We start from the raw sequence: 1,061,047 nt of genomic DNA, 5'->3' as shown, positions 1-1,061,047 counted from the left end.
TTAATTTGGAAAGCCATTTTTAATACCCCAGGGAGTTCCCCAGATATGTAGCCAGCCACCCCTTCCTAGGGTTGCCAGCTCCAGCTTGGGAAATCCTAGAGATTTGAGGGGGTGGAGCCTGGAGATAGTGTGGTTTGGAGAGGGGAGGGACTTCAGAAAGGTATAATACCATAGAGTCCCATATAGGGTGGCCCGCCTCCAGGTGGTATACAATATAACAAAGCTTTTTCGTTGGACACTACAAATAACATCTGGGAAGACACCTGTATAGAAAGAAAAGAGAAGGAAAGACATCAAATATATTAAGGATCATAAGTGATTCATACTTACCATCTCTTCTACCCACGGAGTACTTGCCTTGTTCCTAAGAGGATCGGAGTGGGGCATGGAGTTCCCTGCATGGTTTGGACTGTGAGATAAGGACATTCTTAGAGATAATTAGAGTATATGAATGCACTGTTTGCACATTGTATGAATTTTCACATATGTATTGTCGAAGGCTTTCACGGCCGGAGAACGATGGCTGTTGTGGGTTTTCCGGGCTGTATTGCCGTGGTCTTGGCATTGTCAGGAACTACAATGCCAAGACCACGGCAATACAGCCCGGAAAACCCACAACAGCCATCAATTTTCACATAGTGATTGTCCTTTTGTTAAATAATAACAACTGAATATTTTTCTAGCCTCCAGGTGGTAGCTGGAAATCTCTCAGAATTACAGCTGATCTCGTAGCCATAGAGATCAGTTCCCCTGGAGAAAATGACTGTTTTGGAGGATGGACTCTGGCATAATAACGCTGCTGAGGTCCCTCCTCTCCCCCAACCCCACCGTCTCCAGGATCTGGCCCCAAAATCTCCAGGAATTTCCAAACCTGGAGCTGGCAACTCTACTTCCAAAGCGTCCTTTTTTCCCCCAGGGGAACTGATCTCTGTGGCCTGGTGAGCAATTGTAATCTCCAGGCCTCACCTGGAGGCTGACAACTACTTGTCAGGCCGGTAGCCATGGTGTTCTGCAGTATAATCTTGTTGATCTCAATGGTGCCACCAGACTCCCATCCTGCTGCCGTCTTGCCAGTCGGTGGGTGATCCACTGTGCAGCTTCATGATCTAAGTAGAAGCCAGCCAGTTTCTATTAGATACGATTTAGAATATTATTAATCAATTTTCCCCAAATAATCCTTCAAAGTCTCTTCCTATCTGCCTATTACGTTTTCCCCAATCTCTTTCCAGGAAGGTCAAGACTCCTTCCGTCTCCTAGTTTATAGTGATAGAAATGTTCAGGAGTTACATCTCACTTCATCAGAGGCCATTTGGGTTTTATAGCTACAAAGCTAGTGCCTTCCAGGATTGCAGATTTCAGAGGGTTAGCCATTTAAGTGTGTTTCAACAAAACAGCAACAGGAGTCTTGTGGCACCTTCCTACTCAAGTATACTCAAATGGGTTCACTCCCAGGGGATTTTTCTTAGGACTGGGGTGAAAGTGTGTGCTATGGCATGAGTAGCTCCATAACACAATTATTTTTTGCATTGTTGAGGAATCCCTTTTTGGCTTTCAGGTGCAAGCAGAAATGAGATAGTTCAACAAGTACTTAATGATACATTACATTATATAAACTCCATCCCTGCAGGCAAGATATTCACTTGGCACACATGAGGGTTTTTGCTATGAGGATAAAATGGAGGAGGGAGAATGATGTTTTAAAGCATTTTTGTACATATTGGGGAGAAGAGAAAGGTACAAATATCTCGTATCATTTTTATTATATGTCTTATTATATCTCTCAGAATTAAGTCCTCTGTAATATGGGTTCCACTGCCCTGCACTTTCCTTTTGCTGCTTTGTTTTCAGCTGCTTGGTTGGCCCTGCCAGTGTCATGGAAAAGACATGTAATTACTCTCTGTTCTCTTACTCATCAGTATGCTTGGGCCATTCATGAATCAACAGTTAATTATCGGTCCTTGTTCGGTGGGAGAGAGGGGGTAACTGCTTTTCACTTTTTTTCTATTTATGTACTGCTCTTCAGGACAACTTAACGCCCACTCAGAGTGGTTTATAAAGTGTGTTACTATTATCCTCACAACAATCACCCTGTGAGGTGGGTGAGGCTGAGAGAGCTCCGAGAAGCTGTGACTGACCCAAGGTCACCTAGCTGGCTTGGAACGGAGGAGTGGGGAATCAGACCCAGTTCTCCAGATTAAAGTCCTGCCACTCTTAACCACTGCACCAACTTTTAGCTAACCAAAGCCACTGCTCATATTTTTTATCACTTAAGATTACAATAACTCAATTGCAAAATAATCATGAAGACATGTAAATCACAGTGTGGCATAATAGTTACTGTCTCTGACCAGTATTGAGGAGACCTGCGTCCAAAGTCGCATTTAGCCACAACTCCCTGGGTGACCTTTAGGGTTGCCAGGTCCCTCTAGCCTCCCGCTGGGAAGGTTGGGACCTAGCACTTACTTTTACCCCTGCCGGTTTCCATCTTCATGTGTGCGCAAAGCGCACACATGCTCCAGCAGTGGCTGGATGACATCACTTCCATAAGTGATGTTACCATGCTGGGTGTACGGCACCAACACGTAAGTGACATCCTCGCGCTGGCCGCGGGAGTGCTCCCACGCTCCACACGGCTCCAGTTCAGCCAGTTTGGGGACCAAATCGGCTCCAAACGGAGCATGGGGATGCTCCAGCGGCTGGTGCAACAACATCACTTATGGAAGTGACGTTGCTGCACTGGGTGGGCCTGCCAGTGGCAGGCAAGCTCCAGGAGTTTGCCCCCTCCCAATCAACGGACAAGGGGGCAAACCCCCAGGAGTTTGCCCACCACCAACGGGCACCTGGGAACCCTAGTGACCTTGTACCAATGTCTCAGTCTAAAATCTCACATGCCTAAACCGGGTTTTTGCTGTGAGGATAAAATGGAAATGGGGAGAATGATGTTGAAGTCACTTTTGTCTGCACTGGGGAGAAAAGAAGGGCATAATACATTTGTGTTCAATTCAATTATATTCTCACAGGGATACACAGTTCCTTAAAGGGTCAGTACACAATTCCAAAGATACAAATAGTTGAGGTAAATGTGAAGTTAACTGAAGTCCCTTAATGTATTATCTGTTTTTCTTTTTTCTTCCAAACCCTTGAGAACTTCCAGCTTTCCAGCAACCAAACGTGCTACCAGGGTGGGCGCGTTTTCATGAGCTTCCTCAAAGTCGCTTAACATACACAAATGTCTAATGGAACCAAAGCCTTTATATATTATTTCCTGACATGATTTTGCTCTCCATAGGATAAATTCCTCCAACAATACAGGCAACTGTCTGCTTCCTAACGTAATTTCCAAAATGTTCTTTGGCTCTAGGGCCTCTGAGTTGACACTTTTCATGGCGTGGAATAAGCTAAACATCCTCACCTACTAATTGTTACGGATCAAACTGCTACTAAAGGGAGGGCCAACTAGGACCAAAGGAACCAGATTCAAAGCAAGCTACCTTAGGAGCAGTATACCGTGTTGGGATTTTGTATTTGTCTGCATGCATTTACAGTAGCATTAACTTACGCTTGGCTCCCTTTCAGAGATTTAGTGCCGAGAGACCCACCACGCTCTAAATTGAGAGCAATGCATTACCAGGGACGCATATTTGAATAACCAAGCCTGTTTGTAGGAAATCATTGGGGAATATGCTATCTGAGCAGTTGAACCAGGGCTTTTTTTCAGTGGGAACGTGGTGGAATGGAGTTCCAGCACCTCTTGAAAATGGTCACATGGCCAGTGGCCCCGCCCCCTGATTGCCAGACAGAGGGGAGTTTAGATTGCCTTCCGTGCCGCTGGAACGGTGCAGAGGGCAATCTAAACTCCCCTCTGGAGATCAGGGGGCAGGGCCACTGGCCATGTGACCATTTTCGACGAGGGCGATTTAAACTTTAAAAAACTCCTCCCTTGTTCCAGCTGTCCCAAAGTGATGTCATTGTGTGGTCCTGAGTTCCATGCTGAGTTCCACCACCTCTTTTCTCAAAAAAAAAAGCCCTGCATTGAACTAAACCTGAGAAGGAGAATGCATTGTGCCATGAGGGCAGCACAGACACTTCTGGGCTTAATTACCAAATATTTAGTTGCCAAAGCCACTCCTCTGGAAGAATCTAGATTTTTAAAAAAGTAGAATCTGCCAAGTAATAAAATGTTTATTTTTCTGGTCAAAGGAGAGCCTCTCTTGCAAAGTCACGGCGCTACAAAATTACCCTGAAATCGTACTGCTGGAAAATGCAGCAAGATCTGAGAGGAAGATGTATGAAGGAATCGATTTGCACTCGAGTGCAATGTGCACTCACAAAAGGAAAGATGAAGAGTCAGGTCACTGAAATGGGTTTAAAACAGGGAGTCGGGGTGGTGGTGGTAGCGGAGGCCAGTAGAGTCTTGATTTAACTCCATTCCCATCATTAAGACATCTGAATTTACATCACTTCAATAAACAATCAGTTTTTTAAAAGGAAATACTGTGCATTGTAAAAGAAGCTCTAGAGACTTTCTGTTTTTCGGAGACTTCATTGGTAAATTACAACTACTAGCCCTGAAACAAACAGCACATGGTGTTTGTTAGATGCACCAATCTATAAGGCATGAATTACAGTTAAGCCACTGAACTAAGGCAATGGGTCTTGCTTAGGCTTAGCCAAAATACGGCAACTCTTTTAGGGAATGCTTTCATAGCTGTGGAAAGCCCCCTTCTGCCCCCTCAAAACCTGGCAATCTTTTAGAGGGCACACTATGGGCTGAACATGTCTATTCGTTACTTGGTGGAGGAAGGAAAGGGGTGTGCCCCATCTTCTCTCACTGCTCTGTGAAGGGGGCTTCATTGCAGGAAGACCCAGAGCATGGGCCTGTTTCCTTAGCAACCTTGGGATGTGTTCCAATCCCCACAGAGGGGGCAATGATGCCCAGCCATCCAAATTGTACCAATACAGCAAGACCAACCAGGGCTTGTTCAAAGTAATTTGTAAACTTTCAGGTGGAGCCTGAAGATCTTCCAGAATTAGAACTGATCTCTAGACTACAGAGATCAGTTTCCTTGGGGGAAATGGCAGCTATGGAGGGCAAACTCTCTGGCAGCACAACTTGGTTGAGCTCCCTTCTCTGCCCTCCCCAGGCCCTGCCTTCAGGAATTTTCCAAACCTGAGGTGGCAACCCTTCTCCATACACCTATCCTGGGCCATGCCACTCTGCTTGGAATTGGCTGGTGGCCCGTATGGGGAAAACAGTCCCCTTCCATGCTACTTGCTCGGGGTGAGCCGAGTCCCTCCTTGGCACCAGCATTACACGGCCCTAAGGAGCTGCTTGCTTGGCCCTGCCACTGTCACGGAAAGGTACCCGGAGATTCACTAAAGAAGGACAAAATCCATCCAAAGCTTGAACCACGCAGATTTCCAACACATGCTTGATTCTCTAATTTAAAAGCTTAAAAGCGCTATATTTGTAATCTCCTTCATGCGTGTCCTTAAATTCTCAGATTGAGGGTTCAGCTTCCCATTTTCAGTTTGGGGTTGCTGGTTGGCTATACTTGGTAAGAGCCTGCTTTAGTTTGGTGACCTTTACTCTCAGCTGTTAGTCTTTTGCCTTGCAAACCCCACTAGGGGACTCCATAAGTCAGCTCTGATTTGAGGGCACTTTCCACCACGCTCAGCCCACTGTCTGCGATAGAAATCATTCTGTACATAGGATTGCCAACCTCCAGGTAGGGCCAGGAGATCTCCAAGAATTACAACTAATCTCCAGAGAGCAGAGAGCAGATCCCCTGGAGAAAATGGTTGCTTTGGAGGGCAGACTCAGTGGCATCATACCCCCCAATCCTGCCTTTTCTAGGCTCCACTCCCCAAATCTCTAGGAATTTCCTGATTTGGCAACCCTATCTGTACAGCGGTTTATGATGTTGCCATTCTGAAGTTTATGGTTCCGAGTCTTTTCTACAAGGCAGCAAGCAGGTTAGCGATGAACTCCTGATCCTCCATAAAGCCATGTCAGTCTGTGAAAATTGCCGGCAGGCTTTGCTCCAAAAACCTCACAAGGCTCCCACACCTTTGCCTTTGTCTTTTATTTATATTTGTTTTGGAATTCAGCCTCCCCACACAAGCATATTTCCCCCAAAGACACACAGTGGAAAGTTGCAAGATAAGAAGGAAGCCAGTGCTTTATTTTTAAGCAAACATTTTCACTCCAAGAAGATAAGATTAAAACAGGCAAATCTTACAAGCAGCAAAGGGGACGTCCAGCTGCACAAGATCAGGAGGAAACTTTTCTCAGTCTCCGAGGCAAGCATATGCTGAAAAGAAGTGGTAGAGGACAGACCAGCTAAAGGAGCAGGGGTGAGATGACAGCCAAAGCCATTTGTGTCACAAGGAAAGGACTGGTTAAAGATGATTTGGAATTTCTCATTGCTACTGTTTCAAATCCTACTCCATGATAAAAGTCTGTACCATATTGCATGGGCTAGAGTCACAGGAGAGAGAGAACCCATAATGCTAGCTCTCGGGATACTGCTTTACTCAACAAGTGATTGAATTGTGGATTTCACTGCCAGCAGACAGTGAATTAAAAGGTGAAGACAGCTTTAAAAGGTGAATTAGGAAGATTCCAGGAGAAGAAGTCCATCAATGGCTACTAGCGTGTCCAAAAACTAAAGCAAGGATGCTTTTCTGCTTCTGAACTACTTGTTTTAATAGGTATACAAACTGCATCCATTTATTAATGAACCAAAACTCATATTATGATTTTTTTTAGTCAGGTGACATTCCTAATACCTATCAGTACAGGAAAGCTACCCCTGAGCATTTGTGTCAAGCAGCTGTTAGACCTCAGTCCTTGCTGAGATGGCAACTGACCTGTTCCTGTTCTGGAGGCAGGCGTCCCCAGTGTTCTTGCTCCTGTGGGCATCTTTGGAATGTAGAGAAGGGCTGGTAAGCGCCTTCCCAAAACGGCTGTCACAGGAGGCAGAGGCAAACACAATACCTCTTCTTTACAAAAGCATTGCATGGCAACCATGTTGAACCTACAAAGCAGTCTTATTCAGTATCCAGACTAGAGATGGACATGAACTGAAATACGAACCAAAATTAAGCACGAACCAGGCCGGTTCATGGTTCGTAAACCACGGTTTGTCAGATCCCATTTCTGACGAACCACCATGAACTTTTAGGCTGATTCATTTGGTTCATTTTTTGGTTCGTCACTGCAGACAGCCTGGTGCCAATCAATCAGTTTCCTAGGCAACAGGAGATGGACTTCCTGCAGACCTTCTGCTGACCCGGAAGTGAACTCCTGCTGGCCAGGAAGTGACCTTCTGCTGACCTGGAAGTGATGGTTTTCTGACCTGGATGTGATGTTTTCACGAACCAAACGAGCCAGTTCGCGAACCAGGGGCAGGTTCATGAAAGTTCATGGTTCGTGGTTCATGAAATTTGACGAACCACATGGTTCAGGGTTTTTTCAGATCGTGCCCATCTGTAATCCAGACACTGATCTTGTCATGGTTAGTATTATCTGTGCTTTGGTTGGACTACTGGGAGAAGAGCAAGCCTGGAGAAGGTGGTGGGTTTCTACTCCAGTCCTGAGTAATCTTCCCTCATGAAACAGCCCAGCTGCCTGCATAAGGCTAGAAAAAAAGCACCCTCCCTGCTTTGCAAAAGAAGCTGATGCAACAGTTGATCTGGCCCAAAGGGGGAACAGAAGCACACACTGACCAAGGGAAGCCCAGGTGCTTACCAGTCTGCCTGATCTTCCAGCAGCTGCCGGTCATGGAAAACCCTTTCCTTTGGATGAGGGTGGTCCATAACAAGCCCTGCCTTTAACATCCCCACCCAGTTTATGAAAAGCTTGGTGGGTGCCAGGGGAAGTAGTGGCAGGCCCTACAGCAGCACATTGGAGACCCCCACTGTAGCGAAACACAACAGAAATACAAAATAGAATCCCCAGCTGACCCTTATAGTACCAGACCTTGCAGGAACATAACATGTAGCAGGTGGGTTACCACTGGAAGTCACATGAAACAGCAGTCTTGCTGAAATCAAGCAGATCTGGGTCTGGACGAAACCTCATAGGAGCTCACTTTGCATTTCATGACGGAAGAAAGCTGGGATGGAACTGTAACAAATTCATAGGCATATCTCTTCAATGGTGGGAAGAATAGACTAGTCCATTTTAGAGCTAACCAACTACGAAATGGGGACAAAAGGGGTATCCTGCAATTCATAGATGCCTGATGAGAATTGCCCCCCCCCCATGAGGTGTTATTTTACACATTGTGTGGTACAGATACTCCCACCTGTCCAAATGTAATTTTATAACAGGCCCAAAGAATCCTGCTTGCAGCAGCCTCAGTAGTTTTTGAATGTCATCTCAAAATTACTTCTGTTCTCCCCACCACCACCACCACAAACACAACTGATCCAACCAGAGGTTGCCAGAAGTGCAATGACTGGTAGCAGTGTAATCCTACAGCAACCTAGTAGAATGATACAACTTAAGGCATTTTCAATGCATAACACCCAGGGAGTAGTTTATCTCATAGAATGCCCATGCAAAAAATATATATATAGGGAGTACAGTCTGGGTGGTGAAGACTAGGATACAAGAGCTCCAATCTAAAATTAGGAGGAAAGAAGTAAAGGAACTTTTAACAACACATTATTTACAGGGTCATAGAAATGAGAGAGAACTAAGATTTGTTGTGCTTGAAGTGGTACATGACAGGGAGGGTAGAATTTCTCAACAGCTACTGCTTCAACGAGAGTTGTTTTGGATTTTTTATTTGTGTTCCAGATCGCCAACCAGGCTTAATCAAGATTGGGACTTGTCTTGTTTTTTATAATGTGTAAGCTTGCTTTAAATCGATTGTATGTATGGTCCCCTTAAATTGCAGAAAGATATATTAGATAGAATGTGCCCCATTGGCTCACGGAAATGGCATCCGTCGATTGAGAAAGAGGTGTATGAATGAACTTCACTACTATGTAAGTAGAAACTGAGATTTTATTATATTTACTGAAAATGTACATAAAGGATGTGTTGTTATTAGATCCATCTTGATTTGGTTTGTAGATTGTTGCCCTTGAAAAAGCTCTATGAGTGAAACAAACGCGGCTAGCAGTTTGTTGGGCAGAGCCTTTACTGGCGGCGTCCCACACAAGCAAAGAGGCACCTAAAAAGATAGATAACTGAGATTATTATCCTCAAACACTTGAAGACTTCATATACTGCATCTTGCCATGGGAGCTATGGGAGGAATCTAGACGGCGCACCTATGATGAAAAAAGTAGACTGACTTAATTAAAACCAGCAAAGGAGGGGTTATTGATATTCACACGGAATGTACTGCTAATTTACTAAGGGCTATTATGCTGCAAATGATATACAGATATTGTATGGATGTTACTGATGAGCTATTTATTGATTGTATTTGTTACTATTTATTATATGCACAGGGCACTTTAAACACTGAATAGATAATTTCATGTAAAATTGATTTAAAATATATGAATATTAGGTTGGAGACACTTCTTTTTGGCTTAGAAGTTCAGAAAGGCCGAGTAACTCCTGGCAGAGGTGTCTTCTTGACTCACTTCTCTGACCCATGAACTGACGACACATTCACGTCATCTTGCATAATGCTAACTGTTGCATAAATGAAGTCAGGAGTAGCTGAGCCTCTTTGTCAGCCGGCCTCACAGCAGAACCAGTTTCACAGGTTGATTTCAGCCCCAGTTTGTTGACCATAGATCATAGAATGCGCACAAGGAAATTGAGGCTGTCTTTTGAAACCTGGAAAATGTTTTAGCACGAGGATGGCCAATGGTTGGATATCTAGCCCACAAGATAAGATTACCTTGCTCCTGTGTTTGGCTTTAGCAATATTTCCCAAATCAAGGTGTGGCAAAACATTTTGCCCACAAAGAATATGATTTGTTGCATTTCTAAGAGGAATTTCAAACTACTTTAAAAGAGAAAAAGAGCTGGGGGAAACCACAGAAGCAGAATGACTAAAAAGTCATTGACTGGTTTAGAAAAAAGATGGCTGGAAAACATGATAAAAGTCTGTACCATATTGCATGGGCTAGAGTCACAGGAGAGAGAGAACCCATAATGCTAGCTCTCGGGATACTTCTTTACTCAACAAGTGATTGAATTGTGGATTTCACTGCCAGCAGACAGTGAATTAAAAGGTGAAGACAGCTTTAAAAGGTGAATTAGGAAGATTCCAGGAGGAGAAGTCCATCAATGGCTACTAGCCCTGATAACTAAAGGGAACCACCATGTCCAGAGGCAGTTGACCTCTGTGTGCCTGTGCTAGACTGCATCAGGGAAAGGACTCTGTGCCTTGTTTGTGGCTCCTATCAGCCTTCTACCCCTCGAGCCAAGCGTGGAAGGGAAATGGGTCCAGTTTATCAGGCCCTGGGAATCCAGACTGCAATCTCATTACCATGTGGCCTATTTATGTAATTTCAGAAATAAACCAATTTTTTTCATATATGACTCATCAGAATGCATACCTGGAATGGGAGGTTTGCGTGGCTTGCTGTTTTGCGCACTGGTAAGGCTGTATTTGAATTGTTGATAACAAACTGAACTAGGCTTTTCTAGCATATCTTTAACCAAAAGAGCAAACTGTTTTGTTTTGTTTTAAACCATGGAGGAGCATGCAAATATAGCAGGTAAAGTCAAGTCTCAACACTGTGTATAAGCTCAGGCGGTGTGCCCTGGTTTAAGAACAGTTTCAGGTGGGTAGCCAGGTTGGTTTTCAGTTGAATAGCAAGATTCGAGTCCACTAGCACCTTAGATTTATCTTTTACTGTTGGATAGCTTTCAGCAATTAGCTGAGGCCTGTCAAACAGGACGGTTCTTGAACAAGTTCTGCTTATCAATTCATTATTTATAGGGTCCTTTTTGCTTTGCTCCTCCTCCTCAAAGTACACAGAGACTGTTCTAGAGTTTATTTCCTTTATTAAAATTATACTCTCGTTTTTTAAAGAAGCAAAATATCAAAATATATATGATCATTAATATATATCCTACAAAAACAGAACACAGAAAAGCAATAAGAATTAGGCTTGCTAGTTTGACAATCAAAATTTCTATGAAATGCATTAAGATTCCCATAGCAGACAACACAAAGGTAAGATTCTCATGAGATTTCTTCCAATCAGAACTCTAACACCCTATCTGAATTAGCATGTTTTATAAGTTATTTTATGCAAATATCTAAGATCTTTTTCATATGATAGCATAAACAAACTATGATCGGTTTGATGTTTCATTAAACAATTATAATTTCTATTGTATAACCTTCTAATTAGCTGAAAATGACGTTATATCGAACTTGCAAAACAAAACTGTAAATCTATGAGAAATGACAGAAAGAGTTAAGTTGGTGATCACCATAGGTCCATTCTCTGACAGAAGAACATTAATCTAGGCAGAATTCACTAATTTTAACTGGCCGTCAAAAATTAAAGCAACACCTGTGTTGGTTATACAATTCTGTTAGAAAAAACTCAAGACAGTTCATTCAAAGTGCAGACGTTCACCTAGAATACATGTGTAGTGCTTAGTATCGCTTACTGCAATGTACTTTAATCCAGGGCTTTTTTTCAGCTGGAACGCGATGGAATGGAGTTCTCGATGACGAACACAAACCGCCGACCGGACCTGAACATGTCCCTTTACCGAACGTGTTCAGTGTTTGGTGTTCATCAGCACCAGAGCGGCCCCCTTAGCACTTAAGAGAGCCCATATTCACAGGGAATGTGCAGCAGGCTCTTCTCCAGCCACCACCCAAGTTTGGTCAAAATTGCAGTATGGATCTCGGAGTTATACATTCCCAGTGGGAGGGGGTAGAGCCCTAGCCCAACACTCCCAGAGACCTGACCAGATCAGGCACTAATAATCAGGGTGAGTCCTCAGCCAAGGTGCCCACTGAGCTTGGCCCCAGGGCCTGGCATCAGACCTGGAACCGGAGGGGATAGCTCTCTATTCCACCCACCAAACACAGAAAAAAGCCCAGCTCCAATGCACTCTCCCTCTCCCCCAAAACGCTATCAGCAGCTCTGTCCCACTCCAGTGCTTGCTGAAAGTGAAACCAGAACTGGGAGTACAGTTCCCTTTTATAAGCTGAGGACTCATTGAGAAACGCAGGAGGCCTGTGGTTGGCAGACCCTGCCTAACAGGGTCTGCAGAGATGAGATTGGAGTTCCCATGGCCACAGAACACCCCCTCCCCCCTCCCTCCCCCCTGGTGTCTGCTCCCACGTTACCAATTGTAACCGATTTGCAGCTCCGCACTTGGAAGGAAGACCTGCCCATCAAGCTAAGTTGGGCTTTGATTGGGGTGTCCGGGGAGACAGAGGGAGTGCAGACAGAGTTCAGGCACTCCCCCCTCCATTGCCAAGGCAATTGAAGGCACCTGAGTGTCTAGCTTCCTGAACGGCGGCCAAGCGCAATGAACGAGGCTTGCGCCAACCGCCTGTTTGGCTGGAATGGCGCATCACGAACAGTCCATTTGCGAGCAGCCGAGCAGCCTGTTCGTGGGTTTTTTCTGTTCATAGTGCTGTTCATGCACATGTCTAAACTCCCCTCTGTCTGGAGTTTGGGGGCGGGGGCACCAGCCATGTGACCATTTTCAACCAGGGCAATTTAAACTTTAAAACACTCCCCCCTTGTTCCAGCTGACCCAAAGTGATATTGTGGAGTCCTGAGATCCACCACCTCTTTTCCCAGAAAAAAGCCCTGCTTTAATCTATATTACTGCAACAAAATGTTGGCAGATCTACATAGCTAGAAGAAAGGCACAGGGTTTCCAAACACATCTGAACTCTTCCAGTCCTCTGTCTAGCATAGAGACAGAGGCATCAAGCTAAGTTGGGCTTTCCAAAGGCAGCTACATGGAAGCCCTCTTTGTGGTTGTAATGCAAAGGAGTCCTTGCCAGCCTCAATGAGACGCTGTGGCAAGGGGAACGGTAACCAGTAAATTGGAAGGGCAAAGTCCCACTCTCGAAGGAATCAGCCAAAGATGACTGAATCAGACTGAGCTGGTTAACTGCTCAGGTCTATACCTGTTTTTTGCCTCTTCTGGACTTGTTTTTACTGCACTTTTCCCGCAAATATTTGGTATCTAGAATATACTCCCCCCCCTAAAAAATTAAAACTGGAAATGATCACTCATATACCTTTAAAACATTCATTTTTAAAAGTATAGCATGTAGTTGGGTTGAAAAGGAACCAACTGTCTGCGTTTCTGTATGAGTCACCGTTCTGCAGGTGCCTCCTTATTGGAAGAGACCAGTCAAGAGCATTGTGGCATGCAGAGACCCACCAGGCAGCCTCCTCTGCTGTATATACAGAGGCTGACCAATGATAGGCAAAACCAGAGCACTTAATCATGCAGAGATGCAGTAGGCAGCCTCCTCTATATGGAGAGTAATTGGGGCTTTAATTATTTAGTTTGTTGCAACACACTAGTTGGTCTTACACAGGGCTTTTTTTCAGGGGGAACACAGTGGAATGGAGTTCCGGCACCTCCTGAAAATGGTCACATGGCTGGTGGCCCCGCCCCCTGATCTCCAGACAGAGGGGAGTTTAAATTGCTTTCTGTGCCACAATCGAAACTCCCCTCTATCTGGAGATCAGGGGGAGGGGCCACCAGCCATGTGACCATTTTCTCCGAGGGCAACCCACTGAGTTCCACCACCTCTATTCCCAGAAAAAAAGCCCTGGTCTTATACAACACATTATTGTGCCCCAGCAACGATCTTCGATTCATGCACTGGGCTCTTTCTGTCTAGCTAGCTTCAAAAATGTAGACCTCTTCACTGGCTGCATTGCAAAGCCAGAGTGTTTCTCATCAATCTTCACTATGCCAAGCATATGCGTGTGTGTTGGGGGGGAATGTCATATCAAGTGACCACCCACCATCAACATTCATTAAAGCAACATTGTCTAGCCAATAAGCACCATTCCGTTAAGTGATTCTTGAGTTGGCTCTAGAAATATCATTTGGCCAATCTTAAGTCAGTTTGCAAGTAATTAGAAGGTGTTCACTTTGCCATCTGAAACCTAATGAAAATTTCTCTATCACAATGCTTAGATTTGGGCTGCAGCAAAAGATAACTAAAATGGTTTGAGAGCTTGAGGAGTAAAAATTAAATGTAACTAAGAGCAAGAAAGAGAGATCTGGGAATACCAGAGGAGATGGAAGAAAGACCCAAGAAGACTGGGAAGCTGCCTCAGGGCAGAGGGAGGGCAGGTGAGCGTTTGAAATTGGAGGCTTCTGAGCAGCTTTGAAATGGAAAAAAGGAAGACCCTTGAGACTTGGGAATGCAGGAAAATGGGCCAGAGCAGCATTCTGACCTCTGGGTGCAAAAAGAGAGGAAATTATTCTTGAAGTTAACTTTTTGCAAACTAAAAGTGAGAAAGTTTAACTTGTAGAAAGATGAGAGGCACCGTTGCCATTCATCCATGCCAGATACAGAAAACCTTGGATTCAGTTCTTGAGCCGGTACAGTAACCTTTTCACGTCTGACACTAGCAGGTCAGTGCACAGGAGCACACTCCAGGAAGTGTCTCTGTTCTGTTCTGGGCCATCCTGCTAGCACTTCTGACTGAAAGTGGCTCTCTACAGTCATGCAAAGGGACAGACCCTGGGACCTTGCTTGTGCAAACCATGTGCACATAGGAAAGCTGCCTGAAGGGCCTAAGATTATGAGGACATTCTAAATACAATCAGTGTGTATACAAAACAGCTTGGCCGCCGTTTTGATTCATTCTCTTTTTGACTTCTACTGGATGAAATACTTGTTCTTGACTACGTGTATTGTATTGGGGATAATTGTTGCCGCCCTTGAGGAGGTGTTTTCGGCACGAAACAACAGGCAACAGCCGGCCCTGGTTGTTGGGCGGTGGAGTGTGTACTCCGGGATTGTTTTCCCCTGCTGCAACACTATTGCAAGACAGCAAGAAAGAGACACTACCGCCTTGTGCCTTGCAGAGACCTTCATCCACATCTTCCGTACGGACCCTTCATTGGGTTCGTTTACTCTTCGACTGCACCACAGTGGAGACCAGTCACTAGGTGGACTTCATCTGTTGAACTGCGTATTATGCAGGTTTTTTTGAGCAGCCTGCCTGCACATAACCATTGTGTATGAATTTTGCTTCATTGCAATTATGACTTGGTTTGTTATTATTATGTGAATGTTCATTGGATGTGACTTAATATTTACAGATCACATTACAGACTTTATTCTTGTACTTTTGAGTTTTTGGATAACTTTCCCTCCCCTTGCAGTTATCCGCTCCTTTTGTTCTTAGTTTACAAAACTGACATTTTTGTTGGTAATACCATGGAGTCTTTTAAACTTGACATAGCTTATGACCCTCAGCATGTCCAAATCTGGTCCTATATTTGAAGAACAGCTCAAACCCAAGAAAGAATCTGATCGGCTACCTTGGCAACCAGACTTTGCCTCCCTCCCCCTGTCCTTCCAGGGGAAGCTCTTCCTCTCCTTTGATTGCCCTAGCAACTCGGAACCAATGTGCCTCAGAAGTGACATCACAAAAGTAAGGCTAGAGTCAAACATGCATTCAGGTTTCACTGTAGTCCAGAAGACGTTTTCTTCTTTGCACTGATGGAGCTCCTCAAGAGCAGAGAAGGAAAAGGTGGAGTCTGGCTAGCAGACAAGGTACTCCTGAACGAAGGAAATGTCAAAAGAGGGTCAGACCTAGGAGAGTGGAAGACCAGCCAGGGCTTCCAGGTACGAAGGGGCATTTCCATGTAGAATTCTTATTTACCACTATATTATTCATCATTTCATACACTGCAAGGTAACAAAAAAAATTACAAGTTGAGGAAGTCAGTGACTAATATTCCCGTTGTACAAGTGAGAAATTGAGAAACAGAGGCCCTGGTCCAGCTAAAACTAACAGTGTCCACTTACCTGGGATTAAGCCACAATGGGACCGACTCCTTGAGAAATCATGCTGACTCTTGCTCTGTAAATCTCATTGAAAGATTGAGTGAGTTGAGACCAAATTGTTCTATTGGTTTCAACAGCTGAACAACTAGCCAGATGAAGCCAGTGGATTTCCCAAAGATCTTTCCCTCCAATGAATCCTTGGGAAATCAAAGGTTTAATCCCCTAGTTCTCTTTTCCAGGTGAAAAATCTTTACACAATAGACTATACTAGCTAAACGAAGACCATTTCTCACAATGCTTTTGTAAAGAGATTGCTTTCCTGCAGTCGGCTTACATAATGCATCGATTGATTAATCTACCGCTTTAAGTTGATTTATCTGTTAAGTTCTTTATATTTATTTACTTCATTTATACCTCACCTTTCCCTCCAATGGGGACCCAAAGTGGCGTATATCATTCTTTTCTTCTCTTATCCTCTCAACAACCCTGTGAGGTTGGTTATGGTGCAGCATACAACTGGCTCAAGGTCACCTAACAAGCTTCCATGGCAGAGTGGGGATTTGAACTAGACGCTCCTGGATCCTAGCCCAGCATACTAACCGCCACACCACAATGGCATAGTTAAAAAGTTGCGTCTTTACTTTTCAGTAGTGCCCCCCCCACCCCAACCTTTCTTTTGCTTTCTTTCCTCTCACACCTTTCTTCTATGCATTGATGTTTTTGTGGGGTTTGGGGACAGGGGAGCTTGGAAGGGAACTCTCTTGTACCAGCCTTGACAATTCTTGTAACACCCCCTTGAAAATGATATGAAAAATGTCGGGTATATTGTAAAAACGTGGAAAATCTCTCACAAAGATCTGGTTTTGGCGGGCAACGTCTGTGTGCCTTAATACACACTTTCATGTGACGTGGCAGGTTTCCTTCATTTAGATTGTTTGGTTTGCATATTTTATAACTCACACCAGTTCTGGGGGAATGTTATCATCAGGTATTCTTTCTGCGAAAAGATGGATGGCCTGTTATCTGTCCAGAATACTTAACGAGGCATCCCTCAGGGTGTAAAAACTCAGGGTTGTGTGTGTATATTTTTTTACCCCGAGACATTATATTTGTTCAGGTTAAAAATTACTCCCGGCACCAAAAGCAGTGATGTTTCTGGAGTTATCACATCTAGTTTTGCACATCACTGCTTTTGTGTTTACAGAACGAAGACTCTAAAGGTCAAGCGAAGCGAGACTCCAGGCGCAGGTTCAAACACGTGGCCAGTAATGCAATTTTGCCTGTAGTTTTCAAAGACAGAGGAAAACGCTGGAGGACAGAGGAAGGGAAAGATTTCCGATAGGAGAATTTTTAATAGTACTCTACTGCCAATGTATAAGTTCTCCTATTGCCACTTACCCACATATATTTCAAGGCTCCAAGACACAGTGATTATAAAAGAAAAATGGGTTTATTGTTTATAGAATAAGCCCATGACGCATATCACTTCTCTTTAGGGTTGTGTGTGTAAAAGACCAGTTACATCAGAGGACCTTAAATATCCTTAACGCTAATTGTTTACAGGATAATTGCTAATTGTTTACAGAATAAAGGATCAAGAGGGTGAATATAAACAGTTCTTCAGAATTACATTTCCCAGGGTACATGGCACTGAGTGACAGGATAGTCAGAGTTTATTGTAATCTAAACATCTTAAATGCTTGGAGCCACATTTCTGTTACGAGTTTGGAACCTCTCTGAGAACTGTTCTTCCAAGGCTACAACTTAGTTGCAAAGTGAAAACAAGAGAAAATGTTTACAGTTAGAAGGAACTTTCTCGCCTCACTGTAAGACCAAGTTGACCTGCAGCTTAACCTCTAAAATATGGGAGAATTTGCCTACTAAGGCAAACTTCGCCTCCTATGTGGGTGTTTAATTTCCATAATGCTCACATAGGCTTTTTTAGGAGAGTGATCCTCAAAATAATCCCTGAATTCCCTTGGAGCCCTCTGCCTGGCTGCCACTGCAACTCCCCCCCACCATCCCCGCCTGCTTGTCTTCCCACCCTCCTTCCCTCCCTCCTGTGTTTGGGTGGCACCACAGGCTGCCTTCCTCCTTCCCTTTGCTCCCTTCTCTGAACTCTGGGTGGCTGCATGCCCACACTCCTGGAGGCAGCAAAGGTAGGAAGAAGGTAGTGGTGGTGAGCAATGGCCAGAGCATGGGAGGAGAAGGAGGAGATGGGCAAGCAGGCAGAGCAGGGAGAGGGGAGGGAGCTGGTCGAGCTGCCAGCAGTGGTGGTGCCCAGGATGGAGGGCTGCAAGGGAATCTGTCCGTCCTCCAGTGAACCCGATCAGCTCTGTCTTTGAAAAACTACAGTTCCCAGGAAAAATTGTGTCACCTATCACAGTTTTGAACCCATGCCTGGCCTCTTGTTTAGCTTGATCCTAAATGGCTGTACTTGGGGATATTGTTGACTAGCAATTGAAATTGTCCTAAGAGGGAAAAGTTCTACAGTCGCTTCTGTATGTGTACTGCCCCAAAAAGTGCAACGTAACCGGGGAGGAATTTCACCCAGAATTTCAGTAAACATTTAAAAAAATGCTTTGAATAAAAATCTTTATAATGTTAAAATATGAGGATGTAGCAGCTAACTTGCGAGGCGCAACCGTTTGCAGGTAACAGAGAGCCAACTTTCAACTATCCAGGCAAACGAGGCGACGACCGGAGAGTCCCTTGCCAGGGTTACGCCATCTGGAGACTCGTTGATCTATTACACGGATGGACTAACACAAGACACCTTCAAAATAGTGAGCCATTCAATTAGTTTTTCTGACAGGATCCCCAGCACATCAATTTTTAAACTGAAGGGAGAGCAAGACACCAGGGGCAGCCGACTCATTCCTTAACTTACAAAAGGAACAAAATCAGATCTTACACTTTACTGAGAAACGCAAGCAGATTTATGTATAAGCCAGTAGACCAAGAACGGATGTCTGGCAACACTTGGTCTCATACCTCTGCTAACATAATAAATAAGGGAGTATGGTCCTCTGGGCCCATCCTACAGCCCCCCCTCCGGGGCTTTGGTCACCTCATAGTGATAAAAATGCACTTAGAACGCCCAAAGTTGAATACACTTAATATTGGCTGTTTCCACACTACTCACCTTCATCTGGAATGCTGCAGACATCGCGCAAAACTCGCACAAGATGATGCTATCTTCCGCATTTTTTTTGCGACGTTCCGCAGCGTTCCAGATGAAGGTGAGTAGTGTGGAAATGGCCATTATTTATTATTTTCATTTTGTATGCTTTTTTTTTTACTTCTATCCCAATATTCTTTACTTTTTCTCCCTAAACTGGATCTCTAAGAGCCAAGCTACAAGTGAACACCTGACACAGATTGGACACTTGTCAGCTTCCCTCAAGTTTTGATGGGAAATGTAGGCATCCTGGTCTTACAGCTTGGCTCTCCATTTAATTGAAGTTTACAGAACCCCGCCCCCCTACACCTAGCAGAGGGGAAGGGGGGCACCCGGCGAGAGCATGACACCTGCACTCCCCTCCCAACCACATGTTCTCCCTCCCATAGACTGTGCGTTCTTCACCACTACACCAAACTGGCTCTAATCCCTAATCCCTCCCTTAAAGCCATCTAAGATCACTAGGGTTGCCAATCCCAGGATGGCAAATTCCTGGAGATTTGGGGATGAGCTTGGGGAGGCCAGGAAACTCAACCGGGTATAATGTGATAGAATCCACCTTCCAAAGCAGCCATTCTCTCCAGGGGAACTGATCTCTGTAGATCAGTTGTAACTTCAGAACTCCAGACCCCACATGGAGCTTGGCAACCCTAAAGAAAATGGCCCCACCTTGTGGCAGCTCGTTCCACACAATTGTATATTGTATGACAACCTCTTCCTGAACCTACTACCCACCAGTTTAAAATAGCGCCTCCAAGTTCTAGTGTTAGAAGGAAGAAAAAGTTTCAATCCAGTTTCTCCACGCCCTACATAATTAATTGTCTAAGTCTCAATCATGTTCCCCCTTAGTTGTTTCCCCTTAGCTGCTGTCTTTTCTCCTTTAAGCACTTCTGAAGAGGATTTTCTTAAGGTGTGTCCAGGCCAACCAAGTCTGCTGGCTCTTTTCATAAGTTCCTGGTGACAAATCAGTTCATTTAGTTAATCAAAACCCTAATAAATGATCTTTGCTGAAAAAGCGTGTTCCTCAATCAGAGAAAAAACAGGCCCATTTTAATGACAGCTGTCTCCAGCAGTGTGGAATAATGAAGCAGTGTGCTTTATCTTACCAAAAAAAACACAACCCTTTGAGTGTGTGTTGCGGGGTATTATTCCTTATCCCCCTTTTTTTGCTCCCCAGTGCAAGGAATTTCTGAGGCCCTTTAAGAAATGTCTGCGGAGGCTGAATCCCCCGAAGGACCTGTCCCAGGAGAAGAGGCTCAGCTGCACCAGAAAAAACCTCACCATCCTCGGAGACCACATCAACATGTTCCTTCAACACTACTGCAAGACGTGGGAGCTCAAACACTGGAAGAAGTAAGGCACTCACCAAAGTGGGGCTGCTCTCTTGTGTGGCCGCCCTTTGCCGCCTGACAATCATTTGCAAACTAGCCAGATCCCCAACACGATGACAGGCTCCCCCCCTACACATAGCTGGCAATGGCCAGGGGGGGCAGCCACCCAGAGTGGGGGAGAGGAAGAGGCTTGCCTGAACTGCTGCACCACCCCCAAGGATGGTGTGAGCCTACTGGAACGTTGGGGAGCCCACCCTCTGGGAATCAAGGCCAGCCCTGGCCAGGTAGCCCCACCCTTTCATCTGCACAACCCCCCCCCCCGCCAGATTCTCTTTTCTTGGGGCCAAACTAGATGTGCAGGTTTTTAAAGAGTTGGCTCTTGGAAACTTTGGGACAGCTTTGGGTAATAGCTGTTAAAAATAAAGGAGATCCTAAATGGCCTCAAAATGCCTCTGAGGGGAGAAAAGGAGCTCCTCCCTCCCTGCTCAAGCTGTTTTCTCCCTGTCAAAATAGCCAGGAAGGGAGTTTTGTTTCCGTGTTTTTCGGCTCCATGTGGAATAGTCAGTGCATATGGATTAGTAAAAACGGGGGTGGGGTGGGGACTCTTCCCATGCTATTGTGAGCCCGGTCTTGGATAGCCCAGGTGAGCCTAATCTCATCAGATCTCAGAAGCTAAGCAGGGTCAGCCTTGGTTAGTAAGTGGATGGGAGACCTCCAGCAAAGACAAGGGCTGCAGAGACAAGCAATGGCAAACCACCTCTGTTGGTCTCTTGCCATGGAAACCCCACCAGGGGTCACCATAAGTCAACTTTGACTTGAGGGCACTCTCCATGCTATTGTGACACAGGAAAATGGCTTGAGGGGGGAGGGAGGAGCTCCTCCTCCCCCCATGGAGGAATTCTGTGGCTCTTTGGGCTCCCCCTTATCTTTTAACAGCCATTTACTTTTTAACCACTGTATGGCTGCAGAAATCTTAGTTACTCTTTAAAAACCTGCACATCTAGCATGACCCTTGGTCACATTACAGTGTGACAGAATGTCAGGGACTGGCTTGTGATGAGAGCCTTACGGCGTGTCTTTGAGATACCTCTCTGCAAATACAGAGAGGTATTTGCACACCTCACGCGCAGGCAGCACAATCACTAATCCCGCATCCAAAATCAATAGCCTTAGAAGTGTGTAACTCTGGCACTGCATGGCCCGTCAAAAGGGGACAGCAAGTGCTTGCAAGGCAGTTCTTTTTTTCAAAGGTCCATCAAGCCAGTGCTCTGACCTGGATGGGCCAGACTAGCCTGATCTTGTTCACTTTCATAAGCTAAGCAGGGTCAGCCTTGGGTAGAATTTGAATGGGAGATCACCAAAGAAGTCTAGGGGTGCTATGCAGGGAGAGGCAATGGCAAACTACCTCTGCTTATCTCTTGCCCTGAAAACTTCATGAGGGGCCGCCGTAAATTGGTTGCGACTTGGCAGCACTTTATACATAGCAGCCTAAAAATCCTAGGCTAGGCAAAACCTGTCAGCGCTTGGAAGCTAAGCAGAGTAGGCGTTGGTTAGAAATTGGATGGGAGACCTCCAAAGAAGACCAGAGTCGCTATGCAGAGGCAGGCACTGGCAAACCACCTCTGTTAAGTCTCTTGCCTCGAAAACCCTGGCAGGGGTCACCGTAAGTTGTCTATGACTTGATGCCAATTTCCACTACCATCAAGCCATTAAAGAATTGTTACGTGAGATATCATCTGCCTTTTATTTAATTGATACTTGAGGCTAAAACTGCAGCCCAGTGCCTTTTTGAGATACTAAAGGAAGTGTGAGGGAGCTTCCAACCTAGTATATGTGCCTCCACTCATGGTTAAAAGGAAAAATCATGTTGTGTTCTCTTTTCCACGGCCCGTTGAAATTAACATGTCATAATAGCCATGGAGCCATAATATCCTTAAAAAATAGTCCACTGGCCCATAACTCTTTCAGCATCATTGACTCAAACTGGGCTGTACCTCATTCATTCATTCATTCATTGTCCACCTTTCTCACTGAGACTCAAGGCGGATTGCACAGTAAGAGATTAGTACAATCAGTATCAAGTACATTTCTATACAGTATCACGGACATTTCCACACAGTTTTAAGGACATTTCCATAAACAATGCCATAGGGTAAATAGATACAAGTTTACAAAGTCATAGCATTAGCAAGAATCCAATACAAAGTAAAAGAAATGCTGAAACAGAACATAAGCAGTTCTGGGACTGACATTAGACAACATGAAGCACACGTAGTACATAGGAGTACATATTTAAAGCAACAGGTAATATGTAAGGCAACATGGTGGTGAAGTCTATGGTCCCTAACTCATTAGCAAAGCATCTGAGACCTCATCCCTACAATACAGCCCTCCTATCTGAGTAAAAAGCCTTTTTGAATAATTCAGTTTTGCATTGTTTATGGAAAGCCAGGAGAGTGGGGGCTTTCCTGACCTCCTCAGGCAGGCCGTTTCACAGGGTAGGGGCCCCCACAAAGAAAGCCTGTGTATGGGGGCTGCTGTTGATTTTGCCCATGTGCAGCCTGGCACCTGCAGGAGCCCCTGTTCAGATGAGCGAAGCTGCCATGGAGGGACTTAGGGAGGGAGACGGTCCCGTAGGGATGCCAAACCAAGGCCATGAAGAGCTTTGTATGTAATAACCAAGCTCAGCATTAACAGATTTCTCTCCTGATGAAGCTGACAGACTGCTGGACTTTGGAGTGTTGCACAAATATGCAGGCCAAGGCGGTGGGAAGTGTCAGGGAACAACACAAGCCTTGAGCAGCCTCAGTTCCCCTCCCGTGGAACAGCACAGACCAACCCCTCCCTTTTCTCACTCGGCTGCTTTTGCCAGCCAGCTGCTATTTGCTTTCAGGCTCTGCTCAAATTTTAAAAAAGACTCATTTCTTCAGATTTTGTTCTCTTTTCCACAGTGCATTGAAATTAACATGTCATAATAGCCATGGAGCCATAATAGCCTTAAAAATAGTCCACTTAACAGCCTTAACAGTCCACTAAATGGCCTTAAAAATAGTCTTCTAAAAAAAGACTCTCATTTCTTCAGATTAAAGCCCAAGGTTTCCTTTCACAAGTCACAAAGAGTTAATTTATTGGCCGGTGTAGACAAAGAACACGCTAGTCAGTAACTAGTTTAGCCAACTTGAAAATGGAGTGGAAGGGAATGGGCCAAACCCCCAATTCCCACACTAAGGCATGGCCTTGTCTTTGCCATCTTCCCATCGATACGCTCCTTTTACCTCTGGGTTGGCAGCTCAGGCACCTGGCACCATCTTCCAGTAGGGCAGATTTGGCCCAAGCACTGTTAGTTGCTGACCCATACCATAATTGGACTTTTTTTGGTACAAAGCTGCAAGCTGTAAAACCAGCCTTCCTTTTTCAGGCAAGCGAAGCAAACATAGTACTGAAAAATGAATATGTTATCTGCAGGATAACATAATTATCCTTTTATTGCCAGAATGTTGATGAATCAAGAGAAAAAGAGAGAAGGGGTGATTCCAATTTGGTCAGTCCTGCAAACAAAGAATAAGAGCATCTGTTATTCCAACACAGTTTACCTTCTAAATAGGCCAATACAGGGGTAGAATGGGACAATTTACGAGGGCAACATGGATGGTCTGTTGGTTCAGTATCAGCCATTGTTCAATACCTCGTTAAGCAGGGTCTCGTTATGGTCTTTCAGACATGACAGGTCTACCATATTGCCCACAAACAAGAATTAATCAAATGCCTGCTTGCATAATTGATTCCACCCGATCCATAGAGCAACCAGGAGGCCGAGGCTGGATACTTTCAACAGTTCTGCACACCTTCCAACAGTGTGCAGAGGTACAACCAGGGAGATGCTTAAGTTCATACTGAAACCCTCCATCATGCACTGCTGAAGGTTCTAGTCTGTTGCAAGCTGTATTCCTTGGGTCTCCAATGGCTTGTCCTCCAGTGATCTAAAAGCCGGGACAGTATTTGATCCATCAGCTAGAGATCAATCAGAAAGCGTGATTTATTCCCCACCTTTCTTTCATCATGAAGTGCAAGATGGCATATATAAGGTTCCTGGGAAGTCTTCTACTCGGTCTACCAACATCCCCAGACCGGCTTTCCTTCAGCAAGGTTGCTGAGTCATATGACATCAGACAATGCCCTGGGCCAATGTGATTCTCTGGTATCAGGATACAAAGGACTGCAAGCTGCGGGCCGAGGACTAACAGACTTGCACCCCTGGCCAAGGCTAAGTTGCTTGCAAAGAATGGGGAGGGGCAAATGCTCTCTCCCCCCCCCAGGTATTATTCTGCTGGTTCAGGTGTTCCCAAGATCTTTCCTGCCTTCATGGCTGAGTGGGACTTCAGTCCTAAATGAACACACTAAGTACGCCAATGCTCTGGTTCTCATTTCACCTCCTACAAGAATGGCCTTGGGGTGGTGGTCTTCAGCCTTCTTTCATCACTGTATAGCCATAAGACACCGACTCATCTCCACCCTCCCATTTTACAAAACAAACAATCACAGATGGATTTCTTCCACCACCTTCTTCTAGGATGCTGTGGAGGTTCGTTGCCCTCTTCTCAGCGCTCGATGAGAAGCAATTGTGCAAATTGTATCGATACAGCAAGACCAACCAAGACTCCAAGTTCCTGGTAAGAACTGAAGGCTGAAAGCTAACAACTGCCACCCAAACAGACATTATATGGGCAGAGGTTTTCTCCTGGCCTGCTTTGGTCCAAAAGTGCATGCCAGAACACTGAATTGTCTTCTTGGAATCAGGCCTGTTTTTTTTGTTTTTAAGTGGTCCTTTCTCGCTCCTTTGTTATAGCATAGATGGCTTTGAAAATGGTTATCAACATCTATTGACCAAGATAACTAAATGGAACCTCCGTGTTTAGAGGAAGTATACTAGTTTACAGAGGTGTGCCTAAGCATTGGTGGGGGTGGTGGCAGTAGTTGCCTTCAGGCGCTGGGAGTACTGGGAACTGTCTACTGCAGGTTGGTTTATTCTAGCAAAGCAATTGCGTTAAGTTTGGCTCATGTCCCATTCGCCAGTTGGAATGATTTCATTTATTTAAATCATTACTATGCCACCCTTCCACCCAACTCAAGGTCCCCAGGGTGCTGAACATTAAAACATTTCATGCATTAAAAAGCATTTCAAATACAAATACACATATATGTAAATTTTAAAACAATTAAATAAAACATGCAAACACATCACATGTTGCAATCAGGCCGCTGTTCATGGCTGGTAGGCGGGTTGCTTCAATGGATTCCTTCCTCATATGACAGGACAGGGCAAGCAGCAGCGTGAGGCCCATGTGTGTCCTCCTGCAGCCTGACTCCACCCCCTACTTGCTGCGCTGCTGCTCTAGGCAATTTTTGAAACAGTTAAATCCATCACAAATCATATCGATCAGTCATCAATGCTGGGCTTTTTAAAATCCTACGGTTCAGTGTTCATTTAAGAATCCCTTTGCATGCGCAGAGTTTTGCTGAAACCTAAAGCGAGCTAGTCTGGCAGGCAGTCAAGTAGTTCAGTACCAAAGAGAACATATCCGCCCAGTGATACGGTCTTTTTACGGATATATTACTGAAAAGTAAACAACAGGTAAAGAGAAAAAGAAGATATATAGGAAGAATTTTCTATTTTCTCTATGACAAATATCGGCCTCATTACAGCATTCACAATTGTAATCTTATAATCATATTGAAACTTCATTTATAATCTTCTTTCTCTTCTTTTATCTTTTTTCTTTCCCTCTTACGCTTTAAACCACAGATCATCAGGTCATTTTTTTTTTCAGTTTCACGCACAAAGTCAAGTCAAGTTTATTGTTACGAATCTCCAGGATCAGAATCTAACACAAAGTCCATAAGGGGTTTCCAGTTTGCCAAAAAGAGTGATGAGATGGCCCGGTGATGTCTGACTGACACAGCCAAATATTTTAAGTGGGATTCTTGAACACGTTCGCTGCAATATTTGCAGCATTTTTTTGTCGATAGGCAGAAGCAAGAGAATATTCGGCACGTGCCCTAGCACAGCCAGTTGTCTTAATCCAAGGCCTTCTTCTTAAATCTGCTATGATTGACAACCTTCCTCCTTCCCTAGGCCCTACGAACAGCTGATTTCTCCCAATACCATGAAAAAATGGCAGCCAGGGTGGTTTTGTTAAAAGAGAAATCCAGGAGGAACCAAACCACACTGAGAAACTCCAAAGAACAGGGACACTGTGTTTGCATATCGTCCCTTCTTCCAAAACCAAGGGCTTCTTCCATTAAGGACCAGTCCTTTATACCATCAGCTTTCCTAGGACCTGTCCCCAAAACAGGCTGTGCAACTGGCACAGCATGCCAGGAAGAGTATCTGGTAAGAGCCCCGCTACTGTTGGCTAGAGATTCATTGGGGCTGCCACTCTACAAATGAAATCTTAGAGTCAAGCTACAAGTGACACCTTACACAGGTTGGACACTTGTCAGCTTCCCTCAAGTTTTGATGGGAAATGTAGGTGTCCTGGTTTTACAGCTTGGCTCTCCATTACAGCTGCAAGACAAGGACGCCTACATTTCCCATCAAAACTTGAGGGAAGCTGACTAGTGTCCAACCTGTGTCAGGCCTCACTTGTAGCTTGGCTTTTAGAGCCAAATTACCAGGTGAGAGGGGAGGTGTTATGAAGTCTGAATAACCTTGGAGCAGGGGGGATTGCAGTTAGGATCAAGGCTGGCAGAGGGGGTTTAACTCCCCCCCCCATATTTTCACAATGCAAACCACCCCTACCTCTACCTGTTACTTGCACCATAAGAGAGAACATACAGGCAGCCAAATGGCATCTCTAGGTTTCCCCTTGTGGGGCATATTTCAGCAAAGGATTATAAATCAGGAAAATGGGGGAAAGGATTACACACACGTCCCCTTTGCCGCGGCCCTTGTCTGATTCCTTCCTCTTCTGACTGCTATTATTTAGTTAGTTGCTAACTTACTTCATTACGCTCTGCCTTTTCCCCAATGCAATTTACATTATTTTCCTCTTTCGTTTTATCCTCACAACAACCGAGTGAGGGAGGTTAGGCAGAGAGTGTGTGACTGGCCCTTGATCACCCAATGAGCTTCCATGGCAGAATGAACCTGGGTCTCCCAGATCCTAGAGTGACACTTTAACCACTACACCATACTGCTATTAGTTTGTGTGTGTTTTAGGTCTGGTATAACAACAACAACCACATATATGCCTAATTAACAACTTCAGTAATTCATTTATTTATACATTCATTCATGCACAATACACATAATAAAAGCTATTTGTACATACAAATCTTCACTTCCCACATGAAAAATCCTCTGCACAATTGAGGTTACCTAAAAATATTAAAGTGCTGGTGTTACAAAATGCTATACAATTTTATTGCACATATAGTCCATAAAGTGCAAATGCATAGTAACAACCCAGCATATTCCCTAATTACAGGTCCCAATTAGCAAAAGTTCAGCTGGTATGTGAAGACTACAATCAAAATAGGGAACAATCCTTCTTGTATGTCAATTCCAAACGGCTGTGTAGAGTCCAATAAAATTGGTATGGTCCTCCGACGGGTTATCCTTATGTGGCCCGTTTCATACAATCTTTATCAACATGATTGTTGGTGATTATTGAATGGATTCAGGAATAAGAACGTATGAAAAGGATTTATGAGGGATTCTTTGACTGTGTACTCTTTGATAAAGGTTGTATGAAACGGGCCACATAAGGATAACCCGTCGGAGGACCATACCAGTTTTATTGGACTCTACTTTACACAGCCGTTTGGAATTGACATACAAGAAGGATTGTTCCCTATTTTGATTGTAGTCTTCACATACCAGCTGAACTTTTGCTAACTGGGACCTGTAATTAGGGAATATATATGTGCAATAAAATTGTATAGCATTTTGTAACACCAGCACTTGAATATTTTTAGGTAACCTGTTTTTAGCAATTGTGCAAAGGATTTTTCATGTGGGAAGTGAAGATTTGTATGTACAAATAGCTTTTATTATGTGTATTGTGCATGAATGAATGTATAAATAAATGAATTACTGAAGTTGTTAGTTAGGCATATACGTGGTGGTGGTTGTTACACAGATTTTATTGCCATTGTGTTACTCTCCTTTGCTGCTAACTTAGGTCTGGTATAGGCAGGCAGCATTCCTAAGGATGTTTACTACAGAGTAGATCTCACTGACCTCAGTGGGTGTGGCTGCTGAGTAAACTTGCTTAGGATTGCGTCATGTTAATTCATTGTACACGTTTTAATCAACTGTTTAGATCTGCACAAATTTGTACAAGCATAAAACAAGACTGCTTTTGAAAAGGCATCATTTCTTTGTTTTTACATGATGCAAACAGGTGTCAGCTCAGACATGATACCAGAAGAGGCTTTCCCTCTTGGGTGCAAGTGAAGGAATAGTACCTGTCTTAAGGTGCCCTCTCGGAAGAGGTGTTCCTTCCTGGAGGCAGAATGCCTCTTCTAAGAAGGTGCTATTGCTTTCCCTCCTGGGTGAAATCGAAACAGGAACACTTCTTCTAAAAAAATTCTAGAGCCCTCCCTCCAGTAAGTGACATAGCCTGTGGCTCCCCACAGTAAGCCAGGATCCTGGCCGGCAAATAAATTCTCTTCTGGTCTTTGTGCTTGCAAACTGCCTGGCTGCGGAAGACTCTGGGAGAAGGAGAAAAGAGATGAGTAGCACCTATAAGACTAACAAAATTTATTATAGGGTGTGAGATTTCGTGAGACACAGCTCACTTCTTCAGAAGTGAGCCTCTTAAGAAATAACCTGTGACTCATGAAAGCTCACACCCTGTCACAAATGTTGGCAGTCTTATAGGTGCTACTGGTCTCTTGCTCTTTTCTACTGCTATAGACAGACTAATACGACTATGCATCTTGATCTATCTCCATTTTTTAAAACCTGGTAAGAGATACGAAGCTGCGCACTACAAAAATATGGTTCCTGGAAGTCTTGCACTGGCTTCCAGGAATTCTCTAGCTCCTTCTCTAGCAGTTCCACAAACCATAGGGACTAGGAAACTTGCCTTTAAAAAGTCACACAAAATTCTTAGAATGCCAAGTTAAATCTGTACGGGTACTGAATTCCATGTCTAGAATGTGTATGGAATACATATGGCCCTGTCAATGAACAATGTCTGCAATTCATTGGTGTGGGGGTGTGCACTACTCTATGAGAAGGAGACAACAAAACTATTCTCTTGTCTAAGTTTTTAAAGATTGATATGTGAAGGAGGGAAACCCTATGCCGTTTTCCTACCCTGCCTTTATGAGACACACAGAGTGGTACAACTTCCTTGTGTTAATGCCTAAAACAACAGCTGGCGTAGCAGTTGTGTAAATCCTTATCAACAGAGTATACTATTTACCAGCCACAAAATGGCGTTAAGGAAGATGTCCATGGCTGCATCTATCAACAATTTTTTTAAAAATGTTAAAGGCAACGAAGAGAACATTTAACAAAGCCACACAGATTCTAAGGAGTGATTTCAAAAACTAAGCCCAGTAAGAATACACAGATCATATCTGGGGTGGTTAAAATGAAGCACCATTTATTCCCAAGCTGTAAAATTCCATCAGAAGGGTCAAGTGAGAAATTTCCCAACCTGTTGAGTCACGTATCCCATCCGTCTTTTCCTTCCACTCTTGCTAACAGAAGGGGAGGGAAGAAAGGAGAAAGGGTGGCGGGGGCGGGGGGGGGGAATTAACCTTCTGCTCCCCCAGCACTTCATCTCTGATCCCATTCACACACACACTGCTCTCTTGGTGTCTTTCAACACTTAAAACAAAATTCCTTGAGAGATGCAGTCATGGACATGCTGTGTAACAAGTTTCCAGGCTGCGCTCAAATGCAGCTTTTGAATGAGCACATGTAATCCTAGAGCGACACCTAGTGGGCATACAATTTCAGACACTATAGGAAATGGCACGTTTTATGACCCCAAGATAGGTAGCCATGTTAGTCGGTCTGTAGCAGTAGAAAAGAGCAAGAGTCCAGTAGTACCTATAAGACTAACAACATTTGTGGTAGACTATGAGTTTTTGGGAGTCACAGCTCACTTCTTCAGATTCCTGAAGATTCCCGAAGAAGTGAGCTGTGACTCATGAAAGCTCATACCCTACCACAAATTTTGTTAAGTCTTATAGGTGCTACTGGACTCTTGCTCTTTTCTACTACTTTATGACCCCAGTGCAGGACAAATACTCCTGTACACTATTTATTGTCTGCATACTCTTAAAACTAGCCACTTCTGAAAAAGGGGAAAGAAAAAGATAAGGGTCTGCCCAAGCACTCCGACCTGCAAATCTCTTGCAACATCTTCAGTCTGAATTGGGGTAGGCCAGCATATGTCACATTGCCAGATGGTTTGAATTGTGTCTTCTATTTATTTACTACATTTATAGTCCACCCTTTCCCCACTGGGAACCCAAAGTGGCTTACATTCTTCTCCATTTTATCCTCACAACAACCCTGTGAGGTAGGTTAGGCTGTGTATTTGTAACTGGCCCAAGGTCACCCAGCAAGCTTCCATAGCAGACCTGGGATTTGAACACAGGCCTGTCAGATCCTAGTGCAACACGCCAACCACTGCACGCCCTGGCTTCTGGGAAGTAGCATGGTGTCAGACTATGGAATCCCAGTTATCTAGAGTTTGTCTCCCCCTTCTGCAAGAAGCACACGTTTCTTGATTCCAAAAGGTTTATTGAAAGACAACGCTCAGGATACAGTTATCCATATTCCAAGGACTAGGAAAGTCTTGGCTGAACAAAGGCTTTGTTGAGAATGACACACAAAATGAAAGTAACAACGCTTCAAACACCCATTCTCAGCCTCCCCCCTTAGTCCTGTCTCGAAGGCCTGGGAAGGCAAGGACGTCAAGGTCAGCCGGAACGGAGTGATAAGAATTCTTCGCTCCCATGGATATATGCGGCTTGGGCAACACCTGGGCCTAGAGGGAGAGAACTAAACAAATACAGATTATAACATAAGAACATGGCGTAGCTTTGGCTTGAGAACTGACTAGCAAACTGACACTCTGACACATGGAGGCAGTTTGGTGTAGTAGTTAAGAGCGCGGGACTCTAATCTGGAGAGCCGGGTTTGATTCCCCACTCCTCCGCTTGAAGCCAACTGGGTGACCTTGGGCTAGTCACAGTTCTCTGGAGCTCTCTCAGCCCCACCCACCTCACAGGGTGATTGTTGTGGGGTAATAATAACACTCTGTAAACCGCTCTGAGTGGGCATTAAGTTGTCCTGAAGGGCGGTATATAAATCAAATGTTGTTGTTGTTGTTGTTGTTATGGATTGTAATTTTTTTACGGTGGACATGTGGGGCACCATTTTTTAATGCTCTGCTAAGATTTTCTTTTTTTCCATAAAGCTCACCTTGCATGTAGAAAATTAGCACATCCCAGAGTAAAGGTTCAAGTTCACCTTTCCCCCTCTCCAAGGTCCCAGGGTTTTCCCAAGGCTGCAAGATCCTTTTAATAGGGAATATCTGGGATTGGCCCCTCTACGACCCCAGGCTCTACACGCCTTCAAAATTAACCCACCTTTATAAGCACACATAAAGCACACTACACAGTTTGGTGTAGTGGTTAAGAGTGGAGGGACTCTAATCTGGAGAACCGAGTTTGATCCCCCACTCCTTCGCTTGAAGCCGGCTGGGTGACCGTGGGTCAGTCACAGCTCTCTTAGAGCTCTCTCAGCCCCACCCACCTCACAGGGTGTTTGTTGTGGGGATAATAATGACATACTTTGTAAAACCGCTCTGAGTGGGCATTAAGTTGTCCTGAAGGGCGGAATATAAATCAAATGTTGTTGTTGTTGTTGTTGTTGTTATAAAGCTGCAGAATCAAACCTTTGGTCCGTCTGATTCAATATTGCACTCTCTAACTGGCAGCAGTAGTTGGGCAGAGAAAGATCCTTTCCAACATCTGCTTCATTTAGGTGGAAGAGCTGAGGTTTGACCCTGGAACCTGCATATTAAGTGGGTCCTCTAGAACATATTCACAGACCCTCCCCTAAACACACACACAGCTCCCTCATGCTCAGGTCAAACCATCGGTCCATCTCACTCAGTACGGTCCCTTCTGGCTTGGAGCCGCTCTCTCCGGTCTTTGGCAAAGAAGGTCTTCATTACCTCCTGCTACCTGCAGCCATTTAACTGGAGGTGACGGGGATCGACCTTGGGACCTTGTGCATGCAAAGTAGATTCTCTGCCACTGAGCTGTGGCCTCTCCCAAGTATCATGAATATATGAAGGGGGTTCATACTCATGGACCCTTGGTCCATCTAGTGCACCATTTTACAGAAGGACAACCCTAGGGGAACTATTTTCTTTTATTTTACTTCATTTATATTCATATATATTATTTTATTGTACTTCATTTAGGCCCCACCTTTCTCCCCAAGGGGACCCAGGCTGGCTTGCAACACTCTCCTTCTCTATTTAATCCTCACAACAATCCAGTAAAGAAGGTTAGGCTGACAGTTTGACCAGCCCCTGGTCCCTAACAAGTTTCTGTGGCAGAGCGGGGAATTGAGCCTGGGTCTCTCAGATCCTAGCCTGACGCTCTAACCACTATTCCATGCTGCTTCCATTCTAAATGCTGAGAAACTGACCTGCAAGGAATGAATGCAATAGTGTTTACTCAAACTAGCAGCAGATCTCCAAAACCTGCATCATGGATTTTCCCAGGGCTTTTTTTCTTGGAAAAGAGGTGGTGGAACTCGGTGGGTTGCCCTTGGAGAAAATGGTCACATGGCTGGTGGCCCCGCCCCCTGATCTCCAGACAGAGGGGAGTTTGGATCGCCCTCCGCGCCACTGAGCGGCATGGAGGGCAATCTAACCTCCTGTCTGGAGATCAGGGGGCGGGGCCACCAGCCATGTGACCATTTTCAAGAGGTGCCGGAACTCCGTTCCACCGCTATGATTCTACGATAATCTACCGCCTGACCTCTTCCTCTGGAGATGCCACAGACTGAACCTGGGACCTTCAGCATGCCAAAGAGACGCTCTGTCCCATGAGCCACAGCCCCTGTTTACTTCATTACTTTAGATCTCATCTAGGTCTTTAAAGAAGAACCATGGGTCAAAGATGGAAGGGGCTAAAAACCAGTGAATGCTCAAGAGAAAAAGAGCCAAACTCCTAGGAGATTTTCTCCTCCCAACGGGCACTGCTGCTTTCTTCCAAGAGTCTAAAAAGCCCACGCAGCAAAGCCTCCACTGAAGCAATTGACCATCCCTGTGCCCGGGTTTCATTTCAGAAGACTTTCCACCTCATGGAATGCCCAGATTTAGTCGCTCTGCCTGAAAACCACAACCTCCTGAAGCTACGTGACTCCTGGGGTCTCTGTGGGGATGTGAAGGTGCAGGACAGACTGAGCCAGGTGTGCTCGCAAGCTCCAGGGGGGGACCTGCCTGCAGGAAAGAGCATTAGGAAAAGGTAAATCACGGGAAATATACCAAAGCTGGCTCATGTCAGGACTGGGGGGGGGGCGGGGGCGGGGGGAGGAATGATATAGGGAGCAAAGGAGGACTGAATAAGGCTAGACAACCTCCGTGGTGTTTGTTTATGTATCTGGGCACTTTAAACCCGCTTTTCTCCATTCAGTGGGAACTCAAAGTGGTTTATAATATCAAACACGATGACAGAAAAATCACCAAATGCTACAAATATTTTAACCCAGTTCCAGGCTATTTAACAACCAACCCAACAGCCTGCAACAGACTAATCCACTGGTGGGGGTGGAGGAAGCAGGTGGCAATTAAATTCCCTCCTCTTCCCGTCTTCTTCCTGTCACGTGATGTCCTGTGATGTGCTTGCAGCTGTCGCTCACCTGGGCATTAAAAGGGTGGGCTCCACATCTGGGAGCCCTGACTTAACCCAGGTGAGCCTGATCTCATCAAATCTCAGAAGCTAAGCAGGGTCGACTTTCATCTGTAATTGGATGGGAGACCTCCAAGGAAGACCAGGGTGGCAGAGGCAGGCAAAGGCAAACCACCTCTGTTAGTCTCTTACCATGAAAACCCCACCAGGGGTCACCATAAGTCAACTATGACTTGAGGGCACTCTCCAGCACCACATCTGGGAAGTTTGAAAACCAACACATAAGTGATCCTGCCTCTAAGAGAGCGCCCACCCAGAGTTCAGTTTACCTAACAGAATGCCGTGCTCAGGCCTATGGAAGCACACAGCCCGTCGTTCTCTGCCATGTATGAGGAAAGGATCAAATTTGGCCGTTGTATCATTCATGGGGAGGGTTACCACTGTGGGGGGTGGAGATCTCTTGGAATTACAACTGGTCTCCAGTCTAGAAAGGTCTGTTACACTGAAGGAAATGGCAGTTACAGCGATGGAATTACATCCCTGTTTGAGCTCCCTCCCTCCCCAAACTACCTTCCCCAGTTAACATACCCCAAACTTTCAGGAATTCTCCAAGATGGAGCTGGAAAACCTTATTCATTGGGCTTTTATTTTTCCAGGCCCTATAAGGCTTCTCTAAGGACAAAGAAGGAGGAAGGCGCCAACAGACAGAGACTCAAAAAAATCCACAATGGCTAAGCTTCTAGCATTACCAGAAGCAGCAGAGTGGAGTTTTCTTCACCACCAGAAGCCTCTCTTTAAGGGGACTGAACAATGTTTGTAACAGAACAATCAAAAGGACTGTTTGCCAAACTGAGAATGCGAAGTTTTGCTAAAGCTGGCTAACTGCACCTCAGCACACAGTTGAAGTTACCTCACATAGACTGTGCTTCTTTCTTGGCATTGATTAAATCTGTCGTCCCACAGAGTTTTGAATTTGTGCTCATGACGTCGGCTCGGGAGGAGGATCTGGATAGTAAAAAGCATTTGAAATCCTCTTGAAACCATCCAGAGAATTTAAGTAAGTTCTCCACATCAGTAATGGCCATGTTACAAACCAAGCATAGCAAAGGTTTAGGGAAGAGATCAAATCACTGGCTCATGGGCTTCCCAGTTCAGCTTGTACATAAGAATAGAACAAACCAGGGCTTTTTTTCAACAGGAACACAGTGGAACGGAGTTCCAGAACCTCTTGAAAATGGTCACATGGCTGGTGGCCCCGCCCCCTGATCTCCAGACAGAGGGGAGCTTAGATTGCCCTCTGTCTGGAGATCAGGGGGCGGGGCCACCAGCCATGTGATCATTTTCTCCGAGGGCAACCCACTGAGTTCCAGCACCTCTTTTCCCAGAAAAAAAGCCCTGGAACAAACTATTTGGAACAGCCACCCAAAATGTTGGAGAAAGGCTCAGTGTCAGAGCATCTGCATTGCTTGTACAAGGTCCAAGGTTCAGTCGCCGACATGTCTAGTTTTTTTTAAAAAGATCAGGTAGGAGGTGATAGGAAAGATCTCTTTCCTGACCCTCTGGAGATCTGCCGTCAGTTGGAGGAGACAATACTGACCTTGATGGGCCAACGCTCCGACTTGGTCTAAGGCAACTTCAGGTGTCCCTGAATACCCACCAAGCAAGAGACAGATTTGACTGTACACTGATCAATACTCTTTTGAGCCTGCACTAAAATAATGTAGCAGTGAGCTCTAGTGACCATTCTCTTCCTGGGCAATGCTGTCAGTCTTCTGTGAAAAGCTGCTTAACATACAAGGGAAACCCCCATTGGAGTTATAACAAAGTTACTTATCTATTCACAAATACTATTACATACAAAATTTCTAAAGAAGTTTTTAAGAAAGTGCAATGTGCTAAAGGTGCTCAAAAAGTAATAAATACAAGAAATGTAAGTACACGCTATCCAAGGTCCTTTCCATCAATCAAAGTAAAGTCATATAGGTGGAATCCACCTAGAAAGAGAAGATTGTGAGGAATTCTACTGTGAATTAATTACTTATCTTGTGGATCCTTCTGCTACATCTCTTCACCAGTTGAACAAGTGGGCATTATGCCTGTTATCAGGGCTTTTTTTCTGGGAAAAGAGGTGGTGGAACTCAGTGGGTTGCCCTCGGAGAAAATGGTCACATGGCTGGTGGCCCCGCCCCCAATCTTCAGACAGAGGGGAGATTAGATCGCCCTCCGTGCTGCTCCAGCGGCGCAGAGGGCAATCTAAACTCCCCTCTGTCTGGAGATCAGGGGGCGGGGCCACCAGCCATGTGACCATTTTCAAGAGGTTCCGGAACTCTGTTCCACCGTGTTCCAGCTGGAAAAAGCCCTGCCTGTTATAAATTAATTCATTGTATATGACTTTACATTGATTGAGGGAAAGGATGTTGGATAGCATTTAGATTTGTACTTGTATTTACTGTATTTATTATTCTTTGAACACCTTTAGCACATTGCACTTTCTTAAACACTTCTTTAGAAATTTCAATATAGTAAAAATACTTAATTTTGTATGTAATAGTATTTATGAATAGATAAGTAACTTACCTCTGGTAGGGGTTTCCCTTGTACGTTGGCAGCTTCTTGTATTCCAGAAGAGCCCTCTTGTTAGTTAGTACAGTCTTCTGTGAGAAGCAAAGCACATTTTAGCAGAGGGACCATGACTCGTCTGTTTTTCTGTGCATTAGGACGCCCCCCCCCCAGGTGGTATTCATGGTTCTCACCTTACAAACTAGCCAAATACTCTGTTGCTACCCTACAGCAATTGGTATTTAAAGGTGTACAGCTTTTGGACATGGAGGTTTTATTTAGCCACAATTGATGGCAATTGACACAATTGACAGCTATTAGCAGAGAACGACTTTTGGCCCGAAAAGCTCAGATGCCTGGTACCAAACACAGTAGGTCAATATTCCGCAGAACCTCTGATAGCAGAGGCAAAGATTTTTCTCTGAATAATATTTATCATACTGGCTTATGGAAGCAGGCAAGATGTATATAACACATGCACTCAGGCACACACAGAGAGATACGCATTACACTTGGAAGCATTACACCAACTTGAGCTCTACTATTAGCCTTAGAAGAGGAAAACACAGATGGCCAATAAATGCATTTGTGCCTCCCCCCCTCCTCGCCCATCTCCAGTGGTTAATGTAGCATCAGGGAACCGTTTTTAGGAGGAGAAATAGCATGGTGAAAACTTCCCACCCAGGCACTGCAGCCTATCCCTTCCAAATCAGGTTTGATTCTCCGCTCCTCCACTTGAAGCCAGCTGGGTGACATTGTGTCGGTCACAGCTCTTCCAGAGCTCTCTCAGTCCCACAGGGTGATTGTTACGGGGGCAATAACAACATACTTTGTAAACCGCTCTGAGTGGGCGTTAAGTTGTCCTGAAGGGTAGTATGTAAATCGAATGTTATTATATTATTGTTATTCATTTTAATGTCAAATGCATCAGGAGATCCACACACCCACCAGCAAATGTATGACTTGACTCTCAGTAGGAAAGAGGCCTGTGTATGGACTGCAACACTTCAGCTTGTAGATTATGGGGGGGAAACTAAGGAGAATATTTTTTATAAAGATTTCCCACAACTAGAATATTAACATGTTAACTGAGCTGAGAACATGCCAGTTTTCTACATAGTGGTGCCTTTTCTGCATGAGGGGAGCGTTCAGCGATATCATTCCCCTCACATGTAGTGGGAAGTTCAGTAAGAGCACTGAGTGGGGAAGGTTTCTACCCCTCCAACCCAGTTCAGGGATATTGTCTCAGAGGTGTCTGGACGCCATTCTCAGATCCTACACCATCAATGCCCTGTTATGTATGAGACACCACAGATTTTCTTAGAAGAATACAATCTGTTGACAATCTTCCTGGTAACGCTATTTTGGCCACCATGGATGCTGAGTCTCTACACACCAACATCTCCCACAAACATGGACTACAAGCTATTAGGAACGCCATCTCTGACAACATCACAGCTGACCTTGCTAGTAACCTCTGCAAGTTTATCCTCACCTGTAACTGATTCAGATTTAGGCACTTGCATGGCACCACAATATACCAATACTGGAAGAGTGCTTCCTCAGCAACCCACCTGCTAACATCCCTTCCGTACTTGAGATTGATGACACCTAGACACCTGGGGGAAAGCACGGGAGGTCTTTCACCAGGCCTTCACCAACTTCCACCCACCATCAACCTCACCATGGACCAATCCACACAGGAGGTACATTTCCTAGAACATCACTGTACAGATACATGTTTGGAAGCTTAAGAACCATCTTATGCCAGAAACCTACTAATTGGCAAACGCATCTACATGCCTCCAGTCACAGAACAATCCTTTGTCTACAGCAGGGGTCCTCATTGTGTTTCAATTCTGGAGCTACTACAGCATTCAACCTAGCAGCCAAGAAAGTATCTCGACAGCGAGGTATCGTCATGGACATTAAATATGCTGGTAAAGTATCTGGAGGTTCGAGTCCATTATAGGCAAGGGAACAGACCCTTCTTGAACCCTGAAAATCTTGTTCGCCTCTAAGGTATCAATGGACCCAAAGGATCAAAGGGGATATGTGGCTTACCATGTGTATCCCCCAACCTAATCTTTCCCTTTTAGGATACTATAAGCTATCAAAGGCTTCAGCTGGCAAACTGCACTCTCGCTCTTAGAACTGCTCTTGGAAGGCAGCAAGTATGTTTGTGCGCCGTTAATTAATAAACTTGTTAACTGACAAACTAGCGTTTCCCCTTGGCTGCCCTTTTTGTAAGCCATAGGACCATCAAGTTTGGTATGCGAAGATGTGGCTGTTTTGTGTTTGCAACTACAAAACAGTGTAGAAATTCGAATATAATTTCATCAAGAGGATGTTCCCTGAAGAGAGAGAAGCGCCAAATAGACCTCTCCAGCCCTGTCCGCTTCAAGAAAGGAAGGGCACGGAGCAGGAGGACCTCCCATCACTGGGATCTTGCCCCCCTTCTCAGCGTTTAAACCTGGCTTCATGTGCATTGCTTCCATGGAGTTGTAAGATGCTTAGTGCCAGGAGTACACAGACACCCCTTCCTCCTTTCATCTTCACAGACAACCCTATGAAGGCAAAGAAGGGACTGACCTGGTATCACCCAGCAAGCTTCGTGGGCAGAAGGGAGACTTGAACCCAGCTCTTCCTCAACTCACTGTCTGTTATGCTGCTGACGGGTTCATAACCACGTCCCAATTCCTCCGGACTAAATCCAGACTTAATTCTACCTGTGCCCACCCCACCCCCCAAACACGAAACTCCAAGATTTGTTTCACAAGAAGGTGGCTGGGTCCTTTGTTCAGAAGAGTGCATGATGGAGACAGAGAGCCACAGTGGGTCCCACGTACACTTTGAGTGCTGACAAAACATTCCGAGTCTCGAAAAAACTCACCCCCATCAACGCAGGAACACTATATTTATTAGGTCAATAATTCATTTTAGCAATACAATTACAGAGTATCACAATGTCGGTTACAAACATACTCAGTATGGTTTTTTGATGGTTACAAAGAATAAAATTGGGCACTGCAGTCCAGTGTGATGTCAGATATACAAAAAAAAATATGGTTGACACAGAAAGGAGGACGACGGCCAAGAGTGATCGAGATACCTTCATATAAATAACTGTGGCACTAAATGAGACGGGGGGGGGGGTCATATTTAGAGCCACGGGGAGGTGGTGCTGGTTCCGCTTTCAGCAGTTTGCTTCAGCAATCTTGCAGATTTGTTAAAAATGTATCTATATATTAATCCCCTATTAGTTTCCATAAAGCATTAAAAATAGTACTGAATTGGTAATATTTGATAAAACGTGAAATTCATTCACCTCCAAGAAATAACTCTAAAAGTTTTTCTTTTTTTAAAATTACCATGGCAACAGAACTTCCTATAAATGGAATATACATACAAAGGGAAGCCAAATTTTTGTTTAAAAGTTACACGCATGGTACCTGCAAAGTTAGTGATCCAACACTGGAAGAAAAAAAAAAACTTGTGCGCCACAAACCGAGTTTCTAGATTTCTATATATATTTTATATAGTATATATATTTTCCCATCTTAAAATCTTTTTAATGTCTTGAAACAAAGAAATGTGCATTTTGAAAACAACTTACTAAGGCCTCTCATGCTAGAAGTTACCTAGGATTGCAATGAACATTTTTGCTATCAAGAATGCTAGAATGCGCACTGCGATATAGAGCCAATATAGCCAACAGAGACACCGTTTTCACTGCCTAAAACATTCCTGAGTTTGGAAGGGGGGCACAAAAGCATTACTGACCTCACAGACGTTCTCCCCCAACACAGGTTTTTTTCTTCCCTTCCTACCTCACCACAACATGAACAAAAACAAAACTCCTACACGCTCAGCAGAGGAACTCCCAAAAGGCCAAGAGGTGAAATGTGCAACAAGCCAACAGTGTCAAAGACACAAAACCAGATTAATTTTTTAAAAAGCAAACATCCGCAATAAGACTGAATATTCTGATTCACAACTAATAGTCTCAAACACTCTATCTGGGTTAATGAGGGAAGGAGTGTTATCAAACAAAAATGTGCCAACGGTATCCAACCCAAGTTTTCCCCTTCCAGATATGCCCATCTGGTAAACTGCACCACAAAACTAACATCAGAGACAAGGCTCAAGGTGGTGTTCAGAGAAGAGCTGCACAGCGAGATGGATAGATGGTTGGGTGCCATGTTTCTTGCCACTCCCTTCCTCCCCAACCAGGTGGCTTCTCTACAGCCAGTCCAAGGTGGCCTACAACACGACCGAGCCCTTTCGTTACCTGCATTTCTCTTTTCTAAAGAAAAAAAGAGTCTTCTACACAAAACAGTATTATATATGTAAGCATTGCCACACAGTCAACAAGGATAAGGAACCGTTAATTAATGACTTTTGTTATCTCACAGTCCACACCAATCCATTACAACTTAATTCACCAAACGGGTTTTAGGCACAATGCATTAAAGTCTACCATTGAGTGGAAAAGAGAAACCAAGAGAGAAGCGCCTTCTATTTTCCGTCACACAATTAAACTGTGTTTAACCATGTTAAAGGGTTGCTGGGGAAACAAAAGCAAAAAAAAAAATTAAGCTATTTTATAAGCCTCATTGCTTTCAACAGAAGAGACTCAAGGACATATTTAACTCTCTCTTCCACATTAGTTGAACTTCAAAAAAAACCTTTTAAACCTCTTCCACTTCGAAATCAGTGGGTCTTAGAAACACTCTGCTTTGGCTGGATCGTGCCCAGTGCTTATAAAGGAGGGCCAGTTGTGTATCACTTTGAGACACTTCGTTTTACTAAGATGGGAATCATTCCCAGGAAAAGAAATCACTCCGTGCAAGACACAGCAACTCTAGCAGGTCTGAACTGGGTAGATGTTAGTAGCACCCAGAGTTCATTTGGGGTGCCAGCTGTCATGGAACGACTGATAGCAGCAATCCAACAGGTACCAACTCGCACGGCATCACTCCTATGAGTTAAGTTGCAGGAATGATTTCTGCATTGTGTGATGTTCTTACTGGTCTTTAGAAGCTAATCCAAAAATAGATGCTCTCTTCAAAACAGGCTTCTGTACCATCAGTAGGAAAAAGCTTCAGGATCACTCCAGAGAGCCTGAGATTCAACTCAGAAGTATTCTGACTTTAAGCAAAACCTGCTTCCAAGTCCATTTAGGATTGTGGTCTTGGTTAAATAGGCGCATGTCAAGACTTAATACTGGTAGGAAAACAGACTGCAGCAGGGATTTTGTCTGTTGGGCAAGTGGGTGATCAAGTTTTGCTTTCTTAGTGTCTGTTCTACTTTAATCCAATTTCAAAGCAAAATTTGTAAACATGGAAAGGATTATTCAAGTGTCAGGAATTCGTTTAGAGCTGCTTTGTTTCTTTGGTGTAACTTTTAGCTTGCCCAACCCCCAAAGCATTGTAAGTAGGGATTACACCTAACTCCAAATTGCACAAGAGAAGAAAAAAGGAAGCAGGTGTGAGATCTGTCATATAAAAAGACATGGTAGCCTGTTTCGGATGGCCAGTCAGCTCCGCGCTACTGCTAATGCATATGCCTACAAACTGTAGGAAGATTCTGTAGAAGAGGGCACTTCGAAATCTGTGTTCAGCAGATGGAGAAACCATCTGGAGTTGCTTACCTTCTTGCTAGTGTCTGATTCGCATGCGCAGGGGAATGTTACGGCAGAGACCAGGCAGAATGGACTGATCCTTCAACTTCAACCTGAAATAGCACAGGTTTTAGAGTGCTTCCCTATGGTTAAAAAAATTCCCTGCAACTAGAAAACCAACCTGCTCTGCTAATTCTCTATTTGAAGGGAATTTTTCATGCAAAAGAACATTCTAGGCTGGAATCCACCACATGCTATTTGAAGCAGCCCAGCCCGTTCCATTACCTCTGCATACATGAAGCAGGCCTCAGGCACGCAGCCACTTAAGAGAGCACTTTAAAAGCAAAGAAGTGTGTGTTGGGAGGGGGCGCTTAAGGAAGGCCTAGATCTTTCATGGGCAAAGTGGAGACTTCCAACTGACCAAGCAAGTTGTGTAATACCAGTCCCCTAACCATGGAAGAAATACTACCCTTGTTCACAGCCACTGTGCCATGTGCTCCATCTACTGCAACAGCTCATTTTACAACCTTGTACCGAGGCAAACTTCATGAAACGGGTCCTTCCAGAGGCTCATTACATCACTGCCCAAAGTTTGTCATTGGGATATAAACTGCCTGTCTATATTGTGAATGAATTAAAAATCAGAGAGAACATATTGCAACTAAGTTTCTATCCAGGTTGTCTCTGACATATAACAACTCTCTCTGATAAAAATTCAATGTTGTCCACGATCTATAGAAATTTCTATGCCAAAAATACCCCTCTAAGATAGCACAAAGTTCCTCTGCACATGCAAAATTTTCACTGGTTAAAGGCAAAACAAAGAAAGACGGCATTTGCCTTTTAAAAGACCCAAGAGAGGTCTATATACTAGTGATTCTAGTGACAAACTTAGAATGTCAACATTATACATTACAGGACATTCTCTGTCCTCAGTTGCCCTGCAGATGGATGAACCAGGGGTAGATGCGTTTTGTTTCTGACTGCAGAGGACAGATGGCGGCTTCCTTCTGTCACACACAGAGCTCTGTGTAGGAGCTCTGTGTATTTATGTGGACAATTTCACTTTTAATAATCAATCACTAATCTTTAAACACCCTTATCTCCAAACCACAAGGACAGTAGAAGCTACTAAACCAGTGATACGGGACAAGCCAAAATAAATTCTGATATGCACATGGCAGCCTTTGCCAAAGTAATAAAACTCATCCCCAGAATCGAGAGCTCTGCCTTAAAAGGCAAATGAAAACTCAAAACTTAGCCAATCCTGCCTTGTTTTCCAAGCAGCTCAGGATTTTAAACAAGTCCTGAACTTGTTCTCTCTCCAGTTACTTATATTAGTCTCTCTCTCTCTCACACACACACACACATTCTGAGGTCTATATTTCAAGCACAAAACTAACCAAAAAAAATCCAAGTTGCCAAGATTTCAATCTTCAAAAGTTCAGGTATTAGCAATTCAAAAGGTCTGTTTGTTGCCAGGGGATAGGGGGGGGGGGGGGGGACGCTGTGGTATCAACTGTGCTCAACCTCATCCTGTGCAGGGAACAACAGAGAATCTAATGTAGTTATTCAAATATTGCATTCTCCCATAAAAACGTAAGCATCATGGCTTGTTAAATAACTACATTGAGGGCCAGGTCACAGTTACCAAGGGCTTGGCTCAAGTCTAGTCACGAGCAGGATCCTGCCTGAGCCAGGGGACAAAAGAAAAGACATCGTTCCAAATAACTGGAATTTGGTTTGGTCATTTTAAAGTTGTAGGGACAGCAGTAAGCAGAAATTTGACTGCTTCCGCACATAATTAACGCTGCCTGTATGAAGTCGAGAGGGGCAAAAGTGCCCAGCAACCCAGTTCCAAGAGAATCTGGAAAGATTCCCTTTCATGTTATAAAATTATTCGTATATTAGCCTGGATAAAACCAGGTGTTAAATCTAGACAGAGCACCTGCACAAACAAGTAAATATGAAACAACTTCCCTTCTCCCAATGTCTGGATTGATCTGGCCGGCATCAAAACAGTCCACATGGTTTAGAAGACAGGCCTGAGCACTGAAGGGTTACTGGGGGTGGGGGGGTGGGGGGGAGGAAGTCTGGTTTTACAATACCACTTGCCATTGGACTAAAAAGCCCATACATGACTCAAGTAGTTTATATGCTGACTTCACACGATAACATGGGGGTAACACGAGATGCAATGCTCAGGAACAATCAATTCTTGTAGACAGAAAGGGCGTAATACTTTCGTACGCCCGCATGCTCTTTTACTAGCAAGATTTGGAAGATGATGATTCCTGGCCTTCATATACAGGAGAATGAGAGACTGCATTGCTCTACCACTGGCTACAGTGCGTATGTTTAGAAGCACCCCAGAATAACACATTTAAAGGCCTTGTGGACCTGTTGGTATCTCCCTAAGCTGTAAATCGAGACAAAACCAGAAGGGCAAAGGGCCTAAGACACACACCGCATTTCTTATTGATTTAGATTCTAGCGACTCGAAAGGCTTATTCAAGTATTTCACAGAATCTTGGGATTTCTCAGATTGTGGGGAGAAAGCCATTAACAAACTGGGCTGCACCACACAAAGCTCAAACAAGCATTTTAGGACCACTTGATTGGCCCCTGGAAAGAATGGAGGTTTTAAAATGAGAGGCAATCTTGTTCAAGTCAATGCAGCGACCCATTTTGTCTGTCATTCACTCTTTGGGACAAGGGGGAACAGGTAAACACACACCTGCAGCCTCCAGTCAGTCAGGCGTCCACCCTAGGTTGGACTGACTTCAACAGGTCCCATCAAGGATGCCAACCTTTCTTTTCTCTATAGATCTTACCGTGTTACTTCAGTCAGTATTTTCCACTAGTTTACTGTTAGTTCCTTCCATCCCATTTTTTATTTTGTAAGGCAATTTAACCAGCATTATTATAAAGGCGCAAGTGCTTTAAGAACTTCAAAAAATGCAACTGTGGAAATGCAATGAGTTAATAGTTTAAAAAACCGTTGTTACAGGGGACACTAATAAAATAACATTGCTGTTTCACTTCAAAACCCAACAAAGTTAAAAGCTTTGTGTTGTCTAATGCATGCCACAATTTCTCCCATTATGTTCTAAACTATAGGTTCAAAGCTCTTTATTTCATTGTGGTGCCACCTCAAATATTGGATCGGGCTGCTTACACTTGAACAGCCAAGCTGAAAGCCATTCATTAGAAGGAGCACTTGTTGAGTGAAGCCTACTAACTGAAGACTTAGTACTTAGGGGTTATGAATGCAAGTTTTATTCTTGGGAACGCTTCAGGTTAAAGGTCAATAAATTTTGATATGACTGGGTGTGTGCGTGTCTGGGAAACGCATTAAGAATCCATGCCACCCACGCTTTTGAGGCTCATGCTGCACAAACTGCACAGAAAGCACCACAGAGAAAGGTTGGCTCTTACATACAGCAAGCTGTCAAGATCTTCCCACTGTGAACGGTTCTGCAACCCGTTAACTACAGTGATTCCTCTAAGTGCTAAACCCACACATCCAAAATGCATCCATTTGAAGCCTGGTATCACAAGACCCCCTCCTCCCTAGGAAAACATTTTAAAAGGCACAAACTATTGGCCTGCCATGTTCCACATTAGAAGCCAAAGCTATTGCTATAGTTAGGGATTAAGAGAAATATCAAAGCCACCATCTGCTAACTCAACGCACAGGGCCCTTGAAACGCTAAACTAAAAAAAAAAAAAAAGTAAAGATTTGCTCCTGTAGAGAAATTTTGAGGACTATGCCTCAGCTCAGAGGGAGCATTCCTCAGAGCCAACGTCTAAACCTCCCCCCAAATAGGGGAGAACACCCCCTCCTCCAACACCCTTCAATACAGAGACACTGCCTGTGACTCTGTATCGAGAACTGAGGTAATAGCAACGTTGATCTTTCCAATTCATCTTGCTGGCTATGCTACATTGGTCTTCCAAATATTATTACCTCCACATTTTTGAAAAAAAACCAAGACTTGATCAAAGAAAAAAGAGAAAAGCATAAAAACAAACCATGTACACAATGGAAAATTAAGACAAGCTAGTGAGCCAGGCATAGTTATATATCTCTTTTTTAAAAAAATATGACAGATGTTTTAAAAATATAATAAAGGAATCAGGATCTAGCTGTTCTGTTGGAAGTAAAAAAAAAAACAGGAAGCTTAAAAAAAGAGACTGACCAGTTGTGCTTTTTTGGCATTATTCATTGACCCCTGCAATCTGTACAATAAACTTTCACCTCCAGAAATTCAAATAAAATCAGAGTCTTAAGGGTTAGATCCTACTGCTTGGTTCTGCCAGTGCTTGTCAGCGAAAAGGTCACTACACTGGAGGAACGCATGAGTGCCAATGGAACAAATGGGTAGGATCCAACCCAGCGTTTGCACAAGCAAATTATAGCCTTTTAGAGAGAGCCTGCTTTGAATGAGCAGAAAGGGGGGGGGGGAAGAAAGAGGAAATAAAATGCATTTAAATTTTGCTTATGGCATTAACATCTAGTTTATCTGTGTAACTTTAGCATTTTGAAAAGACATGCCATCGCAACTGCCAACGAACATTGAAGCTCCTAGTTTTGTTACCTATTACACGTATATAAAGTCTTCATTATCACTGGAAATACACCTTGATGAAATAACTCTACTGGGGTAGAAGTGAATGCAGGGAGGAGGAGGGAGGCAGAAATCATAACATGGAGCCATTGGTCCAAGACGGCACGCTTTTCTTAAAGACAGGCTGGTCCACTTTCAATTCTCCTGGTCCTGCGACAGAAAAAACACAAATCTGTGGCAACTCCTGCCCCTCTACCAACAAATAAAGCCAAGATGGGTTGTATCACTTTCCAATGCTCACTGGTCCAGTACAGATGCTTGTAGAAAGCCCAAGTTGGTCTGTCGGCAGCCTAGCGAAGTTCACAACCCAATGCTGCTTCCAGGAGAAGTTTGTTGCCATGCTTCCTTGTAAGGCAGAAAAAAAGGCAGACGCCAGATCTTACCCCCCTCCCCTTTGTGTGTGTGAATATCCACGATTAAACATTTCTGTTTTCTGACAAATCCATACCGAATAAGACAACCTTAGTGTAAAAAGGAGCAACAGCACCTGGTGTTATCCGACTTGTCGGACGTGCCGAGCAGAGGGCCCACTTCCTCTCACAATTAAGAATGCAACTCTTAGACATTTAAATGGTTTTATTTCTCTCTTTCCTTGCAGAGATTTCCTGTAAAGCAGTGTCTTTTCAACAAAAAAGAAAAAAAAAGGAAAAACCAACATGGATGTCTTTTTTTTAAATATCAGGTTGAAAATGTGTAAGCTGAAAATAAACATGCTGGTAAGAATTTAGCACACATCTGTCCGTACAGGCACTCTGCCGAAGTTGGGATCACCCCAAACTGGGGGATTTTATGGACTGGACCAGTGTTTTCAATGCGACTCCAGCCTCCTCAAGAAAAAAAAAAACTACATGGTTTTCAGATTTCACAGTATGACTTTCCCGTGTAAATTTGGGGAAACAAGGGGCGGGGGGAATTAGCAGTTGGTAAAATCGACCAAGTTTCTTAGCAAATCTGTCCATCGATGGTCTGAGACATCAGAAAAGATTGGACCACTTCTTCAGTGGACTGCAGGCTGGTGCTGACATCCTCCAGGGCATCTGTAACTGAAAACTGCCGGTCCCGCAACCGGTTCCAGTTGGCCAAAATATTGTGGTATTCAAATACTTTCTCATAATTGCCAATGGAGTTGTACAGTTTAATGAGGCCCCTGTAGTCATATTCTAGTCCACTGTAACCTTCCCCAAATAGCTTCTTTCCTAAAATAGAAATAAAGAGAGAGAATCTGCTTTTTAAAGTTGCACTGGAATGTGTCTGTGAGAGAACTCTTATTAAAAAAAGAAAAGATTAGGACATTGAAAAATCTTATCTGCAGGAGCTAATTTTAGCTTGGAATAAAAGGACAAAGGAGTTCTTCCAAACCCTTCTCTCTTCTGCTCACCCTCATGCTTGGCATACCCCAAACAGTATTTCTAATAATCTTGCAGTATGTTTCATATGCAAGGTGACCTTCCAAAAAGGGGCTCACCTCTGCTAATCTGTCTTCTTTATGTTTTTAAAGGGGGTGCACAGCAACTCTGCCCTCCAAAAATCCCATCACAACTTTGAGAGGCCCTATGAGGGTAAAGAGTTGTTTTCTGCTTGAATTACAATGGGCAAGATTTAAGCCAAACATTAGGAGAAAACTTCCTAAAGGTAAGAACTATTTGACAATGGATCCACTTCCTTGAGGGGTAAGGGGCTGGGATTCTCCCGTGCCAGGATCCTTCAAGCAGGGCCTGGACAGCCACTGACTGGAGTTACTGTATTTACCTAAAAGGAAGATAATATTGTAAAAACCTTTTTGGCTATACAAAGCGGTGTGTGTGTGTGCTGTCTTCAACTTGCATGCCAATTTACTGATATATAAACTTGTCCCTCTACTATCGCAGCGGACTCTGCTAAGGGTGAGCTGCTAATCCAACCGCCTGCAGAGAGAGACAAGCAGGCATGCCTTCCATTATCAGCGTCCTCTTAAGTCGTAAGCACTGACAGAGATGCACTCTCTCCCTCCATGATTGTGGTCGAGCCATTTGAAAGCACAGAGGGAGGCCAGTCAATAATTCAGCTGGACAGGAGGCTAGAGGCGGCTCGTGCGTCCCAGTTGCCCTGCATAAGGGGAGCCCTTCTCCAAACTGGGTGGATGAGAAGGAAGTTACAAAAGAGGTGGGGAACAAAGCTCCCCTGTGCTGCACAAAACAGAGACGAGGAAACAGTTTGGATGGGCTACAGACACAGAAGGGGGGGGGGGAAACAGAACAATCTCCTACCCACCCAGCAACCCCTGGGGTAGCACCATGAGTATCAGCAGCCCCACAATGGCCTCTGCACGGCACAGAGGAAATAGGTGCACTCAGCACATTCGCTGGCAGAGGAATGGCAACAGCTGGAAAGAGCTGCTTTTCTCAGGGCCACACTGGAAGCAGAGGCAGAACATGGGGTTCAATGGTGGGGAGGGGGCTGGAAGGGGAAGACAGAGGATGGTGGGAGGGAAGCACCACTGGCTGGTGTGGGCGGGGCGGTCACCAAATCCAGGATCATCTACTCTGGTTCCTCTTTGTATAACTTCCTTTTGATTAAATACAGTACTCTAGTTTTGGATTTCCTGCAGGGGGCTGGAACAGATGGCCTCTAAGCCCCTTCAAATTCTAAGGAATTCCCTCTGTCAACACTCTTTAAAGCGATCTGCTTTCCACGGTGACAATGCCACACCCACCCACCAGCATGTATCTATGTCATAAGCTGGGCTTAGAATTCACATACCAATTGCTATTGATCTCAAGTAAAGTTTTTCAGCGTTTTCATATTGGTTCATGTCATAGTTGTACAGCGAGGCAAGGTGTCCCACGGAAAGAGCTACTTCATAATCTTCTTGGCCGAGAAGCTGCTCCTTGATCTGAATTGCCTTGATGTGCATTTCTTCTGCTTCCTGAAACACCCCAGAAGTTAAACTGATTATAAATTTTGTAAACACACACTTGTACATACTTAAAACGAAGGCAGAAGTTTCCAAGTCTCTCTTTATTGCTCACACACACAAAAAATCAAATACCAAAGCAGGTGGCAGTATTTAAACCAATCAGATCCTGAGAGCACAATGGTGTGGAATTCAAGGACTCCAGGTTCCAGGGCAGAAAAAGTACCCTGAACTATGCCTCCACTGTCCCTCAAGTTCCCTTAAATCAGGATTCTCAGCCTTATGGCTGTGACACTCCATTTGACAGAGCAGAGGACGACACTCGTGGCTAGGATCTACACTGAATGTTCCTAAAGGCTCAGGAACAGGATTTCAGAGGACATTTGGGGCTGCTGCCGGGGATATGTGTGGGACGAGCATGCTCCATGGGCAGAAATCTTTGCATCCACAGGAATGTCTAGTCTCGATCCAACTGTGAGCGCCTGCACAGGGGGACAGCCAAAGTTCCAGGACTTCACCACCCTGCAGACTCCCCAGTAAAAATAAAAGCAGAATTATTACTAAGCTGCTATATGCAGCTTGATGGTTTTTCACATCCTGTCCCTGTTTCAGCAGTGATTTTATTTATTAGATTCGTACACTGCTTCTCTTCAGTTAAGAGCTCAAAGAGGTCCACAACAATTCCCTCAGTTAAAAGAAATACAAAACGTCATACAATAAAACCACAGAAAAACAACAGCACGGTATAAAATACTTAAAAACAGCTCTAGTCCCAACCCGAGTCTATAAAACCCTACAGATAACATAAAAATGCAATCAGCTCTACCTCCCAATAAAATATTAAATGCCAAAAGCATGCTGGAATAGTTCTGCCTTGCAGAGTTTCCAAAACATCAACAGGTCCTGCTGGGCATGAGTGCCTTCTGACAGAGCATTCCAAAGAGAGGGAGCCACAACTGTAAAGGCCCTCTTCCTGGGGGAAGAAAGTCATGCCACCCTGGGACCAAGAATCATCAGCAAGCCCTGGGCCCAAAGGTATGAGGGTCCCCGACCATGAAGGGCTTTAAAGGTGAGAACCAACACGTTGAACTGGATTCGGAGACTAACCGGTAGCGAGTGCAGCTGCTTCAAAATCGGTGTTATATGAGTTGACCAATGTGCCTTGGGTCAACAACCTAGCAGCCACATTCTGCACCACTTGAAGTCTCTGGAGCATCTTCAAGGGTAGCCCTATGTACAGCAAGTTGCAGTAGTCTAAACAAGAGGTGACCGTCGCATGGATCAATGTAGCAAGGTCGGACTGAGATAAATATGGGGAAAGTTGTCAGGGCTAGAGAAGAGGGGAAAATGCCGTTCTAGCCACCATGGATACCTGTTTGTCCTTGGAAAGTTTAGAGTCAAACCAAACCACCAAACTCTTCATAGAGTCCACAGCAGAAAGCTGGGCTGTCGAGTAGTGGGAGTGACAGATTTCTAGCTGCAGGTCCTCAGTTGAATGAGGAGGGTACATAAATGGTGAGCCTTTGTACCAGTATGCATAGTAATGATGGTAAGGCGAGGCATATGGCAAGTACTGGAACCCACAGTGGGGCCGGTGAGGGTGTGACAGTTCCAAGCGATTGTCTGCAGTAGCCAGCACCATCTGATGTAGGACCCAGAGATGGAAGCAGAAGGAAAATGGCCGTCGATGTCTCTACGAGCTCAGGGATCTCACCTTCAGACAGTGATGGCAGCAACAACAACCAAGGTCTCAGATTTGGAGGTGGTCTTCTCAGATCCGAAGGGGGAGCTGGAGCCAAGAAGGCTCTTCTATGACCATGGAGTTGGTAAGTGGGTCAGGGAGAGGAAGGTGTTAAGATTGCAGTGTGCTGTACTGGTCTCAGGGGCCTTTAACCGCTGACTCCTATTCTAGATATATAGCTATAGTATTATTTACAGAATTATTATTGTGCCTTTCTACCCAATCAGGGCCACTAAAGTGGCAAAAACTAAGCAGGTATGGAATTCATGAGCGTGTGGATGGGAGACCTTGGCAAATTATCTGAGCTTACCGAGAAAGAACAGGATCCAGTAGAAACCAAACTGGGGGGGAAAGGGGGCATGGGTGCGGGAGACAAGTAGAAGAATTCCTGGCATCAGAGACATATCAAATTAAACACATACATAACATCCCCTGTCAGAGAAAGCTGCAATTACCTTAAATTTCCTCATCGACTGATAAAGTCTTCCAAGGTTACCGTAGTGTTTTGCTGTCTGCACATTGAACTCCCCAAAGGCTTTTTTAGCAAGCTGGAGAGAGGACAGGTGTAAGTCGTGGGCTTCTTGGAGCAACCGCTGCTCCGTTTCCTTGTTGTGACAGTCGATTGCAATCTCCTCTAAGATAAGTGCTTGCATGTGGAAGAAAAGATATGAGAGTCACGTTAACATGCTCAACTTGCGAATAACATTGAATTAAACAGGTAATCAAGGCACCAAATGCATCCCTTAAGTGTCCTGCTCAACCCTTACCTTCTGTAGTCCTTATTATTGGAGCAACCAGACTATTTGGAAAGAAAAGTGTACACACATATATATATATACCCTTCCACTTAAAAACGTACAACACTGTCTTACAGCAGACAACGTGTCTATTTAGTCCACAACTTACTCTGACAGAAGTAGTTCTCCAAAGTCTCAGGCTGTCCCAGTTCTGCCACCCAAAAGCTTTTTAACTGGAGATGCAGTGGACTAGAGCCAAGACCACCTGCCTACAACCATGCACTGCATCTCAGAGCTACGGGCCCTCCCACTTTCCCAAAAGCTTCTCTGCAGGGATTTTCCCTCAAAACAGTAGCCAAATAAAAAATGGTGGTGGCGGTGGCGAGTGTCTGGCAAGCTGCGCTATTAATCCAGTACGCTGTGAAGGGACCCTTTACAAGAATGGACTAACAGGAATGACACTCTTTGACAATCCTCTAGTCCTTTAGACTAAATTTTAGTCCTCTAGACTAAATTTTCCATCCGCCGAATGGAACTTCCTCTCCCCTCCACTGCAGCTCACCGATCCCCATGAAATGCTGCTTGCGGGGGGGGGGGGGGGGATGAGAAACAACCTGAAGGGGATCTGCAGTGGGAAGGGGGAAATCAGTAGAAACTGTCAATTTAGTCTGGATCTAGCCCATGGTGCCGAAACAGACACGGAAACGCTGTGACTATTTGCATCTTAAATGGAGCCAAACAGTATTGCTTATGACGGGGCCTTCCTCTAGCTAATTTCCAAAGGTACCTTTACTGTGGTGCACACCAATACCTGAAAGACGTTTGTTTAAATGAGAGCCACACAGCAGTAGTTTGAGGCCACGTGGCTGTTAACCACGTTTTCCCCAGCATCATTGTTTTCTCATAAGCTTTTCCCCAGGAGCAGCAGTCATTCCCAATCCCCCAAGGAAAGGAACTAAAACCAGGTTGCAAATTACCTTTAACTCTCTTGGAAGAGGCCAGGAGAAGATGATCTTCAGGGAGAATGTGAGTGATGATGCCAATGGCACGCTCTGCGTGGAATCTAAAACCAGGAGAACAGCAGGTGAGGAAAAATATTGCTTTGTTTTGGGTGTTATTTAGGAAAACAAAAACTAATTCTTTCAATCTATTTAAAAACCTAGTACAGGCAATATAAATGATGCCCTTGAAGGAGTGCCTCCCTCTCTGCTAGCCAGTCTGCCACTTAAGATTTAACCTGTCCCTGTGTAACCCCCAGGAATGAAATGGTTTAACTAAGGATGGGTGGAGCCTGTGAATGGAGACTAGCAGCACAGGGAGAGTCTATCTGGTAAGGGACTGTGTACAATTCTGGGCGCTTATCATCTTGTATAAAGTAACTGAAATGTAGAGCAGAACCACAAGTGACAAAAGGCACAGATTGGACACTTGTCAGCTTCCCTCAAGTTTTGATGGGAAATGTAGGCGTCCTGGTCTTGCAGCTTGGCTCTCCGACTGCTGTCCAATGGACTTCTCAACTGTCACTTGTCCAACATTCCGCCAAGCTGCCTACATTTCCCATCAAAACTTGAGGGAAGCAGACAAGTGTCCAATCTGTGCCTTTTGTCACTTGTGGTTCTGCTCTTATAAATATGAAATGTTAATTGGAAAGGGGCGGGTAAATTTAATGTGACTGGTATTATGTTTGGAATCAATATTATTATTATTGCAGGGCTGTATTTGCTAAGCTGGAGACTGGTTGCTCTGATGCCCAGTGTGCCCCTTGTTCCAAGAAGACTGTACTGAAATACTTTGGCACTGCTGGACCAGAAAAATGAGATTTTGCTCACCACCAAGTTCTATTAAGCAGCAGCCAGTTGCTTAACTGAATTCGAAGGCATTATCTACTGCAACTTTCTGTTGTCTATTACACATATGGCATTTAATTATAAAAATCTTTTTGTATTGTCCTGAATATTGGAAGATTTTGACTGGAAGATTTTGACTTAAAGGTGTTTATTAACTTGCAGTGTCTTGGAAGGTCTATTCCTAATTTAGCTCCATAGAACTTGCACAGAAAGTCATTATATCTGCACTTACAAAGGTGAGGCAGGAGGCAACTTAAGAGACAGGGCTTCTGCAGTGGTGGCACCTTGTCTTTGGAACGCCCTCCCCCTTGAAGGTCACTGGGTACCTACCCTACTGTCATGTAGATGGCAGGCTAAAACATTTCTCCTTAGGCCTTTAGTTAAAATTTTATTCCATCTTTTTTAGCTGATTATTTTGTGGCCAGCATCATCCCAACAGAGTACTGTTATCACCGATTTTTTAATGATTGTTGCTATTTTATGATTTTTAAAAATGATTTCCAGAACGATGGTTGTTGGGGGTTTTCCGGGCTGTATTGCCGTGGTCTTGGCATTGTAGTTCCTGACGTTTCGCCAGCAGCTGTGGCTGGCATCTTCAGAGGTGTAGCACCAAGAGACAGAGATCTCTCAGAGATCTCTGAGAGATCTCTGTCTCTTGGTGCTACACCTCTGAAGATGCCAGCCACAGCTGCTGGCGAAACGTCAGGAACTACAATGCCAAGACCACGGCAATACAGCCCGGAAAACCCCCAACAACCATCGTTCTCCGGCCGTGAAAGCCTTCGACAATACATCGATTTCCAGAACAATTTGTTCCTGCTTTATGCTGCTTATACCCCTTCACAGGGACGTTGTTCAACAACGTTGTTGCTAGCACTTTTATGATGTTTGTTGTTTTATTTGTGAGTGGGCCTCTAGCAGGTCTCTGGAGAGGCAACCTATAAATTCCCATAATAAATAAAAGGAAAGCTGAACCTGGTAAACTTTCAGCACAGATACAAAGAATCACTTTTAAAGGTGTGCGATTTGGTATCTGTATTATTGGCATTATCCAAGTATACTAAATAACATTAGAGAATCTCAAATATATAATATGCCTTAGTGCCAGATAAACATGCATATATTTGAGTTTATCTGGCAAATGCCACTTCAGCTGTTTTAAAGCTGGATAGCTGCTTCTGTAATCTCTTTTTTCTTCTTTCTGGGGCTTTCCAAGCCTTTTTTCCTTCGGGGGAAGGGAGAGTAAGGCAGAAGGGAGGAGGGAGCCCCCCCCCCACATCTGCAGGCTTCCTGGGATTCTTTGGGTTGGCATTGGTTCTGTTGGGCTTTTTGAAACTGCGTCCTTGCTTCAGTTTGGTTCTGTTGAGATTTTCTGGTTTGACATAGGTTCAGGTAGAATTCTCTGGTTTGATGTTGCTTCCCTTGCTTCAGTTTGGGCCTGGTGAGACTGTCTTGCTTCAGCTTTGCTCTGTCGGGCCTTGTCAGTTCAGCTTGCACTGGGATTCGTACTGGGACTGGCTTTTGGCCAGCGTTGCTCCTGTATGTTTGGTTGAGGTTGGGTTTTTTTACTCTCTTAGCCCTGGAAAGCCTTGGAATCCCCCCCACTGGAAACAATGGAGAGTGCTTGAGAGGGGGCATCTGGTTCAGCAGCCCATAAAATCAGACCCCGGGTCTAATCATCCTGAAACCTGGGGGGGGGGGGGTTCTTGAGTGAACAGGAAGGACTAGTTCACTGCAACTTTGGTGGAATTTATTTGAAAGAGCCCCCCCCCAGCCCCTGAAAAGTGTTTCCCATATGGAATAATGACCAAATATATTAAGCATTCCTGAATAAACCCGAATCCAAACAGAGAATCTGATTCGAATATAAGGAACATCAAATATTTATGAAATTCCTGATAATCGGATCTAAATAAAATTAAAAAAAATTTTTTTGCCGCACTCCCTTAGTCACTGTACATGTTCTCCTAACATAATGGTCAGAGTCCCACATGCATCAGTTCCCTGCAGATCTCTCCAAGGTGGGTGGCTGTTTAGCTACGTTTGCTATCCCTTCTTTCCCTGTGGGCAGGAGATCACTGGATTCCCTCCTGTTCTCTCGTTAATCATGGTCTGATCTACTTTCCACTCATGTCTTGTGTTTAACCCTTTCCTGGACCTTTAAGGCAGACAACAGAGAGAACCCGACTTCCCACGGCCCTGGCAGGTTTAAAAATAAACAAAAGCCCACTGCTAGCCACACATCCCATCCCAGAGAGGGTACCCTTAAAGAGAAAGAGATCTGTGGAACTCTCAAGCACATTTTGGAAAAAGAATCACACTCAGGTAAGCATTTACAGCAGCACCCTTTTCATGAGAAAATGAGTAGGTCCAGGTTATTCTGGATGCGTAGAGTTTATCTAGAGACAAGGACGGTTGTTCAATACACGCTACAACGCAGTGGAAAATTAGGGATTCGTTTTATATTTCTGTACCACTTTTCTGCACTGCTCAAAGCAGTTTACAAGAAAACAATTTCATTATAAGCATTAATTACCCCCTCCCCTGCTGAATGTTGACAGTTGCTCTCTCTGCAGACAGAAGAAGGATGGCAAATTACGCATCCATGAGACTCGGGGCTAGGTGGAAGATAGGTTTCATTTGAAACAAAAGCACATGTACTAGGCAAGGAGGAAAAATTCTCTCACCCAGCGGTAAGAAAGGATACTTTTCTCTTTCGCTTTCCCCCTTTTAGAATTCATGGTCACCCAATGAAGCTGATAAGCAGCCGGTAAGAAATGCGTCTTCACACAACACATACTTCACCATAATAAGACCTGATGATGACTTCTACCTTGGGCTTTAAAAAAAACTTGAAGTTTATGGAGGAGGACAGGTCTACCAATGACTGTTAGCTGTAGCAGAAAAGCCCCCCCAAACCTCCATGGATAGATGAGGTATCCTTATGAGTGCTAGCTATGGGAGACAAACAAAAATGAAGGGCCATCACCCTCATGATAAACACTGGGTTGGCTTCTGTTAGAAGCAGAATTCTGGACTTCAGTCTGATCCACCAGAAGCGTTTTAATATCTAAAGCAAAGCTTTAAAACGGCAGATAACCTGTCATACTGGCACCTTAAACCATACTGTGCTGTTGATGATTTAAAAGGAAAGGGCACAATATGTTCAATGGCCGTGGGATGCAGGCAGGCTTTTCAGGGGTCAGGGGCCCTCCTCCTCCTCCTCTGTTGAACGTTTCTGCTGTCCTCTATGAACGGCACAAGCTCCACCCCACCAACAAGGTCTTTGCTGTGCAATTAGGATGAGGAGTGCCACCTCACCAATGTGGGAGCACAGCCATGCACGCCCACAATCAAATACTATCATATCGAGCAACATTTCCATGGTTTTATTTGCGTAATTTATTCTGCTGGCGAAGGACAAAAAGGCTCAGTTGCATAACTTTTGGTTTTGGACTTGCAGTAAACAAACTGTCCCCTTTTACAAAGTTCACCTCGGCCAGTTCACATCACAGAGGGCCAATTCAAAGAAAAGGCTCTGCCAGCACAGGCCTCTCTGGATGCTTCCACTTCAGAATACGAAGTAGGAGGGAGAGGGCATTTACCATCTGAGTGCTCCCTCTCACACCAAGAACTGGCAGCATAAGGGGAAACTGGTCAAAGAGAGAATCACGGAAATGAAGCCTAATTACAAAACCCGTGTCCGTGAAAACTGACTAAATAAAGATTTCCAAAAAAATTTCACCGCACAAAACTCATTCATATATAATACTATAAATACAAACATACAACATCTTTGTGAACAGACTATATAAAGGTTATTTCAAGAATAATTCCACAGAAAAAAAAATCTGAAAAAGGGAAGAAATCCCATTCAGAAATGTTCTGTGAATGCCAAACTCCCCAGTTCCAAACAAAAATCTGGGCAGCTTCACCGTAGTGGCAACTGGGGGACTGGCTGAAACGACCCGTTTCAGAACCTTTCTTCAAAGCCGTAGCAACTTGTATAAAGTTCTCTTCACCAAAGCATCTCTTAGACCTTCTCTCAAACAGAACTCACTCCATTTCTACAGACAGCTTTCTACAGTGAAACTGCCCAGATTTTTGTTTGAGCATCTGAAGACTTATCTTGAAATTACTACGGTGAAGTTGTTTGAGCAGCCTCACAGAGACTCTCACCCCCCCCCCCCCCCACACACACACACTTTGAAGGTTCATCTTGAGCTGAGGACACTTCGGAACTTTTGAACAGGATTGGAGATACATGTATGTGAATAAGTTTTTCCTTGGAACTGGGGACTTTGGAATTCACTGAAAATTTCTGAATAGGATTTCTACCCCTTTCCAGATTTTTTTTCTGTGGAATTAATCTTGAAATTATCTTTGTATAGTTTGTTTACAATGATGTTTCATGTTTGTATTTATGGTATTATATATGAATGAATTCTGAACAGTGGAATTTTTTTGAAATCTTTGAGTGATTCCGCACACGTTGGATAATGCACTTCCAATCCTCTTTATAGATCATTTGGAATGGATTTTTTTGTGTGCGGAACAAAAAATCCACCTCAAATGATTGATAAAGTGCATTGAAAGTGCATTATCTAACATGTGCGGAATCAGCCTTTATTTAGTCAGTTTTTACAGACACTTGTTTTATAATTAAACATTTGGGGAAAGGCAACACTTGAGAAAGTTTCAAATCTATCCTTGTTCCTGAGGAACTAGTTTTTTACATGTGCAGAGCATTAGACTCAAGATGGCATATAATTATGCAATTCCCAGAATTAGGATCCAGTCTTTTACGAAGCCACGATTCTGCCTTACAGCAAGTCAGATTATTACAAATCTATTTAGTTTATATTCAAGTAACTCAGCCCAGCATTCACGACTCACTCCTCCTTCACTGTATCCACAAAATCCACAACCACCCTGTGAGGTTGGTCAGGCTGAGAGAGAGTGACTGGCCCAAAGCCTCCCAGTAAGATGAACGGGGATTTGAAACTAAGTATTGCCAGTCCTAGTCTAGCTAGCACACCATGTTGGCTTGAGAGAGAGGGAGGGAGAGAGAGAAAGATTGATCTGTTACATCTTTATCCTTTCTTTTCACCAAGGAACTTACCCATATCCTTTTTTAAAATCCGGTGAGGTAAATTTAACTGACAGAGGGCAACCAGCCCAAAGTCAGCTAGTGTGCTTTGAGGGTTGGGAAGGAATTTGAAGCTGGGTACCTCACACACTCAACCCTAGTCGCCAAACTACTACATTAAACTGGTTAATACTGCCCCTGGTCTACCCAGCTCAGCATAGTGTCTTCTAACCAGCAGCGGCTCTCTTGTGCAGAGAAACATCCTTCCCAGCACTCGAGATCCTTAAGTTGAGAATGGAACTGTTTGCTCTAACCCCAAGCCACGGCTCCTCTTTGCAGGAGGACTGCATGTAGGAATACACTTGGATTTATGATGGAAGAGAACTTCTGTCTAAAGAGAATGCAATACTCACAGCGCGTTATCAAATTTTCCTGAACTGTACTGATGCACGTAAGAAGAGTACGCCAGATCTTCATGCGCTGTAGCTACGTGGATGTTTTTGCCGCCAAACACCGACTGCCTGATGTCTAGCGCCGTCTGAAATGATTTGAGCAAAAGAATTCTAGTCTGTTATGCTGGCCACACTTCAGAAGCTTCCAAAGCAAATTTTAAAGAATCATTTGCTTTGGGGAGACATCCAAAGTGCCTTCTTATAGAGACATCACCATGAGTGCCTCAGACCAGCACTGGCATGAGACCCATTAAAAGACTTGTAGCCGGAGCGACAAGTTGGGTCTGTGCATGCAGCAGGGACAGAATGAGCTAGACCGTTAAAGAATACAGATTGTGGAAGCCACATCGAAACTTTCACCCATCTCAAAAAAACCTCCTTGCAAATATGAGATTAACATAGCAGTGGGGATGGTTCTAGCCCAGACCAAAGTTTGCTGTAATGATTTTATTATCTTTAAGAGCAAGGGAACATTTTTAAAAAGTGGTCCCCAACCACCACAGTCTGAAGGACACATAGTCCATCCAGTCTTTCCACCATAACCCCATCTTATTCGTTTTCATAGACAGACCAAAGCCCCATATTCATCCCATCATACAATCATGTCCTTCCAGATACATGTAGTAGGATATTGAATTTTTAAATGCTTCTCCCCCACTAACAAAGCCCGAAACAGTATCAACACCAACCTTCACTGCAAGCCAAATTATAGCAGATCAGGATAAAAGCTCTCATTCATCCTTACCTGCTGCTAATTTTCTATTTGCAGGGATAGTTTTTATCTGATTTTTCTAATATGGGAGTGCTTTAAAAATGTTGTCCTCCACATGCAGTCTGAAGTGGTACAATCAATTCTGCCATCTCAGGAGTCAAACATACAGAAATGGTGCAAGTCTTGATTGGGAGATAGAGGGCAGTTTGAGAAGTGGGATTCACAAACCATTCATTTCAAAAGGATCATTTATGCAAGGCTGATTTTTAATTGTCGTGTGCCACAATTACAAAAATAGGTATTTTTGGCTTTTGAAACAAAATACACATCTGAAAATGAAAAGCATACTGACAATAGAGGCATGTTCATTGTTAGTTTGAGAGGTCCTTGCCTCACTTATAAGCCAGGAATTACAAGATTTTAAAAGCAAACATATGACCAATGAACAACATTCAAAAGTGTAACAAAGGCACAGACAGAAACTGTACCTGGTAAATAGCAACAGACTGGCATATGTTGTCTACATTGAGTAAATAAAACCCATAGTCTAGTAGTGTGTCTGAGTATTTTGGGTGCTTGGCTCCAAAATGCTCCCTGAAAAACAAAAATGAAGTGTATGTTTAGAAAACAGACAAAATGCAACAATACTGATTTTTAAAACAGCTCTAAATACTCACCGCGCGAGATACACTGCATGTTTTATCAACTGTTCGGCTTTCTTAAATTCACGTTTTACAACACAAGCCTAAATCAATGAGAAGAGAAAGCATGCGTGAGAGGCTGTGAATATTGAAAGCATTCCTGTACGCTGACTACCGCCCACATGTCCACAACTGCCACAGCTTCTTATTACAGAAATAGAACCATTTTCCCTAAAAAATGTTGTATAAGAGGAACAAAAAAAAAATAAAGATCAACAACAGACAGCTACTTCTGAGGAAGTGTAATTTGCTTCTTCTAAAGTAATAAAAGTACTGTGTAATTTGGCAAATGCAAAACAAGAGTGGAAAAAATTGCAGAGAATGAATTATCTGAGGATAGAGCACATATCGCTGAGGCATTATTAAAGCAAAGTAACTAATTGGGGGGGGGGGCTTTGATGGGACAAAGCTGGTAAAACCCACACAAGTCACTCTGACGGAAGAGTTAGATATAAATTATGTGTCTGCACATTGCAGTATTAGTGTTCAAAAGTGGGGCACAGTCCATACAAGCAGCAGAGTAAATTGGCAGAAGAGACAATACCAGGGCTGTTTTCACACGTCTTTAAAATAGCGCAAGACTCACCGAACGCTGGCGGCTTTGTAGCGCTATTTCTGACATCACCCAGATGCAGGCAGTTACGAGGGGGCCACGAAAACGGCATCATGATGGGGTGACATCAGAAATTGCGCAACAAAGCCGCCCGCGTTCAGCAGGTCTTACACTACTTTAAAGACGTGTGAAAACGGCCCAGCTTCAGCCTGCACGTGGGTGCTCAAGTTTCTGGATTACTTCCTCGAGGTAAAGCCTCCTTGCAGGCCGACTACGTTCTGGAATAACTACAGGCTGAGGGGTCGACTGATGGAAGATATGCTCTTTTCTTAATATTCTATTAATACTAATCTTCTATTTTATTACCATAAAACATCAATGCTAATTTTTATACACATTTTATGTTTTAATTGCTTACCAATATTATCCTATTTTTCTCTCTTGCCTTGTATAGGACTTCAATAAAGGTATTTTAAACTTGTAATTGGAGCCACAGATTACAATATAAAATCAAACTCCTTGCAAACAGAAAACCAGCACAGTGGGCAAATAGCCAGGATAGAGATTCCCCCCCCCCCCCTCCATTGTGCTAGTTTTCTACTTTTAGAGAGGCTTTAAAATATTGGACATGCATTCAGAACAGGAACCCCCTGACTACACTCCCCCTTAATTTGCAGCACGAGCAGACTAGGCCTTGTTCAGAAGACAACAGAACACACAAATATAGGCTGGGATCTTAAGAGCTACTTTAGGGGTTTTAGCCATGCTAAAGTGGAATTTTTACTTCTTGATGTTGAACACCAGCTCCATGTGACACGTCATACTGCTCTGAAAGTCCTTCTGTTTCAAAAGCGGATCGCTTATAAGGCCGGAGAGGCTTCAAGAGTCCAAAGCCTCTTGAAGCACGCAGGACTAGCTGGGTTTTTTTTAATTCCAGCCCTAACATTAGGTACGATACAGAGTTGGCACCCCACAGTTAGCTATGGCTCCAAGCAGCTGATTTAGGGAACCATTATAAGTTAGCCAAAGGATGCACTCAGACAGCGACTCACATATCTCCCACTCTCCCATCCCAGCATGCAAGGATTCTGTGGCTATTTTCTCAGTTCTGTATAAGGCCTAGTTTCTGATTATCACATACTGTCCCCTAAAAGTGTGAAACTGTCTCCAGCCCCCACTCACTTGTATGTAGGTTGTTTACAGCAAAGTAAAACTCACCTTTGAAGCTTGCCGTAAAACATCCACGACTACTTTTACTGGTAAGCCAACTGTGATCTCTTTCATGGCTTCTATGCACCACTTGTAGGCCTATGGAGAAATAATAACAAAAGTCAGAATTAACTTCAAAACAAGAACATGATTTTAACCAGAACTGTCAAACTTTCTTCATAATTAAAACGTTTGCAAGTTTGACACCACCCAATGTTGTGAGCACTAATAGTAATGGAACAGCATAACTTGCAATTAAAACAGGGAGACAACAATAAGGTTCCCCCCGCCCCCCCCCTCCCGCAACAACTCTTCCTTTCTCTGGTGCAGACTAAGACTCATCCCCCCCCAGATATAGCACTTACGAGGCTGTATGGGTGAGCAGTTCCACAGCAACCGCCTTGCTGTCCTATTGTTTATCTGTCTGGCCACTAGGCCAAAGACAGCTCTCGCCTCTTAAGCCAGGTATTTACAGAAGCCTGGTACAGACATCTAAAATGTGGTTTTCAAACCTTAAAGAGTCACTGCCCAGACCTCTCCAGCCTGTCAAACAGTGAGAAGCCAAAGAAGAAAGTTCATGAACAGAGAATTGGGTACCCAGGGCAAGAGGTTTGGGTAAGCAGGAGCCTTGCATGAATTCCGGGAGCTTGTTTGGCAAGACTAGTTGTTCCAGAAAGTATCAGCTCCCAAAGAACCTGAGCCTGACAACAGGCTAAGAAAAGCTTTATCCTGTAGCTTCCAAGACTTAGAGGCTCAAGTTCAGCCTAAAAGGCTGATTTTATTTGGTATCAACTTTCTAAGTTACAATCTGTTACCAAGTAGAAAGTCTCAACAAAGTACACTTGTACCCATCCATGAGCTGCTGCAGACTCAACCCCCAGTAACATTTGCCCAGGGGGAAATGCCTGTGTGTATGCAGAGAAAGTTTGGGATTGGATTCCCTGCAGTTGGATGCAAGACACTCACCTCATCATAATGGCTCTTTGCAAACAGCAGAGCGCACAGCTCTCCGTACAGGGCTGCTTTGTTGGCTTGCTGGCCGTGCTTTGCCAGTTTTTCCATGTAAGACTGGGCTAATTTGAACGTCTCTTCTCCCAAATGGTATTTACAATTACCATTCCGAACATGCAGCAACCTGGAAAAACCAAATCAGGATCTTGAACCTTCTTACTGGTAGTTCTGCAGTGCCTCACAACACAGTGAATGCTGGGTACATGATCTTACAAACCAAGCACTGCACAAGGACCTGGAGACTTTTCAGCCATCTTAAAAACTGATGCCCCCAAGCAATTTTTTAAATGTATGGCAACAAAACAGATGTTCCAAACAATGGTAAAGATGTTCAGAGGCAGCAAAGCTCTGAATACCTGGTGTATTTTAAGAATGTGTGCGTGCGGCAATTATTTATCTGGTTTATTCCTTACAATAACTACTGCCGTGTTATCAACATATAAGCCAGTCAAGACAAGACCGAACCTTTATGGGCATAACTGTAACAGTGTCAAAAACAAGCGAAGCCTGTTAATGGTTAAACATTCTAAACACGCTTCTCCTCTTGTATACACGGTAAAGGAAGTTTGCCACCATTTCAGTGACTTCAACCTTGGTTGAGGCTAAAAGACTCACTATCTTACTCTCAACCGATTTGCCCTCCAGCGATTGCAGTAGGTAATCCAAATAAAATGCACGTAAATCATCATAAAATCTGCATGATAGAAGTACATGGGCTGTATCCTCGATTTCCAACATCCCACAGGGGCATAACCTTTCTCCAAATGGGATTTTTTTGAATCTCCCAAATAGGACAGCAGAAGGGAGAGCATTAAAACGGGCCAACATAAATGCCCTTCGAATACAGGGATCGATTAAACAGGGAAAATACTCTGCCGGCGCATCACTAAATGGAATCCCCCATTGAACAGGAGAGCAATGTCCCGAAGTGAGGCTTCTGAGGTCTTGCATCTCCATGTCAATTAGCCTCTGTTTAATCCTAACAAAAGCATTCTTCTCAGATAAAAGGTACAGGTCTTCTACGTTGAGCCCCATCAATGTAATTTTTCTTTCAATATAGTTCAACCAGTCACACGTATATAAGCCAGTCACCACTGGGTTTCATTTTTAAAAGATTTATTCTTTTGTTATGCACTTCTAGTACACGGACTCATGTATTAACTATAGACACTAAGCTAGTGTAAGCAGCAACCTAGCTAGTGGCGTAGGCAGAATGGGAGAGGGCAAACTCTGCCCTAATCCTCCTCCCCCACATGCACAACAAGGCTGCAACCACGTTGTGTTACAAATGTTTTAAGTTCTTCCTTGTGCATTAAAAAAGGTCTGAAATAGCAACTGTTTGTTCCACAGCAATGGGAGAAGCCTCTGCCCCAGGATCAAGCTCTCAAAGGCAGCAAGAGGAAAAGTTCTAGATATCTGCATAATGCTTGCAACAATTTTGTAGAGTAAGCTCTTTCTCATCATAAATTCAATACCCATGTTCTGTTTAAGTAATCCATTTTTAAAAGTAGTTCAGGAGAAGACAAAAAGGTATATAAAACTTTAAATGAAGCCCCAGGGAGTAGGTGAGCAAATTTTGTGAGGAAACTTGGGAAAGCTCCCAACAGCCATCTTGCACTGAGTGGCTGTTATGTATTCAGGGGTTGGACTAGATGACCCTAGAGATCCCTTCCAACCCTGCGATTCTGTGATTAAACTGCACAAACCGAAAAGGGGAGGGCTTTTTTCAAGTCACTATTTAACAACCATGGTGCATGTCTCCTCCAGTAAGTGAAGGAGAAGGAACAGCAAAAACTCACCAGCTAAGCACGAAGTCAGCACAATCCGAAAAAAGAGTCAGCAACTGGAGGAAAGCGATGGAAGTGACCAGGCTCTCCGCCCAGGCAATGCCACCTTATCATATACAGCATTGTCAAAATTAGAGGTGGGGGGTTTATACCCACCACAACTTAGTCCATGAACATATAGTCTCCTTCAGCCCCTTCCTGACCTCAGATATTTTTTATTAAGTTCAGAAAGAAAAATCGTCTTTGGAAACTTGACAACACTCGCGTAATTCTGATTTGCAAGACACCAGGACTCTGTCCTATGGAAAGTCCTATTACCCTGGGCAGTAACCCCCGCTCTCAAGCAGACACTTCTCATCTCTGGGTTGGCAACAGGAAAGTTCAGCTGGTATCATCTCAGGAGACCAAATATGGCCTAGTGGCTTCCAGCTGCAGTTCCCGTGTCATATTTAACAAAACATGTTTTTAAGAGCAGCAGTGCTAAGCAGATAGAACCTGGATGTCCACTCCAGGGACAGGCAACGAGAGGCCTATGAACTCAACGCTGGTACTCAGTTGTATCCATAACTCAAGAGGACAACGTTCGGTTTAGCCTTCTCTCATGCAAGCTAAAGCATAGGCAAAGGGGTCTTTACGATGCTTTCCAGTGGATGTAAACAGAGTCTTTGCACACCAGACAAAGAGGATTCTGAAAGTGATGTTTATAAGGGAAGAATTCTTCTGCTGTTCTCACAGGATGCTGCGTGCATGTGTTTTCAAAGAGCCCTTCAGTCATGTCTTGAAGAGGTGTCTGAACTGTATAGGGTCTCTGCTAAAGCCACTGTGGTTTTTCATGCTGGGGAGAAAAAATTAAAGTTTCCTCTGACTGCGTTATGACGTGCAATTTAAGAAGAGGGTTAAGAAACCCTTTTCTTCAAGGACAGCCCACATGAAAATGTGCCAGCGTGTGATCTAATATTGCTGTCTCTTCAGCCCTTAGGTCAAAATACGGCCCCTGTTGAAAGCTACTTTCTGACCAGGGGCTGACAAGGTTCACCTTTGGGTGTTTCTAATGAACAATGCGATTCTAAAGGCATCCTCCAAGAGTATCCATCATAGACAGGCGACATTCCTCACGATTAACAGTGTATCATTCTCATTTTGAGAACAGCACTGGTGGACATGACTGAGGCTGCAAACTAGGTAGGATGCTGCTGCAAAGAACCCCCCGGCTTCATTAGTTACATTGTGGAAACGAGACACTTCATTCACATAAAGACAGACCATGTGTGCAAAATGCATTTGTCATGGCGTGGGGAAGAATCAGGCCTCCCGTAACAAGGCAAAGCTTACCTCACACAACACTCCACTGCACGAAACCAATGGAGCATTTCATCATGGAGGGTGCATAACTGAAGGCAGGAAAGGAAGACCTTCTCGGCATCACTATACCAGCCAGCATCCGAAAGGAACCCTCCTAGAAAGTTAACAGGGATATTAGGACACCACTGAGAAACAGTGTCTTACGCATACCTTTCTTTTCCCCTCCTCTGACATTCTTTGAGTAAGCAAGTTTGGGGCTGCATGCTGGAATTTGTCCTTGGAAAAGTTTCAATGCTAACTGAATAGGAGATATGAACCTGCAATTTTATGATTAAGCTGGCGCAGACAATGCTAAAAGAACTGAAGCACACAATGGAATTTTGAGCCTCTGAGGGACATCATTGCCAGCCAGCTGTGGACGGAGAAGGGAACTACAGGGAGCGTGGTAAGGGAGCACCTTATGATTTAATACATGGTTTGGAAGTTTCAAGCTGAAATGGAAGAACTATGGGAGCTGCTCCAAGTTCCCAGAATGAAGGACAGGATAAAAATGCAACGGACTGCAAAGGCTTCTGGCATACTGTCCCAAATAAACATATTGGTTAATATATTTGCAAGATACCAACATCAGCAAAATACACAAGTCAGGATCCAAAATGCAGCTTGAAAAGGAGACAGATTTATATATGTCTTGCGGGATTTTCTCTCTGAACAAGTCTGCTCATTGCCACACACTGCTTCTGACCCCTGCCAAATTGCCACAGCAGCCTGGCCTGGAGGAAGGTAGCTGAGGGTGAAGCAACAGAAGTCGAGCCAGGCTGCCGTTAACAGAGCAAGTATTGGAGCTGGTGTCATGAGATTTGTGAGTCTGAATCCCCACTATGCCACGAAGCTCAAACAACCTTAAAGTCACACTTGTGTTTGCAAGCAAACCTCCCTAACCTGGTTTCTGCAACAGAAGTCAGGGTAAAAAAAATAGTGGAATAGTATAATAGATACGGCTAAATTTAGGGCACTTGTAAGCTCCCACACTCATCCCCTCTTGTGACGACTGAATTTGGGAGTTTCAACTACCTCCAATCAAATGGAATGGCTGGACTAACCAGGGATAGTTTCCTTCCCAATAACCAGGATTCTGAACCAAATGTTGGGACTGATTCAGAGTACAAGAATTCCGTCTTCAATCTTCACACGTCATACAAGACACAATGGAAGCCCTGCGCATTTGGTCAGGGTCGTACAAATAAGCGAAGATTTGTTCTTGACATCTGAATGCAGCCTTACAGCACTCACTGCAATTAGTGAAGTTTCAGGTTCAAATCTCACCCCCCGTTGCAAAACTATTTGGTGGCTTTAAGTTGGTCATTTTCTCATCCCAGCTCATATCAGAAACATGCAGATGATAACACATATTTGCTTTGTTAAGATAATTAAAGTGAAGTGTTACACGTTCATAGAAGGCACTATATACTTGAGGCCATTTTCAGAAGTTTTATTTAAAAATCCATTTACCCAGAAATATTCCTCCTAACAATCCTGTCCCCCTACAATTACCTAACACAAATCCAATCTGGATAGCTTTTTCCTTTACAGCTGCATCCGATTCAGCTATGTAGGAACACCGCCGACTGAATGAATAGGCCAAGACTGAGGCAACCTTTACTCCATGATCCATCAATGCCTGAAAACAGTGATGAAGTAGATGTCTGGGAAGACAGAAAAGAAAAAGATTAGATGTTGGGGAAGGCAGAGAAAGAAAAATAGAATGCCACCCCCCTATTTCTTAATTAGGTAGCAGTTACTGAAATACCAAATTGATTAGACAGGATTGTACCTACCTGTAACCACTGTTCATCGAGTTCTTCTGTGCAGGCATACATTGGGACTGCTTGCACGGAGGCCTGCCAATCAGAGGAAGTTTCTATTGCTTCCACAGAGCTCCATTAGGGGGCTGCTTCTCCCAGTAAAGTCCCTGCTCTTTTTCCTGCCTAAACAAGCGACCCCTTCCCCTCAGTTCAGAGAGTTCACAAAAGGGCAGGAGGGAGGTGATGTATGCCCGCACAGAAGAACTCGATCAACAGTGGTTACAGGTAGGTACAACCCTGTTTTCATCTACATTCTTCTGTGCAGTCCCACATTGGGGATATTACCAAGCTACACACAATGAGGAGGTGGGTGAATCTCTGCAAAGCATATTTTATTAACATTAACATCACTATATTGTCAAAGGCTTTCACGGCCGGTGAACGATGGTTGTTGTGGACTTTCCGGGCTGTATTGCCGTGGTCTTGGTATTGTAGTTCCTGACGTTTCGCCAGCAGCTGTGGCTGGCATCTTCAGAGGTGTAGCACCAAAAGACAGAGATCTCTCAGTGTCAAACACAGAGAGATCCCTGTTTGACACTGAGAGATCCCTGTCTTTCGGTGCTACACCTCTGAAGATGCCAGTCACAGCTGCTGGCGAAACGTCAGGAACTACAATGCCAAGACCACGGCAATACAGCCCGGAAAGTCCACAACAACCATTAACATCACTATTATATGCAATTTTAGCAGTAAAGAAGTATGCAACTGTATAGGCAAACTGGGAAGTATGCCAACAAGGTTACAACCATTTACAAAACTTTACAATGCATGGTGTTATAGCACATTTTTTAAAGGCAAACAGAGACTGCAACAGGGCTCTACCTACTGCCACGTCTTGTGTGGTGTTAACATCTAAAGCACAGTGTTTGACTAAGGTGTCTGATGACGACCAAGTAGCTGCCTTGCAAATATCCGCTATCAGCACACCTTGCATAAAGGCTGGAAAGGATGCCTGGGACATAGTAGAACGAGCCCTTAGGTGTACAGGACTCTGGACAACAAACAGCATGATGGCGTGCCAAATGAATGGCGGAAACAATCCACCTGGAAATGGGCTGGGCTGAAGCCTTTCTGCCCTTATAGGGCCCCCCCCAAAGATACCAATAAATGCGGATCCGTATGAAACTCTTTTCTTCTATATAAATAAAACGACAACACTCTTTTGAGAGCTAATGAGAGACGTGCTCTTCCTGCTCTAGAGTGTGGACTTGGAAAGAATACAGGCAGCTTGAGAAAGGTGAAAAGGGGGATGGAACCTTTGGCAGAAACTGAAGACTTGGCCGGAGGACCACCCTGTTCTCGTGGAATTTGAGAAATGGTGGATTGGCCCTGAGTGCTGACAATTCACTTACCCTTCTTGTTGAGGCAACAGCTACTAAAACTCACTTTCAGCGATAGTAACTCCAATGTGCAAGTAGCTAGAGGTTCGAAAGGCGGCAACACAAGGCATGAAAGTATTAATGGTAAGGACCGTTGTGGGACCAGTGGTGATATTGGGGGATAAAGATTGAACATTCTCTCAAAGTGGTGGTTCCAAAGAGAACCTCAGATCTGGGGAATGGGAATTCCTGCCCGTTGGATCCAACCTTGATGCTGATCTTGAAGAAGACAAGGATCCAGCCCTAGATGGCCACTCCCTCGCAGCAGACGACTTAGCTGCTGGAGGGTCAGAGCCAAGTAAGACCTTCTCCCGACATGTGGCCTTTAAACAGGGAGCCCTCTCGTTCCTGGCCTTGTGGTGAACTGTTGGCAAACTTTACAGGTTGTGTCATTATGGCCTTCACCCAAACAGATCAAACAAAGATTGTGCTCATCAGTGTGGGTCATCTTGGTACCACATCTAGTGCACTTTTTGAAAAGTGCCTTCTGAGACATTCTGAGGGACAAAGTCAGATGAGCCAGGTCAAACCTTCCAAAAACACACCAGCCAAATCACGAATCGTAAAGGCTTATATTGACTTTGAAAGGACAGTCCAAAGTCAATATAAGCTGGAAAAAACAACCGAAACAACAGAGCTCACAAGCTGAATTCTTCACCTCCTGGTGGCTAAGAGAAAGGGGAAGAGGGTCACTCCTTCCAAGTAGTCACGTGCTCGTTTAGGTGGGAAAACCAGCGGGGCTGCTGGTGACTGGGAGAAGCGGCCCCCTAATGGAGCTCTATGGAAGTGAGAGAAACTTTCTCTGGTCAGCAGGCGTGCACATGCAGTCCCAATGCGAGCCTGCACAGAAGACTGAAGTGTTATTCAGAATATAACACTGAAAAATAACTATCCAGTGAAACATAACTGAACAGATTTATTTTTCTTTGTCTCATTCCTTTTGCTATTACACTGAAAGCAAGAAACAAAGGTGAGATTCTAACAGATTCGTCTTAGCTTTCTCTCACACTCTCTCTCGCACACACACAGACACACCGGCTGCACTTATTACTGCTGAAGGGATGCAAGTGAGGTTCTTGAAAGAGAAAAACAAAACAGTTTTGCAAAACCCCAAAAGCCTGTGTGTCTGCTTCCTACCGAAAACTTGATGCAAGGAAGCAAGGTTCCAGTATAGCCTTCTCTGCAAAATGCCAGTTTCCTAGGAGTGGGGAAAATCCTTTGTATGGAAGAACACTCTCCTATGTGAGCCACCATGTGCAGTTTGTACTGTCCCAGGTACAGGATTAGCACCACAATGAAAACTAGGCATTGGTCTCTTCCAGAAAGGAAGATGCAAGGTGAAAACTGACAATACAAAGACCAGCACAAAATCATGTTCTAATAGATACGTGAAAGTCTGGAGGGGAATGTGGAAAAAATTCAGGGGGAACGAGGAATTTTTCTTCAATTTTTCCGAAGGAATAAAAATTGGGACATTTTGGAGAGCCCTGGAAAAACTATGAAATATTTTCTTTGTTGTAATTAGTGAAATGCTTTTTAAGACAAGGTCAGATACTTCCAAATGTGAAGTACCTATCAAATTTTTATGTAAGACAATCTACAGCATTAGATAACTATAGTCCCTGTGTATACTGTAAACATATACAATGTTGTCAGGACTATATTTACTGTTTAAATGAGACTCATGTTGTTCACAATATTCTATAATGTTACTGAAGAGTTCAGTATTATCAATGTTATACAGTTTAATGCTGCTAGCCTAACTATGACTATACGAGACATGTCCTAACAAACTGTGTTTTCTGTTTTCAATTTTTTTTGCCTTTCTCAGATGAGAAAAACTAAAATAACAACAACATTTGATTTATATAGTGCCCTTCAGGACAACTTAACGCCCACTCAGAGCGGTTTACAAAGTATGTTACTATTGGTTGTTGTGGGTTTTCCGGGCTGTATTGCCATGGTCTTGGCATTGTAGTTCCTGACGTTTCGCCAGCAGCTGTGGCTGGCATGATGCCAGCCACAGCTGCTGGCGAAACGTCAGGAACTACAATGACAGGACCACAGCAATACAGCCCGGAAAACCCACAACAACCATCGTTCTCCGGCCGTGAAAGCCTTCGACAATATGTTACTATTATCCTTACAAAAATCACCCTGTGAGGTGGGTGAGGCTAAGAGAGATACAGATACTAAGGTACCATAGGGTTCAGCAGTTTACAGCTCTCTCTCTTTAACACTGAGTGCACAGAATTGACAAATTTGCTTGTAGAAACACAACAGCATTTATGTTTTTAAGTGTCATAAATGTGTCAAATAATTCAATTATATATGCAAACTAAGTTATAAATGTTGTATTTTATGCTGTTAAAGCAGTAAAATAAGCTCAGGACTGATGATAAAGTATTGCACGTATTTCAATTTTCCCACAAACTTCCAAATACCCCTCCAAGTTTTCTGCATGTGGAATAGCAGAGGAGGAAATATTTATTTTGGGGGAGGGGCCTGGATAGTCATTACTAATAAAAGAGTGAAAACAGGGCCCCATTTGAAGAGTTCTCTCTAAACAGTGTGCTATAGGGGTTAGTTTTAGACTAGGAAGAGGGAGAGCCAGGTTCAAACATCATTCAGCCTTGAAGCTTGCTGGGTTATCTTGGACAGAACTCTCTCTCTCAGCCTAACCTACTTCACAGGGTTGCTGTGAATCTAAGACACAGGCAGGGAGTACTTGGTCTACCACCCGGAGCTCCTTCAAGGTAGAACAGAATAAAAAAGGCACATCATGTTCTCACTGTTGTGGGGATGAGACATGATGCACTGTGTAGTTTTATTAAGATGGGGGGAACCAGAAAAAGAGAAAGTGTGGAAAGGTGATGATGCAGAGACAGATAATGGATATACTCCATTAAAAAAAATAAGAAGAGCAAATTCAAAAGTGTCTAAATCTGAAGCCCCTTTCGAGCTTGCAGCCCAGGACAAATGACCCTATTGCTTCCTCCAACTGGCCCTGACCCTATAACAGCAAGCAGCTAGCAAGACTGTTCCCGCTATTCCTAAATAATATGAACTCCTCCTGATGCACAACAGAATCTTACATACTGGGAACCTGCAAAGACTTGCAGGGGTCATTTTATTCCCCCCCCCCGTATCCTTTCCCCCCACACTATTTCCTCTTTCCTCCTGGCAGCCCCATATCCTCTCTCCTTTCCCTGCTTCGTTCTTTCCTTCCCACTCACTAACCAACCCTTCTTGTTGGTATCTTCCCCTCACTCTTCAGCTTTATTTATTATTTACTTATTTATATCCTACCTTTCTCCCTACTGGGGACCCAAAGCAGCTTCTGTCACTCCCCTCTCTTCCATTTTATCCTCGTAGCAACTCTGTGAGGCAGATTAAGCTAAGAAAGAGTGACCGGCCCAGGGTCACCCAGCAAGCTTCCACAGCAAAGTGGGGATTTGAACCTGGGTCTCCCAGACCCTAGTCTGACACTTTAACCACTACACCGCCCTGGCTCTCAGCTTTCCCTTGCTCCCATCCTCTGGCAGCTTCTCCCTGAGAAAAGCTGAGCCAAGTTGCACGGCAGCTAAGTGATCAAGTGCAGCAGCTGCTGCTGGGCCCAGCCAAGTCATACAAGTTGCAGGGCTGGCAACCTCGGGGGGGGGGGGGAGGTGGAGGTGGAAATGACATCATGCCAACCGAGACATATCACTTCCAGTGCATCGTGTTGGTGTGATGCTTTAGGATCCCCCCAAAACTCTACAGTAAAGCCATTGGTGTGCTCTCTCTCAATTCCCCCATTTCCCTCCTACTGCCTGGCCAACAGGCAGCAGGAAGAGCAAGAGGGCAACAGGTTTCCCACCAGTTGCCCTAAGCCTAGCGTGGGGGGTGGTCTTGGGCCCATCTGAGTTGCCTGGCATCAGCTCATAGCCACCGTCATACCTGAGTGAAGCATAAACTGCATGATGCCTAGTGCTTGCTGCTGGACATGGCCTCAACAAGACCTCCAGGGCAGGAGAGAGGGGAGCAGGAGTGGACTGGGAGGTCAAAATAGCCCTGGAAAGGGCCCTGTCCCAGTCTCCCCCCTTTTACTGACAGAAACCAACATTTGAAGGTTAGCAATATTATTGTTGCGGTTACTTAGCAACCGCCACAATGGCTACCAAGAGGACATTCATTTCTTAAAAGTAAAGGCATTGCTTCAATTATTTGGGGGAAGGGGGTATTAACCTACCAATTTTTTTTTAAATCAGATTATTTTGCACAGCATTTTGGAGGAAAAAAGGGAGGGTAGGGAGGATCACAAAAGTGGTTTCAAAATGAGATGATGATTTGTCTACCTGAAAAATAGTAACTTGTCTATTTACTCATATTTAAGACAGTCCGTTGTGACCTGTGGGGCATGATTCATCCCCCTGTTTAACCACTTCTGAGTTCCAACAATTTCAACAGAGGAGATTTATACGTATGCTCGGGGCTTTTTTTTCTGGGAAAAGAGGTGGTGGAACTCAGTGGGTTGCCCGTGGAGAAAATGGTCACATGGCTGGTGTCCCCGCCCCCTGATCTCCAGACAGAGGAGAGTTGAGATCGCCCTCTGCGCCAAGCGGCGCACAGAGCAATCTCAACTCCCCTCTGTCTGGAGATCAGGGGGCGGGGCCACCAGCCATGTGACCATTTTCAAGAGGTTCCGGAACTCCGTTTCACCTCGTTCCAGCTGAAAAAAAGCTCTGCGTATGCTTAAATTTCTTCTATGGAAACCAATGGGAGTCAGCAGTGCTTAACACTGGACTGTGCTGGGACTGGATTGTACCCCATTTCTTTTCTATCTGAGAACCTGCTGCAAATCCCCCCCCCCTTTCCCTACGATAAAGCTGCTCGCTCACTTGGAGCCTGTCCTATCTCACAGGATTGTTTGCAAAGATAAAACAAGAACGGAAAACATGAAAAAGGCAAGCTAATCTAATAACTTAAGCAACATGTGAACATTTAAGAAACGAAACTGTTGAGCTGCTAGTTACCTGTCTTCCAATCACAGTTCTTTTAATCTTACTCAAACGTGCATCTAAGATCTAACAAGTAATTTACTTCTCCTACAGCATGGCTAAAAACTGTGTGTACAAGGCAACTGTATGTTCAGAACAAGCAATTTTACTTATTACATAAGCAGAAAGGGACTTCAGAAATAATACACGTTAAAAATCCTGTAACTCTGTATGTGCAATTTTAGAACACTTTGTAAACAACGCTACGTTTAATCTTAGCATTGGTTTACGATTCCCTACACATGAAACCACATCTGCCCAAGTTATTTAGGGTGGGTAAGATTTAGGCCTCCAGGCAACCGAAACTTTACCAAAGTTGACTGTTGTCTTTCCTTCTGGGCTTGAATGAATAAAAAATTATTCTGAATTGATTTAAGTACCAGTGGGCATTCTAGGAAAAACTTCTGTAGGATAGAAATATGCACCTTACTTGCAAGTGTGAAAAAAGCAGTGACTGAGAACATCTTCAAACACAAAGTGTGAGGCACTTTGCAAAGCCAGGGTGCAATCCAGCCCTTTGGAAGACCCACTGATTCCAAAGAAGGACTTAAACACAAGCTTAAATCTTTTCCACTAAAACCAATGAGAGGGGACAGAGGGATTGTATACAGCATGTTTTACGGGAAACCCTTTCCTTCGGGACGCAAAAAAAGCAGTACCATTTGTTTGCACAGACTTACCTCTTATCTAAAGCTCGAAGAACCTTCGCAAAAACTTCTAGTTCACAAAATTCGCTACCCAACTGGCACAGTCGTCCTTGTTGGTAAAGCTGGGAGAAGCAAAGAGAAGACAACTGTGAATGTTGCTAGATGACGGAAATGCAAATATTTAAAACATGTACTCGATCCAGTGCTTACTAAGCTGCTCCTCTGCATAACAGTGCAACACAAATATTGCTCCTCACACAGAACCAGAGCATTTGGTGTGCATCTCATGACTGCAGATTAATCATGGAGTTATTACCACTTAGTACAGCATTGACGCCGCTAATTTAAGAGGACAGTGACCTGCTGAGCTTTGCATGGGGAAATAATGATAAGGACACATCTGTGTGGTGGTTTGTCAAGGCAGAAAGAGAGAGAGAGAGAGGGAGGGAGGAAGAGAGGGAGGAGGGAGGAAGAGAGGGAGGAGGGGGGGAGAGAGAGAGAGATTACGTAATGGCCACAAAGTGAGAAGACCAGTAAGGATGTCGTTTTAACAGCAAAAGGAGCCAGGTTGCTGAAACTACTCCCCCATGCTATGACCCACCTCTGTCTTTTGCTCCAATGCATTACTCCATTTCTGGTCCCAGCTAAGAATGGAGTAAAGGATTGTTAGAAGATATGCTGGGGTATTTCACACTCTTATGCTCTCTACTGTTCAGGACAGACCCCTCCATTTTTAATGGGGTGGATACATGAAAAGCAGCATGCTTATACCTGTTATGCTTCATTTGGTCCAAAGCAAGCCACAAAGGCCCAAAAGCCCAACTCCCTAGAATTCTAACAATGAGCTATTTGAAATATTATTTTAGACCACTGAACAGCTGACACCTAAAAATGTGACGCTGGCATACAGGAAGTTCAGATATTTTGCCAGTTCTACTTAGAACAATAACTTGGTATAATTGCACGGCTTCCATCATTCCAATACAGGACAATGTTCTGTACAGGACATTATAGTCCACCTTTTCCCCTGAAGGACTCAAAGCAGTGACCAACAACTAGCCAAGAACACCACCAGATCATTCCGGTGTTGTAACAAATAAAACATTAATCTCTGCCAAAAAGACCATCTCAACACACCGAACCAAAGGAAGCAGTCTTACAGTGCAATCCTAAGCAAAATTACTCCAGTCTAAGCTCACTGGCTGCTTCCTAAAACTCAAATGAGCGGGTGCATTCCTGACCCATGCCAGAAGGCCACTGCACATTTTGGGGGGGGGGGGGGGGGAGAGTGCATTCAGAAAAGGATCAAGATTTAAAAGGCAGATTTAAATAGCTGTGGGGTGGGGGTGATAGATGAATGGTCTTGACCCAGATTGGTAGTGATGGATCAGTCATATTGGTTATTTAAATAGCTGCGGGGGGTAACACAAGCCCCTTGGCTCCACATCTGAGGCCCTACCTCCAGCAGGGAACCAGGAAGAAGCTCCAGCTGCTGGACCAGGCTCCTCCTTTCTCTACTCCAGCACCACCTTGGCCACATCCAGCTACATTTCTATGGCCACCTTTCCCTGCTGTCATCCAGCACAGCCCAATCTTCTCTCATATACAGTCACAATATGTTCCTGCATATTTGGGGCAATCCTCCCAAAATACAAAAACTCATACCTTGTCTACATTTCACTGCCCTACAGACAGAAGCACAATCATCAAGCTGGCTACTCGAGGGAATGACCAATTTCAAATCCTTTGTATGCTTCTCAAGCATAAACATACTTTGTGAGGTGGCATCAAGGGTTGCCAATCACACCACTCAAAATTTCGTCAAACTGGAGCTATATTGGGGAAATCGGGAGCAAGTCGCTGCATATTAGTGAAGCAAGAGTGGCCACACACCATAGAAATTCCTCTTCCTTGCGACTGGATTAGAACTCAGGGTTATTCTGGCAAGAGGATAGGCTGCAGGTCCGGAAGGAAGGAAGGAAACACTGGTCTGTTCAACAGGAAATTGATTTGTAGAATTCTACATGATGAGAAAATGAGCCACTAGCTTATATTAATACAACGCAAGAAGCGTCCTGCTAAATCAGACCAGAGGTCCATCATATTTCTGTTTCACACGGGACACAGAGCCTTTCCCTATTGCGGCCACCTCCACTGGTATTCAGAGGTTTACTGTCTTTGGATGTGGAAGTTCCCCTCTGAATTTTTCTAATTTTTTAAAAAAATGGCTGTCTCCATCAGTGGCTGTTAGCCACACTGACTACGTGGAAACTCCATGTGACTATCAGGTTCAAGACAAGGTGTTCTCTTTATCCTGTTTGGGGTCTTCTGGGGTATCCTCTTTTCCACTGCTGAGAAGGTGGAACTTTGGTTTAAACTTGCTAGGCAAATTTTATTTTAGGAAAATTGTTAAAAACAAAGAGAAAATTATCATATTTCTCCCTGCATACTCTGTTCTTAACAAAAGGTATTCCCTCCTTAACAAAGAAAGGGGGTAAGCGAAAGAAGCCATGAATTACTTCTTTTTAAAAAATAGTTTCATGTATTGTATGCTCTTTGCTCTTTGTAACACTTGTGCAAGCTATCTGGCTTTAAAACAACTCCCCTCCCCACAAGTTTGGCATTAAAAGTGCCACTCTTCCACAGAGTTCTCTAGAGTATAAGCCAACAGTCTATTTACTATACTATTTACTGTTTACTACTACAGCCTATTCAGTGGAAAAGTAAGTTACAAGAATATTGTGTCAAGCAGTAAGCAGGAAAATATAGTATTTTTTAAAATTCATGCCATGAAAAGATTAATTTTGGAGTTTTTTTAAAAAAATCAGTCCTGCAGTCAATTGTGTATTTGCTCACCATGGTATGCAAGAACCAACCCACTCAAAGAAATGAGGTGGGGAAGTTCTAACAAAATAGTAGAAAGTTCTCCCCTTTTCAAGATACTGATGTGCCACAGATTAGATAAGTGGATCAATAATTAATCTGAGAAGTGGGCTCTGCCACAAAAAAGTCTGTACCACAACAAATGCTTTAGACTTTATGAAGCCTCATCGGGCGCCTTTGTTGTTTGGACTGTAACAGACTATCGGTGAAATCCTAAGCAGAGTTCCCCCAGTCTAAGCCCATTGATTTTAATGTACCTTGAAAAGAAGATGCTGTGACCAACTTGCTACAATCAATTTCAGATCCAATATATACTAAATAAACTTTTATAAAGTTTCAATTATATCAGTTCAAGAATCCCATAGATTAACAGAAGGTGTACAGGTCCTAAGTAACCAGCCTATAGCATCAAAACATACAAAGTGTGCAAGTGTGCTTATCAGTGTTTTTTACAAAAGTGTAAGTGCTAGCTTTAAAGGGACTGTACCTCCTGAACATAGCGCATACATCCAAAAGCCATACAATCTGAAGACCACTTCTATAAATACAATAGACAATGCTTAATAGTAGGCAAAATATGCCATCAATCTATACAAATTTTTTTTGAACGAGTAATGCATATATTACAAATTTGTAGTAACTGCGTTTGCTAGCAAGAGTACCCCGTTAGCTTAGACTGGAGGAACTCTGCTTAGGATTTCATTGTAACAGTGCTACCCCTTTGAGATTTCATCCACAGGAACATACAGGGAGATAAGCAAGTAAATTATTTCATGGAATAACACTTTGGGGCAAGATGGTTACACAGTAATTTTAAAACTTTTAAAACTTCATAATATTCTACATTGCGTTACTCAAATTGGGTTATAATTCCTTAAGCATTTCAACTTAAAGCAAGTTTGCTAAAAATCATACGTTTCCAAGTGTCTTCAAGCAGAACTTGATCATTTGGTTATTATACAATGAAAGTGTTTACAGAGCATTTTATCATCTAGAGAAGAGTCCCACAGAAATGGCAACTTTTGGACCAGACTGTCAATTTGACTGATGCCATCTCTCCCCTCACTCCCACCCTGTTCTCGGAGGAATTCCCACAAGAAGAGTGCTGCACTCAACAGAACTCTGAGGACTTGTTTACCTTTAGAGGCACTGCATTTTTTAAAACCTTCAGGGGCCTCCAAAAGAAGGAATGACAGGGAATAAGGGTATCTTAACTGAATCTTGATCTCTCCTAATTTAATGCTGCTACTGTGAATGGAGAGAGTCATGATGCAACTGAAGTTAAGCATTTCAAAGGGTCGCTAAGATCAGTGCTACTCACTCAATGGCTGGGGAACCACACGTGGCTCCTTGACTGGCTACCTATGGCTCCTCCCCAACGTGGTGCCTTTCCCATCTTCCAGGAAAGTGAGCAGGGTCACTTGCCTGGTACGGTCTGTGGTTGGCACGTTGTTTCCACTTTAAAACAGTCACTGCTGATGGAACTGGAGCCGTAAGCCCCATTCCAGGAACAGAAGCAAAGGGCCTGTTCTTTCCAACACACACTGCAGCCTCTGTGCTGCTCTCATCTCAGCACTGGAACAACTGCTGGGAGGACAGGAGTGCAGATGAAGGAATAAAAGCACCACAGCAGCTACCCAAGAAAAAAGCAAGCTAATCATAGTGGAGTGGTGACATGGAAGCCCTTCCCTCACTCATGATATACGAAGGCTGGCTGAAGTCCAACAGGGAAGAGGAGAGACAACCACTATGGCCTTGGCCCAGCATACCTACAGGACCGCCTCCCTCCCTATGTCCCTCCATGGCAGCTTCGCTCACCTGAACAGGGCCTTCTGCGGGTGCCCCCTTGCACATGGGCAAAACCAGCAGCTGCCCATACATGTGCATTCTCTGTGGTGGCCTCCACCTTTTGGAGCAGCCTACCTGAAGAGGGCAGGAAAGCTCCCACTCTCCTGGTTTTCCACATATGATGCAAAACTGAATTATTCAAGAGTGCTTTTTTACTCAGATAGGAGGGCTGTACTGTAAAGAAGAGGTCTCAAAGAGTACAGAGACAGGGACCATAGACCTTACTAGTATGGGCTTCTATGTACTATCTGTTGCTTTAAATATGGTTCTATTGGGTACTTCTATGCTAATATGTCAGTCTTCAAATTGCTTTCACTCTGTTCCAGCAGTCCTTCAACTCTGTACTGGATTTCCGCTGGTTTTAAATTTTTGCAAATTTGCATGTATATACTCCATTACATTGTTTACTGAAATGTCCTTGAAATTGACTGCACGAACTCACACTGTAATCTGCCTTGAGTCTCAGTGAAAAAGACGGACCAAAAATAATGTAATTAACTATATAAGTGCCCTCCTCTTGGATGAAGACCTGATTAGTAGATTATCTAGGTATAGATGAATGTGATACCTTGAACTCTCAAGTGCGTCAGCATTAGTTTTATGAATACCTGGGAAGCAGACGCCAAGCCAAACAGGAGGACTGTGAACTGACAATGAACTTTTCTGTAGGCAAACTGCAGGTGGCAGTGGGGGGACAGTTAGATTGGTACAAGCAAGTGTGCCTTGCTTGGATCTTTTCTTTTCATCCCTCCCTTCTCAGACCAAAGTCTTGAACAACAAAACTGAAAAACTTAAATAAAGCCCATATCTAAAAAACCTCTCTTCGACACTTCTCTGTAGCCTCAAGAAATCAACCAGCAAAATAAGTATGTTTAGGAGAATCCTCTAAGAGATATTGAACCTTTTGCTCTAATGTCACTAGAGGAAGCATAGTCCATTTATCAAAACATGGCATAATCCATTTTAGCCTAGACTGAGACACATAAGGACACTGCAAGAGAATATGTACAAGAGAGTCGACTGACTGGAAGGGGCAGGGGTGGTTGCCAGAGCTCCAATCATGGCACATATAACACCCATCCTCCGTCAGCTGCACTGGTTACCGGTTGAGTACCGGGTCCGGTTCAAGGATTTGGGGGCATTCCGGATCGGTTTCCGAATCTTCCCGCTCGTGCACAGCCCTAACGTTGGGGTGGAGAGAAACTGGAGATGGGATAAATCTGTGAGGGGGAAGGAAAAGGAACTCGATGGCACATCTCTTGGTTGTGATGTCTCATAACAATGAAGACTGGGCCCTAGACTGCATTAAAAAAAAAACCCTATACAGTAACTCTAGTGACAGGATCTTCAATCAACTTCCTGCCTCTTTAGGATTACCAGAAGTACAAGTTCCACAAAATCTTATCCACCAGTTCCAGAGAAGTATCGATTTTGTATGGTGTCTCAGTTTTCCATCCCATTGTCAGAGGACAGTATTTCATTCTTGGTTGGTTCAGAGCAAGTATCTAACCACTGTCTGGTCCTACATAAAAGTACTATGCTTTCACAATCCCTATGTCAGTCTTCCCTATGGGTGCACCTATGTCAGTCTTCACCACTTTCACACTGCCTATTTACCACCCCAACTACGGTAAGCACTTCTCTTCCAAATCAGGTCTGTAAATGATTTAATCCTGGTTTGGAGGCTATACACAAACCTTGCTTTGCTAGTTCAGATGTAATAGCAAGCCATGGGTGTGACATTACATCAAAACTAACTTAATGTCATATAGTTATTAGAAAGCATTCTGAATCTGAAGCAATTCAAGGCAGCTAAAACAGTATTTTAAAATTTCACAATAGCCCCCCACCCCCAATTCCCAACTTTTCCATACGAAAAACAGAAAAATGCTGTGGGGGAGAACGCAGTTTTCTACCATTTGGGGGGGGGGGGTGTTATTTTCCTGAACTGTTGCACCTCTAGTTCTGGGCTCAGGGATACTCTGAGTTGTATAAATCAGTTGTGCGCGTTTATAACGCACCACAGAATTCTTAGCAATAAAAAGGAATTCTGTGGCAGTTGCACAAGAATTACTTGAGAGGCAATCCCACAAGGGAAAAGTTTGAGATTCAAAAGCATAGAAGATTCAATTTTGTGTAAAAAAAATTGCACACACACTGCTGTATTTGTTGTTCAGTTACTTCAAAGGTGCATCACGTGACCAGTACAGGAAGCAAACCAAAAGGGAATTGCGGAGCAGCAAATGCAGAGGTCAAGATCAGACATCCGTTAAGTTCCACTTAACCTGCCACAGGCACCCCTGAGTTAACACCTCACAAGTGGCCTGCAGGGAAAGCTCTGATTTTACTGCTGAAACCTATCGAACACATTTTGAAAGTTGTATTAAATCCTAATCTTAAGTACAGCTATTCTTGTATCACAGCTGATGTTAGCTAAATAGCACTCATGTTCAGATAAAGCCTGCCTTTACGCCTTGCTTGTGGGCTCTACGAGGGCACCTGGCTTGCCACTGTTGGAAACAGAACGCTGAGCTAGGTGGACCTTCGGTTTCATCCGACAAGGCAATTCTCATGTCCTGATGTCCTCTAGCTTTTAGCAGAAACAGCACAACGCCAACCCTGCATTACTGTGAGAAATCCATTTGTTTAGCCGCACAGCAGAAACCACGCAGGCTCAGCTTCATCCAGTTACACTTGCCAGGCAAAATCTAGGCCAGCCCACATCTTGCTAACCACACTTTAAAAAGGATCCCTCAGAAGTAGGTCAGATTTTTTAGATTGTTTCTTCCGAGATGAAAATGAAGGGCAAGAACACAACCATTGACCTATATTAAAATAATGCAGAAGTACTGCGGCGCTATCAGATAACAGATCAATCGTAGTATTCATTTTGAAGAGCTTAAATGCTTTGTATATATCAGCAGCCCTTTACAACAGTCCTGTAAACCAGGCCGGTATTATCGGCTGCATATTACTGATAAGAAGAAGGGGGAGGAGATATAGCAGCTCAAGGGGCTGGCTGTGAAAGGGGCTGACTCAAACGGATGAAGACCCTGAATATAAGACATACAAGGAAAAAAATTACTGGACATAACTGTAACTTGTATACAAATGTAAGCTGAAGCCCCCTTTTGCTAGACGGCATACGTGGAGGGAAACCCAGTCTTGCATTGGCACAAATAAATACCCTATGTGAGAACTCGGACATGTAGACATCATCAGCGCTATTCCGTGCTGTGGCTCCTCACTGAATTTCAGACACTGTGCAAATGACTAAAATTCAGAAGAAAATTCATATGCATGCATTCGAGCAGCAGGTGGGAAACTGCCTGGAAATCTGTCCTGCCATGGATGTTGTTCAGAATTCCTTGGAGAAAGAGCAGGGACAGAAATAACAAGTAAAAAACCCATCAGTGTTAAGAATATTAGGCTTGTCGAAAGGTTTTTTTATTGTAGCTCCACAGCATGAAAAATCTATAGCAAAGACCGCCCACAGACTTCATTACAGGATTAGAGAGTTTAATCATAACTCTGTGTTGCTATTTTTGGAGGAAAACAACAACAAAATGAAATCCCCTCTCAGGCTGGTTTCCCTCCCCCAATTTCTTCCTCAACACAGGGTTGCTGGGGAGGGGGGGGTGAGTTCTCAGAGATAATTCATGTTCAAACTGTAATCCTTCCTTTTTTAAAAAAAAATTCCATCATAACCTCTTAGTCATATCTGGAAAATACATTTTACCTTTGTCTGTTGTCTTTGGAGAAGACAGATCATACGTACCGGAGAGGAAATGGATTTAGCTGGCTGTAGATTAAGTGGAAGGCCCAAACATATGAACTAGACCAGACCGAGAGTCCCCCCTCTCCACCCACATTCTGTTTCCAGCAAAGGCTAATTAGATGCTTCTACTCAGTCATCAGCAGAGCATCAAGGCAACAGCCTCCCCCCCACCCCCCAATTTCTCACCCAAACTAGGAGATCACAAGGAATCACTGGAAAGGGGCAAATATTTGGATACCCACCTGAAATCTCCCCCTCTAGGATTCTTTATGATCTTAAGGACCTTCTCTCCTCTCTATCCATCAACTGACTCAACCGCTCTCAATATTTCGGCTGTTTCCACATGGGGACATGAAAAGACACCCCAACTGTGTCTACACACTCCACATCCCGACATCGCTCCTGATGCCACTCCCCTCATTTTGCTCCATCACACCTGCACATACCTTACAAAGCAATAAATAAATGCAACCGCTTGGGGGGGGGGGGCATCATAAAGTGCCAAATGCAAAGCTAAGCACCACCATTTCACCATATTGGCTGCAGGCAGAGTTTTCACATGGCAGCTCTGCCCATAGCCACCCTGCAGTTCCGTGTTTAAATCAGCTCAAATGAGGTTATTCTTTAATCAGACTGAAACAGGGAGGCCATGAGGCCACACAAGTTGTGAGCGTGACATCATGTGGAAGCTCCCCAGATAGGCAAAGGTATCAAAAATCCCATGTAGAAGTAGCCTTCCAAGACAATGAGCATGCTCAGTCATACTGGGGAACGGGTTTTTTTAAAGTTTATTTTTATTAATTTACAATATCATATTTTTCTGCAGATCTAGAGAGTTTCAAGTGTGCAGAAACCTTTGCCTTGTCTGTGGGTGGCCTAGTTTTGCTGATATAACGACACATAATTGGCACATAAGACAGGATACACGGCTATACATACTCTGTTATATGGAGGCTGCCTCCCAGAAGGATTCATGAAGAAACAGACATGAAGATGGCAGGACAAACCACTAAAGTATTATGCAAGCAGAGCCATTATAATTCCTCTGAAAATAACACAAATCAATAGTTTAGGAAAACGTGTCACAAACTGGGTGTCAGTCCCTGGCAGTTAGATCCCCAAGTTCTCCACAGTTAACACACAGGTGTTCCAGCTGAAGTTATTAGAGATCCATTCAGTACAAGTTAGCCGGGCGGATGTATCCTTGGGCCAAATTTTTGTCAATGAATTTACGCAATTCCTCATGCTCCCCTGGGCTCATTGAGTAAAGTTTTCCCTTTGGCAGTTTTTGACCTGGGATTAGCTCTATGGCACAGTCAGTAGCCCTATTGGGGGGGGGGGGTTGTCGTCAGCTTCCTCCTCGCCAAACTCATGGCTCAAGTCCTGGTATTCAGGGGGAATTTGCTCAATCTATTCCTGAGTTAGTAGAGCAGTCTCTGGGGAGGGGGGTGAATGGAGTCCCCATTCTGGGTTCCATACAAGACTTCGACAATCCCCCCCACCCCCGCAAACCATAGTTCTCCAGTTTTCCACTTCACATATGGGTCGTGGTCCCATAACCACTGTACTCCCAACACCAATGGGAACTTGGTGGCGCCAGTTACTACAAAAGTTCTGGCTTCCCAATGGTCCCCTATTCCCAGTGGGACCATCTCCGTTTCTACATTAGCCGGGGCTCCTTTCATTCGGGACCCGTCCATCTGCTCAAATGCAATAGGATGGTTTAATTTACACACGTTCAGCCCCAACCCTGTGACTAGAGCTGGGGCAATTAAATCCCGAGATCATCCAGAGTCATTTAAGGCTCGCACTGTAATGTGGGTCCCCAGCTGGGGGTTAACTATAGTCACTGGCATGTAAAGTAAGGCCCCTTTCGGTCTCACCTCAGGCGATAGTGGCTCCTGCAAGACCTGTCGCCGGGGCCTCCTCACAACAGGTCACTGATGTTTCCTGCCTGCTGGCTGGGAGTTTCTTCTTCTGAGGGTTCCTCACTCGACCCTTCTATCGTGTTGAGGCCGGCTGCCACTTTGTAGAGGCTTTTTCCCATGGCTTGGTGGCTTTTAGGGCAGCCGGACTTTCTTTTTTCCTTTCCCCCCCCCTTTTTTTGAATTTTAAATTTTATTAATGTTTCAAACCCAATATACAAAGTTGAAAAATAACCGCGAGTAAATAATGAACTATATACATATATATAAACTTATTGTTTCTAAACATAGTTTTGTACAAAAGCAGCGGGACTTTCTGAGCGGCTCCCCTCCATCTGCCCCCTCCTGCTCCCCGGGCATTCGACGGCGAAATGGCCAACTCCTCCACATTGTAGACATAATCCTCATGCAAGTAGCTCACTTTGTGTCCAGGGAACGTAGGTCAAAGGTCTTCTTCTCTTTCCTCCCCGGTTCCAGGGAGTTTTTTTTTAGCCACCAAGTCTGGGTTCAGGCTGGCTTGGAAAAATTTGATTTTGACTCCTTCTGACCAGTCACATGCTTTCATGGCATACTGTCTGAATTCTGCCATGTATTCACAGACATGGCGATTTTCCCTCGCTGTATCTGCTTCAGTTGTGTCCGGACCCGTTCTCCTTCCAACAGATCTTCAAACTGGACCCTCAATGCTTGTACGAACACTTTTAGGCTTTGAAGCTCTGGGTCCGCGGCCTCATATAGGATGACATACCACTCAGCTGCCGAACCATCCAGCTGGGATCCCAGGTGGCTTACCCGGCTGGGATTGTTCGGGAAGGTGTGGCCCCACTCTCGGAAAAATTCCATCGCTTGTACGATAAAATATCCTAGTTCTTCTGGGTCGCCATCAAAACGGGCCTCTAATTTCCACAAGCCATTCTGGGGCACTATCATGTGAGGGACCCCTCCTTGTGCGGCTGGCATCCCTACTGGCGGCAAAGCAGGGAGAGGTTGAACCGGTGGCCTGGGTTGTAGCAGTACTCCCATCAGCACCCCTCCAGGTGGTGAGATAACTGGGCCTCTTGGGGTTACTGGTATCCCTGGTGGCAGCCACACGGGGAGAGGTTGAACTGGCGGCATGGGATGTAGTGTTGCTCCCATCGGAATGCCTCCAGGCGGCAGGATGGCCAGGCCTGGTGGCTAGAGATGCAGGGGAAGTCCTACTGGCCTCGCTGGTGCTCCTGGCAGTAGTGGGGCTACCGTTCCCCCTCTTGGGCCCAACCGGACCTTTCTGTGACGGTATGGGGGAAGGAGGGTGCCTGGGCCTGGGTGGTCCACCTCGTAGATCCCCCCCGAGTCCATCTCTGTCTGGTCCCCAGGTCCTGTGGCACTCCCGTCATGGACATCTGGCGCATCATGTCTCGTAGTCCTCTCACCACTTGCGCCAGGTCCCTTTTCAGTTCATTCATTTTCCCCCATACTGCACACCACTGCTCGGAATCAGTCTCGGGGGGGGGGGGTCTGTCGCTATCATGCTCGTTCCATCCTCACTTGGAGGTTCTACTGGGGCGTCGTAGGGATTCGGCCATACTTCCTCCCGAATCCCTACGACATGTGGGGCACACATTTTTATCTGTTGGAGACTGTGGCACACAGTCTAAAAAGTAAAATTTATTTAAGCCACAGTATTTAGGATGTCTGGCCAGCAGCAGTCTGGGGGCTATCCAATGTACTGCATACAGTGACACACAGGTACGACTGACTGGTGGGCAGTAGTTGTGAGTGTGTCCTTGGTGCAAGGAGCTCCTGACTGTCAAGGAGCAAGCAGAGAGGGAGGTGTACGAGGCTTTCAAGAATGTGACAGTGTCATTCCAGGATGACAGCGCCCCACCAGTTATAGATAATGAGAGCCTGGGAGGAGAGTGTTGCTCAAAGGGGACATGATGCCTCAGAAGAGACCCCTTCCTTGGCGGATGAACAGATACCCTCTTGTCCTGAGGATATGCCTCCAAGCAGACAGGGGGCTTGTCATAGCGAGAGAGCAAATCATTAGACATGTAGACAGTAGGGTTTGTAACAGGCATGTGGCCCATATGGTGAACTGCCCGCCTGGTGTGAAGGTTGTGGACATCACCCATTGTTTAGATAGACTGGCAGATAGTGCTGGGAAGGAGTGACTGGTCGTGGCGCATGCTGGCACCAATGACATAGGGAAGTGTAGTTGCAAGTCCCTGGAAGAAATTTAGGTTGCTAGGTAAGAGACTTACAGTCTAAGCTCACTGATCTCAATGGGCTTAGACGGGAGTAACTCTGCTTAGGATTGCAGTATAAAAGCCAGGACCTCCAGTGTAGGTTTCTCTGAACTGCTACCTGTTTCCATCACAGGACCAGCTAGACAGGAACAGTTGGGAGGTCTCAATACATGGATGAGGACAGCTTCATATTTGTTAATCAATGGGGAACATTTGGGCACAAGCTGGGCCGGTATAAAAGGGATATGCTCCACTTGAACCAGGATGGGACCACACTGCCTGTGCACAGCATTAAAAAGGTGGCACAGCAGTCTTAAACTGAACCGGGGGGGAGGGGGGAGACACTGATAGGAGCCGCGCAGGATCTAGTTCGGGCAGATTCATCCAAAGGGATGAAGGGGAAAATGCTTCTGATTGCCCAAATGCGGATGGGAATGGATGTAGAAAGTGAGGATAAACAGCATGATGGCCTATCAAAGAAGCCAAAGGGCTTGAGTGGAAAAGGTATATAGCAGAGATGTCTAGAGGCAGAGACGCTGCGTGGAGGTGTTTCCATGCTAATGCCGGAAGCCTCAAGTCAAAATGGGCTAGCTGGAGTGTTGAAACCTCATGGAAGCGAGAGGACCGGTAAGATACAGTCATACCTGGAAACGAACTCTACAGGAAAGACAGGGAAGGGCATTCTGGGGAGGGTATTGTTAAGGAAGTCGCAACTAGCTAGAAACCTTAAAAAGGGTGGACTTCTCCACAGAATTACTGCGAGTGACAATACTAGGCCCCCAAAAGTAATTTAATACTGGGGACATGCTATCAGTTCCCTGACCAAAATGCTCAGGGGGACCTTGAGATGGACAATGAAGTCAGGAAGGAATCCAAAGGACGGGGAGTTGTAATAATGGGCAACTTTAACTACCCTCAGATTGAATGGAATGTTCTAGTCATGCCGAAAAGGTAAAATGTCTTGATACTCTCAATAACTGTGCCCTAGAAAGCTGGTAACAGAAATAACCAGAGCGAGGCCACCTAGACTTTTCTCAGTGGTACTGCCCAGGACCCAGTGCAAGATGCAGTTGAGCTGACTGGCAACACAGACCACAACAGCATCAAATTTAATGTATGTGTATGTGAAAAAGTGCCAGGAAACTCCAACAAGGTCATATTTGACTTCAAAAGAGTCAAGAGGGTCAACACTCTTGATAGGTAAAGATAAAATTGTCGTGCTTTTCTTCCTCCCTCTAATACTAGAACCTGGAGTCATCCGCTGAAGCTAAGGGGTGTGTGATTCAGGACAGACAAAAGGAAGTACTTCATACAGCACATAGTTAAACTGTGGAACTCGCTGCTGCAGGATATGGTGAAGGCCACCAACTTGGAAAGCTTTAAAAGGGGAATGGGCAAATTTGTGGAGGACTGGCCTATCAGTGATTACTAGTCATGATGGGTATCTACTCCCCTCCAGTGCCAGTGGCCCAATGCCTCTTTATGTTAGTTGCTGGGGAGCACAGGAGGGAAGAAGCTGTTTGCAGCCATCCTGCTTTTGGGTGGTCCAGAGGCATCCGATTGGCTACTGTGTGAACAGAATATTGGACTGGATGGGCCTTTGGTTTGATCCAGCACGGCATTTCTTATGTTCTTATGATGTGCTTCTGCATTGTTAAAAACCACAAAGCCTCATAGACTCCCACAGGTGAGTCTGTGAGAATGCTTGGAAGCACACATTTGGTTAACAATGCATTCTTCTCAAAAACATTTTAAACATAACACAGAAAACTTACACATCGAGACCAAGGTCATCTGAAAGCAGGCCACACCAGTATGCTTGGAAACGGTATGTCATACTAGGTTAAGAAGCCATGGTCTGAGGATGATTTATCAGTCTTAACTATGGTTTCACATGGCATATGAATGTAGGCATCCTGGCTTGCTCCCTGGCATTGCCTTCGCTGCAAGGCAGGCTGGGATACTAGCTGGGCCTCTCTAAGATGACCAAACTAGAATTTCTAAAGGCAAACCAGAATTTGGATGATAGCAAGCCATGTCTTAGTTTCACAAATTATTGTTAAAAAACTAATCTTGATTTTATGCTATATCTGAACACAGGTAGGGACAGATGTCAAACAGACAGTACAAGTTCAATGGGCCCAGGAAAGTGGGGAATCAATCCTCTATCTTCAACCTTAATTGGGTAAGTAGCTCTGTAGTGTTTCATGCATCCCAATCTTTTTTTTTTTTTTTTGCAGTGTATACTCCAGCCATGTTGGAACCATTTTTATCCCATGGTTGTTGAGGGTTTTCCGGGCTGTATTGCCGTGATCTTGGCATTGTAGTTCCTGACGTTTCGCCAGCAGCTGTGGCTGACATCTTCAGAGGTGTAGCACCAAAGTCTTTTGGTGCTACACCTCTGAAGATGCCAGCCACAGCTGCTGGCGAAACGTCAGGAACTACAATGCCAAGACCACGGCAATACAGCCCGGAAAACCCCCTACAACCATCGTTCTCCGGCCGTGAAAGCCTTCGACAATACATCATTTTTATCCCAGTTTGCACAAAATGGGAAACGTTTTGGGAAAGGTTTCAACGCTAGTCAAACTCACTGGAGCTCCCCTCTTCCCAGAGTTTTTTTAGACCACCATACCAAATTTGGTCAGTACACTTCATGTGAACAAAGATTACCTTACCGGCTTTATCTGAACCCAGGTATCTCCAAACACTGAAGTCTAGTCTCCACACCCTTTGGGAAAAAAGACTCAATACCCAACATTCAAAGTGCTTCATATACATTCTTGTGGTAAAGCAGCACAACATACCAGTAGCAGGGTCTCTACCACAGGATACTGTACACATCAAGTATTTAAAAAACAAATAAATGAAAATAAAGTATTAGTACTAAAGCAGACTGGGGAAGCAACCAAGCAAGCATATCAAAGCAGCATGCTCAATAAACTTTAGCGAAACTTGCACAAGATCAGCATTTGGAAGACTGCAACCTGTTCTTAAATAGAGTTAATCATTTTGTCCAGTAGTCTCTACAAAAGTAATCTTAATCCACCAAAACATCACAGGCTAGGATTTGATTCTTCTTTCTCAGAGGTTTGTTTCAGTACAGTGCAGATAACTGAGTGATATTATTAGAAATATATCATAAACCAAAAAGTCACAGTTAATTTGAACATTTGTACTGCATGCTATTGTGATTTACATAATCCATGGCTGAAAGTATCCCAAATGCCGGGTCATCTTAAAATTCAGTTTATTTGAATTGTGGCACACTCTGCCTCAAACACACAAGCTGGGTAACACTACGGTCTTGTACGTAATTCAGGAACTCGATTTTTTTTAATCATATTTTTCCATCTACAAAGGACCATGAAGCAGCCATCACGACATGAATACTAGGGAAAGACTATTTTATGTATGTATGTATGTATGTATGTATGTATGTATGTATGTATGTATGTATGTATGTATGTATGTATGTATGTATGTATGTATGTATGTATGTATGTATGCCATTTATAGTCCACCTTTCTCTCTGAGACTCAAGGCAGATTACACAGTACGAGCTTAGTATCAAGTACATTGCCATACAGTATATCAAGTACATTTCCATACAGTTCAAGGACATTCCCATAAACGATGCCATAGGGTAAATAGATAAAAGTTTAAAAAGACATAGCATTAGCAAGAATCCAATACAAAGTAGAAGAAAATACTGGAACGGAACATAATCACTTCTCGGACTGACATAAGGCAAAATAAAGCACAGGTAGTACATAGGAGTACATATTTAAAGCAACAGATAATATGTAAGGCAACATAGTGGTGAAGTCTATGGTACCTAACTCATTAGCAAAGCATCTGAGACCCATCCCTACAATACACCCCTCCCATTCAAGTAAAAAGCCTTTTTGAATAATTCAGTTTTGCATCGTTCGCGGAAAGCCAGGAGAGTGGGGGCTCTCCTGACCTCCTCAGGTAGGTGGTTCCACAGGGTAGGGGCCACCACAGAGAAAGTCTGCTGTTGATTTTGCCCATGTGCACCCTGGCACCTGAAGGAACCCCTGTTCAGATAAGCGAAGCTGCCATAGAGGAACATAAGGAGGGAGGTGGTCCCGCAGGTATGCCAAACCAAGGACATGAAGAGCTTTGTATGTAATAACCAATACCTTGAACTGAGCATGAATACCTTGAACTAACTAACAGGTAGCCAAGGAGTGATTGTAGGATGGGAGTGATGCTCCTGCTTGCTCCTGATAACAGTCGAGCTGCAGCATTTTGCACTAACTGGAGCCTCCTAGTTAGCTTAGATGAGAGACCTATGTATAATGCATTACAATAGTCAAGCCTTGATGTTACCATAGCATGGATCCAGGTGGCCAGGGGTCAGCCGTGTCAAGATAAGAGGCCATCTTCCAGGCAAGAGTGAGTTGTAAAAAGCATTTTTTTGTCACTGCCTTAACTTGTTTTTCTAGTAGTAGTGCTGGATCCAGTATAACTATCACAGATAATTTTAAAACAAAAAAGCATGTTTTAGAGGGAAATTCTTGAACATCTGCACTGGCTTGCAAATGGTTTCGGAGCTCAATTTACCTTATCTTGCCTGGAACCCACATTGCTGTCTGTAGGAACCTGAGTGCCAACTGTATTCTTCTCAGCTACTTCTACTGGCTCTACAGCCACCCAAAGGTATGAGACTCACCACAGCCTGTTCACAGGTGCTCCCTATAGTGGCCCTCATGTAACAAACTGTCTCCCAGATTCACTGATGTCCTTTATAAAACAATTTAGAAGAACTTTGGGCTGAAATAAGGTATTAGATGGAATTTTGGTTTTAATGGTAAGTTTTATACACGGATGTGGTTGTAGCAATACATGCAAACTGACTTGAAACTCTATGAGAGTAAAATGCAGGATACAAGTGTTATAACAGTGTCCAGGCCTACTTTGGCCAGAATATTGCACTTTCATTTTGAAGAATTTAGAAAAAAGCCAGGAATTTTGAAATAGGTGCTTGGGGGAAGGAAGTTTCAGCAAATGTAAAGAGGAGTTCCTTTTCTCAAAAGCAAATAAATTAAGTAAATATTATTTGTCGTCATTATCTAGACATTTTCCCACCAATACCTAGCTTTTGTGAAACCACACAATAAGGCCCCAAATCATAAACTTTTACACTGGTGTACTAGTTTTTAGCACTGCAGTAACAGAATTTGCAATAGTAATCCACTTCAGCAGCCAGTAAGGTCTAAGAAAAGCGTTTAATTGCTCACACAGAAAATCTTGGTAGCAAGCCATGAACATGGCAAAGAAACTGATGGTTACTTCAGTGTTTATTATCCCCATTAACAATGGTGCTTGCTCAAGGACACTGCTACAGTAAGAGCAAGGATCAGATCTCCTGGAACTCTCTCCAGGATGACACCAGCGCTAGATTTAAGCACACGGTGATCATGAAAAGAGGATATATGCCTCTAATGCAAGTAATTAATGGAAGACAACAAGAAGGGCATCCAGCAGGAGGTTTATTTAGATATATTTATACTTTGTTTTGCTCCCCAATGGGGATCCAAAGCGTCAGTCTCCCCTCCTGCATTTTCTCCTCATAACAACTTTATGAAGTAAGTTAAGCTGAGAGTGAATGAATGGCTCAAGGTCACTCAGCAAGCTTCCATGGCACAGTGGAGTTTCAAACCTGGCTCTCCCAGACAGTAGTCCCAACACTCTAACCACTCCCATCAGGCTGGTTCATTCATCCAGTCTTGTATTAAAATTATAATTTAAGCAACGGAAGTCCTCAAAACGCTTATTTAGCATTCGCAATAACTATTAAAACATGCAAAATGTGCGCACGTTTCACTTTCCTCACCTCAACAAACCAAGAAAACAAGGTATTATTTGCAGCTTTCAGCTAGCATAGGGGAAATTTCCTCTCTGCTGTTCCTCAGACAGCATAAATTCCAACCTCCTCCTAATCAAGTTCACCTTCCCATTTCTAAATAATGCAGTGCTACCCCAACTAACAATGACTTTAATCTTTAGTGCATTTCTGGAAAATGTACCACTTTCATAGAGACTGCACTAGATGCTTAAAAGGATTCTTGTCAAGCGTGAGGAGGCTACATCTTCTGAACCCAAACTTGGTATTTTCCTACTCATTGGCAAAACACTGTTATTTAAAATATCTCTCGTTTGTCCCTTACAGAGGGCATTTAGAAGTTACTTCAATGGATCACATTACATTGCCCTTCTGGACAAGATCAGTGTTTCATATAAATGCAAGAGGAGAGTCCCTCCTATCTGAGAAATCCTTTCAAGCAGCCATACAAAAAATGTATACATTCACACAAGCATTTCAAGGTTAATAAAAATAAGTCACTGTCTTCTCAAAAAAAAAAGGGGGGGGACACATACTGCCACCTCTCTAGACCGTAAGTGGGGGCTGATGATATTTTGCCACCCTTAAAAGAATCTCTTATATCCACTATTTTTAAAGAGGAAGACTGAATAAACACCACAGCACTATGTGAATGACTGAAATGCAGTATAACAAACCATAAGGTTCATGTCTGAGAACGAAAACTGTCATCTATAACTCGCAGCAACCTATAAAACACAAATAGCTATTCTCTAGGAAAAACATCAAGACGAGTCAGACGCGCACTGAGATCTGCAAAGTTGACAGTTCTGAAGGTTTCAAAGGCTCACCCTGAACATTTAACCAGATAGCAAAAAGCAGATGCAGCAATAAAATGAACTGAGGCAGTAGTTTTTTTTAAAAAGCTGTATTTTTCAGTGTTAAGTGAATGTCTTAAGGTAAACAAGCCATCAACATAGCCCCTGCAATAGCCTAAGGAAGAAGAAACACTCCCTAATTTGTAAGAGTGTCTCGATTCCACTGGACAATAACCCCGTATCATCTTCATGCATAGTATGCCCCAAGATCACAACTGTAAAGCTTTCTGCACTCTGACAGCACACATAGACTAACATGCGAAATGTATATAATTTTGAATATGACAAATTTGCCAGCTCTGCAGGGCAGTGGGAAGATGGGAAAGGTAACAGGACACTTAGGGTTCCTATCTGGGTTTTAATCCCTTGCTCAAACCCCAATATCCCTTTATCCTACTTTTGTAACTTAAAAAATAAATCTTCGGGTATCTGTGATGCAAAGACAAAACTAAACAGATTTGGAGGGAACAAGTTCTGCGATTAATGGGCTGTGTGCACAAAGGGAGGAGTGCAAGGGAATATTTTTTTTGCATGCCCAGGAGAATACATAAGGGTTAAAATAAATTCTGAGGGTGCAAAACCTAGAGTAAGGAAGCAAAGGGGATCGAGGAAGTTGTCAGGAGCAGGGCCAGGGAAGAATGGGGGTACAGAATATATTTAAGGGGGGAACAGATCTCTCACAATTGGATGGGATACCCTCATGAAAAAGCTATAGGAGAAAAGATTCCAAGGAGCAAATTTTACAGCTGGGAGGCATAAAGAAAGGAGGGTGGTTCATATTCAGTGGGGGAGCATTCACAGTAGACCAAAAAGGGGAAAGCAATGTTCAGTGGCAATTTCCACAGTCTGTGTGTATGTGGGGGGGGGGGGATTATGCCAGAGAGGGAACCGGGAGAGAAGACAGAACATATTACAAGGTGCAAATTCTAAAACTAAGGGTCTATAGAAAAAGGACAAGGAATTTGGGGTGAGATTTTTTTTAAGGAAAAGTTAAATTTGCTGGGGTCTTTCACCTTGAGAAAGGGGAGTGTGTGGGGGGGGGAATATAATATGCAAAACAAGGTTCTAGGGGAAAGGAAATTTTTACACATACAGTAGCAAAGGAGGATTTTTTTTTCCAGAATGTGTGCATAATGATGATGATTAAAAAACAGGGTGCAAAGGAAATATTTTTCTAGAATGGATGGATGGATGGTGGTGATAATGATGATAATAATAATAAAAAAAAAACAACCCAGGGAGCAAAGGAGGAAAAAAAATTCCAGAATGTGTGTAATAGTAGTAATAGTAATAACAGTAATAGTAATAAAAACAGGGTGCAAAGGAGGAAATATTTTTTCCAGAATGGATGGTGGTGGTGGTAATAATACGAATACTAATAATAATCCAACCAGGGTGCAAAGGAGGAATTTTTTTTTCCAAAATGTGTGTAATAGTAATAGTAGCAATAACACTAATAACAATAAAAATAGGGTGCAAAGGAGGAAATATTTTTCCTGAATGTGTGTACTGATAACAAAAATAACAGACGGGGTCTACGGGGGGGAAACCCTCCAGGCGGTGCCGCAAGAGCGTGTGCATTTGGGAAGGGGCCGAAGGCGCTCGCTGGGCTGCAGGATCCAGCCGCGGCGCCCCCTCTCAACTGGGGGGCCGCAGGAGGTCCCGCCGGGCTCTTGAGGGGCCCTCCTGCCCCCAGCCGCGGGGCTTCCCGCTCCCTTCCCGGGCGCCACCCTGGGCCGGGCCGGGCCTCCTCCTCACCTTGTAATACACGTCGAATTGGATGTTCTCGGGCAAGGAGCGGATGTCCCTGCGGCGCGCCCGGCCGTAGCTGTCGACCACGGCCGAGATGGCGGTGTTGTAGAGCGTCTCGGGCACCCACTCCAGCTCCACGGCCGCCATCTTGCGTGCGCCGAGAGGGCTCGAGGGAGACCCGCGGAGCCGCCCGCCTCGCGGCCCGCCCGCCGCGCCGCCCCCGCCCGCGCCTCGCCGCCCCGCTCCCGGGCTCGCCTCAGCGCGCCTCCTCAGGCCTGCTGGGCCTAGTGCTGCGGCGGCGGCGGCGGCCTCGGCCTCCTCCTCCTCCGGCTCCTCGTCGCTCCGCCCAGCCGCCGAGGCTGCCCGAGTTCCGCCCCTCCGTGGGCTGACGCAGCGAGGAGAGGCTGGAGCGGGGCGGAGGGAGCCCCCGGGGTGCCGCGGAGGGCCCTGGCGGGAGGGACGGAGAGGAAGCGAGGACGGGCCGCCAGCCCCTCGGCCTCGCCCACCGGCGCTTTCCCCTTCCTACAGCTCCTCACGCTTCAAAAGGAGCCTTGTCTTGGACTTGTTTTGCAAACGAGGGCTTGTACAAGCTGGGGGTGTCTGAGCTTGTGCAGAGTGACCCCTGCCGGCCCCCAGAAAAATCTCTTCAAAGAGCCCCAAGGGCAAAAGTGGAGCGAGAATATGCAGAATTCCTCACCCCACCAATTTTTCTCTCCTTCCTTCAGGGAAGGATACCCGCTCGTTCATTTTGTTCTCGCAACAGCCTTGTGATTGTGCTGACAGAGTTCTGCCCCCCGTTTTTCCCTCACAGCCACCCTTTGAGGTTCAGTGATTTGACAGAGATGTTGTTATTAATCGAAAAGAGTCCAGTAGCACCAACCAACTTTACTGTAGCATAAGCTTTCGAGAACCACAGTTCTCTTTGTCAGATGCGCATCTGACTCAGAGTGCTGTGGTTCTCGAAAGCTTATGCTACAGTAAAGTTGGTTGGTCTTAAAGGTGCTACTGGACTCCTTTCGATTTTGCTACTACAGACTAACACGGCTAACTCCTCTGGTTGTTATTAATGTCATTTATAGTCCACCTCACTAAGACTCAAGGCGGATTACATCGTGTGAGATTAGTACAGTCAATATCAAGGACGGTTCCACAAACAATGCCTAGGGGAAATAAACGCAAGTTTACAAAGATGTAACAGGAGTAAAAATCCGACACATAGTTGAAGAAATGCTAAAACAGAGCATAAGCAATTCTAGGATTGACATTAGACAATGATGTTAGAATGATGTTGTCCACACAACAGCCCAGTGAGGTTGGTTGTGCTGGGAGTATAGTTCCCAACCTCCAGGTGGGGCCTGGAGGTCTGGAGGTACAATTGATCTCTGCACTGCAGAGAAAAGTTTGGGGGGGGGGGAAGCTGCCCAGGAGGGGAAAGTCTATGGCATTATACTGCTTGCCAATCCCTGCACTCCCACCTTCAAATTTCTAGGCGTTTCCTAACCTGGAGTTGACAAACCTAGCTGAGAGAGTTCAACTTCTCATAATGACCTAAAGGAGGCCAGGCTGAGGTGAAGTGACTAGACTAAGGCCTAGGGTTGCTAACCTTCAGGTAGTGGCTGGAGATCTCCCGGAATTACAACTGGTCTCCAGGCCACAGAGATCAGTTCACCTGGAGAAAATGGCTACTTTGGGGAGTGGACTTTATGGAATTATGCCATGCCAAGGTCTTTTCCCTCCCCAAGCCCCACTTTCGCCAGGTTTCTCCAGGTTTCACCCCCCAGATCTCCAGGAATTTCCCAACTTGGAGCTGGCAACCCTACTAAGGCCGCTCAGGTGAGCATTGTGGCACACCGGGGATTTTCATGAGTGGATATGGAATACTGGATCTTTCCAGTCTGCATCTGGAATTGACCCCCATCTTGGGACGGTTATTATCTGTTTGATGTATTGTCGAAGGCTTTCACGGCCGGAGAACGATGGTTGTTGTGGGTTTTCCGGGCTGTATTGCCGTGGTCTTGGCATTGTAGTTCCTGACGTTTCGCCAGCAGCTGTGGCTGGCATCTTCAGAGGTGTAGCACCAAAAGACAGAGATCTCTCAGTGTCACAATGCCAAGACCACGGCAATACAGCCCGGAAAACCCACAACAACCATTATTATCTGTTTGTTGACTTTATGATGAACTGTTGTTTTATGAATTTTTTAAATATTTTATTATATTTTTATAACTGTTGTACCTCGCCCTGAACCCACTTGAGGGAAGGGCGAGTTAGAAATTTTGTTGTTGTTGTTGTTGTTGTTAATAATAATAATAATAATAATAATAATAATAATAATACATCACACCACCCTTACTTATCCATCCATACACCTCAGTTGAAAAGTTCTGTTTTGCATTTCATTGAGGGCAACGTGGCCTTGAGTAACTGGACAGTGCTTTTAGCCAAAAAGGAAATCAAGGTACGTTTGTTTTTTAAATAAGGTGTCCTGGGCATGTGTAGAGTGCTTCTCCAAGAAAAAGGAATCCTTTTAAAAAGACCTGATGGCATAATTCCTCTAAGCATATAAAGAGTGCCTCTTCCAACCAAAAAAGACCTAAGAGCACCTGAAGAAGTATGGTGCATCTTCCAAACAGGAAATCTCTCCCCTTCAAAAAAGAAGGGCAAAAGCAGGGCTTCTTTTTCAGCTGGAACGCAGTGGAACGGAGTTCCGGAACCGCTTGAAAATGGTCACATGGCTGGTGGCCCCGCCCCCTGGTCTCCAGACAGAGGGGAGCTTAGATTGCCCTCTGTGCTGAGGCTGAGCTGGAGGGCCATCTCAACTCCCCTCTGTCTGGAGACCAGGGGGCGGGGCCACCAGCCATGTGACCATTTTCTCTGAGGGCAACCCATTGAGTTCCACCACCTCTTTTCCCAGAAAAAAAGCCCTGGGCAAAAGTATCGTTGAGTGTCAGCTGAGTGCTCTCCGTCCAGAAAGGGAAGATAAGTCTTTTTTGTTCTTTTTAAGGGGGGGAAATGCTCTGAGCACATACTTTTTTTCCCTCTAAGAAATAAGACCCTGGGGTTGTAAAGTGTCATTCCTTGAAAAGAAATGTCATCCCTCCTCCCAACACAGAGATGTAAAGTCCTAAACAAAGTTAAAGTGAATTTCGAAAGCTATAACTTAGTGTTGCCAGCCTCCAGGTAGTGGCTGGAGATCTCCCGGAATTACAGCTGGTCTCCAGGCCACAGAGATCAGTTCACCTGGAGAAAATGGCTGCTTTGGAGGGTGGACTCTATGGAACTATGCCATGCCAAGGTCTTTTTCCTCCCCAAACCCCACTTTCTCCAGGTTTTTCCAGGTTTCACCCCCCCAGATCTCCAGGAATTTCCCAACTTGGAGCTGGCAACCCTAGTATAACTCTGTTTAGGATTGCACTGGTAAGGGCATGTGGCAGTGTCCCCAAGAGAAAATAAGTGCTTTTAAAAGTCTAATCGTTATCTCTGACACTTGAAAACATCTGTGCTTTGAATTAATAGGCAAACACTCTCAGTTCACTCCATGTTTTGTGTCTGATAGCTCTATATTTTAACTGAGTATTTAATTTGTGTTTTGCAGGGACTTATGGCCCACTGATGTGTTTCTGGTGCCCACATGCTTCTTCCCTGCATAAAAAACACTTCTCCAATGTAAAGAACCAGTCCAGACTTTCTTCACCTCTTGGAGCAGGAGGTGCTTCAGAGGATCTCCGTAGGTATCACCTTTGGGTTTGCAGAGAGTGTTTCACTGAGGAAATACACCACAAAATAGGAGTATATCCAGATTCTTGTCTTTTTTTCTTCATCCAAGATATTGGTTCTGCTGCCTATGTCCTTTCTTTCTTCATGCAAGATACGGATCTGTTTATGTCTTTACGTAAAAGTATCTAAGACCTTATAGAATCATGGGGTTGGAAGGGACTTTCAGGGTCATCTAGTCCAACCCCCTGCACAATGCAAGAAATTGACAACTACCTCCCCCCACCCCCAGTGACCCCCCCCCCCCCCCGGCTCCATGCCCAGAAGATGGCAAAACACTGTCAGGATCCCTCGCCAAACTGGCCTGGGGAAAATTGCTTCCTGACCCCAAAGTGACAATCGGCACTTGTGCATGTGAGAATTGTTGAAATTTGTATATAAGACCTATGTGTATTTCTAATTTTATGTATGTATATAAAAGATTGTATTTAAATGTGAGAGTAATTTGAATTTTGATATAATTATAAATAGCATATTTTCCAGTCCGTGCTTAGGCACTTCTTGTTTGAGCCATATTATGGCATCTATGACTCCTCAAAATTCCAAAAGTGCGTACTCCTTCCCATGACTCCTTCTCAAAATATCAAGTTTCAAGACTTGATGTGCATCACTCAGGGCACGTTGACTGTTCAAAAAGGTGGTTGTCCATCCATTACTGTTTTGAAAATTGCTACAGAAAAATTATATACCAGTTGTCGCCCAGTCTTTACTCTGCCCTTTCTAGTCAAGGTGATTTAACAGTTGAAGACCGACTTCTTCCTGGATGACTCATCTACTCTGCTTGAGTTTCATTCTGGTTTCAGGCCAGAATATGGGACAGAGATTGTACAGGTGGCTTAGCTGATGATCTCCATCTAAATGTAGACAAGGGCCAGGGGAAAGAGGTGGTGGAACTCAGTGAGTTGCCCTCGGAGAAAATGGTCACATGGGTGGTGGCCCCGCCCCCTGATCTCCAGACAGGGCAATCTAAACTCCCCTCTGTCTGGAGATCAGGGGGTGGGGCCACCACCCATGTGACCATTTTCAAGAGGTTCCGGAACTCCGTTCCACCTTATTCCTGCTGAAAAAAAGCCCTGACAAGGGCCCTGCTTCTTTCTTGCTCCTGCTGGACCTGCCTGCAGCCTTTGATACAGTGGATCATGCCACTCTGTTGAGGCATTTGGAGGCAGAAGTAGGCTTCAGGGGTGATTTTGATTGAGTTAAATTGTTGTTTATGACTGGACCAGATTCAAAGGGTTGCTGTTGGAGACCAGTTATCATCAGTGTGGGATTTTTCCAGTGGAGTACTGCAGGGTATAAAGCCCTTGGGAAAAATTATTTGTAATTTTGGGGTAGGTTGTCACCAATATGTTTATGACGCTCAGCTCCATGTTTCTTTATCCAAATCCTCTGGTGATGCAGTACAAGTCTTAACCCACTGCTCACCAGGGTTAAATGATTAAGAACAAAAAAAGGTGAACTTTAAGCCAGACAAGACAAAGGGGATGCTAGTCGACAGCTTGAAGTTCATAGTACTTACCCCATTTTATGGAGTTAAGAGCCCAGGAATTTTACTGGATCCAGCATTGTTACTGGAGAAGAGAGCTAAAGCAGTGGCAAAAAAAATGTTTTGAAAATTTTAATTTAGCCTGAAAGACAGCTCCCTACCTTGACTTGCCGGTCCTGGTCATGTGGATCCATACCATGCTGACCTTGAGACTAGACTATTGTAATAATCTCTACATGGATCTGCCCATGTCATCCTGGAAACTCCAGTTGGTAGGATAATGCAGCTCTGATGGAGCTAGGGAGAGTATACATGTTTCACCCACTCTGCAGTCTCTCTATTGGCTGCATTTCCATTACCAGGTTCAAATCAAAGCACTGCTTATCTCCTATGGCTACAAAGCTCATCTGAGCAAAACCTTCTGAAGGTGCAAATCTTCAGGATCAACAACTGCCCATATACATTTGTTCTTGGTGGTAGCCCATACCTTGTGGAATGTCCTCCTTAAAGAGGTCAGGAAGGCACCTACACGTCCTGTCATTCTGCAAACAATAAAACATGATTTTCAGGAGGGTGTGTGCATAAAGGGAAGGTCGTTTTATAAAGAGAACAGGGTAGTCTATTCCACAGTTTATTGTGTTTGTTATCTTGCTCTTACTTGTTCTTTACTTTTGTAATTCCAGTTTTTTTGCACTGCCACTGCCTGATCCTTCCTCCCCCCCCCCCGTATTATTTCTAATTGTTGTGACTGTAGTCCTATTATTTTGTTTGCAGGATGTGCCCTGCTATCTGAGTCTTAGCAGGAAAGGCGAGCTATAAATGAAGATAAATGAAATAGTTACAAACAATAAACTTGAACTAATTTAATAAAATAAAATAGAGGACACATAAAGAAAATATGGGCCGTTTTCACACTACTAACCTGCTTCCATAACGTTGTGCAACGTTGCGCAAAAAACATGGAAGATAGCGTCTTCTCGCAAGAGTTTTGCGCGACATCGAGCAAAACTCTCGCAAGAAGACGCTATCTTCCGCGGTTTTTGCACAACATTGCAGAAGCAGGTTAGTAGTGTGAAAACGGCCGTGGCTGTTATCCGGATAGTGAAAGCATAGGAAAAAATTAGGGTTGCTTATCACTAAGAAACCTGCCACCCCCTCAGTGCCTCTGAGCATGTGTAAAGATTTAAAGAGCAAAGACTTTCAGGAGCTAGGCAAAGTATACCGGTAAATAGGAAGATTGGCTTTCTCTTCTGAAGGGGAAAAAAGATTCCCCTTGTCCCCAGAAAAGGACATAAGGGCTAAATGCCTTTGAAATTATTGTCTGTTCTTCAAAGGAAACTCAATCTTTATTATCTATGCAGGTTTAATTATTGTAAATTTACAAGTAAAATAAGGGACCGGCATGTAAAGTGGAATAATGATGATTGACTGAATGGTAGTGGGACTTGTGTGAACTGTTTAAGTCTAGTGCTGCTATTCACACAACACCCTTACACCTGAGTACCTCTGAGCACATGCAGAATAAGGTAATGCACCACTGACCATGCACAGAGTGCCTGCTTCTCAGGGAAATAATGTTTTAAAAGATTTAGAGATACCGTGTCCTCATCTGGATTGCCCAGGCAAGACAGATGTTGTCAGATCTCAGAAGCTAAGCATGGTCAGCCCATGTTAGTTGGATGGGAGAACATCAAGGAAGTCCAATGTCGCTACACAGAGAAAGCCAATAGCTGATCACCTCTGTTTGTCTCTTGCCTGGAAAACCCCGTGGGGCTGCCATGTCAGCTGCAACTTGACAGCATTTTCCACCACCAGAGACACCATAATTGCTCTCAGGCACATTGGGTATCAGGCTTCAAGTCCACAGTGGGTGTTATCCAGTGACCAAGGTACATCCATGAGGGATTCATCATGTCTAGCCATCTACCTAAGTTTCTTTGAACATGTCCTGAATACTTTAGTGTCAGTGGGAAAATATTTTTATTCTTTAAAGGATTATTTTTTGGACTCATTATTGCAAAGCTTGCAAACTGCTCCTTTAGGAAGAGGCAGGGAAGCAGATGATACTATTTATCATTCACCTTATCCTCACAAGGCTTGTTAGTCATTGCTACTGCTCCCATTTTACAAATGGCGAATCAAGGCCACACTATGGTCACATGTGTTAGGCCCGTCTGCAGGTGAGTCCTGGAATTCTGGAATTCCAACTGATCACCAGACAACTGAGATAAAATTCCCATGGAGAAAATGGCAAGTATAGAGGGAGGGCTGTATAGCATCACATCCACACCGAGACCCTTCCAACTCTCCAGACTCTTCCCTCACCAGGCACCACCCACAAATCTCCAGGAATTTCCCATGCTGGAGTTGGCAACCCTACCTAGGCAGCAGTTAACTTTTCCAGCTCCTGTTGAGGTGGAAGTCATGTGACCAAAGTCACATGGCCAGAAGAGGTCCCTCCAGGGTCTTGCGAAGAGTGTGGGCGGCAGACCAAGAGACCTGGCAATGGGAAACTCTACGCTGAACACAATAGAGGGTCAGAGCCACAGAGCAATCCTCTGCAACCACTGATTGACTTTCACCTTGTTATCAGGATGAGAGCATTTGTTTCATATTGTTAGAGCACTGACAATACAAAGGACCATAATTTAGCAGTAACTGAATTGCACTTCCTGCCATCAACTTTTTCTGGCTTGTAAATGTTTCCATAGACATGGATCTGAAAAATTAATTTAGGAGTTCCTCCATGGAAAAAAGGTTTGGAAACATTGGGCTACGCAGTTTGGTGGAAAAGCAGACCCTGAAGCATGTGGCCCACATCTATATATCTTACAACTGAAACCAAGTGATTCTGCTAGTATATATTCAGGCTTGGGTCACACATGCAGGAGAATGTGGTGATAGAACAGAGGCAGGGTGTTTCTCGCACCTGAGGCAACTTCAGGGGTATTGGTGCGTGCATGCGCTTTGCGCACACCCGGACTGCATGATGACTAGGGTTGCCAGCCTCCAGGTAGTACAGGAAAACAAGGCAATTTCCAGTCTATTCCCAGAACAAAAAAAGTGGCAAGCCACACAGAAAATGGAAAAATATCTCTGTATATATAGGCATGAAACATGCAACAATATCATATGACAAGCGTGTTCAATACATGTACAATAATATTACAGTGTATTTATATCATAATACATTCAAGAATCTTAATTGTTTATCTATCTCATATCTCAGTCCAATCTGAACAAGAGACTCAGTGCCCTGTTCCCATGAATCCTTTAACTAGGCAAATGCTCCAGGTGTGAAAGAAATGGTAAATGCATATTGATTTATGTCCATCATTGTTTTTTCTTATATAGGTGACGCTAGAATGCAGATTTTGTCATCCAGACTTCCTCAGGGGCTGGAGGATCGCCTCAATGAGTGTGAATGATTGTGTCCACGTCATTTTCTCTCTGGGTCTTGAGAAACATTCACACTCATTGAGGCGATCCTCCAGCCCCTGAGGAAGTCTGGATGACGAAATCTGCCTTCTAGCCAGCTACAGTTTGGGCCGCTTCCAGTGGGATCCAGCTGTGGTGGGAAAATATCTTTTTTTTACCCCCCTCCGTTATCTCAGACTTTGATGTCCTTCTGTCCAACAGATCCCCATCGTCATAGTGACCTGTTATTCCCTCCTCCCAGAGAGGCTTGCCAATAAGCTTGGAGAAAAAGTCCTCCCTTCAGTAGAGGTGTAACTTGTGGAAATGGACACCTAAAGCTTTTCAGGGCAAGGATTTAAAAATCATCTGGTAAGTAAGAGCCCAGGGCATTTTTTTCCCTCTAGGAAGTTGGCAAACACCTCTATGTCCTCACACACTCTTCTCCAAATCAATAGTACAGGGAGTCAGCAACCAGTGCAATGTATTGTTGAAGGCTTTCATGGACAGAGAATGATGGTTGTTGTGGGTTTTCCGGGCTGTATTGCCAAGGCCACGGCAATACAGCCCGGAAAACCCACAACAACCAGCGCCTTTTGGCCAAATCAGGCCCATATTAGAGATGCTGTAGCATGATGATGATGATGATGATAACATTTGATACTGCCCTTCAGGACAGTAGGGAATACTGCCCTTCAGGACAGGGGGAGGAGTGGGGAATCAGACCTGGCTCTCCAGATTAGAGTCCCGCTGCTCTTAACCACTACACCAAACTGGCTCTGCTCTACTGTAGCAGTAGAAAAGAGCAAGAGTCCAGCAGCAACTATAAGACTAACAAAATTTGTGGTAGGGTATGAGCTTCATGAGTCACAACTCAGTGATTCAGATATTGTTGTGTTGTTGTTATTTAGGCTCCTCTCAGTCACAAGCCCGAGATATGAAGAAGCAAAGCAAAACTGCGCCTGTACTAACAGCACTTGGCAGAGAAGCACATTCCCCTAATCGACCCACCCACGTTTAGAGACCATCCCTCTGCAATGCATTATGTCTTTTATTCTGTTTTCCCATCCCTGGAGTCTGAGCTCGATTAGTTGCGCCTGGTTGCCTTAACAACAGCGAGCTCGAGGCCAAGCAACCGGCTCTTCTCCTCCTCCCTCCCAGTGTGCGTCTGATGCTTACGTCCCGAGGCAGACATGCGTAAGCGACTGGGTGGATCCGGACCGACGCTTCTTCCTCCTTGTTCTGATTGGTCGGCTTTGATTCCTTCCGTGCAGCACACTCACGGAATGCTGGGAAGTGTGGCGTATGGAGGGCTGAGGAGGAGAGAGGATTAACTTGTGCCCTTACAGCGATGGCGGAGAATTTCCTCCTGATCATCTCTGTGAGGATTGCATTGCTGGGTCAGAACAAAAGTTTAGACTGCTAGTCAGATACGACTGGGAAATTCAGAATAGGGGATGAACGCTCCAGCCCTCTACTATTTATGTATTTATTTACATAATTTATACCCCTCCCTTTCCCCCTAATGGGAACTTAAAAGTGGAATATATTGTTCTCATTTTATCCTCACAACAACACTGTGGTGTAGGTGTTGTGTCTTTAATGCTAGACTTGGGAATAAGCAGGCAGCGTTGTGCCCAACAGAGGCACGGTTTTCATCAGCCCCCCACTCCTCCTCTCTAGCTGCCGTTAAAACAACTTCCTTTATCCCAGCCCACCCACACCAGATCCTGGAGTGGACTGGGGCAATCACAAGCATTGACCAGAATTGAAGGAACACAGTTGTCAAAACACAGGGTAGACTGAGAGGGTTTGGCTGTGCCATGGTCACCCAGAAAGCTTTCATGGCACAATGGGGATTCAAACACAAAGGCTCCCAGATCCTAGCCTGACACTCCAACCATTATGTCACCCACTGGCTAATTTGTCCCCAATAAGTGGTAGTCTACCTCTGAACTTGCAGTTCCAGTCCTAATTATCACGGCTAATAAAAACCGCCTTTCAGGACCAGATCACAGGGCCGTCTAGTCCAATGGAGGTGACCAGGTGCCCCTGGAAAGCTTACAAGCAGCAGGGCATGAAGCTGATGCCCCTCTCCTGCTGTTTGGGCCCAGCATCTGGTCTACGTTCTCTTTGCGTGGAGGTCCCCATTCAGCCATCATGATTAAATAATCAAGAATCAAGACAAAATTTTATTCTAGCATAAGCTTTAGTGAACTACAGCCCACTTCTTCAGATGCAGTAAATGCTCTGTCATTAGGCAGCCTTTAAGAGCTATATAACATGGCATATGATACCTCCTAAATAAAAGTGCTGCTTAATCAATAACCATTCCGTGCGTCTGAAGAAATGGACTCTGGTCCACTAAAGCATATGCTAGAATAATACTTTGTTTATCTTCACTGTCTGAGTCCCATTTTATTTTTGCTGCAGCAGACTAATAGTACAATCCTAAACAAAGTCAGATATCCTAAGCCCATTATTTCAATTATCTTAAAAGGGTGTAACTCTGGTTAGGATTCCACTAGCATGCTGAGTTATTGGAAGGTCTATCTTCCTCTGTGGATATGTCTAATTCCTCATTTTTTAAAGGCTAAACATAGCAGTGGTTGACCACCATACAATGGGCAGTGAATGACAAATGGCAGAGAATGACACAATCTCTCCCCCTTGGTGAGGCTAAGCAGGGCAGGGTTTGGTCAATGAACAGTATTATAACATGAGTGTGTGTGTTATGTGACACCAAGTCACCTCTGACCCATGGTGACCCTATGAATGAAAGACCTCCAAAATGTTCTATCATTAACAGACTTGCTTGAGTAACATTACCTTTTCTCGATCCTGTCCGCAATTAGGCAATACTATCTACATTAAAATAAAATGTGGTTTGAAATGTTGTCTAGCATTATGGGGCATCAATTATAAAGTGAACCAGGCAGATCAGATTACACACACACACTGCCCAGTTAAGCTTCCCCTTGTCACTGTTCCCCCACTGACCAATTAATTCCTCCTCCTTGTCACTAATTATGATAATTTCTGGCTGTTTTCCTTCTCTTTTCCCTCAATGTGTGACAATGGCATAAGTTGATAAATGGAAATGAGATCTAAACGTGTGAGTTTGGCCATAGAGAGAGACCTTTTTTAAACAGCCCAATCCTGTGCATGTTTACTTGGAAGCTACACTGAATTCAAGTGGAATTAGTTTTAGATTCTTCTTGTCCTGTACAGCTAGCCCTGGCCTGGATGGTCCAGGGAGCCTGATCTCATCAGAACTCAGAAGCTTAAGCAGGGTCAGCTCTGGCCAGTGTTTGGATGGGAGACCAACAAGGAAGGCAGGGTTGCTGCGCAGATGCAGGTAATAGCAAACCACGTCTGAACGGCACTACAACAACAAAGACATCTGAAGTACGTTTATGAATGGACTGTTTAAAAGGTCCTTTTTTGCTATTGAGCCCTACATGGCAGACTCTGGTTCACACTATATTCTGCCACAATAGATTTGTTAGTCTTTGAGATGCTGTTTGTTTGGCTGTACCATATTGCTGCCTGATCCTACATATATACATTTGCTCAGTGCTAAATAACTTGTGGCTTACACTTTAGCAAGTGGGCATTAGATGAGGTTCATTCTCAACTATATCAAGGCTGCAATTCAATAGGACTTATTTCCAAGCAAATGTGCACAGAACCAGCTATACAACATATGTGTACTAGTTGATGTAGCCAGGAAGAGAGCTTAGGAGAGCAGCCCAAGTATTAGTCTGTCTTGTTTGAATCTTAAATTTTGAGGAGTGCAGGATCCCTCATGGAGTCTGCCTTAAGAGGAAGCATACTGAGCCAAGGCAGAGAAATAATTGTGGCCTATTAAGAAGTTGGTTAGTTAATGTTGCAATCTACCAGGTCAATGCAAATGTTCTAGGAAAAGATATGAACATACCTGATATGACACCCTTTGCTAAAACAGGGTTGGGCTGGTCAGTGCCTGGAGATTGCCTGGGAACCCTCCCTATGCTGTTGCCTCAAGTTCCCTGAGGAAGGAAAGCTGGGATATATATGCAAGAAATAAGACCTCTTTGCCTTGAACTCAGTCCTCGCTCAGTCCTATCCACAACCTGTGGATAGGGTTGTTGTGGGTTTTCCGGGCTGTATTGCTGTGGTCTTGGCATTGTAGTTCCTGACGTTTTGCCAGCAGCTGTGGCTGGCATCTTCAGAGGTGTAGCACCAAAAGACACTGAGAGATCTCTGTCTTTTGGTGCTACACCTCTGAAGATGCCAGCCACAGCTGCTGGTGAAACGTCAGGAACTACAATGCCAAGACCACGGCAATACAGCCCGGAAAACCCACAACAACCATTGTTCTCCGGCCGTGAAAGCCTTCGACAATACATGTGGATAGGGTTGTTGTAAAGACTACAACTTGTGATGTCGGAATGGCTTAAAGCATGCATTATTTTAATTTCTATCCCATCATTCTTCCACAGCATTAAAGGCAACATACATACAGTGTTTCTGTCCTTAGTATTAATATTATAACAACATTCTGGGTCTGCTGGAACATATTCTCATCACCAGGTCCTTTTCAAACATTCATTTCCAAACTCATTTTTTCCCTGTATTTTGGGAATCCCCCATGTAGGGTTGTGGTCTGGGCTTTGCTGTTTTCCTGATCATAAAAACAGGCCAGACTTTTTACTATTAGATATAGTAATTGACTACCACAATCAATACTAATACACATGTATGATTTGAGTTCCATAGAGTAAAAGTGGGAAATTAATGCCAACAAAGGATCATGAGAATTAATTTGGTGTAGTGGTTAAAAGTGGCAGGACTCTAATCTGGAGATTCAGGTTTGATTCCCCACTCTTCCGCTAGAAGCCAGCTGGGTGACCTTTGGTCAATCACAGCTCTCTCAGAGCTCTCTCAGCCTCACCTACCTCACAGAGTGATTGTTGTGAAGATTATAACACAATTTATAAACTGCTCTGAGTGGGCGTTAAAGTTGTCACGAAGGGGATTATAACATAACATTTGATTTATATACTGCCCTTCAGTATATAAACAGAATGTTGTTATTATTATTATATAGATGGGTAGCTGGAGATCTCCCAGAACTACAACTGATCTCCAGGCCAGAGAGATCAGTTCACCTGGAGAAAATGGTTGCTTTGGAGGGTGGACTCTACGGAATTATAACAATGCTGAGGTCCTTTCCCTCCTCAAACCCTGCCTTCTCCAGGCTTCACCCCTTCCCGCAAATCTTCAGGAATTTCCCAACTTGGAGATGGCAACCCTACCAGGACAAGACTAGCGTCCAGCTAGACTAGCATCAACAAACAACTGGGTCAACAAAGAGGCCATAGAGGGCAAGGATTCCCTCCCTCCTGGGCACAAATCTGACATTCAAAATGGCAACATCTTCCCGTCCAACAGGATTCTCAGGGCGCAAGCTTTCGAGAGTCACCAGATTCTTCAGACAGTGCTCTCTGAAGAATCTGATGACTCTTGAAAGCTTGCGCCCTGAAAATCTTGTGGGTCTCTAAGGGGCCGCTGGACTCGAATCCTGTTCCATAGGCAAGGCACCAAACTGGAATACCACAATGCTAGGAGGAAAAATCGAGAAGAGTCCAGTAGCACCTTTTAAGACTAACCAACTTTACTGTAGCATACGCTTTTGAGAATCACAGCTGTCTTTGTCAGATGCATGGAGGGTAAGAAGAAACTGGTCAGATGTAGGTAGGTAGGTAAAGTTTATTGCATTAGGCCAAAGGCCGTTACAAACAATAAAACAGTAACAAAAATATGAGCGACGATGCAGGTAAAATATACAGTACAAACTTGATAAAACACTATAGGAATTACAGTATAGCCTGTGGACAGCCCTGTGCTTTCTCGACCGTCTCTCCAATTTTCCCTGCTGCAAGGGCAAAAAGAGCAACCCTGTACGAGGTCTCTGGGTCCACATCTGCTAATGCAGCAACCATTTTTTCGTTATCTTATCTGAAACCTAAACTAGCTAGGATTGGACTTAAAAATTTCTTTCTAGGGGATGTGTAGAGCGGGCAGTGTAGTAAATAGCGACACAGGTCTTCTGGCTCTGAACCACCACACTGGCAAAGGCGCTGAGCAGCTGGAATCTTGGAATAAGGGCCTTCGAGCATGGCTGTTTTCATTGAGTGAAAGCAGATTGAGGTGAGGGCTACACGTAGTTTGCTAACTGAGATCTTGATTAGGTATTGTGCCCTAGTATGGGCCAGCTTAATCAATCTGAACCAAGGTGAGGATTTATTTTCTTGTATAAGGATTTATTTTCTTGGTCAGATGTATAGGTAGAGAGGGGAGGGGGGAGTAGATGCAATTAGTAGCTTCTGATAATGAAATCAGCCACTTCTAGTAATGAGAGAACCATTCACAGTCTCTATTCAGTCCCAGCCTGACTGAGTCAAATTTACATATGAATTCCAATTCAGCCTTGGATTCTGTTTTTGAAAGGTTTCTGTTGAACGACGGTGACCTCTCGGCCCTTGCTGGCATGTCCTGGCGGAGCGAAGTCTTCTCCCGCTGGCTTCGGCCTGTCCTGGCCGCGGCTCTCCGCGAAGGTGCGCCGGGCCTTGACGGGGCCCCCGAAGAGGCTCGGCTCGGCTCGGGACGCAGCTCGGCCCGAGGAGGCAGGCGAAGCGCTCTCCGTGCGCCGCCCGGGCCCCCGTCTCCCCTCCCCGCCTGAGCCCCAAGCAACTTTCCGAGGGGGAGAGGAAGCCCGGGCCGGGGCCGGCGGCGGGCTGAGGAGGGCCGGGCTCGGGGCGGCGCCGCCGCCGCTCCTCCTCCTCCTCCTCCTCGGAACCCGGAGCTGCGCCGCGTTCGGCGGGGGATTGTGGCGCGCCGCGGCCGCCTCGACGACGCAGGCGAGGCGAGGCGAGGCGAGGCGGGCCGAGCGGTCGCCGCGGCGCTCCATGGCGGGCCCCCCGCGCTGGCTGGCCGTGAGCCTCTTCTCGGACCAGGGCGGCAGGAAATACATGGAGGACGTGACCCAGGTGGTGCTGGAGCCCGAGCCCGAGCCCGAGCCGCCCTGCCCGCCGCCGTCGCCGTCGCCGGGCGGGGGGCGCTCGGTGGCCTTCTTCGCCGTGTGCGACGGGCACGGCGGGCGGGAGGCGGCCCAGTTCGCCCGCGAGCACCTCTGGGGCTTCATCCAGCGGCAGCGGGGCTTCCGCTCCCGCGAGCCGGCCGCCGTCTGCGCCGCGCTGCGCAAGGGCTTCGTCGCCTGCCACCGCGCCATGTGGAAGGAGCTGCGTAAGTCGGGGCGGGGGGCGCGCGGGCACCCGGCGGGCACAAAGGCGCCCGGCCCGGCCCGGCCCGCGCCGGCTCTGCCGCGTCCGGACGAACAAAGGCCGCCGCACGGGTCGACGCGAGCGGGGACGGTTGAGTCGCCCGCCGCAAGGGGTTTGGGCGAAGCTCAGCCGGGGAGGCCGGGCCCTGGCCGCTTCCCGAGTCTGGTTTGGGTGTTGTGTGTGTAGTTCTGGGAAAGAGCAAGAGCCCAGTCGCACCTGTAAGGCGGACAAAATGGGTGGCGGGGTAGGAGCTTGTGTGAGCCGCAGCTCACTCCTTGGTGTCTGAAGAAGTGCGCTGTGGCTCAGGAAAGCCACACGTCTTGTCCGTCTCCTAGGTGCTACTGGACTCCTGCTCTTTTCGACTGTATCAAGCTGGATAGCCCTGTGTTAGTCTATCTGTAGCAGTAGAAAAGAGCAAGAGTCCAGTAGCACCTAGAAGACTGACAAAATGTGTGGCAGGGCATGAGCTTTCCTAAGCCACAGCTCACTTCTTCAAATACAGCTAGAATGTGAAGACACCTCATTTAGCCGTACAGAATGGAAATCCATCAACCTTGCAAAGATATAAGGACAGAAGGACTCACATTCTAGCTGTGTTTTTAAAGAAGTGAGCTGTGACTCACAAAAGCTCATACCTGCCACAAATTTTGTTAGTCTTATGGGTGCTCCTGGACTCTCGCTCTTTTCTGCTGCTGCAGACAGACAGACTCACACAGCTGTCCATCTTGATTGTGCTTTAAACCGGTAGAGTCAGAATCAGATTTGTATAGCCACAGTGTGTGTGTGTAAATAAAAATAAGACCAGATTTTTTTTAAAACTGACAACTCAGTATGTGTGTGTGTGTGTGTATTAAACAAGTACACTCAGGTTCAGAGTTCTGTTGCTATTGCTGTGTTGTGTGCTGTGTGTGTGTGTGTGTGTGTGTGTGTTTTGAACAGGCAGCTTCAGAATCAGATATAATATATTGGTGTAATTTTGCATATGGAGATACGCAAGGCTTGAAAGCTACAAAGCACCTCTGCCGAAAGGATACGGAGGATGTCTGGATTCAGTCACACTGTAAATTACAACATCTATAAATAAAAACCAGCTGTTGTCCAAGGAGGGATGTTTAGCAACTTTTTAAAATCTTTTATATTTTTCCTACTTGCTTATTAACCTACAGATGAATGTTCTCTTCCAATCCTCCATAACTACATTGTGTTTAATATGTTTTAATGTGACTTTTATTACTTGATGTTACCTGCTCTGAGCCCGCTTGTAGGGAGAGCAGGCTATAAATACAACAACAACAACAAGTAACTGTAGCATGCGTTCCAGAGGTGCGCTAGAGTTTAGTGGGACTTGGTCCCATGGAATAATCTCAATTCTATCCTCCCCTTCAAGCAGAGAGTGAGCTCCCCCCCCCCACCATTGACAAAGCGCATGTGAGATTGAAGCCACAGTTTGGCCGTGATTGGTAGTAAGGTGGAAGTCTTTAAGAGAGAAGTAAGCCTCTCTGAGCACAGGGGGTTGCTTTGGAATAAGCATGCAGCGGATAGTGTTATAAATCCCACTGTAATATTATAGCACTTCTAAGTAAACACAGATGTGGTCAAGCTGCAGAAGGTGTCTTAGTTAAAAAAAGTTCTACTCTACAGTAAAAAAGAGTATCGTGCTTATGTGTACTTCTGCATGGACATGGCCTCTCCTTCCCCCAGAGCAACTGATTCTATGTGTGGATCATCTGACTGTGCTTTAACCTGCTGCTCCCCTGATAAATGGAGTCCCAATAAGGCAGAAACGCCACTTTTTCTTTTAAAAGTGGCATTTCTGCCCTATTGGGACTCCACTTGCACCATCTCTCATGACCAGAGAAAACAGTCAATTTGAACAGGGAATAAATGAGGGACTCCTTCCTGTGAAGCACATGTACCTTTAATGGAGCTGCACCTTTAATTCTGGCTCACAAAATGTACCCTCCAGTGAGTTAGACTTCAAGGTGCCACAAGCGTGTACGGACGTGGACAGCACTAGAAACGAGCAAGAGTCCAGTAGCACCTATAAGACTAAAAAACTGTGGTAGGGGATGAGCTTTCATGGGCCACAGCTCACTTCTTCAGAAAGCTCCTACCCTACCACAAATTTTGTTAGTCTTGTTGGTGCTACTGGACTCTTGCTTGTTTCTGCTACTACAGACAGACTAAGACGGCTACCCATCTTGGACAGCACTGTGATTGCTTCTCTTCTTGTGGGCACTGCCTCCTTAAAGAAATCTCCCACCTGGGCTCTGCGTTGATCAAGTTAGCATGCTTTTCCCTTCCTGCCTTCCTAAGGTAGCATTATTCGCTGTCCTTTTTATCTCTAGACTAGACTTGAAATGCAGAAATTCCAGTTGATGAAATGGGCTTTAATTTGCATCTCGCAGCTCTTTTGGTCTTTCGTTTAAATAAGCCCATGAAATCTTCTTACCCTGCTCCTTATGAAGCTTAAGCATTATCTTAGTTTTTTGCGAGCACCCTCTTAGCAATAGGGCTAGACTGCAGCAGATAATAAACATCAACAGCAACACAGAGGCCTTCCTTGGCTGCTGGACCACAGTTTATAATACCTTATTTAGAGAATTTAGATCCTGCCGTCTCTCAAGGCTGTTTAAAGCAATCACAAAAGAGAGGATTCGTTAAAACGTAGCCATGTATCAAAAATTAATAAAAATGGTTCATGTCAAAAAAAACAACAGCACAAAGTAACAGTCTGCGACAGAACACACCAAACAACATTGTCTCTAAAAGGTTTTCGGTGCAAGAATTAAAAAGTTTATCCAATAACAAAATTTTTAAACTGTGTTAGGAGGCCAGAAGGAAAGGGGTGAGACAAATTGGGGGGAGCTCTCTTGAGATCCTTTTACTTACCTCTGATACTGTAGACGCCTTAAGGGCACCATCTGCTATTTGCAGGTCTTGGATGGAGGCAATCCGTCAGGTCATTTGGTCCCTAGTCGTTTAATGTTTAAAAGACTAGTGCATTGAACTTGAGCCCGGGTTCAAGCTGGAAGGCAGGGCAGCTAGCATAACTCTGGTTCATTAGAATCCAGGCTGCTCTGTTTCGAATGAATCAAAGCTGCTGGACTGGCTTGTCAGAGTTCAGGCTTGAAGCTCTTTCAGAGGCCTTTTGTGCAGGCTAGTTTTTGGAGACGAAGAGTAAACTAGAACCGCCACCCTCCTGTTAACTTTGAAGTTAGTCCCATTGTATTCAGTACAACTTACTTCTAGGCAAACATGCCCAGGATTGCATCCATAAAGCATTGCTTACTGGTATTCTGTCCCGTTATTCACAGGAGTCAAACTGAATTCTTCCCCTTTTTCCAGTATTTCGGGAAATGAACACTTAAGACCATGCGATGTGCTGATATATATATATTTTGTTACCTTTTCATTAAAGCTGTTTTAATGGAAGTATTTTTGCGTGCTTGCATTTAGCCTGTTACGGCGTAGCACTGATTTATGATGGGCCTTGTTGGGGAGTAGTGTTAGCACCCCTCCACAAAATACCCCTTGTTGTATCACTTGTTTTGTCTGCGCCTATCCTGCACCTCTTGTTTCTCTGGGCTTGCTAAATTTTGCTTGTTAAGCATAGCTTATTTGAAATTATTATTTGAAAGCTGCTTTGAACCAAGAGTGGAGTATAATTATTTTAAAAAATTAATAGTTATAAAAATAATCTCAAGCTTGAGGACTGGTAACTTGAATGTGCAGTATACTCCTTGACTGGTTAATATCCTTGGACAGGCACTAAAATGTGGAACAAACCTACTTCTCTAAGGTCTCCGTATTTTATTTTATTTTAAATTGGAATCACCTTGATGAGTCTGTAAGAAGGGCAGAGGGCAGCCAGCCATACTTCCCTCATGCCTGGATCTGAGCATGCTGGGAATCTGCTCATTGGCTATTTTTGGTGGGATATAAGTCGGCTGTGACTTGACAGCATTTGACACCCTCATATGCTTCCCGGAAAGAAGGACTTATGGAGGAACACCATTGGTTTCAGCTGTTGGAGCCCCAGGCTCCTTCCTGGAAGGTACTGTTTTTAAAAAACTCCTGGTACTGGATTTCTAAACCACAATGAAGTGCAAGGTGCAGGAGAGGTCTTCACGTAACTTTATTGTGGCACCATCTACCTCACCTTTTTCAAGGAAGGGTTGTGGACCCTAGAGATTGTAGTTCTTGAGGAAAACCCAGAGACTATTTCATCAGTTATTCCATCAGATATTCCGGTTTATATATTTGTATTTGTATTTATATGTATTGATTGTAATTATTGATTGTTATTGATTAGGTTGTATAATCGTTTTTGAATGCACTTGTAGCACTAGAGCACCTTTAAAAATTATTTTAAAAATATACAGATGGCTATTGATTGGATGGTTTAGAAATCCAGTACCAGGAGTTTTTTTAAACAGTAGCATTGGAAGTTACTCCTTGGTTTCACCCTTTGGTAGAGTCTCCTTCCTGGAAGGTGCCTGCCAACACTTAGGATACCCCACCCCCACCACCCAATTGCCTCTCCAGCAGACAGAGCAGTGGTATGCTCCATCCCAGTAGGTGCTTCCGTATTTTTTCAATTTTTTATTTATTTATTTTATTTATTATCTGCTCTCCCCACGAACAGGCTCAGAGCAGATCACAACATAGATAAGTAAGTTTACAATGAAATCAGCATTAAAAGATCACAACATAGATAAGTAAGTTTACAATGAAATCAGCATTAAAAGATCACAACATAGATACGTTTACAATGAAATTGGCATTAAAAGCATAAAAACAGTTCACACAATAAAATTTGGTGGCCATCCAAATGTTGCAAATTTATAGAGAAAAATCCTGACAGGGCTTTACATCTCCACCATTTTTAATTTAAAGGTGGGATAGATTAGAATTGTAAGCCCCTTGAGGAGCTGATCTGGCTGAAATGTGGGGTATAGATACATCAAATAAGTTTGACTTTGAAATTTTATGCCTTGCATATTTTCTTTCTCTTTTTTACAACCCCCCCCCTGCACTTATCTCACAGCCAATTTAGGCTGAAAAGCAGGATAGAAATAAAACATTATACTCAGGGCTTTTTTTCAGGGGGAACGCGGGGGAATGGAGTTCTGGAACCTCTTGAAAATGGTCACATGGCTGGTGGCCCCGCCCCCTGATCTCCAGACAGAGGGGAGTTTAGATTGCAATCTCAACTCCCCTCTGTCTGGAGATCAGGGGGCGGGGCCACCAGCCATGTGATGATTTTCTCCGAGGGCAACCCACTGAGTTCCACCACCTCTTTCCCCAGAAAAAAAGCCCTGATTATACTGTTACATTTGAAGCAATGAACATTTAAATAGCAATAATCAAGATGGTATCTTTTTGTCTGAAGCTGAACGAGGACTCTGGCTCGGTGGTTGAGAAACAGTGTTGTGTATCGTTAAAGAAAACATTTGTGCCTGAGCTTTGGTTATCCTGGCAACTGTCCCTTCTCTCCTTTACTGCCCTTGCTGTCTCCTGTCTTGTCCAAGCAGGAAACTTGTTCCATGTATTTTTTTTAAAGGGTGCAGTTGGAACTGGCTGGGGATGATAGAAGCAGTCAAAGAGGCATGGATTGTATTAATGGCAAGAGAAGGGGTAATGGATCAATGGACTGCAAGGGAAGGTTCTAGGGGCGCTGCTGAATTCTGGATCGGGCTTCCTTTAGTGCTGCAGCCACCTTAATTCTGGAGAGCTGACTTAAACTGGTGTGTGTGTCTTGTGGTGCCATTAAAGGAAGAGTAGGGAGGGAGACATTTCTTTCCTCCCTCTCCAGGTTTTTCAGAACACTTTGGGGTTTTTTTTTTGAGGATCTCTTTTGTCTTTAGCCAGCTTGCCGGTTTTTACCCACAGAGTGACTGTTGGACACAGTTGGCACTACAGCTCCCTTATGCTTCAAGGGCGAAAGACAAGGGGAGTGATGGTGCTTCTTTTGATGTTGGCAACTTATATACAGGAGCGATTAGGGCTGCAGTGTTTATGCAATTAATTGGCTAAATGACTTAATTTCTTTGGAATAAAAAGATGATCCCCAATTCATTGGTTAGTGGAGTTTATTTCTCTTCAATGCAAACACTTAAAAAAAGTGGAAATGGCCGTCTTAGATGAGACCACCTATGTAGTACCGATTCTGTCCCAGCTTTCCTCCAAGGAACTGTGGTTGACCTGTGTTGGTCTCCTTTCTTCCATTTTAATCCTCGTTGCAGCCCTGTGGGTAGGTTAGGCTGTGTATGTGCAACTGCCCCCAAATCGTCCATGCATGTTTCCTGGCAGAATACAGATTGGAACTCAGGTCTCTTTGATGCTGGTCTAAAGCTCGATTCCTACTATACCAGGCCTGCTCACATTCTTCCTTATCTTGCAAAATAGTAAACAGTCCAGTTGCATCTTTAAAACTAACCAATTTTATCGTAGCATAAGCTTTTGAGAACCACAGTTCTCTTCGTCAGATGCAAATGTAGCATAAGCTTTCAAGAACCACAGCTCTTTTCGTCAGATGTTGCCTTTGACAAAGAGAGCTGCGGTTCTCGAAAGCTTATGCTACAGTAAAGTTGGTTAGTCTTTTTTTTTAATAGCTTTTTATTAGTGTTCTCATATAGGAATAGGGGAGGACAAGGGAAAAAATAGGGAGGGAATATCAAATATATATCATAGAGTCTGCTCGAGTTAGTCTTAAAGGTGTTACTGGACTCTACTATTTTGCAACTACAGACTAACACAGCTAACTCTTCTGTTCCTTCTCTTGTTTTCTGCGCAATAGGAAATTCCCTTTTGGGATTCTGTTTGCTGCGATACCAAGAGCAGCATCTAGATAAAACAAAATACGCCTTTTTTCACAAGTGTCTTTTTTTCTAATTCTCTAGTTAATCCCCTAAGCTTAGTCAACAAATTGAATGACATTTCAGTTATTTGGTGACAGCTCTGCTTACTCCGGCAGGTAAAAGAACATGTCAAAGGCCATATTTTTGAGAGCTTTCTGGTGCAGTTTTAATGTTTTCATTTTGATTATGCTTTTCTCCCTCTTGAAATGAACCATTAATTCCTTATTATTGTTCCATTTTCTGTTTCCTGGCACTCAATTTACCCTCCCCCCCCCGCATCAAAATTAGCACACGTTTCCACATTAATGTTGATGTCAAATTGCATAAAAGAAACAAGAGTCTTCGAGGATGGCAGCAGAAAGGAGGGCCAAGACGAATGACAGCAAATATAATCAAAAAGAAATGCTGCTCTTTTGAGATTTGATTTTGAAAATAAGATACGCAGGTCCTTCGTGAGAATTTCTCCCCATTCATTGGGGTCCCTGGTGTATGTGTGCGTGTGTGTTTGAGACAGAGAGATTTTGTGAAACTGGTGATAAAACAGCTCTTCCTTCGAAACAACAAAAAGGGGTGTGTGTTTTTTTGTCCACCCCAGAATGGTTGCTGAACCGAGTTACTCCCAAGTCCCATTAAATCTAATATGTGCTTGCGAGTGAGTAATTCAGGCTTGGCGCCAAGTAGGCATCGCAGACTCTCTTTTGTGCATTACTTAATGGCTTCCTGTCACCTGCTTCTCCGCTAGGTGAGGGAACAGCCTGAGGGTTGCTTCATTCCTTAGGAATGGAGCACCAGACAAGCCAAGAAACTAGCTAATATTGTGTTGCTCTTAGTCTACAGTACAGGACAGTGGCTGCAAATCTGTAATTAATTCCCAGGCAGATAAGACCAGCCCAGCTGTGAGCCTGCAGCATCTGAATAAAGGAGGGGGAGGCCATTGAAAGCACAGCCCGGAGGAACGAAGCCCTCTCCCCTCCATTCCAGCTGTTTTCCTTCTGGCAGGGTAACTTTGGGTACCAGGAGAGAGGAAAGCAGCTGGTCCACAACATTTACGCATCTGAAAGCATGGGCTTGGGGAAGAGCTCAATTCCCCTTTCCTGCTTATGGACCCAGGCATCAATTTCCGTCCCAGCGCCTCCTACTAAACTGCTTTGCAGTGGTTTCAGTTTGCCCTCCTCCTGCCAAACTGCTTTGTGTGGATTTAGCAGGAAGACCCAAGGATAACACATGGGCAGCTGTCACGTCATGTTTTGCCCTCACTCTGCACCAGTTCAGAGGAGTGAGCCATGTTAGTCTGTTGTAGCAAAATAGAAAAGAGTCCAGTTGCACCTTTAAGACTAACCAACTTTACTGTAGCATAAGCTTTCGAGAACCACAGCTCTCTTCGTCAGATGCATCGTCAGCTTATGGTACAATACAGTTGCATCTGACGAAGCTTATGGTACAATACAGTTGCATCTGACGAAGAGAGCAGTGGTTCTCGAAAGCTTATGGTACAATACAGTTGCATTTGACGAAGAGAGGTGTGGTTCTCGAAAGCTTATGGTACAATGCAGTTGCATCTGATGAAGAGAGGTGTGGTTCTCGAAAGCTTATGGTACAATACAGTTGCATCTGACAAAGAGAGGTGTAGTTCTCGAAAGCTTATGGTACAATACAGTTGCATCTGACAAAGAGAGGCGTGGTTCTCGAAAGCTTGTGCTGCAGTAAAGTTGGTTAATCTTAAAGGTGCTACTGGGCTCTTTTCTATTCTGCACCAATTGTGTTTCTTATTTTAAGGTTCACTCATCCTGTGCTGAAGAGGCAGAGGGCGTCCTGTTCGGGCCTCTTTCATATGTGCACGCATAAGGCCTAATAGGTATCGAGAGTGTTTGGAAGGATGCAGCGAACCCCTTTATATTTTTATCCCATTAAAATTCAGTTTACAGCTTTTACTTGAGGAGGGGAATGTTGGCTGGCAACGTCCTGCCCTCCTGCCGACCTCCTCAAAGGGGCTGCCTAATGGAGGGGAGCTTGGCTGCGTCTTGCCTCTCTCGTAAGAAACTACCTTGCGCCATGTCAGGCGGACGTCAGGCCATCCGCTCCCCGATAACACTTGGTTGGGTACTGGAAGCTCAACAGGGTTGGCTGGCCGTGTGCACATTCGGTATAGCCTGACTGTTGACGGCAAATGCCCTGAAAACAGAGCAGTTTCCTCTTGAAAGTCTGGTATGAGATGGGGGCAGGTAAAGGGAGGCTGAAATTTAAACAGTAGGCAAGAATTTATGATCTTTGGCATGACAGATCCACGTTCCCCTTTCCCAGTCCCTCAACACCTGCTTGGTACTGCTACCCTTTCTTCCTCTAAAAACACCTTCTGCTTTTGTGTGTGTTTGGGGAGGGGTGGGTGGGTTGCAAATCTTTGATTTAATCCCTTAAAGAATCTGTAGCTGTAGTTCCTTGCCCTCATCCCTTGCCACCCTTGCGACTTATGTCCGCATAGTCATTCCCTCTGTTATCTCCCCTGTTGCCAGCTCCTTTGGGGGCAAGGGATTGCTTTCTTACTTTGATTAACTCTGCAAAGCATCATGTCCATTGGTGGGGCTAAAAAGAAAAATGTAATAATAATAACAATAATATCAATGTGCTTATATACAGCCCTTCTAGACAGATTAGTGCCCTCTTGGAGAGGTGAACAAAATCAATGTTGTTATTATCCCCTCAGTGCAGTTGGGGGGCTGGGGCTGAGAGGAGTGTCTTGCCCAAGTCCACCTGCTGAGCTCATGGCAGTAGTGGGATTTTTTCGAACCAGCAGAGTGCTGATGCACAGTCCAGCCACTTAACCGCTCTGCTACAGCAGCTCAAAACCAGGACTGAGAGGGGTGGCTTGCCCAAGGCCACCTACTGAGCTCCTGGCGGTCGTGGGACTCGAACCACCAGAGTGCTGATTTGCATCCAACCACTTAACAACTCTGCTACAGCATAGTGCACATCTAAAAGAGAGAAGTGGTGGGTGAGGAAGAATATGCTTTTATTGCAGTTGTACGTACTTAGGAGGAAGACTAAGGAGTTCCTGGAAAAGGTGTCCTTTGACAAGGTATGCCAAGGAATTAAGAGAAGCTGCATCATGCAGATGTTTGGGGAAGCTGGTCCAGAAAGGGGGAAGCAGGGGAGAAAAGACAATGCTCTCTGGGGGAGCAGGAGGCTTTTAGATAGCTGTCCCATGAAAACTCACCTTTTCCCTTTCCCTAACAGTCAGTGTCCGTAATGGGGTTTGGTGCTTTACCCTTCTCAGTCAGCGTTCTCATTTCATTTATTGATTTAGAAAGGTAGCATATAATGGCTAAACATCACTGTTTTTCTTTCTACCGCTTGCAGTGTTTGTTCTCTGGACTCCCCCAGCCTTTATTTTTTTTAAGGGAAGTTTTCAGTATTTTCCCATGGTGGGAGGAGATAGCTGTCTTTTAAACTCTCCTCTCCTCTTTCCTTCTCCCCTCTCCCACAATAATTTTAGATGTTTTAGTGTTCCTAGCAGTGAGAACAATAGGAATGGCAGAAAAGGGGTGGGCAAACGAGGAATATTTACGTGAAGGATGAGTGGATTTGGGGAAGGCGTCCCCAGGCTGTAACTACCAGTAGGCTGTATTCTCAGATCTGTTCTGTCTTGTAGAGGATAGTTAAATAACTGATATGTGGAACAACCAGTTAGTGTGATCTTGGCTCTTGTTTCCAGAACGAGCGGCTGAGGTGTAAGGGAGGCAGGGATCTCTGTATTGTGTTTCTTGGCAAGGGGCAGTGGCTACACATTCCTGCTTTTTGGAAATGGACCCAACAATCTGGTAGGATGGAGCAGGGTAGGGGGAAGAGATGAAACAGACCTGCTCTGAGTGCGTGGGCTGTGGGAGGGCATGTGTGATAAAAAAAATTAATAACATATTTAAGGCAGGATGAGTTGATTTTAATCTTGCACAGCGTGGATCTTTTAAAAATAATACGGTCTTCGTGGGTCCACTGATGTGCATCAGATTTGCAAAGCAAGAGTGTCTCATCAGACTTTCTCACAGCACAACAGCCAGTGTGGCATAGTCATTAGAATGTCAGACTAGGGCTGGGAGTGTGTGTGTGTGTGTGTTACATGCTGTCAAGTTGCTTCCGACCTCCGGTGACCTTATGAATGAAAGACCTGGGTTCAAATCCCCACTGAGCTATATGACGTGGGCCAATCATAACCTTTTAGTCCCAACCATTGGGAAACAAAAAATCAGGAGCCAGTTTGGTATAGTGGTTAAGAGTGGCAGGACTCTAATCTGGAGAACCAGGTTTGATTCCCCACTCCTTCGCCTGAAGCCAGCTGGGTGACCTTGGGTCAGTCACAGCTCTTCCAGAGCTCTCTCAGCCCCATCCACCTCACAGGGTGATTGTCGTGAGGATAATAACTGTCCGGGGTCAGCAGCCCAGCCCCCGGACTTGCTGACAGGCAGCGGCAGGGGGCAGCCGGGAGACAACAGTTCAACCGCTCTGTCTGGCAAACAGAGCCAGAACCTGCCTACTCCAGGGGGAAGGGGCGAAAGGCCAAAGCCCCAGAAGGCTGGAGGGAGCAGGGAGAAGCCAGCTAGTCCCACCCCCCGGGGGAAAAGAGGGGGCTAAGCGGGCTAGAGGAAAAGGGGCAAGGCAGGGGGAATAGGGACACAGCAACAGCCCAAACAGAGCCCTTACCTTCCAATGAGGAGAAGCAGCCACTACAGCCCAGAGCCACACCCTGGCTAGAGGACAGCAGCCTGGCTCAGGAGGTGCTAGGAGCCAAGCCCCTCCAGGTGGAGCTGCCACAGGCATTCTGGGGGAGGAGATGGGTAGCCCCGCCCGGCATCAACGAACAGGCAGCACAGAAGCTGGCCAGGGCAGCTCCTCGCAAGCAAGGCCAGGCAGGCTCAGCAGCACAGAAGCCGGCTGGGGCAGCTCCTCATGAGCAAGGCCAAGGAGACCTCAGCCGGGGATGGCTCGCATTCAATCCCACCCTGCCAGCAAGGCAAGGAAGCCAAGAAGGGATTAGTGGTAGGAGGGAAACACCTGAGGGAAGGCACAGCTGGGCCAAGTCAGGAGAGGGAACAAGCCTGGAAGGAGGGCGGGGCGGGGAAAGGAAGCCCTATATAAGGTGGCTAGGAAGAGCTCTGAGGTGGTGGGTGTGAGTGAGGAGTGATGATGTGGAGTGAGAGCAGTAGGATGCAAGGGTGGAGGCTTGGAGGAGAGTTCTGGAAGGAGGAGATGAAGGAGGATGCAGAGGGTAAGCAGGCCAGGTTGAGCAGGCCAGCGAGTGGACTGAGAGGGAGTCTGGGTGATGTATACCGCCTCTCCTTCCACAGAGCAGGGTCCTGCGGAATCCCTGGCCCCCCTGTGACGTCAGGAGCAGACCGCCCAGTGCCATGCCCAGCGGCAGTCGCGGCAAGCCCTGACAATAACAACATACTTTGTAAACCACTCTGAGTGGGTGATTCGTTGTTCTGTTGTTGTGATGATGATGATGATGATGATGATGGAGCTTGTTGGAAGAAAGGGAAAATTTTAAAAAATAATAATTGTAATCAATTTATGTTGGAATATCCCAAGTAGCCACCCTCACGTTAGAACATCAGAAATGTTCAAGGAGGGCTCTTTATTCAGATAGGAGGGTGGTACTGCAGGGAAACGGTTTCAAAGAGATGCATCAGTAAGGGGATAGGGACTTAGACTTTATTGTTGTCGTTGTCGTTGTTGTCATCGTTGTTTTATTACACTTCTAGACTGCCGTCCCCGTTAGACAGGCTCCGGGTGCTATGTGCTGTTTGTCACTGTAAGCATGATCCTACTGGCTAGTCTTTGTTTTTTTTTAATATGTAGGCTTAGAACTGCTTATGCTCTCTCTCTTTCATTGTTTCTTCAGCTCTGAATTGGATTTCTGCCTGCTTAAAATCTTTGCAAATGTGCATGTATTACATGTTTATTGAAATGTTTTTGCAATTGACTGTACTGACTCACCCCATGTGGTCTGTCTTGAGCCTCAGTGAGAAAGGGGGACTGTAAATTATGTAAATAAATTAGAAGGTCCGACATTCTTTACAAGAACCTCAGCAATTGGCAGCTCTCTACCAGAAACTGGCCAGTTGACTGCAGATCAAACACTCCTCTCCAACTACAAAGTTCCTTGCATGTGGAAAACTAGATTGCATGGAGAAGGATTCTAGCACGGCTTTCTGCTTCATATGCTAGCTTTCCATCTACAGGGAGAAGCATTCCATCAGGTGAGGCCCCCCCCTTACAAACAGAAAAGCTCAATCTAGGGTTTGCTTTTAACCACTTGGAAAAGATTTATGGAACAGTGCCTGGGGAGGGCGCAGTTTGGGCTGGGAGCTCTTTGGAGGTGTGATGGCACTCTGGGACTTCCGTTTCTCTTAAATTATATCATACACCATAGAGTTTGCCCCCTGAACTGTAATCTGGAGATGTTGACATTCCAGTAGAACTTGAGGCTGCACATTAAGGTTGGTAACCCGAGACTAGCCACAGGTTTACCACCTCAGTAAGGTTGAAATTAGAGGTAGTCAACACCTGTTGGTTAACACCTGTTATCCATGCTGAACGATGACACATCAGACCAATTTGCTTGGCACCCAGAATGGCTTCTCCTCCCAAGTGACTGGGATGAGCCCCTGAGGTGCTGGCAACACGCTGAGGCTGGCAGCACGGGAGAAGACGACGGGCATGGGCCCGTCATCCCCTCCCACAGCTGTGCGACTGCCAGTCAGGTGTGAGCTGAGCCCCTGCGGGGCTGGCAGAGCTGCCGAGGCTTGGCTTGCTCCCAGTGCATCTGGTGCAAGACTACCTTTGTCTGTCTCCCCCCCCCTTCCTATTTTGCTTGCTTCACCAGCCTACAACTTCTCCGGGGGACAGTGCAAGCACTCCAGCACTCAAGATGGAAAAGTCTATAAATGATCTGGCAAATTAGATTTGCGAGACGGTTTTTGACTTTTCCAGCTCGGGATTAGACCGGTGATAGTCACGCAGTGGCTCAGGAGCTGCATGCGGCTCTTCTGAGCACTGTTGCCCGGTGTGGCCCATGTTCTTTCCTACTGGGTAGACTGGGCCGTTGTTGCTTGGTGCTCCTCCGGAAGCCGCCGAAGCGTCTCAGCGTTGCTGCTGCTCAGAGGGAAACAGGTGGTTGGGGTGTGCTCAGGGGAGGCGCAGCAGGTTGCTTGGCGCCTTGTTCAGGCTTGCCAGGATACTTTTGTGTCTGCAGAAGCGCAGCTGTCTAGCGAGGTGTTTTCCTGGAGGGCGGAGTTTTTTTAAAATATACAGAGCTGCCTTGTGCCAAAATCAGAGCACTAGGCTGCTGCTGTAGAGAAAGGATTTTCCCATGAGCTGCTGACTGGGAGCCTTTAGCTTGACCCTGGGACCTCTTGCGCCTCCTGCGTGTGCTTTTTCACTTAGCCGCTTCATTTACACCCTCCCCTTTCTCCCCAGTGGAGAACCAGAGCAGCTTACATTGTTCTCTCCTCTATTTTTAACTCACAATAACAACCCTGCATGGAGGTAGCTCAAGATGAGTAGCCGTGTTAGTCTGTTTGTAGCAGTAGAAAAGAGCAAGAGTCCAGTAGCACCTAGAAGACTAACAGAGTTTTGTGGTGCAGTAAGAGCTTTTGTGAGTCACAGCTCGCTTCTTAAGACTAACAAAATTTGTGGGAGGGTTGGAGCTTTTGGGAGTCACCGCTCACTTCTTCAAATATCTGAAGAAGTGAGCTGTGACTCACGAAAGCTCCAACCTTACCACAAATTTTGTTAGTCTAATAGGTGCAACTGGACTCTTGCTCTTTTCTACAACAACCCTGTGAGGTAGGTTACACTGAGAGTGTGTAACTGGCCCAAAGGCACCCTGCAAACCTCTGTGGCAGTGTGGGTGTTAGAACTGGGGCCCCTCAGATCCCATCTTGACTCTAACCATTGCATTTCACCTGTCTTTGACGAGACTGTTTCTTGATGTGGGGAACAGCATTTTTTTCCTCCCCCAGCAGTCTTGCCTACCTTGATCCCCTGGTACTTAAGGAATGCCGTTGCCCAGCAATGTCACCTTTCTCTCCCCTGTTTCTTGGCAGCACCAGAGTAGCACTTTTTGGTTCTTGACTTTTTGTTGGGAAGTGCTTTGTTATAAGAATTCATGACCAAAACAAGTTTGACTGCAAAGCGAATGTAAGCTTTTCCAGACTGCTTATTTCCTTCATGGTGGGCAGGATCAAAGATGATCTTTCCCATCTTTTCTTCAAAACGATTTCAATATACCCAATATAAGTAATGATAATTGAAAATATCTCTTCCCCCAGGCCCAAGTGTGACCGAATACTAACTGGTTCTGAGGAGGGTTGGGCAGTTTATTGGAAAAGGAGTGGCCGTTGTTGGTTCATCAGTGTGGAACAACCGTGATTCTTGGCATGGGTCAAGATGTATAAATGGGGTGGCTTAACATTAGAAAAAACAGAGCTGTTCAGCATTACTTAGAGAAAGTGTAGATTTGACATGATACGAATATTTATTTTGGAGAAACCCGGAAACCTTTTCATTTAGATTGTTTTTGTTATTGTTTTCTGTAGTGTGTATGTTTTTGTATGTAGATCAGTTTTTTTTTGTTTTATTAGTATATGTGTAATTGTAGTTTTTTAGATTTGTTTTTAATGATATAAAACTTTTAATAAAAAAGATGTATAGATGGGGTGGCAAGGGGAGTGGTTATTTATTACCAGCCTTACTTACCAGCTGTGCATTGGGTCTATGACGAAAGAGGTTCTCTTGCTCAAATTCATTTCCTTCCCCTTTGCAGCAGAATGGCCGAAGACCATGACAGGCCTTCCTAGTACATCTGGGACGACTGCCAGCGTGGTGATAATCCGGGGGTCGAAGATGTACGTGGCTCATGTTGGCGACTCGGGAGTGGTGCTTGGAGTCCAAGATGACCCCAAAGATGACTTCATCCGGGCTGTCGAGGTGACGCAGGATCACAAACCTGAGCTGCCAAAGGAGAGGCAGCGAATCGAAGGGCTTGGGGGCAGGTAATTGTCTTCCTGTCTCTTTCATGGGCAGAATTGCTTTTTGTATGCTGGATGAGGCCTGTCGGCCAAGCTGTGAGTGAATTCTGATTTTAAGCAGTTGATAATGGAAACTCAGAATTCTGGACGTGGCACCCGAGGACACATCCTGAGATGATTGAATAAACTCCTGGAGTTCGATCCCCGTGGTGTGCTTGGATCCAGGTTATGTTCTTACAGCCGTGTCATGTCATAAGGCAAGCTCTGCTGGATCAGACCAAAGGCTTTCGTAGCCCCGCATTTTTTGGTCCAGAGAAGCAGGGCGTGAAGGCAGCAGCTCTTCCCTGATATATGTCCCCAGCATGCAGCACTCAGAAGTAGACTACCTCTAAACATGGAAGTTCTCATTATTAATGCTTAAGAAGAATATGACAGGCCCACCAATTTCTTGCATCACATTTGCACCTATGCTGACCGTGGCTGAAACCAAGGGTTGAAGCAAGGTTTGCAAACCTGGATTGGGGTGCGGGGAGGACCTGGTTAGCTGTAGTTAGGGTTGGTGCAGATACAGCCCCAATACGGCTTAAATGTAGGCATGTAGATAGCCAGTGTGGTGTCGTGGTTATGGTGTCAGGCTAGGAACTGGCAGGCCGAGGTTCCAGTCCCTGCTCTGACATGAAGCTTACTGGATGCTCTTGGGCTGCCACAGTCTCTCCACCTATCCTACCTCGCAGGGTGGTTTGGAGGACAGAATGGAGAACAGAAGCACCCCTGAACGCCTGGAAGGCAGGGAAGATTAAAAATGCAGCAGGTAGCGAAATAGGAGCTTTCCCCAAAATTTTGGTGTTTTCTGATGCTGGTTGTGTTCCACATTTTTAGATTAGCTTTTGTACCAACATCCTGAGTATTTCAGTTCTCCCCTTCCCCTTCCATTTCAAGTTTCTGGTCCTTAGGAGATGAGATTGGAAATGTATGAAGTTGTGATGGCATCTAGAATGTCAGGCGGACACTTAAGTGGGGTGGTGGTAGTAGATTGGTGGGGTGACTGGCTAAAGCGATTCTCGTAGAAGCCAAAGTCTTCATTATGGGCCAGAGCCAAGGTGTAGTCAGCAGTTTATTTATTTAAAGCATTTCTGTGCTGCCTTTCCATCCAAACAGGGTCCCCAAGGCAGCAGACATCCAACCATAAAAACATTTCAAACCTTAAAACGGTGTTTTTATATATAGTCTTGAAAACAATAAAATAAATTAAAATAAAATAAAAACAACTGAGCAGGAGAGCTAATAAGAGTTACGGGGGAATGCCAAATAAAGCAAAAAAGTTTTCCCATCCTGTTGGAAGACGATAGAAGGAGACAGGCAAATAAAGGATGGAGCGCTTGATGAGGGGTATCGATAATTGCAGCAGTGAATTAGTGGATCAGTCTGGTTTCTGGATGGAAACGGAATTTGACATTTCCTTAAAATTCACATTTCTAGTTTTTATGGATGGAGCGATAGCATTGAAAATCAGTGGCCATGTGAAATTTCACAAGGAGCAGGGCTTTTTTTCAGCAGGAATGCGGTGGAACAGAGTTCTGGCACCTCTTGAAAATGGTCACATGGCCAGTGGCCCCGCCCCCTGATCTCCAGACAGGGGAGTTTAGATTGCCCTTCGCGCAGCGGCATGGAGGGCAATCTAAACTCCCCTCTGTCTGGAGATCAGGGGGTGGGCCCACTCGCCATGTGACCATTTTCGCCACGGGTGATTTAAACTTTAAAAAACTCCCCCCTTGTTCCAGCTGACCCAAAATGATGGCATTGTGCGGTCCTGAGTTCCACCATCTCTTTTCCCAGAAAAAAAGCCCTGCCAACGAGTGATGTTAAGTGTTATTCTCAGGGAGGTCTGGAAAAAACTTCTCGCATTCCTAGAATCTGGGATTTAGCTGGCCCTTCTTGGGGTTCAGTTCTTTAACCCTGTAGCCCAAATCCAGCTATTCTCAGTCTTCTAGCGCTTGCCAAACTGTGAAATGTGGGGATTTTTTTTTCTTTTGCGGAGGTCTGGAAACCTGCCCTGCAAAACTGAAACACATGTAAACACTTTTACTTTGCAATTACAGTTATGGAAATTATTTAGTATTTACAGTGAGTGTTAGTGATTAATCCAGTCACCCTTGTAATACCAACCTGGCAAGTGAAATTAATCTGATTACTAGCATGTTGCAGGCTGCTAGTGTGTAACTGAGAGTGCGTAGTGCGCCTCTAGCAGAGGTAACAGTTGCACCTGGGGCTTCTTAAAGAGGATGCTCCGAATTCACAGGAGGGGCCGATGGTGGAGTTCCTGGTCATCGGGTCTTGGTGCAGACAGAGATGTGAAAGTTTCCTTCTTGAGGTCATCTTCTGCCCAATAGCTGACGGTGTTGTTCTTGCCGGCTTTCTTCCTTGGGCGGGGGGAATACAAAGAGCCGGTGAGTGTGCGGGTCACCTGACTCACTGCTGTGGCAAAACGCGATGTTTGGGGCTTAGGAGCCCGGTCTGCAGGCCATGAACCCCATCCTCTTTCATCCTTCAACTCTGCACCTGCTAGACAGGCCTCCTTCCCTCTCTGTCTTTTCAAGCATTTGGGAAGCTGCAGCGCCCACGAGGCTTTCTTGCCAAAATCACCCTCACCAAACTGCTGCTCTCTTCAGATAGCAGAGCATGGAACAGATGGAGGCACAGCTGTCTGCTCCTTCGGGGCTGGCAGATGTCAGTCGATGGCTCTCCTCTTCAGTGGGCATGAGACGTTTGGTTTTCTGGGTTGGCTGCAGAACGCCAAAACGGACTTGTAATTTGATCCCAGGAATTTAACAGATACAAAACATTTGTACGGTTGCCATAAAGGATATTATCCATAAATGTACACCGGAGGAGGCAGTGTTTAGCGTTTTGTATGGTTGTGTGGTTGTATGGTACAGTGTGTTAATCTAATATAGCTGATTATCAAGCTGTTGAAGACAGGATGAATTTGATTTAAATCAAATTGATATAAATCACGAGTCAGTAAGACTAGATTTAAATCATGGTTTTCTGCATAAAGACTCCTCACACTTAGCTTCTTGTGCAGATCTATTCCACTCCCAACAATCTTCTATTCATTGAATTTTTTGAAACTTAGCACTTAAGAGGTAAGGGGGTTGGTTCTGTGTACAAAGATTTGCAAAGGAACAGGAGGATTAAGGTCATTTTCTCAACTCTGTATGTTTATTTTATAACCTTTTTGCTGTGAAGAAGAGGCATGTGATCTCTGCTGTGCAGGCACAAATTCACAGTTTTGAGAACTGTAAAACCAAGCATCAGTGATCGTATCTTCTAGATGGAAAAATTTCCCAATAATCTTACAGAAACCTCTGGAAGAGCATGGCGTTGTGAGTGGATTAATGGAATTCATTGACCCAAAAAATTAAACATTGCATGAATATACAGTCACATGCAACATAATTAAAAACTACTCCTTATTTCCTGATGAATAGCCTTTGGACTATAATGTATCTTAAACAGAAAACTATCTTTAGGTAGATTTTTCCTCAAAAAACATTTTATTAAAACATCCCATTTAAATTTTCAAAGTCTGATTTTTATTTTTATTTTTTTTAAAAATGATTTTTATCCACCCTGATTGAAGATTTCATAAAAATGGAATCTTGTGGCTCTTTAAAAATGGGTTTCTTTGTGGCATGTAGCATGACCCCTCCCTGACCTGGGTGGGCCAGGCTAACTTGGGGCCAAACTACAAGTGACGAATGACACAGGTTGGACACTTGTCAGCTTCCCTCAAGTTTTGGCGGGAAATGTAGGCAGCTTGACGGAATGTTAGACAAGTGACAGTTGAAAAGTCCATTGGACAGCAGTCGGAGAGCCAAGCTGCAAGACCAGGATGCCTACATTTCCCGTCAAAACTTGAGGGAAGCTGACAAGTGTCCAGCCTGTGTCATTCGTCACTTGTAGTTTGGCCCTTGAACTCATTCAATCTTGGAAGGTAAACAGGATCAACCTCAGTTAGTACTTGGATGGGAGAGGAAGGAAGTCTAGGGTTGCTATGCAGAGGCAGGCAATGGCAAACCACCTCTGTTCGTCTCTCGTCTTGAAAACCACAAATCAGCTATGACTTGACAGCAAAAAAAAAAGTATGACCTTGGTTGGCACTTCATGCATCTTATGAAGTGGACTCCAGTGCATGAATGCCCCTGCTACAAAACCTGTAGGTTTTTAGGTGCTGCAAGACTTCCTTCCATTTTGCTTTTGAAACGCCTCTGTGGAATTTGTGCTTGAGAGAGCCCCGATGATTCTGAAAAGTGGTCATCTACTCCAGTGACCTCTTTCCCCATGGTGGTCAGGGAGGTACCCTACAACACTTGGAAGCAGGTTGCAGAGGCTAAGCACACCTCCCCCCTCAGCATTATTGCCTGTCACCATCTGCTATTTAATGGTAAACTGCCTATGAATATGGAATTTCCATTGAGCCATCATAGTGGTGGTGGATAGTGCTCTGAAGTCATAGCTGACTTATGATGACCCCTGGTGGGGTTTTCATAGCAAGAGACTAACGTAGGTGGCTTACCATTGCCTGCCTCTGCAACCCTAGTCTTCCTTGGAGGTCTCCCATCCAATTACTAACCAAGGCTGACTCTGCTTAGCTTCTGAGAGCTGACAAAATCAGGCTCACCTGGGCTATCCAGGTCAGGGTGTAGTAGTGATCAGTTTATCTCAGTAGAGTTTCATTTCTGTCCCATTCACCATACAACTCCTTTTGCTTCCCCCCTCCCCACCAAAATATTAATTGCTAGCTGGCATTCTCTGTATGCGTACACGAGGGAGTTTCTCTTCCTCCATCCTCTTGGTACTCACATCTGTCTTGCTGCTTAGCATCTGAGAGCAGGTGTTAAAATGCTTAAAGGTGTGGCTCTTCTTCTTGAATGACCCATCCCCTTTGCCTCAGGACAGATGAGGGCTGTCCCATTGTCTCTTTCCTGTCTTTCTCTTTAAAATTCTATCCCCCAGAAACCCCCAGAGACCCTGGCTATAGTCAGTCTTTCCGTTAAAAAATAGTCAAGAGTTCAGTAGCACCTTTAAGACTAACCAACTTTATTGTAGCATAAGCTTTCGAGAACCACAGCTCTCTTCGTCAGAGGCATCTGACGAAGAGAGCTGTGGTTCTCAAAAGCTTATGCTACAATAAAGTTGCTTACTCTTAAAGGTGCTGCTGGACTCTTGAGTATTTTAAAAAATAAGTTTCTCGGAAAACCAGATCGCCTGCCCAGTGCGTTTTGCGGGTTTTCTGTACTAATTGTGGCATTCATGCAGCTCTAGGAAGGCGGGGAGGCTGCAGCTATTTAGACGCTGAGGCCACCTCCTGTTCCCAAACTATTGGAAATTTTGCTCAGTGCCCAGTTGCCACTGTGCTTCGGGGTCTCATTAAGTATATATGTATTAATTTATGCCCTATCTTCATTCCCAGTGGGGATGCAGAGTGGCTTACATTGTTCTCTTTGTCCCCATTTTATCCTCGCAACAACCCTGAGAGGTAGGCCAGGCTGAGTGTGTTTGACTGGCCGAAAGTCACCCAGCCAAGCTTCCATGGCAGAGAGAGGTTTCAAACCTGGCCGTCCCAAACTCTGTTCCAACTCTTTACCCACTACACCATACTGGCTCTCTGGTAATTACACACTTTTAAGCTTGCTTTCATGCAGTCTTGAAGCTATGTTCTGTTTTTTTGCAATTAAGAGTAGGATACCCAGGGTTTTACAGTCTTGCAGTTCATGGAAATAGCTTTTAACTGACTTGTTTTGTTTTCTCTACTTTTTCCCACTCCTGTGATTCCCCCCCCCTCATACTTTTAGTGTGATCAACAAATCCGGTGTGAACCGTGTCGTGTGGAAGAGGCCTCGTCTGACCCACAACGGTCCTGTGCGGCGGAGCACAGTCATTGATCAGATCCCGTTCTTGGCGGTGGCTCGTGCCCTGGGTAAGCAGTGACTGGACAAACACTGGAGGAAGTCTAACTGAGAGTCTCTCTACATGAGTCATCTGACATGTGAAGAACACGTGTTGGGAGATGCAGTGCTAGCTGGGAAGGGTAGTTTAAAAAAACAGAGCCAGCGGCTCTGCTATACACTGGCTTTGCTATACACTGAAGCTGTGTGCAGGGGCTGTGAAAGGCCGGAAGGGAAACTTCAGCCCATTATAACCTCTCCAGATCCAAGCCCGGCTCTGGAAGGCAGCTCCAGCCTATTTCAATTCCTCTTTGCCCTCTGGTTGCAGTCCCAGGCAGTTTTAGACTGGAGAGGTGAAATTGACAAAGCCTTTGGGGAGGTGAAGATGAAATTAACAACCTCTGAGGAACGATCTCCGCCACCTCTGTCTTTTTAAACTGTGCTTCCCGGTTAACATTGCATCTCCCTACACTTGACGAACACATGCTGAGGTGTCTCATGTAGAGAGACTGAGCGACTAGCGCCATGACGTAGTTATCTTTTAGGGTAGCAAAACAGCAGTCCTGCATAGGCTTACTTGGTACTAAGAATTTTGGAAGAAAATGGAATAGGGTGCATTGAGAGATGTCATCAGGATGGGGGGGGGAAGTGCTTCCTTCCCTTCATGACCCAGCCATTGAAGACCAAGGGAGCACCCCATCCTAGCTTTTGAGTTTTTTGTCATTCTAAAGCAGTGGCGCTCAGTCTGCGCTTGCAGAGAGCCACATATACAATTACCATCAACCGAAAGAGCCATATTTACTTCCATCTCTGGCATGAGGCCTGTACCTCAGGGAACCAACTGCCAGCCACAAGGCCCACTGCGCAAGGGCCTTGGACAATTTCCTGAAACATCAAGCAGGTGCCCCATTGGGGAATGGTGCTCAGAAGAGACACTGGTAGTTCCCAAGCCGCTGAGTGAGTCTCCCTGTTCTAAAATGTGACTGAATGGCAGGGACTATTTCTTATTTCTATAATTCCCCGCACATACGCTCAGGGCTTTTTTTCTGGGAAAAGAGGTGGTGGAACTCAGTGGGTTGCCAGCACATGGGGCAACTCTTGGTGGGAGGTGGTGCCCCTGGTACCACATGTGTGCGTGCAAAGTGCACGCATGCTCCCAGGGCCAATGATGTCGCTTTGGGTCAGCTGGAACAAGGGGGGAGTTTTTAAAAGTTTAAATCGTCCTTGGTGAAAATGGTCCCATGGCTGGTGGCCCCGCCCCATGATCTCCAGACAGAGGGGAGTTTAGATTGCCCTCCGCGCCACTGAGTTCCACCACCTCTTTTCCCAGAAAAAAAGCCCTGACTGGGACCATTTTCAAGAGGCGCCGGCACTCCGTTCCACCACGTTCCAGCTGAAAAAAGCCCTGTCTTACTGCAGCACTGTATCTGTTATAACTAAGGTTGGAGCACATGTACAAGAAGAGTTTGTAAACTGTAAGGGCCCTCAGAGGATAGAGTGCATCTGTGCACAGGAGGGCACATGGAACCCCTGTTGTGGCACCTGCAGAGCTGAGGAATGGGAGGGTTTTTATCATCACTGCAGTCTTGGAGAGGCTTAGATGTGAATGGCGGCTATTCCCATACCTGGGAGAAAGCAAAGAGGTACAGTGAAGATGCAAATGGATTGTGGGGAGGCTGAACGGGCTCCCCTGCTCTGGTGACATTGCTAACCCTCCAGCATTGTAAATCAAGCTATCCTTTTTTTTCTACATAGGGCTTCTGTGTCTGGTCAAGATAGACAGAGTGTCAGAAGTTTGTACATGTCTAGAAAATAGATAGCATTCTCCTAATTTCCTTAGATTTTAAGGAAACAGAGATGAGCTAGCATTTGAATCTATTTCTGTGGCTGATGATCCAACTATTTATTCATTTATTCCCCTTCCCTTTTGGGAATGGTTCACACAGTCTCCCATTCAGGTGTTGATAAAGCTAAACTCCAGTGTTGGGGCCACATCTGTTGATCCTGGGCCACTCTTTGCATGCTGGGTCTGCTGAGAATTCTGGGGTATCTTTGTCTTTTACTCTCTTCGGCCAGAAATGAGTTGCAGAGGTATCTGTAGGCAAACTAGCCAGGAAAATGCATCTTTCCTTGGCCTCTGATTCTTGAGAACTTCCTTGCAGAAGCTATTTTATCTTCTGAATCTCCCCCTCCACTGGTTTTGTTTTTCATATTTGTCGACCTATTCTTGTTAAGTTTTTGATGGACTCATTTTTGTGTAGCTTGAAATAGCTTTATTGGTATTCCAGCTATTCCAGGTGCTTTGTTTCTCCCAATTGCTTTGAGTGCAGTTTTCGCTTCACTTTCTTTTTCTCCTGTGCTCAGATTCACTTTCACGCTTTTAAATGTATAGCCTTGACTCATCCTGTAATAACTGTTCAAATGGTTCTCAAATTAATCTGAGGTTTTGGGTGTCTTTCTGAATGTAATGCATCAAAAACTGAAATGTGTGTATGTATTACATCCTGTCAAGTCATTTCTGACTTATGGCAATCCTATGGATGAAGGACCTCCAAAACATCGTATCGTTAACAGACTTACTCAGATCTTGCAAACTGGAGGTCATGGCTATCTCATTTGGAGCCTTTCTCTTTTCCTCCTGCCTTCCACTTTTCCTAGCATTTTTGACTTTTCTAGAGAGTCTCGTCTTCTCATGATGTGACTGAAATATGATAGCCTCAGTTTTGTTATTTTAGCATCTAGGGGGAATTCAGGCTTGACTTGATCTAGAACCCACTTATTTGTCTTTTGGGCCATCCTTGGTTTTCTCAAAACTGTCCTCCAGCACCACATCTCAAATGAATCAGTTTTCTTCCTGTCGTCTTTTTTCGCTGTCCAACTTTTGCATCCGTACATTGTAACGGGGAATACCATAGTTTGGATTATCTTGATCTCGGTTCCTGGAGAGACACCTTTATCTTGAAGGATTTTTTCTAGCTCCCTCACAGCTGCTCTTCCAAGTCTCAGTTGTCTTCTGAGTTTGTGATTGCAGTCTCTCTTTCGGTTGATGATTGAGCCAAGGAAGAGAAAATCTTGAACAGTTTCAGTTTGTCAACCTTAAACCTTCTTGTTCCATGTATGGTAAAGAGCCTTTGCTGTACAATTTTGACCATCACTTTGCTTGCATGGGATATTAATGTTTGTCCAGTTCTGTGGGCCGTTGTTGTGTTTTTCATATTTGACATATCTTAACATATCTTAACATATCTTAACATGTTAACATATCTTAACATGTTAACATGAATCTTAACATATTCTTGTTAAGATTTTGATGGACTCATTTTTTGTAGCTTGAAATAGCTTTATTTGTATTCCATGCACTCCAGGTGCTTTGTTTCTCCCAATTTGTTTCTCCCCATTTGTTTCTCCCAATTTCTTCCATCTACGCCAGGTGCTTTGTTTCTCCCAGTTGCTTTGAGTGCAGCTTTCACTTCACTTTCTAGTTCTTCGTCAAAAGATTCTTCTTTGAAGGAATCTGTCATCCTTCCATCTCTTCTATACTTCTATACTTCAGTATATTGTTTCCATCTTTCCTTTAGTTTTGATCTTTCAGCATCCCTAGATTTGGTTTGAATTTCCCTTTGATTTCCTGGACCTTGTGGAACAGATTTCTTGTTCTTCCTTTTATGTTGTTCCCTTTTATGTCTTTGCACTAGTTCATACTTGGTTTGAGATCAGGTAAAAAATGTTGTTAGCTCCCAGCTGCAACGTGTTTGGATTAGATGTGATAGATTGGCCATTGTACCCTTTGGTTCCCTTACACTTGGACTTACCGGGATTCTTACATAAAATGGAACGTTATACAGTCCGATACCTGTAGTCTTCATATTAGAAATGGGATACAGTGAGAATAAAATTGTCTTCTGTTTGTATTTCTTTTATCTGAAATCAGTACTTCATCGTTTGCGAAGATGAAGTTGAATGGGTTCCGCATTGTATCATTAGATTTAATCAGGGCTTTTTTTCTGGGAAAAGAGGTGGTGGAACTCAATGGGTTGCTCTTGGAGAACATGGTCACATGGCTCGTGGCCCCGCCCCCTGATCTCCAAACAGAGGGGAGTTGAGATTGCCCTCTGCGCTGCTGCAGCGCATTTTCAAGAGGTTCCGGAACTCCATTCCACCACGTTCCAGCTGAAAAAAAGCCCTGGATTTAATGATGTTTTTAAGCTGAATTCTTGCTTGCTTGAACAGGTAATTGGATGCATGATGGATGGGATTAATCGATCATGGTTCCCTTATTTACTGTTGAAAATTATGTTGATGTATTAATAGAGGTAGTGTTTTGAAAGAGGTTGCATCTGAAGCCCTGATTGAGACGACCCATTGGAAAGGAATATGATCAACATTTATGTTTTTAACTCAGGTGCATTTTAGAGGGTACTGTGAGAATTGTTGAGATATTGCATTCTGATTGGGAGACTGATTTATATAAAGTTCTGCAGCGTCTCCCTGAGTTAACTTGGAAGTGAGCTTTTAGAAATAGTTGTATGAATGGTTTTTGACATTCAGTGATTAAATAAAATTTACTGTACTGTTGAGAGCAAGTGTTGAAGATGCTCTCAGTCAAGAGCAGATCTTATTTATATCTGGTGGGAATGCCTAATTATTCAGACATTTTGTAATGGGATTGTGTATACTGTTGATTTAATAGTTTTGAGATACCATCAGATCTTTTAAATATTCTGCTTGGCCCGCTATCCAGGCTGGAGGGAAAGGAATATTATGAGCTGGCTCGGAATTTATTGAACACCATTAAAACTTTAGTGGCAAAATGTTGGTATAGTGCAGAACTTCCTTTGTTTCATTCCTAACTTACTCAATCCTATAACATTCTGCCAATGCCAAAAATTACAGTCATCTCCACAGGAGAAAAAAGGCAAACAAACCATTATGTATGGCAACCTTCTTTTGAATTCATCACTCACCATTATAACATGGATTTTTTAAAAAAGTGTTTTGTTTTTCCGAGCTGCTAGCCATGATGAGTAAAGGGAGCCTCCACATGCAGAGGCAGTAAATCTCTGAATACCGGTGCTAAGAGGCAAGATGCAGGGAAGGCCTCAGCCCCGTTATTGGATACTGTGCGAAGCAGGATGCTGCTCTCGATGGATTCTTCTTATGACAGTTCAGAATATCTTGTTGGATAATTTGGTACCATTTAGGAGGTATCTTGAAAACCTGATGTATTTCCCCCCCTTTTTTGTCTTTCTTTGTGTTTTTGTAGAAATAACAATGTTTTTTTTAAAAAGCACAAAGTACTCTGCAGCCAGATGTGAGCAAGTCTGGCCCCATAAGCTGCCGTTTGTGTTCTATCTATCGATCTCTGCTCATATGGCTATTGCCTTAAGCAGAAATTAAAATGGGAAGAACCTTACTTATTATCATGTCTCTGATGTTTCATTATTGCCCTTATATGTTTTGCCACAGAAAGAGTAATGGAATCATTTGTGTCCGATAATAACCATGTCACCTGTGCTCTCATATTAGGTAGCTGCATATTTTTAAGTAGAGGGACGATTAAACTAGCCCTCAACTCATTAAATATGGGACATTGTGTTCAGTGGACACATTTAATACAATGGCCCTCAACTAATTAAATATGAGACATTGGCTGCTTCCACACACATTGGATAATCCACTTTCAATACTCTTTAGTGAGCATTTGGAACTGCTTTTTCATGTGTGGAACAAAAAATCCACTTCCAAAAGATTGCTAAAGTCCATTGAAAGAGCATTATTCAACGTGTGTGGAAATGGCCATTGTGTTCAATGGACTTCATGCATGTCTTTTTCTAACAGTTACAATATTCCTGCAAGATAGGCTGGTATTATTGTTCCAGTATTGTAGATGGCAGAGGGGGGGGGGGAGGTAAGGCCAAGAGAGAGTAGTTTGCCTAAGGACACCTTGTGGGTTTATGGCAGAGGTAAGATTTGAGCCCAGAGGGAGGGATTACCAGATCGCACCTCATTTTCTTAGTGGCTCTGCTACACCAGGATAAGTTTGATGAATGGGGCCAAGTAGACATGATGTAGGGTGGCTATGACTGTAAGTCACATCAGATCAAAAGTGAGTGTACTTTTTATAACCACAAAAGCTGAGGACAACCAGTCCACCAGACCCTAATATGTTCTCCAAGTCAATTGTAACGATGAAGAAATAAACATAGACCAGAAAATTCCAAACTTCAGTTCTGTCTTTTATGTTCAACTTATGGTTTCAGGCACGCAATTTTTGCAATAAGGTTCTCTCGCCCCGCCGTGCTCTCCCGAAGGATGCTCCCGGCGGGAGAGTGGCAACGGGTGTGCCAGCCTCGGTTTTTCTCCCGTTTCGCCAAAATCTGCTTACTTTTTATAGCAAAATGGGCCCCCTTCCCAGCTTTACTTGGCCACATTCCAGCATGCCAGGCATTTTTGTCCTGGTCCAGTTCCCATCCAGTACAGGGACTGGACTGGCAGCAAAATATTTGCAGTGATGAATTGGGGGGGGTGTAACATGAGAAAGGGGGAGAGCTTCCCTTACCTTCCCTGTCTCTTTTGAGGTAAAAAACGAGACACCCTCCCTGTTTATACACAAATAGAGCCAACAGGAAATATAGCCGCCCCTCCTCGCTTGTAATATGGCCCATTCTAAGGAGCCTACAAAGGTTTTCCTCCTCATCTCTGTCTGTCCATTAAAGAAAGTTGTGAGATGGGTGTTGAAGATTCCTGTGCAGAATAACATGTTGTTTGCTTGCTTGCCATGGAAATCCTAAGGAAGGGATATATGCTCACAAAAAGGAGAGCAACCTACCCTTTGTCAAATGTGGAAGCAGTCTTTCTTCATCTTCAGTTTTAACAACCAAGAGCTATTGGAATTTTATCAGCCAAGGCTGACATGCACACACAAGAGGTATTCTTCCTCACCTTGCTATAGATTAATGATCTTTAGGAATTTTTGAGCTGCTGCATTCTGCTCTTTATCCCAAAGGACATCCCTGTATGCTAATTAGTTCCCTTTTTGTTTGTAATGCTACATGAGCAATGCAGTATAGGACTTCTAGAGGCGTGTTTTAGGTAAGCTGGCAAATGAAAGGTTCTCTGTTTCCTTCCTCCCCTCAGTTGAGGTACTGTGATGTTACAGAATGTTCACTTGCAGTCTGATTATTTTGTGGGAACACAGTCACTCATAGCATGCTGAAAAACAGTGCAGATGGTCTGGGAGATGGTGAAAGGTCAGGTTGTCTGTAAAAAAAAAAACTCTCTTGGTGGTCCCAGACCACAGAAAGTGTTGCCAGGAGGCTTGAGAGGAACAACTGCAGAGACAAAGCAGAAAATGAGTGGGCACGTGCCCTACACATGTTGTGGTTGACAGTTGTCTCATTTGCCTTTCTTTATACAAACAATTTCCCATTTGTATGGAGTCTAGAACATACTTGTCAGCCTGTCATTCAGATTTTTAAAAAAACAAACACAAATTTAATTTTTGCCCTCATTGAATTTTCCAACTTCCCTTCAACAAAGTCCTTGTTGTTCCATCCCCCTTTTGAAAAGTTCATCCTGATTTAAAATCTCTATTTTATCTTGACACCTGATAATTCTTCGGAGCTCAGTAAGTTTGACAAAGAGGTAATCATATAAGCAAGAAAGCCAAAATGAGAGGGGGGAAAAGAAAGGGAAAAGAAAGAGAAAGAGTCAGGAGTGAACAAAGAAAGAAATTTGGGGGGGGGGGGTGTAAATATACTATCAGATAATCCACATGTAACTGTATGTGTTGTACAGACGATCCCCTATCATCCACACAACAGACCTGTGAGGTAGTTAGGCTGCAAAAGGCTGACTAGCCCAGATTCCCCCCCCCCCAATAAGTGTTGTATCTCTGCAGGTCTTTGATCCTTTGCCTTTTGGCACAATCTATGACTGGATCTTTGTGTTAACAGGGTGTCACATGCTTGTCATCACTCATGCCCACATAGGAATATCTGGGAGGTTACTGTAGAGCAGTAGGGATCCTATCCCAAAATGCATTGGCTGATGGTCTGGTGAAGTGGGCTCCACTCTCCTTGTCGTGCCAGTCCTGACGATTTCAGTGTCAGGGCAGCAAGGAAGTTTCTTCCTTCTTTTTGGTACTACACATGTTTTGTCTTTCTGCTGAGAAGCTCTACTGCTTTGTTTGTTCTTCGCAAGAACCCTGAGAGAGAGAGAGAGAGAGAGAATGTGACTTGCCATGAGGTCAGCCTGCCAAGCAGGGGAGTTTGAACTTGGGTCCTCCACAGTTTTTTTCTCTGCCTCTCTCTTTTTGCTTCATGTCAAGGACTCTTGACATTTCCTCCTTGACAATTATCTGTTGGCATCTCTTTCTCCATTGGAGTAATATTGTAGACTAGCTTGATACCCATGCTTTGCTGTGGTATTTAACTACTTTAAATCCAGTTTATAATACTTATGGGTATGTAACATTTTTTGGTTTGTGGCGTTTTTTTAGTTGGTTTTGTAGTATAATTGCATAGTACCTGAGCTTTACAAAGGTGTTTGAAAGGTGCATATTTCTTTGCTGCATTTCTATGTTGCTTCCTCCTTTTAGCATTGGTGTATCTTGCACAACTTGTGCCAGGAGGCTTCTTGGGGGCAGTAAGAGGTGACAGCTGTGAGAGGTGTGAGGTGGACTGAGGGGTAGTGTGGTGGGCACTTTGGTAGGTTCATGTGAGAGGCTTGCATCGAAATACCCCCTAGAAACGTTGTGCATCATCTCTCCATGAACATTTAAACCCAGTTGCCATACTGATTTTTTACATAAAATCCCTATTCAGGAGTCTTGTACCATCTTTCTTCAACTGTCTGCAGCTTCCTGGACCTGATTTTTCCCTTAGAACACAGAGTTCCACAGCTGACCAGTCAGAGAGGGGTGGGGTGCAAGCAGGCAGGAGCCTGTTAGCCACACAGATTTGGGAGGTGCATTTTACCTCAGGACACATTCAAGGACTCCCAATAGCAACTGCATACTGTTTAGAATGTGGGGGTGAGAACCAATCAGGCCACATATGCAAATGACCTTGAAAGACTGGCCTAATCAGGGAAGAGTGGCTGAGCTGGCAGTGGTTGGGAGCACAAGCAGGCAGCAGCCTGCCAGCTACAAATGTGAGAAAACACATTTGACCCCTTTTTACCCCCTTAGGGGGCGAATTTCTTAAAGTCCCTTCTTACTGGGTGTTTATATCATGAAAGGAATGTTCTCCCCAAAATGTCATGTTTCTAGGTCCAGGGGTTTGGCCTGGGCGTTGACGAGTCTGTTAGGACACTTGTCTTTATATAGAGAGATTCGTGTTCAAATCTACAATATTTTGAATTTGAGGCCTTCCTCCAGCCTAAGTAACCTCTTCTTTAGGCTACAGTAAGGATTGAAAACTTAGCTGGTGGAAGTGGTAGGCTATAAGCCAGTTTCAGCAGGGGGAAAAGCCCTAAATGGTAAACCAAACAGGCTTTGGTTGTACTTTCTTATTTTGCGCCGTCTTTTCCGTTTTTTTGAAAATCCATTACCTCAAAAGCACATGGCAAAAAACGGCTCCCCCCCTCCCAGTTCCTCTCATAAGAACATAAAAGCCAGATGGACATCAGCAGATGCTTTGTGTTTTAATTATGCACTTTGTCGAGTTAGGTTAACCCCTTCTTTCCTGCTCGTCCATCAGAGCTCGGATCACAAGGTAGAGTTTTCATTTATTTATTGAAAGTGTCCATCTCCTGTCTTTCTACTACGCTTTAAGGCAGTTCACGACACTATTCATAGCAATGCAGATTAAAAAATAAACAGTTAAAGAAAACAGCCCTTCTCCCTCCTTAATGGGGACCCAGATTGGCTTACATCATTCTCCCCTCCTTTTTATTTCCACAACAACCCTGTGTGGTAAGTTAGGCTGAGAGTGTGTGACTGGTCCAAGCAGGCTTCTGTGGTGGAGCAGGAATTCGAACCTGGGCCTCTCAGATCCTAGTCTGACGCTAACCGCTACACCTTATGGGCATTGTAATACCAGAGGAAAGCCCCTTTAAAGCTTAAAAATCTTTTACTAGTCTTATTGGCTACTCTCTTGACTTTCATTTGACGTCATGCCTGGGGGCAAAACTACCTATTCTGTTTACAGGGTTTTTTTCTTAGTTACTTCATTTAAACACCATCTTTGTCCCCAGTGGACATGTAAAGTGGTTTACATCATTCACCTCTCTTTCATTTTATCCTCACAACTCTGTGTGGTGGTTAAGAGCAGCTGGACTCTAATCTGGAGATCTGGGTTTGATTCCCCACTCGTCCACTTGAAGCCAGCTGGGTGACCTTGGGTCAGTCACAGCTTCTCAGAGCTCTCTCAGCCCCTCCCACCTCACAGGGTGATTGTTGTGGGGATAATAATATTAATAACATTCGATTTATATACCGCCCTTCAAGATGACTTAACATCCACTCAGAGCGATTTATAAAGTATGTCATGATTATCCCCACAACAACAATTGTGGGGCTAATAATGACATACTATGGGTGGGTGGGTGGGTCTGAGAGAGTTCCTAGAAGCTGTGACTGACCCCAGGTCACCCAGCTGGATTCAAGCAGAGGAGTGGGGAATCAAACCCGGTTCTCCAGATTAGAGCCCCACACTGTTAACCACTACACCAAACTGGCTCTCATATAATAATAACTACTTTGTAAACCGCTCTGAGTGGATGTTAAGTTGTCCTGAAGGGTGGTATATAAACTGAATATTGTTGTTGTTATTGGTTAGGATGAGAGAGCATGAATGGGCCAAGGTTGCCCAGTGAGCTTCCATGACAGAGTGGGAATTCGAACTGGAATCTTCCAGATCTTGTTCTGATGCTCTTAACTACTTTACCCCACCGGGTTAGCAGGGTGCCATTACAGCTCAGAAATGAGCCCCCCTGGCTCATTATAGCTCAGGGGGCAGGAGGTGAATATCACATTTGTTTTTATGCCCTCTACTCCTTTTGACAATTTTTTGTACTCTTTTGTACTCTTTGATGAAAGGTTGTGAAACTGTTCACAGGGAGGCAGTTGTTAGGACCAGTTCACCTCGCACTGAGATGCGCATCCTGTTGGAAAGTACAGTAGCCTTGAGATATGACATCCATATTTGAATGGAAGTCCCAGTTCAAGGGAACACCTGCGTGGTTGTATGAAGAGGGATGCTCTCTCCTCCTGAAGAAGCCGCGGATCTGGGGGTATGATGGCTCTAAACTGGTGGTAAAGTGTTCTGTGAAGGGTAGAAAGCTTTTACGGATGTTTTTAACCACCCCCGCTCCCCAAAATAGCAAGTATTCTCAATGAAAATATAACCTCATAAAACTACAGTGCAATGCTAGTGCAAAAACCTGTCTGGATTCTTTGTGCTTTCAGATTTTTTAAGTGAAAGGTTTCTAGCCCTCATTGAGGTAGTGCACACACCTGCCCTTATTACCTATGGGCTTGGATGTGGTTGCACTGCATGCCTACGATTGTGCTGTGAAGTGCAGGTTTGTTTTTTAACTTCTGATGCATTTTTTACTTTTGAAGATTGACTCTCGTTTTCAACGAGAGAACATGGGTGGGTGGGGGGCGTCTTTAGCAACAGCTTGGATATGCACATTCTGACACAACTGTGGACTCTGCAGGGCTTTTTGCAAGCCACCTTACCTCCCTTTCTGCCTCTCACCACTGCACCTCTCTCCCCGAACTCCTCTGCTGTGCCACCTCTCTTCAGGTCCCTCCTTAAAGTCCACCATGTCCGTGAGGGTTTGGGCTCCTAATTAAAAAGGAATGCTTTAATGTGTGCAACTGCATTTTCTTCTTCTTGTGTCCCGTTTCCCTTCCCTCTGTTCTCTCTCTTGCTTCAAGAGCTTCCACAGCAAGTTTCCTGGGGAAGGGAACTTGTCTTTCTTGTTTATGATATTCTGTAAAGCAGCATCTATGCTAATGGCTTTATATCAGTAGTGGTTATCTCTCAGCCTTGTACCACCCATCATACTGGTCTACTTTTCCGGTCTGTTGGATCACTTCACATCGAGTGCTTTTCCACATTAGGTCACCCCTAGGCGAGCTCCATGCCAAAGAATGCTACGAAGCCAGCCTTTCGTTTCTTGTCTAAACGGTTTCTTCTGCTATAGATTCTCTGCTTAATACTCCATGGGTTGGATCCTGCTGGCTTTCTGCTAGCATGAGAGGCAGAGAGGACCTTGCCAGAGTTCCTTCCTCACTGCTGCCTGTCTTCTTGTGAGGCTTTTTGTCCACTGAGATCCCTCCAGAAGCCTTCTTGAGGGTCAAGGAGGGATTGCTGGGGTAAGAGAAGAGGAAACATCTGATTCCAACAACAACAACATTCAGTTTATATACCACCCTTCAGGACAACTTAACATCCACTCAGAGCGGTTTACAAAGTAGTTATTATTATATGAGAGCCAGTTTGGTGTAGTGGTTAAGAGTGTGGGGCTCTAATCTGGAGAACCGGGTTTCTGTGGAAAGTTAAGATCCAACCCTGCCTTTCTGCTTGAGGGCATTTAAAGGCGACCAAAAATGGGGGGGGGGGGCAGGTTTCAAAAGTTTAGGTTGCAAATGTAACAATTTAGGCCTGTTGCATCAGGGCAAGCTTTCCCATCCCTTTGACACGCATCAGTGCAGGGGTCTTTACCCCTGGATTAACAAAGAAATCCTAAACAGAATTATGCCAGTCTAAGCCCATTGAAATCAATGGGCTTAGACTGGAGTAATTCTGCTTAGGATTTTACTGAAAGTGCAAGCCATTCCAGTTATTTCTGCTTCTGCTGTCAGTGTGGCATATGCTGCTCTCTTTTCCATCCTCCCAACACCCCTGACTAAGGGGTCTAATTTACACATTCTGTTGTCCTCGAGTCCTCCAGATCAGGCAGGCCCCTGGACAGGGCTTTTTTTCTGGGGAAAGAGGTGGTGGAACCCACTGGGTTGCTAGCACAGGGGGCAACTCTTGGCGGGAGGTGGTGCCCCTGGTACCACATGTGCGCACGCAAAATGCATGCATGCTCCCAGGACCAGTGATATCACTTTGGGTCAGCTGGAACAAGGGAGGAGTTTTTAAAAGTTTAAATCACCCTCAATGAAAATGGTCACATGGCTGGTGGCCCCGCCCCCTGATTTCCAGACAGAGGGGAGTTTAGATTGCCCTCCGTGCCACTGTGTCCTTTTTTCCTTCCCTGTTCCCCATTGCTTCTCTCCATTTTTGTGCTTCCTTTTCTCTTTCCTACTCACTTTTATCTGGTCCCCTGTTTTCACCTTTCTCCCTTTCCGCTCCAGGCAGCCTCTCCCTTATGGCCAAGTTGTGTGGTACTGGCTGAGCCCGGCTCAGTTTCATAGTGGGAACTTGCAAGGACTTGCAGGAGGTATTTCACTTTTCTCTGTATCCCTTTCCCCACACTATTTCCTCTCCTCCTCCTCTTGGCAGCCTCCGTATGCTCACCTTTCTCTCCTTCAAAGCCACTAAACAGCTTAACATTTATCTGCCCCCTTCCCCCAGCTTCAACTATATTAATTTTACTTAATTTATGTACTGCCTTTCTCTGCAGTGGGGACACAAAACTGTTTACATCATTCTCCTTTCCTCTATCTTATCTTCACAATAACCTGGAGAGGTAGGTTAGGATAAAAGTGTGTGACTGGGTCAAAGTCACCCAGTGAGCATCCACAGGAGACTGGTGATTCAAATGTGGGTCTCCCAGATCCTATTCTGAAATTCTAACTGCTATACTATACTGGCTTTTTGCGGGGGGAGGGACTTGCTGTTGAATAGTAGCAAGCGACCAGACATGGGTGAGTCATGCAACTGCTCTGGTATCAAGCCCAGTGGTTGCTTCTGGGCGTAGTCCCACTGAGTCCTCCCTCAAATGCTGAAACAGCCCTGGAAAGGCTGTTTCCAGCCCTGCCTCCTCCTCCTGCCTTTTCCTGACACAAGCCAAGCCTGGGATACTGGCTAAACTGTTGCCTAGCAGCAGTCACTGAGGGCATTTGGTGAAAGCTGCAGGCATTCCTTTTATCATTTTTTTAAAAAATCCCTCTGTTTTATTTCTTTATTTTTTTTTAGAATTCAGATTCTTCTGCAAACCTGGGTCATTTCTCAGGTTTGTAGGAGAATGTGTCCTGTCTGTTCATGGCTCCAGTCTCAAGATTTAAGTATCCATAGGTCAAGGCCACATGGCTATTAGTATATAAGACAAGTGGGGGCCGACAACAAAATGTTGCGGATTGTGTCAGACTGACATTGGGGAGAGGGGAGATGCAATGGGACCCCTTTCTTAAAGTGCCTTCTCTGTTCCCCCCTTTCTCAGCGATCCTTCCCTTTCCCCTGTCCCCTTTGCAAGGCTCTTCTCTTCTTCTGCCCCCCCCCGCCTTCTACCTGCTTCCCTGGTAAATCCCCTTATCCTCCCCCTCCCTCCCTGGCAAATAAACTTCCATCACTCCCTTATTGATTCCTTCCTAAACAGTCTTACCCCCTCTCCATTAAACACCCCTTCCCTCTTTTCCTACTTACTGAGGGTTGCTGGGCTCAAGCTGGCCCTCCCTGGGCCTGCGGGATCTCACTTCCTTGCAGCACAGTGTGGGTGTGCCAGCGCTTCCTGTGACCCAGTGCAGGGTGGGCATGTCGGCACTTTCTGTGGCCCAGCACTGTGGGTGTGGCGTTAACTTCAGCAGTTCTCTGTCTCTTCTGCTGGGCCTGGGGCAGCTTGGTGCCACCAAGTCCAAACCTGGAAGAGGTGAGGACCAGTGTGTAGGACGGTTCCTGTTTCTCCAGCCACAGCGCACTACTGCGCACATGCAGCAGTTGAGTAATTAGTTTGGGAGCGATTTAAACCCCCACCCCCCATTTTTAAAATGTTCCAAATTTATCTCCAATCCTGGGGTGGGGCGTACCCAAGATTGCAGAAGCCTAGTGGCTCCAATCTGTGGGATTCAAGTATTCGAGGGGGGCACTTGGTTGTTAGTATATAAGTTTACACACCTTTCCTCCAAGGAGCTCGGGTTAGCGTGTGTAATGTGCTTTCCCTAGTGCTACCCCGACTTCAACTTGTGAGGTAGATCAGGTTGCGAAAAAACGGTTGACGCAAAGTAATCATGTGGTCTTCAGGACGGGCTGGAGATTTGAACCAGCGTTGGTGCCATATTGCCTGAACTATAAATAATGTCCAGTTTTATTGCACAGATTGTTGTATTTATTATACAACATTATTATATGCATTATAATACTTGTTATATTTTAATAACTTTATTTCTGGATTTTTGTATAACGATAACATAACAATAATACAATAGTAACAAGATTCCAAACATTTTAAACTAGATGGTTGATGAGTGTCACTGAGAGATCTCTGTCTTTTGGTGCTACACCTCTGAAGATGCCAGCCACAGCTGTTGGCGAAACGTCCGGAACTACAATGCCAAGACCACGGCAATACAGCCCGGAAAACCCACAACAACCATCGTTCTCCGGCCGTGAAAGCCGACAATACATTTTAAACTAGGTTAATGAGTCAAGTAAAGAACATTTTTACAGGGGTTAACAGTCAATAAAGACAAATGTCTACATGTTTCTTAGGTACAGCATGATCTTTGACGGGGTGCTGCATGATATAAAGAAAGTTTTTCCATAAAAAATGAATGGTAATTAGGATGCTCAGAAGAAGCTATTTGGTCTGTTATTTTATCAGAAATTAAAAGATCCCAGACTTTTGATATCCATTGTCTGATATAATTGTTACATTTTAATAATTATTATATTATAATAATTATTCTATTTATTATAAAATTATCATACAACATTATATATTTATTATATATTGCAATATTATATTTATAATCTTGCATTATTTGCTAATTCTGTAAACTGCCTTGCATCCCAATGAAAAAGGCAGACTACAAATGATGTAAGTAAATAAATAAATATTTGGTATTGACAACTGGCTTGCCAATAGCCTGGTCACCTGAAATTTTCCTCCAGGTGACTAGGGAGGGAAGATTTTGTACACTGGAATTGTTCCCTCCCACCTTTGGGGCCGTGCATATTCTGTACCGTTGGTGTGGTTATGGTAGACAGGGATGTACCAGTTGGGTGAAGTGGTTAAGAGCAGCAAGACTCTAATCTGAGGAACCGGGTTTGATTCCCCACTCCTCTGCTTGAAGCCAGCTGGGTGACCCTGAGGCAGTCACAGCTCTCTCAGAGCTCTCTCAGCCCCACCCACCTCACAGGGTGATTGCTGTTGTGGGGATAATAATGACATGCTTTGTAAATCGATCTGAGTGGGTGTTAAGTCATCCTGAAGGGCGGTATATAAATTGAATGTTGTTGTTGTTACTATTATAATAATAATTATTACTTGGTGCTTTCCAGTCATCCCAGAGCCTGTTGCTCTCAGTGGCCAGAATACTGGACCGTGGAAACAGGGTTATTTCCTGTTCAGTGATGTATCCACAAGTGTGAATGGGCTTAATTTTTTTTAAATCCTTTTATTCCCTTAGAAGTTCATTGATTCATAAATCTTGAGCAGCAGGAAATACTTACTCCTTATTTTTTGGATGCAAGGGCTAAAAGGATTGAGACATATTTTGCAATTGCTAAGGCAAATTTAGGGTCCTTATCACTAAGCAAAAGAGCCAGGGTTTCTGGAGTATAAGGGGATGGTTGGTTAATTAAAGGCTTAATATAGTAATCCCTTATATTTTCGAAGAACCTGCATTCGAGCAGGGCATGAAAGGATGTGTCAATCCTATTAAGGCTGCAAGGACAAATTCTGTCGGAATAAGGCCTATTAAAAAATCTCCCCTGTAAAACCATTGTAGGAAGAATATTCAGTCTTGCAAACAAAAAAGCTTTGCAGTATTGCGGGATGGTATTAAAAAAAATAAAAGAGTGTTGAAAATTCAGGGAAGGAGGCCTTTAATATCCCAGAGAGATCTGGGTTCCCGCTGAAGCTCTAGTCTGCCTCGTGTTTATCTGCAAAACCGCTTTTGTTGTTGGCCTGTTGGCTTGTAAATTTAGTGGGTTTTTATGGGAAGAGCATTCTGAACTGTAGACCCCTTCGTAGGTCCAGCATTCTGAACTGTAGATCTGAAATTCGCATTAGTACCATCCTGATTCAGGCTTGATCTATAAATGAGAAGAATTCCCCTTCTCTCCCCCGCCCCCACCAGTTGTTTGTCTTCTTTCTAAAGCTGCTGGTCTCTTCTTTCCATCCCCCCGCCCCACCCCCCCAACATGCAAACGTTCCAGTGTTGGAAATGAATGATTTCCATGCGTAACACAATCGATCCTAGCAAACAGTGCCTGTTTGAGGATTCGGGATGTCTCTCTGTAAATTCATGTTTTTTGCTCCAGGACACATGTGGATTTGCTTACCTTGCTGGAAATGAGTTTTTTGCCTTCCCTCATCAAGCTTCTAAAGCTTAAGGTTCTTAACTTCTTTTTATTGACCTAGAGATTTTCTTTCCTTGGCCTCTTTCTACAAGTGAGAAGACTGCTTGAGCAGAGGGGTCTCCTTTCTGCCCTCAGCTGCCTTTCTCTGCTGTTTTTTCCCATCAGCTGTTGCTCCAGAACTAGAAATTTGCGAAGAAGTGTCTCGGCTCTTATTGTACCTTTTCTTATTTCCCTTGGAATTCCTTGGAAATCCCCTTCCTCTTTGCAGATTTGCTTTGCCTTTTTCTTTAAAGTCAAAGCCAACAATAAGGTAGGGATGTGGGGGATTCTCTGTTCTGATGGGATTTTTTGCTAGATGTTGAAATTCTTTTTTTTTCTGTGCACTTTTCCTGAAGAAGAAATTTTTTGCTTTAGGCAAAATTTCAGCAGCAGCTTTGCCCAGGCCAGCACCATATGTGGCTATTTTAAGAGGACGTATGTAGCGTCAAAAAAGAAGATACAGCAGCTTGGATGAAGTACCTGGAGAAAGAGGGGTTGGGCCCAGGGTGGTAGGTCAGGACTGGATCCTCTGACCATGTAATTCCAACGGGGATCAAGTGCAGGCATGCGGGATAACTGAAGTTGGTTCCTGCTCCACTAATTGGCTTCTAAAGCAGATTTGAATCCGGGGTTAGGACCCCAGTGAGGGAGGAGGAACTAACTCAAGCATTCACATCTCAGAAGTTCATTTTCAACTCTATTTTCCGTGCCTGGGGAGGGGGAAGAGCAATGCATGCACAAGCCCAACCATAAACTTGGTTTGTTCTAAGGTTACCAAGTCCCGGTTGGAAAATTCCTGGAGATTTGGGTGTGGAGCCTGCGAAGGAAGGGACTTCAGTGGAGTATAATGCTATACAATACCCCCTCCAAAGCTCCCAAGGAAACGGATCTCTGTAGGACAGTTATAGATCAGGAGCCCTCCAGGCCCCACCTTGAAGGTTGGTAACCCTGGTTTGTGCACATTTCCCCCCTTAACTGCAGTTATGTGTGATGTCTGAACTCAGCCAGTATCTCCTTGGTAAGTTTGCTAGCCTCTTCTACCTTTGGGGTAAGCTTGCCAGTGCATACTCATGTGGGGTGAATAAGAATTGCCTAATAGTATTTAATAGTATTTAATAATAATAGTATTTAATAGAATAATAGTATTTAATAGAATAATAATAGTATTTAATAGAATTTAATATAATAGATAATAATGATTAATAAATAATAATAGAATTTCTGCCAGACTGCAGCTAGAGATGCAGGAGCCGGTGAATGTGGTTGTTTTTAATTGCATACACTTGTCATCACTTGACCCTTCTCATGAGCAGTGGAGACAAGGCTTAGATGAAGCTCAAAGTGCTACCACCACCTTGAATAAACGCTTGGGATTGCAATTATGAGTGTGTTGTGAGACCACTGCATAGATGTCTTTTGGGTGAGAGAGACGTTTTCTGTGCCCACGTTATGTGGCATCCTCTGTGGAGGGGTCTTGAATGTGTATGCTTGGCACTGGGAGGGTCAATGTAGACGAGGCACTGGGTGGTCCATGATTAGATCGGCAACACATTTTTTTTTTTGGTTAAATGATGGGTGAAGGTTAGCCCTTATTTGTACCACAGAGGTGGAAAAGGGGATAGGAGGATGAGAGTTTAATAGTTCCTCCCACAGTGATTTCCCCACAGTTTACAGGCAAATTGCTTGTATTTCTCCCAATGGGAGAAATTAGCATAGGAGGAAGATATAAATCTTTCCATGTTATGGTTATCTGCAGCTGCTGTTTACCATGAAAAATCATGCTGGAGACAGGATTGTGGATCTTCCAGCTTCTCATGTGATTTGATGCTGAGCCACTGTTGAGAGACAGAGTTAGTTGCTGGAGAACTTGGCAGTCATTTTTTTCTGTTTTTTTTTTTATTTTTGGCTCTGCTTTTCTGTCAAGTTGCAGAACCTGTTAGATTGGCAGGTGATGTCACGCTGCGCATATTTTTGAGTGGGGAAGGGTTAGTGAAACTCAGGCAGTACGCTGTGTGACCCCTCATAATTCTGTTCAAAGTATTATGGGTTGCTGTTGAAGCGGTCATGACTCACTCCTTTTGATTGCAGAATCTCTTTTTTTTTTTGAAAAATTTTTTATTGGGTTAGAATCCATTATTTTTGCATTTACATTCAATTTTCCCCAATTTTCCATTTCTAACCCCTTCCCTTTCCCCCCCTTTTGTTGACTTCCAACAGCTTTCCAACCCTTTGTCCCTTTTCCCTTACTTCTATTAGATTCCTCTATCTAAAACAAATATATATTCTCCATTATTCTAAGCAGTACATCCTTAACTATTTTTAACATTATATACCCAAACTGTAAGTCTTTGTTTCCATCTTAGATAAACAATTTATCCCATTTTCCGATTTCAAATATTTCTATATATCATAAACCATGTAAATCATACATTCATTTTAAATCAAACAATTTGACTTATTCTCTATATATTACTCATTCTGTCTTTTTATAATAATTCTATATAGCTCTCATCACATAGTCAATCAATTTGACTCATCTGTATCTTCAGACATTCAGTTTGGTGCAAATCTTACCAAAGAAAGAAAATATTATTGATTAATCAATCCTTATATTTAATCCTTATAGTTAATTATTTTCTATCGATATTCTGTTTATTAACCTATATATATCTATATATATATCAATCTATTAATCTAACTGCTTATAAATTCACATTTATCTCTTCTCCCCCCGGTAAAGTCACCCCCCTCTACTTCAGTACTTCAGTAGTTCTCAAACTGCCACAGTTTTCCTCCCACCTCCCATTTCTTCTCCAGATATTGTTTCAGCTTCTCCCAGTCTGTGTTAAACTGCCCTGAGTCCAGATCTCTCAGTTTTCTTGTCATCTTGTCCATTTCAGCCATGTACAGCAATTTGTAGATCCAATCTTCAATAGTTGGCACTTCTTGTACTTTCCATTTTTGCGCATACAAAAGTCTAGCTGCTGCCGTCATATAAAATATCAACGTCCTGTGATGGGCTGGAATTCCCTCCATTCCCAAGTTCAGTAGCAGGAGTTCTGGGTTCTTATTGATTTGAAATTGTAAAATTTCACTCATTTCTCTTATTATTTCCCCCCAGTACTGCCTGGCTACCTCACACGACCACCACATATGATAGAGGGAGCCCTCATGCTTCCTGCATTTCCAGCATTTATTAGAAGTGTTCAAATTCCCTAGCGCAATCTTCTTTGGTGTCATGTACCAACGATAGATCATTTTGTAAATGTTCTCTTTAATATTAGTACATGTCGTTGTCTTCATTGTAGTTTTCCACAAGTATTCCCATGCCTCCATTGTTATTTCTTTGTTAAAATTTATAGCCCATTTCACCATTTGTGTTTTAACTGTCTCATCCTCGGTATACCATTTCAACAGTACTTGGTATACCTTGGATATTCTTTTCTTGTCCTCTTTAAAAAGGGTCTGCTCTAGTTCCGAATTCACTATTCGTATACCTCCCTTTACAGAGTCCGAGTTATATAAGTCTCTGATCTGTCTATACTGGAACCAGTCGTAATTAGGTGATAGTTCCTCTTGCGTCTTTATTCTAAGTTTGGATGCTTCAGTTTTAGTTATTTCTTTATAAGTTAAACATTGTTGTTCATTATCAACAGCTCTCGGGTCTATCACCTCATATGGAACCACCCACAAGGGAGTTCCTTCTTGTAAATAAATTCTGTACTTCTTCCAGATTGTATATAGACTTCTCCGTACAAAATGGTGCAGGAACATCGAGTTGACCTTTACTTTGTCGTGCCATAGGTATGCGTGCCATCCAGATATTTTTTTTATATCCCTCTAGGGCTAATAATTTCTTGTTCTTTAATGTCATCCACTCTTTCAGCCAGACTAGGCAGATTGCATCATGGTAAAGTCTCAGATTGGGCAGTTGCATTCCGCCTCTTTCCTTTGCATCTTGTAAAACTTTCATTTTCACTCGAGGCTTCTTGCCTGCCCATACAAAATCTGATATTTTCCTCTGCCATTTTTCGAATTGTTTAGAGTCTCTGATGATTGGTATTGTCTGTAGCAAAAACATCACTCTTGGTAACACATTCATTTTAACTGCTGCAATCCTACCCAACCATGACAGATTGAGCCTGTTCCATTTAATCAAGTCTCTCTCTATCTGAGTCCATAGTTTTTCATAATTATTCTTAAATAAATCAATATTCTTTGCAGTCAGTTCAATTCCCAAATATTTCACCTTACTTGTTACTTCACAGTCCGTTGTTTCCATTAACAATTGTTGTTTCTGCTTGGTCATATTTTTACATAGTATCTTTGACTTCTTTTTATTAATATAGAAACCTGCCAAGTCTCCAAACTCCTTGATCTTATCTATCACTTTTGGCATGTTCTCCAATGGGTCCTCTACGATTAACATTATATCATCCGCAAATGCTCTGACCTTGTATGAATAGTCCTTTATTTTTATTCCTCGAATTTCCTCGTCTTGTCGTATTTGTATCATCAGGATCTCCAATACTAAAATGAACAACAGTGGAGACAACGGGCAACCTTGTCTTGTTCCTTTACTTATAGTCAATTTCTTAGTCAGTTCATCATTCACCACAATTGCTGCAGTCTGGTCTCTGTAGATTTCCTTAATTGCTCTGATGAATCTTTCTCCCAATTGTAGCTTTTCCATAGTGGCAAACATAAAGTCCCAGTTTAAATTGTCAAATGCCTTTTCAGCGTCAACAAAGAAGAAACCAACCTCTTTATCACAATGCTTATCATAATATTCAATAGCATCAATCACTGTCCTTAAATTGTCTCTTATTTGTCTGTCTAGCAAAAAACCTGCTTGCTCCTCCTCTATAACTTCCGAGAGCCACCCCTTCAGTCTCTCCGCCAGTATCTTCGCAAAGATTTTATAGTCATTGTTAAGTAACGATATAGGTCTGTAATTTTTCACATTAGTCAGATCTTGGCCCTCTTTTGGGATCAATGATATGTTCGCTTCAGACCAGGTGTCTGGAATCCTTTGATCCCTTAGAACTCCATTGATCACCTCCTTTAGGAATGGTGCCAGCTCATTGGCCATAGTTTTATAAAATTTAGCTGTAAGTCCATCTGGCCCTGGCGCCTTTCCTAGATTTGCAGATTGTATTGCCTTACTTATTTCCTCATCCGTTACTTCACTATTCAATTTATTTCTCCAAGCATCCGAGATTTCTGGAAGTTTCATTTTCTCCAAATATGACGCTATTGAATCTTTATTTACTTCTTTCTTATTATACAGTTTAGCATAGAATTTATAAAAGGCTCTACTAATGGTAGTCTGTTCCAAATACGTTTTGTCATCTTCACAGATTTTATTTATTGTTTTCTTTTCCCTTCTCTTCTTCAGTTGCCATGCCAGGTACTTCCCAGGTTTATTTGCGCCCTCAAACGCTTTCTGGTTCAGCCTTTTGAGATTCCACTCCAGTTCTTTATTACTCATTGCTGTTAGCTGTTCTTGAAGTATTTTAATTTCCTGGTATAATTTCTTTTTCCCTGGTCTCTTTTTTAATTGTATTTCCTTGACTTTTATTTTCTCCTCAATCTCTTGTCTTTTCTCCTCTTTCTTCTTTCTTGCTCTACCATTTAAGTCCATTAGTATGCCCCTTATAACCGCCTTGTAAGCATCCCAAACTTTATCAGTTGGTACTTCTTTATTCACGTTATATTGTATGAAAAACTTTGTCTCTCTTCTCAGTATTTCCATATTCTCTTTTTCCTGTAGCAAATCCTCATTTATTCTCCATGCTTTCCTTTTTCTCCTTTTCCCTAGTTTCCACATAATTGGGTTATGATCTGAGCCTACCATCGGCATTATTTCTACATCCTTAGTCCATAACGCCAAATCTTTTGAGGCCCAGATCATGTCAATTCTTGATAATGTGGAGTGCCTTGCAGAATAAAAAGTAAACTGTCTACTTTTAGGATATTCTCTCCTCCATACATCTTCAAGAGTCTCTTGTTGAATCAACTCAAAAAAGAGCTTTGGTAATAGTCCTCTTTTCTTTTGTGCCATTGTAGTCTTTTTATCCAGTTCCAAGTCTGTCACTCCATTGAAGTCTCCAGCAAGAATTATCTGGTCATATGAAAGATCGTCTAAATGCTTCCTCAAATCCTCAAAGAAGCTCTCTTTTGCACCATTAGGTGCATAGATTCCGACTACCAACACTCTCTTTAAATTCCAAGTACATTCCACTGCTACAAATCTGGCTTCCACATCTTTCATTATGAATTTTGGTTGTAGCTCCTCTTTTACATACAACACCGCTCCTCTTTTTTTCTTACTTGAGGCCGCTACAAAATCCTTGCCCAATTTTCCCAGTTTTAAATATTTTACATCCTGTTTTCGAATATGAGTCTCTTGCAAACAAACAATATCACATTTTTGTTTTAATAGCCAGTGGAAGATATTTTTCCTCTTATTCGATGAACTTAGTCCGTTTACATTCCAAGATAATACTTTACACTCCATACTCATAATCTTGTTGGTAAGTCTTTTTCATTGTCCCTTATAAATCGCTCCATTTCCCTCTCAGATCTGATACGCTTTTTGGCACCTCCAAATTCAAAGGACAAACCCTCTGGAAGCTCCCATCTGTACCTAATTTTCATGTCCTTCAACATCTGGATTAGCGCTTTATATTTTTTCCGATCTAGTAACACTGATCTGGGTAATTCCTTCATTATGATGATTGTCTTGCCATCGATCTCCAATGGATCTTGAAACTGTTTAGTCACAATCTTCTCTTTCATGTTTCGTGTTGTAAATTGTACAATCACGTCTCTTGGTACTTTCCTCTGGGTTGCAATTCTCGAGTTCACACGATATGCCACATCTAGGATAGCCACAACTTCCTCCTCCTCCTTCCCCAGGTATTCAGCTAACACCTCGGTCATCTGTTCTTGCGCTGACTTTCCTTCCACTTCTGGCAAGCCGCGAAAACGTAACTGCTTCTCCATGTGTTTAGTTTCTGCAACTGACATTCTCCCCCTCATCAGTCTCATCTCTGTTTGTTGCGTGTCTGCTAAGTTCTCCATCGCGTCTTCTACTGTTTTAACTCTCTGCTGCGTCCCTTGTAATTCATTTTGTATTGTTTCCATACCTTTCTTCACTTCTGACAGCTCCGATTTTACTTCTGACAGCTCCGATTTTACTGTCTGTTTAACCTCTTTAATCAGCTCCAATTTCATGTCTTTGAATTCCTTGATCACCTCTAAAAGTTTTTTGTCCAGGTTTTCTATTGCCGATTGCCATTCTTTTTTGACATCGTGGGGCTTGCTTTAGCTCGCTCCCACGAGTCCGCTCTCTTCCTTAACTCCGTGGCGTTAAATTTAGTTCCTTTTTTATTTCAAATGTCCCGGTCTTCTTGCATTAATTAATTTTTAAAGGGTCCAAAATGTCGGGCGTCTTTTCTCTATGGTTTCTCTATGATTTTGTAATCCAAAATGGCCTACTTCCTTTTCCGCTGAGGCCGCGACCCTTCCCCTCTCAAAGATGGCGATTCCCTTCTTCCTGCCCTCCAGCAAGGGCCGCTTCTCTCCAGCCGCTCTATTGTTATTACGCACTTCCTGTCTCCCGTCTTCCCACAGCAGATCTCGCGATGGTGTCTTTTTCTCACAGCTCCAAAGCCACAGGTATTCAAAACAATAGTCCGATTTCTTTAATAACTTCTTTAAACTTAGTCTCTTTTCAAATACAACTCCTGCCGAGTCTTCCCCTCCTTTTCACTAGTCTGTTGCAGTTTAAAAATCTACTTTTTTTCCTCTCTGTTTTTATCAATCTGTCCCGTATCGGAAGATAGTGATCTTTACCTTCCCTTCACTTTTCTCGGGTTGTAATCGCTGTTTCGATTTTAAGTTCTCCTCTCAGCTTCTTCCCCCAATCGGAGCTTGGGTATGTAGGTCTTATGCCAGCCGAATTGGCCCCAGAACTGCCGCAGAGATTGTAGCCGACCCGTCGCAGGGTGGGACCTCAAGGATCGGGAGGGGACCCGTTGCGCAGAGCCCCCCCTCGTCCGAGATCTAACTCACCCTAGGGTCTTGAGCGTTCTTTGCCTGCTCTCCGCCTGAGAGCAGTCGGCCGCGGGCTATTTTCACCCCGCCGGCCGCTTAAAACGGCAATCCGGTCAGCTCCGCAAGTGGAGCTGCGTTAGACCTCCATGAATCCCAAACCGGAAGTCTCTGATTGCAGAATCTCATCGGCTGCTCGTGTCAGTATGCTTTTTGTCATGTCTTGACAAATGAGTCCACTTTGGAGAAACTTCAGTTCCTTTGTGTTTGACTCAACGCATGGTTCAAGGCAGAGAGGCAGTCCAGGCTTGATAGCCAAAGTGGCTATAGTGGTTGGTGTCAGACTCGTTCTGAGAAACCCAGCTGCAAATACCCATCGAGCCATTCAGATGACTGGGTGATCTGCTCACTTGCTTTCCATCTAGCCTACTGAGCCAGTTTAGTGTAGTGGTTAAGAGCGCAGGACTCTGATCTGGAGAACCGGGTTTGATTCCCGACTCTTCCACATTCACAGCTTCTAAGAGCTCTCTCAGCCCCACCCACCTCACAGAATGATTCTTGTTGTGGGGATAATGATAACATCCTTTGTAAACCACTCTGAGTGGGGGTTAAGTCATCCTGAAGGGCGGTATATAAATTGAATGTTTCTATTATTATTACCTCATTGGGTTGTGAGGATAAAATGGAGGTGGGCATTGTCAATAACTTCTTGGAAGAAAGGTGGGATAACAATATGTATTTAGTTGTTCAATGTATTAAGATTTTGACTGACTGTATTATTTTTTATTGTAAGTTTGTTAACATCTTTGACACTTGAGTTACAGGAGAAAAGTGACATATAAATAAAATAGATAAGTGAAACGTGCTTGGTGTGAAGTTCCTTGCTTAACTCTAGCCCCAGATTTTTAGGCAGAAGAATTTCGGGTGTAGCATACGCGGCGCCTGCTCTCCAGAGCTTGTGTCACTTCCTCCGTGTGTGATTAGCCTCTGCTGAACTTTCTAGGGTAGTTGGGAAGGCTTCGGTTCTCATCTCAGCTGTGACCTCCCCTAGGTGTAGATTCACGTGGACTTTGGATAGACATGTTCTGGGAGTTGCTGACTGAGAATCAATTCGCAGGCCTGCGTGGGCCCAGTTTGGATCAAGAGTTGGTCTGCAAAGCAGTAGAAGAAGGGGCACAAGGAGTCTCCCCATGCTGTTTTCCCAGCCTGAAGGGGCCCTGGAAGGTATTATTTGCCCATTGGAAACACTTGCATGTATTGATGGCTACATGTCAAGTTCCCCAAGGGGGCAAATAATGGTTAGGGAAAAGGTGGAGGGCGGAAAGGTGAAGCCACTTCTCACGGGCCACACTCCTGATCCGCCTGGGAGTTAAGTGCCCAGCAGAGAACTTCAGGCGCACACCTGATCCAAATACTTCTAGGTCCTGTGACATCCACATGGGCTTAATAGCATATGAATCATCCCTTATTAGCCTTTGGCAAACCCATTCCCTTCTTGCATTCCTTCCCCGCTCCTAATTTGTAATGTGGGATTAGTGCTAGGCTATCTTTATAGGTTCATTCAAAGGAGTGAAGTATAAGAACAGCCCCCTCTGCCCCAGTTCCTTCCAGATTATTCTTATTTTTTTTTCCTGCTCTGTAAATGCATTACGTTGACTTGGATAGCCCAGGAGAGCCTGATCTTGGTAGATCTCAAAAGCTAAGCAAGCATGGGAGACTCCAACAAAGACCCAGGTTTCAGAGGCAGACAACAGCAAACTTCCACTGTTAAGTCTCTCGCCGTGACAACTTCACCAGGGGTTGCCATAAGAACTACAACTTAAGGGCAGGATTTTATTTTCAAACTTTTTGCTTACCTGTAAGGCTTTGCCCTGCTCTGGCTCCACCTTAGCATCTTCAGCTGTACCAGCTGAGTGACCCAGGTCTCAGAAAGACAGCATGGGGTAGGCTAATGCTACCTAGCATCCTTCAGTACTCTCTTAGCTGTGCTCTGACCTCACTCTGCCATTTCCACCAAACTTCTTCCTCTCTGCTTCTCTTTTATCCTATCACCATTCTCAGGCTCCACCTTCTAGTCCCGCCCTCTAGTCCCACCCCACCCCCAACAACCTAGCTGCCACCACCTGGGGTTGCTTCGCTTCTAACCTCTCCTGGTTCTTTCCACTCCCCTCCAGCCTGCCTGTGGGTTTGCTAGGCTGTTGCCCTTCCCCTGCCTGCCGCTGAGTTGGGGTTGCTGCCATCAATCTGCGGCTTGTGGGGTTGCTGGCTGGCTGGCTCTGCCTCCTGTGCCCTCTCCCTTGAGCTGGGCTGTTGAGCTTCCCACAGGCTGAGGAAAGGGGCTGCTCTGGAGCCTTGGCTGGGAAGCTGGTGATAGCTAGGACCTAGGAGCTGCTGCCTAGCTTGCTGTTGGCTCCTGTGGCTTCCTTGGCATTCCTGGCCTCTGTTAGTGCCTTTGCTGTCTGTTCCCTCCTTGTGGGGTGAGTGCTAAGGGTGGCAGGGCAGGATGGTGGGGCTGTAAGTCTTGGTTTTAGGGTCTGTGGCTCTGGAAGGGTTCCCAAGACCAGCCTGGGCACTACCTAAGACAGCTGTTATTTGTTGCTGTGTATGAGAGGCTTTGCTATTCATCGAGAGGCCCAAATATGTCGTCTGCGTCAAGACAGTTTTCAAAGACTTCTTCTGCTGAGGCTTGCCAGGTGGCTTCCATAAACAGGGCCTTTTCTGTGGTGGCATTCTGGCTGTAGAACCTTCTCCCCACAGCAGTTCAGCTTGTAGCGGCTCGATAGAGTTTTAAGTGTCAGGTGAAAATCATTTTATTTCCCCCTGGTTTTGAAATGACTCACAGCTATTTGGACTTTTCCACCCAGTCGGCTTATTCCTGATTTTCTAAGCAGTCAGTCCACAAGCATTGCGATCAGTTTGGTTGTGATTCTTCCACATGTCTGCCTGCCCTCTGCATTTTTTTCAGCTTTGAAGTTGATTTATTTTCTTCCACGTGTACTTTATATAATCAGGATTTTCAACCTGTCATCATTGGTGTCACCACTTTTTGCATGTTTATATTGATATGAGGACTGAATTTTAAAAAACAAGATTGAAAATGACCACACTACCTGTCTTTGCATGGGGAAGCCTAAAAGGGGAGCAGCTCCACCACCCATCCCTACCCCCTCCCGTCCCATGGTCCAAACCAGAGTGCCCCACATTAGCCAGCTGACCCAGACAAGGAGGCGGAGGCCAGCACCATTGGGATAAACTGACCTATGTGGGGATGGAGCCCAGAGCAGCAGCGACTCTGAAACTATGCTGCTTTTCTAGCACTAGCAATGGTCCCCACCCAGGGACCACCAGGGCTTTTGCTTTTTAAAAAGAAAGACACTATGATATTGCTATATCAATAAGTTGCTGTAATGCTAGGTGTAGCAGGCTCTCTGAATTCTCAGCTTTCATTTTTTAAAATGCAAGTCTCTAGCCCTTTCCTGTGCGGAGATATAAAGAAAAAAGCATGTCTTTGCAACGGAAGGGGCTAGATACTTTTTTAAAAAATGAAAGCTGGGAATTCAGAGAACATGCTACTACTATCATTACAGTGTCATAAAGATAGCAGTATAAGTCCTTAATTTTTAAAAAAAAGATCAAAAGGAAAGTGGCGGAGGGGCAGTGAAGGCGGGGGGAGAGGTTTGACGATGATCGTCCAGTCATAGAAGAAGGGGGTGGGGGTGGGGAGGACAAACAAAAGAAACTTTACCCAGGATGAACAAAGGTGACTTGGAATTGGCTTCAGAAAAGGATCGGTAAAAACCCCGCCCTATGTGAAGGCGTGGAATACTGATTGTCATATTACCATCTTTGATTTGCAGTGGTTAAAAATGTGAAAATCTCACATCTTACTACTAGTTCAATTAATATTAGAATTCAATCTATACAATTGCATACTAGATGGTATTTAACCCCCCAAAGATTACACTATGTTAACAATTCAGTTTCCCCCTGTTGTTGGAAATTGTGGGGAACTAGGCACTTATTCACATTGTTGGTGGCAATGTACAAAATATAAAGAAAGTTTGATCTAATATTTTATCTCATATAGAACAGATTACAGGACACTCTGTCCCTGCAATACCAAAACTGGTTTTACTTAATTTATGGTTGGATTTTAATATTTCAAAAAGGTCAAAAATGAATAGCGGTTCTTTTGACGGCGGCCAAAGCTACAATTGCTGCTGTTTGGAAATATCCAAAGCCCCCCATCAGTTTCCCAATTGCACAGGAAAATCTGGGATCATTACTTTATGGAAAAGATCACTGACCAAATTACTCATTTTGACTCAGATCACTATCATACAAGGGTTTTTTTAGAAGATTGGTTTCCAGTCTTCTGGCCAGCCTGGGCATAAAACCTACTAAATCCTATACATATGACTCCAAAGCAACAACTAAAGACCAAAAAAAGTGGAAATCAGGGGATAAACCAAAGCAATATGGAGCCAGAAACGACAAAAAAAGCCTGTGCCGAAGCCCCCATTGTTTTTGCAATATCACAATATACAGTAGAGAGAGTAACGGTATAGACCACAATATCACCAAAATAACCGTTACCGACTAACTAATCAATTATGAAAGAATATTCAACACGTTATGTGCAAAATTACAAAATTTACTCACACAACATTAATATCAGAAAGTCATTCTAGCCACTTCTGTTTGAACGACTATAACAGTATGTATATTTCCAATCCAATAAGCAACCTCAAAGGGGCGGTAAAGCATTCAAAATAAGCCCCTGTTGTTTGCAGAAACATCCAAGCTTATCTAAGAGCTACAAGAGCCTCTGTGCAATTTCATACAGTTTCATACAGAATTCAATATGTACAAAGCACATATATGTTGCCAAGTCAACTTTTAACACAAAATCTACTGCTAAATTCAAAAAATCTACTAAATCCTATACATATGACTCCAAAGCAACAACTAAAGACCAAAAAAAGTGGAAATCAGGGGATAAACCAAAGCAATATGGAGCCAGAAACGACAAAAAAAGCCTGTGCCGAAGCCCCCGTTGTTTTTGCGTCTTCCAGTTCTGATGCTGCCGTTAGCGCTACCTTTTATACTGTTTGTTTATTTAGGTGTTAGGCGCTTTGTGTGTCTGTCTGATTTTTCTCTTTGCATTTATGTGAGTTTATTATTGTAAACTGCCTTCCAAATTTTAATTGAAATGTGTGATTGGAAGTATTTTAAACCATGGATCACTAAAGTGACAGCCAACCCATCTGAGCAAGTCTCTTTTCTAACTAGGCGTAATATTCATTGGGCTTTATTTTTGTTTTGTGGATGCTAGAGCGAAAAGGGAGCGTTCCCTCTGTGTCTTTTCTCTTTGTGCCCTAGTGGGACACGAGGGCTTCCAGCACTCCCACTGGAGGCAGGTCATTTGACATGTTCTCAGCTGCTGCCTGGCCTCCAATAGAGTCAGTCAATCAGTCACAGATGGGGTAAGCTCCTGTATCCTCCGGTTTTGCCTCCAACCACACCTTGATTGGATTGTGCAACCTGTTGCATTTTTTGTCATAAATTGCTGCCGTGGTAAAGAAGTGTGATGGGGTGAGCTCTGGGAATAACGAACTTGTGCTGGCAGAGCCAATTAAGTCTTGGAATCAAGCCACACGAGCCCATTTAGGGCTGATTCTGGTGTTTTGCTTTGGCTATGGTCGATGGTGATAATTGCAGCTGTGTGTTTGCATCTTTGTCTCTTTGAGCCAGTGTGGTGGACTGGTTAGAGAGTGTTGGGCTAGGATCTGGGACACCTAGGTTCAATTCCCCACTCTGCCATGGAAGCTTGCTGGGAGTCCTTGGGCTAGTCACACACTCTCAGCCTAACCTACCTCACAGGGGAGTTGTGAGGCTAAATTGAAGGAGAGGAGAACGATGCAAGCTGCTCTTGGTTTCCTTTTGGGGGGGAAAGGCCAGAGTATAAATGAAGGAAGAACTGAACTAAATAAATCTGTCCAGTGCTGTGCTAATTGGAGTGGCATGAAATGTAACCCCGTGGTCTGTTTGGTCAACCTATTCCTGTAATGTACAAATAAGCTTTGAGTATTGAATCTGAAAATGTCTTTCTTGGGTCATTGGCTAAGGCATGGGTCAAATTTGGGGTTTAATTTAGTTTATTCGGTGTTTAACCCATCCTCCCCACAAGCGGGCTCAGGACGGGGTACAACAGTCATAAAATACAATTGCATCGCAAATTTTACAATAAAATTCAGCAATTAAAATCATATATATACAAAAACCTCAGATGGCTGGCTACACATTCCTGTCTGTGTGCGTGTGTGATTTGCATAAAAGAGCCCCTGTAATCTGGAGGGAATGAATACAGTGATGGAGTGTGGACTGTACCATTTCCAGGCTGCTGGAAGAGAAATGTCAGAACTGAAATATTCCCTCAATTAAAAAAAAAACTATAGTTCCTGCATTTATTTACTAATTTAAAATATTCATATGCTGCCTTTCTGCTCCTCAAGGGCAGCCCTCAAGGCAGCGATCAGTTAAAAACATTAGAAATCAGCTTTTAAAAACAGGACACACAATCACATAAATCCCACCACCAATATATATCTAAAACCGACAATATTTTGTGTGTGTGTAAAAAAGCCTTTTCTCCTCCGCTCTTTTGGACTTTGCCGTGCCCTAAGCCACTATTTTGATCCTCTTTGCCAGAAGCTGCTTTGGTTTTCTTGTGCCTAATTGGTGGACGGGCAGAGAGCAAATCCTTTACGAACAGGCTTGTCTTTTAATTAGAGTTTTTAATAGAAGTGTAGTGTTCTCTCTCTCTTTTGTTGGCTGCTGTGGTGGAGGTGAATTGGCTCTTGAACGAAGGTCGGCCGGGCGTGTTTTGCTAGAGCAAAGTGGAATAATTGATTTGAATTACTGCTTGTTACGTTCTTGAAAACCCTGTTTAGTTTGATGGGGCAGAGCCCAGCGAATGGCAAGATGCCTGCTCCAGAAAACAAAGGCCGTGGGTATTTCTTTCCCCCCTCCCTGCTCCCAGCAAAGGCCTTCCTGGCCTATCAAGGATTACAAAGTGTGTGTGTGTGTGTGTGTGTGTGTGTGTAGGGGAGGCAGGCACAAGATGCCTGTTTTGTGCCGGATCTGGATATTTTGAGGTTCAAGGTTTCCAATTCAAACGCAGTTTTGTTGCTGTCTCATCAGATGTGAAAATTTTCTCCATTTTTGAAGCTGTCTGAATAATTGAGCTGAGCAGTAGTGCTGAGGAAATACTGTGCACCGCTCTGTGATTATATGAATGTTTTAACAGCCAGTATATATAATTAGCAGAATTGATTGTATCATGTTGCAGGTAAGGGGCTGCATAACCTGTATTTACTCAAAAGAAAGATGACTCTTAAGATGACCTTTACCCCCTGAAACTGTATTTACCAAACAGAAGGCTAGGGTTTTTTTTCAGGTTACATTCATGATGTAACTTGAAAAAAAAAGAAACCCTAGTCTTCCTTTCGGCAAATACATTATGGTGGCCGTTTCCTCACATCCTTAAAGGAACAGCACAGTACCAGAATGCTGGCGACGTCTCCGTTTGCAAACCGGATGTGGACTGTTTGGCTTCCATTTTTTCAGTGCCTCTTCTCGGACCGTGGAAATTGTGTTTCCAAAAAAGGCGCTGAAAAAAAACGGAAGCCAGAAAGCCTGCAGCCATTTTGCAAACGAGGATTCACGAGACAAAGCCAACAGCGTTCTGTAAGTGGGCCATCCCTTTAAGGGCATGTGGAAACGGCCTGTATTTGAATGTTTGATCTTGTCAGACCTCAGAAGCTAAGCACGGTCGGCCTTGGTTAGTAATTGGATGGGAGACCTCCAGCGAAGACCAGGGTTGCAGAGGTAGGCAATGGAAAACCATCTCTCTCAGGCTTTTGCCATGAAAACCCCACCGGGGGTCATCACAAGTCAATTATGACTTGAGGGCAGGATTTCACTTCAGTGGGGGAGAGCGGGAGCTCTTTCACATAATAAAACAAGCATGTTAGACGGAACCCTTTCACTGTCTTGCTAGTTTTGTGACTGTGGGGGACTTATCTTTTAGGATAACCAAATTCTCAGTGCCCCGCCTACGGCTAGAAGTAAAGCAAGCACTTGGGGAAAACCAAGAAATTGTTGGTAGTATAAACCGGGTTTTTAATGGGGCACATTGAAAAGCAAGTTTCTGCAGTGAGCAGTGTGGTTGCAGATATTTCCATGTATCATCCCACTTCTAGAGATGTAAAAGTTCTGAAAATTTTGAAGCCACAAAGGGAAACAAATGTGGTTTTCTGCCTCCCCCACCCCCCGAAAGAAACACATTTTGGGGGAAATTGAAATATATGTCATGCTCACTTGACTAACTTAACAACAGGAAATGCATTATTTATAAGTTAGCATATAATAATGTAGTATTTGGCATGTTTATGTAATTTAAAAGTGTAAATATCTTCTTTTTCTGCAAGAAAAATTGCATGAGTACCCAGTACTTGAGAGAGAGAGAGTTGCAGATGGCTGCACCCTAAGCTACCACATCACGTATATCCAGGGGTCATTTCATAGAAAAAGAGCTGGAGCATAACTGATTTGCATATGCCATGCCCCTTGACATCACCAGAAGTGTGTCATTAGCATAACTGATTTGCATATGCCACACCCCCTGACATCACCTATCCTGGCTGTTTTGGACCCAATCCCGGCCATTCAGGGCTGAAATTGGGCCCAAAATGGCAAAAGGGCTGAAAATGGCAGAAAAGGGGTGCAAAATGGTTAGGATTGGGCCACTGCTGAGTGGGAGAGTGATCCACCACCTGTCAGAGGCCCGATCCGGGCCGTTTCAGCCCCAATCCAGGCTGAAACAGGCCCCAAATGGCCAAGCGTCAGGTGGGCGGGGCCACCTGACATGTGACCTCTTTGGGGAACTGCCAGAACTGTGTTCCGGCGCGTTCCCCCTCGAAATGAGCCCTGCGTATATCTTTAATTTTTGCCAGTGAGAGATAGGAAAAGTTTATAACTGAAGGTAGAAAAATTCTGTAACAAGCAAATGAAAGTGTATTATTTGAACAGAAATTCTCTCATACAGTCACAATAGGTAGGACTGCCAGCATGTTTGGATATCAATCTAAACTTTGTAACATTGAAAATACTGACCTCCTTAAGAATGAATTACCATTAAACACATTATAGTATAGTAATTGTGGCAAAAATTGTTTACATTTAAACAAAAACATCTTGAAAATACTGTATATGGCTACAATATAAAAAATATTCTTTTTCAGTGTTCCCCCAAATTTTCCAATTTTCTATTGGAAAAAATTAAGTCCTCAGTGTTTGTCATGCTGTACATAAGAAATGAATGAAATACTTTAAAACAAGTTTGTTTTCTCACTGAAAAAGAATTTTTTTTATAGGGTCCACCCCCCTCAGTGCTACCTCAAATTGCCAAGTTTTACTCTGGAGAAACTGAAGATGCCCTCAGACATTTTCATACTATACCTTTTTAATGTGAAAAACCTTGCCTTAAAAAGCATTTTATTCATTCTGAAAAAAGATATTTCATAGGAATTTCTTTTCAGTGTTCCATTTTCCCAGTTTTTCTGTTGGGAGAAAAAAGGCCTTGAGTAAAAAAACTGTTGTTTTTCCAGAATTTGGAGGCATCTTTACCCACTTTAGGTTGCAGGTGTATATTTGAATGCTCTTCCATGCTTTGAACTACCTGGATGTAGGTGGACGTTTTTGGAGGGGGAGGTAGGTAGCCTAGCAATATTGTTCTTCCTGACTGCGTTTTCTGTGTACAGTGAGGGTTTCCCCCTGCAAGGGACAGCATTCAGACATGCACCCCTGGACCCATAAGCTGATGTGATACAGTACGGTATGGTGCTATTTATTGTGATTGGGCTAAAAAAATTTCTCTGTGAGATTTAACATTGTTCCAGTTCTGGAAAACTTTTTTGAGATGTAGGTTTCTCAGAACATATGTTCTGCTTATCTAGATGGAAAACATACTCTGAGACTCCAGCAGAACAACTTCTTTGTGTTTTTGGCCAGTGGAAAATAACAAGCGATTGCGCAGTGTATTGTTCCCTTACATAATGCTCCCAGAACCAGGCGTTTGTAAGATATACTTTATATCTCCTTTCCTGACTTGAGTGGTGTAGACAAGATTTGTTTGTTTCTCTGCCATCAAAATAACTATGTTACTTCCAAAGGATCTTTGCCTGGGCGCCTGCTATGAACTTACCCAATTGGTTTTCAGTTCTTTGCCATAGAGACAATTGAAATATAATTATTGCAGCATCTAAATGTTGCTTGATTTGAAAGTAATATTGCCTGCATTGGGAGTATCTGGCCCCTGCTTTGGCAATACTGGATATATTGTATTTTGTATTTTAAATCTTTTGGTTTTTAAAAAATGTAAATGACCAGTGTAAATAATTCTCCTGGCCCAAAGGGGATGAGATTATATCAGAGGGTAGGGTTTGGAACCCATGAGGAAGAGGTAATCCATCCCGGGGACGCTTGAAAACTTTCGGTTTAATGGTTAAGTAACTGAGCTGCGAAGTCTCCAGTTCAGATCTCAACTTCACTAGGATTTCATGTCCCGTTAGGCATGCTGCATTCTCTTTCATTCTCAGTTTATTTATTTACTTACGTTATTTATAGTCCACCTTTCTCACTGAGACTCAAGGCAGATTACACAGTTAGTACAGTCATTTTCAGGGATATTTCAATAAACAATATAATAGTAGTGCTTGGTGGTGCCTGGACTTTTTCATATTATTTGGACCAATGTGATTGTAATGTTTTTATTGTATTTTTAAACAGTATATCTTGTTGGAAGCCACCCTGAGCCCGCTTGTGGGAAAGGCGGGGTATAAGCTGAACAAAATAAATAAAATAAAAAGTGTCTCTAAATGCAAATTTGCAAAGATTTAAAACCAGCAGAAGCCTAATACAGAGTTGAAGAAATGCTGAAACAGAGCATAAGAAATCCTAAGACTGATACTTTAAACAACATTAAAGAGCATAGAACTATCTGGTAGGATCACATCCAAAGTAACAAATAGCACATAGGAGTAAAGTCTGTGGTCCCTATCCCTTCGAGACCCCCTCCTTAGAGTACAGCCCGCCTGTCTGAACAAAAAAGCCATTTTGAATCATTCAGTTTTGCATCATTTACGGAAGGCCAGGAGAGCGAAAGTTTTCCGGACCTCTTCAGGTAGACCGTTCCATAAGGTGGGGTCCGCCACAGAGAACACCCCTGTACAGGCAGCTGTTGATTTTGCCCATGTGCACGGTGGCACCTTCAGAAGGCCCTTTTCAGATGAGCAAAGCTATTGTGGTGGAACGTAGGGAGAGAGGCAGTCCTGTAGATAGGCCAGACCGAGGCCGTGAAGAAGTTCCCCCAACATCTGCAGTGTGACCCATTTTACAGAATCTTTGTCAGGCCTTGACACCCAGATGCTGAATGGTGCTGGCGGGTGCAATCCTGCAGTATCGATAAGGGTGCTTTCCCTCTTTGAATCAATCTCTTCTTCTCCAATCCCCCTTTCCTCCTGCTTTTCCCGATCTAGGTGATCTGTGGAGCTATGACTTCTACAGTGGTGAATTTGTGGTGTCTCCCGAGCCAGACACGAGTGTGCACACACTGGATCCTCAGAAGCACAAATACATCATCCTGGGAAGCGACGGACTGTGGAACATGATCCCTCCTCAAGAAGCCATTTCCATGTGCCAGGAGCATGAGGAGAAGAAGTACTTTACGGTAGGCTTGGGCCTTCTTGAACCCTTACCCTCCCCCTCTCCTGCCTCCTGTTCCCTGCGTTATCTGTGCTAGGAATCTTGGGTGGATGTTAAAATTGATCCTAAGGATATTTACACACATGCTCTCTTTATGTTTTTTTTTGGCAAAACAGCAAGGTTCTAGTGCTTTGCCAAGGGTCAAGTCAAGTCAAGTTAGCCTTTATTGGCATATAGCAGCAATTCAAGTTATCCACTTACAAAAAAGAAAGAACAAAGTTAAAAGATTGCTGTATTACAAATACAAAATACATTTAGAGCTTAACTCCGTGATATCCTTTGACGCAACTTCAAGGCAGAATGGAGAAACTCAGCCACCTTCTCGGTGACATCACCAAGGGTCAGTCTGGATGTTGTGAGGGATATGCGACTGCCAGGAAGTTCAACTGTGTGTCTCCTCTCTGCATCATCCTGTTAACATCTGGCAATAAACAAAAATAAATCTAGGCTTTTCTGCTGAGGTTGTTGAAGTTGGAATACACCAGCATCTCGTTGTGGGGTTGGCTGTTGGAAGTGCAGTCGTTTCACATCGTGTCCATTTTTGATGAGATTTTGGCAGGGAGACCTGGGAAAGGAGAGGCGGGCCAGTTGGTCTTGGGTGCCATCCCTTCTTGCCGGTGTCTTGTTTTCTTTATAGGGCTGTGGACTTCTCATAATACAGTCTGTGGGCCATACTTCAGAAACAAAATGATGAATTTTCTCTTACCCTCTTTTGAAAGAGCCAGTTTGGTGTAGTGGTTAAGAGCGACGGGACTCTAATCTGGAGAACGGGGTTTGATCCCCCACTCCTCCGCTTGAAGCCAGCTGGGTGACCTTGGGTCAGTCTCAGCTCTTCTAGAGCTCTCTCAGCCCCACCCACCTCACAGGGTGATTGTTGTTGTGAGGATAATAATAACCGCTCTGAGTGGGTATTAAGTGGTCCTGAAGGGCAATATATAAATCGAATGTTGTTATTATTATAAAGTGGCTCATGAACCATGAGAGTCAGTGTGGTGTAGTGGTTAGGGTGTTGGGCTAGGATCTGGAAGACCCAGATTCAAATCTCCACTCTGCCATAGAAGCTTACTGGGTGATCTTTGGCCAGTCACACTCCTCAGCTTAACCGACCTCACAGGCTTATTGTGAAGATAACATGGACGAAGGGAGGATTATGTTGCAAGATGGCTTGGGTCCCTCCATAAAGGATAACAGCAGTGTATAAATATATCTAAATAAATAAAAAGAGGGAGTGGCTACTTTATATGCAGAAGATCCCAATTTTAGTCCCTGGTATCTCTATTTAAAGCATCTCAGGTGATGGGAAAGATCTGTGGTCCTGGAAAGTTGTAGGGAGACAGAGCAGACCGTGCTAGCATAATAATCAGCGTGTGACTTGATATAAGATAACTTGAGAGATCCATATGAGAGTCCCTTCTTTAGAGAGAGGGGTTGTAGCTCAGTGGAGAGGGGCTTCGTTGTAGAGACCTGGTTTCTGTGTAGAAGGTCCCGTTCAATCTTTGGCATCTTCAGCAGCAGGATGTTCACCTGAGGGAAGAAAAATCTCAGCCCATCAGTGTAGATGATACTGTTCTGAATGGACCTGTGTCCATGATTCACTTTAAGATAGCTTCATCATATGTTCTTGTCTGTCTTTCCTCTCCACCCTCATCTCAAATCCAAAGGGAGAGCACCAGCAATCGTTGGCCAAAATGCTGGTGAACAGAGCATTGAGCCGGTGGAGGCAGCGCATGCTCCGTGCAGATAACACCAGCGCCATTGTGATCAGAATCTCTTCAGTGCGGAGCAGCCGGAGCGATTTGGACAACAGTGAGGAACTGTGCTTCAGCTTAGCGGAGGGGTCATCTTACCACAGCCCAGAGACATGGACGACGTCTCCTTCGCGGTGCTCCACGCCACCCATCAAGGTATAAAAATCCCCAAATTTCAAGTCGTGGCTGTGAATCAGTTAAGCACTTTAAGCCAAAAATCAAAAAGTTCAGCTCCCTGATTGGTGACAAGAATTTAACTTGAAAAAGTGAGATTCTGAACGTAGGTTGAATAGATAGGCTAGAGTGATAAACATCTGGACATAAATCAAAAGCTGCAGTTGGCTGTGATATTTTACAAATAAAGATGAGGGTGTTGTTTTATCCTTGCAGACTGAATTTGCCTGGCATTGTCTGTTAGAATGACCCCCGAGTTCCATGCAGTGCCGGCAGTGTCAATGGGGACTGCACGGGGTCTGAATTAGAGATGGGAACGAACCGGGAAAATTCTGAACCGTGCGGTTCGTGGTTTGTTGCGTTTAACAAACCATGAACTTTCATGAACTTGCTCCAGTTCGCGAACCGGTTCATATGGGTCATGAAAACATCACTTCCAGATAAGCAGAAGGTCTGCAGAGAGCCAGTTGCCTAGGAAACTGATTGATCAGTGCCAGGCTGTCTGCAGTGATGAACCGAAAGACAAACCAAATGAACCGGGCTAAAATTCATCACGGTTCATGAGAAGTGAGCTCCCATGAACTGCTGGTTCGTGAACCACGAACCAGCGTGGTTCGTGACAAACTTATAGTCTGAATCCACTTGGTTTTTGAGTGGAGCGAGGCCTGGTGGTCCACCGATATTTGCTACCATCTGCTTGAACTGTATGGGGCTTTGAAATCTCCTCTAGTGTGGGACCCAGCAGAGGCTTGAGAAGAGGCCTTCCCTTATAGTGCACCACACTCCATCCTGGTAGGTGGGCAAAGGGCACTTCTGCTCCGCTGTCTCCCCTCCATCTCCTTGCAAGCAAGAGAAGTAGACTTCCTCCTATTATGCATGGCTGGTTTGCATGTAGAAGTGAGAAGTGTGTTGGAGGGGGTAGAAGGAGCAGAGCCCTTTGCCTTGCACCTTTGCCTAGTATGGGGGGAAGTGGCTGAAGTTCCTAATGGGCAGGGGACGTTTTGGAGTGTGGAAAAATGCTGGGGGCCGTGCGAGGAGATCTGGAGAACAAGACAGAGTCCCTGGGGTTGCCTGCGACCCATTCTTTTCTTAGCAGGTTCTGCGGCCTTCGTCAGTGCAATTTTAAATGTCTATTCCTGAGGTGGTTAGAGGCAGCTTCCTAAACTCTCAGATTTTGTGCTCGTTTTGGACAAAAAATGGCAAAATTTCCAATGGATACAGCAATGACCAGTGGAACTGGTTGCCACAAGATGTGGAGATGGCCACCTGCTGCTGAGAGCTGTGATCACCACAGTCATTTCCAGCCACTCGGTAGCCCTGAGTTCCCCATGGGAGTTCGGAAGCGCTCCTGCCTTTTCCCCTGTGCCATTTTCCCAATCCAAAATGCACTGGGGGGGGGTAGTTGCCCCATCATGGGCCTGTACATGCACCAGCTGCTTGCATTTCCACACACACCCTGGACGACAGCGCACGGGGGAAGCAGGAGCCCCTCCTACCCTCTCATCATGGTCCCACTCTGAGAATTAGGCCCCTGCTGTGCTTCTGGAGTTTGCTGCCGTATACGTGCACTTCCCTGCGGCAGTGAAGCAGTAGGTGTGGCATGTAGCGTGGCCCCACGTCACAAGAGGGTAGATTTCGGTTGAACATAAGGGAAAATATCCTAATAGCGAGAGCAGTTTGACTGTGCAGCTGTCCCTTGCTGGAGGTCTTGAAACAGAAACTGAACAGTTGTCAGGAATGCTTTTGCTTTGGGCTTTCTTCATTAACCGAGGGGTGCTGGATGGAGGTGGACATTAGAAGGTCCCTTCTGGCTCTCTGATTAGAAATTAACACACAATGCATTCCATGAACATTCATGCATTTAAGAAAAGAAATAGGCAGCAGCTTATATGGAGGGGCCAGATTGCTGATGAGCAATATTTGATTTGTTGGTGTGTCCCTCTTTCATTTCCATTGCAAAGTTGGTAGAAACCTGCACTGGCACTGCAGTTTAGAACTTTCTTTCTGCATTCCAGCTGTCTATACTTGTACTTGAATATTTGTGAATATTTGCTGTGAATTTTTATAGCACAGAGATTTGGTTTCCTAGCCACAACTTTGTCCACTTTGGGAGCCTATAAGCAGGAGTGGCACCAGAGTTTCCGGTGCCTGTGGCTGGCCACACCCGCATGTGCGCGCACACACACACCAGCCTGCATGATGACGTCACATGTGATGTCATCACGGGCGTGCACACAAGCCGGCCTGATTGCTGCGGCGGGCGGCTGGGACGGTGTGCGGGTGGCCTCCCAGCTCTCCCGCTCAGTTGCTCTGCGCCCCGCCAGACGCCTGCCCGTGGCTGCTGCGCCTGGCCGGGGGCGTGTGCTGGTGGTGGCGGCAGTGTGAGGTGGGAGGGCTGGGAGGCTGCAGCTCCATGGCACACGCTCCCACCTCTAGCGTCTCCTCCGGTGCCCCTTCCGGCGCCCTGCGCCCTGAGGCAACCACCTACCTGGCCTCAATGGGTACGCCGGCCCTGCCTATAAGTTAAAAAAACCCAACCCCACCATAGCCCATGTTATTTTTTTTTAGATAGCCTGCCCACCTGCAGTATAATACCACTTTTCCTGCTCTCACCATAGGCAAACATGAGAGCAGCTGATTTCCAAGCTTTTTACTGTTGTTTTAAACGCTGGCATTTTAATCACTTCAATTCTTCATGTTTCTTGGGCAGGCAGAAAAATACAAGAACTTCCCTTGTTTGTCATCAGTTTTTCCATATTTCTACCACTGGCTTCATTTTCATCTTTTTAAGAAAAGACAGGATAACACCCTCCTGCCCACGTTTACCCTCTTCTTTTGTTCCAGTGGGAACTTTGGCCCAGTTGTTGTCAGAATGGAGCCTTTTTTGCTGTCTGGCTGTGTGTGTGCGCGTGCGCACACACGTGCGCACTAAGTGGGATGATTTGGAGCAGTTGGCCGTGTCTGCAGCAGCAACCCGTTCTGTTGCTTTGATGTTTCTTGGAGTCTTTGAATAGCTGTCCTTTTGGCAAAGGGAGATGGAAAAACAAAGATTTGGATGAGTGCGTTTAATGCTTCCTATCCAAATGCAGCTAATAAAAAAGATGTGCACTCTCTTTTCCTTTCTTCTATGTCTTTTGGTGGGGGGGAGCAGCTGGATGAAAATCTCTCCAACCAGCCTAAATAAGGCCCATGGAGATGGGGGTGAGCACTTACTGGCGGCCGGAGGGGGGGGGGGGGCAGCGGCAGGGAGAGCAGGATCCAGCCTAAGGGTGCACAGGTCAGCATCATAAAACAGCAGAATGTTAGATACAAACATTTCTGACGTATTTAAATTTATTTAATAATTTACGCCTTTTTATAAAAAGTGCCAAGAATCCTGTCTGTCATCCCCGTCAGTGCCTTTGCACTCAGTGGGCAGACTACTGGAAGGTGGGTGTAGGCTGTGTTCCATATTGAGAAGTTGGGTATGTCTACCCATTGGTCATCTCTCCCCCCCAACCTGTGGTCAGTAGTTAGGTTTTATTGGAGGGCCAGGTGTGGTTGGCCAGGGTCCTACTGTATTTTCTCACTCCCTCTGCCAGCCAGTTTGGTGTAGTGGTCAAGAATGGCAGGACTCTAATCTGGAGAACCGGGTTTGATTCCCCACTCATCCACTTGAAGCCAGCTGGGTGGCCTTGGGTCAGTCACAGCTCTCTCAGAGCTCTCTCAGCCCCACCCACCTCACAGGGTGATTGTCGTTGTGGGGATAATAAGAATGCACTTTTTAAACAACTCTGAGTGGGCATTAAATTTCCTGAATGATGGTATATAAATCGAATGTTATTATTATTAACTTTTAGTAATGATCTCTGCACAGGTATTCCACTCCCCCTTGCTTTTGTGTTGGTTGAGGGAGGCCAGATAGGATCCTGTCAGGGGCTGTATTTGGTCCTGGGAATGGCTCAGTTTCTGTTGGGAGGAAGGAGAGACAGTATGGTATAGTGATTAGAGTGTCAGACTTAGGACTACAGAGATCCGAATTCAGATCCCCACTCAGCCCTGAAGCTAACTAGGTAGCCATGGGCCAGACCCTTTCTTTTGACTTAGGCTACCTCACAGGGTTGTTGTGAATATAAAACTGGGAAGGGGAAAGCTTGTACGCTGCCTGGGTGCCCTGGAGGAAGAGTGCGATAAAAACGTGTTAGGCAGATTATTATCTTGTCTGGCTTTAGCCATGATCAAGTCTTCGGAGAAGTGGCTTAGAAATTTTCTAAATATGACAAATAAATAAATGTTCCCCAAACTTCTATAGTTGAAGCACACTTTTTGGTCACATGATACACTGTCATGCCTGAAATGTTTTACTTTTAGAGGGTGTAAGGCTAAGAGTAATACTTGAAGACAAAGTAATTCCATGGGAGAGTGAATAAATGGTCCTCTCATTGTCTCCAGCAAAGGCTGATTGGAATGAAGGACAGCCGCAGCAGTGACTCTTTCAAAATTGCGGTGGGCAGCCTCCTTTGCAGATACTCACAGATGCCACTAAGGGTTTCATTAATCTGTTTCTCATGGCATGCTGACTATTCTCTCATGGCACACTGTTCCCATTGTGGCCTTGGGTCAAATTATTATTATTATTATTATTATTTAGCTTTTTGAAGCATTGTAGGACCCTGCAAAACCTATTTGAACCAAGACCGTACCAGGACACGACAGACAGCCTGTAAGCAGCCTTGAACGGCTTTGAACCCATGGCTGCTGCATTATTTGAGAGGCAACATAGGGTGTAGAAAAGAGCAAGAGTCCAGTAGTACCTATAAGACTGCCAAAATTTGTGGTAGGGGATGAGCTTTTGTGTGTCACAGCTCACTTCTTCAGAGCTGTGACTCACAAAAGTTCATACCCTACCATAAATTTTGTTAGTCTTATAGGTGCTACTGGTCTCTTGCTGATTTCTACTGCTGCAGACAGACTCACACAGCTACCCATCTTGCTCTATCAACATAGGGTGTGTTTTCCTTGTTTGGTAGCTGAATATGGTTACGGGGTGTTTTAACAGAAGCCGGTGTAGTTTTGCCTTCAAGATGGCTTTTGTGACGCTAGGCAGTTCCTTGAGTAACTTGGTGCCCTCTGTCCTCAACAGAAAACCTGCAGGTATAGAAGGAAAGGCAAGCGGGCTCAAAGCAAGACGTGGGGCAGAAGGAGGTGGGGCCTCAGATCGTCCCCGGTAATGATCCAGAGGCACTTAATGAAATGCAGATGACTTGGCGCAGATGAGAATAAATGTTATATCACGACAACCAGCGTGCCCGTGTGTGTTTCTTGGGTTGCTGGTGGCAGCTTCCTCCTGTCGGGAGGAAAACAACTAAGCATGTAGAATATTATCAGCATTGCTATGATAACATGACCCTTCTCGCATTATATACAAAAAGCCAGTTTCCAGCATTCGTTCACACTCCATTGGGACCAAGGAACCATGGCATGGCTGTGGCGATGGACTGGAAGGCTAGGACCGCAGGTGCACTCCTGGTTTTATAGTGACTGGGATTGTAATGATCACAGATAGGTATTGCCTCCCCCGGTGTGTGTGTGTGTGTGTGTGCTTGCAAATGAAAGACCCACAACTTCCGAGGGGGGAGCGATACGCTGCAGGTCGTAGCTGGGGAAATGAAACCTGCTACCTAATTCCACATGAAGTAGCCCGCCTCCACTGATGGGGCCCCCAGAAGGGTTTCATGTGAATCCTGAGATCAGTGAAAGGTTTTTGTGAACTTTTGGACACAGTCTGCTGGTGGTCTCCCCACCATTCCATTTCCCTCCTTGCCCCTCCCTGTTCATGGCCAACTTTCCCCCTCCACAGCTGTGGCTCAGCTGTCTCAGGCCCTCCAGCCCCAGTCACAGCCGCTCATGACTTCTTTTTCCCTCCCCTCTACACTAGAGGGAGCAAAGTGTGACTTTTTCATTATTTCTTTTAGTCTCAGCAATGCTAATAATACACAAAGGATTGGCTGTGATGTTGCAGGGGCCTCTGGTCCAGTCTAGATGGGTGCCTGATTTATTTGTTTGTTTGTTTATGACATTTATAGTCCACCTTTCTCACTGAGACTCAAGGTGGATTACACAGTGTGAGATTAGTACAATCAGTATCAAGGACATTTCCATAAACAATTCTGTGCTGTGTTTCCACAAACCTGGGCCCTAGGTGGACTTGCAAAACTTTGAAATAATTTGTAATTGTGTAATAATCAAGTAGTAATTAACAATCACCCATCAGAGCCAGTTTGGTGTAGTTGTTAAGAATGTCAGGATTCTAAACTGGAGAGCCAGGTTTGATTCCCCACCCCTCCACTTGAAGCCAGCTGGGTTACCTTGGGTCAGTCACTTAAGAACAGCAGGACTCTAATCTGGAGAGCCAGGTTTGATTCCCCACTCTTCCGCTTGAAGCCAGCTGGGTGACCTTGGGTCAGTCACTTAAGAACGGCAGGACTGTAATCTGGAGGGCCAGGTTTGATTCTCCACTCCTCTGCTTGAAGCCAGCTGGGTGACCTTGGGTCAGTCATAGCTTCTCAGAGCTCTCTCAGCCATACCCACCTCACAGGGTGATTGTTGTTGTGGGGATAATAATAACATACTTTGTACACTGCTCTGAGTGGGTGTTAAGTTGTCCTGAAGGGCTGTATATAAATCGGGTGTTGTTGTTATTGTCATCATCATTAAAACCATATAAATAATCTAGAGCAGCAAGAACACAAACATAGCACTCGGGCAGGAATGTCTGTCCCTTGTGTTCTGCTTCTGCTGCTGCTTCCAGGCCCATATCCTCTGGAGAAAATGCAGACTAATCCATCATCTACAGAAGAGATGGTCCTTTGTATAGGCTGTAGACCATGGCAGCTGCCAAGCGTGCTGGTGAAAGGTGCGTTTCACGTTTCGCCAGCTACATTCACTTCCTTAGCGACCTACTTTTTCCTTGGTGTTGCAGCCATACTCAGCCATTGGTGCCATCTCTTTCCAATCTGTTCCATCCAACCATAGCAGAAAAGTCGACGTTTGACCTGGTACTTTTCATTTAATCTCATTGCTGCGAACTGGGACATCGACAGACTATCAGATGGAGGACCAAAATTGTGAAGCACAGAGAACTGTATTCTGCAAGCTCACAGCTAGAATAATAAATTTGAGGGCACAAGGCTTTGCTTGATGTCAGGGGAGATGGTAGGACTTTGGTACCCAGGCTAAATTTGATATTAATCGCAAAGCAGTGCCGTAATAAAGGAACCCCACAGGATCGGATCAAGGGTCCCTTTAATTGCGCGTTCTCACAAGGGTCAGACAGGTGTCTCATGGAGGTGACAAACCCTCCCCTGTTTGTCCCCAGCCCCTGGGATTTAGTAGTAAACTTCTACTGTCAATGGGTGCTTCCATTGAATGTTTAGGACTATTAGCCAATATATTTGTAGGGTCTGTATGGAACCCTTCTAATACAGTAGTACGGCGGGAAGTGGGAATCATTGTGCTGGGATGGTGCAAACCAGCTAAGTAATCAAATTTGCAGATAAACAATTTCCTCTTTGTAATTCCATCAGGTTTTAGAAGAGGACTTGTGGCCACGGCTGACATCCACCGAGGCTGTTCCTTCACTTACACGTACCAATACAATGTTGGGTAAGCCTTCTGAGACACCCAATGAGATCGCCAAGAGCAATGCGTCATTACCAGTAATGTTTCCCAAGGATGTTGGTCCAAAGGAAGAAAAGAACGGTAAAGTGCTTGGATTGAGGGGGCGGGAATCACACAGCAAAAGCCCTCAAGGTACACTCTCTCCTTCCAATTCTGGGAACACTAGCATGGACCCAAAGGTCTTCCGTACCCCTCTGAGTGAGCCAGCAAAAGCGCAGGAGTCCGAGAGGACTCTAGCAAGCTTCAAAAGGACATTGGAAGAATCCAACTCGGGGCCAGCAGTCAAGAAGCCCAGGCGAAGCCTATCCCGGAATATCGGCGTCCAGCCTGAAAGTTTGTCCTCCACATCCCAGCACAAAACCTCCAGCAAGCTCACTATGCGCCGTAGCCTACGAGGACAAAAGAAACTGGGGGCTCCACTGTTCCAGCAGCCTAGGAAAGCACTCTGTGTTTGCTGAACGGCGTTTGCAGAGGTGCAATTCGTCCCCCACCCAGTTTGAAGTTGGTGCAGATCTTTGAAACTCTGCAATTCCTCTCTCTTTTTAAAAAAAGTAGAAAAGTCTTTTTTTTTTGAGTTTTCAGACAGCTTTATCCCTCCCTTTGTACTTGGTTGTAATATAACTGTGAATTTTGTAGATGCTATTAGGATTAAAAGGAGTTGCTGTAAAAATGTGTGTAAATTTATATTCCTTCATACAAATATAGTCAGTCTCTTTCTCTCTTTCCCAATCTAACTTCACTTTGCATAATCTTTACAAACAGGGCTAAACTTCTATTGGATTTTTTGTTTGTTTTGAATGATTATCTTCTTTGTGGGGAAAGGTAGGCTAATTTAGTACAAAGTCTTGGATTTGTATACGCTTCATGTGACGACTTCACAACCTTTTTTTAAAAAAAAGTAAATTATTAAACAGAATGGAAGATATGTATTTTCGTAGTACTTAATATGTTCTGCTTGGCAAGTGTGTACTTTTAGAGAATATAATACTAGGTCTATTTTCTTTTTTAGCTTTTAAATTTCTCTATTCAGAAATGAAATGGAAGAGACATTGAGTCCATACACGACTCAGTGGTGGTTCCCCATATTTTAATCACAATACTATGCAGTACTTATTTTGGTTATATTTTGTGTTTGTTTTACAAGATGGAGGGCCAATATGGTAGGGCCCCTCCCCGACCCGCGCAAGTGATTTCCTTCATTAATTCATGGCTCCTGGGAGCTGCTTTTTGAAATGTTCTTCAGCTGCACATCTGGAAATACTACACATTCCTTTAATATGAGCATGAGAGATTTTACTATTTCAACAATGGATGGTGCTCTTGATGGTGTTTTTTCCACCACAAGTTCTTAAGTTATTGGGATGGTTTTATAGTTCTCATTATGTGGACCATGTGTACTTACAATGAAATAAAACTAGCCAAAAACTTACTGGGGTGTCCTGTGTGTACTTTAAAAAATTCTTAAACATTGTGGGCACAATAGAGTATCCCACAGAAGTTACATGGAATCAAGTGCGTGTCAGATTTAGAATCCAAAGTTTTGGTTCCTTCACTATTACAGCCAACTCAGATGAAGATTTGAGTTGCATGCCACCACCCAGTTCTAATGCACCATACCAACCAAGGAATCCTTTAACCAGTAGGCCATCGACCTTTCATGAACACACTCTTCCAGGGTGAGGCTGGCTTTCAACGAGTCCACCTTACATTACGTACCTTTACGGCATCTACTCTCCATTGCACAGGAAATTGAATTGACAGATTGCTGGGCTCAGTCACACATTGGCCGTTTCCACACGACTTACTGGCTTCCGGAACATTGCGCAAAACACCCGGAAGATAGCGTCGTCTTGCGCAAAATCGCGCCAGGAAGACACGATGTTGTGCAAAACTTCCGGATGATAGCATCTTCTTGGTGTGAGTTCGCACAAGACGACACTATCTTCCAGGTGTTTTGTGCAACAATCTGGAGGCCGGTAAGATGTGTGGAAACAGCCATTGAATGTGTATATCACTCAGGACTAAGACTTTGACCTGACGTTATCAGCAGAACATCTGATATGACAATTGCTATGCAATTCATTATTTTTATGGATTCCCCCCCCCTTATCAACATGTATGAAAGTATGTTTTAGTCCAGATTTATTTAAAAGAGCTTGTTAGAAAGATAATTTACTTAACACTGGGCTCCTGTTCTCCCACCTACTTTCTGAAATGTCCTGCTTAAGCTAAAAAACAGGAAAAGATATGAGTGGTTTGGGGAGGAAAGAAGGTGCAGGTGGAACAGATTAACCCTACTTGTCTGATTTCTATACCTTTCCACTACATTTTGCATGCCTCTAGAAGAAGTGGACTGTTAAGATGAGTGTTCGGCATCTATGGAATATGATTCTCCATTTGTTAGTTAATCTGTCATTTCTTTGAACTTCTGTTCTATTATGTGTTATTGTGCATCTTTTTGATGGTATTTGTCAGTAGTTGAATATTCAATGAAACCACCAAATGTGATACAATGTAGTCACAGAATCTGCTATGGGATTATCTGATAGGAAAGAAAGAAGTTTGCTTCCCAACAACACAGGATTTTGGGTATAAACCATTTTAATTTGGCAACATATAAATGCTTCCACCAGCTTTGTACTATATTATCCCAGACACATTTTTAAAATGGAGTGTTCGTCTTGCAGAGTATAATGGAGTTTCACCACCTGTGAACTGCTTTTGGCAGCCCTTGGTTTGCAAAAAGTTGTCCAACTGTGAGGGGTGATTCTTTTCACTTCCTGATTCTAATAAGACTTTTACATCCTTTTGTGTTGGTTCTTATGAAGGCACTCCAGACCTTTCTGTTTTGCAGCCATTTCTGTTTTGTTCTTTTTTCAAGTCACGTTTCTCTTCTTACTCTTTCCCATTTTAGAATCAAGAATCCTCTCTCCATCCAAGACTTCTCCCAAAAGACCTAGTCTCCCTTTTAGGTATCTTCAGACCCACACCCATCTAGTCCTTCTCTAGGTCTGAGACTTCTATGATCCCTGGCTGATGATTTAATAGATCAATGGAAGGAACTCTTTATCTATTGAAGGTGATCCTCCACACTCAGGCAAAATGGAAACTAGCTGCTGATCTGTCTTTTGCATACCTGAAAGTTTGAGCCTAACCTCTGAGCATTAAGAGAGTGCAAATTAAATCTTTTATTTTTTCCACACAAGATACTTATGGGTTGAGTTTAATTTCAGCACAAGAATATATTTCTGAGGTGGTATAGTAATGTTTTAACAAATCTTGCAGATATTTCTGGCTAGCAAAAAGCAGCAATTTGCTTGACCCACCCAAAGTATGTGTAGTGGTTAGAGTGTCAGTTTAAGAGCTGGGAGACCCAGGTTCGAATTCCCACTATGCTGTGGAAGCTTGCTAGGTGACTTTGTGCCAATCAACCACTCTCGAGAGGGGAATGATGTACGCTGCTTTCTCATTGCCAAGAAAAGTAAGGTAAATAGAAATAAGCATAATAGCATTCCTACTGCAATTTTAAGTGTTGCAAGTACTTACAACAACCCTGTAACTGGTAATTTTAATGGAAAATACTTTTCCATCAAGTTGATAATCAGCTTAAAGGAAGAAAGCCCCTAGAAAGAACCAAATTAAAGACACCGTGAGCACAACTAACCCTCTGGGGTAATGGGACAGATGGGGTACAAAGGTTAGGTATATTATTTAAGCCACATTGAAAGAATGGGGGAAAGCTGCCTGTTGTCAGTCCCTGGCAATCAGGTCCCTCAAGCCCTCCACAGTTAACACGCAGCTGTTCCAGTTGAAGTAGCTTTATTGAAATCCATACAGTACAGGTGTTCACCCGAAGGTGGCAATTGGCAGAAGTGACAATTTGAACAAAGGCATAACTAATTATAGGGAAACTTCCTGCCCTCCGGGGTGTCCATTGATATTCTGGCGCGAAACCCCAAAGAGGTTGCATGGGAACAGATTAGTTTAGACTACATGAAGTACAAAGCAAAATATCCCAGTCTCTGGGAAAAGATACAATGTGTGTTGCTAGCAGCTCTCCTCCAAGGACACTTTTTGGTAGAAACGAAAGTACATATTTTCCACAGATAACGGAGCGGCCCCTGGCTCTCCTGCAATTAATATTAGCAATTAAGACACAGAGGATCTACAGAGAATATAGTATATAACTCTGGCAAGCAGCAATGACCAGTACAAAATGCAGAATACAATTATGGCAGGTATGCTGACATTCAGGACACCTGTATTGTAACAGTATTTGTTATGATGTATCATGCATGTCAAAAATGTTTTGTATTACCATTTATAATATAATTTCCCATACAAAGGTAATTTTATTACTATTGCAATATATATGCAATAATACACTAAGGCACTATTGTTTTTTTAATGTTATTAACTTTCATGATCTGTATTTTTCTTTCCATTACTAATAGTAATAATACAATTCATAAAATGCTGTCCTATGCAAAATAGGTTTACTATTAATAACACACCTAATAAGAAAAATCAAAAAGAGTCCAGTAGCACCTTTAAGACTTAACCAATTTTATTGTAGCGTAAGCTTTCGAGAATCAAGTTCTCCTCGTCAGATGCATGATCCAAACTAAAGGTGCTACTGGACTCTTTTTGATTTTGCTACTACAGACTAACACGGCTAACTCCTCTACACCTAATAAGAGTTTATCGCCTGTGGTGTGGAATGTAGCGGGAACTTATATTGAGGACTTTTTAAAACGTTTTTTTTAATTAATTTTTCTTAAAAATTAAATGCTTGCATCCCTTTGATTCCACCACCTCCCCTGCCCCTTCACCCTTGTATCCAATGACCTAAGGAACGACTGGACTCATGCCAAAGTTCCAACATTAATTGCTATTGGCTGGTGGCATGCTATGGCGCAGGGCAGCGTCATTCTACCCCTTTGCCATCTCTATGACTAACATCCCTCCGTACTTCCTCATCGGAAGTGAAATCCACGTTCCGTTCGGCGGTTACTCTAGCCTTTCACCTCTCTGGTTTCGAAGCTGCGTCATCTCGTAGGCCACGCGCTGGCGTCTGCAGAGAAAGAAGTAAACAATCTTCCCCAAGTCGTCAATGGTGGGCGTGGCTTTTAAGCCTCCTGACTCTCTTGAAGCCCATTGGCTTCGGCTTCGGAGCGTGTGATTGGCTCCGCTCGAGGGCGCCCCCCTCATTGGAACCCCGGATGTAAACAAAGCTCCGGTGGGCGTGGCTATCCGGACAGTTGAACAGCCTGTTCCTTCCGCGATGCGCTGTCTCAATGTAACCTGGTTGCAGCGGAGGGAGGGAAGGAAAGAACCACTCAGAAGGGGCAAAAACCCGGGCGCAACCGCCCTTAATGCGGCCATCAGCCCCGCCTGAAAGTTTCCTTGTTACTGATTGGACAAACCAGTGATACAGAGCCCGCCTCTTCCCTCAGCCGATTGGTTGAGTGTTGTGTTGGCCGGCGAGAGGGTCCCAAACACTGTCAGTGAGGAGAAAAAAGCGAAGACGCAGCGGCAGGTAGAGCCCGAAGGTGGGGGGAGGGGAGGCGGGGCCAGCAAGGCGGGCGGGGGGAGGGGTGGCAGCTGCGAGGGCCGTGGGGGGGAAGGGGAGGGGGAGGGTCGTTGGGGGGGAGGGGGCGGCTGAGGGGCTGCCTGTGAGGTGAAACATGGGGGGGGGTTAGTAGTTGCCGCCTTTTCAGGTTGGGGGAGGGGAAGTGCCTGGAGGTGTGCTCGTGTGTATGCGTTGGCAACCTCCAGGTGGTAGCTGACGGTCTCCTGGAACTACAGCTGGTCTTCAGGCCACAGAGGAAATGGCTCATTTGGAGGGAGGATTCTGTGGCATTATACTCCACAGACATCCCTCTCCAAACCCTGCATATCCACCAACATTTCCAGGAATGTCCTAACCTGGAACTGGCAACCTTATAAATAAATGGGAGGCTGAGGATGTTGGCGATAGGGAGTCATGGTGGAAGTGGCGGGGGGGTCAGTCAGCATCGCAGGGAGGGATGTGAAGTGTTCATAGATGGGGACACTTGTGTAGTTACTGGAAGGAAGGGTAGCGAAGGCAGTTGTAGGGACGACGAGGAGAGGTCTTTTAGGGGTGGCTGGAAACACAAGAGTACATACACACACACAAGCACACGCACGGTGCTTTCCCCCCACAGAGTGTGCACAGTGTTGATCCTTTGTTTTATCCTCATCGCAACAATCCTGTGGAGTAGATGAGGACGAGATGAAGAAAGTGGCTAGTTCTGAGTCACCCACTGAACTTCCATGGCATATTGGAAGTGGGGATTCTGGATCCTAATCTGATATTTTAACCACTGCACCCTATTAGTCCCAGTTGGGGGAGGTAGGAAAAGTGGGAGGTGTAGGTAGTGGAGGTGGATTGTGTGTATAAATTATACGTAGAAATAGGGATGGTAGGATGGGGATGTGGAACTTCTAGGACTTGGAAATATGAGGTCATGAGAGATGGGGAAGCTTGGAAATGAGGGATGGAGGAGACATAATGTGTGGTGGCAGAAAGAGTGGTTGAAAGAGTGGGCAAGCTTTGGGGGGAAGCAAACTTACCCTGTTTGCAAGGATTAGCTCTTGGTATTCTCAGTGCTTACACACACACACACAAGATGATGGAGGTGGTGAATAGGGAAGTAAATGGGAGCTGAATATTCTGCCCACTCTGTCCCCTAGCAGGAAAGGGTTAACACCCCTGGACTGACTCCCTGTTTGTTTGCATGTGTGTTGTGTATTTGTATTCAAAGGTAGCTCTGCCAGCTCAGCTTTTGGGTCATTACAAAATTGTGTGGCCCCCTGCTGGTCAGTACATTATATACATTTGAGGCAGGGAGGGGTGGGCTTGTTTTGGTAACTTGGGTGGCTTTGACTAATGCAACTAAAATATTTGAGTTATGTCCTAGCAAACGACAGAAACCAGGGCTGGTCTTAGAAGACAGTTGCCTCATCTCTGAAGCACCTGTGCTTCACAGTGGGCTAGTAGAGTGAACATGAGTAGAATTTGTCAATATTATATGTTTCCTGGAAGGTGTGATGGGGAAATTCCTTCCTGCCACATGAGCTCACTGTTAAACTGATACCCATGTCTCTTGAGAGACAGCTGACCTAATCACATCCCAGGGAGTAGGCAAAGGTGTCCCAGAAATGTTGTCTTATGCATACTGTCCCTTTAATCCCTCATGTGCATTTCCTTCCTGACCACTGGACTACATGCTCAGTAAGGGGGGAAAACTAATCACAATCCCTTTGGAATAAGTGTCCATATCCTTTTCTTATCTCTATCTTCAGCAATTAATGTGTGTTGGTTTCAGAATTCAGGTTGAACAGCTAGTCACGTACTTGCCAGTGACATTCAGCCTGTCTCCCTTTCATTCTTTGAACTATAGTCACCAAATATAAATTCTGAGGGGCCCAAATTCTACATTCAGAAGTCTCAGATGCTACAGCTCCTCCTGGATTGCAGCACTTCCAGCAGCAGATGGGGAGTTGCACATTTAAATGTTCACCTATGGGGAGGGGGGACTACCTTTTATGTAGAAAATCAGCACCTCAGAGATGACTGGACAAAACCATCCTCCCATGCAGGCTAGCTTTCTACGGGTTTGGATTTTTTCCCCTCTGTGAGGAAGCACTCATCTCCCCAAACCTATCCTGTGGGAGTAGAGCTCGTCCTCAGAATTTCAGGTTCTGTTATAGGAAAAAGAGGCTAATGGGCTCTTATATTCCATGCAGGGAGCTACTGTGGTTCACAATCTTGGGGTTCCTTTTCCTTACTTTGGCCTTTCCACCAATTTGTATGAAACATACTGGTGGCCGTGCATTTCTCAAACATCCCTCTTTTGTGAAAAACCCTCCAAAATGTTCGCCCCTTTTTTAAAGGAGGGTTTGTTTGTTTTTTTACTTTTTGTCATTAGCTTGACAGTATTCTCCCTCTTCAGCTGTTGCGAAAACAGGATGTCCTTTGCAATAAGTAGGCTGCAACTAGGTAGTTATATTCAGGGCTTTTTTTCAGGGGGAACGTGGGGGAACGGAGTTCCAGAACCTCTTGAAAATGGTCACATGGCTGGTGGCCCCGCCCCCTGATCTCCAGACAGAGGGGAGTTGAGATTGCCCTCTGCGCTGCTGAGTGGCACGGAGGGCAATTGAAACTCCCCTCTGTCTGGAGATCAGGGGGCAGGGCCACCAGCCATGTGACCATTTTCTCTGAGGGCAACCCTCTTGAGTTCCACCACCTTTTTCCCCAGAAAAAAAAAACCCTGGTTATATTGACATGCCACCATTCCTCTTCACTATTGAAGTAAAAATGCCAGTTACATTCCCATAGCACTTTATTAGGGTTCTGTCCCATGTATGAGGTCTTGAAAATCATAGTGCTTCCAATAACAGGTGGGTATGAAGGCAGTGGCTGGTTACTGCCAGGCAGTAGTGGGCATAGCTTGTTTGCCTCATACCCCGTCAAAAGTACAAGCTTTTCTCTCCTTGTGCCATGCCATCCTGTGCACTATGAAGAAGCTGTAACTCCGTGGCAGAATACCTTCCTTTGCATGCACAAGGTCCCAAGTTCAATCCCTGGCATCTCCATTTGAAAAGATCTCAGGTACCAGGAGCTGGGTCGGACTTTCTTTGCCTAAGATCCAAGAGAGCGATTGCCTGTCAGCGTAAACAATGCTGAGTTGGATGGGCCAAGGAACAGTAAGAGTAGCTTTATATATGTGTACCTTCCTCAGATTGTAGCTGATACCTGTCACATGCTAGAACAACAACCTTGACAATAGCTGTCTCATGTTTGGCAATACAGGAGTGAGCTGCTCATTGAAACAGAGGCAAAGGCTGTATGCAGGACCCTCAAGCTGCTAGCTTGGTTGTGTTGCTGGGATGGATCTAACTAGAGTTTGCTGTTGCATCTGAAAGTTGGCACTGCTCCTTTTTATCTTTCCCTGATGTTTTTTGCCTAGGGGAGGAGGAGCAAAAGCCTAAGAAAATGTGTGTGCTTTGCCAATAAGTCAACAAAAAATAATAGCCCTTAGATTAGCTTGCCTGCCTGCATGTCTTCTGTGAATCCTTTGTTGTCTCAGAAGAAAGGAAGCTATACTTTTTGTTAAGACCAACTATAACAACTGAATTGAGTGTGCGTGCTTTTGAGTTCTCCAGAACGTTTTCATCAAGCTGGATGTCTAAAGCAGGGGCAGGGAGTTCTCTTGGACCATAATCTCGCGATATCATAATCACTATCTTGTGTATCCCTCTGTCTGTAAACTAGACTTTGACAAATATTCTTCAGTTTTAGAAGCCATTCTCAAAATTTAGGACCTATGCTGATACTATGTTATAATGTACTGCTGTAAGTTGATTTATTTCTGGACAGTTACTTTAATTACTGTTCATTTTATTTTGCTGTTAACCACACTGGACAGATTCCTCTGGAAAGGCAGGAAAGGCACAAAATTAAACAGCATCCAAGCCATCTCTGAAGCTGCAGTTTAGTAGAGGGAGTTCTGACGGGAAAGTGAAGCAGTGGAGTGCTGCCTCATCTTATCCTGCTCCCGTAAGCTGCGTGCTGAAACGGCTGGCAGAACAGACGGAAATGCTCTGTGGCTGAGGGACCGCACTCCCAACTTGTCAGGGAATCACGAATACAAAATGTGAATCTGCCGCTGTGTTAAGATGTTCAGAGGTTAGGCAGGTAGCAATCAGGGACTCTTGTCTTTTGAACTATGGAACACTCCCTGTGGCATGCCCGTCTCACATACTCACTTTTTTCTGTGAAAAATATTTTACATCTTTGATATTGCTTTAATTTATGGATAACTTTATCTACAGTGCTGCTGCTTTTTGAATTACATGGGATGTTTTTGTTTGCTTTCTGGTTTTGTATTATTTTGTAAATGTAGTGCAAGCTGCTTTGCACATGGATTTAATGGAAAGGTGGGACATGCAAATACCTGCCTTCTCTTTGCACACATAGGTATTCAAAGGAAGGGACATGCCTCAATAGCCCAGTATATGCTCAGCACATGGATAGTCCCAGGTTCAATCCGCAGCACCTTCAGTTAAAAGGGTTGCTGGTGTCTGGAGACTTTCCTTTGCTTTCCTGGACAGCTGCTTCCAGTCGGAGCAGGCAGTATGTAAACCAGTTCTCACCAAGTTATTATAGCCGTTAAGGATCATCTCCAAGCAACCAGACAAAGCTCGACAAATCCCAGGCGCCAAGGTACCATGGTGCCTAGAAATTTTATTGTGGTGCCCAGTATTTTTAGCAGTCATTTATCATAGTGTCTCTTGGTGATTTTCCATAGAAGCACAAAGCTTATTTAGGTGAGGAATAGAGGTTAGCTTTTTGTTATGACGACAAATCAGGGTTACTTCCATATTTATTTATACACTACATTTTTGTTACAATTTTTTGAAGCAATAATGAGCAAATAAGTTCATTAAAATATAAAATCTTGGAAGCTGAAAAATAAAAAACCTCACAGCACAAAAAAGGAAAATCAATACATAATCTGGTTCTCTCCCACTGCAGGCTGTATTAGAAAAAACATATACATGGCCCTAGTTTTAGGTGGGTAGCCGTGGTGGTCTGCAGTACAGCAGCAGGATTTGAGTCCAGTGGCACCTTAGAGACCAACAAAATTTTCAGAATCAGAGCTCCTTTCTCCAGTGTCTGAAGAAGGGATCTCTGACTCTCGAAAGCTTATTCCGTGAAAATATATATGGCCATAGATGAGAAACCTAAAATGGGGAAGTAAAAAAAATATTAAAAGGTGGGTGAGCCCTCAAATAAAAATCTGTCCAACGTAATATGCCAGAAGAGCAGGTGCCAGGTTGAACTTCCAAGAGGAAGTGTATTCCAGTAGTGTGGCCCGATTCCAGAAAAAGCCCCGTCTATGCTTGCCACCCAAAATTGACAAATGTCTCAACATAGCGATCTCTTGTTTGCCCTTCAGATGGGCACTGGAGGAAAAGTTTCAGGTGGGCCAGCTGTGTTGATCTCTAGTAGGAGCAAGATTCGGATCCAGTAGTATCTTAAAAGACCAACGGGGCTTCATCAAATCACTCTGAAATGGAGAAGTTGTGAGACCTTGTGTAGAAAGAACTTCAGACGCCTGCCTCCTTCTCCCTGCAGGAATCTACAGGTTAGCAATGGCTGCTGAATCTCCTCGCCGCCCGAGCCGATGTACTGGAGGAGTGGTGGTTCGTCCACAGGCTGTCACGTAAGTGCTTATAGTGTTGCTGAGAGACCCCCATGTAGACCACATGAAGTTGTGAGTAAGAGATGAAGCATGAGGGCATGCGTGTGCGGATTGGCTGAGTGCCAACCTGTGTGTACTTCGGGGATTGGCAGAGTGCCTCTCTGTTGTTTTCTCCATTTATGATATTTTTCAGGCAATGTTATGCTGCGCAGATGCAAACACATAAAAGCGAGTTTAAAAGGACATACTAAAAATACCCGCATGTATGTATAGTGATTATTATCTGTTTCCTGGAACAGAAGAAGGTCCGGCCTGTATCATTATTTCCATATGCTTTTATACTGCAGGTCTTAGGAAAGGATATTCTGTGCTCTTTCAAAACCTCTGAAAAAGTGTGTTCTGAGAATAGCCGTGCACTAAAAATTCTGTATTGCAGGCCTAGCCATGTAGCTGCAATTACGGGCCCAGCAATTAACACAATATCTTTGTGTTGTTGTTTTATGTTATAATCTTCATATGGGATTTGTCTTAATGGCCATAAATCCCGTGCAGGGGCAGACTGGCCGTCTAACTTACAGAGTAATTTCTCAGAGGGTTGCTGCCTTGGCTGGCAACAAGGTACAAGTATATCCAACCTGTAGTAGCTCTGCAGGGGCCATTTTGTCTATCCTGAGGTGCCTGTGATGGCTACTGGCAATGGCTGAGTGGCCGTGCAGAGCGGGCCTGCAGTACTTTCAGGATCTCTCTGTCTGACTTGCTCCTAGGCTTTCTTAACATCTTGGTCCACCCCTGCCTACATGTAGGATTTTTGTAGTTTTCAACAGATTTTTTAGTTACAGTTCTAGATCTGTGTTGAGATGAAAGTTGAGGAATTCTAATTATGTGGGTCTCCTTGGTAATTATTTTAATAAAACATACCTTTGACTTCTGCCTCCTATTCGTTTGTGCGCTGTGTCTTCAGTGGTACCAGGGATAAAATAGCCAGTAGAAAAGAGCCAGTAGCACCTATAAGACTAACCAAATTTGTGGTAGGGTATGAGCTTTCGTGAGTCACAGCTCGCTTCTTCAGATACAGCTAGAATGTGAGTCCACTGCCCTTATATCTTGAAGACTCACAAAAGGTCATGCCCTACCACAACTTTTGTTAGACTTCTAGGGACTACTGGACTCTTGCTCTTTTCTACTGCTACAGACAGACTCACACGGCTATCCATCTTAATCTATCTCCATGGAAAAAGCCACAGGCTGCTTTGCTATATGGTATTGTAACCCCTTATCACAACAATAATCTGTAACCTGATCTTTAGATTCTGTTGCACAGTTTCCTAAAATTTAAAGTTAGCTTTAGAATAGTTTCTCAACTGTGCTTTCTGTGGATCATCGCTGAAGTTACCAGCTCTTATAACTGGACTAAGCTCTTATAACTATGCCTCTTGCCTTTGAAATTTTGAATTCTTGACATATTCAGCAAGTTCCAAAATTTATTGTCTGTTTAGGAAAACACAGACATGTGTGTACTGATTGTTCTGTTCCTGAGAGAAAACCTAATTTTAAGTCTCTGTGTTTTTCTGCATCAGCCTGTAATAATTTCTATCATAAAAACCCAATCCACACTAGTATGACCAGAAATGAAAGTTAGGGTTGAGAGGAGCAGATTGGACAAGTGGAAATTCCTGAATTCTGTGAAGCAAAGTTAGCAGGTTATAAACAAGGGCAGAATTCAAAGGAAGGAAAAGCTGCTTTTTGACCAGATGCTGGGGCACCTAGAACAGGTTTAGTCTTTACTGTGTAGGGGCTACCAATTGCACCTACCCCTTTCTTCATTAAATTCAATGGCTGCCATTCCTGTGAAGAATTTGATGTTTCAGGGAGGGGAAAGCAAACCTTTGGTTCTGACAGTGGCTTGCCTAAATGTCACCCCTGGAGTTTGTGGGTGTACATGCATGTGTTTGGCCATTTTCACGTCTTTACCTAGCATAAAACTCAGGGAACGAGGACATCTTCATAGCGCGATTTCTGACCTCTTCGCACCATGATCCTGGAATCATGGCGCAAAGACATCAGAAGTCGTGCCATGAAGACGCCCTCATTCCCTGAGTTTTGCGCTAGGTAAAGACATGTGAAAACGGCCTTTCTCTGGAATGTGTAGGCTTTTCCTCCATTAGCACATTTCTGACTTCCATAAAATCAGGCAGTTTTCTAGTTTTTGAAAAAGGATTTAATGTATTGTCAGAGAAGTAGTTACACAGTTCCTATGGGTGGATTATTGATGGAACTGTTGTATTTTTTTTCCTGAACATGTTTAGGAGGCACTTGTCACAAAGTGCGATATTCATTTATTTGTATTCTGCCCCTAAGCCGTTGACTCTGAAGATGATAAACAATAAAGACACAGTTGTAAGCGCAAACCCATCGCAATATTACTAAATTTGAAAACCATCTAGCAGCACATCAGAATTTATTACCAATAAATTCTAAAAACTATTAGAGTTGGCATCCAAGGAGAGGGACTCACCTGTCCAGAAGCCTGATTATTCAAATGGCTCAGTAAATAAGCAGTTTGCAGTGGTGTTCTAAGGCCATTGGCTTCAGCGGACTTAGAATGGTGTAACTCTGATTAGGAAGCCACTGTTAACTTCATAACTAAGTACAAGGTGATCAGATACTTGAAGGTGTATTCCATAAGCGATTTCTTCGGTAGGCTCATGTGGGTGTCAGTAATCTTTTACGGGTACAACTCTAATAAACATGTTACAAACTTATATGTGTATAAAGTCACTGGGAAGTCTCAGCAGGCTGCCATGTCCTAATGTCTATACACACAGTAACTCAGTCTTGACTTAGATGGGGTCGGGTCAGGTGTGTCAGAAGGCTACCTCAGTGATGAATGTATCTGGTCTTATGGACATTCTTGCCTGTTATCCAAGTGAAGATGTGAAGTATGCAGCTCTTAGACTTGCAGTACAATCTTATGCAAAGGGATTCTAGTCTAAGGCTTAGACTGGAATAACTGCATAGGATTGAGCTAATAATGTTGGCCTTTTCTGGACAGGACTTCCTCCCTCTGACATCCTGCAGTGTCAGTTGTACTGAAACACAATTTAAACCCAATGGCTATATTTATGCCTCCATTATGTCCCTTCTCTGCTTCAGGGAGCAGTCCTACATGGAAAGCGTCGTGACATTTCTGCAAGATGTTGTTCCACAGGTCAGTGCCAACTGGCTTACATGTTTTTTTTTTAAAAAATGTATATGTTGCCTTAATCCTGTAACGGGTGCGCAGTGGGTTATGTAAAAATGGTGTAAATAAAGGGAATGGTTGTAAAACTGGTGATTATAAAAAGATAGGCCATTCAGCTGTATCCTTCTGTTTTTAACTAGATTATGATTTGATTGTGTTGTATGGTTTGAATTTTTGTTTGGGCAACATAAAGCTGTTCTGATGTCTATGACTGTAGAATTTATATAGTGACATCTTTTTGCATTATGATCTTTCTTGTTTTGGAATGCTGTCTTTCTTTCAGGCATACAGTGGCACACCCCCAACAGAGGAAAAAGAGAAGATTGTGTGGATCAGATTTGAAAACGCAGACTTGAATGGTATGGCTGTTCTCACCTCCACCCCAATTCTGAATTATCAGCATATTGGTCAGAAGGTCGGACGTACTAGGGGTGAGGCTGAGGCAACACCTGTAATACGTACTTTATTGTAAGAGCTTTTAGATCATTTCCTTTAAATCATTTGCTCCTTCTGGAGGGACCACTTTTTGGTGTGGTGGCAGCAGTGAAGGTGGGTAGAATCAAAAGGTGTTTTCTAGATAGCTGTGCTACTTTGGTCTTCTAAGAAGGGAATCAGCAAGAGGAAGCCAAGCCCCACCAGAGTGGCTTGTTACTTCATATGCATATGCCACTCTCTCCTCTGCATGCATCTGGGTTGACAGCTACAGAACCAGATCACAGGCTGGGCTGCTGTGAATAAAAAGAAGAATCCATCCAGCACAGCAGACTGTTCCCTCTAGTGGCAATCCTGGTCTTTCCAGGAAGCCCACAAGAAGGGTATGAAGATGTAGCTGTGCTCTGTGTGCTTGCTGGCACCTGGCACTCAGAGAGAGGCTGCCTTTGGACATGCAGGTGCCATTAGGAACATAATAAATGTTCTTAAATGTGCTCATCTAATAAAGTCCTTCCAGTACAATATCCTGTTTCTAATAAAGGCATGATTGTTACCTTTCCATACCCCCCCCCCCCAGTCAGGAAACATATATCTATTTTTTAACCAGCCAGTCAGGCCAACATTGACTTTAATCCGATTTTGAACCTTCGCTGTTATAAACGTATGTATGTTGTGGTAACTATCAGCAACATGAATACTGATGTTAAGAGGCCCAGAGGGAAATGTCAGAAGTTCTAGATATTTACCACTAGAATAAATTTGACCTAAGTCAAAGGCAACTTCAGTGCCGGCTTGTAAATATATGCATGTCAGCCTCATTTTCAATTAATGTGTGCTCCCATCATGCCACACATTTAAATACCTAAAGCAAACAAGGAGATGAACATTTTTGTCTTGGCTTCTTATAGTCAAACACTAGAAGCAATTGCCATATCAGGCTTTGGCACTTACTGTAATCTGCATAAATCTATTTTAAGATGCCCTCAACTTTTAGGTACCCCACCACAATGTCTGGCTACAGCTCCTGCTGAAAAGACCCCCCCTCCAAACTGCTACTGAGGACATCAAGGGAAGGCAGGAAGCAGCTCCTGCTTATAATCCCTTCCCCAAGAAACATTTTTGTACCTTGATTCCTAAGTCCTGCTGCGGGTGCCAGAAAGGCACAATAAAAATCATGATCCATAATAATTAAGAGTTATACACAAAAAGCAATAAGAACAGTTAAAAACTGCTCTTCCTTGCTCTTCCTTGCTCTTCCTTTTTAACTAAGGCATTGAAGCTGGGACATTCTGTGCACAAATAATTTGCTCAAAAAAAATCTAAAAATTTAAGCTAATCTCAATAAGAACGTCTTTATCCTCCTCCCCCTTGTCTGTATACTTTCTTGATTATTAGATGTAGTGACATTTGCTCTGGTTTGGTACTCCATTACTGTGACTCCTTGGTTTTCTTTTTAACTTTTTAGATATGTCAAGAAACATGGAGTTGCATGAGATACACAGCACTGGGAATGAGCCACCTTTGCTGCTAATGATTGGCTACAGTGACGGGATGCAGATATGGAGTATACCTGTAAGTACCTTGTTAGCTCATGAATAGGAGTGTGCAAAAAAAAAATTCCCCAAGCAGAACAAAAGAGTCGGGAATCCCTTGTTTGACCTGCTTTAGTGTGCTCCATAAAGATTTGGAGCATACCGACAAACTACCCCCCAACACTTATTTCAGCTGATGGGAGGGGGAGGAGGGAACCCCCTCCTTCCCCTCCCATCAGCTGAAATAAGCTGGGGGGAGTTCAAACCCTACCAAGCAGATCAGCTGCTTGGCGGGGTTTGTGGCTGGCCCTTTAAACTCCATCTGGATCGCGGGGGAAACCCCCTGCACTCTGAGCATCTGAGTCGGGGGTGAAATGCCTCTCTCCCTGCCACTGCGCAGCAGCAGGGAGAAGGCCGTATGATATCACCCTGGTAGGCTGCGCTCAGCTGCTTGTCAGGGAAACTCCTGACAAGTGGCTACGTCGGTGATTTAAATGTCCCTCTTCATGTTGCTGTGCAGCAGCACAGAGAGGGAAATTTAAACCCGGGCAGGCTGCATTCAGCTGCTTGTCAGGGAAACCCCTGACAAGCAGCTGAGTCGAGGGTGAAATGCCCCTCTCCCTGCCGCTGTGCAGCAGCAGGGAGAAGGGCATTTCACCCCAGCAGGCTGCACTCAGCTGCTTGTCAGGGAAACCCCTGACAAGCGGCTGAGTCGAGGGTGAAATGCCCCTCTCCCTGCCACTGTGCAGCAGCAGGGAGAAGGGCATTTCACCCCAGCAGGCTGCACTCTGCCGCTTGTCAGGGAAACCCCTGACAAGCAGCTGAGTTGGGGATTTAAATGTCCCTCTTCATACTGCTGTGCAGCAGCACTGAGAGGGAAATTTAAACCTTGGCACGCTGCACTCAGCTGCTTGTCGGGAAACCCCCAACAAACAGCTGATCAGCGGTTTTAAATGTCCCTCTCCCTCCTGCTGTGCAGCGGCATGGAGAGGGACCTTTCAGCCCCTTGCCCCGTAACTTCCTGAAGCTACACAAATAGCTTCGGGAATCTTTGATCTGGGGTTCCCGAAATGGCCCTGGTATGATGGGGCTGTTTCAGAAATCCCGAATCTTTGCGAATCGGTTCCGATTAGGATATTTTTCCCGAATCGGAAACCCAAAGCACATACCTCTACTCGTGAATGTGTGTGTTCTTCTAGATGCCCTGATTCTGTTTGATAGAGTTTGGGTTCTAGTTGGGGGAAATATGATAGAAGGTGTGGGGCCAGTCCTTGGTGAAAAAGGGGAGCCGCACTCAATGGTAGAGTTTTGTGGAGGCAATTTGAATGAACTAGAGATGAGGAGAAGTGGCCATTGATAGCACAGCAACAGAGTTTGAATGAGAGCATGGAGAAGGTTTTTGGCGATAGGTACTGAGAATCTCCTTTACGCATAAAACTTCTTCCCCCGTAACCTGGAAAGATATCCTGGTGTCAAGGCTCATTGAAAACATCAGTGATGTGCAGCAAAAAAGGGCAAATTCCATTCATTCTGGTTAAGTATTTCTAAGAAAGGGGTTGACTATAAAGCATCCGGTACCAAAATGCCATTGCACAAATCTATGATAAGGTTGAGAATACCGCTTACATCTCTGGTCACCCAATCTTGAAAGTGGTCTCGGAGCAGGATAAAAATAGAAGAATTCTGCTGCGAGGTCTGTTGGCTTGAAAAAGGAAATTAACTAATAGGTCAGTTGTTTGTATTTACGCATTATGGCCAATAGCCATTTTCTGTGTTCAGAGGTGCTGTGCCACTGAATGCCAACTGCTGAGTGGGAAACCATTGGGAAGGGGAGTTGAGGCTGAGTGGCAGAACATATGCTCTGCCAAGCACAGAGCCCGAGGTTCAGTCTGCACCATCTCTAATTTTAAAAAGTCTCAGGAAGCAGTTGTTGACAAGGATTCCTCTCTGCTTAAGATCCTGGAGAATTGTTAACAGTCAGAGGGGATAGCCCAAGGCATCTGCTTTGGACACACATCTGCAGAATAAGCTAAGAAATACTGTAAATAAAAAAACCTGAGCTAGATGGACTGGTGATCTGATTCAGTATAAGGCAACCTCCTATGCTCATGTGTTCCTTCATGCTCCCCTTCTGGGCTTCTCAGAAACATCTGCGTGGACAGTGTGGGAAACAGGAAAGAGGATGCTGGAATAAATGGACCCTTAGTATGAACCAGCACAGTTGCTTACGTTTTATTTATTAACAAAGCGTAAGTAATTAAACATGACATCTTTAATGATGTGGAAACTACTCAGTAGGAGCATATCTACATCAACAGGCAATACCCAGTAGACTAGTCTACAGTCCCTGTCCCTTTGCCAGGGCATCTCTCTGAGCCATTTTGTAAAGCACAGTCCTGCTTTTAAAAAAAACCCTCTTGAATAATTCAGTTTTGCATAGTATGGAAAAATCCAGGAGAGTTGGAGTTTTCCTGACCTCCTCGGGCAGGCCATTGCATAAGAAGCTGCTGTAGCATAGTGCTCAAATGGTTTGGTTGCGAATCATAACTCTGCTGGTTCAAATCCCACTAGTGCCGTGAACTCAGCAGGTGGCCTTGGGTAAGCCACTCCTTTTAATCCCAGCTCCCCAGCTGTATTATAGGGATAATAATAATGCTGATTTCATCAGTGTTCTGAGTCGGCACTGATCTGTCTAGAAGAGTTAAGTATAACAGCACGCTGTTATTAAGGAGGGGGCTACCATAGAGTAAGTGTGTATATGGGTAGGTGGATGTAGGTTTTGCCCAACTACTGGTGGAATCTGCAGAAGACCCTGTTCAGATGAGCAAAGCTGCTGTGGAGCACAGGGAGAGAGGAGGTCCTGTAGATACGAGGGGCCAAGGCCATTTCATTTATTTATTCCTTTGGTTTTATACTGCTTCTCTTCCATTAAGATCTCAAAGCAGTTCATAGCAATTACAACAGTTAAAAACCAATATAAATAATATAATATATTCAATAAAATCACACTAAATCTCACACAGCTGTCCTGTCAGCTATCCAAGTTAGCTCCCAAGAACATGCAGTCAGACTTATATATCCAGGAGACTCAGATAAAACTCAATTAAAATAGTAAAATAAAAATATACTGAGATAAAATCCATGGAGCTCCAGATTACGCATCTGGTCTGGTCGCCAGTCTATCAACATCATGCAGTTTCTGCAATTGTCCAAGAATTTCTTTCACGCTAAATCAACATCCTAATAGAAATTAAAAACCACTCTAGTCCAAACCCCAGCCTATAAAACATAAAATAACATAAAATGTGTGTTATATGCTGTCAAGTCACCTCCGACCTATGGCAATCCTATGAATGAGAGACCTCCAAAATGTCCTATCATTAACAGACTTGCTCAGATCCTGCAAACTGGAGGACGTGGCTTCTTTTATTGAGTCAAGCCATCTCATAGCAGTAGATAAAATGCAAAGTAATTTGCTCTGCCCCACAGCAGAATATTAGATACTGAAAGCACAATGAAATAGTTTTGCCTTGCAGAGTTTTCAAAACATCAGCAGGTACCGCTTAACACAAATGCCTTCTGGCAGTGCATTCCAAAGGGCAGTGCCACAATTGAAAAGTCCCTCTTTGAGGAAAGACCTATGTAGAGTGCAATACAGTTGTCTAGTCTCAATGTTACCCTGGCATAAGTTAAGGTAGCCAGATCAGCAGTGTCAAGGTAGGGGACCATCTTCCAGGCTAGTCTGAGTTGGGAGAAGGCCGTTTTTGCAGTTGCGTTTACTTGCTTCTCTAGCAGGGGTACTGAATCCAGTATAATGCCCAGGGTCTTAATCAAGTCCACCAGGGCAACGGAACCCATCAAAAGTGGGAAGCGCAGTGTCCTTCAAGATCTCTAACTTCCGAACCAGCATCACTTCCATCTTGTCTGAGTTCAATTTCAATTTTTTTCCTCTCAGCCATTTGACCACAGCCTGTACTGCATCACCAGGGGATTCGGATAGTGAGAGATAGAGCTGGATATCATCTGAGCGGCGTAGCGTGTTCCAGTGTCACCTAGGGTAGGAGGTGCTTTTCCTCCCCCTCCCTGTGCGCAAAGCACATGCGCGTGTGCTCTGGCCCTGCACGATGATGTCACTTCCGGGAAGTGACGCCATCGTGCAGGGGCGTCCCCCTCACCTGGGAGCGCTCCCGCGGTTCGGGACTCTCATCGTCTCGTAACACTTTGCCGCAGCTGCATGAGTGGCTGCAGCAAAGTGGTAAGGGGCGAGTGGGGAGGTGGGCCACCTCCCTGCTCGCCTCCCCGCCTGTTGGGGTGCCTGGCAGCGCTGGCGAAGGGGCAGGGAGGCGAGCGGGGAGGTGGCCCGCCTCCCTGCTTGCCTTCCCACTTGCCACCCCGCTTCCCTGCTTGCCTCTCCACTACTTGCTGCGCTGCCAGGGCACCCAGCTCGCTGAGCACCGAGGCTAGCAGCAGCGTCGGCAAAGGGGCAGGGAGGTGGGCTGCCTGCCATGCTGGAGCACCCGAGGGGGGGCAGTGGACGAGGCGCCTCCTCAAAATTTTGCGCCTGAGATGGCCGCCCCCCTGGCCCCCCGCACGCTACGCCTCTGTATCATCTGGATATTGATGGCATCCAATTCTATAGCTAAAAATGATTTCTCCTAAAGGGTTTACCTAGAGTTTGAATAGCTGAGAGATAAGATTGTACCTTGTGGAACCCGCAGGGTAATTCCCACCTTGAAGATAGCTGGTCTCCCACAGCAAGACTTTCATTCCATGAAGAATGGTTTAAACCAGTCCAAGGCATGTCCCCTGATATCTACTCCTGCCTCCAAATGCCTCAACAGGATGGTGTTGTACCGTATCAAAGGCTGCAGATAGATCCAAGAGAAGCAACAAAGATGCATGACCTTTATCTATATTCAGGTTGAGGTCATCAACTAAAGACACTAGAGTTGTCTCTGTCCCATAGCTAGGCCTAAAACCAGATTGAAAAAGGATCCAGAGCATGAGAGTATCTAAGAAAACCTGTAGTGAGTCAGCTGCTGCTTTTTCAATCACTTTGCCCAGAAAGGGCAGAATTGAGACTGTTGGGTAATATTGTATGCATCCCCAAGAGTTAAAGTACATGTGATGCTGATGATCAATGTTTGGATTCCAAATGATTAGTTCAACTGTAAAAAAAACAGCCACGGGGGGCTTGATATAGATTGGAGCAAGGGGTGGAGTTTAATTTCTCCAGTCTGGTAGGTGTCCCACCCCTCGCCCCAAACTTAAAGAAATTTGTGGAGAGCCATTTTCTGTTAGGGAGACAGCACTGGAGAGGAACTATTTCCTTAGTACTGCAGCCCCAGTCCATATCCTCCCTCGTGTGCTTGGCTAGGGAGGTAATCTCCAGGTGTTTATGGCCCTAAGAGAGCATAATGGAAAATAGTTTACCGTTCTTCAGAGATGCTTCATATGAAAGTCTAATCGCCATACCGAAATGTGTGATAAAACAAGGCAAAAGCATGTGTATATATTTTTCAAAAACTAAAAAATGCTAGTTGTTACTCTGGGATCTGGGTAATAATGCTAGCAGCTTGTTTTTCAATGGGCTCAGCTGAGCATACGTCCCTTAAGTGGCCTGCTTCTGTCAAACATGAGGATGAGTTTGGAAAGCTGCCACCCAGCATGCTGGAACGGGAGAACTTACAATTATTTGGCTTAATTTTACTTTCTAAATTTGTATCCTATCCTCCAAGAAGTTCAGAGCAACATTTTAGTTTCCTGACATCCTTATGAAGCACAACTGGCTTAATGAGCAAGGAACTTTGTTTAGATGTTAGTGTCTTTGTTGCCCTTTGTATGGTGGGGAAGGAAATACTGTGTCAACATAGTTGTTCAGGACTAGGATCCTGGGTTCTGTCCCCACTCAGCCATGAAACTCGTTGGGTGACCTCAGCTAGTCATTCTGTCATCCCAGTCTCTCTTACAGGTTTGTTTGTGAGGATAAAATAGTAAGGGGGAGTAGTACATGCTGGGACAACAGTGAAAGGGATGGAATCAGTGCTTGGAAATGCACATCTGGCACCATGCAAAAAAAGTCGTGTGTAATTCAGGCAATCCTGCATGCAAATGCACATGTGATTTGTCCAATATCAATTATATTTTTATCCTTTCTCTTCAGTGATGTCATATTTATCCCACCCCATTTATCAGCAGGCATGTTGGCTACTTGTTCATGACATCGTTTGCATGATGTCAGGGACACATGGTCCCAAGGCCCGTCTACACAAAGTAAGTTACCATAAATGTGATTTTTTTTAGTACGGGCTTTATGGCTTGTCTGAAGCCACCCCGAGGAGCTTCATATTTGAGCAGGAATTTTATTTTGGGTATCTTTCCCTAAACTGAAAACTGCCTCCCTTATTTCTCCTTGGAAATGGTGAGAATTCTTAAGGGCTTCCAAGCTTTTCTAACCATTTCTTTATAATAGATCAGAAGGACACCTTTGTGGCAGAACCTGTTGCTTTGCAGGGAGGGCTGTGGCTCAGTGGAAGAGCAGCTGCTTTGCTTGCAGAAGGTCCCAGGTGTAGTCCCCAGCATTTATTTATATTTATTTATTTAATTCAATTTATATTCCACCCTCCTCGTGACAACAGGCTCAGGGTGGATTACATACAGTATAATACATTAAAATACAGATTAAGAACCAGATAAATATTTAAAACCGTATAGCAGCACTGTTACCGGGAGTGGTCTTCTTGCAATAAATATGATTTATGGGGGAATTAGCAAGCAAGGAAGACAGCTATATGAGAGGCGGTAACGGGGATCTGTCACCTTTGTATACCAGGTCCCTTCCGACAATAGAACAGCGAGTCTGGTGCTTAATATCAAACAATAACTTTTATTGAACACACGAACTTCATGCACATACACACAAATTACTGGTAAAGATAATTACACACACACACAGAGTCCTAGGAAATGTAGCCAGAAATTGGGAATAGAGAGAGGGAGTAAATATATCTACCTATCCTGGAGATGGGTCCAGTCCATGGAGGAAGAGAGTAGCTTCGAACGCCAGCATCCTCGGCCAAGAGAGCAAGATGCTTAGGGAAGTGACCCTAAGGGAGGAGCCAGAAAGCTTGCACGATTTGAATGGGGCCAGAGCTCTACCTTTATAGGTAAAATGTGCCCTGAGGTGGAGGAGAGTCCCCCCAGCAGTTAGGACAAAGACTCCAATGGTCAGTTCCTGGGTTAGACAAAAGGCTTGAGTACTGATAGCTGCCGGGGTGTGTGAAAGCAGATGCAAAACTAGTTCTAGCGCTGCACAAAAAGGACAGTTTTCTGATGAAGTATACCGGAGCTAGGTTGTTTTTAGGGAGTTGATACATTGTGCCAGGAACGACTGTCTATACTTATGAATGTCATTTGATTAGCTCCTCAGTCATGGACAGGAGATCTCATCATGGAAGGAGGGAAAGGAATGTGCTAAGTGGGGGTGACTCTGCGAGGCCTTTGTTGCTCTGGGCACCGGTGGGGCTGGGATGGCAATAAATCCAATCAAGCCGCGGTCACTCCACGTTCCAGGGCAGCATTCCTTGCATGCCTGGTCCTCCCAGGTGGGATGTAGCAACGGCGGGGGCTCTCTGGTGGCTATACAGCAGCCATTTTAAACTCCAGAGGCTTGTACACTTTTACTATTACATGCAGCTATATGAAAACTGCTGTACAACTGGCGAAGGCCGGGCTGACTGCTTACAGCACTTCTCAAGAAAAAATCCACTACCCAATCATCTCCACAGATGTTTAACAGAGGCTGGGTGGTACATCTGGTAGGGAGGGCAACTTTTCCTCTATTCAGCTGTTGGGGAGGCATTACCCAGTGTCAACCATATGCCTGGCAGAACAACTCCATCTTACAGGTCCAGTGGAAAGATAACAAATCCGGCCAGGCGCTGGTCTCTTTAGACAGAGCATTCTATCAGGTTGGAGCTAGGACTGAAAAGGACCTGGCTCTGGTTGACACTAGGCAGACCTCCCTAGGGCCAGGGATCATTAACAGCTGTTTATCGCTGGATCGAAGCATCCTCCGGGGCTCATGTAGGGAGAGGTGTTCCCGCAGATATTTTGGTCCAAGTCCACATAGGGCTTTGTAGGTTAATACAGCCTTGAATCTGATTCGGTTCTCCACTGGCAACCAATTCAGCTGGCGCAATACCGGTGTTTTAATACCGGTGTGTATTAAAAGGCACTCCAGTGATGATACACGCTGCTGCATTTTGGACCAGTTGTAACCACCAGATCAGGTTCAAGGGAAGCCCTGCGTAAAGCAAGTTATAGTAGTCTAACCTGGAGATGACCATTGCCTGGACCATTGCAGTTAAATTGCGGGCCGAGAGATAGGGAGCGAGCTGCCTGGTCTGTCAGAGGTGGAAAACAGAGGACTTGGCATCTCCCTTTAAAGCATTAAGTAGTGAATGATGTGAAAGACTTGGAAAGTTGGTTCAGGTCTGAGCGTACAGTGCTGGTCTTGATAGATAAATGGTCTGGGTCATTAGAACATACGTTCCGATCGTGCAGTCGCTGAGTGTGTGTGTGTGTGTGTTTGGGGAAGTGGGTACGAGTGTGCTAGCCGTGCCTCCATGTGATTGCTGGATTGTGAACATGATATTCAGGCAAGGAGGAATTGTTATTGTTCAAAGATCCAGAGGAGTTAGCCGTGTTAGTTTGTAGTAGCAAAATCAAAAAGAGTCCAGTGGCACCTTTAAGACTAACCAATTTTATTGTAACATAAGCTTTCGAGAATCACAGTTCTTTTCGTCAGATGCATGGAGGGCAAGAAGAAACTGGTCAGATATAGAGGAGGAGAGGGGAGGGCGGAGTAGATGCAAACATCTCCTTCTGATATGCAGATGCAAACAGCTCCTTCTGATATGGAGATCATTGTTATTGTTCAAAGGTACCACACCATTCTTGTGATTGGCAGTTCCATTTTTTGAATGCTCCTGGTCGTGGGGATGGTGCATATACAAGTACACTTAAACATGAGCTGACAGTTGCATAGAAGCAGGGAGCAGATCTACTGTACTCGTGCCTGCTTCCGTTCTCTGCGTGTTGATTAAATGCATCAACAGACTGTTTACAAAGGCCTATGAATAAAATGTCTTCAAGGTGCCCCCAAACACTATATTTCTTTGGTATTTTTTTTTAACTAAGTCATTTAATTCCAGAAGTAATGCTTGTTATGGGGACCTGCTATTCAAACAGAGCTGGGCTGAGGGACTCATTAAATAAGTAACTGATTAAGAAATAGTAAAATGTTGTGCCTAAATTTATCCTCTTGGAAAGGACGGGGTAGTCTTAAAGAAAAGGGCAGCTGCTGCCAAACGTGTGATCATGGGGAATGAACATTAGGTGGCACTAAGATACTGAGCTAAAAGATGAGACTGGCTGCTGTCATTGGTACAGCGGCATTCTTGACAAAGGAAGGAGCCAGATTGAAATACTGCTGCAAGTTCTGTGTCACGAGATGGCATTCTCATAGAAACAACCGCTCCAGCCCTTTTCAGACTCTCTTCCTTTCCGTGTTGACTCATCTGCGGAGCATTCGCAGGCCTGCACACCTCAACAGGATATTGGCCAGGCCTCTTGGCCCGCATGATCACCCTGCACAGATTGAGGGGATCCCAGAATGCACCCAACACTCTCCTATGGCTTTCAAGGAGTGCCCAGGGCTTCCTGCAACATACGGAAATTGTTGTCCCTTATGGCAAGACCTCGTAATCTGTTCCCTGCAACTGTGTGATGCTGCTGCTTTGCGAGAGCAATCCCTTCGCTTTCTATATTTAGAGATCTTAGAGGGGTTTTTTTTTGCAGAAAGAGCTCCTAAAGCTCCAGCACTCTAACAGCAAGCGCAAAAGCCCCACATTAAAGCAAACTTTTATCTGTAGTGTTGTGCTTTCATTCTCCGTTCAGCTGGACACCTATTCAGCACTTAATAAACTAACGTGCTCCAGGCAAGCCAGTTTGTGTCTTGAGTGATTATGAAGTGTTTATGACAGTTCCTAAGCCGACACCCTCTATAATGGTGTTATACAAACTTGGAAACACTTCTCACCCCTTCCTCTCGGATGGCGTGTCTGTCTCCAGTCTGAGTGGTTTTGCATTAAGTCCCCTCACAGGAAGATCTTTCGACTACAGAAGTGTTACTTGCAAATGGAATATCCCATTTAGATTTGCTTCAAAGGGTTCCAGTAACAGTTGGGTTACAATAACAGCTTGGGGGATTTTTTAAAAAGTGTGGCGTGTTAATCTATGATGCACAAGAAGCGGAAGCTGTTGAATCCAACTACCTTTCCTTCATCTTTTTTTTCCTTTGAAAGGGTAGGTGGGAAGGTTAAAAGCCATCTTTTTAAAAATTCAGGGGGATAGAAGGGGTGGGGGCTCCTTCTCTGTTTTATATTTGGAAGATGCTGCCGTAACAACAAGACATCATTTGGAATTGTTTTCTACTTAAAACCAGTTTCCAAGCATCTGTTCAAGATGACTGCATCTTCTATGTTAGAAATGAGTGCTCATCGATTTTAAAAAAAAATTATTATTACAAGAAGAGGTTATGGACTTGGAGAGCAAGCTACATTAAAGCTGCCTGTATTTCACAAGGGTTTCTGTTTCTAATTTTAATTGAATGGGAAACCTTGCTGCCTGAAGCAAGGTAGTTGAAGATTGATTAGGAACTTGTGCAAGATGATGATTATGGGGAGCGCATGGCCCATACAGTGCCTAGAACACTCTTACGGTCATAAATGGAGCCCTGCCGAATCAGACCACAGCTGCACCTTGTTTGGCATTCCTTGTTCAACTGCAGGTGTTTGAATGTCTGTGGCAAAAAAGAGGTTTCATTTATGGCTGGCCCTTGGCGCTTGCTGCTTTCAAAGGTTCTAGGACTTGAACTAGGATTGTAGGAGGCTTGGACTTGCCCTGTTGACCAGCCTGGGCTGTGTGTTCAGACCCCTGTTCAAGGCACAGAAAGGTATAGGGATGCGCAACATCAGGCCCTGCAATAGGCTGGATTGGTGCAAACACAGAGAGCCTGGTCGTCTTCCCTGGTCATCAGAGCAGGTTCTTCACTTTTTCCAAGACGAGGTTCTGGTACAGCGGCTGGTAGACGCAGCTGGGTCCGGACAGTACTCAACATCTGGTAATTGAATGCCACATAGGAGTGGCTGTGGTTCAGTGGGAGAGCGTCTGCTTAGCATGCAGAAAACCCGAGGTTTAATCGCCAGCATCTCTCGTAAGGATTTGGTCATATGAGGAAGACCTTCGCTGGGGACTTTGGAGACCTGCTGCCAGTTCTGAGTAGACAGCACTGACTTTGGACCAACGGTCCAGTTCAGTACAAAGCAGCTTCATGTGTTCGTGCAACAATAGTGCTCACCGATCAGTTTAGGTATTACGATTAATATATGTTTGGGCCACTTCTCCATTATTATTCCTGATCATCCTTAACTGCCCTCTAAGCCAGTGAATTCCCTAAGCAAAGGAAGACTCCTTTAGCCTGTTCTGAGCCTTCCGCCATCCAGTTTCCGAGCTCTAGAACAAAGGAAAGGTTTGTCCATAACAGTTTTAGGAAGGTTTTGTGCAATTCATTTTGATGTGATCTAAAGTAATAGGCCCACATAGTCAGTATGTCTAGGATTAGCTTTGAAAGTGTTGAAACTGGAAGGAAAGCAGAACAGAAATATGGTGAAGGGGTGTAATAAAAATACAGCATTGTACATGTAAATTGCTGTTTCAAATCTTAACAATAGGTGTGTGTGTGTGTGTGTTTCTTTGGTCCAAAGGCTTTGCATGATCTATCTCTCAGCTACAGATGAATGGATGTTGGCTCCTTAGCAGTGCTCATCCACTGCACAAATGGGATTTTGAGATGGCCAAAGAAGCAGTCATATGTTTCTAGGTACTTTTGGTTTCCAAATTGTGGTTTGAATATTTAAAGTTTTACATTTAACAGCAGTTACTTTATGTAAGCACATATATACTTAAGGCTTTGTCAGTATTCTCTGATTCCTGCCCTACCTTAACAATGCCCTGATCCAGATGGCCCTGGCTGGACTGATCTTGTCTGATCTTAGAAGCTATGCAGGATTGGCTTTGGTTAATATTTGGATAGGAGAGCACAAAGCGAGTATAGAATTGCTACACAGAGGCAGGAAATGGCAAACCACCTCTGTTTGTCTCTTGCTTTGAAAACTCTATAGGGTCGCCATAAGTCAGATGCAACTTGCCAGCACCTTCCAGTCCACCTTAACAATGGTTAAGAGATGTGTTGGTATGAATGTTATATGTGATTAAGACTAATCATGTTTCCCTTTTAATCAGGATTTGAATATCACCATTATTTATGAGTTTTCATAATTGAAAGTCAGCATGGTAAAATAGAGTGCCAGGCTGTGATATGGGACAGCTATGGGAGCTTGCTAGGTAAGCTTGGGCCAGTCTGTCTCTCTCGGCCTAACCTTAGGATTGTTGTGGGGGTAGGATGAAGGAGAACAATGTTGTAAACTGATTTGGGTCCCTATTAGGAAGAAAAGTAGGGTATAAATAAGAGTATCCTACTATATAAAAGACTAAGCGTGTGTTCCAGACAACTCACTTCCTACCCTGGTATGCCACCAGAGGGTGCTGCCATGGAGGGAAGACCAGGCTGGGATCAGGAGCGGAGCATGAGGCAATGCCCTCCTTCACGCAGCTAGGATCAGGAGTGGAGCAGGTGGCAATGCCCGCCCCCCCTTCACCCAGCTGGGATCAGGCATGGAGCAGGCGGCAATGCCTGCCCCCGCCTTCATGCAGCTGGCATCAGGAGGGGAGCAGGTGGCAATGACCACCCCCCACCTTCACCCAGCTGGGATCAGGAGCGGAGCAGGAGGCAATCCCTGCCCCCCTTCACCCAGCTGGGATAAGGCATGGAGCAGGTGGCAATGCCTGCCCCCTCCTTCATGCAGCTGGCATCAGGAGGGGAGCAGGTGGCAGTGACCCCCCCACACACCTTCACCCAGCTGGGATCAGCCGCAAAGCATGAGGCAATGCTCACCCTCCATTCACCATGCTGGCATCAGGCACAGATCAGAGGCAATGCCCACCCACCCCTTCACTGGCTGGAATTAGGAGTGGAGCATGTGGTAATGGCCAGTCCCCCTCCATCTGGCCAGGATCAGTCACAGAGGAGGAGGCAATGCCTGCTTTCTTGCCCTCCCTTTCTAGAGCCCGTTGTATTTTTCCCCACAACGGGCTTTGTTGCTAGGCTCACATACTTTATTTCAGTAATATTTGTATCAACCCTGTTAAATCAAATTTTATTACCATATCGGTGACAGGAGAAATTGAAAAAGAATGGTTTACTCATGGTCACCTGGTGAGGTAATGGCAGAGGTGAGAACTGAACGGTGGAATTCCTGGCACGCTTCTCCCAGTATAATCCTAAGCAGAGTTACATCCTTTTCACCACACTGATGTCAGCTGATTTAGAAAGGTGCAGCTCTTCTTAAGACTGCACTGTCCGTCTCATATCCCTCATGCTAAACTAGGCTGTGTATAAGACCAGAATTTGTTGGTCGTTACAACCATTTGTCTCTGTTGGCAATTCCCTCGGTGGGAGGAAGTGTGTGATCCTTCAGGCCGTGTTATGTCTGCAGCAGTTCAGTGAAGATGAGCAAATGGCATGCTTAGCCAAAGGCTTCATTATTCTCAGAAGGCCTGGTGAAAGTCTGTATGTTTTTTTAAAAAATGCTTGACTATTGTCTTGCAATTAGGCAAAGAAAATTAAAATTTGGAGCTGGCATTTTATGAGATGCACAGAAAAGGGAAGCAATCGTAGTTAGCTGACTGGCATTGTTAGGGTTGGCAAACGTAAAAACGTCACAGAGACTTCTGCAAGTCTTGGCAGTGCCTCAAAAAACCCATGCTGCCAAATAATTAGCATCTTTTCTTTGATTTGGAAAACTGGAGTCTCTTTCCTTCCTCCAATCTACCAGCCATGGCCATTACAGTGCAGAAGGGGAAATAAAAAAAACAGCAACAACGCAGAATTACCAGTATGAAAGGCAGCAATGGACTGAAGTATTACAGGTAAATTAGGATTTCTTACGCTCATCGTTGTCATTTTTGCCTTGGTTGTGAAGGGTTGACCCACCTGGCTTTACTGCTCTAAATTCTTGGTTCCCCCTTGCTTTTTTGGGGTCCTTAGAAATTGCTGTTCTGGGCGATGGGCAATTGGGATGTAAATATCTTGTGACTGAAGTCCAAGATGATGCTGGATGTTGTGGCCACTCTGTGGAGCTCATTTTAGGGAAGCTCTTGTTGGCCTCCTCTTTCTTTGGACCATAGCACTGAAATCAGTTTTTTACAATGTCAGTTCAGAAAGTGGAAAGATGTTCTTGAGAAGGGCCCAAGCTGCCTTTGGGGCACTGCGCAACAGAATTCCTCCTGGGCCTAGCCTTAGGCAATATGATACGCCTTGCCCGGAGCAGTAAATTGGCAGTTAGTCATTATATTTGTACAACCCAATAGGGTGGGTGCTTAGATCTTCTGCCTTAGCTACCAAACATCTTCATCCTCTGGCTATAGTCTCATCCCTTTAATGATGGCAAGTACACCTTTTTACCTTTGAGGATGTATTAACTGACAGTGTCGTCGTCCCTCCCCGTCACCACAGCTATCTGTCCTATGGAAACAAAATGTAGTTTGTGTGCTGCTGTACCACCGCTTGACTTTCTAGAGATTTCTTTATTAAATGTTTCTCCTCTTCTGGTTTGGCGTACATTTTTCATTCTTTCTTTCTTTTTTTTCTTCTTCCCCCTCCCCATATGAAAGCTATTTTCCATGGTTGGAAAATATTTGTTCGCACTGTAAGGAAAATAATACTCCTTTTGTGTTGTTTATTATGGATTTCAACTGGTATGCTTCCAGACAACAAAGTCTGTCATCAGGAATTAAAACAATGATTCAGATTTATCCTTGAAGCTTCCCTTCCCCCTTTGGAAAGGAATGGCCCAAATTGTGCAAGGAGCAGAAGGCGTAACTTCATTTCCCTCAAGTTTCCAAGTCCCCTTTGCAGCCCTGGCTGTTGCCTCTCCCTTTGGCGAGAAGGAAACACCTGAGGCTGCTTTTAAGCCTCATATTCCATTCTCAAAACCTGTCTTGAAACATCCTTGATGCCCTGAAAGAGGAATGAGGGGAGGGGGGAAAAACTTCTAAAAGCTTGTGAGTTGCCACATGAGACATGCTGCTTAGCTGGAACATGTCCAAAATGGTAGCCGTGAACAGGTTTTTCCACAGGTGCTTTTAAAACAATTTAAAACTTTGTTTCATTCTCCCCCTCTGGTTCATCCTATGAGATTTACATATCAGCTTGGTTTGGGACTTGCTGAAGAGCTCGAGGAGTGGGGAACAGAGGATGCAGTCCACTGTTTTGTATTTCCTCAACTGAGATGTTGGGAATGAAACAAAATCACTTTTCTCTACTGTCAGGTCTTGTCAGGTATTTCCCTCTTGTCGAGCCAGAGCCGTCTCCTCCCGGCTCGTCGTCTCCTGGGGTGGGCTGTGCCTCCTCCAGCACGATGGTGGGGTTGCTCATGCTCAGTTCAAACAGCTTACCCCTTTGCCTCATTTTCTCCTCTCGGCTTCGGCGGCTGTCGGGCCCCAGCGGTGCCCATTCCTGGGGGGTTGTGGTCAGCTAGTTCAGGTAGTTGGCCCCTGACTTCGGGCGTGCCCCCAACTCTTTTGGAACGTTGCCTCTGGAGCCCTGCAGTTGTGCTGGGCTGGACGGTAGTCCCTCTTGGCATCTCATGAGCTCCCTTATCTACTTCATCTGTCATGGCACAGGTAGCAAAGTTCAGGACTCTGGTTCCAGGGGTACTTTTAGGACTTCAGCCAAAATGTTAGGTCTTGCCAGGTATTTCCCCCCAAGCACTGCATCACGCAAGTGTATGAGTTAAAGTTACTTTATTAAAGAAGAATACCAGTATCAAGATGGTCAGACAGGATCATTGGCTGAAGTGACTCAAGGTAGCAAAGCAAGGTTAATTATAGGACAAAGTCCACACCCCCCAGTGGGAAAGAAAGCCCGTTAGGATTTTGGCGCGCTGAGCCAGGGAGTCAGGGAAAGGGGGAGGAGGGAAAGGATGAGCTCTTCTCAGTCTCTTAGGAGGTTGGTGCGGTCTGTGCTGGAACTTCAAGGCCACATTCTCAGGCCTGCCAGGAAATTGTAACCAAAACACCTGCAAGATAAGCAGCTAGCAACCAGTCAGCAAAACAGGTTCCCTCTGCATGTTCTCAGAGGTACACTACACACTGCAGCAAGGAATCCATAACACATGACAGATATGCTGGAGGTGTATCTGACATCTACCACTATAGTGGGAGCTCCCCAAATGAACGCACCTTTATATGAATATGTGAAGCTGCCTTACAGAAAAGTCAAACTATTGGACCATGTAGGTCAGGATTAGGGGTGTTCATTTTGAAAATTTTCATGATGTTTTCGAATCTTTGGCTGTTGCTGTTGCATGAAATGTTTATTGTGATTGGGTAGTTTTTCAGCGGGGCATTGCTGAGTTGGATTTGAAATTTGTTAGTTTTGTTTGGTTTTCATGATTTTCATGGCCGTTCTTTTCAGTGGGGAAGAGGGACTAACTGGAGTCTCTGGGACAGCTGTTTTTGCATTCAGTGGCACCCAGACTGCACAGAATACAGTCTTCCTTCTGAACCATTGACTGAGTTTCTAGCACATAGACAAAGCGGTTGGTGTTAGCAGACCCTGGAATAGGCGAGTGTCAGCAGTGCATGCTTATCGTTTCACCGACATCTATGGCAGGAAACGGTAAGCAAACCCCTTTGTGGCGGGCTGACAGGAAAGCAGCAGCACCGCCTCGTGCTAGCCAGTGACATTTGGAAAACAAATCCTGCTTTTTACTTCTTTGTTGTTGAGGTCCCTTTAAGAGGGCAGAAAAGTTCACATGTGCCTAAGATGAGGTGCAAGATCCAGCCACATTTGATGCTCAGCGTTCTGCACCAAACGGGGGGCATCCGTTCTCTCATTCTCACCACTCAGTCGCAGACCGGGTCTGCCAAGAACAGACTGTCACGTACGTCCAATGCTTCCTTGCCTGTGATCAATGTGGGTCCTCTAATATTTTTCTAATTATTTGTATCTGCCAAATTTCCCCTAATTTGCATACTGTGATTCTTAGCATCTGATTATCATCAATCATGCATGCACTAACCAGGGCCAAGATGTTTTGTACCTGCATTAGCCAGAGATATCCCCCCCGCCCCCGATACACTGTGGAAGAAAGAAATATTTGCAAGAGAGTCAGAGGTAGCTTTGGAGGAAGTTGATGACTTGTTCTCTACCCTTTTTTCTATTTTGAACCGATAAAGTTGGTCTCCCTATCCGATTAAAAAAAAGTTAATGAAAAGTTGAAAGAGAGAGGAGTCAAATGTTGGAGACAATCTCAGTGCTCGTTCACTACAATCAGCTCGATCGTCCACATATTCTCATACATTCAACTCAGGGTTAACAGAGTGCAGAAAGACCACAGTCCTTGGGGTGAATGTGCAGCTCTTCTCAGTGCTCCTCCACCTTACTTTTGCAGGATTTCTGCAGGCATAGTTGGCATTTGGAAAAATCCCAAGCAGGCATGCCAGCAGAAGGCCACCGAATGCTCCACTTAGTCTGATGCCTTGGCCATCAGTGTGGCTCGCTCAGTTTTAAAAACCAGTCATTTATTTCCAGACTTCACCCTCATTTGCATAGCATGGCCCTTTGCTGTTTTGCAGGGAGCAGAGATCTCTCCCTCCCCACCCTCTGCTGACTCCTCATGGCACACAGAGATGCTGCTGGTGCATCTTTCTATGTATAAAAGCGTTTCTATGCTCTCAGAAAGGGTCCATCAGCCACAGTGGTCAATGGGTGGGTCTGCTGGCCTGGCACAAACAGAGCTTTTGCCATCCCAAACAGTTTACCAAAAGCTTCTTACTGGGTGGGCGGCACTGGCCCTTCTGCCTGCATATCAGGGGCACGTTCAGCAGAGGGGTGAGGGTGCGGTAGGGGGGGTATAATTTTCTTCGAGAGCCAGTTCAGTGTAGTGGTTAAGAGTGTGGGACTCTAATCTGGAGAGCCGGGTTTGATGCCCCACTCCTCTGCTTGAAGCCAGCTGGGTGACCTTGGGTCAGTCACAGCTCTCTCAGAGCTCTCTCAGCCCCACCCACCTCACAGGGTGTTTTGTTGTGGGAATAATAATGGCATACTTTGTAAACTGCTCTGAGTGGGCATTAAGTTGTCCTGAAGGGCAGTATATAAATCGGATGTTGTTGTTGTTACTGTTATTCACTGGCACCTCCACTTTCCAGTTGGTGCTACTGACAGTGAATGAAAGAGACAGGGTGTAACGATTTCAGGTAAATGTGTGCATGTGTCTTTAAATGTTTGGTGAGATAGGTGGAGAGTGGGGGGGTGAAAGAGAGGGATGAGTGAGCGATATGATTGGTTGATGACTGAGAGGGTGGGCGGAGCGAAGGCAGTTTGAGACTGAGAGTGGAGAGCCAAAGTTTCAGTCAGAAGAAGGCAGGCTGGCTGTGTGCTGCCTGAGTATGTTGAAGTATTTATGAGAGAAATATAACCTGTGTGGAACCTGAACTGAGCGTGTTTGTGAAAGGACACTCCGTCAGGGAAAGGGAGGCCAGCTGTGGGCTGCCTGAGCAGGGTTAATATTTCTGTGAATAAGAGTCAGAGAGAAAGAGAGGCTGGCTGTGTGCTGCCTGAGGGGTTTTAAGCATTTCTGTGAGAGAAATATTGAGTTAGAGAAAGAAGCTAACTGTGTGTGAAGCCTTAGAAGAAATCTGTGTGAATGAGTTTAAATGAAGTAACTTTAAGAACCGAGAACTACTTGTATGAAACCGATACGCTTCTTGAAAAAATAAGTTTATTTTGTTTTTGTTATATCCCAGAGTAGCTTCCATTGCTGCCATTCCTATCCTCAGGGCCACATAGAACCACGAAGGAGCCTGACGCTTAGGCATGTGGTACAAAAGGGAACATTTAAATAAAATACCTTGGAATATAATATTCCTGGTGGCAGCAAACTACCCAGAGGGTGTTAAGGGAAAGATTTAAGGCAAAATCTACCCTAGAGAAAGTAAAGGGTCATAACACAAGGTGTGTCTTCTTTTTTCCTTTATTTCTCTTTATAGCACTGTAGGTGGGAGAAGTTGCTGGTCAACACCTTCTCCCAAGGCATTAACCAAGATGTTAATTTAAAAATATGAAAAAAATAATCTGGCATTAGTAAAACATGCAGTTCTTTCTGAATCCGTATTTTTTGATAGCTAAATTTCAGGAAAATATGTTAAAGAAGACTTGATTTGCTATAAGGAGAGATTTGTTTTTCAACTGGTAAATTTGCTTTAGAATATTTAATAATGAGCAAGCTGAATTTGTCCTGGCTTTGTCAAATTTGGTTTGACACTTGGTTGCTTGTACAAATGCTCCTATAGACTTTGCATTGTGCAAGGATGGGGTTTTATATGGCTAATATTTTATTTTATATGGCTAATATTTATTTATATATTTATTTGGCTTATTTTATCCCACTTTTCTCCACTGAGTGGGGGCTCAAAGTGGCTTACAATATGAGAAAAGAACAGAATCTAATCCATAGGGAAGAGAAGGGAGCAGAGCAGGTGGGGAAAACTCTGTCCTGTTGTCAACAGTCTCTTCTCAGTGTAAACTATTACTGTTCAGATCAATTGGTGTTTTTACAGTATGTGAAGTGTGTGGGTGGGTGGCAACGTCCCAACCATGTTTCTCTTAGGAACTCTGTAGGCTAAACATGGGGTGTGCATGTCTTTTTTCTCTTGAGATTTCTGAGATTGAGAATGGGCTGTAGCAACATGCACTCCTCCCCCCTTCCGTACAGGCTAGGGTTGTCAGGTCCCCTTACCCTCCTGGTGGGAGATGGTAGACCCAGCACTTATCTTTGTTGTAGTGTTTGTGCGCACTCCTGGGCTGCGCAATGATGTCACTTCTAGGAAATGACATCATCGTGCAGGGCATTGTGCCGTCCCTGGGAGTGCTCCTGCGCACTGCAGTGGACCAATTTCAGCCCCGAACAGGCCTGATTGGGCCCGCAACATGCTGGAGCGCTGCCAGGAGGGCCCTGGAGAGCTCCTACGCATCACAGCAGGCCAATTTAGGCTCCAAATGGGCCTGGTTCAGCCCATTTGGGGCCCAAATCGGCCCACTGTGGAGCACAGGAGTTAGCTGCACCACATGGGAGCATGCCCCAGGAGGTGCATTCCCCCACCTTTCCCCCCTGCTGGCCAGGTAAGCAGTGTGTGTGTGGGGGGGGAGGTGGAGGGGGAGAGTCAGGAATCCCCCACCCTTAGCAGGGGACTGGTAACCCTAATACCTGCCCTCCTCTCTCATGTACAGCTTCCTCCTGCTCTTCCTCCAGTGATCATAACTTTAAATACTAATCAGAAATTCCCATTTTAACCCAAGTTTGGTCTGCACAACTTGGTTAAGAGGTAATTTGGTTAACATTAACCATGGTTTTAGAGAAAGGGGAAAGGGAGCTGGGCAGAAGGGAATGAAGGGGGGCTGGGGAGCACACAAGCTTGTGGCTTACTCCTGAGCTCTTCATGATGGTTAAAGATGCTGTTTTTGCAGCATATTAAATACTTGTGAAGGCTGTAATTCCTCTAACACCACAGGGTTAAGCCAGTGGTATCTGCAGGTGTTACAATTTTAAGAGTTGAAGCATTTTTAAAAACACGCAGGCCCCCTGACTTCTTCTAAGCTTTCTGCCCTTGCTTCCTTTTTGAAGGCTCAGAACTACAAATCACCACAATGCTATCTGAGGTAGAAAGCTCTGAGGTAGTTAGCTCTGTGTGTGTGTTGTGTGTTTTGTGTGCAATTGATCTTTATTTTAAATCAAAACTCCTTTTTGATTGAATTCTTGCTTCTTTATTGAAAGAGTTCTCTAGAGGAGGGGATCCTCATATACATAGGCATAAACGATCCTTTTACCCCTCCTCTCGCTGCTTCTCCTTGTTGCCATTTCTCCCAAGTTACAAGGAGACCTCATAGGGTAATACTGCTGTCACTCACCTGGTGAGAGCTTATATGCTTTCCTGATATTGTAAACCACTTGTTCTACCAGCTTTATTCCAGGGTTCTCTTTATGCCAGCATCTCTCTGTCCCTCTCTCCGTTTGACAAGTGTAAGCTCTTTACATCTGTTTCAATTTCTTTATGATTTGGCACTCTGCTTCAGAGTGTTTGCCATTTTCCCAGAAGTTTTGACATCCCATAACGGATCCATTACCAAACAGTTATGAAAATGCGTCATGATGAGCCATTTACAGGAAGGCTGGAAAATACTTTTTTCACTAACTCTGAATTGATCTCTTCTGGATTCTATTAATGACCAAATTAATTAGATCCGGGTCTTCAGACCTGCTCTCCAAATGCCCCGTCCTTCAGCAGGATACAGATTCCTTTCCTGGACCTTTCATTTTCACTGCGGTTTGGAAAGGGTAAGAAACAGCAGGAGAGTCTTCCGATCAGTGGGAAAGACTCCTGTGGTTCCTCACCTCCAAACCTCGGAACAAATGAGAGAGGATTCTGGTTCTCTTCCAAGTTCTCTGCGCATGCCACAGAACCTGGGAAAGGGAAGAGGGGTGGTGGCAGCTGCAGATAATGGCTGGCCAGACTGACTTTTCTGGACCCCTGAATTATACTCTTGATTTTTAAACCAGCTCAAACAGCTGAAAGAGCTTTATTTTACTTTTATTTTAAAGCTTTACTGTAGGGGGATATGAGAAACAAGTGGGGGGATTTTTTTTTATAAATGGCTACAAGAAAAACAAAGGGGAATTCCCCCATATTTAACATTTTAAGAAATCTATTGAAGTTCTCTTAGATCAGCAGTTCCCAAACTCTGTGCCACAGGAAAGCCATAACTGTGCCACAAAAAGTTAATTAACTAACATTCCACCCACAAAAGAGTGTTCTTTTTCCAACTCTGTGTGAGTCACTGCTCTGGTCTTGCCCCTTTTAATCAGCTTTTGGTAATGCATTTTGTTCCATCTCTGCATTTGGGTGTGTATCATTCATGTGCGCACAGTGCAATGATGCTGAAGAGATGGCGGCTTTCTGTTGTGGCATGGAATGCATAAATGTTCTGGTTTGCCTCTTTCCAATCAGGAGGCGTGCCCAAAACAGCAACTCATGCGTAAAATCAGGGAGTGGGCTCCTTCTGGGGTGGGCAATTTTCATGCACTCTGAATGCAAATCTCTTTAGCTGTAAAAGTAAAAATTGCCTCCAGTTGTAATTTGGTGGCGGGGAGCGGGAGCCCTGTGCCTCAGCTATTATAAGTTTGGCAAACATTGCTTAAAGATCAGCAAACCCCACCAAATTCTAAAAGTAATCACAGAGACAACCCAAAGAGTTAAACTGCAGCTAAGACCATCCCAACCTTATTAATCCTCTAGCAGCAATCAATACAGCTGCCGGATTGTCATAGGTATCTGGAAAGATCTCTGCCTGCCATCGCCTGTGTTGCTCTAATCCTGAGAAGGCAAAGCAGATAAACAACCCTTGGAATGAGGGGTTACAGAAAAAAAGTCTTGTAAAGCATGGGGTGGTCATGAGGAATGTGATGAAGAAAATGGCAAAGGAGAAGCATTTGAGAGGGAGTGGGAAAAAGAATGGCTTGGACAAACATCCTTTTTAAAAAACCCTAATAGTACAAGGAAAGATGTTTGTAGCAATAAGTCAGTTGTATTTTCTCTGTTGAAAGTATAAGCTTAGCCATTTTCAGTACCTAAGCTTGGTGTTTTAAAACTGGTGCTGGAACAGTCGCGTTTCTCTGAAGATCCTTTGCGGCACACTGGTAAGATTTGGACGTAGCATCAGCACATATGCACACCTTTTAACCCCAATGGACATGTTTGAGGGGAAATGATAGGGCCAGTTTCCTTCGAACCTTGCATACGTCTGCATGATGATCATACATTATTACATGTCTGTCATAGGCAAATAGTGTATTTTCTTCTGTAGGATGTTAGGGGCCACCAATCTTGGAAACTTTAAGGTGGCATTGTTTAAGAAGGCATTTGAGGGAGGCCAATTTTATCTTTTTTTGATAGATGTTTATTCCATGCTGTTTCTGAATTGGTAATGTGGAGATGCTTTTGGTGTATCGTGGTGTCTTCCTGCTTTTTTAAAAAAAATGTGTTTTGAGCACTACCTATTCTTTGATGCATTCTCTTTTTACAAGCTGCTTGAGCCTTCGTTTGATGGAGGGAGGTGGAATATAAATGTTCTTCAGTGGAATACTGCGCATTTGACTCTTCAGACCTCAAGCTTTTTAGCCAACCTAATTATCTTTGACCTGCAGTTGGATTCTTCCTTGGAAGAACAATAACCGCATATATTGAGTGGTTCTTCCCCCCCCCCTTCCTCTCTCCGGTTTTCAGAGTATTTTTATACCTCTCTGAGATGGTACAGCAGTAGGTTCGAAGGCCGAGGATCCTCTGTGCTAAGATGGTGCAATGTTTTTTTTTTTGTCTCATACAGATCAGTGGCGAGGCTCAAGAACTCTACTCCGTCCGACACGGTCCTGTCCGAGCTGCTCGAATCTTGCCATCGCCACAGATTAGTAAGTATGGAAATCTGTGTACTTAACACCCCCCCCCCCCAGTAGTTTACTAACCAGGGCTTTTTTTCAGCCCTACACGTAACCCTACCCACCGTGGAGTCCATAATTCTACGAAGGGTTTTTGCGGTGGCAAGTCAGAGGAAAGCCTGAAACTGCAGCAGTTCCTGCTTTGTTGAGTAGGTATGGGCTGGAGGCCAAGCCCTGTATTTGCTGGACTTTGGTCACTCCTGAGGCTTCATATTGCCTGCCGCTCAAAATGACCTGAGCCTGCTCAGTCCCAGGTAGCTCAGTTTGTTAGCCTTCAGGTGGGGCCTAGTGATCTCCTGGAATTACAACTGATCTCCAGATTACAGAGATCAGTTCCCCTGGAGAAAATGTGGCTGCTTTGGAGGATGGATTCTATGGCATTATACTCCGCTGAGGCCCCTTCCCTCCCCAAAGTCCCCACCCTCAGTCTGGTCTGTTCCATATATGCAATACGAGTTGGTAGAATAGGCTGTGCCATTTCAGGCCACCACTGGTGAATTTCAGCTTTGGAAGCCCCTTTGCAGCAAAATTCACTTCAAATACAAAACAAGAACAGGAATGAAGGAAGGTTCTTGGCTTGCTATGCTGGTTTTGTTTGCAGGGATTTTTAACATAGAAAGAGCCTTCTGCCTTGTAAAACTGAATCTTCCAGTTGAAGTTTGAAGGGGATATAGACCATTTTACCACTTCAGTATTGAACCATCTCTTTCTCCTTTATAAGTGACCCGTACTTTAGTCTCTGTCTGAGATGATACAGCACCTTCCCTTTATCATGGAGAGTCATGTTTAGTGTTTTGGTTGTTGTTGTTTTTTGCGCCCTAAGCAGTGCTGTAGGAGTTGGCTCCAGGGGACGATTTCTGTATGTGTTAGAGCCCTTGAACAAGCCAAAACAGCGCTGGCAGTCGCATTGTGAATCTTACTGCATGCCAGCTTGCATTTCTCCTTGTTCAAGACACTGTGCAAGTAATTACAGCTACTGTTCTGTATTGCTGTATATCTGTTGCTTGCACAAGTGATCCTGCACTATTATTTATTTACGTATTTTATTTTATAGAGATTTATACCCCACCTTTCTGCTCTCCTAAGGGCCACCAAAGTGGCTAATTAAAAAATTAATAATAAAACCATATTTTAAAACTATTAAAACCAACAAAAAATTATTAAAACAATTAAAACGAGAGCTAAAATACTTACAAAAACATAAAAACAATAATTACGAGGGCCTGTTTTTTCTGTTCATGCTTCACTGGATCCAAGTCCGAAGTGGTTCATCCGTTCTACTGCCTCTCTGCCACCTCATTCTTGTGCTCCTGTGAACTAGGCATAGTGCACAGCTAGTTGGAAGCTTTTGTAGTCAATAGGGTACAGTTGTTTCACAGTTTTTATTTATTTATTTTATGTCATTTATAGTCTGCCTTTCTCACTGAGATTCAAGGCAGATTTCATAGTGTGAGATTAGTACAATCAGTATCAAGGACATTTCCATAAACAATGCCATAGGGTTATTATTAAATACAAGACATAGCATTAGCAAGGATCCAGTACAGGGTTGAAGAATGGCTGAAACAGAACATAATCAATTCTAGGACTGACATTAGATAACAAGAAGCACCGGTAGTATATGGGAGTACATATTCAAAGCAACAGATAATATGCAAGGCAACATCACCCCCTCCCTACAATACTTCCCTCCTGTCCAAGTAAAAAGCCTTTTTGAATAATTCAGTTTTGCATCGTTTGTGGAAAGCCAGGAGAGTGGGGGGCTCTCTTGACCTCCTCAGGCAGGCCATTCCACAGGATAGGGGCCACCACAGAGAAAGTCTGTGGGTGGGTTGCTGTTGATTTTGCCCATGTGCAGGCTGGCACCTGCAAGAGACCCTGTTCAGATGAGCGAAGCTGCCGTGGAGGGACATAGGGAGGGAGGTGGTCCCTTAGCAGTTGTGCTTCTAAAGTGTAGAATTTGCTGTTCAGCATCCTTGGAATCATTCAGAAATAAGTTTCTAGCCCTCATGGTTATGATGGAAAAACTAGTGAATTAGTTGTTGTAAAATATAAGTTCTACCCTCTGATTGTCTCCTTTAGTTTGGGTAGGTTTATATTCAGTCATCTTGCTTGCTACACGAAAGAACAATTCAAATTAGTTCATATTAAATTGAATTAAATCTGTGTTTTTTAATAAAATGTTTTGGTTTTTCTTTACATAGGTTGGTAGAAAGTAAATCTTTGATTAAAAGCAACCGGGTGCATTATTGACCAGTCTTTGGAATCAGATGAAAGTAAATCTGTAATCTGAGGCCTCGGATAGCCAGCACATGAAACAGGATTGGGAGAGGAATAAAAGGGAATTTTATAAAGTAGAAGCTGATAGCCATCAGCAGTGCTGAAACAGCCTTTTTACTGGGAAACTATTAAAATGGAGGGGGGTTGGATGTGGGGGCTGCTTGTGGAGGAACTTGGCATGTTCCTCAAAAGAGATCGTAGCCTGAGATCGTAGCCTGAGATAAAGGGCTCGTTCCCAGGTGTGAAAGAGAAAACTCATGCTTTTAACTCAGTGGCTATTTCAACATCTCAGCTTAATAGTTTGTCAACTATGTTGCTAAAGCATCATAATCCTTTGATGTTGAGTCCTTAGCTGCGTCGTGCTCTCAGAAGCATAAAGCGGCTCTGTTTGGAAGAGTTATTTCATGCCTTGGCTTTGGGAGATGCTATGCCATTATCTGATTTAGCAAGCCTCTATGGCAAGGTTTGTTCGCGTGCGGGTGTGCTTGTGTTTCTCTCGATTTGAAGACGGGAATCAGACCTCTGGAGGTCTTTGTGGTTCTGTTGGCTTTGAGACTTTTCTAGTTTAAGGAAACCCTTTCTGCACTCTTTCCTCTGCCAAGGAACCCTTGTGCTGTCTGCCATGGAACTGCAAGTTGCAGTGGATTGTGGGAAGTATACCTTTAGGGCATGCTGTTGCTATGAATGAACCGAGAGTGTGCACTAAAATATGTCCAGTCGTTCCCCTGCAGATGATACACTGCAGAAAAAGATAGGCAATTTATTTTTCAGGGAAAAGACTATAATGGGTCTTCTAAGTGAAGAATCCCTGGAATAAACTGTAAAACAGGGCTGAACAAATCCTGGACTCCATGGGGCCTAAAAATATCATTTTGGCACTTGGTATTTTCAGAAATGACTTTATTATACTGTCTCTCAGCAATCTGCAGTAGAAACACAAAGCATTTTTATCATTTCACATCGGAATATATTTTGTTGTATGTCATAAAAATCCGTGTGCATGGGGGTCTTGTCATCGCTTGTTTATGTTAACTTCACACCGTTCAAGAATGGTAGATGAATTCATTTCTTAACCAATTGATTTCTATACTGGCTCCAGTATTCAGCCATGAAGAAATTAGGAGAAATTGGGGAGAGGTTAGGATTTGAAATTAGCTTTTTATTGTATTTATTTGTTTGCTTACTTCATTTATACTCCACCTTTTTCCTCAGTGGGGACTCGGAGTGACATACGTTGTTCTCTTCCTCTCCATGTTATCTTCATAACAACCCTGTGAGGTAGGTTAGGTCGAGAGAGTGTGACTGGCCCAAGTCACCCAGCAAACTTCCATGGTAGGGTGGGAATTTAAACCTGAGTCTCTCAGATTCTAGTCTGACACTCTAACCACTTCACCACACAGGAATGTAACCAAGATTACACAGGTTTATTTATACACCACAACCCTTTTGCCAGAGATTTGGTAAAATTACGAGAAACTGAATAGTTTTAGGTTATTTTGGTAGAAATAATTAGAAAATACGGCCATTCAAATTCAGAATCCTGAAGACTGAAAAACGATTTGCTCCTCCTAAAGCCCCCCCCCCCAATTTGTCAAGGTCTAAGATTCCCCGAGAAGTCTGTTTAAAAGCTAATCTTGTAGTTGATTTGGGTGATGAGGGGTGTGTGTGTATGTGGGGAGGGGGAAGGGATGGTTAGACACGAAAGTTTGTGTCAGATGCACAAGTATGATGTAGGGTCTTGTGTTTCTACTGGAAGTGTTGAGCCAGGACTCAGTGTGGGTCACCTCAGTGCGGGTGACAAAAAACTAAGAGGGGGACAATATTTTCAACATAGCAAAAACCAGGTAACCAAGAGGGTTGAAAAAAGAAGAAAACGTGTGTGTGGTAATATTGAGGTCTGCACCCAAAAAGGCTCACAATGTGAAAGAACAACTTAGACACTGCATCAGGTTCTGTTTATTCTGAGGACTCCTTTGGTCAGTCATTATGGGATGATGCGACTTCTGCTTAATTGTGATTTATCATCTTTTGCCATATTGCATCATCATCTGCTAGGTTTTCCAGGTGGGATCCAGAATAATACTGGAACCCAGGGAGAGGGAGGGCAGACTAACTAACAAACACACACGCTCCCAGCTGGCGCGATGACCTCACTATCGAACATGATGCCATCGCAACAACCCACTTCTGAGCGCCTGGGCTAATGGCCATTCCCACTGGTGGTACTACTAGCTGCAGGAGGCTACCCAGGTGCCTGGCCACTCCCAGACAGCACTGCACAGCCACAAGAGGCTGCCCGAGTGCCTGGCCACTCCTGGGCAGTGCCATGCAGCCACAGGAGGCCACCTGGGCACCTGGGCACTCATAAGTAATGTTGTGCAGTTACAGGAAGCCACCCAGGCTGCTGGCCACTCCCGCTAGTGCTACTTGGCAGCAGGAGGCCAACTGGCCACTCCTGGACAGTGCCACGCAGCCACAGGAGGCTGCTCACCACTTTCCTGGTCCAGCGACAGCGCCTTGCAGTGGCAGGAGGCTGGGCTCCCAGGGTGGGCGATGGGGGAAGGGGAAGAGGAAGGGTCAGAATAGGTGTCCAGCATTTGGGAAACATTTCTCCTGGACAGTCCCCTAAAATACTGGACTGCCCAGGTGAATACCAGATGCCTGGCAACACATTCTCCCCCTCCGCATTACCCTCCTCCCACATTACAGGATAAATCTCTGATAGAAATGGAGAATATTTGATGCATTTGGATTCCCGAAAGTGATGCTTCACACTATTTGGCTGACATCCTGACCTGACTTAAAAGGAAATATAGACCATTAACAACCACCATCTAAATACAGATTGCTGATGGCTCCAATGAATAAGACCAACAAAATGGGATTTACCTATTCCATAAATAATTTTTTTCTTGTATCCTGTTGGTGTTTTTCATTGTTTTGGTCAGGCATGTTGTAATTTCAGCAAAGACATTGTGTGATGTATAGTGTACACAGCCGAAATGCATTTGGTTTTGGTATACATGTATTTTATGCCATGAATTTCTGTACCTGAGATTCAGTTTGGTGTAGTGGTTAAGAGTGACGGGACTCTAATCTGGAGAACCGGGTTTGATTCCCCACTCCTCCACAGGAAGCTAGTTGGGGGACTTTGGGTCAGTTACAGCTTCTAGGAGCTCTCTCAGCCCCACCCACCTCACAGGATGATAGTTGTTGTGGGGATAATAATAATAACACACTTTGTAAACGGCTCTGAGGAGGTATTAAATTGTCCTGACGGGCGGTATATAAATCGAATGTTGTTATTGTTGTTGTTGTTATTCAGAATCACAGAATCACAGAGTTGGAAATGGCCATACAGACCTAGTCCAATTCCTTGCCCAATGCAGGATGAGCCTAAAGCATCCCTGACAAATATTCGTCCAGCCTCTTCTTGAAAACTGCCGGTGAAGGGGAGCTCACCACCTCCCTAGGTAGCTGATTCCACCTTTGAACTACTTGGACCGTGAAAAAGTTTTTCCTAATATCCATCCAGTACCTTTCTGCATGTAATTTAAGCCCGTTGCTTCGGGTCCTATCCTCTGCTGCCAATTGGAACAGTTCCTTGCCCTCCAAATGACAGCCTTTCAAATATTTAAAGAGAGTGATCATGTCCCCCCTCAATCTCCTCTTCTCCAAATGGTAACATTTCAGACACTACAAGGTCATTTAGGTGAGCTTCAAAGAAAGAGATTACACAGCTGTGTTCTCAAGCTGGGAGAGAGAGAAACGAAAGTGATGCATATAGCGTTTGCAATATGAAATCAAAACACAGTATTAGCAGTTAACATCCCCTAGAACAATGACATGGATGTAGGGGTTACAGACATGACATTCTGCCCCCCTAAAGATGGCTCCTCTCCCTAAGGACCAGGTTTGTCAGGATAACGTTTATGGAAGTTTGACATCAGTGTGGGTGCATTCATATGGGACTGCTCTACCCATTCCCTGTATGATTCATCAAAGTTTTTCCACCTGAAAAGGTAGAAGAGTTTGTTGTACTTAATTTTAGAGTCTAAGATTTCTTCTAATTCATAGTGAATATGTCCATCCTCTAGCATTGGATGTGGGGCCCCCCTTTCTGGATGCCACTGATCAGATGGGGGAGCCCTTTTTAAAAGACTGAAGTGAAACACTGGGTGGACTTGTTTTAAGTTCTTTGGAAGTTCAATTTCTACAGTCACATCACTGATTAACTTCTTTACAGGAAAAGGCCTAGATATCTCCATCAGAGCTTTTTACTAGGCTGCTCCCCTTTTATGTTGTTGGTGAAGATGTATACAAAATCTCCTGGGTTTAGTTCCCATTGTTCTGAGCGCTTTTTTTAAATATAATAAATTTATTCCACATTAACTTAAAACATAACCATACAAAACCCATTTCACATTAACTTAAAACATGAGCACTTTCTGTCAGCAATTTTTTTGTAATCCTCTTTGCCTTTGTCCAAAGTCTTTTGAATGGTTCCCCACTGGGAAGTTAAATTAGTCCACCATTCCTCCAGGTCTCCTCCTTGTGAGGAGTCAGGGGTTGTAGAGAAAGGCAAGGCGTTTCCTTCATATCCATGTACTATTTTAAATGGTGTGGCTCCTGTGGAGGAATGTACTGAGTTGTTATACGCATATTCGGCAAAATCAAGAAAATCCAACCAATCATCTTGTTGGTAGTTAATGCAGCATCTCAAAAATTGTTCAAGCACTTGATTTGTGCGTTCAGATTGTCCATTGCTTTGGGGACGATAGGCAGAGCTAATTCCTTGTTCAATCCCTGCTAGTTTAAGGAGCTCCCGCCAGAAGTTGGCAACGAACTGTGGACCTCGGTTGGATATTACCTTATTAGGAAATTAGTGTAGTTTCACTATATGCTTCAGGAACAGGCTGGCTAGTTTCTTAGCTGTAGGGATTGTAGTACAAGGAATAAAATGAGCCTATTTTGAAAAGAGATCCACCTCTACTAAAAGGACTGTGTCCTTTTGAGGGGGGAATATCAGTAATAAAGTCCATTGAAATCACAGCCCATGGTCTAGGGGGAGTTTCCAATGGTTGTAACAGTCCAGGGGGTTTCCCCTTCCTTGATTTTCCCATTATGCACACTGGGCAGGAGGATATGCATTGAGATATATCCTTTCTCATTGCTGGCCACCAAAATTGTCTTTGTACTAAGTGTAATGTTTTAAGATATCCAAAATGCCCAGCAGTTTTTGCATCATAACATTGGTGCAAGATTTTCTTTCTTAAGCTGGTTGGGATGTAGAGTTTGCTTCCCTTGTACCAGTGGCCATGCCCTGCTTGTTTCAGTTCGGCTTTGGGCACATTTTCCCCCTCCTTTGCAGTTTCCACTTTTACTCTTTCTCCCCCCTCTGAGAGATCAGGTTTTGGGTTGCTTTGCATTTTTTCGGCTTGGCTACGTGTTGTCACCACTCCTCCCAACTGAGCTGGTGAAAAAACTGTATCAATTATCGCCTCCCTCTGGCTGTCATTTTGGGGCATGCATGAAAGGGCATCTGCTAAGAAATTCAACCGCCCAAGGAGGTATTTCAACATGAAGTTGAATTTAGAGAAGAATTCCGCCACATTAATTGTTTGGCATTCAGTCTCCGGGGGGTGCGTAGTGCCTGTACATTTTTGTGATCAGTCCATGCTTCAAAAGGCACTTTAGCCCCTTTTAGCCAATGCCGCCAGGTTTCAAGGGCTAATTTTACTGCAAAAGATTCATTCTCCCACACACTCCAATTGGGTTCATTCTCAGAGAATTTCTTAGAAATGTATGCGCAGGGGTGCAGTTTCCCCTCATCATTGGGCTGTAAGAGCACTCCGCCCACTGCCGTGTCACTAGCATCCATGTGGACTATGAATTTTCAGTTCTCATCAGGGTGCTGTAGAACTGGTTCAGAAATGAACAGCTTTTTTAGATTCTCAAAAGCCTCTTGGCACTCTGCCGTCTAATTTAACTTAGCACTAGGTTTTTTCCCTTGCAGCCCTTTGGTTTTAACAAGTCTGTTAAGGGGAGGGCAATTTGAGTAAAGTTCTTTATGAAAGGTCTGTAAAAGTTAGCAAACCCTAGAAACAACTGCAATTGACTTCTTGTTTTGGGGGCCTCCCACCCCACTATGGCTTGGATTTTTGCTGGGTCCATTTTCAGTCCCTGGTGAGAGACTCGGTACTCCAAAAAATCCAGCTCCTCTTTATGAAATTCACATTTAGACAATTCACTGGCAGTTTGTGCTTTTTTAGAGCGGTCAGTACCTTTCTGACCAATTCTACATGCGATTCTTTATCAGCAGAATAAATCAACATGTCATCCAGATAAACAACTACACTTTTGTACAAGTACTCATGCAGCACTTAGTTAATTAAATTCATGAACACACCTGGCGCCCCCTGTAGCCCAAAAGGCATGACAGGGTACTCGAACTGGCCTAGGGGCGTATTGAATGCAGTTTTCCATTCATCCCCCTCCCTTATCCTCACTCGGAAATAAGAATCTTTTAAGTTCAGTTTTGAAAAAATTCTCCCTTGCGCCACCACACTGAGCAAGTCTCTAATCAAGGGAATGGGGTATGCATTTGACATCGAGACAGCATTTATTCCTCAGTAATCAGTATACAGCCTTAGCCCCCCATCTTTCTTTTTCCAAAATAACACAGGTGCCGCATGGGTGGAGCTAGCGGGGTGGATGAATCCCTGCTCCAAGTTTTTATCAGTGAACTCTCTCCGTTCTTTTCTTTCGGCTGGGCTCATTGAGTACAATTTACCTTTAGGCAACTTTTCCTCTGGAATAAGTTCAATAGCACAGTCCATTTTTCTATGCGGGGAGGGTATCTCATTGTCTGGGAGTTGGTAAAGTAGTCCATGTAAGATGTGTGACCCCTCTCCTGGGGATCGCCCCGGTTCTATAGGAGTTCTTCCAGCATCTGCACCTGATCCCAGATGCAGGACTGGGTGGGAAGTAGGGTCTCCTGGTAAAGTTAATCCTTGGACTGGCTCTAACGGCTGGAATCCGGTGGCCATTCTCCAGAGGTTACAGGTACAGATATTGTCCACATCCTTTTTGAAGTGAGGCCTCCAGAACTGCACACAGTACTCCAGGTGCGGCCTGACCAAGGCAGTATAGAGAGGGACTATGACCTCCTGCGATTTCGATGCAATGGCCCTTTTGATACAAGCCAAGACTGAGTTTGCCGTTTTTGCCACCGCATCACACTGACTGGTCATATTTTTTTAAAAATTAATTATTTTTAAAAAATTCCTGTTGCAAAGGCTGGGGAACATATTCCAAACAATTAAAAACAGAAGTAGTTGAACATTAACAGTCATGGACACATGACTGTTTTAAAACTGATCTCAGAAAGCCCCTCTTCTGCTAAACAAAAGAGATACTTCTTTTGAACTCCAGAATAAACTAGTTACATGGGGATATTTTTAAAAGAAAAAGAAAAACAAACCCTCGTATTTTGTTGCGCAGACTAGGCTTCTGTAGATTGGGTGAACAATGAAATAGTTTGCTTTCTTCTAGGTGTATCTAAATGCATCATTGTGGATATATTTAATCCAAGATGCTATTCATAAGCCGTTCCATTGCTCATGCTAAGGTTCTGAATGCAGATAACCTCAAGTAGCTTCTCAGCTTTCGATGTGGGCTTGTCAGACTTTGTGTCCACCCCAAATATTATTGCGCGTTCTGAATTCAAGAACCCAGTGTGCGTGAAGTTTGGAAAACTGCCTGCACTGCTTCTGATCCCAATACAACAGGACGGTCCCTTCAACACCTCGATGCTAACCTGCTGAAACTACCATTAAGAACTGAACATACGAAGTGCACATTTCTACATCACAACAGAACAACCACCAAAATAATTTCAAGTAACATTAAATGGTCATCAAATCATAGTTTCGGCTAATGAAGATCTGAAGTAAACCAGAAGCTTAAAAGAAAAAAAAATTCTAACTGGTCTTGATTTAGTGTTGCTCCAGAACATTTGCCTGTTCTCTCCTTGCTGGGGCTACATGGAATCTTTTCCCATCACAGCAATAGGACACTATCTATCAAGGATACTGAACTTTCTCTTTTTGTGGCCCAGTATCATGTCAGGGATTTGTTTACCTACTCAAAATAAAGGAAGTTAAAGAGAGAGAGAGAGAAAGGAAAAGAGAGATTCTGCTGCATCAGCATCTTGACACAAAGTCCAACATATCCCATACTTTTCTGTCCACCGTTAGTTCAGTTTCTTAGACAGGACACCCATGTACGGGGCATTTCTCCATCAGCCCCTAGCTCGCAGTTACAAAACGGCTGCCTTTGTCTGAGAGAGGGCTGTTCTTTGCTCCTTCAGGATCCCAAAGCGCTCATTGAGGGTCATGTTTGTCTGCTTTCCAACACCGTTAATGTCAAACTGTAGTAGAATACCTTTAGGTACCTTCTCTTCTGTCTGATCCCTCTTCATAAGGCAGGCAGGCACTGGAGTACTAGTTAGCCTTGGCTTCAAAGAGACTGGTGATGGCACTGCGCTGTGATTGTCAGTAGACAATTTTATTTTATTTAAAGATTGGTTTATTAAGCAAATTTTAAAGGTGGTAATTTGTTGAAATATGTACCTTTAAAATGTTTATTTTAAATGGCGTGTGTCTCGCTGATGTGCAATCATGTAATTCTGAATTGATTTTGAGAATGTGATGGCCTCTGGCTAATAAACTTTGTCGTTGTTGTTGTTTGACTGCTCATATTTAGTTTACAGTCCACTCTTTACTACCCAGAAGTGTGTCCCCATCCTGTATTTGTGCTTCACATTTTTGTGGCCCAGATATACTGTGCACTTATCTATGTTGAATTGCATCCTGTTCACAACTGCCCACTTCTCCAGAGTATTCAGGTCTTTTTGAATTGGGTGTTTGCCACTCCTCCCAATTTGGTATTGTCAGCAAATTTAATGAGTAGCCCGTTTACCTCTTCATCCAGTTCATTGATAAAAATATTGAAACGTACCGGGCCCTAAACCGAGCCCTGTGGCACCCCACTGGACACCTCCCTCCAATCTGATGAAACACCATTGACCACCACCACTCTTTGGGTGCGGTCCTCTAACCTGTTCCCTATCCACCGAACTGTCCTATAATGCAGTCTGCAGTCTTCCAGTTTACCCATTAGAATGTCATGGGGAACCTTATCAAAAATAATATTATTATTATTGGTGGTGTTATTATAGGAAAGATTCTTGTTAAAGTGTGACATCCCCATGTGTATAAGTGTAATTATTAAAAATATTATACTAGGGGAAGGGTGTGTGTGTGTGTGTGTGTGTGTGTGTGTGTGTGTGTGTGTGTGTCCAACTTTGCTGGGTTTTTATTATATGTTTTTAATACTTACATTTTATTAAAGATTTTGTGATTTAATAATTTTTCAGCCTTTTTGGGGTACAGACCTTGATATTAAAACATACAAGGTTTCTTCTTTTCTCTGCCTTCTTGGTTACCTGGTCACATTCATGACATCATCAACATTTTTTTCTTTAAGTAGTTTTAAGAGGAGGACAGGCACATACACAGACGTTTTAAAGTGGCAGAATGATGTTAAAGGCAAGCCTGGACTTGTTTCTGAAGTCTGGATTTTGCCTCACCCTTGGTCTAAGGAACTCAGTGGAGGGTCAATGGTTCCTGTTCCTATTTATCCTCACAACAACCCTGTGAAGTAGGCAAGCCTGAGCGAGAGTGATCGGCCCAAGGTCTTGTTCCTAGTTCGGCACTCTAAACTGTTCATCATCCTGGCTGTTTTACAAAAGGCAAGGGTTAAAGTGTTGTATTTGGAAGTCTTAGAATCAGACCCTCTGACAGAGTCATGAAAACTCACTGAGAGGCCTGGAGCCTGTCTGTCAGTCCCTGGCAGTTAGGTCCCTCAAGCCCTCCACAGTTAACACACAAGGGTTCCAGTTGAAGCCGTTTTATTGAGATCCATTCAGTACAGGTGTTCACCTGAAGGTGCAGAAATAGGCAGAAGTGACAATTCAAACAAAGAATTATTATAGGAAAACTTCCCGCCCTCTCTTGTCCGTTTGCATTCTGGTGTGAAACCCCAAAGAGATTGCATGGGAACAAAGTAGTTGTACATGAAATACAAAGAAAATCTGTCTCTGGGAAAGTTACAATGTTTGCGGATAACGGCTCCTTCAAGGACACTTGCTGTGAAAAGTGAAAGTACAAATTTGCAATGGATAATGGAGGGGCCCAATGGCTCTCCTGCACTTAACATCAGAAGTTAAGACACTCTGAGATGAATACACAGAATATAGTATATAACTCTGGCCAACAGCATTGATCAGTACAAAATGCAGAATACAGCATTGATCAGTACAAAATGCAGAATACAATCATGACAGGTATGCTGGCATACATGACATGCTGCCTCTCCGAAGATTGACCCTCCTCACACCAGGCTGGTTTTGTCAGGGTAGAGTTTATGAAATTTATTTATGAGTCTTGGTGCATTCCTGTCAGAGCTTGCAATCCACTCCCAGTGACTGTCAGCAAAATATTTCCAACCAACTAAATAAAAAAGCTTTCCATGCTTTATTTTAGAGTCTAGAATGTCTTCTATTTCATGATGTACTTGTCCATCCACTAGGATGGGGTGGGGAGCTCCACACTCCAGATGCAATTTGTCGGGGGTGGGCGCTTTCTTCTGGAGGCTGAAGTGGAAGACTGGGTGGATTTGTTGTAAGTTCTTTGGTAGATCCACCTCTACAGTCACTTCATCTATCACTTTCTTTACTGGAAAGGGTCCCAAAAATTTCCATCTGAGTTTTTAACTGGGTTGCTCTCCCCTCAAGTGTTTGGTGGAGATGTACACATAATCTCCTGCTTGCAGCTTCCATTGGAAATATTTTCTGTCAGCAAACTTTTTATAATCCTCTTTGGCTTTGTCCAAAGTCTTTTGTGTGACCTCCCATTGGGTCGTTAAATTAGTACACCACTCCCGCAGATCTCCTGGTTGCTGAGATTTTGGGGTTTAATCAAAAGGCATTGCTATTCCCTCATAGCCTTGTGCTACCTTAAATGGGGAGGCACCTGAGGAACTGTGTATGGAGTTGTTATAAGCATAATACACAAATGCCAAGAAATCCATCCAATTATCCTGTTGATAATTCATGATATTGAGATGTTATTTGGAAGTTGTATGTATTAATATTCTCACCTAATAAATTTTTTTCAAAAACACCCCCAAACAATTATCCTGTTGATAATTGATGTAGCATCTTAGTAACTGTTCTAACACTTGGTTAGTTCTTTCTGTTTGCCCATCAGTCTCTAGATGATGGGCGGAGCTAAGTCCTTGTTCAATCCCTGCTAATTTGAGTAGCTCCTGCTAGAAGTTGGCAACAAACTGGACTCCCTTGTCGGAGAGCACCTTATTTGGAAAAGAGTGTAGTCTGACAACATGTTGCATAAAGAGAGTGGACATTTTTTTCGCTGTGGGGATAGTAATTCAGGGAACAAAATGAGCTTGCTTAGAAAATAAATCAACCACCACTAGAATTACGTTTTTCCCCTTTGAGTGGGGTAGATCAGTGATAAAGTCCATTGAGACCATAGCCAATGGTCTAGGAGGGGGGTTTCTAGTGGTTGTAACAATCTTGGGAGGTTTCCCTCCACTGGGGTTCCCCATGATACACACTGGTCACGCAAACACATGCTGAGCAATGTCTTTTCATATGTTTGGCCACCAAAACTGTCTTTGCACCAAATGCAAAGTTTTAAAATATCCAAAATGACCAGCCAATTTGGAATCATGACATTGTCTTAACACTTCACCTCTCATGAGGTACAATTTATTGTTTCTGTACCAGTTGCTGCTTCCCCTTTCAAGTCAGCTTTGGGCACAGTTTCCCCCTCCTTTTCTACTTCCTCTTTAACTTTTTTCTCCCAGTCAGGGAGATCAGGCTTTGGTTTGGCTGCGGGTGATCACTGCCCCTCCCAACTGGGCTGGTGAGAACATTGTGCCTGTTACCTACTCCCTTTGGCTTTCATGTTGAGGCATGCGCGAGAACGCGTCTGCTAGGAAGTTAGATTTGCCGGGGAGGTGCTTCAGAGTAAAATTGAACTTTGAGAAGAATTCCGCCCGCCGCAAGTGTTTGGCGCCTAATTTGCGGAGGGTACACAGGGCTTCTAGGTTTTTCTGATCCGTCCACACCTTGAACGGTTCCCTAACCCCCTCTAATCAGTGTCTCCAAGTAGTTAGAACCAATTTAATAGCTGAAGCTTCTTTGTCCCAAATCGCCCAATGGCGTTCAGTTTCAGAGAATTTTTTTTGACACATATGCGCAGGAGTGCAATTTTCCCTCATTGCAGGAGTTCCCCTCCCATTGCAACATCGCTTGCGTCCCCTTGCACCACAAACTTACGGTTTTCATCTGGGTGTTGTAGGACTGGTTCTGAGGTAAATAGTTTCTTTAAGTGTTTGAATACCTGCTGGCATTCTCCAGTCCAGTTCAATTTGGCACTGGGTTTCGTCCCTTGAGGCCCCTTTTCTTTTGTTTTCAACAGATCAGTTAAGGGTAAGGAGATTTGAGCAAAGTTCTTAATGAACGGTCTGTAAAAGTTGGCGAAACCCAGGAAGAATTGCAAATGCCTTCTAGTTTTAGGGAGATCCCACCCCACCATGGCTTGTATTTTAGCCCAATCCGTTTTTAGACCGTGCCCAGACACATGGTAGCCTAAAAAGTCCAACTCCTCCTTGAGAAATTCACATTTGGACAGTTTTACTGGCAAGTGATTGTCACTTAAGGTTCTGAGCACTTCTCTGATCAATGTCACATGTGACTCATAATCTTTCGAATAATCAACACATTAGCAAGATAAACCACCACACCTTTGTATAGGTATTTATTTAACACTTGATTAATTAAATTCATAAAGACCCCCAGAGCCCCTTGCAATCTGAAAGGCATTACTCTATACTCAAATTGTCCCAACGGGGTGTTGAAGGCAGTTTTCCATTCATCTTCCTCCCTTATCTGTACTCTGAAGTACGCATCTTTTAAGTCCAGTTTAGAAAAAATCTTCTCCTGAGCCACCATGCTCATTAAGTCCTTAATGAGAGGGAGGGGGTAGGCATTAGACATAACAGCATTTATTCCGCTATAATCAGTACAAAGTCTTAGACCTCCTTCTTTTTTCTTGTGGAATAACACCGGTGCTGTATGGGGAGAGCTGGCAGGACGGATGAATCCTTGCACCAAGTTTTTGTCAATAAAGTCTCTCAGCAACTCCCGTTCCTCCCAGCTCATGGAATACAATTTCTCTTTAGGCAGTTTCTGCCCTGGGATGAGTTCAATAGCAGTCCGTAGCTCTGTGGGTGGGAAGCTCATCAGCTTCTTTCCCCCCAAACACTTGTTGTAAGTCTCGATACTCGGGAAATTTGTTCTATTTGTTCTTGAGTCAATAGCACAGCTTCTAAGATGGGGGGTGCATTTTAGCCCCAGTCTTGGCCCCAAACATGCCCTTGGTATTTCCCCTCATTGAAATACAATTCTCCTATCTTCCATTTGATGTATGGGTCATGGTCCCAAAGCCATTGGATCCCTAGCACCAGTGGGTACTTGGTAGCTGTGCTTACTACAAAAGTTCTGGATTCCCAATGATTGCCCATGCCTAGCTGGGCTGGCTCAGTTTGATAACTCAAAACTAACAAGGGCAACCCTAGTACAAATTAGCAGGAACAACAAACCAGGGCTACGATATAGTCAAAAATTGAGTGTAATCTAATCACTCATAATACAAAGTGCAAAAGTGCTATAAATACATACATAGTTGTAAGCCAATTTATACAGAATCAACTTCAAGTGCATAGATACAGGTAAGTAGCAAGTATATAATTGTGCAAAATGTCACTGTCCGGAACAAATCTTATCAATTAAAGTGCAAATGCTAAAAATGTCAAAGAAGAATCGGTAGGTGGGAGCTTGTGCCAAAGAAACATTAACAGTCCATGGAGTCAAAGCATATATAGAAGAAAACGCCGACGGGGACTTGCAGGCAAATAACATTAACCCGTTTCGTGAGTATCACTTCTCACTTCCTCCTGGGCGTGTAACAATTCGGACTGCACATAAGTATGAAGGTAGCACAACAGACTCTCCCACCGTTCCTCGAACACGTGATCCACGTCCGAACTCATCAAGGTTCCATAGCTCTGGCGCATTAGCTTTATATAGAGTCACATACCACGTAGCAGCAGGTCCACCTAAGCGTGATCCTAAGTGGCTTACCCGGCTATGTTCATTGGGGAAAAAGTGACCCCAATCCTGGAAAAACTCTATAGTTTGTACAATGAAGAATCCTAATTCTTCAGGGTTCCCATCGAACCTTGCATCAAGCTTGGGCCAACTTTGGTGTACGCCTCCGCCGTGGGGACCTCCCCCTAGCACTGCTTGCATTCTGAAAATCGGCTACAGGAGGATGCGGCGGTAGCGGCACTCCGCACCCTCCTGGGATTGGTGGTAGTGCGGGGCCTCTGTAGAGTTGAGGGGTTGTCTGTGGCTGGAGCATTGGCAGCTGCACTCTTGGCTGGAGCGCATCCCAAGCCTGACCTGACTCACCAGGATGGTTGTAAAGATAAAAGCCCATGTCTGCCTCCCATCTTTTGAGGAAAGATTTATATAAGTGGGTAGGTCTTTGCAGATCATTTCCTTAGACCAGGATGAAGCATGATACCTCCTTTTGGTTTTTTAAAAAAAAGTCTTTGGCAACTGTGCAGCTGGACTGCTCCTGAAGAGTGCAATGATGTCAATTCCTGAAGTGACATAATTGCACCCAGTGTTGGGCATGCTCCTATGCTTCTTGGGCCAATTTTGGCTTCCACCAGGCTGAATTGGCCCCACACACAGCACAGGAGCACACCCACTGCTGGTGCCATTATGTCATTTCCCAGAAGTGATGTCATCACGGCGCCAGGAGCATGCATGTGGGAAGGAGACTCCTGCAATTGTTCCTATGCAACTTACCCTGGACTATGCCTTGGATGGAATTTTGTACATTGTTATTGTATGAGGAAATGTAGGTATAGGACATAGAAATCATGAATGGTTTAATAGTATATAGTTAAGCATTAGCACTTTCTGTATAGTTCTCAGAGCTGATTGTATGTTTTAAGTTTTCTGAAGGCAACAATTTGATATAAGAGTAATTTTCGTGATATTGTATATCACTTTAAATAATTCACAAATACAAAAATAATTTTGGTATATCCTTTATTGTTGTTTAAATATTTATCTTAGTAAGTTTTAATGATTCTGTTGCCTTGGATAACTTTTTCTCAAGATACTCTCGTTGTATTTTCATTACTTTGGTAATATGTGTGGGCTCAGAAAACACAGCATGCTTGTGGTGTGAGTCTGAGTTGTTGTTTGGATTTTAATTCCACTGAACCTGTACAACTCAATTCAAAAACATGTGTTTTTTTTCATAACCTCTTTATGGTTTATTTGGGGATCTGTTGGTATTGCACCTATTCAGCCACAGCAAGCAGAGGAAGCAAGAGAGAAAAAAATTGAGGTGGAAAGACCCTGTTGGTCAGCCCCAAATCTTAAGCCTAGTGACATAGAGATGACAGGTTGACCAAATCTCAGGGCACAGCACCCTGCTGGTGCAATTCCAGTCCACTTGGTCAGCGACTACATATACGGAATGTAACTGTATGTGTGTTTTATCACAGCTCTGGCCTGCGTTTCCAGAGCGTGAAGGTATTTTGAGTGGGACAGAGTTGGCTTCTGCCGATCATCTAACTTGAGGGGGCAAGGCCTTATCTGCTGTGGCACCCAGTTAATGGAACACCCTCAACATGTGTCAGGTGGCTACTCTTACTAATCTTTCATCATCTGTTAAAGGCTTATCCATAGAAGTCTTTGAAAGTTTGCAGCTCTGCAGTCTGAGAACTTTGCTAGGTGAAATCTAGGATTATTTAAAGTTTTGCTGCTTTCCCACCTGTCCATTAGATTGTTGTAATGTTGCTATTATGATTTTGAATTCTATTGTAAGCTGCTTTGGTGACTTGAGAGGGCAGGAAGGTTTTAAAATAAATAACATGGACACAGATGGATAGATGGTGTTTGGCTTCAGTAGAGCATGTGCTTCAATGGCCCACTTCAGGTAACCAAGGAAGTATCAACCTTCATATTCTGAACAGTCAGAAATTTGGTTAGTGGCCATTGGGATCTCCCTTAGCATCTTACAGATGGATAAATCTGTTCAACACAACTCATGCAGTATGAAAGCACACCACTCCTTGATTGGAAATGACCCTATTGTGAAAATAATTTGTTTTTGAGAGAGGGAGAGAGAGAAAGAAAGAGAAAGTAACAGAGCTGAAACTGCTTTGCAGCAGAACTCAGAATCATACAGCAACAAAAGGGGAGAAATCGCCTAAGGAGACTAGAAAAAATGAAAATAACTCATGCAAATGTATTTATCAAAAGTGCAAGTGCTCTAAGTGCAATTTACAATATTTATGTCAGTTACTAATATGTACATAGCCTGCAGCCTAACAACTTTCCTCCAATGTGATGTATGAATTTTTAAATGGATGAAAGAGAACAGTGTAAGTGGCCAATGATGAAGACCCCCAAAACGGGCAGTTTTAATAGCTAGCAAGCCTGGAGCCAACTGTTCAGTCTACTGATCAGTGCTCATCTACTTCTGCGGTTGCTTGGCACCGATGTGGGAAAGTTCACGGCGGTGTCTTCATACCTGAAAAAGAAAGAAAGATCAATATATTATTCATTGGATGGACATTATATTTACCCAAGACTTACCTTGCATTGGTTGAAACACATACAGATGTTTCAAACCATCAAATTGTATACCCTGGAGATACATTGGCACACATTTGTTGGAATTGTAACTAATACTAATCAGATGAGATCTATGTCAGTCAGTCAGATATATACATAGATGAGATCTATGTATATATCTGAACTGGCATAAGTATTGTATATTGCACTTAGAGCACTTGCACTTTTGATAAATATGTTTGCATGAGTTATTTTCATTTTTTCTAGTCTCCTTAGGAGATTTCTCCCCTTTTGTTGCTGTGCAGTTAAAGGGAACTCAGAATTATGGCATGGATTGTGCATCTAGTTGGGGCCTTGGGTTTCATTCTCAACGATACAGAATTTTGGGTTCCTCACATCTGTGACTGGCTCCTTAAAAATAATAATAAAAGGCAACCTCAAAGGCTGACTTAGCACGTTTCTCTGTGTTAAATAAAGTAGTAATTATTTTGGTTCTGCCTCTGTAAAGGAAGGCAGATGTTTTAATGCTTGCATGTGGTCAAGCATCTTGGGTGGCTTTGTGGTTTCTTGTCTCTTAATACAAAAGTAAATCCTCAACATCCATAATTTGCAAACTGACCTGGTGGTTGTACTTTTTTCACGCAGTCTAAGATGGAACAAAGTGGATATTATTAAATGCTGGTGTTTTAAGTTGCTTATTTCTGTTTTGATGATGGTGCAATGAAAGCTGGTGTATACAGAACAATTATAGAACAGAGTCTTCATGTGCTGAAACCTTTTTAGGTCTGCATGTCAAAAGGATAAAAGTTCTAGTAAAACCCAGTTTTAATACCTCTTTCTCAGCTGGGTTTGTCCTTCTCTTCAGTCAAAACTTCTTTATTTTAAAATATAATCTTGGTTGCCCGACTGTGACCACATTAGGAGATGTGGCTTTGGCCTTACCTGCTTTCCAGGTCAACCATGGACATTACTTTTAGGGATATGATGTATTTGTATCACTTTTGCTGCATGGTTACCAAGCTGTTTGTGTGGCGACCCAACAAGTATGTCTGTTTGTGTGTGCATGTGTGTGTGCACGTGCGTGTGTACATGAGAGTCAGCGAATGCCTCCTAGCCTCATGTTAATGCCTCTTGGGGAGGCTGTAGTGCCACGTGCCCCTTCCCTCTTTCTCTCTAATTGCAACAGGCTCAGTCTGACAAAAGCTTGCAGAACTCCTGCTTAATGGACACACTTCCATTATGTTGTGTTTTTATTTCAGGCAAACCTTTAAAATAAATTATTCCACTAAATGGAATTGCGGAGGTGGCACCTCATTGGCAGGGGAGATGTTTTTCATTACTTTAATTGTACGGTTTATCAGGATTTTCAGCTTTTTTCTTTGGGTGGGGGGGTTAAATACTATAGTGTTATAACAGAATTAAAAGGATTTTGAATGAAAAGAGTTTAAGAAAAATGCCTTTGCAACGGGATTTACATACTTTTTGATTTGATGGATTTAGAGAGCCGTTGGGGACTTAAAAATAAAGCACGCTTTTCTCATTGATTTGCCATTTGGCATTCTGTTAAACACACTTTACAGAGCAGGTGTGTGTCATGGCAGTGTCACACATGTGAAATGAACATGATTTTATCCATATAAAAAACCCTCTAATCCACCATAACTTTAAAGGATTAAATCCCTTCCCATCCTCTGCTCGAACGGCTTGTTTGCTGGGGTAGGCAAGCATCTCTGGCTCTGTTAAGTATCATAGCGACCAGTGCTTGTTTATGAGCAGGATTTCTGTTAATTTCAGTCGACAAGCAGCAAAGTCCCTCATCCTAATCAATTCTTGAGCGATGCAATAAGTGAATGATTATTCTTTCTTCCCCAGACATCTGTGAATAAAGTAGATAATGACTTTTTTATTTTTAAAAACAAACATCCAGTCTTGAGTGTTAACCCAAATGCTTGAGTTTCTGTCCTAAACTGGTTTATTGGTTGGTTACGAGTGCCTTTGATTCCTAAAAATGCACATTACTCTCCTTGGGTACCAGTTCTCAGTTCGCTTTATTCTCAGTAGAATAGTCCATAAAGCATAGAAGCTTGTTGTACTTTCTCAGCATATTTATCAATTTAAAATATGACTTTAAAAAGTGCTTGAAGAATAGGTTCCCAGTAAGTTCTGAGCTAGACCTGGATCCGGGAACGGGGCGTATGAGGGCATGCCCCACTGCCTCTTCTCCTTCTTGCCTGAACTGACAGCAACAGGTAACTGGGTAGAAGATAGTGCTTAGCTGGAGCTGGACCAAGGTACTTGTCTGCTTCCTGTATTTCCTCCAGCATTTCTGATGGCAGTTGGTGATTTCTTTGCTTTCAAAGCCAGATTTTCTGTTGTATTTTTGCCAAATGAGTGAATATTTATATTTTTGATAGGGAATGAATTGCTCTTCAGTGAAGAGCAGTGTTACGCTGTGGGATCTTCATGAATTCCTTCTTGAAAACTGCGTATGTTGATGGAGTCCCCTTACCTCCCCCCCCCACTCAGTTGTTATGGCTTTAAAAGAGGATTTGACAAACAATGAGGACAGTAAAGATTCATTTACCATTTGTATATTGCTATAAATGTTTAAACATTTCCCCAAAGCTTAGAAAAATGACAAAACTTTTCTGAGCATTCCAAAAGTGCATGTGTCTTCCAATGCCGGCCTTGCTGTTAGTTCAAAAACAAGAACACAATCTGCGCAATACCTTAGAACCAATCCAATTGATGCAAAACACAATGAAAGCTTTTCACAGGGCATGTTTGTAAGATCAGCTTTTAACATCACAGCCTGTAAAATCTGCCTTCTACCCTCCTCTTTTTAAAAATTTTGTGACATCCAGTCGACTGAAGCTGAATCCCATGAAGATGGAGGCCCTGTATTTGGATCGTGTGCCACAGGGGTTGGAATCCACTCCTGGCTTTTGATGAGGCACCGTTGGTGCCCGTTCCGGTAATCAAGAGTCTGGGAGTGATGTTGGAAACCTCCTTATCAACGGAGGCCCAGGTCATGGCAGTTGCCCAGTCTGCTTTTTTTCATCTTCAGCAGGTCAGGCAGCTGGCCCCCTATGTTTTGACTTGGAGTCGTGGCCTAATGACAATGATCCATGCAACAGTCACCTCCAGGTCGGACTACTGTAACTTGCTCCACACAGGGCTTCCCACGGGGTTGATTTGGAAATTACAACTGGTCCAGAATGCGGCTGCATGCGTCCTCACCAGTATTCTGTAGAGGGTGCATATTACTCCCATCCTGCAGCTGCTGCACTGGCTTCCCGTGGTTCTGGATCAGATTCAAGGTTTTGTTTTTGACCTATAAAGCCCTTAGCGAACAGGGACCAGCATACCTGCGGGACTGCCTCTCACCATATGTACCCCGGAGAGCGCTTAGATCAGCCAACATACATCTACTGGTAATCCTTGGCTGCAGGGAGGTTAGACTGGCCTCAACCAGAGCCAGGGCCTTTTTGGACCTGGCTCCAATCTGGTGAAACTCTCTGTCGGTAGACACAGGAGTCCTCAAAGATCTGTTATCTTTTTGGTGGGCCTGCAAGACTGAGCTGTTCCGCTGGGCATATGGTTGAGGCCGGTCCTGTATCCATCTTGGGAGCCTCCCTGTGTGTGTTATGTGCCATCAAGTCACCTCCAACCTATGGCAACTCTATGAATGAAAGACCTCCAAAACGTCCTATCATTAACAGACTTGCTCAGATCCCACAAACTTGAGGACATGGCTTCTTTTATTGAGTCAAGCTATCTCGTTATAGGCCTTCCTGTTTTCCTACTGCCTTCTACTTTTCCTAGCATTATTGACTTTTCCAGAGAAACTTGACTTCTCATAACTACTAGTCTCTTATCAGGGGGGCTGTAAAGTTATCTTGGCCCCTTACTTGTTGCGGGTGCAGAAATGATGCCCCCCCCTGCACTGTGGGCAGGAGTGGGCTGCACTAATTGCAGTTTTGGAACTATGTTTTTACGATAATTGATGTTGATGTTCTTTTTTTTTTTATAAAGTTTTTATTGGATGAGGTAATATATTTTGTTTAGTACATACATCTTATCTAAATCATATCCTTCTAAATATAGAACCCCCCTTCCCCCTCCCCCTTTTCTCCGCTGACTTCCAACAACACTCCAACCCCCCGTTAATTTATATATGTTATTATTTGCTATACTTGTTATTACTTTAACCATGGTAAAAATCTTACTGTCTTTTCCCTTCATTATATTCTTATAATTTAATTTACAATCCTTCCAAAGACCACAATTGTCCTTTAACATCCCTTTTTTTTTCCAAATGTTCCTTGAACTTTTTCCAATCTTCCAAAAAAAGTTCTGGATCTTGCTCTTTCAAATTTCTAGTCAATTTATCCATTTCGGCCATGTACAACAGCTTCCTTGTCCATTCTTCAATTTCCGGTATTTCTTCTTTTTTCCAATATTGAGCATATAAAATTCTTGCTGCTGCTAACATATAGTATAACAATATCTTATCACTTCTACTAGCTTTTTCTAAATGTAAGAATAATAACAGCATTTCTGGATTTTTAGCAACATTATATTGTAATATCGAAGACATTTCAGTACATATTTTAGACCAAAAGTCTCTAGCCTTTTGACAAGTCCACCACATATGAAATAGAGAACCTTCATGCTCCTTACATTTCCAACATTTATTCGATAACTGTTTGTTAGCTATGGCTAATTTTTTAGGTGTTAAGTACCATCTATATAACATTTTATAACCGTTCTCTCTAATGCTGGTACAAGTTGATATATATATATTTTAATAATATTTTTTATTTTTCAATATCTAACATACAAAACTACTACATACATACATAACCTACAAAACAGTAACTACAAAAGACTACAATAACACAAGGGATGGGAAAAAAGGGAGAAAAAAGAGAAAGGGAGGGAGGGGTGGAAAAAAGGGGAAGGTGACCTACAAACACTAAACACTACATTTCAATGCTTTCCCTTCATACTGCCATAGTAAAAAAAAATAGCTTAATAAAATAGTGACGGAGTGGTTGATCATACAAATTACAAATTACAGTTCAAATTAAATCTTTTCCCCTCCCCTGGGCCTCGGGCGCAATTCCCTCTGCGCAGCTACCGCCGGAGCGCCCATTGCCTCCCCCCTCCCTTCAGGCTTCGGATCCTCTTCTTTTTGCTTGGTGTCTGGTCCCAATTCTGAATTTTTATCCACAAAATCCCTTAGCTGATCTTCCAAATTAATCTTGTAAGCTTTATCTTTATAACTAAACCCGATTCCTTCCGGGAGTAGCCATTTGTACTTTATGTCCTGTTCCCTCAAAAGAGCTGCCAACATCTTGTACTTAAATATTTTCTTCCGCACTAAAAATGGAACATCCTTCAATATCTTGACTTTATTTCCCAGAAAGTCCAATTCCTCATTGTATGAATGATATAGGATACTGTCCCGGACCCTCCTAGATGAAAACTCGATAACAATCTCGCGAGGCAGCTGCCACTTCGTTGCATATTTTGAAGATGCCCGACGGACTCCCAAAATGGCGCTTTTCACTTCTTCTTTAGTTGCCCTCGCGGGTGTCGCTAAAAGTTCCGAGGCGAGATCCCATAAATCCTCTTTTTCCTCCTCTTTAACATTCTGGAGACGCAAAATGGTTTGTGTTCGCTCCACTTGCAGTCCGATCAGCTGGTTTTCCACCAACTTTAATTCCCTGTTCGTTGCTCTCGTAAGTGACGCACTTTCCCGGGCAGACTTCTCTGCCCCCCCCGCTGCTTCTTTAATGGCTTTCACATCGCTTTCAATTAAGCCCACCCTTTGATCTGTTTCATTCAGCTTGTCAACAAAGGGTTTTATGGCTTCCATAACCGCTCTTTTAACCAGTTCCTCAAGCGTCTCGACCCTCTGCAAGGCCACCGTAACTGACTTGCCAAGAGAAGGACTCTGCTTTTTTGCTGCCATTTTGGGGGGGGGGAACCGCCAATCTTCCGAGACTCTATGAGGGGGGAAAAATCCGAGTCTTCTAACCTTCAGACCCCACCACTCCTCACATACGCTTGTAGTAACAGAAGGGATTCGCTTACTTGCAGGCTTTCGCCTAATCCTGCTCCTTGCTGTTTTCCATAGCCCGGCAGCACACTAGGTGCCGCGCTCGTCTGCCGGCCTCCATGGGGACAAACGGGCGATTTACCCCCTGCCTCGATCTGTCAGAGGGCTCTTCCCGCCGCGTCCCGGACTCAGACTCCCTGCCTGAGAGTCTGGGGGCTAACCTTTGCAGATCAGCCGCCCGGCCAGGCGGCTCGGCTGCTTCCTCTCGGACCTGCCGAGAGGAGCGTCCGACATGGCTGCGAAAACGAAAACGAATCCCACAAGTTGATATTTTTAAGGTATTCCTCCATAATTGCTCCCTTGCTTCCATAGATATATCATTGTTACAGTTTATAGCCCACTTTACCATTTGCACCTTTACTGTTTCATCTTCTGTGGACCACTTCAATAACAATTTATACATTTTAGAGATTGCTTTACTATTATCTCCCAACAATAGTTCTTCAAACTCTGAATTCTTAATTCTAAAACCTGTCTTTCTCTGGTCTGAATCAAATAAGTCTTTGATTTGTCTATATTGTAACCAACCATATTTGAATGGCAACTCCTCATTTAATTTAAGTTTCAATTAATTATTTTCTATTACCATTAAGTCTTTGAGGGTAAGCCATTCCTTTCCCTGATAGATGTTGATGTTGTTCTTAAGTGATTTTAAAATTGAAATTGTTGTAACCTGCCCTGAGCCTGCTTGCAGGGAGGGCGAGCTATAAGCCCAATGAATGAATGATGAAGAGTTCTTGTGGGCTTGAAAGCTTGCACAATGTGTCGGATTGGCTGGTCCTAATAAAAGATATTACACAGCTTTCATTGTTCTTTTTGGATTTTGCATGAGCCAATATTGCTATGCAACTTTTTCTTCCTGTTAGTTGTCTGTGCACAAAACTGACTCCAAAGTGTGTCTGACAAATTTATGAGGATAGATGGAAGGCTGTTAGGTATGATGAGGAGAGACCAGTGGCTCAGTGGTAGAGCGTCTGCTTAGCATGCGGAAGGTCCCGGGTTCAATCCTCAGCATCTCCAGTTAAGGATCAGGTGGTAGGTGATGTGAATGAAAGACCTTTGCCTGCAACCTTGGAGAGCTGCTGCCAGTCCGAGTAGACAATACTGGCCTTGATGGACCGCGTATAAGGCAGTTGCATGTGTTCACAGCTAGATGGAAGCAGTATGCTGCTTTATTTATTTATTTAAATATCTATATTCTGCTTTTTCCCATGGCTCAAGGAGGCCAGTGGCTGGGGGATTAGGGCTGCTGCCTTGATGCCTTACTGGAAGACTTAGCTGAGTGGCCTCTGGTTGATCGGTGTTAGGAACTGGATGCTCTGCTAGACCCATCTTTGCTCTGACATAGTTGAATGGTTCTTGTGATACATCTGCCATCCAGTCAAGGCCTGTGTTAACATACATCCTGGTTTCATCAACAGAAAGTAGGCAAGTCGTTCCGGAGGCTGAAGCAGAATGCTTCTCCCTGACATGCTAGTTTTTTACATGTAAGGAATTTTTTTTTCAAATGTGGGGAGCATTCAGCCCCTGCCCCTCTTAAATAGGACAGCCCAATGGGACCTATGTCATGCGGTTCTACTGAACGATGTACATGAGCGCCATAGAAGCAAAAGCATTCGTTAATCCGAAGAGCAAGGTTTGAGTCCAATAGCACCATAAAGACCAACAGCGGTTTCCAGGGTATAAGCTTTTGAGAGTCAAGCACCCTCCGTTTTGAGAATCAAGCTCCTACTTTATCTTTGTTAAACTGAAGAAAGAGCAATCTGAACATGGTTTGAGAGATGTAGGATTTAAGCTGTGCTGTGCTTTATTAACTGTTAAAACTAGTAGCTGTGGTTTTCTATAAAAAAATCATTCTTTTTTCAGATCAGATTTTATAAGCCTTCTGTTCTTGGTGAGAAATGTGTAATCCACAATTTTGCAGAGCTGGGCTGGGCTACAAGGGCTGGACGTGTTCTGTAGATGCTGCCAACATGTCAAAGATGGGGCAGGCGCTGCTGATTCTGTCTTTCTGAATTGTAGTTTTTAACCTCAGGAGTTAAGTAAAAAAAATGACATTCTTTTTTTGTTCTGTTCTCATCAGGTCCTCAGAAGTATGACAGCTTTGCTGAGAAGAGACCTCTCCTTGCCATGTGTAAAAGCATTGGATCTTCTGGGTAAGCTGAGAAATGTCAAAGGAATTCACCATGTGAGTCTGTTGCAACAACCTTAACAGTGTGTTTTGTGTTACGTTAATGGTTTAATGTGGCATAGGTTTTTGTAGCAGAGCTCACTGCATCTACTACGGAATATATTTTCCTCTGACTAAAGTCAGTGCGTAGCTGGAATCTGACAGGTCATTACAGTAGAACAGATAAATGTGGAGAACATTTGGGTCAGTACTTGTGTACCTGTTTTGCATGCAGAAGGTCGCAGGTTCAGTCCTTGACATCTCCAGTTAAATGACTTCAGGTAGCAGATAACTGAGAAAGACCCTTCTCAGCCTGAGACCTTGGTGAATTGGTTTAGACCATATTGAGTTAGACAAAGGTGACTTGGTATAAAGCAGCTCTGTATGCTCATCTGCATTTCTGCAGCATTTCTACCACAAAATAAAATAAAAATTAGAGACAGCCTCTTCCACTCTATGGGCCACTTTGTCGATTTTCATGGCTCTGGAGCCCAGGCTACCCTAGTCTCATCAGATCTCAGAAGTTAAGCTAGGTTGGCTTTGGTTAGTGGTTGGATGGGAGATCTCCAAGGGGGATGAGGGGTGCTGCGCAGAGGCAGGCAATGGCAAATCCACCTCTGTTAGTCTCCTGCCTTGAAAACCCAAGCAAGGGAGAGGGATGTCTCCATACATTGGCTATGACTTGACAGCACTTTCTACCACCTGAAAAAAATAGTACAAGTTGTTGCTTTGAATCAGTTCTACTACTAAATAGAGCAAATACAGCTGTCACCATTAAATGCAAGACTGTGTGTAATCCAGATTCAGTGCAGTGAAAATTTGAGTTATGTGATTTGCATAAACTTAAAGTAAGCACATTTGCATAACTTAATCTGGCTTTACTGATCATTGGCAGGGCACTGAAACTTGCCTCTAACTGCTGGAAAATTCTCTGACTGACTGGCTTTTGAGATTTCAATAGGCATTGCCCTGATCCGTTCAAGCATTCCTCAACAATCATAAGAGCTAGAAACTTGATTTTTTTTATGAAATGGGGATTCCCAGGAAGTTGATTTCTTTTGCCCACTGGCACTGCCACTTTTCTGCACTTTTCCTACATTTTACAACATGCAGCTCTGCTTGTGAGCAACAATTTTAGCTCTACCAGAGCTCTCATTCCACTTTGATGGTTCCTGTGTATAAGACATGCTTAGTGAATTGTGTTTACTATGTGCAACATTGTGAGTGGACGGAGAGAGTCTCTCTGACATACTCTGTGTTAAAACATCATCCTTTCAGATATGTTTACAGTTCACAGTGCTGTTTACATTGGTGATTATGTGCTTGTCAGGATGTTTATAATCCCACAAGCAGTCTTTTTGGTCCACAGGGCTGCACGTACTCTTCGGCCTGCAAATGCTGCTTTATAGTTGTCTGTTAGGCTTTTCTCATTAGCTCACATCCAGCACGTCCACTTTTTTAAAAAGTAGTTTGAGGAGAAAGGTGTGGCATTTGGCTCATGGGGCGAGGGGATGCAGAGAACGTAGGAGGGACTGTGTATTCTGTGCTTTAAAAAAGTCCGAATTCTGCATGAGGGAAAGCCGAATCTGCAACCTGCCTCTGTTCTGCAGTTTTAGTGAATCATGCATTGCCCCCATTGATGCTATTCTTTTAGCACTGGGGAAGTGCAAGGGCTTCCCTCTGAGACTAACCTTTGGTTTCTAAGGTTGCCCTGCATGTGCAAAGCTTTTTCATAGTGATAAGGTTTAGGAACATAACATTTTTTAAAAAATTAAAGCCATCTTTCTGGGTTGATCTAGTTTGGAATTTCCTGCATTGAGCAGAGGATTGGATTAGGTAGGCTCTGTGACTCTTCATTTATAATCCATTATGATGATGCTTTAACACAATGTAACTGCTGCCATTGTGTTTTATCTTTGTGAACATTACCATGTTGTACTCCGCTCTGAGCCTGCTCTGCGAGGAGAGCAGATTAAAAGTCCAATAGAATAAATAAATTATTGCAAATCTTCATTTGTTAAAAATTGGGTCCTTTAGCTCACCTGTTACCGACCTTGATTGTTTCTTGCATCTTAGCTGTCCTTATTGTTTCTTCACCACTTGCATTATTTATCAAGCCACCTGGGAAATTCAGGGAGTCTCTGCATCAGTCCAAACTCCTTGTGCCACCTTGGCTTTGGTCAGCAAGGCCTAAACTCTTAATCTGGCTGTCCGTCTTTGCTGGATCTGCAGAGTCGTCAGTTTACCCCCTCCTTGGAAGAGGCCAGAACTTAGTGGTGGAGCATGCACCTGGCATTCAGAAGGTCACAGCTGGACCTCTTCAGTGAGAGAGATCTTGGGCAGCACAGCTGGGAAAAAATTCCTATCTGGGAAGCCCTGCTTTCAGCCAGAGTAGACAGGGCTCTGCCATACGGACCCCAGGCTCAATCTTTAGTTAAAGGCTCTCAGGTAGCAGGGCTAGGAAAGATCTCTTTGCCTGAGATCCTGCGGTTTCCTTGGACTAATGGTCCCATTGCCTATAAGGAAAATTTTTGTCTGTTTCCCCTCAAAGGATGAAGTCATGTGCAGGTCACCATCATCTCTTGGGTTGTTTTGCCTCGAGTTCCTTGGGCATCCTCGGACCTGAACCGCTGGGGCTGAGCATATCCCCAGCTTGCCTCCAACTCTTAGCAGCAGAGTTTTGTGCTTGCAGATTTGCTGGCTATGCATAGCTGGGGCAAACATTCTTAGGTGAAAGAATGTCTCTTTGAACTCCTCATCCTGAAAGTATCTTTTCCAGATAGACTCATCTGCCCAGCAGTCCCTGAATGTTCGGTGTAGGAAAACCTATTCCATTGTAGAAGATCCCGGGGCATGTTCTGACATGCATGCTCTGTTGTTGCAGTGCACGATGTCGAGCCTCACCCAAACAATGGGCACAGTTTAGAGAACACTCCCCGTCAGATGTTGTTGCAAAGGGAAGACTGGGAGTGGATAACACTGATCAAACCTGACTTGCAGGTCCGCCATTACTGATGGCGTTACTGAGGCTTCCCAGCACACTGTTTGAAAACCTTTAAATCAGCTTGGGGAAAAGGAAGAAGAGGGCATAGCAAGCACGCTCAAGGCTTTGTGCTTCAGCCTTGACCCAGCATAACCCGGCTGGGAATGGCTCTTTGCTGCCTGTCCTTGAAGAAATAATGGCCAGTTTCATGATGACCTGAGATTACCAAGTCGGTATGTTATGGTACATTTCTCAGGCAAGCAAACAAACAAAACTTCTCAGCTCTGTTCTTCTTCACAAATAGTCTTCAGATGGAGCTGTTGGAAGAGGTCCTATTGGTAACCCACAGATTAAGTGTTCCTTGTTGTTTTGCATGTGTCCGGACTGCGCTTTCCAGCTGCCTCTCGTGCCCCCAATGCTGCTTTTGGTGTGTGTTGTACATTTTCCACACTGTCTTAAACCACCATTCTTATTTTTGACCTTGGCTGAGACAAGTCCTTGCATGTCAGGAAAGAGGTTTAGGCAGATCTGTGCATGTTTTTAAATCATTGACTGTAAAAATGACTTTAAAATTGCAGCTGTTAAGCTTTCTAAATTTTGACAACACTGGTCGTGCTGAGGAACCATGATGTACTGCTGAGGGCTTCTGGGGAATGTTTGCTAGCTTGTTAGCTGTTCATGAGAGGCGCTGGCAAGGCTCCTTGGCCCTCGCCTTTGTCATGTGAACAGTGAAAATGGGATTTGTAAGTCATAGAATAATATCAGGGCCAAATCCATGCATTGAGTCCCCCCCATGCCCACTACAAGACTCCTCTTCTTGCCCTCCCACCCATGTACCCACCTGCCTGTGCATCCTTTCTTTGTCCACTCACACAAGCTCTCCTACCACCTGCCATCAAAGCTGCCCACACTGCCTGCATGCCCTTTCCCCAAAGGTGCTGGGTGATGGGAGCAGCTAGGAGTGCCACTGCAGGGCCACCTGGAATGCTGATGCTTCGTGCACCACCCACATGCCCTTCTCCAGCAGTGCTAGACAGCATCTGCAGCTGGGAGCAGAGGTGACAAAGAAGGGTGTGAGTGCAGGTATCAGAGGAGATGCACAGTGACCCCCCATTCATTCATTCATTCATTCATTCATTCATTCATTCATTCTCTCTCCCCCTTTCTCCCCCCTCCCCCCCTCTCATAATTCTTATCCTGTTAATGCAATGGACATGAAATGCACATGCACTGTAAAAAGAAAATCTTGTGGTCCACTTCCTAAGTGAGAATAATAACATACTTTGTAAACTGTTCTGTGGCATTAAATTGTCCTGAAGGGTGGTATATAAGTTGAATGTTCTTCTTCTTATTATTATTTAAAAATCCACTATCCTTATTTCCTGTCTCTTCATTTCAGTTGTGTTCTTTGGGGCATTGTTTAAGAAAAAAATTCTTTGTGAAGTGTTCGACTTATTTTAAACTCTAAAAAAACTAATAAGGAAGTGAGATTCAGAGTGGTGTGATGATTAGAAATGTCAGGCTAGGATCTGAGATACCTGAATCCCCCGTCTGCCATGGAAACGGGGTGGGTATCCTCGGGTGTGTCCCATGCTTCCAGCCTAATCCACCTCACAGGGTTGTCGCGGGAATGAAACGGAGGAGAGAGGAATGATGTATGCTGCTTTGGGTCCTCATTGGGGAGAAAGCCAGGTTATAAACAAAGGGAGTAAATACATAACCACAGGAGAGGCAGTACTTCGCAGTCAATGCGTTTAGCCAGTCTTTCATGATCTTAAAGAAAGTCGCGTTCCTTTCCTTGCCAGTAGAGGCTCCAAAGCTGTTGTGTGTGGGTGTTGGGCAATGAACCAAACTCTCCTGAAGGTGACTCATCATAAACTCTCAAGACTATACATGGTTGTGTGTGTTGTTTGTTTGTGTCGGTTGCATTTTACGGGGGTGGAAATAGTGTAAGCTCTGACACATGCAATCCTGGACGATGCTTAATCCTGGGAAAATGTCTCTGGTTTAAACTCTTGAGAACTTCATGCACATTCCTATGCGCTGTGTGAGAGGGTCTTATTTATAAACATGTTAATATACTGTATAACTATCACTCACAGTTCCAGGAACAGCTGCTGCAGCCTTCCATTCACCACACGCCTTTGATGAATCTTAAAAGGACAGTCTTGTTGTTCACCAAGTGGGACGCAGCTCATCAGCCACACGTAGTTACCTGCGAGATGCTCAGTAGACTTCTTTTTTCTGGGACTGCAGAAAACAAGGGAAGGGAGTGGATCGAGCACCCAGAATCCAAGCTATCAAAGAATGTAAAAGTTTTTGGCAAGAAATGGGGGCAAAGTTGGAAGGAAGGAAGTGTGTGGTGGACTTCAGGGGTGGTTCTTGCAGAGATCACTGTAGGATTCAGAATATTGAGAAGGTGCTGGGCACCAAAGCCCCACTTTTGTAGGCAAGGATCTGTGGCTCACTTGGCAGGGCAGTTGTTTTGCATGGAGAGAGTCCTGGCTTCAGTCCCTAGCACTTCCAGCTAAAAAGATCCTTAGGAGAGTCTCTTTCTGCCTTAGGAGCATGGAGAACAGTTGCCAGTCACAGTAGGAGATACTGAGGTAGGTGGACCAAGTTGCCTGACTTGGCCAAAGGCAGCCTTCTACGTTCATGTATTCACTCCTGCCTGCTTGATCTCTCTTTCCTTCATTTCTGTAGTTTCACTGGCACTGTTGATACTGTCACAGGGTGCATACCGGGGACCAAGGCTGTGCCCCCCATAGAAAGCTTATTTACTTATTTACTTATTTCCTTCATTAATACTCTGACTTTCTCCCCCATGGAGACTCAGAGTGGCTTATATCATTCTCCCTTCTTTCATCTTATCCTCACAACAGTCCTGTGAGGAAGGTTAGGCGGAGTGTGCATGGCCAGCCCAACCCAACAAGCTTCTGCGTCAGAGTGGAGATTCAGACCTGGGTCTCCCTGATCACAATCCAACACCCTAACCACTGCACAACACTGTCACTCAGCTTCGCTCTGGGATCACGTGTAGTCCCATGTGATTGCTTGGGACCGAAGCAGGGCCAGTCAGGTGATAGAAATCATGTATATCTTATTACTAATAGCAGCTCCTGATCGCCATCGGAAAAGCTGAAGTCAGAGGTCCTGGTCTCCCTGCCCCTCTGAGTTGTTTCACTGTGGAGGCAAACAGAAGAAAGAAAAACAAGTGGGGATGCTTAGCCTCTCTCCTCCCCTATACCTGACCGTAGTGTTCCCACCCCACAGTCTCCGACCACGTTTTCAGATTTGCTGCTGCTGTAAGGTCTAGAAACGTGACGTTGTTATTTTATTTAAAGCTGAGATTCTTAGGAGACGGGATCCTGAATTAATTACCAGCTTCTGTGCTGATGACTGCACAGCTCCGTAAGGCACATGCATGCTGTTTATGCTGCTAGGGGAGTTGCAGGCTACCCACTGACAACCTCTCTCTAGAAAGGCGCCAGTCTAACATTTGAAGCTGGATCTGTGTTGTTATCTGGGCACAATAATGAGAAGATGTGTAGTCCAAAGCAGGGCAGCAGGGCTCTCCTGAAGCAAGAAGCTTTAAGAATCTGGATGGAGAACTTGGATCATTGTAGCAGCTCTAAAAGGGAGTCCAGAGAAACCTGAAGCTGCAGTTACTAGCTTTCATTTAAGAGTTGAAATGTCACCAGACTCTACTTTTTCCTAGCAAGGCTAGATGATTGGTAAAACCAAGGCTTGGTTCTGGCCAAGCTCTAGTATTTGTGGGGAAGGTCAGTTTTTTGATAAAGACAGACCCTGGGCCATTCAGCAAGGCTCTGATCTGGCTCCTGTTTCCTGATTGTAGTCAAGACGCCTGTTAAAGGCACATGGGTGGTCTTCAGGAGACAACAGTTGTAACCTCACCACTCTGTGAATCTGAAGCTTCCTTGTGTAACAGTGCATTTGACTTCCCCTTCTCTCAGGTGTAGCCTGGTGATCACCACTAGACGATTTGTCTTGGGCCATGTTCCTAAGGTTCTGCTGCTCACCACTGCAGTGGTCTGAGGACCAAGGTTGTCTTTGCTAATTGCCTTCCTTGGAGGCTGCTGTAGCAAAGTGGAACTCCGATGTTGTCACTATCTTCCCCCCACTTGGTGAGTTTGAGGATCGGTGGGGGCCTTTCCTCATCTGAGTTTTACTTGTAAGCTGCAGAGCAGACTTGGGCTGAGCCCCCATCCAGACAACTTTTCCATGTAAAACCCAGCCCATACAATGCACTGCACGAGCTTGTTCCTTTTTTTGGCATTCTATGTCCTGGTGGCTCCCCACTCCTATTTCAACTGTCAGAAAGGTTACAGCATGATGCGCAAATAGGAAACAGATTGTGTCTTCTGGCAGAGGTCAGAATGCTGGTTTCATTGCTGCTTCAGCTAACTTGGGCCTTAGATTACAAGATTTGCAAATTAAAGCAAAACCCTTTAAAAAAACCTGAAGGAACATCTGCAGAAACACTGGTTTTGTGGGACCTCAGAGAGGCGCGCTTGCACTACCAATGTAGAACGAGGAGTCAGTTGGGAAAGACCAGGAAGAACGTTTGATGCCTCCTTGAACAGCTTGGAAAGATATTAAGTGGTGAAAGAGATTCAAAATCCATGGAATAGAATTTGGGTAACTTTACCCCCCCCCCCCGAATAATTACTTTACCAGCAATTCAGGAAGTGTTCAGTTAGGTGCAATAGCATGCGGGATATAAGGAAGAGGAAGCACTAGCCGAGTTTTGCTGATTGCTCCTTTGTTGGGAATCTTGCAGTGAATGTGGCTTATATTGAAAGCCTTGATAATATTCATCAAGAAAACTCAGCTGAACCCAAAGAATGTATGTTAGCCAAGGTGCTGGTTTTATTCAAATGCACGCTGATGATGCTTCTAAAAATAAGAATGTCATTGGCAATACAAATGGACAGTAGTATTTTTATTTATTTTACTTCATTTCTCATCTATTTTACTGTGAATTGAATCTGCCTTTCCAATTGGGATCCAAGGTAGATTACAAATATTTTCTAGTGTAAAAAAGATCAATATTATACATACAATAATAATGCAGTAAAACTGCATTACACAATTAAGAGAACAGTGAAATAAAGACAGTAGCATGAACAGTACAGTATGTGGGCAGGGGGAAGCTACTTAAATTTTTTCACCAGTGTAGTTAAATCTACAGTGAAGATGTTCTAGCATGTGGTGAGCTTCTGAATCTTTAATGTTAAGCTTGATTTGTGAAAGTATTTTTTTTTAATCTTTTGCTCTTTTCAAGAATACCCTAAACACTAAATTATAATGGGTGGATTTTTTCCTTAAACTGAGCACTGTTGTACATTTAAATCACTTTTCTTTAGGAGGAAGTGAAAAGCTGCAGCCGAGAGACAGGATGGGGCGAGGGCTGAAAGAGGGAATAAATAAATAAATAAATATTATTTATTGTTGACAAAAATATTATCCTCTTTTCTGCCCTCCAAGGCAGCTAACAAATTTAAAACATACAAATTGTCAGGTTCTGCCTTGGGCATCTCCTTGTGAGGTGCTGACATGCCTGACTTTGGACAAGGGGTACCATCAGGGATTATGTGGGCTCCCACTCTGTGGAAGGAGGGGGGTATACCTCACCCTTGCACCCTCTCAATCCTCTTGCAGGCCTGCTCAACCTGACAGAGTCCCAGCTACCTTCCATGACAGCTGGCCCCTTCTCTCCTCCAGACTTACTCTTCCTCTTCCTCTTCTTTCCTCCACCTCCTCTCCGCTGCTGTCTCATGCCCGCTTGCTCTCCTACACTCCTACACAACCCACCACACCCTGTGGGTGGACTTTTATCCCTTCACCAATTCCCTGCTCCACCTGTCAGCCATGCCCCCCTCCTGCACTCTAGCCACGGCCTTGGCTGGCTCAGGCAGCTGCACCTGGGTTTGGTCTGCAGGCTGCCTGGGGAGTCACACCTGTTCCTCCTCAACTGGCTGCCAAGCTTCCTCTACTGAGCTGGCTGCCAAACTTTTCCTGTAGAGTGCCTCAGGCAGCTCTACCTGGGGTTGTTTTACTCCCAGCTTCACCTGGACCAGGCTACTGCCTTCTAGGTGGCCTGCAGGCTGGGGCATGGCTCTGTGCTGCTTTGGCTGCCTCTCCTCCCGGCTTGGTAAGGCTGCTGGCTGACTGCCCTTGCTTCCTGCACCTCCTCCCTCAGGTTTACTCCCCCATGGGGGTCCTCACTCTCCCTGCCTGGCCCCCTGGCTCCCATCGGAGGGTGGGGCTAGCTGGCTTCCACCTGCCTCACCTGACTCTCTGAGGCTTGGGTGCTTCTCTTCCCTCCTGTGGCTGGGATTCCTCCTTCCCCCCTTCAGTTGTTGGTCTGTTCTGGTCCTGGGTGCCTGTTGGGGTGGCTGGGTGGCTGTCCCCCAACTTCCTCCCATCCCCTCCTCCTGGTAAGTCCGGGGGCTGAGCCTCAGATCCTGGACACAAATTAAAATATCATTTTAAAAGCCATAAAAACCAACATCTGTCTGTCTGTCTGTCTGTCTGTCTATGTCATTCATAATCCACCTTTCTCACTGAGACTCAAGGCGGATTACATAGTGTGATATTAGTACAATCTGTATCAGAGACATTTCTATACAGTATCAAGGACATTTCCATAAACAATGAAATAAAGTAAACAAATAAAAGTTTACAAAGACATAACATTAGCAAGGATCCTTAAAACAAGTTAAAATTAGAATTTAATATAAATACAGGAAATAAAAAACAATGTTAAAACTATGGGGGAAAGAGGATGCATCACTGAGTGGAAAAAAGTCTTCACTGCTCGTCAAAGGTGGCAACGGAAGGGGATAGGCAGATCTCTCTGGGGAGAGAGTTCCAGAGTTTTGGTGGCACTACTGAGAAAGCCCGCTCCCGGGTTGCCACCTGCCTAACCTCAGCAGGCTGGTACGCCTGAAGCAGGGCCTCAGAAGATGACCACAGTAGTCAGGTAAGTTTGTAAGGGACTCGGCGATCCTTTAGGTATGTTGATCCCAAACCCTATAGCACTTTAAAGGTCTTAGCACCAGCACCTTGAATTGTGCCCAGAAACAAATTGGGAGCTAAGACTAGAGCAATACGTTCCCTGAGACCCACTCCAGTCAACATCCTGGCTGCAGCATTCTGCACCAATTGAAGTTTTGGGACACTTTTCAAAGGTGGTGTCGTGGCCCAGCCAAGCCCAGCAGAGCAAGGGGATGCAGAGGACTCATCTGAGGAAGAGGCAGCCAGTGAACCTGGTCCAGACCCATGGCCAGTGGCAGAGGCTCTGCAGGAGGAGGCAGTCTCTGAAGGGCCAGACATAGATGTGCAGCCAGGACCCAGCACAGCAGCTCCTCAGCTTCCCAGCCCTGGCCTGGCAACAGAGAGCCAGGCACAGGCCAGCTCTCCCCACTCATCACCAGAGCCTCAGGAATGCCATCGGAGGAAGTCAAGAAGAGACCTTCAAGCCAGAAGGCGCAGTGCCCACCTAGCAACACAACACTGGCCCAGCATCAACAGTGATGATGAATGCTTGAAGGAGCAGGACTGAGGCAGCTGTCAGGTGCAGGATGCAGCACAGGTGGTTAAGCAGCGTGAGGCTTAAAAGCAGCAGAGAAGGGAGTAGCCATGGAAGCAACTAATCCACTACCTACTGACCTTGCTGCTTGCATTCAGAACTGATCTCCTCGGACCTCAGTACTCTGATTCTGTAATACTTCTTTGAGCTATAAGCTATGAGTATCGCTTGACCAGTGCCTGAACCTTGGAGCTGTACGTAGAAGAACTCGGACATCTCGAATCTTCTGCTGTGTGTCAGTAGTCAGGACAGGCCATCCGACATGCAATCATACAGTCTTGTTTTAGAGGAATAAATCTTGAGCATTAAAGTTGTGAAATGTGATGCAAAAGCACTAACGAGGTTTTGAACATTGCACAAAGGGATGGGAGTGCTGGCCCTGCATAGCACTGCTAATGAGCACTGAGCTTCAGAAAGGGGGAGAGGCAAGCAAAAATGGCAAGTTCTCTGCCTTGAGGAGCTTAAAATCTGAAATATGCCTGGGGAGGGAGGAGGTGCAAAGGTTTGGGAAGGTCAGATGATGGAGACCATGTTTGCCGGAAGATCATGCTTCGTATTCAGTTTTGCATGTGTCAGCATAGTTTAAGGCTAAAGCTGGCACTGGGCTATTTTGTCTGTTACTACATACTACGTGTTAACATTAATAGCTTGGCTCAGTTGCAGGCATTTATGGAAGTGTTAGTGTTTGGCTAAAGGAGCCCATTTGAACAGGAAAAATATTTCCCCCCCCCAAATATCCTGTGTTTCCAGTTGTCAGGAATCTGTGGAGACTGATGTCTTTTTTTAAATCTCTTTAAAAAATTACCTAGCTGTGAAATGACTTGGAATTGGCAAACAGGAGGGCTGCTTTTAGGTTCACCCAGGAGAAGGGGATTAATCATGATGAATGAAGTTCTTATTCTCAGTTCTCCTGTGGCAACTCTGAGTAACTCACTTCTTGTATTTTTTAAACTAGCTCATCTTTGCAAAGGCTGTTCTTATGTATAGCAGCTATCAAGTCATTTTTTTTTTTAGAAAAGTTTTTTATTGGGTTAGAACATTATTATTTTTACATTACATTCGATTTTCCCCAAATTTTTCATTTCTAACCCCCTCCCTTTCCCCCACTTTTGTTGACTTCCAACAGCTTTCCCACCCTCTGTCCCTTTTCCCTTACTTCTATTAAATTCCTCTGTCTAAAACAGATATACATTCTCCATTATATTAAGCAGTACATCTTTAACTCCCTTACTTATTATACACCCAAACTGTACGTCTTTGGATAAACAATTTATCCCATTTTCCAGTTTTGAATATTTCTATATATCATAAACCATAAAAATTTCCCACATTTAAATCAAACAATTTGATTTGTTCTCTATATATTACTCATTTCATCTTTTTATGGTAATTCTATATAACTCATAATCAATCAATTTAACTCTTCTGTACATTCAGTTTGGTGCATATAAATCTTATCAAAGAAAGAAAATATTGTTAGTTACTCAATCCTCATGTTTAAACCTTATCCTTAATTATTCTCTATCAATGTTCTATCAGTTAACCTATACATATCTATATATATATCAATCTATTAATCTAACTGCTTATAAATTCACATCTCTCTTCCTCCCCCGGTAAAGTCACCCCTCTCTTTTATACTTTTATTATACTTCAGTAGTTCTCAAACTGCCACAGTTTTCCTCCCACCTCCCATTTCTTCTCCAGATATTGTTTCAGCTTCTCCCAGTCCGTGTTAAACTGCCCTGAGTCCAGATCTCTCAGTTTTCTTGTCATCTTGTCCATTTCAGCCATATACAGCAATTTGTAGATCCAATCTTCAATAGTTGGCACTTCTTGTACTTTCCATTTTTGCGCATACAAAAGTCTAGCTGCTGCTGTCATATAAAATATCAACGTCCTATGATGGGCTGGAATTCCCTCCATTCCCAAGTTTAGTAGCAGGAGTTCTGGGTTCTTATTTATTTGAAACTGTAAAATTTCACTCATTTCTCTTATTATTTCCCCCCAGTACTGCCTAGCTACCTCACACGACCACCACATGTGGTAGAGGGAGCCCTCATGTTTCTTACATTTCCAGCATTTATTAGAAGTATTCGAGTTCCCTAGCGCAATCTTCTTTGGTGTCATGTACCAACGATAAATCATTTTGTAAATGTTCTCTTTAATATTAGTACATGTCGTTATCTTCATTGTAGTTTTCCACAAGTATTCCCATGCCTCCATTGTTATTTCTTTATTGAAATTTATAGCCCATTTCACCATCTGTGTTTTAACTATCTCATCCTCAGTATACCATTTCAACAGTACTTGGTATACCTTGGATATTCTTTTCTTGTCTTCTTTAAGAAGGGTCTGCTCTAGTTCCGAGTTCTCTGTTCGTATGCCCCCTTTTGCAGAGTCCGAGTTGTATAAGTCTCTAATCTGTCTATACTGGAACCAATCATAGTTAGGTGATAGTTCACTGTCCGTCTTCTGTGCAGCCCCACATGGGACTGCGCCTGCGCAGGCCTGCCGACCGGATTTTTCTTTCTAGCAAACGTCCACTAGGGGGCGCACGTCCTTCCCAATGCGCATGCGCGGCCGTTTCCCGCCCGAGCGACATTGGGCGACGTCGCCCCCTTTCCCCTCAGTTTCTTCTTTGCCGCCGACCGGTAAAGACCTAGCTGTCCGCTTTTCTGAGGAAACTTTTTCTGAGGAAACTTTTTGCTAGTGAAGATGTCTGAGAAGTCGCTGTTCAAGCGCTGCTCCAACTGCTCCACTAAGATGACCAGGACGGACGGTCACGCCGTTTGCCTCGAGTGTCTCGGCGAGGGACACATCGTCGGAAAGTGTGAGCACTGTCAACGGTTCACCCCTAAGGCCAGGGCTGAGAGGGCTAATAGGCTGAACGCCCTGCTATGGAGACGGGCGATGCGGGTTTCGGGGGCTCCCGTTACCCCGGAGGGACCGCCACCGGCTGGTGGGACGGGTGACACCCCCCCTGAGAAGGGGTCCCAGAAGACCGCGTCCACTTCGCGTTCCCGCTCCCCGGATCGTCGCCAAGCCCGGCAGTTAACCCCGGATCCGAAGGGGACTGCGAGTTCCGCGTCGGGTCGCAAGCCCTTGGCACCAACGTCGGATCCGACTCGGAAACGTCACCGTTCCAGGTCCCCGTCGAGGTCGGAACCGACCTTCACACCGGCTCCGAAGGTGCCGAGAGCGTCATCGGAACCGAACATCCCGGCTGGGTCGGTTCCCAAACCATCGGATCCGCCATCGGCTCCGACTCCATCGGTTCCGAAGCTTGCTGAGTCGGCGCGCACCAGCCTCGCTCCAAAGACGGGCGCTCGGTCGGATCCGAAGACATCGGATCCGATTGGCAAGGACCGAAGCTCGGATCCGGCTTCGGCTGACAAGGGCGGTAAAAAGTCCAAGAAAAAGTCGAAGCACAGTCAATCGGCTTCGGTCCAAACGGATGAGGTCCTCTGGGAGAGGCCTTTGACTCCGTCGCCGCACCTGTCGCCTCCGCTGCACCACTCGTCTGATGATGATGGTGATCTGCCCGACGCGCCACCTCCGGCCCAGCAGTGGCATGCGGATGATTATGCGGACTGTGTGGACCGGCGTTACCACCTGCCACGGGCTGCATTTGACAGAGAGGGTTCCCTGTATGCCAGCTCTCCATCATTTGGCAGGGAGTATTGGGGTGACACTCGAAGTGAGTTCTCCCACTATGGTTCTCCCAGACACGGTTCACCTTACTATCCTGCTGAACCCTACCAGGGCCCGAGTCCCAGTCCTCCGTCTGACCCATCTCCGGATGACGTCATCATTGGGACCGGTCGTGTGTCACCATCTGAGGACTACCGGCTCTACTCTGAGCAGATGGTCAGGATGGCCCGTTCTCTTGACATCGAGATATCGGCTGTAGATCCTAAGCCAAAGGACAAAATTCTTCAATATGTCCAGTCCAATATGTCCCTCCAGCTATTGCCTTCCCATTCACTGAAGGCTTGGTGGAGATCATCCACGACATCTGTGAGAAGCCGGCCTCTGTGTACGCGACGTCCCGCAAGCTGGAAGCCCTGTACAAGACACGGGATGATGTTTGTGCATACCTCTTTGCACACCCGCCTCCTTCTTCCCTCATTACGGAAGAAATGCAGACCCGCCAACGCCAGGGGTCCTATGCGGTGCCCATTGACAAGGAGAGCAGGAAGTTGGATTCTTTGGGCAAGAAGCTATACTCTTCTGCTGCCCTCACGCTGAAAATCTCCAACTATTCAGCCATCATGGGGGCGTATCAGATATTCCTTTGGAACCGCATGGCGGCCTTCCTGGAGAAACTCCCAGCAGACCAGAGAGTGTTGGCGAAGGTGATCCTCGATGAGGCCCTGAGGCTTTCCCGGCAACAAATAAATGCGGGCCGTGACACAGTTGACACCTCTGCGAGGGCACTGGCTTCTTCCATCGTCCTGCGCCGACACTCGTGGCTCCGCACAACCGCGTTGCCAGTGGAGACACGCAATAAGGTGGAGAACCTGCCATTTGAGGGGCAATCCCTGTTTTCTACCAAAACGGATGACTACCTGTCGCAGAAGCGCAAGGATCGTATTACAGCCAGATCCTATGGTATTCTCCCGGCCAGACCACCCACCGAGAATCGTGGCCAGTATCGCCCTGCCCAGGGTTATCGTGGACGACAGCACCGGTACCAGCCGTATCCACGCTATGGTTCCTACCGGCCGTTCCAACCGCCAGGCTCTTACCAGCGCCGGAAGCCTACCTACCGCCCTCGTCGCGGCCCTCATGCCTCCGATACCAAAGAGTCAGCTACGCAACCAAAGCAGTTCTGACTAGAGCTCGAACAGTCTGTCGTGTTTGGAAACAGATTGGCTCAGTTTGCCTCTGCATGGGCGGAGATTACGTCCGATAGTTGGGTTCTTAAGATCGTTACAGTTGGATATAAAATTCAGTTTCATGTTTACCCAGTGTTGTCTCTTCCTGACCATTCAATACAATCCTCTTCTCATAACTTACAGGCTGAGGTTGTAGCACTGCTGGAGAAAGGGGCTGTGCGGGAGGTGCTCCCTCAGGACCCCCCCTTAGGTTTTTATTCCAGGATGTTCTTGGTAGACAAGAAAGATGGAGGGGTACGACCCATCTTGGACCTACGAGAACTGAATAAGTTCGTTCTCGTCAAGAGGTTCAGGATGCTTACCTTGAACACGGTCCTACAGTTAATGCCCGAGGGCATGTGGTTCGCTGTCCTGGACCTCAAGGATGCATATTTTCATATTGCCATCCATCCTGATCATTGGAAGTACCTTAGGTTTCTATGTAACAATAAGGCCTACCATTACCAAGTGCTTCCCTTTGGTCTCTCCACAGCCCCACGAGTTTTTTCTAAGTGTATGGCTGTGGTAGTGGCTTATTTGAGGGAACGGGGTTGTACCATCTATCCCTACCTTGACGATTGGCTTCTAGCAGCTCCCTCTGCTGATGCACTCATGGCCCAGATTAGTACAGTGATGCTCACCTGCTCCCGGTTAGGGCTTTTGGTCAATTTGCAAAAGTCTAACCTTACCCCATCCAGAAGAATACTGTTTATCGGTATGGAACTGGACGGTGGCGTAAATAGAGGTTTTCTCCCCAGGGAGCGTGCTTTAAAGATTGGCAGGATGGTGAACCTTTTTTCTAAGTGCAGGTTCCAATCCGTAACAGCGATCCAGAGGCTATTGGGCTACATGGCCTCTTCTACAGCTGTCACCCCTATGGCCCGGTTGCACATGCGACCTCTCCAGCTGTGGTTCCTGTCGGTTCATGATTTTGAGCACGATTCCCAGAATAAACGATATTCCATCCCCAGAGGGATTATCCGGGCCTTACGATGGTGGCTCGATGAGACTAACCTCCTTGGGGGTGTTGCGTTTGGGTCCATCCAAACCGAGATCACAATCTCCACTGATGCCTCCACGGTAGGATGGGGAGCCCAGTGTGGTGCCCTGAGGGCACATGGGGTTTGGTCAGAGCAGGAACGGGACGATCACATTAACCTGCTAGAATTGATAGCGGTCCGTTATGCCCTTATCGCTTTCGCAGACACGCTGCAGCAGAAAGCAGTTCAGGTGCTCACAGACAATTGCACCACGATGTTCTACCTGAACAAGCAAGGGGGCACTACATCCAGGGCCCTCTGCGACGAGGCCGTTCGGATCTGGAACTGGGCCGTGGACAGAGGCGTGTTCATTCAGGCGGTCCATATTCCTGGCACCACCAATGTCATCGCGGACACGCTGAGTCGGATGCGATTCGACAGCTACGAATGGACCGTAGCAGACAGATACCTGAACGCCATCTTTTTGGACTGGGGGTTCCCAGACGTAGACCTCTTTGCGGTGGAGGCCAACAAGAAGGCCCCACAATTCTGCTCCAGGGGAGGGCTAGGTCGCCGCTCCCTGGGGGACGCGTTCCAGATACGCTGGACAGGGCACCTGTTTTATGCCTTCCCTCCGTTCCCACTGCTGTCTCGGGTTGTCAGCAAAATCCAGAGGGATGGGCCGCACTTAATTCTAGTGGCCCCCTTCTGGCCCAGACAAGCATGGTTCCAACATGTCATGCAGCTTTCACAGGGGTCATATTATCGGTTCACTCTGAACCCGGACCTTCTGTCCGACAAGGGGGTTTGGTATCACGACCTACCCAAACTCAACCTCACTGCTTGGCACATTCGGGGACGGAGGGGATGTCTGACAGGGTAGCTGAAATTTTGCTGAATGCCCGTAGGGACACCACTCGCAGGTCGTACGCAGCTAAATGGAAGCGATTTGAGGCCTGGGCTGCGGCCAACGCAGTTAATGTTTGGGATTGCCAGTTGTCTTCTGTGTTTGAGTTCCTCCTGTCCCTAAAGGATGGGGGACTCTCTAATTCCTCTATTAAAGTTTATTTGGCTGCCATTTCAGCCTTTCACCCTAAAATAGATGGGAAGACGGTGTTCTCCCACAATTTGTCAAAGTCTTTTTTGAAAGGGTTGTACAATATGTTTCCACAGGTCAAGGAAATTGTTCCCCAGTGGTCACTTCAAGTAGTATTGGCGGGGCTTATGAAATCGCCTTTTGAACCACTGGCCACCTGTGATTTGAAATGGTTATTCTGTAAGGTGGCCTTTTTGATAGCCATTACGTCTGCCCGTAGGGTTAGCGAGCTGGCTGCACTGAGGTGGGACCCTCCCTTTTTGAAGGTCCATCAGAATAAGGTGGTGCTGAGACCTGACCTTCGTTTTAGACCCAAAGTGTCCACTCAGTTTCACACCTCACAGGACATTGTCCTGCCTATCTTTTTTCCTGACCCTTCTGATAACTCTGAGAGAGCCTTACATTCTTTGGATGTGAGAAGGGCTATCTTATTTTACCTCCAACGTACATCACAGTTTAGGAGTGCCAAACAACTGTTTGTGTGCTATTATGGGCCCAGGAAGGGAAAGGCTGCTACAGCCCAGTCAATTTCCCGTTGGGTCACTCATGCTGTTAGAGCCTGCTACTCGCATGCTCAGTTACCTTGCCCCTTGGAACTAAAAGCTCATTCCACCAGAGCACAGGCTGCTTCGGCAGCCTTCCTTAGGGGCGTGCCCTTGCAAGACATCTGCAGGGCTGCAACGTGGTCGTCTTCTGACACGTTCGCTAAACATTACGCACTAGATGTGTGGGAAAGGAAAGAGGCTGCTGTTGGTAATGCAGTGCTTCAGTCTCTTTTTCGATGAGAACACATGCCCGCCTCCTGGGTAAGTGGCTTGTGAGTCTCCCATGTGGGGCTGCACAGAAGACGGACAGTGAAAACAGAGTTGCGCTTACCGTAACTGCTGTTCATTGACGTCTTCTGTGCAGACACACAACCCTCCCTCCTACCCCGCTGTGTTCTTCCAGATGATGTGAAGGCATTCGGCGGCAAAGGAGAAACTGAGGGGAAAGGGGGCGACGTCGCCCAATGTCGCTCGGGTGGGAAACGGCCGCGCATGCGCATTGGGAAGGACGTGCGCCCCCTAGTGGACGTTTGCTAGAAAGAAAAATCCGGTCGGCAGGCCTGCGCAGGCGCAGTCCCATGTGTGTCTGCACAGAAGACGTCAATGAACAGCAGTTACGGTAAGCGCAACTCTGTTTTCCTCTTGCGTCTTTATTCTAAGTTTAGATACTTCAATTTTGGTTATTTCTTTGTACGTTAAACATTGTTGTTCATTATCAACAGCTCTCGGGTCTATCACCTCATATGGAACCACCCACAAGGGGGTTCCTTCTTGTAGGTAAATTCTATACTTCTTCCAGATTGTGTATAAACTTCTCCGTACAAAATGGTGCAGGAACATCGAGTTGACCTTTACTTTGTCATGCCATAGGTATGCGTGCCATCCAAAAAAATTTTTATATCCCTCTAGGGCTAGTAGTTTCTTATTCTTTAATGTCATCCACTCTTTCAACCAAACTAGGCAGATTGCATCATGATAAAGTCTCAGGTTGGGCAGTTGCATTCCGCCTCTTTCCTTTGCATCTTGTAAAACTTTTACTTTCACTCGAGGCTTCTTGCCTGCCCAAACAAAATCTGATATTTTCCTCTGCCATTTTTCAAATTGTTTAGAGTCTCTGATGATTGGTATTGTCTGTAGCAAAAACATTACTCTTGGTAACACATTCATCTTAACTGCTGCAATCCTGCCCAACCATGACAAGTTCAATCTATTCCATTTGATCAAGTCTCTCTCTATCTGAGTCCATAATTTTTCATAATTGTTCTTGAACAAATCTATATTTTTTGCAGTCAGCTCAACTCCCAAGTATTTCACCTTACTAGTTACTTCACAATCCGTTGTTTCCATTAACAATTGTTGTTTCTGCTTAGTCATGTTTTTGCATAATATCTTTGACTTCTTTTTGTTAATGAAGAAACCTGCCAAGTCTCCAAACTCCTTAATCTTATCTATCACTTTTGGCATGTTCTCCAATGGGTCTTCTACAATTAGCATTATGTCATCTGCAAATGCTCTGACCTTATATGAATAGTCCTTTATTTTTATTCCTCGTATTTCCTCATCTTGTCGTATTTGTATCATCAGAATCTCCAATACTAAAATGAACAACAATGGAGATAACGGGCAACCTTGTCTTGTTCCTTTACTAATCGTCAATTTCTTGGTCAGTTCATCATTCACTACAATTGCTGCAGTCTGGTTTCTATAAATTTCCTTAATTGCTCTGACAAATCTTTCTCCCAGTTGTAGCTTTTCCATAGTGGCAAACATAAAGTCCCAGTTTAAATTGTCAAACGCTTTTTCAGCGTCTACAAAGAAGAAACCAACCTCTTTGTCACAACGCTTGTCATAATATTCAATAGCATTGATCACTGTCCTTAAATTGTCTCTTATTTGTCTGTCTGGCAAAAAGCCTGCTTGTTCCTCCTCTATAACTTCCGAGAACCACCCCTTCAATCTCTCCGCCAATATCTTCGCAAAAATTTTATAGTCATTGTTAAGTAGTGATATAGGTCTATAATTTTTCACGTTGGTCAGGTCTTGGCCCTCTTTTGGGATCAATGATATATTCGCTTCACTCCAAGTATCGGGAATCCTTTGATCCCTAAAAACTCCATTCATCACCTCTTTTAGGAATGGTGCCAGTTCATTGGCCATTGCCTTATAAAATTTAGCCGTAAGTCCATCTGGCCCTGGCGCCTTTCCTAGATTTGCGGATTGTATTGCCTTACTTATTTCCTCATCAGTTACTTCACTGTTCAACTTATTTCTCCAAGCTTCCGAGATTTCTGGAAGTTTGGTTTTCTCCAGATATGATGCTATTGATTCTTTGTTTACTTCTTTTTTATTATACAGCTTAGCATAGAATTTATAAAAGGCTCTACTAATGGTAGTCTGCTCCAAGTACGTTTTATTTTCTTCACAAATTTTATTTATTATTTTCTTTTCCCTTTTCTTCTTCAATTGCCATGCCAAATATTTCCCAGGTTTATTAGCACCCTCAAACGCTTTTTGATTCAGGCTTTTAAGGTTCCACTCCAATTCTTTATTGCTCATTGCTGTTAGCTGTTCTTGAAGAATTTTGATTTCCTGGTATATTTTCTTTTTTCCTGGTCTCTTTTTTAGCTGTGCTTCTTTGGCTTTTATTTTCTCCTCAATCTCTTGTCTTTTCTCCTCTTTCTTTTTCCTTGCTCTGCCATTTAAATCCATTAGTATGCCCCTTACAACCGCCTTGTACGCATCCCAAACTTTGTTGGTTGCTACTTCTTTGTTCACGTTGTATTGTATGAAAAACTTTGTCTCTCTTCTCAATATTTCCATATTCTCTCTTTCCTGTAACAAGTCCTCATTTATTCTCCAGGCTTTCCTTTTTCTCCTTTTCCCAAATTTCCACATAATTGGGTTGTGATCTGAGCCTACCATCGGCATTATTTCTACCTCCTTAGTCCATAACGCTAAGTCTTTTGAGGCCCAGATCATATCAATTCTTGATAATGTGAAATGCCTTGCAGAGTAAAAAGTAAACTGTCTAGTTTTAGGATATTCTCTCCTCCATACATCTTCGAGAGTCTCTTGTTGAGTCAACTCAAAAAAAAGCTTTGGCAATAGTCCTCTTTTCTTTTGTGCTGTTGTAGTCTTTTTGTCTAGTTCCAAATCTGTCACTCCATTGAAGTCTCCAGCAAGAATTATCTGGTCATATACAAGATCGTCTAAATGCTTCCTTAAATCCTCAAAGAAGCTTTCCTTTGCACCGTTAGGCGCATAAAGTCCGACTACCAACACTCTCTTTAAATTCCAATTGCATTCCACTGCTACAAATCTAGCTTCCACATCTCTCATAACCAATTTTGGCTGCAGCTCCTCTTTTATATACAACACCACTCCTCTTTTTTTCTTATTGGAGGCCGCTGCAAATTCTTTGCCCAATTTTCCAGATTTTAAGTATTTTACATCCTGTTTTCTGATATGGGTCTCCTGCAAACAAACAATATCACATTTTTGTTTTAGTAGCCAATGAAAAATATTTTTCCTCTTATTCGGTGAGTTTAGTCCATTTACATTCCAAGATAATACTTTACACTCCATATTCATGGTTTTGTTGGTAAGTCTTTTTCATTGTCCTTAATAAATCTCTCCATCTCCCGCTCAGATCTAATGCATTTTTTTGCCCCTCCAAACTCAAAGGACACTCCTTCCGGTAATTCCCATCTGTACCTGATATTCATGTCCTTCAAAGTCTGAATTAGCACTTTATATTTTTTCCGATCCAATAACACTGATCTGGGCAGTTCCTTCATTATGATAATCGTCTTGCCATCAATCTCCAATGGATCTTGAAATTGTTTTGTCACAATCCTCTCTTTCATGTTTCTAGTTGTAAACTGCACAATCACATCCCTTGGTAATTTCCTCTGGGTTGCAATTCTCGAGTTCACACGGTACGCCACATCTAGGATAGCCACAATTTCCTCCTCCTCCTTCCCCAGGTATTCAGCCAACACCTCAGTCATCTGTTCTTGCGCTGACTTCCCTTCCACTTCTGGCAGACGACGAAAACGAAGCTGCTTCTCCATGTGTTTAGTTTCTGCAACTGACATCCTCCCCTTCACCAGTCTCATCTCTGTTTGTTGCGTGTCTATTAAATTCTCCATCGCGTCTTCTACTGTTTTAACTCTCTGCTGCGTTCCTTGTAATTCACTACTAATCGTTTCCACGCCTTTTTTCACTTCTGACAGCTCCGACTTTACTGTCTGTGTAACCTCTTTAACCTCCTTAATAAGCTCCAATTTCGTGTCCTTAAGTTCTTTCATCATGTCTACAAGTTTTTTGTCCAAATTTTCTATTGCCGATTGCCACTCTTTTTTCGACATCGTGGGGCTTGCTTTAGCTCGCTCCCACGAATCTGCTCTCTTCCTTAACTCCGTGGCGTATAATTAAACGTTTTCCTTTTTTCAAATATCCCAATCTTTGCCAAAATTAAATTTTAAAGTGTCCAAAATGTCGGGCGTCTTTTCTCTATGGTTTCTCTATGCTGTTGTAATCCAAGATGGCCTACTTCCTCTTCCGCTGAAGCCGCGACCCTTCCCCTTTCAAAAATGGCGATTCCCTACTTCCTGTCCTTCGGCAAGGGCCGCTTCTCTCCAGCCACTCTATTGTTGTTACGCACTTCCTGTCTCCCGCCTTGCCACAGCAGGTCTCGCGATGGTGTCTTTTTCCCACAGCTCCAAAACCACAGGCATTCAAAACAATAGTCCGATTTTTGTAATAACTTCTTTAAACTTAGTCTCTTTTAAAATACAACTCCTGCCGAGTCTTCACCTCCTTTTCACTAATCTGTTGCAGTTTAAAAATCTACTTTCTTTCCTCTCTGTTTTTGTCAATCTGTCCCGTTTCAAGAGATAGCGATCTTTACCTTCCCTTCACCTTTCTCGGGTTGTAATCGCTGTTTCGATCTTAAATTCTCCTCTCAGCTTCCTTCCCCGATCGAAGCTTGGGTATGTAGGTCTTATGCCAGCCGAATTGGCCCCGAAACTGCCGCAGAGATTATAGCCGACCCGTCGCAAGGTGGGACCTCAAGGATCGGGGGGGAGACTCGTTGAGTAGAGCCCCCCCTCGTCCGAGATCTAGCTCACCCTAGGGTCTTGAGCGTTCTTTGCCTGCTCCCCGCCTGAGAGCAGTCGGCCGCGGGCTATTTTCACCCCTCCGGCTGGTTAAAACGGCAGTCCGGTCAGCTCCGCAAATGGAGCTGCGTTAGACCTCCATGGATCCCAAACCGGAAGTCCCCCACCAGCTATCAAGTCATTTTGAATGCTGCCTGAGAAATCCCTGTGTATGGAGCGAAGCACCTTCTTGTAATCAAGAACTGGTGTGGGGAGGAGAGACCCATTTATTTTATTTGGTTTTGTCTCACTTTTCTGTATAATAGAGTGCTGCCAGCCAAGTCCTGTTTGATCTCCATTTTCACTTTCACTGGAGTAGTGTGGAGTCAAACCATTGCCTTCAACCCTATCTCAAATGTCATGTGATTTTGTGAAGTTGGAAGCAGCTGAAATGGGTACAGGGAATTGTGCAGACTTAAACTGGGGCAGTTCATGGAATACAAATTCCTCAGACATGAAAAGGCTCACTCCGTGTCAAGTTAAGCCAAGAGAAGGATTCATTCATATCTGGGTCCGGCATAATAGGGTTTGTTGCTAGCTCGCTCTCTTTGCCAATTATCCACCCCCTCCCCTTAAGATGTTTTATATTGAATCAGATTAGTAATTCGTCAAGTTCAGTATGGTTTACTCTGACTGGCAAAGTAGTGAGTTTCCAGGGTCTTAGGTAGAGGTCTTTCACATTGCTTACTACCTGTTCTAGGTATTCCCAATGTGTCACCTGTGGCTGCTGTGGCACCTGCCAATATCTTTCCTGGCATCTGCCAAGTGTTTTTAGAAAGTGAACAGGGCCCGGTGGAGCTTTTGCCCGGCAGGGATTCTGACTGGCCATTGGAGGATTGATTGGTGCAGACTAAAAAGTTGCTTTGGTGCAGCTGTCATCACAGCACAAGGATCTTCACTACTTGATTAAAGGTAAACCTTACAGGCTCCCTTTCTTGCAAAGACTCAAAGCAGATTAAAAATTAGAAGAAATAAGGGAACAAAAAAAGCAGTGTAAGATACACCATAGACTGTGCAGCAACGGGATAACAAAGGTACAGAAGAAATATTTTTTAATAATATGTTTATTTTAAAAGGCATCCTATTAAACAGAGCTCCTGCCTGAAATGTGGAAGAGTTACTATTAGAGTGATACATGGCATTACTCTCTGGCTTCACCTCCTGCAGCAGCCATTTTGTAGTTGCACCCGCCTCCCCTCGGGTCTGAAGAAGGGAACTCTGAGTCTTGAAAGCTTACACTCTGAAAATCTTGTTGGTCTCTACGATGCCACTGGACTCAAATCCTGCTGCTAACCTACCACCTTGTGTCAGAATTCCAGAGGTGCCTGCAGACTCAACAAGATTGGGGACCCCTGACTTGATCCTTTAAATGAAATTGCTTGGGCTTGAACCTGGGACTTTCTGCATGCCAAGCAGATGCTCTGAGGCATAGTCTCTCCCCTCCTAGGCAAAGAAATCCTTACCTATGAGAAAGGGGGAGGAAGGAGGTAGCTGGAGGCAGGGGGGTCTCTGTGTTAAGACAGGTCCAATACTGCCAAGCCCCTAAACCAGAAATGGTTCTCCTGAACATGTTTAGGAGTGTTGTTTCCTGCCGAGAAATGCTAGATTTATAGCTTTCTCTGTTACCTGAATTTTCAACCTAGTCTCTGTAACACAATCTATTCTGTCTGGATGAGCTCACCATCCTATGAATTGATGAACTCAGTAATGAATTTGTTGCCTTCTAGCAGTTATAGAGCATGTATGTTCTGGCATAGCATTTCTGGGGCACCACGAGTACTTTTTATGTGTTACAACTCCTTTGGCTTTTGTACATGAGATGTTAAATGGCAGAAGATATTTATTTCACCTTATTTCAATACATTTTTAATGAATGAAGTCATGGCCTTACATTTGACCACACCTTGGCCCCTTTTGCACTTATGGTTTAAACTGCCATTTATGAGCATTTGCCCCATTGCAATGGCTCCGGTATGGCACTCCCACGTTCCACACTGTCCAAGCCAGTTTCGATTTGGGCTCTTGTTTTTTGTTTTAGACTGGCTTTGAAGCCTTGGTGCAGTTTCGGGCTTTTGGGGCTTTGCAATTCACGTCACTCTTTTTAAAAAAAACTTTGAGCATGCATAGTAATGTTGCAATGTTGGAACCCACCCACCCCACCTGTATTTGTTGATTGGGCTGTCCCCTGCCCACTGGAGAGGCAATTGGTGCTGGAGTTCTGGGGGAAAACATTTACTTTTCCTGCTTGTTCCATTTCTCATTTTTGTTTAAAGCCGAGCCAGGAAAAGGTTAAAATGCTGCTGGTTCCTTCACTCCTGGCAGCTTCCCTGCTGCTTTATTTTGCAAACAGCTTTGCAAAAAGGCTTGGGTTTTTTTAAGCTGGGAGGGAAGGAAAAGCAGCCATTTAACCCTTTCTTGGCTTTTAAAGCCAGGAGGAAAGGGCAGTAACATTACAACACAGCACTTTCCTAGCTTTAAAAAAAATAAAAGAGTAAGCTCGTACCACTGAGGGAGGAAGGGAAAAGCAGCCATTTAATCCTTTCCCGAATCAAAAGACCCACGACAGTAAGGACTAGCAACTTAACATAAAGTCTACAAAGTACATACCCTAGAGGGAGGAAGGGAAAGGCAGCCATTTAACCCTTTCCTGACTTTTAAAGCCAGCAACGAATAAGCAGCAAGGTTAGGAATGTCTCCTGGATTTATTTATTTTTTTTAAAAGAGAGTGCATGCAAACCCGGGAGGAAGGAAGCCAAGGGAGAAGCAGCCTTATGACCCTTACCTCATTTTACTGATAAAAATGGCGGACAAGGAGTTCAGAGAGCTGAGGAGGGTGGAAGTGGTTAATTCCGTACAGACCAATCAGCTCCCGAGGAAAGGGGGGGGGGAAGAGAAGCAAAAAGGGGACAAAAGTGTTAACACTGACATAAATCGGGCCAGCTGCAACTGGGCAGCGGCTTAAAAAATAACATTGCGGTATGTCTGCAGGGAGAAAAATCAGGGATGCTGTGGACAAAGAGCAGTACTGCATCCCATTACTACCTTTCAAGTGTGAAACCTCTGCAAACATGGGATGCGGAGCAGGTACTGAAATGCTTTTAAAGTCCCAGTGTGAAAGGCACTCTTGATTAAAATTACCTGGGGCAAGAAGTCCATCCCTTATCTACAGCAGTGTTGTACCCAAAATATGTGTCATGAGTCAGCCAGGGCTCAGTGATAGTGAAGACTCCTCAGGGGAAGAGGAGCCCCGTGCAGCCAGCCTGGAACTACCACAAACTAAGGACTCCTCAGGAGAAGGGGAGCTAACAGAAGCTGACTAGCAGGGTGCTGATCAGCAGAGACAACCAACACCTGAAGCAGAGCCGACACCCTCTAGCTCTAATCCATCAGGTGAAGCTCAGTTAGCTGGCCCCAGCCCTCCAGTTTCACCGCCACCTTTAGAGTGCCGTAGACGGAAGCTGAGAAGGGAACTGCAGGCAAGGAGGCAAAGTGCACACCTCCTGAGCCGGCGCCAGCTGGCTCATGATGATGAGAAAGAGTAGGTGCAGGATCCTTCCCCAAGCAATTGGCTGCACTCATGGGCCTTAGCTCTGGGGCTATAAAACCAGTCAAGAGACGCTGCGAGTGTGGATGCAACGTGTGCAATTGCTGTGAAGCCATTCACTCTGCCTTACCTTGCCTGAAAGCCTGACTACCGGCCCCTTGACCTTGGACTGCCTGACTTCGCCTAGCCTGCCTGCTGGAACCCCGATCTTGGACTGAACGACCACGCCTTGCCTAGCCCCTGTAGTCTCAGCCTTCGACTGGGTGTTGGAGCCCAGTCTGCTTCGTAGCCCCAGTACCGGAAGCCTGCAGGCCAGTACAATATGTGTGTCAGGTTATCTTAGCCAATTAAAAGAAATGAATACACACAGAATGAAGTCTAATAAAGGAGATAGTATATTGTTTGTACAATCAATAGAAGAAGCATTCAGGCAAAGGCAAAAAGGTACCCAGAGACCTGTTCTTCTTCTCAAGCAAATATATGAAATTTTATACCTTCAGGTTCATTAACAATTTTCTCAATGAAAGATACATATTTGGTTGAAAAGTTTAAACATATTGATAAGCTAGCAGAATTCCATTGGTCAATTAAACCTTTGGGCTGTCCCTTCACATATTAGTAATTATTTACAGTTTCAAAGAACGTTCCCATCATTACTGGCACCTCTGATATCTGTTCTCTGGGAGACTGTCAGTTTCTCAAGGGCAGGGGATATGTTTCTCAAAACAATTAACTTGCTTACCTACCATAAACCTGTATGCGTAAAAGGGGGTCTTCTCCCATGGCGTAACTTGATTTTGAATTACTGAGGATGCTTTGGTTTAACAAGTGTTTTCCTAATCTATTGCTGGCTTTGCTAATATGAAGTTACAACTTGCTCCTTCTAGCTTCCCTTTATCAGTTACCTATAGCTAGAATCCAAACCGCAAAAGTCCTCTGACTTTCTAATGTCAGATCAACAGTTCTAAAGGAATGTTGAGAAGGGTCTCTGACAGCGACCCCTTTGTATGAGTGAGGGGTAGAGAGACTTATCCATAGGAATGTGCACGCTTAAAGCTAGAATCAGATGCTTATACACTTTGGCTCTACTTGATGTAGGTGCATACGTGCTTATTGTAACAGTCAGGAGGACACATGTGATTAATATGCAAGCATGAATAATATGCCAATATGCTAAGTGAAGTTAGCGAAGGTTATTGAAATGCTTATTGGAACATTCTACGTCAGCAGTGTATCCCATAAGTCCCCACTATTATTAGGTGGCCATGATGGAGACAAACATATGTAAGAAAATAGTCATTCCACAGCAGCAACACAGGAATTTGTGATACATTACTCGTAAAGAAATTGCCAGCTAATTCCCTTTCTTACAGTTTTAAGTTTTTCCTGGCCTCCTGCAAATGAGATGGAAGTCCAGTGGTACCTTAAAGACTAACAACATTTATTTCAGCATTAGCTTTCATGAATCAGAGCTTGCTGAAATAAATGTTAGGCTTTAATAGACCAACATGGCTATTTCTGTGGAGCTGCTGAAAATAGGGATGATAACACATTTGCAAAACGACTCTCAAGAACTGGGATGTGATCCTCCACCAACCTGAGCTCTTTCATTATTCCCTCCCTCCCCCAGTCCATTACAGTGCCTAAAGACAGACTTAAATTAAAATACCCCTTCTATATTAAACACCCTTTTGGGACTTATTGGGAAATCTGCATGTGTGTGTGTGCGTGCGTGAGTGCGCACGCGCATGTCTGCTTTGGGTTACTGGAAGCAACCCAATTAAAACATAAAGCAGCAGTCGATTCAGACCACAGGTTCCATTTGCTTTCAGACGTTTTCATCTGTGGTTCAGGTTATGGCCGAAAGAGAAAAAGGGGGCTTTTAAAATGATTTTGAATGCATAGAATTAATAAAATGTCTATAACTGGAATTATGAGGGGGGTATTTTAAGTGATGTGGGAACAATCCCTAAGCCCTTGGGAAAGGAGGGGCCATAAATGTAAATAATCAGGAAGTTCTGGTACACTAATATCTCAGTCACTTTGCCCCGGCTATAATCCATGGCATCTCTTTGGAAACCAGTGAACATGTCTCCCCTGCTTGCCTGAAATGGGTTAGGTAGCCTATACTGATGCGGGGTTGGTTGGGAAGGTTGGAGAAGTTTACCGTGGTTTGGCATTCTGAACTCACTGAAAAGCTTTCTGAAGTGTAAAAGGATAGAAATGACTTAGAGCAAGATGGATATTAGCAGCATGGCAAAAAATATTTGGAGAACTTGGAAGCCCAGCCAACAGTAGGGGCCATCCTGGAAGGGAGAAGTGAAAGGTGGGGTGTCTGATGAGGGCAATGCCATATTCTGGTTTCTTCCTCTTCCCTTCCTTCCTTGCAAGAGGTCTCAGGGCTCCAGCCTGCTTAGAAACCATAGATTTTGTAGCCTTGTTGCCAATGAGAGTTGCTCACTGTGATTAGGGACTAAGTAAGTAAGAGGAGGTCTTTGTAAATACAGAAGAAAAGGAGCAGAAGAAAAGGAGTGTAAAGCAGAAGAAAAGGAGTGGCAGCAGCAACAATCCAGAAAGGGAGGCAAAACCTCAGAGCAGGGCTTAGAAATGGAAATTTATTGTAACTTATGACATACGCAAGAGATCACTTGCCTCCTCTTTCCCCCAGACAAGGACAGACCCTGTCATTATTATAATTGGCTTTCCCTCTTAAGATCTGTTTAAACTTCAGCTCCTTGGTTTCCTCCTTGAGCCACACCAGCTTGTTATCTAGTTGGGAGATCATCAATTCAAAACTGTGGCTGCAGATTACTGCAGTCTGGGCCCATTGTAACCAATGGGCTGAGACTGGAGTAACTCTATGTAGGATAGCACTTGTAGTCTCTTGTTCTAAGATTCCTTCTGTGTCAAAGTTTGGTAGGCACAAATACAGACTATGATGAATTTCCCCTTCTGCACACCAGTCTGGGATTCTGATGCTCTGGGTTTTTGGCAAACAGATTTCTCATGTTGGTGCAAGAATGTTGCTTGCCACCTTTTGGAGTATATTGTACTGAGCTAGCTGAACCAGTGGTCAGAGCTGGCAGAAGGCAGCTTTGTCTGTTCATAAAAAGACAGGAGAGCCAAATTGTTCATCCAGCAGATGCCTGGCACCCATATCTATCTCTATTTTTTAAAAATATTATTTCCACTGTACCCTCCATTTCACACTGATATATAAAAAAATTAGAAGGTAGTTTGTGGGTTGTTTCCCCCTCATACCTGTTCTTAAACTTTCATAGCGTCAGCATAAGAATAAAAGTGTCATGTTTTCACCAATTCCCCTTGATGCATCCTCTTGAGCCACACTGTCACACACAGCCCGTTTGTGTCAGAGTAGGATCTAGAAGGCCCAGGTACAAATCTGCATTCTGCTATGGAAGCTTGCTGGGTAACCTTGGGCCAGTCTTATGTTCTTAGCCTAACCTACCCGTAAGGATAAAACGGAGGAGAAGAGAACAATGGGTCCCCATTCGGGAAAAAGGCATGGTATAAATGCAATAAAATAAATTTACTTAATGAAGCTGTATTGCACAAAGTTACACTGTCGGTCCACCGAGAGCGGTATTGTCTTTCTCAACCCCTGCTTCCGTATCTATGTTAGCTGGAATTTTCAGGGATAAATCCTGGGACCTTCTGCATGCAAAGTCTGCATTCTACCAGTTATGGATCCATGATAAACATGAGTTGGCCCCATTAAAGTTTATAACTTCCTTCCTAACACTGAAGGCGATTCAGTAATTCATGTGGAATTAGGCTGGGGTGCTGTGAGCCACGCTGGAGACCCCCTCAAGCCCTCCCCCAGCTCCCCTTGGAATCGAATGCATTCAGGAAGGCAGAGAAGTCGATCTGAAAGGCCTGAAGCTTTTGTGGATAAATGTCGTGAACATGTCAGGGCTGGCAATGTAGAGGTGAGTGAGTAAACAAGACTGGATAGATAGTTGTAATACCACGCTCTAGCCACCCACGACTGTGGTGCTAGAGCTCAACGAAGAGCAGCTCAGCAACTCCCTCCTCCAGCTCGCCAGGGCAGAGGCACAAAGAATAAAGGACCTTGGTGCTGTTGCTGGAACCCCCAGTGTGTACCTGCTAGCACCTTGCGGAAATGTGACTTTTTAGATAACATGGAAATATTCATGAAAATTAAGTTCCACACATTCCTCTTAACATTGATGTTATTTAGAAACAGACCAAGAGTTTAATTTTAAATTTCAGCGGATGAGACTTTTAGTGTGGCATTCTGGATGGCGGAGACAAGGCACAAATATACAGTGTGAGCCATGGTCTGTGAGCTGACCTTTTTCTCAGGAACAATGCCCCAGGCCATGTTGTCCGGTCTCTCAGTCCATAGCGGAGAACTGAAACAACATGTCCGTCAGAAGCTTTCCAATTAGCCGTATGAACCCATCTGCTGTGTACTGTTGCTTTTCTGTAAGGGTGGTCGAGGTGGGGGGGAGACAGTGTTAATTGTGAGCGCCATCAGAGGGGCCCTTGCTCTGGTCCAAGGTTAGCTTTTTAAACACTCCACTCTAAATTCTTCTCTCACATAAATGCTATCAAATTTATTAGGAAAAGAACAAATTCCACCAAGATAAATGTGTTTTCAATACGGGGTTTGTTGGGGTGGAGATACAGTAGAAATGGACGAAAGGGAGGAAATCTTATTTCTGGCAGTTCTGTAGACATGGAACTGTGGTTGAACTTTTTACCCTAATTACGTCCTTGCTAATGCCTGGAGCAGTCTGGAATCAAAGCAGCTCTTCAGGCCCTGGAAAATCTCTGATGTGGCCAGCGTTTGTTGTGTGATGAGGGTTACTTAAGGGGGAAGGGGGGAGAGCCCCTGGAATATTGTGAGAGGGTTGGGGTTTTTCCCCCTTCAAGATTTTCTCAGTTACCACCCACCTCACTTGTTGCCTACAAAAATAGTGTAATTGTTTGCATCTGTGTGTTTTTGTCTGGCTTTGGAATAGCTGTTATAAATCAACTGACAGACCTGAGCTCCTGCTCTTCTTTCTTTCTCTGTTTTTTGAGTTGGTGCTATCTTTTTCTTGCCTTGCTTTTTTGTGTATCTCTGTGGGTGCAAAGTTCAACAACATCAACAACAAAACACTTCATAATACTTTGTCGCTTCCAAGCTGTTCTTTTACCTGAACTGTAACAAAAGTCAGGGTTATAAAAATACATCAATGACTGCAAAGTATGCAGAATTGTAAGTTCTCATGAGACACAAGAAAACAGTGGTTAATTTCTCAGAATTTCATAACAGTAGGTAACCAGCAAATCAGCAGTCAGTGGCAAGGTAGTTCTAAAAACAAGAACAAAATACTCTTTACCTCTTTGTAATACCTTTTATTGGACCAATCAAATTAGCACAAAGCTCTGTGCCAGCTTTCGAGCTCACTGTCTTTGTCAGGCTTGGCATTACAAAATTTAAAGATAGGATCGTTTTATAACAGCAAACCTGATAAAGACCTCTGATGTATTTGAAAGCTTGCACAGAGTTTTGTGCTGATTGGTTGGTCCAAGAAAAGGCTTTAAGTGCATTTTGTTCTTGTTTTGGGGATTTTACATAGACCAGTATGGCTGTACAACTTTTTCGACTTCAGGTAATTCCATCAAGTCGCTTCTGACGTATGGCGACCCTGTGAATGAAAGACCTCCAAAACGTCCTATCATTAACAGACTTGCTCAGATCCTGCAAACTGGAAGACGTGGCTTCTTTTATTGAGTCCAGCCATCCTGTCTTATCCCTTCTTCTTTTCCTGCTGCCTTCCCCTTTTCCTGGCATTATGGACTTTTCCAGAGAGTCTTGTCTTCTCGTGATGTGACCAAAGTACGATAGCCTCAGTTTTGTCATTTTAGCTTCTAGGGAGAATTCACGCTTGATTTGATTTAGTATCTGCTTATTTGTCTTTTTGGCCAACCATGGGATCTGCAAAACTCTCCTTTGGCACCACATTTCAAATGAATCCATTTTCTTCCTGTCAGCTTTCTTCAGCGTCCAATTTTCACATCCATACGTACTATGGATTCTGGCCAGATATGAGAATGGAGTGGCCAAAGCAAAATTTCCTACTACCAAATGATTTTTATTCCTGTTTGTCAACAAATATTCTAGTCTTCATAATATCTTGCTACTTTTTTTCAAACTAGTCAGCTTCATGTAAGGTACCAAGTGTTACCTGGGATGATGTATAGATTTCTTTGAGTACTGAATTTATAACCCTGCCCTGCCTTACAGGGTTGGCGTAAGGGTGTTTGAAGGCACTTAAGAGAATGACCAGCAAGAAATAACAAGGCTTGTATCCCAAGCGCTGCAAGTAGAATCCTCCTTGCGCCCGCAAGGCTTCCGTCTCCTTTTTTGTTCCAGTTCCTTACTCCTGCCAAAAAGCCCTTCCTGAGGACCGGAACAGCACACTGTATGAAGCAATGAGGTATAGTTGGGGGGGGGTGCAAGAATGGAAGCGTTGTCTTCTCGTATTGGGGGGCAATTTACATGTATGCCTGAGTATGTCATTTATATATGTGGAAGAAACTGGCTGGGTTCCAGAGCAAATTTTCGTGTGTGTCAGTGGTCTTTAGGACCCACTTTTCCTATGTTCCTTGGGCATTTTAAAAAGCCAAGTCAGGATTGTCCTCTACTGCAAATTTCCAGTGCACCACCAGACCAGCAGTGGTTTCTTCTCTTTCTCCAACAAGTTTTCAATGGGTGACCTTTCAGATATCTGGGTTCTCTGATTTCCTGGGCAGATGGTTCTGGCTCGAGGTTGTTGCATCATTTACAAGGAGCATCTGTGTGTCAGTTTGGATCTTAAACAGTATACCTGCTGTATTCTCTGTCCATTTTCTCTCTGCTGTCTCCAAAAGCACATCCCACAATAAACAGCCAGTGGGATGCCGGTGATTTCCAAAACGTATTCCAGGGAATAAAGCAGTTCCTCAGAAAATGTTGATGGGCAAGCTTCTCTGAAAGAAAGATTACACACTGCTATGTAGCCTGCCTGGGCTAAATCCTATATAAACGGAGATGCTAAGAACATCCTTTGCACTGCAGAATGGTTGTGTTTTGTGAAAGATCCTCAGGTGTCCCAACAGTGTGGAAAGGCAGCATGTTTGAAAGCAGCTCATCCAGGGTGTCAAAATTATCTAATACTCTTGTTGCCTCATTGTTGTTGTGGAAAAGGAATTTTTTTAAAGCTGTCAACTCTTTCCCATCCCTTCCCTCAGAAGGAAGCAGACACAAAAATCTTTATACTGAAATCACCCAGCAGGAATCTATATTAACCTTCCAAGTCCTCTGAGTGCATTTCTGAAATGTTCCTGACCAGAAATAATGGTATTTTAAAAATTGTGCTGAAATCCAGCAAAAGAAGCAGTTCTTTAAAAAATTGATGCGTAGCCTATGCTCCTTGGCAGGCCATCCAAGGCACAGGCCAGCCGGGTCTCTTAACATCTTAAATGGCTCTGCAGAATTGCTGTGTTTCACCTTCTGCGCTTGCTTGGTAAAAGTTTGGCTGTCGATGGAAGTCTTCTGGGATGAACTGGAGCCAGCTTGCAGTATTGCAAACTTTTCAGCAAAGCCATAACTTTCTATTAAACCATGTGGCGTGTGGTTGCCTCTCTTGATGTGCAGAATGCAGGTCTTATTTGTTTGGTGGCTGCTTTTTTTAAAAAATCCTGTCTAGAATGTAAGTAGAGGTTTCTTCCAGCGTTCCTTTAGTCTCTCCATTATGGTGGCAAGTTTGTTTACAGAATGCACTGTAATCCTTTATCCAATTGGCTAGCTGCATCTTCTGTCGTGCAGGAATTCTTGCCTTTGTCCTATAGGGCTCTTTGTAGCAGAACTGAACAGGGTGTCCCATTCCATGGTCAACCACACACCCTCCCTCTCTCATTCTCAGGAGGCAGGAGTGAAAGTTCCTGCGCCAGCTAAATTTCCCCTTAAGCATGTGCATATTTTTGTGCCTTTGTGCTGGGAAGGCAACACTGGCACCAGGATTTAATGTGTTGGCTGATTCAGATGTTTCGAGTTTTTGTTTGTTTTTTTGGGGGGGGAACTCTCACAGTGTCACTGAAGATTCATAAGCATGTCACTGCTCATGAAAAACTGGCGAAGGAGTGCATTTGGGCTTTCCAGACATCTTTCTCACGTGCATACACTTCCTATTTGCAAAGAATTTTTGTCAGGGATTGCTTAAATGGGCCAAAGAAGGGCACTTGGGTTTAGCATGTGGGAAAGTGAAGCTGCAGGGCACTCTTGACTCTCTGGGAAAGCTGTCCAAGTTCAGGGGTCTGGGCAAAAGACATGGATATGAGTTAAAATCCTTCCAGACTGAGATCTTGGAAAACCAGGCCTTGTGTCACATCTCCTGTTTTTCCTTGCTATCCTTCAGTACATGGAAGTGCAGCAATTGCTTGAGGTGGCAGATACTGCCATTTACACGCTTCTGAGAGTGGTGCTATTAAATATCAGAAAACAAGTGGCGTTAGACACGCCAGGGTTCAGAGTGGGTTCTTTGTGGATTGAGCATAGGTTTCTGTTTGTCTGTCTCATTAGGGAGACAGGATGGAGGAAGAAACTGCAGCCAGTTCCAGTTGAGATATGGCACAAGAGCCCAGGGCCCTCCTGGCTTAAGGAGTTTGGGGACCTCAGAGGGCCAAAGGCTTGGACCTGTTTAACACAAAACTCCCAGCCCTTCTGCCTTCCCTTAGCCCAGAGGACTTGTTGATGTGCAAAAGCCACCTTGCGCTCCCTCTGTGCTTCCAGCTTTAGCCAGCTTGTTGTCCCAATGTACTTGTCTGCAGAGGGGTACGAGCACCTGGCAGCCGTCTGACATTTTTGCTTCATGTTTACAGATGACCTATTCAAATTAGGCTTGATCATTCTTTTTCCGTCCGAGTCGATCTGTTAGACGTTGATGTAGTAATCTCTGTCTACAAGGCTGAATCGAACATTGGTAGTGTTTCTGTGGAAAATCCCAGCATTTTGCTTCTTGAGATGGCTGCCCTTTGTCATAGTAAAAATTGGAGGTAGGAGTGGCAAGGAAAATGAATCTCTGTTTCCTGGGTTAAGCCTCGCCTTTGATCTTGCTTCCGTCAGCCGTCTGTGGAACGGCGTCATTTTGAATCACATTTGGCTAATTCAGAACTCGCTATGAAAATTCAGTCCTAGAAAAGGGGGAGTTGAAGAGGGAGCATATCATGGATTTAGGATGAAGATCTCTTAGGGGATATGAAAATCCAATATATTTTTTGTAATCTCTTAGTCCATATTAAAACAGAATTGTTTATCTGTATATATTAAGTAATGCAAAATATGATGAGATGATGGGAGTATCTGATGACGTGTTGGCTGGCTGTGGCTGGAATGCCAGCTTGCCCTTTACACTTCTTTTCTCTCACTGCAGTGAAAAATGGTGCCCTCATGGCACAGACAGCAACAATCATGGACTGGGTATTTATGCAATCATTTCATATGTGATAATAGGAACATATGTTGTATACTGACTAGCAACCTTGTACTCTTATCATTAGTTGGTTTCGTAGCCCCCCCTATCCACATTCTACACTGCTGAAGTATGCTGTATTATCTCAGCAATAGAATCATTCAGGGCTTTTTTTCAGCTGGAATGGAGTTCTGGCACCTCTTGAAAATGGTCACATGGCCAGTGGTCCCACCCCCTGATCTCCAGACAGAGGGGAGTTTAGATTGCCCTCCGCGCCACTTGGTGCGGAGGGCAATCTAAATTCCCTTCTGTTTGGAGATCAGGGGGCGGGGCCACTGGCCATGTGACCATTTTCACCAAGGGTAATTTAAACTTTAAAAAACTCCTGCTTTGTTCCAGCTGACCCAAAGTGATGTCATTGTGCGGTCCTGAGTTCCACCACTGAGTTTCACCCAGAAAAAAAGACCTGGAATCATTGCTCCGAATAAAACAGAGTGCACGTTGCTCGCTTTGAAGTTATGGCTCCACTCCTGACGTCTGTCAGGACCTTAATCAGATTTCCCAGGACAGTGTTTGAGGGCTGGCACTAGAGGTTGGCATGGTTGACCATCTGCTGAGGTCTACCAGCAAATAGAGAAACCTGACCCATCCACTTTGAGGAAAATGGAGATCATCCAAGAGCCCCCTGATGTTGTAGGAGCTTCTTGGCTGTGAAACTGTGGAAAGCAAATGGAAGAGCAGTTATCTTGGGCTCCTTGTAGCGCTACTTGCACGAGAGGTGTAAAGGCCCTGAAGAAAAATGGACATGGTGGGGGAAAACATGTTTTGTTCTAAAACTGTTTCAGTTTTTCTGGTGGAAATGAAAAATGTGTGGGGAGGGAGTACTGAAAAAACTTCCTGTCGAGTAAAATGCTTCTCGAGGCAAGGTTTTTCACTCTCAAAACATGTAGCGTGAAAAAGTCCGAGGACTTTTTCAGTTTTTCCGTGGAAAAATTGGGAATTTTGAGGAGTACTGGGGGAAAAAAACTATGATTCTTTTCTCTTTTTGAATGAGAAAAACTTTGCTTCACAAAGCATTCTATTCATTCCAAATGTATAGCATAGAAAAGACTGCAGAGCACTGGGGGGAAATGACACTTATATTTTAGATATATACAGTTTCAATCATTGCAATTTTTATTTACAGAAAATAAAAAATGAAAAAACCCTTTCAAATTCCATAAATATGTCAAATAGTTCAAATGTAATAGTAAGTTATAAATGATGCATTTTATGTTGTTCAATCAGTAAAAAAAGTTTAGGTTGGCTAGAAAAGTGAGTATTGCATATATATTTTTTCCAACATTTCTGTTGGGTTTTTTTAGAATCCCTCCATGGCTTCAGAATTCTATGGCAGTACTCATAAACTTTGACCAATTCCTAGAGAGGCATGGCATCACCTCTGGGATTTTCTGGAAGTGATGTCATGTCATCAGCCATTATTTTATTATTTTATTATATATTTTATTTTATTATGCTTCTGCTGCCACGGGGGCAGGGGATTACCCAACCATATCAGGGGACTGGCAACCATAGTGCAGTATATGGGATGGAGGTGGTATGCTTAGCTGGGGTGGGGGGCATCTGTTGTGTTTTTGGGCTAAACATGTACCCTAAAACATATTGATTGTACCAAGAGTTCAAAATTAACCTTGCTACCTTCATTATCATGAATAACAGACTGTGTATTGCATAGGGGTACATTAAGGTGCAAGCCAAATTGATCTTACTCAATATTGAGAATACTGAATATGGTATTCCGGATACTTGAACCCAAATAATACCAATTTTTGTCACATTTCCGCTTTCTAACTGGCATGGTGACCTGGAGAGCCCAGGTGAGCCTGTTCTCTTTAGATCTCAGAAGCTAAGCATGGTCAGCCTTGGTTAATAATTGGATGGGAGACCTCCAACGAAGACCAGAGTTGCAGAGGCCGGCAATGGTAAATCACCTCTGTTAGTCTCTTGCCTTGGAAACCCTACTGGGGTCGCCATAAATCAGCTATGACTTGATGGCAGTCTCCACTCCCCTGGCATGGTAATGTTCTTTTAACCATTTTGGGAGTGAGGAAAAAGTCCCACTTTCAGACTTTCCTATGCAATGAAAGAAACAAGGTGTGGCCTTGGATGCCTCCCTGTCGGGGGAGACCCAGGTCACAGTAGTTGCCTGATCTGTGTTTTTCCACCTTCGCCAGATTAGGCAGCCCCCGACCTTGCTGCTGTGATTCACGCAGTGATCACTTCCAGATTGGACTACTGCAAGTCATTCTACACCGGAAGCTGCAACTAGTCCAGAAATGCGGTGGCGCGTGTTCTGACTGTGTTCTGTTCACATATAACACCAGTTTTGCGGCAGCTGCACTGGCTCCCATTGGAATCCAGATTAGGCCCCGGCCCTGACCTGGTGGAACTCTCTCTCTGTAGAGACTTGGACCCACCAGGATTTACTATCTTTCTGCCGGGCCTACAAGACGGAGTTGTTCCACCAGGTGGTTGAGGCGAGCATCCTCCCTCCTCAATTGGCCTCTCACCAGGGGGATATGATACCCCCTGGTCTGCTGAAACATCAAACAGCTTGTCACCCACCCCCATGGGTTTCATGTCTATAGAGGGACTGTGCAATATGAATGCTGCAATGTTTTTATTGTAGGTGTTTTAATTATTATGCTGCTGTTTTATACTTCTTCTGTGATCTGCTGTAAGCCTGGTTCTCTGAGAGAGCGGAATAGAAATGTAATAAAACAATAAATAAAACAATACATAAATAAATAAATAAATGTACGCAACTGATGGTTAAGGCACTTTTGAATCAGTTAGACAGCTGAAATGGCATATACAGTACAGCTACTAGAAAGAATATGGTTTATAACATTCATGTTAACCAGAAACCAGGCTGTTTCTTTCTGTCATGGCTGTTTCAAGTCTTCTGTTTCAAGTCTTCTCTTTCAACTACCTAAACTGAAGGCTCTGACTAGTACTTTCTCTCCTGCTCCTTATCAGTTATTTTAGGAAGAGCTCCTCTGTGCATCTGGGTTTGTCTTGTTTCGCAGGCCGTGCTTGTTTTTATTCATTCCGACTCACAAATGTCTCCTCTGAGTTCTGTTTTCTTCTGCTTTGCAATATTGTGTTTTGACTTCTGTTCTCTGCCATTATCCCTCAGCCAGTGTATATAAATTTCATTTGGCACTACAAAAGCAGTACTAATTATTTGAGGGCACAGCTGGATTATGAGTAGAGCAAGTTTAAATTCTGGTTTATTTGTATCTTTAAAAAAAATTAAAATGTGTCAGGGCTTGGGAATGGTTTTGATTTTTTAAAAAGAAGAATATAATGCCTTTTGATATTGCTAATTTTTATCTGAGGTTTTTTTCCAGTAAAAGAACAAAACATGCAGGCAGGCATTGTAGTACTCACCAAATAGCTTTGCAAAATTGGGGAAAAAATGGAATATGTATTTTTAACCTTGATTCTTTTTTTAAAAGTTTCTTATAAAGTGCCAGTCTTGAAAGTCAGAGGGCCTTTTTAAAATTGATTGTGTTTGGATATACTCTATAGCTTACAGATATCTCCAGTCCAAAGCTTTTGTTGTGATTGTGAAAGATGCCCATGGTTCAGAGATCCAGATTGTTCCATTCTTGAAGGATGCACTCCTGGGTTGAGCCAGAAATCTCTGGGTGCTCGGATAAATGGCCCAGGAACTAAGCCTTTTCTTTTTTCATGGCACCGCGAGGGCAAATTCTGCTTTCACCCCACTTTTCCCCAAGACCTAAAGTATTGCTTCAGGTGGGTTGGTCTGCCACAGAACAGCAGGCTTTGAGTCCAGTGGCACAACAAGATTTTCAGGGTGTAAGCTTTTGAGAGTCAGAGTGTCTGACTCTTGAAAGCTCACACCCTGGAAATCTTGTTAGCCCCCAATTTAGGGGGGCCACTTAGGGTTACCCGTCCCCTGCTCAGGGTGGGGGATCCCCTACTGCCACCCTCCAACCCCTGCCACTGCTTACCGGGCTGGCGGGGGGAGAAGCTGGGGGAACGTGCCTCCCAGGGTACACTCCATGCTCCGCAATGGGCTGACTTGGGCCTCAAATGGGCTGAATTAAGGGGCCTAAACTGGCCTGCTGTGAAGCACAGAAGTTCACCAGGGCCCTCCTGACAGCCTAATTGGGCTAGTTTGGGGCCAAAATGGGCCCATTGCAAAGTGTGGGAGCACTCCAGGGCCCTGCATGAATCCCCTGCCATTAAAGAAGAAAAGTCTGAGTTCCTGGGCCATTTATCTGCCCTGGCAGTGCTCCCCGCTCTGCAGCGGGCCAATTTTGACTCCAAATGGGCGCAATTCAGCCTGCTGTGGAGCATGGGGGCACTGTTGGGAGGGCCCTGGAGAGCTCCTGCTCTTCACAGTGGGCCAATTTTGGCCCCAAACGGGCTGAAATCTGCCCACTGCAGAGCGGGGGAGTGTTTCCAGGGGCAATGCGATGCCTTATGCAGCCTGGGAGTGCACGCGTGAGCAGCGCGAGGAAGATGAGTGCCAGGTCTCCCACCTCCCACCAGGAGGGTAAGAGGACCTGGCAACCCTAGGGCCCCTGGACTCAAATCCAGCTGTTCTAATGCACTGCTGTGATTCTGTAAAAGCCAGATATCATATCTACATCCTTTGAGGCTTAGTGAAGGCAGCAGGCTATATATGCTGTGATTGTCCTAGCTTTTCATTGCACATGCACAGGGATTCAAGCCATATTCAGGAGCTCATTAAAGCTGTTGATCCTCCAGGCTGCATGAGGACAAATAAGAGAGGCAAGATCACTATCCTCTAGAATTCTAGATGCCATTGACAAAATGCATTTCTCCTTTTATATAGCCACAAGATAAATTCCACGAATCAATTCAGTACTGCATAGGGTTGCCAGGTCCCTTTACTCTCCTGGTGGGAGGTGGAGGCCCCCAGCACTCACCTTCTTAATCTCTAGGAAAGACATCATTGCGCAGGCCCTGGGAGTGCCCCCATGCTTTACACTGGGCTGATCCTTAAAAAATTGCCCTGTTGAGGGCCCACATTGGCCTGCCACAAAGCATGGGAGTGCTCCCCACTTCCTCCACGATGACGTCACTCCTGGAGTGACATTGTTGCACTGTGCCAGGAATGCGCTCCAGCAGGCCTGTTCCCCCACCTTTTCCCTCTGCCAGCCAGGTGGCAGGGGGCGGAGTGAGGGACTGGCAACCCTAGCAGCTTATTTGGGAGGGGGAAAGGTGTTGAATTAGAACTAGGGTTGCCAACCTCCAAGTGGGATCTGGACATCTGGAGTTATGCCTGACCTCCAGACTACAGAGTTCCCCTGGAGAAAAATGGCTACTTTGGAGGCTGGACTCTATGGCATTATACTCTGATGAGATCTCTCCCCTTTCCAGGCCCCACTTCCAAATCTCCAGGAATTTCCCAAGCTGGAACTGGCATACCCAAGTAGGAGTCTTTCTGTCAATTAGTAAAAGACAGAGAGAGGGCATTTACTGTTGCAGCGCCTTGCTTTTAGAGCACCCTCCCCTTTGAGGCTCGCCTGGCAGCTAATTTACTTTCTTTTAAGTGCCAGGCTAAATATATATTTTTACCCAGACTATTAATTAGAGATTTTATGTTATCAGCTTTTTAATGGTCTGCTTCTGTTTAATGAATAATTTTTATTCTTCTTAAGTTGGATGGGTTGTGTTTTAATTCTGTGGTTTTTCATTGTAAGCTGCCTCAAGCAGGACTCTGAAGAGGCAACATAGAAATATTCTAAATAAATAAATAAATAAAAGTTCTCTTTCACATTGTTAGCAGTCGGACCCCTCCTCATGCTAAGAGGGCAGCTTATGGATGGAATATCATAAATACCCCTTCCTCATATATCATGATTCCAAAGCACTGCCTGGCCCAGAGTGGATGCCAGCCAGCAGGAGCCTGGAAAATGACCAGAGTGTGGGTCAGAGCAGCTGATTGACTGACACCCCTCCATGCCCTGGAGAGAGATATGTCACTTAGAACAAGGAGGCTCCCAGGAAACTCCTGATTTATCCACACCCGATATCACTTCTCTGCACCCACCTACTCTAATCAGAGCTGTTCAGCCAGCCTGGTAGCTTTTCCCATCCACTGCTTAAAGGGTCATCAAGCACTCTTTCACCTATAGTCTACCCCAGATAGGACCCATCAAACTTCTTCTGACTTTGTCCAACCTCTGGACAACCCATTAAATTAATTGTGAAGATGTCAGCTTGTCTCAGGAAGCATTTTGCTCTATAACTGGACTCCCTGGCCACCGGTGAGTGCGTGTGTGTATCTTGGGTCCCATCCATACACCCCTAAATCTGTTTGGATCTCTTCTCTTTCTCGTGAAATGCTGCTCATTTTGTTGCTGTCTTCATGGACCTCTATCTTTGAGACTGATAACTACTGCTCTCCCTGAAACTGCTTTCTCCCCCTTTCCTCCCTGATTTTCTTAGTTGCCCTTGTATGTGTGCTGTGCGTGGCTTTCTGTACATTTGCCTTTTATTTCTCTTTAGTAAAAAAAAACCCTTTCTGGTTGAACATCTGCCTGACTTATTTGAAAGTTCTCTAAGGTAATACTCTCCGTAAACATAGATGGAGAATCCCACTTACCCCTCTCGTTTGTCTCCTTAAAGCTAATTCCCCCGATTGGGTAACAACATGGTCATTAATGAGAGTGTCTTGAGTTTCTCATGTAACATTTTGTTTTGTTAATTCATCTGATTAATATTACTGCTACCAGCACAATTGAGTCAGCATGTTGCTGTGATTGAATTGTCACTCTAGGACTGGAAAGACCTGGATTCAAATCCTTATTTGATCATGAAGCTCACTGGGTGACCTTCGGTCAGTCACTTATTTTTTCAGCCTCATCTACCTCATTGGATGCTTGTGACTTGTGAGGATAAAACAGAGAAAAGGGAGAGCCAACTGCATGATCATCAGCTCCCTGGAGGAATGCTTAGGTAAAAAGGCAATAGCTGCGTAGTGGGTAGAGAGATCTGGAGTCTTTAACCACCAGAAATGAACAGCTAAGTGTTTATTGTACTCAGACTCGAGTGCCTCCATCCTACTAAGCAAATCCATCAGTCAAAACTAAGTGCATTATTTTCAGTGGAAAAGACTCAAAAGGTCCTATTTTACTTCCCTGTTGAAATCACTGGGGCTTAGATGTGCTTGACTTTGGGATGTACCCTAAGTTTGTTACTGCTATTTTCAGATGTTTTTGCACTGTATGTTTTTTAAAAATATTTGAAAACCAAAGCTTACTCATCTGGGATCTTCAGAACCAGATATTGAGGCTCTGACAGTTTTGAACCAACTGGTCTTCTGCCCAATAATAATCTTTTGCCTTTAGCCTTTTCAAGTACATTCAGCTCCATGGTTTCCCAGTGTCCTCATGGCAACACAGACGGGCAGCTGTCTGAGAGAGCCAGATTGCTGTATAGCTGTATGTTTTCCTGTCTGGCTGGTGGAGACTGGCCAATTTCAAATGTTGTCGCTGATTGAATAAACTATGCAATGGGTTTGCTGCATGATTAACGTTGCTCGCTCTCCCTGCACAAGCGTTAACCCTTGTTTGGGATTATTCTTTCACTCTCAATTTGGATTGTGTGTGAAACTAAGCAAGATGCTCAAAAGGCAAAGTGGCCAAGATCCATGGCTGTCTGGTAAATGCCAGAACCAGTGCTAGAATTATGAGTGTCCTTGGGTGAGATATATTCAGTGTAGGGTTCCTGACTTGGGAAATTTCTACAGATTTGGGGTTGGAGTCTGGCGACGGCAAGGTTTGGGGAGGGGCCTCAGTGGGATATTATGCCATAGAGTCCGCTCCCCAAAGCGGCCATTTCCTCCAGGGGAACTGAACTCTGTAGTCAGGAGACAAGTTGTAATTCTGGGATTCAGTGACTTGCATCCAAAAGCAAAGCATAAACAGGCAGGGTCGACAGACAAAGAGAAGTCTTTTATGCACACACACACACACCCCACCCATCCCAGCCCTCAGTGCTTTCCATCCGTAATACTTGTCTGATATTCTTTCTAGTGTTCTCTGTGAGTCGCTTGCTCAGTGTGCTCATTTATGAGATGGGATCTCTCCCTTTGTATTGGGTTCCTGGAGAAGCTGGAAGTTTGCACAAGGTGGTTGCTCTCCTGGCATCTACGAAGCAGTCCTAGCCTCGCACATATTACGGGGAACGTGGGGCTGCTGTCAGATGTGGCAGACTTGCACTGAGTTCTCTCTCTCCTATAATTTCTGGGTTAGCTTATTTCTGCCATGGTATTATAATGTGCCTTCTCTACCCCTCATCACTGCCTACTGCTGGTGTGGGTGGTGAAATCTATATCACAATGAAATCAGGAAATGGGATACTAGATGTTTCGGAGGGGAATGGGAGACGTTAGGGTTTCCATTTTCAAAAGTAGTTTTGTGTTGTTTGTAAAGTTTTTGCCCTGAGAGAGAGGGAACAAAGTGGAGTGAGGAGGAGCCGGGCCCAGCATGCTGAAGTACAAACTACATGATACATGTGGCATGTGTTGGGCTGGAGCCCCCAACCTCAGTTGCGGTCATATGTGAGTTCAGAGTCCTAATCTTTCCAAGTACTCTGGGCCTGGGGCCTAAATGGGTTAGGCGTGTGGCATGGGGGAGGGGAAAAGAGGCTTCAGACTTCCTTCCCATGCTATCATGTCACATGTATTGTCTAGAAAGATTTGAATGAGCTCTGACTCTCGAAAGCTCATACCCTGGAAATCTACTTGGTCTCTAAGGTGCTACTGGACTCAAATCTTGATCTTCTACTGCAGACTAACACGGCTACTCACATGAATTTATGTATTGTCTAGTTGGGTCATTTCAGAGCCAATAAACCAGTTGTATTTCTCTCCCATATCTGTTTTCTAATTCTCTTAGGAAAAATACTATATCTTGTCGCACATATCTATGATTGAAGCACATATTTCCAAGCACTTCACAATTTGCATTAATGTCGCAGGCTGGGCCAGGGCAGCGTAAGCTGTGCTGTCAGAGCATGGAGTGAGGCCGGCCTGGGTGTCCAAGTCCATTCTGAGGTCAGGGCCCAGAGTCAAGAGCTGTCTATAGTCTGGTCCAAGGGTAGATCCAAATAGCAAGCCTGGACATCTGAAGGTCAGTCACTGGCAGGTTCAAGGGCCCGATGTAGGCAGAGTCAAGGAACGGAGGGTCACAGGAGACAAGGCAGGGTCCAATGTAGTGGTTGCAGTGGCAGAGAGATTCTGATTGGTTGCTTCTACGCCTAATGGCCCCTGTGGACTGGTTTTATAGCCAGGTGCTAGAAGGGCATGCTTACAGCCAGCTGCTTGGGAATTATCCTGTAGCAACTCATCTGGCTATCTGCAAGCAGCTGGTGTAGGGCCAGGGGGCATGCATTCTGTCGCATCTCCTGTAGCTCTGTTCTTCACCTCCGTCTGCGGGGCTCTAAGGGTGAGGGCGATCCTGGAGGGCTGAAGATGACTGGCTGAGCTTCACCTGTTGGGTCGGAGCTAGGGGGTGTTGGCAGCTCTGCCCTCGTTGCTGGCTGTGAGCTCTGATCATCCTACAGCATCTCTTCTTGCTTGCCGGCTTCTGCTGGATCAGAACTGACTACACAGGGCTCCTCTTCTCCTGAGGACTCCTCGCTATCACGGAGCCCTGGCTGGCCCACAAGAATTAAGTTTTAGAAGGTTTCCGTTTTCTGTCACAGTCTGTGTACCTGCTTTTGGAAATTATTTTGGTCCCCATCTCCACACCATAGCACTCTGCAGTTTAGGACATACTTGCTAAACATCATGAAAGGTGTCCTGTGTACAATCACCTGCTGCCATTTCAAGTGAAATTAGCAGAGAGTGTTTCTTCGGAATATTTCCCCCCTGCACATACAGCCCCACAACAGGGCAGAAAACGTCCTCCTGGAGCTGTGTTGGTTTGGGAAAGTGGTGTGGGAGGAGGCTGAAGTCCTTCTCCCACATGCCACAATATTGTTCAGAACCAGGCCCTACAGCACATAAAGAAGTAAGTTTCCTGCAGCTGCTGTCTAGCTGCAGGGAGTGCAAGTCAGGTCAGGAGAAACCAAACCAAACTCATGGAGAAGTGCCTCATGTAGTTAAGGTCTTGGTTGTAGCAAAAACAGGCAGGTAATAAGCTTGTACTTTGATTCCTGGTAACTCTTCCTGATAATCAAGCTTCAGATTGTATACTCCTTGGGGCAGGGATGTCATTTTTAGGCTGTGAAAGAACATATGCATGTATAGCAGGGTGTGTAATCTTGGTATGGGATTGGGTGTGTGTGTGTGAGATTTTTACTGATTTGGTAAAACCTGTCTTTCCCAGATCACCATAGAGAATCCTGGATCCAATCCAGGTACCCAGATTTAGACCCCCGAGTTAATCGGGGTAAATTTGGGAAACTAGGGTGGCTATTTTCTTTGCTTTTTCTGTGCAAAGAAACAGACTTTCCTGCCTTTTTTGAAGGGGAGGGGTCATTTTTCAGCCAAACTCCACCAAATTTTCTGGAAACTACTCCTGACTGTCCTCTAAAAGTCCCCAAAGTTTCATGGAGATTGCACCCTGGGGTCCAGTTCTGTAGGCCCCCAAGTCAGGTGCCCTCAACCACTCTCCATTATTCCCTAGAGGGAAAACTCTCTGGGGGCTATCTGGGGGGGGGTGACTGGGGGTGGCATTTCTCAAGCAAACTCCACCAAATTTGCAGGGAACCTACTCCTGACTGTTGTATAAAGACCATCCAAGTTTCAAAGAAGCTGACTCCCACTGCAGAAACACACTTGGCCAAGGCTGCCATGGCAAGGCACACTCCCAAATGCAAGCTCCACACACAGAAAGCCTTGGAGTTTGGTTGAAAAGTGACGCAGCCCCTGGATAGCCCCTGGAGAGTTTTCTCCATAGGGAATAATGGATGAAATAACCCGGATTTCTCTGATCTGTCTGAACTGGATCAGAGAATCTTTGCTGGATATTGGGAATCCTGGATGTTTTTGGGATCCCCAAAACCCTGATAGCAAATATTAAAATGCATCAAAAATCTGGAGCTTTTGGGGAAAGGGTTGATTTTAAAAGTCCAAATAAGTAATGATTACAAAAAGAATTCAATGAATATGCCAATGAGATGCTAGGCTTTAAGTATATCATATTTGTCTGGCTACTTTTCCAACAATTTTTTTGGGGGGTGGGGTCTTGGATTACTTTAAGGATGTTTAATTTGCTTGTCACATTTTTATCCTATCCTCTTCTAAAAAACATGGAGTGTCACCCATGTTTATTTCTCTCCAGTTTTAAATTCACAGCAACATTGTGAAGTGGGTGAGACTGAGAGGTAATGTCTGGCCAGAGATCACTCAGTGAGCTTCATAGTGAATGGGAATTTGAACCCAAGTCTTCTCTGTGCCACAGCTGCACCACACTACCAATGTAATAGTGGGTTCAAGTGCATTGCCAGAATATGGTAGATAAATGCTGTAAGTAAGCAAATGAAAGTCACACAGGTACCTTTTACATAAGCAGCAGATGGTCCAAGGATTTCCAGGATGAATGTTTCACCTTGGAAAAGACCTTCCCAGTCAATAGAAAGCTAGCATATCAAGGGGATGGCTAGGCTCTGACTCCAAACTTGGACTGAAATTGCATGAGCATCATAAAGAAGTGCAGTTACAGATCAGCTTCCCTGCATGTCCATCAGTCTGCTAAAAAACTCAGTGCAAGCGGCGCCCTGTTTTTCATGGTTGCTCAGCAGCAGACAGAAAAGGGCCAAAAATCGCTGCTAAGTAGCATGTGTGAATGTGGTCCTTTCCCCCACCTGTCATTCTATTTGTTTTTTAATACATGGAGAAGCATCACCCGTGTGGTCCCACTTACGATCCGCAGTCTGAAGTAGCCCATACTCTGTTCTACCACATCAGCAACGGTTTCTGTGAACTTAGCCACAGTTGAACATCCCTTTTCTTATTTTTTTTTTAAAAATGCCTCTTAATATATATTTACTCAGCTGGCCATTTTGTGCAACTCTCCATGGGCTGTTCTTAGAACAGCCAACTCTTGAATGCACTCTTGGAGGGGGTGGGGAGAAAAAAAGGTGTTACAGGAATGACCTGCCAGATCAAAGCTGCTCTGCATCTTTTTGCAAAATGGTGCCCACTGCTGTCCCTTTAGCTTCTTGGTCTGTACTATGTACTCCACATGTTGATAGAAAGCTGGCTTTTTCTAAAGAACAGCTGGTGAGCCTTATTTATATTAAAATGATAAAAGTGGCACATGCTGCATATGATTTTTGTTGTTGTTAAAGCAAATAAGGGGTTTGTTAATACTGACTATGGCTTCTTTGTACTTGGATGACATGAACAGCTGTGCGTTCAGCTGTTTGTCTGTTAAGACAGGAATATCCATTCCAGCAACGTGTGTGTTTTGCAGGGAAATCTCAAGATCCTTGGCCACCCAACATCCTGCTGTCCATGTGTCAAAACACTGAGGCAAAAACTACATGTTAGGGAGACTGCTTGGATCCAGCTGAAATAGCAGCCTTGTGTCTCCTCTTTTGTCCCATCCTCCTAGAATGTCTAGTAAACTAAAATGTGTGATGTGATATCGCATTTCTTAATTTCTCTACCCCGCCCATCCTACAACTATTTAATGAGCTGCCATTTGGGGGTGGGAGGGGAAGCAGTCACAACAAGATCAAGTCCATGTGAATCCAGACAAGATGGAGGTCATGCTAGTCGGCAAGATTAAGGTACTGTAGGGTATATTACTGCCCACTTTTGTTAAGGCACAGTTATCTTTGACTGGAGCGTTCTTAGATCCTGGTCTTCTGATGGGGAGAGAGATTAATGTAGCAGCTAAAAACACATTCCGCTCTCTGCTTTGGTGCCCCCCCCTTCACTGATCTGGCCACTCTGATCCATGCTAAGGCTGTACTTGGAGCTGCCCTTGAAGGTGATCCAGAAACTTAAGCTACTGTAAAAGGTTGTGGCTCATTTACCGACTGGTCTTATTATTCCAGTGTTAAAAGTATCACATCAACAGCCTAACTGATACAGGGTCAGTTAGGCTAGTTACAACCCATAAAATCTTGCCTGGACTAGGACCTACATATCTTCGGCACTCATACTCCTGGGCATACTCCTGGGCAACAGCTACACTCATCAGACCTACTTCGATGTAGTGATCCAGTTTGGTGTCGTGGTTAAGAGCGGCAGGACTCTAATCTGGAGAACCAGGTTTGATTCCCCACTCCTCTGCTTGAAGCCAGCTGGGTGACCTTGGGCCAGTCACAGCTGTCTCAGAGCTCTCTCAGCCCCATCCACCTCACAGGGTGATTCTTTTGAGGATAGTAATAACACACTTCATAAACCGCTCTGAATGGGCGTTAAGTTGTCCTGAAGGGAGGAATATAAATCAAATATTAACAGTGTCGTTATGCAAACAGACAAGATCGGCACCCGACTGCTCTGGAGCTTTTTGCCAGGGTGATTCACTTACAATGGCATGGCCTTCCTGTGCCAGTTAGAGGAGTGCTCCCATATTATTAGTATTTCAATGGCAGCGCAAGGCAGGATTATCTAGATGTCCCTTTCAGTAGATAAAGGGTTTCTGTTAGTCTGAAGTTGTTTTAATCTGTGTAGGTATCAGTTTTTTTTCTTTATTTATTTATGTTATTTATTGTCTACCTTTCTTACTGAAATGCAAGGCAATGTGTCAATACAGTCAGTAGAATGATACATCTAATAAGCAATATAATAGAACTAGGATTAGAGAAATATGAAACAAAAAATATTAGACATGAAAGCAGAAAGTAAGACAAAAACAATGCAGTAAGAGCAGGATAATACATACAGCAAATGAATAATACGCCCGTTATATACACAGTGGTATCTGTTCTGCTGTAGTTTTAAATATTGTGGTATCCTCCTGACCTTGAGTCCTTTTTAGTAAAAAGGCTAAAAGTAAAACAGAATCACAGGTAAATAAATGAGCTTCTTTTTTACTCCCTGTTTCTTACTTTATACTGCGCCTTCTACCCTAGTGGAGACCCAGAGCAGCTTGCTTCATTCCCCTTTCCATTTTATCCTCACAACAACCCTGTGATGTAGGTTAGGCCGAGGGCGTGCCACTGGTCTAAGGCTACCCAGCAAGATTTCCATGGCTGAGTGGGATTTTGAACAGAATCTGGTCAGACATATTTTACACCATATATTTATGTATAAATGTATACATGTTGTATAAATATGTATTTATTTGTTTCTTAAGAAACAACACATGTGGAACTCTCAGGGGTTAGAGGGACTGGATATTTGCAGGTGTTGTTGCTTCTTTGTAGCAGCCACAGAGGAAATAGCATCTCTTCCCAGGAAGTGTGCCATTGAATACTGGGTTCTGGTATAGGGTTGCCAACTCCTGGTTGGGAAATTTCTGGAGATTTGGAGATAGAGCCTGGGGAGGGCAGGGTTTGGGGAAGGGAGGGAAGGTACCTTGGGGATTATAGTGCCATAGGATCCACCTTCCAAAGCAGCAATTTTCTCTATGGGAACTGACACCTATCCTTTTCGTTCCAGAAGATCTCCAGGCCCCACCTAGTGGTTGGCAGGCCTACCCTGTAAGGTGTGTTTGTTCCAGGCTAGTCATCTTCAACTTTGCAGGTTGCTGAACCTTGGAAGCTGCAGCTAGTCCATAAAAATAGGAACAGATTTTCCCTGGTGGGAACAGGTGCAAACACAGTTTATTGCCATAAAACAATCTGATGAAGGATGTTTGACTCTCAAGAACTTGTACCCTGGAAACCTCTTGTTGGTCTTGAAGGTGCTTGAATCTTGTACTGCAGGCCAACATGGCGGCTGCCCACCTAAAACTGCCATAAAGCCAGTTTTTAATCATTTTTACAGCTTTGTAGCTTGATAGACCCCAGGCTCAACTCCTCGGGGCCAGAAGAGCCCGCAAATCAGTGGAGGGGCTGTCTCTGCAGTTTGGCATGTTTGCCACTGGTCAGTATCTGCGTTCTTCCTGCAGCTCCTTCTAACCCTCTCCTTTGGAAGGAAGAGCCTGAAACTCAGGCCGAAGCACCAGTGGCCAGGCTCCGACCAGAAGACAACTCCGTATCTTCACCTGCTCCCTCCTAATCTGTTGTGCCTCTTGTCCTGGGTTTTGATTTTAAGGTGCTTTGAACACCAAAAGCTAAGTAGAAATATAAAAAATAAAGCCCGGAATTTTTAAATGCGTTCAAGTAAATCACCACAGCCAGGACTGAGTATACTCACTGCTAAAAACCTTAAAATTCTGCGCTACTTGATGCTGAATCCAGTGATCATGTATATATTTTATAAATGAAGCAAATCTATATGGTCTGCCTTACTTAACTTATTCTCAATTTTTACTATTATAAACGTGTTCCAGACTTGCTAGTCATCGGAAAGAACATGGGCCCCCGCCTCCCCCCCCACTGTAAATCATCTTCTCTCTGGCTTATATGCTTATCACATACTTTTGAGCTCATCTAAAGATCTTAGAAATTTCTTTACAAACGAATGGTGGGATTCTTGGAAGACTAGATCCTGCATATTTTACTGCCATATGATATGCTTTCCTGTAGAATCATGTTATTCCTATAGCCTGACCCAAGGCAATAGTATGCTCTAGATTTGCAGTAGGTGAAGTCTATTTTCTGTGATTTTTTTCCAGTACCAGCCCCCCCTACTGCTGCGTAGACCTCCACTCTTTGCGTACTGGAGAAATGGTCAAATCCATACAGTTCAAAACTCCTATTTATGATCTCCACTGCAACAAAAGGTACGTGTTACTATTTGGATTTCTTTTCCATCCAGTCCTCAGGGTGGCAATATGTTTATAGCACTTCTGTATTTATTAATTGATATCCCATCTTGTTTCCATCATGGAAGTTAAGGTGGTATACATAAAGGTTCCCAAGAGATCTCCCACTGAGGGATAGGCCAGTCCCAGACTTAATGAGTTTCAGCAACATTACTGCATCGAGTGCCCCCCAACCATACCCTGAGACCTTGGCTGTGTTCTTAGTAGGTTTGCCAATTTCCAGGTGGCGGAGAACAACAAAGGGCAGCCCCGGTACCAAAATATAGCGAAACAACAAACCGGGACTCCACAGTATTATAAGCCAAAATGTAATCTAATTTTCTGTATTATAAAGTGCAAAGGTGCTATAAATATAGACATAAATACAGAACAAGTTATACAAAATCATCTAGAAGTGCATCAATACAAAGTCTAAACATTTACAAATATATCACAATACTTTTGCTGTCCGGAATAATCAAAAAAATTTTCTTTAAAGTGCCAGTTGCCAATATTTTGCATAGAGCCGGTAGGTAGGGAGTTGTGCACGGTGCTATTTATTCACAGTCCATAAAATTGGATGTAGTTAGACGAACGCCGACGGGGATTTGCAGGCAAATATCATTAACCCGTTTCGTGAGTAACACGACTCACTTCCTCCTGGGCGTGAAGCAATTCGGACTGGTCATAAGTATGTTACAAGCACAAAGGCATGTCCGTGAATCACGACCCTGTGGAGCGGTAGGAGAGTATGCCTTTGTGCTCGTAACATACTTATGACCAGTCCGAATTGCTTCACGCCCAGGAGGAAGTGAGTCGTGTTACTCACGAAACGGGTTAATGATATTTGCCTGCAAACCCCCGTCGGCGTTCGTCTAACTACATCCAATTTTATGGACTGTGAATAAATAGCACCGTGCACAACTCCCTACCTACCGGCTCTATGCAAAATATTGGCAACTGGCACTTTAAAGAAAATTTTTTTGATTATTCCGGACAGCAAAAGTATTGTGATATATTTGTAAATGTTTGGACTTTGTATTGATGCACTTCTAGATGATTTTGTATAACTTGTTCTGTATTTATGTCTATATTTATAGCACCTTTGCACTTTATAATACAGAAAATTAGATTACATTTTAATTTCCAGGTGGCGCCTGGAGATCTCCCAAAATCCCAACTGATTTCCAAACCGAACAGAGCAGTTCCCCGAGAAAAAGTGGCCACTTTGGAGGGTGGACTTCATGGCTTTATACCTAGCCAAGGTCCCTCTGCTCCCCAAACCCTAATCTCCCCAGGCACCACCCCCTAATCTCCAGGAATTCCCCAAACCCAGAGTTTGCTTCAGATGAAAGACTCATCTGGAGCTCTCCTGTGACTGCCTAGGGCAAGAGATTAGATCTAGATTAGATTATTGCAATGCACTTTATATGGGGTTGCACTTGAAAAGTGTTCGGAAACATCACTTGGTACAGAATGCTGCAGGCAGGATGCTGACTGTAGTGGGTCGTAGGGACCATATCACTTCAGTCTTAGCCCATATACCCTTACTCCCAACTTGTTTCTGGACACAATTCGAGGTGCTGGTTTTGACCTATGTGGTCTGGGACCTGCATACCTGAAGGATTGCTTACTCTGTTACGAACATACCTGACCATTGCGGTCAACTTCTGAGGCCCCGGTTTGGGTTCCCCTCCCCTTCTGCGATCAGGTGGGTGGCAATCCAGGAGAGGGCCTTCTCTGCCATGGCGCCAGAAATCTGGAACTCTCTCCCCAGGGATACTCGGCAGCCCTGTTCTGCTGCCATCTTCCACCAGTGGGAGAAGATGTTTCTGTTTTGTCTGGCGTTCCCTTATTGTCTGCTTCCTCCTTGCCCTCCATTTTAATTTGTTGCTTTTATGTTTTTGTATGTTTATTTTAGCTTTGGTTTTAATTGTTTTTAACAAATCCTCCCATGAGGATTTGGAGGGTCCATGCAAGCTGGTCTGCGACCCAGTGTGATCTCTGCTCACCTGCTTGCTGTGGCGTGGGAGATTATTGACATTGGTTCCAGGCAGCATTCCCTGCCCTTTGCAAGAAGAGGGTGCTGTTCACATGCAAGCCTTAATCTAGTGTTGGGCTCTCAGAGTTCTGAAGACCAGAGGGGGGAAGAGGGAGATTGTGCAGCAGTGAGTGTGCGGCAGGCTGTTGGTGGGAAGGAGCGTGGCTGTGAGTGACAAAGCGCCATGTGAAAACCTGAAGCCAGCCTTGTTCAGACCTTTCTTTGGTGTTACCCTGCTTGTATTACCATTCTAAAATGGGTTCCCAATTACTGGAAAATTGCTGTCCTCGTGAATTCTTGCTGCTTGTTTTTTGTCATTGCACTTCTCATCTCGGTAATCATTTAAAGTGATTTATTATATAAACCCTATTTCCCCCCCCTTTCCTCTTTAATTCCATTGCATGGAGGGGTGGGGACATTTTCAGCAAATAAAGCACCATTGTTATGTCTAGCAGATTTATAATAAAAAAAACCCCACCAATGTGATTATTTTTGAGGATGAAACACTTTTTTAGATTAATGTGCTGTGCGCCAGCACATTTTATCGGATTTTACTTTGAGTCACCAGGGAGAGTGAATTATTTTTAAAATGTAAATTACAGGAGGTGTATCATGGTTGTTGGTGGAGGGTTGTAATACCGCATCATGGGAAGAACGGTTCATGAAGCAGACCCTGCTTCCGTTGTTCCCCATGAAGAAGAAATTTCTGCTGAGCATTTCTTCAATTCAGCCAACATGTTTAAATTATTCCTGCTGCTCTTAATATTTGCTTCCTTCTTTATGATACTGCTTAACTGAAGGGTCTCCTCATGTGTCATGAAGAAATTGGAGTTTCTTTGTAATTAATTGGGAGCCTCTTTTATTCTCAGGTTCATACCCTAGTTTTCTCTCTCCTTGTATGCAGAAGTGCTATTGAAGCCTGCTTAGCTGGTCTAACTCCAGTTGGCGGCAACATTCAGTTTAGACACCTTAACAAAATGGGTGTTGCTTCTTGCTTGGCAACTGGGATTCTAATCTTTAATTCTAGTTTAGAATCCCAGTGTGTTTGTTTAGACCTTTTTTTTTCTTTGCCTTTTATCGAAACCATACTCAAAGTGAGTTCCAATTATAGTAAAAACCAATGAAAAGTAAGATTGCAAACTCCAGCCTGGGAAATTTCTGGAGGTTTGGGGGTGGTGCCTATGTAGGGGGGACTTTGGGAAGGATTTCATCTAGTATTCATGGTATACCATAGAATTTTCCCTGTGAAGCTGCCATTTTCTCCAGGTCAACTGATCGCTGTATTTGGAACATTAGGGGTAGTTCTAGGAGAACTCCAGGCCTTACCTGGAAGTTGTGACCATAGGTAAAACTAACAATGTAATTGGTGGCAGTGTCAAAAGACCTCCTGAATAATTCTGCCTTGAACAATCTGTGGAATCTCAACAAAGTGGAAGCCTTCCTAACAACTTTAGGGTGACTGGTCCCTAAAATCAGAGCAGTTGTTGAAAAAGCCCTCGATCCTGGTTACTGGGAAAGCAGCAAGTCCTAATTTGTTAAATGTGCTTGAATTGATTGTCACAGCCAATTGGAGTTAGACCAAAGACTTCCTAAATCAGGCAGTTGTGAATTGCAGTTCTGCGCTCAAGAGGAAAAGGGAACAAGCACACGAGCCCAAGAATAAAGCTGGCTCCCGCTCTTCCTAAAGGAACTCCAGTTTGATGGTTGTTGGGGGTTTTCCGGGCTGTATTGCCGTGGTCTTGGCATTGTAGTTCCTGACGTTTCGCCAGCAGCTGTGGCTGGCATCTTCAGAGGTGTAGCACCACTTTTGGTGCTACACCTCTGAAGATGCCAGCCACAGCTGCTGGCGAAACGTCAGGAACTACAATGCCAAGACCACGGCAATACAGCCCGGAAAACCCCCAACAACCATCGTTCTCCGGCCGTGAAAGCCTTCGACAATACATCGAACTCCAGTTTCTTTGTGACATCCAACTATGCCTTCACTTAACCAATATCATAAAGGAGGAACAAAATACCAACAAGAGCAGTGAAGAGAGGAGGGAAGGGCCTGAGGACTTGAGCCTCATTCCTAGTTACAAATTTGACATCTGAAAACAACATGAGGCTAAACATGCACAACGCTGTAATTCCCGTTTGCTATTTTCCATCACATCTCGTTACTTTTAGTTGATGTGATTCTTTTTTCTGTGGCATTAGTCTTTTTTTACACGTCACTTTTTTCAGGCACAGTTCTTTCCTATGCGGGAGGCCTACTGTGAGTAGGGAAATTCTTATGGATTAGGAGGGGAGGGAGCCTGAGTAAAGATGTGATGTCATACAGTCTGCCTCCTGAAGCTGCCATTTCCTCCAGGGGAACTGATCTCTGTGGTCTGGAGATCAGGTGTAATTCTGGCAGAAGTTCAGGCCCCACCTTGAGATTGGCAGCCTGTGTGGCACAACATCACCCTGTGTGTTTTCTTCACACCACTGGCCGTTGAGAGTGAACCCATGTCATATGTGCTGGAGTTTCACTGTGCTTTGCAGGCATGTGGGAAAACTTTGCTCATGACTGCAGTTTTCAGCAGCAGCCTTGTGACTTCCACGATATCTCCTCCTGCCCTTAAATATGTATCATTTTTCTGTTTCAGGATCCTTGTTGTCGTCTTGCAGGAAAAAATTGCTGCCTTTGACAGCTGCACATTCACCAAAAAGTTCTTTGTTACAAGTAAGTATTCTGTTGGTTTCCATTTCCATGCTCTCCTTCCTCTGGATAGTGAATGAATTGGTTATTGACTCCTTTAGAAATCAAGTATTGTTGGTTACCGTCACTTCCGTGGGGGCTTGACTTGCAAGTTGTTGTCAGTGTGCTGTATATCGGAGGGAAAAAATCCCACTGAAATGTACGAGTGTTCCGTTATATTCTGACACAGTATGTTTTGATTTCACTGAGAATTTGCACAGGATAAAGTTGCTTTAAAGCCCTTATAACCTAGTCACCAACTACAACAGGGTGGTGTAACGGTTGGACAGAATTAGGCCCTTGTGAGTCTATGGAAATTTTAGAAGGGTAGATCTCTGCATTACAAATCTTAGATTGGCACTGAGGAGATTTCAGTTCAAGTCCTGTCTCACCCATGAGTCTTTGTGGATGACCTTGGGCCGGTCATGCTCTCTCTGTCTGACCTACCCTTTGTGGCTTCTGAGCGTGGGAAACAAGGAAAACTCCTGTGCTGATCTGGGCCTCTTGGAAGAAGGTGGGGATAAAAATGTAAAGAAAACTGATCTGTGGAAGCAGCTACTCCCACTCCCGTGCTTCAGGATCTAGAATGGAGCCCTTTTTTTCTAGCCACCTTGAGTTTCAGAGGCGAGGCAGCGACTGCTAATAGCAGGGCCTTTTCAGTGGTGTCTTGTAGAAAATCTTCTCGTCAGAAATCTTCATGGTTGGCCATTCTAAAAACTTTTCCTTCCAGACAAGCCCGCTGGGACTTGTTGTAAATGTTGCCATTTAATTTATTCTGACTTGAGATGTTGCTGGCTTGCTCTTTATTTTATCTCCAGTGTTTCCAATCGGTGGTTCCCAAACTGAGTGTAAAAGAGGTGTGCTTCTTGAGTATATCCATCACTATAGGACTCTTGGGGTGGGAGGACTGCGTGCACCAATGAGTCTCCTCCCAACATTATACTGCGAAGGACTAAGGAGACACGTCGATTCTGTGATGTGGTGCAGAATACCTCACAGGTGTGGGGGAATCCCAGTAGCACCTGCACGGCTCAGAAAACATAGCTCCATCTCTGAGCCAGGACTGACGGATTTGGCAATGAGGAAGGGGAGACATTCGAAAGAAAAATGTACTGGGCTGTCCTGCAGCAGCAAGGAGACTGCCTGCACATTGTTCTTGGGAGTCGGTTAAGAAAATTATACAGGTTCATATAATGTCTAGAAAAGCAAGTGTCCACTTTTAATCCCAAACCTACTATGCCCTGGGTATCTGAATTTACTCTGAGCCCCTTTGAGGACTCAGTTTGAAAAGTGGGCTGGAAATTGATAAATAAATGTCTGTGCTCTGCCCTGGCCATGGCTGGTGAAGCCCTGGATCGGGGCTGATGGTGGCAGCAGGGACAGCGTGACTCTAGCAGGCAGGTATGGTGCAACCGATTGTCTTGCTGGGAATACTTGTTGCAGGGAACATGCAGTGCCAGTGGATTTACAAGCGGCAGGCCTGCACGTGTGGCAGCACAGACACAATTTAGGAGCCAGGGTTCAGCAAGGCCTGCCAGCAGGTATTGAAAACGGGCCATGTGGTGCCAAGGAAGGCTTCCTACTGGTTCAAGCTAAGGCAAGATGGAGTAGAGGTAACAGGGTCACAGGAATCCCCTTTCCTCTGGAATCCAGGGCCAGCGGGATAACAGAAGTGCTCATATGCAAGGATGCGCCAGGGAGACAACCCTATTCTCCATTATGGAAGCAAGTAAGTGCCTGTCTCCAAAGAGAGGGGAGAACCCTTATAATAAATTAAGCCTGAGCACAGGAGTCAGCTGAACCAGGGCAGTGGTGGAGACGGCAAGCAAACAACAGAATGCAAGGACGAGGGAGATTGACATTGGCCCTGCCCAAAAGTGCCCGCTTTGCTTTTGCAAGCAGAGGTTTGTCTGTTTTGTGCCCAGATGTTAAATGTAAACTCTTCCAATCTTTTGAAGAGGCTATCCTTGATGTATATTTATTTTTTTTCCTCCTCAAAGGATGCTCGAATCTGAGCTTGCGCTAGAAAGAGGTTTTTCTCCTTAAAAGGAAAGCTGTAGCCAAGCTTGCTGAAAACTGAATGGGAAAAAATTGCTTTCAATTTAGTGGATCTTTGCATTACAACATTCTGAATTTGCATCTGCATGCTTTAAAACTGGAGGCAGCTTCTTTGCTTTAAAATGGGGGCAAAATAACATTGTTTGTAGAGTGATCTTAAAGTTACCAATAGGTGTCAGTTTCTCCCCACAACATAGCCTTCTCATTCCGAGGAATCTGTTAGAAGCCTTGATTTGAAGGCACCGGATAGCTCTTTTGTAGAGGCTGCTATTTATTTGTTTGTGTATTCATTTATTTGGATTCATGTGAAATCAGACTTGCCCAGGGCAGTTCCTTTCCTGACACCCTTATTTTCCTGTATGAGCTTATTGAACTAATTTTAAGTAAGATGAATGGAAGTTGAGAGTCTGTGCTCGGGAGCATGGGGGTGGGAGAAGATGAAGGAGACAACGGTTGCGGTCCATGGGGAAGGGAGGGGATAAGAGAGGGACAGTGAGGGGGAAGTGGCTCCTCCCAACTTAAATCACTCATCGTTCTGCCCGTTATATTTAAAAGTATTTACATTGGTAAATGCTTGTTAAATTTCTTATTGGAAAAGCCTGTTCAAAAAAGAGACAGGGAAGATTCCAGCCAGCCTTTCTGTGGCTGAAAAAAGAAAGGGGGGTCTCCTTTAACTACTGAAAAAGGCTATGTTGGGGATCACTGGACCTGCATGTACATATGGGATATTGGACCTGCATCCCGTATGGGATGGAGCTGAAGTACAGAGGTGAATTGGGCCAGATTCAGCAAAAAGCTTCCTGGATCCAACCCAAGGAGAGGAAATAGAAATTTCCTGAACAGTTGGAATGGAAAGTCTGTGAATAAGCCCAGTATCAAAATTAAAATTGGTGTGGCTAAATTTAATCAGCTTAGGAAAGATTCATCTGCCAAGATTTTACCTTTTAATTTGAGACCATCATAAAATTTTCAGGTTATATTTGAATGAATGTGAGTTTTTTACACATTCGTAATTGAAATACTGTGGTTACCTTGGAACTGTATGAGAGCTTCCATTCAGGAGCTCAGCTGATTTTTGTGGCCTTCTACAGTCTGCTTTCAAGGGCCAGTTTACGCTGTTAGACCGATAACACTGCGAATCCCCACGAGTTTCCGTTGTTTGGTATGGTGACTAGCCTTCCAAGTTCTTTTGCTTGCTTCAGCCCTAGATCGCACTCTGGAAATGTTTTCCTTGCCCTCAGGACATATCAGATGCTCAGGTGTGATTCTGATGTATGTCCAAGTATTGATATTCATAGTCACCTTACTGAGAAATGGAAACCTGTTGGTTTGAACTGGTTTTACTTCACCATTAAGGTGAGGGGTTGCCTGCTTTGGGGACTGGGGTTTAAGCTTTGAGATAGGTGACTGTAATCTGATGTGGTGACAGACACAAACGTCAGTGTAGGGGATAGAGCACTGGGCTTGGATTGAGGAGACCCTGGTTCGACCGCCTTCTTATCCATATAGTTTACTGGAAGATCTTGAGCCAGTCGTCCTCTCTCAAGCTAACCAACCCCAACAGGGCTCTCATGAGAATACTATGGGAGGGGGTAACCATGTGCATAATCCCAAAAGGATTATGTATCTTGGTGGGATAAAGCAAATAAGGAGTTTGTTAATACTGACTATGGCTTCTTTGTACTTGGATGACATGAACATGAATGCAAGAGATTTGTCCCAGTGAGATGAGCATTTCATCAGCAAGGTACTCTATTGGGTCCCCCCTTCTCCTGCTCATACCACTCCACGAGGCCTACTTTTGCTTTAAAATAAAAGTTTAAATGTGTGCTAGAAGATGAGTTATTTTTTCCCTTTGGAAATAAATGAGGGAATTAACATTGTGATACGGCATCATCTTTGTGTCCAATAATGAGGGATGGCCTGTTTTTTTCCCCTGACTCTTGTCATCCTCATGTTGATGTGTTCTTAGTCTCAACGGAGGAAAGCAATGATTGAAGCCATTACCTGGCACCAAGTCTCTATTGATGCAGTGCCATTGAGTCCCCAAAGAGGCTCTTTTCTTGAAGAATTTATTCAGTGTGCTTACTCTGTCCTATATTAAAAACGATGATTCTGCCCTTGATAGATCTAATTGTACAGACCCATTACTTATTTATAGACGATAATGCAGGATTGGTGCTGATTTTTATTTTTGGGTAGGACATTGCAAGGCCCTCTTCCCAGGCCAGAACTCTGCATGTGGCATCTGATTTCCACCCCCACCCCCCACCCCCCAAAAGATTCTTGTTCTCGGTTTCTTTTTTCGCTGTTGTGCTGCTTACTTTTCCATAGGGATTCCAATAAAGAAATCACAGTAGGCCAACATATACCCACTGATAACTTCATATGAAGCTAGCTTATACGAGGGCAGACCATTGGTTCATCCAGCTACTCTGACTGGCAGTGGGAATTCAGGTAGAGAAAAAGTATTTCCTAACACTTGGTACCTGAGATATAGGGCTGCCAACCTCCAGGTGGGGTCCAGAGGTCTCCCGGAATTACAACTAATCTCCAGAATACAGAGATCAGTTCCCTTGGAGAACATGGCATCTTCAGAGGGCAAACTCTATGGTACACCATGTATTGTAAGTGAAATCCCTCCCTAAATTTCTCCCTTCACAGGCATTACCCCCAAATCTCTAGGAATTTCCCAGGCCAGAATTGGCAACCTTACTGAAATCTTTTAACTGAAGGTGCTGGGGATTGAACTTGGGGCCTTCTGTATGTGAAGCATGTGCTTTCCTGCTGAGCCACGACTCCACCAACATTCTGGTCCCCTTTTAACTTTCCCAAGTCTTTGATCAGAGCAACTCAGGGGATTTTCTCTTGGGGCTGACTATAGACTTCCTTCATGTTCACCGTTGGCCAATGGGGACCCAAAGCAGCGTACCTTGTTCTCCTGTCCTCCATTTTATCCTCACAACTAGGGTTGCCAGGTGTCTGGTTTTCACCTGGACAGTCCAGTATTTTCTTGGACTGTCCAGGGTAAATAGACTCAAAATACTGGACTCCTGGGGAAGGGACGAGAAAAGGAGGACGGGAAGGGAAAGGCGAGGAAAGGGAGGGAGTGGCACTGCATGGAGGAAGCTGGCCTACTCGTTGCCATGGAACAGGTGGGAATGGACTTGGCCAGGGGGCCAGCGCTGCTCAATACCCAAAGCAGTTGTACCTTTTAAAGATGTGTGTTTACACTGGTCCCCAGTGGTCAGTTTGGAAGCTGGAGTCCAGCTCATTCTGAGGAGCGGGACAGGAGGAAAATGGCTCCACTTTAAAACCTCTTGCATAAGCAACATTTTCACATTCCGTACCTTTTCTTTGCTTCTTCTCTATTTCTTCCATTTGCAAGTCTTCTTCCATTATTTCCTTGGGCCCACTGTGGGTTACAGCCTCTAGCTATGGGGAGGTTCTAAACTAGGAAACTTTGGTGAGGTGAGTTGCAATCCTGTTCCCTGAAGTGCTGCCTCAAGACCTGTGACTTTTCCTGCAGAGACACTGTGCCTTAACCAGCCCATCTCATGCACGATGGGTTGCTCCTTTTTCCTGCAAATGTACAAGCTTTAACAGGCTTTGTCAGTACTTGCCATAATTCCCTGAGCTTGGCTGCCTGGTTATGTATCTACCTCATGCAGTACTTCAGCAGGCTGAGGCTCTTAGGAACATCTGCCATGCTGCTTTAACCCCCTTTGGAGGCCTAATCTTCCTTCAAGCAAGCATGCAGCCCCTTTTCAAGACTTGACCCTTCCACTCTTGGAGAGCCACATCCTTGGATTTGAAAGGCTCCTCTAGAGAGTGTGCTAGCTACTCCCTTTTTAATAACTGAGCAATTGGATTATATGCTCGTTGATGCCTTTTATGAAAGAAAGATGTACCACTTCAGCTTGTTGGTATGCTCAGAAGTAAAACTGTGATGGAGACAACATGGCTTGCCTTTAAACTTGGTCTGGCTCACTGGAGTGAATGCTCTTGTAGCTTCCTAAGGCAGCCCTGCCTTTGAGGAGAGAGCTGCTTTAAATTCCACTTGCCCTATTCGTTTTGACTTTTAAAGGGCTTTGTCAGCAGCAACCAAGCAATTAGAAGAAGTGCATGCACAGAGCAACCTACCTGGTTTTAACACACTTTCTAGAGGTGGAAATGCCCCTGTGGCATTTCTGCTGCATTTCCCAAAGCGCTTCTTAGCTCTCAGTGCTGTTTAGCGGTTCTCAAAGCTTTGATAGCTGAGGGATGCTTCTGAATTCAAATTGGAGGCATGCTTCACTCACACCCTGAAAAAAGTCTGTTCTTAGAAGGTGCAACTGCAGAAATGGCTGGGCTTCAGAGGAGACCCCCCCCCCCGCCTCCGAGTCTATCGCCTGTTCAACAGTGCAGAATTTTATCACATTTCCTGCCCACTTCCTGCAGAAGCTTGGAATAGTATGATCCTGACAGTTCTGCTGTCATAGAATGGACTTTGGAGATCTGCTCAGGAGGACAGTAATTCTCAAGTTGTGCCTGTTGCAAGAAATTAAGTAAATAAAGGCTCTGTGTTTCCAAACTTCCCGTGCGTGGAAGAGGCTGCCCTGGAGTTTTTGCAAGATTTAGTGCTCTGTCCAGGCCTCTTTCCACCTAGACTGCACTAGAGGTGGGCAATTCTACTATACTGAATTGTACAATCACTGGATTCCTCCAGCTGCAGAAATGAAGCCAAATAACCAGCCCTTTGAGGAAGCATGCCCAGAATTGTGATTCACAAGAAACGTGGGTGGGCCTCCTCTGAGGGTAGGCAGTTTCACTCCCTAAAAGCATGTCTGTCGAGGAGCATCTACCGTTTTTGGTTTGGAAAGCATGAACCTCTTCTGTCAGAAGTTGGGGCAAATACTGAGAGGGGCTCCTCAGTGTGTACAGAAAACCACTGTACTATCCAAGTGATAGAATGCTGTATAAAATATAGTGCCACTCCAAGGCTTTATGGCTAACTAGGGATTAACCCAGAGGTCATAGGTGAAGAATACTTTGGTAGGAATACATTCTTGGAGGTATGTTTTTAATTACAGGTACACTTCACAGATAATGCTTCCCATTTGATCAAGGGCATCTACATCTGCAAGTGGCGTTTGTGTGAAAGTTTGAATAAAGCAAAACAGCACGATGAGAGAGAGAGAGTTGGCCTTTGCTCCCTCAATACCTTGTAAGAAAGCTGATCCTGGCACCCTTATGCGTTTCTCTACCCCTTCCCCAATCTACATCATTTTTGTTGCTAGTGTGAATAAGGAAAGACACCACAGGGCGACTTCGGGACACAGCTGAAGTTGTGCTTCACTTTATGGAACTCTCCAAAGGACTGTTGTTTTCATTGGTAGCCATGTATTTCTTGTACTGTCCAGTTGTCCACCTGACCATATTGTGCCCAGAGTTGTTCTCATGTTGTTAGAACCTCTGTCAGAGCCCTGGAGAGGTCAAGGGTGGCTCTAAACTGGAGGAAGTCTAAGAACAATGGACGGTGGTATGGGCTGAGAGAGTTGTGGCATTTCTGTAGGGGTTTTCATCTCAAAGGAGAATCTGTAAACACTGTTGTAAACTATATTACTTCATATTCTTTTATAAACAAGTTTAATTTTTAAGGGGGTGAGGAACAAACAAAATATTATTTGAAAGGACTCAAATGATTTGTTGTCATCTTCTGGAAATAAACAATGCCATACAACAAAGTGTTCCCTCCTATCCTTTATTTACTCTTCATTCCCACCCTACGCTCCTGTTTGTCTCAATTTGTTACCATTTTGGTTGGGATTATCTAGCTGCAGGCTGGTGAATTCTTAAGAGGAAAAGAAATGTCTTTGATCTTTTCTTTGTGTACATCTGTATGCAAAGTGTTTCTTTTTCATTCTCATGGGATTCCATAAACTGTCATAGTTCGGCACAAACTATTTGTTATGTGGGAGAGCCCGATCTTTTATGGGCCCACAGCTCAGTGACTGAGGGTATGTTTTGCATCCAGAAGGCTGTGTCCTGTAAAATGACACTTGAACCGAGTTCTTGGATTCCCTTCATTCTACCTTCCTATTCACCAAGAGGTGGTCCTGTTTCTCCCTTCGTATCAGTGGTAGAACATGCATGTGCTTTGCATGTAGGTGCTTTGGATGCAGAAAATCTCAAGTTCAGCCCTTACCATTGCCATGAACCCCCCCCCCCAAAAGATCTGGGTAGCAAAATTGGAAAAATAGATATTAATTTGCCTGGGACCTTGGAGAGCTGCTTCTAATCTGCAGAGACAGTACTTGGCTAGGTGGCCTAAGGGTCCAACTTGGTATAAGGCAGCTTTGCATACTGGTAAGAAATGGCTTGCTGGATCCTCCTCATCCAGCATTCTGTCTCCATCGGTGGCCAGTTGGATGTCCTCAAGAAGATCATAAACAGGCTGTGGACGTGATAGCCGCCTGGTTGTTTGTCCTATGCGTCTGATGTTCAGTGGTATGCTAATAGCTGTAGATGCTCCCACCCTTCATATATTAGTCTAACCTTTTTGAAAAGCCATCTAAAAGTTTTCCATCACCACCTCATAGTTCATGCTCTAAATGCAAAGTTCTCAAATGGGAAATTATCTCCATAAGGCCCCCTCTGATTCTAGGACTCTAAATAAACCATGGTATTTTAAATTTTATTTTACTTTTCATTTATATTCCACTCTTCTCCCTCATGGGGAGCCAAAGTGGCTTACATCATTTCCCTCTCCTCCATTTTATCTTCACAACAACCCTGAGGTTGGGCTAAGAGTATATGATCGCCCAATGAGCTTCCGTGCAGAGTGGGGAATTGAACCTGGGTCTCCCAGATCCTAGTCTGAATGTCAGTCCCTGACAATTAGGTCTCTTCAAGTTCTCCACAGTTAGCACACAGGTGTTCCAGTTGAAGCAACTTTATTAGAGATCCATTCAGTCCAAGGTGTTCACACAAAAGTAGCAATTGGCAGAAGTGACAATTCAAACAAAGGTATTACTGATTATAGGGAACCTTCCCGCCCTTTGGGTCCGTTGACATTCTGGTGCGAAAACCCAAAGAAGTTACATGGGAACTGATTAGTTTAGGCTAGACAGAATACAAAATGAAATCATCCTAGTCTCTGAGAAAAGATACGCAGCTTGCATCCAAGGACACTTGCTACGAAAGTGAAAGTAAATATTTTTAACAGATAACGGAGAGGCCTCAGCGGCTCTTCTGTACATTTCATGTTAGCAGTTTACACACACTCAGATGATAGAACAATATACAACTTTGGCAAACAGTTATGATCAGCACAAAATGCAAAACACAATATTGGCAGGTATGCTGGCATACATGACACTGACACTTTAACCTCTACAGCACACACTGATAAGCATGACGTTTGTGACTAGCATGCTAATCTGAGTTCTCAGCATTAGAATTAGGTCATGAAGCAATATACCTTTTCCTCTTCCTCTGCATATTTAGAGCATGCCATAGACTGGAAAAATGCTTCTGCAGCAGCCTTTTCTGTCAATCACAGTGCCACATTTTGTTACCATGGTCAAAGGAATGTCTACAAAATGAGGTTTGGAATGAGCCATGATTAGTGGAAAAAACTTCCCTTAAAATTCCCTTAAAATTCTGGTTCCTTCTGGTTGGAAATTAACAGGATCCAAGGAGCTCCTTTAAAGTGCCAAAGTCTTATGCATGCTCAATGGAAGCTTTAACATTTCTTTGAATGGCTGACCCTATGCCATGTCACATTCTGCTTTTAAAATACCCCAACGTGTGAAAAAATGGATTGTCAGGGGTCATGCAGATCTGTTGCTTGAGCAACACATGTTCAAAGGCCTCTTTGAACCCCCCAAGACTAAGCTGTGCATCTCTTTAGATTGTGGCTCTTGGTTCTGGACTGGTGGCTGGCCTGTCTGGCTGAAAATGGTGGATTCTCCACTGGCGGATCAGTAAGGGACAAGCAGCATGGCTATCATGCCCTCCAGCCCCAGACTTTGTGCAAAAGATGGAAGTATCCTTCTTTAAGTTATACATGCAGTCACATAACCTTTTTTGTTTCAGCTTTTTGTTTTCTCAGCAGGAAGTAGAAGTCTTAGTCAGGAGTCTGCTCCAATATTTATCAGTGCTACTTTTTGGATATTTTTCAGGCTGCTATCCTTGTCCAGGGCCAAACATGAATCCTATAGCTCTAGGAAGCAGGTGGCTTGCTTATGCTGAAAACAAGGTAAGGAGCTAATTGGTTCTCCGCCTCCCCCCACTACTTCTTTTAAATCTGTTCCAAGGCAGCATTATTTTGCAGACAGTTCATGGGCACTTCTGTGAATCGGGAAAGAACTTGAACAACAGGAGCAGGCCTCCAGAATCTTTTGGGTGACCTGATTAATTATTGCACTGTGGCTTTGTACAGCTGGGGTCCTGAACCTTTTTGAGCCTGTGGGCACCCTTGAAATTTGACAGGAGGCAGTGAGCACCAACCCCAAATGGCTGCCATGGGAGGTAGAGCCAGACACCAAACCTCCCTTATCTCTTTGCAAAAGAATCTCAGAAGGGGAATAAAAAGAAATGAAGGAAAACTTGGGGATGAGGGAGGGAGAACAAAAATTGGGAATAAAGAAAACAAAAGCCTGAAGGGAAAATGAAATCACAGTAGAGTTTTTCTGCCTCCGTCTGGGGCCTGGAGATTTCTCAATTTTTTCAAATGATCCCCAAACTGCAGAGATCAATAACTCTGGAGATTCATGGATGCAAAGGTATTAGCCGTGTTAGTCTGTAGTTGCAAAGTAGTAGAGAGTCTAGTATCACCTTTAAGACTAACCAACTTTATTGTAGCATAAGCTTTTGAGAACCACCACTCTCTTCGTCAGATGCATCTGATGAAGAGAGCTGTGGTTCTTGAAAGCTTATGCTACAATAAAGTTGGTTAGTCTTAAAGGTACTACTAGACTCTTTGCTATTCTGGAGAAAATGGCTACCTTGCACAGTGGACTCAATGGCATTATGTCCTGCTGAGGTCCCTCCCTAAGCTTCGCTCCAAAATCTCCAGGAATTTCCTAACTCAGAGCTGGCAACCCTAAATCTAAGGAAAGTGTAGGTGCTTACTACTTCTTCTGATCTTACAGTGTCTGTGGCTGCTCTTGCAGGTGAAAACCCTTTCATTTGGATAAGGACAGCCAATAACATGCCCTGCCTTGTAGTGGCCCTGCCCATTTTCTGCAAAGCTCAGTGGGTGCCAGAGGAAATGCTGTCGGGTACCATAGTGCCCCAGGCACCATATTGGTGAATCCTGCTTTACAGAGTTTAAGCAAAAAAGCTGGGCTGTTGCCCCAAGGAGGTTTCAGTCAATTTTTCAGTGGCTGGAAAGGAAAGAAGGAAGACTTAACAGGCTCCAGTGAGACTCAGAGATTGTCGTGGCCCAGTCTGGACTCAGTGAGGGTGAGGTCTCCTCTGGAGGAGAGGAGCCTCATATAGCCAGGCAGGACTCCTCAGGAGAAGAGGAGTTCTGTGTAACCAGCCCTAGCCCTGACTTAGCAGAAGCTGGTGATCAGGAACAACAGCTGTTGGATGATCAGAGCTCACAGCCAGCAGCTGAGGCAGAGGCACCAGCACCCTCTGCCCCCAATACCACACGGGAAGCTCAGCCAGGGATGTCCAAGGCTACAGGTGCAGTCCAGCCAAGGGCCTCCCCCCGCCAGGTTCACCCACGCCCAAAAAACGCCACAGACAATGCCAGAGATTGGAACTGCAGGAGAGACGGCGCAGTGCTCGTCTCCTGAGCCAACACCAGCTGCTGGAGAGTGATGATGAATAATGTCAGGATGGAGCCCCAGCAGCTGGCTGAAAATCACGCCTGGCTATAAAAGCCATTCTGGAGAAACTGTCAGGCATGGAAGCAATGTGTTGATTGCCTGCGACCACTTCCTTGACCCTTGCATCTTGTTCTTGCCTGCACCTTGACTTGACACGACTTGGCTTTTGGACTCTGGACACACCCCTGGTATTTACCTTGTGCTCTGACTATGGAGTGGACCTGGCTTTTGAATCTTGAATGCTCTTTTGGCCTCTTATTAGTGCTTGGACTATCAGCTTGGGCGAGCCCAGCCCATGACACAGATCTTCAGTCCTACTGGTACCTGCCAAAGGCAGTGTGACTCTCAAAAGCTTATCTGGAAGCTCCTGTTGGTCTTTAAGGTGGTACTGAATTTGAACCTTGCTCATCTACTATAGACCAACACGGCTACCCCCCTGAAACTATATTCAAACAGGGTCATGCGTATTTAGGCTTTGTTTCAGTTCAGCATCAAGAGTTGCTTAAGAAGTGGGCTTTGAGTGGCACTACATTAGGCATTCTGGATGTAAATGGAGAAAACGTTGGACTGTTTAAAGGTACAGGAAACCTTTGTGCAGCTGCAGGTTGATTGAGTTGGAGGATTCCCATAGGAATTCCATAGGAATGCTGTCAAGTTCCTGTAGTTCAGTATTGCCTACTTTGGCTGGCAGTGACTCTTCAGCGTCTCAAGCAAAGAAAAGTCTATCCCGACACCTGAGAGTTGTTAACTAAGTTGTTAAGATGCTTAGTTAACTAAGATGAGATTAAGCCTGGGACCTTCTGCATGTAAAGTATCTGCCTGTGAGCTGTGAACCTCCCCCAAGGTTCTGAAGGTGACAGGGTGATTCTCCCCCCCCTCCCCTTTATCTGATGAGTCTGCTTAGCTGAACCATTTTTACAGATGTAACTCTTCAAGAAGAATATGTGCTTTGGATATGCAGGTCCCCATGCCCAGTCCCTGATGTCTGTCTGAAAAGATTTCAGGCAACAGGTTTGGGAAAGAGCTCTGGAGAGTTGCTTCTAGCTGGAAATAATTTTTAAGCCTTTGGTATGGTCAGGGCCCTTGTATTGTTTCTTTAAGTGTCAGATGCCTGATTGTAGACATTAATATGAGTAAATGTATAGTAACCAGTTCTCAACTTTTTCTTCCTTGACCACACTCTGAAGGCCCAAGAATTCTATCACATTCTAGCATTACATCAAGAAAAATAGCCCAGGATGGAAATATGCATATTAGAAGATGGGGCTATGACAGTAATCTGGCTCAGTTCTGAATGGCTCCCATAAACAGGCTGCAATTTGGGAAACAGATGGTGCCCATTTAAATGAGTTGCTGCCCTTCATTGTATACTGTACTGCTCTTCAGAACGATGTTGTCCTGGAGGCAAGACCTGCTGACTTCCGTGGCTGTGGGTGATCTGGTCCTCACCAACGGGGAATCCAGCTTTCCCCCCATTCAATTGCACTTAATTCCCCTACTTACTGCCGTCCCTGACCCTCATGGCTATGATCACAAGGCCAACCTTTTCTTGTAGTCAAAAAAAGAGGTGGTTTTCACTTTTCCCACAATGGAAAATCTGGTTGGATCCAGCTCATTGTGCCTCTGTGCATATCCTTGCATAGGAGATGTCTGAGAAAGAACCTGGGACCTTCTGCATGCAAAGTGGGTGGCTCCTCCCCAATAGCTGTTTATTTACTTTTATTTATAGTCTGCCTTTGTCACTGAGACTGAAGGCAACCTCCATGGTGTAAAATAATGTAATCAAACAGCACGAGAGCTCTAAGAAGCGAGGCAATAGTAGTAGGAATGCAAAAATCAAGAACAGGTCAAACAAATATTGACCGTGATATGCCAAGCCATGCAGAAAACGGAATTATAAAAGTTGAGAACAACGTAGTAAGAGCAGGATAATGCATACAACAAATAAATAATATATAGCATGCCTAGTGGCATAGACTCTGTCCTGTGTTCTTTATAAAAGCACCTTCCTGAATCATTTGGTTATACTTAGAGATCCTATTACATATATATATATATATATATATATATATATATATATATATATATATATATATATATATATATATATATAATGGGTGTTAATGACTCTTAGAGGCTGCCTTCTGTTGAGGCAGATCCAGTACAGCAGGGTTCCCCAACAGGGTGGTGCCTGCCAGTACCATTTCTGCCACTCACCAAATATTTTTAGAAAGTGGGAGGAGGCCATGTGGGGCTTCTGCCCAGCAGGACTTCTGATTGGCTGTTGGAGACCTGCTTGGCTGTGCAGTTTAAAACATCATTTCAGCAGCAGTAGCTACCACCACAGTGTTGGTTTTATTCTCTCTCACGCACCTATTTCCCACTGTCTTTAAAAAAAGTTACTCCCCTTGTCCGCCTGCACCTGAGCTTCCTCTCTGTGTGTGGCTCTGCCTCCCATAGTGGCCATTTTGTGGTTGCGCCCACCACCCTGTCTCAGAATTCCAAGGTGCCCACAGGCTGGGGTCCAGTATCATTCTGTTTGACAGTAAATCTCCAAGGTCCCAAACTCTTTTTCCCAGCTCTGCAACCTTGAGTTCCTTTAGGCAGGGTCGAATGTGGGGCCTTTCTGAATGCAAAACCATGTGGTCTGCTGTGGCGCTCCAGCACTTCTAAAAGCAGAGTTCCTTTGCAGCCTTCCCAGGAGCCTCTGCAAAGACAGACCCACCCACCCCTCCTCACGCATTCTGAGCATTTTATAAAAATAGACATTTCACTGGTAATGACAATGACAGAGCATAAAGATGACAGGGTGAAAGCCAGGACAAATCCATCATAAAGGGTGGCTCCTGATAATCAGGGGTACAGAGATGAGAAATCCCTATACAAGCTGTTGTTCAGATCCTCAGATAACCAATCCGCATCTTCTCGTTTCACTGTCTTGGCATCATGCACTGTTTTTTCATGAGTCATTTCCCTTTGTTAAAAAAAAGAAATGCCTGAATACTTCTGACATTCTGCTTCCAGATTCTTTGCTTGTCAATGCCTTCATGTTGACACGGCATGAAGCCTTTGATTATATCTGTTCAGATTTATTTGCAGGAGGGCAGCCAACCCTTCCCCCCCCCCCCCATCCCCAAACCTCCCAGTTTTAAAGTTTATAATCATTAAGGAACTATTCAACTTATAATTGAAAACCCGAGGCTGAGTACATGACAGTCTGGGTGGCACCCAAAAGATTATTTATAGGGGGGGGGGAATAGTTATAGCATCTTACTTGGTTTTTTGCAGTCTGTATGGGGAGGGGGCAGGATCTTGCATCCACAAGAGACATCCAGCTGGTTTAGAATGATTGCTGTACAGTTGACAAGGAATGACTTGCTGGCTCCCTTTCTTCCTTCTTGCAGCTGATCCGGTGCCATCAGTCCCGTGGTGGGGCCTGTGGAGACAACATTCAGTCCTACACAGCCACAGTCATCAGTGCAGCCAAAGTGAGTGCATCAGCTTGCTGTTAGAAGGGGGAGCAACTGCCTGCCTTGCCAGCAGAACAGTACTTGGACTCCCTTCCTTTCTACCCGTTCACATTTGTTGTTCAGGTCTAGTTTATGCATGTATCAGAATAATGTGGGAGTTGATGTAGAAGGTAGAATGAACCATGCCACTTCAGACTGCAGATGGCGGTGATGCTGGGACAGATGCAATTATTGCATTTATAGCTCATGTTTCATTGTCGTGTCTTCTGTGCAGTCTGACATGGAATCTGCGCAGGCCATTTGTGGAAGTTCCAAAGCTTCTAGAGGTACAAGATGCTTGCCTAGTCTTTTCACACACTCCCCCCCCCCTCTGGTGTGGCTCTAAAAGGCAGGGCAAGCGGCTCCCTCCCTCAGTTCTTCTTTTGGCACCACTGAAGAAGAATGTCTCCTTTCTCCACTTCTTGGATCCATGAAGCTGTATGTGAGAGTCTCTCTACACATTACTAAGTACCTAGGGATGCTCAAGTGAACCTCATTTCATATGTCCCCCTCCAACTTTCCACATACTCACTTACACAGTCACACTTCCAATTTGCTCCACGTGAACTCATTCACAAGTTTGTTATCAACTGCTAAAGGTATCTCAGTTGTCCCTACATCCATTCATTGAAATGCAGATCTTGACACTTTCTCATGGCTTAAAGAAATGCAAATTGGCAATTCAAAGGAGCCTACAGTACTTGTTCTCACAGCAAAAACAGAGCTGAATTGGCACTTTGCCCTCTGGAATCACTTGCAGATGCAGTCACACACAGAGAGCGCCTGTGAAAGTGGTGTTCACGTGCACAAGAACAGTCTGCATGTGAATTGAGGACTACACTTACAATCCTGCACTTGAGCTTACCTAAGTACTTAGTAATGTTTAGAGAGAGTCACAGTCATGGCGTTTGGTTCTATGGCATTGAAGGCCCTCTTCAAGAAGTGTTCCTGTTATGAGATGATGACCCAATCAGATGGGCATGAAAAATGTTTCTTCTGTCAGGACGAAGGCCATGACACCTTGCAGTGTGTGGTCTGCAAGCAATTCATGCCCAAAGCACACCATGAAAGGGTTTCACAGCTTAAAGTGGATCTTTGCTACAGATAAAGAATCACCGTGAATCCTTGGTTCCACCATGCTGTTCGGCAACTGACATGGCTCAGAAGGAAGAGTCAGTTCCAGCCTCGTTCTTGTTGGTTCCACCTCAGTGCTAGTCAGGGATGCCAGTCTAGAAATGCTAAGATCGAGTCAAAGCATATTGATAAATATTCGACATTGAAGGTACATAAGAGGAAGAAATCCTCTTCTTCAAGTCTAACTTCTTTGATTCCATCAAGGCCATCTAGGGTTCTGAGAACTCCATCACCAACTCCCAGACATTGCACTACTTTGGCTTCGGCTCTCTCAGAGGGTGAAATTCCTGAAGTCACTGAACCATCTACAGCTATTTTCCTGCCACCGCCTTCTTCCGTACGGCTTGCTGAAAGGCATAGAGATTCCTCAGTTCTGTCTGACAATAATAATCAACTGGACCTGACTAATCATCAAGGATGCCATTGGTCCCATTACTTACCGTATGGTTCCTCTTACCATTATTATGGATCATTATGGATATGAAGTTTCACTGGGTATGTACCCACCTCCTCATTACATCTTCCATGATGAAGACCCTTATGTGCTGGTTCACTTGGAACCAAAGTGTAAAACAAAATCTTCATCGGTTCCTACTACGATTCTAGAAGACTATAGTGCTCTGGAAAGGATGTTGAACCCTGCCACACAGTCTGATGACTACTTCGATGTTGGTTCAGATTTTGCATTGGAACCACCTCCACAAGAATTCCTTACTGAGGACTCTGCTGTTTCTCTGAGTAAGGATATCTGCTTGTACACTGAATATTTAGTTCAAATGGTGAGATCTTTGGAAATTGAGGTGAACTGCTCTGCTCTGACCTCTTTGGATCTAGGCTTCAAGATCCTTCACTCAGAAGCAGCTGGGTCTGTAGCAGTTCTGATCATGATGCTTGACATGACCAAAGAAACATTGTCCAGACCAGCTTCAGTTCCAGCGACATCTAAAAATCTGGATAACATATATGAGCCCAAACAAGTAGGGTCAGGTTTTCTCTTTACTCACCCGCTGACCAATTCTATTTCCATAGAGTCCCTCCAAGGGAAAGGCCTCCAAAACGCACGGTCCTCTCGACTTTGATTGATAAGGAAGGCAGGAAACTAGACATACTTGGTAGAAATGTTTATGCTTCCACACGTTTGACCTTTAGAATTAGCAATTATGAGGCTATCATTGCCTGCTACCAGTTTTTCTTATAAGAAAAGATAGGCCCATATTTGAATCTAATTCCTAATGACAAGCAAAAACATGCTAAGATCTTGTGAGGAGAAGCTCTGAGCTCTCCAGACAACAAATCAACACAGCCAGACATATTGGGGATTGCTCTTCCAGAGCCATAGCCTCTTCTATAGTCATTCATAGACAAGCTTGGTTTAGAACCACAGCGCTAGCCCCTCAGCATAGGATGAGGGTAAAAGACCTTCCCCTTGAAGGTTCAGACCCTTTTTTGTCCACCATGCACGAGGCACTGGAAAAGATTAAGGATAATAAGGTGACAGCTAGATCTTTGGGTTTCACACCTCTCTACCCAAATCTGTTCTGGCAGAGAGATCCCCATCGCTGTATCCCCTGTATAATATAACCCCATTCCACCCGCTTCCACAGATGGAATGTTTTCCCAATACTTCACTGTGGACAAAAAGTCAGGAGGCTCCCACCCCATTTTAGACAGGTCCAGAGTTTCCAAGAAGTTTTGAATGTTGTCGTTAAAGGATGTTCTACCCCTGCTGAAAGTCCCAGTTTGGTTTACTACTTTTGATTTAAAAGATGCGTATTTTCATGTTCCAATAAATGTTCATTTCAGAAAATTCCTTCTCTTCCAGTGTGGCTCCGAAAAATACCAATTCAAGGTTCTTCCTTTCCATCTCTTCTCTGCCCCACATATCTGCAGTAGCGGTGAGGCACCTCAGAGAAAATGGGTATACCATCTTCCCCTATCTTGACAATTGGCTTCTAGTGGACCAAACCAGTGAATCACTGTCCCAACACACATCTCTGGTTTTAACCATCCTAGGCCAGTTGAGTCCCAGGGTCAATCGGGAGAAGTCATCTCTGGTTTCCCAACGGAAGGTGGTTTTTGTGGGGGCAGCCCTAGACTCCTCCCAAGCCCTTGCCTTCCCCACTCCAGACAGGATAACAAATTTTATCCTCATCCTGAACAAGGTCCTTTCATACAGGCACCAAAGTGCAAAACAAATTAAAAGACTTTTAGGTCTTTGAGTTCCATTTGCCGGACTGAGGCTGTGTCCCCTCCAGAACTGGTTTGTCAGTGTTCCATCCACACAAGCAGAACCCATACAAGCGATTCTCCATTCTGAGACTCATCCACAGGTCCCTGAAGTGGCAGACCGACAGACGGAGCCTCTTAGTGGGCACCTCACTTGGCTCTTTCCCGATAAGAATCTTGATCAACACAGATGTCTCTCTGTTGGGTTGGGGTGCTTGTTCTGGGACCAGACAGGTAAAGGAAGCATCTCTGCATATCAACCTTGAACTTAGGGCAATAAGCTATGCTCTGAAAGCTCTTGTATGCCTAATAGAGGGCGAGAACGTTCAGATATGCATGGACAATACTGCTGTCATGCATTACTTAAACAGATGGGGGGCGGGGGTACAGCGTCCCTAGCTCCCTCTCAGGAATCTTCATTAATATAGGGATGGGTTCTCCAACATCGAGTAAATCTCTTTGCCATACACATAGCAGGCAAGGACAATGTTTGGGCAGATACCCTTGATCAGTCCAAAACTCAGAATTATGAGTGTTCTATACACACAAAGTTGCTCCATCCGCTCTTTGTAGAGTAGGGGCATCCGTCCATAGACCTCTTTGCCATGTATCTCAACAAGAAGTACGCACGGTACTGCTCAAGGGTAGGAAAAGGGAAGGCCTCTCTTGGAGATACCTTTCAGATTCCTTGGTCAGGCCCCCTCCTGTCTACATTCCTCCTCTGCCTCTTATGACACTAACACTCAGCAAGACGATGAGAGAAAGTTGCTCAACAATCACAATAGCACCCTATTGGCTGAGACAGACCTGGTTTACCACTTCGTTTCAAATGGCGCAGGGCAGAATTCCCTAACCCCAGACCTGCTGCAGGACGACGTGGAACTCCACCATGACCTGGGCGCAGCCTGGTTCACCTCTCCTCTAAATTAGTTTTTTCCTTCCCAGTTCAAAAGGTCCTGTTTGGAGTCTTGGAAACTGTCCACCAGGAAATCATATCTAGCTAAATGGGGAAAAATTCTCTTTGGGCGAAAGATAACAATCTGAACTCTGTCACTGCCTAATTGCTTTCTATTCTACACCGTTTGGTGCAGTCAAGGGACAAAGGCTTGTCTAATTTCTCCATTTGGTAGCCACTTCCACTTACCATGATAATATCAATGGAAAATCTCTTTCTGTCCAGCCAGAATGCAAGTCCATCCTTAGAGGTCTAGCAAACTCATATCCTCCAGCACCCAGACCTGCTCCCCAGTGGAGTCTCTCCTTAGTTCTCACTTCAATCATGCATAAACGCTTCAAGCCCCTCAAGATGCTGGTCATAACCTCAGCTAGGAGAGTGTGTGAATCACAAGCCCTGAGATTCAACCCTCCTCTCATTAAGATGTTCTCAGATAAGATCGTTCTCCAACCCAGCAGTTGTCTCTGCTTTTCACATAAACCAAGTCATTGCCCTACCTGTCTTCTTTCCAACGCCTCAGGACAATGCAGAGAGACTTCTGCACACTCTGGATGCTGAACGTGCCTTGTGCTTCTTTCTAGACATGCCCATTACATGTAAGGACTCATCCCAGAAGGGCTCAAGCCTTCAAATTGGGCATCCCTTTGGTCGACTTGCTCAAAGCAGCCACCTGGTCAATGCCATCAGCAGTCATCAAACATTACGCCATTAGCATGGCCTCTGGATGGGATGCAGCTTTTGGCAAGGCTGTCCTGAAGAGTCTTGGCCAATAAAGAGCTTCACGCCCTCCTCCTGGGCACATCAGCTTGCTAATCTCCCACATGGGACTGCACAGAAGACACAACGATGGAAACAGGGTTGCGCTTACCTGTGACTGTTGTTCATCAGGCGGTCTTCTGTGCAGGCACACACCCCTCCCTCCTTACCCACCGTGAGCAATTCTTTCTTGCTTTACTTCTGCACTGGCAGCTTGGAGGACTGAGGGAGGGAGCCATTTACCCCGCCTTTTAAAGCCATGCATGGGGGTACAGCATGCAAAAAGGCTAGGCAAGCATCCTGCAGCTTTAGGGTCTCTGGAACATCCGTGGATGGCCTGTGCGCACGCAAATGCCACCTGTGCTTGTGCAGAAGACCACTTGATGAACAACAGTTACAGGTAAGCGCAACCCTGTTTTATTTCATCGTGGAGCAAGATGAGATTTCTGGGGTTCTCCTATCCAGGCACTGGCCAAAGTGTGTTTGTGTGTTCATGTTCTGTCTTTCTGCCTGTCTGTATGTGTGCCTGTATCATACAGAAACCTGCCTGCAAGTAGAAAATTAGCACAGCAAGGAGAAGGCACCTTTCTCCCTTCCCTCCTATGTTAGATTTTTTCCCTTGACAATTTTTTTGATGCGAAAGGAGCATTAAAACATGACATCTCCTACATACAGCCTGAAGTGGTGATGTGCATTCTGCGACCTCATAGGTGGATCACACTGCAAAAAAAAAACCCTGAAGGTACTAGAGCTGAGCATTGAGTGCATTTTTAATATATTTATTTTCTAAACAATAAAAGGGATACAAAACAAAAATGGAACAGAAATACAAATTATACTAAAGGAAAATTAAGGTACCCCTTACAAAGATTGCCTAGAATACAATAACCATATATTGTTTAGATATCATATTTAGATTTATAACAACCAGAATCATTTCCTCTCTCTGTTTTACTGTATCTCACTTTAAAATCAAATATTGAAGATATAATACTGTATTTTAGAGTATTTAATGATATTCGTTGTTGTACTTTTCTTACCTCCAAATTAATTATTTAAAACATATTTCTAATGCTAACAGTAATATACTATAATATACCAAATTATGCTAATTATACTTTATTAGTCAGATTAAATAATATATGTTTCTATATCCTGTTTTGAAAAATTTGAAACTAAAAGTAAACAGCTTTTCTATCATCTCTGACAGTCCGAGCTCATGTCCAAATTTACATTGTTAATTCATATCTTTTATTTCTCAACTTTATCTATAATAAGCGAAGTAATTTTCCCATTTCTTTTCAAATTCTTTAACGGGTCTTCTATGTATATAATTCGTTAATTTTGCCATTGCCACGTATTCTCTCATTTTATCTTTCCAGTTTTCTCTAGTTGAACATTTTTCATCTTTCCATTTACTTGCCAGTACTCCTCTTGCAGCACCGAGTGCGTTTCGGCCACCTGAAGGAGTGTAACTGTATCAGCTCATGTTCTGTCTTCCCTCTTCCAGCCTCGCCCCTGCTAGATTCTTCCCCTTCCCTTGAATTGTCTCCTAAGAGGTGCAGCTTCTTATCTCCTACTTATTTTTTTAAAAAAGTTTTAGTCTACTTTTCTCACTGGGACCCAAGGCAGATTACACAGAGTAAGTCAATACAATCAGTCCCTGCAGCGCATACCAACTCCAGGGGGGTTCAATCAGCTGCCCTCTCTCCTTCGGTTGTCCTATAGCTTTTATCCTCTGTTCCAGATGAGCTTTGCACTGGTACATGTTGAAAGGTCAGGCAGTGAACCACATGGTGTCTTAATATTCACATGTTTGCATTTACATGTGTGTGTGTTAGAGGCAAGAATACATTGACACCTCTCTCCACCCCTTCAAAGATGTAACTTGTAGAGAGTTAGCAATATTGAGCAATTTGGGGATCTGCCAGAGGCCTCAGAGGTCTGTGGCAGGGCAGCAAGACAAAGTCTCCACCTGCTGCTGCCTCCCAGCAATTTCCATTCAGAAGTCCACTGCCTTTGAATATGGAGGCGCCATTCAGCCATCACATAGTTAATAGCCATTGATGGACCTGCCCTCCATCAATTTGTCAAATACCTTTGCTCAGGCCAAGAGAAGACCTGCCCCTGGTGCTTCTGTCACATGACCTGCCTTTGCCGATCACTGTTAAGTTGCTAACAGTGGCCCAGATCCTGTTCTTGTGGCTTTTGGTTTAGGACCTCAGGCCAAGCTCCCCGCCACTCCTGAGTTTATACCTACTGCTATGTGTAGTTAGATCTTTCTGTTTTCCTGTGTCCTTTGGAAAGCCTACTCAGTCTCCTTTTGTGTTCGGAGAGTTCACTGGGCATTGCACTGTTCACTGGGCATTTATTTATTGACATCATTTATAGTCTGCCTTTCTCTCTGAGTCTCAAGGCATATTACACAGTGCTAAGTCAATGCAGTCAATAGGAGGAGACGTCTCATGAGATCTGTAGGACTAGGATTACAGAAATCTGAAACAAGCCAAGTGTTAGACGTGATACGTCCAACGATGCAGAAAATGATATTAAACAAGTAGAAAACAATGCAGGTAGAGCAGGATAATGCTTGTTGTACACAGATTATACATATGCAGTAGTATAGTTCACAGTCATGTTCCCTGTATAAAAGCATCTACCTGAAACATCCCTTTACAATATAGCCCTATTCCTTGTCAAAGTGCCCTCCTGAATAATTCTGTTCTACATATTTTGTGGAATGGCAGAAGCACGGGGCCCTCCCTGACCTCCTCTGGCAAGCCAGTCCACGAAGGTTACAAACTTATGTTTTTATTAAATGCAATCTTACTATGTTGAATGCTGCCGCTGTTGCCATGGAATGTGTATACCTCTGTTGCTATCCCAGTGCATTCTTTTCTCTGCAACAGCTTGGTGTTTTCTCTCTCTCTCAAGCCTCTATCTTGCCAGCCTCTCTCTTTGTGAGACAAACATGGTAGTTGCAATAAGAGAGCTTGCAAAGGGAGTTTTTTTAATTGTTGGGCCTGAGAGCCCTCAACAAAACAAGGGTTTAAAGTAACCCGCAAAGGGACGGGAAGCAAAGGTCATGCCATTTCCTTCGGAACAAGCAGAGCAGAAAAGAGAAGTGTGTGTGTTTTGTAAAGACGGGTGTCGATGCCAACAGGGCTGTGGTTGGACAGGGAGAAAAATCACAGGTTTCGCTTTGCTCAAGACAGATGTAGGTCTCCACCCCAGAAAGAGTACTCTGTTGAACTTGTGCGGTCTATGATACATTCCTTTACCATGACTGAAAAGGAGACGCTATGTTTTCCCCTTAATTTCATTATCATTAGAGCACAGTCTTTTTTCCCTTGGGTTCTATTCAGACATCACATATAATCAAGATGTCATTAATGTAACTATAGTTAGTGTGGCTGCCCAAATGCAGGCCACTCCCCTAACCATAGTTGGTTGGGATGCATCATATGATCAGAAACCATGAGTTCATCTTCGTTCTTCTGTGCCTCCACACATGGGGACTGCGCAGGCGCAGGCCAGCCGCCGGAGAATTTTCTAGAGCTTCCATGGCTCCGAAGGGGCCGTTCGTCGCGCGCCTCAGCGACCGTTTTCCCGCCCAAACGGTCACGTGATCCTCCAGCGACCAACGGCCCCTTCCCTCAGTTCTCTTCTTGCCGCCGCTTGGAGAGAACGTGAGCTTCGTTGCTCTGTGCTTTTGTGCTTCGTGCTTTATTCTGACTGATTGCTTGGCTTTTGACTTCGGACTTCGTGACCTCGACTATTCTTCGGATCTCGTTTGGACTTTGTTGTGGACTCGGTAATTTGACTCGGACTGTTTTTGACCTTCCTTTCGCGTGCCCCTGAAGATGGCCTCAAAGGCTCTCTTCAAGCATTGCCTCCAATGCCACACTAAAATGGCCAAGACCGATGGCCATGAACTGTGCCTGTTCTGTTTGGGGGAGACCCATAATGTAACGGCCTGTAAGATTTGCCAGGGCTTCACCAGCAAGGCCCGACAGGAGCGCAAGGCCCGTCTTAACTCCTCCCTGTGGCAGAAGGTCATGTCCGGAGGCGCCCCGTTGCCCTCCTCCAAGGCCGGCCCTAGCCCCTCTGCCGAACGGCATTCCAGAGCTGGCTCAGTGGCCTCCGCGAGGTCGGGGTCGAAACCGCGTCCCCCGAGTGCCTCGGCGTCGAGAGCGGCCTCTCCAGCGCAGGGACCGGTGCGGCCGCCCCGTAGCGCATCTTCCACCAGGTCGGATCCGAGACCGACATCGGAACCGAGGATCCGTCTACCGAGTCCCCGATCGGAACCGACGACCGGGTCGATTCCGGTAAAACCTAAGAGATCGAGGCCGAGGTCCCCTTCGAAGGCGAGGAGCGCGTCGGTTCCGAGGTCTTCTTCGGAACCGGCGAAGAAGAAGAAGAAGACCAAACATCACCGGTCGCCGCATCCCGCTCCCCAGGAAGAGGTCATCGTGCTTCCTCACACGCCTTCCCCTCATCTGGATTCCCCGGAGCCAGAAGACATCTCCGTGCCGGTGCCGGATCCGATGGCCTTCGAGACGGTGCCCGCAGAATTCTCTTCGGGACCGGAGCCGAGCCCGCGCCGTCGGATCCGAACATCGCCTGCTCTTCGGTCGCCGAGGCTGGAACCGAGCCCGTCTCCTCGTCGGAGCCGTCCTTCCCCTGCCCGTCCATCTTCACCAGCTGCCGGTCGTGAGCGACGTCGGTCTGGGGACAGTGTCCGATCGGCCCGGTCCACTGCGTCCCGACATCGACAGGCCTCCTACCTCCCCTCGCCATACCATTGCCAGTGGGAAGGGGCACCTGCGGGTTTCTCCGTGTCGGAACCGAGGCCTTCGACATCGAGGTCGACGTGGGCTCCCCCTCCGCACCAGGTTCCGGAATCCCAGCTCGGTTCCGATGAGGAGGATGTGGAGAGCTTTGGCGGCTACCAGTCGGAGTCCTGGTCCGAACCATCGCCAGCTGAGGAGCTGGTACCATCTGCGGACTCGCCATTCGAGGACCTCCGCATCTACGCCGACCAGATGGCAAGGATGGCCAAGGCTCTCGAGATGGACATCTCCTCGGCAGTTCCCCAGACCAAGGACAAGCTCCTCAAACGCATTTACGGAGACAACCCGGCATACGTTGGCTTCCCCATGCTCGAGGGTCTTGAGGAAATCGTGGAGAAGGTATGGCAGGTGCCCTGCGATCAACCTCCAACATCCAAGAGGATTGAGCAGCTCTACAAGATCAAGCAGGGTACCTGGCCGGCGCTGGTGAAACACCCTCCACCTTCCTCCTTGGTCACAGAGGAGTTCAACCCCAGGCGATCGGGTCACTCCTCGGTACCTGCCGATAAGGAGGGCAAGAAACTGGATGCCATGGGCAGGCGCCAGTACATTGTTTCTTCCCTGGGTCTGAGGATTGCCAACTATCAGACCATCATGGCAGGGTACCAGCTGTACCTCTGGGAGAAGTTGGCATCCTATACACGAGACCTCCCTCCTGAGCAGAAGGCTGTGGTGTCCCTGCTGCAGACAGAGGCTGTGAGGCTGTCTAAGCAGCAGATGAACGCTGGAAGCCACGCTGCTGACACTGCTGCTAGAGGGATGGCTTCGGCGGTGGTCCTCAGGCGCCACTCCTGGTTGCGGTCTACGGCCCTGTCCCAAGAGGTGCGTTCCAGAGTGGAGAGCATGCCATTTGAGGGGGACTCGCTCTTTTCCAAAGCGACCGACGAGACCCTGAAGAAAAAGAAGGAGGACCGGCAGACGGCGCGGTCTTTGGGTCTGGCTCCAGCGGACAAGCCCTCCTCCAGGTCACGGTACGCTCCCCGATCTGGCCCTTACCATTACCAGGGCAGATACCATCAACAGCGGCCGGGCTACCAGCAGTATCCTGCCTACCAACAGCGGCCCTACCCTCCCGCACAACAGCAGAGGAGGCGTCGGCCCTTCAAGCCTCGTCCGGCACAACAACCGGCCCAGCAGAAGGATCAGCAGGGCACCGGGAGGCAGTACTGACGGGTCACGCCAGCCGTATCCCCGAACTTTTCGAACAGACTTGGTCCACTCCTCTCTGAGTGGGAGTCAATAACATCTGACTCATGGGTCTTAACTATTGTTGAACTGGGATACGGGCTGGAGTTCGTTGAGCTGCCTAGATGCAGTTCACCCCTGACAGCTGTCAATAACACTATGGCCGAGCTGGATGCGGAGATCGTGTCGCTCTTGGCCAAGGGTGCTGTGGAAGAATTGCCCTATGCGGACTCTGTAAAGGGATTCTTCTCTAGGTTCTTCCTGGTCCCTAAGAAGGATGGGGGCTTACGTCCCATCTTAGATCTGAGGGGCCTTAATGCCTTCCTCAAGGTGACCAAATTCAAAATGGTAATGTTGGCGGCTGTGATCGCCTTGCTAAAACAGGGGGATTGGTTTGCGGTTCTGGACTTAAAAGACGCATACTTTCACGTGGGCATACGGAAGGAGCACAGGAAGTACCTGAGCTTTGTTTACCGGCAACGGGTTTTCCGGTATAAGGTGCTCCCCTTTGGCCTGTCCACTGCCCCACGAGTGTTCACTAAATGTGTGGCCCCTGTGGTTTCCTTCCTACGGGAAGAAGGCTGTACCATCTTTCCGTACCTCGATGACTGGCTCATCGTGGCTGAATCAGAGTCTAGGCTGGTGCAGGACATTGGCTTGGTACTTAGCACTTGCCAACGCCTGGGGCTCCTGGTGAACTTGGAGAAATCCAAACTGGTGCCCAACTGCAAGGTGTCCTACATTGGTGCACTGTTAGACTCTGTGGAGGGTAAGGCCCTGCTCCCCTTGGAGAGGGCTCGGTCCCTAAGGGGTCTAGTGTCCATGTTTAAAAGGAACCGGTTCCAGTCTGTGCGCACTATCCAGTGCTTACTAGGGCATATGGCAGCGGCCACCTCTGTGGTGCCTTTCGCTAGGCTGCGTATGCGCCCTCTACAGAACTGGTTTGTGCGGAGGTATGATGCTCTACTGCACCCTCCGTCCCTCAAATTCTCTATCCCGAGGGTCATCCTCTCCTCCTTGGACTGGTGGCTGTCTGATGACAACTTGTTTAGAGGGACCCCTTTCGGGTATCAACACCATGACATCACGGTTACCACTGATGCCTCTCTGTTGGGATGGGGGGCTTACTGTGGTGATGTGTCGGTGCAAGATGTCTGGTCTGACAGGGAAAAGACCCTCCATATCAATGTGCTTGAACTAAGGGCCATTCGTTTCGCACTTGTGTCTCTTACAGCACTGCTGAGAAATCGTCAGGTCTTGGTGCAGACGGACAACACGACTGCCATGTACTACGTGAATCAGCAGGGGGGCACAGTGTCCATGGCCCTGTGCCGGGAAGCCACACTCACTTGGCAGTGGGCTATCAAGAACGGCGTGTCGCTCCGTGCTATACACGTGGCTGGGTCAGACAATGCCCGGGCAGATGCCCTCAGCAGGGTCCCTTTACTGGAACACGAGTGGGAACTGAACGTAGAGTGCGTTGGGCCGATCTTCCAGATGTGGGGTCATCCGGTGATAGATGTGTTCGCCACTGCGGCGACCACCAAAGCCCACACGTTCTGTTCCAGGGCAGGGAGCGACCCCCTCTCTATTGGGGATGCCTTCCAGTTTACGTGGACGCAGGGCTTGCACTACATGTTTCCTCCGTTCCCCTTGATTCCCAGGGTCTTGTGCAAGATAGAGGAGGACGGGACGGACTGCATCCTAGTGGCCCCCTTCTGGCCACGGCAGGTTTGGTTCCCGAAGCTCCTGCGGATGTCCCAACGGACGTATGTGAGTCTGCCCTCTCGGCAAGACCTTCTCCTAAACGGGAGCCTGGTCCACCACGATCCAAGGAAGCTGCATCTAACGGCTTGGCGGATCGTTCCTCCCCGATAGGCTTTACTGACGAGGTACAGAGGGTCCTCCTGAATGCTCGTCGGCCATCCACTAGGCGCGCTTATGCGGCCAAGTGGCGCAGGTTTGAGCTCTGGGCACTTGCCAGAGGAGTGGTGCCTGACAACAGTCCCTTGGGGGTGGTGTTCGAGTATTTGTGCCACTTGCGTGGCCTGGGCTTGAAGGCTTCCTCCCTCAAGGTCCACCTGGCAGCGATATCAGCTGCTCACACCCGAGTTGAGGGTGCTACGGTGTTTTCTCACCCACAATCCCGCCAGTTCCTTAAGGGCATGTACAATCTTTACCCACCTGTGTCAGCGCCAGTGCCTCAGTGGTCGCTGTCCTTGGTGCTCTCACGTCTCATGTTGCCTCCATTTGAACCGATGGCTACATGCCCCTTGGATATGCTATCCTACAAGGTAGCATTCTTGGTGGCCGTCACATCGGCCAGAAGGGTCAGTGAGCTGTCTGCACTGAGGTCTGACCCTCCCTTTCTTGTGTTTCATCCCAACAAGGTGGTCCTGCGTCCCTGCCTTGGGTTCCTGCCCAAGGTGGTGTCCGCCTTCCACCTCTCGCAGGATATCTCACTGCCTGCTTTCTTTCCTCAACCCTCCTCTAAGGGGGAAAAGGCCCTCCATACCCTAGACTTGAAGAGGGCCCTAGCCTATTACCTGGATAGGACGAAGGGATTCCGCTCCAGTCCTCACCTGTTTGTATGTTTTGGGGCCAAGGACAAGGGTAACAGGGCTTCCTCGCAGACCCTGTCTAGGTGGATTGTGACGGCCATTAGCAAGGCCTATTCCCTAGCAGGGGTGGCTTGCCCGCTTCATGTCAGAGCCCACTCCACGCGGTCCAAAGCATCCTCTTCGGCACTCCTCAGGGGGGTGCCCCTGGTTAACATTTGTAAAGCAGCCACATGGTCCTCTGCAGACACCTTTGTCAGGCATTACGCCGTTGATGTCAATGCGGAGCAGGATGTATCTGTGGCCAAGGCTGTCTTACACTCCCTTTTTTCCTGAGGGAGTTTTGGTTTGACTTCCTTGACGTACCTGTTGGGTACCCTTGAGTGAAAGTGTGTATATATGTACCTGGGGGTGTGTATATATGTAAATATTGAGTATTTATGTGTCCTTACACAGTATTTTTACATAGATGTATATATGCATATCTATTTATTGTTGATCTTGTTTGCTTAATAAAATTGTGTTGGACTTCACCCCCGCCTTCCTTATTGTGTGAAGCTTGGTACACTCCCATGTGTGGAGGCACAGAAGAACGAAGATGAAAACAGGGTTAACATACCTGTAACTTATGTTCATCGAGTTCTTCTGTGCTGACACACAACCCTCCCTCCTACCCCGCTGTGAACTCCAATGCACAATACTGTGATGGCTGTAACGGATATTGGTGTTTTTAAGGTGTTACGGCTGAGGTGTGTTGGTCAAGCGGCGGCAAGGGAGAACTGAGGGAAGGGGCCGTTGGTCGCTGGAGGATCACGTGACCGTTTGGGCGGGAAAACGGTCGCTGAGGCGCGCGACGAACGGCCCCTTCGGAGCCATGGAAGCTCTAGAAAATTCTCCGGCGGCTGGCCTGCGCCTGCGCAGTCCCCATGTGTGTCAGCACAGAAGAACTCGATGAACATAAGTTACAGGTATGTTAACCCTGTTTTCTGTCCGGTGATCCATCAGCAGAAGGCTCTGATGATCCAGGACCCTTCCTGCCCCCTCCCCACTTCTACCTGCTTCGGGAAAGTCGATTCCAGGGGTTGCAGGATCCATGGAGACTAACAGCCATGTGGGTTTGGGAGGCTGCATGGGTGGGGGTCCTTCATGTGTTGGTAGGGTTGGCACTTTTGGAAATGGGACGAGGCAGCAATTTTGGCCCCCCTGCCAGCACAACCACATGGTTATTTACCTACCTGCACCCTGGGAATCAACTTTCCTGAGGTTGGAAGGGTTGCTAGAGGAAGGGGAACGTGTAAGGATGCCTGATTGCAGGTTACAAACTTGTGGACTGAAGTTGATTTGTTTGACCTCAGAGAATCTTAACTGTAATTTCATGTGATGTGAGAGCCGTTTGGTGTAGTGGTTAGTGTTAGACAGGCTCCTGGAGATCCAGGTTCGAATCTTCACTGGGTGAGCGGTGAATGCTAGGTGATTTGGGGCCAGTCACTCTCTCTCAGCTTAACCTACTTTGTGTGGATAAAACGGAGGAGATGAGAATAATGTAAGCTGTTTTAGATCCCCGTTGAGGGGTCAGGGATATATGAATGAATGAGTGAATAAACAGACAAACAAACAGTATGGATTTAGACATCCTGACTGGTCACTGATGACTGCAAAGAGGAAGCTATGTATCCCCCTCCCAGCCTTTCCCTGGATGATTTTCCATCACGCACCTATCTGAAGAAGAGATCTAAGTCTCAGGAATCTCACATTGGAATAAAGGTTTAGTCAGTCTTTTCTGTGCCTCCAGTTTTCTGTTTTGTTTTGCTGCATCTGTGTCGCTGGAATTAAACCACGTAGGCCTTAGTTTTAATTGCTAGATTGCTGGGAAAGCGCACCTTTATCAGCGATTACTTGTGGTCCCTCCTGATCCTTCCTATCCACTGATTTCACTGGCAAGCACAGGGAATGGGCTGGGAGACATTTTCAAGTGGCAAGAATCTTGCGCTGTGGTCCCTGGCATGGGGCAATGTGAACAAAAGCCCTTTCCCTTACCCAGAGGAGTTGCAGAGAATTTGGTTAAGACCATCACCACCACCACCGCCACCACCACAACAGTGTGGTTATATGCTGCCCTTCTGGACAGATTAGTGCCACACTCAGAGCAGTGAACAAAGTCAGTGTTATTAGCATCCCCACAATACAGCTGTGGAGCTGGGGCTGAGAAGCACGGCTTACCTAAGGCCACCTGTGGAGTTCATAGAAGTAGTGGGAGTCAAACCAGTAGAGTGCTGGCTCGGAGCCCAGCCACTTAACCACTGTGCTACAGCAGATCATGTGTTAGGGTCAAGAAAAGCAGGAAGAGAGGCTCGTGCTTCTTCTGACCATCCCTCATGATCAATGGGAAGTCAGAGGCTGAACCTGTGCCAAGCAATTTGTGGCATTGATGGTGGCAGAGTCTCTTTCAGCCAATACGAAGCGAGAGACTCCTCCTCTCTTCATGCTCACTGTTAAGTCTTTGTGCACAAATGCCCTCCGTCAGAAAGAGATTGCAGGGCCCTGGTGGCAAATTGGCATTTGTGGACCACCAGTCTTGGCACTTCTAAACGTCCCCTGCCCTTTGCCCTTCCTGTTCCCTCCTTTGCTAAACCTATATGCTTTAGCTGGCTTAAATAAGCCACCATTATGTGAGCACTATCTACATGAAATGGTTTAGGATTCAACCTTTGATCAAAGGAGGTCTTACTTTCTTTTAAAGAGGCTGCCTTTTGTTTTCCCTTCTTATCACTTGCGAGGGAAGTGCGGCGACAAGCCAGGGGGTGGAACTGTCTCATAAATATATCATTTTCTCAAATTACCTTGAGATTCAGCAATTTGGGTTTTCACATAGTAATTGAAGGCATTTGTTGGAGGCGGAAGTGGGAGCAGTTTCTCAGGACAGAAAGCTACAATTGTGATAGCAAAAATTCATCCTGGAATGTGTTGGGGGAGGCGGGGGTCAAGATTATTCAAAAGGGATGAAGGGTTAGGGTCAGGTGAAATGGGACGGCGACCAAATGGGGTAACAGCAAGGAATAGAAAGTGGCGACAGGCAAGAAGAGTTGGTGCAATGGCTAGAGCATTTGGGCTCTGTTCTGGAGCTCCTGGACCAGTCTCATGAGATTCTTGGTGGCTGCGAGAGGAAGGGCAATATATGGAGCTGCAAAATCCTGATAAGAAACATTTGTGCTAATAAGAAAGATCCTAACAAAAATCCTAATACGAAACCTAATTATCAGTCTCATTTCATTTATACTCTGCTTTTCTTTCCAATGAGAACCCAAAGCAGCTTGTAGTATTCTTATATACTCCATTTTGTCCTCACAACAACCCTGTGAGGTAGGCTAGACTGAGAGTGAGTGGCCCAAGGTCACCCAATGAGCTTCCATGGCAGAGTGGGGGTTCAAACTTGGCTGTCCCAGATCTTAGTTCAAAACTCTAACCACTATACCATATGGACAGTGTAACATCAAAGGAAAGCCCTTTTAAAGTTTTAAGAACTTTTGCTGTCCTCACTGGATACTTGCTTGGCTTTTCTTTGATTTCTTGCCCTGGAGCAAAACTACATCTCTTCTTTATTTGTATTTATTGTATTTGTATTTACTTCATTTATACCCTTTCTCCCCAGTGGGGACCCAAAGTAGTTTACCTCCGTCTCTTTCCCTCCACTTTATCTTCACAGTTAACCCTGTGAAGTAGGTTAAACTGAGAGTGTATGACTGGCCTGAGGTCACCCAGTGAGCTTCCACAGCAGAGGGGAGATTATCATTCTTATTCTTTTATCTCAGATCCAGGAGCAAGCCTGACTCGAGCTGCATCCACACGTTGATGGATATTGTGCTCTAGCAATCTTTTGCAACTAAATTTGCTGGTGTGGAAAAGCCCCTCCAGCTGCAAATGACTGGTACGTTGCAACAATAAAGCAGTATCCAGTGATGTGTGGGTACAGCTCTGGAAGTGTCCAATGCAGATCAGTCATTTTTGCCTGGCCCTCTCTTGCCTGTTGCTGTCCAAGAAACTTCTTAGACCCTCACTTTTGGGGTAGCACACTGTGCCCCAGCATGACATATTTTTGTCTCTCGGTTCGGAACCAGTCGTGGACTCGTGTCCTGAAACTTCTGAAGAGGTCAAATCTAGATCTACATTTGATCCTTGGACCACGGCTCCTGATTAGGCAAGAGTGTCTTGTAGAGATATCTATGGAGATGTCTGTATCGAAGATATTCTCTAAACTGTAGGGGCTATCTTGTGGTTTGTGACATCAGGGGCACAGTGATGCCCATGGCGTTGTGCTGGTTCCACAGCTTCACCCAGAGGCTCATGTGAGAACAGCTGCACTGGCAACCCCTTTCACCATCTGGCAGTGTTCACAGTTGGTGATTTGGGGCCTTGAGGACATTTTAAAATGGTGACAGAAGCAAAGGTGATATCCAGGACCTGGTCACCTTCCTGAGTACTGGAGTGCTGTTTTTATCTATCACAGCCCTACCACTGTCACAGGACGTACCACTGTCCTGAGTGCTTGGCTAGCAGCACTCAGGACAATGAGTTGCAAACTGACCGTTCCTGCATCTACTTGAGAGGTGAGAAAGGAAGAAACAGACACCAGATCAGCGCTTGAAAGCATATGAACGAGATAATTCGTGGGGAAAACATGTTTTATCCTCGAAAATGCATCCCTTTATCGCAACAATATTTTGTTTTATTTAGATTTTTATACCCCTCTTACCTCTGCAGCATGGACCCAAAATGGCTGAGGTCGTCATTGTCCACTTTTCCATTTTATTTTCACAACAATCCTGTGAGGGAGATTAAGTGAAGAGAGAGTGGCTGGCTTAAGGTCATTCAGCAACCTTCCACAGCAGAGTGGAGATTCGAACCTGGGTCAGGTACATCCTAGTCCAACCACTAACAGAAGGAGGAATCCCTCTTCTAAAATATGTTATTTTGTAAATATATCATGTATTAAAATATTTTAAATTTAAAACAATCTGCTTCCCCATTAATCAATACCCTTTAATTGATCAATTACACTCTTTTCTTAAGCCCGTTGACTTCAGTGAACTTGGAGGTATGAATATTTAGGATTCTACTGTAAGTCAACTAAATGTTTCAAAACCTCCACATTTTCAACAACTTGATACTGAGTCATCAGAAACTATAAAAAGTTGTATCATAAAATCTTCTTTGCTGAGGGAAATGGTGTAGTACTGTCACTTTTAACAAAGGTCCTCCAGGTTTCTCATCACTTAATAGCATCTGTTATTTCCTTTTTATAAAGGAACCTGGCAGAAGTGATTTAGCAGAAAAATAACAATAAAAAGCAAAGCTAGGGGCATCTGTTTTCTCTTGTTACCTGATAACGCCTTAATGAGCACTAACAGCTAAAGTGAGAGCAAAGCCATTAGCACTAATGGATTGGGAGGACAGCCGATACGGCATGAGAAAGGTTAAAGATTACCAAAGAAGTTTTTGCAAATATACACATGGCAGGAGGGAATAAATGACATTGCGGTTTTGTATGGACATTTATGTACTAATGGGTCAAATTGAAATTCACCTTTTGGGGAATAGCGAGGGGTTATCTTACTGTTTCCTTCCAATACTGTCTGGCGACCATTTGCTGTTACTGCTTAGATGCTGCTTTAAATTTCCAAAAACACCTTCAGTTTCAAATTTGTTATGGGGCTGAAATGACTATAAAGGTGAATACCTTAATAATGTCAAGAAACGTTTGGGTCATGGTTATTGTTCAGCGGCTGGAGCTGAGGAAGGAGATTTTCTTAATCTATCCCTTGCTGTAAAAACATTAGGACAGTGAGTTTTAATTGGCTTGTAATCAGCAAATTAATTGGCTCAAGCGTTAGACCCTGCTCCCTCTCTAGGCACGCACAGACAAAAATCAGCTCACGCGCACACATGAAGCTGCCTCCTACTGAATCAGGCCATAGGCTCCGTTAAGGTTGGTATTGTCTGCTCAGGCTGGCAGCAGCTCCACAGGACTTCAGATGGAAGTCGTTCAGATTACGTACCATCAGATCCTTCTAGCTGGAGATGCCAGGGATTGAACCTGGGACCTTTTGCATGCCAAGCAGATGCTGTACCACTGAGCTATGGCCCCTTTCCTGGGCAGATACACCCAGCTCATTCAGTCTGGCTTGTTTGAGTATTGTGTTGCAAGGTGAGCATGCACATATGCCTCTGCCTCAGTTCAGCACATAGAGGCTCAAATTTCCACCCAACCATAGAGCTCACTAGCTGACTTTGTGACAGTCACTATCTGTTAGCCTAATCTACTTGACAGGGTTGTTGTCAGGATAAAAAGGAGGAAGGTAGTCCCCTGTAAGGTCAACAGAGTTCCTTAGAGAAAGAGTGGATAAAAATGGAATAGATGCATTACCTTGAAATCTATCTGTATGTGCTGCTGAATGCCTTTGAAAGTTTGGTGGGAAGAAACCTGAGTTGTAATGTTCTTGGGTGCGCTATGATATGCTGCTCTTAAGCCTCCACAAACAAGGCATGTTACATCTGCATAAATAAATTAAATGAAGCTCTTTTTAAACTACTCTTTGATCAGATCATTTATCTCTATGTAAAATTTACTGTGCGTTTTTAATGCAGTTCCTTTCCTGCTGCCTGGTGTATTGTGTCTGCTTGCAATTACAGACGTTTGTTTAATCGCTTGTGGAATATAAAATGGTTAGTGATTAATGTCTTGTCAGATGGTTAGTGTGGGGTTTTTGTGTGTATAGGAAATATTCTATCCGCCCCCTCCCGCACACACTTTCTACCAACAAGGCTGTACTTCACAAGCATTACAGCACAGGCCCCTTCCTTTGCTAGTATTCACCATGTCCCAAAGACTGAGGCTGGATTATAGGTTTGTGTGTTATGGAAAGGCATGATTTTCTCCTGAGCTGTTCCTCTGCCTCTGGAAGGAGATTCTGGGCGCCATCTAAGGCAGCAAAGTGAGAGGTGGCCAAATCTAACTCTTGGGTTCCAAGCCCCTGGGGAGCATATGTTGTCATGACTTGCTGCTGTTCATTTCAGCATGGTTCCTCTGAAGAATGGGGAGAATGCATTGCTGGAAATGACAGCCGCCCTCCTTTTTTATTGCTTTACACGTGGTCTCTTATTTTGGTAGGGAGGAGAAGCAAACCAAGAACCTCTTAACCTGTTGTCTTGTGGCACCTGAAAGTCTAATCAATTTATTGTGACAGAAGCTTTCATGAGCCAGAGAGTCCGCTTCATGTGATGCATGCATGCATCTGCCAAAGCAAGCTTTGGCTGATGAAAGCTTTCTGCTACAATAAATTTGCTAGCCTCTAAGGTACCACGAGGCTCTATTGCTTTATCCACCTCCATTTCCAAATGGAAGTCCCATTTTCTTTGACATGAATGTAGTACTCATTGACCAGTTCAGTTAAAATAAAAAAGGACCATACATACAAAGATCACCATTTTGCAGACAGGTATTAAAACAACAATAGATTTCAGCATGAGCACCAGTTGTCCTGCAGTCTGCAGGCCAGCATGGCCTCCTCTGGAGTAGGGCCACTGGCCTGGCCAGCTAGGCTCAGGAGCTCAGAGTGGCAGTGGGTCTACGCTGGGAACTGGACGCTTGGGGCACAGAGCTAGCATCTAGTGGACCAGTTAATCCAGCAGTGCAGCCTTCTCAAGACTCAGCTGAGTGGTGATTTGGCTCAGCTGCATCTGCTGACAGGTGCCAAGACTCTTGAGACTGTGCTGGGCCCTGGCCAGGATCCTGAGAGGAATTGCCACTCTCAGTGTTCTGCTCTGAATCTACAGGGAGGTGGCGCACAGCCAGTCTGGCTCCTCTCCTTCTCTTCTTGTGCCACCTCAGTTGGGTCCTATGCCTCCGCTATTTCTGTGGAGTGGAAGAGGATCTTGTGGGAGTTGTGGGCCTGGCTTCCTGTCCTGCCTGGCAGAGCCCAGTGGGTATCTCAGGGGCTGGCAGCGAGGGCTCACTTTCAGACTCAACTGTAGCAGGGCAGCCTCTGGCATTACTGAAGGATAGTCAACAGGTGTCTCTGCAGCATTGCGTCCTTCCTGACACAGCTGGTTCTCCTGGTTCCCTGGTCCTGGCTCCTCAGGCTCTTCCTTTAAGCCCTCCTGGTCAGAGTTGCTGGCCTGGTCAGAGAGGGCCTGACACCAGCAAAAGAACCGGCTGCAGTCATCAATAAACAGCAGGGAAGAGAGTTTCTGGAAAAGCTCTATTTGACTAAATGCCAGAAAGCCAAGAAAGAGGTCACCAGCCATGCTTTAAGTGGCAGAGACTTCTGCTGAGTGAGCACCTTCATGAAAAAATCATAGCCTTCATGTTCATCACCATGTCTTCTGTGCAGTTCTGTGTGGGAACTGCACATGCGCAGGCCAGCCACGAACATGCTTAAGCTCCTAAAGGTGTGAGACGCCTGCTTAGCCTTTTTGCGCACTTTTCCCCAGGTGCAGCTATAAAAGGGCAAGCAGCTCCCTCCCTCAGTTCTTCTTTCGCCACTACTAAAGAAGGACATGTCTTTGGTTTGCTCCTCAGTTCCTACCTTTCTATGAGAGTTCAAGCCCTCAGATCCATGGCTTCGAAGGATCTCTTCAAACAGTGTTCACATTGTGGCATCAAGATGGCCCGATTGGATGAGCATGAAAAATGCCTGTTATGGCTAGGCAAAGGCCATGACACCTTGCAGCATGTGGTCTGTAAACAGTTTACGCCCAAGGTCTGTCATGAAAGGGTATCATGATTGAAAGTAGCTCTTTGGGAGTCAGCCTTGTAGGGCATTACCAACTCCTAGAATAATGCCTCAGATAATGGCCCGCAGCACCCAGAATGGGGCTCCTTGGTCCCTCCAGCATGCTTGGTGCCTGTGTCAGTCCCTGGCAGTTAGGTCCCTCAAGCCCCCACAGTTAACACTAGTTGTTCCAGTTGAAGTAGCTTTATTGAGATCCATACAGTACAGGTGTTCACCCGAAGGTGCAGAAATTGGCAGAAGTGATAATTCAAACAAAGGTCTGGCTATTAGAGGAAAACTTCCCACCCTCCCGGGTCCGTTGACATTCTGGCATGAAACCCCCAAACAGGTTGCATGGGAACAAAATAGTTTAGACTACATGGAATACAAAGGAAATATTCCAATCTCTGGGACACTTGCTAGAAAAGTGAAAGTACATATTTTCAACAGATAATGGAGGGGCCCACTGGCTGTCCTGCAATTAATATCAGAAGTTAAGACACTCTCAGATGGGCACACAGAGTTACAGCATATAATTCAGGCAAACAGAACCAAACAGCACTGACCATTATAAAATGCAAAATACAATCATGGCAGGTATGCTGGCATACATGACAGCCTATTACCACTGAGAAGGACCAGTCGGATCAAGTCGCTCATTCGATGGCTCCACCTTGGTGCCAGTCATAGCTGCCTTAGAAAAAGGCTAAGCTCAAAGTGAAGTATGTTGATAAACCTGTCAACTTTGAAGTCGCAAAAGAGGAAAAAGTCCTCTTCCGTTCCGACCACATTGGTTGCATTGAGTCCACCCAAGGTTCTGAGAACTCCATCTCCAACTCTCAGGTGGCATTCCACTTTGGTTACCTCCTTTTCAGAGGATGAGACTCCAGAAATCGTAGAATTGTTGACAGCCATTTCTCCATTGCCACCATCACCAGGATGGCCTGTGGAAAGACAGAGGACTTCTTCGGTTCTGTTTGAGAATGACAATCATTTGGAACTGGCTCCTCACCATAGATGCCATCAGTTCCATTATTCCTGTACCATTGCTATTCTTGTGGATTTGAAGGTTCGCCGAGCATGTACCCACCTCCTCATTACTTAGTCCATGATGGGGAACTGTATGCATCCATTTGCTCAGAACCAAGAAGAGCTAAAGCGAAACCTACATCAATTCCAGCCACATTTCCAGAAGACAACATTGTCCCGGAACCAACATTTAATCCTACTGCTCAATCTGACGATGACTCTGATATCAGATTTTGCATCAGAGCCTTCTCCACTGGAGTTTCTGATGGAGGATTCCACTGTATCCCCGAGTGATGATCTCTGCTTGTATACCGAGCAGTTAGTCCCTGGACATTGAGGTGACCTGCTGTGCTCTGACCTCGTTGGATCTGGTCTTCAAGGTTCTTCACTCAGAAGCAGCCAGAGCAGTGGCTTTTCCAATCATGCAAGGCATGCGAGATGTGATGAAAGATGCGTGGTACAGGCTGGCCTTGACTCCTGCGATGTCTAAGAAGCTGGACAATATGTACAGGATGAAACAGGAAGGCTCAGGCTTTCTGTTTACTTAACCTCCCGCCAATCACATTTTCATTGTGACCCTCCAAGGCAAGAGTCTCTAGAAAAGCACGGGCCATTTGGTTCTGATCGATACGGAGGGCAGAAAGCTGAATATACTGGGCAGAAAGGTTTATGCTGCAGCAGCCTTAATCTTTAGAATTGGTCATTATGATGCTATTATGGCCCACTATCAGCTTTTCATATGGGAAAAGGTTGGCCCATACTTAAACCTAAGCCCAGATGACAAACAAAGGCTTGTAAAAATTCTGCAAGGAGAAGCTTCATGCCCACCTCCTGGGCAAGTTATCTTGCTAATCTCTCATGTGGGATTGCACAGAAGACATGATGATGATGATGATGATGATGATGATGATGATGATGATGATGATGATGATGATAGCGTTGAACTTACTTGAAACTGTTGTTCATCAAGTGGTCTTCTGTGCAGGCATAAATCCTTCCCTCTTCCCCTGCCATGTGCTCTTTTGTCTTACCTTCCTTTTACACCAGCAGCTTAGAGAACTGAGGGAGGGAGCCACTGGCCCTACCTTTTATAGCTGTGCCTGAGGGGAAAGCACATGAAAAGGCTAGGCGAGCGTCTCGCACCTTTAGGAGCTTTAGAATATCTGTGGCTGGCCTGCCCATGCACAGTTCCCATGTGTGCCTGCACAGAAGACCCCTCGATGAACCACAGTTACAGGTGAGTGCAACCCTGTTTTTCTTGATCTCTAATGGGTTAGACGTGGAGCAGCACCTCACCCACTGATCTGATGAATGTCTGTAAGAAAGTGCCTCTCTTCACTGTGTTTCTTCATCCTTTATTGCCTGAAGAATCTGAACTGTCTTCATATGCAGCATCGCATAGACCATGTTTCTTGTAGGAGTTAGTGCACGAGGCTATGGAAGTGTGAATGGCCAAGGCTACATCTTTCTCTTAGAGAGAAGCAGTTGTGGCCAGCTGAGCTACTGAAAGAACACCCTCCTCCAAGAATCCAACAGTTCCCACCCATGACTTACAGGCCAAAATTGGCTCACAGCCATAATCATGTGTTGCACACTCTTGGACATCATATAGCAGAAGGGACCGGAGGTCTGCAGCATGGGCACTCATGACTGACATGCAGTATGAAGCCTCAGGAATGGCTTGGCCATTAAATCCCAGGAGCCTGGACTTCTTCCCCTTCACTACAGTTTCTGTGGTTTAGTCTTCCCCCTCCATTGACTGACCCCAGGCTGGAGCACACACCCTTCTAGGCCTAGTTTGGAGTGCAGATTCCTGCAGGCCAGCCTGGATTCGAACATCAGCTATTCAGAGGCTGAAGAGCTTTCAGAGGTTGTTACTCTTGGACAACTGATCACATCAATAGGCCCATGGAGCATAAAATACCCCTCTTGTTTGGCGTATATCCCCTCCCTCGAAGTTGTAAGCATGCCAATTGTTTAAAGATTTTATTTCTTTCCATTTGGGGGGGGGGCGGTTAAGAGGAGCTTGGTGTGTGTGTGTGAGAGAGAGAGTGGGTAGGATACAACACAAATGACAGGATATGTCTATTGCTAAGAGATGTTATAACGCAAATACTTTCCTTTGATAAAGGCTTGGCTCCAACTTTCTTTCTGTCTGTTGTCTTTTTTTTTTAAGCGGTAACATCTCCATTAACATTAATGGGATAAGTACATCCACAGAGGCATCTCAGAGGTTAATCAGGCTTCCTGGCTGGATCGGCGCCGTCAATACACATTGGCGCCTGATTCTGTTGGCCCTTCGGAGGTTTTCCTGACAACACACTAACAGACTCTGGTGTGTAAGTCATTTCCCATGAATAATTCAAGCCGAACGCTCGGCTGCTAATTGATGAACACTAATGTGTTTTCTAATCACTGCAGTTTGAGTTTTTAGCACTAAACAAAGCAGTTGCCATTGATTTGTGGCTTCTGCTCCAGCTCGTGATCTGAACTGATCCTCTCTTCTCCCCTCCCAACCCCTCTCTCCTTTTCTGAATTTGAACAGGGAGCTTCACTCATCAGTTCATGGACCTTTCCCCCCCCTTTCCTGTGGTTTTGCTTATGCCACACCTGGAGGAGCTCCTTGAGTGTGTCCTTGAAAGAGGACTGGAAGCATTTGAGTAGTTTCCCTTGAGTGTATGGTTGTCAGTGGGGGAAGGGGATTGTGATGTTAAAACAGCCTTGGAGAAAGCTGAACCAAGTGCCCCCCTGCAGTGTGGGTGGAGTTCCTTGGCACGGTGACAGTGACGGTAGGGCTAGGCTTGTCTGTTGGGTCAAGGTCAGGAGGCAAGGAATGGACTTCAGCAGCATCAGGCCATGCGGGCAATAGGAAGCCTCTGGTTTGGCTAGGCCTGGTAGAAATACTGGCAACATGGTTTTCTGCCTCTGGTTGAGTACCTTTTACCTCCTGCAGTTAGCTTTAGCTTCAACTCCCTGAGTCCAGTTCCAGCAACTGACCTGAGTGACTTTGGACTGGAGAATACCCCTCCACACGCACACCTAGGATCCCGATTGCTGCCCATTGCCCCAGACTGCCCTGCCCTGGCAGCCTTCTTTCCTCAGGAGGATTTCCAAGGCACTTAGTGACTTCAGTACTTCCTTGGTTTATGTGGGACAAGGTAAGGTCTTTTCCACCTTGCCGTGAAGCTCACTGGATGAACTTGTGATCGCTCTCTCTCAGTCTAACCTACCTCACAGGGTTCTTGTGAGGATAAACTGAGGAACTTCATGGAAGAAGGGTAGGATAAAAGTGTAATGTACAAGAAACAATGTTTCAGCAACACTTTTGCAAATCAAATCATAGACACAAACATATTTTCCTGACAGCTACAATTCCTTGCTCACATATACCAGTAGCCACACAGGCTTATATTGGTCATTTGTAACTAAACCAAACCCCTGATCTGGATAGCCCAAGCAAGCCTGGTATCCTCAGGTTTTCAAAGCTAAGCAGGGTTGACCTTGGTTAGTACTTGGACGGGAGGCTGCCAAGGAAGACCAGAGTTGCTAGGCAGAGGAAGGCAATGGCAAACCACCTCTGTTAGTCTCTTGCCTTGAAAACCCCAGCAGGGATTGCTATAACTTGGCGATGGCTTGAGGCACTCTCTACCACCAACTAGACCAAAGTGGTCTGAAATATATATCTATACATATAGAGAAGTGCCCTGACTGACTCATCAATGCCCAGCCCAAACCCCTAGACCTAGAAACATGAAATTTGGGGAGAACATTCCTTTTGTGATGTAAACACCCACTAAGAAGGGATTTTAAGAAATTTGCCCCTCTAAGGGGGTACAACTGGAGTAAAAATGGGTGAAAGGAACATTAACAGTTTGAGATATGCAGATGACACCATGTTACTGGCAGAAAATAGTGAAGATTTGAAACAACTACTGATGAAGGTTAGAGAAGAAAGTGCCAAAGCAGGATTACATCTGAACATCAAGAAGACAAAAGTAATGACTACTGAGGAGTTACACAATTTAAAAGTTGACAATGAAGAAATTGAAATTATCCAAGATTTCCTATTCCTTGGCTCAATCATCAACCCAACAGGGAGACTGCAACAAGGAAATCAGAAGGAGATTGAGACTTGGAAGAGCAGCTGTGAGGGAGCTAGAAAGATCCTTAAAGATAAAGATGTCTCTCTGGGAACCAAGATCAAGATAATTCAAACTATGGTATTCCCCATTACTATGTATGGATGTGAAAGCTGGACAGTGAAAAAAGCTGACAGGAAGAAAATTGATTCATTTGAAATGTGGTGCTGGAGGAGAGTTCTGTGAATACCATGGATGACCAAAAAGACAAATAAGTGGGTTCTAGATCAAATCAAGCCTGAATTCTCCCTAGAAGCTAAAATGACAAAACTGAGGCTATCGTCCTTTGGTCACATTATGAGATTCTCTGGACAAGTCAATAAAACTAGGAAAAGTGGAAGGCAGTAGGAAAAGAGGAAGACCTAAAACAAGATGGCTGGATTCAATAAAAGAAGCGATGTCATCAACTTTGCAAGATCTGAGCAAGTCTGTTAATGATAGGACATTTTGGAGGTCTTTCCTTCATAGGGTCGCCATAGGTTGGAGGCAACTTGATGGCACATAACACACAAACACACAAGGGGGTAAAAGGGGTAAAATGTGTTTTCCCAAAGGCATACAGCTTCTGTGTGTGGCTGGCAGGCTGCTGCCTGCCACTCTTCCCTGGTTGGGCCAGCCTTTCAAGGTAATTTGCATATGCAGGCTGATTGGGGTTCACAATGTTCCACGTCTCATTCCCCCCACCCCCAGACACACACACACACACCAACAAATATTACATACCCATTAGTGTTAAAACTGGACAGTGAAGCATGAGTATCAAGCTTGTGTGTGTGTGTGTGTGTGTGAGAGAGAGAGAGAGAGAGAGAGAGAGAGAGAGAGAGAGAGAGAGAGAGAGAGAGAATCCTCTTTCCATTCACTAACTCTTCGCTGCCTGGGTTACCCATTTGCACTTTTTGCCCACCCCAGGCATCACTGGACAGGTGCCAAGGCCCTATGGGCTTGAGAAAAGCTATTACTATGCAGCAGTAGTGACTGCAGGCTGCCCTTTCTCTATAGGTAAGGGCATTAGGTTCCTTGGAAGGGTTGTGCTTTCCCATTCCCTTCTCTACTTTTTTTTTCTTTTATCTAGATTTCATTCAGTACGTTTTTATCCTTCCCAAACTCCAAGGAGCTTAGGTCTGTATAAACAATTATTCCTTTTTTTCCTACAACAATCCTGTGATGTAGGTTAGGCTGAGCAAGCATGACTGTCACAAATAAAGTCAACCAATTTTAATGGCAGAGTGGAGATTTGAACCCAGGTTTCCCAGATAGTCCAGCACTCTAATGAATACACCACACTGGGTGCTGCCCTAGCATGATTGCCACCGCTACAGTGGAAAGCACCAGCTGCTTCATTTTCTCCTTTTTTCCTTTGTCAGATAAACAGGCGGCAATTAAATTGACAGTGTACCAGAAAGCTTTCTGCCACCTTGCCCCCCCCTCCGCCTCCCAAAGACCCCCTGGTCTCCATGCCTACTGACTTGGCTACCACTAATTTGACTTTGAGGTTCAAGTGCAGAACGTGGGAGTGAGTGCAGAAGTAGAAATACTAGAGGGACATATGCCTCTTGGCTTCCTGTTTGATTTTGAAAATCCATCAATCTTTGCTGGCTCTGTTCCCAGCTATCCCTTAAGTATGGTACAGTTTTGTGGGTGGGGTCATGATTAGTTTGCCTGCTTTCTCTGTGTCTCAGCAGCATACTGGCGAACTGCCCCCCGCCCCAATGGCCTACCCTGGTTTAATTCCTGTTATAAGAATTATGTATCTGCAATGACTTAATATCTACTTATCTCTGTGAAATATTGGAGGGTATTATGGTATGGGGGAATGGTTTAAAATCTGGTTTTGCGTCCTGGATGGCTCTGAGATGTTTATTTATTTATTTTGGATTTATATCTTGCTCTCCCGCAAGTGGGCTTAAGACAGATCACAACATCATAAAAATCACAATTTAAAACACAACAAATAACAATTAAAATCCTAAGAATAAAATCAACAGATCTCTTTAAATAGTGGAATGGAACAAAGAAAAACTGGCAAGGGACCAGCAGGATAGTTCACCAGCTCCTCAACCACTCTCATAGGCCTGGCGGAACATCTAATTTTTACAGGCCCGGTGAAACTGTAATAAGTTCTGCAGGGCTCGGGTCTCAACTGGGTTCCACCAGGCCGGAGCCAGAGCTGAAAAGGCTCTGGCCCTGGTTGAGGCTCAGCAAACATCCTTGGGGTCAGGGACCACCAGCAGATGTTGATCTACAGAGTGTAATGCCCTCTGGGGAACATACAGGGAGAGATGATCCCGAAGATATGCAGGTCCCAGTCCATTAAGGGCCTTAAAGGTTAACACCAACACCTTAAACTTGACCTGGAATTCAACCGGGAGCCAGTGCAGCTGGTGCAGTACAGGTCAAATATGTGTCCTAAACAGGGTTCCCATGAGGACACATGCCACCACATTCTGGACCAATTGCAATTTCCTGGTCAGTTTCAAGGGTAGCCCTGCGTAAAGTGAGTTACAGTAGTCCAATCTGGAGGTGACCGTTCCGTGGATCACTGTAGCTAGGTCTTGGGTGGAGAGGTAGGGAGCAAGTTGCCTGACCTGCTGAAGATTGAAAAATGCAGTTCTGGCAACCGACGAGACCTGGGACTCCATTGACACGGAAGCATCCAGAATCACCCCCAGGCTCCTCACCATTGACACAGGCATCAAAGGTGCCCCGTCTAAGGCTGGGAGCTGGATTCCCAAGCTCAACAACCCCCCCACCCAGATACAGGACCTCCATCTTTGAGGCTGTGACTACAAGGAGACACAGATTTTTGGTATTCTTTTGATTGGCAAGCACAACTGTCTGCTGCACCTTATGCCAGTTTGGTGTAGTGGTTAAGAGTGCGGGACTCTAATATGGAGAACCGGGTTTGATTCCCCAACCCCTCCACTTGAAGCCAGCTGGGTGACCTTGGGCCAGTCAGCTCTCTCAGCCTCACCCACCTCGCAGGGTGTTTTGTTGTGGGGATAATAATGGCATACTTTGTAAACTGCTCTGAGTGAGTGTTAAGTCATCCCGAAGGGCGGTATATAAATCAAATGTTGTTGTTATTATTATGAGGTAAATGTGATACAGCTTTGTAAATAGGAAAAATAATTCTGCAAACGGGCCATTACATTTGAAATTTTCTGTGGTATTTTCATATTTACATCTACATACATCTGGTTTGGGGCAACTCTTGAAAGGAAACAGTTTTTTGCAGGGGTAAAGTGTTTCACCTCCATCATATAGATGGGCTTTACTGTATAAGTTTTAAGGACTCCCAGGGGGCAAACCTATTATAATGGTTTTTAACAGGAAGTGAGTTTTAACTGTCCTTTTCCCTCCTCCTCAGACAATAAAAACTGGGCTCACCATGGTTGGGAAAGTTGTAACACAGCTGACGGGGACTCTTCCATCAGGAGCAACAGAAGAAGAGATCTTGGCTCATAGCAATACTCGCCGCAGCCCCTTGGTGCCTGGAATTGTCACTGTTATTGATACGGAGACAGTTGGTGAAGGACAGGTAAGACCCATTTTCAGAGGAATGAAAAATCTTGCACTAAAACTAGGGGGACTGAAAGTTTCTTTGCGTGCCATGACGCCCCTGGGGGGGGGGTCTTACCATGAAGCCCCTGGGGGTCTGCAGAGGCTTCAGGGGTGCATTCTAGTTCACCAAGTTAATTAAGGCAACAAGTATTTTATGAGTGCTCTTCAACACTCACTGCAGGAGAAGGTCGATGGTGATAGATAGATGCTGGTCTGCCCTTACTGATCCCATCAAGGAAACCTACCAAGGACTTTCTGAAGAACTTCAAGGTTCTCTGGCGTACAGTTTGAAAACCACTGTGCTAAGGGCGCAACCAGACATGAACGTCAATGTGGGGATGCTGCTAAAAACGGCAGTCCCTCATTGAGTTCTCCTCTCCCTCCCTGTCATGCTTAGGGAGACTTACCCATGTTTTGAATCATGGAGTTGTACATCTTCACATCCTCGCTTCACATCATTGGCTGCTGCTGGTGCGGCTGACTCTTGTAAGGACTGCTGAGATTAGTGGGGATAGAGGAGATACCTGACACAAGGTTTCCTTTTTTGGGTGGCGGGCCTGTATCAAGGATCATGTCCCCAACTAAAGCAAATGTGTAATAAGCACTTCCGAACAGATTGCAGAATACAGCCCCTGAGTGTGTGCTATAGAAGAGGAAGGGATTATTTGTGGGTGGAATGGATTTCTTTTAATAGGAGGGACTCATTAAGAATGAACGTGAGCCAGCTTGTGTGCAGCCAGAGAGCCCTCGTGAAAGTGACATTTTTGACAATGCCAAGTGTGAAGTGTCACTCTGCATCATCTTCGTGTTGGCTCGACATTGATGTTGATTTGTAGTGATTTCTTGTAATGTGGGGGGGGCGGGCAGCCTGACTGTGGCAATGACTCTGTAATGGAGGGCTCAGGGCTCGAAGGGCTCAGTGCAACTGCTGGGAAGACTGGCTCCTAGAGGGCCTCATTGTAAGATTTGGCTATTCCAGTAGTGAGCCAGGAAGTGCATTGAGGAGTAAACTGGTCAGGGATCTTCGGCAAGCCTGAACTCTCCAGCAGTTCACAGATGAAACTAGAGTTGCCTCGGTGTGCTCGTCGTGCCTCTGTCTTCACATCAAAGAACCACCGAACGTTTTGTCTCCACCTGTCCCATTTGTACATTGTGCTCGCTGTGCATAGCATTCTGTTGCTGTACAATAGCAAGGTGGGGCTTTTGCTCCTTTGCGCTGATGATATATCATAGTATTAAAACATCATTGTTCCATGCAATCTTAACCTAGTTAGCATTTCATAATGAGCCTCACCAAGCCACAGCCTCTAAAGCAGGGGTGGATTGGCTGTTTACCATGAAAAATCTTGGTGAGCTATCATGTCAGAGGGCCACCTGTCCCACAGCACAGTCCCAAACCCCCATGGTGGAGCCAGCAAGGAGAGGCATGTTGGTTCCTGGCTTTGCTCTGCTGGCCCAAGTGTGGTGTGGTTGGTGTGATAGAGAACAGTGGCACTTAGTTTCCCTCCAGCCCTTCTCGGCCCTCCATCAGGCAGGAGGTGGTGGAGGCCTTTTCCAGGGCAGTTTTGGACCCCGAAGTCCACCCATGATCTGAAATGACAAGCTATGTGCTGTGCTTTACTGTTCATGCACTTGCATTTATGTGCAGGTTGGCATATAATTATGTCCCCCTCCCCTGATTTTTTTATCTTACAGAAATCTGCAGTGGTTGTAATAGATGGAGAGCCAGTGCAATATGCTGGCTAGAGTGTTGGAGTGGGGTCTGGAAAATCCAGTTTCAGATTTGCACTCTGCCATGGAAGCTTGCTAAGAGCCAAGCTACAAGTGGCGCCTTACACAGGTTGGACACTTGTCAGCTTTGATGGGAAATGTAGGCGTCCTGGTTTTACAGCTTGGCTCTCCATTACAGCTGCAAGACCAGGATGCCTACATTTCCCATCAAAACTTGAGGGAAGCTGACAAGTGTCCAACCTGTGTCAGGCATCACTTGTAGCTTGGCTCTGAGTGATCTTGGGCCAGTCACATACTGTCAGTCTAATCTCCCTCATAGGGTTGTTGTAAGGATAAATTGGAGGAGGGGGGAATGTTCTACTCCTCCATGAGTGTGTTAGAGGAAGGGCAGGATAAACGTAAGTTAACCCTTACTTGCCTTAGACTACCAGTCAAGTGCCTATTTAGGTTTGAGAGTCATTGTTTTGGTACAGCTCTGCTTATCTATAGTTGGGACTATATAAACTTAATTATGCTGGTAATTCCACGCACGCACGCATGCACACGCACACACACACACACACACACACACTTTGAGCAAATAACAACTAACATTTGAGCTTTAAATAAGTTGTTTTGAGATTATTTTTCATGAGCCAGTTCAAAGAAATACCTTTGCATAGGCATATGAATAATGGCAGTCATTCATTTGACCTTCGAGGCCCTACTGAGTTAAATACAAAATAACAGAGAAAGGAGGGAGAAATTACCAAATATTTCACTTAAGTTTTTACAAGGTTCAGTTCTCTTAGAATAAGGTAGTTAGTCCACTTGGGGTTTATTATTCTTTTCCTGGAAAATATTCTCTTGGCTTTTAATATAATGCTCGAAAAAGAGAGAGAGAAATTCTACTTCATAAATGTCTCATGAAGCCTTTAAAAAAATGCAGTCATTATTTCTGATGCTCAGCGTCTGCTCCCAGACTCCTCTTGCAATAGCTTTAGAAATAAAATGATTTATCTTAGGTTTTCAAGTTGCCTTATATATGATTTAGAGGATTTGTGCCTTTAATGAACTTGGCCTCTGATCTTCACAGTAATCGTGAGTTAGACTACTTAATGGATTCTATGAAAAACTTGGCTTTCTTTTGTGTTTTTTCTTTTACCCTTTTTTTTGAAAAACTGGTGGTGCTGGAGTTATTCAAGTACATGCTGAAATATAAATAAGAGGTTATTACTGAGCTGAGGGTTACTTTTCTGTCTGAAGCCCCCCAAAAAACACAGTATAACCATAGACAGAGGTACAGTCTCTGTTCTTGGATCATCTCAAAGCCAGAAATAACACTCTGGTGCTTGTACTGCAGTGTCTTGGGATTTAGAAACACCGTTGAAATTAACAATTTAATACTTTTCCAGTACTGAGGGCAGGCCTCAGAATGTTGCAGCATACTTGTCATAAAATGAAAAGATATTGCTGCGATAGTCTTGCCTTTGTGATTCTTCCAAGTCAGTGTCTCCTTTGTACTGCTCTCCTGGTGTAGCTGCGTAGTCACTAGTATGAGCTATATTGACTGGATGTATCCAGTTCCCCTTTTTGGGTCAGGCTCAAGCTCACTGGATATCTTTAGGCAAGACTCATCTCTCAGCCCTCCACCCTGGTAATGTGGTGACGGTGATACTGACCTACCTTGTAGGGTTGTTGTGAGAATTGCTGAGATAATGTGCGCGAAGGGCTTTCAACGTGTACCAAAAATTTCAATGAAAATTTATTGTTCCTTTTCAGTAGCTCTGGTGCTTGCTACTTTGCTTATTTATTTAGTTATATCCCACTTGTCTCCCAAAAGGACCCTAATTGACTTGCAACAGGAATTTAAAAAACCTGTCAGACTCTTCCCCAGCAAGGTTTGAATCTGGGGTGGCAGTGCCCTCCAGCATCCTTTTTTCCAATCCCTGGCTCAAGATGAACCTTAGGATACAGAGGGGGGGGGGGGGTTCTGCTGCACCTGTGTCCTGCTCGCTCGCTCTCCAGCCCTCCTGCTCTCCACTGACATCTTGGAAGCAGTCTGGCCTTTCCTGCCTGCCCCTGCTTGGGCTAGTCTAATAAAGTATTATCTGGGGGTGGGCTGACCCTGGGGTCGGCCCAAGGTGAGTAAAGGAATCTGAGCCAATGGCCATCCTGCCTATATGCTCAGGCCCCAGGAGGCCCCAGATGCTGCTGGCTCATCTTCCAGTCTTTCCCAGGTGCCACTTGCTGTCTGAGCCCTGCCTCTCTCCTGAGGTATGTGCCAGGTCTGCAAGCTTTTGAGGCTGCTGATGCCACACCTCTGTCAGTCCCTGGCAGGTAGATCCCCAAGTTCTCCACAGCAACCACACAGGTGTATTGGTTAAAGTAACTTTATTAGAGATCCATCAAGTTCAAGGTGCTCAGACAAGGGGATTGGCGGAAGTGACATAAATGGGGTTGGTAGTGTTAGTTATAGGGAAGATTCCTGCCTTCAGGACAGTGACCGTTAATGTTCTGGTGTGAATGAACCAGGGAGGTTGAAGAGGAGAAAATAGGTTTAGGCTAGACAGAGCAAAGAATGAAATCATTTCAGTTCCCAAGAAGGATACATCTGGAGCCGGCTGTAGCTGGCAATCAAGGATACTTGCTTGAAGCGGCAGGGAAAGAGAAAGTAAATACTTGCAAGATGACCCACTGGCTTAGCATCAATAAGAAACTTCCCACGCCCTCAGAGGATCAGCACATAACACAGAATACACACATGGCAGATATGCAGGATGGCATATATGACAGATGTGGCCTCACCTTTGCTCAGCTCCTCCCAGCCTCTGGTTGAACTGCCTGCCTCCAGGGTGTCTGGTTGCGGCTGCCCCCTGCTGGAGGCTCCTCTGGAGTAGGTATGTGGGTGGGGATGCCACATCTGGATATAACCCTACCTAAATAGGGTTATATCCATTTGAGGCCAACTAGGAGGCGGCAAGGCCAGAACAGTGGTTTGTGCAGAGATGCCAGTCTTTGCTGCTTCCTCTTTTTTCATTCTCTTACTACTGAACCTATTGCCTCTGTCACCCTGGCAGTTCTCTTGTGGCATGTTCCTAGTTCAGAATTTGTGAATGATTCTTGTAAGCCATGCCTAGGCACGGACAAAGCAATTGAATTTCTCCTTTCATTGTCTGCACTGGAGGCATGTAGAAGCAAGTACTGGTAGACCTGTGACTAGATAGTAGAATGAATGGACATACCGCAGCTCCAAACACAAAAAAGAATGGGAACCTGCCATTTGTGTACAACAAATGGGGTTGAGGGAGGAGGGTGTGTACACACAGATGTCTCTGTGGGGCAACTAAGAGAACTGAAGATATAAACTCATCTTAATCCACCCTTTTATAGGAAGTTGGTTTTAATTCATTCACAGGATCTCTCCATGCATTGTTTAAGTAGGGTAGTCTAAAATGACGGTTTCGTCTTCTCTGTGCAAAATCTTGGTACAACAAGGCAATACATGATTGAATGGAGCTTAAAGGTAAAAGGGCCATGGCTCAGTGGAAGAGCTTTTGCTTGGCTTGTGGAAGGTCCCAGCTTCAGTCCTTGGCATCCCAGCGTTCAAGGATGTCAGGCAGCAGGTGCTGGGAAAGACCTTTCTTGCCTTAGAGCAATACACAAAAGCTTATTTATGTATATACATTATACTCCTACTTCCTGCCCTCATCATGGCCACCAGACTAAAAACATACATACATAATTAAAACACATGTAAAAACCATTAATCAAAACAAAAACATCATTAAAATAATTAAAACCAAAGCTAATACAAAAACATAAAGCAACAGTTAAAACAGGGCAGGAAGGTTGGATCACTGAGGGAACTCCAGCTGAAAATGAAAAAAGTCTTCACCCGCTGGTGGAAGATGGCAACTGGAGGGAACAGGCAAGTCTCTCTGGAGAGGAAGTTCCAGAGTTTTAGTGCCATGACCATGAAGACCTTCTCCTGGGTTGCTACCCACCTAATCTCAGACAGCAGGGCCACCCTAAGCAGAGCTTCCAAAGATGACCACAGTGGTTGGTCCCAAACCATATAGGGCTTTAAAGGTCAACACCAGCATCTTGAATTTTGCATAAAACTAAAATGGGAGCCACGGTAGATGGACCAAGACTGAAGTGATAAGGTTTCTACCACTCACTCCAGTCTGAATCCTAGCTCTCACATTGTGCACCAATTGAAGCATCTGGACGCTTTCAAGGACAACTCACGGTCATGCACTTAACCTCTCTTGGAGAGGTCCCAGTTCAGCATATCAAAATAAGAACAGCCCTGCTGGATCAGACCAGTGGTCCATTTAGTCCAGCATCTTTTTGCATGTGGTGGCCAACCATTAGCTGTGAAAGGCCAGCAACAGAGCATAGGGGCTGCCTTCCCTTGATGTTACTTCTCTCTGAATGTGGAGATTCTCTTTAGTCACCATGTCCATCCTGAATCTACTGTCCGTCAGCTTCATTGGGTGCCCTTGTGGTCTGGTATTTTGGAAGAAGGAGAAAAGTTCTCTACCTCATACATAATTTTATAAACCTCTATCAAGTCTTGCACTCTTCAGCCTTTCCTCTGTGTAGCAACTCTAGAAACTAGACTTTCTTGATGGTCTCCCATCTAAGTACTTGTCAAGGCTGAACCTGTTTACTTTCCATAATCTCATGAGATTGGACTAATCTGTGCTGTCCAGGTCATGGCTAGATTTATACAGGGGCATCATAATATTGGCTGTTTTATTTTCAGGCTGTTTCATAATAATCCCCAGCATTGAGTTGCCTTTTTCACTGCTGCAATACATTGAGTTGACACTTTCATCAAGCTATTTTCTATGACCCCGAGGTATCTTTCCCTCTCAGTTTCAACAAATTCAGACTCTATTAACATATATTTGGTTAGGATTTTTTATTGCAATGTGCATCACCTTACGCTTAACCTGCACTGAACTTGCTGGTAAATGAGATATTTGTGATTTTTATTAATTTATTTACAGACTTTGAAAATCACTTTTTATATTGATGACACTGTACTTGGTAACTTTCTTGCTGTTCTTGGCTGAAAGCATCTGGCCACCCACAGCGTGGAAACCAGCTGCTGGTCTAGGTGGACCCTTGGCCTTGATTCAGATAGCAGCGTTCTTCTGATGCTCTAAGAATGACTTGCCCAAGGAAAGTCTTTACGGCGATTGAATCCCTAATATCCTTCTCTGGTTTAAGCCCTCTGTCTGTTCTACTGCACCAGCTCTGAAATCTATTTGTAGGTGAGCTTTATTAATACAGACATTTTGTGAAATTTCACGTGCAGTAGCTGTTTATGTAGTGATTCTACAAATGTTTAAAAAAATCTCCCCTCTCCTGAAAAAACAGTGCTACTTTTTGAAATAGAACTGTAGCGTCATTTTTAAAAGTGTAGAAATGTTGAGTTATTGGGCTTGGCTGTTCTGTTTATATTTGAACGCGGAATAAAAATAATTACCAAGAAGCCCAAACAACCTTGTGGTCAACCAAAATGCATTAACAAGGTTTGTGAGCTTGTTTAAACTTCCTTTTAATGAAGTGTTAGCAAACTTTTCAGATAGATGTAATGGCTATTTCTTTGGAGCCATTAATTAGTCAAAATGAGCAGAAATAAAGATACACAGATTTCCTCTTTTTCTCCCTCCCCCCTAATTGAAATTAAACACATAAAATTTTAGTGGCTGGAGGTTTTTTTTAGTTTTCTTTTGACCTTTGATTTTGGACTTAATTAATTCATTGGGTGAGACCACCCAGTGTTAGTTTGAAATAACTTTTCTCAAATGCCTGTGATGTTGGGCTTTGAGTATAAACCTGTTAAACATCCTATATAGCTGATGAAGAATATGAGTGAACTGAAAAGAGAGAGAGATGTTAACATTTTAATTAGAATAAATGTCCTGACTAGGGGTGAGCATGAACCGCGAAAAAAACAAACTCTGCAGTTCCTGGTTTGTGCGTTTTTACGAACCATGAACTACGAACTTCCCCAAACTGGGGCAAGTTCGTGAACCAGTTCGTGGTTCGTACATGGGGTTTAAATGCCCCTTTCCATGCCGCTTAGCAGTGGCATGGAAAGAGGCATTTAAACCCACGGATCAGCTGCTTGTCGGGCAGTTCCTGTCCAGCCAGCCAAGCCCCACCTGCAGTTTAAATGGCCATTTCCCCGCCACTCCGAGCATGGAAAGGGGCATTGCTTTTTAAAATGAACAAAACGAACCAGCATACCAGTTCGGAAGTTTATGGAAAAGAGCTTCCACGAACCGCTGGATCGAGAACCATGAACCGGGCTGGTTCGTGGTTCTTTTTGGTTCGTGTTCCGTTTTGTGCCCATCTCTAGTCCTGACCCAGCAACAGTGATTCATGCTTCTCATTGTCCATTTCCAGGTTGGTTTGTGGGTACTCAGATACCAGGACTGTATATTCTCCATCTCTAAGTTCTTGAAGATAGTTGCTGAAGATAAAGCTCATGGCTAGATGTACTGATAGATTGGAAACTGGACTGCAGCAAGTCCAGCTTCCAGTATTTATTATAGATTTCTCTAGTCCAGATTGTTCATGTTACCTGCCAATCACAGGGATTGATGCTGGACGCCCCATTTTCTTTTTGTGCCTGAAGGGGGCTCCTAGAATCCTCAGCACACACTTTCCAAAGCCAGGTAGCTCAACGAAGTGGTTGCAGCTTCAGACTTCTGGATTCCTTGTCAGAGTCCTGGAGTTCTTGATACATATTTAACTATGTGGGTTACTATACCAGGTGCAATCTGTGTGTGCAGAAGGGTGCTGTGTGAGCTGCAAAATTTGTGTGGGATTCTACACTGCATGCACAGTAATCTTTTTCAGAATAAGTCTACATGAGTGTCTTTGAATCATTGGAGCTGAATCCCTCAAAAAAGGGCACACACTAGAACTGTTTGATTTAAATGTGGTTTTATAAAAATGCAGCCTTTTCAAACCTGTGAACCACCGTTTAACTACAAGCATTAACACTGCAGGTGTGTGTAACCTACTCGGGTTTAAAAAGCTGCTTGGAACTCAGTGCATAGGGTTTGCTATGCAAAATGCTGTCTTGAGCATGTACATGGAGGAGGCTCCCAGGAAAGGGCTCAGTCCTCTGTGCTTTTCTGTGTGATATTCTCCCCTCTGTTCTTTATTAACATTTTGCTACAGTGAAGACAGTCTAGTGAGGAGAAGGGAAGGGCAGATTGCCACAATGTCCCGAGTTAATTTCCATTTGGTTTAGGATTGATTAAAAACTGAGGACAACAAAAGATGCTTATCGAATATCAAGAATCTATGAGAAAAGCCACCCGTGGGCCACAGGCCAAGTGCTTAACAAATGAATGACCTTCCGACAATAAAACTTGAACCAGCCACATTGGCTGTTGTTGCCAGTGTTTATTTACAGCATAATGCTATTTTCACAGATGATAATACAGTCTGAGTACCCTTGGCGCTGACTTCTTCCTCCCCTCTTTCTTTCTTTGTTTTTTTTATCTGTGCTTATTACAGAAGAATTCTCTTTATATAAAAAAGCAACAGGATTCCCTCTGAACCTAATGCTGTCTGCCTTTTAATAAAGGGGTTCTGCTTTTTGTCAAGAAGACATTTTTGTCACACATTAATGGCTTGAACCCAGCTAAAGACTGCTCTAAGTGGATGCAGGATTCTCTTAAAAGGTGTGTGGCAGTTAAAGTTGGTGCAGCTTTATCACATTCCCCTCCCTCCCTCCATTGATATTTGACCTTCCTTACAATGCTTTGAGGGGCAGCTTGTTTTTCCTTCCTCTTTTCTGGGCCTTTTGGTTTTCCTTTGCAAGTCTTATAAAATCAGAAGGCAGTGGGTTGGATCTTGTGGGGCCCAGTCTGCTAGTGGAAGAGCTTTCCTTAAGTGGAAGGAGCCCTTCCTTTGATGCTAGCAGAATCGGTTCTCAGAATCCAGCCCAATGTTGCTTTGGCTGTATGAGAGTGGATGGATACTGTGGAAGGATGCCACCCATGTCTGGATGGGGCCTGGAGCACATAGGTTCGCTTCTGTGGCTGTGCGTCTTGGCATCATGAGAGCTGTGGTTTCTATTATATGTGTTGGCAGGAGTACCCAGGCCTTCCCTACACGTTGGATGGGCTTTTCTCTGCTGCTTCTGCTGTCTGAGAGTGTCGTGAGGAAAGTTCCGTCCATGGTAGGAGGGGTGCTGAGCTCATGGAGGCGCCTTACTCCATCGAATTCAGAAGTATTGTTCAGAAGGTTCATTCTCGGATACCCAGCATACGTAGTCTGAACTCTTTCCCCCCTCCAGATTCATTTAAGATTGAGTGTTGGGCGATGGGAGTGTCCACTCACAACCCTAAGGTATGTTTCCTGCAGTGTATTATTTTCATTTCAGCCTTGGGATGTAGCTTAGGTTGAGTAGCCTGCCTGAAAACTGATGCCTGAATGAGTATCTGAACCGGAGTCTTTTTTGCATCCAGTTGCCTGTCTCCTGGAGGGGCCTGGAGGTCTCCTTAAATAACAACTGTTGTTAAACAACAACAAAAATCTCTTGATTTTTGAAATGTATTTATTACTTTATAAAATGTATTATTCCAGTCCACTAGAAATACTGCCCAGGAAGAAGACGTATGAAACGGGAATTGGAAAGCTTTGCTTGCATCATCCCGTCGGCAGTCAGCCCCTTGGCACCCTTTTTCCAGACTTGGACTGGGGATCACTTAGCACAGAGTCATCCTTATCCATCATCCATGCGCCCTCCTGTACTCTGTTTGATTGGACTGCTCATTATAGCCCTTGAACTTTGGAAATGAGATAGACGGATACTTGAGACGGAATATGTATTGCAAGTTTTGAATATATTTATTGGATGTATTTATTGTATGGAATATTTATAATTAATATTGCACTTTGCACTTTGCACAATATAGATTGATTATTCATTACTTCTAACTGCATTCCCCGGTCTTTTCCTTCAGTTTGTGCTTCCTTGTTAACCAGGGGAACTCCCGCTGTTGTTTTTGTCTCCTGGAGGGGCCTGGAGGTCTCCTTAAATAACAACTGATCTCCAGGCTATTGAAATTAGTTCCCCTGGATGGAAGATGGCCTCTGTGGCATTATCCTTTGCTGAGGTCCCTCACCAAACCCAACCCTCCCAGAAGGTTTGCCCCCAAAATCTCCAGGAATTTCCAAACCAGAGTTAGCAACCCTAATCCAAATGTATCCAGACTACTGTCAAGTGCTCTCTGTGGGGCTTTCCTTGAAGATGGTTAAGCATCAGATGGGTCAAGCTGAGGCTGTGCCCTCTTTCTCATGTCCTCCGTGCCTTATGAACTGTGGGCATGTTTCACGGTGGAATGAGCTCTGCACTCCATTAGGTCAAGTCAGGTTATTGGTTTGGGTTCGTAACTGAGTAATCCATACATTGGTTTGTGCACTGCCTAGGAGTAGACGCCCTTCCCCATTTACTGGATAAATATGACTGTATTAGCCAACGAGCACTCAGGTGGTTCTTCATGTCTCCTGGTGTGTGCTGTGGTGTTGGAGGCATACATGAGATAGGGGAGCTGACCAACTATTTTGGCGTTGAAGGTGTGGATACACAGAGCAGAGAGCCAGTGTGGTATGCTCTTTGCAGCCGTGGACTGTAGAGACCCAAATTCCAGTTTACTTATTAAGTTCATTGGGTGACCATAGGCTGATCTTTCTTTCTCAATCTGTCACCGAACCGAACCTTGCCTCACAAGATTGTTGTGAAGATAAGAGAGAGGAGAGCACCATGCATGGCACTCTGAGGAACGGCAAGTATAAGAATGTGATGTCCTCTGTGGAAGACTGAGTTCCTGCTCAGAAGAAACATCTGATGAATTTTCAGTAATGAAAAATTGAAGCCACAAAGAGCAGCAACATTTCTGCTTTTACTTTTTTGCCTGTCTGTCTGTCTGTCTTTCGCCTGTCTGTCCATGCAGACATGCTTAGGAAAACAAGGTGGGATATTCTTCTGGGCACAGCCATTGCACAACCATACTTTTAAGTCCCAAGTTGCACAACGATACTTTAAGTCCCAAGTTGGCATTCTCCTGGGCAGATGCAAGACCATATCCTTGTGTCCATTGCATATAGTTTAGCTCTTCCCTTTGCAGTTGGTGACCCTGCTTTAATCGTCACTCATTTCCCCTTCCTGAGGAGGTCTCTGATTGACAGTTATGGACAATTACAAAAAGCTGTTGAGAAGTTAGGGGGACCAAATCGTCTGGACTTCAAAGTTAAGGCATCCAATATTTCTACTGTTAAAACAGATAGGAGAGAGAAAAAACCATCCAATATGCTCATTAATTACGCACCGCTAAATTCTTCCTGGCATGTTTGTGCTGCTGATGACAAAATGTATATTTTTTTAAAAAAATGCTGCTAGATGAATTCCTTTCTCTAATGCAATCCAGATTCCAAATATTGTGCTGTCTGTTAATGTCAGAATCAAAGTAAAAAGTATTTATGGTTCTGTCCACAGTTCATGGAAACTCAACAACGTCGGGGTGTGTGCTCCCTTTTTCATGCTCTTACAAAGGTTTTCCTTGTGTTTAGAGCATACACGGATGTGCTAATAAATCACATTGGTTACCATGAACTTTAATTTCATTCTTTCTTTTGTGGGGAGGGGGGTTCGGTTGGTGTGTAAATGGTTACAAAGCTAGTGCAACCACTAGAAAACAAGTGAAGGGGGACTGGGGTGGGTCAGGATGAAAACAGCCGACTCTCATAATGAGTATTATGGGGAAGCTGCTGTCCCAGTACAGAGCTGGAGGAACGGGTTTGGAGCAGCCATGGCTTCTCTAGAGTGGTGGAGGATCAGAAGCAGCCACTAGAGACAGGACCTTTTCTGTAGTGGCGCTTATGGAAGCCCCTCCTTTAGACTTCTTGTTGTTTTCTAGGCAATTGGATAAAAATGGAATCTTTTCAGTGATCTTTCCATTGATTGTGTTCAGTTTTTTTACATAGTTGCTTTTAGCCTTTTATTGTGCTGTTCTCTTTATTCCTGATTTATATTTGAGTTTAACCCATTACATTTCAATGCGGGCAGAAGGTTACTGACCAACACAAGGGTTTGACATCATCCTTGCTGTTTCACTGCTCTCACACGCAAGCTGGTGCACCTGGGTCCAGAGGTCCGTGTGGGTATTGGGATAGTCCCCCTGGGGCTTCTAGCTCTCTGCCTCTCTGAATTGCCATTCTGGATAGTTGAGAGAACACTTCTATCTGCAAGTGCCATGAAGTCCCCTGTTAATATCACTTTAGAGTGGCAAGAGCCAGTGAAATAGTAAAAAGTCCAGTAGCACCTTTAAAACTAACCAACTTTATTGAGGCATAAGCTTTTGAGAACCACAGTTCTCTTTGTCAGATGCATGACAAAGAGAGCTGCATCTGACGAAGAGATGCTGTCGAAGAGACTTAAGAGAGCTGTGGTTCTTGAAACCTTATGCCTCAATGAAGGTGGTTAGTCTTAAAGGTGCTACTGGACTTTTTACTATTTTGCAACTACAGACCAACACGGCTGACTCCTCTGGATCAAGAGTCATGAAATAAGTACTGCAGAGCCTACTTAAATGACAGAGCTTGATTTGAAGACCACAAATAGTGAATGTTCTTCCCTCTGCACACCCCCCCCTTCTCAGCAACATGTTCAGTGGCACGTTGTGTCTGAACACGGTGTTTTTTTTTTAGCTATGGTGGCCAATATCCATTGTTTATTCCTGTGAAGTTGTCCAACTCCCTCTTAAAACCATTTAAGCCACGCCCCATTACTGCACCTTGTGATAGTGATTCCCATACATTAATTATTTTGTTTACTTAATTGGTACCCTACCTTTCTCCCCAGTGTTTATTTTATGGGGACCCAAAGCAGCTTATGTCAGTCTCCTTTCCTCCATTTTATCCTTACAATCCTGTAAAGTAGGTTAGACTGAAGAGTCTGTGACTGACCCAAGGTCACCCTGAGCTTCCATGGCAAACTGGGGATTCGAACGGGGTCTCCCATATCTTAGTCTAATGCTCTAACCTCTATACCACACTGCTCATATTATAACATATTTTGATATATTATAGTGCTTTCTTTTGAGCATTCTGAATCTACTTTTAACCTTCGTTGTAATTCCCAAATTCTAGAATTACAAAAAGAGGCAGTAAAATGCTCCCTTCCTCTTTTTCTCTTCACTTCAACTCATATAGAATTTTGTGAATTTTTATCATGTTTCACTACCACCATATATGCCTTGTCTCTAATCTAAACAGTTAAAGGTGCTTTAGTTTCCTTTGCAGGGAGAAAAATCCAGGCCCTTCATTATTTTTGTTCTTTTCTGAAGCTTTCCCCAACTGTTCTGCCAGCATCTTTTGAGACAGGGCAAGTGTGCACAGAATTTCTGCTGCATTTGCTCCATAGATCATACCAAGTGTTCTGTAGCTCCGTTCTTGAACAGAGAGGCCAATTAGAGACTGCATCTGAAAACACTCAGCTTCTAAACAGTGCTGAAGTCAGGGTGCCTTGAGGCCACTGCCTGCCTCCCACCAACGGATGCATGCCTCTTTCTCTGGTTGAACTACAGCGAAGGGCCTAGAATGAACTGTATTTGCCAGACTTTAAAAGCTGCACTCCAGCATTTGAGGCAGTGTGACCCAGTTGCCCTTGTCCTGTTAAACCTGCCTGTCGAATATAATTAGTGTCCCCAATCCTGTCAAGCCTGTGGGTTCTTTTGAAACTTTGAGAACAGGTAGTGGGCACCATGACAAAATGGTTGCGAGGGTGGGAACAATAAAAAACGACTGCCCTGGCGTCTGGGCCCAATCACAAAACTCTGGGAGGTGTGATAAAAACGCTGGGGGATTCCAAGCCAAGTATGAAAGAAGCAGCCATTTCCAGATGGATACTCCCTGCAGGCTTAAAGGTGGTGCCTCTTGGGCTCTTCTGAAGCACCTCCTACTTCTTGGAGAACAGGACAGTGAGTGCCTTGTTGGGGGTAGCTGTCTTTTAAAAAACCTTGTTCTAAAGGGGATGACAAATAAGTGCATAATACAGACAGGTCTCATAAAGAGTTAAGGTTGTTTGGGCAATGCTTGGCCATTAATGGTAATGACTTTTCATTTTCATTAACTTCTAAATGTTTGTCTTGGGATATTGGCAGGCTGCTTGTGGTGAACACTGAATGTGAGGGGCAGCAGGGCAGGTTGCCTACTGGTGTTTGGAAGTCCTCCAAGGTCTTCAGCAATGTCAAGGGAATGATTTGCTAGGGAAAGAATCCAAGAGTGGAACTGGGCCCATTGACATGAAGAGCTAGCAACCACGCACTCCGTTTCTCTTGCAATGTGGATATGGAAATCCATGATGTGATGTCTTCCACTGAATGGTTTTCCCACCTCCAGTCGACGTTACTAGGTGCTTCGGATGGGATTGGGGAGGGAAGAGGTAGGAAAATGTATTCTCTGATGGTCCTGCCATGCATGTGTATAATCCCCTGTTCAGGAGAGGAATTTGATGGAGTTCCATGACTGGCAGTATAAATCCTGAGATGCTCGGGAGAAAGGAGCATAAACGTGAAATCTGGTGTGGAATATGGTGATTTCCCTTTAAGCTTTTTTCTTTTCACGTGCACTTTTTTTTCAGATGGTCATTGAATGTTCTTTTTAGCATGGCACTAGAAAACCAAGCAACCCCATCCCCCCTGAATACTCGAGCTGTGAATGTTTTAAAAAGCACAGCCCAAAATAATGTCTGTAATTCACCTCCAACCGTATCTGATTTTACCCAGGTGCTCGTGAGTGAGGACTCGGAGAGTGATGGGATCGTGGCTCACTTCCCTGCACACGAGAAACCCATCTGCTGTATGTCTTTCAACCCTAGCGGTAAGTGCCATCGCTGTTTGGACATTCCCATAGCAAGGAAGTGCTGTAATGTAGGAGGATGTCTCAAGATAGTCAAATCCTTGATAGCTTCTTGTTGGCGCTCCAGAATTGGCAGCTCAAAAACACGTAAGTTAAAATATGCACAAACCCTGATTAGAAACTTATTCAGACGCACATGTTGAATTTCAGTCTAGGCATGTGTGTTCACCAGGTTTATTCCTCCTTACTAACCAGGATTGTAAACCAGAGCTTAATCCAGGTTTAGAATTACAGTTCAGGGGATTCATCTTGGTTAATTCACGTGTCCCCATTCATACATGAGGTAACGAGTTTATTTTTCTAAGCAGGATTCTCCACTTAAGAAAAGTGTGCTTGGCAACAAGCCTGTTTTGTATATGCTTCACATTAACCATGGCTAAATTTACTGTATGAATTAAGCCTGAGATTGCATGGCGGTTTCTTTATGCTGGGTGTAAAAGCTACCGATCGGGTCCTGATTGGATATAGACTCTGGAGATCAGCAGTCAAGTCCTTCATGAATTTGGGGGGTGGCTTCCAGTTTAAGAGTCAGCTCCGTGTACATTAGTCCATAAGTTACTCCTACCCATGGTCTGTGCCATCAGGGGAAAGGAAGAAAAAAATATGCAAGGAAGGTGGAACTGTGTTGTGGTCAGTTAGACCACTGAACTTGGCTCGGGGAGATTTGTGTTCAAATTCCCACTCTGCCATGAAGTTCATTGGGTGACCTCAGGTCAGTTGTGCATTCCCAGCCTGACCTACCTCACAAGATTGTTGTGAGGTTGAAATGGGGATAAGCTGTGTTGAGCTTTTTGGAAGGGGGATGGGATACAACTGTGAGTAACAGAGCATTACAACTGCAGTGGGCCATGATATTACTCCAATATTACAAGAATTACTGTAGCTAAAAAGTAAGGTAATAGAAGGTTTCCTCATCCGTTGCATTTCCAGAAAGGAACTTTCCCCCCTCAAATATTATATTTTCTTTCTTGAGGTTTGTGAAAATATTCTCATAGATTTGATACCACTTAACCTTTTGCACTCAGTGCTAATGCCTAAGCTGGGGTTTAACATAGATTTCTTCCCTAGCCTTAGTTCTCGGATGGGGGAGTGTTGGGGGAAATGATCTGAAAACAATATTTAAAGCCTCAAAGAAAGCACCTTTGCTCCCTCTCCTTCCTACTTTCAGCTGAATAAGGCTTGTGGGCAAGTGGGATGCATCCTGTCCGTGTAATCTTGTCCAGTCGACAGAGTAACTTGTTTATTATCCTTCCTGCGACAGAGTAATAACTTTTTGATTGACTGCATGGCAGTCAGTGAAGAGGGGCTGGGGGAGATCAAGAGCTTCCGCTTGCCTAAATTAATGAGTTCTAAAGTGAATTAAAATGCCTTGAAGAGGTTTGGGATGAAATCACATTTCAAAAAACAGAAACAGAATGGATGTCCGATCTCCTGCTTGGAGTGGCCAGTCAGACTTATGGTTGACAGCCCATCTGTTATGTCAGAACTCCTTAATAACTGCACATGGCTTCAGAGCTCTGTTGCTCTTAATGCTTTTGACAGGGAAACAAAAATCCACCCACATTCTTACTGTAGTATCTGTAGATCTTGACTCGTGATTCTCTGGAGGACTTGCACTGGCACTGCCTGTTTCTGGGTGTCTTGTTTATTTAATGAATGCCACCCTCATCCCTCCAGGGAGCCTGGGGTGGTGTGCGTGGTTCTTCCCTCCTCCATTTTATCCTCAGAACTGCATCATGAAGTGGGTTAGACAGACAGTGTCTTTCATGGCATGCCAAGATCCAGTGTTTGTGATTTATTTATTTATTTCTCACTGAGACCCAAGGCAGATTACACAATGCAAGTGTACAATCAACAGCTAGTACATTCAGTGAGCAAAATACAATGATGAACAACAGTTAGGAGATTCAAGGAGCAGATACAATAGGGTATGGTAGCAGGAAATTTGAAAACATGCTAGAGGCATCCGCCACCGACCTTTCCTTTAACCAACTCCACAAGGAATCTTAATATGGTGGATTGGTGGCAGCCTGAAATTGATAAACTGATTACTCCTGCGCTGCCTTCCTTGTACTTTTAAATACATCTATTGTACTGTTTTTATATTGTTGTTTAATTTTAAAAATTTTAAATCGTTATTAATGTGCTGTTTTATAGAATGTAATCCGCCCTGAGCCTGCCAGTTTGGGGAGGGCAGAATAGAAATTGAAGGCAGGCAGGCAGGCAGGCAGATAAAACCGGGCACAGAGATGAAATCTTTCTGAAATAAAGCATAACTAATTAATGTGGCATGTTTAGCAATGTAGAAACTCCCTGTAGACAGTACCCAATAGCATAGTCTATAGTCACTGTCCCTACCAAGGCATCTTTCAGAGCTATTTCTAATGACACAGCCCTGTAATCTGGGTAGAAAGCCCTCATGAATAATTCAGTTTTGCATGGTTTGCAAAGCCAGGAGAGTTGGAGCTTTCCTGACCTCCTCAGGTATGCTGTCCATAAGGTGGGGCTACCCCAGAGAAAGCATGTGTGCAGGCAAGTGTTGATTTTGCCCAACTGCAGGTGTCTGCAGAAGGCCTTGACCAGATGAGCAAAGCTGCTGTGGCAGAACATAGAGAGAGAGATGGTTGTACCAACATGCGCAGCCAAGGCCATGAAGGGCTTTGAATGTGATAGTTGTGACCTTGATGTGAGCCCAGTAACTGATGGGCAGCCAATGGAATGACTGCAGAATGGGCGTCATATGCATGCACTGTCTAGCTCCCCTGAAAGTAAACAAGCTGCAGCATTCTGCACCAGCTGGAATCTCCTGGTCGTCTTTGAAAGGAGACCTATGTAGACTACATTACACTAGTTTAGTCTCAATGCTACAGTGGCATAAATCCAGGCAGTCAGACTGGTCATATCAGAGTAGGGGGCGATATTCCAGTCTAGCCTGAGTTGAGAGAAGGCCCTCTTTGCAAGTGCATTACTTGCTTCTCTAGCAGCAGTGCTGGGTCCAGTATAACCTCTAAACTGAGTCAGCCAAGGTCAACAGAAGCACAACATCCTTCAAGATCTCTGCTTTCCCAATCAATATCACTTCTGTCTTGTCTGGGTCTAATTTCAGTTTGCTCACTCTTAGTCAATTGCCAACAACTATCAAGCAATGACTCAGTACTTCTACTGCATCGCTAGGGGATTCTGAGCAGGGAACTAATCTGTCTAGAAGAGTGGTATACAGTTATTATTAGTATTATTACCTGGATAACGAGATATAGAGCTGGATATCATTGTTGAATAGTGTGTATTCAGCGTGACTGCACCAGCTTAAGGAGGATCCACAAAGAGTCCACACCTTGTTTGTTTAGTAAAGGTGTATAATACAATTTATTTATAGGTGGATTAAGAGCAATATATACAAGTTTACAGTCCAGAGAGACAAAGTGCTTCGCCTACACCTGGACTTGCAAGAAGCCCCTACCATACTGTACATAGTAGCTATATATACATGTAGACACCCAATCAGATACATGCATGAGTTTAGCTGAGTCATTCACTTCATGGTCTCCTGACTCTTAAGTTAACCATCTGACTCTCTGTCACCTGATGTGTCTACCTGTCATACTGATCATTCTGATCTAAAGCCTCTGCACACTGGCTTTTGACACTTAGATATCAACAATCATCTGCATATTGATCGCATCCAATTCCATAGTTATGAATGAGTTCTCCTACCAGTTGTACATAGAGGTTGAATAACATGGGGGATAAAATTGCACCGTGTGGAATCCTACTAGGAAATTCCCACTCCAATAGCAACCCTTTGAGTCTGTTCTAGTCCAAGGCTCATCCCCTGATACCTACTTCTAACTCCAAATGCCTCAACAAGATGGCTGGTCTCCTGTGTTGATGGTTGCAGATAGATCAAGGATCTGTATCGTATCTCCACAAAGGACCTGGGTAGAACAGGGCCAGGGCCAGGGATCATTGCAAACAGAGCGTATAGTCAGATCATCCAACAAGATGATGGACTGGCTCGGTAGGCAGATGATTTAGCTGGCGGAAGCACCATCAAGTGTTCATTCATATGCAAAAGTTTAAAAATCCAGTAACAGCTCTTTTTACAGCAGGATTTGAGTCCAATGGCACCTCAGAGCTCTTTGGAAACACAGGAGATCTTCAGTTGGACATGTACCTTCCTGTCAAACTTCTGATATAAAGAAGAGCTGGTTCCCAAACTATAGCTACATGGACTCCCATTTTGATTAAAAAAACTTCTACCCCTGCCTTTACTTTGCTAGCATCTGCCATGTGATGGACAACCCCTCTTTAAAGGGTATGACAGCAGGGCTTTTTTTCGGCAGGAACGCGGTAGAACCGAGTTCCAGCACCTCTTGAAAATGGTCACATGGCTGGTGGCCGCGCCCCCTGATCTCCAGACAGAGGGGAGTTGAGATCTCCAGACAGAGGGGAGTTGAGATCTCAACTCCCCTCTGCCTGGAGATCAGGGGGCGGGGCCACCAGCCATCTGACCATTTTCGCAGAGGGCGATTTAAACTTTAAAAAATTCCCCCCTTGTTCCAGCTGACCCAAAGTGACGTCATTGTGTGGTCCTGAGTTCTATCACTGAGTTCCACCACCTCTTTTCCCAGAAAAAAAGCCCTGTATGGCAGGATATGCCTGCTCAGAGGTGGGGGGCTCTGCCCTATTATGTTCTCTGAATGAAACAGTGAGAACCATATCAGCTACACTTTAAAAGCAAGTTTACGTGAAAGATATTTCCTGTGCATGTTTGACCTCAGAGGAGAGCTGATTCTATAGAGCCACATGTCAACAGGCCCTGACCCAACACCTAACCAATCTTGCCTCTTGATTGGAAGGGAGTTTGCACTGGAGACCTATCACATTGCTTATTAGATGTCTCATGCTGTTGGTTGCATTGGCTTACACTGTGTAGTCAGCCTTAAGTCTCTGTGAGAAAGACAGACTATAAAATAAAAAAAAATAGCAAACAAGAAAATTCCTTATTGGATAATTTCTAGCCAGAGGCTAGTTGAAGGACATGGAAGGATTTGAGTCCAGTGGCACCTCAGAAACCAACCAGATTTTCAGGGTATAAGGTTTTGCAAGTCAGAGCTCCCTCCTTCAGACACGAGTAGGAATGGAGATCCCTGAGCCTTATATCTCAGCCAGAAGGTGGGTGGTCTGTTACAAGGGAGAGCATCAGGATGTAAAGGTCCAGTGCAGCTTGATGAGATGGGAGGAGTGTAGCCAAGGAAGATGACAGGATGTAAAGGTCCAGTGGCTCAGTGCAGCTTAATCAGAGCAGAAATTAGCATTTGCAGTGAGTGTGTGCGTCCATTGTTCTGAATTTGTGAATGAGCTCTATGTCATCAATCTCACATTGTAATCTGCCCCTGAAGCTTTTGGAGGGCAAAGTGGCTCCCCCTTTTGTTGAGGTTAGGTGCCAAGCCAACCCTTCCTTCCACAAGGGAAGCACTCTGCCAAAGCTGCACACTTTGTGAACACTTTCTCAAGAATGAAAATATATGGGAAAGCAAAATATCCCATTTGGAGTCAATGTGTGATGGAATTTATTAAATTATTATTGTGTGTTAATGGAACAGAGAGACTTAAAATGTGTATCTTGTTTGCCCTTAACAATAGACCTACTAATTTCAAATTTCACATTTGGCAAAGTGAGATTGAAAGTCACTTTTTCTTTCCTTTATCACCCTCCCCCTCCCCTTTCCCCATAGGGATCAGGAAAGCGTGAGTAGGTTTTCCTTAGGATCCTAGGAGACAAGCTAGACTGGCAGTGAGTGGACAGTCCAGAGTCATCCAGAGAACTTCACTGAAAATCTGAGCCTTGTTCAGTTCCATTACCCACATGCCATACTGGCTAACAACTAGTCTAAGACCACCCAATGAGTCCAAAGGTCATTTGAACCCTGGTGTGTCCAATCTCTGTCCAAGCCCATCAACCATGGGACAGTTCTGCTATTAAGGTTCCATGAGAAGGGATTAAGTCTAGAATCATCTCCCTTGACAAAATATTTAAAGAGGCCCAAACAGTTTACAAAACATCATGGATGCTACAGTGGCCCAGATAAAAACACATCTGACCTGCTAATGTAAATCCACAAGCAGTTCTCGACTGCAGGCGCCTTGCACGGCAGTTTGGGAGGTCGTTGCAAGGGGAAGGAATCTACACCATAGGGGGGCTGGATGATTAAGATGTTTATGAATTGGTCTCCAAGCTTGTAATGTTGTATGCGGCGTTCTGCCAGGAATCCTAAGTGTGTGTAATCTTGATAACAAGAAGAGGAGGGAAACGGATTAAACTGTTGTCCAGTGGAATCAATTGCTCCATCTTAGGCCAGCCTAGACTAAACTGGAGGTTGTCTAGACTCCTGTCTGCAGGAGCTGAACGAGTGACTCCTGCATTATTGAGCATACATTATTAAGGACATGTTGTAATTTAGGTTGGAATCAAGCAAGCTGCCGAGCGTTAATAACTGCAGAAGTTATTAAGCTAACGACGTCTGTCCCATCTGTTTCCCTCACCACTGGTTTAATAGCATGTGGGTTTTATGTGGCCTGCTGAGTTTGGACTGTTTTGGCCATTCCTCACAGTTCCACTGGCTTCCCAGTAAGAGGAATGGCTTGCTAAGGAGGCATGGAGGAGTTGCTTGGAGAAGGCAGAGGTGGGGCCTGCTGCAGAAGGTGGGGGGCCAAGTATGGCAAAGGCCTCTCCACCCTCAGTCAGGAGTACCAGTTTCCACTTTGCATGGGGCTGACGTCAGAGGCAGAGTGAGCTCTGGTTTTGCACACCCTGCCTCTTCTAGGCTGGTCTGGACATAGGAATGATCTCTAAGGCCCGTTTGTCTTACCACCGAGAGGTCTCACAGGCAAAGAGACTCTAAACTATCCAATTATTTTTCAATGGGTATTTTGCTTTTACTTATTTTTCAGCATAATGTGCTCTAACCAGAGAGCGTAGGGCTTGAACCTAGGGTTTTCTGTTTGCTCACTTTACCACTGAGCTATGCCCTCTTTACCACTTTACCACTGAGCTTTACCACTGACCTATGCCCTCTGCTGTTCTTCAGATAATTTTTCCTAGGAATGTTGAAGAGGTAGTTTCCACCAAACTGAGGAAACCACAAAGCAGGGCTTTTTTCCAGGGGGAACGCAGGGGAACGGAGTTCCGGAACCTCTTGAAAATGGTCACATGGCTGGTGGCCCCGCCCCCTGATCTCCAGACAGAGGGGAGTTGAGATTGCCCTCCGCGCTGCTCCAGTGGTGCGGATGGCAATCTCAACTCCCCTCTGTCTGGAGATCAGGGGGTGGAGCCACCAGCCATGTGACCATTTTCTCCGAGGGCAACCCACTGAGTTCCACCACCTCTTTTCCCAGAAAAAAAAGCCCTGCCACAAAGAATAAGGATTTTTTAAAAGTGAGGATGGCTTGAGAACTGCTGCCATTATCTGTGGACTCTTCCTTCCTTCTACCCCATCATATTGAAGATAATTCTGACTTGTCACAGATGACAAGACAAGTAGGCTTGCCAACTCCTGCTTGGGAAATTACTGGAGATTTGGGAGTGGTACTTGGGGAGGGCGGAGTGTGAGAAGGGGAGGGAGCTCAACGGGGAGATGGTGCCATGGCACAGCCTTTGCCCTTCGCTCCGGGGGAACTGATCTTTTTAGTTCGAAGGTCAGTTGTAACGCCAGGCCCCTCCTGGAGGTTGGTAACCCTACAGAGAAATGGGCACTTATAGTCCTGCTGTAGGAAGCATGGAAATGGAATAGAGAACGGCTTTTGGTTGTTGTCTTTGTTTTTGTTCATCAATACGATCAGCAGGGCTCATCATGACATTGAAAAGAGCAGCACTGCATCTAAACTAGACTTGGAAAGAGTAGCAAAACTGTTAGTAGGAGGCCAGACGTTGAGCCTGAAAATCAGATCTTGCCTCTGTAATTTAACTCACTAGATAGGCAAGAAATATTCCCTCCATCCCCATCTGCAGTGTGGGAATTGCAAAGGCAATTGCAAAGCCTGTCTGTTTGCCAGGACTTTTAGAGAATTTTAAATGACAAGCATCTTTTAAGAGGTGAGGGAGGGATTTGGGGACTTATATTCTATTTTCATTTTGATGGTAAATGGTTTTTAATCTGTTATTGTAAGATGCCTTGAACCATGAAGAAAGGTGGAGTAGAATGTTTTAATAAATAATAAAAATCAAAGTAATACTTGCAAAACTCTTTAATACTTCTCCTGCTGTGTCAATGTTACATAGATTAAAATACAGTGGGTGCATATCAAAAAGGAGGGAGTATTTACAAGCATGGCCCTGCTTGGAATTTTGGTTTTCAGACAACAGAATGGAGCACAGTTTGTCATTTTGTCCGATTTGAATGTCATGACCAAACTGCACTGCCAAAAGAAGGGAAGTCTTCAGTATCTGAGTTGCTCAGGGAGAGAGGGAGGGAGCAGACAAGAGCAAGGGCTTCTGAGCTGCCGCCTCCTTTGTGGCACCTGAAAGTTCCCTGAGAGTGTGTGTGTGTGTGGGGGGGGGGGGGTTAACAATATTTTCTGGTGGTGGAAAAGGAGCGTCTGTGATTTTCACTAATTTACCCCTCCCTTTTCATCCTGTCCCCACACACTGTTGCTGGTACTTCATTCTCCCCCAGGGTGTGATTTTGGGGGGCAAGGGGGCAGCGTGCGATGGAAGGAAGGTTTGCTTCAACAAGTTTTGCTCTGCCCCCTCCAGATAGGATCCATCCTAGAGTCTTTTTTTTTTTGCTGCTTTTGGGGGTACGGGTGGTCTCCCAGGGGAAACATCAGAGGTTTCCCAAACACAGTTATTATAGTGATTACAGCACACAAAATATATGTTTAATATAACATTAAAAGATTTATGTTTCTGTGTAGGAAATTGTAATGCATGATATACCCCTGATGCATAAATCCCACACATATGGGATTGTTCTCTACCACCCCCAGCCCATATCATTATCTTTACAGTTTGATTTTTAAGCTCTTTCTTAGTACTCCTGATTCTCTAGATCTTGCAGAGACTTCTGTCACCTGGTGTGCAGCATTTATGAATAGAACCCCACCAAAGCCTGTTTATATAATGCCATTAGCACTTGGCTGTTAGTAATTATACAGGCCCTGCCAAGCTATTTTCATAGGCTGTATAATAGGGCTCTTAAAAGCAATATAGCTACTTGTTAAAAATATATTCCAGTGTGTTTTGAGAAGTCCATAAAATGCAGCCATAAGGCTTCCTTATGCCTCATGTGCTGAGAGAGGCGTGGTGTGGTGTTTAAGAGAGAAACCCCGAGCCATTCCATGGTTTACCTTTATGGCTTTAGGCAGACTGCAATTCCATATCCCCGTGTTTTACAGATGAAAATAGGGGTGCTCTTGTTTAACTACAGTAACCGGAATCTCACATAGGGTTACCAACCTCCAGGTGCAGCTCAGTGATCTAGAATTACAACTGATCTCCAGGCTACAGAGATCAGTACTAGGGTTGGCAACCCCAATCAATACCCATGGAGAAAACAGCAGCTTTGGAGGGTGGACTGTACGGCATTGCACCCCTGCTGAGATCTCTTCCCTCCTCAAACTCTGCCCTTCCCAGGCTCCACCCTCAAATATACAGCAATTTCCCAACCCAAAGTTGGGCTCAGAGCCTTGAGCCCACCCATTCTCCTGTCACTCTTTTTTCTTCCTTCTGGGTTAATTTACTCTGCCTTGCACTAACATCTGAATCAGGTGTGTTCGTAAACTGGCCATAAAAAATTTAAAAATGTAATTTGTATTCATTTTTAATGCATGTTCTAGTCTTTGGCCTTCTGAAGTTTCCTTTAAAATTTGCAAAAGTTTATCAGAATATTTAATCTTTTGTGGATCTAGTTGCATGAATTATAGAATACCTGAAATTTAAACATTGTGAGTGACATTTACTATCTGGATAGGTAGTTGCAGAGGGGGAAAATGCAAGGGAAGCCATCACACTTTGGTACTTCACATTAATAGTATTTAAAAGACCTCATCAAGTTAGCCTCCAGTGTCGAAATAGGGACAAAACTGGTGCAGTAATGTTTCAGGCTCATGTGCCAGGCAATAGGCACAGTCTTGGAGAAAGGGGGGCCAGCAGAGCACCTCCTTTTCATTTGAAAATTACTCCTGGGCCGATTCCAGATGGGCACAAATAGAGCGAGTGCTTTCGCTTTTTCAGCAACCTCACTCGTAAAAACCCGCAATTTCCCGTCCCGGCTTACCTGCGGTCCATGGTGCTCAGTTGCGCTCTATAAGCGGACGGTGTGAACACGGTATTGCGGGTTTGCACACTTCTGGACGCTTCGTCGTCGCGGAGAGGCCCTCCCCTTTCCCTCCTTCCTTTGCCAGCCGGCCAGCAACAATATTCCCTTAATTTTTTAAAAAAAAAACGGGCGCCATTTGCACAAATGCACAAAAGTGCACAGAAGTCGACGCTGCATATTCGCATACCTGCGCGTTTGCGCATTTGCGCAAAACACGTAAAAATTTTTTTTTAAAAAAACGAAATGCGAACCAATGAAGGCCCCCGACGTCAACTGTGACGGGGAGGAAACAACCAATCCCAGGTACCTCAGTTGGCCGTGCGAACATCTGGAAGCGGGACAGCACGGCACGCTGCGAGACAAAGCGGATGGAGACGAAAGTGAACACGTGGCCAGTAAGCGATTATTTCTGCAGAAAAACCGCAATTTCTGGCCATCTGGAATCGGCCCTGGCCTACTGTAAAGTGCTGTTCTGAGGAAGGATTGGTGAGAAATGCTTATCGTGCTTTAGCTATAAGTGCTGGATATTATGAGGTCGATTTGAATTTACCTGTTTCTTTTGTGTGATTGTGTGTGAGTGTATGCATGCAAAATTCTATTAATTCCACACCCTAGCAAAAAATGGCTCATTCTTTTATAAACAAATCACCCAGATAATTTTTACTACCCTATTCATGTGGTGAAAAGCATTGTGTAGATTTTAGTTGTAAATTTTCCAGGCTGTAGTTTGGATAGATTTTCTGGACTGTAGATTGTGTAGATTTTCTAGTTTTAAATAGCAGGGTGGTTGGCTGCTGTGAGTTGAATCTCTGGTTCTTGTGGAACTGGTTTGGCATATTTTGACTGTACATTCATTTTTATTTCATTTTAAGTTGTTGTATATTAAATGTTTGTAGCGTGCACAATTGTTGTAATTCTTGTTAGACACCTTAGGATCCTTTGGGTAGCCTTGTTGTTGGAGCATACATTTATTAACTAATGTATGTAATGTTAATTTAACACTGACAGTGTGCCTGCAGATCTGAGAGTGATGCTAGTTGAATGACGTTGCAGCAATTTTTATTGAAGTCAGCGGGAACGCCTGATTCCAAACACACATTCTGGGGAAATCAAAAAGAGTCCAGTAGCACCTTTAAGACTAACCAATTTTATTATAGCATAAGCTTTCGAGAATCAAGTTCTCTTCATCAGATGCCTGATCAGGCATCTGATGAAGAGAACTTGATTCTCGAAAGCTTATGCTGTAATAAAATTGGTTAGTCTTAAAGGTGCTACTGGACTCTTTTTGATTTTGCTACTACAGACTAACACGGCTAACTCCTCAGGATCTATGACATTCTGGGGAAGCAAGTCTTACATTACATTACGTTACATTATATAGAACTTTTTAAAATACTGCCTCTCCAGTTACTCTGCACAAGGCACCTTACAAAACAAATCATAATAAGAGCATAAAACATTAAAAGCTATTAATTAAAAGTTGTTAATTAAAACTCAACAATAAAAAACAGAGTTGCCAACCTCCACTGATTCCCAGGCCACAGAGATCAGGTCCCCTGGGGGGGAAAGGATGCTTTGTGGGATGACATTATATCCTACTGAGATTCTCCCCCAAACCCCGCCCTCTCCAGGCTTCACCTCCAAAATCTCCAGGTATTTCCCAACCTGGAGTTGGGAATCCTAAAAAACAGCCGGAGTATAAAAACAGAGCAGCTTCAAGATGAATAATGGTTGTTGGGGGTTTTCCGGGCTGTCTTGCCGTGGTCTTGGCATTGTAGTTCCTGACGTTTCGCCAGCAGCTGTGGCTGGCATCTTCAGAGGTGTAGCACCAAAAGACAGAGATCTCTCAGTGTCACAGTGTGGAAAAGATGTAGGTCATTTGTATCTACTCAGGAGGGGTGGGGTTGAGCTGAGTCATTCTGTAAGAGTTTCCCAGGGTGTGGAATGCTAATGGCGGGAGGCTTCACTGTATCCTGAGGCGGTTCTTTTGCATATGGATTGGTGCTTGATGTGCTAATCTTCTCTGCAGGGCTATTGTCGGGTGTGGAGTGTTTTGTTGGCCTGGTGTTTTTCAGAACTGGAGCCCATGCTCTGTTCATTCTTAAGGTTTCTTCTTTCCTGTTGAAGTTTTGCTTATGCTTGTGAATTTCAATGGCTTCCCTGTGCAGTCTGACAAAGTAGTTGGAAGTGTTGTCCAGTATTTTGGTGTCCTGGAATAAGATACTGTGCCCTGTTTGAGTTAGGCTATGTTCAGCCACTGCTGATTTTTCAGGCTGTCCAAGTCTGCAGTGTCTTTCATGTTCTTTTATTCTTGTCTGGATGCTACGCTTTGTGGTCCCGATGTAAACTTGTCCACATGTAAACTTGTAACAGTTACTTCCAATGGGACAACGAATTCTATGAACAGATGGATGGGGTGGCCATGGGGAGCCCACTCAGCCCAGTTATAGCAAACTTCTACATGGAACATTTTGAAAAAACAGCTCTAGAATCAGCACCCCACAAACCCAGTGTATGGTTCCGGTTTGTGGATGATACATTCATCATTTGGAGCCATGGGGAGGAAGAATTGATGGAGTTTTTGAATCATCTCAACAACATCCACCTGAACATACAATTCACAATGGAGAAAGAAAGTGAGGGAAAACTCTCATTCCTGGATACCTTGGTCATCCGCAAAGCAAACTTTCAGTTAGGTCACAAGGTCTACAGGAAACCAACTCACACTGATCGGTACTTACACAAAAACTCCAATCACCACCCCCGACAGAAAAGAGGCATAATGAAAACATTAGTGGATCGTGCAAGACTGATATGTGAGCCGCGCTTTCTCAATGAGGAAATTAATCATCTAAACCACGCACTTCAGGCAAATGGCTACTCCAGAAATGAAATCCGAAGAGCAATCAAACCCAGGATGAATCAAACAACCAAAGAAAAACAGTCTCCCACAGGAAAAGTGTTTTTGCCATATATCAAAGGAATTACTGATCAGATGGGAAAGCTTATGAAAAAGCATAACCTTCAAGCAGTATTCAGACCCACCCTAAAAATACAACAGATGCTACGATCAGCAAAAGACAGCAGAGATCCCCTCACCTCTGCAGGAGTATACCGTATACCCTGCAGCTGTGGACAAGTTTACATCGGGACCACAAAGCGTAGCATCCAGACAAGAATAAAAGAACATGAAAGACACTGCAGACTTGGACAGCCTGAAAAATCAGCAGTGGCTGAACATAGCCTAACTCAAACAGGGCACAGTATCTTATTCCAGGACACCAAAATACTGGACAACACTTCCAACTACTTTGTCAGACTGCACAGGGAAGCCATTGAAATTCACAAGCATAAGCAAAACTTCAACAGGAAAGAAGAAACCTTAAGAATGAACAGAGCATGGGCTCCAGTTCTGAAAAACACCAGGCCAACAAAACACTCCACACCCGACAATAGCCCTGCAGAGAAGATTAGCACATCAAGCACCAATCCATATGCAAAAGAACCGCCTCAGGATACAGTGAAGCCTCCCGCCATTAGCATTCCACACCCTGGGAAACTCTTACAGAATGACTCAACTCAACCCCACCCCTCCTGAGTAGATACAAATGACCTACATCTTTTCCACACTGTGACACTGAGAGATCTCTGTCTTTTGGTGCTACACCTCTGAAGATGCCAGCCACAGCTGCTGGCGAAACGTCAGGAACTACAATGCCAAGACCACGGCAAGACAGCCCGGAAAACCCCCAACAACCATCGTTCTCCGGCCGTGAAAGCCTTCGACAATACTTCAAGATGAATAGTTTTCAGATTAAAAACACACTATAAAAATGGCGTTAAAGGATCTGCACCTTAATTAAAAGCCTTGGTAAATGAAAACCTTTTGGCCTGGCATCTGAAAGAGGCTGGGATAGGCACCAGGTAAGCCTCCAGGGGAAGATCATTCCATAGGCAAGGTCACGGTGCCACTTTTGATAAAAACCCTGTCTGTGGTTTCCACCCACCTCAACTCTGACGGTTTCAGTGGGATTTATTTTTTCGTTGCAGTGGCATATTTGCACAATTGTTTTGGATCCAAGCTTGGCTATATTCTATAATGCCACAGTTTCACCTTGTGATACGAAATGCAACATGCTGAGTACTCTTTCTGTCTTTCAAAAATAAAGTATCTAGCCCTCCAGGTGGAAAAGATAGTGTTCATCTTCGTTCTTCTGTGCCTCCACACATGGGGACTGCGCAGGCGCAGGCCAGCCGCCGGAGAATTTTCTAGAGCTTCCAAGGCTCCGAAGGGGCCGTTTGTCGCGCGCCTCAGCGACCGTCTTCCCGCCCAAACGGTCACGTGATCCTACAGCGACCAACGGCCCCTTCCCTCAGTTCTCTTCTTGCCGCCGCTTGGAGAGAACGTGAGCTTCGTTGCTCTGTGCTTTTTTGTGCTTCGTGCTTTATTCTGACTGATTGCTTGGCTTTTGACTTCGGACTTCGTGACCTCGACTATTCTTCGGATCTCGTTTTGGACTTTGTTGTGGACTCGGTAATTTGACTCGGACTGTTTTTGACCTTCCTTTCGCGTGCCCCTGAAGATGGCCTCAAAGGCTCTCTTCAAGCATTGCCTCCAATGCCACACGAAAATGGCCAAGACCGATGGCCATGAACTGTGCCTGTTCTGTTTGGGGGAGACCCATAATGTGACGGCCTGTAAAATTTGCCAGGGTTTCACCAGCAAGGCCCGGCAGGAGCGCAAGGCCCGACTGAATTCCTCCCTGTGGCAGAAGGTCATGTCCGGAGGCGCTCCGTTGCCCTCCTCCAAGGCCGGCCCAAGCCCCTCTGCCGAACGGCATTCCAGAGCTGGCTCAGTGGCCTCCGCGAGGTCGGGGTCGAAACCACGTCCCCCGAGTACCTCGGCGTCGAGAGCGGCCTCTCCAGCGCAGGGACCGGTGCGGCCGCCCCGTAGCGCGTCATCTACCAGGTCGGATCCGAGACCTACGTCGGAACCGAGGATCCTGGTACCGAGTCCCCGGTCGGAACCGACGTCCGGATCGGTTCCGATGAAGCCTAAGAGGTCGAAGCCGAGGTCCCCTTCGAAGGTGAGGAGCGCGTCGGTTCCGAGGTCTTCTTCGGAACCAGCGAAGAAGAGGAAGAAGACCAAGCATCATCGGTCGCCGCGTCCCGCTCCTCAGGAGGAGGTCATCGTGCTTCCTCACACGCCTTCCCCTCACCTGGGCTCCCCGGAGCCAGAAGACATCACCGTTCCTGTGCCGGATCCGATGGCCTTCGAGACGGTGCCCGCGGAATTCTCGTCGGGGCCGGAGCCGAGCCCGCACCGTCGGAGCCGACCATCGCTTCCCCTTCGGTCGCCGAGGCTGGAACCGAGCCCGTCTCCTCGTCGGAGCCGTCCGTCGCCTGCCCGTCCGCCTCCACCTCCGGTCGGTCGTGAGCGGCATGGTTCCGGGGACAGTGTCCGATCAGTCCGGTCCACTGCGTCCCGGCATCGGCAGGCTTCCTACCTCCCCTCGCCATACCGTTGCCAATGGGAGGGGGCACCTGCGGGCTTCTCCGTGTCGGAACCGAGGCCTTCGACATCGAGGTCGGCGTGGGCTCCCCCTCCGCTCCAGGTTCCGGAATCCCAGCTCGGTTCCGATGAGGAGGATGTGGAGAGTTTTGGCGGCTACCAGTCGGAGTCCTGGTCCGAACCATCGCCGGCTGAGGAGCTAGTGCCATCGGCGGACTCGCCTTTCGAGGACCTCCGCATCTACGCCGACCAGATGGCAAGGATGGCCAAGGCTCTCGAGATGGACATCTCCTCGGCAGTTCCCCAGACCAAGGACAAGCTCCTCAAACGCATTTACGGAGACAACCCGGCGTACGTTGGCTTCCCCATGCTCGAGGGTATTGAGGAAATCGTGGAGAAGGTATGGCAGGTGCCCTGTGATCAGCCTCCAACATCCAAGAGGATTGAGCAGCTCTACAAAATCAAGCAGGGTACCTGGCCGGCGCTGGTGAAACACCCTCCACCTTCCTCCTTGGTCACAGAGGAGTTCAACCCCAGGCGATCGGGTCACTCCTCGGTGCCTGCCGATAAGGAGGGCAAGAAGCTGGATGCCATGGGCAGACGCCAGTACATTGTTTCTTCCCTGGGTCTGAGGATTGCCAACTATCAGACCATCATGGCAGGGTACCAGCTGTACCTCTGGGAGAAGTTGGCATCCTATACACGAGACCTCCCTCCTGAGCAGAAGGCTGTGGTGTCCCTGCTGCAGACAGAGGCTGTGAGGCTGTCTAAGCAGCAGATGAACGCTGGGAGCCACGCTGCTGACACTGCTGCTAGAGGTATGGCGTCGGCGGTGGTCCTCAGGCGCCACTCCTGGTTGCGGTCTACGGTCCTGTCCCAAGAGGTACGTTCCAGGGTGGAGAGCATGCCATTTGAGGGGGACTCGCTGTTCTCCAAATCGACCGACGAGACCCTGAAGAAAAAGAAGGAGGACCGGCAGACGGCGCGGTCTTTGGGTCTGGCTCCAGCGGACAAGCCCTCCTCCAGGTCACGGTACGCTCCCAGGTCTGGCCCTTACCACTACCAGGGCAGATACCAACAGCAGCGGCTGGGCTACCATCAGTATCCTGCCTACCAGCAGCGGCCTTACCCTCCCGCACAACAGCAGAGGAGGCGTCGGCCCTTCAAGCCTCGTCAGGCACAGCAACCGGCCCAGCAGAAAGATCAGCAGGGCGCCGGGAGGCAGTACTGACGGGTCGCGCCAGCCGTATCCCCGAACTTTTCGGACAGACTTAGTCCACTCCTCTCTGAGTGGGAGTCAATAACATCTGACTCATGGGTCTTAACTATTGTTGAACTGGGATACGGGCTGGAGTTCGTTGAGCTGCCTAGATGCAGTTCACCCCTGACAGCTGTCAATAACACTATGGCCGAGCTGGATGCGGAGATCGTGTCGCTCTTGGCCAAGGGTGCTGTGGAAGAATTGCCCTATGAGGACTCTGTAAAGGGTTTCTTCTCTAGGTTCTTCCTGGTCCCTAAGAAGGATGGGGGTTTACGTCCCATTTTAGATCTGAGGGGCCTTAATGCCTTCCTCAAGGTGACCAAGTTCAAAATGGTTACGTTGGCGGCGGTGATCGCCTTACTGAAGCAAGGGGATTGGTTTGCGGTTCTTGACTTAAAAGACGCATACTTTCACGTGGGCATACGGGAGGAGCACAGGAAGTACCTGAGTTTTGTTTACCGGCATAGGGTTTTCCGGTATAAGGTGCTCCCCTTTGGCCTGTCCACTGCCCCACGAGTGTTCACTAAATGTGTGGCCCCTGTGGTTTCCTTCCTACGGGAAGAAGGCTGTACCATCTTTCCGTACCTCGATGACTGGCTCATCGTGGCTGAATCAGAGTCTAGGCTGGTGCAGGACATTGGCTTGGTACTTAGCACTTGCCAACGCCTGGGGCTCCTGGTGAACTTGGAGAAATCCAAGCTGGTGCCCAGCTGCAAGGTGTCCTACATTGGTGCGCTTTTAGACTCTGTGGAGGGTAAGGCCCTGCTCCCCTTGGAGAGGGCTCGGTCCCTAAGGGGTCTAGTGTCCATGTTTAAAAGGAACCGGTTCCAGTCTGTGCGCACTATCCAGTGCTTACTAGGGCATATGGCAGCGGCCACCTCTGTGGTGCCTTTCGCTAGGCTGCGTATGCGCCCTCTCCAGAACTGGTTTGTGCGGAGGTATGATGCTCTACTGCACCCTCCATCCCTCAAATTCTCTATCCCGAGGGTCATCCTCTCCTCCTTGGACTGGTGGCTGTCTGATGACAACTTGTTTAGAGGGACCCCTTTCGGGTATCAACACCATGACATCACGGTTACCACTGATGCCTCTCTGTTGGGATGGGGGGCTTACTGTGGTGATGTGTCGGTGCAAGATGTCTGGTCTGACAGGGAAAAGACCCTCCATATCAATGTGCTTGAACTAAGGGCCATTCGTTTCGCACTTGTGTCTCTTACAGCACTGCTGAGAAATCGTCATGTCTTGGTGCAGACGGACAACACGACTGCCATGTACTACGTGAATCAGCAGGGGGGCACAGTGTCCATGGCCCTGTGCCGGGAAGCCACACTCACTTGGCAGTGGGCTATCAAGAACGGCGTGTCGCTCCGTGCTATACACGTGGCTGGGTCAGACAATGCCCGGGCAGATGCCCTCAGCAGGGCCCCTTTACTAGACCACGAGTGGGAACTGAACGGAGAGTGCATTGGGCCGATCTTCCGGATGTGGGGTCATCCAGTGATAGACGTGTTCGCCACTGCGGCGACCACCAAGGCCCACACGTTCTGTTCCAGGGCAGGGAGCGACCCCCTCTCTATTGGGGATGCCTTCCAGTTTACGTGGACGCAGGGCTTGCACTACATGTTTCCTCCATTCCCCTTGATTCCCAGGGTCCTGTGCAAGATAGAGGAGGACGGGACGGACTGCATCCTAGTGGCCCCCTTCTGGCCACGGCAGGTTTGGTTCCCGAAGCTCCTGCAGATGTCCCAACGGACGTATGTGAGTCTGCCCCCTCGGCAAGACCTTCTCCTAAACGGGAGCCTGGTCCACCACGATCCCAGGAAGCTGCACCTAACGGCTTGGCGGATCGTTCCTCCCCGATAGGCTTTACTGACGAGGTACAGAGGGTCCTCCTGAATGCTCGTTGGCCATCCACTAGGCGCGCTTATGCGGCCAAGTGGCGCAGGTTTGAGCTCTGGGCACTTGCCAGAGGAGTGGTGCCTGACAACAGTCCCTTGGGGGTTGTGTTCGAGTATTTGTGCCACTTGCGTGGCCTGGGCTTGAAGGCTTCCTCCCTCAAGGTCCACCTGGCAGCGATATCAGCTGCTCACACCCGAGTTGAGGGTGCTACGGTGTTTTCTCACCCACAATCCCGCCAGTTCCTTAAGGGCATGTACAATCTTTACCCACCTGTATCAGCGCCAGTGCCTCAGTGGTCGCTGTCCTTGGTGCTCTCACGTCTCATGTTGCCTCCATTTGAACCTATGGCTACATGCCCCTTGGATATGCTATCCTACAAGGTAGCATTCTTGGTGGCCGTCACATCGGCCAGAAGGGTCAGTGAGCTGTCTGCACTGAGGTCTGACCCTCCCTTTCTTGTGTTTCATCCCAACAAGGTGGTCCTGCGTCCCTGCCTTGGGTTCCTGCCCAAGGTGGTGTCCGCCTTCCACCTCTCGCAGGATATTTCACTGCCTGCATTCTTTCCTCAGCCTTCCTCTAAGGGGGAAAAGGCCCTCCATTCCCTAGACTTGAAGAGGGCCCTAGCCTATTACCTTGATAGGACGAAGGGATTCCGCACCTGTCCTCACCTGTTTGTATGTTTTGGGGCCAAGGACAAGGGTAACAGGGCTTCCTCGCAGACCCTGTCTAGGTGGATTGTGACGGCCATTAGCAAGGCCTATTCCCTGGCAGGGGTGGCTTGCCCGCTCCATGTCAGAGCCCACTCCACGCGGTCCCAAGCATCCTCTTCGGCACTCCTCAGGGGGGTGCCCCTGGTTAACATTTGTAAAGCAGCCACATGGTCCTCTGCAGACACCTTTGTCAGGCATTACGCCGTTGATGTCAATGCGGAGCAGGATGTATCTGTGGCCAAGGCTGTCTTACACTCCCTTTTTTCCTGAGGGAGTTTTTGGACTGACTTTCTTGGCGTACCTGCTGGGTACCCTTGAGTGAAAGTGTGTATATATGTACCTGGGGGTGTGTATATATGTAAATATTGAATATTTATGTGTCCTTACACAGTTTTTTTTTACATAGATGTATATATGCATATCTATTTATTGTTGTTCTTGTTTGTTCAATAAAATTGTGTTGGACTTCACCCCCGCCTTCCTTATTGTGTGAAGCTTGGTACACTCCCATGTGTGGAGGCACAGAAGAACGAAGATGAAAACAGGGTTAACATACCTGTAACTTATGTTCATCGAGTTCTTCTGTGCTGACACACAACCCTCCCTCCTACCCCGCTGTGAACTCCAATGCACAATACTGTGATGGCTGTAACGGATATTGGTGTTTTTAAGGTGTTATGGCTGAAGTGTGTTGGTCAAGCGGCGGCAAAGGAGAACTGAGGGAAGGGGCCGTTGGTCGCTGTAGGATCACGTGACCGTTTGGGCGGGAAGACGGTCGCTGAGGCGCGCGACAAACAGCCCCTTCGGAGCCTTGGAAGCTCTAGAAAATTCTCCGGCGGCTGGCCTGCGCCTGCGCAGTCCCCATGTGTGTCAGCACAGAAGAACTCGATGAACATAAGTTACAGGTATGTTAACCCTGTTAACTCCTTTTTAGCTGTCATGAGGGGAAAGTTGAGCAAGATTTTCTGCCAAAATTAGCCAAAAGTTGCCATCGCGTCAATGGTGTGTCATCATTTCGGGGGAGAAACTGGAAGTGATGTCCTGCTGTTGACAAGACACTCTATCATTCATCAGACACTCTCTGATAAAACCAAGGCTGCTAACCAGGTTCTGGTGTGAAATCTGTGTTTAGGAGCATACTGTGGTCACATGATTTCAAGCTTTATGGGAGCCCCTCTGAGTTCTGGGCCCCTCATGCTGGGTCTGCCTCTGTAATGGAACCCCCTGTGTTGCAGAGGATTCTGGGAAGTGTTTATGGCATGCACTCACATTGTGTCGAGGCATGTGGCATAATTAGGTGGTGGAATGCTGAGGTGTCAGTTGGACCACTTAAGATTCCAGAAGCAATATCACAGCTTTGATCTCTCGCCTTAAAAAAAACAAAAAAACACCTCCCCTAAATTAGAAAACTAGAACAGAAGGCGGAGCTGGGATTTTTTTTACTCACTAATGTATTAGTCTTCTACTTCCATCATGTGTTTTTAACCACAGCAAACATTCACAACAGTTTGAGGTGGATAGCTGTGTTGGTCTGCAATAAAAGAGCAAGATTCGAGTCCAGTAACACCTTTAAGACCAACAAGCAGGGCTTTTTTTCAGCAGGAACACGGTGGAACAGAGTTCCGGCACCTCTTGAAAATGGTCACATGGCTGGTGGCCCCGCCCCCTGATCTCCCTGAGGGCAATCTCAACTCCCCTCTGTCTGGAGATCAGGGGGCGGGGCCGCCAGCCATGTGACCATTTTCTCCGAGGGCAACCCACTGAGTTCCACCGCCTCTTTTCCCAGAAAAAAAGCCCTGCCAACAAGATTATCAGGGTATAAGCTTTTAAGAGTCAAAGCTCCCTTCGTTAGAAGAGGTGTCCCCCATCTGCAAACCCGTTTTGGAAGCAGGATTCTGGACTAGATGGCTGGGTCAGAGGGACCATTTGTCTGGCCCAGCATGGTAATCCATTGCTTCTAGGAAGCTTGTTAAAGTAGCAAGCAGTGACTCGTTTTGCTTTTCTGGAAACAGTCCTGAGGGATACGTTTTAAAATGCAGTAAAATGAGCAAGTAAGGCTTACTAGTACACAAAGAAAGAAAGAGGAATGGTTTGGGGAAGGGAACATGGCTCACTCAGCTGCTTGGCGTGCAATGTGCAGTCTATGGGTTCTATTCATAGAAGCTGAAATTAAAGGATGCCGTTAAATGCTGTTGTGAACCAGCCAGTCCGACAGCTGCATTGAGTTTGTTTTTCAATTTCCCACTGCCTTTTTTGTTTATTAGCTGTGACTCTGAGGTCAGAATTAAAACAAACATTTTAATGGCAGCATTTACGACATTGGCAGCGGGCACCCCTGGCTCGGCGCTGTGATCTGGACCGGCACCATATGGGTGGCGCAGAGCAGTCCCTCCAGACTTGGAAACGCTGTCGCAACTGGAGAAACCTTCCCCTCTCCCTCCCCTCTTCTTCCCAAGAGTACATTTCTTGTAAATCACGTAGCTGATAAGAATCGCACAATCTGGATTTTTTAGTTACATTGGAAGAACTGGTTACACTTAAATTTTTGTTTGAGGGGGCCCTGGAAGGGGGAAAAATAAATGGGATTGTGAACTTTTTTATTTAAAGCTTATATATTCCCTTGGTTTGCTTTGACAGATATATAAGACTTGTAGGATTTGTAAGATGATTAAAATTGAGGTTGAATATAAGTTATATAAACTTGCTCCTGGAAGTGATTGTTGATTAGAACTGCACGGAATTCTCTCTCTCACCCTTCCCTCAGCTTTCTGAGAGATCAGAAATATTTCCCCAGAACCTTTTATTGTGAGCATGTTCATTTCCCCTCATGTTCTGTTTGCTCCTATCCATTTTCCCTGCTACTTTGTCACCAGCTTTTCCTTCTCTTTGCCAAGTTCTCTTCCTTCCTGGCTGGCTTACTTACAGGGGTAATTTCAAATATAACGGGTAACGCAGAGAACAGGACGACAGCACGTTCTTCATTAGCCAGTCAGGTTTGGCTACATGTTGACATCACCAAGGACAAGTAAAATCTATTTAGGAATGAGAGCCATGCTCCTAAATCGACAAACGATTTTAAAAACGATTTTTGCAGAATTGAAAGGGACCTTAAAGGCCATCTAGACCAATGTTGTTGTACTCCGTGCTGTGCATCTGAAGTTAGGACATCCTCAACAGATGGCTGTCGGAGCTCTCCTTGAGTAACTCTAGTGAGAAAGAAACCTACCCCATCTCCCAGAAGTTTGTTCCATTGTTAAACCTCTCTTGACATTAAAAAGTTTCTCCTAATGCTTGACTTAAATCTTCCCTCCTGTAACTTAACCCTCTTAGATCTAGACTGGCCCTTTGGAGTAGTTGAAGTGCAATCTTCAAAAAACAGCAAAAGAAGAAGGAGCTATTTGTAGGAAAATATAGCAGAGTTTGTGCAAAGATTGCCCATTGGAAGTAATGAGAATAGATTCACACACACACTCCAGTGTAGCTCTGTAAAATTGCTTTACTAAAGGATAAAAAAATTAGGGTTACATTTGGAGAAAATAATAAATTGCTAAGCTGACTACATCTTGCTAGATAAGAAGTAAGTAAGAGAGTAAGTAAGAGAGGAAGTGAAGTGAAGTGAACAAAGAGCAATAAAACTTCAGTATATAGCATCAATTAATTGCCCCCAATAAACTAACTGCCCAATAGAAAATCCTAGTCTTACTTCATTATGCTTAGTGACTCCCCTTTCTATGGCGGGAATCTTATTCGAAGCTCTAATGGTTACATTCAAAGTATGTTTACTAATTAAGTAGGTAACACAAACAGTTTAATTCTTTCATGACTGAAATGAATACACTTGCTAAATTCCTACACTATTAGCCCAGGTTGCCAAAAATATTCATGAGAAGCAGGGAGTAGTTGCAGCTGAACCTTTTTGTCAATGATTTTTTAAAAGAGTAATATTGGAGTGAATAGTGGTACAGTAGCTTGCTGAGTACAATGGGTTAATTCAATTCATTGTACTGCTTCTTCTATTAAATGGCCACAATCCCCCCCTTTCCAGAAACTCTGCAAAAGATCCACTGACACATTGGGCAGCTACACATTCTGTTGGAGTTTCCGTAGGAATTACTGTGTATTTTAAAAAAGCTGAAAAAGGAATCAGCTTATTTTATGTTATAAGCTGTGATTCTTGCTTTCATCTGCCAGGGCGGGTGGTGATGGTGTTTGCTTTAAAGGGTTATCAGCAAATTAAATTTTATTAATGCAAAAGTTGAAAGAGCCCTATTAATTGACTGTCTATTTGAGAAATGTATGCATTTTAACCTCCCCCCTTTTTACAAGCCTTTGTTTGGAGCCAGGAAAACGAGTCTCCCGTTTTGCATCTTTTGAAGGTTGCAGAAGATTGTGTTTACATTCACAATACAAGCCGGAGCGAGAGAGAAAAAACACTTGTGGTTTCATATTAAGTGTCTAAATGATGCTGAGCACGTAGGTCTCGTTGGAAATAGTTGGTATGCATCTGTTGTGCCTACACAGGTTGATCTTCTTGCTGAAGCAAGTGGTGATCAAAAGGCCTTGACTGCATTCCATGAGCCCATTCAGCTAGGTGCCTGCATCAGAGCCACAACTGATGGGCTATTTGGATGGTACTGAAATGCATCCCAGCAGGATCAGGACCCAGCAACGCATCAAGGAATGGAGTCAGTGGGGAGCTAGGAAGTGGTTCCATGTTGCAGTAACTCTGGAGGATCAAAGAGTATTTGTGGTCTGGCAGCAGGACACCTGAACGGCCGTCTCATTACTTCCTAAACCTGTGGAAGTCATCTTTGGCGACCACCCCCTCCAGGTCCAGGTGCCTTCTGGGATTAGGTGGGCAAAGAGCCTTTTCTATGGATTCTTTCATGTTTATGGAATTCCTGCTGGAGAAAGATCTGCCAAACATCTTGCCTGATTTTGGGCACCAGGCAAATTCTGCCCTGTTAGCCTGGGGTTTGGGCATGCAGGAGTCCCATCCCCCCCCCTCCGCCAACACACACAAAGTCTTATTGTCCTGATCCTGGCCTGATAGTAAACTGTTCTTCAGTTTTGTGTTAGTATAAATAGCTTTTAAAATGAGGTTTATTGTATTACTTGTATCACTGATTTGTAAGCCACCTTAGATACTGTGTTGTGAGAAAGGCAGTGCAGAAATATGTTACAAATTTTTTGTAAATGAGCATTGCAGGCAAGGGTCTGAGACAAGGAGTCCAATTGAAATGTGCAAAGATACAGAAAGTAGAGAAAGGGGCTGAAAGACGGAGGAGCAGAGCAGTTCTCGAGGCTAGGCAGGATGACAGACAGGGACATCTCAGGAGCCATCCCGCCAAGGCCAGAATTAGCAGGTGGGGTAGGTTTCTGGGGAGATGCAGCCATGCCGGGTGGCACTTCCCTTCTCTTCTTCCATTCTGTAGCCTCACCATTAGGGGAACCAGTGCATAGGCGTGGCGGGTTCCTGACATAAGGTAAAACCCAGTACTATAAGAAGTGTCTTGTGAAAAAGATACATCACACTTCCATTCTCATCATGGTAACCCAGCAAATGGGAAAACCTCCACTGTTCCCTTTCAGGCTTGCCCTTAAGCTCTCCAAGATTCAGAGTTGGAGGACTGGTGGTCTTGATGCAGGATGGGTGCTCCCCAAAGCATTGTGCATTGCCTGGATGTAAGGTACCACTGTGCCTTAAAACAAATCAGGCATTAAAGCTGAAAGCACATTTGTAAGAATGAAAGGAGCGGTGGTGCATCCTTTGAGCCAGGCTGAGCAGAAGCAGCAAGAGAGGCCTGCATGCAGGAAGGTGATGTGGTTTTCATTGCAAGCAGAACATATCCACTTCATTTTCTGGCAGCCGGCACTGTGGCCTGATCTTACAAGCGAGTGTTAGGATGACAGCTCAAGGTCCAAAATAAATCCTCCTTCCTGAGCTGACCTTGAAGTAGCACTTTTTTCTGGCATGATCCAGCACCTCCACTGAGTCACTGGAATACCAGATGTTTATTTGCCATAACCAAAATGTGATATACCAAGGCATGTTCTTTCAGCAAACTGGCAAGAGTGTGATTTCCACCGTCAAACATCCACCCTGTTGCGGTTGCTAATGGCACTGTAAGCGTAGGGATGTCTGAAGCCTCTCTCAATTTCTGAAGATATTTCCAACTTCCTACATGATGGTATCAAATGGCTGGCATTGGCAGGACTTCAGTTGGCGAGGCTGTAAATAGACCCTGAACTGGTCATTTTAGCAGAGTAAAAATTGGTTCCTGGTTATCAACCTTTCCAATGCAGTCTTAGTTGCTGGGAGCAACATTTCATCCTCCTTGACTTGCATGCGGAAGGTTCCAGGTTCAGGTTTTGTTTTGTTTCGTTTGGCATATCCTGATAACTGTTACCGGCCCTCCTCCCTGCTCTTTGCGTTGTGTGTTTTGTATGTGTTTATTGAACTGCTTTTCTACTTTTTAAAATGTTGTTTTTAAAAAATTAATGTTTTAATGTTCACTGTCTTGAGGACTCTATTTTGGTAGAAAGGTAGCACACAAGTGTTTTAAAATAAAAATAAAATTTCTGACCTCTACAATTAAAAGGATCCGTTGGTAGGTGACGTGAAAGGCTGGGACTCTGGAGCTGCTGCTGCCAGTCAGAACAGGCACTATTGACCTTGACAGACCAGTGGCCTGACTCAGTAAAAGGCACTTCGATGTGTGCTCATGCAGTGCCCTTGCATAGTCGGGTGATGATCAGTGGAACTGCAGCGGCATCAGTGATCCATCTCTGACCTCTCTGCTTGGCTTTCTGTTCTTTTCTAGCACAATTCAAGCCACTGATTATTACATTTACAGAGAGCCTTGGGCTCCCCGCTGACTTTCTCCTTGACTGACTGACATCACAGAGGTATCAAAATCAAAGTGACTGCCTGATGAACTAGAGCTCTAATTTGAGGAGCCACACGCATAACGCGGAACACCTCGATAATGAAAATCTGAAAACAGGCTATTTGAACATCTCTGCTTCCAAACAGGAGGAGTCCTGTTAATGTTTCCACATTAAGCAGTTGAAATGTGGTAGGTGTATAGTCCGAAGCTGCCTGATTACTGGACAGGTCTAAAAGGAAGGCATTTGCAAGTCCCTCCCTTAGAATCAGCGTGAAAGCACCTTAAGCCCCCTTGTTAAGGCACCTCCCAGCCACCCAGGATGTAGTGATTTATTACACATTTAGTGCAAGATAGACTGATTATTGAAAGTGTAACGTGACTACACCAAATGATTGAGACTTGAGGGGCTGCGAGCTTAAAGAAGTCAGGCGCCACGTGAGACAGAGTGTTTGTTCTGTTGCCCTTGGATTTTGCATGTCAGTAGCAGTCAGAAGTCAACACCTTCAGAGTGCAGCCATCATTTGCTAGTAATCTATAAAGCCCTAAACAATTTGGACAACCAAGATTATTGCCCGTCTCCTCTCATGTTGCCCCATTGCAATCTCTGGGTTCCATTGAGGGCATCCTTAGAATGATACCATCAATGCTTTGAGTTCACACCATGGTAGAACTTTCTAACTAGTCCCAAATTCTGTCTCCATCATCAGGGGAAACTCACACACAGTGCGTAGACATGCCCTGTTTCATTCAGCCTAGCAACGAGGTACATTGTTCCTAATAATAGAGGCTCCATTCAGTTTCCTGTGTCTGATACTTGCTGAAAGAGCTGTCTTCTGCAAACTTGTCTAATCCATTTATAAGAGCTGTTAAATCGTCTAAATCTCGTTTCCTGCCATGGATCTAGTAGCAGCAGTGGTTGGTAGTGTGGGTGCAGTTTAGAGTGTCCACCTTGAAACAGCCATGGATGATCCTGCTGGAGAGCTTCAGTGTAATTTTTTGACATCTGTGCTGTGGAAGTAGCTGCAGTAGCAGAAGCTGGTTGCTTCTTCCAGTGGCAGGAGCCATATTTCAGCTTTCAATTTTTAATGCTGAAGCTTAACCCAGAGCTATAAATGTTATGACTGAGTTAAACATTAGTGCAGCAGTAGATAAACATAAGTTCCATATTGCCATTAGTGATTATTCTTGTGGCTTTCCTCATTTAGCAGCATCAGTTTAGTGCTGAATATTCTCCAGTTTCAATTTCCAGGTAGAAACTAGCACATTTGATGGGGTAAAGTTTTCCCTCGCAAACGAATATTTAGAATTTTTTCCCTTGAACAAATGAACATGGTGCAAATATTTTCCCTATGGGGCAAGCACCAAAATATTTCACCCGCTTTGGCACCATTGGTTTCCCCACTTGCTGTTACTTCTCCTTTCTGAATTAATTCCATGGTTGAACTCGTCCCATTTTGTTGTGCAACAAATGGAATGATGTCACAGAGCTACATATCAAATCGAGTTTGTGTATGGGGAACGGCAAAGGCAATAAAACTAGCCATTTGTCAAGGTAAAGCAGGATTTGAATAATCATCTGCACGTCGAATCTTGCATTCATTCCTAATCAACCACTCTTAAAATAAATCAGGGTTTCTCATTATGTCTTAACCGAACAATTGTGTAGCTCTGGTGTGCCTCTAATCGGAATTGTCACATTTGAAGATAGGTGTTGAGCCCAGCATTATGTAGACTCATAACAAGAATGTATGCTGACCCTCCCAGGAATTTATAATGAAGATGAGCCTGGAAATGGGAGCAGGCATGGAGATGCAGGAAGATGGCAGAGAGTTATGTGAGAAACGGGGGAGGAAGAGTGGGGGGTTTCATGGCTTGACTGGGAAGTTGGGATGCTCTTCCAGTTGTGTAGTGACCACACAAGCCAAGTTTATGTTAAGAGGATGAAGGGAGCAGCAGAGAAGTGGACAGAGAAGGGGAGAGACTAGGCAGGGCAGTAGGCACTAAGTATGGGGAAAACAGAACTGTACACAGGAAAAATACCAGCATTGGCTACCTTCAGAGCTGAAAAAGGGCTGTGTGAAGGCCAGTGATAGAATGGTGGCCTTAGGGTGCAGGGGGTGGTGGTGAACTTGAGTGCCACAGCTGCTTGAAGGCCAGTTAATTCACACCTTCTTGACAGTAGGACTGTTGTGTCTAGCAGGGCTGGGGTGATTCCCCTTGAAATGCCTTGGATGTGAGTGTTCAAGCTCAGTATAGTGGGCAGTGCTGGTCAGTCCTGATCTCTCAGCCTGGCCTATGCCACAGGGCTGTCATGAGAATAAAATATAATACCCTCCCATATATTTGAGCTTCCTTAGCAAATGCTGTGTGATAAATTAAGCCAGCTAGGAAAACCTGGCAGAAAGTCTACCTTTCCCATTGTGGGGCCACAGTCCATCTGCCCAGAATCTCCAAGGCATTGTGTGAAATTATTTGGGGGAACAGGTACTGCTTCCCCTAGTGGAGTCCCGTCTGTGTCCCCTCAGACAAAGCAGCACCATTAACAGATATTAGTCCTATGTGAAGTCGCAAACTTCCAAGCGAAGGAGAATGCACCAAGTTCTCAGGCAGCTGGTTTCGTAATGATGGTGTATAATTTCCATGTATCCCTGGTACTGGTAAGCAAGCTGCAGTGTGACAGCTTTGAAGAGGAGTCCTTCCTAGTGGCCGTTTAGGGAGAAGCCAGAGTTCAGTGCTAGACTGCATGCTTTGTGTGATACTTCCTGGCACCAGCATCCACCCTTTAAATGGACCTCAGGCAGCAGGGCTGGCAGAGGCCTTGGAGATCTGCTGCCAGTCAGAGAAGGCGACTCTGGGCTGAGTGGACCAAGGGCATCTCCCAGCTTCATTATCTTCCCACCTCCTGTGCCCAATTGCTATTTAAATGTAAATGCCTTTAAACAACGGGTTTCTCGTTGGGTTTGAGGGAGTTGCTGAGATGCAAAACTTTCAGCATGACCAACACATGTACTTCTAAACCGATTGGAAAGAAAGGAAACATGTTCAGTCAAGAAATTAAAATATACTCGGAAGGTTTGGGTTTACTTTCAAACAGCTTGATGTCTGATAAATTCGTTGTAATTCTGTTTTCTCCATTGTAAATTTAGTAAATAATTGATCTTTCCTTCCACGGGCGTCACTCCTGCCAGCAGAGAGCTGTGAAATGCGACACGTCTACATTTTAAACAGTGATCCCCTCTTTGGCTCTGAAAGTGCTTTTCCACCCATTAATAACAGGGTGAATTAATGTTAGACCTGCAGTAAAACAGATTAAACTGTGTACCCCTGTGGATGCCTCACTGCACCTCTAACAGAGCTGAAATTCCTCTGGTTAGTTAAATGCGGTATATTGAAATATGATGGTGGTCTTGGGTTAATAGTTAAAGAAGTTTAAATTGGAATTTTCTCCGCAGAAGTGTTTTCCCATTTATCAGAGTAAGTGGGCAGGCAAGAATACCTTGTTAGGTTGTTGGGAAGCTTCAATAATGCCTCACAGATTAAGTGAGCACGATGCACGGGGGATTTGGGGGGTGGCAGGTTTTTTTGCAGCATTTGAAAACTGTTTTTTCCAAATAGAGGGATTGTTTTTGTGGGCACAAGGGAGGTGATGAGAGATTTTTGTATAAATTAAAGACTGACACACTACACTGTTATAGTGGCTTTCTCTGAGTCACAGTCCCAGAACTGGCCCCAATGTATCACCGTTTGTTCTGCAAATTAGCCATGTCATGTGGCCTTCGTAAGGGCAGGTAAGTATAGCAGTCCTAAGGGGCAGGGTCCAGTGTTCAGATTTTAGCAAACCTCCACATTGGCCCAGTGAGAGTGTCTGGGATTCTGGGATTCAAATAGAAACACTTCTATACTGTACAGTGGTTCTCTGTGCCACTAAGGCTGCTGGTCAGAGTGGGGAGCTGGATGCCACTCAAGCCGGGGCATTCACATCACAGCCCAGAATCCTCCTGTCTTCCAGGGGCAGCGGATAGAAAAGATCCCGCCTGGTGCCACCAGCTCATTAAGACTCATTGGAAGAGGCAAGGGCAGAACAGCAGAAAGACAGTGGAGAACTTTCTCTCTGGGTGGGTATAATGGGGCTTTAACGATGCCACTGTAAAGAGGATTGAACACATTAAACTCTTGACACTGCAGTTTAACAAGTAGCCCCGAAAATGCTGAGTTCTTTCCAACATGGAGGAAAGAGGAAACCAATTTTTATACTCAAGAAAGCTCCAGCTTCAGGCAAAAACTGCTTGCGTTTTGTAAAAATGCATCTCGACAACAGCTCTGCACTTAGATAGGTGTTATAAATAGGATGTATCAGAGATGTTTGAGCTAGTCTGGTTTCCTAATTCTTTTTTTTGTAAGCAGCAAGTACCCAGCTGAGATCTTCTACCCTTTAATTTTCCTTCCTAGGCTAACCAACTGACGCCTAGTTGAAAAGACTTATGTTACTACATGGCCACAGAGGCCGTGGTGGGCCCATCTCCATGTCGCTTGAGTCCTGGAGCTTTTCTGCATCTCGTCAGTAACTCCCATCCCACCCTTTAGGCCAACTCCATCTATCAAGGGGGAAAGAGGAGAGGAAGCTCCCAAGTAAACATACAGCAGTGCCTCAACTCCTAATCACTCCAGGCTTCCGCTTCCAGCCCCTATAATTAGAAGTTCTTCTTTTCCTCGTATTCCCAGTTGACGCAAATTCTTTTTGTGGCTTGGCACCTCATTGAGGGCGTGGGTTTAGTTTATGGCCAGGCCAGACTCTGGTTTAGTCTTCTGATACTGCAGAAATAGCTCTTCAGCCACAATCTACATCTGTACCCATTTTTCCCTTTTATGTATATCTCCTCTGTATTTTTCTCTCCTCCCCCCAACTTTCTTTCCTTAAAAGCAGCTATTTTATCTGCCGCAGAGCTGTGCACATAAGAACTAGGAAGTTGTAAATTATAGCAAACAGATCTCTCCACTGTGACAAACCTGATGTAATATTTGAGGGAGAGGTGGTAGATCTTTCTCTTGCATGGAAGAATAATAATCCCTTTTCAATGTAATATTCACCTTTTTGTGGATCTGAGAAGCAGTGGAATTTATTAATGGGATTTAGGTTGCCCTCTTTGTGATGGCAGCAGAAGATATTGACTGGTCCACATAGTAATATCTAAATAATATCTAAGGTAATATCATCAAGTTATTAAGCATATACAGAAGTTGGGGTCTGGTTTAAGAGTATCTGGTAAATGGGGTTAATACTACTTTGGAATACAAATGAAGCATCATGGGGAATTCTCCAGTTTTTCCTGCGTGAGACAATTCGTACCCCAAAGTATATTGAAGCACGTGTGTTGCGGATGGACCAACAGTATTTGTTGTTGTTGTTGTTAGTGTGGCGTTGGATTAAGGGCTGTTGAGAAGAGACATGATGAGCTATATCCTGACATATCACATCTCTTTGGATCCACCACTCTGTCTCCAGTGCTAGGATGTGGTCAGGTCCAGCACCAGGGTTTCTGGTGCCTGAGGCCGGGAGGGGGGGGGGATTTCAGAACTGCTCTTGGCTCTGCGCATGCGCACCTGGGCTGTGGGGCAGCTGGGTGGGAGGGCTGGGAGGCTGCCGGCCCAGCCAGGCACAGCGGGAGGCTGAGGAGGCACACATGTGTCCTCCTAGCCCTCCCTCTCCATTGCTCTGTGCGCCACCCTGAATACCTGCTGTGCCTGGCTCACGGCTGTTGCTCCCGGCTGGGGGCACGTGTTGGTGGCGGCAGCAGTGCTGGAGAGCTGGGAGGCTGCAGTAGCTGTGGGCCAGGCATGGCAGGCAGCCGGGGCGGCGTGTGGGCAGCTTCCCATCCCTCCTGGTCAGCCGCCCACACGCTGCTGCTGCAAGCTTCGCAGCATGTGCCACTGCCCCCGGCCCCGGCGCCCCCTCCGGCACTCCAGCATTGGAGGCGGTCGCCGGGCTTGCCTCAATAGAGGCGCCGGCCCTGGATGTGGTGCTAGTTAAGCTCAGGAGGACCTAATTAGGTGCAGTGGTTAAACGGGTAGATGCCACTGAAAATAGCAGCTGTGCATTTAGTTCCACCTCTTGGACTATAACATCTCGTAGTGTTATTGATATGCACTGATGTTACAGCATTTTGCAATTCCTCAACCTCATTCCTTCTCTTTGGCTGCCAAAGATTGGAGGCAGGGTGATGTGTACTCTAACAATACGAGTACACAAGGTAAGTTCTTCTCGTCACTACGGAGAGGGGAAAAGACACACAGTTGCCACGTTCTTCAGCACGTCTAGCTTGGCCCTCAGTTTAAGTATATTCTGCGTACAATGGTGAAATAACTGAAACAGACCAGCAGAATCCCCAGCACTGTATTTTTTTACCAGCCTGCACCATTTCTAACTGCAGGTGGCTGTGTGGGCATGTGTGTGTGTGGGTTGGATGACTGAGCACTCCCTTTGTTAAATATTTCCTATACTTGCAAAACAAGCAGATCAGGAAAAGGATTGGGCTGAGAGCTTACTCTCTAGCATGCTAGTTTTATGTAGGACTCCTGCTTAAGAACATAAGAAGGCCCCTGCTGGGAGAGACCAATGGTCCATCTGTTCCAGCATCCCGTTTCACACAGTGGCCAACCAGGGTGCAGAGGCCGAGGCCTTCCCCTGATGCTGCCTCCTAGCACTGTCGTTCAGAGGTTTGCTGCCTCACTACATACGAATGCTCCCTTTGGTCACCAGGCTAGTAGCCATTGATGGACCGACCGCTTCTCCATGGATCTGCCTAATCCCCCTTTAGAGCAGGGAAGTGGCCTCCACTTGCCACCTGAAATGGTACAGCTCAACACCAGATACATCCCTTGGGACCTCGGCTTGTCCGTTTTAGCTGTAAGACGGCCAGAAGGTGCACTCTAACAAACTGCTGGAGATCAACTGCTTGTAACTAAAAATAATATAGTATTATCTCTGTAATCTTTACAGCAAACCTATCAGGCAGGTCACTCTTATTATCCTCAAGTTTACAGATAGGGTGGTAGAGTGAGGCGACAGTGGCTTGCATCAATCTGCCAGCAAAAAATGAGGTGGAGCGGGGATTTTGTTAAACTAGGCTTCTCCAAGCTCCAGAACATGTTCTTTTAAGCACTGTCGGATGAAACTGCAATCTAAGGGTGAAGACAGAGGTAACATTTTATGAGCGGTAGAAGTGGTTCAAAGACAGAGTCTCTGCCCTGGGAACACGTGTGTTTTCAATTAATGTTTGTCCAAACCACTTTTGGCACACTGTTAACATGTTTTTATTTTATTAGATTTGAATGGCACTTTTTCCCAGTTGAAAAAAAGAAGGCTAAAGAAATATAGAACACAAATGGGCCCAAACAGGCCCAGGGCAATGGGGCTTTGCTGCCTCTCGCTCACTCTTGTGCAGGCTGTTTGGACAGGAACAGAGAGGCTGCTTTAGCAGGCAGGCCTGTAGAAAAGGCCTCTCACTTTCTTCATCTCCTTCTGCTAATCCTCAAAATAATAGCCTGCTGGAGCGCCTTTTTTTTGTCTGTCTTCACACCTATAGAAAAACTGTTTGGTATAGGAAGGGGTTTTCAGTCAGTTAGAATACCTTCCCTTATATGAATACCTTCATATAACTTCTTTTAGTCACCAAATTATTTAATTTCTTAGGCGAGCCTTGCAAATTAGCTTGTGCAAGTTACTAGCCCTCAGTAATGTTAATTAATTTGTTTGCCCAGGTGTTAGTGCTAATTGTGTCCTAAAAGCTGAATCAAACTCCAATTTTGCAAGAACTATGCTGGGTACCTATATTTTTCTGTGCACAAATCAAGCTGCTGGTTTTAAACTTTAGAGCCCTCCATGGCCCCTATACTTGAAGGACTGCCTCGCCCTCCTCAGAGCCACTAGCCGTCTTAGATCAGCCCAGCACTTGCTTTTAAAGATCTCTTCTTGCACAGAGGAGGTACATTTGGCCTCTGTAAGAGCATCACCATTTTCTGCAGTGGCTCTCATCCTTAGGAATAGCACCAACTCTGACCAGATACTACAGGCTCACAGTTGGCCCACCTACTCGGCAAACCTAGGTGATCTCCTAGGGCGCCAGAGTTTGAGGGGCACCAGAAAGGCGAAAGGAACTTCCTTTGCTGGCTTGAAGGGATATTTGACAAATAAAGGACCACTTTTCCTTGCCTGGTTACCAAGAAGCAACTGTTGTGTACTTCTGGTGACCAGGAAAGTGGCATTTCAGCTTGACATGTTAATTTCTGAAACCCTGGGCCCTCCTGAGATAGAAGTGTTTGCATTTGGAAGAAGAGCTGCCATCTACCCCTATGGAGAAAGTGTGGCTATCAGGGCCAGTTTCAGATTCTATGGGATCCTAGGCGTGGGGTCCTGTCCACAGTATCTCCTGTTCATGTCTTCATCTTGCCCCTTCCCATCCATGCATCCTTCCCTACTAGCTTACTTGAAATCCCTCCTACTGGCAGCTGGGCAGCATGTGCAGCCAGGAGCATGGTTGTGTCAGTCCCTGGCAGTTAGATCCCCAAGTTCTCCACAGTTAACACACAGATGTTCCAGTTGGAGTAACTTTATTAGAGATACATTCAGTACAAGGTGCTCAGACAGTGGAATTGGCAGAAGTGACGTATGTGGGGCTAGCAATGCTAGTTATAGGTCATATTCCTGCCTTTGGGACAAGGACCGTTAATAGGGGGCGGGCTTTGGAGTGAGACATTTTAGAGCAGGCTGTGAGAAAGACGAACTTATCTTTGGTTCTCAAGAGGAGCACACCACGAGCCAGCTTCGGATGGCTGTCAAGGACACTTGCTCAGCTGAGCGAGAAAGAGAAAGTAAACATTTGCGACATAACTCATAGGCAGCAAGCAATAAAGAACTTCCCACACTCTCAGAAGCCAGAGGCAGAACCCATATACATTCATGGCAGAGATGCAGGAGGCATGTATGACAGGTTGTGGGAGGGGTTGCACATGAGTAGATGGGGGGCAGAGGCAGGGGGCTTCACTGGAAGCTGGGGGCTCCAGCAGCTGCCCCAGCTGTTGGCTATAAATATAGCTATGAAGAGTGCTTGTATCAAAAAGTTAAAGCGACATAATTATGTTTTACATTCGTCTGCCTAGCTCTCAGTTTCTATAGAGGCCTTCAAAGTACTGTTACTGTTCTGGGAGCCAAAGTGAGCAACTTAAATAGATGAGCCACAAGAATTGGAAACCAAAACTCAGTGAGAAGTAACGAGAGATGGAAAATAGCACATAAAAGAGAAATATTATATATACCTCTATGTGTGAAAGGAGACCAGCATTCCAAAACCTCAGTGATTTATTATTTTGAATAACAATTTGGAGTATATTTTAAAGAGTCTACTAATCTTATAGGAATTTACTTGGGTGCACTGTAAAATTCTTGCAGAATGGAAAGAGTTATAGATCAAATGCAGTACAGATTTATAGCAACATCTCTCTTCACCTCCTTGAGTCAACAGCTCTTGCGGTGAAGGGCAGCAGTCCTGCAAATGGCCGTGTTTACATAGATTGCACTGACCACCAAGCTACTTCTTTGCTGTTCGGGTTTGCTTGCTGCTGGCGAACGACTGCGTTTTCCTGTCTTATGACCATTGTGTGGAGAGAGGTCACTTTGAAAGCTCCCTGAATTAAAGCTCAGCTCCTTCTGCACTCTGCTGCAGCTGAACTCCAAAGGGAAGACGGAATGGGAAGAAGGGAAACATGAATAAACTGGCCCTGAAGAGTCCATTGTCTGAGTGGTGTAAGGAATGTGCAAATCTAGCAAGCTCTGCCTGCCACTTAGCATGGCTGTACTGCAGATCAGGAGGAGTAAAATTCTAGTTTGTCAGAGCTTCATAGATTACCTGGTAGTCTACTCTGGGCCACAGTTGAAGAATCATTGTACTGCTTTAGCCAACGGAAGTCTTGGGATGGTGCCAGATGTTGGTGGCCCAGGTTCTGAACCACAGGAGGTTCTCTTGTTCTTGCTAGTTTTGTCCTTCACAATCTCTCTCTTCCTGTTTGGTCTCACCAGGCTCAGTTGATAAGTCCTACTGCAATTTTTCGGGGGGGGGGGGGGGCGGTACCGCCATTTAAGCACCAGTGTAAGCCCGAATGACATCGGCTTCTCTTGCTGCAGCATCACATTACAGTCTCATGTTTGGTCTCTCATTTGCTCCGACCCCAGATTCTTTCCAGTGCCACTCCCTGGCCCATTTTATCAGCTTGATAAACTTTCACTGGGATCTTTGCTCTCCTCAGGCAGAGAATCTGATATTGTGAGAAGTTGCAACAGACAAGAGAGTGGTATTTAATCCCTTTTCAGTTTTTTGCTGGGCTCTTGGCAGCTGCTAGGATTGCCAGGTCACTTTACCCTCCTGGTGGGAGAGGGGACCCAGCATTCACACTTTTCCTCTTTGCATATGCACAAAGCACATGCATGCTTCGCACTGGGACGATTTGGGGCTCAAACTGTGTAGTGTGGGAGCACTCTTAGGGTGGCTTGATGATGTCACGCCCGAGAGTGACATCACACTGCCCCAAGAGTGCGCCTGGGAGGCCTGTTCCCTGCCTTTCTCCCCTGCCAGCCAGGTGAGTGGTGGGGTGGGTGGTGGGGAGTGGGGGATCTCCCACTCCCACTAGGGGAACAGCAACCCTAGCAACTGCACATGTAGGATTGCTGAAGTGCAAGTCCCCAGTTGAATTTGTGCTAGAGCCGATTCAGAAGAGAATTAATAAAGTGACTTTCACAGTCACTTGCCAGCTGGAGTCTGAGTCATGAAGTCCAGCCAAACAGTGACTAGAGTTAAGATTACAGACAGGCAGAAGCGCAGTCCAGTGGCAGGGTAGCTGACAAACTAGGAGGAGGCTTCCAACTCCAAACTGGGGAATTCTTGGTGATTTGTGGCTGTAGCGTTGGGAGGGTGGTGTTTGGGGAGGGAGCTCAGCAGGGTATAATGCCACGAAGTCCACTCTCCAAAGCAGCCATTTTCTCCAGGGGAACTCCTCTTTTTCACTTTGGAGACTGGCAATCCTAGAGGGACGAGGAAAAGAACAGATAGGATCTTAAAGACCAACTAGATTTCAGGCTATGAGGTTTCCAAAGTCAGAGCTCCGACTCTCAAAAGCTCATACGCTTGCAATCTAGTTGGTCTTTAAGGTGCTACTGGAGCCAGATCTTACCTGGAAGTTGGCAACCCTAAGCAAAATGTAAGCAAAGGGGCAACAACAGCAACAACCACATTTGATTTATATACCGCCCTTCAGGACAACTTAATGCCCACTCAGAGCCGTTTACAAAGTATGCCATTATTATCCCCACAACAAAACACCCTGTGAGGTGGGTGGGGCTGAGAGAGCTCTGAGAGAGCTGTGACTGACCCAAGGTCACCTAGCTGGTTACAAGGGGAGGAGTGAGGGATCAAACCCAGCTCTCCAGATTAGAGTCCTGCGCTCTTAACCACTACACCAAACTGGCAAGCAAGACACTGGAGGAATGAGGGCACAGCCAACCAAACGAAACAAAATGGTATAGCGGAGCGATAACCAAAGACGCTGTAGTAAAATAAATTATGGCAGCTATGGGGAGTGCAGGTGGCTCCTTTGGGTTCTGCCATCTTATGGAGGAGCTGGGAGGACTTTGATGACCTGTAAAGTCCATTACAGCTCCCCATTTGTAAACTTTGAGCACCACAAAGAAGAACAAACTTTTTAGCACTAATAATGTCATTGTTCGCTGCCAAGGGAAGAAAGCAAATTAGTTAGGACTTCTTACAGGCTCTTTGCATTAGGACCTTAAAGGAGTGAAGCAGGCCCGTTTCCCACGGCAGTTTTTCTCCCCCCTGCCAATTCTTCCAATTCCACTTCAGTTTTTTAGTCAGATGTCAACCATTTGGAAAGAAGGAACCTAAAGAACATCCACAGTCCTTTAATGTGGGTGGTCGAAATCTAACGCCTACCGATTTCCTTACTGAATGTTTAATAGGCTGGGTGGATGTTCTTTGAAGGTTGCCTGCATTTAGATCCAGGAAAGTGTACTGCCATGCACCCCCTCCCTCAACAGAAGGAATGAACGTTTGGGTATAAATTGTGTCCAATGTGTAGGATATCGCTAATTTTGGCAGTTCAGCAAATTTTATTTTTAGCACTACACAAAGGTTGTCTCTCTCTGTCTATCTACCCACCCAAAAGCTAAAGGCTCATTATGTTGGCTGGGGGACTGGTGATTCCCACTACTTTTCCTTACCCTACGCCAGCTCTAGTGTCTAGAACAAAACCCAAGTTTTGCCCTTTCTCAGCTGTATCCCAGATCGCATCCTGTTTACTTAGTCCCAGATTGCCCAGTAAGAAATGAGCCATTCCCTATCTAACAACCTGCTCTACCTATATAGGCCATGTCTTTCATCTGCATAGCTCCGTCCTTGGCTCTACTTCTAGGCTATGGTCTGCACATTGAGCAAAATCAGATGGGACAGTCCTGAGGTGTAAGAGACTGCAGTTTGGACAATACCATTTTTCAAATGTTTCCCCCCTGTAAATAAATGCAGAGAGAGAATCTAGTCTTGTCTGCTCTGTCCTATATTACTTTTATGCTTGGAGGCTTTAAAAAAAAAGTACAGGGGAGCATTAAAAATATGACATGTATTTTTATATGGACTGGATGGTGTGCACCCAAGAGTGCTCAAAGAACTTTCTAGAGAACTTGCTGAGCCTCTGTATTAAAAATATGACATGTATTGAGCTTTTGCAAGCTCAAGCCCTCACTATTCCAGCAAGACGGAAAGATAGTAAGGGCTCCAAGAAACCAATGTGGTTTGCTCTAGAATAAGCTAAGGGAGAAAAAGGAAATGTTCAGGAAATGGAGAGAAGGACAAACCTCTAAAGAGGAATATATGAGGGTTACTAGGTACTGCAGATCAGCCATCAGAGAATCCAAAGTTCTGTATGAACTGGATCTGGCCAGGGGGGCTCGCTACAATAAGAAAAACTTCTACAGATACGTGAGAAGCAAACACAAGGTAAAAGAGGCAATGAGACCACTGTTGGGAGTGGAAGGAGAAACTCTGACAGAGGGCAGAGAAAAAGCAGACAGGCTTAATGACTTTTTTGCCCTGAAGAACTTAAGCCCATCTAGAGATGATAGTAGACATGACAGGACACCTGGGTGGCTAGTTGACATTGACAGAGAGGTTGCGGAGAGGCACCTGGCTGCACTGGATGAATACAAATCCCCTGGGCCGGATGGCGTGCACCCAAGAGTGCTCAAAGAACTTTGTAGAGAACTTGCAGAGCCTCTGTCCATCATCTTCAAGGCCTCCTGGAGGTCTGGGGATGTGCCACAAGATTGGAGAAGAGCGAATGTTATCCCAATCTTTAAGAAAAGGAAGAAGGATGACCCGGGAAACTACAGGCCAGCAGTCTGACTTCTGTTGCTGGGAAGATACTAGAGCAGATTTTAAAGGGATCAATCTGTAAGCATCTGAAGGACCACTTAGTGATCCAGGGAAGTCAACATGGTTTTGTCCCCAACAGATCTTGTCAGACCAACCTGGTTTCCTTCTTTGATCGAGTGACCAGCTTACTGGATTGTGGGAACTCTGTTGACTTGATTTACCTGGATTTCAGTAAAGCTTTTGATAAGGTTCCCCATGACATTCTAATGGGTAAACTGGAAGACTGCGGACTGGACTATAGGACAGTTCGGTGGATAGGGAACTGGTTAGAGGACAGCACCCAAAGAGTGGTGGTCAGTGGCGTTTCATGGCATTGGAGGGAGGTGTCCAGTGGGGTGTCACAGGGCTCAGTTTAGGGCCTGATACTTTTCAATATTTTTATCAATGATCTGGATGAAGGGGTAAACGGGATACTCATTAAATTTACTGATACCAAATTGGGAGGTGTGGCAAACACCCAAGAAGATAGAGTTAAAATTCAATAAGTCCTGAATACTCTGGAGAAGTGAGTGGTTGTGAACAGGATGCAATTCAACATAGATAAGTGCACAATATTACATCTGGGCCACAAAAATGTGAAGCACAAATACAGGATGGGGGATACACTTCTAGGTAGTAGTGTATGCGAAAGAGATCTTGGAGTAAGAGTGGACTGTAAACTAAATATGAGCAGTCAGTGTGAAGCAGTGGCAAAAAAGGCAAACTCAGTCTTGGGTTGTATCAAAAGGGCCATTGCATCGAAATCGCAGGAGGTCATAGCCCCTCTCTACACTGCCTTGGTCAGGCCGCACCTGGAGTACTGTGTGCAGTTCTGGAGGCCTCACTACAAAAAGGATGTGGACAAAATTGAGAGGGTGCAGAGGAGAGGGACGAGGATGATCAGGGGTCTGGAGACTGAGTCCTATGAGGAAAGGCTGAGGGCCTTGGGAATGTTTCGTTTGGAGAAAAGGAGTTTGAGGGGGGACATGATTGCTCTCTTTAAATATTTGAAAGGCTGTCATTTGGAGGAGGGCAAGGAGCTGTTCCAGTTGGCAGCAGAAGGTAGGACCCGAAGCAACGGGCTTAAATTACATGCACAAAGGTACCAGCTGGATATTAGGAAAAACTTTTTCCTGGTCAGAGTAGTTCAAAGGTGGAATCAGCTGCCTAGGGAGGTGGTGAGCTCCCCTTCACTGGCAGTTTTCAAGAAGAGGCTGGGTGAATATTTGTCAGGGATGCTTTAGGCTCATCCTGCATTGGGCAGGGGGTTGGACTAGAAGGTCTGTATGGCCCCTTCCAACTCTGTGATTCTGTTTATTTCAAAAAATGTATATGCCTGTTCTTGGGACATCTGCTAGAAGGAGGCAGCTTGCAAAGTAGAGTCCTTTCTGCTATCTCAGGTGTCTGCCACTTTCTTTCCACCTCATCCTGGGGCCTGCAGTGATCAGAACACAGGAGCAGAGTGTGACAAAACGACAGAACATTGAGAACAGGTGGCATCAATATCTTCACAATAACTTGCTTCAGTGTATCTCCTTTCCTGATGAGGGCTATCAGATGCTCACATTCTTCTGGCCAAGAAGGTCTGTCTTCATTCTGCTCAATTGAATCACTTTTTAGAGATCTATTATTAAGCAATATTATTAAGGTATTAAAGGCGTGTGGCTTCTGCTTAGTTTGCTTGATTCGGCAGTTTGTTTCTGCTGTATAATTTGTGCTTGGTTAGGGTGTTAAGTTTTAGCTTCCCCTCTCCTTCTTTCCATTTTTCCCCAGTGTCACCTGATTGAGATGAGTCACCTGAGTTGAGTTGCTTGGGGTGGGTGGGGGGTGTCTGCAGTTACAGAGTTGTATAAATAGCCTCACACACCTAGTGACCTTGCGAGCTGAAGCAAGCAAACAGGAGAAAACAAGGAGTTTTGTGTGGGAGTTGGTAGGGGAGAGCCGGAAAGACTGGACCACGTCCCTTATAGATCTAAGCATCATGGCTGGTGAGGAAACTGAGGCAGTGACCTACAGAGGCTGTGCCATGTTTGTTATCTTACCTGAGGGTAATAGAAATTACACTTGTAGCAAGTGGAGGCGGGTAGACTTACTGGAGAAGACACAAGAGCTTGAGGCACGCCTATCCACACTCTTGCTTATCAGGGAAGGTGGAAAGTTCTTGGACAGAAGTACTCTTGGAAGGGCAACAGGAGGAGGAGGAGGAGGAGGAGGAGAAGGTATCTCAGGAAAAGGAAGTGCACCAAACACAGGAAGAGGCCAAGTAGAATAACATGACCCACAAGAGTCGGAAAATCAGGAGACATTCCGTGCCTTTATTACTAAGCAGTTAGTTTCAGAACCTTCCCATAGATCCTGACTCTGGACTACTGGAACAAGGCCTACTGCCCCAGTCTCTCCAGAGTTCAAAGGAAGTTTCCCTATGAATGAGAGGGCTCATGCTTCTGCCCGCCCCCGCCCCCAAATAGGAGGAGACCTGGGGTAGTGATTGGGGATGCCCTACTGAGTGGGATATAGGCTAAAGTGTGCCTAACAGACTAGTCATCTTGAGAGAGATGTTGTCTACCTATTGTATGCATCCAGAATGTGACAGGAAGACTAAAAAGAATCATCAAGCCCACTGATTATTATTCTTTCTTGCTCATCCATGTGGGAATAAATGATACTTCCCGGCTCAGCCAGAATGTACTAAAAGAGACTATAAGGCTCTGGGTAAAGAGGTGAAGGGCCTGGGAGCACAGGTTGCGATTTCCTCACTTCTTCCAGTTGATGGTCGTGGATTAGAAAGAGAGAGAATACTGGAAATAAATGACTGGCTACGCGGATAGTGTAGTCACGAAAGGTTTGGTTTCTTGGACCATGGTGTACTCTTTTGAGATGAAGCATTTCTGTTGGGAGGTGGTTTGCACCTCACAGGGGTAGGCAAGAGCCACACAAGCCTGCTAAGGAGGGTTCTAAACTAAATCCTGTGGGGGAGGGCGACAAAACCCCAAATGCTAATATGATGCTAGTTACTGGCGATAAGAGTGCTAGTGATGAGTGGGGAGAGGCACATATGTAGGGACCCATTAATTTGCAGGTAAGAACAAATGTGAAGCTCTCGAGGCACATAAATTGTGGATTTTGGTGTGCACTAATGCATGGAGTATAAGAAACAGGAGAAACTTGAAGTCTTAATATAGGAAAGGCACTATGACCTTATAGGCATTACTGAAACTTGGTAGGATGAGACTCACAGTTGGAATTCTAAGATTGAGGGTTACAACTTCTTTAAAAAGAATAAACCAATAGGGAAGAGGGGAGGAGTAGCATTACATGTCAAGGATGTATATACTTGTGAGGAAATACATGAATCTGAGCATGGAACATCAGTTGATGGCCTCTGGTTAAAAATAAAAGGAGAAAGAAACAATAGTGATAGCATGGTGGGGGGTCAGCTATAGACCACCCAGTGAGGCAGAGGACTTGGATGATATACTCCCAGACCAGATTATTTTCAAACAGATGGATGTAGCAGTCAAGGGAAATTTCAGTACCCTTATATGTGTTGGAAGGCAAACTGTGCTAAAAAATGTAAGGGCTAATAAATTCCTGACTTGTCTTGCTGACAACTTCATCTTCTAGAAGGTGGGAAGGAAACAAGGGGGTCTGCTATCTTGGATCTAATTCTCACCAGCAGGGAAAAACGGGTTGATGAAGTAGCGGGCACCCTGGGTAGTAGTGATGATGTAATTTTGGATTTTAAGATCTTGAGTAAAGGCAAAGCTGAACAAAGTCAGACATAGGTTGGATTTTAGAAAAGCTGATTTTAACAAGCTCAAAGTTATGCTGGGGAGAATCTCATGTTAGAAATGCTCAGAGAGAAGGGAATTCAAGATGGGTGGGCATTTCTTAATAGCGAGATATTGAAGGCACAATCACAAATTATTCCAATGAGAAGGAACCATGAGAGGAACCTAAAGAAGCCAGGATGGCTCCGTAAATGGCTTTCTAATGATCTGAGAATTTTAAAAGACACATTTAGGAAATGGAAGGATGATGAAGGAAGGGAGTTGTAGCCTAAGGTAGGCATAGAGATGGTATGTAAACACCTAGCTTCTTTAAATGAAATCAAGTCCTCAGGGCATCCTAGGGTATTAAAGGAACTCACTGGAGTAACTTTGGAGCCTCTGTCTATCAGCGTTGAGAAGTCTTCGAGAACAGATGAAGTGGCAGAAGCTTGGAGGCAGGTAAATTTTGTCCACATCTTCAAGAAGGGGGAGTGGAAAGGAGGACCCAGGTAACTACCAACCCATTGGCTTGATATCCATACCTGGAAAGGCTTTAGAGCAAATCATCAGTCAGTTAGTCCTTGAGCATTTAGAAAAGAAGGCTGTGATTACTAAGAGCCAGCATGGGTTCCTCAAGAACAAGTCATGTCAGACTAACCTTATCTCCTTTTTTGAGAGAGTTACTACTTTGTTGGGTCAGGGGAATGCTGTGAACATAGTTTCATCAACGGTCTTCCTGTGCAGTCCCACATGGGACTGCGCACGCGCAGGCCTGCCGATACCGGAGATTTTCAAAGCTCAACAACACTAAGGGGCGCTCTCGCCTCTTTGCGCGCATGCGCGGCCGCTTTCCTGCCAAAACAGCTCCTAAGAGGCGGAGCGCTCCCCGCATACCCTCAGTTTCTCTTTTGCCGCCGATCGGAGTAGGTTTCCTAGCTCGTTTGTCGTGATGTCGGAGACTGCGCTTTTCAAGAAGTGTATTACTTGTGGAGGAAAAATGACTAGGTCAGATGGACATTCGAGCTGTCTCTATTGCCTGGGAGAGACGCATAATACTCAGTCATGTAAGCATTGTCGGGCTTTTATGTCCAAGGCAAGAGCGGAGCGGGCGGGTCGCTTACAAGCTTCCCTTTGGCGACGGGCGATGTCGGTTGATGATCCACCTCCCCAACCCGTAAAGGCGTCTGAAAAATCCGCCTCCTGACCCGGCCCGGGATCAACTAGCTCTCGACTCTCCCATTCCCGCCCTTCTCCGAGTCAGTTGGAACCAAGACCATTGGGGGTGCGGGCGACCCCGCGGAGTGCGTCGGAACCGGCCATCACTGACAAGGAATCATCGGTTCCAAGATCACATCGGAACCATCCTCCGTCATCTACGGACGGCTCTTCGCGAGACCCTCAGGAACCGACACCCCCACGGAGTGGAACGCCATAGGTTCCGAGACCTCCGTCGGTTCCGGAGATGTCGGAACCATCATCGGCCCCGGACAAACGGGGCTAGGTGATGGAAAAGAAAAAGAAGAAATGCAAGCATTCTTCCAAGAGTGACGCTGCAGTCCTAGAGAGCATCATCTCTAGTCCTCCCCCGACCTCGACGGAGGACCGCCCCGCTCAGAGCGGATCACACCGGGGGTTGGGAGACCACCGTTCTCCTCGTAGCCAGTGGAGTCGAGCGAGTCCAGCAGATGACGTCATTATCCTGGACAAGCCCCCTACACCTTCAGGGCGCCCTTGCTCAGCATCTCGGGACCCTCGGTCCCCCAGGTCTTCTGAGAGTGACAGAGGCTGGACACGACGTCGTCATAGCCTTTGCTCGTACCGGAGCCGATCTCGAGAGGACCGTTTCAGTGAGGAACCAACCTCTTATTATCGGGGAAGGTCCTCCCCTGGTTCAGATCACCTGTATCGACGGGTCTCTCGGTCCCCATCGTTCCACGACTACCCTTATGATGACCCTAGGGGAACACCTCGTTATTCGGAAGGGGACTTCCCTCGGAACCGTGCCCGGTATAGCGTTTCCCCATTGTCGGAATCACCCACCAGGGAGATCGGTCCGACAGAGGAGGCTTCACCCACAGACGACTTTCGGGCATACAACGACCTTCTGCAGCGGATGGCTAAGGCCTTGGATATCGAGGTGTCGTCCACGGAGTTCAGATTCACGGACAAAATTCTCCAACATATATATTCGGGCTCTACCCCGACAGTGGCCTTCCCCCTCATTGATGGCTTCGCAGACCTGTGGAAAGGCCTTTACCAGAAACCAGCTTCTACACCAGTGACTAACCGCAAGGTAGAGAACCTGTACCGTCTCAAGGACGATGCTCACCCGTTTCTGTCTATTCATCCTCCCCCGTCCTCGTTGGTTACCGAGGAAATGCAGACGAGGCCTAAGCAGGGCTCGATGTCGGTTCCTGTGGATAAGGACAGTCGGAGAATCGACGCCATGGGAAGGAAGGTTTACACCTCTGCCGCTTTTGGAGTTAAAGTAGCCAATTACGCGGCCATGATGGCAGCCTACCAGTTACTTCTCTGGAAGAAGGTTGCAGCTTTCGTCCCGAAACTTCAGGATGACCAGAAGATTTTCCTTCGGGTGATTCAGGAGGAGGGTGCGAGACTCTCACGTCACCAGATAAATGCGAGCCGGAGTGCGGCGGATACAGCTGCTCATTCTCTGCTGTCGGCTGTGGTATTACGTCGTTATGCCTGGCTACGTACATCAGCCCTTCCTCCTGACACAAGGCATAAAGTTGAAGATTTCCCCTTTGAGGGGAATACACTGTTTTCCGAAAAGACAGACGAGTTTCTATCTAAAAAGAGAACGGACAGGTTAACAGCGAAGTTGTATGGAGTGATACACCAGACCCCTTACCAAGCTTCCAGACCCTATCACAGGTCCTTTCAGTGGAATCGCCAACAGCGTTATCAAGGGTACGGATACCAGTCCCGTCGGACCTACCAGAGTCCTCAGCCGTCCTTCAATCGGCGTAGACAGAACCAGAGGGGTCGGGTTGGCTCGCACCAGCAGCCAAAGGACCAACCGCAGTCACAAAAGAATTTCTGACAATTACAGGGCTCTGACCCTTTTTTTTGGAGTCAGACTGAGTCACTATTTGGCTGAATGGCAATCCGTTACTTCTGATAGTTGGGTTTTATCTATTGTTGATGTTGGATATAAAATAGAGTTTGTTGAGTTACCTTATCTACGTCTCCCTGTCTTTCCTTGCGATACTCCTAATCAGGAAGTGTTCACTGAACTCACTACTCTGTTACAAAAGGGGGCCATTGAGGAGGTCTCACGTACGGAATCAAGAGTTGGGGTTTTACTCTAACCTTTTCATGGTGGAGAAAAAGGATGGTGGTTTGAGACCCATCTTGGACCTGAGGGCCTTGAACAAGTTGGTTCAGGTTCGAAAGTTTAAAATGGTCACCCTTCAGGCAGTCTTGGAGTTACTACCTCCAAATTCCTGGTTTGCTGTCCTAGACCTTAAGGACGCTTACTTTCATATCTCGATATTTTTGGAGCATAAGAAATTTCTCCGTTTTACATATGGGGACCGTATTTTTCAATACAGAGTGTTACCCTTTGGGTTAGCGTCTGCTCCAAGGGTTTTCACAAAATGTATGGCCACAGTGGTGGCTCACTTACGACTCCTGGGATGCTGCGTTTTCCCATATCCCGATGACTGGTTATTGGTGGGGGAATCCCCTGGCCAGGTAGTACACCAGGTGTCTTTGACTTTGGAGGTGTGTCTCAGATTGGAGCTTTTTGTGAATCACAAGAAGTCTCAACTGGTTCCCGTCCAGAAGATCCAGTTCATCGGGATAGTACTGGATGGTGTTAGAAACATGGGCTTTTTACCTACTGAAAGGGCTCTTAAGATTAAGGCCCTCGTACTTAGATTGAAATGTTGTCGTTTCCAATCTGCTAAGTTTTTCCAGTGCCTTCTTGGGTGTATGGCATCGACTACTGCGTTAGTGCCCCTGGCACAGCTTCACATGAGACCCTTGCAGTTGTGGTTTAACTCTGTTTTTTTCCCTGAGAGGGATTCCCAGAACAGGAGATTCTCTGTTCCCAGGAGGGTGTTGAACTCTCTAGACTGGTGGTTGAGTGATTCTAACCTTTTCAAGGGCAGGGAGTTTGGTTACAAACAACCGCAACTTACGATTACCACAGATGCCTCCCTTTTGGGTTGGGGGGCCCATTGTGAGGGTTCCTATGCCCATGGGGTTTGGTCAGACGATGAACGTACTGAACATATTAATTTGCTCGAGTTAAGGGCAATTTTTTATGCTCTGGTTTCCTTTGCAGATGCCGTCCAGAACAAGTCCGTCCAGGTGTTGACGGACAACACGACGGCGATGTTCTATTTGAACAAACAGGAAGGAACAGCATCGGTGTCCCTGTGCACCGAAGCGGTGAAGCTGTGGCAGTGGGCCCAGGAGCACTCGGTTTGGCTACAGGCTGTGCACATTCCAGGGGTGGAGAATTCCCTGGCGGATCGTTTGAGCAGACTGCAAGGGGACCAGCACGAGTGGTCCCTCCAGGACGAGTATCTGTTTCCTGTTTTTGCCATGTGGGGTGTTCCCGAGATAGACCTCTTTGCATCGGAAGAGAATGCCAAAGCTCGGGACTATTGCTGCAGAGGAGTAGGACTAAAGTCACTTGGGGACGCGTTTCAACTCGGGTGGTGGGGTCACCTGTATTACGCGTTCCCCCCATTTCCCCTTCTGACCAAAATCATCAGCAAGATACAGCGGGACAGGACCTCTGTCATCCTAGTAGCCCCTTTCTGGCCCCGACAGCCATGGTTCCACTCCCTCCTCCAGCTTCAGGTTCAATCCTTCCGGTTCCCAGTGGTATCGAACCTTTTGTCTTGGAGGGGGATCCTCCATCACGACGTTGGGGGACTGCAATTGACAGCTTGGCTGATCACACAGGGGCCTTGTTCTCCTCTGCAGTAGCTCATGTTTTGGAGAATGCCAGGCGTTTGTCCACTAGACAATCGTATACTCTTAAGTGGAATAAGTTTTCAGAGTGGTGTCAGCGGAGGGGGATTAGCCCTCTGCTCTCTTCCCTCCCGGAAATTTTGGATTTTTTATGGGAGATTAAGCAAACAGGGCTCGCTAACAGCTCAGTGAAGGTATACTTGGCGGCCATTTCTGCTTTTCATCCCCCTATTGATGAGAAATCGATTTTCTCTCACTATACGTCCAAATTATTTTTGAAGGGTCTGAATAACCTTTTCCCTCCTTTTTGGACCATTGTTCCACAATGGTCGTTGCCATTGGTTTTGTCTCGGCTGATGTCTGCGCCCTTTGAACCTTTGGCTTCATGTTCACTACGTTTTTTGACCTTGAAAGTGGTCTTTCTGGTAGCCATCACCTCAGCGAGGAGGGTCGGTGAGTTAGCAGCACTGTCGTGTGACCCACCGTATTTAAAGATTCATAATGAAAAGGTGGTCTTGCGAACCAAGGTGGATTTTCTGCCTAAGGTGGTGTCTAGCTTCCACCTGTCTCAGGATATTTCCTTGCCAGTTTTCTTTCCTTCATATGCATCTAGGGCAGAGAGGGCTTTACATTCACTCGATGTTAGAAGAGCTCTCCTCTTTTATTTAGACAGGGTGAGAGCGTTCCGTATTGATTCTAACCTGTTTTTGTGCTTTGCGGGACAGAAGAAGGGGAAGAAAGCTTCTTCCCAGTCCATTTCCCGTTGGGTTGTGCAGGCAATTTTGACATGCTATAAAACAGCTAACCTGCCTTGCCCGTTAGAGGTCCATGCTCATTCTACCAGAGCTCAGGCATCGTCAGCAGCCCTCTTGAAAGGGCGTTCCTCTCCATGATATTTGTAGAGCTGCAACGTGGGCCTCTGCTGACACGTTTGTGCAACACTATGCCCTTGATATTCTGGATAGGAAAGAGACTGTAGTGGGCACTGCTGTGCTACAGTCTGTGTTTCTTTGAACTTCACTGTGGGTGATTACTTTGTGGTGTGTATATAATCACTTGGTTGTTTTGTATTTTTAATAAATTTTTTGAAACCTCCATCCAAGTGTTAAGCTTTGTAATCTTCCCATGTGGGACTGCACAGGAAGACCGTTGATGAAAAACAGGTTTTGCTTACCATAACTGTTGTTCATCTAGGTCTTCCATGCAGGCACACATGCCCTCCCTCCTTCCCCGCTGATTCTCTTGGTTTTTCCTTGCAGTTAGGCGGCGAAAGAGGACTGAGGGTATGCGGGGAGCGCTCCGCCTCTTAGGAGCCATTTTGGCGGGAAAGTGGCCGTGCATGCGCGCAAAGAGGCGAGAGCACCCCCAGTGTTGTTGAGCTTTGAAAATCTCCGGTATCGGCAGGCCTGCGTGTGCGCAGTCCCATGTGTGCCTGCACGGAAGACCTAGATGAACAACAGTTATGGTAAGCAAAACCTGTTTTTATCTTAATTTCAATAATGCTTTTGATAAGGTTCCTTATGATATTCTTGTTGACAAGTTGGTAAAATGTGGTTTAAATCCTACTTCTCTCAGGTGGATTTGTAACTGGTTGACAGATCACACCCAAAGAGTGCTTGTAAATGGTTCCACATCCTCTCGGAGAGGAATGACAAGTGGAGTGCCTCAGAGATTTGTCCTGGGACCTTTTGTGTTCAACATTTTTATAAATGATTTGGATGAAGGAATAGAGGGATTGCTTATTAAATTTGCAGATAATACTAAATTGGGAGGGATAACAAATATGGTAGAAGACAGAGTCAGGATACAGGATGATCTTGACAGGCTGGAAAACTGGGCTAAAAACTAATAAAATGGATTTCAACAAAGATAAATGTAAAGTTCTTTATTTAGATAGGGAAAAAATCAAATGCATAATTATGGGATGGGGGAGATTTGTTTTGGCAGCAGTACTTGTGAAAAGGATCTAGGGTCTTAGTAGATCGTACAGTGAATATGAGTCAGCAGTGTGATGCGGTAGGTAAAAAGACAAATGGGATTTGGGGCTGCATCAAGAGAAATATAGTGTCCAGATCAGGTGAAGTGATGGTATCACTTTACTCTGCTAGTCCTCACTTGGAGTACTGTGTTCAGTTTTGGGCCGCCCAGTTTAAGACGGATATTGACAAGCTGGAACGTTTCCAAAGGAGGACAACACAGATGATGAGGGGTCTGGAGACCAAGTCCTATGAGAAAAGGTTGAAGGGGCTGGGTATGTTTAGCCTGAAGAGGAGACTACTAAGAGGTGATATGATAGCCATCTTCAAATATTTGAATGGCTGTCACCTAAATGATGGAGCAGAGTTGTTTTCTGTTGCTACAGGGGTTTGGACCTCAATAGGTTAAAATTAAATCAAAATAGTTTTTGGCTAAGCTTTCCTCTAAGCTTTAGGTTAGAGCAGTTCCTCAGTAGAACAGGCTTCTTTGGGAGGTGATGGACTCCCCTTCTTTGGAAGTTTTTAAGGCTAGAAGGCCATCTGTCAGCAATTCTGATTTTATTGACTCAGTATGAATTTAGGCAGCTCCTGAGAGGGAGAGCAGGAAGGGATGAGAGAGTGCTAGGCTCTCATGGCCCTTTCCTATTTGTCCAGGGTAATGCCGATCACCGCTTTGGGGTCTGGAAGTAATTTTCTTCCAGGCCAGATTGGCCAGGGAGATTTATTTTGCCTTCCTCTGAGCATAGAGCAAGGGCCAATGGAGAAATGGGGGTGAGTAGGAAAGGTGGCTGTGAATTTACAGCATTGTGCAGGGAGTTGGACGAGATGACCCTCGGGGTGCCTTCTGGCGCTGTATTTCTATGTTTATATTTTCTGACCAGATTTCCATTAATCATGTGCAGGTCCAGATGAAGGTTGTGCCATATGGATTTTTTGGGGGGGGACCTACATATGTGCCTCCTCAGGGGCTTCCTGACATGACAATAGTGGAGAGTGCAGTTTAATTACTTTGCCGACTAGGACCCCGTCCCTCCGTGGAGATTCTTTGACAGACTTTCTGTGGTTCGCTAAAGTTGGCAGATCCACCCAACCTGGCAGTTAAGAAGGAGCATTTTACATGAAATGGGGATGGGGAACCATTCAATGTTGTCTGACCTGCTTAAGGAACCCTTGTGACTTGTAGGGAGTACTGGGAAGTATTGTGCCAACTTCACCTCATGCAGGAATATGGTCAGATCCTTCAGGCCTTGCTGTTGCTTTGCATGAACTGAGAGATCACTCTAAAAGACACCTTGCACTATCCCATGGCTGCACATTACAAAGAAAATTGGGGGCCTTTAACTGAAGATGGCAGGGACTGAACTTGGGACCTTCTGTGTGCAAAGCTGGTGCTCTGCCATGATCTTTCTCCAATCCTGTCTTTATTTATTTATTTACAAAATGTGTATCTTGCCTTTCTGCCTAACAAACCATCTCTGCTTTCTCTTGCCTGGGATGCCCCATGGATAGGTTGTTGTGAGTCAGTTGCAACTTAATGGCACATCCTCTCTTTTTCTGCCAAGCAGGACCACCAAGGCAGCAAATATTTAAAAACAAAATGTTATAAAACACATTATCAAATCAGTAAAAAACAACCATAAAAACAGGGCAGGTAGGAGAGGTAATTGAGGGAACACCAAACTAAACAAAAAAGTCTTCATTCACTGGTAAAAGAGAGTGATGGAAATATTTCTTCCAAGCTCTAGTATTGCCTGCTGCTGCTCAAAGTGGCAGTGGAGGATTTTTTTTTTAAAAAGCATCAAATGAGTGTGATGATGCTGGCAGGTAGCTCTAGGAATTACCTCCCCCCCCCCACCCGTGGCACAGAGTGGTAAGCTGCAGTACTGCAGGCCAAGCTTTGCTCACAACCTGAGTTCGATCCTGGTGGAAGCTGGGTTCAGGTAGCCGGCTCAAGGTTGACTCAGCCTTCCATCCTTCCAAGGTCGGCAAAATGAGTACCCAGTTTCCTGGGGGTAAAGTGTAGGCAACTGGGGAAGGCAATGGCAAATCACCCCATAACAGAAGTCTGCCAAGAAAACATCGTGATGCAATGTCCTCCCATGGGTTAGTAATAACTCGGTGCTTGCACAAGGGACTACCTTGACCTACCTTACCTATGGAAAATTATAGAATTTCTGGTGATTCTTAGAGCCACCTGCTGTCACTTCTGGGTTTTCCCTGAAAGTGATGCTGTCACATCCATCATGCTGCTGTTTTTCCTCCTCAAGTGGTGGTGAATAACAGAAGCTCGGGGTACGGGATTTCACATCTTGACTGGGGGCTGGGCAGCTCAAGTTTGTCCTTATAATGTACTCATATGATGAAAACCATATCGAACTCCCATAAACCCAAGAAAAGCTGCACAAAGCAGGTTGCTTTCATTGTTAGAAGCACAGGTCTGGCCAAACAAAAATGGTCTCAGAACTCCTGAGGTTGGCTCACAGCTCAGATGTGTTTGATACTGTATACGTGCAAAAACATTTTCTTGCAGAAGAGTGGAAATTACGATGCTTTGGCTCTGTGAAGAAGGGGAAAAAATTTGTGGGGATGATGCCAAATTCAAACAAGCAATTTAAGAATGGTTTTCTTGGGCAGAGTCAATAGCAATTTTGTCCCTTCCAAGAGTTACAGACAACTCACCATATACATGATAATTATGTTGTATTTGGAGACAAAATGTAATTGCAGAGAGTGGTGAAAATAAGACGCTTGACACGGATTGAATGCATAAATAATTCATAATGTGTTCTACTTTCACAGCTTTTCTGATTTGCCGTGAAATGTACAAAATTCCTAACTTCTGTAGTTTCAATGTCCAGGAATTCAGTTAGTGAGTTTCTAATGAATATAAAATTTGCGTAGATACATATTTTCTCCTTCATTTTTGCGGTGGCCTGGAATTTGTCAAGAACCTTAGCTTCCTTTAAAAAAGTTAAGACTGCAAGCTCTAAATGGCTTTCATTGGCAGAATAATCAACTGTGAAGCTTTAGTTGATTAATTGACAATACTTTTGGGCCAATCAGTACCTCTCAGCCTAACTCAACAAGGTTTAATGATTGGGGAACAATGACAATATATATACTGCCCTAAGCTCCTTGCAAGAAGGGTGGGATAAAAATATAATACATCTGTGCAAATAAATTACAAGATTTTTATCCTGCCTTTCCACTTAAAGTGGTTGATGAGCAAATCAATTTTACCTAATAAACTCAAATGTATTATAATAAAAATAAGACACTATGAATAATCAACTAGAAAATGCAGGGCTATAAAACTTGTAATGATCTGCTAGTAAATGGAGGGGTGCTCCTCCCTCTGTTGCTGGCAAGAGATGTTGTTCAGTGACCTTGGCAAGGTGATAACTGCGAGTTCCTAACAATGCCCAACAGCAAACTGTAGGTTTTACTTACTAAAATATCTTATTTTATTAATGATTAGTGGGAGAGGACCAATATGGATATGTGAAAGGAAGATATATTGGACACCCCATAAGAAATGTGATCAATGCCTTATACCATGCAAATAATAAGAGAAAGAATGCACTACTGAAATTAGATGTTTATAAGGCATTTGATTCATTAAATCATGGATATCTTTTTCAGGTATTAAACAAAATTGGGTTTAAAGGACCTTTTATGATCGCATTAAAAGAAATTTACAAAGAAGGGAAAGCCCTGATTAAAATTAACAATGGACATACCAGGGAAATATTAATTCAAAGAGGAGTAAATCAGGGATGCCCACTATCTCCAATGTTGTTTGTATTAGCTATGGAACCTTTGGCGGACAGAATTAGGAAGAGTGTTAGAATCAAAGGCTATAAAGTAGGCAAGGAAGAAATTAAACTAAATTTATTTGCTGATGATGTACTATTAGTATTAGAAAACCCTTTGGAAGCATTGAGAGAGCTTATGATAATTTTAGAAGACTTTAAATCATATTCAGGATTAGGAGTAAATATTAAAAAGTCTGAATTAATGCTTAGCAGGATCGACCAAAAGGAACAAAAGGAAATAGGTAAATTAACAGGTATGAAATTAGGAGCAAAAACGTTGAAATATTTGGGAGTGATAATTACAAAAAATATTAAAAATATGGTAGGAGTAAATTTCAAATTAACATGGAAAAAATAGTAAAAAGATTAAAACAATGGGAGAAAAACATTTAAGTATATTGGGGAAGATAAGGGCAGTTAAAATGTTTATAATACCCCAGATGTTATATTTATTTCAGGTACTCCCGGAAGAGATATCTAGGAAGCAATTAACTATGTGGGGCCAAACCATTAAAAAGTGGGTATTTGGTTGTAAGGAAGCCAGACTACCAAGAAAAGCGATTTACTCACCAAAGGAAGATCTAGGGTGGGGCATTCCACAACTGGAAAGATATTATGAAGCTTTCCAATTAAGGATGATATTGGAAATTGATGGTAAAAGTTTGGATAAATGGGTGAGATGGGAAGATAATCTAAATAAAGGAGTAGGTAAGTTTGGAATATTTACAACAAAGGTGAAAAAGGAAATAGAGAATTCATTAGGCCCACGACAGACAGCATTAAAAATTTGGAATAAGAAAAAAGCTACCTGGTTGCCAGTACCTTCAAAATGGAATCCTATTGAATCCTTAAATGAAGCATTTAAAAATTTTGGAACGGATTTTTGGGAGGAATTAAAGCAGAAGGGTTTATACAGAATGAAAGATTTTTATGATTCACAAGGAAATTTGATTCCAATGCAAGAAGTATTGGAGAGTGTGGGAAACCAACCTCGGTTAAAGATTATGGGGTCTATATAATTTTATGAAACACAGGAGATATAGTGAAATAGTAAATATGGAAGACAACCCATTTGAAAAATTATATAGTATAAAGGATGTCAATAAGAAGGGTATAGCAAGGAAATTATATAATTTAATGAATAAGGATAGAGAATATATGATCAGGTTGATAAAATCTAAATGGGAGAAAGAGCTAAAATTAACAGATCAGAAGATAGATAAATTAATGAGAGATATAAGGGTAATAAAAATGGAAAAATTTAAAGAACTGGAGATGAAAGTAATATTGAAATGGTATCGGACTCCCTCCCAATTATCCTATATGATCAAGGGAATGAAATCGGATTGTTGGCATTGTAATAGAATAAAAGGCTATTATGCTCATTTATGGTGGGAGTGCTCTAAAGTAACAGTCTTCTGACAAATGATATTGGGAAAGGTGAAGGAGCTTTGCGATGCTGAGATAGATTTAAATAGGGAGATCCTATTTATGGGCATCTGGGGGAATAATAAAGTGCAGGAAAACAGACAGCACTTGTTAAAAGCCATGATTATAGCTGCCCATGCTGTAATAGCGTATGGATGGAAAGATGCCTCTAAATGGACTTCGGAAAGATGGAATTGGTATTTATATGAATGGATCCAATCAGATATTTTATCGATACTAAAGGATAAGACATGGGAAAATAAGACATTAATGATAAGGAAGAAATGGTCTAGATATATAAGATTGGTAAGAGGGGGAGAGACCAACCAAATTATATTAACGAAACTCCAAAGAGTGTGCTCATGGTTAAAGATATAAAGCAGATAATTCTTATGGTCGTTCCTCTTGGCGGGGTGGGGAGAAAAGGGGAAAAACAAGTTTGTATCGGATGTATGGATAGTCAAATTTATTCTATGTGTATATGTACATGAAGTATAGATTGTATGTGGAGGCAATATAATGCATACATCAGTACAATAAAAACTTTTTAAAAAATTATGGATGATTTACTCAATTATAAGGTCTTCCTCCTATCTATTATCTCGGGAAGGTATCCCTGATGAAGACTTGGGAAAAGGCTAGTTTGTTTTAATTTAATTGGTCAATCAGTCAATCAGTTTAAAAGCAATTATCAACTAAAAACAATATGTTTCTAGCCCATATAAAAATGCTTCATAGTATTTCCATGCTGTTTCCTCCTTCCCCCTCTTAACCCCTTTCCTTACCAGCACAGCTGAATATTAATTACAGACTCAAACAATGGGTGTAAAATAATTGATACAAACCTTCAGCAAATGTAATTTGATATCCTTTATTTGCACTGAATATTTAGCACTAGCATTTATTTGATTGTTGGCCTATTTTGGTGCCAGTTAATTCCACGTCTCTTTCCTTTCTTCCAGGCATGCTTCTGGTCACAACAGACACGCTAGGCCACGATTTCCATGTGTTTCAAATTCTGACCCATCCCTGGTCGTCTTCCCAAAGTGCCGTCCATCACTTGTACACGTTACATCGTGGAGAGACCGAAGCCAAAGTAAGTGGCACTTCAACCTCAAGCCATGTTGGCACATGGGAGGCAATGTGGGCGTCCTTGCCAGTGCTTTTCTTGCCATAAAGTCAGAGGCCAGTCACATCAGGTGGATTCATGTGTTGGTTTTTGGCCATCTTGTGAATAAGATATCCCAGCATTGGCAAGGAAATGTACAGTTCATCTTCGTTCTTCTGTGCCTCCACACATGGGGACTGCGCAGGCGCAGGCCAGCCGCCGGAGAATTTTCTAGAGCTTCCATGGCTCCGAAGGGGCCGTTTGTCGCGCGCCTCAGCGACCGTTTTCCCGCCCAAACGGTCACGTGATCCTCCAGCGACCAACGGCCCCTTCCCTCAGTTCTCTTCTTGCCGCCGCTTGGAGAGAACGTGAGCTTCGTTGCTCTGTGCTTTTTTGTGCTTCGTGCTTTATTCTGACTGATTGCTTGGCTTTTGACTTCGGACTTCGTGACCTCGACTATTCTTCAGATCTCGTTTTGGACTTTGTTGTGGACTCGGTAATTTGACTCGGACTGTTTTTGACCTTCCTTTCGCGTGCCCCTGAAGATGGCCTCAAAGGCTCTCTTTAAGCATTGCCTCCAATGCCACACGAAAATGGCCAAGACCGATGGCCATGAACTGTGCCTGTTTTGTTTGGGGGAGACCCATAACGTGTCGGCCTGTAAGATTTGCCAGGGCTTCACCAGCAAGGCCCGGCAGGAGCGCAAGGCCCGACTGAACTCCTCCCTGTGGCAGAAGGTCATGTCCGGAGGCGCTCCGTTGCCCTCCCCCAAGGCCGGCCCTAGCCCCTCTGCCGAACGGCATTCAAGAGCTGGCTCAGTGGCCTCCGCGAGGTCGGGGTCGAAACCGCGTCCCCCAAGTACCTCGGCGTCGAGAGCGGCCTCTCCAGCGCAGGGACCGGTGCGGCCGCCCCGTAGCGCGTCATCTACCAGGTCGGATCCGAGACCTTCGTCGGAACCGAGGATCCTGGTACCGAGTCCCCGGTCGGAACCGACGGGATCGGTTCCGATGAAGCCTAAGAGGTCGAAGCCGAGGTCCCCTTCGAAGGCGAGGAGCGCGTCGGTTCCGAGGTCTTCTTCGGAACCGGCGAAGAAGAAGAAGAAGACCAAGCATCATCGGTCGCCGCGTCCCGCTCCTCAGGAGGAGGTCATCGTGCTTCCTCACACGCCTTCCCCTCATCTGGGCTCCCCTGAGCCAGAAGGCATCTCCGTGCCGGTGCCGGATCCAATGGCCTTCGAGACGGTGCCCGCAGAGTTCTCGTCGGGGCCGGATCCGAGCCCGCACCGTCGGAGCCGACCATCGCTTGCCCTTCAGTCGCCGAGGCTGGGACCGAGCCCGTCTCCTCGTCGGAGCCGTCCGTCGCCTGTCCGTCCGTCTCCACCTCCGGTTGGTCGTGAGCGGCATGGTTCCGGGGACAGTGTCCGATCAGTCCGGTCCACTGCGTCCCGGCATCGACAGGCTTCCTACCTCCCCTCGCCATACCGTTGCCAGTGGGAGGGGGCACCTACGGGCTTCTCCGTGTCGGAACCGAGGCCTTCGACATCGAGGTCGGCGTGGGCTCCCCCTCCACTCCGGGCTCAGGAATCCGAGCTCGGTTCCGGTGAGGAGGAAGTGGAGAGTTTTGGCTACCAGTCAGAGTCCTGGTCCGAACTGTCGCCGGCTGAGGAGCTAGTGCCATCTGCGGACTCGCCATTCGAGGATCTCCGCATCTACGCCGACCAGATGGCAAGGATGGCCCAGGCTCTAGAGATGGATATCTCTTCGGCAGTCCCCCAGACCAAGGACAAGCTCCTCAAGCGTATTTACGGGGATAATCCGGCGTACGTTGGGTTTCCAATGCTCGAGGGTATTGAGGAAATCGTGGAGAAGGTATGGCAGGTGCCCTGTGATCAGCCTCCAACATCCAAGAGGATTGAGCAGCTCTACAAAATCAAGCAGGGCACCTGGCCGGCGTTGGTGAAGCACCCTCCACCTTCCTCTTTAGTCACGGAGGAATTCAACCCCCGACGGTCGGGTCACTCCTCGGTGCCTGCCGATAAGGAGGGCAAGAAGCTGGATGCCATGGGTAGGCGCCAGTACATTGTCTCTTCACTGGGTCTGAGGATCGCCAACTACCAGACCATCATGGCAGGGTACCAACTGTACCTCTGGGAGAAGTTGGCGTCCTATACCCGAGACCTCCCGCCTGAGCAGAAGGCTGTGGTGTCCCTGCTGCAAACAGAGGCTGTCCGGCTGTCTAAACAGCAAATGAATGCTGGGAGCCACGCTGCTGACACTGCTGCTAGAGGGATGGCTTCGGCGGTGGTCCTCCGGCGCCACTCTTGGTTGCGGTCTACGGCCCTGTCCCAAGAGGTGCGTTCCAGGGTGGAGAGCATGCCCTTTGAGGGGGACTCGCTGTTCTCTAAGTCCACCGACGAGACCCTGAAAAAAAAAAAGAGGACAGGCAGACGGCGCGGTCCTTGGGTCTGGCTCCTGCAGACAAACCCACCTCCAGGCCACGGTACGCTCCCCGTTCCGGCCCTTACCACTACCAGGGCAGATACCAACAGCAGCGGCCGGGTTACCAGCAGTATCCTGCCTATCAGCAGCGGCCTTACCCTCCCGCACAGCAGCAAAGGAGGCGTCGGCCCTTCAAGCCTTGTCCGGCACAACAACCGGCCCAGCAGAGGGATCAGCAGGGCGCCGGGAGGCAGTACTGACGGGTCGCGCCAGCCGTATCCCCGAACTTTTCGGACAGACTTAGTCCACTCCTCTCTGAGTGGGAGTCAATAACATCTGACTCATGGGTCTTAACGATTGTTGAACTGGGATACGGGCTGGAGTTTGTTGAGCTGCCTAGGTGCAGTTCACCCCTGGCAGCTGTCAATAACACTATGGCCGAGCTGGATGCGGAGATCGTGTCGCTCTTGGCCAAGGGTGCTGTGGAAGAATTACCCTATGAGGACTCTGTAAAGGGTTTCTTCTCTAGGTTCTTCCTGGTCCCTAAGAAGGATGGGGGCTTACGTCCCATTTTAGATCTGAGGGGCCTTAATGCCTTCCTCAAGGTGACCAAATTAAAAATGGTTACGTTGGCGGCTGTGATCGCCTTGCTGAAACAGGGGGATTGGTTTGCGGTTCTTGACTTAAAAGACGCATACTTTCACGTGGGCATACGGAAGGAGCACAGGAAATACCTGAGCTTTGTTTACCAGCATAGGGTTTTCCGGTATAAGGTGCTCCCCTTTGGCCTGTCCACTGCCCCACGAGTGTTCACTAAATGTGTGGCCCCTGTGGTTTCCTTCCTACGGGAAGAAGGCTGTACCATCTTTCCGTACCTCGATGACTGGCTCATCGTGGCTGAATCGGAGTCTAGGCTGGTGCAGGACATTGGCTTGGTACTTAGCACTTGCCAACGCCTGGGGCTCCTGGTGAACTTTGAGAAATCCAAACTGGTGCCCAACTGCAAGGTGTCCTACATTGGTGCACTTTTAGACTCTGGGGAGGGTAAGGCTCTGCTCCCTTTGGAGAGGGCTCGGTCCCTAAAGGGTCTAGTGTCCATGTTTAAAAGGAACCGATTCCAGTCTGTGCGCACTATCCAGTGCTTACTAGGGCATATGGCAGCGGCCACCTCTGTGGTGCCTTTCGCTAGGCTGCGTATGCGCCCGCTCCAGAATTGGTTTGTGCGGAGGTACGATGCTCTGCTGCACCCTCCGTCCCTCAAATTCTCTATTCCGAGGGTCATCCTCTCCTCCTTGGACTGGTGGCTGTCTGATGACAACTTGTTTAGAGGGACCCCCTTTGGGTATCAGCACCATGACGTCACGGTTACCACTGATGCCTCTCTGTTGGGATGGGGGGCTTACTGTGGTGATGTGTCTGTGCAGGATGTCTGGTCTGAGAGGGAAAAGACCCTCCATATCAATGTGCTTGAACTAAGGGCCATTCGTTTCGCACTTGTGTCTCTTACAGCACTGCTGAGAAATCGTCAGGTCTTGGTGCAGACGGACAACACGACTGCCATGTACTACGCGAATCAGCAGGGGGGCACAGTGTCCATGGCCCTATGCCGGGAGGCCACACTCACTTGGCAGTGGGCTATCAGGAACGGCGTGTCGCTCCGTGCGATACACGTGGCTGGGTCAGACAATGCCCGGGCAGATGCCCTCAGCAGGGTCCCTTTGCTGGACCACGAGTGGGAACTGAACGTAGAGTGCGTTGGGCCGATCTTCCAGATGTGGGGTCATCCAGTGATAGACGTGTTCGCCACTGCGGCGACCACCAAGGCCCACACGTTCTGTTCCAGGGCAGGGAGCGACCCCCTCTCTATTGGGGATGCCTTCCAGTTTACGTGGACGCAGGGCTTGCACTACATGTTTCCTCCGTTCCCCTTGATTCCCAGGGTCCTGTGCAAGATAGAGGAGGACGGGATGGACTGCATCCTGGTGGCCCCCTTCTGGCCACGGCAGGTTTGGATCGTCGTCGTCCTTCTGTGCAGCCCCACATTGGGACTGCGCAGGCGCAGGCCAGCCGCGGAGAAGATTCTTTTAGCTTCTAGAAATGTGACGGGGACGTTCGGGCCCACCGCGCATGCGCGCCGGTGTTCCCGCCAATTTTGAAGTACAAGTACCCGAACGTCCCCGGCATTCCCTCAGTTCCTTTTTCGCCGCCGTTCGAAAAGGTTCTTTAGCTGTCGCTCGTGTCTTCGGACTGTTCGTCGCTTGTGAGTTATCGCTTCATCTTCTGGGACACGTCTCCACCATGTCCCATTCCTCTCTATTTAAAAAATGCCAGCAATGTGGCACTAAAATGACCCACTCGGACGGTCATGACCTGTGCCTTATCTGTTTGGGCGAGGGGCACGTCGTGGAGCGCTGTAAGTTCTGCATGGCCTTCACCCCGAAGGCGCGGAACGACCGCAAGGCCAGGCTCCGAGCCTTCCTTTGGGACGCCAACCTTCTGCCGCCCAAACCGTCTGGATCGTCCGGGAGCAAGCCCAGCTCTGTCGCTCCCTCGCCGGCTCCGCGTAAGTCGCCGGAACCGCTCCCCTCGGATCCGAAGGGCCCGCCCGTTCCGGAGAGCTCGACCGCCTCCGGTTCCGTGAGTGTTCCGTCCACTCGGAAGGCGAAGAAACGCGCTTCGTCGAAGCCTTCTTCCAAGCCTTTGGCCACTGCGGCTTCTTCGGAGCCCCCGCCAAAAAAGGCAAAGGCCAAGTCGAAAGCCAAGGGCCGTGCTTCATCGCCGGCCCCGACATCGTTGGCTGGTTCGCCTCCCAGATCGGCCCCTCCTGCTGAGGACGTCAGGAGTCTCCTGCACACCCCTTCGCCTCCTCGTACGCCTCCTCCGGTGGTTCCGGACGACTATGAATCGTTCCCCTGTTTTTCGGAACCGTTCCAGGAGTTTGAACGCTCCCTGCCATCTGCTCCGGTCCCGTCGGAGGCCTCCGTTCCGGCGCAGCCACTCTTGTCGGTTCCGACACCGTTTCACCGATCCGTTCCAGTGCCTGCTACTCTACCTCCTTGGCAGCCTGTCCCGGGCTTTGGGAACGTGGCCTCCTGGCAAGATTTCGTGGCGTGGATCCAGCAGTCCGCCCCCTTCCTGCCTGGCCCATCGGCGCCCTTGACCTCGGTTCCGGCGCCGTCGACTCTGCCACTTGCTCCGCCTGCTGCCCGGCCGCATCGCCATCTTTCGGCTCCCGAGCCTCGTACAACGGTTCCGACGGAGCACCCTTCGGTTCCGACGCACACCCCGGCGGTTTTCTCTGACTCCGAGGATGAAGAGGGCCTGGTGTCTCCATCAGAGTACTCCTCGGACGCAGCTTCCGACCCTTCCCCTGATGATGCTGTGGGGGAGCTCCGTTCGTCGTCTCCTAATGACGACTACAGAGTGTTCGCGGAGCAGCTAGTCCGGATGGCCGCGGCACTGGAGCTGGATGTCGCCTCTTCCACCTCGAAGCCAAAGAGCAAGCTGCTGGAGCCGCTGTACTCTGGCTCTCCTGCCTCGGTGGCGTTTCCCCCTGTCGAGGATCTCGTCGACAATGCCCTCGCGCTCTGGCAGACCCCTGCTTCCGTTCCGCCTACGGCCAAGAAGGTCGAGAAATATTATCGGCTCAAGCAGGAGGATTGCCCTTACCTCTTCACCCATCCGAAACCCTCTTCCATCGTGGCCGAGGAGGGTCAAGCTCGGTTCCGACGCGGTTCCTCGTCGGCTCCGTCGGATCGGGAGGGCAGAAAGCTAGATGGCATTGGTCGGAAGGTGTATTCTTCGGCTTCCCTGGGGTTCCGTATCGCCAATTTCCAAGTGATAATGGGCTCCTACAATCTCTTCTTGTGGAAGCGTCTATCCTCCTACCTCTCTGACCTTCCCGACGATCGCCGTGCCTTGGTCAAGGCTCTCCAGGCCGAGGCATTCCGGTTGTCAAAGCAACAGATGACAGCTGGCAAGGACGCCGCCGACTCTGCTGCACGTGCGATGGCATCCTCCGTGCTCTTGCGTCGGCACGCCTGGCTTCGATCTACGGCCCTGCCCCCCGAGAAGAAGGCCAAGGTCGAGGATTTCCCGTTTGAGGGTCCCCAGCTCTTCTCAGAGAAAACGGATGAGTCCCTTTCCCTCATGAAAAAGAACCAGCAGACGGCCAAGTCCCTCGGGGTTGCGCCTTCGGTTCCGCAGACGGGTCCGAGATATCGGTACGGCAGGTTCCGGTCCTATCAGTCACCCTACCAGCAGTTCCAACAGCGCCAAGGAAGGTTCTCCTCCGGTCAATCCTATGGCCACCGTTCCTACTCTGGCCAGCAGCGCCACTCTTCGAGACGCTCCGGCCGGTCCAAGGGACGACATCAGCCTCCCTCGCCCAAGCCCTCGACTTCGGCGCAAAAGCCCACGGTCTTTTGACTAGACCAGGACGCTTCCCAGTTGGCCTGCAAGGACACTGTTAATATCTTGTTCTTGGACAGGCTACGGCCTTTCTTGCCCCATTGGCGACTCATTACTACGGATAACTGGGTCCTCTCTATTGTGGCCCGTGGTTATAAGTTATCGTTTACCACTGCACCCCCTCTTTCGCACCCCCCTCGTTGTGCTTCTTGTTGTAATGTTGTGTTGCAAAATAATGTTTTGGAGTTGGTTAACAAAGGTGCTGTCCGGGTGGTCGATGTCTCTGCTTCCCCTTGGGGATTTTATTCGAGATACTTTCTTGTGGATAAGAAAGATGGGGGGTCTCGTCCCATTTTGGACCTTCGGGCCCTTAATACTTACTTGAAGGTGGAAAAGTTTAGGATGCTTACTCTGTCACGAGTATTGGAACTCTTGGAGTCAGGCGTCTGGATGGCCATTTTGGATCTCAAAGACGCCTACTTCCACATTTCCATCTTTGAGGGCCACAGAAAATACCTCCGTTTTACCTGTGGAGGCACTGTCTATGAGTACACAGCCTTGCCCTTTGGCCTGGCCTCGGCGCCCAGGGTGTTCACTAAATGTATGGCCACCGTGGTGGCACATTTACGGTCTAGTGGCTGTTTTGTCTATCCATATTTGGATGATTGGCTCCTGGTGGGTCCCTCCTCTGATTCCCTCCGGGCCTCTATCGCCCTCACCTTGTCCGTGCTAGACGGCCTGGGGCTAGTGGTCAATTTGGGGAAGTCTGTGTTGTCCCCAGGTACGAGCATTAGGTTCATCGGGGTCCACTTTGACTCTCTGCTGGGCCGGGCTTATCTACCCCCGGACCGCTTGAGCAGGCTGTCCTGCCTGGCCCGCCACTTCGTGCATAACCGGTTCCAAACTGCCCTCCTGATTCAAACCTTGTTGGGCCTCATGGCCTCCTCCACAGGGGTGGTGTGTTTTGCACGCCTGCACATGCGGCCTCTGCAAAACTGGTTTGTTCGGGTTTTCAACCCCCTCGCTATGAGTCAACACCGTGGGTTTTCCATCCCGAGGGTGATACAGCGGTCCTTGGTGTGGTGGACTGTCCCTGAGAATTTGTCCAAGGGTTGTCCTTTTGGTCCCTTTCTGCCGGAGGTCACCGTCTTTACGGACGCTTCCACTCTAGGCTGGGGAGGGCGTTGTGGGCGCCTGTCTGCTCAGGGTGTTTGGTCCTCCCTTGAGGTGAACATGCACATTAACCTCTTAGAGCTTAGAGCGATCCGTTACTCCCTTGCTTCTTTTGCAGATGTCATTCGGAACAAGAGGGTGCAGGTCCTGTCGGACAATACCACAGCCTGTTACTATCTCAACAAGCAGGGAGGAACGGTCTCGCTCAAGCTCTGCAGGGAAGCGACTACGCTCTGGAACTGGGCCATTACCAACAACGTCCTGCCCAAGGCCGTTCATATTGCGGGGGAGAGCAACACAGCGGCAGATGCGCTGAGCAGAGTGTTTTTGCCCCAACACGAGTGGTCCCTCAACAGGGCTTACCTCCATGTGGTTTTCCGCATGTGGGGCACCCCGCTCATCGACCTCTTCGCCACAGCCCACAACGCACAGGTTCCCCTGTTCTGCTCCCGGGCCGGGATTGGCCATCGTTCACTGGGGGATGCCTTCCAGATACCCTGGTCTCCAGGGCTCTTTTATGCCTTCCCGCCCTTCCCACTCCTTCACAAGGTCCTGTCCAGGATCAGAGCCTGCCGGACCCATTGTATCCTGATTGCCCCTCGGTGGCCTCGCCAGGATTGGTTCCCCCTTTTACTCTCCCTGTCACAGGGGCGGTGTCTCCCGCTTCCACACGCCCCAGACCTGCTACTCAGGGACGGGGTGTGGCATCACGATGTGGCAGTGCTAAATCTGACTGCCTGGCTCCTCTGCGCCCCAGACTAGGCCTCTCTGCTAGGGTGCTTAACGTGATCTTAAATGCCCGAAAACCGTCTACCAGGTTGTCCTACCAGAGGAAGTGGTCACGTTTCTCTAGGTGGTTAGCCCCCAAAGGGGTTTCCCCTTTCACTTGCCCGCTGCCTGTCATTCTGGACTACCTCCTGGACCTGTGCTCCCAAGGCCTGGCGTTCTCCAGTGTTAAGGTGCACATGGCTGCTATCTCTGCCTTCCATGAGCAGATTGATGGGAGGACTGTGTTTGCGCATTGGCTGTCCAAACAGTTCCTGAAGGGCCTACTAAAGTCCTTTCCTCCTAGGGCCCATCCTATTCCTCAGTGGAGCCTGACCCTGGTGCTCTCCCATCTGATGCTCTCCCCTTTTGAGCCCCTGTCTACCTGTCCCTTGCCTCTGCTCACACAGAAGGTGGCCTTTTTGGTTGCAGTCACTTCCTCCAGGCGGGTTGGGGAGTTGTCTGCTCTGAGGTGTGACCCCCCCTTCCTGCAATTTTTCCCCGGTACGGTCATGCTCCACACTAGTATGCAGTTCCTGCCCAAGGTGGTTTCAAAATTTCACCTGCGTCAAAAGGTGGTCCTTCCTTCCTTTTTTCCTACACCCTCTTCCCCAGAGGAACGTACTTTACACACATTGGATGTGAAACGTGCTTTATTGTTTTATTTACATCGCACCAAGTGTTTCAGGAAGTCTCCTGCCTTGTTTTTATGTTACTCTGGCCCTCGCAAGGGCTCGCCAGCTTCTGCCCAGTCCATCTCTCGCTGGATTGTGTCTGCAATTAAACTTTGTTATCAACATGCTGGAGTCCGGTGCCCGTTGTCGGTTACTGCTCATTCTACTCGAGCACAAGCTGCCTCTGCTGCCTTCCTGCGAGGAGTGCCACTCCAGGACGTCTGCCAAGCTGCAACGTGGTCTACCGCTGACACTTTCATTAAACATTATTCTGTAGACGTGAATGCACGCCGTGAATCCGCTGTTGGCACGGCTGTTCTGCATTCTTTGTTCACATAGACACTCACACCCGCCCCCATTGGTGAGATGCTAGCTATTCTCCCAATGTGGGGCTGCACAGAAGGACGACGACGATAAACAGGGTTTCTCACCTGTAACTGTTGATCGTCGAGTCTCTTCTGTGCAGACACACATTCCCTCCCGCCTGCCCCGCTGTGAGTGCTTGGTTTACTCCATTGTTTCTCCGGCGGCTCAGGTGAACTGAGGGAATGCCGGGGACGTTCGGGTACTTGTACTTCAAAATTGGCGGGAACACCGGCGCGCATGCGCGGTGGGCCCGAACGTCCCCGTCACATTTCTAGAAGCTAAAAGAATCTTCTCCGCGGCTGGCCTGCGCCTGCGCAGTCCCAATGTGTGTCTGCACAGAAGAGACTCGACGATCAACAGTTACAGGTGAGAAACCCTGTTTTTCCCGAAGCTCCTGCGGATGTCCCAACGGACATATGTGAGTCTGCCCCCTCGGCAGACTATCCTACAAGGTAGTATTCTTGGTGGCCGTAACGTCGGCCAGACGGGTCAGTGAGCTGTCTGCACTGCGGTCTGACCCTCCCTTTCTTGTGTTTCATCCCAACAAGGTGGTCCTGCGTCCCTGCCTCGGGTTCCTGCCCAAGGTGGTGTCCGCCTTCCACCTCTCGCAGGATATCTCACTACCTGCGTTCTTTCCTCAACCTTCCTCTAAGGGGGAAAAGGCCCTTCATTCCCTAGACTTGAAGAGGGCCCTAGCCTATTACCTGGATAGGACGAAGGAATTCCGCACCTGTCCTCACCTGTTTGTATGTTTTGGGGCCAAGGACAAGGGTAACAGGGCTTCCTCGCAGACCCTGTCTAGGTGGATTGTGACGGCCATTAGCAAGGCCTATTCCCTGGCAGGGGTGGCTTGCCCGCTTCATGTCAGAGCCCACTCCACGCGGTCCCAAGCATCCTCTTCGGCACTCCTCAGGGGGGTGCCCCTGGTTAACATTTGTAAAGCAGCCACATGGTCCTCTGCAGACACCTTTGTCAGGCATTACGCCGTTGATGTCAATGCGGAGCAAGATGTATCTGTGGCTAAGGCTGTCTTACACTCCCTTTTTTCCTGAGGGAGTCTTGGGATGACTTTCTTGGCGTACCTGCTGGGTACCCTTGAGTGAAAGTGTGTATATATGTACCTGGGGGTGTGTATATATGTAAATATTGAGTATTTATGTGTCCTTACACAGTTTTTTACATAGATGTATATATGCATATCTATTTATTGTTGTTCTTGTTTGTTCAATAAAATTGTGTTGGACTTCACCCCCGCCTTCCTTATTGTGTGAAGCTTGGTACACTCCCATGTGTGGAGGCACAGAAGAACGAAGATGAAAACAGGGTTAACATACCTGTAACTTATGTTCATCGAGTTCTTCTGTGCTGACACACAACCCTCCCTCCTACCCCGCTATGAACTCCAATGCACAATACTGTGATGGCTGTAACGGAAATTGGTGTTTTTAAGGTGTTATGGCTGAAGTGTGTTGGTCAAGCGGCGGCAAGGGAGAACTGAGGGAAGGGGCCGTTGGTCGCTGGAGGATCACGTGACCGTTTGGGCGGGAAAACGGTCGCTGAGGCGCGCGACAAACGGCCCCTTCGGAGCCATGGAAGCTCTAGAAAATTCTCCGGCGGCTGGCCTGCGCCTGCGCAGTCCCCATGTGTGTCAGCACAGAAGAACTCGATGAACATAAGTTACAGGTATGTTAACCCTGTTTTTTCTGAAAGGGTTCAATGGGTGTGTCAATATAATAGTCAGTGTTGGCAGCACAGTAGGCATGGATGTGTGCTGCGTTCATTGAAAAGTTACCTTTGAGGGTCTTTTCTTTATTTCCTGTGACTACCATTTATCTGATGCATGTGCACAATAAAATTATGATCACACATCACAGTGGCAAATCTTGTGCACAGCCTACTTGCAGAGTTGTTTATTGGAATATGAATGAAGGTAGTACATTAAAAGGTTCTGGAAACAAATGAGCACCACGGAAACTGGATTCACCCTACTATTTTAGAGGGGTAGGCATGTTGGTCTGGAGTAGAACAGGATTTGAGTCCAGTGTCACCTTAGAGACCAACAAGATTTTCTGAGTGTAAGCTTTTGAGAGTCAAAGCTCCCTGACTCTCCCTCTCATAGGAATGGAGATCCCTGAGCCTTTATATCCCAGCCCAAGATGGGTGGGGTGTTACAAGGGAAGGCACCAGGATGTAAAGGTACAAAACACCTAGATTAGATGGTAGGGGTGTAGCAAAAGGAAAATGTTGGAATGTAAAGGTACAATGCAACTGATGAGAGCAGAAATTAGTATCTGTAGCAAGAGATGCTAATTGGTTGGTTATGAATTTGGGAATAAACTCCATTTCAGCAATCTCACATAATCTCCTCTCGAAGTTTCTCTGTTTGAGAACAGCCACTTTTAGTTGAGCAGCAAGATGTCTTGGAAGATGAAAATGTTCTCCCACTGGTTTTCGATTTATGTCCATTTATTCTTTTGTGTAAGGATTGACTTGTTTGTCCAATGTAGAGAACAGAAGGGCATTGCTGACACTTGATTGCATACATGAAAATGGAGAAGTGAATGAACCCAAGATGGTATAACTGGTGTTTTAGGTCCAGTGTTGGAGTAAATATGGGGACAGAGTTGGCATCTTGGTTTATTGTAGGCTCCCAGAGTCTGTGGCAGTGTTGGGAAGTACGTTATTATGAGTGAGAAGTTGTTTAAGGTTAGGAGGCTGTCTGTGGACAAGAAAAGGTTTTCCTCCTAATGCTTGTGGGAGAAGAGTATCATTGTCCAGCATAGGTTGCAAGTCATCGATGATGCGTTGAACTGGCTTGAACTGAGAGCTGTGTGTGATCACCAGTGGTGTTGTATTGTTGTTTCATTTGGGCCTGTCTTTTAGCAGGTTATCCCTTGGTGTCATTCTGGCTTTGTCAATCTGTTTCTTCACTACATCAGATGGGTAATTTAGTTCCAAAAATTCTGTTATAGAACCTGCAGATGAGAATCTGTCAAAGGGACTGAAACAAATGCGGTTGAAACGTAGAGCTTTGCTGTATACAATGGATTGTTGGCTGTGGGACTGGAGGCGTGTACATAGATATGCTTGCTGATTGGTAGGTTTCTGGTATAAGGTGCTTCTTAAGCATCTGTCATGTATTTGTATGTCTAGAAAATGTATTTCCTGTATGATTGATTCATGGTCAGGTGGATGTTGGGGTGGAAGTTGTTGAAGGCCTGGTGAAATTCCCCCAGGGCTTCTTTCTCATGCATCCAGATGATGAAAAAGTCATCAATAATTCTCAAGTACAGGGGACTTCCGGTTTGGGATCCATGGAGGTCTAACGCAGCTCTAATCGTGGAGCTGACCGGGCTGCCGTTTAAGCGGCCGGCGGGGCAAAATCAAGCCCACGGCCGACTGTTCTCAGGCGGAGAACAGGCATAGAACGCTCAAGCACCTCAGGGCGCGTCGATCTCAGGCGAGGGGGGGTCCTACGCAACGGATCCTCTCCCGACCCTTGAGGTCCCACCCTAAGACAGGTCGGCTATAATCTCTGCAGCAGTCCTGGTGCCAATGCGGTTGGCATAAGACCTACATGCCCAAGCTTCAACAGGGGAAGGAAGAGTGGATGGGAATCTAAGATTGAAACAGCGATTACAACCCAAGGAAAGTGAATGAGAAGGTAAAGATCACTATCTCTTGAAACGGGACAGATTACTTAAAGTAAAGAAGAATTAAAGTAGACTTTTAAACTGCAACAGACTAAGTATAAGGAGGGGAGGACCCGGCAAGAATTATATTAGAAAAAGGACTAAGTTAAACGAAGTTATTAAAGAAATTGGACTATTGTTTTGAATACCTGTGGCTATAAGGAGATATCAGGCTGTGAGAAAGTTTCACCATCGCGAGAACTGCTGTGGGAAGTCGGGAAACAGGAAGTACGTAACAACAATAGAGTTGCTGGAGAGAGGCGGCCCTTGCCAGAGGGCAGGAAGTAGGGAATCGCCATTTTTGAAAGGGGAAGAGCCGCGGCTTCAGCGAAAGAGGAAGTAAGCCATATTGGATTACAAAAATCATAGAGGAACCATAGAGAAAAGACGCCCGACATTTTGGACTCTTTAAAAGTTTTTTTTGGAAAGACCGGGACATTTAAACTAAAAGGACATTAAATTAAACGCCACGGAGCTAAGGAAGAGAGCAGACTCGTGGGAGCGAGCCAAAGCAAGCCCCACGATGTCGAAAAAAGAGTGGCAATCGGCGATAGAGAATTTGGATAAAAAACTTTTAGAAGTGATTAAAGAGCTCAAGGATATGAAACCGGAGTTGGTGAAAGAGGTTAAAGAGGTTAAAGAGACAGTGAAAAAGGAGCTGGCAGAAGTGAAGAAAGGTATGGAAACAATGCAAAATGACCTGCAGGGAACACAGCAAAGAGTCAAGGTAGTGGAAAGCGCGGTGGAGAACTTAGCAGATACGCAACGAACAGAGATGAGGGTGATGAAGGGGAGAATGGCGGTTGCGGAAAGTAAACATATGGAGAAGCAGCTGAGGTTTCGCGGCTTGCCGGAAGTGGAAGGAAAGACAGCTCAAGAACAGATCACTGAGGTGTTAGCTGAATACCTGGGGAAGGAGGAGGAGGAAGTTGTGGCTATCCTAGATGTGGTATATCGTGTAAATTCAAGAATTGCGACCCAGAGGAAACTACCAAGAGATGTGATTGTGCAATTCACGACCAGAAATATAAAAGAGAAGATTGTGACTAAACAGTTTCAAAATCCATTGGAGATTGATGGCAAGACGATTATTATCATGAAGGAATTACCCAGATCGGTGTTGTTAGATCGAAAAAAATATAAAGCTCTAATTCAGATTCTGAAGGACATGAAAATAAGGTACAGATGGGAACTACCAGAAGGAGTGTCCTTTGAATTTGGAGGAGCGAAAAAGCGCATTAGATCTGAATCAGAGATGGAACAGTTTATAAGGGACAATGAAAAGGACTTACCAGCAACAAGATTATGAATATGGAGTGCAAAGTTTTATCTTGGAATGTTAATGGACTTAATTCACCGAATAAGAGAAAAAGTATTTTCCACTGGCTATTAAAACAAAAATGTGATATTGTATGTTTGCAAGAGACTCATATTAGAAAACAGGATGCAAAGTATCTAAAATTGAATAAATTGGGCAGTGATTTTGTAGCGGCCTCTAATAAGAAAAAAAGGGGAGTGGTATTGTATATAAAAGAGGAGCTACAGCCAAAGTTAGTGATGAGAGATGCGGAAGCCAGATTTTTAGCAGTGGAATGTATATGGAATTTAAAGAGAGTATTGGTGATTGGAATCTATGCACCTAACGGAGCAAAAGAAAGCTTCTTTGAGGACTTGAGGAAGCAATTAGATGAACTTTCTTATGACCAGATAATTCTTGCAGGAGACTTCAATGGAGTGACAAACTTGGAACTAGATAAAAAGTCAGCAACTGCACAAAAGAAAAGAGGACTATTACCAAAGACGTTTTTTGTATTGACGCAACAGGAAACTTTAGAAGATGTATGGAGAAGACAAAATCCCAAAGGCAGACAATATACGTTTTTCTCCGCGAGACACTCTACGCTATCAAGAATCGATATGATCTGGGCCTCAAAAGACTTAGCGCTTTGGACTAAGGATGTGGAAATAATGCCTATGGTAGGCTCAGATCATAATCCAATTATGTGGAAGTTGGGGAAAAGGAGCAAAAGGAGAGGATGGAGAATAAATGAGGATTTGCTGCAAGAGGGAGAAAATATGGAGATGTTGAGAAGAGAAACAAAGTTTTTCATACAATATAACATGAACAGAGAAGTACCAACCAACAAGGTATGGGACACCTACAAGGCAGTAATTAGGGGCATATTAATGGACTTAAATGGAAGAGCCAGGGAAAAAAAAGAGGAGAAGAGACAGGAGATCACGGAGAAAATAAAAGCCAAAGAAATACAGTTAAAGAAAAGACCAGGGAAAAAGAAAATTTACCAGGACATTAAAATTCTTCAAGAACAGCTGACAGCAATGAATAACAAAGAATTGGAATGGAATCTTAAGAGAATGAATCAAAAGGCGTTTGAAGGCGCAAATAAACCTGGGAAATATTTGGCATGGCAATTGAAGAAAAGAAAGGAGAAGAAAATAATAAATAAAATCTGTGAGGACAATAAAGTGTACCTGGAACAGACAGCTATTAGCAGAGCCTTTTATAAATTTTATGCCAAATTGTATAATAAAAAAGAGGTGAATAAAGACTCAATAGCGACATATTTGGAGAAAATGAAGCTCCCAGTAATTTCGGAAGCTTGGAGAGACAAATTGAACAATGAAGTAACGGAGGAAGAAATAAGAAAGGCAATACAGTCAACAAACTTGGGAAAGGCGCCAGGACCGGATGGACTTACAGCCAAATTTTATAAGGTAATGGCTAATGAACTGGCACCATTCCTAAAAGATGTGATTAATGGTGTTTTAAAGGATCAACGGATCCCAGACACTTGGAGTGAAGCTAATATATCACTGATCCCCAAAGAGGGGCAAGATCTGACTAACGTGAAAAACTATAGACCTATATCGTTACTTAATAATGATTATAAAATTTTTGCGAAGATACTGGCGGAAAGAGTGAAGGGATGGCTTTCTGAAGTTATTGAGGAGGAGCAAGCTGGTTTTTTGCCAAATAGACAAATTAAAGACAATTTAAGGACAGTTATAAATGCTATTGAATACTATGACAAACGTTGTGACAAGGAGGTTGGTTTCTTCTTTGTGGACGCTGAAAAAGCGTTTGACAATTTGAACTGGGACTTTATGTTTGCCACCATGGAAAAGCTACAAATGGGAGAAAGATTCATAAGAGCAGTAAAAGAAATTTACAGAGACCAGAGTGCAGCAATTGTGGTGAATGACGAGGTGACCAAGAAATTGATTATAGGTAAAGGAACAAGACAAGGTTGCCCGTTGTCTCCACTGTTGTTTATTTTGGTTTTGGAAATACTGATGATACAGATACGAGAAGACAATGCAATCCGTGGAATAAAAATAAAGGACTTTTCCTATAAGGTCAGAGCATTTGCGGACGATATAATGCTAATTGTGGAAGATCCAATGGAGAATATGCCAAAAGTAATAGAGAAGATTAAGGAGTTTGGAGATTTGGCAGGATTTTATGTAAACAAAAAGAAGTCAAAGATATTATGTAAAAATATGACTAAACAAAAACAACAACTATTAATGGAAATAACAGACTGCGAAGTAACAAGTAAGGTGAAATATCTGGGAATTGAATTGACTGCAAAGAATATAGATTTATTTAAAAACAACTATGAGAAACTGTGGACTCAGATAGAGCAAGACTTGATTAAATGGAACAGACTGAACTTGTCATGGTTGGGAAGAATTGCAGTAATTAAGATGAATGTGTTGCCAAGAGTGATGTTTCTGTTACAGACAATACCAATTATCTGAGACTCTAAGCAGTTTGAAAAATGGCAGAGGAAAATATCAGATTTTGTTTGGGCAGGCAAAAAGCCTCGAGTGAAAATGAAAGTGTTACAAGATGCAAAAGAAAGAGGCGGAATGCAACTGCCCAACCTAAGACTTTATTATGACGCAATTTGTTTAGTGTGGTTGAAAGATTGGATGATGCTGAAAAACCGGAAATTACTGGCCTTAGAAGGATATAAAAAAAATATTCGGATGGCATGCATATTTATGGTATGATAAAGTAAAAGCGGACTCTATGTTCTTACATCATTATATTCGGAGAAGCCTATTCACAACTTGGAAGAAGTACAGAAATTACCTACAAGATGGAATCCCCTCATGGGTGGTTCCATATGAAGTAATAGATCCGAGAACTGTCGAAAATGAACAACAGTGTTTAACATACAAGGAGATAACCCGAATGGAATTTTCTAAACCCAAAATAAAGATGCAGGATGAGTTGTCTCCAAGTTACGATTGGTTTCAGTACAGACAGATCAGAGATCTTTATAATTCGGACTGTGTGAAGGGAGGGATAAGAATGGAGAATTCGGAATTAGAACAGGCACTTTTACAAGAGGATAAAAAGGAAATCTCTAAGGTATATAAAGTGCTGCTGAAATGGTATACTGAAGATGAAACAGTTAAAGTGCAAATGGTGAAGTGGGCTATAAACTTTAATAAGGAAATAACAATGGAGGCGTGGGAATACTTGTGGAAGAATACAGTGAAGATCACGACATGCACCAATATTAAAGAGAATGTCTACAAAATGATTTATCGTTGGTATATGACACCAAAGAAAATTGCGCTAGGGAATTTGAACACGTCTAATAAATGCTGGAAATGTAAAAAACATGAGGGATCTTTGTATCATATGTGGTGGACTTGTGAGGTAGCTAGGCAGTACTGGGGGGAAATAATAAGAGTAATAAGCGAGATTTTACAATTTCAAATTAATAAGAACCCAGAACTCCTGCTACTGAACTTGGGAATGGAGGATATTCCAGCACAATATAGGACATTGCTATTTTACATGACAGCAGCGGCTAGACTTTTGTACGCGCAAAAGTGGAAAGTGCAAGAAGTGCCAACTATTGAGGACTGGATATATAAATTGCTGTACATGGCGGAAATGGACAAAATGACAAGGAAACTGAGAGACCTTGATCCAGGACAGTTCAACACGGATTGGGAGAAGCTGAAACAATATTTAGTGAAGAAATGGGAGGTGGGAGGAGAACTGTGGCAGTTTGAAAATTACTGAAATACAATAAAAGTAGAGGGAGGTGACTTTACCAGGGGGTGGAGAGGTAAATGAGAATTTCTAAGCAACTATTTTATTAGACTATTATATATAGCATTAAGTATTATAGGTGTTATTACAAGAATTATAATGATAGAAATTAACTAATTATAAGGATAGAAACTAATTAATTTCATTTCTGGCAATAATTGTATAATGGAGATAATTTTATAATTCCAATGAAGGAATTTAAGTAAGGTGGGAAAATATATATTAATGTATAGATTATGTATTAAATTGATTGAATTGGTTTGGAGGTATATATGGGTCAAATTGGTTGACTATTTTTGGTGGATAGTTGCATAATGAAAGAATAATATAATTATATAATTAAAACAGTATGAAGATAAGATATGTAGAAAAAGTAATATATAGAGTATAAGTTAAATTGGTTGACTTATATTGAATGTACTGTTAATATAAGTATCTAAAATTATGCTAAATGAGGGATAAATTGTTTGTCCCATATTGAAGATGAGATTATAAGATAGAGTATAGAGTACCAAAATTAGCTAAATGATTATTATCAAAAGAAAATATGCCAAGAATGTATTATTTAGTTATGTATTATTTAGTTGTTAAAGTAAGTAGGAAGACAGAAGGAGCACTGTGTTATATAGATAAGCTTAGAAGAAAGTGAAAGTTTACGTTTGACAGATAGAATAAATTTAAAATGAGTAAGGGAAAAGGGACAAGGGGTTGGAAAACTGTTGGAAGTCAACAAAAGGGGGGAAAGGGAGGGGGTTAGAATTGGAAAAATTAAAGGAAACTGATTGTAATGTACAATTTAATGACATCTAATCCAATAAAATTTTATTTTTTTAAAAAAAAATAATAATTCTCAAGTACAGGAGGGGTGTTAGCAGGTGGGAGCTCAAAAGCACTGTTCTAAGTTAGCCATGAAAATGTTGGCATATTGTGGTGCCATACAAGTACCCATGGCTGAGTAGTCGAATTGAAGGAATAAATCTTCACCAAATCTGAAGTAATTGTGGGTGAGGACAAACTAGTAGCAAAGCCAGCTGTGGTGTTTTCAGTGATGGTGTTCCTAATGGCTTGTAGTCCATCTTTGTGGGGGATGTTGGTGTAAAGAGTCTCAACATCCATAGTTGCCAAAATAGTGTTACCTGGTAGATTGTCAACTGATTGTTCTTTTCTCATGAAGCCAGTGGTGCCTCGCACATAATTGAAGGCATTGATGGCATAGGGTCTGAGTATGGAGTCCATGTACCCAGACACCCCAACAGTGATGGTCCCTGTGCCTGAGGCAATAGGATGCCCTGGATTGCCAAGTTTGTGTATCTGGGGCAGAAGATAGAAAGGACCTGGTTGAAGTTCTTGTGGTGTATCCATCAAGATTTGCTCCTGTATGTGTGTGGGTGATTCCTTTAAAATACTGTTAAATTCTCTTCATAGAAGTTTATTTCAGTGCTTCCCCAAATTTCCCCATTTTTCTGGCAAAAAAAAAAGAAAAGAAAGAAAAAAATTTTCCCTCCTGAATGTTTCCGGGTGGTGGTGGTGGTGGTTGATGATGATGATGATGATCCCCTTCTGGGCTAGAGGATCCTAGCCAATTAGGAATCTTGTAGAGTGCAGAATGACGTCTCCAAGGACATTTGAACTTGGAATGAGAGCAAGAGAAGACAATGTAAATAAACGGATCAACTTTTTTGCAACCACTTTTGGTGAATGTTTTCCGAACTGGTAAAAAAAATGTCTTGCTTTTTGTTGCTGACATCAAGAAAGCCACAGGCAAAGGGAAACCTGTAAGTAGCTTTGACTCAGGTCTAATTTATTTAATAATGTGCAGTTTTAAATTGGTTTCATGACTGGGATTGAGATTGACTCTTACAACAAGGAGGAAGCCGACAAGGGAAGGGAAATGACTGGACCACTTTAAAACCAGCTATGATGGGATTCTTCTTGGCAAGAGGCATCCAGTCAGACCCGCAACCCCCCACATATTGGCAGCATCAGGCAGCGATGCCAGACTGGCAGCTGAGATTGCCAGGGATATCCTGTCATTTGGAATGTTTTAGTAATTACATAGGTATCTTTTTAGTCTTTACTTGGAATACCGTACATCCACTTCAGCAGGGACAGCAGCCCAGGTATTTTGCAACATCTTGTTCATTAAAATGCTGGTGTAAGTTGCATTGTGATTTAGCAGAGTTTTAGGGGTAGTGTTTTCAATCTGAAGCTTGTGATTCTCAGCATTAGGTGTCTCAAGATTGAAAGATAACCATATTTATTTAGCACGATGTTTACAACCATGTGGGTCTGGGTGGGAGACGGACTTTTGGTAGCCCTATGCAACTGTTGAACTGGGTTGTTGTGGGACATTGGCTGTCACTTGTTCATTACTCTCCTTAACCATCTCAATATAACTCAGGAAAGCTGGAGATGTTTTATTCAGGCTTCTTTTGAGGGGGGAAGCATCAGGGAGGTTGGTTCTTTGAGTGTTTTGCTGTGTCGCCCCCATGAGAAGCCCTTGGGGGGGGGGAGGCCTGCTGTAAACTTAAGCAGACCAATAAATCCTGAATGCTCAGGATGGGCTACAACAGAAGAAAATGAAGAAACCAGTTAGTAGACATTAGAATATATTTATCTCTGTATTAAAATATCTCAGGACTTTGTCTTTGGTAACGTAACCTGATAAAATTGACTCTCCATTTATTCTCTGCTTGCCACCTTACAGGGAGTTACTTGTCCTACTACCGCTGGTCCGTTTCATGATTTGTGTTCATAAGCCACAGTTAACAGTTGGCTGTGAATCAGTGTCTGTGGTGATGAAATGGGTTTGCAAACTACAATGTGTACCAGCTATGATTTGATGCAATGTCTCAATGGACAAAGTGTGGATGCAGACTCTTGTACCAGTGAGATGGGAGTGAATTTATGCAACTAAATACAGAAACAAGGGAAAAGCAAATGAGAAACATCTCTAAACCATATCTTGCCTGTTTAATGTTTGGAAGGTCACCTATGATTTGGGTTCTAGCCAAAGGAGCCTGTTCTGAGCCAGCTCCAAGCTGATGCAAGGAAGGGTTGTGGCTGAATTATCTTGGATCTCCTTGTTTGTATAGCCCAGGAAAAATCTTATTTATAAACAAGCCTGAACTAGAACTCTGTGTTCCAGGGCTGATTGGAGTAAATTTTTTGTACTATAGAAGGTGTCTGTCTCTCGGCCTCAAGACCAGAACCAAACATTCAGTGGCCTACACACTTCTGTGAAGCCCAGCTTCTTGTATCTCTGCTTCAGAGTGGGGTAAGGGGAGGTTTCCTTGGGATAAGCAGCAATCTATGTCTGCCCCTTTCGCCCTAGAAATGGACACAATAAACACAATTCTGGTTGGAGAAAGTTGCAGAGGAAAGTGGAGGGTGAGAGAAGAGTAGGAATCCCAGGTGCCCACCAGTGATGGACAATCTCCCGGAAGTTTGCCTGCTGGTCACTGGCGACTGGCGGGAGGTTTCCAGCTACCCGGAGATCACCTGCTGCCAGCAGGCACCTTGGGAACACACGAGGTGGGTGCACTCCCAGCGGACACGATGATGTCACTTCTGGAAGTAATGTTGTCGTGCCAGCCGCAGGACTGTTCTCGCGCTTCATTTGAGGCCGATTTTGGAGTAGAAGCGCTCCCACGGCCAATGTGACAACATCACTTCTGGAAGTGATGTCATCGTGTGGGTGCCAGGAGTGTGCACGTGCTTTGCACGCTTGCAAAGAGGAACATCCTGGTAAGTACCAGTCCCCTACCCCACCCCCAGCCAGGTGGGTATAGGGGACCCAGGAACCCTAGGGAAAAGGTGAAGCATCTCCATTTCCTTGGGCACTGTAGAGGGATAGGAGAACCTAGAGAGAGGGCCGTATGGATCATCCTTCTCCGGAATCAGTCTGTTGATCCATCTAGGTCAGCCTTGCGTATTCTGAGCAGCAGTGGCTCTTCAGAATCTTCAGCAGAAAAGCATCTTTTCCCATCTGCTACCAAGGCCCTTAAATTGGAAATGCAGGGATTGGACCCGAGGCCATCTACATGCAAAGCCTGTGCACTAGTGCCAAGCTTCAGCCCCTCCTGAATTGACTGCTGAACAATTAGTTCTGGCCTCAGGCTTCCCACTCCCAATGTATTTGAAAAGCTTTGAACACTTGAAATGCGCTACACAAATACGGCGTATTGTTGTTGTTAAGCAGTGGGGGCACATCATGTTCTGGTGGTATGCAGCCTTCCTCTGCAAACAGATAAAGGTTTGGTTCTTGGCCCAGCCATACTTGTTGCTTTGATCTTTGAGTGTAAACACACACCAAAAGGCCCGCAGCCCACATTATCTCAATCCCAAGCAAATAAATGCACTGATAGCGAGGTGGGCTGATGGCCAGAAACCTGTGTAATCTTTTCAGCTGTCTGACTCCTGCTTATTCTGACTCTTGGGCTGTTGTCACAAGTGAGCTTGCTTGAGCCTGTGCAAACAGAGAGGACAATATAATCGTACTGCCATGCACCACTGAAAGGCAGGCGCTACTTTTTCAGGCTGTGAGAGATTTGATTGCTCCCTCATCACCTACGTTTTTTTTTTAATTAACTCATTTCTGTGGGATAATTTGTGCAAGGCATAAGGAGTCTGTGTACTGTGGGAAGTCACAGGGGGACAAGTTCCAGTATGGTCTTGATTTTCACTTCCCCTGTACATTTGAACAGGTTTACACCGTCAGTTGCAATCACAAAGCATATATGGAGGGATCACTGTAGGACTGCAAGATCAGAGCAGCTCCCTTGCATGTCCCTTGAGGTTAATGGCCAGAGGCCACATTTGGCATAACGCTGTGTACGTCTCTGGAATTTTTCTTTGTTCATTGGGGTAGGGGGAGAGAAAGGTCAGGCACTCCGTCTGCCAGGTATACTTTTCTTACCACTTGGTGCCAGCTCCACTTACCTCAAATGTGGGGGACGATGGGGTCACCAGCAGCTGTGGGGGCCTGATTCACATTTGTCACATGTGTTCTCTGGAGGCCCCGATAATGTAACTTCTGGTTGAAAAATAGAAATGACTGCGTCTCCGCAGGGGCAAAATCGGCCTGAAACACAGTGTTTTCATTATGTTTGGGGCCTATTTGGCTCCACTAAGACCCCCATCTCGTCCCGTTTTCAACCAGAAGTGCGTCATTATGGCCTCTGGAGGAACATGCCTGCCTCCCCACTCCTTTTCCCCCTGCCAACCAGGTGAGTGGGGCGTAGGGCTGCCAGTCCCCCACTAGGAGCAGAGGATCCTCTGCTCCCACCCTCCACTTCCTGCCCCCACTTTCCTGGCCAGTGGGGGAGGGGGGGAATGCGTGTCTCAGGGCACATTCCAGGGTGGTGCGATGCGCTCCTGCAGGGTGAATCAGGCTGAATCGGGCCGGATTTGGGCTAAATTGACGTATCAGTGTGTGACTGCACTAGTGCCACTCAATAAATAACAGTTACAGGTAAATGTAACCACATTTTCTTCTACAAATAAACTAAAAGGGCATTTTTGTTCCTTTTTTATTTCATATGTTGCTGTCGGTTTGCCTCATTTTTGTGGCTGTCATGGATTCTTTTTTCTTTTACTCCATTTTATTTCATTTATGCACAAAATAGCATTATAAAACATACTTTTTTAACCAAAAAAGTACAAGGAAATGATGCTAGCATGGTTGCCAACCTCTAGGCAGGGCCTGGAAATCTCCCAGAAACTGATCTCCGGACTGCAGAGATCAGTTCATCTGGGGAAAATGATTGCTTTGGAGGGTAGACTTGGTCGGTACCCCACTGAGGTCCCTCCCCAAACTCCACCCTTTCCTGGCCACACTTCCAAATCTCGAGGAATTTCTCAACCCAGAGTTGGCATCCCTAAGCACTGGTGCAAAAAGTCTCATTGATTAATCTCTCAGTAAGATACAATTTCATCATATCATATCATATTTTGAAATCCAGCCTTGTCCCTGATTCCTTGCATCACTAGAGTTATCTAGGTTATGAAAATAGTAAGAAAAATGAGATTCCCCCCCGCCTGCAAAACAAAACAAAAAAACAGAGGAAGGAATTCTGCTGCTACTGTAGTCAGTAGATATAGGGTCTGTAGTTTAAAGTGAGTGATCTTGGCTTGTCCTTTCACTTTTTTGAGGCAAAAGGAGTCACAGATAAAATACTCCCCCCTGCCCCCCGTGAACACCAATGAAGGATTTGGCAGAAGATCTCTATTACTGGTTTCTGTTTATGCATTTTGAGAAGTTAAACAAATGGGCTGAAGACCACATGTACTGGATGGCAGTACTGCGAGTGGAAGCGTGTGTATCAAGTACTGGAGTTCATCTCCACATAATGTATTCCAAAGAACTACATTAACCAGCATCCTGGAGAAAAAAGCTAGCCCAGGCCATTCTCTTTAACATGCTAGTTCTGTATTTATAAGTAACATTCCACGTGGAGGTGCATCATGCCTCTGATTTTGTGGGTTTATACGCATTACGTTGTTCTTATTGCATAGTTTGTAGTCGAGTCTCAGCAACAAAGGCGGACTGTAAATGAAGTAAATAAATAAATCCAACGTTTGATCCTCCCCCACAATTTGACATAGTACAGTCCAGGATCAGATGCCAGTTTTATGTGTGATGCTTTCCTGCAGGAACGAACCTTGGCTTAGGTTAGGGTGGCTGAGACTCATTGGAGCAGGGCCCTCTTGGCTGTCGCTTCTGGACTGTGGCATTCACTCCTCCTGGAGGTGAGACTGGAGCCGTCCCTGCGGAACTTCCTTATAAAACTAGGGACCTTTCTTATCTGGAAGGCTTTCAAACCAGGGTCGTGTGGGGTGGGGAGTGTGTGCTTGTTGTTTATACCCTCCTCACTATTTTTAGGTGTTTTAGGATGGTTTTGATTGCACTGATTTATATTATAACTCGAGAGTCAGCTTCCTTTGGACCCGCTACATCAAGGTGCTTCCTCATCTGCCAGGGCCTCTCTTGTGGTTCACACAACGGATAAGAGGGTTAACGAGTCCTTTGCCTGTGTCTGAAGTGGATCATGAGGGAAGGAGCTCTGCTGTGGTTGCCAAAGGGAAGAAGGTGGGCTGGATCCAGCCCCTTGCCTCTAGCTGTATATTCCTATGGTGCAGATGTTGTAATTTCATAAGCTTCCTTGCTCTTCACACCAGACTGTTGGTGGGGAATGAGGCGCGTGACTTTTCTGCCCTCAGAGCTCCTGTGTAACCAACTGGTCAGTCTCCCCAAATTGGGTCTCATCCTGCATCCTTCAAGCTGTCTCTTCTTCTCTTTGATATCTTCTTTCTTGTAATTGACATTGGAATAAAATTTTAAACAGTGGCTTCTAAACGTACCCAGTGTTGTATTATTCAATAGGTCTGTGATTACTGAGTGTATCTTTTCACTGATCCTTAACGGAAAAGGTGATTCTAAAATAGACAATGCTGGCAAGGCTTGGGCATAGGCTGAGAAAACGCCTCATCACCTGAGCGAGCATTGCCCAAATATCCGATAGCTGGTGCACACTGAATTAAAAGTGCTGGTGGAGGTGTTCACCTTTATGCTCCAAAATACTGGCTGCAGTACCGGACTGGATTTTTACACAGAGTATTTGCGTCACCATGCCCTGACTGGGGAGGTCATCAACAAAACAAACCATTTGCCACAAAACTTCAGCCAAGCACAGTGTAATGCCACCCACAGAACCAGAAGTCATTCTGACATTATAGCCAGAGGCTGACAAAGGAACCATTTTTGTCATGTTCTAGTTAAACTACTTCTAGGGGGCTGGCAATCAACCATACACCACTGTGTTGTACAGCCTATTGCCCTTAAGCTTTCACTGAAGAATACCAGTAAGAACTATGCAGCCTGATGACAACATTACAGGTTTGCAGGATCAAATCTATATGCCCACACCCCAAGAGCCTCTGCCAGGGATCTTCTGCTGTTACCCAAAGACATATAAGCCAGGCATTATTTTCAGCACTGGCATTAATGGTATCTGGCTGTGTGTGCCCCATACTCAGAAGTTATGCTGTCAGTGCATCTATGCATTTGTAGGATGCTGCTGACTTCCTCAGGAAACCCAAATCAGTCCCAGTCCCAGGGAACACCATCCTGGCAGCCAAGAATGCAGAGATTCTCTTATTACAAGTGGGGGACCGACAATGACTTCTAGGGGACATCTCATTTCCCCCTCCCCTACCATGTCCTCTTTCCCTTCCCTGATCCTTTCATAGCCTTTCCCCCCTTTCCTGCTTCCTTCTTTCCTCCAGACCCAACTTTGCCTGCCCCCCTGTATTCACCACCCCTGCCCCAGCAGCCTCTTCCCTTTGGCCCAGGTGCATGGTGGGAAACCTTGCAGGGGATATTTCACTTTCCCCTGTATCCCCTTTTGCATCCTATGTCCTCTTTCTCTCCTCCTGGCAGCCTCCATATGCTCACTTTTCCTAGTTTCTTTCTTCCCCTCAAACCCACTAAGCAACTTACCTTCTATCTGTCTCCCATTTTCACCTATATTTTTTAATTTACTTCATGTATATATTGCCTTTCTTCCCTGTGGGGCACAAAGCAGCTTATATCATTCGCCTTGCCTCCATCTTATCCTCACAACAAACAACTCTGAGAGAGAGTCTGAGAGTGTGTGATGGAATCAAAGTCACCCAGTGAGCTTCTGCAGTAGAGTACTGATGTGCACCTGGGTCTCCCAGACCCTACTCTGAACTCTAACCACTACACCACCCTGGCTTTTGGGGGGCAGGCTACTGTTGAACAGTAGTACAAACTAACCAACTGCTATAGGAGGCAAAGTAGGAATTAAATTCCTCTAAAGTATTTAGTAAATTTTTTCAAAATTTTTAAATATATAAAGTGCAGGCAGTGCTAAAGTGTAAGTCATACCAAATACATACAAAGGTTATAATATTACAGTACAGTATCAATAACTACAATGTACTCATACATGACCAAAATATACAATCTCAGAAGCTCCAATACACTGATTCATAACCCTAACAGGGTTAGTGTTAGGGTTATGAACACCCGTTAGGGTTATTATGAACCTGTTAGTGTTAGTGTTAGGGTTATGAACACCTGTTAGGGTTATTATGAATCTGTTAGGGTTAGTGTTAGGGTTATGAACACCCGTTAGGGTTATTATGAACCTGTTAGGGTTATGAATCAGTGTATTGATACTGTACTGTAATACAGTATTTGGTATGACTTATACTTTAGCACTGTCTGCACTTTATATATTTAACAATTTTGATAAAATGTACTAAATACTTTAATGGAATTTCATTCCTACTTTGCTTCCTATAGCAGTTGGTTAGTTTGTGTTTTAGTGGAGGCGCCCCGGTTGCATCAGCAGTTGAACAGTAGTAAGCAGCCAGGCCAGGGTGAGTCATGCAAGTCATGTGGTATCAGGTTGCCCAGCGGTTGTTTCTGGGTTTGGTCCCAATGAGTCGTCCTTCAGAGGCCAAAAGAGCCTTGAAAAGAGCCCTACCCCACTTCCCCCGCTTTTTACTGACAGAAACCAAGCCTGGAATTCTGGCTAAACTGTTAGGATGCCTAGCAACAGCCACTGAGGGATCTGGTGAAAACTAGAAGCACTCCTTTTATCATTCGGGTTTTTTTTAAATCTCCCAATTTTTTTTTAATTTTTTTTTTTTAGATTTCAAACTTTTCTGCAAACCTGCAGCATTTTTCAGGTGTCCATGGCACCAATCTCTATATTTAAGAGCTTCCTCAGATAAAGGCTACTTGGCTATTAGTATATAAAATTCCTCACACAGATGGATGACAAGATATACCAGAGTACATCTGGTCGCAAAGCTTTGCTATTTCGTCCTTCTCTACAATTACTTTGCATCGAAGGGCAGCTTGTATCTTGAGGTCAATGAGGCCATGAGGTAGCCGCGTGGCTTCCTGGCCTGCCAGCATGTTAATGGCTGGCTTTGACCAGCACTTCCTCGTCTCCCGTCTCCAAAGGCCTGTCCTCTCCTTAAGATACACAGGATGATGACATTGTCACCTGGATTCATGGGAAGGTAATTCTTGAGAAATTCTGTTTGAGAATAGCTACCCCATCATTAATGCTTCATCATCAATAAACTGCCTGAGGATTTTCGAAGCTTATTTAAAACGGGGAAAAAAGAAATGGCAATAAATATCTTCTGCTCCGCTTGTAAACATAGTTATGTGGAATTCAGTGGCCCTGGAGAGTGAAACTCAAGTTACATATTTTAGCTCATACCATATACACAGTTATGCTTGTTATGTGGTAAAACTCTGAGAGGATGCAACTGATGACTGGCTTCCCAGGTGGTCACATGAACCCCGTGGTAGGTTATCACTTAGTAAACAGTCATTGGCATTCCATGTTACTTCCATGTAAATGTGTTCATAATCAGAGAACCAGACTCTCTCGTTGTTGATAATATATCAGTCACGTGTGGTTTAATAAAAACCATTAAAGATGTTTCTGTGGTTACCCAGAAAAACTTGAGCAGTAAGCATAACAGGGTGGGGGGATAATCATGTTGCCATACTGTAGCTCTCATTTTACGCACAAAACAGTTTTATTTACAAAAGATATAAAAGCTGAAGAAACAGTGCCATAACGAGGGTCTTATACACAGATTATGTGCATTCAAGTCAGGCCAAGGAGGAGAAGCCAGGGCAGTAACTGGGCTCCTGTTCTGGCAGTCTGCTGTGTCATGTCCAAGAAAGGAAGGTGAGGCACAGAAGCAAGAAGATCTCTCAGGTCAGTTTCAAAGAGTCTAGAACAGAATCCTGGAAGAGAATCCAAACAAAATGAAGGTGATGTGGGTTGACCTGTCCTTTGTAGTGCTTGTAAAGGGTTTGGGGATCCTCTTGGAACCCAGCCTTGCTAGTGGAAAACCTCTCCTCTCCTCTCCTCTCCTTCCCTTAGAAGCTCATTGAGTCATAAATTTTGAGCAGAGGAAAGTACTTATTCCTTATTTTTTGGATGAAAGGGCTAAAAGCACCAAGACATATTTTGCAATTGCTAAGGTAAATTTAGGATCCTTATTACTAAGCAAAAGAGCGAGGGTTTCTGGAGTATAAGGGTCTAGTTAGTTAATTAAAGGCTTAATATAGTAATCCCTTACATTTTTGAAGAACCTACATTCAAGCAGGGCATGAAAGGATGTGTCAATCCTATTAAGGCTCCAAGGACAAATTCTGTCCTTGGGCTTATTCAGAAATCTCCCCTGTAAAACTATTGTGGGTATAATATTCAATCTTGCGAACAAGAAAGCTCTGCAGTATCATGGGATGGCAAGATAGTACATATAGAGAAATGGAAAACCAAGTTCTTATGGCGGTAGTACTTTTTTTCAACATCAGCTTACTTGCAAATTGCCTCTCTGTCTGGACCCTCTCAGCTTAGTCATGCTGATATGGGCTACTGTCAACCTCTAGATAGGCCTACTGCAACGTGTTCTACCTTGTCTTAAAGACAACCAGGAAGGTTCCTGTTTGTGTAGAATGTGTTTTGTGGCAATCCAGTCTGAATCAATGTGGAACTCCTGTATTGGCTGACTATTTGCTCCAGGCTCAGTTAAGCCTTTTATAACCTGGGACCCACATGGTTCTTCAGCCATATCTCCCTGTATGAGCCTGTGCGTGAATCAATTTATTACTGGCTTAGCCATATCTGCATTGAAATTGATGAATTATGATTTTGTTGTATGTCTTTGCCAAATTGGGGTTTTGTTAGCTGACCTATATTAAAATAAATAAGCTCATCTGACTCTCTAAGGGGGCTGGGACATGAAGATCACCTTGGGCCTGTCACACACTCTCAGCCTGACCTACCTCACAGGTTACTGTGGAGGAAGGGAAAACTATGTACACTGTCCTGAGCTCCTTGGAGGAAGGGCAAGATAAAAATCAGATTAATTGATGAAATGTTTACACCAGTCAAATTACACATGCATCTTAGATGCATGTAAATTTATTCAGAGCTGTGCTATATGTTCCAAGCACATGCTGCCGAATCAAAACCAACGGGTGTGTTTACGAACGTTTACTTAGATGCCCCAGATTCCGAGTGGTGCAGGCACTGTCCAGGTAAACTGACCCTTTGGTCATGGTGTTATCAGAAGCTGACATCCCCAGAGCGATTAACAAATCTGAGAGAGGGATGAAATTCCATGCTCTGTGGTTTTAATGCTACTCCACTTCTTGGGTTTGTTTCCAAACATGGGACCTCTGTTTCCATTTTCGCTTTGGCATGTTTGTCCCACCTTGGATGCAAAAGACTTAGCAGAATTGGGGGTGGAGGTGAATTAGAAAATGTTTTGGAAGAAAGAAGTAAGACAGGAAGGCAAAGAAAGAATTAGACCAAAGGTTTCTAAGTGCAATTAATTAAGTTGGGAATAGAACCAGCCAGGGTACGGGCAAGTATATGGGAACTGGTCCCAGAATTTTTTTTTTTATTGCACAATCAGGAATAGGAAAAAGGCCTGGCAGGACTGGGTCTCAGGCAAATTCAAGTCCAGGCAGCAAAGCAGGATCAGATCAAGGGCAGTGATAAGACCAGTGTAGTGTTTAGGAACATCGGCACAGACAGACAAGTAAAGGAATTGGTGGCACCCAATGGGGTGGGAGGGGAATAAAATCATAGAGGGGACGGGCAGAAAGGGGCTGAGATCTAAGGACAGAAAGGTAGGTTCAGGCAGCCAAATCATTCTGTGAGGCAGTCAAATAACTTCAGATCAACCTGCCAGCAGATTACCTTTGCTGCTTCTTTGTTTGCAGATGTGGCTAGCTGAGGCTGAAGGCCAGCAATGCCCTTTTCCGCCTCATTCTGAGTGCTACCAGAGTAGGTTTGGGAAGCCATTGCTAACAGCCGCCCTCCAGTTTTCCACAGCTATCTGTGAAGCTGTGCGGGTGGAGAGGGAGCCAGGGAGTTTTCCATTCAGGTGACTCCAGCAGAGAGTATGCTGTCCTCACAGCTGCATTCAGCAAGGCCAGAAAGAGGTGCCAGACTGTCTTCTGTGGTGCCTGGACTCAGATTTCACTAAGAACCCCCTCCCCAAGCCCTTTTACATCCCTTTTTTGTTGATATTTGCATTGGTTTTTTCATTGTTATAAGCTGTTTTAGAACCAGTTTTTGGTTCTAAACAGGGGGAAAATATTGATAATCTCTAACTTTCTCCTCTGGACTGAAATAAGTGAAATTCAAACAGGAGTGCAGGATCAGACTCTATAGGTCTGCTTTGTCTAATTGGCCAGACACCTTTAAAAAGTTCACAAGCAGTTCATCATAATGAGGACCTGCCCTAGTGATTTGTCCCCAGCACCTGGTATATTCATAGGTAGACTACCTATGGAGGTTTCATTAAGCTATGGGGGTGAATAGTCATTAATAGATGCCTAAATTTTCTAATCATGAATTTTCTAATTCATTAATTTTCTAATCCCCATCTAAGATAGCAGCCATCACCAAGTCTTGGCTGTTTTCACACTGCTTACCGGCCACAGAACATCACGCCAAGCTCCTGGAACGACAGCGTCTTCCTGGCGCGATTTCGTGCGAGAAGTGCAGTGAAAATGGCCCTTGTTGTTGGGTGAATTCCTGTACTCCGTTACTATGTTCTATGAAGAAAAGAATCTGCTTGTTTTAAACTGAGAATCGCTTTAGATAATCCCTGTGCCCTAGAATTATGAGAGAGGGAGTACAGTTTCCCTCTCTCTGCCGTTCATTCTATAAATCTCTGCTACGTGTCCTACTTAGTCATCTAAAGAAGCTCCAAATGATTCCAGCTCTTCAGAGTGTTGTAATAAGGAAGACTCAGCACCCTTCCAAGTCACGATGGCCAATCGATTTCTGCTCACGCCTGGCTCTGCAGCTGAAGTCAGGAAATCAGCCATCCTCCAGACACTGGTTGAAGCACGCCTTAGAAAGGGTGCTGGTCAGACGGGCCTTGCAGATGCTTTCAATCATTCCTGACTTGCAGTAAACGACTATTGCAGGCAAACCCCTCAGGTGAGAAAGTAGCTGATCCATAAAGTGTCTCATTGCTGTGAGGAGATGTTACTTAGAGCTGAGTTGAACTGGGGTGGGGGAGCTTTTTTCATCAACATTTTCATGAGTATCAAAAGGCCCCTGGCAATTGGGGAGGCAGGAGTGATGGTTGCACTAGAGGCTGAAAGTCTTTGCCTATTCAAAAAGGACAACCCCCCCCCGCCCCTCTCCCTCAACCCATATGCTCGCTTTGATGGCCTCAACGGCTGCTTTTGAAAGTCCCTTCTTTAGGGAGGGGACTGCTTGGCGTCTGTGACCGCTGCAGCCTTCTTAGTGCTAGTTCTAGGGCAAACTAACTAATGTACTTGGGCTTATCTTTGGTGTTGTTTGAATTGTATTTTATTGTTTTACGGTTTACGTGATAACATTTTGAAATTACAGCGTTGCCCTCATTCTTGAATAGGTTTTGATTGACTTTAGGGTCAGTACATAGCCAAATCTGACTGACATGGAAGCATCACACATGGTAGCATTGTAATGTGATTGGCTGGGTTCACCCATGTGTCCAAACCTCATCAGTCCCTATGTGATCCTGGATTGGCTAGGATTATTCTGGGACAGAGAAACAAGTTCTAAGCAGGAAACAAAATTGTGTCAAAGCAACAGCGCACAGGAGCAACTGGCTTTTTCTGCATGCTCATTTCCAGTGGGGTTTCTGGACTGGATCTGCTTTGGGCTTCTATAATTCCGCACCTGATGGAGTCAAACTGAAGTGGTGTCTGGTTTTTATTTCTTCACTTTACAAAATGCCCCACTTTTGCTGCGGGCTTTCAGTGGTTTCGTCAGTGTGGGGTTTTTTTGCATGTTGTAATGCTTAGACATTAGAGGAGGTTGTAGTTAACCTCTCGCAGAAAACAGAGAGCCACCAGGCTCAAGGAAGAACACCAAGAGGCACCAATATGAAAACTTCCGTTGTTAATCCCAAAATACCATACAATAATGCCATACAATAATTCAATTCAATATGAATGCAATTGAATGCAATTGGATACAATACAAAATACAAAATGACAGTGATACAAAAGGCCAATATAAGGCAAGAACAATACATCCGTAACAAGGCTAACATAAGCCCATATGCCGGCAGTCCGTAAATAAGTCCAACCGGCTAAACCGGGGAAAGACAGTCAGCACAATGCATCTGCCAAACTGAATTGCAGAAAAGAAGGGTGAAGGCGACGAGTTGGGTCGACCTGTTCACTGCTCGTTTCAGAAGTACATTCTTCTTTCTTCAGGCCAAAATTGACAAGAAACCGCTCTGCATCTTCCAGTTCAAGTCCTTAGAGTAAGTCTAACGAATCGTTTGGATACGGTAGAGTAGTTAACCTCTACCTTATGCTGTTTGAGCTCTGAATTTAAAATTCTGTGAGTTGATTGGCTGAGGTGTTATGAAGTGATAGTTTAAAATATTAAACAGGATTTTTTAATTTTAAAAAAACAACAACAATGTTGCAATGTTGTTTAAAAAAATTAAAAAATGAGGGGGGAAATTGGACAAAAATACAGGAAGCACAACATGCTCCTATACACGCTTGTGTTGGTGAGAAGACAGTTCTACTGCCAAGATTAGTGTGCACAGACAACATATAACAATGACAACATTCTTTTTTAAATGATAAGGTCTGAGAGCAGTGGTGGAAGAAAATGGGGGAAAGGGTGCGGTTATATAATGCTGTTCAATCCGTTAGGACACGGGAAGATGAAGGGGAGGGGAAAAGGCAGGGCCAGCGCCGCCACCAGCGAAAACCTTTTGCCCTTCAAAAAAGCTGTCTTTTAACTTCACTATTTAAAAAAAATCAAGGTGTATGTACAGGAAGAAATCAGTTCTGCTTCAAATGCAGCCTTGCACTCCACAGAACGCCAAAGAGTACGGGAAGCAATTTGGAGACTGAACTAAGGTATTTTGACCATGTGTGCAGAACTTGGAGCATACATCGAAGCTGTATGGGGCCCGACCTGACAAAGACACCCTGAAGAAAAGGCCAATGATAGCAAAAAGCTTCAAAAAAAACAATATTTTCACATTTTAAATGTTTTTTAAATATTTTCCAGGTATATTGGGGGAGGTAGAAATCTTACTATTACTGTATTCTCGCTGGAGCAGAAAATTGCAAGGGAGCCAACTTCAGTGTCCCAGCAGGGCCTGAGTGAGTGAGTTGGTCCAAGACATGGGAAGGATTCCATGGTGAAATAAGCCCAGGATTCTTCATAAGCCCAGTGACCGAAGAATGTTCAGACTAATGGGACACCCCGTTCTGGAGCACTGTACTGGAGGCTGTTAAACTAATACCAAGAAGAGAGCGAAACAGTGAAAAGGCCAGGCAGTAATCTGATCCTTCCAGAAGGTTTACAGCCAACAGAATCACCTTCCACAATTCTTTACAAACACCTTTTTGGGTTGAGAAAATATTGGTTTGGCTTCAGAAAAGTTCCTTTGCTTGAAACACTCCCAGATGCAGAGCTATGGCTGAACTTCAAGGAAAGGTTCCAAAAGAAATACTAGTTTGGTCTCACCAGGGATGCTGTTTTGATTTTCTTATTCTACATGCAAATTAGAGATCCTCTAAATCCAACCATGGAACATCCAGGACACAGTTTCTGCCTTCGATCAAAACTGGCCCCAAAAGAGGCTGTCAGGGTGTTAACCCACTCCAAGCACTCAAAGGACACATTGCCAGTTTTACAACTTCACCAGCTCCCTGTTGGTTTCCAGACACAGTTTAAATTGCTGGTTTTAACTTTTTACAGCACTAAGCAGTCTGGGTCCAAGATGACCTAAGGGGACTGCTTTGCCCCGTTATGTATGTATTGTATTTTTGTCTTGCTTTTCATCCAAACGTTAGCTCCCAGAGTGACTGCCTGGAATCAGACAACCATAAAGTAAAATGCCTTTATTTAGATGTTTGTACCCTGGTTTTCTCCACCGTGGACCCAGAATGGCTTTCCAGCATCACACTCCCCTCCATTTTATCTTTATAGCAGCAGCCTTGTAAGGTGGGTTAGTTTAAGAGTAACTGGCTCCAAGTCACCCTGCAAGCCTCCATGACGAATTAGGATTTGAACTCGGGTCTCCCAGACCCTGTTCCAAAAGCCATTACACCGTGCTGTTGACTCTCAATCAGCTGTGTGTGTTTTGGGGATGGAGGTCTAGGTTGGTGAGAAAAGTTTGTTTTCCCCTCTTGCCTGCATAGCATTGGACTTTCTGAATTCTCTCCTTTTCTATTATGAAGAAGAGGAAGAGGAAGAAGAAGTGGCTGCTCCCAAGGTATTAAAATTTGCTTGTCAGGAAAATCCTTCTATGAGAATTTGCTACTGTAACGTCTGACTTGGCTCTGTGTGTGTTTGTGATGAGCTGTGCATAAACTGATGACATCTGAAAGTCCCATGACGTCCTCTTCTGAGGCTTAAGCAACCACAGCCTAATGCATGCAAGCATTTGCTCTGGAACCAAAGAGGTCAGAAATATGACTTAGCTGCCTTCCTTCCAACAACCCGTAGCAGAAACAGTAGGGGAGGGAGAACTAAATCCAGGCACGATGGAGGGGTGCCTGATCTTCTGTTTGAAGTTGCAGAGGGCTCTCAACGGGGACTGGGCTCAGGCGCATTGGTTAATGTGCCCACATGTTTAGGTCTTCTTCTTCTGGAGACCCTGGTCCTCGTGTCCCTCTCCTCTGGGGGGGGGGTGTGGCATGAGAGAGGGGGGTATCTCATCAGTGGTGTCAAGATCCAACTGATTCCATCCCTATTGGCCTCAGGCAAAGGTGATCCTATTCCTGTGAGGTTTTTTGGGGGGGGAGGGGGTTATTGGTATGCTTGATACATTAGCCCACAGGATGGTGGTAAATTTGAGAGCTTTAGCATAAACTTGGAAAGCCACTAATGGGATCTTGCACTGCTTCTGTGATGTATGCTTTCAGTTGATTGCAGCAGGCTTGTATATGATAGGTTTTTTTAAAAAATATATGTTTGTTTATTTAACTTACGGTCCACTCTCCCCGCAAATGGGCTCTCAGACACATCCTTTGAAGTACCTGCTACGATTGTACCTGGCATTTGTAGCACCCTCCTGCCTATGTTGGCTCTTTTCATTTGTTATTTGCTACTAAAAAGCCGAAGAAGATTGGAAGATGTGTAATGGTGGGCTATTCAGTTTAACATGCAATATCAGAACCCAACATGGACAACTTTGGGCCAAATTTGATTGGAGAGAGACCCTTATTTTGTTGCTCTTTCTCAACCTTAGTCTATTCCACAGGGTTATTATGAGGATAGAACAGAGACAGAAACTGCATTTGTCATTCTGAAGTTCTTCTAGGAAAGGTGGGATAAATACATAACAGACAGAAAGAACACCAGAATTGGATTTTTATATAAAAAATTGTACCTTGTTTTTCCCTATTTCCCTTGTTATAGGACTTCCTCTCCCCCTCCCCATCTTGTACCACCTGTTTTGTACCATCATTTTGTAATCCATGTGAATAGATGCAAAAAGAACATCCAAAGCTGTGCAACACACATAATAGGAACATAGAACGTGAGAAGTATGAAGCCAGGTAAGCTAGAAGCTGTAAAACAAGAATTGGAACATTTAGACATTGCAATCCTGGGTATGAGTGAACTAATGTGGACTGACTCAGGACATTTTCAGTCATAAAATCACAAAATGTTCTACTGTGGAAATGACAAACTCAAAAGAAACGGTGTTGCTCTAATAGTGAAGCGAGACATAGCATAAGCAATCAAGAGCTACAATGCAAAGTCTGACCGATTAATATCAATCAGACTTCATGGAAGGCCTGTTGACATAACCATCATTCAAGTTTATGCCTCAACTACAGATGCTGAGGACGAAGAAATCAAAAGCAAGTGTCCAAGAAGAAATTGATGATACTCCTAAACAAAACATGCTGATAGTCATAGGTGACTGGAATGCAAACATAGGAGACAAAGCAGAAAAAAATATTGTTGAAAACTTTGGATTAGGATCACAAAATGAAGCAGGAGAGCAATTCATATAATTTTGTGAAGCCAACAATCTGCTCATTGCTAACACATGATTCAGGCAACCAAAAAGACAATTGTATATGTGGAAATCACCAGGTAACTAATACAGGAACCAAATAGATTACATAATTGGAAGCAGAAGGTGGAGAAGCTCTATTCTCTCTGCTAAAACAAGATCAGGAGCTGATTGTGATACAGATCATGAGTTGCTAATATAAAAAAATAGAATAAAGCTGAAGAGAAACAAGTAAAGAATCATAGTGCCAAAATACAATCTAAATAATATTCCTGAAGAATTTAAAGAAAGAACAGATTTGCAATGCCAAGTTTGATTGTGAACCAGAAGAACTATAGGCTGAGAACCAGAGATATTATCAAGGAAGAATGTACAAAGACTGTTCCTGTAGCCAAAATAAAGGAGAAGCCTAAATGGATGACTGAGGAAACTCTGAAAATTACTAAAGACAGATGAGATGCAAAAGCAAAAGGTGACAGGAATAGAGTCAGAATTCTAAATGCAGCATTTCAGCAACTTGCACATAGAGACAAAGAAATCTATTATAATAACCAGTGCAAAGAAATAGAAGACGATAACAACAAAGGTACAAGAAATCTGTTTCACAAGATCCGAGAAATCAAAGGGAAATTGAAGCCATAGCTCAGAATGCTGAAAGATGAACACGGAAATACTGTATCTTATCAGAACAAAATAAAGAAAAGATAGAAACAATACACTGAAGAACTGTTCAGAAGATAGGGAAGGATGGCAGATACCTTTGAAGAAGAATCTTTTGAGAAAAAAACAGAAAGCTTAGAAAATGAAGTAAAAGCTGCACTCAAAGCAATTGGGAGAAACAAAGCACCTAGAGTAGATAGAATACCAATAGAGCTATTTCAAGCTACAGAAACTGAGCCCATCAAAATCTTAACAAGAATCTGTCAACAAATATGGAAAACAAAACAATGGCCCACAGACTGGAAATGCTCAGTCTACATTCCAATTCCAAAAAAAGGATGTCAAAGAGTACAGCAACTATTGGTCTATTGTGTTGATTTCCCATGTAAGCAAAGTGATGCTCAGAATTCTACAGCAAAGATATATGTGGAATGAGAAATAGTATATGTGGAATGAGAAATACCAGATGTTCAAACTGGATTCAGAAAAGGAAGAGGCACTAGAGATCACATCACAAATTTACAATGGCTAATGGAACATACGAAAGAATTTCAGAAGAAAATCAGCCTGTTTTATAAATTACAGCAAAGCTTTTGAGCGTGTGGATCATGAAAAGCTATGGATAATGTTAAAAGAAATGGGGGTGCCACAACATCTGATTGTTCTGATGCGCAACTTGTACTCTGGACAAGATGCTACTGTTAGGACAGAATATGGGGAAACAGAATGGTTTCCAATTGGCAAGGGTGTCAGACAAGAATGTATATTAGCTCTATGAAGAGCATATCATAAGGCAAACTGGATTAGATCTAGAAGAAGGTGGTGGAAGGAACATTAACAATTGGAGATATGCAGAGGATACCACGTTACTGGCAGAAAATAGTGAAGACTTGAAACAACTACTGGTGAAGGTTAAAGAAGAAAGCACCAAAGCAAGATTACAACTGAACATCCAGAAGACAAAAATAATGACTACTGAGGAATTACACAATTTTAAAGTTAACAATTTCCATGAGGAAATTGAAGTTGTTCAAGATTTTCTATTCCTTGGCTCAATCATCAACCAAAAGCGGGATTGCAACCAAGAAATCAAAAAAAGATTGAGACTTGGAAGAGCAGCCATGAGGAAAACTAGGAAAGATCCTTAAAATATCAAGATGTCTCTCTGGGGACCAAGATCAAGATAATCCAAATTATGGTATTCCCATTACTATGTATGGATGTGAAAGTTGGACAGTGAAGAAAGCTGACAGGAAGAAAATTGATTCATTTGAAATGTGGTGCTGGAGGAGAGTTTTGTGGATACCATGGACGGCCAAAAAGACCAATAAGTGGATTCTCAATCAAATCAAGCCTGAATTCTCCCTAGAAGCTAAAATGATGCTATCATACTTTGGTCACATCATGAGAAGACAAGATTCTCTGGAAAAGTCAATAATACTAGGAAAAGTGGAAGGTAGTTGGAAAAGAGGAAGACCCAATGCGAGATGGCTAGAGTCAATAAAAGAAGCAATGTCCTCTAGTTTGCAAGATCTGAGCAAGTCTGTTAGTGATAGGATGTTTTGGAGGTCTTTCATTCATAGGATCGCCATAGATTGAAGGTGACTTGATGGCCTGTAACACACACAATACCATTTTGAGCAATGATAAATTCAAAGCATTTTGTGGAACAGTCTGGAAGATTAGGCGCTGGCAAAACCATTCTATTACTCGTACAAGAGTTGCCAAACAGGGCCGAGACTCTCTGACTGCATTCAGACATTGCAATAAATAATGGTTTACAAACTGTTTTTGATCAAACCTATTAGTTGCTCTCTGTGAATGCAGACAGTTCCACAAACTGGGTTTTTAAGCTAGTTTGTAAACTGCTATTTGTACTAATTATTGTTTTGTTAATGAGATCTGCATTTACAACCTGTACCTTGTGGCTGCTTGGCTGCAGAGACAGCAATATAGGGAATTTGTTCTCCTTGTGAGGATGCAAAGAGAAGGAAAGAAGCGGATGACTCCGGAGTTTATGCACAAACTGGCATTTGTTAGTTGCATCTGGTAGACTGAATTGAACTTGTTGTGTAAACTGTGGTTTAAGCAAAGCGCTGTTTCTTACAATGTCTGAGTGCTGTTTCAGGTTTTTTGACAGCCTGCTTAGCAATACAGTCAGTGTCTCCTTTTGCTGTGCCAGTCAAATTGAAAACGGCAGGTGGGCTGCTGAATTTGTAGCAGTGGGGTGGGAGAGGGTGGAGTTCTCAGCGTCTTGTCGATGAAGTAATGTGGTGAGTGATGCTCTTTCAGGCCAACATTTTATTGTGAGTCACGTGGGTCTTTAAATCCATTTTTCTTTTGAAGGCTTCAGACACAGAGACTTACAACTCAATGAATCTTTACTGCTTTTGTCTGGAATATTTTGAAATACGTTTCAGGAATACTTTGTTTAAGATTTGATTGTGGCCTTATCTCAACAGGAGCACCTCTGGTATTGTGAAAGCCCGTCTTGTCGAAACCTTTGCTGAATTTGACTTAAGCTTGTGCCATTTAATAATGTAATGAAAGCTAATCCCCTCCCTCCTGTGTTTTCATTTACTGCATTGAAACTCCATTCACCTGGGTCAGGTTTATCTTTGTTTAAAAAACATATTTTCATTCAGCCATTGCTTTTGAGGAGTTTTCTTTGGTTAAATCACTTGAACCTGTGCTACTTGAAGATGCCTTGCATACTCTTAAAAGAGGAGGAATGTGATTTCCATCAGTGTTGTGTAAAAACTAACTTTGAAAAGAACTAAATCCTTCCCTTGCTTTAGCTCTGAGACCCCTATAAGAGGTGATTATATAAGGGACTCTCAGCTTTGATGAGAAAGCTACTGCAGAAAACTGAGCTGGTCAAAAGATTCAAAGGGCTTCTTTATGAAGAGTCAGACCAATGGAGGGCTCTCTCCCATTACTGTCAACTTTGATTGGCAGCATCTCTGTTGAGTTTGAAAGCAGAAGCCTTTGTCTGAGTCCTCAACTCAGTCAGTCCGTTGCTGTTTGTTGCAAGACAATTGCTAGTGGGCTATAGGAGAGGAAGAAAAATTAAACCATTTAAAAACTTCTGCGAAACCCACCCACTGGGGAAGCTGCCTACTGTTTCTCTGTGGAATTGAGTTTCAGCTTTAGTTTTGCCTCCTTCCTGCTGGACTCTGGTGGTGGTGGGTAATTCTGTCCCAGCTGTACATCAGGACTGATTGGAGCATTAAGTCTCTCCCAGTTTCCCGGAGAGCAGCTGCCAGTCAGAGTAGAAAAGAGACCAGTGGTCTGATTCTGTAGAAGGCAACTTCTTGTGTTCACGGGCGTTGTGTTGAAAGTCACTGCAGAAGTTTGTAGGTATGAATGTTTGGGGTCAGTGCCTGGAGCCACAGTCCTGTTGCTCTCAATGGGCTTAGCTTGTGCACTTTTGCAATGACTGAACTTTTTGAATGAGTGTCTTGCCTGTATCTTAGGAATCATAATTCTGTATTGTCTAAAACGGTATGGGTCTGTAAGTAAGCATTCTCAGCACTATCAGGTGAACTTTACAGGGTAAGATCCAATGGCAAATTTTGCAGGAGTTGGCAGAGTGGATCTTTCTCTGCTTTCCCCAAACAGCCCACTGTTTGCTCTGAAAATCCTTTTGGAGCGTCAAGTGAAGGAAATACACGACCGTCCAAGATACTGCCACCCCCAGGGACCCACGTGTTCAGATCAGCCTCTGTGACAAGCAGTGCCCACAAGTGAGGAGGGGCAGGGCAGTGAGGCAAAAATCACTTCCTCTCCCAGTAGCACTTTGCAGGCTGTTTGGGGAAGGGGTAGGCATGGATACACTTTGCCAACTCCTGTGAATTTTCAAGCAGATCCAACCCGTAGCCTCTGAGATTCTTTGAAAAAATTATGACTACTGTACTGATATGAAATCAGTAGAAGTTCACAGAATAGGTATGTCCATCCCTTAATGTCTAGAATGGATTTTTAAAATTTAAATTGATTGTGTTTAAGGTTCGACTGAAAAAAGCTTTTCTCTTAAAAGTAACCCGGATTAAAATTGTGTGTGTGTATCACAAGTGCATCAAATTTTGCAGCTGAAGAGTGATGGGTCCATTGTTATCTAATAAAAGAGGCGATGTCTCCATATGATCTACATTTTAGAGCAAAGGAACAATTAAAAGATTTCTAGCCTCAGAAAAATCCAAGTACTAAACAGTGCTGACTGGGCTTAGCTTCCAAGATCTGAAGAGATCAGACTAGTTTGGGCCATCCAGACATTGCCTGCCTCTGCTTAGCAACCCTTGTCTTCCTTAGTGGTCTCCAATCGAAGTGACTAACCAGGGCTGACCCTACTTAGCATCTGAGATCTGACAAGATGAGATTAGGCTGGGCCATCCAGGTCAGAGTAATATTGAATTTGTGACCCATTTATAAATTTATGAAAACCCGTTTTTCTTTATAATAAGAGGGGGTTGAGGAAAACATCTTCCATCAGTCAACATAATAATAATAGCAACGTAATAATATTTGATTTATATACTGCCCTTCAGGACAACTAAACTCCCTCTCAGAGTGGTTTACAAAGTATGTTATTATTATCCCCACAACAATCACCTTGCGAGGCAGGTGGGGCTGAGAGAGCTCTGAGAGAGCCGTGAGTGACCCAAGATCACCCAGCTGGCTTCAAGTGGAGGAGTGGGGAATCAAACCTGGCTCTCCAGATTAGAGTCCTGCTGCTCTTAACCACGACACCAAACTGGCTCTTAGTTGATAGCACCTCACAGACTAATGTTAAAGCTTAATGCCAAAGCCTGGCATGTCACCCATGTGTCATCTTCTGATCCACACATATCAACTTTTACTTCTGTGTCATGCGTAGAACTCCCTAATCTTTGCAGCTGACTCAGTACTCATTATAAATACGGATGCTTACGAAGCACTGTGGATGTTGGCCTTCCATCTCATAGAGAACAATGATCTACTCAGTAATCCCCACCACCCTTTGCTTTTTCTTTTTTTGGGGGGGGGGGTTGGAGGTGGGGTAAGACAGGGTAGTTACGTGGCAGAGCAGCAGGGCAGACTTGACCTTCCTGAGACGAACTGTGGATCCTGGGGAAATTGAATTCTTTGAAATGCTCGGAAATGGCATTCAGAACATGTTTCAAGGCTTCTAGGCAGCGCTGATATGTACGGAGGCGCCTGATTACGAACTTGGTCAATAACCTGTCTTGCCCAGTGTAATAGGAAATGCGTTGCATTTAAGCTTTGCTGAGGTCTGCAGCGGCTCAAAGGACTATGGAAATGTGCCTCCTGTCATACAGATTAGACTTGCCAGCCACTTAACCGCCTAAATGATTGGGCCCTCTGCTCTTTTATGATTGGGTTTTGAATTTTCCAACAGTTCCACAGGGTAGGCACCTAGGAAGGATCAGGCTTTATATTCCGACCCTTGGCTCCAAATTATACGCACATGAATTCAGAGGAAAAGCTCCGAATTCCACCTCCTGAAGGGCCTCTCTTTAAATCTTAAATGTAGACCACATCCAAAAACTTTGGCACAAGTCAGTAATTTTTGCTGGCGATTATTTAACTCATTTTTCATCTTTTCCCTAGAATGAAAAATGAGCAAGCAACCAATATGTAACTTGCGTGCTGTAAAAGCAAGAACAAAAACAAAAGACTTACAGGACCAAATTCAATTAAAAAATTACAACAGGCTCCTGTGGTTTTTTGTAGCTTTTTTTTTTTTTTTTTTTTGCATAGCACTTTTGCTTTATTGAGCTGGGCCCTTGACAAAGCAAGAAAATGTTCAGCACAGTGTTCAAGGCATTCAGCTGTTTTATGGAGAATTCCCAGCAAAGTTCCCAGATTAGCATTAACAGGGAAATCAAACTTTTGACCCTGGAGTTGGGATCCTAACTTGTGATTCACTTTGGAGCCTGCTCATCTTTTTAAATCAATTATCTTGACATTCCATACTTTATCCTGGTGTTGCTAATCATGGGGAGGGGCAAGAAGGTATTCGTGGCACCGAAGGGCCCCCCCCCACTCCCAGTAACTGGGATCTTGTCCAGCTTACCCTTTTAGCTCTTAAGATATCAAGCAGGCTTTGTCTGCTCTTTCCATCAAACACAATGGTTGAATGGCCCCACTTCCTATGGTTGCCAGCTCCAAATTGGGAAATTCCTGGAGATCTGTGGGATGAAACCTGGAGAAAGTGGGGTTTGGGGAGGGAAAAGGCCTTGGCATGGCATAATTCCATAGAGTCCACCCCCCAAAGTAGCCATTTTCTCCAGGTGAACTGAGCATGCCAAGTCGAGCCATTGAGCGGGGAGATGATCTATTGCTTATTTTTAAAATGCAAACCAACTTATTTGGGCTTATGCAGGGATTCCGCACCACGACGACCCTGTATTCAGAAACTGCAGCCTTGTTTGTGGGTGGTTCAGTTCCACTTCCCCGCTTACGGGCACGAGGCTGTCAGGTTAGCTATGAGAAGAGCTATGAGAAGACCTTTTGATACGCTGAAGCTGATTTCTTATTCCTGACAGAGCTGTTAACCACGACTTCTTTCCCCTCCTCATTGACTTCTCCAGGTACAAGACATTTCCTTCAGCCATGACTGCCGCTGGGTGGTGGTCAGCACTCTCCGGGGCACATCCCACGTCTTCCCCATCAACCCGTATGGAGGGCAGCCCTGTGTCCGCACACACATGTCGCCGCGGGTGGTGAACCGCATGAGCCGCTTTCAGAAGAGTGCTGGACTGGAAGAGATCGAACAGGAGCTGACATCCAAGCAGGGTGGCCGTTGCAGTCCCGTCCCAGGGCTGTCAAGCAGCCCATCTGGTTCCCCTCTTCACGGTAAATACTAGGGGTTTGGGTTGTTTTTTTTTTTGAAGTTCTGTGTAACAGGAAGAGCTTGCCGTCTGTGGCAGTGGGTCCCAAAAAGAAATCTTTATCTCCTTTCCTCTCCTGCTGTTCTTGAGAAGAGCTCATGTAGGCATAACTTTAGAACCGCATGGTTTTTTTGTTCATGTTGTTGAAAAACCATGCATTTGTCTTGCCAGTCCAAACTGGTTCCCATTTATTTATTCGAAGCGTTTATAACACACACCCTCCAAATTGTAATGTCTAAGGTGAGTTACAAGTTTATAAAAACAGTTTAAAACAAAAACGGTTACTTTTTAGAAACAACAAGAAAAAGTTCTGCTAGTGAGTCCAAGCATCTCCATTTCATCAGTGCTACGCAGCTGGGGGACGTGAGGGGAGAGGGAGAGAACGCTGGCAAAAGTCTTCCCTCCACTGACCCTCAGAGCATTCCGGTGCTGTTGTGAGTGGCGGCTGCTGTGTTTAATTGCTTCCCCCACCACAAAGAATACTGGGATCTGTAGTTCTCCAGTTTCTACCATCATGCCCCCAGAAAGCTAGAAATCCTAACATCTTTTTCTGAAAGCTGTTGGATCTTTCTCCTGTCATTTTAGAAGAGCTGGGCCATTTTCACATGTCGTTAACGTTGTGCAACACTCATGGAACGCGCATGTCTTCATGGTGAAATTTTGATGTCATCGTGCCACGAAAATGGAATCATGACGGGGTGACGTCAGAAATCGCGTCATGAAGGTGTCACTGTTTTGTGAGTGTTGCACGATGTTAACGATGTGTGAAAACGTCACTGGAGTAGAGATGAAGTGGTCTCTTGGCAGAGATGCAGTATCACTGCACAGCTGAATTGATTACCTGTCTGTTTCCAGACTCACTTCAAGCAGGTGGTTCTTACCTGTAAATCCCTTTGGCAACTGAGAGAGACCTTCTCTCCCAATATAAACCACTGCACCAACCACACTCCTGATCTGCATATGCTAATTATGCTGTCTCCCTTCGTGGTCTCAGAGCCAAGCTACAAGTGACGCCTGACACAGGTTGGACACTTGTCAGCTTCCCTCAAGTTTTGATGGGAAATGTAGGCATCCTGGTTTTACAGCTTGGCTCTCCATTGCAGCTGCAAGACCAGGATGCCTACATTTCCCATCAAAACTTGAGGGAAGCTGACAAGTGTCCAACCTGTATCAGGTGTCACCTGTAGCTTGGCTCTCAGTCTTCTCCTGGGACTTTTTCAGCAGCAGCCCCAGTTCCGTAGAATGGCTTGCCAACAAAGGTTAGGTCTTGAGGAAGGCCTGTCAGTTATTTTTTTAGGAGGTCCTTCTAGTAACATGTTGTGTTATGTGGGATGCTTATTGATGGTCTGGTTTTAAGTTGTCATTATCTGTTTTATTTCTGATTTTATTGCGAGATGCCTTGGATTCTTTATGTGGGCGCGAGTAAGGAACAGAAAGGTGGCTTCTAAGTAAAGGCACTTCCTTTCCGGTGCCTCTGGTCCTGGGACAGAGATGCATGGGGGGATGCAGCATCTTGTCCAACATGCCCTTTTCCCCGATGCCAAGTGCAGGACTTCCTGCAGGTTCAAGGCCCGGTCTTCAGCACGCCAGTGTGCTGCTGGGCACTCTTCTCCCTGTGCTGGTGGCTGTCTGGATGATACATCCCCCCTGCTCTTGTACGGCTCCCTTTCATTTAATGGAGAGACTTCCCAGGTGGGTTTATGGCTTTAGCAACCTGCTTAAATAAACTGTGTGCATTTCAGTGCTCGCCATTACCTTTTAAATGAAAAAGAAGCTTTCGACATTGAAATATCAGGTTTTATTTTGTGAGCCTCCTAAGGTCAGCAGTCTGGTCTGCATTTAGAAGTAGTTAACTGACAGTTACGTTGTTGGTTGGTCAAGGGGAGCTGGAGAGCACATCTGGCGGTCCTGAAGAAAAAATAATTTACTGTTTTATGAGGAATCATGAAGTCAGGCAAGATTTGCTCAGAGGCAAAGTTGGGATTACGATTGTTGTTTTGTTTTCACTGGTTGATGAGCTGTTGCTTTGGGACCAAATGGAATTCCTTGGTCTGCTACAGTGACTCCCTCAGAGAAGTAACTATAGCTGTGTGCAGAGAGGGGTATTCCGAAGATGCATGTGTTCAGGGCTGTTTTTCTGGGAAAAGAGGTGGTGGAACTCAGTGGGTTGCCCTCGGAGAAAATGGTCACATGGCTGGTGGCCCCGCCCCCTGATCTCCAGGCAGAGAGGAGTTTGGATTGCCCTCCGTGCTGCTGGAGTGGCATGGAGGGGAATCTAAACTCTCCTCTGCCCAAAGATCAGGGGGCGGGGCCACCAGCCATGTGACCATTTTCAAGAGGTTCCGGAACTCCATTCCACCACTTTCCAGCTGAAAAAAAGCCCTGCATGTGTTGCTATGAAGGTGCTGCTGCCTCACTTTGGAACATGCATGGGATTTTAGCCAATGAATGAGTCCAGTGGTGCTTCTACTGACCACTCAGTGGTTGCCACCACCTCCTCCTTGTTGGGGCCACTTCCATTTCTGGTTGGGCTGCAGGATGCTTTTATTCCCAGGAAGCAGCACAAATAGATAACTGACTGCAGGACTCTTGTCTTTTGCTGCTCACTAATCAGTCCTGCTGCTACCTCTTTCCTTCTGAACTGGCCACAGCTAGCAACAAGCACCTGAGATAGATAGGCCCATTTTGTCAAATGGCCGCAGGGCTCCCAGCAGAAGAAGTGGGAGGAGCAGGAAACAGCAGGAGCAGGTGGGAGCAGCAGAACACCCAGTGGCTGTAGTGTTGAATTTACATCAGACACTGCATCACAAAAGCTATAAAGAGAGCTCAAAGCACACTCTTGGCGCTGTGAACCTCTTTTAAATGCATTTCTGATCTGGTGCTCCAAATAACCTGTTGTTGTTTGATTTTGCAACCCCCCCCCCCATGAATTTAAAAACCTGAAATTATATGTTGTATAAACAAAATAAAATGTTGTTAACAACACATTAAATTTGAATAGGAGGACTAATGTTTTTGTAGCAATTGCAGATGCCAGCTTAACTTAAAATTCAGTTAGCGGAACAGAAATTTCCCACTGCTTTCCTTCCCAAAATTCAGTTCCCAGGGGTTAGTAGGTACAGCAGAAAGGATTGTTAGGATCTAAACAAATACATTTACAGTTTTGAAAATTAACGCCCCGCCCCAGTGTAGTGCTGCACGTATTAACTTGGTTTTGGGAACTCTTTGAGAATTTCACAACACCTCTTGTGATAACTGGAGTGTTGCAAGGCAATAGTTGACAATTACTGCTGTACGTAGCCTACCTCAGTGTCTTTGGCCAAATCCACACTTCCCTACCTTCCGCTTTTCATATGCAGTAATTGTGGTGGATTGTATCCTGCAATGTCCCAGTCTGTATTCACATCCCCTCTTTTACTGTGCCAGCATCGCGCTATACTCTGTTCACACCCCTGTGAGAATTGCACAATATGGGGCGGGTTTAGATTCGCCGTCGCCGATGACGACATCACGTAGCCTTTTTTAAAAAAAATTAATGCTAGATTTTCGGTATATCAATTTTCTGCTCAATTGTAATGATGGCCACACCCCCATTGATGCCTGCAATTAGTTAATGTTACTGCTCGACTATAATTATAGGATAGCGATTTTTCACTATACTGATAATTTTAATATTTAAAAAAAAAACAGAAAGTCAACCTTTGCACGCACACTCCGCTTATCAGAAATTACCTAGGCTCTCCTTTGGCAGTGAAACATTATTTACTGTAAAAAAAAATGCGCCCCCCCCCCCAATGTCTCCACGGGCTTTTTAGAACACCACTTCCCAAACTGCTTGTGGGTGATCTTCATGAATAGGATTGCGCAATAGCTCTAGGAATGCCCCCTTTAAGAAAAAAACAGGACGGGGGTGCGGGCATGCCTTGGACAGAGTTGGGACCATAAGAATTGCTTGACAAAGAGGAACGGTGTTCCAGAAAGGCAAGAAACAAGGAAGTGGGGGTGGTTAAGAGGGGGCGGTCTCTTTGGGAACCGCTACTATTTCTTCACATCCATGGTGAGAACTGCGCAAGAGAAGCGTTTGAAAGCGTGACAACCTGGTCTGAGGCACAGCGCAACAGATACGATAGAATGACGGGATTGAGGTAAGAGTATGTGAACAGCCCTCTGAGAAGCGCATAAACGGCGGGAAAATAGTGGCAAACTTGAGCTGTGTGGATTTGGCCATGGTATACTGATGTTCACCAGTATGTATACTTTGCAGTAGAAGAAAAAAGTTAAAAAGCAGTGCTCAGACAATCCTGATTCTTTGCCAAGCAAAACTGAATTTGTGACCTGCACTACAGGAGTAAATTTGCATTGTTTAATGCATTTTGCTTATCGTGCTGAAATCCTGACTAGCTGCATGCTGTCACCTGGGCATGGTAGTTGTGGCATGGATCAAGCCGGATGTGGGCACCAAACCTTCATTCCCACTAATGCTTCATTCAGCCATTTCTTTGACATCAGAGATTTCATCAGATGCTGTTTTCAAGCATATATTTGCACCCAGAAGCTGTAGGGACTTACTTTTTTACAATGTGAAAGCTGAATATCTTGGCTAGATTCCATACCCATTTTCTGTCAGATCACTCCATGCATGCTCTTCTCTTGGTCTGTCATATTTCTATCCCTCCTTTCTCCCAAGGGAGCTCAGGACAGTTAGTTGCCGGGTGGCTACCCATTTTAAAATTTTTTTGTCGGTCTCTAAGGTGATATTGGATTCTAATTTTGTTCCAGACAGTCAGGCAGATTAGACCGAGACAGAGGGATTGGCCCACGATCTCCTAGAAACTTGAACTTGAATCTTTCCAGTCTCAGTTGGCAGTCTAACCACTACACCACATTGATTCACTTTTCCCACATTGAGTCGTAATTGAGCTGCTTTCAACTTCTAATTCTGATAAATGAGTGTCGAAAATAGGATCACAGTCCCAAGCCAAAGTCAGCCTTCTTGGTGGGCAGCTGTTTGACTCTTAAAATTGACTCTTAAAAGTTTATATTGAGGGTTTAGTTGCTAGTCACATCTAACTAGCCTTTTGCTGTCTGCTCCCTGTCTTTGTAAAGGTGGCTGGAAGACCTCTAACACTCCCCTCCCCTGCCCCGTTTCTTCCGAGATGTAATGTAGCTTACTCCTTGCATTACAATATGGCAGTCAAGTGTGACATGCCTAGAACAGACACCAGATTGCTGTAAACCATTATTATAACACATCCAATCATTTTTAACTACTGACATCACGTAGGGAACAGGAAGGAGCAATCAGCGTCTGCAGCTTTCATCCATTGGTGTCTGTTTTTTGTCACGGGAAATTACAGTAAGTTGTCGCCTTTATAGGTTTTCCAAACACATTTTGAAGCTTTTTTTAAAAAGAGAGAGAGAGAGAGATGTACTGTTTGATACTCATGATGCATTTGAGAAGTTTTGTTTTTTATGATCATGATCAGAAATTTCAGGGCTGGGCTGTGATTTGTTTTTCTAAATTAGAGGAAACCATGGATGGAGGTCAAGTTATAGAACAGATTTTCAAAAGCAAACAAGCCGGATTTGTTGAGGGATTCTTGGGGGGGGGGGGTATCTGATTTTTTTTTTCAAAGCTCAGAGGGCTCTTCACTTCCACATACCAGCAATTGTGCCATTTAATGGTACAGATCCTGCTTGCTCCCATTCATACACATTTCTGTAAACTTTATAGGCCAAATAAGAAAAAACAGGGCCGTTTCCACACGGCTTACCTCTCTTCGTAATGTCCCGGTAGATCGCGCAAAAAACGCGGAAGATCGCATTTCCTCGTGCGAGATTTGTCATGTGATGTCACGCAAATCTTGCGCGAGGAAACGCGATCTTCCACGTTTTTTGCGCGATCTACCAGGACATTACGAAAAGAGGTAAGCCGTGTGGAAACGGCCCAGTTTGGACCCTGCCAGCTTCGGCACTTATAAAAGAGGCCCATTTTGGCCAATGAAAAGTCTGTGCCTGGAATTGTGGGATCTGCATGGTCAGAAGCCCCAAAGGATAGAGTTGTAGGGAAGAGGGGAACTTGCCTCCCTCTGTTACTTCAGGTACTTTTCTGCCGAGCCCAGCTCACTTCCAGTTTCCTAGCTGAGCTGCTGGGAGAAAAATACTGACAGCAGTGAGGAGGTAGGAGAGTTCACCGCTCTTCCTCTATACATCCTTTTGATCTTTAGCAATATGTAGTAATGGGGACCCAGGCGGTGCCCAGACCGCACTTTATGAGGAGCTGTGTGGGCTTCATAGGCCTGCACATCTCTTTGCTTATGCTTAGTAAAGGCCGGCAGGGGGTGGGGAGCATCTGCCTGATACGGCATCATCAGAATGAAGTCACCTCACGCATTTTGCATGTAACCTACATGATTCGGGGTGGGGGGGGGAGGAGATGGAGGTCAACTGGTCAGGCATTTTTTTGTACTGTATCATCGGGGCCTGTGAATATGGCACTACAAGTATATTGAAACGTCCTTGTTTTCATCTGTGAAATGTTGAATGGTGTGGAAGTTGTGTCTTGGCAGTCGTCTCTCACAATCCTGCTAGTTCACAGTGAAGTTTAAGAGTTTGGTGTAGTTTAAATTTTTTGAGAGCGAGGTATGTTATAAAATGCAACAAGTGTTTGCCACCCAAGAATCATAGTGTATTAAAAATTTCAGGAGAGACTTTTGTTTACTGCAAGTCTACGAGAGATATTCTGTAGCCTGGGTTCCTGGAAAATCCTGGAAGTTTTCCAAAAGCAGAATTAATTTTAGCAAGTGGTGAAAAAGCTGTTTTATCACTCCAGTGGGGCAGTTGACATGCTTTCCTGGCCTGTGATGTTCTTCCTGTGGTGTTCCCCCCCACACACACACACACTCCATGCTCACAGTATGTGATGTGGTGTTTCACAGGGAGGCCTAGTGTAATTGCATGCGCACGCACGCAGACATGTACACACCCTTTGAGTGGGAAGAAACATACTGGGCCTTTGCCCATATGCGCCTCCATGGAATGTTGAAGACACATGTGCGGCTCATCAGGCCAGTAAATGGCATTAACAGCCACATCTGTTTGAAGAGAAAGTGGATTAACAGTGCAATCCTATGCAGAGTTACTCCAGTCTAAACCCACTGAAGTAAATGGGCTTAGACTGGAGTAACTCTGTACAGGATCGCGCTGCAAGTGGTGGCCAGTGTAGCAATACAGTATTTACTGCATTAAGATGAAGCAAGCAGGATAACATGGGAAGAGGCCGTTCTTCAAGGGTCCTGGTCCGGACCTGTTCAGGGTATGTGCCCAGAAACAGATAGTTTGCTATTTTCTCTGGTCCCAACAGCAACCTGGATGCTGTGTTTTGGACTGATTGGAACTTCTGAACAGTCTTCAGAGGTGCTCCCAAGTAAAACGTGTTGCAGTAATCTAACCTGGCTGTGATCAGAGCATGGGTTTTGATGCACCATGATTACTTTTCTGATTCCAATTCTGGTTTCCTGGATATATTCCATGATGCCACAGAAATGCAGTATTTTAAAATATGTGTTTATTTAAATAATTATACCCTGTTTTTCTCCCTAATTATGACCCAACACTGTTGTACTTTCCTCTGTTTTATCTTCGCAACAACAACCCTATAAGGTAGATGTGTCTGAGAGAGTCACCCAACAAGCTTCCATGGCAGTAAGGATTTGAACCCAGGCCTCCCACATCCTAATCTGACACTCTAACCACATGACAGAATGCAGCATAATTCAGCTGCCAGAGAAGCTCTAAAACAAGTTTTTAAAATATATTGAAAGCATATCGGGTAAGAAGTGATGCAGTTAGGAGGCTCCTAAGTAAGCTCAGTAGCTATGGGATAAAGGGCCAAGTCCTCTTGTGGATCGAAAACTGGCTAATTAATAGGAAACAGAGAGTGAGTATAAACGGGCACTTCTCACAGTGGAGGGTGGTGAGCAGTGGGGTGCCACAGGGGTCGGTATTGGGTCCAATGCTTTTTAACTTGTTTATTAATGATTTGGAATTGGGATTAAGCAGTGAAGTGGCTAAATTTGCAGATGACATGAAATTGTTCAGGGTGGTGAAAGCCAGAGAGGATTGTGAGGCACTCCAAAGGGATCTGTCGAGGCTAGAAGAGTGGGCATCCATGTGGCAAATGAGGTTCAATGTAGCCAAGTGCAAAGTAATGCACATTGGAACCAAAAATCCAAAATATAAATACAAGTTGATGGGGTCTGAACTGGCGGAGACTGACCAAGAGAGAGATCTTGGAGTCATGATAGATAACTCACTAAAAACGTCAGCACAGTGTGCGACTGCCATAAAAAAAGCTAATGCTATGCTAGGGGTTATTAGGAAAGGGATTGAAAACAAATCAGCCGGTATCATAATGCCTCTGTATAAATCGATGGTGAGGCCTCATTTGGAGTACTGTGTACAGTTCTGGTCGCCACACCTTAAAAAAGATATCATAGCACTGGAAAAAGTACAGAGAAGGGCAACTAAAATGATTAAAGGGTTGGAACACTTTCCCTATGAGGAAAGATTGAGGCGCTTGGGGCTCTTTAGCCTGGAGAAAAGACGACTGAGGGGAGACATGATAGAGGTTTACAAGATAATGCACGGGTTAGAGAAGGTAGAGAAAGATGTGTTTTTCTCCCTTTCTCACAATACAAGAACTCGTGGGCACTCTATGAAATTATTGAGCAGTCGGGTTAGAACAGATAGAAGAAAATACTACTTTACACAAAGGGTGATAAACACATGGAATTCGTTGCCACAGGAGGTGGTGGCAGCTACAAGCATTGCCAGCTTCAAGAGGGGACTGGACAAATATATGGAGCAGAGGTCCATCAGTGGCTATTAGCCACAGGAGATAGATGGTATTCTCTTTGTGGGGAGGTGGTGCTCTGTTGTCTTGGTGCTGGAAGGAAGGCAGTGGGAGGGCTTCTGGTGTCCTGGCCTCACTGACAGTCCTTTAGATGGCACTGGATTTCTAGCCACTGTGTGTGACAGAATGTTGGCCTGGATGGGCCACTGGCCTGATCCAACATGGCTTTGTTTATGTTCTTATGTTCTTATGTTAGGAGGAGAGCAGGGGTTCAGAGCATCATGTAATTTGCTTCCTCTCCTTTTGGCTCACAGCAACAGAATAAGTTATGCAAAATGCAGAATAAATGATGGAAAACAAGTTAAACATGTGCTTAATTAGCATAAAATGTTGTCTAATGTCAATCCTAGAATTTATTATGTTCTGTTTCAGCAATCCTTCAAGCCTGTATTGGATCCTTGTTAATGCTATGGCTCTGTAAACTTGTATTCATCTACCCTATGACATTGTTTATGGAAATGTCCTTGACACTATATGAAAATGCCTACCCTTGTCCCTGCTACTGTTTGCACACTATGTAATCCGCCTTGAGTCTCAGTGAGAAAGGTGGACTATCGATCGATCGATCGATCGATCGATCAATCAGTCAATCAATCAATCAATCAATCAATTTATACAGGTTGTAGAATTGAGCATCCCTTCTTACAAAATTTGTTGTAAGCACTGAGCTCTCACAGCCCTGATTTAATTTCAGTGAGAATACAGGAAGGAGGAGGAGCAGGCCGGAGCTTACCTGTACAGTGGTTTCCTAAATGCTCTTTTGTCATGGCTGTCCTGTCAGGGGGCTGGCGACTAAGGTCTTATGGTCCTAAAGAATTGTAATGGATCACACTAGTAGCCCTCCTGGATGTGAGGAACTGTGTTGTGGCAGTTGGCTGTTACATCTGCACGTACCTGTAGGACCTGGTTCTTAGTACTGGAGAGGGAAATATTAGAAAATGCTGAGAGAGTAAGCAATAGACAGATGGTTTCTTTGCTGTATCTGCTGTGGTGCAAAGAGTGAACTTGCTGTGCCTTCTTATGCACAGTAGTGCGTGCTGTGAACATTGTACAGCTGTGCATGAGGATAATGGATAGCAAGGATGATTTTAGCACAAGTACTTTTCCTTGCCTGTATCATCCCTCTGTCTTGCATGACAATAGGCCCTGCTCTAGGTCAGGAATGGTCCGAGTCTCTGTTCTCAGGGACTACTTTCCTCTCTATGGGCTGAAAATGCCTTCTGCCTAGCCAGCTATGCCCCACAGGAGTAGATGGGCTCCCTAACAAAGGTGATGGGTAACAAAGGACTTCTTCACACTTAGACAAAGGCTGTGGTTTGCGCACAAAGTTTTTTAAGAAGTAACATTAAAGTGTGGGATATCTCTTACAATTGAAAAGCTTTTCGTTTTTTCCTTACAAGTGAATCTAAGTACAGGTTTGCAGTCATGGCCGCACTAAAAATTGCTGGATTTACTCAGGGCCAGAAAAAAATTGGACAGAAAATTGTACCTCTGGGCCTCCACTTGGAAATCCTTCCATGGATGCGAAGGACAGCGTTTTCCTCCAGTCACTGTTGGCAGAGTTTTCCCACATCTCCCCATTTAGCCATGACAGCTAAGGGGAACTTCCAGCTTCTAAGCCAGTATACTTATTTCTAGATGCTGTGAGGGAAACAATGGGAGAGAAATCTTGTCTGCTTGTGAGATTTCCAGAAACCGATGCTATCCCAGTCTCATTGGATCTTGGAAGCTAAGTAGGGTTGGCCCTGGTTAGTCCGTGACCACCAAGGACATCCAGGGTCGCTATGCAGAGGCAGGCAACGGCCTCTGAACATCTCTTGCTTTGAAAACCTCTTGATGGGGTCTTCATAAGTTGGATGCAACTTGACTGCACCTTACACACACATGTGGCTTGCTGTACCACAGATGGAAACAGGCTTGATAAACCTGTTTTACTCTGATCCAGCTGAGCTTTCCTTATATTGATGGTTGTTGGGGGTTTTCCGGGCTGTATTGCCGTGGTCTTGGCATTGTAGTTCCTGACGTTTCGCCAGCAGCTGTGGCTGGCATCTTCAGAGGTGTAGCACCAAAAGACAGAGATCTCTCAGTGTCACAGTGTGGAAAAGATGTAGGTCATTTGTATCTACTCAGGAGGGGTGGGGTTGAGCTGAGTCATTCTGTAAGAGTTTCCCAGGGTGTGGAATGCTAATGGCGGGAGGCTTCACTGTGTCCTGAGGAGGTTCTTTTGCATATGGATTGGTGCTTGATGTGCTAATCTTCTCTGCAGGGCTATTGTCGGGTGTGGAGTGTTTTGTTGGCCTGGTGTTTTTCAGAACTGGAGCCCATGCTCTGTTCATTCTTAAGGTTTCTTCTTTCCTGTTGAAGTTTTGCTTATGCTTGTGAATTTCAATGGCTTCCCTGTGCAGTCTGACAAAGTAGTTGGAAGTGTTGTCCAGTATTTTTGTGTAAGTACCGATCCTGGATACCTTGGTCATCCGCAAAGCAAACTTTCAGTTAGGTCACAAGGTCTACAGGAAACCAACTCACACTGATCGGTACTTACACAAAAACTCCAATCACCACCCCCGACAGAAAAGAGGCATAATGAAAACATTAGTGGATCGTGCAAGACGGATATGTGAGCCGCGCTTTCTCAATGAGGAAATTAATCATCTAAACCACGCACTTCAGGCAAATGGCTACTCCAGAAATGAAATCCGAAGAGCAATCAAACCCAGGATGAATCAAACAACCAAGGAAAAACAGTCACCTACAGGAAAAGTGTTTTTGCCATATATCAAAGGAATTACTGATCAGATGGGAAAGCTTATGAAAAAGCATAACCTTCAAGCAGTATTCAGACCCACCCGAAAAATACAACAGATGCTACGATCAGCAAAAGACAGCAGAGACCCCCTCACCTCTGCAGGAGTATACCGTATACCCTGCAGCTGTGGACAAGTTTACATCGGGACCACAAAGCGTAGCATCCAGACAAGAATAAAAGAACATGAAAGACACTGCAGACTTGGACAGCCTGAAAAATCAGCAGTGGCTGAACATAGCCTAACTCAAACAGGGCACAGTATCTTATTCCAGGACACCAAAATACTGGACAACACTTCCAACTACTTTGTCAGACTGCACAGGGAAGCCATTGAAATTCACAAGCATAAGCAAAACTTCAACAGGAAAGAAGAAACCTTAAGAATGAACAGAGCATGGGCTCCAGTTCTGAAAAACACCAGGCCAACAAAACACTCCACACCCGACAATAGCCCTGCAGAGAAGATTAGCACATCAAGCACCAATCCATATGCAAAAGAACCTCCTCAGGATTCAGTGAAGCCTCCCGCCATTAGCATTCCACACCCTGGGAAACTCTTACAGAATGACTCAGCTCAACCCCACCCCTCCCGAGTAGATACAAATGACCTACATCTTTTCCACACTGTGACACTGAGAGATCTCTGTCTTTTGGTGCTACACCTCTGAAGATGCCAGCCACAGCTGCTGGCGAAACGTCAGGAACTACAATGCCAAGACCACGGCAATACAGCCCGGAAAACCCCCAACAACCATCGTTCTCCGGCCGTGAAAGCCTTCGACAATACATTTTCCTTATATTCTCTACAGCTTGCAGCCACTGCTAGCTTTACAGTAACACTCGGCCACTGCCACTGCTCGTGTCTTGCCACTGCTGATGTCCACGCCGCTGGGTTCCTGACCCCCACCCCATAGTTGGAGAACATTCTGCAAGGGTGTTCCTGTTGTGTACAATCCATATTTGTTTCTCCGACTGTCTTTCATCTTCCTGGTTTGTTAGGTACAGTGGAGAAACAACCTTTTTTTAGTTTATTCTGACAGATCTCTAAATTGTTTACTCGTGCGATATAAACCTTTTATCGGGGTGGGGAGCCATCTCTTAAAAGGAATGAATCACATTTTGGCACTCTTCTGGTTCATCTCTTAGCAGGAAGACAAGAAAGGAAACAGTTAACTGTTGATAAGAAGATATTTCCTTTGCGCTTTTTGTAGCCAACGCAGATTCTTTTTGTGGCTGAGGTTATTTTATCCACCAGTCCCACACCCAGCTGTATTTTTGCCATTTGCTAGGGCTGCTGTGCTGTCCCTGGCCTCAGCACCAGATCGGTGTCCTTCTATGGGCTTTTGCTGTTACAGGAATAAGTGATGCCACCGTGTTGTGTTGGGCATACAGACTTTCTCCATCCAGTACCCAGCTTAGTAATAGGCATGCAGTTGTTTGGCAGAGGGAGGAAAACACTTAGAGGAGGGCGACCAACATCATAAAAATGTTGGAGTCCCTTCCTTACGAGAAAAAGCCAAAGTGTTGAGGTTTCTTAGCTCAGCAAACAAGTCAGCTACGGGGAAGGGGTAGAATATTATAAATTATGCATGGTGCAGTAGAACTCCTGGTCACCCAATGAAATTTATGGGCAATTGGACAGACAAAGAACAGATTTCTTCAAAATTAATGTACAGGATTCATTCTAAGAAGTGGTGATAGCTGCTGGGTTAGATTGCTTTAGAAGGGGACTAAATTCGTGGACTGTGATAGGCTGTTGACCATGCTGGCTAAATTGAGCCTTTATGTTTAAAGTAAACAGTGGTGAAGAAAAGAACCCCCCAGGAGCAGGGAGCTCCTCCCCTGCAGGCCTGTGTACACGGCACGCGGATCATCCTCACCACCCAGGCCACCATGACCGTCAGCCTGGCATCTCAGTCCTCAGCGGGGCTGGGCAAGACCCCATTTCTCTCATCACCCCATTTGCCTCATCACCATGTGATGTGTGCCTCATCACCATGTGTATTGAACCACCAACACTGAAGAGGATGTCTGGCTGCGTGTTGCCAACTTCCCTTGGCCAGGACGGGAGCAGCAGTCGAAGCCATGAGAGCCATTCTTCGTGCTGCCTTCTCAGGACCAGGGTCGAGTTGCAGGCTGTCTGAGGAACGGCTCCACGGGCAGGGATTGGATGCAGCTGGGAAGGATATCTGGGGGCTGGAACAGCCATTTCCCCTGGCCTCCCTGATGGACTGCGACCTGCCTGAAAGGGGAACAGACACATGTATGGGCAAGGGTCCAGGCCTCGCTCAGGCATTGGCTGGGTTGCCATGTCCTAGGGGGGTATTCATGGCCGAGGCAGTGGTGGTGACTCCGTCGTTATAGGTGCTGCCAGCAACCAGAAGGATGCTGCTCGGGCGGGAAAGTGCTCTTTGTCTGTTTCTGGCTGTTCTGCTCCCGTGGCCAGGGCCGGCGCGCCCATTGAGGCCAGGTAGGCGGTGGCCTCAGGCGCGGGGTGCTGGAGGGAGCACCGGAGGAGGCGCGAGGGGTGGGAGCGCACGCCACAGAGCAGCAGCCTCCTATCCCTCCCGCCCCGTGCTGCCGCTGCCGCCAGCACACGCCCCCGGCTGGGCGCAGCCACCGCGGGCAGGCATCTGTGGTGGCGGCGCAGGCAACCGAGCGGGAGAGCTCGGAGGCCACCCGTGCACTGTCACAGTCGCCCCCCGTAGTGATTGGGCCGGCAGCGGTGTACGCAGTCCTGTGATGACGTCACGTGTAACGTCATCACGCAGGCCGGTGAGCGCGCGCACAAGGGCGCGGTGTGTGTGTGCCCGGCCAGCCAGCCAGCCACAAGCGCCGAAAACTCTTGCTCCGCCCCTGCCCGTGGCTGCTTGGAGGTTCTGGTCCCGACAGTGAGACAGTCATGGGGTTGTATGCTCACCATCGCTGGGGAGATATGAGAGCAAGCACCCAGTCACACTGACTTACAAACGTGCTCACTTCTCTGCCTGGGAGGGGGGGGGGAAGCTCAGAACAGAGCACTGACATGGGCTGCTGGAAGGCCCCCTGGAAACAGCTGCATTGAGCATGGTTCCCTGGGTGGCTGGCTGTCATGGCCCAGTCTGAGAGTGAGGTCTCCTCTGGAGGAGAGGAGCCTCGTGTAGCCAGCCAGGACTCCTCAGGAGAAGAGGAGCCCTGTGTAGCCAGCCCTAGCCCTGATTCAGCAGAAGCCAGCAATCAGGAGCAACAGCTGCTGGCTGATCAGAGCTTGCAGCCAGCAGCTGAGACACCAGCACCCTCTAGCTCCTACACCACAGGGGAAGCTCAGCCAGGGACTTCTACAGGTGCAGCGCAGCCAAGAGCCTCCACCCCCCCAAGTTCACCCACGCCCAAGGAACGCCGCAGGCAGCGCCAGAGACTGGAACTGCAGGAGAGACGGCGCAGTGCTCGCCTCTTGAGCCAACACCAGCTGCTGGAGAGTGACGATGAGTAGCATCAGGATGGAGCCCCAGCAGCTGGCTGAAAACCACGCCTGGCTATAAGAGCCAGTCTGGAGGAACTGCCGGGCGTGGAAGCAACGTGTCTATTGCCTGCAACCACTCCGTGTTCTGTGAACCTTGCCCGTGCCCGTGCCCGTGCCCGTGCCCGTGCCCGTGCCCGTGCCCGTGCCCGTGCCCGTGCCCGTGCCCGTGCCCGTGCCCGTGCCCGTGCCCGTGCCCGTGCCCGTGCCCGTGCCCACTTTTGAACCTGACACTACCGGTAAATGACCTTGGATTGTACCTGACCTTGCTCTTGGACTCTGGACTCACTCCTGGCGTTATCTCGAGCTCTGACCACTGGTTTGACCTGGCTTTTGCTCTTGGAACTCCCCTCAGACTCTGCCATTAAGGTTTGGACTTGAACCACCCTGCTTGGGCTGGCCCAGCCCGTGACACTGGCTCTGCGACAGGCGTGGCCTGTGGTGGCTCATGGGCAGGGGCTGTCCCCCCAGGTGAGCCTCAACTGCAGAATCCAGCATTGGGCATGGGTGAGGGGGGGCAGCTGCCTCCCCAGCTCCTTCTCACTTGTCGATGTGCTCTTGTCCCTCCCCAAGCCAGGACTCAGGAGATGGGTAACCGTCAAGGGAATTTGTGCAGTAATTTTTGTCAGACATTCTAGATGTGGCTCTCCCCCCATAAGTGAGTGCGAGGCATGCCCCCAAATTTTGCAAAGTTTCCCCTGCACACTTTTGCCCTGCCACTGTGAGCGCCCTCTAAGTCCCTATGGCAGGGGGAGGGGGGCGGTGTTTGAGCAGAGCCACTGACTGCCTCCCTAGAGTCATGGGTACCCTGGCCAGAGGTTATGCAGGGTGCCAGAGAAGCTGATTGGGCATAGGGAACAGGGCTCGGCCACCGCAAGGGCTTGAGCAGATTGGTCCCTGCGGTAGTCAGCATCCTGTGCTCTTCCAGGTTGCTTGAGCGGGACCAGGCACTGGAGGAGAGGATCAACTCTTCCCATACAATGGGTGCCTATGGGCTATGCTGTCATTTTTCATGGCGTAACTTTCCGCCACCATTGTGGGTGTTCCCATGCCCGGAACAACTTAGGGAGCTGACTAACTCATTCCCTGGCCTGCTGATACAGGGACCTATGCCCTGGTTACTCCTGTGCCCAGCTGCCATGGTCAGGCACTGGTGGAGGACTTGGATGGAGTGGTGCCAGGCTGCTGTGCTGTCGTATGGGGGGGGGGGATTTCTGCTGGTGTAATTCCAGGATACGCCAGCATAGCTCCTAGTCAATTTCCAGGGTGCTTTTGCCCCGTGCCCCAGGATTGTGCTGTAAGTAATTCTTTTCTCTTTTCAGTAGCCATTCCTGGAGATATCCTCCCTGCTCCAAGAAAGCAAGGCTGGGAGGAGGGATTGGCTGGGGGCTGCTGCTGTTGCTCAGCCCCTTTGACAGTCCCCCCCCCCCGCCTGCCCGCAAATCCTTCCTTCCCCACTATTGAATTCTGGAGATGTAATCTAGGCATGCTGCCTCTTCTCATCTCATTGTAGCTCTCATTTGTGCGGTACAGAAAACCAGTCAATTGCAGAAGGCCTCGCCTGTGAATTCTGTGCTTTGTCTTTAATGTAATATCTGACGGAGAGGGCAGAACAGGCAGTGGGGCCGATGACTTTCGAGACAGTTGTTCCCAAACTACTCACTGTGTGAAATTAATTAAATAATGGACAGCCTTGCCTCTTTCCGGTCAGGAATCTACTGGAGCAGAAGTAAGTCTGTTGCGTGGTAAAATTGAGTGGGACTGGTTCAGCCGATGGCTCCGGATGCAAGAGAGATTGCCAGGCGATCAGCCCATGTGATTTGAACGTTCTGCAGGAGTGAAGAAGCATACAGTTTTTACTCCTAAATTTTCTGTTTTCAGGAGGAAAAACATTGAGTGTCTCACCTACAACCTTTTACCATAGGGAGAAAATGAGGACAGAAGAACTGAGCAGTTTGATAAATATACAAATCTCAGAATGTCTGCAATATTTCTCCGTCACTGTGCCTGATTTCCCATCCTTTCCCAACAGAATTCTTATGGGAAAGCAGACTTGAAAGATGTGACAGCCCCGTCCCTTCCTGAGAAAACAGATTGGCTTCCCTTAAGTAACACTCACTTAAGAAACCACCTTTTAGAGCGTGGTGGACTAAAATAGTTTGGGGGAAATGAGCTGGAGCATAACATGAAGGACTGGAGGGCAGTTCTCTTCCAAGTTACATTGAATAGCTGAGCCTGTAAACAAGAAAGCTTGCTGGTTGGCCTGGCTTATCCGTCTCTGTCTTTCGCCTTGTGCTCATTTTCTCTTGCCATGCGGGCTGGACACCGGGCATGTAGATTTTTGAACATTCAAGGAGGCCTCTATCTAGAAAGCTAGCAGCTCTCCCCCTGTTGAACAGAAGCACCTCTTGCAGTCCCTCTCTGCCATGTTGTGTCCCAAACTTGAAACTCCCCTTGAGTCTCAGAAGCACTTGGCTGCACACTGGGATGCAAAAAGGGTGTTGCATTTGAGGAAAGAAACACAACTGATGCTTCACTGATAGGGCGGAGTGAATTGCACTTTGCTGATGGTGGCTGTTATATTATTTCAACAAAGCCGTCAAGACTCTCTGTGCTTTACAGAGTTTCCTAAATAAATTTTTGTCACTCCCATTACTCAACAGAGCCCAGGTTTCTGCTGCGGGCTCCATGAAGAGTTGGGGGGGTTGGCTTGTTTCTAAGCTTTCCGTGGACAAACAGGTATCCATGGTGGCTAGACTAGCATTTTTCCATCTTCTCTAGGCCTGACAACTTTGCCCATATTTATCTCAGTTCGACCTTGCCACATTGATCCATGCAATGGTCACTTCTCATTTAGACTACTGCAACTTGCTCTCTGTAGGGCTACTCATGAAGATGCTCTGGAAACTTCAGGTGGTGCAGAATGCGGCTGCTAGGTTGCTGGCCAAGTCACCGTGGTCAGCTCATTTAACACCAATTTTGAAGTAGTTGCACTAGTTACCAGTTAGCCTCTGGAACCAATTCCGGGTCTTGGTCCTCACCTTTAAAGCCCTTTGTGGTCTGGGACCCTCACACCTTTGGGTATGCCTCTCCCGTTACAACACCTCGCTCCCCCACCACCTGCTTGGTTCATCGTTGCAGGGCTTGCTGGTGGTTCCTGGCTGGCACAACTTCCTTCCGCCAGGAAGAGGGCCTTTACAGTTGTGACCTCTCCCTTTGGAATTCACTGTCAGAAGGCGCTTGTGCCCAGCAGGACCTGTTGATGTTTCAGTAACTCTTTAAGGCAGAACTATTCTGGCCTTTGCTAGCTAATATTTGCTAGCTAATATTCTTTTGTGAGGCAGAGCAAATTGCTGTGCATTTTTATCTACCTGCATTTTTTTATGTTATTCACAGAAGTTTATAGGCTGGGATTGGGACTAGAGTGGTTTTTAATTATTTGTGTTAGGCTGTTTTATTCTATTGAATATTATATTTTTATATTGTTTTTAACCATTTAAATTGTTGTGAACCACTTCGAGATCTTAACTGAAGAGGTGGTATAAAAATTGAATTAAATAAATAAAATTGTAGATACAATTCTCTGCCTCCAAGGAACTTACAGTCTACAGTCAGCTGTGGAGAATGTAATAGGAGGCTGAGGAAAGACAAGATAGTTATGCCTTAGCCTAGTGGCAGAGTGTGTGTACAAGGTCTGATCTCAGAGCAGATGGTGGGAAATGCCTTTTTCTGCTTCTCGTGGGTCTGGAGAGCTGCTGCCAGTTACAGGATACATCTCTATATAAGGCAGTAGAGATGTGCGCTTCTGGTTTCCGGGCCCAATTAGGAAAGATTCGGGATTCCCAAATCAGACCCAACATTACTGAGCTTTGGGTAAAGCAGCAGCAGCTTGTGCTACTTGCTTCCTAGCTTCCCACTCTTTTTTACCCCATGGGAGGGGGGAGTAGGGGGTTGTAGCGACTTACTACAACCTCCTACTCCCCTCTCCCATCGGGTAAAAAAGAGCAGGAATCCTGGAAGCAAAACTTTTCTTGCTGCTTGCAAGTGGCAAGAAAAGTGCGCTTTCAAACTTCCCACCCCACCGCTTTTTACACCCGATAGGAGGGGAGAGGAGGGGGTTCCCCTCCCATTGGGTAAAACAAGGTGGCGGGATGGGAAGCTTGAAAGCAGCACTTTTCTTGCCACTTGCAAAGGGCAAGAAAAGTGCTGCTTTGAGCTTCAGTGTGCTCCATAAAGATTCTCAAAGTGGCTTGCCGCTTTGGGATTTGGGTTATCCCAAATTGTTTTCCCACTTCAGGTAAACCCGAAGCGAGAAACTCGAATTTTTTTTGGGGGGTGCACACCCCTATAAGGCAACATCGTATGTATTTCACTGGACTGGGCAGTGTGTGCTCTCTCTCTCTCACACACACACACACAACAGATGTTTAATAATGATTTAACATTGGTAAATATTTTAGCACAACAGTATTCAGACTTCAGAGAACCCTTTCTCCATCAACCTCTTGGCCAAGTAACTTGTCCATTCAGTAGCCCTGCATGCAGCAGAAGTTTCTAGGAAGGTTTCTAGAACAGACACTTCTTGCAGGTGCTAGGCCCAGGCCTGTAAAGCATTATTGTTGTTTTGTGCGAACAAGGCATGGTTCCTGAAACACATCAGTTCTCCCATCAAAATTGCACATTTTAGGGTCCAGTTTGTGGCAGCTGGCAAAGCAGACCTTCAGGAAGAGAAAAAGTGGATAGTGAAATATTTCTTCTTTTTTCTAAATGCTGTAACTCATGGTTATCCTATAAAATGAATGGACAGTACGTTCTGGGACAGGGAAAAGAGAGGAGCATAGGTAACGTGAAATTCACTGTCCCAGAATATGTTGTTGGCCACTGACTTTGATGTTCTGGCAAGGGGAATAGACAAATGCACAATTTCAGTGAGCCCAGTTGCTGGAAAGGGCTGTTGCCTTTGAGTCCTGCTGGTGACTTCTCAGAAACATCTGGCTGGCTCCTGTGGGAAATAGGAAGCTGGAGAGGAAACAGGGGTGCCATGGTTTTCACTGAGGAGGCTCCTTAAACCTTTCCTCGCAACACAGTTTGAACCCCACAGTTGCTTAGAAGTCATTATCTCTGCCCAGGGGTGGCTCCGGTATGCATGTTTAGCACTGACTGAGAGTACGGTGGCATGTTGTTAACCTGCAATTGTGAGTGAGCCATTAGTGGCAAAATGCCACGAACAGAACTCTCCCGTCACCCCAAACACGAGATCTTTCTCTTCTCTCTCTCAATTCTTCATTATGGTTTTAAAAACTGATAATCATAAAACGTAAGATTTAAGATTACCTGATACACGATGGTGACAACAAGAACAATAATAGAAGGAATATTCTTGGATAAAATCCAAGTTGATGAAGGACCAAAAAATTCTAGCCCCAACAGCTGGTGGACTGTGATAACATCACACAGGGGAAAAAATTTACTAAGCAGATTTGACTAAATCCAGAACCCTTCTCCCCTCTATTTCTCTGCTACTGGGGAAGGTTCTGTGCTTACACTTAGAATGGCCATCGTGTCTAGTTTGGCCCCAAAATGTGTGTGGAAAGAGACATTTCGAGCCAACGTTGGGTTGAACCAAGAATGGTGAATTGGACATCCTCTAGAGGGCGATATTTTCTCAACTTTTGTATCAGGATCCCCAAACCACCTTTTGCTCAGCGTAGTGTGTGTGTGTGTGTGTGTGAGGCTGATGGCTGATTTATGATGTATGAGGTAGCGATATTATTTTATCTTGCCTTTCTGCGATATGAGAATGCAGTCACAGTCGCTTATTGACTTCTTGTTTGAAATGTTCTTGGAGCTGTTGTTTATAGTTGTGCCTCGGAAAGAATTTGCCTCGGATACCTCTGCTTTTCTCATTCCAAATGACTTTTTAAAGAATTGCTTGCGATTGTCCAACAGGGCTGTGTGCAACTCCTTGCACTGAAAGGCAATCTATATGTTACACAGAATGAGATGATAAAAATTCTGGACCCTGTGACTTCAAAGAGCAGGGGATCATTTCTTTAAAAAAAAAAAACCTACATGCTCTACATGTAGTAAATTAAAACTTCACAGAAGAGATTTAACATATCCCTCTCCCTGATATACTAACTTTGTATATGCAGAGAAGGACCCCCCCCAACTAAGCAAGCATTTAAAAAATAGCTCTTCCTCCAGCACAGTCCGAATTGTCTCACCTTATTGTATTTATCGTGTAGATCGGCTTTTGGGCTTTTAAAAAATGATCAGAATCTGCGTCTGACAAACTTTACTGTAGTCCACAAAAACGGGATTAAAAAATGGGCCGCTAAACTCATTTGTTTTTATTGCAATTGTCTAACAAAGTTACCTCTGGGGCAATCAGAATAAATTACCTAGGCTAAGCAAAGGACGGAGGCATTGGAGACTGGTGCTTATTGGGTTTAGGGTCCAGGAGTAGTAGCTTTGAGAATGGACCAAGCTAAATGTTATGGTATCACCACCCAAGTTATGCCACTGCGGACTAATAAAAGCTGCAAGAAACACAGAGAGGACTAAAGTGGTTTAAAATGCAGTATGGATATGTGGAAATCATGATAACACTTAACATTTACATAGTGCTTTCAGAGTTCAACACACTTCCCATAGCATTATAATCGTATCTTGTTATAATCCACACAGCAGTCCTGTAAGGTAGGCCAGTGTTAATGTTCCCATAATTACCACTTGGGAAACTGCAGCTTGCCAGAAGCCCCTTACAAAGTTTGTGGCACAGAGGCAAGGTTGGAACTGGGGACCTTCGTGATCAGTAGTTTGCAGAGCCAAGTCTCGCTGAGCTGCAAACATGTGACAGGAAGTCATGTGACATCAGGGTCCCTTTACAGCCAGAGTTATGACCTCAACGATGACAAGGCCAAGACAATAGGCAGGAGTCCAGAAGGGCTGTGGGTAGGAAACAGAAGACAGGCAGAAGTAGGTGTAGTGCAGTGGGTTCCCACCCTCTGCACACATGAGCACATGAAGCTGCCTTATACTGAGTCAAGCCATTGGGCCTTCAAGGTCAGTCTTGTGCACTCTGAGTGGCAGCAGCTCTTCATGGCAGAAGTCTTCCACATCACCTACTGCCTGATCCTTTTGCCTGGAGACGGAACTTGAGGCCTTCTACTTACAAAGCAGATGCCCTACCACTGAGCCACCACAGCCTCTCCCGCCACCCCGAGTGACCTCACTTCCCCGTCCCTTCTGCTGTCCTCAGCATGTGTGCAAAGAGGGGCAGATGGCATGGTACTCTGCACGTCCTTTCCAAAGGCTGCAAAAGGGAGGGGGCAGCTCCAGAGAGACTCGTATCCCAGCCAGAGGGTCGTGAATTGTAGGTGGAATACCACCGTTGCAGATCGCTACTTAGTCTCTTATGCACTGCTCTTTGCAGTGCTCTTTGCAACACCAGTTTTCCAGCCATGCTACCTGAGCATGTGCTTAGGGCAGCACAAGGCAGGTGCTGAAGCTCCCAACCGTCAATGGCATTGGGGTGTGTGACCAGTGGTTGGGTCCCCAGCAGTACTGCAGGTGGGCTTGGATTGGACCCTGGCGGCTCTGGCTATACAGGCCCTGAGCCTGCTTGCGGGGAGGGCAGAATATAAATACGATAAAATAAAATAAAATAAAATAAAATAAAATAAAATAAAATAAAATAAGGAGGGAACAAGTATTCTTGCTTGGGGGTGGGTGTGACAAAATACCTTGGACAGGCCCTGATTCTGTACAGCTTACTGACAGTGGGGACAGCCTCCCCCCCCACCCCGCCACACACACACAACCGCTTCTTCCTGTAGATTTTTCACCTTGTGGGGATTATTTGTTTATTTAGTACACTTGCATTCCTCCAGGGATCTCAGGGTGTTGCACATCACCCTTCTCTGTTTTATCCTCACCACAAACACCTTGTGAAATAGATCAAGATGGGTAGCCGTGTTAGTCTGCCTGTAGCAGTAGAAAAGAGCAAGAGTCCAGTAGCACCTAGAAGACTACCAGAATTTGTGGTAGGATCTGAGCTTCTTCAGATATCTGAGGAAGTGAGCTGCGGTTCACGAAAATTCATACCCTACCTTATAGGTGCAACTGGACTCTTGCTCTTGCGAAAGGGGTGAAGCTGAGAGTGTGTGACTGGCCCAGGGACACCCAGCAAGCTTCCATGGCGGAGTGGAGATTCAAACACAGTCTTCCCACGTCATGGGAGAAGATTTTGAAGATTAAAATCCAGTTGAAAGCAGAGACTTTTTTGTTGGGAATAATGGACAGCCAGGTGGAAAGAAGCTTTGGAACTTTGTTTTTATATTTGATTACAGCGGCAAGAGTACTCTGTACACAAAAGTGGAAAACTCCAGCATTGCTTACAGTGGAGGAATGGTGGATAAAAGTTTTGGAGTTTGCTTCAATGGCAAAACTTACTTCACTGATTAGGGAAAAGACACTAGTTACATTTTTGACTGAATGGAAACTGTTTATAGACTTTTTACATGGAATGGTCAGTAAGGACTTGATGACATCTGGATTTATGGATTAAGAACCTTGAACAATAGAAAAAAGAGGGCTTTTATGTTTAAGTGAGATTCTGAAAATGATCTATATTTGTGGCGGAGAAAATCATAACTCAATCTGTAGTTTAGTTTAAGGGTTTCTTTTTTCACTTGTGTGTCTTCTTTTTAGCATGTTTTTTATCCTTTATGTTTGTTGTCTATAGTTTTTATGTTACTGTTTATAGTTTAAATAAAGAAAAATTATAACTGGCAAACAGTTCTCCCAGAGTCTAGGCTGACACTCTAGCCACTATACCATGTTGGCTCTCCATCAGCTGGAGGGAATATAGATCAATGAGGAAGGTTCAGTGGCCCCCTCTCGTCCATGCTTTCCCTTCGATGAACTGTGTCACTGGACTTGAGCCACTTCAGATGGTGTGTGTAAAGTACCATCAAGTTGCAGCTGATTTACAGCAACCTCTCAAGGAGTTTTCAAGGCAGGAGATGAACAGAGGTGGCTTGCTGTTGCTTGCCTCTTCATAGCGACCCCGGACTTGGTCAGTGGTCTCCCATTCAAGTACTAACCAGGGCTGATCCTGCTTAGCTTCCAAGAGCAGGTGAAAAAGTCATATTGCTGAATGCCCCCCTCCCCCTTTTATGAAAAACGGGAAGGAACTCCTTGCATGTTCAGAATTTGCTTGTTGGGAACATGCTTCCATGAGGATTTGCTACTGTAATGTCTGACGCTGCCCTGTGTGTGTGTGTGTGTGTGTGTGTGTGTGTGTGTGATGAGTTGTGCATAATTCTGAGCTCTCCCATGAAGTCCTCCTCTTAGGCTTTAGCAGGTACCGCCTGTTCTATGCAAGCTTTTCTTATGGAACCATAGGGGCTACAAGCATGACTTTTCTTTCCATAGGACTATTTAATGAAGGGAACCTGAAAAATCTTCCCTACTTTGTCCATAAATTAATTGCTTTATGTATCTTAATTTATGAAATGTGGAGGGTGGGGTTGGCTTGTGACCTAAATGTGTAAAATGTGAAGAAAAGGGACTTTTAAGCGATAGGAGATCAAAAATACCTTTCTTAGATGCAATCATACTCTTTCTTCAGTGCTGAGAGATGCTGATGGGCTGTGAAATTTTTGATTTTTTTTTTTTTTGTGGTCTTCAGCGGTTCCCTTTTTCCCATCTGAAGGAAATACATCTTTGACACTTCTCATGACCTGAGTCATGATTTCTGTTATGGAGCCAAAAAAATATCCTTAGCAGTACAAGCAGGAGTTGATGAGAGAAGAGTGGAGTGCAGGGTCAGCCTTGGGCATCTTGGCACCCTGGTCGGGATATTAAAATAGGCCTCCTTCTCCCTTTCTCCTCCCCCTCCCCCAGTACTAGCTTCACCCTGGCACAAGCCATTAAAATCAGCTCTGTGACAAACCAATTAATGTCCTAAACTGTAGATGTGGGACATGAAATGCATGCACACTGTACAGAATCAGATGGTTCATTGAAAGAGGGGGGAAATTCCACGGTATACCATGTTTTTAATGGTCTCTCCTCCTTAAAAATGCAATGAATGTAGAAAATTAGCTGACTGGGAGATGGTGTTTATTCCGATGTACTGTCCAATGCTCCCCTGCATACAGAGAGCTTTAAATGTGACTCCCTCCTTCCTATCAGCCCTATAACAGCCCTACTCCTGAAGGCTGCCTCGTCATTTTGCTTGTGTGGAACGACTCACAGGAGCAGCGTGACATTCCACACTAGCCAGGACAGGGAAAGTTCTTGGCAGGATGATAGAGACAGCTGCCCAAACAGGTGGTGACATGTCAGGCCTTACTTGTAAAGAGTTGCCTGTCTTTGCCCTCTTGTCTGCATGAAATACAGACAAGATGCAGTGGTGGTTGCCCACATGTCCAAGTTAGCACAAAAATTTCACACCTCCTGGTCAGCAACTTATGATACACAGGGACTGTATTTTGAATGGAATAAGGGCTGGAGAGTCAGCCATGGTATTTCTGCCGGTTAACTTCACCCATGAAGCAAAGCACCCCTCAACACCCTTCTGCCTAGGGAAATAGCGACAGAGGCTTCTTCCCTTCTGTACCCTAGCAGTTTGCTCATGCACAGGACACAGATACTGAAATGCACAAGAGGAGAATGCAGCTTTTTACTTTTCACCAAAGAATGGGAGTTAAGAGCCCTTTGTTGTGTCCAAGTCAGCCCCAGGCCTTTTGGTGCCCTAGGCCAGCCAGCCCCTCCCTCCAGCCAGCCTGGGTGCACCCTCTCCACTGGGTTGGGCAGCTCAAGCAAGCTACCTCTTTTGTGGGCAGGCTGGGGCACTGCTTGAGACAAGCTTATTTCCATGTGCCTGGCGTCCTAGGCCAGGGGTCCCCAACCCTTTTGGGCCTGTGGACACCTGTGGAATTCTGACACAGGGTGGTTGGCACGACCACAAAATGGCTGCTGCAGGAGGCAGAGGAAGTCCAAGTGCAGGGATGGGGGGTTAGTTTTAAAAATGCACAGGGAGAGAAGAATGAGAGAGAATAAAATGAACACTGTGGTGGCAGCTGCTGTTGAAACAACGTTCTTTCAAACTGCACAGCCAATCAGATCTCCAGTGACCAGTCAGAAGCCCTGCTGGGCAGGAGTCCATCTGTTCCCCCCACTCATTTTCTAAAACCGCTTGGTGGGCAACAGGAAAGGTGTCTGCTGACGCTGTGGTGCCCATGGACCCCATGTTGGGGACCACTGCCCTAACCAGTTGCTGAAGGAAAGGGAATAAAGGAGCCTCTGCCTGACTCTCAGTTGGCCTGAGCGACAGCTAAGGAGGCACGTGGCGAGAGGCACTTTTCTTGGCTATCACTCACTTGGATCTGTGCTGCACCATCGGTGTGGAATTTCCACAGGTGGACACACTCTGGAAAAGCTTGTTCTGCCAGCAAACCTCTGTGTCCAATGGGAGAAATGTATCCCCATGTTGGTTCGCACTACAGGTCTATTTCTCAGTGCAAACATTAACGCTTCTTTGTGCAAAGCAAAACTCTGCAGGCTTGCAGGCGGATCTCATTACAGTGGCTGAGTGGGTAAGAAAATGGTGTGTGACATTCACCCTAACTTGAATGTGCAGCTGTTATGTTAGGTACATTGCCTGTCATCTTGTGATGTGTATCTAAGCGTGCGCTGATTTTGTACCAGACGTTGGAGCGTATCCTCCAAATGTACCTGTGTGGCTGGTACAGTCCCATGAGCCTAAATGAGTAGTTGAAATCTCACAGGTTTTCAAGCCTGACCTGAAATTTCTCAATGGCTTGTCCTATTTCAAGAGTGAGATGTTGTTTGCCAGTTGCAGAAGACCAATGGTGGCCACCAACACTGGACTCTCAAGGTCCCTTCTCATAAATTAATTGCCTCCCGTGGCCTCCTAGTCACATTCACAATCAAAGATTGAAAAGTATATGTACCTTTTATGCCCAGATTCTCCCAGCAGCCCATTTGGCTCCCCTGGCTACTGCAGCCCGATTACAGTTTCTTGTGCAACTTCCTGGTCCATCATTGGACCCAGTCCCTTATGCTGTACTGCTAATGACCACTAGCTGACATCCTGGACATCTGCTTGTACCTCTCTTGCCACACTAATGCAGAATATAGCTCAAGGTTCAATCCTGCAATGCCTCGGTGATTTCTGAAGCCATCAGGGCCGGTGCCAGGGTTTCTGGTACCTGAGGCAAGATACCTACTTGTGCACTCCCTCTAACCAACTTGATATTGTAGGCTTAAAAATTATGAATTTTAAATACATCTCGAAAATTATACCTTTTCCAGCTTTTCCAGCTCGATGGTTGTTGTGTGGGTTTTCCGGGCTGTATTGCCGTGGTCTTGGCATTGTAGTTCCTGATGTTTCACCAGCAGCTGTGGCTGGCATCTTCAGAGGTGTAGCACCAAAAGACAGAGATCTCTCAGTGTCTTTTGGTGCTACACCTCTGAAGATGCCAGCCACAGCTGCTGGCGAAACGTCAGGAACTACAATGCCAAGACCACGGCAATACAGCCCGGAAAACCCACAACAGCCGTTGTTCTCCGGCCGTGAAAGCCTTCAACAATACATTTTCCAGCTTGCTTTCAGTACTCTTGGTGATTGGGAGGGGCAGTGGTGTAGCATGGTCATGGGGCTCCTGGGGCAGGAGGGGGTGACTCTTGCCCCGTGCTCGCAAACAAAGGGGGCACGCACGCCAGCCTTGCGCGATGACGTCACTGGTGACATTATTGCGCAGGGGCGTCCCCCTCACCTAAGGCAGGCAGCAGCAGTGAAGGCGCAGGGAGGCGGCCCGCCTCCCGCTTCCTTCCCCATGCGCTGCCATACCGCCTGGGCACCCGGCTCGCAGAGAGGGGCAGAGAGGCAAGCGGGAACACGGCCCGCTTCCAGGTCGGGGGGGGGGTATTGGGGGCCGGCACAGCGCCTCCTTCAGAGCTCAATGCTCGAGGCAGCTGCTGGCACCACCTCCATGGATGTGCTGGGCCTGGAAGCCACGGACACCAGCATTCTAGACTAAGCTGCGAGTTTGGTGTTGCTGTAACCCCAGAAATTGGCAGCCCTAGCCAGTGGTACTGGTTTGCAGGATCATAGCCAGCCATGCTGAGAAGTCCAGCTATAAACTGCTGGAAAAAAGGTGGCTCAAAGGAAATCCTGAGAAAGGGAGAAAGAATATAAAAGGAAACTTGGTGGAATTATACCTAACACAGATGAATTTGCAGCAACCATGTTTTTTTTTTAAAATTGTCATTGTCCAGCAGTCTGCTGTGCACTCCCGGCTGTTTTGGTGAGGGAGCGTTGCTTCCGCAGAGCTCCCCATTCAGATCCCAGGCCTGCGATTCCTCTCCAGGACGCTGCTGTTTCCTCTTCCGACTGTCACAGATTTGTAGATTATGCGGCAGCAGGTCTGAGAAAAGGTCAGAGGGGAGGGTGAAAGCCCTGGAACTGTATCTGGGAAGCTTTTTATTCTCATCTCGTGGAACTTTTTTTTTGCACATTGAACCAAAAAAAAAGTGAAGTAAAATAAACGGACCCATGAATGATGATTATCTTTCCCTCCCCACCCCCTCTTAAAACAACATCCTGGTTTATATATTTAGGAAGATCGTGTTTAGAAATTAGTAATTTCTTCGACCAAGAGGTTTTATAAGATGGGAAACAAAAGCGAGCCCCTTACCTTGCCCCCGTCTGAAGTGGACACACCAGTCTGGTGTATCATTCTGGCATAAGCACCAAGTTATTATTGCAACTTTTGAAGTAATAAGATTATCTCTGAGTGTGCATAGGAAGCATTTTCTTTGACACTGAATAATCATTCCCCCCCCCCCAAATCTGGGATTGGGTGGGGGAGGCCTTCAAGGTCACATTATGTTCTTCCCGTTAGATAAGAGCCGTATGAGGCTCTCTTGCCAATCTAACCATCGATCATGATTCTGTGAGCCATTTATCTGGGCAGGCAATGATAGGGCTTGAAGTCTTCTACATCAGGGCAACATCCTGCCTTTCGTGGAATGCTAAAAGCTTCGGGATTTGAACCCAGAACATCAAGGTCTGAGACTGGGATCAGTCTCTCTAAACTGGCGTGAAAGCAAGGATTTTTTTGGTTATAAAATTTATTCCCTCATTTCTGCCCAATAAGGGCCACAAAGGCAGCCAGCAATTAAAAATGAAATCTTATAAAAACACATAATAAAATCAAAACTACCATACCTAGGCAAAAACAAAGCAGCAATTAAAACACAGGGCAGCAGGGTCACTGGGAACACTGAGGCAATGCCAGATGAAGGTTAGACAGTGAGAGATGGGAACAGATGACTATCCCTAGGGAGGAAGTGCCACAGTTTATGTGCCGTGCCTGAGAAGGCCCTGCTTTTGGTTGCTACCCACTATCCTCAGAAGGCAGGGAAACCTGAAGCAGGGCTTCTGAAGATGACCTTAGCAGTCGAGTAAGAGCCAGTTTGGTGTAATGGTTAAGAGCGCGGGACTCTAATCTGGAGAACCGGGTTTGATTCCCCACTCCTCCGCTTGAAACCAGCTGGGGGATCTTGGGTCAGTCACAGCTTCTTGGAGCTCTCTCAGCCCCACCCACTTCACAGGGTGTTTGTTGTGGGGATAACAATGGCATACTTTGTAAACTGCTCTGAGTGGGTGTTGAGTCGTCCCGAAGGGCAGTATATAAATCAAATGTTATTATTTGTTATTATTATTATATGGAGTAGCTGGTCCTTAAGCCGTACTGGTCTCAAGCCCTGTAGGGTGACCAGGCCTCCTAGTATGGGAATTGCCAGGCTTCCCTCCTGCTGGCAGTCCTAGAAAAACAAAAAAACAAACCAGCCATGTCAGCAGCATCACATCACCTCTGGGGGAAACTTGGAAGTGATGCAGGGCAGCTCTGTTATTCCAACGTCACTTCCAGGTTTCCCCTGGAAATGACAGCGGTGCAGCTCCCGCTATATCTCCTGCCCTCAACCCTCTTGCTGGTTGTCATGCAGGGCCTGGGAAGCCTACCATACAGGGCTTTAAAGGTCAACATCAGCACCTTGGATTGGGCCCACAAGCAGAACTGCAGAGAGAAGAAGAATGGAGAGATGCGGCACGTGCAACCTATTTGTGTAGGTCTTGTTCAGGCCAGGTGGGGGTCACCATGCCTACATCCAGACACAGAATAAATGTTTTTCCAGTCCAGGGTCCCTGACGTCATTCCCTGGAGCAGAGGACTCAGAGTCAAGTGGGAGGCTGGGAATACTTTGCGGGCCAGGAACAGGCCGAGGGCTGCATTCCTCCTGGGCCCAATCCAGAGGCTTCAGGCTACCTGCTAATCACAGAGAAACAGCAGCAGCAGGCAGCTATTTGTTTGTTTTCTTTTGAGTATTTATTCCCTATTTTTTATTTAGAAAAATCACTCAGGGTGGCTGTCTTGGACTAGAACCTTATCTAGGAGGACATTCTCTCTGGCTCTGCATCCCTCATGGGCAGTGGTTGAAGCCTGAAGCCTGAAGCTGAGCAAGGACAGCTGCTGTCCAGCAGAAAACCTCACCTTGAACTATTTGGCATCCTGCCCCGCCCCATCCCAGCCGTCATGTTTTCCAGTGATAGCAATCTGAATGAAGTTAACAGTTGCTCTGTTGATTAATGAGGGTATCTGGTTCCTGCAGTTTTAAAAAGGGGGTAGACAGATTCATGGAGAAGAACATGTCTAAGCGATGAGTATTTGTCATGATAGATAAATGGAACCTCCATGTTCAGAGGCAGTCTACCTATGTATGCCAGTTGCCGGGAGACAATGCAGTGGGGAATTCACTACTTTTAAGCTCCCTGGAGGCATCTAGCCAGCTACTGAATGCCAGGTGAAATGAACCCTTGATATTGTCCAGCAAGGCTACTTCTACATTCTGCTCTGGTTTAAAGTAGCTTCTTCCTCTTCCAGACATCTGTGGGAACTTTACACTGTGATCGTCTCTTGATGATTGTCTCTTATGATCGTCTCTTGATTATCACAAGGACTTTTCTGCCTCTTACCAATAGTGACATCTTTGCTGGCAGAAAAGGCATTCAAAGCACTGGAGCAAACAACCTTGTCTTGAACTTATGACTGTCAAGTGATTAAAGTAATGGGCTTAAGTGTTCAAGTGTAGATCCTCCTTACATAGTTTTGTGTTTCTTGCTGCTTTCGAGATGGAAAGTGTGAGTCAAGTTATACTTCCTTGCTTTTGTGCTATTGCCAACTTCAAGACAGGACTGTCTCAAGACATTTTGCTGCATAAGCAAGGAAGAGGCATGAATAGGATTCCCAGGTCCCTGTACCCTCCTAGTGGAAGGGGGGACCCAGGACATACCTGCCTGGAGCTCCCTGCATGTGTGCTTTACACGTGCACGCTCCTAGAGAGGCATGATGATGTCACTTCCAGGAAATAATGTCAGCACGCTGGCCATGGGTGTGCTCCTGCGCTTTGCGCAGGGCTACTCCTGGCCCATTTAAGGCTAAAATTGGCCCCAGTAAAGCATAAGAGCATGCTTGCACCCCACTGGGAATGCACCCAGTGCACGCTTTCCCAGCTTGCTTACTGGTGGTGGGCAATCTGTGGGAGTTTGCTACCTCCCACCGGGGGGATTGGTGGGCAATGGGACAAACTCCTGGAAGATTGCCTTCCACTGGCAGGCAACTGGGAAGCCTACACAGCAGTAATAAATGTATTAATTTAATGGCAGACACGTACAAATAATTATATTTGTATTCATTTAAAATATTTTTGTGCCATTTTTTGGCCATTAAGCCACTTGCAAAACTATGAACCTGATAAAATACCGCTATGAATCAGTCATATAAACAACAGTGCAAACCGTATTTTAAAAACAAAACATATTTTACAAACAGCAAAGCCAAAAAAAAAAACCCCAGACAAAAACCATGCAAGTAAAACCATAGGAAATGAATACAATGCAAACCAGCAGAATTCCAAAACCTGCTTCATCCAAAAAAGCATCCACTGTATCCAAACCAGAGAGTATCATGACGAAATGAATTGTAGGAGTATTCTTTATTGGTGGTGTCAGTTAGTCTTCACGAATTTCCTTGGTCTTTCATCCAAAAAAGCAACAAGGTCAGATTCAGACTAATCAAAGGCTCAGCTAAAAAGCGTGTCCTGCCCTGTCCCTAAAAAGGCTAAGGAGAATGGTGCCAAATAAACTTCACAGGAAAGGGATTCCCTGACTCTTGGTGCTGCCACTGAGAAGGCCGTGAATTTTCCTCCAACAGATTGGCCAGAGATCCTGGAAGTTTTTTGTGTTCCTCTGTGCATTGAGCAGGGGTCACTGGGAGAGTGTGGGTAGCTGTGAGTTTCCTGCATTGTACAGGGGGGGATGGACCAGATTACCCTCAGAGTCCCTTCCAATGTTTCTATGTTTCTATCTCAGATCTTGAATGCAGAAAACCCTTGATACATATACTTTTCTGTGTGCTTCCTTTTATTTAGATATTAGTTTTGCTTTGCTTAAGGTTGGTATGCTACCAGTTTGGTGTAGTGGTTAAGAGTGGCGGGACTCTAATCTGGAGAACTGGGTTTGATTCCCCACACCTCCTCCTGAAGCCAGTTGGGTGACCGTGGGTCAGTCACAGCTCTCTCAGAGCTCTCTCATCCCCACTCATCTCACAGGGTGATTGTCGTGAGGATAATAATAACACACTTTGTAAACCGCTCTGAGTGGATGTTAAGTTGTCCTGAAGGGCGGTATATAAATCAAATGTTAAAACATTTTATGAAAAAAAGTGAGATGAAATCAGTGAGATGAAAAAGTGAGATGAAACCATACAAATAGTGAACCTGTGAAATAATGGATTGTACAGCCTGTATAAATGTACACAAACTCAAATTATTGAGCAGATTCTTGCAGAATTTCTTAATTGTACGTAATTTGTCTGACTCTGTTCTTGCTGGTTTAAGAGTTAATAGTTATTATGTGCATATTTGGAAATCACTTTGAGCATACAAACAGAGAAAGGGAGGAGTGGTGGCTAACTGGTAGAGTAGAGGTTTGGTATGCAGATTGTTCTAGGTTTAAGTCTTGGCATCTCCAGTTAAATGGATCAGGTACAGTGATGTGAAAGACCCCTGCCTGAGACCCCGAAGAACAGCTGCCAGCCAGAGTACTGGCAGCGTTTTCTTTTGTAGATCCACGGTCTGACTCAATGTAAGGCAGCTTTGTGTATTTGTGTATGTCCAAGTGGTGTATTTTTTTAAAAAAATAAATTGCTTTGCAGGTTTTGCTCCTTTGTTGGGAGGGGTGGGAGACAAGCTAAGCCAGGTACTGGGCCTCTCCATTGGAAACTGTATTTTGCCATCTTTCTTGATTCTTAGTTTTTATCAAATAATGCCCTATGCTCTGGAGGTAGTAATTTGATTTAAAACAAGAACAGAAAGAGAAGTGCTGAGATTTTTCAGTAAGTTGAATTCTACACCCAGATTCCACTTTCTGTGCTCCAGTCAAGTGCAGGATTTTTGAAACATAGTGTCTTTTCCTGCCTATCCTCATACTCAGCCATCCAAGTTTTTCAGAGAGAGAGAGAGAGGGAGAGAAAGGTAGTGGTGTGTGTGTGTGTGTGGGGGGGGAATAAAACAGAATGACAGATGCTTCACAAATGGCATTACCTGGTAGTTATTCTTGATGTCTTTTGCACAAACGCCCAACTTTGTCAAAACCCCGTAAATCTCACCAAGTTTATTTTCCTTCCAGCATCTGTGTTTTATAAGGGCACTTTTAATTTGTTTTCTCTTTGTCTGCTGGGATTTCTTTTGTCCGGCATTTTCAGGCCTGCCTCCTCCCCTCCACCCTTAACAAAATTCCGACTGGAAGCAAGCATGTAAATGATGGCCATCTTGGGACTATCTCCTCCACAAAGATACTCTGGCAGGCAGCTATCCTCCATGCAAGCGGCAAAGGCAATTGTTGATATTTTCCTCCTCCTCCTCGCTTTTTATCCTTAACTTAATCCATTTTTCCTCTGTGCATTACTGGTAGAAAAATGTCTGGAAAACTAAGGATAGGTAACATTGAACGGATGATACAATGATTTCTCTACCCCTTCTCCCCACCTCTTCCAAAAATGCTGTGCAAAAAAAAAAATGATGGGCTTAAATTTTACATGTTTCTCTCATAAATTTGTTAATCAAGGAAATGTTCTCTATTTTAAAAAATGTATTTTTTTTGTTAGAATGAGCTTAGAAAAGCCAAAGTTATTCCCTCTGCCAGCTAGTGCTTTGTTCTCCATCCACCTGGATCCGTGGTCTAGTTCACATTGCGCCTGGGGGTGCAGGTAGCACATGTGGCAGGGCACAGAGACAAGCTGTGAGCTAGCACACACACACAACCTTGGGAGGGCCTGTGTGGGTAAAAGGCCCTGCGAGTGTGCCTTCCTTGTGCAATTTTTCATGTGGGGTAGAAGCTAGACCCCTTTCCGCATGTTAAAGAAGAGCTAAAGCTGATAGGTGGTGACCTGCCTACAGTCCAACCCAGTGGGCTTAAAATGGACCAAAGGGTTGATCTGGAGAGCAACCAGTGGCATGGACTGGATTCAGGGGAGGTTTAGCTGGTGGAGAAGCAGACCTGATACCCCTCCCTTGGCCTCTATGTGCTTTAACGGTGGTGACTGGTGACTCCTTGTTTGAGGAGTGGTGTGTGCCAGGAGGTTCACCTGCCACCTTCTTTGTCATGCATCAGGTGCCAGGCATAGAACATTTATTTTGCCCGGGCTTTTGGCTGAGTTTTCCCTGAACTGTTCATTCTTCCCCTTGCCCCAGAAGGGGAGAGTGTTGTACAGGTGATGCAGTTGCCTCTGGCAGAGCAGCTGTTTTGGACCAGGGAGGGGAGATGCATATGGGCCCCCTTCCCAGTTATCACCTGGAAATTGGCAAGACTGGAGAAATTAATAACAACAACAATAACAACAACAACACCCGATTTATATACTGCCCTTCAGGACGAGTTAACACCCACTCAGAGCGGTTTACAAAGTATGTCATTATTATCCCCACAACAACACCCTGTGAGGTGGGTGGGGCTGAGAGGGCTAGAAGCTGTGACTGACCCCAGGTCACCCAGCTGACTACAAGCAGAGGAGTGGGGAATCAAACCTGGCTCTCCAGATTAGAGTCCTGTGCTCTTAATCACTACACTTATTTTGGTTTTTTGTTAAAGAAGAGATGAAAATGGGTTACAATGCAAAAAACCCCAACAGCTTTTTAGGGGCCAGCAACACAAGCGAAGAATAGGTGTCTGTGGAAAATTAGAGTGTGTTTTATAAGACTCTGGAATGTGAATTATGATGGCGATTCAAGTACTTTATTACATACAGTTTTTGCTGTTATGTCTCATTTTTTGTAGACTCTGGTTACACACTGTAAACCCTGGATATGTAACAGATTTTTAAAAAAAGTTTAAACCAGTGTCCCAAGTCTAGCAGCATTCAAGGGATCATACCAGTTAATGAAAAGGTGCTGATGTGGGTAAAACCACCCTTAAATTAAAAATTGCTTGCAAGTGGTACAAAGTGATCCTCTGTACAGCCTGTAGTCTCATTACGAGCAAAAATTGTCCGGGGGGGGGGGGGAGCTCTTTGCCAGACTAATGGTTAACCAAGAGTGCCATGTGACTAGCTTTGAAGGTTGATTGAACTCTGACACCAAGGTTAGAAAGTTCCGGGATGGCGAGTCTCTTTTTCACGTGCCCCCAGGTTCAGTGGTCGCGAAGATCCGTTTGGCGTACTCACTCTGGATCCATACATTTCAATGTTCCCTGCCTTTGGCAGCTTTAAAAAAATAATAAAGATCATCTGAACAAAGGAAATAAAACTATACAATTGTAGTTTTGTTGAAAGTCGAATGGAGGGAAGGAAGGTGGACGGCCTGCTGTCTTTTAAATCTTTGCTAAGTGCAGGAGATGGAGAATATCTGTGTACTCATTTCACCAGCTTTCTCAAAGCAACAAGAAAATTAATTGTATCAAGTGGCCTCCTGGACAGTTGCAGCAAAATACAAAGGCAAAAAGCAAAGGCAATTTTTGCATTGGTGTGGATATGAAATGCAGTGGCTTTTTCAATTCCACATAGACCACAAGGATTTAAAGCACTTTCCTTGATTCAATAGGGTAAGATCCACTTGCAGAAAGAGGCTTCGTGGTATCCCATATGGGGGGCAGGTGATTACTTCTCTCTGCATCCCTGCAGGTAGTGCGTTGCTTAGCCAAACCCCCAACCCATTGAACTCGCTGTATTTTGAGCATTTCCTCATTCAGCAGCATCCATGTTTACAAGCAACTTCAGCTGATTTAGAGCCGCTGAACTCTGATAATTTATCAGTAGACCACACGCGTGGAAAGCAGCGCGGGGAGTCATGCTGGGGAATGTATATGGCCTCACATTTACATGCAGGCATACTTGCCTTTAGAAGTTCATGCATGCTTTGGGTTCAGACCCCTTTGTCCCCAGATCACTCCAGTGTATTTGCTTGCTGTTTCAGTACAGTAAAGATTTTGACCTTTTGAAAAAACAAAATTCAAAAATAAAACGTTTTTGCTCGTTCAGGAAAAATGCAGATGTGCCACCTGCAGTCTAGAATAGGGGTGTGCGTTGAGAAAAAATGTCTGCTTCAGTTGCAGATCTGGGGCTTCCAGATGAACTCTCGTCCGTTATTGTTTTATTCCAGGCAGGCCAGTGCCGGATCAGATCTAATCCATTTGAGGTTTGTTTGTTTTTTTAATTTTCGTGTTTCGACCTGTTGCGTGCATGCAAGGCAGGTGTTAGCTGCAAATGCACAAACACATTATCTTTTCTGGGGGGTGGGGAAATGAGGCTCTGGGGCAGTTGTTTTTTTGCTCTTAACAGCACCAAAATCACTTGGAACACGATCATTCCTCCTAATCCTTGATTTACCCACCGAGTTTGAGTACACACACAACAACAGGGTTCAGTCCCGAACCCTGAAGAATGCTTGAGGAAAGGCATCAAGGCGAGTGTTGGGCAGCTGTGCACACACAGATTGTTTTTTTCAAGGGGCATTGGGGAAATGAGGTTCTATTCATGCTTAACCAAGCAAAACCTGGAAATTTGTTAACAACCATTAGTTGTTAACAACCATTCCCTCCTAGTCCAAGAACTCATCGATCCAGTGAGTTTCTCCTCGAGCACAAATCACACACACAGAGGAATGGACCCCAAAGAAGGTGAGTGTTGGTGGGTGTATACAGTGGCAGGAAACTGGCTGGCAAAATGGTGGCAGCGGGCCAGCTCCCAAGCAGGAGAGCACTCCATTGCCAACCACAGCGCAGTGCAACATTTAAAAAATAAATCCTGCTTTATGATAGTGGCAATAAATTACCTTTGTGCCCTACTGTTGCCTAGTGATGCCATGTTTCCCTGTGCCTAGTAATTGTGTGACATTCCCTTCCCATGATGAGGGGTGAATCGTTTAGACTCTGAGGAGGAGACCCCCGCGGGTAGATCTGATCAAGCTCTGTCTGGCTCCACTCTTGAACTGAAAAGCCTGTAAAGAGCATTTGAATGCACAGCTTGTCCTAGGCTTCAAAATTAAGAGAGAAGCCTTCCCCAAAAAGACCTTCATCTCAGGATGAGATGAATGGGTAGCAACAACCAGGTCCACATACCTGGGTCTCAATGCGGCTCTCCCTTTATAATTCTTTATCATTTCCCATTTTCACTCTAATCTGCGTAACATGAATTTTTTACAAGTAAAAGTGAGAGACCAGGCAGGTCACCTAATCTTCCTTTCTGACTAAAACTGTAAACCCAGACTTGAAGGACATAGGAGGCAACAAACAGTTGCTGCCAAACCACTAAGTAAGGAAACAAACAAACAAACAAAGGTTTGCATGTGTGCAACTGTGCACCACACTACTATTCTCCATGTGTTTTAACCCAGGGTTAACAGTTTTAATCAGAAGACCCCCCTCCCCAAAAAAGAGAAGTCTTTTTGGGCAGGGTAAAGTTCTCCTGGTGCTTGTCAACCTGTCAGCTTTCTTCATTGTCTAACTTTCACATTCATACATAGTAATGAGGAATACCATAGTTTGGATTATCTTGATCTTGGTCTTCAGTGACACTTCCATTCAGTTAACAATTTTTTCTAGTTCCTTCATGGCTGCCCTTCCAAGTTTCAGTCTCCTTCTGGTTTCTCAGTTGCAGTCTCCCTTTGGACCTATGCATCCTATTAAATTGCCATTAGCTGTCCTGAGACCCCAGGAGACACCAATCCAAATAAATAATCTTAATTGATAGTGTTAGGGAATTTTTAGGCCTCATTTCATAAAATCTAATTCTGAGCGTACATTCAAGCTACCAGCACACAGAAATCTGTAAACAAGTAATAAAGCCTTGCTCTAAGTGTCACATTCCTCCTTCTGAGATATCCTACTTGTTACATATGTCTCCAGTGAATGAGACAAGTCACTGAGCAATGTGTTAACATTTTGTTGTTTTGGTTATTCTAATTAAATAAGTAAGATTTCAACCTTGAATGAATTCCTTCCCAAGGAATTTATCAGATACATGGCTCCAGCTTCTCAAATGTTTGTATAATTCATTTATCCCTCAAGCTTGTAAGATGTCATGTTCTCTGAAAAATGCGTCATTCTGCGTCATTTTGACAAGGTGTGTGTGTCATTTTGACAGAGCTTCATCCTAACCTTTGATCTTTTATTCTGTAAACAAATAGCAATTATTCTGTAAACAATCAGTACTGAAAGGTATATAAGGCCCTCCAATGTGACTGGTCTTTACACATGTCTCCTAGAAATGGAAAATGTGTCTGGGGTTATTCCATGTAAGAAATAAACCCATTTTCTTCTGTAATCACTGTGTTTGGTGTCTTGAAATATATATGGGTTAGTGGTAGTAGGGGAAATAAACTGAAAGCAGGGTACTATTACAAAAATCTCCCCAAACAGATAGCAGTGTCACCTCCAGGATTGGGTGCGGGTCCAGAGCTTGGTCTGTGTTAGCAAAGCCTGTTTAAGAGAATTCTCTCTCATTTTTATTGTGCAAGTTTTAGCTACATCAGTGGGGGGTTTGCTCTGCTGGTCTTCCGGCAAGTGCCTGACCTTGCCACTGTGCATGGTTGGCCCATGTAAATGTTTTATCTCCTGTTGCAGCGTTCACAAGATGTAGACTAACTTCATTTTTTGAGAGTATCTTGCCAAACTTGAAAGAAACAAAATCTTTCTGATCAGACCACAGGACTTCAACAGATTTCACACCCACTGCCTTGCTTGGAGTTGAAAGAACAATGATGCTCAGCTGCATACTTCCGGGCTTCTGACTTGCTCCTAAGCACCTGCATCTGCCCACAACCTAATTTTTTGCATTGGGATTTGCTAGCTTATTAGAGCCGGGGTGGGGGTGGGGAAGTGTAATTATTAGTATTAGTATTAGTATTGAGTGTTTGCTCAGCGCTGGATACAATAGCATTCCATAAAGCCCCCCCCCTGCTGCTGCCTTTAAAAAATTGACCTGTTAAATATAATCTGTGGAGTGCCACTTTATCCTAGTAGCATGTACACAATGCACTCCTCTTGAATGCAAGATAAAAGACCTACTTGGGGGGGGGGGTGCATTTGCTCCTTCCCCCAAGGCTATGCAATTAAGAAGTTAAGGCTATGGCTTTATGGTGCTGACTTCTGCAACATTTTTTGTGTGGGGGGGGTGGGGAGGGGAGGGAATCTGTTCTGTAACATGCATCAGCTCTCTTCTGCAGTTAAAAAGCACCTAAATGTAAGACACTGGAAATAAAAGCTAACAATGTTACCATCTCCTAACCTGATTCGATGGACTTTTTTGTCGAGCTGTTTGAAAAGTCAAATGGTCAGCTCGAAGCGAAGTGAAAGCTTTAGATCCTTTCTGGAAAATACAATTGGTGCTATTTATCGCTTAGGAATTGACTGATTTAGTATTTCTGGCATTCTACCAGAAATAAAGAAGACCACAGAGCCTCAAAGGTCCTTTGTAGTCCAGCCTCCTCTTTCCACCAATGGCCAGCTACATACTTCTGGGAAGCCACCAAAGAGGCCATGAAGGTGGCGGCTTTTCTCTGTTGTTTGTTGCCAGCATCTGGTAACAAATAGTAGACTGTCTCTAGACATGGATGCTTGATTTTACGTAATTTACTTGTCTCCTTGCTTCTAGTTTTCCTGAATTTTACCCCTTCACCCTATCCCTGCAGCCATGAAGGCTAGGGATTTACCCTTTCTGGTTTTGTTTTTAAAAGCTGGGATTTACATGGATGGGGTCTTTGACTGCTCCGGAGGCCCTAGATTGCTCCTCTCCTTTATTGTTACGTAAACTGACTTTCCTTTACCCTTCCCCACTTCAAGAGGCAATAAAACGGAATTACTTGTCACAGATTTCCCCGTGATGATGTTTAGTTTTTGCATAGCTCATTTCTTGATCAATTGGCAGTGTTGTTACAACAAACTGGGGGCTTCTAAGAAATCTTGGGGGGGGGGGGAGAAAAAGAATTGGAAAATCCTTCTCATTGACCTAAATCTCCTTTCCAGGATAGATATTTTCTTAAGGGCTTGAGGAGGTTCATTTCTCCACTGCCCCCCCTTTAATTAACAGCTCTCAATGTTCTGATGGCCCAGGGCATGCTCAGTCCTAATCAGGCCATTTTGGAAGGATTTCCCCCCCTTTTGTTTGCTTAATCTAAACCCCCCCCCCAAAATTCTGCATGTCTAGGATATGTAGTATTGAGACATCCCCCTGACAATATCTTGCTTGTGATTGACTTTGTTTTACTCCTTTCATGATTGGTGTGGGACCAGCCAGTTTACAATGAGATGCAGGGGGAAACAAAGAACCAGGGTTGCCAACAAGCCTGGAGAAGAAGGTCCTGTCTCTTTAACTCTGGCTTAATCTGTGGAAATGGGAAGCCGAAGCTTTTGATGTCGTGGAGGTAAATAACATACCAGAGTGCCTCTATTAAAAGGACAGGGCATTTTTCTCCAGGCCTGTTGGCAGCCCTAGCTGGGGCCCTGTAATCAGTCATGGGGCAACAGTGTGTAAGTCCCATCACCCCAAATAGTCTAGGATCCCCTGAACCGTAAGGGGCTTGACCGGGCTGGTTTTCTCCAGCTGTTCCCAACATTCTGACCCTTCGGGAGCATTTACCATCCTCGTCTGGCTGGGAGCATTTTGGGGTGGGGGTGGGGGGTGGGTCATGGTTGGTTAATTTACAGAGTGATGTTTATTGCATGCCTGGGGAGTCCCCAACTATGAAGAAACCTCTGCCTCATCTGTGGGTGGTCTGGCTTTGTTCCTTTCCTCATCCATACAGGGGCCAGCCGCCACTTTATTCATTTACATTATTTATGGTCCACCTTTCTCGCTGAGACTCAAGGAAGATTATACGTTGAACATCAATATGGTCATCAGGATGGGATGTCCAATAAGTGATATAAAAGATTAAGATCACATAAATTGAAAACCAAGCAGAAATCTGTCTCTATAGACTCTTTTAAGTAAAGAAGAAAGCCTGTGCCCCAAAGAACTTACCGTCTATATTTTGACAGAGAGGGAAGGTGGACATTACCTCAGTATATCTTGCAATAGCCCTCCATGGTAGCTAGTGTTGTTATCTCCATATCGCAGGTGAGGGTGGCAGGTCCAAGTATGAAGAGACTGGCTTGAATAGTCTTTGTGTGCAATCAAACTACATGAGTGCAAAAGATCAGCAGTCAGTAACCGATTAGTTTACCTACATTTTCCCTGTTTCTACTGTAAATGCGCCTGATGAGTCGATCACTGGCAAATATTTATCCGTACTGTTTCTGTTTCCCTTCAATTATCTTGTATTTGGAGCTATTATTGGAATTTTCCAGCATTTTTCTTCACGCTAAAACACAATGGGCACATCTGTATAATGATCAAACTGTTGCCTGGTGTTTGTATGTTTAATTTCTTCATTTTAATTTATTTTATTTTTACTTAATTTATACCTCACCTTTCTCCCCAGTGGGAACCCAAAGCAGCGTATATCATTCTTCCTTTCCTTTCCTCATGACAACATTGTGGAATAGGTTAGGCTGAGCCTTAGTGACTGGCCCAAAGGCACCCAGTGTGCTTTCATAGCAGAGCGAGGGATCAAACTTAGGTTGCCTAGATCCCAGTCCATCTCTCTAGCCACTGCACAATACTGTCTGTCTGTGTGCAACATGGAAAGGTTCTCTGTTGCTGTAATCAGGGATTGCAGAATTTAATAGGGTGAATTTTAATTGTTCAGTAACTTTCTTCTGCTATGGCTACCGCCGATGGCCCCCAGACAGAGATTTGTGGTAGGCCTTCGCAATACTGCCTAGATCCAACCCAAGCATCCTGTCATGTATTGTTGTTGTTGTTTACATTTCTAACTCGCCCTTCCCGCAAGTGGGCTTAGGGCGAAGTACAAGAGATTATAAAAATATAATACAAATATTAAAACCATAAAACAACAGCTCATCATAAAATCAACAAACAGATAATAACTGTCCCAAGATGCATCTGACGAAGAGAACTGTGATTCTCGAAAGCTTATGCTACTATAAAGTTGGTTAGTCTTAAAGGTGCTACTGCACTTTTTTTGATTTTGCTACTACAGACTAACAGGGCTAACTCCTCTGCATCTATGTCCCAAGATGGGGTCAATTCCAGATTCCTGCCCATCAACATACAGGAGGAGGGAAGCGGACAGATAATGTACTGCATCCCATACGTGGGTCAGCAAACGAATGGGCACTACATAGCCCCGTGCTGTACCCATATATTGGGCAGCCGGCCGGTGGACACTGTATAACCCCACAGTGGGACGCTGGTGGGAGGCTCAGTGAGGATCTCATGCTGGCCTCAACCATACGCCTGGTGGGACATCTCCGTCTTACAGGCCCGCCGAAATGATAGAAGATCCTGATGGGCCCGAGTGTCCTCAGACAGAGAGTTCCATCAGGTTGGGACCAGGACCAAAAAGGCTCTGGCCTTGGTTGAGGCCAACCAAGCCTCTCTGGGGCCAGGAACCACCAGCAGATGTTTTCCAGCTGATTGGAGCGTTCTCTGGGGCACATATGGGGAGAGGCGGTCCCTTAGGTATGCCTGCCTGCAGTATATGCCATGGGTATGTTATGTGCAACCTATTAATCCTCTGACTCCATGGAGAGTTCTGAGTACGTTTCAATGCCTGTTATTTGGAAGTTCAGTGTGTTATCTCCCCTTTAAAGTTAAACACATTCACTTCTGTAGCCAACAGCCTTGAGGCCAGATGCAGCTAGTCTGAATTGTTTCTTCCCTGAGAACAGGGATGATTTCATTCCCAACTTGCTATTGTTGCCTATTGTAGTCTAAACTCTGATACTTTTTGTCTCTGGCGTTCACGCCAGAAGAGAGACTGTGCTCGGATTGGGATTCACTGGACCGTCAAGCCAGAGCGAGAATTATGACCCGGCTGGATACCCTTTTCAGGGAGGAGGAGGCAAGGGAGCTATCGAGACACACTGTCCCTGAGAAGCCTCGATCCCAGGAGATTCGGAGTGAAGGAGGAGGAGGGTGTCGACCCCGCTCCACCAACCTGGGTGCTTTGAGAATGAAGGACTATTACAAGATCATGAGGGTGAACCGATGAGAGAGCTCTGCCACCCGTCAAGACACTTTGGACTCCAAGGAGGAGGATTCAAAAACAGTGCGAGATGAGATAGATTAGCTGAAAAGGGGGATGACCCAGGTGGTGTGGGGGCTGCAGGAACTGATGAGGCGCTTGCCAGGGGAGGATGCCCGGCAGCAATGGGATCTTACAGGGAATGGGGGCACACCATTCCAACCAACGCCCTGCACCCCCTATCCCTCCACGGAGGCACCAAGGATTGCAAACAGGTACCCCACAAGTACTGGATAGGCCAGCTGTCCCGCCCTGGAGAGATCTGATGGGTGTACAACCAGCCGGACCCACATCCCCCGGGGGCACCAGCATTTCCCCAGGTACGGCCACTCCAACCACTGCCCCTTCCATTGGTGCCGCTCCCAGGGAGACCAGACGCCCCTCCCGCGCAGCCACAGGGGTGGCGGAAGTTAGAAGCGAAGTTTTATGGAGACCTTAAGGAGTTGGGATTCTTCATTGTGCAAGCCATGGAATTTTTCCAAGAGTGGGGCCACACCTTCCCAAACGAACATAGCCGGGTAAGCCATCTGGGGTCCTGGCTGGGAGGTACTGTGGCCAAATGGTACATTGGTCTATATGAGGCCCAAGCCCCCGAACTGATGGACCTCATTGTGTTTGTGAGAGCATTGAGAGCCCAGTTGAAGATCCTCTAGAGGAGGAGCGGGCTAGGACAAAGTTAAAGGGAATGCGGCAAGGCCACCAACCCATGCATGAGTACGCCACTGAATTCAGACAGTACGCAGCGAAGGTGCGTGACTGGACAGAGGGGATCAAGATGGAGTTTTTCTGGGCTGGGCTGAACCCCGATTTAGTAGCAAAGGCCCTAGTGCAAGATGATCCCAGAACCCTGCTAGGGTGGATCCAACTTGCATGCGATGTGGAGAATTAAGACCAATTCGTGGAGTTGTTGAAGATGCAGCACCAGGTGGGAGCCAAGAAATCTCACCCCAGTGGGGGGGGGGGGGGAGAGAGAAAGTTCTCTCGAACCAATGCCCAGGAGTCCGAAACGGGAAGCCACTGGTGGAGAGGGCAGTGTCTACGAAGGAAGGCCAGAAGGAAAGCCAGAAGGAGTTCAAACAGAGTTCAGACAGTCCATGCCTATGTTGCCAGGGGAATTGATTGAAAGGCGCCAGACCGTCTGGCTTGACGAACAGCTGACGAACACCACGAAGAGGGCTTGGAACAAACACATATTCACCGGGAACAGGGTCTCATGAACAGCTTGTTCGCAAACATCATATTGGGCTGTCTGTGGGGGTTTTTTGTTCATATTGCTGTTTGTGCCCATCTCTAGTGTTATCTCCCCTTTGAAGTTAAACACTTCCACTTCTGTAGCCAACACCCTTGAGGCCAGATGCAGCTAGTCTGAATTGTATCTTCCCTGAGAACAGGGTTGATTTCATTCCCAACTTGCTATTGTTGCCTATTGTAGTCTATAAACTCTGATACTTTTTGTCTCTGGCGTTTACACCAGAATCTCAACGTGCTACTAACCTGGGGTGGGATTTCAACCTATAACTAACCATGCTTTCCCTCAACACCTCACTTCTGCCAATTCCACTGTCTGAGCACCTTGAACCTGATAGATCTCTAATAAAAGTTACTTCAATCAAACCACCTGTGTGATTGCTCTGGAGAACTTGGGGATTTACTTGCCAAGGACTGACACATCCTAGGAAAAAAATCAGATAACATATCCTACTGTGTGGGTCTAGAGTGGCTAGGGCCTTAAAGATTTGTACTCTTAGTCCTCCACTTTCTGGTGGTCAAGTCTTTGGTATTTAATCAGTTCATCAGTGTCTTGATTTGAGCCAGCACTTACTTCAAACAGGCAGCGCTGTGGAAGCCAAAACTACGGCTGTGTTATATGCCCCAATTCCACAGGCATGTAGAACATGGCCGTAGCCACAGAATGCCACTTCCAGAAAATACCAGGGAGGGCCTAGCTGCATGTAGTGTTGGAATTCCATGCCTGGAATGCCAGAACTGCATTTTGATCCTATAAAGTAGCTGTGGTTGTAGTGAAGGTGGATAGGAATCAGGGCCTATATTACTGAGGAAAGATTAATAGTTTCCCTTGTGGTATTTCCTGTTTTGATGTGCAACTTCTACTCTGAACAAGAGGTTATTGTTAGGCCAGAATATGGGGAAACAGTGCTTTCCAATTGTCAAAGGTGTCATACAAGGATGAGTACTATCTCCCTACCAGTTCAACCTCTATGCAGAGCATATTATAAGGAAAGCTGAATTCGATCTAAAAGAAGGTGGAGTGAAAATTGGTGGAAGGCACTTTAACAATTTGAGGTATGCAGATGAAACGACATTCCTGGCAGGAAATAGTGAAGATTTGTTGAAATGAATACTGATGAAGGTTAAAGGAGAAAGTGCCAAAGCAGGATTACAGCTGAACATCAAGAAGACAAAAGTAATGATGACTGAGGAATTACACAATTTTAAAGCTGACAATGAGGAAATAGAAATTGTTCAAGATTTTCTATTCCTTGGCTCAATTATGAACCAAAAGGGAGACTGCAACCAAGAAATCAGAAGAAGTTTGAGACTTGGAAGAACAGTGATGAGGGAACTAGAAAAGATCCTTAAATGTAGCGATGTATCTCTGGGAACGAAGATCAAGATAATCCAAACTATGGTATTTCCCATTACTATGTATGGATGTGAAAGTTGGACAATGAAGAAAGCTGACAGGAAGAAAATTGATTCATTTGAAAAGTGGTGCTGGAGGAGAGTTTTGCGAATAACATGGACAACCAAAAAGACCAATAAGTGGGTTCTAGATCAAATCAAGTCTGAATTCTCCTAGAAGCTAAAATGACAAAACTGAGGCTATCATACTTTAGTTACATTATGAGAAGACAAGACTCACTGGAAAAGTTAATAATACTAGGGAAAGTGGAAGGCAGTGGAAAAAGAGGAAAACCTAAACCAAGATGGCTTGACTCAAGCCATCCTTCAGTTTGCAAGATCTGAGCATGTCTGTTAATGATAGGACATTGTGGAGATCTTTCGTTCATAGGGTCACCATAGGTCGGAGGCACCTCTCTCTCTCTCCACCTGTTTTAAGCCCTGCTATTTAAAAAAGAGAGAGTACAGTGTGGATACCTGATTATTTCTTGAGAGGAGCATTCTTAATAAAGGAAACAGTATGATATCCATGAAAATGCTTCTGAAATCTCAGATATTGGAAGGGTGGCTGGAAGTGGGGCTTCAGAGCCTTTCATTGCCCTCCACCAAGACTAGCTAAACTAGAACAAGTTAAGCAAAATAAGAGGCATTATGCATATCTGCTTCCTCTAGAGTTTCTACAGGGCATATAGAGTTAGGATTCTCCCAATTTTCCTTTAGTAGTTGGGCTCTCTTGCCACAGCTCCCTCTAGAGGGGTGGGCGGGCTCGCATGGCTGTTCCCGCCACTGCAGCTCCCTGTGGAGGGGCAGGCAGGCTTGCCTGGCCATCCTGCCACAGCAGCACCCTCTGGAGGCCACATTGGCCATGACACACTTTTTATCCTGGTGCTCCCGCACAGGCGCACCAGGATAAAAAGTGTGTCATTGCCAAAACAGCTTGCCTTTTATATAGAAAGACTGTTGGATGAAAAATCATGGCATTTATGTAGCAGCTTGGTTTTGCAAACAAGAGTACCAGTTCAGAGTTTAATTAGGGGAGCCCCAAACAGGTCCTCATTATCCTCATCCATGGAAGGGAGTTCATATGTACACGTGACATTGCCTTTTATTGATTTAGACGCTTGGTCCTTCTAGCTCAGTTTCATCCAGTAGCAGCTCTCTGCAGTCTCAAGGAGGGAAAGGTCTCCATTGAGCTGTGCCCTCACAGCCTCCCCATAGTAATGCATGTGATAACCAAGACTTTCTCAGTTTTTCCAACGGGACACTCCCCACCACATTGCCAGACCCCCAAAGTTCCTGGAAGTTCTACATGAAAATCTAGTAACCCTAGTGGGTAGGAGTGTGCAATCCAGGATTTGAGGAGAAAGCTGGATTTTTGCTGATCGGGCTGAATCCTGCTTTCCCAGATGTAATCAGAGAATCCCAGATCTGATCCAAGAACCCAGATCCAGACCCCTGGGTAAATCCAAGTAAATCTTGAAAATGTGACTTCAGCATCTGGCTGGCTCTTTTGTGGGCTTTCCCTGCTTTTTTCCAAGAGGGGAGGGGGAGGAAGGAGGGAGAGGCAGGAGGAGTGGGAGAGGGAAATGAGCGCCCAATCTGTGCAGCAGCTCTCATTATTTGCCTGGCTTCTATAAGTGACACTGGTTCAGTTGGGTGCAGCCGTGTCACTTGCTTCAGTTTGGTTTGAGTGGGATTCTCTGTTTTGACATGATTCTCTGGTTTGATGTTGGTTCCCTTGACTCGTTTTGGTTCTGGGGGTATTCCATCCATTTCCTTGCTTCACTTTTGTTCTGCTGGGCTTCCGCTTGCATTTGGGAGTGTGCCTTTGGCCACTGGCAGCCTTGCCCCTGGGTGTGTTTTGCTTGAGGGCCTGCTTGAAAATGTTTTCCCCATAGCGAAATTATAACAACAATAATAACATTTGATTTATATACAACTTAAACTTCAGGACAACTTAACACCCACTCAGAGTGGTTTACAAAGGATGTTATTATTATCCCCACAACCAGATCAGAGAATCTTTCCCAGATTTCAAGAAACTGGATTTTTGTTGGGATCCCTGAAACTCGGTTTTGGATTTCCCAGATTTGGGGGAGGGGTCCACCCCCCACTAGTGGGTCCTGGCAACAGAAGGATTGAAGACCACTTCTCTGAAGGATCTAGAGCCTCGATTAATATTCTTACTGGTGGTTTTTGCTTATTGGTGGTTTTTTGCCCCCCATCCCCAGCCTCCAATCTCTCGCTGCTGCCTGGTGCAGCAGTGGGAGAAAATGGGGGTTAAAATGCCAGTGTGGCATTACTTCTGGTTGCTTCATCATACTAAAATGCTAAGCCATTTGAAAAGCTTTCTGAAATGCGAAAACCATCCTGTTTTAAGGGATTGCTGGAGGTTTGTGGCAATGCTTGATGTTACCTCCGGTCATGCAAGTGGAAGTGACGTAACGATTGCACCTTCTGGCACCTGGCCCCTCCGCCGAAAGGTCCCAAGCCCCAATGCTATTGTGAATAGCTGATAGTTAAAGAGGTGGGGAAAGATGGGGAAATTGGCCGTTCAGGCCTCTAAAAGCTTATAGTATCTACAAGGCAGCTCTTTAGGTCAGTTGTTTACTTCCCCTATTCTCTGATTCCTTTCAGAACTCTGGCTTGTCCCTTATATTTATATGTCAAACTATATTGCATTATCCCCCAAATGTCTACTATTATTGTTGTTGTTATTTGTTTATTGTCCACCTTTCACACTGGGACCAAGGTGGATTACATTGTGCGAGAGGTCATTTCGTAGAAAAAGAGCTGGAGGGACTCATTAGCATAACCCATTAGCATATGCCACGCCTCTTGCCATCACCGGACACCTCCCTGACATCACCTATCCTGACTGTTTTGGACCCAATCCTGGCCATTCATGGACGAAATTGGGCCCAAAATGGCAAAAGGGGGCTGAAAATGGCCAAAAAGGGGCCCAAAATGGTCAGGATTGGGCCACGGCTGAGTGGGAGAGTGATCCACCACCTGTCAGAGGCCCTATCCTGGCCGTTTCGGCCCCAATCCAGGCTGAAATGGGCCCAAAATGGCTGTCAGGTGGGTGGGGCCACCTGACATGTGACCTCTTTGGGGAACTGCCAGAACTGTGTTCTGGCGCGTTCCCCCTCGAAATGAGCCCTGCATTGCGCACATGAGTTTCAGATGGATCAGGGTCACCAACTCTGGGTTGGAAAATTCCTGGAGATTTGCGGGGGGAGCATGGAGAGGGCGGAGTTTAAGGAGGTAAGGGACCTTGGCAGAGTATAAGACATCTGTCAACAACAACCAAAGCTGTTAAAGAAAATGAAAATAAAAATGCCACCTTAAAACTCTACTTTTTAAATGAATAATTATAATTGTTTTAAAAACATACTGGTTGCAACATTTAAAAAAATACAACAGCATCAACTTTTGCATAGATGGGAACAGGGCAAGCTAAGAGAGGAGCCAGTTATTATCCTTGGGAGTGTGTGTGTGGGGGGTCATAATTTGTTATGCACTCTTAGTACTCAGGATGGAGCAGGTGATAAATTGAATTAACTGGTCAAGTATATAAATTAAATCTGTTGGCACAAGAACAAGGAAGTGACTGGAGCATTTGGAAATTTAACAACTTCATCTCGCCAACTTACGCAGACAGTGTAATGTTTGTAGAGGCCGTGTCTGTGAATGGAGGTTTCTGCCTGCGGCTCCCTTCTCCCTTCCGTTTACCGAGGTTGTAGCTTCTGCAGTACTGCATTCTGGCCTCCTGCAAATAGGTGCTCACCAAGTCTGTTGAGAGTCAAATTATAATGCACAAATTCCCGCCTTCTGTTTTCAGTATTAAAAGATTTCTATGCCTTGGGAGTTCTCAGATCATGATGGTAGATATAGATGTGTTTAATTTGATATGCATACCTCCAGATTACCATTACAACATGTTGGTGACCTTCAGCAGATAGATCTGTGGCCTTTTATCATAAATCCTACTTCTGACTTAAGGTGGAGGATGTGTAAGGAAGGATAGAGAAAATGAAGATCAGTGAGACAATCAGCTCAGAGCATTTCTGTGCATTTCTAGGCGAAGGAAATAGAATACATTCTCTTGACAAAATGGAAACTTAACTAATTAAACCACAAAATGCTGAATACTGCCTTTCTGTGTAAACAAAGAACAAATCTTTAGTGGAATTAATTAAAAATCTACTTGCTTTTTAATAGCAGTGATGATACCTTTGTGCCGTTCCATAAATTCACAATCCCCCCTCCTTTTTTTGTTTCTTTCCTTTAAAAAAAAATGCTTGAAATTCTATAAATGGCAATTTAAGCCTCCTTTTGTCTTCATTCAGTGGATTAGATTTTCACAAGAGCCGGGGTGCCCTTTCGTTGTTTTGTTCACAGGCTGCACATACCAAAACTCTTCCTCAGTTTGCTGTGGGCTGCAATATGGGAATTCGGGGCTGTTTGATAGCATAACAAACATTAAAACCATGCCGAGGTAACAGTTATGTACAGTATTAAATGACCAAAAAAGAGGGAGGAGGCAAAGGAAGCCACGAGTATATTTAGGAAGATGAGCCCTTCATTAAGATATTTCTCCCCCTCCTTTCCTTTTCCTACCTTCAATCCATCTGAAGGACCATTATAGCTTTCCAGCCAGCTTCCTGTGAGGAACCCCCCCCCCCCAACACACACACTGTTATTCTTCCTTACAGAAAGCGGCGTCTGCACTTCAGCTGAGAATTTTGTATGCTTCTGCCCTGGGCTTGTATAATATCTATACAAAACACAAGCGGTTGTTTAGGAACCTAATTTGAACATGGCTCCCTTTTTGTCGTCGTCCCCCCCACCCCTTCAAGAGAAAGCCCCTCATTTCACAGCATTGGGCGGATGCAGAAAAACAAGCTAATGATCTAACCCTTTTAAGTCTGCGGAGCTCATTTGTCTTGGAGTGCTTTTGAGGCTCTCGTAAACAGACGAGGCCCCCTCTTTCTTCTGCATCTCTCTTCCATCCTTTTCTCCTGCTCTCAGCTGGCCACAAAATTTGAAGCTTGCTTCCTTTCCCTTTGCTCCTCCAACTGAAGGGGGAAAGCTTGTTGGCTGAAGAGTGAGACATAATGGAAGAGAATCATGTCACATTACGGGCATGTATGTTGTATTTTATGCCTTCAGGATTAGTGTTTTTAACCTATTATATGGTGCCTAATTATTTAGGTGCATAATAAATATGCTTCTTGTCATTCCTGTAACTAGTGCAGCACATATATTCTTTGGATTGGAATACAATTTTAGTTTAGTATGTGTTCTATTATTTATTTAAGCATGTGTTCTATTATTTCTATATTTATTTAATTATTATTACTCCTTTAAAATGTTGAAACATCACAATTGTCGTAGGCTGGGAGAGTTAAGGCTGCAGTCTTGTGCACTCTTACTAAAGGGTCATTTCTACTGGAGATTTGTTTCTGAGTAGACACTGCAACTTCATGCTGTAAGAATGAGTAACATTACTCCGATACCACCACCACCCCATCCAACACAACCTTGAAGATTCCTTTCCTTTCTGTCACCGAGCTGAAGCCAGGTCTCTGCCTGATACAAATTTATTTATTTTTTAAAAACACACGCGTCCAGCCTTTTCTCAAAAGAGACCCAATGAGGCTCACAGATCAATGTGCCTACAGCATACCCCAGACAGTATAATATAAAAACACTCTGAAACACAGACGCTTCACAGTTCAACTTGGGAAATGGCCAGCCTCCAAAAACAAAGCAAGTAACAACAAAACCAGCAGGCCCATCTCCAGGATAAAATACACAGCCCAGCATCTGCAGCAAAAGGACTGCATTAGATGCCTTTTTGATTGGCTGGCAAAGGCTACACATTCCTAGGCCTACCCAGCAAGCCATTCCATAAAATCTGACAGTGACCAAGAAGTCCAAGCCCTGGCTGAGTTGGAATGTACCTCAGCCATAGATGGGACAAACAGCAGGCACTTGCTGGAGCAAATAGTATCTGGAGTGGGCCCATGATCCAGCCAAAGTTTCAGGCTCCACCGATTTTAAGTGCAAGTTGTGTGTTCATCTCTCATTGCAATTAATGCATTGTAAAAGTGTTTAACTTTGATTCAGTCATGCCTGCGTATATTGCTTTACTTTGACCAAAGGCTGCAGTATAAAGAGCAACAAAGAAAGCACATATGAGGTATATGAGGAAAATGTACAATGCAGGATATGTACGTAAACATTATTAGATGGTTATTTTATGCTTTCTGAGGTGCAACCTAGGCTAAATTTACCAGATGACTAGTAATGTATGGATGTTGGAGAGCAGAAGTGCTGTTACACAATAGAGACTTGAATAAATATCTATGTAACATGAGAGAACTACTTGTTCTAACATCTGCATGTGGAAAATATTCTAGAAAGGGTTGAAGGTAGGTCCTTAACCAAGCCAGGTTCAGATATATATCACAATTTACAGCATGCAAAAACAAATCCTTTAAAAATGTCTCCAAAGGATCTGTGCTTTGAGTCAAATTGCTGCAAACTTTCTTTGTAGTCCTTCTGTGTGCGTGTTGGGAAAGTGGGTCTAGCTCGCCGCTGCCCTCGCCCCTGCCCTGGCTGTCCTTATTCTATAATTCTACGTTTGTCCTATCTGCTGTGAGTCTTTTTTAAAAACTTACTTTTATAACTGTTTTCATTTATCTATGTTACACATTTATGTGAATAATTTTGAAATGAGAAGATTAAGTTGAACAGAAATTAAGATACATTAGTAATAGTAGAGTCCTGCACAGTTAGGCAACGTACAAAAAGAAGGGAAACCAAAGCTTACAATTAAAATGATAAAGATAAAATGAAAGAGAGGAATAGGAAACAGAGAACATTTTTAATCAGATCAAGTTAACTCTAAAGAAAACAAATGAATTTTAAGAACCTTCTTGAAAACCAAGCAGGATTGGACTGGATTTCTTCACGCAGAGCGTTCCAAATTTAAGGAGCAAGCGGGGGGGGGGGGAGACCTAGGTGAGGCAGAGAAATGGAAATGTGTGGCTGCGAAACAAGGAAGAACCTGTAGAATAGAGAGTATAAGGGGAGGGGACAATAATTTGACATTAAAAGAGCAAGATAAGGAAGAGCAGTGCGGCACGTTCTAGGCAATGGAGGGGCTCTTTTAAGATGCAATTGGAAAAAGCAGTTGGCGGGAAGGAGAGCAGGGAAGAACGCCCTCAACCCAACTAAATAAAACCCTTAAAACCTGTTGAAAGATGACAATCTTTTTTAAAAAGGATGGCAGTCAGATGTCCACTGTCATAAAAACGCTCGCACGAAAGGTTTGTATTTAATTTTGCATTGTCCGCCTTGCCCTCGAAGTACTTAAGGTTCAAATAATCAAAGCAACCAAAACAGCAGTTCACAAATAGTCTCCTCTGTATCAAGTAGCTTAGTTAATTTATGCAGATTATTTAATAGGGAGGCAAAGATTTACCATCATAAACCTTTTCTTTACAGAGCCATATTATGAAAGAACATGAAGTGTGTTTTTTCTTTAAATAGTTTTATTTTCTGAGATTTGATTAGAGATTTTTATTTCTAACTGCACATTCCACAGTTTCTGTTCCAGTTAACTTCTTTGGATGGTGCACCTTCCCTCCACTGGCTTTCAATCCACTAGACGTTCTCTTTGTCATTAGATTGTGTGGATGATATGAAACTGTGGGAGCAGGGGGAAGGCCTTTCCGCATGTTTTAATTCTATCACTTTAAAATTGTCAATGGATCCAATTTTTCTTGTAAATGATTTTGTCACTGAAGTGGCACATGACTAACTGTATTAACTGTAGACATGACAAAAGTATTTTTAACATGATGGTATTCCTGTTCCATTTCCCGTTAAGAAGCTGCCACTTTGAACAACAACATGTTCTCAAGCAATTGATTTGCAAGGAAGGAGGGCATCTGTTCAGATAGTAACTTTTAATGGCCCCAATCCAGCTCAGCATGCTGAAATCTCTTTGATTTTAATGGGATTTAAGCAGAATTCATTTTACAGTAAGCTTTAGCTCTGGCTCTGGTTCTGTTCAGATATTACACCAAAAGCAGAGAGAAGGAAGCTGAACAAGGGTTTGGTGCAGTGTCTGAACAGAAAACTACAGCTTTTGATCAGCCAGAATCGCAAACTGTGATTTAAAGTGAGTTTGTATACTATGCTTTGTCCTCATTGCACTTAAAATTTGAGAGCCAGTTTGGTGTGGTGGTTAAGAGCGTAGGACTCTAATCTGGAGAGCTGGGTTTGATTCCCCACTCCTCCCCTTGAAGCCAGCTGGGTGACCTTGGGTCAGTGACAGCTCTTCCAGAGCTCTCTCAGCTCCACCCACCTCACAGGGTGTTTGTATGTTACTATTGTCCCCTCACAGGGGGACACCTCACAGGGTGTTTTGTTGTGGGGATAATAGTAACATACTTTGTAAACCACTCTGAGTGGATGTTGTCATCCTGAAGGGCGGTATATAAATCGAATGTTTGTTGTTGTAGTAGTTGTTTTTAACGCTAAGAGGACAGAAATGAAAGCAGGCAAGCAGTTTGTAACCATAATTTGCCAATTGCAAATCTGAACAAGTAGTGCAAAGTATGGTTTAATGTGATGTCTGCATTGAACCTCTGCACCTGGTTTATGGTTTAGAAGCTAACCAGGCCTATGGCTACTGATGAACAAAACGTAGAACCACTGTGACAAGTTATGTTATATACTAGCTTTGTTCAGGTCTCCCTTGAAATTGAGTTTTGATGAAATTGGGGTGGATCCAGGAATTCTCCAAGGAACCTTCCTTCAACTTAAGTGGCTCTTCCTGAATGAAAAGGCCACTTAAGTTGGAAGAAGGTACTTTAGACTGGAGGAAGTCTTCAAATTTTGCTCAGTGGTAGTAGAGGGGTAGGATCCACCCCATTAATTATGGTTAGTGTGATTGTCTGAATGTAGGTTAGTTCTAGTATTAAACACTGCAGCTAAAATCAGGTTCTGAAACTATGCTTTGAAGCTGGTTCATTAACCACAGTCTTAATTAGGGTTCCAAGTGATGCATTAATGTAGACATCTTGGCTTATTTTTTGTGCTGTCCTTAGGGCGAGATTCCAGCCTGATTCCTGCAGGGAAAAAGTGGTGAAAACAGCACTGAACGATTGAACGAAACCAGAAATTGAATGATTCCCTGTGAGCCAAGTTCTGGTTTCACAAACCAACCATAGTCAAAATGCACTGTGGTTTCATGTTATGTCTGCATTGTGGTGAAGTGTAGCCATCTGAATGTCCGGGTACGCCTCACTCTTCTGGCTGCACTCCTGCTGTGGTGTCTGGAGGGAAACTGGATGGCCTAAACTTGGAATCGTGTGCATTCTGTCTTGAGAATTAAATTCACGGGGACTTTCTTCTGAGAGCCAAGCTACAAGAGAGGAAACACACAGGGAGGAGCACGTGAAGGGAGTCGCAGTGTTAGCTGGGAAGCTGAGTTTCAAAAGAGATCAGAAGGCTTTGTCAATTTCCCCTCTCTACAGAGCCAGGGTGATGGCTGCTCAGAGGGTTTGTTAACTTCCTCTTTGCCCCCCAAAGTCTCTGTCAGTTTCACCTCCTCTTCTAGGAGGCAAAGAGGAAATAAACAAACCCTCTGAGCAGAGATCTCCCTGGCTCTGTAGAGAGGGGAAATTGACAGAGCCTTCCCATCTCTTTTAAAACTCAGCTTCCCGGCTAACACTGCGACTCCCTTCACGTACTTGTGTAATTTTTCTCTTGTAGTTTAGCTCTAAGTCAGTATGCTCAGGATTGGGTTGTAAAATCCACATATTGGATAACCATCTAAAATTGCCAGTCATAGCCAGTCTTCAGGCTTTACGATGACCAGGCACACATGGCTGTTATGTCTCAAAAGTCTGTTGTTGCATGGAACTCAATTGTGCACAATATATTCCCTGTCCAAAACAGTTTGCGGAAGAATACAGTGTGAATGCTTACCTTCCACGTGGGGCATTGTCCTTGATATTGTAGTAAATGGGGAAATGTGCAATCTCTGGGAGTTCTGTGAGGGTGTGGGATCAGCTAAACTAGCATGGGAGTAAGGATATAACTTTATGAACCTTTTCCAGTGGTAGTCTTCGGCAACTAGCCACTTATGAACACTGCGTGCCTTGGCTAGGAATTTGCACCAAAAGAGGCAGCTGTAGGACCCATCTAAGAATCATTATGTGGACAGAAATGAACATCCAGATGCACATCATTATCAGCTATGCATGCAGAAACCGGCTTGTGTAGATGGGACTCATATGTGCAACACGTTTGTATCACGCTCCCTTTTTCTTCTTGTTGTCAATGACAGTTTGGTGAAATACCCCACTCTGGCCCATGTATACATGTGCGAGCATACACTGATGGATGTCCGTATGTAGAAGTGGGGGTGGGAGAGAGACCAAAGTTCTCCATAATAAACACTCCTTCTTTTCCCCCTCTCTCGCCAAGGTAAATTGAACAGTCAAGACACGTACAACAATTTCACCAACAACAATCCTGGAAACCCGCGGCTTTCTCCTCTTCCGAGCCTGACTGTGGTGGTACCTCTAGCTCAAATCAAGCAGCCCATGACTCTGGGAACCATCACCAAACGCACGGGGTAAATGAAACCTTTCTGGATCATTACACACACACATATATATATTTGAAATGTCTTTGTACGGGCCTGAAGTGCGAATTCATGTTAGCAGCAATACCTCTGTTTAATGCTTTATGTTTCTCTGGTATGTACTAAAGAGAGAAAGTTGGATAGAAAATCAAGCATGTAAAGAACCACAGGGCGTCTGAAGCAAGGATGTAAATATTTGTCTGGAATTTTCAGAGAGGTCTTTTAAAAAAAATCGATGGCTCGTTTTCTTTAAACCATTCAAGGGATTTTATTTCTTGACATCAGAGCTAATTAGTAACTAAAACAGAAGATTTTCTGGGTTCTGCTAAGCAATCTAAAGTATGTTTCTGAGTAGTATAATAGAATGTGGCATACACAGGTAGGAGAGTATTTTTCAAATTGTATCTTTTTTTAAAATTCTTCCTCCTCGCCCAACTTTGCCTACCACCGGTTGCTATGTTAAATTAAGACATACTCAGAGTAAAGATTGGGACTCATTTGACACAGTGGTTTTGCTTGATCTGAGCTGGCTTTTTTAGAACGAATCCAGCCCCAAATCAAGACAACAAAAGAAGTACAATGAGGGCAAGTGGGAGCATTGCGGTTCTAAAGTGCTTATCCCAAGACAAGAGCAGGGGGGGGGATGCATGTTTTGGGTACTAGCAAACCTCTTTTGCCTTTCTGAAACTGCTGAGTCTATCTTTGTCCATACAAGAGTAGAGTGTTTGTTGTACCCACTTACATCAGTCTGTTTTTAGTTTCCCTTCTCAAAACTTGTCCAGTTCAATATGAAGTTTTATGAACTTGGAGCCAACCAACCACAAAAAAGACTAGAGTTTGTAGAAGAGATATTTGCTGCCTTCTCAGTTCCCACTGCTGGCAGCCAACCCCCCTGCTCCTGAGGATTGCAGGACACTTAGGAATAGCATCAGGGGATAGAGAGAGTAGGGGCAAGCAGTGGAAACAGACCCTTCCTTCTGCAAATTCTTATTCTGCTCAGGAAATCCTTCTGTATGAATGGAAATAGGGGCAGTGATTTGCATTGGATTCCCTTTCCCATGGTAGCTGTCCCTGGGGTTCCCCTGAACCTCAGAGCAGGTTTTGGGGAGGGAAAGCAACAAAGCTTCCTTCTGGGAACTCGCTCTGTTCACTGTTGAATGTGTGCCATCAACTTGAGGGTAGGTCATAACAAATCAAATTTGCCCTTACAGCATAACCTTACTGTGCAGCAATTCCAAATCTGGAAACAAAACATAGTCAAATAATATAAAATATCAGATATTTTTAGGAAATCTGTCACATGGATGTTTTATAAAGCATTTAAGTGCCCAGTGCGAAAGAGGCTGATTCTTTTCAACAATATCTTTGTTTACCAAAAGATTGGGCAAGGAGTCAAAGCGAGCGGGCAGAGGACTTAAGTGTAGCCTCATTGTATGCAGTACAAACTAAGAAATAATGAGGAAATATCCCCTGTGATCCCCCAGTTCTCAAAATACTGTGCCCATGAGTTGAGCGTATGGAGTGTTTTTGAAACAGCCTCTGAAGATAGCCAGAGAAAAGTACTTTATTTAGCAACTAGAGCACACCTCACTGAACCCGGTTTCACATGTTCTAGGGACCAGCATACGATGATTGAGAGGAAATTGCTTGCAACGACCTCTGCTGCTTTTGCAATGTGTAGATTTGCCATGTGTAGCCTTTCCCTGCTGGCTAGACCCACAGCTTCTGATTTTGCCAGGAAGTTATAATGCAAACCCAATAAACATCTGCATGATGACATCACTCCCAGGAGTGATGCTCCTGGGATGACGTGTTGACATGATGTCATCACGTCATTCCAGGAGCGGACCCAAGAGGCCTGTTCTCCCACCTCCCCCTCCGGCCAAGTGAGTAGTGGAGAGAAGTGGAGCGTAGGAGCAGAGGATATCCTGTCCCCACTAAGGGGCCTGGGATCCCTTCATATCTGCTATCCCTATTGTAATAAACAGGCATTTTAAGGATGAACTCTTGCATATGTACTGTGTCAGTTGTTCAGAACCACTGGAATAGCGAACATTACAAGTCAAAATAAACTTGCAAGGTAACAACACAATGTTCTGGAGGCTGTGACATCACAATGCATTTCTTGCAATTTTCCTTCCTCCCTTTCCCTCGCCATTTTAAAAATCGTATGAGGGAGGTCACCCGGTGTTCAAATTTCAAATGAAGATTTATATTATAAAAATAATTGCCATGTTTCATTGTAATAATTTGATGCTCAATCAAGTTATCCCATTTCCATCTCTCCTCCCTCCCACCTATCAAGGGAGTGGGCATGGTACTGTACTTTCAGTGAAACACACAACATGTATACCAAATTTCGTTCCAATATTTTAATAGCCAAGGGGGACAGACCATTATGTCCATTCCTTATCTTGCGAAAGAAAGCAGAGACCCTTTGGGTACGTAGAGCTTTGGGTGCACAGTAGAGCCAGATGAAATTTTGGCTCATGGCTAAATTAGCAAAGGAGACATTTTTATTATGCCAGAGGGCTGGGTCAGATAAAGTTAAAAAGAACGGAGGGGACAGGGCTTTGTGGCCCTGGAAGTGGACAGATTGCTCATGGAGTTGTCATTTTGCCTTAACTTAACTGGTCTTGTAGGGGCAGGTGCAGCAGCAGATAAGTCAAACATAATGAAAAGAAGCTGTATTCATTCCAACTATATAATACCCATATAGTGCAAGAAATGTCCCTAGCCCACTGGGGCCTTTACACAGAGTAGACGATGCTGAATTATCTGCTGGACACCCTCCCCCCTTTGAACGTTCCCTATGCCATGAGACAATCCACCAAATTACCTTAGACAAACGTCTTTCTCTCAGCTTCAAATCCTGCCCCCCTCCCACACTCACATATGGGATTTAGAATACTGATTTATCAAACAGGCTTGATGTAAGAATTAATGAGAATTGCCTTGCTTTTAAAAAAAGTTTTATACCCTGCCTTTTTCACCATCCACAGTGGCTCAAAGTCCTCCATTTTCTTGAAACGCAGTGAGTGGGAAATGATTACTGAGATGGTCTTTGGTAACTCAAAAAGCGCAATAGAATTGCTTAATGTTATCGTAATCTTGTTTTCCCAGCATATACTGCATTCTGACAAGGTCTGGTGGTCCTACATTTTCTCAAGGCATCCTGATAGCAACTGTTTATTTATTTGCTGATTTTCTTCCATCATAGAAGTCATTGTATGGAGGGTTCCCAATAGGTCCTCCATCCTAGGCATCGATGTTGCTTACATTCGAGTCAGTCACCAAATGTATTGAAATAGTAAGATGATATTTCTTAAGCACAAGTGTGTGTGTGTGTGTGTGATTTGGGCCAGTCACCAACAGCTCTGTTCAGATGCAATGTGTGAAACTAGTTTAATTTAACTAACCCTGGTTAGTGAGATTGCCCAAATACAGCCCACTTCATTAGCATTGGTAAGTTTAGGGATCTGCTGTCAGACTATGGTCTGAAACTATGATGTGAAGCTGGTTCACCTGCCACAATTAGTTTTAATGAAGACTTCACAAGACATGAACCCTGCTTAACCCTGGTTTGCTCCCTGGCACTGCCCTCACCTGGCACTGCCCTCATCACAATGCAATCTGGGATACCAACCGGATCTTCGCAGGGGAAAGAATTTGTCAAAGCAAAATAGGATTTGAATGATCATCTGTGAGCCAAATCCTGCTTTTACAAACACACCAGAGTTCCAATAAACTATGGGATCACTGTATGCCTGAACTGAGCTAACATAGTTTGAATCTTAATTTAGGGCAATGAAACATGACAAATATGCACACACTGTATTTTACTCAAATGCAAGACTTTCCCCCCAAATATGCCATAAAAGAGGTCATCTTAAATTCAAATAGTACTAATAAAAACACTTTTTAAGTATAACGTTTTTAGCATGGTTGTCTTCCTTTTGAGTAAATACTCTGTGTGGGTATCTATAATTAACATCAGGCTGTGCCATTTGAATTTCCTCGCTGCTTTTTAAGCAAAAATAGTTTTCTACCTCATACACTAAATATTCTACCTTATACTCAGGGCTTTTTTCTGGGAAAAGAGGTGGTGGAACTCAAGACTGCACAATGATGTCACTTTGGGTCAGCTGGAACAAGGGGGGAGTTTTTTTAAAGTTTACATTGCCCTTGGAGAAAATGGTCACATGGCTGGTGGCCTTGCCCCCTGATTTCCAGACAGAGGGGAGTTTAGATTGCCGGTGCGGAGGGCAATCTAAACTCCCTTCTGTCTGGAGATCAGGAGGTGGGGCCACTGGCCATCTGACCATTTTCAAGAGGTTCTGGAACTCCGTTCCACTGTGTTCCAGCTGAAAAAAGCCCTGGTTTTAGGTGAAAGCCAGTTTTGCATAGTCTGGCAACCAAACTGAGCCAGTGTGTGGCAATAGTTAGCTTGGAATTAGGATCTGGGAGACCTCGTTTCATATCCGCACTTTGCCATGGAAGCTCTCTGGGTGATCTTGTGCCAGTCGCACCCCCTCAGCCTAACCTGCTTCACAGGATTGTTGTTCTGAAAATAAAATAAAAGAGGGGGAAATTATGTTGCAGGCTGCTTTGGATCCCTTCTGGAGAGAAAAGCGAGGTAGAAGTAACTAACTAAATAAATAAACTGGGGGATTTTTTCCCCCAATGGAGGCGGGAATGGTTTTTGGAGTCCAGTTTGCTGCTGCTGTCCTTTTTGCAGCTAATTCTGCGATCCTGTGATCTTTTCCCTCTGCTTTTGTGAGGCCTGGGATGATTTTTTTGTGCCAGCTTTAAACACTTCCCCAGACAGGCAATCAACCATTTTTAAGAGGTGCTGGAACTCCGTTCCACCACGTTCCCGCTGAAAAAAAACCCCTGCTTGCACTCCATTTCAAGCCTCTGGCACAGGGCAGTCAACGTTTTCAGCATTTTCCAGTCCTGCTTCTTTCTTTCCTTTTCCTTTAAATTGGAAGGCTTAAATATCCTGTTGAGATCAATGGCCCTTAAAAGCACTTAATATTAGGCTGCATCATGCCGTAATATTAGCAGTTCATAATACAATCTAATGCTAAAAACCAGCTGCAATTCTAAAACTGCAATAAATCTTAACAGAGTAAAAGAGAAGCAAATTCAAACCAAAGGAGTAGTGGATAGAAGTAATTCAAATTCAAAACAAATCCCATGATTGTGGTATATCCTAAAATGTCTGTGGATCTAGAAGCTCACTCCCTAAAATGAACAAGGCCTCTGCAAGAGCTTAAGTGAGGCTGGAGATGTGAGTTTCGAGCAGGGAAGCTAGCTGCGATTGGGCCTTCGTTGCTAAATGGAAAAAGCTCTTTGTGAAGCAAAAGCCAAGCGTCACGCTGATGTTCCCTGGAGCTTGGCAAGGCCTAAAATGGCCAAATTGAGACAGCAGCTTCAACTTAAACCTCCAGGGGGCAAAGCGTGTGTTTAACGTATTTAACATCTGCCCCTTTATTTCTCGCAACACACAGTGACGTGAGCCTGCAGTAGGAAGAGGACAGGGACCATCTGCCTGACTCTGAGAAGTGTAGGACACTCAGTGCATTACCACAAATGGCAAAAGACAGATGTATTTACACCTACATGGGCAACACCTTTAAGCACTGCTCCAAGGAAACATTCTCTCCCCCCCCCCCCCCATTTTTCTCTCTCTAGAAGCAGCTGCCTAACATTGGTGATTGTGCTTTAGTCTGAGGAAGAGTGCTGGAATTAAACTGGATTTTACAGCCGTCTCCTGTGCAGCGGCAGGGATAGGGGGCTGGGGGGCAGGGAGCCATTTTCTTCATCTGTTCGTGTTTAAAGCTTAAAATATAATCTGCTGCCCAGACAATTCTGGGTTTTGAAAACACTACCCTGGGACATCACATAATTTCTTGTTCCAGAGATGCCTTTGTTTTCACTTGTTTCTTACTTAGACAACATTTTACCAATTTGAAAACCCCCCAGCATTTTCATTGTTCCTTTTGCACAATCGGTTAGGCAAACGGGAGCAGGGAAACCAGGGTTCGAATTGCTGCTTGCCCATGAAGCTGATTGAGTGTACAGTCCCTCCCCACATAGGGTCAGGTGCATGCTTGAATATCAGCATAGAAGGATGGCTCAGTAAATAGTGCCTTTTCAGTGTGCATGTGCTGCAGTTGACCCAGTCATTATGAGGAGTGGGGGGGGGGACCTCAGATGTGTGTAGGCTGGGGGACGGAACTCTGTTGACCTCTGTGCTAGTTATAATATGCCGCTGGACCTAGATGGGGCTGGATAGTTCTTTATGCTATTCTCACACTCTATTCCTCTCCAACCTCAAGTGAGAGGATAAAATCAGATTACTCCCCCCACCACCACCACCACCACGAGCTTCTTGGAAGGCAAGACAGGGTGGAAGTTTGTGGTTTATTAATTAATGTTAACATTATCACTTTTTCAGCAGTCTCTAATCTGCTCCCTAGCCAATTCCAGATGTTAAAAGGCACGGAGAGAGGCTGTGACTCAATGGTAGAGCATCTGTTTTGCATGAAGAGGATCCAAAGTTCAATCCATGGCATCTCCACTTAAAAGGATCAGATAATAGGTGATGCAAGAGGCCTTTGCTGCCAGTCTGAGCAGACAATACCAAGCTTGATAGACTTATTCTGATTTAGTATAAAGCAGCTTCACATGTTCAATACTGGGTAGCTCCTAATTCCAGAGACGTTTCTCTTGCTTATAAGGTTTTTAAAACTAAGTTATTGGTATTATTGTAAGAGGCAGATTGGTGTAGTGGTTAAGCATCAGTCTAGGACTAAAAATATCCCTTGTCCACATCCCCTTTCTTCAATGGAACTTACTGAGTGATCTCGGGCCTGTCACTCTGTCTAACCCTGACCAACCTCACAGAATCATTGTGAGGATAAAATGGAGGGGGGATAGTCATATACGACAGTGAAGGAAGTGTGGGATAAAAAATTAATAGCTAACTGTAGTGCGATTTTAAAGCGTTTTTAAAGTTTGGCCCAGCAAGGCATGAGGACGCAGCCGGCCAAGAAATGCCAGTTCAGAGCGCCCTCGGCTGCACGGCCCTTGGATTCAGCCCTGCAAAATGAAGGGGGCCCGTACTGGCCGATCTGACCTTTGCCCCATCCCAGAAAACTTCAGCTAGCAAGGAGTTCCTCTCCAGCAAGGTGGGGCTGTGCCCTCTTTGTTTGTTTTTCCAGAATGGCAGCGGGAATGCAGAGAGCCCGTTTTTGATGTGGGATCTGGCCAAGATGTTATCAGCATTAACATTTCCCATCTCGTGTACTATTTGTTCATAAAATCACTGATATCCGCTTGATCCCTTTTGAACTCTGGAGTCTGTAATCCTTTCCAGGACCAAAAAAAAAATGCAAGAAGAACTACACCAGTTATATAGGAAATAACAAAGGAGAACCAAAAACAAACTTTAAAAGAAGCGGGGGAAAGTCTGAATTAAATTCCTTACGTTTCAAATGCATAAAACCGACTTGGCACGTTTATGGGAATTATTTTCTCAGGTGATAAATATTTCACAAGTGTTACTATTTTAAACAGTGTTGTGATTTATGGATTCAGCTTTATATCCTAGTCTGAGCTGGGGCTCTAAGTAGAATAGAGAAATGGCTGGTTCCCGACTTGCACCATCTTTAAAACATTACATTCATGCTGGGGAACATGTGGGAAGGTTCTTGCCATTGCTTTACAAAATCCTTCTCAGCTGCCACAGATTCCTTAGGATGTTGTCCTTAAGGCTGGGACCTTATGCAAATGAGCTGCCCCTACCTGGCAAGACTTCGGGGGGGGGGCAGTAGAGCAGCAGGATTTGAGTCCAGTTGCACCACAGCGACCAACAAGGTTTTCCGTGGTGAGAGCTCTCAAGAGTCAAATCTCTCTTCTTCAGATCTAAAGACATGAGCCTTTACTCTCCAAAGCTGTATCCTGGAAAATCTTGTTGATTTCTAAGGTGCTACTGGATTCAGATCCTGCTGTGCTTGTCAGCTGGCCCAAGCTGTGAGAGTAGCATATTGTATATTCTAGGATCTACTGTGAGCCCTGGCTGCACGTATGGAAGAACCCCCTGATAACCTCCTTACAGCACCTTTGTAAGGCCCTTGTTATGGCAAATCATTCCCAAAGGGCCAGTGTAGGGTGGTGGTTAGAGAGTCAGGCTGGGAATTGGGAGACCCAAAGTTAGAGCCTCACTTAGTGGCCTGCAGTGAAGTGCTGGAGTGTTCTCGGGGCCACGCAATCTTGTCAGTGACATCGTCGCGCTGCCCCAGGAGCATGCCCAGGAGGCATGTTCCTGGGTCTTCCTTCCCCACCAGCAGGTAAGTGGAGGCGGGGGGCAGAGGGTGAAAGTGGAGGATCCCCCGCCTACACTAGGAAAATAGGATCCCTATGTAGAAATCAATACAGGGGTCTCATTTGGAATGGACCTGTGATATGAGTGAAGCTTACAGTTGTGCCTATATGTTTCCCCTATGGGACAAATAGCTGCTCTCCAGGGATGTTAAATGTACGTGTATACATGCTGTCAAGTCACAACCGACTTACGGCGACCCCAGCAAGAGGCTTTCAAGGCAAGCGAGGAGCAGAGTTGGTTTGCCATTGCCTTCCTCTGCAGAGTCTTCTTTGGTGATCCCCCATCCAAGTACAGACCCTGCTTAGCTTCTGAGGTCTGACAAGATTGGGCTATGCCATGCTACTTTCCTTCACCCCAGGACAGAATGGCAAAACAGGGCCAAAACAGGGGAAATGGTGGTCCTCTCTCCCCTTGTGCCATGGTTCCAATCTGAATGCTGGACCCTCTGCGCCTGATTTTTAGAGAGAAAGAAAATGCCTGGGGCCTCCGTTCTTGGAACTCCCAGCGTTTTATCTATTTGTGCCTTCACCCAGGAAATTCAGTGGGTAATCTTGGATCAGTCACTCTCTTCCACCCTAACCTACGTCATAGGAGTGTTGTGATGAAGATAAAATGCAGTGTGCTGTACTGAACTTTGCAGAGGGAGGGTTAGATAAACCTCTAACAGACAATTCCTTGCCCCCCTCCAGGTTTCAGGTTGTTGTTCATTTACATTGCAGTGACCGTGTTTTTAAAAATCTGTAAAGTGCACTAGGAAAACAGAATTGTCCCACAATCAATCATCAGCAGTTCAAAATGTGCACCATCAGCTTGCGGAATAGCAGGCTGGGCATGACATGACATCCTATTGTGGTTTTTATATGTATGTGCAACAGAAATGCATCTGCTTCCTGCCTTGGAGGTTTTAGAACCCTGAGAAAGAATGACACATCTAGCAATTCACACTAACAACATTTGTACACGGCATTCCCAAAAGGCAGAAAAATGGGGGCAGTAGATATTGGGAAAACAGGGAAAGCCCCTGCTAAACTGGGACTGGTGGAGCACATGTGCTTTGTCACAGATTATCAAGGTGACCTTTGGCAAGATCCAGTTCTCTTGACTTTGCTCCTGAGGCTGCGACATGAGGGTATGAAGGCTGACTGGCCCTCCAGGCTTGTTGTGTCATGTCTGAAAAGGGCTCTGAGCCCTCTTTTAAAGTTTTACAAGGCAATCCTATTTAAATGGCACAGGGCTGTACTGTAGAGAAGTGGTCTCAAAGAGATGCGTTAGTAAAAGTATAAGGACGGTCAGCTTTACTCCTATGCTCTGGCTTTTGCTGTAAGTGTGATCCTGCTGGGTAGTTTCTGTGTTGTTGGGGGTATGCATGTCAGCAGGGCTTTTTTTCCGGGAAAAGAAGTGGTGGGACTCAGTGGGTTGCCCTCAGAGAAAATGGTCACATGGCTGGTGGCCCCGCCCCCTGATCTCCAGACAGAGGGGAGTTGAGATTGCCCTCCGCGCCGCTCAGCGGCGCGGAGGGCAATCTCAACTCCCCTCTGTCTGGAGATCAGGGGGCGGGGCCACCAGCCATGTGACCATTTTCAAGAGGTTCCAGAACTCCGTTCCCCTGCATTCCCCCTGAAAAAAAGCCCTGCATGTCAGCAACACTGAATCCCCACTTTCCTGCTGGGGAAACTTTGAGACAGTTCCTTCTCCAACCATTAATCTTAACAGTTGTCATATCAGTCAGCTAGTTCAATAGAGCAAAGTGATTTCCGGGTGTGAGGAGGCTTGGCTCTCAACCCCGTTTGGATACAACATTCATGATGCAATAGCCCAAAAAGCATTGCACTTTAAGAGCCATTTTTCCCCATAACGTAATTAACTGTATCAATATTAGGAACTCATTTCTGCAGAAAGGATTTGTGCATTTGACCTGCATACTTACCATACAGGCAGTTTTAATAACATGTCTAGAAGTGAGTGTATGGAATCTGTGAGGTGGACAGAAACACAGACGTTCAATAGAACTATCACCTGTGTCCTGAAGTACAATTGAAATAGCCGTGGCCTACCCATTCCACATGGCCTGCCTATCAAGGAGGCGACCTAAAGCCTTTTCCGCTTTATGGATGTGTTCATTTTGTTCAGTCACCAAATGCTGGGTTTTTTACTTTGTGCTTTAATCATGTGATATTTATGTTAAATGGAAATTGCTGCTAATGTTTAATTAAGAATTTGCTCTGTTACATGTCTATTAAACGGGTTGTTTGGGGGAGGCAGGACTGAAAGCCATCTTTCCTGGATGGTTCAAGATCTGGATTTGGGGTGGGTGGATAACAACATGAAGAATTCAGCTCACTTCTTCAGAGCCGTGGCTCACGAAAGCTCCTACCCTACTACAAATGTTGTTAGTCTTATAGTTGCTTCTCTTGCTCTTTTCTACTGCTACAGACAGACTAATAAGAACATAAGAACATAAGCAAAGCCATGTTGGATCAGGCCAGTGGCCCATCCAGTCCAACATTCTGTCACACACAGTGGCTAGAAATCCAGTGCCATCTAAAGGACTGTCAGTGAGGCCAGGACACCAGATGCCCTCCCACTGCCTTCCTTCCAGCACCAAGACAACAGAGCACCACCTCCCCACAAAGAGAATACCATCTATCTCCTGTGGCTAATAGCCACTGATGGACCTCTGCTCCATATATTTGTCCAGTCCCCTTTTGAAACTGGCAATGCTTGTAGCTGCCACCACCTCCTGTGGCAACGAATTCCATGTGTTTATCACCCTTTGTGTAAAGTAGTATTTTCTTCTATCTGTTCTAACCCGACTGCTCAATAATTTCATAGAGTGCCCACGAGTTCTTGTATTGTGAGAAAGGGAGAAAAACACATCTTTCTCTACCTTCTCTAACCCGTGCATTATCTTGTAAACCTCTATCATGTCTCCCCTCAGTCGTCTTTTCTCCAGGCTAAAGAGCCCCAAGCGCCTCAATCTTTCCTCATAGGGAAAGTGTTCCAACCCTTTAATCATTTTAGTTGCCCTTCTCTGTACTTTTTCCAGTGCTATGATATCTTTTTTAAGGTGTGGCGACCAGAACTGTACACAGTACTCCAAATGAGGCCTCACCATCGATTTATACAGAGGCATTATGATACCGGCTGATTTGTTTTCAATCCCTTTCGTAATAACCCCTAGCATAGCATTAGCTTTTTTTATGGCAGTCGCACACTGTGCTGACGTTTTTAGTGAGTTATCTATCATGACTCCAAGATCTCTCTCTTGGTCAGTCTCCGCCAGTTCAGACCCCATCAACTTGTATTTATATTTTGGATTTTTGGTTCCAATGTGCATTACTTTGCACTTGGCTACATTGAACCTCATTTGCCACATGGATGCCCACTCTTCTAGCCTCGACAGATCCCTTTGGAGTGCCTCACAATCCTCTCTGGCTTTCACCACCCTGAACAATTTCGTGTCATCTGCAAATTTAGCCACTTCACTGCTTAATCCCAATTCCAAATCATTAATAAACAAGTTAAAAAGCATTGGACCCAATACCGACCCCTGTGGCACCCCACTGCTCACCACCCTCCACTGTGAGAAGTGCCCGTTTATACTCACTCTCTGTTTCCTATTAATTAGCCAGTTTTCGATCCACAAGAGGACTTGGCCCTTTATCCCATAGCTACTGAGCTTACTTAGGAGCCTTTGATGAGGAACTTTGTCAAAAGCTTTCTGGAAGTCAAGATAAACAATATCTATCGGGTCTCCCTTGTCCACTTGTTTGTTCACTCCCTCAAAGAACTCTAACAGATTGGTGAGACAAGATCTTCCCTTACAGAACCCATGCTGAGTTTTCCTCATCAGCTTTTGGTCATCAATGTGCCCACTAATTTTATTTTTGATAATAGTTTCCACCAACTTACCCGGTATTGACGTCAGGCTGACTGGCCTGTAATACAGCTACCCATCTCAATCTATCAACATGAAATAATTTAGATTTTTAAAAATATCCATTTAAATGTATTTTTTGTCCCAAATAGTTTGAAAAATTGTATGTAAACCCATTCTTTTTTTAAAAAAATCTTAAATAGCAATCATCTGTTTTATGCACACAGTGAAGCCAATGGCATTGGACAGTCCCTGTGATCGCCTTGGCTTGACATTGCTTTGTTATTGTCACCCAACCCAGCCATCTGGTGCTGTCGATTTGAGGAGGGTGTCTCTTGTAACTTTTGTACACTGTCCTTCCGTATTAATGCACACCAAGCAATGCTATGTGAAGCAGCTCAGAAAAGGAAGGATCATCTTTGACATGAATGTTGGTAGCAGGCCACATTTTGGTCAGTTCTTTGCAAACTTGAGTCTTCTTCAGCTAAGCGGAGTGGGGCGAGGGGGAGGTATTGCATTGCCTCTTCTGTGAATTGTTGGGTAGAAAGTGTAGTTGAAAACCTCTTTGAGATTCTTTTTTCCTCTCAGCCCTTCTTAGGGTGTGTTGTGTGCCCCCCCAAATTGCACCCAATCAGTCAAAATATTGTTGTCACATATGCCTCTTGCATTTCTGCCATGAATGTAAAAGGGTTCTGCCTCTGGCTTCTGAGAGTATGGGAAGTTCTTTATTGCTCCATGGCAGTGGGTTATCTTACAAATGTTACAAATGTTTACTTTCTCTTTCTCGCTCCGGAGCCAGTGTCCTTGACTGCCTACCAAAGCTGGCTCGTGGGGCACTCCTTCTGAAAACCAAAGATAAGTTCATCTTTCTCACTGTCTGCTCTAAAACAATGTTTCACTACAACCCCGCCCCCCACGGTCCTCTTTCCCTTGATGGGAACATTCCCTATAACTAACATTGCTAGCCCCACCTACGTCACTTCTGCCAATTTCACCTGTTGATGCACCTTGTACTAAGTAGATCTCTAATAAAGTTACTTCAACTGGAACACCTGTGTGTTAACTGTGGAGAACTTAGGCACCCAACTGCCAGGGACTGACATTTGTACCATGAAAAGTTCTGTAATGTGCTATATGTAAATAATGTGAATGCACAAAAATGCCATTGTTTCTCTAATTTGCATAATTTATTCAGATTTTTCTGTCTTGGGGGTGGGATGAAGGAGCTGTGCAAAGCAGTGGAACCCTGTCCCCTATCACTGGAAATTCGATTCTGAGATTTCTGGTTGCCCGCATGGTTTCAAGCATTTTTCATATTGGTGAGGACTAGAAATTTGCTTTATCTCATGAAATAGAATCTTTCAGAATTCTGTTCATTCTGTACACCCGTGGAGTTGCAAGAGACCAGTAACCCTCTGTGAGATCACTGGGGTGAGGGACAGAAGCAGCCCTAGTAGCTTGGACAAGCAGCCTTTCTTAGTTGCTCAGCATGGGCTCAAAGCAGGCCTGGAAATCTTAGGAGGGATCCTGTATGGGGCCCTTAACTTTAAGCCACTTCTTTCCTGGTTTGGCCAGAGCCAGGGAGTGGTGCTGGCTGAATCTTGGCCTGATATCCTTTAATGGGCCTTAGATTCAGGATCTATCATAACCTTGGGTGCTACCAGAAAGGTCTGCCAATCCCACAATTATAACAATGATAATACTTAGGATTTACGTTGTGCTTTTTGCTTGGTTGCTATTTCTTCGCCAGCCACATACTTGCTAGACAGGCTTGGGCCAAATCGTAGTTTCTCATATTTTGTTCTCTTTTGTAAAAGGGACATAAGAATGATGCATTGCAGAATCTTGCTGTGGAGATTAATTTTGAAGGACCCTGCATGATGAAAGCATTTATCCAGATGACCAGTGCACATATTTGTGATTTCTTATTTTATTCAATCACAGCAGCATCCCACCCAAAGATCCCAAGGGCAGCATCCATGGGAATAATCCCTTTTTATCCACACAGTGACCCTGTGAGGTAATAACTGGCTGAAGACCACCCTACAGAGGTCCATGGCTGAACAGGGCTTTGAGTCTATATTTCCCTGAACCAAATTGTTGTAACTGCCACATTCTGGCTTTCATTTCTTCTCTGAAAAACCAACCACCTTCTGAGGTTTTGTTTCGTTCTGTTGAACATGGTATTTAAAAATAATTAAACCCCAGACGTGTTTTGTTTAATCTTCAGGCTGTTTCTCAACCTTTCTGTCTTAGAAAACTTATGCCATTGGATGCACCAGCCCTGATTCAAACACCAGTAATGCATCCTGCCACAGGTCTAATAATTAGAGTCGGGGAGGGCGCATGCACACCCCATGTACGTTACCTTCCCTCACAAATGAATAGGAAGCACTAGGTCATGTGAAATTTGGGCTATGAGCATGTGCACGTGTGAGGCTTTCCCTTCTCTTAAAAAGTCTAATGGAATCCTGTGTAGACGGTGCTCAAGATTAAGTGATACATTGCGGTGTCATAAGAAGGTCCACTAGTCCAGCATTCTGTTTTCGGTAGTGGTCAGCCAAGCACACAGTTGGTAGTCTCTTCTTGATGTTTGCCCCTCCAAGCATCTGGAGGGGCAAATTAACTACACGGAATTTCCATGAGCAGAGGTGGTATTCTGGGTTCAGAATACCACCTCTGCTCATGGAAATTCCGTGTAGTTATTTTGCTTTGTAGCTTCTGGTAGACCTGTTCATAGTGAATTTGTACAGTGTACTTTTCAAAGCCATCTGAGCTAGAGACTAGACATGGGCACAAACCAAAAAAATTTAACATGCGAACAGTTCGTGGTTCAGTGCCAACGACAAACCCAAACCAGCGAACTGCAACTAACATTTCCCGCAGATGAACCAGTTCGAGGTTCATGGTTCGTGGGTGCCAGAACGGCCCCCATTGGACTTAGAGAGCCCATATTCCCAGGGAGTGTTTAGCAGGCTCTCCTCCAGCCAGCAACCAAGTTTGGTCAAGATTGCAATAGGGATCTTGGAGTTATACCCTCTCCAATCCGAGGCCCCCAGGAAACTCCCATTCGATACAATTAGAGCCACCAGTTGACATTGGCCCAGTGTACAAGGGGTTAGCCGTCGGAACTGCCTATCAGGGTTTTCAGGGATGAGATTGGAGTGCCCATGGCTACAGAACACCCCCCTCCCCTCCCTCCCCCCGGGTGTCTTCTCCCATGTAACCAATTGTAACCAATTTGCAGCTCCATGGTTGGAAGGAAAACCTGCCAATCAAGGTAAGCTGGGCTTCAATTCAAGTTTCCAGGGTGACAGAAGGAGTGCAGACAGAGTTCAGGCATTCCCCCAGCTCTGTTTCCAAGGGAATTGATTGATGGTGCCTGACTGTCTGGGTTCATGAACCGCGGGCGAATGCAACGAACCGGGCTTCCAACGAATGCTGGTTCATTGGCCATGGACCTTCACGAACCGCTGGTTCGTGAACAGACAATCAGGTGGTTCGTGGGTTTTTTTGGTTCATAATGCAGTTCGTGCCCATGTCTACTAGAGACCATCTTTATAATTTGGTGGCTGTGAATTCAACCATTTTATTATGCGTGTATGAATCAGTGATTCCTCCCCACCCCCGAATTCTGAATCTACCTCCACCAGCAATTTGAGCTTGAGTAGCACAAGGGAGGGAGAAATGTCACACTTTTGGAACATTCCTGAGAGTCACTGCGTGGGGCTCCATGTTGATACCATTTGGTCCAAAAGGGCGAGTAAGGAGTGAGTGGAATTAGCCTGATGTGAGTGTGATGGGGAGCACATTCCTAAGAAAGGATTGCCTCACAAACCCTGCACAGCTTTGTATACCTTTCCACATTTCATAGTACCAAACTGTTTATTGCTTGAAAGAGCTCGCTGGGAACAACCACAGGACCCTGAGCGTGTTGTACAGAGTTGACTTACAAGCAATTGCAGCAATGCTGGTGGATTTTTTCCCTATAGATTTTACACCTCTGGGTATAGCTACATGTAACAGCAAACACAGTATTGCCACTGAAAACAAGAACTCCCGTGTGGAGTTCTTCTCCCCTCCTTAATGAGTAGTACAACTTACTACTCATTCTTGGCATCGTTTTATGAGTTTCTCTATCATTTGCTTTTGCTGGCTTGGTAAGGAAATGCCTATGTTCAGTCTAGGGAGTGTAACTGTGCCGGGGCAGTGCCACTTCAGACTGGACTGCACCATTTCACACTACAAGGACAGGTGCACAGGATCCATTAACATACCTGTATAATGACTAACATATCATGGAGAAGGCTAGGCTAGATTCCTTCTCCTCTGGCATCTAGTTTTCTATGTGCAGTTATTTTTTTTCAGTGGAAGGCTTCCTCCACCTGCAGTCTATGTAACCAAGACATGGCAGTGGCACTTCAGTGACAGTAAGCCCTAAATGATGTTGGGATAAGAAGGAAGTTGTACAACACATTATGGAGGGGGAGGAGAAGCTCAGCATTGAGCCTGCCGCCATCAGGGGCAGCTCTGTATTCCTATTAATGTGTTGTTCCACCCTCTATTTCCTTGGAGAGGGTGGCTTACACTTTCCTTGCAATGCATTTTAGAAAGATAGTAATTTTCTTTTCAAAACTGCCAACTTTATAATTTTTTGATAGCATGATTTTACACTGTTGCTTGTTGATGACAACAATGATGATGAATTTTTCATCTAATTTCTGTGCATTTTCCCTCCCTTTCCATGAAGACCTTACCTGTTTGGAGCAGGATGTTTTTCCATAAAAGCTCCTTGGTGAGTTCAGTTCAATCCCAGCATGCCTTCTCATTAATTTGCTGTACTCACTGAAAATCACCATTCATTGCTTTTTAAAATAAAAAAAAAATTGCATGAGCTGATTCTTTACATGAAGATTATGCATGATTTGGGGCGGAACTAAACGTGATGCTAAGCGTGAATTGTTGATGAAAACGGTAACCCCATCTCACACTTGAGGCATCATTGCATCCTGCATTTCCTCAGTCCTTCAGCAAAGTAGCCAGCAATGTAATGCCAGATAGAAAAATGCCCCAAATGATGAGCTCATGGCCCACATTTCCATAGCTAGGAAGGAGTTCCAAGAGGAGAACTCAACACAGAGTTGCCACGTTTCTGCGGCAGCCCTGGGTTTGCCCTCACGTTTAGTTCTGCCCTTATATTGTTAAGCAGATAGTCTTTGTTCTCTGTTGATGTATCTGCGCCAGAGACATTTCCTGCAGGCCATGGCTATCTTGAGACTGTGCATAGATCGTTTTTTGAATACTTGAAGGTGGCATGATAGAGACCTTGCTGCTCCAGCTACAACCCATCTTCATTGTTTTCTGTCCTACCGTGATCGCCAGTTGCTACTGTAGGGCAACCCCTGAGGGTCTGGCTTTCTTCACAATGTTCAGGCTCTTTTAAAAAAGGAAATAAGCTTTTAGCTTTTTCACCAGTGGAAAACAGGCCAGTAATATTCTATACAGTCCCCCAGTAAGACCTTCCTTCCGCCCTTTGGGCTAGTGGCCCATGGCAATCAGAGCTTTCCACTGTTGTAAGAGGTGCTTTTGAGCATCTTGGGTCTGGAGAAGGCAGCTTCTGCCAGATGAAAGTACTTCCAGTAGTGAAACAAATCCACTGGAGCCAAACTAGCGTCCATGAAGACACTGCAATGAATGACCAGCAATTGTCACTTAGTATTTTAATTGTATTAAAACTTGCATTTTTATTATATTAAAACTATATTTTAAAAAAACCTTTAAGCAGATTATATTATTGGTATTTACTATTTAGGCTTGTGGCAGCTCCCCCCCCCCCCTGCAATGCCATGTAGGTCTAGTGTTACCACCCCATCAAAAATGTCTGATCAAATAGGCTTTACAAGATTTTAAAATAAATCTTTAACAAAGGTATCCTTTCCTCACAACCTGAATTCACAGTCAGCCTGCATTGCATCAATGTGTTTATTTGAAAATGGGGCAGATAATGTTTGGGTATCATTTTTAGAAAAGAGTTCCTTGCCCACGCAATGTTCAGAACTGGTACTATGCAGGACAGGAGCTGTTTGTCAAGTATGTCACTACTTTTTCCAGTTAACAAACATACAAGAGACTTCAAAGAAGTGCTGTTGTCCAGGCCTAACATACTCCCTTTCAGCCACAGCCTGTTAAGCTGTGTACCCAATTCTGGCTAGCCGTTCCTGCTACTTGGTGTTGGATTCCAGTGGTGAACAACTCATAATCACTTACCGGCAGTGAGTCATTTCTGAAAGGCTTCTGAGAGTCGCCGTGGGCCTCCAAAGATTCATTTTGTGCACCCAGACTCAACCCAGACACCATATGACTCACCAGGCTCTGTGGACCCCAGAGTGACCAGGGCCTCAGTATGCTGTCCCCGTCCCCCAATTCCCTGCTCTTGGTAGACTTGCATTCTCGCTCCTGCACTTGCAACCCAGTCCAGATGTGTTGCCTCAATTCACCTTGTCTACAGCCAGGATCTTTTCCGGGGCCCATGACCACAATCTCCCAGCAGCAATAAGAGATCTCCAGTGCCTCAACCTCAGCCAAAGAGTCGATGCTGGGAGCCTGGGTTAGGCACCTCTGTTGCGCTGTTCTCTTTCCTGTCAAGACTGGTAAATCTGAAGACCATCCCAAAAAGAAACCTTTCCTTCTATGGATAGAGCCGGCGTGGTATAGTTCTTAGAGTGCCGGACTAGGACCCGGGGGACCCAGGCTCGAATCCCTACTGCGCCATGGAAGATTGCTGGCTGACTATGAGCAAGTCATACCCTCTCAGTGTAATCTACCCTACAAGGTTGTTGTGGTGATAAAATGGAGGGGAGGAGAATGACGTAAGCTGCTGTAGGTCCCCACTGGGGAGGAAGGTGGAGTGTAGATGAATAAGCCTGGTCACTTATTCATTTCTTTGTGTTCGTCCTCCTCTGCTCCTCCCAGAAGGTCTTGCTTAGAGTTGGATCTGCAGAGTGTCACTATTACATCTATGTTACGTCTACAAATGACATAAATAAATTTAAAAAATCTCACCTGAGGTAGCGTAGCACAGCATGGTGGCTAAGCTAGGACTGAGCCAGGCAGTCCCCAGACCAAGATTTACTTCAGCCCTGAACTTAATACGCGTCCTTGAGGAACCCTCTACAATCCTGTTTATGGACAAGTATTCCTGTGGTGAAGGACTGTGTGCCTTCCGCACACACCTTGTGTAAGGTGCGACGTGAAGGCAGAGTGCCTCCTCTCACCTTGCTGTTTTGTGAAGCAAGAGTTGCACGAACTGGCCATGCTCCTGGGATACAAGCCTATGCATTGCTTGCCTGGCTCCACAGGCAACTGGGGCCTCTGGAATTTTGGTCCTCCGATCCCCTCTGGTTGGTGGCCCAGGAAGGGCTGTGGCTCAGTGGCAGAGCATCTGCTTGGCATACAGAAGATCCCAGGTTCAATCCCCAGAATCTCCAGCTGAAAGGAGCAAATAGCAGGTGATGTGGCTTCTCATGTGTTCCAAAGAACTCTGCTAATATATGAACCATCCCTGCCTCATCTTCCCTTCTGGTTTTGTTGTATGGATTATTGAGGCGAATGTATATGCAATGCTTTGAACACTCTAAAGTGCTTGCAACTGTGAAGGATTATTCCTTTTTATTATTAGTCTTCAGACCGCTCTCCACAGATGTGATTTCCCCCCCTTCAATGGATCCTTTAAAAAAATAAAAGGAATGTTTGAGTGTGGATTGCCTGTCCAACGTACATCACCAGCTCACGTTGGGAGAAATTAAGTGGATGCTTGTAAGGTCCGTCAGGACTCTCACCATCCCTGGTCTGCCAGGGATGACGTTGGCCTGCGCCAAGATTAAAAGCCCTAGATTAAAGTGAGGAACATATGAAATGTAATAGACCTTAAATCATTGTATTCGCTCTTGCAAGAGTCTCTTGTGGTCTGTTTGATGCTGTGGCTGCAGTGCGCTCAGGAAAATGAACCTTTGTTTGCTTATGCAGACATTGGAAGAATTAAAAAAAAGAGAGAGCTTGGTTTGCGGGGGAGGGGGATGGCCTGCATGCTGTTTTCATTAAGGTCTTAATGAGACCTAAAATTATGTCAGCAAAATTGAGCATGGATTCGTCAGCTGTATTTGCTTGTGTGGAGTACGAAAAAAGGCCTATAATTATTTTTAGTGGTTGATTTAAACTTAAAAAAAAGAAAAGAAAAGAAAGAAAATGAGAATCTCCTTCAGCAGGAATTTGGAATGGGCTTTTGCAACAGACTAATTAACTGTTTCCAGATATCATTTCTTGGAAGTGTGGGGAGCATGGTGGAGAGAGAGGAAGGGCACCCAATGAAATTGATGCACAGTAGATTCAGGATGGACACGAGGAAATGCTTCTTTACACGAGTGATTAAAATGTGGAATTCACTTTCAGAGGATGTCATGATGACCATAAGCACAGACAGCTTCAAAAGGGGACTAGACAAATTTACGGAGGATACGGTACAGAACACAGAGGCCGAGCAATTTCCCTGAAATTGCTTTACGGCACTGGTATTTAGAGGTTTACTGCTTCTGTATCTGGAAGATCCCCTCAATCGCCATGGCTAGTAGCCACTGATAGACCAATTCTTCATGAATCTGGCTAACCTCCTTTTAGAGCCTTCTACGCATGTCACCATCACTTCATTCTCTGGAAGTGAATTCCACATCTTAATCACTTGTCATGTAAAGAAGTATTTCTTTTGGTCTGTCCCGAATTTGCTGCCCATCAGCTTCACAGGATGCTTTCTAGTATTTTGGGAGAGGAAGAAAAAGCTCTCTGCCCACTCTCTCTACTCCGTACACAATTGTATAAACCATTGTCACGTCTTTTGTCATCTCTTTCCAAACTGAAAAGTCCCACACTCTTCAGCCTTTCCCTGTTCCAAATGAGGATGCATTATACAGGGGCATTATAATATTGGCTGTTTTATTTTCAGTCCCTTTCCTAACACTCCCCAGTAGAGTTTGTCATTTTCACTTTTGCAACACGCTCAGTTGACACTTGCATTGAGCTATCAATTATGACCTCAAGGTCTCTTTCCCTCTCATTCTCAACAAGTTCAGACTCCACTAACAATACTTGAAGTTAGAATTTTTGATTCCAGTGTGCATCACTTTACACTTGCCTGCACTGGACTTCATTGGCCACATGGTTTCCCGCTCACAGGTTGTGGAGAACAACCTGGAGCTCTTCATGGTTGGCTTTGGTTCTCGCTATCCTGAAACTTCCCTCCATTGCAAGAACTGGCCATTCCCACTCTTTGCTTTCTGTCATTTAACCAATTTTTAATCCATAAGAGGACCACCTCCTCTTATCCCATGAGTGCTGATCTTACCCAAGTCCCACACTGGTTTTGGTGACAAGTTAAATATGGAAGTGCTCCCAGCTTCATGCCAGGCCAATTTGGCCCATTTGGGGGCCCAAATTGGCCCTGTGTGAAGGCTGAGCGCAATCGTGGGGTCTGTGTGATAACATCACTCCCAGCAGTGATGCCATTACACCCTGCCAGGAGCATGCATGGGAAGACACCCTGCAGGTAAGTGCTGGGTCTCCCCTGTCTCTGAAGAGAACCCACCGTATGTCAAGGCTGTACAAGACAGGCAGGTGTTTCCCGTGCATCAGATATACAGCTGCACAATGACTGTAAGCAAAGTTGGCCTGACTGTGGCTCCCTAAGTGTGTATTTGGAAGCAAACATGGGTTTGTTACTCTGTGATAGATGCAGAGGAGTTAGTCGTGTTAGTCTGTAGTAGCAAAATCGAAAAGAGTCCAGTAGCACCTTTAAGACTAACCAACTTTATTGTAGCATAAGCTTTCGAGAATCACAGTTCTCTTCGTCAGATGCGTCATCTGACGAAGAGAACTGTGATTCTCGAAAGCTTATGCTACAATAAAGTTGGTTAGTCTTAAAGGTGCTACTGGGCTCTTTTCGATTTTACTCTGTGATGTGTCTCTATAAATCTTCAGCACTTTTACTGCACACTGAAAAATTCCATTGGTCTCTGTGGAATGAGTATTTGTGAAAGCCAATGGATTTTGCCCTTCTAGATTTGTATTATGGTTATATGTGAGTAGCAGAATGTCTTTACCTAACACATAGTTTATTCCATGAAATATAAGCAATGAAATCTTGTAATATATGGTCAGAGGTTTTTCTTTTTTAGTTACATTGTAAAATAATATGCATACAGTTTTGAATCATGGATGTGGATTTTTCAGTTTCTGATTCTGAAGTATTCTTCTGGCTTCTGGCTGTTTTTTTCCATTCAAAATGCATTAATTTTTAGAATTGATTTTCAAATTAAAAGAAATTGCAAGATGTTCAGCATATATATCCCCCTTTATTCTCTATTCAAGAGTAATTAACTATCACAAACAAACCCAAGAATATTTTGGTAACAGCCATGTCAGGTTTTTAAAAAATATATACATTAATCTGCCTTAAACGGAATCAGTCCATTAATCTATTAAAGTCAGTTTTGTGTGCTCTGGCTGGCAGGGTCTCAGATAGAAAGCTTTCGCGTAATCCACTACCTGATCCTTCGAACGGGAGATGATGCGGACTGAACCTGGACCATCTTGCATGCCAAGCAGACTTCTGCCACTGAGCCCCAGCCCCTCCCTTAATGGCTGAGTGTAATCAGCAATGAGCCTACAAGGCACCATATACCATTTGAAACCCCTGTATAGTACATAAAATGAGACGACTTGACTCAGTAAAAGAAGCCACGTCCTCCAGTTTACAGGATCTGAGCAAGTCTGTTTATGATAGGGCATTCTGGAGATCTTTCATTCAAAGGGTTGCCATAGGTCGGAGGCAACATGATGGCACATGACACACACATGTAGTACTCTTAGCACATATGCTGAGATCTGAATAAATTATTCTTTTGCTCGGTGGTGGGGAGTATAATTTATTCAGTCCTGAAATCCACATTGGCAGTATCATGCAAGCCAGATTGCAATGGCTAACTTGGGTAGTTTAAACATGTGAAATTCAGAAGTTTGTGTGCCATTTTCCTGAATGCACACTGGCTTCTTAAGACACCAGTTTGTAGACATCCAGGGAGCTCGTGCTTAAACTGATATTTAAATTCTTTTGCTCTAGGTGATATTTAAATTCTTTTGCTCTATGAGTGAGCCCCGGAGCATGGGGCTCACTCATAACCACTGTTCCAGCTCTGGAGGTCATTTCCCTAAGGAAGACTGCACAGGTCCTGGGTGTTTTGCATCTTCTGCGACCTTACTAAGCGACCTTATCACCTATTGATAGGTGATAAAATTGAACATACATTCATTTATCACACTTGACATACACGGTACACATAACATTACTCTCTTCAGTATGTCCTGGATGACTCTGGTCAGGCCTTATTCAGATATAGGCAAGCACTTAAGAAGCCCTGAGTGTCTAGTTAGCTTTCCTGTATCAAATAATTTAACTCCTGGCAAGAGGCACACCACAGATAAAGTCTTAGGTTCATTACTGGATATTGTACACAAATAATACAATTATGGAATCTCCGCTTCCATTTTAAGCCTTGATTAATACAAAATAATTATTCAGTATTCTTGATGTTAACTCAAGAATCATCCATTATAACTACATAGATCATTAAAGGAGAGCAATTACACGAGTCCAAAAAAGTATCTTACCTAAAGATATGAAGGTCACAGGCAAGGAGCCCCTCCAAAGAGGAAGCTCGCAATTAGTTTAGCTTGTTATAGGTATAGGGTTACAGAACCGTTTCTTAACGAGCTGCTTCAGACACTCAAATTCTTGACTATTATCTTACGATTTCATACACCAAACAAGATGATCCATATTTGAAACATCTTATTGAAACATATAACAACAGGCAGTTCATTCTTGCTACTTTTTGTATTAACAAAGTCTGTGTAGAATTAGTCGTTATAAGTTCTCCTGCATCTGCATATCTTTTGTCCCTCCACCAATGTAACTATCCTCGAATAATGTTGCCAGGCTCTGTGCAGTGGTATATCCCTACTATTCTCAGATACTCCCTGCACCAGGACCTTGGTACATTGTATGCATTGGTATGAGTTAGATGGCTCTTCTAATCTACACATGGCAACACAACGGAGTAACTCTATTATTTTATGCCCCTCTCCAAGGTTGTTTTGTTCTAAGCCCCTAGACTCTTTGTGGCATATCTAGTTACGGGGCTGAGCTAGCCCTATTTCTGTGTGCATAGATGTCTTGAATAACATTTTGGTCATACCCAGTAATTGTTCTCCTATAGTTCTAGCCATATTTATGACAAATATCCCTGAGTTTTTAGCAGATGCCATGGGTTCCAGGGCTGTGTTGTGAACCAACTTTGGGGACTTCTATGGCCAAACTACATGATATGTTTTTGAGTTAGATCCATGCACCTCCTAGGTCATGCATGTAACTCCCTGTTGGGGCTGGGAAAACAGCATGGAGGGGAGGCAGGAGTCCCTCCTCCCCCATGGTGCACTGCTGAGACAAATCAGGCCCCCACAAGCTTTAAAAATGATGTTCTCTGCAGCTGCCATGTGGGTGCAGGGGAAAACCCAGACCCAACTCATTAAAAAATATTGTGTAGGTCAGCCCTACCACTGCAGTTGTCTGCAGTGTGTGTGTACAGGGACTTCCATGGTATGTTCCAGAGCCAGCAATACTTGTCATTTTTTCTTAAAGAGTAAAGTTTTCTTCTAAAACAAATTATATATATTACACATACACATATACATGCATTATTAATCTTTTACTTGTGTTGCCAGTAGAGATGGGCACGAACTGAAAAAAACCAAACCGTGTGGTTCATGGTTTGCCGCATTTCATGAACCACGAACTTTCACGAACCTGCCCCGGTTCGTTTGGTTTGTGAAAATGTCACACCCAGGTCAGCAAATCGTCACTTCTGAGTCAGCAGAAGGTCACTTCCAGGCCAGCAGAAGGCCACTTCTGGGTCACCAGAAGATCTGCAGGATGTCCATCCCCTGTTGCCTAGGAAGCTGATTGATTGGCACCAGGCTGTCTGCAGTGACGAACCAAAAAACGAACCAAAAGAACCAGCCTAAAGTTCGTGGCGGTTAATCAGAAATATGCTTTGACGAACCGCCAGTTCACGAACCACAAACCAGCCTGGTTCATCACGAACTTTGGTTTGTATTTCAGTTCGTGCCCATCTCTAGTTGCCAGATATTGCAAACAGACTATAGCTTATATAAGGGTTCAGAGTACAGACCACATTGTCAGGGATGGAAGTTGAGAAGCAGGCATACTGACTGCTCAATAGCAGTTATGACTGCAGATTGAGCAGGGGGTCCATCCTCCATTGATTGGAGTCAGTCAGTGTCAGCGTCCCTGTTGGCTCCTCAGATCATTCGATCCTCCTGGGCTGGAAGCTGCAGTACTCTTTCTGGCCGTCTGTAGTGGCTGTGCAGTAGAGCAGCAAAAACCAAATCAGCAGATCCCTCTCTTTTCATACTATTCCAGTAACAAAGAGGCACCTGATGAGTACTCCTGTCTGAATTCCTGGTTTGCAGTCCCAAATGCCTTATACGTGCTTAGTGCTCAATTCGAAACCATCTTAAATGATAAGAAAATTTCTCTAGTGTCTGCTGAATCTCCTGCAAAGCAGGAGATTAACTCTTAGCTTCCCACAGTGCTTGATTGTTTGAATAGTTCATGTCTGCTCAAAGAAACGTGTGGCTTAACGCACTGTATGTTTTTGTTCGTATGGCTAAGGTATTATAGCAAGTCCAAACTTTTCTTTTTAGCATCTCCAATTGCCATAATTTACAAGGTGTTGACAGGTTAAGTGGTATATGTTGGCATGCACATGTGCACAGTGCAAGCACTGGAAACGGAGGAAATCAGCCACCACTTGCCTTTCTTCATATTTTTAAAATAATTAATAAAGCTTGAAAACACAACTCCTGTATACTTCTAGAGGGAGGCTGATTTATTATTTCCAAGCCAGCATTCAACAATTGCATTTACGTGAAACTAGAGTTTTCAAAAAAGTGTAGCCATGTCCATCAATTTGGAAAACAATTGGTCTTCTTTTATAGGAGAAGGTAATTTGAATTGGAATGCCTTAATGAATACTCTAGGGTAATGTTAAGGTTGGGTGGGCGGGGGTGTCAGCAGGAGGGCCGAGAGGTAATAATATTAAAGATTCCAAAGTTATAAACCTTTCCAGTATGGATTTGATGACATTGGTTCAAGATATCCCTCCTCTTGCCAAATACATTTAAAGCAAATATAATATACCAAGTTTCTCCCTTCTTCCTCTCTTCCCATTTAAGTTTTAACCGCAAGAGTAATCATGTTTTACAAGGCTGCCTCTTTCTGTCTACAAAACATCAGTCTTAAACTGAAAATGTTTTGGCACGGCAAGCCAGAGCTTCAGCGTGTGTTGGAGAAGACGTTTGTTTTAGAGATTTGGTGTAAATAGAACATACTTTATTCCATTTCCTTTAAAACTGTTTATACTTGCATTGTGAAAAATCATAACTCTTTGGGGCATCGAGGGCTCGGAAAGAGGCTCTGTGGAAGTGACCTTTCTGCTTACCACTGGCTGCCAGCGAAAGAGCTCCTCCCAGGAGTCAGTGCTCTGCCTAGATGTAGGGAGGTCTAAAGTGTGTGAGCACCTTCCTCTTGCAGGAATAATTTACTCTCCCTTAACTGTTGTCATGGAAGGGGGTGGGGGTTTGAACGACCATATTTCTTCTGTCTCCGTGATTGGCGGGGTAGGTTCAGGTGAGAGGGGCCCTCCTGTCTCTCCATGACTTGCTCTTCTATGAGGCAAGGCGATTGGGCTGCCTCAGGTGCAGGGTTTCAAGTTGCTTTAAAGGTGACAGAATAGGGAGACAAATTAGACCTGGGGAGGTATTTCCCCTTATGCAAGCCAGTGAAATGAACAGAGTCCACGCAAGAGTTCATCGTACTTAGTTCTTTGAGTAAATACCAACGCACAGGGTCAATGCACATGAATCACCATACGGAGAGATCAGGTCGAAGAATCGCAGTTGGGTGTTCGAGTTTATTCACTTAATTTTTTTAAGTACTTATACTTTGCCTTATTTCCTCAGGCTCCAGGCACTTAAAAAGCAGCAAAAGCGGCAAGGATGCTGAAACATTATCAGCATGCAGCTACAAGTTACAATCACTCCACAATTAAGTGTCGTATACAAATAAAATGTACAATGAAAAACAGTACACACAATTTAAAATGCAGCCAAAGATGTTATCCTCCACCCAGTGCCCTCCGGAATAAAACTGTCGGACGTGTCTTCTCGAATGCAGCAAGTGAAGGCATCCTCTGCACCCACTCTGGTTGGCCATTCCAGAAGGGGGTACCTACTACAGAGAAAACCTTTGAGCGAATTGTTGCCAAATGGACAGTCCCAGGTGATGGTACTACCCGGAGAAGGTTGTCTATGGAGCGTAACTGGCCATGCAGTTTGAGATCCTAAGATTCCCTTCTGCTGGTGGAAATATAATAACATTCGATTTATATACCACCCTTCAGGACAACAACACCCACTCTGAGCGGTTTACAAAGTGTGTTATTAGTATCCTCACGACAATCACTCCGTGAGGTGGGTGCAGCTGAGAGAGCTCTGAGAGAGCTGTGACTGATCCAAGGTCACCCAGCTGGCTTCAAGTGGAGGAGTGGGGAATCAAACCTGGTTCTCCAGATTAATAATAATAATAATAACATTCAGTTTATATACCGCCCTTCAGTATGTCTTAATACCCACTCAGAACAGTTTACAAAGTATGCTGTTATTATCCCCACAACAACAATCACCCTGTGAGGTGGGTGGGGCTGAGAGAGCTCCTAGAAGCTGTGACTGACCCCAGGTCACCCAGCTGGCTTTAAGCAGAGGAGTGGTGAATCAAACCCGGCTCTCCAGATTGGAATCCCACCACTTTTAGCCACTACACCAAACAAGCACTGGAATTTTGGTCGAGAGGAAGAGGCTTGTTCTGCTGGAGGAAGGCTCTTTGCTTCTGAAGCTCCATGTACTGAGGGAAGCCTTTTCCATTAATTCCCCCCGTCCCCATACCATCAGATTCAAATTTCCAGAATTTATTTCTTATTTCTGTCCTGCTTTTCAATCGGTTATCTTCCAAAGCTGCTCATGTCAATCAAGAGAGACAGACCCTGCCTTCGGGTTCACCAACTGAAGAAACAAAAGGCACGGGAGAGGAGTGGTGAGGAAAAGATAGAGGAGGGAGCTCAGTTTGGCAGTACCAGAATATTCCTTCCCATTTGGGGCCAAGCTCTTCCCTTGCTAGTGCCCTGAAAAGGCAGGAGGGCAGTGCACTGCTGGCAAGTGTCAAGGGGACAGCGTGTCCTCCCTCCTCCGATGTCACTAGGCACCTGACAGAGCAGAGTTCTTCCTAGTAGAGGGGGGAGATCAAGCTCTCTGAGGCTGCTGGGTTTTATGGCTGACTGTTGAGGCGTGTGATGAATTAAGTAAAGAGCTAGTTCATAGGACCTTTCTAAGGTTGGTCCCACATACGACTTTTAGTCTGTTTTGGAAATAGTCCAGCCTTCCATTCAGTGGGTGAATGCTTGACGAACCGTTTTAAGTCTTACAGACCTCTTTTCGTCTATCCTCAATGGTCAGCACTTTTCCACTGGTCAACATTGATGAAAGAGGCAGCACATGTGACTTACAGACACATCGAACCCTAGCAAAATCTCTGGCCTTGACCCCATCCCCTGCCACCAGGTGTCCGTTGCCACCTTTAGGCAGAGTAGATCTCCACTGTCCCTGTCTCAGGCCTTTCCCAGGCCTGATATCTGGAATCCTTTTGCCGGGAATTGAACCTAGGACTTCCTAAATGCCAACAGTGTGGACCCTTTCTGGTCACTCAAGCACCATCCAGGTGGCCTTTTCAGTGGTTCAGCATCTCTTTCAACGTTGCTTTCAGCTGACACTTGTCTTAGACGGTTGAGTAGTTTGGATCATGAGCAAGGCGAACTGAGCCAAGTTGTATAACATTAGAACAGCTTGTGTGGCATTAGAGGATGCTTCTGGGTCTCGTCATCTTGGCATGTTTGTGGATGTCACGTGGATATTGTCTCTGTTACATTCCACATGTTTCTCCATCTTGTCTCATGCACTTCCTGCAGGACAGATTGACAATCTGATGTATTTTAGTCAGCAGCAGCGTAGGTAGGAAAAAGGAATCTCTTGCAGATAGTGCCAGAATCCACATTCCTCAAATTGGTGTGTGTGTATTTGGAAATGAACATCTCCAGTTCAGAATTCCTCAAGCCCACGATCAACTGCGCCCAACCTCCCTCCCAAAGTGTTGCCCTGGTGCTTAAGAGACCCATTCACACCCAACCGTAGCAGCCTGCAATGACGAGGCTTCCATTAAGCATTCAGTTTTGCCAGAGCCAAGCGTATTGGGTACAATGATCTGTGGGAGATGTAGTCATCAGGGTACTATGGCAATGATAGTTTCCTATGGATCCTTGCACTTGAGATGCTGCTGTCAGGCTTATAGTTATAATGGAGGCCCTTACTGAGGCCTCTCAATTGGGAGCCCTTGCTGGGCTGCTGCCAAGTAAGGTTTGGGGAGAGGGATGGGTTGGAAACGCCTGGTTCCAAACTAAGCCCAGGAGGTTAACCTCTTACTCCTTGCAGGTGGAATTGATCTTAGTTTTGTAATTCCATGAGGATTTTCAGTTCTTGGGGGGGGGGACATTGGCACAGGGAAATACTCTGGGGTGGAGGTGGTGGGTTGCCAGGTCCCTCAGGGCTCAAAGTGGGAGATGAAGAGGTCCCAGGGGGCACAATGGGGGCATCTACCTTGCATATTTGCACAGCACATGCTCTGGAAAACTCTTGTGTCATGCCAGGAATGATATCCTTCCGCAGCCTTCTGGAGCATTTGGAAACCTGCTCCGAGGGTTCCTTGGCCCGTTCCTGTGCCTTCCCCCCATGCCAGCCAGGTGATGGGGAGGAGGCTGGGAGCGAGGGATCCCCTGCTCCCACTAGGGAGCTGATAATCCCTAGAGCCCAGAAGTCTTGGGTAGGTCTGGAAACGGGAGCCGGTACAAAAGAAGGTGCAGGTGAAAAAATACTGGTAAAAATTGAAGTCTAGGGGGAGAGTTGCCTAAGTTTTCTGACAACTGCCTCATAAACAATTCAAAACCAAACCTTTTTTTTCCCTTCTGGACTGTTAGCAGTTCTAGATCTACCCTTCCTCCTTTAACCGTGTCCATGTAACATCTGCCTTTCCTCTGTCTGTTCTAAAACAGCCAATCATAATAAAATAATGACAATGTTATGGATTATGTCTCCACACAGGAGAAGAAATGTTCCTGTACCTTGCTCAGGTGTTCAGGAAGGTGGTATATTCTACCATCCTCCCCAACTGTGCCCAAGGTATAGGGAGGCCACTACAGGGGCCAGGTGGGGAGAAGTGGCACAGGGAGCCGCAACACACGTGGCAGAGGAGAACTGGGAGGTGACAGGGTTCAGGTCTGCTTTAAGCAACCAGTAATTGTCCCCACACAAATACATGAGAGCATTCCATTTCTGCAATAAGTGAACGAAGGGATTGCCAGAAGGGGTCTGTCATTTAATAGATTGTTCAGCCAGTAGGGGAACCCTGCAGAAGTTGGCTTGGAGAGCCTGTGCCAACCAACCCCCTTTTCTTTAGAATGGCCCGTTCCATTCCATTGGCAGTACTGGAGAAGCCCCAAAGCCAGCAGTTGGTGGAGGGAAAACGGAACCCACCTGCTGCCGCTGTGTCGTCCTTCCTGTAGAGGGAAAGGTTTGGCACAGGGGCTGCTGGCTGTGGACACTATGTGAGCGGGCCAGTCCAATAACGATAGAGCTATTTCTGCTTTCTGTAAAGAACACGTTAAACTTGATTTTCGGAAGTGCTGAACAGCCACTGTTCTGTCTGCAAGAGTTATTGATTCTCAGTAGTTCTGAGAAAACATTTCCCTGCGTCTTGTATTGCTCCTCGAGCAAAATCCTCTTTGGTGGACTATTTAATAAATTATTTGACTTTGCTCTTTCTCTCCCCCCCCCTCCCTCTTTTTCAAAAGCAAAAGCAAACCAGCACCACAAATTTCACCCAGCAAATCTCTGGGCGGAGAGTTCTGCGTTGCTGCGGTCTTTGGGTCCTCGAGATCTTGGTTTGCAAGCAACCCAAGTCTGAAAAGAGAAAAAGGTTTGTGTGTGGAGGGGGAAATAATTAATCCGGGACTGACGCTTTTGCCTTGTTTATTTATTTAGAGCATTTCTTATCTTGCTTTTCTCCCCATAGAGGTCCCAAACACCAATACAATTTAAGTACACCAAAAATACAGTGGAAATAAAAACCCAGGAAAAAGGCATACAACGTATCTTGGGCTGGTCTGGGATCCCCTGGGATGATCCTTAAAGGCCACAGGCTACGAGCCTCAAGCAAAGAGGAGCCTGTTTGCTCTTCCTCTGGCTGAGTTCAGCCTTTAGTGCTTGCCTCAGTAGATTAAAAAAGCTCAGCCCAGATCTTAAGCAGCCATCAGCCATTTTCCCTGTCTGAGCAAGGGAGTGCACTGCTGACTCTTGAAAGCTGACACCCTGAAAATTTTGTTGGTCTCTAAGGTGCCACCAGACTCAAATCCTGCTGTTCCATCTTCCTGTGGTCCCTTTCACTTGAGTTTGAATACTGATCATGGCTTAGCCTAAATTATAGCCCTCAACAACAACAACAACAACAACAACAACAACAACAACAGCAACATTCGATTTATACACTGCCCTTCAGGATGACTTAACACCCACTCAGAGTGGTTCACAAAGTGTGTCATTAATATCCCCACAACAATAATCACCTTGTGAGGTGGGTGAGGCTGAGAGAGCTCCTAGAAGCCGTGACTGACCCAAGATCACCTGGCTGGTTTCAAGCGGAGGAGTGGGGAATCAAACCCGGCTCTCCAGATCAGAGTCCCGCGCTCTTAACCACTACACCAAACTGGCTGTCTCAGTGGAGAGAGTTGGTCATTGCTGTGGAAGGCACAGTTCATCAAGTTTGGGGATATTGACAGGCTGAGGGCCAAACTAGATAAAACGAACCATTCAACGTGTGTTTTACTCATTGACATCTACAGGTGAGAGGTGCTAAGCTACTGCCCTATCCTCCTTACCTCATTGTCTTCTGTTGCGTTCAGTATTTTTCTCCACGTCCGATTGCAGTACTGGAAGCAATCCAGTCGCAATGAACAACCATAACGCAGCAAGCTAAGATAAGGGAGAGGGCAGGCTTTAGCTCCCTTTGCACCCACGTGCTTCATGTTTGTTTTTTTAAAAACAGGCGCCTTTCCACTTTGGGCACAAACAGTTGGGCATATTTCTAAATAAACACAAATCTCCTCTGGCATGTCTGGTTGGACCCTGAGCAGTAGCAAAGAGTAACACCCAACAACTGCATCCAAGCTTTAAAAAAAAGAATGAACAATCCAAAAAGAATAAAAAAATGTTTTTTGTATCAAGTCTAAGGTTTCTCTTCAGGGAATTGCTGAAAAAATAGAGAATGCAGGTCATAGGTCTCTGCCCTGAACAGTCTAAAATTGGATAGAAAGGCTGATTGGGGAGGAAAGAAAGAGATCAGCCAGGGTAACAAGGGATGAAGACTTGATTGCTAAAGCAGTCTGGGATTGTGCTGTATCAAGGGATCCTGCTCAGAGATCCAAGCACCAGAAGCAACAGAAATGTCAGGGATTCTTTTGTTTGATACACAATTGAGTGACAAATGGAAGAGATAATTATACTAAAGTTTCTTCAAGTTTGGAGTAAGGGAATCCCTGTGGCAGAAATCTTGCATTATCTTGGAGAGAGAATGCATAAAGCTGCATATTGATTCCTTCAAAATATCATTTTTGGTGGCCAGAACAAACAATTTGCATGCGTGCCCTCTACTGATACATATATATTTTTTGCCAACAGAGCAGTCCAAACAGTTTGTAGTGGAGTCCTTGTATATCATCAGCTGCTATGGCACTTTGGTGGAGCATGTCTTGGAACCCCGACCGCTCAGCACTGCCCCAAAGATCAACGACGACACCCCACTGGAGATGGTCACTTGTCCAAGGGCCAGTTGGACGTTGGTTAGGTAACCCATCGTTTCTTCATCTCTGTTTTTGTTCCCTTTTGCTGTCAAAGTGAGGAATCTGTTCTAACTCTTGGATGCTTAGATGTGGAATGTCCAAATCCCTGAAGCCTCATGGGATCTATGCTGATCCCTAGGCAGGGGAGGGTTAGTAGGTTTCTTACTACTCAAACAATATGGGCCGTGTTAAGAAAACACAAGGGAAAACATTGTGACTGGTGGCAGTTACACAGATTGGTCTATATAACGATTTCCTTTATTGTACATCACGTGGCCTGCAATTTAATTGGTTGGCATAATTTATTCTGCCTGTTTTAGTTATGGCCGTGGCAAGGCATTGAAAACCCCTCTACCTCTCGAAGCCTTCTTTCGTCATCACTATGGCTTGGCGCCTGACATTTCATCAGGCATTGTCTGCACACAGTCATGCATATCTTTAGAAATTCAATTAAAAAACAAACAGCGGAGACCCGCAGAAGAAGTCTTCATTCTTATCCATGCCCCGTGCCTTTTCTGTCCTCCTGCAAAATTGCAAGATGGACACAATCCTGCGAACATTTGACTATTTTATTTCTTTATTGAGAATGTTTGTTTACTTTATTTATAGGCTGACTCTCGCACTGAAACTCAAGGCAGATTACAAAATATAAAACCAATGCAATCAGACTGCATAAGACATCTAATAAGGAATGCAATAATAATAGGATTACAGGATTAGAAAACAGGGCAAACAAGAAATTTTCTAAAGCACAACATGCCATAACCACTGCATGAAAAGGATTACAACAGTAGAAGACAATGCAGTAAAAGGAGGATGATACATACAATAAAAATTGCAATAGTCTGCAATCCTACTCCTTTATAAAAGTGGTCTCCTGAAATGTTCCCTTCTTTTATAGTTGTAATCCCTTTATAAGAATGTTCTTGTGCTACACTTTTCTGTTTTGCATATTCTGAAGAATGATAGAAGAAGCCTTCCTAACCTCCTGGGGCAGGCCATTCCACAGAGAGTACTGATGATACCTATTTGCTAATCATGCACACTTGCAGGGTAGCACCTTCCAAAGGCTTGGTTCTGTTGGAAATAGCAATGTCTGGTGTACTGCAGCAGCAAGAAGGAAGAAGAGCCTACCATGCAGGGGGCAGCAAGGATCACTTAGTTAGGACAGTGAGAGCAGCACCTCTCTTGTTTCCTGGGGGTCATTTCCTTGTCTTGTCTCCTATTGGACTAAACAGGGCAATATCCTGCTTCTTCTCTCTCTCTGCAAGATGTAGTCAGATAGCAAGAATCTCTCTCTCTCCTCTTTACTATCAAGTATGTAACTTCCTCAAATAAAACTTTTTGCCTCTCTAATCAGCACAACGTAATTCCGCTGCATTATTTACACTCACTCCATCAGGTTCAGATGAGCAAAAGCATCGGCATAGCATAATAGGACAGGTAGCCCTGTAGGTACAAGAACCTTGAGCCATTGGGTCCAAGAATAGGAATGATCTTGCTTATACTCAGAATTGTGTGTAATTTGTGCTTTAAAAATACTTTGAATTCTTTACTTAAAGGTTACCTAAGTTTTCTGCAACAGTAGTTTGCGTAAATGACACATTTTGTTCAGATTGTATAGTTGATTCTGCATCTTCAGTCACAGAGAGGGGCAAAGACTGTATAAGGTTCACCCTATGATGAATGGAAAACTTACTCAGGTCTGTCTCTGGCTTCTGAAATGTCAGATATATATTCCCTGCATAGTTCAAAACTTTTGTTTGCAACTCAGAGGGTTAGAGCAGAAACTCCCTTAACTGGGGCACGCTAGACTTGCATAGCATGATGGGAGAAATAAGTTCATTAGATGGTTTAAGATTTCACTAGCCCAAAGTACTTTCTTGCAAAGAAGGATGCTTGCTATGTCTCTGTATGAGTTGCTGCACTTGCCTTGCCTCCTTGCAGATATATCTGCCCTTCCTTTGCATCATATTTGATTAGAGTATTCAATCACTCCTGAAGTAGAGACTTCATAGAAACGAGGTTAATAAGTCTGTGTAACCACATAGTCTTCCCTTTTTACTCTGGATCTGACCTCCCCTCCTTTTGTCGAATTTTAAACTGTAAACTCCTCAGGGCAAGGACCAGCTTTCTTGTGCTCTGTAAAGCACCAAGCACATCACCGGCCCTGTATTAAGTGCCTGAATTGCCCACCTTCAGAGGAGATTGCTTGTTCCATCTCTGCATGAATCAGCATTCTGGTTTTGGCTCCTCCTGTTGAAGAGGCTTGCACAGGACCATGACTCATGCAGAAACACAATGGGTGGACTGCTCTAAGGGCAGGTAATTTTTACTCTTACATACATTAAAAATACATTAAAATGCATTAAAAATAAAACCTGTGGGAAGCGAAGCTATGATTCTCAAGAAGCTGAGTTGGTTAATATATCAAGACTTGTTTACCCTGAGTCAGGCCAGTGGTTCACCTAGCCCAGGCCTGTTTAGTATAGTTTGCAGAACTGCCAATGCACAACTCACAAACTTTCTTCCTCCCATGCACACACTTTATCCTCCTGAGCGGAAGCTGAAGCCGTGTGCCTCTGTCTTCCAGCCTGGCGGTCTAGCTGGGAAAAGAGACTGAAAGGAGACAGACAGGTTGGCCCCACCAAAAGGTCCCTCGGGCCACATCCAGCCCAGGGGCCGCCATCTGTCCCTTCAGTGGCGCACAGCAGGAGGCGAGACAAAGTGTCCTACGCAGGCCTCCGAAGCCAAAGTATTCTCAAGGCTATTTAGAGGAACTAGACCTGACTTAGGAATGAAGTGGGAGGGGAATTGCTGAAAAAGTATTATCAGTGCTTTTGACATTTTAAAATATTTTTCAATTGATTTTTTTTTTGGTAGGCTCCAGGCTTCTTCACTGCTGGCTCATTCCTGGCCTGGCCTGATCAATATTTGATTTACCAAGCTATTTAAGAGAGGCCAGCCCTAATTAAAATGACAGCGGCAGACTTTCAAGGCTGTTGTTGTCAGAACGAGCAAGGTGTAATGGGATTGAAAACTCTGGTCAGATCGATATTCCGCAGCCCTGCACAACTTGGTTTTCACAGTTTTGTAACTCTTTGGACACTTTCCTGATCCTTTAGCATGGCATGATGCTACTCAGCACCACATAACATTAGGATTATATCAGGCTTAAAGTACACATTATGGGGGTTGTGGGGGCATCGCAAACTCAGGTCTCCCTCAAAACGTATAATTGCACAGACCGTGTGATGCAGTGTTCTTGCATTTCCCTGACCCCCAGATACCAATTGAAGTGGGGTGCAGTGAATTGTTCTTATCCTTTTAAATGTTAATGCTGCTTTTAAAACTTACACATGGTGTTGGGGGAGGGAGGTCAGCAACACCCCAGACTTTGTCCTGAAATTGCAATGCTCTCCATGAAGATTGATTTGAGTGGATTTTTTTCCAGCTAACCACTGATGCATGACTTGCTTGTGCTTTGGCGTTCCAACATGTGAACAGAAATTCAGAAATCTTAGATTGGAACTGCTCTCCCCAGTTGCATCTATAAAACACCTGACGGGGCACGCATGCAGGCAGACAGACAGACAGGCAGATGCATGCACGCACATATACACAGAAAGCGAGATCCCACTTTTCTCCCATTACATTGTCTGCTCCTCTTCCATTTTTACCCTCACAACAACAGCCTGTGAGATTGGCTAGGCGGAGAGTGTGCCCAAGGTTACCAATGAGATTTCCACGGCAGAGAAGGGATTTGAACCTGGGTTTTCCAGATTGTAATCTGACACCAACATTGCCATACACTGGCTCTCTTCAGTGCATGACAAGTTTGTTCTTCCTTGTAAGCAGCAAACAAGGGAGTGGAGTGGGGGGTGGGGAGACTTGCAGCTCACCGTTGTCAGAATTTGCATCATGCAGACTTAAGCAAAGAGCTACAGGAGGAGGCTCAGGGCTGCTGTTTTCAGTGGCAGCTATGTATCTGCCATAAGGTTTCAGCTTTCAGACTATGTCAGACTATGTCATTCCAGAATTGATAGTCTGCTTCACTCCCTTTCTGCAAGAAGACAAGGTCTTTATGATTTCAAAAAGGTTTATTGTGAAGAAACAGCATTCATCTCCAGACGTACATATTCCAGGGTAGAGATCCTGGCCAACCAAAGTATTGTCAAGAATGACTCATGAAAAGAAAGTGGTTACATTTCACACTCCCAAGCCCAGCCTCCCCCCCTGAGTTTGCATAGCAAAGCTTCTCAGAGGAACGTAGAGCTGGCCAAGGTCGGGCAGACAGATAAGAGGATTTCCTTTCCCATGGACTCGGCTCCTTGCAGGTGTTGGGGCCTGGAGGGAAAGAAGACTAAACACTACAGAGTTAAACATGGCGTTACTTAGGCTAAACAGGCTCTGACAGTTTAGGCCTTGATGAACAGAAGCCATTTCATGATATAGGTCAGCAGATCAGGCCCAGGTCAGAGGCTATCAATGCAGTGTGGCGGAACACACTTTGGCATGATCTGCCTCTCAGACCACACCAGAAAAATCTATAAAAAGGGACCATTTCCTTCTCCCATATTTGAGAAAAGATTGCACGGGCACCTTCTGAGATGAAGCCTGCAATTGCTCCACTATTCACGTATCACAAGCCAAATCTTTTTTTTTAATCGACATGGAAATTAATCTTGGTGTCAGGAAAATAATATGCCAAGTGTCCCCCAGCATGTATTTAATTTTCTCAGCTTGACTTTGGGATCAGGGCCATTTGCCATCTGTCTGCATTGTGTTCCATGCCTGTAGCAAATGGGTTTAAATAATTATAAACACTACACAGTCTTGCATAAATAATTGGATGTGATGACACAGACCCTGTTTTTTGTTCTTCCAGCTTAAACATTAATACTCTCATGTTGCTTCCTCAGAACTCCCCTGTGGAATGAACTGCAGCCGCCCTTCAATGCCAATCATCCACTGCTCCTGGCTGTGGATGCAGTGCAGTGCTACCAGTATCTCCTCGTGGGCCGTAAGTAACTTGGAAGGTTCCTTGGTTGCAAGTTCAAGGTGCTGCCTGTGGCTGTTCTAATAAGCAGCAAGATTTAGAGTCCAGTGGTACCAGAAAGACCAACAAGAGAGATTTTCAGATAATAAGCTTTGGAGAGTCAAAGCTTCCTTTGTCTCATATGAGGGAGCTTTGACTCCTGAAATCTTATAAAGCTCCTGAATGCTAGCCACCAGAAATGATCTTCAGATAAACAGTCTCCAAAACAGACTGAGTCGTGCTAACAGCTGCATTTGGGGGGCATTTATAATCCTCCTGGGCTTTGTGGGGGGGGGGGTCTTCTATCCAGGGCTTTTTTTCTGGGAAAAGAGGTGGTGGGACTCAGTGGGTTGCTCTCAGAGAAAATGGTCACATGGCTGGTGGCCCCGCCCCCTGATCTCCAGACAGAGGGGAGTTTAGATTGCCCTCCGTGCCACTCAGCGTCACGGAGAGCAATCTAAACTTCCCTCTGTCTGGAGATCAGGGGGCGGGGCCACCAGCCATGTGACCATTTTCAAGAGGTTCCGGAACTCTGTTCCATGGCGTTCCTGCTGAAAAAAAGCCCTGCTTCTATCCAAAAGGTTATTAAAAATGAGATTTCCCCCTCCTTCTAAACTTGCTTCACTTCACGTTCCATTTTAAAGGTTTTTTTTTAAAAAAAATTCTTGAGGATTTCATTAGAATGGTATTGAAGACATTAGCCGCCAGTAAAAGTTAATTCAGGGCAGGGTAGGATAAAAAAGCACATGTCCAAGTGTCTGGGGAAGGGGCCTAAATGACCCCATGTGGTGAAAACTCATTTAAAAATGGAAGAGCTACTTTATGTTGATGTAGCAACTTTGAGATGAAGTAAACCAAACTTTGAGATGAAGTAAACCAAACTTTGAGATGAAGTAAAATAGCCAGGGTAAAGATATTAAGCATCGGTGAGAAATTAACACTGGGGTCATTATAGATTCTAGATACCATTCCTGTTAATAGTTAACCTGATTTCATATTTTTGAAATATAATCGGAGTAACCATCAGATATTTCCTTTTAAAACTTGTGAGTAAATTAACGCCTGTGTTTACAAGTGTGGGGAAATTTCTTCCTTAAGATTATTTTTCAGTTAATAGTGTTTCTCCTCTCACTCTGCATTTAAACCCTGGAGGACCAGGGATTTCAGCCGCAGCGAAAGTGCCGCCCCCAACCGTGCGCTGTCCTGGGTGGCCACCCAGGGCTTTTACTTCTGTCTCTCTGTGTGTTCATGTTCTTAGCTAGGCAGCAGCAGAACAGAGGCCCCTGTGCTTCATTGAGGCTCCAGAAACTGACAATGTGCTGCTTGGCTTGAACAATTAAAACTGTGTCAAACAGATATCTGGGTCAAAAGATTATATGTAAGTCTCGATCACAACTGGTAAAAGCAACAGCAGTGCCAATTGAATGAAGTTGGCTGTGATCCAGCAAGAGATGCATGTGAGAGCAGCGACGAGTCTAAAAACGAGTCCCGGGGCATACTAGTGTGCCATCTGAGAATTGCTAATGGGACTTGTTACCTAAATAACATATATAATTAAATGTTCCTGTGAGCCTTGGGGTTGTCGTGGGGGGAATGGTGGACTGAGGGGTTCCCGGTTCAAATCCCCCGCCAGCCCATTCTCTCTCGGGCTCTCTTACCTCACAAGATTATTGTGAGGATAAGATGGGCAGGAGGTGAGTGAGAGAGATGTGTGAGCTGGCCTAACCTGGGAATGTTCAGTTTGGAGAAGAGGAGGTTGAGGAGAGGCATGATTACTCTCTTTAAGTATTTAAAAGGCTGTCACTTAGAGGAGGGAAGGGAGCTGGTACTGTTGGCAACAGAAGACAGGACTCGAAGCAATGGGTTTAAACTACAGGAGGGAAGGTACCATCTGAATATTAGGAAAAAACTTCTTCATGTTAAGAGGAATCCAGCAGTGGAATCGGCTGCCTGGGTGGGTTCCCCCTCACTGGCAGTCATCAAGGAGTGGCTGGACGAATACTTGTCGGGATGCTTTAAGCTGTTCCTGCACTGGGCAGGGAGTTGGACGAGATGGTCTGTAAGGCCCCTTGCAACTCTATGATTCTGTGAGCTGCCCTGAGTGCCTTGGAGGAAAGGAAGGGCAAAAATAGTGTATAAACATAACCCAGGTGTCCTAATGTGCCTGCACAGCTGACCACTTTGATTTTTCCTCCTTCCAAATCACCCTCTACTGGATAAGGGTAATGCTATTGTGTCTTTATATGAAATGTGACTAATCACAAATGATATAGAGGCAGAGTAGAATTGCTGTAGTCAGTGGAGGCTCCCTGCTGTGTGTCTGCATGAAACATTACCTTGGACTTACCACTTTCCAGTCAAAAGGTATGCTAAGATCAGTGACTCATGTAGATACATGATGAGTTCTTCCACGGGAGCTTAAGTCTCATGCCATCTTCTGGGCATGGAGCAGGGGTCAACTGGGGCAGTTGGGGAGGGGCTAGTTGTGAAGTTCCTGCATTGTGCAGAGGGCAGGACTTGATGACCCTAGATGTCTCTTCTGACCCTATGATTCTTTGATTCTTAAACTGTAAGAAGTACAGCTTGTTTGGAGCAACAAGAATGCCTCCAATTTTAATTGGAGAAAAGTTGTACTTCAACTGTATTGAAAGTTTGGGGTACTCTGGTCTGGAGACTGTAGCATAACTCTAAATTACAGCTCTGCATCACGTACCCACCACAAGATACTTGCTGACCCTGGAGGAGTTTAGAGCTTCTTGGAGTATCTTATCCTAAAATACCACCTTTAAATGCATGCGTTTCTGCAGGTTTTGTTCAGTTGAATCTATAAACGGGAAGCAATTCAGAAACTGAATACATTTGATGGACAATTATAATGACAAGAAAACAATGATGTGAAATGAAATTGTCACTCAGAGGAACAGGAGTATGAAGTATGCTGCTTTGTAACCACAATGAAGATGAAGAGACAATTGGCGCAGAAGAAAAAGAATCTTTAATAATTGTACAACCTCTATGCGTTTCACGTGCAGCTTCGTCAGGGGGAATCTTCTGGATTCTTTTTAGTTCCATTCCTCTATATACACTTTAAGTGTATATAAAGTGTATATAAAGATTCCTTTTATAATAATAATAATATTAATAATATTCAGTTTATATACTGCCCTTCAGGACAACTTAATGCCCACTCAGAGCGGTTTACAAAGTATGTCATTATTACCCCCACAACAAAACACTCTGTGAGGCAGGTGGGGCTGAGAGAGCTCCAGAGAAATGTGACTCGCCCAAGGTCACCCAGCTGGCTTCAAGCGGAGGAGTGGGGAATCAAACCCGGCTCTCCAGATTAGAGTCCCATGCTCTTAACCGCTACACCAAACTGGCTCTCTTTTCTTCTGCACCGATTGTCTCTTCATCTTTTTTGCCTTGGTGTGGTCCGCCTTCTTCTGCTTTGTAAAACACAGCAAAAGAAATAACACCCGGACCACGTGTTACAATTTGTACTGTGAAGGATCAGGGTTTCCCCAGTTTGACACTGATGTTGACAGTCAGAGGTCAAGAGCAAGGGAACTGTTTTCCATGCTCTGGAAGTCCTGGTTCAAATTGGGACCATGGCTCAGGGGGGAAAGGAGCTTCGGTCCCCTCCCCACTGTTTTCCTGTGTGTGTGTGTGTGTGTGTGTGTGTGTGTGTGTGTGTGTGTGTGTGTGTGTGTGTGTGTGTGTGTGTGTGTGTGTGTGTGTGTGTGTGTGTTTCCCCCCTTTTGAGGAACTGCATGTGTCAGGCCAGGAGAACTTTGATCCTAGTTCAGACCTTAAGATACAAACTGGTAAACCAAAACATATGATCCCGTGGCATTTTCTTTTGTCTCTGGGAATCACTGTATCAGTGACTTGTGCCAGCTATAATTATTCCTCCTTGTTTTTTTTAATAAGCACTTTGTTACTGTTTTATAGTTATTGCCGTTCCCTTTCTGAAGGCAATGGCCCCAAATCCTTAGCTCTAGGGAGAGGCAAAGATGGAGAGGAAGAGAGAGAGAAAGACGCTCTAGCTGTTCTCTGTAACTAACACAGAGATAGACAATGACCAGAGCTGCACACTGCTTGAATTTCCGTTATAAATTGAACACAGTTGTTGGCCCTGATTCAGTGGCTCCGTTCAGATCTCCAGCAAAAGCATGGTTTAATTAAACTGTGAGTCGCGTAATCATCCACGAGCGGGCCACTCAACAAACTGTGTTTCGTCAGGGCGTGGCGTCATCCTGGCTTGTTCCCTGGTTCTGCACTTACTGTGGTGTAGCAATGGCAGTGAAAACAGCTTTTGCCGCAACAAGCCAGGGTTTGAATGATCACCCATGAGCTGAATCCTGGTTTCATAAACCAGCCATAGTTAGGCAAGATTATGGTTCCGCGCTATATCCAGACCAAGCCTCTGTGGAGGCAGAGTGGAGTTGTCTTGTCCTTGGAGGTGGGATGGCAAAAGCTTCATATAATTTGTTGGGGGCCTCAATGAGGACTGTGTTTCAGTGGCATCCCACTCTTGGTGGTGGTGGTGGTGGAGGAAAGCGCCATCAACTCATAGCAGCCTTACAGCAATCCTGCTAGGGCTTTCAAGGCAAGAGGCTAACAGAGGTGGTTTGACTGTCTGCCTGCATAGCAACTCTGGTCTTCCTTGGAAGTCTTCCATCTAATTACTAACCAGGGCTACCTGCTTAGCTCCCAAGATCCAGCTTGCCTGGGCATCCCACTCTTACCCAGGTGAAAAATAACTGCTCTTTGTGCTTAATTCCAGTAGGTGGTAGGGTCTTTTTTGGGCCACTTGGGAGTGTGTGCTGAGGTTCTGATCTGAGGACTCCAGAAGAAAAGATGAGCTCAGAGTTGCAGAATATCCCAGAGAAACAAAAGTTCAACCAATGAAGGTGACAACTGATATTTCAGTTGTCCCTGTATTTACTCTGACAGCACAATCACTGGACCTAACAGCCCCAGTTATACCATCTCAGGTTCATTCACGCCTTCATCTTCCAATGTTATATATGCTATCAAGTGTCAGCAATGCCCTTCTATTCTTTTCATTGCACGAACAGGTCAGTCTCTTCACACACACAAAAATGGACGTAAATATTAAGAACCACAACACTCAAAAAACAGTGGGAGAACATTTTAATCTTCCAGGACATTCCTTTCTTTAAAAAAAAGGCAACCACCAAAGGAACTTCTATTTATTAATTATTATTAATTACATTTATTTCCCCTCTTACTAGGCCATTCCCAGTAAATCTTCTGTCTAGGCACAGAGTAGACCCAGACCTGGTTAGCTTCTTCAATATACCAGATGCCTTCAGACTCTGTTCCAGAGCCAAAGTGCATGAATACCTCACATTTTAAATATTTGCATTAATACATATAGCTTCACTTATGTTGTTGGCGGCATGTTAGGAGTAATGCTGGGTGTCCTGGTGTTAATGACACCTCAAGTGAGGAGTTACCATGAGAGAAGGATAAACTGTGCAAAATTTGGAGCCTTCCACTGGTGTTTAGGGTTGGGGCCCAATTCCACAGCAATCTCAGCTGCTCTGACTTAACTGAAATCAAATGAGCTTGCTTTACATGTGGGCATGGATGTGCTAGCAAGGCATCTTCCATGCAGGTTGCACAGGAGCAGTTTCCTTGTAGGTTGCTCAAGTTATGTTTATGTCATCTGACCAGCCTCCTGCCAAGGGGGGCATATGCCCCCTGGCCTCTGTTGATCATCTGATAACTGGCACCCTGCCCCACAGGTTTGCTGGCTGTGGACGGGCTGTGCAATACGTGTGCTGTGTCGAGGATGCTGTATTGTTGTTGATTTTAATTATGTATATTACCATCGTTTTATCTCTTTGTGTTTTAGTTGTTGTTATCCACTCTGAGCCTGCCTATGGGGAGAGTGGATTATAAATCTAATCAAACAAATAAATAAAAAGTAAGCATCGTCCTATAGCTATAGCACAAAATGTTGTACTGAAAGTTGGTGAATGTTGGCAGATTTTGCAAATATGTAAAAATGGAAAGCTACACCAATAGAATTCCCAATTTCCCTGAGGCTGGCAGGGAATTCCTCATCCCAGTCCCCCAACCTCAAGAAACTGAGGAGTGGGAGAAAAGGAATTTCCCCTAGTCTTGATGGTCTTTATCCTAAAGCATCCCCAGGAGGGACATTGTATCTTCCCTGGATTCCAGTCTCGCCAGGCACTGCCCCCAAATCTCCTGATATTTGCCTAAGCAGTGTTGGGAGCCCTAAATACCAAATGAATGTTAACAGTCACCTGAAATTGCCAGCATTCAAGCTTACTATATTCAGCACTAGCAAATTCACCAATGAATGCAAACGTTTGCTAAATTGGTCTGCAATTATTCATTCAAATTCATATGCATTCTGCACATCCATTGTAACACACACAAACACAGAAAAAGGAAACACATTTCAAGCATTAAAAGTACTTCATGCTCTGTGCCATCCTTTACAAAAACCCTATAAAGTAGGGCTGGAATTATCATCGACATATTGTAGGTGCAGGGGCTGAATCTGGAAGTTGGTGGCTTCCTTGAGACTGTTCAGTAGGCCCCTAGGTGAACTGCATTGTAAGCTAAGGACTTCAATGTACTTAATAGAAAAGAATGTGTGTCTTCATAGACAAGTACTCTATAAATACTGTAATGAAAGTGCTTTGTGTACATTTTAACAGCTGTTAGACCAAATTTCCAACCATTTATTGTATCTTAAATTGTGGTTTTTATGATGTTGTGACCTGCCCTGAGCTCGTCTGTGGGGAGGGCGGGATATAAATACAAACAAACAAACAAACAAACAAACAAATAAGCTATTTCCAGGCTGTATCAGGCTCTTGCTGGTAGGCAATGAGCTACAGCCAAGGCTCAAGCAGGCAAGAGAGATCAGACAAATCCAAGGGGACTCACCAGAAGGGTAGGCGGATCTCTGGGTTGTAAATCCAGGCTGGTGCCACCATCTGGGGCCACCATCTTAGACCAGAAGGGGCACGAGGAGAGGACCAAAAGCAGGGGATCATACAGGAACAGAGTGGTGAGGGCCAGGCAAGGCTGAGTCTGGAGCTGGATTGAACACTAGTGTTGACCTACTGGAGCGTCAGCATGGAATCAGGGAAAGGAACATTGACAAGAAGTGGAGCACAAGCAAGGCCAGGCTGTGGCAGTTGCCAAAAACTAGGGTTGTCAGCTCTGTTACAGGAAATTCCTGGAGATTTGGGGATGGGGGTGGAGCCTGGAGAAGGTGGTGTTTGGGGAGTGGAAAGACCTCAGTGGAATGTAGTGCCTTAGAGTCCACTCTCCAAAGCAGCTATTTTCTCCAGGCGAACTGATCTCTGTCATCTGGAGGTCTGTTGTAATTCCGGGAGAGCTCTAGCCACCACATGGAGGCTGGCAAACTTACTGAAAAACCCGTTTCTGCAGCTGGGCCAGCTTAGGAAGAACAATGAGCTGTGTGTGGGAGGTGGGTGTAGGAAGTGGAACCGTGCCGGGACCTGGGAGAGCAATCTTGGTATACTTCCTGGGAATCATATCGGATGTATTTCCTTGCTGTTCTGCAGTAGAACACCAGGATATGAGTCCAGGAGTATCTAAAGGAGGGAGCTTTGACTCTTGAAACCTTATTCCCTGAAAATGTGGTTAATTTCTAAGGTGCCGCTGGATTCATATCCTGCTGTTCTCCTGGGAATTCTATTTAAAATTGATTTAAATTTCTTGATAAAAAATAGTGGAGTGTAAATGCACACAGCACAGGCAAGTCACGCTTTGAACTCCAGCTGATCCCAATGGGCAGGTTCTGAGGGCAATGCAAGCAGCCGGGGAGAACAGCATCGAAGGAGAACACACAGAGCCAGAGAGGAATGTATAGGATCTTCAGCTCCCATGGTTAGTCCTGGGTGCAAAGCATTCACTCCCTCTTTTTTATTGTTCTTAAGGATTAAAATTGGGGTTTAGGAATGGGAACTCTCAGTGCAGTCCTTGGCAGACAGTGCCTTTTGCCAGACTTTGTCCAGATGCCTGGTGGTGTGTAATGAAAATTGCTGCGGCTGGGAAAATAAGCAACCAACGCGCATGGGTTTTGTGCCATTTCAACTTTCTCTGCGTTTTATTTTCCTTTCCTTCCCCACTCCGTGCCACACACTAGTCATTTGTCAAAAGAATGTGTTCCCACATCAGACCCCCATGAATATTGTCTTTCAAGAGGGAGAGGACCTCCCAAAGAAAGGTGACCGGTCTCGGCCATCTCCTGGTTGAAGTCATCAGTGTAACACATTTTTGCTAAATGGTCCTGGTGGTGACTGTACTGATTTTGTCTCATGTTTTCCATTTCTGAACCAAAATCATTCTTCAGGCCTAATCAGTTTTTTCTTTGTCTGCAAAGGAGATTAGATCAAGGCCAACTTCTTTAACGATAGTAATGCTTGGCCTTCCTAGAAGTACTTTGCTTGAGCCTCCGTTACTCGTGACAACAGCCTTGTAAGATAAGCCATTTTTGTTACCCGGTATTCTGAATGGAGCAAAGGTGGTGAGTCTGAGTGGGTACCTAGCAGCAAACTGAAGGCTGAGGAGAGGTGAAATAGTATTGAGTGTTATGTCAGGTATCTTTCATCAACTGGAAGAGCCTTTTAATGTGCTTGTGGGGGCTCTGAAATATACAAGGAGCTCTAATCAAGCAGGAGTGATGCCATTTTCTACAGTGGAGGAGGCACATTACGTTTGCAGATCTCTTCTGCTGATGGGAATGATGTGGCCCCAGAGCATCATGTGGCCAAGTGAGCTCTTCGGAGCTTTGGGTGAGCTAACAGGCCAGATTCCACAATAGCCCAGCACAAAAAATCACAGCCAGCTCAGATCATAATCCACCCTTGCTCCATCTACAATGGATGCATCTGCTTTCCTGTACCCTGTGACCTCCTTACAATGGTTTACATTGAGGCAAGACAGACTCGGGGACAGCCCACTTGAGGGGATCAGAGCAGGTCTGCATGTCCTAAACAGTCTGGCATCCAGGAGCGCCAAGAGGGTCGCATTCTTCTCCAGCAGCATTTCGTCTCTGGCCAAGCCACAGATCCCACATGCCAGTGGACTCTTGGTATGACCCATTAAGCAGGCCTGTGTGTTAGCGATACATGCCAGAGGCACAAATCCCTTTGATTCCAGTGCAAGTTTGTGATGATCCGGCTCATGCAAATATCACTGCTACAGTTACCAGGTACTACAAGTAACCATAACACATGCTTTCAACACCTTGCCCTTTTTACATATTTAATTGTGAATATATCCAAGAGTGCGGCTTTAAACCTTGCCAAAGAACTCGTCTTCCTCTCCCCCGAAATTGTGCATTTATCTGTCAGCTTATTTGTGACCACAGGATCTAGGCCAACGTGTATCTTTTAGTCCTGGGCAGTGATGCATTGAACATCTACCCAATGTAGAGCTGGTCCTACCAAGCCAGATGAATCCAGCATCGAATGAACTTTGAATGTCATTTTTAGTTGATCCCATGCCAGATCAGTAAAAACCTGTGCACTTTGTTGTGCCACCTGTGCTGTTCTCCTGACTGATCAAGATTTGGGTCCAATAGCACCTTAAAGACCAACTAGACTTCCAGGGAGTCAAAGTTCTCTTCTTCAGACACCTTTTGGAAGTGAAAGTATGTCGGGTTTTCTCCATCCAGAAGGTGCAAGGGGTGTTTAAAGTAAGAGTGTAAGCTGTAATACTACTGTAATTAGCTTGATAGAGCTGGGGTGTGAAAAAGCACATCTACAGTGTCAGGGACATTGGATTCTTCTCTCACTACAGATGCTGGTTTTCTGCTTTCCACATCCCAAATCTATCAAGATAATTACAGTATTATTATACCTTACACCCATAGTTTAAATACTCCTCCCACTTCTGACTTGCATTTATAAATGTATCTGAAGAAGGGAGCTTTGACACTTGAAAGTGCGTATCCTGGAAATCTAGTTGGTCTTTAAGGCGCCACTGGACCCAGATCTTGCTCTCGCACTGCAGACCAGCACAGCCACCCACCTGAAACTTTTCTGCTGACGGTGAGCCTTTCACACTGCACACTCCCACCACCTTTACTCAGTCAAGGAGAGCAGCGAGGTGGGTTTGCAGGCCACAGAGGGCGGCAGGCTGCCCGATTCCGAATGCTCTCCAGTTGTCCTGGGCCCTGTGGGAAATGTCACAGGCAGAGGGGTAGATGCTTAAAAAGGGGTCATTTGGGGTCAGTTTGGACTTTCAGGGTCTGGGTCCAGTCCATAATGGGTCACTGGGGAGAGTGGACCTCAGGCATCTGTTGCCTGATTCCCCCTACCCAATTCTGGAACCTGTTCCCTCGAGCAGCATCATTGTTGTACATATGGAGTATGCTGCTCTGTGCTCTAAACGTAAAATATTATTCTGAAACAGCCTCAAATATAAAAATGTGACAACTCTTAGCAAAGGTGCGTGCGTGCGTGTGTGTGTGGGGGGGGGGATCTTGATATACAGCCTTAGAAATCAGTTATACCACATTATGAAATGCCTGGGCAATTAGATCTCATTAAATACAAGAAGATGGCAGAAGCCGGGGCAGGAACCCTACCTGGGTTTTCATCTCTTTCTCCCCCTCAGGGAAATATCTGTTAAAATGAGAATGCTCTGCTTACCTGCAGCGGCAATGTAATGGTCTCACATTAGCCGTGGCGGCCTGTGGTTTGATGCGCTATCACTTCCGTCAGTATGTTTAATTGCCAGCAAATGGCTAAATGGGAAGTCAGAGGGTGAATGGCCACGGCTGTCTGCCATGTGAGCGGTAAAAGGAATTCTGGCGCCATTTCAGGGTCGCGATTTGTATCTGTCTATCAGAGTTCAGAATGCAGCCGTTTTCTCTCAGTTTCAGACCTCTGTATAGCATTTCTGCCGATTGTTTGGCTCCATTAAGTGTGCGGTGGTGGGGCGATGGGGGAGGGAGAAGTGGAATAAAAGCCTGAATGGTCCAAGCCGCAAGGGGCTATGGATAAGCCCTTTCTTTGTCCACTGTCGGAACACTGCATTAGGTCTCATTATCCATTTATAATAAGTGACCTTTGCCCTCCTCCGGGGTCATTGAAGAACACTCTCTGTGCTTTTCTAACAGAAGGTACCCCTCTATCAGCAGAAGAGTCTCAACAATGAACAGTCTGATAGCCTGGGCGAAGGGTATACTTTGGAAAGGTTTATAAATATACAGCTTGATGCCAGGGCCTCTTCTTCTTCCTCTCTTTCATCTTTGTGTGTGTGTGTGAGAGTGGGGAGTGGGGGGTTCAAAACAAACCCAGGGCACATGTTAGTTACTGGACGGATATGAAATATTTTTTTTAAAATTAAGACCCTGAACTTAGATGAAGCATGCTTCTTGAGCAACATTATGAAAGGAGTTTTAAAAAAACAAAAACAAATTTGTAGCCCCAGCGTCAAAAGATTGCGAACAAGGAATCTGTTGTTTGGAGAAATATTGGGCAGAACTAGTGTCCAGGAGCTGTATCTCAAGGGACATTGTAATCGTGTCTGCTGTGTGATTTGCTTGTGTGTGTGTGTGTGTGTGTGTGTAGGTGGGGGGGGGGGGTCATCCATGACATCTGCTGTGAAAACCTGGAGGCAGAATGCTGCTGTCAAAGCCTACCTGGGCTGGAATTTTTGTTTTTTTCTCCCAAGCTGTGTTCCCTTTTTAGGATAATTTCTGACCTTATGCTTTTTTGACACTATCAAAAGGCTGTCAAATTCAGTTCCTGTGAAGTGGGGCGGGGGGATTGGGGTGGAAGAAGGCAAAGGCTGTCAATCATTGGAATCAGCAACAAGGAGAGTCTTGTTGCTCAGAACAGGGAGTTTGCCGAGAGGTCAGGACCTACCATATGACACATTCTGGCCTATTGTTGGGATGCAGCTCTTGTACTAGACTGGTTGGTTCTTCTGCCGTGCCAGAGCTAAGCAGTAGTGCACAGGCAGAATCCTAGCCTGCTTCAGGACTGACCAAAGGAGTTCACCATTGTACCCACCGTTGTGCCCACACGCTTGTTAGCTTAAACACAGCTCCCCTTTGCATAACGTTGCCCCTGTTCTGGCCGTCAGATCCAAATAGGCAAATCTGTATATCGTGCAGTTTCTTTTGTTATTTATACAAATCTCGTGTCAACTACCACGAGCAGTTGGGGAAGGATTAGAGGAAGGTACTTTTCCGTAACCATTTGCTCAGGCTTTCTTCTCAGGCATCAGCAAAGCCTACTGGCTCATATGGGATTGTTTCTCTCTAAGATCAGGCAGTATACCACCTGGAATATCTTGACTAATAAGAGCTAAAATGTTCCTTTCTCCCCACCCTCCGCTCTGTTTGAAAGTATGACGTGGGGTCAGCTGAAGGTGGGGCCATGGCTCAGTGGTAGTGCATCGGCCTGGCATGCAGAAGGTCCCAGGTTCAATCCCCAGCCTCTCCAGTGAAAGGACCAGATGAGAGGGGATGTGAAAGACTTCTGCCTGAGACCCTATGAAGCTGCTGCCAGTCTGAGTAGGCAATACTGACCTTGATGGGTCTGATTCAGTATAAAGCAGTATTGTGTTTCATGTGTGGCAAGAGACCCTTGTCATGCTGAGCATCCAAGCAAAAGTTGGACAGCCAAAATCATAGGGCATTACTGTCTTCCCAGGAGTTTTCTATTTGGAGTGTTGTTGTGCTAGTAAACTAGATATCTGGAAATGGAATACATTGAATAAAGGGAGGATACATGATATGCGCATTATCATCCTGCATCAAACGTGGCAGGATAATGTCTTTGCCTGTTAAGATCAGCTTGACATATTACAGTGATGGGCCCTACCCTTGCTTTTATTTTTTAAAAAATTTGTTGAGTTTATAACCCACCCTCCCCCACAAGTGGGTTCAGGGCGGATCACAACATCATAAAATCATAAAAACCTTCACTGTGGTGCAAAGGAGAAAGGAGACATGGTTCAAATCCCAGCCCAACTATCCTAACTTAACAGGGCTGTTGTAAAGATAACTTCCACAGGCACCATGTTGAGATCCTTAGGGGAAAAGCTGGATAACAAAAAAGAACAGCCCCCTTGGCTTGTGCCAGCCTAGGGTTGCTGTTTCTCTTGATGATCCAAGCCCTGAGAGCCCATAGGTGAAGCCTAGAAGCAAAGGAGGGTGCCTGGCAACTCAAGGATGAACCTAGTGGCTTGTGGAAGGGTAGGCTACGTATTGAGTCTGCAGAAGTGTGACTGTGCCTGGTGCCTCAGAGTTGGACTCTGAAGGACAAGAGGGCAGAGCTAAATAGAAGAAGCTCTCAAGCAATGTAAAAATAAATAACCCATCCCCTTGTTTCTGTTCCTGCAGATGCTAAATGGCTAGACCTAGAGACCTGGCAGGGGTAGCTAGCTGGCCACCATGCCCATTTTTCTTCAGCCAGTCTGCCTTGACTGGCTTGGATCAGAACCTGCAAAAATATATGTGTACATGTGACACCACAGTAGTCCCCAGTCAACGGCCGCATGAACTAGTCCAAAGATAGGCCTTAAAGGAGTCCAAAAGTAGTCCCTCCAAAATAGTAAAGCCTTGAAAGGACAGCAAACATCAGGTTATGCGTGAGATTGTATTTTCCATTTCCTGTATTTAGATTAATGGATTCACAGGGAAGGGCGCCTCCTGGTTCCGGGCACACTCGGTCAGATTTTTTTTATATATATAAAGAAGACATGCAGAAATTAGGAGAAGGCTGATGGCAAGAATTAATATATTAACTGGTCTGCAACATTCTTTGACAAATTGCTTACTAAATACATCAAAATTGATTGGCCGTTGTGTGTTTTTGAATTGACAAATGACTGCATTAAGGGAAGGAGAGAAATCCATTAATTACAGCTGCCCTCGACCGTAGGAAATGTAATGATATAAATATAGATTTTATTAAAACAAAAAAGAGGACCCCCCCTCCCCCACTGTATTATAGTGTTTGCTGGTAAGCATGTATGGTGCGATTTTACTTTTAAGTCTCTGAGTCTTTCTGCACAAGGCATCTTACACGAGTAGGATCAAGCAAAAGATCTTGTTTTCCCATTGTGGATACACATGCACCACTAGGGAGACAGAGGACACTTGAATACAGGGTTTTTTTCTGGAAAAAGAGGTGGTGGAACTCAGTGAGTTGCCCTCGGAGAAAATTGTCACATGGCTGGTGCCCCCCCCTGCTCTCCAGTGGCTCGGAGGGCGATCCAAACTCCCCTCTGTCTGGAGATCAGGGGGCGGTGCCACCAGCCATGTGACCATTTTCAAGAGGTTCCGGAACTCTGTTCCACCACGTTCCAGCTGGAAAAAAACCCTGGTTGAATATAAGACCACAGAGAAAGTAAGTCACTTGAGTGTCCCCATGTAAGATGTCTTGTGTGGAGAGACTCTCTGTTGGGAGCTCCTAGAGGCAGGAGTGAGAGTTGGTTGTGAAGTGAAAAGAAATGTCCTTCCTGTTTAAAGATGTGATGTCACATTCTACTACGATGAGAATTTTACTCTTTTTACTTTCAAGGATCCCTTTCTGTGTTGACATCTGCTGTGGAACGCCATTGTATTGTTGAACATGCAAGGAGGTACTTGGGAGGGCAGACCGTTATGTTTTTACAGAGTACTTGAAAAAATTAAGAACCTTGGGAGCCACCATTCACAAAATGGCTACCATTCACAAAATTCACAAAATGGCTGCTTGGTGTGTGGAGCCACTCAGAAAAAGGCAGCTCATACAAAAATTAACAGGTTTCAGAGCAGGTCTGCAGCGCTCAGGAGAGAAATATTCCTTCTGCTGTTTCCCCCAAAGCAAACTATCATCCCAAATTGTAGCTTGCCCTACAGGGGAAAAATCTACAGTAACAGCTATGTTTTCTCTGGACAAGGCAAACAGCAGCTTTGATGCTGATGGAAAGGATCAATAGTGTACCCCTTTCCTGGTCAGAGCAAGGGTGCGTGTGTGCGTGTGTGAAGAGGAGGAGAGGCAGATAGAAAAGGGTGCCGGTGCAGTTGTTGGGACTGTTTTCCATCGAGAGCAAAGGTGTGTGCCTGCACATGTCTTTTCCTCTTTCTCATATAAGAGAAAGTAGAGAGGAGCTGCTGGAGTAGCTTTAAAGGGTAGGATGATGAAGAAACTACAGCAGCAGCAGTGGAAGGGTGGAGGGGTACTCTAAATTGTCAATCCGAAGTGACCTGCCTGCCTGCTCCAGACTCGGCAGTACAGTCAGTTGATCTGGGGTCTTGGCCAGGCCTGTTAGACATCGACATGCCCCTGCATAAACTTTGGGTGTACCTGAGAATCCACCGTGTTCTCCGCTGTGCCTGCTGGGGGAAGACTGATGGATGGCCAAGCTGTTGGTTTGCCAGGTCCCCTTACCCTCCTGGCGAGGCGGAGGGGCAGCACTTACTTTATTGATTCTCTTCTGGGAGTGATGTCAGCATGCAGGCCCTGGGAGCACTCCTACACTTTGCACTGGGCTGATTTTCGCCCCCAAAGGGGCTGATTCGGCCTGTTTGGAGCCCAAATCAGCCCAGTGCAAAATGCAGGAAAGCTCTCAGGGCCTGTGCAGTGACGTCACTCCCAGGAGTGGGGAGTGATGTTGTTGCACCATGCTGGGAGTGTGCCTGGGAGGCCTGTTCTCCCACTTTCCCCCCCTGTCGACCGGTTGAGTGGTGGAGAGGGTGGAGGGTGGGAGCGGGGAATCCCCCGCCCCCACCAGGGGACCTACCAGCCCTAGCAAGCTGTCTTCTGGAGAACTTTGTCTGCCGTGACTGCCATCGTTGAGGAACCCTGATACGCTTCTGGGAAGGGGAGGATCAGGCACAGCACTCTGAGGTCCATGGAGAAAGGGCAGGATGAAAAACATGCCGAGGTCCTAAGTTTAAGAGGCCCCACAGCGTTACCAGAAACATCTGGCGGCACTGAGAAGCTCTTTAAAGGCACAGACTTGTGGAGCATCAGTTGCCCCTGGGCTTAGCCTGGTGTGCCTGTGTTGCTAGGCCCTGACAGTGGGGAGCCGACTGTATCACCTCAGCATTTCTCATTTTATAGCTTCGGATAAACGGTGGCGCAACAGGCACATCCCCCTTTGTGATCCAAGTGGAAAGTTAAATATTCATATTTTCTCAGCACTGCCTTTGATGTTTTCTTTTCCAGTTTACTGTGAAACCGTTGCCCGTAGCTAGTGTTGCATTCTTTTCCTAGAACCGTGCTCAGTTTTAGTGCTGTAATTAAGCAAGGCACCGTCTTTGTCAAGACAACTTAATCGTTGTGATCTAACTGGAAGCTGGGCTCACTCCTTTCTGGACTAAATTCTAGAGCTCCCAAGCCCTGTATTTCAAGGCTTTGGAATCACCATGAATTGGCCAGATGGGACATTCCTGCTTAACATAAGCTCAGAATTGAATATAGCAACAAAAATGATCTTTTCTCTGTTTATCACACTTGAAAATGTGTGGTGTCATAACTGTGGAGGCAAAGGATGTTGGTGTTTTTGGAATGAACGTAAATTGTGCCTCATTTCCAGGGAGAGGTCTCCATTGGCAACCATCTCTTTGGTGATACCTATCTGAGCTTACATCCACCCAGTAAACCAATGTGATGTAGTGGTTTGAATGGAGAACTGGGATCTGGGAGATCTAAGTTCAATTCCCCAGCCAGCTATGATGTCATTCAGTCGCATTCTCTCCACCTAGCCTACCTCACAGGGTCATTGTGGGGGCAAAATGGAAGAAGGGAGAAGAATGAATGCTGCCCTGACCTACTTGAAAGAAGGGCAGGATAAAAATATGATAGAGAATCGTTGGGGAATCCACTTGTTCTGATGGGGGGATTTTTTGTTTAGTAAAGATGCTGTAATTGAAAAGCTTGTTTGGAATATTTATAAAGCAACATTAAAGCAATCCACAGTGATTATCTTGATCCATCCCCCACCCCCCTTCTGTGAGGCCAAATTTACAGCAATTTCATCACAAATAGCCCAAGAGGAAATCTGGACGCAAGTCTCTGCGCAAGGCCCCTTCTATTAAGTGTAAGGTCATTGTGATCAGCACTTCCTTGTCTTAACACAACCTTTCGCAAGCCAGCCTGCATTACCTCTCGTTTACTTGAAAGGCATTTGTAAGTGGGAACGTCAGCGTCTTGGCTCCACGGGGAAACGAAAAGGCTTTTTTTTCCCGGAGACCTAACTGTGTTGCCCTTTTCCTGAAGACAGCGAGGTTAAGTGGTGAAAGGAAGTACAAATAATTCCTTTGCTGAGCGTAGGACAGAATGAACTGAGTAGAAACAAGGCAGGTTTCCGCTCCTCTTTGGAGTTGAGCTCTTTTGGACAGGTGGTAGCTCTCCAGGGGCTGAAGGAGTCCCATGTTGAGTCGCATTAAGTAGCAGCTTAATACATGTGAGTGCTCCAGACCCAGGTTGTATCGGAATTGGCAAGGGGCTGTTTGTACAGATGTGAGAAGTTTACTGGGAGTTTCATAATCCTTTTGTGGCTCTGTGTGTGCCCAAGTTTTGCTGTATCAAAGTTGTAAACACTGGCCTGTCCCAGGTGCACTTTTCAAGCGTGAAACACTGGAAAGTAGTTCTGAGGGCAAAAGAATTAAAATAACTTTCAGATGCTTGCAAACAAGACTAACGTGCCGAAATGGTTCCTTTGCTGGTCTTGCTTGGTCATCTGGAACTTCTTAAAAGGCGGTGGTGGTTGGGAGAGAGTTTTGGTGGGGGGGATTCCATCGACTCGAAGGGGTCAGTTTTCAAAGAGGCGTGTGAGGATTTAGCTGTGCAAGCCCTCCTGACGCTAATGGGAGTCAAACGGCTAAATCCCCGCGCTCTGCTTTGAAAATTTACTACTAAGCCTCTTGACTTCTCACTACATACTTTGATTGTAACAGTAATCCATGGTTAACATAATTTTCCCGACAATAATGTCAAACATACTTTTGAAGTCGGTGAATTATAGAAAGAGTTACCTCTTCCGTAACTCTTTAAAGATGGCCCCATCAGGCTGATTTCACAGTAGGCCCTCCACGGCTGAATTTATTCTCAAACACAGAAGAATGGATTTGTTGCCAGGGTTTGAATCACTGTCTGCAGACGCAATGTGTTTAAAAATAAGGCTGCCTGGTCAAGCAACACACCCCAGCCCCTATCCCCTGGGAAGCCTTCTTGCAACCAAAGCCACCTCTGTCTTGTCATCCAGAACTTGTTTCTGAGTTTGTGAATGTGGTCAAAAATGGTTTGCGACTTAGGGAAAACTAAATCCTCATAACAGACAAAGCCAGACCCAGCCCGCCAGCTATGCCGAGTGTGTCTCATCTGTAAAGGCCTGGCTCACTCACATGTTCCTCCCTTGTTGTCTGTAATATGAATGGAGGACTTAAAACTTGTGAACGAGCTATCAAAGATCAAATGCTGCAGGTGAACTCGATGTTCCTGCATCATTATATACGGAGAAGTTTATATACAATCTGGAAGAAGTACAGAATTTATCTACAAGAAGGAACTCCTTTGTGGGTAGCTCCATATGAGGTGATAGATCCGAGAGCTGTTGATAATGAGCAACAATGTTTAACTTACAAAGAAATAACTAGAACTGAAACATCCAAACTCAGAATGAAGACGCAGGAGGAACTATCACCTTATTATGACTGGTTCCAGTACAGACAGATCAGAGACTTATATAATTCGGACTCTGTAAAGGGAGGTATACGAATAGAGAACTCGGAACTAGAGCAGACCCTTCTTAAAGAGGACAAGAAAAGAATATCTAAGGTATATCAAGTACTGTTGAAATGGTATACTGAGGATGAGATAGTAAAAACACAAATGGTGAAATGGGCTATAAATTTTAATAAAGAAATAACAATGGAGGCATGGGAATACTTGTGGAAGACTACAATGAAGACAACGACATGTACTAGCATTAAAGAGAACATTTACAAAATGATCTATCGTTGGTACATGACACCAAAGAAGATTGCGCTAGGGAATTTGAATACTTCTAATAAATGCTGGAAATGTAGGAAGCATGAGGGCTCCCTCTATCATATGTGGTGGTCGTGTGAGGTAGCTAGGCAGTACTGGGGGGAAATAATAAGAGAAATGAGTGAAATTTTACAATTTCAAATTAATAAGAACCCAGAACTCCTGCTACTAAACCTGGGAATGGAGGGAATTCCAGCCCATCATAGGACGTTGATATTTTATATGACAGCAGCAGCCAGACTTTTGTACGCGCAAAAATGGAAAGTACAAGAAGTGCCAACTATTGAAGATTGGATCTACAAATTGCTGTACATGGCAGAAATGGACAAGATGACAAGAAAACTGAGAAATCTGGACTCAGGGCAGTTTAACACAGACTGGGAGAAGCTGAAACAATATTTGGAGAAGAAATGGGAGGTGGGAGGAGAACTGTGGCAGTTTGAGAACTACTGAAGTATAATAAAATGCAGAGGGGGGTGACTTTACTGGGGGGGAGAAGAGACAAACGTGAATCTCTAAGCAGTTAGATTAATAGATTGACATATATATGGATATATACAGATTAATAAACAGAATATCGATAGAAAATAACTAACCATAAGGGCTAATTATAAGGATTGATTAACTAATAATATTTTCTTTTTGGTAAGACTGGTATAATGTACCAAACTGAATATGTTTATTTGAAGATATATATGAGTCAAATTGATTGATTATGTGATGATAGTTATATAGAATTATTATTGAAGGGAAATAGAAATATTAAAGTAATTAAATATAACTAAAATAGAAAGAAGATAGAATGAGTAACATATAGAGCATAAGTCAAATTGTTTGATTTAAATGAATGTATGATTTATATGGTTCATGATTTATAGAAATATTTGAAATCGGAATTATGGAAAATGGGATAAATTGTTTATCCAATATGGAAATAATGACTCATAGTTTGGGTATAGAGTATTAAAAATAGTTAAGAATGTATTGCTTAGAATAAATGGGAGATTATATATTTGTTAGATAGAGGAATTTAAAAAGAGTAAGGGAAAAGGGACAAAGGGTTGGAAAACTGTTGGAAGTCAACAAAAAAGGGGGGGAAAGGGAGGGGGTTAGAAATGGAAAATGGGAGAATTGATTGTAATGTATAAATAATTGATCCTAACCTAATAAAAATTTTTCTAAAAAAAAAAAAAAGATCAAATGCTGCAGTGTGGACGGGGGACCTTTTATATCACCCAGCGTCAGTTTGAGTACAAAATATTTCAACAGTGTACATGGATGTGTGAACTGGTTCTGTGAAAGGGGGAACCGTCTCTGCCTCTTTTGGAGAGGAGGCCCTAAGCAAAGTTCACCAAAGTGATACAGGTGCCACCGCGACACCTGTATTGTCTGTGCATACAACATTGTGCTGCCCTCTCTCCAAAGAGCTCAGGGATTTGCATGTCGTTCTCTTCACCCTACATAGCTTCACAACAACCTTGCGAGAAAGGTCAGAGAGTGATTAGCCTGGGGTCATCATGTGAGGCATCATCAGCCCGATCCCAAAGCAGTGGCTCAGTGGTAGAGCATCTGTGTTGCATTCAGAACGTCCCAGGTTCAGTCCCCAGCATACCCAGTTTTAAAAAGGATCAGGTAGGAGGCGATATGAAAGGCCTCTTTTTGAGATGCCGGAGAGCTGCTGCCAGTTGGAGTAGACAATACAAATCTAGGTGGACCAGTGGTCCAATTCAGTAGAAGGCAGGCTCATGTGTTCCTAGTCTCACTGCTTGTTCTTTTTATTTTTTGTAGAACAATTTTTATTGTTCAATGATATAAAATTCAGCAAAAATATATTGCAAATTATAGAAAAAATATAGATAAAAGAAAAAAGGGATATACAGCTAAAAAACAAAAAAAGATACTAAAGAAAGAGATATTATTTCACCACTTGTTCTTGACCTCTTCTTGGTCTCTTGTATACTGCATTTTTTCAAGTGATCAAATCAAGCTTGAATTCTCCCTAGAAGCTAAAACGTCAAAACTGAGGCTATCATACTTCGGTCACATCATGAGAAGATACGATTCTCTGGAAAAGTCAATAATGCAAGGAAAAGTGGAGGGCAGTAGGAAAAGAGGAAGACCTAAAATGAGATGGCTTGACTCAATCAAAGAAGCCATGTCTTTCAGTTTGCAGGATCTGAGCAAGTCTGTTAATGATAGGGCGTTTTGGAGGTCTTTCATTCATAGGGTCCTGCCGTAGGTCGGAGGCGGCTTAATAACACATAACACACACATAATCCAGATATTTTTTAAAAAGTCTGCTCCATATTACTTTGGTACATTGAATGCACACCTTTGGGCAAACCAGGTCAGATCCTGTTTAGCACATGAAGTGGCCCCTGTTGTCCTTCAGTGGTCTCAAACTCTCATCCACGAGTCAGATATTTTAATGGTGTGCTCGTGCATCCTGGATTCTGCTAGCTATGCCACCAGCAACACTGTCAGAATGCCAGCCTGCAAGGCCAAGGAAAGGCAGTGCCATTCTGCAGTGTCACATTCGTTCTGTGCGGAAAGCAATGCACCTGCGGTGGTCAGGAGCCCACCATGTCAAAGATCTCTTTGCAGCACGCAGAGATGCTTGCTCCGTAATTATACCCTGCTTGTGACTGTTCTCCTGGGAGGAATGTAATGAGAGGAAAAGGAAACCAGATCCCTGCATTGAGCTGCTGATAGAAAACCTTAAAGATTAATAATTGAACATCTATTGTACCCTTGCGTCGGAGGGCAAGAAAGAGCATTGACAGGCAACACTAGCAAAATATGCTGTTTTCCCAAGTCTTTTTTTATTGGTGTAGTTGGGACAGGGGGAGGGGGTGGTAGTACTTACGCAGGAGTCAAACCTGATGGCCTGATCTGGTCTTAGGTTAGGCTGCAAGAGAGTGACTGGGCACAGGTCACCTCACCAGTTTCATGGTTGAATGGGGGTTTGAACCTGGGTCTCCTCCATCCTGCTCTGAAACTCTTCAGTCCCATCCTGCACTAACTCAGTAGCGCATACTCAGCAAGTTGGACCAGTGGTTGGGCTCTGTATAAGGCAGCTTCAACTGTGCTGAGTTTGAAAGACTGAGAGTAAGTTAACACCAAAGCCTCCGTGCGGGTGTCCTTTCAAGGATTTGGAAAGAAATGTGAAGCAAATGTGTTAATTCATTTATTAGATTTACATCCCTCTTCATACGCGTGATACTGGCCAGCCCAGAATTATGGCGCCTCTTAAACAAACTGTGGTTTTTGTCTGTCAGGAGGATCCATACAGAGGAAATCTGGCGTATGCAGAGGGTTGAGAACCCATTGTGGCCATATTAAGCTATGCACATCGTTGTGTTTTTTAAACCATACAAGTACACATTATTTCATGAATTATATGGATTTGTTAAAACAAAACTGAACTATTTATGTCATAGAGGCGCCAGCATCTATTTACTGTTGCATTTGTGTCTCTTTCCCATTATTAACTGGTTTATAGGTCTGTTATAAAAGTTTTGTAGTGGGCAGAAACTTCACACATAAAGTTTCCTTACCCCTGGAGCCACATTTTCCTACCCCCCTTCCCCAAACATAACCTCTAAAGTTGGGTCATTCTTAAGTCATGTAATTTTTAACTTTGATTAACACACAGGAGAATGGCAAGAAAATGCAGCCATGGATGAGATAGGCAAGATGTTGGAAAGTCCCTCAGGCCTGAGGCCTGCACCCTAGTATGAAGCAGGACAGAAATCCGTGTAGCATGAGGAGTCGGGCAAGCATAGGCACAACTGTGTGTTGCCTAGGCAGAACCCCAGAATTATCCTGAAGATTTTATGACCGTGTCCAGCCTGGATAAACCAATGAGCTGCCTGGGTAGACGGAGCTGCTGTGGAGTCTAGCAGTGCCAGTCTCCTGCTTTGGTGGGAGAACTTTGGGCTCCTATTGCTGTTCATTCAGCAGCAGGAGCAAAAAGGGTGGGGGGAGACTGGCGTTGTGCCAATGCCACAACATCACTTTCAGTGCAATCCCAGAAATGACTACACAGTGTTGGGGTGATGCTCTGGGATTCACCTGAAACGAAGATTGTTGCCCCAATGCAGTGAACATTCAGTAGCTTACCTTCCCCTACGCACTACCCAGACCCAAGTCAAACAGATGAAAACAAATTGCATGAATGGACCAGCACCACGGGCCCTGGGAATTTTCCCCTTCTAGTACCCTACCCTTCCTCACCCTCACTAGGTCCTGCATGGAGCAGCACAGCTAAAGATCCCAAGTTTGTTTCCTCTGCAGAGACTGTTATGTGGCTATTATTACATTGTAATTTAAAGCACTCCACCTTTCTTTTGCTGAGTCAAGACAATAATACACCATGGTAAGGAGCTAGCCAGCAAAGCTGCTCCATACAGGACTCATGGATGGTTGCATAGGACAATGCACATTAGAAAGTAAATTTACAATTTGAAAGCAAGGATATTTCACAATCGGTGGCCTTCCTTTGCCCTAGAGGTAGGAGACTCTCTCAACACATACTGTTTAGAATCCGAAAAATTCAAGTCCAGTGACACCTTAAAGATGAACAAGATTTTTAGAGTATAAGATTTTGAGAGTCAAAGCTACCTTCTTTAGATACCTGTCCTCCTGAAACTGCTTAGGATTTCAGTATCTTGGAAACAGAGAAACAGACCAGAAAAAGTATCTTTCAAACACAGGTGCAATATTTTAAAGGAATGTGAGTTTATTCAGACTTGCATCTTCATTGGGCGAGAGACAGAGGCTTAGGCTACAACATCAACACAGTTTTGCTGTCTGGATGAGCATCGCTCTGTCTTCCGCTGCTTAGCAAGAGACTGAAATTCTTGTGGGCTGCTCACTATGACTCAGCAAGTAAGCTGAGAATTTTTGCTCCATCGTCATTGGCCAATGTCATTAGCCTATAAAAAACCTTAATTATGCCGCCCGTAACTATTGCCAATAATAGGAAAATTGGTGTTTTAATAGCTGGTGAAGCAGCAGTAAGTTCCTTATTAAAATCTGAAGGTTCTTTTTAAAGCAACCAGCAAGAGCCTAGACTTGGGAAATCAAACAAGTCTTGGAGAGAGCTCTGGAGAGCTTGCTTCAGAGTTTAGGTTCCACGACGGGCAAGGCCTTGTTCTGTGATCTGACAGAAACTGCTTTCGTTTAGGATGGCGTGTGGAGTTGGGTTACATCCCCAAGACTGAAATCCTGGGGAAGAATATCTGGGAGGCCTGAGAGGCTGCTAGCTGCCTAGGGGGAGCGTCAGTTTTTTGTTGACAGGGTGGGCGTGAGGAACTAATGTTGGATATCTGTGGAGCTCGTGGCAAAGGAGGAAGAGGCCTAGCAAAAGGCCCTGCAGGCTGTACTTCTGAGGAGCCAGTAGGGCCACCAACCTCCAGATGGTGGCTGAAGATCTCCCAGAATTACAACTGATCTCTCGGCCACAGAGATCAGTTCCCCTGGAGAAAATGGCTGCTTTGGAGGATGGACTCCTACGGCATTATACCCTACTGAGGACCCTCCCCAAACCCCACCTTCTCTAGGCTCCATCCCCCCAATCTCCAGGAATTCCCCAACCTGGAGCTGGGAACCCTAGAAGCCAGGAGCAATCAACCTCTGCTCCCTCTCAATGAAACCATTTCCATTTATTGCCATTTGTGGAGACAAGTAAAGCATTAGAGCCTATGACCAGTGCATAAAATTGGGCCAGAATCTTCTGGCTGCCCGCAGTGGGATGCCAAGACAAGAGGTGTAATCTGGGTTTTTTTCCCCTGTGGCCCATCCAAGCCAAAAGCCAGGCTGTGGTGCTTCACTAACGAGTTGGGGATCATAGACTTCATCACCATTTTTGCCTCACGTATTATCTGCTGCTTTATCTGCTGCTTCAGAGCAGAGCAGAGTCACCTGGGCTCAGGAGCACATGGTCTGCAGCTGCTAGAGGAGGTAAGGGCTTTTTGCCTTTCTTGGCTGTGGTGGGTTAAGCTGAGAAGCTAAGGGTGGTCCTCTCTAGCTTTGGGGCTTTTTGTGTGTAGTTTTGTGTTGATTTGAGAGTAGTTTTGAGGCTGAGTGTGTTTGGGCTTGATTGTGTTTGAGGGTGAGTGTGTTTGTAAGGCTGCTGGGGGTTGCTGGAGTACAAGCCACACACCCCCTTTGTGCTCACCTCCTGTGCTTAGCAGGAAGTGACCTTTTGCATTGAAAAGGCAACTGCTGGGCAGGGGCGCGAGCCTTTGGCGCGAGCCGAAGGGCGAGAGCTAAAGGGCTCTTGGCCTGTGGCTCTTAGCCGGGGGATCATAGCCGTTTTCTTTCCTCTTTCTGTGTTATTCCTAAAACAGAATAATGAAGTCAGAATGCCAGCAGGGGGTTGGGGGCTTTCCAGTGTATTGCACTGAGTGTCACATGTATGACTATCTGCCTTCTGGTCAGAAGTCCTGGATGTGTGCTCGCTGCAAGGAGCTCCTGGTTCTCAGGGAACGAGTACGTACCCTTGAGGCCAAGGTGGCTGACCTGGAGAAGCGGAGACAGTTAGATAGGCACGAGGACAAGATTCTCAGGGACAGGATAGATGTGTCCCACTCTAAAAATGGCAGCGTTCTTGTTGTCAAGGAGAATGAGGATCTTGTGGAATCAGGGCACTGTACTGAGGATAAGGGGAACATGCCCTCAGAAGGGACCTCTTCTTCAGTTGGTGAGCAGGTTTCCTTTCGCATCAAGGAACCATCCCTGGGTGGGGCAGGAGGGAGGCTCTTGGTAGTTGGTGATTCGATCCTTAGACAAGTAGATAGCTGGGTGGCACAACCGCGTTCTGACCGTATGGTGACTTGCCTGCCTGGTGCGAAGGTAGCGGACATTACGCGTGTTATAGATAGGCTGGTAGATAGTGCTGGGGAAGAGTCAGCGGTCGTGGTCCATGTTGGAACCAACGATGTTGGGAAATGCAGTCGTGAGGTCTTGGAACAAAAATTTAGGCTGTTAGGCAGGAGACTCAAGGCCAGGACCTCCAAGGTAGCCTTCTCAGAAGTGCTACCTGTTCCACGCGCAGGGCCAGAGAGACAAACGCAGATCAGGAGTCTCAATGCGTGGATGAGACGATGGTGTAGGGAGGAAGGGTTCAAGTTTGTTAGGCACTGGGATTCTTTTTGGGACAAGCGGGAGCTGTACAAGAGAGACGGTCTCCACTTGTCCCGAGAAGGAACCCGGCTGCTGGCACTTAAAATCAAAAAGGTGGCAGAGCAGTTTTTAAACTAAATGCTAGGGGAAAGCCGACAAGAGATAAAGTGTCTCTGGTTCAGGATGGTTCATCTCAGAGAGATGAAGGGCTAGGTATAACACTTCTACAGGGAGATAGATTAGAGTTGTCAACTGAGATGGAGACAAACAGTGCAGATGACCTAACTACGTCTCGAGGCAAAGTGTGCCGGGGAAGTTACAGGTGTTTATATACAAATGCTAGAAGTGTCCGAGGTAAAATTGGGGAGCTGGAATGTTTAGTGTTGGGCGAATCCATAGACATTGTGGGCATATCAGAAACTTGGTGGGATGAGGAAAATCAGTGGGACACGGTGATTCCTGGATATAAATTATATCGGAAGGATAGGGAGGGAAGGGTTGGTGGTGGGGTGGCTCTATATGTCAGAGAAGGTATACATTCCAGTAAGATTGAGAAGGTAACTGAATTAGATTCGCTTCTGGAAATGCTATGGGTTGAAATTACGGGCCCAAATGGAAACTTAACTGTGGGAGTTTGTTATCGCCCTCCAGATCAGAAAATAGAGGAGGATTATAAAATGATGACAGGATTAAAGATGACTGCTAAACAAAAAAACTGTGTTGTAATGGGTGATTTTAACTACCCACACATTGACTGGGCCAATGGGTGTTCGAATCGGGGGAGAGAAAGTGAGTTTCTAGACTGTCTCAATGACTGTGCTATGGAACAGATGGTTACAGAACCTACTAGGGGAGAGGTGATCCTGGATTTGGTCCTCAGTAATGCTGAAGACCTGGTGAGAGATGTAAATGTGATTGCACCACTTGGGAACAGTGACCATAATGTTATTGAGTACAACATATGTATAAATAGGAAATTGCCAAATAAGACCAACACAGCCTTGTTTAACTTCAAAAGGGGTAACTTTTCTGAGATGAGGGGGTATGTGAAGAAGAAACTGAAAGGGAAAGTAAAAAAGGTCAAAACACTTGGGGAATCTTGGAGACTATTTAAAACTACAATCCTGGAAGCTCAAATTAAATATATACCGCTGGTTAGGAAAGGCACAAATAGGTTTAGGAAAAGGCCAGCATGGTTAACAAGCAATGTAATAGAAGCTGTAAAAGGTAAAAAGGATTCTTTTAGGCAGTGGAAAACTAGTCGGAGTGAGGTTGATAAAAAGGAGCATAAGCTGTGGCAAAAAAAGTGCAAGTCTGTGATCAGACAGGCAAAAAGGGAATATGAGGAGCATATTGCAAAGAACATAAAGAAAAACAATAAACAATTCTTTAAATATATTAGAAGTAGGAAACCAGCTAGGGAGGCAGTGGGGCCCTTGGATGACCAAGGCGTAAAAGGATTACTAAAGGGTGATAGGGAAATGGCCGAGAAGCTGAATGCGTTCTTTGCTTCTGTCTTCACTGTGGAAGATAAGAAGTGCATGCCCACTCCGGAAGCACTGACTTTGGGAGGGGTTTTGAAAGACCTGAGTCACATTGAGGTGACGAGAGAGGAGGTTATGCGACTGCTAGATAATTTAAAAACTGATAAATCACCGGGCCCAGATGGCATACATCCAAGAGTTCTGAAAGAACTCAAGTGTGAACTTGTAGATCTCCTCACAAAAATATGTAATCTGTCATTAAACTCTGCATCTGTTCCTGAGGACTGGAAGGTAGCTAATGTTGTCCCCATCTTTAAAAAAGGTTCCAGGGGAGATCCGGGAAATTACAGGCCAGTCAGCCTGACGTCAATACCGGGTAAGTTGGTGGAAACTATTATCAAAAATAAAATTAGTGGGCACATTGATGACCAAAAGCTGATGAGGAAAACTCAGCATGGGTTCTGTAAGGGAAGATCTTGTCTCACCAATCTGTTAGAGTTCTTTGAGGGAGTGAACAAACAAGTGGACAAGGGAGACCCGATAGATATTGTTTATCTTGACTTCCAGAAAGCTTTTGACAAAGTTCCTCATCAAAGGCTCCTAAGTAAGCTCAGTAGCTATGGGATAAAGGGCCAAGTCCTCTTGTGGATCGAAAACTGGCTAATTAATAGGAAACAGAGAGTGAGTATAAACGGGCACTTCTCACAGTGGAGGGTGGTGAGCAGTGGGGTGCCACAGGGGTCGGTATTGGGTCCAATGCTTTTTAACTTGTTTATTAATGATTTGGAATTGGGATTAAGCAGTGAAGTGGCTAAATTTGCAGATGACACGAAATTGTTCAGGGTGGTGAAAGCCAGAGAGGATTGTGAGGCACTCCAAAGGGATCTGTCGAGGCTAGAAGAGTGGGCATCCATGTGGCAAATGAGGTTCAATGTAGCCAAGTGCAAAGTAATGCACATTGGAACCAAAAATCCAAAATATAAATACAAGTTGATGGGGTCTGAACTGGCGGAGACTGACCAAGAGAGAGATCTTGGAGTCATGATAGATAACTCACTAAAAACGTCAGCACAGTGTGCGACTGCCATAAAAAAAGCTAATGCTATGCTAGGGGTTATTAGGAAAGGGATTGAAAACAAATCAGCCGGTATCATAATGCCTCTGTATAAATCGATGGTGAGGCCTCATTTGGAGTACTGTGTACAGTTCTGGTCGCCACACCTTAAAAAAGATATCATAGCACTGGAAAAAGTACAGAGAAGGGCAACTAAAATGATTAAAGGGTTGGAACACTTTCCCTATGAGGAAAGATTGAGGCGCTTGGGGCTCTTTAGCCTGGAGAAAAGACGACTGAGGGGAGACATGATAGAGGTTTACAAGATAATGCACGGGTTAGAGAAGGTAGAGAAAGATGTGTTTTTCTCCCTTTCTCACAATACAAGAACTCGTGGGCACTCTATGAAATTATTGAGCAGTCGGGTTAGAACAGATAGAAGAAAATACTACTTTACACAAAGGGTGATAAACACATGGAATTCGTTGCCACAGGAGGTGGTGGCAGCTACAAGCATTGCCAGCTTCAAGAGGGGACTGGACAAATATATGGAGCAGAGGTCCATCAGTGGCTATTAGCCACAGGAGATAGATGGTATTCTCTTTGTGGGGAGGTGGTGCTCTGTTGTCTTGGTGCTGGAAGGAAGGCAGTGGGAGGGCTTCTGGTGTCCTGGCCTCACTGACAGTCCTTTAGATGGCACTGGATTTCTAGCCACTGTGTGTGACAGAATGTTGGACTGGATGGGCCACTGGCCTGATCCAACATGGCTTTGCTTATGCTTAAATATGTACTCCTGTGTACAACCAGCGCTCCATGTTGTCTAATGTTAGTCCTAGAATCAATTATGTTTTGCTTCAGTATTTTCTACTCTTCGGATTCTTGCTAATGCTATGTCTTTAAACTTGTATCTGTTTACCTTATGGTATCGTATTGAAATATACTTATATGATACTGATGGTATTAACTTCATACTGTGTGATCTGCCTTGAGTCTCAGTGAGAAAGGTGGACTATAAATGACGTAAATTAATTAAATAGATGCCGAACTCTCTTCAAGGACAGACCCATGTAGAGAACATTGTAGCAGTTCTGACCCAATGCTAGAAACAGCTTCCACGTATGTTGGACATCCTTTAACCATTAACATCTGTGTGGATTTAAAAAGCTTCAGTTAAAAAGTTCGAATCCAGTTGTGGAGCGTTTTAGTTCATTCCCCATCAGGAAAAATGAATTTTGGAGCTTTAATTCTCAGGATGAATGCTGACCACTTGACACTCATTTTAATGACCCACAAAAAAAATGGCCATGAGCCAGCGTTAAACTTCCACCCCTTTCCACAGCCCTGTCATTCTCTAATCCAGATCTTTCCTCATTTTGGCAAGTCTTTCACATGCCCCAATATCCCCACACATTATGTCACCTTTAATTCTGGATGTCCCCAAACTGTAGGCAAATTCTTTGTCTCCCAAGGTCCTGATTTGGGCGGCGGGGGGGGGGGGGTGTTCCACACCATTGTGTCTTACGGTTATAGATTTCACTTAGCGGTGATAAAATACGGCTGTTTGGCAAAACAGCTGCTGCTAAGATGTAAATCATCTGCTCCCACCTGCCAAAAAGATCTCAGCCAACCTAATTGTTGAGGCAGTTTCAAGTAAGTTGCATTAATGTCAAGATGACGTGACAGTTATGGCACCCAAAGATAGAGAAGAATTGCTGTTGGGGGGCAGGGGTGGCCTGCTGCTTGGGGCAAAGTTTTGTCACTGTGTCTTAGCTTGGTTTCTACATCTTCTAAAGCCGACAATTTTTGAAAACTTTATGGCAAGCATTGTATCTTTGACAATAGTGCTGGTCTGGGGCAAGATCCCTTCCGAGTTATCAGCTCTGGGGAAGCTGTTTTGCGTGTGCTTCAGCACTGCCAACTGACAGACGTGAAGAGCCGGTCTAAGAGTTCTCTTTGCATGTGTGTAGCAAACAAAATCTGAGTGTTGCTTCAGACCGAAGGTGCTGGCTCCAAGCAGGTCTAGGGTCCTGTCCTGTTAGATCCAGAAGGCCTTGATGCTATTACCTTTTTAATCATAATATTTTATTATCACTTTTTGTGTCTTACCCTTCCTCTGATGGACTTATCCCATTTTAATCCTTGTGAGGTAAGCAAGACTTCGGGGAGGTGGATGCACCCAAGGTTGCTATGGTAAATTTCGTTGCTGCACAGCAGCTGGAATCCAGATCCTCTCCTAAGTCTGGCAGTTTCAAGACATACTTTTCTCCTGCTTTTCTTTCAAGGTATCCAGAGTACCGTTTTTTAACCTTCACAACAACCCTAAGGGATGGTTCATATTTCGTCAAACCCAGGTTTTGTTGAAGGCAAGACAAAGGCAGCTGAGCCTCAGACAGGGGCAGCCAGTGGGAAGTGCCCTTTTAACTCAGACCGTAAAGTAACCCAGCATGGTGTAGTGATTAGAGTATCCGTCTAGTGTCTGAGAGACCCGGTTTCAAATCCTCACTCTGCCACGGAAGCTTGCCAGGTGACCTTGGGCCAGCCGCACACTCTCAGCATGGAGTTCTGGATCAGATTCAAGGTTTTGGGTTTAACCTTTACTGCCCTAAATGGTCTGGGACCAGTATACCTGAGCGACCGCCTCTCCCCATATGTACCCTGGAGAGCATTAAGATGGGCAAATAAGAACTTGCTGGTGGTCTCAGGCCCCAGGGAGGCCAGGCTGGCCTCGACTAGGGTCACGGCCTTTTCAGTCCTGGCCCCAACCTGGTGGAACTTTCTGTCCAAGGACACCTGAACCCACCAAGATCTTATATCATTTCAGTGGGCCTATAAGACAGATTTTCTGCCAGGAATATGGTTGAGGCCACTCTTTGATTGTTTTAGGAGCCTCCCTACTGGTCTCCCGCTAGGGGGGCTATGAAATCATCTGCCCTCGGGTTGCCATTCCCCCGCCGGGGGCGGGGGATCCCCAGATCCCACCCTTTCCCCCTTTCGCCCACTTACCTGTCTGGCGGGGGGGCACGCTCCCTGAGGTGCCCCCTCCCTGGGTGGTGGTGGCAGCGGCAAGAGCAGGCTGCTCTCGCCACCACCACTGCCGCTGACTCTCACCACTGCCGCTGCCATTTCTCACCACCACGGCCCCTGTGCACCAAATGAGAGCAGGCCATGGCAAGAGCGAGCGGTAGCGGCAGCAAGAGTGAGTAGCCGCGGTCACAGTGAGAGCCGGCGGTGGCAACAAGGACCCCCTTTTGACCCGGGGGCGCCCTTTTTGACCCTGAATGATGACATCACTTGTGGAAGTGACGTCATCAGGCAAGCTGGGAGCATGCATGTGTGCGCGGGCGGAGAAAGGAAGCTGGGGTAAGTACCGGCTACCAATCCTCCGCTGGGAGATTACAGGGACCTGGGAATCCCCTTTCGAGGGACTCTAGATCGCTGGCAACCCTAATCGGTCCCCCTACAAGCACAGTCACTGGAGCGTTATTAACCGTGGGCCCCCCCTCCCCTCCTCTGTTTACATTATGATTGGGGAAATTGCAATGGACCACCATCTGAGATTGTTGCCCACTTATGTATTGTGGGTTTTTAAAATGTATTTAAATGTTTTAATGTGTACTAACTATTTTATTGTACCCCAACCTGAGCCCATTTGTGAGGAGGGTGGGCTAAAAATCGAATAAATAAATAAATAAAAATACCCCACAGGGTTATTGTGTGGATAAAATTGAGGAGGGAAAATATTGTACACTGCTTAGGTTTCCCAATAGAAAGAAAAGTGGGGTATAAATGAAGTTAATAAATAAAGCCTTTGGAGGTGGCCTGAAGGACCCCCTGCGATGCCATATTGTTGTCAAGAGATTTCTTTCTTACCATTTCACCGTTTGGCCAAGCTAAGTCTTGGTGTACCAGCCAAACCCCTGCCTGACAGCCTACGTGTTTTGTATTGGAATGGTGGCCATTATCACCTATTCTGCGAGCCATATTTGGGGATTTGCATGACAGACGGACATATCAACAAATCTAATGCTGATTGAGTCCCTCCCCCGCCCCCATACTTCAGGCGGACGTTTTACTAAAGAGGCACACTGGCCTCAGCATGCAAGCAGGAGTACTCAGGAAGCCTTTGGAGCTAACTTAGACAAGGGTGGGGGATTCAACTGAATGCCCTTCTGGATTTTGCTTCTGTTACCTATTTGGCATCTCTGTGATGTACCACTCTATACATCTAAATGAATCTGTACTAGCAAACTGATTGGGCCAGTTCAAATCATTTTTTAAAAAAAAAATGCTTGCAAAGTCTTTGGACTCACATGTTGTTCCGCCACTGGAAAGAAAAGGAGAGACCATTGATAGGTTTTAGCATCTGCGAAGGTTCATGCTGCTTACCACCATAGCATCCCCTTTCAGAATGGTGCTGGCACCCAAGGATGGTAGCTGCCTCACTGGACATCCAGTTAATGTTCCACAGCAGGTACTATAGGCAGAAGCCGGTAGTTGGATGTGACACCTTGGAGGCCATGAGTAGCTTCCATTTGGTTCCTAAGTGTTCTCCTATCAACACACTTTACAAGGCTGGTGTCTCTTAGTAGCTTAAGCTGGTTTTATTAAATAGCTGTTGTTCTAGATATCTTTTAATTTTCATTGTGTTGGCTTAATATTCTGCTCTTTGTGGACTTTTTTGTAATTTTTAACATTTTGCATGTTTATTAATTTGATTTGCATTGCTTTGTTTTGAATAAGCCACTCAAGCAGTTTTCTGGAGAGGTGGGCAAGAAAGGACTCAAATAAGCAATGAAGCCTGCAGCGGCATTGTACCACATCTTCATATCTGGACTCTGTACTTTCCTCTCTTTTGGCACAGTGGTTCCACCAGGAAGTCCGGGCCCCATCACTCGGCATGAATCCTACGACAGCTTAGCGTCTGACCACAGTGGACAGGAAGATGAAGAGTGGCTTTCTCAGGTATGGAGACGGTATGCCCAACTGCGGGGTGAGAGTGTCAGCTGAATTTTTGTATGGTTAAAACTGAACCCAGGGCAGTCGAAGGTAAAAATGGCACTGCAGAGGGGTTCATAATGAAATGAAGAAGGAATACCCACTGTTGCCCACCTTGCTGTATCATAGATACAGGATGCACTCTGTCTTGTATGTTTTAGGGTCATCAAGGGTTGATTTTAACCAAAAATCCAAATGGCAAGACTGAGAAGACACAGGCACTCTGACCATTGCATTTAGGTGGCTGGCAGTCTTCCCCAGTGTACCCAGTGAACCCTTGAATTTTTGGACATTCACAGAATTCATCTGGGATTTTCAGCATTCATATTAACATTCAGCACCTTTTGGATATTCACAGTAACATTATGTATAGTTCAAAAAGAATTCCATCAGAAGTTTTTGGGGTCAAGGAGCGTATAGGAATGCTTTAAGTTTTGCTAAGTGGAAAGAACAACTGTATCTCCTTGGAACACGAAAGACGCTTGTGTTCCCTCAGCCAGCCACTTTAGATTAAAGCCCATGGTGTGTGTATGTTTTTCCGAACACAAGTGTTGTTATCAAGGGTAACAGCATGCGGCGAAGAAACACTGCCCTTCGCTTCGGCTTCTCAATTAGAAGAGTGGGTAATGCATGCTGTCATTGGGAAGTAGATACAATATGTTTGTCCTGTGCACGGCGGGGGAGTGAATAGGAACATCTGGCCGTACCCTCGGTGAAATTGCAGAGGCATCTGTTTACCTCTCGGCTGTGTGGCGCTGATGGTTTCGAGCTTAAAATACACAGAATGCTTTAGTCGTGGCCTAATTTACATAGCTGGGCAAAGAGCTACTTGCATCAGGCAGTCAGCCCTAGTTACCCCCATGAGAAGCGAAAGTGTGGATGCAGGACAGAGCTGCCTGTGCGCTCATTCTTCCAAGCTTGGAAGAAATCGCCTGAGAGCAAGATTATGTAAAAAAAAAAATTACTGACAACAATGTGAAGTCACCCAGAGCACCGAAATTCGAGCGTTTGTAGAAACAATGGGCGCTTGCTTTACCAAGGAAATGCATCTACTCAAATGTACAGCGAACATGGAAAGCAGTACAGATGTCTCTGAAAATCTGTTGATTTAGATTGGGGGTCTTGGTTTCCTCTGCCCCCTCCAAGCATGTTAGCTTTTTGCTTTTCTGGTCTTGGACTGTGTAGCCTTTGAAAATTGCGCTTTATAAGAAGTGCCCTTGTTCTTTCGTTGCTTGAGTTCTTAACTCTCACTCTTGTTAATAAATAGATTCTGAGACCCACAACTGATGCAACTGGTCATCTGCTTTTATATTATTTCCATAGAATGGGGAATTAATATCTGTTTCAGCCTTTTGTCTTTGATAAGGTGAAGGGGGGGTAGTAAAGGAAGCGCAGGGTAAGGTGAGAATGTACTTTACATTTGGTCTGTTTTAGAGGGGAACTGATAACAGAACTACACGCTACACTCAAAGGCAAAATTGCTGTCGATCACGAGAGCGGCACATTGATCTTGGCTCCTGGAATATGTACCATTACTTGGTACAAGTCATGTGGTTCTCTTTAGATGTGTTGAGAGGGGTGGGGGAAACTCAAAAGATGATGACAGCATCCTAGAATGGAAAAAATAACCCTATGTGTTATGGAGTGGGGGGGGAACCTGGTATGGACCAACAGTCGCCCTTTGTCAGGCATAATGTGTAGTTCCATGCTTCAGTTCTTCAGATGGTCTTGATTCCAGGTGCAAACATTTTGTGCTCAGAAGGTAGAGAACGTGTGGGGACCTGATAAGCTTCAGAGCTTAGCGGTAACATGCTTTAGGCTCAGCTGTAACCCGGTTTTGGTGATATGTTTCTAGGTTGAAATTGTGACTCACACCGGACCTCACAGGCGCCTGTGGATGGGCCCCCAGTTCCAGTTCAAAACAATTCACCCCTCTGGCCAAACGACAGTCATTTCATCCAGTTCTTCGGTGCTCCAGTCTCATGGCCCCAACGATACCCCACAGCCTCTCCTGGACTTCGATACGGATGATCTGGATCTAAACAGTCTCAGGTTTTTAAAAAATATTATTTTGGCAAGAGTGATTCCTTGTCCTCTTTTTCACCTGCTCCCATCCCTCAATAAAACAACCGATAGCCGATTGATGAAGCAATACTGAGACTTATACATTTGGAATAAATAAATTCCATCACCAAGTCTGCTTTGGAAGCTGGTAGCCAATAGGAGAGATATTTTATATTTTCAGTAGTTTTACGCCACATGGGGAGAAAACCTACCATATGATCAACAAAGAGCTGCCTTTGAAACAAATTTGTACATCCAATGAGGCCTCAAATGTGTTACATTTTCACTTTCTCCTTCCAGAATTTATCTGTTTAATGTGTATTTTCAAAAATTCTGTTACTCAAACTTACCAGTGCCTCAGATAACCTCTTCCCTCACATATGATTTTTTATTGTTATTACTGGACAAAAATAAATCATACGGTAGAAATATGTTTTTTGCTGCTTCTTTGCCAACAGCGATAACATCCCAGGATAACAAAGCAGTTGCTAATGCTAGTTCACTACTTCTGTTCTCTCTTAGAGTGACTCATAGTCTGAGCAGAGAAGAACATCTCTTGGTTAATGTTACTTGTCTTGTCTAATTTGCTATGCATTGGTCTTGCTTTAGATATATGAAAAATCATAAACAGAAATGCAAATCGTAGAACAGAAATCCTTCCTGTTTATCAGTCACTTTAATCGGGTTGACTTTTACCTCCTAGACTTCAAGTTTGTTCCATCCCAAACATTTGGGGAAGAGAACAACAAGGCACTCATGTAAAGTTTTAAAAGTGGTAGAGGTGGGTTAAAGGTACCATTCCCTTCAATCAAAACATACCCCCTTTCATGGTAAAATTGATTGACTTGGGGAAAAGCACTCTGATGGGTTGCATATTGGCTAGTGCAGAACATCACCAATAAATATCTCCTTTCCCTGTCCCTTGAGTAGTTTTGTGATTCTCTTTTTTGTTTTTGGGCAAAGTGAAGGATGCTTCTGCATGAAATAGTTTAACGTTTTATGTTAGACGGAGGGCAGGTCTAACAGTTCACTTGCTGATATGTAGGCGTATAAAATAAATTTCAAAGCAAGCCTCACACTGTAGATTAATAATCTTTAGTGCCTGTTTTGTGGAGAACCAGAGTAGGTATTGTCCAGCCTGTCAGCTGGAGGAACAAATCAATAAAGATATGGCCACAGGAACCCGGGACATGGGCAGTGCTGGCAGCCGTCTGCCAGGGGCTTTGCTCTTTACAGTGGAGGCCATTGAGGCTTTGGCCTTTGGTGGGCCCCCTGCATGGCCAATGGAGAAACAGAAACAGTGGAGGGACCTGGAAAATTGAAGATTCAGCTGACTGGAAGAAGAGTTTGGCCTGGCTAGATGAGGCAGAGGAGATTTCTGAGAGCTGCAGAGGGCAAAGGGCCCATGTGGGTGGAACTCTGCTGCTCTTCGCTCCAGGAGATGATGTGGTAGCAAAGCTCACTGCCTTCAGCTGGAGTTTGGCAGAGTCACCGTGGCAGCCTGACATTGGCGAACGCAGAGGACCTGATCCAGTAAACTTACCGGCATTCATATTGCCCATCCTGAGTGTTCCCTCTCTGTTTACCCCCAGCAGAGGCACACTTACTCCACCTCCCGTGTTCAGCTTTGTACTTCTGAGACCATCCTTCTGAGACTTTCAAAACTCAAGCCCCACACCACCCCCAGTTTGGTGGCAGCAGAAAGTGCTGTCAAGTCATAGCCGACATATGGCAACTCCATAGGGTTTCCAAGGCAAGAGATGAACAGAGATGGTTTGCCATTGCCTGCATCTCCATAGCGACCCTGGACTCCCTTGGTGGTCTCCCATCCAAGTGCTAACCAGGGCCAACCCTGCTTAGCTTCTGGGATCTGATGAGATCAGGTGTGCCTAGGCCACACAAACTTACTCTGCCATAATTATATCAAGAAGATGAGACACAGGAAAAAAGATATTAATGAGACTATAAGTTGACTGATAATAAAGGAGGAAGTGTTGTAGGTGAAAAATTGTAATGGGTTAATAATATGCCTATTATTATTATTTTTTACTGTCTTTGTAGACTGATTTGTAGGCCATTCTTGGCTCTTTGTAGTTGTCTTTTTGTTACGTTTTACTTTCTTTTGTTCTATCTTTTAACTTTTCCACAATAAAAATAAAATAATAATTTTAAAAAATCTTACTCTGCCACAATTGAAGACAATTGACATTGGGAGAGGAGGGCCAGCACCAGGCCCCAGCCAGGAGGGGGGATGTGATGGCAATGAGATACATACACTTCCTTGCAGCTTTCACGGTTAGCCCAGCAGTCACGTTTCCTGCAAAGCTGAGCTGCTGCCATTTGGAAAGTGTCACTGGCTCGGCCTATTTCAGGATTGTGAAGTTTAGTGCCCACCCTCACAGGGGTCTTGCTGCCTCCCATGAGGGTCCACAGCCCTCAGATAAAAAGTTCAAAAATGCCCCTCAGATCTTTAGCTGAAATCAGTTTGCAAGCTGGCCCTAGCACACACTGTTTAGGAATTAGATGTCTTCCCATCAATATTTGTGTGTGTGTCTATGTGTGTGTTAGCAATATTCAAGATTTATTTTCTGCCAACTGTGTAACAAGCAGGGATTCAGACCCCCAACAGCTGGTTATCATTTCCATTGCAGGATCCAACCTGTCCGTTCCGAACCTGTTACCATGCCAGGATCATCCCGCCCAACTTCAGACCGCAGAGGAATTTCTACAGTAACTGACGCTACCTCAGGTAGGATGGCACTTATGAATGGCGGTTTCTACCTTCCTCCAAGGTGCCAGTCATGTGCACGTACTTTTTTTTCCAATGTGCGCATTAGTTTTCTTGCTAGCAAACAGAAAAATGTGTTGACTTTTGCAGACATGTGATGCTCTGCAGAATTTTGCCAAGGGAAAATCATGTGATTGAAAAGGATGGTTCTAGTTTTATTTTCACATATTGTGTGTCTCTCCAAGGGCTGGGAGAGAACAAGGCAGCCTTAGTAGCACAGCTGACATGCTGTCAAACTCGAAAGTGCTGGGAGTTGACTTGGTGGCAATACGATCAGAGAGTCGGTCCTGGTTGGTGGGCGTGGACTGCCCGAGGTGTCGCAGCAGAAGTGGGGAGAGCTGCAGGTGGCCTTGTGACCCAACCTCTCGAACGAGGTAGAGAGTGCTGGGGGTGTGGCAGCCCTACCTACAAGGTCTTCTTGCCTTCATGTTCTGGAGAGCGGTCTAGGAATCAAGAGCTATGCTGACTGGGAGGCAGGGCTACCCTCCCTGCTGAAAGAGGGGTGCGAGCAGAGGAGAGCTTCCCTTAGCATTCACTGGCTTTGATTTCTCAGTGTTTATAGCAAGCGTGTAAATGGTGTCTGATCACCTGTAGTGAGCTTAAAATCACTTCCAGGAGGCCAAGTAGGGAAGGGTTTGTGAATGAAAAATCCCTATTCTGTTTTCCTCTTTAAGCATTTTTGTTTTGTCAGAAAATGACTTTTTGTGGACAAGTCGCTTTCACTGCTCCAAAGATTAGTTTTCAGCTCCCTAGACATATGTCTTTTGTAGCATAGCACGGCTATCACCTTACCTGTTACTTTTTTCCTTTGAGTACTTGAAAGTGAAAAGCTGCAGCTTACCTTGAGTGCTGTAAATGATCCTAGCATGTGGATTCCGAATGGACTAGGCTGAAATTCCCTTTTTTGTTATTAGCATAAGCCCAGGGTTTAGAAAATCATTATGCCTCTTACCTTTTGCCTCACCTTATACTTCCTATGGATGAAGCAATATGTTTGTGTTCGCAATGCCTGTGAATGACTCCTAATTATCAAGTGATCTACCTGGATCTCCTTCCTCCTGAACAGCCCTGAGAGTCTTTGGAGGAGGAATATATGGATGTAGAATTAGAAATTACCATTACAGCTTGGAAAAAGCAGGCAGGTACTGTTCAGTTCCTGATCTGAGTAAAAATACCTAATTTGGTCGAAGAGAACTTGTTGCCTTTGAAGAAAACAAGAAACAATAAATACTCTGTGTACTTATGAGATGTGGAAACTGGTTATAATTTTTGAATGGGCAGCGATGTGAACTCTGAGGTGGAATCTTTTGAGTTGGATGCTACCAGGTTTTGCGCTGGTGCAAGGGGGGGGCTCGTCTTGACCAGTGAAGGAGCTGTGGTGGAGTTCATGAGACCAGCCATCAAGGCGGCAGGGCTGCAGTGAGAAGGGCAGTTGGGCAACATGGAGCAAAAAAGCTGGTAGAATTCCAGCATAAGGTAGGATTGCTAAAGGTGCCGTTGCTACCCTTGCATGGTGCAGCTGTCCCATCTCTCTCTCTCTCTCTCTCTCTCTCTCTCTCTCTCTCTCTCTCTCTCCCCAGCTAGTTGAGGGGATATATAGATGGGGATGTAGGTTGTGACTGCTCAGTGTGCCAGGAGCCCCAACACCTAAGGTCCAACGAATTGCACCACTAGATGGGAGGGCAGCTTTGGAGAGTGTTTGAAATGGAGATAGGGTTGCCAACCTCCAAGCGAGGGCTGGAGTTCTCCCAGAATTACAACTGATTCCAAGACTACAATTTCCCTGGAGGAAATGGCAGCTTTAGAGGGTAGATTCTGTGGCATCGTACCTCCTCTGAGATCCCTCCCCATCACAGCCCTCAAATCTCCAGGAATTTCCCAAGCCAGAGTTGGCAACGAGGGGTCTTTGCAAAGCAGTTGGTGAACTAGCACTAAGGGTAGAGATGGAGTGGTCTGCAAATGGAAAAGTGTTGCAAGTTCTTACTGTCCATACCGAAGCCCTGGGATGTGCCTAAAGTAGTTTGCAAGGCCTGTGCGTTATTTATCTGTTGATGCTTTTGTTGTTTATTATGGACAAGGCAGGCCTGTCCCATGTCAGCCTGCCCTGATCAGGCCTGGGGAGGGCAGAATCAACTTGCTTTGCAAAGCCAGGGTAGACCTGGCCTTCAGATATGCGGAGGCCAGGTCTACTCGCCTGGGCCCTTCTGAGGCCCAGCAGCTTGCCGGGACTGCGCCTGTGCCAGTGAGTCGTTGGATAGACACTAAAAGAATTATGTTATAGGATAAGAAAAATAATATTTTTCATCTCTATCAGCCTGCTTCTCTTGCTTAGTTAAGCTGATTTAATTCTGCAACATTTAGCCAGAGTCCTATTCTCCATTTCCACAAGAATGTCTGCAGTTCACAAAATGGCCTTCTTATGCTGCACTCTGTAGAAATCATATTGTAATGCCAGGTTTCTTGTTATGACTGCTTGTTGCTTTATGGTGTCCAAGTGAAGGTATAAGAGAACTCCCCTGATAGGCCAGTTCTGGGCAACCTCTGGGATTCATGGCATTGCTCTTACTGTATTTATCCAAAACAAGGACAGCAAAGATCTTAAAATTTAATTCAGCTGTATAGCTTTCGGAGGTTCAGCACGGGCAGATTTTCTCCAGGAAAATCTCTCACAAGTGGAGTTATTAAACACACAGCATTAGCAAAAACACTTGGGCTTGAGGAGGATTTTAATCTTTAGTGATTCGGAAATCCCTGGAGACTGATGATTGGATTGAGGTTTAAACTGTCAAAGGAAACTGAAACATACAGAGAAAATTGATTTGTGAAAGTTGTTTAAAGGGGAGTCAGGCAGGGAAGATTCCCTCCCTCCCTCCTTCTCTGTCATTCTGTAGAGGCAAAGTTTTAATCCAGGCACTGTGCAAACTGCCAAGTGTATTTATTGAAATGTTTTAATAATGGCTTTTTAGGCAAGTGTTTGAAGAATGAATGGCCCAGCTTCCCGGGCAGCTGCTCTGAGCTGGCAGCTCGCAGGCAAAGGGGGCAGGCAGTGCAGCTGCAGTGCTGGGACCAGCGAGGGAGTCCCTGATTTGAGTCTCCCCTGTTCAAGGGCGCTTGCCAAGCAGTGTTGCCTCAGTGTCACCTTCCCTGCTAACCCATCCTTGCCTGTTCACCATCCTTTCTTTCTTTGGGCCGAACTAAAATGAAGGGGGCCACTGTGTTTGTTTTTCTGGCCTCTGCCCACCAAGGGCAGGCTTCTGCAGATGGAGTCCGGCTCAGCTCTCAGGGTCTCACTGAATTCTAGGGCCGAAGCCTTCCTCTTATTCCGTATTCCTCATGTACAGTTTTTAAAAGATCTGTTGAATGCAGGGCAGCATAAATGGTTTCCCTGTTCTCCATCTTATCCTCCCAACAGCCCTGTGATGTAGGCTAGAGAGTGACTGACCCAAGATCACCCAGTGAGCTACCAGGCCAAGTGAGGATTTGAACTTGGCTCTCCTGAGTCCTAGCCCAGCACTCTGACCACTAAGCCACACTGGCTTTACTTCTCCTCAGCCCCCGTTCCTATAGGAAAACAAAGTGTGTGGGAAAAGCTTGCTCCTCACCCCATCCTTCCCTGTTGACTGGGACCTCACAGGGGGCCGTAGCTATTTGAAACCTACCAAGACGGAGAGTGCTCTGTAATATATGGGGCTCTCTCTGCACACTCACTTGATTATACATGGTATCTCAGTTGTGAGGCTAACTGCACTGGACTGCTTTGGGGACCAGGATACTGGGCAAAGTGGACCTTTAGTCTGATCCAGAGCGGTAATTTCAGTGTTATCGTGTGGGCAGGGGGCTTGTAGTTGTTGCCGTTTTGGCAGAATCATTTGCGTACAGCGGGCTGATGTCACTCTTCAGAAGCTACACCAGGGACAGCTTCACGTATCCCATTTTTAGTGGAAGTGTTAATGAGTGAGTGCCAGGAAGCACGTTTGCAAACACATGCGTCACTCAGGCACACTTGTCAGGGAGCCACGATTGGCTTGCAGCTCCCCAAGAAATCTGTACACACAGTGGCCAGCTTGGTTTTGCAGCTGCATAATGTGTGAAATGGACCCCTTGAGTTTTCCTTTAATTTCAGTTGATTTGGTTCCAGAGTCCAGTTGCCCCATTCCCTTTGCCAACTCACTCAGCCAAATCAGAACACCAGTTCCCCCAGTTGTTCTAAACAACCCTTTCTGGAGTTGTTCCCATAATGCTTTTAACATGTGTTTCTATATGAAGACTGCCAAAGGCAGTAGTGGAGGCTAAGGCAAGCAGAATTTCTGTATACACTCCAACAGTATCGAGGTGCTGGTCTTGCAACTAGTAAGTTTTGTCTGAGACAGTACGGGAATTGTTGTTGGTTGTCTTTCTGGTGGTAATATGTCATGGGACTCAGCCATTGAACCATTTAGGAATTTGAGTGGCATTTCAGTTCCAGAACTCAGTTTTATGCCCCTTACGTTGTCAGGGTGTTGGTTCTTTCTGGCTTGACTACCCAACTGGGGAACCTTGCCAAACAAACGTTTCAGTAGAAACACAATAAATTTTGTGGCCAAGGGAAATAGGGATACTTGCTTTTTACATGTCTGGTAGAAACCTGCCTTAGAAAAGTTTAGATTTTAGCATTTGGGACAAGGGCAAATGTAATGTAAAGGATTTATGTGTCCCTCATTTGGAATACTGTATACCGTATATGGTGCAGCCTCATTTGGAATACCGTATATAGTTCTGATCACCGTATCTCAAAAAGAAGATTACAGAGCTGAAAAAAGTACAAAAGAGAGCAACGAATATGACTGGGAGTTAGAGCGCCTTTCTTATTTTTATTTTATTTTATTTTATTTTATTTTATTTTATTAGATTTATATTCCACCCTCGCTGTGAACAGGCTCAGGGTGGCTAACAACAACAATAAATAACAAAAAAATCATTTAAAACACATAAAATTATAAAAAGGAAACAGAATCACTGTAATCCAGTTCCAGTTTCAGTGGCGTCAACAATTACACTGGCCACTATAAAAAAGTATAAACTACAGATTGCAGCCATGGCAGAACGTGCAGGGCAGGGCAGAGCGGGGCTCAGTGATCAAAGAGGAGACAGAACGTTGGCTTTCAACCTCAGGTCTGGTGGAACAACTCTGTCTTACAGGCTCTGCGGAACTTTAACAGATTCCACAGGGCCCGAACCTCCAATGGGAGTGTGCTCCACCAGGCTGGGGCCAGGTCTGAGAAGGCCCTGGTCTGTTTGAGACCGGATGAACATCCCTCGGGCCGGGTACCACCAGTAATTGTTCATCCACAGAGCATAAGGCTCTGTGGGGGACATAGTGGAAAAGGCAGTCCCATAGGTATGGTGGCTAGGGTTGCCAGGTCCCTTTAGTCCCCTGACGGGTGTCCCTTCTCATGCATGCACTACACGTGCACTCACTCCCGGTGTGCATGATGATGTCACTTCCGGGAAGTGATGTCATCACACGGGTCAAAGGGTGGCCCAGCGTGCGCTCCCATGCTCGCTAAAGGGCTGAACCCCCCCCCCCCCATTGCAGGGCATGGGGGCGCTCCACGGTGGGGTGCGGGGGCTTGCTGCGCTGCCCGGGGGTGTGCCACACTGCCCAGGGGGCGCCCCCCGCTGGCCAGGTAAGTGGGGTCAGGGGGGAGGAGGTGGAAATAGGGGATCCCCGGGTGGGGGATTGGCAGCCCTAATGGTAGCCCCAGTCTGTTAGGAATTTATACACCAAAGCCAGCACTCTGAACTGGATCTGAAGGGCTGAAGAATCTGAAGGGCTGAAGAGGAAGTTATGAGGAAGGGGTGAAGAGTCTGGGACTTGTCAGTTTAGAAAAGAGATGACTAAGAGCCAAGCTACAAGTGATGAATGACACTTGCCTGGCAAGTGAACAGACTCACGTGTATTCCCTGTTCACTTGCCATTCACTTGCGCTCCACTTGATCAGTGAATGAATCAGTGAATGGCAAGTGAACAGGGAGGAATACACGTGAGTCTGTTCACTTGCCAGGCAAGTGTCATTCTTCACTTGTAGCTTGGCTCTAAGGGGGACATGATGGAGGTTTATAAAATTATGCATGGGGTAGAGAGCATAGAAAAAAATCTTTTTCTCCCTCTCGAAAACACTAAAACTTGGGGGCATCCTACTATTAAAATGTGGAATTTGCTGCCAGAGAATGACATGATGGCCACAGTTATAGACAGTTTTCAAAGGGCATTAGACTCATGGAGGATATGTCTGTCAGCGGTTACTAGCTAAAGGGAACCTCTGCATTCAAAGAAATAAACCTCTGAATACCAGTGCTAGGTAGGGTTGCCAGGTTCCCCGACCCCGTGGGCCAAATCGGGCTGAATCCAGCCACCGTGGAGAGCTGGAGTGTACTGCGCCACCCAGGAGCACACCCCAGGAGGCACGTCCCCCCCCCAATTAGGTAAGCAGGAGGGGGGTGGAGGGCGGGAGTGGAGGATCCCCCGCCTCTGGTGGGGGACTGGCATCCCTAGTGATGGATCTGTAGTCAGATCCAGCAGGGCTCTTCTGAAGTACTTTTGTACAGGAGTGTCATAATTTCCATTATGGTTGTACGGTATCAATCTGTCCTTCTCTCTCTCAGTTACCTCTGTGAAGCTGAGCAGAATTCTGTTATTTGTACACAGTTTGTTCTCTCTCCATTCAAGCTACCTGAATATAACCACAAGACCTCAGGCAAAGGGTGTTTTCATTATTTATAGTCCGCTTTTCTTACTGAGACTCAAGGCGGATTACACAATGTAATCTGCAGAAATTTGAAAATGAGCAGAACTCCAATACGGAGCTGAAACAAAGCATAAGTAATTTAACACGTTATATTAAACAGCACAGAACCCCCACCCACCACCACCACCAGAACATACTTAATCAAGAGACACAGTATACAGTAGTATAATCTATAGTCCTTATCTCTTTACCAATGCATCTGTAAACCATTTCCTTACAGTACAGCACTTCTGCTTGGTTAATAAAGCCCTCCTGATTATTCATAATAATAATAAATTTGATCTGCATGTGCAGCAGAAAGACATGTGGGAACGAGAGGCTGGACTGTCCCATACAGTTGAGGGGGAAGGGCCACATTTTTTTAATGATTTCTTACTTCTAAAAAATAAACTTTTCTGCACGCAAGAAAGTAGTACAGTAATGGGGGCCAACCTGGATTCTTTTATGCTAGGGAGAAACATTGATTCACACATACAGACAGTCCCACTTTTCAGCCAAGATTGGCTCCCCAAAATTACCATTAATTGTCATTTATTGTAAAAGCAATATTTGGAGGACAAGGACATGCGCGAGGAGGAGGGGAAATGTATGGCAGACTCCTCTGTTGTTAGATCAAGATGGGTAGCCATGTTAGTCTGTCTGTCGCAGTGGAAAAGAGCAAGAGTCTAGTAGCAACTGTAAGACTAACAAAATTAGTGGCAGCTTTCGTGAGCTGCAGCTGAAGAAGTGAGCTGTGGCTCATGAAAGCTCATACCCTGCCACTAATTTTGTTAGTCTTATAGGTGCTACTGGACTCTTGCTCTTTTCCACGCCTCTGTTGTTGATGGCTCCTGATGGAGGAAGAAAGAGCTGCATGTGGACTAGCTGTTAGTAAAGAAGCCTTGAATAACAACAATCTGAAGTGGTATAGTCCATGAAAGTCTAATATGACTCCCCCCGCCCACCCTTTCTCACCTTATGCAAGAGAAACATCCATGTAGACAAAATAATTAGGAGAAAAATTCTAAACCCCCTTTGCTGCTGTGCTGGATTTCTGTTTGTGGTGAGTTTTTAACATGGGATGCATTCCAACATGTGATCTTCCCCTGCCGTCTGAAGTGGTGCCGTCCGTCCATCCTCTTATAGGTGTGAATCTGGCTTCATCCGTCTGCTGAATATGTTGACCAGATTTAAGAGCTAGGATTCTCAGTTAGCCAAGGACTGGGGTGCTGGGACATCCCAGATATTGAAACCTCAGGCTTTTAAAGAAGAGGAAATGAGAGTTAAAGCCCCCCCATACCTGTTCAACCCCCCCCCTTCTTAAAACATTTAATAAATTGCATTAAACAGGCTGTGTTCTTAAATGGAAGCCTCATGTTTCCAGATTGCATTCTTCGATAGTGTTACATGGTGTTCTATAGTAAATGCTCCAGCTTCCTGCTGAGATTGCCAATACAACACCCAAATAGCGTTATGTTTTTTGCAGTGACTGGTTTATTAGAAAATAAGTCTCTCCCCCCACCTCTCTGTTTTTGAAAACTTTGGGGGAGGTTAATAGGTCATAAATTTTTACGGCCCATCTCAAACCAGGAAGTGATCCTTCTCTTACAGCCCCTGCCCGCCCGGAATCTTTTGCTCTCTTCTGGAGAAGATGCTTATCTCATCGTTTGATTGCCTGTTGCTTGGAGATAGGGCCAGAGCCGGCGCCTTCCCTTATCGAGGCTCATCTCTTGGTCTTGCCATCAGAAGGTTGCCCGTGTGTTTCTCATCTTTAATTGATCTTGCAGCGCGTTTTATTGCGTTTCCTCTCAATATGGAGGACAGCTTTTCCATTGTGTTCCAGGACACGATGGCAGCATAACTGATCTGGATTGAGCTTTTGTGTTTTTTTCAATGCAGCTGGATTATGGATATTTTTTATGATAATGGTGCCTGGGCAGGAACATGGACAGAGCAATTGATCTGAGGACAAATGAGCCCTTATCCTCTTTAGCAGCCAGTTCACAGAATGAACAGTTAAATGATCAGCCTTGGAACCTGTTTTTGGCCTCCGAAAACATGAAGTGCATATATTAAAGCTTTTGGGGGGAAGGGCAGATGGCAGGGGTTGGCAAACTCTTGGTAGCTGTGGATTTTTTGAATATATACATTAAAATTAGAAGCCACACTTCACTCTTACTCTCAAAAAAGGTTTGCTACTGAAAAACAAAAGAGTAAGAATTGCCTACCTGCAGAGGAATCCAGCTGCTGAATGCCTGCCTGAATCTGGGTGTGCCTTGCGCCTGGAAGGAACTGTGCCAAGAGTAGGGAAGCATGCGGGGACGAAGCATGCTGTCTCCTCTAAAAGCTGGCAACTCTGCTTCAAGTGGGATCAATCCATCAGAGCCAGTTTTTAAAAAGGCAGAATTATCATTAATCAGTAGAGGCTGAATTGGAAGGAAAGACACCCCACAGCAGGGCATCATACAGAAACACAGTGTGGAGTCTTCCTTATAGACAGGAAACTTTGTTTTGATTGCTCATAGGAACAATTGATTTATCCAGTCACAATGGGACAGATTCCTGTGCTCATAAGAAGAGAATAGAGCAATGGCTTGTAGAGGAATCCTGAAAGAAGAAGAACTAGTTGAGAGCTAAGGCACATGTTTGGAATGCAGAGGGGTCCAGCAAGGTGGAGCAGATTAATAGCGCTACTTGAATTCCTTCATTCTACATTCCCATTTGCCAGTGGGACCTACTGTACAGCAAATGCAGGCAACAGACACCTGCAGACCATGGTTAATTTGGTCTTGCCCCTTAGATGCCACCACATAATAAAAATAAAATATGCCCCCAACATTTAATAGCATACCAGGAAGGTCATTCACATTCTGCACATGTCCTCGGTGGGATACGCTACACGTCACCTGTCTTTTGCGTTGTGAAATCTAGATAGGCAAACAGTCCATATTCATTGGGGCTATGTAAACAAACAGCACCACTAGTAAAAGCATTTAACTGATTGGCCGGTGACAGCCTTCAAAGCATTTGGAATCCCACTATGTAAAGGCCTAGCCTCTGAGTAGAATTTCAAAAACGACAGGAAGATTGCCAGGTGGGTTATATATTGCATCACAATAATATTGATGTTTGGGCTGGAAAATGTCACACACCAGACTTTAACCAACTATCAACCGGTTTGGTCCGTGTGGTGGACCAGAACAAGAGAATGGTAGAATTGCACAGAATCCAGAAGAACATGTACTGTAGGATAGTTTTATACATTAAGTGGTACAAGTTTTCCTGGACTATACCACTTCAGGCTGTGGGGTGGGATTGATTCCCAGGAGACTCCGTGCACATTTAAAAAACAAAACTAGATGGGAAGACACTATTTTTCACCGAGGAGCCCCCAGCCCCTCTCCTGCAGTTTCTAGTTGTACAGCCTAGGCCTGTGTTTCCCAACCTTTTTTCCATGGAGGAACCCATAAATTAGTTTTTTCAGATACTGAGGAACCTCTACTATTAACACATTTACAGGCAAGAAAAAGTTGATGGCAGGCTAAATTATGGCTAAAGTATTGTCAAGAAAATATATTTGTAAAGTGCTGGTTAGATATATGTGTGTGTGTTTATGTCTTGGGGTGTGTCAGCTTATATAACCTTAATAACCACAATATTGTGAGGGATATTTGAGATTTTTGGTGCTATTTCAGATTTTTTCTTTATTCCATGATTTCTCGTGGAACCCCTGACATTCTCCTGCAGAACCCTGGTTGGGAAACGTTGGCCTAGGAGACCCTTTAGCCCCTGAGTCTGCAGCTTGCACAAACTGGCCCTAAGTGTGTAATGAGTCGAGTGGGCTAAGAGATGTTCTCTTCCCTCTAGGAAACTAAAACAAGGAGAGCTCTTCCCCGCAAAATAGACAGGCACCTGACACTAGCTGAACACCAGGACTGGGCTTGGACATGGCCAGCAGTGGCACAGACTAGGGGCACGATGTCGGTTAGCTCCCAGGCCCCCGACAGTGTGTCCGCCCCCATCTCATTGGTCTGGCACAAGCAATTGCTCGGCCGCTCCTGTCTCTGCATGCCTGCCACAGAGGTCTCTGTGTTGCAGGGGATTCTGGGAAAGGTGGTGGGCATACGTCCAGAACAGTGTGCTGGTCACATCTATTGTGCCTCGTGGTGGCCTTGCATGAACTCGTAGTGCCTCTTCACTCCTCCACCCAGCACACTCAATCATAGTTGATGAGTAGTGGTTAGCAAGCTACCTTTCAGGGAAAGATTTCTGCCATTGCTGATGTTCTTACTGAAGGGCACTTCATAAGCTTCTGAGGACTCCACCATCCTTGCCAAGATAGTTGACAATCACTTGTCCTTTATAGTATACAAATGCCACCCACCACAAGAGATCTCTGGCTAAGCTATCGCTTAGAGAAATAAAGGTCCCTTAGGTTTACTTATACTAAAAACTAACTGCCACTCTGAAACAGAGGGCTTGGACTTGATAGGGTCACAGGGCAGGGCTCAGTTTGCGGGCGAGCCAAATGATCCAGCGGCAGCAGTTTGGCGCCACGGCTGTCCCCTGCTTAGCTTGAAATGCTGTTATGGCCCTGGATAAGTGACAGAAATGATAGCATCAAAAAATGTACGCTAGTGAAATCTTGTTAAGGAAGCGTCACCACTGAGGAGGGAGGAAAATGGCCCTTGGAGGCAATCAGAAAGAAAGGAACTGGTACTGGAGGAAGCAAAGTGTTCCGATGTTATTTGGGCACGTCGAGATAATAAATTAAATTCTGCCACGTAATGTGGCGATGGAGCCTTGATTGCTCACAAAACAGCCAGGAACTGTGTAGGTATAATTGAAATGCTGGCAAGGATTTCACGGGGCAATTGCAAAAGACAAAGGGGAGGTAAATATGTTTTTTCAGCACAATTATCTCTGTATACTTACTGTAAAGAGGTAAATATATATATATATATATATATATTAAAATGTGTTTTACCTTATTATACCTATGATAGCGGCCTTTGAGGGGGTGGATCTCTACACCTTAAATTTAAGATGAATGGTTTTATAAAAGAAAGAAATCCCTCTTTGTTAAAAGGCACCGAGTCCTTTCTCCGTGGACAACAGTCCACAAACATCATGGAAAGAATATCCCCAGAGCGATGAGCAGCAGGGAAATCCCAGATGCTGTTCCAGATTGACAGCGATAGAATGCTGGACTTCAAAATTTAGGATTTCAAACACATACAAAGTCCTAACTGTTGGTAGTCCTGATGGGAGGGGGAGAGAACAGGTTCACAGACCAGGGGTTATCTATATGCACTTCCTGGTTCAAACTAATAATTCTAGAGATAGTAACAGCACTTATGGAATGCTTTAAAGCAATGCCTTCAAGGCTTTTGAGCTTCAGGGAAACCTTTCTGTGTGATCTTGTTGCCGAGGATACCCTGCACATCTGCCGCAGAACAGTGTATTGCGGAAGATTCTGGGAAATATAGTTGTTCCAAGTTACTGAAAATCGCATCCAACACATCCCTGTAACTGCAGGTCAAGAGAGCAGATCAGTTGTGATGAGCAAACTCTCTTTCAGGAAATCTCTCCCGTTGTTATTGGTCTTCTCATTGAGGAACCCTGGCTAAGTCTATAAGCAACCTCGAGGGCTCCTCAGAGCACAGTGGCAAAGCTGGAGGGTTCTGAGTCCTTCCTGTATGTTGTCAGTTGTTTTTGTAATACCCCTGCAAGGTGCATCAAGGATGCTGGGGGAGGGCATCCCAGCTAAGATGATAGTGATTTATCTAAGGCCATAGAGGAGGCTTCCTATTTTCCCCACTGGGGTATGGGAGCTCCCATATCCCATTGCCCACAGCCACTCAGTTGGGCAGCGAGAAGAAATGCCTGGAGAAATGGGGGGACACAATGAATGTCCCCAGAGCAACAGTGTTGCTTCTAATGTGACCCGTAAGTGACATTATCATACCAGGTGACACTTCCAGTTGCATCAGAAGTGGTGTCATTGCACCAGAGTCACAGAAGTCCCTGCGTCCCCATCTCCTGCCAGTTGCCTGGCAACCCTACCGGGTAATAATTGATAGCAGAGGTGCTAGAACTGGAGATTTCTGGGTTTGCAGTTAGTCTCTGATCCACTACATCCTGGAAGCATTATGAGCATTTTCCCACATTAATGACTAAAGGCATGCGCAGGGCCAAGGTGGGAGACTCAGCAGTTCACATGTGGGAGTTACTGCCACGTGAACTGCAGGAACAAGGAAGTGCAAATGGAAGTAGGTCAGCAAGAGAAGTAAATGTAGGCGCAGATTACAACTGATCTGCTCCCACAACCCGGAGTGATAGTTTTATACAAGTGTATACAAGCGGGCTTGCTTTTGCATAGTTGATTGATTTGGTCTTCTTTAGAATCAAATTTTGTTTGAGCAGAGAGGGGGGGGGGGTAAACATGTTGCACACAGGAGGTATTGAATCTGTTCTACATTGAATCTGCTCCGTGTGGTGCCACGTTGAAGCGGCACGCATCACTTCTGGTAAGGCAGGCAGTGTGGCTGGCAGGGCTTGAGCAACCTGGGAAAAACTTTTAAGAGTCAGGAGAGTGGAACACAGACAGGCGACAGACCAGAAGTTATATAGAAACAGGAAAGAGAAGGGCCCAATCATATGGGGGGGGTGGCGCAAAGTCACTCAAAGGACCTGGCAGGCTTCTTGGGCCCAAGAAGTCCAGTGGGTTTGGCCAAGCAAGAATGTAGCTGCAGAACTCCCACCCAGCCCTCCAAAGGTTTGGCTGATGGTTTCAGCTGCACACAGCCCTCTGGGCCACACCAGAGACTCTGTCTGGACTGCTTCCCCAGCCTACCTCTCTCTCTCTCTCCCTCTCTCTCTCTCTTTAACAAACACCTCTTGCCTGCATCAGCACTGTACACCTTCCAAGGCCCTTTTCTCTGGAGGTGGGGCATAAAATATTTATCCCCAAATGCTGCATAGTCACTTGACGTGCTGCCTGGAGTTGCAGAGAACAGCTATTCTGATAGCAAAGATGTGTGAATGCAACCAGCTCGTGGAGGCTGCCAGCCGTGAGGGAATTCCCTGGTGGCCCTTATCGCTGCTGGCAATGGCTGACAGGCCTGAGTGGCCACCGGTTTCCTATTACCGGCAGTGTTGAGGGGGCCCACGGAGGCCTGGCGTCATGAATAAAGAGGCTGTGCCCACGAGAGCCACTGCCCCAGGGGTGCTGGTTGGCTGCGGAGACGTGTAATTAAGACGCCCTGAAATCCTTCACCTGAACCTGTAATTACCTGGATAGTATCAAGGAGGTTGGCGATTACAGACAGTGGCTTCATTCAGGCCTTTGATACACATTGCTGATCTAAGAAAGAGTATGTGTTTGCTGGGGAGGGGGGAGAGGGAGAGGAATCTGTCCCCTTTTTTCTGTTTGCGATAGGGAAGAAGGTTGCATTTGTTTGGATGTGGAAGGAGACAGCCTTGGCTCTGTGTGCTGCGAGTCTGTGTTGCAAACCTTTGTGTCCCCCATTCTGAAGGATCTCAGGGCCTCCTCTACCTGAGGGGGGGGCACCTGCTGGTTAGAGTTGACAATGCTGGGTCAGGGGGATCAATGGCAGTGCATTAGATGTTCGCATCACCGGTCTCTGTGTGCACCATTTACAATAATCACAGATGTGCACATTTATTTATGCATTTGTTTTAAGCATTTAGATCCCCCACTCCAAAAGCAGTTGGTTTCTTGGGTGGCTAGCAGTATAATTTAAAGATAATTAAAATTACAATAGTAAAAAACAAACTATTAAAGGTCGAATCCACATTCACCCATTACCCGCATGTTTATCGGATATCTTCCGTTTGCCTCCAATCCGCGATTTTTTCCTCTTCGTTCACATTCCTGCTTCCAATCCGTCTTTCTCGCGCGTCCCTCCGGTCACATGGCCGCTCGAAAACTGCTTTTTTGGGCGGGACCTTTTTTCCCCACCCATTTTTTAAAAATTTTTTGAGTGCACTTTTCCGTTATTTCGATCTTGCCTTATAAAGAAACATCATTGAAGATAATGATGCCTCTCTTTCCCCCACTGACAGCACTGATGGCTCTGTCCCGTTTTTTTTTGTGGGAAATTTGGAAGCATGTGGGAAGCTTTCGTGGGCATTTCCTATGCAGGACAGTTCAGTGCCTGAATTTTACTGAAGTTTCACTTCCTTGGAGTGTCATTATTTCGATATTTCATAATTTTGATATTACAGTAATATAAAATAAAAAAATAAAAAACAGTTATAAAGGAAGTTTCGTGAGTCCGTTCTGAGGATGGATTCACCCCAAAATGATTTTTCAAACTACCAGATTTGATTCAGAAACAGCATAATCAATAAATCCAATGCTATGAAGTCAAAAACAGTCTTTTGCAGACTACGGAGCACTTGCAAGTTGAATCAGCCAATAGGAACTCTCGGAACGGCCGGAGAGACAGGAAGGGGGATGGTTTTTTAAAAAACTGTGTAAATTGCGCATTGGCCTGTTCACGGCCACCGTGAAACTCCCGTTGAAAACCTGTGACCACATATTCGGGAGAAATGCGAATGAAATGTGTCTGTTTAATGAGGTAATGTGACCGGCACTCGGGATTGCATGGGGAATGCGGGGAACATGCGACTTAGAATGAGTAATGTGGATTTGACCAAACTCTAAGCAGTCAACTATAATGTGTAAACATCAAGAAATATCTTGTTGTTTAGCAACGGTGATATCAGCAACTTACAATGAGAAATCGTCATGGAGAAGGAGGAGAACCAGGCACCAATTTATTTATTTACCTACTTGGCTTATAGTCCACCTTTCTCACTGAGAGTTCAGGGAGATTACAGAAATTTAAGAAATGCAATAAACACCAGTATATTACATACATCAACCAACACAATAAAACTAGATTACAAAATTTGAAATTGAACAGTATAATCCATCCAATGAACAATACAGAATGGCAGGACTATCCTGCCTGGAGTCTCCTGTTGTTTAGTGCCATGTATCCTGATAAAAGGAGGCAGTGCTCTTTGAAATGGACACAATAAATGAGAGATCTCTACAATGCACCATTAATGTGGTGATGTAATTGCAAAAGAGTGTGTCTGACTGTTCCAAGAGCAATATACAGGGGGCCACCATAGCTAAGCCAACACGTAGCAGGACCAAAAACAAAATTCCTAGGTATAAGAATCCTTAACAGAAGCAAACAGATCTCCATATCAGAAGCTACTGTTTGCATCTACTCCTCCCTCCCCTCTCCACCTATATATCTGACCAGTTTCTTCTTGCCCTCCATGCATCTGACGAAGAGAACTGTGATTCTCGAAAGCTTATGCTACAATAAAGTTGGTTAGTCTTAAAGGTGCTACTGGACTCTTTTTGATTTTGCTACTACAGACTAACACGGCTAACTCCTCTGCATCTTGGTATAAGAGAAATGATTCGAGCAGGCACCTCATGTGCATTGTGTTGGGCCAGGGGCAGGCCGTGAGTAGCCAAGCACATGGAAAACTGAAGGTTCCTACCCCAGTAGGATTGGGGTGGAGCACTGGGGAAAATCCATCGGAGAGTCAGTCCCTGAGTCCTTTGTGTACTATTCCCTTACCTTCTTCCTTCCTCACATCATTCAGCAGTTTTCAACACCACATGCTTTGGACTGAAGTGCCACTAAATCCATGGCTTCCACTGTTCACATAGGGCAAGCGTAGCCTTGATTGCTGCTTGGTGCAAACCACTGTGAGTTGCATTTTGGGAACAAAAAAAGAATGAGAGAGAGAGAGAGAGAGATCTTAACTCCCAGTGAAAGGCTATCATTGCCCCATCAATTTTAACCAAGGGAAACCTTTTAGAAACTCAGACTTTAATCAAGGGGTGGGTGGGGGGGTCGCTCCCAGCAATAATGTGAAGCATGACCGCAAAGCTTTTGCTGCCGGCTTTCCCAAGTCTCCCTACACCTTCTTTTCTTTCACTTTGGTGGTTTCCTCCTTTCAGAACCTCCTTTTACTTTTCTGTGACAATTACTTGATTACCTCTGTCGCCTGTGCGGATGCACGCTAGGAGCTCGGAGCAGGGAGAGGAGGACTGCTGGGACTTTGATTTTCATAGCCAGCGTCTGCCCGATCTCTGACATCGGACTCAAGATGCCTTCGACACCTCTTCTACTGTTAGTTCTGTGTCAGCTGCCACCAGTTTCTCTTCAGATCGCATAAATCTTTCGCATGACAAAGGGCTAGCACTTCCCCTCGATTTGAAATAACAGGACCGGTCCATGAGGCAGCATTTTTCTAAGGGTCCCGATAACTTCACATATATTATTAGGGGCCACCCATGAAATACTGTTAAAAGCGTTACCTTTTTATAAAAGTGTCTTTCCCAGACGTGTTTCTTTCTCCATCGAAACACTAAACCATCCTTTTGACATAATTCTGCTGTTTCCCTATCCTCTCTATGATGTGCTTTATGGCTAGCCCACTGAAATGTTTTCAGCAGTAGCAGTACTTCATGTTGACAGTTGTATTGGATGCTCAAACTGCTTCACATAGAGCATCTCAGAATTCTTTACAACAGCACTTCCAAGGTGTTCAATGGGGTGGCTAAGACATGAGATGTTAGTAGTTTTTCTGATTGTAAAATGGCGGGCCCAAGGTCACCCAGTGAGCTTCCATGGCAGAGCGAGGATTCGAACCTGGGACTCCCACATCCTAATCCAGCAGTCCAACCACTGCACCACGATGGCTGTCTTAGTGCAACTCATCAACGTTATTGTCCCACTTACTCTGCATTTCTGAAAAGGTCTGCCTTGTTCCAGGTATTGGAAAGTCTGCTTAACAGTGTGTAAACTGGAACCACAAATTCCCTCGTCCTTTTGTGGTTTTTCTTTTCCATGGTGCAGTGTTGCTTTTGTGGGTACTTCTGGTTCAGTTTGATGGATAGGAAGGAAAGCTGAAGATTGGACGATAATTCTGCAGCAAAGCTTTTATATTAACAATGCTGCACATTTTATTAGAAACATACATGGGAAGCCCAATCTGCTATGGATCTTTACAAGAGATCAGATCGTCTCCCTGGGCGATGGTCCAGTTAGACTGGAAACTTCCCAACTCTGGATCTCAGCACATGCCTGTCCACCCATTTCGATTACATTGGCTCTGGAAACCAAATCCCATCTTAAACTGAGCAGTGCATGAGCTTGAAACGTGCTGAAGGGTACGTTAATTTCATTCATATTTACAAAATGTATCACCTGCTTTTACAGGAAGTTTTCTAAAAGCCGTACCACCTATAAAACCTTGTAAGTATATAACTATAACGTTATTTTAAAACTTAACATCAGATGAAGCAAAAAAGAACAGAGAGGACACATAAAAATAAGGTCCAGATAAAAAACGAATGCATGCTAGTTAGGACTGAAACAAAAGCGTTTTTGCTTCTCTGCAGAATGCCTGTAGAGAGGGGCCCAGGTGAGTCACTCAAGGAAGGGCGTTGCTGAGTTCTGGCAGGGCTGTTGCCAAGAACACCCCATTTCTTGCAGAAGATGGACCTCCCACAAATGACCGTAACCCTTTTAGCACCCGGAAGGACCCTGGAGCCTTCCTTGCATTGTGTGACACCAAATGACAAATCCCATATCACAGACTGGCATAAAGCCCATAGCTCTGCTGCTCTCCCTCCTCAGAATTCTGGAGGAGAAGCCTTGGCTCAGTGGCAGAGCACCAGGTTTACATTCAGAAGAATCCAGGTTCTGTTCCCAGTGTCTCCAGTTAAATAATAGATAGCCAGTGTCAGGAAGGACCCGTCTCTGTCTGAGACCCTGGGGAGTCATTGCCAGTCAGTGGCGGTGGTACTGATTTAGAGGGTGCCGTGGTTTACTCTGAATCAGGCAGCTTCCCCCTGTGTTCAGCTACGATGGTTTTTTTCTGAACAAGAACAGGGGGTGGTCTTTCTGTCTCCCACCGCTTGAGAAGAATTGGGTGTGAATAACTCATACGAATTAACATCAGTCAGAGCTGTTGCTGAATTTTTGCCTTGAGTGGACTTTGTAAATTTAGAGAGGTGTTCTTGACCAAAATATGAAAAGCGGTTTGCAGAAAATTAAGAGATTTGTGATGAAAGTAGCAAAAAACATTGTGTGTTTGTGTGTGCCGGGGTCACACATTTACAGGGAGATGCACAATTCCGCCTCAAGGAAAATTTTGAGCAAATTTGGAAATGTTGCCAATGTTGGCATATCTGAAAAATCGATAAGTGTTTCTGTAAGCTTGGCATGATGGTAGCCAAACCCTTGGACTGTCTTGCACTACATATTTACTTCCAGACATCTCTGTGCTCCTGTAATGGTTTTGCCAACTGAAAAATGGTCATGCTCAGAACATACAGCAAATATCCAAGATCACAAATGATTCTCATTTGACTGTGAAGAATAATTAATACAAATGCACAGGGAGATGCCATACGTAGATTTGCTGATCCAGAAGAAAGGACAGGTTTTTTTTTAATTTTTGTTTTAATTACAGCCATTGTTAATCGTCTTCCACAGATAGAGTTTGAGATCAAGAGAGGTGGAAAGTGTTGATTCTAATGAGATCTGACACACTGATCTTCCTTCACAGAGCCATGCATAAGCCAGGCTTCCCAGTAGGAATGCAATATTAATTGTATTCAAGATAAAAGAGTTCCTTGCTACCATGCAGCTTCCAAGGCATCCCCCAAATCCTGCCACCACCCTCTGTTTTTATAGGCATCTCAGACATTCTTATGCCATTTTGCATCCTTAGGTATTTTGTGAGCTTTTTATGACTCCTGGTAGCCAGGCTCTCAGAGCTGGAAACCTAATCCTCACATTCAGATGGACAGAGGGACATAGCCACTCTGCATATGTTCAGAAGCATTGGGCCATTTATTGCTGTGGCTGTTGTTTAATGGTAGGGCAGCCAGCTGTCTATCAGCCCAAAGGGAAATGCTGCCCTTTGGCCCCTAGAGGTTGCATCAAGTTTCAGCCTCAAAGTTTTGGGGACAGTTTTATATGCAACTTTAAAAACTATACATTTCCCTGTGCTGCTTGTATAAATGTTGTTGAATTGTTGAATGCCTCTTTTGAAATGGCAAAGGCCCACTGCCATTCTGTCTCCTTCACTGGTGTGTGTGTGTGTGTTAAAAATCATGTTTACAGTGAATTTGTCTTTGGGGGAAACTGCTATTAATTCATGACATATTGGTATTTAACACCACAAAGAATAGCTAAAATATATAAAGCTCCAAGTGGATGGAAATGCACTGCCGAGCGGGAAGGGTTTTTTCCCACTGCTGATGGCAGAGACCAGTTAGACTCCTCTAATGAGTACAGTTAGAAAAATCTTCCGGGCGCCTACCTATAGCCCCTCCCCCAAATCTGCTTGCTAATATTTCTGAAGTTATCAATAACTACAGAGAAAAAAGTCATTTTATGTGATAGTCCCAGCTAATATACTCTTTGCAAAACAATGGAAATCAAAAGAGACCATTAGAATTAAAAAATATTTCTAAAACCTTGAGATCTAGCAAAGATGATCAACATTTCACAGTTCATATAGGTAAAGGAAGGGCACAGAGCAATATTTTCAGGGGGATTGTAAACTTTCTATTATTGGTGAGACTTCTCCCATCATTGAATTGTGACTAATTGTTATTTTGAATTATCAATAACTGCATTTATATATGATCTTTATGGTTATTATTTGGGCTTTTAATGATTTTGTTTATAAAAAGGACATTCGGTCCTCTGATCCTCAGATTAAGCCTCATACCAGCTTTTTAACTGCTAGGGAACCACTGCTTTACTACAGAATCAGAGTAGCAGTAAGAAAGTTGGGTTGTTCTGTCACATTTAGTGCCCAGATAACACAGTGCCCCCCAAACAATTCAGAAGTTGGCTGTCCCTGCACTCGAGGTGGGTAGGGGAAACACACTTCACTAATCTGGTACTGGGGTCAACTACACTTCCACCAAATCATACTTTTAATGAAATTAAAAGATGTTTGATAACTAATGCAAAAGATTGACAATTTGTGAAGGATTATTCAGTTGCATCTGTTCCCCTGATGGGAGGAGGAGGAGGAGGAGGAGGAGGAGCAATCTCATGTTGCCCTCCTCATAGCAGGTCCTCTCCCCTTACCTACTTTTTTTTGTCCAAAAAGATGCTTACTCCAACATTGCCTTTTCAGGGGTCACAGGAGGCTGCTGGGGGAAGGCAAGGAAAAAAACCTGTTTCTTCCAGTGGAATGGTAGTAAATATGTCTGGAAAAACTGGCTCTGCATAGTTAATATCTTCATATCCTAAGTGCTACATCAACAGAGTGCATTATTAAATGAGAGTTTCACCATGCTGGGGTCCTTTAGACCCTGATACCTTGAACAGACGATGTTTCATCCCCTGCTCTGTGTAATTTGAGTTTTATAGACACTAATACCCATTTTGTACTATCCTAAAAAAAGGAAGAAGGCTGAAACACTGTGGGCAGCTTACCCACTTATTAAGGTAGTGAATTCGAAAGAAATGCGGGTTAAGGGGAAACTCTGCATGAAGAGTTAAGACCAAGATTCGAGCCACAGCTTGGATCCTGGGCCTTTTTTTCTAACTCAAGTTAGACCAAGTCAAAAATACCTTAGTACAAGGAAAGAGACCCCCACCACATGCCAGTGTTCTATTTTTTATCCATTTCCCTTTTTGTTTTCAAATATAGCATATTGTAAAACATAGAGAAGTACATTTTTGCCTTAAAAACAAGGATGAAAAATTCACCATCTCTTTAGTGAGCCATTTCCTCTTTGATTTGAGTCTAAAACATGAGTTTAAAAAACCCTCACTGCATCTGCGTGATGCATTTTACAAAAGAACATATGCGTGCATTTAAATCATTTACATTTCATCTTATGATTTCCGTTATTTTTAAACCAGTATTGTAGCAAGTGTCGTTCTGTGCACAGGGCTCAAGAAGAGACACTGAAAGCACAATTTTAAAAGTTTGATGCACAGAAAGGTGAGCTAAATTGGAAGTGATGTGCTGCCAGTTTAAGATTTTAATCCAAAGTTTGGGCTGTGCCAATTATGGAAATGACTTGAAAAGCTGTTGATGATTGCATGTCATGACTCTAGGCTATGAGCATGACCTGCTGCTGAAGGCATGGAACCAGCTCTGCAGTGTTGGGCCACATTTTCTCCTCTGTCTGTCCCAAACTTCTGACGGCTGAGGTACAGTTTCCCCCCACATTCACTTGGGAGGCCCATTTCACCTGCACACCTGAATAAGGTTTCCTTTTAGATCTTCAAGGAGCAAAAAATCATATCTTTTCAAAGTGTACTTTTCTGATCAAAGTGGCCATTGTTCCAATCATAGAATAATTTGTGCTTAGAGTAGTGACTCGTGCAGAGATGCAATGAATACCCTCCTCCCAAAAGTTCTACAGGGTCTATTTCAAGAGCAGTTGAATTACCCCCCTGCACATGCAGAGATTGGACAAAATTGCTTGCATCTCCAGCAAAGGCAGATTGAAATAAAGCAAGGCCAGAGCAGTTGTACAGAGATGTTGTACAGAGATGAAGCAGGGCAGCCTCCTCTGCAAGGTGGCACTTCAGGCTTACCAGAAGCCTCTAATGGTTTGGTTTGTCTCTTTACTGTGGCAGCCAAGCAGTTCTGGTTTGCCCCAGCACACATGTGGGAGGCACACTCACAAAAAATAACCAGCAGTTTGCCTCTTTAACTCTCAAAATGTGCCATGCAAGATAGTTTGGAGATCTTTAGTCCTTAAATAATGAGAACCCATATGCTGTAGTGGTTAGTTAGATTGTCAGATCATTATTCGAGAAACCTGGGTACAAATCCTTGTTGTGCCATGGAATTCACTGTGTGACCTTGGGCCAGCTCCATCTCTTAGTGAAACCTACCTCATAGGGTTGTTGCGATGATAAAGTAGGAAGGGGACAGTGTATGCTACTCTGAGCTCCTTGGAATAAGGGCAGGATGGAAATCAAATCAATAAAGAACATTTATTTTGTTGAACTCAACTTGAAGTTCACCTCTTCACATTTTGGTACTGATCTACGTATCTCATTACACAAGCAAGAAAATACTAATCTCTTCAGCCATCTCCAAAAAATATTGATAATACTGGCCTTATTGCGTATGCTGTCTGATTTCATTGTTTTTTCATGTATTTTGTAATTCTCCTTGAGTCTCAGCAGCAAAGGTGGGCTATAAATAAAGTACATAAATAATAAACAAAATAAGAATAAGGCAACAGCTTTGTTTGAGCTTCTTGACTTGGGATAATGGGAACATCTGCAAATGGGTTTCAGGTGGGTGCAATTTTGAACACTTCCCCATAAAAACATAAAAATTCTCCCTGCACATAGAAAATCAATATGTCAAGGAGTTTATCTGAAACATTTCCCCTGGCATACTAGTTTTCTACATGCAAGGAGTTGCTTTTAAAAAAAAATACTAGGAGCATTCTGACACTCAGTTCTTCCACCCGTGGCCTGAAGGAGTTACACTCAGGGAAAGCAGGATTGTGCTGAAAACCTGACTCCAAATCAAATAAATTCCAGTGCCTCCAATAACTACTGCAGCAGACCATATGTTTGGAGGTGGCGGTTGGATTTCGGTTCCCAGAAAGGTGACAACTCCTATGTTTGTCATTTACTTTAACGTTCTATATATATTTCAAGAGGACTGCAGGGTTTGGAAAGCTCGAGCTGCCCCACTTTATACTAAGCGGGCCTGACAGTTCGGCGATGCAGAAGGCCATTATCTCACCTTTGTGCTTCTAACTGCAGCCACTTGCCTCTTCCTGTTCCATAATACATTCCCCATGTGGCAGGAGAGAAACTTTTTAACACCTATTGGAGACATTAAATAATCAGATGTGCCACAGGGTTGGGCACATGAAAACTTCATGAAGGGCAAATCCGTTTGGTTTCTTTGCTCTTTGCAGGGCCGTGTGTCTCCCCCCCTCCCCATACACACTGTTACAGGTTCAAAGATCGTGTTCAAACACACACACACACACACACACACACACACACACACACACACCACTTTTAAACTCCAGAATCATTGTGGCTTCAGAACTGCTTAAGCTCCGCTGAGTCTACAGGTACTGTTACAGGGAGATTGTGGTCTTCATGATTCCCTCGTGTTTGACTTAATGCAAACTGGCTCAGACTGAAGTAAATATTACGGTGACTTCCCACCGTTCCCTGATGATCAAATTGGATTTTTGTAATTGGGAGAAGGCAGCAGCAAGACAGTTCGCCGAGATTGCAGCAACCGTGTTCACTGGAGTCAATAACAACGGCAAGCCCAATTAATTGGCTGATGGAAATTTCCAAAGTAGGAACCAATGTCCGATATTACTTCCCATGTCGCTGCTGCTACCACCAACAAATTGTGGACGCCAGCAATTGTGAACTTACCCCATATTAACGGGAAGTAATATCGGACATTGGTTCCTACTTTGGAAATTTCCATCAGCCAATTAATTGGGCTTCAAGATTATGTAGGTTTGGGACTTTATGTTATGACATACATAAATACACTGATGAATTACACTGTATAAAATTTGAGTGTTTGTGACTTCCTTGAGCCTGTGTGCTCCCTTAGCTTTGTGCTCCGTACAGTTAGCCAACCACAGGGGTTGGTGGTGCAGATCCCTAGTTCCTTTCAGGACAGAACAGAAGAATTTCGCAACATTTTACAAAGCCCCTGGCCCCTAATGAAAAAGTGTTTGGGCATTTTTTTCAACAGATTTTATGACTCATGGTTTTAAAAAAATGCTGCCTTTAAAACAATGGTCTGCAGACTGAGGTATAGTACCCTGCCCCGCCCCCCCCCCACACACACTTTGGCAAAGCACTTGCCAAGGAAGTAAAGTGGGGGATATGAGACTTTCACAGGCAGAAAGCTCCCCCCCCCCCGAGTGCTGTTTTTCAGTGAAGAATTTGTAACCCCTGATTCAGCACCTTGTACTGATTGCGAAAGAAAACCTGCACAAATCAGGCAGCGCTTCATTCTTTTCTGTGCCCCAAGTGGGCCTGAGCTCACACAGTGCCTGTGCTGGTCTGAGGTTCGTACTCCATAGAGTCCCTGACCTGACATGCTGCCCAGGTTTTATAGTGAGAGCCAGGCTGGGGAGATCCAGGTTCGAATCACCACTTGACCATGAAACAGACGGGATGATACTGGGCTGAGTCACCCGCAGTCAGCATAACCAACCTCCCAAGGTTGTTGTGAAGATAGAATGGTGGAGGAGCAAACCCTGTGCACCCCGGAGGAAGGGTGGGATAAAAATGCCCTGAACATTTTGTTGGGAACAATCATACCATAAAGAGTTTTGCTGCCAATAATAAGAGATCATAAGATAATACGAATGTGACGATAGACAATCCACAGACCACTTGTTAGTTTGTGTTCATATTCCCTCTCTCTCGCTAACAAATGAAATGAGTTTGATTTTTAGTCACCTCCTCAACATCTCTGAGCAAGCAGTTCCAGGTGTGGGATTGCAGCAGGTAATTTCCTGCCACCCATTTTTCGTAGGGATGACTCTCCCTGTTGGAAGATTATATCTGATCACCTGGCCTTCGGTGGTGACAGAGGACCCCTTTGTTTATTCATTTAGGAGGCAGATTAACCCTAATGAATATGGCTTCCTGGAAATGGATACAGAGGACAATGGCAAAGTGAGGCTTTGGGAGGGGGAGAAAGGGGGCACATTCCCTTTTCTTTCTTCACTTGTAAATAATGGCCACCTTTCATAACAGAGCTTTTTAAATCAGGAAGGCACGCAAAATATGTCAACTAAAAAAAAACCTCTTCCATTTTAAACAACACCCTTTATTTTGCAGCTCAGAGCAGCACCCTGGCATGTTTCTTTATACTTTAAAGCTTTGATTGCTGCCGTTTTCTTCTCATATCGTTAGCATATTTAATTTTCCTCGTCCCTCCCTCCCACTGCTGTAGCTCTTTGAAATGGAGACATATAAAAGATTTGACAATGGACATTAAAAAGAAAAAAGCTTTATAGAGTCTTGGTTAATGGTATTCCCGGTTGGAAAGACATACATATCTATGTGCTTATTTTATTGAGCTTGGCTTTTGCGAACATTCGTGATTTTACGGCTTTTATTTTTGAATGGCAGGAGAGTTTTGGATTCACAGAGGAACTTGTGCATGACTTTCTCTGGGAATCGCTTGGACATTTATGCTTCTTCGCTACTGAGGGGCTCAAGACATAAAAAATTAAATTCAGGCTTGGGGCTAAGTTGGTGAGAGAGCCAGTGGACTTTATTGCCACCTGTTAGAACTGTTGCATTAGAAATATATTTCCCAGATGAAAGCAGAGACATCCTTGGGTATACACAACGCCTCTGCTCTCACACAATACGACACATTGCCAACAGTTATTCTTTACTTGATGTATGCTGTTTTCATTTGCTATATTGTAACCAGTTCTGCAGAGCTTCGAAAGCAATCAGAGTATGTGGTGCTTTGCTTAAAGAATTATATACTACAAAACTTGTACTGTATTATAAAAGTAGCATGCACAGCAATTCAAAATGAATCTCACCAACTGCAGTGAGAGAAACAGCAGATTGACTTTTTGAAATGTGATCATATCAAAGACAAGACACATCTACCCTTGCAAGCCTGACACTATAACTGAGGCCAGTGAGACTAACTCTCAGCTGACACTGCAGTCCTTAGCAGAGTTTACATGGAACTCAGTGCTTAGAAGCGCATAGGAAGTAACCTCAGTTATTTAATTGCTAGGGGTCCAGAAAAAAAAAAGGTAAAAGTAGTCCCTGTGCAAGCACCGAGTCATTACTGACCCATAGGGGGATGTTGCATCATCATGTTTTCTTGACAGACCTTTTGTTATGGGGTGGTTTGCCATTGCCTTCCCTAGTCATCTACACTTTACTAGGGGTGTGCGCTTCGGGTTCCGATTCAGGATTTTAACCCGAATCAGGCCCGATTCGGAAAGATTTGGGATTTCTGAATCAGGGCCAGCATACTGGTCCTGATTCGGAAATCCCAAAGCAAAGCTTTCCGAAGCAATTTGGATCGCTTCGGAAAGCTTCGGGAGCCTGGGGTTAAGTTTAAAGGGCTCTTTCACAAGTGGCGGGGGCCTTTAAACTTCAGCTGGCAGGTGGGGGGAATTCCGCCTCCCAGCTGAAGTTTAAAGGGCCTTGCCACTTGCAAGCAGCAGGAAAGGGCCCTTTAAACTGTCCCATTCCTAGTACCTTTGCCCCCCCCCACTTACCTGGCACCATGGAGGAGGCAGCCCTCCCGTCTCCCCGCTGGCCTCTAGTGGCGGTGGCAGCCCTCTCTGTCGGCCAGCTGGCCACGGCTGTACTGCAGTGGTGGTGGCGGCCCTCTCTGCCAACCACCAGCAGCAGCGGCCCTTTTTGCCAGCCAGCTGGCTGCAGTGGCACAGCCATAGCGGAGGCAGTGGCCCTTTTTGCCGGTGTCGTGGCCCAGTCTGGACTCAGTGAGGGTGAAGTCTCCTCCGGAGGAGACAAGCCTTGTGTAGCCAGCCAGGACTCCTCAGGAGAAGAGGAGTTCTGTATAACTAGCCCTAGCCCTGACTCAGCAGAAGCCGGTGATCAGGAACAACAGCTGTTGGATGATCAGAGCTCACAGCAGCTGAGGCAGAGGCACCAGCACCCTCTGCCCCCAATACCACAGGGGAAGCTCAGCCAGGGACATCCAAAGCTACAGGTGCAGCCCAGCCAAGGGCCTCCACCCCCCCAGGTTCACCCATGCCCAAAGAACACCGCAGGCAACGCCAGAGATTGGAACTGCAGGAGAGACGGCACAGTGCTCATCTTCTGAGCCAACGCCAGCTGCTGGAGAGTGATGATGAGTAATGTCAGGATGGATTCCCAGCAGCTGGCTGAACCATGCCTGGCTACAAAAGCCAGTCTGGAGAAACTGCCAGGCGTGGAAGCAACGTGTTGATTACCTGAGACCACTTCCTTGAACCTTGCATCTTGTTCTTCCCTGCACCTTGACTTGACACTCTTGTGCTTTGACTCTGGACACACCCCTGGTGTTTACCTTGTGCCCTGACTACGGACTGGACCTGGCTTTTGAATCTTGAACGCTCCTTTGGCTTCGTGTTAGTGCTTAGACTATGAGTTTGGGTGAGCCCAGCCCATGACAGCTGGTCAGCCAGCTGCCACTGTGCAGCAGCGATGGCAGCGGCCCACTCTGTTGGCCAGCAGCCACACCAGCTGTGTCTGCATGGTGGCGGTGGTGGGGAAGGCCTTCCGCCCACATGGCCACTGGCTGCACTGGCAGGCCGCAGCAGTGGGGAAAGCCTTCTCCGCTGGCCAACACAGCAGCGGCTCCAGCGTTCCGCCCATCAGGTAAGTGGGGTGGGGGGATGGGGCTTAAGGGTGGGTCTCCCCCCCATCACTTCAGAATGCTCCGAATCTTTCTGGAGCATTCCAAAGTGACTCAGAAACCCGAATCTGAAGCAGAATGCCACTTCGGATTTCAGGGCTTTCCAGATCTTTTTCCCACTTCAGGTAAACCCGAATCGGGAAACCTGAATCTTTTTCAGGTGCACACCCCTACACTTTACCCCCAGGAAACTGGGTACTCATTTGACCAACCTTGAAAGGATGGAAGTCTGAGTCAACCTTGAGCCAGCTACCTGAACCTGGCTTCTGCCAGGATCGAACTCAGGTTGTGAGCAGAGCTTGGGCTGCAGTACTGCAGCTTACCACTCTGTGCCACGGGGCTCTTTACTAGGGGTCCAGAAAAGGGGTGCTAATGGGTTGCTTCCTTCCTTTATTTCAAGTGTTATGCCATGGCTTACAATAGAACAAAAGGATAAAAGTTCATTTTGCACAGCAAATGTGCAAACTGATTAAATGGATTGCAGCAGATTTGAACTATAAGACACATCAGGTGATAAAACAGATTATATTCTAAAGCCCCAGCTCTCATCACAAGCCCTTTCATACAGAGACCTTCTAGAAAGGGCTAGGAGCAGTCAGGTCATCCACAAAGGAACACTGGGAAATAAGGTCTTGAAATAAATGAAACCTGTTCTTTGCATGAAACCGTTGTCCCTACAGCAGTGCAGGCAATTACTAGAGGAGATGTGAGCAGGTTTGGTGCAAAAGGCATCACCTGGGATGAAACTAGATTGGAGAATTCCATCCTTGCCCAAAGAAACTTCCCTCTACATTTGGGGTTGCATGTTCACAACTGCTTCCAAAGAACAAGGCAGGTGGAGCAGGTATTTCACAAAAAGAAGCTGGCACACCTGTGCTGCTCTGCCACGTCACAGGTGATGATGGGAGGCCGTTGTTCAAAGCAAAAATATCACCGGGGGTGCTCAAAGCACCTTCTGCTGTAAAAGTCGATGGCTTTTCTGTTGTCTTTCCACTGTGATGTATGCCAGCTGGGTCACACAGAACTGAGTGGGTAGAAAGGTTGGACCACAGAGCGACCTTTCTCTGGAGGAACGTGAAACACACATGCGCTGTTTATGGGTGGCAGAAAGAGATTGGTGGTTCCTTCTGCTCACACCTTGCAGGATCACAGCCAGAAGAGGAGACCGCAGTTCAGTGCTGCGCGATTCATCCTTCCTGTCAGTGGAATCCTAGGAGCTGGCTGTGATGCAGCAGAGTTTCCCCCAGCCTTGTTTATTTCTCCAAATGCACCAATGCTGGCAGAAGGAATGTGGCAGAGACCCTCTTGGGAGACCCAGTTTTTGTCAAGGGAAGAAAGGGGGGGATCAGACCCTTCAGAATACCCACGTTGGTCAGACAAGTGAGCAAGCCTAACCCGGAAGCTTTTCTATAGGGCCAGAGAGCCACTGCGGCAGGGCTGGCAACTGGTTTTCATTTAGAAAGGAAAGCTGCCTTGAGCCACAAGGGAAAGGTAGAATATACATCTTTTAATAAATAAAAATGCTGCTGCCACCACAAGTGGAAGCAGTGCTTCCCCTCCTGGCAAGTAGGACAGGGCAGGCAGTTGCCACTTGTGTGTCCGCTTTCTCTCTCTGGGCCGCAGCCATGTCGGCGAGGAGGACCAAGTGATGGCATCTAGTCAAGCATGGTGGTGGCCCCGCCCTGCCGACTGGGGTGGTGAGCAGGCTGCTTGCCAGCTGCCCCCGTTTCCTACTAGTTCTGTCCTCTGACTAGAGCTTAGAGCCGTTACTCGATTTGTACGATTCTGGAAAGTTACCCCACCCCCAGAGGTGTTCTCCAAAATAAGTCATCTTTTGAAAAGTTGTTAAAAGTGAGCTAGCGTCATAAGCAAGGCCCTTTTCCTTGAAGATCGCAATACATTGGTCCATCATAAGCTTGTTTTCGAGTACCTCTTTGAAGCTTGTGCCTCTTTTGATTTTTGATTTTCCCTCTGGCTAGTAGTGCTGTCCCCCATTCTTTGTTATTCTGGGATGGCCAGAAGTGTGCATGCAATGAAGCTGAAAAGGCTGCTTACATTACTCGCTGAATCCCCCAACCCTAAACTCCGAAGCCAGGAACAGACGCAAGCAGAATGGCTGTCTTGGCTGCACTGAAGGAGGGCACATTTTCTCACATTTTTCTGTGAACGGAACATGAGACACATTATTCCCAAGGTTTGAATGTGTAGACACAGATGTGAAAACCTCTTTAACTTCCAACAAACTTTTCCAGATCTTATCACTATAATTTATTCTTTGACTCCCTAAAGGAGAGCTGGGGGGGGGGGAGGACAGAGGGGGAGCCTTTTGAGCTGTCTTCTTTCACATAACTTCATACATTGGAGGGAAATGCAGCAGGCCTCCCCCTGCCTCCACTTTCCACCATGTGCTGTGTGTTGAAGGGAGAATACTGTTGGCTGTTACATGCTGTCTTTTGCAGTTGCCTATAAAAACTCCTAAAACCAGAATTTATCTTTGGGAGGAAAAATGAAGTGTTTCCCTTGCTTCTAAAGGCACATTTGTGTTATTGCGGGGAGTGGGGGGAGCTTCCAAAAAGACAGCATACGTCGTATTGCATCGCTGGCAGTAAATTAAAAATGCATTTGTTTGCCTTGCTGCATGGATTGTTCCAGCTCCCTTAAAACTCATGTTTACCTAACCTTTAGCCAAACCAAGAGTAGCCAAAATATTTTCAGAGGCGTGAACTGTTCCTCTGGCCAGCGTCTGCCTTTCGCTCAGTCCAACTGTGTGGTACAAGGTAGGCTTTTTTGCATTCTGTGGCTGTAAAGACAGCTTGCTAAAGAGGCTTTTAAAGCCCAGGTTTGGTAGAAGAGAGTTGAACAATGTTTTGTTAAAAATGATTGGAGGGAGAGCTGAATTTGCAGGATTTGGTATACCTAAATAATTCGATTTTGAGGCTGTTTTGCCCTGAGTGGCACTCTGTCGTCAGACACAACTGCCATCCTGCCTTCATGGCTTAAACCAGCCAGGTGGATGATCAAACTATTGCTGTGATTGGCTTCTTGATGTGAAACCCGTGGCTGGGGATCTGGGGGTTTCAATGCACCTGGTGTCTGGGACCTGGCCAGTTACTGGGGTTTTCTTAGGCGCAGAGCCCTCTTCTGCCACCAGGGGGAGTAGAAATGAGAGATCATTCTTGACCCCCGTGATTGGGAGGCAGTCGGAAGCCTCTGGGTTGATCAGCCCCAAATAGATTCTAAAAGAGAAGCTGCTTGTGAAGTACATTTTCAGCTTCTGCCGAAAATGAACATTTTAAAAGGGGCTGCTAGAAAGGTTTTTAAGGTACAAAGCATCCCCTTGCCTCTGTCCTGTGGTGTCGGGCAAGGTTCCATACTGTTCGCCATGCTTTTTAACATCTACATTAAACCACTGGTTGAGGTCATCTGGAGATTTGGGCAGGGCTGTCACTAATATGCAGATTACACTCAGCTCTATCTCACGCTTCCAGTCGATCTCAGGGAGGCAGTAGAAACCCTGAATCAGTGCACGGTGGCAGTTTTGAAGTGGATGCAGGCTAATAAACTGAAGCTTAATCCTGGCAAGATGGAAGTGCTACTGGTGAGAGGAAGTTCTGACCCAGGATTTAAGGTATCTCCCATTCTGGATGGGGTTGCACTCCCCTTGAAAGAGCAGGTCTTTTGTTTGGAGATCCTCTTAGACCCAGGCCTACTGCTGGGTAGGGTTGCCAGGTATCCTAGACAGTCTGGTATTTTTGAGAACTGTCCAGGAAGAATATTCTCCAATACCGGACACCTGGCCAGCCCACCTGGCTGGCCTCCTGTGACTGCACAGCACCACCTGGAAGTGGCTAGCCAGCCTGGGCACCTGACCTCCTGTGTGGCACCAGCGGGAATGGTGAACCCACCCGCCCAGCTTCCTGTAGCTTAATGGCACTGCCCAGGAGTGGACAGCCAGCTTGGTCACCCAGAATTGGAGTTGGTGTGATTGCGTCACTTTTGGTAGTGATCATTGTGGCGGGGGCAGGAGTATGTGCATGCTGAGAGAGAGCCAGTTTGGTGTAGTGGTTAAAAGTGCTGGACTCTAATCTGGAGAGCCAGGTTTGATTCCCCACTCCTACACTTGAAGCCAGCTGGGTGACCTTGGGTCAATCACAGCTTCTAGCTCTCTCAGCCCCACCCACCTCACAGGGTGTTTTGTTGTGGGGATAATAATGACATACTTTGTAAGCCACTCTGAGTGGGCATTAAGTTGTCCTGAAGGGCAGTATATAAATTGACTGTTATTATGATTATTATTATTAAAATAAATGTAAGTGCCACCCTCCCTGTGTCCAGTATTATTCCGGACCCAGTCTGGCAATCCTACTGCTGGTTAAGCTGGTGGCAACTGTGGCCACTGGTACCTTTTACCAGCTTTGACTTGTTAGCTGCTCTGACCTTTCTTGGGCAGGAAAGATCTGGCCACCATAATCAATGCCCTGGTTACATCTAAATTAATGTCAGTCCCTGGCAGTTAAGTCCCTCAAGCCCTCCACAGTTAACCCGCAGGTGTTCCAGGTGAAGTAGCTTTATTGAGATCCATACAGTTCAGGATGTTCACACAAAAGTGGTAATTGGCAGAAGTGACAATTCAAAGGCATTACTAATTATAGGGAAACTTCCCGCCCTTCGGGGTCCGTTGACATTCTGGCGCGAAACCCCAAAGAAGTTACATGGGGACAGATTAGTTTAGACTACCTGAAGTACAAAGGAAAATATCCCAGTCTCTGGGAAAAGATAAAATGTGCACTGCTAGCAGCTCTCCTTGAAGGCCCCCACACATAAAGCAGGCCACATGCTAGATCTGATCTTTGGGCTGGGGCTGGATGTGGTTCTGGATAGAATAGAGTCAGTGCCATGGTCAGACCACGCAGTTCTGGAGGCTCGCTTGGGTATGCCACTCCCCCTTTGCAAGGGTGGTGAGCAAATTTTTGCTCGCCCACAGAGACTTATGGATACAATTGGTTTCCAGAATGCTCTGTGGGAACCGATGCCCCATGGCAGCTCATTGGATGAGCTGGTGGAGGACTGGCAGGTCTGGCTCTCTGAGGCCATCAATGAAGTTGCTCCCCGTCATCCTCTTCATTCCCGAAATCGCCAGGCCCCCTGATACACGGAGGTGCTACGGCAACAGAAATGGGAACTAAGACAACTTGAGCGTGTGTGGCGGCAGTCTCGTGATGAGGAAGCAAGAACATCTTATAGGCTGTTTATGAAGTCCTATGAGATGGCAGTGAAAGCTGTGAAGAAGGAATTTTACGTAGCTTCCATTGCATCAGATAGCTCACGCCTGGCTAAATTGTTTAATGTCCATTCATTGGTCTCCCTTTCAGGTGAAGACCACCAAAATTTAAATTTGACTATAAGCTGTGAGGCTTTTGCGAGCTTTTTGGCTGATAAAGTCTTGTCTCTCTGCTGCAACTTACCGGCCACAGTTGATATGGTATGTGAACTAGAGGCCCCTTGGCCATATTCGGGGTGGATATTTGATCACTTCAGCCCTCTTTCTGGGGAAGAGGTGGACAGGATTCTGCAGGTTGTTATGCCCACCACATGCCCCCTAGACCTGTGTCCATCATGGCTGGTGAAAGCCAGTGTTGACGGATTACGGGATTCCCTGGAAGCTATTGTTAACTTGTTGCTGGGCTCTGGGGTTTTTCCCAGGGCACTGAAGGAGGCTGTGGTGACACCCCTTCTGAAGAAACCATCATTAGGTCCTGCTGACCCGTTCAGTTACCGCCCAGTCTAGAACCTCCCATTTCTGGGTAAGGTGATTGAGCAGGCAGCAGAGAAACAACTGCAGAGTTTCCTGAAGGAGACCTCTGCTCTAGATCGTTTCCGGTCCGGTTTTTGCCCAGGGCATGGGGTGGAGACATTGCTGATCGCCCTCACAGACGATCTTTACAGGCATCTGGACTGGGGCGGATCGGCGCTGCTGATATTAGATTACTGCAGTGCGCTGTAAGTGGGGTTACCCTTGAGAAGTATTTGGAAACTTCAGTTGGTGCAAAATGCTTTAGCCACTGTGTTGACTAGAGTGGGTCACAGGGAACATATCACTCCAGTCTTGACTCATTTGTACTGGCTCCGGGCACAATTCAAGGTGCTGGTCTTGACTTTTAATGCCCTATATCAGGGATCTCCAACGTGGTGCCCGTGGGCATCACTGCACCTGCCAACACCTTTCCAAGTGTTTTTAGAAAGGGGGTGTGGTCAGGTGAGGCTTTTACCAAGCATGTTTTCTGATTGACTATTGAAGGTTTGATTGGCTGTGCAGATTTTTAAAAACATTACTTTGGCAGAAGCTGCTTTCACGGCACAAGGATCTTAACTATGTAATTAAAGGCAAGTTATAGCAGCCATTTTGTAGCTGGCTGTGCCTCCTGCGACAGCCATTTTGCAGCAGCCGTTTCATTGCTGCCCCCACCACACTGTGTCAGAGCTCCAAATGTGCCTGCAGGGTCAAAAAGGTTGGGGACCCCTGCCCTATATGGTTTGGCATGCCTAACCTGGATAGCCCAGGCAAGCCTGATCTCATCAGATCTTGGAAGCTAAGCAGGGTTGGCCTTGGTTAGTAATCGGGTGGGAAATCTCCCAAGAAGACTAGGGTTGCAGATGCCGGAAATGGCAAACCTCCTCTGTCAATCTGTTGCTTTGAAGACCCCAGTAGGGGGGTTGCCATAAGCCAGTTATGACTTGACAGCACTTTCTACCATCACCATGGTATGGGATCAACATACCTGAAGGACCTCCTACTCCCTTACGAGCCTACCCGAACACTGCAGTCATATTCAGAGGCCCTGCTTGGGGTACCCACACGGTCCAAGGTTAGACAGGTGGCAACCTGGAAGAGTTCCTTCTCAACAGTGGCGTCAAAACTCTGGAAGTCTGTGTCTCTGTGTGTTGCCATCTTCTGCCAGCAAGGGCAGACTGTTTTGTTTTGCTTGGCATTCCCTCAGTGATCCTCCCTCCCCAGTATTTTAACTGTTGTTTTTATCTGTTTTGTATATTTTTGTGTGTTGGTTTTAATGGCTAGTTTTAATTTGTGTGTTTAAATTTGTTAGCCATTTTGGTGGCCCTGTGATGGCAGAAAGGCAGGGCTAAAAATCCTGTAAACAAACAAACAAACTCTTTCTTTGCCTTAAAAAGCACCAACATTTAAGAACGGCCCACTCTCCTAACCCCTCCATCATAGACCAAAACTTCATCTGCCAGCTGGCTGGAAACAGGAAAATACTCATGCCAGTGGAAAACCAGCCCGCTGGCATCCCTATCCTCTACCGTTAGGTCTCCAATATATCTACTTAGGGTTGCCAGGTCCCCTTACCCTCCCAGTAGGAGTGGGGGGGGGACACCCAGTATTCACTCTTTATGAGAATTTCCTGCACAAGCTCCTTGTGCTGACATGATGACATCACTTCAGGGAGTGACATCATATCACTGATCACCGGAATACTCCTGCACTTTGTACGGGGTTAACTCTTTAAGAACTGCCCCCTTTGGGGCCCAAACCAGTGCTAAGCAAAGCACAGGAGCATTCCCATAGCCAGCCCAATGACGTCACTCCTGGAAGCAACATTGTCACGCCCTGCTGGGAGCTCAATTGCTGTGGGCTTGCCCAGAAGGTATTTTGCCTCCGGGGCCTGTTCCCCTTGCCTTTTCCTCTACAGGTCAGATGAGTGGTGACGGGGGGGGGGGAGGGCATGGAGGCTGGGAGCAGGGGATCCATCACCCTCACCGGAGGACTGGCAGCCCTGTACCTTCTCCATTCTCAGCTCCAGATCTGGCTCTGGCAGTCGATTGCAATGACTTGTGGACCAAATCCGTTGTTCCTTGGGCTGCCATATATAGGCATTACTGCTCCGAAACACCTCTCTATATGTATGACTATATATGAGTATTCCATACTCTAGAGCTTTTTTTTATTTGAGAGATTGAATATTATACCTTCTATTGTTTTAGAAAGAAGACTTTTAAATAGGCCTTATTCTGATAGAATCTGCCCCTGCGGTCTTAATAGAATTGATACATCTTTATATGACCTGCTTGAATATACTTTGTATGAAAATATCAGCGGCTATTATATTAAGCCACTTATTACTGATCAATCCACCCCCACACATACACCTTGGTAACACTGTTTTATCTGCTTAGAGATAACAATCCTAAGATTACTTTGGCGATAGTCTAAAAAATAATGAATAAGAACTTTCTGATGCTCAAGATATGTTAATCAATCAATGAGCTTCTAGGGAATAAAAGAAAAGGAAAGAAGCTGAGGAACACACCTGCAGGGAGTAAGGTTACCAGTTCTCCAGTGGGAGCGGGGTATTCCCTACTCCCAGCCTCCACCCCCCACCACCACTCACTCACCTGGCTGGCAGGGGGGAAGCACGGGGAATGGGCTCCAGAGCTCTTCCTTGTCACACTGGGAATAGCCTCATTCCTGCCACAACAAGGAAGGGAAGGCCCCGGTGGGGCTGATTTAATGAAATTCAGCTGATTTTCATCAAATCAGCCCCATGCAGGGGCCTTCCATGACAAGGAAAAGTCCTGAAAGGCACATATACGTGAGCTATGTTCTTCTCATGCACCCCCTGTGCCCCCTGCACTCCCTCATGACCCACCCTGTCCCCCAGGTTGGGCTCCAGGGAACCTGGCAACCCTATCAGGGAAGGATCCAAGGGAGCTGCAATTAATTGAGCTTGAGCCTGTTGAGGAGGGGGAATAATGGAATAGGTATTTTAATAAATATAATTAAAAGTTAACTCTCCTGTATCTGCCTTTTCCCCCTACTGATGTCCCACTCCTCCTGATCTCACAGCAACATTTCTTGTAGGATAGCCTATTTTTAAAAATTGAAGTGAACATTTCAAGTGGGAAAGAGATGCATTTTACTCTTGCTGATTTTACAGTGTAGGCTTTACATTCTATTCTTACAGTGCTTTTCCACAAATGTTTTCTAAAATGCTTCAAAAATGCACATTGCAAATGCAATTTAAAATTGTTTACCATGAGTTACGTTTAGGAACTGGCTGGAACTTTTATTTTTTTAATTAAAGGCTTGAGCCTAAATAGAAAATTATTTTTATTGCACTGCATTGCATATGGAGGGGAGAGCTGGTTGCATTTTGCTGGTGAGGCTTTGTTGTGTGATCACCCTACAGTCAGAAGTGCCACGGCTGGCTACAAGATTAAGGGCCTTCTCTGTGGTAGCACCCTTCCTATGGAACTTCCTGTTTTCATATGATCACCAGTTTTGGCTGGCAGGTGAAAGCGACTATTCAGTTTTAAATGTTCATGCTGTCATTTCATTTGGGGGTTTGGGTGTGTGTGTTATGGGTTGTTTGCACTGCGTGTTTGGAGGGTGGGGATCGACGGAGACAAAATCGTAAGAAACAAACAAGGTTGTTTTATGTGCAGTGACCTAAGATTCTACAGGCCAGGAGAAGCTAAATAAATAAAAGGATTTTAAATGTACTGGAACTGCTGAATGTTCTCTGCGTTTGTTTTTGAGGGCAGCGGGGCCCATCCCGCTCTTCCTCTTAGGCTTCCATTTTCTTCTCCTTCAGTGCAAACCCAAAAGACAACAGTGATTATACGATTTTGTATTTTAAGTATTTTCATAATCCAACATAAATTGGCCCACCCAAGGATTATGTCTCTCTTTTAAAGATGTGTTTATATAGTCCTTGGGTGAAAGATTGCAGAAGCCGAACCACCAGTTTGGAAAGTTGAGCCAGACCAGGAAAAAATCAGCATACAATTTGGCACTTATGGAGACTAAATGATTTCCTTTTTAGCTGCTGATTTCTACTGGGAAATGTATCCTTGGACGGAAAATTGCATCCGGAAAAATGTTTATGTAGTGTTTTTTTCAAATGACTGATTATTCCTCTAACCTTTAACACACACTGTGTATAATTTGGTCTCTTTGTTAACTCTTTCCCAGCCTGAGTATTTAACTGTTTACTTAGTAGGGAAATGCAGTCAGTAAAATTGTGTTCTCCCCCCCACCCCACCCCACACACACATTTTTATGCAGCATTTCCGTGCCACTTTATCTGCTGCACATTCTTCCTGTTTGCTAACTCTTTGGAGGTAGAAATCTTGTTATGATACTTGTGCCCAAAATTCAGATACGTACAAAATACTGGAAAGGAGAACAGCGGACACAGTCCCTAATGCATTGTCTAGACAAGTCTTCTTATGAGGTGCAATGGACAGCTTGCTGAACTAGGTCCAGAAAGGCCTGGGTTCAAATTCTCACTCATCTTTGAAGCTTACTGAGTGTCCTTGGGCCAGTCATAATTTCTGACTGTAAGAAACTGAATGGCTGTCTTGCTTTCTGTAGCAGCCATCCAGAAAGCCCACCAGCAAGCTCTGACAGCAGTAGCTCTCCCTTGCAGCTGTACCCCAGTCACTGGTATTCATAGCTGTATTGTCCCCAAATATGGAGGATGTTCTTCAACCACAATGGTTAATAGCAGTTAATAGCCCGATCTCTTGCTCCCCAAATTTGTTTAATCCCTTTTTAAAGCCATCTACGTTAGTGTCCATCATCACCCACATCTTGTAGCTCTGACTCCTGCTCTCTACATCATGGGAAAAGATTGTGTCTTTTGCCTGCCCCAAATCTGCTCATTGGGTGTTCCCAAATACTAGAGCCTGCACTCCATTCAAAAGTGCTAAAATCTCTTTTCAGTCACCTCTTACACTGAAATCCTAAGCAGAGTTACTGCAGTCTAAGCCCACTGAGTCCTTTTAACCTTTCCTTGTGCTATTTCAGAGGTTTATTATGAGGATAGGAGAGGGAAATGGGGAACACCACCTTGAGATCTGTGCAAACAGCCAGGACTCACCTTTTACCTCTGTCCTGCAGTTCAGGGCATGTCAATTTTTTCCCCTGAATACTTCTGTCATTTTATACTCTCAGAATTGTTCAGTGAAAGAAGAAAATAGCAGGGGTGCCTCTGCTGCCTGTGACTTTAATTACAACCCACCAGTCAGTCAATGCAGTGTTTCCCCAATCTGTCTACTGGGGAGCCCTGTACATGCTCTCAGGGAAACCCTATGCATTGCAAGAGGCACGATCCGGGTTGCACAGCCAGTTTCCATGTAGGATTGGCTTGGCCAGTTGGTCACCCAATTTCCCTGCATGAATTGAGAATGTCGGCTACATAGTGCCAGAGAAGATGGATAGAAGCAGGCAGGATTCCTTTCAAGGATACTTCTCCACCATCACTCATTGAAGAATCCCAGTGAGCTTCCAAGGGACCTCGGAGTTCCCTGGAGCACTGTGTGAAGGAGAGGTTGTAGAATGAGTGTAGAACTGGTAGTATGTGGTTAGACACTCAAGTGCAGGATTGCAGCCATTCTGGTAGCAGCAGACCAAACCATTGCCGGTGTGTGTATGTCAGGAGGGGAGCTCATATAATGGCATGTTCCTTCATTAAACACACACACAATGGAGTCAAGCCAGTAGAAAACCAGTCATGCCCAGGTAGGAATTAGAGGAGAAGAAATGCAAAGTAGTTAGGCAGATATTCAGGAATTTGAACTACATCTTACATTTTCCCCAGATACATCCCCAGTTGGGTCACACATGTTTTGGTAGCTCTGTGTCATGTCTGTAAACCCCTACATCCATGTCATTGTTCTAGGGGATGCTAATTGCTAATACTGTGTTTTGATTTCATATTGCAAATGCTGTGTGCATCACTTTCGTTTCTCCCTACTCCCAGCCTGAGAACACAGCTGGGTAATCTTTTTCTTTGAAGCTCACCGAAATGACCTTGTAGTATTTGAAATGTTACTGTTTCTTTCTGTCTTGTCTAGCTGATGTATAAACTCCAGCAAAAGTTCCCAGACTTCTTCCTGCTCAAAACTGGTGGATTAGGAAGGAGGGAAATGTTTGAGTATTTTAGACCTGTACTTTCCTCAAGCCTCTATTCCTTTCAAGGAAGCTGTACTGCTTAGACGCTTCCTCGCTTCTAAGTAAACTTATGGACCTGTGCATATAGAAAAGATCTGATTTCTGAATAAACAGTCACTTAACCAAGAACCTGTGTCTTGCTGCAGTGATCCAGGGATCTGTCTGCCATATCCTGTCAACCATAGTCTGACACTCTGCACCTCCCAGGCACATGGTGGTTCGATGTATTGTCAATGCCAAGACCACGGCAATACAGCCCGGAAAACCCACAACAAACATGGTGGTTCATTTGGGATCTGGACCACAGCACACAAATAGATGGGGCTTAGATGTCCCCCTAGCAAAATTTCCTGACCCGATACGGCCACAGGGACCTACTACTTGCTCTGTTGAGGAAAGTGGCATATAACCCTATCAGTTTGTGGAGGAAGGCAAGGTAAAAAGTTCTTGCAGCCTCCACCAGGGAAAATAGCAGCTTTCTGTTTCAGGTCCATGGAATGGAGGAGGGGGTCCTAAGCGCCTTCTCCCTGCTGCTGTTCTGATCCAAATCGTTTCCTCCACACACATGCTTGGAAAGCTCAGAGCATCTGGACTAGAGGTGGGCACGAACAGCAACACGAACCAAAAAAAGCCATGAACAGCCCGATCAGCTGTTCACGCACAAGCTGTTCGTGAAGCCCCGTTCCCGAGAAACTTGTGTCCGTTCCAAACCCTGTTCGTTGTGTTCGTCAGCCATTCCATCAAGCCAGACAGTCTAGCACCTTTCAATCAATTCCCTTGGCAACAGTAGGCACGGACTTTCTGAACTCTGTCTGAACTCCTGTTGCCCTGGAAACCCCAATCTAAGCCCAGGGGCACTTCACCCCCGACTCAGCCACTTGTCAGAGAAAACCCTGAAAAGGGCTGAGTGCAGCCTGCCGGGGTAAAATGCCCTTCTCCCTGCTGCTGCACACAGCATGGGGAACCTTCTTCCCTTCAGAGTCTCGCCTCCCTCCCTCCCTCCAGCCGGCTGGAAAGAGGGAGACTTTGAAGGGAAGGAGGTTCCCCACACCGTTTGCAAACGGCATGGGGAACCTTCTTCCCTTCAGAGTCTCCCCTCCCTCCCTCTAGCTGGCTGGAAGGAGGGAGACTTTGAAGGGAAAGAGGTTCCCCACACCGTTTGCAAACGGCACAGGGAACTTTCTTCCCTTCCAAGTCTTCCTCCCTCCCACGAACAGCCAACCACGAACAAGTTCGTGAACATGGTCATGTTCTTGGTTGTTCGTGATTCCCTGTTCGGGTTCGGGTTTTTTTCCTGTTCGTGCCCACCTCTAATCTGGACTCAACCTAAGCAAAAGGCCCAGACAGCCTGACAGCAGCTTCCTCTTCATTCTTATATGTCCATCCCACCCTTTCTTTAAGAAGTTGAGGGCAGTGTATACAGTTCTCCCACCCCACCCCCCATTTATCTTCACAACAGCCCTATGAGGTAGTGGAGGCTGAGGAATTGTGACTTGCCCAGTATCACTCTGTGATTTTTGTGAGTGAGAGGACTAGATAACATCTGCCTTCCCAATCCAGCTCTCCAGAAGCCATGCCAAGAGAGCACAAGGAGCTACCTCTTTCCTGCTCTTGCCTTTTGCTGACCTGATGTCTGACTACCAAATCAGCAAGCTGCAGTACCCCCAAGCTGTAGTGTTGGGTCTTACAAGCAAGGGGCATCAGACCAACAGCACCCTCTTCTGATGAGTCGGCACAGTGGCACGGTGGATCTGGGTGTCCGAGTGTGTGCTTCAAGGCCCTTTCCCCATTTGCCCCAGAATAACATGGCTGCCTGAGGATGCAACCGAAGGTTCTCCTTAGTAGCTCTAAAGGATCACATGGCCAGATGCAGATACAATCAGTCACAATGCAGTGAGCTGATATGTCTTCAATGAATTTACCTTCAATGCAACTGGTTGCCCTCTAACAATGCCACTCCCCTCAGCTTGGCAGCATTTCTCCCTTCTCACATTCTCTTGTCTATTTATATACACACACATACACTGAAGCAACAAAACAGCTTCTGCTGCGGTTGACGAAATAATTGTATCTGTGTTTGTGCACACTGGCTGCACATATTTTGTGCAGCGAATTGGCTGCTGAGGAAAGTGCACAACACTCTTCCCAATTATCTCCCTCTGTGGTCATTGCAGCTTTAAGACATTCTTAGACCATTGACCATTCAAGATTCTTTAAGCGGTTCTTGATGGATTGGAATTTGGCAGAAGAAGGGAGAATTTTTCAGTTTGATTCCTGTCTTCTAAATAGTTTGACAGCTGTGTAAAATCTCCAATTCCTTGTGAGATCTGGAAATTAGTTTGGGAGTTGTTCTTTCTTTCTTTCTTTCTTTCTTTCTTTCTTTCTTTCTTTCTTTCTTTCTTTCTTTCTTTCTTTCTTTCTTTCTTTCTTTCTTTCTTTCTTTCTTTCTTTCTTTCTTTTTCTCCTCCCCCTTTTATCATGGAACCCAGCAGAGTCTCCGGTGGAAACCACTGACCCTTTTTTATGCTGTTTCTTTTACTGTCTCGTCAAACATCTGGAAATCGGTGTGTTTGCTAACTATTTCTCTACATGATTTTGCATTTACATCATGCCACTATCTGGCAAAAGTTTCCTTGTTGGGGAAGAAGAAGGTTGGGGGGAGCGAGAAGGGAAAAAAAGCCAACTCCTGGGGCTGTCAGAAGGTCAAGTGTTGATGGTTGATACGGCCTAAGCATATGTTTAGCTCAGAAAAGCTGAAGCGGTTCCCAAAAATTTGGTAACCATTAGAGTACTTCCGAAGTCAGTTCCGGATATCAAGCCCAAGGTGGAAAGGGGGAGAGCAGCAAGAGGGGGCAAGGGGTGGGGAGAAGGATGAAGCTGGACTGAGCTTCCACAAAAAGGATTTTGGAGTCTGGCAGCCAACATATCTGAGGAATAGCTCACGAAACATTGAGCAAGGGCAGGAAGCGCTTTGGAAAGGGCTGTTTGGACAGCAGATCAGGAGCAGAGGCCTGGAGCTATGAACTTTTCATGCATCCCAGGCCAAACAGCACCGGACAAGCCACCTGAGGGCTTTAGGAAGGAGAAAGGAAATTAAAGGATCATTTAAGTGGAGCAAGACCAGACAGTTTCTAAGCATCCACTTTTTTCATCTCTTTGTAAAGGAAAACTGAAAAATATGGAATTCTTTGAAGTAGATGCACATAATTGACACAGAAGAGAGGCTGCTGGGGGTATGTGTGCTGTTCTTACATTCCACCTTGATTACAAAACCTTCTGTTTCCACAGCTTTTGTATGTACCGGAATCCTTCTGCATTCAGTCCTTCATTTATGGAAGGTACACACTCTAATCCAGGCACTTCAAAGCAAGCAAATGAGATTAGAGATATTTCTGAGTCTGGTTGGCCAACAGGAGGCTGGTCTAGATGGACTCTTGGTCTGATCCGCAGGGCTCTTCTGAGGTGTTTTATGCATGGTCGCTTTAAACCGGCCATTCCGAGCGTTCTTTCCGATCAACATAGACTCAGCATGGCTCGCCTGCGTTCTGCACCGTCAGAGGCAGCTTCAATTTGGTGTCTTGTTTTGTAAAAGAAAGCGTCGGTGCAGTTTCGGGCTTTAGTGGGGAATCGCAATACACATCATTTTTTTAAAAAATGCACACATGCGTAGTAGCATTGTAACGTTACTACATCTGCTGTCCATCATTCCTCTCCCCTTCCAAGTGCTGACATTTGTTAATTTGACATTCCTGCTCCTGCTAAAATTACTTTGGTGAGGATTGACGGGGGACTTTTGGCAGCAGAGGCTTCAGGCTTGGCAGCAGAGGTGGTTGTAGGCTTGGCGCATGCACACACCCCCGCCCTTGCAGGCTGCCAGCAATAATGTGCTTGATGCTGTGCTGGCTGGCTGGAGCGGGTCTCCTCACCACCACCACCCCACCTTTTGCCCATTAGTTGCTTACTTGTACAAGCATATGACTGCAGCATCAAGTTGGCTTGTAAATATGGAAGGGATGGAGGAGATCTGCAGTACGGGAGAAAGCCCTCCACTCCACTCTGCCCTGCCCCTGGAGGAAACGTCAAGTGGGCTTTAAACAATGTTCCTCTTTAATTAATCTTTAAGATTGTAGTCACTACACAACAAGCTCACCTGAGTTGGGTCTGCTTAAGCATATTAATCTGGTGATTAACATTGCAGCGTTACTGTGCTTTCGTTAAACAAAAAAAATGGTGGGAAAAAGGTTTCAGGAACTGAGGAGGGTGAGTGTGGACTGTGGTTACCCTCGGATAGACCAATCAGCTCCTGTGAAAGGAAGCAAGGGTGGGGAAGAGAAGCAGAAGGGGAGTATTTGATTCTGCACGGACAGAACGCGCGCTAGCAGTGGGTGGGCAGCAGCTTAAAAAAAATTGTGGAATGTGTGCAGGGGAGAAACACGGACAAAACCTGTTTCTGCTTCCTATGACTCTCTTGCAGGTGCAGAAGTTAGGAGAACATGGGATGCAGAATAGATTCTGAAATGCTGTGAAGTGACCATGCATAAAACATGTGAGAGTCTTATTGTTTTAGCTAGATGTTCCCCACTTAGGTGCACATGATTTGGAGGTGGAGAGCGTTAAAACCAAGGTATTTTGTTACCCTAATCAAAGTACATCCACCACCTCTTGGGCCCATGCTGCCACCAGCTTTGCTATATTTGTTTGCTGTACCAGGCTGGCTGAGGTGCAGGACCAGTATGGATGCCAGTTCTGTCCCAGGCCGCTGATGGCCGGAAGGAGCAGAGACCCTGTGGCACATCAGCAACTTCCTCTTTGTGTTCCCCAACAAGTTGTTTAGGGGGCTTGGCTAGAGGATGGAAATGGAACACATATTCATAAATAACATATGCTCTTTGATTAATGACATAATTAGATATTTCTCTTGACAAAGGATGCCACCTAAAAGCCAGCCCCATATCATGTTCTTCTCCCCTGAAAAATGTAAACACAAGCCCATGTGCTCCAATGTCATTCATTCATTCGCCTGCCAGCAGCCAATGACATGAGTCAGAGAAACGAATAATGTGATGATGTCACAAGACGGAGAGATGCCTAAATGGAGTTGGGGAATCTCTGTCTCTGTCCCTTTCCCCTCAACAAACATCAGAATGTTATCGGTGGTTTTGTGCATCAGAGAAAATGGTACTTCTGTGCACCCTTCTGTATTCACTTCTCAGCACAGTGCCACAGATTCAGTCAAGGCTTCAGAGCTTATACCTTGAACCTATATGGTCTCTATTCTGGCCTCGGTGTGTTTCAAAGGGCTTGATCCACTTGCAGCTTTGAAGGAAGACCACCATGCATCCCTCGCACATCTGTGTCCTGCAGCAGTGCAGATTTGCGGATGATTTAATTAGAAACAAGAAGAATCACAAAACTGCATAGCAGAATTTGAGTCCAGTGCCACTTTACAGACCAACAAGATTTTCAGAGCATAAGCTTTCGTGAGTCAGAGCTCCCTTCTTCAGACATAAGTAGCAATGAAGATCCCTGAACCTTTATATCCCAGCCAAGGGTAGGTGGCGTGTTACAAGTGAGGGGATCAGAGCCTGCAATAAACCAGGATGCAATAAACTCTGTCCTCATGTTTACTCCAACAGCACAATCACTAGATCTAAAACACCAGTTATACCAACGCAGGTTCATTCACTTCTTCATCTTCCAGTGTTATGTGTGTGTCAGCAGTGCCCTTCTACTTTCTCCATTGGACATAAATCTTACATCAGAAAGCACAACACTCAAAAATCAGCGGGAGAGCATTTGAATCCTCCAGGACATTCCATTGCTGACCTACATGTAGCTGTTCTCAAACAGAGAAACTTCAAGGGAAAATTACAGCGTGAGATTGCTGAAATGGAGTTTGTTCACAAATTCAGAACAGTGGACCCCCTGGGGCTGAACAGAGATTTGGGCTTCTTACCTCACTACAGGTGCCAATTTCTGCTCTAATGAAGTTGCATTGTACCTTTACATCCTGATGTCCTCTTTTGTAACACCCCCCCACACACACACACACCCTTTTGGCTGGGATATAATGGCCCAGGGATCTCCAGTCCTACTCATGTCTGAAGAAGAGAGTTCTGACTCTCGAAAGCTTACACTCTGCAAATGTTGTCGGTCTCTACGGTGCCACTGGACTCAAATCCTGGTGTTCTACTGAAGACCAACACAGCTACTCACCTAAAACTGCACAAGTGTGTTGGGGGAGATGAGCCGTGTTGCAGACAAACCATCATGTTGCAGTTATTACCCAACAGGTTCTCACACTGTGGGTCCATGAAAAGGAGGCTGTGAAAGCTGAGATTGCAGGGTGATCTGATGCTACTGAGAGGTAAGTAGCAGCTGAGGGACTCTCCCCCTTGGTGTGGTGCGATTCACACAGATCAGAGCTTTAAAGCAGACCTGGGCCAGTTCAGTTGTCGCCATTGCCACTGCACAGGCCTGAGCCAAGCAGCACACGCAGCGCTCGCCAGCACCAGAGGCGGCTTGCTTTCGGGCCCCAGCGCCTCACCAGGAACTTTCCCAACAAGTCCAAGGTCCGTCCCCGCCTGCCCTCCTCATGCTGCCAGGCCTTGGAGTTTCCTCGCAGCCTCTGGCAGACTGTGTTTTTTGCCATTGCTCTTTCCCAGAGAGTGCTGATTAGTGACTTGCGGTGGGAGAAACTGATTTATCGTGGCCAGGAGCCTCCCCTTAGGGGCTGAGCAGAAAGGCTCGTGAAAGAACCCTGATTAAAAAGAGTGGTAATGAAGACAAATGTTGCAGAGGGAGTCGAGAGCACGCTGGGCCTTGGTGTTCCCAGAGCTCTCTCCTCTCAGAGGTAATGGTGGCCAAAGGAAATACCGCCCCCCCTCCCATGTTGTTTATTTCTCATGGCACTGGAAGAATTTCCCTTTTCCTCCTGGGTGTTCTGACTCTCACTTGTTAACTGCTTTCCATACAGGGTTGCAATTAACCCTTGGCAGACATTCCCCCCGCTCCCCCCCCCCCTTTATGCTCCATTCTGCACATACAGACATTTTTATGCCACGACCTACGTGACTATTCTGAGGTTCTTTTAACTTGACGGCTTTGTCTGAGTTCTCACGTCATTAAACGGGACTTTTATTTTTCCAACAGTCTGTTCACACCAGCTTTGGCATTTTGATAACTATTTCTCCCTCCTCCCACTCTTAGATGTGAAAAAAGTCAATACAAGGGTGGGTGTATATGTATGCCCAAATCAACTTGCATAAGAACATAGTAAAACGCTGCAAAATTCAAACAACACAGCCATTATTTGCAAAATTTAAAGGCGGAATCATTGGCACTGAGAATAGAGTCTACATTTTAAAAGTATGTTGGTGTACTACTGCAGTTGGGACCAGGGCAAACTTGGGGGCCAAAACAGCCCTGGAAGTGGCCCACCTCTCCCCCATCCTGCTCCCTCACTTGATGGAGGGCTGAACAACTTCCATCTTGCCCCTAAAGCACTTCAGCCTGGCAGAGGCATCCTTGCTGGTCCAACTACATTAGCCTGCTCACCTCCTCACCAGCCCATCAGTGGGTTCTCAGGGTGGTGGGGAGAGAGGAGAATATTTTCCCTGGTGGCCACAATCAGCTCCTGGTAGGAACCAAAGAGAGAGAGAAAATCGCTTTTCCTTTGAACAGTAGGTTGTAGGCAGCTTTTTGTTTATCCAGTGGGCTCAGATAACTTTATAGACCAGTGTATAGATTCAATACACATATAAATAAACTTGCCTTGTACATCCTCCAGTATTCTCCAAAGGATCTCTGTTAGTTGAGGCTTTGGTGGTGGTGATGGTTGCTGTTGTTACATTTCTTTGCCACCTTCCCACCCTATTCAAGGTCCCCAAGGTGGCAAACACTGAAAAATTTCAAACATTAAAAAACATTTTTCAATACGAATACATATACAATATTTAAAACAAAATACACAAACAGGGAGGAAGGCTAATAAGAGTAGTTGAGTGGGTTATATGGAAGAATGCAGTCCCGCAGAGTCTAAGAATGCAGAATGCAGAGTCCTCCAGTCTAAGCAGAGTTACTCCACTCTTAGCCCATTGAAGTCAAGTGAAGTCAAGCTATAAGAGGCAAGAAATCAATGGATACAGTGAATCTGCTGAAACTTTCAACAGATGAAAAATTGCCCCTCACTTAATAGCTGGGAATAGCACCAAATGCTCCTGTCATGTATGCAAGCATCCATGCCATTGTTGTGTTCCGCATCTTATACTGAGAGCCTCCATGTCATTGTTGTGTTCCACATCTTATACTGAGAGTATCCATGCCATTGTTGTGTTATATGGCTTATACTGGGAGTGATAGCAGCATTTTATATCTGTCACCTGAGGGTGCCTAGACTGCTAATAATAATTCACAAAGGAGCCAGTGGCCCCTTTGTTATCTCTAAGAAATATGCGCTTTCACTTTTGAGTGTCCTTGGGATGGAGCTGCAGCTGTGTACTGAAATGTATCTTTTCCACAGGAGGGACTGATTCCACTTTGTGCTTTGTCTAGACTAAACTAATTTGTTCCCATGTAACTTGTTGGGTTTTCATGTCTGAATGCAAAGGGCGGGAGAACATCCCCTATAATCAGTAGTCCTATTGTTTGAATAATCACTTCTGCCACCTTCTACCTGTGAGTGTACACCTAAACTGAATTGATCTCTAAATAAAGTTTCTTCAACCAATGCACCTGCGTGCTTGCTGTGAGGGGCTTGGGGTCTAACTGCCAGGGACTGCCACCCTAGGACTGATAGCTCCAAAATTGGGAATTCTTGAGGAGAGGGGTACAGTCATGCAACATGTGTAGCTTTGGACCCTTCTTCCATATATCGTGGGGGGAAACTTCCCCTTTGAAATTACATCCAGATCTTGATCTAATATGCTAGGTTAGCCATGCAGTAGGTGGCTTTCAGGGACTTGCAACTACTGTCCCAGCAGAAGTCAGAGTCAGAGTCTAAGACTGTGCAGCTGCTCTCAAGCATACCTTCTTGCCCTTACTTCTCTCCTACCCCATGCTGAAATTGGGACTCATTTCCTTGGAGCACAGAACCCTCTTTTTTCATCCTTTAACTCCATAATATTTATTTTAAAAATGTATTTTACTTCATTTATACCCTGAGCTAAACTACACGAGACGCCCAACACTTGTCATGTTCCTGCAAGTTTACTTGGGAAGTGTAGTCAGGCCGGCAGCAGCAGCAGGGCCAGAAGGATGGGAGGGAAAGAGTCAGCAAAACTCAAACATCCCTCCTTGTGAGAACAGATGGTTGAGTCTAGTTGCAAGGGCAGCCTCAGCAAGCTCCCTTTGCTGCTGCTAGCCGCCTGTCAGCTTCGGGCTCCTCTCGCTGACTCTTTCCCTTCTGTTTTTCTGGCCCTGCTGCTGCTGGCCTGACTACACTTCCCAGGTAAACTTGCGGGAACCCAACACGTGTCGGGCATCTCATGTAGTTTAGCTGTCTGTCTTATTCCCCAGTGGGGGGACCCAAAGCACCTTCCGTCCTTCTTTTCTTCATTTTAGCCTTACAACAAACCTGTGAGGTAGGTTAGGCTGAGTGTGACTAGCCCAAGGTTACCAACAAGCTTCCATGGCAGAGGGAGGATTCGAACCTGAGTGTCCCACATTCTAACCGCTATACCATGCTGGCTTTCATAACATGGGCTGTACATGGATGGAATACCAAACAAAAGTTGGAACTTGTCTGAAATGTCAATGCCACAACTTTCCAAAGTTTCAAGGCCTTCAGTACTATTGGGCTCTTGAAATTATTTGGTTTATTTTGGAGGTAAATTTTGGGATTGGAAGAGGAGGTATTCTGAATATTATTAGGTTATAAAATGCCCATCATCAAATTTGTCTGCTTACGCAGGGGGCATCCATTAGAGCATCAGCAAAAACAGCAAGACTTTGAGAGAGAAAGATTCAGTGTGAACACATATGAAATCAAGTGAAACTGTTCCTCTGCCCTTGGTCCATCAAGTCAAGTTTTGTCTTTCCTAATTAGCAGCAGCTCTCCGAATTCGGAGAGATTTTCCTTCATACGCACCATTTCTTGGCACACAAACAGAGCGCATTTTGCTTTTTAAAATAATTATTGGTTGTATAGGTATATAGCTATAGTGTTAAACAGCTATGATGATATGCAAACTACTGGTTTTTAAAAAATCAGCCCAAAAACTGCCAGAGATGGTGGGTGTAAGGAGAAAGAGTGGGGGATTGCCCTGTGTGGATGCAACCTGTCTCTGCCTAGTCTGCACTTTCTTTTTTTTGTAGAATTCCATCTAGATTGGGAACTCTTGAGTTTTGCGGAGGGTGGGAGACTTGCAGGATTGAGAAGGTGGGAGGGGGGCCGAATGACCAGCAGAATCTCAGAGCTCCGTTTTTGGCTTGGTGGGTGTTGTGCTGCTCCGCGGTGTTGGCAACTCTGCCAAAGTTCTTGTGGGTGTCGGAGACCGAGTTTGAGGCTGGTGTCGTTGCACTCGTCAGAATGCATTATTGTCAGCCACCCACTAATTATCAGGAAATTTAGAGCTGCATTAGGTAAATGTCACTTCACCGCAGTGGCCTGGAATAAGAGCGTTTTCTGCTCTGAGTTAGCACCATAGGCATATCTCAGTGAGAGTCTCGCCAAGTAAGCTACAGGCTTTATTTATGCACATGCATATTATCGTTTCAAAAGAGAGTAACTCAAAGATGGTGCATTGCTTCTTTGGCTCGGGGAGGGGGACAGGAAAGTATTTCAAGACTCAACGCTGTATGCTTTTCTAATACGTGACGGATATAGAAGGCTTAAACACAGGATTACCAACCAGCTGCTATTTCTCTGGACTAGCCCAACAACTCAGAATTTTTCTATTCTGATTTTGGGTCCAAAAAACCAGAAAGATCCAGATCCTCTCAGGTTGCTACTGATTCTACCAGCATCCACTCATAATCTGTTAGGTTGTGACCTGAATCAGTCTGCGGCGAACTAGAGTTTTCCTGCTCATCTCCTGAACCCACAAAATGCATCCTGCCTTCTCCTCCTGTGTATCCTGGGACCTCCCTCTGACCATTCCCGTTACATCCTGGCTGTACCCCAGAGTTCATATATTCCATCCTGTCTCCACTCTCTGACCCATTCAGGTTCTGCCCTGGCCAAAACCAAGTGGCCAGTACTTTCTGGAACTGAGTTGTCAATTGTACTTAAATATCTCATTAGACTCTGCCACTTTAGTCTGTTCATGGGAACTCACACACAAGCTGAGGCTGCTTCATTAAAAACCAAACTCTCTTTATACGGAAAACCAACATGAAAGAGAAGGTTCTAGCCTAGCACTCTCCTTGACATTGAGGTATATTTGGATTAATTTGTCTATTTCTTTATTTCTTTATTTGTTGCCTGCTTTTATTCCCAACGGATACCAAAAGCAGCTCACAACACCATTTCCCCTTTTTTCCATTTATCTTCACAACAGCCCTGTGAGGTAGGTTAGGCCGAGAGGGTGTGTCTGACCCCATGTCTCCCATTGAGCTTCTATGGCAGAGTGGGTTTTCAAACCTGGGTCTCCCAAGACTCTGTTTCTTTCCACTCCTCCACACTGGCTCTCAGTTTTCTGTGTGTAGAAATTTGGCGGGGGGGGGGGGGGCTAAGATTAGAAGGTTCCTTTAGGCTGGACAGTGAAGCATTCCCGTTGCAGGTTGTGTCCCTGCCCCATAAGGCAGAGGATCGCTCACACTATGACCAAACATCATGAAATGCATTTCCTTGCCCCTGCCAATGCCAAGGTAAAAATGTTATAGGAGACAGGGAATTTAACCTTGGGATACCACTTTCAGTAACAGTGTCATGTTTTACATACCATGGTGGTAGTGAAAAGTGCCATCAAGTTGCAGACAACTTATGGTGATCCCAGGGGGTTTTCAAGGCAAGAGAACTTCAGAGGAGGTTTGCCATTGCCTGCTTCTGTGTAGCAACCTTGGACTTCATTGGTGGTTTCCCATCCAAATACTAACCAGGGCTGACCCTGCTTAGCTTCCAAGGTCTGGTGGGATCAGGCTGGCCTGGACCATCCTGGTCAGGGCATATGTAACCAAGTCCGTCTTATGTTGAAAGGGACTTAGAAGAGTGTACTTCTGCACAGGATAATCCTGCAGGGATAGCATGCAAGTTTTTTTTAAAAAAAGATGACTTACAGAGCCGTCCTAAACAGAGTTACATCATTCTAAGCCCTTTGACTATAATAAACTTAGAAGGGTGCAGCTCCACTTAGGATGGATTGTTAGCCATTTACGTCCAATTGCCTAAGTAAGTTGCAGATTAGAAGTGTATGAGGTCTAACCTAACAAATGCCAATATTGAACTTGATCCTCTATAACCGAAAGCACCTGCTGAATCTGACCCAGTCACTCAAACCCGAAAATGGGTGGGGCTAGCGTTGCTAAGCACATGCCTGGAACCCACAAGAGACTTTGGAATCAAGGCATGGATAAAAGGATTTTGTTGATGTGTCAATGACTCTTCTGGCTAAAAACTAGAAGTGATGTCACCAATGCTGTAGGAAATCCTAAGAATGTCAGTGACATCACTTCCAGGTTTCAGGCAGAAATAACATTGACACATTGATGACTCCCCCCCTCCATTTCTCCCACCACTCATTTAAACAATGGCGGGGAATGGGACACAGGTTAGCCCTTCAAAAGCAGACAGATGGCACACACACACCCCAGTCAGGCCCAAGGACACTATACAGGGAACAAGTTATATGAGTGGGTTCTGGAAAGAGAGAAGTGAAGAGAAGCTCAGGGCCTGTTCAGTGCAAATCCTTGGGATTTAGCAACACCTTTCATATGTCCTCGTAGTGATCAGCATCAGCTTCATCTGTGTTTGTAAATTAATAAACAACCAGCCTGTTCTTGCATGAAAGTTTTATACTTCTGCTTTTCTGTAAGAAATGACCTTATATAATGAGCTACATTATGGTGGCATGAATTTATAATCTGTTGGGTAGTGCATGATTTAAAACCCCATTATCTTCTAATATGGGAGAAACATTCTGACAAACGCTGACCGAGCAAAAGGCACTTTCCCCCCTTTAAATTTAATCTGGTCGGTCACTTTGAAGATGTATTACCCATTTGCTGCAAACAAGAGGCAGACAGAAAATGAGATAATATGAGATAAAATAACTCTTTCTCATGCAAAATGGATGCCACTTTTTCAGAGCAGTTTACCACTAAACTTGGATTGTTTGTTTAGAGGCTGCCAATGCAAGGAGCGTTAGAAATAAACTCGGTGGGTGACTCTCTCTTTAATTTTATGTAAGATGGTATCTTCAGAAATGGAGCATGGCTAGTGATAAGATTGGACCGGAGCATGAGGCCAATGCATGAGTCAAGCTGAGGGTCGCAGGTCAGGCACTCATGAGAAGGATGAGAAACAGAAACTTGAGATGGTTTTGATCAAATATAGCCGCCACCTTCATGCACCATTTGATGTGGAGTAATGTGGCAGAGCCCTGACCTGGATGGTCCAGGTAGCCTCATTTCCTCAGATCTCAGAAGGTAAGCAGGGACAGGACCTGGTCAGTATTTTCACCGTAAGTCGGCTTCAACCTGACCAGGCACATGCGCGTGCATTCACACACATGTATTGTGGAAGAACCATTGCTACAAAGTAGAATCTAAAAGTTGAATGTTTTGCCATGTGTCTATTAGGGGTGTGCAAAATGAAATGAAAGAGCTGGAAATACACCCAGAAATCGCCGGTCACTTCTAGAGCAGTGAAACAAATTTGGGAAATAGAGCTGTAATGACTGCCCCCACAGAAAAGTTTGTTTCAGTTCTCTTCTTACCATGCACAGGCAGGCAGGCACTGGGCCGGTAGCAGCAGGTGGCAGCATCTGTAACTGTTTTCCTTAACAGCAGCCAACCAATTGAATCCCAAAGGAAGAGACTGAGCCCTAGCATAGCGCAACTCTGTTGGCAGGAAGAGGAATGCGCCCAGTGGGCAGGAGTGCATTTTTTCTTTGGCTCTTCCCAGGCAATGGCATTGTAAGGATCGATTCGTAAAATGCTTGCTTTGTAACGGGCATGGCACTGTCAGCATCATCAATCCCTTTCTGTGCGCTTTTATGCACAATGAAAGGGAAGGCCAGCAAGCAAGCAACATCCATGCGGGTGTGCGCTTGTGGGTTTGAGAAAGGAGGGGTCTCCAGGCTGCTGCAAGGCTCATGTCATGCAGATTAGGGTGAAAATTAGAAATAATAAAGAATTATTAAAGGCGAGCCTCATTGAGGGAGGACCCAGGCATGTGTTGACCGGGTTGCACAATACCATTCCATGGCATACTGCTGCTGTCCTTCACTTCGGTGCCGCCACTGTGACTTGGCTATAGAACTCCTTTAAAAATAATGGGTCAAGGCACCAGGAGTAATCAGCATATGAAGGGAGTGGCAGGCAAAGATTTGTGTTAGGGGTGTGTTACAGACAGGGAAAGAATGGGAAAGAAGAGCCATAGCAGGTCCATTCACAGTCTCAGCACACCAAAATCTTTCGAGATTAGTATAGCACATAGGAAGACCAATCTAGTTAGATTTTTTTTGTTTTCTGTGAGTTACACTAGTTCAGTTGGGCTAAGTTGCGACAGTGTCCATGGCTTCAGTTTGGTTTGAGTGGGATTCTCTGTTTTGACATGATTCTCTGGTTTGATGTTGGTTCCCTTGACTCGTTTTGGTTCTGGGGGTATTCCATCCATTTCCTTGCTTCCCTTTTGTTCTGCTGGGCTTCCGCTTGCATTTGGGAGTGTGCCTTTGGCCACTGGCAGCCTTGCCCCTGGGTGTGTTTTGCTTGAGAGCCTGCTTGAAAATGTTTTCCCCCATAGCGAAATTTGATTTATATACCGCCCTTCAGGACAACTTAACACCCACTCAGAGTGGTTTACAAAGGATGTTATTATCCCCACAACAAACACCTTGTGAGGTGGGTGGGGCTGAGAGAGCTCCTGGAAGCTGTGACTGACCCAAGGTCTCCCAGCTGGCTTCAAGCAGAGCAATGGGGAATCAAAACCGGCTCTCCAGATTAGAGTCCTGCGCTCTTAACCACTGCACCAAACTGTCTCTCATTATAGAGAGGAAAGGTTGCCAGCAGTCCAAGTGGAGATCCCTGCTCTGGGAGAATCCTTTCTGCATTCTGAAGCATTGCAGTCCATTCTGCCCCTGAGAGCTAAACTACACGAGATGAATTACATGGGGATGCTCAAGTGAAGGGAGACACAATGTTAGCAGGGAAGCGTAGTTTGAATTTCATCTCTCTACAGAGCCGGCAAAATTAACAAACCGTCTGAGGAGTGATCTTTGTCGGCTCTGTAGAAAGAGGTGAACGTCAGACTACGCTTCCAAGCTAACATTGTGTCTCCCTTCACTTGAGAGTCCTCGTGTAATTTGTCTCCTGTAGTTTAGCTCTCATTCTCCTGCATGTGTGAACCAGGCATTAGTCTTCAACTATGTGCTCTTACATAGCATTCTTCCATGTGTTGGCAGACAGCCAAGCAGGAATCTGCTTATTTCTAGGACTGCTAACTTCCTGTTGGGGCCTGGACTGCTCTTGGAATTACAGCTGATCTCCAGACTACAGAGATTAGTTCCCCTGGAGGACATGGCAATTTTGGAGGGTGGACTCTATGGCATCACACCCCTGCTGAGCTCCCTCCCTTCCCCAAACTCCACCATTCCCAGACTCTCCCCCATATTTCTTCTTCTTCTTCTTCTTCTTCTTCTTCTTCTTCTTCTTCTTCTTCTTCTTCTTCTTCTTCTTCTTCTTCTTCTTCTTCTTCTTCTAATTTCCAAGAATTTCCCAACCCAAAGTTGGCCATTCTATTTATTTTACAGATTCCTCAGAAAGTGTGCCGGGTTCACAATAATTTTGGAATACTCTAGCATCAGAGTATTTGCCTGGCACCAACTTTGATATCATTTCAGACCCAGGTGAAGATGATACTGCTTTCTAGGGACTTTGTTACCCTCTCACCATGAGTATTGTACACAGCTAAGGATGTGTTTGTGCGTATGAGTGCTGTAGATGTTCTTTAATGGTGGCACCGAACTGCGTATTATTGTGCGTTGCTTTTATCCTGCTCGCAAGCATCTGTGGTTGTGGATCACAGAAAGAATTGCAAAAAGATGCAAAAACAAATATGTTAATTATTATGAAAGCCAAATATTACTTGGAAACGTTGCTTTACATCAGTTATTTAATTTGGTCTTTTAAAAAAGAAATTAATTAGGACTGAAACCTCCTTAATTTAAATCAATCCACCACTAGAAGTGCCTAAATCAGGTTTGAATTACGGATTTGTTTTTTAAAAATGGTATTCTGCTTTTCTCCTGTTTAGTGGGACTTAAATGAAGTTTTACCAAATGCTATGCGGGGCAGGGAGAAAACTCGACCCCAGGACTGTTGACTTTAAGCATCAGTGCCGTGTTTCTTGGAAGGTGTGATGATTCCACTTTGCCCATCTAGTGCTTGAGTTTTGTGTAGGGGTGTGCAAGGAAAAAACTTTCGGCTTTCTTGTTTCGGGATTACCCGAAACAAGATTCTCTACCGGCATTAGCCGAATGCCGAAACAAGAATCTCTTTCGGGATTCGGGATTCGGCATTATTTCGGCATTCTTTCGGGATTCTTTCGGGTTATTTTGCTGGGAAAATGCCTCCGTCTTTCAGGACGCCTGGAGGAGGCATTTTCCCACCAAATAAGCCCAAAATTGGTGGGGACCTTCCTCTAACCCTTCTCTAACACCCACCCAAGTTTCAGACAGATTGGACTTTGGGGGGCCATGTTATGGCCCCCCAAAGCAGGTCCCCCCATCCTCCCATAAAGGAGCATCTTCTTCATTATTTCCTATGGGGAAAAAATGAAGAAGCAGGCTTCCTTTGCCAGGGGTGGCATTTTGCATGCAAAATGCCCCCCAGCCCTCAGGGGCCCTTCTCCCACCCCTCCTCCCACCCCCCACCGAGGCTCAGCCTGCTCCCACTTGGGGGGGCCATTTCATGGCCTCCCCAAGTAGGTGCTCTAATCTCTACCACTGACAGCTGGGGGAGGCTTGTGTTGCCAGGGGTGGCATTTTGCATGCAAAATGCCCCCCAACCCTCTGGGGCCCTTCTCCCACCCCTCCTCCCACCCCCCACCAAGGCTCAGCCTGCTCCCACTTGGGGGGGCCATTTCATGGCCTCCCCAAGTAGGTGCTCTCAGCCCCTAAAGTCCACCCTTCACAGCCCCACACAAACCCAATTCCCCCCCAGCTGCCACACACAGACCCAAATCCCCCCAGTAGCCCCTCACAGACCCAAATCAACCCCCACCTGCCCCACACCCACCATAACCCCAGGAACAGGCTGGCCTGCCCTCCCCTTTTGGGAACCCCTAAACTCTCTTTCCCAGGGCAGTTCTGCACAGACAAGGGGTGCCACAATGGTGGCAGTGCCAAATCGTCCCTGGGAAAGAGCACCTGCCCTGGCACACAGACAACCACCCCCCTGACCCCCCCACCACCCGCAGAGAAGGCTGGCCAGCCTGCCCCATTGATCCCTATGCTGGGAACCAACCTCCCATCAAAGAAGGGAACACAGACACACAATCATTAAGTTTAAAAAACCTTTATTTTCTCATTTTCAAATTACAAGTGGTCAACAAATCACAACATATTACACTTATTGTCCCTCATAGCACAACACAACACAATTAACTACACATCAGAGAATCTTAAACACATTTTTTTTTTTGAAATGGACAAACAGTAAAGTTTTGAACATTACAACAGGTCACATAGTGAGCGGGCACAACAGGGCATGGAAACAGAAGATGATCATAATAACTACCAGCCTAATACAACTCTCCCTCCATAAAACGACTTAATGGGGGGGAACCACTGCAACAAAATCCCCCCCCCAACCCTCTGGGGCCCTTCTCCCACCCTTCCTCCCATCCCCCCACCAAGGCTCAGCCTGCTCCCACTTGGGGGGGCCATTTCATGGCCTCCCCAAGTAGGTGCTCTGCTCTCATCTCTACCACTGACAGCTGGGAGAGGCTTGTCTTGCCAGGGGTGGCATTTTGCATGCCAAATGCCACCCTCACCCTCAGGGGCCCTTCTCCCACCCTTCCCCCCACCCCCCACCACATGCATTCCTTGACAATCAAGAAATCTGGAGTTAAATATAATGTGCATGTAAGTCCCTCAAAGACAGAAGCAATATGACCCATTTGATTTCCACAACCTCAGACACAATTAGGGATCCGTTTCCCCTTGGTGGGGGATCCCCCACTCTCACCTATCACCCCGAAGGGGGAAAGTCAGTGAATGAGCCTTCAAGGTACGCTCCAGGGGCTGCTGCTGTGATGTCACTGATGTCATCTGGCTGCCCTGAGAGTATGCCTGTGCTTTGCAGTGGGCTGATTTGGGCCCTGCAGGCCAAAGCAGGATCCCTTGTGGCCCAAATCTGCCTGCTGTGAATTGTGCGTGCTCCCCAGCCTTGTGTGATGATCACATCACTTCCTAGAACAGACATCATCATGCCAGAGCATTGCCATTAAATGATCATGCGTGTGTGAACAGACCCTATGTATCCTGTAGGCTTCAGTGATGGTATAGTAATGTTTTCACTCACATTATAGAGAGAGAGAGAGAGAGAGAGAAGGGGGGGAGGCACTGAAGCTAGATTATTTCTTCTATTTTACTGTCCCCTTCCAAAGCCAGGGTGGCATTGGCACAATGCCCCCCTCCCCCCGGCCAGAGCCTTAGTACCAGTATGCATTGACAGGCCCATGCATCATAGTCCTTTTTGAGACCCAGCCAAGTTGTGTGCCTTTTGGAGAAAAATGTTCAAGTTGCTGGTGGGGGTATGAACAATTTTTAGATATCCACTGTAGTGCAATGGCTAGAGAGTTGGTCTAGAATCTGGCAGACTCTGATTCTGTGCCTTGTAGGCTTGATGGATGTTCTTGGCTCAGCCTAAGTAAACAATTGTGTTGTGTTTTCCAGAGGCAGTCTAGGTGATTTTGGGGCCCTGGACAAATGTTCTTGACGGGGCCCCAGAACCAGTGCCGCCCCACCACTGGCTCCTTGCCAAGGCCAAGCAATTTGGCAACCTAGGCCCCAGATAGAGTGGGCAGGAGTGCGTTGTTTCCTTCCTCCCCCCCCCTCCACCCCCTCATACAACTAAGAAGGCCATCGGTGGAGTCACTCCAATGTGAGGCATGGAGCAGCTGTCTATTGTTAGCCTGGTTGTGATGAGGGTGAAACAAATCAAGGGAGAACAGCAATGTGTAAACCACTCTAGGTTCCCATGGGGGAGAAAACCGGGGCATAAGATAAACCTTTAATTTGGTGGGGAGGGGGTATATACATTTTATGTGTATGTGTCTGTATGTTTTATGCATTCAAATCACTTGTGGTGTACTTTAGAATTATATTGAGCTCCACAGTATCCCAAAAACCTTGTCCATGTATTGCAAACCGAAGTCAATCTACCACATCTAGGGTATTCTTCTTTTCCCTACTGCCTTCAATTTTTCTTAGCATTATTGTCTTTTCTAGTGAACCTTGTCTTCTCATGATGTGACATAAGCACTATCATCAATTGATATCTTCAAGGGAGAAAGCAGGCCTGATTTGGTCTGGACATGTCTTTTTCGGAGTCCATGGTACATGTAAATTGAAACTTTCTTCCCACTTCACAGTGTGAATGCTTTTTCCTCCTATGAGCTTTGTCTAAATTTTACTGTACTGATACTGCTCATTTGGCCAAAAGGCCTGCCCTTGATCAATGCCACATTAAATACTTCATAATAAAAATATGTTTTTAGAACCATTTAAAAGTGTCCTTAAGTGCCATACGCCGATTTAAAAAACCATAAGCTAAATGTTTGGGAACACAACCAGATATGTGAATGACTGAAATGCAGCCCAATCCCACTGCTACTTAAAATCCATTTTTGATGGAGGTCTGGATTGTCTTACATTGGTGTCATTGGGCTTGGAATCAGGAACCTGGAAGCGTTCCATGGTGGCTACAACTTTCATGCCAAGGCTAAGAGGGTGGGAACGGGATCTCTCTGGGGTGGCAAACTCTGGCCTTGGAAGTTACTGGCAATTTGGGGGTGGGACTTGTGCAAAGGAAAATCTGAGTAGGGATCTCCCCCAGAATCCATGGTCCGCATTTGCCCTCTAAAGAGATTGCCCTTGGAAGCAGCCAGTTTATCTGTAGGGAACTACTCTCTCTAACCTGAACTCAAGCCCAACCAGGAGTTTGGCAGCCCTAGGAAAATTTCTGAAAAAGATGGCAAAGGAGGGCCAGCAACTGATAGAGGCATGGAAGCCCACACCAGGACAGTAGCAGGGGCCTACTTGGGCAAAAGGGACGACCAGTGCTCTCATCCCCCATAGTCCACTCCTTTCAGCCCCACACAAACCCAGTTCCCCCACCCCAGCTGCCACACACAGACCCAAATCCTCCACTCAGCCCCTCTCAGAACCAAAACCACCCTCAGCTGCCCCACACCGAGTACCCCAGGAACAGGCTGGCCAGCCTGCCCCATTGTTCCCTATGCTGGGAACCAACCTCCCATCAAAGAAGGGAACACAGACACACAATCATTAAGTTTAAAAAACCTTTATTTTCTCATTTTCAAATTACAAGTGGTCAACAAATCACAACATATTACACTTATTGTCCCTCATAGCACAACACAACACAATTAACTACACATCAGAGAATCTTAAACACAATTTTTTTTTTGAAATGGACAAACAGTAAAGTTTTGAACATTACAACAGGTTACATAGTGAGCGGGCACAACAGGGCATGGAAACAGAAGATGATCATAATAACTACCAGCCTAATACAACTCTCCCTCCATAAAACGACTTAATGGGGGGGAACCACTGCAACAGGGTCCAGCAGAACCTATGTCATTTCCTGTGGCTGTGCTTTCAGTTCAGACACACAAAGCTGAACTGGGCACTTCCAAGGCACTGGACAATGGTATTTCTGGAGCAGTTCTGCAGAGGTCTCCCCCCACCCCCACACCAGCCTCAGAATTTACCTGGGAACATCTGTGAGAGATCATCATTGGCCGGTGCCCATCCACCACTCTTCCCGCATCCCCCAACCATGCAAACCCAACATTAACATCAAATTTTTTTTTTTAAACATGAACTGAACATCAACTTTTAAAAAACATAAGCACAACATTTTTTTTTGGGTTTTTTTCCTTTTTTTTACATGAACAGAACATCAACTTTTAAAAAACATAATCACAACATTTTTTTGGGTTTTTTTTCCTTTTTTTTACATGAACAGAACATCAACTTTTAAAAAACATAAGCACAACATTTTTTTTTGGTTTTTTTTCCTTTTTTTTACATGAACAGAACATCAACTTTTAAAAAACATAATCACAACATTTTTTTGGGTTTTTTTTCCTTTTTTTTACATGAACAGAACATCAACTTTTAAAAAACATAATCACAACATTTTTTTTTGGTTTTTTTTCCTTTTTTTTACATGAACAGAACATCAACTTTCAAAAAACAGTACAACAATTCTTCTACAATTTTTTTTACAATGATTTCATCTGATAAAAACACCTAAGCAATCCCTATCTAACCTGTTTCTCCCTCCAGTAGCAATCCATGTTTCTGGGGCATTATTTTTCATAATAAATTTGGTCCCACAGGGTATGTCTCAGTGATGGGAGATGTTTTGAATACCCTGGGGGGGGGGCTTTCAAATTGCTGGGTGTTTTCCCTTTGCCACTGGTTCCTAACCACCCTCCCTCTACTGGCCGGTTTTAACTGTATATACAGGGTTTTATACAGGGGAGAGCGCGATTCCAAAGGATTGGACTCATAGAGGATGCAGGCCACAAGTTGGGCTCACCTCAGTCACTCTGGAAGTCCAGTCCTGAGAAATCGAAGAGGCGAGAGTTGACCTTCAGGAAGGTCAACTGCTCGACTCTCCATGGGAGAAGGCGAGTGCGATGTGGGCCGACAATGTCGCCCGCATGTGAAAAGACGCGCTCGCTCTCCACGCTCGTCGGAGGGCATGAGAGCAGCCGCTGCGCCTCGAGGGAGAGGTCCGGCCAGACCGACTCCTTCCTGGCCCAGTAGCTGAGCGGATCGGTGGAGAGCGACTCGCAGGGCTCCGCGAGGTAGTCCCTGACCATCGCCTCCGCCGGATCCTCTCTCACGGTCCTCACGACCCCAGAGGGGACGAGGGCCCACCGGAGCATCTCCATCTCCATCGGCACTCCGGTGGTGGCCTCGGGGGGGGCCTGCGCAGAGGGGGCGTCAGAGGGACCCGCACGGCAGGGCCCCTCTTGCGTCCCCCCTGTCGACAGGCGTCCCCTCTTGGCCTGCCTGCGCCTCACCCAAGAGCAGAGCCCGTCTCTGGCTTGGGTGAGGTTCCCGTCCCGCTCGGCGAAAGTGCCCTTTATGCGCGGGTCACACATGGTCGCCAACATGTATGACTCTTCCTTAGTGAGAGGAGTTAGCCTGGCAGCTATGCCCTGCTGCAGCCTTCTCACTAATGCGCGCACCGCTGGAACAAGGTCAGCACGGGGCGCGACCCGGTCTGCAAGGGTGGCCAGATTCCTCTGGAGCGTGTGCACCAGGGGAATGACCAGACCGAGGGTCGCCGTGTCTGACGAGACCGCCACAGTGAAGTCCTTGAAGGGCTTCAGGACCTCCACTGTCTGGGTGATGGTGAGCCAATCCTCCCGGTTGAACTCACCCACCTGACTCGCACCGCGGTGCTCGGAGAGCCACGCGTGGAGTGCGGCCTGCTGCTCCACCAAGCGCTCAAGCATGGCGCAGGTGGAGTTCCAGCGAGTGCTGACGTCAGTGATCAGAGCGTGCTCTGGCACACCTGTCCTGACCTGTGTCTGGCGCAGTTCGTGCGTGGCCTTCACGCTGCGCGAGAAGTGACCCGTGAGCCTCCGACATTTCTGGACAAGTAACTGGAGTTCACGGGTCCGGGTATCCACGGGTTCCTTCGAGGAGCCCAACCCCAGCGCATCTCTCACCACTAGGTGAAGCTTGTGAGCGGCACAGTAGACGCTCTCTCGGCTCACTAGATGCGCCGCTGCCCTCATGTTCTTGCCACCGTCCGTCACCATGCATCCCACGGTGGCGGGTCCCTGGCCTATCCACTCGTCCAACTGTCTCCTTAAGGTGGCAGCGATGTTCTCCGCCGTGTGGGACACGTCGAGCACCTCGGCGTGAAGCAAGGCCTTGCAGTAGCCGGCCTGGCGGTCTCGCATCCTTCCCTGTCTAGCTGTGCTAGGCACCTCCCCCCGGCCCCCACCCAGAACCGACTCGGGTTCCCACCAGTGAGCAGTAAGCGAGAGGTACGCTTGCTGCACACTTGGGCAGGTCCAGATGTCCGATGTGAAGTGCACAGTTCTCCCGGCAACCCGGGACAGCTGTGCCTTCACATGATCCCTGGCAGCCCTGTAAAACGAGGGCACCACCGATCTGCTCAACGACGTGCGAGCAGGGACGGCGTACCAGGGAAAGCAATCTTGGAGCAGCCCTGAGAAGCCGAAGTCTTCAACTACGGAATACGGTTGCCCATCCACTGCTATCATGTTGACGATGTGGCGCGTGATGCGCCTGCTCGCCCTCCGGATCCCCTCTCTGGGCACACTAGCGCCCTGCATACCAAGCATCTCCGGGAGAGAGGCTTGGCGTCCCTTTCCTGCAGGTACCCTTGGGGGGAGAGCACCAGAGGAGCCTGCCTCCTTCTGGCTAGCTGGCGGCCGTGCGGCGCCACTCGAACCCTCCTCCCGAAGAAGCACCGCCTGGTGGTGCCTCTTCATATGGTACCTCATCCCAGACGTGGAGAGATGCCACACATCTTTGCCACGGCTGACGCGCTGCCTACAATGCAGGCACAGGGCTGCTCGGGGATCCTCCGTTGTCTGGAAGTGCTTCCAGATTTCGGAGGAAAAGGGCATCCCACGCTTCCCAGGAGAAGCGCGTTCGGGACCACCCTGCGGCACCTCCTGTGAGGTGCTCTGGCCGGACACACCGTGTCCCACTCTCGGCCGGGCAGGTGGGGATGGACGAGGCTGAAGGGGCAGAGATGTGGGCTCTTCCACCACAGTCTCTGCCTCTTCCTCCCGCGTCCTCTCCTCCTGCACAGCCGCGAGAGGCCTGCTGCTGGCCTCAGAGGAAACTGGGGTGGACCGCCCCAGGGGGGGTCTCACGGGCAGTTCCTCCAACATCCTCCGGGTTCCTGGGGTGAGCGGGAGCGCAGGGAAAGTCATGTGCTCCGCGCCCATCCCAGGAGACACCACATGCTGCCCCTCCTCCAGCAGCTGGCTCGCAACCACTGGAGGAGGAGGAGCCTCAGCAGCAGGCCCCTGCCCAGTGCCAGCCCCTGCCTCACGCACCCGGGTTGGGGGTGGCCCTCCAGCAGCTGCCTCAGGAAAGAGAGTCTTGCGAACCCTCTTCCTGTCACCAGAAGCCAGGCTGGTGAACGGCAGCAGCGCAGGGGAGGGCCTCCTCCGCTCAGATGGAGGGGCTGCCGCAGCAGTCCCCCTCCCCCTCCCCTCCTCCCCTCTAGATTTCTCCCTAGCCTTTCCCCCGGGTCCCCTCTCTGCTTTCCTCTCTGACATACTTTCCCCTCCCAAATTCAACCCTAACTAATCAGAAAAGATTTAGAAAACAAAGGTCAACTTTGTTTTCAAGACCTAACTAACCTGCTATAAATCTGTGTTTCTAGTGGCTCTGTGACTTGGAGATGAACAATCAAGTGCCTTTTTAAGCAACCCTATTTATGTCAGGGAACCTGAGCCTGCCAATCAGCTGAATTCCTCTGGAATTGAGCTGGCCCTAAACCCCAATAACAGGTGACGAAGCCTTAAACACTCACACACTAGTATGCCCGGGCCGGCCTGGCACCACCACGTGTGCCAGAGATGGGCAGTGGAACCCTAGTTATGGGGGCACTAATGGGAAGCCTATTGACAGCTATTACAAATTTTTATATATATATATATATATATATAGAATTCAAACCTAACACTCACTCACTAATGCTTTCCCTGCTGAGTCCCTATTTAGTTTTTTAAAAAAAACTAGGCTCGGTTTCCCTAATAATTATGTTGAGGGCAATTATCCACTGATCACCTACCAACTGGCCTACCTACCTAAGAGACACTATTTAGCGGGACCGATGTATCTGTGGTATGTCGGTGTGGGGTGTGGATGTGGTGTTTTGAAGATGAGCCTCCCCCCTCCCAAGCTAGCAAGAACCCACCCCCAAGGCCACCCAAATGTCAACCCGGACTCGCTCACACTAACACCAGTCCTGCAGTCCAGCGATGTTCAGGCGGTCTTGCAGCTGGTCCTCCTCTCCTCCACGATGCTGTCAAGAAAATTGGAAATGTTAGCAGAGTCAACACCACACGCCGCACACGCAACCCCAAAATTCAAGGCCCCGTTGCACAAGCCAAGTCAGCCCCCCCCCCCCTTAAAGGCTAGGGCCAACCAGCAGCAAAACAAAACACATCCACCCAGCAGAGCTTCTGGCCTGTGCAGGCCAGAAGCTGGCACACTCATTTTTTAGTCCTGTGAAACAGCAGTTCATGCCCACCCCACACTCAAACTTGAAAAATGAAACATGAAAGAAAGCTGGCACTGCGATCAATGCTGGCCCCCCTAACCCCCAAACAATATCCTCTTGCCCAACCAGAAAATGCCCCCCCCCCCCGGCCCAAGCCATAAAGACAGAGCCAAAGCATATGCTCGCAGGTAGGCACAGCAGCAGACATAAGCTCAAAAACCAAATTTAACAACAACCCTACCAGTCCACCAGTGCAGATGTCCAGCAATGTTGATCCTCCACGCAGAGATCTGCAGGCCGATGTCCACCAAGTGCAGTCCAGTCCAGAAGAGGTCCACCAACGATAAACAACCTGAATGTGAAGCAAAACAGTGAGTGCCAGGCCAGCAAACGGGAAGGGTTACCAAAGCCGGAGCAGCAGGCCTGTGTGTGGGCCGAAGGCTGGCACAGTTGATCAGGACGGAGCCTGTTGGGAATCCTTGCAAGCAGGGGACCAGACACAGAAACGCAAGCCACACCATTCCAGATTGTGGAGCACAACTGTGAGTGCCAGGCCAGCAACCAAAAAGGGTTACCTTGGCCAAAGCAGCATACCTGTGTGTGGCCCACAGGCTGGCACAGTTGATCAGGACGGAGCCTGTTGGGAATCCTTGCTAGCAGGGGACCAGACACAGAACAGCAAGCCACACCATTCCAGATTGTGAAGCACAACTGTGAGAGCCAGCCAGAAGAAAGGCTTCTGGCCTGTGTAGGCCCGAAGCTGGCACACTCTGGTTTTAATCTTCAAACAGTGGATCAAGCTTAAAGAAGGCAAGCACAACAACCAATGCTGAACCCCCCCCCCCCACCATCAAACATTGTCTGCCCAACCTGTCCCCCAGGCCAAACCTGTGTGTGGCCCACAGGCTGGCACAGTTGATCAGGACGGAGCCTGTTGGGAATCCTTGCTAGCAGGGGACCAGACACAGAAAGGCAAGCCACACCATTCCAGATTGTGAAGCACAACTGTGAGAGCCAGCCAGAAGAAAGGCTTCTGGCCTGTGTAGGCCCGAAGCTGGCACACTCTGGTTTTAATCTTCAAACAGTGGATCAAGCTTAAAGAAGGCAAGCACAACAACCAATGCTGAAACCCCCCCCCCCCACCATCAAACATTGTCTGCCCAACCTGTCCCCCAGGCCATACCTGTGTGTGGCCCACAGGCTGGCACAGTTGATCAGGACGGAGCCTGTTGGGAATCCTTGCTAGCAGGGGACCAGACACAGAACAGCAAGCCACACCAGTCCAGATTGTGAAGCACAACTGTGAGAGCCAGCCAGAAGAAAGGCTTCTGGCCTGTGTAGGCCCGAAGCTGGCACACTCTGGTTTTAATCTTCAAACAGTGGATCAAGCTTAAAGAAGGCAAGCACAACAACCAATGGTGAACCCCCCCCCCCACCATCAAACATTGTCTGCCCAACCTGTCCCCCAGGCCATACCTGTGTGTGGCCCACAGGCTGGCACAGTTGATCAGGACGGAGCCTGTTGGGAATCCTTGCTAGCAGGGGACCAGACACAGAAAGGCAAGCCACACCATTCCAGATTGTGAAGCACAACTGTGAGAGCCAGCCAGAAGAAAGGCTTCTGGCCTGTGTAGGCCCGAAGCTGGCACACTCTGGTTTTAATCTTCAAACAGTGGATCAAGCTTAAAGAAGGCAAGCACAACAACCAATGCTGAAACCCCCCCCCCCCCCCACCATCAAACATTGTCTGCCCAACCTGTCCCCCAGGCCATACCTGTGTGTGGCCCACAGGCTGGCACAGTTGATCAGGACGGAGCCTGTTGGGAATCCTTGCTAGCAGGGGACCAGACACAGAACAGCAAGCCACACCATTCCAGATTGTGAAGCACAACTGTGAGAGCCAGCCAGAAGAAAGGCTTCTGGCCTGTGTAGGCCCGAAGCTGGCACACTCTGGTTTTAATCTTCAAACAGTGGATCAAGCTTAAAGAAGGCAAGCACAACAACCAATGCTGAAACCCCCCCCCCCCACCATCAAACATTGTCTGCCCAACCTGTCCCCCAGGCCATACCTGTGTGTGGCCCACAGGCTGGCACAGTTGATCAGGACGGAGCCTGTTGGGAATCCTTGCTAGCAGGGGACCAGACACAGAAAGGCAAGCCACACCATTCCAGATTGTGAAGCACAACTGTGAGAGCCAGCCAGAAGAAAGGCTTCTGGCCTGTGTAGGCCCGAAGCTGGCACACTCTGGTTTTAATCTTAAAACAGTGGATCAAGCTTAAAGAAGGCAAGCACAACAACCAATGCTGAAACCCCCCCCCCCCCACCATCAAAGATTGTCTGCCCAACCTGTCCCCCAGGCCATACCTGTGTGTGGCCCACAGGCTGGCACAGTTGATCAGGACGGAGCCTGTTGGGAATCCTTGCTAGCAGGGGACCAGACACAGAAAGGCAAGCCACACCATTCCAGATTGTGAAGCACAACTGTGAGAGCCAGCCAGAAGAAAGGCTTCTGGCCTGTGTAGGCCCGAAGCTGGCACACTCTGGTTTTAATCTTAAAACAGTGGATCAAGCTTAAAGAAGGCAAGCACAGCAACCAATGCTGAAACCCCCCCCCCCACCATCAAAGATTGTCTGCCCAACCTGTCCCCCAGGCCATACCTGTGTGTGGCCCACAGGCTGGCACAGTTGATCAGGACGGAGCCTGTTGGGAATCCTTGCAAGCAGGGGACCAGACACAGAAAGGCAAGCCACACCATTCCAGATTGTGAAGCACAACTGTGAGAGCCAGCCAGAAGAAAGGCTTCTGGCCTGTGTAGGCCCAAAGCTGGCACACTCTTGTTTTAATCTTAAAACAGTGGATCAAGCTTAAAGAAGGCAAGCACAACAACCAATGCTGAACCCCCCCCCCCACCATCAAACATTGTCTGCCCAACCTGTCCCCCAGGCCATACCTGTGTGTGGCCCACAGGCTGGCACAGTTGATCAGGACGGAGCCTGTTGGGAATCCTTGCAAGCAGGGGACCAGACACAGAAAGGCAAGCCACACCATTCCAGATTGTGAAGCACAACTGTGAGAGCCAGCCAGAAGAAAGGCTTCTGGCCTGTGTAGGCCCAAAGCTGGCACACTCTTGTTTTAATCTTAAAACAGTGGATCAAGCTTAAAGAAGGCAAGCACAACAACCAATGCTGAACCCCCCCCCCACCATCAAACATTGTCTGCCCAACCTGTCCCCCAGGCCATACCTGTGTGTGGCCCACAGGCTGGCACAGTTGATCAGGACGGAGCCTGTTGGGAATCCTTGCAAGCAGGGGACCAGACACAGAAAAGCAAGCCACACCATTCCAGATTGTGGAGCACAACTGTGAGAGCCAGCCAGAAGAAAGGCTTCTGGCCTGTGTAGGCCCAAAGCTGGCACACTCTTGTTTTAATCTTAAAACAGTGGATCAAGCTTAAAGAAGGCAAGCACAACAACCAATGCTGAAACCCCCACCCCACCATTAAACATTGTCTGCCCAACCTGTCCCCCAGGCCATGCCAAGAATAAACTGCAACACCTTTTTGCAGAGGCAGGCCACAGCAGCACATTGCCCAGCATCAAAAAAATTTACAAAAATTTTAAAAAGGCCTACCAGGTGTCCTCTCAGGATGTCCAGCACAGTTGATCCTCCAGGCAGATGTCCTCCAGGCTCCAGGTGCAGTCTCTCTTCTTCTCCTCTCTCGGTCACAGCTCAGCAGCAGCAGCAACAGAAGTGTTCCAGACAGTCTTGCTCCAAATTTAAATCCCCTGCTGCAGCCTCAGCCAAAGATTTAAATCTATTGGCTGGCATGAGAATGCAGCAGTGGGATTGGTGACTCCTAAAGTCCCCAGTCCCCTGCCTTTCCCCACCCACACTCCAAGAGCCACCCTCCTCCTGCTCCCCCTCCCCTACCTGTTAGTTTTGGCGGGAATCTCTGCTGCTTTGCAAATGCAAAGTGCAATGCAATGCTTGCACCTTGCATTTGCAAGGCAAAGCAGGATTCCCTATCCTCCTTTGCAAGAGGGGTGGGGGGTGACAGAAGGAGTGAGTGATTCACTCCTTCTCCCCCCCTCCCCTCTTCTAAGAGCCTGCAGGAAGCCTTTGCTTCCAGCAGGATTTTGCTAGCCGCTTGCTAAGGCAAACGGCTAGCAAAATCAAAATGGCGATTCTCGAATGCCGAAAGAATGCCGAAAGAATCCCGAAACGTTTCGGGTTTTTCTTTCGGCAATCCCGAAACGTTTCGGCATTCCCCGAAACGTTTCGGGATTCTTGAAGAATGCCGAAACACTTTTGTTTCGGCATTCTTTCGGCATTCAGAATGCCGAAACGCACATCCCTAGTTTTGTGCAGTTCATCTCCTTGCTTTGTACGAGACTAACCTAGTGATGACATTGTTCGTGAACTTTCTGACTCTCCCACCTTGTTATTTTCTGGTCAAGGATGTAACTGGTAATTGGGCCCAGATGCACTGACGTCCTTTAGGCTGCTGTGTTGTTTTAGCCTACACAAGTCAGATTTTTAATACAAGTTTGACCTTGGGTTGAAACATTCTCAAAATGCCATACTTTAATATCAATTTATACACTTTTTGCATCAAAGCAGGTCAGAATAACCAGAGGGTGAAGATAGAGAGGAGGGAAAAAGTTGGAAGGAGAAACATGTTAATAAAACACTTCTGACCAACAAAAATAGCAGCCAGCTTGTTGTTATTCTCAAAGCCTTGTTAAGGATTGGGTATGAGCCGCCCTTGCAGGGCCTTGTTCCCAGCATCATTTTAATGAGCGTCAGTTACCCTTTGATAAACTTAAGCTGTCCTTTGGGCCGTACATTTAGAGTGGATAAACAGGAACAGAAAAGAGAGGGTCCAACACTCCCTCTGCCATCCACCACCTTAATTTTCCAGCAGATATTTACATGATAAGCTGTCCAGGCCATGTTACCCCTGTTCCGCCACCAGCGGAGGACCTACCAAACCTCAGATTTGAGACGAGGTCACACTGCCTGATTCTTCCTCCTGTCTACACCCTCTGTTCTCACATGCTGCCCAAGCAGGGATACTCTGTCCTGGCCTGCTGCAGGTCCCCTTCCGATCCCTTTCCAGGGCTGGCTCCTCCCCTCCACCCTTTCACATAACCAGGAAGAATCCCGGGAACTCCATCTCAGCAGCAGCTGCCCCCTAGGTCGCTCCCTTCTCCAGGCAGAGCCTGGTGGTGGGACTGGTCCCACGTGGCTGCCAAACTCAATGTACAAACTCAATAACGTACAAAACGTATGTTTTGGGTGTGTCCTGGCTAGACCAGTGATTCCGTTTATAAATATCATAACAGAAGCATTATGACACCATTGAGGATAATCCCATCAGTTGTCAAAGCCCAATAGGAGGCATGTGGACAGAACAAGGCCTAGGAGGGCAAAGAAGAAGAAGAGGTGTGGCAGGGCCACAACACAGCACTGATGTCAAGTAACTGCCAAAAACAAGTGGGGGCTCTTTTCAATACCCATGGGAGGGTATTGAGGGGGAAGCCATTTCTGCACATGATATAAGGAACTGCTTTGAAAGCAAGCAATGCAGAATGGGGTGGCTCCTGGTACCATCTCTGAAGTGCACGCAGAGGCCTCCTGCTCGAAGCCTATTTTGCTTTAGGCTCTGCAGGACCAAAGTATAGAGAGCGAGAAATCAAAAGTCTTTCATATCAGAAATGTTCATTCTGGCTCTAACAACAGTTAGGCCAAGATAACAACTCCAGGCCAGCTGTCAAATGTTTACCATTATCGTAACTCTCCCCAGGGTAAGATGCGACTTTGGCTCTCCTCACCGGCAGTAATTTAATTTTTCCTTCCTTCTGACTCGGAAACGGCAGTGGATTTTTGTTGTTGTTGTTTTGATTTGTTTTTTTTCTTTTGTTGTTTTTTGTTTTTAAAAGCTTCCTCTCTTCTAATGGCTGAAATTTTCCTTGCAAAAGGATTTCCACCAGTCTCGAGTCTTCCTTGCGTCTGCAATCTTCACCTTTTTAACTGACGGCTCTGCGGCTCATCACCAGCTATGCAAACTGACAGTTCACATCCTGGGGCAGCAGCAGAGCCCCTGGCCTGCAGAAAGGAGCAGCCTGACTAAATTTACGCTCACAAGATCTCTTAATTCACAAAAGCATTTGCTCTAGTTCCTGTCATCCGCTGCAGGCACTGTTGTGGGGGTGCGCATGTGTATGGGGGGGGGAGCAGGAGAATGTTCAGAAGAGAGAGAGAGAGGCAACCCTTAACACTCTACTGAGTATACAATCTTTCTAGATGAAAAACAGACCTAGAGAGACTTTTCCAGCCATCTTGCTAATATAGGCAGTGGTTCATTCAACTGTGCCATGTGGCACCAGACCCTTTTGCCATTTTTAATGTGCTAATTTCCCTTTTCCCATAGTGTTCTTTTTCTTTCTATTCAATGATCATCTTTCTAAAAAGCCAAACCTGAATTTTTGCACCAAGCATAACATGTAAACACTGATCTTTAATTTCTACTTCTCCAAAGAGTCTTTGGCTTAGTTCAGACATAACACAAAAACATGATTTATCTGAACTTTGGTTAGATGGTGATAGGGTTACCAGGTCCCCCTGTAGTCCTGGCAGGAGGCACTTACCCTTACCGGTGTTTCCATGATGCCAAAATGGGCCTGTTTGGGGCCAAAATCAGCCCCCAGCAATGTGCGGGAGCAGTCTTGGGGTGGCATGATGATGTCACTCTTGTTGCACTGCCCCAGGAATGCACCTGGGAGGCCCATTCCCATGCCTTTTCCCCTGCTGGCCAGGTGAGTGGTAGCAGGGGGCGGACCGCAAAAGTAGGGGATACCCTGCCCCCACTGGGGGAATGAGATCCCTAGTTGGTGAAGCCATGGTTCTGCTTGAAAACAATGAGGCAAATCTTGGTTTGTCTCAACAAAGGCTGGTTTAGTTGTATTCATTTCCCCCCATCTCTCCCAGAGACACTTAGCAGGTATCCCAGCATGCCTTGAGTAGAGATGGGCATCAACAGCAATATGAACTAAAAAAAGCCACGAACAGCCCACTCAGCTGTTCGCAAACAAGTTGGTCGTGCACCTGCAATCAATTCCCTTGGCAACCGGAGGGAGGGACTGCCTAAACTCCGTCTGAACTCCTGCTGTTGCCCTGGAAACCCCAATCTAAGCCCAATTTAGCTTGATAGGCAGGTCTTCCTTTCAAGTGTGGAGCTTCAAATTTGTTACAGGGAAGCAAAGATCAGGGGGGAAGGGGGGCTCCCAGCTCTGGTTTTGAAGATAGTGAGGGAGACACAGTTGCTGCTGGCATTTTGGGACAGTGCATTGAAGCTTAAATTTTCTTTGTGTGTGGTGGGATAGGGATCTACTTCTTCAAGTTCCAGGGCTGCTGCCAAGCTCTGGGCCAAGCTATTATTTATTACTGGTACCTTTCCTGCTGCCTGCTCAGGTAAGGTTTCTGGGAGTGGTGCGGTAGGGATCTACCCCTTGAGGTTCCAGGGCTGCTGCCAGGCTCTGGGCCAAGCTATTATTTATTATTGGTACATTTCCTGCTGCCTGCTCAGGTAGGGTTTCTGGGAGTGGTGTGGTAGGGATCTTGATGGCTGGAGGAGAGCCTGCTGGCCCCCATGTACAACGAACATGTTCGTGAACAGGTCTTGTTCGTCAGTGTTCGTTGTTCATTGTTCGTGGGTGGCAACGAACAACAAACACCATATTCAGGGTTTTTTTCCTGTCTGTGCCCATGTCTAGCCTTGAGACAATTGTAACACTGGGGAAAGAATAAGCATTAAGCCAGCATTTGTACATGGTACAAAGCCATAGATAAGGCTAACAAACCAGCTTCCACTCATGGTTTCCAACCCTGGTTTGGCACATTATAACTAACCATTAAAGTAAATAGGTCAAAAAGTAGACATTGAGCCAGAATAAAATCCAAAAACAAAAAACTTGTAATACCTGTTCCTAAGACAAACTCTGCAAGCTTTCAAATTAGCAGAATGGCCTTCATTGGATAATCAAACTAGTCAGTACTTGGTTGAACTGAACTTTCGTTTTGCATGTTGGCTGAACTGGGCCTTTGAAGTTCAACTGAGGTTTACAAAATTATGAATGTTGTGGGCAAAGAGAGAGATGTTTTCCCCTCTTTCATAATAGCAGAACTCAAGGTCAGTGATCAGAAGCAGTTGATTTCCAAACACCGGATGAACTACATGGGATAGCCATCATTTTACCATTATATCCTGCTTTTGAATCTTTCAAAGATTGGCCTTGTTGGTAGCACAACACGAGGCTGGCTAGACCTTCTGCCTGATCCAGACAGAATGTTCTTTATTTGGTCTTAGTTATGATGAGAACGGAGCTTCCATTTTCAGTCTACCTCTGCATATCAGATTGCAAGGACAGAAGCCCAGCATGTGGGTTTCCTGTAAGCATCTGTTAGGAATGGGATGCTCCTCTCAGTGGACCTTTGGGTCTGGTTCAGGGGGGTTCTTCTTGCACTAAAGAAAAACTCTTCAGCTAGAGAACAGACAGGAAATCTTTTTCCTACTTGACCTGAATGGAGCATAGATGATTGCCATCCCTTTTATAAACATCTCCGAATCTGAGCTATATACAGCAGTGCCAAATGTCACGAAAAAGTGGCACGACAAGAGAGGAGAGAATGATTTGCCTCCATGACATGTGTTTTCCTTCAAACTACTTCTCTGCTTTCCCTCTCCACTGAGACCATTGGGTGGCTTTAGAATATATTTATTGATGTTATCGATAGCCTGCCTTTCTCACTGAGACTCGAGACGGATTGCACAGTGTATTATTAACTCTGAATGGCCAATCGGAAACGCCAGTGCAGGTGTAGCCAAGACAGGATCAGATCCAGTTTGGGATAACTGGAAAGAGAACATTTTCAAGCTGACTTAGACGTGGTTTTGTGAATGAGAAAGAAACGGGGTGGGGACATATTTACAATCTCATCTTTCTGGTCTTGATTTTGGTGGGGGTAGAATGATGGGCAACCACCTCAAGATGCAGCCTGGAGTTTTCCCAGAAATACAACTGATCTCTGGGCTACAGAGATCAATTCTGCTGGAGGAAATGGCAGCTTTGGAGGATGGACTTTATGATATATCCTGTAGGAGAAATGGAAGGCTTAGGCCGTTTTCACACTGCTTACCAGCCACGGAACATCGCGCCTAGCTTCTGGAACGACAGCGTCTTCCTGGCGTGATTTCGCACGAGAACGGCAGGGAGGCACTACTCCCTGATCTCCAGGAATTTCCCAAGCCAGATGAGTCCTGCCACCCAATACACTGTCAGACTGTGCCCCTAGAAGGCCAAGGCAATGAGGCAAAATTGGGGATTGCAGTAATAGGAGAGGAAGTAAGGCAATCTTCTGTGTGCCTGTATTGTGGAAGCTTTTTCAGAGGCAGAAGGCCATCATATGACCCTTTCTAGCCAATCTGAGGACAGGGGAGGGAATTCTGAAGTCCCTCTTCTACTAACAGTTGGGGGCACTGAAGCTTACCTCTTGTTTGAGGGCCACTTTGCAGGTTGCATGTCCCGCATGAAACTTGTATAAAGTAGCACCCACTAGGCTAAATGCAGCCTACTAGTCCTGTTTTGTGGCCTGCCAAGTGTTTGGCAGCTCTCTTTTATTTTTGCAATGTTTGGCTGACAGCCAGAAGTGGAGGTTTCCGAAACCTATACATGGCTACATGCCTGTTGGGGGTAAGGTAGAATGCCCAGGGCCAGATCAATGGGGGGTCAGGGGGAGCGCGCAGGCGGCAAGAGAGGGGGCGCGCTCGCCGCATGCCCCATCCTGCAGAGTTGGCGGTGACAGCACGGGTGGCTGGGAGGCTGCCCGCGCCATTCGCCTGCCCTGCAGGACAAGGGCCGGCTGGCTTGCCGTGTGCCCCTTGTCCTGCGAGGCAGGTGAATGGCACGGGTGGCCTCCCAGCCACTCGTGCTGCTGCTGCCAGCTCTGCGGCGCGCTGGGACAGCTGGCTTGCTGTGGGGAGGCACATGCTGCCGGCGTGATGACATCACAGAGCGACATCATCACGCAGCGCCAGGAGCACATGCGCACTGTGCACGCATGCGAGTGGCCGGACTTTGGTTGCCCTGGGTGCCAGCAACCATAGATCCAGCCCTGAGAATGCCCCATATTATTTATTGATATTGTAAAAGTTGCAGCCAATCCACCCCTTCCCCAGCACATGTATCTCCTCAAGATTTAGATTCAGAAAAACATTTCCATGCATATCTGTTACATTGTCAGATATTCACACTCAATTATTTTAATATAACGTCATAAAAATGTAACTTGTAAAATAGCCTTGAAAAGCTCAGAAGCCACGTTGCTTCCTCTTCTAAGGGTGATTCCTGCCACAGGCGGTGAAGGGGACATACAGGGACACCAACAGGGAGTTCTCGTGCAGCACTCCTGTTTTAGGAGTGGGCTGTAGACCAGTGCCTGGTTCCAGCCTTTGTTGGAGATAGAACCTGAGCCGAGGAGTGCCTGCAAGTTGATAAAGGTCACTCAGGCACCTTCTTTGTATGCGTTGGCTCCGTATAAGAAGCTGCTCCCAAAAATAACACCCACCCAACCACCCACCCCCCTTTTTTTTGCAATAGCTATGATTACTTTGGAGGGGAAGAAAAAATGTGCAATAATAATACCTGAATGGAAATTTTTCTTTCAGGGCACAAAAACATTCTCCAGAACTCTTGGCTGCATCTTAAAGTATTTTTTTCTGGCTTAAGGATGCTTCCTAAGGTCACCAAATCTATGCATGGATGTCCTTGACTGGCAACAGCTTTGAAAAGGGGGAACATTTATGGAATTGAGTCAAAAATGTTGCTTCCATCCACTGATCCAGTTATGCATGAGGGGAGGGGCAGACAAAAGGCTCTTAACCGTCTCTTGTCTGGTGTGAACAGCCAGAGATGCTCAGGCAAAGCCTTATGCGCCTGCTGCTGCCCAGTCCTGTGCATTTGTGTCTTGGTTTATTCATTTCTGCTGAGGCACATGAGGAGCAAACTGGCAGAGACTCTGTTGCTACTCATATTGATGGGGCGGCGGGGGGGGGGGTCAAGAGTTCTTTGCCTGTGTGGGCGTGAGACAACGGAATGACTCATAATGGTGGTGGAAACCTTCAGAAACTTCCGGGGGGCCCGGACTGAGTGCTTGAGCCCCCAGTGACATATCCTTACTAAATATAATCATCAGGAGCTGACTGGAGTAGAAGCATGAGCCTCTGGGGTTTCATTCTTCTACTGCATGAGCTAGTGGGGCTGCTGGTCTTGAGGGAGATGTATTGTGTCCCCACATCCTGGTGTGACTCCACCTACCTGGGCAGCTGTTTGGTCCACCTGATTGGGCAGATTGGGCTTCCAGATCTAGGTGACTCTTTGCCTGGATAGTGACAGTGCTTGTCTATCTCCTGGCACCATGCAGGTGGGCTCTGCTGATTGCCCAGGGGCATGGTTATCTCCCCCACTGTCAGGACTAGACCCTCCCCCTTGCACCACACTACATGGGCTGTGACCCATCCCTCTGTCCCTACTAGGGTGGCTCTCTCAACCATCCCCCTGTGCTGAAACAACTGCCTGAATTTACCTTACCCTTTGAGGACAGGATCCACAAAGACCGCAGTGGGCTTCCCTGTGGAGGGTGGGTATTTAGGAATTATACATACTCATTTCCCCTAGTCTGTGATCAAGAGTTGGCTTCTTTGCTCCAATACTACAGATTGAAAACTGCTATGAACTCTGCCCCTGCTTTAGATCTTTACCTTCCATTTCCAGGATAAGGTAAACTAAGTTTCACAAGGAGGGATGAAAGCTGCATCAATCAGTAACATTATCTCACCTTCCAAGGAGTTCAAGGCAGCATACAACTTTCTCCCTTTTTGACTTCATCTCACAACAGTCCTGCAAGGTAGTTTAAACTGAGAGAGTGACTGCCTAAAGGTCTTATAATGAGAGTCTCTCGACATGAGACATCGTACACAGGTACGCTGTAGTGCAGGGAGATGCAACGTTAGCTGGAGAGCGTAGTTTAAAAAGACAGAGCCAAAGGCTCTGCCATTATAACCTCTCTATACCAGGGTAGTTTTAAAAGATAGAGCCAGTGGAGATTGCTCCTCAAAGAGATTGTTAATTTTAATCTTTGCCTCAGCAAAGGGGAGGTGAAATTGACAGAGCCTTCAGGGAGGCAAAGTCGAAATTAACAAACCCCCTGAGGAGCAATCTCCACCAGCTCTATCTTTTAAAACTACCCTCCTGTAGAGAAGTGAAATTGACAGAGCCTTTAGCTGTCTTTTTAAACTATACTTCCCGGTTAACATTGCATCTCCCTACACTTGAGCATCCTGTGTAAGATGTCTCATGTAGAGAGACTCTGAGCTTCACAGCTGGGTAGGGATTTGAACCCAGGTCTCTGTCATCCTAGTATATCTAAACAATATACTGAACTGGGTTTATACTACACTTAACCCTCAACCCTCTAAATCTAACCAGATATTTTCTGTAAAATGGATTAAAGATTCTTGCCAAAATGTTGCTTAATTATTGGGCATGAAAGAATGCATAGTTTTGTCCTTAAATGATAGCTGATTTTCAGTGGGAGTTGTGAAAGGGGTTATGCCCCTTTTAGTCATTAGCATTAATAATTTTCCATGCATTTTCTATTCTGAGCCATTTGACAGTTTGGAGAAACATAGGAGAGATTTGCAAATGGGGCAAGGAGGGGTCAGATGTATCAAATGGTTAGATTCCAGAAAAAATGAAAAATTTCTGTACAAGCCAAATTGAACACACGCTTGAGGAACGGAAAATAAAATAAAAGGCTACCATTTTGCACTGATTCATTCTTTCTTTGCTTTTTGTTCTGCGGGACAATAAAAGCAAGAGCTCTTGTTTCTGAGGCATGTGTCTTCCTAACAAAATACATAATATCTATTAAATATCAACACTCAGGATAAAAGTCTTCGAAGAAAAATCCTGGAGGAATCTCGAGGTAGCTCAAGGAGGTTGAACTCAACTGTTGTTTCCCTTTGAAGTGGATGGCCTCGAGGTTAATTGCCAAAACTGCTTGTGGGAAAGGTGGTAGCAATTTAAGCAGACTGTACAACTCGCAGCCGCTCAGATGAATATCAGGTGTTAGCATATTTTTTAATGGGAGAAGGAGAGCCAAAAAAAAAAATTCCTATCCTGGAATGAGAAACAGGGGAAGGGGGTCAGTTCAGAAGAAGAAAAATCCCAAATAAGCATCCAATAATTCTTTGTTTACTTAGTCAATCATTCTGTAATTGGCCAGGAGGTTAATAGAAGCTTGTTGATTGGCCAAGAGGATTGCTTACTACTCTATGTTTTTCATTGTTTTCCCTGTATGGGACTACAGAAGAGAAAGGCGATTACAGGAGCTTTCTCTTCCATCCTTCCTACTTATATAGTTCTGAATAATGAATCAAGAGTAATAAAAGCTGCATCCGCTCTGGTGTTTAAGCTCAGGTAGCACTTCTTGTATTCTGCTACCAGTGGTTGGACTTTTCCCTCTCAGAATCTGCGTTTCCCTTCTTGAATCCTCACAAGGAAGTCTTAGAGGTGCCATGTTGCTGTTTTGCACAAGTGGCAACCCAGGTTAAATGTGTCACCCTGTGAGGGCAAACTTCCAAGACAGACAGACTGATTTTTTTGCTCTGACAGTGTTACATTTGTATCAAACCATAACTACCATAGGTGAGTAGGCAAGTGGCTATTTCCAAACCCTAACTGCCCTGCCCTGGATCCAGCTCACATCTGTTAAAGGGTGTGGATTTCACAGGGGATTATGAGTGTAATGCTGATGCATAACCTCTCCGCAAAATGAGATTGGTGCAAACATGACTTTGGGCACTTTCTAAAAGACTGCTGCTTCAATGTGTGAATTGGAGGGGTGCCATGTTGAAATCTTTGTAGGGCAGGTCAATCTCATACCTGAACATTGACAGCAGCCTACAACAAGCAAACCTAAATAAGTACAGTAGGGGTTTCCAGATCCTCTAAGGCTTCAATCTCAGAATTTAGGAGGTGGTGCTTAGGAGCTAAGGGGGTAGTGCCTGAAAGATCTGGGGAGGAGCCTAGTACTGGATGGGGCCCACAGACAGACCGTGTTGGTTCAGGTCTCTCAGATAGCAGAAGCCATCAAGCTAAGCCAAAAATAGCCTATTCCCCTGGTTCCTCCCCACATCCTGAGATTTTATTCGTTCCCCTTAAGAATTTGAGGAGGCAACTGGAAGCCTCAGTCTTCAAGTGAAACAGGTAACATGTAGTCAGGATCTAGGCTAGCAGCTAAGAATGTATCCAGAGGAGGTGAGGAAATTGGGGGTGGATGGGTTTGCTTTGGGAGCTGGAAGTTGGGAACATACATGAATGTGCTTCAGTAACAGTATAAAGGAAGAACAAGAGCCAAGGGACAGGAACAACAGGTCAGTTAGGACGGGCTTCTTGCCTGCCTGCCCCCCTTCTGAACTGTGCATGTCAGCTTGTGCCCCCAGCCCACTGAGATTGCTTTCCCGCTGAAGAAACCAGATCCTGACCCTACTTTTCCTCGTCTGCTCCCCCACTAACCCAGATGCTGTCAGAGCATGCCCAGTCCTTTTAAGCTGAGGTTTGCTGCTTTTGTCTTTGGACTTACTGTTTTGTAGCATTACTGGTTTCCACATTGTTCTTATTTGCAAAATTTGTACTGTTTGACATAAAACTCCACTGGAGACATAACCAAAGCTGAAGAGACTGTGGATTAGTATTCAACCCCCAGCTCTTCCATACAGTAATTCTAGTAGCAACTTCCAAATGACTTTTTTCCTTTAAAAATATGCACACACACACCCCATTTTTTTTTCAATTTTATATTTAATACAGCACAGCATTTCTTGATGATCTTTTTCCTGGTCTTCTCTTTTAAACCAGAGTTCCTTCCATGTGACTTTAAAAAAAACCCACCAAATCTTCTTGGCATTATTTATATCCATTTAAGTAATTTGAATGGAGAGATAAATTATTCCAGTGTCTGTGCCTTGTGTTCCAAAAGCGGGGCACTCCGCCTTTTCAGAAGTCATCGCCTTAAGCCCTTTGCTCTCCTCTGTTTTGTGCTTGGAATATCCCTACAAAGCACAACTGTTCCTTACACTTCCCCCTATAAATGCGTCCTTCTCAAATCCCAAGGCTTGGAAAAACCATAGCGCCTGTTTTTCCACTTAATGCCTGAGTCTTCCCTTGTACAGGAAGACGCCCTCCTCAGAAGTCTAATAAACATGGACTATCACTCCACTTCAGCTTACTGGCAAGGTCTCTGAGCTGCAGACTTGACGAGTCGCCGATTATATATTGGCTGAGTTCAGCCAAATTTTTGAAATAATTTGAAAATCCAAGCTGTCTCAGAAATACTGATGCTTACAGTCAGGTGGGGGCCCCGCCAGACAGCAGCCTCGCACTCTGTCTCCTCAGTTATCCTCCTGAACGTAATCAGGATTTGTCAGCTGAGTTAAACAAAAAATGCTTCTTTCAAACTTGACTTGGACTTCAAAAAGAGAGGCCCATTCCTTGTTTTCAAAGGGTGGCTGAGGAGTCGGGTTCATGCAGTGGCTAAGATTGGGAGCTTGGAATTCCTCTCTGTTCAGATCTCATTGCGGCAAAGAGCTCTCATGATCCTGCTGCACCAACGGCCAGTTCGACAGCAATCCCACCGTTCCCTTTCTCAACTCCTCCATTGGTAATATGAGGATAATAATTATTTGTTAATAACATTACCAAACATACAACCGAGAGAGAGAGAGAGCATTTGTTAAGTTTTCTTGGACCGTTTTAAATGTTCCCCAGAATTTTGTTTAAGGTTCTGTGGAGCATTAAGACCCCACCCCCCTAGACCTTAATAAAGATCTTGAAATTTCTGGAATTGTTTTGTCCCAGCCTCTGCCACCCCCCCACCCCCCGGAACAGGAACGGGTGCTGTAGAGTTCATTCCCGTACTCTTTCCTTGGAGCCTTCATTGTCACACCAGGAATGATATCATTCACAGCACAACGAAGGTTCTGGCGCACATGTGCGCTTTGCATGCACATATGGTAAATTGTTCCCCCAAGCCCCACAACACCTCCTGTCCCCCAATTTGGACCCTGGTGGACCTGACAACCCTACCAAGTTGGCAGAGCAGGACACTCACACTACACATGTGCAAATGTGGGGGAAAATAATTTTCTGAGTCTCACATCTATAATATATGAGGACTCTTCATGGCTGTCAGGCCTTGTGGCCAGAAGCTAAGGCCTAGCCTGCTGAGGGGAATCCTAATTGGGACTTTGGCCTCCAATCACTCTTAGATTTTAGAAAGGGAAGGGGAACATGTAACACTGGTCCCTATTGGCAGGCATTGCGAAGTGTCTGGGTTGACTGGACTGGATATGAAAACTCAAACTTCGCCTCCTTGCCGATCAACACAGTAGAATCTTGTGGCCACTAAATTTTTAGCTCCAACTTCCACCATCCCCAACTTCTAGCACGAGTCACTAACTTCAGGGGCCATAAGCTGGAGAATTCCCCCTCTGTTACTCATTAGAGGATGATCTTGGCTGGGGCCTGACAATATGAATGAAAGTAAAAGTTGTACAAACTTTACACACAGAAAGCAAAGTTTATTCCTATAGAATTGTTAAATAATATCTAATGAGCAGCTGCATATAATTAATAGCAGCTGGGGTTGTCACTCACCCCTCTTCTTCCCCACTTGATGTAAATAAAATCATTACCTTTGTTTAAAAAATTCCTTGAAGCTAATGAAATTCCAAGTCACAGGAGGTGTGGATCTTTTAAGCTTCTGAAGAACCTTGTATGACCCATCCTTTATTTCTCCACACCCAGCCCAGGAGACAAGCCATTCATTAAATTGTAAAGGCTTTTTAGATTATTGTCTTGCAACACCAAGAAGGAACTGAAGCAGCAGAAAATCATGGAAAATCTCCAGAATTCGCCTTCTGCTTTTGTGGCTGGCAGAAAGGGAGAACTTTTCTCAAATCATCTTAAGATATTTCTAGACTTCTGTCAGGAACCCTGTGGATTTGGTCTGGCTGGACCTCCTTGACCCATCACCACTTTGTTAGGCAGTGGTTGGCACCTGCTGGGAAACTGTGGGGCTGGCAACTGAATCAAGAAGGGAGGTGGGACTGTGGGTGGGTGTATGTCATCAACTTCAAGGAAAACTGAAAGTAACGTAATGTTGCTTTTGGAATTGCCAGAAATTCTTTGTTAAATTGATAGAGTTTCCAGCGATTCCTAGAGCGACATCACATCATGTATGGTTTTTACCTGGACATAGGGTTTCCAGGTCCTCTTACCCTCCTGGGGAGATGGGGGAACACAGCACTCAACTTTTCATTGCTCCTCACTTACGCAAAGTGAGGAAGTGCCTGAGAGCATGCACGCTTCACAGCAGGCCGATATGGGCCCCAAATGGGCCTGATTTGGACCATTTCGGGCCAAAATCGGCTCATTGAGAAGCACAGGAGCACACTTGGGGCAGCACAATGATGTCACTCCTGGGAGTGATGTTGTCGCACCACCCTGAGAGCATGCCCGGGAGGCCTGTTCCCTCACTGTGCCCCCCTGCTGACCAAGTGAGTGGTGGTGGGGAGCAGAGGGTGGGAGTGGGGAATCCTCCACCCCAACTGGAGGACATCAGATACCTATCTAACTGGGGGACGTCAGATACTTACCTGGACATGATGTTACAGTTCTCATGATGAAGGCAATTGTGTTTTTATTTCCACCCCACCATTGTTCTTAGCAGTGAGAAGAAAGATATGCTGTGGGAGTTCTCATGCCATAGAGATGACCTGGTAATCCTAGGAGGATATATGGTGGGGTGTGTGTGTGTGCATCACATTGATGATATTATGTCATTTCTGCATGAGCCCACACAGAAATGCACTGAATTTTGCACTGAATCCTAGAGCAGCAGGATGTTACCTCTGGGTTTGCCCTGGAAATGATGTCACACTGTTGAGATGATGGCAATTTTTCACTTATTTTTCCCACTGTTGGCCTACCAAGCGGCAGCAGGAGGTGGGAGGCTTCTGACGGAAGGTCTGTCACTATAGTGACATGGCAACCCTGTCACCATAGGAGGCCCAATTCCATTCCCTTGATTCTCATGGAGGAGAATATGCAAAGGAGATCATTAGGTCATGGCTTCTGCCCAGACCTCTTCAGGGGGGCGGGTCTGTAAGTGGGGCATTGGACTGCAGCTGGAGCTCACTCATGACGTTGAGCCTGAAGAATAGAAAATAGGTGCCCCTTTACGTGTTTCCTTCTGAATGGCATGGAACAGTTCTTTTAGCCAGATCGGTTATGTTTGGAAGCCCTCTTAGGAACCTTAGAGGAAGATGTTTAGAAATAATTAAATCCAGCAACAAAAATCACACATGCAAAATCCACACCCTCAGATAGTGCTACCTTGTTCCATATTTCCATGACAATTTTTCACATCCTGTCATCCTGTCCCCTGACTCCGAAATATGTAATGTGGCATTTCCCGATGTTCCAAAATCCTTTGCCCAAGAGGCAAGATGCATTAAAAATGTTTTTAAAATATTTTTTAAAAAATTACATTTCATAAATAAATTCAACACATGACCAAGAAATCGGGTCATTCAGAAGACAGCAGTTTTAATAGTTGATGGCTGGAGTCATCAGGAACAAGAAGCAAGTTTAGCTTCAACACCACCCCCCTCCTTTACTGTCTCCCCTGTAGATGAATGACTCCTGGACTGGTCACTCTTACTGAAAACACTGAAGCGCAAGACTTCAGGTCACTGTTGCACTCGGCGCAAAACCAACCTTGAGCCCTTTACAGCGAGTTATCCTGCCTTTAGAGAGAACTCTTACAGCACCTTGCATCTCCTTGTTGCCTTAGCAATATATGTCCTGCTTCTCACTCATCCACAATAATGGTCATCTTAGTAGTATTTAAATAGAAGTTCACAAAAGGAGCCTCTTTTATCCCTGCAGCATCAAGGTCTTCCGAGGAAAGGTTGGATCTCACCTCTTGTACGGTTCACAACTTTGTATCTACAAAGAAAGGCGCTCACCGGAAGCAGTACAATCCAAGTCCCTATGGAAGATCCTTGGAGTTCTCTGGTGCATACCGATTGCCCTCCTTAGGTTAGAGACTGGCCTTATCTCCTTGGAGACTTATATGTGGCTACTCTTATCCACCTATTGGTTAAAACCCATCTTCAATCTGGTGGGTCTAGTACCCTGATCCTTGGCAATAGTCACCGCTCAACCTGGCAAAGAGCAATTGAAGGGAAACTCCAGGAGCATGGTCTCTCTCCCCAAGTCTTATTGCATCTTGGGTACCAAAAAGCAAAAGAAATAATTAAACAGCGGCTCTTGGATCATGCCCTACAATCAGAAAGGGTACATTTACATAAATATCCAATTATTTTGCAGTACGCAGATTACATTAGATCCCTTGAAATCTCCAAATATCAGAGGATTTTTATCCTTGCACGCTTTGCCATTCTGTCTTCAGCCCTCCCCCATGTCCCCCTCCCCCAGTGGCTCTGCCCATTCCATACAGGGAAAGTAGAGTCTATTGAACATGTTCTGCTGTACTGCTCATTCTATAACATTTGGTCTCAATATATAGCTCCAGTCTTGTCAACTTTACCAGGAAGATCTGAACAACTTTGTCTCCCTCCTTCTTGCAGACTCTTCCCAGGAAATAGCTAATAAAGTTGCTAAATTTTGCCTTTGGGCGTGTGGAATACGCAAGCGGCTGATTGAGCCTCAATCCTTTTACTTCTCTGCGGAGGAAGGTATCACCTCTCCATACCCTCTACAACCTGGTTACTGTTTTGTGCTCGTATATGTGTCCCCTCTACCTTTATTTTTATTTTATTTTCCTTTATTTTTTTATTATTACTGCTGACTCTCTGGAGCTGATCTTGTATCGAAATAAACTTGATTGATTGATAAATAGAAGGTTGAAGGGACTGGAAAAGGAAAAGAGCAGCACAAATTTGGCTGCGTACCTAACTCTCCGATGGCCAGTCTGCATATGTGAAACTCGCCCAATCTGTGTGTTTTGTCCAGGGCTCACAAGGCAACTGGCAACCCCACTGTCGGAATTTATTTGCTGGCGACAGACGAGCACGCGTGAATGTTTCACTGACTCCAGCTCGCCTCCTGCTTTCATTAGGTCGGGCTAGCTGATCCCAGATGGCGTGATGGAAATCGGCAAATGAAAACCATATTGATCAGCCTTGCGGACTAATGTGAAAAAGCTGCTCCAAAGGGGGCAAGGTGGAAAGTGTGCGCGCGCCACTCTTCAACCCCATAGCCCCTTGTTAAGGCCTTTAATCATTTATTAATGTAAACCCGCTCCTTCCTCTTCTCCTCCGTTCCTTTTCCTTTCCACTCAAATTACCTCGGCCATAGAGCATCCTGTTCCATTTATCTTTTAATGTTTCCTTTATTTAATTTATTTTTTAAGTTACATGTTAAATTTTATTACAACATCAAGTGTGTGTTCTTTCTGAATCTCTCTCCCCCCTCCTCCTTTCTGGAGGGCCACTTTGATTGGCCTGCCCTGATGTACAGTTTCATCTTCTGAGTTTCCAGTGTTAGCTCCTTGAGGTGTTTTACTTTCGCACAGCTGCCCTATTCATCCCCTTTTGTAAGAATACTACTGGGTCTGCTGGATCAGATCCAGGGTCCTTCTACTTTTCAGCAAAAGACCGTCACAAGGAAGGCACAGAGAACAGCCACTCTCTCTCCTACTTCCCTCCTCCCTCTTGAACTATGTGAATTCTCATATTGACCGACCTTACAGCAAAGATTGCAGCATGATAACATATGTGGGAAAGCTTTGTAGACAAAAGTGACATACTGTGATTGCAAAGTATTATTTTACTAACATGAATAGCTGTTGATAGATCTATCCTCCATGCATTTTCCCATATTAATCCCATATGCCAATTACACTCTTCTAGTCGGTCTATTGAGCAAGTGGTGGCTGAACACCTCCAGGATTTTTTGGATTGTCTAGATCCATTTCAATCCGGCTTCAGTCCTTGATTTGGAACAGAAAACTGTCTTATTTACTCTGATGGACACCTGTGACTGAGTAAGAGGGGTAATGTAACCCAATTGATTCTCCTGGATTTCTCATCAGCTTTTGATGCCATCAGCTATGGTGTTCTTCTGGATCATTTGGCAGAGATAGGAACTGGTGGCAGCACAATCCAGGGGTTCCACTTCAATCTGGTGGAACAGTACCAGAAGATGGTACTGGGGGACTGTTGCTCGAGGCCATGACTTTTACTCTTTGGGGTCCTGCAAGATCCTCTTTGCCTCCTGTGATCTTTGACATCTATGTGGAGCTTCTGGGCAAGGTCATCTGGGTATTTTGAGTGAGGTGGCATCGGCATGCAAATAACATGGTCTCTCTTCTATCTGACTCAAGTGAGGCAATTAGTATCCTGAATTGCTGCCTGGAGACAATAATAGGCTGGAAGAGGGCAGCAAACTGAATTTACCGGAATTTAAGAAACAGACGTGTTCTCAGTGGGGTGGTGTTCATCCCTAAAGGAGCAGGTTAGTGCCCAGCTTGGAGGTTCTTTTAGGTCTGACCCTGTCAAGGGAGGTGCAGATCTATATAGCACTTTTTACAAACTTGGTCTGGTTCATCAGCTGTGGCTTTTCCATGAGAGGCAAGACTGGCTACAATTACAATGAATAACATTCGGGACATATTAACACCCACTCCGAGAGGTTTACAAAGTGTGTTGTTGTTATCCTCACGACAATCACCCTGTGAGGTGGGTGGTGCTGAGAGAGCTGTGTGACTGACCCAAGGTCACCCAGCTGACTTCAGGCAGAGGAGTGAGGAATCAAACTTGGTTCTCCAAATTAGAGTCCTGCCACTCTTAGCCACTACACCAAACTGGCTCTATGTGCTGTTCTCATCCTGGCTAGATTACTGTCATGTGCTTTCTGGAGGGGGCTGCCTTGACACTTTGGAAGCTCAAGTTGGTTCAAAATTTAACAGCAAGACTATTATCTGGTCCCTTTTGCAAATAACATATTGTGCCAATACCGAATCTGATACAGTTGCACTGCCTATTCACTTCGGGTCTCAGTTCAGTACTTTGAAAGCTCTAAATGTCTTTGGATCAGAGTACTTAAAGGGGTGACTGCTCCCATTTTGCCTGTCCATCAATTAAGTGCATGTTCAGAGGCTCTGCTCTGCCTCCCTTCTCTCCCTAGACCTGACCCATATAAAAGCTTCTGGGTAAGGTTTGTTCTTTGTATTGTCTGAGCAACAAGGTGATTCAGTTTACTATTCCTTCTACAACCTTGTTTTTGTCTCTGCTTACCTTTTATCTTCTCTTGCTTCCTGGGACTTACACTTCTTAGGAAGAGCACCAGATGAGAGCCCCATCCTCCCAACTGTCAACTACCTTCAGCTAGGCCAGAAGAAGAGACAGCAGCCTACCACCCTCTTCCTAGATTCTTGTGCCTGGTTCTTGCTCCCACTAAGAGCTCCCTCCTCCAGCCACCAACTGTGATTGCTGAGGCCTAAAGGGTCCTCAGTAAACCATGTAGCCTTCCATCATGCCTGAACCCAGACCTCAAGAAGAACAGCTTTCCCAGTACCTGTTCCTATATTTCATCTATGCTTTAAATTTCCAGAAACCGCTTTGGGAGCCAGTGCAAATTTGCAAAACAGCCAGAAATCTTTAGGTGCTTCAACCCTAAACATAGCTTGTTTACTTTAACAAACTGCATCCCATACTAACTTGCAAGTTCCTGTTCATCTTCGTTCTTCTGTGCCTCCACACATGGGACTGCGCAGGCGCAGGCCAGCCGCCGGAGAATTTTCTAGAGCTTCCATGGCTCCGAAGGGGCCGTTTGTCGCGCGCCTCAGCGACCGTTTTCCCGCCCAAACGGTCACGTGATCCTCCAGCGACCAACGGCCCCTTCCCTCAGTTCTCTTCTTGCCGCCGCTTGGAGAGAACGTGAGCTTCGTTGCTCTGTGCTTTTGTGCTTCGTGCTTTATTCTGACTGATTGCTTGGCTTTTGACTTCGGACTTCGTGACCTCGACTATTCTTCGGATCTCGTTTGGACTTTGTTGTGGACTCGGTAATTTGACTCGGACTGTTTTTGACCTTCCTTTCGCGTGCCCCTGAAGATGGCCTCAAAGGCTCTCTTCAAGCATTGCCTCCAATGCCACACTAAAATGGCCAAGACCGATGGCCATGAACTGTGCCTGTTCTGTTTGGGGGAGACCCATAATGTAACGGCCTGTAAGATTTGCCAGGGCTTCACCAGCAAGGCCCGACAGGAGCGCAAGGCCCGTCTTAACTCCTCCCTGTGGCAGAAGGTCATGTCCGGAGGCGCCCCGTTGCCCTCCTCCAAGGCCGGCCCTAGCCCCTCTGCCGAACGGCATTCCAGAGCTGGCTCAGTGGCCTCCGCGAGGTCGGGGTCGAAACCGCGTCCCCCGAGTGCCTCGGCGTCGAGAGCGGCCTCTCCAGCGCAGGGACCGGTGCGGCCGCCCCGTAGCGCATCTTCCACCAGGTCGGATCCGAGACCGACATCGGAACCGAGGATCCGTCTACCGAGTCCCCGATCGGAACCGACGACCGGGTCGATTCCGGTAAAACCTAAGAGATCGAGGCCGAGGTCCCCTTCGAAGGCGAGGAGCGCGTCGGTTCCGAGGTCTTCTTCGGAACCGGCGAAGAAGAAGAAGAAGACCAAACATCACCGGTCGCCGCATCCCGCTCCCCAGGAAGAGGTCATCGTGCTTCCTCACACGCCTTCCCCTCATCTGGATTCCCCGGAGCCAGAAGACATCTCCGTGCCGGTGCCGGATCCGATGGCCTTCGAGACGGTGCCGGGACCGGAGCCGAGCCCGCGCCGTCGGATCCGAACATCGCCTGCTCTTCGGTCGCCGAGGCTGGAACCGAGCCCGTCTCCTCGTCGGAGCCGTCCTTCCCCTGCCCGTCCATCTTCACCAGCTGCCGGTCGTGAGCGACGTCGGTCTGGGGACAGTGTCCGATCGGCCCGGTCCACTGCGTCCCGACATCGACAGGCCTCCTACCTCCCCTCGCCATACCATTGCCAGTGGGAAGGGGCACCTGCGGGTTTCTCCGTGTCGGAACCGAGGCCTTCGACATCGAGGTCGACGTGGGCTCCCCCTCCGCACCAGGTTCCGGAATCCCAGCTCGGTTCCGATGAGGAGGATGTGGAGAGCTTTGGCGGCTACCAGTCGGAGTCCTGGTCCGAACCATCGCCAGCTGAGGAGCTGGTACCATCTGCGGACTCGCCATTCGAGGACCTCCGCATCTACGCCGACCAGATGGCAAGGATGGCCAAGGCTCTCGAGATGGACATCTCCTCGGCAGTTCCCCAGACCAAGGACAAGCTCCTCAAACGCATTTACGGAGACAACCCGGCATACGTTGGCTTCCCCATGCTCGAGGGTCTTGAGGAAATCGTGGAGAAGGTATGGCAGGTGCCCTGCGATCAACCTCCAACATCCAAGAGGATTGAGCAGCTCTACAAGATCAAGCAGGGTACCTGGCCGGCGCTGGTGAAACACCCTCCACCTTCCTCCTTGGTCACAGAGGAGTTCAACCCCAGGCGATCGGGTCACTCCTCGGTACCTGCCGATAAGGAGGGCAAGAAACTGGATGCCATGGGCAGGCGCCAGTACATTGTTTCTTCCCTGGGTCTGAGGATTGCCAACTATCAGACCATCATGGCAGGGTACCAGCTGTACCTCTGGGAGAAGTTGGCATCCTATACACGAGACCTCCCTCCTGAGCAGAAGGCTGTGGTGTCCCTGCTGCAGACAGAGGCTGTGAGGCTGTCTAAGCAGCAGATGAACGCTGGAAGCCACGCTGCTGACACTGCTGCTAGAGGGATGGCTTCGGCGGTGGTCCTCAGGCGCCACTCCTGGTTGCGGTCTACGGCCCTGTCCCAAGAGGTGCGTTCCAGAGTGGAGAGCATGCCATTTGAGGGGGACTCGCTCTTTTCCAAAGCGACCGACGAGACCCTGAAGAAAAAGAAGGAGGACCGGCAGACGGCGCGGTCTTTGGGTCTGGCTCCAGCGGACAAGCCCTCCTCCAGGTCACGGTACGCTCCCCGATCTGGCCCTTACCATTACCAGGGCAGATACCATCAACAGCGGCCGGGCTACCAGCAGTATCCTGCCTACCAACAGCGGCCCTACCCTCCCGCACAACAACAGAGGAGGCGTCGGCCCTTCAAGCCTCGTCCGGCACAACAACCGGCCCAGCAGAAGGATCAGCAGGGCACCGGGAGGCAGTACTGACGGGTCACGCCAGCCGTATCCCCGAACTTTTCGGACAGATTTAGTCCACTCCTCTCTGAGTGGGAGTCAATAACATCTGACTCATGGGTCTTAACTATTGTTGAACTGGGATACGGGCTGGAGTTCGTTGAGCTGCCTAGATGCAGTTCACCCCTGACAGCTGTCAATAACACTATGGCCGAGCTGGATGCGGAGATCGTGTCGCTCTTGGCCAAGGGTGCTGTGGAAGAATTGCCCTATGAGGACTCTGTAAAGGGATTCTTCTCTAGGTTCTTCCTGGTCCCTAAGAAGGATGGGGGCTTACGTCCCATCTTAGATCTGAGGGGCCTTAATGCCTTCCTCAAGGTGACCAAATTCAAAATGGTAACGTTGGCGGCTGTGATCGCCTTGCTAAAACAGGGGGATTGGTTTGCGGTTCTTGACTTAAAAGACGCATACTTTCACGTGGGCATACGGAAGGAGCACAGGAAGTACCTGAGCTTTGTTTACCGGCAACGGGTTTTCCGGTATAAGGTGCTCCCCTTTGGCCTGTCCACTGCCCCACGAGTGTTCACTAAATGTGTGGCCCCTGTGGTTTCCTTCCTACGGGAAGAAGGCTGTACCATCTTTCCGTACCTCGATGACTGGCTCATCGTGGCTGAATCGGAGTCTAGGCTGGTGCAGGACATTGGCTTGGTACTTAGCACTTGCCAACGCCTGGGGCTCCTGGTGAACTTGGAGAAATCCAAACTGGTGCCCAACAGCAAAGTGTCCTACATTGGTGCACTGTTAGACTCTGTGGAGGGTAAGGCCCTGCTCCCCTTGGAGAGGGCTCGGTCCCTAAGGGGTCTAGTGTCCATGTTTAAAAGGAACCGGTTCCAGTCTGTGCGCACTATCCAGTGCTTACTAGGGCATATGGCAGCGGCCACCTCTGTGGTGCCTTTCGCTAGGCTGCGTATGCGCCCTCTACAGAACTGGTTTGTGCGGAGGTATGATGCTCTACTGCACCCTCCGTCCCTCAAATTCTCTATCCCGAGGGTCATCCTCTCCTCCTTGGACTGGTGGCTGTCTGATGACAACTTGTTTAGAGGGACCCCTTTCGGGTATCAACACCATGACATCACGGTTACCACTGATGCCTCTCTGTTGGGATGGGGGGCTTACTGTGGTGATGTGTCGGTGCAAGATGTCTGGTCTGACAGGGAAAAGACCCTCCATATCAATGTGCTTGAACTAAGGGCCATTCGTTTCGCACTTGTGTCTCTTACAGCACTGCTGAGAAATCGTCAGGTCTTGGTGCAGACGGACAACACGACTGCCATGTACTACGTGAATCAGCAGGGGGGCACAGTGTCCATGGCCCTGTGCCGGGAAGCCACACTCACTTGGCAGTGGGCTATCAAGAACGGCGTGTCGCTCCGTGCTATACACGTGGCTGGGTCGGACAATGCCCGGGCAGATGCCCTCAGCAGGGTCCCTTTACTGGAACACGAGTGGGAACTGAACGTAGAGTGCGTTGGGCCGATCTTCCAGATGTGGGGTCATCCAGTGATAGATGTGTTCGCCACTGCGGCGACCACCAAGGCCCACACGTTCTGTTCCAGGGCAGGGAGCGACCCCCTATCTATTGGGGATGCCTTCCAGTTTACGTGGACGCAGGGCTTGCACTACATGTTTCCTCCGTTCCCCTTGATTCCCAGGGTCTTGTGCAAGATAGAGGAGGACGGGACGGACTGCATTCTAGTGGCCCCCTTCTGGCCACGGCAGGTTTGGTTCCCGAAGCTCCTGCGGATGTCCCAACGGACGTATGTGAGTCTGCCCCCTCGACAAGACCTTCTCCTAAACGGGAGCCTGGTCCACCACGATCCAAGGAAGCTGCATCTAACGGCTTGGCGGATCGTTCCTCCCCGATAGGCTTTACTGACGAGGTACAGAGGGTCCTCCTGAATGCTCGTCGGCCATCCACTAGGCGCGCTTATGCGGCCAAGTGGCGCAGGTTTGAGCTCTGGGCACTTGCCAGAGGAGTGGTGCCTGACAACAGTCCCTTGGGGGTGGTGTTCGAGTATTTGTGCCACTTGCGTGGCCTGGGCTTGAAGGCTTCCTCCCTCAAGGTCCACCTGGCAGCGATATCAGCTGCTCACACCCGAGTTGATGGTGCTACGGTGTTTTCTCACCCACAATCCCGCCAGTTCCTTAAGGGCATGTACAATCTTTACCCACCTGTGTCAGCGCCAGTGCCTCAGTGGTCGCTGTCCTTGGTGCTCTCACGTCTCATGTTGCCTCCTTTTGAACCTATGGCTACATGCCCCTTGGATATGCTATCCTACAAGGTAGCATTCTTGGTGGCCGTCACGTCGGCCAGAAGGGTCAGTGAGCTGTCTGCACTGCGGTCTGACCCTCCCTTTCTTGTGTTTCATCCCAACAAGGTGGTCCTGCGTCCCTGCCTTGGGTTCCTGCCCAAGGTGGTGTCCGCCTTCCACCTCTCGCAGGATATCTCACTGCCTGCTTTCTTTCCTCAACCCTCCTCTAAGGGGGAAAAGGCCCTCCATACCCTAGACTTGAAGAGGGCCCTAGCCTATTACATGGATAGGACGAAGGGATTCCGCTCCAGTCCTCACCTGTTTGTATGTTTTGGGGCCAAGGACAAAGGTAACAGGGCTTCTTCACAGACCCTGTCTAGGTGGATTGTGACGGCCATTAGCAAGGCCTATTCCCTAGCAGGGGTGGCTAGCCCGCTTCATGTCAGAGCCCACTCCACGCGGTCCCAAGCATCCTCTTCGGCACTCCTCAGGGGGGTGCCCCTGGTTAACATTTGTAAAGCAGCCACATGGTCCTCTGCAGACACCTTTGTCAGGCATTACGCCGTTGATGTCAATGCGGAGCAGGATGTATCTGTGGCCAAGGCTGTCTTACACTCCCTTTTTTCCTGAGGGAGTTTTGGAATGACTTTCTTGGCGTACCTGCTGGGTACCCTTGAGTGAAAGTGTGTATATATGTACCTGGGGGTGTGTATATATGTAAATATTGAGTATTTATGTGTCCTTACACAGTATTTTTACATAGATGTATATATGCATATCTATTTATTGTTGTTCTTGTTTGCTTAATAAAATTGTGTTGGACTTCACCCCCGCCTTCCTTATTGTGTGAAGCTTGGTACACTCCCATGTGTGGAGGCACAGAAGAACGAAGATGAAAACAGGGTTAACATACCTGTAACTTATGTTCATCGAGTTCTTCTGTGCTGACACACAACCCTCCCTCCTACCCCGCTGTGAACTCCAATGCACAATACTGTGATGGCTGTAACGGGTATTGGTGTTTTTAAGGTGTTACGGCTGAAGTGTGTTGGTCAAGCGGCGGCAAGGGAGAACTGAGGGAAGGGGCCGTTGGTCGCTGGAGGATCACGTGACCGTTTGGGCGGGAAAACGGTCGCTGAGGCGCGCGACAAACGGCCCCTTCGGAGCCATGGAAGCTCTAGAAAATTCTCCGGCGGCTGGCCTGCGCCTGCGCAGTCCCATGTGTGTCAGCACAGAAGAACTCGATGAACATAAGTTACAGGTATGTTAACCCTGTTTTCTTTTTGTTGCCTGACTTCTCATCCTGCATGAAAGTTTTCTTCTTGTAAAATGTCAGGCAGACTTCCTGAAATATATGACTGCTACAGGACTTTGCCCTGCCTAGGGCTGCCAGGCCCCAGCTGGCAGCAAGAGATATCCCGCCCCTAGCTCCTGTTTCTGGTGGTGGATGTTGTTGGGCCAAAGATGTGATGTCACTCCTTTCTAGGAATCACTGGAATCTCTGTGGTTTTACCATAAAGTTTCTAGCAATTCTTAGAGAGGCATGACATCACTTCAGGGGTTTCCCTGGAAGTGATGTCACACCATCACCATCAGTGCCTGTTGCTTGGCAAGCTTGGCAACCTTTTTCTTGTCAGGTTTGGCAACCCTCATCTTGTCCTTCTAATGCATTAGCAGGGGTTGGGTCCATCAAGGACAGTGTTAGAGACCACATTGATGGTATGCCTGAAGGCTCAGGTCTCAGTTCATGCCTGAAAGTACTCCAAGGCTGCCCCTTTTGTGAGCCCCTCAAGCCATTTATTGTGGCCTGCGAGGAGGTTAATCAGCCAACCTGGGTTGGCAAGAAAAAAAGAAGATTTATTGTGCTGGTGGACCGCCTTGTAAGACAGGTCCCTGGTTCTGCAGACCTGCCTTAACAAGTTGCAGAATGGGAATACCTGCACTAGGACCACTCCGTGGAGTATTTGAATTAAAGCCCTTCTGCCCATATAGTAGTATCCTTGAAGGGTACGGTGGTTATACATACGTCATACCTGTCGTAAAGGTGTGCCCTTGGTTGGAGATATGCTCTGTTCATTTTGTTGCAAGTTTATTTCTGAGCAAGGAGACTTAGAATCACTGCCTGTGATTACGTTTCCAGATTTTGAGGGCAACGGAGCAGGGCAGATATTCCTGAGGGAGCCCCAAAGATGTGCCTGGTGATCTATTTCGAAAATATGTGGATAAAATGTATTCTGTCTTTCCGCTTCCCGGAGCACTCACTCACTTCCCCGTCCTTCCCTCCCCCTCCCTAGGATTCGCATAGCGATCAGACCTTTCTGTTTCTCTCCAAACATCAAACAGTATATAAATTACAGCCAGAATGCTCTCTGTAGCAGCCAAGAAGGCCTTGTTTGCGGCAGAAGAGCAGAGCATTAAACAGGGAGAAGACTATGGAGAGCCTTCTCCACTCTCTCTCTCTCTCTCTCTCTCTCTCTCTCTCGTTCTCCCTCCCTCCCCCCATTCCCATTGGGAGTGTTGTTTATAGAGCATTATAATTTATAACTGAAGAGAGTGGATTTAATTTCAATGGAGGGGGCTCGCCAGCAGGGCGCCGGCCGGCAATCATATGAATCAGCAAGCTGCAAATGCTATTGAATGGAAAGTATTATCGCTGGCCACAAACGGACAGTGTTTCTCCTTAAACAGCTCCCTCGGTGCGAGAAGATGCTGTCTTCGTTCATCTATTTTACATATCATACTCCTGTTTTAATTTTGCCATTTCCTTAAAAGCATTTTCTTTTCCTTTTTTATCCAAATGCATCTCTTCTTCCTTCCCCCATCTCCCTATATTTTTTTCATTAATTGACTTATTTCCTGACCTAACATTAGAAACTAATTATCGTCTGTACACTACTGGACTTGTAGATCTTCAAATCTGGTTCTCCTTCTCCCTCTTCCCCCCTCCCTTTTTGGCTGGGGGGGGGGTCTTTCCTTCTTTTTTAAAAAAAACCCATCTTCCTCTGATCCTGTGTACAGCAACTTTGTATAGCTACTGAAGTTAAAACATGCAAACAAGAATGTGATCATCCATTAGCATTAATATTGTAAAATACCAGTCAGATTCAATCACAGCAAGTTTTATTTAATCATGGAGGCTCATGCATTGCTTAAGGATAAATGAGGTCAGGAGGTGGACGACAAAGAACCCTTATTCAAAAGCTTTCCTGGACTTTGAAGGGGAGATGTATCTAGTTTAGCTACAAATACTCCAGATATCTATGCAGATGCTATAATCCAGTCATCTGAATGTGGGTACTTACCAGGGCTTTTTTTCTGGGAAAGGAGGTGGTGGAACTCAGTGGGTTGCCCTCGTTGAAAATGGTCACATGGCTGGTGGCCCTGCCCCCTGATCTCCAGACAGAGGGGAGTTTAGATTGCCATGGTGCAGAGGGCCATCTAAACTCCCCTCTGTCTGGAGATCAGGGGGCGGGGCCACCAGTCATGTGACCATTTTCAAGAGGTGCCGGAACTCCGTTCCACCGCATTCCAGCTGAAAAAAAGCCCTGGTACTTACTCAAAAAGAGTCCAGTAGCACCTTTAAGACTAACCAATTTTATTTTAGCATAAGCTTTCGAGAGTCAACTTGACTCTCGAAAGCTTATGCTAAAATAAAATTGGTTAGTCTTAAAGGTGCTACTGGACTCTTTTTGATTTTGCTACCACAGACTAACACGGCTAACTTCTCTGGTACTTACTGTTATGAATTTTTTTCCCCTTATCACTTGCCAACAAACAGGGCTGGCTCTAGCTTTTGGAGACCTTTAGTAAGATGCTGCCCAGCGCTTCTTTTCCCAGGCATAATATTGCCGTGACACAGGTAGGGGACAAAGCTGCTGTTCTCAGCTGCCATTACTTGGCAACCCATCCAGACACACTGCCTTCTCCCACAAGGCGATGACACCTGTTTCTCCTCCTCACTGCCAGCAGGCTGCCTGTCACCTGTCGGGTGGGGGAGCCTCTGCTTCATCTTCCACTGGAACAGAAGGGAGGTAGATGGTTACACAAAGCAGGGCCTGGGCAGTCGTGGCATCTCAATGGCAGAATGCCTTCCCCTCGGCTACTTGCCCGGCACCAGATCTGACGAGTTTCTGGCATCAGGCTTGTATTGTACCTGGCCCTTCATTCATTCAGTGGTCCTTTTGGTTTGCTGTTTATGCTTTTCTATGTTTCTGTTTAGCTACTGAATTCGTATTTTAGTTTTTGGTAGTTTCAGATGCGTAGCTGTGTTGGTCTTGTGGTAGAAGAGCCAGGTCCAGGTCCAGTAGCACCGGACCCGAAGTTTTCATTAGTGAATTCTTCTCTGGTGCTCCATATTGTTTTAGGGGTTTTAATTGCTAGGCTATATGGGTTGATGGATGTAATTTGGTTTCTGGTAGCTTTAAAAAAAGAAACACTGCTTTAAGATGGATTCTGCTGCAATTTGAGGGTGGGGGGTTGAATACTCCTTTTTTTGTATTTTGACTTGTTCTAAGTCACCCTGAGACCCAGAATAGAACCATAGTTCTCAGAGTTTTCGGGGAAGAGGGAGTGACTGTGAAGCCATTTGAAGAATGACCATAAAAAGAGCCCTGCCGAATCAGGCCACTGGCCCATATCGTCCAGCATCCTGTTTCACACAGTGGCCAGCCAGTTTCTCTGGAAGGCCAACTAGAGATCAGAGAGGCCACGGCTTTCCCCAGTGCTGCCTCCTAGCTTTGCTGCCTCTGGAGTGGATACAACCCAGATGTTTGGACAGTGATGCCTCTAGTCTCTCCTTTGTGTGCCTCGCCATGGTATTTCATGCCTTTTACTTTCACAAGCCATGTCAACAGTATGTTTGGGGGGGCTTCCACATCAGATCTTGCATATTGCCACAGAGCTGTTCTGCAGTGTTGTACGTTCTGAATTCATTGAGAGAGTTTATTCCGGCCTTCGTGTGCTTTTGTATTCTCACTCTTGGGAAAATGTGGCTGTAGACCCTGAAAAGCACACACACCTGAGGAAAATGAATGTGACACGTGGCCCAGGGAGAATGGCCGAGATGCACATCATCCAACTCAGCGCCTGGGAAGCAAACAGCTTTTTAAGAACTTCCCTGTTCAGAAGTTCTGGTTGTTTTTCTGTGTCACTCCCTCGAATAAAACTCCAAAAGGCCGCTGACTGAAAATGTATTTTTATTTTATTAGGTGGCTTATTGCTGTGTAGTGCCACGTAAGGTTACAGCTGCACATGCTCTTGTGGTAAACCTCACTTGGTTTATTGGTGTGCTTTGAGGAAACTTCGCAGCGCACTTGGCGGTGCAGCAGAATTGCCATTCGTTCACATGCACATGTGCTTGGTGGAATTAGTATTAACAGTCTAAGTGTTAGAGGGCCTACAGCAGCAAAGTTCTGTTATGTCGAAAGGAAGAAGGGACATGGGCCCTTCGCCAGACCCACAAATTAAGTATGAATCCATGAGGGAGGGAAGAGGGGAGGAGGAAGTGGGTGAAGGGTTTGGGTGAAAAGTTGAGTTTTGAAGAGGCATTTTAACACATTGATGGCCGAAGCTAGAGGAGAGAAAGTCTCTCTTTGGCATGCAGAAGGTCCCAAGTTGTGTCCCTGTCTTCTCCAGACAAAAGGATCTCAGGTGGTGGATGTTTATTTATTTATTTATTTGCTTGCTTACTTCATTTATACCCCACTTCCCTCCTTAGTGGAGAGCCAAAGTGACTTACATCATTCTCCCTTTCTTCATTTTATCCCCACAAGAAGGTTGTGAGCTAGGTTAGGCTGAGAGTGTGTGACTGGTCCAAGATCACCCAGCAAGCTTCCATGGCAGAGTGGAGATTCAAACCTGGGTCCTTCCAGAACCTTGCCTAACACTGACCATTTCACCACCCTGTCTCTGATGTTGGTAAACACCTTGGTGAGCTCTTTGGAAAGGGGGAGTGTGGTGTAATTGCTGTGTCAGACAAAGACCTGGAAAATCTGGTTTCAAACCCTCACTTAGCCATGAAGTTCACCTTGGGCGAGTTATTCTCCCTCAACCTATCATGTAGGGTTGTTGTAAGAGCTAAATGGAAAGTCGAAGAAGAACCATGAATGGAAGGAGGAAGAATCCAGGAGGAAAGGCAGAACAAAAATGCAACTGATAGATAAATTGAGCTACTGCCAGAACTAGATGGCCTCACTCAGTATAAAGCAACTTTCTGCATTCATGCTAGGGGGGGATGAGCATTGCTATTAACGGGCCACGTCGGGTAATGGAGGATGCAGGCTTGGGGTTTAATATAATAATAATAGCATTCAATTTATATACCGCCCTTCAGGACAACTTAATGTCACACTCAGAACAGTTTACAAAATCAATGTCATTATTACCACTACAAACTCCTGTAAGGTAGGGGGCATCAGCATGCAAATGACACCCAATGTCACTCTTCCGTCTGACTCAAGTGAGGCAATTAGTATCCTGAATTGCGGCCTGGAGACAATAATAGGCTGGAAGAGGGCAGCAAACTGAATTTACCGGAATTTAAGAAACAGACGTGTTCTCAGTGGGGTGGTGTTCATCCCTAAAGGAGCAGGTTAGTGCCCAGCTTGGAGGTTCTTTTAGGTCTGACCCTGTCAAGGGAGGTGCAGATCTATATAGCGCTTTTTACAGACTTGGTCTGGTTCATCAGCTGTGGCTTTTCCATGAGAGGCAAGACTGGCTACAATTATAATGAATAACATTCGGGACAACTTAACACCCACTCCGAGAGGTTTACAAAATGTGTTGTTGTTATCCTCACGACAATCACCCTGTGAGGTGGGTGGTGCTGAGAGAGCTCTGAGAGAGCTGTGTGACTGACCCAAGGTCTTCCAGCTGGCTTCATGCGGAGGACGGGGGAATCAAACCTGATTCTCCAGATTACAGTCCTGTCACTCTTAACCACTACACCAAACTAGTTTACGAATGACAGGAATGCCAGATGAGTGAAGAAAGTGAGATTCCCTACAGATTAATGGAGAATTTTAATTGATTTCTTTTTCATTTATATATACCCTGCCCTTCTCCCCAATGGGGAATGCTTACATCATTCTCCTCGTCTCCATTTTATCCTCACAACACTTCTGTGTGGTTGGTCAGGTTGAGCATATGTGACCGACCCAAGGTCACCCAGCAGGCCTCCCTCACAGAATCAGGATTTGAACTTGGGTCTCCCAAATCCTAGTCCAACTCCCAGATCCTAGTCTACACCACACTGTCTTAAGCAACTAGTAGGCTGCAATACATGCCTTGTAAATTATCCTCAAGGTCCGAAGGTGAGAGCTGTGTGTCACGTAGAGTCCTGTGGGGCAATAAAGCAGAGGGGGTGCTGGTATCGGGGTGCCATTCCATGAACATCTAGTTGGGGAGTGGCTGGGGGCAGCCTGTTCAGGGGCCTGTAGAATTGAACCCTTTAGTCCATTCCATGAACATCTAGTTAAGTGACAGTGAGATGGCTTCCACAAAGGGAAGATCCCGCCCTCTCATTGTAATCAGTCGTTCTGAGAACAGAGCTGAAAGAAAGCCCAACAGGCATCTGATTTTCACCTCCAGCAAATAGGTTTGGCTCAGCTTCAGTCTCCATATCAATTGAATCAAATCACTGGAGCCAGTTTGGTATAGTGGTTAAGAGCGGCAGGACTCTAATCTGGAGAGCCGGGTTTGATTCCCCACTCCTCCACCTGAAGCCAGCTGGGTGACCTTGGGTCAGTCACAGCTCTCTCGGAGCTCTCTCAGCCCCACCCACCTCACAGGGTGATTGTTGTGGGGATAATAATAACATACTTTGTAAACCTCTCTGAGTGGGCGTTAAGTTGTCCTGAAGCGCGGTATATAAAGTCAAATGTTGTTGTTGTTGTTGTTGCATTTTACCCTACAGAATATTTAAGCAGTGGGACCAGTTTGTTTCTGGCAAATAAAACAAAGCAGAAGATAGAGGCAGGGGGAGCAAATCTATAAACTTGTCTCCTCTTCTTGGTCCAATAGCTGTGAGTAGAAAAAGTTGATTTCTCTCCAGTGACTGCAGTCATGATGTCCCCCCTCCCCAAATGGTGACCTTTGTACCAAGGGGCCAGCTCTAGGCCAGCTGTGACTTTCTGCACTCGCTCTAGTTTTGATATATTCCAGCAGCTGAGATAGATGCTACTAAACCAAGAGAGACAGGCTGGCTGGCAGGGACAAATATCGAGATTCTGACCTGCAAAAGAAACCTGATGCCAATATTTCTTCATTTAACGTAATTAATACCTTGTATTTCCAATGACTTTGATAAACTGATGTGTGTACCCCTTCCTCCCCTGCCTTTCGCAGTCAGTAACATGGAGTAATGAATCCTGTGGATCTATAGTTTAAATGCTTTGCAGAGTTAAGAAGAGTAGCATGTCTTAATAAAGCTTAGATCAAAAGTCCCAATTAAGTCACAGCCAGCCAAGGAAAGAGTAGTCTTCCAGGCAGCGCAGAACATTTTTGGATCCTTGCCATGTCACACGCTTCATATTCTCATGAATAATTAGGGGGAATGTGCACGAGCAATAAAGATTTGTTGATCATTGTCTCGCTTGGTTTTCCTTGATAGTTACATTCCTGGCCTAAAGAGCAAAGTATTAATAACGTTTGATTTATATACCGCCCTTCAGGACAATGAATGCCCACTCAGAGAGGTTTACAAAGTGTGTTATTATTATCCCTGCAACAATCATCCTGTGCAGTGGGCGGGGCTGAGAGAGCTCTGAGAGAGCTGTGTGACTGACCCAAGGTCATCCAGCTGGCTTCAGGCGGAGGAGTGGGGAATCAAACCCAGCTCTCCAGATTAGAGTCTTGCTGCTCTTAACCACTACACCCAACTGGCATCCAGGACTTAAACCAAGAACTTTATGGCCTAGGATCAACCCCAGTGGGTTCCTGGGAAAGGGGCAAGGCTTCTCAATGGCTTCTCAAGGAGAAGGCAGTCCACAGCCTGCAAGAACAGTCTCCTGTTTTCTCAGGTTTTCTCATGACCTGCAGTGATCCATTGGTCCAAGGAGGCTTCCATGTTTGTCTGGATGCTCTCCGTGCAGTTTTCTCCTTGGACTGGAGCTGGGTAATGGCCCACAGGGTGAATCCCCCAAACTCAGGATCTATGCTGGCCTCAAGTCCCGACAAAGACCAAGCCATTTGGACATGTATGCTTTTTCGAGACAGCTGACACTTGCCTCCCAAGCCCTTGTGTCCCCGTCTCTCAGGGGCTGCTCAACATCTTAACATCTCGCTTGAGATCTTCCCTGTCTTGGATACTTCCCTTGAAAAGTCAGGTTTGCAGCTTAGGAGTACTGCTTGACGCTGCTGCCATCTTAGCAAGTCAGGTGGCTGCAGTGACTCAGAGTGCATTTGCCTAGCTTCAGCTGGTGCATCAGCTGTGTCCATTCCTGGTTCAGTTAGATCTAGCTACAGTGATCCATGCCTCAGTTACATATCAACTGGACTATTGCAATGCAGTCCACTTGGGGCCACCCTTGAAGAGGGTTTGGAAGCTGCTGCTAGTGCAGAATGCTGCAGGGAGACTACTGGTCAGGGCCAGCTATTGGGAACGTGACAGCAATATTACAACAGCTACACTGGCTAGCAATCCGCTCCACACCCCAGTTCAAGGTGTTGGTTCTATCCAGGGCTTTTTTTCTGGGAAAAGAGGTGGTGGAACTCAGTGGTGGAACTCAAGACCACACAGTGACACGTCACTTTGGGTCAGCTGGAACAAGGAGGGAGTTTTGTAAAGTTTAAATTGCACTCGGTGAAAATGGTCACATGGCTGGTGGCCCCACCCCCTGATCTCCAGACAGAGGGGAGTTTAGATTTCCACAGCATAGAGGGCAATCTAAACTCCTCTCTGTCTGGAGATCAGGAGGCGGGGCCACCAGCCATGTGACCATTTTTAAGAGAAGCCAGAACTCCGTTCCACTGCGTTCCTGCTGAAAAAAATCCCTGGTTCTATCCTATAAACCCCTACATAGCTTGTGACCAGGCTTCTTTGAAGGACCGTCTTCTCCCATACATTTCTGCCTGGGAATTAAGATCACAGGGAGAGGCCCTTCTGACTGCCCCATCAACCCAAGAAGCTTAGTTGGTGTGTACATGAGAAGCGGCCTTTTCAGTGGCAGTCCCACAATTGTGGAACAATTTTCCCAGGGAGGTGCACCTGTCCCTCTCACTCTCTAGCTTCAGGAGGTAGCGGAAGACTATTTTATTTAGGGTAGCTTTTTAGCTGCAATTTAAACTGTGTTTTTAACCTGTTTTTATGTGACTTGGTTGTTCATATTTTAATTCTTATTTGTATATTATTGTAAAAAGTTTTTGTTTGTTTGTATTTTATACTGCAAGCTGCCTTGAGCTTCTTTTTGGTGGAAAGGCAGCTAATAAATATTTTGAATAAATAAATAAATCCTCCCGCTATATCAGAGCAAATTCCTTTGGAATCTTTGTAGAGAAATCCAAGGCCCTGTAGGGCTGCTGTGTCTTCAAAGACTCAAATCTGAGAAGATCCCAATCCCACCCCCACCCGCCGAGGCCCTGTCCCAGCCAGAGAATACAGGACTCCTCTGTTTTATCGAGGTCTGCACCTGAGACCTAAACTGTTTAACATCATTCCTTCTGCTCAGGGAGCTCTGAGGATCATCGCTCTTTGGGGCACTGATGAGAGCTCTCTAACAGAACTCTCACCGTCCTCACCAAACTACAGTTCCCAGGATTCTTTGGAAGATGACATAATGGGCTGCTTTCAACCAAGGATTTTCCATGTTTCAGCCAGTTGACTGGTGCAGTTTCAGGTGGGTAGCCGTGTTGGTATGAAGTAGAAGAGCAAAATTCGGGTCCAGTAGCACCTTAAAGACCAACTAGATTTCCAGGGTATGAGATTTCAAGAGTCAAGGTGCCCTCCATCTGACTCTCAGAAGCTCATACCCTAGAGATCCAGTTGGTCTTTACGGTGCTTCTGGAACCAAATCTGACTGGTGCAGGTACCCCACATGTTTCCATTAAGATTTTCCTCTGTGCTCTGACCATTAACAGCTCCTGCCTTCCACTAAAAACAAAAAAATCTGTTTTATTTTAAACATGTAAAATCTCCTACCTTTTAGACAGAGGGGAGGGAATCATTGTAGGAGGATTTTTTTAAAAAAAGCAGGTTGTAAAGGTATTGCGTTATTCCTATTCAGCCTTACTCACGCATGTACTAAAAAACCAGAGAGAATCAAACCCTTGCTCAGTCTGCCCTTTAAAGAAGGAGAAGGGGATCATTGGAGGTGTCTGCAAATACATGACGGTTATTTTTAAAGGGTTTTTAAAAGGTATTGCGTTATGTCTATGCAGCTATACCCATTCTCCCCAAAATAAAAAGATAAAACAGGGTGGTCTGAGAATCCTGAGGGTCACGTGAGAACATAGCTGGGGGTGAGGTAGGGGGTTAATGTGCATTAGGTGTGAAAGGGAAACCGTGGCTAAAAATGGAAAGAAAACAGATTACCATGGGCGTCTGGAATCTCAGTTACAAGGGCAATTTCGCACAGAACCATGTCAGCAACCAAACAACCACAGAAAATCCCTCTGGTGTGGAAACAGTTATGGTTAAACTAGTATAAAGTGTTTTGTAGTGCAGATACATTCTCAGAGGTGCAGGTGTGCACAAACCTTCCTATGTTACACCCTGTTTTGCTGGAATTTACCTGTGACTTAAAATAATGGATTCCCACGTATCTAGCGACTTATTGAAGAGGGGAAGGGGGGGAATCAAAGTTGTTCCTACCATGATAACATAGTAATCTTTTCATTCTGTTTCTGGTTCCTCTACATAAGTCCCCGCATTCCTCTGTCTCTTCATTCAATAATTTAATTAGGACCGCGGCTGGGAGATCTTGCAGCTGATTAGAGTCCGTGACTTGCTTCAGAGATCAAGAAAGCAAATTGATAAATGTGAGAGCAAAGGTTGGCGGTGTGGGAGAGAGAAGGGGAGGCTGCCCTGTATGGAAGGCTCTGAACCAGTGATCCAGGTCAGCTCTGGTTCACTGACGTCTTCTAGGACCCAGGCTCACTATCAGGAGTGTTCCAGCAAGCTGCCTCTAATACCACTCTGGATATTTACCAGCAAGCCCAGATTTGCAGCTAAGCAGTTGACACTGGAGAGCAGGAGTTCCTAAGAGAAGAACTTAAAGTATCTCTTGGGAGTAATGATTTAAAGAGAATTTTAATTTTTAATGCCTTCTTTTGTATAGTGTGTGGCTTGCCTGGTGAGTCTTAATAAGTTGCTTCTTCTTTTGGTGCACTGTGATCATGACTGTGGCCGAGGTGGGCTTGCCATTAGAGTGCAACCATTCAGGAAGTTTTTCTGTGTTCTTGCCCAACTCCCGTTCATATCAAGGGGGCTTGTACTAGGACATTTCCCTGGAAATTGTTCCACTAGAGTCAGACCTAACCTTCATTATGATCGCTCATACCCGTTACGAAAGCAGCAAAGCCAGGAAACTCAGGGATGAGGGAGGAATTTCTTATCTCCATAGGTATTCTGGAAAACATGTCTTTGTAAGTTAAGCAAAAGAAGAGAACAAAAAATAGTTTGATGAGAACCGAGCATGCTCCCAGAGGCATGGAATATGGAGGGTGATTGAGAGTACATGAGACGCCTCAGCACGTGTTCCTCAAGTGTAGGGAGACGCAATGTTAGCCTGGAAGCATAGTTTTAAATGACGTAGTCTTTAAAAGGCGGAGATTGCTCCTCAGAGGGTATATTAATTTCATCTTTGCCTCCCAGAAGGCTCTGTCAATTTCATGGCTCTGTCTCTGTCTTTTTAAACTACCCTTCCCAGCTAACATTGCATCTCCCAATACGTGTTGTTTGCGTGTCAGATGTCTCATGTAGAGAGAATCAGTTAAAGGGGAGAGGAGGTATAACAAGAGAAGGACTGGGAAAATAGCATGCAGAAGTCCTGAAGAGTATCCTGATAGGAGGAGATTTGAGGGAAACTTCACAGCTGATTATTTCCTTCCTCCACCCCCTTTCTCTCTAATACTAGACTTCCTAGTCAAATGCCTGTTAGCTGCAGATCAGGGCCACTCCCAAGCAAGATTGGGATTTTCTACCACCAGGTGGAACTGTTATTAACTCTGTTGTAAAAATCACGGTTACTTATAAAGCTATGCCTAAATTTCACAATGGGATGGTTTGCAAATGTGGAGGGGGGGGGGCGTTATTGGTCACAAACAGAAAAGCCCCCCCTCTGCATCTGAGAGGCACAAACTCCCATTACTTATGTAGCTCAGAGCCCTCACGTCGTTCCCTCATGAATACAGGGGCTTTGTGATCTGTAGCTGGGCCCTTTGTACCGCATTGCTTCTCAAGATCCATCAGTCATCTGTTCCACTGCCCTTCACAATGCCAGTTGCATCACCTTGTCTATGAATATTTGTTTGTTTGTTGGCATTATTTATAGTCCACCTTCCTTACTGTGACTCAAGGCTGATTATATAATATAAGTCAATATGGAACATTGGCTGGGACACACACACAATAACAACAACAACAACAACAACAACATTCGATTTATATCCCACCCTTAAGGACAACTTAACGTCCACTCAGAGTGGCCTACAAAGTATGTTATCATTAAGCTCATGACAATCACCCTGTGAGGTGGGTGAGGCTAAGAGAGCTCCAAAGAGCTCCAAAGGTCACCCAGCCGGCTTCAGCCGGAGAAGTGGGGAATCAAACCTGGTTCTCCAGATTAGAGTTCTGCTGCTCTTAACCACCACACCAAACTGGCTCTCTCACCAAACATACATACTTGTTTATACAGACTGTACATGCACATATACATACATGGGGGGGGGTCAGACTCCATGATGTTCATACCCTTTTCGGGGTTGCACCGACTGATTTGTTGGGGCTTCTCTAATCGGTATAACTAAGGCTAAGGCAGATTTCAAGCATGTTCTTGGGGAGCGTCGTCCCAAGTGACCTCAGTAAGGGGATGTATTGGTCTTCTTCACCTGAGTCCTCCTGTTGCTCCTGCTGTAGTCCTTTCAGTGCCATCTTCAACCCAAACCCACCTTCTGTTCTTTCTTCCTCATGTCTTTCCTCTCTGCTTTACCCCTTATCCTCCCTTCCACAGAGGATGCTGCTGCCCCAAGCAGGTCTGGGAAAGCCAGATGCTGTGATTGTTCAGGGCTTTGCCAGAACACACCGGGCAGCCTCACCTTCGGACTGCTGTGGCCCACTGCTTGAACCTCCAGCCCAACCTGCCCCAGCTAACCCGCGCTGCCTCCCCTGCCCCTGTACAGGCAGTTTTGTTCTGTAATTTGAGTTGGAACATCAAAACGCTTTGTGATAAGTTTTTCATCTCCCTAGCCTATAGATATGAAGTCCGGCTGGTGTGAAAGGGAACTCCACCTCTCCAAAACAACAACAAAAAAGCCCCGCCAAAAGACTTCTGAAGTCCTTTTTTCCAAAGCAGAGCTATGAATCTCTTTGAGGTGAATGGTTTTTAAAAATCTAGAACAAAAGAGGTTTTCCCTACAACAGCTGTGCAGTTTTATTAAAAATTTAGAGAAATCTTATGTGTCTAATCCTTTGAGCGGATGTGTAATTACTTGGCGAGGGCGCTTACACATGGATAACCTAGCTGTACTGTGAGACAAGATTCTTATGTTTAATTTAAAGAACCAGGGCTCTGCTTTGGAGATTATCAACACCAAGCCTTAGAAAGGAAAACACAACCCAAACCGACCACTCTGTATTTTCATTTGTTGCACAGATGTTAGGGGCCATCTGACGAGCAGAGAGCAGCGCTTGTGAGAGTTCCCGCAAACAGTGGCATAAGATGTGCAGTAGACATGAGAATTGGTTTTTTGCTTATTTACGGGGCTTTCTTCCTTTCGGCTGTCTTGTTTAACAGCATTTTCCTTAAGGCTGCTTGGTGTTGTTTATTTGCTTAGGCTTTGGATCTATTTTGCACCCTACGCAGAGGTCAGGACATCCTAACAGCAATATTGGGTAGAGTGTATGGATCCATGTCTGTTTGAAGGTGCATGCCCAACACGGGGACCACATGAACCCAAAAAGGGGAAGGTGAGAGAAGAGGAGGAAGAGGAAGAGGGGGGGGGGATGCTAAAACGACCAAGTCAACAAGAAATGGGGATGCGCTTTGGCCAGGTTGCTTGTGATGCAGAATCACCGCCAAATGGGATATTGGCTGCCAAAATCAGCACGGTTAAGGTTTTCAGAAAGAACATTTTTGATCCCACGCTTCCTCAGAGGAATGTGCATGGTTATTCCTTTCCTCATTTTATCTTCACAACAACCCTGTGAGGTAGGGGAGACTGAGGGACTGGCCCAAGGTTGCATGAGCTTTGTGGCTGAGTGGGGTTTTGAACCCAGGCTCCCCACCCCTAGGACCTTTCTGAGCGTTACAGAGCTCTCATATTTGTTGGACTTTGTACCAGACACGCCGGGAGAGTTTGGGCCTTCCAGATGCCCACTGTCCCTTTCCTGCTCGTGACTGCAGTGCAAAGGGAGAAGTTTGCTTCCTCAGACTGTCCCAAGGAGCTGCTGTTGGCTCCATTGCAAAATCACATTGCTTACCGGACCACACATAATATTCACAATGGGGCCATAGGACAGTTTGAGGAAGTGAAAATTGTGTGAGAAGGAAGACTGAAGCTGCTTCTCCCCAATCCTGAGCAGAAATTTAGGAGGCACAAAACTCCCATTGCATGACTGATATAAAGATTTTGCATTGTACAGCAACAGACGCAAGGACTTTGTAAGACAGCGAGGCCTGTCTAGTCAGACCACTTCACTGCACTGGCTTTGTCTGAAACCTGGTCTCAGTGACCTGAGAGAGTCTGCGTGGAGGGTCTCAGTAACTTATGTGGGGCTTCAGTGCCTTGCGTGGAGGCTCAGAGCTTTCTCTTCCTTCCCATGAGATGCAAGAACAGGATCAGTTTTGCAAAATGAAAGAAATCTTGCCCCCTGGCTTAATTTGTATCACTTACAAAACTATAATACTCCCAGGTACCGTTTTCTCTCCTTCTGCCCATTTGTCTTGCTTTTTGTGTGTTTTATTTAACCTGAAGAAGAGTTCTGAGGAACACAGCTATTTGCTTACTTTATTACATATAGTTGCTTGTAGCAAAAGATATGATATGACTTTTGCCTCTGGCTCTTTTCCTAAAGGGGAGAGAGAGTTAGAGAAAGTGATACATATAGAGATAGAAATAGATAAATCTCTGTGTGGAGTGAATGTAGTAATTCAGAAACTAGGTTAAAAATACTTTACCTGTGCTCAGATGCTATCAGCGGACCAGCTTTCTTCATAACTGTGGCAGTGACTCCTCAAGAGAGAGAACCCGCTTTTCTTCTACTTACCCCATCAACCCGAAATGCAAAACTGATTCCATATGGGGTCCACACTGCCTGGTGCCGATCACTTCGTTTTTGTATCTTTCTCGCTCTCTTGCTCCTCCCGTACATTAATCTTGGAAGGCCATTATAGCATGTTTTGGGTATAGTGGACTTCTTCCTTCCCATGCTGGGCAACAAGCAAAAATTCCCCCAGGTTTTGGGTTTGCATTGAATCTTAGGAGTGTCTGACGCGTCCCTCTGCCCTGGCCACTTAATGCCCTTGTCTCCATGTGAGGAAGCAGCCTGCCAGAATGATCTAGTTCCCTTCAGTTCTTGAACAGAGCTCTGAGGTTCCCAATTTCAGCCCAGCAACCTCTGACACCCGGTTCAAGCCCTATTAAAATTATGGGGAGTAGTGCAAGGGCAAGCTTTAACACATCTGCTTGTAGCAATTGGGGCCAAATAGACAAATGTAAATTGGCTGCAATTATGACCCACAGTGGAATAATAGATGGGTTTTCCGTTCGCAAGGAATATGGATTAGGTAAGAAAGAACTCAATGAATCACATAAGGGGAGGAAATAAGGGAACGAATTTCAGGGGGAAAGAACAGGACGACAATTGTGATAAGAGTGTGCTTCTGGACAGATGTGATGAGCCTCTTAGCTCTTCATTAGGTCAGATGCTTGGAAAAGAAAATGTCTCCGTTATAGAAATTAAAGATGTAACATCGAGTTAAAGTATGGGAGAGGGGCTGGATAGGGTGTATTTAATTTAAATCCCGGCATTTAATTGCTTCAAGGGTTTTAAAAATACATGTATCTAATAGGAGAACACCCCCCCCCCTCCCGGAACGAATGGCTTTGTTTAATCTGGATAGGTGTCATGTGAGTTGCATTTTAGTCAAGCAAACAGGGAGGATCCAAAAGGTTGCTCCATCTTATGTTTGCTTTGTGCAATGGGAGATGAGTCTAAACCGATGCTCCCAATTTGTGTGTGTGTGTTGGTTTTTTAAAAAAGATGCTCTAATGAATTAGCGGAAAATGTGTTACTGTAAACAGCTGTTGCATTTTCACCAAGCATCTGCGGAATTGCCTGCTTTTCGTTCTTTCTCTTCCTTCCTTCTCTTCTTTTCATTTTACCACTCCATTAATTGTTTCTCTAAATGCACCTCTTCCTATTGTAAAATGAAATTTTGAGAGAAGTGCTCTAGTTTCTCCAGGGTAGCCCAGACTGAATAAATTTGAGTAACGTTACAAATTTAAATAAAATTGGTAATTTTATTATAAATAAAGCCAGTGAGCTGTCATGGTTTCAGTGCTGGCCTGGGTTGAAATCCATGTTCAGTGATGTCAATAGCTTCATGATAAACTGTCGCACAATGTCACTGGAGTCAGTTGGCCCTCTTTAAGGCCAAACTAGACAGGGCACTGGGAGAGCCAGTGTGGTTCGGTGGTTCAAGTGACAGTCTAGGTCTTGGTTAAAATGCCAAGTCAGCCATGAAGCTTATTGAGTGACCTTGGACCAATCTCTCTCTCTCTCTCTCTCTCTCTCTCTCTCTCTCTCTCTCTCTCTCTCTCTCCCCCTCTCCCCCTCTCCCCCTCTCTCTGACTAACCTACCTCACAGGGTTGTTGTGAAGATAAACTGGAAGTAGGAGTCCTGTATACTCTCCTCAGCTCCTTGGAGGAAGACGCAGTAAAATTTAATAGATCAGTCTGGGAACGGATCTTCCCAAGTGTTTTTTTCACCTTCACTCTTTCCCCCTTATACTCCCCCCACCCCAATTTCTAGTTGCCCCTGGAACTTCTGCTTGCTCCACTGGAAGACACATGAGTGTTTCCCTCAGTGCCACTGAGCTTGGTGCTGAGCAAAAGCATATGAAATGCTTTGAAACCAGGAAGTTTGATATAAATGCCAGTTGTTCTTATTCCACTGTTTTCTAAACAAAGAAATACTCTGTGCTGGCTCAGAGGCATGCTTGCCTTGCGTATTCTCTCACATGCTCCAAAATCACACATCAGCCTCGAAACCAAGGACGTTCCTCTCCCCGCCCAGGTGCCTTTCCCCCATCAGCCAGGTGAATGGAGCCATCTGCACATTTATTAGGGAATACTTTCCACTGTGTTCAATGGGGCCTACTCCAGAGCAGGTGTGTTCAAGATCGTTTGGGAAGTACATGTTCAGGGGAAAGTATCTCTATCAGATTGGTCTTTCTGAACATTTTCCTTCCTTGCGCAAAGCCCCTTTTCATCCATCTTGAATTGGACCCTTCTGAACTTCGGCAGGCCCTGGTTCTCATCCTGCCTCTGACATGACTCCGCTAGGTGATTATAGGTATATTCTGAGTTCCCCCCAGTCCTTTAGATTGGGTGTGTGTGTGTTTAATCACATTGACCGATCTTACATGGTTGTTATAAGGAACACTGATAAAATAAACTTGAAATGCAGTCTACATATTCTGAAAATTATTAAGAGAGAACTAAAGTAATTTTATAAAATTACATGGCATGTAGAAAATAAACACAGAGAGATTTCTCTTTTGCTGTGGGGAGAATTTTGAGGGACATTAAAAGTGTTTCAGCAACACTAGCAAAACGTCACCTGAGGCTCCATGGATCTCTCATTATGATTAGGACACCGTATCATTTTTTCTTTAAATACTTTTCATTGCATATCTTTAAAAATATCAAGATGGGTAGCCATCTTAGTCTGTCTGTAGTAGTAGAAAAGAGCAAGAGTCCAGTAGCACCTATAAGACTAACAAAATTAGTGGTAGGCTATGAGCTTTCATGAGCCACAGCTCACTTCTTCAGATATAAAAATGTAATCTTCATTTTCCTGTGAATTTGGTTATAAGTTTTGTCAGGGCTTAATACACTGGGGTGTGTTTTTCTTCCCCTTGGTCCTTGACCACACTGTGACCTTTGAGAATAGAAGTTGCGGATCGGAAGTCACTGGCTCCGAATTACAGTGCTTGATATACTCCAATTTAAATAGAAATGTCCTGCATTTAAAATATGGTTCATTCACCGGTCAAACCATCCTTACTCCCTTTAATTGAATTAAGATGGGCAAACGAGGGATGTATGCAGGTTAGGGAGGGGAAAAACCCGTTCATAAATATGGTGCTCCTTCCTTAGATGGTGTAAAATGAATCAATTAGAGGCATGTCAGAGCATCTTTTACATACACACAACTCTCAGACTGAGAACATTTCATAAAGGTGGAAATTTAAAAGAGTGGAATCCAAATTAGTTTTAACCATTATTCTTAATCTGATATGGGGGTCGCTGCTTTTGGAGAAAGGGAAGTAACTAGGACTTGAGTGGCTGTTAGATCCAGAATGGTTTTTTTTAATAACTTGCACATTTCTCAAAACATATCCACATATTTTTCATCTCATTGAATCCCAGTAAAATAGTATAGAGTAAGAGTCCAGTAGCAACATTATGCATCTGATGAAGAGAGCTGTGGCTCTTGAAAGCTGATGCTACAATGAAGTTGGTTAGTCTTAAAGGTGCTACTGGACTCTTTTCTGTTTTGCAACTACAGACTAACACAGCTAACTCCCTTGAATCCCAGTGGCTGCTGTCCAGGCAGTCTTAGTGTGTTCCTTTCTGTGCAGTTTAGGGTCAGAGAGGGCTGAATATATATTTTAAAAAATAGATTCAAAGCCTGTCTCCATCCCAGGGAATTGGGCTAGGTAACATGTTGATTTATTCTGTCCTATCCCATCTAAAGTCACTTAGAATAAAAACATCCTACAGACACCTCCAGAAGACACCTAGACTTGGTCATAGGAAAAGAAGCTTATGAAATTCATGGGGGAGAAGGAATAATAACCTTGAATGCCACTGTTGGAAAGAAGATGCCAAATTATAAGGATGCTTGGGTTGATCCATCGGTGCACATCTCTTAGGAGGCAGGTGTGCTTAAGCACATCGTGTCTTATATTGAGCACAATGCAATAGCCTAGTCTCGAAGTTATGAGGCGTGGATTAAAAGTCTTCTGCCTTCTCTCCAAATGTAGCTGGTAAAAGGCACTATTGGCCAACTTAGGATCCAAGCTTGATCCAGAGCTAGACTGGGAAGTTGGAGCCTTTTATCATGATTTGAATTCCATCACGGAACCAAAGGCAGTGTTCACAAGATTCTCAGAAAATCTTTCTTCTAGGCACTTAGTCTAGGGGCGGTCATTCCCTCCAACATTTTAGTTCCATGCTTTTAAAAAGCTTGGCTTAAGACATTGATTTAGGTGCAGTTTCCTTGCCTTCGTGCATATTCATCATGATCCATCACAGATTAAAAAACAATGACAAAAGTTCCATATCTTCTCAAAAGTGTTTTCCAATGGATTCTGTTCATCTTTTCAGCAGTCAGCCACCAATGGTTAAGAATGAGAGATCCTGCAATGTACAGGTTGTGTGAAAGTCTTTGTATCACCAGTATTTTGTGCTAACTACGTGATAATTTCATGTGTAAATTAATAAGCAGGTTGTGCACTTAGACAAAAATATATGATACTACGGACATCAAATCTCTCATGTTTTCTGCTTTGTATTTCAGCTCAGGGGATGTGGAGGGCGGGAGAGATGAAGCGTCAACTTGCAAAATCCTCTCCTTTAATTGTATGACAAATCCGATTTCTGGACTGGGGCAAGAGATGCACACAAATGGTGTGGCCATTAATTTTCTGCTGCAGGAGGAGGGGGGGGGGTCCTGTGGACAGGCCAGATGGCTTGGCAACAACTTGTCATCCCTACCATCGCAAACACATCCAACCAGGGGGAAAAAGAAGATTGAATGGCGATTTCACAGATTTTTTCATTAGTTAATCTGCACTAGAGAGGCTTCAAAGATTCCATCAGTTTAGTCACTGGGCACTTGTGGAAATTCCTGGCACATTTGTGCTAAAGCTGATTTCCAGTCCAAGCCACAAAGCTGGACCTCAATTTGGCAAGCGGGGGCAGGGAAGGAGTCATCGCTCAGCCAGATGTGCGAATGTTCCCAGTGCATTCCTCAGGTGTAAAGTTTGTTCTGTTAATCTGTTTTAGTTTATATCAACTTTCAAGATTTGTACTTTATGGTTAATTAGTATTAAAGTTGAGGTGAACTCATATAAACAAATGGGGATAAACCACATCTGGACTGTGAAGTTTGAAAGTAAGGCTAAGTTGAAACTTACTTACCTTTCACAGCAAGTTTCTGCACTTATTTCCATCTTGTCCTTCTCAAGGCCATTTTCTTCTTCATTTGACCTCACAGCCCTTGGCCTCGTTTGCCATCTCTGCCATTTAATCCTGTTGGTTGCAGTGAGCCATGTGATTTTTGCTGCTGCTGCCACAGTGCTGTCTGCCATACTGCACCTGCATCCCATCTAGCTAAACCCCTGGATTAACACGGCTGTGGAGACACAAACCCCACTAGTCTCCACAAGCCAGTAGGATGAATGACCCCATCCGCCAAGGTGGCCAAGGACCAAACGCAAAGAAGAAAGACAGCCACAATGCTGAGAAGCAGTCACAGCCAGCAAAACAAATGGGCACCAAACAGAAAGAGAAAACGGGAATAATTTAGCAAGCGGAATAGTTTTTCCTTCCAGAATCTGTTCCCAGTACATTCAAAGCATATATAAAAATTAGAGAGTATTCAATGCAGGCCAGTTGACTGTACTGGGATCTCACAATGGATATCCTCCGTGTGTGGTCTGGGCATGCCCTTACATGTGTTGTAGGATGTTACTAACCCTGTTCCTCATCATTTATACAGAACTCTTAGGAGCATCCAGAGCACTTCCTGCACATTATCCATATAGTCCTTACAACAGCCTTGTGTATTACTTGCATAGCATTAAGGGCCATGGGCCTTAAGGTGCGAGAGGGTGGCTTACTTCTGTCCGCCTTGTATGTGACTAACATGACATTCGAACCAAAGACTTCCTAGCTCAGAGCTTGCACCTTTGGTCAGTGCTGCAGGCGTACAGGTACATCGCCACCACCCCAGAGAAATTCCACCAATCTTAACATTATTTTGGGTTCCCTCAAAATCTCTGGGAATTTTTGTCTAGGAAGGACCCCTTCCTCTTTCCTTTTTGTTTTCATGTATTTATTTTAAATACATACATCTGTTGCAAATGTGGAATTCAGGGCAGCTATATTTAGACAACAGCTCAAATTGATATAATTCAAAACAAAAATCACACGTTAAGCACAAAATTAAGAACAAGAAAGCAGAGTTAGGTTAATGGCAGCAAAATACCAATTTGCCTATAGGGTGCAAGCAAACATAGGGGTTTAGGACAAGCAATTAAAACTGTTCAAGCAGCAAATAAAAGTGCAAATAAAGTAGCAGATAAGACAGGTGTACCAATAGACTTGCCACCCGTGCCGTTCAGGACTTTAAAGAACATCATCAGCTCTTTGAATCTAAAGTCAGTAGCCAGAGAAGCTGGAATGACCCTGGCATCCTTGAAGCAGCCTCCTTACAATTCTCTCAGCAGTGTTTTGAATTTCTAGACAGTCTTCAAAGGCAACCCTTCAGTCAACATGTTGCACTAGTCTAACATGACTGCGTGTGCAACTAAGGAGTGCTCCACTCTTTTTAGGAATAGACACTAGGGGTGCACAACACCTGGAAACCACTGTTTCATTTTGTTAAAACAGCTTTCAGAATGTTGAACCCAATTCAGGAAACTAACTTATAATGGCACACTCTCACCCAAAGGTTTGTTTATTTTGTTTCTGTTCATACCTTGCAGCAGAAGCAGCAGGCAGGCACTGGGCTCACATGATAGCATCTTGTTTTCTTTAAAAACATTCACCAGTCAAATCCCAAGGAAGAGAGAACCCTCTTTCGTAGTGCTATCCATGCACTGGCCAGTCTCCTCCACCCCCGTCAGAGCTCTTGGACAGTCACTGTGATGAAAAGTGCCACTGGAAGGGTCTGTTCAATCTATCAAACTTGATAAAAGCCCTGGAAGACTTCAATAATAGGCTGCAATTCTAAAGATACTTCCTTAAGAGTAAGCACATGACACCAAAGGTAATAATTGACTACAGAAAAAAAAGTGAAGATAAAGCAGGATTGTTTTTAATGCCACTGCCCAGCTACCCCTTTGCCAGCCATTTTCTTGCCATAATGTGCACCCACCACCCTTGCCTTATTCAGGGTCCATTGTTATATGTGTGTGTAGTGTAACAGAATCGATGGTTTACAAGGAAGAGCAATGGTTTAGGAGGAGGGCTGTGTTCTGTGCAATTTTGGTGCTGTTAAGTGCAAAAACAGCTGCCCCAAAGAGCCTGGAAGCTCTCATTGCAAAGAATGGGGCCCAAACTTATGATAACAGAAGAAAACCAAGCAGATTAGATCAGATCTGGAAATTTTTTCAGCGCACACCCTAATAGCTACTGCTAGCAAATGGTCTAAAACACACAAACTCTCAGCGTCTGCCACACACTTTCTCCATCAACAGGTTTTCCCCATGCTGCAAATCTAATCTTCCAGGGGAGAGTGCAAGCTTGTCCAGAACTGGTTATACATCTAATCCCAGATCTATTGAATCCTTGGTCCACAGTACATTTTCCTGCTCTGGATTACAGTTGTTCGGTTAGAATTTCACTTGTTGCAAAATTGAGGGACAACCTAGGGATGCGAAACACCCTTCTATTAAGACATTTTTTAAAAAATAGCTCCTTTTAAAATCTGTTCAGAGCCAGTGAAGAACTCCCAAATTTGCATCCAGTTTCCTTTTATGCAAAATTACAACAGAAATTACAGCTAACCTCTCCTTTATCTGAGAGCTCAGAAATCTCATAACACTCTTCTAATGGGTATCATCTTTTTTTCTCCTGTGCACATTATCATTGACTTCTAAATTGCTACCCAGATTGTTCCCTTTAATTCTGACAATTTCCCCCTTAATTCAAACAAATATAGAACCTACTTATATGGGAAAAAAATTCTACAAACAAAAGCAAAGAGAATATGGGTGGGTCGTTTATCATCATCTTGGCTAGTCCCACTGCTGCAAACAGTTTTATTAAATAATCATCCAATGCAATCTGTGAGTTCCTTTCATGATATTAATTATTAAAAACCTTCTATATGGATAATCTTGGCACTGCTTTAAGCGTTAACAGTAAATTTATTTTTAATTAAATCTGTGCATTGAGAATCAAAGGGAGAACTCCTCCAGACCGAGCAGAATGGAAGTGCCACCGTGGGTTACGATCAAGAGCCTTGAACTGCTTCTGAAAGCTGTTAAGGACGCTGGCTTGTTGTCTCTGCAACTTACCATTAAGTAGCTGTTGTCCTTTGGAGAGCTTCCTTACTGGATGCAGTCAGTGGTGTTAGTGGCAGCTTAATTTCAGAACTGACTTAAGTGCATTCAGACTTCCAGTTAAACCAACATGAACGTGGAATACTTGGGGGTGGAAGGCTCTTTAGCACTACATTTGCCATATAGTCTTGGGTAGCACGACCTGTTTCCAGGCCATGCTGAAGTTGTCTTGTGAATGCTTTGGTGCGGACAAGACCTGAATACTCTGGAGAAGTGGGCAGCTGTGAATAGGATGCAATTCAACAAAGACAAGTGCACAGTATTACATCTGGGCCACAAAAATGGGAAGCACAAATACTGGATGAGGGATACACTTCTGGGCAGTAGTATATGTGAAAGGGATCTTGGGGTAAGAGTGGACTGTAAACTAAATATGAGCAGTCAGTGTGATGCAGTGGCAAAAAAGGCTAATTCAAACTTGGTTTGTATCAAAGGGGCCATAGCATCGAAATCGCAGGAGGTCATAGCCCCTCTCTATACTGCCTTGGTCAGGCCACACCTGGAGTACTGTGTGCAGTTCTGGAGGCCTCACTTCAAAAAGGATGTGGGCAAAATCGAGAGGGTGCAGAGGAGAGCGACAAGAATGATCAGGGGTCTGGAGACTGAGCCCTACAAGGAAAGGCTGAGGGCCTTGGGAATGTTTAGTTTGGAGAAAAGGAGGTTGAGGGGGGACATGATTGCTCTCTTTAAATATTTGAAAGGCTGTCATTTGGAGGAGGGCAAAGAGCTGTTCCAGTTGGCAGCAGAGGGTAGGATGCGAAGCAATGGGCTAAAACTACATGCACAGAGGTACCGACTGGATATTAGGAAAAACTTTTTCACGGTCAAAGTAGTTCAAAAGTGGAATCAGCTGCCTAGGGAGGTGGTAAGCTCCCCTTCACTGGCAGTTTTCAAGAAAAGGCTGGATGAATACTTGTCAGAGATGCTTTAGGCTGATCCTGCACTGGGCAGGGGGTTGGACTAGATGGTCTGTATGGCCCCTTCCAACTCTATGATTCTATGATTCAGACTGTAACAACATATCATTTTCAACAGATTTTGGCAAGTATTTTTCAGAACTGTTGTGCTGAGTTTAACAACAGTTAGGTTCTGATGTATCCAAACCCACTGGAAAACGTTGACTTGGGCTGGTTTCAACACGAGGGGCCAGAGCTCAGTGGTAGGGCACATGTTCTGCATATCAAGGGTCCCAAATTCAATTCCCAGAATCTCCATATACGGGATCAGAAGTAGCAGGTGATGAGAAGGGCGTTTCTCTGCCTGAGATCCTGGAGAGCCATTGCCAGAGATAATACTGGGCTAGATAGATCAGTGGCCTGATTCTATATAAAGCAGGTATTTATGTTGAAAACAAAGCCTGTGTGTACCACACCCATCTTAGACTAGAATAATAATTAGGCCTGTCAACAGATTAAAGATCTATTGATAAATCATCTTCTTTTTTACCAGTTAAATTACCTTTTTTCTCCACCTTGCTTTTTTAGATAGTAAGGGAAATTTTGATAATTTGATTATTTAAAAGCTGCCATTCTTTATTTGAACAAAAGGATATCTGTAAAATACTTTGTTTTTCATTTCCTATTATAATACCCTACATCCAAACAGAAATTACTTGGAAAATTAAGCAATGTAACCTTCAGCCTCTCCAACGAACTCTTATCAGTGAAAGTTTACTCTCACCAGACTAATGAAGGCTATGATCCTATGGGTGCTTTCTTGGAAGTAAAACTAATTGAACTCAATAAATACATGCTGATTGGATTGGACTGTGGAGCTAGCCACCTTAGTAGCTATCGGCAACAACACAGCTCATGTTAAGAACAACACAGCAACTTACAATATAGCAATTCAAAATCCCCTTTTTGTGTTAATTTGAACTGGGGCCTATTGTACCAGAGACGCAATTAACCTTCCAGTAACACAAGTGATACTTTGAAACCCTCCAATGCCAAGGGGAACCTCCGCAAAAGGGCCACAAAGTCTCTTTATTTTTGTTTTTTAACTGATACTTCCAGCTCAGGATTTTGTGACATTAGCCCAAAGGGAAACACCGGTCCCCTTCGATCACACTGTGTGTCCATTGTCTCAACTGTCAGGGCAGTAACGTGTAAGACTGTTTGCATAGCGTGCTAGCTTTGTCCGGGTCAGTTCCAGTCTGTGGCTGCTAGAAATGAAAAACATGCCCCGGTCGGGACAAGAGCTGGGTCAACAGCTGGCAAAGGATATGGCAATCATTTATATAAATATGCTTTCTCGAGCCTGCAAAAAACAAAATAAAGCCCCCAACCCAACAGCTGGGAAGGGTTGAAAGTAGCCCGAAGGCTGGTTAGTTCCCTTCCAGATGGGGAGGTTACACTGAGGCTAGCCAGGCTGCTCCACATAGACTTCCGATTTGCATTAGAAATGAAAAGAGTGGAGGAGAGGCAAGAGGAAGCAAAGCTGCAAGCGTGTTTGCACTGTTTTCCACCTAACTTAATCAAATAAGCAAGGAGTTTCCGAGACGGAAGGCTTGCATTGATTTGGTATTCACGCTCAGTTTTGTGAGCTTATCATGGAGTCTAGTGCACTCCTTTTCCATTGAGAGGGGAGGCACATGCACGCCGCACAAGTCTTGAAGGGTAACCCAATGGCCGTCTCAGAGTTATTTGAGAATTGTGTCTTTGGCACCCCAGAGTAGACAGCTTCTTTGAAGGGGGCCGTAATAATTGCAACCGTTCCGTTTGCTCTGGAATTTGAAAACAGGAGAGCACGGTCTGTTTCAGTTGTTTGCTCTAAGACCAAGCTAAAAACAGCCATTTTTTCCCAGGGGTCAATACAAGATCACATGTCATGGAAGTCAAACTGATTTTTAAAAAATCTGGTATTGTTTTAGGTCCAAAGAGATAGCTTGCCTTTCACAGGGTGAAACATGCAGTCTTTTAGTTTCTTGTTCAAGCCAATGTGTTGAGTTTTTAAAACACCATACTCCACACATATCTGTCTTTACCTGTTCACTGTGTAGTCAGAGGTATTAACAATCCAAGTACAGGACATGCTGCCTGCACAGCAAGAATCACAGGTTGAACCTGTCAAAGAGATCATTTCTATTTCTAAGGTATCCTTTTCGTCTTCTTGTAAGTTGGTTTAGTGCACGTGCCTCTCTGAGAGTGCCACATCAAATATCTTAGGATAAGTTCTCATCGTTTTTATATAGCGATGTGTTTAACTGTAAGCTGCATTGAGTAGAATTCTAAGGAAGTGGCATAGAAATATAAATAAATATTATTTTCCCACCATAGTGTATCTGTAGGGTGACCACAGTAGCACATGAAGGTGGAGACACAAAAATGCGTAGTGAAAACGTGCTCAGAAGATGTAATTGGCATGGGTTATGTGGGTGGGTGTGTATTTGTTAGTGACTAGTTGTCAGATCTTGCCAGGTATTTTCCCCAAGCACTTCACTGCATCACGCAGGTATATGACTTAAAGTTACTTAATTAAAGAAGAATACCAGTATCAAGATGGTCAGACAGGATCATTGGCTGAAGTGACTCAAGGTAAAGCAAAGCAAGGTTAATTGTAGGACCAAGTCCACGCCCCCAGTGAGAAAGAAAGTCTGTTAGGATTTTGGCACGCTGAGCCAGGGAAGAGGGGAGGAGGGAAAGGATCAGCTCTGCTCAGTCTCTTAGGAGGTTGGTGCAGTCTCTGCTGGAACTTCAAGGCCATGTTCTCAGGCCAGCCAGGAAATGGTAACCAAAACACCTGCAAGATAAGCAGCTAGCAACCAGTCAGCACAACAGGTTCCCTCTGCATGTTCTCAGAGGTACACTACACATTGCAGCAAGAAATCCATAACCCATGGCAGATATGCTGGAGGCGTATCTGACACTAATACTGCTGTATTCTCCTTTCATGTAGATTTTGTGTTCTTTAACCTTGTAAATTGCTGTGGGATTAGTATGTGGAGAGACAGGCTAGAAACCTATACATTTTTCAGAAAAGCAGAGTTGAATTACTCTAGACTAGAATCTAGGAGGCCCAGATTTGAATCCCCTCCCTACAGTGGAAACTTGCTGGGTGATCTTGGGCTAGTCACAAATTCTCAACCTAACCTACCTCACAAGGTTGTTGTGTGGATAAAATAGAAAAGAGAATACTAAGCCACTTTGGGGGCCCATTGGGGAGAAAAGAGGGATATAAATGTAGTAAAATAAATTAGTTCTGTCCCCCCATTGTGCAGTGAGAAAATGTCAGCTACAATATGTTAGATCATTGTTTACGAATGTTTTTACCTTCAGGGGTATACTGACTAGAGATGTGCATGAACCGAAATATGAACCAAAATTAAGCACAAACCATGCTGGTTCATGGTTCGTGAACCAGCGGTTCATCAGATCCCATTTCTGACGAACCGCCACAAACTTTAGGCTGGTTTGTTTGGTTCATTTTTTGGTTCATCACTGCAGACAGCCTGGTGCCAGTCAATCAGTTTCCTAGGCAACAGGGGATGGACTTCCTGCAGACCTTCTGCTGGCCCAGAAGTGACCTTCTGCTGACCTGGAAGTGATGATTTTCTGACCTGGATGTGACGTTTTCACGAACCAGTTCGCGAACCAGGGGCAGGTTCGTGAAAGTTCGTGGTTTGTGAAATTTGACGAACCACAAACCACATGGTTCGGTTTTTTCCCAGTTCGTACCCATCTCTAATACTGACCTACTCACCAAGGAAACTCTGCTGGTCTGCTGCAGAAGCACTGCAGGGTCCATTGCAGGAGATTCTGGGGCATGCTCAAGGTGCACTCTTTGGAAATCTGGCAAGGCCTGTTTGTGCCTTAGCGCATTCCCAGCATGGCTGTACATTGAGGGGGAAGAAGAGCAGCAATGGCTCATCTGTCTTTCAGGGAAGCTGTCCCACCATTTAATGCTCTCATGGGAGGAAGCCAGTTCCCAAGGAACTCCAGCAGCCCTCAGAACAGAATTTAGAAATCATTGTGTGAATTGCACAGCTACTCTTGCACTCCAAGGTTCCTAGAGGGATAGGTTTGTTTTATGGCTGTGGAAGACTTTAGGAAGATTCCTCCTTCCACCCTCCAAACCAGCGTAAATAATGCTGGGAAAATATTTTCAGCTGTTTCCATTTATATATTGCCTCTTCCTGGATTCCAGAGTGTAATCTAACACACTTAAGTATCTCCTGTCCCAGACATCCCATTATCTGGGAACGTGCTGAGATCTTCAATATCTTTCCTGGGTTGGACTCCCTCCTTTAGAAGACAATGCTGGTGTCGCATCAGGCTGGCTTAGTTCCTTCCTCAGGAGTGGAGGAACCTAAGATGCTTGTCTGCTTGTTCCAGGAATAGCACTTTTCTTGCTCATTGCTCTCAGTTATGATGCTATTCAAGGATGAAGGTTTTTTTATATTTAAGTTTTGCTTTTTTGCTTGGAAAGAGGCACTCAGCAAGTCTTCCAGCTACATATTCTAGACCTAAGAGTGTTTAATTCAGCGTTCCAAAACATCTGCACTTAGTCTTCTGCTGGTTCCTTTTTTTGTTTTGTTTTCCTCTTCCAGTAACCATTTACTCACATTCTTTATATTGGCTATTCTTAGAGCACTAGCGAAATACCCATTGTCATAACACCTGGGATGTCTATATGCAGGACACAATTTGTATTTCCATCTAGATGCATATCTGCTTGAGATAGCAAGACTCCTGTCTGTCAGCCTGAATGGGACCAGCTGCCAGAGAGCTCTTTCCCTTCCAAAATCTTCTCCCTCAGCAGCTGTTGCACCATATCTGTTATATAAGCATCACTGTATTTAACGGGAAAGAGGCTGGTCCCTGTGCCGTATCATCTTCAAAATCAGGCTATCCTCAGACCAGGTCAGAGATCTCAACATAATCAGGAGGACCCCTCAGGTATATAGAAAAATATGACTTTGTAAACACACACGCACACACAACATGCCCTAGCAAGAACAGAGCATGCTCCAGGAGGCCTAAAATGTTGAAAGCAGGTGACAATCAGCTAACGGAAAATTCAGGGAGGGGAAATCAGCCTGCTCAAGTCTCCAAGAACTAATTGGCAACGGGAACAATTTCAAATTCTTTCCGCTTTCTCCCAGTTCCCCAGGAGCCCTCTGCTTGTTCTTTAAGTTATCTACAAATTGGTCTCAGAGTTTGCTTGTGAGCCATCTCCGATCTACAGAGCCACAGTTTCAGGTTCTGTTTCTTGGTCCCACTGGAATATTAGGGGGAAAACTTGCCCTTATAGTGTAGTGCCATTATCAGGGCTTTTTTTCAGCTGGGACGCCATGGAACGGAGTTCCGGAACCTCTTGAAAGCGGTCACATGGCTGGTGGCCCCGCCCCCTGATCTCCAGACAGAGGGGAGTTTAGATTGCCCTCCGCACCAATCTAAACTCCCCTCTGTCTGGAGATCAGGGGGCGGGGCCACCAGCCATGTGACCATTTTCTCCAAGGGCAACCCACTAAGTTCCACCACCTCTTTTCCCAGAAAAAAAACCCTGGCCATCATCATGACTATATTTAACTATAAAGTGGGCTTGCCACTGTTCCGTTCATGAAAGCAGTAACACTTGTCCATCCACCCACGAAAGAAAGAGGAAGAACACCTGCATGGCCTAAGTCTGGAGGGAAAATTAACCTTTTAAATAAAGGAAAAGGAAAAAGATCCCCTCGCCTCAAAATGGCCTGTGAAGACTGAAAACGGGGGGAAACAGACAAGGGGAAGGGGCTCCAGCCCCAAAGAGCTTATAGGGGGAAGGATTGCAGGTTTCATTTTTTGAAAGGAGTGAGTGTCCAGATACCCACCCTCAATTCCTTGTGGTCGCCCAGCTTTAAAATATAGATTGACATTCATGAATATGGGTGTGGTGTGCCAATTCAGCAGGTTCACATAAAGAGAGGAGCCATATTTCAGCACCTGTCCCTTCACATACCTCTATGAATAAGGATAGCACTTGGGTTAATTTAAGGTAGAATTGCAAGCATGTGAACACAGCCACCTTGTGGATCTGTGCACACAGAGATGAGCCAAAGTGAAGCATGTTTCTTTCCAACAGGGGAGATGCACTAACCTTCTTCCTGTTGAGATCAATGGAATTGAAAAAGGTTCTTAGTGCCATAGGTTCTTAGTGTAATAATTCACAGAGTGTGGGCTGCTGTGCAAGGGGTTAAGTTTCCCTTGCAAAGTTGAGACACCCTCTTGGATACATCTACCACTTTTCAGATGGAAGAAGAGTATGCCAAGATTCCTTGACACAGCTTGTGCTGCAGTCGACAATTTCTGGGCAGCTCCAGAAGTATCCCCATTGGCCAGAAAGCATGGGGGGGTGGAGGACAGGATGCCAGGAAACTATTAATTGGACCACCCTACAGTTGTAAGAAGAATGCCTGCCCATTTTTTCTGATCAAGATGGGTAGCTGTGTTAGTCTGCCTGTAGCAGTAGAAAAGAGCAAGAGTCCAGTAGCACCTAGAAGACTTTGTGGCAATTTGTGGTAGGGCATGAGCTTTCGTGAGTCACAGCTCACTTCTTCACAGTCTGAAGAAGTGAGCTGTGACTCACGATTCACGAAAGCTCATACCCTACCACAAGTTGTGTTAGTTTTATAGGTGCTACTGGACTCGTGCTCTTGTCTACATTTTTTTCTGAGACATGATTGGTAAAAATAGGTGCCTATGTTTTCACGTTTAAGGATAACGCATACCTCCAATATAATTTGGATGTGGGGCTCTTCCCCAATTAGTAAGAGTTCTGGGAATACTGCCTTAGCATGTATGAACTCCCTGGTCACATTTTGAAGACTGCGTTCTATACCCATTTTCCTCAGAGCAAAGCTTACTTAACATACTTAATTCCAAAGTAATGTGCATAAGATTGGCAGGCATGTGAATGGATGAGCACCACCTTCTTCTTTCCTGCAAGAGCCCACGCTCACTTCCTCTTGCCAAGGAGCAGGCATAGGAGGTAATTTAAAACTACCTGATGAACATCCTTCCACCTTACACTTCGACCCTGAAGCCATCACCCCTTGACCCTGTAGGTTACAGGTCCCGTGCTGCTTTATCCTACTTGATTCCTTGGTATCCACCCGCTTCCTCCTCAGCATTATAGCCTCGTTGTATAAGGAAATTGGAAACACCATCATAGGCTTGTCTGGAGGCCATACTCTTCAGCATTGCCATCGCATCTTGTTTTTATATAAAAAGAGCGGAGCGAGTTGGACCTTCAGGTTTCCTTCGCCAGGCCATTTTGGCCACTTTCTACAGTTATCCCACTTTCTGTTTTGTATTGGTCGTTTGTTATGTTTCCATAAAGAAAATTGTAGAAGTTGAATCTTGGATCTGGGTTGGTCATTCATGAAACAAATACTTTACCCCAAAGATGTCAGAGATGGGCCGTTTTCACACTGCTTACCTTCCCTCGCAATGACCCGGAACATCGCGCAAAACCCACAGAAGATCGTGTTTTCTCGTGCAAAATTTGTGCGATGACACGCAAATCTCGCATGAGAAAACGCAATCTTCTGCGGTTTTTGCACAATGTTCCGGGTCGTTGCGAGGGAAGGTAAGCAGTGTGAAAACGGCACTGGTCCACACATATAGCGGGCGAGAAAGTAAAATTGTTTTTGGTTTTCTTCCACTTCAGACTGCAGGTGACATAGAGGGGGTAGGGTATAAACATTATTCCCAACCAGCAAAAAAATAATTTTACCTATAAAGTTAGTGTATGAGAAGAAGGACAGACTAGAACTCTTCTCTCTGCAGCTTGTTCTCTGTAAAGATTCTTTAATTTTGCTTCCAGTGTGGGGAAACCTACTTCATCAGACGCAAGTAGCGGATCCTCTCTAGACAGATATAATATATACAAAGTTCCTTCGGTGGCAGCTTCAGCATCAGATTGTTTCAAGTTGATCCATATTAGTCTGTAGTGGCAGTGAACTTACGTGAGCTGAGAAAAGGCCATGGTCCTAGTCTGAGTATAACCCAGTGAGCTAAAATGTGCACCTTTTAAAAAATAGCTCAAAATTTTGTATTGCCGCTGTAAGGATGAACCCTCTGATAAAATGTTACGTGACATCCCTGTGATTAAGAGATCGCTCCAAATTGGTCTTTGAAGGAACTGCTCACATCGCAAACTCCTTTTTGTTGCTTTCACTTCCGGAGCCACAAACGGGAGGTGGCATCGAAATTGCCATGAGAGCCATGCAGGATTTGCCCTTTGTTTAAATCTTGTCGTACTTCATCTAGCTTGGAAAGGCAATATTGAGAACTGCAACTGGAAGCTAGAGGGAAGACAGAATGCTGCAAATTCGTGCCCCTTCACAGCTGGAGTTTTGGCAAAGTATTGCTCCTGCTGTTAAACATGGTGACCTTGTTGCCTATGATTTACTAACTGTTTCGCAAACATTTCCTCACTCTGTGTGGCTTGATATATTCCCCATTCTCAACATCTCGGCGGAGGCTCTCAACCACTGAGGCCAACCCAGCTTTTGTTTACAGCTTTTCCGGAAAATTTTTACAGAGCAGAAACTTTCTCCTCTTCCGGTGTTTTATATTTAAGTCAACACTTTTCATTGGTTTATTTGTGCAAACAAGCTATTTGGGAAGAAGGTATCGTAGCGGATCCTAATGGAAACAAGCTCCCTTTCTAAAAATACTGCAAGGGTCGTGTGAACTAACTTAGAAACATCTAGAGATGCAGACTTTTAAGAGACCTTTTATGTTTGTGGGCTGTTTTTTCCATAATATTCCAGGCCTGTGTTTTTCCTTAACTTTTTATTCCCACATTGGTGTCTCTAGAATAGAACATGGAAGTTTAAAGGCTGAAAAAACAGGAAGGAGCCCTTTTTAAAAATCACATACATCAATGTTAAAAATAACAATCTCTTTGTGACAAGTGTGTGCAATTTGTTCTAAACTATTCTTATTTAAAATAAATTCAGGATCTAGAATTGTATTTGGGAGCAATTCAGGGCCTGCAGGCAACTTTTATATCATCCTGACATTAATGGGAGTTAGGTTTGGTGGGGGACGTATTGTTGTGTGAATACTCCAATACAATATGAGTTTACAATGTCAACAGGTCTGTGATGTTCTTTGTGCAGTTAGTAGCTAAGGACAGATGAGATAAGGAAGTGATTTTCAGACTTCTCAGAATTTAGCTGATGTGGGGGTGGGAAAGAGAGATCCAGCAACGGGACCAAGGAAGAAACTGGCTGATAATAGGTGAAATTTGGCCAAGTATTTGCTGGCCGTGGGTGGAGCCCAGTCTCATCCAGAATCTACACAGTTTGGGTGAAAATTGGGTTACAATCAAACCAATAAGGCTAGGGCTCCATTCTCAGTGAAATGATATACCTGTGCCTGGGCGTAGGTTTGCCAGCCTCCGGGTGGTAGCTGGAGATCTCCCAGAATTATAGTTGATCTCCATCCCTAGAGATCAGTTCCCCTGGAGAAAACAGCTTCTTTGGAGGATGGACTCTATGGGATTATACCCTGCTGAGGTCCCTCCCCTCCCCAAATCCTGCCTTCTCCAGGCTCCACTCCCCAAATCTCCAGGAATTTCCCAACCTGGAGCTGGCAACCCTGAACATCACCGTTTTAGACTGCAGATAGTGCTAATGCAACTGAATGCCCTCTGTGCAAAAATCCTCCCTGCACATAGAAAACTAGCATGGCAGGAAGAAAGCCAGCCTAGAACACTTCTCCAGGATTTGGTGCTTAGGGAGACAGATAAATGAAATACATGTTTCCCTATAACAATACTGTGAATTTTGTCATGGAAACAGATGAGCTCTAGGGCTTTGAACTTCAGATCAGAACAAGGACTTGAATTCAGGCCTTTGCAGTCCAAGCCTAATCCAATGTACTTCTTTTTATGTCCTGATACACATTTTTATTGCCAACATTGTTCGCGCTGAGAAATTTTTTAAATTGCTGCTGGTTTTATTAGCATTCCATTGACGTTGCTGTTGGCTCTTGTGGATGTTTTATGTTTTTACTGCCATTTTCAATTTCCTTTTTTTTTATTGACAGTTTCTTATTTGATTATTTTGTAGTGTTTCAGCTGCTACTTCTGCTAGCTCCCTTGACAGTAAATATTGCTAAGAAAGCAGGAGAGAAGTGTCCCGAATGTTACCTCTAAGACATCACTGTGGCTCTCGTGGGCTGCATCATCAGCACCGACCCACTCAAATGACAATCGTTTTCTTCCATCTGCTTTTGCAGTGAACTATCGCTTTTCAGTACTGTTCTACCATCCAGCTACTCCAGTGAGCCCACTCCTACCAAGATGAAGTACGTTACTGCTTGGGCAAGTTGTGAACGCCATTAGTTATCTTTTTATACGTTGTGACGGCCACTGCTATTGCAAAGACCACCACCCTGTTTGTATTATCAGCCCCATTTGCTCCAGAGCCTTTGAGGGGATTTTAATAGAGAGTGTGCCACAATGAGGAAATTCAGAGACCCGGTTGTTCTTTTGATGGCTGTTCCAGCTATCCATCTTTGCAAGCAGACAGGAAGCAGAGAAGACTAATGTTGGGCAGATGACATATTCTTGAATTCACTTAGTTGGCCTTTGGGATACACGAACCGCTCCAGCGAACATAGAAGCTACATTATGCTGGCCGTCCGCTTCAAGCCCAAGAAGTGATTAAGATCCTGGCACAAAATAAAAACTGGCTATTGAAGAGCCCTGCCCTGAGGACCTAATTTCAGATCAAATTTTGTGGCCTCGCATGGAAACAATGGCAGTCCAGTACTCTCTAGCCTCCCTTTTTGTCACATTGCACAAAGAAAGCCCCTGAAACTCTTTCAAAGAACAATGATCCCCTCTGGATTTGCAGCCACGCCAAAGGACGGACACAAACCATACAAAAACACTTTTTAAAAATACATTTTACGCCGCCCTTGACATTTGAAATAGAGAAGAACCTGGGCTGCGGAAATTCCGTCTGCCCTTTTGCAGTAGGAGATGCTTCTTCCCCACCCCACATCTCCAGTCAGTTTGATCTTTGACATTCTGGCCCCTCTAAACAGAAAGACAGGGAACAGCAACTAGGGAAAAAATAATGATGCAGATAATTGCATTTTATTAAAATGATTGCTCGCAACACTGAAAGCAATAAATATAACTGCTCTTATCCTGCTCCAGCTGAGTCCCTCTTGTCCCTGATAAATCAATGTTCTTATTTTGCCTTTTGGAGAGATTGTGTGTGTGTGTGGGGGGGGGGGGGTTTGTTGCCTTTTTGTTAAAAATAATTGGAGTGCACAGACATTGCAATAGTCAGGCTTCACTCCCCTTGTGCTGGTCTCTAAGGGAGGTGGTGGTGATGGCCAATGAGTTTTGACTTCAGTGTGAATTCTTGTCAGTGTATGCTCACACGAACACCAAGACCCTGTGGTTGTAGCTAATGAGGTTTATTTTGACACGTCATATATAGCACATATTTGAACCTCTGCTTTGCTTTTGTATCTTGTAACCAAAATTTTGGTCAATTTGATTCTTTCTTGGTTATGAAAGATAAAATACTAATGTGGTGCTTCTTTTCCACCCCCAGCCCTTGCTGAATTTTCAACTACAAAAGACTCTGGAGGAGAACTGTAATACCCACACTATACTGTTTTCAGAAAAGTTTTTAATCAAAGTGCAAAGTGCTAATTATGTGCAATTTCTAAGCAATATAAATATTTACAAAATTATACAACAATAGTAAGTCACTCTAAATATCCAGAGTCTTTTGTAGTTGTAGCTTTGCCTTTTGGAGGTTCCCCAGTTGGCTCGTGTCTTGCTGAATTTTCAGCAATGTGTAATGGAGGATTTGCTCAGGGGTGTGAGAATAGGACTATTACAAATATGCTGCTGTGAAATGCTATGAGGTATCCAGTCGGATCAAGAACACATGGGATAATGAACCCTCTTTGTTATCAAACCATTACTGTTTTTATTTGAGGGATGCGCACCTGAAAAAAATTCAGTATTTTTCAGATTAAGGAAAGGCATAAATGCCAGTATTTGATGATATTCAGGTCCCTGTTCCCCGGGAAACTTGTTCAAGGGGGGGGGGGGAAACAGACCTGGGATCCTTAAGATGCCAGGCCCAGATGTTTCTAGATATTTCCAGAAAAACACAGGACCTGGATACTGGTATTCTTGAGAATCCTAAATACCACTCCAGATACCTAAATATACCCCAAATTACCAAAATAACCAGATGTCCAAGCACACATCCCTACATTACACCACATTGTTTTGTTCATTTTTTGTTTAAAAAAAGGTGCTTCTAACCCTCATGGCTGTAAAGATTTTTACTAATTTACTTTTATCCTGTCCTCTTGCTGAAGAATTCAAGGGCTTATGCGTGGGACCATGCAGAAAGTAAGCCAGTCGCGAGTATCACTAAAAATGTGGCCAAAGTTGTACCTCTCTTTTTCTTCTACTAGCCTTCCAAGCGAATACCAGTAAAACATTTTAAGTGGCTTTTATCCCTGCATGCATCCTTCATTTTATCCTCACAGCAGCCTGGTGAAATAGACTAAGAGAGCACATGGCTCGCGCAAGGTTGCTCAAGAAGTTCTGGAACCGAGTGCAGACTGGAGCCTGGGTCTCTCCAATCTGAGTCTGGCACTCTGTCTGCTACACTGACCGTTAAGACAGGTTTTGAAAGGGCGTGGAACTGATGCAGTCTCTCAAATGCATATGGGGTAGGGCTAAAAAGAGAGGCAGAAGCCAGCAGTTTGGGCAGTAGCAGAGCCCCATTCAAAATACGTCTACTCTCCAAAGGGGTTCAGCTGAAGGTGAATGGCCTTTTGCCTTGGCTACTGGCTGGAAAGCAAACCCAACCAGAATATCACCCCCCCCCCCGGCAATTGTCATCTTTACTGAGGTCATTTGTACCTGAATCCAGACTTGGCCTGTGTGATCTCCAAGGCCCCTGGTTTGGAGGTACAGCTTGAAGGGAAAATGGTGCTAGACAGGCACAACAAGGCTTTGAATATTTTTACCAGAGGCTCCATTACATCTGCCAGGCATATCTTGATTTGCTCCTATGTCACAAGGGATTTGAGACCTGCCTAGGCTTACCATTTGCCTACCTGTGGCCCCCAAACCTTTATTTCCTGCACTCAAGCAATGGAACAGCCGGTGAAAAAATTGAGGGGAGGGGTTGTCAGGGATGCTGTGAAGTCACTTCCACATGATCACAGCATCTGTGATACTTTAGGAATCTCCCCAATCTCTGTGGTAAAGGTATGGTAAAGGAACTGAACAAAACGAGGTCAGAACCTCAGGCTACAAGCTTCCTGGTGTGGATCCCAGCACACCTCTTATTCCTGCTCTAAATATTGGACAACTCCCACCATTTCTCTGTATCTCCAGGTTTTCTTTTGCACTGTCTTTGGGCCAAGTATCACCTCCCATCTTAATAAACACGGTAAAAATGTGCCTTAGCTTGGTTGCAGCAATTGCTTCTGAGTGAGGCAAACCTCCAGACCATATGTTTTGATGCTGAAGCAATATAGCGTTGGAATTATTATGATTCTGAGTGTCCTCAGCAGAAAAAATGTGTGTGAAATACCCAGAGGATCAGAGCTCTCTGAGAGCGAGAGAGAGAGCATGTCTTTTTTAGCACTTTCCCCATAGCAACAAAACCACTCTGCACAGCTACGTATGTCGTGGGCTTAGGCTGCAAGCGTGCCGACAGCAACAGTATGTTTCCCCTGTAGTTTTTAAGTCATCCTTGCAGGGAGCCTTTGGGTTGCCAAAAACCAAGGAAAAGAAAGAAGTGTTGGTTCCTTACATGGCTGATGTTAACAAAAGAAGGGATGGAAAGGGACCAGTAGGAAAAGAGTCCAGTAGCACCTTTAAGACTAACCAACTTTATTGTAGCATAAGCTTTCGAGAATCACAGTTCTCTTCGTCAGATACGTGAGAACTGTGATTCTCGAAAGCTTATGCTACAATAAAGTTGGTTAGTCTTAAAGGTGCTACTGGGCTCTTTTCGATTTTGCTACTACGGACTAACACGGCCAACTCCTCTGCATCTATGAGTAGGAAAAGAGATGATGATGGGTGGCAGAGAGAGGGCTCCCTGGCATTGGCCTCCACATTCCCCAATTCATACTTTTCTCTAGCTCAAGACGTTATTGTTAACATCCAGCCATCATCTGAATGCTCCAACCAGTAAAACTTTCTCCTGTCCAGTCATAGATGAAGTCACCAGTCTTTACACTGTACCAGACTCGTCCTCCAGTCTATTTATTTATTTAAAATATTTATAGCTCATTGTTCAAAGCATGCATGCTAAGTGACTTAAAAGAAAGCAGGGTAGGGGGGACGAAACTGCAAAAATATAAAATAAAAACATAATACAATAACAAGAAAAGGTAACTTCTGACCAGAAAAGTTGCTCTTGAGCAGGAGTCCTGAATGTGGTGCTGTGAGTGGCACAGCACCTGCCAGCGCCTTTCCTGACACCCACCAGGCATTTTTGGAAAGCAGAAGGGGCCACATCAGAGTTTTGCCCAGCAAAGCTTCGGTTCAGCCATTGAAGATCTGATTGGCTGTACAGAATTTTTTAAAGTTGTTTTGACAGTGGCTACTACCACAGCAGGAGGATCTTCATTTTATGGCTGAACAGCTAAGCTGTTTGTCTGAAAAATAATATATATTTTTGAACAGTATGTTCATTTTAAAGGCACCCTGTTAAATAGAGCTTCTGCCTGAAATGTTGAAAAGTTATTATGAGAGTTCTGCATGACCTCGCTCCTTGACGTTTTGTGGTTGGCTCCACGTCCTACAGAAGCCATTTTGTGGTTGCACTTACCACTCTGTGTCAGGTGCCTACAGACTCTGAAAAGTTGGGTAACCCTTTCCTAAGGGATATCCCAGAAGCTTGATAACAGCGCCAAGCCCATCTGAAATGCAAACAAAAGCAGGATAAATCTTCCATTCCAGGGGGAGCTCATTCCACAGCCTCTCAAGGGGCCACAGTTGTTAGGGCCCTGCTTTCTGTCGTGCATGAGCAGGGCCCAATTTCACAAGCAAAGATAGAACACTCCGTTCTGTCCTGCTTCTATCCTAGACGTGTCACAGTTAGTCCTGGCTCCACTGGGACACCAACACCTGGTCCTCTGCCTTCCTTTCCCCCTCTCTTTTCTTACGCCCTCTGGGAGCCTCCCTGCCTGCTGAGAAGTTACCGCCTATCATTTCAGTGCTTGTATTTTGAGGAGAAATCATGCTTCTTCATTAATTCTCCCAGCGAGGCTCCTCATTTTCTACATACACAGATGCACTCATTTATCTTTTTTCCCTTAAGCTACAAAACCCTAAGAGCTTATGCTTTTCCTCATTAAGAAGATGATTTTATTGTGTGGGTCCCACATTAAACTGATGCTAACTCAGGTTTTCCCCAGAGTGGGAATTCACGTTCAGAAAACCAGGCACACCGAACACACGGAGAGAGAGTGGCAGGGCATCCCTGACGAGGGGCTGGAGCTCAATGGTAGAGCCCGCAGGTGGCACGTGAACGTTCTGGGTTCAGTTCCTGGCGTTTATGGTGAAATACCCTGCTGTACCTGAGACTCTGGAGAGCCTCTGCCGGTTGGAGTAGACGGTGCAGGTCTAGATGAACCAGGCGTCTGGCAGTGAGAAATGCTCCTTTTCACAGTCTGTGTTTGGGAGAGTTCATAGTTCAATGCAGGAGCTTCTGAGGTGCATGGAGAAGGTCCCTGGTGCAGTCCACGGCATCTCCCGTTAAAAGGGCCTCAGGTGACAGGTGCTGGGAAAGATTTTTCCTGGCCCAAGGCCCTGGCTGGCTGCTGTCAGATAGAATGGACAGTATTGCGTTAAATGGACCAGTGGTCTTAGTACAAAGCAGTTTGGGATATTCACAGGTTAACAGGGTTTGTGTGTGTGCGTGCATGCGTGCGTGCATGCACGCGCCTAAAACTTCTTATATGTACCATTTAAAAAAATATGTCAACTGGCCCTCAATTACCTATTTTCATACCTAAATTAGCTTATTTTTCTTTTTGGTAAGGTGACAGTGGTAGAGCATGCCCTCAAGTCATAGCTGTCTTACGGCAGTCTCTGACTTACGGTTTTCCTGGCAGAGACTAACAGTGGTGGTTTGCCATCACCTGCCTCTGCAGCCCTGGATTTGTTGGAGGTCTCCCATCCAATTACTAACCAAGGCTGACCCTGCTTAGCTTCTGAGATCTGATGAGATCACCTGGGCGATCCAGGTCAGGGCACGAGTCCATTTAATTCTTGCAGCAGGAGAATGTTTTCAAGACATATTAATTCATTCCAAGAGAATTTTGCTAGCTTGCTTGTTTCAACAGCACATCCATGTTTGTCTTCAAAGGACAAAAAATCCTGTTACTGTTCTCAGCTTTCTTTCCCCCGCATGGATTGAAAATGAAAACGGACTGAGCCCGGTGAGGTTAACATATTCAAGGGCTCATAGCACAGCTTTTCATTCACTTTCAAATGCAGTTGTGTGGGCATTGCCCCAATGTGGGAAACTCTTTTCATTGAAGAATCTGAATATTGTTTAAGGAAAGGAATAATTGCAAAGACGCTTTTCTATAGTACTGAGACAGAGAACAAGCAGTCTATTCTTGCAATAATACTGTAGGGCTATTGTTTCCCGTCATTTTACAGAATTCTATAGGAAAAAAATATTCCAAACTTGACAGATTCGTATCCTAAATAATCTTTCGCTCCTTCATCAGGGGGCTGTGTCATTTGGGCGATGCAGGCCGATTCAGACAGTGCCAGCTCTTTCTCAGGATGTGGCTTTCGGCACGTCAAATTGCAAAGGTCCAAAGATAAAATAGAAACTCAGAGGGGAGAGGGGAATAAATCCTCTTAGAGAATTGAACTTTTGCTAGAGAAATACCATCACTCCTTTGGAACAATGGGAGTTAACTAAACCAGAAATTGCTGCTGAAAGTGGGCACGCCAGGATTGCTTTTCCGGATCGGGCGAAAAGTCCATCCAGACTCAGCATTCTGTTCCTAACAGAAGCTGGCCACATGCCTCTGGGCATGAGAGCAACAGTCCTGTTCACTCCCCCCCCCCACACACACACACCTGATATTTAGAGGTACATACTGCCTTGAAATGTGGAGGCTCCATTCAGCTGTCATGGCAAATAGGCATTGATAATGTCGTCCACCAAAAATTGCCAAACTATTTTAGGCAGTAGCCATCAGCACATCTTGTGGCAGGACATTCCATAAGCTACTCTTCTTGTGGAAAAGCCCTATCAGATTATATGATAAACTTAACAAGCCCTAGAAGCAAGGACTTCATAGGTTCAGGGCATATGCAGACTCAGATATTAGGAAGCCATCGACTGGGCCAAGTGAATTAACCAAGAAGAATTCCTTTCTTCTGCTCTTTACAAATGAACCTCTGAGTGAGATCCCATCTCTCAGCTTCAGGCTTTTGAGGTGGCTTCTGATAAAAAGAAGAAAAACAAAGCATAGTAAGCCACTCTTTGAAACTCTCTGGGAGCCACCTGCTTGGTTCAGATGGTAGGAGCTCCTGGACAGGACCTCTAGTGAAGATCTCTAGCAAGTTTGTATGGGATCCCTGGAGCACCGTTGTTCCTCCCAGGCCATTTAAAGCATTGGATGTCATAACTAGACATGGGCACGAACCACAGAAAAACTGAACCATGCGGTTTGTGGGGTTTCTACCAACCAGGAATCAGGAACTCCCATGAACTGGGGCAAATTCGTGAACCAGTTTGTGGTTCGTAGTTCGTGAGGTTTAAATGCCCCTTTCTGGCAGCTTAGCAACAGCAGGAAAAGGGGCATTTGATAGTTTAAAGGGGTTGGGGTTTGTGGAGTTTGGGCTGTTTAAAGGTCCCTGCCACTTGCAAGAGGCAGGTCCCTTTAAACTATCAGCTGGAAGGTGGCAAGGGAGGGATTCCACCCCCCCACTGCCGCCTGCCAGCTGATAGTTTAAAGGGACCTGCCACTTGCAAGCGGCAGGAAAAGTGTAAATGACCATTTCCTCGGGGCTTTGGCCATTTAAACTGCCCCTTTCCCTGCTGCTTTGCAGCAGCACGGAAAGGGGCATTGCCCTTTAATACAAACTGAATGAACCAGTGGACCAGTTCCATGAAAGTTCATGGAAACGAGCTTCCACGAATCACTGGTTCGCAACCAACGAACCGGGATGGTTCATGGGTTTTTTTGGTTCGTATTCAGGTTTGTGTCCATCTCTAGTCATAGCCAGCACTTTGAATTATGCCCCAAAGCAAAGAGGCAGCTGGCGAGGCTCTCGTAAACTTGGCAAGATGTGATCCCAGAATCAGGGATTGTCTGCTCGCTGCTGCCCCTCACTTCCAGATGACTTTTAAAGACAGCTAAGCATAGAGTGCACTACAGTAAGCCAGTCTAGATGTCTACCCATACCTTGATGCAACTTCAGTATGGTCTGCAGTGTTGGGAAGGGCAGATAAAGTTGCTTTAAAGACCATATCCAACGCATGGCCCACCATGGTTTATACAGTGTTTATCCTGTGTCTCCTCAAGATGTCTCTCCTCACACTTCTGGAACTGTGGCCTTAAACCAACTAGCAGTATTCAGCTAAAACTTTAATTCTGAAGGATCCTCTGGGTTTGTCTAAGTACATAATCCCTACCCCTAACTAAACCTGATTAATTTTACACATCTCCTGGTACGCCTCTTCCTAATCCACTCCAGTGCTTGATTTAATTTTCCCTTTATGTAAAGGCTAAGATTCAACTTGGACAGAATGATTTCAGGGATTCCGTACATATGGGTTATTACTGCCTTTATCCCCCAAGGGTTTTCCTTCCATCCTCTCTTTAAATCCACTGAGGTGGGGAAAAGACATAGGAAGTCACCACTGGCAAAGTTTCAGACAAATGTCATGAAAAATGCGATCAGGCAGCACCCACATTTCTTTCTTTCTTTCTTTCTTTCTTTCTTTCTTTCTTTCTTTCTTTCTTTCTTTCTTTCTTTCTTTCTTTCTTTCTTTCTTTCTTTCTTTCTTTCTTTCTTTCTTTCTTTCTTTCTTTCCTTCCTGCTTGCTTGCTTGCTTGCTTGCTTGCTTGCTTGCTTGCTTGCTTGCTTGCTTGCTTGCTTGCTGAAATCCACTATTCTCACAGATAACTGGGACTTGGCAGGTAACAATAAGAACAGCAACGAAAACATTATTTCAAAAATGACAATTAAGACAACCAGCAGAACAAAGTTTTTTTTAAAAAATTCAACAGAGATTGCTGTGTTTCAAGGCACCCACGAAGCAAATCTTGAGGAGCCAAAGGTTCTTTGCAAACTAGCAGTAAAGAGTTGGGTTTGGGAGCATTCTTGGGAGCCAAACTACAAATATCCAGTTGTTAACACTGAGGTAGTTGTTGTCATTTTGATGGGTAGACGAGGGAGGGAGGGGCAGTATCTTGTAATACCTTACCCCATGGATATTACAAACATTCTCACGAATGAATGTGTCAGGCAGACTTATCATGTTAGATGGGGAACGATTCTGGTCAACCAATCTCAGGATTACTTTGCTTGTACAGCAAACATCACAAATTTCCTTGCAGCCTGAGTGGTAGTCAGTGTGTCACGGTAGCTTTATATCAGTTTTTTTCATAACGTAATGATACATAGCGGGGACAGGGGAGCTGCAGAACCAAAGCCCCCAAATGGAAGAAATTCACTGTGGGGAGCTTTCCATGGTAGAAATAGGGATGCAAAATAGGAAGAAAATTCTCAGTGTGAAATCAGCCATGTGGAAAATGCAGCTCCCATGCTTCTTTGCTAAACCACGCGTGTGAGACACAACAAGGAAAGGAACACCTTCAGGCCAGACCACAAGGAAGCAGTTGCAAATTGCAAAATTAAAAATGTGTATTATATTCAGTGCAATATTCGCTTACAAAATCTACAATATACATACATAGACAAGACAGTACAGCATATAAATGTGGCCAAAATGTGGCAGTGAGCACATTTCTGCTTGTTTAGTAACATATAGATATAAATACAACCACTTGTGTACAATTGCAAACACAGACACGTATTTAACAAACATATAGGAATAAACTCCACAATGTGAGAATAGGACAAGCTCCTGGGTATGACTCATTTGTAATCTTCAGTAATTTTCATAAGTCTTAGAAGTTCCCCAAAAATGCCTTGAACAAAGACACAACTTGTATGTTTCCACTTTTACTGCCAATTCTTAAACAGAAGAAAATACATCAGAATTATATACCATATATAGCTCCTCCGTTGATAGTTTCATATCATAATGGTAGTCCAAAGCCTGAATTGATAAGTCTTGCCACAAATACGTCCACAGGTTATGGGGGGGCACTTCTCAATGTTCCCCCCCCCAGCACTCCCCACCTTTTTTTAGCCAATTAGGGATAATTTTCATCAGTTGGTATGTTGGTCCCATGTCTTGAACGGATCCATGAAAAGCTGGGCATGTGCTGGAGCAGTCATGTGATTGATCAGAGACTCCGCATATATCATGGTACCACCCAATGATGTTTTAACACTTCTGTGGTAGTTCCAGTAATCATCAGTTGACTCAGACCTAACCACTTTGAGAGGGTAAACCTGTGGTCTGGGCTGTAGCATCTTCGACAGCAAGGAATCATAGGTTGCGTAAATCCACCATACACAAAATTCTCTCTGCATCAAAACATAATGTAGCAAGAGAACAGTTCTAGCCCAGTCTTGGGCAAGGCCCGAGTTGCCCAGCCATGGGAAGAGGCTCTGTGGCAAGTGAGTGCTCTTTCTCTCTGACATGGTGAAAGACCCTCCCCCCTTTCTATGATGATTTTATCAACATATTTTAAGCTTCTCTTTGAGTCCAAGAAACCATAGTATTAGCTCTGTGATATCAGAGCATTTTGCTGAATATTTTATTGACCGTCTGCTTGCCCTCTGCTAACCTGCCTGCCATCCTAGGTTTCTACCTCTCTGGAGATAAAATGCCAGTTTCAATCAGGCACTGGAGCATAAATTTCCCCTTCCTATTTCCTATGAATAAACCTCCTCCCAGCAGGCAAAACATTCTGCCAGGTGCAGTGTGGGATTTTCAAAATGGAGAGTTACAAAGGCAAGCGAGCGGCTTCCAGGTATCACAGGCAAGAACCAGGCTTCATAAACAGTCTCTTTTTTCTTTCCAGCTTGCTCCACAAAAAGGTATCAAAAGGGATTTCTCCCTCTCACTATTCTAAAACAATCGTTTTAACACTTCCGTACACTTTTATACTGTACTCTTTTGTACTGGCTGGATGCTGCCCTACGTATTCTGGCCAGGGCTTTGGAGGCTGTGACTGGGGTGGGGGGTTAAGGCAGAGCTTTCTGAAGCTAATCCTATGAAGATGGAGGTTCTGCACTTGGGTCATGAGTTGGTGAGCTCAGAAATCTGGCTCCCAGCCCTTGATGGGACACCACTGGCACCTGCGCCGACAGTGAGGAGCCTGGGCGTGGTTCTGGATGCTTCGTTGTCAATGGAGGCCCAGGTCACGGCAGTTGCCTGATCTGCATTTTTCTGCCATTGAGTGATTCCACACACGTTGGATAGTGCACTTCCAATCCTCTTTATAGATCATTTGGAACAGATTTTTTCGTGTGCGGAACAAAAAATCCACCTCAAACGATTGATAAAGTGCATTGTAAGTGCATTATCCAACGTGTGCGGAATCACTCTTTGTCAGATCAAGCAGCTTCTTTCTTATCTCTCAACCCATGACCTAGCTGCAGTGATCCAAGCAATGGTCACCTCCAGGCTAGATTACTGTAACTTGCTCTATGCAGGGCTGCCCTTGAGACTGATCTAGAAGTTACAACTGGTCCAGAATGCAGCAGCACGTGTCCTTACAGGGACTCCGGTCAGGACACATATCCAACCTGTCCTACGCGAGCTACACTGTCTTCTGGTTGAGTTCTGGGTCAAGTTCTAGGTTCTGTTTTTGACGTTTAAAGCCCTTAGCAGACTGGGACCAACATACCTGCAGGACTGCCTCTTGCCATATGTTCCCCAGAGGGCGCTCCGTTCAACTGATAAACATCTACTGGTGATCCCTGACCCCATGAGGGCACTGGCCTGGTAGAACTCTTTCTCTGTTGGAACGTGGGCCCTGTGGGACTTGTTACAATTCCGCTGGGCCTGTAAGACAGAGATGGCCTGTGGTTGTGGTTGAAGCGTAGGCAAACTATCTGGCTGGCCTTCCTGCTGGGGGCTCTTTTGGCCCACCCTGCTTTGCCAATTGATCTGAGCAACCTACTGTGTCATTCCCCTCGATATTTGAGTGATTGGATTTATTGTCTGAGGAATTACAAATACCACATCTTTGGTGATTTGATTTTAAATTATGTTGTATTGAAATTGTTTACATTTTATTCGTATTTATTGTTTGTTTTAAGCTTTATTCAATTATTAGACTCGTGTTGTGACCCGCCCTGAGCCTGCTTGCAAGGAGGGTGAGCTGTTAAGTCCAATAAACTAAACTAAACTGGAAGAGTCTCACTGGGTCTTTTTAGTCCAGCATCCAGTTTCCAAAACTGGCCAGCCAGAGGCCTTTAGAAATCTCACAGGCAGAGCAAGAGGCAACGTCTGCCCCTCACTGTTTTGTCCTCTGCAACTGGTATTAGGTGATTTGAGTCCAGTGGTACCTTAGAGTCAGCAGTCATCCGGAAAGCCTCCCAACCAGCCTCCTGGCGGCGGCGGGGGGGGGGAGTCATGTGATCATTTACTGGCAGGGGGTGGTTGCAAGGCCACTGTCTGGGGGTGGTGTCAACGGGAATTCCGCTGTTTAATTGATGTTTTTAAATGTAAATTATGTTTTATTGTTGTAACCCACCCTGGGCCCGCTTGCGGGGAGGGTGGGATAGAAGTCCAATAAATAAATAAAATAAAGAGACCAAGAAGATTTTTAAAGGTATGAGCTTTTGAGAGTCAAAGCTCCCTTCTTCAGACAGCAGACCAATACGGCTACCCACCTGAAACTATTGGTGGCATTCTGACTCCCCATATGGAGATTCCATTAAACTAACAGGGCTGCAGCTACTGTCAGAGATCCAGCCCCTGATTAGGAATTTGTGCACTCCCTTTCATCAAAGGCATCTAATCTGGTGGCAGTGAGAGCCGCAAGTTAATTGTGGGCAGGGCTTTTTTTCAGCAGGAAGACGGTGGAATAGAGTTCCGGAACCTCTTAAAAATGATCACATGGCCAGTGGCCCCGCCCCCTGATCTCCAGACAGAGGGGAGTTTAGATTGCCCTCTGTGCCAGAGCAGCGTGGAGGGCAATCTAAACTCCCCTCTGTCTGGAGATCAGGGGGCGAGGGCCACCAGCCATGTGACCATTTTCGCCGAGGGCGATTTAAACTTTTAACCCCCCCCCTGTTCCAGCTGACCCAAAGTGATGTCATTGGCCCTGGGAGCATGCATGCACTTTGCGTGCGCACATGTAGTACCAGGGGCACCACCTCCCACCAAGAGTTGCCCCCTGTGTTGGCAACCCACTGAGTTCCACCACCTCTTTTCCCAGAAAAAAAGCCCTGATTGTGGGCAAAGAAACTTTTTCCCATGTGTCCTCAGTTTACTGCTCATCCATTTCTTTGGGTGACTGGGATTGAATATTCAGTCAGAATATTATGAGAAGGATGAAGATATTTTCTTTCTATTTTCTGAAAACCATTCATGATTTTGGTGCTTCCTCCAACCCATTTTAAGATGGCTTACAGAAAGTTAAAACATAACGTAAACTCAAGAGTAAAAACAATAAAAACAGGCAAATGAAATAACAAAGACTAGTCCATTCTAGGGCTGGACAGAAGAAACTTAACATCAGTTTGTGTGAGCTTTTTTGGAGTGGCTGCAGCTCAGTCTTAGAGGGCCTGGTTGGCACGTAGAAGGTCCCAGGTTCAGAGTTCAGGTACCTCTTGATAGACAGAGTAGACAATACTGTCCCACTGTTACCTTGCAACAGCCCTGTGAGCCAGGCTGCACTGAACAAGCATGGCTTGCCTTATATCTGCTCAATAAGCTTCATGGCAAAATGAGGGTATGAATTTCCTGATTCGTCCAGTACTCCATCCCCTACTTCCCATCGTTACTGTTTGCCTTTGTAGATCGCTGGCTCTTCGAATAGACAGAGATCGCTGGTCTACAGAAAAACTCTCAAACAAAACTCATGTAATGCTTGCTTACCAAAACCAACAAAACTATCTCAAAAAAGTACACAAGGGCCGTCGTCACACGGGCTTCTATTTAGCGTGAAAATGGCGCAATTTCCCGGCAAACACCCACCTTATTCCAACACTGATGCGATTTTCTCTCTTCTGCTTTGTGCTTGATAGTCGCGATATTTTGCACCTCAGTGTGAATACCTCACATCGATGTTTTTTCACCTCGCCATGCCGTAGGCCCACCCTTTTTCTCTCTCCTCAATCCCAGAATCCATTTCTCCCACGACTCCCCCTTTTTTTTGTAATAATGTCCTTATATCGCTATAACGACATCACACAATGAAAATTTTCTGCTGAAGAAAACAAGTAAAAATGACTGAATTGCCATTAGAGAAATTTTTTATTTTAACCCAAAACCACACCTCGCTAAAAATGGCCGTGTTCAGTCATTTTCCGGGGTTTTTTTTAGCATTATGGTTGGGCTACCGGCATGTTTATCTAATGTTATTCCGTTATAGCGGAATTAAACGCCAAAAAAAATTTAAAAGGGGGGGAGGAGCTGCTTCTGTGCCCATTAGAGAGAACGGAACAGAGCGCTTAGGTGTGGACAGCTGAGAGCACAAAAAAATGCGAGGTGACCCAAAGAAACGTTACTGTGCCGATATCAGCGATGACACTATATGCTGTAAATTTAATGGAACAGATGTCCGTGTGACGATGGCCAAGGTTTCAAGTTCCCCAGAATTCTTCATCCTCCCAAAAAGGAGAGAGAAGGGAGAAACAGTTTTCCTCTTTGACAATTAAATTTTGTACTTATATCTCTTAAAAGTGATGAAGGACCTCTTCCTTTGAAAATGGTTTGGGGGAGCTTGAGGTAAGCCAGGAGAGAAACTGGACTCTTATGACGTCATGTCAAAAAGCTGTAATTGCATAATAAAGGACAGTGGTGTGGTTTCTTTTAAGCAGGAGTTTATTTTCGTGTTTATAACAGTGTTATAAATGTGATTAGTTTTCAGAGTTCTACCTTACAAAGCGTTCCAATCACTCAGAAAGAATTGCACTAAAGAATATATTAAACTGAACTTGATTTTCCTTCTCTTCTTCCCTTCCCTTTTTTGGTTCCATTTGCCTGGAGCAAAATTTTTGGGAAAGCCCATAATGAATAACCTAAATGACTCAGTGAATGGTTTGGTGTTGGGGTGGAGTCAGGGTGCTGCTGGAGGGAGTGGAGTCTTTTTGGGATGGGCCAAGGATGTCACCCAGCTGGTCAGAAGTGAATCCTCATGGACTTGGGGAAGAGGCTGAGCGGAACAAAGGGCCAAAGCTCTCAGGCCAAGCAGAAATGATTCCCTTGATTCTGGCCCCTCACCCTGAGATGGAAGTGAAAACTTTAAACAAAATCCAGATCTGGTCAGGTCTTGCGATCCCGAACTGTGAAGTCAAACTGTACCGACACCGTACTATTTTTTTTTTTAAATTAAAACTTTGTGCCCAATATAGTCAAGGTTATGACTCAAACAAATATTTTATGTTTTATTTTGCATAATTTGGCATTGTTTACTATTTGATATTATCTGTTCTGGATCTGCTACTCAAGGAGAGGGACCATAAGCCTAAAGGCATGCTGGAGCCGCTAGAAATTTTGCTCAGCCACCCTCTCCTGGCAGCAATCATTGTCCACCCACTTTCAAGAAATCCTTTGCAACTAGAAGCTTGTTTCTTTGCTTGCTTGAAAATTACACAAAAAACCCAAAAGGGCTCCTCCGACTGTAAGTGAGCCCCCAACCAAAATGAACAAATAGCCAGAGGTAGAACAAAAATTACCACATAATCCTGAATATTTTTAAATATATTTTTAAAGTGCAATGTGCTAATGTGCTCTACTAGAAATATAGTGACAATAGACAATATAATGACAACAGTAGTATATATAGGATTCCAGGAGAACAATCCTAATATCCACTATCTATTGTACTGAGCAATGCAATAAATATCAATCAACAAATATAGCAATAAATAGTAAATATAATACAATAAATAACAATCATGAAGTATCCACAATTTCTTCCTAGGAAATCCGAATTTATGCAAAAGTCCAGCTGGTGAGGAATAATCACCTGGTGCACTCATAAGGGGAGATGGTGTGACCTCCTGATATGCCTTGTCACCATTTTGTGTGAATAGGGAATATGTTTTGGTATGCTTGGTCACGTGTACCGAAGCTGGAATGTATGCACATTTCCCTATTTATATAAAATGGCAACTGCATGCATCCAGAGGATGATGGGTAACACAATCTCCCTATATGCGCAGTCTGAGCACAAAAATTGTAATAGGATCCAAATGGAAAATAAGGGAAAGCTGCCTCTTCTGGTAAAGATCCCAAGCTTTACCAGTAGGATTGCCAGGCATGGCCTGACTACAGCAACACAAAAAAGGCTGTCCTGAAAAATGCAAGCAGATCCTCAGAAAACCAAATCAGGAGTACACAATGAATCCACCTCTAAGTGTACAATTTTTTTACATTTACTCTTAAAGTAACTAAGCGCTTATACAGAGTGCTATATATTTTTTGAAACTACAAAAATACAATCTGTACAACCGACTGTGCAAATTTATATCTTCTGAAAATATAAATTTGCACAGTCGGTTGTATAGATTGTATTTTTGTATGTCACGTGAGTTATCAGCTGTTTGTATTTGTGAATAGATGCTATTTATTGGTATATATACACATATGTCTATTTTTCTATGTAATTTTGATGAAATTATATTTATTCTGGTTTCAAAAAATATATAGCACTCTGTATAAGCACTCAGTCGCTTTAAGAGTCAGTGTAAAAAAACTGTACTCTTAGAGGTGGATCCATTGTGTACTCCTGATTTGGTTTTCTGAGGATGGCCTGACTGCAGGCAGGAGACTGGGGAAAGAAGGAGCTTATGGTTTGGGAGGTGTAATCTGTGTCCCCGTCACAATGACATCACTTCTGGCGTGACCCAGAAGTGACGTCATCATGCTGGAGGTGATGCTGTAGCAGTCACCCAAAAGTCTATGGTTTAAACAGTTTTGGGTGCATATTAGAGCATCACTCAGTGTGATGATGTCATTTCTGGGCCATGCCCCCCCCAAAACCGTTTCACCTGAGAATTTCTTCCTGCTGCCCAGCTGAACAGCAATGGGCAACAAGAGGTTTCCCAGTATAGCCAGAGAGGGAAGTCTCCAGCTGTACTGGGAGACCTGGCAACCCTGTTTACCACACATACCATTTACATTGCAGTTTCCATACACTTCACATATATTTTCACAGTAACCCTTACAGCCACGCTATGAAGTCGGTCAGTATTAGTATCTGTGTATTGCAGATAATGGACTGTGGCTAAGAGCAGCGGCTCCCTTTAAGGCCTCCTACTGAGTTCCTGGCATAGGTGAGGTTTGAACCAGGGGATCTCCTGGATCACACAGCTAATTCGTTTCACCACTGGAGAGTCACAGCTTATGTGCAGCTTTGCTGCCACTCTCCTGCCTGCTGCAGGCACGTCTTTCATTACAGAGGCCATATGAAGGCATTGGGATGAACGTATATCCTTCCGGCTCCCCGGGCCACTCACTCTCCACAGAACCAGTCCCGGCTCCAGCAGTGGCCTGGAGCATCAAAAACTTTCCAGTTCAGCAAAACTTTTACCCCCCTGGACTCCTTCCACATGTATAATGTCATAATCTTTATCCATCTAAGTCAGCCAGGTAGATGAAGATAGGCATTTAACTGACAGGGTCATGAGAGAGCAGGGCGGCGAGAGATACTGCTGTATCTTCCGCTTGTGGCGTCTTGACCTTCTCCCCTTGGCTGGGAAGATAAAAGCGCCACCAGAGGAGCACAAAGCCTAGTTGTGTAGTGTTCAGCAGCTCTGAAGTAATGCAACAAGCAACAATTCCTCATGGAAGGGCTGTGGTGCATCAGCTCATGGCATGGTATTTGCACATTCAGGTGAAAAAATGCCCTTTAAATCTCTAAAAGTTGGTGTGAAGGGGAATGTGGAATCCATGAGGCCTTGGCAGGAGTATATAGATGGCTGGATGGCATTGTGTAGCCCTGAACTAACTGTGTGCAGGGAGCATGGACGTTATGGGAGCAAGGCAAGTACGTTTGTCTCTGGCATCTGTCCAGACCAGGGTGCCTAATGAGTCTCACAGAGATGACAACACGACTAAGTTGTCCACTGTTTTCTTTCAAGAGCAAAGCAATTGGGTGGGTATGTATTTGAGGTGGCAGGTAAAAGCTGGATAACTTGTTTATGATTTATTGATATGTACAACATCGTCAGTAGGTGTGGTCATGTGCAGAATACTAGGTCCTCTGCCTTGAGGAGCTTACAGTCTGAAAAGTTAAGACAACACAGATGGCCAAGGGAGGGAACAAAGGCAGGTAGAGGGAAGGATAAAATCGGGAGGGGGGATTTGTTTAGTAGTTGAGGTTTAGTGTCTGTAGAAAAGGGGCATTGTCCCCAGGGCTTCTTGGACATGGTGGCCTTGGAGGAGGGATTTGAAGGAAGTGAGCAAGCGAGGGGCATCAAGTAGAGAGGCAGGCAGCAAGGGGAAAAAGGACCGAGTTGTTGCATGGACCACAAGACCTCTGGATGGCAGAGGAAAATGAGGGTCACAGGTTGGGAGGTTCCAGAATTTGGAGGGCTCTGGGTGTAAAGTGCCCAGCGCCCCTCCTCTCCGCACCACCAGCCCCCCCCCCTGCACATGCCTTCCTTCCAACCCATCAACTCTGTGCACCCTTCTCCCACCTCCTGGCCAGTCTTCTCACAGGTGCAACACAACACATGTGCCCTTTCCCTGATGATACTGGGTAGTACGTACAGCTGGAAGAAAGTGGGGTCAGGGAACTGCGAGCTCTTGGATCAGTGGCTGGGCAGCTGGGAGGTGTGTGGGCAGGTGGGTCAGTTGCACTAGGCCCCTCCAGACCCCCTGGGCCCTGGCAGGCGGGGGTGTATCTGGAGATTAGAGTGGTGAGAAGGTCAGGAAGAGCTTTGGCATTACAGACAAGCAGCTCGTGATGGATTTGAGATCCAGTGTAAAGGGAGGGGTCCAGGGGGCCAAAGGTGAATGACTCCAGTGGCTGAGTCCTTGAAGGGACCACCATGCAATGACTGGGTTGGTCAGCACTTGCTGCCCTAAAGTATAGCACATTCAGCTGTTAAAGAAAGTCCTGGCATGGGACTCTGGTCAGCTGCCCTGCCAAATGGGCAGCAGCAATCAGCAGAGAGGGGTTAGTTTTGCACAGCAGCTTTGGAACAAGAGCAGTCTATCTGAGAGAAGTTCCCCTTTTCCAAAAGGGAGGCAGCAACAGCAACTTACAGGCCCAGCTGTGATGCAAGCACCCTTTTTTGCGATGACGCGTGGTTTGGGAGATCTTCCTGGTGAAGTGTGTCCTCGGACTGCTGAAAAGGGTGTTCCACCCACTTGGGATGGGATGGGCTAAAGCAGGCAAGTGTGCGCATAGAGCAGTTCTGGAGGGGCAGGCTCAGAACTGCCAGATAGAGCAATCCAGCCCGTTGACTTCCTTGGCACAGTAAACACCATGTTGCCAGGGATCCAGCGGGTGATTTATTGTTGTGCAGGCCCACAAAAGATGTGCTGAACATAGGAATTTATTGCCCTTGGCATTTGTTTCATGAGAGGAGTCACACCTTCTTTTTTAAAGAGTAGATCATTGTGGCTTGAATAGCTGGGAAAGCCAGGTAGTGACTGAACGGCCTTGCCCGAGGCATTGTCATGTCAGTAAAGCAGCACAGAAGAGGAGAAGGAGACGTGTTTCGAGCCTGAAGGTGGTGCCTGAGAGCCAAGGAGGGTGCCTAGCAGAGGAGGGAAGAATAATGGTACCTGGGGGGTAGGGTTGCCAGCCTCCAGGTGACAGCTAGAGATCTCCTGGAATTACAACTCATTTCCAGCCAACAGACATCAGCTCCCCTGGAGAAAATGGCTGCTTTGGAGGATGGACTCTATGGCATTATACCCTGCTGAGTCCCTCCCCTCCCTAAACCCAACCCTCTCCAGGCTCCACCTCCAAAATCTCCAGGAAATTCCCAACCTGGAGCTAGCAACCATACGGGGTCAGGGTGACACACGTGGGGGCAGACTGAGGGGCCACTGTGTGGACCAATGCTGAGACCCGGGGCACAGGCGGCACCACAGGGGCAGCTCAGGTTAGCCCCAGCCAGTAGCAGTGACTCTGCATGCGGCTAACCTGTCTCCCCCTCCCCCTGCACTGCTGCCAGCCAAGTCAAAGCAGAGTGGAGCCCTGCCTGCCTGCGCTCCTTGTCACAGCAGCCAGGCCCAAAGGGGCACTGCAGGGGCAACTTGAGCTTGGCCTGCTCTGGAGAAGTTGCTTTGGGGGAGGCTCGGGAAATCTGGCACTTTCACCACGAGGTATGAGATAGTTTTCCTTAAAACAAATTCATTTCCATGCCAGTTAAACCCTCAGAACCCTCAGAAATCACTCCGGCTCCCATTTCTGCGGCAAGCCTTGTCAATCATGGCCCACTGACTAGAACAAAAGGAAGGCAGAACTTGGGCCTGGTTCCACTCATAAATAAAGCAGGAAACTGTATTCATATTTTTTCCTGTCTCTATGTCTGGAAGGCAGAAAGATAGCTTGGAATCCAGGTCAGCTAGCGGGCCAAACAAGCACTAGGTAGCATGCCCAGATTCCATGTGAAATGCAGCCAACTGGGCAATATGGCAACTCTCACCAGGACTCAACCGTGTGTGAGACACGGGCCCTGCCAAAGCAAGGACTGCTGGAGAATCTATTGCAGGAAACACAATGCTAAGGTTCCCTTTTTTCAAGCATCTTATAGGTAGGTCACGGTGTGTGACATGACCCATTCTGGCCTATTGCTCTCAAGAGGCTTCAGGACTGGATTACTCAACATTCCCTTTGCTGGTCAGAGTTGTTGGCCCACAGACTGGATCTCCCACCTGACACCTCCTCAGTTCAGGTCGTGGCAAAACAGAACCTTGGTTTTTCTTTTGCCACATCTTTCTAATGAACTCTTGCATTTTTTAATCCCTCTTTTTCCTCCAAGGACATAAAACTAAAAATGGCGGGTCACCCTGTCGTATGCCACATTATTCAAACTCAGAAGTTCCCCCAAATAATTGGGGCATTCCCAGTGTCATTTATGAAAGCATCCACAAGCTTTCATGAAGGGTGTGCCAGAAAAAAATTCAACATGGAGATCCCATTGCATGAGAGCTGCTTGCAGTTTTCTTTGCAGCTCTGTGTATGTTCACGCGTGCTCACGTGCATGTATTACTAATACAGTGAAGTCGTGAAATGGCACCATTTGTGAAATCAATCTGACTTTGTGGTATGTTCAGCTGGGAAACGTGGGTGATAGTTGCCCACGCCTGAATTTAGAACTGGTGCATGTTGCGCCGATGAGTAAAAGATCCCCTTCTATCACTCAGGTGTAGCAGATGAGGCCAGGGGCTGCATGTTTCGACCAGGCCTGACCAATCCTCAGGCTTCTTGCAGCCTCTCAGTTACAAGGGTGGATGGTGCATGTTTCCAGTTCCTTCTTCACCTGATGCAGAGGAGTGAGCCGTGTTAGTCTGTGGTAGCAAAATCAAAAAGAGTCCAGTAGCACCTTTAAGACTAACCAATTTTATTGTAGCATAAGCTTTCGAGAATCACAGTTCTCTTCGTCAGATGCCTGATACAGATGCCTCTGTATCAGGCATCTGACGAAGAGAACTGTGATTCTCGAAAGCTTATGCTATAATAAAATTGGTTAGTCTTAAAGGTGCTACTGGACTCTTTTTGATTCTTCACCTGAAGAGATCTCGGAGGTGTGGGTACATCCAGTAATCTGGACTCCAGCTTTAGGCTGCACAGGATTCTGGGTTCTGGGGCCCCTGTCAGGCTGGCCCTGCGGAGCCTCCAGCACGCAGCGTAGACCAAGAGCCAGCCTTGCCTTGACTGAAGCTACCTTAGTTGTTCCATCTGTGGTTTTGACATGGAAACAGTGTTGGCTTTTTTACACAAAAGCATCCCAGCCCGAAGGTCATTTTCCCACACGAGTGACATGACAGCTGGCCTGTTTGCCCACATCTCTGGTTTCTTCACAGCTCGGGGAAGTTATGAAATTTTCATGCAGGAATTAGGTTGTTGCTCATCTGGTACCTCCTTGCTCATAGTATTGACAGCACCACTGAAGCGCTTCAGGCAGAGAGCATCTCAGCGATGGCTCGGCTCTTTCGGCTCTTCCACTGCTGACAACATCAGAAGTGTTTTAACAGGGTTTTAATGGGCAGACTCTGTGGCTCCTCGGAGAGTTGCAAATAGCTGCCATGGAAAGGAGGGGAGGGTGAGGGAAAGGGAAGCCACTCACTCTCTTCTGCTGGAATGAGCTCGCCTGTGGCTGCCTTTTCCTCATCCAGAGGCCATTTCTTGAGACAACTGGAGTTCTGCATCAACAACAAGAGCCACCTTTGTGCGGGGGGGGGCTGTTGAGACACATGCAGGTGAGAGACAATTTCCGACTTTTGAAAAAGCCATCTCTGAAGCATTTACAAAAGAAGAATGAGCTTTCGAAATCAGGGGGAGAAATCACACTGGAAGAACCATGCCGGTTCACGATACGTTTTCAAGCCATTCAAAGGCTGCCTGTCCTCTGTGCAGGTGGATAAAGGCTTGAATGACTTTGATCAATGACTGAAGATGCAAAATCTTTCAGGGTCATATTTGAAGGTGTCTGACAACATTCCAAAGCATGCCAGGGCCCATCATTTCCCCACCCCACCTTGGATCCAACCTCCCAGGCTACAGTGCAGCAACTGAGTTATGCCAAGAGCATAAGGATGTGCATTTGTGTTATTGCTGTGCATGTTGTAAGCCAAGCAACAATGCATGGAGGCAGGTTGCTACTCAGAAAGAAGAACAATTCGGTTCAGTTCTCCAGGAATCCCGAGGCAATGAAATTTGGCACCCAGCACAACTCCCCATGCCCTCATAGACCTGTGGCATACTCACAGCCCTCCCTGGACCCATCAGGAACCCTGGCTGTGGCTCCAGGCCCATTTCCTAGCCATGCCATACTCTCTAATAGTTCGGCATGTGAGGAAGCTACTTTGCAGGATGCGTTTCCCTGTGGTGGTCTGGTCCTGATGAGGTTGTTCAGGGGGTGGGTCACGATGAGCCATAACCATCCCCCATCTTAGCAAGTAACTACCTCCCACTCGATCAGAAGAGACCTTGTCAAATCAGACGTTAACAGAAATGTGCCCATTTCCGTTTGGTTGTCTGTCTCCCTCTCCTTGATAGTCCAGAAGATGCTTCCAACTGTCTTGGACACTTCAAGTTGATTCATCTCAGACTTAGGGGGGAAAAATCAGCATGCAATACTCGGGAGAAGAAAACTGGAGGTCTAGATTTTATATCAATATCTTGCACAAACTAAGGTTGGACAATCCAGAGAGAAGATAAAATAACTTTTAAAAATGACAGGTTTCCACAGAAGCAGCATGTCATCCATTTTATTGGTGCCTGCAGCTACTTTTGAGCCTACTTCTAAACCTACATTGAAAAACTATACAGTGAGTGGCATCCTGTGTGAGTTGTGTAATATGATGGGATAATGTCTTTGGAAGCTGACTGCCATGGAGATCTCCTGGAATTACAGCCGATCTTCAGACTACTGAGATCAGTTCCCCTGGAGAAAATGGCAGCCTTGGAGGGTGGGCTCTGTCCTCTGTCACTGAGTTCCCTCCCCTCTGCAAATCTCACCCTTCCCAGTCTTCACCCCCAAATCTCCAGTAATTTCATAACTTGGAGCTGGCAGTCTTAGCTCAACTGTGTCTCCCTTGCACAGACTGAATGTGGGGAGAGCAGCTATATGGATGCGCCACCCACAGCCACCGCACAGTTCCCCTTTGAGCTAGAACAAAAGGGTTTTTTATCGGGTTTGAAAGTGGGGAAGTACAGGAGCTCCAAGAGTCATGCTCTGGGAGGATGTTCTCATTGCAGAGAAGGTCCCTCCCGAAGTGGAGACATCCAGCTGGCTGCACAGGGCAAAATCCCTGTGGGGAAGCAGGCAGTCAGGTCAGCCCTTCTACTACACGTCATCCCACCATTCCTCCATAGATCTCAGGGCAGCATGCATTAGATTAGGCTGAGAGAAAGGAGGATTGGCCCAGGGTCTCCCCTGAGTAGGTATCCCCAGTTGTAGTAGTAGTGGTGGTGGTGGTGGTGGTGGTATTTTTAATCCACTCTCCCCACAAACAGGCTCAGAGTGGAATACAACGTATATAAAATACATAAACATCTTAATTTAAAACCAGATAAAAACGTCAATAAATATATAATACAATTTAAAAAAAACCCACATATTGCACAATTCAGACAGCAATCCATGGAGCCGAATGGCCAAATATTAGATGTTAACAGAACAGGGGTTAACCCCTCTCCCCATGGCAGGAGGCCGACTTCTCGGCCTACCCACCTCAACCACCGTATGCCTAGCAGAACATCTCTGTCTTGCAGGCCTAGCAGAAAGATAACAATTCCTACTGGGCCCGGGTCTCCACAGGCAGAGATTTCCACCAGACGGGAGCCAGGGCCAAGAAGGCCCTGGCCCTGGTGGAGGCAAGGCAGACCTGGGGACCACTAAGAGATGTTTGTCCGCTTCCTTCTGGTCTGAAACTAGAGCTGCATCACACATACATTTCCATGCTTGGATGGCTACAGCATCACAAATCCAAAACCCTACATGCGCAGTGCCTTAAATGCAATGCTTTTGGGGAAGGGGGGGGGGGGGAAACCCAGCCTGCACATATGTGGTGGGCTGAACACTGTGCCCTACAAAACTCAAAAATTGCTTTCTGATGTGGAATTTGGAAGCCTGAGAATTTCAACATTATTTTTAAAAGCAATTTTCTAGTCCTCTTGCCTTCAAAGAAAAGCTTGAAAATGTGCGAACCCGTGACTTGTGATGTGACATGCCAGAATGGGTTGTTTGAGGCCAAGTTATTAACATTTGGCTTTTGTGAAAGTTTTGATGATTTTGATTAGCATGCCCACCCTGGCTACCCTGGACAGAATTAAGCCCAAAGAGAAACGTATCGGGATGCGGCGGGGAGAAAGAAAGCCTCCCTCCACGCCAACATCCCCTGTCACATGCAGTAGATTATTTCTCCTCTCTCCATATTTTCAGGCAAATTCTATTAAGCTGCTACCGGATGAACCCCAGTCAGTCCCGCTCATTTTCCCTTTTCTATAAAAGCTCATCACACATTAATGAGGAGAGGAGCAATCATGCGCCACAGAGCCACCCTGATGCACATGGCCCTCCTGCGTGCGGGGCGTCTGGAGGAAATGAGGATCATCTCTGTTTCATTTTGCTTTCCAGTGCCTCTGCCTTGTGCTCCCACCCCCACCCCCACCCACCCCGGTTTGGCCGTCTCCAAATTGGAAGGGGTTATTTACTGAATGTAATATTTATCCTGTGCAGCTTCGGACAAGTTCCACATGCTCCGTGTCAGGATTGGTTCCAGTCAGCTCAGCTGACTGCACTGAACGTTACCTTTTATGTTCATGTTTGCACCAAGTTGAGCAGCTGATCCGGGCTGCATTTGCAGCATGGCTAAGTTCGGCCTTTCTCAGGGCCGCACGGCCACTAAGGGCTTGTTACCACAACAGTGCTGCCATTTCAGGTTTGCACCCATGACAGGCAGAAGCGGGGCGGGGGGGGGGGAATTCTCGCTTTGTTTGCCCCTCATTTCTGAGGTCAGAAGGTACATTGAAGTAGTGCTGTTCAAGGGATCCCCAAAATCCCGAAAGCTGCACTGCAGAGCACGGGCAACCCTTAATCCCTTGTGTGTTGCCCTTAAATTGACACGATGAGATCCATCCGCTCGTCATTATCCCAACTGCGGCACCAGATTTTGCTTCGGTGGATCCGTTCTTGCAGTTGCAGAATTATTCCTCCTCCCTCTGTTGATGGTCAGTAAAGAACATGGCATGGAGGGCAGCTTGAGGATTCATCAGCCTCCTTCTCATTTTAATTCCCCCCAGTTTTAAGTTGTTCTATAAATATGTCTTTATGGATGTTGTTTGACTAGCTTAAAAACATCTAATTGAAACCAGTTGCTTAAATCTCTTTGGATCAAGAAGGCAGTAATAAGCAAAGAGAGAGCATCTTATCCCTCCAATCCAAAAACACTTAGCAACTGGTAACTTTGATGCATGTATAATCAGTTTATTTTCAGTTTCTTCTCTCATCTTTTGTTTTTTTGAAAAGCCCTTAGCTTTCTCTTGGCGTGATCTAATGCTTCACTTTAAAGGCCATGTTTCTCCTTATCCTTAAGACTGTCGGCTTTGGAAATGACAGTATAAAAAGCCGAAGGAGCTTAAGACGCTGAGAGGTTTAAGAAGCATCTTATTACCAACATAATGATTTCCTTTCTATCATAAATGTGGAACATTACGACTCAACATTCTTCCGATGTGCTAACGATTTGCTCCCATTTGATTCTGATAGTTCTGATTTTGCTTTATTGCTGTTGCTAAAATGGTCTTGGGATTGGATTTGTTAAAGGACAGCTGACTTTTGTCTCATATTGTGTTGTGCTGAGTACTGGCAAGTACCTGGAGTGGACAGATAGTCAAGTGGCCTAGGGGTGCGGAGGGAGAACCCAGTGGACTGCTTCCGTGCAAAATTGCCAGGGCTGAGGGAGTGGGACAGACTGGAGAGCTGTGTCTGAACTCAGAGGCACAGGATTAGCGATCAGGTATCACCTGATTCCCAGGACTAGAAGGATTCTGGACTGTTGTGCTAACACCTGTCTTGAACTGCATGGAGTGACCTTCTCTGGCCACTGGTTCTGATGGCAATCAGGAGTAGAGAATCATTACCTGACCCACATACTTTGCATTCTCCTATGGGGGCCAAGAAGTCTCTGAACCACACCAGTCTTCCCTCTCATCTCAGAGACCGATTCTCCTCTGGGAACATGTAAACAGATCAGTGGTTGAAGCCGATTCAGAGATTGTTGACCCTCTAAACAGGCGCAAAGGTGCTTCTCGGGAATAAAAGTGACAGAGACCTAATTGTTCTGATTCGGTGACAATCTAATCAGATTGGATATGGAGACAACCCTTAAAGCAGGAATCAAAGAGAATGCAAACATTTCCCCAAAATAAAACAAAAAAATTGCATAGATTATATAATTATAGAAAATGGAGAAAGAAGGTACAAATCTAGTTGGGCAGGTCAAATTTTAGCACAGCCAAGAACGGTAGCAAACTTTGTGACATTCCGTGTTCTTCCTGGCAGTACATGTCATCACCTGCCTGTACAAGGAAGCTGTGACATGGGTCTTTATTCAGAAATTAGGTAACTTTGAAAACTCTGCGTATAATTTAAAATGAGGGGAGCTCAAGGTCTGTCCTGTTGGATTTGAAATATGCCCCTTAAAGTAGCTTTGCTGTACGTTGGCCCATTAATCTCATGCATACTTTAGAAGGCATAAATTTTCAGGGTATAATAAATTTGGGGCTTATGTTTTGACGTCTCACCTTTTGCAAAATGTGGGTCGTGCACCACAGGTGCCCTTGACAAAGTAGCGTTTGCTGATCATACCCAAGGAAGTTAAGCGCTAGGGAGCGGGCGCAGAGCTGTGCAAAGTATGGTTTTTCTCCCTCAAGGGTTTCATTGGCGATATGCTAGTTAGGAGCATGAATTGTGAACCAGGAAGTCCCTGCTTCAAATGTGACCTTGATTATCTGCCCGCTGTAGGCTAGGTGCACTCCACCTTCAGGCTTCCCACCTGTAATGCAGTGTTAAAGGTCCTTTCCTATCTTCAAGGGTAGGCCTAGGATTGCCAGCCTCCAGGTAGGGCCTGAAAATCTCCCAGAATTACAGCTGATCTCCAAACTACAGAGATCAGTTCCTCTGGAGAAAACTGCAGCTTTGGAAGGTGGAGTCTGTGACATTATTCCGTGCAGAGGTCCTTCCCCTACCCAAGATAGTGTGGTATAGTGGCTCGAGTGATGGAGTAGGCTCTGAGCAGCCCGGGGGCTGCTCAGCTTTGACCCAACAAAAGCAATGATGATTGTTCAGCGTAGACACTCGTGTACCTGCCTCCTGTGTTGCTGGCACTAGGTATGAGTAGGGGACCACTCAGCATGGGGGGAAGCGACAGGCAAGCCCGTTGTCCTTGTCTCTGGACAGGAGAGAGCTGGGTGGCCCCTGCTTGTTCCTGGCCTCTTTTAAACATCCCAGTCTGCCCGTGTCTGTTCTCCCCCACCCTCTTTTGCTGGGCTAAGAGAAAATGACTGCTCTTTGCAGCTGAGTGAGAATTTGAACCGAAGTTTCCCTAATCTTACTAACAACCATGAATCGGCTAGCAAAGTCACCAACACAAGTACCAGACCCTGCGACAGACCCAGATGCCAACTCTGCCCGCATATCTACCTATGAAATACAATTACAGGACCCAATGGCGTCAACTACACTATCTCTGGCTCTTACAGCTACTCATCCTCCAACATGATCTATGCCCTCAAGTGCCAACCATGTACATTGGACAAACCAGCCATCCTCTGCGCAAAAGAATAAATGGACACAAATCTGACGTTAAAAATTGCAACATCCAGAAACCAGTGGGAGAACACTTCACTCTACCAGGACATTCCATCAAGGACTTAAAGGTCACCATAGTTCAACAGAAACCTTTCAAAAATAAAATCCAACGAGAAGTTGCTGAATTGGAATTCATATGTAAATTTGACTCAGTCAGACTTGGATTGAATAGAGACTATGAATGATTCTCTCATTATCAGAAGTAACTGATTTCATTAACAGAAGCAAACTGATTTGCCTCTACTACCCCCTCCCCTCTCCACCTATATGTATCAGACCTGTTTCTTCATACCCTCCATGCATCTGACGAAGAGAAATTGTGGTTCTCGAAAGCTTATGCTACAGTAAAGTTGATTAGTCTTAAAGGTGCTACTGGACTCTTTACTATTTCCCTAATCTTAGTCCAGCAATGTAACCACTAGGTTACGATGTGGGGTTATTGAGAGAGCTGGTGCGGTATGGTGGAGTGGCTAAGAATTTGGGCTGGGAAGTCCACAATTCGATAAAAACTCTAAGGAAGGTTGAGATTATTAGCCCCATTTCAACTCTGGCAAGGCTTGAACCTGATTGATTACAGTTTGCCTGAGTGTGTGTATGATGTGCTATCAAGTCGCTTCTGACCTATGGAGACTCTGTGAATGAAAGACCTCCAAAATGTCCTATCATTAACATACTTGCTCAAATCTTGCGAACTGGAGGACGTGGCTTCTTTTATCGAGTCCAGCCATCTCATTTTAGGTTTTCTTCTTTTCCTACTGCCTTCCACTTTTCCAAGCATTATTGACTTTTTCAGAAAATATGGCTTCTCAGATTGTGACCGAAGCACGATAGCCTCAGTTTCATCATTTTAGCTTCTAGGGAGAATTCAGGCTTGATTTGATCTAGTACCCACTTGTCTTTTTGGCTGTTCAGTAAATCCATGGCTGAGCCTGGCTGTGGTGCAGGCCAGTCGGGAGAGGACCTAAGACAGATACATCGGTGTGATGTAGGTAAGACGGTGAGACTTGGATCACTTCTCTGTGGAGCCAGTCGGGTGACGTTGGGACAGTCACTCTCTCAGCCCAACCTACCTCACAGGTAGGTTGGGAAGGGGAGTACCTTGTACTCCATTCTGAGCACTTTGGAGGAAGGGCAGGAAGAACATTCATGAGATAGATAGCCGCCTTATGCCGAGTCAGACCGTGGGTCTAGCAAGGGCGGTACTGCCTCCTTTAACTTGCAGCAGCTCCCCTGGGTCTCAGGCCAAGGTCTTCAACATCACCTGCATCACTCTTCTAGTTGCAGGTGCCAATGTTGGGGGCTGAAGCTGGCAGTTTCTGCAGTCAAAGCAGATAATCTACCACTGAGCCATTGCTCCTGCCGTGAGAAACAAGCCTAGCAAATTAATAGGTTTACCAGTGTTTGCAGGTGGAAATGTGTGTTAAAGAGCTCCTTAGTTTTTATATTATTATTTTCTGAATCTCGTTTGGTATTTCCTGGTCACATAAGACAAATTCTGTTGCAAGTCTTATAGTTAGATTCATGGTCATTTCTGTATTTTCTCCCTTCCTGCTTACAGTAGAATATGTTAAAGTTTTGTGAAAACCAGTGGTAAAGTCATTTGTGGAGGGCATGTTGAGTTCAGGAGGTTCAAATATACAAGTTCAGTTCCAGTATCCATTGGATATCTTCACACTTCAGCATCCCAGTAGAGCAATTGGATACAGATTTTTTTACATGTTTTGCAGTTTAAAAAAATCAACTGTAGCAAAATTTTTAAATGACTAATGAATTTTACAGAAGAAAATCTACAGCTTTGATGCCCATTAGCAACTCTACAGCCTTCTTTCATGACTTAGAAACTCGCCAATCACCACAAGCGTGTCTCAGAATCTTACTCAGGTCTAATTCAATGGGCTTTACTCCCAGGAAAGGATCGCACTGTTGGCTGCTCGCTTTGACCTGTAGCGCTTACAATAACATGGGAGGGATATTGTTTGTTTATTGTTTAAAATATTTATATCCCGCCATTCTCGTAAAACTCAAGATGGAACGACCATATTTTCATGGATATATCTTTCAGACCAGACTGCTTTATGTTAATAAGTCCAACAGCCCTGCAAGGGCCAACCAGACATCTTTTTACCTTGTTATTTAATTTTTTAGGATAAAGCTTACCAGTATAACATTCTATAACAGTCAAACAAATGTGGCAGGAAAAAGAGTTTTTTAAAGGGTTGGGAGATGAGAGAAGGGCATCCGAAGGAGAGTGCTTTGAAGGATGAATTAAATCATCATAGGAAACTTTGTACCATACAAACAATATAAGAAAGAGCCACTTGGAAAGTAACATTTAGGCTCAGGGTGTGGATTGGCCAGGAAAAATTGGGAGAACTACCTCTCCCTGCCTAGGGTTGCCAACCTCCTGGAGTTCTCCCAGAATTACAACTGATCCCCAGACTACAGAGATCGGATCCTCTTGAGAAAATGGCAGCTTTGTTGAGCGGTCTCGATGGCATCACGTCTGAGCTCTTTCCCTTTCCTAAACTCCACATTCCACAGACTCTGCCCCAAATCTCCAGGAAGTTCCCAAGCCAAAGTTGGCAACCCTACTTGAACCCCCGCCCAGCCCTGCTGCCGAGCCACTTAGAGTCTCTCTACATGAGACACCTGGGTGCATGTTTGTCAAGTGCCAGGAGACACAATTTTAGCCGGGAAGTGTAGTTTTAAATGTCAGAGCCAGCGGAGATCACTCTGGAGGGGATGGATTCCCTCACAGCCCTCTGCCGCCTCTGGCATGTGGAACTGTCTCCCCTCCCTGAGCCTTTGCCCTGCCACCCTCGCTGCTTAAAACTTTGAATTAACCGAGCAGCGCTGTCATTTAAAACAACGCTTCCCAGCTAACGGCCATTGTGTCTCCCAGCACGTGAAGAACACGTGTTAGAAGTCTTGTGAAGACTCTTCGGAAGCAGGCCGTTCAGCGACACCTGGGCAGAGGCAGGCGGTGCAGTTCCTGGCCTTATCCCTGCATGACATGCCGGGGTAGATAGTTTCAGCTGTGTTGGTCTGTAGCAGAAGAGCAAAATTTGGGTCCAGTAGCGCCTTCAAACCAACTAGATCTCCAGGGTGTGAGCTTTTGAGAGTCAGATAGAAGCACTTCAGCCCTCCATCAGGGGAGGAGGTGGGGGTCAGGGGAGGGGGCCCCTTTCCAGGGCTGTTTTGTTCACCCAACCAGCCCCCTGTTTAGCCTAAATTTCAAATGGTGATGTATTAGCCAGAGAGATGATGGTTTGACAATGACTATCTAATGACTTTGCAGCTGGGGAAAGATTCCAGCTGGGGATCGCTTGGTTCACAACTGACAGCTTCACTGCCATGTCAGAATAAGCACAAAGCACGGTCAGTCTTTTCCTTTAGTTTGGGGGTGATTAAACTGAGGCAGGTGAAGCAAGCTGTGTAGAAGTTGCCCTGGCAAACAAGTTCAACTGCATTCCATCAAGTAACCAGCCTGAGGATCTGAAAAAACCAACACTCTAGAATCTGCCGGGCTTTTCCCATCGTGATACAGTGGCTGTACATTCACATGAGGACTTGAGAGACCCGGGTTCAGATCCTCTATCTGCCATGGAAGCTTGCTGGGTGACCTTGGGCCAGTCACATGATCTCACCCTGACCTACCTCAAAGGACTGTTGTGAGAATAAAACAGAAACCAGGAGGGAAGGCAGAACTGGGGATGCCCCTCTGAGCTCCTGTGAGGAAGGATGGAATAAAAGTGTAAAAGATAAATCTCCACACCTCTTCCTCCTTGTGATTGGCAGGGATGACTTTGCCATGCATCTTTCCCTGGGTTCTGCTCATATCTTATTTATTTATTATATTTTTAACCTGCCCTCCCCACAAGCGGGCTCAGGGCGAGGTACAACATTGATTAAAATACAACATAAAAACAATAAACACAGCATAAAAACAGCAATCAATAAAACCATTCCAAGATGGGCAGTCCTGCACTCTTGCCCGTCAGCATACAAAAAGGGAAGGTAGTAGCGGACAGATAGATTACTGTACCCCTTTTCGGGGCAGCCAGCAGTGGACCCTCCATAACTCCTCATAGAAGGAGACTGGTAGAAGGCTCGGCACCGATGGACTAAAATTAGCCTTCACCATATGCCTGGTGGAACATCTCCATCTTACAGGCCCGCCTAAATGATACAAGATCCTGGCGGGCCCAAGTGTCCTCAGACAGAGAGTTCCACCAGGTTGGGGCCAGGACCGAAAAGGCCCTGCCCTGGTAGAGGCCAGCCGAGCCTCCCTAGGGCCAGGGACCACCAGTAGATGTTTTCTTAAGGTTGCCAGGTCCCTTTACCCTCTTAGCAGGGGGTGGGTCCTAGCACTCACCTTGTTTTTGCTCCCCGCACTTGTGCACGATGACATCACTTTTGGAAAGTGCCGTCATCGCGCAGGCGTGGGAGCATGCACACACTTCGCAGCGGGAGCACTCTCAGGGTGGCACAATGACATCAGTCCCAGGATGTGACATCATCACACTGTCCCTGGAGCATGTCCTGGAGGCCCATTTGTTAGAAATGCTTTACAGACAGGAAAATGAGAGAGGGGAGCAGTTGCCAGGAATTCAAGTGCAAACCATGCACAGATTTATGCCAGTACACTAAGACCATTGTGCTCCATTATATATTTATTGTGTGTGCCACTTCCTAATAAAGGACCCACCCCAACCAGTGTTTGGGCTGTGGAAACTTTAAGGAATATTAATCAACATAACAAGGTTCTGCACGTGGACTTTTTGACCCTGGCTCTATGTTGCTCTCTTGTTTGAATACTGAAATACTTAGGTCTTTTAATCATAAAAGATTGCTGACTCCAGTACCATGGTGGACCAATCAGGGCTTCAGCTTGTCTGCCAAGCACAAGGCCCAACTCTGCACACCCTTGCTCCTTTCAGTGCTTGAGCACATCCACAGTAGCACCATAAATTTGCCACATTCCTAGTGTCACTTTCCACAGGCCTAAACAGGCCTCTGTTCTGTGTAACGTTGTCGGGTGTCTCCAGTCCTCTGATGCTCCAGTCATGAGGCATAGGGAGTGGAGCCAGACAGCATAAAGGGCGGAGACACAGACCAGGAGGCGGAGTCTGGCTGGGGCAAGAAATGGTGCTGGGGGCAGGAGACAGAGCTGTGCCTGGTGTAGGCTTGCCAACCTCCAGGTGGTGGCTGGAGATCTGGAATTACTCCTGATCTCCAGGCGACAGAAATCAGTTCTCCTGGAGAAAATGGCAGCTTTGGACAGTGGACCTTATGGGATTATAACCTGTTGAGCTCCAGCCCCTCCCCAAACCCCACCCTCTTTAAGCTCCACCCCTAAAATATCCAGGTATATCCCTCCCCAGAGCTGGCAACCCTAGCCTGGTGCCCCCAAAGTGGCACCAGCTGGAGACAGAGGGAAGAGCTAGCAGCACAAGTTCTCCAGCTAAGCTGGAAATAACCCTGGTTCCCTTGGAGATTTTAGTCTGGAGAGTTTGAAAAGGAGGCTAAAGCACAAACCACAGTTTTGCAAAAGCAGCACCAAGAACTGAAGAACCAGCCAGAAAACCAGGCAGCATATAGGGAGGTCTCCAAGGCCACCAGTGAGTTTTCAGTGGAGTGCTCCAGAGCTGGTCACTCATTGCTCACATGGTCTTCAGAACGGAAGGCCGAAGTTCAGTCAGCTTTCTCTGGAATTCCTTTCTGAGGGAAGGTGCTTGGGTGTGAAGACGGGACCTGTTTAGGAGTGGCTCTCCACCTGTAGAACTCCCTCCTTACATCTATACACCTGGTATCTGTCTTGTGAAGTTTTATGTGGCAGTTGAAGGTGTTCTTGTTTTGCCGAGTCTTTGCTGAGCGGTAACAGGGTTATTCTTACACCACATACAGACACGCATGTGTGCACGAGCACATGCACACACTTTCCTGTTTTGGTTTTAATGTTACTGTCATCGTTTTGATCTTATCATTGGCTGTTATAGCTTTAGTGTTAGTTTTCTAGGGGTTTATTGGATTTTTATTGGAAGGTGGCTTTAAAATGTTTAAATAAATAGTAGAAAAGCAAGGCTGAGGCCACGAAGCAGCCCATTGGCAAGTTGGTGCTGAAACAAGATGGCCGACCTTGTGCCCCCTTGTGTGTGTGTAAAATGCTGTCAAGTTGCAGTGGACTTATGGTGACTCCTTAAGGGGTTTTCAGGGTAAGAGATGTTCAGAGATGGTATGCCATCGCCTGCCCTTCATAGCAACCTGGTCTTCCTGTGAGGCCTCTCATCCAAGTACTAACCGGGGTCGACCCTGCTAGCTTCCGAGATCTGACAAGATCGGACTAGTCCTGTGATAAAATCTACAGCTGCATTCAACTCTCACACAGAACTGCAGATTAAGGGGAAATGCTCATGAAATACTAAATCTTTGATGTACACGTGAGGTTCTGGGTGAACTGGGGTAATGTATGTCCCCACTTACTAGAATAGGTTTCTGGTTAGTGGAGGCAGGAACTCTGGTTAACCCATGTGCCTGCATTCATACATGGGTAATGGGAGATAATGTTTAACTGTGGTTCTTGGTGTAAGAATGGAGACAGGGTTGCCAACTCCAAGTTGGGAAATTCCTGGAGATTTGGAAGGCGGAGCCTGGAGAGGGTGGGGTTTGGGAAGGGGGGGGGGCTCAGCAGGGTACAATGCCATAGAATTCACTCTCCGAAGCAACCATTTTCTCAAAGGGCCCAGAGGTTGCAACCCTAGGCAGGGGGAGAAGCAACGGGCAACGTGTGTGTGTCGGATCATCAACGAGCTGGACTCATACATTTCCCCTTAAGTGACACTTCTGAATACGGCCCTAATATATTTCCTGAGAAGTCTCACTGCACAATTGCACAAAATGAAGAACCAATGTGAAAAGGTTTAAAATTTGGTTTTTGAACTGGATACACTCTGTGGAAGGTTATAAATGCTGTGGAAGACTGTATTTCGGTCTTTCTTGTTTTAACTATTTTAACTATTTAATTTATCAAGCATGTAGCTGTCCTCCAAAGAGGAAGAAGGAATCACATGCTCCAAGAATTGTGAAAGGAGGAACGGGAGGGTGGGTGGCATACCACATTGGTTGCACAGCGCTTAGTTTAGATGCAAACACTAGCCCACCTCACTCCGTTTTTAATTTTCTATCTCCTTTTCAACAGCCTGCTATGAAACCTCGTGACCTTTTCCCCTTTAAACTTTGCTTGAACTTGGAAAGAAGACTTGTGAATTGTAAAGTTGTTGGGGTTGGGGAGGAGGGGCTGATTATATGTTACCGTAACAGTAATACTAGGAAAATAATCCTTCCCTTGTACGCCAGTTTTTGCTACTGCAAACTCACATGACATGCCCAACAGCTAATGCTGGCCTATGGATGAAGGACTGGGGCGGGGGGGGGGCGCTCTCTCTGTCTCTGTCTCTCTTTCTCTCTTTTGGTACACTTAAACAAAGGCCCAATTATCCAAACAAGAATTTGGACTGTGACAAGCAGCCCAGTTGAAATGATAGTTAGGAAAACTTGGAAATGCTACAATTACAGCTGGATTCTTATTTGATAGGGGGGGTGGGACTTAGAAAATAATAAACTTGAGAGGGGTTGTTTTTACAGAATATGATATAATTATTAAAGTGACTGAAATCTGGCCAGGAAGGGGGAAGTACAGCATCGTCCTGCGTCCTTTGTCGGAGGCAGGCAAGCTAGAAAAGCGCCAAATAAATATATTTAAAGATCGCTCTTGCCCAAAAAAGCAGGACCTGGAGAAGTGGGAAAAGATGGATAAACCTTTGCTTTCAGTCGCCCGCAACACCGTGTCGATTCTCAACCCTAAAGAGCGCAACCAAGTAGCCCTGCAGGATCAGGCCAGTTGCCCTCCTAGTCCAGCACCTGCTTTTGCACAGTGGCCAGCCGGTGGCCCTGGAGAGGCAACAAATGGGATGAAGAGATCAAGGCCTCCCCTGATTTTGCCTCCCAGCACTGATATTCAAGAGTTTGCTGCCTTTGAACATGTAGGTTCCACTGAGTCGTCATACCTGGGATAAAATCAATTTCCTTGTGGTGTTTTATGCCCCCCCCTTTTTCTTTCTTTCTTTTTTAGCAAATGAGAGTGGTAATAACCACATTGTTTGGCTCTGTATTTATTTTCTGCATAGAATTGTGCCAAAAGGTGCTCAGCTCCACCAACAATCCCCCCCCCCCCATGCTGTACAGCAGCTAGGGTTCAGCTGAAAGCTGCCCACCTCCCCAGGCACCCTGGGACACACAGCTGATATGTGGCTGGCGTAGGCAAACTCCCTTCATTAATAGATGTCTCTGGGATACCCCCTCGGTCTGGAGAATTGACGGCGTTCAAGTAGAACAAGCGTCTCAATTTCCATACCTGGGTGTGGTTTTTGATCCTCATCTCAACTGGCAATCCCACTTTAAATTTGCAATAAATAAAATCAAAACTTCTGTGTCAGCGACCGAGAGCTTTTTCTTCTCTAAGGGAGGCAAATATATCCCAGAGGGTTGACATGTTTTCACCATGAAAATCATTCCGCAGCTCCTTTATGGGACTTCAATATGGATCCTCTGAGTAAATGAGAACCAAGATTTCTGACAATGTATTATAGGAACCCCAAAATGTATACCTGGGATAGCTTTAAGATTAGAATTGGGCCAGGGCTCTATTGAAGCCAAAGCATGATTGCATGCATTTAAACACAGGATAAAGGTCTTTTTCTCCCCTAAGAATGATGGTCTGCTCTACAAGCTAAATCAAGATAAATTCTATTCCTGCTGGATGCAATAAATAGACAAGAAACTATCTGGTCTTGGCCTAGCAAAGGATGATATACTGAGATTTGGGAAAAGCGAATCTCTGCTAACTATCAAGAAATGCATAAAAGACCTAGATTACGCTAGCTTAGTCATATGAGCTTGGAGAGTATGCTCCACTCAGTGCTTTGGCATCCTTCTACCTCCAACTGTTCCAACCCATATTAAACACCGAACAGTTCCTCGTTATTGTAGAGCATTCGTGCTTGCACGTCTGAACACTGCTGTCTCAGCAGTTCTATATGGGAGACATTGCAGTTTGCCGTATTCAGATGGACTCTGCCAATGTATTTTGAAAAAGGTTGACTCCTTGACCCATATGATACTGGAAGGCCCTCATTATAATTCTTATTGTGAATTATGGGTTGCCTCTATTTTAACTACATTATCTTCCACTGTACTAAAAGATAATATTGTCCTCTATCTGTTGGTGGATAGAGAGACCCAAGGACTACGCTGGCAGTGACCAAATATCTCTCAGCCATATTTTTCTTAAAGAAATAAAGACTCCGTATCCACTGCTCAAGATCATTGGATCAAAGGAGCTAGGTAGGTAGATAGGTAGGTAGGAAGGAAGGAAGGAAGGAAGGAGTCTCAGAGTGCTTGCCAAGTTTTCTTTCCCATTTTGTTTTTTCAAAACTCCTGTTTGTCATTATTTTATCAGTTGCAGTTTATATTCTGAAGGTGACTGGGATAATTTTTACTGTCAATTGCATTGAAATGGAAACTGAATTTAGTGCGCAAGGAGAAATAGACAAATTATATTTTAAAAAATATTCTCATATTTTCTCCCTGGTGTATTTGCTACTGTCAAAGGAAAAGTTTACTAAAGGAGTGGCGGGGGGGGGTTCCTGATGTCATGCTCAATGCAATCTCCGTGGCTGACTTTGGGGTCTGTTTGATCCTTAACACCAGATTAATAAAGTACATTTTTGTTATTTTATTTATTTACTAACTTACTTCATTTATAGTCTGCCTTTCTCACTGAGCAAGAGAGAGAAGCTTGCATTGTACTGGTATGATGTAGATATGCAGAGACCTATTTTAATTTCCAAACTACTGATCCCTTAGAATGTAAGCATAGCCCAATTTATGAGGCTAGGATCTCTTAACTGCGCTCTCAACAACTACAATTCCCAGGATTCTTGATGGGGGGCATGCCAATTAAACTGATGCAGTTTTGTTAATTTATTGTTTGGGGGAAAAAAGTACCCCACCATCAACCTTTGCACTCAGGGTAATTAGCAAAAATATAACACAATTGCAACAGTGAAATCAATTGAAGCAAATCAGATCTAAGTGCAGCAAAATAAAACCATGAAAAAGTATGTGAAACTATCATAAAACTGGCTGCAAATTACTAATCATAACATACGTTTGTACTGTAAATGAACCCAGAGAGAAATACTGTACTTTTATGAAGTTTCTTCCGACAACTGCAATTTGGATAATGTGCCGTTTTCAGTAAGGAAGCCTATCCATTTCTCAGTGATTGCTTCAAGGACCGACCAGAGGACGAAAGTGGCTTTCAAGATCGCTGCAGGCATCTGTGGCATCATCAGTTGGAAGGAAATGTGGTATACAACAACTTTGAGGCTGTTGTTTAGATGAGGAGGAAATTAGTTTTCTCCTGTTTTAAATTGAGAAGATTTTTTTAAAAAAGATTTTCAATCAAGATAAACCTGCAGGTTCTTCAGATGTAGGTTACTCTGGGTGAAATGATACCCACTTTTGAAACAGAAAAAATCAAAGGAGAAATTGCAAGTTAATGTTTAATCTTCTGTTACTGCTTTAATCAAAGCGTTTTTAAGGCTTGACTTTTTTAAATACAGAGCTTATGATCCTCAGATACAGCCAGGCAACTTTCATTGGTGTGGCAAGTAGTCCGCTAAAGAATGTGCTTTGCCATAAAGTGGGGGCTAGGGAACAAAATGTTCTGGATCCTGTTTTGAAGAACTAGAAATCCGTCATGAGACATTGACCTGCCATGTATTAGAGTACCTTTAGTCAGGGCTTTTTTTCAGCTGGAACACGGTGGAACGGAGTTCAGGCACCTCTTGAAAATGGTCACATGGCCGGTGGCCCTGCCCCCTGATCTCCAGACAGAGGGGAGCTTAGATTGCCCTCTGCGCCACGGCGCATAGGGCAATCTAAACTCCCCTCTGTCTGGAGATCAGGGGGCAGGGCCACCGGCCATGTGACCATTTTCACTGAGGGCGAGTTAAACTTTTTAAAACTCCGCCCTTGTTTCAGCTGATCCAAAGTGACGTCATTGTGCGGTCCTGGAAGTGTACACACACTTTGCACGTGCACATGTGGTGCCAGGGGCACCCCCTCCCGCCAGCAGTTGCCCCCTGTGCTGGCAACCCTCTGAGTTCCACCAGCTCTTTTCCCAGAAAAAAAGCCCTGCTTTTAGCTGCACATAAGCACTGCCATTTCTCTCTTCTTTACTTCACAGAGACATATGACTAGCCTTGTCTTCAGTTAAGTGTGATGTGCTTAAATCCTCAAGATTCTGATTCCAAAACGATTGCCTTCAACATGTGCATGCACCAGAGGCTGTGAAAATCATACCCTGAAACATGCAGTGGGAACATAAATTTACCCCAGCTGAGTGAGACCTAAGGTCCATCTAGTACCACATCATGCTTCTTACAGCAGCCTGCATCTGGGAAGCCCACAAACCTGGGCATGAAGACAATAACAACAACAACATTCAACTTATATACCGCCCTTCTGCACAACTTAACCTCCACTCAGAGTGGTTTACAAAGTGTGCTATCATCATCCTCACGACAATCCCCCCGTGTGGTGAGTGTGACTGAGAAGCTGTGACTGACTCAAGGTCACCCAGCTGGCTTCAAGTGGAGGAGTGGGGAATCAAACCCGGTTCTCCAGATAAGAGTCCCGACACTCTTTACCACTACACCAAACTGATCTTTGGCCATTGCTTCTTTTCAGTGACTGCTGCCCAAAGGTGTCTCTAAGCCATCATGCTTAACAGCAGCTGGTAGGTCAGTCTTCCATAAATTTGCTTTGTCTGCTTTAAAAACCATCTAATACATTGGCTATGACTATATCTTGTGTAAATTAGTTCCTGCAGGTTAGTTTGGCACTGTATGGAGAAGCACTTTCTTTTGTTGGTTCTGGATCTGCTGTCCCGTCAGTTTCATTGGGTGACATTCCCCAAAGTTCACTATCTACAAAATGCTTTGGATGGACAGAAGAATTTACAAACTTCCACCCCAGCCTTGCAAGGGAGATAACATGCATGGAAGTAAGTTCCTTAAGTCTTCCCTTACATCAGGCATCATGCATGCATATAGTTGCCAACTTTCAGGAGATCTTCCAGAATTACAACCAGGGTTTTTTTTCTGGGAAAAGAGGTGGTGGAACTCAGTGGGTTGCCAGCACAGGGGGCAACTCTTGGTGGGAGGTAGTGCCCCTGGTACTACATGCGCGTGCACAAATACGGTGCACGCTCCCAGGACTGCACAATGACGTCACTTTGGGTCAGCTGGAACAAGGGGGGAGTTTTTTAAAGTTTAAGTCACCTTTGTTGAAAATGATCACATGACTGGTGGCCCCGCCGCCTTGATCTTCAGACAGAGGAGAGTTTAGATTGCCCTCTGCACCGCTCCGGCGCGGAGGGCAATCTAAACTCCCCTCTGTCTGGAGATCAGGGGGCGGGGCCACCAGCCATGTGACCATTTTCAAGAGGTGCTGGAACTCCATTCCACCACGTTCCAGCTAAAAAAAAGCCCTGATTACAACTGATCTCTGGACAACAGAGATCAGTTCCCTTGAAGTAAATGCCTGCTGTGGAGGATGGACTCCATGGCATTATAACCTGCTAAGCTCTAACCCCTCCCTGCCTTCGCCCGGCTTCACCCCCCAAATCTCCAGGTATTTCCCAACCCGGAGCTAGCAACCCTATGCATATTGGACGAGCATCTATGTTGTGATGCACATTTGGACATACAATATAGTGGGCATTCCCAAGGTCGCTTTTGGGCTGCTCACGCCTTGTTTGTTTGTTCAAAACATTCGCCGCCTTTCCAGCAAAAGATGTTCAAGGTGGCTTACAATATAAAATATAAACCATTATAGATATAAAAATTAACCATTAAAACACATTTAAAACCAAAGTATATTAAAAAGTGGTTAAGCAAAAGCTGTCCGTAATAAAACAGTTTTCAGCTGCCTCCTGGAGATAGAAAGTGAGGGGGTCAGGCATACTTCCCTGGGAAGATAGTTCCACAGTTGTGGGACTGACACCAAAAAGGCTCTCTCCCATATACCCACCAACAAACTTCTTTGGTTGATGGGACAATCAGTATGTTCTACAATAGTATCTAGAGTATAGTCTTCATGTTTTGTCCTCACAACAGCCCTGTGAAGTAAAACCACTGGTCCCATTTTACAGATAGGGTGTGTGTCCAACAGTTTTTGCTTTATGTTCTACTTTACACTGATACTTTAATATCCCTTGTTTCTGATCCTAAATATTACCTTTTTGTCATCACACTTGGCTATAACAAAGAGGGCTAGAAACTTTTCTAAAAATGAAAAACAATATTCTTGAGATGCAAGGAGATGAATTGCTGTATTCTTTGGAATCTTTGTGGAGGGGTTTAACTACATGTGTACATTTAACTACATTTAACCTGCTAAGATGTTACCCACACACACACACACACACACACACATGCATACCTACATACATGCACACACTCAGGTGGGAACTCACTTAGAAGCCCTTGCATGGATAGATCACAGCTACACTACACTGCACCATGGTCTTTGTGGTTTATAATAGCTTGGGAAAAGACTACAGATATACAGCTGGCCTTAATTTTTTTGATAACAGTGGCTTCCAGCCATGCTTCTCATTGCTGTGTTCACGCACTTTATTAATCCATACGAGTATGTGGACAGTAAGGACTGCTCATGAGGATGAAAAATCTTTTGTGCAAATCACAGTACTTAATATTTAATGTTTATGAAAATCGCATTTGATTGATGACCCCTCCCCTAAAAAAAGGAGTCCTGTTAGCTATTACTTCCACTCTTTGTAATTGTCTCTGAGGTGAATCAAGCTGCCTTCTGCCATGGTAGGATGATTGAAACAGCACTCGGGCAGTTTCAGAGGCCTGGCTTCATGACCGTAATTCCAACGTCAGTCGGTTGTACCTGGAATACCCATCAGGAGGCAGGCCAATGGCAATAAAAGGCAGAAAAGGCCAGCCACATCAAACTGAGTATTTAACCTGAGACGATGGCCAAGTTGTTGACAGAAGGAATCTAAAATTTTACAACCTCCTCTCTTCAGATGTTCTGAAAATCATTTTGGTTGCCGACAGGGAGTCGACAAAATGTGGTTTCTGTACAAGTGAAAGCACTTCATTTTCATGGTGAGGTTTTGGTCCAGGAGCCTCACCTTGGGGGGAAGAGTTTCCCCAACACTTTGCAAGGACTATAAACCACATGCTTTTCGGCCTTTGGCCATCCCTTTCCTTACCCAGTTAATCTGCTGTTCACTTCTTTGCTGGGTTGGTTTTACCCGAGGTTACCAAGGAAATCCGGGAAAGGAAGTAGACCCCAAACTCCTCAACATGACACAAAGTTATTGTTTGATGGTAGTACCCAACATAGCATTTCCTTAAACTGTTTTGATTTCAAAAGGCTGAGACAGGCTGTCAAGGACACGTTGATGGGAAGGACCAGTATGCACCATCCAACTCCAGGGGAATGGGGGAATTCCCCATAGCTCAAGATGGCTAAGCTTGGATATGGGCAAGGCATGTTACTCATTTGGGTCTCCCGGTCTTTGGGATGGATTCTGCCCCTGCTTCTGTTTGTGCCCCTGCATGGAAGCTGGAAGTATTTACCCTGACACAGAATCCAGGTTGCTCTTTAAATTACCAGCTATAAATATGAATATTTTAATAAACATTTCAAATCAGTCAGTAGAAGTTCTTCTGCAAAAGGTGTAACAGCTTGCAAAGACATTAGAAGTGGACAGTAGTACAGAGCAAAGGGGGAAGTTGGGTGAAGGAAGGCAGTGAGCAAGAATGGATGGGGGTTGGTCACCTTGGTCCACAAGTATCGAGGCTAATACACAGGTCCCACACATTTCCAATTCCCATTGAGTTAATGAATTTCTTTCCTTCGTGGCTGGTGGGAAAAAGGAATTTGGAACTCGAGAGAAAGTTGATTGAACTTCAGTCATTTTCCTGAGGTTCAAAAGGTTGTTTCCCAGGCAGTCTGTCTGTTTTATAAGCATGATGTGTATCAGCATTTTTTCTAATGTGCTGAATGACCTCTTTCTTGGAATATTAGACTGGTTTGTGCTTGGACCTTAACCATTGACAGATGGCAGATTGAATTTTCAAAAAGATATTCAGTTTCCCCAGCAGATAAGATGGTAGGAAGATCTTTCTTTAAAAACTGCCCTCACTTACTACTTCCTCTCCTGTAAGGAGAAGCAGTGTCCAGCACCAGAGGGGCAAGGCAAGAACAGCAGACAGAAACCGAGGCCAGTTTTGCTATAATAATCCAGGTAGTAAAAAGCCAATGAAAGAGCAAGACTGGTGGAGATGGGCAACTAGGAAAACTACTACTACTACTACTACTACTACTACTACTACTACTATTCAAATTATCCAAAACACAATCAACAATAAGCAGAGGTCACATGTTATTATTGATTGGCCTTACTAAGCTGATACAAGTTTCCACCAGACACCTACGTATCGACCAGATATCGGTGTAATATGTACGCTGTTCCAAGTAGCGCCGTCTTTTGCAGTTCTGTAGGTGTTATGTCAGAAAGCTGCAGTTTTTCCATATGAATTGCAACATTTTTCAAGATGGTTCCAAGTGCCCCAATGACAAGGGGGGCTACTGTTGCATTCTTCTTCCATAGTCGGGTGGTTTCTATTGCTAGATCTCTATATTCAATCTTTTTTTGTTGTTCTTTTTCTTCGACTCTGGCATCCCCAGGAATTGCAATGTCGATTATTCAGACTTTTCGATTTTCCACAACTGTTATGTCTGGTGTATTATGTTCAAGGTGCTGATCAGTTTGAATTCTGAAATCCTACAAGATCTTGACTTGTTCATTTTCTAACACCTTTTAGACTTGATTGTCCCATGAATTCTTTGATACTGGCAAGTTATACTTTTATACAATGACCAATGAATCAGCTTTGCGACCCTGTTATGTCTAGCTCTGTGCAATTTTGCTGCATTCAGAGATAAGGTGGGACACAGTTTCATCGTTTCCTGGCAAAGTCGACATTTTGCTCTCTGTTTTCACAGCCTTAAGTAATTTTCACAGCCTTAAGTAATTTTTCTGTACTTCTACTGATGTAATCATGCAGGCCTCTCTTTTCTTCTTCCACTACCTGATGTACTTGTAACAGTCCTCTTCCACCAATTTTTCGTGGTAGATATAGCCTGTCAACATCACTTTTTGGGTGTAAAGAGTGATGCATGTTCATTAGTTTTCGCATTTTTCGATCTAATTTTTCTAAATTGCTTTGTGTCCAATCTATTATTCCAGCTGGATATCTGATCACTGGAACTGCCCATGTTGTTGTTGTAGTTGTTGTTGGTTGTGGTGGTGGTGGTGGTGGTGAAGATGGTGATGATGATGTCATTTATAGTCCACCGTTCTTACTGAAACTCAAGGAGGATTACATAGTGTGAGATTAGTACAGTCAATATCAAGGACATTTCAGTAAACAATGCCATGGGGTAAATAAAGTTTACAAAGACATAACAGTAGTAAAAATCCAATACAGAGTTGAAGAAATGTTGAAACAGAGCATAAACAATTCTAGGACTGACATTAGACAACATATAACTACCCAGTAGGATCCTACTAGAAGCACAGGTCACACATAGGAGCACATACTTAAAGCAACAGATAGTACGTAAGGCAACATAGTGCTGAAGTCCATGGCCCCTTACTTGTTAATGAAGCATCTCCTTGAGCGCACCTCCCTACAACACAGCCCTCCTATCTGACTAAAAAGCCCTTTTGAATGATTTAGTCCTGCAGAGCACAGAGCAAGCAACGCTCTAAGCATCTGAGGATACTTCATTGCGAAGAAATAGGTATACCTTGCAGTAGCATGGAAGAAGTCTGTGTTGTGTCCGGGAAGGTCAGGGACCAGTCACAGTGGTCAGGGATGGGGCAAGGCAAAGAACCCAAGAAGCCACATGGAGCCAAGAAGCCCTCTGTCTTGCAAAGTGACACAACAGTTCAAGAAGGTGAGCAATGCCCTGGCCAGAAGCGGTTGAGAAGTGACACCTGCAAGTTGCTGAGCCCAAACAGTTTTGGAAAGAAACCCGCCCCTCCCCCAAAAAGTACTACAAGAAAGAAAAGTAAGTGGCAAATGTTGGAGGGGAATTAAAACAGGGCTGCATGTTGGTTGTTTCTCTGAATCACGAAGTTTAGCCTAGGAAAGGAACCATCAGACTCTGAGAAACTCCTGAAGCCTGGACATTCAGACATTGGATTGTTCTGCTGGTTCCCTGGATTTCTTTCTGCTATCGAATTGTATATGGGTTTCCAAGAAGATTCTAGACTCATAGAGGTGGGAGTGGCCTTGGGGCCATCTAGATTAAGCCCCCTGCTCGATGCATAAAATTCAAAACTAGAACATCCCTGACAGATGGTTCCCAGTCTCTACTTGAAGAGCTCTAGAGAAGGAGAGCCTGGTACAAACAACCTAGATAAGCAGAAAAGAGCAAGAGTCCAGTGGCACCTATAAGACTAACAAAATTTGTGGTAGTGTACGAGCTTTCGTGAACCACAGCTCACTTCTTCAGATACCTTCTTCAGATAGTACCTGAAGAAGTGCGCTGTGGCTCACGAAAGCTCATACCCCACCACAAATTTTGTTAGTCTTATAGGTGCTACTGGACTCTTGCTCTTTTCTACTGCTACAGACAGACTAACACAGCTACTCGTCTTGATCTATCAACCTAGATAAGTTGTTCCTTTGTTGCATCTCTCTTACTATTAGGAAGTCTCTCCTAGTCTAGAAGTTCTGTACTCTGGTTCAATGGCCACCACCTGCCCTGCAAAAAGACCTCTCCTGCAGACCAAAGGAAGTATGAATGTGGTAGACGGTCATGCCTGCCACATTCATATTTCCTTTGGTCTGCAGGAAAGGTCTGTTTGCACAAATACTCTTGGAGAGTCATATTCCCAGTTACAGAAAGATAGGTGAACAGTTTTCATTGGAAAACCATACTCTGGGGGGTGGGAAATCCAATGATGGTCAGTGTTGAGATGCTCCAAATTTATGGCACAGTTTCCTTTTCCTTTCCTCTAACTTCCTGGGAATAGAAAGCAAAACACAATGGAGAATTCGCTCACACTACCTGTGACTTCTTAGCACTACATGCAAAATGATGCACTATTTGAGTGGCAGGCCTTTTGTGGGTCTTTGGGCCCCAGCTAATGCCCAAGCCCATCACACTCTGGGGCCTGCTGTGTCTTTCAAACTCAATGTCTTATTTAATGTACCATGTTGGCCCTTGCTACAGATAGAGAACCAGTCCATGGGGGGGGGGGGACAGGGATGTGGGAGAGGCCAATCTTGTTGCGTGTTGTTGGTCATATTGGCCCAACCTTACATTGCTGGTCAAGGGCAACATGTCAAGCTGAGAGTGAAGCTGAGAGTGAAGGGCAACAGGAGAGGCACAAAGAACCCGGGGTTCACCCCACCTCGTCCAAGGGCTCCTGAAATCCTGGAGCTGACATTGATAGCCCCAATTTCAAATGCCCCTCAGATTACATTAGTTGTAAATATTATCACACTTATACACCTCTGAAAGGCTTTGAACACTGTCAAGCACTATTTTAATGGTCAACCTTTCCAGACAGGAAACTGACTGGAGTTACCTTGAGCATACCATTAGATTTGAGCCTGACCTACCTCACGAGGTCCTTGTGACAGCTGGGAGGAAAACTTCACTTTTGTCCCCAACAGGGCTTTTTTTCTGGGGAAAGAGGTGGTGGAACTCAGTGGGTTGCCCTCGGAGAAAGTGGTCACATGGCTAGTGGCCCCGCCCCCTGATCTCCAGACAGAGGGGAGTTGAGATTGCCCGCCGCAGCGGGCAATCTCAACTCCCCTCTGCCTGGAGATCAGGGGGCGGGGCCACCAGCCATGCGTCCATTTTCAAGAAGTTCCGGAACTCCGTTCCACCACGTTCCAGCTGGAAAAAAGCCCTGGTCCCCAAACAAAATGCATCTTCCTTTGACACTGTTATTCGAGCTAACTGGGTCAGAGACACATGCCTGACTTTGTCAAGCAGAAGGAAGGCCAGCCCATCTCCCCTCTCCCGCTGCCCTGCACCCGAAGTGGTTTTCATTCCACGAAATAACCTTTTTTCCCCTTGCAAAATCTCCGGGTGGTTAAATAAATTAGCATTTCTACATATTTTATGGAATAGCTGCGTAAACAGAAAGCGATGTGGGATGCATCCCAGTTACCTTTCGGTCACCTTTTCTGCCTGATCGACACTGAAATTAAAATGAGGGTTTCTCACATTGCAACATAAGCCTCCTTGAGTGGAGGTAAAAATGCCTCCCTGACTCTATTCTGCGGTATTGGAACTGCAGAGACCAGACTGGGCAAGACGTCTGCCTGAGAGCTTTTGAAGCAGCTTTTGAAGGCTGAGGCAGTAAGCCTTGCTGAGCCAAATCTGGGGCCTGCTACTAAGTGAAAGAGAGATTTGCATTTTTACAATTCAAATAGTTTCTGATAAATTGTTGGATGCTCTTTGGTGCAGGACTGTCTCTTTCTCCTAGAATTCAACATGCCCTTCACAGCTAGGGCCTTTCCAGGGTTAATGGCCTCCCTTCATGAACTTGTCCTTTTCTTTAAACTGATAGTCCTATAATGTTAGTGAATGACATAACTTAATTAAGCCTTTGTCTCTCCTGAAATGAATGTCAGTCAACTTCATGGGAGGACCACAAGTTCTAGTAAGATAAGAGAATTCTCTCTGTCCCCTAAGGTTTCTAGTTCTGAGCTGGGAAACTTCTGGATATTTGGGAGGTAGAGCCAGGGGAGGGAAGGATTTAGTAGGGGGAAGGACCTCAGTTGGGTATAATACCGTAGAGTCAATCCTCCAAACAGCCATTTTCTCAAAGGGAACTGATCTCTGTAGTCTGGAGTTCAGTTATAATTCCAGGAGATCTCTAAAGCCACCCGGAGGTTGGCATCCTTATTAGCCATGTTCTCTACACTGCTCATAATTTTGTTAACTCCTTCTCAGCCATTCCTTTTCTATACAAAAGAGCCACAGTTTCTTTAGCCTTTCCTTGTAGGGAAGGTACCCCGATCCCTTGGGCGTACAGAACTCATGGGAGGCATGCCAGCTGCCATGGAAGTGCACACTCAATAACCTCCCGTCAGTTGCTGAAACAGGCTTTTAGCCCTATATCAGGGCAGAGGGTCGTTCATAGCCCACTCATGCCATGTGCTAGAGGTAGGATCAGCTCTGAGGCCCCACACAAGCAAAAGGAACACATTCTAAGGTTTTGCATAGAACTCATAGATAGGGTTGGGCAGTGGTTTATAAATAAGTTCTCCATACATGTATATAGCACAGGAGTGCTGATACAGTGGCCATTCGTGGCTGCCATGGGAGGAGACAAATGGCAGTTGGTCCCAGTAGACCTCAGCCTGTTTTGTCTGTTTTAAGCAGCTAGGAGGGTGAGGAGCAGAGAAGATTTACCCTGAAGAGAGATGCAAAAAAGTAAAAAAAAATGCATCTAGCTCTTCCTTCCCTTTGGGTATGATCTTAGGCTCCTCTGGCTTCCCTCCCCTGTTAGCAGGGAAATTTCTGAACAGGCTGAGCCGGGCTGCTTTTCACATGGCATACATAATTCTTAGAAGTGCTTAGTGTCCTTCACATTTTCTGGGGCTGCATCAGTATCCCACTCAACAAACAAGTACACTGTACAAGGTCAACATGTTTCAAAACATTTAGGCATCAGTGACCATGGCTTACCACCATAGGTCCAATACATGCTTGGTTATTTGCATCCCTTTTTTGCACAGCCACTTCTGGGTGTGAAACAGCCCCTCTGCATTTTTCCATTTCAACTGGATCCATTTAGCCAAATGAAGTCCCCATATGAACTTAATTCAGATAACTTATTCCAGTGTCTGTAGATCCATCTAACCAATTCAAGCTCAATCTGAAAAAACAAAGCATTTTTTCATGCCATCCCCTGAAAAAACCTGTCTAGAAAATTCATTTGGTTTTACAAAATACTCTTTTCTGGTATCCAAATTAACTTCCTCATATCGATAGTCCTGAACAAGCAAAAAAGAGAGATTTTTATTTTTAAAAGGGAGAATAATGTCTATTCCTATTGCTAAACATGCCAGACACAAAGGAATAATATTTAGAAAACCAGCTACTTAAACGAGCCCAGCTATTTTAACCAGACGGATCTGAGCTTCTGGTATAAAGCAGTTATTCCCCCCACCTCCCCTTTATTTATAGAACTCATTTTCTGGAATCAAGTGTTTTATAGTGAGATGGAGATTGTAAAAGAGTTGTTTGTAATGAAGTTTCTCTTTAGCCAAAAGCTCTTTCCAGCTTTATATCAAAAATGTTCTGACGGTTCCTTTACAGTGGTGGCATTTGAAGAAAGGAGGGGATGAAAAAGCCAGGGGTTGAGGGGGGAACTGGGGAGGCCAAGCGGGGGGGACTAATAAAAATAGTTGAGATCATTCACCAGTTATCAAGAAACAGATACTGCTCTCTCTCTCTTTTTATAACAGGGAGCACTCTAAAGTATCTGTGCTCTTAAAAAGGCAATTAAAACCTTATAACTCCAGAACTATAAAACATTTTTCCTTTTCATCTGGAACGTTGAGGGCCGATTACAACACATTAATAACGTTTTTGTTTAGAGTTCGGGTTTTGATGGCTTCCAAATGCGAGGCTGCCTCAGAGGAGTCCAGTTTCTCTTTTAAAGAGAGCTTGTAAAAAAGAAAGGCAAACGTGGTGAGATTGTTATGAAAAGCGAGTGTATTTAGGAAATAGCACTTAGTGGGGTCTCTCTGAATGCCTGCCAGGTCAGGAAACTGTAGTGCAAGGCTTGGCCTGCATTCAGACACCCCCCCACCCCCCACCCCGGCTCCCTGACCACACAGTACGTCAAAGAACGTGTCATGGACAGCCCAGAGAAGCTCTGCCACGCCTACGGACCGGCTTGGCACCGATGAGTTCACATAACCCAGAACACCAGAGAGGGAGGGAAGGAAGGCATTCCAGAGCAGAGGGGAACGTTTCTTTTTTAAAATAGAAATGAATAAATAGATTTATAAAGAAGAGGAGTAAAAGGTCTGGGAATTAAATGCTGGCTTAGTTCTTTATGGCACACTTAACAGGGTCCTTTTCTTGCACAGCCCTTTCCAGGGAGGGTGGAGGAAGCTGTGTACAGAAGCTGCGGGAGGGCAGAGCATGCAGTAAGCGTACCCATCAGGGCCCTGTGCATGTGCGATTTGCAAGTTGGAGCTCTTGGTGTGTGCCAGCCTCCCCATTCATTTCCGTGGAGGGAGCAGATCTGCATTTGCACAGAAAATGGGCAGCGCTTAACAAATAATACTAATCGCATTTGCAGTTTAGGTATTTCTTTAAGGTTTGCCAACTCCAGTTTGAGAAATTCCTGGAGTTTGTGGGGGCAGTGCCTGACGGGGGTGGAGTTTGGAGATGAGAAGTAGCTCAGTAGGTATGTGAGATCACTCTCGGTTTTCTATTTCTCCGAGACTTCTGATGCCGCCATATCCTCCAGGGGATCTGGATTCTGTAACCCGGATATCAGTTATAGTCTGTAGCCTGGAGATCAGTTGAGGATGGTAACCCTGTCAACTGTCATGGATCCAAAGCTCTTTAAATACATACATACATTATCATAAGGACATTCCACCAGTTGGCTCCTGAGTCGATCTGCAGCTCCTTCTGCCCTCTCTCTCGCTCTGGGACAAGAGCCTGGGGCCTGAGATGAGCCATCAGTGGCCCAACATATTACACCTTTGGTTTGGGGTTTTAATTTTAAGCCCCTCTGAAAGGCAAATTCAGCAGGAGATCAGGGTAGAAATACAGGAAAGGAAATACGAACTGTCCCCATGGGTTGAACAATTCCTTCAATATCCTCTTTCTGCCAGTAGCCGACCAGTTGCAAACAAAGCATGAAGGCAAAGTCCCGTCACTGATATTAGTTTCTAGGCTCTGGTACTCAGAAGTACGCGACTTCCGATCACTGAAGTTCTGTTTAGATACCATGGCCAATAGCCTCCTCCATGATTTGCTTAAACCCCTTCTGAGAAAGCTTTTCAGCTATTCCTACCCCTTCAGGCAGTGAGCTTTGTTGATGTGGTATTTGTTGGTTTGTGCTTATTCTGTCAGGGAGATCTAAGCTGTTATCCCTATTTTAGCAATGACAGGGCTGGGCCATTTTGGAGTACACACATTTTCTCAACCTGAAATGGTCCTGGAGAGAAATCCTCCCTGTTCACATCAGTTTCCCAATAAGTCAAATAGCATCGCCAGGCCCCCCCCCTTATCTTGGGGAAAGTGGAAGGCTTCTCCACATGCATCATGGTGCCAGTCCAAAGTGAATGCTGCAGTTGTGGAAATTGAGGAGAACCCAGAAGTCACATCTGAACCCCATACCCAGAGTCTCTTTACACGAGATGCTTCGGCGTGTGTTTGTCAAGTGTAGGAAGATACAATGTTAGCCGGAAGCATAGTTTAAAAAGACAGAGCCGGTGGAGATCACTCCTCAGAGGATTTGTTAATTTCATCTTCACCTCCAAGAAGGCTCTGTCAATTTCATCTCTCCAGTCTAAAACTGTGTGGGATCTCAACCAGAGGGCAGCAAGGAATGGAAATGGGCTAGAGCCGCCTTCCAGAGCTGGGCTTAGACCTGGAGAGGTTATAATGCGCCAAAGTTTCCCTTCTGGCATTTCACAGCCCCTTCACATAGCCCCTCCAATGTATAGCAAAGCCTTTGTCCTGTCGCTGGCACTGTCTTTTTAAACTACTCTTGCCAGCTAACGTTCCGACATGTGTTCTTCACCTGTCGGATGTCTCGGGTAGAGAGACTCACAGCCTTTGTACTCTTTAATGTGTGAATTAGACTGTTATAATATAAAGAGTCCCTCATTGTATTGTGTAGCTATTTTAACACGTTCCCTTAAAGAAAAAGCCTTTGCTTTAGTTTCACTTCTTATTTGGGTTGTTGGCCGTATATGGTTATAGCGTAGCAGGGCCCAGACAAGACCATACCTAAGTTCCAATAAAGTTCTGGGCTGTTTTGGTACTTGGTGCTATGGAGTTATTACACAGACCTTGAGAGGATCGTGGCTTGCATGAGTCGTCAGGCGAAGACTGAGGTAAATTTTGACCTGCAGCTGACTTCCTTAGAGTCCCTTCAATGACGCAGGAGCATCAGTCTGTCTTCTTCCCATCCAGGTCTGATTACATTTGGAAATCAAAACCATACGAGCAGGGACAGTTACGTGGGTCTTTCCCATTCAGTCTACATCCATCCTGTCAGGCAGGTAGCAATTGGGTAAGGAGCCACGCCATGACCTCCTTCTCTATACCTTCTCCGATGCTACTGAGATAACTTTTGGGAAACCAGAACCATGTGGTGGGTTTCGTGTGGCTCCCTGCCATCCATTCACTATCTGCCTGTCCTGGCTGGGTGACGTTTGGCTGAGAATCCACTTTATTTGGGCACTTTCACACACTGTTGAGAACAGCTGCCTTTGTTAATTACTTCAAGTATAGGACATTGCAGTTCAACTCCAAACCCGGTTACATCACCCATATAACTAATGCCGCATTTTCTTGAGAAATCTAACAGTAAAAGACTGGCTAGCCAGGATGTTTAATCATCACATGAATATAAACCATGCTGAAGAATGTAAACGCCAATCCATGTCTATCACCAAAACTATCGATCTTAGAAGTGACTGCCCCAGCCCGACTTCCCATCCTTTGTTTCTTGGCACCCATTTAAATCAATATTTGTGCATTGCTTTATTTTCTTCATTTATCAGTCAGAAATGGTTTTTTTTTTTTGGTATTAACTAATATGCTTTTAAACAAGAAATGGTAATCTGTTCAGCCACATTGATCTTGCATCACTCTTTGCGCATCAAAGACACTGGTTGGCTGTATTTTGTTTTCTGCTTTGATTATTGTTAACAACACTTCCCACAATTGGTCATCTTATGTACTAATAGCCTAGTTACCCTGATCTGTGGATACTTTAACCATGGATTGGGACCACCTTGACATAAAGGAGATTTTTCTCCAAACTTGGAGGACTCTTCAGGTTTGCAGAAAAATCTGAAAGCTTCTGGAAGATCTATGGACTAAGTATATAAAATTTACAGCCTGTCAGTTACTAAGTGAAAATTGGTAGCAAATCTTTTTAGATGGTATATCACCCCTAAAGACGTTGCGAAAATTACTAAGGGCTATAATGGACAGTGCTGGAAATATCAGTGCATGAATGCAACATTTTACCATATGTGGTGGACCTGTAAGAAAGTGCAAAAATACTGGATAAAGATACATAAAGAGATGCAGAAGATTTTCAATCAAAGATTTGAGTTGAATCCAAAAAAACCATTATTAAACATTTTACCGAACAATCTCAGAAAAGAGCAGGGAGACCTCTTTCGTTACATGGCGACAGCAGCTGGAGTGCCATATGCAGCAAGAGGGAAAGCTGGTGCCCAGGGCTTTCTTTCTGGGAAAAGAGGTGGTGGAACTCAGTGGGTTGCCCTCAGAGAAAATGGTCACATGGCTGGTGGCCCCGCCCCCTGATCTCCAGACAGAGGGGAGTTGAGATTGCTCTCCGCACCGCTGAGCGGCACGGAGGGCAATCTCAACTCCCCTCTGTCTGGAGATCAGGGGGCGGGGCCACCAGCCATGTGACCATTTTCAAGAGGTTCTGGAACTCCGTTCCACCGCGTTCCCGCTGAAAAAAAGCCCTGCTGGTTCCTCTCCTGAAGTGTCAGAGCAGACAGATAAGGCCCATGAATATGCCTCAATGGCCAAACTAACTACTTATGTACATAATAGACCAATAGCTGAATTTGGGGGGAAATAGAGGGATTTCTTTGATTACTTAGGCCAGAACTAATATTAATTAAGGTAACTTAGCATAAAGATAAAAAGATGAAACACGGAATGATTAGTAATATAGTTGAGATTAAATCTTGTATAAGTAACCAAGGAGAGGGAAGGAGATTTATCACACAACTAAGTTCTGTTATTTTTAAAAAATTATATTTTTTTTACTAGTTTAACTCAATCTTAAATGTAGTGTTAGTGTAGGTTACAAATTAATTTCAAATGTATCACTTGTTTACGTTAGTATAAGTCTCAAATTAATTTCAACTATCGCCTGTATAAGCTTTATTTATGCACTTTCTATTGTTTTACTCTATTTTTAAAAAAATAAAAAATTCTATTTACAAAAAAAAATCTAAAAGCTACTTGGAATCTCTCTCCGCAATTTATGCACTTTATTTATTTATGTACTTTCTATTGTTATACTCTTGTTTTTGTAAAATAAAAATTTCTGTTTATCTCCAGAATTTTTGCAGGCCCCTGCTTGTTAAATATGGTGGGGAGATCCATGCTGAGCCCATGAGAACAGTTAAGTAGGCACCACTACAAAATAGCTGCCATGGAGGGAGGTGTAGCCAGCCAAAATAGTTGCTGTGGGTGTTGGGGCCAGTCACAAAATATGTGAAGGTTCAAAGCCAAGCATTGACCTGTGATGGAGGCAGACATTCCCAAACGAGAGCTGCCTAAAGCCCCAAGGGTAGTGCCCCAAGGGTAATGCCTCCTGGGTTCTTCTGAAACACCTCATTGGAGCCAGAGGGGTGCCAGGATTGGCTCTTGACTTTGGATCAGAAGGAAGTTGGTACCAGGAAGGAACATTGGCTGGCACCATGTTGGGTCTCACAGATAACAGTATTGTCAATTCCTTACAACAACCCTTTAAGGTGGTTTGGTAGAGGGGATAGCATTCAGAGAGAGTGGCTTGCCTAAGGCCCCTTAGTGAGTTCATAGCAAAGATGAAATTTGAACCTGGGACTTCTCCAGTTATTTAGCCACTGCAGTATTGTAGCAGGGTTACCTGTTGTCGGCTGGGGGCCAGTTCAGCCATGGAGGTGCAGTGAATGGATAACTCAGCCTTTGAGGGCTGGCCAGCAACTGACTTCATCAAAAAGAGTAATGCATTTGAGTTGACATCAGAGGGGAGACAAATTGTCGGCCTTCGGGAATTCATCTACCCATTGGTCTTCCCCACACATCACTTGATGCTGCAGCAATTAAGTGACAAGTGTGTGCATGAATCAGCCCACAGGTAGAAATTAGGTGGCCAGGAAAGCTCGTATCTTTGAGATTCAGTTAGTGCTATTTGGGTACCGGGTGTACCTCCCTGTGGGACTGTCATACCAATATATCTGGGTCCTTGAAGTATGTAACAATTGGTGGAAATTGATGGGTTTAGTAACTTGGGTCTGTGCCAAACAGATGTTAAATGGCAGGTGTGATGTGCAGAGGTGAAGAGGGGATTGCATACTTATTTTCCCACTTGGCTATTCTCCCCCTTTCACTTTCCCCATGACCTGGAAAACACAGATCTGGAAGCCAAAGGGAAATATAGACCGTTTGCTATCTGCTGCAAATGTTATTCCCCAAAGCAGTAGCAAAATGGTTCAGCAGTGACCCAAGTTTGAAAACTCAGGACTGCTCTGTCTATCAAGTTCAGCTGCATGTCTTATATGTGCTATAGAGAACACTTTGCATATATACAATGTACACACTAGTTTCCATAACATGCAGGTTTAACTTAGGTCATAATTTTATGTACATATATGGGAGGGGGGAGAGATAACAGATGAATGGGGGTCTTAAGTTCTTTCCTGGCTTTAGATTCATTAAACCTTTGTAATGCTTTGAACTTTTTGCCCAGGGTTGTTGCAGTGTTAGCACATTTTCATCTCCCTGCATGGAGATTTGTGCACATAATGCTGTAGGATGAGAGTATACATACATACATACATACATACATACATACATACCTACCTACCTACATACATACATACATACATACATATGTGTGTATATGTATATGTATATGTATATGTATATGTATATGTATATGTATATGTATATGTATATGTATATGTATGTATATGTATGTATATATGTATGTATGTATGTATGTATGTATATGTATATGCGTATGTGTATATATATATGTATATGTATATGTGTATGTATATTATGTATATTATGTATATATATACATGTATATGTATATGTGTGTGTGTGTGTGTGTGTGTGTGTGTATGTATGTATAGACAGACAGACAGACAGACAGACAGACAGACAGACAGACAGACAGACAGACAGACAGACAGATAGATAGATAGATAGATAGATAGATAGATAGATAGATAGATAGATAGATAGATAGATGTTGCAAACTAGAGTTTAGGTCCTTGAGACATTTTCCTCTCCTTTGGGTCTCTGATTTAAAAATGGGCCTTAGCCCAGAAAAATTAATTCTTCACCAACACCAGATTCTGTAACCTTTTGTTCACAAGCATCTCACTTCAGGATCGGGATGAAGCAGGTTAGTGGCATGTGTGAAACCTCCATTTTCTAAGACAATTCTCAGTCTGCTAAGAATGATCCCTTGAGGATATATTTACTCCATTTGTTCATTTGTAAAAGACGTACTGTCAAAGAAGGGGGAGAGTTGAAAGTTGACAGAAAATGAAAGTAGTTCTTTTATGGCAGGCTGTGATGCCCCAGTTGGGATGGGTTAATCATTCCTGCACCCAAGGAAGATACAGTGCAACCAGATTTTCTTACACGTTAGTTACTGGTAATATTAATAATTTCAGTATGGGCTGGCAACTATTGGTCCTTCCAAAGAAGCTAGGTTTGCTGTACAGATGTCCAAAAACCTTTTTCCAGCAATTTCAAAAGTATGGAAAAATGCATTGCCTATGACCCTGAGCATGCCCCCCACCCCTGCAATTTACAGAACCTTGAGTGATAGTTTGGGCTGGCCCTACTGCACAGATTTGCCGGTCCACACAAGTGCTAGTCCTTCACTGGTAGAGATCATCTCTGATAATACATACGATGAACCTCCGAGATTTGTTGCAGTTTTCCAAACATCACCATCTTGTAAGCTAGGATGAAATCCAAGGTGCATTAAATACACTTTAGGTAGTCCAAAAGTTGCTTTGCTGTGGTCTTTGGTTTCTGACGGATTCAGGAGGTCTGGGCAAATGACTAAGCACTGCATTTCTGCAACCCCCACCCCCCACCCCCCGATTCATTTATATATATTTTTACAGTGGGAATGTGTTGCAAAACATTCTGCCCTTGTCGCCTCCCGCGGGACTCCCAACAAGAGACACGAAGGCTGACAAGCCTTTTCCTGTTGTAGGTCAGCGTTTCAAGGAACTTTGCAATCTTCCCACCAGCTTTTTCTCTCTCCTGGAACTCACGGTTAAAATTAGATGTTGGCCTGAACTTTGAGGAGTTCACTCTGAAAACGGTTCTGGAGGCGGCAGAATGACTCCTCTCACAGCCGAGACAGCTTTTCTCACAGTGCTGCTTTGGAAAGCCAGTTGCATTGGGTTTCTCCTCAAATGCACCCATCCCGTCAGATGATTTCTTACCCATTTTTCTCATAAATCTTAATTAATAAGAGGTCCCCACAATGTGGCATGGCAAATAAGCTAGCGGCGAGAGAGTTCATTTTAGTCAGCAGCATAACTGCAGTAGAGTGATGAGGCCATGTGCCCCAGTCATAACCTGGAAAGGGGCACAATATCAACTTCATAGGTTGTGTATATTTTGATAATTATGTTTAACTATGTAATGTTTTCTTATGGTAGGTGAAAGCTGCTTCCTCAGAGGCTTAGTAATGGCAGCATGCCAGGCTGAGTGGCATTGTTTTGCCTCTCAGGTGCTAGTCCAAGGGTAACTCATTGAGCCAAACTACACGAGATGCCAGACATGTGTTCTTTACGTGTAGGGTCCCTCAAGGTTCCCTGGGTAGTGTAGTCTTACAAAGAACAACCACTCAATGAGATTTTCCACCGGGGGAAGAGTGATGGGAGAGATTCTCTCTCTCTCTTTCAAAAATCCTTGGCGCGGGTTTTCCTCCGGGAGCTCAGGGGTGGGGGGAGGGAGACATAACAGGAGGCAGGAAATCCAGGGCGGCTTTTTGCAAGAGAGAGAATTCCTCCTATCGTTCTTCCCCTGGTGGAGAATAACATTGAATGGCTGTTCTTTGTAATACTACACTACCCAGGGAATCTTGCAAGACACGATACGCACCTGGCCGTATTATGTAGTTTCCATCACTGTTTTCTGTTTAATTTATATGCAAAATCCCAGTGTTGTTGGTTTTTTTGAACCGTGCATGTTATTGGAGTGGGGGAGTGCTGGTCCATTGTATCTAATAACCAGTACTGGGGGTCTGAAAACCCAGTAAACATTAGATCCTGTTGAACTCCATTCCTGACCCACTGTATCTGTCATAGCTCCATCCCTTCCATGAGGATTCTTACAGGTCGTCCCCAGACCTGCCAGGTTCTTCCCACCTTTACCCACTCTGGCTCCACTGCCCCCCATTCATGTCCTGCCTAAATTGAAATCATAAGTTCCTGATTCTGTTTCTGCTTTTCAGACAGAGAATCAGGGAACCATAGAATGGAAGGGAATGCCATACATGGCCCAGGGCAGGGTGTGTTATAGTGATATGGCTCCTGTCCCCCTCTCATGTACTCCTTCATGATCAGGGCTCTACATCACAGCGATATCACAGCTATTTGTAAGAGTCCTATAATACCTCCACAAGTAATAGATATTATTTGATAGAAGAGCATGAGTTTTCATTGGTGACAGCATGCTTCATCAGATACTTCAGTCGAAATCAGTTAATGGACTGTTTTGCACTCAGATCTTCCTTGGTCCTTAAAGGGATGGCTTAATCAAGAAATTAAGGGATGTAAAAATCAGAAGTGCTCTTTTTAGTTTGCATTGTGCCAGAAAGGCCTTTGCTCCCTTCTAGGTCCTGGTCAGTTCAGTCAGATTTGTGGGTATAAATACTCCATTAACTGATTTTGGTGACTCGGAGCCCCCGTTAGACTGTAGCATATGAAGAGGCAGGGAATTGCCTGCAAAATCTCAGCAATCCAATTAGTCTGAAAAGTGCAACTGGACTTTTAATTGTCTTAAAAAATAAAGCTCAGCTGTGTTTTTGTAGTTATCCATTTGCATGGGCCTTCATATCAGCACCCACCAGGAGCTGCTGGAGAGGGCCAAAATCTCACACCAGTTGGCTTTAGACAGCGAAGTGTTCCTACTCTCTGGAGTAACTCCACCTGCTCATTTTGGCCATTGGTTCCCTCAAACTGGAAAGACTACAAAGGAATGCAGGTCAAACGGGGACTTGGGGTGGGCAGCAAGAAGCCTCCAGTTAAACTATAGAATTTTTCCTGAATGCTAGAGTGTCCCTGGTGAAGCACTGATGTCACTGATGGATGCACAGGAGGCGATTTCAGTGTGTTGCCAGTCGCATCATTACGTTTCCAGCAAGGGCCTCCCCCACCACGATAACTCTTTCAGATTGCCAGCATTGTGCCGACAACCCTACGTGGCACAAATAACTTCCTGTAGCACACCCAACTGCATGATGCACGAGAAAGCTGTGGGAATGTGAAAAAAGTTTCCTTTCAGAGATCCATCTTTGCTGATTTTTCTCTATGAGGAACCGTTGATTTGCTTCCAGGCAGACACGGAGTGGCCTTTAACCAAGTGGGAGGTTTCTGAGTATGCCGGTGCTCTGGAGAGCCAGTCCAGACTCGGCTTTGTGTGGCGGCAAGGGCCACTGCATGCTGCGAGGAGGAAGTGGCCGTAATGAGAAGGGTGCCGGTGCTGCCACCTTCTCATCTTTTCAGGCCTGCCATGATTACCCAGCTGGGCCAGATGTGGCCGGAAGTCAGGTTGGCTTTTCCCCAGGGCTGCCTTAATTTCTCAATCTACCTGTACTTTCAGGAAAGCCCCGGGGTCCCCCTGAACTCAGTTTGAATACGACTGCTATCTAGAGCTTACTGTCCCTGCCCCGAGGAGTCTTACGTTTAACACTGGAGGGACTACAGAAAGAGAAATAGGAGGAAATTATGAGTACATGCAGTTCTGCCTGCCTGTTTGTTAATGAAACTTATTTCTCTCCTTTTCTGGGGAGCTGCTGGGTTACCGAAACATGGAGGCCAAGTTTTTTGCAGGCAGCCATGTTGTTTCGGTAGTCTGTGAACTGGGCCCCTGTATCATCCTGATGGCCAGGCACCCAAATATCCCTTTGAAAAAATAATAGGGAATGCAGATCTGGGAAAGAAAATGGGAATTCCGTTGACTCTGTGCAATGAAAGCAAAGAGGGAGCATCCTGGTGTGTGGGGGGGTGTTTTGTAAGGTGGCCGCCGAACTCTCACATCACGCTGGGTGTCCTGGTGATGTGGGAGAAGTTGCACGAACTGTGTGAAGAGGAGAGAGATGTTCTGCTTAGTCTCTGCAGCAGGACCCTAAACTGGCCAATTTATAAATCAAGCGCTTTAATTCAAAACTCCAAGCAGCCTGTAAATAATTATTTTTGGTCCTTCCAAGCCCAGATTGTGTCAGCTTGCTTTCTTCTTGTCTACATCTGTTTCCCAGTCTTATTACTCTTCCGTTGCTATGTTCATTAAAAGGAGGTGAAGGTGAGGATTTTCCTCCATCTCACAAATTCAGTTTTAATTCTTCCAGATTATTAAATCCAGGGCTTTTTTTCTGGGAAAAGAGGTGGTGGAACTCAGTGGGTTGCCCTTGGCGAAAATGGTCACATGGCTGGTAGTCCCGCCCCCTGATCTCCAGACAGAGGGGAGTTTAGATGGCCCTTTGTGCCGCATGGCGCGGAGGGCAATCTCAACTCCCCTCTGTCCGGAGATCAGGGGGCGGGGCCACCAGCCATGTGACCATTTTCAAGCGGTTCCGGAACTCCATTCCACTGCGTTCCAGCTGAAAAAAAGCTCTGATTAAATCTATTGACACATCCATCAAGTGAGGGGAATGGGTAGAGAATAATTCTGCTCATTTCTTTTTTAAACGTCCGTTCTTAGTAAACAGGATGTCTTTGCTCCTTTTCATAATGCAAGGCAGTTGCTGAGCATCAGGGCTTTTTTTCTGAAAAAAGAGGTGGTGGAACTCAGTGGGTTGCCCTTGGAGAAAATGGTCACACGGCTGGTGGCCCCGCCCCCTGATCTCCAGACAGAGGGGAGTTGAGATTGCCCTCCGCGCGGCGCGGAGGGCAATCTCAACTCCCCTGTGTCTGGAGGTCAGGGGGCGGGGCCACCAGCCGTGTGACCATTTTCAAGAGGTTCCGGAACTCCATTCCACCGCGTTCCTGCTGAAAAAAAGCCCTGCTGAGCATGCAGATAAAACTGAGGTAGGTTTGGGGATTGGCTGTTGACATCACAAAGGCATATCCAATAGGGGTGTGCACTGAAAAAAATGTCCATCTCAGCTTTGGATCCAAGATTTCTTAAGGAACTATATACTGTTATCATTTTTTCCCAGATGGAGCATTGCCAGCTCAGATCTAATCCATTTGTGCGTGTGTTTTTTGTTATGGCCTCATTCTTTGCAGTGAGGGTTCCCAGGCTTTTGGGACAGCTGTTTTTGCACTTAATGGGACCAAAATCGCACAGAACACAGTCCTTCCTCTAACCATCAATCCACTGAGTTTTTCATCAGTTACACTAATCACACACACAACAACAACAACAACAACAGCAGCAGCAGCAACAGACACCGAAGAAGGTGAGTGTCAGCAGGTGTACACGTGCTGGAAAAAGGGTAGCCAAGTGGCAGCAGCATTAAAACCAATCTTGATCTATGTTCACTTTTTTCTTTTTCTATAGTGCCAATAAATTATTACCTTTACATCCTTCTGTTGCCTGTTGATGCCATGTTCCCTTGTGCTTTGTACTTCTGTTTCCATGATGAGGGGGTGTTCTCACATTAATCGCCGCCTGTCTCCATCACGCAAGTGCAGACAGGCAGCACGATTATTAGAATCTACCACCACCACCCGGCCTAAACAGACTTGTATTTTTTCCATAAGTTTTCCTTCTGCTGTGAGCAGGCAGGATTGTGTTTGAAAGGGCAGAGTAGGTAATGGCTTGCAGCTCAGGGGCGGGGGGAAGAGACCAATCCTTACAGGTCTACTTAGATGTAAGTCCGTAATTATTCAGTAGTGCTTACCCTCAGGGAAGTGTCTTTAGAATTGCAGCTTATGATCAAAGCCTTTTGGGGCTTTATCAAGTCTGACTGACTGAACAGACCGTTTGCACCCGTCCCCAGCAGCACTTTTCCTGACAAGTCCAAGTGTCCTGATGGAGGTGGGAGAGACAGACCAGTACCTGGGCCTCCCTGTAAAACAGACCAAGATACTCATTCCTCCCTAAACAGGTCTACTCAGATATAAGTCCCATGTTATTCAACCGTGCTTACTCCCCGGGAATTGTCTTTCAAATTGCATCCTATGATTGAAGTCTACTCATTTCTCCTTCCAAACATTTCCAAAGCCAATGGTCAGTGAGGAATGTCCCCTTGCGAAGCCCCAATCGGCAGGGGCCTAAGTAGCAGTGGTGAAAAAAGATGCATTCGTACACATTATGTACATTCCCTCTTCCTGCCAACAGAGTTAATTAACCACATAAGGGCTCTCTCCCTTTGGAATCCAATTGTTAAGGAAAATAAATAGAATCCCCCCCCACACTGCTCTTCTCCCCAACGAAGAATAAATAAAACAGGGGCAATATTGAAAAGGTAAATTTTAGAGGTATCAGTATAATGTTTGTAAAGATATGATAGGGGTTGTAGAGAAAAATGGAAAATAAAATATGTATTATTTTTCTTTGTTTTTTCTTTAATTGTTCTTTTTCTTTTCTTTCTCTTCTCTGCCCTTTTTATTGGGCTTTTAATTATATCGATAAAATAAAAAGTATTTTTTTTAAAAAAAGGGAAAACAAGATGCTGCCGTGCAGGCCAAGTGCCTGCCTGCTGCGGCCACTGCGAGATAAGAACCGAAACGGAGCACACAAATTTTTTTGTGGGAGGATGTTGTTACAATTTGTTTTCCTGGATTTCATTCACAATTCCAGAAACTGCTTTAATGAAATGAAAGAGTAATTTCCTGAGCAGATAAGGAAGAGCCAGTGAACTGCTCTGAGGATGGAAGGATGCTGGAGCTCCCCTTTTGGTCCATTGCTGCCATTAAAGGGGCACCCATACATAGCCCAGGAGGCTCCTGGATGAAGTTCCCACTGATCCCAACATCCTGGTATTATTTATGAGCATTTTACAGGGTATGGAATAACAGATGTTCCAGTGTGTGCTCTAAACCAGCCCAGGATTGAGTTAAAGAACCCTAAGATGACCTTCTTGAATGTTCATATGAATGAGACATGTGGCGAGCCAGTGTGGTGCAACAGGCTGAGTGTTGGACTAGGGTCTGGTAAACCCAGGTCAGAATGGAAGCTCACTGGGTCACCTTGGGCCAGCCACACACTCTCAGCCTAAGCTACCTCACAGGGTTGTTCTTGTGAGGATAAATGGAGGAGAGGAGAAAGATGTAAACCTCTTCAGGCCCCCGTGTAAATCAATTAATCAATCAATCAGTCTGCTAGTTGGTTTTCACTGCAACAGCTTGCATTCCTCCTGGGAGGGGTTTGTAGGAAGTCCTGTAGGTAGTGAAGGAATTAGTTGAATCAAGAAACACCACCCTTAATGTATTGTCGAAGGCTTTCACGGCCGGAGAACGATGGAAAATCCAGCCCGGAGAATCCACAACAACCACCACCCTTAATGTTCAGGTTTACCTGTGTGATCAGCTATCAGAAGCATTGTGCTAAAATAACATTTCACTAGGAAATTCAAGACAACGTTTTCTTAGGCATAGTGGGCCTTGATTCCCCAGAGGGAGCTTGACTCACTCAGTATAACATTAGCTAATATATTTTATGGAGGTGAAGAAAAACACTTTTTCCATATTCTTGGCATGCATTATTCATTCGGCAGAGTTATATATTTTTCTCTTTAATAGAGAAATTCTGGTTGGTGCTTCTGGTTGGAACTTCCCAAGTTGTAATTCTGTATTGCCGTTAGCACCTTTGGCTGGCCTCTGGAAAGTCCATTGCCTTTAGATTAGGGATAAGCTTCTGAGACAAGCTGGGGGCCAGAAGGAATTGCCAGAGGAAAACCATTTGGAATTCCACTTCCCTAAAAAAAAAGTTTCCCAGAATTCTTTCAGGGACTTGAGCAAACTGGTTTCTCCCCTGATTTCTCAACCCTTTACTGACTCTCAGCTATAGTACATTCCACCCCTCCTAAAGCATACTCAGTCCCAATCAGGCATTTTAAAGTTTTTGCTTCTTCTTTTTCCTTTAATAAATTTACAGTCATGTTTTTCTGCATATTTGGAGACCCCCTGAATGTGTACCGTTCCATTCTTTGTCTGATTTTGCTGCTGATTTTGTCACCTCCAATCAAGCCATAAATTTTTACTATTTGATTATGGCCAGCTTCCATTTTGGGGGCTCCTTTGTAGACACGGGCACAGACGAAAAAAACCCCCAAACCATGAGATTCGTGGTTCGTGGATTTTAATTAACCAAAAACCACGAACTGGCACGGAACTGGGGCCAGTTACGACCCAATTTGTGGGGTTTAAATGCCCCTTTCTGGCCACTTAGCAGCAGCAGGGAAAGGGCATTTAACACTTTAAAGGGCCCTTTCCTGCTTTGCAAGCAGCAGGTCCCTTTAAACTATCAGCTGGCAGGCGGCAGGGGGGGATCCCTTTAAACTGCCCTAACCCCAGCCCCCCCACTCCCCCACCCCAGCCCCAGCCCCAGCCCCACACTTACAATCCCCTGTGGTGCGGGGTCCTCCCTCTCCTCCGCACATGGCCATTTGAGGGGTGGCAAGGCCATTTTCGGCCTCCTCTGTCCCTCTGCAGGCCTGTGCAGGGGCGGAGGAGGCCGAAAACAGCCTTGCCGCCCCTCACAGGAGGAGGGGGAGGATGCCGGGGGCCACAGGAGTCCTCAAGGTAAGTGTGGGGCTGGGGCTGGGGGGTGAGGGGGTAGGGAGGTAGGGGGGCTGGGGTTTGGGCAGTTTAAAGGGACCTGCAGGTCCCTTTAAACTATCAGCTGGCAGGCGGCAGGGGGGGATACCCCCTGCCACCTGCCAGCTGATAGTTTAAGGGGACCTGCCCTTGCAAGGTCTGTAAATACGACCCAACGAACCAGTATAAAGTTCATGGAAGTTCCGAAAAAGGAGCTTACACGAACCCTGGTTCGTGGGTTTTTTTGGATCGTATTTCGGTTCGTGTCCCTCTCTACTTCTTTGCTCTCTAAAGTGTTTCAGAGTCTTCCTTACTCCTGGAAATTCTCATTGAATTAATGCAGAAAATGAAATCTACAATATTTGTAGTCAAATATTTGATGTTGATTAATACATATGTTATGCAGAGTCTTAGGAATGAATGGAATAAGGAGCTACATCACCCAAAGCAATGGAATATGGCCATTAACTTTATACCTGTTGTTTCTTTGGATCTTAAGCTGTGACTTATTCAGCAAAAATTTTAGGTTATATTGGACACTACAGTGCTTTTTTAGTAAGTAAAGTGACTAATTGCTGGTCTTGTAACTTATAGGATGTGTCTCTTAAACATATACTTTGGGAGTGTTGATTTAGGCCTTTTGGGGAGGATGTCATTGCGCATGTTGTTAACTTTGTGTTAGAATATTCATTGATTTTTGAGGAAGTTTACATATTTTTAAACTATTTTTGCCTGTTTGTTGGAAGCTGATGATGAGCGAAAGTGGACCCTCTGTGCCCCCTTACTGTAGCCACTGTTGTATAATGTTGGAGATAAGTGCTCAGTTTCCATAATTCAGTGGATTGTGTACCTTACAACGTTATCAGTATTTGAAGGCATGGTAAATAAAAGAGAATTGAGTATGAACTTATTTTTAGATATTTGGAAACCTTTTCTAGATGCTTATGTATGTGTACACTTGCCGCTATTGTTGTCATATTTTTATATCTATTGTGTATGAAGTTTGTTTTATTTTTAATTTTTTTAAAAAAAATTAAATAGTCACAAGATGGACGTGCTTGTGGGGAGCAACGCAAGCAAACATATCAACCGCCTTTTGCCCCCATGTCGCCTAATAGATTTATTATGGCAGAAGGTTTGGTGCCCTAGAGCCCACTTTGTCAGGAGCAGTTTCCACTCGGTGCTTTTCACGGTAGCCAGTTTCGGAGAGTTAGCGATCTTGGAGCCTTCTGGAGCCTTCTGGCACCTTAAAGAGTGATGGGTCCATGGCTGCCAACACAACGGGAAGGGAGGATCTTGAGAGGGATATGAAGGGCAGCATCATGGAAATGTCCTGGGAGGCATCTCCAAGCGAAAAGGACAGCAAAAGGAGGTGATATTTGAAGGAGCAGGAGACCTTTAGATGGCTGAGGAGGGAAAAATTAGAAGAACTAAATGGAGCATATTTGTGTGTAAAAAATACAAACACACACAATTGCCATGTTGTTTGTGTATTTGGATTTTGGCTTTCGGCTGTAACCACTGGACCACGTTGTCTTGTGAAGAAGCTCTAGAAGGACTTTAACACCTGCACAACAGAACCATAGGATAAGAGACATTGTATACGACATCTTAAGTGTATAAAACCACATCTGATTGGAGAAACTGTACTGGTTGGATTTTTTGATCAGGATTGCATGTACCTTTATTAACTTTATTGGATATTTATTGGATTATTGAATATCATGAATTATTTATTAGCACTTTAGCACTTTGTATTATGCACTGAACTCTATAAAAATTACAAAATTTATATATAATTATTTCTGTAGACCTTTGACGTTTTTTCTTCCTATTGTGTAGCATTTACTCGGAGGAGCCCCCTGTTGTTGAAGTGATAGGTAATGCTAACACAGCAAGGTTATCGATAATGACTGGTTGGACTTGCCATTGGCTCAAGTCGGAAGCTTTTACCGCTTGTTGGCTGCCGAAAGTAAGGTTTAGTAAGGCCATGATTCCCCGGGATTGAGCATCCTTTTGAAATTGGAGTCTTTGGGGGAATGACACTTGGCAGATTGTGACACGCACGATGTCAAGTATCTGTCCCGCATGTCAGCCGCTGTGTGTTTGCTCTCGCTCTGCCCTAGGGCATGTTTGCGTTGAGGCGGGTGGCGTCTTTCTTGTGGGACGGGTTGCAAAATATGTTCCTAATTGTATACCAAGGCCCTGGTGCCACAATGGCTAGGAGTTGTTCGAACCTCCCCTTGCGCAATGGCTGAGCATGGCAGGTAGCCACAAGCGCTCTCTCTCTCTCTCTCTCCCTCCCTCCCTCTCTCTCTCTCTCCCTCCCTCCCTCCCTTGAATGACTGAGTGAGCATTGGTTGTCCTTTGCACTTCCTAGATTCCCCCTCCGTGTTTTCCTTCCAAGTTTAAATACTGCCTTTGCTTGGCCAGTGTGGATGCTGGCAAGGAAACCTTTTCTTCCCCCCCCCCACCCTTACACAGATCTTAATCTCTTTTTATCTTTGGAACTTCCCCTCTACAACTCCCGCTATTGATCCAAGTGGATTCATGGTGTCGGGTGGGTGGGTGGCTTAGCATGTGGTTGTCAAAATGCAGCTTGGATTTCTCCCCCTTGTGCTTTTCTGGCCAATTTTTTTAAAATAAACAACCAAAAAAAGAGAAGAGCTGTAGCTTAGACTGATGGTTTCTTTGACCACAAGATAATAGCCAAGCACAAACTTAGGGGAGTTCAAACAGCTGTAATTTAGGAGATCGGATATGCTGTTTCAGCACATCTGATCCCTGCAGTCCACACATTCAGGGTGCTTAAGCCTATGATCTTCCCCCAGAAGTCCTCACCGCTGACGGGGATGATGGCTGGTTTCCCATGTGCTCTGAATGAAATTTTGGGAGGACTTCCCAAGGCTGACTGGTTCATGGCTGTTCCATGGATTGAAACAATTTTGCACCGGCAAGGAATCTGTCCCTTTTTTTCTATTTTAAGGAAGAGCTGTGGTTCAGTAGTAGAACATATACTTTGAATGCAGAAAGTTCTGGGCATCTCTTGTTAATGAGATCCCAGGGAAGGATTTTTGTCTGCTTTGGATGCTGGAAAGCCTGTGCTAGTCTACAAGACATTGCTGAGTAGAGTTGCCAACCTTCAGGTGAAGCTCGGAGATCTCCCAATACCACAACTTTTCTTCATACCACAGAGATCAGATCCCTTGGAAAAAATGCTGCTTTGGAGAGTGAATTCTATGGCATTATAGTCATCTGAGGTCCCTCCCCTCTTCAAATCCTGCAGTCCCCAAGCTACATTCCCAAATCTCCAGGAATTTCTCAACCCAGAGATGGCAACCCTAATGCTGAGCAGGATGGATCAGTTGTATATTTATTTATTCAGTAGAGTAGAGTAGAGTAGAGTAGAGTAGAGTAGAGTAGAGTAGAGTATGTGTGGTTTGTTTGTTTGTTTGTTTGTGGAGACCTAAAGCAGTTTAAAATATAACTTAAACCAATTTACAAAGCAGTATAAAAGGATAGCCCAGGTAAGTCTGATCTCATCAGATCTCAGAAGCTAAGCAGTGTCGGCCTTGGTTAGTACTTGGATGGGAGACCTCCAACAAAGACCAGAGTTGCAGAGGCAGGCAATGGCAAACCACTTCTGTTAGTCTCTTGCCAGGAAAACCCCACCAGGGGGTCGCCATTAGTCAGCTATGACTTGAGGGCAGGATTCCCCCCCCCCCATAAAAGTATATTTAAAAACACAAGCAAAAGCCCAAAGACATCCTGGGCTGATATCCACCAGGTCAGCCCAACTGCCCAAGGCCATGGGTGGTGATCTATGGGCCTTTAGGCCTCTGCCCCCTTCAGTTCAACTCAATGGCTTACACCTACAGCGGGAGAAAGGGAGGAAATAGCAACACTCAGCCTAGTTGCTTCAAGCTGGCTGCTCCCTTCCCTCAATTCCCCCTCCTACTCAAGTATAAAGCAGTCTTATAGGACTATCTGAAGAGCACTTCTGGGGTGGCAAACTTGGGGCTCAGTTTAGGGGAAATGTGTTCCAAAGTATGACACTTCTAGATCAGTTTCTGGGGTCAGTAATAAGGAGGAATAATAGCTGCCAAGATGGTGTTATGCATAATCATTGGCTGTCTGGTTCCATGAGGAGATGGTCTAGGGCCTCTCCAGGGCTTTTTTTCTAGGAAAAGTGGTGGTGGAACTCAGTAGGTTGCCAGCATAGGGGGCAACTCTTGGTGGGAGGTGGTGCCCCTGGTACCACATGCGTGCATGCAAAGTGCGCACATGCTCCCAGGACCAATGACATCTCTTTGGGTCAGCTGTAACAAGGGGGGAGTTTTTAAAAGTTTAAATCACCCTTGGCAAAAACGGTCACATGGCTGGTGGCCCCGCCCCCTGATCTCCAGACAGAGGGGGGTTTAGATTGCCCTCCGCACCACTCCATCGGTACGGAGGGCAATCTAAACTACCCTCTGTCTGGAGATCAGGGGGTGGGGCCACCAGCCATGTGACCATTTTCAAGAGGTTCCACCGTGTTCCAGCTGAAAAAAAGCCCTGGGCCTCTCACTGTCTAACATGGCACCACAGGAATGAGCCAGTTCTGCCTTGGCCAGGGCTTTTTTTCTGGGAAAAGAGGTGGTGGAACACAGTGGTCAAACTCAAGACTGCACAATGATGTCACTTTGGGTCAGCTGGAACAAGGGGGGAGGTTTAAAGTTTAAATTGTCCTTGGCGAAAATGGTCACATGGCCGGTGGCCCCGCCCCCTGATCTCCAGGCAGAGGGGAGTTTAGATTGCCTTCGGAGGCACGGAAGGCAATCTTAAACTCCTCTCTGTCTGGAGATCGGGGGCAGGGCCACTGGCCATGTAACCATTTTTAAGAGGTGCCGGAACTCCGTTCCACCACGTTCCCACTGAAAAAATGCCCTGGCCTCGGCATTATTCACATCTCCACCAAAGTCTGTCCTCTAAAAGGCCAATGTAGTGACTTCCATATATTGTTTAAATTATGCAAATATATTTATTTTACTGCTAGCAGTGAAGAGGAATGCATAAGCCTTCTCTGGCTTCTAAAATTTCTGCCAGCTTTGCCCCCACACTTTCAATTTTGTTCCCACTCAACAGAACTCGAAACTTGATTTCTTTCAAAAAACAAAAGCCGAGATCTTTCAGAAGCTCACTTCTGGGTTTGCGTGGCATGAATGTGCATGCATGCTTATTTATAAACTGAATTTAAAATGCCTCCCTTGGCTGACAAAGTTTTAAAAAATTATGACAATTCATCTTTTTGCCTTTAGACTTTCAGATTTTATTTGGATGAACGGGAAACGGAGTGTGCCTTCTTTCTTGGTCTTCATTTCATCCCTTATGCCATCCCCGTCTCTGCTTTTCAGCTTCTGGTGGCAGAAGGAAACTTTTCCCTCCGTAGGCATTGCTTCACTCTGAAATTGTTCAGTACTAGAAACTGCAGATCTAAAAAAGGCACTTGCCCATTCAGATGGGTGAGCCGGCAGCAAAGCAGTTAAAAGTTTTAGCATGCAAGCGGCCAGCAGGAGTTGGTGCTTTGAGTAAAGGGGGACGCCAGCTTGTCTCTAAACTTTCTGGCCCTCCCCAAGTGCCTAGATGAAGGAAGAGCCCTCCATAAATCACTGGAGATTAGAGTCCCTGTTCCTGCAGCTCGGCAGGCCTGCGCTGCTTAACGTCAAAGCTTCATGTATTACTTTAACAGCACTCCCTTTCTTTATTAAATCCACTTTGTGGGGGGGGGGGGGGAGAAAGAAGGAAAAGAAAAAGAGAATGATGATCTTTCCAGTAAATGGGAAGAAGGCCTAAAAGGATTTAGAAAGTATCTGTTAGGTTAGGTTACTGAGACCAATAACCAATTGGGGAGTAGGTAACTTCTTTTTTTTGCACCATTTCAGAAAACAAACCATATAAGATGGATTTGAGAAGGGTTGTTTCTTCCAAACTCCTCTGAAGAAGACTTTTGCAAAGCCTGAAGACAGACAGGGGTGGTTTCGCTTCCCGTGGCATATGCAGATGTTACTTTTTGTAGTACTGTTATCTCTGGTCAAACAGGGTTTGCAGGTTTCTTGAGGTGAAACAAAAGTCTGCCACGCCTGTGAGAAAAAACACGCTGGGTACATACAGTGACCTTCCCCCTTTCAAATTGCCTCCTTTGCCTTTCTGGAATACAATACGGTTGCCTTTGTCTCTGTCAGTTCGGTCACTTTAGGCTTCCTCTACTGAGCCAGAAAATATGAATGTAGGGAGAAATCTAAAGGTGCCATTTCAGCTAAACATATTTTCCAGGCTTCGTATATTTATTCACAGTGAATGCCCAAAATTGGTTGAATGACCAGCGGCTCAGAGACTTGCCTATGAATGTTGACCATTACCTGGCAAAATACGTGTTTGGTTCAGTTATTCGTACTTTGGCTTCCACATACACATGACAGATTGCAGAGTGACATGAACGAAACAGACAGGTCCCTGCTTAAATTGCAAATGTCGTGGTTTGGAGATAAGTGGAGAGATGGAGGGAAGGAAGAGCCACAGTTACCTATACTTAGGCTTTGTTTTACTTGGGGCCAACCACATACGCTGAAGTCTTGAGCCAGAACAAGTTTGAAGAGGAACAGACCGTAGATGCAATTTGGCTGACTGGGAGAGGGCAGAAGGCTTCTGGTTAATCCAGAAAATGTCGGGAGCTGGTGATGCACGTACCTACATACCCCTCCTGAAGATGGCATTTGCATTCCAGCAGCTCGCAAAACTGCACATCTATTTCAGCCTTAAACTCCCTGTGATACCCAATCATCCTGTATTAAACCCACTTTGTTTTCTTCGGTAGTAGTTTGACTTGCTCAGTTTTCTGTGGGTTGCACCCTGTGTTTGAAAAATAGAATTTATTTATTAGTGTGGCCTAATTTTTTTTTTTAAAAAATGTGATCGGTTTAATAAATTATTTTAAATATACCCCCTAACCCCCTTTTAAAAATGATTCCATTTAAGAAATTTGAACATTTAATCTGCTCAATTACCCAACAGATCTTTGAAGACCAGTCCTGATTTATAGGCTGTCCCATCCCAGATGATAAAGTAAATATTCTTCTCCTTCCTCCCCATCAGCATAAATGCTGAAGACTGTTCTCATTAGCATCAAAAGCTTCGGTTTCTTCTTTCCTAGCCACGTTTGTGCTTAGGTAGTATCAAACAAGGTCTGAATCATGGAATTCTGTTGCAAAGATTTCCAGTCAATATCAACAACAACAACAACAAAGTTTATTAACCAAAGGCCATCACATTCTTGAAATCAATTCAAAATTACATGATTGCACATCAGCGAGACGCACACCATTTAAAAATAAATATTTAAAAGGTACATATTTCAACAAATTACCACCTTTAAAAATTTACTTATAAAATTGATCAGTCCTAAAAGCATAATTATTTGGCAACAATATAAAATTAAAATATCCAAGCAATCATTAAAATTGTAGCTTACTATAATTTACATAATATAAATACCTAAAATTCAAATTACTTTATATTATCAAATTATAACAATACTTATCTAGGATTCTGCACACTAAGCCAGGATTTCCTCCTATTAATGACCATCCAGCCGTATTTTGCCACTTGGAGCGTCATTTCCCTATTCCTGTCTGCTAACATGATTGTAATATAATTTTTTCTCTCTTTCCCCGGAAGACCATCAATTATAGGTTTGATATATCTTTCCCTAATATGATCATATATTTTACACTCAAAGAAAGCATGTAATAGGGACTCAACACTCCCATCTCCACATGGGCACAAAGGCCATCGTCACACGGGCTTTTATTTAAGCGCTAAAATGGCGCTATTTCCCGGCAAACACCCACCTTATTCCAACACTGTAGCGATTTTCTCTCTTCTGCTTTGTGCTTGATAGTCGCGCTATTTTGTGCCTCAGTGTGAATGCCTCACATCGATGTATTTCGCCTCGCAACGTCCTATGCCCTCCCTTCAATCCCAGAATCCATTTCTTCCTGCGACTCCCCTTTTTTTATTTTATTATGTCCTTATAACGCCATAACGACATAACACAATGCAAATTTTCTGCTGAAGTAAAAATGACTCAATTGCCATGGCAGAGTCTTCAGCGATGGGGATCACGTCAGACAGGGAGTTTTCTGCGGGCAAAGGGCTATTTATATAATTTCAAAGTTGAAAAAACAAAAGGGTCGTAATGTTTTGCTCTAACGGAATGTTTATATGCTGTTATTTCGTTATAGCGGAATTAAACGCCAGAATAATTTTAAAAAGGGGGGGGAGGAGCTGCTTCTGCGCGGTTAGAGAGAACAGAACAGAGTGCTTCGGTGTGGACAGCTGGTGGCGTGAAGAGCCGTTAGGTGACCCAAAGAAACATTACTGTGCCGATAACAGGTAGGACGCTATATGCTGTAAATTTAACGGAAGAGATGCCCGTGTGACGACGGCCAAACATTTTTCATATCCTAACAACCAACATTGTCAAATGGCTTGGAAAAGCTGCAGTCTTAGACACTCTTACCTAGGAGTTAGCACCAGTGAATGTAGTGGGATTTACTTCTGAATAGACACGCATAGGATTGCACTGCAAGAATGTATTTTCTTAATAGAGCAGTGTTATGCAGCAGGAATGCAAATCTTTTTCTAGTTCTCCTTTCTTTTTTTCCAGCCTTACGAAAGCAGCATAGGACTTAAATCCAGTGTAATGTTCCAGCTCTTATTATCTTTTGTTGACGGATTACTCTGAAAGGATGAGGGACAGAAGGTGTAAAAACCTTCAGCGCCCAAGTGTGCTTAACAGCAAAGCAGCGCTATTTAAATTTCGTATGTTATGATTCAAGCTGCTTCCTCTGGTTTTGTCTCTGCTCAGTGTGTGTTTTTCTCCTTGGCCGCAGCTCATTTGAGGCTCCGCTTTTCATGTGTGTTCTGAAGTTTGATTCACACCTATAAAATGTGGGCTTCTGCCACTTTGCCAAGGGAAAAAGCAGGCATCGGTTTGTAGATGGCATCCAAATTCTGACCGAGAACAGATTTTCTGCTCATTTGGAGTCTGACAAATTGCTTGAAGGAGTCGCCTTCGGTAGGCCTTTTTTGTGTGTGGGATCAGGAAAATGGAACAGTTTGAAAGTCTGAACATTTTAAATAACGGGAAAATAGGAGGTGAGATTATACTCTCCCCCACCCACCCACCCCCGGCCCCCCTCTAGGGCAACTGTTTTGCAGCTTGCTTAGGCAAGTGTTTGAGATTAAGGATCCAGCAATTAACTTTTCACAAGTATTTCAGTTTGCATGGAGGAGGGTTGGGGGGGGGGAAGGGCAGAAGGTTATCGTCAGATTGTAACCATTGGTCCCAAAACAGACTCGGAGACCTGCAGCGGCTGTTTTATTATGAGAGAACAAGTCCATAAAAGGAACAGGAGCTTCAGTCATAATAGAGCCGGGCGAGATGAAGGCAGTTGACAGCCGGCCTTCAGAACCCATTTAAGAGAAGAAGCAGGAGTTGCCACGCCTAATGCACTGCAGCTGGCTCAGTCGTCTCGGAAAAAGCTGGCCCCTGCCCACAAGCCTGCCAGCTTTGTACACTGGGGGATATCCCACTTTTAAAGTCCAGAGGGAAGGTGCAGGCCCATGCTTGCATCCTGTCAAAATGGAGGGAGGCGGCTTGGCCAGGGCAGGCTCACGTTATCGGATTGTTAGATCTAATTTCTACGTTTAAACAAGAGAATGGAGGAATGTTTCAAAACGATGAAGGTGCACCATTCCAGAACAGTCTTCCTAAAATAGTCACTGGACAAAGGAACATCACATCTTCAAGGCAGAGCTGAATGCTTTTCCAAGTTAGAGAAGGAGGGCTGGGTGGAGAAACTGGAAACGTACAAGCGTGCCGTTTGGGCTAATGGCTGGTACATGAGAAGCGCCAGAACGATGGTCCCTGTAGTCCAGCATCCTGTTTCTAGCAGCCACCAGACAGAGGCTCTAGGAAGCCAACAAGCAGCAACCCTCTCCCGCTTTTGTGCCTCCAGCAATCCTTTAAACCACTAACTTCTTGCCTTGCTTTGAGTTTATGATCTGAACACTTCCCACCCTGTTCTTTCTAGTGTCCTTTTATAAGGTCAAAACTCTGATTAGCAGAGTTTTAACCTCATAAAGAGAGTCTATTCAGAGTCTGTTTAGTCAAAACTCTGATTAGCACCTTCTGGAACAGGGCTGGCTCTATGGCGAAGCCACCAGGCCACAGCTGGGGACCGTCCAAGAGTTCAGCTGGCTCCCAGCCATCAGTGGCCCAGTGCCAGCAAGGTCCAAGCTTCGTAGAACTGCCGCAGAGGGTTGGTCGGGGTGGACCTGGCCAGACAGCAGCAGCCCGGGACTATGGGGTGATGGGTGTTCCTTGCTTGGGGCCACAAAATACCTCGAACCGGCCCAGTACTGAAAAGTCTCCCCTCCCACCCCTTAACTCTTGGAAAAAATAAACTATTAACAATTCAAGACTGAGAATTAATCCCCCCCCCACACACACACACACACAAAAGAAAGAGGAAGGAAAGCAAGTACAAATTTGTGGGTGATGAGGGCAATTGGAAAGATAAACTCAAAACACAGAAATGTCCCACTTTTAATTTATCTATGAAGCAAATTCATAATAGTTAGTCCCGTGTGCCTACAATTTCTTTGTTGTTAAAAATCCTGGGCTGGTTTTATTTGGGGGGGGGGGGAGTTAAAGCAGGTAGACAGGAAACCCCATATTACTGCTGTCCATTATGGGGTTAACTGACTTCCTCAGCCTCCGCTCCACGCTAGTGGTGAGTAGGGGGGGGGCGGATTTTTGCCGAAATGTTCGTCATAATCTAACCGGGGTATCCTTTTTACAGTTTTTCAGGAACTGTTCAGGCATTGCAGTTATTCCAAGAAACGGTTTGTTCCCTGATTCGTTATGATCTAGAGTACAACTTTAGCGGCATCCGCATGTAATTAAATCTGAATAGTGCACTCGTGTAATCAGGTCTAGAATATGTTCTCAGTTGACTGGGATGAATCCAGCAGGACGAAACCAGAGACAAACCTGCCCCTGGAGAGCAGCAGAGGCCGAAACTGCTGGGGGAAGAGTGATTATGAACACATGCCATGGAAAAGGTGGCTCTGCTCCAGAGGTTTGGGTACAGGTTTCAAACTTCCAATCACTTGAACTTGGAGGATGAGGCATTGTTTCCTACCTGATGATGATGATGTGGAATGATTCTGCACTCAGGGGTTTTGTAGGCCGCATCTCATACGCATGTTCATCATGCAGTAACTCAACTACGGTTGCCAGGTCCCCTTATCCTCCTGGTGGGAGGTGGGAGACCTGGCACTTAACTCATTGCTGCCCTTGCGCATGCACAAAGCACGTGCATGCACTCCTGTCCTGTGTGAAGACATCACTTCTGGGAAGCTATATCATTGTGCAGGCCACATGTCACCCCTGGGAGCACTCCCGCGTTCTGCAGCGGGCTGAACTGGGCCACTGAGGAGCATGGGAACACTGCTGGGGTGGGATGGTGCAACAGGCCCCAGAGTGCACCAGCACTCCACAGCAGGCCGAATTGGGCCCATTTTGGGCCGAAATTGGCCTACTGTGGCGTGCGGTTGTGCATCCCACCACCTGGGAGGCATGTTCCCCTGCCTTTCCCCCTGCTGGCCAGGTAAGCAGGGGCAGGGGATGGAAGGTGGGAGTGGGGGATCCCCCACCCCCAGTGGAGGAATGGCAACCCTAAACTCAACACCTCATGGGCAGCACTGGAACACGTGGACACACTCACATGTGTTCTTACAGTTCCGTTAAGTTCTACTGTGCTGTTCTCTCCGTGATCGTTCTGTTATCGCTCGCAAGCTGCTGGTGCCGTTTCTGGCTGCAGTCACCAAGGGACAAACATTGCAGAAGCAGAGTAGGTGTGTTTTATCTGTGTCCAGGTGCCCTGAAGAAGAGCCATGCATTTGGCACCCTGAGCAGACACCAATTCCAGAAAAGCAGTGCCTCTTTATGAGTTCAGGTACTTGAAGCATCAAATCAGAAGAGTCTCTGAAAAATCCATGAATTGCTGCCTTGTGTTTCTGTTTTGTTTTGTTCTTTATAAATGTCAGCTATAGGGGACAATTTGAATTGGTGCAAGGGAAAGGATTGTGACTCTTCCCCCACATATACGCATCTCAGCCTTAAACATTTCCCCAAACTGCTATTTAGGGTATGCTGTTTATAGATTGTCTGTGTATTTCATTCACTGGGCATGTGACTTGGGGGTTGGCATTTAAGGAAAAGACAGAGAGGAAAGAATTAACATCCTTCTTTGCACTGTGGACCTGGCTTGAATAGAGGATCCACCTGTCTGCCGTTGAACTGGTAAAAGTCTACTGGAGATCTGTTCACAGATCTGTCTCCTCTGGGATACCATGATAGATTAATGGAACTATGATCTTGCTGAATATCTGCTGTGTCTCAGCAGCACCCTAAACTTCCTTAGTATTGCCACAATTTATTGCCATTAAACTTACAAATATTTGGGTTTTTTGAATGCTAGTGTTTGCTTCACTCAGCATGTAGCTGCTTTCCTCTTTAGATTGTTGGGAATTCTAACAGGAAAGAAGGTTGAGAACAAACACAAGGGAAGCGTCCATCATTCCCCAAACAAGTTACTTTGGGGATTACAGACCAATTTCACACTTAATGTACGCATGACCACCATAGAACAGTGGGGGGTACTTATATACCATGGGGAGAAAAGCATTGGTGGAGTAAGCTGAGACCTTGATCTGCCTCTAAACCTTCAGATGGGTAATATCCTAATAAGCTGGCTGAAATGGGATATCTGGAGAATGAATTCCTTTTTAAGTAGGTCACAACATCTGTGATTATCTTGTTGGGATTACTAGCCTGATCATACCGTTGGGATCATGTACCGTTCTCTGTAGGACCTAGCTGTTCTGTCTGGGGCATGTGATGATGATGTCAAGGGATTTCCATAGCTGACCCCATGGTTTCCACACTCTGTTCCTAGGAACCCTCAGAAAACCTGGCAGTTACAAGGGGTTCCTTCAGTGAGAAGATCAGTAACAGCAGACAAACACACCCTTGGACAGCCAGGCTCCGAAGCACTAAAATAACAATTGTGCTTCCCCTACATTAGAGTGATCCCGAATTGTCCTCATCCCAATTACATCCTGGATTTTGGAGGTCTGAATTACCTGGTTTTGTATCCTGAATGGAATGAATGTCTTTAGAATGCTCCATATTTGTGTTCTTTATTTCTGCAGTCAGCCCCAACATTTAGCTCCTTCAGATCATTTGGGTCTTTTCCCCTCCTCTATATTGATAATGCACACAGTGTGTTGATAAAACACTGCAAAGAAACAATCTTCATGCAACCATACAACTGAGGGCTAAACTACACATTACGTTTTATACAAGTTTGCCACAGAGGCTTGTAGCCGTGTTGCAGCTGCAGCTGTGAGTCCCTGATGGCAACTTTGAGTAAAAGTGTAGCAGGGGTCCAATTTGAATTGGGACCGTGGCGTGGGGGGAGGAGGTGCCTCCCTCCTACACTGTCTTCTGAGCCAGAATGTTCTTTGCCCTGTAAGTGGGTGGCACATTCACTGAATGCCTGTCCCTGTGGAAACTCATGTAAAATAGAAAGTGTAGTCTAGCCTGACTGCATCAGGATTCCTTTGATGTAGTGTGTACTGGTGCATACATAGATAAAACACTGCAAAAAAGCAATTTTGATGCAGCTGTGCATATTACTTGTTGTTCTGCAATGTTTTCAGTACAACTCTGCACCTTGATCATGGGGGATGGAGGGACAGCATGTGAACTGAAAGTTGAGATGACTTTTATACAGTCCAATTCTGGAAATAATTTTGTTTTAAATTCTCTCCAGTAGGCTGGGATTTAGGAGTGGAACACGGTGGAGAACAAAATCCCTTGGGTATGGTGGCAGGCACATGATGAAACCACCTTGCTGAAGCTAAATTAGTCTGGTTGGTCAGTGTCGGGGTGGGAAACCACCAGGGAACACTACCTGGGCCTGAGTGCCACCAAAGGAGGAAAGGGGGAGGGAAATGCAATAAAAAAATCCCAGGAAGGTAAAGGAACAGAACAGAAAGGCATCCTTAACCCTGCATCAGAACCTCCAAATAGGAACTCCTTTGGTGATCAGCAGTGTAGCAATTTATTAACTTATTCAGATGTTTATACTTCATCTTTTGCATAGTTGAACAATGATAATGTGCCTTCCAACTGGATATTAATGTGAGTGTAAGTGGTTTATTTTGAGCCACTGGCATGCAGTTAACAGTGCCCCAATGCTTTGCTAGGCCACCGGTCCTCTTAATTGCCCTAACCTCTGCCCTCTCCACTTATTACTCCTAACACATCCGTGGCAAAGCGTTTTCTTTCCCTGTCTTTTGGCACAACACCCAGTTCAAGCTCTTTGACACTGGAGGCAGCTCCGATTCTTCGCCCCACTGTTGTGGTGCTCCTTCCTCAGGTTAAAATAACAAAGGGTCTTGTGGCACCTTCAGGCCAACGAACGTTTTGTGTGCCCTGCACTTGGGTAAGCCGGAGCTGCCTGCCTTCAGGGCCCCCGTGACCTGGTGTTGTTCCGGCTGCTGCAACTGACACCCCCCTCCTCAAGTTTTCTTCCTCCAATTATCTCTTTCACTTTTTTGGGTAAAGTTTTATACAGGCCAGATCATTCATCCTGGCCGGGTGCTTTCCCCTCGCCCTTGTCTTACTTGTCGTCAGAGCAGCTGAGCAGCAAAGGCCCCTCTTAGTTAGTGAGACGAGCCCCTCCCCCTGCCTGGAGCATGAATTTGCCCCCCCCCCAATTATTTTATTTGTGCCTTTACAGTTTCCGTTTAAAGAATGAGAGATTATTTTTAGAATGGGAAATTTTCAGGTAAAAACATGAGAACAGGATGCGAACATTTTAGAACTTTAAAAATGTGTTGTTCTTGTTTGGCTAATGATTCATAGACACTAAATCACACATAGACACATGACATTAGGATTGCCAAGCCCCCTCAATCTCCCAGCAGGGGATCGGGGCCTGGCTCCTACCTCTCTTCTGTGGGGGGTGCACGCGCACGTGAAACGCAAAGCATGATGACGTCACTTCCCAGAAGTGATGTCATTATGCAGCGTGCAGCGTGTCCCCCCCCCGAGCGCCCACACTCCACAGGGGCTCATGTTGGGGGCTGCTGTGGAGTACAGGAACACTCCTGCACTCCGCAGTGGCCCAAAACACGCCTGCAGATCAGGCCTGCTTTGAGGCACTGCGGTACACAGGAGCATTCCAGCGCTCCACAGCGCCTCAAAACGGGCCCATTTTGGCCTGGATTGGGCCCGTCTTGAGCTGCTGTGGAGCATGGGAGCGCTCCTGCGTGCCGCAGTGTCCCAAAACAGGCCCAATCCGTGGGCATGCGCAGCTCCGCAGGGGAGCGCACATAGAGGGTGCACGCCCCCCGCTGGCCAGGTAAATGGGGGCAGTGTGTACAGGGTGAGGGCGGGGGATCCCGCCCCCACCAGGGGGGTTGGCACCCCTACATGGCATGGACATTCTAGAAGTTTCTGTTGGTAACCCCTGAGTTTTCCATTTATTTATTTTTTACAAAAGTACCTGTGGAGAGCCTTCCACAATCAGGCCCCCAGCAAATAAAAAGGCCCTGTTCCTTGCTTGGACAGGTGATCGCAATTTAAAATCAATATCAAAATTTAAGCCAAAATAAAATGTACACAGAAGCAAGATAAGAAATAAGTGCTCCACAATTATGGTAACATCTAGAATGTATGCAACAGTATTTTGAGTGCTCTATGTATAGAAAACCAGGATGGACTGCAATCTTTCTTCATCCTGTGCTAGGGAGTTTAATTTCTTGCAAGGGAGGTTTCAGTTGTCCAATACCTCTCCCTAGGGCTTTTTTTCTGGGAAAAGAGGTGGTGGAACTCAGTGGATTGCCCTCAGAGAAAATGGTCACATGGCTGGTGGCCCCGCCCCCTGATCTTCAGACAGAGGGGGGTTTAGATTGCCCTCCACGTCCGGCACGGAGGGCAATCTAAACTCCCCTGTGTCTGGAGATCAGGGGGTGGGGCCACCAGCCATGTGACCATTTTCAAGAGGTTCCAGAACTCCGTTCCACCACGTTCCCCCTGAAAAAAAGCTCTGCCTCTCCCTGCCATCTAAAATGTTCCAGTCCAGAAGCAGTCTGTCCTCACTGAGAGTGCAATCCTAAGCAGGTCAAGTGCCATGTTATTCAGTGTTATTTACCCCCAGGAAAGTATCCATAGAATTGCAGCCTTAGCTAATTTATGTACCACATTTCCATTAAAAGTCCCCCATCATCTGCAGTTTGTCTAAAACAGGCCAAAGGATTGGACCAAACACGTGACCTCTGAACGTAATCCTTGAGCATGGGCTTCAGCCCTGCACCTTGGCCTAGCTTCTCTCTTGTTGATCTTGGCATTTCATTATTGGAGGTGTAAGCTGCTTGTCGTCAGTAGCACAACAGCTGGTCTTATGTGAGAAGGCAATCCAAAGATTAACTGGACAAATGTATTACCAGTTCATTTCCCAAGACTGAGAGCCGAAAGGGTATTTCGAATGGAGTTTTGACCTTGATCGCTTACAGCAATGACAATCCCATCAAATAAAAAAAGTGCCGTACTTCTTTGGTCTAACCAATGACTTAGAGTGTTGCTCTGTTCTAGAGCTGTTTGAGGTTAGCCTCCATCAGTCCTTGTTGGTCTTGGTGTGAAGCCGAGACTTTGGAAACTCAGTCCTTTCTGGTGTGAAGGGTAAATGATTCACTCCCTGGCACATTTACAAGGATCACATCATCCATCCTGAGAATGCTAAATGGAGGGAGGTGGAGGGGGTAGGTTGAGAATGAAGAAGAAGGTGCTGTCGAGTCACAACTGCTCATGGCAACTCCATCCACAGGGCATTCCAGGCAGGAGGTGAGCAGAGGTGGGCCGAATCCACACTCACTCACCATCCGCTTATCTTGCGCAGTTGTGGCAATCGGGTTCATTCCGCTACTGTGCTGTGCATCATCACATTCACCCTTCCAGTGCGTCTTCACGGTGCAATCATTTCTCCACATGCCACGGAGTAAAGCGTTACAGTGGGCGGTTCCATCCTCCACCGTCAGAATGGATGGCGCACGTCACTTCCCTTTTTTTTAAAAAAAAAAGGTCAATTTTCCGGTATATCGATATTCCAACTTTTAAGAAATGGCAATGTACCCTCCCCCTCATCTTTGATTGGCTCATTTTTTGCTCGTCACAGACCACTTTCTAACAATTGGCTGGTTGGTATGGCGTGCAAATTTGAAATTAGATTGTTACATTAAAGGCATTCTCCAGAAATTCTGCTGCTCAGAGTGGTTTTCTGCTTTTAGTAGTTAACAACATGGATGCTCAGAGTGTGATATTTGTGATGATGGCTCAGATTGTGGTTGGCATGCTTCGCTGCACAGCCACGTGACACCACGAGATGATGCATTCTGTCTTTCGCACATGGTAGAATCTCCCACCTGCGTCCTAAGCTTTCAGGAATATATTTGTTTTCCGCACCTGCCATTTACTGGAGACGATCGTTGTGGGAAAGACAGGATTGCTCGGCTTGGCTCCTCACGCTCTTAAAAATGGCGGGACACAGTAGGGAAACGGTCTCCGTGTGACATGCGCATGCTCCGGTGACTGTTTCTTTTCCCGCGCAAACCGCTGCTCACTACAGTTGGTTTACCGGTATACCAACCTTTCTGCACTGTGCAAAAAAAAGGGCGGGGAGAAAACGGATTTCCGCCACTGTCACGTGGTTTGGAAGGAAGGTGCAATTGTGGCACGGTGATGGTGGGGAACACGCAGAATGGGAAAGCGTGTGAGTATCTGCATGAACAGCGCACCGCTTGTGAAAAAGGTGCGGAAACAAAAAGAAAGTGTGGATTCGGCCGTGGTTTGTCATTGCCTTCCTCCACGTAGCAACATGATTCTTCCTTGGTGGTCTCCCATCCAAGTACTGACTGTGGACAATCTCACTTAACTCCCATGCTCTGATGAGTCTGGGCAAAGGAAGGCTATTTGGGCTGCAAGATTGGGGGACACAGCGTAAATAGTCAAATTATGTTTCCAATAAATAGAACCTTCTTATTCACACAGATAGGGTTGCTAGGTCCAGATTGGGAAATTCCTGGAGATTTGGGGGAGTGGAGCCTGGGAAGGGTGGGGCTTGGGGAGGGGAGTTCCTCAGTGTGGTATAATGCCATAGAGTTCATCCTTCATAGTAGCCATTTTCTCCAGGGGAACTGATCTTTGTTGCCTGGAGATCAGTCGTAATTCCGGGAGACCTCCAGCTACCTCTTGGAGGCTGGCAACCCTACACACAGATAATTTGTGTTTCAAGATCTGGGTCATATTTGAATGTTTCCAACTGTGTAAGTTGGATGTCCATTTCATCCTTTGGGAAAAAATGGGAACAAAGGTGATCAAATTGAGACAGATCCAGTCTTCCTGTGAGAAATGACGTCTGTAAAACCCCTGCAGGTGACAGTGATGGAACTCAGAATGTAAGGGGAAGACTATGCAACAGCCCTCTGTATCTTCTCCCTTTCCTGGAAAACCTCTTTATTTTCTAGGGCCCTGACCTGAATAGCCTGATCTCGTCAGATCTCAGAAGCTAAACAGGGTCAGCCTTGGTTAATAATTGAATGGGAAACCTTCAACAAAGACCAGGGTTGCAGAGGCAGGTGATGGCAAATCACCTCTGTTAGTGTCTTACCTTGAACATCCCAGCAGGGGTTGCCATAAGTCAGCTATGACTTGATGGCACTTTCCACCACCAAGGTTCCAGGAGAATATTCCCTGTCCTGTTTTCACCAAGAGATGCACATTTGTTGTTCAAAAATTCAGCTTCTTGATTTTTTTGGTCTTTATACCTGATATGCTCCTTGTCTCTGCTTTGAATCACCAGCTGCATCTGTACACTAGAACAAACATAGTCAAGCAGAGGTTTGTCAACATGGTGCCTAAACACAGTTTCTTTGCTATGCTCCCCTGTGTGCTTCATTTCTCCTGTTACCTGGCTCCCTTTGCCTCAGACTTTGATTTCAATCGTTTCTAGTTTGATCAAGCTCCAGTCTGTCCTGGTGGCTGAATGCAGGTGCCTGATTGAATTTGAGTTCATTTACTCCCCTTGGTTTCATTTCCGTTTAGCATCCCAGTTTGTGGGGAATAAAAAACTCCAATTCACCCAGTTGCCTACAATCAGACATCACAGCAAACTGGAGAGAGATCATACCAGGACATTTTGAATCAATTTTGGATCAAGCAAGGAGGGAGATGGTAGGAAGGAAGAGAGAGGGGAATTTGTGAGCACGGCAAACGAAGAACGTTCATACCCATCACCCCTCTGTTTAATCTGTTTGTTGTAACATATGAATGCAGCTTTTACACTTGCTTGCTGCTTGTTGGGTTCAGTGACTGTTTTCTGCCCCCAGAATGTAGAAACGTCGTTGCTCAGACTGCTTTCTGTCTAGCTATCAGCAGCTAAGGTGTTTTACCCCATGCGGTTGGCCACGTTCTCCTTCCACTTGCTCATAATCCAACCACACTTCCAAAGTATGATGAAGCTGGATTTTTATCACATGGTTTCTTAGAGTCTCTTTACACAAGACTCTTACACAAGTGAAAGATCTTACATTTGTTCTCCCGTTGTGGATACACATGCATTGCTAGAGAGACAGATGCAGAGGAGTTAGCCGTGTTAGTCTGTGGTAGCAAAATCAAAAAGAGTCCAGTAGCACCTTTAAGATTAACCAATTTTATTGTAGCATAAGCTTTCGAGAATCAAGTTCTCTTCGTCAGATGCCTGATACAGAGACTGAGTACACTTGAATATAAGACCACATAGAAAGTGAATCACTTGAGCATCCCCATGTAAGATATCTTGTGTGGAGAGACGCTGAGACCGATAGCGGTGATCCAGCAAGTTGCTACTGTGCATGGTGAAGGTGACATATGTGGAGCTAAGTATATGTGCCTTCATTTCCCATGCACAGCACAAAGTTGGGGTGCCATAAGAAAATTAGCACTAATACTTCTGCTTGGTAAGAGGACTCTTAGTAACTCACTCTTCCTTTTCTTGACAGTGGGCTTTTTCTGTTCACTTGGGTGCTGATTTTTCAAACAGTCATTTCCCCAGACAAGCGAATCAGCAATTGAAGAAGTGAATTCTGTCTCATGAAATCTTATACCAGACTAAAAGGTGTTAGTCTTTAAGATGCCACTGGACTTCTGTTGTTTTTCTACAATAGACTAACATGACTACTCCACTGGAATCTTGGATCAAGATGACACATTGGAAGGAGGATGAAGAATAAGCTTGAGTGAGGGGGTAGCAGCAGCAGTTCCTTGTCGGCAAACTCTGGCCGATAAAGAAAACACTCATATATCTGACACGTCGTCAGCTCTTTGTGTTTACTTACAGCCGGTGAGCTTGTCACTTAGTGTAGTTGGCCTGCGTCTTGCCCATGTCCCGTCCAGGGCTGCTCTGAGTCAAAACCCTTTCCACGCCTCATCATTGAGTCAAGTGTGGTGGGCTCCACTATTCTTAGGGCAGCATTCCTCAGAAAGGGTCAACCACTCAAGGGGAGCCTTTTGAAAGTGTACGTTCATTGAGCGCATGGGGCAGAGACCTCTTGGGTGATACTTATTTTCAGATGATAAGGAAAGAATGCGTGCTTCCTCTATTACCAACCTTTCGAAATGCAGAAGGCTTTGGCCTACGTTTTTGTCTCTCGTAATCAGCCCGACTTGGGAGTTCTGAGTGTGAGGCTCCAAGAAACTTAAGAGTTCTCTCCCCGCATTGCCCCAGGATTGATTTGTCTATTTGACTTCCTGACTTGAAAGTCACTCCACCCCTTACACTTTTTGCACCACGGTTCGCATGCTGAGGATGCAACAGCACATTACCAGGCCTTATCAGCCCCTTCTTCTTGGCAAAGGTCCCTCTGTAGGGGTAGATCAGCACCAGAGATGGGAAGGGAGACCTTGACCCCTCCCCCCACCTTAAATAGTTTTTCCCATCCCCCCCACCACTGTTTTTATGCACATTAGGGTCTAGGCCCGTGTTTCTGAAATAAATATAGGCTTGGAATCCTGGTGCAGATGGAGTTTCAGGGGGAAGTGATTTGAACAAATAATCTCTTCCATCCCTTCACTGGGGAAAATTGCCCGCTCTCAGCACTCTACTGGTTCGAATCTCACTACTGCCATGAACTCAGTAGGCGGCCTTGGGTAAGCCACTCCTCTCAGCTCCAGCTCCCCAGCTGTATTGTGGGGATAATAATAACACGAATTTGTTCACCGCTCTGGGTTGGGCACTAATCTGTCTAGAAGAGTGGTATATAAGTGCAGTTATTATTTATTTATTTCAAGCATTTTTAGCCCATCTTTTCCTGAAACAAACCCAAGGCAGGTTACAATGATAATAAAAACAATATACAATTACAAAGCCATAAAAGCTAACAAACGTATGTAATAAAAAAGGAGGTGGCAGTGTCAAAAGCTCCGAGTCACTCCACTGTGGCATGACATGCAGAATCTCAACGAGGTGGAAGCTTCCCGAACCACTTTGGAAGCTCTGTTCATAAAGCTTGAGCAGCCACTGAAAAAAACTTAGATCTAGCAGTGACATACCCTAATTACCCAACATGAGAGAATAACCAATAGGTGTTGGTCTGAAAAATGGAACTGTTGCAAGTGTTGACATTGTAAGAGATGGTCCTGTAGGTATAATAGAGAAGGGTTATATTATAGGACTATTTCAATCAGAATCAAGACTGGGTTTTTTGGAGTGGGGGCTTCACTGGAGAAAGGACAAGGGGAGTGTAGAACCCGTGGACCTCTGTGTGATGTTCACTGCCATCAACTATGGTATCCTTCTGGGATGTCTTGCCAGGTTGTTTCTAGAGGTTCCCATTATGTAGATATTCTGATCCTTTCTAGAAGTAGTACTGAGGAAAAAGTGATGGGAACTTCTGCTCTGCCCTAAATCCCTTAAGGTTCAGTCTGGTACTCTTCAAAGCCTTCATGGAACTTCTGGATGAGGTCACCTTGGAATACGGAATGCAGGTTCTTTAGTATGCTGTTTCCTTAGATCTGGGCCCTTTTCACACTGCTTACCTGCTCCCGGGACATTGCAAAATATCACACAAAAAACGCGGAAGATGGCGCCTTCTCGCAAGAGTTTTGCGCAATGTCGTGCAAAACTCTCGCGAGAAGACGCTATCTTCTGCGGTTTTTGCACAATGTTTTGCAACATCCCAGGAGCAGGTAAGCAGTGTGAAAAGGGCCCTGGTGAGACAACTGAGGTCCTAAGCAAATGCTTAGAGATGGCATTGGTCTGGACGAGGGTGAATAACTCAATATTTAATCCAGACAAGATGGAGAGAATGATGGTGGGGGATTCAGAGAACAGATTGGCAGGGGAAAAGCCCACTTAAGACTTCAGGTAAACTCTGAGACCTGACAGCCATAGCTCAGAACGTGCCACATGCACCCATAATGCTCCAGCCAACCCATAACCTACACACACGTTCATTAGTCATGCAATTTGCACAATATGAGTGACTTGCATATCTTTAATAATAACAGTAATAAGTTATTTATAGAGCATCATCTTGCACGTAGCCACCTGCCTGGTCATAATTTGGTAAGAAGGACTGCTTCCAGGCAACCAGGCGGGTAAACTGTTACATGCTACAAGAGAATTTATACCTTCCTCCCCTTTTTCTTGGGCCATCTCTGTGTTGCAAAAGTTGGTGTGAGCAAACAGAATAGTAAAATTTGGACCGTGGGGAGGAATAACTTATTCTGGACTTATTTTCAAGAGTAGCATACCACATTTTCTGAATTTTGGCAGGTGTTTGGCTCAGGCTAGTTTATAGAGCTGGCAGAATCAAATAGCACATGTCTTTTCATAATGTATCATTTCAGGAGCGCAGAAGGGCATGGCTTACATGTTTGAATGTTCTCAAACTGGCGGGGGGTGGGGGGGTCTCTCTGCTACAGAGTAATAGCCATTAAGTTAGGCTGAATTCTTCTCCCTACTGTTGTTTGTTTGTTTAATGCACTTGTTCATGTATTATATTTTTATCCTGTTTTTAAGCCAAAGATTTGCCTCCAAAGCAGCATGCAGGTATAGAAATATAATGCAACTGACGAAGTTCAAAGTGAAACTTTCCTTGGGGAGAGGGCTCTCACCTGAACTGGATTCAGGCACGGAGGTGGGGGGCTGCCTGGATGCTTTCTGGGCTTTCTGTGATGTTCTTGGTGGCAGCTAAAAGTTGAGGTGGGGGCAAAAAAGCTCTCAGCTGCAACTGGCTTCAGGCATAATGGAGGGTTGCCTGGCTGATTCCCACCCTCCATCTTATGTCCCATTGATAGCAGGTTCTCAGCTGACCTGCTGCTATTCTACATGCTGCAGTTTTTAATTCAGGCAGGGCTTTTTTTCAGCTGGAACGTGGTGGAACGGAGTTCCGGCACCTCTTGAAAATGGTCACATGGCTGGTGGCCTCGCCCCCTGCTCTCCAGACAGAGGGGAGTTTAGATTGCCGTCCGCGATGCTGGAGAGCAGGGGGTGGGGTCACCGGCCATGTGACCATTTTCGCCGAGGGCGATTTAAACTTTAAAAAACTTGCCCCTTGTTCCAGCTGACCCAATGTGATGTCATTGTGCAGTCCTGGGAACATGTGCATACTTTGCACACATGCATGTGGTACCAGGGGCACTACCTCCGGCCAAGAGTTACCCCCTGTGCTGGCAACCCACTGAGTTCCACCACCTCTTTTCCCAGAAAAAAAGCCCTGGATATAGGAGAGCATTCAGACACCTAATCCCTCACCTGGAGTTCCAAGCAACCCCCGAAAAGACTTTCCTCTTGATTTGGCCGATCTTTGCTACAACTTGCAAACTAGGCTAGTATTATAATCCTCCCATTACAGATGGTGAAAGAGAATGCTTTCCTTAACGCCACCCAGTCATTTTATGGCTGAGTTGAGATTTTAAACCACAGCACAGGTTCTTCGTTGCCCTCTATAGCGGCTCTGCCTCCGTTGGGATCTGATGTTTCTTCTTTCTTTGCTCAAGTCCAAACTCCCCTGCAGAAATGAGAAATGACAGTGTGGAGAGATTAAGGTCACATGCCCATTGCTGACCTCGATACCATTTCACAACAGTGCGTTTTCATTGCAGCACAACATTGCTGCATATTTTTTGCATGAACATTTGAACAGGGGAAATGTATGGCCAAAGTTTCCAAAAAAACTCACTTGCGTTGGGAAATCAGGCTTCTAAATCAGGACTGTTACGTGGAGGCTAATCAAGTTTGATGAATCAGAGAGGTATGGTAGTAATTACCCTGAACTCTCTGAGCAAAGTGCTTTCAGAAACTTTTGACTCGCCAAGATTGCCCGCTGCAGCCGGCAGGAGTCGTGTTGTCTTCAAAGGTGCCTCCTGGATTTTTTTTCAGGCTGCTGGTCACCTTTGAATGATGAAACAGCCCTCGGGTTTCTGAACTGTATTCCTGAAATGTATTATTTGGCAGGAGAGGAATGTGCCCAACAAACTGATGTGTCACGCCGCGAGCGGTCTGTTTTTGATCAGTGGTTCCTGCTTCACTTATTAAACAGATTTATACAATGAATGTATCTAATAACAGAAATTGTAACCCCCTTTATTGCTTTGCATTATTTATGGTTCTGGTTTTTTCCCCCAGCTCCCTCCAGAAACTGCATTTATTGTAGTGACTATATGTTTTTTTGAATGAAAGTTGCCCTATTTGGAGATTCGGAACAACTGTTCACCATGTTTTAAGAACAGAAGTCTACTTCTGGATGCTAAATAAATGGGACTTCTCTAGCCCAACTTTTTACAGAAGCACAGGTTGGGTTGCCATACTGCACACAATATTTTAAAAGCCTCCTTCCCCATATTGGCTGAGCGGCAATGATGTCACAGAATTTCATAATGATTCAAACTGTTACAGGGGATGACCCAATTGCAGAATGCTGATCAATGGGTCTAAGGGCAGAAGGAAGCACGGAAGGGAAATGGAGAAGCATTGCAATCCAGAAAGTGAGATAGTGAAAGGGGTATACCTTGGGGGGGGGGGCACAGTGGCAGAAGGAGAAGGCAGCGAGATGAGAAGCTCATATCTGAAGGAAGATGAGACATTAGTGGATGAATGGGAGATGTGGAGGAGACAGAGCACACAGGGGACACTGTGTAAAGCCCTCACACAGAAGGAACAACACACTGAACTGCAGATGGGAGTAGGAGAGGCAGATACAAGGAGACTGAGGCCTGTTGTAGTCATTCAGTTTACTGGTTTAAAGAGCATTACAACATTCCTTAGAACAGCGCTTTACGGTTGATCGCTTACAGCCAATGAAGAAAGGTAGCCAGGAAAGGCAGCTAATGCCATCACAGTTTTTCACTGCTGACCCAATGGGCTAGGTGGCTGATAATGCCCAGTAGACAGTGGCTCCTCTCCTCTTGGTCAATATTGAGTCATCTTCACACCATGATACCATAGGCTCACATCGTTATTAAATAAAACAGGATTCAGGCATGCCTTCTGGGTCTCTAAATATCATCAAGTTCTTGTAGGAAATCAGCAGAGTAACTACAGTGATCATGCATTGGAAGTAATGAGAATTGACACAGACTCCAGTGTAGCTCTGTAAAATTACTTTACTGAGGGGATAAAAATAGGGTTACTTTGGAAGAAAATAAATTGCTAATAGGCTACATCTTGCTAGTATAAATAGACAGAGAACTGAGAGAAGACCAAACTGGGACAAAGAGCAATAAAACTTCAGTATATAGCATGACTTAATTGCCGCCCCGCCCCCAATAAACAAGTTGTCCAATAGAAAATCCTAATTCCACTTCATTATCTTAGAGACTCCCCCTTCTGCGGCAGGAATCTTTACTCGAAGCCCTAATGGTTACATGCAAAGTAAGTTTACTAATTAAGTAGGTAACACAAACAGTTCTTTCAGGACTGAAATGGAAACACTTGCAAATTCCCCACAGTTCTAATCCTAATTCACACAACATTTTATGCACTGGGAAATTTTGACAAGCTCTTTCCCTGTCACATTATCAATTAGGAAGCTCAAAGTATCCCAGTGAGTAGCTTTGTTTTTACAAAATGGCCTTCCTTCCTTCCTTCCTTCCTTCCTTCCTTCCTTCCTTCCTTCCTTCCTTCCTTCCTTCCTTCCTTCCTCTCTGTCCTGAGACGAGGGGGTCACCACAGTGTATTTTTGGCCAGATGGAAACTCCAATGAGGATTGCAAGGCTTTTTTCTCCACTTGATTTAGAAAAGGCCCGTTCTGGGCGGGGAGTAAGTGCTGGCTTATCGGCATAAGGATGTCCTTTTCTTCCCAATATTTTTTAGCCTGCAAGCCAGAACATCAGCTCTGCTTCCAAGAAGAGTGTGATGTAGACTAGAAGCAAAAGGTTGTGAGCTGTGTGAACAGGCTGTGATCTCTCACACACACACACACCCCAACCTTTATATGCAGCACAGAAGTGATAGGAATACTGATCTACCTTGTAGGCAGGGCTTTTTTTCAGCAGGGAACGGAGTCCCGGAACCTCTTGAAAATGGTCACATGGCCGGTGGCCCCGCCCCCTGATCTCCAGACAGGGAGGAGTTTAGATTGCCCTCCGCGCCGCAATCTAAACTCCCCTCTGTCTGGAGATCAGGGGGCGGGGCCACCAGCCATGTTACCATTTTCTCCGAGGGCAACCCACTGAGTTCCACCACCTCTTTTCCCAGAAAAAAAGCCCTGCTTGTAGGGATGTTTTAACTATTACTGATGGATTGGGACCCACAAGGGGCTGTCCCTTGATTGAAGATGGGCCACACCAGTTGCACCAACGCTTCCTATTTTATTTTCCTAGGGTCTTTTTTTAAGAAGAGGAAGGTGAAAGAGGGAGAGAAGAGAAGGCAAAAAGACAGTCATATACGATTTTTTTTATATAAATTTTTTTTAAGTGGAATCCTATTTTAATTCCACATTGTAGGCTGGAGGAAGGTCCCAGGTCTGTTGGAATGATTACGCAATTCCAGGATAGTGTTATTATCTTTATACTGACTCAGACCAGAACATCATATCCTCATACCTGGAAGAAGAGAGTTCATAGCTCAATTAACAAAGCACCAGTTTTGCTCATGGGGGGGAAACAGGAGTGGTGGTGGTAGTGGGGAATATCCAAATACTTTTATCGTTTTCCAGGCAACTGGAAATGCAGCGGGAGGTAAAAGGATTAACACAGTCCCTTCCCCCACTCCTCCTCCTTCCCAGGGCTCTGCTCAAGACTGCGGTGTCAGGAAATACAATAAAAATGGTTTGGACCTCAGGGATATGTGTCATAAACAGTTGCGCAAGCCTGTGCAGCTCAAAGGCACAAATCCCTCTGCTTTTAAAAAAAGAGTGCATTGTACCTTCTGTGGATGACTCTGCTGATAGTCATTACTATAATAGCAGAAATAATAATAGCACTGCCCCCCCCAACTGTGTCCTTTGGAGCTTGACATTGAGTTTGAGATCTCCCCTGGCTCACAGAAAAGTTTGGAATAGCACCCATAGTGAGGATATGCGTGTGTGTGACTTTTGCAGACTAGTTGTTGATGCCACTAGAATTTTTCTGTTATTTCCTTTTGGTTGTGACCAACTACAGAAGAATCCGAAAGTGAGACAGATTCAGAGGAACCCGCAGCTTGACTATTACTAGCTGAAATCCTTAGATCTGCAAATGTGACATTACAGAGTACTTGTCTCCCAGCAATTAATCTTTGGCCCTCCATTACTCACAAGTAGGGCGTGAGGGAAGAAGATAGAACAGTCTGGACGTTTCCTTGAAATATACTTCTTGCATTTACGTGTCAGCTTTTGAGGTGCCTGTTTCGCTGCCCTTCCAGATGATGATAAATTGGAAATGTGTAATTAAGAAATTCAAGAATTCCAAATAAAAGTAGGGGGTTGGTGGGGAGAGACAGGAGAGAGAGAGAGAAATTCCAGCAATGAATTACACATCTCTTGGAATGTCTTAAGAGTTCAGGAGTTTCAAACGAAGAGTGGAGCTTGTTAATGACCTTCGCCTTTGAAAAGGAAAGGGGGGTATGCTTTGAAGGACAAAGGAGTACAGGAAAGGGAGCGAGGAAAGCTGGGTTTAATATTGCAAAACATTGAGAAATTAATTGTGCGGTCTGTTTCTACGTAAAGCAGATCCATAGATTGTTGTAAAAGAACGTTTTAGTTCTAAACAGGGTTGTGCCATCTCCTAAGGCTCGAACTCCAAGACTCTGGGGTAGAGCCTTGGGGCTCAGGGGCAGAGCCAAGTGGTATCCAGCAGGAAGCATCATTTGATGGGTCAGGGAGCAGAGCTTGGACAAAGGCCCCAAGTGAACATGCGTGGGAATGAGATAATAGGACTTTTTTTCTGGGAAAAGAGGTGGTGGAACTCAGTGGGTTGCCAGCACAGGGGGCGACTCTTGGCAGGAGGTGGTGCCCCCGGTACCCCATGTGCACGCGCAAAGTGCACGCATGCTCCCAGGACCAGTGATGTCACTTTGGGTCAGCTGGAACAAGGAGGGAGTTTTTAAAAGTTTAAATCACTCTTGGTGAAAATGGGCACATGGCCGGTGGCCCCGCCCCCTGATCTCCAGACAGAGGGGAGTTTAGATGGCCAGGGGTGTGGAGGGCAATCTCAACTCCCCTCTGTCTGGAGATCAGGGGGCGGGGCCACCAGCCATGTGCCCATTTTCAAGAGGTTCCAGAACTCCGTTCCACCGTGTTCCAGCTGAAAAAAAGTCCTGGATAATAGTAATAGCAAACTGTCTCAAGACAAGAAGAAAATAATTGGGCCCATTTTGCTCCTGATGAATCCCTCACAGATTCATATTTGCTGAAGTGACATAGTTTATTCATGTTCCAGAAGTGGATTTTTGTTGGCCCAGAATTAGGTGTGTATTTCTCTTTACTGCAGCCATATTTCTGGCATTACTCGGTCACCGGTTCAGTCTTGCAGGGTGTACATTTGAGAGATAGCTCAGTTGTCCTGGCGTAACCCACAATGCAAAAGGCAGAAAAACAGAAAAATCCATGATAGATTTGAGACCACAACAAAACAAAACCAAAAAACAGAAGAGTTGTTGTAAGAGATGCAGGATGTAGCCAGGGCTATGGAAGTACAAATGGAATATCCATGCATAGCAGAATCAGTGAATGCTATCAGGGACTGGCACTTTGCGTGCCTGAGTGTGTACGTTTTGCAACCCGCCACCCTCTTGATTCATGCCCCAACTGCCACAGGTTTTTGGGATAACCCAGAGTGGCCTTCTGACCCACGTCACTTCTACAAGGGTGTGTATCGAAACTGACAGCAAAGGGTGTGTGGAAGTCTTGGAATTGGTTTAAAACAACTCTTTTTCTTGAGTGTTACGCAATTGGCTGCTTTCCTGCAAAATTGGTGAAGATTAGGGTTAGCCGGGAGCCATCGGCATGCTTTAAAAAGGGACCGACTGCCAACTGTAACCCCACCCTCCACCCCTTGCACGCCACCTCTCTTGGCTCGGTCTGGGAACACCAGCATTCCCCTTTGCATTGTCCGGATCAGTGAATGTTAGTAATTGTGAGGTGGCTCAGCAATGACCACCTGCTTCCATATTCTTCATACTCGGCATGATGGCTGGCCTCACCTGAGCTGAAGCACTGCTCCTGTTGCCAATGAAACCACCATTATCTCTTGATAGTTGCAGGTGGGTAGCCATGCTGGTCTGCAGTAGAAGAACAAGATTTCAGTCCAGTAACATCTTAAAGACCAACGAGATTTACAGATACTTGACAAAGGGAGCTCGACTTTCAAAATCTTATACCTGGAAAATCTTGTTGGTCTTGAAAATGCTTCTGGACTTGAATCTTTACTATCTCTTGAGAATCCCTTTAAGTGCAATATGTGGAATATTTATTTATTTATTTATTTATTTATTTAAAACATTTGTTAGCTGCCCTTCTACCATGCAGGAACTCAAGACCACTTACAATATAAATAAAAACAATCACAAATAAAAACAAAATTTTAAAACACAGTTTAGGACTGTCTGCCGGTAACATAAAAACAAAGTTAATTAAAAGCAGTCCTAACTTAAAACGTCTTCAGCTTCCTCCCGAAGATCGATAGTATTTCTTTCCTATGGAATAGATTCCCAGGCCTATGGAATTAGACGTCGTCATGAGATCAGAGGAAGAGTCTGATGAAAATACATGCATATATAATATATTCTCAGATATGTCAAACTGGATTTCATCCTTAAAAATGCAAATCAATACTAACAATATCTGTGTTGTCCCTTCAATCAACTGGTGAGGTGCCAGAAGAACACCAAAAATTGCTTGGTTTTGTTGCAGGGGTGGTGGTAGTTTGCAGTGAAATATTAGCTATTGTGAAAACTGGGAAGAGTTGGTCTTAGTTCCTTTTCTTATCAATATTCCTGAAGGCTAATTTTGATGTGTTGGTAATGGATGAAGGTATTTAAACCCAGATCTGCCCCAGTTACATATAAAGGAATGAGTAGGGAATTTCTAAAGGGAAGACATTTAGCAATCCCACCTGAGTGCTTTCAAAAGCAGATAATCCATGTATTGGCTAAGTGCTGTAATAAAGAAATCTGAATCTGAATCAGATAATCCACCTCACTTCATATGTGACTAGTAACAACACCTGTTGTGAGAATAAATACAACAAGCTCTAGAAAGGGGAGGGCAGGCAGGCGGACATTGCCTACTCCTCCGCACCTCATCCCAGCCGGACGAAGGCAGAGGTTGGGCATTGCCTCCTGCTCTATTCATGATCCCAGCTGAGTGAAGGCAGGGGGCAGGCATTGCCACCTGCTCTGCTCCTGATCCTGGCTGGGTGAAGAAGGGGGGCAAGCATTGCCACCTGCTCCATGCCTGAAACTGGCCACATGAAGGGAAGGCGGACATTACCATCTGCTCTGCGCCTGATCCCAGCTGAGGTGGACATTGCCACCTGCTCTGCTCCTGATCCTGGCTTGGGGTGGGGGCATTACCACCTGCTCTGCTCCTGATCCTGGCTGGGTGAAGGAGGGGGCAAGCACTGCCACCTTCTCCATGCCTGAAACTGGCCGCATGAAGGGGAGGTGAGCATTGCCACCTGCTCTGCTCCTGAACCCAGCCAAGTGAGGGGGGGCAGACATTGTCTCCTGCTCTGCACCTGATACTGGCCAGGTGAACGGGGACAGGCGTTGCTGCCTGCTCCGCGTCTAATCCAAATGGGTGAAGGGGGTGGGCATTTCCGCCTGCTCTGCTCCTGAACCTGGCAAGGTGAAGAGGGGTTGGACATTGCCTCCTGCTCCATGCCTGATCCCAGCCGGGTGAAGGCAGGGGGCGGGCATTGTCACCTGCTCCATGCCTGATCCCAGCCGGGTGAAGGCAGGGGGCGGGCATTGTCACCTGCTCCATGCCTGATCCCAGCCAGTTGAAGGGGGGGTGAGCATTGCCTCCTGCTCTGTGCCTGATCCCGGACAGGTGTTGTGGGGGGGTGAACATTGCCAGATGCTCCGTACCTGATCCCAGCTGGGTGATGGTGGGGGTGGGCATTGCCGCCTACTCCACCCCTGATCCCAACTGTGTGAAGGCAGGGGGTGGGCATCGCCACCTTCTCTGCTCCTGATCCCAGCTGGGTGAAGGCGGGGGCAGGCATTGCTGCCTGCTCTGCGCCTGATCCTGGCCTGGGCTTCCCACTGTCGTGCGCTCTCGGAGGGACGGGCTGCCTCTTCCGGGCTTCGCTCCACAGCTGTGCCCTCTGGAGGCACACCAGGGTAGGGAGTGAGTTTTCTGGGACACGGTTAGCCTTTTATATCATAGGATTTGGTGTACCTGCTTCTGCCCCCCCCCCCAGGTTTGGCCCTGAGAGGCATAGTTCCTGACCAGGCTGCCTTCCCTGCTCCCTTCTGTAATGCTCGATGGAACTGATCAGTTGGGGGGGGTATTGTATCATAAAGGGGTGTTACAACTAGCAAAAGCAATTCCAAGTTCCAGGGACACCTCACTTTGGCTGTGCCAGCTGCCCAGAAGGTTTAATTCTCTTCACTCACAGTATGAGGCACACACAGGTCCCCCTAGATGCAGAGGAGTTAGCCGTGTTAGTCTGTGCTAGCAAAATCAAAAAGAGTCCAGTAGCACCTTTAAGACTAACCAATTTTATTGTAGCATAAGCTTTCGAGAATCACAGTTCTCTTCATCAGATGCATGATAGAGACTGGTCAAATATAGAAGAGGAGGGAGGAGAAGGGGAGGAGAGAGAAGAGGCAATTAGGCACCCTCCCTCTCCCCCCCTAATTGCCTCTTCTCTCTCCTCCCCTTCTCCTCCCTCCTCTTCTATATTTGACCAGTCTCTGTATCATGCATCTGACGAAGAGAACTGTGATTCTCGAAAGCTTATGCTACAATAAAATTGGTTAGTCTTAAAGGTGCTACTGGACTCTTTTTGATTTTACAGGTCCCCCTAGAGAGTGAAGCCAAGAACAGTAGATGATGTTGAAACAAATACTGGCTTCCTGGTCTGTATGACAGATTTCTTTGTACAGCAGAACCACTTACATAAAACTTGTGCGTCCCTTATGCAAATGGCAAGGCATGTAAATGGATTTCTCTATCATGAATCACAAAACACACCCCCCGTGTTTGACCCAAAACTTACCATTTTTAAAGATCAAAAATCAATAGGCATTTGCACGTTTCCAGTGGGATCATGCCTCCTCTCCCCCAGGTCCTCTCCCAGCCACAAATCTTCTAAAGTGAGGTAGGGGATAAATAGCCCTAAAAGATGGGCCTTTAATAGAGTTGCCAACCTCCAGGTGGAGCCTGGAATTCTCTCAGAATTACAACTGATCTCCACACTACAGCAATTAATTCCCATAGAGAAAATGACTGCTACAGCATTATACCCCACTAAGGTCCCTCCCTTCCCCAAACCCCACCCTCTACAAATCCTCACTCCCAAATCTCCAGGAATTTTTCAACCCGAGGTTGGCAACCCTACAGTTTAAACAGAGAATGTCTCCTGATTGAGGCCTGTCTTTCCCGTGACTTGCTTTTCCCAGTCATTCCCAGTATGACTTCCTGCCAGGGTGGGTGGGGACTGGAGCTTTCATAGCTTCAGAATACTACAGTTTACCAACTCCCGTGATCTTGTAAGTTCTCCGCATGTCCCAATAGCAGCTACTGGCTGACTGTCCTAAATTATGATGAATGCCTCCAACCCTGCAGATGTAAATACACGCAAAATGCTGCTTGTTTCAATGGTGAACGAGTCAGCAATACTCGCACGGTGCAGTCCTTGCAAGTTACAGGTGTGAAAATGGTCCTTTCTCTGCCACAATGTCCATTTTCATTAGAGTGGAGCACCTCTAAGAATCCTGTGCATGCAATTTAGAGGGAGGGGTGCCACTTCTTTGCCATGTCAGGCCCTCCTTCTACAGCCATTCATTTGGGATCCAGCCGCCTTGTTTGCTTAACCATCAGGAGTCTGAATGAAAGGTTATGTTGGCATTTGACTCCTTGTTTATTTTTTTGTCTGTGTGGAGGTAGTAAGACTGAAGTTTCTGTGACCTCCTGGACCGATCCAGCATGGGAGCTGCTAATTGAACACTTGGAGTCCTTTTGGATGCCCCTAATTTTGCCTCCTTGGCAGCCCCCCAAAAGCTCTGGAGCCCTGGCAAGAGATTTGGCAATGCTGTCTGTGATGTTTTCAGTTGAACTCAGTCCCAGGAACCATCCTAGCAATAAAGGACGGCCTACGAAGACTGATGCGAAGATCAGTCATTGGAAAGCTGATCATTAACCTCTCTGCCCTCTCCTTGTGGATGGACAGGCCTGTTCCATCTCAGGCTCAAAGCAGATGATCCCTCCCTCTGCACTGATTCAGCCCCTCCTGTGTGAAGGAAAAAAACCTCAATTATTTGGCAGCTCTCAGAGGCAACATGTCTTCCAGGTCTTGAACCCAAACCAGCCCAGGAGAAGGGCTGATGAGGTCGAGCCCTAGTTAGGTTAGGGGGCAGAAAGTACCCACAGCATGCAGGGGGACATTTCAAAGGTGCATGGGGCTAGCGGTCAGCCTCAGCAAAAGACTGAGGACATGAAGCACACTGCAGCAGAAAGCAGGCAGGATCGCCTTCCTGGTATCATCAGGGCCGCCAAGTCTGCCATTGGGTTCCTCCCTTCTCGGCTTGAAATGCCAGGAGAAGGGAATGGGTGAATGAACAGTGGAGCGCTGCATTTGCTTCCCATGGCACTTAACACCCAGCAGTCACCACTAGGTATTGCCAGGAGTCCACCACGCCCCCCCCCACCTTCCTGGCCCTGATCCACATTGTACCTTAGATCTGTATCTCAGGAGGACCTGAGCCTTGGGAGCCCTGGCAAGCATATGTGACGCCAAGAGTGGGACTGTACCACTTCAGAAAGCAGAGATGACTCTTCCTCCCACCCAGTGAGAAACGCCTTGTGGGAATGAGCATATAAGACCGATTTGTAAGCCTCCTGGAGCATGTCAGGGTTGTGGGGGGTTGACCCTAGGACCTCTTGGGCTTGGATGTGGCCTAATCATGTTTGTTTGTTTGTGTGTGTGTGTCTGTGTGTGTGTGATTTATACTCTGCCTTTCTCACTGAGACTCAAGGCAGATTATACAGTGTGAAACCAGTACAGTCCATTTCAAGGATATTTCCATAAACAATGCTATAGGGTAAATAAACATAAGTTTACAAAGACATAGCATTAGTAAGAATCCAATACAGAGTGGAAGAAATGCTGAAACAGAACATAAGCAATTCTATGGCTGACATTAGATAACATGAAGCTACCTAGGACTGTGTGCGTCCCTGAGCCCTCTTCAGTCACAGCAGGGAGAAGGGGTGTGCAACATCAACCCCTGTGACTAGCACGCAGGGCGAAACCTCTAGTTTGGCTGAGCCTAGTAAAAGTACTCAAAGCCAGGCCTACACTGCCAACTTTCTGCTGTACTTCATGTTGTACTTCATCCCTACCCTATGGCTGATTTTAGGGACCTGGGGCTGGAGTTTGGTTCTTGTAATAACAACATTCAATTTATATACCACCCTTCAGGACAACTTAACACCCACTCAGAGTGGTTTACAAAGTGTGTTATTATTATCCTCACAACAATCATGCTGTGAGGTAGGTTGGGTTGAGAGAGCTCTGAGAATCTGTGACTGACCCCAGGTCACTCATCTGTAGGGTTGCCAGGTCCAGGCCCCCCCCCAACCTCCCAGCCATGTGCTGCCCTGGGACCACACCTCAGTAGCCAGATTCAGCCCAATTCAGGCTCTAATCTGGACCAATTCAGGCTCTAATCAGCCCAAATCCGGCTGCTGCAGAACACGGGAGTGCTCTTGTGCTCTGCAGTGGCCCTATTAGGGTCAAATCAGGCCTAAACTGGACACTTGGAGCATTCCCATGCTCCACAATAGCCCGATTCAGCCCTGATGCGAGCCAAATTGGGCCACTGCAGAGCACAGGAGAGCACCGTGCTGCCTGGGAGCACACCCCAGGAAGTGATGTCACCACACAGGCCACGTGCTGCCCTGGGAGCACTCCACAGCAGCGCTATTTGACCCAATTTGAGCCTGATTTGGCTGCACCGCCCAGGAGCACGCCCTGGGAAGTGACGTCACCACACAGGTCACATGCCACCCTGGGAGAGCTCCCACATGCCACAGGGGGCTGAATCAGGCCCAATTTGCCCCGATTCTGGCCCAATTCAGCCTGTATCCAGCCCAATCGGGCTGCTGCAGGGTATGGTAGCCCGCCATGCTGCCCAGGAGTGCACCCCAGGAGGTATGTTCCCCGTCGCCGGCCAGGTAAGCGGATGTGGGAGGGGGTGTGGAGGTGAAAGGGAGTGGGAGATCCCCTGCTCCCAGTGGGGGACTGGCAACCCTACCCAACTGGCTTCAGGTGGAGGAGTAGGGAATCAAACTCGGTTCTCCAGACTATAGTCCTGCTGCTGGCTCCCCATAGAGAGAAGTGCAACAAAACAGGGGTTGGGGGTTTATTTAGATCAGAAAAATGGCACAGTGAAGTATCTCCTTCTTTCAGGCTGCTTTGAATAATCACAAGCCCCCCCCCCCCCCTCCATCATGGGATATCCTAAACACTCTCATTAAGTCTGGAATTTGAGTTTGAGTTTGAGTCAGACAATTAAATAAGTAGTAAAAATATTAAAACCATGGAGCAATCAGTATAATAATTATCCAGCCATGCTCGAACAGCCCAGCTTGCACCTCATAGAGAAAAAAAAACTCTACAAAAATGAACAACAAGCATGGATAAACAGAACTTTAGCCTAAAGCCTACAATGACAGAGACTAGATGGTTACCAATATCTGTTCAACCAGAGCTTGCCAACCTCCAGGTGGAGGCTGAAGATCTCCCAGAATTACAACTGATCTCCAGGCCATAGAGATCAGTTCTCCTGGAGAAGATGTCTGCTTTGGAGGGTGGACTGTATGGCATCCTCTCCCCAAACCCTGCCCTCTCCAGGCTCCGCCCCCCAGAATCTCAGAAATTTCCCAACCTGGAACTGGCAACCCTAAGGCACCAACTCAAAAAGACTGTGACAGATACCTGTCCGCTTCACCTCTGGCCATGGGAGCACCTGACACAGATTTTTTTCTCAGGCAGATTCTTGAGAGTGAATTGTCCTGGGTCACTCAGCTCCCAGGGTTGAGATGAGAATAAATGGGCGGGGGTGACCTGTATCCACCCACCCACCCCCGGACCCTTTGCAATCTCCATTTGCTTTTTTATAAATGTGCTGTATTCATTGATGGTCTTTCATCTCCTAAGGTGGTCTACAATTATAAAATAAATCAGTTGTGGTGGCAGGACAGAATGCTGCAGTGTGCAGGCCATTCAGTCCTTCTTCTCAAGCCTTCCAGATGTTTTGGCTACTGCTGTTTTCTTCTTCATAAAGCAAAGCTGGGCGAAATCCCACCTAAAAGATCTTTCCTCGGGGGTGGAGTCACCGATGACAATTTAGCCCTGATCTTGTTGCGCAGCTGCCCTGACGATGGGAGCATGTGCCCTTTTCCAGACAGAACCTCACCTTTCACAATAACCTTTTGTTAGCATTGTTAAAATTAATCCACTTTTTTTTTAGGAGACCATATCCATTTATTTCTCTCTGGAAAAATCGTCCTGTCTAAGTGGTCTCTTTTCAGTTTGGGAGCCAGATACAGCTTGGAGGGCAGTCCAGGTTTTTTCTTCTTCTTTTCGCATGCAGGGTGGAATTAGAATGGTTCTGAACCCCCTCCCCTGCACTAGCAGGGAGAGAGTCTCTGTGTGCAAAAGCACAGTTGTTTTTCATCAATCATCTTTGCTTTTGCTCTAACATTCAGGGGATAATAGTACTGGAGTGACTGTTTTTTTGTTTAGTCTGGGGTTTTGCGAGGCTAATCTGAAAAGCCAAAAGAATAGTTTGTAGTCCTGGTGGAATGCCAGTCGTTGCTGAAGGAAAGCATGACGGAGACCTCTGGTTGCAAATGTCTAGATGTGCAAAGTTAGGGGTACCCAGTGGTGGCTCAAGGCATTTTGCTGCTGCCGCCACCCCTGCAGCACTGTCCCTATCGCCACCCAACTCTTGCCCTTCTGTCACCACAGCCCCTGCCCAGGAACTGGAGTTAATGCTTCTTATCTCTTCATTCCCCCAAACCTCGCTAAAACCAGAAAGGCAAACCCTCTAGGGCTTTCTGAATTCATATGAGATTTGGTTGCCAGGGCAACCCACATTATATGTAAACTCTCTTGCAAGGAAGACATTTCTCAATGCAGGAAGCTGTATAGGGCAAGTACATTTTGCAGCGCTAGTTTTAGAGAAGCTTTAGGTCCTTTGTCGCCTGGCATGGGTAGAGCAGTGCCGAAGTACAGGCAAGGCAGGGGCAACGAGGGAGGGGGAGGTTACTGCCCCCTAAAATCTGCCACCTGAAGCAATTGCCTCACTTGGTCTCATGGATGAACAGGTCCAAAGGGTACCGGTACTTCTGAAGATCTCCTCCTGGATTTTGAAATTCCAGATCACCAGCTCTTTTCCCCACAGTTGAAATGATATGTTAAAATTTTCATTTCTGGGTTTTGTACCAAGCTCTGTGCATGCAGAGTTTGCCACAGCTTTTCCTTGTGTCCATCTTTTCTGCCTCTGGGCGACCACTGTGCATTGAAAAAACAGGAGTGGTTGCATATAGCCTGATTGTTTTTGTGTAGTGTGCTGTTTTACCAGTGTGCAGGAGTGAATCAGTGTGTATCAGTAGAATGCTAGAAACAAGAATCTTGATGTAATCAGGCACGTGATCATTTCACAGTTGTTTTTTATACATTTTTAGTTTAAAATATTTGTAAACATACCTTTCTTCCAGCACATCTGCAGCCCCAGGCAGGTAATGACATAATAATTGTAATAAAAAACAATCCTAAAACAGATTCAGAATTGCTTGGTAGTTATTAGCTGCAAGATTATGCATTGCAATGCGCTGAAAGCAAGTTCAAACTCAGTGTATTGTAGAATGGGTCAATGGGGTCTGGCAATTAGCTTCATTAACTAAATGAATCTATTATTGTTGATTGTGAAGCAAGAGACAGAAGTTAATACAGATAAATTTGTCGAAAGGTGCTCTTTATTCATAATCAGGGCTTTTTTTCTGGGAAAAGAGGTGGTGGAACTCAGTGGGTTGCCCTCAGAGAAAATGGTCACATGGCTGGTGGCCCCGCCCCCTGATCTCCAGCCAGAGAGGAGTTTAGTTTGGCCTCCGGGGGTGGGGCCACCAGCCATGTGACCATTTTCAAAAAGTTCCGGAACTCCATTCCACCGCATTCCCCCTGAAAAAAAGCCCTGCTCATAATGGATTCCTATCATGCTCCTCCGAGGGGCTGCCTTTGAAGACTTCTCAGAAGCTGTACTTGGTAGAAAATACAGCAGCAAGATTCCTGTCTGGAACCCGCTCCTTAGAACGCACAAAACTCCAGTGCTACATCATCTGCATTGGTTACCTTTTTGTTTCTGGAGTGAGTTCAGAGAGCTGGTTATCATCTTTAAAGCTACATCTCGCGGTATACTCCCATGTGCCGTCTGTGTTCTTCAGACAGCGTCTCCTAGCAGTGCCCTTTCTAAGGACTGTCTGCATGGCGGCAGCTACGTTACAGGCTTTTTTGTGATAGGTCCTGTCCTTTGAAATGGCATACCGGAATGGGTACAGAGGGCATCTTTGTTGACTGCGATCAGGAAGGCACGCAAGATAGTTCCGTTTCAGAAGGCGCTTGGCACATGGTAAATTGTATTTGGCAGGTCCGGCTTTACAGTTTTATCTTGCCTATTGTTATATTGCACTTTATGGTTTGGTTTAATTGTATATGGCCAAAGGCCGTCACAATACAGAGTTAAGAACAGTAAAAATAGAAATTTATCCTACAAGCATAAAATACAGTTATTAAAATAACAAAAATAAAATACAATTAAAATAGAACCTTCATACCAAATAGTTATGAAAAAAGTTCATTTTCTGAGGAAACAATCTTGGCCCTAATCTTTTTGCAGCGAAGGCAAACAAGGATACTCTGCTAGTGACAAATGAATCAGTATCAGATAACAAAAAAACGATATTGCATTTTATGTGTTTGCAGCGTTAGTCGCCTTGAGTCTAAGAAGGTAAGGCAGGATATAAATACTTTAAATAAATAAATGTGTTGGGAAAGACGAGCGTATTGTTAATATATTTGAATATGCTTTTATTATATTGTAACATGATTTACACCTTGCTTATTTGTGAATTGCATTTAAGAGAATATTAATATATTTGTAATTCTTTAAAACCTTAAAGCATCCTGGAAATACTAAATGAAGCTTCTCAGCCCATGCCAAATTCTGTTCTGAATGATACAGTTTTGCAAACCAAGTGACCTCCTGCCTCGCCTCCCCTGAGAGGCCACCCCAGAGCTGAGGGATGGTGGCTGAGCAAGCCCAGGTCAGGGTAGCCGCACAGCAACCACCACCTCTTCCAGGGACAAGGCAGCCAAACAGCCTTGCAGGGCAGAGTGAAGCGGCAGCATGGATATCCAATGGGAAAGAGAAGAAAACAGGAGGGTCGCGTGGAAGAATGAAAATAGGCACAAACCAATGATGCAAATGAAGAAGAATATTTATTATCCAAGTAAAAATTCCCTACATGTTTCACTACGAAGCTTCATCCGGGGAATCTGTGAGTCTTTCCTTTTTCTTACAACAAAAACAGTAGTGAATATAAATATTCTTCAGTTGTGCCACTGGCTTTTGCCTTTTTTCATCCACTGTCCACTACGAGAGGCCAGCCTTCAGCGTGAGTGGCAGTTAGAGGTTTGCAGTGGAATGAGGGTCTTTTGCCTCCAGATGACGCAGCATAAGATCTGAAGAGGCCACTAATCCAGCCCCACCTACAGACGTCCCCTTGAACTCAGATCGGAGCCAAGGGCTCTCTTCCCCCTCTTCTTTTCCAGCAGGAGCAACAATGGAGGCTTTGGCAAAGTTTTTCCTTCCCGCATCTTGGGAACATACTTGTCTTTTGCCCTGGAATGGCAGCTGGGCTTGGGCGGGGATGGGTGGGGTGCTGATAACAAGGAGCACGTAGCTGCCGCTCAAACCAGCAGCCTCATGTTGAGTTGCTTCTCTCTCCCCCATCCGGAATGAGTTGATGCACTGTGTGTCCTCTGCCTCCCCTTTCTCCTTGCCTACCAATGCCTCCGCCCTCGCCCCTACACAACCCACCATGCGCTTCCTACTGAGCCTGCCATTATAGGGCTTCTCCCCACTTCCCGCTCCCTTCCTCCCAGGCTCTGCCCTATCCCTGATGCTCTCCAGCTGGGCATGCCCTCAGGTGTTTCCTCCCTCGTCCCAGTCTCTCCCTGCTCTCCTATTCGTTCTTGCAGGGTGGGGCTAGACGTAACCCAGCTGGGGACGCCCTCAGGTGTTCCTCCTCCCCTCATTCCCTGCTCTCTCATCCTTTCCTGCAGGATGGGGCTGGCAGGGCCTGTCCAGGGGATGTGGCTTGGCTGCTTCTGCCTCTGCTCACAAGATGCCGCCCTGGCTTCCTGGGCTCTGGCTAGTGCCCCAGGGTGGAGGTTGCTGCTGGTTCCCGCTAGGGCTTGGGCAGGGGCTTCTAGCCTGTCTGTCCTGGTTTCAGCACCCCAGGTAGCCGTGCGTGCTTCCTGCCCTTTGGGGCTTGGCTGGGCAGTGCGTGCCTGGCAGGCCTCCCCATCTGGCTCCTTTCCCCCCTCACTCTCTGCTGGCGGGAGCTGAGTCGCCTCCCCTGGGCTCTCAGTGCCTGCAGCCAAGGTGCCGTTGGACTTCAGGTAAGGGGTCTGTGGCAAGGCCGGGGTGCTTGGGGTGCTCATCCCCGGGCATCCTCACCTCCAGCAGCAGACACCAAGTGCATGGTGCGAGGGTTGCCAACTGCCCCCTTGCATCTTTGTCTCCAGTCATGAGCTGCAGGATAGTCTTGCGCCTAGGTTTGGACGCAGGACTGGTTCAGAAGGGATTTTTGTCTCCTCGTGCAAGTTACACCTATCTCCTCCTGGTCTGCATCAAGGCCAACTGGGTTCAAGCTGCTGCAGGAGCTTAGCTCACATATGGTCAGCAGTGGCACAGTCCCAGTAATGAAGGCCGATCACTTTCCAAGTGCTTGATAGCCACGAGTGCAAGTCTCTGCGGGACATCACACACCTTTCTTGTTGTCTTGCCCAAAGCTGTCTCTTGGATAGCTTGGCCAGAGAACCCACCCTGCCTGGATGAAATTGCTCAGTTGCTGGTTACTGGCAGATGCCTGCAGAACTGACACAGTCAGGGGACAGCTGAGAAGCCCTGAGGTGCCAGATTGGGCCCCTGCACCCCCATTGCCAATTTTGACAGGACTGCAAAGGTCTTGAGCTTCCCCTCTCCACGTTAACGCATGGAAAGGCATTTCAAGGGATTATCTCAGTGCCACTTCCAAGAAGCCAATTTGACACTTTAAGGGCATCAGACCATCTTAGACTCCATAAACTCTTTGCAGGCAGCTGTATTGTTCTAGTTGGTTTAAACGGGAAACAGTGGCTGGGATGGCCACACCTTGTTAAATGCGCTTGTGCCTTCTCCATGCTGGAAACGTTCGCTCAGCTTAAAGGGTTTATGCGATTAACAGTTTAAACGTTCCCTTGTGTGTTGCTGTTTGGCATGGGTGGATTCTCATGCCTTTAATAGTTTTACACATTTAATTATTAGTTCATTTAAGTGGACTCTGATGGATGGAGGTGTGTGTTTTTTTCATAGTCGCAGCAGGGCAGAGAGAGGGAAGCAAGGGCCATCAGTGATACATGGCACGTGTCACAGGTGTCTGCGGCTCCGTGACCTCCTGGATCTGTCTGCTCAAGGGTTGCTGTTTTCTGATCTACCACCAGCTGTTGTGTTCAAGTGACCCCTTGCTCAAGTGCAAGAGACAAAAGGTTGTGATCGATACTTGATGCTCTTCTTAATAGAATGTCTCCTTGCAAGATATCACCTTGCGCATCTTTGAATGTTGTTCTCCAGCCATAAGGACTAGGAACTTCCTGTTTATGAAAATGAATTGCCAACTCAAAATCTGATGTCAAATCCTGCACCGGACAACAACTTCTGCATTTGTGATCTCCTAATTTTGTGTTTTTGAGAGTGAGATGGTGAAGTCTGTACAGCAACAAAGGCCTCACCTGGAGGGCAAAGGGGGTCTACTTGCTCCTGGTTCATCCCCAACACATACTGCCCTTCATGTTAGGCAGAGGTTTCAAGGATTTTCCTTGGTTTTGCTCTACCTGGTGTTCCGGATGACTCTAGTCAAGCCTGATTTGGATATAGGTGTGTACTTAAGAAGCCCTGAAAGTCTAGTTAGCTTTCCTATATCAAACAATTTAACTCCTGGCTAGAGGTACACCACAGAAAACATCTTTGGTTTGTCACTGGGTATGGTACACAAGTAATACAATTATGGGGTCTCAGCCTGGTTTTTAAGCCTTCATTATTACAGCATGCCAACTTAGTATTCTTAATAACAACTCAATCAACAGAAAATCATACCATCCATTATAGCAAAGACCATTAAGGAGAGCAATTACATGAGCCCAAAAAGTATCTTACCCATAGATAAGGAAGTCACAGGCAAGCCACCCCTTCTAAGTAGAAGCTCTCTATCAGTTTAGCTTGTCATATTTATAGGGTTTCAGAACCTTCTCTTAACAATAGCTGTCTACCCCACATCAAAGACTCAAATTCTCGGCTAACTTATTATCTTATGACTTCACGCCCCAAACAAGGTTATCCATATTTGAAACATCTTGAAACATATAACAATAGTTAATTCATTCTTGCTACTTTTCGTGTTAACAAAGTCTATGTAAAATTAGTGATTACAAGTTTCTCATGCATCTGAATCTCTTTTGGCCCTCCACCAGAACGTCTATAATATTGCCAGCTTCTATGAACTTTGACATTCCTGCCATTCTCATATACTCCTTGCACCATTGTATACATTAGTATGAGTTAGATGATTCTTTGAATCTACATATGGTAATACCCAGGGCTTTTTTTCTGGGGAAAGAGGTGGTAGAACTCAGTGGGTTGCCCTCAGAGAAAATGGTCACATGGCCGGTGGCCCCACCCCCTGATCTCCAGGCAGAGGGAAGGTTAGATTGCCCTCCGCGCTGCTGAGCGGCGCGGAGGGCCATCTAAGCTCCCCTCTGTCTGGAGATCAGGGGGCGGGGCCACCAGCCATGTGACCATTTTCAAGAGGTTCTGGAACTCTGCTCCACCGCGTTCCCCCTGAAGAAAAGCCCTGGTAATACTACTGCATAATTCAATTGTTTTATGCCCCTATCCAAGGTTGTTCTGTTCTAGACATCTAGACTCCCTTTGTGGCCTGTCTAGTTATGGGGCTGAGCTAGCCTTTTTTCTGTGTGCATAGGTATCTTGAATAACTTTCTTGGTCATATCCAGCAATTGTTCTCCTACAGTTCTAGCCGTATCCATGACACCAGGCTTTCATTTTGGCACGTACCAGTCAGATATGCTCCACAAGTGTGTAAGATTTGTGGTTCTCCCCAAGACAAACTCCCCAGCATCATTGCTTGGGAGACCCAAATGAATCCACTGTCATCTTCAGACTCACATTTGGGCGGGGGGGAATCACCTGTGTGCAGGTGCTGTTATTTAGCAAGCCAGTTACTTGTGTTGATTTTTGTATCGATGGGGCCAATATGAAACTCACCAAGAAGGCCATGAAAAGGAAAAATGGTAGCTCATTCTGTCTTCCCATTGGTTATGTGCCATGACACTCTATCTCCACTAAGCGTTTGCTGGCGGGACTCATTCTTGCCTTCCCAAAAATGCTGATGTCTGTATGTGCTCATCTGTACACTGTGGAGTTGATGGAAAGCATTCCATACCTTTCACTGAACAGCCATGGTCTGTCAGGCGCTGCCTTTTGAGTCCTGAATTGTGGATGTGCAGTTTCCAGCCAAACATGACCACCTGCAAGTTTGTGCTGGTGTTAGCAGTTTTCATCTCACCATGATTTGGATCCAGCTGGCTTTTCTTTTGAAGTTGGTTCCCTGATGTTAGATGTTAGATGTTAATTTCTTTTGGCCGAAAAGCAAAATGCGCATTTTTTCCTGCCTGCATGATAATTGTAGCCGCACATGAGTCAAGCTGAATTTTACAACTGACTTGTGCCTGCACAGAGTTTCTCCACTTGAGGAAGAATATAATCGTAATAGCAATAATTTTAATGATGAGCAGAGCAAGCATGTTGTAGCAGTTAGAGTGTTGAACAAGGGCTGCATCTGCACATTGTTGGATATCACACTATCACAGCCTTAATCTGCAACTGGATTGCCTTGCCCATACAGGGTAATCAAGTTGTGGATGCTTGCTGGAGCACAGTGATAGCATGTTGTTCAGCCAGGGCCGGATCTAGCGTGCCCGGCGCCGGGGGCAACGCTTGTAGGTCCTCGTGCGAGCACGCTCCCGATGCGGCGCGATGACGTCATTTTGGTGACATTATCGCGCCTGCGCCGGAGGCAGCATGTGGGGCTGGGAAACCACATGCACCATTTGCTTCTCCGCAGGCAAATGGCACGGTCGGCTTTGCAGCCCCCCACGCTGTCTTTCGCCTGCCCCGTGGGACAGGGGGCGGGCGGCTGCCCCCTCTCCTGCGGGGCAAGCAAATGGCATGGGCGCCTGCGCTGCCCTTTGCCTGCCCTGCGGGACGGGGTACGTGGCAAGCCGGCCGCCCCCTGTCCCACGGGGCAAGCGAAAGGCAGCACGGGAGCCTGTGAGGCTGCCCACGCCATGCACCTGCCCTGCGGGACAGGGGGCGGCCGGCTGCCCCCTCTCCTGCGGGGCAAGCGAATGGCGTGGGCGCCCGTGTTGCCCTTTGCCTGCCCTGCAGGACAGGGAGTGCACTGCAAGCCAGCCGCCCCCTGTCCCGCGGGGCAAGCAAAAGGCAGCGTGGGAGCCTGTGAGGCTGCCCGTGCCATGCACCTGCCCCGCGGGACAGGGGGCAGCCGGCTGCCCCCTCTCCTGCAGGGCAAGTGAATGGCATGGGCGCCCGCGCTGCCCTTTGCCTGCCCTGCAGGACAGGGAGTGCACTGCAAGCCGGCCACCCCCTGTCCCGTGGGGCAAGCAAAAGGCAGCGCGGCTGCCCATGCTGCCACCTGCGCGCTCCGGCAGCTGGGAGCTGCTCCCGGCGCCCCCTCCCTGGCGGCGCCCGGGGGCAGACTACCCCCCTGCCCCCCCTAGATCTGGCCCTGTGTTCAGCCTCTGACCTAGGGAGGCCCAGGTCTCAGACCCTACTGGTCATGGAAATCGTTGTGTTACCTTGGACAGTTTGCTCTTTTCTCCTCCCTTTTATCCTCACAACAACCCTGTGAGGTAGGTTAGGCTGAGAGAGTGTGATTGGTGTAAGGTCACTCAGTGAGTTTCTATGGCAAGCAGTGATTAAACCTGGGTCTCCCAGATCCTTGTCCAACACTCTAATCACTATACCATATAGCCTAGGGAGCAAGCCACGTGAGCAAACCCCTGTAGTGATTAGGGGTGTGCACCCAAAAAAGTTTCAGGTTTCCCGCTTCACATCTTGAAAGGTATATTATTCATCATTATTTATATTTCATTTGAAACATTTTTAGACCACCCTTTCTCCATGAAGCAAGCCACTTTGGGATTCGGGTGTTTAAACCACTTCGGTATGCTCCGTAAAGATTCGAGAATCTTTATGGAGCACACTGAAGCTCAAAGTTCTTCTTGCAAATGTCAAGAAAAGTGTTGCTTTTAAGCTTCCCACCCTGTCGCCTTTTTTACCCAATAGGAGGGGGAGGAGGGAACCCCCTATTCCCCCCTCCCATCGGGTGAAAAAAGTGGTAGGGCGTTTGAAAGCAGCAACACTATTCTTGCCACTTGCAAGTGGCAAGAAAAGTGTTGCTTTCTGGCTTCCCACCGTGCTGCTTTTTTCACCTGATGGGAAGGGGGAGGAGAGGATTGCAGTGAGTCACTACAACCCCCTCCTCCCCCTCCCATCGGGTAGAAAAGAGCAGGAAGCTTGAAAGATCGGGAAACTGCCACTTTACCAAAGCTTTCCGAAGCAATATGAATCGCTTCGGAAAGCTTTGCTTTGGGATTCGGGAATCCCAAATCTTTCCAAATCGGGCCTGATTTGGGTTAAAAACATGAATCAGACACCCAAAGTGCACAGCCCTAGTAGTGATTCATGTCAATCTTAAGGGAGCTTCTCAGCTCAGACCTGGCCAGTGATGGTGTAGACTTACCTGTTGTCTGGAAGCTTTGTGGGCAAAAAAGCTCTCCAATCCACATATGGTGGAAATGCCCCCAAATCTATCATTTCCAGCTGGCTGTTTCTAAAATAATCCTCCAAATTACTAATCTACCCTTCATTCTGAAGCTGTTTATATTTGATATCTGGAATGATACCCACATTCCCCAAAAGACAAGAAACTTCATTTCCAAATTACTAGCAATGGGCCGTTTGATGATTGCTACTTTCTGGTCAGATCCAGCCAGACCTTCCTTGGATAAATGGCATGAGAAACTTCGGGAGATTTGTGTTTTAGAGAAAATTGTGCATAATCCCATTTTCTATAGCACGCAACGTAGTGCACAACGGAACAGTTATGAAGAAACTTGAAATCCAGTCAGAGGCATCCTAGCATGGAGGAAAGACCATAGACTCTGGTTTTGTCTTTGACTGCCCTTCCATCTAAAGCTAGTACACTCAGTTACTCCTTCCGGGGGTCTAAGTTGTTTATATCTGTGTGTCTTGTTGTAGGTGATTTTACTGTATTTAAATATTTTTTTTAAAAAAAGACTTGTTGCCTGTTCCCACACCAGAAGGAAGCACCTGATGAGCTGACTCCAGACCATTGTTGCTCCTGCAAGGGTGTGAGCAAGTGTCCCCTGTGGCTCTAGCAGAACTACGGAGATTTGGCTCTGTTTGCTTCTGGCTGCCGGCTGCTGCCCAGAACAGTGGCCCACCAGGACATTTCCCGGCACTTTAGATAGGCAGTCCACCCCAGAGGAGAACTGAGTGTTCCACCGTGAGCTTCATGGTGGTCTAAAAATGTTTAAAATGAAATATAAATAATGATGAATAATCTACCTTTCAAGATGTGACGTTTTAAGGTGATGGTAATATTCAGCAGTCCCCAGAAGAGGTCCCTCATAGCCAGTCTGTATGTATTGAACAATGAAGGGGCAGAATTCTGAACTACTGAAGACTGCAAGCTGGGGTGGGTGGGTGGGATCACCGATTCTGAATGCTTCCCCCAATATAACAGACTTGTTACATGTAATAAACAAGCACATCACAGAGAAGTAGCCGTTTGGCATAGCCTTCTCTCTGATGTGGTGCCCATTACATTCAGGAGCTGTTTTTCTTTTTTTCGTGTCAAGTAGCGTTCAAAACTATGACCCTCCTTACATGCAGTCCCAAGTGGCACAGACTACAGTTTTACCACCACCACAGCCCCACACCTGCAATGAAGAGGGTCCTTGGTTCAGTCCCCAGCATCTCCCGCTCAAAGGGTCTTGTACAGTGGGGCCAGAAGCCAATTCACACAAATGAAAGTCCTTGTGACCACCCTGAGGACGTTGGCTCACATGTGTGCTGCTAGGAGTTCCATGTTTCCTATGCACACGGGAGTCCAGTGCAGGTTGGGACTGTGGCATGCGTGGAGAAGGTGCTTCTGCCTCCTTCATCATCATTATTCATATTTCATTTTAAACATTTTTAGACCACCCTTCCTCCATGAAGCTCATGGCAAATCCTTGTGGATTTGCTCCATGGCCATTTAAAGTCAGAAAACCTGCCCAAAATTGGGAATCATAGTATTCCTAACACACATGTGATCCAAAGTCCCCTTGGAGCCCAAGGAAATGACTGAGACTTTGGCGACCTGTCCCTCTTGACTGCCCGTGTCCCGCCATGCCTGTCAGGATACGATCGATAGGCCTACCTCCCTGTCTGCACTTTATGGCCCTATTATAGCCTTTATCTGAAATTGATGGTAGATGCCTTTTGTATTTATTGGTATTTGTGAAGTTTTATTGTTTTAATGTAAATTTAACTTCATATGATATTACGTTGTTGTGACCCGCCCTGAGCCTGCTTGCTGGGAGGGTGGACTATAAATGAATAAAATGAAATGAAAATGAAATACCTTTGCCATGAGACCTTGGAGATCTGCTGTCAGCAGAGTTAGAATTTCTTTGAATCAGTACAAGGCAGTTTTATTCTCTGTAATCCATTGATCAGCTCCAGTAGTCAGAGGTGGGAAGAATGGGGAGACCCGGGTTAAAATCCCCACTGAGCCATAAAGCTCTCCAGATGACCATGGGCCAGTCCCTCTCTCTCCGCCTACCCTACCTTATAGGGTTGTTGTGAAAGTGAAATAGACCCATGCATTCCATCGTGAGTGACTTGGTGGAAGAAGGTTGAGATACAATGCAATAGATTATCATTTTGCACAACTTGTTTTAGCTTGCTTGCTATAGCTCAATCGTAGGGCCTCTACATGGCATGCAGAAGGTCCCAGATTTAGTTCTCATCTTCTCCAGTTAAAAAGGAATAGATAGTAGGTGATGTGAAAGACCACTGCCTGCGACTGTGGAAAGCCACTGCAAGTCTAAGTAGACAATACAGATGTTGACGGACCAATGGTATGATAGTATAAGGCAGCTTCATGTGTTTGGCAAGGTTAGTGTAGAGGAGGTTCCTCAGTGGGTGCCATGGCACCTGTCGACACCGTACCTGGTGTCTGCCAAGTGTTTTTAGAAAGCGGACAGGGCCAGATGGTGCTATTCCCCAGCAGGGCTTCTGCTTGGCCGTTGGAGATCTGGTTAGCTGTGCAGATCTTTTAAAATGTCACTTTGGCAGCAGCTACCACCACAAGACAAGGATCTTCACTGTATGTGTGTGTATGCAAGAAAACAGTTTAAATCAATAAGTTCATTTTAAAAGGCATCCCATTAAACAGAACTTCTGCCTGAAACGTTGACGAGTTACTATTAGAGTTATGCATGACTTCTCTGACATTCTTTGGTTGGCTCTGCCTCCTGCAGTGTCCTGCAACCACCATCCTGAATCAGGATTCCGAAAGTACCCACAGGCTCAAAAGGGTTGGGAAGCGCGGCTGTAGAGGAAGTTCAAGACACACTGGATGAAGCGTTATGATGATATTCCATTATCCCCGTAGGAAGATATTGAGAAAGGTGCTAGGAAGTCCACAGTTTGGTCTGGCTGGCTGGCTCTGCAGGCAGTTGTTCTTGGTGGTTGCCCAGGGGGGTGTTTTCACTAACATCATCTCGCCATGTGCTTTTGTGTCCAGTGTGTCAGTGTTGGGAGGCACCTCCTGACCATTTGAACTTGGCCGCCCCAGAGGAGTCTCTAAGATTGGAAATACGATCCCTCCCCCCTTTAAGGCAAACATATAACCCGGGCTTACTTTTTTGGCAGATTGTGGGAGAAAGGTTTACATTATAATTCTTCTGGGATCACTATAAAGAATAATTAAATCTATTCATGTATTCCAAGGCCAGAAAGTTGACACTAGTTTTTCATATTGTCTCTGCGACTAAGAATCATAATTAAATAACATGTCAGAGGTATTGATCATAGAGTTCTAAATCTGTGTGATATATCACAAGGGCCTTTTGTTATTAGATGGTAACATGTAAGCTTTTTTTAAAAAATGGCAAACCATCTGTCTTGTGGCATCTGCCTTGCGTCCTGCGACGTTTCTGCCCTCTAATAAGCCACAAATTTTGATGACTTGTCATTTTTTGACATTGAGTAAAGTAATATTTCTGTGTCCCCCACACCCCATCCGCCAAACCTCCTTTTAGACAAAATCAAAATGGATGTGTATAATTAGGTTAAGCCGTAAAATAACACATGATTTCTGTTGCATTTTAAAACGTCTTTGCTGTTCAGATTCTTTAAACCTCAGTTACTTAGGCAGGTGGTAAAAAACTCTTTCTACCTCTTAACCCTGCAGAGTAATTCTTACAAGTCATATAGAGTTGGACTATGAGCCAATTCATAATTATTAGTTGATTAAGCTCTGCCTTCCTTCTTGTCTCTCTTCCATCGTGCCCTCTAAAGGGTGTTTTTCAAGAGAGAAGGGACCATTATAGTTTTGTTGCAAACAGCCAAGGTATACCGTGTACCCTTGCCCCTTATAAGTGAATAAACAGGAAGCAACCACATCACAGGGAGAAAAGGGCTCCATGGATATTTTCTTTTTTGGTGCCAATGGCAAAATGCATTAGCAAGTAACTCCAAAAAAAACACCATATGCGTCCTGAACTCACAGTTTAAAAATACCCTCACCAGGGCTTTTTTTCTGGGAAAAGAGGTGGTGGAACTCAGTGGGTTGCCCTCGGAGAAAATGGTCACATGGCTGGTGGCCCCGCCCCCTGATCTCCAGACAGAGGGGAGTTTCGATTGCCCTCCACGCCTCTCGGCTGTGCGGAGGGCAATCTAAACTCCCCTCTGTCTGGAGATCAGGGGCGGGGCCACCAGCCATGTGACCATTTTCAAGAGGTTCCGGAACTCCATTCCACTGCGTTCCAGCTGAAAAAAACCCCTGGTTTTACTAAAGCTTCAAGTATCCACATTTGAGCATTTGTCTCTTGGCACCCTCATACAAAATTCCCAAGCCTGGGGGACGTGTGCCTCCCTCCTCAAATCAGTTTTGATGTGCAAAGGATCACATGATTGCTACTTATTGTGTGCACAAGCTGCCATTTCTTGCACAAATATCTTTGAAGAAAAATGCATCAAAATAGGCATTTGCAATGAGTGTTGTCCCTCCAGGCACCGCATATCTCTTTTTATAAGAACATAAGCTATGAAGATTTCATTCAGATTTGGTGGCAGAACGTATGCATTAAGATTAAATTTTCTTCTTTTAAAAAATGTGCCCGCTTTGCCTAAATGGGCCAAGAGGGTTTTCCCTCAAGCCCTTTGGAGGGGGGCGGGGGAGGGAGAATCTTAGTCTTGAAATCTGAAGTAACAGCCCTTTGTTTTAATGTGCTTTGCAAATCTGACCTAAAAAGTGTTGTGAGGGGTCTTTGAAATGAGTTTCTTCTAACAACTTCTGAGCTGATTGTGTGTTTTAGGGGAGGTTAAATGGGTTAAGGTTCTTAGCTCTTAGAAAGCCAACAGAGTGATTCCTTATTAATCTTTTTCACCCTCTAAGACATCGTCTGAAGCTCAAGGTGGATTTAATGCGTGGGATAATGTGGTCGGTTCACTTCATCGCTGTCTGTTCTGGCCCCTGGAAATTTAATTTCTTTTTAAAAGGACGCAGATTGGCAAAAATATATAATTGCATTATTAAAAATAATATAAAGAGACCCTTGTTGAAGGCTGGTGCTTGGCGTCAAATGCCTCTGTTCATTGTGCTGATCTTCAGCCCACCGTCCTGGGCGCAGGCAAGTCTCCTCGTCATAAGGAGGTTATCAAACGTAGCTTGTGACCTAAATGGGAGAAGGAGTGTGTTGTCTTCTGTACACTACGGCAAAATTGGAGAGCAAAAGCTTGTGCCTCCAATTAGACCTCCCTGCCAAGGCGGAGGCCTGTTTTTGCTGGGTATTGTGAGGATCCAGTTCATACCAGGCTTGCTTCGCCCTGGCCTGCCTCAGATTTGCTTGTCATGGTTGGTAAAGGCCGACTCAGTATGAGCAGTGCTGTCAAAGTGTAAACATCCTGGGTTTGGGGTTTTTTTGCCACTTGGGAAATGAATTTCCATTTCCTGAAAGAAAAAAAGGGAGGGGGGACCCAAAGATAGTTAGAGATGATTTATGCCTCCGTCTGGTAGACGTTCCTTGACACCCGCTTGGCTTCTGGTGGGAAGGTCACCAAAGCGCTGTGCGGGTAGGAGTTTTCCATCATCCCTGATGATATTTGAGGGGAGGGGGGGAGTAAAATCCAGTTGTCCTCTGATAAGGGAATGAAGTTTTCTCACCATTTTGTTTCCTATATCTAAGTAGCCTGAGGATGCGGTAATTTTCGAGGTGGGCTCTTCTGCACATCTGGAGCTGTGGGAGTAATAAAAACTTGGCAAAATGATACAAAAAGACCAACAGGGCACTGTTTTTGTTGGGACACTGTCTTCTCTGCCTGTCCAAGCATCTGATTATTCCTCACAGGTGCACCAATATGTTTGGCCCGCTTACTGGTTCTACATGTGGAACACGGTTATGAACAATTATGTGAGCCAGTTTGGTATAGCGGTTAAGAGCGGCAGGACTTTAATCTGGAGAGCCAGGTTTGATTCCCCACTCTTCCGCTCGAAGACAGCTGGGTGACCTTGGGTCAGTCACAGCTCTCTCAGAGCTCTCTCAGCCCCACCCACCTAACAGGGTGATTGTCCTGTGGATAATAATAACACACTTTATAAACTGCTCTGAGTGCGCATTAAGTTGTTCTGAAGGGTGATATATAAATCGAATGTTGTTGTTGTTGTTGTTATATGAGTACTAGATATTGCATGTCAAAACTGCAAATCCCTTTGCTTTAAAAAAAGGTGGTTGTAGGGAGATGGTTGTTTCAGCTGTCTGGATAAAATTGCTGTAATACATATATTACATATATGTAAGAATGGGTCTTCCTTCTTTTTCGCTTTCCCGCACTAAAATCTGCAACTATAACCAACTTATGCCAAGGTGAGAAAGTTTACTCTAGAGTAAATTGATCAATTGTGTGGGCAATCATGAGTCAAGGCTACATTTTGGATAGTGTTCCGTTGGTGGAGGTGGGGGTAAGTGGTTAACCCAAAAAGGCATTCTTTGGCTCCATTTTTTATTTTATTGTAAATGCTGATCCATTGGATTTAAACCCAGGTCTCCCAGTTCAACTCATGCCTGCTACATCACAAACTTCTGGTTTTCCCAGAAATGTTTGTTCTTCATTAATTTGGGAGTGGGGGATGTCAATTGGCCAAAATCAACACTTGCATAGTTGCTGTCTGTAAGCCCCTGGAGCTTTTTTTTTTTTTTTTGGTGTGATGTGTTTGTGTGTGGCTCTCTTAATTACTCCTAATCGGACTTGTCTTTCTAATTGAGGCACCTCACAGCTGTTGAGCCATCAAGACTGTTAGCAACATTTTTATTGCATTTGGCACCTGACCTCAGATGGCACCCGTAAAGCTCTTAGACAGGATCATTCAGGCCTCTTCTTGAGAATTATGGCGCCACAACAGGGTCAGTGGTGTGACAGGACAACTCAAGGTGCGAACTGTGGTGGCGTCTAACACCCTTTACCTAGCTGAGATCCACAATCCCTTAAATGGCTGATCGGGGCTTTAAATAGGGATTGCTCCCCTTCCCAGGGCTCCACTTCTCTTCCTGGCTAAGATGACATATTCTTTTCTCTCTTTTTTGGCCTAGTAACCTTTAGGCCTCAGAAAATGGCCTGTCCGTTGCGACAATTCCACCCCGTGGGGCTGTGTCTAATTGAACAAATTTGAGCAGCAGACAGAAAAGAACATTGATATATGGGCCAGACTAAAAGCTCCACTTCCCTGCTCTCTTCCTGAGCAGATGTTGGCTAGTTCTGTAGCTGAAAGCAAGCCACTCAATTGCTTTATCCGGGACAGGGCACAGATGGCATAAGAGGCATTCTGTATCGCCAGCACTGGCTTCCTGTTTGCCTCCGGTCCCAATCCGAGAGACTGGTTACCATACAAAAAGGCCTCAATAGCTTGGGCCATGCATATTAGCTGGATTACCTTCTCCCAGCTCAACCCATCCCGTGCTGTAGCCAACCTTTTTTGTTCAGCAGGACTGCAACATTTCTTGGCAGGATGAATAAAAACCCCAGAGAGTTCTTCCTAGCCAACAGAATCTCCTAGAACCTTGTTGCTAGAGTTGCCAGACCACCTGCTGTGGTCGGATACTTCCCTCTGTCAACCTTCTCTTCCCACTGCAACTCGAAGAGGCAGCAGGAGAAAAAGAATATTTAAAAAAAATTTTTTAAAGCCATTGGATGTGAGATCAGTCTACTCTAGGATTTGCCAGCGATTCCTAGAGAGGACTGACACCACTACTGGAATTTCCCCAGAAGCGGTGTGTCGCTGCCAGCACACACACACACACACACCCCGCCCAAGTTCCCACTGGTTCCTTGTCACCAGCCCAAGTGTGTAGAACCAGTAAAGAGCCTGTGAATTGTTAGTGCCAGAAGCATTTAAACCAAATAATAGCAAGTTATTTTTAAATTCTCCCAATTGGAAAGGGTACAGGAGGAGGAAATTTGGAATCAGGGCCAAGTGCCCTTTGAAGGCTTGGGCAGAGTTGCTCGGGCTTTTCTCTGCTTGCTCCTGGCCACTCTTGGCCCCCCAAGGCAGTGGCCTGCTGGGAAATTTCCCTGTAAGGTAAATAGACAGTCTGCCTCTGTCCTATATCATCTTTTCTGTTCCTTGACGCACTGATGCTTTTCCAGAATGCCTAGAAAGGTTTGGCCAATCTATACCCTCATTTCTCTTTTTACTGGGAGAGAGCTGCCAAATGTATCTGTCAGCCACATTTGAATCTTCAAGCGTTTCTCTTGAAAGCACAGGTGGGCACTTGTATTACTTCCCTCCATTTTATCCTCACAACTACCCTTTGGGGCAGGTTGACTAAAAGAAAATAACTGGCCAAAGTTCATTTAATGAGCTCCTAGGAACTTGGATTAGGCTCTCCAATCCTTTATTGTACTCTACTGGATCCCTCTGAACGATGTGAACAAGTCACTGGAAATTCCATTTTCCATCATGCCCCTCCTTAATTGCCCCTGTTTTTTTCCATGCTGTCCTGACTTTTTTTAATGTCTACGCATTCTCATAACCAGGGCTTTTTTCAGGGAAAAGAGGTGGTGGAACTCAGAGGGTTGCCCTCGAAGAAAATGGTCACATGGCTGGTGGCCCCGCCCCCTGCTCTCCAGACAGAAGGGAGTTTAGATTGCCCTCCGCGCCGCTCAGCAGCGCGGAGGGCAATCTAAACTCCCCTCTGTCTGGAGATCAGGGGGCGGGGCCACCAGCCATGTGACCATGTTCAAGAGGTTCCGGAACTCCATTCCACCGCGTTCCAGCTGAAAAAAAGCCCTGCTCATAACCCTACAGAAAATCCCATTCTTCTAGATTTGCCTATTGGTTGCTGGAGGCCATTTTAACAATGGCTGGTCTTCCATTTGCAATAGGCCTTGAACTGAAGATCAGAAGGATGGCGGGCAGGCATTCGGACTGTGTGCTGCCATCCAGCTCTGTCCAAAGTAAGGGAACTACAGGAAGACCAGCCAGGCAAACAAAGGAAGCTTTCTTGTACTAGGAAACCAGAACAGGCCAGATGGTACTTCCTGACCCCCTAAAAAGCTTCCTAGTTAGATTTATAGCATCTCTCGACCTGCTGTTTCTGGCTACAGGTTGCCCTCCTCTTATCCTCCCTCTTTCTTTGCGTCATATGGGGGCCAGAACTGTCGAATGATCACCGAACAAACAGTTCTCGTTCTGTGGACATTTTAACTGGTCCTATCCTTTCTAAAGTATAACATGGCCCAACAAAAGGCAAGCTTCCCCAATGGTCTCAAAACAAAGAAAATCTTCAGAGGAGCACAGAGATGTTCAGAAATCAATAGAAAATGTGATACATTCAGGAGGGGATACTGACATGGGCCAGACCTAGGGTTGCTAGGTCCCCTTACCCTTCCGGCAAGTGTTGGGGGGGGGGGAGAGTCCTGGCTCTTACCTTCTTCTTCCCCTCTTCATTACTCCCATAGCTGTGTATTGATGGCATTTCCAGTGATGTCACTTCCGGTGACGTCACCGTGCAGGCGCAGGAGTGCGCCTGCGCTTCACAGCCCAATTTGGCCCGTTTGGGGCCCAAATTGGCCTGCAGCAAAGCGCAGGAGTGCTCTCAGGGTGCTGCAATGACGTCACTGCTGGGAGTGACATTTTGGTGCTGCGCCGGGAGGCCTATTCTCGTGCCTTCCTCCCCCGCCGGCCACGTAAGTGGAGGCGCGAGGCGGAGCGTGAGAGCAGGGGAATCCCCCACCCCCACCGGGGGAATGTGATCCCCAGCCAGACCCGATCCAGAAATGGAATAACAAGACAAGGCAATAGATAAATACAGCAGTTCTGGTCATAGCTAGATCCAGGGGGCTGGCAGGATAGTTCCACGACCAAGCTTTCTCATGCTGGCGGAGGACTCACTAACCCAACAGAACTATGTTCATTTTGGCCTCTGACACCTGAGGAGGCCGGGGACAGAAAGAGTCTTGGTTTGTGCATCCCACTTCTAGGCGGTCAAAGGGACCCTCTGCAGGCCCCTTACCCAGATCCTCAGTGGACTCCTTAATGGATCTGCATCCTGACAACTGCCCAGCCCTGCTAACCACTGGTGCCAGACAAAGTGGCTTGGCCAATACTTGTGAGCTGCAAGGAGGACAACCTGTGCTTTATCTGAGAGAGACGGCAAACGTTTCATGGACAGTAAAGCATCATCACTCCTCAGACACCTTTAAAAGGGTACAAGTCCCTGAGGTTCAGCTTTGTTAAATGGAGACTCGTAATCCCTTTATGCAGTTAACTAATTTGCCTGGTGTAACAGCAGAATAGTGGTTCACAAGGACTTTGAAACATATATGAAACGCTCTGTGTTAATTACCAGAACACGGAGGAGCACCACCAAGTACAATCAACAGGAACAATTCGCAAGTCACTTTTAATTTTTAATGGAATGTGGGAGAATCAAACGACTTATCTTTTGAATGACATGGGGCTGAATGCAAAATGCAAAGCAGAATCCTCCTTTCGTACATTTTGGGTCATTGAGGGAGAGCTAAGTACCCTAGTAAAAATGGGTAATGCAGATGAATCAACTACAGTTTTTGTAGAAAAGGTAGGAAAGCAGTGAACAATTTTTAAAAAATGAATACATCAATATAATTAATTCATCGGTTAAAGCCAGCGCTTTTCCTTGTAGAACGCTTACCCCATCAGTTTGCCTGCCAAGGAGCCTCTACTGAGTTAGAGCATTCCCAGAATTCTTTGTGTGTTGCAGAGGATCCCAGGGCAGGTTCTAGTACCCACTTAAGGCAGGATGTTGCCTTGACCAGTTAAAATCTGTCATTCCTCCATATCAACTAAAGCTAGACTGTATCCTACTAATTAACTAAAAATTCTTCAGTTGGTTAGCAGTTAAGTTTTACATATATACTCCACACCTACCTCTCCCTTACTGGGATTAGTTGGCCTGGTAAACTCTGCACGTGGTAGACCATCACTTCCTTGTGCTATTCAGGACTAGTGTGTTAGTCCTTTAATCCTCTCTGTGCCAAAGGTCTGGATGGGACGGAGGATGTTTTTGCTTTATTTTTGGAACAGCCAAGCAACCTCGGCCAAGGACCACATGAGGAATGCAGTTGCTAGGACGGAGGCCAATCGCAGAAGCAACTGTCTATAAAATCGTACATTTTTTGGACAGCAGATCTCCGTGCTGAATATTCTACACTCTTAATACAAGCAACATACAGCAGCCCTTTGGGTATCTCTTGATTGCTGTCTGAACTGCCTCAGATGAAGCCAATAGGACTGAAAGGCAAAGTAGAGCTCATCTGTCTTGGCGGCACCGCAGAGCAAAGCGAAACTTGGATATGAAAGCCGACAATGTCAGGGGCGAGTATTAATGCCTTTATTAACCAATCTGAACCCGTCTTCTCTCTTCTGTTTCTCCAACATAAAGTAAGCAAGTAGATGTAGCACATATGGCTGAAGGGAACACAATGTGTAGCATGTGACACACACACTCTCTCACACACACACACACACACACACACATACAGAGGCTTTTCTTCCTCCAGGTCATTGGTTCCCATCCAGCCCAAGCAAATGCCAAAGGACGTTACCATCTGACAGCTCTTTGGTGGCCTGTTGGAAGGGATTTGGTGGTTTCTGACGAGTAGTCGATGGGCAGGTGTCCACGTTGCACTTGGCAGCAAACAGCATTCTTATGGGCAGCCTCAGTAAGAAGCATCAGAGAGGGAGCAGATGGGAGGTTGGCTGCTTGGTTGGACAGCACTCCATTGGCCTCGGCTGGGCAGAGAGATCAACCAAGAGTGTGAAGAGGCCAAATTGTCAGAAGGCTGGCATGGTTTCAAGTCCTGCGTCCTAACATCACTGCATTTGGTGTGTGGATTTTCTGTCCAGGAAGCCAGCTCCCTTGGGAACTTGTATAAAAGTACTATCAATGGGCTATCAAAAAGAATTGTTCACTAGTTATCACAGAAATGAACGAAGAAGTCTTTATAATGTGAGGTTACTCACATCAGAGTGCCTCATGCACAGCTGGCAGAACGAAAGCATCATGAGGTGCATGTGCTACCTGGGAGCCTGGCTGTTCTCACATTCGCAAAGGCACATGACTGCTATTAATTTCTTACCTGGCTTGCTTGCCTCCAGCTGTGCCCTGAGACCCATGACCCCATATATGCATGCTTTGTTAGGCATGCCAGTCCAAGCAGCAATTCTGTGGTCTGTCAAGCAACTCATTGCAGTCCAAAAAGCCAGTGAATTCCATGTTCTTTGGGCCCCAAACACACCCGTTTCTTCTGGCCTACCAGTGCCAAGTTTGTCAGGACCCCTAAGATTACAGCTCCTGTGATCAGTTAGATTCTGCCTGTGCTGAACCTCCCAAACAGTCCAATATTTTTTAGATCAGCTGTTGGCAAACCAAATGTGCCATCTGGTCCGGGAGGCAAAACAGAGACCCCATGTCCTTATCACTGTAAATAATCAGCTTTGGCTCTTCTTTCCACTTTTTGTGTTCTTGTGCTAGAGGCTTTTAAGTGCAGCTATCAAACACGGGTTCCAGGGACTTTATTAGGCTCTTCAAGATCTCCTGTATGTGACTGGGGGTGGGTGGGAAAGGGACTTAGATGAAGAAAAGTTAGGAGCTGTAGGGGGAATGCTTAAGTCAACAATTGGCAGTAACTCTACATCAGTGCCAGTGGGCAGATCTTGGCAGGCAAGATTTGCATTGGATTTGGATGGAGAAGGCATTCTGAAGTTAGGCTGTGGCCCCGTATTCCATCCAGAGCAGTGACTTTTCAGGGCAAAAATGATGGGACTGGCTCCTGGGCACCCGCTTGGTATGGCACTTGGCTCTCCATCCCATTTGCGTTGCATTAAATTAGACAAATTCAGAACTCCAAATGTTTTTTTCTTTACAATAGCAACTGGATTGAGGCTGCAGTGAGTTGGAAGAGGCCTTACCCCTCCTCCAGCCTCCCAGTGCTCGTTTCCTGAATGGTACGAGCCCCGTGGAGTGTCTGTTAGTCCTGTTAGGACAGAAATACAGCCCACATACAGAGAGACTGTGGTTTTCCCCCCAATGGGCCAAAAATCAGTTCTGTGAGGCCATTTTATTTCAGGAAAGTTGAGTTGAGGTCGAGTTAATCCCACTTCCTGCTCTCTGTGATGCCAGTCCAAGCTGAGCCCACGTGCTACTGCAACCTACACAGAAAAGCATTTGAGAACGCCAAATGCAGGACTCTTCCTTCCCCCTGCTTTAAAGACATGCAGATCCCTGTGTTTGCCATCTCATCCACATAGGAATTGGTTTATATTAGGGCATGCCCAGATGGATGCAACAAGTTGTTATTTTTCATCATGATAATGATGAATGTTATTGTTTTTATTTCTGAATAACTAGCCATTATGCCAGAGCAAAAAAAAAAAAAGTCCCTGCCTGTAAGCATACCAAAGCCCCCAAATTGAGACCCTGTTGCTTTTCTTTGTTTAGAAGATGTTTCTTAGGTAATTATCTTCAGCCATTTCCGCTCTTTCAACTTCAGGCAGGTCCTGCATATCCAGACACAAAGCTGGAAATGAAACACATCTGGATGTCCAGAAATGACGGCCGACTCTTGTTTGCTGTGAATACAAAATTATAACGAAGAACAAAAGTTCTGTATCTTACTAATTGAATACACGGACTTTCCATTTTTCTGAAAACCACACCCTGTTTTTCCATTCACCATTAATGGGGCTCCGCCGTTTGATCTTGTCGAGTCCATTTTGACCATGTGTTTGTGGTAATCTAGTAAACGTGTGAGCCTTGGGGTTTGTATATGTTCTGACCCTCCAGGAAGAAGCTACCTCTCGCAGAGGGGTATTGCACTTCCTCCTTTGACAGTGTATTTCACCAACAGCAATTTCTCATGGTAAAGGGCCTTGATCTTTGGAAGAAGATATTCCATTTGTGTTACAACACCCAGTGAGTCTCTACATCAGAGGTTCCGAGCCTTCCCAAAGGCAAACTTTTTTCCTGAATTAAAAATCAGAGGCACTTTTCATTTTTAAATGTGGGAAGATTCACTTTGATGCGCAGAAAAATAGTGAGAACTGCATGTCCTTAGAGAAGACAACCGCCAGTGTTTCCAGGTGTGCCTCAGTCCTGATTAGAAGCACAAAGAAGTGGCTCATGCTGAGACACAGGGATTTTCTGCATGCTCGACTTATCCCTCATTTTCTTAGCAGTCAATCCACAAGCATTGAAATCCGTTTCGGTATGGTTCTTCCTCACATCTGCCCTCCCTAACCAGAATTTTCAAGTGAGGGAGCTTTCGTCATTGGTGGCATCCTCAGTAACATCACTGCAACCCCCACCCTCTTTTATTTTCTACATTTGCTTGTATCAATATAGTGATATATAGGCTGATTTTTTTAAAAACGTAGAAAATCAATAAACTGCCAATGTTTGCATGGGGAAGCCTAAAAGGGGAGCAGCTACACCACCCATACCTAAGTTCTCCCCGTCCAAACTGGAGAGCCCTGTCTGGGCAGACCCGGAGCCTGGAGGCAGAAGCTGGCACTGATGGGGCAAAGCGAGCTCTGTTGGGACTGAGGCCAGAACATTAGTGGCTATGTGCTCTTCAAACCACGCTGCTCTTTCTGGTGCCAGAAGTGGCGACCCCGCTCCCCTGGCCACGAGAGCTTTTGCATTTTTTAAAAACCCACAGCCAATCAAACCATTCCCCAAGTAATAATCCACTCAAAATCCTATTCAATGCAAGTATTATTTGAAATATTCAATATAAGTTCCTTCATATCACTTCTGCCCTTATCAGATATCCATACAGTCAGCGGCGCAACCTCTCACAATTCTAACTAAAGCATTCACAAACAGTAATATATCACACTGATCACAATTCAGTTGAACATTTAAAGTGCTAGAGTCAAGACATTCATAAATAGTCAGAATAGTGCAAACAGCGCAAACTTGTGCAAAAGAGCCGGTTCCCCTGTATAATCAAAGGAGAAGAGTCCAATCAAAGTCCAAAGGTTAGTATTGCTGTAGAGAAACTCCTTCAAAGTGCTTACATGCTCCGCGATTATAAAGAAACCATACGAGATAGTCTTATTGTTTACCGAGATGAAAGTTCTTCTGAAGATGAAGGTTCTTCAACACAATTGTCCTTTGGTCTCCATAACAGTAGAAGATATACCAGGGTAGCCTGACCTGACAGGCATGCTGGCTTCAATGAATCCAGTTTCAGCATTACTTTTTCAAAGATATTGCACATATTCCATCTTTCCAATGTAGCATTAGTCAATTTCAAACCAAGGCTCTCTCAATTTCACCTCCTCTTTGGGGAGGCGAAAATGAAATTAACAAACCCTCTGAGGAGCCATCTCTGCCAGCTGTGTAGAGAGGTGAAATTGACAGAGACTTTGGCTGTGTCTTAAAACTACACTTCCTGGCCAATGTTGCGTCTCCCTACACTTGAGCATCCTCGTATAAAACGTCTCGTAGAGATACTCTCAGTGGGACTCATTTCTCAGAAACACACACTTAGGATGGGGCTGTTCCTTTTTTAGAAAACATCCCAAAGTTGTACAAATGAAGCTTTCCAATCTTCAGTTCATATGTGAGGATTATGCTAGCTGTGTCTCTAACTAACTCTTCTTTGACTGGTTTTCAAATGATGAATACTATTGAAACTAATCATATTGTTTAACCAGACAAGTTATCTCTTCCCAGATGGAGGATGACCCTCAATTAGATTCTTCTGCCACAGACTATTTTTTTAATTCTTTTGTGCAAAAGATTGTGCAACGTAGGTGTCTTTCTTTCTCCTTCTCCTTGTCATGCCCATAGGGAGTTATGCTGTAATATTTAGTTCTAAATTGTTCCCAGACTTCATAATGGGTCTGGTTAGCTAAAATATCAGAATGAGAAATTGGGGGTGGGGGTAGGATGTTCATAAATGTGGAACAATGTGACAGTGATCAAATTACTCAGGTCTGCAATAGTGTCAAGTGCCCAGTTAGGGCGGGTTTTCTTTTTTTCCCCCTTCCTTTTGGTGGCTAAGCATTGTTGGATGAGATCCAGCAGCAGAGAATTGGAAACACAAAAATGGCAGACAGTTAAGTCAGCCCCAGAATTGGGCCAGCTTTCTAACTCTGAGAAATCAGGTATGAAACGTGTGTGACTCCAGAATATTATTGAAGGAATTGTTTAAAGCAGGGATGGGATGGACTTTGTTAGTCCACCAATACCCGTTTACAAAATATATATGCCTCTCCCGATCTCTGAGTGGGTGAGGCATAACTAAGCCATGTAAAGTGATCTTGAGAGCCTACTGTTGCTTGAAATTATGCCTTCCTTGAGTAGACCTGGGCTCGTCCTGTCCAGGGTTCACTGCAAGAATCCCAGCCAACAGACAGCTGGATGGTCTGCAAAATGTGGATAACAATGCTGACCTACTTTCTAACTACCTATGATTTAAAGTTATTTGTAGTTATATTTGCCCCCCTACCCCTAATTCATCTAAGGAGCTCAGAGCAAAACGTGTATCATGAGGCCCCGTGTGTGTTCCCTGCCTTCCAATTCAAATCATTGGTTGCTGCAACTGGGTGTGAGGAAAGGGGGTTCACTCATAAGATTGCAAGGTAAATTCTATTAGATGTCAGTTTATTGGTGGGGGGGAACTAGGGTCACAATGGTTGTTACTGGAGGCAGTCACCCATCCATATACCATAATGCTGCATTTGGCATCCAGTGTTATGCAGTGGACAACATGCCTTTTGCATGCTTTGAAATAAATTAACATATGCAGATAAGCTGTGGGCCCTCTGATGTAGCATGGAGGGAGGGAGGGAGGGAGAGAGAGCAGCATAATGAACAGACAACATTGCACTTCTAAGCAGAGTTACACCCTTCAAAGTCCATCACATTCTGTTGAAGTGTTAGTCTTTGAGCCATGGCTGTATCGCCTCTCAAGTCCAATGAAACCATGATACAAACCAAGCTTCAGCAGGCTTTGAAAAGGGTTTAAATCTGCTTAGGTTTGTTCTGTAAGACACAAATCAGGAGTTAACCCTTTGAAGTCAATGGTCTTAAAATGGTGTGATTCTATTTAGGAATGTACTGGAAGATACTAATTAGGATGACTCTTGCTTTTGCCATGAACTCAGTGCTTTGGGCAAACCAGCCACTCTGGGGCTTGGCACTGCAAAATGTGGATAACAATGCTAACCTACCTGGCAGGGTTGTTGTCAAGACTGTAACTATGGTTAAGTTACATGCCATGCTTGAACGTGTTAAAAGCACTTTAAAAGTGCTATTAATAATAATAAATAATAATATCCTGCCTGCTGCTGAACCACACGTTCTTTGATGGATGGAACATGTCAGTTGGATTGTCTGAGCATCCTCCCTTCTCTCCCCTGAGCATCCGATGGAGCCTGAGAATAATTTAAACTCAATCTGGAGTTGCATTTGAAGGCTTCCCCCCCCCCCAATCAATTGAGGAATGACAACCTCTGAAGTCGGGACTGTTTTAACCAAATGCATTTAAGATTATTATTCATAAACACACATGTTATGGCTTCAGCTCTTTCACTTCTTTCTTTTACAGCCCTATAAATCGCAGGCAGAACACAAAGGCCCTGCGTCTCAAATAAATGTTTTGCAGCCGTCGTAAATTATCTTTTTCTTGCATTTGTAATGAAAGAGAGAAAGAGAGCAAGAGAGAGAGTGGGGGGAAAGTGGCTGTTTGATGTTTTATATCCTCTTCCCTAAAATGTAAAAATATGGGAGATGGAGCCAGATTTTATCTTGTCGGAAAATAAGAGCGGAGTCGTTTCCTACGCAGGGTTTTTTCCCCCTCCTCCCCACCCCCCCAGATTCTAGATTGAGCAGCCTCCTGTAAAGTTACAGAGAGGTTCAGAATAAGCCCTGCTTTGTGTTTGTGTGTGTGTGTCTGCTTGCTTCACTGCCAGCTTTCAGGGTTTTGATCCTAACAAGAATTATGGAACAAAGCCTGAGACTGTATCTTTTTAAAAAGTCATGTTCCCTCATCCATTCCAATTTCCTGTGTCTTCTAGGGGCTGCCCCAGTTTTGTAGTGGCCCTTGATCAATCCATGCCCCTACTTGCCTTTTAGGGGGAAGTGGGACAGCAGCTTTTAAAACTATTTTTGAGTTAGCTATAGTTGCCAGTTTTCAGGTTTTAGCTCCCTAGGCATAAAATGGTGATGGAGTGTACAGGCATTGCGCATGGATGAGTTCTAAGGTACCAGTCTGTGTGAGCCTACCCTTTCACTTGCTGCTTCCAATGAGGCATCTTACAGACTAGACTACTGTAATGTATTCCACAAAATGTATTCTACATAGGTTTCCCTTGAAGTCAGCTTGGAGATTCCAGTTGGAACAGAATGCCGCAGCTTGGTTGTTATCAAATGGAGTGTGTGCGCTTCAGCCATTCTGCAATCACTCCATTGGTTTTTCCATCAGTTACCTGGCTCAGTTCAAGGCTTTGGTTATCACATACAAAGACGTTCATGACATCGGCCTCTCACATCGGCAGGACCGCTTCTCTCCCCATGCTCCATCACAGCATCTGAATAGCGCCTTCTGCAGATACCACCCTGCAAATCGGCAAAATCAACGGCTGCCATGAACATGCAGTCTCTGTCTTCGCCCCCACCTTATGGAACGGCCTGCCAGATGAAGTCAGGAAAGCTCTGACTCTCTTGGCTTTCCGCAAACTATGCAAAATTATTCAGGAGGGCTTTTTACTCAGGAGGAGGAGGGCAGTACTGTAAGGAAAGGGTCCAAAGAAATGCATTTGGTAAACAGGAAGGGACTATATAGTGTACTGTCTGTTGTTATAGTATGTTCCTGCTGGCTAGTTTCTGTGTTAATATGTCATGTTTCATTGCTTATGCTTGTTTCAACATTGTTTTTGTTCTGTACTGGACTTCTGCCTGTTTCCAGTTTCTGTAAATTTGCATTTGCATACCCTAGTGCATTGTTTATTAACTGTCCCAGCTGTTGGTCATATTGACTTACACTGTGTAATCCGTCTTGAGTCCCAGTGATAAAGAACTATGAACAGGGCTTTTTTTCAGTGGAAACGCAGTGGAACGGAGTTCTGGCACCTCTTAAAAATGGTCACATGGCCGGTGGCCCCGCCCCCTGATCTCCAGACAGAGGGGTGTTTAGATTGCCCTCCGCACAATGTGACCATTTTCGGCGAGGGCAATTCAAACTTTTAAAAACTCCCTCCTTGTTCCAGCTGACCCAGAGTGACACCATTGTGCGGTCTTGAGTTCCACCACCTCTTTTCCCAGAAAAAAGCCCTGACTATAAATAAAGTAAATAATAATAAATAATAATAAACTAGTTTGAATGTCCATTATGGTTCTTCGGAATATCTTTATTTTTGCCTTCAAATCATCTACCAGTTCATTCCAAAAATTACTGGGGGGGGTCATGAGTGAGGAGGAGAGATCATAAGGAGATAGTCCCTAGCTAGTCATGTGACACAGCTCACTGTATGATGTGGAAAAATCCTCCATGCGCCATGCTCACCAGCTAAGTTTGCCAGGTGCCCTCACTCCCTGGGTGGGAGGCTTGTTGCCTGGCACCTACCTTGCCTTCTCCCATTTGCATGCATGTGCAGTGTGTGTGTGCTCCCAGCCTGCAGGATGACATCATTTCCAGGGATTGACATCATTGCACAGGCCATGTGCTGTCCTGGGAGCTTCCATGCTCCCACAGGGGGGCAAAATGGGCCTGATTTGGGCCCAGTCCAGACCGATGCAGGTTGATTCGGCACAATTCGGGCCATTTCGGCCCAGATCAGGCTGCTGCAGAGTGCAGGAGTGCTGCTGCACTCGGCAGCGGCCCAATTTGGGCCCAATCTGGGCCTAATCCAAGCAGTTGCAGTGCAGAAGAGTGCAACGCGCCATCCGGGAGTGTACCCAGGAGGCGCGTTCCCCCACCTTTCCCTTCCCCTGCCAGCCAAATAAGCGGGGGCGGGGGTGGAGGGTGGGAGTGGGGGATCCCCCACCCCCAGCGGGGGACTGGCAACCCTATCACCGGCTTATTCTCCACTGAAGGCCCCCCTTCCAGGCCCTGTCATGCAGAAAACACCTTCTGAATTTCTGTACTGAACCTTCTGTCCTGGGCTTGACCTGTAATCCAAGGAATCCAAGGTCAGTGCAGAGCCAAAACAGGCAGTTTCTTCTAGCAGCAGGTAATTCTGCTGCATCTGCAAAAGGCAGAGTTATCCCCTTCCAGCATGGACTAACTGGAAGGAGGCAAGACCAGAGCAGTGACCCGTGCAGAGATACAGAGGGCACAGTCCTCTGAAGGAGAGTACCTCTGCCGAATACCCATACTGAGAATGATCCAGTCATACTCAATGTGAAGATGGGGCAAATGTACTAGTCCCAGTGGAGGCTGTTTAGAAGGAGGCAAGGTCAGAGCAGAGACTCATGCAGGGACTCAATAGGCAGCCTCCTCTGTGGCTTAGTATTTTGGGCAGGTGGGTGCCTTTAATTAATGAGTAGCTTTCCCCAACTCCAATGGTAGTTCTCTTGTGGCGTACAGTTTGGAAATGACTGGAATCCAGCAGGCAGGGAATGGACTTTAGCAATATGTAACAGGCGGGGGGGGGGAGAGTTCTGGGGCCCACTGAGCACTCCTGTTTTTGTTTTCATCTTGCTACACTGTTCTTTTTAAAGCAAAGGACCCTTCCCCAGCCTGGCTGTCCTAAAAGCGGGCTTGCCTGAAAACTCCCAGCTCCCTGGTTTGCAAAGCAAACTTTTGCCTTGTACTATTTACCTTGGCAAATGCCCCACCAGATTGATGATCTGTAAAGTGGATTTGTTATTTAGCTGTTTGCTTTGGCAGCTCTTGAAAGCAACCCCCCCCCGCCCCGATTACAGTCCCAGATGTCATTGCATACATTACTGTTCATTCCAAGTTTCTTCCTAAAGTTTTAATTTCCACTACAAATACCATTAAGTCTCTCTCTCCCTTTTATTTTTTTTTCTTTGCACCTTTCTTGGTCTTTAACTCTGAGCAGACAGCCTCCATTTCCATCAATGGCCTTATTATTGTTGTGTCTGTCAGCTTCTTCTGGAGTAGGAAAACAAGCAGTGGGGTGGAGGAATGTGCCGTTCAGTGCATGTCATCCTGTGTTTTAGTAGAATTATCTACTTTTTTCATAACTGAGAAGTTGTCTTCCTTCAACGCAAGGCTTTGTGTGTACTCCCAATTCTACAGGAGCACAAGAAAAAGGCGAAGTGAGAAAAGAGCTCAGTTTCATGAGATGTTCAGCATTCAATTTAAAAGAAGTTCCTAGTCCTCATGGGTGTTTTTGAAAGGGTGCAGGAATCACCTGCTGCGATTTCAAAAGCTAACGATGTAATACAACAGCAACACAATACAACAAACAATGTAACAAAATTGAATGTATCAAGAATGAATTAAAGTCCAAGGAGTAAACCAAACATTAAAGTAAGTCCCCACACAGGCAGCAATAGTCAGCGCAACAAAGCAACGTAGTAAAGTGCCACAAAAGTGCAGTAAGAGTCTTTAAACGTCTTGTTTGAAGACGAAGCCTTTAAATCTTCATGTTGCTTAACTTGTTTATTTTCTCTGCAGGTGTCCAAGGCCAAACAGGGGGTACAAAGACCCCTACCTTGCCCTTGTATTACATCGTTAGGTTTAGTTTCGTGAGGGCTGCTCCGTGGTGACTGAAGGGAGCTTCCATGTACTGAGTCAGCAAGCTTCTGAATCCCAGTGCTTTTCCAGCTTGAAAAATTTTGGGAGATACGGTGGCAGTGCCGGGGAGGAATGTGATGTGAGGGATGTGATGCCAGTTTGGTGTAGTGGTTAAGAGCGCAGGACTCTAATCTGGAGAGCCGGGTTTGATTCCCCACTCCTCCACCTGAAGCCAGCTGGGGGACCTTGGGTCAGTCACAGCTCTCTCAGAGCTCTCTCAGCCCCACCCACCTCACAGGGTGTTTTATTGTGGGGATAATAATGGCATACTTTGTAAACCGCTCTGAGTGAGTGTTAAGTCATCCTGAAGGGTGGTATATAAACTGAATGTTGTTGTTGTTGTTGTTGTTGTTGTTGTTGTTGTTGTTGTTGTTGTTGTTGTTGTTGTTGTTGTTGTTGTTGTTGTTGTAAAGTCTGTCCTCCATACTGCCATTTCCTTCAGAGGAACTAATAGCCTGGAGATCAGTTGTAATTCCAGGAGAGCCACCAGGCCCCACCTGGGTGTTGGTAACCCTAATTCCAGCCCCCATGTTTTGTGCCTTCCCTCTCCACAAGCACCATCAGTAACGTCTTTGTCTCCCCAGCAGTGCCCTGGGACACTTTCCCTGAGATGGACTCAAGATGCTTTCCTGTCTCCGTTCTTTGTCCGGCCAGACGCCAGGCTGTGTGTGCTGGAGGATTAAAGTTGAGAGCTACCTCTGTGTGTGTTCTATCCTTTGCAGTGTCCCCAAACGGATTTTCCTTTCTTAATGGACACTGTGGGACCAAAGACTTTGCTTGGCTGTCTCTCTCCCATATTTTTGCAAGAACAGACGAGGGGGAGCAAGATGAAAAGGGCCACAATTGCAACAGATCCCTGTTTGGCGGGGGGGGGGGGCGGGTTGTAGCTTTTTAGCATTGGCTTGGATTGGTTCCGTCTTTATGGCAAAAAGCAGGCAGTTTCTTTGCAGAATGGTGCTTTGAGATATTGTAAGCTGAAGACGCCAACTCCTTGTTAAGTGAGTTTACTTTTTGCAGGCAAAGGGATACTTCACAATACTTTTGGATGAAAACCTGATTAACCTCTTCCTATAAAAAGCAACTGATTAAAAACTCATTAAGCTGTGGAATCATTTTCCTAATGGTGCAGAGGAACTTAGGGAGAGAGATAGACCTACATAAAATGTGCGTGTGTGTTGGGTGTGTGTGTGTGAAGGTGGGGCTGTTTTGTTTTTTGTTTTGTTTTGAAAAGCACTTCCTCTTCTGTTGTGTTTGAAGTATCTGCACTAACTTGTCAGGGTTGGATTGGTCCATATGGAAGGTGTTTCTTCAAGTTTTTAATCATTCAAGGAAGGGGAAAAATGAAATCCGATTTGCAGATGTCTTTGGTTTGGTTCACAGATGGCAAAGTCCAGAGTGCTGCAGGTTTCTCTAAATGTGAATTGTAATAAAATGAATGGGAACGCAGAGTGAACCATTCAAAATTGCTTCTTAAAAATTGTACTGGAAGTCCAGGGAAAGTGCAGAATGTGTCTTTGGATACAAAATTCAGCTTCCTGAGAATCACAATTTTAGTATCCTTTAAAAAAAAAAAAGAACAGTTTTGTGAAGACAGACCTGCAGATATACAAACAAGACCTGGTAAACTCTCAGAAACCGAAAAAGGAGTAAGAGACATTTCCAGGGGAGGAGGGAAAGCTGCCATACCTCTCCGTCGCAGCAACAGAAGAATAAAAAAATTGCAAAATATGAACAACTTGCCACGTAAATGATGCAAATGAAAGGGGGAAATTATGGCAACAGATCATATAACTGATGTGAGCAATAGGATTCCACCTTCCTCGGCACAGAAGAAAAACTGCCATGGCATGACATTGTTTGTATAAAGTAAATGCTGCTTTGCCTGGACACGGTCCAGAATGTGGGAAGATTCCATTTTGTACTTTTTAAAAATGCAGTAATACCATCCTCTTCAGGACTTCTTGGCTGAGAATAAGAACACCTTTGAGTGTTTCTAACAGCTAGGATCACTGTCTGAGATGTGCCGTACAGGATATTGGTTTATCCCTGGCTTCTGAAGCAGGTGGGCTAGTAAACTGACCACTGTTGTTTCTTTGTTAAAATTAAAACTCTTAAGAATGTTTAACAGAGTATTCTGGGCCTGGTTGTACTTCTTAACACTGTGAACTCAAATTGTTTAGATAAACAGTTATGCGGCGAGTGCAGAGAACTGATGTGCACAATAAGTTTTGGTGTTGTTTTTTTTAAAAAAAGCATCCTCCAAAGGGAAAACAAAAACCTATCAGGGACCAAGAAATAGGGACAGTAAATACAAACACTGAGAGCAGATGTAATAGTAATCCCCCCTTGCTCCGCTCACCAACCCTTTCGCTCGCTGCACTCATGATTAGACATGGACACGAACAGAAAAAAACCACGAACATGGTGTTTGTTGTTCGTTGCCATCCACAAACAACGAATAACGAACATTGACGAACATGATCCTGTTCACGAACATGTTCGTTGTTTGTTGTTCGTGGGGGCCAGCAGGCTGTCCTCCAGCCATCAAGATCCCTACTGCACCACTCCCAGAGACCCTACCTGAGCAGGCAGCAGGAAAGGTATCAATAATAAATAATAGCTTGGCCCCAGAGCCTGGCAGCAGCCCTGGAACCTGAAGGGGTAGATCCCTATCCCACCACACACAAAGAAAATTCAAGCTCCAATGCACTCACCCTGTCTCTCTAACAGCAGCTGTCTCTCCCTGAAAGCCAGAGCTGGGAGTCCCCCTCCCCTCTGGTCTTTTCCTCTTGTAACAAATTTGGAGCTCCAGTCCACACTTGGAAGGAAGACCTGCCTATCAAGCTAAATTGGGCTTAGATTGGGGTTTCCAGGGCAACAGCAGGAGCTCAGACAGAGTTCAGACAATCCCTGCCTAAGTTGCCAAGGGAATTGATTGCAGGTGCCAGACTGTCTGGCTTGACGAACAGCAACAAACAACAACGAAAGAGGCTTGCAACAGCCACCTATTCGTTTAGAATGGGGCCTCATGGCTTGTTCTTGAACAGCAGATTGAGCTGTTTGTGGGGTTTTTAGTTAGTATTGCTGTTCGTGCCCATCTCTACTCATGATGTTGTATTGTAGGGGTCTCCATTGCTTCATGCTCCACAGACTAACTCTCAAATTTTTCTTCCAGAACGTTAAGTATTTTTAAGACAGGCTTCCTTTAGATGGTCCTCTATTGATTCCTGAAGGGTGTTACTCCAGTGAGCATCACTTTCATTGTGTAACATGCAGGGCTTTTTTTCTGACTAAAGAGGTGGTGGATTCAGTGGTGGAACTCAAGACCGCACAATGACGTCACTTTGGGTCAGCTGGAACAAGGGCAATCTCAACTCCCCTCTGTCTGGAGATCAGGGGGTGGGGCCTTTGGCCATGTGACCATTTTTAAGAGGTGCCGGAACTCCGTTCCACCACATTCCTGCTGAAAAAAAGCCCTGGTAACATGTCGTGTTTAAATATGCTTATGCTTTTAGCTCTGTTTTCAAATTTCTGATATCCAAACCTTATTACATTGTTCATTAGTCATCCCAGCCATTGATCGTATTTGTTTTTATACTGTGTAATCTGCCTTGAGTCTTAGGGAGAAAGGCCAGCTATAAATAATGTGAACGTGGCTTGTGAAATGTGATGTTGGGGAGGTTTTAAAATTATTATTCAATATGAATTTTGCGTAATTGCATTTCAACCGGTATAGTCCACATTTCAGGGGCCCGTGACCCTGCTGCTTGTTTCTTTTTACATGCTACGTAAAATGATGGCATAGCAAGGATGCTCTCTTTGTAGCTGAAGACGGAGGCTCTAGTCCATTAAAGCTGACGCTAGAATACATTTTTGTTAGTCCACAAGTCTCCTGTTTATATTTCTGCTGTCACACACACACACACACACACACACACACACACACACACACACACCAAAAGGAGTTTTTTTGCTGCTTATTTTTATCTGAAGACGATCTGTGAACTCAGCGAGAAGTTCCAGCTTGAGTTAGTTACAACAATGAATTACAATTCGAATATGTACCCATTAAAAAAATCACGAGGGCCGTAAATGCCTTTTATTAGAATCTCTTTAAACTTGCGTTAGATTTGTAGCAACATTTAGGGTGAAAAATGAGCCAGGGTGGGGAGGAGATGAAACGTGTGCTTATTTTACCAGAGACTGTACTATCCCGAGCATGAAGTCCTTTGCTTTCTAACATGATTCTGCCCCCCTCGCTTGTTGCCCCTGTGCCCGGAACTCCTCCGCAGGGCCACCTCGCTCTCCTTTGAAACCCTTCCTCAGAACTGTTGCCAAGAAGCCGAAGCTTTGATTCCTATTCCCAACCATACATAGATCCTCTTCAGCTCACGTCATCCCTGGTTAACTTTCCCTTCCTCTCCTCAACTCCCGATGCCCCACACCATCACTCCCAGTGGCCAAATTTCAATTGTAATCTCCTTGGGGCTGGGACCGCTCTGTTTCCCCCCTCTTGCATTACGCCATCGAACTTTTATTCTGCCCTTCCTCCAAGAAGCTTGAAGCTGCTTGCAAGATCCTTCCGCTCTTCCATTTTGCTCTAACAGCGACCCCGTGCAGTTAATCTGAAAGAGAATGAAAGAGAATGTCCGTTGCATTTCACCACACACTAGCTTGCTGCAAAATGCTGCATCCATTGATGGCAATCACAAGAACATAGCTGTTTTGCTAGGTTAATTCTTCAGATCAAAAAGAAACTGCCACAGGAAATGCTGCCTCCGTTTTGTTAGGTCAGGAATTCTGCGTTCAGGTCAAGAATTCTGTGGTTTTGCCCAAACTGGCTGGATGCTGTTTTCCACATGTCCACGCTTGCCTCGAAAACTGTCATGTCCCTTCTTGATTTTTATCATTCTTATATAGGGTTGCCAGCCTCCATGTGGGGCCTGGAGATCTCCTGGAATTATAACTGCTCTCTATACAGTGATCAGTTCCCCTGGAGAAAATAACTGCTTTGGAAGTTGGACTGTAAGGCATTATACCCTGCCGGGGTCCCTCCCTTTCCCAAACCCTGCCCTCCCTAGGCTTCACCCCCATATCTCCAGGAATTTCTCATCCCAGAGATGGCAACCTTGTTCTTATCCCGAAGACTGTCGTGTATGATTTGGGAGTTTTCAAACACTGAATTTTGCCTGCAAGAGCTCAAGGGATGAGCCTCAGACCTGGAAGCTGAGACCCTTGCACATCTGCACAGTCATTCGGTGGCAGCTCTCTTTTCCCCCTTCTGCATCCCTCAGCCTATCCACAATACCTGAATACTCATCCTGGCCTGCCTTACAGCGCTGTAGTAGAGATTCTTCAGGAAATGAATGGAAAGTATTTAAACTGCTCTAAAGCATGGGCTGCATGCCCAGTACTCTTGTTTTCAACATGGCCTCTCTTTCCTGCATCCCGAGGGGTGTTACCAGGGCCGGCGCGCCCATAGAGGCCAGGTAGGCAGTGGCCTCAGGCGCGGGGTGCCGGAGGGAGCGCCGGAGGAGGCGCGGGGGGCGGGAGTGCACGCCACAAAGCAGCAGCCTCCTATCCCTCCCGCCCCATGCCGCTGCCACCAGCACAAGCCCCCAGCCAGGCACAGCCGCAGCGGGCAGGCATCTGCGGCGGCGCAGGCAACCGAGCAGGAGAGCTCAGAGGCTGTCTGCCGCAGCGATCAGGCCAGCGGTGGTACGCGCGCTCCCATGATGATGTCACGTGTGATGTCATCACGCAGGCCGGTGTGCTCGCACTTGTGCGCACGCGGGGGACGCCTGGGCGGCCGGCCACGAGCACCGCAAACCCTTGCGCCACCCCTGGGTGTTACTCATTGTTCTCCCAATTTGCACACCATGCCACGCACACAGATTTGCAGAAGTGTAACTCTCCTGCAGTTTTGAAGGCAGCCTTTTCCACCAGCTAGAAGGGAATGAGTTAAGTGACTGAAGGCCTGAGGCTGGGACATGCCAGCCACAATCAGTGCTATACTCCATCATCTCACCTTGCAATGCCGCTCTGCCTTATACAGCCATCAGATGGCTGATGAATCATATACATGACAAGGGCAAAACCTTGCCAGCGTAGTCAGAGCAGGCACTTAGAAATGCCAGTGACTGGCTGAACCCTTGGCTCGAGGCAGCTGGAACTTCATGGCACCTTTCGTCAAAGGGCCGCCTTGGTCCGGTTAGACTGGGGTCTCAAGGCAAAGAAGACCCGTCTCTGACTCATAGGGTTTCCAACCTCCAGTGGAATAATATATACAGAAAACAGTGTAGAGAGAGCAAAATAATACATACGGCAAACGGATTACTATACTATACTATACTATACTATACTATACTATACTATACTATACTATACTATACTATACTATACTATACTATACTATACTATACTATACTATACTATACTATACTATATTTATTTTATTTATTTATTTCAATTTATATACCGCCTATCCCCAGGGGCTCTGGGCGGTGAACAGTTAAAATCGATAAAAACAAAAACTAAAATCAATATACAAATAATAAAACAAATTAACAAGGTGCAGTGGTGGGGAGAACCTTCCCCACCCCAAAGGTGGGAGGCCGACATGGCACCGCCCCCTTCAATCACCAAACGCCTGGCGGAACAGCTATACTATACTATACTATACTACACTACACTACACTACACTACACTACACTACACTACACTACACTACACTACACTACACTACACTACACTATACTATACTATACTATACTATACTATACTATACTATACTATACTATACAGAGCCCTGTGGCGCAGAGTGGAAGGTGCAGTACTGCAGTCCAAGCTCTGCTCGCAACCTGAGTTCGATCCTGGTGGAAGCTGGGTTCAAGTAGCCGATTCAAGGTTGACTCAGCCTTCCATCCTTCCAAGGTCAGTAAAATGAGTACCCAGTTTCCTGGGGGTAAAGTGTAGATGACTGGGGAAGGCAATGGCAAATTACCCTGTAAAAAGTCTACCAAGAAAATGTCGTGATGTGACGTCCTCCATGGGTCAGTAATGACTCGGTGCTTGCACAGGGGACTACCTTTACCTTTACCTACTATATAATATATACTATATACTTTGTAAACTTGCATTTATTTACCCTATGGCATTGTTTATTGAAATGTCCTTGGTATTGAATGTACTAATCTCACATTATGTAATCCACCTTGAGCCTCAGTGAGAAAGGTGGACAATAAAATGACATAAAAAAATAGTCAGCAGTCCTGATGTCTATATTAAAGAACTGTTTTGAACCATATGCAATTATAATATAGCCTCTATTGCCTTTATAAAAATGCCTTCCTGAGCCATTCTGCTTTACATAGTTTTGCAACATGTCAAAAGTCCCTTTACCTTCCTGGCAGGAGCGTGGGAAGGGGAGGGGGAACCCAGCACTCACCTTTTCATTGCTGTTTTGTTGTTCCTTGAGCATGCACTCCTGGGGCAGAGTGATGACATCACTCCCAGGAAGTGACATCATTGCTTAGGTCCAGAAGCATGCATGTGCTTTGCAGCCCAAATCGGCACACTGCGAAACACAGGAGAGCTCTCGAGGTGGTGTGATGACATCACTCCTGGGAGCAACATCATCGCACTACCCCGGGAGTGCATCCAGTAGGTCTTTTCCCCCACCTTTCCCCCCCCCCTGGCCAGGTTAGTGGCAGCGAAGGAAAAGGGGGGGACCTGGGATCCCCATCTCCTGACCTTCTCAGTCAGGTCATTCCACAAGGTGAGGGCCACCACAGAGAACGCACGTGTATGGGCAGATGTTAATTTTCATGGAGGCACCTGCAGAAGACTGCTCAGATGAACAACGCCGTCATGGCAGGGAACAAGAGGAGATATGGAGGTCCAAGGTAGGCCGCACTTGCATGATCCTCCTGGCTCTACCTTTAGCCTAAATAGCCTCAGTTTCAAGGTGGACCTTCACTCCCAGGAACCTGCAATCCAAATTTCAAAGGATTCCGACACACATTTTAAGGTGGACATACACACGAGCCCTTGTCAGGCTTCATTGGATCTCATTGTGGAATGAGATTGTGCCCCAGAACACGGGAAGGCTGGTAGCGGATAGACAGACTGTCGTTCAGGGAGGCTGGTCTGTCACTGCTGATCTCTGCTTGGAGGAACTCCTGATAAGCTTTCAAGGAACTGCAGAGTTTTCCAGAACACATTGAGACAGATTAATCCTGGTTCGGTCCTTTGGCGGCTATTAACCACATGATAAATAGGAATGGATCCTCCAGCCTCTGAAGCAGACTACCTCTAATTATGACATTCTGGGAACTAGGGATCCCATTCCCCCAGTGGGGGCAGGGAATCCCCCACTCCCACCTTTTGTCCCCACCACCACCACCGCTTACCTAGCCAGTGGGGGGAAAGCTGGGGAACGGGCCTCTCGGGGCTGGCGCAACAATGTCGCTGATGTCATCTTGCCACCCCGAGAGTGCTCCCGCGCTTTGCAGCAGGCTGATTTGGGCCCCAAATGGGCTGAATCGGGACCGTTCGTGGCCTAAATCAGTCTTCTGCAAAGCGCGCACATGCTCCACAGCCTTGCACGATGAGATCGCTTCCTGGAAGCATCCTTGGAGCACAAAGAAGGTAAGCACTGGGTCCCCCCCCTCCTGCTGGGAGGGCAAGGGGACCTGGCAACCCTTCTTGGAACTGACAGGGGACAACTATCTGTCATCTTGGAAGCTTGCTCTAGGAAACAGAGTTGGGGAAGGTCTAAATGAATATTTTATACTGATGTCTTTGTAATGAACTTCAAGATGATGTGGGGAAAAGATGAGTCATTGTCGCCTTCAGCTGCTAAAGTTAGGGCATTTGTGGCTGTCAGCCAAGCCACAATCTGTATCCTAACAGTGAGACTTTTCTCTGGGATATGAAACGTGTCCCTCTGAGCATGTCCATGGGACAGTCAGGGCCATTGGCAGCCACAAAGTGAGAGCCAGAAGCCAGCAAGCATAAATGTTCTTGGCCTGATCAAGTCCCAGCCTGCTCTGGATACCCTTATATTCCTTCCAGGATAAGCAGCACCAGTGGTCAGACGGGGTGGGCACTCTGAAGCCCAGAGACGCTTTGCTGACCAGGGAAGGCTGAAACCTGGGCCTGTAGTTGGCTCCTCAGTTTCCTGTTGTAGCCCCAGCGCCCCCTAAAGCCCTCCAATCCTCTCTCCCGCTGCCCATCTGATATGATCTCGGATTAGGGTGGGCTTCACATTGGAGGGGTGGTCTCCAGAGGATCTGGGGCCCCAGCACCTCTCTTCTTTGAAAGAGACCACTAGTCATAGAAAGGATCTGAACTGGGATTCTGCCCCTCAGGTCTCTCACCTACTGCCTCGGCGCAGTGGCTCAGAGGATTTGTGATCCTTGCACTGGGGATTTAATCATAACAGTACTCAATATTTACACAGTACTTTCAGTGTTCAAAGCATTCCATGGACGTTATCTTGTAGTCTTTGGGAGGTAAGCCAGCATTATCATCCCAGTATTGCAAATGGAGGCTGAGACAGACCGACAGCAGCTCATCAAAGGTCTACCAATTGGGTTTGTTGCTGAGGTTGGATTTGAACTGGGGACTTCCCAGATCGCAACTACATTCCATTACCTTCCATTACCTACAAGCCTTTCCCAGGGCTGGAAGTCTTCTCTGGTCCAGGAGACACAGAAATTTCCCCTTGGGGCACCCTTGTCCTGTCTTGCACCCCGAGGACACTCAGGGCCCACCAACATGGTGCCTCTATGGGTCGGTTGATAGGAGGAGTCACATGGAGAGCTGTGACAGGCCACCCGACCACCTGCAAAGTCACTTGTGGGCCAGTTACCTGCAGGTCAGCATCACAGTGTGGATCTTCCCCCCCCCTCCTAGTTGCCACAAATCCTCCTGTTGTAGAGGTTGTGCTCCTTCTAGAGCTGCTTCGGCCTGTGAGGTTTCACAAATTCAGAGGAAGCCCAACTGGAATTTTAAACTTCTTGGCTCCAGCCTCCACCACTAATTCTCAAGAATTAGACAAATCCATCCTTGGGTCTCGCAGTGTAATCAAAAACTGTAGTTGTTCCAAACAAACAAACACAAACCTCACATCGATAAAATGTCAGGTTTTTCTTTCTCTCTTACTTGCGGGTAAATCTGATCCCTTTCCCAAGCATAATGCATCCTTTTGTATGCATGCATCTGTGTGCAGGCAAAGCACACCGCAGGAGTTGATGTTGTCCCTGATAACCCGCAATTCTTTTCTTAAGCAAAACAAAGCAATGTGTTTTTTCAATTGCCTCTGACAAAAATCAGCATTTCCTTAACCATAGCGGTGTGATGTCGGTAAGATATAGCTTATGCATCCCAGACTTTGGGAAGAGATCAGAAATGACTTGCTATAAAAAATCCACACAAACATTTCGGCTTCCAGCCCAATTTGGGCCCCAGTTATTTAGTGACTTGCTGAGATTTATGAGCTTGTTACAAGTTGTCTCTCACTGTTCTTCTGAGGAGTTCAGCTCTGCCTTTCTAGCCTCACAACACCCCTGTAAGGTGGAGACATCCGTACTTGCCCATGACCGCTAAGCGTGGATCTCTACACTCGGATGCACATATGATACAGGCTTCCGAGGACTGTACCGTTTCCAACTGTGGCCAAATCCACACGCACTCACCATCCGCTTATCTTGCGCGGTCATGACAGTTGGGTTTATTCTGCTACCATGCTGTGCATCATCACATTCACCCTCCCAGTGCGTCTTTGTGGCGCAATCAGTTCTCCACACACTACTGAGTAAAGCGTTATAGTGGGCGGTTCCCTCCTCCGTCATCAGCATTGATGGTGCAGGTCACTTCCCTTTTAAAAAAAAAAAGTTAATTTTGCGCCATACCGATATTCTGACTTTTAAGAAATGGCAAGGTTCCCTCCCCCTCAACTTTGATTGGCCCATTTTTTGCTCGTCACAGACCACTTTCTAACAATTGGCTGGTGACATGCGCATGCGCCAGGGACCGTTTCTTTTCCCACGCAAACCGCTGCTCACTAAAGTAGGTTTTGCGGTATACCAACTTTTCTTTATTGTGCAAATGCGCTATGAAAACCCATTCTTTTTTTAAAAAGGGCCGGGCAAAAACAGATTTCGACCATTATCACGTAGTATGGAAAGGAGGCGCAATTGTGGCGCTGTGATGGCGGGGAACACACGGAATGGGAAAGCATGTGAGTATCTGCTTGAACAGCGCCACGGTTGCGAAAAAGGCGCGGAAACAAAAAGGAAGTGTGGATTCGGCCTGTGTGTTTTTCTGCATCAGAAACTCCCTGGCTGTCTGTGGAAAAGTGCTATGTCAGGATTGCTGAGACTTCTCTCCAACTGGCTAATTTCCCACTTTTCAGGGATTTTTTTTTAACATTGGAAAGTATGGAATGATATAGCCTCTGGAACTCTATGCTAAATGATAGATCTGTATTTGTAGCTTGCCTCTTGAACAATTCTGAGGGGTCCTTCGACGCTTATCAGCATTTTCTCCTGGCTCACCAACAAGCTACCTCCTTTATAATGTGCAGCTATAGGAAGTCGTCTGTTGTGTTGCAGCGCACATTACAACACATCTGGTCTGCATCTTACGCAAATGGAAAGTGTGGTACCCCAAGGGTTCTGTGGCAGACAAGTTGATGGGGAGAGAGTTTTCGGAGAGTCTGAAAGCCACTGTCACAGCAAAACTAGCAAACTTCTGGAAAAACCTGGAAGTTGGAATAATACATAAAGCAAAGTTGTGCCAGAATGACAAAAAAATAACATACTAACCTTTTAAAACATACAGTCACTCAGTCCTTGACAGCGAGGGTTCCTAGTCTGCTGTTTATACTGGCCTTGGTGGTTAATCCATGTTTTTTTCAGGTATGGGATAACAACATCTCCTGTGACAAAGATGCTGAGGGAGCTAAAGGGAAGTGCTTGGCAGAAGATAAACCTGAGTGGTGGATGGAGGGGTCGATGTAACCAGTGGTACAAGATGGAGGCTGATAGACACTTTTTACTCAGATAGGAGGGCAGTATTGTAGGGAGGGGGGATCTCAGATGCCTCACTAATGAGTTAGGGACCAGAGACTTCACCGCTATGTTGCCTTACATATTATCTTTTGCCTTAAATATGTACTCCTGTTTACTATCTGTTGTCTAATGTCAGTCCTAGAATTGATTATGTTCTGTTTCAGCACTTCTTCAACTCTGTATTGGATCCTTGCTAATTCTTTGTCTTTGTAAACGTGTTTATTTACCCTATGGCATTGTTTATGAAAATGTCCTTGACACTATATGGAAAAGTCCTTGATGCTGATTGTACTAATCTCACACTGTGTAATCGGCCTTGAGTCTAGGTGAGAAAGGCAGACTATAAATTACATACATACATACATACATACATACATACATACATACATACATACATACATACATACATACATACATACATACATACATACATACATACATACAGGGCTCATTTTGAGGGGGAACACTCAGGAACGCAGTTCCGGTAGTTCTTCAAAAAGATCACATGTCAGGTGGCCCTGCCCACCTGATTTTTGGCCATTTTGGGCCCGTTTCACCCAATTTGGGCCCAAAATGGCCAAGATCAGGCCTCAAACAGCCATGATTGGTCCTGAAACGGCCAGGATTGGGCCTCTGATGGGTGGTGGATCACTCTCCCACGCAGCAGCGGCCTAATCCTGACCATTTTGGGCTCCTTTTTGGCCATTTTCAGCCCCTTTTGCCATTTTGGGCCCAATTTCGGCCCTGAATGGCCAGGATTGGGTCCAAAACAGCCAGGATAGGTGATGTCAGGGGGTGTGGCATATGCAAATCAGTTATGCTAATGACACACTTCTGGTGATGGCAAGGGGCGTTGCATATGCAAATGAGTTGTGCTAATGAGTTATGTTAATGAGTTCCTGCAGCTTTTTTTCTATGAAATGACCCCTGCATGCATACCTACATACATACATACATACTTACACTGAATCAGACCACTGACCTACCAGGGTCAGTGTTGTCTACTCATACTGGCCACAGGTCTCCGGAGTTTCAGGCTGAGAATCCTCTTCTATCTGGTCCTTTTAATTGGAAATGCCAGGGACTGAACCTGGTACTTCCTGCATGCCAGGCAAATGCTCTGTCAGTGAGCCACAGCCCCATCAACATGGGGGGGGGGCATAGGGAACCCCCTCTGGACATGAGGGGGTCTGGAAAGACTGAACTGCCAAAGCTTCCTCCTTGATCCTATTTCATCACCCCAAGACTTTGCTTCCTCCCCTGGAGACCCGAAGGAAAAAGGCTAAAGCTCTGCAGTTGTAGGTTAGTCCCAGAGACTTGGGCAACCCTATTCAAGTCTCTGACAACAGAATCCATAAAAAAGAGCAAGAGTCCAGTAACATCTATACGTGTTAAATTTGTGGTAAGGTATAACCTTTCATGAGCCACGGCTCACTTCTTCAGCTATAGCTAGAATGTGCGTCCGTCTGTCCTTATATCTTGGAGAGTGGAGGGATTGCAGAAGCCAAATGATAATAGCCAGTGGATGACAATGGCAAGCGTGATTGAATAGGGTGGGGTATGCAGAGGGGTAGTGAGTGTGGAGAAATCAGCATTGGTAATGAGACAGGAATCTGATGTCTCTATTCAGTCCAGGTGAATGCATTGTCTTGAGCTTCGTTATCAGTTGGAATTCAGCAGCATCTCTTTCTAATCTCCCTTTGAAATTCCTCTGCAGGTTAACTGCAGGATAACAGAATCTGAAGAGCCAGTACATTCTCAATTCAGCCGGGCTACAATCGCAATCTACCAGTCTCTTCCTTGGCTCCTCCCCTAGCAGAGCACATTTGGTGTTGACTCTACCTCTGACCCACTAGGTTCTACTCCACCTGTCCCAATTTGGATTCCAAGCCTGGTCATGCCGGTACTTCTTTGAAACCAAAAGCTGGCAGCCAACAAAGTAGCCTCTAGTTGTGTGGGGAGTGTCTGAAGCACAGCTCGCTTTTTGTTTTAAGCCCACGTTCATTATTTTATTTTACTTTTTTTGGGTTACCCTAGCTCAGACTAAAGCGGACTTTGTCTCAGCCTCTTTGGCTGATGCGCTAGTGAAGCCTGACGCTGAGGAAGTGCAGATCCTCCAGAAAAGAGAATAAAAGGTCAGGAGTAATCCAAAAGGACAGGCTGAGTGGATCTGTGTGTATATTGGGTTTCACATCTGAAATCCAGTCGTGATAAAGCTGATGGCTTTGGAAACATCGACTTTGATTAATGAAAACATCGCTAGTGTAGACCGCGGGTTTCATACTTCAAAAGATCGCTGGGATTAAGAAATGAGGGAGGGGGAAGAAGGGCAGGGGAAGGGAATTGCTTATTCATATCACATCCCAGGAAACTATTTTGTAAAAGGCTAGAAGGAAAGGATTTCCAGCACAGGGGGCGGGGGTGAGGGGGAGACAAGCTCCGTTATGTGCATGCTACAAATAAATTAGGCAATCAAGAGGGCTATTAACACCAAGCAGGACGCCTGGCTACACAACTGTGGTTGTGGTTTGTGTGTGTCATACCTTCCCTGCATCAGTTCTAAAGCAGTTGCTCAACTGAAGAGAGCTTATAGGCAAACCTGATGACTGTTACTCAGAATTAACACTTACAGATTTCATGGGGCCTTACTCCCAAGTGAGATGCAGAGGACTGCAACTTAAATTGATCTTAATTGGTTAATTCATCAATACAGTCTGCCTACATTTGAAGTAGAAATAATATCAGGAACTTTGGAAACATTCTTGTATTGTTTTTATGATATCTGCATGTCTCACTGGAGACATCGTTTTAAAAGCGGCATTTCCTCCTATGTGAGAGAGGAGAAAGAATACCTCTTCTACAAAGAATGCCTCTTCTAGGAAGTCTCCATCTCCAAAGGTGCATTCCTGAGTGTTTTTAAGCAGCAATGTGGGATGTAATTTCTAAATAATTTAATTCTAGTTAATTTCTCCAAATTCTAATTAATTATTAATTTCTAAATAACTCAGTTAATAAAATAGGCCTCTCTGAAGTAAGAGAAAAGAAACAACCCTTCATTTTATAAGATTAATTTCTTCCCATGTGAGAGAAAGGAGGACTCCCTCCTTTGAAAGGCCACCTAATACCTCCTTTGAAAGGATTCCTAGAGTTGCAAAAATGTACATGTATAATACTTAGCTTTTAAAACAATCTGCTATCCAATTAATTGGGACAGGCTTCTGATCCATCAAAGACTATCAATGCATCAGTGAAATGCTGCCTCCCCATTCCGCCACTGCTTTCTTCTTCCACTTCTCTGTTCACTTACACATAAGTACCACTAAAGGCAAGGAGCCCCATGGCACAGAGTGGTAAGCTGCAGTACCGGCTCAAGGTTGACTCAGCCATCCTTCCAAGGTCAGTAAAATGAGTGCCCAGTTTCCTGGGGGTAAAGTGTAGATGACTGGGGAAGGCAATGGCAAACCTCCCCGTAACAGAAGTCTGCCAAGAAAACGTCATGATACAACATCCCCCCATGGGTCAGTATGACTCGGTGCTTGCACAGGGGACTTACCTTTACCTTTACCTACCACTAAAGGCAAAACAAATCAAGGTGCTGGAAAATCTGTGATTGGATCTTTCCAGAATTTTACAAGGCAAATGGCAGTCCTGGCCACCAACCCCCATTCCTTGCAAAGCTAGTTACCAACCTGCAGAGCACTTTTGAGTGGCAAGATCATAAGCTTCCCAGGTTAGAGTCCTTGTCTGAATCTAGGATCACGTGTCCATAATTGCAATTTTAAAATGCAGGGAGATTCAATCAGGGAGTGTTCAGTGTCTCATCTGGGTGGCCTTTCCATGCAAGACCCCCCCCTCCACCCACACACACACACACACACACACACACACACACACACACACACGAATCTTCATTGCCAATTGTGATGGAGGTTTTGGAGCCTGCAGTTGGCATTCACCTTGGGTCCTCCTGTCTGTATGCAGTGCAGGCAATTAATGTCCTGCTAGTGTTCAAAACCGGTGCTATTTTTAGTACAGCTACAAACAATTCTGGAAAACGAAGCTGTAGGAATGAAGATGACAGTTCTATGGCCTCACATTCAGTGGGGGATGCATCTGCAACCGTTTCCAAAGCTCGTCTTTCCCACTTAAGCCTTGATTTATTAAAAACATACAAAGGGGCAAATTGTTCTTGAGCTTTGTCGCATATCAGAAGATAGTGAGAGAAAAACTGTGTGAGCCTTGTGAAAAAGAGTGCGTTCAAGCCAGCCCAGCCGTAGGAGAATTGTTCCATTTGCCCTGGAACCTGGTTCTAAAACAGTCAGATGCCGGTCTTTGTCAGCTGGGGAAACCTGCACATTAAAAAAAATGCTACCCTCAATATGCCCCATCCCGACTTAAATCCTGCTCCAGTTGTGTGCGTGTGTGCGTATGTGTGTGTAGGGTGGGGTTATGACGTAGGAGAAAGCAGAGTATGATTTCTAAGAATGTCTGTGTACTTCCACTGACCCCATCCCCACTCTCCTGAGTGGATTAAATCTGAGAATCTAGTTCCATTATTTTTTTTAAAAAATCCCTAAGTCCTCAAGGCATTCTAGTCCTCAAGGCAATATCTGAGGGGGGTTAGTTACTAGGATTTCCACTGGCAAAGGGGCAGAGCTTCAGAGTTTTGTGTAGCTCCTTCACTTTGTGCTATTTTGCATAATTTATTCTGGCTTTGTTACTCATAGGGTGAGGTAAAAGTAAAGGTAGTCCCCTGTGCAGGCACCGAGTTGTTATTGACCCATAGGGGGACGTCGCATCAGGATGTTTTCTTGGCAGACTTTTTGTTACGTGGTGGTTTGCCATTGCCTTCCCCAGTCATCTACACTTTGCCCCCAGGAAACTGCGTACTCATTTTACCCACCTCGGAAGGATGGAAGGCTGAGTCAACCTTGAGCCGGCTACCTGAACCTGGCTTCTGCCAGGATTGAACTCAGGGAGCAGAGCTTGGGCTGCAGTACTGCCGATTACCACTCTGCGCCATGGGGCTCTTATACCATAGGGTGATATGAGTAACAAAACCAGAATAAATTATGCAAAATAGCAAAAAGTGGCAGAATAAACTATGCCAAATCAGCTGAATGGTACAAATATGTTTAACTTGCACATTGCGTCGAAGTCATGGCATTTGGATTGCTTTGATACAAAATTATGTTTGTGTGTGTGTTTGTTTTACCCAGACTACCAAAATCCTACACAGTTCCATCCTCATTTATTGCTCTTAGGGAGGCTTCAATAAATCAGTGTGACAAATAATGTAAGATTAAACCAGGTAAGGATTAACTGCTGGCTGAGGTCTGAGCGAAGCCGATCACCTTAATCCAAAATGCAATTCCAAAGAGCGGGTGCCAAACCAAGGCTGAGGTGATTAGACCTACATTGCCCGGGGAGGGCCCACATAAACCCATATGCTCCAGTAGCCCCGATTTCCTGGGAATTGTCCCCAGACAAACCGATGTCCCCAGTTTGCCTTTTAGAGAGATTTTGGATCTGTCTTTTCAGATGTTGTTCTGCACTACCCTGCTGTTCATCATGACTCATCCCCCCCACTGCCCCCACCCTGTTTCCAGAAATTAAATCTTTGAGCAAGAAACGTGTTGCTAATACCACCTCTATGAGAAGTCAGTACTATGAGATGTGAAACGGTTCAGCTATCTGCAGTGTGTTCCTTTCTCTCTGGCCAAGCTTGTTCTGCAAAGAGCTGCTTGTTCTACTTGGTATCCTAGAGAAGTGCAGCTGTCCCCTGTCATGTATTTATATACATAGCAGCAGGGCTCATTTCGAGGGGGAACACACAGGAACGCAGTTCCGGCAGTTCCCCAAAGAGGTCACATGTCAGGTGGCCCCGCCCACCTGACTCTTGGCCATTTTGGGCCCGCTTCCTCCTGGATTGGGGCCGAAATGGCCCGGATCGGGCCTCTGACGGGTGGTGGATCACTCTCCTGCTCAGCAGCTGCCCAATCCTGACCATTTGGGGCCCCTTTTTGCCATTTTGGGCCCAATTTTGGCCCTGAATGGCCAGGATTGGGCCCAAAACAACCAGGATAGGTGATGTCAGCGGGTGTGGCATATGCAAATCAGTTATGCAAATGACACATTTCTGGTGATGTTGTGGCATATGCTAATGAGTTATCCTAATGAGATGCTAATGAGTTCCTCCAGCTCTTTTCCCACGAAACGACCCCTGCATAGCAGTTTCCCATGCACACACGTGACAGTTGAGATGCATTTCCACCATCCCTAGAGGTTTAAACTGCTACAGTCTGACTGGTGGGGGCTGAAAGAGAGCAACTCCAGCTACTCCCAAACCAGAGTTTTAAGGACTCTCCCTAAGAAACAAAATTCAGGCCTCCATTGAGTTGGGAGGACACATTATCAGAAAATCAGGACAGCTATTGGCAAGCAGAGCCATTGGTGCTTGCAGGATCCCAGCTTAATGACTTGGTGTGAGATTTATTACTAGGCATGTACGTGGAATGCTTTCATGGGTCAGGAAAGGAGGGAATGATCACATGACGCTTCCCAACTTCGTGTTTTTCCCAAGTAAGCTTTTTGGGACGTTAATCTCTGGTACCTGTGTGTACATTAATGCTTGCACCTCACGCAGTGTTTTCTTAAGAACTCCTGGCTGGCCTTGGGCCTTGATTGGGGAGGCAGTGCTGCCCTCCTCTCTTCTGCACTCCCTCAAGCTCTCTCTGGCACGAGAGTCGGTCTCTCTCTCTGAAGTTTGTTATTTGGGTGTCTCTGCAGCCGCCTTGGCAGAGCATCAAAAGCTCTTTGCGTTCTTATTCGGAGGCCTGCTTAGAAGAACAGTGAGGGTGTTTGCGTTTCCCACTTTCAAAACGTGATAACGACTCAATCTTCCATCATCATCCTCTTCTAACCAGAAGGGTAGAAAACCCTCCGAGAAAGATCCCCCCGCCTATTTAACATCAGAAGGGTCCAAAAAACTCAAAAGCGATAAGCACCAGGAAAGTGCTAGGTGCTGTATAAAACCCAAGATTTTTGCCCAGTTTGGTCACGAATGTGTGGAATGACCTGTTTAAAAGGTTGCTGGTCTTGTTTTAACTCTTGGCTTCTCTCGAAATTCCTAGGTGTTTCACCCAGGCAGACACTGTTGGTGCATTACATTTGCTTGGGGGGGGCGGCCTGGATTCCAGTTCTGCCTCTGCCGTGGCTCTACCTGTGACTGTCCAAAACATTGTGAACGCTGCTGTTTCTGTATGAACATTAGCAAACTCAGACAGATGTTGTGAAGATTCACCAGTGAGCACTGACAATCACTGCAGCTGACATTCAACATTTAGTCATGTGTGTCTATAATGTAAATTGGGAGCATATTGTCTTGTAGGGTTGCCAGGTGTACAGTTTTGAACTGGACAGTCCAGTACTTTCCTTTGCTGCCCACTAAAATCTGAGAAAATGCTGGACATATAAACGTCCAGTATTTTCTAATTCTGTGAGCCTGCAACCACTAGGGTTGCCAGCCCCAAGTTGAGAAATTCCTGGAGATTTGCAGGGGGAGGGCAGGGTGAAGCCTGGAGAAGGCAGGGATTGGGGAGGGAAAGGACCTCAGTGTGGGATAATTCCATAGTGTTCACCCTGCAAAGCCGACATTTTCTCCAGGGGAACTGATCTCTGTGGCCTGAAGATCAGTTGTAATTCCGGGAGATCTCCAGCCACCACTTGGAGGCTGGCAACCCTAGCCACCACTGTGGCCAGGTTCCGTGCCCTTCTTTCCCCTGTGGTATGCAAAAGCCCCCCCCCCTTTCTTCTTGTTTTCCATAGCAGCCAGCAAGGTTCGAAAGAACCAAATACACCACTCAGAGGCCAGGCAGGATGCTCCTGGAGAAATCCTGTTGGATTGAGTGAAGAAAGCTGGAAAGTGAAAGACGTCCATGGTCAACCAACCAGCCTTCCGTGTTGGTTCCAGCAGACTGTGGGAGTAGATGGTAGCAGAACTGAATCTTCTGAAGCAAAGTGAAACAGAGATCTTGGGGGGGGGGAGTTATAACGGGGGAAAGGGCAGCAAATCCTTTGGAGGGCAAATGTAGACAGGGCATCTGCCTTGCATTTTTATCTTTGGTGCAGTCCTGGTGACTCCAGGCCCTTTACTACTATTTAGTAGTTTAAGGCTGCAAGCAAGACTACTATGCACATTTACCCACAAATAAGTGCTCTTGGGCTCACTGAGGGTTACTTCTGAGTAAACATGGTTAGGATTCCATGGTGATTCTATTAATTGCATCAGGAGAGTTAAGCACAGGGCTTTTTTGTGGCAGTACTCACCAGTATTGAGGCCTGACACCTTTCGGGGGGGCTCTCCCGCAGGGGGAATCGGTGACAATCAGTGCAACCTTATATCTGAGCACAGACACCATTTTTAAAAACAGAAAAGCACAGGATAAGCACATGCTGTTTCCCATTCAGGACAATGGGGATTTTAAAATGCTTAGCTTTGGATAGATTGTGTCTATTATTATGCCCCTTTTATACTGTATAAAATACAATTTGCGAGACTATCTGTGTAATCCTGTGCAGATTTAACTCCTTTCTAATTATTTTATTGATTTCTGTGGGCTTAGACTGATAGTAACTGCATAGAATTGAAATGTACATTATGTTAAATATAATCATGATGTTAGAATGTTAGATATTTTAAATTTGTTAGGCTTTAAGGTGCCACAGGACTCTCTCTGGCCTCACGGATATGGTTAACATGAGTCTGGACTGTATCGCTTTCACATTCAAAACACTCATATTCAAAAAGAAACAACAAATACAGGCAGTGTTGTTTAGTGGTTAGAGTACTGAACTTGGATCTGGGAGACCCAGGTTCTTCTGCCATCAAAGCTGGCTGGGTGATCTTGGACCAATTATACCCTCTCAGCCTAACTTACCACCCAGGATTGTTGTGAGGATAAAATAGAGGGGTGGAGAATTATTTGGGTCCCCAGTGGGGTATAAATGAAGTAAATAAATAAAATAAAACAACCCTCCTGCATGTAGAAAACTGGATCTCAGGGAGAAGAGCATCAGCTTAGTCTTTCCCTGGCATGCAAGCTTTCTATGTATGCTTTGCTTGAATATCCCTGCATAGATGCTGGTGACATGTTATGCCCTCCCCCCAGGTTGAATAAAGCTGTGGGGGGCAGGGCAAGCTGAAACAGCTTGAGAGAAAGTGACATAAACCAGCAGTTGTGGTAAAACATGTGCAACACTTAGATAACATTTCATTATCAAAAGTTTAGCAAAACCGAACTATTCAAAAAGGCTTTTTACTCAAATGGGAGGGCTGCCTTGTAGGGATGGGGTCTCAGGTGCTTCACTAACAAGTTGGGGATCATAGACTTCATCACCATTTTTGCCTCACATATTATCTGCTGCTTTAAATATGTACTCCTGTGTACAACCATCGCTCCATGCTGTCTAATGTTAGTCCTAGAACTGATTGTGTTTTGCTTCAATATCTCTACTATGTCTTGGATCCTTGCTAATGTCTTTAAACTTGTATATAGGTGCAGAGTTAGCCGTGTTAGTCTGTAGTAGCAAAATCAAAAAGAGTCCAGTAGCACCTTTAAGACTAACCAACTTTATTGTAGCATAAGCTTTCGAGAATCACAGTTCTCTTCGTCAGATGCGTCAACTGACGAAGAGAACTGTGATTCTCGAAAGCTTATGCTATAATAAAGTTGGTTAGTCTTAAAGGTGCTACTGGACTCTTTTTGAACTTGTATATGTTCACCTTATGGTATTGTGTTGAAATGTACGTACTTGATACTGATTGTATTAACCTCATACTGTGTAATCCGCCTTGAGTCTCAGTTAGAAAGGCGGACTATAAATGGCATAAATGACATAAATAAATAAATAAATAAATAAATAAATAAATAAATAAATAAATAAATAAATAAAATTATTTGTCCCCAGGAGATCATAATTTCAGAAACTCATTGGTTTGCTTTTGAGAACATATACAGTAGCAGTATAACAAAAATGTAACCTATTGTTAGTAGCTTTGTCCGTTGAATTTCTACCTGCTGCACAACCATTTTCAATCTACAAACTCTTGTATGTATTTGTATGTGTTAAAGATGTATGTATGGTATAGTATTACTTAGCATGGGTAGATCACGGTCACAGTTGCCAGTTGCCTGGAGAAAAACATCTTGTTCCATTAATAGATGCTTAATAGGATATTATTTTCCTCTATGCCATAATTAGGGTTGCTAGGTCCTCTTACCCTCACAGAGGGTGGGGGGACCTGGTATTTACCATGGGTGATCTCTCTCACCCACATTTCCAGCGGGCACCATGACAGCAATTAAAGAAGTCATCACACCAGGCAGCGGGCTTTCTCCCATGCTTCACAGGGGCCAATTGGGGCCCCTGTGAAGTGTGTGAGCATGCCCACCACCAGGCGCTATGACAGAAAGCCAGTCTTGTTTTGTGGTTAAGAGCAGCAGGATTCTAATCTGGAGAACCAGGTCTGATTCCCTACTCCTCCACTTGAAGCCAGCTAGGTGACCTTGGGTCAGTCACAGCTCTTTGGAGCTCTCTCAGCCCCAGCCACCTCACATGGTGATGGTCATGATGAGAATAATAACAACTCACTTCGTGAACTGCTCTGAGTAGGCGTTAAGTTGTCCTGAAGGTCGGTGTATAAATGGAATGTTGTTGTTATCACTTGAGGAAGTGACGTCATTGGGCCAGGCAGGAATGCACTCAGTGTGCAGTGGCCCAGGAGTTTTTTTGCCACCTAGGCCCATTCCTCAGGCCTTTCCCCCCGCCCTCCATCGACCAGGTGAGTGGCGGCGGGGGGGCAAAGGCTTGGAGTGGGGCATCCCCCACCCCCACAGGGGGACTGGCAGCCCTAATGCCATTAAAAGCTTTGGTAGCTCATTTGCACACATAAACCTCTATTAAAGGGACAGGGCATTTTCTTCTTTTTTTATCATGTGTTTGTCCAAGCTGATCACCAAATTTTTCTCAGGTGTGTCCAGTACTTTTTGGTGAAACCTTCTAGCAACCCTATTGATTTGGGATATTCTGAATGTGTTTTGTTTTGTCCGCATTCATCAGATCTTGGACATTAATTCCAAAAGATTCACTGTTTGCACAATCCTAAGCAGACTTACACTCTTTTAAGTCGGCTGAAGTCGATGGACTTAGAGGGGTGTATGTAACTGCTTAGGGTTGCACTGTGTGTGGCCTTAGATATAAACTGACATCACAGGTACCAATGGTAGAACCAGGGCTTTTTTTCTGGGAAAAGAGGTGGTGGAACTCAGTGGGTTGCCCTCAGAGAAAACGGTCACATGGCTGGTGGCCCCGACCCCTGATCTCCAGACAGAGAGGAGTTTAGATTGCCCTCCGCGCCGCTTGGCGGCATGGAGAGCAATCTCAACTCCCCTCTGTCTGGAGATCATGGGGCGGGGCCACCAGCCATGTGACCATTTTCAAGAGGTTCTGGAACTCCGTTCCACCACATTCCAGCTGAAAAAAAGCCCTGGGTAGAACGTTTACTGTGCTTCACACACAGTTCTTTATAATGGAGTGTTCATACATTTGGCTGGCAGTTCTCAAGGGCTGGTTCACACATGCATGTGGATCTCATGACAGATGCAAAATCTTATGTCTTCCATGCACAAACGCATCCCCGAATGCCACATAGCTTTCCTGTTACCTCTGTGGTGTTCCACACAGCAATTTGCCACATTTAGCCATCAAGGGGAGAGAAATCAAGTTGACACTTACGTGAACCAGGCCTAAAATGGGCCCAGCAGTGGCCTACCTCTCAAAGTTGGTGTGTGAGTGAACTATAGTCAAGCTGAACACGTTGTGTAAACTATGGTAGCCATTTAGCAAAATTAAATGGCAAGAGGCCTTGGCTAAGTTTGATAGTCCATCTCCCAGTCCTTAAAACGTTAAAGACTTGATTTTTCATTTACAGACACAAATATGACACCATTTTTTTCCGAACAGGCCATTAGAGTTTCAGATAATCTCTCTGCTTTGCTGATGCAAGGCTTAACCGGCTGGCCCAAGTGTTTACCACTGATTATCAGACCGTACTTTGGACGTTATCAGAGGAAGGGACGCCTGCCTCAGGGCCTAGTCCTCTCACCCTTCCTATTACTACCTGTCAGAGGCCGAGAGTGATCTCTGAAACTGTACAGTCATCACAGAAGCACAGATAGTTTCTGACGGCTGATCAAAGAGGGGCACCAAAGGCCTGATAACCAGAGATGTGTCTTGTGCACTTTTAACTTTTGAGAAAACTCCAGCATTTGCATTCTCCTCTGCTTCCCCCCCACCCCCATCCTACCTCAGCAGGCTGGCGAAAACCAGGCCCGCTAAGCACTGTGTATTCGGTTACCTAATTGTTGAGTGAATTGCATGCCATCTGCACGCCAAAACTGGAACTGTAATCTCATTCCAAGCAGGAATGATTTAAAGTAAGCCTTTGCAGGAGACTCGCTGTATAATAGACTTGAATAATTTTAATTTGTACTTTGAAGTGATCTAGGGTACGCAATCTAATCTTTGCATTTAGCCAAACGCCATGCCCTATTTTTGAATTAGGAAACAAATGCGAATTAAGAGAATGATTTTTTTAAGCAGCCTTTCTGGAGAGTGTATAGGTTTTCACTCTTTCACATCTCCAATAGTTTCAGAGGCAGGCGCCTGCTGCAAATGTCTTGATTTATCAGGAATGATTCCTGTTTTCTGAACCCTCACTAATCACTGTCCCTGTTTTGGTGGATGGCTTGTTAAAATTGTGATAGTGTGGCTTGTTGCAGAGTCCAGAGTCATCCTTTCTGTCTCTACATGGGTGTCTGCAAGCACTATTTCTTTGGCGTACATGCAAATAAAAGCAGGGCTTTTTTCCAGCTGGAACACAGTGGAACGGAGTTCCAGCACCTCTTGAAAACGGTCACATGGCTGGTGGCCCCGCCCCCTGATCTCCAGACATGGAGGGCAATCTCAACTCCCCTCTGTCTGGAGATCAGGGGGTGACGCCACCAGCCATGTGACCATTTTCTCCGAGGGCAACCCACTGAGTTCCACCACCTCTTTTCCCAGAAAAAAAGTCCTGAAGAAAAGCATACGCATGAACGGCGTAGGGTCCTCCAGTGCTCTGCCTGCTATTTCACACGCAGCAGCTGCTGTTCCAAACTGTCAGACAATTATGTTTCTCTAGTATATCTTCATTGGAAAGAACTAAAATCATTTTGGCTTTTGAATCTGTGCAGGAGAGGCTGCAGTAGAATACAGTAAACCAATGTAGCGCGCAGCAAAGAGAGCAGAGCCGTTGGCATTGTGTGATGATGGGGTGGGGGGAGGTCTTGGTGTGATACCTGAGGGAGTCCCTATTCTGACTGGTAAACTTGTAGCTCTCTCTCTCACACACACACACACTCACAAACACACACACACACACACACACTCCTTTCTCCTCTCTTTCCGATGCTTTGAGAAGCCAACTTGATCCCAGCCCGCAGTTTACCTTCTCTGAGTGCTGTTCTGGGCCACTTCCATTGAAATCATAAATCCCCAAATGGAGAATGTGCATGCCAGCAGCACAACACACAACATCACTGTATTGAACATGTGCTGTGCTTGTTCAAATGGCTCATGTTTTAAAAGGTGGGGGGAACCTCCTCCTCCTTTTTTTGCTGAGGGAGTACCAGGTTTCCAGGAACAGAAAACAGATACTAGAATATTTGTTGGTGAGAGCAAAACTGGTTGGAGTAATCTGGCGTCTTTTTACTGTCAACAGTCGATGTCGTCAGCTGCCGCCTACTTCAGAACTAATATTAATACTGTCCCTGGACTAAGCTTGAATCAAGGTTTCTTGTTATTTCCTCTCACATACTAAAAAAGCAGAGAGAGAAAATTAGAGATGCAGTCTCTACTATAGTTAGCATTGCTACGATTCTCTATGCCAAATGTTGGGAGAACAGAGAAAATTCCAAGAAAAATAGAATGCGGATGTAAATTATATGACTGAATGGATTTTTTTTACAGGAGAATGAAAGACAGGAGATGGGAAAGATGTTTTCCCACATGCCATACGTTTTGTTAATTTCTAGAATGATCAGGGCTTTTTTTCAAGGGGAACGCGGGGGAACGGAGTTCCGGAACCTCTTGAAAATGGTCACATGGGCTGGTGGCCCCACCCCCTAATCTCCAGACAGAGGGGAGTTGAGATTGCCCTCTGCGCGGAGGGCAATCTCAACTCCCCTCTGTCTGGAGATCAGGGGGCGGGGCCACCAGCCATGTGACCATTTTCTCCGAGGGCAACCCACGCAGTTCCACCACCTCTTTTCCCAGAAAAAAAGCCCTGAGAATGATCAAACCTCAATGCAACGTATACATTCCATTGATTAGCAAGATGTTGACCCCAGGATGCTATTAGCACAAAGTAAAGTGTTGTTAATCCTCATTCATTTTAATGTGGGGAGAGGGAACACAAGCACATACTTAATTCTCCCTTTGAACGCAAAGGGAATTATTTTTGCTGGATCAAGCTCCCTGTGTCTTACACATTTAGACCCTCGTGTCCCACTTTTCTTCCCAATGGGGACCCAAAGTGACTTAAAACATCACTTTACCCTCACAATAATAACCTGATCGTGTCTAGGGTGCCCAGGATGCAGCCCCATGCTGTCACAGAAGTTCACCGGGTGATCTTGGACCCGTCACTCTCTCTCCACCTAACTTACTTTACATGGTTGTTGTGGGATTAAAATGGAGGAGGAGAGAATGAAGTCATACTCTGCTTTGGAGTCCTCCATGGGGAGAAAAGCAGGATATATAAAATAAATAAAATGTCTCCCAGGAATGTTTTCTTAAGATCTGCCACTGTCTGCCAGGCTGGTTACCCTCTCTCTTCCCCACTGTTACCAACCCCTAGTCTCTTGTTTGTTTCTCGTAGGTGCCTTCGATCGAAGCATGACCCTGCTGGAGGTCTGTGGGAGTTGGCCCGAGAGCTTCGGTCTCCGCCACATGTCTTCCATTGAACACACGGAAGAGGGCCTTCGGGAACGGCTGGCCGACGCCATGTCTGAGTCGCCCAGTAGGGACATAGTGGGATCTGGAACAGGTACACAGAAGAGGCGTGATCAGAGATCACATACGTCTCTTACCCAATGGTGATTTTCTTTCACTAACTTATAATCTTGATTTCCCATTGCCTTTTCTCCAGGGATGAGTGTAGAAAAGCTGCATCTCCCAGGGCAGTTTGGGGTGAATGTAACTGCTGTTTTGTGCAGAGGGTGGCAGGCGGATTGGTTTGTCCAATACGTTTCTGTCAATGGCAGTTGGGAGGAAGGGATGGCACTGGGGAATTGCCAATAGCACAGCTTTCGGGCAGAGGTTCTAATTAGATCTGATGCAAGAGAGCTGTGATGCCACACTTTGAAGAGAGGGGGGAGGGGGTTCTGGCAGTGGGGAGGGGGGCATTAACCCTTTTCGTGCCTCTTTAATTGTTTCCTCCCAGAGAGCTCATTGCAATGTGTTGGGGGGGGGGGTTAAATTGTGGGTAGGAGAAAAGGGTTAAACACCCCTTACCCCAACAACTCCTCCATAATCTGCCTCACAGAGTTTGTTGTGAGGGGAAAGAGAGGAGAGAAGAATAATGTAAGCTGCTTTGGGTCCTCATTGGGGAGAAAGGCGCAGTATAAATTAAGCAAAATAAAAATAAATAAAATCTCCAACGCAGCTGGTAATTAACATTTTCTCCCTTAATAAAAATGAGAGATCCTGATCATAAATCCAGTTGAATCCCTGGTCAAGTCTGGTTTGCCACTAAAGAAGGCCTTGAAAGGTAGCAGTTGTCATGAGATCCGGCCTTGGAATCTCCTGCTTCTCTTGACGGGGAAATTCTTAGTCCCCTGGTGAGGGTCTCAGCTTGAGTCATTTCTGGTTCCCTCTTCCGACCAGTGGCCCGAGTGGCTCAAAGAATCAGCACCTGATCAGAGGACTGCTGGGTTTGGAGCAAAGAGAGCTGGTTTTGGCTGCACAGCAAATCAAATGTGGATTTAATTTTGCACATTTCCCAACTTACCAATGCATGGCCATCGGTTCCTTCTATGCAGCATCAAGCCAAAATGACATAGTGTGTGTGAAGCCTGCCAATAATCTGTCTCCCCTGCCCCACCCTGTCCCCACAAAATGTGTTCCCTACTCCCCGTTTTAATCTATTTGGTTCTCCTTGAACTGATGGCACTCCAATTCTCTCCAAGCTCATGGTGACATGGAAATAAATTTTAGCATTTTTTAAAATTTTAGCAAGTGTTTAATGCTCTGAGGAAGTGCCCTCAAAGGATCAATGCCCCTCCCCTTCTGCGCAAAACTCCAGTGTCACATGCCTGCCACATGTGGTGGACGCAGATCAGTTGTGATGTTCAGCTGAAGGCTTCCCGGTGTAATTATCTTCCTTCAACAAAGTGCAGGCTTCCATAATCCAAATTAATCCATCTTCATCAGTGTCCATTATTGTGATAAATTAAAGGGTCCATTAACATAAATGGAATGGCACTCCAGAGATCACGCAGTGCTCGAGTGGCCTTGGGGACGATGAAGTGCCTGCACATGTTATGGTCTCCTGCTGTTAGGATTGGTGTTAACCAAGTACTCTTTCCACCACCAAGAAAGAATCCACATCTGTGTTGTGATAGACAATGGAGATCAATGCCAGTGTCAAAAGAACCTTTTGATGTTGTATTGGTTGTACTGCATTCTCATTCTGGTGCCCCTGAAGGGCAGGGTGTGTGTGTGGGGAGGAAGAATGAAATACAGGAAGGTGTGAGTGGGATGCAGGCATCTCTGCGCAGTATGAAGCTTGGCATAGGGACTGGGGACTTGAGAATTTTGTTGTTAATAATAATAATAATAACAACAACAACAACATTCGATTTAGATGATTCGATTAGATTATTCAGATGAGCACTGCAGGATGCAGGGAGAGAGGTTTTAAGCCTTCCCAGTCAATGTCCTGCTTTTCAAGAATGGGCTATGACTAAAATATCTCTGTTGCAAGAAGAAGCATATCCAAGCAGCACCATCCCTGGATGCTAAGAATGTGGCTTTCTCATTGCCCTAAGGTTGCTAAGCATGGCCTGGCAACTTGCAGGAGACCGAGGGGGAGACAAGGGAGGGGAGCCATTGTGACAGTATTATGTCACATCACCTCCAAGAAAAACACCAAAGTGACATCATATCTCTCTAGGAATTGGATTCGGTTTCGTTTTCCCGGCCATGTTGGACGCTCCTCTCCGCAGGTCCGGGAGGAAACGTCCAAGCAGCCTGACCGGGCGGTTGACATGCAAGGGTTAACCCCCAGGACTCCCAGTGAGGGGGTCAGGGTCCGGAGCGCGGCGGGAAGAACCCCCTGAAAGCAATGCAGGGGGTAAATTGCCCGTTTGCTCCAACGGAGGCCGGCAGACTTGCGCAGCACATCGCATGCCGCCGGACCATGGAGAACGGCAATAAGCAGATTTAAGGTGAAAACCTGTAAGTAAGCGAATCCCTTCTGATTTCTAAGCGTATGCGAAGGATTGGTGGGAGTTGAAGCTAAGAAGGCGCGGGTTTCTTCCCCTCCACGGAGTTTCGGAACTTAGCTGGTGCCCCCCCCTTAAGATGGCGACGAAAAAGCAGAGGCCTGCAATGAGTAAATCGGTGATGGCGATGTTACAGGGGAAGGGGGAAACCCTGGAAGAGATGGTCAGATGAGCGGTCTTTGAAGCTATGCAGCCCTTTGTAGCGAAGTTAAATGAAATGGGGCAAAAGGTTGATTCAGTGGAAAGCAAAGTGAAAACCATTAAAGAAACAGCGTCTGGAGCAGAGCAGTCTGCACGCGAAAATGTAGTACTCATGAAAGCAACAAGTAAAGAAGTGAAGCTCTTGGAGAATCAAATAATAGGATTACAAGTGGACCATGCCCAAACGGTACTGCATCTTCAGAATGTAAAAGAGGAGCAAAGTGAAAATTTAAAAGATTTGGTGTCGGAACTTTTGACGTCATTCGCTAAGGCAACTAAAGAAGAGTTAAAAAGCAATATTCTGGAAGTCCGTTGGACATCTTCAAAATATGCAATGAAGCATCAGCTGCCTCGCGAGATTATTATTGACTTTTCATCTAAGAAGACTCGGGACACCATCTTATTTAATTCGTATAATGTGGACTTGGACTATCTGGGCAATAAGGTTAAGATATTGAAGGATGTTCCATTTTTGGCTCGTAAAAGAAGATTTAAATATAAAAGACTTGCGGCTTTCCTGAGGAAATGTGAAGTAAAATACAAATGGTTGTTTCCGGAAGGCATCTGGTTCAGATACAAGGATCAAACCTACAAGATAACATCGGAAGTACAGCTGAGGGACTTTTTGTTTAACCATCAGGAGTTTCAGCAAGAAGAAAGTCCAAAGTCTGAAGGGGAGAGTGGGGGGGGGGAATGAGCGCAGCTATTGTAGCTGTGCAGAGAGAACTGAGACCAAGATGCAGGGGGGGGGGGAGAAGACCTGATCCTGAATGTAGTCTGTATTTTATAAGATCTACCAATCTGATAGCATATTAGAAAGTTAACTTTGAAGGAAAATTGCAGTATGAAGGGAATACAAGACATGTAGATGTAGTGGGTGTTTTCTGTTTATATGTTGCTCTTCCCTTTTCCCCAGTCCCCTTTTTTCCTTTATATTTCTGTAGTTTTTTGTAGTTTGCTATGTTAGAAAAAATTATATAAAAAAATATCTCTCTAGGAATTGCTGGATACTGTGGGGTAAAACCAGAGAGTTCCTGGCAGTACCTAGAGAGGACTGTTGTCACTTTCAGGTTTTCCATGGGCCCCTTTTCAGCCTGACAGCCTTAAATTTATTTTTCTCTGACTGCCACTCAAAGCAACAGCGGGAAACAGGAGCCAGGCATAAGGGCTTAGCAGCCCTACATTTGCCCCCATTGTATGTTGTCCAGGATATATACACAATCCATTCAGGGCCCAGAAATGCTTGCACATTCACAAACACGGGGCTCCTTTTTCTAGGCTGGATTCACACAACCATTACAAAATGCAGCTGTGGGATTCTCCCCCCGCCCCATCAGTGTCATTTTTTTATTCACCCTAGACAGAATCAGTATGCGCGGATCTATATATGAATCCATGAAGCTTCCCTACCTCAAGCCAATAATGGCTACTCTAATTGGCAGTGAGTCTTAAAGGTCTCGGGCCTTCCTACAAATGAAGCAGCCTCATACTGAGTCAGGCCACGGGTCCATCAGGGTCAGTGCTGATTACTCTGACTGGCAGCAGCTCTCCGGGATCTCAAGGACTTCCAGAGATCTCTGAGCTGTAGATGCTAGGTATTGAACCTGGAGTCTCCACATACAGCAGATCAAATGCCCTGCCACCCCTCCCCCCACAAGATCTACCAATCTCTCCAATTTGAGATTGACCTACTTTGGTCAATCCTTGGTTGACTCTTGACCTGGATACATCCTGACCCATTTGCGAGACTATTTAATAGAATAACAACAACAACAACAACAACATTCGATTTATATATCGCCCTTCAGGATGACTTAACATCCTTTACAATATTAAAACAAAGAATCTAACATAACCATGGTATCTTTAGATCTGAAAAAGATCCTCAGGGGTCAAAAAGTCCCCATCAGTGTATGTTGATCCATAGCTTACAGATATTTGTCAGATGGCTAACAACAACAACAACAACAACATTCAATTTATATACCGCCCTTCAGGGCAACTTAACACCCACTCAAAGCAGTTTACAAAGTATGTTATTATTATCCCCACAACAATCACCCTGTGAGGTGGGTGGGGCTGATAGAGCTCCAAGAAGCTGTGACTGACCCAAGGTCACCCAGCTGGCTTCAAGCAGAGGAGTGGGGTATCAAACCCGGTTCTCCAGATTAGAGTCCTGACACTCTTTACCACTACACCAAACTGGCTCTCTGGCAATAATTCAGCACCTGGTTGATTCTCGTATAGAGCCTGATGAAGTTGCTAGGCCTCCATCCACTCGTCTACCAGAGAGTCCCGCAGAAGTTTGCCATCCCTTTAATGGCAACCCTTTGGCAGCTTCCAAAATGCAGCCCCTTTCAGGGCAGCAGCGATGATTCACTAATGAAGTTATTGATTTTAACCTATTATCAAATATGACCATAAGTAAATTAAAGGATACCAAAATGTTAAGAAAAGGGGGTGGGGGCTGTTGGTACAAAAAGTTCAACACTCAAATTCAGGCTGTTTCAACAAAATTTGAAGTTGATCTTAGATTGCTGGTGCTGAATTTAAGGAATGGAGCAGAGGAGATGGCTACTCAGAAAATCAGTTAACTCTGTTTACGTTCTACCAGATATGACTGGGGAAAAACCAACAAGCTGGGGGAAATGGTTTTGAAACCGGAGAAAAAAACGGTTTTGTGAATTCCTCCTCAACCGAAGGGGCAGCCAATCATTAGCCAACTGCATATCTCATTAAAACTTTTGCAGGGCTCAAAACTGATTAGCAAGCAGAAGTCAAGATAAATGGACTTTCTTTTACATTATATCAAAAAGAGAGCCAACCCCCCTAATATTTACTCTGTTGTTGAAAGCATTCATCTTCCTTTTATTTCAAAACATATTTTTTTGCTTAGTCTTCATTTTCTCTAATGCTTTTCCACCCAGTCAGCCGGACGAAATGATCACAGTGAAGTCTCTGTCAAGGAACGCCATAAATTTCTCCCCACAACTGTTTTTCTTATTTTGCAATAATTCTGGAATAAATCTTTTAACTCCTAGGATGGGCTGCTTTAACTCTAACCACCAGTTGTGTAAGCAAGATGGATAGTGAATTCTTGCTATAGGTTTTGTGTGACTTGGTTGCTGATGGGACACAGTGGAGCCTAATGGTCCATAGAGTGTTTTTTCATCTAAAGGTGCCTTGGTACGTACTTCAACCTGCATCCATCTACCCAAGTGGGGGATGAAAGAGTAATTGTCTGTTCTCAGAGACCAACATTTTAACTACATGTCACGTCTTCCCCTAGGTCCTTTCCAGGCATATACAATCAAACATGTATTGTGAATGCTGTGCTGGGAACTTAATTGCAAGCTCACATGGACCCAATTCCAGCTGGCACTGTGGCACGTGGGAGGAGGTCGATTCAGCCTCCTCACCGCCCCCGTTTTCCTGACTTGAAACTGCTATAGAGGGGCATTATTTGCCCCATTGGGGCTCCACCTGTACTGATATGGTGCACCTAGTTTTCTTCAAATAGCATGCCTCCCCAGGGAATGGCGGGGAGCCTCATGTGCTGCGGTTCTGATCCAGATCAGGCCCATACATGCCTGGGGTTAAGTTCTCAACAGAGAACAGGGCATCGCATATGCAGGATGGAACCAGGGAAAACGTGAGATGTAGCAAAACTTATCCTGAAAGAAATTGGTTTAAGATCCCAAGTGCAAATGTTGGGGGGTTGTCCTGCCTGCTGCTTTGTTGACTTCTGCCCTCCCAATAATGCCCGCTGAAGCAGAGTGTCCCCAAAGGGATTTTAGCTCCCCATAGAAATCGTAGAACAGGTCGCCTTCTCAAATGTACTTTCCCTCTGTCTGTAGGTGCACTTTCTGCTCCCTAGCCAGTGCAGCGTAGAGGTTAGTGTGTCGGACATAGGGCCAAGCTACAAGTGATGAATGACACTTGAACGGCAAGTGATCACATAGTGATCAAGTGGAGCGCAACTTGGAGCGCAAGTGAACAGGGAGGGATACACGTGAGTCTGTTCACTTGCCCTTCAAGTGTCATTCCTCACTTGTAGCTTGGCTCTAAGACTGGGGGAACTCTCTGGCTGACAGCCACTCTCTCTTTTAGCCTCCTGGGAGCTCCTTTGGGGAAGGTCAAGATTTCAAAAGTGTGACGACTGATTGGTTGGGCGGGGCATTGTGTAGATTCTGCAAATTCCATGCACAAACGCAGAAATTGATACTTTGCAGAGAACTCGGCAACCTAAGAATTCTTGGAGATATCAGACTGTCAGCTTTTGGGGAGAGGACATGGTCCTGACATCCTGATCTAGAAGAGTTCCTCTTCTGTATCCCTCCAAAGAAAGGGGAAAAAACAGAACAAGATCTGGATTTTAAAATGCCACATAAGCGACATGCTGCTTATCCAAGTGGATCTTGGGTTATGCTGGATTCTCACCCAGGTCCCACTGAAGGGAAGAACAGACTTGCCACGTTATGGCCCAAAACTTCCCTCCCTTACCCAACTCTGATGATCTTATGTTGACTTCTGGTGATGCGTGGCTTTAATTCCTGCTTATCCTTCTCAAACTCTTTGCTGTCTAAGTGTTTTTAAAAATGTTCTGAAAGGTGTTTAGCAAAATGCTGGAACTCTGAAGCAGAGGCCGTTCCAAGAGGGCAGTGTTGGGGTGGGCAAAAACTTCCAGCTTCAGTCAGAATGCTCTTTTCAAACTTAATAATCATTGACCGGGTCAAAGATGAAACCAGAACAATGAGATAAACAGGGAGAGGTTAAGAAGGATTTTCTTGGCTCCTAACTCACTGAATGGAAAAAGACAGAAGCCCCATTCCTTGAGCAAGCGTAGATTCCACATATGTGGGGGCGGGGTGAGGGGGAGAAGGATCACACTGCCTGCCTGCCCATAGAAGATTAGCTTATCAGGAAGGCTTGGAACTCTTCTCCTTGATAGGCTAGCTTTCTACAGGAAGACGTGAGTTTAGTTAACACAGGGAACAGTCGAATATGCCGCCCTCCCACTGAATTCTACAATGCTGTATGTGGACTAAGAGAGTTTTACCGCTTGCTTTTTCAGAACACAGGGAAGGGGAAGTGCCTTCCATCTGCTGCCACCAGCCCAGTATTGGTGTGCATGGTTATCAAGGGTCCACTCAAAAGGCTAACAGAATTTACAAAAAGAATGTGTTGTTTGTTGCTCCATGCTAGGAGCTTGAGTCCACAGTTCTAAGGGGGCTGCTTTGGATCAGGACCACAGCGCACAAGGAGAGGGCCCTTCTGCCCTTCACTTGTACCATTCACCCAAACTGAAGTGCTTCCAGGAGATGGAAAACTGGGTGTATTGATGGTACATGTGGAGCCCCAGTGGGGCAAATAACACCTCCCAGCACCATTTCAGGTCAGGAAAACAGCATGCTGGGAGAAGTAGGCACCTTCTCCCTGTGCACCGCTGTCCCAATCCCGATTGGGTCCCACGCATGCCTGGAAACTGAATTCCTAGCACGGAACTCACAGCATACCAAGACCTGGGGGAAGTGTAACGTGTAGTGAGGCCGCAGATAGCAGAGCCAGCTAGGATACTCCACAGACTTGTGGCTGCTCTTCCCCTTGTAAGGAACTCCCCACTCCCCCTAGAGACTGGCTAGTATCCTAAGCTGAGCACCATTCAGAAGCTTTTAAAGATCTAACTTCTGGTTGGAATGCCTGAGGCTTCAGGGTGAGATAAATCTAAATAAATCAATGAAATGCTTATTTTTATTTATTTAGTAGAATATTTATATTTTGCCTTTTCCCAGGGCTCAGGAGGAGGTCTTACAAGTCACAATTAAAATATTACAATTTCAAATCAATCGAATAAAACCCCAGATTACCCCCCTCCCAGAGTTGCCAGGCAACTGTCAGGAGGGCCAGAGAGGGTGCAGGTACTTAATATGACGAGTCTTCAGGAAGTGATGTCACTGTGCAGGGTGCAGGAGCACCAGCTCCCTAGCATTTGGGGCTGATTCTTAAAGAACTGGATCTCGTGCAATGGCGTTGCTTCCAGTGTCACCAGCCATTTGCCCAGGCTGCCTGCCACTGGTGGGTGATGGCTGGCTGAGGTTTCTTCTCTCACTGATCGCCAGTGATTGGCAGGCAGAGGGGCCAACTTCTGGGAGTTTGCCCACCACCAGCAGGCACCTGATAGGCCTATACCCCTCCCCCAAAGATGCCTGCCGGTAGAGCTCTGGCAAATAAAAAAGCCTTGCAGTGCCTCCTGAAGATTTTTTAGTGATGGCGCTCCCCTCATTCCTCTGGGATCCCATTCCATAAAGTGGGATGGAAAAGGTATGGGCGCTGGTTGGTGCCAGGCAGGCCACCTTAATTGGCAAAATAGCCTGTAGGTCATAATCGGCACAGGAGGGCACATGAAAGGATGTGGTCCTTTAGATATGTGGGTCCTGGGCCTTAAAGGGCTTTGAAGGTCTTAACCCACACCTTGAATGGGACTCAGAAACAAGCCGGGAGACAATGTCGGTGTTTTAAGATGGCCGAAATATGTTCCTGCCAGCCGGCCCCAACAATAATCAGGCTGTCACGTTCTGAACCCGCTGCAGTTTCTGAGTGGTCTTCAAGGGCAGTCCCTTGCTGAGTGTTACAGTAACCCAACCACAAGGTTCCAAAAGCACGGCCGGGTTGGCTGTGCTTAAGGAAGAAGAGAGCTGGGGAAGCAGGTGCAGCAGAGAGAGAGCAGCACTACGGCAGCCTGCTGTTCCAATAGCGAGGGCGAAGGCGGGTCCAGGAACACCCCAAGCTCTTAACCTGCCCTGCAAATGCCAGCTCCACGCTGTTCAAACAGGGCAAGTCCCACCCAGTTGATTCTGTTCCTCTGGTGAAAATTCTTTGCATCCAATTGGACAAGGAAGATGTAAAGGGAACAGTTACTCCTTTAATGCCAACTCCATATTCCAGCTGACGGATAAGAAGGGAGAGGTCAATTGTGTCAAAGACTGCTTACACAGCTAATAGATCTAACGGTATCAACAAGGATGAATGGCCCCAGTCCAACTTAAAATGAATATTGTCCACTAGTGCAACTAAAGCTGTTTTGGTTCCAAACCCAAGCCTGAATCTGAATTGAAATGGGTCGCACGAGTAGGCCTGTTATCCAAGAACTCCTGGAGTTGCCACACCACCGCATGCTCCGTCACCCTCCCTACTCTTGTTATGTGTGCCAGGAGAACATTTGATGCTTCATTTCAAGATTTCTACCTCCAAACTTTGAACAGCCAAGGTACAAGTGACAATTTCGCCTTACACACACACACACACCCAAATTCCTTTTGGAGTGCAAAACCATAATGGGTATTTGCCCAGGTACTCCCTGTGTATCTGCATGACTTGCTGTTCAGAGTATGCCCCTGATTTGAAGGAAGTGAAGAAACAGTGACTCATACTGAGACATGACAGGCAACTCCTTCTAAGGGTAGGTAATGCTGCTGTATTTCTGCATCTAGATACAGACACACAGCATAATTACACATACCTGGAAGATTCTGATTGGAGCTCAAGCAGAGACACAGTAGGCAGCCTCCTCTGTGGACGGGTGCTGTCGGTTCACTAGATACAACTTATTTCACTAATCTACAGTTATTGCTGGGTACACAATTCAGGAATTTTCTGATATCTCTGGATCCTTGCATTTTTTTAACTTAATTTCAGTCTGCTCCTGCTCTGTTTGCATTTCATCCCTCCAAGAATGCTTCTGTTTGAGGGTTTTCTCTCCTGCAGCTTTCTGCCGCCTTCTGCGTCTGTTTCATCTTCCTTCCATCCTTTAATGCCTCATTGTCTGCTTTTCTGTCTTGGAAGTACAAAAATTCATATACCTGCCATCAGCAGTTATAAACTATTTTTGTCCTGCAAAGTCCGTTAGAGAGCTTTAAAAGCTGGCATCCTGTTCGATTCGTCCCTCTGCGGCACCGAGGTGAGGAAGCGTGGACTTTATACGACTCCCCATAAGCTTCCCAAAAGGAAACGGGCCATTCCTCGCTCTGATTCCATTGCCAAGAGATGCATTTTTGGCTTTCGAAGTACTTCCAAATCTCTGGAATCTTGGCCGTCAGCCATTCCTAAGCCTCCTCGGCAGGGGAGAAGAAGTAGCAGCTTGCTCCGAACGTAGGCAGCTAAACAAGCTATTTCCTCTTTCTAGCTTCCGTTGGAGCCTAAAACATACACGGTTGGAGAAGGGAGCTGCATCTTGCTGGAGTCCCTTCTGCGTTTTCCACTTGGTGTGGAGATAACAAGAGCTGGGCTACAACTACTCCCAAAGAGAAGTGAATCCAGCTCTCTGGTTTTACAAGCCTCTACAACACAAGGCCTTTCCAAGACCAAAATGCTGTGGGGCATGTTCCCAGCGCAAGCTGAGACTGCTTTGAAACTGCCTTAGCCCCGATGGATTCTGTCAAAGAACCTTCCTGGAGTTTGGTGCTTTTCTCTCTGTGTGTGCTGAGAATTCGTCGTTGACGCGTGCAGTTTATTACCACAAGTAGCAGCAATGCTTGATGGCTTTTTAAAAGGATGTGATACAGCGTGGCTAGGGAGCTGCACTAAGATAGGGTAGACCTGGGTTCTAGTCTCCAATCTGCCATGAATTTTGCTGGATGACTTTGGGTCAATCATTATCTCTTAGACCAATCTTTTCCACTGAGTTCCTGGAGAAAAAGGTGTGTGCCTTCCTAAGCAAACAGGTTTATTGGCTACTTTTAGAGACAGTGTGCCTCTAAATGTGTCTAGTATCAACAACAAGCTTCTGGTAAGCTTCCTTGAATATCTGAAAGGCCACTCTTGGACACAAAACGTTTAAGCAGACATACTTTTGATCCAGTCCAACTGGGCTCTTCTTATGATGGGGATTCCTAACCGCTTTTGCACCTTTACTCAATGAAATTCCAAAATATTCTTTGCTTAGTTGGTAGCCAAGGATGAGTGATTCCGCACACGTTGGATAATGCACTTCAATCCTCTTTATAGATCATTTGGAATGAATTTTTTTGTGTGCGGAACAAAAAATCCCCCTCAAATGATTGATGAAGTGCATTGAAAGTGCATTATCCAACGTGTGCGGAATCAGCCGATGTTAAGCATCTTTAGTGCCATCCTCTGAGTTTGTCTTTCTAGTGACAGTGATTTTGTCATGGAGCCAACCAAATTTGGTCGCTCAGGGCAATTCTGAGGGAGGGAGTGCTTCCTGAAAAAGCACCGTCCTTGCTCAGAATTTGCTTTGATTGCCCTCGGTGACGTTGCCACATAGCACTCTTATTGGCTGCATATCGTTGTAAACAGGAGGAAAGGAGGCTTTTTTCATGGCGGCATGAATTTGCAGCCAGTGGGGGCTAGGAGAACACACACAGTGGAGTGTTAATGCTGTTACTTGGATGCCAGAATGCCTGTAGGAGGTGGCAGGACTTACCTCTGAAATGTCCTCGGTGGCCATTTCCACACACGTTGAATAATGCACTTTCAATGCACTTTAGCAATCCTTTGGAAGTGGATTTTTTGTTTCACACATGGAAAAGCAGTTCCAAATGTTCACTAAAGAGTATTGAAAGTGGATTATCCAACGTGTGTGGAAGCAGCCTCTGAGAAGTACAACGGATCTACTAAAAAGTTCCACAACTTGTAGTGCACCCTTCCTTCAGCTTTAATTTTGTCAGTTGCTTGGAAGTCAGATTTAATTGGATGTCCCTCTTTGTGGTAGGAAAAAGGGGTTCTGTAAATGCTTCAAGATCCAGCTAAGACATTCCTGAGAACTCTCTAGCACACTCTATTCCCCTTTTCCTCCAGAAATGGCACAGGTTGAAGATGCACTCTTTCCCATAAGCACAATTGAGCTTGAAATCCTTGATGCAACCAGTTAAAAATGTCTTCCGAACAGAAGCCTAAGGTATACCGGGGCGCTGTTGGGGGAGACCCAGAAGGAGAGAGAGAAGGAAGAGGGGTCCAACATCCCAAAATTCTAGCCACATTGCCCTGGGTACATTCACACAACCACTTCCTTGTAGAGTGATCTCCTATACCTGCTGTCTTCCAACCCATAGCCAGCTGGCTGTGTGCTTGCGCTGTCATGTGCAAGATGTGGCCACTTTCTCTCTCGCTCTTGAGCATTTGCAGTAGAATGCCAGAAGGTTAATTCTGTGCATGCTTCTAACCCAGCTGGTTATGTCCATGTGCATTGTTTAGTTTTGGGATAGCCTAGCATTTGGAGTGGCTGCAGGTGGCTGCGCATCTGCATGGCTTCCTGGCTGAGGACTGGGACCCAGGATGCGCAGGAATTTCAAGCACTTTTCCTGTGGCAAACACTCCCTGATGCTCCTTCATTTTGAGCATTTCACAGTGTGCCTCGGACAGTGCCTTAAAAACTTCACCACCTGATTTTTTAAAAAAAAAACCTGTCAGGCACACAAAATGGGGGCTGTGGAATCCTGCTGCAACCAACACTTTTGAGGACCCCCCCCCCACTTAACCAAAGAAGAGGTCCTTTGATGCTTATGATTTCTCTCTCTCCCCCTCTCTTTCTGTTTTTTAAAGTCAGATTTGGGATTCTGTTGTTCAGAGCAGGGAGGTCACAGGGCCCTAATGCATTTAGCATTGACTGCCCTCTCTTGTACTGCTTCTATTAGTCAGTAATTTGATTTGTACCTTTTCATTTGCAGTCCCTGCAGGAGCTCTGAGCTGGCCCTGCCTCTAATTGGTGCTGTCTCTATTTTAGCCTCATTAAATTAGCCCTGACTCCTGGCCACTTGGTGTCTGCGCTTGTCTGTCCATTTATACAACCTAATGTAACACAAAATTCATTACTGATCACATTACTTTCAACTCTGAAGCGAGCCTCGTGATAAACATTTTCTTAACCCTTTTCAAGCCGGGGTCTGGGGGAAAGAAAAATGCCCTTTCCGGAGGACAGGGCTGGCGAGGAGGAAAATCGATGAGGATGATCAAGAAAAGTGGAATCCCATTTCTAGATTTGTTGTTAAAGGAACAGGCAAGGTTCAGAGAGCCTTTGTGCTTGTGGCGATGGCTGATGGACCTGGGCTTTTCTGACAGCCAAGCACATGGGAGCTGAGCCCTGGAAGGATTGGGACCGGGGATGGCAATGAGCACAAGAAGATGTCTTAAATCAAGTCAGGCCCTCAGTCCATCTAGGATTGTCCACTTTTGGTAGGGTGGCCAGTTCCGGGCTGAGAAATTTCTAGAGATTTGAGGGTGAAATTGGGGGAGGGTGGGGTGTATGGAGGGGAGGATCCTCAGAAACCTATAATGCTATAGGATCCACCATCTGAAGCAGTCCTTTCCTCCAGGGGAACTGATCTCTGTAGTCTGGAGATCAGTTGTAATCCCAGAAGATCTCCAGGCTGCACCTGAAGTCGACAGCTCCAACTGGCAGTGATTCTCCAGGAAGGTCTTTCCCAACACCTGTAACTGGAGATGCCAAAGATTAAACCGGAGGTCTTTGGTGTGCAAAGCGTGTGCTCTGTTATGGAGATACCGTCCCTCCAAAATGGATGGCACCCTGGGGGCAAACGTAAAAAGAGCTCTGTTGGAGCAGACCAGGGAGAGTTCTTCAAGTCCAGCATCACAGCAGCCAGCCAATTACTCTGGAGGTCCAGCAACAGGGCACAGAGGCCTTCCCCTGATGTTGCCTCCTGGTATTGGTATCCAGAGGTTTACTGCCTCTGAATTTGGAGCTTTCCTTTAGTCACCATGGCGAGTAGCCACTGATAGACCTGTTCTCCATGAATCTGGCTGATGCCCTTTTAAAGCTGCTCTGGCTTCACTACATCCGCTGGTAGCGAATTCCACATACTAATCACTCGTTGTGTAAAGAAGTGTCCCCTTTTCTTTGTCCGGAATCTACTGCCCATCAGCTCCATTGGATGCCTCCAAGTTATTAGTATTTGTGGAGAAGGAGAAGTTCTCTTTGTCTACTCTCTCTGCCCCATGCATAATTTTATAAACCTCTGTCATGTCCTCCATTAGTTACCTCTTTTCTAAACTGAGAAGTCCCAGACTCTTCAACCTTTCCTTATAGGTAAGATGCTCCAGCTCCCTAATCATCTTGGTTGCTGTCTTCTGTACTTCTTCCAGCTCTGCAATATCCTCTTTGAAAGAGATGGAAACTGGGCACAGTACGCAAGAGGGCCAGTCTCAAAGTTGAGTCCCTTGCTGGGCATTGTCTAAGCGAAGATACTGAACCAAAAGACGGCTGCCCAAGGATGCAAGCTGGGAGAGAGAGAGAGAGAGAGAGAGAGAGCTCAACTAGGGAACTGGGCCAGGGATGCTGTTACCTGAGCGAAGACCAGGCCAAAGCATCACTAGATGTCACTCAAGAGGAAGCAGTGGGGACAGAGCCTTATGGAGAGGTGGGAGATCAATACTTCCCCCATCTTTCTGCAGTCACAAGTGGGCCACCGCAGCTGGTGCTGGCAGTTCTGGAAGGTTTTGGTTCAAAGACATGCTTGATCCTAATGCCTGCGCAATGAGTTTGTTATTTAGCAGGATTTGTTACTTGCAGCTGGTGGCTAACCAGTGTTTGTTGTACAAAATAGATCCAGAGGAGTTAGCCGTGTTAGTCTGTAGTCGCAAAATAGTACAGTCCAATAGCACCTTTAAGACTAACCAACTTGATTGTAGCATAAACTTTTGAGAACCACAATTCTCTTAGTCAGATGCACAGTTCTCGAGAACTATGGTTCTTAAAAGCTTATGCTACAATAAAGTTGGTTAGTCTTTAAGGTGCTACTGAACTCTTTACTATTTTGTTGTACAAAGTGTGGTTTAAGAAAACTATTGTTCTATCTGAAAGCAACAAGTGATTTTTATGATAGAGAAGGGCGTGGAAATTACGTCTCTCCATTCTTGGTCCAACGCTTTATCTGGTGCGGCATGTTTTGATGCTGTCCTTGACTAAAGAAAAATAGACAAATCACCGAGCTAAATGGATACTTACTACTTATTCTCCTGAACATTTTACGTTCTTTACCAAAGAATTAAGTTACAGCATTGTCAGAAGGGTTTTTTCCCGGGTCCTGTAGCTCTGGTTGGTTTCGGGTGTGGACATTGCAAGTTGCAAGTCAAATTTTTGTTTTGAATCCTCAGTGTTTGGCATTTGCTCGTATGTGGAATTCAGATGAATTTTAAGGGGGAGGGGAGGCCATCCCTGGAGTAGACCCAACTCTTAGTCTGGAAGTAGAAGAAGTGTTCACATCGAGCCAGGGGCCAGTTAATCACAGTTTCCCTCCAGAGGCAAGAGGCCGTAAGCCAATATCCTATGAGACGCATCAGCAGTTCTCCACTGGCTAATCCACAGACATCCCTCAACAGCCAACAGTTCTGCTGGACAAATGCGATTAGCCATTGGTAGGGGGGAGTCTTGTGTGCCTGCCTCACTGGCCACACTTCTAATGAAAGGCACCCAAGTTTTTAAATTAACTATGGAGGCTGTGTGCAGACATTGCATTTAACCAACATGTGCATGAACCTGGCCTGCCCGCCCCCCTCACACACACACACACACACACACACACACACACACATACAGAGCTCCTCCCACTTTTCTTATCAAGAGAATCTCGGTTAGAAGCTAACTCTGACTAATGACAACATACACATTCAGGGTGATGTCTGAGAGCCAAGCTACAAGTGATGCCTGACACAGGTTGGACACTTGTCAGCTTTCCTGATGGGAAATGTAGGCATCCTGGTCTTGCAGCTGTAATGGAGAGCCAAGCTGTAAAACCAGGATGCCTACATTTCCCATCAAAACTTGAGGGAAGCTGACAACTGTCCAACCTGTGTAAGGTGTCACTTGTAGCTTGGCTCTCAGTGCGGCTAGAGAGGAGGAAAAGGGAGCGGTTCGGTGGCTGCTGTCTTCAACACCATCAGGTTGGTATGAGAAGCAGCAAAAAAAAAAGGCTATAAATACTTCTCAGTTTAGCCTAGTATTATGTGCAAGGGATTCTGGAGATACCAATTAACTGGCCGGATCCCAATCATATCTTGAATCTCTTCAGCAGTCAAGAATAAATCACTGTAGTTGCTCATGGTGGGACGTTGACTAAGCTACAGGTTGTTTGGAGGTCCTTTCTTGAATGTGTTAAGCAAACTGCCTGTGTATGTGATTCTTGAGGAGTTAGTAGACAAAGGAACTGCCACTTGCTTAATTCAGAACTTACCCCACCCTTACACCTTGGGGCAACTGCTGAAAGGTGATGAGAAGCAAATGAACGACACAATTAAAGATTCCCCTGAGCACAAAGTACGCAGTCAGTCACAGAGAAGGCTGCCCACTGCATCTCTGTATGACTCACTGCTCTGGCCTCACTTCATTCCAGTTAGCAGCTGGTGCAGGGGCAGATAATTCTGAGGTGATAATTCTGGAGTGTGTGTGAAGTAGATGAGATTGGAGGCTTAAATTATTCCTTATGCAGGGGGGCACTAAAACTATTCTGCCTTGAGGAGAGGTTGCCTGCTGTGTCCCTGCATATCCTGCCCACAAGGGTGGGTTGTTCTACTTCATCTGCACATTAAGTCACGCTCACTCATCTGCCATCACAGATTGCTTCCCGTCGAATCTCTGAATGAGTCACAGCTCTTGACCAGCCTTCTTCCAATCAGGAAGCATGCCTCAAACAATAACTTGGCAAAAAATAAAAGGCAGGCGCCTTTGAGGGCCTTCCATTATTACTCAGTCTAAAAGTACATGTTGGGGGGGGGCACTGCTAGAGTGAATTTTAATATAGAAAAACGTTCCCAGCTGCTTAAAATTTGTGAAACGCTGGCTTACGTTTCTTCCCCCTCCTCATATCTGCACCAGCCACTCTTGTTATTTTTTTAAAATAAACTTCTCAAAAGTCCTGTTAAAAGCCTCTGTGCAGCTTATGTGTCACTCACAGAGGAGATACGGGACACAAGAAAACAGATGAAAAGCGACATTAAGCAGCTGGAGGGTGCAGTGGGCCCTCCCTGTGGCTGGGCTGTTCTACATGACGGCTCTTTCTTGTGTTAAAAATCAAAAAGAGTCCAGTGGCACCTTTAAGACTAACCAATTTTATTGTAGCATAAGCTTTCGAGAATCTCTTCGTCAGATGCATGCATGTATGCATGGTGTTTCTGTACCATGCATCTGACGAAGAGAACTTGATTCTCGAAAGCTTATGCTACAATAAAATTGGTTAGTCTTAAAGGTGCTACTGGACTTTTTTTGATTTTGCTAACACGGCTAACTCCTCTGGATCTTTCTTGTGTTGTTGCTGCAGTTGCTAATTAAGCTCCCAAATGGTGGGCTTCCCCTCCTTCCCCTGCCCTGTGCCCAGGGTGGCTATTTCCCTTTCCACTTCCACACCAAATATCCCCCCCCCCCAATTGACATAGCCATATACCATTTTGTTAGTGCACTTACAAGGGGAAAAAACTTGGAAAAGCCCCCAAGTGGTGACCGGAAAAATAGCTTCTGCGTGGATGGGGTAGGGAAAATGGCTGCCACATGAGTGGAATTGGGAAGACCCAACCTTTCCACCCACTAGGCAGCCAGCCAGGCTTTGCTGTGATGCTTCCCTAAACTTCACAGCAAAGCAGGTTAGGGAAAGATTGCAGAAAAACCGTAATGTCACAAAGCCCTCGTCTGAATAAATAGAAGGCCAAACCCACCAGCCGTGTGGTTGCCTGTCTTGCTGCGACAGAGAACAGAGTGCCAAGTCTACATCTTGACCCAGAAACACTTGATGAGCCCCTCAATATGGCTCTGCTTCTACATGGAAGATGGATTCTGAAGAATCAAAAAAATCACTCTGCAGACAGAGGAAGAACATTCTTAGCCCCTGAGATTCTCTATCCAGAAGTTCTCTCTGAGGCTGAGGACCTTCTGCATGCAAAGCAGATGCCTTGCACTGAGCCATTGCATGGGCCCGTTAAAAAGAAGCTTCCTGATAACAGATGAGGCTGCTGGTTTCTCCAGCTCAGCATCCTCTGCTGCGGCTAGCAGCAGTTCTCCAGATCTAGGGCAGAGGTCATTCCTGGAGAGGCCAAAGACTGGACTGGTGCTTTGGTAGGCAACGCATGCCCTCTGCCATGGGACTGTGGCCCTTCTCCAGCTACAGCCAGCCTGCCTTCAAATGTGGGACTGGTGTAGTTGTGTAAAATTAGGAGAGACAATAGATATGTCACATCACCAATAATTAACTTGTAATTCACTGCTACCACCTGCAGTGAAGATTAGTCAATAAAATGGTTTAGACAAATTCACGAAGAAGGACAGATCTAGTTAAAGCTGTTCACCGAGATGGCTAGATGAAGCCTCCAGGCAAAGAGGCACTTTTTCTGCAATTGCTGAGAGATCAATGACCAGAGAGGAAGGATATTGTCTTAAGGCTCTGCTTGCAGATTTCCCAAAAGCATGTAGTTGGTCATTAATGGAAAACAAATGCTGGACAAGATGCAGCAAGATCCTTCCCATTAGCAATAAGAGTTAAGGATGGAAAATTTATGTCAGAGGCAAACTGTCTCTGAATATCAATTTCGGGGGTGTAAACTATGTGGAAAGGCGGCTTGTGAACTTCCCAGAGGAGTCTAACAGACTGCTCTTGGAAACAGGATGTTGGACTAGGTAGACCTCTGTTATGAGCCTGGGCCTAGTGAGGCCTAGTGGCTCTGGGGAAGCCTGCACTAAAGTTACTGCAAGGCCTACATTTCCCAGGTTCCCTTTGGCCCCGGTGATTGGGTAAGAGGGGATTCTGAGGGAAAAATTGCACCAATAGGAAAGGAGGGAGATGGTGCCTGAGAGAAGAGATAAAAGGCCTCATCACAGGGGGAGGATGGCGTTCACTTCGAGGGAGCGCAGCTGAGGAGAGGCTGCTGCAGACGGAGGGATCCCTCATCCAGAAGGGGTGAGACAGTTGGAAGCCAGTCACCAGGGGACAGTTAAGAGCAGTCTAGTTAGACGCGTTAGGGTATTTTAGTTTTGTTTGTTCACCAACTTTACTATTCTCTTTAATATACCAAGTTTAAGAACCAGTTATTAATAAACCTTTTAAATAAAGTTCTTTATTATTCTGCCTGGGTCCTCATGCCTCATTTGGTCATGTAATAAATCAAACCTACTGGGAAAGAGTCAACAAAAGGTGTTAGTTGGGTGCTCTGGGCCCTTCTTTAGGAAACCTGTACCAGAGTGGTGGCAGCCTACAGACAGCTACGCTGGGCTCCAGCAGCTGTGACAACCTCTGACTGGATCCAGCCAAGTCTCTTCGTTGTTGCGCAACATACCTAGACCTAGACACATTGATAGGGGCTTCAGAGGTATCACTTGCCCTCCCCGAGCTGACTAGTACAAAGAGTATTCTTTGGGGGGGGGGTGGCTGGTTTCCCTGCAGCTCCTTCCTGGTCTGCCTCTAGTCTTGGGTTCAGAGCCCATAATGAGGATTCATCCTGACACGGCTTCTTGCTGGCCCATGTTAAGGCTGGCCCCAATGATTTCCTCCTCACCCTGACTTCTCTCCCCAGTTCCATTAGTTGAGATCTGAATCTTATCAGGATTTTGTGGTCTTTGTGTTTTTTTCCCCATCCAGACTCAAAAGGAGATTGTGCTCCATTAAAAAGATTCCAAAGAACATTCTCGTCCCTTTTCCCACCCACCCCACTGGCTCACATGTGGAGGAGTGTAAGGCACATCAGCCTTTTCTTCATTAACATTTATGGAAAAAATGTCGCTATCAGACCTGCAAAGAGCAAAGCCCCCTTTTATTGAATTCTTCTGCTGTGTTACGGAGGCTAATTACATTTTGTGTTGCAAACGCAAACCAGATGACTCCGAGGGCGCTCCAGTGAGCCTCCTGCAAGTGAGAATTTATCTGACGATCTGGGTAAACAGTGTCTCATCATTTAACAGTTATTACAAATAATGGCTTTCTAAGCACTTTGCTGGGAGAAATCACGTCGGCTCTGTGGCAGTGCGGGTGGAGGGAATGTGCTGTGATGACTTGCAGGCCTCTGGGTTCAAAGGCAAGGCATCCAGAGTTGAATTCAGGGTGTGTATGTGTGTCTCCCGTCCAGTACTGCATAGAACCAGTACATCAAGGTGTCAGTCCTGAGACCCACCTAATTTGGAAAAGGTGGACGATCCAGCTGACTAGTGTTGTAGTTAGAGTGTTGGACTAGGATCTGGGAGACCTGGGATCAAATTCCCACTCTGCCCTGGAAGCTCGCTGGGTGATCTTGGGCCAGGCACACATGCGCAGCCTAACCTACCTCACAGGGTTGTTCTGTGCATAAAACGGAGGATAGAAAAACATAATAGTAATAAGAAGAACATTCAACTTATATACTGCCCTTTAGGACAACTTAATGCCACACTCAGAGTGGTTTACAAAGTGTGTTGTTATTATCCTCACAACCCTGTGAGGTGGGTGGAGCTGAGAGAGCTCTGAGAGCTGTGACTGACCCAAGGTCACCCAGCTAGCTTCAAGTGGAAGAGTGGGGAATCAAACCCGGTTATTCAGATTAGAATCCTGCTGCTCTTAACCACTACATGAGTACAAGAGATAAAATACATAGATTTCTTGCTTGGAAATTTAATTTCTGGAGACCCTGGAGAGGGAAGGATGATGTGAAGGTAGAGTTAAAAGAAAGAGCCGTTGGAGGTTGCTTCTTAGAGGGTTTGTTAATTTCATCTTTGCCTCCCCAAAGGGGAGGTGAAATTGACAGAACCTTTGGGGAGGCAAAGATGAAATTAACAAACCCTCTGAGGAGTGATCTCCGCTGAGAGGTGAAATTGACAGGACTTTCGGTTCTGCCTTTTAAAATTACGCTTCTCGGCTAACATGGCATCTCCCAGCACTTCGGTATCCTTGTGTAAGATGTCTCGTGTAGAGAGACTCTCAGTTTGCCTCTTCCCAGTGACGCCACCCACACTAAACATCCTTCACCTGCAGCTCTTTTTCCACATGCATGTTCTGTCTCTTACTGGGCAAAGGGAGTTATTGATTGTGTCCCCCCCCCCACCTCCAGCCTGCCATTCAAAACAGTTGTATTTCCTACATGATGTCTGTCATAGGACTCGCGCTAGGCCCCGAGCAGAAACTTGGCTCAAAATCATTTCAGCAGGCATGGAATCTCATTGGAAGAGAGCTTGGCCTTTTCTTCAGGAATCAATTGGGGCTGGGGGAGGGGAGAAAATGTAGTTTGCAGAGGAGCTTTTTAATGGTTATTCATATTAGTTAGGTCTGTGATCCTGGACAGTTTGAAATGAATCTTGTAGCACAACTGTGGGATGCGGAGAAAGGAATCTCTTGGTTTTCCATTAACTCCTCTAAACTTTCACATAGGGTAATTTTTCTCCTCTGGGCATAGTTCAGCTCTTCATCTGACATCACAGACCATCAAATGACCAGTAATCATTTTGAAATGTCTGACATAAAACTGAATTGCTCGTTCAACTAACAATTTGGGAGCTGCTGTACAAGTTACGCAGAATGTGGTGGTAGAATTTTGGACTCATTGCTGCCAGTCAGCAGTAGTATCTTTTAAAATGCTCCCTGCACATAAGAGTTTGAAAAAATCCTTATCTGCATGTACAAATGCAGTGTATGAGGGAGAAAAGTTTAGTGCGGTCCTGTCTTCGTATGTTAGATTATTACCTGCAAGGAGCTTTTATTGCAGAAGAGCATTCAAAAACATGACGCATCTAAGTCTAAGAAAAGTTTGCGTCTAAGACGAGCGTTGCTGCTTGAGTCCACCATTGGCAAGTTGTAAAAATGGAGTTAGCATTTTGGACAGCGCCATTGTTCTCTGTGTTTTGTACAACTGATGTATTGTCAAATGCAGATGCTTGTCAAAGGATCCAGTAACCCAAACAACCTCAGAAGGGGGAGCAGGGCTGATCAAGTCTTAGACATAAAAGACATTGCTCAAGTTTTGAGGTTAGGACATGTCTGAAACCCCTCATTCAGCATATCAGCAAAATGATGTTCAGACCATGAGGTAATTGCCAGATTTAGGAAGCTGTTGTCCATACAAGACAGGTTTTCCAAAGGCAGTTTTCTTCCCAGGATAGTTGGGTTGATGGTAGTAACAAAAAAATCCCTGCTCATCAGCAAACTTGTGGCGAATTTGAAAGGCTACTTGTGATCACGAGGGATAGAGTCTTGCAAGGTACACAAAAGGCTGTTGTTATGACTGTCGTCTCTCTCTCTCTTCCCTTTATATTAATGTGGTGGCAGTCCTCACCACAACATTTGCCAGTAGTCTTGCTTACCCACACGTCACCTGACGGCCCCTGTACATTGAGTGGGTGTTGTGGGAGACGGCCAGGATCATGTTTACCTGATCAACTGAAAGCCAGACACTGAGGCCTAGGCACAAAATGGCCTTAGACTGGAGTAACTCTTCTTAGGATTTCATTGTGACTCTATGAAGTTTCCTCAACAAGCCTAGGTAATCCTGACATGGGCTTTGTTCAGACATGAGGCAGTTAGGCAAAACCATGGTTTATTTCAACTATGGTCGGTTTGCAGGTGAACATGCAAATGTATTTACTTCATTTATAATTTGCCTGTCTCGCCAAAAGTCAAGGCAGATTACGTTTTTTAAAAAGTGCAATAAAAACACCTTAATATAGACAATAAACAGTGCACTAAAACTGCTTTTAAAAATCCACAGACATTAAAACTGCAACTGTATTGACCCCATTTATGCCCTGCCTTTCTTCCCAATCAGGATCCAAAGCAGTTCATATCATTTTCCTTGCCTCCATTTTTAGCTCATGACAAACCTTGTGAGTTTGTGATTGGCCCAAGGCCACCCAGTGAGTTCCCTTGGCAGAGCAGGGAACTGAACTTGGGTCGCCCAGATTCTAGTTTGTCACTGTAGCCGCTACACCATAGTGACCTGCATTCACACGATCATACTAACCATTGTTAACTTTAATTAAACCATAGTTTTGTGTGACATTAATAAGGTCTTATAGTGATACTACAGAGAGCCGTAGTAACACAAATGCCTAGCTCAGGAAATAACTCCCCTCCCAAATCATACAACAATGTAAACCCTGAAAATGGATTGTTGTCCTATATAGAGTCTGTCTCTTCTTTATCTGGTGTACTTTTAACCTTCCAGAAATTGTGCCGAGTCAAACCTGGCAGGATTCCAAAAGACTGCGACTGAAGCTTTGTCGTACCAAGTTTTCTGTGGTCTGTAAAAAAAGACCTTACAAAAGAAAACTCAGCATCATCTATTTTTGTAAAACAAAACCAAAAAAAAAACATCCAAGAACAGCAGTGAAAACAATTAAGCTGTCATAGGAAAATGCTGTTACAGGTTTTGTGGCCATGGATATTATGGACCTTTCTGCGTGATCACATGCAGGGCTTTTTTCTGGGAAAAGAGGTGGTGGAACTCAAGACCACACAATGACGTCACTTTGGGTCAGCTGGAACAAGAGGGGGCGTTTTTTAAAGTTTAAATCGCCCTCGGCGGAAATGGTCACATGGCCAGTGGGCCCTGCCCCCTGATCTCCAGACAGAGGGGAGTTTAGATTGCCCAGCGGCACGGAGGGCAATCTAAACTTCTTTCTGTCTGGAAATCAGGGGGCGGGGCCACCGGCCATGTGACCATTTTTAAGAGGTGCCGGAACTCCGTTCCACCGCGTTCCCACTGAAAAAAAGCCCTGATCATATGGCTTTCTTGCTTCTCAATACATGGTCCATTTGTCTTAATGGGCCATTGATATTCTGCAGATGGAATATGCCGTGCAGGCTAGTTTTTTACTTTTGAGGTCCTACTACACTTCAGGGAGTAAATGCCAAACCTCACATTCACATTTCTTCATTGTGCAAATAAATGCAGAACTTTGTACTGTGTGCAGAATGCAATGGATGGCTTTGCCTAGCACTTCAAACTCATTTGCCTCACAGGGTTGTTGTGAGGAGATAAGCCCAGTGTCCTCTGCCAGGAGCAGCAGGGAGGAAAGGAAACCAGTCTGAGCTGGTGCTGAATACCAGTAAGAAAGTGGCTGAGGCACCCCCTCCCATCTTCTGCCAGCCTAATCACTAGGCAAACTTGGGGAAAGCACCAGGGGCCATCCTTCTTTCCCTTCCTCCTAGTCCTGGCCAAGCATCAACTGTCTCTGCTGCTGCTGCTTCACTGCGACTAGGAGCCCAGGAACAGCCCAAGGATCCTCACTGTTCCGTCTACTGAATGCGGGGTGCCAAAGTAATCGTTTGCCTGGACAACAAAAAATCTTGGGCAAGCCCTGCCTCCAGGGAGAAATGGTACCTGTAAGGAATTCAAGTTACTTTCGCCCCTGGGAGGAAGTATGGGATGGATGGATAGACAGATAGTAGGATTGCCAGGTCGTGCTTGACTATTGGTGGGAGGGCTGTGAGTGGAGATGGGGAGGTGTTACATCAGCTGTGGTGTCATGTCACCATAGAGTTTTTAGCGATTCCTAGAGTTACCTATGTCACTTCTGGTTTTTTTAATCAAAAGTTACATGACCCCCATATGCAACACTGAGCTTTAAAAAAAATTCTCCCTCCACTGCTCTGAGGGGGGGAGGCACTGGACAGAGAGGGCTCACTTGCTTTTGTCCCACTCCTACCACCATAGAAATCTGGATCCTTTTTTAAAAAAAAAATGCTTTCAGGGCATCTCTCTGAATCTTCCGGCACAGAGCTATGAAAAGGAAAGGGGACATTGGTTGAATTTCAAGAACGCAGTGCTGTGAAAAATGACTGACGTGTGAAAAAGAGACGACAATTAGTTCTTCCTGCAAGCGTTCTCCCATTCAGTCCGGGGTCACTCCTTCAGCGAGCTGGACGCTTGAGCCTAACACGTCCTGACAGCTCGAGACGATGAAGAAGAATTCCTGGATCCAAAGCTGCAGCCTCTGCTTCCCCGTTGCCCCATCAACACGTCAGCCCAACCGTCCTTGTGTCATTGTGCCTGGCCTGTATGTGCAGGAATTTGTGCAAATCTCACTGGGGAGAGCGATGGACCCGTTCTTCCAGCAAAAACTTCCCACTCCCTTTCCCCCACCCTGCGTCCCATGGAGGATATTTTGAAACGTCTGCCTAACAGCCCCTTCTATAAAGGAAAAGGGGGAGAAAGGAAAAACCATTAGGAGGAATAATGCACCAGAGAGGAGATTCCACAGTTTGGAGAGGACCACTACAGAGAGAGACAGCAAGCATAAGCAAAGCAACGGCAGTATAATTTATGAGCGTTCCAGGCAACAGAGGGCTATATAGATTTTCTAGCAGGCCCCAGATTAATGTCCCGTATAAAAATGGTTTCACATTTAGCAAGGCAGGCAGGGGCTTCCTCTCTTTCAAGAATTCCGTGTAGTCCTTTGACAGCTCCTGGGGTTCTTCTTTCGTCTTGATCAGACAAACGACCTGACTTGGCTCTGATGACGGATGCAGCCTGATTTTCCTCCATGTGCCTCGAAGATCATAAAATCAAAAGGGGAGTGATGATTTGTCTTGCCCAGCTGTTCTCGGGCTTTTTGTCCCAGCAGCTTCCTTTCATTTAAGGAATGGATTGTCCGCGCTTTTGCAGATGGGACATATCGGAAGGTTTGGTTGAAACATTCAGTCTCGGTTCTTGGCAGAAGATGGGAAGATCAGGACCTTGAACTGGACGCCTGGGATTGGAAGAGACGAGGAAGATACCCAGAATTGCGTTTGCTCAGGCCCAAGAGACGTCTGCAGACACAGAAGGGACTTACAGGGGTGTAACCCTTCTATTGGCAGGCAGTGTGGAGTTGGGGGGTTGGTTGGGCCTGGTATAAATATTAGGAACTTGGCTTTCTGCCTTTGTCTGGTCCACAGAAAAGTAACATCTGCATGCTGCTTCCCAGGTCCCAGCAACTAGTGGAAGACAGCCTGACTTGAAGAACGTTTGTTCCTGATGGGTTCCAGACATGTCCATCGGATTGCCAAGTCTCTTGAAGTTCAGATCTAGTGGCATATAGCATAGGAAGCCATCTGGTGGCTCAAGCGGAGCCTGTTAAAACGCACACACTCAAAACCAAGTGGACTATAGCTTGCCCCTTGCTTATGGTTACTCATTGTGAGATTTCACCTCCTCCACTGAAGTCCCTGAGAAGAAGGCTAAAGCCCTGAGACTCCAGGGTCAAACCTTGAGACTGAGCCACTGTAGCCCCCTGTGGCTCTAGCAGTGCTCAGGGAGCCAACGAGATCCAAAGAACGGTGATGTCATAGAATGCCACATGCCCTCTAACGTTCTTCAAAGATTCTAGGCCCAAAAGTCTGGGCAGAAGGAATAAGCGCTTGTCTCATCAATTTCCTTCAATGACAAGTCAGTGCAAGAGGCAAAGCTCCAGTTTCTAAACCTAAAGCAAAAAGACAGTATCACCTCCCTGCCCAAGCACTGTTGTTCTCCCTTCCCATGTCTTTCAGATATGGTTCATCATCTCTGCTCATGGTGGGTAGAATGCATCTCCAAGATAAGGTGGTACTGCCTAGCCCAAAGCAGTGCTTTTAGGAAACCTGGGTGCAAGGCTTACACCGGCTGCTGTCTTGGAGGTGCCTCCTTTCCAGGAACTCCCCAGTTCCTCTGACCAGACCTGCTTTCTCTGTGTACGTTCCTGCAGCAGATTTTCTAGCCTCCTTCTTGAGGGTATGTGCTTGAACACCCCTCTGTTCAGACAAGCAGGACCTTTGAACCCTTCACATGAAGTTTGATTTTTTTTTCATACTTTGGGAATGTTTCTGAAACATTCTCTGCGTGAGTGCTTTTTCACATCATAGTAGAAATTAAATGGTGCATGGCCTGCTGGTAGTAATCCTTGGGTATTTGAAAACCAAGCAAGCCACTATATGATAAGCAGCCAGTAGCATCTGTGTTGTCAGCACAAGCGACCCAGGCCACCGCCATGCTGAATACTATCACTACACAACAGCGAAATGATTTAAAATGTTCTTTGTTTTGAGTGGTTGTGCAGATTGTCACGGCAATCATATGAGGTGTTGCCAACAAGTCTGAAGGTCAGTCACACCTTTGCAAAAAATGTGCAACATCGCTGAGTAGAACTTCATCACCTGCCCAGCTTTTTCAAGACAGACTGTTCGAACTGAAGTACCTCCAGAGCAGAAGTATAGCTAGCAAACACCGGGTGGGAGACGGAGGCACGCCCCCCCTCCATTTGAAGATCAGCGCAAACTCTACTAGTCGGTTATGTACCCTCCCCCTCACACACAGTGCCCCTTCTTGCCCTGGTCTTTTCTCATGTTTACGAAGCAATCCCATTCTTGTGCCCACTGATGTGCCTCCTGGTGCCCACTTGCTTCCTGAACCATACCAAAATCCAGGTCTTTTCTTCAGCTGGAATGTGGTGGAACGGAGTTCCGGAACCTCTTGAAAATGGTCACATGGCTGGTGGCCCCGCCCCCTGATCTCCAGACAAAGGGGAGTTGAGATTGCCCTCCGTGCCGCTTGGTGCAGAGGGCAATCTCAACTCCCCTCTGTCTGGAGATCAGGGGGTGGGGCCACCAGCCATGTGATCATTTTCTCCAAGGGCAACCCACTGAGTTCCACCACCTCTTTTCCCAGAAAAAAAAGCCCTGCCAAAATCCAATGGATCTTGAATGAACAGGGAGCTTTGGGTTTCTCCCTGTCAGCTGACTCACTTTAGCAATTCATTTAATTTTTTTACTCCGTTCATGCCCTTTTACAACTGATCTCCAAATTACAAGGATTCGTTCACTTGAAGGAAACGGCCATTTCGGAGAGTGGATCTACATCATCACACCCTTGCTGAGTTCCCTCCCTAAACTCCACCCTTCTTAGGCTCCCCCCGCCTCGCCCAGGTCTCCAGGAACTTCCCAATTCAAAGTTTGCAACCCTAATCTAAAGAAAAAACCTGCTGCTGGTGGATTTTAGTTTTTGTTTCATCCTTTTTAGTCCAGTTGCAAGAAAGTCAAAACAATTTTCTTCTCCCATTTTTTTCCCTTTTAGCTGTGCACTGCTTTGGAACATGACTCTGACCACAAACTGATCTTGAATGGGTTTGGCCCCTATAACCTACCCCTGGACTCACTCTGGGCTCCACCCCAAAGCCTCACCTGAACACCTGAGTTCTTCCATTAAAGAGCTGGCCTGGCATACTCACATTTCTGCTGTTTTAACCCACGGGGCTTGTTTGGCAGTGCAGCCATCAAAACTCCATTTGGTAATCTGTTGCATATTTCCGTTGCCTTGAGAGCATTCTTTCAGATCCTGTGATAGAATAATTGGGGAACCAGTTGGACTCCATCCTCCATAGAGAGTCTGGATCTTTGGACCTCCTTGCCTGGGTCAGCAGAATCATTGGTTGTGAGACCCTACAATATGGCTGTATTTCTGGGATGTTTTGGTGTTGCATATAAACACTGTACTCTGACTGCAATGGGGTTACATTTAAAACCTCTTATTATTATGGGCTGGAGCAAGTTAGATGGGTAGGCATGCTGGTCTGCACTAGAGCAGTAGGATTTGAGTCCAGTGGCACTGTAGAGACCGACAACATTTTCAGAGTGTAAGCTTTCGAGAGTCAGAGCTCCCTTCTTCAGACATGAGTAGGAATGGAGATCCCTGAGCCTTTATATCCCAGCCAAAGGTGCAGGGCGGGGGGTGGGGTGTTACAAGGGCTGGAGCTAGACTCCACTCTTAAGGTGTCCCTCTCTATTCCTTTCAGTTTTTATAAAGATTTATTCTAGCCACAAGGAGTCTCTTTTGTTAAGAGTGGGACTGTGGCTCAACAGAACAGCATCTGCTCAGTATGCAAAGATCCAGGATTCAGTCCCCGGCATCTTCAGTTAGAAGGTTCGGGAAGCAGGTGATGTGAAAGCCCCCCACCTGAGACCCTGCAGAGCCACTGTGAGGCTGAGTAGACAATACGGATCTTGATGGACCAGGGCTTCAGTGGAAGGCAGCTTTGTGTGATAAAAACAAGTAGGCATTTTATCGCTACGTGAAAAGGTGGTTCTATGCAGCATGACCCTTTGCTTTTGCTAACTGCGTCTTTTTTATTGTATTAACGCCTCCTAGAATCCTTTGGGAATTTGTTACATTTTTAGGGGAAATAATAGTTGCAGTAGTGACGGTGGGATTATTACTACTAATAAAATAATAATATTCCTTTACGTTCCTATCTCCTTTTCACCCAGCCCATTCTGCCAATTCAGCTTTAGACCCAAGAAAAAGAGATTCAGCCGCCCGCAGCCAGTTCTCTAGGCCAGTCACGATAAACCAGGGGATCCCTAAATAACATCCCAAACTCCTTGGAAGAACAACAAAATACAAAGACAGGGCACTCAACATAATGGTTTACAACTTCGAAACATTCACTTTTTATTATTTTATCCATTTTTTCCTCTTTTGTTTCTTCATTTCCACTTCAGCCCTGTCAAATGAACATAGCCCTCTGTTTATCCACAGAACAGGCAACGCCACCGCCGTCACGTTCAAATGCAGCCACCCCCAAGCACCATGCCCCAAAGCTAGCAGGAGCACCTCCCAGGTTGAGAAGGTAATTCCCGCATAATCCCTAGGCCTGCCCGCCTCTTCCATTGGAGGCTCCTCATCAAGCCTGAGGTAAGTAGCGCCATCCCCTTCTCAAAGATGGTGCAAGCGGAGATACGGGCAGGAGCTGCCATGCCCAGGACAATAGAGTATGCATTTTCGGTGGTGAAATCTTTCCCTCCTTTGCGTTCTGAGGGTTCTAGGGGCTTTTGGCACACAACTTCTGGGATGCGTGAAGGGCTGGACTGGATCCAGGGTGCACATCTGCCCGGTTCATGTGCTGAAGTCCAACATGTGGTGAGGCATGTTGGACTTTCCTGCTTAAAGGAGAGCAATCTCCAGCCCTTTTCCAGCTGTACATGGTTAGGGCTATCTGTCTCTCTACCTGCCTGGATGGTTCCTGACACTCTGTTACACTCTAGTAGAACTAAGGTAATGCAGAATGGGGCTGTACAGAACAAGAGACAAGGTTATGCAAGCAAAAGCCAGCTCGGTTTTCATCGGCTGGGGTCACCATCGTTGCAGAGCTGCTCATGCTCATGAGGGTGCCACATGTGCCCCAAGAGGAGGCAGTGGACCGCTTTATGCCAATTTCGACTGCAAGTGGAGAATGAGAGTGCTGCAGTTCAGATCCCCACGTTGCCATGAACACTGTCGGGTTGACCGGGGCCAGTCACACTCGCAGCTTAACCTATCTCAGTGGGTTATTGTAAGGATGAAATGGAAGGGCGGAGATAGAATGAGATACATTGACATGAATTCCTTGGAGGAAGGGCAGGATTAAAAGATACTAAATCTACACATTAGAATAAATGCCATTTCATGTTCCCCCGTATAAAAGAAAACAACCCTTTAAAGAGAAGACTAGGGGCCAAGCTACACATGACGAATGACACTTGAACGGCAAGTGGATTGAGTGGAGCGCAAGTGAACAGGGAGAAATACACTTGCCATTCAAGTGTCATTCGTCATGTGTAGCTTGGCCCTTTCACACAAGGAAGAGAGGCTCTGTCTGAGCACACTTTCCCATGTGCTTGTTTTTCTACTTGCAAGGAGTTATTAAACAAAGGGAAAGTGTTCCAAAATGCACTTTCCTACCTACAATCTGAAGTGGCGGAGTCCATTCTACCATGGCTGTTTCCACACTACTAACCTGCTTCTGTAACGTTGCGAAACATCGTGCAAAAACCACGGAAGATAGCACAGAAGCAGGTTAGTAGTGTGAAAATGGCCCATGCTAGGATGCCACCACTTCTTTCCCACCACAACCTATTACATGGGAGATTTGAGTCAAAATAGTCACCAGATTTTGTCAAAAAGCAAAATTCAAAGCAAACCCAGAGATTCTTCCTCAGGGAGCATTTCAGGGATTTTGAAGGAAACCCAAAATGAGTTTCAATAAGACAGGCTAGAGTTCTCAAGGGAATGTCACAGCTCCTTATAATCTGTCATTTCTCTTTCTCATATCCCTGCCTGGTCTGGCTTAACTCTCTTGCTCTCTGCTTTCTGTGGCTATACTTCCATTCAGATTACCTGGCAACATCCAGAAGGGATGTTTTCCTGGGTTAGACTGGGCAGAACACCAGGTCTAGCGGCTGCTTTCAAAAGAGATTGTGCCAACTGCTCCGACTAGGCCTGCCTGGCACGGGAGGTGCTCAGCTGGTGAGCTTGTGGTGCGGCTTTTGATCATTCTCACCTCAGAAGCGGGGGGGGGGGGGCCGGCGGCGGCAGCTTTTTCAAGCCTGAGAGCTTTGCTGTGGGGTTTTGTGGCGGTTACTAAGAGCTCCTAGTATTGATCTACCTGGTCCAAAAATAGTCTCAAAAATCTTGTTGCTTAAAAAAGAAAAGAAATCATGCCAGGAGACAGGTTATATGAGGTTGGAAACACAGCATCTGTTGGACAAGCCAGGTGAATGCCACTGCGCCAGGGTGGAAGCTGTTGATTTTCAAGTACAGGTGCTTTGTAAAGTCTTCAGGCTCATGATCTTCTCTGCCTGACTCCCACCAAACTGTATTCTGTAGTTAATTTGAGTAAAAGCTACATTGAGATCTCAGGTTTCCTCCTGTCTTTAAAAGCTCAATTTGAGGCTCACAGGAAGTGGAGTTTAAACCTCCCCGCTACTGCACAATTTCACTCATCGAAACTGTCCCCTTCGTTGTTCCTGGTCACCTTGGAAAGAATAAAAAAAGATGGGTGCCTGTCTTTTTCCCCCCTTCCGAGACATGGTGCATGCTTGCAGAAGACAGACGTTGGTAGGCGTACCCCATTGTCTCTCCTCTCACCAGCCCTTCTCTGATTCAGGGTGCCAGATCTCCCAATTTCTTCTCTTAAAGATTTGGGGAAGATCCCATCATAGGTCTCTCTGGAGCTTGTCTGCTTCGACCTTGGGACTAGAGGCTAGGGAGAGTACCACATTTGTGCCGTGAGGCCTCTGTTGAAATGTCTCCATGCCAGAGCACTCTCTATCCCTCTTGGAGTCTCAGCCTTATCAATCTTCATAGATCAACAGAGTCCGTCCCCCCCCCATTTTTAAAACAATCTTCATGGATCAACGGTTATGTTCCTCTCTCCCCTCAATTTTTAAAATCTACTCTTTCTTTTTGAAAATGGAAATACAACGTTAGCTTGAAAAATCGAGAGAGAGAGAGAGAGATGGGTAACTTTGGAAGGAATTCAGCTCTGCGATGATCCTCGGGTGGAGCCTTGCCCACAATCTCAGCTTCCTGTTGACGGCTACCCATCGAGGGATGTGAGATGCTTAACTAATGCCAGCTGTATACGAGGGGGAGATGAAAGGATACAAATCAAACGGGATAAGGCCAGCATTAGAGTGGGATATGCCACTCATTTTAGAGTTAAATTGCTGGGGGGGGGGATTACTTCCTGAATTCATGAGAGGAGAATAAAGTTCACCTCCACGTATAGTGGAGTTTCCGTAGATTAGTTTTCCAGGCAACCCTGAAGGTTCCTCAGATACTTATTGGGAGGTTCCTTGGTAAGAAGATCGATAAGGGTGTGCAAACGTCCTGGAAAGTCAGCTGCTCCACCTGCACAGAATTCCCCCCCCCCCGAAGTGTATCTGGGCTGTATCACTGCTGGCGGATGGCAGTGCTGACATTTTAATTGATGTTGCCTGCCTTTGGTCCCAGATATCTGGAAGAAAGATGGGTTTGTAAATGACCTAAACGTTCCTGCATACAAAAATGTTCCTTGAACATAGAAAACTAGCCTGACAGGGAAAAGGCTAAGTGAGAACACTGACATGCTGGTTTTCTGTGTAGTAAGAAATTCTGTGTAAGGAGTAGCAATAGATCATGTCAGCCACCTCCTGGAGTCAGAAATGGCACAGCCCAAGCACTGACTGACTGACTGCCTCAATTGGAGGAAGACCACCATCCTTAGCAAAGGTCCATCCAGGCAAAATCCTAGCCTGACCCCTGAAGTCTTTATACCCCCTATTGGGTTGCAGAAGTGGATGGGCTGCATGACTGGAATCCCGTGTTTACAGAATCCTGTAGTAAAGAGGGAGGTACACCTTGCCCCTACTATATGAAAAGGATCAGTGAGTTGGGTGAGTGATCAGCTGCTATTGGGATCTGCAGGGATAAAAGGCATTTCTGAAGCCCATGGCTTATAAGAACAGAAGGTCAGCCGTGCTAGATCTAGTGTGGTGTAGAGGCTGGAGTAATGGACTAGGATCTAAGAGAGCCACATTAGATTTCCTTTGCCATGGAAACTTGCTGGGTAACCTTGGGCCAGTCACTTAGTCTCTGCCTAACCTGCTTCACAGGGTTGTTGTGAGGAAAGAAGGATGGGGAGGAGAATGACGTAAGCCACTTTGAGTCCTCATTGGGGAGAAAGGCACTTTATAAATTAAGCAAAATAAATAAAACTGATCAATGGTCCATCCAGGATCTGGTTTCACACAGGGACCAATCAGGGCACGGAGGTATGGCCCTACCTTCTTTTAGCCACCTAACACTGATACGCAGAGTATTTTGCCTCTGAACGTGGTGGTTCCACTTGAAGCAGCTGTGCTGGATCAAACAAAAAGTCCCCCTCGTCCTGCATCCTGGTTCATTTCTGGGTGGAGGGATCTCGGCAGCATTGCAGTCGCCTTCATACTGGTTGGCCAGTCTGTTTGCCACGGCCCGAGGAGGCCACCACCAAGACGCTTCTTACGTGTCCTACTGGATGTTGGTCATTTCACAGTGGCCGCGAGGCTCTGATGACTAGCGAGCACTTGAACAGCCAGTCCCGATGGCTTCAGTTTTAAATTAAAGTGTTTTAAATTAAATTAAATTGTTTTAAATTAAAGCACTTAGCAAGACTTTCTCTAAGTTTCAGAATTTGGATTTCAGCATATGTGAGTTGTTCTTTTAGAGCCAGGTATATTCTGTACAGGTGTGGCCTACCGAGAGTTTAGAAGGTGGGATACCTTCTGGTATCTTCATCTGATGAAAAGAACTTTGGATCTCAAAAGCTTATATCCTGGAACTCTTGTCGGTCTTTAAGGTGCTATTTAGGGTTGCCAGCCTCCAGGTAGTGGCTGGAGATCTCCCGGAATTACAACTGGTCTCCAGGCCACAGAGATCAGTTCACCTGGAGAAAATGGCTACTTTTTGGAGTGGACTCTATGGAATTATACCATGCTAAGGTCTTTTCCCTCCCCAAACCCCACTTTTTCCAGGTTTCTCCAGGTTTCACACATACACACACACCAGATCTCCAGGAATTTCCCAACTTGAAGCTGGCAACCCTAGTGCTACTGGACTCTTGCATTTCAGAATTTGGATTGAATCCTACAGAACTTTTGAGTAGATCCATCAGCCTCTACCCCAGGGGCGGACTGGCCATTTAACTCACAGGGAAACTTTCCGGTGGGCCTAGAGGGCACCTGGTGGCCAAGAGCCAGCAACTGTGCCAGCACCTCCAGGGGCCACCGACCCTCCACTAGTGATTGTGTCGGCCCACCAATGGTCTCCTCCTGCATTGTTGCCAAATGAACACTCTCAGAGCCACTGATGGCGAGTCCAGCAGCTCCTGAAGTGCTGGCTTCTTCTAGCACCACAGACACTACTCAGCCGGGCCTGTTCCAGGGCCGTTTTCACTTCCTAGTTCACTCTTGCTCTAATATTGCCCTGGTGAAGGTCATCTGAGCCTAGTCCTATACTAACCCAAACTTTTCCTCATTTCTCTTTCGGCCCTGAGACATTAACTGAGCTGGGGTACCCTTCTGTTTCCACTGCAGAGCTACAGCGAGAAGGAAGCATAGAGACTCTCAGCAACAGCTCGGGTTCCACCAGCGGAAGCATTCCACGCACCTTTGATGGCTACCGATCACCTCTTCCGACTAACGAGAGCCAGCCGTTGAGTCTGTTCCCTACAGGCTTTCCATAAACAAGTTCCACCAGTCAAGGAGAAAGAAAGAAATCATGTTGGCTGACGACCCGATGCTCCATAAAATCTCTCGATCTGCATTTCACCCAAAGGTTGGCTCCAACATTGGATGGTTCTTGTTACCCTAATAAACATGGACAACTAGGCTGCTTAAATCCCTTCTGGAACTGTGCGAACAAAATACCAAATTTGCTGCAGCGTGCAATAGGAATAAGGAGCCCTTTCCTCTTTAATCCTAATGGCTCTCTTGCTCTCTTTTCCATCCCTTAAATATTGGGAAAAGGCTGTTTTAAGGAAGTGTTTTAAACAATTTTTGCTCTCTTAACCATAGCCTGTTTTCCCCCACAGTGAGCAGAGACCTGCTTTTGAAACCTGAGTATCATTGCTAATTTTTTTGTAATGGTTAGAGCTGCTACTCGCCTTTGGGAATATGCATAATGTTTCTGGAGAACTGAGCCTATAAGCAAGGCCTTTGGCATGTAAGTCTTTTTTTGGAGGGGGGGGGGAATCCCAAACATTGACTAGTGACTTTGTGGGGTAAAAAACTTCAAGGATTATTTCCAAACTGGACAGTGATTTGTTTGCAACCTCATTGATCAGAATTCTCCGTCCTCCTTATTCCCCACAGATACTTGGTTGTTGCCAAGAGTATTACAGGCAAGGGCTGTTTCTTTTTCAGCTTTGGGAAGAATGATTTTTGATGGTTCCATGTATTTTAGAAATGTCCTTTATTTCTAAAGGTGATCACGAATCTCTCTCAGATGTGCATTTGGAATTCATCTCTTTCCCAAAATGCATGTATTCTCAAATAAATGTCTATGGTGAAATCCTCCTTTTTGTTTTGTGTCTTGATATAGAAAATTTCTTGTCCTTTTTTTAAATGAGGGACTTGACAAGGCCATAGCACTGGCCCAGAGCAAAAATAGACCTTACGGTAACAGACTACCACTGATAACCGTAAGCTCGTGTTGAGTTCTCCCACTTCCCCATTAGGCAGAATTTTCTGTGTCATGAAATCATCACCTTGTGGATTTCTTCCCCTCTGCTATGCCCTGCTGACTATGCAGCAAGATAATGGGATAACATTACAGCATAGGTAAGTGTGCCTAAATGTTACTGGGTGACAGTTTGATATGGGGATGCCCTTTTCTGCTGTAGCTCTGAGTTGAATGCAACATGAAGGTTTAAGAAAAAATTATGTGTGGGGGGTTCTTTGTTTGTTCTGCAGAAAGGATATTCTATGGGCCTGTTGTTCTGACTCAGGCAAACCGTTTTTCTAATTCCAGCTGTGACAGAATGATTCTTGTAAGCCTCTGTTCCTTGTCACTTGTGGGCTTGGAAGTTCTGTGGCAGTCCCAGAGCTCTGCCTGGCCCTATGCCTCTTTTCTTTACTCCCAGGCAGGGCTTTTTTTTCCAAAACAAAGGGAGAAGATTACACTTCCACAATAGTTAAGTACACACCAATACAAGGAAGTGTGCCAACACAGCTATTATTATTATTGCAGCACAAGTAAATTATACAATCAATATAAACACAACAGTTTCGATTCCATTCAATTCAATGTGGCTGCAAACTTGTTCCAATAGACTGAGAGAGTCAAGTCCCATATATTAACGGAGCCTCTTTATCACAGGCTGCAAACGGTGCCAGTTGAAGTTAATCGGTGGCGTCCAAGATTTATGAGCTCCAAGGTGGCGACGAGCTATACCGGTCTATTCCTTTCGGCTCGTTTCAAACCCAGTTCTTCATCAGGCCACCAATGTCCTACAATTTATATCACAAACTATCAGTAATCAGCCCAATCAGCCCGAAAAGGCCCTGGCTCTGGTCGACGCTAGGCGGGCCTCCCTGGGGCCAGGGATCATTAGTAGCTGTTTATCACTAGATCGAAGCGTCCTCTGGGGCACGTATGGGGAGAGGCGGTCCCAAAGATACGCAGGTCCCAGTCCGCATAGGGCTTCATAGGTTAAATATCACAAGTCTCTGAAGAAGCCAAGGAGATTGTGTCTGAACAAGGGCTGTTTTTCACACGTCCTTATAGGGATGGCCTACTCACAGAATACTGGCAACATCTCTGTTTGCAAAATGGTTGGAGGCTGTTTGGCTTTCATTTTTTGGCACCTTTGGTGGGCCATGGAAAGTCCATTCCCAGAAAAGGCACTGAAAAAATGAAAGCCAAACAGCCTGCAACCATTTTGCAAATGGAGACATCTGGAGTCAAGGGGGAAAGCCGCCCATGTTCGATGAGTGGGCTGTCCCTTTAAGGACCTGTGGAAACGGCCAAGGAATGCGCAGTATCTCCCACAGACTCTGGGGAAAGCCTTGACAGCTAGACGAGTTTCAAACTTGTCCATTTAGTTTGAAATAAAGGCATCCGCTTGCTCATCTTGTGTACCGGACCTGGTCTTGAACCCTCAGGTCTCTGCTAAACCTTTTGCAATAATTAGAGCTGTTCCCATAGCTCAGAACTTCAACACAGAGTTCAGCCACTGTTCGAAATTTCCTTCCTACCTTCCCCCTTTTAAAAATGCTAGACATTTTAAGTCATGAAATGAAGGGAAACCCCATCCAAACCCACAAATCTTTTAACACTTCCTCAGCTTCATGGCAGACGTATCAGTTGAAGCAAAATCAACCATTTCATATCTTTCATAAAAAAAAGATTCTCCCAAAATCACATTTGTTATGTGGCTCAAGCTTTGCCAAGGCTTGAGTGTGGGGATGGCTTTTTTTAAAAAAAAAGGAAACCAAACCACTAAACATTAAACTTGCAAGTATTATTTCATGTCTCCGTCCAACTTCTCTTGTCTTCTTTTAAAGTCACTATCATGTGAATTGAAATAAGAACCTCAGGACTCTATTTCTTTCTGCAGCAGACTCACCATAATAATAATTCAGTAATACAAAATGCACACAGCCCAAAAAATGTCTCCAGTGAGACTAAAGTACCTACCCTCTGAGGATGCTGTCTGCTGCATCTCTGTCTGATTTACTGTGGCTCCTACCTTGCCTCCTAGAACCAGCCTCTGCCAAGGAGTGGGGTGATTCTTCACCATCTCTTCACTGAGTGTGATGGGCTAATTCTACCATCCACGATGCTGACATATAGTAGAGTTTCCATCTTTGAGAATGCTGTCTGTTGTGACCCTGCTTGAGTCTTTGCTGTGGATATGGCACCTTACAGTCAACCTCTAATTAGAACGACCGTATGTTTGTGGGGAATGGCTGTGAAAAAATAAAGGAGAGCCCAAACAGCCTCAGAATGCCATCATAGGGGGAGGAATGGGTTCTGCCTTTCCCCCCCCCAAACCCCCCCATGTCAAAATAGCACAGGGGGAGGGTATTTCCTTGTATTTACTGCTCCACATGCATAGAATAATCCAGGTGGAGCAGCAAAATCAGTGTCCCCCCTCCCTGCTTGCTATTTTGGAAAACGGCTTGAGGGGGGAGGCAAGAGCCCTTCCTTCCCCCATGTTGGCATTCGGAGGCCATTTGGGCTCTCCTTTACTTTTTAACGTCCTTTACCCACAGCTGCTGTGTAGCTGCGGGGAACCCAAGCTGTATCTGAGTAATCCGAATCCAGCTCTTTAAAAACCTGCATGTCTAGTTTTACCCTGAGTCTGCCCTCAAGATGCTGCCTATCATGCCCCTTGCATAAGTTACTATTCTAGCACTGCATCTTTCAAATCGATTTTACCGGAGGGCTGTATCTCTTCTGTGGACCTAGAAGAATGACCTGCTGTCAGAGAAGGTTTGCCTCCATCAGGAGGCTTGTCCAGAATAGTGATTTGTGCAGATATAAGGAGAAAATTATTCTGAGATGGAGCAATGCGTGCTGTTCTCTCTGTGCCTCCAAAGGGTTCCTAAATTGCCTGCTGTATCTGATGCATTGGTCCCATCCAAAAAATGGCAACAGCTCCACTGAGAGGCCTGGGATCCCTTGAAAATGGTTCCATGGAGGAACCCTTAAATTAATTTTTCAAATCCTGAGGAACCCATACCTATGAAAATATTTACAGGCTAGAAAACGTTGATGGCAAGGAGAAGAATTCAATTACTGCTAAATTGTCAAGAAAATTAACTTAGAAAGGGCAGTTATAGATAGGTAAGTAGGTAGATAGACAAACACACAAACCCACATACAAATATATATCAGATCCTTACAAATAAATTAATTATACACACACATATATGGTAATGCCGATCGTCACCTTGGGGTCAGCAATTTTCCACAGGGCAGTTTGGCTAGGGATCCTGGGGGTGTTTTGCCATCTTCTTGGTATGGAGCAGGGGTCACTGGGGCAGTCAGGGGAGGGGGAGGTAGTTGTGCATTTCCTGCATTGTGCAGGGGGTTGGACCAGATGGCCCTAGAGGTCCCTTCCAAGCCTGTGATTCTATGTCAGTTTAAATCGTAAGAAAAAAGTGAAGCATTTTTCCTGTCTTTTTTGTATTATCTATTTCCCCCCTAACATCAGAATGTCAAATCAACATAAAATTTACTTAAACATCGAAATAAAGTTCACATTCAAAGTCAGTACTTCCAGTGTGATATTTTGGCTCGTTTACTTTTGCACAAATGTTGAATTCTTGACCAATTTCTCATGGAACCCCTGACAATGTAATGGGGAACCCCGGTTGGGAAACGCTGCTCGAGAACATTCAAGGGATCTTCAGCAGACCAGTTGCCACTGAATAGATAAATAAGTTTCACCCACAACCATGACAAGAAAGGAGGTGGGGTTATTGTCACTCCCAAAAATCGCTTGAATATTTCTGAAAATCTGTCCCTTCACAGCAACCTCTGATTCAGTGTATCCAATTTGCCAAATGCATTTGTAACAGTCTCTACATTTTCTCTAAATTGAGGATCACCAAACCTTTTGAGCCTGTGAGCACCTTAGAAATTCTAACACAGGGTAGTGGGTGCAACCATGTGAGCAAAAATGAACCATTAAGATTTTTTAAGCTCTCAATACATGCCAAGGTCAGTTCCAGAAGTTTAGTCAAAATTCATATTAGCACAAACAGAAAGGATTATCTGGACACAACTTCCCTTCTTGCACACTCTCTCTCTCTTCCTTCATCAGCGAAAGGGATGAAAGTTCTTGGGAGGAGATGCAAAACACCCGTAGCCTTTAACAGTTTCTTCACTGATTCACGATAGAAAAGATCAAACCTAACTTTTGAGCCATGCCTTTGAGAAAAACAGTCCACGTTGGTAAGCATTAAATCAGGGTGTGTATTTTTAAAGCATTACAGTCCTGCAGCCATGTGGAAATTCCTGCTTTTAGGTGCCCCTTTGAATGCAGACTACTCACCCTCCTTTGTTTTGCTTAAAAATAGAGAATTACAAAATACCACAACACCTGTACATCTTCCATCTGACTCACTGGGGAAGGGTGTGTGTGCAATTAATTTCCTCCACTGCTGCTTAGCCCAAACAGCTGCATCCCATTTGAAGCCCCCTCTCCAAGCCAGCAAAAGAAATCCACGGACCACAAGAGCCTTCTTCATGTAGGCTGATCCACACACTATGAAGTGATGCTCGTCAAGACCTTCACTGAGTGGCTGAATCTACGTCTAAGTGCTCATCTAGGGTTACCAGTTGTTACATGCGGGATGCAAAGCTAGGTAAAGGTAGGCCCCTGTGCAAGCACCGAGTCATTACTGACCCATGAGGGACGTTGCATCACGATGTTTTCTTGGCAGACTTTTTGTTATGGGGTGGTTTGCCACTGCCCTCCCCAGTCATCTGCACTTTACCCCCAGGAAACTTGGTACTCATTTTACCGACCTTGGAAGGATGGAAGGCTGAGTCAACCTTGAGCCAGCTACCTGAACCCGACTTCCGCCAGTATCGAACTCAGGTCGTGAGCAGAGCTTGGGCTGCAGTACTGCCGCTTACCACTCTGCGCCACGGAGCTCTTATACCATAGGGTGAGATGAGTAACAAAACCAGAATAAATTATGCAAAATAGCAAAAGTGGCAGAATAAACTATTCCAAATCAGCTGAATGGTACAAATGTGTTTAATTTGCACATTGTGTCGAAGTCAGGGCATTTGGATTGCTTTGATAGAGAATTGTGTGTGTGTGTTTGTTTTACCCAGACTACCAAAATCCTACACAGTTCCATCCTCGTTTACTGCTCTTAGGGAGGCTTCAATAGTAACAAATAATCTAATCTTGTGCCATGCGACTTTATGCAGAATGAAACTGAGCATTTAATCACTGAAAACTTTAATGTTCATAGCACTTCACACACATTATGATGAGTTATTACTGCATCAACCCTGTAAAGTGGACTGGTATGATTATGTCCATATTGCAGATAGGAAAAATGCAAGAACCATCGTCTTTTCAGCTGACACATCATTCCCTTAGCCAGCAAATATATGTTACTGACAAATAATTTAATTCACAGCCTCTTTGTTTTATTGGTAATTTATTTACATGTAGATTGTTTCAGGTAGGTAGCTGTGTTGGTCAGCTGTAGAATAGCCAGCTAAGAGTCCAGTGGCACCTTAGAGACCAACAAGATTTTCAGGAGAAAGATCAAGATGGGTAACCGTGTTTGTCTGTCTGTAGCAGTAGAAAAGAGCAAGAGCCCAGTAGCAGCTATAAGCAGGGCTTTTTTTCAGCTGGAACGTGGTGGAACGGAGTTCCGGAACCTCTTGAAAATGGTCACATGGCTGGTGGCCCCGCCCCCTGATCTCCAGACAGAGGGGAGTTGAGATTGCCCTCTGCGCCGCTCTAAACTCCCCTCTGTCGGGGGGATCAGGGGGCGGGGCCACCAGCCATGTGACCATTTTCTCCGCAGGCAACCCACTGAGTTCCACCACCCCTTTTCCCAGAAAAAAAGCCCTGAATATAAGACTAACAACATTTGTGGTAGGGTAGGAGCTTTCATGAGTCGCGTTTCACTTCTTCAAAGAGATCCTCTGCCAGGGTATAAGCTTTCAAGCATCTTCATTGTTTTGTTGGTCTCTAAGGACTCAAATCCTGCTTATTTACATGTGCGTGGGGGGGCAATGGGTGTTTTGCAGACAAAAGTAATCCCAAATCAGGCTCCTGCCCCAAAATGATTGCATACACATTGATTCTAGTCCGTGGGCTCTTCTGCCACAAGAAATGTACTTGCCTTCAAGGTACCACAAGTTTCTCACCAGCGGGAACAGGCTGACATGCCTCCACTGGAATCTGCATCCTCTGGAACTGTACTTTTCAATGACTTGAAAGGGTTTCACGTGCATCTTGTAAACCTAGCTCAATATTAGGAACCTCATAATGAAGGTGAGGGGCTGAGATTAGGAGCTGTTCTAAGACCACATATTGAATTAATACATACGGTGAGATTCGAATCAGGGACTTCTGAATTGCTAGCTCAGTTCCATAGCTGCTATATTACCACAGCTCTGAACTCGGCATGCATTAATACTGCTGTGCAATTCTGCTGAGCCCCTGGTTCTTGACTGCCTGGCAGAATTATACCGCATAAACTTAAGTCTTGAAAGAAGCCCTCCAAGACCTTCTTGTGGATGCAAGATTTTAAACCTACGTGGTAGCAACAGCAGGTTGCCCCCCTGCCAAGTTCAAAAAGCAAACTGTCTCATTTAACCCTGGCCTGGCTGTAGATCACTCTTTGGGATAAAGTGAGGGCCTGCTAATAAAGATGGGTTTGGGTTTCTTGCGAGGACATGAAATTCTGCTTTCTTGGTCTTCCCTGGTTTTTGTAATAAACACAACCATGTATCACTCTTAAATTATATTGGGAGGGGAACATTCATTGGTGAGAGGGTGGTAAGGAAAAGTCGGCAGGCCAAGGGAACACAAAGTTCAAATTCTTTGCATTTGGAGAGCAAGTCCCAAGGCAGTGGAATGGCTGTGTTTATTGATTTATTTAGATATTTTTACACTGCTTTTCTCCCCAATGGGAAGCCAAAGCAACCTCCAACACAGTTCTCCCATCCTTCCCTTTACTGCGACTGGGCTGAAAGTGTGTCTGGCGCAAGGTCACCCAGCGAGCTTCCCTGGCCAAATGAAAATTCAGACCTGGGACTCCCAGATCCCCATCCAACACACTAACCACTACACCACTACTGCACCACTTCAGGCTTCTGGTGAGGTGTTTTAGTAAATGATTTCCCATGTTTAAACAAATCCCTGCATGTAAATAAATCCCTGCATCAGAGAGAAAAGTCCTAGCCTGCTGGGCTCCTTTGTTTCCTGGGCTTAAAAAAGAAAAGAGGTGAGATTTTTAAAATTTGCCCACATATAAAATCGCTTCATTAAGCCTGCTTATTTACTTATTTCAAATCTGTACCCCTCCTTCCAAAAAACTCTAAGTAACTTACAAAAAATGTTTTTAAAAATCTGTTGAAATTGCCCCAACCCACCCAACACTCTCTTAAGTTTAGCCATTGGGAAAAACCCCTCTGAATCAAAACAGTTTTGCAGACTTTCTGAAAAGCCACCCAAGAAGGTACTTGCCGTGTGGCCTCTAGTAAGTTGAACTGAAGAGTTGGGGCAGAAGCAGAAGGTATCTCCTAGATCTCCTAAATGGTGGCCAACCCCTTCAAATAGAAGAGGTAACAACTTAGTGGCACGTGGGTACATGCCACCTTGGCCCTTTAGATCTATGGGCCTCAAGACATGAAAGGTTTTAAAGGGAAAGGAATAGTTCCTGAAATTGAACTTAGAAGCAAATAGGTAACCCAGGCAGCTACTTCAAAATCTCCGTAATATGCTTACAGCAACCTTCTTTCTAAACAAGTGAATGGCTGCTGTGTTTGCATTTCCCACTAGTTGAAGTTTCCATTGCAACCATAGATCCAGAGGAGTTAGCCATGTTAGTCTGTAGCTGCAAAATAGTAAAAAAGTCCAGTAGCACCTTTAAGATGATCTGACGAAGAGAGATGTGGTTCTCGAAAGCTTATGCCTCAATAAAGCTGGTTAGTCTTAACAGTGCCACATCCCAACTATGCAGTCCAAAGCACAGATACACCTACCTGAGCACATTGACTTCATCATCATCAATGGAAACTAACCAACGCTGACCAGCCCCCAGCCCTAGCCCCTCACTCCCCAAACCACCATCTCTGAAATTCACATCCCTTTTCCCCACTGATCTTATCAAAGGGAATGGTCCACTGTATCAAAGGTGACCAACAGATCTAATAAAATCACTGCGGCAGCAGTAAAAAGATATCATCTGCTAGAGTTTCTGTTCCCCTGGTAGGGGCAGGGGATCCCCTGCTCCCACCCTCCGCCCCACCCCGCCGCCACTCACCTGGCTGGCGGGGTGGGGGAAGGTGGGGTAACAGGCCTCCTAGGCATACTCCCAAGGCAATGCAACAATGTCACCCTGGGCGTGACGTCCTTGTGCCACCACGGGAGCACTCAGCTTTGCAGTGGGCCGATTCACCCCTCCGTCTACACATCACCCAGGCCTGCAAGCAAACTCTAGCCAGCATGGCCTGAGTTTTCTACCAACAACTACTCAAGTGGTCAGTGGCCAGTTTAATGCCCCCCCAGATCAGGAAGCCAGAAAACTTCTAGACAGCAGAAGAGGATGTGGGTGGCAACTCTACCCATTGTGGTGTACTGGTGAACAGGGGTCATTTCATAGAAAAAGAGCTGGAGGAACTCATTAGTATAACTCATTAGTATAGCTCATTAGCATATGCCACGCCCCTTACCATCACCGGAAGTGTGTCATTGGCGTAACTGATTTACATATGCCACACACCCCTGACATCACCTATCCTGGCTGTTTTGGACCCAATCCTGGCCATTCAGGGCCGAAATTGGGCCCAAAATGGCAAAAGGGGGCTGAAAATGGCAGAAAAGGGGCCCAAAATGGTCAGGATCGGACCGCTGCTGAGTGGGAAAGTGATCTACCACCCACCAGAGGCCTGAACCGGGCCATTTCGGCCCCAATCCAGGCTGAAATAGGCCCAAAATGGCCAAGAGTCAGGTGGGCGGGGCCACCTGACATATGACCTCTTTGGGGAACTGCCAGAATTGCGTTCCTGCACGTTCCCCCTCGAAATGAGCCCTGCTCGTGAGAGAGCTGAACCAGGATCTGTGAGATCCAGGTTCAGATCCTCACTCTGCCATGGAAGCTTATTGGGTGACCTTGGACCAGTCACATACTCTCAGCCTCATCTGCCTCACAGGCAAGGTGGCCAGGTCTGGCGTAGGAAATTCCTGGAGACTTGGAGGTAGAGTCTAGGGGGGTGGAATTTGGGGAGAGGAGGTGGCTCAACAGGGATACAATTCCATAGAGTCTACCCTCCAATCTGCCAATTCCTTCAGTGGAACTGATCTCTGTTGCCTTGAGATCAGTTGTAATTCCAGTCACCACCTGGAAAGTGGCAACCTTCCTCACAGGTTTGTTGTGAGGATAAAATGGAGAAGGGAAGAACTTTGTAAGCCACTTTGTGCCTCCTTTGGGAGAAAACTGGGATATGAAATGACCCCAGATAGATAGAAAGACAAGATGGCCAGTCTCCTAAATTACAGTTGTTAAACAGGACATGCCGTGGCATTTTATCAATCAGATACAGTCATAGCTGTGGGACAAAGTTTGAAATCAGACACCAGAAGCAACTGCATACAGATTTCAAATAAATTGGGGGGGGGTTGGGGGGTAAATACGCCAGGAATATCTAGAGATTTCTGAAGGGGGAAATTTAGTACGAATTTTTAGAGCAAATTTGTTTCCATTCTAATACACACAAAGAGTAAATGCTTCTCAAAATTCCATATTTTGAGCTAAAACCTTTCTAGACAAACATGTGAACAGCAGAATTTGAGTCCAGCGGCACCTCAGAGGCCAACAAGATTTTCAGGTATGAACTTTCAAGAGTCCGAGCTCCCTCCTTTTACCGTAGACCAACATGGCTACCCGTGGAAAACTATAGACAAACAAGTGATAGTCTTTTTCCAAGGTCAGTGGAGGCTCACAGGAGTGAATGTTCTTCCAGATAAGCAAAATCCCTGCACATAAAAAACTAGCCTCTTTGCCCAAATAAACTTGTTTTCTAAACAGAGGTCTTTTTTTAAAATCTGGGGAAATACTCTACCATCAACCTACACACACGTGTCTGCAATCTGATGTGGTATATCCAGCTCCGTCTTCCAAAGGAGCCAACCCAGGAAAGTCCAGACTGCCTAATTGCTCAGGTAACACATGACAGCCTGCTGCTAGTGGCTAGCGTCTATTACCAAACCTCTTTGTTGCATTTTGGACCAGGTGCATATTCCAAAGAACTGCAGAGTATGTTGCAGGATTTAACTGGGAGACAGCAATGCGTGTGTAACTGCAACCGCAGGGTTGCCAACAGAACAGAAAGGGGCACAGATGGGGAACAGCTTGTATTTCTTCTGTCTTTTCCACAGAGGTTTGATCTTCAGTCATTAGAGGAGTGACTTTTTTTGTGGAGCTGTGATCACCTGTGCATTGCTGCAATGCAGAGATGACTCTGAAGTTCAAGGGACAGAGATGAGAGAGGGTCTATGAGCCTTAGTTCACCAAGGACCCTTTTGAACCTAGCTGTGAGCTTCACTGTGAGCCAGCAGAAATTCTGCCCTGGTTTGGCCCAGGTCGAGAGTGCCTTTCTGCAATCACCAAGAGGTCATCTTGGCTCTTTTTCCTCCTCTGGATGGGACGTGTCCAAATGTTTCTTCTTACGAGGAGGCGAGGGAAGCAGCTGTGAGCCATTAGGGTGAGGTGATGGGGGCTTAACTGGCAGATGCTGAGCATTTTTACAATATCTCAGGAGCGTGAGGGGGAAGCCAACAGGAAATGGAAGAAGATGGCCTCTCCCATGTGTGAACTATCCTGAGCGCCTTGATGCTCAGAAAGCCTGAGAAAAGAGGAACAGAACAGAATGTGAAGGGGAAAGGGGTGGCAAACGGAAAGAGCCAATTGTGTGGCTGGACCATAGCAAAGCCTGGTTCAGACTTGCTCTTGGGCATGGAATAAGGAACTGGGAATGGTGCTGCCAAGATGGGTGCTAGGAGGGTACCTCCCCCAACATGGGAATAGAATGGCCCGGAGCTGGAAACGTGGGGCACTAACAGCTAAACTACACAAGACAAATTACACGAAGACGCTCAAGTGAAGGGAGACGCAATGTTAGCCAGGAAGCGTAGTTTGAATTTCACCTCTCTGTACAGAGCTGGCTAGAGCGCTTCTTAGAGGGTTTATTAATTTCCTCTTTGCCTCCCCAAAGGCTCTGTCAATTATTAACAAACCCTCTGAGGAGCGATCTTTGCCAGCTCTGTAGAGAGAGATGAAATTCAAACTATGCTTCCCGGCTAACATTGTGTTTCTTGAGCATGCTTGTGTAATTGTCTTGTGTAGTTTAGCTCTAAAACACAGAATAGAGTGACTTAATCCTCATTAGCAAAGTAAGAATGAACAGGCCTGTCGAGTCACGGGGGGGGGGGGAGCTCATAAGGCTGGAGCCAGAGTGGCATAGAACTGGGGACGTCTGGGATCAAACCCCCGCCCAGCCATGAAGTTCACTAAATGAGACTGGGTCTGTCAGACTGTGGCTAAATAAGGCACTCACTACAGGGTTCCCTTTAGAAGCAAACACAAGTCCATTGTTTGAAAAAGGAAACTTTACTGCAGAAAAGGTCCATTATAGTCCACTGTCCTGAATAGGAGAATCAGGATGGTACATGATCATTGTTACCAATGAAGAGCAAGCATAAGATACAGAGTAACAATACCCATCTGGATCAGCCTCCCCCCACAGTTCTCAAAACAACATCTCTCAGTCCTGGGAAGCTGCTCTCCTTCAAGGCCAATGCTTGGTGGAACGGTGTTAGACAAAACAGTCTCCTCCGGTGGGAATGCTGCCTGGGAACTGGTGCACCTGGGAAGAAAACACTCAAACACTAGAAGCATTAGAAAATGGAGTCAGTACAGTTTAGATATACACTGGACCTGACATTCTGCCCCCCTTAAAACAGATCCCCCCCTGGCTTATATGGGTAGCGAGTATGAAAAGCTTTGGTTAATCTAGGAGCATGAACATGTGCAGAGTTCACCCATTCATCGTAACCAGAATCAAAGTCCTTCCATCTAATGAGGTAAAAAAGCTGATTTCGTTTGAGTTTAGAGTCCAAGATTTGTTGTACCTCATAGTGTATTTGGTCGTCAATCAAAGTTGGAATGGGTGGAGCTTTGACGTGCCATTTGTTGTCGATGGGAGCTCTCTTTAGAAGACTGACATGGAACGTATCATGCACATGGCGCAGGTTCTTGGGCAAAGTTACAGCAACAGTCACTTTATTTATTATCTTGCGCACAGGAAAAGGTCCTAGGAATTTCAGAGCGAGTTTGCGGCTTGTCTGAGCGAGTTTTAGATTTTTTGTGGAAATATACACATGATCTCCGGGTTGTAATTCCCATTCGGCCACACGATGGCGGTCTGCGTATTTTTTGTAATCCAGTTTGGCTTTTTCAAGGTGTTTCTTAATAAGAGTCCATTGCTGCGCCGCCTCCCCCCACCACGAAGATACATCTGGCAATTTAGAGGAATGGAGAGGGGGTGCATCCAACGGGAAGGGATTGAAGTGAGTTCCGTAGACAATTTTGAAGGGGGCCTCCCCCGTTGAAGCGTGTACACTGTTGTTATATGAGAACTCGGCCAGAGGGAGAAGGTCCACCCAATTATCTTGTTGAAAATTGATGTAGCAACGAAGAAACTGTTCTAATATTTGGTTTGTTTTTTCGGATTGCCCGTCGGTTTGTGGGTGGTGGCTTGAACTGATGCCTTGTTCAATATTCAACATTTTCAAAAGCTCCCGCCAGAAGTTGGCAACGAACTGTCCGCCGCGATCCGAAATCACCTTGGACGGAAAAGAATGTAATTTTACGATGTGTTTTAGAAACAAATCTGCTAGTTTTCGAGCGGAGGGTATAGTAGTACAGGGGATAAAATGAGCTTGTTTGGAGAACAGATCTACCACAACTAAAATACAATTATGTCCTTTTGAGATAGGTAGATCAGTGATAAAGTCCATGGATATTACTTCCCAGGGTCTGTTTGGCGTTTCCAATGGTTGCAGGAGACCCGGAGGCTTCCCTTTTCTGGTTTTGGCGCTGAGGCAAACAGGACAGGAACTAACGTATTGGGAAATGTCTTTGCGCATGCCCGGCCACCAGAATTGTCTTTGGATTAGGTGCAAAGTTTTCAGATACCCATAATGTCCAGCAGTGGGAGCATCATGACAGCGCTGCAAAACTTCCAGTCTGAGGCTGTCTGGGACATAAAACTTGCTCCCGGCTAACCAATCCCCTTGTGGGGATTGGGTCAGTTTGCTTCGCGGAGCCCTATCCCCCTCCTTCTCCACTTCAGTTTTAAGTTTCGATTTCCACTCTTGGTTGGCCGGGAGGGGCTGCTTGGCACGGCTGCGAGTAGTCACCACGCCCCCAAGTTGCGTAGGCGAGAAGACAGTGTCAACAGTCTCCTCCCGTTTGCTCTTATGTTGGGGCATGCGCGATAGGGCGTCTGCCAAAAAGTTAGTTTTGCCCGGGAGATAATTTAGAGTGAAGTTGAATTTGGAAAAGAATTCCGCCCATCGCAATTGCTTGGCATTCAGTCTGCGTGGGCTTCGGAGGGCCTCCAGATTTTTATGATCCGTCCAGACCTCGAAAGGGTATCGCGCCCCCTCCAGCCAATGTCTCCAGTTAGTAAGGGCCGCTTTTACTGCAAAGGCCTCCTTCTCCCACACATTCCAATTCCTTTCCGCCTCCGAAAATTTCCTAGACAAGAAAGCACAAGGCCGCAGCCTACCATCCTCCCCCTTCTGCAGTAAAACCCCCCCTATCGCCGTATCGCTGGCGTCGACCTGTACTATGAAAGGGGATTGTTCGTTGGGGTGGGAGAGGATGGGTTCTGTTACAAATTGCTTTTTTAGACAATCGAAGGCCGTTTGGCAATCGGGGGTCCATTGCAGTTTGGCAGAGGGTTTTTTAGCTTGGTCCCCTTTATCTTTGGTTTTCAGCAAGTCTGTTAAAGGGAGCGTGATTTGGGCGAAATTTGCTATGAAGTCTCTATAGAAGTTGGCAAAACCCAGGAAGGATTGTAGTTCTTTACGGGTGGTGGGTGTCTGCCAGTCCTGGATCGCCTGTATTTTGGCTGGATCCATTTTCAGACCTTCTTGGGAGATACAATACCCGAGGTAAGTGAGTTCGGTTTTATGGAATTCACATTTGGACAATTTGATGGGTAGCTTATTCTTCATTAGGGTGGCTAAGACTTTTCGTACCGTTTGAATATGTTCCTCCTCGGTGTCCGAGTAAATTAACACATCATCAAGGTACACCACCACCCCTTTGTACAGAAATTCGTGTAGAACTTATCATGGACATGAATACAGACGGGGCTCCCGTCAAACCAAAAGGCATAACTAAGTATTCATATTGTCCGAGGGGCGTATTGAAAGCGGTTTTCCACTCATCCCCTGCCTTGATACGAACGTGGAAGTAAGCATCTTTTAGATCTAATTTCGTAAAGATCTTACCTTGGGCCACGACGTTGAGAAGGTCTCGGATGAGCGGTATAGGATAGGCGTTGTTGGTGGACACTGCATTCAAGCCTCGGAAATCTGTGCACAGTCGAAGTCCCCCATCCTTCTTTTTCACGAAGAGGACTGGAGCGGCGTGGGGGCTAGCGGCTGGGCGGATGAACCCTCGTTGGAGGTTGGTGTCAATGAATTTCCGGAGCTCTTCGCGTTCATGGAGACTCATGGGATAAAGTCGTCCTTTGGGCAGTGAGGCTCCGGGTAAAATTTCTACCACACAGTCCGTTCGTCGGTGCGGGGGTAGAGTATCTGCTTCCTCTTCAGAGAAAGCATTTAGAAAAGGCCAGTACGGTTCGGGTATTTGGTTGACTTCTTCTTGGGTGAGAAGGGCCTTTTCTTTATGAGTTGGATCTTCGCCCCAGTTTTGATTCCAACGGTGATTTTTGCAGTTGGTATGACTGAAGGTAATACATCCTTGTGCCCAGTCTATGTAGGGATTGTGATCACATAGCCATTTGCTGCCTAGAATTAACGGGTACTTGGCAGTAGAGCTGATGACAAAGGACCTCTTTTCCCAATGTTGTCCCATGCCTGTGATCACTGGGATGGTTTCAGTTGTTACAGGATTCATGTTGGTACCATCCATTTGCTCAAAGATTACTGGATTTTGTAGATCCCGAGTTGGTAGGACTAGTCCATTGACTAGAGCAGGGGCGATGATGTCTCTTGAGCAGCCCGAGTCAATAAGAGCTTGCACCCGAATGTGCATCTTCCTCTCTGGGTTGATTAGAGTCACTGGCATGAATAAGATGGACCCAGGCGGCCGGTTCCGTGCAGGGACGGGCTTAGGGCGGATCTGTCGTTTGGGTCCTTTCACGACAGATCCATTTCGTTTCCCGACTGGGGACTTTCTGGATTGGCTTCTGCGGTTGGGGAAGCGGGATCGTATTCCATGACTTCTTCCGCTTCCAGCCCTCTCTCCGAGGCTGGCCTTTGGGAAGCGCCGCGGCCTCTATTTGCTCGTGGTGCTGGAGTCGGGCGTTGGAGCGTAGGAAACGGAGCAAGGGTTGGACGCCGTAATTGGAGCGGAGGTCTTTGCACAGGCCGGTAAGGGCATTGTGCTGCAAAGTGACCAGCCTGTCCGCATTGCAAACACAGCCCTTGTTGCCATCTAGCATCTCTCGCTCCACGGGTGGCGTAGCTAGCTCCCCGTGTTCCCCTCTGTAAGGTCAATGGTCTTCTTTGTCCCGTTTGTTGTTGTTGTTCAACCAAACGGACTTCCAAAATGCGATTCTCTACTTCGCAAACAAGTTGGATCCACCCTAACAGCGTGGGGGGATTGTCTTGCATGAGGGCTCTGTCCAAAAGTCTCGGGTTAAGTCCTTGTTTGAACAGAATAATCTTGGTGGACTCCTCACACCTAGGACACTTGGCGGCTAATTGTCGGAATTTTGTAACATAGTCTCTTGCTGACATGCTGCCTTGTTTGAGGGCTTGCAATTCTGTCCGGGCCCTGGTTTCTTCTAAGGGGTCTTCATATTGCGCTCGGATAGCATCCACTAACCCCTGGAGAGTATCGAGTTCTGGGGCCCCGACATTGTATAGTCCTACATACCAATCTGCTGCTTTGCCCTGTAAACGAGATCCAAGATGTTCGATTTGACTGGCCTCACTGCCGAAAAGGTGCCCCCATCGGTTGAAAAACTGTACCACCTGTACTAAGAAAAATCCCAGTTTGGAGGGATCCCCATCGAAGGTGGCTTCCAGCTTCACCCAGCCCATCGGGAGTTCTTGTCTCGGAGCAGGCGCTGGGTAAAAGTCCATCGGCAGTCTTAGTTGCGCCTGAGGCACAGGAGGAGGTAAGTGGAGTCTCGGTCGGGGCAACGGTGCCGGCTGTACTGGCGGCGGTTGAACCGGCGGTGCCGGCTGGGGTTGGGCTGGCTGTGCGGGCGGAGGTTGGACCGGCGGTGCTGGCGGAGGTTGCCGTGGTTGCGCTGTCGGGGTTGGTCTTGGTTGGGCCGGAGGCTGCAGTGGCGGGCGAGCAGGAGGCGGCAGTCTCGGTCTGGCTGGTAACACGGGAGGCGTTGGCGGTAGCTGTCGAGGTGGAGGAGGTTGGTGTGGTTGAATGGAGATCGGCCGCTGAGGAGGGGGTTGGAGGTGTCGTAGTGGTGCAGGCCGTCCCGGTTGGTTCGGGGGTGGTAAGACGTGCTGGTCCTGGGGCTGCTGCAACGGTATGAGCTGCGGTCGAGGTGAGAGGGGCCGCAGCGGCGAGGGTTGAACAGGTGGAAGGCCGCGCGGGCTTGCCCCTCCGGGCGTTGTTAATCTGGGAAGCAGCGGCTGGCCTCTTGGCGCTGTTAGACCGTCTCCCGTAGGTTGCCCGACGGGGACAGTGTCTCGCGGTTGACGAGGGGCTCCCTCCTCGGATGGAGCCGCGTGTGCTCCCGCTTGGTCCGGCCGGACCGTTATAGGAGAAGTAAGAGGGGGTATCACCGGTGTATCACTTGGCTTTTCTTCCCCTTCCGTAGGCCTCTCAACGGGAGTCTCGTCTGGCGGCGCATCCCCTCCCTGGTTAGGAGGTTCGGTGGGGGTCTCTCCGGGTGGCTCAACCGGGTCATCCCTTCTCGGTGGAATTTCCTGCTGTGCGGGAAGTTCCTTGGGTTGCTCTCCCGATTCGCCAGGATAGGTGCCCCCTTCGCCGGTAGGTGACGGCCGCTGCTGGCCATCCTCCACCGGATAGGAGATGACACTTTGGAGGGTAGCTATCTGTATCGCCATCTCTTCAGGAGACAGTCTTTCCCCTGCTCCCATTGCCGAAATTAAATGGATGGCATGAGCCAAACTTTCTTCCATATCCATCAGTTTAGCTTCTAACTGTTGCATTCGACTTGGCCCCGGTTGCTCGCTTATGGAACCTTCATTCGTTGCACTCACCGGGGAAAAGGGGCCCCAAGGAGGAGGGTCCCCTTGGACGACTCTCGATCTCGCGGCTAGAATTCCCTTGGCCATACCCGTCACGGCCGAGATGCTGGTATCCACCGCATAGGTGCGACCTTGTATCTGCTCCCAACTTTGTTCAGGGACCTCCGTTGGCTCTTTCCACGGAGCAAGTTCGGAGTAATCCCAACTCAGGGCGCCGCGGCGAGACGTGTTCCCCTCCGTCTGCTCGAACGTCCTGTTCCAATATCGCCATGGTTGGCTGCTGTCTAGCTCCGGGACGGTTCCTAGGCTTCGGCGCCCTTCCATCGAAACTCGTGGATGGAGTCCACCTGCCCGACGCTCTCTGGTTTCTCGGGGTCTGGCTCCCCACTCCGACGGGGTGGGTACCGAAATCAAGGGGAGAGCGGTCGCTTTCGGCCTTGCCCCGAGGTCGGCTTCGGTCTCGTCCCGAGTACTGAGTTCGATGAGAGGCGGGGTGGAAGTGGAGGCTCCGGTTCCGTTCCCGGCTGCTCCCAGCTCCTGGGAGTCTTGGGCTTGCACGGGTTGCACAGGTTGATTGTCGGGAGACGCATACGGATCAAACAAAGGATCCCTGTCCGGGACAACCTTGGATTCCGCTGGGCCCGACTCAGACATGATTGGTAACAAAATGTCAGACTGTGGCTAAATAAGGCACTCACTACAGGGTTCCCTTTAGAAGCAAACACAAGTCCATTGTTTGGAAAAGGAAACTTTACTGCAGAAAAGGTCCATTATATCCACTGTCCTGAATAGGAGAATCAGGATGGTACATGATCATTGTTACCAATGAAGAGCAAGCATAAGATACAGAGTAACAATACCCATCTGGATCAGCCTCCCCCCACAGTTCTCAAAACAACATCTCTCAGTCCTGGGAAGCTGCTCTCCTTCAAGGCCAATGCTTGGTGGAACGGTGTTAGACAAAACAGTCTCCTCCGGTGGGAATGCTGCCTGGGAACTGGTGCACCTGGGAAGAAAACACTCAAACACTAGAAGCATTAGAAAATGGAGTCAGTACAGTTTAGATATACACTGGACCTGACAGGGTCAACCACATTTTCTCTGTGTCAAGGTCAAAGGCGATCCGGGAGCAGGCATGCTTGAGTATGCTTTAGTTTTATTTACTTCATTTACACCCCGCCTTTCTCTGTGATGGGGACCCAAAGTGGCTGACATTCTCTTCTCCTCTGTTTTATCCTCACAACTCTGTGAGGTAGGTTATTTTTTATGCATTTATCTTTGCGTTATTTAAAGTCTGCTTTTCTCACTGAGACCCAAGGCACATTACACAGTGCGAGTTAATATGATTGATGCCTTGGACATACCTTAACGATGCAATAGCGTACAGATTGCCGAAATTCTAATGCAATCGGAACTCCATATGCAGAGCTGAAACAATGCAGAGATTGCTCCTCAGAGGATTTGTTAATTTCATCTTTGCCTCCCTAAAGGCAAAAGTCAGTTTCACTTTTCCAGTCTAAAACTGTGTGGGATCTCAACCAGAGGACAGTGAGGAATGGAAATGGGCTGGAGCTGCCTTCTAGAGCTGGGCTGGAGCCTGGAGAGGTTATAATGGGCTGAAGTTTCCCTTCTGGCATTTCACAGCCCCTTCACACAGCTCCAGTGTATAGCAAAGCCTTTGCCCTGCTGCCGGCTCTGTCTTTTAAAACTACCTTTCCCAGCTAACATTGCATCTCATGAGTTCTTCATGTGTCAGACGTCTCGTGTAGAGAGACTCTTTCTGAATCACTTCTTTACAGTACAGCCCTCCTACCTGTGTAAAAAAGCCCTCCGGACTCATTCAGTTTTGCATAGCTTACAAGAGCTGGGAGAATGGGAACTCTCCTCATCCGACTGGCCCAAGCTCACCCAGCAAGCTTCCATGGCATGGCAGGAATTTGAACCTGATCTTACTCCAACTCTCTGACCCCACCGGCTCTCGTGCCCATCTGTACAGCATCTAGGTCAGGCTGCCTGGGGCTTGAGTTGGCACCAGAATGCCCCATGCAGAACGGTTTGCTCTGCTGGGCCAGCCAGAGGGAAGTCTTTGCCCTGGGCTTCATGCCAGATCCAGTCAAACTGGGGGCTGCTAGTGTACACCCCTATTCCATTCTATGCTCAAAGAGAGCTCTGGGAACTAAACACACACAGTCCTCAACTGGGTAAGCTGCAGCACCAACCTCTCATGCTCCAGGACAAAGTCTGGGAGTCTTTGCCATTTATACATCCAGTCATGTGAGCCAACCGAAATTTTAAAAACATGTATATATTTATCTGTTTGGGAATAAATATGCTGTCTCTCCAGAGATCTGCTCCAGGTGATCCACCAAGTAAAAGCAATAAAATCAGGAGCATCAATAATCAATATTTTTAAAAACGCATTAAGCTGGCACATAAAGCAACCATTGAGGAGCCTTAAAAATATCCACATTTATTGTATATATTTTTTTTTATTTAGAAAATTTTGATGGTGCCACTCCAGGAACCTGCTTGAGGTGGCTTACAAAATGAAAAAAAAATAATTAAAAGATATTAATTGAAGCCTAGCATTAAAACCCAGCACATCATAAAAAGACACAATCCATCAAAACAGACCACTGATTAAATTAATAGGTTCCAGAATAAAATAGTGTTAAAAGATCAAGCCCTTCATTAAAAGTCCACATGCTAACCATTAAAAAAACCTCAGAAAGATGGAACCCCTCCTTTAAAAGCTTAGGTAAAAAAAATAAATTTTGGCCTGATATCCAAAGAATAAGGTAAGTGAATATGGGCAAGGGCATTCCAAAGATGAGGTGCCACCACCAAGAAAGCGCTGTCTCTGATCGCCACCCTCCTCACCTCGGCAGCCAGGAGCAGGGCTTGAGAAAAGGAGAAAAGGAAGTGGTAGGCTAGACAGTGCGGGAGGAGGCGATCCTTCCATTTAGGAGCCCTCTAGGTAAGTACCAGCACATTCAATTGCACCAGAAACAAATGGGCAGCCAGTGCAGATCTTTCAACACAGGGGTGATTTGATCCTTTTACCCTGCCCCAACAATAGACCGGCTGCTGCACGTGGGACAATTGTGAAATAATCCTGCACACACCTTAGCTAATTAAATGCCACTGGAGAGCTGATGGGGTTGAATGCTTTACTTCTTGCTGGAGTTTCAGCCCAAATGGAATGAGTTGTTGTGAACCTATTGGACAAAGCCTATGGAACTTTATGCCACAGTCAATTTGCAAGGAAGCCAGTGTTGTCCAGTGGCTAGAGCGGAGGGTCAGAATAGGGAGACCAGAGGGTTTTTTTTAAAAAAATTATTAGTGCAAAAACATTTTAAAAAATTAAAAAGCAAACAGGAGAGGGGAGAAAATAAAAATAAAACTGTGCTGGCTACAAAAACACTATTGGCAAATCTATGCATAGAGAGTCCATTTCCGTTGTCTGTCAGATTCCAAGAGACAGGCAACCAGTTTAACAGTACATTAACATCCTCAAAAATAAATGAATTTACTAATACAAAATTAATATGACTAATAACTTCCTCCCAAAAAGGCTGAATGACTAAACATGACCAAACATATGTTTAAGAGAGGCATGTTGTGAGTTACACCACCAACAGTTGGACACTGTGATTAAACCTTTAGTAAAAAGATGCTGTGGTGTCCAATATACCCTAAACATAATTTTTTGCTGAATAAATCGCAACTTAAGATCCATAGTTGCAACAGGTATATGGCTTAAAGTCTTATCCCATTGCTTTAGCAAAACTGGACACTCCAGATTGTTATTGCATTAATCTCTAAAATTCTGTGTATCATATTGATTAACCAACTTCAAATATTTATATAAAAAAATATAGATTTCGCTTTCTGTATTGATTCAATAAGAATCTCCAAAAGTAGGGGCAATTCTGAAGCACTTAATGCTGCCTGACTATATTTTGACACCAACAAATGTAATTGTAAATATTGTCGTTCAGCAGAAGTTGCAAATCATATTTAGACCTCAGTTGGAAAAATGACAAGAACTCATCTTCATTAGCTATCAGTTGATCTAATGTAAAAATTCCCATATCTGTCCAAGCCTTCTATAAGAAAGATTTCTTCCCAATTTTTAAATCTGGATTTGCCCATAGTGTTAATTTAGCATGTGAATTGATATTGTTATGAAATTGATATTGTTGTGATATTATGCGCCATACTTCTCTAGCTGCAGAAATTGTTGGAGGAACAAAATCCATTTTAACATAAGTAGACCCTAATGCATTCCACTTAAAAAGTGGTTCCCAAAAAGAGGCCTCCAAAAGAGCCCAAGATGGATACTTCAAGTGAGGGTGGAGATCTCAGTAGTTTGTACAAGCTAACAAATATGCCTGATGACAAGCACTAAGGGCCGGAAGACCAAATCCTCCTTCGTTAATTGAAAGTTGCATCCTCTTTAAAGAAATCTTGGGTGATGTTAAACCCCACATAAATTTCTGAAACAAGTATTAATTTTACGAATACATCGTCAAGGTATATAAAAAGGGATTGCATGCATAATATATATAATTTGAGGTATAATATTCATTTTGAGTGTATTTACTTTACCCCATAATGACAGGTTTAGGGTTGCCCATCTATCCAAATCCAAGGATATATCCGAGATCAGTTTATTAAAGTTCAACCAAATCATACCCTTAATATTCCTTGGAAACAATATTCCACGATAATAGCATCTGGGCACCTCGAAAACATCTCTCAGTAATTACATTCTGTGATACATTGTCTCCCAAAGGCATCAATTCTGATTTTGTCCAGTTAATTGAATAATCAGACAGATCACCAAAATTATTAATCAAATTCATTAATTCAGGAATATAAGAGTGAAGTTTTGAAATAAATAATAAAAGATCATCTGCATATAATAATAATTTTAAATTCTAAAGAATTATATATAAAGTCATGTCTATTGTTACTTTGTCTAATAGCGCACACCAAAAGTTCCAAAAATAAATCAAAAAGAAGAGGAGAAAGAAGACATTCTTGCCTGGTTTCTCTTTCAAAAGGAAATGTTACAGAAAAAATAGCATTGTTAAGTACCAATGGGGATGAATACAGAATTCTAATCCATTTCAAAAATTCATGAGGAAAGTCAAATGTAATCAGTGTAGAGAAAATAAATTTCCAATATATTTTATCAAATGCTTTTTCAGCATCAAGTGAAAGAATACTTTCACTTGATCGGATCTCTTTCCATTTAATGCAATCAGCAACCAATCTAAGATTACCAGATCCTTGCCTGGTTTGTATAAATCTTACCTGGTCTACATGCACCAAGGTTCTAATAATCCTTTGAAGCCTGTTAGCAAGAATGGCAGTTAATATCTTCGCATCCACATTAATCAAAGAAATAGGTCAAAAATTTGCACATTGTCTGTGGCCTTTGCCTGGCTTTGAATAACAGTAATATAAGCATCCTGCAGGGATGCTGAAAATATACCAGATTCAAAAATCTAATTGTACAATTGATAGAATTTTTAAGTTAAAAAATCTGGGGGGGGAAATTATACTATTCAATAGGGAATCCACCCAGTCCTGGAGATTTACCAGTGCTTATATTCAGGGCTTTTTTTCAGCAGGAATGTGGTGGAATGGAGTTCTGGAACCTCTTGAAAATGGTCACATGGCTGGTGACCCCACCCCCTGATCTCCAGACAGAGGGAAGTTTAGATTGCCCTCCGCGCCACTCAGCGGCGCAGAGGGCAATCTAAACTCCCCTCTGTCTGGCGATCAGGGGGCGGGACCACCAGTCATGTGACCATTTTCTCCTAGGGCAACCCACTGAGTTCCACCACCTCTTTTCCCAGAAAAAAAGCCCTGCTTATATTCATTATCACAGTCTTAATTTCATCCACATGGAAAGGCTCGGCATGTAGCTGTTGCCGAGCCATATCTAAATATGGAAGATCAAGGTGAGAGAAAAATATTTCCAAGTCTTCTTCTGATGGGTCTTTACCCTACTACACAATTTAGAGTAAAACTTTTGAAACTGCAAATTTATTTCCGTTGAGGTAGTATACATTACATTCTCCTCGTCCTCAATCATAGGAATATAATTCTTGTTCTTTTTGCTGCCCTAAACAATGGGCCAATAATCCTCCAGCTCGCTCTCCTCATTCTCAATGTGATGGGCACAAGCACATGTTGTTCTGCTTTCATCGACAATATATTACACAACTCATATTTAACCTTTTGCAACTCCCAATAGAGATCTGGATTGGGAGATGTAGCAAACTGAGTCAGCAAATATCGACTTATTTTTCATGTTCATTTCTTCTCTTTCTCTAAACTTCTTGTGAGATGCATATGCAATAATCCTTCCTCTGATAAAAGCTTTACAAGTTTCCCATTCAATAGAACAAGTATTCACAGTTCCTTGGTTAATATTACAATACTCTGCAAGCTCAGCTATCATCTGTGTTTTAAAAACTTCGTCATTGAGCAAAGTGATGTTAAAATGGAGCGTTGTCCCAATCCTTGATTGATGGCATACAGAGGCAGATTTCCTACTCCGAATTCTCTGTATCTCCCAGTTGGCTACCAGTTACTGAACCTGAGATTAGAAATCTTATCAACTCTCTGGCCTCAGGAAAAGCTCCAGGAATGGATTTTATTCCTCCAGAACTACTAAAGTCCTTTCTTGACTGGTGGGCACCAATACTTGTCAGAGTCTTTACGCAGATTAATGAAACTGGCGTTTTCCTGTCAGGATGGAAACTGAGTATTGTAGCTCCTATTCATAAGAAAGGTGATAAAGCAGATCCAAAAAACTACTGTCCCATAAGCTTGTTGAATATTACAGAAATAATAATTACATCTATATCACATGCTTTGACCTGTGACATCAACACAGCTGAAATAAGAAAACAATCTAACTGAAAACAGTTATGAGGTACTGAAGAAATAAAGGTATAGTCTCTGTCCTTTGGGTGTAACCAGGGCCGGATCGAGGAGGGCCCGGGGGGGTAGCCTGCCCCTGGCACTGCCAAAGCGGGGGTGCCGGGCGCGGCTGCCAGCCGCCAGGAGCACGCCACAGCTTGCCATGCAGGAGGCTGAGTGCACGGTTGGGAGGCCCTCGCCTGCCCCACTGATGGGGCGGCTGGCTTGCCACACGCGCAGGACCTCCCAGCCCTGCGCTCAGCCACCCGCGCAGCAAGCCAGCCACCCATGCATGCCCGCACCATGACCGCCACCACCAGCTCCGCAGCACACCGTGCACTGGAGCGGCCAGCTTGCCGCGTGGGTGGCACAGGGCAGCGGGGCAGGCGAACCATGTGGAGGGCCTCCTAGCCCTGAGCTCAGCCACCCACGCGGCAAGCTGGCCACCCCAACGCATGCCCATGCTGCCACTGCCAGCTCCGCAGTGCACTGGGTGCTGGGGCGGCCAGCTTGCCGCGCAGGCGGCATGCCTCCTGCCCCTGCGCGATGACATCATGGAAGTGACGTTATCATGCAGCACCGGGAGCACACACACAGACTGCACGCACACACAGAGGGCCAGACAAGGGTTGCACCGGGCGCCGGCACCCCTAGATCCGGCCCTAGGTGTAACATACACCAAGGATCAATGTAACTTAGTTCAACCATATTGGCTTTAAGTGTAGAGCTCGCCAGTGAATGTTCTTTATGTGACGGTGTACTTCAATCTAAAGCTGTATTTCGTATTTCTTTAAAATCTCCCCCCACTAACAAGTAATCGTATTTTAAGATCTACCAAGTTAGTGAAACATTGATGAAACATATCTGAAGAATCCATATTTGGACCATATAACAGCTGAATGGGAATTTTAACCGGGAGGCCAGAGCTAAAATTCCCATTCCGCCACGATGCTTGTTAGCTGGCCTTGCACAACTAACGGTCATCTGAGCCTGCTTTGCACAGCTGTTGTGAGGATCAAAATGGAACTGAAATCACACGAGTAGGATAACACACAAAACCAAAGTCATGAATAAAGAGAGTCAAGTCAGCATATATTGGAGCAAAGCTCTCCTATGAATCAGGGAATTAACAATCACAGTGAACAAAGTAATACAGAATACTCTAGACAGGAAGGCATCCAACAGGTATAACAAATATCCAGGTGCAATGAGATTCCATACAGGAAGATGTCCCACAGGTAAGCGTCCAGAAGAAATTGCAAGGTAAGTATTGGAAAAGTCTTTGTATAATCATATATGTCTTTGTATTTTACTGTACGTGGAGCTGGTGCAGGCGGTGCACCAAAAGCAGACCTGTGTGGTCTAACATACAGCGCCAGCTTGAGTCTGATGTTTCGTAAGGCAACCTCTTCAGGGGCAAGAAACTCCACCACAGAAAAAGTCAAACAGTTAACAATTTCTAGCACCATGCAGTCGAATGAATTATATCAGTCAGATAGATCACATCTGGCGTCCTTACGCGCAGTCCATTTATTCATGACTTTGATTTTGTGTATTATCCTACTCGTGTGATTTCACTTCCATTTTGTAATCTTTGAGTAAGCACCTCTACTTGTTGTATTTAGTTGTGAGGATCAAAGGAAGGCGAGAACCATATGCTCTTCCCAGAGCATCTTAGAGGAAGGGCTGGGTAAAAAAGTAACCAAACCTACCAAATTTCTGACACGCATTTGTTTAAAAATTGATATTTCTAAATTTAATTTGATTTAAATCAATGTAAAATTGAATTTCATTATTGCATTTTATTTCTTTATTTCATTTGTACCCTGCCTTTCTCCCCAGGGGGGGCCCAAAGTAGCATAAATCATTCTCCTTACAACATCCCTGCGAGGTAGGTTAGGCTGAGAGAGAGAGTGACGGGCCCAAGGTCAACCAGTGAGCTTCCATAGCAGCATTGAGATCAGAAGGGGGTCACCCAGATCCTATTCCAACACTGTAACCAAACTGGAGGCATGCGTCACTCAAAACCAGTTAATGTACAATAATTCAATAATGCATCTGAAGTATACATTTGCATACAGTACAGAGCAGAATGACTTGCTCCCAGGGAAGACAGATTGGAAGGCAACAAGCCCAGTGCAGTGATTCATGCAGAGACACAACAGGAAGCCCCATCCAAGGACAGGCAATTCTACCGCATTTCTGCAACCAGAATGCGTTGATCACCTCCTGCTGTAGGGATGGGGCAAAATCACCTGATTTCTCCAGCAAACTCTGATTGAAAGGGAAGAGCTGGGAATCATGTGGAGACGCAGTGGGCAGCCTCCTCTGGTCGGAGAAGCTCCTAATTATGTGATTCCTTTTCCCGTCCCCAGGCAGTTTTCTTCCAGCCTACCTTGGCACACCATGTGAAAATTACTACTTTTGAAGGACAATTAGAAAACACATCTGTGCTGTCATCTGCTGGAGAAATCCAACTGGGTGCTGGGCAAAGCTCTCTCCCTGCAACACACGCATAAGCCAAGGATCAAATCTCCTTTGACACCTCCCATAGGCTGAGACAAGCTTAATGTGTGTGCAATTTCACACATTGCTTAATCTACACAGCAAGCAAAGTAATCCCGTAATAACAGGCAGATTTAGTTGTAATTCAGGCCATCGATCCAGAAAACCCCAAATGGCTCAGTGGCTAAAAATACTTTAAAAAAAATATACAGATTACATGTACACAAGAGATTTTTGTTCAAATGACAGATTTTAGCCAAAGAGCTTCAAAATCTTCTAATCTTTTTTGCAGAAAATAACAGATCAAAAATACTGGCCGTTTTCACACTACTTACTTGCTTCCGGGACATCGCAAAATGTAGCGCAAAAAACGCGGAATATAGCGTCTTCTCGCGAGAGTTTTGCACGATGTTGCATGAATTTTGCATGATGTCGCACAAAACTCTCGCGAGAAGACGCTATATTCCGCGTTTTTTGTGCTACATTTTGCGATGTTCCGGAAGCAAGTAAGTAGTGTGAAAAGGGCCACTGTGTGTGTAGTCAATTACCTCTGCAGTTTATGTATGTTAATACCCCACACTGACGTGACCTCCTAACGCTTTTTCTTTTCTCTCCCTCCCTTCAATTTAGCCACTGTGTCAGCATGGAACAATCACAAACATTACAACTTCTCTGAGTAGGATGTGTCAGTCATGGAATGATGGCAGTAAGTACAGCTGCTACAAAGGTCATTTGGGACAAGGTGGGGGAAAGTCACCTCTGGAGTAGGAGTGGCTAGGAGCTGCTGTGGAACAGACAAGCCAGTGTTCTGGAAAGGTGGAGAAGCTGAAGTCCATGAAGCTAAATTCAAAATGGATTCCAAATAACAGCCTATGGGTCTAAATAAATGTTGTAACTAGCTTGGGGGTGGGGGGGGGGGCAAGGCTGGATTGACTTTTTTTGTACAAAGATGTTAAGAGGCCGAGGCAAATTTAAGACACCTCCGTATGAAGCCTGAGCAGGTTATGATATAAGATGACAACTGCACAATGAAAGAGGGAATGGAAGGACTCAACTGAGAGGGGGCAGAAAAGGCAGAAGTCCTGCAAGGCTGGAACCAGAAGCCACGGGGAACAGGGACCACTGGGGATGCTGGTCAGAGGAAAGACACGCAGGCAAGTCAAGCTGGGTTGCTCTCAACCCAGAACTCTGCTAGTGAACAGATGACACTAGACAGCCAATCGTATGCACTTCTCTGCTGCTTTCCGACAGTCTGAGCCCAGCTCAGAATTCTGGGCTGACAGGTGCACAAATAAGCTCAGCGGGTTTCTTCCCAAAAATGCGAGTGTCAGACTGCAGCTGTAGGCTCTGCTGGGCGGGAAATGTAGGCGTGATAGAGGAATGTAAAGGAGGAGGAGAGAGAGCCCTTTGAGGAATCCATCTGAAAGGACCCCGGCCAGAATGCACTGGGCAGTGTCCAGATCGTCTGACAAAACTGGCTCAGTCCTGGGTGTGCCTGACAGGTCGTCACCTTTGGAAATGAAACTGGTCTCTGGAAGATAGGAAGGGCTCCCTGGCCTTTGATGAGAACAAAGGGGTCATTGGCAGACAGCCCCGGACTGGCCTTATCACTCCTCCCCCAGCATGGATTCAAGGGGTAATAGCATCCTCCCCTTGTCTATCAGAGGACGAGTGATTACAAAGGTATGAGCCGGCTGCTCCTCCTCCTCTGATTAGCCAGCTCTCAGACGAAAGGCGCTTGATAACCCCAATGCCAACAGGGTCTCTAGGCTTTGGGAGAAAGGGCTTATCACTGGGACAAAAGGCTTGTCGCAAACAGATGCCCAATGCTGAGAGATTAGAAGGGGCTCCAGTACTTGCCTCTCCCCAGAAGAGAATAACCTTCTTAGTTGGGAAGAAGGACGTGGGTCAAGGACTGGGCTGAGAGGCTGTAAGCATTTCTGGGTAAAGGCAACTCGAACGCCTCTGATAAAGTGCGCTCTAGGTCAGGAAAGCTCACGCTACTGTAAATCTATTTATCTTTAAAAGGCTACAAGGCTCTTGTTGTTTTTCTGTGTACAAGAATGTTTTGTATAGGAATTGAATGGCGGCTCAGTGATTACTTCACTACTATTAGTAGCAACTACTACCATTAGTAAAATTTGAGTGGTGATACTGTTTTATATTCATACAGCAATTCAGAGGTTGTCAGTACTCTGATGAGAGAGGTACTTTAAACAAGATTCTATTGCAAAGTCAGTGTGAGATTTTTTTATGACTACGAGTAATAGATGTGGTAGTAAATGTTAAGTAGGAGTTACTAAATATAAAACACTTTATATTCATGATGGGAAAGGGAAATAAACCAACGCTATAAATCTTCTGGTTCAGATGATGTGCATTTAGGAATCTGTCTGGAACAAAATTAACCATTTTGCTGCTTGGAGAGCCAGTTTGGTGTAGTGGTTAAGAGCGCTGGACTGTAATCTGGAGAGCCGGGTTTGATTCCCCACTCCTCCACTTGAAGCCGGCTGGGTGACCTTGGGTCAGTCACAGCTCTCTGGAGCTCTCTCAGCCCCTCCCACTTCACAAGGTGTTTTGTTGAGGGGATAATAATGACACACTTTGTAAACCGCTCTGAGTGGGCATTAAGTTGTCCTGAAGGGCGGTATATAAATCGAATGTTGTTATTATTATTGTTGTTGTTGTTGTTACTAGTATAATATATGTTCAGCAGAATGCATTACATCTTGCATGTTTTATTAAAAGTAGTATGATGTAACAGGTGCCTGATATTTAGCAACGAATATTTAATGTTAATAATAAACATTTATATAACACTTCAGAGTATTCAAAGTTCTTAATCAATACTCTGTAGTATTCCTTACAACAACCCTGCAAGTTTAATTTTTTTCTTCAGTTTAGAATAGCCTTTTAACTCTTGCCTTAAACAAATACTTGCAGTCAATACCTGACGATCTCAAAGTTATAGCAATTTATTAAATTTTATGTTCTTTTGTTGTCCTTACCACATATATTGTAAATACTGCCAAAGCAATTGATACGCTGTCTCGAGCACATGTTTATATTCATACTGTTTATATAGTTATATGGTTATACATTTGTTTGTTTACTATTGCATATTGTTAAAAAAATTCAAAAATAGAAATTAAAAAAGAAAAAAACCTCTTCCCTTTTTGGGTTCTGGCTGTATAGGCTTTTGATTTCAGTTGCTGATGAGGCTATGGTATAGCCAGTATGGTGTTGGTATGGTGTTGGGGGACCAAATCCGTGCTGTGTTTATAAAGTTCATTGAGTTAGTTTATGCCCGTCATGCTTTCTCTGCCTAACCTACCTCACAGGGTTGTTGTGCAGATGAAATAGAGGGAGGAGGTCAATCCCCTTGACTCCCTGAATAGGATCAAAATGTACGCTGAGGTTTCCTTCTTTTCTGCATCCAATTTTTTTTTCTTGGAAAACTTGGAGGGAAAAGCTGCTGACGGAGGTACACCGAGGCCCTGTCTGTTCTCCGGAGTGTTTGCTGCTTTCATTAACAGCCTTTGCTTTGATCCTCCTGACTTGGCCTGAAACCCAGGGCCAGATGCTGCGTTTGCTCCCTCTCCTAACTTCTGGTGGGTGGCTTCAGGATTTCTCAGCCATGACACATGCGTTCAGAGAGAGCCGAGACCAAAGCCGGCATCCAGGCTCCGTTTCAAAGTTCTTCAAGAGAGCCTTGGAGGGAAGCCCGTGGACCTCTCCGAGCACGGCTTTGATGTGGGAGGCCAAGTTCGGAAACTGATGCCTCAAGACAGCCTTGAAGGGCTCCTGCTAACGGCCCGGTTTTGCAACGTTTGGCTTGGACATGTCGGGACATCTGTGCGACGGGGAGGCAGGTGCCAATCCTGGCAGAGAGAGTGGAGGCTTCTACTTCACACAACATCCAGCTGCAAATATGCGCTTGCCGTTGTGTGGCACACCAAGAAAGGAGCAGTGGCCCACTGTGGTTCCCTTGCCCATGTGTGGAAGTGCCTCCATCCTGGTGGGCCTTAGATCAGCGGCAGGCTTCCTGCTCCACTTGCTGGCCGTGGCAGCAACAATATTGGTGGCTCTGCAGGACAGATTGGCCTCCAGAATGCAGCTTCTCTGCTCCGCTAGGCTCTCTCTTTCTCGGTCTTCCAGAACTGGTGAAAATGATTTTTTCCCAAAAGGCATTTAGGGTGCTTATACCCCCAAAGCTGGTTCCTCCCCATGGTAGACTGCGACGGTGTAGTACAGTGTCGGATTGTGGATCCCTGGACCAAGAAGTGTTGGCCAGTCCCGCACTCTTGGAATCTGAGGATATGGAGCAGGGAGAACGGCGTATGTCAGACCGTGTTCTGTGGAGAAAGACTGGGAGAGAAGACCGGGTTTGATGACTGCTCGCTGCTGGGTTTTGCGTTGCTCTATTTAAAGATGGCTTGTGTGTGGGAGACCCAGTTTCAAGTCCCCACTCTGCCGTGGAAGCGCCCCACTCAGTCTAGCCTACCTCATAAGGTTGTTCTGAGGGTTAAATTGAGGAGAGGAGAACAATGTAAACCGCTTGGGGTCTCCACTGGGGAGAAAGGTGGGGTATAAATGAAGTAAACACTTTAAAAAGTACATTTTTTAAAAAAAACCTCTTAATTTATAATGTGCTAATTTTCAAATTTGATAACATAATAATAATAATAATAATAATAATAATATTTGATTTATATACCACCCTTCAGGACAACTTAGAGTGCAATCCTAGGCAGAGTTACTCCTATCTAAGCCCATTGAAATCAGTAGGCTTAGACTGGAGGAACTCTGTTTAGGATTTCACTGTTAATGCCACACTCAGAGCGGTTCACAAAGTATTATTATTGTCCTCATGACAATCACCCTGTGAGGTGGTTGGGGCTGAGAGAGCTCTAAGAGAGCTGTGACTGGCCCAAGGTCACCCAGCTGGCTTCAAGCAGAGGAGTGGGGAATCGAACCTGATTCTCCAGATTAGAGTCCTGCCGCTCTTAACCGCTGCACCAAACTGGCTCTCCAGTTTAATGCTGCACTCTCTGTCGTTAATATGTCCAAGTGCTTGAGGCTGGGCAACATCTCTGGGTGTATCATGTATAGTGATAAGTGAGTAGCCATGTTGGTCGGCAGTAGAACAGAAGATCTGAGTCCAGCAGCTCCTAACAGACCAACAAGACTGGACTTTAAGGTCTACTTGTTGGTCTTTAAGGGGCTACTGGATTCACATCTTGCAAATCATGGCCTGTTACCCATTGGACTCTGTGGCAGCCCTGCAGAAGCAGCACAGAATGACGGGGCGTGCCTGGGGCTGGGGCCCCCGAAGATGCCAGGGGAAGCCTAGAGCCAGCAGTGGCCTGATAACCTGCAAGTCAGCAGATGTGGCTGAAAGGCCACTGACTTCAGTCGCAGCAGCCAGAAAGAAGGGCGTGGCCGAGACCACAGGAGCCTCCAATGCTCAGGCCCAGGGCTTTTTTGCAGCTGGAACGCGGTGGAACGGAGTTCTGGCATCTCTTGAAAACGGTCACATGGCTGGTGGCCCCGCCCCCTGATCTCCAGACAGAGGGGAGTTTAGATCACCTAGGCGTGTGTTCAAGTGTAGGAAGATACAATGTTAGCCAGGAAGGGTAGTTTAAAAAGACAGGGCCTGCGGAGATTGCTCCTCAGAGGGTTTGTTAATATCATCTTCTCCTCCAGAAGGCTCTGCCAGTTTCACCTCTCCACTTTAAAACTGTGTGGGATCTCAACCAGAGGGCAGTGAGGAATGGAAATGGGCTGGAGCTGCCTTCTAGAGCTGGGCTTGAGCCTGGAGAGGTTATAATGGGCTGAAGTTTCCCTTCTGGCATTTCACAGCCCCTTCACACAGCTCCAGTGTATAGCAAAGCCTTTGCCCTGCTGCCGGCTCTGTCTTTTTAAACTACCTTTCCCGGCTAACATTGCATCTCCCAACATGAGTTCTTCACGTGTCAGACGTCTCGTGTAGAGAGAGACTTTCTGAATCACTTCTTTACAGTACAGCCCTCCTACCTGTGTAAAAAAGCCCTCCGGACTCATTCAGTTTTGCATAGCTTACAAGAGCCAGGAGAATGGGAGCCCTCCTCATCCAACTGGGCCAAGCTCACCCAGCAAGCTTCCATGGCACAGCAGGAATTTGAACCTGATCTTACTCCAGCTCTCTGCCCCCACCGGCTCTCATGCCTATCTGTACAGCATCTAGGTCAAGCGACCTAGGGCTTGAGTTGGCACCAGAATGCCCCATGCAGAAGGAGGCATTCTGGTGCCAACTCTGTCTTTTAAATGTTCCCAGCTAACATTGCATCTCCCAACATGTGTTCTTCATGTGTTGCATGTCTCATGTAGAGAGACTAAGCTTCCTTCCTACATGCAACGTCCCATCCCTCTGCACTTCCCAAATTTGTCTCTGTCTTTCTCTTGGTTCCTCAAGATGCTTCTTAACACTGTCAAGGGGATCCGGTCAGTGGTGCTCTGGGAACTGCCGTCTCATGCCACCAGCCTCGCCGGCCTGCTTTCTTCTGAAGGGCCTCTTTGATGTTTGACCAGCCATGTCAGAACACAGATGACATGACGGCAGGCAGGGCATCTTGGCGGAGTGTGAAATTCACCCCCGATTGGGAGGCCAACATGGTACTTACTTCCCACTTCAGTCTCTGAGATAGGACTGAAGTGGCAAACAGACCTTAGAGTGGCCCCAGACTCCAGGGTCACTTCTGGGAGCTGCATCAGGCTTTGAAACACCAAATTTGGGGGGGCAGGGCTGTGCTCCTGCACCTCATGAGAGTCAGTGGCAGGGTTACCAACAGCCTGGAGAAAAAAATGCCCCAACTCCTTATTAGAGGCCTAATGTGTAGAAATGGTCATCGATCCAGAGGAGTTAGCCATGTTAATCTGTAGTAGCAAAATAGAAAAGAGTCTGGTAGCTTCTTTAAGAATCTGACGAAGAAAGCTGTGGTTCTCAAAAGCTGACAAAGCATCTGACAAAGAGAGCTGTGGCTCTCAAAAGCTTATGCTACAATAAAGTTGGTTCGTCTTAACAGTGCTACTGGTCTCTTTATTATTGTGTAGAAATGGGCAGCTGAAGTTTTTCATGGCATGGAGATAAATGATATCCCATTAAAGGGACAGTATTTTTTTCCTCCAGGCAGATGGTAACCCTACCCAGTGGCAGTGACCTAACTAGGCACTGCCACCTGCTCTGGGTTCAGATGGACATGGAGAGATAGCAAATGGGCCTTAAACGGGCCTGGTCGTTGTTAAAATTAGATCGGTATGTTTGGGGACCTGCAAGGACGTGTGGGAGGCACCTCATTTCCCCCTCCCCCACCATGCCCTCTTTCCCTCCCCTGCCCCTGTAGCTGCTCCCCTTTTCCTGCTTCCTTCCACCCACTTTCTCTCCCCCTCCCCCCCCCCCCGTCTTCACCTCTCCCTCCCCCTCCTCCCACGGTGGTGTGGTGCTGGCTGAGCCAGGACCAGTTGCATGTAGGAGAACCTGCAAAGAAGTACCTGTGTGGGGTACTTCACTTTTCCCTATGTCCCCTTCCCTGCACTATTTCCTCTTTCCCTCTTTCTGGAAGCCTCCATATACTCATCTTTCCCCTACATCCTTCTCTCCTTCAAATCCGCGAAACAACTTACCTTTTATCTGCCCCCCCAACTTCAGCTACATTTATACACTGCCTTTCTCCCCAGTGGGGACCCAAAGCAGCTCACTTCATTCTCCTTGCCTTCACATTATCCTCACAACAACCCTGAGAGGTAGGTTAGCCTAAGAATGTGTGACTGGCTTAAAGTCACCCAATGAGCTTCCATAGCAGAGTGATTATTCGAACCTGGGTCTCTCACATCCTAACCAGCTGGGTTTCACTCTAACCCACTTGGGGGGGGGGGGCAGGGCTGCTGTTGAACAGTAGCAAGCAGCTAGGTGTGGGTAAGTCTTGCATCTGTTGTAGTATCAAGTTGCCCAATGGTTGCTTCTGGGTCTGGCCCCAATTACTTCTCCCTCGAAGACCAAAATAGCTGTTGACAGGGCTTTGCCCCTGAAACCAAGCCTGAATTACTGGCTGAACTGTTATGGTTGCCTAGCAACATCCACTAAAGGCATCTAGTTAAAGCTATAGGAGCTCCTTTTAGCTCCTGTCTCTGGATTTAAGTACCCAAAGAACAGGGGCACCTGTCTGCTAGTATATAAAATATCTAATGAGATCATTACATACACTTTCAAGAGGGCAGATGAAATGCCTCTCAGAGGCTTAGTAAGGGCAGCAGAGCAGCTTCATTGCAGCTTCTCAGTGGCCCTGTGCCCACCTGTGATGCATGCTCAACTCAGTGGCAAGATCTGTGTGGGCATGGTATTAGATTGTCCATCTGGTGTCACCTCACCTTCTCCCAGGAGGACTGAAGATCCCAGCAGGAAGTGGTGACAAGTGTCCTCTGTGTTTCCAGGTTTGACTCCTTTTTCAAAGCTGGTTTGTAAGACTAGGCAGCAGCGCACTCTGAAGCATACGGGAGGCAGAGCCGGGCAGAATAGCTCTGACTGGCCAGCAACAAATGACCAGAAGAAATTTAATTTTGTGTGTGTTGGCAGTGGGGAGGTCATTTCTAAACAGGCTCAGCTTATCTGAGAAGTGAGGGGAGTTCAGCAGAAGCATCCTGAAAAGACCCTCAGCCATTTGCTCCACAGTCACTTCCAAGATGGAGTGGGGAGAGCTTGCACCACACATGGAATGCGTACTTATAATATTGGCCAAGCCAAGGAGTTATTCAGGGATGGGTGGGAAGAGGACGCTTGGCACATCAGGCCCAATCCAACCAGGTACAAATTGGCGTTGCTTAGAAAGGGGTATGAGGTCATCAGTGGGGCAAGCTTGGAACAAATGTGCTTCTGGGGGGGGCCTTAAAGGGGCAGCTGGAGAGAACTTAGGCTTGCCAACAGGCCTGGAGAAAAGATCCTGTCTCTTTAACAGAGGTTTAATTTGTGGCAATGGGCAGTCCAAGATTTTCAGAGCATGGAGGTAAACCTCAATTAAAGGCACAGGATATTTTCTGCCCAGGAAGTTGGCAAGCCTAATAGAGCTGCCAACTAACCAGTACAATTAACCTTGCCTGGCTCCTCTGCTTTTAGCAGTAGATGCAATTTCAGAGATCGGATGCTTCTCAGAGTAAGAGATGGGCATTATCATTTGTTCTGCGGATCAAATCGCGGTGGAAGGCAGGGGCGCAAGGCTTCCTCCGGCCCAACTAGCACCTCTCCAAAACAGGTCCCGGTTACAACTGCGGCCAACCCTGGGCATGTTTGCCCAGAAGCAAACCTCTGGATTTACCAAGTCCTAGTTGCAAGTAACTCGATGGCCGCGTTCTTCGGGAGGTCCACTGAATTCTGGGAGAGTTGCTTCCGAGTAAACCTACCTAGACCGGGACTGCCAAAGCCTGACATCTGAATCTAGTTAGCCCGCACTTTTATTTTCATTAAGGGACCCTTGTTGGATCCGATTCGGTCCATCTGGAACGAGTTCCTCTTCGAAAGGAGACGAAACTGGCGTCGGGTTCAGGTTTTCTTGATTAAACGGACCGGAGCAGAGGAGCGAGCTGCGTTGGGTGTTCTTCGCGGGGGGATGCAAAGCTGGGGGGATCTAAGGGGGGGGCACTGCCGTTTCCTGGAAGGCCGACGGCTTAAGGAAACCATTAAACGGATGCGATGCGTCGAAGGGCCCGATCCAGGCGAAGATAAGCCCTTGGCCGTCCTCGAGCCATCGACGAGCCGTGGAAGGGGTTTGGCGCCGCCCTGCTTCTTTGGGAGCAAGGCTTACGGAACTTGGAGGGGTTTACATCTGCGTAATCGTGGCTAGGGCTTTGGACTGGACTGGGTGCTCTGTGTCGGAACTGGATTTCAAAAAGATCGCCTGCCTGGAGGCGAGGAGCTCAGGGGAGCCCCCACAAAGCGATGCAAAACCGAATCATTCAAGAAGGCTTTTGCACTGTAGGGAGGGACTCTCTGACGCTCCGCTAACCATAGACTTCACCGCTGTGTTGCCTTACCTACTGCCTGTCGTCTTAAAGACGTGCTCCTATGTGCTTCATGTGGTTTGATGTCAGCCCCAGAATTGCTATGTCTGTTTCAGCATTTCTCCAGCTCTTTCTCCAGCATTTCTCCAGCTCATAGCACAGCATTTCTCTGTGCTATGCCTTTGTAAACTTGGGTTTATTTCCCCTCTGGCATTGCTTATGGAAATGTTCCTGATATTGACTGTACTAATCTCACACTGTAACCCGCCTTGAGTCTCAGTGAGAAAGGCGGGCTATATATGACAGAAATAAAATAAATAAATAAAACAAAACTGAAAGCGGACGAAAGAAGAAGGTCAAGGTGGGAATTTCCAGGCGCTGGGACAGGAGAAATTGGGAGAGGGAGGGGGAAAGCCAGCGGGGGGCGGGGGGGGGGAGATCCTTGTGTGGATTTGGAGACCCGGAAGAAGGGGCTGGGAGACGGAGCTCAGACCCTTGGTGTCCCTCGGCCTCGGCCTACCTTACAGGGCTAGAGTTAAGAGAAAATGGATCGGATCCCTGAATGCCCCCGTCGGGTCCGGAATGGTTCCAGGGGGCGGGGTTTCCACCTAAAATGTTGCGTGGGGGAGAGAAAAGGTGCATTTTTTTATTGTGGTCGGATAAGCCCTCTACACAACTCGCCCAGCTTTCCTCGCTGAAGATTTTTCCTGGCCCCGAGTGGACTTTCACTTCCCTGGTTCCCCTGTATTCAAATGGGAAACTCGGCTTGGGCTCCTGCCTGTGGGTCTGGCAGGGGTGGCTGGGGGGGGGGGTACCTTAAAGAACTTGGTCATAGATCCAGAGGAGTTAGCTGTGTTAGTCTGTAGTAGCAAAATAGTAAATAGTCCAGTAGCACCTTTAAGACTAACCAACTTTACTGTAGCATAAGCTTTCGAGAACCACAGCTCTCTTCCTCAGATGCAAAGAACTTGGTCGATGTTACCTAGCGAACTCCAGTCCATGATAGTGGAAAAGAGCCCAGGAGCCCCTATTAACAAAATTAGTAGTAGGGTCTGAGTTTAAGAGCAAGGGTCCAGTAGCACCTATAAGACTAACGAAATTAGTGGTAGGGTATGAGCTTTCAGTGATCACAGCTCACTTCTTCAGATACTTCAGAAAGCTCATACCCTATCACAAATTTTGTTAGTCTTCTAGGTGCTACTGGACTCTTGCTTTTTTTCCACTGCTACAGCCAGACTAAGACGGCTACCCATCTTGATCTATCTCCAGTCCATTAGAAACGCTCGATCTGATCCAGCTCTTATGTCCTGCTGGTAATAATCACTCGGTCTCCCCTTCCCCGTTCATGTCTTCAAGTCACCACCTCCCCCCCCCCCCAAATCTGACAGCCCCTTCTCGAGAGAGCCGTTGGCCAAGGCGCGTCTTGCGGGGTCCCCCTTTGCAACTGCAGCCCTGCCCCGAGGCGCCTACAGTCGAGACAGCGAGTACTTGGGAGGCCCTGGGCTGAACTAAAGAACAGAGAGGATCTGGACAAGACTTTTAAAAAGCGAGATGGGGAGGGGGGCTCTATTTGGGGTAGAGTGGGATTAAGAAGAGGGCGAGGAGAGGACAGGCTGCTCAAGCAATCCTGGCTTTCCGTAAACGATGCAAAACCGATGCAAAGCCAAAAGGCTTTTTACTCAAATGGGAGGGCTGCCTTGTAGGGATGGGGTCTCAGGTGCTTCACTAACGAGTTGGGGGTCATAGACTTCATCACCATTTTTGCCTCACATATTATCTGCTGCTTTAAATATGTACTTCTATGTACAACCATCGCTCCATGCTGTCTAATGTTAGTCCTAGAACTGATTATGTTTTGCTTCAATATCTCTGTCTTGGATCCTTGCTGATGCTATGTCTTTAAACTTGTATCTGTTTACCTTATGGTATTGTATTGAAATGTACTTACTTGTTACTGATTGTATTAACTTCATACTGTGTAATCCGCTTTGAGTCTCCGTGAGAAAGGCGGACTATAAATGACGATAAGTAATAAATAAAAAAATAAATAAAACTTGAGCGGAACGCGGCTGTCCCCTTAGAATCACTAACTTAAGCAGCTGTAGTCTCAAGTGAGACTTCAGTGGGATTTACTCCCGAGTAAGTGGGCCTAGCCTGACCTTGAAATGGTCTGCAGCCAAGTGGGTTGGAAAAGGTTCAGTAGCACTGGGTGTGTGGGGGGGAGGGCGGGGTTACTTTGCCTTGCGACTGGGCGGCAGCAGAGGCGACTTCTGGGCTACCTTGCAGGATTGGTGGCTGCTTTGTCTGACTTCATGGCGTTGGTTGCGGTGATGGTTTGGGTTGTGCGAGGTGGACTCATCTTTAATTTTATCCTACGCCTCCTCTGGAACACCTCTTGATAGGGAGCAAAAATTGGCCGAAACCAGTCCCAGGGATCGGGGCCGCTTGCTCCGAGCTCTCCCTCAATAGGCATTGGGCAATGGGGTTAAGCGGCCGGCCTCCCCGACCGTGCAGACTGTCCTTTGGAGAGGCTCTTTCGGAACCGCAGTGGTGAAACTGGACTGGGACGCGTTTGAAAGGTCTAGCGCGGATCTCCAGCCCAGCCTCTTCGGGGGCGGGGGGCGTCTCGCCGGGCATCCAGTGCTTGGAAAGGCCCATTTCAGTACATACCATACAGCCGTTAACCCCCCCCCGCCCCCATCCCTTCCGCCCCCTGCCCGGCCCAGAATCCCCTGGCGGGGGAAGGGGGTGGTTATTGCAAGCATGGGAGGGAATCGGGCATTTTAAGCCCCCCCCTTCTAAGTCCGGGGCAAGTTGTGCGTGGATACGCGGAGGACTTATCCCGCCCCCTTTGGCCCCTGGTAGTTGCAGGCTGCACTTTCCTCCCCCGAAAATACATTAGAATTCATCTGGACTTTGAAGAGGGATCCATCAGCGGCTGTTCCTTCTGGTAGAACCTCCTTGTCCTGGGGCAGCCTATCGTTGCCCGGTGCTGGAAACGTACAACAGTAGGTGTCGCTTGCTCCTGCTGGTGACATGCGTGTGTGCTTGCAGACATAGGAGTGACCCGCTTTATACAGCCGGAACCGCCGGTCCGCCCGGCTCCCCGAGCGTCAGGCACCTGCTAAGAGGCTCGCTGACCCGCGTCCAAAGCGGCCACTGCCTTCCCGAAGGCGTCCAGCGCATTTCCTACACAATTTCAAACCGGAGCGGTGAAAACGATTTTCCTTAGCACAGCCGGGTCCTGCCGCCCGATCCACCAAATGCTAACTACTTTCTTTGGAAGTAAGCGCCACTGAAATGAATGGGACTCAGCACGTGTGGATGGGGTTCTTCCGCGTGTTGTTTAATCTCTCTATACGGAAACACTTTAAAAAGTGACTAAGGGGGCCGTTCTAAACTCAGCTGCCTCTTTCACAGCCCCTTGACTTCTCAGGGGGCAACTCTGTTTAGGATCGCACTGCAACTCTGGCTGGAGTCGGCAAGGATATTCCTAGGAAACCTCGAGCGATGTTTGGCAGAAGGCATGGGTTCTCCTTCTTCCAAAAGTAATGTCTGTTTCAAAATCAAATTTGTTGTATTTCATACACAGTTGCATTTCTACTTTGTAAAGAGTCCAGTAGCACCTTTCAGACTAACCAACGTTATTGTAGCATAAGCTTTCGAGGTCTCTTCGTCAGATGCATCTGATTAAGAGAGCTGTGGTTCTCGAAAGCTTATGCCACAATAAAGTTGGTTAGTCTGAAAGGTGCTACTGGACTCTTTTCTATTGTGAAAGGGGAGACGCGTTGAATTTTGCCCCTTCCGTAAAAGGGGGGGGGGGTAGCTTTATAATTGGTCTGAAAACGCCCCCGTTTCCTGGAGGGGGGCACTCCCAACACTTTAATGGGTTCCAGCTCGGTAGGGAGGGGTGCCTGGGGAGCGTGCGGAGCAAAAAGGGTTAATTTTGTACAAACTAAGAGGGTTTTCTTTTTTAAAAAAAAATGTAACTGGAAATCGGTCGCTTGGCTGGCCTGTAGGGGCTGCAGGTCAGGGCTCTGAGATCAAAGGGAGCGGCGAGTCGACTCGCTGCTGGCACGTGAAGACGCCCCTGCCGCTGGTCCAGCACCCGGTATTTAGGGCCTGGGAAGGAGAGAGGCGCGCCGGCTTGTCTTCCAGCTGCTTCCCGGTGGAGCGTGGGAGGAATGTGCCGCTGCGAACCCTGGACCCGTTTTCCTGGGAGAAAGCCCCGTCGACTTGCTTGCGAGTAAACGTTTGTCCTCTGGGACCAGCGGTGCTGGCTCTGAACCGGCCCTCGCAGGGTGTTTGCTGCTGCTCTCTGCTGCTCTCTGGCTAGTTCAGACGCGGCCCTTGGCGCGCAATGGGAGCGGAGCTCCTGCCCAGCCCTCCGCCGGGGCCCTGGTCCCGCGTGGGCCCGGCTTCTGGCGGCGGCCTCGCCTTTTCACCTGCGCTTCCCGACGTGTCATTGCAACCGCAGCCCGCCTGGGCGGTCCGACCTCCTGGCGGTTGCAGCGACGCATTTCTGGCCCGAAGGGCTTGGGGCGCAGAGGGGGCCCGCCTTCCTGCAGCCCTGCTCCGGCGCTCGGCTCGGCGGGGCTGGGGAGGCCTTGCTCTCTGCCCGAGACCCCGGCGAGCTGCTGCGGTCCGGGGAGGCGCTGCTGAGCTCGGCGGCCTCACGCTGCACAGGCCAGGCAGGGCCTGCTGGAAGAGCCCCGCCTGGGCCACCGACCAGAAGGAGCAGGCAGGGGCTGCCTTCCTGGCGGGGAGGGCGGCTGGCTGCGGGGCCCAGGCAAGGCTGCAGGCCCGCTGGACCCCTCTTCCCTCCCCAGCCCTGCCCTCTCCTCCTGAGAGCGCAGTAGCAACCAGGGCCGCTGCGACCTGCTTGGAGCTCCCCAGCGCGCGCGCCCCGCCCTTGTCCCACACCCAGACACGCCCCTCCTCTGGACTTGGGGTCCAAAGACCACCCTTTAACTCTTGAGGATGACGTAAGTAAATAGAATTCGGTCCTAGCTTAGCTGTCCCCCAGCACCGAAGATTCAGTCTCGCAATCATTCTTGTCTGTCTGTCGCCTTTCTCGCTGAGACTCAAGGCGGATTACACAGTGTGAGATTAGTGCAGTTAATATCAGGAACATTTCCATAAACAATGCCAGAGGGTAAATAATGGCAAGTTTACAAAGACATTAGCAAGAATCTAATACAAGAATCCAACAAGAATCCAATACAAGAATCCAACAAGAATCCAATACAAGAATCCAACAATCCAAAGACATTAACAAGAATCCAATACAGAGTTGAAGAAATGCTGAAACAGAGCATAAGCAGTTCTAGGACTGACATTAGACCACATGAAGCACAGGTAGCTCATAGGAGTACATATTTAAAGCAACAGATAATAATGTAAGGCAACATAGAAGTGAAGTCTATGGTCACTTCCTAAGTATGGATGGCCTGGATTCTGCCGCCCTCCTGCCCAGTTTTGTGGGAGGGACCTCTGGACCAGATAATTCTGAGAAGGTCTGGAGACCTGGCCTACCTTGCAAGGTTGTTGCAAAGCGTCCTGAGAAAACTCATAGCCTTATTGAACTGCTTTGGGCCCGGTGAGGCGAGACTGAGGATCGGGGCCTGCAAAAGCTCTTTTAAATCGGAGGAGTTTTGTGTATCTTTAGAACCCCCTGAAGGAGAATCTCTAAACGCGTCGGGAATTTTTGCCATGTATTTCCAAAATGTTTTGAATTGCACCGTTTGATTCCGGGGGTTAGAGCCCCAGGTTTCGGCCCAGTTGAAGAATGCTGGGTAGCAGAACGTAGCAAACTGGTAAGGTCCCGCTTGTATTACTACTAAGAATCCCTTTTATGGTTCCCCCCTCGGAAAGCTGAGAACCCATAAGAACACAACTGCCGTGCTGGGTCAGAGATCTGCCTAGCCCAGCCTTCAGTGGCCCACAGCAGCCTACTCGATGTCCCGAGAATGCCTACAAGCGGACTCTGAAAAGACAAAGCCCCCTCCTCCCGTCGCCTCTGCCCCAGCCTCAGTACTAGTTTAGAACCTCTGGAGGGTCTAGTTAGCCACCCTGAGTAATACTCAATGACTGACTTCTGTTCCACTAAACGGTCTAAGCCCTCTTTTCAAGCTCTCTAAATCAGCAGCCATCCCGTGGCAGTGAGTTCCGCGAACGAATGGTGCTTTGTGTGAAAGAGAGAGCTCCTTTTCTCTCAGCATCATTAGGTCCTCTACCATGAAATAAGGGGGGGATTCTCCCTCCCCCTTCTGCGGACTAACTTCCTCTTTAGAGGCGAAAAGATCCCCCCTTCCAGGCTCAACCATTAGATACCCCCCCACACACACACCGCAGCCGTCCTCGTTCGACTCCAATTTTCCAGGCCATTAGTTCTCTGCCCCGAGCAAGTAACCAGAAGCCCTTCCCGCGGAGCGTGGCAATCTCTCTTTCATCCTCTCGGCCTTTCTGCTGGAAACCAGGTTATCTTCTGTAAAGGGTGTGTGTGTGTGCTTATCTCCCGCTTTCTCCGAGGCAAGGGAAGGCGGCGCGTTGCATGCAACTTTTCTTTGACAAACAGTCTGGAAAATGTGTTTATAAAGTTGTTAAACTTTGGATAAACTTCAGGGGAAAGTTGGGGGGAGGGGGGGCTCCCTCTCTTTCTTGGCGTGTTGTTATTTTCCAGAAAGCTGGATTACTGGAAACATTTTCTTTTAAAGACGGAAAGAAATCTAAACAGTCTAAAGTGATGCGGGAGGGGGGGGGGGGGGAGAGAATTTGGTGGGAAATTGAACTCGGACATGAAACTTTCCAAAAGGCTGCCTGGAGCAGGCGGCATCGGATGGAAACCCGCGGACGCCTATAGGTAGTCTGAGGATGTGTAAATAAAATTACAGTGAGACCCGAAGCAAAGTCCCGCCAGTCTAAACCCATTGAAGCCAATGGGCTTAGACTGGAGGAACTCTGTTTAGGATTTCACTGTTAATGTATATGTTTTAATTCTTTAAACTTTCGCCTTTTCTCCTTCTCTTTCGCCTTTCGCGTCCTGTCTTTCTTTCTCCTTTTTCTTTTGGGGTCTTGGTGGACATTTTCGCAGGCAAACACCAACAAGGGGGTGCCTCCGGGTCACAGCTGCTAAAGTCTTGCAAAGAAACACCGGTTGGACTTCTGCACAAACCAATGATCTTGTATATAGATGGGATGTTTTTGTATATTGTGATGTAGTATTTATGGCATATTATATTTATTAACATTATGCACTTGAGCACTGTGCACTTGATATTTAAAATACAGTGAAATTATTCTTATTTAGAGAAGGAGAATTATTGTGATGACTCTAGTGTATACCTCCGGAAATTTGTGCAGGTCTGATGAATTTTTAATAAGGGGGGGGGGCGTCAAGTGTGTGATTTTTGGAAAGTGAAGACAACAGATCTCTCCCATTGCCTCGATTTCTCTAAACAGGGAGGGTTTCCTTCTTGGAAATGCTCCTCACTTCCCCTCCAGAGTTTCTGGACTGATTATTGAGCCAGGAAGCTGCGAATCGCAACGGATAAAGACCCGCTGCCCACCCCCAGCCCACCCCAGTTACTTGAAAGACTCCTTCCCTGCCAAGGTTTTCTTTAAGAGGATCAAAATACAGGATGTCTGTTATGCAATCAAGAATGTCCCATCAAGAGCCCTGGAGTCCTCAGCGGAACTGGCGAGGTCTCTGCCCCGAAGAGCTTACAACTCCCCTGCCTGACAGGTTTTTTTAAAAAAATTATTTAGATATTATACTTCACTTTTCTTCCCAGTGGCGGGCCAGATTTGCTTGCCACGTGGTTCTCCGCTTTATCCTCACAACAACCCTGTGATGCAGGTTAGGCTGACCCAGGCAGACGCTCACCCCGGCAGCCTCCGTGGCAGAGCGGGATTCGATCCGGGACCTCCCAGATCCTGGACGCTCTAACCACTACACTGCGCTGGGCACTTTCCTGGTGGCCCTTGGCAAAGCTGGGAAAGACACCTGCGAGCCTAGGCCTGAAACCTTCCGGGAGGGAGGTACAGCGCCCTGCACTCCCAAGAAGGAGCCAAGCGGGACAGGAGCACGAATGGACTCGCCCTGGCCCGGGAGCCGTTGCCCCTGACCGCACTGCAGGGTGCTGGTGGTGGAGAGTGCCCTCGAGTCATAGCTAACTTATGGCGACCCCTGGTGGGGTTTCCATGGCAAGAAACTAACAGAAGTGGTTTGCCATTGCCTGTCTCTGCAACCCTGGTCTTCGCTGGAGGTCTCTCAGACAATTATTAAGCAAGGCCGACCCTGCTTAGCTTCTGAGATCTGACGAGCTCAGGCTCACCTGGGCTCCCCAGGGCAGGACGCACGGAAGGGTGCTCGGGCCGGGCACAATCTCTGCTGTGACCTGCTGCCCTGGGGAGGAAGGGAGGTGCCGCCCAGGGAACTTGCAAGCAAAGGGTACGATCCTGCTCAGTCTTACTCCTCCTGAAGACAAAGGGACATTTCGGAATAAGCATGCACCGCCGGGCTGGGGTATACAATTCATCAGCTGGGGGAGGGGGAAAGGGGGGAGAGGGACGAGGGCGGGGGCGGCCTTGCAGGTTTCCTCGTGAGTAAGCCTGCTGACTTCTAAGACGCTTGTTTCCCTTCTTCAATTAAGTCTCGTTTGCTGTGGCTGGGAAAAGAAACCGAAGCCAGTTTATGAAGGTGAAGTTCAATTTTCAAGTAATCCAAGTTTTTAAAAAGAAAGCGGTGCGTATAATCGTTGAAATCCTCCCCACCACAACCAAACCTTAACTGCAGAGGATCCTGCCTATTTGTTTTAGATTAATTTCCCACCCAGTTGGTGATTTTGAGTTTGGCAGCCCTGCTTGTCGAACTCTCATCCGGACAGAAACCGGCTGGCTTCCGGTTGCCACATTTCCCCCCGGGACCTGCTCCTGTGCTTCTTACTGCGGCTTAATAAGAGAGGGGGGGTCAAGTGAACCTTCTCGTTTTGAGGAGCTCCGGATATGAGTTCTTCACCCAAACCGCTGCTAAAGGCACAGGAGCGGGCCTGGCAATGACCCCCTCGGTCATTTGGCAACCCCTAGCTAAAGCCTCTCGACTTTCGGAGTTCCCTTTCGACGCTGCCCTCACCCATCCCATCGCGTTGGCCTGATGCAACATTTTTGACTAGCCTCGACAGCTCAGTGAACGGCTTGACTCCGCGCAAGCAAACCCAACTGTATTACGAACTCTTAATACACTTTTTAAAAATTCAGAGCAAGCTCAGGCGGAGACGGTTTGTTTCAGGCATCAAGCAAAGAATCGACAACACGCAGTGCAGTCCCATGTACGATTTCCTGGGAGTAAGTAGTACCAAACACCACGGGTCTTACTTCCAAGCATGTGCGCTACACAACATAGGAAGGAAACGGCTGCTCCTAAATTTATTTCTGGATTAGAGGAGAGGGGACCTTAACTGTATTTACTGAAATGCAAGATTACCCTCCCATCCATCAGATAAAAAAGGAGGCCGTCTTACATTCGCGTATGTTATAGTTATATCCAGTAATGCAATTTGTGTGTGTCGAACATTCCTGCGAAAGGGAGGGGGGCGCCTTACATTCCAGGGTCCTCTTCCTTCCGAGTAAATACGGGTATATTCCAGACTGGCTAGTGACCATTTAAGGTCATGTACATGACCCATTGCAGAATCACATCAGCAAAAAGAGAAGGAAAAGGGGGAAAGCGAGAACGATTTTAAAATTTATTTAACTGCCCTTTTCTCACTGAGACTCAAAGCAGTTTCGACTGTGTAACCATGTGTTTAACCATGTGGTTTGCTTCACACTCCCAAGCCAGCTCGACTGTGCCAGATGGAGGTCCGGTTCACACGTGCCTATGTATCGTGTGGTGCACCTGCTGGGTAGCCACCGGAGGGGGAAAACTGGATCTCTTGAAAAACGTCTATTGGAGCGTTTTGTCTTTGGTGTCAGACCCGTACTTGTCCACTCACACGTGCAAAACACATTACTGGGTGTTGCAATTGCGGGGTGAACCTGTCAGACGGCCTGCTTTGCCAAGGAAGGGGAGTCACACGTTACAGGAGTGCTGTCAGGAGAATTCAGGTAGAGGCACCTGTGTATGGTAGACCCAAAGGGCGGGCGGGCAGGCAGGCAGGCCCTGAAGGAGGAGAGAACTGAAGTCGGAACCAGGGCCTGTTCCCCACCCAAGACTCGCTGGAGTGCTGTTCTGGAGAGGTCCGGGCCAATCCTTTCCAGGCATATAGAGCGTTCAATTGGGTTTATGAGATTTATCCCCTCGTAGGATTCCAGTCTGGGGGGACCTTATTCTCGGCATTGCTTTGCCCCCTCTAGGTCTGCCAACAGGGGGAGAATGTAGATATTCTCCTCCTTTCGTCCGCCTTGAGTCAAGAAGAAAGGCGGGATGCAAATGCATTTTATTTTATAAAAAGAATAATACAAACACAAGAGGCTTAATGCGTGTAAATGGACAGTCGAATCATTGCCTCGATTAAAGGGGCAGCCCCCCCCCCCGTTTATGGAAGGCCCGGAAAAGACTGTGCTCCCCCTAGGGGGTGGCCAGCTTGTGGGTCCCCCCCCCTCAGTTTTAGCACTGATGTTCACACAGGGATGTTGCCGGGCTCACACACACATTCACGGCGTTCTCGAGGCGGCGCTCCTAAGCACGCCTACTCAGGAGTAAGCCCCACTGCAATCCCGAAGGCTGGCGGGCCAAGAGGGGTCCCGGGGCAGCCAGAGACTGGCTTGCCTGCTGCCTTTCCCTACACTTCGGGCGCCGAGCCCAGCTAGCTCGGAGTCGTCTCGGCTTCCTCCCGCTTCTTGCTTCGCCCAGCCTCGGCGTCGAGAGGCCCGATCCCTTCCTCCAGCGCCCCGAGTTGAACGTGCGCCCCGCCCCAAGGCAGCGCGGGATCCCGAGATGGGGCAGGCCCCGGGGCTTGGGACCGGGGGCGGCTTGGCTTGTGAGTGACACCCGCAGCAGCCCGACCCTGGGCAGGCTTACTCGCAAGCAGGCCCCGCTGCAGTCAACGATCCTTCCGCGCAAGCGGACGTGCCCTGGCAGACTCCTTTGGACCAGGAGTGCGTCTTCCCCCCAAGCCCGCCCGGCTTCTCGCCCCCTTCCCCGTTTCAAGCGCAAACCACAGCCCTGAAAGCAGCAGCAGCCGGAGGGGGAACCGCTGCCCTCGACGCCCGGCCGGGGCTGCAGGGCGAGCAAGCGGGAGGCGCGCGTCTCCTCGGAAGCCAGCCCCGCTCCCCGCTCAGGGCGCGGAAGGCGCCGACCCGCCACACCGCGCGCCTGCCGGTTCCTTCCCGAAGGCCGGTTTAAAAATGCCTTCGGAAGCAGGTCCCGCCGCAGTTAGTGGGGGGACTTGCAGGCAGAGACCCCCCGGCGGGGGCGCCCCGGGATCGCCAGCCGACCAGAGCCCGGATTTTGGTGCCCACCCCAGCAAACTGGCTCGTGCCCCCCCTCCCCCCGGGCGTCTTCAGCCCCCGCCTCCCGCCTGCCCCTGCCCCGCCGCGCCCGGGAGTCTTCTTGGGCGCAGCCAGGAACGACCCCGGGGCCGGGGCAGGACCGCGCTGGGCTTTTCGCCTGCAAAGGAGGGCCCGGATTTGTGCTCCTGGTGACTTCGGGGCAGGGAGCGGCCGGGCTTCTGCCGCCTTCGGTGCCTCTTCGGTGAACTCCAATTCTCCCCCCTCGCCCCCCCCCCGAGGAAAGCCTCCCGCCCTCAGCAGCGGGGAGGGCGACCTGGGAAGTGCTGCGGGTGGGCAGCGTTGCTTGAGAGAGCCCCCCCCCCGCCCCAATATCCGTGAATGCTGCAGCTCCCCTGGCGAAATCGTTCATCTCCCCACCTGCAAATAGGGAAAGGGAGGGACAGGCAGGCAGGCAGGCAGGCAGCTCTTTGGTGGCCCGTTGGAAGGGATTCGTGGTTTCTGACGGGTACTCGACGGGCAGGTGTCCAGGTTTTGTGTGTGTGACAGAGAGAGGGAAAGAAAAGCTTCCTTGAAGAAGGCGAGGCCCGGCCATTCTCTTCCATGCAACTGCAACTGCGAAGCGAAGTGCTACGAAATCCGGCTGGCCTGCGAACAGAGAGAGGAACTTCGCCCGGCTGTACCGTCTCCGACGCGGTCCCGCTCCATCTCCAGGCCGCCCTTTCCCTGGAGCCCTTTTCCGGGCCGGCTCTGGGGCTGTGCGCGCTCACCTGGCAGGCTCAAGCGCCCACCTCCTCCCCCGAAAAGAAAACCGCAAGGCCAGGCCGGATTCCCAACGGAACCTGGTAGATCCGCTTTGGGGAGGGCGAGGAGCAGCCCCAACGCCTTCCCCCAGGCCTCCTGAGCCGCAAGACGTCGGGTTTTGGTGGCCCAAGGCCCCTTTCTCTTTCTATGCAGCAAGTGGAGGGGGGTTCCGCGGGGAGGGAGCCCCTTTCAATCTGGCGGACTAAACACTGCGCAACGGCCCGGTCGGGTTGCCTCGGGCGTCAGGATGAGAGGGGGGGCAAGTTTTAGTTCTGGTTCTTGCTAACCCGGGACACGAACCTCCGCCCTCTCCCGCGAAACCAACCCGGTCCTTTCTCCGCCACCCGCTTCATCTTGGTGGGGTTTCCCACCCGCCTCTTTCCTCAAGGTCTCCCCCGGCCGGCCCTGAAAATATCTGGATTAACCACATTCGTTCATTTCAAGCTGCAATCCAATTGTTTAAACCCCCACTGAAATGGGAGTTTACTTCTGAGTACGAGAGCAGAGGCTTGAAAAGCGCCGGTTCGGTTTCACCCTGTGGACGCCCTGAAATTAAAACGAAGGTCCACTCCCTGCGAGTGTTGGCTTATCCCAGCCCGCCCCCCCCTCTTTGCTTGTGGTCCCGCCCACTGCAAGACAGCTAAACTGTATTATCCTCGGGGCAGCGACTCTTTGGTCTGAAGTCCCTTGGTGGTACTTATGCCAGAGACAAGATGGGGGCGATGTGGCGACCTCTGCCTTTACTACGTCAAAGCCTTGAAAGGTCCTCGGCATCTCCAAAGACCCTGCACGGGAGAATTGAAGGGTCCAGGTAGAACCAGAGCGGGGCAGCCTCTTGAGCTATACAAGACAATAGAACAGCAGGTATCACATACATTTGTACAGCTCTGATGCTAACTGGCTGCAACGTTTCCTTTCCAATGATAAAAATCGTTTTTATTTTTTCAGCTCCAGAGCGGACCGATCTCTGTTTCCACGAATCTCCGGCCTCCACTTCCCTCCCGAGGCTGCGTTCTGGCCGGGGTCAGTTCTTGCCGCAGCACCTGGCCTACAAGCGGCACAGGTGGAGTTCTCCCCTTTCCATGAGTCTGAAGACCGCCGGTTGCGCTGGAGCCGGGCGCCGCTATTCTTAAAAATCCAGGGCCGAACGTTGCTTGAAAGTAACCCAGGTTAATTTGGGCAGGTGTCGTTTCTTAGTAAACACCTCCCCCCCCCCTTTTGGCCCCCTTTATCCTGGAGCTGCAGAGAGAAGAGAAGAAATCGGGGCAGCCCCCCCACCCCACCCCGCACGTGTTCCAGCCTTTAAATGATTATTTCTTTCCCAGCACCTTCCTTTCTGTTAGAAGAAAGAAATCCCAAAAGAAACCAGAACGCCTACTCATCCCAGGAATTCTCTTTCTCCCTCCCTCTTGGCGACGTGAACCTGCTTCTCCCCCTAGATTTATTACTATTATTCTCCCCCCCCCTTTTCCATATCTTGAAGCTGTGCCTTTGGGGTCTGTCCCAGCGAAACGAGGCCATTCCAGATTAGAATCCAATTTTAAATTTAAAGGGATGAGTACTCCATATACTTTTAAGAAAAACCACTACCCGAAATTATTTGAATACTGGTCTAGATCTGGTCTGCACCGCCCCCCCCCCGCCCCCATTCCAGGGCCATTCCATTAATTCGTATATTTCTTTGGAAAGACGTGGCAATCCACGAGTTTTTAGCTGGGCTTTGGGGAGGACAGCTCAGTCTTCTGCATGTTGACTCGGAAGTAAAGCCCTACTAAATTCATCAGGGCTTACACTTGAGTAAAGGGGCAGGGCACAGAAGATCGTGTAGCTTAATCACGGCGGAGAATGTTTTTAGGGAAACAGCCGAATGCTTCCAAGCCGAACAGTATAAACGTAGCTACGTCTGTTCTTGCAAAAGCTCGATCCACCAGACATTCCTTTTTGCCTTCGTTTCTGTTGTCCTGAGGGTGGGGTGGGGGTATCGCTTTCAACAAGCCTTATTTGTACCACTCAGAAGGGGAAGGTGGGGGGAGCGTGTTCAATTCTGGTACCACAATCCTAAAATTTTATGTTATCCTCTATATTTGACCAGTTTCCTTCTGCCCTCCATGCATCTGACGAAGAGAACGTGATTCTCGAAAGCTTATGCTACAATAAAATTGGTTAGTCTTAAAGGTGTTACTGGACTCTTTTTGACCAAACTCTACTGTGATAGGATATGTTTCTTATTTTGCTACAATTTTCCTTTTACTTGTGCGAGTAAATAAAAAAAAATCTGACAGCAATGGTCCCTATTCAGCTGTGTATGATCTTACTTAAATCGGTCCCACGGAACTCATTGAAACTTGGAGACCTGTGCATTCTCGGGGTAAATCTGGCGGAGTGGGGCTTATTTCCAAGCAAGCACGCATGCATAGGCTCGGGTTGTAACATGGCGTCATTTGGGCTGGATGTGCCTAATATGTCTTCAGTCCTATCTTCTCCCCCCCTCCCCACTCCCCATAGCATGACAGAATGCAATGGACACTGTCGGGCACATCTTCGAAGATGAACCGTCGGGTAGATTTTATTCAGTGGAGTCGAGTCAATTGGGGGAGGGGGAGATCGTTCTTGCGCAGAGAAAAATCATAACTTGAGTCAGAAATAATTTTCTTTTGAAGTTTATTTTTTGGTCTTAAGTAAGTAAACAAAAAACAAAAAAATAAATCTGTTTTCCTTAGCATAAATATTGAGCCCTTCCAAAAACCCAAACGATAAAAATAAATACAAGTCTACAACAACAAGAATAATAATTAAAAAATCTTAATATTCAACTCCCCCTAACGATAACATCTAGAAAAAGGCTGTTTCTCACGTCTGTCACCCGTCCCAGCCGGGCAGAATGTTTGCAACAGAAAAGACTTCTGAAACCCAAAAACAAAAGACCCCCATTTTCGCTTTGTCACGCGGCTAAAGGCGGCGACCAGAACAACGGCAACAGCAGACAGAACATGCCGGGGTCAAGGCCGCCATCCTTTGCGGGAGGACTGGACTGTGAGTGGAGCTTACTCCCGAGTAACCGCGCCTGGGGCAATCCCACGAGGGCGCTACTTGCTTCAGAGTACATTCTTGGGAAGGCAGTGCAACTTACTCCCAAGCAGGCGTGCTGAGGCCGGCCCTGCGCCTCTTGTGCGCCCCCCTGCCCTGTTTTGCGCTCCCCCCAGTTCTGTGGCTGCCCGTGCGGTGGTCTCTCCCCCCCTTCCTCCGCCTTGCTCTGGGTGCAATTTTCCATTCATTTCCTCGGGAGCCTGAGGGGGGGGAGAGAGGAAGGGGCCGGGCTCCTTGTGAGAAATGTTATTTTTCATCAATCAGCCGCAATTTGGCTAAGTGGCCCGGACAGGAGACCAGCAGCCCCGCTGGCTGAGGTCAGCGCGAGGAGGCTGCGCTGGAGAAGAGCAAATTGCAGCGCCCGGGCGGGGCGGGCGGAGGGGGGGGGGCGCTCCCCCATGTGACATGGGGGAAATATGAAGGACTTTGACAGGTCTTAAACGGCCTGGCGCCAAGGCCCGAGTCTCCCGGGCTAAAAATAGCGCCGCGATGAAGGGAGGCTGGCCGGAGAGAGAGGGGGCCGAGGGGGAGGGGGCAGCTGGTGGGACAGGGACCTGCCGGGAGGGGAGCGCCGGGCTCTTTCCTCAATGGCGAGAGCAGGAGCAGTTCGAGCTGCCCTGCCCTCCCCTATGCATTCGGATGCCTTTGATGTCTTGCTTCGCACCTGAGCTTCCACACCGGCGCGCGCTTTTAAAAGAGGGGCGACCAGCCAGGCGCACCGGGGAAAGCAGGGGAAGAATTGCAGTGCTAAGGGCTGGCCCTGCCAGGGCTTCCTTTCGCCCTGTCCTGGAATGGCATCGCTGGCCCAGAGTTTCTGCTGCCACCCCCGAGCCGGGCAGGCGGAGGAGACGCCGCTGGGAAAAGATCTGTGTCCCCCGCACACACACAAAGGCTTCCATTCCAAGAAGGTTGCTGGAATTGGGGGGGGGGGAGCGATCTGGCAAGGAAGTCCCTTCCCTTTCGTCAAGATAAGTTGTTTCAAAGATAACCAGAAGGATTGGGGAGGGGGTCAAAATGCGTTTGGGGATTGGAGGCGTGGCCGATTCTGCCTGGAGGCGGATTAGAGAAAGTGAAGAAAAGAGCTTGGAAATGATCTCTGTGAATGGGGGTGGGAGGTGGGGGTTAAGATCCCCTCCACTCAATGCCCTGAGCAGCCTATGAAGATCAGAGTTCGAAACCAGCGTGGTTTAGAGGGCCGCTTCGGCAAACTTCACAGAACATAGAAAAGAGCAAGAGTCCAGTAGCACAGATAAGACTAACAATATGCATGGTAGGGTGTGAGCTTTCGTGAGCCAAGGCTCACTTCTTCAGATACTGGACTCTTGCTCTTTTCTGCTGCTACAGACAGATTGACACGGCTACCCATCTTGATCTATCTTCGCAGAACAGAGAGACAGGTAATAATCTAATCTGGTGTGTGTTCAAAACAATGCCGGAGGTATTCTTTCAAAGTGCAGCAGGCCAGAATGTTGCTTGCACCTTCACGGTTCAAATACAGAGACTTGGAACGCCCCAGCTAATTCCACTGGGCAGGCGGGATTTTCACTCATTTGCCCGTAGGCCAGCCTCAAGCTACCCGGGGTGACCTGGATTCAACCCCCCTAATGCTTATGAAATAACCTTGGGGTCAGTCGCCCTCCCTCAGCCTAACCTACCTCGCAGGACTGTTGCCAGGACAAATTGGTTGGTTCGCCATCCTCCGCCATCTTCTCAAGGGAAGAGTCAGATTAGGGGGAGGGGGGAGATTGTGAAAGAACATACCAAATATTTGGGGAAATTGTAAACAGGCTGAAGGTAAAATTTATTTTTACACCGATCATGAACAAATAGAAGTTTATGAAAATACAGGAACTATTAAAATTATTATGACATGGAAATAAACGTGGAGATATTTTTTTTTAACCCAGTGGCCGTCTTTTTCAGAATGATCCCTCTAAGGTTGACATTTTAGCAGGTGATTCTCCTGTTCGGACTTTTAAGTCCATTTTATCATCCTGGGTTATTCTGGAATTTTATAATTTATTTGTTTACTGAGAAAAACCACTGTTTTCACAAAGGTTACTTTTTAAAAATGGTGTGATCTGCTGTTGTCTGCGGGAAGGGATCCCATACCATGACTTATTTTACTGGGAAGAAAATCCAACTGGCTGGAATGGGACTTGCTTCTATGCGAGAGCAGGATCCAGCCAAAGGGAAATAATGTTCACTTTCCCCCGGAAATCAGGCATGTGCTTAGATTTTTCCGACAGAAAGCAAAGGGCATTTCTCGGCATTTGACCAGCTCTTACCCTCTCTGGGATCAGAAGAGGAGGCATCAACACAAGCCCACCTTGTCCAGACCCCCCCCCTTAGTTAAGAATAAAACCGAGGCGAAGGGGCTAATTTATACGCACCCCCCCCCATTCCTGCTGAGCTGGCTGGGCATTCCTCCCTCCTTTTCGGTTCTCCTTCTTTACATTTTTGTACACAGGCTTGTTTAGATTCTCGATTCACATTTCCAAGGAGGGGGCAGTGGAGGGGGGCCGGTCAGAACGGCCCTCCAGCCGCTGGTCGACTTTGTCCAGATAAAAGAGCGCCCCCTCCCCTGATTTCCTTTTTCTGTTTAGTGGAACAATTACGCACAAGCGCCGCGCACGCCCCCCTTTCCACACCCACTTCGAAAACTGGCCGGATCCCCCAACGGCAAATTCTAAGATCCGGTTCCATTTTTTTAAACGGGAGGAGATCTTCTTTCCCCTCCCCCAGCCATCAGGCGGTTCAAAAGGAAAATACGATCAATGTGGGAGAGGAGAGGGCAGGAAAGGGGGCTTTATGGAGAAGCGATATGTTGGGGTTAATCCCTTTCCAGGAAAGGGGCGCCCTTAAAATACAGGTGCCTCTGCCACTGTTAAGGGGCTTCGCAAAAATATCTCCCCCGCCCCGCCCCGCCCCGCCCCACACACGGGCTTCCCTTCTTCCGAGATGATTCCCAAGTGTTTTAGAGCGGCATCGCTTACAACTCCAGCCTGCAAGGCACATGTGTGCGATATTTTACTATTATTATTTATTATTATTCTCGAGAAATCTCCATGGACCGAATGCAGGTAGTCTAGGTTTGGGGTGTGCGTGTCTCTTTCTGTCCCTAACCCCAACTTCTAGTTGATCGAGTCACCCAAGCTGCGTTTAGTAACTGTCCTGGGTGCCCATTTCCCTTGGAAAGCTCAGTCGCTTCCCCGGAAAGACCCCCCCCCAATTCTCGGCAAGTAACTCCCAGTGCGTCCAATGGGGCTTCCTCGCAGGAAAGCTTGCAGAGGGCTTCCAGTCCTAGAAATGTCCTTGCAAAGAGGGAGCTGGCGGGAGGATGAGCGACTCACCCGGGAAGTCCTTGTTTCGAGGGCCAGAGCCGAGGGGGAGTGTTCTGTCACTGTCTATGCCCCCCCCCCCATCTGCATCAGGGAGAGAATAAAAAGCCCGCTTTACAGAAGGATGCACCTTGCAAACTTATTGTGCGGACCATTGAGAGGAATTAGCTCCAGGGGAGAGGCCGCCTTCGGACAGAAGGAAGAGCCCTGGAGCAGCTGGTTACTCCAGAGGGGGGTGGGGTCCAGCCTCCACCATGAAATCGTGAAACCGCCTCCCCCACCCCCGGGTTACCTTGTGTTTGTGAATCTGTCCAGACACGTGTATGGAGAGTGGCAGCTCGAGCTCTTTTGGACGCCAGCCCTCCGTGCCCTCTCTTGAAAGCACCTCGGCTGGCTGGCCGGCAGGAAAGCGCTCTGCTCATGCACAGAAGCCTTCTTGGCAGCTGCGCCAAGAAGGAGCTCGTGCCCTGCAGGGCCATTTCCCTCCGCCGGGAGAGCCGGGGCCCCGCCTGGCCAGTCCGCGGGCCTCGGGCGGTGCAGGGCCAGGCCTTTGGCTCCCCTCCTCCTGAGGGATCTGCCGGCGCTGCGGAGCACGGAGGGACACCTTCGGGTGCGCTTGGGGCGGGCTGCTCGGCCCCCCTTCGGAGCCCGCTGTCGACCGCGGCGGAGGCAGCCCGGAGCCCCTCCGAAGCAGCCGAGAGGCGGCCACCTAGGGGTCAGCGGCGCTTGCAGGACCCGCCGGCTCCCGGGCTTGCTCCCGTCCCAGGCGCCCTCGGGGCCCTGCTTCATCTCGGGAAGCGCCAAGGGCGGGACACCCCCCCCCCGCAGACTGGGGGGGGGAGACAAAGCGGCGGGCGGGGGGGGGCTTATCCTTGTGGACTCTCCAAGCGCCTGGCGCCAAGAGGGCCTCGCTGCCCCCCCCCCCCAGTTAATCGCGAGCGATCTGAGAGCGGCCAGCGCGGCCCGCCAGCCCTCGGTGCAGCCTCTTTGCAGGGGGAGGCCGAGAAGAGTCCCCGCGGCCCCCTCCAGCGCCAATAATCCCTCTCCAAACAGGCCAGCCTTTTAAAGCGATCGGCATCTGGGCTTTCCTCCGCCCGCCCCTCCTTAAACAAACCCTCGGGAACCTTTTGCCGTCAGGAAGAAAGACAGTTAGCAAATAAGGCCAGTCCATTAAAGATCGGACTGTCTGGAGCCACCGCAATAAAAATCAGCGCAACAAGCCCCTCGCCCTTCAGGTGGCCGATCTGTTGGGGTTTTTTCTTTTTTTAATCCTGGTCAATTTCTTACGGCTCCTCCCCGCCGACAGCGTCTCTTGCCGCCTGAACAGAAGTTGGATGTAACAAAACAGAGTTCTTTGGCTTGTCACTTTCAAACCGCCGCCGCCGCCACCGCCCCCGGAGGAATTTGTGGCTTGATAAGTGGGGACGGGAGACCGGAACGCAACAAGGGACTTGCAGCGGCGCCGATGCGAGGGGGACGGATCTCTAGTGCCGCCTCCGTGGGGGTGTGTGTGTGTGTGTCCAAGGAACCCCCTTGAGCTGAGTGGGGTCTACTTCTGAGTAAATATATCGAGGCTCGGACTGTTGGGCGGGGGGGGGGAAATCCCGCGGCTGCTTTAGTTGGGAGCAGAAACCCCAGCCCAGAAGCCACATCAGAGCTTTTATTAAGACACCAAGGAAAAAAACACAGAACCGAATTCCGGAATCCGAAAGTCAATTAAACCAAGAAGAAAAAAAATCCCACAGAAACAGATTGGTTTCTACTCCAGCACAAGCGGGTTGTGGCTCTCGGCTAGGGCAGGGCTGGATCGGCAAGCTCTTAAGCCTGAGCAGAGTGAATGAGCACCCCCCACCCCTTCACAGCAAATGCTCCTTTGCGGGGAAGGAAGGAGCATTTAAGGCAAAGTCTTCGCGGGGAGAAAGGTGGGGGGGGGGTCCCTTCGTTTGAGTTTTTGATATTTGAGGCGGGCGGTGGAGGGGGGGATTCTTGGCCATGTCATTTCACAGGTTTCCAAAATGCACTTTAAGGCTGCATGTTTGATACGGGAGTTGGTCTCAGGTTTGCTCTCGGGAAAGTACGCATCAGGTTCGGGTTGCCCTGAATGAAATCCGGTCTGCGCGGCTGACTTTGACACGCGCGCATACAAAGCAGCGTGGGGTTGTCGCCCGCCTCGCCTTCCCTGCAGACCTGGCATCTGCTGGCTGCTATAAGGAGGCTCCCCCACCCCCAGAGATCACGCACCCCCTCCCCGCCTACCCCGGAGTATCTCAACACGCCTCGCCACTGCCACTTACCCAAGGTTGCTTTTTGCCCCACTTTGCGAGGCACCGAGCGCGACCTCCGCCTCGCCTCGGTCGCATCTTCCGTTTCCAGCCGGAGCTGAGCCAGGGAGGCATTTTTAAAGCGGCGATGGTGCCTCCGTTTTTCCACCTTTCCCTAATTTCTGCGCCCCCTCCCCCACCTGGCAAAGGCGCGAATTGGGCTCCCCGCCTGGCCAGTCCCCCGCCCCGATCCGCCTCCTCGGAGGCCGTTTGCCCAAATGTGCCGGTGCAGGGTGGGCCCCACCTCCTTCTGTCGTAAAGGCCCGGCTCTTACAGTGCATGTCCGCCTCCCCCCTCCCCCCTCCTGAACTTCGGGGGTGGAGAGAAGCGCCGCTCGCGGGAGAGACTGGAACGGGTGCCACCAGGAACCCTTAATTTGGGGGCTGGCAAGGCGAAGGGCGAGAGAACTGCAGGAAACCTTTGATGGGAGAAATGGAAGATTGTCGCTGGCCCAGATTCTTGCGAGGAGGGCGGGAGGAGCGATTTCCTCCTGGATCCTGGGGGAGGGGGTGGGGAAGGCAGCCAAAGAGGAACTTAGAAGTTGCACTTGGGGTTTAGATCCCATGGGAATGGAGAGGTTGCAATTTTTTTAGTTTGGGGGGTTGAAACCCCCTATAATAGGCCGGTATATCTGAGCACCCCACGAAGCTCCCAAACACCTGCTGGAAAGAAGGGCTGGTCGTTCCCCAGGGGACCTGGTCCTATCCTGCCAAGTAGTTCTGCCGAACTGGTTGGCCAGAACAGGGAAGGACGACTGGCTGATCCCGACCTTGCTGGGTAGAGAGAAGGCTTCGCCTTCGGGTAGAGCTTCGCTTTAGGGGGATAGCGCAGCTGTGCTTCAGGAGGTCCCGGGTCCCACTGTCGCTTCTCCCACAGCCACCCCGGTCCCAGCAGGGTGTGGCAAGTGGCCTACTTTACAGGGCTCTGAAAAGCGACAGGGATGCCCCAGCGAGGCCCTCGAGGCACAGATCCGTCACTGGCTGACGCGCAACGTTGATTAACCTGCTTATTAGTCGCCAGGGGCAGAACTAATCCTTTGACCCCGGAGAGGGGGGTCCTGCGGACAGGCGCCGCGCTCGCCCGTGCACGCGCCGACAGGTTTTCACGTCCGGGCACTTGCAGGCGGCGCCAAGCAGGAATCCCGTGTAAGGCCTCCCGGTCCCCCCTCCCCTCTTGCACCTATCGAGGGCAGCCCAGTGGCTCAGCACAGCGCCAGAGGAGAAGGCGAGACACACGCGTGGAAAGACCCCAGGCGCTGTGCGCAGAGGACGCCCGGGGCCCTCCTTCCTGGCCGCCGCCCGGCCCCAGGGCACTCACACGCACACGTGTACCCGGCCCTGGAACAGCGCTGGGCTGCCACTCCCTGCCCCAGCGGTCGTGGGAACGAGCCGTGTTCTGCCCCCGCCAAGGATCGCCCCGCTCCGCCCGGGCTTGTGCGCCTTGGCGCATTCCGCCCGGCCGCTGGCGACGGCTCTCCAGCCCCGCGCCGGGCGCCTCTGCAGGCGGCTCCGGCGCTTGGGAAGCGCTCCCTCCCCGCGGGCCGGTGGACCAGCCGAACTGCCCGGGCTCTGCCGCCAGGAGCCCGGCCTGGAGAGGAAGGGTTCCGAGGCCTGTCTTGGCTCAGCCTCCGGTCCTGCTCGGACTCGCGCTTGACAGGCTCGCCGGCCGCAGAGGCTCCCGACACCTTTGCGCCCCCCTCGCTCGCCCCCCCAGCTACCCCCCCAGCTCTCGGCCCGACCTGTCAAAACCCCGCCTCTGGCCGGCCACAATTGGTCCGAAGCGCGTAAAATCCACAATCAAGTGGGCTTGGCTCATTACCGGGAGGGGAGGGGGGAGGAAGAGGAGGGCGGAAGGAGGCGAGGCGGGAGAGGTGGAGGGAGCCCAGCGAGGAAGGGCACGCGCGAGACCGTCCCAGTTGCACAGAGAGATCCAGGCGGGAGCGAAACCAGACGTGGCTCCGGCTCGCGGTCGGCGCGATGAACCGCCTGCCTCCCGGCTCGGATTGCCGCGGCCCTTGACCAGAAAGGGGAGGTTTGCTTTCGCTTTGGCTTGGAGCGGCGAGCTCGAGAGGGGGGCAGAGGAAGGCTCGCTGCCCGCCCCCCCCAGTGCGAGGAAGGGCTCGGAGGCTCCTGACTTTTCAAGGCTGCCAACCCTTCTCTGGGTGAAGTGGGGGGTCAGGAGTTCTCGAGGAGGGAAATCTTTTCATGGCTCCCCCTCTCTCCCCCCAGCTCTTAAGACTTCCAGATCCTCTCGGGCTGCTCTTTCAAGAGACATGTTGTTAAAGGCGTCCTTCTCGGCTGTTTTTCTTTGCTGTTTTTAAAGGGGTGGTGGTGGTTTGTTTGGGTTTCTTTTTGCAACCAATAAGGACTCACCGGTGCTTCAGAAACCTCCCGAAGAACTGCGATCGGCGGGCCTGTTTTCGAGCTTTCCTGGGCTCTTCCTTCTGGGCTGTGTGTGTTTGTGTGCGCGCGTTTCTTCCGCTGATCCTGCATCCCTGAAAAAAAACCCGAAGAAGGCGGAGGTGAAATTGACTCGCCAGAGCGCCCGGAGGAGGGCGAGGTGAAATTGACTAGCCGCCGCCGCCTGAGATTTTAAGGGGAGGTGTGTGCTGGGTGGGGGGGATTGAAATTGACAAGCAAGCAACCGCCTCCCCCCAACTCCCAACCCCTCCCTTGCTGGAGGAAACGCTCTTTTCTCCTGGATTTGTGGATGTACTGATGAGAGATCCAGCATTCCCGGGGACTGCCATGGCGTACCACCCATTCCACGCGCCCAGACCGTCAGATTTCCCCATGTCTGCCTTCTTAGCGGCCGCTCAGCCTTCCTTCTTCCCGGCTTTGGCTCTACCTCCGGCCGCTCTGACGAAACCTTTGCCGGATCCCAGCCTGGCCGGGGCCGCAGAAGCGAGTTTGCACGTCTCCGCTCTGGGGCACCATCACCCAGCGGCTCATTTGAGGTCGCTCAAGAGCCTGGAGCCGGAGGAAGAGGTGGAGGACGACCCCAAAGTGACGCTCGAAGCCAAGGAACTTTGGGATCAGTTTCACAAACTGGGGACTGAGATGGTTATCACCAAATCGGGAAGGTAAGAAGAGCCTCCGCTTTGCTTAACGATCATAGTTAATAAGAGGGGCTTCGTAGTGTCATAAAAAAACAACAACAGAAAAGAGACCAACTCCCCCTTCATGGGACCTTTGAACCCCCACCCCTTCCCCAAAATAATATTAAGCTAAAAGTATATGAAGCTTCTCTTTCCCCTCTTCATTCTCTTCCTGAACTGCTTTATCTGGAAGTCACAAATTCCTCTGAGATCCAAGGAATTTTGCTTCCACATCTACTGCTTCGGATGGGAGGGGGGTAGTTGATTAAAACGTTTACAAACTATTTTTTTTAAAAAATCAAAAACTAGTTTGTTGAGAGCATGTTGCATTAGAACTTCTGTTCCCTAAGAAGCTAGAAAGCCGGCGTCCTCTTAAATTCATGATTGATCATTTAAACTCCAGATAATTAAAATCCCAGATTTCTTTGCATGTTTTTTTTTAAATGTATCCAGGTTCAATGCTTCTAATTTATATCCTTAAAACATTTCCAGCCACTTCAAACCCTTTTTAAAAACTTCATTTACGTGGAGTGGTTACATTTCAGATTAAAATTTCCTAAAGTAACCGCAGTGGCAAGAGAGGAGCAAACCCCACTGATTGTAGTTAGGCTTACTTTCGAGTAAATATGCTGCAAGCAAGCCTGCAAGCTCGTTTCCTTGGCGGTAAATCCCACTTGAAATCATGGCTCTTGCTTCTGAGGAAACCTGGGGAGGAGGGGGCTGCGGGAATATAATGAAAGGCTGGTGGGGGAAGTTCAACAATTGATTTGAAATGCCTGTCCAAGATTTCTGCAATTTAATTGCTGGAGTTTAATCTTGTAAATGTTACTATCCTCTGCCTTCGGGGGAATTCCAAATTGTGGCTTTCTGCCCCCCCCTCCCCAGTTTCAAGTGGACAAATCTCTCTTGAACTTCGGAGTGGGGGGAGCTTCCTGTTTTCCCAACAATGTCATTTCTATCCCTTTTGTTGGTCAGATCAAGAAAAACTTGGAATTGCAGACCGGGCTCGCTCTCTCTCTCTCTCTCTCTCTCTCTCTCTCTCTCACTCACTCACACGTACAGGATTCTACACCTACATTTTTCCCCCAAAGCAAAAAAACATATCCACAACCAGGTCATTAGATTTCTGGATCAGACAACTAGATTTTAAACTCCTTTTGAACCTGGATTTTAAATCTGGAACAAAGAATAATTATCTTCCTAAAATAAAAGGCCTGGCTCTATCCAAGGAACATCCCAGATACAAATACCTGAAAATGAAACCCACAGAACCTAAATGGGACTAAACTTCCCATTAAACACGTTCAAGATCATGCTTTTAAACTGCAAAACATATCGGATGTTTCTGGCCTCCACCCCCCTCCACCTCGTAAATCAGATTTTGGAGGCCTGTGTTATTTTCTGGGGGGTCTTTTATGGAAGCTGTGGCCTTAATTAAATTCTTTGCCCAAGGTCTCGATCCTGGCGCGATTGATCGCAAGTTAAGGCCGAACTGAGAAAAATTGGTGTTACTCTCGAGTAAACAAGGTTAGGGTCAGCTCAGCTGGCACAAGGCATGATCCCTTCAACTTCCTTGAGTTCAGCAGAGCTTATTTCTGTCAGGCAGGCCGGGAGATTTCCTGAGATGTAAGCCTTCGGGCAAATCTTTTCATGCAAATCCATACAAATGTGATGGTTTCTTTTTTCCTTTTTTCTGCCTCCCATTATAAAAAAAAACAGGCGTTTTTAAAAATGATTTCCTCCCAGTCTGCAATTGTTTTTCATGTTGACTGTTTCTCTCTCCTTCTCTCTCTCCATTTCTCTCTCTTTCTCAGGCGAATGTTTCCCCCTTTCAAAGTGCGGGTGAACGGCCTAGATAAAAAAGCCAAATATATTTTGTTAATGGATATTGTGGCTGCGGATGACTGTCGCTATAAATTCCACAATTCCCGTTGGATGGTGGCTGGGAAAGCCGACCCCGAGATGCCCAAGCGCATGTACATCCACCCGGACAGCCCGGCCACCGGGGAGCAGTGGATGGCCAAACCAGTCGCCTTTCACAAGCTGAAACTGACCAACAACATCTCGGATAAGCACGGATTTGTAAGTATCTTCCTACCTCCCCCTTTTCCGGCTGGTCTTTAGTGGGAAAGGGAGGTTTGTCCCCCGACCCTCTTTGCCCTGGGGGACCTCGGATTCTGTAACAGGGCTGACACGCGTCTCTCGCTTCCGATAAGCCCTCCGCTGGGAAATGGACCGCGAGAGCAGCGAGCTTTGCAGAGCTGCGGTCTGCACTGCAGCCTAGTTATGCCAGGCAGCTGGAAACCAGAGGGGCTTACTTTCTGAGTAAACCTGAGCAGGGCCGCGCTGCACTGCGTGCCTTTAGCAAAGTGCTTTGGAAATGGGTTCTGTTCTCCCTCCAGGCTGGATTACTTGTGGAGCGCCAGGCGCCTGATTCGTCCCATTTTTCCAGAGGCGAGCGCCCAATTTTGTAGCTTTCCACTGAATCGTGGGCCCTTTCCCAAGCGTTCTGTTCAAAACGTCTTTCGGACACTGGAGTGTTTTAAACTAGGGACTCAAAGGGAGGCGCCACGGTTGAAACTGGATAGCAAAGGGCAAACTTGAAACTACTTTTTCCTCCAGAAAGCTGTACCCCCCACCCCCACCCCACCTGAGACTGATAATGCTATCGGTAACCAGCAGGTTAGACCTTCGCCCTTTCCCCTGCGCCCCCTTATCAGGGGTTTAAAATGTATGGCTTCTTTGCAAAGACCCGGACCTCCTCCTTCGGGGGCAAAGAGGGCGAAATAATCAGGCGAAAAATCTGTTTTCAGGACTGTATCCTAGAGACATTGACACGGTTGGCTTGCGTGTAAATTCCTGTTGATTCCAATGCGACCTATTTCCGCCCAATATGCTTAGGATCGGTGTGTGTTCTTTAGGAACTAATTCTATTTATTTCCTCGGGGTTTACCATTAAGACCGCAATTCTTCATCGCGCGTTTCCTTGGGCAGTCAATTTAGTCAAAATCCAGAGGGCTTAATTTGGAGTAAATATGCATCAGATGGAAGGGGGAAATCTCCGGCTTGGCTGCCCAGCGCCCCAAATAAGTCCGATCCAGTTCAAGGAGAGGTCGGTGCAGACATAGAAGCGTTTCTGATCGTAATTCTCTTACTGCGGAGCTCTCTGGTTACACCCGGAACCCACAAAGACATTTTGCGATCAAAGAGAACTTTTATAGAACATTTTCTCTTACCAGAAAAAGAGGCCAAAGAGTTTAAGAACCAGCTTTTGCTTAAAATCTTATGAGGAAACAAAGGGAAATGGATTCCAGACCTAGTAGTTCCTAAAATGGACCTAGAGACGGATTTTGATCCTTATTTCATAGAGGTTTTTAAAAATATATTCTCCAGTATTTTCCCTATCTGATTGGACAAATATATTGCTAAGTGTTTTTCGTCCTTTGGCTGTAGTATTATGAAAGGGGCTGTAATGGCAAAGCTAATCTTCAAGTTAGCCGTTATTTGTAAACAGCTATTTGTTAACTCCACATTTTAATGTTATTAACAAACTGCTTTGGGGGGGGGGGATCTGAACCTCTAGGTTGTAAGTATGTAATTTCTCCCAGAATGAAGCTGACCGGCATCTTTGCACGGAATGAAATCTGATTTCATGCGATCTAGTAAGACCTGCCGCTTTTGCAAATGTGTAGTAGACAATTCGTATACTTAGTTTTCCAACTTCAGATAAATGGGGGGGGGGGGGGAGAGTCAAAACTGAAAAAAGAAAGTGCTTTTATTATGAGCTTAAGTAAATCTGTCCAAAATTAAATCAATAGAAAGCCTGTGAAGTCAAAAGTAACTGATTTCTTCCCTCTCCCCCAGTTTAAAAAAAATCTTCCATTTATCTTGTCCTTTGGAGGGGGGGGGGGTGAAGAGAGCAAAAACGGGAGAAGGGGGTGGGGATGGAAAGAAGGGGGTCGTTTCAATAAATCTTAAGGTCGTTTGCCGGGCGATGACTGGCCTCCTTTAAACTCAATTTAAGAGGTTACCGAAAGTTTGAAAAGGGGGGGGGAGGAAAGGAAAATAAGGAGGGGAAACTTTGCAGGTGCATCTCTAAAAGGGAGGCGGGTGAGTTGCCCGGTGCGGCTGGTTCGTCCCAGTTCGGAATCCAGGAATTTGTGTTAGCAAAGGGATGTGAAAAACGGGTTTGGGAAACGCAATCAGTAACGCAGAGCACTAGGCAAGCCAAAACCCGTGCGAGAGTGTGCACAAAAAGCAACTCAGAGCCAATAAAAAAAATTATGGGAGAGTGGCCCCTGACCAGTGCATGGGGCGGGGGTGGGGGCCTGCAATATCTAAAGTAAGATTGAAGCCGGCACTCCTAATCCTCTTTGATCTTAAGCGGGGTCAGTCAATACCTGCTAAAATCAAGAGACGTTTTTAAATCCTTGATTTTGGTTGCCCCATTATGTTTTGTTGCGTTGGTAATCTACCTTGGCGCCGGGCGGGGAGGGGAATGATTTCTGTGTACACTTCAGTGTTCACTGCCCCAAAGGCCCCGATCCGTAGATCTTTATGAAAGGGATCCAAATCTTTGAAAGCAGGACCCCTCCCCCCCACTGCCCCTCTGCCCGATCTCTCCCTCTCTTTTGGAATCTGCCCTCATCCTTGCTTTCTCCCCACACCCTGTGCCCAGCCGGGCCTGACAGGACCCGAAATGGGGGTCTTCCAGACCCGCCCCCCCTCCGGAGTTTAATATCGAAGAACGGGTGATTTGAAAAATCAGGAAAAATCCAAAAGAAGCATTTGAAACATGGGAAAAAAAGTCGTTTCCCCCAAGACTGCGATGTCCAAGGCAAGGGAAAGCTGCAGAGCTCCTGGGCCCCGATCCACCCACACCGAATCCGTTTTAAAGCCCCGTTGATCCGTTTCAACCCTGGGGGTGTGTGCGTGTTTTTTTTTTAAATCACCTTTAAAGACTGCGATTCTTTGTAGACCGAGGTGGGAGCAAGGCCCACAGAACTTGGCTGGACTTACTTCCCGGTAAACAGGCACAGGCTCGCGCTGCCTATTTCTCTCCCCCCCCACACACTCCCCGAAACCAGGGGCTTTGCTGCAGTCAGAGACTGGGCGGCTTTACTCGGAAGTAAGTGCCACCAAATGCTGCTAGGACTCTTGTCAGGCAAGGGTGACCTTCAGCGTCCTCCTTCCTCTTGGCCCGGCATAGAGGGGGGCTTTAAAGACATGAACCCCCCCCCCCCAACAATGCCAAGGACTGCATTACTTGAAATAACCGAGCGGCCTCTTTCCCGGAGCACAGCTGCGCCTCTGGAGACCCTTCCAGCCGAATGTGCTTGTAGGATCGCAGCCTTGAGACCGCTAACGGTGGGTGGGGGTGCCTGCGAGTTTCACCCTAAAACACGCCAAGCCCTCTTTTCCTCGGATGTAAATTCCGTGGCTTTCAATGGAGCTTTCCAGAGCCTAATCGTAGTTCCTCGGAAATAAAACCTCACTGGAGTCAATGGCGTTTGCACCCGAGCAAGAGTTCATAGGTTTGCTGCTTTAGGAATACTTCCCGGAGAGGACACACTTACACGGGAGTAAGTCCCGTTAACCACAGGGAGAGGTGCTTCGGAAAACACGCTTCCAGGGTCTGCCCTTTTGCATTTTAAAATGAGGTTTATACTTCGCTTCGCAGCGCCAGGTTCTTAATCGCTTTGAACGCGATTGTGCCAGAATTCACGTCCAAGGAAGTTTGTGATCCCAAGTGTGTTGGGGAGAAAATGCGTTAACAGCGATAGGTTTTCTGAGCAACTATTCTGGGGGGGGGGCTATAAAATGGGGGGAGGGGCTAGGGTGGAAGCGACCTGACCCCGTTTACTCAGAAATAAGTCTGGAGGACTGCGATCAAGCTTTCTTTCAGAAATCAAGTAGAAGAAAAGTTTATCGTGCTACTGGACTCTTTTTGATTTTGCTACTACAGACTAACACGGCTAACTCCTCTGGATCTATTCTCTAGGATTGCAGCTCTCAGGGGCTTGGGAAATTATTTCCAGGTAGCCACAGGCACTCCAGATGGTCTCCTGGCTTGCCAATTATTCTAAAGTTTGGAAGAGGGAGCTTGGCTCCTGGTCTCGCCTCTCTTCTACAAATCCGCTGACGACCTTTGCAGAGTAACATTGGTCTTCCTCTAAGAAATAGAGAAGTGCAAGTAGAGCTTTTAAACATCCGAAATCACCTTCTTGGCTGCTACAGAACCTAAGGAGGCAGCCTCTGTTTGAGAAGAAAGCAACGCTGGATTCAGCCAGACTTACTTCCGAGTAAGCGTGCCCGTAGAACTGGCACCCCCCCCCTTCAGATCTTGAACTTAGCGCCTGCGAAGCGTTGAAATTCCCTTTTTATATTCTGGGTCGCCAATTCGTGTAAATCCCATCTCCGGCTGGGCTGCTGTTGAATTCTGCAGACAGGAGGCCTTTTTCAGGGTCAAGGGAGGGGATGGCTCTCTTTAAGAAGGGGCGGGGGAATGGGGCACGATCCATTCAGGAAGCCCATTCATTTCTACAGCAGAACTCAGCGCCTGTTTGAAAGATCTCCCCCGTTCAGTTGGGTGTCGGAAGCTGCAGCCCCGATATATCTGGGCCTTACCTCCCAGCAAGCACATAGGCTAGAGCTGCTTATTTGGATCGTGCTTCCGGACTAGATCCTGAGTTTCTAACAGGGCCTCCTAAGGACATTTTCCTGGAAGTAAGCCCCATTGAGCAAACTTGAGTGGGATTCTGAGTAGGCCTGCTTAGGAGAGCTGTTAAGCCCTTCTACCTCGGGGAACGTCAGTGGAGGGCAACGGCGCTTCCTTGCGAAGTAGCGACTCCGCGGTTTACCAGTTTGGGGGACGTTGACAGTTGCAAGGGATGCGATTCGAGGCGTTTTCCTCGGCTGAGATCTACGGGCCTTGCTCTCTATCAGTCCTCTGGGTAGGATCCTGCTGGGATAGCAGTAGGGTTTACTCACAAGTAAGGGCGCAGGGGGCCTGGGCGGAAGTTCTGCTTGCAGAGCTTCTTCCATTCGGAATTTCCCCCCAACGCTGTTCTACACGGCTTGGCACAGAGATGGGAGTTGGGCCGACTTGCTTCGTGTCCTCCGAAGCTGTTGAAGAACTGGTGACCTCCCCCATGTTTAAAAAAAAACACGCCCGCATCCCCCTCCCCACCCCACCCGACCCCACCCGGATCTAAACGAAATAGCAATTGCGGGAGTAGGAGAGCGCTGGTCAATGTCACGGGAATTCATGAGTTCAGACGGACTTAATTCCTCTTAAGGATTTTGTTATCGAGAGGATATTTTTACACCTCCCCTCCTCAGTTCACTGTGCGAATCAATATCTGTCTACTTGGAAGTAAATCCAACGGACTAGATACTGAGTAAATCCCAGGTATGTCTACTTGGAAGTAAATCCCACGGAGTGTAGTGGCGCTTACTCCAGACAATATGATTTGCCATGTTAAAATACTTATTTGAATCCAAGCGCCTTCCAAAGACGGGCTTGGAGGCTTCATGTTTTCTCATTTCCATATTTTTGTGTAAGGTAGCAATTCTAAGGGGTCTACTCAGAGGTAAGCCCCGTTTTATTCAGTGGGACATTCTCCTGGGAAAGTGTCTTTAAGGATGGCAACCACTGAGATTCCTGGGGAGGGTCGGATCCTTCTCTGCTCCCCCCCCCAGCTTCGGAATGCTGTCCCGGGAATCTTTCCCCGTGGTCTGAAATGCAAGTTCGCTTTCCTGAATCTGGCGCAGTTTGAGCGGAAAGGAGGCCAGATGGCTGCGGTTCCGACTCCAAGCAAGCTGCGCTCGAAGCCTTCTAGCCTGCCTTCTAGGTACTTCTTGGAGAGCAGAGCCCATTGAGCCTCCACGCCCATTTGTGGCCCCCGAAGAGCCCTGTGGCATCCGAAAGGCGGATATATTAAAATGTTGGAAACCTCACACAGCATCTGCGTTAGGGGGGGGGCGTTTTTGTGTGTTGGTATATATGAAATACAAACATTAAAGAGGCGTTTTCTGGTAACTGAACAGGTGGGAGAAAGCGACTCTTGCAGCGCGATCTCAATAGATTTACTCAGAAGTAAGCGGCCCGGATTTCAATAGGGCCGCCTCCTTGGTGTTTAGGATTGCATCCTCAGCCTCCTGTAACCAAAGGTGATCCTAAGCCTGTTTACGGAGAATGAGAGACGTTTCAACAGGTTTGAGTAAGCGGAAGGAAACCCCGTTTGCAAGTAGTGGCTCCCCAACCAGCGTGCGTAAGGTTTATACATGGGGGGGGGGGGTTTCCGACAAAACGGACGGTTCTTTTTTTTAAAAAATCGCTAAACTGGGGGGGGGGGCACGATCCAGCTGCGGTGAAACCCTTGGACATGTGACCTTTATAGTAAAGGTACTATACTACTATAGTACTATACTATACTATAAAGGTCGCACATCCAGCTACTATACTACTATAGTATAGTAGCTGGATGTGCGACCTGTATAGTAAAAAAGAGACTTCTCGATGCTTTTGCAGGACGAGATCCTGCCCCGCATTTAATCCCCCCCCTCAAATCCAGGGGCCTTTGAGACATTATCCGGAGAATGCCCCCCCCCCCCTCAAAATATAGCATTTCTTTTCTGCTGCTTGTAGATTTCAGTTCGAAATTCCAAAGAGGCGGCTGGCTGTCCTCTGGTACCAAAATCTATTTTTTTAAAAAAGGTCATGGCGGAATAGTTCGTGACGCTGGGTGTATAGACACGCTCTTACCTGTGCAGGTAAATAAATCTATTCAGGCTTACTCGGAAGTAAGTTCCATAATAGCAGAAAGGACTCGGAGGAAGGAAGCGTTTACCACTAGAAAGCACAGCAAAACCCCCCAGAAACCCATTAGAATTACTTTTATTATAAATCTTAAAATAAAAATATTATTTTAAATCTTCGAAGAGTTCCTCAGAAGTCCGGCAACCGCCGGAGCAATCGGGCCCTTTCTTTCTCCCCCGCCTCAAGACAACACCCCGAAAAACCGTTTTATCCAGACAGGCTGAGATGCCTTTTCGAGATAATCTGGTTTCCCGTTGCATTCAGGCCAATGGGGTTTACAGCCTGAGCCTAGACAGGTTTACTCGAAAGGAAGCCCTCCTTCCCGTCCGCAAGCCTCTCTCCCCGTGGTGTCCATAGGGTCCGCATGTCCTGCAATGCCGCCCTATCGCACCCGGCGCCGCGCCTGTTGGGCCTGGCTCTGAACTGCGCTCTTTGTCTCTTTCCTTCCAAACAGACCATCCTGAATTCGATGCACAAATACCAGCCGCGATTCCACATAGTCCGGGCCAATGACATTCTCAAGCTACCCTACAGCACCTTTCGGACTTACGTCTTTCCCGAGACCGATTTCATAGCCGTGACTGCTTATCAAAACGACAAGGTAAGACTCGGGGCTTGGCCTCGCCTTCTCTTGAAGCTACACAACACCCGCCTGGTTGAGCCCTGGTTCCCAACACCCGACAGCCCACACAGCGCCCCCAAGATCTGGCATCCTGAGATAGACTCCTCTTGTCCATGAAGGTTCCACTTTGCTATCACGGTTCATAGCCATTGATAACAGCCACGGCCTTGTTTTGTCTTCTTTGAAAAGCCAAATAACCCAAGGAGATGTTTGTAAAATAATACTTCATCCCCCGCATTTTTCACAGTTCGGTAATGATTCATTTTAACAGCCCCAATAATATTTTGGCTAGCCCGGGCAAGCGGGATTTGGACAGATCTCAGAAGCACAGCAGCGGGTGGCCTTGGCTAGTAATTGGGTGGGAGACCCGCAAAGAAGCCCAGAGTGGCTGTGCAGAGGCAGGCGATGGTAAACCGCCTCTGTTAGTCTCTTGCCCCGAAAACCCCAGCAGGGGTCGTCATAAGTCACCTGTGACTTGACGGCGCTGTCCATATCAATAATATCCTCAACATTTGGCAAGGGAAGGAAAAAAGAGCAAATTTCTACCATTTGGGAGCATCTTCGAAGGTCCTCCCTTTTCTACAGCCCAAACAATTTGCCACAATTTATTCCTGGCCCCTGAAAGACTCACAAATCTTTATTTCATGTGTCCGTTTGAAGTGCTGGATCCTATTTTCGGGCCCTCCGTCTTTTGCCAAATGGTTAGTTGGGGGTGGGCGAGAGATAAAAATCGGAATAAAATTGTGGATGTGTTTGACCTCAGATTTGGGAGGAACCGAGCCAAGAGTCGCGGCAATGAAATTAGCTGCTGTTAGCCAGGGACCTCGTCAGCGCCGCGGCTCCCGCAAAATAATGTATTCCCCCTCCTCAAGGAAAACCATTCCGGAAGGATCCCGCAGTAAACCGACACACTTATATCCGAAACTAGTGAAGTGTGGCTTACTTGTGAGTAAAGAGACGGGTGAGGCTCGTGCCCCCTGCACTTTTACTCGGAAGTAAGTCCCTGTGCGGCTTGGTCCCGGAATAGTGCAACCTGAAATCGAAAACATCGCAGCTTAATTGGGTTGCGGATCGCGCATTTTCCAGGGCCGGAACCCCAAGGAGTTTCTTTTAACTGGGCTGGAAATCGGATTGAACCGGATTTAAGCAGCTAGGAAGACAGCCCTGGGAGACAGTTTCAGGCGGGTCTGCAGTAGAACAGCCGGTTCGAGTCCAGTGACACCTTGGAGACCACCAAGATTTCCAGGGCATAGTCAAAGCTCCCTCCCTCAGCCCCAGGGCTTCCGCTTAACTGGTTTCTGTGTGCTTGTGGGGGGAGGGGGCTCTGCAGTTTCTCAGTCCCGGGCCCAGAGAGCTCTCCCGCTCCTAGCTCGCGCCGCCGGACAAGCCGGCCTGTTCTTTCGCCCGGGGTGGCTCCGGTCTGTGGGGCCCGCCTTTGAGTAATCTTTAATCGCTTATGAACTCTGCCATAAACTTTACGAGGCAAACAAGCCCGCCAAGTTGTTCTGGCCGAGCTGTCAATTAGAGCGAGAGGCAGCAGCCGGGTGGCTGGGTGGGCGCGCTCTCGCAGGTCTTGGCCGGCCAAGCTGCGGGCACCCGGGGTAGACTGCCTCTGGGGCTGGACGTTCTCCGCAGCTCCACGCTGTGGACTGATCTATCCTCTCCCAGGGATTTCCGTAATTTTGTATTAATCCAAAATGATGACATGGACTTCCCAATATTATTACCGAGAGGAGGCTTCAGTGACCCTTCACCCGATTTATGAACCCTGCATTTGAACCCTGGTTCTATGCAATCTTATATCATATCACCGCAGGCACACCTGTGGAAAGGGCAGCCCCAGTTCCATGAGCGATTACTCGAAAGTTGATCCTCCCGAGCTCAATGGGAGCCACGAATTGCAATTATGGTCTCGCTTGCTCTATGCACGAGTGAATTTGATTGTCGGGGATTAAAATTATCTATCTATCATCTATCATAATATAATATAATATAATATAATATAATATAATATAATATAATATAATATAATATAATATAATATAATATAATATAATATAATAGTCCAGTAGAACCTTTAAGACTAACCAACTTTATTGTAGTATAAGTTTTTGAGAACTACAGATCTCTTCGTCAGATGCATGTCTTAAAGGTGCTACTGGACTCTACTATTTCGCAACTACAGACTAATATGGCTAACTCCTCTGGATTATATATATCATATCATATCATATCATATCATATCATATCATATCATATCATATCATATCATATCATATCATATCATATCATATCATATCATATCATATCATATCATATCATATCATATCTATTATAAGTAGTCACCTCACTTGTGAAAGTTGCGTAATCGTTAAACATGTGAAAGCCAGTGACAGCATGACTATTGAGCCGTGTCCCTACGGCCCACTTAGCTGTGAGTAAGTCCTATTGCAATCAGCGGGACTTACTTCCGAGGGGACCTAATTAGGATCCGGCTGCACTTAGAGAGGGTGAGGGGGTCTAGGATTCCCCCCCACACACACACACTCCGCGTTTTAAACCTTAGTCTGGCTTGCAAAAAATGTTCTTCTCTCCAGCTCTGGTTCGAGGCCGGGAAAGGGAAGGTGCGTTTGCCAGCGTAAAATCTTTGCAAGGATGGGCTGTGCTTTGAGCCGCTGCTGAAGAAGAGGAAGGTGCAAAAACGGGCCTCAAAGGATCCGGAGGCTGAAGAAAAGGGTTACCTTAGAAAAAGGACGGCGGGAGAGGGAGCAGGGCAGGACAGCGATTTGTAAAGCGAGGCCTGGCGAGGAGAAAGTAACTGGCGAGGCCTTTTCCCCCAGGCAATAATCGTGGACCTCTGGCTCCCAAGACACCGTGATTTGGCTCAGGTGGATTTAAAAGGAGGCGAGGATCCATTGCGAGTCCAGCGGCGGCTAGAAGATGGGGTGGCTCGATGGAGCCTCCATGTTCAGTGGCAGTCTGTGTCCGAATCCCAGCCTATGCTGGGAATAAAGAGGCGGCTTTGGTCCTTTCTGGCAAGCCATGCACCCCGCAGGATTACTTTTTCCTCCCATTAAATAATTATTTGGAGACCTTTTTTTTGGTACTTAATATATAAAATAGTGGAAGAGGGGAAAAAGAAATCCGAGCATCCGTTTGTTTCCGAGGCGGTATCTCTAGGACATATCACAGGTGGATAAATAATTGAGAACTCTCCGGTGGCCAAAGCTATAAAAGTTGGGCTGGGGGAAAGAAGGAAGCCGCCTTCCGGCCGGGCTCTGTACACAACACACCCCACCTTTCTTCTGCCACCTTTTCTCTTGGGGGCCGTGAAAGAAAAAAAAAACAGGGGAACTGGGAGTAAGAACTTCCGATCATTAAACCTCTATGAATAATTCAAGCGAAACCTCACCATCATTTTTAATAAAGCCTGCGGTGTGTTAAACCGGAGGGGATTCGGTGTGTTTTCCGAATCCGGTTTAAAAGGCTGGGGGGAGGGGGCAGATTTGCTTTGCAGATCGCAACCAAAAACGGACTCAAAGGAAGACCCACATCTTTCCCCTCCAGGCGTGTGTGTGTGTGTGTGGGGGGGTACTTTGCCTGTCCCTGAGAACTAATCAGCCTTCTGCGGTTTTTGGAGAAAGAGTTTCTGGGGCTTAGACCAGCTTGGAAGACCCCCCCCCCCCCCGCAACTTGTATGGATCCAACTTAGATAACTGCTGCTGGAGGAGATTCTCTTTTCACAAGCACTTTACAGGCGCTTGGGCTTCCATTCTCTGCACACTTCTTCGCGAGTAAGCCCCCTTAATTCAGTAGGATTTCCTTTCGAGTAAACATGCGTTGGAGCCGGTCTGCTCTGGCACGAATCAAGCCCTCCAGGGGGAGTTTTTCAGTCGCGTCCGTTTTAGTCCATATGATTGTTTAAATCGCCAGTATCCGGCCCGTTTTTACAGGGCCCAGTTTCAAGCCGGCTGCCGCAAAAGCAGGGAAATGAAAACGTGCCGGTTAGAAACTGTCCAGCGCCGCGCACCCTGCCCGAAAGGAGGATCGTTCATAATAGGCTAAGGGGGGTGTGTGTGAGGATCCACTGTCAACCAAGTGGCCTTTTAAAATTCAATCGTGCTCCGTTTTGCTCTTAACTTTCAGATCACGCAGCTGAAGATTGATAACAACCCTTTTGCAAAAGGATTTCGAGATACCGGAAATGGCAGACGAGAAAAAAGGTACCATTATGTTTTCTCAGGTGTATATCTTTCCCCTCCTTCGTGGTCTTTGAAACACTTGCAAGGGTCGTGTCTTAGTCATTTTGCATGTTTACTCCAAAGTAGACCCACGAGATTCAATGGAACTTGCTCTCAACCTTCAAGTCCAATTTTCAGCTTCTAAGGGCCTCTGTTTTCGCCTAGAGCCAGTTCGGAGTAGTGGTTAAGAGCAGCGGGACTCTTATCTGGAGAGCCGGGTTTGATTCCCCACTCCTCCACTTGAGGCCAGTTGGGTGACCTTGGGTCAGTCACAGCTCTCTCAGAGCTCTCTCAGCCCCTCCCACCTCACAGGGTGTTTGTTGTGGGGATAATAATGGCATACTTTGTAAACCACTCTGAGTGGGCGTTATGTTGTCCTGAAGGGTGGTATATAAATCTGTTGTTGTTGTTGTTAGATAGTCGATCACGCTTTGTCTACATTGTAGGGGCTGGGCTGGGGGCTACATGACAGAATCCTCCTACACCTACTCTAGCCACAACTAGTCTAGGGTTTCCTGTTTCACTTTTTGCTGTCCCTTTAGTTTTCTGCTTACAAGGACATTTTAAATACATTTTTAATGCATTCTATTACGGGGAATCCACATCTTAAGTGGCACCGTTTGATCGCCTCAGCCGAAATGGCCACTTTGAGAATGCTCAGGTGTATAGTGAGGCCCCCTGTGCTAAACTCCCTGCCCCTAGAAAACTAGCAGAGCAGGGAATAGTATAATCTTTCTTCTAACGGAACAGATGCCTACTTACGGGCATTAAAAATATTTGCAGCGCTACCTACAATCGGTTCTGCTACCCAGTTTTTCTCCGTGTATAGACCAAAACCTTCAAGCAGTTTTCCACAGGACTTAGAATCGTGGCCTAAATTCCTTCACATTGCTTCTTAAATCTTTCTAGCTTTATAGACTTCTTTGTTTAATTAAAAGTCCTGTCGTCGTCCCCCCCCCGCCCCCAAGTACATCCATTCTATTCATGCCTCATCCTCGAGATATCTCTCTCACCAGAGCATGGGAAGTCTTATTTTCATAAAAGTTGAGAACAATATTGTGAGGGGTAGCAAAAGAACTTCTGTCCTAGCGGGGTTGCCAACTGCCAGGAGAAAATAAATGTCCGTTTAGGTAGGCTCAAATGGGCTGCTGCTTGCCTCCCTGCCCTAAAATAGCTTCAGCTGCCCCTTTCCACACCTTAAGCTTGTATTTCAGCGGAAGGACGTTTTCCTCCAGGCCTGTTGGCAACCCCTAAACCCGCGCACCCCAAGGCAATCCCGGGAGCTCCCGATCCTAGCCCGGCCGCGCTCCCTCCAGGGCCTCGGCCAGGAAAGGGAGCGCCGGGCGGCTCGTCCTTTGAAACTGACACGGCCGGCCGAGCCACTCGCTGACCGCCTGCCTTTCCGCCCTTCTTTCCCCTCCTGCGCTGCGCTTCATCCAAAAGAAAGCAGCTCTCGCTCCCCTCCCTGCGGATGTACGAGGACCAGTGCAAGCCGGACCGAGACGGAGGCGAATCGGACGCGTCTTCCTGCGAACCGGCCCCGGTGCGGGACCCGCTCCATTCCCCGCTGAGCACGGCGCCCAGTCCCCTGAGGCTCCAGCGCAACAGCAGAGGTAAGCGACCCCGTAGTTCCGGGAGGTGGTATCAAACGCTTCCTGGGGGCAGGTCTACTCGATGGGGCTTTCTCCCAGGAAAGTGTTCTGAGAGTTGCACTTATAGGGAGGAGATAAGCCCTCTTGCCCTGCACGGTTCTTCTTTCCGGGGAAATAGATTCGGAGGAGTCAGCCGTGTTAGTCTGTAGTTGCAAAATAGTAGAGTCCAGTAGCACCTTTAAGACTAACCGTCAGGTTGCATCTGACAAAGAGCGCTGTGGTTCTCGAAAGCTTATGCTACAATAAAGTTGCATCTGACGAAGAGAGCTGTGGCTCTCGAAAGCTCATGCTACAATAAAGTTGCATCTGACGAAGAGAGCTGTGGTTCTCGAAAGCTTATGCTACAATAAAGTTGCATCTGACGAAGAGAGCTGTGGCTCTCGAAAGCTCATGCTACAATAAAGTTGCATCTGACGAAGAGAGCTGTGGTTCTCGAAAGCTTATGCTACAATAAAGCTGGTTAGTCTGAAAGGTGCTACTGAACTTTTTACTAATTTCCGAGGAAACACTCTTAGGGGTGGCTGTGTCATATTGTTTTGCATGTTTACTCGGAAGTAAGACTCTCTTTCGTAGCTCTATTCCGAAGGCTGCGATCCTGTTCATGTTTACTGGGTATGACGGGGCCTAGGATCTGTTTTGTACCTCCACGGGGAAGTAAAGTCCGCTCCGTTCCAGGGGGCTGATTCTCAAGGAAGTGTGCCGTCCTAAGAACACTGAATAGATTTCTGTAGGATTTGCTCAGGGCTGCCTTGCAAGTCCCTGAGAGTGGAGCTTTCGCTGTATTTTACTTTTCAAAAAACTATTGATAAACACAGTTGACCTTTTCATTGAGATCCGTCTAAAAAGGATGCCACAAATCATTACAAAAACCCTGTTAAAAGCGTCGGAAATTCTAACCCCCAAACCCGAGTCTGACGAACTGGAGAAATCTGAATAAAGCCACCTCACTGGGCCAGAACCAAGGAGGGATTCGAACCGGGGACTTCAGTGTCCTCTCCTACCGCTTTGCTATGGCAATCCAGCCAGAATGGATCTCTGAAGATTAGATGACCTTTATCACACTCATTTTGGGTAGCTAAAAGGATTTTATTTCGAAGTAAAAAACAAAATCGTACATCTTCGTGAACTGCAGGATTTCAGTCCAGCGACCCCAACCAGGTTTTCAGAGTGTTGGCTTCGCACAGTCACGCGAGCTCCTTTCTTCAGACACTTGGTGAACTGAAGATCTAACCTGCCTAACTTTTAAATAACGCCCAATCGAGTTTGTTTTGCTATGCCAACACAGCCGTAATTGATCTCGAGGAGATCGCTGAAGATCAGATGTCTAGTATTAAAATCTATATAATGCAGACGAAGATTTGACGATCCCGCGATGTTATAGACATGGTTAGGGGAAATCACGAGCTTGTGTACAATCCTGCTCAATGCATGGCAACTCGGAAGTAAATACTGCTGTTTCCACTGGGGCTTACTCCCAAGAAAAGGCTCCAGTATTTTACATACATACTTGGAAGAAAGTTCGTTTGGAAAAACAATGCATCTTATTTAGGCACCGGCCGTAAATTACTTGACTTTATTTGGGAGGCTCGGTGGAGGAGATTTGCTTAGGATAAATATTCAGAAGATGGGGGCTGTTTCGAAAATATGTAATGCAATCTACCTGCCAGATTCTGGCTCACCGAAGCCGCTTCTACGAATACGTTTGCGAAGCTTTAAGGTCCAAGCAGGCTCTTCTGGCAGGAGCGGACTTCGCATGCGTTCTGGAGGCTGACTGTATCTTTTGCTTTTATTAGCAAATTTCCTCCCCCCCTCCCCCTGTAGTAGCAGCTGCGAGCCTTTAAAAAAAAAACATTTTTCTCCCCATTGTCTATTACAAGCATGTCAATCAAAACAGATCGACCCTCTCCCAACTGATTTACACTTTTATGTCGGTTTTAGACACTACAAAATTATGAATTTTTAAATCAACTCCCCCCCTTCTTTATTTACATCGGATGAGGAGGAGGAGGGACTAAGCTCGAAGGTGCAATACATCCAGTTTCATTAAACCCACACGTGAGAGTGAAGAAAATACGCGTTTCCCTCTAGCTGCCAGCAGAAGGGTATGTGACCCTGCTCTCTACTGCCCTCTGGTGCCTGTTTTTTTGCAGTCTTCTCTCACACCACAAAACTCGATGTTAATATCTGGCCTATTTCTTCTTTTCCTCCCTTGCCAGCTTGTATTAACAGACCAGTCAACTTGTTTTAGGAGAATCAGAGCCAAGTGTGCTGTGCCACCTTGAAGACTACCAACTATCTCTTCTAGCCTAAACCCACTGCCCCTGGTTAATGAGAATGTTGCCTGTATTTTTTAGCTCACTTCTGAAAAGAGGTGTTAGGCAGGGAGATGTGAAGGGCCATTTGCTGTTTGTGTTTTCTGTAGAGTGCAACTTTTTAGTGGACTCCTGCTCATCAAAAAGCTGGGTGTTTTGCATCTAACGTCTAAGCATAGTACTGATTACATCAGGACTTTATATCATGTCCTGGAATCCGTTTTTGGTTTGTTTGTTTTGGGTAACATCTAGCTTAAAGAAGAGCCCTGGAAAATTCAAAAGGTTGCTCCCTTTTATGTTTTATTAGTTTGGTCCTAATAAATGCACTTCCTAAGGCTGAACAAAGCAAAAGTAGGGATTCTTTAGGCCCTACAGCTTAGCAAAACTGGGGAGATTGTATTATCTCCAGTTTCTGCTGATAAAAAGCTTGCTGTACTTTCTCGCCCCTATACTTAAATTTTATATAATAATGTCAGACTCGGAATATTCTGCATTTCATGGCCTTTAGAACCTGCTGTTTACTGCACTGATTTTCCATCCTATGGATACACATACCTGACAACTGAGGGTCCTTCTCATGAATCTGACAAAGTGGGCTGTAGCCCGTGGAAGATAAACATCAGTCTTTTAGATGTTGCAGTACTCCTGTTTTAGTTTTTACTGCTTTAGTTGATGATTTATTTATACACCACGCACTGCGCTTTAATGATTAACAATGAGGTTCATTTTAAATTAATTGACAAGGACAAATTTTAATGGTTGGGGCTGCAGGTTTCGCTCCCCCCCAAGGCTGTTTTGGGTGTGTGGAAATGGAAAGGGAAAATGCAAACACATTTTAATATGGAAATATTAACAGCAACCTTTGCTTCAAAAAGTGAGAACTGGGGGGTTGTTTGTTAAATTATAAGTGGTCTTATATTTCACCTTGAGTCCTGAGCTGCTCAGGATAAAGACAGGTATATAAATATTCTAAATGAAAATATTGCAGGGAAAGGAAGAGAGAGGCACTCCTCCTATTGAAGATTTGGTAATAGGAACATTTATTTATTTTTGAAAACATGTTAACTCCTTAGAATGTATCTAGAAGGCACTCAAGATAGCTTCCAGTATAAAATGAAAACCGTATCAAAACCATTAGATACAGTCAACAAAGCAGTCTTTTTTTTTAAAAAAAACAGATTATTAAAAATAAAATAAATCTAAAAGACAAAACAAGTAAAGATGATACTTCCCTCTCCCCAAATAAACAGGTCAACTAAAAAAACCCTAGCAATTAAAAACCTAGAAGTTTAAACAAAGTCAGCTTGGTACCGGCAGGACCTTGGAAAAGGTGGAAGTTTCAGTGCTGAGGCCCCACCACAGAGAAGGCCCTGTTTCTGGCCAGCACACTTTCTCCACCCCTGCAGATGGTGGCAAACAGAAAAAGGCCTATTTGGAATGTGTAAATGACAGGGCAGTTCTATTTATATCAACTAGAAATTATTTTCTGTAGTCGACAGTGCCAACTTTCCCTCCTCCTCTCTCTCCTTTCAGAAGACAAAGGCAGTGATCACGAGTTGGACAAACCCCCTGAAGGAAAGAGACCCAGTCCTGACCTGGAAAACTGCAGTCCCCGCAGCAGCAGCAGCCCCCGCTTGCTGGGGGACGAGAGAAGTCGCGCGGGCAAAGCCAGCGAGAATTCCTTGCCCAAAGAAGGCATCGGGGAAGGAGCCCTACTCAGCTCCCTGGGCCTGGAGAAAGACAAAGTGGAGGGCCGGAGGAAAGAGCCGCAGCCGCCGCCCCTGCAGGAAGGCTCCAAGAAGGAGGCCCACAGCGATTGCTCTCCCTTGGGGGGCGGCAAGGAATCCTTCGCCCCACTGATGGTACAAACTGACAGCCCTCCGCAGCTGAGCGCAGGGCACCTGCAGAGTTTGGCACTCTCGGGACTCCACGGGCAGCAGTTCTTCAACCCGTTAAGTGCCGGGCAGCCCTTCTTCATCCATCCGGGACAATTTGCCATGGCTCCAGGGGCCTTCTCGGCTATGGGCATGGGACACTTGCTGGCCTCCGTGGCAGGCGGAGGGAGCTTGGAGAATGGCGCCTTGGCTGCCACGCAAGGGGCAGCGGGCACAGCGACCCCCTTCCCTTTCCACCTCTCTCAGCACATGTTGGCTTCTCAGGTAAGAGGATGACGTCCAAGAAGCTTTGGGAAGATCAAAAGGGCAGGGCCTGTACTCACAGTCAGGCTGAACACACTGTAGGAAGGGGCCTGGCTGGACTGTGGTGGGTGTGACGGCCGGAGAGGGGGACTCTGCCGTGCTCCTTGGAGCCAAATCATGTGTGTCCTGGGAGTTCCAGATCTGGAGCTCCCAACTGTTTTTAAAACTCCGCTCCTGGGCGCAAGGGCCCTGCACAGCCAAGAGCCGTGTTGGATAAACTGTTGGGCACTCCAGAAACGGGACTCACAGCTCTCATTTGGTTTGTCCCCTCATCAATGGCACAGGCTGGACCCATCGGTATGCTTACTTATGTGTAAGTGCCCTGGCCCTCTCCCGAGTGTCATGGATGGGGGTGCCGTACCCCCCCCCCCAACAGAACATTTTTTGAGCCAGCTTTTGCATTCCAGTTCCTGCCCCCCCCCATATACATATGGTCCCATCATTGGTCCTGTGGCTTTACAGAGTAATTTAACCAGGCACAGGCAAGTCCCTGCTGCAAGGAGTTTACAAATAGCAATAACAACTTAGCATTTATACAGAGCTTTAGAGTGTTCCAAGAACTTTGCTCTTGGCAGCGCTTACTTCTCAAAAAGGCAAATGGAGGCGAGGGGGTTTAGGGCTGGAGACACCTGAGGCCACTTTGTTAGTTCGTGGCAGAAGCGACTTTTGAACCTTGGACTTCCTGGCTTGCAGGCTCCCAAGTCTGCAAGCTGTTCGGATAGCACAAGCTCCAACAAGTCGAAGTCCGTTTCTGAATGTCTTCCTTGGAAGGTTCCAACAGCACGTTGTGCATGCGCTTGTGCAAGTCTGGTGAAGAGACATGCTCAGAAGTAGGATTCTATAAGAGGGTTACTTTTCTAGGTCAGGAGTTGAAGCTTGCAGCGCATTCCATGTAATATAGATCCAGGGGAGTTAGCCGTGTTAGTCTGCAGTAGCAAAAATAGAAGAGTCCAGTAGCACCTTTAAGACTAACCAACTTTACTGTAGCATAAGCTTTCAAGAACCACAGTTCTCTTCGTCAGATGCATCTGAAGAAGAGAACTGTGATTCTCAAAAGCTTATGCTACAGTAAAGTTGGTTAGTCTTAGAGGTGCTACTGGACTCCATTCCATGTCAGGTTCTGCAGCTGTGTGCCTGTGTCCGGCAGCATTCTTTTTGCTAGCTATGGCAAGCCGTCCTTTGTTGAGTAGATGAATGTGGAGCCAGTGTTTGACCCATATTCAAGTGGCCAAATAGGTTTAGGGCAGTGTTCGAGGTGAGTTTCTTTTTCACCTTTTGAAGCTGGGGTGGACTAGTAATGTCTGGATAAACGTGGACCAGTTAAGAAAATGTCAAGATGATGACCACATCAGCTGGCCCACTGACATACATGTACCTCCTTGTCTCTCAAACTTATACACGTTTTACAGGTAATACGACTTGCTGAGTTATGTCTGTGCAAGGCAGACAGTTGGGTTTTCTTGTGGCCTGCTTTTTGCAAGCACAACTCAGGTGCCTTTAACAACTGTATGGGATGTCAAAATTCCACAGGTGAATCTTTACCCTGTCGTTGCACTTTTATAAACATTTTGCTGGCTAGGTTTTTGCAGCTATCAGGGTAGAAAAAGCGACTAGAAAAAATGAAGCAACTGTAAGTGCGATCCTAAGCAGAGAGTTTTCTTGCTGTCAAGTTTCAGCCAATTTGCGGCAACCTCATAGGGTTTCCAAGGCAAGTGATAAAGAGAGATGGTTTGCCATTGCCTACCTCGGTGTAGCAACCCTAGACTTCCTTGGTAAACGCTTTGGTGGTCTGTCATCCAAGACTGACCCTGCTGAGTTTCTGAAGCTAGCCAGGACCATCTAGGTAAAGTTTATATTTTTCTAAGCCCACTGAAGGCTTAGAAGGGAAACCTTCTCCTTTTGCCTGCTTACTTAGAAGCCAGTCATCTTCTGGTGTGCCCCCCCCGGCCACATTTCAGATTTCTGGCCTCAGTGGGCAAGAAGGTTTGATTTGAATGGGATGTACAGAAATGAAAACAGGGCAATTAGAGAACTGAAATGGAAAGACGGAGAGACTGAGAGCCAAGCTACAAGTGACGCCTGACACAGGTTGGACACTTGTCAGCTTCCCTCAAGTTTTGATGGGAAATGTAGGCGTCCTGGTCTTACAGCTTGGCTCTCCATTACAGCTGCAAGACCAGGATGCCTACATTTCCCATCAAAACTTGAGGGAAGCTGACCAGTGTCCAACCTGTGTCAGGCGTCACTTGTAGCTTGGCTCTAAAAGGGCCGTGAGAGTTTCTGGATTAAGGAGAATTACAAGAACTTCAGGGATGAAAATTAGGCCCATTCTTCCAAACCAGTAATGCTCCAATTTTCATGCCAAGGATCACAACCTCACCTTGATAGCAATTGAATGCCACACTATATGTTAGAGCTCACGTGCACTGAGCACCATGGTACTCATGTGCCTACATTTGTGCGCCTGTATTCTAGAGTTGAGGTTTATCTACCCCAGATGTTTCCATTTCTACACAGGTTAGAGTTTAACTTTTAGTGAGCCAGAGGAGAAATCTGAAGGAGGCTCTCCTAGGAGGAGCACTCAAACCATTTTTTTAAATCTCAAAAAGAACAAAGAGAAACCTAACATGTTACACGTGGACAATTGAATCAACGGGCTTGCCGTTACAAGTTTTGTCCTGGTAGCTCAACAGGGAAACCTGTCCTCGTTGCCTTGCTTGCTGAGGCAATGCCTGTGAGTTATTGAAGGTGCTAGAGCAAACGACAGGAAGGAGTGTTCATGTTGAACACTGGGCGGGTCTTTTGGGGCTCCATGAATGGCCGGTATAGCTGTGGGCCCACGCCTTATAGTTTCCCGCAGTTTTACTGTGGAGAAGATTGGTAGTGTATGGACAACTTGCCTTTTAAGGAAGCTTATCTACCATTACTGATTTTCTCATAAAGGAACCCCAAAGACACCTGCAGGGGACTATATGAAACATTTTGAAAGCTGTGGAACTTTTTCGTTCCTCTTGAAGATCTCACTTTTGGCTGGCAAACTTCCGATGAAAAAATATGAGCAGAACGTTAGCAGAAGTCAAGGCAGGGCTTGCAATGAGCAGGCAGATGTTTGTTTCCAGATGTTTATTCTACTTTTGAAGTAAGGCTGGATCACTCCAATGGGCCCTTTTTTAGGGCGAGGAGGCCTTAAAGTGTTTGTTTGGTATTTATCAAGATTTGGAGGCATTTTGGATTGCTGTGGTAAGATGGAGGGAGCAGGATAGCGTTGGTGGGGTGGAGACCTTCAAGCCGTATTCCACATTTTGTAAATGGCTATGTGCCTGCTTGAGAATTGCCCCCTGCAAGGAATTATTTGGAAACTGGTTTAGCAAGCTTTGGATTTCTATCTTTCCCTTTCAAGCTGTCAGCACTCCCCAAAAGACTGCCATGTCTTTGCTAGCAGGTTAGTGAGTAGTTTTTCTGGGCCGGTAACTGTTTGCAAGCTTGTAGTTTTAAGAATGCTGGTGGAACTGATCTTGCTTGGGGTGGGTGAGATCTGGCTTAGCTCAATACAGCAATTGGTAAGACTAGTGGCTCAGAATATAGAGAATTTTGACAGCAGTTAGTGACTGTTAACAGTTGCATACTTCTAAAATGTTACTGGTAGAGATGGGCACGAACCGGGAAAATTGTGGTTCGTTGCAGTTCGTGGTTCATTGTGTTCCATGAACCGCAAGCCACGAACTGGCATGAAATTGCCCGGTTCATGAACCTGTTCATTTGGTTAGTGAATACGTCATTTCCGGGGCAGCAGTAAGTCCATCCTCCCCCCCTGTTGCCTAGGAAACTGATTGATTGGCACCAGGCTGTCTGCAGTGATGAACAGAAAAACAAACCAAGTGAACTGACCTAAAAATTGTTGCTGTTTGTCAGAAATGCCCTCCGACGAACTGCTGGTTCGCGAACCAAAAAAACCAACAACACCCCACAGCCCGGTTTGTGACAAACTTTGGTTCGTATTTTGGTTCATGCCCACCTCTAGTTACCAGCAATCCTTAAAAACTTCATAGTTGAAAGAAATGCTGTTTACTGCAATGAGAATCCTGTTAAAGGAGGGTGGAGCGTGAATTTTCGAGGTGGTTTCTGAAGACTGAGCATGTTGTATGATGGCACCCTGTCCTTGGAATGTCTCTTCTCCCCAATCATGTTTGTTAAGCAGGGTCCTGTCTGAAGCTTGGAGACGCTTGTACCACTTCCTCAACTGAGGACTCTTAACTGTAATAAAAATAAAAAATGTGGGAAAAATAAGGTATTTTTTAAAAAAAGGAGTGAGACAAGTTGTCAAATACCTCAAAATGAACCATTTGAGGCCCATTCCCTCCTTCTAGATCCGCCCATTGGCCCAGATGTTAAGTCTGGCCAAATGAGGTCTATCACCCAGCCTTCCTATGCACCTTCCAGTACAATCCTATGCAGGGCTTTTTTTCTGGGAAAAGAGGTGGTGGAACTCAGTGGGTTGCCCTCAGAGAAAATGGTCACATGGCTGGTGGCCCCGCCCCCAGACAGAGGGGAGTTTAGATTGCCCGCCGTGGCAATCTAAACTCCCCTCTGTCTGGAGATCAGGGGGTGGGGCCACCAGCCATGTGACCATTTTCAAGTGGTTCCGGAACTCCGTTCCAAGGCATTCCTGCTGAAAAAAAGCCCTGATCCTATGCACAACTACGAAGAGTAACATACCAGGAACTGAGTTAAATGCATAGGAGCAGCCAGTCTGTTATATACTTTCTTATCATAAAGGCAAGGTCCTTCCATTTTTAACCAGCCATTTCTCAAGGGGTTACTCTGCATGGAATTTCCTCCTCAGAACAACCTTTTGATGTTCTAAGCCACTTCAGGTGCCCATTGGGGAGAAAAGTGGAGTATAAATGAAGTAAATAAATGAAATGCATAATAGATGAGGCTGAGAGGTGGTGGTAGGTAAGCTCCTATGAATGGGATTTCAAGTGTGACAGCTGGAGCCGTGGGGCATGTATATGGTGTGGAATGGGACCGTGGTGCTTAGGAAGAAGGGAGTTAACTCCTCCCATAAAATTTCCCTGGTTGGACCCCCCCCCCCCAATACCTCAAGTCCTGAGAAGACAAGTGCCCCCTCATGGAGCTCAGCTTAACATGGCCAAAGGGGATTTTTTGATCAAGGGATGACTTAACCCCCTCCTCTTATTCTTCCATGCTGATTATGAATGTCAAAGACACATGTAGAGGAGTTAGCCGTGTTAGTCTGTAGTAGCAAAATCAAAAAGAGTCCAGTAGCACCTTTAAGATTAACCAACTTTATTGTAGCATAAGCTTTCGAGAATCACAGTTCTCTTCGTCAGATGAATCATGTGGCAATCTCAGGAGACTCCACCATTCCCATAGATTTGGTCCACAGGCAGACATTCTATGTGTCTAGCTTGAGCTATAAATCTGCCTTCAATCTCTTTCTCTCTTTAAAAAACATTTTTGTATGGGGGGGGAGTAGGAATGTACTTTGTCTGCGGCATGTTCCGCACTAACCAGATAGGAGCTCATCCACCTGAGTTTAAAGGCTCTTCTTCTCAATAAATGCCCCTCAGGAAATTGGGCGTTGGTTGTTTTGTGTTTTTGCAGGTATGGTACTTAGATTTCTGTTACTCAAATACAAGCATCTCTAATTCATTCTGACATGACTCTGCCTATGTACGGAGCTCCATTTCAACATTTCAACCCTTATCTTTTTCTTTCAAATGTCCAGTTCATTAGCCATCTGCCCTACAAAACATAATGTGGTGTTTTCAACAGTCAAACTTTTTCAGATACTTATTTTCTTGTTTTTACAACAGCCCTATAAGTTAGACCAGTTTTGTAATTACTGTACTGCAGAAGGGAGGATTAGAAACAGAATGGATTTGAATCAGGAACTGTTCTATGACAGCTCCACAATTAACCAATTGGTTGATGTTTAAATTTACATACATTTGCATGTTAGCTGACCCTCATTAGAGGGGCTTTTTAAAATATATTAAAGAATAACTTGCAACTTAACAAAATCTTCTGCACGAGAAAGAAAGTCCTCTGTGCCTACTATGGTAATGCATGGGGACCTCGAGAAAGATGCTCATAGCTCAAACCTCCACCAATCTAAAACTGACCTCTGTACATTAATCAACTAGAACTCATTGTAAAAATAAAATTGTTTCTAGTGTTGCAATGAGAAAAACAAATTGTGGGCAGAACAATTACCCACCCCAAAGACCCTCCCCCATAAAAAGTGTTTTAATTGGAGAACTGATATTTTCATTTTTTAAAAAAAAGCCAAATCTTTTGCAACTTATTTTACAAACCCCTATTATGTAATATCAGCTTCCTTTTCTCTGTGTGGTACATTAATTCAGCCAGTGAGCGAATGGAAGATATCTGGAAATTAGAGAGTTACAGAAGAATTTTGGCACCCATAAAATTCATCTATGGTCCCGACGAACATTGATGTTGGTGTTGGAAAACCTGTTCAGAATTAGAAGTGTCTTTAAAAGCAAGCTTTTAATTAAAAAAATTATGTATGCCCTTTTTACAAACTGGTCTATGCCCAAAGCAGATGCCTGCTTCCAAATCTTAAGAGGGTGGAAGGAGAAAGAAAGGAGAACAGCAGGTTAAATGGGAGCAAGAACATTCTAACGTATGTAGGCTTGGTGTTATTATCCTACTATATAAAAGGCAAGCCATATTGGTGACGACTCACTTTTTATCCATGTGCAGGCTCATTGCTGACGACTCTGGTTTTGAGGCCACTGTAAAGTGTCCATTTGCCGCTGGGAGGGAGCCCACCGAATTGACGGCTTAAGCCCTTCTCCCCACGCCTCCCCTCCGTGCCCTCCTGCTCTGGCCTACAGGCTGCTGAGCTTGCCACCGGGAGGGAGCCCGCCGAATCAGTTTTTTAGAGCCCGTTGTATTTTTTCACACAATGAGTGTTGTTGCTAGTATATCAATAAGGCTCTAGATGCAGTACCATAAAAATGAAATGCATTAAAAAAACTGATCCCCTCAACTGTTGATAAGTCTGCAACAGTAAAAGCACTAATTAGTTTATTTCATTTATACCCCAACTTTATCCCAAACTAGAAACAGCGCCCGTTGTGTGAAAAAAATACAACGGACTCTAGAAGACTGATTCGGCTTGCCCCCTCCCAGTAGCAAGCAGGTGCTTTGCGGCGGCCTGGAGGCCAGAGCGGGAGGGCGCTGAGGGGAGGCACAGGGAGGAGTGCTTAGGCTGTTGACTCAGCGGACCCCTCTTGGCGGCAAGCGAGTGCTTCACAGTGGCCATAGAAGCAGCAAGAGGGACTCCCTTCACAAAGGAACGATGAGGTAACAAATAATGTATACTTCATTAGCAGATTAAGAGGCACCAGGTAGATTAGGGCAGCAATCTTGTAACTGAGGGGTCACTGCAGAAGAGACTCTGGGCCAAGCTACACATGACGAATGACACTTGAATGGCAAGTGGATTGAGTGGAGGGCAAGTGAACAGGGAGAAATACACTTGCTGTTCAAGTGTCATTCGTCATGTGTAGCTTGGCCCTCAGTTTTTCGCCTACTTTATTTCAGTGAATGAGGGCATGCATAACGAGGCCTGTGATGTAAAACTTAAGCCACGTACTTAAGCTCTGATTTTTTTTAAAAAAGTGTGCTTTGGCTTAGTTAGCAGGTAAGAAATATGAGGCAGGACTGTCAAGAGGGGTGAAGGGATGGTCGTAGTCTATCTGTTCTAATCTGGCATCTTGTGTGTGTGCTTTTGAATACCAGGAGGGGCTCCAACTGTGATGTGAGGGGGTCCCAGAGGATATCTTTAGGATCTGTGGTGTTCTGTGTAGCTCAGCTCGAGTAAAGGCTTAAAAACCGGGTTTCAGAGGAACTATGGGTCCCCCCCTGAAGTTTTCTGTACTGTAAAAAAATATTAATTTATAGAAATGAATGAATATGGATCCCATCTTCCTTGGACACCTCTCCCCCCAAAAGAATTAACTAGGCTGCCTTGTTTTTAAAAAGGAAAAATGGGGGAAAGCGAGGAGGCTGGGAAGGAAAGACTTGGCATGTGGTTGCTACCCAAACTTATTGCTTGGTTACTTTGGCCTCCTATTTGAACAGCTCTACAAATTTCTTCCAGATCTGGTCACGCTTATCTGCGGTTTCATTTTCTATTAACTGCCTTTTTTTTAACTCCTAATTTTAACATGTCCAGGTGGCTTTTGAGGAGGGCTTTGAAGGAGGATAGGGCCCCAGAAATGTTCTGGGAGGGAGTTTGATCTTGCTAGCTTTAAGACCAGCTGCCGAAGGTTATATGAGGGGTGGGGAATTATTTTCTGCAGCTGACAAGTGTAAAGTTCCATCTCGTAGGGCTGCTGGTCAGTTGTGAATGGTACTCTAAGAGGAAACGCTGGGTGGATTTTTTTCTTCTGGGCTTCCCTCTGGGGTTTTACCCGGGAATAGCCAGTGCGATCTTTATGAACTGACCAAACTAGCAACTCGAGAAGATGGAGCAGATGCCAAAACGACCTGTTTGCTATGGATTTGCCGATCGCTGGATGCAAGTGCTGCAGGCCCCTGATTTTGTCTCTGGTGATCCTCCCAACATTTTAATTGAGCTTGCGGTCATGAATTTTTAAAATAATACTGAGAGCATGTGTGCGGACAGCCCCTGGAGAGGAGCGCTGCCTATAGAACATATCTGCAAAAGCTTGTTTGCTTTGAGATGGGTTTGGGTCTTCCCTTCGATCGAGCACTACAGGGCAGATACCAATGAACTATTGATCTGGGCAGCCACAGTTTGCAAACTACGGTTTAAAAGGGTCCACAGCTAGGGTTGCCAAGTCCCTCTATCCTCTCAGTGGAAGGATAGGGGCCTGGAACGTACCCTATCATGCTCCGGCAGTGGCATGATGATGTCACTTCCGGAAGTGACATCACCATGCCAAGTGCGTGGCAATGTCACTTCTGTAAGTGATGTCAATGCACCGGCTGCAGGAGCGCTCCCGCATTCCGATTTGGCCGGTTTGGGGCCAAATCGGGGCTTAGTAATGCTCCCACGGCCAGCATGAGGGGTGGGAGCTTGTGCATGGGTCGTGCTCCTGAGGTGCATGCCAGTGGCAGGCACGCTCCGGGAGTTTGCTCCCTCCCACCAATCACTCAGCGATCAGTGGATAAGGGGGCAAATCCCTGTGAGTTTGCCCGCCACTGGCAGGCACCTGGTAACCCTATCCACAGCTCAGAGGCAGATCACTTGCATTGCATGGAGAAAGGCCCTGTTTGATCCTTGGTTAAAAGAACTGGGAAAGTCTTTCTCTAACCATTGGGAATGCCAGTCAGAGTAGAAATTAACCGAGGTGGGTGGCCAGATTCAAATAGCCTGACTTGTTATAAGGCAGGCGTATCTGGAAACTTGGGAGGCAGAAATATATATCAAGAAGCTGAAAAAAGCATTGATATATTCAGGGCTGTATGTATTCTAACATTGTTTGTATGCACAAAAAGGCAGCAGAATATGGCATCAGTTGCAAACATCTACAGTTAGTGTCTCCTGTCCTTTAAAAAAAAGTTTTGAGCCTTCATGTCTGTGAGAAAAGCCTTGAAGAATTTAAGTAGCAAACTAAATTATGCAAAGCAGGTTGATTTATATGCAAATATACTAAGTTCACATAATTTATACAGGGTAGCTTTCCCTTAAGATTTTGTAATTTATTTTTAACACAGTATACACATGCACAGTAGATTTCTAATCCGCAAGAAAACCATGTGTATGCACAGATTTCGTAAAGCAGGACTTTCCCCCTTCTCCCTCCTCTGGTTCCTCACTTGTAGCTTGGCCCTAAGGCCACTGAAACGTAGTTCCTGGGGCTCAGTAGACCCTCAGGAATAGCATGGGAAGCTGTGAGGGGGCTCCACAGGGTCACTGGAAATTTCTGCTCCCTCCTCCAAAGACTTCAGCGCCACCAAGTCTTGGGAACAGTGTGGGCAGATTCACGGCAAGGCAATTGGCACGCATTTGGAGATGGTGCTGTGAGCTGTTTTGCTGTGTGCCCACTTTGTCATTGTTTGGCTAGAGCTCCACAGTCTCTGGCATAGCCAGACACCAAAGCGCACAGCGTTTTTTTCTAAAATTCTTTTAACGTGAAGCTGGAACGACCTTGCCGTGAAAGCAGGCAAAAGGAGTTTCTGAGACTGCGTGCCATATCTCTCCTTGCCGTTTTAAATCGTGGGGTAATTTTGTAAACTTAATTTTTTTAATGTTCTGTAAAAATGCAGTGAAGAAAATGGGCAATGCTGGGGTGCTGTTTTTGCGTGACTCTAAGCCCGTGTGCAAACTGAGGGAGGAAAAAGTCAGCTGGGACAGGCTCACAAGAGCGTACGAGAGCTTCTCCCCTGGATCTCTGAGCCACTCCCTGATGCAGCGCCATGAAAAGCCACTCTGTTGAGTCTGGAGAATGGCAGTGGTGAATTCCCACGGTGGATGAGGAAGCTAAAGGCTGGGAAATTCAGTGACCCTTTCAGACTCATGCAGTCACACTTAGGAGCATGTTTGGGACCTCTGGTTTCCACATCCGCTTTTGCAACCCCCCCCCCGACATTTCACAGATGTAAACATGGAACACCGCTATTCTTGCCTCCCCCATCCACCATAACTCCCTGCTGCTTTCCCCCACCTGCCCGGTGCAGCAGATGCATTGGTAAACTGAGCCTGACCGTTTTCTTTTTTAAAAACCGAAAAGGTTTAATCTCACAAGGTTTTTGTCATGCTTTTTATGGAACAGCAGCCACTCAAATGCATCCAGCCACATTTGTTCTCTGGTAAGGAGGGTAGAGATGGGAGAAAGAGAATGGAGGAAGCATCCGGCCATTTTGTGTCACTGACCAAGAAAATTAAATCAGTTGTCCCAGCAAGGTTGCATTCAACTGGTTTTAAAAAGGAAAAGGATAGTTATCCTTTGGAAATCTCAGCCTTGAAAAGTAGTTTTCAAACCACAGATCAGTACAAAATATAGGAGAAGAAATTGCAAGCAATAATAATAATGGTGTGTGTGTTAAAGAGTCATAATTTTAAAAAAGACACCTTCAAAGATTTTGCTCCGAAGGAGATGGAATTGGGCAATTAATGGCAAAACAATATAAAGGTTTTGGTTTTCCATAAGACACGAAACAGATTGCATTTAGATAATAACCGAACGACCTGACAGCCACAAACCTATCCTGTTCACCTGAATTTCTAATTACAATTTAGAAAAATAGGAATCTTTTTTTTATGCAATTGTAGGGGAGGTTTTGAACGCAATCTTGAGGATGACGGTGCCTGAAATGGCCGGCTGCTGCTACCTGTGTATTGGGTGCACACATGTGACACATGCAGAAATTCAAACATGTACAGTCTCGGAGATGTCATTTTGTAATATCGGGAGCACAATTGAAACACCAGGACCGACCCCTATAGAACATGCTGGTATACAATAACAAAATAGTTTAAAGACCTCCCCGCATGGGAAAAAAGATGGATTTGTTATTTTAATTGGTATGTTACCTTTTGTCCTTCTAAAGGCACCCTTAAAGCCACAAAAGATTATAAAAATATTAAAACGGCATTAATTCCTCCCCCGCTAAAATTCCTCCAATAAAACAGCAGCCCTGGAGCACGAGCATCCATTTCTCTTCGCTTCATGGAAATGTCTTTAGTTCTTCCTATGACGACAGGGTACGATGAGTCAACAGGGACAGCTGCTCAAAATTAGGGTTCAAATGCCAGTCCTCTGATGCATCTATCAGACAAAGGTCGTTTCTCCCAGAGCATGAGAAAGGAAAAAGAAAGGGATCACCTGACCAGGCTAAATTCTGGCCAGTTGTGAAATGTCAGGAGAGTCTTTTGGGGAGGGGCCCTGGTGGCTCAGTGCCAGAGCATCCGCTTTGCATGTGGAAGGTCCCGGGTTCAAATCCTGACATCTCCAGTTAAAAGGATTAGGTAATGAAAGACCCCTGGAGAGCCACTGCCAGCCAGAGCAGGCATTGCTGACCTTGCTAGCTCAGTTGTGTGATTCAGCGTTAGGCAGTCCTTGTGTTCAGATCTCCAAAGTTTCTCATTGTCCTTCTCGCCAAAGTCATATGTGTAGGACCAGGGCTTTTTTTCTGGGAAAAGAGGTGGTGGAACTCAGTGGGTTGCCCTCAGAGAAAATGGTCACATGGCTGGTGGCCCCGCACGGAGGGCCATCTCAACTCCCCTCTGTCTGGAGATCAGGGGGTGGGGCCACCGGCCATGTGACCATTTTCAAGAGGTTCCGGAACTCCGTCCCCCCACGTTCCCCCTGAAAAAAAGCCCTGTGTAGGACTGTTGTCTAAAAACCACTGTTCCTCTAGTTCATGTTGTTAATGCCTGGCAAGGGATTCTGTGGTGTCTGGAAACAGGTATACTTGGCCCACTCTCAATAATTTGTGTGTTTTCAGACTTGTTGAATCTGGGAAGAAGGTATCCCGATCTTGACCTTTCAGGCAACTTCCCATCCACCTTGCCAGTTTGTAGTCAGACATCTTTTGGGTGCACACAATTTGGGCCTTGGCTTTTGTTTCAGGGTGTTCAGTTCATTGTGCTGAGTGGGATGGATCAAGTAAAAAACATGATATGAAATGGATATGAAAGAATTTTAATGGAGAAGTGACTTGTGTGCAGATAACTTTGGCGGTTGTGGTATTTTCTGTGGGTGGAAAGATGGTCCCATCCAGAATCTCTGGGGTGGTATTTCAGAGGTCCAGGAAGTGGAGCCAGAATCGGCTTCTCCAATGTTTTAGCCCCAAACGATACTACTTTGAGTGTTACTATTGGGTCCCATTCATGCATCCCTGTGTGATTACCTCAGACTGTCCAGGTTAATAACATTATGCTTGTCTGTCAGCCAGGAATTGGCCAACAGTTTAGAAATCCTGAAAAGCATGTCTGCTGGATGAGAATTTCTGAAGCTGTGGTATCTGGGATCAGGCATCTGGAACATATTAGTCCAATTTGGCAGCTGTTATGTTGTCTCCTCATTGGATTCTAGGCCCAATTGTAGACACTGGTTTCGATTTGGTCTTGGACTGTCCGTTGCCTCCTCCCGTATGAATTTCCCCATACATTTAGATCATCTTCAGAATAATAATAATAACTTCACTTACATGCAGCTCTTCTAGACAGACTAGGGCCCCACCCAGAGCGGTGAACAAATTGGTGTTATTATTATCCCCACATTACGGCTGGGGAGCTGGGGCTGAGAGGAGCGGCTTACCCAAGGCCACCTACTGAGCTCATGGCAGTAGTGGGATTCAAACCAGCAAAGTGTGCTGATTCGCAGCTGAACCACTTAACCACTGTGCCACAGCACTCTCCTTGCTCTGTGTCTCTCTCTTGAGGGCAACAACTCACGAGGGATGCCTTCCCAAGAGAGACTGGTTCAACTCCATCATTATGAGATCATAGGAAGCAGAATGGAAAATTTGGATAAGCTTTCAGACTTAACCTAAATATGCACAGTGTTTATTGACTAGTATATAGTACGATATTGGGACTGTGGGTGTGGTATTTCTTGTTCTCGTTTTGCATAAGCTTTGGCTGTTTTAATTTCAAGAAAGTGTTTTATTTCATTTTGTTATAAGCTGCCTCGAGGTTTGGAATAGTAAAAAAGGATACTGCATTGCTATTTTAATAAATAAATGAGTGTCTGTACAGGCAGCCCCAAAACTTGGGAGTAAGTAAATCAAATGTTGTGTGTCCCCTAAATAAGAGCATCCCTATATCCAGAAGACCAATTTGACATGAGGATACCCATTTGTACAGGTTGCACAAATCTGCCGTACTTCTTAAACTGGGTTTTCTTAATCTGATGTCGGCTGTTTCTCCTAACACCATAACTGCTCATTTGGTAACTGGAAACATTGGGGTTTTTAATTGTTTTCTCAATGTTTTATGGTTTTTTAATGTTTATGTTTTTTATATTTTACTTTCGTCAGCTGCCTCGATCAGGTTCTCCGGAGAGGCAGCACAAAGATGTTTTCAGTAAATAAATAATGACAGGCTTCTTTTCTTTCTCGTTCCCAGGGAATCCCGGTTCCTACCTTTGGAGGACTTTTTCCTTACCCCTATACTTACATGGCGGCAGCGGCTGCGGCTGCATCCGCCATACCGGCCACCAGCGCTGCCACCGCTAGCTCGTTATCCCGGAACCCTTTTCTGAGCAATGCCCGTCCTCGCCTGCGTTTCAGCCCCTACCAGATCCCGGTTGCCATCCCGCCCAGCACCAACCTTTTAACCACTGGTTTGCCTACTAGCTTGAATGCCGGCTCAGAAGGTTCAAAGCCTGGAAGCAGCAGGGAGTCTAGTCCCCTCTCAGATCTCCCCATACACAAATCCAGCAGCCAGCGGGCCTCTTTGTCCCCCAAAGGGTCCCTGAAGGATTCCATCAACGAGCTCCAGAACATCCAGAGACTGGTCAGTGGTTTAGAAACCCAGAGGGAGGTATCTCCAGGAAGGGAATCTCCCAAATGACTGCCCCTGGAGCCAGCCTGTTCAACAGGGCTGAGACAGGATGGGGGACAAAGGTGTACAGCACAGTATAAATATTTATTTTTTAAAAAAGGAGGTGGGGAAATTGATACGGTGTGGGGGGAGAGAAAGAAGGACAACCAGGTGGATCAATAGCTGTAGGAGGTATAGGAGTCCAATGTATCACGAAGCAGAAAAAGTATGGGAGAACATTGGGATAGAGCCACGTTCTGGAGACTGTCCCCTCCACAAGCTCCCCCAAACACACATCTCCCGGCCCTGGTTCTGGTGGAATAGTCAGAGACTGCCCTTCTCTTCCACCACGTCAGCCTGAAATAGACATCTTCAGCGGTCGAATGGGGGTCTCAGGCCCACAGTGTAAATAACCAGCTGCCTGACTTGTGGCTGATCTGGACCGTCACGGCAGGAGGTGATCCAGATTGTCTAATTCTAACTTTTTTTTAAAAGCAACACTGCCGGAGAGGCGTTTTGCTATTTTCTATGTCAACAGACGGATTTTCTGAAACATGGATTTTGTTGTCATTGTCTAAAACAAACCAAGCTGGAGGGGAAATGCCGTGTACTCTGTGGGACAGTCCGTAAGATGACAGCAACATTTCTAGAGATGATGTCCACCCACCACTCTTGGAAGGCCATCAAAAAATTCAGAATTGGTACAATCGGTGTGATGAACCCTTCCCCCCCTTTTTTCTTTTTGGACTCTACCTGTGTACCAGAAACGTTTTTTTTTTAAAAAAACCCACATAATATTTATGGAATAAATGGTAATTTTGTGTAAATAAGCTATACAGATTCCCCAAATATGCAAAAATTGGTATTAATTTATTCAGAGTTGTACATTGGAATGTACATAATTAGAGTTTAACTCATCACATTTAATTGTTCTCTCTTTTCTTCTCAATTTTATGTGAGCATACATATTGTAAATGAAGACCTATTTAGCTCTTTGTGAATGGGAAAAGATATTGGTTTTCTTTTATGTCTGAAAAAAATATTGTTTACCCCGCCTGTTTGAAGACTATCATGTGCCATTGATAATATTTTTAGGTTGTGTGAAAAAGGAAGAGGTTGGAATCATTTTAAGGGATTTCTACAAGGACCATCAATTACTCCCTCCCTCCACGTATATCATAATCACAATTTAACATTGAATGAAAATCTCTTTTACAGTGCGGGGTATACAAAAATTGCAGGAATTAAACCTCAGGATTTTATTTTCACTCCAGAACAACAACAACAAAAGAAAAAAAATCCCCAACCCTTAAAACTATACGAAGATTTAAAATATCACATGGACAGTGTGCTATATACTTGTTTTAATTTTTTTAAATGACTAGAAATGTGCTGGTTATTCGGGTATCTGTTCAATTTTTTTGATGAGTTCTCACAACTTTCAATAAAAAATATTCAAAGAACACTTTTCCCCCTTCAGGTTTTTCTTTTCTTCATTTCTTGCTCTGAAGTGTGGTTCTTTTCTTTCGAAAGAAAAGACAATACTTTCCAACCAAAATAACACAACCGAGTGTGCGCTGAATTTCTTTTTCCCTTGAAAACTTGCACACTGTTTCTACGCTATTTTAGTTGGTCCTAATAAACACGGCTTTTATTTTTGGATTTTGCTCTGGATCAAAGTGGCTGCTATTCTACTCTGGCTATAGTACCTTCTTTGCAGATGCTTTAGGCATTTAGAATTGATCATGGGTGTAGCTAGGATACAAACGGATTCCATTTTGGCTCCTCCTTGCAAACTCCACACAGGGGTATAGAGAGGGGTGGGGGAAGTGAATGCTTCCTGCCCTCCCCTCCCCTGGAGCACTGATTTGCCCCAACCAGTGTCATTTTGAGAAACTATCCTTTAAAATTTTTGCTTGCATTTAAAGTATAAGAACCTTTATTTAGATTAGGAAAGGTTTTACTTTAAAATGGGAGACTTGTACCCTTCAAACGTTCAATTATTCCAAACTTGCTCACCTCTACCTATCACTACCTCCCCCCACATGTTCAACCTGGTAGTTTTTTCAGTTCTCTTGGAAACAAAATCTCCTGCCTTTAGTTAATAAGAGAGCCAATGGCAAAAAGGTTTAAAGAAGCAAAAAGTAACTTAAGGATAATTGTTGGCCATTAAAATTATGATAGTGCTTGGGTTTGAAGTCATTTTCTTCAAAAGCTCTTATACGTCATGTTAGATATGTGTGCGTGTGGAGGGAAGAGGCTATTTTTGGTAACCCAGTGAGGAACAATTCACTGTGCACTTGCTCATGTTGCTCTTGTCTTGGTGTCCATTTTTCAAGTGCCAAGCAGAGAACATTCAAAACAATGCATTTTAAGTCTCCGCTCTCTCTTTCTTTGCCTTCATCTTCATCTTATTCTGGGTGGAGGCCTGTGTTTCGGATCACATTTGACGAGTTCCGGCCAAGTCACTGATTTTAAACACCCAACGGCTGTTATTTACAAAAAACAGAGACATGATTCTCTTTACAATGCATGTGTGCCAATGAGGAACAGTGTGAGGTGGCCCCATGAGCCCGTTCAGCCCAGCATCCTATTCTTGACAGTGACCAGTCAATGCCCCTGGGCATTTCTGTGGCTTGTTGCCTGGAGACAGTATTCTGGGGTAGACTGCGTCCAGTCATGGAGGTCATCCAGTCATCTAGGTATCATGGCTTATAGCCAGGGCTTTTTTTTCAGCGGGAACGTGGTGGAATGGAGTTCCGGCACCTCTTGAAAATGGGCACATGGCCGGTGGCCCCGCCCCCTGATCTCCAGACAGAGAGGAGTTTAGATTGCCCTCCACACTGCTGGAGCGGCGTGGAGGGCAATCTAAGCTCCCCTCTGTCTGTGCCCATTTTCGCCGAGGGCAATTTAAACTTTAAAAAACTCCCCCCTTGTTCCAGCTGACCCAAAGTGACGTCATTGTGCGGTCCTGAGTTCCACCACTGAGTTCCACCATCTCTTTTCCAAGAAAAAAAGCCCTTCTTATAGCCATTGACAGAGCTATCCCCAGTGCATTGGTCTAACTCGTTCTTAAGACCATCAGAGCTAGTGACTAGGGTGGTGGTGGAGGAGAGTGCCCTCAAGTCATAGCTGACTTATTGCCCCCCCCCGGTGGGCTTTTCATGGCAAGAGACTGGCAGAAGTGGGTTGCCATTTCCTGCCTCTGCAACCTTGGTCTTTGTTGGAGGTTTCCCATCCAACTACTAACCAAGGCTGATCCTGCTTAGCTTCTGAGATCTGACGAGATCAGGCTCACCTGGGCTATCCAGATCAGGTCATGTTAAAAGCAGGGCCAGATCTACGGTTGCCAGCGCCCAGGGCAACTGAAGACTGGCCACTCATGTGCGCTCCCGGCGCTGCATGATGATGTCACTTCCATGACATCATCACGCAGGGCGGTGTGTGCTGCCCCGCGGCAAGCCGGCTGTCCTGGCGTGCTGCAGAGCTGGCGGCAGCAATGCGAGTGGCTGGGAGGCCACCCGTGCCATTCGCCTGCCCCTCTGGACAGGGGGCGGCTTGCTGCGTACTTCCTGTCCTGCGGAGCAGGCGAATGGTGCGGGCGGCCTCCCAGCCACTCGCACTGCCTTTCACCTGCCCCGCAGGACGGGGTGTGCGGCAAGTGCGCCCCCTGTCCTGCTGCCCGTGTGCTCCCAGGGCTGGCAGCTGCGCCCGGCACCCCCTCTTTGGCGGTACTGGGGGCAGACTACCCCCCCTGCTCCCCCTGTCGATCCGGCCCTGGTTAAAAGGTGAAGGAGGCAGAAATCCCTTGGCTTAAAATCAGCTGGTGCCTCTTTTCTTTTTGCTCCTAAAATTCATTTAAATTAATAACAAACTCTGAACATACTGGCTCCCTCCCTCAGGCGAAATCTGAAATGGCACCCCATTTTCACCTACTGAAAATGGCGTTTCCATTTGGAGATCCTGCCTTTCTTGAACTCTTGTAGGTCTGCGCTCCAAACTGGAAGCTGGAGGCTCATGGTACTTCATAGGAGAACTAAGGATGGCTTGAAGGAGAATTTCTGGTCTGTGGGGTGGGCATTCATTATGTTGTTGCCATTGATGAAACAGAGTGAGCAGCGGAGCTTTTTGCATTTTGTAAACCTGTCAAATCTGTTTGACGTGAGGTGCAGACAGGGTAGGAACAAGGGCATCCTTCAAATTACTTCTAACATCCTTAAAAACTTATTGTCTGTTTCCAGGCTAGTGCAAATGTTTGGCCTATTTTTCTCTTTTTAATACACTCCCTGACCCAACTCCAGTTTGATAATTCCAAAGTTCTTTTCTAAAAACATAGAAGCATCGAGGAATCACATGGAATGTGCTAATAATATAAAGAGTTTGCTTCTTTCTTCCAAACTTGGACTCACTGCTCTATCTCCAGTAAGAACTATATTTTTCTTTTAAAAAATAAAAATATGTTTGTTATTATTTTCAATTAGAGGATGTGTAGAAAGTCTGCAATAAATCCCAGCGGGCCTGCATTTCATTTTGATCAGGAAAGATTAAAATGCTTCAATTCACATAGACATCCGCTTTGCATTACAGAGATATAAACGAAAAGGGGAGGGTAGAAAAAAGGGATTGATTTAAAGCGACGGCAGCAGAAATGCTCTCCGGCAAGACGGCTGGTAAGATTTTGCTAGATTTCAAACAAAACAACAGCCGCAATTTAAGGATCTCACGATCCATAAAATCTTTGGTTCCTTTCCTTTTGATTGTCAGTGCCAACATAAACTGTTTCTCTTTGAAAATTATCTTTTGCCTTCATTTTTGTTTCCAAATATGTTTCCCATCCTTGCAGAAAGGAAGTTTTTTATTGGCTTTTTGGCTTTCTGAACTTTGTCTTTTCCTGTTCTATCTCTTACTAGTTTCTTGGAATAATATAGACAGAGAGTGATTTCTCCTGGTGGAATAAGGCCACCAGGTCATCTGATACGCTCTTACTTGGGAGTCAGTGTCAGTAAACAGGGGAAGGAATTACTGCCAAGTAAGCATGCAGCGAATCAAACTGCCCAAGTATGAGTTGTGGATCAGGAAGTGCCTGGTTCAAATCTCACCACAGCTATGAACTCACTTAGACAAGGCCCACTTTCCAGGGACAGTCATGCCGTGGGGCGGGGGCACGGACAGCTGCCCCTGTTGGCTAACAGGCAACAGGGGCAGCTGTCCCTGGCCCCCCATAACATGCCCCCTCAAAGGAGGGAGGGGAAAGAAGAAAAACAAGTTCTTGCTGCTACTCAAATCCATCCCATCCGTGATTTGGCCAGCTGGCTTCCGGAGGTAGGTGCTTCCACCCACCTAGACGGAAATGAAATCCTGCCATCAAGTCAGAGTTGACCTATGGCGACCCCTGGTGGGGTTTCATGGCAAGAGACTAACAGAGGTTGTTGGCCATTGCCTGCCTCTGCAGAGCAACCCAAGTCTTTGTTGGGGGTCTCCCGTCCAATTACTAAGCAAGGCCGACCCTGCAAGCCTCTGAGATCGGATGCCTGGGGAGAGGGTAATCACTTCCTTGGCCCAGGAGGAAGTGTGCGTGGTGATGGTGACAGGGGTTCTCGGGTCCCATTCTGGGCCCCAGCATCACTGAGACCTCCCCTGCCTCTTTCTTAGCCTTGCAGATGGGGGAGAGGACCTCAAGCTCAGCAGGCTGCCACCTTGAGGAGTTATGGCATGAGCAAAATTCAAACCCGCAACTTCCTGATTTACCACTCCATCTCTTCGCTGCTATGCTAAGTTGATCAGGTCTGGTTGTTTCACGGCTGAAAGCCAATACATGGTGTTCAAAGCCTTGATGCCCATGGGCTTAGTCAGCTGTCTTCACAACAACTTCGTAAGAAAGGTCAGTAGTATGAGCCCTCAATTTTAGGAGAGAGATGCTGTCGTTCCAGGAGCTTGGCATGATGTGCTGTGGCTGGTAAGCAGAGTGAAAACGGCCCAGGAATCGGAGAGGAGGACTAGATCTTTCCCTATTTGGATGGCAAAGACAATACTTCTGATTCAGTTTCGCCAAGCAGATCTCTTTGATTAGTGCAGATCCAGAACAGGGAATGAAAGTGATGAACAAATACCCAGGAACTTCCTTCTGGAATTAAGGGGTCGAAAATGATTCTATAGGAACAATTTGTATTGCATCCAAAAGAGCTGGGGGTGTGGCTTTTGGTAGAGCACACACTTTGGATTCAGAGGATCTCAGGTTCAAGTTTTGGCATCCCCAGTGAAACTGGTACTGATACCGGCACTGGGAAGGAGCCTTTGTTCATTAGAGTAGACAATATTGAGAAATATTGACTAGTGGTCTGACATAGGGATGCCACATGCCTACTGGAGGTGGGCGATCCACTCCAGTGGCTGGCGGAAGACTTTTCTTAAAGTTGCCATTTTACCATAGAGTTTCTGGTGATTCCTAGAGAGTGTTGGTGTCATTTCTGGGTTTTCCCTGAAAGTGACATCATGCCATCACCAATGGTGTCCTCCATGTTCCCCCTGGACTCCCACCAGTTGCCAGGCAACCCTATCTTATCATTCATTCGTTCGTCTGTCTGTCTGTCTGTCTGTCTGTCTGTCTGTCTGTCTGTCTGCTAGATTAGCTTTTTAGTCCACCCTCCCTGCCAGGCGGGCTCAGGATGGAGTACAACATTTCAATTTACTTAAATAACAAAAACAGTTAAAATATATACAAATACAGCTTCTCTTTAGATGGCGACAATAAAATAATACATTTCAGGGCCTAGCTCATATTTAGGCTCATATATAGGGTGGTGGACAGATCTTTAGTGTGACCGGTGGGGGCCCAGCTTAGTCTCCACCATATGCCTGGCCATCTTACAGGCCCGGCAGAAAGATAACAAATCCTGCCGGGCCCTGGTTTCCTCAGACAGAGAGTTCCACCAGGTCAGTGCCAGGACCGAAAAGGCCCTGGGTCTGGTCGAGGCCAGGCGGGCCTCCCTTGGGCCAGGGACCACCAACAGTTGTTTATTTGTTGAACGAAGCATCTTCTGGGGTACATACGGGGAGAGGCGGTCCGGCAGATATGCTGGGCCCAGTCCACATAGGGCTTTATAGGTCAACACCAAAACCTTGAACCAGTTCAAAGTAGCTTCATACACTCGAACAGAAGATGGACACAGAAATAATTTGGCAGGGCAAGCATTTCTCAGCATGCAGGTAAGTGCTGTGCCCATGGTGGTAAAAAAATAATAATAAACTCATTGATAAGTTGATGTCCTTCAGTGCGACATCTGCCCTTGCAGCAGCCATACTCCCCACCCCACCCCCACCCCGGTAGAGGTGGCCCTGCTTGGGAAAGAGGCTATCACAGATGTTCCTAAAATGGAGGCTTTGGGTAGGATGGGGGCAGTGAAACCTGAATTATTATATCCTAGAGCAGGCTTTTGAGCTTTGTTCTCTCTTCACTGCGGAAATGTAATTAATGGCCATTAATGGCATTCATATTCCACCTTTCTTCTGGGATCCCCAACAAATCTCTCATAACAGGCCCAGATCCCTGCCATATTGGAGAGCCAGTGTGTTAGAGTCTCAGAGAATGACCAGGGAAACCAGGGCTCAACTGTGTTCTCCTCTCATGAATCTCACACTGGGTGATTTTGGGCCAGTCGCTGTTGCTCATTGTAACCTGCTTCATGGGATTTTTGTGAGGAGAGGATTGCTAACTCTGGTTTGTGAAATTCCTGGAGATTTGCAGGTAGTGCCGGAGGGTGTAGATTGGGGAAGGAGCTCAGTGGGGAGATGATATCACTCTAGGACTTCTGTTTTTCCTAGACTCTATGGTATACCACAGACCTCGCCCTTGGAAGCTGCCATTTCCTCTAGCAGAACTGATCTCTGTAGTCTGGAAATCAGTTGTAATTCCAGGAGAGCTCCAGACCCAACCTTGAGGTTAGTAACCTTTCTGAGGACAAAACTGGGAAAGCAATGGGGAAATGTCTAATGTCATGAACTCCTTGGAGAATGGGAGGAAGGTTTCTAATAAGTACCCTAGTTCTAATAAGTAACCTAGTTAAATTTAGCACTCAAAAACTCATTCTGTGTTCCGAGAATTTAATAGAAGTATTGGTAGCATGTCTTTTAATCACTCTTTTAAAAAAGACAAAAGCTTCAATATCTTCCTTCACAGAATCTTTCTTTCTTTCTTTCTTTCTTTCTTTCTTTCTTTCTTTCTTTCTTTCTTTCTTTCTTTCTTTCTTTCTTTCTTTCCATAAAAGGCTGAATTTCCTCTCAGTTCAAGAATGTCGCTTTATGCTAAGGCAATAAATGATGACATAAACAGTCTCTTTTCTTCACCAATTAACCTTTTCTCATTCACTGCAAGATTTATTAGTCAAATTGTTTGCGTTGGAAGGGAGGGGGTGCATTTTGCTAGTTGGCTCCTTATGAACAGGGCACCCTCTGCTGGTGAAGTCTGTTAAAGTTTCCTGAAAATAGAGCCTTTGCTTAGGATTCAAAGACATTTCTGCAAAATTATTCATTATTGATTTCTTTTAATTTGGAAAAAACTGTGGCTGGCCATTTTCTGTAGGGGTGCTTGTGATGAGAGTTGCTGTAATCTCACTTTTACTTAGTCCCCCCCCCTTTAAAAAGCTTACAGTGTAGTGTTTAAAAAAAACCTCACAGCCAGGGCTTTCTTTCAGCAGGAACGCGGTGGAACAGAGTTCCAGCACCTCGTGAAAATGATCACATGGCCGGTGGCCCCGCCCCCTGATCTCCAGACAGCTGGAGCGGCGCAGAGGGCAATCTAAACTCCCCTCTGTCTGGAGATAAGGGGGTGGGGCCACTGGCCATGTGACCATTTTCGCGGAGGGCGATTTAAACTTTAAAAAACTCCCCCCTTGTTCCAACTGACCCAAAGTGACGTCATTGTGTGGTCCTGAGTTCCACCACCTCTTTTCCCAGAAAAAAAGCCCTGCTCACAACTATCTTGTGATTTTGCTCTGGGATGAGCAAAAGAAGAAAGACTAATGGAGGATTGTGGCTACCCCCAAACCAAGATCAGAACTGATGAAGGACCACATTCCCCTTTAGAGCAATCTGTGACTGACAACCCTCAGCCACCTTCCCTAGCCATGTCTAGATCAAGCAAGACAGAGCAATCTTATCATTGACCAGAATATCATGTAGTCAAGAGATCTTATTTCTAACTGATACAGCATCAGGATCAAAACAGAGCGAAGATCTCTGAGGATGGGTTGGAGATTGGATGAGCAACAAGCACCCTTACATCTCTTTGCCCATTTCCAAGGTATGCCACCCCTCCCAACACTGTCTCTCCCAACCCCATGAAACACTAAAATATCACCTAAAGCCCAAGAAAAACAGGTATGAGGCCTATTCCAAAAAAAACCCCAAAATAAACTACTCAGCTAGGGATGACACAGATTTTGCACTGTTAGGAGGTTGACTGTGTTCTACCATGTTGATCCAAGGTGATCACTGGATCTGTTTGATTCAGCACCTAACTGCTTGAAACCCGCCAGTCAGGTTTGCCTTGGATTTTTGCAAAATAGGGCATGCACAAAAACACTGCCAATCCAAACAGATCAACATATAACTAAATGCAAAGTTCTGCATTTAGGAAGGAAAAATCAAATGCATAATTATAGGATGGGGGAGACTCGTCTTGGCAGTAGTATGTGCGAAAAGGATCTAGGGGTCTTAGTGGACCATACACTGAACATGAGTCAGCAGTGTGATGTGAAAGCTAAGAAGGCAAATGCGGTTTTCAGCTGTATCAACAGAAGCATAGAGTTCAGATCAGGAGAAGTGATGGTATCGCTCTACTCTGCTCTGGTTAGACTCACATAGAGTATTGTGTTCAGTTTTGGGTGCCACAATTTAAGAAGGATATAGACAAGCTGGAACGTTTCCAGAGAAGGGCAGTGAATATGGTCTGGAGACCAAGTCCTATGAGGAAAGGTTGAAGGAGCTCAGTAGGTGTAGCCTGGAGAGGAGACAACTGAGAGGTGATATGATAACCATCTTCAGTACTTGAAGGGCTGCCATATAGAGGATGACATAAAGTTGTTTTCTGCTGCCCCAGAAGTTCAAACCAGAACCAATGGCTTGAAATTAAATCAAAAGAGTTTTTGGCTAAACATTAGAAAGAACTTCCTGACAGAGCAGTCCCTCAGTGGAACAGGCTTCTTTGGGAGGTAGTGGACTCTCCTTCTTTGGAGGTTTTTAAGCAGAGACTAGATGGCCACCTGACAGCCATGCTGATTCTGTGAATTTGGGCGGATCATTTGGGGAGGGCAGAATGGATTACATCAGTGCTTAGTTCTCTTGGATCTTCTTATATGCCCAGGGTAATGCTGATTGCCATCTTGGGATCAGGTAGCAATTTTCCCCAGGGCAGTTTGGCTAGGGATCCTGGAGGTGTTTTGCCAACTTCTGGGCATGCAACACGGGTCACTGGGGTAGTCAGGGGGGAAGGTAGTTGTGAATTTCCTGCATTGTGCAGAGGGTTGGACTAGATGACCCTAGAGGTCCCTTCCAACTCTATGATTCTATGAACACCCAACAACATCTCTAAGGGCTACTCAAATGACCACCAAATAGTAGGATTTTTTTTTTAAAACACATGGTGCTTATTTATGACTGACTTGTATAGTTTGTGGTTAATTTAGCTGTCTGCTGAAACAATTGCCTGCTGAGTGGAGCAGCGACAAAGTAAGGAAGAGGGAAAATAAAACCCTATGTACATGTGCAAAACCCCGGTTGCACTGCGCAGTACAGTCTGGAAGCAATTGTAGAAGCGACCTGTTGAATAGCTGTGATAGTCTGTTGGCAACTGGCAAACAGGGCACGAGCCCAACCGGCTGGTGTTGGAGAATCCCTATATTCAACTTCAAAGTATCTTTGTAAAAAAATAACAAGTGTAAGGCATGAAGCACCCCACCAGCTGGACACATCAAAGCAACAAAATGCCAGCGGGATGAAAATAAACATAAAACGCAAAGGACTGCGGTGATCTCACTAAATCCCAGAGAGGTGACCAACCCAATGGGTTGACCCCCCTTTCATGTTGTCCCCTGGAGGGCAAGCAACTTCTGATCAACAGTGGCAGCTCTTTGGGGAAATGCTTCCGTCCCCCAGAAAAACGGCTGAGAACCCCTGGGGCCCAGAAGATGAGCCGTTTTAGGGGAGGCTTCTCAGGTGTGCTGGTGGGAGCTTTGGGAGGCGGCCACAGTGCTAAGCACCGGGGAAAGCAGGTGACAAAACCTGGGCCCTGATCCTAGCTTTTTGCATGCTGCTGCTTCAGGCTACTCCAGAGCTGGCCTTTGGGTCCTGCTGGTGGACTTCCAGAAACAACCTGGCTGGTACTGGGAACAGATTTATTTATTTACTTCCTACTGCTTTTTTCCTGAATGGGAACCCAAAGTGGCTTATGTTGTTTTCCTGTCTTCTATTTTATTCTCACAACAGCCCTGTGAGGTAGTTTAGGCTGAGTGCATATGACTGGCCCAAGGTCACTCAGCAAGCTTCCGTGAGAGAGCAATGATTCAAACCTGAGTCTCCCATCCTAGTCCATAACCAATATGCTACATTCCGAAGGAGAACAAGGGAGACGAATCTTCCATATGCTGAAGCTGTAAGAAGGTTGATTTCACCCGGAGATGAGTGCGCCAGGTATCTCTCGAGGCGAGGGTCAACAAGACCTGACATCCACTGCAAACCCAATCACACAGGAGCACCGGAGCAGGCTGATTTCGCTACTCCAGTCATTCTTGAACCATGTGCTGGGGGCACATCTTCACACTGTGAGCGATAAATCAGTTAATGGCTTTGCTGAGCCCAAATCACCCATGGACAAGAGGCTGTCCATCCCATTCTGTACCAAAAGTCGCAGATCTGGCTTAATCCCTTTTCAATTAACTTCTTGTGCAGGCGTGAGATTCTACCATTACCATTAGATACGACCAGTAAATCCAGCCGTTCCAGTGCAGAGGCAACGAAACTGCCTGCCCTACCATCATAAGAGGCTGCCTGTTGCATCTCTGCCTGAGACACTGTTTTGGATTATCTTCCTTCCAATATGGGCGCACAGTGACTCCTGCAGAGACATAGGATGAGTTCCTTTGTGGACCGCCTTTGCACCCTAAAGGGTTTGTTTTTAGTACTGAAGCATGTCTCCAGTGGAAGAGAACCGTGCTCCAGTTATTAGAAATGTGGAAATCTCTATACTAGACCAATTCTGGTGCAACGCCTTGCACTCAAGCGTGCAAGATAGGGCTTAAGCGGTGTGACCTCTCCCAGAACGGTTTGATCCTTACTGCTTAACCAAACGGGCAGGCGAGATTTTTCAGCTGTGACAAAGCAGAATGCTGGCGAGAGGCCTTCTGCCTCTTTGCTCATTGAAGCACTTAATATATCTTCAATATTTAGCCATCTCTAGCCATACAATGCAAGCAGATACGGAGCCAACTCTGTTTCAGCACTTGTAACACACCCTGAGGTTTGCAACGGGGATTGTATAACACTTTATCATCATCACAAGAAACGAAAAGGTGAAAAGTCTTAAAATATCAGGGATCTGAGGATACACGGCTTTTCTTGTGACTGTACTCACTGAGTACTGGCACCTTTTTGGGGGCTCCCCCAAGTCTTGAACCTCATGAGCCTGCCCCACTCAGAGAAAGAAAGATTAGACCATCAGGAACAGTCTAGTGTGGCTCTACAGAGGGAGGGAGAATTGGTGGAAATCAGCACAACCTTATATATGTAAAGAGTCCAGCAGCACCTTTAAGACTCACCAACTTTATTGTAGCATAAGCTTTCGAGAGCCACAGCATTCTTCATCAGATGCATCTGACAAAGAGAGCTGTGGTTCTCGAAAGCTTATGCTACAATAAAGTTGGTGAATCTTAAAGGTGCTGCTGGACTCTTTACTATTTTGCTACAACAGACTAACAGGGCTAACTCCTCTGGACCTTATATATGAGTACCAGCTCCTTTTTAAATTAAAAAGCACCGTGTGAAGTAGAATCTGTTCTGCTTCCAGGTGACAGCATCACAAACCTTCTCCGAAAGGATGAATAGAACCTCTTGGTTCCGTTCTGGGACACGTCGGGGCAGAGCTTAGAACAAACCTGCCCTGCTTTGCTCCAACTTTGTTCTAGCCAGGTCTCTCTGCACATGCTCTGAGGCCCTCACCATAGTAAGAAGAATGTAGTAAGAGAAGGGGCCACCAAGAAGAGGTTCAAAATTATGGGGGTCCAGGAAGGCAGGCAAAGTTCTATTGGGGAAAAATAGCAAAGCTCCTGTTCAAAGCCAATAACTTCTGCGTGATGTTTTTGCTTCTTTCCCCCTATACTATTTCCAAAATACCCTATCATACCTGTTTGATCAAAGGTAACAAAAGAAATGGGTTGTGGACACCCCAGAAAGCAAAGCTTCTTTCAAATCCCTTTGGTTTCTCTAATTTTTTTAAAAATTACAATCTAAATCTAATGTCCTTTTAAAAACAACTCTTCCTTGGCTTTGTCCCAAGGAGCTGTGAATGTGCTGTGCCTCTAAGAAAGGGTTAAAATTTTCTGAGTTTTTTGGGGGCGGGGTGGGCGGGGGAGCTGGATGCCTGGCCTTGCTGGTGGCAGACAGTCTTTTGTCCGGGAGATGGTGGCTGACGCCTCCTTCCCGGCCAGGCTGCCTCTCCTGCTTGGGGACAAAGGAAAAGTGCGTTGATCCATCAGGCACAATTCCCAATTAGAAGAGCCGTGCTTATTTTTCTTTACTTACCACCCCCCATTTTTCTCTCTCTCCACTCCCCCCCCCATTCAGCCTAAAGTCTATTGTCCTGATCTGTTATCTTCCAATTAAGGACACTGGACTTTGGTGCTCACACTCCAAGAGAAAAGGCCTTTCTTTGTGGTCATCTATCTGGGATTATGGGACAAAACATCAGAAAAGGGCTGTTTTATTTGTGGCGTTAAAAACTGCCTCCTGTCGCCAGTCAGTTTGTCCTTCATGGGCATCAAAGGGGACTAAGGGCCAGCCCGTGACAAAGGTCAGGCTTCCTCTCTACCTTAGTTAATAATAATAAGCAATTTGTTTGGGTGTGCCTGTTTAAAGGATTTAACAGGAACTCGGTGATGCTCACAACAGCCCTGTAAGGCTGGCAAGTATCTCGCAAATAGGAAAGGAGGCTGGGAAACCAGTGGCTTGCCTAAGAGGTGCTGATGTGGTAAAATCTGAGCCAAAACCTTGCGAGGTGACACTTCCCTCCTCTTTCTTCCCTTCCCATATCAAAACCAACATTTTACTGCTTTGAGGCACAGTCCTGTGCATGTGTGTGCGCAGGCATGTGCACTTCCATGCTGATGTAATGCTTAAATGTATAAGGACAGTGCTCAATAAGGACACCCAGTTTCACATTGCTGAGAAGATAGACTTTGACAAGTGCCAACTGACCAGGGGAAAAAAAAACCCAGCCAGGCTTGCTCAAGAAGCATGATGCAGAAATCTGCTAGTGTTCATGGTACAGAGCTAAACGTGATCACCAGCTAGGGATTCTAGGCCATTGGCTAGCATTCTGGGTGGGACTTAGGCAGGAAATGATGTCCGGTGACACATGATGTCACATCTGTTCCAAAAGCTGGATGTGCTGTAAGAGCATTAAGCAATGCTCTGCCCAATGGGCTTATGTCACATCTGAGTTTTTAGGTAGATGGGACAGCCCATTTTACCAGAAGTCATTTCAAGCCCAGGCCTTATCTCCCTCATCTCAGAGGAGCAAGGACAGGTGTTTGTTATGTGCCATCAAGTCACCTCCGGCCTATGGCGACCCTATGAATGAAAGACCTTCAAAACATCTTATCATTAATAGACTTGCTCAGATCTTGCGAACTGGAGGACGTGGCGTCTTTTACTGAGTCGTTTTAGGTCTTCCTCTTTTCCTACTGCCTTCCACTTTTCCTAGCATTATTGACTTTTCCAGAGAATCGTGTCTTCTCGTAATGTGACCAAAGTACGACGGACTCAGTTTTGTCATTTTAGCTTCTAGAGAGAATTCAGGCTTGATTTGATCTACTACCCACTTATTTGTCTTTTTGGTCATCCATAGTATCTGCAAAACTCTCCTCCAGCACCACATTTCAAATGAATCCATTTTCCTCCTGTCAGCTTTCTTCACTGTCCAACTTTCACATCCATACATAGTAATGGGGAATACCATAGTTTGAATTATCTTGATCTTGGTTCCCAGAGAGACATCTTTATCTTTAAGGATCTTCTCTAGCTCCCTCACAGCTGCTCTTCCAAGTCTCAATCTCCTTCTGATTTCCTTGTTGCAGTCTCCCTGTTGGGTTGATGACTGAGACAAGGAATAGAAATCTTGGACAGTTTCAGTTTCCTCATTGTCACCTTTAAATTTGTGTAACTCCTCAGTAGTCATTACTTTTGTTTTCTTGATGTTCAGATGTAATCCTGCTTTGGGGCTTTCTCCTTTAACCTCCATCAATATTTGTTTCAAGTCTTCACTATTTTCTGCCAGTAACGTGGTGTCATCCACATATCTCAAATTATTAATGTGCCTTCCATCAATTTTCCCTCCACCTTCTTCTAGATCTTTCCTTATGACATGCTCTGCCAGCCTCCAGGTAGTAGCTGGAGATCTCCCGGTATTACAACTGATCTCCAGGTCACAGAAATCAGTTCCCCTGGATAAAATGGCAGCGTTGGAGGGTGGAGTCTATGGCATTATACCCTGCTGAGGCCCCTCCCCTCCCCAAACTCCACTCTCTCCAGGCCCTGCCCCCCAAATCTCCAGGAATTTCCTAACCCAGAACTGGCAACCCTAAGGCTGCTTTGGGTCCCAACGAGGGAGAAAGGTGAGGTATAAATAAAGTAAGTAGGTAAGTAAGGGCGAAGCTACAAGTGACGAATGACACTTGAACGGCAAGTGTATTTCTCCCTGTTCACTTGCGCTCCACTCAATTCACTTGCCATTCAAGTGCCATTCGTCACTTGTAGCTTGGCCCTGAGTAGATCTTGCAGATGGAAGACTGAAAAGCAGCTCACTTTGAGGCTATCCAGGGAGTTCAGGGTATAAAGGGAAATTTAAACCACGGACTCCTGGGCTTACATTTTACCAGTCAAACCCTGACACAAGCTCAGCCCCTGTGCTATAGAAAGTTACAGGAGCAAAGCTCTTGTGGCTTTAACAGTAGTATGATAGCCAAAAACAGGTCATGTAGAGTTTTCTCCAAGATGGTGTCTCCATGCCAGAAAGTGAAGCAAAAGGCTGGAGAGGAGATGCAGCCATTTATAATACATGTTACTTGAAGTCTCTTTCTCTCTCTTTCTCTCACACACACATTGCAGACATTTAAAAACATCGCAGTGTGGTTGTATGCCCTTCCCAAGTCCAAACCGCTGCCTTATAAGGAAAAACAGTAACTTTAGATGGGAAATTAAAACACAGCAGCCAAAGATCCCTGTCCTATAAAATGCTTCCTCTGGTTAGGAAGTTCCATATCTTTTCTCTCTTTCTGCCTTGTTATATTACCTGGGTTGGTCTATGTGCTAAGCTGTTTCTGATGTCATAGCACATAACTGAGGTTAAAACAAAGCACTGAATAAATCTTTTCCTAAGTAAATATCATTTTCTTTTTGAAGGCAAGCAACAGCTCTTTTTGTTTCAGAAGGTCTTTGGTGATCTTGAATTGCCCCCCCGGCCATGCAGCTACTCTGACAAGTTGGCTGCATGAAAAGGGTCAGTTAATTTATTTATTTATTATTTATTTTATCGTATTTATATTCCACCCTCCCCGCAAGCAGGCTCAGGGCGGATAGCAACATTAAAACATTTAAAACATTTTGTATTAAACATTTAAAAACATTGTACAAAGATATTAATGTGAAGGTTTTATTATAATAGTAAAGAGTCCAGTAGCACCTTTAAGACTAACTTTATTGTAGTATAAGCTGTCGAGAACCTCAGCTCTCTTCGTCAGATGCATAGTCAGTTTTCGAGAACCCCAGCTCTCTTTGTCAGATGCACTGACAAAGAGAGCTTTGGTTCTCAAAAGCTGGTGATACATTTGACGAAGAGAGCTGTGGTTCTCGAAAGCTGATGATGCATCTGACAAAGAGAGCTGTGGTTCTCAAAAGCTGGCGATGCATCTGACGAAGAGAGCTGTGGTTCTCGAAAGCTGGTGATGCATCCGATGAAGAGAGCTGTGGTTCTAGAAAGCTTATGCAACAATAAAGTTGGTTAATCTTAAAGGTGCTACTGGACTTTACTATTTTGCTACTACAGACTAACATGGCTAACTCCTCCGGTTTTATTATAAGTGGACGACACTTTCTGAACTTAAAAATAACTTCTCTTACAAGTTATATATTTCAGAGGCCAACGATTCATAAACTCCCCAAATAGACATCATCATCTTGGTTTCATGAGAGAGGACTCTAGAAGTTTATACTCCTTGTAAGGGAATCACTAGTTTTGCCACTGGGCAAAGCTCTGTCTGGAAATGTCCCCCTCCCCTCCCAATGCTGGTTGCAACCTTGAAATTAAGGCAGGGACTTGGGTATGAAAAGAGCTGCATGGTTCTATTTTCATCTGTGCTATGATGAAGGAGATATTCTTTTTTTAGAACGAGAAAATGGATGGTTCAAACAGTGGCATTTGGTGCACCCCAAATGCATTGGCGACCCGCACTCCACATACTTGACTCACTTGCTATGTTTGCCCGAGATTTCCCCTGGCTTTTCCAGATGGATTTTTTGCGCTCACCTTGATCTTGATTCAGTGATCCTGAAAAAATTCTCCTTCAAATATTTTGAGTGAACATAGCAAGGTGCTTAAATAGAATACATTCTGATGAGAATGTATTCTCCCCCTCCCACCATAAGGAAACTTTGGGGCATGCAATGAAGTTAATGGGTAATAGATTGAGGATGGACAAAAAGAGGTACTTTTTTACTCAACAAGCAATTAAATTGTGGCATTCATTGCCAGTGGATGTAGAGAGGGCCACAAGCATGGCGGTTGTGGCCATCAAGTCACAGTCAACTTGTGGCAATTGATAAATAAATCATAGGTTGGCCCCAGAAACCTAATTAAAAGAATCCATGTTTTGGCTGTTAGCAGCATCTATCGTTTAGCAGAGGAAGCATGATTATAGGTGGTTGTGAGCTGGTTCTGCTGACTGGTGTGTGTGCAGGAGAGAAAATAACAAAACATACACTTGTTTATATTTAGAAAGGAAATAAGAGTTCTTTACTGTGGGAACTCCATACTCTGATAGGAAAGGAGGAGAGACAGATCCTAACTACCTATCTAATCAAAGGATGGGCATGGATGCTAGGACAAGTCCTGCATCCTTGCTTCCAAGGTGGAGGGAGGGGAAGGTGAGAGGTGTTGCCTGGAACAAAGCCAGGAAGAGAAGAAGGTGAAAGGGAGAAAGTCAGGAGGAGGCAATCCTGAGAATAGCAATCTACATATCAAAGGATAGTCAGAGCAGTAAACAGTAAACAGAGTGCCCTGACCTCTCTTATCTTTCTAGCTCTTTGGTTTGTCCCCCTCTGAAATATGAGGAAAGGGACAATGCTGAATCTTCCTCTTCCAACAGCGACCCCATGGGGTTTTCAAAACAAGAGATGAACAGAAGTGGTTTACCATTGCCCACCTCTTTGTAGCAACCCTGGACTCCTTTTGCAGTCACCCATTCAAGTATTACCCAAGGCAGATCCTACTTATCTTCTGAGATCTAACAAGATTGGACAGGGTTACTGTTGGAAATTAGCAGAGTTATTAATGCAAAGATTGCGCGTTGGAATTAGCAAGAACAGACACACTCCAGTATAGCTCTATAAGAATACTTTACTAAAGGAAAAATAGGGTTACATTGGATGAAAAATAATAAACTGCCAAACTGACTACATCTTGCTAGAAAAGCTGAGAGAGACTATGAAAACAAGTGAGACAAAGAGCAATAAAGCATCAGTATTTAGCATCACTGAATTGCCCCCCCCCAATAAACAGGTTGCCCAATAGAAAGCCCTAATTCTACTTCATTAAGACTAGTGACTCCCCTTTCCTTGGCGGGAATCCTTATTCCAGGCCTAAGTGGTTACATGCAAATAAGTTTACTAACTTAGAAACACAAATAGTTTAACTCTTTCATGACTGGAATGGAAATACTTGCTAAATCCCAACAGCTACAAGCATGGATTGCTTTAAATGGGGGTGAGAGCGATTCCTGAAGGCCACATACACCAATGGCTACTCACCATGATGCTGAATAAGGGCCAGGCTACAAGTGAGGAATGACCCTTGAACGGCAAGTGAACAGACTCACGTGTATTCCTCCCTGTTCACTTGTGCTCCACTTGCGCTCCGTGATCAAGTGGAGCGGAAGTGAACAGGGAGGAATACACGTGAGTCTGTTCACTTGCCGTTCAAGGGTCATTCCTCACTTGTAGCTTGGACTTAAGTAGAATATCCACATTCAATGGAGTCAGCCTCCAAATGCTTGTGCTAGGGAGCAGCCTCAGAAAGAGGGACCAGATTGGCCTCTGTGTGAGGCTGGATGCGCAACTAGAGAGTCCACCAGCCTGTTCCATCAGAGCACCTCCCTTGTTATTTAAGAAAGTTGTTCCTTAAAAATAATTAAAAATAACAAAATGTTACCAATTACTTTATACTGTTCTTTTTGTTGTTGTTGAAATTTTTTTATTAAAACTGTAAAACCCACGAAAATACAGTAAGATAACAGTGTAAAACAACAAGCAATACAACATAGCTTTCTGAAGTACAAGAAGAAACAGCTGGTTGTATAAGTACATGTTCAGAGAGAATATTAGCAGTATCCAACTTGGTAGTACAAAGTATAAGCATATCTATATCTATATCTATATCTATATCTATATCTATATCTATATCTATATCTATATCTATATCTATATCTATATCTATATCTATGGGCTAAGCCACAAGTGATGCTTGACACTAGTTGGACACTTGTCAACTCCCCTCAAGTTTTGATGGGAAATGTAGGCATCCTGGTCTTGCAGCTTGGCTCTCCGACTGCTGTCCAATGGACTTTTCAACTGTCACTTGTCCAACATTCCGCCAAGCTGCCTACATTTCCCATCAAAACTTGAGGGAAGTTGACAAGCGTCCAACCTGTGTCAGGCATCACTTGTGGCTTAGCTCTCTCTCTCTCTCTCTCTCTCTCTCTCTCTCTCTCAAGCCTAAATTAAACTTACATATTTACATACATGTTAAAGATTTTCAATCCAGGTAAGGAACTATTATTTTCTATATGATCAAAGAACGGAACATCTTATAGACAATTAAAATATGCCTAGACAGAACCTTATGGAAATGTGTTGTTTATGAGGAAATGTCTTGATTTCCATACATATCTTTGAAGCCCCTTACGGAAGGCTTGCTAGCTATGAAATGAAATCCTGCCCTCAAGCCATAGTTGAATTAAGGCAACCCCTGATGGGGTTTTCCTGGCAAGAGACTGGCAGAGGTGGGTTGCCATTGCTTGCCTATGCAACTCTGGTCTTCGTTGAAGGTCTACCATCCAATTAGTAACCAAGGCCGACACTGCTTAGCAGCTGAGATCTGATGAGATCAGGCTCACCTGGGCTATCCAGGTCAGGGCTAAATGAAATCCTGCCCTCAAGTCAGAGTTGACTTATGGCAACCCCTTAACAGCTGAGATCTGACAAGATCAATAGCCTGGCACAAACACATTTAAGCAAAGGGATTTATTCTTATTGAATTGTTTAGCCACAGTGTGTGTACAACCATTGAGCCAGGCTCTTGAGGACTAGTTACGTGTCATCTGAAACATGAGAGGAGGCACAATGCCCTTCCCAAATTCCCAAAATCATATTCATCTTCCTCCAAGAGAAGGCTATATACATAACCCTCAAGGAATTAAAAGCAAGTGTTAATCCGAAGAATCACTTTTTACAAGTTTCAGCCCCTGTGCTGCCTTCTTAGTGCAAGGGAAAAGAGTGCTTGGCTGCAGTCTTCTACGTATGTGAATGAGTCAAACAGCAAGCCTAAGCAGGTCTACTCAGACGTAACTCCAATTTTATTGAATTGAACTTACTCCCAAGAATGAGTTCTGAGGATTGCAACTTCAGTCACGCAAGAAGAGAAATTCCAGTTAGATTTTCTGTTGTGAAAACGAACTGTCGGATATCATAAACACACAGTCTCTGGAAATTTCTGGATTTTTAATTATTCCATTGTAATTGCACATAACAATTCCATGATAAGCATTTATTTTAAATTACGGGTAAGAGAAACAGTTATGGAACACTCTTCAGGCTATGCATTCGGCAGTCCTATGTGGAGCAGTCATGGTAAGGTCTCTATTTATTGAGGGCACATGCTGAGATCTCAGAACAGTCCCTGTTCAAGCCCTCTCAAGCCGAGAGCATCTAGGGGCAGCAGGGCGTGCCTGAGATCCTGGAAAGCAGCATTGAGCTTGACAAACGGGGGCTTTGACAAACTCCATCTGTCAATGGGAGGGTGGCGGAACTGGGGATGCAACATTCAGGAGACTCAGAGCCAAGCTCCAAGTGATGCCTGACACAGGTCGGACACTAGTCAGCTTCCCTCAAGTTTTGATGGGAAATGTAGGCATCCTGGTCTTGCAGCTGTAATGGAGAGCCAAGCTCTAAAACCAGGACGCCTGCATTTCCCATCAAAACTTGAGGGAAGCTGACAAGTGTCCAACCTGTGTTCGGCGTCACTTGTAGCTTGGCTCTGAATTCACCTCCAGGGCCTACGAAGCCAGAGTCAGGCTGCATTTAGCGAATGCATTTCCATTTATTTTACTTTTTGTGTAGTTCTTCACTGCAGCCACTAGGGGCTCAGGGGAGGCAGAGCACAGTCAGGCAGCCCCTCGTCCCCCCCCCCTGCTTTTCTGCAGAGTTTACTAGAAAGAGGTCGAGTCAAACACTTGCTTATCAGAAGATGATGCTAAGCCCATCAACCAGGCCAGCATTGGAGCAAGACAAGACCATCAAGCCCCCTGCTGCTGCTGCTGCTGCTGCTGCTGCAGGAATTGCCAGACTGCAGCCTCTTATCCAGTTCCTGTTTCCAGCAGACTGTTTCCGTCTCCCTTCCTTCTCACCCAGCTCCATAGTTTTGTCTGCTCAGGCAGGTCTTGCAAAGTGAAACAACCCTTCCTTCCTTTCTACTTCGATTCCTCTGTCAGGAAGGCGCACCTCCTTGCCATTCATGTATATGTGTTTTGCCGGCTATACTTTTAGTTTGCAGCTTCTACTGAGTCATGAATGCGCACTGTGCTGGACGCAGGAGGGTTTGGTTATCAGTTATAAATACGTACTTTCATTTCTAGCAGGGAATGGCCCTGGAGGCCAGATGCGTAATGAAACATGTAGCGATTCTCACAGGCAAAAATGACCGAACGCTGTGCTGTGTCTAAAATGCTCTTATTGACTCTCACAAAGCTCTGAGATGTTCTAGTTAGTCTCTGTTTGAATGATCGCTTCTGCCAATGACTATCTTAAAGACCTTGTACTGATAGATCCTTAATGAAGTTACCTTAACCAAGACAGCGGCATGCTCGCTTGTGAGGGGCTCTGGGATTGAAATGCCAAGGACTGACATCTCCTCCCTCTTTCCCACATTTTCGTCTCCTTCATTTTGTTCTCTTCCTTCTGTGACCTACATGCATTTCTTTACCCCGCCCCCTGCTTTGTATTCAAGTCTTGATCTCAAGTTAGGGTTGCCGGGTCCCTTTGCCCTCCTGGTGAGAGGGGGACCTGGCATTCACCTTCTTGAATGTTTCAGCACAAAGCACACATGCTTCCATGGTGGTGCAATGACATCACTTCTGGGAAGTGATGTCACTTACTTGGGGGGGTGCGCTCCCTGGGGCACCCCGGGGGTGGTGCAGTGTGCCCTCAGGTGGCGCAGCACGCTGCTGCGCCCACAGCGGCTGGATTTGAGCCAAAATGTGCCCTGCAGTAGGCCTGTTTTAGGCTGAATCGTACCCTGCAGTGGGGCAATCCAGCCCATGAGAGCACTTGCAGCCGCCCTTTGACCCCACACAATGATGTCACTTCCTGGAAATGACATCATTGCACAAGCCGGGAGCACAGCAAGGTATATGCTGGGCTCCCAATCTCCCGCCGGGGGAGTCAAGGGACCTGGCAAACCTGTGCGGGTCTGTGGATACAAAGAGAAGCAGCTTACTTAGCCAGAGTTACATATACACACAGAGACATGCAGTGCCCCCCCACAAATGTCCAAGGCATGCTGAGTCGCCTAGTCCAACACAACTATAGAGGGGACAACTAAAGCAGATCCCATTTTTTTCCTGTCCACTACTTTATCCTCACAACAACCATGTGAAATAGGTATGGATGAGAGGATGTGACCTAGCAACCTTCCATAGCAGATTGGGAATCTGGGTATTAGAGTCATACAATTGGGCACCCGCAAAGACTTGCGGGGGGCAGGATCTTATTTTCTTTTCCTCACCCCATCCTCTTTCCCTTCCTTGCTCCTATAGCGTCCCCTCTTTTAATGCTTCCTTCTCTCCTTCGGGCCCCCCTGCTTTTACCTTTCCACCTCCTCCCCCCAGCAGCCTCTCCTCTTTGGCCCAGTCAGGGCTTTTTTTCAGCAGGAACACAGTGGAACAGAGTTCCGTCACCTCTTGAAAATGGTCACATGGTCGGTGGCCCCGCCCCCTGATCTCCAGGCGGAGGGGAGTTTAGATTGCCCTCTGCGCCACTGGCATAGAGGGCAATCTAAACTCCCCTCTGTCTGGAGATCAGGGAACGGGGCCACCGACCATGTGACCATTTTCGCTGAGGGCGATTTAAACTTTAAAAAACTCCCCCTTTGTTCCAACTGACCCAAAGTGATGTCACTGTGCGGTCCTGAGTTCCACCACCTCTTTTCCCAGAAAAAAAGCCCTGGGCCCAGTTGTGTGGTGCCTGCTGAGCTGGGCCCAGTTATATGGGGGGGAATCTGCAAGAACTTGGGCAGAGTACTTCGCTTTCCTCATATCCCCTTCCCCATGCTGTTTCCTCGTTTCCTCCTTCCCTCCTCCTGGCAGCCTCCGTGTGCTCCCCTTTCCCTACATCCGTCTCTCCTTCAAACCCACTAAATACCTTTCATCTGCCCCTCACCCCATCTTCACCTATCATTTTAAATTTACTTCATTATACATTCCCTTTCTCCACAAGGGGGACTCAAAGCAACTTACATCATTCTCCTTTTCTCCATCTTATCCTCACAACAACCCTGAGAGGTAGGTTAGGCTGAGAATGTGTGAGTGGATCAAAGTCATCCAGTAGCTTCGAAAGTGTGGGTGTGAGGGTGTGTGTGAGGGTGTAGTGGTTGCTTCTGGGCCTGGCCCCACTGAATCCTCCCTCAAAGGCCAAAAAAACAGATGACCTTCTATTATTTATTTGAGAACCTCAGTCTTCCATTCCTGAATTAATGAGTTTGATAAATAATTTTGGTGATCTGTCTGGTTATTCAGTTAATTGGACAAAATCAGTATTGATGCCATTGGGAGACAATATTTCACACAGCATGATTACTGAGGGACATTTTCTGTGGTGTCCAGATGCTATTACTTACCTTGGAATATTGATCCCGAGGAATATTAAGGACATGACTTTGTTGAATTTTAATAAACTGATCTCTAATATATCTTTAGATTTGGATCGATGGGCAACCCTAAAGCTATATTGTTGAAGGATTTTGCGGCTGGAGAACAATGGTTGTTGTGGATTTTCCGGGCTGTATAGCCGTGGTCTTGGCATTGTAGTTCCTGACGTTTCACCAGCAGCTGTGACTGGCATCTTCAGAGGTGTAGCACCAAAAGACAGAGATCTCTCAGTGTCACAGTGTGGAGAAGATGTTGGCAGGTAATTTATGTCTACTAAGGAAGGTGAGTTTGGGCTGAGGCATATGCAAAAGAACCTCCTCAAGATACAGTGAAGCCTCCCTCCATTAGCATTCCATACCCTGGGAAACTCTTACATGATGACTCAGCCCAAACCCACCTTCCTGAGTAAATTACCTGCCAACAAAATTATGGTCAAATTTAAAAACTAGGAAGAAATCTTTCTTATAGAAGGTTTGGATGGATAAGGGAATTTTTACTTAAGATCAATTGATAGGTAATAATGATGAGTTCTTGTCATTTTTCCAACTGAGGTCTAGATATGTTTTGCCAACTTCTGCTGAATGGCAATATTTACAATTACAACATTTGTTGGTGTCCACATATGGTCTGGCAGCTTTGAGTGCTTTAGAATACTCCCAATTTTTGGAGCTTCTTATTAAATCAATACAGAAAGCAAAATCTACAATATTTGTATACAGGGTTTTTTTCTGGGAAAAGAAGTGGTGGAACTCAGTGGGTTGCCCTCGGAGAAAATGGTCACATGGCTGGTGGCCCCATCCCCTGATCTCCAGACAGAGGGGAGTTGAGATTTCCCTCTGCGCCGCTCGGCAACCTAAACTCCCCTCGGTCTGGAGATCAGGGGGCGGGGCCACCAGCCATGTGACCATTTTCAAGAGGTACCGCAACTCCGTTCCACCGCGTTCCAGCTGAAAAAAAGCCCTGTTTGTATATAAATATTTGGGGTCAGTTAATAAATATGATACTCAGAGCCTTAGAGATTAATGGAAGAACAATCTGGAGCATCCAGTTTTGCTAAAGAAATGCTATAAGGCTTTAAGCCTACCTGTTGCTACTATGGATCTTAAATTGTGACATTGAGCAAAAAGTTAGGTTTAGGGTATATTGGACACCACAGCATCTTTTCACTGAAGGTTTAAACACAGTGTTTAATTGTTGGTGGTGTAATTCCCAAAATACATCTCTTAAGCATATGCTTTGGACATGTTTAGTCATTCAGTCCTTTTTGGGAGGAGTTATTTTTAATTTTGTGTTAGAAAACGTGTTTATTTTTGAGGATGTTAATGTACTATTAAACGACTGGCCGGTCTCTTGGAATCTAATTCATGCTCAGTGCTAATGGACTCTCTGTGCAGTTGCTAAAAGACTTACACTTCAATATTGGAAAGACAAAAGTCCATTTCCTGTTAATCATGGGATTGAAGACCTTATAGAAGGCAATTCCGAATGGACTTATTTTTAGACATTTGGAAATCTTTTGTAGATACCTATGTATAGATTTGCCAATAGTGTTTTTGTAGCCAGCACTGTTTTCTTTTTCTTTTTTCCCCTTCTGTTTGCTTTTAAATTTTTTTTCTGTTTTGCACAAATAAAATAATAATTTTAATTTTTTTTAAAAAAAAAGGGTTTCTGCAGTCCTTATCAATTGAAGATATTATTGGTGGTGGAAAGTGCTGTCAAGTTGTAACTGACTTATGGCAGCCCCTGCTGGGATTTTCAAGGCATAAGATGAACAGAGATGGTTTGCCATTGTTTGTATCTGCATAGCAACCCTGCTCTTTTCTGGAGTCTTCCATCCAGGGCTCATTTTGAGGGGGAACGTGCAGGAACGCAGTTCCGGTAGTTCTCCAAAGAGGTCACATGTCAGGTGGCCCTGCCCACCTGATTTTTGGCAATTTTGGGTCTGTTTTGGCCTGGATTAGGCCCCAAATGGCTAGGATTGGGCCTAAAACAGCTAGGATTGGTCCCAAAACAGCCATGATCGGGCCTCTGATGGGTGGTGGATCACTCTCCTGCTCAGCAGTGGCCCAATTCTGACCATTTTGGGCCCTTTTCCAGCCATTTCCAGCCCCTTTTTGCCATTTTGGGCCCAATTTCGGCCCTGAAGGGCCAGGATTGGGTCCAAAACAGCCAGGATAGGTGAGGTCAGGGGGTGGGGCATATGCAAATCAGTTATGCTAATACGACACATTTCTGGTGACATAAAGGGGCGTGGCATACGCTAATGAGTTATGCTAATGAGTTCCTACAGCTCTTTTTCTACGAAATGACTCCTGCTTCCATCTGATTACTAACCAATGCTAACCCCGAACAGCTTCTGAGATTTGACAAGATTGGGGTTGGCTGGGCTGTCCAGGTCTGGAGGACCATTGTATTCTTTACTGAATACTGAACTGTACTAGCTGTTGATTGTATTGGCCTGCACTGTGTAATCTGCCTTGAGTCTCAGTAAGGAAGGGGGACTATAAATAGTACTAAATAAATAAATAGATGAAATGGTGGCTCTTGGCCACCTTGTCTGTCTGTATTCATGCGGTTCCGATTCAGAATACTGATGCTTCCTGGTTATTAAATAGTTTAAGATTTGTTTAGCATTTCCATTCTAAGTGGAGTTGCACACTTCTAAGTCTGCTCCCTCAAGCTGCTTCTGTCATTCTTGGATGCCCCACACAAAGATAGAGTAGTCGAGGGGTTGGTCTTTCCCAATTTGGGACTCGAGCAGCACAAACTCCTTCCCACCCTCTGGGAGCCATCCAGACATGATGAAGACCACCCCCTCGCCCCTTGCTTTGATGGATTTTTTTAAAATGCAGGAAAATATATCTAGATTGAAATACAAAGTTTATTATCAGAGGAGAGAATACAATGTTTGCTTCATCTTGGTTTGGGGACAGGATGTTGCAAAGGCGGGGACTTCTGGGTTTATTTAAGTTTTTTCTAAAGGCTAGTGATGTGGGGATGTGTGTCATTCTTTCAAGACCCTTAATTCATGGTATATGCTTCCGAGATCAAACAGGAATTCCCACGAACTTTTGCATGTGGGACCCCAGAAAGAAGCAAACTTCACGTCCCAACATGACTGTGATGGACTTGATGCTTGAGAAGGTGCAGTTTTCAAACTTCCAGACTCCCAGCCCCAGGGGAGAGAGGAAAACATGCCCTCCCCATCTAAGATCATAAAGCAGGGGGAAGCTAGGGAGCGTGAGTTTACTGTCTGTTCTGTGTAAAGATCTCTCTTGATTCCCTAGGAGAAGATAAACCTGATTTCATCTTTATTTTTAAAAACTTGTTTTATTTGGCTGCTGATCCATCTATATAAAAGCCATTCAGCAATGATTGTTCCACACTTGAATAATTGAAAACCTGTTTGGCAGCCTTTGAAAAGAAGGTTGCATGTTTATATCCTGTAGATAATCTGTTCCTGATTTAAATGCCTAGTTTGCAAAAATAGGGTTCAACTGTGAAATTCTCATTTGCAAAGGTGAGTTTTTTTTTTTAAGTATTTTGTCTATGTTCCGTTTTTAACTCCAGCCCTGTTACAATCTTGGAATTCTAAAAGGGGTAGGAAGAATTGTTAAGCAATCCCACAAATTACCACCAGATGTCGCCCAATATTAAACTCCAGGGTGGTAGGACCACGCTTTCAAAAATAAATGATCAAATTGTAATTTTCAGAGTTTTTTTCAGGGGGAATGTACCAGCCCAGAGTCCTGGCACCTCTTTATGGAGTACTGGCACCTATTGGGCATTTGGGACTTGGGTTGAGAGGGGAGAACATCATGAGTACTGGCATCTTTCTTTTTAAAAACAAAAACAATGATACTGTTATTATATCTAAACATATATGACTGCATAAAGAATAAACACTGCTCATTTAGAATATGCAATGCTGACACAGGAGTTAACACAATTGGAGTGTCTTAAAACAGCACTGAAGAATTAAATCAAAGCCCTTCACAGACCTCACATTGCTGTGGTCCTTAAAACAGCCATCTGGGATAGGTCAATATTATTTTCTGCATCTTGCAAATGGGGGAGGAAGGAGTTGCTGAGGTTCAAAGTTTACCTACAGCCACTAAAGTTTGTGGCAGAGGTGAGATATTAGCTACCCCCAATCTACAAGGGAATCCTAAATAAATTAAGCAAGTGCATAAGAGAGATGGTGATGATGACCCAGCTCAGAATATTTTTTTAAGGAATAGACCAATTCATGGAAGGGAATTGGTCTCTAATGGATATTAAACATATCTAAATGGAACCTTCATGCACAAGAACAGTCTCCCTCTGAGTAATGGAAGCTGGGGACTAGCTGCAAGGGAGTGCCTGTTTGTGGACTTCCTAGAGAAATCAGGTGGAAATAGAACGTGATCCAACTTCTCATACCCAGAGACCCAGTGTGGTAGATCTGGGCGGCCCAATTCTGAATCTCACTTTGCCATGGAAACTCACTGGGTGAACTTGGGCCAGTGCCAGACTCTCAGCCTCACCTATCTCACAGAGTTGGGAGGATCAAATGGAAGAGAACCATGTAAGCAGCTTTGGGGGGAAAGGCAGAGTTTAAATGCAGTAAAATAAAATGAACGAATAACTGTCGTACATTCTTAATACAATCTTCCCTTCAGGCAGATGAAATGCAGCATGCCAGTTGTTAATGCCGCAAGAGCAGCCAGGACTGACTATGGAGTTCAGAATTTTATCTGCAGAAGTGAGCAGAGCCTTGCTGAAGCGAACCACAGATGTGTTACTGCACCAACAGGCCAAGAGCCTCTTTAATCCAGCACCCTGCTTCCAGGAAATTGGAGCAGGAAAGCAAAAAGCCCCCCCCCCTCTCATTTGCCTTAAGCAGCCATTACTCAGAGGTAGACTGCCTCTTTCAAGCTATATCTGGCATGGCTAATAAGGACTGTCTTGTTGAATCACAGCAAGGATCCATTTAGCCTGCCATTCTGGTTCCAGATAGAGCCAGCCAGGTGCTGGTGGGCAGTGCAACACCTGGTATTTAGCAGTGTTCACTGCCTGCCTCTGTCTGCCAAATCTGTTTTATAAAATAAAATAACGAAGAGTCCATTGGGAATGTTGACAATCTCACCACTAGGGGGCACGTACTAGTCTTCAATGCACTCAGATCTTCCTACCATTGTTCCCCAAATTCCACCCGGCCACGATGTGTCCATTTGGACATCACTTCATATTGTTAGACTTGCACAAATGCACCAAAAGAAAAAGTCCTAGTCGTATGACTGCACTTTAATCCTCATTTAGGCCGGGTTAAATGTAGGACTCGGTTTATCTGACAGCAGGGAAGAAAATGTGATTCTTTCTTGTCCCTCCCTCTCCTTCCCCCCATAATATGGTTAAGGTATAATGCTGCAGTGAATAATGGACAACTTTCACAGCATCACAATATTCAGGATGTTTCCCCTTTCAGTATGTGACCATACACAACATGTGCTGCTTGGGGTGTGTGAGTGCCCAATTCCAGAAGATCTGTGCAGAGCAAAAATCTAAGTCCAGCCGAAGTTGTATTAGCTTGAACAGAGCACCCTTCTGCATGCAGGCTGTGCAATTCCTATTTCTGAAGCATTTTTCCCATTCCCTATCAGCTTCTAAATGTGTCTCTAAGCAATAGAGCACCTGCACTTGTGCATGAAAAATGCACCATTTTGATGGAGTGGTGTGCCCTGTGCACGCGTTGCAACCACATACCACAGTGCAGTTTTAAATTTCCCTTAAATAACCTAGATAAAACCTTCTGGCCAAGCAGGGCTGCTTTCTGCCTAGTGGTTGAGCTGCCTTGGTTTGCTGAATGGTTTCTATACAAGGGAAGTTTCAGGTGGGTACAGGGTTGCCAGCCTCCAGGTGGTAGCTGGAGATCTCCTGGAATTACAACTGATTTTCAGGCAACAGATACCAGTTCCCCTGGAGAAAATGGCTGCTCTGAAGCGTGAACTCTATGGCATTATATCCCACTGAGGCCCCTCCCTTCCTCAAACTCTGCCCTCCCCAAGCTCCACCCCCCAAATCACCAGGAATTTCCCAACCTGGACCTGGCAGCCCTCACTGCCACTTGTGCTGATGGGTTTAAAATTGGACTAGATCCATTGAAAAAGGGCCATCAGTCATCTGTGGTGGCTGAGTGGACCTGTTGTGTTTGGCCAATAGGCAACAATGGAGAGGGTGGGCTTGTAGGCTTTCTGGGGGCATCTGGTTGGTCAATGTGGGAGACAAGATGCTGGACTTAACTGACCCGCAGTCTAATCCAGCTATGCTGCTCTTATGTAATCTTCTCTCCCAGATCAAGCTGTGTGTGTGTGTGTGTGTGTGTGTGTGTGTGTGAGAGAGAGAGAGAGAGAGAGAGCGCAGTTCGTCTTATTTGCAGCAAAAGCTTACACTGCATAGGACTATGGTTGTTGGGGGTTTTCCGGGCTGTCTTGCCGTGGTCTTGGCATTGCAGTTCCTGACGTTTCGCCAGCAGCTGTGGCTGGCATCTTCAGAGGTGTAGCACCAAAAGACAGAGGTCTCTCAGCGTCACAGTGTGGGAAAGATGTAGGTCCTTTGTATCTACTCAGGAGGGGTGGGGTTGAGCTGAGTCATCCTGTAAGAGTTTCCCAGGGTGTGGAATGCTAATGGCGGGAGGCTTCACTGTATCCTGAGGAGGTTCTTTTGCATATGGATTGGTACTTGATGTGCTAATCTTCTCTGCAGGGCTATTGTAGGATGTAGATTATTTTGTTAGTCTGGTGTTTTTCAGGACTGGAAACCATGCTCTATTCATTCTTAAGGTTTCTTCTTTCCTGTTGAAGTTTTGCTTATGCTTGTGAATTTCAATGGCTTCCCTGTGCAGTCTGACAAAGTAGTTGGAAGTGTTGTCCAGTATCTCTGTCTTTTGGTGCTACACCCCTGAAGATGCCAGCCACAGCTGCTGGCGAAACGTCAGGAACTACAATGCCAAGACCACGGCAATACAGCCCGGAAAACCCACAACAACCATCGTTCTCCGGCCGTGAAAGCCTTCGACAATACACTGCATAGGACTGACTGGCTGGAACCAGTAAAGTCACTAATCTACTTCCTCCTTCAATGCAGTTTTTTAATACTTTAAATTTATTCTGTGCCCCTCCCCCCATGAATCTGAATTGAATAAAGCACTCATGAGATGCTTTTAAAACCATTTTACAAATAAGGCAGACATAGCAAGAGGAGCAAGACAATCTATTGAATCAGCATTTGATTTGCTGGCCAATATTTCTTTCAAACAGATTGCAAAGGCTGTGGGAACAGGAAGTCGGGCTGAACCCGATTTTGATTTGTTTGCATGTCTGTGCACACCCTACATCAATTCTGTTTGTTATCAAAATGAGCTCAAAAGCAACCGAAGGTCTTTTGAAATCAGCTCTAGGACAAATACAGATTATGATTTCCCAGATGGTAATTCATTTCTGTATCTGCTCGATAAGTGGATCAAGTTTACACCACACAGAGACAAGAATTTTAACACTTGTTAGATTTCTGGTCAGATGTAAAATTTTCCAGGCGACACACTTGTTTCCTTAAATCCCTTCT

At 45.7% G+C, this 1,061,047-nt stretch overlaps 5 protein-coding genes across 8 annotated transcripts; 4 read left to right on the top strand and 1 right to left on the bottom strand.

Moving 5' to 3' along the window:
* Nucleotides 1–15,665: 15,665 nt before the first annotated feature.
* On the top strand, nucleotides 15,666–35,402 carry CHCT1 (CHD1 helical C-terminal domain containing 1). The gene is made up of 6 exons (XM_055001864.1): nucleotides 15,666–15,791; nucleotides 18,608–18,739; nucleotides 20,312–20,487; nucleotides 25,036–25,135; nucleotides 33,802–33,924; nucleotides 35,328–35,402. Exons 1-6 carry the CDS (start codon nucleotides 15,666–15,668, stop codon nucleotides 35,400–35,402), a joined length of 732 nt encoding a protein of 243 aa, XP_054857839.1.
* A 4,421-nt stretch (nucleotides 35,403–39,823) lies between these two features.
* On the bottom strand, nucleotides 39,824–97,569 carry APPBP2 (amyloid beta precursor protein binding protein 2). The gene is made up of 13 exons (XM_055001374.1): nucleotides 97,291–97,569; nucleotides 76,175–76,263; nucleotides 68,766–68,917; nucleotides 67,242–67,365; nucleotides 64,078–64,246; nucleotides 63,121–63,210; nucleotides 61,326–61,393; nucleotides 61,137–61,242; nucleotides 59,898–60,022; nucleotides 53,526–53,611; nucleotides 52,267–52,457; nucleotides 49,917–50,082; nucleotides 39,824–48,373 (listed from the first exon to the last, which is right to left on the bottom strand). Exons 1-13 carry the CDS (start codon nucleotides 97,429–97,431, stop codon nucleotides 48,120–48,122), a joined length of 1,761 nt encoding a protein of 586 aa, XP_054857349.1. The 5' UTR covers nucleotides 97,432–97,569; the 3' UTR covers nucleotides 39,824–48,119.
* A 14,947-nt stretch (nucleotides 97,570–112,516) lies between these two features.
* On the top strand, nucleotides 112,517–183,479 carry PPM1D (protein phosphatase, Mg2+/Mn2+ dependent 1D). The gene is made up of 6 exons (XM_055002062.1): nucleotides 112,517–113,248; nucleotides 128,968–129,196; nucleotides 135,031–135,155; nucleotides 172,244–172,434; nucleotides 174,131–174,373; nucleotides 181,957–183,479. The coding sequence occupies exons 1-6, from the start codon at nucleotides 112,912–112,914 to the stop codon at nucleotides 182,506–182,508; spliced, it is 1,677 nt and encodes a 558-aa protein (XP_054858037.1). The 5' UTR covers nucleotides 112,517–112,911; the 3' UTR covers nucleotides 182,509–183,479.
* A 4,050-nt stretch (nucleotides 183,480–187,529) lies between these two features.
* BCAS3 (BCAS3 microtubule associated cell migration factor) lies at nucleotides 187,530–933,194 on the top strand. 4 transcript variants are annotated; one of them, XM_055001160.1, is made up of 25 exons: nucleotides 187,530–187,589; nucleotides 193,218–193,305; nucleotides 196,438–196,492; nucleotides 196,809–196,884; nucleotides 198,423–198,529; nucleotides 222,116–222,197; nucleotides 249,531–249,603; nucleotides 301,654–301,761; nucleotides 306,454–306,530; nucleotides 316,769–316,845; nucleotides 321,832–321,915; nucleotides 352,907–353,077; nucleotides 368,640–368,733; nucleotides 425,734–425,867; nucleotides 470,835–471,099; nucleotides 528,249–528,399; nucleotides 545,428–545,472; nucleotides 559,817–559,941; nucleotides 561,699–561,864; nucleotides 566,782–566,882; nucleotides 600,465–600,565; nucleotides 602,454–602,650; nucleotides 605,314–605,411; nucleotides 896,592–896,759; nucleotides 932,214–933,194. In XM_055001160.1, exons 2-25 carry the CDS (start codon nucleotides 193,235–193,237, stop codon nucleotides 932,360–932,362), a joined length of 2,775 nt encoding a protein of 924 aa, XP_054857135.1. In that variant the 5' UTR covers nucleotides 187,530–187,589; nucleotides 193,218–193,234; the 3' UTR covers nucleotides 932,363–933,194. The 4 variants fall into 4 exon arrangements, with proteins under 4 accessions (XP_054857135.1, XP_054857138.1, XP_054857137.1 ...); XM_055001163.1 differs by having other exon boundaries at nucleotides 896,592–896,808; nucleotides 932,214–932,301; XM_055001162.1 differs by lacking the exon at nucleotides 321,832–321,915.
* A 59,993-nt stretch (nucleotides 933,195–993,187) lies between these two features.
* TBX2 (T-box transcription factor 2) lies at nucleotides 993,188–1,030,230 on the top strand. The gene is made up of 7 exons (XM_055001604.1): nucleotides 993,188–994,389; nucleotides 996,219–996,486; nucleotides 1,003,680–1,003,826; nucleotides 1,007,994–1,008,070; nucleotides 1,009,532–1,009,701; nucleotides 1,013,586–1,014,211; nucleotides 1,028,349–1,030,230. Exons 1-7 carry the CDS (start codon nucleotides 994,025–994,027, stop codon nucleotides 1,028,793–1,028,795), a joined length of 2,100 nt encoding a protein of 699 aa, XP_054857579.1. The 5' UTR covers nucleotides 993,188–994,024; the 3' UTR covers nucleotides 1,028,796–1,030,230.
* Nucleotides 1,030,231–1,061,047: the final 30,817 nt, after the last annotated feature.

The sequence above is a fragment of the Eublepharis macularius genome, chromosome 17, assembly GCF_028583425.1.
Source record: "Eublepharis macularius isolate TG4126 chromosome 17, MPM_Emac_v1.0, whole genome shotgun sequence".
Lineage (NCBI taxonomy): Eukaryota > Metazoa > Chordata > Lepidosauria > Squamata > Eublepharidae > Eublepharis > Eublepharis macularius.
Note: the sequence above shows the minus strand (reverse complement) of the source record. Positions and strands in the feature narration are given on the sequence as shown.

What these genes read in the sequence shown, in the direction of transcription:
- CHCT1 (XM_055001864.1), top strand. Translation starts at nt 15,666, where the DNA reads ATGGAGCTCCTCAAGAGCAGAGAAGGAAAAGGTGGAGTCTGGCTAGCA. An exon ending in GAGCTCAAACACTGGAAGAA is followed by an intron (nt 20,488 to 25,035) that starts GTAAGGCACTCA and finishes ACCTTCTTCTAG; the next exon opens with GATGCTGTGGAGGTTCGTTG. An exon ending in ACCAAGACTCCAAGTTCCTG is followed by an intron (nt 25,136 to 33,801) that starts GTAAGAACTGAA and finishes GTTTCATTTCAG; the next exon opens with AAGACTTTCCACCTCATGGA.
- APPBP2 (XM_055001374.1), bottom strand. Translation starts at nt 97,431, where the DNA reads ATGGCGGCCGTGGAGCTGGAGTGGGTGCCCGAGACGCTCTACAACACC. An exon ending in CCAGATTGGATTTGTGTTAG is followed by an intron (nt 67,366 to 68,765) that starts GTAATTGTAGGG and finishes TTAACTTTCTAG; the next exon opens with GAGGGTTCCTTTCGGATGCT. An exon ending in GCAGTGGAGTGTTGTGTGAG is followed by an intron (nt 64,247 to 67,241) that starts GTAAGCTTTGCC and finishes TGGTTTTTCCAG; the next exon opens with GTTGCTGCATGTTCGGAATG.
- PPM1D (XM_055002062.1), top strand. Translation starts at nt 112,912, where the DNA reads ATGGCGGGCCCCCCGCGCTGGCTGGCCGTGAGCCTCTTCTCGGACCAG. An exon ending in GGCGGTGGCTCGTGCCCTGG is followed by an intron (nt 135,156 to 172,243) that starts GTAAGCAGTGAC and finishes TTCCCGATCTAG; the next exon opens with GTGATCTGTGGAGCTATGAC. An exon ending in GCTCCACGCCACCCATCAAG is followed by an intron (nt 174,374 to 181,956) that starts GTATAAAAATCC and finishes TAATTCCATCAG; the next exon opens with GTTTTAGAAGAGGACTTGTG.
- BCAS3 (XM_055001160.1), top strand. Translation starts at nt 193,235, where the DNA reads ATGGCTGCTGAATCTCCTCGCCGCCCGAGCCGATGTACTGGAGGAGTG. An exon ending in AAAAGCATTGGATCTTCTGG is followed by an intron (nt 249,604 to 301,653) that starts GTAAGCTGAGAA and finishes ATTTTTTTCCAG; the next exon opens with TACCAGCCCCCCCTACTGCT. An exon ending in CTGGATCTAAACAGTCTCAG is followed by an intron (nt 602,651 to 605,313) that starts GTTTTTAAAAAA and finishes TTTCCATTGCAG; the next exon opens with GATCCAACCTGTCCGTTCCG.
- TBX2 (XM_055001604.1), top strand. Translation starts at nt 994,025, where the DNA reads ATGAGAGATCCAGCATTCCCGGGGACTGCCATGGCGTACCACCCATTC. An exon ending in GCTCCAGCGCAACAGCAGAG is followed by an intron (nt 1,009,702 to 1,013,585) that starts GTAAGCGACCCC and finishes CTCTCCTTTCAG; the next exon opens with AAGACAAAGGCAGTGATCAC. An exon ending in AGCACATGTTGGCTTCTCAG is followed by an intron (nt 1,014,212 to 1,028,348) that starts GTAAGAGGATGA and finishes TCTCGTTCCCAG; the next exon opens with GGAATCCCGGTTCCTACCTT.